The sequence below is a fragment of the Tursiops truncatus genome, chromosome 9 (assembly GCF_011762595.2).
Source record: "Tursiops truncatus isolate mTurTru1 chromosome 9, mTurTru1.mat.Y, whole genome shotgun sequence".
NCBI classification, from domain to species: domain Eukaryota; kingdom Metazoa; phylum Chordata; class Mammalia; order Artiodactyla; family Delphinidae; genus Tursiops; species Tursiops truncatus.
The window spans coordinates 58,544,679-59,636,520 of NC_047042.1; the positions used below are offsets into that span (position 1 = coordinate 58,544,679).

The following is a 1,091,842-nucleotide window of genomic DNA, read 5'->3' on the forward strand; positions in this document are numbered from 1 at the left end:
ACGCAAGAATATCTTTCTTAAATTGTAGGTCTTTAATAAGTGTTAGGCTGACCAGAAAGGCAAAGAGGAGGGAGGCACATTCTCAGGTCACTGTTTCTTCTCCCTTTCCTTGTAGGTTCTGTTTCCATCTTTTCATTGTTCCTTTGCTCTACTCCAGGCTGCTCAGGCCCAGGGCACAAAGTCTTCAGCACACAGGTTCTCTCCAGAGAGCTCTACAAACAGGCCTAGATTCTGAGCCAGCTTTGTGATCATTTAGTTCACCAAGTGAATCATTTGGCCGCTCTGGGCATCGTGCTCTATGAAATGGCTATAATACATCGTTGTTTGCCCGGAGGATTCTTATCACCAGTAATGGCTCTTGTGAAGTTAAAAAATTATAAGGGCAAAAAGGAGGAGCTTCTGTGGTCAGGATGGGTCATATACCGGGTCTTGGTCTTGGAGAGTCACAGTGTACAAGAGCATGTTCAAGGCTTGGGGAAAAAAATCCCGCAGAAAACAAAAGAAAAAAGAAATGGGAGGTGGCAGGTAGGACCATGAATCTAGTCTGAGACACACTGAATTAAAATGATCTCTAAGATCCCTTCCAGCTTTAAACATTAAAGAATCCATTGCATTTCTTCCGTGGAACATTATTCAGTATCACTAGAGTTTGTTAATGATAAAGTTCTTCAAATGTGGTGTTTTATTTGTGCTTGACTGATCTCAACAACTCACAGTATCCGATTGGTTTAATATCAATTCACAATGAGCAGGAAGATATATACTGAAGTTGTCTCCAGTCTCTCATCCTCCTGCAAAACTTGTTTTCTTTGCCCTCAGGTTGTCAAACTAGCAAATTATTAGACTCCTCTTTCTAACAGCTTACAGGTGTTAGAGTCCCATAGTGGTAAGTGCCATTCGTCGTATTGATGATTCTGGGCTAAGTAATTGTTGATGCTTCAAAATTATTTAGCCACTGTACTGGCACTGGTGGGGTGTTTCCTGGGAACCCAGCCATTTGGGAAAAACTCCCAATAGTGAAACCCTCAGGGTAATTACTCTAGTCTCCTGTGGGTGTAAGAACGCTATTGATAATCAGTGCATGACTCTCATGATTTTTAGAGGTGACAGATTATAAGTACCAGTTTAACTAATCCAGAGTGATTTTCCATCCGAGACAGGGGGCTACAAACACCTGCCAGAAAAATAAACAAAAACGACTAGCATTTAGAGAGTGTTTGTCATGTGCCAGGCATGGTTCTAAGCCCTCCACAGGCTTTAAATCATTTAATCCTTCAGTAACACCATGAGGAAAGTACAGTTATTACCTTCATTTTATAGACAATGTAATGGAAGCAAGAAGAGGTTAAATAACTGGCACAAGGTCGCACAGCTAGTAAGTGATAGAGCTGAGACTTGAACTCACATTTTATGAAAATTGTCATTCACACTTTTCACATGAATCCTTGGTCACAGTGTCCTTATCATCACTAGAGTCATTTTTCAGATACACAGCATTTTCCAGAATGTCATCTGCCATTTCATCCACGTTGTTTGAACTATAGGATTTTTTAATATGATTCTGTCAGTGGAAATTTTCCAAGCCACCAATACTTATTCACGTATAATTAGGTCACATGTTTTCTTTACTCCTACTATAGGTATACAGCCATGATCTCCAAAATACTACCACTTAATGATATTGTTTCCTCCCCCATCACTATACTTATTTTTCAATGAAGAATAGCCTTTTGTTATTACAGAAGCAGTATATATGCATTGTAGAAAACCAGAAAATACAGAGGGCAACAATAAGAAGATAAATATATATCATGTTCCCACTGTGGTAGGCTGGATAATGGCCCTTCAAAGATATCTATGTCCTGATCCCCAGAACTTGTGAACATGTTAAGTTACATGGCAAAGGGGAAGTAAGGTTGCAGGTGGAATTAAGGTTGCTAATCAACTGACCTTGAGATGGGAGGGTATCCTGGATTACCTTCATGGAAACCGATTATCACAAAGGTCCTAAAAAGTGGAAGAGGGATGCAGAAGAGGAGTTCAGGGCGATGCAATACGAGAAGGACTTGACCTGCTGTTGCTGGCTTTGAAGATGAAGGAAGGACCATGAGCCAGGGAATGTGGGCAGCCTCTAGAACCTGGAAAAAGCAAGGAAATGGATTCTCCCCTAGAGCCTCCAGAAAGGAATGCAGCCCTGCCAACACCCTGATTTAGCTCAGTGAGACCACGTTGGACTTCTAACTTACCGAAGAAATTTAATCCACCAAATTTTTTGGTAATTCGTGTGCAACAATGGAAAACTAATACACCCACCAACCAGAAACTGTTAAGTGTTAATATTTTATTATATATATTTCTAGATATTTTTATACACACATATGTATTTTTTTAACTAAAACAAGATCATGATGCTGTAAAGAGTTTGTTTTCCTTTAATAATAATCTTTCTCTTTCCCTGTCAATAAATTTTCATAGCATCTAATACTGCAATCATATTGAAATTACCCTAATTGTTCCCCAGCTATTCCCCCAAAGCTGGTTTGTCCAAATCAGGATTTAGGTCTGGGCCATGCATTTTTTTTTTTTTTTTTGGGCCATGCATTTTTAATGGTTTTATGTCCCTTAGGTATTTTTAATCTAAAACAGTCAGTTTTTTCATCTACTAATTTTCCTTCTCAATGTTTGTCTGATCGCTTCCTCATGTGGTCACTTAGCTTGCTCCTCTGTCCCCTGTATTTCCTATAAATTGGAAGTTACATCAGAGAGCTTGGTCAATTCACGTTAATAAATTTTGTCTAGAATACATTTTGGGTGCTGTTGTGTGTTTCATATGGCACTCCATCAGGAGGTACACGCCATCTGGTTTCCACCATTAGATACCGAAACTCAGACTGTCCTCTGGTTATGGGATGGCAGCCCGAGCTTGCTGCTCTAGAGGGATGTTATTCCCTTGTAATCAGAAAGTATTCTGTGTGGATTTACTTTAATACCATACAGATGTGCAGTTTCCCCTCAACTACGCACCTACTGGCCAGCTCCATCGGACAGCCCTTGCCTGAATGACTGTTCATGAGAAATCACAAAATGGTGATTTTTCTAATGCTATCATTTTTTCTACATTAATTAGCTGCTATTTCTTAGTGAAGAGACTCTTTCCCTAATCAACTAGGTCTGTTTGGTTACCCTGACAAACATTTTGGATTGGGGAAGCATTTTGGACTGCTTCTTCCTTTAGTCATCAATTCTCAAAGGGAGGAATTTAACAACCACCTCAATGATGACAACTAATATTTTTCTGCCTCTTTTCGAGTATCATTATGAGCTCACAGATTTTCACAACATCAGGGTATTTCTCTCTAGAATCCTCCTGCGTGATCATGTTACCAATTTGATGTATGTTTAGGTTTTTCAATTCTAGGATGTTTCTTTAGTTGTAATTTTTTAACAGGTAATGCATTTATGTAATTCAATATCAAAATTATATGGAAAAATATTCCCAAAGAATTCTTATTTCTACCCCTGCTCCCTTCCCTCCTACATAACAATATTTTATTAGTTTCTTATTTATATGTCCAGTGTAGTGGGGTTTTTTTGCATATATAAGTGTGTGTGTGTGTGTGTGTGTGTCTGTGTGTGTGGTGTAGATATACAGCCTTACTTTAACCCCTCTCCAATTCGTATATATACCCCTTGCTTTTTTTCTTCCACTTAATGGTATATTTTGGAGATCTCTCTATATCAGTACACAGAAGCCTTTCTCATTCTCTTTAAAACTTCTTAGAACTTCATTGTGTGACGTCCTGCAGTTTATTCAACCAGTTGCCTGTTGTTGAACTCTTGCATTCTTTCTAACCTTATATTATTGCAAAAAAATGCTTCAGTGAATAAACGTGTACATTTATTATCTTGTACTTGGGCAGATATAAAGGTAATAGATTCCTAGACTTTGCATTGCTGGGTCAAAGGGTTATTATATCAGTAGTTCTCTTTGTGTTTCTAGATTATCCTGCAAGGACTCAATACTTCTAACTACTATGCTAAATTGCTTCTTGAAGGTCTTGGTGTCATCACACAGATGAGTGCATTAAAAAAAAAATGGAGCCTTAAAATAAAAACATATTAACACTAAGGTGAGACCATGTAGCAACTATCTATAGAACTCTTGTACAATGCTGGGGGGAGCATAAAATGATACAATCATTCTAGGGGACAGTTTGGCAATTTCTATATTAAGTTAAACATGCATCTATCCCATAGCCAAGAAATATCACCTCTAGGTATTTACCCAAGAGAAATGAAAACATGTTTTGAAAAAAGAATTTAAGAAGAATATTCAGAGTAGCCTTATTTCTAATAAATCTAAACTGGAAACAACTCAAACGTCCATCAACAGTAAATGGATTAACAAATAGTGGTATATCTGTAGAATGTCACTCAACCATAAAAAGGAATGACATGTATTGATACATTAATAATGTGGATAAATCCCAAAATAATTATGCTGAGTAGAAGAAGCCAGACCAAAAAAGGACCGTGGGTTCCATTTATATGAAGTTCTAAAACAGATAATGCTAATTTATGGTGATTGAAATCAGAATGGTGGTGGCCTCTGTGAGTGCTGGGAATTGGCTAGATAGGATCAAGGTACTAGGGAACTTTCTGGGGTGATGGCAGTGTTCTATATTTTGATTAAGGTTGATTATGTGAGTGTAAACAATGATCAACAGTCATAACTGAATGCTTAATATCTTTGTAGTCATTTTATTGTGTCATGTAAATTATGCCTTCAATTTTTAAAAATTTGGTCCTCAGCAAGACTCTTTAAGAAGGGACATAGCCTTCTTCCCTCATCACCCCAACACTGTGTCCTCTCTTGTTCTGGATCTCTTAATACTCTTTACCTCTCTGACCCAGTCTTACATTTGACTAGCTTTTACTTTTATAGGCCCAAGTCTTAACTACTCGAGTAGGTTGTAAGTATCCTAAAACAGAGTTAGGATCATGCCACCTCAATACCCTTTACAACAATGGTTGATAACCTAGGCTGCATATTATTAGAATCACCTGGTGTCTTAGCTCAGCCTGCCATAACAAAATACCAGGGGCTGTGTGGCATAAACAACAGGGATTTATTTTCTCACATTTCTGGAGGCTGGAAGTTCAAGATTAGAATGCCAGCATAGTCAGGTTCTGGTGTGGCCTCTCTTCCTGGCTTTCAGATGGCTGCCTTCTCACTGTGTCTCACATGGCAGAGAGGGAGAGCAAGCTCTCTGGTGTCTCCTCTTATAAGGACACTAATGCCACCATGAAGGCCCCACCTCATCACTTCATCCAAACCCAATTACCTCCCAAAGGCCCCATCTCCAAATACTATCACATTGGGGGTTACAGCTTCAACATAGGAATTTGGGGGGGCCACATTCAGTGCATAGCACTTGGGAACATTAAAAAAAAAATTAGCAGTGCTTGAGTCTCATGCCCAGAGATCCTGATTCTCTTGATCTGAAGTGGGACCTGGACATCTGTATTTCTTTTAGATTCCCCCATAACATGCAGCTAGGGTTGAGGACTACTCTGTACCTTCCTGTTCAAGGTGAGGTCTGTGGACCAACAACATCAGCTTGTTAGAAATGCAGAATCTCTGGTCCCATCCCAGACTGGTGAACCCAAATTTGTATGGTAACAAAATCCCCAGCTGATTCCTTCGCACCATAAAACCTGAAAAATGCTGGTTTACGGCATCTTGCATAGACTCTCATATAAGTATAAGAATGCTTCATCAGTCAATTCCTGTTTAAATCCAAATAGATGAACATCTTGTCAGCAAACCAGATTTCAGCTTGTTTTCATCTTGGAAGCCTGGCAGGGTGCAGGTCTTGCCTACAAATAATTGCACCTTAGTGTGAAGCTGTTATATATTGCCCGTATATCACTATTAACAAAAAAGCGGCAAATAGACCCAATGTTACAAACAAAATCCCAATGTTTTTGCAAATATTTATACTACCATCCCAGCAATTCTATCACAATGAATGATTACTTCCTTAGCTTCAGGTGAGCTTTAAAATTGACAATGAAACAGAATAAGGTACTTGTACTCCAACTGAAAGAGAAGTGGCATTTAGCACGGAGTCTGAATACTGTGTAACTAATAAATAATTCAGTAAACTAGGGAAAGAAAAAACACGCAAGCTTAAACAAACAGCAGAGAATTCCTAATGCTTAAAATATCCTTAAGGTTGGGAAATGAGAAGATTATTATATATGATGCTATTTTGTGGCATAGAGGGCTAGGTTTCAAAAGATTTGATTACAATAATTATGCTTAATACTAAAAATATAGAAAGGAATGCAGTCTTACCTGATGTTTCAGAAGGCACTTGAAGGTCTTGTCATCCATCAAGATTATCAATGTGGTCTTCACTATGAATGTGGCTCATGAAAGTACTGAATAAGAGATTCCAGGCTGACACACTAAAAATGATGAATTTCCACTTTCCCTTTTCAGAAGTATCTAATGGATAGTTCTTTATTTTTAAGAACTATTAATATGAGAACCTTTGTGCTTAAAATATCCTCTGAATTCAGTATAAGTGTGTTTTTAAACTCCAACTTCAAGGATAATTTCTGCTACTGCCGATTGGTCACCTCATTTTCCTTTCTGTTCGTAATTGATAACTTCCTCATTATTAATGACATACTTAACTGGTTTGCTAAATTATATCAAAATAACTTTCTGGTTTAGTTCATAGCACCCTTATGGTCTATCCAATAAACTAAAAAGAAAAAATGCTAATCTATGTTAAGTACACATACATGTATACACACCTACAAATTCACCTTTATTTATTTAAAACCTTACATATTTTTTATTATTTTTTTTGGCAGTGCCACGGCTTGCGGGACCTTAGTTCCCTGACTAAGGATTGAACCTGCGCCCCCTGCAGTGGAAGCGCGGAGTCTTAACCACTGGACCGCCAGGGAAGTCCCACAAACTCACCTTTAAAAGAAGGGAGCCTCAATAATGTCTTGTATTTAAATTCCATTTCCCAATGCTTACGGTTGACATTCATCTAATTAGTGATCTGATTCAACCCAAAACGTTTTTATGGGATGCCTATTGTGTGCCCAGCAGAAATACACTTTGAAACTAAAAATCTTTTTTTATTGATTGAATTATAGTTGACTTAAAATATTATATTTGAAACTAAAAATCTTTTATATTGGATAAACATAATGAGAATTTATATCCCAGTATTGCAAATATTGAGTAAAGACCTTGCTGTTTCAGTAAAAATCAATTTAAAAGGATTTTTTTCCCCATTCCTTCCAAAACAACCTAGAAGATAATGGTATTTCTCCCTTAAACATTATATAAGAAAATCTCCTTTACATTAATAAAGTAAGAGACAGAAGTTTTTAATTTACATTTTTCCTTTTAGCAAAGATTTTTTTCTATTTTTACTAATTTTTAATGAAAAATAATAAATACACTTCTTACAAACAATTGAAACATTAGAAAAGGATATCCAGTGGGAAGTAGGTCCACATCTCTCAGAAGTGTTCCATGCACATACAAACATGTGTTTTATATCAATTTATAGCTCCATCTTTGCACATCATCTTATTCTCTGCTTTTTTTCACAGGTACCATGTATTCTTCTGTGCCCTGATGTTTTTCACTTAAGTAATTTTGGAGGTTTTCCCAGAACAGTACATGTAGATCAAGCTCATTTTCAATGCTGCATGGTATTCCAGGTATGGATTTAACCATCCACTATCCATATACATTTAAGTTTTTTTTCTAGGCTTTTGATATTATAGACAGTGTTTAATAAATAATGTGAAAATGTGTCCTTGCACCTAGATGCTAATATCTGCAGAATAGAATCTTGAAAATAAAACTGCTGTGTCCAAGAATATGGGCATCTATAATTTTGATACATGATGCCATATTTCCCTTCAAAACGCTTGACCCAGTATGCAGTATCTCCAGAAGCGTTTGAGGGTGCCTGTTTGCCTGTATGGGTGCCCATACATCGTTTTAGCAATTCATTCCTCACTCTCTTATATCATTAGTGTCTCCCGCTCTACTGGATCAGTCGGAATACGAACATGCTGTTGTTTCTTGCATCTTAAAAGAAAAAAACCATTTATTGGCCCCACTTGCCCAGTCCATTACAGCCCCATTTGTCTGCTTCCCTTTTGTGGCAAAACTACTAGAAAAATGATGTCTACACTTACTGTCCCTAATCCTTCTCTTCCCTGTCTCTGGACGCGCAGACTCAGCGGCCATGGCTCACAGGCCCAGCCGCTCCGCAGCATGTGGGATCTTCCCGGACCGGGGCACGAACCCGCATCCCCTGCATCGGCAGGCGGACTCTCAACCACTGCGCTACCAGGGAAGCCCTTCCCTGTCTTCTTGAATCTTCTCCAGTTAGGACTTTCAGCCTCACCACTTTACCAAAACTGCTTCCGGCAAGTTGCCAATGACCATTGCTTCAGCAGTGGTGAATTCTTAGTCTTCATCTTGCTCTGCTTGTGAGCAGCCTTTGAGAGGGTTGATCCGTCCGTTTTTCTTGGACCATTTCTCATGGCTTCAGTGATGCCACACTCTCCTTCAACCATACAAACTGCTCCTTCTCACTTTCCTTTGTTGGTTTCTTCCCATCTCCATGACGTCTTTTCTTTCTTTTTTTTTAATAAGTTTATTTATTTTTGGCTGCGTTGGGTCTTCGTTGCTGCGCGCGGGCTTTCTCTAGTTGTGGCGAGCGGGGGCTACTCTTCGTTCTGGTGTGCAGACTTCTCATTGTGGTGTCTTCTCTTGTTGCGGAGCACGGGCTCTAGGGGCATGGGCTCAGTAGTTGTAGTGCACGGGCTTAGTTGCTCCACAGCATGTGGGATCTTCCTGGACCAGGGATGGAACCCGTGTCCCCTGCACTGGCAGGCGGATTCTTAACCACTCTGCCACCAGGGAAGTCCCTCCATGACATCTTGATGTTGGAGTGCCCCAGGTCCCAGTCTTTGGACCTCATCCCTGTCTGTGCCTCTTCTTTGGCAATCCAGTCTACCCACATGGCATTAAATACCTTGTCTGTCTCAAAGACCTCAAATTGTCTGGTTGGATCTGGCCTGGATCTCTCTTCTAAACACAAACTTGTGTGTTGAGCTACCTACTTGATATCTCTACTTGCATATCAGAGGGATCTCAAGTTAGACATGTCTGAAGTGTGGTATTTCCCTAAAACTTCTTTCTTCCACTTGTTCACACATCACATCCAACCCACTAGGAAACCTTGTTGGCTCTACCTTCAGAATATATCCAGATTCTGTCCACGTCTTGGCACTTCCACCAGCAACACCCCAGTCCAGGCAGCTGTCATCTCTCACCTGGATTATTTCAATAACTTCCCGCTTCCATTCTCGCCCCCCCACCATCTGTTCTCCATAGCACAACACAGCAGCCAGAGTGATCTTGTTATTACCTATCAAATCACATCACCCCCTGCTCAGAACCTTTCCATGGCTCACAGAGTTTAAAGGCAGAATGTGACACTCCCCCCACCCCCTGAGAACATTCCTCTCTGATCTCATCTCCTATTACTCTGCTCCTCTCTCTGCTCTAGTCCCACTGGCCTTTTTGCTGTTCTTCTGGTGCCAGTGCAGGCATAAGCTAAGGGATCTAAGGGAAGAAAAGAGCAGAATCCAGAAATGGACTTATCTGTGTATTTAAATGCTTTATTTAAAATGCTTGTTTTAGCATTTACTGAAAAGGGGGGAAATGATATACTTTCCAAGAAATGGTTTTGGGACATTCAGGAATGAAATGCAGGCAGATCTAAAGTCTGAGCCTCCTGGGTGATACTCTGTGAAATTGCATTTCATTTCACCCAATCTCCTAGTTAACACTCAGAAACACAGGGGTTGTTTTGCACCCCATGAGTGTGTAGGCACGTTAGCAGAGTCTCGGGAACAGACAGATGTGAGGCAGGGCCAGGAGGGAATAAAAGCCCACGAGTGTACTTCTAGGCTACAGTGGAACCCTCAGTGCTCAAGACAGTACCATCCACAGCTGCCTATCTCCTTTGGGGACCTGGGAAGCTGTGGCTGTGTCTGGGAGCACGCCGTCTTATCTCTTACCTTCTCTGTGGAGATATAACCATCTCTATGTGTTTCCACATCATTTGCCATCATAACTGGTACATTGAACAAGCAGGTCTTAGAAGGTTCAATTGCAAAGCAACATTATTTGTATTTCCAAGTATCTTCTATAATCCATTCCATGGGATATTTCTTTACCATCACCTAGATGAAAATTCAGGCAGACCCCTGAGTTGTCTGGTGCCTCTTCAATAATACAAATGGATCTGCAGTCAGTCACTTTAAATCGCAAAAACCCACTCATTTTAGTAATTAAATTCCATGTAATAATTAACACCTTGCTTTGCAGATAAAGCTTCTCATCCTCTAAGCCTGCAGTAGGGGTGGGGTTGTGATCAGCTTTTTCTCTTTTTGTCCAAGCAGGGCTTCTCCTCTTGTTACCCTATTATGCTAACCACAGTTTCTGGCTTCTCCAGGATGGAGATCTGGGGAGACAGAGTGGTAAGAAGAATGGAAAAGATCTTTCCTGATTGATATTATTGTGGTCAGTCTTCTCCAGACTCGGCAGATATTTTAAGGTAACTCTCTTATGTGGGGATCCTTCAGAAACCCACCGATGAAAGAAGACACCTTTGTTAGAATAGACTTCCCGATTTCCATCAGTGACAGGCTTCTGGAGGGGCAGAGCCAAGTGGCAGCCCTTAACAGCCATCAGCAAGGTGGGTGCAGTTACTATAATGGGCAGAGTGTCTGCAGCAGCAAAGCAGAGTATTTCAGCACACGAGAACCTTTGATGTTTGTTCATTGTTCATGGTGGCCCTAGGACCAAAACAGATCGGAATTCTACTAGGAATCACTTGATTTATATAACTGGGAAATCTCTAGATCCAGTGACTAGAAACCTGAGTTCAATGTAGAGTCATAGCTCATCACCCAAGTCTCAGATCTGAATCAGCTGAAAGACATAGAAATGCCCGGATCACTGATTTTGCAGCTGGGTCCAAGGAGGAGCCGCAGCGACAGCACCTGGGAATTTGTTAGAAATGCAAATTTCCAGACCCTCCCCCAGCCCTACGGATGCAAACACTCTGGAGGAGGGTCCAGCAGTCTTTGTTTTAGCAGGCACTTCAGCTGAGTCCTGTGCATGCTAAGGTCTGAGAACTCTGACCTTGAGAGAAGGAGAGGCTGGGAAGCCTTAGAAGGGACCCTGTAACATTGCTGTAAGTACCTAGTGTCAATCTTCCTTTAAGTCTTCTCCGGAAGATCTGCAGCCATTAACTAGGGTAACTGCAGTGAGGAAGGGGGACTGTCCAGGCCTTTGGGAAATTTCTAGACGTTAGTTCTGAGTCGATGCTAATCTGTAAAGTTCCAACATGCCTCTGGACCACGGAGAGGGGTTGGGGGTAGGGGTCTCGTGTGGTGATCAAATAATAAATGAAATTTTGGGGTGTGGCTGCCTCACAGTGGGTCTGCTCACCCCCACTATGTTTATTTTCCCATCCCTGAATAGAGCTGTAATAGGTGTCCTCAGCAACTAGAAGAACCCCTGTATTGATTCCCTGACCTGGGTGATGAGCCTTATTATGGTAGGCAGGACCATGCAGAAGCCACCTGGAATTTCCTCTTCTTACCTAAGAGTAAACTAAAAGCAATGCCACTTCCCTGGGAGAATTGCAGAGATTAGTATTTCCATCTAATATTTGAGCAATACAGGGGCTGTTCCACCACATCCTCATTTAACTTATCTGTTTGGCATGACAGAAGGAAGATGGTTATTGGAGAATGACTGTGGATTCTTATGGAATCATTCAGGTACCGGACCAGATGTAGCCTCTTTACTGGATAACACAACAGTGCTTCTGGTACTTTGAAGGCAACCATTGATCTGGCGGTTGCTTTTTTCCCTCAACACCAAATTAGCGAAGATCCCCAGGTGGAGTTTGCTCCCAATTAGCAGGATCAGCAAAACACCCTCCCTGTCTTACCTCAGACCTCTGTGACTCTTCCGCTGTCTGACAACATCCAGTCTGCAGGGGCCTTGATCATCTTGATATTCCCCGGAACACCATGCTAATATATTACATTATTGACACGGTGAGCAGGAAGCAGCGCATACTCTCGATGCCCTAATAAGACATATGTAGGCCAGAGGGTGGGAGAGAAACGCCAAGAAAAGTCAAAGGCCTACTACCTCAGTGAAGTTTCTAAGGGGTCCAGGGGTCTGAGAAATGTGGGCATTTCCTCTCCAAATAGAAGGGCAAATTGCTATACTTTGTATCACCTACCACTGAGAAAGAGCACAGTGTTCTATATCTCTTGATTTTTGAGATAACATAGCCTCTTTCTGAGGGTATTGTTCAAAGCAACATTTGAGTGATCCACAAAGCTGCCGAGTTTTGTGTGGGGACCAGAGCAGAAAAAGCCTCCCTAGCAGCGTTTCTCAGCAACAGCAGTGTTGACGTTTGGGGGACAAATAATTCTTCAATGTGGGAGGCTATTTGCGAATGGTAGGATGTTGTTTAGCAGCATCCCTGGCCTCTACGTCCGGTTGTGACATCCAGAAATCTCTACAGACATCGCCAGATATCCTAGGGGGAGCAAAACTGCTGTCACTTGAGAATCCCTGGCCTACAGCATGTCTAGGTAAGCCTCGGGGTGAGTAAAGCGCTGGCTGACGCTTAACTGCAACCTCGTGAAAGACCCCCGACCCAGATCTTTCTAACTAAGCTATTCCTGGATTCCTGACTCTCAGAAACCATGAGAGATAATGAATGCTTGTTGCTAAGTTTGGGGATAATTTGTTTTGCAGCAATACACGGATCTACCAAGCCATACGGTTGGCGTACACGGCAGCAATTGTCGTCCAGTGTAGGCAGTGTACACCAGACTGGAGTTGAGCAGGTCCTGAATGTGCAGGTGAGCTCCGTGAGCAGGCAGCTCCTACTCCCATAGCATCTCCTCTTGCTGCACTGTAAGTCTCCCTCAACCCACACCTTTGTCCTTTTGGGATTGACAGATGGTGGAGGAAGAAACTGTTTGGACCAGGTTCACAGATGGTCCCTTACAATTTGAAGGCATCAGATAGATGTGGACTGTAGAAGCATTATAGCCCAAAGCAGGAATGCGGTAAGAGAAGTTCTCTCAAGGCTGAACCCTGAGCAGTTGTCCACTTTGTCTGGATGGAGAGATGGCCAGAGTAGGGGTATATGCCAATTCGTGGGTGACTAGTGGTTTGGTATATCGGTGGCACAGGAGTCTGAGGAAGACGTTTGCAGATGAATCTCTAAATATGGGCACCCTCCTATGTGAATGCTCACCGTAGGGCATCCGGAATGAGGCTCTCAGTAACCAATTGGACGGGATGCCCATTTTGTGGATGTCAGGCAGCCCCTTTCCCAGCCACCCTGAGGCTTGCTCAGTAGGCTCACGTAGGATGTGGCCATTGTGGCAGGAAGCCAAGTCACGTGTGGGCTCAACAATATGGACTTCCCCTCCGCAAGGCTGCTCTGGCTGTTGTCACTGCTGGATGCCTAAGCTCCTGACAGCAGAGACTAATGCTGAGCCCTGATGCGGCATCATTCCCCAGGGGGACCAGCCAGCCACCTAGTAGCAAGTTTATTACATTGAACTCTTTCCATTGTGGAAAAAAACGTTATTGGAATAGTCACACTCCTTAGAAAGGAAGGTTTAAATCATCTTGCCAGGAAGGAACCCCAAACAACTGAAGTGTTGGTTAAAGGCAAATGGAACATGGGTTAGACACTGGAAGAAGCTCATTAACGATTATTATTCAACTATTATCATTATCAATCAACTAGTTTTGTTACCAGTTACCAAAACAAGAACTTTTGCAACTCTGCAATTTCTTCTTTGCTTGTTAAGCATAACACTGAGTGTCGTTGGTGGTTAAATTTACAACTTAGTCTTTAGGTTAAGGAATATCCAAGGTGCTATGGTGACTAAAAGAGAAGAACTGACATCACCCAGAGCTCAATACAGTGGCTGAGGCTGCCTCCTTATAGCGGTGCCACTCTGTGTTACCCCCCTTTTGGGGACAGAGTGAGCCTACATTCATTTATATGATGTGGAGGTATGACGTTGGATGGATACAATGGAATGTGTGGATCTGAGTAGCAAAAGAATGGATATACCAGATTGTGTCTCTTGGCTGTTAGGTCCGAATTCATCCTTCTAGATACTTTCCATCCCCCTTTCAGACTCACTCATCTGGCCAATTTCATGTTAGGTTCTTCCAATGGGAGGCATAGGTAGTAGGTCCCAGTGTGAGAGAAAGAGATTAATCATTTCCCCGGCTACTGGCAGCAGCAAGATTGTGCAGCTGGGCTTGACTGCTTGTGCTACAAGCTCCACAAGCCTGGGGGTGGTTTCGGCAACACTGGCAGTAAGTAGCCACTCGTAGGATCCAGCCGAGGGACAGTGGCAGCTTCCCATTCTAGGTTACAGCTGCCTCCTTTCTCTGCTCCTAGCACTTCCAGCAGTTTTTAACCAGTTGCCTACACTGCAACCTTCTCTGCTTGAAATATATATAGTGGTTTCTACTCTCCTGTTTGGACACCGAGTGCTACAGAGGTCTTTCTGTATCAGAACAAAGTCAGCTTCCTCATTCTCTAGTTTAAAAAAAGAAAAAAAAGGGCATCATATTTATGTAAGAAGACCCAGATAATGGATACTTAAGTTGCTCTCAATCTTCTTTCTTCATCAGTAAGGGCAATAAAGACATTTCCATTTTAGGAAAGTATCGTCAAGGCATATATTTGGCAATGTTTGTCTCTTCCTCAATCTGGAACGATACCTGCTAAAGTTCTTATGCAGGGATCTAAATGGCTGTTATGAGATTCAACTAGACTGTAGAATCTAGAGAGTGTCCATCTGCAGCTAGTTATTTATTGCTTAATAAATATTCTAAAGAACTGTCCACATATATCCTAGTCTTATCTCTTCCAAATGAATTTCAAGCACCTTGAGGCTGGATCTTATATCACCTTTTGAATATGTTAATGGGGTGTGGGGAGAAGTTTTAGTAGTGCCTCTTCCCTTATGATTAATGTCATCTGAATGTGTCATCTGATTGGCAGTCTGGGAAGAGCCCTACATGCCTTCATGCGAATGGGGCTCAGGTTTTCTCTTGAGAAAGAAGCTGATGACACAGCTAACACTGCCACATAGCGTTGTGGCTCAGATCGAGGTCCAGTTAATTTTATTATTGGTCTTCCTCCAAATCCCTTTCCTGGAGGCAGTGCTCCTTAGAAACCATTTTCCCTTAATTATAAAATATTTAAATTGATTTGTGGGCAGTGCTCTAATTCCACCTGTGCGGCCTGTCCCCTTGGTCCACCTCGGGGCTGGAAGGCTGCCCAGCCCAGCACAATGCCCTCGTCCCCACGAGGCTGCCTCAGTCCCCATCTCAGCCATCTGATATTCTGCTTCCGCTAGACGAAAGAATGAAGGCCTCTTTAGCTCTTTGCTAACACCATCCTTCTACTCTGTTTTCTGATTGTATCTTCTTTAATTAAACAGCACTTCTGCTATCTTCTCATCTTTTAGGTATTCAGATCATTCTAGCATTCTACTTCCAGCTCTTAGATTTGAATTTTCTAAAATGGGAAAGGTTGGGTCCTGTTGACAGTTGCCATGCCAACTCCCAATCAGCCTTTTCCTTGGGAGGATTTTTCTTTAGCTGCTCTACACTTTCACAGCAACTTATAGTGTGACAGGAATCTTCAAACATTCACAAGCAACTTGGCCAATAGGGATGTGGGGCTGCAGTTCCTAAGATGAATATCCAGGCTTTTTCCAGGAGGGTTCTACTTTTATAACCTTCAACATAATCCCTTTAAAGCAAGAATCCCTGGCAAATCTAAGCTGCTATGGTATGAAAATTCTAATTAAAGGCAACAATCAAAGCTGCTTTTGGTGGTAATGCTGTTATACTGTCAACCTCATTGTCAGTCAGATTAACAAAATACACTTCTAATAACCCAGCTAATGCAGGGAGAAGTAAACAGCCAAGTCCATTTAACTCTCAGAAGCTTAAATGCTGTTAAATCACATTTCCTGTTTATGAGGCTGAATCTGAGAAGATATGCATTAATTATATTTCCAAATAGTCCAAAAACATGATAAGGCATTTTTTATATTTCAGTAATAATCACACATAACAGTGATTTATGATCGCTTCTACTACAGTTAACAAAATAGTTTATACTGAACGTTTAATAGATTAAACAGCAGTTTTCCAAGATAAATCGTCCATTGATATGCTCATTTTCTCGATAGCCACATCCACAGGCTACGTCCACAACTGGATCACATCCACATTTCATGGTAATTGGTTTTAAAACTATCAAAACAGGAGGAACATGGAAATTCCATCCGCAAATCCTCAACGGCCCATTGGAGATCTCTTAATGCATGTGCTTTTCTTTTCATGGGAATTCCACATGCAAGTTGTGAAGCAGAGGAAGGTGCTATTAGAAGTACCAGGTCTGACATCAACACGAATTGGTTTTACCTCTTGCTGGTATGTATTCCCTATGCTCACATTCAAAGAAAACCCAGAAAACTCTTAGATCTCCATCTGAATTTCAGTCAAAGGATTCAGTTCTGCCTCTTTCATCCCAGCCCAGTTTTCCTGTCAGGAGCACCACTGGTTTTCTCTTTAGCTGTCAGCACATTTGGAACAGATTTTTCTTTCTGGGAAAAGATTCTACAGCAGTCTAGATTTTAGTTTATAATTTCATTATAAATAAGAGAGACTTTTAAAGAGTCACTTCAGAATCACTGCACAGCTTCATCTGGGATTTGGCCAACAGTTGTTAGAGTTCTATTAAATCAGCTTTCTTCTAACAGTGAAAAGAAGAGGTGGAAATTTTGTATTTTCTCAAATCCTCAACCGCTGCATCAAATAGCTAAGAATGATTAGAAATAAAACAACATGGAGTATTTTGGGACTGTACATTCTACTTTTGTTTTGTTTCCCCAGAGATGAAGAGAATTGAGAAAATGTCATCTTAGCATATGTAATTTGAAGTCTGTCCCTTCTACCCGAGCCTAGAATCCTCTTGTTAGGCATAACATAGGGTGAGGAATATGTTGTTATTACAGACAGGGCTTAGCTTGTAGCTGACAAAGGAGTACTGCTATGACAGAAGATGGAGTTTTTATTTGTAATGGAAGAAAGGGTTGACTTTCTAAATACCTAGTGGTAGATCGAAATTTTAAAGAAAGCTAGATAAAAATCTATTTTCAGAGCCTTGTTGCTTCCTAAGAGTGAAACTAGAATTTCCCTTCTTAACCCCAAGCTAGAGAAACACTTCTGTTTCACACAAAACACCACAAATCAAATGATGGCCAGACTTTCAGTTTCCCATTAGAAAATACCTCGGTTCATTCAACAGTAAATATTAATGAACACTTGTGAAGTGCCAGCTACTCTATTAGAAGCTGTATGCGTCCGGGGTTGAACACAAGAGACCAAAGTCCCTGTCTCTATAGAGCTCACGCAAGCTTCTCATAAGGGCTTCTGGAGTGAATTGAAACATTAACAAAGCGTTGATATGATGAACGAACTAGTGTTCTTCACTAAATGGGTGAAGTCGCAAATGTGATAAGAATCATAAATTTAAAAATACTACCTAAAGAACTTCTGCGACATTCTTTTCCTTTATGTAGCACCGAGGTCCCTGAACTTCTTCACTGTTGTGCTAATTGTAATGAACAGAACTTCTATATTCATTTGTCCCGTGCAAAGGGTTGTTTTCCGGAAACTATCTCGCTGAAGAGAAAAAAGTCTCTTTTCTGGGGAGGTTCAGACACGGAGCTGTAAATGATTCTGGCAGGATGAGTGCTGAAGGGAGAGGATATTAGCAATTGGAAAATGGCTTTGTTGCCAGAGGCTACATACGAAGGCATTAGAAGCCACATGATAGAATTAGACGGAGGATCTGTACAGGTCTGGTTAAGCTTAAAATGTCTAACAACCCACCAGGAATTGATTGTAGGACAGCCTTAGAGCAGCCAAATGTACCTTTTATTATCTCTGAGAAGGGAGTCTTATTTTGAAATCCAGAATTTTGGGAGAGTGATCATGACTGAAGTCCTAAATGCTTTGCTCTAGTCCACCCACCCCACTCCTCAGTTTTGGTACCCAGCTCCATCCCACTGTGCCTTCTCATTTAAAAGAGCTCCAACCTTGAACGTCCCCATTGCTGAAAAAGGAAAGAGGAGGAGAAAGAGGAAGATAGGAAATACTTCTCTGCTACTGCAAGTGATTTGAAGGTTTGGGACTGTGCTGGGGGATGTATAGCCACTTCTGTCCTTAGACACGTCCCAACCATCTGGTCACTTGGGCTCCCCCCTCCATCTGGCTCTAATCATCTCAGCCAAACTTAGGGTTGTCTGTTGGTGGCTGTGATTTTCTTTTCTTAAGTTTCTCATTAATTTTGTCCTGCCTTAGTTTTGTTTTCCTTTTAGTAATGCAAGTCTTGAATAAATTAATTTGTTGCTCATGGGCAAAAAAGTGGCTTCAACAACCAGCCCAAAACATCCTCAAGCTATAACAATGTTGATTCACCTGTAAAAATCTGCATTTACTCTACTCAAACCTAATGGTGTCTTCCTTTTGGGCCATGAACACACCCATTATATTTCTCCGGGGGCTAAGAGGACACCTCAGCACAGGTCCTACAGTTCTTCCAGAAAGAGCTGTCCCGAAAGCAGATGGAAGGATAGGAGGCGGCATCAGAGAAGAGCTTAGGCTTGATTTCTGTTAAGTCTTTCTGATTTTTTTTTTTAAACCCATGCACATGTTTATTTAAATAGCTGAAGAGTTTATAATCCTGGACATTGAAAATAAATACATTTTCTCTTAGGTGTTTTGACTTGGTTTGAGCTATGTTTCCTTGTGTTACAAAATGGTCTGGTCTTTTAGGAAGCCACAAGTTGTAGACACTGAATTGAGCTGAATCATTTATCCAGCGAGAGCATTAGGAACAGGTAGGAGCAGTTACTAGAGGTAAAACAGAGACCCAAGAAGAACAAAATGACCCTCTAGGAAATGTTCCAATGCCCCAAGACCAGAGGGACAGGGGGAGAAGTCACAGGCACCATCTCGCTAATGCTGACCACACCCTCTGCACAGGGAAGCCGAGGCATTCCCTGTATTAGAGAGCAGCGGGCATCCTGCAGCCAGGAGATCCATGTTGTCACTCTGTCTCAGTCTACAGGTTTGGTGGCCCGTAGATCCCCCTCCTCATAAAATTCACTGGCTTCTGAGCACCTCCTGTGGCCCTTAAGAAAGAATCAGCCGCTTTGTGACCACTTTGTCCAAGCTGCTGCAACCGGTTAGAGATACACTTAAGTATCACTTAAGTATCTTCAGTGAGTTAGTGGATGATATTAAAAATCGCGGTAGGATTAAGTGAAGACAACAGGACATACTGTTGTCTCAAATGCAAAAAGAAATAGGATCTACAAATAATAAATGACTAGAAGGACTAGTATTAAAAGTTTAAAATTCGTTATATCTGGGCTACGAGCTTATGGATCGTTTTTACATCCTACATTTATTCGTATTTTTATGTGTTATCTATTACTTCTCAACGTGGCATAAATAGCGGTGCTTGATGCTTGGACACCACCCCCCCTTCAGTTAAATACTTCCTGAGCACACACAGTGCGTGGCACCCGGTGGAGGGAGCAAAGCTGAGCACGTTCCAGAGCTTTACCTTGAACTACTGCCTCCGTGAGTCTGACAGCACCGGCCCCTCCTCCAGGATGAGATCCTGAGCTTTTATTCCCTTCACAGGCCCAGGACTCCCAGCTGGTCCTGCAGTGTTGGTAGTATACTCTCTCAGGTATGGGCGAGGCTCCCTCCTGCCCTTCCTTCAGACCCAGCTCGGATGTCAGCACATCAGGAGGGCTTTCCGGACCACCCGATGTAATCATGCCCTCACCTCCCACCGCACCGGATTCCGCGTCGTGCTTTGATTTTCTTTATGGCATTTGTCAATATGTATCTCTGTAGGTATGTGTGCACTTGAACGCTGACCTGCCACCAGAATGTAATGCCTTGGAGGAGAGGTCTTCAGGCTTGCTCATTGCTATATCTCTGTCCATCTAGAACAGTGCCTGTCACATAGTGGGCACTCAATAAATATTGTTGAATTGAAGTTCTCTTCCTCAAGGGAAAAGGAGAACAGAGATGCAAAAGACATTGCTGAAGTAGCGTAAACAGGATTTGACCACTGGTTGAATCGGAGAGCAAGGCAGGAGAAGGATGGTGATTGCAAGAATGGGTGTGTTCTCAGCAGACAAAGAAAAACTAAGAGGAGCTTCTGGTTTGGAGGGAAAGAGGACCAGTCTGGACATGTTAAATCTGAGTTTCCATCCGGAAAGTTGGAGTTGTGGGTGAGAGGCTCTGAAGAGAGGTCATGACTTTGACATGGTAGAAAGGGAATATGGGCAGTGATGTTGCAGCAGCATGTTGGGGTGAAGGAAGAAAACAGGGATCCAGTGTCGGATCTTTTTGATTGTCTCAGTAGACTAGGAGGCAAGGCCACTCGCTGAGAGTAAGGACAGCAGTCAGCGTGTCATTTGGAACTTGAGCCCAGGCACAGTTTGAAACAACTGCTCTGGTGAACATACAGTCAACTCCTGAGGAACAGCAGGGCAGACCCATGCAGTTTTCTCTCCAATAAATATAGAATCCTTTTATAGTGGTTTTATGAAAACTATTCAGGAAGATGTGAGAAGGAATAGCCTTGACATTGTATATCCATTTTGAGGCATATATTAGTTTTATCACTCTCTTTGTTTTCTGCTAGACAGTTTTCTCTTCTTTACATATTGTTATGCCTTTCATTAGGAATTTGTTTTGGGGAATTTATTAAGATGCCAGAATCCTTCAACATCATAAACATGGAAAAGTAGCAACTATTCATTGCCAACATTCCCAACTCCTCTGCTGTCTTTCCCAGTGTTGAACATCTGTCCCCAGGGAAGCCCATCATCACCTGCCCTCCACTCCTAATACCAAGTTGTTTTCTTTACTCGGTGGCTTTGGGCAGAGGGGAGAAAGAGCTCATCATGAAGACTGATGGAACTTGGGCCTTCCAGGCCACTGTTGCATCGACAAGGGGAGCAGGGGAGAAAGGGGGACCCTAAAATCCATCTCACTCTCTGGGGAGGGCACCACATGCTGCCTTGGTGGTTCAGGACCCACCGCTATGTACCTCCTTTTGGTCTTTTCCAAGCATGCCTCCCCTATCTCTCTAGATCTGACCTCTTGTTTTTATTTGATGGTACCTCTGTTGGGAATTTAGGGATTTGTGTGGAGTGAGAAGCAGGAAATAATAATAATAATAATTTACATTCCCACCAACAGTGCAGGAGGGTTCCCTTGTGGGACTCGAGGGACATTGTTCCAGCTAATGATTAAGAACTCTCCAGACAATAGGGGCTTCTTAGACAATGGGTGAATTTCCAGGATGTCCGGCCCCCTTCCGAGAAGGAGGGAGATAACAAAATGTAAAAAAGGTGTCTGTCAAAGACCAATCAGGCAGCTGGGGAGAAGGAGGGAGATAACAAAATGTAAAAAAGGTGTCTGTCAAAGACCAATCAGGCAGCTGGGGACAAGTTCCCTCTCTGGTCCGAGCCTAAGCCGGGACCAATCAGCAGGAGAACACAACCAAATCTATAATTTACATACGGGGAAGTGGGAACCTATAAAACTGACATATTCGCGCCCAAAAGGGTTCCTTCTTCGACCTCCTGCGTGAGGACCAAGGAACCCCGGTGCACCGGCCTTCAATAAACCTCTTGCGTTTTGCATCGACTTCCGACTCTTGTTGTTTCCTGGGCGAGTCGAAACTCCTAGGAGACCGCGCAGGTCTAACATTTGGGGGCTCGTCCGGGATTCCACTCGCCCCGGACCACAAGAACATCGGGAGTTGGAGGTACCAGGTAAGCTCGAGCTTGATTGTCTGTTTGTCCCTTGTTCTTTGTGGGCCATTATCGGAGGAAAGCCGTAAGAATCGGCTTATTATGGAATCTGTATCGGACCTCTGGCTAGGCAGACGTGCTAATAGCCGGCGTCCATGAGCCCTAGGGGACGCCCTGGTGGCTCATCTGGAAGGAGAGGCAAACTCTGTCTCCCCTTCACTCGGTTTCGGCAGTTCCCTTGGTGGTAACTGCCATCTGAAGAAGTTTCGGTTTTGAAGCGAGCTCGCGGTGGCCCATACGTATATGTGTTTCGTGGAGTTTTAACTGTTTCTGTATTGTGGTCTATTCTTCTTCTCTGACGGACGACAATGGGACAAACTATGACGACTCCTCTTTCCCTTACCCTAAGCTATTGGACCGAAGTTCGGGCCAGAGCCCATAATTTTTCGGTAGAGGTAAAGAAAGGAAAGTGGCAGACTTTGTGTGCCTCTGAATGGCCAACATTTCAGATAGGATGGCCCCCCGAAGGATCCTTTTTATTAGACAAGATTAAGCTGCTGAAGTCTAAGATATTTAATATAGATGCCCACGGACATCCAGACCAAGTACCATATGTCTTGGTCTGGGAAGATTTAATTCTCTCCCCACCTCCGTGGGTCCGGCCCTTTGTTTCCTCAACAGGTACGTCCGCGCATACATCAGCAGCGTCGGAGATATTAGCCTTAAAGAAAAACCCCAACACGGAGAAGCTACCCGATGCCCCGGATCTACCGAAGGCGATTTATCCTGACCCGCAGTCCGATTTGCTTCTTTTGGATTCCCCACCCCCTTATCCTCCGGCCCCGAATCCCCTACCACCTAGAGGACCCCCAGCTCCACTGCCCTCGGCACCAAGGGAACCATCCATGATGGAAGAAGAAAGGGGTCCCTCAGTGGGCACTAGGAGCCGGAGGGCTATCTCCCCGGACTCCACTGCCCTACCTCTTAGAGAATATGGCCCCCCCGATGGCCAAGGGAATAGACCTCTCCAATATTGGCCCTTTTCCTCTGCAGATCTTTATAATTGGAAAATGCATAACCCAACTTTTTCCGAAAATCCACAGGCCCTTACCGCTTTAATAGAATCTCTTGTTTTCTCCCACCAGCCCACATGGGATGATTGTCAGCAGCTGCTCCAGACTCTCCTAACGACTGAGGAGAGGCAACGGGTTCTTTTGGAAGCCAGAAAAAATGTATTAGGCGCCAATGGGCAACCTACCCAGCTGCCTAACGAGATTGATGCTGGTTTCCCACTCGTCAGGCCAAACTGGGATTTCAATGCCCCGGAAGGTAGGGAGCGCCTGAAAATGTATCGCCAGGCTCTGGTGGCGGGTCTCCATGGAGCGGCCAGACGGCCCACTAATTTGGCTAAGGTAAGGGAAGTAACTCAGGGGCCCCAGGAATCGCCAACTGTGTTCCTGGAACGTTTAATGGAAGCCTTTAGACGCTTTACCCCTTATGATCCAACTTCGGAGGGATATAGGGCTACTATAGCAATGGCTTTCATAGATCAAGCGGCCCCTGATATTAAGAAGAAATTACAGAGGCTAGATGGCTTGCAGGGATTTTCGCTTCAGGAGTTAGTAAAAGAGGCAGATAAAGTATATAACAAAAGAGAAACAGAGGAAGAGAAGGAAGAAAGAAAGCAGAAAGAGCAGGAAGCCCGTGAAATAAGACGGGATAAGAGACAGGAGAGGAATTTAAGTAAGATACTGGCCACTGTGGTTGGAGGAAGAAATATAGGGGATAGAAATAGGCAGGAAGGGCGAACGGCAGACAGAAGGCAGCCATTAGACAAGGACCAATGTGCCTACTGTAAAGAAAAAGGACATTGGGCGAGAGAATGCCCTAAGAAAAAGAATGGAGGAAGGCCAACCAAAAACAAAATCTTAACATTGAAAGAAGAAGACTAGGAAAGTCAGGGCTCAAACCCTCTCCCCGAGCCCCGGGTAACTCTTAAAGTGGAGGGGGAACCTGTTCAATTTTTGGTAGATACCGGAGCCCAGCACTCCGTCCTTCTCCACTCAAAAGGTCCTATCTCAGCTAAAAGGTCATGGGTACAAGAAGCCACTGGGAATAAACAATATTCATGGACCACACGAAGGACAGTAGATCTTGGGATTGGACGAGTAACCCATTCATTTTTGATTATTCCGGAATGCCCCTATCCTTTGCTGGGAAGAGATTTACTCTCCAAAGTAGGGGCTCAAATCCACTTTCAGCCAGAAGGTCCCACCATAACTGATAATAAGGGAAGGTTACTTCAAATATTGACTATGAAATTAGAAGATGAATATAAATTATACGAGCAGCCTTCATCCTCACGAGTTAATGTTACTAATTGGGTAACTCGGTTCCCTCAAGCCTGGGCAGAAACTGCCGGAATGGGGATGGCCAAAAATCGGCCCCTGGTGCTAGTGGAACTCAAGGCAACTGCCACCCCAATAACAGTCCGTCAATACCCCATGAGTAGAGAAGCCAAAGACGGTATCCGTCCCCATATACAGAGGCTACTAGACTTGGGCATCTTAATAAGATGTCAATCAGCATGGAACACCCCTCTCCTGCCGGTAAAGAAACCAGGAACAAATGATTATCGGCCGGTGCAGGATCTACGAGAGGTAAACAAACGGGTGGCAGACCTCCACCCCACAGTTCCAAACCCTTACAACCTCCTGAGCACTCTTCCACCTCAACATACGTGGTATACTGTTTTGGACCTTAAAGATGTTTTTTTCTGTTTAAGACTCTCTCCCCTGAGCCAACCCTACTTTGCCTTCGAATGGAAAGATCCAACATCGGGAATGTCTGGTCAGCTGACATGGACACCGCTACCTCAGGGATTTAAGAACTCCCCGACCATCTTTGATGAAGCCCTCCATCAGGATTTGGCATTATATAGAGAATCAAATCCCCAGGTAACATTACTCCAATACGTTGATGATATTTTATTAGCTGCTGAGACCCAAGAAGATTGTATCAAGGGTACTGAAAAACTGTTAACGGAACTTGGAACCCTGGGATATAGAGCCTCAGCCAAGAAAGCACAAATATGCCAACAACAGGTCAGTTACCTGGGGTATCTATTAAAAGGGGGGCAAAGATGGCTCACGGAGAGCAGAAAGGATACCGTGGCCCAAATTCCAGCTCCCAAAAACGCCAGGCAGGTTAGAGAATTTTTGGGGATGGCCGGATTCTGTAGACTATGGATTCCAGGGTTTGCTGAGCTGGCAGCCCCATTGTACCCCCTAACCAAAAACAGCACTCCTTTCGTTTGGGGCGATAAGGAACAACGGGCTTTTGACCAAATCAAACGAGCTTTACTTTCAGCTCCAGCCCTAGGACTGCCAGATGTAACCAAACCTTTTCATTTATATGTGGCCGAAAATAAGGGCATTGCAAAAGGAGTATTGACTCAGAAATTGGGTCCCTGGAATCGCCCAGTTGCTTATTTGTCAAAAAAATTGGACCCTGTGGCATCAGGATGGCCCACCTGTTTAAAGATAATCGCTGCAGTGGCCGTTCTAGTCAAAGATGCTGACAAACTAACTTTAGGACAAAATCTAACGATAACAGCTCCTCATGCCCTGGAAAATGTAGTCCGTCAACCACCGGATAGGTGGCTAACTAATGCCAGGATGACCCATTACCAAACCCTGTTGCTAAACTCAGATTGCATCAAGTTTGCTCCAGCCACAGGACTCAATCCAGCCACCTTGCTACCTGATCCTGACTTGGAAGGCTCCACCATCATACATGATTGTCAGGAAGTACTAGCCGCAGCACACGGCAGTAGGCCAGATCTGATGGACCTGCCCCTCCCTGATGCTGATTTCACCTGGTTCACGGATGGGAGCAGTTTCCTGGAGGAAGGTAAGCGTCGAACTGGGGCAGCCGTGGTAGACGGAAATCAAGTCATATGGGCAGCGGCGCTACCACAAGGGACCTCAGCCCAACGAGCTGAATTAATTGCCCTGATGAGGGCATTAGAGATGGCAGAGAATAAAAAAGTAAACATCTACACAGACAGTAGATATGCGTTTGCTACCGCTCATATCCACGGTGCCATTTACCAACAGAGAGGGCTACTAACTTCAGGTGGCAAAGAAATTAAAAACAAAGACGAAATCGTGGCTTTGTTGACTGCACTCATGCTTCCTACTAAAGTCAGTATCATCCACTGCCCTGGACATCAAAAAGGAAATACCCCAATAATTAGGGGAAATAATATGGCTGACCAAGTGGCCCGAGAAATAGCATCGGGAGAAGTCATTTTAGGACTGTCAGATAAAGTTCCTGAAAAACCAGGCCGCGATGAAGAAATCATCCCGGCCACAACAAAAGGAACTTTGTCCCCTCAGCAAGCAGAATCCATGTTACAACAGATGCACAGATGGACACATTTGGGGACTAAAAAGATGGTAGCCTTGTTACAAAAAGCCGGGTACGAAACCCCTGGAATGACAAAATTAGCTGAACAAATTGTGCAGGAATGCGTCCCATGTCAACAGGTAAATGCTCACAAAGGGAAACTTGAAACTGGAAAGAGACTCAGGGGGGACCGCCCAGGAACTTACTGGGAAGTGGACTTTACCGAAGTGCGTCCTGGAAGGTACGGTAATAAATACCTTTTAGTTTTTGTAGACACTTTTTCAGGATGGATAGAGGCTTTCCCAACAAAGAAAGAAACAGCTGCTGTAGTAGCCAAGAAGATTTTAGAAGAAATTTTTCCTCGATTTGGAGCATCAAAGGTAATAGGGTCTGATAATGGTCCAGCCTTCGTCGCCCAGGTAAGTCAGGATGTGGCCAGATATTTGGGGACTGATTGGAAATTACATTGTGCCTATAGACCCCAAAGTTTAGGTCAGGTAGAAAGAATGAATAGGACTCTAAAAGAGACCCTAACTAAATTGTCCTTGGAGACTGGCGGTACCGATTGGACGGTGCTCCTTCCTTTGGCCCTATTCCGGGTTAGAAATACACCTTCCCGATACCATCTTACTCCTTTTGAAATATTATATGGTGCCCCGCCTCCCCTCCTCACTTTAGGAAAAGAAATAAAACCTGATTGTCAAAATAACACTGACTTATATGCTAGGCTACTGGGACTCCAATTGGTCCAGAAAGAAATATGGTCCCAACTCGCCAAGGCCTACCAACCGGGAACACCGGGAGAAACTCATCCTTTCCAAGTCGGAGACTCCGTATACGTCCGTCGGCATCGAACCCAGATGTTGGAACCTCGATGGAAAGGACCATACACCGTCCTCCTCACCACCCCAACGGCCATAAAAGTGGACGGCATCGCTGCCTGGATCCATGCTTCACATGTGAAGGCTGCACCAGTGACGGCATCATCAGGATGGCGGGCCCAAAGAACCGACAACCCGCTCAAACTCAAGCTTCTACGAACCTAAGACTTATAATTTTGGTTTTACTGCCTTTACTGACTGACTAGGAATATCTGCCGGGATAGGAACAGGAACCACAGCCCTCATACAACAACCCCAGTATTATGCAAGTTTAAGACAGGCTGTAGACATCGACCTTCGAGCATTAGAAAGTTCCATAACTCAACTAAAGGAATCACTCACCTCACTTTCAGAAATGGTGTTGCAGCCTAGATTTGCTGTTTCATAAGGAAGGGGGATTATGCGCCGCTCTAAAAGAAGAATGTTGCTTTTATATTGATCATTCAGGAACCATTACCAAAACCATGGATAAACTAAGGGAACGCTTAGATAAAAGGCAAAGGGAGAGAGAGAACGAAAAAGGATGGTTTCAATCATGGTTTGATAAGTCCCCCTGGTTTACCACCTTAATCTCTACTCTGTTGGGACCTCTTATTGTTTTATTGTTGATTTTAACTTTTGGACCATGTGTTCTAAATCGCTTGATAGCATTTATTAGAGAACGTATCAGTACTGTACAAGTTCTAATGTTAAGACAACAGTACCAAAGTTTACGAACAGAAGGTTGAGATTCCATGATTGGAATCAACAGTCACAAGAAAAAGGGGTGAATGTGGGACTCGAGGGACATTGTTCCAGCTAATGATTAAGAACTCTCCAGACAATAGGGGCTTCTTAGACAATGGGTGAATTTCCAGGATGTCCGGCCCCCTTCCGAGAAGGAGGGAGATAACAAAATGTAAAAAAGGTGTCTGTCAAAGACCAATCAGGCAGCTGGGGAGAAGGAGGGAGATAACAAAATGTAAAAAAGGTGTCTGTCAAAGACCAATCAGGCAGCTGGGGACAAGTTCCCTCTCTGGTCCGAGCCTAAGCCGGGACCAATCAGCAGGAGAACACAACCAAATCTATAATTTACATACGGGGAAGTGGGAACCTATAAAACTGACATATTCGCGCCCAAAAGGGTTCCTTCTTCGACCTCCTGCGTGAGGACCAAGGAACCCCGGTGCACCGGCCTTCAATAAACCTCTTGCGTTTTGCATCGACTTCCGACTCTTGTTGTTTCCTGGGCGAGTCGAAACTCCTAGGAGACCGCGCAGGTCTAACACCCTTTTCTCCACACCCTCTCCAGCGTTTACTGTTTGTAGACTTTTTGATGATGGCCATTCTGACCAGTGTGAGGTGATATCTCATTGTGGTTTTAACTTGCATTTCTTTAATGATTGGCACTAGTGTTTTTAAACCACCCAATTCCAGTTTTCATAACTGGGGGTATGCTAATAACTCAAGTTTATTAAATTCTTTTTCTTGTCTTTGTAATGTTTCCAAATTGAATATGTGACTAACAACTCCTTTTACTCTACTTAAGCCCAGGGAGAAAAAATTCCACTAAGGAGTTGAAAATCCCAGAAAATTTGGAATTGGGGTTCAAAATCACATGCTCCCTGGGCTGGTGCATCTTTTTCTACTCTCTGACCACCCAGCAAGGGAAGAATATGATCTAGAAGCAAAGCTACATGGAGTTTGGTTTATTTAAGAGGCCAAAAGAGAATTACATCTCTCAGTGCATAAGAAACTAGAACTCTTAAAGACCTTAGAACTAGAACTCTTAAATATCCTTAGAACCTGTTAGGTTCTAGGCTAACAAATGTTAAGGTTTTTCAGGGGTAGAAGGAGCTCATTCGAAGGAGCCGTGTCTTATTAGAGATCCCTTTCCCTCTGTCCCTCACAGCCCTACCCAGGAAAGTATATGCTGGTGAAATTTCACCCTGAACAAACAATTTACTAAACAAAATCCCTCTCCACTATTCCCTCTGTCCTGCCCAAGATCAGCTTCAATTTTCCAGTGCAACACCACTCCCAGTCTTTTTTTTTTTTTTGGATAGAATTGATGTATTTTTTTCACTTTTGTTTATTTTTGACCCAAAGCTTTTGGCATTTCCCTCCAGTGAGTCACACTCTGGGACCATCTCAAAATGACCTCCTTACAGGATGTTTCTCTTCCCCGGGGAGATGGGAAATTGGTATAAGACAGCCTGTCCCAATATGTTACTGTACAGTGTGTGTGGATTTCAATAAAGAAATGCCATTTCACATGCCACCACTTGATGGATGGACTTACAGGCAGATAGCCTTCGAAATCTTTCCCCAACTCTATAGAGACAAGATGGAAAAATGAAAGCATGGTCGTTAGGGGTTTACTCAAATCAGTTGAATATGGGAATCAGTCCTTCTACTTTTTCCATCACAGAAGTTTAGAGCAGTTCTTTGAGAATTCAGATTTTGTAACAAAATAATTGAACTATCAGGGGTGGGAGGATAAAAACAGGAGGAGAGAAGGCAGGGGTGCCCAGAGCCTCACCATTTCCCCAGCACACTTGCGCTCATGCTTTAGGCAAGGTCAACGCTACTCTTGACCTCTGGACCTCCAGCCTTCCTCCACCCCTCAGTTTGGAAAACTTCTCCTCCCCAGGAATAATTCATCACTCCCTATTCTCTGCTCTCAGAGTGCTTTGTACCTTCCTCTACGAAAGCACTTAGCACTCTGGGACTATGGTTATTTGTGCAGTGGTTACCCACCTTCCCTCTCCCATGCTCCCCTCTCCCCAGTTAGAGGGTCTCAGAGGCAGGGGAGTGTTGGCAAAAATTGTCTCTGTATCTTTAGCACCCAGAACATGTCCTGTCACCTATGAGGTTTAATATGGCACATCCTAGTGCAACCATGATGGGGCCAGGGATCCAGGAGAATCTCTATTCATAATGTTGATGTATCTGGTTTTCCTGTTCTCTTCCAACAATGCTCCCCCTTCCCCCTCCACAATTCTGTCAGGCACTCACTTCCCTTCTCCCCTTGGATTCATGTAAGAAAATTTTAAGTATCAGCAAAGATTCCTAGATGTACATGTGAGTTTTGATTATAAATATTCATTGGGAAATAAGGAAGATTAACAGTGTGTATTCCCACTGTATGTCAAAAGGTAGAGGTTGGCTTTACTCTTTCTACTGAGCTTTGACTTCTGCATATGGTGGACATTTTTTGGCTCTGGGCTGCCTGGCCTCCAGGCTTCCTTTCTTCTAGTAACAACACCTTGTTTTGATTTTTTTTGGTGGGGTGGTAATTGTCTTCCCCCATTGGGTGCAGTCTTAGTGGTACTGAGTTCAAGGTAGCCCACCCCCCCTTAGCCTGGGATGAGTTATCAGTGGTCACCACTGGTAATGGTGTGGAGTTGGGGAGGGGATGTTTTTACTTAACTTTTGCAATGAACAATTTGCAAATTAAAGATTTAAGAAAAAGAGTAATATTGACCCAAAAGATCTGGCTAGATGCAACGAATTTTCCTGTTAAATCCGTTTGAACAGCAACCACAGGCCTGGCCTCTTCTACTCAATTGCAGAGCCCAGGGGAATGCAGACAGCCCACGTCACACTCCTGAAGTTGCCAAAATTCCCTTTAAAATGATCCAACAGATGTCCTTCCTTGGGGTCGAGCAGATATAAATCACAATGGTCTGCTTTCAATTCCTAACTCGGTGTCTTAGGGGCAGCAAAATCAATCACTCTCAGGTTTGTTTTCTGAATGTTTTTTAAATCTTCCAAATTATAATAGCAATAACCATTACAGTATGCAAGAAAAGGTAATCTGAGCAGGTAGTTGTATTTCATCCCAGGGTACACACTTCCTTTGTGATGGTGGAGTTGAATGGGCCCCCATCACTCATCTTTGCAGCTAGTCCCGTGGACCAGAGAGCAACCCCGAAAGTGCTCAGCATGAAGAATGAAATGGTTTCTGAACTTAGAACCAGGGGCTTACATGGCATAAATATCGATACGGCCATGCCCACATACCATCAGCAGTAAGAGGAGGGGTCTTGTCATTCACAGGAAGATAGAAAGGGAATGCCAGACTTTCCCAGACAAATCAGGGCTCAAGTCAAGCAGTTTATTCCAGGATCTGTCTTTGGTTTCTGGCCTTATCTACCACGTTTCTGGTAGCATGAGAAAAGATGGCTAAAGAACTTCATATACATAAGTAATTAAATGACAGCTCTTAGTACTTTCCAGAGAATCAGGATTCCAATTTAAACTAGTTCCTCTTGGACAACATCTAGTTTCCTATAATCTGGTGTATGTAATATTTAAAAATAAAGCCCATTTTTAACTCTGGTATACACTGTAACCCCAAATGGGGTCACCTGACACTTACCCATTGATGTCATCAGGTGAGAAAGCTTCAGGATCAGGAGGCAGGGTGGCTTCTCTGTGGAAAAAGGATGGAGTTTAAGGAGAGACACATGAGTTTGAATCTGGACTGGCTCTGCCATTGGCTGTAGGAACCTCAGGCAAGTCTCTCTGTATCAATGAAGTTCCATGACCTCCTCTGTGAAATGGGAAAACCATCTACCTGGTGATGTCTTGGTGAACATCTGGCACATTTTAGGGGCTTAAAAAGAATAGCTGTTATTATTACTTCTGATTCACAGAATTAGGTGTCTACAGCTGAAATGAATCCCCAGGGAAGGCCTGTTTCGCCTCGTGGTAACAACCTCTTAGAGGTTGAGGCTGGGCCTTCCAGACCTACTCATGGGCCTCCCAATAGACTTCCACTGCAACAGAAATGCTTTTCTGCCTCTTTACAATTGCAACCCAAAGGTCAAATCAAGTCACTTCACTCCCCACCCCACCCCGCAGCACAATGCAACGACAGCATTCAGCAAGCTCCCCCTGCCCTACTTTGTGTCTAGTGGGGGTGGGGAGGGCAGGGCTAACACTGCTTCTCATTCCAGATTCTGCAGAACTCTTCACTTCTCTGATCTCAGCAGACATGTTGCCAGAGTCTCCCTCTCTCACCTCCTCAAACCCCACCTTTTCTTGAATTTTTTGCAGCATCTCCTCTCCACTGTCAGGCCGCCCAGGGAACCCAAACACTCTTCCTCTGGCCTTCTGCTCAGCAGACTTAGCCATGGACCTATCCTCAGGGCTCTGCTTCCACAGAAACATGACCCAAAAGGCAGTTCTTTCTCTGAGAGCCTGGGGCCAGATTTTTAATATTTACATATATAACATAAGCACAAAATGGTATAAAAATCAAAATATACTTAAAAAATGGTCTCTTTCACACCCATGCCCAGTAACACATTGTCGACACTTCCTCCCCTACGGTTATTGGTTCCTTGTTTATCTTTCCAGAGGCACTCTATTCCTTACAAAACTTCTGTGTGTCTCTCTCCCTCCCTTATTTATTTATTTGTTTGATTTTATTTCCCTTCCTTCCTTTCTCCCTTCCTTTCTTATAAATGAAACATACTATATTTTTAGATGCCTTGTTTTTTTTAACTTAACAAAATCAGTGCATAGTTTAAGGCCACTGTTAAATTTAGACTTTTTCTGTCCTCTCAGTGTTCTCCAAACCTTTATGCTATGTCACCCCTTTTGTTAAAAAACTGCTGAAGGCATACCAAAATATGTATAATTATTCACTCATTTATAAAGTATAACCATGCCACTACTATACTAAGAACACTTATACTATGAAATATTAATTAAAATGGAAACTTTAAAATGATAAAGGATGAAATTTTAAATACTTAATTCTTAAAAATTGATTTTTAGTAGTACAAAATATTTATACTTTCTAAAATATTACTGTTAGTATTTTTAATAGGAGCAATGTGTTGAATATGCTTTGTCATGTTTGAAAATCTTGGATTACCCTTTTGTGAGATAACATTCAAATGTCTGGTTATATGTTCAGTTTATTTTGACACTTGGTCTCCAAGTCCATCAGAGCTGAAAAAGACACATTCCAGAGCTGTAGATCCAAATGGAAGCAATACCTCATTAGATGAGCTTTATTAACTCCCAACATGCATTTTTCAATCCCATCTTTTATGTAAAGACATTTGTTGAAATTTTTCCTGAGTTAAGGATTTTTTTTTTTTTTGGTAATGCACACACAGTAAATGGAAATATTTCCAAACATCTGTTTTCAAAATGCTCTTGCCATAGATTAAATTTCTTTTGAAAAGAAATTACATTCTCACTAATTTTTAAAGTATCACTTCTACCTTGAAAGGGCAGATTATGTGTTTACTTTTTAAAAAGATATCTGCTAGATGACATACTAACAATAGCCACTCACTCATCTGCAAGCCTTGTCTTTTTGTCAAAGAAAGAAAGAATACAGGACCCATTCTCAGGTTCTACAGCTCCTTTAAATACACTGCCCTGAGATAGCCCATGTGGTACGAGAGACTGACCTGGCCATTTCCCATCGCATGGCAGAGAGTTATAGAGATCCTACTATTTGAAGACTTTGTTTTTATGAAATGAACCACAATGATAACATCCTACAGGCGTGTACGTCGCAGTCACGGGCAGGATGCTGGACCCAGAAGCTTGAGAAGATGCCTCACCTGTCCTCACTATAATTCCCCTTGTTTATATAAGTTGTCTGCTTGCAGTAACGGCAGTCATGTGACACTTTCTGCCTGTCTCTTGTCTGGACTAAGGGAGGGCACCTTAATGGACTGGTGTGTCTCATGGAGGATGCCTACCCAACTGGGAGAGTCTCTCCACAAAGGACTCTCTCCAATTAAATTCAAAATTTTGCTTTTCTTTAGTCTCTGAACTACCCTCCCCTCCCTTCTTTTAATGTAAAATTCCTGCCAGATTCAGTCTCCATAGGACTGTAGCCTCAAGGGACTTGGCTAGGGTTGCTCTGGGAAGGCCTGGCATGTTGTCCCCAACAGTCCCCACTGGCCTAGTGCCTGGGACAGGGAGATGATAAAAATGACAACATCTAAAATAATGACAACATCTACCACTTCTACTTATTGAGCTCTGATTTTGTGTTGATTCCTACTCTAAGTGTTCCATAAGAACACTCCATTCTGCCTGTTCACTGTAGATATTTTCTATAACACCTCCCTAAACACTGAATTAGAGTTCTGAAACACTGCTCCCAGGGAAATCCAGGATTTGGTTCCTACTAGCCTTTGGTCACAACATTTTGGTCATCCAATCAAAACATAACCTTGTTTTATGTGTGTTAAAGAACATATATCGTTGTTATTTAACATATATCGTTGCTTCAATAATATTGACCTCATAGCCAACAGCATATAACTCACGCCTAAACGAACCTTATCTAACACACATCTTTTCGCCACAAGGCACATCACAGCCTTCTTGTGCTCAAGAACACTAGCACTTCAGCACTATGCTTGGGAGTCCTTTTAAATAGCAAAAGCACAAAGATGCAGAAAATGTGGCACTAAGTAGACTGCCAAAAGGATGCTTGTTTACATTAGGAGAGCTGAAACAAGAAGGCAGTGTTGCCTCGTTTGACCTCAGCTGAGAATGTGCACATTGGGTAACTCAAATTCGTCATCACTCTGTGCATGTTCACAAATGACCACAAAGTGAGCAAGTATTGATCTGGGGATTACAAGTCAATTTTAATCAGTAGGGGATGCAAATATGGAATCCACTAATAGTGAGGCTTGCCTATATCGTCTCATGGTTCCTTGGTGAAACAAACATGGTTCCTTGTCAACTATGACAATGATATATGAGCTGGAAGGAACCTCAGAAATCTCTTCTGGCTATCTTCTTTGAGACTTTGGGAGGCCAGTACAGTGAGACGACTTATCCAAAACATCCAGTGCATGTGCGACACACCTGGGACTAAATCCCAGGTCTCCCAGCCACAGGTGGTGCTCTTTCCACTACATATTATTGGGACCAAATGCAACTATTTAACTTGCATGTGGGGCTATATGCAAAGCTTTGTGCACACTTCCCCCAGTTTATTCTCTGCAATAATTAAAATTTGCTTTTGATCAGAATGTTCAATTTGAGGTCTCACAGTATATGGGCACAATGAACAACATGTATAAAAAAAAAAGGAAACTCTCAACCCTGAATGAAATCAGGAACAAAATGAGAAATTAAAAGAACTCAATAAAATATCTTCAGCAAGAGGCTTTGACTTTTTAAATTTAGTTCCCCAGTGAGCCAATTCATAGATGGGTAATATGAGGGGGAAATGATGTGGAAAAAGCCAAATGTGCTGTAGAATTAGAGATGTGAGCATGTGATGCATAAATAGGAAAGATGTGCCGAGATGTGATATTTTAGTTGGAAAATTACTCATGTATGCATATTTATAAATGTATATATCTTGATGCAAGATGATCTCAAATTTTTTTGATATTCCAACAATTATTATACAAAATTAGGTTATTCTTTATTTGGCTAAAAGAAGTACAGAATTTAAAACCCCAATTAAAAATGGCTCATAACTAATGTGGCCTGCAGGCTGTTTGATAAATGCGTATATTTCAAATGAACCGACAAACTAAAAAAAACAAAACAAAAAGAAGAAAGAAAGAAAAGGCAAAGATTTAGTATGTTCTCTGTCCTCTGCTTATCGTCAATCAGTACATCATTTCTTTTACATATAAGATTTCTAATTCAAAGAATTCCAAGCTACCTTTCTTGCTAAGACTTTCTACATTCCAAAGTCTCTTCCTCACCACTATTATAAGGTCACCCATTCCTCTGGAATGATGTCAGATGTTCTTACCGGATATTTACCAAACACCTTCAGATGCATGGTATGATAAACTTTTCTGTTATTTGTAGAACAAGATGTAGTTACAACTTTATTCATTTACTGCACTTTTCACATCATTTTAGAAGGAATTTAAAATTCCTATTCAAGGCCCCAATATCCCATTTATTTATCCATTTCCGTCTGAATCGGTGTCTCAGAATCCATCCTTTCCATCCCTTAAGTTAAAAGATGTAATTCTAACTCATGCACAGCACCTTCTTACAGTTAATTTTGTAGTGATCCTCCAAAACAGAACCTCACTTGTTTCAAGGATAATTTTTATTGATGAGAAACATTTTGCAGATTTAAAAAGATAATTTTCCTATTTATGTGACATTTTCTGTTTTGAAAATTTTCTTTTCAAAGATTAAAATTTTGACGTTCTCTTTTAGGAAAGTAGCTGATCCATCAATAAGGATCCCATCCTCTTTCAAAAATGAATCGTTTAATCATGTCAAAAGATCTCAAAGGCTGATCGTAGGGCAAAATGTGGCCTCCACCTCGAACAATTACCTTAAAGAAGAAAAACAGAAGAAAAACTGAAATCTAGAGAATCAGATATTCCAGATAAATGGAAAGTTTTAATTTGGATTTAAGTATTCTTAAAGCTTACATGAAATAAAGAACATATTATATCAGTCCATGCCTTTGGATATGCTGACTGCTTTTGATAGCATTAATAATAGGTACCTTAAGGTAAGAAAGTTTGAAGATTGTGTAGTCATTCAATTTTATACCAAGTTGCGTTCATCTTTGACATGTATAGAACTGGAAAATTCCTCCTTATCTTTTTCCTCTTGGGGCGAAGCTGTCTGCGCCTCCGTGCTGTGCTGTAATTCTTACCCGGTTATGGCACTAAGGTGGGGAGACCTACCCCAGACCAGCTCTGCCTGCAACTGGGTGGAGGAATCTACCTAATTCCACCCTTCAGTTAGCTGGTCCACTTGGCTGTCACACTAAGCTATACCTTCTGCCTTAGCCTGTACCATTAATAAAGGAGATATTTTGATCCTCCAAAAAATTCAAACAATAACAAAAGAGAAATCCTTGATAGCTGAAATTTTAAGAGCCCATTTTTGAGCAGCAAAGAATTAGAACATTCTATTTCTCCTGACATTTTATTATGAAACATTTTCAAACATATAGCAAATTTGAAAGAATTTCATATATGCACCATTTAGATATTCTCATTAACACTCACTTTTCTTCTTACAGATGGATCTCACTATTCATCTATTAATCCACCTTATCTTTTTGACACATTTCAAAGTAAAATGGGGGTATCAGTATACTTCTCCCCAAATTCTGTGTATAATTTACATATAACCGAATCCACTAGTCTTAGGGGTAAACTCAACAAGTTTGGATAACAATGGACCCCTCTGTCACCTCTCAGGATATATAAAGCATCCTTAAAACTTCTGTAGTTGAGGTGAGTTCAGACTCACACAAGAGCCTACAAGGGGCCACCCTTAACGCCAGGCTCTGCACTCGGAAAGTCTGGCTTCAGCCAATGTCCCAAGGACCTCTCTACAACAAGGGCAGGACTTCATGATTCAAAAAGGGAAAGAACCGACACTGAGTGCTGGGAGGCCGCATGCAGGAGAGATCCCTGTGGCCTGAGGGGTCCTGTTGCACATGTGGAGAACGGACAGGAGTTAGTAGTGGCTGATGTAAGTGAACACATGCAGTAAAGCAATCACATTCAGTGACTTCTAGCTGCTGAATCACAATCAAGAATTAAAGGCTACTTTAAAAAAGTCCCTTTATTAGGGGCCGACCTTGTACCTGCATCAATCTGAAAAGACCTGAAGCAGAAAAAAAAAAAAAAAAAATATATATGTATATTTGCATAGTGTGTTGATTCTATTACCCCCTCCCCCCAACACCCACCATCTTCCAACCTTGCTGTGAGATAAGTGGATCAACGTTATTAGATGAATTTTATTTTGCAGCTTACAGCTGTAGAAGCTGTGCCCTGAACAACGGCAGAGAGCACCCTTCACAGCAGCGTCGAGGAGACTGTTTGGAGCTATAAGGGGGCTTGTCCAGGTCATACAATTGTAAGTGGAGGAAGCAGCTAGAACCCTGGCTTCTAATGCAAACACCAGTGTTTTTAATCAAATTACTTACACAATAATTCCTTACTTTGAACAGAACTTTACGGCTTAGTCACAGAACGTTTCACTCGCCTCTGAACAGCCCTCTGAGGTAGGTGAGGAATGAGATTGGCCTTACCCCTCATATACCACTGGAGACATCTGCTCTATGCTACCCTCCATCAGCCGTCGCCTGTGCCTTGCTGCTCTGACAGTGGCGTCCATCTACCATTTGTGTTCCAGCTTGCATCTGGAAACCCCCCGTGTCCCACTTTTTGTCACAGACTGAAAGTAAACACATCTGTGACAAGAGCCCGTGCATGTGGCTCTGGAGGGAAACTTCTGCTGCCCCCACTATCCCAGGCTAGAATTCTCTTCCTGTAGCTTCTCATCCAATTCTCCGGCCTTGGCAGGAATCCGATGAGCGATTTCTAGGCAGCTTCAGCTCAGCCGAGGACATTTGACGAAGTCATGTTTATGACAAAACCCAGCTGCTTAAGCTGGAAATGAGTTTGGTGGCAACCATCCAGAACAGTAATAAACTGAATACTCAGGAGCTAAAGGTCATCCTGTCTTCCAGACCAAAGCTGCCACTAATCGGGGAATAGCACAGTGCTTGATGGCCTGGGCTCGGGAGTCAAAGTGCAGGAGCACGACCAGAGGCACAGCAAGCTGTGTGACCTTGGGCAATTAACTTCATGTCTCTGAGTTTCTGTTTCCTTAACTGTACAACAGAGAATAAAATATTATGTCCTGGGATAGTTGTATAAGGAATTAATGGAATAATATTGGAATACTTGGCACAGTGCCTGGCCTGGGATGGTCCTTAAGAAATATCAGCCGTTGTAATTATTCTTCCAGTAATTATCTGTATTCAAATTCCAAGATCAAAATGCTTGCATCAACCTAACCAACCTAGAACACTGTGTTCCTACATTAGCATGGAAAAATCTTGGTTTAAGCGCGTTAACACAGTCGTTCTCAAACAAACGTGCATAAAAGCACCTGAGCTTGTTAAAGCAGACTGCTGTGCCCCCTGCATTGGCAGGCAGATTTTTAACCACTGCGCCACCAGGGAGGCCCCTAAGAATTTGTGTTTCAAACAGTTCCAAAGTAATGTTGGTGCTGTTGGTCCAAAGACTACGCTTTGAGAACTGCTATTTAAACCAACTTTCTATTTTGTGAGAAACCAGGCAGTTCTGTTTTTACATCAAGGGAGAATACAAAGAGAAATTTGGTTAACATCTACTCATGACCTCACCTTAGTGTATTTTTTCCTGATCATCTGCTCTCCTGGTGTTTATACACACACACACACACACACACACACATGCACACGCACACACGCACACGCACACACACACACAGTCTCTCGCATACACACATCCACCTTCTACATCCATGATAAACAAGTGGTAAAGAAGAGATGACAGGGGTTAGGTGTTATAATTCTTATTCACAGTGAGTTGCCTGATCCCTGGTCCAATTCTGAGCTGCCATATGTAATGACCAAATGACATCATAAATGATGTCATTAAGATTGGAAAGAAAAGCTCATTTAGGAACAAAGTCTTTTTCACATACCACAAAATTCTCGATGTTCTCTATCAGATTCCCATACAGCATTTTACTGAAGTTAACCTCAGAAATAAATTTATGAGTGCTGAAAAAAAACCCACTCTGCTGTTTATAGCCAAGCCACTCACCACTCACGAATCAAGAACACAAATCACTACAGAGTTTTTGGAGCTGTGTAAAAAAATGTGACAGGGTCATGATTACATATTTAAATGTGACAAGATTAATCTCAAGGCTTCCTGGATAGAAATGGTCTCATCACCAGAAACTGTATTTTTTGGGTGCTTTCACACTAGAACTGAAACCCCTAAACTCATGTGTTCCAGATGTCATGAATTTTCAAAGGGTTATACAAAACACTTTAAAGCTTCATTCCACTTTACGTTTTAGAAAACAATACAATGCTCCCTGCAACTAGAAACGTGGACCTGGCAATAAAGGTTTCTCAGTTGTGCCTTTTGAGATGAAATATAGAGGGAAATTCACAATGGGTGTGTTGACATAGATGTGTCAGGGGAGACTTCCTGGGAGTCTTGGAGGAGCAGATCACCGGACAATGGTGGGTGGGGAGGGGGAAAGGGATACAGTAAAGACAAAGGAAACTGTGAGTTCAAAAACAGTGGGGAGGGCTTCCCTGGTGGCAGTGGTTGAGAATCCTCCTGCCAGTGCGGGGGACGTGGGTTCGAGCCCTGGTCCAGGAAGATCCCACATGCCAGGGAGCAACTAAGCCCGTGTGCCACAACTACTGAGCCTGGGCTCTGGAGCCCGCGAGCCACAACTACTGAGCCCACATGCCACAACTACTGAAGCCTGCGCGCCTGGAGCCCATGCTCTGCGGCAGGAGAGGCCACAACAGTGAGAGACCCGCGCGCAGCAGCGGAGGGTAGCCCCTGCTTGCCGCAGCTGGAAGGAGACCGCGCATAGCAACGAGGACCCAACGCAGCCAAAAATAAATAAATTAAAAAAAAACAAAAGCAAAAAACTGTGGGGCATGAAACTGCATGGCACGTGCAGTAATCCAAAAGAGGTTCCAGTTGTAAAGAGTTAGTGGGAAAGCAGAAGGGACCGTTGAACAGGTAAACCCCGTATGACATGCTGCTGGGATGCATGGACCTTATCCTACAGGATTTGTGTGTGTGCGTGAGTATGCGTGTGTGTGTTAAAATACACATAATATAAAATTATCATTCTAACCATTTTACAGTGAACAATTCAGTAGCATTTAGTATATTCACAGTGTTGTGCAACCATCACCACTATCTAGTTGCAGAACGTTTTCATCACCCCAGAGGAAACCCTATACTCATTAGCAATCACTTTCCATTCCCTTCTTCCTGCCAGTCCCTGGCAATCACTAATCTACTTTCTGTCTCTATGGGTTTGCCTATTCTGGATATATCCTCGAGGGTTTTAAGCAGAGTAGTGATATGCTCAGATCTGCATTGTAGAAAGATGACTTAATATGTAATGAGGGGGCTGATTTGGAAGGAAGTGATACTGGAGTAACGAGGCAAATGAGGAGACTAGATCTTCAGGTGAGAGATGATGTAGGCTCATATGACAGATGGTGAGAAGGGGAAGGGAAGAGAGATGCTGGGGTAGAAATAATAAAATTAGTGATTAATCAGACACAAAGTTTAAGTGAAAGCACCCCCCCCCCCCGACACACAGACATCCTCCCCATTTCAGGCTTCTGACATGTGCAGCTTTGCAAGAAGTGATGTTATTAACCAAGAAAGAAGAAGAGAGGCACATGGCAGAAGCAGATTTGGGAGGCAGGTGATACAGGATAGTTTATAGTCCTTGTTTTCTACTACAGGTTGATACAGACACTCAAGAGAATCTTGTTTGTTAGTTTCTGATTTACACTAAATTTCTTTTATTATTTTTATTCCATTCCACATTTACAAACTCTTACCTTTTTGTTTTCAGACACTAACCCTGAGTAGAAATAAAATAAATATGCACTCAAATAAAAAAACATACTAAAAAGAAAGGGTACTTGGTAATGAAAATAAAAAATAAGCCAAAGCTGTTAGCAGCCACCTCTTAACAAAGAGTGAGGCAAGTCACTTTCAAAAAAAAAACCAAAAAACAAAGTGAAGGTCAAGGCTCAGGGCTGCTCCCACAACACTCAGGGAAAATGCCTTCAGATTCACCACTGTAAGTTCTAGGGTAGCAAATAATTATTGAGGGGAAAGGGTGCTTTAGCTGACCTAAATGTAGCCATCGCAGTGGCATCGTTTCTAGAGTAGTCAATATAGAGCTTTGATGCTACCTTACAGTTCCCAAGAGGCTCTCTAGGTGCACCATCTAACTTAATCAGTTGCAACAATATCATAATTTAGGATTTCCACTTTTGATTATGACACAATAATAGCATGGGTCAAACCAACCCCACTCTATTAAGAACAACAATACAAGTTTAAAGGCATGGACTCAGGATTTAGCAGATCTGGGTTGGAGCCCAGCTCCATGACTTGGGCACAATGACTTAACTAACTCTATTTTCCCATCTGTAAAGTGGAGATAAGAATTAGGGTGGCCAGTTGTCCCAGTTTTCCCAGGACTGAGGAGTTACTGCAAACATAAAACTTTTAGTGCTAACACTGAAAAAGTGCCAGGCGATCTAGAATGGTTAGTCATGCTAAGAATATTTAACTTTCTGTGAGAATTCATAGAAATAATGCATATAAAATGTTACATGGCACTTGGTCCACAGATGTGTATTAAGCTTGCACCACGTATCATACAGGCAAATAATAAGCACTCAACCAAAGGTCATCATACTATTATTATCTGAATTTTTATGGTCAAAGGAATATGCTTTCCCTTTAAGAGCAGAGAAAGATTAGAAGTTACTAGGAACTGTAAACTTCCTTACTTTTTTAGAAAGGTAGGTTATAATATTTTCTTTAGGAGGGGAAAGATAGGTTATAATATTTTCTTTAGGAGGGGAAATATTTCTCTTCCAGGCTTCTTTTATTTCCGTGCTATGAATCTTTCCTTCCCATGGGAAAGAATGTTCCAGTTAAAGTAAGAAAGCAACTTAAATAAGAAATCAAACCTCTGTCAATAGGCTTAACTGTCTAGAGTGAATTGTATCCCTTAAGCCTGACAACACCAGGATCCATCCCATTCTTTCTACCCCCTTTCACCTCATGCAATGCCAAACATCCTCTTCTCCCCACACAGAAATGTCAAGCAAGCAAGACCTTACTTGTCTCAGCAGAATGGCAAAAGCTGTTGTGTCCTTTTTCCCTTTTAAGAACCCACTTTACAACATAGGGTTTCATGCAATCAAAAAGTAATCAAAACGTTACTCCCTCCATGTCCAGTTTGTATATTAGATATCCGCAAGAGGATAAAAAGCACAATCCAGTTCATTAACTACCCTTACTCAATATCTAGCTTTATGATCCACATTTGTAGTTTTCTTTGGGAAGAGAGAATGAGAATGGGGGAGGAGAGGGCAGAGGTTATAGCAGCAAATGCTCTCTGCCAGGAGTGTTGTGAGGACTTAGATCCTGGCTCACTGTCTTCTGGCTAACATGGAAACAAGAGCCAGCCAACTTGCCAAAATTTTGCTTCCTGCAAACAGTAGTGCAGACTAGCTCCAGCAGTGGTGTGCTGGAATTCTTTCCCACTGGTTTAGGAGATTGGATTATGCACGTGGCTGCCCCACTCCACAGTTGGTGACATCATGTTGGTAGCCTGAAATCAGCCATGGTGGGAGCATTTACACCACGGAAATCGGCAAACACTACAGATCAGTGGCTCCCCTCCCTCCCAAGCTGGTTTACTCTCAGACCACTGGTTCTCTGACATTTTGATGTTCCTGGGGAAACACGAGACATTAAGGCATTCTTCCCCTTTCCCAAAATAAATCAAAGAAATATCCGTCCAAATGGGTAAATTATCTTCTCTGAAACTTTGGCGCAGGATATCAGATGGTCTGGGTTTCAAATATTTGCAGGAAGGTAAGAAGGTCCTGTTGCCTGCTTCCATTCCTGCCTGTCCCCACTGAGTTCTAGTATTACTGGCAGTAATAGTTTCAAGACCACACCACCAAGTTGTCAGGATCCTTCTGTGTATCAGAGCCCCTAAGACACTCCAAAGGTGGTCTTTTTGGGGCCACTCCTGACCAGAGAGGTATCTACATTCAACTGTGTTCCTGACCCACAGCCTAAGGGGACCCCAGACCCGCAAATGCCCCCAGGTTCCAGGAATTTAGAAGACAAAATATGGCAAACGGTGCAACATTTTCAATGATGCCATTTGTTGAAACAGAACAAGGCACACTGTCTTTACTGCTAAACGGAAGAGTGCAAGGCAAAAATAATGCCCTTAGTCCAGCTGACAACGTAGCAATACTGCAACACAACTTTATTTTGTTCCTTCATGCTGCCCACTTCTCTACCCAACTCCACGCTCTACCTTGTTTGTTTATTGGCTCCATTTACTATTCCCACAAACAACTTTGTAAATCTGGTTATGCTTCAAATTGAAACAACGAAAAGTTATTGTTTAAAAGGTAACCCCCCATTCCTCTTTGTTCCTCAGTAACATTAATTTTTAAAACCTGTTCTCCATGTGCAGATAATACTTTAAATGTTAGCCTTCTTAGTATTTATTCACTTCCCATAATGAAATGGTTCTCGGTTAAATTTCAATAGATTATTGAAAACCACTCAATAGCTAAGAGAAAATTATGCATCATTGCTGAGCTGTTATACCTCAGCAAATAGATCTGCCATCCAATTTATAGTTTAAATAATACAATAAATTAGCCCCCTGAGTATTAACTAAGTGCATATTTGGGTAGCTTAATTTAGTAGCCTTCTTTTTAAGCTCATCAGTCCTCTTTAATGAAATAGAACCACATGAACTAAGACGACTCTTGGCAAATAATCAGAGTAAAATTGGGAGTTGCTATTGTTTATTATTGCCTTTGTTTTCAAGAAGCAAGCTGTATGTTTTTTTCAGAAAAGGGAAAAAAACCCCTCAAATACTGAGAATTCAATTTTTTTTAAAGGACAGGACACACTAGTCAGCCAGTGAGATAATGAAACTTCTACAACCCCTTCCATAAATTTTTTTTCCCAGAATATTTCTCCTTTTTTCTCTTATGTAACACAGAAAGGAAATAGTCTTCAGTGGACATAAACAATTCATCCTTTCGTTTGATGGGCATTGTTTTGAACTATTCATCATCTCAGCATGTCTAGTCTATTTCCTAGAAGACATTCTGGTGTGTACTTGCATTCCTTGAGAATTGTAGTATTTGAATATACACACAAATGAGAGGGGTGTGGGTATAAGGTAGGGGACAATTTGATTTTAATTCTAATTCGCTGAACATTTACTGAGTGCCAGGAACTGTGCTAAGGGGTTTGCTACAATCATAAATCGTACATTATTCCTGTCGTCAAGGAGCTCAGCGTCAAACAGAGGATGAAGGCAATTGAAGAGGCAAATGAAAACCCAGTGTGGTACATGCAACAGGAGATGTACATAGAGAGAGATGCAGAGAAGGAGGAATTCTGGGAGAAGGGCTTCCTAGAGGTGATGCTGGAACTTAGCTCTGAAAGGCAAATGGGTGTTTTCCAGGCAGTCAGAGGAGTAGGAAAGGCCTTATAAGAAAAGCGGAGGGAATCCATGGGAATTATTGGCTGACAGAACAGTAAGGTGTGCTTGGGGAATTATAAGGTGTTTTGTTTTGTTTTTCAGGATTCTAGTTAAGAAGGAGGGAGAGTAAGAGTCCAGGTTGAGGAAGGAAGCAGAAGCCAGATCAAACATCTTTACTCTTCTATGTAAAGAGTTCAGACTTTATTCTTCAGGTATCAGGGAGTTAGTGAGGGATTTTAAACAAGGAAAAACAGGATCGGACTTGCATTTTGGAAAAAGCACAGAGAGAAGGGTAGGTTGGAGAGAAAGGAGACTAGTTAAGACCAGTTAATGAGGCTATTGTAAAAGGGAAAAAGTTTAAACAACTTAAAAACACATATTCAGAGTGTTCTTGAATAGCATCTTTTAAAATTTGTGGCTTTTCTTAAAACACCACAAGGCAAAAACTTTTTCATTCTAGAATTTATAATGTAGGGTAGCCATTGTTTTTTTATGTCCCCCAAAATGCTGTATGTTTTTTTATTGGTTTGTATAAAATCAGTGTTTTTCTTTTGAAGTAGTTCTTTGTGGTTTCTGTGTCAAGCAGTAGGAAGTGAGTAAATCAGGTCAGTGAGAAGGATCCTATAAAGCAGATGTGAGAAAGGCTAGCTAAAGAACTGGGTGAGTAGTATTTGCCAATTACTATTCTTCTTAATTTTCTGGTAAGACTCACAGCAAAGCGACTGGCTAAAAAACTTCACTTCCTCGTCGTTTCAATGGAAAAGTGATGGAAGTGAGGGGATTTGTGCTGTGTTAGAAAAAAGATTCAGGTTCTTCTTCCTGTGGTCTAGGCCTTGCCCGCAAATCCAGGCTTAAGTTGAAATGCCTATTTTATTAGTTGCTTCTTATACTGAGCCACTGTTGGTAAGCTGAAGTGATAAGGTGTTGAAGGAGTAAATTTCTAATTTTTTTTAAAGCTGGTTATTTTGATAGCCAGCATCAGCCCAGGCCATCCAGAAAGAAAAGTGCATCCACACAACCAAAGCAGTACCAAGACTTGGATATGACATGTCCACTCCGCCCTTTCACTGGGTGTGGATGCTACAGTCTTTCAACTGATGGTAGCCAGAGAAGAAGATGGGAAAGAGAGCAAGAGAAAAAGAAGACAGACCATGTTTATTAGACATGGGAAAAGACATTAAGTGCCCCCTTCCACTTAACAAGCCCAGCTGAAAGATGCCTAGACACAAGTCCAAGAGTTGGCGAGATAGTGGAATAACCAGAACCCTTGTACATTACTGGAAAGAATACAATCAATTTGGAAAACAGTTTGGCATTACCTAAGGAAGTTGAAGATGCTCAAACCCTGTGAACTCATCCATTCCACCGCTAGGAATTATTCTTAGAGAAAGTCTTGCACGCAGGCCCAAGGAGACATTTGCAAGACTGTGTACAGCTGCAATATTTATAGTAGCAAAAAGCTGGAAACAACCCAAATGCCCATCAGCAGTGGAATGGACAAATGATATAATCACACAATGGAATACTATGCAGCAATGTAAAGGAACGAAGCACAATTTTGCATGTATCAACACAATGAATCTCAAAGTACTGAAGAGCAAAAGTATATTGCAAAATCATACAGAATAATTCCTTTTATATAAAATTAAACATGAAAAGTAAAATATCATTTATGGAGATGTATATCTGCAGTAAAACTATTAATTTTTTTAAAAAAGGAAAAGGGTGATAAAACAATCCAGGGCAGTGGTTTACCTCCAGGGCCAGTGAGGGAAGGGGATGGGCTGCTGGTAATGCTGCATTTCCTAAATGACTGGTAAGCACAAGGGTATTCATTTATCATTGCTTTATCTTACACAAGTATGATACGTATTTTTGGATATTATTCAATTTTTAACTAAAAAAGAAAAGAAAAAACCCACCTATTGATGCTGCCAAACTCACAAAAATGAATCTTTAAGAAATTTAACATGTTCTCTGTTGTGCTTTTTCCTTCTGCCCAACACAGGGATGATGAGATGAACCCTATATCTAAAAACAATAAGTGGGGAGGATACAGAGAAGCAATTGAAGGAAACAAAGGCAAAAGTGGGAAGTCCCCCTCTGGCAAGCAGCTCCAAGAAGACAGAGCTGGTGCCAGAATAGAAACCTTGGGACTCCGGTTGCTGCATAAAAAAATAAATAGAGGAACAAAAATAACACCCACATCTCCATGCTGGACAGCAGAAGAGCAAGAAGTTGCCAAACATTTGGTTTTTTGTTTTTGCTAGATTATTTTTTACTCTCTAAATCTAAGCTCCTATATTCCCCTTCTTCCCTGTTTCTATATGTTAGAAGCTCAGTACAAATGAAAAAATACAAAACAAAACAAAACCAGAACAAAAGCATTAAGGCTGGATGCTTCATTTATTGTCAACAGGGATGTTTCAGATTACTGTTAAACTAGAAGGGACTCAATGCTTTAGAAACATCTCATCACTAAATTTAGTGATTTTCATATACTTTTGTTAGACTGCCATGCAGCAAAACATGGAACACCTCCCCAGTCCCCTCTACTTCTTCCATCTCTCATCAAGACAGTTTCCTTGTTATGGTGAAGGGAAAACTGGATACAACTGCCATATTTCTAGTCCTATCTGATGAATAATACTCAGCCCATTTCATCATCTGAGCCTTTAAGACACAATATCTCTTAAGGACCCTGTTAGATGGGGTTGGGGGAAGCGTCTTGCCCTGTGAAAACAGATTCATGCTAGGAGAGGTCAACAAAGACAATAAAATAAATATTTATTACATGCTTACTAGATGCCAGACAGAGTGTCAAGTAATAAATGAGCATTATCTTAATTAATTCTAATAATGAATCCTTCTGCAAGAGAGGTAGGTATTAATATCAACCCCAGTTTACAGATGAGGGACCTCCTGGAGAGGTTAAGTAACTTGCCCAAGGTCACACAGCTAGTAAGTGGTAGAGCTGGAAGCTAATCCAGGTCTAACACAGTATTCATTATCTTAATCCCTAAACTATAATGTCACTTGAGTATGATGATAATAGAAGTAGTGAGAATCGCCAAGGTAATAAAAAATAAATAAAATTCAAGCTCATAACTTCTCAATCTGAGGTCACCAAAGGTAGTCCATGGTTTGGGTTGGGGAGAGTCTATGAATTATTTTCAACAATTCCAATAGTCTAATCCATGGGTTCTTTGTCTTTTGTGTGCCTTGGACCCCTATGGCTATTTAGTGTAGCCTATAGATACCTCTCAGAATAATGTGTGGGTTTTTTTTGTTTTTTTTTTTCCGGTACGCGGGCCTCTCACTGCTGTGGCCTCTCCCAGTGCGGAGCACAGGCTCCGGACGTGCAGGCTCAGTGGGCATGGCCCACAGGCCCAGCCGCTCCGTGGCATGTGGGATCCTCCCGGACCGGGGCACGAACCCCCGTCCCCCGCATCAGCAGGCGGACTCTCAACCACTGCGCCACCAGGGAAGCCCCAGAATAATGTTTTTAAATACATGATTCACTCATATATATATTATGATACATATCATAATATATATGCATATATATTATAGATTACAAATGAAGCCATTACATTGAAATGATCAAAACAGCTAAACATGAATTTGTGATACATCAACATACAACCTTCTATATGAACACATATAGAAGAGCAACCTGTGGGTCTGATAACTCCTGTAACTTTAAAGTAGTGATGGTCATAAGCATTGTTTCTAGCTATTTGCAACAGCATCTGTATTTGATATGAAAATATCTCTGCTTTCTATGGTGACAAAGTCAAAGGCACTGCTAATACTGCTGTGGTTTGTTGCCTACATTCAAAATGGAAGGAAATGATGTTTCAGTTAGAGGTTAGTGAAAATAAGGATGCAATTTCTTTCCCTTCTAAGTTCACTGACCCCTTGAATCCTAACCACAAACCCTTACCCCAGGTTAGGAATCTATTAAATAACCTAACGATCACCTAATGGAAGTGCTAAGTTTACTCCTGATAAGTCTTCAGTCTAAATCATAGCATTTTTATTTTTGCTTTGGCATGGAACTAATTGTATCAATCTATGATATCAATAGTGTTTGATCAACAATTAATATCCAGAAACACACTGTGACTGGTGGGCAACATCTGTGCTGAGAACTCCTCTGGATGATGTTTACAGGAGACCCTGCTTGATCTAGTTGTATCTTTGCTGCAAAGTAACAGAAGACTTTGCACATGAGGATCACATCATTTCAGCATGAGACAGAATGCTGCTGGGAAAAGGAAGCTAATGTTTTGAGTAAATAAAAGAGTTCTTCTACGAGTCTAAATTACCAATGGTCTATCAGTATTTTGAGAGAACAAAGATCACTTGTAAACCTACAATGCATGGCAGGGAACTGAGGTTTAAAATTTAGTTTAAGGTTTTGGCTGAGGATTTCAGAGAACCAGAGCCATACCAGTAAATACTGTTGACTAGAGGACACTTTTCTAAATGTGATGCTTCAGATCAATGGCTGGTTTGTTAAGAGTAAATCTATGTTCTCAGGTTTCCGGTTGGCCTGTAAGTAAGTAAAATAGGTCAGGATTTAGAGCACCCTTTAGGCATCGGAACAGAAGTTTCTCCAAACGTAAGCCACACAGGATTCCTGCAAGATGGAAGCCATTTCCTTATCAATAGAGGAACAAACGACATCACAGTTTAGGGTTCCCCAAAACCAGATGCATATTAAATTCCCTAAGAAGTCTAAATATTGATGCTCAGGTCTTACCCCAGACCAGTAAAGTTAGAATATCTGGAAATAGGCCTTGGGAATCTATATTTGCAAGGGTTGAGACACAATGGCTTAGGAAAATGTAGTGGACAAGGATGGTTCCAAATTCTTTGCCATTCTTGCCATCAGGAGGAATATGGCCTTACTCTGTGATTTGCTTTGACCAAAAGAATGCAATGGAAATAACAGTCTGGGGCTTTTGAACCCTGGCCTTAAAAGGATAGGCATCTTTTGCTTCTCAGGTTGGGAGACCTGCTGCTATGCTGTGAAGTCCAGGCCAGGACACTACATGGTTAGAGGTCATATGGAGAGAGCACTGGAGGACAGGAGATTCCCTTGGAGACTACCTAGGAGACTACCTTACCCAGCTTTAGCCAAACTCTCAGCTGAATGCAGCTGCGTGTGCGACCTCGGCCTACCCCAATCAGAAGAACCACTCTACTGAGCCCATTCCACCCACATAATTGTGAGAAATAATAAATTATTGTTGTGGTAAGCCAGTAAGTTTTGGAGCGATTTCTTATTCTGTAATAAATAACTGAAAAAGGGAAATATTTCTTGACAATTCTTGATTCTTTTCCCTGAAAGATCTGTTGTTCCTATCTTGGAATCTTGATGTGAACTGAAAAGCAAGGCTGGATCCATCTTTCTAACGCAGATAGAAGACATAATGACACTAAGAGCTCAAGTGAAAGCTTACATTATGCAAACAAAGGAAGACCAATACCCAATGTGGCCTTAGGCAAACCACCAACTCCTGCTGCTGTCTATTCACCCACCCCCACACAAACCCTGAGAGCTTGCAACTGCATTGTCTTGGTGGCCTTTGTGGTAGACAGATGCATCATCAGATCCCCTTTCAAGGATGGACTTGCGGCCCAGCTGTGGGAAGTCCAGTCAGCAGACGGCCTCCAGCTCCTTCGGGGTCTGCCTCAGCTGCAGAGCACAGCCTTTCCCCAAAATGATGCCCTTCCTGGGGCATCCCACATTTGGTGACTGAGTGAGGCGGGGGATATAAAGGCCTGATCATTTTTGTCTGATGTAAGATGCTCTGACGGAAACTACTCTCTCTGGAGCTCCCTTGCAGGTTGGCCAAGGTTTGTCAGGCCTCTATCATAGTTTGGTTTTCTCCTCTGCCAATTCTGCTTCCTACCCCTTCCTTTCTCAGGTATTAATCCCTAATAAACATCTTGCACTCCAAACTTTGCCTCAATGCCTGCTTCTGGAGAATCCATGAAGCTCTTGACGGCAAGTTTTATATTGAGGGCAGGGGTATGTTTTGATTGCTATGTCTGATTTTCTGTCCACAGTCTGATTCCCAAGAGTGGACAGAAGAACCTTCCCCAGGTCTGGAAGATGGAGACAAAGAACCCATGAATCAGGCCATCCCTCTTGGTAAAAATCAAGAGCTGGGAGAGAGATGAAGATTCTGTTTAACAATTTCTGTAACAAAACCAAAACATTTTCCCAGGAATTAGCTGCATTTGGTAATCACTGTCTCAAATCTGTTTAACAGTTACTTTCCTCCATTAAATACTGTTTTAATTTCTCATGCCCTATCAATTAGTTGAATGCAATAGTTACATTTATTGCTCTTTGCTTACTCTGATTTTGTCAGTGCAAACAAGGACTTGCTGAAGACCTTTCTAGAACTGTTGGTTTCTTCAGAAATAGTTTCTAATGCTCACTAAGATGTTTAAAATTCTAAATTAAAAGAAAAAAAGAATTATCAGAAAGTTCAAGAGAGGCAGGTGGCCAGCTCGGTCATTCTCTCTGCATTATCTGTGGACATCATGAAATCCTAGCCTGACCTTCCCTTCCACTCGAAGGACTGTGGTTATTCTTTTCTCCCTTTTTCAGTTGTGTGTAGTCAAAGAAACAAAATGGTTGATGTTAATTTTAGAAAAGCACAATTAAGAAGCCGTAGTTGTTAATTGTTTTCTGTCTGCATGCCGGGCTTATCCCCATCCTCCTACTCCCTGTAAGCACTCTGCTTTTCTTTAGAAAACAGCCTCTTTTTTTTTTTTTGCGCTACGCGGGCCTCTCACTGTTGTGGCCTCTCCCGTTGCGGAGCACAGGCTCCGGACGCGCAGGCTCAGCGGCCATGGCTCACGGGCCCAGCCGCTCCACGGCATGTGGGATCTTCCCAGACCAGGGCACGAACCCGTGTCCCCTGCATCGGCAGGCGGACTCTCAACCACTGAGCCACCAGGGAAGCCCGAAAACAGCCTCTTCTATGTGGACTGGATGTACTGCCAAACACACTGGCCACCACCCACACTCTACCCACCTCTGTCACCACCATCACCAAGGGCAGACTTGTAGCCTTGGTCCGGTGGCCAACCAGAATCTTCCATCCTTCCTGCTCCATGGCCCCCACAGGTACTTAAAGCACAGCAGTGCTGGGGAAAGAGCAAGATGTGGGCTGTCAAATCTCAGATACTATTACTATTTGAAGCCTTAATCAAGTTTTCCAGGTGAAACTTCTGTTTCTACATTTATAAATTAGTAAATACAATCCCATTATTTACAGGGGAGCTATGAGTATTCCATAAAATTGTGGATAAGAAAGTGTGTGGCAGACCACTGGCCTGAGGGCTTGCAAATGCTGAAGGATTGGTAGCCATCCTTAAGGTCTCCTTTGGCCTTCCTGACACCCCCATGCACCAGCGACCAGCCCACAGCCGGTAAGTGGCAAAACTGAAATTCACATAGGTTGGTCTAACTCCACAGTCCACCTTCCTCTCATTACCCCAGACCGCCTCCCATTGGTCACGACTCTCCAAAACAGTCAAGCTTTGAGGGTGGTGGGCTCCTTCCCTTGGTTTCTCTGTATGTAACCCCTAACAGAAGGTCTGATTCCTGTTGGAAACTCAGGGAGAAGCCCCTGAGAAGAGTTTGGCAGAACACAGTCCTGAGGACTCCATAAGCCAAACCTGGGTCAAGGTCAAAGTATAAGTCATGGCTCAGGGCTTGTGCTTTTGGGGGCTGGGGGACTCACTGTGGCTGCCTGAGGAGGGCACCAGGATGACACCAGCATGCCAGGTGCTCCCTGTGGATACCTAGCTTTCAAGCTGGTTTAACTACACAGGAAACACCATGTCTCAAACAGGGATCAGTCCTCACAGCTTAGACATTACAAAGCTCGTCTCCTCTATTTCAGGACCTCAGAATCAAGTATCAAGAAGGTGGTCTCAGGAAGTAGATGGAGAACCTTCTTCCAATACAGCTCCTAACATGACTCCCTATTTCCTGGGGATCCTCCTTCTCTGACCTCTATCTGGCCTGAATTCATCCTACTGCTGCCATTTTAAACTTTCCAAAGCTTTGAAAATGTGTTTAAACATCTTCCACAGCGACAAACACTGTATGCTTCCACTTATATGAGATACTTAGAGTAGTCAGATTCATAGAGATGGGGTAGAATGGTGGTTGCCAGGCTCTGGGGAGGGGGTAATGGGGAGCTGGTGTTTAGTTACAGAGTTTCAGCTTTACAAGAGGAAAAGAACTGTGGAGGGCTTCCCTGGTGGCGCAGTGGTTGAGAGTCTGCCTGCAGATGCAGGGGACGCGGGTTCGTGCCCCGGTCCAGGAAGATCCCACATGCCGCGGAGCGGCTGGGCCCATGAGCCATGGCCAAAAAAAAACAAAAAAACAAAAAACTGTGGAGATGGATGGTGCACAACATTATGAATGCATTAATACCACTCAACTGTATACTTTAAAATGGTTAAGATGGCAAATTTTGTTATGCATATTTTATCACAATTAAAAAAATTGGAAAAAAATAACCTGTCAGTGGCCCCCCACTACTTAAACAATGGAACACTCACCCCTTTGCCTACCATCAAGGTCCCATGATCTCTTTCCAGTTTCTCTCCCAGCTTTCATCCTTTACGCTCCAGATTAGAAACCAGACTGTGTGCTCTGCCTGTACCCTGCCCTGTACGCTCTCATTCTGAGGCTCTGCCTACCAGTTTCCTCTGTTCATTTTAGCCAATTTCAGCATCTGTTCTTTTACTAACATCAGAAATTCCCAGGTAAAGCTATAACCTTTCTTAACACTGCATGAACCTTGCCTCACCACTTACTGAGCTCTAGCACCTTTTTAAAAATCCCAATACTCTGTCTGACTACAGAAGGGCACACGCATGTAACTGAACAGCTAACACTGGAAGTAAAATACATTATTTCTCAGGCCTGCCTTAATTATGGCAGATATGTATGCAGGTTCCAATTTTAACTGTACTAGTTTACTACTGCCAATCCATCATTCCAGACGTGGGTGCCCTTGTGAAGTAGAAAACCTCTGGGCTGGAAGACAGGGGGCCTAGAATCTAATCTCAGCTCAGACATAAAATGGGTAGGAGACTTTGGAACAGTCACTTAACCTCTGGGCTTCAGTTTCCCCACCTGGAAAATGAGATCTAAAATTTGTTTCAACTGGAAAATGCTACCTAGAATATGGAGATAATCCATCCTGTAATTATTGAATAACCTAAGCTGATATTGATAATGAAAACATAAAATAAAATTAATGATGACTCAAATTGCAATCAGGAAAAGAGAGTTGTTGGAAACAATGCAAAACTCATGGTAGAAGAAGCTACACCCAGTATGATTGCATAGGAATGAAAATTGACCAGGGACTCAAGTCTTCCTTTTAATGTTTACATGGAAAATAAGTAATCTCCGTTAGAATATTTTCATTGAAATCAAGATAGCAAAAATGCTTTTTTCAGAAAATTTAGCTTCATGAAGCTTTTTTCTAGAAAGATGTTTTTAAAGAAATTCATCGGTGTTATTATTCCAATTAAAATTTTATACTCTGATTAAATTTTATATTAAATGTGGCATCAAAAAGTCTTTGGAGTTGAAATGACAATTCAGTGATGTAAGAACAAAATGTCCTGCATTTCAAAAGCAGTGGCAACATCAAAACAGATCATGAACAGCAACTGTGACATTTGGAGAAAGGCAGAGAAAGACCCCAAAAGGAGCAGCATGGTGGCCTCGACAGTGATGCACATGGGTTGCCACCAGCTAGCGGGAGAGAGAGGATTAGACCTTTGTTCTATACTGCAACACTACTGAGTCATACAAACACACACATCACACTCTGAAGGCAACTATCTATTCTATATTGCTTGCAAACTGAGCCCCTCCGGACATTAATGAAAAATATATTTCAGATCTTTCTTTGAAGATATCTTAGCGATAACTCAGTTCAAACCTTGTATTTTACAGATGAACAAACTGAAGCTCAGAAAAGCCCATGACTTCCCAGATGATATAACAAGGGAGGGTGCAAGTCTTAGAACGGCACAGATTGTGGAGGCCAGGCCAACAAGGGGCAACAAAGAGCACTCATTCTTCATCTGATCTCCGAAGGCTTGACGGAGCTGATTGGTTTTCCTGGGCCTTCCTTGATGGAGAAACGGCTGCCCATCTCCGTACCTTGACACTCCCCCGGGAGAGCTGTCATTCCTTTAAGTGGACATTTTAGGGAACCATCCAGAGACAAGTCTACTTTGGTTTCGATTTTTAAATTAAAAGCTGTGGAGTTTGGCAGAGAGTGAGTTTTCTTTTTTGGCAGACACATACACATGCTTCTGTTTTGTGTGTCAAATGCTAAAAAGCCAAGTCCACGGTTGAGGCCCGTTTCTTTCATTATCAGATGCCTGACATCTGAACAGTATCCTTAATCCACAGAGAATGCCTTTGTGAACACCAGAGCTCCTTTCCCTCCTTCATCCCTGCCCCTCCCCCCAATCTCCACACACCACCCCCAATCCTACGCTGAGGCATTAGGGGAAGGAGCGCCGCCAGCACTGTAAAATCACCTACATAAAATGCAGATCCCTCGCCGCTGTGTGGTAAAACACTTCTATCACAAACACATGTGGGCCTCGCTTCTTTTGTTAGCCGGTTTTTGGCAGCCACAGGAGTGCCATTTCATCTCTCAATGTGTTTTGCATTCACCACAAGAGTCAGCGGGCTCAGTGTGACATTTGCCACAAGCTTCTGAGTGGTGGTCAATCCCTTGTCCCACCTCTACGGCCCAGGCTGCCCTGCAGCCCCAATCTCGCCTCCCAAGCTGGGCGTTCCGTGCCCAGCACCGAGCAGGACACGTGTGATGCCAGGCACTGGAGCGTTTCACAAGGAAGGTCCATGGGACATAGACTAACAGGTGGCTGAGGCAGCCGTCAAAGGATCTGGAGGACATGCTGAATGCGACTGGCGGGATTCTCATCATAAAGCAGTGCGGCGGACAGGGGGTTAAGGATGTGCCCATAGCTCCCTGGCAGCTCGGCATGCGTGTTTGCCCTTAATGGCCTGAATACTAATACTCCAACTTTCCTCTAAGGGAAAATCAAACATTTTCCCTGATCTTGATTTTTTACCATTTATAATTTTCCTTTCTTTTGCGTATATTCTTATAAGTGATCCATGGTAACAAAAATAATAGCAAATGTTTCCTATGAGTCAGGGACTGCTCTAAGCTAATTAGCTTATTGAATCCCCTCAATAATCCTATGAGGATACTATAGGCTGAGTGGCTTAAAGAACAGAAATTTCTCACGTTTTTGGCAACTGGGAAGTCCAAGATCAAGGTGCTAGCTGACTGGGTTTCTGACGAGAGCTCTCTTCCTGGCTTACAGATGGCTGCCTGCTTGCTGTGTCCTCACATGGCCGAGACAGAGAGAGGGCAAGCGATCTCTCTGCCATCTCTTCTTAATCCCACAGAATCAGGGCCCTGCCCTTATGACCTCATTTAACCTTAATTACCTCCTTAGAGGCCATATCTCCAAACACAGACACATCCTAAGTTAGGTCTTCAACATCCTAAGTTAGGGAGACACAATTCAGTCCATAACAGGTAGATATTATTACTACCCCTATTTTATAGGAGATGAAGTCATGGTATAGAGAGGTGAAAAACTTGCCCAAGGTCACACAGCTATTAAGTAGAAGATTAAGGAGGCAAACCATGGTCTTCCTGACTCAAATACTCTATTATAGTACTGAGGCCACTGGAACACTCTATTATAGTATTGGAGGCCACTGGAACACTATTATAGTATTGGAGGCCACTAGAACACTCTATTATAGTATTGAGACCACTGTAATACTCTACTATAGTACTGAGACCACTCTAATGGTCTATTATAGTATTAGAGGCCACTCTATAGTGGTCTCTAACCACTCTGTTACACAGTCTCTACATAGTTTATAGGTATACACATGTATAACACACATACACAAACACACATATCTATATAACCTAATACTGTATACAGTTTTCTTTAGTAACAATGATCATTCCTAAACTAGTCAGCAGTTGAGGTAAAAAAAATCTCCCCAACAGAAAGATGTCTACAAGCAAATTTTTCCTTGTGGGAAAAAAGAACTCAATTAAGCGTGTGTGTGTAGAGGGGCATGATACCAAAGAGGATAGCATGAATATACTCAGAAGTTGCACTGGAAGGGATCTCAAACCAGAGCAAGAAGTTTAGAGCTCTGTCTATGGGATGTGATTAACTTTCTGAGTACAAACTCTACCCTGACCCACCAGGTCCCGTATGATATGGCCACAGCCAATCCTCATCTTTGCTTCCCCTCTTTCCCTATTCCTCCCTCAGATCCACTGGCCCTCCTTCCTTTCCTCAGGCACATCCAGCTTATTTCTGCCCCTTGGCACATTTAGACATTCTCTGCATGGAAACGCTGGCCCACATCTGCACATGGAGGCTGCTTCATGTCCTACTGTCTCACCTCTTCAGTGAGGCTTCTGGGACCCACCATCCAAAGTAGTCCCTGTACCAGCTCTTTCATATCATCCAGTTTTATTTTCTGGCATTATCTGATTTGTGAATGTCTATATTTGCTTATTTTCTGCCTTTATTTCTTCCTTCCTTTGAGTAAAATGCTCTTGATAGAGTAGACTTTATTACCATATTCAGTCTGCTGATCTTATAGCAGCCAGACCATCCAGTGAATGGGAGGATGCAATCAGAAATAAAAGAATGTGGGCATTTCATTATTAAGCTAATATTTCTTCATTTCTAGCCACAGGGAAAGCATTACTGTATTCTAATCATGGGAGGTAAGTTTAGAACCTCATGAGTATTGATAAATATCTTTTTTTTTTTTTTTTTTTTTTTGCGGTACGCGGGCCTCTCACTGCCGTGGCCTCTCTCGCTGCGGAGCACAGGCTCCGGACGCGCAGGCTCAGCGGCCATAGCTCACGGGCCCAGCTGCTCCACGGCACGTGGCATCCTCCCGGACGGGGGCACAAATCCGCGTCTCCCGCATTGGCAGGCGGACTCCCAACCACTGCGCCACCAGGGAAGCCCGATAAATATCTTTTCTTTATACTGCCCCTAAGGAACGCCTAACAAATGTCTTTCAAACATGTGAAAAGATTAAATAAACAAGTTTTTTTCCTTAGTGCTCCTCTTCTCTTCTATTTAGTTAACATTCTCCACCTTACTGGCAATTAAGTATCAGAGGCAATCTGACAGACATAGGCACACAGGCTCTGGGAACAAACTGAATAAAGTTTGAATCCCAATGCTGTCATTGGATGATTCTGGATTAACTGTTTACCTTCTCAGAGTCTGTTTCCTCATATGTAAGTAAAATGGAAATTATATAATTTTCAGAGGTTATTCTAATATCCATGAAGTACCTATCACAACAGCCGGCACATATTTAGTGTTCAACAAACGAAAGCTATCTTTATCATCATTGAACTTAAATACAGGTAGGTGAGCCCATCCCTTATAACTCTGATCTTTTATTTGCCTCTTCTCTTTCATTTATTTTGCACACAAAAAATCATAATCTATCTTTTGCCTGATTTATTTGCATAGCTTATGTAGATCAGTAGGACTACTGACACACATGATATTAGTTCTGTACTAGCAGAGACACTTGTTGCTCTCAATCCTCCTACTAAGAAAAACTAGAAAAGCTGGACAAAATACAGAACACACCCACCTGAAAATCCTGAGGCTCACCCAAGGCAGCCAGGATATAAGGGGTGTATTAGTTTCCTATTGTTGCTATAACAAACCACCACAAATGTAAGTGTTTTAAAACAACAATAATTTCTTATTTTATAATTCTGGAGGTCAGAAGTCAGAAATGGTCCCACTGGACTAAAGATGTTGGCTAAGCTAACTAAGATGTTGGCAAGGTTCCATTCCTTCTGGAGGCTCTAGGGGAGAATCTGTTTCTTTGTGATTCCTAGTTTCTAGAGGCTGCCTGCACTCCTTAGCTCATGGTCCTTCCTCTGTCTTCAAAGCCAGCAACAGAGCATCTTTGAAACCCTCTCTGACTCTGACTCACCCGCTTCCCTCATTCACTCATAAGGATCTTTGTGATTACACTGGTCCATCTGGATAATCCAGAGTAATGTCCCCATCTCTAGGTCAGATGATTAACAACCTTATTTCCATATGTAGCCTTGATTCCTTCTTTCCATATGATACAACATATTGACAGGTTCCAGAGATTAAGGGGAAGGTCTCTTTGGGGGCCCATTATTCTGCCCACTACAAGGGGCCAGGCTTGCAAACTGAAGGGAGGGCAACAAACTGAGTCTGGCATTCTCTGGCCCTGTCCACATCAAAGCAATAGTTGATTCAGTGGCCAAGAGGCTACAAAACCAAGCACAAAGTGGTAGTTAAGAGACTGGAAACTTGAATGGAGCTTTGGGAGACAAAAAGTACAGATTTAAAGTCACTCAATTCCAGACTTGATAAAGGTGCTTGCCTCTATTCTAATTGCCCGACAGAAGCAAAGCAAAATCTCTTTGAAGATAAATACCATCAGCCAGAAACTCAAACTATCTCCATAATTTTACCTGTTTAATGTCTGACATTCAACTGAACATTTCTAAGCATATCAGGAAAAAGTACCCAACTACCATATAAAAAGAGAAGAAATAAATCTCATGAACACAAAGCTGAGCAAACATACCACACAGGAAAGAGTACATACTGAATATGTCCATTTATAAAAATTCAAAAACTTGCAAAAGTAATCTAGGCTATTAGAAGTCAGGACAGTGGTTACTTTGGGGAGGAGGGGAGTAGTGACTATGGGGTGGGGGGAGGGGCACTGGTTCTATTCTATTTCTTTATTTAGGTAATAGTCACAGGGGTATGTTCACTTTGTGAAAATTCATTTACCTGTATATTTGTGACTTGTTCACTTTTCCATATTATGTTATAACTCAGTAAGTAACAAAGTAGAATCAACCTTATATTACACTGTTAAAATTATGCAAAAACCTGTACCTGTGAACATATGAATCAATTAAAATGCAATTTCAGATGTTGAAATTGTTGAACTTTTTCTTTTTTAAAAATATTTGAATTGCTATATAACTTGTGTTACTTAAAAAGACACAAATAAACAACAAAATTAAGTCCAGATTATTTTCTGCAACTGAAGAGCCTCCACTTGTCCAGGAATTTCAATATTTTGGAATCTGTCTTCAGAGTTAACTATTTATTGTGGTCCACAACTCAATACCAGATTCAAGATTGCTCAAGGTTACAGAAGCAGATGGGGCTGACAAGGCACTTCCCATCCTCTCTTGAGATCTCTCTGCATGTACACAGACACTTCTTTCTGTCCTTCCCTGTCCCATTTTCAGACTTCATATATATATACTGCCAGAACTGTTCCTGCTCTGAGACATTTAGTTTGCCATTCCACCAGTAGTTAATTCTTTGGTGTGATTTATCTCGATTTAGAAACTGTAACGTTATAACTTTTCAAAGTTTACCTTCACTTGAGCCCAGAAATATGTCTCTCATCTGTTTCCGTTGTCCAAGGTAGTTAACATTTTGTGTAATATTTAAATATCTGTTAAATTTCGTGTTATTTAATGGTTAGAATGACCGGGGTAGGGTAGGAAGGCTACCTTTTCACATTAGAATACCCGTAATTTCTGCTGGATCTATCATTTTTTTAAACATAAATGAGTAATTCAGGTGATAACCCAGTGACCCCTGATAAAATACTTTGTGATCTCTCATTTACAGTTCCAAAGCAAAGTACTTTTGAAGTAGTATTCCTATGATTAATTTCTGTTTGGAGCATGGATTTGCCTAAAGGAAAACTCAAGCATTAGAAAGCTATTCTTCCAAATACTTGGAGGTACAGATTTGAGGTCCCAGTGTTACCTCACATAAAAAATTGGGGAATAAAATCAAGTCTAGAAGAATACATTTTTCCTCTTGAGACTAACTAAGCAAAACTAAGGGGCTTTCTTAATTTCTCCAGAAACTTTCTGGAGGTAAACAGTGTAATCATTGCGTAAACATTAAGGAAGACCTATTCATCTTCGAGGAGCTGAGACCTGCAAACTGGAGGAGCAGTGGACAGGCTTGGCCAGAGTAACATCTGACCCCTAAAGGAGAGGTCACACTAGGGCATCAGATAGATTTTGTCCTGGGGTTCCATGTGTAATACGTGAATGTGATCATAGGTTTGCCAGAGGAGATTACATTGAACCTTCCTCATGTAATTTGTTCACGCTCTCTTTTGTTCCCCAAATAGACTAATTCTCTCATTAATGATTTACCTTTTGGGGTTGAGTATTATCCTTTTTTTAATCTTTTTAATTGTCACCTTATCTCTTAAATAATACCTACACTATTGTCTGTCAACTTTTGTCTTAAACATTGAGTATTTGTATATTAATATGAACTCAGACCACCCTTCCCTGTGGAAAGAAGGGCAACAGAAGACACCTTTTGGTTGTTGTATGACTTTGCTTAAGGCTGACCATGTCTTATGGGTATTCGGGCTTTCGTTTCAATCTCATCATCCCATTCTCAAAACCTGCATGCCGGGAAGCATTTTCATACCTGATAGAAGCTATCCACTTGCCGTACATAACCAGCCACTTCAGGATCAGATTTAAGGACCTTCCAAACTTTTCTTTCTGCCTTCTTATAATCCTGGGATCCTTTCCAGTTCATGGCCATCAAGGAGCGCTCTGTCAGGGGAGCTGCCACGATGATGTCCAGTTGGCCATTGTAGATTAGAACCTGAAACGAAATTGAGCCGTGAGCAAATGCAGGATTCAGCAGGGGAAGCCAGTCAATGTATCTAGGTACAGATAGTGCACACAAGAGAGAAAAGGGAATGTTAGCTGCTCTGGGGCGCTGCTCAGAGACGCCAACCCAGGAACTCAGTAGGGTCACTTTCTTCCAGTTGGCTACATACACCAACAACCTGAAATAAACTCAAGCCTTGTCTCAACCGCTGCATTCTTCCAAAAGTATGATTCTTCATAGGAATCTGCAAACATCTCTCTTGTTGCAAAAGCATTTGTGCTGTATTACCCAGCAATATAGGTTTTACTTGGATGTATACTTATGTTAAGGAAGAAGACTGTGGTTACAGTTCAGTGGAACTAAGGAATGGTACACACTGGGATTGTCATGAAGCCTGCATTTGATTATTTTCACTTTTCAGGCCCTGCAGCAGCTGGCAAGCTGGGCATTCCCTCGTGGCTGCTGGTAATCCGTGTTGCTTTCCCCTCCTACATTTCAGTGACAACTATAATTTTTTGAGGCAGACAGATAGATGCAGGTGCCTCAAATTTGTTATTTGTTGGAGGCAACCATGTCTGCTATGCCACTTCCAAAGACCTCCTTTCTTAAATAGGAGAGCCACTTGTCAAAAATGAGGAATGTCCTTCAAAATGCCTAAGATACATTTTTTTTTAGCCAAGTTGATGGGTACTATAGGAGAAACTCTGAGGCAACTCTGGTCTTTTCTTCCCAAATAGCTTTCAAGATATTCAGATAATACCCAATGCTGCTGAAGTTGTGAAGCTACTGGGGGCAGTGTGAATGGCATTACTCTTCAGGAAAGCAACCATCACTTTTTAATGCAAAGACTTTATAATGTTGAGACTTTGTCCCAGTAATCCCAGTTTGTGGAATAAACTCTATGAAAATGAGCCCAAAGAGATAAAAAATATATATATTTAACAATATTCACTGAAACTTTATAATGACAAATTTGAACACAGTCTAAAAGTTCCATATTAGTGAGTGGTCAAATGACCACGGTACAGAAATTCTATGAGATATTGCAAAGCCATTTAAACTGTTGGACTACAAAGTCGTCACCTCATTCTCCTTAAGTCCAGCCTCTTTCACCTGAACTCAGGAGATGGCTCTCTTAAGCTTGTGTTCCTCATCCCATTTTTCATTCCATAAGTGCACATTATGGGGCTCACTGCCCTGCTCTTTGGATCTGTGCTCTTTACTGCCTGTTGATAAAGTCTGAAAATTATTGCCTCATATACTATATCCATCTTATATCTGTTTATAGTGTAAGTGCAAACTCAGTGGATGATAATGCCACAAGAAGAATTCTGATTTAAAAAAAAAATTGTTCATCATCAGCTTTCTCACAAAATAGCTGTGGTTCATTTATTCTCTGTAAATAAAAAAAATTTTTTTTCTTGTAAAAATAAATAAACTGTTGGACTAAACCACGAAGCAATGTGGAAAATGCTTATCACATAATGTTAAGTATGAAAGCTGAATGCCAAATATATATCCCAATTATGATATATAAAATTGACATACTTATTTACATATATGGAATGAAACTTTAAAAAAAAGGAATAGAGTTGATTAATTTTGGTGGTGGAAATCTGAGTAATTTTCCCCTTTGTTTTCTACTCTCCTTAGGCTATTTTTCACACTTGTTGATTCTCATAAGGTATTGTCACTCCACCACCAACAAAGAGATTTTCTTCAACTCCATGCTACCTTTGATCTATTTGGAAGCTCTGGTTTGACTCAAGTGAAGACCTTAGGTTGAATCCTCAAACTGGATATAAAATGTTTCACTGCATGTTTCCATCTCTGCCCTCCTGGTACAGGCTTCTTAAAAGGCTTATACATAATTAAAAAGCCCAGGACTTTTACACACTCCAAATCCTCAAGCAGCAGTGGGCCAGGATTCAGCCTAAGATGAAAGAGCCCTGGGCCTCACCTATAGGAACACAGGGTCTTTCATGTTACTCAGTCCTCATCACCACATCCACTCTCCTATGAAGAACCCCCCCTTACAGAAAATCCTGATGGATTTAAAGCCTTTTTAAAAAACTCAACTATAGCAATAAAAATTTGCATTGTTTATACAAAGAAATTGCGTCAAAGACCTTGAATACTTATGGCCCATGCAAAACTCCTACAGCTGTTTTGCCAACAGTATGGAAACAATTACACATGATCTGTACCAGGAAACAAGGCTTAAATACTTCACCATCCTAGGAAGGCCTGATTATAGCTGATTAACGAAGATAATCATCTATAAAGTAATTCTTCTAGAATTCAGTGAAAAGATGCTGATTAACTAGCAAACACACAAGTGCATGTAGCCATCTTTCTTCCTTGTGGCTACTCTATGAAGCTTGCATCTTTCTGAGTGTCATCAGGATATTGTTACCTTACTATCATCAGGATATTCTGAAACTGGTTTGAATTTTCATCTTTGAGGGATGATAGCAAACTCCACAGGTTACAGCAAAAACAGGCTGATATGTACAGCATTAGGGTACACGTTTGTTGAAATGAATTGAAACGAAGCCCATCCCTGAGCCATTTCCCTTATTTTTCAAGACATCATAAACAAGAATACTAACACTCCAGAATGAGGCAGTGAAGGGCTGTACTGCGTAATTTTGTGCATGTGATGTGCAGAAAGCCTACTTTTGGGGGCAAATGGAAATCTTTCCTTTGCAAAGCAAGGAAAACAGTTTTAACTACTAAAGGGCACGTAAGTCAAATGCAGCAAAAAAAGAAATCAGGTTAATGATCAAGCGAAGTGATTTCAGAGCTGGCATTTAAGGCTGCCTCAAATATAAGAATTCCAGAGCTTCTATTTTTATCTAAATGTCACATTTACTCTCTTCAGCCCCCACAGGAATATCCCAGTTGGGTGCCTCCAGGGCTGGGTGAGTGGGTGAGATATCCCAGGATCCGGTGACAGTGAGCTGAGAAGCCAGGTGGGTGTAGCACAGGGCTGGGTGGTCCTGAAGCCGGAGGGCACGTGTTGGCCACCCACATCCTGAGTGACAGAGAAGTTCCAGGACAAGGCTTAAACCGCAACGGGTTGGCCACTTACGAAGGATCTGCACACATTCGCCCACTTCTTCCTGGTGGGGTGATCTGTCCCGGTTTGCCCTGGACGGAGGAGTTTCCCAGGATGCAGGGCTTGCAGGCTAAAACTGGGACAGTCTGGGGCAAACCCTCCCCTGAGGCTTGCTGGTATTTTAAGCAACAGGGTGTAAAGACAGAGAGGTGGAGACAGAAATGAATGCAGCTTTTAGCTACGCTTCCCTTGTCAGGAGTGACTCTAACAAAACAAGGGGCAGGGAAAGCGCTGGTTGGAGCAGGTTTCCAGGGACACAGCAGGCAGCACCCCTGAACACCCCTGAACAACCAGTGTCCTCACTTTCCTTTCTGGCCAGCTGTGAGGCCTCAGTTAAAGAGCAGAGGCACTCTTTTTAGAGAATTTTCTTTTCTTTTACTACTTAGAGGTCTGACTGGTTAGTTTGTTGAAACTGATGGTGATGCGAAGACACGAAAAAATACTTATTAAAAAAATCAATGAAAAACTATGATCCTACTGTTCATGCTCTATAATTACTATATTTTAAAAGGATGCTTCAAACTTGGGAAAAGAATACATCAAAATACTAGCAGTTAAGGTAGTCAAAATATGGGCGATTTGTTTTAACTTGGCTATTTTCTAAGTTTTGGGGGTATGTTGGGAGGCTTCCAAAACGAAAAAATAATAAAAAGAACAATAACACTAAGAGGTTGGACACCTCAATTTGGCAAAAGATGGGTCTTTATTGGGGAATAATTTGTGCTAACTCAAGTATTACCAGCTCTCAGTTCTTTTCATGACAACTAGGTAAACAGCATAACTTTAGTTCAATCATAGATGATCTTAAAAACTCATTCCAGAATTCAAGCATTTACAAGAGATGGCACTAGGCGATTTGGATTACGAGCATCCCTCTCTCTTTTTTTTTCCAAAAGGAAGAGATGAGAAAATCATTTTTTTAATGTTCTTTACTTTCCAAAGTGTTTTCATGTACACATAGCTTTATTCACATCCAGCTTCACAGGGTGGGGATGAGACGTATTACAGGGCCTGCCTCCACTTTACTGTAAAGGAAATCGTGACACAGGGAGGTGTCAGAATGCATCCTAGATCCCACAATTCCAAACTTCTTCCTAAAACGCCTTAAGAAAGGAGCTAAATTCCTGCAAACAGCAAGCATTTACTGACTCCCCACAGCTACATGTTTAAGTGCTACTCCAAGCCTTAGGAAACAGAGAGTTGGTGGAGAAGGAGACATAGTTCACATCTCCGGTTCAGAAACAATCTCATCTGTTTGTCCAACTCTGGAGACATCTCTCATTCCTCACTTTGACTCTATGGACCAGGATGTGTGCAAGAACATTACTCAGCTGGCAACAGATGCCTGACTTCTGTTATAGGGACTGGCCCTCATTAAGCAGCTGTGGAACAGCATCAGCTCCTGAAGAAGAGAGATCTCTTAGCCCTCACTCCACCTGCAGCCCTTGCACGGTGCCTGACACCCCATAAGACATATGGACACTTGTAGAGTACAGGCAATCATGCTCTTTAAAGGCTTTCTGTAATGCTGTATACTGATTGCCCTTTTGTTTGGCCCAGGTCCACTCCCCCTTCCCCTGGTAACTGTATTCCCATTCCCTCAATGGATACAGCCCTAGCGGAGGCTGGCGATCAGTGTTCTTCCTCCTCTATGCAAGGGATGAGCATGTGACCTAAGCTAGGGCACTCAAATGCTCTCTCCCTAGAATTCGGATTGTGGACAGAATGACACAGGGTTCCCTGATGAGTCTGCCCATTAGTTTTGCTACTTGGATCCCCAGAGTTTTCCCTGGTCCCTATCTTTCCTCACTCTAGTTCTTCAGTTTGTCCATGAATTCTGTGACCTATCCTGTCTTCTGACCAGTTCTTTTCATGCTTCAAGTAACCACAGTTGCTGCTGTTGCTAAAAGCATGAAATCCAAACTCATACACCATTGGACCAGTGCCTCACATGCCCCAGCATGCAGTAACTGGGAATTCTTGGACATGTGGTTTAACCTCCATGAGTTGTGGTTGCCTTTCCTGAACATGTAGATGTAAGACCTACATCTCACTGTAGTGAGAATTAATGAGAAAATAAGAACAGGGTTCTAAGCACAGCACTGGATACAAATTGGGGGAGTTAGGTAAATATGGTCCTCCTCTTCAAGTAGGTTGATAATGTGATAATGACTTGGAAGACTGACTCAACAAAGAACTTCTTCTAGAATAAACCTCCAAAATATGCATATGGTCTTTCTGTGTCAAAATACTTGGTTGTCAGTCTCACTCTTTTAGACAAAGGCCAACAGTAGGAGGGAATCCAGCCAGGGTAAACCTGAACTCTATGTACTCAAATGCATGAAATAGCATGCCTTTCATGACTAATTTTACACATATTGGGCATGGTGTCTCAGCAGTCTTTTCTTGGTACTCAGAGCCATAAGTCTATAAATTACCCTTTAAAAGGAACTTGTAATTTTGAAGCATCCCAAGGAATTTCCCCATACCTAAATGCTAGAAAAGTATGGTTAAGAGTATAGCTTTTAAAAGGACATTTGGGAATAGTAGAACTCTCTCATTGTTCTAATTAAGTTGCAGGAACTGTGCTAAGCATTTTATATCCATGATTTTACAACACCCCCAGAAGGCAAGTGTTATTTATGCCATTTTAGGAGCAAAGGGACAGAGATGCAGGGAGGTGAGCCAGCTGGTAACAGAGATTCAAGTTCAGATCTGCCTGAGTCCAAAGTGTGTGCTTCTAACCCCTCTTCCACACTGCTCAGTGTATTCCGCTCCCTCCACTGCTCCCCCGCCCAGAGAATACACTGAACAGGTGGTTTATTCTTTGTAATTACACATGCAAGGAGCAAACTTAAATGTAAGCATGACTCTTTGGAATGAAGGATACATGTTTATAGTTAAGAGCACAGGCTCTGTAGCTGGGTTTGAACCTAGCTCTGCCACTTACTAGCAGGATTATCTTGATTAAGTTACATAGCCTGTCTAGAGGTCAGTTTCCTCATCTGTAAAATGGATAGAAGAGAAACATATATGAGAGAATTACACAACATAATGCATGTAAGCTCTTTGTGTCCCAGGCACATAGTAAGTGTTCAGTTAACATGAGCTATTATTATTATTGCATTTGAATAATTCAACATAGCTATTCAAATAGCTCCACAATTTCCAAATGAGATGTTACCTGTGGATTTCAATTGTGATTTTGGAGGTAAGAGTTAGAATAACGCTTAGGATGGCAAGAGTTCTAACGTAACTGCAATAGGTCATCAATTTCATAAAACAAATGACAGGGGCTTATAAAAGTCGTATGACACTTGCAGACAGGAGTCTTGAGCTCCAGCCCTGGCTCAGTCTCCCAAGACCTGTGCTACTGAGTGCCTTGGAGCTGTCATCTACTCACTCTGAGCCTTAATTTTCTCCTCTGTGAAGTGGAATATCTATATTCTAGAGTTCTTGGGAGGACCACATGGGATACTAGTTATAAAAATATCCTATAAGCTGAAGAGCAAGGTTTTATTATTGTTTTTGTTACTCTTTATTAAGAATAATCTGAAAAATAAATTTCTATTGTGGTGTGCAAACGTTTTCAATTGGCTGCATTTAGCTTGCAGATATATTCATCTAGGTCCACATGGTGTTGTTATTGTTTTTGCAATTAGATGCTGTCATTTAAATATCCAGACATCTGACCACGCCAGGACTATATTTCCACTCGGCCACGATGAGTGCAGGCTGTGCAATAGTTATCTCCCTAAGACACAGTCCTACCCCTTCCTGAGTGTCCTTCCCTCACCCCCAACAGAGGTGCAAGGGCAGCTGTCATTTATTCAATGCTTATGCTATCGTTCTTCTTAGAAGAGAAACATATTCCTCTGTATCTATGTCTCTGTCACGGGTAGAAAAGAAAGATCAATAGGTCTCAATCCAACTCTACTCATTCATTTCATTTTCTTCAGCTAAGTTTCACTTCCATGTGAAATGGAAAGGAAGTGGCCTTTTGTCTGAGCTGGAGAAAAGAGTTCCTGTTCACTTATACATGGAATGTGTTTGTTTGTTTGTTTAATCTGCTCATGTGAAATTTCTATTTATCCAACAGTAAATCTTTGTGGTGAGCCTAAGGATGGGCACCAAGAGAACAGACATGAAAAGATGTGACCCTGTCCTCCTTATACTCCAGATATTTTTTTAACTTTTCAATATAGTGAATAATCAAAAGAGGAAAAGCAAGTTTACTCTTTCGTTCTCTAAGTTTTCCTTAAAAAGAGGACTTAAAAAAAGTCAGTTTCACTTAAATCTTTCTAAAATCTAAATCATTTTAACATTTCAAACCATAAACTTTTCAGGTTCTGGATGTACATAAATCAGTAGTTTTTTCATGGATTTCACCCTCTCAGCAAGAAAACCTCCCTCTAGGAAAGACCTAGTGAAAAGAATCAGATGATGATTAACCCTTATTTTACACAGTATAAGCTTCTGAAGGATAAATATTTTCCAGGCAGATATAAAGCAACCAATTGTGTCCGCTAAAGATAGCTGCACGCCAGTTTACCTGCCAACTCAACTAAAAAGATCCCACACCCTTTAAACTCAGATTTTGACTTCAAGTAAGTTTGGGGGACAAGGGATGATACTCAAAGGGGAAAAGAGACAACTGTGTTTTTGATGGTGCCTGCGAACACTTGAAAGAAGGGGTTTGGGGCAAAAATGTATATAAATGTGCATTTTGTTATATTTTCATTGTTGCCTGTATTAAAGCAAAAGCCTGAAAATAAATCACATTAGGCCCACTTTCTGGTCTAAACTTTACCTTTTTAAAAATCCAAACTGAAACACACGTGTTGCTGACGGAGAACACAAAGCATTTCTCTTTAAATCCCTGATAGCTCCCCTACTTATTAGGAAAATTACAGAGATGCCGCAGAAGGAGGCTTTGGTCTCTCAGCACAACAGGAAAGCAAACTGAGCTTTTGTGAGAAGGCTGGATTTTTGTTGTTGCGTTTTTAGACGAAAGATTTATGCTTATATTTTGGCCCATTTACAATCCATCATAATACTTTGCAGACAAAGTTATGCTCTTTTCCCAATGATCCAGTGACCTTAATCTCTAACATTTTGTGGTTTCCTGTTTGGGGAAACAGCCTAAGCTATTCCAGGCTGCACAGCATTCCCAGTTGGCTGCTGTCTGTCTTAGTTTTGAATGTTCTCCTGTTCGCTAATCAAAAAAAAAAAAAAATTTTTTTTAAAAGAAGCCTTCCCTACAGATGCTAAATCAATGAAACTCCTACAAAGCAGCCCCCCACACTTCCTCTTCTGGCTGCCTTACCTATCATTCTTCTATTACAAACTCCAACATAGCCAGGAGTTCTCTCTGCCTGGAGCAATTAGCATGACCCGCCAGTAACTTTCTCCCAAATAGAAGAGAATTAATTTCATTAATATCCAACTCAACCCAGGGCAATCCCCAAGGGTTTCTCAAAAGCTCAGCTGCAAAAGAAAAACAATTTCAGCTATATAGTATAACATTTAGCAATTTTCCCCACTGGAGGCAGAGTTGTTATTCTTCCAGGGACAACGCCTGGGCCCCAGTTGCCCGTCACTCGCACTTTTGGCCCTACTTCTTCCTGGTGACTTTGCAGGGATATAGGGCTATAACACTCAGGAAGCCTGAGTCCCCTGGGCCTGCCTGGAGGAGACTGTGGTAGAAAAATAATGCCAGCATTGAATGAAACAGTAGTCACTTCTGCAACCAAGCCGTTCTTCAAATGAGACATACTTTGCTTCCAAGTTTAAGGAAGACAAAGAAAGAGAGAAGATGGACTTAGAATAAACACCCCCGTGTTCGTGCCATTCCCCTACCAGCTGGTTTTGCCAAGATGAGTAAAGAAAAATGAGAGTGGGGCAGGGAGTTTGAGTGAGTGTCCAGTGGTTACACAAATAATAGTGAGTGTCCAGTGATTACACTAAGAAAATTATTCCTGCTTTCTTGCAACTTAACTCTAAATAATTTAGTTGCTTTCGGAATGGAACAAGAAGCAAAGCCAACTTGAAAAAAATCCAGTGAGCCATCACTCCAACCCAGGGATCTTTGAAAAAATTTTAACTACCTAGAACAGCATAATTAACATGACTTTTAATAATGACCCAGAATAATATTTTCCTCCCATTTGAATAGAAGAGTCCTGGGGCCCACTCTAGGGGGTCCTTTGCTCTGCTTCTTGTTTCACGGTCTGTTCTCATAGCCCTTTTCTGATCCCCTCACCTCTAACCATCACCTCTCACCTATTGTCCATCCTCAGTAACTGGATTTAATGAACTCAAAGTGCTCCAGGAGCAGGCCTGCCTCTCCCCCAGACAAGTCTCTCCAGAGAGGAGTGTCCTCCCTGGTTGTCAGAATGTCAGCTTCAAGGTCATGCCAAAGGTCCTCTCCAAACACTGCCCCATGCTTGCCAATGTTATCACTCTACTAAAAAAGTGGGCTGAGGAACCAATTTCTTTATCTTTCCACATTATTAAATGTACTTAATTAACCGGTACACATTTGCACATAAACCAAACCAACAAGAAACAGCCCCAAAAAGCAAACAAGAATTGCTATAATTTATAATAGTTAAGTCTATAGGAATTGACTCACACTCATCAATACAGTAGCCACTGGCCACACGTGGCCAGTGAGCTCTTGAAATGTAGCTAGTCCAAACTGAGATGTGCTCTAAGATACACATTGAATTGTGAAGACTTAATACAAAGAAAAGAATGTATAATCTCTCAATAATTTTTAATATTGATTAAATGCTGGTATGATAACATATTGGATATACTGGGTTAAAGAAAAGATGTTATTAAATTAATTTCATCCGTTTCTTTTGATATTTTTAATGTGCCTTCTAGAAAATTTAACATTCTATATGTGACTTGTATTTCTATTGGACAGCAGCCATATACCTTGGATTTGGTATATCCTGCAAAGAAAACTGGTCCCTTTGTCAACAGCTGCCAGATGACAGCAGTAACTTCCAAGGACAGCCACTCTTAGAGGAGTGATCTGCAGTTCATGAAGCTGGATTAAGCAAATCAGAAAGAATTTCCTATGGAGGAGTGGAAGATGCTCCTACAGTCTCAATCATTACAACAGGAATAGGTAGGAGCTATCAAGTCAAGTCCCCCTGCCAGCTCCCTGTTCCCCAACATTATCAACATCACTCAAGTTCAAAAAAACAATAGTTGTCGCCATAAAATTGAATGGATTCACCAAGGATTTTGAGGGTGAACAAAACCTGAAAGCTGAGCCCCTGCCACTAAACAGTGTCACTGCTGCCCTACTACCCATTGTGCCCAGGCAAGACAGGGAATGATCTCCCTGCTGAAGTTATCCTGAGGGCCAGCTGAGAGCAGAGTGGTCTTGTTGCAGGAGGAATGCTAAACCACCTGGAAAAAGCATTAATTTAGAGGAACCTGGAAGCTCCCAAAGGAATATAAACAGTGGGAAGGGAGGCCTTAGAGAGGCCGTAGAGCACTCACCAAGCAGCAAGGTGCAGCTCACTTTGCGACCCACTTCTCCCATAATAAACTTTCCTTCTAGCTTGAGAAAATTCTAGTTCTCTGTGGATGAAGATTACTTTGCCTTTCTCTTAGGAGAGGACTAGAGTGACAGTAAGTAGGCCCTCATCCAAAGAGCCAGACAGGTCACTTCTACAAGTCTAATTCCTACCTGTTGTTATCAATCTCCAGGTGAGTAGCAAAGTCAGTGAAAAGCTTCCAGCCAGGCTGATCTCACAAAAGCAAGCAAGTGGCTGGTTGTACAGCTTACTTTTCTTTATCAAAAAGTTTTTTTTAAAAGTCTAAGTGGTGCTCTGGCCTCTTTATGTTTTCATCTACATGGGAAAACCTGGTATCAGTCAGGTTGCAAGATTCTCTGCCCCATACTCTCAATAGTGATATTCACCAAGGTCCCCTCATTACTCTGCAATTAGGGTTTTTTTGGTGGTTTTTTTCCTCCCCCAAACACAACTCCCCCTTATTTGGTAAGGAAAGCATCCCTTACCCTTTTCTTCCTAGAGAACGTCAAATGGTCTCAAAAGGATTGTACACATCCCTGTAGCAAATAGGGGGACTGTCAGGGGGCTGAAGAAACAGACTTGAAGGTGCAGTGAAAGGAGCACCAGGTGAGGAAAATCAAGACGGAGGAGGTCAAGGGCTCCTGCCCAGAGCGATTCTTTCGAAAGCTTGGTTGAAGGTTCTTCTGGCTTTCATTTAGTCACATGCCATTCGGCACAAGGACACTGTGCCGGGTGCTGTTACCCAGTGACAACACTAGAGAGCCGCTCATAACAAGTAAGTAGATAGCACAGGCTGCCCCATGGGGGGGGGGGGGGGGCGCAGGGTTAGATGACTTCTACAGTGCAGGCCAGGCAAATCTAGTAGGGAAAAGCCCCTAGGAAGAGCCCGAGAGTTGTGAATGTGGCTTCCTTAGGCAGTGGGAAGTATGTGAACGCTGCTCTCCTTACTGGACTACAAGGCCAGGGCCAAAAGCCACGGAATTAAGTCATCCACATTCAGATGGAAGCAGAGGAAACTGCAGTGCAAAGACCCCTGGGCCTGGAGGCAGATCCTGTGGCAAATAGACTTAAATGATGATGGTGATGATGATGACTGTGATTAGGAAAACCCAAACCCAAACCCAAACCCAAACCCAAACCCTGGCTCTATCACATCTGATGCGACTATCGTAGAGAGCAAATAAGCGCCCTAGTGCCAATCTATCCATTAAACACGAGTAAAGCTTATTTCTTAATTTCCTTTTTTTAAAAAATAAAATATTAATGTACACTATTTTCCCCCCACACCCCAGGGGACGGTGGTTGGCACACGCTACTTTGAAGACCACTGGTTTCCAACAATCCAATCTTTTAGAACATGTTGGCATTGTTTTGCATCTTCTGTTATACTAAGACACAAGAAATAAAGACTGAGAAGCTACTGCAGCGTGGTGACATGATTGCACAAGAGATAGTCCTCATTGTTTCCAGAAAGCAATACTCTTCTCACGCTTTCCGTATTTATCTTTTCAAAGTAAAGTCAACTGATGTAATTGCCTGTGTTTCATACCAGCTGGATTTCATAGCAACTGGATTTAAATGTGTGTTTCTTAGCTTGTTGATTTTTAGGTCCCTGGAATCTACATAACAAATGGTATCACCACTTAATATCTTTCTTCTTGTAACACCCTCGCTCTGCTGTATTTGGGTGGCTCCAGATTAAATTCTACTTTTATGTTGCCATAAATCACAAACGTACCTTCTAATGTTCTGAGCATGAGGTACCTTCAAACAACACATCAACAAGCAAAGCAATTTGAAATAAACCAATTCACACAGCAGAATATATTATCAAATGGCTTAAAGAAATAAGTAAGAGTAAATAAAAATATATGCTGGTTCTCATTTGAGTATTTCATCCCAACATCAGCTTAAAGGACAAACAAGAAAAGGCGTCAATAGCATGGCAATTTGGGGTGAAATCAAAATCTGTTTAATAATTTATGGGTATGCTTTTTTCCTTTTATTCATTGAAATGCTTAAAAATCAAAGAAGCCCAGGAGAAGCATGCCTCATTAAAAAAAATTACTGCTGGGCTTCCCTGGTGGCGCAGTGGTTGAGAGTCCGCCTGCCGATACAGGGGACACGGGTTCGTGCCCTGGTCCGGGAGGATCCCATGTGCCGCGGAGCGGCTGGGCCCGTGGGCCATGGCCGCTGAGCCTGTGCGTCTGGAGCCTGTGCTCCGCAACGGGAGAGGCCACAACAGTGAGAGGCCCGCGTACCGCAAAAAAAAAAAAAAAATTACTGCTGTTCTTGCACTTGGATTATAACTAAAATAGGTAAAAGTAATTCACAAGGAACTCGACAGTGTAACTGATTTTCAAATGCATACTATTTTTATTTGCCTGCAAAGTGATGATTGCTTATTGATAGTATGATTACATAAAACACATGTCCCAGGATTAGCTTCCCTCTCTTCTGTTATGCTTCCCTAAAAACTACTCCCTCCTCACAGAAGTTTTTCACAGAATGGTACTGGCATTCTCTTTATGGTCTTCAAAGGGTTTGAAAGAAAAGTGATCATATCAGATTATAGTCAACAAAGCTAGACTTTTCCCATCACGGTCCGATGGAAGCTCAGAGTCCAACTTAGCAGTTGAATCGGACCCAATTAAGTGTTAAATTTTTATTGGTACGCTAGACATTTATCAAATCTAGTTTCCTGGCACTATCACCATTGACATTTTGCCATCAGAAGATGTTATGAAGGAAAATGCCACAAGCAATTAAAATGACTGCTAAAATGACTTAGATTTACTAGAAAAATTTACCTTTCAAACTTCTAAGTCACATCCATTAGCCAGGAATTGCCCATTTCTAAAAGAAGAGCTTTTGATAGCCTAGGATAAGTAAATAAAACTCCTGACGAGCTGGGTGTTAAGATTTCAGTCTGGTGGTGAAGCTGAGAAGCATTAAGATCCTGAATTCTGAAGATGCAATTAGTTGAAACTTAATGAGCTGCAGAATGATAAGTGACAGGGAAATGTAACTTTATATTTACAATTTCCTGACTAGATGAACTTTTAAACACAGCAAACTAAGCCCTACCCAAGGGCAATTTAACCTTTGAAAGCAAAAGCATATGGAGGTATTAGCCTTTGGAGATGGTACCTCTTAAAACATCAGTGGCCTTCCAGACAACTTAGCAACAAGGGCAACCTCAATCCAAGGGCAACATTTTGCTTTGGATCCAAATGGCCTCTAGAGCTGTAGCTCCTGTTTTTTTGAAATAATGGTTTCATACAGGAAATACACCACACACACACACACACACACACACACACACACACACACACTCACAAACACACACTCACATTCTCTCTCTCATGTACTCTTAGTCTTTGAAAATATAGCTTATATATTTTTAGGAAGGCAAGAGCTGCAACCAAACAGAGAAATGGAGGTTGGAAACATATTCAGAATCTCTAGCAAGAATCTTCATAAGAAAATGTAACTTCTTTATCATAAAGTACTAAGGACCGGGGGACTTCTACAAAGAACACGGGATTCAAAACCAATAGCTTTTATGGGGTATGGGCTGCATTTCCTAGATTTTAGAGATGCCCTATCCCTATCTATCTGTCCATCTATCTATCTATCTATCTATACACCCGCTACTATATTTTATTACTTTGAAAATCAGGATACATCTTACAATCAGTGTATTTGTTTTTGTTTTTTAAAAAATGCTGCTTAAAAGAGGAAGGAATATAACATGCATAATATAATCAATAGTAACTGGAGTGGTGAATTATTTGCACTTACTAAAATTCAAATAAGTTTACTATAAAGACAGCTTATGATGTAAATGAACAGATCATCTGTCTTCTTTCTGTCATTCTGTCCTTTCCCCACCCCTTTCCTTCCTTCCATCCCTCCTTCCTTTCTTCAAAGTTTACGGCACACTACTATGTGTTAGTTGCTATACTAGGCAACTAAATCAGAACCTTTGGTGGAGGGGGTCGTAATTAAGTATTGTTTAAAGCTTCCCAGGCACTTCTAATGCAAAGAGAGCAATGTGAACCACAGCTGAAGTGGAAGGACAGTTTAAGAATGGTAGGAAAACAGAAGATTAAGGGAAGTAAAATGTTCTAAGCAACATCTACTCTCTGTGAAGCCTTTTATTACTTCCTTTGTTCCCAAGACAATTCTTCTTTCATTATTAACGTTTGTTGAGTGCCTACTATGTGCCAGGCACAGTGGTAGGCCCTGGGTACAGAGTGGTGAACAAGAAGGTAAGATGGCTGCCCTTACACGGTTTGTTGTCTATGAGATAGAATTTTACAGATTAGGAAGTGAAAGGGAGAACTTCAATTCCAGGCAGCTTGACTTCTGACACCGAACATATTTTAACATCACCATCAGGGAGTTGTAACATAATTTGCAAGTAAATTGGCTACCCACCAATGAGCATAGAGAGCCAGGTAGAAAAAGATTATTTTAATTACCTGCTATTTTGGATTATGTAATCAATGTCTACCAGCGAGGAAAACTGATGGAATTCTCTGTGAGAGCAGATCAGTGTCCTTGCCTCCACCACAATGCCTCATAATTCTCTGAAGTATGCTGAGGGACTTTAAAGTCATGGCCATACTAAGCAGCCCACATGCTCACAACATGGTCAATTAAATCTCTGCAAAGCACTAATCACAGTCTACCTCCTTCAAAATTTTATTGTATATATTATATATACACCAAAGAATGTATTATAACATATCTGTAGGTTAGGAAGTATAAGAATAAATATACATTCACAGATGCACCAGCCACCTTAAGAACTAGTATAGTACCAATATCACTGAATCTACCCAGTGAACTTCTCCCCTATCCCCACCCCCGTCTGTCTACCCCACAGAGAGAACCACTATATAATACTATTCCATTTATAGGCAATATCCAAAACAGGCAAATCCACACATACAGTAGATTAGTGGTTTCCAGGGGGTGGAGGGAGGGAGAAAATGGGAATTACTGCTAAAGCATAAGGGGTGTGGGGAGAACATGACAAAAATATTCTAAAATTAAACAGTGATGATGGTTGCAAAAATTTGTGCATATTTAAAAAACTACAGACTTGGGGCTTCCCTGGTGGCGCAGTGGTTGAGAGTCCACCTGCCGATGCAGGGGACATGGGTTCGTGCCCCGGTCCGGGAAGATCCCGCATGCCGCAGAGCGGCTAGGCCCATGAGCCTGCATGTCCGGAGCCTGTGCTCCACAACGGGAGAGGCCACAACAGTGAGAGGCCCGCGTACCACAAAAAACAAAAAACAAACAAACAAAAAACTACAGACTTGAACATTTTAAATGGGTGAATTCTGTATTATGTGAATTATATCTTCAATCAAGCTGCTAAAGAAATAGTATAAAGAAATCCTGCATACTCTTTATGTAGCCTTCAAAATATTAACGTTTTAAATAACCACCATGCAATCATCAAAACCAGAAAATTAACAGTGATATTTTCTTGCTACAGATTTTATTAAAAAATTTCCACTTGTCCCTTAATAACCTTTTTCTGATCCTGGATGCAATAAAAGGTCACATGTTATATATATTTAGTTGTAAAGTCTCCTTAATCCCTCAGTGTTTGTGTGTGTGTAGGTATGTGTGTGTCATTCATGTCCTTTGACAAGTACCAGCCAGTTATTTTGTGGCTAAATTTGTCCCCTAATTTGAGTTCGTCTGCTGTTGCCTCATGATCAAATTCATTCATTTTTGGTAACACACATTAGTGTTGTTGTGTCCTTCTCAGTGCAACATATCAGGAGGCACAAATGTTGATTTGTCCCATTACTGGTGATGTTAACTTAGATCCTTTGGTTCATATGCTAGACTTCTCCACTATAAAGCTACTATTTTCCCCTTCATCATAAATATTTTGAAGGAGGATACTTTGAGGCTATGTAAACATTCTGATTCTTATCATACTTTCACTAACTGATGTTAGTATCCACTGATGATTCTTTCCTGAAGCAATTATTACTGTTCTATTTGTCAAATAATGATTTTCTATTCCATTATTTCTTAAACATTTATTAATTGGATTTTTCTCCCATTCATTTTTTATTTGTTTACATCATCATGAACTCTGACTTTAAAGGGAATGCATATTATGTTTTATAGAACAGAATAATGCTTACTGGTAGATTTTTATTAGGTCAAGAAAGTCTCATACTATGGTAGGCTAAATAATGCCCTGTCACAACATATCTAGTCCTAATCCCTGGAACCAGTGAATGTTACCTTATGCAGAATAAATAAATAAATAAATTAATTAATTAATTAAAAAAATAGAGACTTTGCATGTGTGATTAACTTAAGCATCTTGAGATGGGGAGATTATCTAGGAGGTCCTTAAATGCAATCTCATGTATTCTTCTAAGAGGGAGGCAGATGATATTTGACCACAGAAGAGGAGAGGGCAATGTGACCACAGAGGCAGATGTTAGAATAATATGGCCACAAGCCAAGGAAGGCCAACAGCCACCAGAAGCTGGAATGGATTATCCCATTACAGCCACCCTATTGACACCTTGGTTTCAGCCCAGTGAAAGTGACTTTGGATTTCTAACCTCCAGAACTACGAGAAAATAAATTTCTGTAGTTTATGCCATCAAGTTTGTGGTAATCAATTAGAGCAAGCATAGGAAATTAATACAGATACTATTCCTCGTTTGCTAAAAATTTTTATCCTAAGTGGGTTTTAATTTTATCAAATCCACTTTTTTGCATCTATTAAGATAGAAAATTTTTCTCTTTTAACATTTTAGGTGGTAAATTACATGATAGAACTTCTAATACAAAAATATCCTTGCATTCATGGGATCAACCCAACCTGATCTTTTTTATTCACTGGTGGATTAGGTTGTATTAATATTCTGTTTAGGATTTGTACATATATGCTCATAAGTGACGTTGCTCATTGTATTGCCTTTGCTCCTTTGTCAATGATCAGCTGACTATATTTATGTGAGTCTATTTCTGGGCTCTCTATTCTCTTCCATTTATCTATTTGTCTGTTCTCCAGTCAATACTATACTGTCTTTTTTTGTGTGTGTGGTACGCGGGCCTCTCACTGTTGTGGCCTCTCCCGTTGCGGAGCACAGGCTCTGGTCACACAGGCTCAGTGGCCACGGCTCACGGGCCCAGCCGCTCTGCGGCATGTGGGATCTTCCCGGACCGGGGCACGAACCCGTGTCCCCTGCATCAGCAGGCGGACTCTCAACCACTGCGCCACCAGGGAAGCCCTATACTGTCTTAATTATTGCAGTTTTATATTAAGTTTCCAAGTCAAGAAATGTCATTCATCTGACTTTGTTCTTCTCCTTCAATACTGAGTTGGCTATTCTGAGTCTCTGCCTTTCCATATAAACTTGAGAATTAGTTTGCCAATACCCATAAAATAACTTGCTGAGATTTTGGTTGAGATTTCATTGAACGTGTAGATCAAGTTGGGAAGAACTGACATTTTGATAATATTAAGCCTTCCTATTCATGAACATGGAATATCTCTCTATTTATTTAGTTCTTTGATTTCATTCATCAAACTTTTGTAGTTTTCTGCATATAGGTTTGTACATAATTTGTTGTATTTATGCCTAAGTATTTCAATAGTTTTGGTACTGATGTAAATGGTTTTGGATTTTTAATTTCAAATTCCACTTGTTCATTGCTGGTATATTGAAAAGTGATTGGTGTTTGTATATTAACTCTGTATCTTGCAACTTTGCTATAATCACTTATTAGTTCCAGGAGCTTTTCTATTGATTCTTTCAGATTTTCTACATAGACAATCATGCCATCTTCACTTACTCATTCTCCAATACTTTTATTTTCTTTATATAGAGCTGAGTTTCCGATCTATAACATTATCCTTCCCTGTGAAGAACTTCTTTTAACATAATTTGCAAGGTAGGTCTACTGGCAATAAATTCCTTCAATTTGTACTTGTCTGAAAACATCTTTATTTCTGCCCCATTTCTGAGGGACAGTTTCATAGGACACAGAATCCTAGGTTGGTGATTTTTCTTCTCTCAACTCTTCAGATATTTCATTCTCTTTTCGCTTGCATGGTTTCTGAGGAGAAGTCAGATGTAATTCATACCTTTGCTTCTTTATAGGTAAGGTGTTTTTTCCCCTCTCTGGCTTCTTTCAAGGTTTTTTTCTTTATGTCTGATTTTCTAAAGTTTACATATGATATACCTAGGTGTCGTTTTTTGGCATTTGTTTGTTTGGTGTTCTCTGAGCTTCCTGGATCTGTGGTTTGGTGTCTGACATTAACTTGGGAAAATTCTCAATCATTATTTCTTCAGATTTTGTTTCTGTTCCTTTCTCTCTTTTCTTTCTGGTATTCCCATTATGCATATGTTACATCTTTTATAGTTGTTCCACAGTTTTTGGATTTTCTGGTTTTGTTCAGTCTCTGTTCCCTTTGCTTTTCAGTTTTGGAAGTTTCTACTGTCATATCCTCAAGATCAGCAATTCTTTCCTCAGCCATGTAGTCTACTAAAGAGCCCATCAAAGGCATTCTTCATTTCTGTTACAGTTTTTGATTTCTAGCATTTCCTTTGTCATTCTTTCTTAGAATTTCCATATCTTTGCTTACATTATCCATCTATTATTGTATGTTGCCTACTTTTTCCACTGAAGCCCTTAGCATATTAATCATAGTTTGCAAAAATTCCTGGTCTGATAATTTCAACATCCCTGTCCTATCTGACTCTGGTTCTAATGCTCGTTCAGTCTTTTTAAAGTGTGGTTTTTGCCTTTTAGTATGCCTGGTAATTTTTTGTTGAAAGATGTACATGATACACTGGATGGATACAGGGTACTGTGGTAAATAACCCTTTTGTAACATGGTGGTAAGATGTGGGGGATGGGAAGCATACTAGAGTCCTAGGATTAGGTCTCAGTCTTTTAGGAGCCTATGACCCTGGACTGCGAACCTCACCAGTGCTTTGCAGTTGCTCCCCCTCACCTCTTAGGTGGGACAGCATAGCTAAAGGCAGCTGGAATTGGGTGTTTCCTTTCCCCCACATGGAAGTCTAGAGCTGAAGTTGAGTATTTCCCTTCCCACAGGTAGATCAGGCTCTGATAACCCCTCAGTGGGTTAGGCTGTGGTAAAATAGCTTTCTGAGGGCAGGCCTTGTTACAGAAAACAAAATGCTCTGGTGTATTTCAAGGTGGTTACTTTTACCTCCTCCTGCCATAAGCAGAAGGAATTTTTCACCAGTATTCACTGTGAAGACATTGCAGGACTCCTGGAGATAAAACTACAAAAGTGGGGGCTTCCTCCCATGACTGGATTCCCCTGGAGTTTTTAAGGCTCAGGCTTATCCCCACTGAGCCTCCAGTAATTCATGAATTACAGCTCAGGTTTTCCTATCCTGGCACTGGTTCTTGTGGAGGTTTCTGCTCATGGATTTCTGCTTAGAAAAGTGATTCTCTGTACCCACCTGTCGGTCTCTCCTGTTTGTGAAGTAGTTTGCCCTGTGATGACTTCACTTCTCTCACAGGTCTAAGAGGAGTTGTTGCTTTTTCAGTTTGTTCAGCTTTTTACTTGTTGTTAGGACAGAATGGTAACTTCCAAGTTCCTGACATGCCAGACTGGAAACCAGAAGTCTGTCAAGTCTTTTTTACTTTTGTGTTTTCCATGGTTTTTTGTATAACTTTTGTATGTAGCAGGTGTTTAAAGGCTTCTGCTGAAATGTGTTGAACATCATCAGTAATAGCTTATATTTTCAAGCACTTTCTAAGCACCAGTCATTGTTTTAAGTGTTTTATCTACATAATCTATTTAAACCTCATAAGAACTCACCTGTAAGTACCATTATTATTCCCATTTCACAGATGAGTAAGCTGAAGCACAGAGTGTTTTAAGTATCCTCCCCCAAAGGAACATAGCCAGTGAATAGTGGAAACAGAATTCAAACTCAAAATGTCTAACGTGAGAACCCATGCTTATAACCACCATGTGCTATGGACCCAGGTAACTCCTAGAAATCGTGATAATATTTAACCATGATCTGATTTAATCATGAATTCCAATAGTCCAACAGATTATTTCTCACTCTAGTTGTTCTGGAAACTGCTAAAATGATATTTCAATTTACCACCTAAATATTTGAAATTACTGAAAAGAGGATGACTTTGAGTACACATCCCCTGTAGGTCTTTACAAGAAAAGGATTATGTTTTCACATAGTCTGTACAGAAACTGATGTACTACACCCTTGTTCTTTTAGTTCTATTAGTTTCCAGAAACTGATGAAGGTCTTCCTCAGCCCATCAGATATTCCACATTGCATAAAATGAATCTAGTACTAGAAAGAGACTTCCATGTTCCTATGAATAGAAGCATGTGCACTATTTTCTATGACAAATTACTACTGAGTCTTACATAAATATAACCTTGAGGGTACTAATGTTTTAAGCCAACCTAGATTGTTCTGATTCCACTGCATACACATTGAGGTTCACCACCATTAACAGACAAGCCAAGGATAATCACTGCCCTGTGGGCTATGCCAGCTGTAGCCATGGATATGCGGTCTGTTTCAGCAACAGCCACTTTTTGGTCTGCAGTCAGACTGACTGCATACTTTGTTCTCTTTCTTTCTGGAAACATGGTTTATCTGCACCACTAATCTATTCTCTTTTTCTGACAACTGATTCAGAGTTTGAAAGTTTAGAAAACATTCTGATTTCATTGGAATTCACATTGATAGGTTTAGGATACATGGGAAACAGAAACAGATATGTTTAAATATCAAGATGCAGGCTCATCTTTAATCAGCATATTCTCCCTTATCAAGCAAGTGGACACTGTATGGCGATCAGCCAATACCAGGAGAGTTTACACCATCAGGTGAACTACATATCTCACGCTATCCTCACTTGGCTGAGAAAGCAATCATACTCTAGTTAAATTTATACAGTGAGAAAACCTATCTTGCAAGGGCACAGAAAAATATACATGGGAACTTCCTTACCTGCTCTCCACTCAAAAAAACCATTTTGCATTCCTTAATGTTACATTATAGCCCAGTGTTTACATCTTGAAAACATAAGTGCTAAGCTCTTTTTGGTTTAATAAATTTGTGGATAATAAATACCTGATGGATTATGAACAAGTTTATTAGATGTATTTTTGATAGACCACTAATTTATAGAACTGAATTTTCATTCATTCATTCATTTATGTGTTACTGACATCTGCTCAAGGCTGGTGCTATGACTGACAGCCCACAATGGCAGTACAGTGTGCTAAGTGTGACCACAGCAGTAGAGAGCACATGGTCTGAGACCTCAGAGAAGAGGACAACCTGAAGGTGCTCAGAGAAGGCTCCAAGCAGGCAAGCACTAAGGGCTACTACATTTCCCTGACAGAACCAAACACAAGAGTGGCTGAAATCCTGACCTCATCTAGTTAGGCCCTTTCTTGCCTACAAAGTAAGTATTTCATGAAGTTCTGCAGGTATATAATGGGTGTGTAGACTCTGCATGCCATTGGCCTTAGATTATTTTGAATAAAAGTTGTATGTCTAGGGCTTCCCTGGTGGCACAGTGGTTGAGAGTCCACCTGCCAATGCAGGGGACGTGGGTTCGTGTCCCGGTCCGGGAAGATCCCACATGCCGCGGAGCGGCTGGGCCCGTGAGCCATGGCCACTGAGCCTGCGCGTCCGGATCCTGTGCTCCGCAACGGGAGAGGCCACAAGAGTGAGAGGCCCGCGTACCGCAAAAAAAAAAAAAAAAAAAAAAAAAAAAAAATTGTATGTCTGGGATTCAAACTCTGTGTACTAGAGGCAGGATCAGAAACTAGGTCTTCTAGGTCGGGCATATTCTAAAACACAATCTCGTAAGGGTGTATTAGGTCAAGGGCTCCCTGGGTAGTACTGAAGGTTGTGCACTGAACAATCCCAAGATACACTATTCCTAACATAGACATTGTTGAAATGTGTTTTCCTTATGTCAGAAAATGGCAGTAAAGAGTCTGGTTCAAATAAAAGCAGTATATTAGGACAATTTTTGGACAGATAGAAATAAAGTATCTTGAGGAGAGGTTGCCTTTTGTCTGATTCATGTGCTGGTTACTGGTGGCCCTGTTTTTTGTTCATTCCAAACATTACTCTTGCCTCTGCCAGGAAACAGAGAGAAAGTGGATCACCTCTGGTGGTGATCTTCTCTATCATAACACACTTATCCTGTTGAGCTACCCCCAGACCATGCCTAGGACATATGCTAACAGTTCTGGAGGATCAGAGGAGGAGGTAAGAAGAGAAATAAAGGGGAAAGAAATGCACAGGATGACTGTCTCCCTGTCACCTGCTCATGGTGTCCTTCCCTCACAGTGAGAATTCGAGGGTCCACAGTTCATTTGCTTGAACCTCTGGTACCACCAGCAGCAAATCAGGCAGAACATCTCAGTCAGATAACACAGTGATTGACTTTACATGCCTCGAAACAGTGACCTTGTCTCATTCAACGCTTCAACCTGACAGACTAGCACAACATTTGGCTTAAAGCCGGCCCTGAAGAAACTGTGATTGAGCAACGTGAATGAATGCAATTATCAAGCAAAAAGCATTTTTGGAATAACCAGTTGATTTCATTTATCCCTGACTTCATTGGGATTAACATAATAAAGCAAACAATAAGGGAAAATTGGCTTACACAAGGTCAGTCATCTTCTCGGCTCTGCTCTCTGTCTATTTTCAAGAAATGATGAGAGGTGTCATGTGCCAAAGAGAATTTCATTTTTAGGAACTTTCGGGGGAAAGTGATTTAATTAGAAGGAAAAAAATAAAACTTTTAATTCAAAGAAATCAAACAATGCAGCAGTTGTTGCTTACATTTGCAAGATATCACAAAAGTTAAAAAAAAGGCAGGACTCAAATTAAGAATAAAAGAAGGTCACTTCTGCTTTGGGTGATCTGAAAAGTTCCTAAAATAGACAGTAACTAAAGTTAAGTCTCTTACCTTATAATTATTCATGATTTCAGTTAACCATGGTTTCACTGACTTTACTGTATCTTCTCGCAAGTACTTTTCAACTTTGTATCCATCACTAAAAGCCTGGTTTCCCACGTGGATGGCTTGTCTCACTTGTGGGAGGGACAAAAATTTCCTGTAGTAACTTTGGTCCTCAGGTTCCTGGCATCAGAAAAATATTAGGGAAAACGAGTGGGTGGTGGGAACAGTACTCTGGGGAAAGCTTCAAATTTCTCCTAACATATATCACAATGAACAAGATGTGACACCACTATTAACTGGTCTCTACCCTGAATATTTTAACTTGGGGGGTTGGGGAAATTCAATTTTACCAAGCAAATCTGGATGACCTGATACTCTTGGAGCCAGTATCCAATTTGCAAATGCTGGATTTTTCCTTTTTGTAACAACAAAACTTTTGTGATCTGTAACTCCAATTAAAAACCCCATTCAAGGCAAAAATAGGAAAAATGAAGAGGCGAGATTATCAAAATCAATTTGCTCCTTGTTGGAGGCTCTCGGAAAAGAAGGTGAAATGGACCACAAGGGGCCAGGGAGGTGATGTGGTGGATTAAAAGCTGAGGATTTCTTTTTCATGCTCTGCCGTTTATTAAAACCACACACACAAAATTATCAGCTGACCATAATTTAAGGAGGAAAATATATCAAGTGTAAGAACAGATGATACCTTATGAAGGACATAAGACAAAAGAGAAGTTGTCCATGAGCCTTATTTTTTAAAAATACTGCATAAAAGTCTCTGTAAGATTCATTACGCTAAAAGAAAAAAAAAAGGAGTAAATGCTGTTTTTAAAAAGTTACAAAAGGATAAAAAAAAGAGTTTGAAATCAACAATTTTGTGAATCATCAATATTTTTTGCTAACTGTGAATACATTCTCTTTGTAAAGAAAAAAAATTAATCACAAATTTTGCTTCTTTATTGCCTAGCATATGTTTTTCTCTTGGTAGAATCTAAATCCAAAACCACAGGGGTTGGCAAATTCCATTGAAATTAGCTTTATATTTTATTTACAAAATAGTTAATAAGTAAGGCAATTTTAAAAACAGAATGTATTGTGATATCCACTAGACATGGTTATACAAATCCAAATCCCCAGTCTGGCTCCCTCTATCTTATTTGATTAATTCTACCCAAAAGGCATCAAATTTTGGCCCACTTTTATGAAAGAAACTATTTGAATACTTTGAGAAATATTCCAGAGGGCTTGAAGTGAGGGCCGTACTGAATGCATGAAACATCTTAAGTTAAAAGTAAGACAAAGCAAATATTTTCATAAAGGCTTTGGCAGTTTGGGTTATCCAAGCTGTCTTAAGTACAGAACAAATAATGTGGGCATTTTCAAGAAACTCACTACAGGATTGGAGCTCTGGGACCTGATACCCAGAACTGCAACCCTGGCCTGTCTCCTTCACAAAAGAACTTCTGTATAACAAGCTCTAGTGGGGGGAAACTGTGTTAATCGGAGATTTTTTTTGAGTTATCTGGAATATCACACACTCTCAATGGTCAGATTATAATGTATACAACACTGGCAGGGTAAAAAATCCTATAGATTAGTATACCAAATAATGCAATAGGGTTTGGACATGTTTGTCTAGTGTAAAGTCAGCTCTCCTATTTCTTAAATTGGAGGAAGTTTGGTTTTGCCAGAAGTTTTAAGTAAACACTATTATGTTTTTTAAAATTGTTGTCATTACCGTGCACTGCAAAAGGTTGTAGTAATTAGAACATCCTGTAACATTCTCGAAGTAGGAAGGCTCGCTTATTAACTCACCATCTAGCAGCTTATCCAGTAACTAGGTTGGGAGAGAGGGGAGAAAGGAAGGAGGAAAACATCAGGGTGGGTAAAAATATACAGGCATTTGTCATTTCATTTATTCAATAACTGTTTCATTCAACAACCACTTCCCACACATCTTCTCTGCGCTATAGACACTGTCCAAGGCATTGGGGAAACAGCAGTGAACAAGGCAGGCCGAAAATGCTCCCTCATAGAGCTTATATCCTAGAGGGTATGATAAACAAGCATTCACAGGTAAAATATGCAGTGTATTAGAGAATGATAAGGGCTAAGGAGAAAACTAACAAGGAGAAGGGTACAGGAAGTGCCGTGGGTGCCTGTGGGGTGTGTGTGCCTGGGTGGTGGGTGTGGGGGACACTGCAGAGAGGAGGAAACGGGTCTCACTTAGAAGGTGGCATTTGAGTAAAGACCTGTTGGAAGGAAGGAAGCAAGCCCGGAAGACATCTAGGAAAAGAACTTTCCAAGTAGAGGAAACAGTGAGCCCAAAGGCCCTGACTGCGGGAGTGAGTCTTGTGGGGAAGGGTTACCGTAACACGATCATTGACCACTCACCCATGTACGAGGAGACAGGGCAGAGGATATGGACATACACCCAGGCGCTTGGAACTGGTGGAAGTTATCTTTGGATTGCTGACATTGAAAAGCTGGTCATCAGCTGAAGGTGAGAGCAGTCAGCATAGTTGTGTGCTTTTCTCAGGTCATGTTGAGCTGCACAAAGGCAGGCATGGAGTGGTAGAGAGGGGCATCTAGCCAGGACTGTGGTTTGGCCAAAGGAGTTGGAGGAGGTGCAAAGGGGGGCCGTAGGTGGGGAATGTATGTAATGACTGAGCTTGGGTTTATGTTGGGTAATTAGAGAAATTAAGACCTGCAGGGGTAGGGGACCATGAAGAGGTAGTAGGATCCGTGGACTGAAAGACAATGGGGTTGCAGGACTGTAATTCAGAGAAGTGAGCTGGGAGGAAGGGAGGTGGCAGCTGGGGGAAGACGTTTGAATCTGTTGAATCTGAGATTGTGGAGTGATTGCTGGCTTTTTTGCAGGGGGTAATGGGAATAAGCAGCTAAGGTAAAGAGAACAAGATCACTAAATGAGAGGAGACTAAGAAACTGAGGGACCAAGTATTAAAAAGATCATCCATGTGGAGACTTCAGTCACCAGAAATGATGACAAGAGTAATGCTGGAAAGTGACACTGAGGCAGGAGCCAAAATATTCAGAGAATGAGAAGGCGAACACCAGGGGTGTGTGTCGGGAGAGAAGCTGATCCCTTCAGCTCCGACTTACCACTCTTTTATTAACTAAATCATTTTAAGGGATCAGAACATCAAAAAGGCTTTATTATTTAGGCTTGAGATTTTGACATTTGTATTCTCTTGGGTTTCAGGATTTCTTGGAGTCTTGTATTGCATAACGTGAAACACATTTTACCACTACTTGATTACTTTCCTAAGTATCATTTCATCTATTTCCTGTGAAAAAGCAAAAGTCTTTTCATTTATCACACAAGATTTTGGACCAGTGGTCACAGAGACATTGCATACCTTCAAGAGTTTTTTTGTGGGGGGAGGGGTGGGGGGTTTCTCTAGTTTTTGATGAATCTGGTTTGGGAGAGACCTCATGGGTCATCTTGTCGTTATCTCTGAATACACACAATATCTGAACTTTTCAACAGTTTCACTAATCCTGTGGACGCTTAGGCTGCTGGATCACGCACCACAGACATCTTTCTGCTTTCTTTATCCCTTTGAGTCTATCAAATATTCTTGCTCTTGACACTGCTTACGTTTGCTCTTGACATATGCTTCTTCAGAAACACATCAAATGTCTCGCTTGCAGATGGGTCTCATGCAATGTAAAATCTCATACTAATTCTAAATTCTGAACGCTTAGTCCTTTTTACCCTTTCTGCCTACCACAGCAGACAGCCTAAAACCGGTCTTGAAAATACTGTGATTGCAAGTTGAAGAATGACCCAACCTGTCCCTGATAAGATTCTTCTTCTTTCCTTCACATTCACAATTGCACAAGAAATTCTGAATCCACGCTCTGCAGCCGCATCAAGTGTCCCGGCACAGAAAGAGGAGCCCGCCAGGGTGCTGCGGGGTGGCTCGGGACTTCCTGAGTTCTCCTATTTACGCAGCTTGCTGCCGTCAGAACTCACAACAAGGGCAGTCACTGCCCTGGCACCCTATTTGTAAAATGGAGCACAACTTTGTTACCCCACCCTTCTCCATAAGTTTGTATGTCTCCTGTTTTGATCTGAACCAGCTGACCTAAAAGCGCCTAAAAGACTATTAATACCAGGCCTCGGCCTTAATAATAACAATGCTGTTAGGTAAACTGTGACAGGCTGTGTTCCCAGTAACAAGATTAAAGGTCTCAAAATTCAGTCCTCACCTCATTTACTAACGTGTCAAACACACAGGCTCTATGGCAAAGGTGACAAAACCCCCCAAGGAAGATTGCTTACACATGATCTTTGTCTGCACTGGCCAAAAACCAAATGAGCAACAAACAAGACCCTCCTGCATCCTAATACTTAGTATAGTCTTACATTTTAAACAACCAAAAAAACAAAATAAAGGTTGAAGAATATAACTATGTTACTTGGTCCTCAAATTTAATTTTAGGAGAGCGATGTGGCGATATTTACAAATGCCAATGGCTCTTTGTAAAAGTTTCAAGCGACCACCCTTTATACTCTTTGTTCCTGACACACAGGAACATGTGACATTTGTTACACTGTGGCCACTTCCCCAGCTGGAGCACTGTGTGTGGATATTACCCTCTGAAGGGTTTAGAGCACATGTGGAAGCATATGCATCCACTTTCCAGGTTGCCTTTCTTCTGATTTCTTTATGGTAGGGATGCCTTGAGGGCCTACACAGCATTTCAAGAAATCAAAACAGTTAATGAAAGACACAGTTAGATAAACACCCCGAGGTGATCTCAGGTTTAAAATATGGTCAAAGTAAATTCAAAGAAACCCAGATGGCTCTTTTCTTCCTTACGAGCCCACTGTCTTGCCTCCTGATCTCGGGACGGCACCAAGGAAACACCTTTGCTAACAACAAAGAGCCAGGCCAGGCACCGCAGTGCTTCCGGGACCTTCTCAGATGGTGCTCATTGCGCCAGGGCAGCGCAGGCCACAGAACTCACTTCAAAGGCCTGAGACCACTTCTCCTCCTGGATGTATTTCACGCACTGATCGCACTGCTTCTGGAAGTAGTTTCTCTGCTTCTCATCCAACAAGCCAATTTGGAACAGGAATGGTGCATAGCCCTGTATGATCTGAGGAGAAAAGAAGCAAACACAGACGCTGCATGGAGAGAGAGGGATGTGAGGGAAGCCCATCTGCTTGTGAAATAACCCTTTGTAACTTCTCAATTAGCGGAGCAGGACAACACACACACATATACACACACCCCCCGCACAAACATAGACGTACAACACACACAATGCATACATAACACAAAATACACCACACAAACACACATACATAAGACATACACACGACACACACATACACACACACATACACAAACACACACACACCACACACACAATTCGTGTATAACACACAACTACACCATACAAACACATATACACAAAACATACACACACACCACATAACCACACAAACACTCATACAACACACATGTACACAAAATACACACAAACACACCAAGCACAGGTACACACACTTGTACATACACACACTGACACTTGCACTCACAGCCAACGTAGGCTGACATATAGTAAGTTGACACTGTAAAACATTTGGTAAAAATTAGAAGATTTAAATCATTAGAAAGTCAACTGAGCAACAGTATTTCCCTTGACGAAGTTAGGTCTGTAGGGTAAGAGGAGCGTCCATCTGATTAAAGGGTATTTACTCTCCTTAAGGAACAAAATGGAAAGGATAAAAGAGTCACCTACTGACTCGGGATCAGAATACGCGTCTCCAAGAGCAATTCCCTTCAGGTTGATCTTCATGGTCATCACGGGGTTGAGCATGTGGATGTAGTGGGCGATGGCTGGCACGTATTTCCCCGCGTAAGACTGAGAAGGGTAGACGTTAAAATGAACCATCACAAATCAATGCTACTAAAATGAGGTGTTTATGCAAATTAAAATCACAATAAAACAGTCAGTATTTCCACAAGACACATGTATTTCTTAACCTCGCATTGCAAATTTGACAATAGCACGGAGCTCTGTCCCTTCTTCTTTTGTCATCCCAAATAGCATGGAGTGACATGCAGGTCACAGGTTAGGAGGGCAAAAAAATAATAAGTGAACGTGTCCTAAGTGAACATTCTAATTTCCTTCCAAAAGAAAGAACATGGACACCAGTGAACACAATTCTGCCACCCTTAGGGTTTTCCTTACCAGAAAGTTCCATTGCAAGCTTTATTTAAAAAAAAAAAAATCCCAAGGCCAAATTAAGATTAAGATTTCCAAATCTGTACAATGATGCCAAAATTTGAAATCAACATGGATTAAAGGAAGAGGAAAAGGATAAATAATATTTATTGGCCACTAAAATGGTCACTTGAACTTACCTCTGTTTCCAACCTTTTCCAATACAAGGCTCTTTTTCAATTTCAAAATAGTTTGCTGACACAAACATGATAATACTGCTTTTAGATTATGCTGAAAAGAGCCACTATTGGTTCAGTAATATTTAAAAATAGTTCTGTGTTTCTTCCATTAAAAAAGTTGCCTTCCTGACATCTCCACTTGTATGTCTAATATTAAACTTCCTATGTTCAAACCGAAGCTCCAATACCCAAGCCCTCCTTGCAGCCTCCGTTTCCATGAATGTAAACTCTGTTCTTCTAACTGCTCAGGCCAAAAATCCTGGTGCCACCGTTTATCTCTTTGACTCACACCTCGTGAAAAGTCCATTAGTGAATCTCATCAACTCTACCTATTCTATCAAAACACATCCAGAATCCAGGGTCTTTGCACACACCCCCTTTATCACCTTGCTCCAGGTACCGTCATCTCTCGCCTGGATTCTTGCAGCAGCCTCCTCAATGGGCCTCTGTTTTTGCTCTTACCGTCATCCAGTCTAATTTCAAGACAGTGGTCTGTTAAATTAGATCATGCCACTCCTCTGCTCAAATCCTTTAATGACTTCCCATCTCTCTCAAAGCAAAAGTGAAGTGCTTTTTCTGGGGCATAAGGGCTGACATGATCTGGTCACTTCACTCACATTACCCCCTACTATCCTCTTGCTCATTCCTCTCCAGCCTCTCTCAGACCAAATCATAATTGTGATCTGTACTGTTCCTCCCCTTGCATTAGCTCTTTCTGTCCCTGGAATATTCTTCCCCAGATATCCATATGGTTAACTCCCTCACTTCCTTCAGTGAGGCTTTCTGAGGGTTGCCCTCCATGGCCACCCTATCAAAAATTTTAACACCCCTTTTTTGATATTTTATATTCCCCTTCTCTCCTCTTTCATCTTAATCTTTATCACTCTCCAACAAACTTTTACTTTTTACCTTGTGTATTGTTATTCCCCTACCCACACTAGAATAGAAGATCCACAGACACAGGAATATCTGTCTGTTTTGTTTATTAGTGTATCCCCTGTACCTGATGCTGTTTGTTATTGTTCAATAAACAACTGCTCAATGAATGAATCTTGAATTAGCCTACATGCATTTGAAAAACAGCAATGCACATATATTCTAGATAGACTAGATACATTATGTGGGTACATATGGATCTGCAGAACTTTCACAATATGTCCAAGGCTCTCCAGGGCCCTGAAGTTCAAAGACTGGGAATTCTGGAGAGCTCTCATTTTTTCCATGCCATAATCATATGCTGCAGTTATCATTATTCCCATTTCAACGTAAGGACATTGGGGCTCAGAGAGGTTAAGTGATAGAGTCAGAATTAAACCTGGTCTGACCTACTCCAAATCCTAAACCCCTTCCAAATTATGATGGAAGAACTTAACTGACATAACTCACACAAGATCCCTTCACTGATGCACTCCTCTTGTGAAATAATAATTATTTAGGCAAAGTATTAAATCAAAGCAGCTTATCCATTCATACTCATGACTACTTTTTAGCTTCCATGTCTGAAATTTGCTTTGCTGTATAACTTTGCTATATTCTCCTTTTAGGGACAGTACGTGAACATTTATCAAGTAAAATTTCTGTAAATTGACCAAAAAAGCAAATTCTCTTGACTAATCATTTCACTGGTACAGATGTATTATATAATCTTCATTCAATGATGGTTTATTGGGCAACTCTTCTGTCAAAGGTATCATAACAGATACTTGAGTAGACACAAAAATGAGTAAAGCACAAAACTCGTAAAGATCACAATATTTTTAAAAATACATTATGGAAAACTTGACTCAAATGTGATAAGGCAGAGTCTACCATTTCATGGCTTATTATTTCCACAATGTGTACAACAGCCAGCACATAGTAGGTACATAAAAACATAGCTGATAAATGAATGACTAATCTGACATTATTTCTAAACATGTTTTCTCTACTGGAAATCAGTACAAATGCTAAAAAAGTACACCTTCCAGTGATGCTAGCACTCAACGTGTCTTGTTATAAGACCTAGCAACAAAACACCTCCCTTGACTTTTTCAGAGATAGAAGGGTATGTACTTTATAGGTAGTGATGACAAACTTGGGCTAAAACAGTCACATTTTTACGGCACCTTTCCCCTTGCGACCATCATATGTATCCGGGATTCAGGCAGGAGATTAAAAAGGAACACCCACTCAATCTGAGCATCCACCATCAACAGATTATTTCACCTACTTTAATTCGAGCCAATGTAAAGTTAACATTATCTTCCTATATTTTAAAATGATGAAAACAAAGGTCTGTGTGTTTCACATGCCCACCTGGAATTCTGTCCGGGCTTGGCTGCCTCCACGCTTCCCATTTCTCATATCAAATCACATTTCAGTCAAGGGTCCTGGATAGACTACGGATCTCTGGTCCCCCAACCTGGGACCCACCCTTGGATTTATCCACTGCACACTTGCTAAGTGGACCATTTAGGAAAATGAGACAGTGAGATGGGTAGTTCTATAACCACATTCAAAACAGATTCCTCAATGTTCAGTCTACATCTACTAACCTAACAGTGATGATGTTTACCTTGGTTTTGGCTTTCTAATGACTATCACACACTTCCTTGCCCTGTGTCAGTGTGACAAATCCTTCACTGCCGTTTTCATTAATCATTCCACTGGTTGAGCGACTCAGGCTGTCACACAGTAGACAATTATAGGATTATTTTATGGAAAACAGACACCGAAACATTACAATGAAATTTCAATTATTTTCACTCTCCTTGTTGAGACACATTTCTTTTTTCTTCAAGATCAGATTTGTTTATTCTTCCTGAACCATTTGTTTCTCGATTTAATGATTCTCTGACCACCACGAGCACTTTAAAAGACAACCAGACAATAAATCAAGTATGTTTGATTTTACCCAGTTTTCCCTTTTCCGGATATGTTTTAAATAGAATAGAATGTCAGACTCTGGGGGGAGAAGTTAGGTGTGGTTGTCTGATGGATCAGAAATGGACTATATGGCCCTTAGGTCTTATAATTGTGATCCTGTAATTTTATGAACTCTTGTTTCTTTTGTTCTGAGTTCTGCCCATAACAACAACTAAAGCAATGACAACCACAACTATCAGCCCTGTGGTTTCTCTGATCTCTGGCTGGGGTTCACCAATGTGGTCAGCAGCTGGCCAACGAAGTTCCTGAAGTCTGTGAATTAACGCTAACCTTCTACCCTCAGATCAGACACTGGCCTCAAACAAGCTCTGAACAGCATCAAAGCAATTATAAAAGGAAAGAGGAAAAGTGTGTCCAGAAACTGTTTGAACACATACAATTTTAGAATTCAGCAGTGACCTTCAAATGAGGAACTCAGTCAGACAAATATTCTTAACTAACATAATAATTCAAAGTAGATTAGCAATCAACACGTCAGGATTTTAGTTTGCCCTTAGTAATTATTCCTTTCCAATATTTAAAGAAGCTGCCATTTCCAACACTATTCTTGTATGGCTCCTTTGCCCCACGGTGACCGTATTTTGAGCTCACCTCTGACAAGAAGGGCCAGAGCCATTAGGGTATGTTCGTATGTGCTTGTACTTGGAGCTTAAAGAAGCAGTCAACCTCCAGTTTTCCTCTGACATCAGAAGGATCTCAGAATTCAGCTCTCAAACTTTTATTTCCCCCATGAGAGAAAAAAGGTCTCAACATCAGAGTTGAATAGTGTTTTTGAATCTTGGTTTGCAATCTTTCTGTGTTCTTACATGATGTTTGGAACAGCCTAATGGAAATCACGTTAGGAGCATATTGTACTTGTAAAAATAGTCTAGAGAGAATGTAATACTTGGTTAATTATCCAGATGTGTAAAAGCAAAATGAAACTGGACTTAAAGAAACTTGTAATTGTGTATTCCATCTGAATCTCTCCCTTCTTACATGTTTCAACAACATTCATAGCCGACTTACTGTACCCCTGCCACCCGGTTACTTTTAAGGGAGTCAAAAAATCCATATCGAAAATCAAGCTTCAATCAGCTCCTCCAGAAGAAACAAAACCGTGTCAGAGAATAATATTATAATGGAAACAATGTCCTCTTACAGAAATATCACATATGTTAGCAGTTACTATTGTTTAAGCTACTCTTAGTCGTCTGCATTTCTTACTGAAGTTTAGTTTAAAAAAAAAAAAAGTAGATGCAGCTACATTCACTCTCTGACTTGCTTCTAAATATACCTTTTATGGTAAAACTCGCAGAACCTTTATCAGTGCTAATGAGCAATGGCCTTTGAACCTGGTTACCAAGTGTCACTACTCATTGGCCCTCACCTCTGCCTGGAAGTGGAAAAAGGGAGTTGTCATCCTCGTCAATGGCATGTCAAGGATGCTCAGGGTCATTCTGTGCCCGTTTCCCTGCTCTGCCCCCAAACCCCCAGCCACTCCAGCTAGAATGAATGTCTCTGAAGAGTTCACTTCGGGGCTGGTGAGAACTCTTCCATGTCTTCCGGGAGGACACCAGGTGGGCTGCCCTTCTGGAGAGAGTCACATCGGTGTCATGTCCTCTAGCTGTCCCCAAACACAGACTATGGTGGAACCAGCCCCATGTACAGGGGTGGCCAGAGTGAATAGGGGGATATGCTTTGAAGAGAATTTTATACACACATTGAAAACTACAAAACTTGGTGAAAAGCGTAAGTTTAACGGAGTCACACAGGACACAGCAGCCAAGAGGACAGGATTAAGCTAGGGTGACCCTAACTTCATCTAGCCTTGGGGTAGAATCTTACTTCACTTGGCACCATTATTGCTTCTGAGGAGAGAAGAGGTGTGGCCTTAACACGGCCAGTTCAGAAAAGTAATGAATGGAGAAAACTGGAGCTTTGGTATTGTGGTAATCTCTACAACTTCTTAGACATTGCTAGACCATGTGTCATCTAATTTCAAGACCACACTGCTGTGATTTAAAAAAAAAAAGGCTTCTAACGAGAATATGACTTTATCTAAACATCTATTTCTCTTGACTATGAGCTTAAAAAGAAATGTAGAATCTACAGGAATACACATATGAGAAAAACATTTTGATGTATATCCAACTTTTAGTCACATAAATTTATGCAAAAGTATGTACGGCCTTTCAAATATGTTCTTATTTCGTTTTGAGATGATGCTTCTTTAAAAATTAATTCCATCAGTGACAAACGTACGTGAAAAGGATGTACCTCGCCTCCCCCCAACTCTAACTTCAGTGCCAGTTTTGGAGAAATTCATACCCAGCTTGAAGCCAGGTGACTTGAACAGATGAATAAAACCCTTTTGTTTAGAGATTACAGCTAATTTGACTTTTAAATAAAGAGTGTGAATATACTGGGCCACAGTCAACAAACTGAGTCCTTCACTTGCTCACTATAGATAGAACTCAGAAGGGTGAAGCTGCGTAATAGATATAATTTAGCATTTCTGGTCCCCAGCCTAGACATCTCATCCAATTGGGTACTATTTGTGTCGCCATGCCACTTGGTCTAGCATAGTAGCTCACTTCAGACAAAGCTTATATTGACGTCTGATTTACTCATAGTCTTTTCCACGTAACCAGAGAATCAGCAAATAAGTGTTGATTTGACTTAGATACGCTATCCAAAAGCCCGAGGCCCAATTTTGCAAACATTTCCATATGCCCCTGTTCAGTTCTCCAGGTTGCAGCGTTAACCTTGACTTTTCTAATATTAAATTCATTAAATAGTCACAAATCCGTTTTCAATTCTAAAAGAAAATATTGGCAAGTCAGAGGAACATAACTGAAAATAGACATCTGTCATGAGCTCAAGAGTTAAACCAGCTCAAATGTCATCTAGTCATATTCAGCAAGTTCCAAGCTTGGAGAAAGAATTACATTCTAAGGACTTCAAACCTTTGTATCACTTGAAACTTCCATTTACTCCATAAAACTTGATGATCAAAAGACAGAAATATCCAAGAAGCTAGAGAACTTCTTTTCTGTTTGTATAAGGTTAGTAACCCTTAGAGATTCTGTACAAAATATGTAAGGGATGTCCGACTCCCTTGTACAGACAGTGGATCTATTCTGTGGGAAAAGGCAAGTCTTGGAAACAGTGCAGTTTTGAGGAGCCAGGCTCCAGAGAGCATCTTCACGAAGCGGGTTACCATCCTTAGCCCATCCTGTGACTACAGTCTTTGGGTGATGGAGTCTGGCTGCTTAGGTTCCAATCTTGGCTGGGTGAGCTTGTAAAGCCTACATGACCTCTCTAAGCCTCAGTCATCTCAACTGTAAAATGGGGATGATAATAACAGTGCCCGCTTCATAAGGCAGCTGTGACGATTAAACAAGGTAATGCACGAAACACTGCTTAGCATCATGCCTGTCATATGATCCACTCTCAATAAACATTCTCAAATAAGATCTACAAATAAAACAAGGGGACTAGATACGTTTGAAGGCATCCTTCTAATCACCAAATTTAATGATCATAAGCCTGGACTAATAAGATAAAGGTATGGCCTACATAAAACAATTATAGGCCTATAGTTAGGGTAGTTCTCCCTTCCCACCCCTTCACAGGTATGTCAGTGTGTGAAGTTCCCCTATTACAAGTATCTTTCTATGGCTTAGGCTCTGTCCTCTATTCAAGGACAAGTATGTTGGAAGTACATTTAATTGATCAGATTCTCTCTAATGGATAGTGAGCTGGTAACAAGTCAGAATGGGGGAGAGAAACAGTACAATCATGATGGGGATGGAAGAAGCATGGGAGAAATAGGACCTGAGCACAGCACAGCCAAGGAAAGGAAGGCCTTGGGTGGCAGGCGGGGGGCACTGGATGACCCTGGAAAATAAGGGAGTAGAAAGGAGGTTCCCAGGGCCTGGGGTGCAGTACAGGGAGAGAAGAGCCATGAAAAGAGATGTAAAACAGCCAAAGAGAAATCTCATTGATATTTTTATTTGATCTGGCAAATACCGTGTGTGAAGCCACTCTATAACATCCATTCAACACTGTGCCTGGTATTGTATGAAACAAATGAAACAAACCTGGCTCTCACCTCCTGGGAGCCTGCACCAGAACCCAGGACCATGACGATTTCAATAAAGAAATCAGACCCTGTGAGCCCAGCAGGACTTCACTCATGCAGATGAAGATAAAGTATCCTATTAAGCTCACTAATTTTTAAATAGCTTCAACGTTTTGCCTCAGATTCAGCCTTTGAATTAATCACGGTTGCAAAACTGCTTCTAAGGAAAGTAGGCCTCTCCTGCTGATCGGGAGATGCCCAGTTTTAACCACATGCCCTGCCAGTTTGGAAGCGCTCCCACCCATTGGCACAAACGCCTCTACACGCTAAATCTTTCCCATGAGTGGACAGAAAGCCACAGGCTCAGAGGCCAGTGGGCAGACCCCTCCCTACCGTCACCTCCCTGCCTTCCAGCGCCAAGGCTGTTGTGCTTTAAGTTTTAGCTGGGCCCACATACACTTGAGTGGATCCTAAAGAGTGTCTGTACCTCAAGAAAAAGAGCAATCTCACTAATAGTTACTGGCTCGGGAAGGATGACACTTAGGAGGAAAGTTAATGATATGAATGAAATGCAGCTTGTTCCTCTTTCTGAAGTACATTTTTTTCATGCCTTGAGGAGGGTGATTTATAGACACATTTGTCTCTCTTTAGAGAAAATTAATTCCAGTTGGTGTTCTGGGCAGAAATGGAGAGAAGGGAAGGAGACAAAGCAGTTCTTCCTTCTCCGCTGCCCCAACTGCAGGTCTGCACTATGCCTTGCTGTGGCCTCGCGTGGTCCACACGGCAGGGGCGAAGGGCCTGGATCGGTCCCCACACATTTTGCTACCATCCAAAACTTCTAAGCTCCACCATCATTTTCTGATGGAGCAAACAATTTCTTTTAAAGATGATTTCAAAATAAGAGGGGAGACAATGCCATACCCCAAGAACAAGTGAGCAGAGCCTTGTAAACATCTCAGCCCCTGTTTACATGCATTAGGCCATATGCTTTGGAGCCATAACATTTTAATCCAGCTTTTCAACATGAATGGTAATAATAGTCATCATATGCTGGGTACTCACCACAGCCAGTCACTCTGCTAAATATTTGAGGAGGATTATCTAATTAAATGCTCAAAACAACCCCATGCAGTAGGTACTGTTATTACTTCCAGACTCCCTTACACCAAAGTTAGGGCGCTGAACAGCTGTTCCAGCCCCTTTGAGCACCAGGCTACCCTCATTCATAGCACACAAATGTGGAGGATATTTAGGTCTAGTACCTTTGCAATCAAAAGCAGAAAACCATTTCTGAGTTTATGCATTTGTTTTCCAAGAACAATTCTACAAATCTAGCGGCATTATTTGTTCAGGAAATTAAGAGTTCACAAGAGAAAAGATTTCCCTTTCTTGAAAAATCTATTACAACATTTTTTATGGTGGCGGACACAGGGAGGGTGGGTTGGTATTATGTTAAAACTGCAATTGTATACAGATGCTTTAAGAGTACGTCTAGGTAACTACAGTTGAGTATCCAGTAAAGTAAAATATCCCCGGAAGTGATCTAATTTAAAAACCAACCCTTCTGATTGTAAGATGAAAAGCAGAGGCCCAGAGAGGTCACAGAACTTGTCTGGAATCATCCAGAGAGAGGCAAAGCCAGCAATGAACCTCAGGTGTCCTGATTATTAATCCAAAATTCCTTCCACTTCTCCATTCTGCCTTCTAGCCTTAAAACAGAAAGACCAGGTGGGACAAAGCAGACTAGAGAAACACAGCATTCTGCCAATAATAAACCATCAAGGCATTATTTAGTGCTCTACCTTTTAGAAAAAGATGTGCCCCCAGATTTAATGTATCTTGTGTAGTTCTCATGAAGATGCTGCTGCCTGGCAAGTGCATCTCCATCCCAGGCTCTGCCTGCCCTCATTCCCATCTTCCTTCATCACTTGGAAGGCACAGGTTTCCTTAAAAGTATTCATCCTGGCAGCAGAGAATATAAAAAGAAAATTGTCCTTTGCCACACACATTCAGAAACTACATGCATGAAACCACCAGGCAGACATGAGATAGACAAGTCAAATTTTTCATTTGGTATTTGGTAGCTTTGCCGAAAGTTCAACATGATGGTTAACAACATTGTCACATTATTTGCAAGACGAGGAATTACACACTAAGCAGATCTCTCTTCTGTTGGTGGTGGAGAACCGGGTGTTTTCCAGGGTTGCTACCAAAATGACAGGAGTGTCACTTCCTCCATCCCCCTGACTCCAGTTATTAGTTCTAGAATGGCCATGGGATTCAAATGGATAATGAGATTCAGGTATATGGTGGAATTATTGGGAAAGAGAAGTTGAGCTGATAGGCTATACCTAGAGCCCTGGACTGGGTTGGAGAGTCAAGGGCACAGGTGAAAAGAACTTATCTGAGAATGAAATCAGTGAAGTGCAAAGCCAAGTGAATAGATGGAGAGAACGTGAGACAAGATCCTGATAAGGTTTGAGCAACCAGATCCAGCCACACCTGATGCCAACAATTCAATCCCCTGTTTTACTTAAGACACTTTGAATAGGGTTTCTGTCACTTGCAAGCAAAAGAGCCGTGACTAATACACCCATATTTATCCTTCAAAATCCAATTTAATTGCTGTCTCCTCTGTTTGACTTTTCCTGAGGATCCCATATTGAGAGGTAGCTATTTGCTCACCTTACACTATTTGTCTTTACAGCTACTTCTCCAACTGTACTCTTCATTCTGTATGGTTAGACTCAGATTTACAGTAGAGTTAATGTCTGAATCATTGACTTTCTAATACTTGTCCAAAGCCTCAGACATAGTACATACTCAATATATGTGTGTTGAACTGAATTGAATTTGATTCTCAATACTGTTTCAGGGAACACTGAACCCTTCAATGGTTTCCCATTACACTTAGAATAAAGTCTAACCACTCTGCCATGAGCAACAGGGCCCTACACGATCAGCCTGCCTCTCCCATCTAAGCTCCTTCTACAGTGGCTCAATGCTTCTCCTTGAGTGCACCAAGCCCGTCCCTACCTCAGAGTCTTTGCATTTGCTGTTCCTTCTTCCAGGAAAGCTCTTCTCACAGATATTGCAGAGACCACTCCACTACGTCACTCAGGAATCTGCTCAATTGTCTCCTTACCGAAGAGACTTTCTCTGACAATCTTATCCAAAATAACACTTCCATCACTCTCCAGCCCTCACCCTGCTTATCTTTTTCATGACATCTTTTTCAGACATATCGCTGCCTGACCATCTGGTACATATTTATTTCTTTCATTATCACTGCTTTCACCTCTGGAATGTATGAATGCAGGGAATTTTTCTGTTTTGTTCACAACTGTACTCCTAGCACCTAAGAATTTTTGTGTTCTCAAAATATTGGCTGCTATACATTTTTAAAATAACCTTAAATTTAAAAGGATGAAAAATAGCAAACCTTAAGATTGAAACCAACATATGCAAATGAATTGTTCATTAAATTGTAACATAATCACCCTGGAAAAAACCAGAATTAATTCCCTGCTAGGGCAGGGAAAGTACAAGATAATCCTGTAACTTATAACTAATTTGTGCCAAAGAGCAAGGAAATGCTCAAAGGCTAACGGGGACAAACGGGGACAATGTGTCAAAAGGACACAGGAGCCAGCCTGAAGGGTTCCCATTGACCAACTATAGGAAAATACAAGCATCAAAAACAATAATAATATCAATAAAATTTAACACAGCAAACAGAATTTACAATCCATGAGTCCCCAGTGATATTTTTAAAGTACATATCAGAGAAGAGGAAGAAGGAAAGATGTTCTCTACAGAAGAATGCCAGATGATATCTAAAGGAAGATAGATCAGAAAAATCACCATTTTATAACCCCCAGTATAATAACTGATTCAGACAGGAATCATCAGTGGATGCTAAAACTACTTGGTGACATATTTGGTGTGTGTGTTGGGGGAAACAGATGTTCACATGGTCTCAGATTATTTATTAATTTCAAAGGGAAAATGGTACCTTTTCAATGGTGAGATCTGGCAGGTACCATCTTGATTAAGTGATCAGTAATGGAACAAAGATGTTATATGCCTTCTGATGTGATTGAATACAAAGTAAACAACATCTTCTATGTAGTGTTCTTGCCAAATGTTTGCAGTGAATCTAAGCATTGGAAAAGAGTCAGACAAAGTCAGAAAATGGGACATTCTACAAGGCACCTTGTCTAGACTCTGGATAATCATCATCACAACTGACAACAACACCAACAAAGACATGGTACTGAGACATGACAACCCACTGTGATATATGAATCTTTATTGGGCACTGAATTTTTAAAACTATGCTATGGAGGACATCTGCGGGATAATTGGAGGATTTTTTATATGGGCTGAATTAATATTGATGTGTGTGTGTGTCTATACTGAATGAATAAACCACAAGTGTCATAATATATTTCAGTCCTGAAGATGTTGGAAGCATGCAAGAAAACATGACTTCAACTCACCTCCCCAGTGGCATAAAAGTCATTGTCTTTATAGTCAGAGAACAACTGGAAAAACTGAGTAAGTGCACTGCAAAAAGAAGAACAACAATAAAAATCACGCGGAATCATGCTATGCTACACAATTTCACCCTTGGACAATTGGCTTCACATTTGAGTTAAGATACTATTATGCTATAAGTTCCTGTAGGCATTTTTTCAACGTCTCATGTGCATAACACTCCATACTCTGTGGATGGTTAGAAGAACACTTGTGGGCTTACTTTGTGATACTCAAAGTTGAGACAAGTGAACATCAACACTCTGGGAAGGTTTCCAGCTCCCTGGGTTACCAACTTGGATCACCCACCTGTTGAGGGGACCCTTGAGCAAAGTGCTACAGGCTTTCACCTATTACTTAGCAATTTGTGGAGTTAGTTCTGCAAACCTTATGACCCCAGTAATCTCGGGTTGCGGTGAGGTAATGGGAACCTTAGTTGCTTACCAACCTCTCTCCGTGGGGAAGCTGAACATTTCTATATTCTAACGGGGCTCCCAGCATTTCAGTGTTTTAATAACCAAAGAACAGAAAAGGTGTAAAATGACTGTAGTCCTAGGGAAAACCACCAAATGGTCACAGACATTGAAGTAAATGCACAGTGGCCTCCAGGGTCAAAAGAATCACATTTAGGAAAGAATGCCAACACTCTTGGTAAGCTGAAATAGATTTAAACAGTCTCCAGAAATTATTTTATAATAAGCAAGAAAAGGGTGGATTATTGAATCATTCTCTACTTGAACAAAATCTTTCAGAAAGGAAACAAAAACTTGTGAAACTCAGAAGCTTTATGAATGTTTTGACCCAGATTGCAATGCCTGAGAAGCTAGGCAGGGTTTCTGTTCCAGTTTCCTGCTGAGGGACTAAAAGCCGTAAACCAGCCAGTGAACATGAAAGGCAAGGAGGCCCTGCAAAACCAGGAGAAAGAGAAAGTTCAAGGGTCACCCAGAGGCAAAACTGGGTCATTACAATCACTGTGATCCTGGAAATACTTAATTTTCAAAGGCTTCATAAAAACCCACCATTAAACTCTACTGTAGAGTTTCAGTTTGTTTCTCTGTTTATTACTTATAGTAACTAAAATCTTTGTAGCAACTAAATCTGGGAAGCTGCATTATACAGCGTACATGTTTGTGCTGGCAATGAGCTAGCTTTAGAGCTGATATAAAAATAGGAGTTTATTCTCCAGCCTTCCCTCTCCAAACTTCAGGCTAAAAACTGCTTGCCTTTCTCTCTGCCTGCTAGTTGGAATGGCAATAGACATTTTAATATAGTAAATCTGAACTAAGCCTTGTGCTTCAGCTTAAAGCTTACTTCCTTAAAGAATTTGTTGGAGGATTGTCAGGGCTGCTAGATTTAGCAAATAAAAACAAAAGATGTACAATTAAATTTGAGTTTCAGATAAACAACAAATAATGTTTCAGTATTAATATGTTCCAAATATTTCATGCGACATACATAGATTAAAACATTATTCGTTGTTCATCTGAAATTCAAATTTAACTGGGCACTCTGTATTTTATCCGACAGTCTTAGCTGAAGGAGATAATCTCCTAGGTTGCTTCCAGCCTGAAAAAGCAGGATTATCTAGCTGAAGTTTCCAAGGCAAGGTCCCACTTGAGGAAGCTATCACAGAGATTTAATTTCACAGTAGGATATGAACAAAAATTTGGCTAATCATAGCAAGGCCTTAGTAAGTCTTTCTTAAATGGGAACGAAGAATAAAATAGATAAATTTAGTAAGTTGCACATACATATATCATTTGCTCATTGAACTGTGTTTTCATCAAGGACTATACCATTATGTGGTGAAGGGTTGTTTCAAAATAATATCTAGAATAATGCTCACATAAAATTGCAAATTTTAGAAGTAGAAATGCCAAAATACATAAGGCATAATACATGCACGTGTGTGTGCCGTGCACTCCATGCATTTACTCAGGCACAAGCGCCACATGGCACACAAGGCATGCCTCTTCCAGGTGTTTCCATTTGACGACCTTGCTGGCATTGCGCCAAGGCCTTGTCAATTTGAGTCAAATTTTAGTCAAAGGCTACCTGGTGGCAGAAAGGTACATTAAAGGACAATAGGATGAAACACAGATTGCAAGGGTGAATGAGTAGGAGAAAATACTCCTCAGATAATTTTTTTAAAAAGGAAGATGGGTTCAGGGCAGAGAAGATAGACGTAAATGATAACACATTAGAGATCCAAAGACAACCCTGGTCTTTGGTCAGCTCTAGTGGAGTCAGGGTCATAGTAAATACAAGACATCCAGGAGAACTGAGGTTAAAATAATCTCAGCAGAAGCTCCGTACCAACAAAAGCCAAACAAGGTATAGCTTTTGTTGCTGACAGGCTGAAAGAAGCACAGCAACAAGAATCTCGGTGGTTTCGTCTGTTGCATCAGATCAGGAGCCATCCTCTGCATTCATTCATTCCACTTCTAGTATGGCCAGGCCATGATCTCTGCCTGCACCCATCACGCAGTATTGTTCTAATTAAATATATGAAACTGTTTCATAGTCATACTGCCATGAAGCTTTGTTTAGCAATACATACTATCTCCCATGCAAACCAATACGTGGAATAGAATAGCAGCATTTCCGTCTGGCTGCTAAGAAGACAACTTCAGGTACACTGGGAGAGTGGGGACTGGGGAGCTTGCGTACTACTGTATCAGCAGCACTAGGAACCATGTCGGGCACATAGTAGGCAATCAAAAAATAGTGGTACATGCCGTGGAGTGGCTGGGCCCATGAGCCACAGCTGCTAAGCCTGCGCGTCCGGAGGCTGTGCTCTGCAACGGGAGAGGCCACAACAGTGAGAGGCCCGCGTACCACAAAAAAAAAAAAAAAAATAGTGGTAGAGGGAGAGTGGCACCAGCTGGTCTACTCCAGTTAGAAAATTTATTATTCTTTAGGAAATTTATATATTTTTCTAAACCAGAGCGGCATTGTGGTCCTAAACACATTCCAAATAGAAAAAAAAAAATTTAAACATCTTGTTAGTGAAAAAGTTTCACTTCCAAACACAAAGAAAAGCAGCCTAAATGTGAATGTCAAATGTCTTTAGGAGTCTCCTTACAGCCGTGCACTAATAATAGTGAAAAGGAATTGGATTTTCAGAAAAAAAGATGGTTTTCAAAGGGAGAAAAAGAATGCTCTACTCTTTAAACCAATAGTAGACAATTCATAGGTTTCAAAGCGACCTTCTTATTCCAAACACCCATCTGGACAGCTGGAGAGAAGACTCTAGTCACAAAGGGAAACAAATAGTGCAAACCATAAAGGAAACAGCTGAAATCAGTTTTCTGCACTACTCTTGATTAACTACTTTCCAGTTCTAAGAGCCTGAAGCAAAAAGAACTAAAACAGCTATAAACAATGGATGCTTTGAAATAGGTTCTCTTTACATGTCTTGCAAGAGGAGATGAACCACATGTCAGCAGTAAATATCCACTCAGAGGGTCAACTGGAAGCTGTGACCATCTCTGGGGGAGGGGCAAGAGAGCCAGAAAAGGAAGGGCAAGGGTGCAAGGCTCAGGGCTTAGAGGGTCTGATGCATTTCTTTAATACAGACCCTCCGCCCTCAGGGTGTTTGCTAGTTACACAACTAAGGTTGTTTGGATTTAAGCCAAAAGAGGGTTGGAGTAGGAGGAGGGTATGGGGGAGTAGGTTTCGATCTGAAAAATGAGAGCTCACAGTCAGTGCTAAATGAGAAAGACATGGCGCTTGAGTAAACTTGTAAAAGACAGCCGGCAGGATTATGTCTGTGGTGGGGAAAAAGGAGGTGCCTGAGCTGCGGGCAGGGAAGAGACCCCTGTCAGGATCTGGCTAATCTGCCCCCAGGACCCATTCATTGTATCTGGAAGCAGAAGTGTGCGTCCTATCCAGCCCGCCTAGAAACTGAATGCAAGTGTTAAAATAATGGGACATGTGGCAGATGAAAGTGTGCAAGACAGACAACAACCGTATCATTTTCTGGGGCAGCAGAGAAGAGAGAAAAATCTCTGGGAGAGAGGCCGGAAGTTCTTCCTTCCTTTCCCCCACTCCCACCCCTCCCAGCCATTGGCCTTGGGGAGAAAGAAGAATAAAACGGAAAGCTTTTGTCAGAGATCAAAAAACTCTGACTCCTATTAGATTCACTTTCACTTTGGGGATTGGTTGGGTTTGCTCACCAAGTAATTAGCAGAATGAGTGTTTGGTAAAAGTGGGGGGCAGGGTAAAGGAGCTAGTTAACTCTTCCTGGCCACTAGGATTCTTTTAGTAAATTATTACAATGCGTAAAGGGGTGCCCTAGTGATCTGAAAGAATCCAGGACTTGGTCTCTAGTAATAATTTACAGACTGAAAAAAAAAATGTGACCGAATAAGAAAGGTCACTTACTTTAAAAACAAGTACTAAAAAATAGCTATAATGAATGTAAGAAAAAGAAAGGAAGACATTATACGTATACTGTTTGATCAGGCTTACAACGTCACATTTTCTTTAATTTCTTTTTTAGTAAAAGAATAATTTTGTAATATGAAGGGAAAAGTATGAGACTCGCTAACAAGCTGAGCTTTCAGCCTGGAAAAGGCATGAAGGAGAAACACAAGAGTAAAAAACTGCATTTTGTGAAGGCCACAAAAGGAGGAATCCTGGGAAAGAAAACAAACAAACATCCAAGATGTTTCCTGGCAAGAACGAAGTTCAATATAATGTTGGAAAGCAAGCAGAAACCTCTTAGGCATCTAGGTGAAAGGTTGGAAAATCATCTTTGGTTGAACAATTCTGCTCTGTTTCCATTGTTTTTCAAAAGCTATGTTTACAAAATTAAAATTATGCCTTAAGATGTCAGTTCTTCTTGCTACTTTCTCTACTTTTATACTTATCAATGATAATGTAATAAAGTGGAAAATAGGCCGTGTGCGTGTGCTCGCACACACACACCTCACATAGAAGTATTCTTAAAAGATCTTCAGGAAATGGACTATGAAGACCAATCAATAATACTTCTAGGGCTTCCCTGGTGGCTCAGTGGTTGAGAGTCCGCCTGCCGATGCAGGGGACACGGGTTCGTGCCCCGGCCCGGGAAGATCCCACATGCTGCGGAGCAGCTGGGCCCGTGAGCCATGGCCGCTGAGCCTGTGCTCCGCAACAGGAGAGGCCACAACAGTGAGAGGCCCGCGTACCGCAAAAAAAAAAAAAAAAAATAATAATAATAATACTTCTACTACTGGAAGAATTTTCCTGTTGAAATAGAAAAACGTTTGGTCTGAAGAAGGCTGAAAGAGTCAGGGCCTTTTACCTGTATAAGTCTCGTGCCACATCATCCTCATCCACTGCATATCCCTGGAGATGTTCAGTAAAACTGAAGCCTGTGCCCACCTGAAGGTGAAATAAATAAGCAGGTATAAACATAGAGAAACACATGTCCTGCTGAGAGATACCACCTGGGAAGGAAATCAATCTTATTCCAAAGGCCATGACTTTGACCTCAGATTCTTGCCATCACCCACATGCTCTCAGCCGTCCTCACAGGAGGATGCTGCATGTCACCTAGGTCCCCCTTCCCTCCTCCAAGCCCAAACAAAAGAGCAGCGCAAAGCTCTGCCCTGAAGTCAGTGACTGAGCTGTGCTGATCCTGCAGCGGGGACCCTGCCAGATGTTGCTTTAAGAACAAGAAATTCACCTTTCCTGGCTCCTGCTACAGTATCAAAAGACCCCAAGTTGTCTCCTCTCTGAAACCTGGAGGGTGCACTGCTCTGCCTGCTAAGAAGGAACTTAGGCTGGAGATAAAAGATAGTTATGTGTGTGTGTAGTTATTTTTTCCCATTTCTTTATTTATGGGAAATATGGCCACTAAGCCCTTTCACCTTCAGCAGACAAGGGGCTTTAAAATAAAGATTAGCTTTAAACTAATATTTCCTTATACCTAGAAGTTCATGGACAACTGAGCTGTAAATCAATAGAAGAAGCTACTACTTATTTTGGGTCAATAATATACATAAGGAATGCATCCCCTCTACACACACCAGTTGTAAATATTTTTGCTTTTGTTTTTTCTCCAAACACCCAAGAGAACAGGACATTTAATTAAACTTTTATTTAAATATGGTATTATAGACTAGGAAAAAGGATGGTTGACAAAACATGGGGGAGGGCAAGAATGTTGGACTTTTTTCTCCCTATTTTTCTGTTTTATCTTTGAACCATCTAGGAAATGAAAGAAGTTAAGAGGAATTAGTTAGAGGACAAAGAAGATACTCCCAATCTGCAGAAGCTGACCCTAAAGTTACTTTCCTATACTGCAGTTTCTAGGATTTAATTTCATAAGAACTTCCCAAGGAGAATTCCACCTTTTGCTCCCCCTGAGATGAGGCATTCTGTTCACTGTGATAAGTGACGGGGGCCAGTGTTGACTTTTTATATCTAGAACTCAGTTTGAAAGATTAGGACTTCCCATACTATATAATAACCCATGCTATAGCGAAACCCATATCATCAGGAGAAAGAAACTAATCCCTTATCCTGGATGGTATAATTCAGTGATCAGGACATTTTATAAGATTAGAAATGAGGCAAGGAGAGAAGGCAGCAACTAAAATTCCCAAACTTGGATGTAATGATACATGTTAGAAAAGTTAAATTTCAAATGTGTTCTTTAAATAGACAATTATATTTTAAAAAGAAAAAAATTAAATCTGTATTTTTTTCTATTTCTTAAATGTACTTAATGAAAGAAAAAAGACAAGAGGGACCAACACTGCCATTTCACAGGAGCCTGGGGATACTCACTGGATTATCAATGTAGAGCATGGAAAATATAGTGGTCCAAGGAAAGTCTCTGGCACGCACTAGCAAAGCAGAGAAGAGGTTTTAGACTGGGTCATTAATAAAACATCCCATCTAATGCCTAGCTCTGGTTAGGAGCCCAACATGCCTACCTGTCCTCTTCAGGTGAGCGAACCCTTGGTGTACCTCTGACGTTGCATTATACTCTCATAGTAGGGAACAGATACCGGCACCTTTTTCTTCTCCCCTCCTCTCCTTTACTTTTCCCAGAACCAGAGAGTTTCTACATCTAAGATGAACTTTGGAAACAAAACCCCGTGCAACTGGTTCATGCAGAAACACCCATCAACCAGGGATGGAATAAACCCATCTGCCCAGTTGGGTGAATCATCCTTAATGTCCAATTCTCCAGAATCTGCTTCCTCCCATCCAATGCTGAAGAGAACCACAACTTCAACAGAATTGTGTACGTGAATATACTGAGTCACAAACTGGTTCACCCTCCACATTCTGACCCAGGGAAAGTAAACAGTCTCCCCTCCCCACCAAAAAAATGAGATGGAGGTAAACCTGGGTTAGAGCTGGATGTGGTTCCTTCTCCATTCCTTCCTTCATGCCAGCCCCAGCCCTCAGTATCTTGCTTCCAAGATATCCGATCATTCATGTGACTGAACCGTACAGTGTTCAGTTCATGTGAATAACTAGGGATATAATTCCACCCATTTGTCCTACGCAGAAGGGCTTACCCAAATACTAATAAATACCAACTGTTTTCATAAGCCCGGATTGCTTGAGTCAGTAGGAGACTGGCAGAACAAAGCTTGGAACCTTTCACCCAAATTTTAAGGGAGAAAGCAGCCCAGCCAGGACACGCACCCTGGTGGCTCCTCCTTCTTGGACAAACGTTGCCAGAAAGTTATGTTTTTATAATCTGGAACTGTAAAGCTATTACTAGTGGCTCACTGTTCACTCTAAGTTATTTCTAGAGCAGATATAAGGTTCAAATGAAAAACTCTCCATGGGAAAACAGAGTCCAAGCAGCACTTACCGGTCATGTTTCTTGTGACAATATAAGGTCCGTGTTCCACAAAGAGTCCAAACATGGATGAGCCTCCCGGCCCTCCCTGCAGCCAGAGGACGACTGGAGCATTCCACGGATCTATCTAGAAGGGACAAAGAACCCAGTGACTAAATAGAGTGCTAAGGCTGCAGAATACATCCAAGCAAATTTACCCCAACCCTCTGTCTCTCACAGCCTTGACTCATCTAAGTCTCATCAAGCCTTCTCAGACCCCAGTGACCACTCTCCACTGTCATCTCTTGTTGTTTTGATTTAGTATTTGTTTCATATGCCGGTATCTATCTTGTGCAGTTAAGTCTTTTCTCACTAATGGCCATAAAAGCCACAGATTGTAGAAGCTTAGCCTTTGTGTGCCCCTAGACACCCAGCATACTGTCTAGGGCACGGTTAGATTTTTTTAAAGCTCTTTAAACTTTCTGGGGACTCTTCCATTTGACCAACATATTCCCAAAGAGGCACAACAAAGAATCCATCCTCCTCAGTGACAATTTTCCCCTTTCACTGAGAGCCCAAATTGCCTTTCTGATTTTATTTACAGAGAAGGTGACCACGGAGATAACAGGAACTTCATTCAACATGATGAAACTGAGAAGAACAGAGAGAGGCCCTGAGTCATCTAGTCCATGCAAACAATAGCAACAAAACCCTGAACGAGGTATGGATTTATTTAGGAGATGTGGCTGATGTAAATAAGGAAAGGTCACTGGCAGGGTTGGGATGCTGGAAATGAGCCACTGGTAGTGGTCAACACCGTCACCCCTGATGACAGAGTGGTCTTTACTTCTTTCACGCAGCACCTCGCGGGGGTCGGCACCACGCTAGGAGGAGGTCCTAGCAGAGCAGTGAGTGAAAAAGACAATTCCTTGCCCTCTTCAAGCTGACATTTCATTGGAAATACTGACAGTAAATGAATGAATAAATACGAGGATTAAAGAGTGTGGAGAGGAAATAAGGGTGATGTTAAAAGAGCGAGTGAGGGCAAAGAAAGAGGCATTTCCTTTGGACACAGTGATCAGGGAAGTTCTCAGTGAGATCCTGAGAGTGAAATTGAGACGTAGAAGCTGAGAAGGATCCAGCCACAAGGAGAGCCAGCGAATGATACTGTAGATGGAAGAAATCCTCAAGACAGAGAAGAACTGGGTGGGAGAGCAGTGAGCATGGAGGTTGCCTGGCCCTACGTGAAGCCTTGGGAGCAATCTGAAAGAAGCTCCACTTGGTCTCCACAAGGCTCAAAGCAGAACCTGATAGTGAGTCCTCATTGGATGTCATGGCTCATCTGATGTGCAGTCAGTCAGGTCTGGCAAGAAAGGATCCTACTGCTTCAGCCCAGAATGAAATCCTGCAACCTCTTACTTAGCCCAGTCACACAGAGACAAATCAGTGTTGCATTAGAAGGTCAAAGTGGATTGGCTCATCCATCTGGATGATGTGAGAAGGCCGTGGGCAGAAGGCAAGACGAACTCAAGGGGAGGGGATCTGGCACCCACAGCCAAGAACCTGGAAGAGCTGATCCTACAGGGTTCTAACCATGAAAACAGCAGGGACAGAGGGATTTCTCTTATCTAGTCACCAAATATCTACAGAGTCCTTTGGCAGCTTTAGGGAGGGGTCAAGGGAGCGGGCTGAAAGAGTGGCAGCGGTCAGAACAGCTGTGAGCTGGAGAAAAGCCTGCCTAGGAGGGGCCACCTGGGATCCACTCTCCAGTGTTAAGGAATTAAATGAGATAATATAATATTTGTAAAGCCCTTGGAGCAAAACCTAATGCATGATAAAAAGCACATTAAGCACGAATGATTATTATAACTAAGGAAGCAGGTAGAAAAAGTTGGAGCCCAGAGTCAGACTGGGAACTCAGATCAGGGCTGTAGCTCCAAGTGTCAGCACAGTGTAATGGATAAGTCTTGTGAGCTCCTGTTCCAAACTGGATTCCAATCTGGGCCACTAGCTGTGTGACTTCAGGCAAGTTGCCGAAGTCCTGTGGACCTCCGTTTCCCCACCTGTAAAATGGGGATCAATGATAGTACCTATGCCATGTGGTGGTTGGGAGGACTAAATAAATTAATTTTCATAAAACCCAGTGAGTGGCATATAGTGCCTGTTCTACAGATGTTAGCTATTGCTACTGGGTTGGCCAAAAGAGTTAGTTCGGGTTTTTCTGTACCATCTTATGGAAAAACCCAAAGGAACTTTTTGGCCAACTCAACATAATAGAAAAATACTAGGAATTTATAGACAGTTTTCATGTAAAACATCTACAAATGAGAGAATAGGAAAAGTGGGTCGTTTGCTGTTTATTCTAGCTCCTTTGGACATCTTCCCTGGTCAGTTTTTCGCTAGTTGGTTCTCTTGCCTCAAGTGTTGCAAATGTCTATAAAGAATTCAAGAGAACCAGGAACTTATAAGTTGAAGCAGAAAAAATTAACATCAAAGCTGGACTTTTAAAGCCACTGTAGGGAAGGAGAGTGACCCTGGAACTGGTAGCCAGACAGGTGCTGGTTCTACTTGGCCACGTAATAGCTGCGTAATCCTGGGCCTCAGATTCTTCCAGCCCTCTGCTCCCTCGTCCATCAAAGGGCAATAAATGCTCACCTCACAGGCTTGCCCAAGGACCCTAATGAGAAAATGTATCATGAAATGATACTGTCAACTCTACTGTGCTGAATAAATATAACTACCTCTGCCCTAGACTGCCTGGCCCCAACTGTGTGTTTTGTTTGAACAAGTGATTTTTATCTCCCCTCCAATCCGTTATCTTGCTATTCAATAGGGGATTACTCAGGACCACCTTCCACTTGTATTCACTCAGCAGTAGGAGAGTATTAGAGGTGGAGACAGGATGGAATCTAGATGGAAGTAGTTCCAGCCTCCCGGGCGTGTGAGATACTGTGAGTCCATCCATTCCAGCGGACCTCCAGCCCCCCATTTCCTTCCTATCGTGCACATGAGCTTCTAGAAGCCCTGGAGAGCTACCCATGAGCCAGTGGTTCTCAACCTTGGACACCCATTAAAATAACTTGGAGAGCTTTTTTTTTAAAAAAAAAAACTACTGCTCAGGCCCAAATCCCAGCGATTCCAATTCAACTGGTCTGGGGTGAGGCAGGCACCCGTCTGTTTTAAAAGCTCCCAGGTGGTTAAATGTACAGGCAGGGCTGAAAATCTGTGAGGGTGATAGAGAGTTTGCCCTCTTGGGTGCCCGGGGCCCTCTGATCTCCACCCTATCCTCCCCTGCTTTTCATGTCCCTTCCTGTGACCTGGCACAATGATGGGACCTCCGGGCTCTCAGAAAAATAGGCTGACCCTGAGAGGCCACACTACAAAGTCAAGTCTAACACCTCAGTGCCAAACATCTTTATTATGCGACTTTGAAGCACAGGACACTGAATTCTTGGAATGCTTAAATAATAGGAGATCTGCACACACCCCTCCAACCTCAGCTGACCCTGCTCCTCAAATTTACTTTCCTGAAGGAGCTCCTGAAGAGCTCAACAACCTCTGAAGAAGCTCATTTTTTAAAAGAAAACTCCACGCACACATCTTCTTACTCTGATGAGCCAACCAACCTGTGAGCTAATACTACCCGTATCCAGAATGAAATGCAAAAGTCAGATGCTGGAAAAGAAAGGTTCACATGTACATTGCAAAAAGTTAGTTATAACACAGCCTGCGGACTTCTGTAATATGCTGTGACATCACAATGTCATGACATATAACAATAATTATGTCAATAATAATGGCATAAAGTTATTATGTGATAATTCCTTGGGTGATATATTCAGCTCTCAGTTGTGAGAATGAAACCCTTCTCCCACTCGCTACCCCCCATTTAGGAAAGAATAAAAGTAAATGAAGACACCCTGAACAAAACCACACTGCAAAACTTAGGATCAAATGAAGTAAGAAACAACTGCTTTACTTCATTTACAGATTTACAAAATTCAGGACTTTTAAAGTACTTATTATTTTGAAACTATAATTCAAGAGTATATGAAATGAGAGAGAATGTGTTTATTTTTGTCCAAATTTTGAAAAATTTTACTTAAAGCTTTTCATATTATAAAGAAAGTACTTATTCTTAATTTTTTTCCAAAGAGGGTATAAAAAAATTCCCCCTTGCCCCACCAATCCTATTCCCTAGAGATGATCATAGAACTATTTAGTCTTCCAGATTTTTCTCTATACCCCACCTCACCTCCCCACATGTACATATACATGTATCTTACAGATGTTACATATGCGATATACATAAGCACTTTTTTTTTTCAAAAATAGAATCAGGCTATACATAATATTCTGTATTTGCTGTATTCACTTAACAACATGTTGTGGAAATATCTTCGTATCAGTACATATTATCATTTGGCTGAATAGTCTGACACTCTGAATTTACAACAATGTATTAATTCATTTAACATATAACATGAACAGGCATTATTCTAGGGCTGGGGATTCAGACCAGCTCCACTCATGGACAGGAAGGATACTTAATGATTAAGAGCATAGGTTTTGGCACCAGACTGCCAGGGTATGAATTCTAATTATGTGATTTTAGAGCTGTGTGACCTTGGGCAAGTTACTTAACGTCTCTGTGTTTCAGTGTCTTCTGCTTGAAAATAATAATAATAATGTCTATCGTACAGGATTGCTGTGCAGATTCAGAGTTAATACACGCCCAGCAATTGAACAGCTCCTGACATGTCTACTTAAGTGTTAGCTCTGATTACTTTTCTGGTAAGGTGGGAAGACAGGTAATAAATAAATAAGCGGGTGATATGAAAGAGCAATGGAAAGACGTTAGATTGAACACTTAAAGAAGTCCTCTGGTGATGGGCTAACATTTGAGCTGAGACCGGAAAGGTGAGTAATCCCCGATTGATAAAAATTTATATATTTAATTAAAAAGAAAATAAAATCTCTACTAATGACATATAGGTCAGAGTAGTGTAGCAAGAACTGATGATCAAAAAGAAGGGACAAGGTAATTCTAAATATAAAAGAAGGGACAAAGGAATCATAAATAGTTAAGTGAGAAGTCTTTCTAACAACAGAAGGGTGGGCACGCAGGTCCCACAAATCTGCCCTCTTCTTGGTGAGCAAGAAACTATGGCTTTGCCTCAGAAGTCCTTTCAATTCTTCTGGTGACCCCTGGTGGCCAATTCAAGAACTTGGACATTCCTCCCTCAGGGTTTGTTCCTAAAGGAACAGCCCAGAAGGAGGCAGGTTATCTACTGTTTTTTAGATCCCTACTGAAGTAAATTTCAGTCTCTTACATTAGTAGATTCCATTATTTATTCACTATGATAGTGAAAAAATCTACCCTATGCCTTAATATATTGTCATTCGAAGTAAGTAAAACATTTATTTGGTTTAACATTCTGTACTTAAAGAGATTCTTAGAAACACCCAGCTTTTTCCTTTCTCCTTGCTTCTAAGTGAGCGAAGAGGAGACTCTATATGGGAACACTAATGAAATGAAACCAGTACTCAACCCTCCTGCCCTACTGCTTCCCACATGGGTAGCATCCCCTTATGTTCTGAGTCTTCCTTTTCATCCCTGCTCCCCATCAAACCATACCCATCTTCGTACCGTCCTCCCAGGCCCTCCTCTATATCACGTGGTAGAGATAACCTTCTACTCAGGCCTTACACATAATCACTGAAGTAGTACATTCATACATCAGGGCCAGGGGAGCACTAAAGACTTGCCGATTTCAGTACTCTCAGGTAACAACACTGTATTTTACACAGAGGACTTGCTGGAGCAACTCTAGGGAATCTTAGGTACCCAACAAGTATTGGGGCAATGTTTTCTGCCAATGCCTAGGGCTGGGTACATATTCTAGCCACCCTCTTCCTGAACCCCCAACAAGGAACACCACACTTTGTAAGAGAAAACAGCAACTTAACCACTATAGACTCAAATCAATGTACCACTTAAAATAAGAAGTACAATTAGTAAATTAATTAAGGCTCCCTTCACACTTCTACATGCAGAGGCTGATCATTTTTGGTTTAAGCAATGTGTTCTGTCATAATGGAAGTCATTAGTACCCCAAGTAAATGTTTTGAAATTCCCCCGAGTATGTTTGAATGGACTCGCATTTTGCCACACAGATCCCAGTTCAGCTGCTACACTAATGGTATTAATCAAGACACAGCTTTTTATTTAAAGCAATTGGTTTTTTGCCTAAAATTGTTAACTAGGTACCTAACAAAATTTTTTAATAGTATTTTTAAATTAATTTATTTATTTTTGGTTGTTTTCGGTCTCCATTGTTGCACGCAGGCTTTCTCTAGTTGCGTCGAGCAGGGTCTACTCTTCGTTGGGGTGCACGGGCTTCTCATTGCAGTGGTTTCTATTGTTGCAGAGCACAGGCTCTAGGCACGTGGGCTTCAGTAGTTGTGGCACGCAGGCTCAGCAGTTGTGGTGCACGGGCTTGGTTGCTCCGCAGCATGTGGGATCTTCCCGGACCAGGGATTGAACCCGTGTCCCCTGCGTTGGCAGGTGGATTCTTAACCACTGCGCCACCAGAGAAGTCTCCATAATAACATTTAAATTCTACATACATACTCCCAACACAGGCAAACAACTTGCTTAAGACATTCAGTGCTTTTCAGGGGAATTTTACTTACAGAGGTTGGTTTCGGCCACTCACTTAAAACTTCCTACACAATGACTGTTGCCACTGCACTGTCATACAGGCAACTAACTTTTCCAAACTTTTTTCTGTTTCTGAAGCCTCTTTATATCACTCTCAAGCTCCCACTGACTCTCGACAAGCTTTGAATTGTCTCATTAGTTTGAGCCAACTCACATCCCACTAGAATTCTCTTTACCTTTCTCCTCATTAACCTTTCTACCTGGCTCTCATTCCTTCATGAGGTAAATCTGGCTTCTCTGTGCCTCCTTCAAGAAAGCTGGACATTAGAAGGAATGGGGGGAGGGTGTTAGAGAAAAGGCCTGACTTTCCTTTCTTAATGCATAGAAAGAAATTGCTGAAAAGGTTGCTTTCTTCTCCATGTTAAAATTTCATTTCTCAGGGTTTCCCTGGTGGTGCGGTGGTTGACAGTCCGCCTGCCGATGCAGGAGACGTGGGTTCGTGCCCCGGTCCGGGAAGATCCCACATGCCGCGGAGCGGCTAGGCCCGTGAGCCATGGCCGCTGAGCCTGAGCGTCTGGAGCCTGTGCTCCACAACAGGAGAGGCCACAACAGTGAGAGGCCCGCGAACCCAAAAAAGAAAAAAAAAAAAAAATTTCATTTCTCAAAGGGAATCAGGCACGCAAAGGTTTTTTCAAAGATTGAATATATCTATGGATGGGATTATCTGTAATTTATCTTTTGTAGCTACTTTCTTTTTGATTTGTCTCACTCCACCTACCTTCTACTTTTCTAGGTCTCTGATGCCATTAGTACATAGCAAAGAGAAGATAAACAGTGAAGGTTAAGAAGATAAATGTCTGTGACTTCCACAGCTTTACTGTTACTAGTGGATTTGTAGCCATCCGTGGTAGACATATTTTAAGAGATCTGTCCAGACCACATTCCCTTCTCTAAGAATTGATTCTCCATTCACCAATGGAAAGAGCCCATTAGCCATGTTTATTATCACATGACCCAGCAACCTCAGCCTCAGCTGATTGGACCAAGAAAGAACACCTGACCCAAACTGGGCTAATCACACTTTGCCCCCAGGAGAAGTGCTAGTTAATCTCTGTTGATTGTACAATCCAAGGACAGATAGGCTTGGAAACTGTAGGTAGCCATCTTCTGCCAAATGCCTGTAGAAGCAAAGCACATTGATCTGCCACAAAGCACAGATGAGTGATCCACTGGTCTTGACAGAATAAGGCTGAGACAGAAAGACTGGCTGCCCTGGCTCCTGACGCCTTCTCAACAAACACACAGTAAATTTTTCTATTGTTTTAACTATTATTTTTTCAACCTGGAAACACTGACCTTCAATTCTGTTACAAGTTCTAGTGTTTGCCCTGGCCCCCATCAGCCATGAGTATCATATCCAGCCCAGGGCAAGAGTAGGGGCAGAATGCCAGAGGGGTCTGCTCCCCCCGAGCCACTTCCTCAGTGTTCGCCAAATGCCAGCATGCTAGGTAGGCTTCCTGTGTCCACCAAGGAACAGGGAGATTTTAACATAAAGGGGTATTCATTATAATGGGAGAATAACCATAAATATATAAAGAGAACTCTAAAGTGTATTCTGGGCTGAGGGAGAATGTCCACGGATGGACAAACTCATAAGGTGGGGCGCGGACCTTCCCAAAGCTACGGTCCAGACCTTGTTGGGTAGCTGAGAAGTTCACTGAGGTGCCCAGGCAAAGCTGGCCAACAACCCCTGGGCAAGTAGGAAAGGCCTCCTGGACAGTGGGCTGTGGTGGCAGGGCCGGGAGTGCAGAGGAAGTCAGGATGTTGGGAGCCTCCTTGCTTGAACGAAGGCACAAAGCCAGGAGTGCACGGTGTCCACGTCAGGAGGGCTGTGGGAAGCCACTCTCCGGGATGCAGGTGGTCCAGGCTGGTGAGAGGGTGTCAGAGAAAGCTGGGCTGTAGGAAGCCTGCTCGCTGGCAAGACCTGGGATGAATGGTGTCTATCTTGCGAGGGCCATAGTCAGGTGGTCACTGGGACAGAGTCCAGACTGTAAGCTTGCTGAGGGTCTTCGCGGTCTGGGTGCCCAGCTAAGGCAGAGCGCCACTGGTTGTCCCTCCACACACACTGCTGACAGACTGAGCAGCAGGTCCAAGAGAAAGCAAAACGCAGGACAAGGGGCCAGGAAAAGAAGCCAACTTCCTCCTGCAATGTCCCTCCAGCACCCTCTACCGTCAAAGCTTAATATCGTGTTCACTGAAAATTCAATACACGTTAAGTTGATCAGTTATTATTTGAACATAGGGAGTATAAGAAAATACGTTTGGAGATTACATTAGAGAAAAATGCAGGAACTAGTCCATAAGGAATCTGGTGTGTTTAATAAAGTTGTTTAAAAATTTATAATAGATTACACTTGTTCATAGAAACCAATCTGGAAAGCATAAAACAGACAGAAAAAACAAGTTTTTTTAATCCTCCCAGCCTAAAATCATTGTGAACATTTTGATAGCATTTGTATTCTTGCTTTTACATTATGATTTAATATGTAAATAAATTTGCTTTTGTCTTCAAAAAAAAAATATCGTGTTTGCTGAATAGGAAAAATATTTAAAACTCTAGTACTGTGGAGCAGGTAAGAGGGTAGAATTGGAGCCGAGAGGCAAAAAACACAAAAAACAAAAAAAAAGTACAAAAAACACAAAAGCACACATACAAACACACACAAAACCAAAAGAAAACTGGTACAGTAGTCACCACTCCAGAAGTTCTAGATGTCACAAGATATCACAAACATAGCCCAAAAGTACATGACAAGAGGCCCTATGAGCTATCTAATGCTGCATAACATGTCTCTAAACTTTAGGGGCTGAAGACAATAATAATCACTTATTATCTCTCTTGCTTTCTGTGGGACAGGAATTTGGGCTATCTGGCTGGACAGTTATGGCTCAGGGTCTCTCATCAGGTTGTAGTCAAGATATCAACCAGGGCTGCAAGTTGTCTGAAGGCCTGACTCCAATGTTGACTGGAGGGTGGAGGCCTCACTTCCTCTCCAGAAGAGTTTGTCCATATGGCTGTTTTAGCATCCTTCCAGCATGGCATCTGGCTTCCCTCAGAGTGAGTGGTCCAAAACACCAAGGCAGAAGCAGCATTGTTCTTAATGGTCCAGGCTTGGAAGTCACACACCATCATTTCTGCTATTAATGTGTGGGTCACTAAGGCCAGCCTTGATTCAGTATGGAAGGGGACTACACAGGAGAACACATACCAAGAAATGAAGATCACTGGGGACTCTCTTGAAGGCCAGTTACCACAGAGGCCACAAATTCAAGAGTTCATTCACAAACCAGAGTTCTCGGATGCTTTTATAACTTTGGCTGCACATTAAGGGAGGTTTTGTAGGCAAGCCGACTAAAACTGTAGATACCATAGAATGTAAGACTGGGAAGGGACCTTAGGAATCAACTTTAACATCTTTATTTCTCTATGAGAAAATGGGGGCTCAGAGAGTATAAATGCCCTGTCCCAAGTTATATAGTGAGGAACCGCAGACCTGCAACTAGAATCCCAGTTTCCTGACCTCTAGTTCTCTCTTCCTAAATTCAAGTGCACGGACAACTGCACTGGAATCACTGTGGAGCTTGATAGAAATACTGATCCCTGGGCCCACTCCAGATCAAATGAAACAGAATCTCTGCTGGGAGAGACTGCACACTGAGCTGGGGAATCTATCATATTTGTAAAGCTCCACAGGTATGTCTGACGAGCTGTAGCAAATTTGGGAACTACTGCTTTCTACCACCCTGACTGTTACTGAAGCAGTCCAGACACCCAGAGGAGGGAGTGAACTGAGTTTGTGCAGAGGCCCCGTGGAGCCTGATTCCAAGTCTACACTCCCTGGGTGGGCTTTTCTACTGGCTTCCAAGGACCCTTGGGGACCTGCTCTCCTGCTCCCAGAAAGAATGCCTTCTGCTTTGGCCATGTGCATCAGAGTGGCTCACTGCCCCTGCACCGCACTGTGGATTTGTGGACCTGGACCGCGTTGCTGGATATCTTTTTCCAATGAAAAGGATGCTAATATCAAAAAATAATTATCCATATGTCTTTTTATATTCGTGAACATGAAAAATCCCAATTTCACTTTGTAATTTCCTTACCCAGTAACAATTAAGCCACATTCTTGGCTGGCATCCAACTCCTTCCAATTTGGAATTGCTCCTTATCTCTTGCTTCTTTAACCTCCCCAATTGTGTCTGATTTTGTTCTGTAGAGTATTTGTGTTAATACGAGGAAAACTAACAATAATGATGATGATGATGATAATGACATAACAGCCACTCTTCTTACTATGTATCTATTTTTATTTTATTAAAATTTTTTTACATCTTTATTGGAGTATAATTGCTTTACAATGGTGTGTTAGTTTCTGTTTTATAACAAAGTGAATCAGTTATACGTATACATATGTTCCCATATCTCTTCCCTCTTGCATCTCTCTCCCTCCCACCCTCCCTATCCCACCCCTCTAGGTGGTCACAAAGCACAGAGCTGATCTCCCTGTGCTATGCGGCTGCTTCCCACTAGCTATCTATTTTACGTTTGATAGTGTATATATGTCCATGCCACTCTCTCGCTTTGTCACAGCTTACCCTTCCTCCTCCCCATATCCTCAAGTCCATTCTCTAGTAGGTCTGTGTCTTTATTCCTGTCTTACCCCTAGGTTCTTCATGACATTTTTTCCCTTAAATTCCATATATATGTGTTACCATACGGTATTTGTCTTTCTCTTTCTGACTTACTTCACTCTGTATGACAGACTCTAGGTCCATCCACCTCATTACAAATAGCTCAATTTCATTTCTTTTTATGGTTGAGTAATATTCCATTGTATACATGTGCCACATCTTCTTTATTCATTCATCCGATGATGCACACTTAGGTTGTTTCCATCTCCTGGCTATTGTAAATAGAGCTGCAATGAACATTTTGGTACATGACTCTTTTTGAATTATGGTTTTCTCAGGGTATATGCCCAGTAGTGGGATTGCTGGGTCATATGGTAGTTCTATTTGTAGTTTTTAAAGGAAACTCCATACTGTTCTCTATAGTGGCTATACCAATTCACATTCCCACCAGCAGTGCAAGAGGGTTCCCTTTTCTCCACACCCTCTCCAGCATTTATTGTTCCTAGATTTTTTGATGATGGCCATTCTGACTGGTGTGAGATGATATCTCATTGTAGTTTTGAATTGCATTTCTCTAATGATTAATGATGTTGAGCATTCTTTCATGTGTTTGTTGGCAGTCTGTATATCTTCTTTGGAGAAATGTCTATTTAGGTCTTCTGCCCATTTTTGCATTGGGTTGTTCGTTTTTTTTGTTATTGACCTGCATGAGCTGCTTATAAATTTTGGAGATTAATCCTTTGTCAGTTGCTTCATTTGAAAATATTTTCTCCCATTCTGAGGGTTTCCTTTTGGTCTTTTATATGGTTTCCTTTGCTGTGCAAAAGCTTTGAAGTTTCATTAGGACCCATTTGCTTATTTTTGTTTTTATTTCCATTTCTCTAGGAGGTGGGTCAAAAAGGATCTTGCCGTGATTTATGTCATAGAGTGTTCTGCCTATGTTTTCCTATAAGAGTTTGACAGCTTCTAGCCTTACATTTAGGTCTTTAATCCATCTTGAGCTTATTTTTGTGTATGGTGTTAGGGAGTTATCTAATCTCATACTTTTACATGTACCTGTCCAGTTTTCCCAGCACCACATATTGAAGAGGCTGTCCTTTCTCCACTGTACATTCCTGCCTCCTTATCAAAGATAAGGTGACCATATGTGCGTGGGTTTATCTCTGGGCTTTCTATACTGGTCCATTGATATATATTTCTGTTTTTGTGCCAGTACCATAGTGTCTTGATTACTGTAGCTTTGTAGTATAGTCTGAAGTCAGGGAGCCTGATTCCTCCAGCTCCGTTTTTCGTTCTCAAGATTGCTTTGGGTATTCGGGGTCTTTTGTGTTTCCATACAAATTGTGAAATTTTTTGCTCTAGTTCTGTGAAAAATGCCAGTGGTAGTTTGATAGGGATTGCATTGAATCTGTAGATTGTTTTGGGTAGTAGAGTCATTTTCACAATGTTGATTCTTCCAATCCAAGAACATGGTATATCTCTCCATCTATTTGTATCATCTTTAATTTCTTTCATCAGTGTCTTATAATTTTCTGCATAGAGGTCTTTTATCTCCTTAGGTAGGTTTATTCCTAGATATTTTGTTCTTTTTGTTACAATGGTAAATGGGAGTGTTTTCTTGATTTCACTTTCAGATTTTTCATCATTAGTGTATAGGAATGCCAGAGATTTCTGTGCATTAATTTTGTATCCTGCTACTTTACCAAATTCATTGATTAGCTCTAGTAGTTTTCTCGTAGCATCTTTAGGATTCTCTATGTATAGTATCATGTCATCTGCAAACAGTGACAGCTTTACTTCTTCTTTTCCGATTTGGATTCCTTTTATTTCCTTTTCTTCTCTGATGGCTGTGGCTAAAACTTCCAAAACTATGTTGAATAAGAGTGGTGAGAGTGGGCAACCTTGTCTTGTTCCTGATCTTAGTGGAAATGCTTTCAGTTTTTCACCATTGAGGACGATGTTGGCTGTGGGTTTGTCATATACGGCCTTTATTATGTTGAGGAAAGTTCCCTCTATGCCTACTTTCTGCAGGGTTTTTATCATAAATGGGTGTTGAATTTTGTCGAACGCTTTCTCTGCATCTATTGAGATGACCATATGGTTTTTCTCCTTCAATTTGTTAATATGGTGTATCACATTGATTGATTTGCGTATATTGAAGAATCCTTGCATTCCTGGAATAAACCCCACTTGATCATGGTGTATGACCCTTTTAATGTGCTGTTGGATTCTGTTTGCTAGTATTTTGTTGAGGATTTTTGCATCTATCTTCATCAGTGATATTGGCCTGTAGTTTTCTTTCTTTGTGACATCCTTGTCTGGTTTTGGTATCAAGGTGATGGTGGCCTCGTAGAAGGAGTTTGGGAGTGTTCCTCCCTCTGCTATACTTTGGAAGAGTTTGAGAAGGATAGGTGTTAGCTCTTCTCTAAATGTTTGATAGAATTCGCCTGTGAAGCCATCTGGTCTGGGCTTTTGTTTGTTGGAAGATTTTTAATCACAGTTTCAATTTCAGTGCTTGTGATTGGTCTGTTCATATTTTCTATTTCTTCCTGATTCAGTCTTGGCAGGTTGTGCATTTCTAAGAATTTGTCCATTTCTTCCAGGTTGTCCATTTTATTGGCATAGAGTTGCTTGTAGTAATCTCTCATGATCTTTTGTATTTCTGTAGTGTCAGTTGTTACTTCTCTTTTTTCATTTCTAATTCTATTGATTTGAGTCTTCTCTCTTTTTTTCTTGATGAGTCTGGCTATTGATTTATCAATTTTGTTTATCTTCTCAAAGAACCAGCTTTTAGTTTTGTTGATCTTTGCTGTTGTTTCCTTCATTTCTTTTTCATTTATTTCTGATCTGATCTTTATGATTTCTTTCCTTCTGCTAACTTTGGGGTTTTTTTGTTCTTCTTTCTCTCTTACTATGTATCTAATAGCAACTCTACTTACTATGTATCTGACACCATTCTGAGACTTTATCATATTATCTCATTTCTCTCAAAGCCATTGTTCAGAAGGTATTTTGATTCTCATTTTAAAACAAGGAAACCAATGCTCAGGGAAGTTAAGAATGTGCCCAAGGAAGGTCACATTTGGCATAAGGAGTGGAGCCAAGGTTTTATCCAAGCCTGACTACCTCAAGAGCTATACTTTTCACAGCTGTTATCTATTGCCTTTCATGACTAGTTTTCTCAGGATCAACATGGGATGATCAAGAGCAAAGATTTCTCCACCAGAGACCTCATTTTAAAATCTAATTCTGCCCATTTCTAGTTGAGTAACTTGGGGCTAATTATCTAATCTCTGTAATCCTCTTCATCTGTAAAATGAGGACAGTAATTCCCTCCTCATGTGGCTTTAGTACAGTCTTAAGAAGAAAATGCACAGTGCTTTATTAGCACATAGTCAACGTTCAGTTAAGAACAGCTATTTTAATTGCTAACATTTTTATTGGCTTCATTGTACTTTTTTTTTATAAATTTATTTATTTTTGGCTGAGTTAGGTCTTTGTTGCTGCACACAGGCTTTCTCTAGTTGTGGCGAGCAGGGGCTACTCTTCATTGCGGTGCGTGGGCTTCTCATTGCGGTGACTTCTCTTGTTGCAGAGCATGGGCTCTAGGCATGCGGGCTTCAGTTGTTGTACTCGTGGGTTCTAGAGCACAGGCTCAGTAGTTGTGGTGCATGGGCTTAGTTGCTCCGTGGCATGTGGGATCTTCCTGGACCGGGGATTGAACCGGTGTCCCCTGCATTGACAGGCGGATTCTTAACCACTGAGCCACCAGGGAAGCCCTTCATTGTATTTTTTATTCCATGCAAAATGCCTATTCATTTCTCTTGTAGATTGCATCCCTAACTGCAGACCGATTTCAAGTTCTGGAACCCATTATGCACTGATTTGTATATAATAACAGGGGAGCCTCACAGAAATAACAGGAAAAGAAAATTAATTTCAGAAACAGCAGTCCAAAAAAATACTCAGAGGATATGACAAGTGTGGCATCCTTCCTGGGTTTTTCATTTTCTCTACCTTCAGTTTTTTTAAGGGGTCACTTCTCTCCTGATGATCATATCAGCTGCTTCCCTGTGACAGGCAACGAACTAGTATTTCTGCCAAATGAAAGGAACTCTCTCCCATCTCGGTGACCACTGCTTCTCCTTCTCGCATGCTTTATCTCCTTCACCGAAACTTGCCTGGTCCATAATTTACAGCCTGACTGGCTCCGCAGGAATGGTTGCCTTGAGGCCTTGGAGACCTAACTGTGCGTGTGGGCTCCCCTGTAAGGAGGTCTTGGAAAAATCTATCCCAGCTGCCATGTGGTGACACCTAGTACCGTCTGTGGTGACAGCTGTCAATGGTACCATCTTTTCATCTCTGCCTCTTCCTGAAGCTCAGTCTATCACTTCCAACAGAATACTATGTGCTTAAGCATCTTCTTTCCTGCTGTGGTGGTGTGGTTTTTATGTCTTCTGGGATCATCTTAGAACGTATTTAGGGCTATAATTCTGGGCCCAGAAGAACATAATCTGGTCAGCGGGTGCATAGGTAGGTCTTCATTTAATTAAAAGGGGGGCCCCAATAGCACAGTTATTGTTTACTGCAGGGGGTTTCAGTCTGGAAACCAGGAGTGGGTACAGCAGATCCTAAGCCCACTTCCCTGACTAGCTTTATAGTCCCAGAGAATCACCAATATCCTAGATAAAGCTGTTCACCTCTCAGAGGCAACCTAAAAGGGAAAAGACTGGGTTTTTGTTTGGTTTTCATTTGATCACTTCCCTCAACATTAATTGCTGTTTTCACAAATCTGGATCATTACTAAAAAAAAGTCACCATGTAGAAGTCAATGCGGAACTTACTGGTATCGTAACCAGCCACCGAAGCAGAAGAGAGAGTAAGGAATCAGGTTTGGCAGGGCTGGGGTGGAGGTGGGAGCGGCAGAGGGTGAAGCGGAGGTGGAGCCCCAGTAGGACTTAGAGGAATAGGAAGCAGGATTAGGAGTGCTGACCCCACACGCTGCACTCGCCGCCTCAGTCCTCCATTCTAGCCCTCATCCTAGGCGGATGAGTGGGACAACGTACCACCTCTATTGGGGTTTGCCTGCTCTAGGTGTTTCCAATAAAAGAACTGTGGGCCACTTTGGGGCCAGGAGCACTGAATCCAGGGTGGTAGCCTGTAGGCTACAGTGATGGTTTCTCAAGTGTAGTCTACCTGCTAATTCTACAACTTGCTGGCCTCTCCCAGTTTACAAGTCAGAATCTCTGGGGGAACGTGAAGATCATTCCTAAGTACAATAAAATGTGAGGATCACTGAGAGAGAACATACTGCAAATCACTAATCCAGGTAAAATTTTCAAGTATCCATTTTGCACAGAATAATGGCCTCCAAAGATGTCACATCCAAAACCCCAGAATGTGTGAATATGTTAAGCTACGCGGTAAAGGGGAATTAAGGTTGCAGATGGAATTAAGGTTGCTAGTCAACTGACATTAAAACAGGGAGAGTATCCTGGATTATCCAAGTGGGCCCAAAGTAATCCCAAGGGTCCTTAAATGAAGAGGGAGGCAAAAGACAAGAGGCACGGAAGGTTATATGAGTATGGAGTCGGCCAGAGTGATGCAATGTAAGAAGGATTCAACTCACTGATGCTGGCTTTGGAGATAGAAAAAGGAGCCATTAGCCAAGGAATGCCAGCACCCTCTAGAAACTGCAAAAGGCAAGGACATGCATTCTCCCCTGGAGCCTCCAGAAGGACCACAGCCCGGCTGACACCTTGATTTTAGGCCAGTGATACCGGTGTTGGACTTCTAACCTCCAGAACTGTGAAATAAAAAATCGGTGTTGTTTAAGCCACTAAATTTGTGCAAAATTTGTACAATAGCAATAGAAAACTAATATAACTCCTATTCATGATAAATGCCTGTATTCATGATAAATGCCTGTATTCAATGATATGGATAGATGTGATATCACAAACCATACAGTATGGTTTCTGAAAGGCATGGAGTTTAAGGGACTTCCAAGAACATGAAGAAAATTTCCACCTGTTAGAAACAGGTCATCTTTCTAGGCTTAATTTATTTCCTCAAGATAGCTGTGCTGGATATTGGGATATTTACTTGGTTGCTTCTGAAGATCCAGTCTCTACTCTGCTCTGTGCCCTGGTAGGCAGATCTCTATGGACCAGACTCCCTTGCCCTTTGTTTTCCAGCTGGGTTCCCCCAATGGGAGGTACCAGCAGGAGAGTCTAGAGGTCACTCAGGTACCAGCCTTGCACTTGTACAACCCTGAGAGTGAGTCTCTCCTTAAATTTTGTGCTCTAGGCACCTTACTTGCCTCACTCAACAGTAACAATGAGGAAGAAATATGTAAGGGGTCCAGGAGAAGCCTTCCCAGAGTGGGTGACAGCCTGAAAACTGCTATGAGCTCCAACTATAAAGTATCTAGAATTCCTCCCCATTTCTTATATGCCTCCTTCCACCCACAACTACCTGGTGAACTGTCAGAGGCTATGGTTGAGAAAGTAGAAATGAAAAATCAAGAAAATATGATCCAACAGTACCAAGAGAAGCAATTTAGTTCAAGCAATTTACCCAGTCATTACATATGCAATGCTTTTATATGCAAATCACATGCAAATATTAATACTACCCTCCATAGGAGGGTAAACATTTTTTGTTTTCTCTGGCTTCTAACGCAAATTCAATTTGGAAAATAAAAATAGAAAACTACCCTGTGTTGGGATAAAATTTGTTTATGCATCTCACTACCTCTTACAATAACCCCAATAGTATCTATAAGCCTAAAGTAGTTTGTTCCTGCTGAAGAACTGTGTGACCTTGACGTGAGCTAAACAGAATTGCTAAAGTACAAGCATATACGAACTGTGTCTGTATGGATGTGAGAAGGTAAATAGCCCCCTCATCCAGGAAGCCATCCTGGGTCACTGGTCCTCCCCACCCCTCCCCTAAAGGCCCACAGAGTGAGTTCAATTCTCTCTCCTCTGTATCCCCACAGAGCACTACTCAGTAAATGGGTATTGGATGCATGAAGGAGTGAGTGTAAGAATGATAATTGGCACAGCAAAATTCATAGACAGAGCAGCCAAATAAGACTACAATTGACTAAATTTAAACAGGCTTAGACATGCATCACCTGTGAACCTCAGGAATCTCCCCACTCCTTGTCCTTCCTTGGCTCCCCAAGGCCCAACCCTGCCCTCAAGTATTTTTAGAACAAAACAACAAAAAGATAGGAAGAAGACTGTGGCAGGAAGAAGGTGGCAGCATTAATATTCTGAACAAGGCTGCAAGGAATTTAAAAGCCGGACCTCCCCCACTAACGTTTGTTTCCTGCACATAAACAGGAACACCACGCAGAGTCACTGCACTTATTTTTAGAAAAAAAATCGAAAAGATTTAAAAGAAAAGAAAAGCACCCTTGGTTGAAGACCAATGTTTCTACCTGAAGCAACAGAGTCAGCTCTTGAGCATCAGTGTCCTGTGAGGGCGCTGTTGCGGGCCTACCTGAGCTGGAAAGAACCAGAAGAAAAGGTTGCTGTTGTAAGTCTTATTCACAGTGATGTAGCCGGAATAACTCGTCAAATTCCATCCTGGGAAAGGAGTCACCGAGCTCAACCGTCTTCCTAGGGGGGGAAAAATATTTACCCGAGGATTAGACAAATAATAAATACGGGGTGAGCCATTCCATCTTGGCCAGACTTCTCCCAGGAGCCAGGTCTGGAATGAAGTGATCAGAAAGGCTACAAGGGGATTGGTATAAAGGTGTTTACTGGTAGCAACTTCCAGCCTGCCCTGGCCAGTTCCACATATTCAAAATTCACCATTTAGCCAAGGGCAAGTGACATTTTAAACCTTTTTTTTTTTGGTTCATACCTTATGAACTATAATAAGAATTTTTTTAAGAAGAAAAGAAAATCACCTATCCTTAGCTCCACTCTAAAGAGTAAACCAAGGTGTTCACATGGGGCCACCTGGAAGGCCAAGGCAGGATAAAGTCACCTAACCCCAAAAGGTGGGGCGGGGGTGGGGGGGAGTGAAAGAGAAATAACAGCTAAGGAGCTCTCAGCCTGGAAGAGGCCTGTGTTCTCCACACTCTTCTTGTGGTGAAAGCAAAGGGCCTGCTACTTCCACTAAGGGAAATGGACCAGGCATGTGGGGAGTAAGAATGACTGGGGCCGGCTGGGGAGGGTGGGGAGAGGCAGGCAGTGAGACTATGGGTGATCACGTGGCTACTCAGAAGGAGCCAAATAGGACAAGGGGCAGCTGTAGAGGGCAGAGGTCCTGGTTTTCTAAGGGCAGCAAAAGGACAGGGACAGGGAGGAGGAAAGAGGGAATGCTCAGAGAGGTGAAGCGCCCAGGAGTAAACAATACTACTATCAATAGAACTGGGAACACTTACAAGGCCACTATACCAAGGGCTTTACATTACGTGGTAGGTATAATTATTATCTCCATTTTACAGATGAGAAAGCTGAAGCACAGAGAGGTTAAGTAACTTGCCCGAGGTCACACAGCTAGCAACGGAGAGCTGGGATTTAAACCCAGAAGTCGGGCTGCGGAGTTAGCCCCTGCCCCTACCCTGCTACACTGCATCTCAGCTAGAGAGTTAGTCAAAAGGTATGAGAAGCAGGGAATGGAGGGGGAAGCAGTGATTAGGAAAGGAGTGGAGAAGGGACAGTAAACAGGTAGGAAGCAGGGTGTGGTGGGGAAGTCTGGGTGAAGAAGAGTCCTTTAGGGGGAACAAAGTAAGTGTCCCCAATAAAAACAAAATTGTTCAAGAAAAGCTACTTAAGTCTGAGACTTATTAAGTTGGAGACTGTTTAGTAGACAGTAGGTAAGGAAGCTCGATCCTACTCATGTGCCACCAACTAAAGATGTCTTCAGTGGGGTACCAGAGCCCATGGGCCCTGGAGTGCTAATTGACATCTCTTCCCAACTCGGCGTTCAGTGACAGCACAGACAGGATGCAGGAAGCCATGGTGTCAATATGGATGCTGATTTGTCCACCCTGGGCTTTGTGTGAGGATCAAATGAAAACATGCATATGACCCTTGAGCACAGAGATGGACATAACATAAGGGCTTAGGCAAAGAGAGGGATGATTCTCATTAGCCTGTGGGCCACCCCAAGAATAGCCTAGAAGACTTTGCCTTTTTGGGGCTCAGTCCAGTTCCCCCAGGAAAGATTGTTTATTCCAACCTCTTAACCTCTTCGCCATTCTCTTCCCAATGAGATCTATCCCTCCCCACCAAAAAAAAAAAAAAAAAAAAAAAAAAAAGGCAAAGAACAAAGAAAGATTTTAAGGAAAAGAAAAGGGAGATGTTTTGGGGAAAGTGGTATGTGCCTGCCCTTCCCATCCCCCACCCTTCCCTCTTCCCATCTTTGCTTCCACTCTCAATTAGCCCACAGAAAGATCACCTCCAGGGCTGGGCAGCCTTTAAAACACTTCTTTTGGCTTTTTTTTTTTTTTTTAATTGAGGCGTAATTGACATACAACATGACATTAGTTTCAGATATATATAACATGATTGAATATTTGTATATGTTGTGAAATGATCACCACAATAAATCCAGTTAACATCTCTCATCACACACAGCTACAAATTTTTTTCTTGTGATGAGGACTTTTAAGCTCTACTCTCTTAGCAACTTTCAAATAGCAAGACAGTATTATTAACTACAGTTACCATGCTGTGCATTACATCCCTGGAACTTATGTCTTTTGTAGCTGGTAGTTTGTACCTAAAACACTTTTGAAATATTTTTCACAAAACTATTAATCTTCTCAAAATCCAACAGAGATCCCCCCCAACAAGGAGGGCAGAGAACCAAAGGCTCAAGCATTGGGAATGAGTGAGATGTGAATCCCAGAGGGCTAAGTGAGCACTTGAGAAAGACAGAGAAAAATGAGAAAGGTCAAAGTAGAATGAGAAAAAGAGAAAACATATAACAGAAAGGAGCTGGAGGGAATGGACTATGGGAGATGGGGTGATTGAATCTATCTATCTCTCTGAGACCAGCACAACACAAGGTCCGCTGGCCTGCTCTGAAAATGACTCAGATGCTTACCCAGTCCTTCCTTTCTGAGCATTGTAAAGCTGTTTCTCTGCTGCCTTGTACTGACTGGGGTTTACTTTCTACCTTCCCTCCTGGATCAGGGGCTGTTGGGAAGCAGGGAATTTGTCTTGTTTATCTTTGTACCCCCAGGGACACAGTATGCTGGTTTATACACTTAAGACATTCGATACACATTTTTTAATGAATAAATGTGAATGAATGAACTAAAACATGACACACTGGCAATGCACTAGGATTAGCTTACTTCTACAAAAACCTCCTAAGGCAGGCAGGCCTTATTAAGATCTCAAGAAATTTAGAAAGACTTTTCTCTGCCCCACAAAAAAGTGTTTCATCCTGTTTTAAATTTCCTTTAAGTAAACCCCGGTAAAATAAAAGCTTTTTCAACTAAATTGATTTTTTGCATTTTCAAATGTCCCCGTTCATCCTTCTAGAATCTATTAATGGAATGTGGAAAATAAACTCCCAAGATGGAGGAGTTTTTCTTCCTGGAACCGTGACTCATAATACAAATGTTGAAAACAGTTGAAAAAAGGAAAAAGGTTTTCTTTGAAGCGACTTCACTTCCTACTTGTTATTTACTGTGCTTGTGATAGAAACACTTTCAAAAAGATTAGCGTATGACCAAAGAAGGGCTTGAACCAGTTAATCAGGTACTTCATATTTGCAAAGACTTGCATCATCATCAGGATGGACAGGACACTACCAGGCCATAAGTAATAATAAATTAAGACCTAATAGCAAAATATTCTTTAAAGTTGGTGAAAAGACAGTGTCTGGAAACATGCTAAAACTGGCCTCCTACATTCATTTTGTTTCAGAGAGTGAGGATTTATTCTAGCTGCAGAGAAAGCAAACATGCAATTACAGTTACATAAAACTAAGCCAGTTAGTTTATGTTGGAGATTTTTTAAAAAATTAAAATTTCCCTTGTCTTTTTGTCAATTACTGTTTATCTCAAAAATGTTCCATTACGATATTAAGACTCATGTTCCTAAGATTCTGACAGACTTGATAAACAAAAGGGATTCAGCGGAGTGAGCTGACCATCTGTCCAGAGCTTCCTGAACTTTCAGTAAAGCGGATGAATACAATTATCCTTAATTGTGTTGTCAGGACTGCAGTTGAATACCCAGATGTACCTGATTTTGGATTAGTCATTTAAAATTCTGTTCAAAGATTTTTGACAGAACTTTAGAAAGTGACATTACACCAGATTTAATATTTTAAATGTTGTCACTCATCAGATGGTGATCTATCAGGCTTAGCACAAAAAAGGACAGAAGATAAAACTATCTCCCTCAGAATCTTTCTTTACTACTGCTGACACCCATGACCGTGAAATGCTTGTAGGCGAGAAATCCAGGAATGGGAGGGATGTGGACAATCTCTCAGGCAGATTTCTCTGTATTCTTTGCACTTGTTCTACCAGATGTACGATTCAGAGACACCATGGCCACGTTGCCTTAATGCTCTGTTTAAGGTGTCTTACTCAGTATGCACAGGCCCTTTCTTATTTGCCCAAATCTTACCCTACACCCTCAAGTCTGGTCACATAGTACAGAGGTTCATACCTCAGGCTCTGGAGTCAGCAGAAATAGGTTTTAATTCCAGATCTGCCACTTACTACCTTTAAATGGTCCTGGGCAAGACACCTAATTTCTCTGGGCTTTAGTTTTCTCATTCGTAAAATGGGAACAATAAGTATTCATTTTTCATTAGAGTTGCTACAAGGATTAAAAGAGCTAATTTGTATAAAGCATAACGTCTGAAACATAGGTCTCAAATTTAAATTCTACAAATATTTATTGAGTGCCTATTACATACAGCCGCTGTGCCAGGTACTCGGGATACAATTACTACTAAATGTTAGCTATTTATTGATATTATTCTTACTACTACTACTACTACTGCTACTACTTTCTATTTGGATTATGCCAACCAACAGGGATAGCTTCCTTCTAAAAATTTCCAGCACGCCTTCCTCAAATGTAATACTTTAGAACTTTAGTATGCATTGCCTGATTCCTTAATTGTTTCACGTGTGTGCATCTGGTCACTCCAAAAGAGGACAAGCTTCTTAAACAAAGGAAAATAAATTATAGCAGGCGAATTACAGAGTGCAAGTCAGAAAATTTGGGTCTTAGACTCATCTCTACTACTATTACCTATGTCCCCTTGGGCAAGTCATGTAAAATATTTGAGTCTCAAATTCCTCATCTGTGAATTGGCAGGGTTTGGTTATAAGTATTTAACTCCTTTTCAGCTCCAAACGAAATGATTTGCTTTGATTTACTGTGAATAAACATAATCTAAGTCATCAGTATCCATGGAAGCCAAAAGAAAGGCATATGATCCAGTTTGGTGGATTTGGGTTAATGATATTTTGCCTCTTCATTTATGCCTAGTGATATCAGCCTATGCCATTGGGCTGCCATCTTTTCATGACTTTTCTACATCAAGCAAAAACGAGTCTTAAAAAAAGACTACACAGCCTCACTACATTATCACTGACTATATTATCAAAGTTTTTCATCTTTTCTTAGAAAAGAGATGGTGAAACATGGAGCCAATGTATATTTCAGACAAAGATATATGAGCAGGACTCCAATGCACCCTTAAGAGGGGAGAATAGGGCTTCCCTGGTGGCGCAGTGGTTGAGAGTCCGCCTGCCGATGCAGGGGACACGGGTTCGTGCCCCGGTCCGGGAAGATCCCACATGCCGCAGAGCGGCTGGGCCCATGAGCCATGGCCGCTGAGCCTGCGCGTCCGGAGCCTGTGCTCCGCAACGGGAGAGGCCACAACAGTGAGAGGCCCGCATACCGCAAAAAAAAAAAAAAAAAAAAGGGGGGGGGAGAATATTTTGGTTTTAAATCAAACCAAAGACAAAAATGATGACAGCCTATTGACTATGAGAACTAAAGAAAAGTTGCTTTATTTTAAACTTCCATACAGAGTATGTACATTTATTTTAGATCTTTAAAATGATCATTTCCCTAAAATTTCCAGTTTCAGCTCCACATTCCCATGAAATCTACCAACTTATCAGCCTCATAAGCATTAACTCTGCCTTCCCACCTGTGACTAGGGATAAACTCCGAAGCAAACACCAAGATCTCCATCCATGGATTCTCATCTCCTTCAAGAAAATGTTCCACAACAGACGTCCCACCTCAATCTACTTTCCCCTCTCTACTGGACTATTTCCATCATTACCTCCTACCCTCCGTAACTCTCTTCCTGACCCTTCCTGACTCCATAACTCCCTCCAGCCACCACCCCATTTCTCTGCTCCCTTTTACAAACAGCTCTGCCTACATACCGGTTTATAGTTCAGGAGTGTCCTGAGGTCCAGAAAGATTACATAATTGATCCTACACAGTGATTTACCTAAGCATGAAGAAGCATTAAGGGCAGAGGCACGTCATAATTTTTAGTCTCTGATGACATCAGAAGACACTTTTTTTTGTATTAATAATAGAAAAACCCACAAACTCTAAATAAAAGCCATCAGCAAACACTAATATTTAGAGAGCAATTTACAGGTTATAAAGAGTTTTCACATGCATTTCCTCATATGATTCTTTTAACATCCCTGAGACTTGGGTGGGTTGTTTTTTCTCCATCTTATTAATGAGGAAACTGAGTCCTAGGATGTTAAGTCAACTTACCAGGCAAAGGGGCCCAGCACAGTGGCTGTGAGCCTAGGCTTTGGAATGAAGCTATCGGGGTGTGAATCCTGCATCTACCAGCTGGTGTCTGTATGACTCTGGCAAGTAACTTCATCTCCTTCTGCTTTAGTTTTCTTGTGTGTAAAACAGATGCACTTCCTGGCTCGCTGCGATGCTAAAATGATTTTTATATCAAATGCATGGAAGCAGTAACTGACATGTAGTAACCAATTGTAGACAGGCCCTATATTAGTTTTATAAATAGATATGCAGGGACTCAACCACTGGTTAATCTGACCCTGATGAACTTTCATTTTAGCTCTAAACTCTGATACTATATGACACCAAATCATTAATATTTGAAATAAAACAATTGAGTAAAATACTAGAATGTATTTTGGATCCTGTGAGACAACTGCTAAAAAAAAAAACCAACTGTTGAAACTATACCAGAAGGTAAGTTTCTGATTTAAACTTACCTTCTGCAAACTTCCCAGCTTCAATATAAGGAGTTAGAAATAATGGCTGTCCTGGATCTCCTTTATGTGGTGTGGAAACATGGGCGTTTCTGTATAAGGAGCGAAACAGCCCATCACCACCAGGGCTGAGCACCAACAGGGCCAGCAAAGCAAGCGCCTTCCACATGGCACCAACCGTTCTGTCTAGACCTAGGATGGAAACAATAACATTCCACAAATAAATACAGAGTAAAAATTTACCAATCCCCTTTACACGCAAGACATTCATTTAGTTACTCAAAGAAAAATATATATAAAGCTCTTTGCTAAGTACCTTAGATACAACCTAAATAAGAAAGACCCAATCCTTGCTCACCCTGAAATTAACAGCCTAATGGAAGGCTATTCAAGGGATTTACAATGCAACTAAAGAAACGATTTATATTTCTAAAACTGTGGTCTGGAAAGTAAATTTGATGAAGGATTACATGAAGCATCAAGACAACAGGGACTCTGTAAATAGATCATGAAATGAGTGGGAGAGACAGTCATCTGCTACAGGCAGAGGACTGAGAACACATTTCAGGCCAAGAGAACCTAGGAAGGCCTTACCAAGGTCGGAGGTGAATAAAAGGTGGGTGGAACTCAGCTAGGCAGAAGAAATGGGGAAGCATCATTGGTGGGAGGCACAGCTTGAGAAAAGGTGAGACCTGAGCTGTCCCTGGGCATTTTGCATGTGATTTCTGGTCACGTTTCTATCTCTTACAAATCACTAAACTTTGCATCCAAGAACAAAAAAGAAAGAGACAGGGAGGGTCCTACAACAATTTTCAGGCCCCTGCCCCTATAGCTAGCTGACAAATGAACTCAAGAGTTAGACTTCACACTTTATTAACACAAAGTTTTCCAAGGATCTTCCACTCTGATGTTTGCTTAGAGTATTCATCTGAGCTGATAATAATAATGGCGTAAAATTTTACGGTGATTTCTCTAAACTTGTAAATACATAAATTGTATTTACAATGGGCTTTCCCATGTATTTTTAGCTGATTTGAACATCCTAATAAATCAAACAGGAAAGCAAGGATTATTATCATCAATCTTAGACAAAGAAAACTTGACTCAAAGGAGTGCCTTATCCATGGACATCAAAGTAGAGAAATAGGAACTAGTATGCAATCAGGGCCGGGACCCGGGTGAGTCGAGTCTGGTGCAGATGCGGGGTGGGAACTCGTCTTTTTTTAAATTTTGAGACTTTGTCTATCGTAAGGTTTTTTTGTACTATTTTTGATTTTTTCAAGTATTGCATTAAAATACTATTTATCTTGATTACTGAGTTTTTTGGCACTCTTAAATTTTATATCCAAGGCAGGCACCTCACTTGCTTCCCCTTAATCCTGACTCTGCTAAGTATTATAATGCCTACATCAGTGCTATTACATTACTCTGCACTGCTGCTAGTTAAATACTCTGCTCACTCAGATTTCTGGATACAAAAAGAAATATACAATTTATGCAAATATAATGTCCGCTTTTGACTGTTTAGTGCTTTAAAATACAAAGCCACTAAAATACCTTAAAAACTCAAAATGTGTAGAAATCTATTAATCACATGCTTATCACAACCCAACTTGGCATAATAGGAAAATATTGCTTGTAGAAAATTTTAAAAGCTTTTCAGCCACATTTCCCCAATAAAATAAAAGTTTATAATTTGATTGAATACATAATCCTTGTCAAGTCTTTCATGGTTAACTTAATAGAACCCTCCAGACTTAATGTAAACAAGCCCAACCAAATAGACTATGTAGCTAAAAAATGCTTTTCTCTATTATTTACTATAATAAGGAACAAAATGAATTTAGAAACTAAATTTAGGTTCCCAAGAAGCCCAAGGGTAATTTAATGATCACTATGGCACTGATAATACATTTTTTTAAATTATGAGAACTTGTTACGCTAACGTTTTACTAACAGCTACTTTCAAGGAATGCTTGAATCAACAATCTTACTAACAGGTTCGCAGGGAAAAAAAAAATCTGTGGTATTAGAAACATATTGGAAGAAGCTCTTCCATTAAGAGGTTTTTTCCCGTGGGCAGAAACAAGAAACTAATCATACCACCTAATTTCTCAATCTTTCTGCTGCAAACATCCAGCCCCCGTTAATGGAAGTCATTAATATTAAAATAACCAGGGTAGTTACAGCACTTCTTCTGTAAGCAGATGTTGACTCAAAGATGTTAAACACAGAAAGGTAAAACCAGTCTCGTTTTAACTGACATAAATCTAACACATAAAAGTAAGAGTTGGGTCAATTTAGGAGCTCCCATTGACATTTAATCAAATAACTATTAGAGTCATGGTTTCCCATGTAGGTGAATAAAAGCAACAACATACTTCATTTCACTGTTTCATTTAATGGTCAGAATTCCTGAACTGTGCTTAGCTGTCATCTCTCCTAATGAAAACGAAAGCCATATCATGAACGGAGAAGTGTTTCTTTTTTTTTAAACATCTTTTACAAATGTTTTTGCCTATCCTAAATTAGCCAGAATCTTTTTATTTACTGAATATTTATTGAGTACTTTCTAAACTAATAAACCCTGTACTGGAAGTTATTGCCCACAGAGAGTGAAAAAAAAAATTATTAACCCTATACTGTATCACGTGTCTACTTGAAGTGATATGAAAACATGCGTGCTATTTCCAGTTCAAATACATCCTACTGAAGGATTCAGGCAAACTGTTCCTCTTAATAAATGTTCAGAAACCGAATAAAATCTAGGCAGATACAAAACAATATTGGCAGACTCAAATAAGCTAAAGGTCAAAACCATGTGATTCACTAAAACTGTCTTACTAAACCTTAAATATTACAATTGGAAATCATGTGTCTAATGTAAATTTTTTTTGATATAAACAAAGCTATTTATCACAGTGTTATTTAGAATAATAAAAACTGTCAACAATGTAAACAATTTAAGGTAAGTAAGTTACTGTACATCAAAAAGATGGAATTATATACAGCAATTAATATGACTACTGAAGAATGTTTTGGAAAATATACTAAAATATTAGGTAAAGAAAAGCAGACTACTAAAATAGATGTATGGTATTTTCTCCTTATTTAATACACTTAAGAATTTCTAAATTTTCTACAATAATTAACCTTATAATTAGAAGAAAATTATTTTCGGTTTTGCTTTTTTATCACACAGTGAAGCAACTGGTAGGCATGGCTTGTTCCTTATTCCTTATTACTACCTGGTTATGACCTCTCGCGTTTCCTAGGAGTAAGAGTTCTGTCTGTTCTTTTAGAATAAGTTCTGCTCTAACATTCTGTGAAGATGTGTCCTGATCTCCTAAAACCATAGAACCTCAGAGACTCAAAGTAAAGTCTGTCTTTGGTGAATTAGAAGGCTCTACACTAATGTGAGATGTTGTTCTAATAATAATTACTCTTATTATATTTATATTTAGTTCTGCCTGGAGTGGAGTCCATAACGAATGTGCATATAATTGGTACTAAGCAAATATGTGTTGAATTGGTGGGTCTAAATAGTGAATCATGGTATGTTAGACATATGGGCGATAGTACATGCTCGTATGGTTCAATTCCTTCATCTCACAGACTAGACAACTGAACAACTAGAGAAGTAAGCAAGTAACTTATAAGTAAGATTACACCACTGGTGAGCAGTAGGACCAAGACTCAAAGCCAGGACTCACTTATGGCTCTAAATCTAATCTGCTTTCCACTCTCCCATCTTTGGTTATGATTATATATATTCAAATATTTTGACTCTTATTGTCTCAGTAGATAGTAACAGTCTGTTATAGTCCTAAACCCCTTTCATTAGATCATTAGAGCATGCAGTAAAAAAATAAACAAATGAATATACAGAAACATTAATAAGTAAGTCTTTCTAGAGAAATTTGGGTTTTAGAAATGATTTGTACTAATTCAGGTTCTAACACGACTCATTCACTGAACCTTGGGCAGGACACTGACTTTTCTGGGTCCCGGTCAATGTGTTAAAACCAATGGTTAGATTTCCAGGAACTGTGAGAGCCAGCTGTTCAACACAGCCATTGTTTAAAATTAAACTATAAACGCTTACCATTAAATAAGTTATATTAAAAACATAAGTAATAAATACTCAAAACTCATCACTTCTTAACTATTTTACTACATTTTACCATCATCTATGCTCTAGAGTTATATTTCTCATATTTGTCTAATGGACAGATTATATAATGGTTTGCTACTGTGCATTCCTTTCCAACTTGCTGTTCAGTAACATCTCGTAGCTTGAAATCAGCCACAGTGGGAGTATTTACACCACAGAAATCAGAGACACCACAAATCAGGGCTTCCCCTGCCCACCCTACCCCAGGGAACTAGATGTTCAACATTTACCTGCTCATGTGAGTCTCACGTTCCTTATTTGAAAAATGAGCTGGAAACTACGTTCCATCAACTCACACCCCAATCTAATGGAAATGATCAGAAGAGACAAAAGGGGAAAATCTGGCAAGTTGTCATCCGTGTGTAGAAGCAACCAGTAACACGCCCAGATAGGCAAGGCTTAGAGAAAAGAAACCTGAAAAAGCCACTGGAAAGTGTGTGTTCTACCACGGAAAAAAAAGAATCAGAAACAAAAACTCCAGAATGAGGACAAAGAAACAAACAGCAAACGTGTCAAGCAGCCCTATGTTTTCCTCTTCTCTCCTTCCCATGTCTCCATTTTACATTATAGATTATTCCAAACAAAGGATAAACATCGTTCATGTAATAAATGTCATAGCTGCAATTAAAACAATTATTTGGAGTTCCCTCACATATTTAACTGGCTTTAATAGCTCCCAACATAAGAAAAACATTCCCCTGGACAAACAAACAAAAAACAGGCCAACTAGTAACAGACGTTTCCATGAAATCTGTAATTAAAGAAAGGGAAAAGAAAGTGATCCCTCTATTCAAATAAGACTCAGTCACCTCACAAGATTATTCAGGTATATCCAAAGCATTTGAATCCTGTAATGAAGGGCTATTGTGCAACCCTGAATTAAATACCAACCCAAATCCCAAGTCTAGCTATTTTTGTTAAAGGATTTCCATGCAAACAAATGGTAAAAGAAAACCTTTATTTCAAAGGATCCAGTATTCATTTTCCTTTGGACATCATTTTCATTTCTAAAATTGATATTTGAAGCACTCTTTTCCCAGAAAGGACTAGTACATGACACAAGGTGATGGGCAACCTTTTGCTGAAGCATCACTGAGACTTACATGCCTATCTCCTTTCCACAGGCCACCCCTCCGGCATCAGACAGTGGTGTCTAATCTTGCTAGTTGAATTAGTCATCCCTATCTCTGCCACCATATCCTTGGGCTCACAGGAAAGGGAAACAAACTCGAGTTATGTGGCAGGTAGAGAATAAAAAGAATCAGGAAGAGGAGGAAATAATACTATCTGACACTATAGTAGGGAGCTTACCTTGAAATCTCACTCCAACGAGAAGGAAAATTGGCATGGGGGTAGGAAGTACAAAGTAGACATGTCCCAAAATGTTAATACCAGCTTTGAAACAGAAAGACCATCCCCATGATCCAGGACATCCTCATGAGAACGATACCAGTAAAAGCTACCAATTATTCAATGCACTCCAGGTACATGAACTGTGCTAACTGCTTTCTATTTTTATTTCTAATCTTTACCAGGTAGGTACTATTATCACCCCATTTTACAGATGAGAAATTGATCCTCAGAGAATTTAAATTACTTGCCCAGGGTCACACAGCTAGAAAGCAGTAGAGCAACGAATTGAGGCCAGGACCAATCAATTTTCAAAGACCATTCTATAGTCCCATACCAGCATCTCCCAAAATGCGCTATGTGTGCCAGGGGCTTATCTCCCTATTCAGGTAAGTATGGAAATACAACACACAAAAACAAAATTTTTGCCAGAAGGTAAATAAGGATGAGAGAAGATTCTTCCCCCATGTTTCAGAGGGAACATGGTCCCACCAACACATTGATTTTGGACTTCCAGCCTGCAGAAATCTGAGACAATAAATTTGTGATGTTTTAAGCCACCCGGTTTGCGGTACTTTGCTATAGCAGCCCTAGAAAACTAATACATGGATAGCTGGGAAGACTGTGGAAGGAGTCAAGGTGGAGGGGATTACGAAGAGTGGAACTTAAACAGTTCTACTTTAAGTTATTATTAAGCGAAAATTCTGAGAGGTCAACAGTAAAATGGGAAAGGGAAGCTAAATTGAGTTTGCATTTAAGACATGTCTGGCATTCTGGTAAGCCAGGATTTCCCACAGAATCCTTTATGGAATACTAGTTCAGCAATATATAATTAGATTTTATAAGAACAAAACTTTGGGAAAATCTGGGCTAAACAAACTTAAACGGGTTTCTTGGTTACAGAATGAACATTTCCGAGCCTTTCACTTGCTACTGGATAGCATGTGTTTATTTGACTGTGTCACTATCCTTAGGCCCTAAGTTCCGAGATTTATATAAGACATACTCAGATGAGGAAACTAAATCCTAGGTTGACTAGTTTCTCAAGCACTAGGTTTAATTTTCTCAAGCCCCCGACTCAACCACTAGATAGTAAAGCTCGAATTTGAAGCCAGATCTAGATGATTCCAAAGTCCATGTATTTTTCATATATCATTATATAAATGACATAATACAACAAAATCTGCCTCCATGCAAATTTTGACAAAAGCAGAATTCTGGGTAAACTGGATTACCTTGGCACGCTATTTGCAAAATTTATAGGTGCTGAAATTGCAAGTGATTTAAGGGCACGTTTATTTGCAAAGAAGTGAGACTCACATGACCAGAGATTGCTTCAAAATGAATATCTAGCTTCCTTCTGTTTTGAAAATAATTTGAGGGGATGGATGAAGCCCTCAATCCTCATGGCAAAAGAAATGTCTTCCACTGAGAAATTCCTTATTTTTGGTGAAGTAAATGTAGCCCTATTCTTTTTAAAACGATCCTCCTTTTTGCTATCTACTATGACTAAATTTTCCATACAAAAAATCAGGATACACAGTGTGGCAAATACAAGGATAAGACTGGGTATAATGGATAAGAATATTTTATATGAGGATAATCCTGGGAAATCACTCCATGTTGTCACCTTACCCAGGTGACAGGTAACTCCTTGATTCCAAAAGAGATAATGTTGTCATTGGGAGTAATCTCCATGCAACACTCCCTTAGATTATTCCAGTACTTCCCACATCTCTTCTCTACACATAGTCTCATTGGATCTTCACCACCACTCTTGAAAGGAGTTAATGCAGCTCTTCAACAGAGGCCCAGGTGGATGGAGCAACGTCCCAAGTAATGACACTCTAGTCAGTAGCAGAGCTGGGACAGATTCCAAGTTCACTGGACCAGTTATTCATTTGATAAACAAATATATTTTAGCTCCTACTATGTGCTAGACTCCAATGCAGGCACAGAAAACAAGAGAGACAAAGTGTCTGCCTTCATGAAGCTTCCCATACAATGGAGACACGAGAGAGGAAACCTATTAAGAACATCAAAGCAGGGTGAACGGTTACAGAGGGATGGGGTCAAGAAGCGATATTATTTTATTTTATTTATTTATTTTATTTTTTGCAGTACGCGGGCCTCTCACTGTTGTGGCCTCTCCCGTTGCGGAGCACAGGCTCCGGCCACACAGCTTCAGCGGCCATGGCTCACGGGCCTAGCCACTCTGTGGCATGCAGGATCTTCCCGGACCAGGGCACGAACCCGTGTCCCCTGCATTGGCAGGCGGACTCTCAACCACTGCGCCACCAGGGAAGCCCAGGAGTGATATTATTTTAGATTGGGTGGTCAGGGAAGGCCCCTCTGAGGTGGTGACAGGTGAGAGGATCTGAAGGTATTAGAGAATTTCAAGTGACTATCTAGGGAGAAGAGAGTTCTGGGCTCGGGTAAGGAAAAAGAGGAACATAATATGTAAACAAGTGGGACAATGGGAAAAGCAGAAGATTGATGGAGTGAAACAAGCAAGTAAACAAATATAAAAGAGAGCTTTTCTCCAGCTCACTTTAAAAAGAAATCAGCAGAGGACTGAAGGTGTGATCTTCAGGAGAATTAATGAAGTGATTGTTAAACTCAGCCTTAGGGGGTGGCATTTCTGAGAGGGTGTGACTCTTCCTGCAGAGTTAAAGAAGTTGAGTGACACAGACATAGAGAACAAACTTGTGGTTGCTAAGGGGGGTTGGGAGAGGGATGGATTGGGGGATTAGCAAATGCAAACTATTATATATAGAATGGATAAACAACAAGGTCCAACTGTATAGCACAGGGAACTACATTCAACATCCTGTGATAAGCCATAATGGAAAATATGAAAAAGAATGCATATATATATATGCATAACTGAATCACTTTGCTGTGCAGCAGAAATTAACACAACATTGTAAACCAACTATGTTTCAATAAAATAAATTTAAAAAAAAGAAGTTGAATGAAAATAAAATAGGGCAAGAGGATAGATACCCCACCAATAATAACCAACTGAGCAATTTTGGTTTGAGCTTTCCTTGGAATTACCTACCAAACCAGAGGGATGAAATGAAGGAACCCACATGTGCAAACACCAGATATAATGCCTGGCACACAGTCAGCAAGTATTTGGGAAGGTAATACAGTCCAATGGGAGGAGCAGAAAGAATTTAGACACAGCTTCAAATGTGGCTCTGTAACCCAAAAACTCTGTACCACTAGACAAAGTACTGGTATACTGAGTGGACCCACACTACCACTCATTGTTATGGTGACAATGATATCGTACATATATAAACTCATACCGGGTATAGCAGAGAGATGAAAGACAGTCCCTGCCCTCACCTTCTGAGACCTTAGAACAGTCCCTGACCACAGAAGAGATGCTAATTAAATCTAATTTCCTTTGCCTTGTCAGTGAATTATTATAATAAGATGGGTTTACAGACCTGAATATTTATTCAACACATAGAGCATATATGAAAATATTAATATAAAAAGGGAGAGAGGAGTTTTAGTTGCTAAATATTTGGATAAAGGCTTGGTGACCATGCATTCAGAATGTGTCCCACCTGAGGTTTCATTCGGAAAATATGGCCACCATCACAATAGGTTGTTATGGTTCCCAGATTAAGTAGGCACTGCCTTCTGAAAAGATAGACAAATTCATTAAATTACCTGGCTTCCTGATATTTGGTTGACATGGATAAACCTCTGTGTACTCTAAAAGTCCAAGATAAAAAATATTTCAGTTTCCCTCTTTCCTGCCCTCTGCCACCTTATTCTCCATCCTCTTTTCACACCCTCCCCCTGTGCCTCCTACAGTGGGAGTAGGAAAGACTCCACTCCATTCATATGGGTACATTTTTTAGTTTGTTATAAGTTATCAAGGAGAACTGTGGCTTCAATAACGCCGTAGATAGAACCATCATTAATATACAAACTGACAATTAACACGTATTTTTTTTTCTGTTTCAAGAACTCTATATATTCAGATTTTCCTCAAGGTCCTGCCCTTTTTCTCTCCTTCTGTACATTCTCATTCAACCATCCCTTGATCACTAACTGCTAGTCCAGAATTTTGTTCCTGACCTTGCTGTGGGGCTCCCCACACTCAGAAGGCTCCTTTGCATGGGTACCCAGTTGGTTCCTCAAACCCATCGAGTCTTATAACAAAACATCAACATCCCCCCTGAACTTCCCCCTCCTCTAACTTCCTGATTCCTAATGACACCCAAGGCTCATGTTAAGTCATTCACAAAATCCCACCTCTCTTCTTTTTTTTTTCCCTTTTGGTTCATAAGTCAACCCTCACTTGCCCTGGGGACATTTGCAAAGCCTCCTAACTTGTCTCTCAGACCTCAGGTCCTCTCCACACCCATTCAGCCTAACACTGATGCTGAAGTGAGCTTTCTAAAGCGCAAGACACTTCCCTCCTCAAATGCCTTCAGTGGTTCCCAACTGCAACCAGAATAAACTTCCTGCCATGTAATTCAATGTCTTCCACAATGTGACTCTGGCATAACTTTCCAGAGCAAAGTGATACGACCCCTTCATAAACGCTATGTTCCAGCCAAATCAAACCCTTTTGTGTTCCCCAACTTTACTCTGCCTTCTATGTTTTTACCTCCAGGCAAATAGTAAGCACTAAATCAATATCAGTTGAATGATAATAGAATTTATGTGGGAGTATACAGTACACTGTAAAATTCTTTCAACTCTTCTGAATGTTTGAAAATTTTCAAAATCAAACATCAGTAAAAATATTAGTCCATTTAGGATGAAAGAATGAATCTCTTGGGAGGTGGGTTATCCTCCCCAGATACAGGTACAAGAAGATATGTCAAGGGGTCTTTCTGAAAGATGAGTAACAGAATATGGAGTCGCAAAAGGGAAAGGAGGAAGAGCTAGCCCCTAGATGCCTAAATAAATATTTTGGCCAGTAAGCAACCTTAGCAATTTAAAGACAGCCACTAACTAGAATCAGAACACAAAGAGAAGGTTAAGAGGTAAGACCTAAGGATACTGGAAAGATGTGATGCTAAGAATTTGCTTTTTCAGGCTAATGGATCTAAGGACATCAAGACTTATTACCACCACCCCGATCTTGCTCCCCAGATTCTAAGGTTAAAGTAGTAAAAGAAAAGCATGTGGTTTCATGTCCAAGGCAGTACCTGCAATATCTTCTTTGGTTCAGTTATACTCAGGAGCATAGGTTTTATGAAGAAAGCACCTGATCACTGTCCTGTGAACTGAGTCTATTGCTTAAAGCTTTGAACTTGCAACTATATAGCATGAAAGTTCAAACTCCATCACTTGTTTTGACCAAGTACAGTTCTTAGCCCTCTGTCCAGGTTACCCCTCTCCCGAATCAATATAGATATTAATGATTTGTTCTGCTAGAACAAATTCTAGAGGAACCTTTCTAATTATGGGAAACTTGTCCTTCTTAAGTTCTTCTTCTAAACCGCTGGGAACGTTAAACAAAAATAATCATGTTTACTCTTTAAAATGAACTATACTTCCTATTAAGAATGGGTCATTACCTATTTACCTTGGGTATTTGGGAAAAGATAAAGGGGTATCTTGTTGGGAGCCAAGAAGTTTTCGCCATTAGAAGATGGCCGACACCCTGCTTCTCTTCCTGATTTATGAGATAGAAGTTCGCGCCTAAAATGAAAGCCCGCGCACGCAGCACCAATGATGATTAGCCAAGTACTTCCCTCATTCTGAATCCCGCCCCCCTTTCTCTGCAGTGTATAAATACAGCTACCGCAGCAATAAAAGTTTGAGGCTTGATCAGGATTCTGTCTTGCCTCCATTCTTTCGCGTCTCCTGCCCTTCCCCCTTTTTTCAACCCCCACAGGTTCCTCCTCGGACTCACAAGGATTTGTCCTGCTGGTCGGGACTCCCGGGGACGCCCGGGGCCGTACACAGTATCTGGTGTTAGCTGGGGCAGTAACTAAGCTCTTCCTCTCTTACTGTCTTAGTTTCATGCACACCAGGGTAATATTCAACACAATTTTTCTTCTAACAAATCATACACTTTCCAAAACAAAAACAGTCATTAACAAAATACTGTTATGCTGTTTGCATTTTTTTCTCCCCCCAAGGGCAGTGAACTGATAAGCCCAGTGGACTTCCTAAACACTCTTCTAAGTCATTTGAACTGCCTGTCAGTCAAAGCCCACTTATTTCTCAGGCTATAAAATCAGTCTAATAGAACCCCACTGTAAATTGGTTTATAAGCTGGATTCATAGGTAGTGTTGGGCCAATTACATCCCTCCAAAAGAACCGACTCCTATAAAAGAAGAATAAAACAGCTTCTTGCTAAGAACACTTGCATCACATTATAAAGGGTTTCCACTGGACTTAGATTAGCCTGCAGTACAATTCTAGAAAGCCCAATCAGCTAAGGGGTTTTGACAACTTTTCAGACTTTCATATGCCAGCAAAGCCAGTACAATCTACTTTTCCAAAAGCATTCCAATTCCTATTTTGAACAGCTTTCTTGAAAGTTATTTTTCAAGTTACTAAAATGCTCCTTGGATTTTTTTTTTCTCCTTACATCTCTGTTCTTCCTCATCCCTCACCAAAAAAAGTAAAAAGCAGTTGTACAAGTATCTTTCAAATGCGGAGACTGAAGCTTAGTAAGCTTAAATAATTTGTTCAAGGTCACCAACTCGCCAAAGGCAGAGCTAGGATTCAAATCCATACATATGCCAAAGCAGCTTTTTTTTCAGGACACCAAGCTGACGTGAAAGACACTGGATGTGTCCATTTACACACATCTCTACGTGTCCCTCTGGCTCCTATGAATTCCCCTGCAAGGACCTAATCCACTTGGCAGAAAGTTGCTTCCACCTGTGCCATGCCCCTGGTTTTCTTCTAACCCTACATTCCGGGAAAAACAGCCTTTTCGTGTGCCTTCCTTCACTCAAGCCAAGTCTCCTTTTGCGGGACACGCACTAATTAAAAGCATTTTCCGCTTTCCTCCACAGCACCCACGAAATAAAACATCCCAAAGGGACTCGGTGAAGAAGAAGGAGGTCGTGTCCGACGCCCACCCCTCGCACTGAGAGTTATGGCGGACCACACAGCTTCGCGCTTCCCTGTAGGGGCGCCTGGCCTGGAAGAAGCCCGGAGGCGACCTCCTCAGATTGTGCCAGAAGCCTTCGGGAGCACGTTCCGGGCTGGGCGCACACAGAGCAGAATACCAGGACTCCGATTTGGAAACTACTAGCCGGCCCAAACCACCTGACCCCAATCTCACCTCACCGGGCTTGCTTCCTCTACGGTGCTGAAGGCTTCTGAGACCGCCCTCCTTACGCTCCGTGCGTCCGGGGCCCAGAAATCCCCGCGGAGCCGCGCACTTACGCAGGGCACACGGCGCTCCTCCCTGCCTCGCGGTGCGCGGGGACCGAGTCCGGAAAGAGTGAGGCGGTCTCCCTTCGTCGCCCCTCGCAGTCACGCGTACCCTGCAGACCGCGAGTTTTTGAGTGCTTCTCTCAGGAGGAGGAGACCCACGTGACCTACACCTACGGAGCCAAAGGTAAGTCCCCACCTATTTCTCCCGGCGACCTGGCCGCGCCCGGTCAGCGCTTTCCGTCGTGGAAAAAGCCAGCAGTCGCAGAGTGAAATCTTAAAAATGAACAGAGAAAGACTGACCACGGTGCAGCTGCATTTGGTTTGTTTGTTCCTTTGTGTTCCTTTTGACTTTCTCGCCTGCTTTTTTTTTTTTTTTTTTTTTTTGCGGTACGCGGGCCTCTCACTGTTGTGGCCTCTCCTGTTGCGGAGCACAGGCTTCGGACGCGCAGACTCAGCGGCCATGGCTCACGGGCCCAGGCGCTCCGCGGCATGCGGGATCTTCCCGGACCGGGGCATGAACCTGCGTCCCCTGCATCGGCAGGCGGACTCTCAACCACTGCGCCACCAGGGAAGCCCTCGCCTGCTTTTTTGAAGCTGCTATCTTAGAATTTCCACCGTATTTTGAAATAATGTCCCCACGCCCGTGCTTGCAAGCCTGGTGTTTGCACCTGGAAGCAGAGTGGGGTTTTACTCCCCCCGTTTAAAAGGCCCACATGCATTCCTGGATAGTTATTACACATGGTAATGGCGCTAACACTGGGGACACACTGAGAGCCAGTACTGTGTCCAGTGCATTCTCTGCCTTACTGTATCGGGATGTTAGAGCAACCCGATGTGTTCTGTGCTATAACTATCCTCACTTTGCAGGCGGGAAACTGGAACTTAGAGAGATTAAGGAGCCCATTCAGGGTCATCTCTTATAAGTGACCTACCTGAGTAGGTAGTATTAACCACCACCAGGTGCTGGCTAGTAAGCCAGACACTGGAGGAAGACAGAGACTTGTTTAAAAAAAAAGAAACAACAGACCCAAAATGGGGTCTCTTCTGCTAAGCCCCTGTCACCAAACCAAGACCTAATACCTAACCTGATTGCAATTCCAGCCTTCCCTATTAACATAATCTTAACCAGTCAGTCTGAAATTTTCTGGTCAGCACCAGTGAGGTAATTCACCTGATGGACCCTTTGTCCTCCAAAAGAAGGCGAAGTTGCCTGAAATAGCCTAAAATAATTCATTTTTTTTCATTTATGACTTCCTATCCCACCCCCACCCCCACCTTTAAAAACTTTTCCTTTTCTGCAGCTTTTTGGGACTCCTTTCTATTTGCTAGATGAGATTCAGATGGGATTCTACCCAGTTCACGACTTAACAAAGCCAATTAGATCTTCAAATTTACTTGATTGAATTTTGTTTTTTAAGACTAAATAGGTAAGGAGATTGCAAGAGCAAGGGGATAAGACAAAATACAGGAGTGTCATCATTCCCATGTCTAAGTCCCCAACAGGTCCCGTGGTTCAGAAAAGGCACAGTTATTAGAGCATCCCAGCCAGGCCACTTGGCTTTGAATCCTGGCTCTGCTATTTAGCTACTAGCTCTGATCCATTGTTTTTAAAGGTGGCCAAAACAACGTCACCATGCTCCTTTGCAGAGTGACTTGGCCGTTCGTCCCATCAACAGGTGAAGTCTCTCTTCCCTCCCCTTGAATCAGGACTGGCTTTGTGTCATGTTTTGACCATTAGAATGTGAGCAAGTGCCACTTCTGTCCCAGGAATCAAAAGGCCTTGCAGCTTCTGCTCTGAGACAGCTGCCTTGGGACCACCATGACAAGAAGCAGGTGTGGCTCCTGAAGAGTGAGAGGTCATGTGCAGGGGAACCGAGGCATCCCAGAGACAGGAGCACCAACTGGGAGACTGGTGAGAGAAGCCATTGGGACCTTCCAGCTCAGCCCACCCTGCAGCAGAGTGCAGCTGCATGAGCCAGCCCAGGTGAAACCAGCAGTGGAACAGCCTGGGCAGCCCACCAATCAAGGAAAAAAAAAATCACTGTTGTTTTAAGCCACTTCAGTTTGGGGGAGTTTGTTATGCCACTAAGGCTAACTGTAGCATTAACTTTCGGATCTGGAACAAATTGCTTAATGTCACTGAGACTCAGTTTTCTCATAAATACTTACTTTATTGGGTTGTGGTGGACAGTAAATGTAAGTCATCTGGCCCAGAGTGTGTGCTGGGTGGCTGCAGCCATTGCTATCTGCCATCATACACTATGCAAGGAAGTACATTCTACACAGTTATCTTTTTATGGAGAAAAATTTATTGGTGGGAAAAAATTTTCCTTTAAGACCAAAATCACACCACCCTTAACAAACTATTAAATAAAATAGGTGCAACCTTCCTACCTTGACAAATATACCTTTGTAATGACCTGCAAGGCCAGATACAAACTCCTTGATGATCTGCACCTGGATGTGGTGATGCAGGGAGAGCTGGTCTCCAGCCCCTGGTCTGCAGCCACTTCCCTTCTTCCCAGTAAGCTCCAGTCCCAGTATACTTTACTGAAGTATAGCTGATTAACAATGTTGTGTTAATTTCTGCTATACAGCAAAGTGATTCAGTTATACATATATATATTCTTTTTTATATTCTTTTCCATTATGGTTTATCTCAGGATATTGAATATAGGTCCCTGTGCTATACAGCAGACCCTTGTTGTTTACCAGTCTTTAAGAAACTTGGAGTTTAGCTGGGGGGGCAGGTGGAGGGAGGCGCTTAAATTGATCCTTTAATTGACACTTAAATGCTAAGTACTATCATTGAGGCCTATTAAAATCGCTGTAGGAACAGAGAACCAACTGACTCTGCATAGGAGCCAGGGAAAACCCCTCAGAGGAGGTGACATGAAGCTGGGCATTAAAAATGAATAGACATTGGGCTTCCCTGGGGGCGCAGTGGTTGAGAGTCCACCTGTCGATGCAGGGGACATGGGTTCGTTTCCCGGTCCGGGAGGATCCCACATGCCGTGGAGCTGCTGGACCCGTGAGCCGTGGCCGCTGAGCCTGTGCGTCCAGAGCCTGTGCTCCGAAACGGGAGAGGCCACAACAGTGAGAGGCCCGCGTACCGCAAAAAAAACAAAGCAAAATAATGAATAGACATTGAGGGGAAAGGGTATAGCACAAGCAATAGCATGCCGTCTGTGAATTGATGCTGTGTTCTGGGAATGATTGACTGTTTGGAGCTACTGGATGCATTTGGGATGGATCAGAGGTTGGCTAAATGGAGGTTAAAAATTGGTGTGGGAAAAGCTTGAATGAAGTCTGATGACATTCAGAATTAGTAGACTGGAAAATCAATTTTCTTAATGAAATAGGATAGAATAGAACAGAACAGAAGAGCATGTGTTTGCCAGGACTGCTATAACAAAGTACCCAAAACTGGGTGGCTATAAACGGTAGAAATTTGTTGTCTCGCAGTTCTGCAGCCTTCAAGTCTGAAATAAAGGTGTCTGCAGGGCCGCATTCCCACTGCAGTAGGAGGATTCTTCCTTGCCTTTTCCAGCTTCTGGTAGCCCCAGGCACTCCTTGGCTTATGGCATCATAATTCTAATCTCTGCCTTGGTCTTCATAGGATGCTCCCCTTTTTTATAAGAGCACCAGTCATATTGGATTAGGGCCAGCCTAATGACCTCATTTAACTTATTACCTCTGTGAAGACCCTATTTCCAAATAAGGCTGCATTCTGAGGTACCGGGGGGTGGGGGTTGAGGAATTCAACATATCTTTTTGAGGCGACATAATTAAATCCATGAAGATGGGAAAGAAAACATCAGAGTATATCATGTGTTATGAAACTGTTTCAGTGTGTGTACATATGTGTCATGGCATTAGTTTCCTGTTGGTACTGTAACGAATTACCACAATTTAGTGGCTGAAAACAACTCAAACTTACTGTTTTATAGTTCTGAAGTTGGAAGTCTAAAATCAAGGTTTCAGCAGGGCTGCATTCCTTCTGGAGGATTCGGGGAGAATATGATTCTTTGCCTTTTTCATCTTCTAGAAGCTGCCCACATTCTTTGTCTCCTGGCCCTGTACTTGCATCACTCCAAGCATTGCTTCCATCCTCACATCTCCTACTAATCATTCTGATCCTTCTGTCTCTCTCTTATAGTGGGCCCAACAGATAATCCAACAGATAATCCAGGGTGTAGGGAGGCAAAATTTGCCACCCCAAAGTGTGTCTCTTGAGTCTCATTTTTCTCATGGGGCCCTTGTAAGTATGTAATTAAATTTGATTTTCTCCTGTTCATCTGTCTCAGGTCAATTTAATTTTTAGACAAGCTAGAAGAACCTAGAAAAAGTATGAGGAAATTTTTTTTTTTAAATAGGTGGTGTATCCAGCAGGATCCTTCACTGGCTGGAAAAACTGCTTTCCAGGAGACCACTGCAGATAAAGAGATCCTGGGACATCTGATAAAAGCTGGCAGAGGGTAAGATTTCCTATTACATCAGCCTTCCAGAATCTCTGTCTGTGGGATTTGGTAGAGCAAAAGTGGTGTGAATGTTTTCACTCTCTCTTTCTAAATATAGATTAGTAGGAGAAAATATCTGTGGAACTACAATACCTTGGACTTAGTGACTCTGGTCAATTTGGTATTTACCAAATGGCTTTAATGATCCATTTCCTCCCAGAGACAGTCAGTGTTTTTTCTTTGTCCTTGTCTTTTATGTTTGTCATAAGGAGGAAAAACCACAGAATAATTACAGAGGCATAGGCTGTATAGGGCCCTAGAACCTGCAGTTTGAGCCTCAAAGACTAGTGAGTTCACAGTTCTCAGCAGACTGGCATCTGTTTAGACAAACTTTGCTGTGGATTAATAGGCACATGAGGTAAAAGCTGTTGCTAAGGGACATCTTGGAAGCCAAAGCCACAAAATTGGTTGACATGGATTGAGCAATTAAGAGCCATTAGGGTGCTTGCCACCTCAAAAAGGCACCCATGAGAGGATAAGTTGGTCACGGAATGGGTTAGATCAACACTAGATCACCTGCCAACCTCAAGAAAATTTCCATGTAATGAGGTACTCTGTAAAACAACACATAACCCCCAACCCCATGACATATTCCTCCTAGGTACTTCACTTACAGGGTTCCTGGCAGCCTTACCAGGTGTGTAAGGATGGTCACTTCCTGGAAGGTACAGGAACCTCAAGGTATTTTGGGGACCTCGAGAAGAGAAGAATTCACTGAAATGTGTAGGTATTGCACGTGAGTCTGATGGCAAGTCCTTAGCTTGGCTTCCTGGCCTGAAGAGGCATTTAAAAGTCCAATCTGAAATTTCTTAAGAAAAGTTCCAACAAAGCAGATTCAAAGAGTTACATGGTCAATTGCTATTCTTGCTACACTTATATAAACAGGCCAAGTTTTTTGAAACTAGATTTGTTTTGCAAACAAATTAGTCCTAATTTGTCTACCTTTGGTAAAAATTAGGATGATTTTAGAGAGAAAAATTATGTTTTAGTAATATACTTGTGGCTATAGATTCTAATACTGTCCCTTGTCTTTGAGGTTTGTTTTCTACCTATAAACTGGGTTGGATCCTGAATTCTTCCAGTTTCCTCCAATATTTGGCTACAACTCTCCAAGCTGACATTTCTAATTTTCTCTCCCACCCTTTTGGCTTGAAATCATTAAGAACTAAAACTGTCCTTTTTCTGAAGCCATGCAAGCTAAAATTGGACAACCTGATATAAACTTCAGAGAAATCACCATGATAGCTCATATATAGTCTTCATATCTGTTGCCATATAAGCCACTCAGAAAGATCACAAGAGACATTCAAACTGCAAACTAGGAAAATTTGTCAGTTTGCCACTACCTGCCCTCACTCTATCTGAAAACGCTTTGAGCCAGACATCTAGAAATATTTACTGGGTACCCTCAGAACTCAGAAGCTGGGATTATGTTTTGCTCCAATCACTAGCCGTTATTCTACTTTGTTTCCACAGAAGTACCTCTTATTAAACACCTGATTGCTTGCACCATAGTCCTGACTCTGGGAGCTCACCTGCATCACCACCTCCTGAAATGAGTTTAGCCAAAGTGACCTATTGTCAGGGCTAAGAATCTGGTTCAGTGAGATAGAACAATCTACCAACTCAACTTTTGGACTGTGAAACTTCTTGGGGAAGTTTCAAAGGCATAACTATAGGGAAGCAAAATTTGCCACCCTAAAATGTTACTCTTTGGCATGAGGATTATTTTAGGTTGATTGTCTTTAAGAAACAGAAGACTCAGGAAGTCTTTTTTTTTTTTAGCCTCTCCCTTAAGCTGCCTAAGAGAAGTTAGATACTGGTCCTGGAAGAGCACCATCACCAGAGATATCTACAAAGAATATGGGTTATAGGTGTGGTAGGGGGATTCAGCAGGGCCTTAAGACCAAAGTTCTCTCTGGGTCCCATTGCCTTTGCATGGCATAGCAAACGTTTGTTTACCAAACATTTGTTTTTCCATCTCCATATGAATTTCCATTCTCCCCTTTGAGGTTCCCAAACCCCTACCCCCTTCTCCTTCTCTCAGATGGCATATAAGCCTCAATTACTAACTTGTCCATGGCCCTCATTCTTCTTATGGGGTCCCTGTATATACATAATTAAATTTGATTTTTTCCTGTTAAAGTGTCTTATTGTCAGTTTAATTCTCACCAGCCAGAAGAACCTAGAAAGGGTAGAATGAACTTTTTTCTTTTGCCAACAGTCACATTCACAGCTTCTGGAGATTAGGGTATAGACATCTTTGGAGGGAGTGGCATTACTCAGTCTACTATAGTCATAATGCAAACCATATTTGTTACTAGGAGATGAGGTCAAAATAGCTTGAAAACCACTGAACTGGAAGTCTTCGGAATTTTTCAAGTAAGCTATATTGCTTATTTTTTTATTATGAACATAATACATTATCATTATAGAAATATGAGGATATATGAAAAGATCAGATAAAAATCCTGTTGTGACTCCTAAGAGATAACCAAATGATACATTTTTTTTCTAATCTTTTCTCTATACAAATATGTTTAAAACAAAACTGAAATTATATTATACAGAGTTATTTATCTTCTTTAACAGGTAGCGTATTATATCCCAGTTATTTTCACACATAGTTAATTCAAAAACATAATGTTAATGGCTGCATAATGTTCAGCTATATGAATATACCATAATTTATTCAACCATTTTCCAACATTTGGTCATTTGAATTGCTTCCAATTTTTTATTGCTATTAATTCACTAAAACGAATCCCTGCAAAAGATGATGAGGGCTTGGGCCAAATTGTATGTGGTAGTTCCTATATTAGTTTCCTAGAACTGCTGTAACAAATGACCACAAACTGGATGCCTTAAAGCAACAGAAATTGATTCTCTCACAGTTCCGGAGAAGTCTGAAATGAAGGTGTTGGCAGGACTGCTCTCTCTCCTGAAGCTCTGGGGTAGGATCCTTCCTTGTTTCTTCCAGCTCCCAGAAATCCCCGGCATTCCTTGCCCCGTAGCTGCATCACTCCAATCTCTGCCTCCATGTTTACGTGACTTTTTCTCTGTGTGTGTCTCTTCATGTCTTCGCCTCTTCTTATAAGGATGCCAGTTATGGGATTTAGGGCCCATCCTAATCCAGTATGACTTCATCTTAACTATCTCCATCTGCAAAGACCCTCTTTCCAAATAAGGTCACATTCTGAGGTTTTGGGTGGATATGAATTTTGAGGGGACACTATTCAACCCACTACATTCCCTATGGAAAGGGTACAACTTTGAAAGATATTTAGGTGCATTGAGAGGATTTGGGGACAGCTAACCATGGGATGGGCAAAAAGGATGAACCCGTACATTTTCATGAAATAATCATTTCCCTGTCTTTATTCACACCCATTCTCCAGTGAACTGTGGCTTCTGAAATGACACATCTAGTGAATCCATGAGCAAATTCTGTTTGGAAACGACACTGCAGTGGAGGAGATCATCTGTAGGGTGTGCTTGCATCCAGACTGTGCAGGTATAATTGGCAGCAGCGTGGGAGAGATGATTTTGGTGCGTTTCTTTCCTTAGAGACAAACGTATTCCTTTTCTACACTATTCACTGGCATATTTTGGCATAGCTGGTCAAATATTACTAATACTTTAAAGAGTATTTCTTTACATTTCTCTCCAAGTGACCATAATTGTAATCAACCTAACAGCTGAAAAATCAAAATATATGACTTGCAGAGGAGGATCAAACTGCTAGAAATAGTATTTTTAGCCCATTTCTGTATCAAGAGTTCTCAAAGGTGGACAAAAGAATGGCTGTGTAAAAAGATTGGTTAAGCCTTCTTCTCTGATTGGCTTTTCTGAGAACAACTTTAAATTGGCCAGTTGATCAGTCCAGATGACTTCAGGGTCCCCTAAGCCCTTGTGTTCTCTGCACCTGCATATCCTGGGAAGGTTCTAGTTTGTTAAGCCCTGGTGGTTCACAGCATGAGTTGGACCCAGGTTCAGATCTAGGACCTGCCATCTGGTGACCTCAGCAAGTTACTTAATCTCAGCTTTTTCAACCATACATGGTAAAAATAATATTAGCTACCTCACAATGTTATTAAGAGGGTGAAATGAGAGTGTGTCCATCAAGTACTTGTCATATAGAATGGGCCCAATGAGCCATAGCTATAGCAATAGTAATGATGAGCATGACAATCTGTGAGATTTCAATCCTGTGACTGTCATGCTTTTCAACTGTCTCACCCAAGGTACTAAATTGTGTCCTCTCCCCCAGTGTCTTCCATGGTATCTGGACACCACAGAAAAGTGTGTTCCTCACTGATCTACCGCCAGAGCTTTGCAGTATGTCTTACATCCTGTCTAAGAAGATACAGAGAATAGCTCGTTTCCATGTCTCAAGCAGGTAAATACAATTTCAGTCGTCTTGGCTTTCACGTTTGTAGCTGCTGCCGCCAAGATAATGTGGACCTGGAATGAAAACCAAGGGAATTGATTAACCTTGTAGACAGCCATGCCGCTGTTGGAAGTGTCTTTGTCTCTCCCTACACTTGTCATGGCCTCTGCCATTGCTCCTTTGAAGTGTTTAGTATCTTCAACAGCGCCTCATGGCTTGAGAACACAGCTTGGAGGCACATCAGAAAGAGGAATGTCACGGCCTGCCCATTGTATTAACTTGCTCTATAAGCCGGTTGCTTCAGAGAAGAAGTCAGATGTGTCGCATTCACACACTTGCAAAAAAAAGTCATTGTGCTATGAGGAGAGGAGAGGAGAGGAGAGTGGATCCAGTGGCTGAGACCCCACAGCTCTTCTGCCCCTTGGCCATGAGCTTTGAGAAGTAGGCCCAGGTGGCGCTGACCCAGCTGTAAGGCACAGACACGTGATAAATTTATGGAAGTGCTTCAGTCTCCTTACACTTAGTTAGGAAGGGCCACCTCCTAAGACCAGCCACAGGCTACAGCCGCAGGGAAGTTGGGGATAATTACATGGTAATTATTTATAATAAGTGCTTCCACTCTCAGCACGATTATCCTTCCCTGGGTTGCTTGCCTTCTTGTGCCTGGTTTATGTAGGGAAGTAATGTCCAAATTAATCTACATCTTTTGTAAGTGAATCTAGTGTCCTCTGATGATCCAGCACCCTCTGGCAGCAGGTGTTAAACCTTCCTTACAGAAGGCATATTTTCAGTTTCCCTTTGGTTATAGAGAAAGCCAGGCAAACAAGACTTTGGTGGATTAAGGATGAATTGTGGGATTAATATAGACTTGGTCACTAAGGACAGCAGAGCTGCCTCTGTGTAAAGCCTTGACAAATAATCACAGTGAAGCTTTGCAGGGCCTCATGGTTTGCCGAACACTTTTCATATATATCATCTCTTTAATTTGCACGCCAGCCCTGCAAGGTATATATTGATGTGATGATGAACCTGCCAGTACGCTCACTGGAGTATCTGATTAAGGGCACAGCATGGCTCATGGAGAAGACTGATGGGGATTTGAATCCCAGCTCATTAGCGGTGTGACCTTTGCTGTGTTAATTAACCTCTCTAAGCCTTCAGTTTCTCATATATGGAAAGAGGACAGCCCTACAGGGCTGATCTGAGGATTTACTAACTTGCATGTAGAGCTGATATAACAATGCCTGGCCCATTGCAAGCAAGTTATTCATTTGTTGAAGGCAAAAAATTTACAAATGATAAACAAAGATCAAAGGAACCTATTTTCCTCTGATGCTAATAGTGGTTAGTCCAGGGGCTCTCCTTACTAACAAAATATTGTGCCTGTGATTACTTGCATGATTCAAAGAAGAGTTGGCCTAGAAAAGGGATTCTCTATTTTTCTGGTTCTGTAACCTCTTGAGGGCTTCCAAGAACTTCAGGAACTAAGTAATATTACCAAATAAAGGGCTTCCAAGAACTTCAGGAACTAAGTAATATTACCAAATAAAGGGATACAAATGAAATAGGTGAAGGGTGGTCCTCGGCAGGAATGCTCAGTCAATGACATGAAACATCATGTTTTTTTTTTGCGGTACGCGGGCCTCTCACTGTTGTGGCCTCTCCCGTTGCGGAGCACAGGCTCCGGACGCACAGGTTCAGCAACCATGGCTCACGGGCCCAGCCGCTCCGTGGCATGTGGGATCTTCCCGGACCGGAGCACGAACCCGTGCCCCCTGCATCGGCAGGCGGACTCTTAACCACTGCGCCACCAGGGAAGCCCATGTTGCTTTTTATATAGGGTGGTTCAGGCTGAACTGCTCAGAACCTCCTGCTTGGTTGACTTCTATGGGTTTAAAAGGTTCTCCCTTGAATTTAAGATGGCTATACTCTCAGAGCACACAACAGTTGGGAAGAGAGGATGCACTAGAAGACCAGTTCCAAGGTCTCTTTCTTCTCTAGTCTCTGTCACTGGCTACAGCCTGTCTCTCAACTCTGGTTTCCTCATCTGAAAGTGGATGTTGTAACAACTCATCTACTCCATCCACCTTTACTACCATCCTCACCCCAGAGAGTGGTGATGGATGACTAAGTGAGCTGAGGAATAAGAAGAATGCACTGGGCTAATTGTGCAGGGCATGTCATGGGTGCCACAGTGATCACCAATGTGATATAAACTGGCAGTGCTTAACTGGTCCTCTTCCACCCCACACAGAGATCTGTCAGCAAAAAGAATAGAAAAGGAATGATCCCTTCCTCTTCTCAGAAGAACTCAACACTAGATTCTTCAAAATCTGGGCTTCTTTGCAACCGGAATGGTCAGGAGAGTTAGTAACCCCACTTTTCCTCTTTCTGTGTACCCAGTTGTTCATTTCTCTCAGGAAATTCTTGACAAAAACAAGCAAACAAAACAAAACACAGTCACTATTCATTCTTTGTGGATTCCATATTTGCAGATTCGCCTCCATGGTTTGGATAACACGGCCCTCAGAATTCCTTGCCCAAATGTCTGCAAGTCTGATTCCAGAGCCTGCATGCTAATCTTTTTTGGATTCTGGCTCCCCTTGGGGGGTGTCCAAGGAGCATACTTACAGATCTTGTATGTATAGGATAGGGTGTCAAGGAGCAGGACAGGCTAAAAGGCTATCCTGCCCTATACTACCATGTTCTGACATAGAGCATTAGGGAAGGAGTCGCGGAATTCTAAATTCAAATCTCATTTTCCAGGTTGTTATAAAGGCATATTTTTCAAGGTAAGAAGTGTCCAAAGACGGAGAGAATGAAGAGTGCCCACCACTGAACTAAGAAGGTATCTTGAGACTGAAAAATGAGGTAGGCAGTTGCATATAATCAGTAGATCAGTTTATTATAGGATAAATTACATATAGAGTGGAATTGGGTAAACGGCGATACCCCTGTTTGTACTGTAATTCTCTGCTCCGCTGAGGGGCCTTTGGGACGTTTTTATAGTTAAACTAGGATATGGGGGTATGTGCTCAGAGACAAGGAGTGTATTCCTAAGTTGCAATCGTATCTGACTTATGATGGGTAACTAGTCTTGTGGGTGCCAGAAATGCGTCAGTATCATTGTTTGGAGACTAACAGAGCATAGAGGCCACCCGGAACTAATGAACATTAAACAATATCTATTAACTATAAAGCCTTTGACAGTAGAGAAGAGATTTACTACACAGTACAGTCCTAGGTAGGTTCAGTGGAAGGCCAGGAAGAACTGAACAGGCCCAAGATGGTATTGGTTATGCTAACAGCCATACAAGAGGGTAGAACGTATTTTGTTTGTTACCTTGGTTTATAACTTTTAAATACTTAGACATATGGTACTTGGGGCTCCATTCGTACTTTAGGCTTGGAAAGAAATGAACCTTTGGTGAGTCGGGTTACTAATATTTGGGACTATCATAACCTGGTTTATTCTGACTCTTATACCAGGGTAGTGGGTCTCACGGTTTCAGAACCTCTGTAGCCATATGATCTGGCAGCATGGGTGCCAGTAGGGGCTCAACCCAGCAAGTAGTGCTGGGAGCCTCTGAGAACGTGACTGTGTTCTGTGGTGAGGGCTGCCATGGGGGCATGTCTGTAATCTACCTAGGGCAGGGTGCCGACAGATAAGGAGCAACAGTCAGAGCTGCACGGAGTAAGTGACAGAGCAGTAGGACCAGAAAGATTGTGAATCCCGAAGATCAGGCCCCTTCCCTTATATATATAAGGGATAGCTACTAGCATGTTCTAGGATCTAAATGAGAGAAGGGAGAAGGGAGATTCCCCATCCCTTCTCCATATCCCTTTAAACCATTCGTTTTTGGACTTCTCTCCAAATTCAGCAAGGGTGAGCGCAAACTGGATTCTTTTTCAACAATATAAAAAGATAGGACATTTCTTACACTCCAGGTGTGACAAAACAGTACACATCTGACCAATATATAAAGTACTCTTATTATCGTCTAAACTTGGTTGACACCATTTCAGAGAAAACAAATACATTTTAACGGCCTAAATAAAAAAAGCAATTACCAAAAAAATAAATCTCTTTTCAAAGTTAGAGGGGAAGACAAGGACCCTTTGGTCCTTGAGAAAAAGGTATTGAACTCTAAAAACAAAAAAGGCACTGAGCCCTAAAAAAACAAAAGCTATTAAGCCCTTACTGTTAGCCAAAAGCCATGCTAAGTGTATCACACACATTATCTCATTTAGACCTCACCCTAACCCTAAAAGGTAGGTATCATAGTCTCCATTCCATAACAGAAGTAACTGAAGAACAGAGATGTTCAACAATTGGTCCAAGGTCAAAGAGCTACTAAGTGTCAGAATCAAATTCAAATTGAGGCCTATCTGATACTAAAACACCCATCCTTTTTACATCTATGTCTAGTGGCCTCCATTCTGGAGCTTAAAATAAATAATTGGATTATTCACATCACCTGCTCTGCTTCCCTGTTTCTGAATTCTGTCCCTTTAGCAAGGTCACCAGTGGACAGTCCTCCCTCATCTGGGACCAGGAAGTTAGGCTGGCTGGAGGGGGCCAGTTGACAAATCTCATCTTTGTGGTGGATTTCTTATAGGGTACAGAGCAGCTGGAGAGGACACTTCTTAAATACCCTCTGTTTGTGTTGAAACAGTATTAGGGCGTCCTGTCAGGCTCTGAGTGCTGGGCAATAAGCCATGAGCTGATGGGTCCATTGGAAGCCACATACCCCTACAGAGTGGATCAAGCATTCACCCTTTGGCTATTGGTTTAGCAGACTTACTTTTACATTCAACCTTGTTTTTTCCTCTCAGATGTAAAGAGGGCCAGGGGTAGAGCAGTGAAGCATGATAAAATGGAAGAAAGTTTAGATACAAGGTTATCCTGGACTTCAGAGAGAGGTGCTTTGAAAATCATGCATGTACTTTGAATTTTTTGACATCATGATCTCTTTTGTCTTCCCTTCCCCTACCAGACTAGTCCATTTTCCCTCTATTTGTAAATTCTCACGTGGCATGTCACCTTCCTTGCAAATCTGTTGCGAAGTAATCACATCTCTGTATTAGGTTCCATTTCTAAAAATGTCAAAACAAATCTCAATGATTAAATGCAATGGATTAAGCTTTAAGCTTTTTACTTCTCTAAAATTGATATGATTTTAATTAGAAAATTATAAATCTAAGCCACTGTATCACCAAACCACCTCCAAAATATGTATAAAGCTCTAACTCTGAAAAAAAAAAAAGTTAAATTCTGTATAATGATAGTGATCTTGTTAAATAACCAGCCACATCTCGTTTTATTTCATTTGGGTTGAGATTTTGCCCTGAGGCATCTGAGAGTAAGACATCTCTTATAAAGGTCGTCTATGAGAGAACCTCTGAAGTTTTTCTCTGTCTGTAAACTCTAATTAAATATGCATTTATTGGTGTGATTTTGACCAGGGAGCTTTTTATTAGTATAGAAGTGACTATTACTCTCTGGCACAGTTTATCTGTGGCATTATGCTAAATGTTGAGATTTTTCGGTTCTGCATAGCTAAAGACAAAATCCAAGAAGTCGTAATTCTTTATCAAAACTGACACTTGTTTTATGCATTTGGGGATCTGTGTAGAGAATGCTACCCTGCATTCTCAGCGTTAAAATCCTGTGGCTGCCAGTCACCAATACATCTAATTTTAACGCAAGAAAAAATGTCTAGCAAACATCAAAACAAAAGCTACCCTTTGAGCTTAATTTTCTTTTTCATGCATTTGTCCATTCTGCTCCCTCTTGGTGTCAGCAGGAAGTAATCTCACTTTTGGAAAGGAAGTCAGTATCCTAGCTGTGCTGACAAATTGTAGGGAAATGATTGCTGAATTTTATCCCTCTTTATTTCCAAAAGAAGAATAATGAAGAGCTCTCTTTTCTTCCACTTAACATCCTAATGATCCACATCTGCAGTTTACATTGCAGCTACCCATACCTCTGCACAGGAAGAAAAAAGAATGAGCTGTGACACCCCTCCCCCTCCCCTGCCATACACATTGGAACCTGTCGCTAGTACATCCTTAATCAATCTCTGAAATTGCTCTGGGAACTATACAATCCTACCCCAGTCAATGCCCAGCCCCTGCTGGTTGAGGCAGCTACATAGCTTGTGGTAAACTGCTATCCACTATTCCTCTATATTTAGAACTTCTCTAGAGAAATGGCATTATCTCAGTCACTAAGCTGAAAGCGGCTTAAAGTTAGTTTTTCACAGTTGTTTATTCACAGTCTGTTTCATGCACCCTTCATTCACCTTGCTTTAAAAAACTTCCGATGGATGTACAACCACAGAAATGCAAGCTGTTGAAATATCGCCTCCTAGAAAATTGACTGTGATTTGCATTTTGCTAATGTTGGAGTGGGTCAAAATGTTATTTTTCTCTCTCTTCTCAATAATGTTTCATTAAAGGTAAATTCTACTCCCTTCTACCAGTGAAAAGCCACTCAATGACCTGAATAAGATCTGGTGATAGGAAACATATTTTCAGTAATACTGAACTCATTTTTCTGCCAGAACAAATTAGTCAGTAGCTATCGTGTATGTCACAGAGGTTTTCAAGAGGCACTTAGGAGGATGCTAGAAAAAAAATCCTTCTGTGTAGATTATTAGAAATGTCATGGTGCTAATGGAAAAATGCTGTAGTAATCTTTTTGTTTCATTCTTCCCTCCTAAACTACTCTTTCTTGTTTGCAATTCAGCTCCTAGAAGATATCTTTTGAAAAATGGTTCCAAAGAGAAGCAGAAAGGAAATTTTATAATTTATCCCGGAAAAGGCAAGATAGAGGGGTAATCAGATAATGGAGGCAAAGATGCAACTGAACTAATCATTTCTCTGAGTTCCCATCTTCACTGAAAACTGAATAAGGAAAGGGAAGTGGGCTGGGTTTAGAGGATGCTTTCCTTAGAGTAGGGTATGTTAGAAATAGAGTGAGTCTCTGAATGAATGAATGAATGAATGACTATAATCAAGGACTGTCTTAATGTTCTTTGGAATTTGAAGGAAAAGCAGTGTACAGCATACGCATAACCCCTTGGGACCTCAGTTTCCACCATCTTGTAATAGAGCAAACAATTGCTACATTTATGGGCTGTTGAGATTAAATACCGTGATGTGAATGAAACATCTAACATGGTGTCTGGTCCATAGTCATAGAAAACCAGAGTAATGCGTAAAGCTATGATGCAGGTATGTAGGGGTGGGGGTGGCTAAATCATGAAAATTCGGGCAGAAAGACTGACTTTATTTACTGTGTAGCCTGGTCTTTATGTGATTGCGTTACTATCAAAGTTTATCAGAGAGGAAAAGTGACTCTTCGGCATCCTCTGCGTGATCCATTTTCTCATGTGCGGAGTTGATTGTGTATTTGTAGGGACAATTTATGCATTTCCCCCAACTCTCTGTTATAATGAGTTATTAGGCATGATTTGAGTTAACTTTTTTTATATTTATTTATTTGGCTGCATCGGGTCTTAGTTGCGAGAGTTAACAGTTAAACATCAAAGTGTTCCCCGGGATTTTGCTGGTTCCTTTTGGCTTCTACTCGAACGTAACAGAGATTAGTAGAAGTAGTATGTGTGGTTTCATCCTGTCTTAAATATTTACAGATGCTTAACTCTTAGAGAGATACTTTTCGTTTTCCAGCAGATGTAAACTTTAAGTATAAACATTCCTTTGGGAGCTTTCACTTTGTTCTGAAAGTGAAAACTATCAGAGGAATGTGACTTAAACCTGATTTCCAAATGAGACATCCTCCAGCAATTGAAATATCCTATGCAGTTATTATTCCACTGGAAAGTACCCTTTACCCCCAAGGAATGTGCTATAAGAGGAAATTAAAACCTAGCTGCCCAAATTAAAGCCTGTTCAGTCATTAGATGGCTCTTTAGTCTTCGTGAGCCTCGTTTGCCTCCTGGGTTGCAGGGAACAAGAAGGCCTTCCAGAGCAGGTGAGAAGAGGCTACTGCAGACTCCTGTAAGCAGGAGTGTGATTTATCTGAGAATCACAGAATTTAGACCTGAGATGGATCTAGGGCATCATCCTCTTCAGCTACCTCAATTTGCGGACAAGGAAACTGAGCACAGAAGAGGTTAAATGGTTTTTGCAAAATCCACAGCTGTTTGAGGAAGACTCAGAGTTAACCCCCAAATCCCTACAACATCCTGAAATCACAGAGCCCACTAGTCCTGAAGGTAGGGTGAATTTCTCTAGACCCATGTGCTTTGGATGGTGGAATTTGAAAACTCTCTGGGTTGATGGTTGCCTCAGAAGAAATAAAAAAGCTACTCTTTTTAAAAGGTAGAGCAGTTACAATGTGTTTTTTTGGTAACATATCATGTACTATCACTGAGTTGATCCTGAGTTCCATGGTGCATTTAATCTGTATTTTGTATAAACAAACTGCTAGTGATCACTACCTAAAGTTGTTTGGAAAGCAAGGTAATTGAAAATTACGAATTTGACTCTTTTGAAAATGCAATTTTGGCCAAAACAAATGTCTCCTTTAAAGAAGCAGAAAGTGGAATCTGTGCATGGCCTGTTGAAACTAATTATTTAGAGTCAAAGGATCTGGGAGCTGGAAGGGATCACACAGATCAGCCAATTCGACCCTTAATTTTACAGAAAAGGACACTGAGGCCCATTGAGTTTACCTAAAGTCACACGAACCAGTGACAAAACTGGAAAGTGTAGCACTCCAAAACAAGACTGATCTCTTTTTCTACTTCACTGGAAAGTCTCACTTAGAGAACATCAGGGTAGAATCATGATGACTTCATAAATGTTCTCTAAATTTTTGTACAATTTATAATTTATCCAAATCTTAAATCCAGTGCATTGATTCAGCTTACCTGTCAAGGACTAATCATTCCCATGACACCGTCCAGGTTACAGTTCTCACAAATAAACATTAACTGGAAAAGTATATTAATGTGATAATAACAAGCAACAATAAAATTAAGGCAATTCGTCCTTAATCACTTAAACACAAGCACTATATTTTGGTGTTAAATGTGAAATGGCAAAGAAATAAGAAATCCACATCAGTGCCAAAAATCGAAATGGGCATACAGAGGTCCTCAACTTTGTTTCAAGGAGAAGCAGCGGCTCACTTCCCTGATACATTGAGATCTCTCAGGGAAGGTTTGGAAGGCCCATGTTTCTAGAGGGCTGGAGGCAAGGGTAAGTGCCAATAATAAAGTCCCTCGGTAGAGCAGGGAAATGGGATGCCTGGTATTAGACACAGCCTTCCCACAAGTCCTCTTGGCCATCCTTCACCTCCTTGGCGAGTTTGTTCAGTTGTCGCCTTCTCAGTGAGGTGTCCCTGACCACCCTGTTTAACCCCTCCCACAGTGCCCACCCCAGGATTACTGACCCCTTTGACCCTGTTCTATTTATTTTCCATAGCACTTAATCACTTGCTAACTTAATTCACTTTGCAGGCTGTAACTTACTCATTATTATGCTAGAATATAAGCTCATGGGAGTAGGAAGTGTTTCGTTGTTTTTGTTCGCTAATGTATTGCAAGTACTTAGAACAGTGCCTGATCTATAACATGGTCTCAATAAGTATTCGCAGAAGGAACTAACGCTTTCTCCTCAAATGGCATTCTTTGGGCTGTCAAAGGTGCCCACCTTTTTTCTTCTTCCCATTGGTGGTCACCGTCTTCTGCCTGGACATGCCCTGTCCATCAACACGCAGTCATGGTGAAGAGCCAGGCTTCATTATTACCTTGCCCTCCTGAAAAATAAACACTGTGGATTTGGGCTCTCTGATAAAGATAGCCTACTTTCTTAATATCAGTGTGATTTTTCAGCCCTCATAAATATTTCTACATGTTTAAATCCTACTCAGTTTGCCACCTTCTGCATTCTACATTAACCTAAAATGTGTATTGAACACCTACAATATGCACAGTTGGTGCCAGACATTCAATGGTGACGGGAAACGTATGTAGTATATTCTGGAATTTATTAGACTAGTGTCCCATAAAGCTTCTCTAACTCCCTGATACTCCTCTGGTCAATTCTTTTGTACTTCTCTGGGGCAGACAAGGTTACTTGCTTATCCATCAGTCATTCCCCTTCCTGTTTGCTGTCTCAATTTAGTTTGGGCAGGGCAACAATGTGCTAGGAGTTGAGTCATGTTTGACCTCAGTCAATCATGGCAATCCCTTTCCCCTTTGGCAGTGACTGTTCTACAAGTGGTCACGTAACCCAGTCCTGGTCAGTGAATTGTAATGAGAATTCTAGTGGAAGGCTTGGGATAGATTTTCCTCCCTGTTAAAAGATAGGGGAAGTTCAGCAATCCCCACTCCAAATCCCAAAGTCTTGATTCCTAATTTGGGTGGTGTCATGTGAGAATGTGATACCTGGTGCTGTGACAGCCATATCGTGACCATGAGGAAAACCATCACATGTGCACTAAGGATGGCAGAGAGGAAGGACTGAAGGTGTCTGGGCTCTTAATGAGATTGTTAAGCCAACAAATCCAGTCTGAGACCACTCTTATCTCCTAACTTACTGACCGCATTCACATATCTCGTAATCATTGATATCTCTTAATCACTGATATCAAATCTGTAGTCTTTTCTATTTTTGATCAGTGTTAAAAATTATAGACTATTTTTGTCTAAAAATGTCTGTCAACCTTGGGATAATAATATTAAGAAAAGATTTTACTTTCTTGAGCTTCTCCTCTATCACTGAGTTTTTCTTACTTTTGTTAACTTTATTTTCTTAACCTTCTTTTATAAAATCTTGTTTCTATTAATTTATTTTCTGTACAATAATACCTATAAGCTGTCTCGCTTCTTACGAGATATTATCTTAAGCCCCTTCTTTGTACCTTAATAACAAGATAGGGTAAGGTGCTCAAGGTTAGGGGAAAAACTTTAATGTTTTCAACATTATCCCAGACCAGGCTCTCATGGCTGAGAGTTTGGAGAGGGAAACAGGAGGAAGGAGAGGAGAGCATGGTTGCAACATTTCCAGTCCTCTTTGAACACTGCTACTAGTGAATCTTCCTAAAACACTGCCTGCAGTAACATCTTTCTCCTGTTTAGAAAGTCCCAAGGACTCTGTAGGGCCTGCCAGATAAGGCTTCCGCCCTCTTCTTAGTGTTCAGCATCTTTCACAATCTAGACCCAATTGACCGTTCCAGCAGGAGCATCTCTGCTTGTCCTGAATCTCACTCTTTACCCAATTGGATCTGTCTATTTGCCTGTAACTTTCCTTACCCATTCATGCTTCTGGTCCTGTTTATATTGGTCCCTCACCTGGAAGGATGCCCATCCAAATTCTACCCATCCTCTAAACTGTGTTATTTACTAGTTAGCGACAGGCTCCATGTGGGTACCTGAAAATTGCATAGTGAGACTGGCCTTTTTAATCCAATTTTTAATTTAATTCAATTTGAATTAAAAAACTGATAATTGAAAATAAAAAACTTTTGCTCAGTGAAAGACCCTGTTAAGAGGTTGAAAAGACAAGACACTGAATGGGAGAAAAAATTGACAAATTATGTATCTTATAAAGGATTCATATGTAGAATATATAAGAACTCTCTGAACTCAACAGTGAGAAAATAAAAAATTATTTATAAAATAGGTAAACGTGTTGAATAGATATTTCACCAAAGATATAAGGTTGGCAAATAAGCACATGAAAGTTGTTCAACACCACTAGCCATTAGGGAAATACAAATTTAACTCCTAAAGATGTGTATCAATACACATCTATTAGAATGTCTAAAATAAGAATTATAATAACAAATGTTGGCATGGATGCTGGGAAATTGGATCTCTCAGACATTGCTGATAGAAATGTAAAATGATACAGGCACCCTGGGAATCTGGCAGTCTTATTAAACATATGTTTACCACACAATTCAGCAATAGCACTTAGGCATTTATCCTAGAGAAGTAAAAATTTTAGAGTTGATGCTGGAATGAGTTAAGACTTTTGGGGCTGTTGGGATGGCATGAAAGTATTTTGTATGTGAAAAGGACATGAATTTTAGGGGCCCAGTGGCAGAATGCTATGGACTGAACTGTGTCCCCCAAAATTCATATGTCGAAGCCCTAACCCCCAACGTAACCCCAATACGAGGTTAAGTGAGGTCATAAAGGTGGGGCCCTAATCTGATAGGACTGTGACCTTATGAGAAGAGGAAGAGAGCGAGATCTCTGTCTGCTGTGCGAGGACACAGTGAGGAAGTGACCGTCTGCACCTCAAGGAGAGAGTTCTCACCAGACACTGACCCTGCTGGCACCTTGATCTTGCACTTCCAGTCACCAGAACTGTGTGAAAATAAATTTCAGTTGGTTAAACAACCCAGTCTGTGGTATTTTGTTATGGCAGCCTGAGCAGACTAAGACAGAGCTTTTCAGATTATCTGTTTCTTCTTGAGTGATCTTTGGGAGATTGTTTCTTTCAAAAAGTTTACCTGTTTCATCTAAGTTGACAAATATGTTGGCACAGGGTTGTTCATAATATTCTCTTATCTTTTAGTATCTACAACATCTGTAGTGGTATCCTCCCTCTCATCACCATAATTGGTAATTTACATCATCTCTTTTTTCTTATCAATCTAGCTAAAGGTTAATCATTCTTATTGGTCTCAAATAACCAGCATTTAATTCTAATGATATTCTCTATATATTTTTTATTTCCTACTTAATTTTCTATCTTTTCTTTTCACTATTATCTATATTGTTTCCTTTCTTCTTACTTTGAGTTTAATTTTTTTTTCTCTAGTTACTTAAGGTGCAAGCTTAGGTCACAGATGAGAGATTTTTTCTAATGTAAGGATTTAATGCTATAAATTTCTCTCTAAACATTTGTGATATTGTGATTTGTAATTAGAAATATGTATTTGGTCTTTGTCTCCATTCCTGGAAAGAGCTTCTAAAACTTCTGGAATTTCTTAAGTGATAAGAGTGATGAAAGTGTCTTTTTATTTAGAACAAATCCTTTTCAATCACACCTGAGTTTGCATTAATGAGGTGATTATAGAGAGCCCCTAAAGGTGGGGGCTTTTGCCAAGGCAATAAACCCTGTGACTAGAGGGTTGAGCTTTCAGCTCCATCTCCTGACCTCCAGGGAGGGGAGAGGGGTTGGGGACTGACTTAATCACTAATGGCCAGTGATTTAATCAATCATGTTTAGGTTGTGAAACCTTCATAAAAATCCATGAAGTATGAGGTTCAGAGAGCTTCCAGGTGGGTGAACTCATGGGGGTCCTGAGAGGTGACAGGTCTGGAGAGGGCATGGAAGCTCCACACCCCTTCCCCATACCTTGCCCTATGCATCTCTTCCATAGGGCTGTTTCTGAGTTATATCCTTTGTAATGAACCTGTAAGCTAGTAAGTAAACTCTTTTCTTGAGTTCTGTGAGATGCTCTAGCAAACTATCAAACCCTAGGTGGGAGTCATGGGAACCTCCAACTTATAACTGATATGTCAGAAGCACAGGTGACAACCTGGACTTGAAATTGGTGTCTAAAGTGGGGACAGTCTGTGGAACTGAGCCAATAACCTGTAGGATTTGACGCTATCTCCGGGTAGATGGTGGTAGAATTGAGTTAAATTATAGGACACCCAGCTGATGCTGAGAATTGCTTGGTGTGGGGAAAAAACTGCTACATATTTGTGACCAGGAGTGAAGTATATTAAGAGCAGAATGTTGTAAGAAAGTATAGGAGAAACAGGAGTGATTTTCCTTTACAATACTACTTTAGCAACATAACACAAATTTTGATATATCTTGTTTCATTTGCATTGAGTTCAGAATACTGTCTAATTTCTCATGTGACTTCCTCTTTGACCCATGGGTTGATTAGAACTGTATTTTTTAGTTTCCATTTTGTAACATGCTTCTTCTCCTAAAGGACTTTTTTCAGTGTTTCTGCTAGTGTTGAACTGCTAGTGAAGTATATCCTTAGCTTTTGCATCTATCAAAAAATCTTTATTCTCCATTTTTGAAAGATATTTTTACTGGGTAAAGAATTCTAAGTTAACAGTATTTTTTCCCAAATACTTTAAAGAGTTTACTCCAGTCTTCTGGTTTGCATTTTTTTTTTTTTTTTGAAGAGAAATCTACTGTAATTCTCATCTTTATGCCTCTGTATGTAAAATGTGTCTCCCTTTCCCTTCCCCAACCCAGCTCCTTTTAAGATTCTTTGTTACTGGTTTTCAGCAATTGATTATGATGTGCTATGTTGTAGATTTTATCAGTTTAAAAAGTTCATTGAACTTCCTGAACCTGTATATTTATAGTTTTCTTCATATTGGAACAAATTTCAGGCATTTTTTATTAAAATATTTTTCTGTCTCCCCTTCCCGTGATCCCCCTGTGACTCCAATTATACACATATTAGGCCAGTTGGTGTTAATGTATAGACCACTGATGCACTGTTCATTTTTTTCCTGTCTTTTTTTGTGTGTGTGTTTCATTTTTTGCAGTTTCTATGTCTTCAAGTGCACTAAGCTTTTTTTTTTGTTGTGTCGAATTCATTAATCCCATTCAGTGGATTTTTATATCAATTATTAATTTTTCATCTCTAGAAATTTGATTTGGGTTTTTTAAAATATTTTTAATTTTTCTCTTCATTGTGTTCATGTTTTCCTCTACCTTCTTAAACTTGACTACTAATTCTACCATTTGTGCCATTTTGTTTTGTTCCTATTGATTGTTTTTTCTCCACAATATGAGAAGTATTTCACTGTTATTTTTGTGTGTGTGTGTGCACAAATAAACAAGAGTGTATATAATGTATACATAGAAGTTAAAGAATACTAATAAAATAAACACATGTTTAAAGCTCCATTATTAAAATAATAATAAGCTTATTGTTCCAAAAAAAATATTACTACCACCTTATCAGTCCCTCCCTGATCACACCCCTCCCTCAGTCCACTCAGAGGTGACATCTGTGTTGAATTGTGTGCTTCACTAAGATGTATTTATTTATTTACATATTTATTTATATTCCTAAAACAATATATTATTTTTGATTATTTTAAGCCTTTCCCAAAACACCACAGTTCTTGACATATATTTTTCACTCAATATGATGTTTTTGAAATTGAAATGAATAAAAGTGTATATCTTTTATTCATTCATTTTCCATACTGAATGGTATCTCATAAATAAATATTCCCAAAATTATCTATTTTACTGTTTCTGCATGTGAAAGCTATTTCCAGTGTGATTTTTATTTGCTTACCAATAGTGCTGCTATAACCACATTTCCAGTTATCCCCCTTTCCAAGCACAGAGAAGGAGGAATTACACTTCCTGACCCCTTGTGGTTGGGTGAGTTCATGTGACTTGTACTGACTAATGAGTTATGAAAAGATGTGTGCCGCTTCCAGGCTGGAGCAATTAATTGCTGATGCAAATACCTCCCTGACTCTCTTCCCTCTGGAAAGGAGACCTACAACATTCAGGAAGTGACTGCCATATGACCTTTGGAACATGAGTGACTATGATGAATAGAGCCTCCCAACTGACCTAAAATGGCTAGTTAGTGTGAGTGAGACATAAAATTTTGTTAGTATAAGATTCTTGGGTGTTGGCAGCAACAATATAACCTAGTCTATCATGATGTAGGAAATATCTCATTGTGGTTTTAATTTGCATTTTCCTGCTTACTTAATGAGGCCAAACATCTTTTGATATTTTGCTGGACATTTTTTGTCCCTTCATAGAATGCTCATTGATGGCTTTTCCATTTTTCAATTGATTTCTTTGTCTTTTATTGATTTATAGGAGTTCTTAAAACATTTTGGATTCTTATCTTTTGTCGGTTGTGTTTCAAATTTCTTTCTATAATTTATGGTTTTTCTTTTAATCCTATGGTTCTTTAAAAAAATAGCTTTTCATTTTAGAAAATTTCAGACATATACAAAAGTAGAGAAACTAGTATAATAAACCCTCATGGAGCCATAACCCAGGTTCAGCAGTTTTTGACTCATGGCCACTCTTATTTCATCAGTAATCCCTATTCATTTCCCTCACTGGTGGATTATTCTGAAGAAAATTCCAGTCCTCACATAATTTCATCTCTGTATGTCTGAAGAGAAGATCTCTTTGCTATTTGTAGACTCAGCTTTGTGTAAACTCTGTTCCCGTCTCCCACCTTGCACAGGCTGAAGGCTTTTTCCCCTTCCCCTCAAACCAAAGCTGTAGGCTTCTGAGGAGCATTTGTGTTTCAGCCCACCAGGTGGCTTTAGCCATCCTTTCAATTATATTGGGCTAAAAGCACTATAAATAATTAAGTTTAGTATATACTCATGTTGCTTAGATATTTACTGGTAGGTGTGTTTTATGCTCATATGTTTTTTACACTGTGTGTGTTTACCACTGTCCATTTTAACCTATAAGTTTCTAAAATGTATGAATTGTTCCTATTGGCCTTGTTTGAAATAATGCCCAGCCCAAGGTGATTCAGAATTAAATATAGAATAAACTGTATTTGGTGAAAGTGGACATCCTGGTAGTTGTTAGGATATCGTGAGGAAAATGAACTCAAGTTACGGCTTGATTTTCATAGACAGTTCTAATGGGTATAAGAAGAAATTTATCTCACATGGAACAAAATGTTTCCGTGTTCTACTCATTTCAGTTTTCTTTTTTTCACACCTATTCTAGGTAGTCTATGCATTGTATGTTCAGCACTGTTGTTTTTTAAAGGTACTTAAAATATGTGGTCCTACTATGGATAAAGGCACTATACTGATATTACCACGCTACAAGAATCTGGAAGGAGCATTCTGTCATTTAATCCCTTCAACTGTATCATCTAATCAAGTTGCTTCTTCTCAATTATTTGTGTACAGTGTACTTTGTCTTTCAGAGTTTAACAATTCCGTTTGCGTACCTCTCTGAAATAATGTTTTTAATAGTTATTTTAAGCAACACTCCGTTAGTGATTTCTGTCCTATATTTTTTTATAAATGCCTAAATACAATGATTTTCTGTTAATTAAAAAATAAATACAATGGTTTTATTGCTTTTATATTATCTTTCACTTAAAAAAGGAGAAAGAGCAGATTAAGTAGCTGACAGTATATCAAAGAGTAACTGAAAAGACCAACACAGGATCACTGCCTTTTCCTGCTTTTTCTCCTTTGGTTTCTACCAGTTCGCGTCCTTTGCAGGGCTGTCATTGCAGCGCTGTCTCTTTTCCTTGGGGCTTGCTTAATACGTTTGATCCAGAAATGCCCCTCCCTTCCCTCTGACTGCTGCTTGCACAGGTGGCACGCCTATAGCTCTGCTTGCCCTTATTCCATGGTTATCTGGCAGGGATAAGAATTGTGCATCCCTTTGATCCTTATATTCGACCTTCTTGATTAACCCGGTGCTTCCAGACTTCCAGCTGAAGCCCATGGTCTAGAGTTGTGCTCAAGGAATCTCACAGAGTAGAGAGGCTTCCCTGAGCTCTTGCACCTGCTTCTAATGTGCTTTCTTGGCCACTTTATGTTTAGCAATTGATTGATGGTGATACTAACGAAACTTTTTCTTTGTTTTAATATCTGACACATTTTTTTCCAATCTTCATTACCAGAGCAACTCTAGGGAACAACGAATCTTCAAACGCAAGATTTTAATATGCCTTCTGTGTTAGGGTTCTCCTGAGAAACAGGACCAATAGGATATAGATATAGAGGTAGAGAGAGAGAGAGGAGAGAGATTTATTATGAGGAATTGGATCATACAGCTATGGAGGCTGAGAAGCCCCACAAGCTGCCCTCTGCAAGTTGGAGATCCAGGAAAGCTGATGGTATCATTCAGTCGAGTCCAAAGGCCTGGGAACTAGGGAAGCCAATGGCGTAAATCCCAGTCCAACGGCAGGAGATGAGATGAGATGCTCTAGTTCAAGCAGTGAGGCAGGAAAAAAGGGGCAAATTCCTCCTTCCTCCACCTTTTGTTCTAGTCAGTCCCGAGTCTACCAATTCAAACGCTAATCTCATTTGGAAACACCTCACAGACATAGCCAGAAACAATGTGTAAGCTAGGCATCCAGCGGTCCACTCAGATTGATGCATAAAATTAATCATCACACTTTCCTTCATGCCAGTGTTTCTTTTATCTGCATCCTTAATAAAACATTTGTTCTATTTGATCCCAGAGGTTTGCCCTTCCTTTAAATTAATTTGGATGCTGTGAATGTTAGTCGCCCTGCTCCCCACATAGTTCATATTTTCACCAGTTGTTCATCGGATGGCTCATTTAAGTAATTTGTACCTATCCCCACTTTATACTGGCTTTTGAATGTTTAGTGAATATTTCTAAGAAAGACCAATCATTACGTGACAAATGTATGTCTTCTAGTATTTTTGTTCCCAAGCTCCGTGGACTCCTTCTGACTTTCTGTAATATCTAACCTCAGGCAAAAACAACTTACAGTGCTCTGTAACTCAGCCGATCCATTTCTCTAATGGATACAAACCCACATTTCTCTTGTGGAAAATGACTGTCTACCATGTATGTCAATCAAGCTGAAAGGTGCTGAAAGTAATGAACTGCCAGTTTGGTTCCCAGTCCTGACTCTTGGTTGCAAAGCCCTGTTGCTACTTACATATGCACTGCTCTTTAATAACGGGCTCTGACAGCACCTTATAAGCGTCCCACTCCATTCTTTCTGCCACACTCCCAGAAACCAAAAAGCCCTTAGGAACACCCAGGGGATCTCACAGGTCTGTAAGAAGAACAACCTGTTAATTGGGCTTGGTTATTCTGTGGGGATAGCATCCAACATAATATGTGCGTAATGGGATAACGTACAGCATGAGCCAGTTCAGAGCCCTGAGGATGAGCTTGCCAGGAGAAAGAGCATCTCGCCCCAAATAAGCGAGTAGGGTGGGACCCCAGAGGGAAGGAATTTACCCAGACTCCTCTTCAATTCAATCCTGAGGTTTTTATCAAGAGTCTTCTGTATACAGAGTGTAAGGTCAGAGACTTTTAATATTTCATTCACATGCGGGCAGGGAAGACAAGCTCTAAAATCTTGAGATACTATTTAATCAAATTCCACAAACTAAATACCTGCCAAGAGACAAATCATTCAGAGCATAAACTTGTTGCAGCCAAATCCAGGCATGTGACGTAATTAAGAAAACTACCCGTGTGTCTCCGAATAATGCATGTTCGTTGTTCAGTATAAACACATGCCAAAAAGGAATAGGCCTCATCTCAAGCCAATACCAAGTTAAAATACTCATGTTGCTGTTTAAAAGTAGCCATTCCTTGATTTGGAAAATAAAAATATGGTTCCTTCTCTCATATGGCCTTTGTCTATAGGGTATGTAGTGTGACAAATAGACAGGAAAACAAATAGGTTCTGCAAACAGTGCAGAATAACAAACCTAGGTAAAACCTTTTCCAGTTACAGTTAAGAGGTTTTTGGTTGTTCTTAAGGTACAGATGTAATGGAGTGATAATCCTTTGACATAGAATTTAAGTGGTACCAAGGAAAGGATACCTAGTCCAAAATGTTTTCTCCATATCCATATCACAGTGCCTGAAATTCACTATACACTCTTGGGAGCTGAAGTACCTCCGAAATTTTAGTCTCTAGTAGTTTTCATGCTGAAAACTCAGCCTCTTTGCACTGGTGCCAAATCGAATCGCAGAGACGGAGTTTTGGGTGACGTAGAAAAGAATAGCTTTATTGTTTTGCCAGGCAAAGGGGGACACAGCAGGCTCGTGCCCCTCAAAACTGTGTGTCCCAACCCAGGAAGATTTGGTGTAGAGTTTTATAACAATAGTTCAAGGGTGGAGTTGCTAATAAGGATCAGGGTGTGTGCAGGGCCTGCAGTCGTTTAATCTGGCCTCAGGTGGTCTCCCGGTGAGATTCTCTGGTTCTCCAGGCTATCAAACCATAGCCTTCTCTCTGGAATGAGAACTGCTTCATCAAGTAGTTTATCCTCCATTTGTTGGGGGTGTTAGTTCTGTAGAAGAGGTCAAAGATAGTGTTACGTGTATCCCTTGAGGTGGAACCAGGGCCTGCCCCAAGGCTGCACTATTGTTTCTTGACTGCTCCTCCCTTGTCTCTGCATCCCTTCCTTCCCTGATTAGCAACTGTTCGAATCTGCCTTTTGGAACTCAGGGAAGGTTATGGAGGCTGGAGTCTATTCCCTACAAACAAGAAACAGGGGACATGGAAAGTCTTTGTGCCCAGGAGCCCCACAGGGTCCTGCTTGGTTTCAGTTTCAATGAAAAAGGTTAATTCATGAGCACATTAATCAACATTATCATCTTGAGTAAGATTTTCCATGGCTTACATGTCTCCTTTTAGAGTCCTAAGAGTTTGAGATTGGGGGAGGACACATCTAAAGCCTGAGGTTTTCCTTGGGGAGGATTGAAAAATAAAACTAGTAATTTGCAGCCTATTATGTTCCAGGCATTGTGCATTGTGCCTGAGGCCATCATGATCAGTTCATTGAGCAATCCAGGGACACTCATACTTTTATCAACCAGGCCTCTTGTAGTGGCAGGGAACACAGTCAAACTTAAAAGGCTCTTCTCTCTCTCTCTCTCTTTTTTTTGTTTAAATTAGGTAACTAAAAAGTCTAGAGGTTATTTCTTTCAGGTACAGCTGGATGTGGGTGCTTGAACTGTGCTTTCAGAATCTCTTAGCCTTTTCTTCCTTTGGAGTTATCCTTATGAGATCTCCCAGTTTACATGGCCTCTGTTTTGGTTTGTCATCTCAAGAGGAGAAACATACTCTCTCTCCCAGCATCTTATCAATCCCAAATGGAACTTATAAGGGACTTGGATTGGCCTTGCTCAGCCCTGTTGTTCACCTGGGTAGTGGGGCTCCCTAGACCATCACAAGAACCCAGGAAGGCACTGGAATACCTGGGTAGAGTCAGTACAGAGTAAAGCATAAAGTGGGTAATGAGAGACATGAGAACAGGAGGCTGTGTTAGTTTCCTAGTGCTGCTGTAACAAATTACCATAAATCTAGTGGCTTCCAGGAACACAAATATATTATTTCATAGTTCTGTGGATCATAAGTCTGAAATGGGTCTCACCAGGCTATAATCAAGGTGTCTGCAGGGATGCATTCTTTCTTAAGGCTCCTGGGAAGAGTCTCCTTCCTTGCTCATGCAGGTGTTGGCAGAATTCACAAGTTGTGTTCGTAGGACTGAGGTCCTCATTGCCTTGCTGGCTCTTGGACATGGTCACTCTCAGCTTTTGGAGGCTGCCTGGATTTGCTCTCTCACGGCCTCTTTCGTCTTCAAAGTCATCAGCAGTGGGTCAGGTCCCTGTCTTGTTCTGAATCTTTGCTGCCTCTTCTTCCATTGGATTTCTCTGACCACAGCTGGCAAAGAGTCTTTGTTTTTAAGTACAGCAGTCCCCCCTTATCTGCAGTTCTGCTTTTCATGGCTCTGTTACCCGAGGTCATGCACAATGAAAAATATTAAATTGAAAATTCCAGAAATAAACAATTCATAAGTTTTAAACTGCACACCATTCTAAGTAACATGATGTAATCTCGAGCTGTCCAGTTCTGTCCTGCCCAGGACCTGAATCATCCCTATGTCCAGTGTATCCTGAAAGTCACTTAGTAGCTGTCTAGGTTATCTGATCCACTGTCGCGGTTATCAGATTGACTGTCGCAGTATCTCAGTGCTTGTGTTCAAGTCACTTTTATTTTGCTTAGTAATTGCCCCAAACGTCAAGAGTAGTGATGCTGGCAATTCGGATATGCCAAAGAGAAGCTGTAAAGTGCTTCCTTTACAGGTGAAATCTCTCAACTTAATAAGGAAAGAAAAAATTATATGCTGAGGTTGCTAAGATCTACGGTAAGAACGAATCTTCTATCCATGAAATTGTGAAGAAGGAAAAAGAAATTTGTGCTAATTTTGCTGTTGGACCTCAAACTGCAGTCATGATAAATGCCTAGTTAAGGTGGAAAAGGCATTAAATTTGTACGAGATATTTTGAGAGAGACACACCACATTTTCATAACTTTTATTAGAATATATTGTTATAATTGTTCTATTTTGTTAATAGTTATTGCTGTTACTCTCTTACTGTGCCTAATATGTAAATTAAACTTTATCACAGGTATGTATCTCTAGGACAAAACATAGTATTTATAGGGTTCAGTACTATCTGCAGTTTCAGGCATCCACTGCGAGTCTTAGAACATATCCCCCGTAGAGAAGCGGCGGGGGACCACTGTCCTCATTTGACTAAATTGGACCCACTCAGAATCTAGGGTAATTTTAAGATTATCTCATGATCCATAACCTTAATCACATCTACAAAGTCCCTTTGGCCATGTAAGGTAACTTATTCATAGGTCCTAGGGATTAGGGTGAGGACATCTTTGAGAGGCCATTATTTGGCCTGCCAGAGAGGGGTAGGGAAATGCCAAAAAAAACTATCGAATGCATCATTTTAAAGGAATGAAGTAATTGTAACTGAAGCTTTCAAGCATGCCTTCACATATAGTTCCTACAAATGGAACTTAAGAGCTGATTTGGAGGGAAGCCCCCAATTCCTATATCCTTGACTGTAAAGAACAGTCAGTCCTGTGTGAAAAGGTTGTCCTCAATTGAGCACTCAGTGTGCACAGGGGAAAACTCATGGAATAGAGAAGGAGGAAGAAGACAGCCATCCAGTCAGGAAGATCGACCAAATCAGATGTAGGGTCTAATGGATCATGTTAACATATTGGGATAACGTTACCTCCTAAATGGAATCCAAGAAGTAACTAGGTTTATTATGTAGGGAATTCACGCAATGATCCAGTCCCTTAATGAAACGTCTTACTGTAGGTCATTAAAAGTCAGCATTGGCCTTCCCTGGTGGCGCAGTGGTTGAGAGTCCGCCTGCCGATGCAGGGGACGCGGGTTCGTGCCCCGGTCCGGGAGGATCCCACATGCTGCAGGGCGGCTGGGCCCGTTAGCCGTGGCTGCTGAGCCTGCGCGTCCGGAGCCTGTGCTCCGCAACGGGAGAGGCCACAACAGTGAGAGGCCTGCGTACCGCAAAAAAAAAAAGAAGTCAGCATTATCTTCTCTCCAGGATCTAGTCCCACTGCGGTCGTGGTAGCATAGGTGCTGTAGGCATCCTAGCTGATTTCTGTTATTTGACTGGTTGTATCTAGTCGATCAACTTTCTGACCCAAGAATCCTCTGACTTTCAGACTTAGGCTCACCTTTGCTTATGATGAGATCAGTGTCTAAAGTTTACATTAGTGTACTATAACAACAGTCTATGAATCTGTCTATTTATCTATTGTCATGTAACCATCCACTCATCATTTGTCAAAAAATTTTTTGTTAAAAATAACCTTTTGGATTCAGGAAAATCCTCAAAATCAATTTTCTTTCTCTTGCAGTTGGAAAATGAATTCTGAATTATTCATGTTAATATCCTCTAGATAAATTGAATTTTTAGAGTATTTAAGAGTATTTAAGAAAAGCTTAGTAAAGTCAATCTTTTACATTAATGGATTTCATTTTTAAAATATTAATTTCACATTAACCATTGCTTTTTGACTTATGCAGCCTTCTAATCAACAATTTTGAGAATCATTCATCTTAATAAGAAAAATAGGAAATTATTAAAATTTTAACGTTATAAAACACTTCTTTTTTCAACTTTTGTTTCTGGCCATATGCCTTACTCGATATCTGGAAGAGACTCTGTTATGTATCACTTTAAAATGCTGGATAAGATAGTTTTTTAAAAAACATCCTTTTAAATGCATGTCTGAGCTTACAGAAAAATAAGGGAAATCGTCTCAGGCCAGCAAAATAAGACAGCAGGAATCCAGAGCGCTGCAGCTGGCGTTGCCCTGAAGGCACCTGCCAGATGCTCCTGGCTTTGAGCTTGGGCCTGACCTTCAGTAGCCACGTAGTAATTTATCCTCCAGACCGGAGTGCTTGGGAAGTGAAAGGTGGTGTTGTTTGGAGTACACTGGGAATTCCACTCCTGCTCAAGATCTGGAGAGCTGCTAGAGAGTGTCCCTCCCATCCTAACAACAGGAAAATGCTTAACGGTGTACAAAATCAGTCACAGTTTTCCTGAACTCATCAGAGGGCTGAGGTCACTGGCAACCAGGAAACTGAATTTCAAATAGTAAAAAGTCCCCCTCAAGGAGAGTCAGGACACATGGATTGTTTTACCTTTGACAGTGCATGGGAGGAAGAGGCGGCTGCCATAGGGTGGGGGAAGAAAAAATTAAAAAAAAAAAAAAAAAGAATTCCTAAAGGCTGAATAGGCGCTAGTATATCAATTAGAATAACTGGGTACCCCAGACACATGGGGATTTGTACCCACTCAAGCTCCTCCCCTTGGTCTCCACTGGGCGCTTCTGAGAAAGATTTCGGGTAGGTCAGAGGCTGGAGAGAGCCCCTTTTGATTGGCACAGGATACAGGGAGGAGGTCACTGTGGCTGTGCCCTGATGCCCCTCTCATGGTGCATAACTAAGCCTTGTCATATAGTAGGAGCTCAGTTATTATTTGTTGGATGAACATTTGACATTAATTCCATAACTTGGGGTAAAAAAGTGGTTACATCATTTCGTTTTTAATAATCAAATAATCTGGCCGGGATCCCATCTACCAGAGCTAACAAGAATTTCTACCCTCTCGGTTATTGTTAAGTGGTCTCTTGACCCCTTAGGGTTGCAGAGGATCCAGGAGTGTCTTGTGCTGTCAGGGAATAGGAAACCATTCTCTAATCTGTGCTGACACACTTATACCCCTCATGGTCCCTTTGAATGCAACGCTTCCAGTTTCTTTTTACCAAGCCTGGGCACGAGGCTTATTTGCGTTAGGTCACACCGCCATCTGGGAGGACCCTTAAAAGGTTCTGTCCCCTCACAGAGCACTGGGTGATGGTGGGCATGGGCTGCCATCCTTGAGAACTGCCACCCCCACTCCACGTCGTGGGGAAGTTTGCTCGCTTCACTCCCTGGAAAGATCACTTGTGCCTTTCCACGACCCAGCCTCAGCCTCTCGGTCAGCCTTGATGGAGAAAGGACTGCTGAAGGTTCTGCTCAGAAACCTCAGGCTTGAATTTTACCATATAAGAGTTGTTTGACCACCTTCAGACACTAGGGGACCCAGGAACCCAGGCTCAACACGAAGACTTCTTGTGGTAGGAAGGGAAAATTCTCACACTTATCCTAAGTCTCCTTCAGCAACAAGAATAAGGCAGACATCAATATGTCAATAGTTTATATATATCCTTTGTCAAACAGCATTATTGTGATATATGTAAATAAATACTCTCCTTTTCTAAGTAGAGGGACCAGGTATAATTACTATGCATTCACTTCTCAAATGACAAAATATAAAATACTTAATAACTATTCTGTATCATATGAACGAAAAGCAGAGTTGAGAACTAGACATTTGTTGGGACTGTTTAGTGTTCATTATGTTTATTTTTTTTATGCTAGACCTTCAGTGAGTTAGTGCACATGAGGATGTATTTATTATTTCCAGCAAATTAGCTTAGGTATTAAAAACCTCATCTAATCACTACCTTATTTTGAAAATATTAGAATAATTTACATTGCTAAGCGTTTGATTGATCTGTTGTCTTATATTTTCGAGTTACTATGTTCCCCTAGAGGTGGTAGAAACACCACTGAGAATTAAGATGTCTCTTCATTAATGATATAGATTATTTGATTTCCAGATATTCACATATTATGGTTACGTGTTCCATTCTTAATATTCCAAAGTCAGTTCTTCCTCTAATAGTTTTTTTTTTTACTTAGAAAGGAAAATATCATTTCACACCAAGCATTTTAATACCTGAATCAAATTTTAAATATTTAAAACGTGACAGAGGGCTAATATCATTGTTATACAAAGAAGTCATTTAAGTTGATATGAAGAAAGGCTTAAATCTATAGTATATCAAGTTAAGGCAAATAATGAGCCAAGAAAAATGAATTTGCTACAAATTGGACCAAATATTATTACAATTATTATATGAAGAGTTATTACATACTAATAAGAGGAACACTGGCATAGCAATGAAGGAGCACTATAGTGCAATGATAAAGAGCCCAGACTCTGGAGTTAGAGCTAAGTTCAGATCCAAGCCCTATCACTTGCTGAGGGACCTTGAGCAAGATCCTTAACTTTCACACACCTCTTAGTGTTCTAATGTGTAACACAGAGTTACTAAAAGTGACTGCTTACCATGTAATTGAGAAGAGGTAAGTAAGATCATACGTGTACAACTCTTAGTACAATTACTGGAACCCAGTACCTATTGTGATTTTGGCAAAAGGCATGAATAGGCAGTTTGCAAAAGAAGAAATACAAGTGACTAATAGACATAAGCAAAAATTTTGATCTCACTAGTAATCAGAGATAAAACAGCAATGAGATACCATTTTTTTCCCTAGCAAATTTGAAATGTTCAAATGAAAATATGTTCTCATTCTTACTTTTGATATGTATGTGGTGAGTCCTGGAATGAATATAAATTGAGACAATTTTTCCAGCAGGCAATTTGCCAGTTTTTATTAAGGGCTTTAAACATTTCCTTCATCTTTGATGGCACTCAACCATTGCTCTACTCCAACGGACTCAACTCACATTGTAGTTTGAAATTGCACCGTTTATATAGAACACACCGTGTCTGGTGCCCTCGAGAGTCACACATCTGGGGGCCCTGCCAGTGACATGCACAACTTACAGCAACCAAGCCTAAGAAAGTAAACAGAAAGGCACCTACAGATTTATGTGCAAGAATTTTTATCCCAGCATAATTCACAAATAGCAGAAGCCATGGAATAATTTAAATTTTAATTAAGACTATGTAATGACATGGAGAATATTCATATAAATTTATTCCAAAACAAAGGTAGCTTTCTTACTGATTCCAATATAAAAGTAAAATATAATCATTTTAAATGACACAATATAGAAAATTAAAGTAGTCATAATAATTTCAACACACAAAGAGATAGCCACTTTTGATATATGTCCTAACAAAGTATTTTACACGTGTATATTCATATTCCTACATAAACTGCAAAGAGCAGACTGCTAAACTGCTAATCCCCACAGGGAGAAAAATACAACAAAAGTATTAACATAGTTATTCATGCTGATGGGATTATGGACAATTTGTCTTTTCTTTTGCTGATCTCTTTTTTACTTCTAACATGTCTACAGTTAGCATGATTACTTTTTAAGAAAAACATTTTAAATAACAAATGCTGTAAATGACTTGATGTTCAGCTAACTTATAACTATTTCTTTCAGTGATTTGAATGCAGAATATAAAAAATAGACATATTTCTTTTGCAAAATGTGAAATAACATTCATTAATCACTTTGCTGTCTTCCTCTTAATGAAGACATGCAAATGCGTATGCAAACAAGCTGAACTTCTGTTCTGAGGCTGTGACAGGATGCTCTGCAAAAGAGAAGGTAATGATAGAGCTTGAAAAATAGGAGGGCAGAGGAAGGTTAGCAGTGATGGAAGATTTCGATTCTGAATGCCTTAAAAGAATTGTATGAGCTTATAGTGTTCTGTCTAACAATAATAAAATAAGATCACAAACAGCATTAAGAGAAGAAAGCTAGTCATTGTGGTATGACACACAGAGTGTAACCGAATGGGGAGACGAAGACTCGTATCAAAATGAAAGTGTATAAAGTTGCAACTTTGTTCAGACTTCTCCCTAAGTCTTGCCAGATCATCATTTTCAACTGCTTGACAAGTTCAGTCAATATTACTCACTTATAACCCTAGGATATTTTTACCCAGTATTACACATTTGGATCAAAATTGAAAAAGTCAGTTCAACATTTAAACATTTTATCTACACAATTCCATACATTTACATGTCTAGAAATATAAATTGAGTGAACTCGGTGTCCCCCAAGATCATTAGGGTTCAATAGAAAAGACTTCAATGTCACAAGAGGGTATGAAACATTAAGATTCTAGATATAACTGTCCCAAAAAGAATTGGAGCTAGGCTTATAGAAGGTTAAATTCTTTGGACAGGGCAGAAGAGAATATCAGACAGCATCCTATTGTGTTAATTCTACTCCTGCCTTTTTGTGTGGAAAATCGGGACAGGCTGCCGCCTTTAAATGGCTTGGGAAACCAGAACAAAGATAAACACTCAGCTGGATTTTACAAACATTTTTGAAATTCTATTATAGGAAAGGTTCTTGGGTTGGGGAAGGGAGATGCAAAAATGGCAAAACATCATTGCTGCCCTCCAGAATCTTCCCATCGCGTGAGAGCACCAGATAGAAAGAAAACTGCAAATCATAGTGGAATTTCTTTAAGGGCTGAACTGGTGGTATAAACACAGGAAGTGGAGATTAAAGGGCAGTCCCCTGGAAAGGGGCTGTGATCATTATTACAATGATGGTAGACCTCTTCACTCAGAGCAGGGTTCATGGAATAGCATCACCCAGGAGCTTGTGAGAGATGCAGACACTCAGCCCCTCCTCCCCGCCCAGACCTCCTGAATCAGAATCTCTGAGGGTGGGACCCAGTTTTAACAGCTCTGCAGGTAATATTCATAGGTTTTAAAGTTGGAGAAGCCACATTGCTCTGAAGTATAGACACCTGTGATGTAAGAGGATATGGTTCTTCCGGTTGTGCATTTAATAGCCCACAATTTAAAAATCAGTGATGATATAATCCCATTTTAGAAAAATATATGAAAATATGGAGAAATACAAAATATGAAAAAATTGCCCTTATGAATTAGTAGTCAGGGTTCTCCAGATAGAATCAGTAGAATATATATGGCCAAGCCAATTCCTTTATATATGGAGGCCGGTAAGTTCCGGATCTGCAGTGAGCAAACTGGAGACCTAGGAGAACTGATGGTTTATTTCTAGTCCAAAGGTCAACAGGCTTAAGACCCAGAAAGAGCTGATGTTTCAAGTCAAGAAACAAAGGCAAGAAAAGAACTGGTGTTGCAGTCTGAAGGCTTTGGGGAAGAATTCTCTCTTACTCGGGGAGGATCAGCCTTTTTGTTTTATTCAGGCCTTCTGCTGATTAGATGGGGCCCATCCACATTAGGGAGGACGATCTGCTTTACTCAGTCTACTGATTTAAATGTTAATTTCACCCAAAACCAGCCTCATGGAAACACCCAGAATAATGTTTGACCAAATATCTGGGCACCCCATGGCTCAGTCAGGTTGACACATGAAATTAACCATCGTACCTGAATTAACTGCTGTAAACATTTTGGTTTACCTTGTCACCTTTTCAGTTTCAACCCTGAGGAATGGGAGTGTATGTGGGTGAGGATAAATTCTTTGGGTATAAAGAGTTAGCTAAAATACCTTTTGCCTGCCTGCTGCTGCCACATAGGAAGTGGAAGTCAAGTTCATTCACCTATGTTACTACCTCTTTATGTCCAACCTGAGGGTTTCATTTTCATATATTCATGACGCATAAGAAGTTGAGGGGTTTTCTTCTCCAAAGCGATTTTTCTAGCTGTGGCGTGAAGTACTTCTCTGGCATAAACATCACTCTCCAACCCCATCTGAGCTGAAAATCCCATCTCTAATCTTTCTGATTGAGATTTGCTGGGAAACATCTGCCTCCCTGACGGCTGGTGGCTTTTGTGGGATTGGCCCTAAGGTCATAGCATATTGATGCTTATTCATCGAGAAGTATATTTTAAAAATCATAATGTGGACTAAAATTCAAAGAAGAATTGCCCCCATGTTGATTGAGAAAATTTTATCCGAATGTTAGATTATATTCTGTTTTCTTTCATCACAGTGGCGGGGGTCGTGTGGTCTTATAAAAGGTCTTGAGAAAAACTTGATTCTCTCTTTTTCCTTTATGACCAGAGACAGCCCTAAAAAAATCATTAAAGCAACATAGCCCTCCCCATTCCCAACTGACTCCTTTGACAGTACGTTCTCTTTTCTAAATCCCGTCTTTCCCATAAGTGGCTCTAAATCTTAGCAGTACATTGGAATCACCAAGGAGTTATAAAAAATACCGATGTTTGGTTCCCACCCACAGAGATTTTCGATTTGATTTTCCTGGGGTGCAAGCTGGGCATTGGGATTTCTGAAAGGCTTTTAGGTGACTCTGATGTGCGGCCAGAGTTGCAAACCATTGCCCCAGGACCCTTGTTATTCAAGGTGTATTGATGCACCATCTGCATCACCTGGGGCTTGTTAGAAATGCAGAATTGGAGTCTGCCCCATACATGCGGAATCTGAATCTGCATTTTAACAAGACTCCTAGGTAATCTGTAGACACCTTAAATGTTGCATAGCCCTGTCCTGTGTATTGGTGTTAAAATCAATTAAAATTGGTATAAAATCCCTGGGTATTAAAATCAGTTTAGGGGATAGGGAAACTGACTCAAGTGAAAATAGCTATGGTTTAATGTCTTAGGTCCCCCAAAGGTGATTGAATTCTAGTAGGTGTTCACAGCACTCTTTGATTAAGTCAGAAGTGCAAATTCTCACCTGAAGCTAACACAACATTGTAAATTAACTGTACTTCAATTAAAATTTTTTTCCAAAAAAAAGTGGAAGTTCTACTTATGGGACTTCCAGCAACTGGAAGCTGGATAGGATGGAGTTTTTTTGTTTTTTTTAAAATTTATTTATTTATTTTTGCGTTGGGTCTTCATTGCTGTGCGCAGGCTTTCTCTGGTTGCTGTGAGCAGGGCTACTTTTCTTTGCGGTGCGCGGGCTTCTCATTGCGGTGGCTTCTCTTGTTGTGGAGCACGGGCTCTAGGTGCGTGGGCTTCAGTAGTTGTGGCAAACAGGCTCAGTAGTTGTGGCTCGCGGGCTCTAGAGTGCAGGCTCAGTAGCTGTGGCGCACAGGCTTAGTTGCTCCGTGGCATGTGGGATCTTCCCGGACCAGGGCTTGAACCCATGTCCCCTGCATTGGCAGGCGGATTCTTAACCACTGCACCACCAGGGAAGCCCTAGGATGGAGTTTTTGATTAGGAGCATTCGTGGTTCCCTGAAATCCCCTCACTTGGGCAAATGCCTTAGTATCCCCGACACTATGCCCGTCCCTGCCCAGGCCCTTGGAGTCAGATCCCAAGCTCATCCTGTGAACTGTCCAGAGCCCGGCCTGTGCAAAGGTGTGTGTTTCAGGCAAGGAAAATGATAGTATCCTTCTGGGTTCAAATAGAGAAACACCAGTGCTTAAAGCAAAGAAAATGTAAAGACTTTATTTCTCACCTGAGCAAAGGCTCAAACAGAAAAGTGTTTACCAAAAAAGCAGAAAGAAACTTCAAACAGAAACTAAAAAGTCAATTTTCTTTTCATGTGTTCTGAAAAGAATCAGCCAAAGTGGGGTTCAAATTGATGCCTGTAACCGTGATAAATTATGTACCCTCTCTCACTTTTGGTTTTCTTAACCAAATAAAGTGAGGATGCTAATACGTACCACTAGGTTTGTAGTTCATTTTAAGATGTAAGTTTTTTGGCCTCAGTTTCCCCAAATGGAAAATGGAGCTCACGACTTCAGACTTCAGGATTGTTGTGAATATAGGTTAACATGTACAGCATGGTCCTGGCGCACAATAAATGCTTATTATGTGGAAGGTGATTTTTCTGTATCACTAGTGGCAGGGAACGTCCTGAGTGGTGATAAAAGTAGCAGCAATAGTAGTCGTCAGCAAATATGAGTTTTCTCCCCTTTTTTCTTATGGGGGCCAGATTTAACAGAGTTTATGTAATCTGCCTACCTTCTTACCCTGAACCCTACTTTCAAATTCTACCAGGATTCTTATCCAAAGAGGCTGGTGGGAAAATGTCTCAGTGTGAGGCATTGCCATCTTGTGTAGGGGTGTGTGTGTGTGTGTGTGTGTGTGTGTGTGTGTGTGTGTGTGTGAGAGAGAGAGGACTTGAGTAAAACTTTTAATATTATACATGCCACTCCCTGGAGATTCTGAAACACTCTCCACCTAGCAAAGTCACCCTCTCTCCAGCTGGACATAAATATTATTGAGTACTAAAATAACGTTGCATACACTAATATCATTGCCTTTTACCTAAGAATAAGAGAAGTTAAGCTCCTTGTCCAAGGTTACCACATGATATGTAGCAGAATCAGGGTTTGAACTCTGATTTATCTCCAGAGCCCAGGCCTCTCTCACCTGTCTTAATGTAATCTCACACAAGTGATGGAACATAGGAGTGGTAGGTAGAGATGAAAATTACTTTTGCCTCAGACCATTATTCTTCCAGACTACTCTGGAGAGATAGGTGTAAGCACACTGTGCTTTGCTCTGAGGAATAGACACCCAGAACTCCTAACTGGGCTTCTATGTGGTAGACGCTGCATTACATCTGTTGTTTCATTTGGGCTTCACAAACTCTGAAGTAAGTACTGTTCACCCCATTTTAAAGATCAGGAGACTGAGATGCAGTAACTTGCTGAAGGTCTCACAGCTAATAAATGACAAACTAAGATTGAAATCTGGGTCTGTCTGACTGCATAGATACACATTCAACTTTTCCAGAATCATTTCATACCTTGTTTTACAAACAAATCTGGAATATTTGCAAAAGGCTAAAATATGTTTTCTTATATCAGAAAGTTGGCCCAGATATTGTGTCTGTTAGCTTTCTTCCAATGCCCACTTACCCTCCCTCATAAAAAAAAAAAAAAAAAAAAAAAAAAAATTTGTTTCTGTTTTGTTGTTGAATCTGTAGCTGCCACAGGGAATGAAATGAGAATATTGATTCAGAACTTTTCTGGGAGGTGAGGGCACAGAACATTTAGAGTACAGTATCCTGCTTCGTTCTCTGAGCTGACAAGCTAAAACTGAATGAGGAAATGGCAATTATCTAGAAACAGACTTTAAGGCTTAATTTTGGATGTTTTGTTAAAAAAAAATGCTGAAAATAAAGTTGCCACCAGCATAGGTAATACCTATAATTCCCAATTAGAGATAATTTTTGTAGCTTAAAACCTTGTCCCAGCTAAAATGTAAATGTTCCAGGGAGGAGGAGAGGCATCATACTGTAGGATGCCCCAGGGCAAGAATGTTGCTTTCCTCTTATCTTTCTTCCCAGCATACTTTCTTCCTAGCAGTACTCCCTGACACATGGTGAGTGCTCAGTAAACATCACTGAGTGAAGTGGTGAATGCATAAATGAGTGAAAAGTTAGAGAACAAATCCCTCTGATACTTTTATGAAAGCAAACTTCGATAATGAAAGCATAAAGCCAGAGGTACCCCAGAAGACATGAAAAACAAACTCACTGTACACATTTGCCCAGAGTAGGCTTAGAGCTCTCTTCAGTTTAGTTTATCCTAGATTTCTCTTTGGACATAGAGTGTAGAAAAGATTTTTGTTATCTAAAATGTCAGGGAACAAAGCCAGAGGTGAACTGTGGAAGAATGCATATTCAATGAGTTTTTGAACTCTATCACTGAATTTCTGAACTCTGATTTTTTTTTTCCTTTAGAAAGAAAGAAAAGCCTTCATTTCTCTTTTTCTCTCTCAATACCTCTGTCTCTCTCTTCCTCCCCACTTCTCTCTCAAGTCAAAGAGGTTGTAGCTGACAGCCATGCCATAAGTGTGTGCCTGATCTCCCAAGTTAAGTGGCAAACAGGGAAACTCGGTGTTACCCCGACCCCTCCGCATCTCAGATTCAGGAACACTTGTGCTTGCGGCATGTCGCCACTAGGGGTCCCCAGCGGCAGGCGGTGTGAACTGGGACTTGGGTAGCCGAGGCGGCCTCCTTTGTCTGCACCCCAGGTGTGGACTCCTTTTGTTCAGAGGCTGGGCTGCTACCTGCGGCGTCTGAGCTGTCTGCTCCAGTCACCCAGCCCTGGGCTGCCTGCGCACCTCTTCGGAGGACGTGCACTGTTTCTCAGCTTCTGCCTTTAGTTACACCTGACGTTACCCCGGAAGAGCCAGTGTTTTCTCTTTAGCAGGACTAGGTATCTTTGCATTAGAAACACGGCTTAAACTGCAAAGGGAAATATTTCTCACTACAACAGAGTATATCTATGTTGAGAAATTAATGGCAAAAGGACCCCTTTTCTATAGTAGAGTATTTGCCATAAAATATTTAAAACTAGTTGACAAATAGACCCACTCTTCTCCCGAAAGATGGCCCCTGGATTAATCTTGAAAGTCAGGAATGTTTCATTCTATGCTTAGCATGGAGAAGAGGAATGACCTTCACAAACACCCCCAAGTGCCTGAAATGTGGGAGCTCAGCTCCAGCCACAACAGCCGCATGTACCCTTCGGTGTTTTCACGTCTGCCTTTAAACTTCAAAGGAAGGAACAGTAAAGCAAAAATAAACAAATTACAGTAACAGAAGAGCGCCTCTGTAAACAATAAATTACAGGAGTTGTAACAGCTGGTGATGGGAGTGGGGGTGGGGAATGCAAACATTTGCTCCATGGAAATTTATTCTTGTTTTCACCATCTTAGTTTTTCTTGTTCACAGCAAAATAGTGGGTCCTTAATGTGCCCGTCAACTTTTTTGTGCTCCAGATGCGTCACTCATCACCTAGTTGCTCAGTGGTCACAGCTACTGATGTGAAAATTAATTGGTGTACATGAGAACCATTCATGGATTCATTTGTTCCTTGGTTTACTCACTTATTCCACAGATATCCACTGAGCACCTATTGTGTGTAAAGCATGGTAGAGACTACAAAGGCCGGCCAGACAAGGATCCTACCCCCCAGGAAGCTTTTAATAAAGTAGGGAGGTCAAATATGTTCCACAATTGCGACCAAAGCAAGACAGAGCATCTGCCATTTGAGAGGTGCAGAGAAAAGACTATAGGAATTCAACAGAAGGAGAGCCGATTTCTGGCTTGGGGTTCAGGGACGATTCCCCAAGAAGGTACATTCTTCTTGAACCTTCACGGTCTGTAGGAGGTCCAGCAGGGAGGGATGGGAAAAGGCCAGTGCTGGCAGCCCCAGCGGTTAGGGGGCGAGGTGAGGCAGGGTTACGTTTGTGACAGGGACAACAGGAAATATGTTTGGAAAGGGAAGGTGGGAAGGCTTTAAATGCTAAGCTAAGCATGAATGCTAAGTTAAAACAAAATGGTAATTTTTAAGCCTAAATAGACTAAGTTATCAAGACTCCTTTCATCCCATAAGTACTTTACTCTTTGAAGAAAGAAGGTAGAAATATCTTTAAAAAATCCCTGCTTCTCAAACAGACTTAAGATCTTTGTAGCACCAATATTCCCGTTTTTACCAGCAGATAGGCATTACCTAGAAATAAGGCCGTACATGAGTGAATAAAGTATATGAATGAATTTTCTTATTGCTTCATTTAGAGGAATGCTTTGGAAGGTCCACAGACAGGTTCCTGAGCCTACTGAGGAGGAGGTTAGCATCTTGTTTCCTCTACCTTCTGCTAATATATTGATATTAAACATTTTTGCAAGTGGCAGCGAGCCATTAAGCCTCTGAAACTATGTTGATGGTGAGCGATCATGCCTGCTGAGTTTTCTCTGTTGGTTATGACTTTAACAATCCAAGTTATTGATTAACTTTCAGATTTTAGTACTGAACCTAGAGCTTTCCTTTTGTTCTTCAAAATAATGGACTTCAGAGTTTCCGTCCATCTCCTACCAATTAGCTAAGCCTCCCCAGTCATCCCGTTTCTACTCAGCAAGCGTATTTGTTGGTCTTGTATTCTTCTGACCTCTGGACCCAGTGGAAAAAAAATTATTTTCCATCTTATTCTGCTTTTGTACACAGGGTGCCTTGGGGTGATGCCTTCACAGCAAGTGTCCCTCTGTCCCTTCATCTGTCAACTGGGAATAAAAAAATAATCTACTTCACAGGGCCATGCTTTACTTTCTCTAACTAAGGACTGTAAAGCTCTATGAGGGTAGATATCATCATCCAAACTGCAGAAATAGAATTTGACATCCCTTTGTGAGACTTCTGAGTGATGAAACCTGTTGGCATATTTCTTGATTTGGGACAAGAAAGATACAAACCTTGGGCCGAAGATGAGCATTTCCCCTGGTAGAACAGGTCACTGCTGATTAGTTATCTCCAGTTATCTCCAGATGCAGTGGAGAAAGCCAAAGTTGTTCAAATCATAGATTCCATCTTTCAAGTAAAAAATTTACAATCACTTATGGAGCACAAACTGTATACCAGGTACACTGTGACTTTACACATCTCATGTCATTTAATTTTCACCACGCCCTACATTATCAGGAGTTTGGTTGGGGGGTGGAGAAACTGAACCTCAGCAAATGTGAGTAATTTGCTCAAGGTCCCACAGCTAATAAGTGGCAGAACCAGAGTTTGAATCCAGGTGTAGTCTCCTTCAAAGCCCAGAGGGAGACAGCCCTACTAGGTGACATAGCCAAGTCAGACAGTCCACCAGCTAAAGATCTGGAGGGATACACAGATTACTAGTCAGAGAGGTAGATGATGCCTTTGGTCAGGAGAACTCTGAAAAAAACAGGAATTCTATTCTGACAGAGAGGTCAAGGTTGTGATGGGCCATATGTCCTTGAAGGGCTCCACATTAAGCTGCATCAAGGCTGCATTACACAAAGAAGAAGAAGAATGGAAGGGGGGCGGAGTGGAGGTGCTTGGGTCTCCGTATACCAGGCTGGGATGTTTCAAGTTCCATGTAGATGAGTGTCAGGAGGACTCAGTCCAATGTGACTGGAGAGTGCTCCGGAGCCCTCAACTATTCTGCAAGCTGCATTAAAAACAAAACAAGGGCTTCCCTGGTGGCGCAGTGGTTGAGAGTCCGCCTGCCGATGCAGAGGACGCGGGTTCGTGCCCCAGTCCGGGAAGATCCCTCATGCTGCGGAGCGGCTGGGCCCATGAGCCATGGCCGTTGAGCCTGCGCGTCCGGAGCCTGTGCTCCTCAACGGGAGAGCCCACAACAGTGAGAGGCCCGCGTACCGCAAAAAAAAAAAAAAAGAGCCTTATTGGGAACATACACTGGGATGGCATCCTGGAGGGAATTAAAAAAAAAAAAAGTTTAAATCAACTAGAAAATGTGACATGGGTGCATACTGTGATTATTCAACATTTATTATTCACTGTGTGTTAGGTGCTTGGTTGAGGTGGACCCCCTAGGATTGGCTGCTGTTCCTGTGTCACTCCTGATAATTTTTAAATTGACTATGTCCTTATAACCATGTTTTTAAAAATTGAACAACCACAATGTGAACAATTTCCACTTTGCTACATAATGAGAGTACTTTCATTCCTTTAATGTTTGCTTTTTCCTTTGAACTAACAATTTCTGTTCAAATTTCACAGTTTTCTGTGGCTTCAGGAATGAAAGAACCGATTACCCTGCTGGGAGCGTGAAATAGACTTAAAAAATCTGCATGATATTTCCTCCCAGTGAAATTAATTTAGGTTTAAATGCAGGAGTAAAGTACACACCTTGTGCCAGAGTCTCTTTCTCTCACACACCTGAGTAGTTCCTTATCCAGAAAGGGCACAATTGGACCTGCTGCTAAGTCTTAAGTCTTTTGTGAAGATCCTTTGCAAGACTGCAGTGTGAGAACCTCTTTTTCTTTGACACCCGGCTTTGTGTGGGCCTGATGGCATATCTGGAACGTCTCTATTTCTTTGAAGGCCCAGCTCAAAAGCCCAGTGGACCCGTCGGGCACTGTCCATGGCTGGGGTACTTAAGAGCAGCCGGATTGGCTTGCCGGGTGTTTTGAGGGTATTTTAGGAAACGCACCTTCTTGCAGGGCAGGAATCCTCAGCTCCAGAGTGACAAAGGACAATTTGGAGGGGAGTATAAGGAGCGCTCCATAGCCGCTCTGGCATCCCAGGCCCCCTTACGCCTAGCATCGTGTCCTTAGTGACCCCGCCTTCGCCCTCTGGATCGCACCCCGGCTGTCTCGCTGCTCCCGAGTCCGGGCGGGCGTCGCGAGTCCCGCCACCTTCCCCCACGCCCCACACCCGGTCGCCCTCAAACATTTGGAGCCGCGCTGTGCACCGCAGCCATGCTCACCCCGCGCCCCCCAGCGGCTTCCCCGGCACCTCGGGGTCCGGCTCCCCGGGCCAGTGTCGCCCCGCCCTGCAGCCCACAGCCTCCCCCTCCAGCCCCCGTCGCAGGAGCTGTCAAGCCCGCGGCAGCTGAACCAGCCCCCGAGCTCCCGCGTCTCCTCTCCTTCCTTTGTGTGCGCGCGAGCGGAGTTGGGGAGGAGGGAGAAGGGGGAGGTCGCTCTGTCTGTCTGTCTCCCGCCGCCTTTGCCCGGGCAGCTTGAAGTGCCGCCGGGGAGGCGGGAGCCGGGGGGAGGGTGCGGGGAGCCGGCGGGGCGTCTCGGGGCCGCCCGGGCGCCCTGGTCCCAGCCGCGCGCTGGGGAGCGCGCACCGCAGCTGGGGCTCAGCTGGAGGCACGATTCGTCTGGTTCGGCCGCCCCTCGGCCTCCCTCCGCTCCCACCTACCCTCGACACTCGCAGAAAAGCGTGCGAAGGCGCCGAGAGTGACGGAAACCACAAATAAATAGCGGCGGCAGCAGCGCGTCATCTGGCGGAGCAGGAAGTGCAGGCAGAGTCCGGAGGCTGGTGCTTTCTGCGCGTCCCCAGGACTTTGCCATGGGCTGGGGGCCGCGGAGGCTGCGAGCTGCCGGGCCAGGACAGCGGCGGCGGCGTCCGCACCGCGGCTGAGCGAGCAGCGTCGCGCGGGGCGCGCGGAGATGGCAGCGTCCAGCAACTCCAGCCTGTCCGGCTCCTCGGTGTCCTCCGGTGAGTTTCAGCCCGTCGGGCGCGATTGCCCCGCTGGGTCTGTCGCCCGCTGCCCTCGCCCCGCACTCTGGGATGGAGAGAGCCTACCTGTGGCCGTCTTGCCCGCTCTCCCGGGGTGAGGGCAGGCGGCCGGTGTGACACTTGTTTGGCTGGCCAGCACCCTCGGTGCCCACAGCACCTCCGCGCCTGGCGTCTGACAGCGCAGAGGTGGGGGAGCGGGGCGCCCTTAGTGTGCAGACGCGGGGGTTCTGGAGATTTGGGGAGCAGCAGGCGAGAAGCGAACCGGGTAGGGGCGGGCTCGCACTTTCTGGCGCCGCTGGAACCCGGGCTGGCGGGGCGGGGAAGGTTAGGGTGACGCTGGGCGCCCCAACCCGCTAGCTCTGGGGTGCCCGCTCCGCGGGATGTCCACATTCAAGGCAGTGGGGAGCAAACCCTCGCTTCTCGCAGACTTGATTTTCTTTGTTTGTTTCAGAAATTAGCTCCGTGGAGACCCACGCTTGGGGTATGGGTTTGAGATAGAGGTAATTCTCTCTGGTTCTGATCGAAGCGAGTTAGGGGACGCGAGGTCGAGCCAGCCTTTGACAATTTGCCCGTTTGCAAGTGTGTGTGTGTGTGTGTGTGTGTGTGTGATTTTCCTCTGTGGCCTCTTGGAATATGTTCTGTGATTTTACTTTCCAGGCATACATATTTTTTTTTTCAAGTGCGGCCGAGGAAGGAAGGGCTTCTTTCAGCTTTTCTACGTTGAACAGCGGGACTAATTGAAGAGAACAAATTGCTAATGAATCTGAAGGAGTAGGAATCAATAGAAGCAGACCCACTGGATTCTGAGTATGACAGGTTTCTAATCAGGATGATGCATTAGGTAGAATTCTTCTACTTCGCTAGTCATTGAAAACTTTAATGACAAACCCTAAAGGGTTAGCTGATAAGACATTTAGTGTAGTTTACAGCATTCATGGGTCAAGAAGGTCTTGAAGTCCTAATGGAAATGCTTAATATATCAATATTGTATTAATTCCTATTGTGTGTGTGTTTTAAATTATTACCCAAAAATTAAACTCACAAGAAGAAACACTTTGTTGGAGGCATTGGACAGCAAGCCAAGCATTAAGGAACCATATCTCTAGATGTGTGACTAATTAAATCATAAATGCAAGGTGATTTGACTAAGGTGCAGTTGTGACGTGGAACAAGGTGATCACTTGAAAGCCATTTATTATCTTTTTTGGCAGGTTTTAGTTCCAGGGAAATAGCACTTCCTTTCTTGATCACTGCCAACTAATGAAAAGCACAGTGTTGTTATGTGTACGATGTAGTTGAAGTTTCTGGTAGTAGCAACCAATGGGGCAGAACAGTCATATCTTATTAAGAGCAGCAACAAGTTGACCGCCTGTGGTTTTAATTCTGAGAACTCAGCAAATGCTACAGTTTATTTTTAGTACCCCCAAACCACTGCTGCTGCTTTTCAGTTCATTTTGGTTGACTAACATTGAATTTAAAACACAGTGATGTTAGCTTATGATTAGCATATGGTTATCCCTCTCCGAAAATGGCCCACAAGAAAATGAACTGGTGGGGGAGAGGTGACGAAGGGAAAGAAGAAAGGATAAAGGACAATAAGGCAGTGTTATCACATGATTTACTGAAGGTATAAATTACAGATGCTGTGGCATCTGAATTTTCAGATCTTGATGAAAGATCTCCTTAAGCTTAAGGAATGTTATTGAAAAACCTAACTCAGCCTTAGGAAGAATACATGGGTTTGAAGCAGCACAGTATAAGCTTTAGATGATGTTAATTGCTTTGTAGATAGAATAGAGATGCTTGTGATGGTTCTTTTTTCTGCTTTAGTTACCACTGTTTTAAATCCTAATGGAAACTGGAAAATTTTGCGAAAGCTTAAATTCAAAAAGTGGGCAGAGGTATATTTTTTGGTATGACTCAACCATGGGCCATGAGCTTATATTGGCTAATTCACCAATTAATCAGGCACTTTGTCTTGAAAAATTTGAGAGCCAGCATTCTCTTTTTAAGCTCACCATCGTGTGGATCATGAATAATTCAGGTGACACAAGCAATTCACACCTGTGGGAGGTGTTGGGCAGGAAAGAATAGAGCCTGTTTGTGGTGGCAGCTGGGTTCTCTCAGGCAAAGGCCAGAGTCTGAAAAATTAGGACACTCCATCAATCTATTAATCACCGTTTTGGAGGGCCTACTATGTGCCAGGCAGTAAGTTATAAGCATCAGATTCAAGGAGGTTAAGTGAGGAAGATAATTTAAAGGATTTCTTCAAGTTCTGGGATTATTGTCCTTGAGTTTGGCTCCAGCAGTGGGTAACTTGGGGTAAGTTATTTAACTTCTCCAAGCCTCAATTTCCTCATCGATAAATGAGACTGATGCTAACAACAGGAACTACTTCATAAGAATGTCATGGGGATTAAGTGAGATAACGTGTATAGAGCGTTTAGCACAGGGTGTGGCACTAAATAAGTGCTTGGTGTGAATAAAGTTTGTTCCTTGGAGGAATGAAAAAGAAAGCTCTCACTGACTCAGACTTTAGGTACAGAAATAAGTCCAACACACATCAAGTCTGCCTCTTACCTTGCATGTTAAGTTTGGTCTTGCGGTTTGAGCTCCATTAAACAAGCATTTATTAAGTTTCTTTTAGGTTTCAGGCATAATCCCAAGTGTATGGAATAGAAAAATGCGTCAAGATCCTTTTCCTCTCCATCCAGCAGCAGAGATGGACAAGCAAATAGCAATCTATTTTCCATTTTGATAAAATAAATTATGGGGAGGAGAGTGCAGGGAAGAGAGTGATGACCTCAGTTGTGAGGGGTCAGTAGGGGTGACATATGAGTTGAGCCTTGAAGGATGAGTGGAATGTTTTCAAAAAGCAGAGCGCGGGAAAGGCATTTCAGGAAGAGGTAAGATCTTAGGCAAAGACCTGGAGATAGGGAAGTTCATTGCCTAATTTTCAACTCCCTCCTTAGGGCTATTGACCTGTTTTCTTGGTGGTTCCTCTTTTCTGGACAGTTTCTTTCTGCTCAGGTAGCAATGGGTTTAGTGGCACAGCTCTCCAGTACCTTAGGACATACTTGGGCAATTGAGCACTGAGAAAGGAATGGTTGATTCTGTAGGGTCCAGGATATGGAGAGGTGAACTTGAATAGAATACCATGGGTTAAACCTCTCTTAGAGGAATAGCCTCTATTTCTGGGAGGTTTAGGTTTGGATGGATTTGTGTGAAGAGTAAAAATCTAATAATTTACTCATATTAAGCTCAAAATTATCTGATTTTCCTGAGAATATGTTCTTACCTGCTGTTGTTGGACCACATTACCCAAGCATCTCATTTACTCTACATTACCAGCTGAGTCACAACAGATGAAATAATCAGGTTAAAATTAATTTTTAAATACATTTTCTGAGAACTCTTTAGAAATGTGTTTCTGAAATATTCAATTATGTGTAAAAGAAATTGCTTTGGGGCTTCCCTGGTGGCGCAGTGGTTGAGAGTCCGCCTGCCGATGCAGGGGACACGGGTTCATGCCCCGGTCCGGGAGGATCCCACATGCTGCGGAGCGGCTGGGCCCGTGAGCCATGGCCGCTGAGCCTGTGCGTCCGGAGCCTGTGCTCCACAACGGGAGAGGCCACAACAGTGAGAAGCCCGCATACCACAAAAAAAAAAAGAAAAAAGGAAAGAAATTGCTTTGCCTTTGTTTTAATGATAACTGCTGGTGATTAAATTTCACAGGCACCTAGGTTGGCAGGAAGGTTTGATTACCTGTTTTATTTTAAATCAGGGGGAAAAAAATCCCTATCCTTAAGTTTTTAATCTAGCCTGTGGTACTTGATTATATTCTGAAATAAACAGTGGTTGACTTGCAAAGTACTTCTCTTAATAGTCATGAATTAGATTTGCTTTTATAATTGAAATAAGAACTTTTTGCATATTAGTCATGTGATCACCAAATGGGTAATTTCATAAAGTAACGAAAAAAATCAACTCAAGTAAAGTAATAGATAAAGAAGCTATGAGATGTTTTCCAGTAACTGAACAAAGTAAAAAATTAAATAATAAAGGGACTCCTGGGATAAGAAGTTGTTAAGATTTTGAAAACATAAACACACTGTATTATAGAAATAATATTGACAGGGACTTTTGAAATTAAAATGCAAATAGAAAAAGATAAAAATCAGTGTTATGTGCAGAGTCATTGAAACCGTAATTGGGAAAAGAACATTCCTGAATGGATTGAGGGATTTATTTTTCCAGATTCTATACAACAGTAATTGTGTGCCAGGTAAGTAATGCCATTTTCTGCTGTCAAACTGGTGTTGATCCTAGAAATGATAAATAGGAATTTTCATTACTTGTTATTGGCGAGTCACAACCAGCGGCATATACAAATCTTTCACATTCCTAGATGCAGAAGGCAAAATTGAACTACAGTAATGCTGCCAAGACTTATATACGTGTAATTAGAAACTCCATGGATCCAATACTACAAAACAGGGTATCTTTGTTGAAACAGACATTCACACTGAGAAGTCTTCTAGTCCTTTAGACTTCAGAAACATTCAATTACGTGTAAGCAAAATAGCTGTACCTTTGTTTTAGTGATAACTGCTGGCAGTTTAATTTCAGTCACCTAGAACGGCAGGAAGATTTGATCACCTTTATTTGAAATCGTGTGCACAAAAAAATTGCGATTTCAGAAACATTGCAAATATTTTTAAAATCACAATCTAAAAGTCAATCCCCTGAGAGAAATCATTCACTCAGTTGAAGAATATTGTTTTTTGCTGTTTTTCTGGTGACCTTTCCACAGCTTATTTTAACTTATTAGATTTTCACTGTACTTTGTGGTACCTGAGATGAACTCAGTGATATAAAATCTGAGAGAAAAGGAGGCTCTTCTTAAGCATGACAGCTTGTTTGCAGTGTTTGACAAAGGCCCACTGATTTGTGTACTTTTGTTAAAACTCCAGATGCCCCCCCCACTCCCACTAACCCTATGAAGAGTTTTGAATGACCTTGACATTTGTTCAACTTTTGGGGGATGCAAACCCCAGGTATTTTCTGAGGCCAGTCTCTGTGGGGTTTAACTGAACAATGTGTTCTTTGCACTGCCTCCTGGGGCTTGGCCTGAGTGTCAGTCCTGCTGAGGGCCTTCTGCTGCTCTGCAGGGTCTCCTGTTTTCACATAATGGTGAAAATAACCGGACATTAGGATTGGAAAACCTATACATGAGCAGTGTCATCTTGGTATGGTTTGGGAAAGCGTTTTCTGCCGGAAGGTTAAGATTCCTGCCAAGATAGTTAGATATAAAGAAAGAGAAAGGAACTGAGTGATAGACATAAGATTAATAGCACCATTCACCCATGATTTATCTTTTATGAATGTATTCACATTTCATGACTCCTAAAATATGTCATTGAATTTTCAAAATGAATGGTTGGCTTGCCTCTCTCTCTGTCTCTTTCTTTCTTTCTCCCTTTTGGTTTTCTCATCAGTTATTATGTTGGTCACATTTCTATTTAGAGATGTTTTCAGAAACCCTGCCTTTGGTCTACTTTACTGTTAATAGTTTCCTAGTCCTCCAAGCACCTTGCTGCTTCTCCTTCCACTTGCTCAGTGGGAAAGGCAGCTACTGGTCTCACGTGGATTCTGGTCAGAGCATCAAGATGGACACCTCCATCTCTGGTGCAGGCTGGTGGGTGTGACAGAACACACTCATGTGTCTCAAAGTTACAAACGAAAGCAGAGGTTTATATAAAGTTTCCATGGCTAGAGGAAAACCCAGTTGGAATGTGCTGAACCCACATGCAGTCTGCTCTGCCAGGGGACCCGTGTGGCTGTCCACTGGGGTCTGAGGCTGAAGATGGCATGTGTGCACTGGGGGAGAGCCATCCACTAGCTGCTTGTGCAAATAACCTGCTTCTTCCCTCATTTATTACTAATTGAACACCATTGTGGGGACCAGTCTTCTAATATAGTCTTTAGAGTATGGCCTAATGACAACATGGCCTTGCTTCAGCAGTTTGGCCTGTCAAAGTCACCCAACTTCAGCCCATTCACAGTATCACCTCCACAGTTTAAAGTGTTATTTTCAATCATCCAATGTCTTAGTTCCCATAGACATTCTCTAAGAAAGGTGTTCAATTAATAACCTTATTTAAAATGTCATCATCACCTCAGGTCAGAGGGGACATTGATCAGATTCCTGGAATTGAGATATCGCCCACTCACTATGCAGGCCGCCAATCACCCCATGCCTTTGGTGGGCCTGTGGAGGAGAGCATTTTGTCGAGGAGAGAGGCTAGATGCCAGTTGCCTGGCATAATCAAATAGATCTGAATTGATACAGCTACTATGGAGAACAATATGGAGGTTTCTTAAAAAACTAAAAATAGAATTACCATATGACCCAACAATCCCACTACTGGGCATATACCCTGAGAAAACCATAATTCAAAAAGACACATGCACCCCAATGTTCATTGCAGCACTATTTACAATAACCAGGTCATGGAAGCAACCTAAATGTCCATCAACAGATGAAAGGATAAAGAAGATGTGGTGTGTATATATATATATATATATATATATATATATATATATATATATATATATATATATAATGGAATAATACTAACTCATGAAAAGGACCGAAATTGGGTCATTTGTAGAGATGTGGAAGGAGTCTGTCATACAGAGTGAAGTAAGTCAGAAAGAGAGAAATCAATATCATATATTAATGCATACATGTGGAATTTAGAAAAATGATACTGAATAACCTATTTGCAGGGCAGGAATAGAGACGCAGATGTAGAGAATGGATGGGTGGACATGGGGGAAGGGGAGGGTGGGATGAATTGGGAGATTAGGATTGACATATATACACTACAATGTATAAAGTAGATAGCTAGTGGGAACCTGCTATATAGCACAGGGAGCTCAGCTCTGTGCTCTGTGATGACCTAGATGGGTGGGATGAGGGGTGGGTGGGAGGGAGGTCCAAGAGGGAGGGGATATATGTATACATATAGCTGATTCACTTTTTTGTACAGCAGAAACTAACACAACATTGTAAAGCAATTATACTCCAATGTAAAAAAAAAAAAAAAAAGAATCAAATAGATCTGGAGAAACAGTCTGCTTCCTTGAGCTGGGGAGAGATCCCACCTTCTGAAATGTGTCTTCGTTAGATGTTGTAGGAAGAGCCATAAATGTGGAATCAGAAGATTCCGGACATTTAAACCTTTAACCAGGATATTTAAACCCTTAGCCAGGGCACCTACATCTTTTACCAAAGCCCTTAAATCCTCTGTCAGAGCCCTTAAGCCCTTAACCAGGACCCTTAAACCATTAACCAAGGCCCTTGAACCCTTTACCAAGGCTCCTCAACCCTTAACATAGGCACTTTAACCAGATACTTAACGAAAGCAACTATCTAGCTATGTGGTCTTTGGTGAAGTTAGCCCCTCTGAACCTTAAATGCCTCGCTGCAAACTGCAGTTGTGAGAGTCTGTTTCTGGAGCTGAGATGAGCATCGACAGAGGTGATAGAAGCATCCCCTCTACAGACCTGGCCAGCACGCCTGCTTATTAGAGGCCAGTTCTCTTTTCCCTGTCTCCTTCCCTTAATATCTCTGAGCCTCAGTTCTCTTGGCTGTAAACCAGAAATAGTGATATCTGACAAATTTATCCCATGGGGTTGTCATTCCTGAAGTACTGTTTGGGAAAATGCGTAGTAAACTGTAAAAGCAACTAACACTACTGAATGGCTGCTAAGTGTCATTCTGTTTACATTATCTCACACAATTTTCGCAATATTTCTCTGAGGCAGACATTATATCACATTTTGTAAACAAAGAAATAGGTTCAGAGAGGGATGGGGCTTGGATTTGAGGTGATAGGATTAGAGCAAAGTCTTCCTAATTTCAAAGATCATGCTTTTCCCTCTTGAAACATAAGGGGTTGGTTCATTTCTATCTATTTACAAAGTTGCTGACATTAGAGTTTACCGCTGAAATCCATGCTCATGGTTGACAGAGAAAATATAGTTACATACTTGTGCTTTATTTTGTTGCCCTCAGTAGTTAGCCAGACCCTCACCTCAGTCTGACCAAAGCTTATTCTCACCAGCAATACGAACTGGGAGGTGTTATCACGTCATTACTCTTCAGAGTGAACACCCAGGATATTAGACTTGTGAGTATCTATACTTGAGAATAGTCTTGCAAGGTGAAGGGTATATAGGTATCCATTGTACTATTCTTGCATCTTTTCTAAAGGTTTGAAAATTTTCTCAGTGAAAGAAAAAAATTAGGCAAAAAAAGAAAAGTACTACTTAGCATTCAGTTGATTTTCTTCACTGGCATTTCAAAAGCGTTCCATTTTGTGTGAGCATATCAAGTCCTGTTATCATCTCATGAAACTCCCAGATTCTGAATCCTCAGGCAGCAGAATGTCTATTTCTTAGCTTATATCTTAAGTGAAAGCATAAAGGAGCTGAAATTACAGAAGCAGGTCAGGCAGAACACACGCAACAATTTCTGCCTGAGAATTGTTGGTTTTTTTCTCCCGACCTGGATTGACCTGACTTTTCACTGTAGGTTTGGACCAAAGAGGGGCCTTGGAGGTTGTTTAGAAGATGCCAGCATAGTATAAGCAAGAGAATCAGGGTCCAAAGAACTCCAGGAACTGCCCAGTGCCGCTCACCTAGTTAGTGGTGGGGCTAGAGCTGAACTGTAGTCTAGGACCCACGTTTCCAGAACATCATTCTCCATCCTCCTTCCTGGCTCATCCTAAAGAGTAGTTATCATCCTTAGAGAACTTCTCGTAGATGTTTTTTCTGTCTGGCTTCATACAGGCTGTTCTATTTAATTATTTAATATTTTCAACAAAGAGGTCATAAAGCGCTTTGTATGTTAGATGGGCCTTAGAACTCAAGGCTGTTGTGTCAACAGAGACAGAGACTTAAGTGATCTGGTGTCTGCCCTAACTATATATAGCTATGCTGTCCAATATGGTAACCACTAGACACATGTAGCTATTTAAATTTAAATTAAAAACATTCATTTCCTCAGTTGTAGTAGGCACATTTCAAGGGCTTAGTAGTACATATGGTACTACTGTGGTAGCTAGTGGCTACCATATTAGGCCACGCAGAAATAGAACATTTCCACCATTCTGCAAAAGATTCTGTTGGGCAGCACTTGTAGACAGGGTATGAAGTTCTAAGACAGGGACTTTACTAATGTAAAATTAATTAGCTAAGGATAGAAAATTTGATAAAATGTTCACCCATTCTTGTGTTTGCTCCTTGTGCTGCTTGGGTTGGATTTTACTAATTCTGCAAATTGGCTTTTCATAAGTAATTTTTTCATAACTTTGAGGCAAACTGTGGAATGACAGCTAGAATATAATGTTGGGAAGAGTAATTAAAATGTTGATAAACACTGCTAGTCCTGAAGTTTGATTCAAGCTTTTTAAAAAATGGTCTGTAGTTTCCTTAATGGCAGCTCCATTTCTTTTTGAAATAAACCCACAGTGAGTTGTAATTTCACCCTCCAAGAGGAAAAAATGCCATATCCAGAAGAAGTTTGGATCTTATAACTGCATTTCTTCCCCAAAATTATAAATAAAATAGGGAAATTGTGAATGTGTGGACTGAGGTTGCTAGTGGCATATCTAAGCTATGCTATTTAAGAGAGATTTTCTGCCAACTTGGCCATCAGCAAACCATTTGCCTAGAAGTATTTTGCTTCTGCAAAAGCCCACATACAGGGCAAAGAAAATGCACTGGTTTTTGGAAAATAAAGTTAGCTTTTGGAATTTTCAGCACATTTAATTGGGGGGAAATGTGTGCATGTAAGATGCAGGAACATGACAGTTCCTACGAAAAGGAAGCTGCCCTCCTCCTTGAACTTCTGTTACCATCTTCAAGTGGAACAAAAAAATGGAAAGGTGGAGGGTATCTTTCAAGTGTCAAGCAGCTGTCAAGGGAGAGGTGGATGTTGAGGCCAGTGGCCTCAGAAACCACACTAGCCAGAAGCCTGTGGCATGAATGCTTGTTGTTTATTGATATGATTCAGATCACAAATTTCAGGCAGTATGAATCACAGAATCACTTGGGTGATAACCTTACATAGTTCTTTTCTCTTCAGAGGCCCAGTACCTAGATTTCATCATGCCCCATCACTGCCCTGAGGACTACCCTCAGTCCTGGCTGAACACTATCTTCTTCAAGGAAAGGAAACCTAGCACTTCTTAGTTATTTCACATAATGCCACTCTAACAATGTAAAGTGCTTTTTTCTTAAATAATTTTGTTTCCAAGGAATAAACCTGAGAAAGATCAATTTTGGGGGCAGCAAGTAAGCAGGAAGCAGGGAGCATGGTTTTGGGGGTAAATCTTCTGCAGCATCTACTAGAGTGTGAGGGCTGCAACACTGACCTGTAAGGGTCTTCTCAAGACCTATACCTGCACTGTCCAATATGGTAGCCACCTGGGCAACTTAGCCCTTGAAATGTGGCTAGTCTGAGATGGTCTGCAAGCTAAAATACACACCAGAATTGAAGACTTCGTACAAAACAAAAAGAATGTAAAATGTCTCATGAATAACTTTGTTATATTATATTTTGAAATGATAACATTTTTTGGATATTAGGTTAAAAGAAAACATATTTTAAGAAACTTATTTAAAAATGTTTAAAGTAGCTGCCAGAATATTTAAAATTACATATGTGGCTCACATTATATTTGGATTAGACAGCACTGGTCTGGACAACTCCAGTGAGAATGTTCTAGCCTTTCTCACAGAATCCCTGCTGCTTGGCTCAGTGGCTCTCATGGTTGCCGTCCTGTCCACTTTCCAAGCCAGAAACTTACCCTCCCTCCCAACCCCCAGGTCCAGTTCAGCCCTGATTCTTAAGTCTCTGTTTTGGATTAGTCTCAGACACTGAGAGACATCCTTCATTTTTCTGGGTCTGTACAGTGACTTTGAAATGAAATACTATAGAGAGGGACAAACTGGGAGTTTCATCAGATTCTTGTTTATATAGGTTTTGTGCTTTGTTTTTTTTTTGGTTTTTGCTTCACGATAGTTCTAGACTTTACATATTTACTTGTGAGTTTTATGTATACCCCTCTTTCCAAAGAAAGCCTGCCGTGCGATAATGCTATGAAGTTGGAAAGAGAAGCTGAGAGAATAAGGAACACATTTTCTCTTGACCTGAAGCTTCTTGCCATGAGTATGCATATGTGTATACACGCATGTACATGCGTGGTATATGTCTGTATGTGTGTGTTTATGTGTATATGTATACACAGAAAGCCAAAGTGGATTGCGTTTCAAACAAAAGTTATTTCCCACCAAATGTATGTTAATATCAAGGGAAGTGAAAAGTCAAGCCTAGCATTACTTTCGGTAATGAAAAAATTCACTTGGGATTTTGCTAATGATGTGTAGATATTAATACACATAATTTGGCTGCCTAACATTGATTTAAGTTGCTCATTCAAATTCATTTTATTACAGAAAAATTAGCCATTTTGTTCTACAGTGTTTGTCCCTGCAGACAGTGAGACTGTAAAACCGTGTTTATTGGGTAAATACTATTTTGCTGACTTTCACATGCAAAGAGAGCATTATGATGTCTCCTTCAGGAAGTGCTGTGAGCAGTTAAGTTCTCGTTGGGGGTCTGGTGAGTTCAATCAGGTGTCCTCTGGTTATCTCCCTCGTGATCCATATCTAGGGTTGAAGGTACTGTCAGTAACCTGGGCACAGAGGGGTTTTTTTTCTTATGTGATGTGCCTGAGGGTTGAACTTTGTCCCTGTGAGAGCCCTATGCTTGTTTTAAGCGACCAAACTAACCCACGTGCTTTTATTTCTTTTTTTTTTTTTTTTAAAGCAAATGTGAGTTCTTCCTCAGAGGAAAAAGCAATTGACAGTGGCTTTGTCAACTCTCTTGAAATAATATCAGGTTCAGATTAGGAGCATAACCACAGCAAATCCTAGGGAATTATGAACGGAAGACATGATTTGGAACTAGACAATGTAATTTGTCACAAGAACATAATAATTGCCACCGTACTTATTTGGTTCTATATTCTAACCCCAGGAATAACATTAAGGGGTATTTTGTAAAAATGCACAGCAGTCTTTCAGGGAAGAGATGCCCTGCAGATATCTTATTTTTCATAAATAACTGAGTGTAAATCTGTCATTCAGGAATTCATGTAAACATGTTTCTGAGAGCATATGTAGCTCTAGCTTGTGCTTCTTCTTGTAGTAATGAGTTCCATCCATTTTCTGTCCTCAGAGTGGACTTATATTTCTTTTTATTGCTTTGAATGTAACTCTCTGAAACTTATTTTTAACATCCATTCCTGGCTTTGTAAATAAATGTGGGTTCATTTGAACCCTGGACTTCAAGGGTGATGTGTCATGTATCACGTGCTGTGAAGTTGGGGATCTGGCCCAAACACTAGCACCAACGGCTGTGTTAACTTGGCCCCCTCTGAATTTCCATTTTCTCATCCATGAAATGGGCTAATAATACCTGTTGTGAGAATCAAATGGGAATATGTTTGTGAAAGAAACTTGAAAATTGAAAATTTGTGAACAAAATGTAAAAGTCTCTGGTCTCATGAAGTTCCCATTCTAATAGATGCTCCATAGATTTCTTTCCTGGGTGATAAGTTGATGATGCAGAGTTCATGATCATCTAATATAACTGGAAAAATCTCTTCTAAATGTATTATTTTGCTCTTCTTCAACAACCTTTCAAAATCTTGAAGCGTAATCCCACCAGTTTAGAATTTCTCCACTCAGTGTGAGACTTCACTGTGCATCCCATATTCCCGTAAACATTTGAAATGAGCCTGGACAAATCTCTCATCCAAAGGCACATCACTGTTTATACTTTCCAATCCAGAGGAGTGGCTCTTTTATAAATCAAATTTGATGTAATAATTAATATATGCAAATGAATATCTGTAATAGACATGCAAGTTACAAAGCACAGCAAGGTAACTCACATAAGGAGAGCTACCACCCAACCTAAAACACTTTGTTCCCTTGCATCTTCCTGGGTTCTCTTCTCCCTTCTCCCTTCCCTCCCCCACCTTCTGTCTTCCTTTCTCTCTCTTTCTTTCTTTCTTTCTTCCCTTCCTTCCTTCCTTCTTTCTTTCTTTCTTTTTCCTTCTCTCTTTCTTTCTTAATTGGAGTATAATTGCTTTACAATGTTGTGTTAGTTTCTGCTGTACAACGAAGTGAATCAGCTATATGTATCCCTATATCCCCTCCCTCTTGGACCTCCCTCCCATCCCCCCCATCCTCCCCATCTAGGTCATCACAGAGGACTGAGCTGAGCTCCCTGTGCTATATAGCAGGTTCCCACTGGCTGTCTATTTTACACATGGTAGAGTATTTATGTCAAATCTAATCTCCCAATTCGTCCCACCCTCCCCTTCCGTGTCCTCCCTCCAGAGTAACCACTACTTTGAATTTCCTGCTTATTATTCCCTTGGTTTTCTTTCTTGAAATGATTTTATCACATATCACTAAAATACGTGCTCCGTGATGGTGGATATTTTTTGTCTGTTTTGTTCAGTCAATCCCCAGTGCCTAGAACTGTGTCTGGCATGTAGTAGGCACTCAATAACTAGTTGTTGAGTAAATGAATATGTCAGTATCCCAAGTCTATCAAAGGAATGCCGCTATAGTCCCTCTTTTATCTCTTGTAGGTAAATCAGTTCTGTAAGTGATGTAAATTCCATCACTGTTTCACATTAGCTGCGTGCCTTTAATGATTTTTAGAAAATTAGTATTTTTTAAACTGATAATACAGATTATTTGCATTTAGTTGCAATAGGAGACTCCCAGAAAAATTACATAGACTTTTCTGAACCAGGACTTCTTTTTAAACTTGATTTGTAGTTCACAAGCAGTTTTCAGGAGTGAATAGTGAACACTCAAGGAACATAAGTAGTAAAGCTAGAGTTCAACAGGGAGAGCTGTAGAGAAATTTGTTTTAAACGGATAAAATATACGTGCTACAACAAGGATGAACCTTGAAAACATTATGCTAAGTGAAAGAAGCCAGCTAAGAAAGACCACATACTGTATGATTCCACTTATGTGAAATGTCCAGAATAGGCAAATCATAGCGACAGAAAGTCGATTAGTTATTTCCTCCTGCTGGGAGGGTTGGAGGGAAACCAGAGTGACTACTAATGGGGTATGGCTTTCTTTTGGTGGTGATGAAATTGTTCTAAAATTGATTGCAATAATGGTTGCACCTGTGTGTGATTACACTAAAAGTCATTGAACTGTACACTTTTTTTTTTCTTTTTTTTCTTTTTTGTGGTACGCGGGCCTCTCACTGTTGTGGCCTCTCCCGCTGCGGAGCACAGGCTCTGGAGGCACAGGCTCCGGACGCACAGGCTCCGGACGCACAGGCTCAGCGGCCATGGCTCACAGGCCCAGCCACTCCGCGGCATGTGGGATCCTCCCAGACCAGGGCATGAACCTGTGTCCCCTGCATCGGCAGGCGGACTCCCAACCACTGCGCCACCAGGGAAGCCCTGAACTGTACACTTTTAAAGAGGTGAATTGTAGGTGTGTGAATTATATCTCAGTAAACCCGTTATTTAAAAGAGGCCAAAAAATTAATAGAGTAGGCATGAGAGGGTGAAAAGACTGGAATATACTTAAAGATCAAGTCCTTTCCAGATAGGATGCTTGTAATCATATGGGAGGCATTCACTCCAGTATTCACTGATATCTTTATCAACACATGGAGGTACCTCTCTTCTTCCCATTTTTGTTTGCACGTTCATCTTTTTCTGCTGCCAGCCTCCGATCTCCTGTAAAGGTTCCACAGAAACGTGTTCTCTGTGACTGGTTCTCAGGGTCAGCTCTGCCTGCACTAGGCAGATACCTCCTTCCCCAGTGTCCCCTAAAGGCCACGGTGTCCTCCCTCCTCTGGCTGAAAAATGAGGGACAGCAGCAGGTCTCTGCTGATGCTGGACAAAGCAATTAATGCATTTCTCATGACTAGTTAATTAGATTTTTATGCAGCTTTTCAAGCCCTGGGCACAACTCTTATGCCCTCCAAGTGGAACGGCGGTCATCTGGGAACCAAGTTTCCCACTGTGTACATGGTGCTGCTGGATGTTATCAGCGCAGTGATGCCTCTCTTCCTCTCTTCCATGCCCCACTAGATGGATGCATGTGCAAACGTTTCCAAGGGTATCATCTGTTGGCTCTTTTGTTGTTTCTAATCAAAGAGCTGACACCCTTTGGTCATGTCAGATCACAGTATTGTACTGTAAATACTTTGTTAGAAAGACTAAAATATTACATGGGTACAGCTGTCTCAGCTGTTCTGACAGTGCTTACTTTCACCCTGAACAAGTAGAGAAAAATGCATTTGATCAGATCAGATGTAAAATATGAATATTACAAATATGAAATTTTCTAGAACCACATAGAGTTCACTACAATGAATCCAATCAATAAGCATTTTAAAAAGACCTGTTGGTTTTGAGTACCAGGTTGTTGTAGAAATCCTCCTTTCCCCACAAGTTTAGAGTCTCCTAGAGCAAGATAGACTTCCTGTTGGTTGGAGGAATATCTGGCTCTGGTGGGGAGCTTACGGAGATAGAGACTGGCATCTTTGGGGAGCAGAGTCCCTGGGTCATCACTTTCATGGGCAGGCTTCAATCTTCAAAGGCTTGTGTGAATTTATACGATGACTGGCTCCCCTTCAACCTGTTCATGGCCTGTCCTCTTTCTTTCTCCCCATGGGAGAGCTAAGATGGGTACCCACACAAGATCCACATAAATACCCATTCATGGGAGTGTGAAGGCAAAGCAAGTATGGAAACGTCTTCCTTAGTTCTTTCCTTAAGATCCCATTTGCAGTATTTTCTTGGCACCCAGAGGAGGAAGTGGGTACGGGCTACAGTGGATTTGTTGTTCTGTGTCCTCCCTCGGGAAATCTGGATGCCCTGAGTCCCCTGCGACAACGTGGGCAGGGTATTGTGCCTTGTGCTGGCCTCTGCAGCTGCCCTCACGTCTCACCCCAGGTGTGGATTTTATACGTTGGTCCTCCTACTTGCTAATGTCCTTGGCCAAGCTTTCCCTAACAAAAGACACACTGTCCCTGGGACATCCTGTGCGTGTAATTTTTCTCATGCTGACACATTTCTCATGCTGACACATTTCTCATTTCTCATGCTAACGCATTCACACTTCCTAATTTCCTGACTAGAACATTCCAGGGCGTGATTATTGCATGGGTTAGGATGCTTCTGCAGAAAACCCCCAAAGAAGCGGGAGATAGGGATACTATACACTGTGGCATTCCACTCTCTCTGCTTCTCTGCAGTTCTGTGGGCTCTCCCTCTTGGTGGATGGGCTCTGTCCTCAGCTTTACTCTCCTTTTGGCGTCAAGATGACATCGGCAGTCCCTGGCATCACGTTTACAAAGAGAAAAGGGATAATATTTTCCTCCTGACTTGGTGGAAAGTAAGAACACCTGTCTCAGAAGCATTCCTCCCCCCAGCAGACTTCCCCTTGCCTCATCGGTCACAGTTTTCTCACATGCTCATATGCAAGCCAATCAGTGGCAAGAATAGGATTCCCGTGGTGCACACAGTCCAGTCATGACCCCCTTCCTGGAATGGAGATGGGGCCAGCCTCTGGAAAAGTGAGGACATCTGGAGGGAGCAGGGTTCTGTGAAGGAGGATGGAGGAACCAAAAGTGTCTGCCACAGGTATGTCAAGAATGTCTGCAGCCCTCGAAATCTCTAAGGGCACCTAGAAATACTGAGAGTTCTAAGAAACCTGGCCTCCCCCAGTCAAATGACTTATTTAGTCTAGTTGAGAACCTAATGATTAGTGAACCTATTCATTCTGTAATAATATTCAGTCCCTGACAAAAAAAAATGTATCTGCTTCCCTTCCAAGTTAAGGTGACTGACAGCTTTTACTGATGCATTGTTTTCACTTGTTAGTGCCTTATGGTTTGAAACACTTTGTTTTGTGGTTATGAGCCATTCATCAAAAAATGGATGGATTCTTCAGCTCTAATGAAAAGTAGGACAGTGAGGGTTGAAGGTTTTGATTCTCAACTGACTTTAACACCCCTGAGCCTGGTGTAAGTTGGAATTGTTTTATTAGAAATTCAGGGAATAATAGCAGCTGATTCAACCACTCCTGGTTGCTATGGTGAGGAATTTTTAAAGCTTTGATTTATGAGAAACGGTGATCATTAGCAGCTCTTTGTTTTTAAAACAGAAAGCCCCGCAAATTGTGAAGGCTTGAGTGGAATAGATGACTGGCACCTAATTGGAGAAAGAATCTCAGGTTATTTCCAAAGAAAAGAGAACAGGCAGAAGGCTTTTGGAGAGCAGATTCCTGTTTTTCATTTTTATGGCAGGCCAGAGTGTGTGAAGATCGTTGGACAAGGGGTCATGTGACCCAGGTCTATGCTAGTTCTGTCTCGGCATTTGCTTTTCATATGGCCTGGGGCCAATTACATCATCATTTTGTAAATTTCTGATGCTCATCTGTCGAATTATTAGGTCGGACCAGATCATCTCTGAGGGTCTTGAAAATTATTTTGTGACTGCCGATATCCTCTTGCCAATTTACAGTGTTCTGGTGGTGTGCTGAAGGGAACAACCCTCTGTCCTCCCACGCGTACTGCACATAGCAGTTATCACTGCCCCCATTTGCTCCTGGCACCTGGTCTGTAAGATATGAAGAATTACTGCATACCTTTCCTGCACCCACTTTTCAGTCCTTACAGTAAGCCCAGAGATATCCCAACTGTGCTCCAGGGGAATATTATACAAGCCTTTCGGAATTTCCTACACTAAGAAATATATTTTATACTACAACTCAGAACACACAGACTGTGCGCGCACAAACACACACACACACACACACACACATAATTCAGTGTGTACTTATTGAGTATTTATGATGTTCTAAGTGTTAGAAATATTATTGCAGTGAACAAAACAGACAAAAATTCTGGTCCTTATAGAGCTTCTAAATACAGAGAAGTAATAAACCAAAGAAACTATATGTAATCTGTATATTTATGAAATATATGCAACATTATTATATATAACTTATAATTTCCTTAATATATTAGAAGGTGGTAAGGTCTATGGAGAAAAATAAAGCAGGAAGGGAGATAGGAAATAGTGGGGGGTGGTGTCTGATTATTAAACTGTGTAGTCAGAGAAGGCCTTACTGAGAAGATGACATTGGTGGTGAGGGAGCCAGCATGCAGATATCTGGAGGAAGAGCATTTCGGACAGAGGGAACAGCAGTTACAGATGCCTGCATGCAGGCGTGTGCCTGATGTGTTCCAGGAACAGAAGTAATATCAATGGGTCTGGGGTGAATAAGGGGTAAATAGGACTGAGCAGAAGGGGGATGGGGCAGATCACGGTGGGCTGTACAGGCCATTGTAAGGACTTGGGCTTTTACTCTGAGATCCATTATCCCTTGGTAATCCATAAGGTTCTAGAAGAATGACATGATCTGACTTGGGTTTTAACCAAGAACCATTCTGGCTATTGTATTGAGAGTAGACTAAACATAACACTCTGTGTGTGTGAGAAGGCTCCACAAGCTGTGCTTACCCCTTCATGTGTGATGTGCTGTATTTTCTTTTCTATTGTATTCTACTTCATTCATCTAAAAACTGGTCAGCGCCCACAAATTGATTTCACTATCAGGTGGCAACTGGCAGTTTGAAAAACAGATTATAAATTGGCCTAGAGCCCCGAAGATGTAACAATTGAGCTTCCTTGCTCAAGGCATGGTTGTGGTATACATGGCACCCTATGGAAACCTCGTATTTACGCTCAATAATAGTTTTCAAGGAGCTTTTGTTCATTTTTTTAACTTACACTGAATAGCTATTTTATTAAAAGCTGATTTAAAAGTTCATCTTTTCCTACATATTCAGCAGACTTTTATTACCAATTTGTTTTTTTTTGTTTTTTTTTTTTTTTGCGGTACGCGGGCCTCTCACTGTTGTGGCCTCTCCCATTGCGGAACACAGGCTCCGGATGCGCAGGCTCAGCGGCCATGGCTCACGGGCCCAGCCACTCTGCAGCATGTGGGATCCTCCCAGACTGGGGCACGAACCCGTGTACCCTGCATCGGCAGGTGGACTCTCAACCACTGCGCCACCAGGGAAGCCCCCCAATTTGTATTTTAAATAACTTTCTTTTTATTGAAGTATAGTTGATTTACAATCCAGGTGTACAGCATAGCAATTCAGTTTTTTCTGATTATATTCTATTATAGGTTATTATAAGATATTGAATATAGTTCCCTATGCTATACAGCAAATCCTTGTTGCTTATCTATTTTATGTAGAGTGGTGTGTATCTGTTACTCTCATACTCCTAATATATTCCTCCCCTACTCCCTCTCCACTTTGGAAATAACTTTTATATAGAGCATTTTAAATATACTTAAAGTAAAGAGAAAAGTATAATGAACCAACTTGAACAATTGTAAACTCATGGTCTGGTGTCATCTAAACTCAACCCCTATAGTTCGGATCATTTTGAAGCAGGTCTCAGGCCTGGTGTTATTTCATCTGTAAAGATTTCAGTTGTTATCTTAAAAGATAAGAACTCTTTACAAAAATATGCCACATTAGTATTCTCTCACATGAGCGCGCACACAGACACAGACATGCGCGCGCACACACACACATACACGAGCAGTAATTCCCCGTTTAGTCTGGTCAGCAGTGTCTCTGTTCATTCACCTGAGGACAGAAATGCAAGTGACTTTAATGAAATGAAGCTGTGGTCATTGTGGTCATGCTTTCCTGATGCTGAAGATGGTGTTTCTGGATGCTGCCAAGCCCCTGTTGAAGAAATACTTTCTTACTTTCAAAAATGAGTCACTTCAGGGCTTCCCTGGTGGCGCAGTGGTTGAGAGTCCGCCTGCCGATGCAGGGGACACGGGTTCGTGCCCCGGTCCGGGAAGATCCCACATGCCGCGGAGCGGCTAGGCCCGTGAGCCATGGCCGCTGAGCCTGCGTATTCGGAGCCTGTGTTCCGCACCGGGAGAGGCCACAGCAGTGAGAGGCCCGCATACAGCAAAATAAAAAAAAAAAAAATGAGTCACTTCAATCCTATTCCCCTTTTATACCTTGGTTTCTTCTTAAGTGTGACCTCCTTTTCTGTGGCTCTTGACTAATCAGTAGTAAGCGCCTTGAGAGAAGGTCTTGGGTCTTATGACCCTTGTGCCACCCAGTGGCTTGATATGGCTCCCCACACACAGCAGCCATCACACTTTTGTTAATGTTCTTACTTCCTTTTCTAAATGCAGAATTGGGGTAGCCTTTCTTGGCCCTGTGGCCCATTACTCTTTTGGCCACATGTTGTAGCATCATTAACATCTGACTTTTCCAGGAAGCCTCACTTCTACCAGGATGGAAAGCTCTCTGGATCAGTATTAACTCTTTGACAGGAGACTTCAAGTTGACCTCTGTTCTTAAAGAACATTTTTTGTCCCTTCTATTCCTTGAGCTCATTATCCTCAATCAGTAGAGTGTGGTGTTTCTCTTTCTGTGATAGTGGCCCTAATCTCCACCAATTTATTGACAAAATTCTAATTTGCTATGGGTTACATTACTGGAAACATTGTCATTTCTAAATATGTGTAGTAGTCATAATTCCAGGTAGAGGTAAGTAAATATTTGTATGTTTGAGTATATGGTGTATACTAATTCAGTGTTGAGTATCCCTTATTTAACAAATTAATTACCCAAATATTTTATCTGTAAGATTGGTAAGGGAAGTGGCAATACTTCAAGCCTTATTCTTTTCATCCTTGCTTTCTCCAACCTTTTCCCCTTCTCTTTTCCATAAAAATTGAGTACATACTTGTGCCAGCCACCATGTGTGGCTCTGGGCAACACGAAGATGGGAAGCAGCATCCTTGTAATTTCTTGTTCAGAGTTTGTCCCCAGTGGATTGTCTGTCACTCCATAAAGGCAGGGACCCTCAAGTCACCAGCTACTAGCAGAGGGCCTGCCATATAATAGCTTCTTAAGAGCAGTTTTTGGATGAATGGCTGAATGAATGGAGATATGAACCTCACCACAAAGGAGTTTACAGCCCAAGATTTGGTAGTGAGTGTGGACTTGGTGGAACTTGGTAGAACTTGTAAGGTCCTTATCATTTATAAATATTTGCAGTTTGAAACTTTTCCCTTAAGTTGCTACCCCTCCTGGCCACTATCTCCTGAGTTTTCAGTACCCTCTTAAAGATGCCAGAAGCTTGACATGGGGATTCTTACACACAAGAGCATAGGTATGGCCTCTGGACAACAAACAAGAAAGACTGAAACGGGGGTGGGGGGGGAGGGCTTCACTGTCTGCCTCTCCTGCGTATGTAGCTCTAGCTAGATGAGACACTCCCAGTTGTTCATCCTCTCTGGTTCTGGAAATGTCTCAGTCTTGGGAGGCCTCCCGGATGTCCTGATTACGGGGCTTGTTTAGCCTGGAGGCAGCCCTGTAGTTGTAACTCGTTACCATGCGGAAAGCACTTTCAAAACCAGCACACAGATCTACGTCTGTCTTTTCTTCTCTCCGAGTTACAATTTTATGTTTATGCTCTGCCAGGAGACGTTTACTACTGGTTAAAGAGGAATTAAAAATACTTGTTGCTCTGTCATTCCAGGGCAAGGATTCACTCTGGTGGAAATTAATGTTGTGTGTGTGTGTGTGAATGTCTGCATTTATGCATGTCAGGGTGTGTCTATGAGTTTCTGTATGTGTGCACGTGTGTGTCTATGTTTGTCTCGGTTTGTGTTAGTGTGTCAGTGTATGTCTTTGCGGGATATATGTGTGTCTTTGTGTCATAAAGCAGATTCAGTTCCCAGGGGAAAGAAAACTTTCAGAGGCCCACAACCCATGGGACAAGTTTTCAGCTACTATTTTTTTTTTTTTTTTTTTTTTTTTTTTGCGGTACGCGGGCCTCTCACTGTTGTGGCCTCTCCCATTGTGGAGCACAGGCTCCGGACACGCAGGCTCAGCGGCCATGGCTTACGGGCCCAGCTGCTCCACGGCATGTGGGATCTTCCCAGACCGGGGCACGAACCCGTGTCCCCTAGGTGGACTCTCAACCACTGCGCCACCAGGGAAGCCCTCAGCTACTATCTTTTCTTGTGGTTTTGAATTATTTGCTCCTCTTCCTGAAGTGACTGATTCAGAATATGAAAGAGTTCTCTCAGAGAATGGAAAAGATATCATTTAACATTTTAATGGTTATATATAATTAATCTTATTATGTAAACCAATTATTTTTAATCCCTGGTGGAGTTTGTAACTAAGCCTAAGTAATTCTCCAGGTATGATGAATGACAAGCCGCAGAGTCAGAATGTCAGAGAAGCAACTATTTTGGGGGGTTGGAACATTTTCTTTTTAAATAGACGTTTTTAGTTGCTGAAAGAGTCCTAGTAGATTCCCCTCAAAATTAGAAAAGCAAGAGGAAGAGGAAATTACAATGAATAGTCTTAAAATTCCAATTAATCTCTCAAATAGTGATTAATTTCCAGAGACAGGGAGACTCAGCAGTATATGGGAGAGAAAGGAAAAGACAATTAGGATTGGGGAAATTGGTAGAGGACACTTGGGTAGGTGGAAATCCCACCAGGATTGAAGACTGTGCTAGGATTGAGATAATTGACAGGGTTGGAAGCCTGCCAAAAACTATCTGGCATTGGCTCTTCTTAATGGGACAAATGTGGCCATTTGGAAACCCACGAACCATGTTTTCTAAAACTGTTGACTCTTTATGGGAAACCTTAAATAAGATCTGTTATCAAATTAGAGTGCTTTCTTTGTCACCTTTTAGCTCATCCTTTGGCTGAAACGTTGGCCCCCTACCCTTCTTTGTGCTCACAGCATTCTTGGGGCTCTCCTCTTCCTAACAATCAACATTTCAGTGAGCTGGTTCAAATCTGTGTTGGTTTAAGATAGTGGATGCTTTAAATTTCTGAGACCACTGATGTAGCCTGGAAATCACAAAAACCAATTGATGCATCAACTTTTTCCTCTATAAAGGCAAAATAACACCATGGCAGTTTTTTTTTTTGTGTGTGTAAATTATTGAGGACAGGATAAATTGGAACAAAGAAAAAAATAGCATGTTCTCATAGAGCTGGCTATACTTATGAAAATAATACTTAGTGTAACATGCAAATGCTAAGATCGAGTGGATTCAGTTTTAAGTCGTTTGGAACTTACTTGTATGTACCTGAAGTTTTAATTACAGGGTAATGAAGATGGTGTTAAACTTTTAGAGTAGCATGGCTTTTGATCTGTTTCTTCTTTCCAGTCTCCTAGCAGTACTTATTAGGGGGAAAAACTCTCTAGAGAGTGAGGAATAAACATCACAGTCCCTTAAATTTCTATGTGTATGCAGCACTTTACAGAAATAATGTTAAGTGAAGTAACCATTTGTGGTCAGCTGGAAAATGTAACTTTCAGAGGGATTTGACCAGCTATACTGACCTAGAAAACTAAATAAGCAGTTTGGAAAATCTGGTTTCTGTGTATAATTATTTTTATATTATCTCAGGCTGTGCCTTGCAAAGAGCAGACCACAGTAGTTATCTGACCTATTGCTCTACCCTTGCCTTTTCTTCAACACGGTAATTATGTAAGACTCAGCATGTTTTTCACTAACTATGAGCCATATGCACATTCCTTAACTTCAGCAGCCCTCTATCTGGAGGCGACTCAAGTGCTCTGTAATCTCTCAGTTTGAATAGGAAAGATATCTTAAATTGGGACCAGTGGTAACATTTATAGACTGGGAGGGCCACTGGGAAAATAAAAGCATTTGGCACTTTTTTAGCTGAAAATGTCTTGAAAGTTGTGAGGTCTCAGCTATTTTTAATTAAAACAGAAAAGTATCTTCAAGATCAAAGAGTCCTAACAATGCTTTTCATTTGAATATAAATATTTAGTTGGGGTATAGGTTACAGGATGTCTTTAAGGACCTAAGGTCCTTTGGGCTTACTGTTTTTAATTCTGGTTCTTCCTTTAGTTGCTTGGAGCACAGAAAAATGATTTCCTTTAGATTGTATGCATGCTCCTAAGGATATCTGAATAAAAGATACATTTCTGATAATTTGCCATCTCAGCTTCATCCCTTGGGCAGCAGGCTGGAATGCAATAACTTAACCTGAATGTGAATGAATGCATATGTGCAAGAGGGTGTGTGTCTCTTCCTGGATTTGAAGGAATTGGCATTAAAGCAGTTTAATCAGGATACCTTGGATGGCTTATCATCTTGATTAGCTAGCGTTGCAATTAGAAGACGCTGAACTTTTGTTTAAAACATGAAAGTGACTGGTGGAGTTCAGATATTAATAAAACTAGGCTTAGCCTATAGTTTTAACCCTCTACTATCTTACATTAAGAAGAAATAAAAAGACGATTCAAGGGAAACAAGGAACTGGAATTAACTACAAAGCTATAAAGGGTCCTGGGTGATTTTAGTCTTATTTGGGATTGTGATATCCCCTCCCACCCATCCACAACCCTGACCCCCTCCAGCACAGCAGCACCTCTGTTCTCAGCTCCTGAGTTGGTTCCTTTTTCTTCTTTATTGTAACCATAAATACTAGACAGTAGAAGTCATGCTTAGTGAAGGGAGGCATGAGGAGTAGTGGAATCACACAATATCTGTGTTAAAAGGTTATGTCCTATTAAGATACGCTTTTTAAAGTTAGTTCTTAATATAGACAGGACATTTAGATTGTTTTCGATGAGACAGGCTCTGTCAGAGATTGATCCAGTGGTCCTTAGTCCTGATTCACCAGGGATGGTTTTTGAAGAAACAGTGGCCTAGGCCACATTCCAGATCTAAAGAATCTTTTAGAGATAAGACTGAGAGATACACATGTGCAGTCAAGGTAATGAAACACTCTGTGTTTCCCCAACATTGAGAATGATGAGTCACCTAGAGCCTTGAACAGTCAAAGGATGGTCCCTGGTGACTGCATCACCTAAAGTTTGTTAGAATTGCAAAATCTCAGGCCCACCCCACACCTACTGAATCAGAATCTGAGTTTTAACAAGATCTCCAAATGATTTTTATGTACTTTCAAGTGTAAGAAGCATTTATTAAAAGCCCTTAAATACATGAGCAGGAAATAGAGTCAGAAACACAGATGATTAGGACCATGGTTAAGTGAGGAAAAAGATCTCCATACAGTGGATTGCTGCTAGCTTAAATGAAGTTTGGGTAGAGTTTTTGATGACTTAAGAAATGCTTAGGGCTTCCCTGGTGGCTCAGTGGTTGAGAGTCCGCCTGCCAATGCAGGGGACATGGGTTCGTGCCCCGGTCCGGGAAGATCGCACATGCCGTGGAGCGGCTGGGCCCGTGAACCATGGCCGCTGAGCCTGCGCGTCCGGAGCCTGTGCTCCGCAACGGGAGAGGCCACAACAGTGAGAGGCCCACGTACCGGGAAAAAAAAAAAAAAAAAAAAAGAAATGCTTATATTAGAGCTCTTCAGTGAGAAATAGAAAGTTCGAGAATTGTATCTGTAGGAAGACACTGTCTCTACTTAAACATTAAAGAAAGAATTTCCACTTTTGAGGTCCCCGGCATAATGGTATAAAAGGTACTGGACTTAGCCTCCTGTTATGAAAAGCTGTGAAAACTGGATAATATATAAACAACTCATTCAGGTATTGGAAAACAACCAGAACAGAAATGCAGTAATTGAGTGAGAGGTGGAGGAGTTCTCTAGGAGATCCCACATGTACGATGACTTTTTCTCTGAGACCATTTTTCAAACCAATATATAGGAAAATAGGACCCAAACAGAAAACTTCAGTCTCCCTAGGCAGAAGAAACAGAGGTCAGAGTTTGAGAGCATCAAGGATTTGAGAGTCAGAGTCCCAGAGAGGAAGGAGCTAGAGAGAAGGAGCCCTAAATATCTCCATAAAAATGCTTTTAGGATCTTTGGTCAACTACTAAGCTGGGCATGTGCGGGGTGAGAGGTGGGAAGTAGCAGAGAGAAGGCTAGAGAGAAGACTAGAGATTTCAGAGGCCATATGGTGCTAAAGAGATGTTGGAGTTTGGGCTTAATGAGAATAGACAGACCTAAATGAACACTCTGAGCATTCATGTGAGGCTTTAGAAGACCAGGGTGAGGTCCTAGGGAGGGAGGATTTCACCCATGCCTTGATAGGATCAAGGTGATCCACAGGTAATTTAACAGGTGAGCAAAACAAAACTCAACCCTCTGTAAGAAAAATGGCATAAGACAGAGTTCACATGCTATCTATAATGTACATCATAAAATTAAAATTATTTCATCTGTGAAGAAGCAGAAAACGTGACCAACAGTCAAGAGATAAAGAAAGCATAAAAACAGATCTGCAGATGATCCAGATGTTAGAGCTACTAGAAATGGGCCTCAAAATAATCACGATTGGTACTATTAAATTCTTTAATGGTTAAAGAAAACGGAAGACTTGTATTAAAGAAAACGGAAGACTTGTATTAAAGATAGTTCTTTAGGCAGAAGGAAAATGATCTCAAATATAAAAATATAATTGCAGGAAGGAATGGAGAGCTATTAGAAATGGTAAATATGTGCATGAATAGAAATAAATATTGATTGTTTAAAATAACAGCAATAGTCCTTTTGTGGGATTTGCAACATTTATAAAAGTAAAATATATAACAATAATAACACAAAGGATGGCAAGGGTAAATGGAGTTAAACTGTTCTAAGGTTCTTGCATTGTTTAGGATGGGGTAAAATTACTAATTTAAAGAAGACTGAAATAAATCAAGAATGCATTTTGGGGCTTCCCTGGTGGTGCAGTGGTTGGGAGTCTGCCTGCCGATGCAGGGGACACGGGTTCGTGCCCCGGTCTGGGAAGGTCCCACATGCTGCGGAGCAGCTGGGTCGGTAAGCCGTGGCTGCTGAGCCTGCGCGTCCGGAGCCTGTGCTCCGCAGCGGGAGAGGCCACAGCAGTGAGGGGCCCACTTACCGCAAAAAAAAAAAAAAAAAAAAGAATGCATTTTGTAATTTTTAGGGTAACCTAAACCTAAAAATTTATTTTTAGGCTAAAATAATAATTTTAAAAAGGTATAACTAAAATGCTAACAAGGGATAAAAATAATTTTTAAAAATTTTGATTAATTTAAAGGGAAGTGAAAAAACAGGAACAAAGAATAGATATAGATGGGACAAATGGTAAACAAATTGTAAGATGGTCAACTTAAAAGCAACTATATCAGTAATTACATTAAATGTACATCAACATTCCAACAAAAATATAAAGGTTGTCAGAATGGATAAAGGAAACCAACTGTAGCAGGTTTAAATTTTAAGATACTTTATAAAGACACAAAAAGGTTGAAAGTTAGAGGTAGATTTACCATGCAAAAACTAAACAAAATATTAATATCAGACGAAGCTGATTTTAAAGCTAGAATTATTATGAGACATAAGAAGGGACATTTCTTAATGAAAAAGGGAAGTTATAACAATCCTAAATTTGTAGGCACTTAATGATACATCTTCAAACATCGACAGACTCAAAGGGAAAAATAGACAAATCCAAAAATCATTGTTGGAGATTTAAGTAGATAAAAGTCAATAAAAAATAGAGGACTTGAAAAATATGATTATGTAACTTGATCTAATTGACAAGTATAGAATGCTACATCCAGCAACTGCATTCTTTTCAAATGTACATGGGCCCTCCTTTTAAGTGCTCATGGGACGTTTGACAAAATAGATCACATCTTGGCCATAACATATGTCTCAGCAAATATCAAAGGGTTGGAATCAGTGTATATGATCTGACCAGAGTAAAATCAAATTAAGACTTGATAACAGAAAGATACCTAGAACATCTCTAAATATTTAGAACTTAAGCAAAACACTTGTAAATACCCCACACAAGAAAAAATTACAATGTAAATAAGAAAATGTTTTGAAGTGAATAATAAAGGTAATGAAAATGCAACATATGAAAATTTATGAGATGGAACTAAATCAATACTTAGAAGGAAATTTATACTTTTAAAATGTATACAGCATAAAAAAGAAAAAGTTGAAAATCATTTAAACATCCATTCAAGAAACTGGAAAATTAATAGCAAATTAATCCCAAAAGAAAAAAAGAAAGGAAATCACAAAAAGAAGAGCAGAAATCAAAGAAACAGGAAAAATATATATAATAAAAAAATCGACAAAACCAAGTGTGGTTCTTTAAAAATGTTAATATAATTGACAAATTCCTTGAAGACCAACCAAGAAAATAAGAAGAAAAAACACAAAGAATGTCAGCAAAAAAAAATGAAGGGGTCACAACTACAGGTCAGAGATATTAAAAGGAAAGTAAGAGGATATTACAATCAACTTTATGACAATAAAGTTGACAACTTAGAGAAAATTGATAAATTCCTTCAAAAACATAACTTACCAAAGTGGACATAAGAAGAAATAAAAAATCTAATAGTCCTACATATTGAAATTGAAACCAAAATTAAATGTCTTCCTACAAATTAAATTCCAGACCCAGACTGTTTTAGTGATGAATTATTCCAAATATTTAAGGGAGAAGTAATGCCAATCTTATACAATCCTCGACTCTTCCAGAGAATAGCAAAAGATGGAACATTTCTTAACTCATTTTGTGAGTTCAGCATAATCAAACTCTGACAAGTACTTACTAGGAAGGAAAATTACAAGTCAGTATCTCTCATGAACTCTAAAATTGTTTTTAGCAAGTAAAATTCAGTGATTTATAAAAGGATAGTACATTGTGATCAAATGGCATTTATTTCAGGAATCCGTGGTTGTTCTAACTTTTAAAAAATAATCAAAGCCTCATTAAAAGAATAAAGGAAGAAGAAAAGAGATGGAGAATTTACACTGCCAGAGATATAGATTTACCATAAAGCTACAGTAATTAAGATAGTGTGACATTGACTCAAGGTACATGAATAGAACAAAGGAATAGAATAGAGTTCTGAAATAATTGTTACAGATATCTGTAAATCTGACAGAGTTCTTAAATCCAGAACACATAAAGAATCCTATCCTACAAAAAATTGGAAAAATAAGTCAACTCGATTAAAAATTAGGCAAAATACTTGAAAGGGCCTTCACAGAAGAGAATATCACAGTTGCCAGTAAACATGTAAAATATGTTCAACATCATTAGTCGTTAGATAAATGCAAATAAAAATACCAAAAAGATACCATTACGTACCCACCAGAATGGCTAAAGTTAAAAAGGCTGACAGGGTTTCCCTGGTGGCGCAGTGGTTGAGAGTCCGCCTGCCGATGCAGGGGACACGGCTTCGTGCCCCGGTCCGGGAAGATGCCACATGCCGCGGAGCGGCTGGGCCCGTGAGCCATGGCCGCTGAGCCTGTGCTCCGGAGCCTGTGCTCCGCAACGGGAGAAGCCACAACAGTGAGAGGCCTGTGTACCGCAAAAAAAAAAAAAAAAAAAAAAAGACTGACAATATCAAGTGGATGTTTTAGATTTTTTGGTGACCTGGAGAAAGGAATTCACTCTGTCCTCCCTGTCCTTATAGTTAAAACTCTGTATTAGCAGCTCTTCTTCCATTTTCTTGGCTGTAGCATCCCAAGTCATCTCCCAATTGATTTAGTCTTTTATTTTATTTTAATTTTTATTTTATAATGGAGTATAGTTGATTTACAATGTTGTGTTAGTTTCAGATAGATGTACAGCAAAGTGATTCAGTCATACATATACACATATCTGTTCTTTTTCAGATTCTTTCCCCATATAGGTTATTACTCTTGAGTAGAGTTCCTGTGTATATAATTCCTGTGTATATAGTTCCTGTGTATATAATTTATATATAAATTAGATAATCAAGAAGTAGGTCCTTGTTGATTATCTAATTTATATATAATAGCGTGTATATGTTAATCCCAACCTCCTAATTTATCCCTCCCCCCGCTTTCCCCTTTGGTAACCATAGGTTTGTTTTCGAAGTCTGTGAGTCTGTTTCTGTTTTGTAAATAAGTTCATTTGTATCATTTTTTAGATTCCACATACAAGTGATACTGTATGATATTTGTCTTTTTCTGTCTGACTTACCTCACTTAGTATGATAATCTCTACGTCCAACCATGTTGCTGCAAATGGCATTATTTCATTCGTTTTTATGGCTGAGTAATATTTCATTGTATATATGTACTACCTCCTCTTTATGCATTCCTCTCTTGATGGACATTTAGGTTGCTTCCATGTATTGGCTATTGTAAATAGTGCTGCAATGAACATTGGGGTGCATGTATCTTTTCGAATTAGAGTTTTCTCCCCATATATGCCCAGGAGTGGGATTGCTGGATGATATATAGTAGTTCTAGTTTCAGTTTTTTAAGGAACCTCCATACTGTTCTCCATAGCGGTTGTACCAATTTACATTCCCACCAACAGTGTAGGAGGGTTCCCTCTTCTCCACACCCTCGCCAGCATTTATTATTTGTAGACTTTTTGATGATGGCCATTCTGACTGGTGTGAGGTGATACCTCATTGTAGTTTTGATTTGCATTTCTCTAATAGTTAGCGATATTGAGCATCTTTCCATGTGCTTTTTGGCCATCTGTATGTCTTGCTTAGAGAAATAGCTGTTTAGATCTTCTGCCCATTTTTTGATTGGGTTGTTTGTTTTTTGACATACAGCTGCATGAGCTGTTTGTATGTTTTGGAGATTAATCTCTTGTCAGTCGCTTCATTTGCAAATATTTTCCCATTAATTTAGTCTTGCCTTTTGCTCAGAGTCTTCTCACATCACCCAGGTAGATAGAGCCAATCTACTTAGGCCTTCCAATGAAACACTGATTCGTCATTATTGCCATTCCCCAAATTAACCACTATTCTGACTTTCTCACCGTAGATTAATTTTGTCTGTTTTTGAATTTTATATGCATAGAATCATACAATATGCACTTGTATACTCTTTTATATCTAGATTCTTTCACTCAACATTATATCTTGAGATTCATCCATATATTATATCTACCCATGGTTCATTCTTTTTCACTTTTGTAGAATATTCCAGTTCCTATATGTTTATCTCTGTATACTTATGTATTCTTTTACTGATGGATTCTTGGGTTATTTCCAATATGGGACTACTACCAAAAAGTGCTGCTATGAATATTCTGTACGTGCACCTATGTACATTATCTGTTATCTATATACCTGAAAGTAGAATTGTTAGGTCGTGGGGTATGTATATATTCAGTTTTATAAGACACCGCCAAATAGTTTTCTAAAATTGTTTTACCAGTTTATATTTCCACCCAGAAGTGTATGAAAATTCCATATCTTCTCCACTTTCATGTCCCATTTCTTGTTGACTTAAAATTCTTTTGAAGGTAATCACATTTGACTAGACTGTTAAAACCACCACAGTAGCAGAAGCAGCAAACAAACATGATAGGAGAGACAGTCCCAACTGATATTCCCAAGTCAGATCATGCTAAAGGCTACTTAATGAAAGGAAAACTATTAGGTGAAATTGCTGTCCCATTCAAGAAGGCATTACCGCTTAATCATTAACTGAATTCTTATTTTCCCCTAGAAATGTCGCAATTATGAAAAATTATGAAATGATTCCTGATTAAGTGACACTACATGTGAAACAGTAAATATAACTGAAAAGGGTAGACTTTTAGGCTTAGTCAGATACTACTATTTTAACTAAGTTACGTATGCAACTAAGTAACATAACTAAGTTATGATGAGAAGAACTCTCACAATACAAACATTTTTTTTCCTGTTCGTTGAAGGCATAAACTGGGTTTATTTCTAAAACCCTTCTTTGCTTAAGGAGAGGTCACAAGAGAGAAAAGTCAGAAGCTGTTTCTGCTGTTACTAACTTTGTAATCCTAGTCACTTAATATCTTTTGTCTCAGTTTCAAGTGTCTGCTAAAGCTATGGAACATTATACCTTCTCTGTTTACCAAAAAGATTATTGTGAGAAGCAGTTGAATGCCTGTAACAGCTAATCCATATGTAGATTCAAAGTCAACAAAGCATTTTCCACATATTCTCATTTCTATATTTAAAATAATCTTATAATGGGTAAAATGCTATTCTAATGGAAGGTTTTTTTTCATACGATAAATCATATTTTTCATATGATAATCTTATTTGTTATGCATCTTATGTTGTAAGCAGAGCCCAGTGCGGTGCAGTCTAGAAGTCCATTTGCTCATTCTCTTTTGCCTCAGTAGAAAGGAATAGAAAGGATGATGCATAATGAGTAAAACACGTATCATCTCCTGGAGATGGAAAATAAGGATAGAGGCAGATTTCCATTCAGGAGAATTTATTTGGGCTTAGGAAGTAATTTAAAATGGCTATTCCCTCTATTGGCAATTTGTAGCCTGCCTGAGTTGACACCTCCATTTTCAATCACAGCAAGATTGCTTTTAGTTGCAGGGAATTGCTAAAGCCAGAGCTCTGAAATCCTGAATCTGAACCCTTTTCAAACTCGTTATATTAAAGCAGATGGAACAAAACATAGGATCTTCTCTCGTAATTGTCATCACATGCTTTACAAATTATTTAAATTAATCCATAATTTGTCTAAATCAAGAGGGGGGAAATATGGCCCAATTATAACGTTGACCTATTATATCTGGACATGGCAAATTTAGTCCAGAAAGATATGTTAGCCATCAAATATGCAAACTTAATGTGAAGTAGTTGTTGGGCTTTTATATACATGTGAGATCTAAGAAAGACAATATTATTATACATACAGTGACTAAGTTCCCAGATCAGTCAATCCAAACCAATATATGGAAAACTCTGTGTGTGTGTGTGTGTGTGTCCGCGCACACATACCTTCTGACTGTCTATCTGTATGGAGATATGTACGTATCTGTTTAGAGCAAAATCTCCAAAGATTCTCTTTGTAAAACTGAATTAGATTCTAGAGGACATTAGTGTTGTAGTTTAGCATCTCTCTTGGCTTCCTATCCATACCGTGGAAAATCTCTAAGGCAGAAGGAGACCGAAGCTGATCGCCTGCTGTGAGCTCTTTGAGACCCATTTTGAGGAATCATCACCAATCACACTGGGGAAGGCGACTTACCTCACATGGGGGAGAGTTATAATTATTGAGTGGGTGTTGTAGTCACCGAGCTTTCGTGTAGTTAAAACATTATTCTGAGACATGTACTATAAGCCATGGGATTAGGCCTTTATTAATAAAACTCCCCAAATGGTATTTGCAATATGTCATTCCACTTGAGAAGATAAATAGGACAGAATTAAACTAACACAGAAAGATTACTTATCTTATAATTAAGAACATTGTAGGAGAATGAATTTTGAATTTATAGCAGATACTGGGTTGGCTGGGGAGACATATTAAATAACCTTCCTTTTTTAAAAATATCTTTTGAGACATAAATTCTCTGTGGGGAAAAAACATAGAACAATGAGCTGTCTTTTCTCAACTGATTGCCTAGTGTTCCAAACACTTTGAAAAATGAAGGGAAATTTAACATTTTAAAATGATCTTTTAGAAATCCTTTATTATGAGTGGGGAAGAATGAACTAAAGTCCTAAAGTATTTAGACTTTTTGGAAACTTCCATGATGTAAGCTTAGGTAAGTCTGAGATAGTCCAGCGCACAGAGCATGGTGGCATGAAATGCAAACGTGAGTCACCGATTTTTATAGTCAGCTAGAAAAGCAGCGCATTTTTAAAAAAGAAAAATAGACAATATTTCCTGACATGAAGACAGTTACTATCTTAGTTTCTCTTTGGAAACTTCACAGAGCTTTATCCTGTTTATTTACTCTGTAGCAGTGACCCTGAGCATCAGCTTGGGTCTGTATTTTAAGATCTTGGCTAAAATGCCGTATGTTCTTAAGCAAACCAAAGTAGAGAATTCAACAGTCACCCAATTTATACCATTAAGGTAAAAAAAAAAAAATCAATTTATGCAAATCAGAATCAAATTCATACCAATTTATCTATGGTACGAATTTTCAGGTTTTCTCTGAAATTATCCTGGGGATCATAATTTTGCTTTTAACTTTCTCAATGTAGACCCCAAATAAGAAGAAGATAATTTTATTGTAAGCATAGAAAATAGATTTTGATGACCCATTTTTTTCTTCGTTCCTCCTAAAATGAATTTCTTAAGCTGGTCTTTACTTTTCCCATCTACAAAGTGGAGAATATAAAAGGTTTCCTGAAGCTGTGAAATATGTAGAGGGCATTCATGTTTTCGGAAGCAAGTTGGAATGTATAATTACACACAATTCCCAGCATTTTGTGCTTATGAAAGGAGTAATAGCAGTTCCCTGATCTCAAGTCATTAGATCTGTGGGGAGATGTAATGCGATGCTGCCATTTGTTAGAATATTTTAGGACTATACTACTTCACTGTTTGGTATGACATTGCGACCAGCTGTAACTGTTTTGGCAGAGTTAATCGGACTTGTTTCCCCCTGGCTCCCACCATCACAGCATCCCACTGGCAGCAGGAAGCTTCTTGAGGAGATGTCTTCATGCTTTGCTGGGTACTGTAGCCCACATCAAGCCATCAACATTTCCATTTTCATACTTTTCTGACTTGGAGTCATTTTCCCAACTCAGTGATCTCCTTTCTGCCATTAGCCACCTGCACTCCATTAAGTTGTCTGTTCCATAGAGATAGAAGCATCGAGTTTCTTGATAAGGGTTGTCTACTGTCCACCATTACTCTCCCTTCTTGTAGCAAAGCCCCTGATTTTCTTATGGGTGCCCACTTTTCCCTGACTCTCTCAGTCCATACACGTTCAGAGCTTCTGAGGGTGGCCTGTGACTCCAGCTTCACAGAAAAGAGCTTCAGGGATTGGGCGGGAAGGGGCACAGGAACCATCAGCCATTTGCTCTGGCTTTTGCTTGCGGATTTAAACTGTAGCCACCTTGCAATCAACCACGTGGGAACTGAGAGAGACCACACCCACGTCGGGGCAGAGGTGAGAGATGGAGAACTGAGCCCTGCATCACGGTGTCTGAACCTGAATGGAGTTGTGGCTGAAGTTCTACCTCTGGCCTTTTAGCTACCACAATTTTTTTTTTTTCTTTAGCTCAAACCAGTTGGAATTGGGGCTTCTATCATCTGTTACTCTCAACAGAAATAACCCTGAGTAATCCAAGCCTAGTATCTATGGTCCAAATTCAAAAGAATTTCACTCCTTTGTTTTATCCTGGGTATTCCCACTAATATATCAAGGCTTCAGAACCTTTCTTCACCCATGGATGCTGGTACCAACAAGATTGTTCTTGAATTTGAGGCCTCAGATTGTGCAACAAATAAGTTCTCAGCCCCATGTACTCAGTGATAAGCATAGCTTAAAATCAGGGTACCTACAAGTCACTGCTTCTAATTCACAGAGAAGCTGCCTTTTAAAATGTGTGTGTGTGTGTGTGTGTGTGTGTGTGTGTGTGTGTGTATATATATATATACACACACACACACAAATACACATATAGATGTGTGTTACACCTTTGTAATGGCTAGGTCAACAATATTTAATTAATTAAATTTGTTAGATTAAAAAAAATAAGCTCCCCATTGGGCAATATCAGGAAATAAATACACCAAGGTAGAGAATTTGATGTGATCAAAGTCCAAGATGATTTGGCTGCAGGCACAGTAGCAAAGTGGGGGGTTGTTTGTCCCTTATGACCTCAGGTTTCAAGGAGGCCAGTCCACCCACATAGCCAGGGCAGGGTGCCAGATAAATGAGCCTGTGGCACTGCAGCCCCATTCTCCTTCCTGAACTCTCGGTTCACGCCTACTCTTCCTTTTGCTCCCACCCACTCTGTTCCAGTTTAGCCTGATTTCCAAGCCTAGTGACATGCTTTCCTTTCTGGCCCATGGACTCAAGGATGGAATCAATATCCAACTTTAACCCTTAAAGCTCCCAGGCCCACTAGCTTGGTTTGCCCAGCTCCTGGCCACACTTTCTCTGGGCTAGGGTTGCTGTTTCAGTCTTTCTAACAGGACGGTGGGGTGAGGAAGAAAGTTGAGATGGAAGAGTAGCAGATAGAAAAAGGGCAAAGGTAGTCTCTTCCCATATGAGTCTTCACCTTATCTGAAAAGACTTCCCATTGGCAAAAAAGGTGAAGCTGAGCATATGACATATGCTTCCTAGTGCACCAGATTGTAATATTATACACTGGGATCACAAAGTCTGGATATTACAACGATAAACGTCTGTAAACATTTTAATGTTTTGAGCAAAAGGAAAAAAACCACCAGTGATGTATTCTCCTAATGAGCTGCTTACAAAGATCAATTAGCAATATTCCCAAACTCGAAATAGAAAGAATGGCACCCGCTTCAGTGACACACTACATAGCTGCATTAGTGAGTATGATGGTATTCTCATTGGTTTGATTGTCACTGTTTGCTACAGCTGTGTTTTATAGGTTAGAATCCTAGGACTGGAAGGAACCCTTAGATGAGGGATTGGAAGACTACAGCCTACTGCCAAATCCAGCCCGCTCCCTCTTGTTGTAAACACAGTTTTATTGGAACCCAGCCACAGCCTTTCACTTAAGTGTTGTCTGTGGTGTGTAAGTGTGTATGTGTTTTCGCATACACCGGCAGAGCTGAGTACTTGTGACAGTGACTGTAAGGCTGACAAAGCCTAAAATATTTACTGTCTGGTGTTTTACAGTGAAAATTTGCTGACTTTGCTTTAGAAGGCAATTTAAATCCATTTGCCTATTTTCTGGAATGATTGTATTTTTGTTGCCTCAGAAAAGTATTTGCCCAGTTAGTAATGGTTCCTAGGGATGAAGATTGTGTTGTCTCATTGGTATTCCAACTCCTACTAACCAAAAATTCTTTGTAGAGATAACTTACTTAAATCCTTCATGGTACAAGGTAGACCCAGTTCCTCTTTTGTCTTTAGTTTGGTTGTTTTTGTTTTAGCTGCTCAATGTTTTTGTTTTAGCTGCTCAATGCTCATATATTTAAAGACTATCAAATGGCCCAATTTTTGTCTTCCCTCGCCCACCCCCCTGCCCACAGGATAAAATCCATCCCTTTTAACATTCCCAAATCTTGAAATTTTTTTTTTTTGCGTGGCTCATTTACAAAGCCTTTTCCATTCACTGTGATGACATTTCTTTATTATACCAAGAACTGGACATTGTACTTTGATAATATTTACCTATTACGAAGTGCAGGTATAGAATCAATTTGGATCTCAAAACATCTTGGGAGGCCAGCTAGGGTTTTTACTATGCCCATTTTGCAGATGAGGGGCAATGAGGCTCAACAAGGTTAAATACACAGCCCCGTGATCACATAACCAGGAATTGATAAACCTCTTCTAGCTTACTGCACTGCCCATTGCTTTGTAATGAGCCTGGCAGGAGGACAGTTTCAATAAACTATATTGCATGTGTCTGGTGCAATACTGAGCTTGCTTTGGGGGAGATATTCTGTCCTTCATTGTATATCTACTGGTTCAACTTCAACTCAAAGTTGTTTGTCCATGGGGCCAGTGTGAAGTGGGTCCTCAGTGCACTATTTAAAGATTGTCACTGTGTTCTACAGTCACGGCAAGCAGGTTATGTGTTAGCAGAGGAACTGGAGGAGAGTGTGGTTAAATTAGCAAAAATCCATCACCAGCAGGAGAAAAGGTGTGCGTTTTGCCAGGAGGAAGATGTTCCATGGTGTCATCTTTCTGTACAGTGGGCAATGTTATCTGCATATCTTTCCTGTATTGGACATAGCCAGCCCATCCCCCTGTTTTATTTTGTGCCATTTGTTTTCCTCTTCTGATGTACGAAATTTAGTAGTCTAATTTGCCCAAATTACTTTGATTTTGGAGTCTATGTTTGAAGTTATTCTCTGCTGTCCTCTTTTCATCATCATGTGGTGTTACCGTGAAATTCTTCTCTGAGTCATTAATGAAAATGTTAAGCAGCAGAAACAAAACGATATCTCCTTAATAATAATATATCGTTCTCAACCAAGCACAAAGATAACGTAGGGGCACTGCTGTAGAAGTATGAAAAAAACAATCGTTACTGCACTTTGGGGGTGGACATTTTCCCACTTACTTACTTTAGCCTTTTAGATGTTTCTTTGTGGACCAAATTATAGCTCTGGTACTGTCATTAGCACTTTAGATTATCGGTTGCAGTGTATTAAGGGAGATACAGGCTGCTTCTTGAACATTCTGCATTTGTATTTAAGTTTAACAGTGTTTCCTTTTTTGGTTGTATGTTGCCTGTTGTTCACCTTTTATCCTAGCAAAAGATCACGATTCCTGTACACACAGATCATCTTACTAATTGAGTTTCTCATTGTGTGTCTTCAGGTTATTGCAGTTTAAGTATTTATTTTTATTACTAATAATATTAGTCAATAATTTGAAGCCTAAACCACTTTTCCTTACACAAACAGCAGCAACTTCTTCTTCCAGTGTATTTGTTTCTGAATCATGCAGTTCCTGGTGATTATGTAAGGAGGAGAAAGGGCACACTTTGACTATGAGACCAAAGGCTGGGATTGAGAGATGCCAGCAAGGACAGTCATCCTTGGATTTGTAAACAGATTTGTAAAACTGTGACATTTTATGAGGACATCATTGGGAGAGAATAGATTCAGGGCCTTGCTGTCATTTTTATAGTCAGAATTAAAGTGAGATGGGACTTTAAAATGGGAATTTCTCTTTTCTTACCCTTTCTTCCAGTCTTCCTTTAAAAGCTACTTAAAAAAAATTCCTTTGTATTTTCCTAACCTTCTCTCTAGTTTAGTGGCCAGCTCGTATTCTCATCTGACCAGATTTCTTCTCATCCTTTTATGTGCACAGCCAGGAAGCCTTCCTAAATCACTCTCCCAGCATCACAGCTGCTTTCTCCCTTTGAGAAACAATATACTCTAACTCTTCTTTTTTTTTCCTCTGTAGAGTTGCATTCAACAGACACAATTTCCATGTCTAAGAAGCAGTCACACTTGAATTTTGCGTACTTAATTTCATTCTGGTAGCTTCAAACCTACGAACAAAATGAGTGACCTGGTATGTATTTTTATTCGAGAATAGAGGTGCATCTTTTTCGTAGTGCTGGGGTTTGGCTGAGACCATCTCTTTCCAGTCTGAGCTGACCGTGTGATCTTTTGTGTGCACTCACATATTTTAGAGTTGTCGAACGTCCATTGAATGCAGGATGCCATTAAATTTTGCAGGCTTCTTTCTGAACTGTTATTTATACACTCTGTGAAAACTTAAGTTATTTTTATGACAAACATTATTTTAAAGGAACAGTGGTGTCAATGACTATTCATTGATTATTTTCATTGAATGGTCCTCATACATCTATAATGTGGGCCAGTCTTTTTAACATTCCTTGTTATGACTTGTTTGTCTTCATTTCCATTGTCCTGTTTTTGCTTGGAGGTTTATGTTATTTCTACAGTTTATATTGTTTTTGTTTGTTTACCCAGTTAATGCCCTTTTTTCTTAAAGTTATATTAAAGAAAAAACTGATCATAGAGGTTCAGAGCTTGGGTTTCAGAGTCCGAGCGCCTGTATTTAAAACCCATCCTGCCACCAAACTAGTTGTGTGACCTGGGCAAGAAACATTGTCTCTTTGTGCCTCAGTTTCCTTTTCTCTAAAATGATGGTAATAGTACTACCTTACTCCTGGGGTGGTTGTGAGATTAAATGAGTTAAGTTATATTATGTGTTTAGAAAGGAGCCTGGCATACAGGAAATGCTCAACAGTGGCAGCTGTTAATCATCTTTATTGTTCTCTCCTGAAGAGTAAGGACTATGTGAAACAGTTTTTTTTCAAAATCCCTTACAAAACCTCATAATAGAAATGGGTACTCCGTGTCCTGGCTATTGTAAATAGTGCTGCAGTGAACATTGTGGTACATGTATCTTTTTGAAAGAGAAAAACAAATACCGTATGCTAACGCGCATATATATGGAAACTAAAGAAGTGGTACTGGTGAACCTAGTGGCAGGGCAGGAATAAAGACACAGATGTAGAGAACGGACGTGAGGGCACGGCAAAGCGGGTAGGGAATGGGAAGCTGGGATGAGGTGAGAGAGTAGCATTGACGTATACATACTACCAAATGTAAAATGGATGGCTAGTGGGAAGCTGCTGCATAGCACAGGGAGATCAGCTGAGTGCTGTGTGACGACCTAGAGGGGTGGGATAGGGAGGGTGGCGGGGGCTCAAGAGGGAGGGGATATGGGGATATATGTATACATATAGCTGATTCACTTTGTTGTACAGCAGATACTAACACAACATTGTAAAGCATTTATACTCCAATAAAGATGTGAAAAAAAACAAAAAAGAAAGAAATGGGTACTCAAGGAACGTGTTAAGTAACTGTGGCAGGTAGAATAATGGTCTCTCAAGACGTCTACATCCCACTCTCTGGAACCTGTGAATGTGTTATGTTACATGACAAGAGGGACTTGAGGTTTTGCAGATGGAATTAAGGTTGCTGTCCGTTGACTGGGATGGGGAGATTACTTGGACCTTCCTGGTGGGCACAGTGTATCATAAGGATCCTTTAAATGTGGAAGAAGGAGGCAGAGGAGTCAGTGGCAGAGGAATTTGAAGTAAGAAAAACTCAGTGAGCCATTGCTAGCCTTGAAGATGGGAGGGACCACCAGCCAAGGACTGCTGGGCAACCTCTAGAAGCTGGGAAAGGCAAGGATATGGATTCTTCTTTCCTTAGAGCCTCTAGAAGGAACACATCCCTGCCAATATGTTGATTTTAGCCCAGAAAGGCTTCAGAACTGTCATATAATAAATTTATAATATAAACATATACAATTTATAATAAAGTTATGTTAGTTTAAGCAACCAAGTATGTGGTAATTTGTTAAAGCAGTAATAGAAAACTAATACAGTGACCAACTGACTGAATGAAAAGATTTTTTGAGACAATGACACCAAGAAAAAGGTACCAGTGTAAGAATTTATACATTAAGAAGACATAATGGCTAGAACCAGTTTTTAAAGCAGTGGATTTTAAACCTTCCTTGGTCAGAATCATTCCTTTAAAACAGCTAACATGCCCGTAAATATAAAGTTTTGCATAAAATTTAACAAGGCCCACAGACCACATGGAAACCCTCCATTGACCCCAGGTTATAACCCTAGGTTTGTTCAGGATTCGTTAAGACTCAGCCAATGACGAGTTTTTAACAGTGACCTAGGAGCATTTGCTACTGGCCTGTTAGAGTTGTCTGGTATGTTGAGGTTCTTCTGAGTAGCTGAAGACTCTGTGAATGCTAATCAAAGCTATAAGGTAACTTAGAGGTTTAGGCCCCCTTTTCAGTCAAATTGAAAGTTTAGAACCTTGTTCTCTGTTTCTCAGTTTACTGTGGCAATAGTATACCCCAAGTCACATGATCCTTCTGTACTCATATTCTCCATTTTTAGAAAAGGTTCATCACCATTAAAGTAATTAAACTCGTGTTTTAAAAGGTGATTTGAAAGCTAAGGTAATGTTGGAGTAGTGGTCACCTTTAGTATGCCTTATTCCAAGGTTTTGTTTGTTTTAGGGCAGTCATGAAAACAGGTTTTATCTCCATATCATAGGAAGTGCTAACATTTATAGCAGATAGTATAGGTGTTCTCTCTGTTGGTATGGTTTCATTCATTCATTCAGTAAGTTTTGATCCAAGACCAACTAAATTCCAGGCATGGTACTAGGGATGAGGGATACCAATGAAAAAGAAGTTGAATGTAGACTCTGTTCTTGAGTTTACAGTCTTGTGATCTTTGTTAAAAAGTAAATACCCCTTGGAGGTATGGTTTAAATGTCACAGCACAGCCATTGTGTACTTTATAGTGAATGAGTTTACCAGATATTGTCTTGAAAATAAGCTTTCACTGGAGGATGAGAAGAGGTTAGAAGTCCAATAAGAGCCAGAGGGGGACGCGTAAGATTTCTGTAAGAAGATAAGAAAGGATGGTAGTAGCATAGCATCATGGGGTCAGTGAATAATACTTTCACTCATACTGGATTTCTCTTCGAGTGGATCCAAACTATTCTTTAAAAGTTCTGGTAAAGAGTGGATAAGTGACAGAGAGGGTGTGGGATGGCCAAAGGTGATCAGTGTGACCCACCCAGACCTGGCTTGAAGCCCATCTTTGTGACTCATTGAGCACACGGGTTGCATTAGTGAGTCTGGCATTTCCCACAGGCTCTGCTGGACCTAGCCATGGCTGTTTGTAAGACTGCACCTTTGTAGACGATGAAGAACTGCCACAGAATGAGCTGTGATTTCACAAAACACCCTGTCTCTACCTTAGCCTGGTTGCTAGAACATTCAGGACATTCTCAGCCATGCAATGCTGAAGGACTGGATGTGAGAGTGAGAGAAGAGATGTGTATTAGTTTCCTGTTGCTGCTGTAACAGATTACCACAAATCCAGTGGCTTAAAACAACACTTACAGTTCTGGAGGGTCATCATTCTCGAGTGGGTTATCGGAGCTGCATTTTGAAAATGCAGAGGGAAATCTGTTTTCTCGCCTTTTGCAGCCTCTGGTGGTTGCCCATGTTCCTTGACCCCTGACCCCACATCACTCTGGCCTCTGCTTCAATTCTCACATCGCCTTCTCTCTCTCACCCTCCTGCCTCCCTCTTGATTATATTGGGCCTACCCTGGTAATCTAGGATAATCTTCTGTCTCAGAATCCTTAATCACCTCTGCAAAGTCCCTTTTGTCATGGAAGGTCACATTTTCACAGGTTCCAGGTATTAGAATGTGGACCTCTCGGGGCTGTTATTCTGCCTATACCACAGAGTGTCAAAGGTGATGACACCCAAATGGCCAAAATGTTTTGCTGAGGCCTTGAAACCAAAATCTCAGCCCCATCGAGCTTTGGAGCCAGACAAACCTTTGTAACCCCAAGAGGGCCCATTTTCCATTTCCCATTATGATGAACATGATATGAAATGTTTTAATGTGAATGGAATTAGCAATGTCTTATCTCACGTTGGGCTCAGTGGGGAAAGTTGGTGGAAAGTGGCAGATTTCCAGGCTATCTGCCTTGCCTTTGCAGGTCTGTAAATTCCTCATCAGACTCCAGACTGTTTCAGTAATTCCTCATCCCGTTGCCTTTTAGAGTGCGCTTTACACTGCTTTTTTGGACAGACATGACATACCTTTTCAGCATGTGTTTTTCTGAAGCTGTTATGAAGATTTCAACTTTATTTTCTCATAGTTAGGTGTCACCACGAAGCTTTGTATTTTTTTCCAGATAACTTCAAAAATCTGGTGGAAAAGAGAAAGGGGCAAAAAAAAAAAAATTGAATAGAACAAGGGCCTTTGCCAAAAACTTTCCTGGGTTCCTTTCTGTCTAACATCTCCCCTCCAGGCTGAAGCAGAGAGGAAAGCAGGTCTCGAGGCCAAGGCTGGAGGCAGGAGATCAGCTGTGAGCCAGGACGTTAGGTAACAGGGCTGGCAGCCTCAGGACCAGACAAACAGAGGTTCCAAAGCTAGAGAAGCAAAAGATGCAGGTAGGAGGACAAAGGAGAGGCTGAATAAACTGTGGTGCAGAGTGGACATATCTTGTGCGTGAAGAGTTCTTTCCACTGTGTCTTGCAAGGGGCCAGAGCAAAATCTAAAAGGAGAAGGCTTGGACTTTGTACTGCACAGCATTGTATATGTGGTGTTTTAAGTTACTGTTATTCCATCTTTTGAATTTTTGTCAGTCACTCATACTGTGACATCTACCCCCCCCCTTTTTTTAATATCTATTTATTTATTTATTTGGCTGTGTTGGGTCTTAGCTGGGCACGCGGGATCTTAGTTGAGGCACGCGGGATCTTCTGTTGCAGCACGCGGGCTCTTCGTTGTGGCACACGGGCTTCTCTCTAGTTATGGCTTGCTGGTTTTTCTCTCTCTGGTTGTGGTGTGTGGGTTCCAGAGCACATGGGCTTTGTAGTTTGCGGCACGTGGGCTCTCTCATTGAGGTGCGAGCTCAGTAGTTGTGGTGGGCTTAGTTGCCCTGCAGCATGTGGGATCTTAGTTCCCCGACCAGGGATCGAACCTGTGTCCCCTGCATTGGGAGGCAGATTCTTTACCACTGGACCACCAGGGAAGTCCCTGACATCTACCCTTTTTAAAGCTTTAGGCCTAATACTATGTGTATTATCCCCAAATTTAATGTTATCAGGCAAACTGGTAAATTTTTTTTTCCACTGGGAATGATCATATGTAAGTATGATCTTAAGAATGTAGAATATATATATATGAATTCATTTTATTTAACAAATATTTGTTGATCAGCCAGTATTCATTGGACTATGTGCCAAGGATTCTTCTAGGCACTGATGATGCAGTATTTAACAAAAAACATTGAAATCCTGTCTTTTTTTTTTTTAACATCTTTACTGGAGTATAATTGCTTTACAGTGGTGTGTTAGTTTCTGCTTTATAGCAAAGTGAATCAGCTATAGCAAGGAGAATCAGTCTCCCTCCCACCCTCCCTATCCCACCCCTCTAGGTGGTCACAAAGCACCAAGCTGATCTCCCTGTGCTATGCAGCTGCTTCCCACTAGCTATCTATTTTATATTTGGTGAAATCCTGTCTTTGAGGTGCTTATGTTCTACCTGGGAGTGACAGACTACAAACAAAAATAGGAAAAATTTAGTGAAGGAACAACAGGGCATGGGTAGGGTTGTAAAGTATTGAAGAGGGTTGAATTTGAGATAGGGCGATCAGAGAGGGCCTTCCTGAGATGAAGGCACTTTTGTAAAGTCAGAAGGAATTGAGGGGCATGGTTAGTGGATATGTGGGGGAAAAGAACATCCTGGACAGGGAAACAGCAAGTACAGGTGGGAATATGCCTGCAGCTTCAAAGAACAGCAGAAAGACCAGTGTGGCTAGAGTAGAGTGAGCGAGGCAGAGAGTAAGAGATGAAGGTGGCGTGTGTGAGTGGAGGGTGGTTCACAGGTCATGGGAGATCTTGAAGATCCCAGCAGGGGCTCTGTTCCTCTGAATGGATGGGAACTCACTGGCAGCTGCTGAGCAGAGCAACGATATGACCTAACGTTTATTTTCACAGGATCGTTCTGGCGTCTGTGTTGAGAACGGACAGCAGGGTGCATGGGCGGAATGAGCAGTAGCATTTAGGGGCCTATTTCAATAATATAGGAGAGAGATGATGGCTTGGACCAGAGTGATGGCAGTGGGGCTGGTGACACAGGGTTGAATTCCTGGGATATTTTGAAGGTAGAGCTAGAACAGGATTTGCAGATGGACTAGACGTGGGAATGAAAGAATGTGGAGTCAGAGATGACCTCAAAGTTGTTGCCCTGAGCAACTGGAAGAATGAATGGAAAAGGCGGCAGGAAGAGCAGGTTTGGGGGAAGCCATCAGTGGTTCAATTTGGATATTCAATTTGATATACTCACTAGACAGGTCAAGTAGGCAGTTGGATATGTGGGTCTGGAACTCAGAAGAGAGGTCCTGGCTGGAGATAGAATTTATATTTATACATGCACACATACCATAAAGCCATCAACTCGGGTCCCCACCACCACACTTCCTAGAAACCATTAATTCTAGCCTCCATTTATCACTGCTCTTCACAGCAGCCCCCCTACCTTGGCCTAAGCAATGAAGATCTTATAAAAAGCTCTTGGCTGCTTGGTTCTGGGTTTCTTTCCAGATTCTGGTCTGATTTTTCCATTTCCCACCTCCTTCCATCAGAGCTTGGATTCTCTTGCTGAGCCTAGCCCTGAGGTTACAGACTCAGTTGCACAGAGCCTAGGCACTTAAAGAAATTGCCCCAAGTGAAGAATGTGATGAACTCCAGAATACATGCCCCACCTACAGATAACAGCACGATTCAGCTCCCACCAGGTGCTCCTCCCAGGGAGGGGAACCCATTGTAGCCAGTTCTTCTCAAAATCAAGCCAGAAATCCGTGATTTAAAAAATGTACAGTCTCCTCGTTTTTAAACGTTGGCAGCTAACTTACACATTTTTCAAGACTCTGTGGGCCAAACAGAATGTGTCTGCGGACCAAATCTAGTCCACAGGCCGCCCGCCTTTTACCAGTGAGGAGCCTGTTGGACAGGCTGACTGGCTGGGTTTGGCTCCTGAACAGAACCACTTGGATTCTCCACCTTGGTTTCCCACAGTGCAGGCAGAGGGCACAAAGCCCCCACCCTGGGGAGGTTCCCAAGGAACACTGTGCCCTGAGCCTGGCTCCTAAAGGCCCTGCTTTTCTGGAAAGGATAACGAGACTTCTTCCCCAGCACCTCTCTTGAGAACATTTTATGTTCTGTTTTCCTTCATCTCCTTCCCTCCTGATACTGTATCTCATTTCAAAAGCAGAATGAGTATTGATCGTATCTCATAGGTGAGACAGGTAGGGACTATTGAATCAGCACCTCTGTCTGAAATGCTTGATGGTAAAAAAAAAAAAAAAAAAAAAAGATTGCAAAATAGTAGCTGAATGAGTCTGAGAGCGCAAGTTAGTCTGAGGGCAGGTAGAAGAAACTATATATTTTTTCAACAATTATGTATTGAATACTTGTGAGGTGCCAGTTCTTTTACTACATGCTGTGTGTACAGAAAAAATAAACCACAGTCTGCTCCTAAGAGAGTCACAGCCTAGTGGAGGAGACAAATATGAAAGGAAACAAACTGTTGGCAGTGTGAGGACAGCAGCAGGACAGAAATGCCACAGAGCAAAGAGCAGGGGTGGAGGGAGGGTGAAGAAAAGTCTTTCTGGAGGCAGTGATAGCTGGGCCAAGTTTTGAAAAATGAGGAGAAGTCTACCAGGTAGACCACCGGGGGAAAGCATTCTAGAAAAATGACTCGCATGTACAAGGTTTCAGAGGTATGGTGTAACATGGAGTAGTTAAGGAACTCTGGTCATTGCAAGAGCTTAAAGTCTGAAGGAAAGGGCAAAGCCCGGCATGAGGGGACAGGGCAGGAGAGAGTGCCAGGGACCAAGTCCTGAAGGGTCTTGTCAAAGAGGAAGAAAGAGGGACCAATGCATTCCCATCTTCGCTAGAGGGCTGCTGAGGCAAGCATAATCTTGGTTGAGAGGCAAACAAACAAACAAAAATCCCCTTTTTCTTCCAAAATTTATGCCAAGAGGAGAGCCACCATCAACCTGAAGCCACTTAGAAAGTTTGATGTAACCTTCATTAATTTCCCTTGAGACCTGCCAGTCATATAAGACATAGAACATAATAATAATATCAAGCACTTATATGGTGTTTACTCTGCAAGGCATTGTCCCAAAGGCTCTATATGTGATGCATTCCTATAACTCGCTGAATTCTCAAAACCACCCTATGATGTAGTAGGTCCCAGTGTAGTTAAGTGACTTGTCCAAGGTAATATGACTTGTAAGTGACAAAGCAGGAGTGGAACCCGGGCAGGCTACCTGTAGTGGCCTTGCTCTTGACTGTTCTACAATGCTTCTGTCTGCCACATCGTGGTGTTTCTCACCAGAGGCTTTGTAAGACAGATGGCAAATGTCTAGCAACCAGAGACGGGGCTGTTGTATTTGTATAAAACCATCTCTTTGGCATTGTTGGGAGTGACGATTATAGATGCAAATCGTCAGAGACCCTGCCTAATTCAAAGGCAGTGGGAGCTGCACATTTACCTATGGCTGCCTGCTGCACACTGCTGATTAGGATGTCACCATGTTTACATGAAATGGTGCAGCCCATGGCCACATCTTTTAAGGCAGTCAGTGATCTGTCTTGGTGGAAACAGAATAGCTCTCTCAGTATTTTAGATAATTTTCTGCAAGAACTCTGGAGGGCTGGATTCAGGGTGGATAGACTCTTTAAATGGAGTAAGTATCCATTATGTTCAGAAAGTTTTGCAATCTCTCTTTGACGCTTATTGCACATTAGTTAAGAACTGTCTTGGATAAAGAAAGGAAGAAGTTTAAATGCTAAAATCTTGAGAGTCTTTGTTTGGAGAAATCTGCAGCACTGACTCTTCTTAAAAATAAAGGAAGAGAAAAGTCAAAGAATCATAGTATTTCTATGAGGAAAACAGGAATTGCGGTTCTCAGGGTGAATGCTAGTCTTTTTACAGCATGACTTTTTTTTTGGAAATAAACTTCAAACCTTCTACACATGTTAAAAGTATTCCCATCTGCAGGGAAACATTCATTTCATTAATGCCTTCATTATTTATGTAGTCAAAAAACAAGTATGGAAATAAATATCACTGAGAGAGATTTGTAAAAACAGACATGTTTTGTGTTTTCTTTGAGACGGCTTAGTTATTTTAGAATTCTGTTGTAATCTAATCAGTCAATAACTACATTTTAAAAATATGGTAACGGGAGGAAATTACTTTTCAGAAAATGTAACTTCTTTTTTCAATGCCTTGAAGAAACACAAAAAAACAATCAATAATCAACCTTTCAAAAATATGCTACTTCTGTTCTTATGTCTCACTTTTCATAGGAAAAAACCCCATTTCTGGCATCTTCCACCAATTTGAGACCATTGTAGTTCACCTAATATAGGTGCATTTCACTTTGGGTCACAGGTGTAATCCTGAAAAGTTATGTACAAATGAGTTTCCTAAGTTGCACCATTCAGAATGTAGTCACATAGGAAGAACTCCTCATTTGAAAGGGGTTCTATGGGGACTCCTTTTGGGAAATGAATAAAACATTTTATGTGAAAATACCTCAATATCCCAATTTTTAAAATTCAGATTTTCAATATGCCAGTTTACCATAAGGTAGGCATGTTTGTATTTATAAGTGACATCGTTTTACTTTGTGTATGTTATACAGATTCTGAATTAGAGGATCTTAAAATACTCCAGAAATTTGCTTGCAAAATATGGGCAGATAGGTGTTATCACTTGTAGGGTTGGAACAAATTACAACAGAGAGCCGAGAAGAATGTCGTCAAGTCTCAAGACTAGGGAAGAAAATCCCCAGTTTCCACATTTGTTGTTAGTGTGCTTGCCAGATACATCCTTTTGATCTAAAATTACATAATTTAAATAAGTCTGAAGTTAATTGCAGTTCAGTGCTATCACAAATCTATTTTTAGACGCCAAAAGTGCACCCACATCGGACTACCAGGCAGGGTTCCCGCAGGATCTGAACATTCAATGCCTCTTTTTTTTTAAAGAAGAAGTTGCCCTGAGTAACAGCACACTGGATTGTTCTATTGTTAACACTAAGGAGGGAACTTCCTGATTTTTTTTTTCGTTTTTATTTAGTGGTTTCTAAACTGAAAAGGAAATATTGAATGGTGCTTAATTTCAAGTTTGTGGGTTATATATTATTTGCTTCCCCACACCCACTTTCCCCCTCCCCTGTCATTTCGTAAGTGGTGTGTTCACTTATTTACGCCCTTGTGCTCTCATTTCCGAGGCTGGGATTTCCCCTTCTTCTTCTTGGTTGGAATTTTGATGTAGAAGAGAAACTTCAGGGGAGGGAAGGTGGCACAGAGAGCAGAGGTGGCCGTGGTTAACCACTCTCATTGGCTGGGGACGAAACGTCTGAGGCTGTGAAGGACACAGTTCACCTCGCACACGGAGGGATGCACCAACCAAGTGACTCCTCCTTGGAGGAGTAAATGGTTGAATCCTCCTTGGTCATTTGTGGCATTCTCTTTGAGAATTTCAAAGCAAGCATTACAGTATTATTAAGGCAGCAAGGCTTGGTCCAGCGTGATGGCTGATGGGTTTTGCTTCCAGGAGCAGTGCAAGCCTTCTGGCAGACTGGAAGGCTGTTTTGAAGATGGCAAGGCTGGGTCTGGACTCAATAGGAAAGAGTGCCCTGATCGATTAGAAATGTCTGCTTTGGGTGAGGGATAAGGAAGTGTGGTGTATATGCCATAAGTTGCCATTTCCCTGTGATGGATGTTCCAGCTTCTGATTAATAATTAGGAAATCAGCATGCTCATCCCAGTTCTGTTCCTAATGAGCAGTGTAACTTCAGGCAAGTTAACTTCCCTTAGACTTGCTTTCCTGGCCTTTCAGAGGGGACTAGACTATATGAACCTTACAGGACTCGGATTCCATGAACCCAGGCCAGGTCACGTGTGCCTGTCCATTGTTCATGAGCTGAGCCCTGAATCTTCATCTTGGCCTCTAGGTTTCTTTCCAGTCTGACCTTGTATTACTTTTCAGGCCATGTCTTCAATTTCCTACACTTATTGGCCAGGCCAGATACGCCTGGTTTCTCCAGCTTGCTCCACACTTTCCCATCTTGATCTCCTTTCTTCAGAAATGTCTCTAAATGTAATGCCTCTGCCTTCCCCTCTTCTTTGGTTATCAAAATTCTACTCATTTCTTTTAGACGCTGAGCCTCATAGAACTTTTTCCCTCGTGGAACCTTTAATACTCAATAATCTATTCCAACTGGCTATGCATTTGTCAGATTGCCTACAAATCCTGCCTGAAATTCATGGTGGGCAGGATTTGTGTTTTATTCATTCACTTTAATGTCTAATCAGGCTAACAAATTGTAGTAAACATTTCTTCAAAGAGGAAAACAAAAACCAAGGAACAAGGATAGAAATAACGTGGCAAAGAGATTCATTTAAGTCAACACACACTTAGTACCTGTTGAATTTGAGCAAAACAGGATGAGGTACTTCAGTGGGGACAAGTAAGAGTAAGAAATAGTCTCTTTTTCAAGGAGCTTATGAATCATCATCATCATCATCATCACCATCACCATAGCTTCCATTTATTTAATGCATATTCTTTACCACATCCTTAACCTGTATCCTAAATTCATAGAACAAACTCGCAAGGTATTATCATCTCTATTTTACTGATGAGGAAGCTGAGACCCAGAGAGTTTGAGGGACTGGCCCAAGGCCACATAGAGCTGGTAAGGGAGTGACTTACTCTCAGCTCGTGAAAAGGTTTTCCATGCTTCAAATATGCCTCAGATCTCTCCCTCTTCAGTTCTTGCCTGTCTCCCTTTTCCAGCTGGGTCCCTGATAATGTGTGAATCTATACATATATAAAATGAATGCATTAATGCCAAGTTCTCTTTTTTCATTATGAGGTTCTAAGGGTGAGGTAAGAACATCTAATGAAAAGTGAGCAGAGAATTCTTTTCCGTTCAACAAACATCTATTGAGCGCTTGGCAAGGCTTTGACAACTTAAAGAGGAAGACTCTCCCAGTGTTAGAACAACTGCTCTCTGCTTTATAGGAGAAGAGGCTGGGGTGACACCCATGATGAGATCATCATCTGGGATTTATGTTGCATGGAGAGAATTACTTCTTGCCTCCGGCAGAAGCAAAAGGTTCCCAGAGTTCTCTTATCCTCTTCCTGGTTCTGGTCCATGCAGCCTGGAGGGGTGAGGGGAGATAGGCACTGCGTGGAGTGGACAGTCTCAGAAGGAACTGATTTGCTGGGAGTTGCACAACCAGAATAGGTTTCTGGAAGCATGTCAGAGCTTCTTCCCTCCATCCAGGAGTGAAGGGTCAAAGTAAGGCCACTGTTGGCATAGTTTATATTCACTGATCTTCCTGTGAGTAAGTGGTGAGGTTGGTTGCTATGTCTTCTGCAGGGGCTCAGTTTTTTGAGCCACTGCTCACAGTGCTGTGGATTCAAAGGTTAATAAGGCACAACTGGGAGAGACCTTAAGATGGCGGAAGAGTAAGAGATCACCTTCCTCCCCACAAATACATCAGAAATACATCTACATGTGGAACAACTCCTGCAGAACACCTACTGAACACTGGCAGAAGACCTGAGACCTCCCAAAAGGCAAGAAACTCCCTGCGTACCTGGGTAGGGCAAAAGAAAAAAGAAAAAACAGAGACAAAAGAATAGGGATGGGACCTGCACCAGTGGGAGGGAGCCATGAAGGAGGAAAGGTTTCCACACAGTAGAAGCCCCTTCGCGGGCGGAGACTGCGGGTGGCGGAGGTGGGGAAGCTTCGGCGCTGCGGAGGAGAGCGCAGCAACAGGGGTGCAGAGGGCAAAGCGGAGAGATTCCCACACAGAGGATCAGTGCCAACCAGCACTCACCAGCCAGAGAGGCTTGTCTGCTCACCCGCCGGGGCGGGTGGGGCTAGGAGCTGAGGCTTGGGCTTGAGAGGTCGGATCCCAGGGAGAGGACTGGGATTGGCTGTGTGAACACAGCCTGAAGGGGGCTAGTCCGCCACGGCTAGCCAGGAGGGAGTCTGGGAAAATGTCTGGAGCTGCCAAAGAGGCAAGAGACCATTGTTTCGGGTCCACAAGGAGAGGGGATTCAGAGCACTGCCTAAATGAGCTCCAGAGACGGGCGCGAGCCGCGGCTAAAAGTGCGGCCCCCAGAGATGGGCATGGGACGCTAAGGCTGCTGCTGCCACCACCAAGAAGCCTGTGTACGAGCACAGGTCACTATCCACACCTCCCCTCCCGAGAGCCTGTGCAGCCCGCCACTGCCAGGGTCCCGGGATCCAGGGACAACTCTCCCGGGAGAACGCACGGCGCGCCCCAGGCTGGTGCAACGTCACGCTGGCCTCTGCTGCCGCAGGCTCGCCCCGCATCTGTACCCCTCCCTCCCCCCGGCCTGAGTGAGCCAGAGCCCCCGAAGCAGCTGCTTCTTTAACCCTGTCCTGTCTGAGCGAACAACAGACGCCCTCAGGCGACCTACACGCAGAAGCGGGGCCAAATCCAAAGCTGAACCCCAGGAGTTGTGCGAACAAAGAAGAGAAAGGGAAATCTCTCCCAGCAGCCTCAGGAGCAGTGGATTAAATCTCCAAAGTCAACTTGATGTACCCTGCATCTGTGGAATACCTGAATAGACGACGAATCATCCCAAATTGAGGAGGTGGACTTTGGGAGCAACGATATATATATTTTTTCCCTTTTTCTCCCTTTGGTCTTGGTGCTCTGGCCGGGTGTCAGGACTGTGCCTCTGAGGTGGGAGAGCCAAGTTCAGGACATTGGTCCACCAGAGACCTCCTGGCTCCATGTAATGTAAAGCCACGAGAGCCCTCCTAGAGATCTCTGTCTCAACACTGAGACCCAGCTCCACTCAATGACCAGCGAGCTACAGTGCTGGACACCCTATGCCAAACAACTAGCAAGACAGGAATACAACCCCACCCATTAGCAGAGAGGCTGCCTAAAATCATAATAAGGTCACAGACACCCCAAAACACACGACCGGACGCAGTCCTGCCCACCAGAAAGAGAAGATCCAGCCTCATCCACCAGCACACAGGCACTAGTCCCCTCCACCAGGAAGCCTACACAACCCACTGTACCAACCTTACCCACTGGGGGCAAACACCAAAACCAACAGGAACGACAAACCTGCAGCGTGCTAAAAAGAGACCCCAAACACAGTAAGATAAGCAAAATGAGAAGACAGAGAAATGCACAGCAGATGAAGGAGCAAGGTGAAAACGCACCAGACCAAACAAATGAAGAGGAAATAGGCAGGCTACCTGAAAAATAATTTAGAGTGATGATAGTAAAGATGATCCAAAATCTTGGAAATAGAATGGAGAAAATACAAGAAATGTTTAACAAGGACCTAGAAGAACTAAAGAGCAAACAATGATGAACAACACAGTAAATGAAATTAAAAACCCTCTAGAAGGAATCAACAGCAGAATAACTGAGGCAGAAGAACAGATAAGTGACCTGAAAGATAAAATAGTAGAAATAACTACCACAGAGCAGAATAAACAAAAAGAATGAAAAGAATTGAAGACAGCCTAGAGACCTTTGGGACAACATTAAACACACCAACATTCGAATTATAGGGGTCCCAGAAGAAGAAGAGAAAAAGAAAGGGACTGAGAAAATATTTGAAGAGATTATACTTGAAAACTTTCCTAATATGGGAAAGGAAATAGTTAATCAAGTCCAGGAAGCACAGAGAATCCCATACAGGATAAATACAGGGAGAAACATGCCAAGACACACAGTAATCAATCTATCAAAAATTAAACACAAAGAAAAAATACTAAAAGCAGTAAGGGAAAAGCAACAAATAACATACAAGGGAATCCCCATAAGGTTAACAGCTGGTCTTTCAGAAGAAACTCTGCAAGCCAGAAGGGAGTGGCAGGACATATTTAAAGTGATGAAAGGCAAAAACCTACAACCAAGATTACTCTACCCAGCAAGGATCTCATTCAGATTCGACAGAGAAATTAAAACCTTTACAGACAAGCAAAAGCTAAGAGAATTCAGCACCATCAAACCAGCTTTACAACAAATGCTAAACGAACTTCTCTAGGCAGAAAACAAAAGAGAAGGAAAAGACCTACAATAACAAACCCAAAACAATTAAGAAAATAATAGGAAGATACATATTGATAATTACCTTAAATGTAAATGGATTAAATGCTCCCACCAAAAGACATACACTGGCTGAATGGATACAAAAACAAGACCCATATATATACTGTCTACAAGAGACCCACTTCAGACCTACGGACACATACAGACTGAAAGTGAGGGAATGGAAAAAGATATTCCATGCAAATGAAAATCAAAAGAAAGCTGGAGTAGCAATTCTCATATCAGACAAAATAAACTTTAAAATGAAGACTAGGGCTTCCCTGGTGGCGCAGTGGTTAAGAATCTGCCTGCCAATGCAGGAGACACGGGTTCGAGCCCTGGTCCAGGAAGACCCCACATGCAGCGGAGCAACTAACCCCGTGTGCCACAACTACTAAGTCTGTGCTGTAGAGCCCGCGAGCCACAAGTAGAGAGCCCACATGCCACACCTTTGGACACCTGCGTGCCTAGAGCCTGTGCTCTGCAACAAGAGAAGCCACCACAATGAGAAGCCTGCTCACTGCAACAAAGAGTAGCCCCCGCTCGCCACAACTAGAGAAAGCCTGCGCACAACAACGAGGACTGAACACAGCCAAAAGTAAATAAAATAAAATAAATAAAAATAAGAATAAAATAAAATGAAGACTGTTACAAGAGACAAAGAGGGACACTACATAATGATCAAGGGATCAATCCAAGAAGAAGATATAACAATTGTAAATATTTATGCACCCAACATAGGTGCACCTCAATACATAGGGCAAATGCTAACAGCCATAATAGGGGAAATCGACAGTAACACAATCACAGGAGGGGACTTTAACACCCCACTTTCACCAATGGACAGAACATCCAAAATGAAAATAAATAAGGAAACACAAGCTTTAAATGATACATTAAACAAGATGGACTTAATTGATATTTATAGGACATTCCATCCGAAAACAACAGAATACACTTTCTTCTCAAGTGCTCATGGAACATTCTCCAGGATAGATCATATCTTGGGTCACAAATCAAGCCTTGGTAAATTTAAGAAAATTGAAATTGTATCAGGTATCTTTTCCGACCACAATGCTATGAGACTAGATATCAATAACAGGAAAAATTATGTAAAAAAATACAAACACATGGAGGCTAAACAATACACTACTAAATAACCAAGAGATCACTGAAGAAATCAAAGAGGAAATCAAAAAATACCTAGAGACAAATGGCAATGAAAACACGATGACCCAAAACCTATGGGATGCAGCAAAAGCAGTTCTAAGAGGGAAGTTTATAGCAATACAATCCTACCTCAAGAAACAAGAAACATCTCAAATAAACAACTTAACCTTACACCTAAAGCAATTAGAGAAAGAAGAACAAAAAAACCCCAAAGTTAGCAGAAGGAAAGAAATCATAAAGATCAGATCAGAAATAAATGAAAAAGAAATGAAGGAAACAATAGCAAAGATCAATAAAACTAAAAGCTGGTTCTTTTTTTTTTTGGGTACGCGGGCCTCTCACTGCTGTGGCCTCTCCCGTTGTGGAGCACAGGCTCTGGACACGCAGGCTCAGCGGCCATGGCTCACAGGCCCAGCCGCTCTGCGTCATGTGGGATCTTCCTGGACCGGGGCACGAACCCATGTCCCCTGCATCAGCAAGCGGACTCTCAACCACTGCGCCACCAGGGAAGCCCTAAAAGCTTGTTCTTTGAGAAGATAAACAAAATTGATAAACCATTAGCCAGACTCATCAAGAAAAAGAGGGAGAAGACTCAAATCAATAGAATTAGAAATGAAGAAGGAGAAGTAACAACTGACACTGCAGAAATACAAAGGACCATGAGAGTTTACTACAAGCAACTCTATGCCAATAAAATGGACAACCTGGGGGCTTCCCTGGTGGCACAGTGGTTGAGAGTCCCCCTGCCAATGCAGGGGACACGGGTTTGTGCCCTGGTCCAGGAAGATCCCACATGCCGCGGAGCGGCTAGGCCTGTGAGCCATGGCCGCTGAGCCTGTGCGTCTGGAGCCTGTGCTCCTAACGGGAGAGGGCACAACAGAGGCTCGCGTACCGCAAAAAAAAAAAAAAAAAAAAAAAAAAAAAAAAGGACAACCTGTAAGAAATGGACAAATTCTTAGAAAAGCACAACCTTCTGAGACTGAACCAGGAAGAAATAGAAAATATAAACAGACCAGTCACAAGCACTGAAATTGAAACTGTGATTAAAAATCTTCCAACGAACAAAAGCCCGGGACCAGATCGCTTCACAGGTGAATTCTGTCAGACATTTAAGGAAGAGCTAACACCTATCCTTCTCAAACTCTTCCAAAATATAGCGAGGGAGGAACACTCCCAAACTCATTCTATGAGGCCATCATCACCCTGATACCAAAACCAGAAAAAGATGTCACAAAGAAAGAAAACCACAGGCCAATATCACTGTTGAACATAGATGCAAAAATCCTCAACAAAATACTAGCAAACAGAATCCAACAACGCATTAAAAGGATCATATACCATGACCAAGTGGGAGTTTTCCCAGGAATGCAAGGATTCTTCAGTATACACAAATCAATGTGATATACCATATTAACAAACTGAAGGATAAAAACCATATGATCATCTCAATAGATGCAAAAAAAAAAAACTTTTGACAAAACTCAACACCCATTTATAATAACAGCCATCCAGAAAGTAGGCATAGAGGGAACTTACCTCAACATAATAAAGGCCATATATGAAAAACCCACAGCCAACATCATTCTCAGTGGTGAAAAACTGAAACCATTTCCACTAAGATCAGGAACAAGACAAGGTTGCACACTCTCACCACTATAATTCAACATAGTTTTGGAAGTTTTAGCCACAGCAGTCAGAGAAGAAAAAGAAATAAAAGGAATCCAAATCGGAAAAGAAGACGTAAAGCTGTCACTGTTTGCAGATGACATGATACTATACATAGAGAATCCTAAAGACTCTACCAGAAAATTACTGGAGCTAGTCAGTGAATTTGGTAGAGTAGCAGGATACAAAATTAATGCAGAGAAATCTCTGGCATTCCTATACACTAATGATGAAATATCTGAAAGAGAAATTAAGGAAACACTCCCATTTACCATTGAAACAAAAGAATAAAATACCTAGGAATAAACCTACCTAAGGAGACAAAAGACCTGTATGCAGCAAACTATAAGACACTGATGAAAGAAATTAAAGATGATACAAACAGATGGAGAGATATACCATGTTCTTGGACTGGAAAAATCAACATTGTGAAAATGACTCTACTACCCAAAGCAAGCTACAGATTCAATGCAATCCCTATCAAACTACCAATGGCATTTTTCACAGAACTAGAACAAAAAATTTCACAATTTGTATGGAAACACAAAAGACCCCGAATATCCAAAGAAATCTTGAGAAAGAAAAACGGAGCTGAAGGAATCAAGCTCCCTGACTTCAGACTATATTACAAAGCTCCAGTAATCAATACAGTATAGTACTGACACAAAAACAGAAATATAGATCAATGGAACAGGATAGAAAGCCCAGAGATAAACCCATGCCCATATGGTCACCTTATTTTTGATAACAGAGGCAAGAATATAGAATGGAGAAAAGACAGCGTCTTCAATAAGTGATGCTTGGAAAACTGGACAGCTACATGTAAAAGAATGAAATTAGCACTCCCTAACACCATACACAAAAATAAACTCAGGCGTTGGAAATGCCTCATAGATTAATTGTATTGTTTCCTTTACTCATAGAACTACCTGTTAGATCTGTGGGAAAGAACTTCAAGACAGAGCTGCCAAGTAAACTATGAAAAACCTAACAAACTTTTTATCTTAGGTATTGGCATATCCCAATGATCTGTACTGTTCTAGGGTGCGACGGCTTAGGAGTGGATATGATTCGAACCTAATACATTTTTAGAGGGTGTCAAATTCAGAACCAGGCAGATCCATCTCCTGACCCTAAACATGGTTTTAAAGTAAATCGCTTGAGGAAATTGGATCCCAAAGATTACAGGTGGGAAATTTTGAAGTGTGTCCATATTTCATTGGAGATCAAAGAAGCCTAACTAAAAGAATTGTTTTTATTACATTACAGGTTGCCTGGTTACTAAAGGAGGGGAGGCTGGCTTCAGAATTTTACATGAGCACTTCTGAAAATGGACCCTTATCTTTTTATTTGTTATACAGGGCTGACTCACATGATAACTTCTTTTTGAAAGGGCTATTTTATCTTGAAGATTATGAGTTTGGAGGAACTAAGGTGATTGGCAGTGGAAAGAATCAGAATGTGTGAAATTCCTTAAAAATTTATTGACTTAAATAACTTTGTCTGTGTTACACATAATAAAAAAAAAACTTAAAAAAAAAAAAACTCAGAATGGATTAAAGACCTAAATACAAGGCCAGACACTATAAAACTCCTAGAGGAAAAGATAGGCAGAACACTCTATGCCATAAATGACAGAAAAATCCTTCTTAGTCCACCTCCTAGAGGAATGGAACTAAAAACAAAAATAAACAAATGGGACCTAATGAAACTTAAAAGCTTTTGCACAGCAAAGGAAACCATGAACAAGATGAAAAGACAACCCTCAGAATGGGAGAAAATATTTGAAAATGAGGCAACTGACAAAGGATTAATCTCCAAAATTTATAAGCAGCTCATGCAGCTCAAAATCAATAAAACAAGCAACCCAATCCAAAAATGGGCAGAAGACCTAAATAGACATTTCTCCAAAGAAGATATACAGACTGCCAACAAACACATGGAAGGATGCTCAACATCACTAATCATTAGAGAAATGCAAATCAAAACTACAATGAGGTATCACCTCACACCAGTCAGAATGGCCATCATCAAAACATCTACAAACAGTAAATGCTGGAGAGGGTGTGGAGAAAAGGGAACCCTCTTGCACTGTTGGTGGGAATGTAAATTGATACAGCCACTATGGAGAACAGTATGGAGGTTCCTTAAAAAACTAAAAATAGAACTACCATACGACCCAGAAATCCCACTACTGGGCATATACTGAGAAAACCATAATTCAAAAAGAGTCATGTACTACAATGTTCATTGCAGCACTATTTACAATAGCCAGGACATGGAAGCAGCTTAAGTGTCCATCAACAGATGAATGGATAAAGAATATATGGCACATATATACAATGGAATATTACTCAGCCATAAAAAGAACTGAAATTGAGTTATTTGTAGTGAGGTGGATGGACCTAGAGTCTGTCATACAGGGTGAAGTAAGTCAAAGAGAAAAACAAATACCATATGTTAACACATATATATGGAATCTAAAAAAAAAAAAAAAGGTCATGAAGAACCTAGGGGCAGGACAGGAATAAAGATGCAGACGTAGAGAATGGATTTGAAAAAAAAAAAAAATAAGGCAGAACTGCAGCTGAAAAGCAGCTTACGTAACTTAAGTACAATAGCACACATCATGTATGCGTCCTGATGGCCTTGTGCATCTAATGCCTTTAGAGACCACAGGAAGGAACGATCTGTCGTGCCTGAGAGTGTAAGAGAAGGTTCCACGGAAGTGGTGACACCTTTGCCAGAAGTTGAAAGATGAATGGGATTTGACCAGGCTCAGAAGGGGTGGGGGAGGGGCACTCCAGGAAGAGGGACCAGCAAGTGTAAAGAGTAGAGAGAGCACGTTGGCATAGCTGGAGCTTGGGGAGTTCAGGAGTGAGGTCCAATGAGAGCCACAAATTCTGGATTTTCTGTTTCAAATAGCTGATATGTATGCAAATAACACAGTCGCCCAAAGATGCTACGTCTGGCGCACAGGCCTGCTGTTGGTGCCTCCTTCCCTGCCTTTATCACTTACGAAAGTGGCTGCCCAACACCCTCCAGAGAACAAGTGCCCATTTGTCCTGTGACCACATGCTTCCCTAGCCTTCTGCCCACGGCCAGTCTACCCCGCTTCCTGAGCTCAGCTTGCCAGAAGGATGCAGGCTGCTGTGCTGTGCCACTGCGGAGGGCACTGCCAACACAGACCACCCTGACGGCCTGGCATTGTTCAGTGGCCTAGAAGGGGCCAGAACTTGTTTGTCTTGCCCCCTTACAAAGATTGGCCAGCCCCTGGGTTACAGAAAACAAAACAAAACTAACTAACAAAAGCCTTCCTGCCCCTGATGGTGCATCACAAGTCCTGACCTTTTACCACCCAGTCTTGACCTTCATCGTATCACAGCCTGATTCACTGAGACAGGAGCGCTGACACAGTTCTATTGTTTCCTTGGCCAGCTTTCCCTTTCCGAGGCTTTGCTCTCCAGCGAAAAACAAAGCAAAATGAAAATCCAGCAAGCCCCAAATCCTTCCCAACTCCTGATCCTCAGGTGGTCAGTGTTACAGTATTTTGAATTTTGGTTTGTTCTTGCTGTTGTTTTTAGTGGAAGCATTGTTTTTATAGCAAAAGCCTTATTGTCCGTGGAACCATGGGTTTGCTCTGCCTTGTTCAGGTTCTGTGTGTGAGGAACCGATGCACCAGCCTGTGAGAGCAGAGCTGAGACCAGGCAGCTAGCGGGTCAGTTTGACTTGGGGCTGGAGGGTACCTGGGTGCCTGGGGCTTGGAAAACAGACCCTGCCCATTGCAGCCAAGTACAGTCATTGGGTCTGACTTTGTTGCAGGAGATGGGAGGAAGTCTGGCCAGGGCAGCTGGAGGTGAGGTCCGGAGAGTCTGGAGAGGCAGTGCCAGGCAGGCAGTAGTGATATCAGGAAGAAGCAACCCCTGATATCCAACCCCAGACCTGAGCTCCAGACTGGCTGCCTAAGACACAGCCTCGCAGTCAGACCTGCTTTCAGACTACTCACCTGCCAATTTATATCTCTCTTCTGCCTCTAGCTCATTAGCTATTGCTCCCCCAGTTGTCTCCAGCATCCATTTCTCCTTCTCTACTTCTGCTGCCGTGACCTTCATGCAGGCCCTGCATCTCCTCCAGGTTACCATTATTGACCTAGTGATGAATTGCTTCCCGGCCTGGAGTCTCTCCCTATCATGTCTGCCTTTTGAATCACTGCCAGATGTCTTTACCTGAAACACGGTTCTGATCACGCTATTCCCCTACCCACAGATCTTTGGGGGCTCCCACCCAGTAAGACTGCTATTTCGAGGCCTTAGGCTGTCAGCTTTGCCTCTCATACCACTTCCTGTCTCATTCTCTGCAAGGAGTATGATCACCTCTTGTGCCCTGAATATTTCCTGTAGATTCCCACTCTCATCGCTTTGCCCAGTGGATCCACTGGGAAGCTTGCTAACTGTTAAGCATACAGTTTCTCAGGCTCCACCTCAAGGGACACACAGCAGTAAATAGGGGTCTGTCCCGTCTCTATCCTTTTGTCTCTGTTTATTCTTTTTTCTTTTACCCTACCCAGGTACGTGGGGAGTTTCTTGCCTTTTGGGAGGTCTGAGGTCTTCTGCCAGCGTTCAGTAGGTGTTCTGTATGAGTTGTTCCACGTGTAGATGTATTTCTGGTGTATCTGTGGGGAGGAAGGTGATCTCCGCGTCTTACTCTTCCGCCATCTTCCCCTCGTCCCCCTGGATGCTTCATGTTTAAAACTCTGTCCCCGTGGCGCTGTGGATGAGCCAGGTTGGAGAACCAGCGCCTTTGCCATAACCGTTCCTGTGTGCTGGTGTTCTCTCTCCCATCACCAGAACTCTGTCTGTGCTTCAGTGTCCAGATCAGATGTTACTTCCTTCTTGAAGAACTCCCTGAGCGCAGCAGTCAAAAATGACTTTTTCTTCCACCCTGTAGGTTTGTCCTATGGCCTTTGTACTCTAAGCTGTTTGTCTTTCGCCTGCTAGATTATAAGTTCCTTGAGTATAGGGAGGGCATTTTATTCATCTCTGTGTATCTTGCAGCTTCCAGGAAATTTAGCAGCTGCTCAAATGTGAAAGATAGCATGCAGTCGAATAACCAAGTAAAGATATAAAGATACTACATTCACTTACCTGCTACTTTACATCTACAAGAAAAAAAGAGACGATATCTCAAGAATGATAGTGGCACGAATGCCTACAATCAACTCCATTTTAAAAAGTTCTGGAAACATGAATTTAAACAAGTAGCACTTTCAGTTGTTTAGCCTTGTATAAGAATTTTTTTCTTCGCTGTCTTGCCTAATGAAGAGAGTGTAAAGCTTCTGAGAGTATCTGTATTGCCAAGACTTTGCTGACGTAATATATAACATAAGGTTTATGATTTAATTGTTTGTCTGCAACCATTTTTTCTGTTATATTTGCTTTTGTTCACCAGCAGAAACACCTATTAGCTCAGGCTTCTGTTAACAGGCATAGTTTTATGGCATTCTCTGAGATGAAAGGAAGACATCAGGAGTCAGCTGTTTATAGCTTTTATAGCAACACCTTTATTGATATATATGTGCGTCTTTAATATCCTTTTATCTGCATTGCAAAAATGAAATTATGTATCCATTACCAAAATTAGATCGGAGATGTATTGGATTAGAAATGCCTTCTTCCTAATCCTTAAAAGACCAAAAGGCTCTTCTTTGATAATTCTATGAGAGTTAAAATTCCTTTTTATTTTCAGATGTTACAGATAGGAGATTAACCTAGTTATGCTTTGCCAATATAAGGAGTGCATGTCTCAGGGAACCAGGCAACGCCAACAGAGATTTCTGATTCAGGAATGTACAGAAGATATGAGACTTGCATGAATTATAGCATGATTCACTAAAGGATATAAAAGTACTTTGCAAGTAATTAAATAATTAAATATTTTAGAGTAGGAATTCTTATTTCCTGTAAGTCTTCCTGCTTTGAAGAGTCTTCCTTTTTTGTGCATGTCTGAAACTTCTTTATAATTTAGTAATAGTTCTAATACATACTAATTATAGGCAAGGAAGGCAAAATTGAATGAAAATACTAAAATTAATAAACCAGCATTTGTTATGTATCTACTATGCAGGACACCTTGCAAAGGACTGTGACTTAAAATACTCACCTCTGATAAGACCACTTTTTAGGGTTGTTATAGGGCTGAGAGGTAGTAAAGCACCTGGCATGGTGAGTGCTGAATAAATGCTCGGCAGTGTTTTTCAGATAACTTTGTGTAGCCTGTGCAGAATTTCAGAAAGAATGAGTTAAGGCCATCCAGACATATTAGCACTGTTTGGATAAACAGAGATTTCACTCTTTCTCCACACGGTGTTTTAAGCTTCATATGAGGAGAAATGTGTCAGTATGTGTAAACTGTAAATGTTTGCTTTCAGCTATGAACGTGAAGCCAGATTTGGAATTAGGAAGGTTTTCATCATAGAAATGGAACTAATTATGTACAATTCAAGACAATATAAGACTTGGTGCACGACACTTAAAGATTCAAGCAATTAAATTCAGGTGACAGTGGTTTCTTTTGTTTACCTTTTGGAAAGTGCTTTAAATTTTACATCTCTCTCAAGAAGCTTATGTGCTGTACATACAGGTTTAGACACAAACACATTATCTTTAACCCCCAAACAATGGTAGAAAAGCCCTGAATCAAGGCTCTGCCACTGTAGTGGGTCAAATAGTTGCCCACCCCCCCAATTCATGTCCACCTGGAACTTCAGCACGTGAACTTATTTGGAAATAAGGTCTTTGCAGATGTAAGTAGTAATAAGATGAGGTCATGCTGGATTAGTGTGGTTCTTAAATCCAATGTGACTGATGCTCTTACAAGAAGAGGAGAAGATGAAGACACACACACAAGAGAGAAGGCCATTTGAAGATGCAGGCAGACGTAGGAGTGATGCTGCCACAGCCAGGGCACGCCAGAGATTGCCCTCAACCCCCAGAAGCTGAAAGAGGAAAGGAAGGATTCTTCCCTAGCGCTGTCAGAGGGAGCATGGACCTGTTGACACCTTAATTTCAGACCTCTAGCTTACAGAACTGTAGAAGAAGAGTTCTGCTGTTCTAAGCCAATCTGTGGTGCTTTGTTACGGCAGCCCAAGGATACTAGTACAGTCACTTATCAGAGATGCACTTGAATGCACTGATGTGCTATTTTCTATCCTTAAAGTGGGCCCAGTAAAACCTACCACACAAGATTACATGAGGATTACATGAGATATTCTATGTACAAGTATTTGACACATGCTTTTTGTGTTACATTCTGCTCTTATGCAACAAAGTGCTACCCCTTGTTCAGGGTGAGATTTCAGCTTAGGGAGAGGAAAAACTATTTTCTACAGGACCATCCAAAAATGTAAGCAACATCTTCTGGGCAGTCAATTTCCCCTCGATGGAAAGATTTAAGATCCAGGGTATGGAGGATAGTGTATAAGTTAGAGACTGTACTTCAGTCCAAGTAACAGAAACCCAATTATAGTGGCTTAACCAAATAGGGATTAGCCAATCAGGATCTCATATAATAAGATGTCCTAAATTATGCCTTATGAGCTGGGAAAGAAGCCCCAGCGTGCCATCCAGGACCCAGGCTGCTTCTCTCATTCTGCCCTTCCATCCTTACATGTTTTGCATCCTTGCTGCCTGAAGTTGGTTGCCCTACTTCCAGCCTCACAAAAGTCATTCGAGCAGGAAGAAGAAGGCAATGTCAAGAAGGAAGGGACAGCCCATATTAAGAAAGCAAAACTTTCAGAAATTCTCAGTACACTTAAGTTAATTCTCATTGGCCAGAACTGGGTCACATGACCTCCCCTAAACATGAGGATGTCCAGGAAATTTAACTTTTAGCTGGGCTTGGTGCTGCTTTGAACAACATAAACATTCTGTTTGTAAGGAAGCAGGGGGCTCATGGATTTGGGGTAGCTAATTAGTAGAGTCAGCCATAAAAGGGATTCTGGAATAGGTAGGAGATTAGACTAGATGTGTCTTTCCAACTGTGAGTTTCAAAGATGCGATTAAGAGATCATTTCCTACCCTCAAGGCATTTACAGTTTATATTGGAGGCAGGTTTTGGAGTCAGCTGTGTGGATTTGACTCCCAGTTCAAGCCCTGACTAGATACAATAATCCTGATTGTGGGAAAGTTATTTATCCTCTCTGTGCCTTAATTCCTTCATCTGTAAAATAGGAAGGATAATATCTTCTTTATACTGTTATTTTGAGGATTATATGAGTTAAATATTTAAAGTGTTAATGTGCTAAATAAATGTAGCTACTATTTTTCCACTAGAGGGTAAGCTCCATGAAGCCAGGAATTGTATCTGACATACTCGCCTGGTAACTCAGTACCTAGAACATAGTCAGCCTTTAACAGATCATTGTTAAGTGAATGAATGGATAAGATCACCAGTCCTAATGCTAATACAGCTGACCCTTGAACAACACGAGTTTGAACTGCACTGGTCCATTTATATGTGGATTTTTTTCAATAGTAAATACTACAGTACTGCACGATCTGTGGCTGGTTGAATCCGTGGATGCAGAACCGCTTATACAGAGGGCAGACTATAAGTTACACTAGGATGTTTGACTGTGCAAAGGGTCAGTGCCCCCTAACCCCTGTGTTGTTCAAGGGTCAGCTGTATAAAGATTACTCGAAATAACTGAGATTTGTCATTTCTCAAGTGAGGTTTTGGTACATGTATCTGAAGCACCTTCTCTAAATATGAGGTGGGAACACTCTACATTAAGGGAAAAGAATGAAGGCTTAAGGATAAGAAGTTGTCTTGATCATTGATGTTAGTTTCAGACAATAGAAGCCACTCTAACACATTTAAGCAGAAAGTGATTTGTTACAGCGTATTAAGAACCTTAAAGAACCAGGACTGTTCTAGCAGTAACTTCCTTGCCATCACTGCTCGTACTCACCTTTGGTGTTATGGGGTAGTGGAGTGAGAATAGCTGCCCCAGACAGATCACACACATCAAGTCTATAAGAGCCGATCTCCCTGTACAGCCACGGCTGAACACCTACTCCTTCCAAATCTCATCTGAATGTGTTTGCTTGTCAGAGTCTAGGTCACATGCAGGTCACATGCAGACCTGTAGCTGCAAGGGAGACTGGGAAATGTAGTTTTTAGCCTTCCAACGTCTGTAGTCCAGGCAGGTTTGCTAAAGGGGGATTGGAAGGGGTGCTTAGCTAGCTAATGCTCAGTGTCTAGCACAGAGGTCGCTCTGTGCAGCTGCATGCAGTTGTCCCACCAAGACTACATAGGAAAAAAAAAAAGACTACGAAGAGGTCACATGGGGGCGTGGCCACTGAGAGGAGGCTCTGGAAGACCAGAGGAACACATTGAAGAGTTCAGGCCTGCATAACCCAGGAGCCTTCAGAGCAGCCACCCAAGAATGGACAACAGGATCCTGATGAGGGGACGCAGGGAGTCAGGAGAGGAGGAAAGGTGAAGGTAGTTGACCCTGGGCGTGCACGATTGTGTGCAGAGGGAGACCTGCTCCTGTATCTCCTGTTGCCGTGGCACTGTCCCAGCTGCTGAGCTCCAGGCAGGGCCATCAAGCTCACCTCACTGCCCAGCCACCCCCATCCATCCCAAAGCAGGGGTGACAACGGAGGGGCAGCTGTGCAATGTGGCTCCCATGACCCGACCTGTATGACCCTACAGCCGGTCCTAAAACGTAGACTGTGGGGAGGAATGAGGAGGAGGCAAGGAAGAAGAGGGGCACCTGCCACACTGCAGGACCTTCTATTAGGACCTTTCAGGCTGTGAGGTTGGAAGGAAGGAGCTGGGTGATCTTTAAGAAAAAAGAAAAACCAAAAAACTTGGTTGAAGGTGTGATTTTCCTTTCTTTCTCTTCTTTTTTACCTTTTGTCTTTTCAGTTTGAGTCATGTTTTATAGACTGTGTGATATAGGCAATGGGGCAGCTGAGCAGTTAAGCTGGAATTTATCTTGTGGACAGCCAAAGTGGCAAGCTGATAATTCAAGTTCAGAAAGGATCTTTTACAGAGGAAAAAAAAGAAACAGCCATGATTTATCCCCACCCCCCTTTTATTTACTTATTTATTTATTTTTGTAGGCCTTGTGGAGGATTTGGTGGATTTACTGACATCATTTCTTCCTTGGCAGGCACATCCATGTCAGTCCTCTACTCAGTTATACCTTTTGTAAGGACGAAATCTATAAATGCAACTTGCAGTGTGCAAAAACCATTTTCTAGAAACTGATTCAGTTTAATGTCATTAAATGCAATCAGAAGTTACCAAGCATCTTACTGGAACTCTCTTCCAAATGTAGCCTAATCCAATTTACCTTTCCTTTGGTATTTAAGTTCCTGACAGCCAGAGTGGACGTTTCTCAGACACAGCAGTTTGGCTTGTAACAGGTGCTTTTGTTGCTTGATTCTTCTTCATTCACTTCCTATTACCATCTTGGTGTCATGTTGCAGTGAGCCTTCACTGGGTTATGGTCAGCTCTAGACACAAAGATGCTGCCGTATCAGATATGACCCCTTGATTTCAGTGTCCTGGGTGTGTCAGATATTTGTGCATGAGTGAATGAGACATAGCCCTGTTCTCAAGCCCCAGGCCACTTCTCACTCTGTTTTAGAATCACAGAATCATGTGCTCATGTGAGAATACTTTATCTCTAATAAACCTGGAGTTTAATAACTCTTTCCCACATGATTTTAGTGTTTCTTTTTCAGTTGAAAATATTCTTTTTGAAGAAGAAAAAGTTTGCCTATGAACATTCAAGAGGAAGGAAAAAGCCATTCCCCATTCTCTCAGCTTGAACACAATTGCGGTATTTTAACTCTCACTTTGCAGTTTTGAAGGTATGCCTCGAGGTGATACAATTATCTGCTTCTGATCTCCTCACAGAGAAGTGGTAGAAGCCTGGGGGGTGGGGAACTTTTCATTCCCCAGTATCTTCTGCTAGAAAGCTGATGCTCATGGATCATTTATTCGAGGAATTATTTTAAAGCCCATTTTCTATTTCACATAAGTTAGAGCTGCATCAGGCTGGTCTGGCGAGGATGCTCTTTTGAGACCTGGACACGTGAGCTCCGGATTAGGGGACTTGGATAGTCTAGGAGCCAATCCTACTAGCATATGAGGGGGAGCTGACACCCCATTGAGCCAAATCTACCTGCAGGGCCCTTCATTAACCAAAGACACTCTAATAATGAGTTCTGGCTGCAAATCCCTTTTGTCATCAGGGAAACCCAAAGGAATTAGACATGGTACTTTCTTGGAGTCAAAGCCATCCATTTATAGGTATGGGTTTTCCTTAAATACATCCTGAGTTAAAGCAATAGATTTCCTTCAGAGCCATCGGAGACAAAGATTGGGACTGTCAATTGGCCTTGCCGTCGAAAACCTACTTGCTTTCCCGGGCTGTCTGACCTGAAACTTAGACTGTCAACATTTGTCTACTCACCTGCTGTCTTTGCACTCATCTTCTTTGACCACACATGAGCACCATGAGTGAGGGCCAGCAAGCTTCCCTGAGTCCATCTGCTAGAACTGTCTAAGTGTGGTCCAGCCGAGCCCTGGTTTCCATTTGGCTTGGTTACGTCACTGTGCCCTCTTATGTATATCTTTAAATCGCCACTTCAGTGGCGCCACTGTCATCTCGAATACAGTGTGTATGAAACTAACTTCATGGGCTGTCTCACAATTCAGCTCAATAGTCCTCACAACTTTTATATGCCAGTGGCAACAATTCTGTCCTTGTCACCTGTGCTCAACTGTTTTGACTGTTCCCTGTACTTCACTGTTGCTTCATCTTTTTTTTTCCTTTCTAATTTTCCACATTTCCATACACCTAGATTGTAGCAGTAATCTCCTAGACCCATGAGTATTAGATCTGAAAGTCTCCTTTTGTAACTAAACCAATATCTTCAGTTTACAAATGAAGAAATGGGAGCTCCAGAGAGTTTAGATAAATTACATTGTTTCAAACTAGGAGAGTCAGTCCTAGCATGCTTCTTCCTAGTCCTGTTTTCTCGCCACCCTGCCAGGTGATGTCCTTGTCCCCCTTCCACTAGCCTCTCTCCCTTCATCCATTCTGTGCACTCAGCATTCACATTTATTTTGCTGAAATATTTCTTTCATCATCTCTCTCTCTTGTCCACAAATTTTTGGTGGTCCCTATTGCTAGGATGAGACAATATAAATTTTGCTACAATATTGCTAAGATGATGACAATATAAATTACCATTCAAGCTGGGACCCTTGAGAGTGAAAGAAATGCTAAGACAACAGACATAAACCAGGACATATGGTCATACTTCATGTAGTAAAAATCATAAAGACCAGACTTTCCCCTCTGGAACTTAGGGTTTTCCATATTCAGCCCCCAATTACATTTCTAAGCTCTGTCCTTAATAACCTACACAGCCCTTTCCCCAGCCAACGGGCTCATCCTTCTTGGCTTACTTCATGTATATTTCTGCTTTGGAACCTGAACATTTTTCTCTGCTTACCGAACTTCTCCGTGTTCTTTAAGGGCCTAGTTGGGTCCCCTTTCTTCCATAAAATCTTCTAAGTTAGTTGCACCTCCCGAAGATGTGTAGCTTCTCCTAAGTCATGCACTTGCTGTCTCTACTACTAATCTGACACTTACAAGTGGTGAAATGAGATGTTCTGACTTTTTTCCTCCATAGTGAGGATGTAGTCTCTGATAAGCCTCACCATAAATGTGTCTGCCTGAAAAGAGAGAGACCCAGAAAATAACAAAAATGAACAAAACTTTCAAAGTGGATATAAGAACCTATTGATGAATGTGGAAAACTGTACAGCCTCTGCAAGGGAGAATGCGTCATTATGTAACAGAAGTTTAAATGCAATCCCACTTCTGCCTGCACAAGTGTGAAATAACATATGTACAAGGTTATTGCTTGTGGCATTACTGTAATCCCAAAAGGTTGGAAGCAACTAAGCGTCCAGCAGTAGGGAACTAGTTGAACAGACTGTGATATAGCACATAGCACACAGTGGAGTAGCTGTAAAGAAAAAAAGAAGGATAATCTCTGTGTATGAATATGGAAAGATCTATAGGACACAGAGAAGGGGAGAAGCAAGGTACAGAAGAGTGGATGTGATTTGCTACCCTTTAAGTACTTTTAATTTAACATTTAAGTACTTTATTTCATGAAATTCTTTCTTTTATAAAGTAGTGTGCAGTGTGATTAATTTTGCATTCCCTCATTGGCAGTATTTTCATGTTTGGATTTGTAGAACTGAATAACCATCTGGGGAGGGACATCAGAGCTATGCTTTAGAAAGCTCTTTCTGCCACAGGTGAAGGTGCATTGGGACGAGGGAGGAAGCCTGGAGAAGGGGTGATCTACAGGTGGAATTGGCACCCAGGGCTCCCAGCCTCTAGTCTTGAATGTGGTTCTGTCAACCAGGTTTCTTTATAAGAAGCTCAATCATTTGCTGGCATTTCCCTCTTGTTGCCCTTGGCCTTCAAGAGTTTGGAGTTTTGTTTTCAGGGGAACGTTTATTCAGAAGCACCATTTTCCAGCCTGGTAATTTTGAGCACCAGACTTGTTTTCCTTGGTGATGTATGTGGTGGTTTCTCCCAATAGCAGACGGAGGGAGGAAACAGATCCTTTGTTCCACTCATCACGTTTCATTCTGACAAATGTAATTTACAGCTCTTTAAGAATGTCATTTAAGGGCTTCCCTGGTGGCACAGGCATTAAGGATCCGCCTGCCAATGCAGGGGACATGGGTTTGAGCCCTGACCCGGGAAGATCCCACATGCCGCAGAGCAACTAAGCCCATGCGCCACAACTAAGCCTGCGCTCTGGAGCCCGCGAGTCACAACTACTGAGCCTGCGTGCCTAGAGCCTGTGAGCCACAACTACTGAGCCCGCATGCCACAGCTACTGAAGCCCGCGCGCCTAGAGCCCGTGCTCCGCAACAAGAGAAGCCACCACAATGAGAAGCCCGCACACTGCAATGAAGAGTAGCCCCCGCTCTCCGTAACCAGAGAAAAGCCTGCACGCAGCAATGAAGACCCAACGCAGCCAGAAATAAAATAAATAAAATAAAATAAATAAATTTATTTTAAAAAAAAGAATGTCATTTAGAAATAACCTCCAATTAATAAACCACTTTGCAATTATATTTTATTTTCCTTCTAACACACTTTGACTCTTATGGGGGGGAAAAGTTAGGACATGACTTTTTAATGCAGACATCTGGAATGACCCGTTCTAAGAGAAGCTCTGTAGGCAATAGTGATTCCTCCTTCCCAGCCCCTGCATCCAAGCAGTTATCAACCATAATGATAGATTTTCTTCATGAAATGCCTTCAGGAATGCTCTATCCAGCTGGTTTTTTAATTTTCTTATGTTTTATATATCATCTCTTATTATTTTCTTATGGAGAAGGAAACAGAGGCTCAGAGAGGTTTAATAACTTGCTCAAGGTCATACAGCCTACAGTGTAATGACAGGCCTGGGTTTGAACTCAGGTCCTCAGGCTGTGAAGCTGGTGTTTGCGTTATATTCACTGCCTCCATAACTTGGCCAAGCTCTGTCAGTTCTACCTTTGCTGTTATCTTTCACATCAATTCCAAACCCACTGAGAGCAGTTATGAGCACCCTCATTACCTCTCACCTGGAGCGCTGTGATTGCCTCCCGGAAAGGCTCAGTTTCCAGGTTTTTCCTCTTATAACCTGGAGGTCCTACTTACCGCCTAGAGCTCAGTCTCTCTGAAGGGCCACAAGTATCCTCCCTCCACTCGACACATTTTTCTGGAGTATCTCCCCAAATACATGGTGATTTTTTCCTTCAAAATATAATTCCTCAGCACATAGGATTTTGTTTTCAATTTGAGTCCTTACAAAATCTTCCATCTTCACTAGGATGAAAGTTCAGTTATTTACTTGGAACCACAAACATTGTTGGGGCAAGACACATTAGCTTGAAATTACCTAAAATAAATACCAGCAGTGGATGCTCATGGTGGTCATCTAATGGAATGACTTTTTTGTGTGTGTGTGGTATGCAGGCCTCTCACTGCTGTGGCCTCTCCCATTGCGGAGCACAGGCTCCAGACGCACAGGCCCAGCGGCCATGGCTCACGAGCCCAGCCACTCCGCGGCACGTGGGATCCTCCCGGACAGGGGCACGAACCCATGTCCCCTGCATCAGCAGGCGGACTCTCAACCACTGCGCCACCAGGGAAGCCCTGGAATGACTTTTTAAAGGAAGCAGATTTGCACAGCTCTAGTGATTGTTCATAGGCTCTGCCCTCATAGAAGTGCACATTAGATATCATTGTACACAGGCCTTTTCAAGTTTCTTTAAAAAGCAATAAAGTGGTGATCACTAATTTCGTGGTGCTCATGAATTCACATCCACACCATCAAATAAAAACCGGTCTTGTGTTACATAAATGCAGCTTTGTGGCTGGGATAAAATTTCCAGTGACAACATCACACACAGATCCCAAAGTGCTTTGTCTCAAACTGTGTAAATGATGTGAAGATGGTGCGCTCCAGAAATCTGTTAGATGGTTCAAAAAGTGACTCTAATGATGACTAAGATACTGCTGACAAAGATGTGTGTCAAGAGAGTAATAAAATTGTTTCAAAAAATATGGAAATGAAAAAGAGCAATATTTCTAAACGTATCATCTTATGCTACCTGTGACTGTGAATTTGCAACTATAAATTAAATAAGTAAATTAAAATTAACTATTTCATCTTCAGCCTTAGAAGTTTACGTATTTAAACTGACCAAAACCCTGTTTTCCTTATTTTCTCATTGAGAAGACAGACAGTTGCTTTATTTTCAGGGTCACCTTATGGTCATGTCTCAACACTGTACTACTCACAGAAAATCAGATATAGATCCTACCCTCAGGACACTCATAAACCAGGCGAGAAGTGTAACAGCTACTAAGTGTAGCTGTTACACTTCATTGCGGTGTGTGGGCTTCTCATCGTGGTGGCTCCTCTTGTTGCGGAGCACGGGCTCTAGTCACGTGGGCTTCAGTAGTTGTGGCACACAGGCTCAGTAGTTGTGGCTCTGGGGCTCTTGAACGCAGGCTCAGTAGTTGTGGCACAAGGGCTTAGTTGCTCCGCGGCATGTGGGATCTTCCCGAACCAGGGCTCGAACCTGTGTTACCTGTATTGGCAGGCGGATTCTTAACCACTGCGCCACCAGGGAAGCTGTACTGTAGCTGTACTAAGTGTAACAGCCACCCTCATCTCTTGAAACTCTTCCATTTCTTGGCTTCAGTTGGCTGTCCTCCCACCTCTCTGGCTGCACCGTCTCAGTCCCCTGGGCTGGCTCCTTTATCTCAAAGCCTCCTCAAATTTAGTGGCACGAAACAACGACTGTTTTATTAGGTTCATGGATTCTCTGGATTAGGAATTCCAGAAGAGCCCAGAGGGGACAACTTTGTTCTGTCCCATGATGTTTGAGGCCTCCACTGGGAACACTTGAAGGCTTAGCTGGAATCATTTAGGATGTCTTTACTCATTGGCACTGGGTTTCCTCACAGCATGGTGGCCTTACAGTAGTCAGATTTCTTGCATGACAGCTCAGAGCTCCAAGCACAAAAATTACATTGAAGAGTAGAGGCTGCATTGCCTTTTTCTGACCTGGTCTTTTTCTAATGATGACTACCCATTGTTACTCCTGCCAGAGTCTTTTGGTTATAGGCAAGTCAGAATTCTGTCTGAATTCAGGGGAGGGGACCTAGACCCCACCTCTTGTGGGATGAGTGTCAGTATCACATTGTAGGAGATCATGTAGGTTGGGAACTATTGTTGTGTCCATTTTTGGAAAATGCAACCTGACCTAAAGATCTTTGGCCGGCCCACATATGACAGAAAGTAAAGATAGAAAACATAGCGGATGTTCTATGGCCTTAAAGAAAAGTTATTTATGGATGAGGCTTGGGAAAAGGAGGAAGGGTAGGATGTAGGCATTTGAAAAGGTAGTGATGGGAACCAGATATAGAATTAATGAGATCAAAACAACTGAATGAAAATGTAGGATTAGGGAGAGAGATGGCTGGCTGTTTTCGAGTCTGGATGTCAGGAAAAGGGTGTGCCTCAGTCAAAAGGAAGAGAGGCAGACAAGTATATGCGGGAAGGAGGTCCAGCAGCTGTTCACAGTAGCATTTACAGTGTCTAAAATCCGATATCCTCAATCCAGCCCTCGGCATTCTGGCCTCTGAACCAACACTGCCTTGACACTCCAACATAGATACCTCTTTGTGGTTAATTCTAATGGCTGCTTCCATTGGGTTTTCTGCCCTCTTATGGCATCTCCCCCCAAGCCAGTCTTCCAGCAGAGTATGCTTGGGTAAGTGTTTCCTGGGTCCTGCTGCTCTCCTCTTAAACCATCTGCAGCTCCATTATTTGACCCATTCACAGCATTTGACTCTGTACCACCCTCGTCTCTTGAAACTCTTCCGTTTCTTGGCTTTAGTTGGCTGTCCTCCCACCTCTCTGGCTGCACCGTCTCAGTCCCCTGGGCTGGCTCCTTTATCTCAGGTAGCTCATTATTTGTTGGGTCTCCTCTTGGCTATTTTTCCTGATTGTTCTATACTCAGCCTTGCGAAGGTGGACCGTGGGCCACTGAGATGGGCTGTAACTTTTGTGAGCATGTGTGTAAGCACGTATTTCTAGGAGATGATCCAGAGCTTCATCACATCCTCAAAGTTGTCTCTGAATTAACAAAAAACAAAAGGCCTAGACGCACTGCTTTCTGCATATTTGCTCCGTGGCTTCAACTCCCTTAACTCTAGGATCCCTCCTTGGCTATACGTGAGTCTCTTCGGGGAAGCTGACAAAAAATACTGGTGATCAGGGCTCAATCTCAGACCAGCTGAACAGAATCCTGGGCGTAGGGTCCAATGGGTAATACATTTTAAAGAAAGCGTTAGCCCTGCTTTGTGTCAGTCACAAAGATAACCCCCATGGTTAATACTTTAAACTATTTTCTCTTTACTAGGCTGAAATAAGTTACACCACCTTAAAGAGACTTGAATTATATCAGGATTAGACTGTCAATGTGGATGACAAAGATCTGGATTAAAAAAAAAACATCAGTATAGAGAATAGATTGAATATAATTGTTTGCTTTGGGTTGACTTCATTCAGCTCCCTAACTCCTTTTTTCTTTGTCTAATTGTTCCTTTTATCTTTAATCTGTTAAAGTGAAACTTTCTTCCTAAAAAGAAAGTAGATTTTAATGGGTACAGTTTTCAGTTTTGCAAAATGAAGAGTTTTAGAGATGGACGGTGAGGATGGTTGTACAGCAATGAATATGCTTAACACCTCTGAACTATACACTTAAAAATGGTTAAGATGGTACAAATTATGGTATGTGTATTTTACCACAATTTTTAAAAATAAAAAATTTAAAAAGACAATTGACTGTTAACCAAAAAAGTGCAACTAGTTTTAGATGAAATAGAATCATTGGCCTTTTAAAAAGAGGTTTGTTGTTTCTCAGTATAAATTCAATCCATTGAGAAATGATATCAAAATTATTTCTCTCCAATCACAGTGAAATCATAAGGGTTTAAAGTAGCTGTTGTGGAGAATTCCACAGAGACAAAAAGTCAGAAAAATGCCTATCTCTGCCAAAGTCAGTTAATGGTAACTAAACCATAACTTTTCTTTTCCCACTTCAATGTTTATTTCCTAGACAAAATATTAAAAACTACATATTTGATATTTAAAAGTCCTTATAATGTAAGGACCAGCATAATTCCTGAAGATACTTTTAGCTGGGGTGGGTATATTTTAAAAAGTGATCAAGAAATTACCCAGAGAGACTGTGTTCCCTATGGTTTGTGTGGTGTAGTGGTTGAACTCACAGAATCTGGAGCCGAAATGCCTGGGTTTTGATCCAAACGCCACTATCAATTATTAGTGTGATCTGGGACAAGTTAATTTAACCTGTGTATGCCTCCAGTTTCCCCACCTGTCATATTGGCCCCAGCCTCATAGAATTTAATGAGATAATACATGTAAAGCACTTAGGATGGAGCCCAGAGCTTTTAGTATTTCCCTATCACATTGAGTTTTAGGGGTTTCTGATTCAGCAAACATTTCCTATGTGTTGACTGTACATTGCTGGAGAGAGTCACAAAACATAGCATGAAACAGACTCTCCTTTGAGATCCTCAAAGACCACCTCCCCAATCCTAGCTCTTTGTACCCTGGCCCTTCTCCTGAGGTGTCATAACTATTTTGCCTGCATAGTCAATGATGCCGCCCCTATTTCTTCAACTTCTCCTAACTCCACAGAACATTCACCTATTTAGTGAGCTTCAGGTTTTCTGGAGGCTCGAACTGTGCAGTCTCCCTGCTTGTCTGGGTGCCCTTGGTCTCCCACCTGGCTTCCTTATTGTCCTTCCTTGGGAGCTGCACTGCTTTGGGGCCCTAGATTTCTTTTCAGCCTTACATTCACAGCACATGTTAGTTAAGTGAATTTTTGAGTCTTAGGGTTTTGGACAGAAGTTGGTTGTTCCTCTTTTCATCCACTGATGGCTTGAGAGAAAGTTTATAAAAACCTGAAAGGATTTGCAGAATAATACTGCTCTTACAAAAATGTGTCTCAGAACCTAACTGAGATTCCAGTTTGACAAAAGAGAACAAAAATGAAAGAAGTTGTGAAGGGCTAGGACACAAGGTAAGAATGAAAACAATGCTTATGAAACCACCCTTTTTCATCCCGGGAAGAGGAGGCAGCTGGCACAAAGGTACAATCCGATGCCCAAGAAGAGGGCACGACTTTCATGTGCTCTTCTAGACTAAGCTGACCAAACTCACTGTCCTGAAACCTCTTGAAACCTTGGTCTGAGTTTTTACTTCTGCCACCTTAAGGATCCTGGCTTCGAAGCTGAGGAGGCTGTTAATTAGCTAACAGAGCTTTGTAAACTGCTTAAGAGACGTGGGTAGGCAATTGGGACTTCTAGAGCAAAGACGAGATGATTAAAAAAAAATCTTCTCTGATTAGGATTAACATACCTGCCTTGTCACTCTGAGTCCGAAGAACTTTACTGGAGATGGGAGGAGGCTTCACAAGAGACATGAGACAAGGGGAGTAGTGTCTCTGGGTCCAGAAGAGTACTACATCTCCCTCTTGCATTCAGGGAAGAGAATCCTGCAGCCTGGGTGATGAGTTACAGCTGAGGAATAGAGAATTTTGATGCCAAAGAGACTAGGTACAAAGGACACCCTTTGCCATGGTGGATGAGTGTAACGAGAAGGAAAAGGGTTAAGTTTAAAAAAAAAAAAATTTTATTAAACTATAGGGGTTTTTTTTGTTTTTTTTTGTTTTTGCGGTACATGGGCCTCTCACTGTTATGGCCTCTCCCGTTGCGGAGCACAGGCTCCGGACGCGCAGGCTCAGTGGCCATGGCTCACGGGCCCAGCCGCTCTGCGGCATGTGGGATCTTCCCACACTGGGGCACGAACCCATGTTCCCTGCATCGGCTGATGGACTCTCAACCACTGTGCCACCAGGGAAGCCCTAAACTATAGTTGATTTACAATATTGTGTTAGTTTCAGGTGTACAGCTTCAGATTCTTTTCCATTACAGCTTATTATACTGAATATAGTTCCCTGTGCTATACAGTAAATCCCTGTTGTTCATCTATTTTATAGAATAGTGTGTATCTGTTAATCCCAACCTCCTAATTTATCCCTCCGCCTCCCCTTTCCCCTTTGGTAACTGTAAGTTTGTTTTCTATGTCTGTGAGTCTATGTCTGTTTTGTAAATAAGTTGATTTGTATTATTTGTTTAGATTCCACATAAAAGTGACATAGTATTTGTCTTTCTCTGCCTGACTTCTCATAGTATGATAATCTCTAGGTCCATTCATATTGCTGCAAATGGCAATATTTCATTCTTTTTTATGACTGAGTAGTATTCCATTTTGTGTGTGTGTGTGTGTGTGTGTGTGTGTGTGTGTGTGTGTGTGTACCATATCTACTTTATCCACTCATCTGTTAATGGACGTTTAAGTTACTTCCATGTCTTGGCTATTGTAAATAGTGCTGCTGTGAACACTAGGGCACACGTATCTTTTCGAATTAGAGTTTTTGTCTTTTTATGGTTATATGCCCAGGAGTGGGATTTCTGGATCATATGGTAACTCTATTTTTAGTTTTTTAAGGAATCTCCAGACTGTTTTCCATACTGGCTGCACCAATTTACATTCCCACCAACAGTGTGGGAGGGTTCAAAAAGGCTCAAGTTTTGAGTCAACTCATAAAGTCTGTTTTAAATAAAACAGTAAAAACTTGACTGCCACATGAATGAAGAATCATCTCAGAAAGCCCCGATTCAGATATTATCCATGCCATTGGCTGTGTGACAAATGACAGCCAAGATGTGTTTGTCCTCTACAAAGCAAACTGCCGATACACTTATAGCCTGAGATCTCCAAGCAGGGTTTCCTAGGAAACTGGGCCACTGGTAGGCCTTTCTCACTGAGCACTCACCAGAAGGGGGACTCAATAAATATTTCCTTTCTCCCTAACGTCTCCTCTCTCCCCTCCTCTCTATCCTTCAACCCCCCACATCAAAAATATCTGAAGAATGGATGATCCAATAAGATACTGAACAGGTGATATTATTAACTTCCGATTGAAAGAATATATTTGCTAAATCACAAATTGACTTTATCGCCTGTCAGATGGACCAACAAGACAAGAGTTGTGAAACTATGCATTTTCTGGAAAAATCCATGACCAGTGATCCCAGTCATTTGTTATTCCATTGCGGGGCAAGACGGTATATGAGAAGATTCAGGTGGGATCTAGTATTTACTGACCATTTGTGTGCGAGATATTGTGTTCCAAGTTTTAAAGGCATTCTTCAATGCTAACGAGCCCCTACATGGCAGGCATTTACCTCATTTCACAGTCGAGGGAAGTGAGGTCCGGGGAAGACTGTAACTTCCCCAGGGTCACCTAGCCAGGGAGAGTGGAGCAGGATTTCGAGCCCAGGTCCACTCCCCAATTCTTTCCACTATAGCACATCCTCTGGATGAGTGACAAGTTGGTTTTGAGCACTGCCTTCCCTTCCTCTTCCTCCCGTCCCTTTCTATCCAAACTGCTGACCACGCAGCCAGCAAGAACCAAACATCCTTCCAAAAAGCCTCCACTTCTCCCAACAGTGACATCCTTCAAATCCAGCCTGGGCCTCAATGATCATAGTTTGGGAAATAGCAGATTGACTGTACTGGCCCTTCTCTCTTTTTAAAATGAGAAGCTAAAGTCACTTTCTGTTTGAAGTCCTGCCTATCTCTTAATGGAAGTACTCAATATGGGTCAAATCCATCCTTTCCCGTTGATGCTTTTCCTGCTTGTCTCAAGCTCCACCCACCCCTCAGCCCCGGTAGCACTTGGAATTTTTGTGCTCAGTTGGCATTTCTCACCAAGTGCCTTCTGACCTCGCCTACATTTCTCCCTGGCAGGACTGTCATCGGGATACACTCCCCTGTATCCCAGAATCTTTGGTACATTAGGCACTAAATGCATGTTTCTTATTGGTTTTTAAAGGATACAAAGAGCAAATGACTTTTCTCCAGGAGGAACTTGAGGGGTGTGGATCCTAGCACCCAGAACAAAGCCCTGGTTCCCCTTTGAATTTCCTTTAGTTCTCCATGACTTGGGGATGTCAATGTGTCCCTGTTCTGGGAACCTGGTATTCATCACCTGCATACGCAGTTTAAGCTGAGTCAGATTACAGAATCCTCCCCATACGCAGGACAAGAAGAGGCTCCAGAACATTCCATCTGTGTGTGTCAGGATCACGCTCCTTGTGTTTCGGCTTATCTGTAATTTGGATGACTCTCCTTGAAGCAGGACAGCCAAATCAGCTTCCTGCTGATAACAGTAATCAGATTTTATAGCAAAGACCCCAGTTAGGGCAAACAGAGAGACAGCCCAAGTTATTGATTTGTGCCATGGAAGGTTCTTTTCCATTGAAGGCTGAATATTTTGTGCTGAAACCTTTGTCTTCCCTGTACCTGGCATGTTTCTCCTATACATGTTATGGGAGTACCTTGTTGAGTATCTTCTTTATTTTATTTGCTTAGTTAAAACCCTGGAATTAAGGTTTGGGAAACAAATTAACCATATTTAGTGTATGCAATTGGCTCAAAAGTGTCACCCATTTTAGATAACGTAGGAAGAAGTGTCAATTATTTCCTGGTGTATCAACCATTTTCAATGGTGGTTTTCATGTCATTTGTATTTCATACCAGTTAAAAAATAGTTTCTCCCTGGGTACCAACATTATCTATAGAGTATGTTTTTCTAAAAGAAGTTACTAACTATGCCATGCATTTTCAACTTCTCTTAATCTTTGCATTTGGAAAATGCTACCTACTCTCTAGGTAGCTTTGAAGATAATAATAGACGTGAGAATGCATGGATGCTTCTGCACCAATCCCAAGGAAGGCTTTTCCAGATGTGGAACGCCAATGGGGAGTTGATCTGCCTTGGATAATTGACAGCTGGCAGCCTGTAATCTTTTGTGCTAAATTGGCACTGGAGCCACAGAAGGCAACACAGCAGCTGGGCTGCTGGGATTCAAGTCCCTGCACATGGCATGGCTCCCCCCTCAACCCCGCCAGCTGCTGTCTGCAGGGACCCCACCCCCTAAAGCAGGATGCACTGCTCTGGGAAGGGAAAGGAGCCTGTAACTATTGCCTGGTAGATGGGAGAAAACATCTTGATTCACTCAACTGGACCACAATTGGATAACCAGAGCTGGTGTTTTATTGTATTGACTTTGGCATTTTAGTCTTAAATTATTCAGAGACCAGTTCTTAAGATGAGGCAGGACCATAAATTAAAAGAATGGAGGATATCAGCTAAGTAGAGAAAACAATCCCCTCTCAGGGCCTTGAACCATGTGGCTCCTGTTCTTGTCCCAGCTCTTCCATTTAGTGACTGTTAAACCTTATACCAAAACCTCCAACGCTTCCTGCCCCTCCATCGTGTCCTGGTTTACCAAATGGGAAAATACCACCTGTCCTATCTACTTCACAGGCTTATTTTGGGGATCAGAGAAGCTAATGTAAATGCTCTGCCCACTGCAAACCAATTGAAATAGAAGGCACAGATGGATTAAGAAACAGAAGTTGGTAGGCATGGTCTCTGTCTTCTAATTTTCTTCCTCTTCTGAATTACAGCCTCCATTGTAAGGCTTCCTGATAATAATAATAGCTATCATTTGCTAAGCACTTTTTATGTGCCAGGCTTTGAGCTAAATGCTTTACAGGCCTTGTTTTACTTAATCCTCATGAAAACCTTGCTGATTGGTACTCATTCCTTCAGTTCATGTAAGACTGGGTTCTGAATCCATCATGATCTTCTAGACAAGCCCATGTACTTTCCTTTAATCTGCTTTCTAAATGAACGGGCTGCATTCTTCATTTTCAGTTTTGACACTTTTAAAATGATTAAAAATTTTATCAGTAACTGAATCACTTTTTGAATGTTTGAATGCACCATAAGGCCAGAAAGCATGGTGTACAATTATGATTATTCAGCAGAGAGAGAGAGAGCTACAGTGACAGACAGAGAAGAGAGCAGAGAGTAGGTGTAGAGGGAGGGAGAAAGAGAATACATGACGGAGAGAAAAAGATGTAATTTTATGTGTGTGATACGAATAGTGATTTTCTAATGTTTTACATGCAGATAATCCTTAAAAGCTTATAATTAATTAGTTAGTGGGCTTTTGATGTTCATAGAGCAGGAGATTTGGAAGTACATGATCTTGATAATCTTCATAAAAGATCAGAAGATGCTTAAAGTGAGACAGTACCCAGGATTTCAAAACTTTGCTGAATAAGAAATGATTACAGTGGGGGGCAGGAGGGTAGAAGAGGTGAGAGGAGGTGGAATGAGAAAGGGGATTGAGATGAAAACTGGCTTCAGAAAATCCTTTCACGAACAACTCTCCTTTCAGTCATCTTCATCTTCACTAATCGAGTGCTTTTTTTTTTTTTTTTTTTTTTTTTGTGGTACGCGGGCCTGTCACTGTTGTGGCCTCTCCCGTTGCGGAGCACACGCTCCAGACTCACAGGCTCAGTGGCCATGGCTCACGGGCCCAGCCGCTCCGCGGCATGTGGGATCCTCCCGGACCGGGGCACGAACCCGTGTCCCCTGCATCGGCAGGCGGACCCTCAACCACTGCGCCACCACGGAAGCTCCCTAATCGAGTGCATTTTAACTTTGGCTGTGGCAGGTCCCTGCCTGACTCTGACAGCAGGCAGACAAGTTTGAGCCACAGGTTGTTGTCCACATTAGTGAAAGCCCTCTGGTTGTTTGCTTCTGGCCCCATTAAATAAGCAGGCAGTGATTAGGCTGCCCATTTTAACATAGAATTTCATGATTCTAGAGCCTACTTTAAAGATGAAGCATTTTGCAATTCAAAAATGTTCCAAGTCCCCTTCCATTTCTAAGATGCCCTCCAGGCTGGGCAGTCCTTTAGCTGGATGCCTCTGAAGAGCCTTGTGGGTGAATCCTGCCTGGGGACCAGAGCGTAACCAGGTCAGACACGGGAATTTTTAGTTTGGTCGGAAATCTCTTTCTGTCCAGGCCAGCAATTGAATTTGAGGTTTGGAAATAACATTTATAAAGAGGAAAAGAGAGAGTGACTTCTTCTGCAGAATCAGTTCTTGTATTTCAGATGTTGATTATCCAGTCTTGAGAATTATTTGGGGCTTTTGTTTCTCCATTTTCTCTAGCAGCTTTGCTTTTTCTCTGTGTGCAGTTTCTAGAAAACAGGCAAGGTAAGAGACATGAGTTAAAAACTCAAGTCTGATCATTTTGCTGCTAATACGAAGCTCCAGTAAAGGTTTGTCCTGCTCCTAGAGGGCAGAGAGGGGGCATTTCTTATGAATCTTTGCACTTCTCCCCACCAGCACTTTACATAGTGTCAGTGATTGTTGTTTTTAGGTGGATTAGATTGAAGTGAATATTTTACTGTGATTTGCAGGAGAGAGATAGAGGACAGGGCTTCTGAGGTCCTGCAGAGAACATGGCCCTGCCTGTGACTTTGGTGTTAGTCATAAGGTTTTTCGCACATGGAGGGGACCCTTGATCTGTATGGTACTGCCTGCCCCTCACCACAGGCACGGGGCTCCCTCCCAGTATCTGCAGTCCGGACTCAGGGTCTTGATCTCCCCAGTCTAGACGCAGCTCCCTCCCACTGTCAACCCATAGAAGTGCATCTGTCTCCCCAGCCCCCATCCAGCGTTTGTGGGTTGACAGTCCAGGCAGAAGTGGCAGTCCTCCTATGCATGTGGACACTGCCTGATTGAGAGCTAAGAGGCTTGCCAGGGAGGATGAACAACTGGGACTCTCCTGGTCCCGTGTCACGGGCAGAACAAAGACAAGTCAACGGTAAGGATTTGGAGCAAGGCAGGTAATGGAGACAGCCTGCATCCAAGACCCAGAAAGTGGTGAGTCTGAAGCGGGTGGATGCTTGGCTGCTGAGCTCAGAAGGAAGGACTGCTTCCGCCGAGGGGAAAATAAAGTTATCAGATGCTTCTAGGTCAGTGGTTCTCAAGCTTTTGGGGCTCAGAACCTTGTCATTCTTTTAAAAATTGAGGGGCCCAAATACTTTCCTGTGGGTTATAGCAATCAGTATTAACCATATTAGAAATTAAAACTGAGAAATGTAAAAACTAATTTGTCAATTTATTTCAAACAATATGCCAGATGTATGTTAACATAAATTATTTTCTACAAAAACTATGTTTTATGAAAATAATTATTGAGAATAATGTCATTGTTTTACTTTGCTGCAAATCTCTGTCGTGTCTGACTTAGTGGGAGATGGTTGGATTCTCTTATCTGCTCATGCATCCGATCTGATGCTATATCCCATGTCATGTGTCTTCTGGAAAACGCTACACTTGAGGGAGAATGAGAGTGAACAGGTCAAATAATGTCTCAGTGCTTTTATGAAAAGAGTCTTGACCTCTCAGATCCCAGGTGTCAGGGATGCCCAGGGGCTCCCCAGACCATCCTTTGAGAATTGCTTCCCTAGGTGCCAGCTCCCAGAGACGCGCCTCTCTCTGTGTTTAACATGTGGCCATCTTGCATGACGACATTTCTGCATTAGCAGAAAGTGGGTAATGGTGAGCCAAGCGGATAATTCTTTTTCAAGCTTTTGTCATTTGAACAGTGCCTGTGAACATTCCACAAAGCATCACAGAGACAAGCTAGAGTAAGATCGACGCTGAATGTCCCATTGGGCAATCTGGCCGAGTTCTTGCTCATTGACTGGCAAAAATGATAATCCAGAGCATGAGACAGTCTCCCTTCCACACTTTTCAAAACGTGAACCTCAAATGCTACGAGCCCCACTTAGTCTGGGCAACACAGACGTTTTTCCTTTCCACAATTACTGCAAGCTTTTTAAGAGAGGAGCAGCTGCTCCACAGCCTCTCTGAGGTTTGTGTTTCAGGGCCCGGGGGCAACTAAAATCTGCTTTCCAAGTGACCAATATCTGGGCAGTTTACCGACTCATCTGGTGTTTTCTGGGCAGCAGATTTGTCTCACTTAATCATGACTCCCTTTTTCCTGCACTAATCAAGACAGTGACAGAGCTGTGACACCAGCAAGATGAGCATGGATGGAGGGTGATGATTTATAAGGACTGTGATCTAGCTTTGCTCAGGCCCAGACTCGGCCAGCCAGAAAAGGACGGTGGATACAGCACAATGGATACAGCCAGTCTGCAGCCAACGTGCAGATCAAAGAAAGACCGTTAAAAGACAAAAATAAAACACATTTTTATGTTGTTCTAAAGCAGGAACATCATTTTTAATGTGGCTAGGAAAATATTCAGCTTCATTCTCTGTCCCTTGGGAAAACTACATGCATCATTGCTCTGACCTGTCCAAAACTGGCAGTGGGATAGTCTCTGTAGATTCAGTTACAATCACAGAATTGTATAGTGAGAAGGAGAGTTAGAGATCATCCACTGTGAAGGCCAGGGTGTGTGTGTGTGAGTGTGTGCAGTGGGTATACATGGGAGGGAGGTGCAGGGTAGGAACAGTGTCACCACAGCAAAGGCCCATGGGTCTTGTCTCTCTGTGTCCTCTGCCAGACCTAGCTGTGGAACTCAGACACCACACTAGGGAATTGGAATTAGCCAACTCCCACGATCTCTGTGATCCCTGACCCCTTAGAGGATTACTTAATCTCTGCATCTCAGTTTCCCCATCTGTAAAATGGGTGTAACAATAACACCTATCTCATAGTGTGATTTTGAAAATTGAAAGATAGCATACATAGATGCTTCTTACAGCAGTGTACAGTACATAGGAAGCACAAAATAAATGTTAGTCATCATCATCATCTTATTAGTATTACTATTATTTATTATTAGACACTTCTGAAACTCACTTTCCTCATCTGCAAAGTAGATTTTGCCTGTTGGTGTGGGGATTAGGTTAGAGAATTTATGGTCAAGTCTTGGAGAAGCTGTCAAGCGCCATTAAAAGTAATGTACTCTATTTGGGGGCCAAGTTAATAGAACAGTTTTTGAACCTGGGTGTTTTTCCATGTGTAAGACTCCAGTCCTGGAGCAGTGACATGGGATTTTCTGTACTGTTTTGAAAGTAGGGCAGTTAATTTCAATTAAGTGAATATGTAAAAACAACCAGAGGAGAAACAGCAATATAGTCACAACGGGCAATAAGAGTTAGTATTTATCTTGTGTCAGCACCGAGCTAAGTACTTTACAGGTAATATATTGTGTCACTCCTCACCACAGCCCCTTTAAAGAGGTGATGTTATTATTCCCAGTTTGCACATGAGGAAAGTGAAATTGAGAGTTCACCCAGGGCCACTTAGGCCAGGGTTGAACCCAGGCAGGCTGGGTCCCCAATCAGCACCCTTAACCAGTGTAGGAGCAGGGCTAGAGGTCCAGGAGGTGGATGGGGAAACATCCGAGTTTGAGCTCAGCAGGGCAGTGTTGTGCTCTGCTGGTGAAAGAATTAGATCTTTTGTTCTCTTTAGATGAAAGATATGATGCTTTATCAGAACTATTTGGGGAGAGGAGCTGGCTGCTTCTTAGGTGAGTAAATCGTTGACCAGACATAACCCAGGGCTGGAGCCAAGAATCAATTCTTGGGAAACGCGGGAGATCAGATGCAAGGCTCTCAGCGCTCTCCAAGGAGCAGCCACGTGGGACAGTGTGAGGAGAGGCCTGGAACAGAAATCCACAGGCAGTTTCTGAAGGGACCCTGAGACCCTAGGAAAAAGGCAGAGGTGAGCCCCAGACATGAGGTGGAAACTTCCAGAGTAGAGAAGTGCAGCCCCTTTCTCAAAGGGGCTGGAGGCTGCCTCATGGGGCATGGGTATTTTGTCCCTGTCTCAGTCCAAAGCTATTTGGTGGGACAAGATTATGCCACAGCAGAGGCATAACTAGCTCTTTCTGGGGAGGCTCTGTAAGTTAGTAATATAGAGCGGGAGCTTTAGAGTCAGGGAGACCTGAATTCAGATCTCAGTCCTGCCACTTAAAAGCTATGTGGCTGTGCCGGCACTTAATTCTCCGAGTCTTCGTAGGATGGTTGTAAAGAATAAATAAGAAGTTAGGACTTCCCTGGCGATCCAGTGGTTAGAACTTCGACTTCCAGTGCAGCGGGTGCAGGTTCAATCCCTCGTTGGGGAGCTAAGATCCCACATGCCTTGTGGCCATAAAACCAAAACGAGCAATACTGTAACAAATTCAATAAAGACTTTAAAAATGGTCCACATCAAAAAAAGTTTTTTTTAAAGAATAAACAAGAAATTGCATATAAATAAATAAATAAATTACCAAGCACTTAGTAAGCCTGCCAAAAATGGAAGCCATTAGTATCATTGTTACCATTACAATTAGATCTTCTCATTGACTGGTCCTTGGATTTTCCAGTTGTGTTGAGGGGCTGTCCCTTAACCATGGCTTGACTCCAAGCTATTTTAGATCGTCATATGTGATGCCAGTTTTCAGGACAGGGCCCCATGGCTAGGGGCCTGGAATGGTGCTAAGCTACCATTCCTTACGCAGGTATTACATTCACGATAGTATTGGCCAGGCTTTTCTGAAACTAGCCACACAGCTTGATCCTGTTCTACCCCAAGCCTTAAGCCAATGTGCAGGAAGAGATGGCCAACTGCAAGCAGTCATGCCCCTGGCTCAGCTGATGAAGGTCATGGTTTACCATTTCTTGAGTTGGTGGGTCTCCAAACCCTGCCAGCACTCCCAAGAACTCCGGTCATGCCTCTGAGGAGCCTTCCATCTTTACACTGGATGGGAGAGGTTACCAGCTCTGAACAAGACTCAGGCCTGTCTGTGAAATGCAGGACCACTCTCCCTGCTCAGTGTAGGTCATTAGCTGAGCAGGCAGTCCCAAGAATTCTGCAGCGTTCATGTCCTTTACTTGTTAATTGGATGGTCGAGGACAGGTATTGTTGGAGCATCTTTAGGAGCCAGATAGTCTGCCCCAAAGAGAAGTCCTCTGTGTGTAGCAGACCGGAGTCCTCCTTGTGTTCCCTGGGTACGAGTTTGGCAGACTGATGTCAAACCCAGACTGGCACGGAGGCAGGCCCAAAGTGGGCAGGAAGCAGGAGTCTGCAGGGTAGGTGTCAGGTGCCTACCACAGCCCAGTGTACGGTCCAAGCAGCAGGTTTCAGGTTTCAGTATCAAGGTCTCTAAAAAGCATTCACTAGGAGCTACCAGAATCTTGCAGGGAGATTCTGCTGGCATCCAGAATGTGAGCCAGGGCCCAAAACGGGGAGCCCCAGGAGCAGGGGAGATATGGGCAGAGTTTAGCCATGGGCGTCCCTCGAGCTCTCCAGGACCACGCCCCCCAACACAGGCTGGGTCATCACACATACACAGGAGCGTCTTTAAAACGTTGCTCAGCCTCCAACATGAACATCTCTCGTTGGATACCACATGTGGCAGCCCTGAGAATTTCTCCAGCTCCTCCAGCTGCTCTAAGCCAGGATAAAGTCAGCCTCTCAGCCCAGCTCTTGCCCATCCCCTGTTTTAGCTACCTTTTATCAAGTCATATGCCAGGCTCAGTGCTAAAAGCTCTACAAGCATTCTTTCCTGTAATCCTCTTAGCCACCCCGTGAGGTAGGTGTTATTATGCCCATCTTACAGATGGAGAAACTGAGGTGTTGAGGGGTCGAGCTGTCTAGGTTAGATAGCTGATAAATGACAGAGTGAGGATGCAGATTAGGCCTTTCTTCCCCAGAGCTCAAGCTCTGGACCACCCTTCCCTGTGACTTATTCAGCTAAGATGAAATCTTATTCTGTGTTCAGCTGCTTCTCAGAGTTGCTTCATCAGACTGGACCAGTGGTTTGCAACCTTGGCTGCACACTGATATCACTCAGGAAGCTTTAAAAAGTACCCATGCCTGGGTTTTGCCACCAGAGATTCTGATTTCAGTTGGTCTGAGGGGCAGCCCGGGCATTGTCTGGACCAAAAGTTGGCCAAGTTTTTCTGTAAAGGGCCAGATAGCACATGTGTTAGGCTTTGCAGGGCCATATGGTCCCTGTCACAAGTACTCAGCTCTGCCTTCGTGGAGTAAAAGCAGCCGTAGACAACACATGAGCAAAGGAACATGGCTGTGCTTCGGTAAAACTTTATCTGTAAAAACAGGTGGCTGGCTGGAATTGGCCCACGAGCCATAGTGTGCCAACGCTTGATCAAGTCAGTCAGTTCCTTAGTAGATTCTATCCATCGCCAGCGAAATTAGAACTCATATTGCTTCTGTGGACCTGGTATCTGTGGTATGGTATCTGTTCCCCTTGGGCGCCCATAAACCCTTCAATCCACTGCCTTCCTGCAGGCTTGGAGGTGTCGGCCCAGTGTCTATGATTTGTCTTTTTTGTCAAGGACTCCCACCTCCCCTCAGGTCTGAAATCCTGCCATGAACCATCCCTGTTAGGCGGGGATGTTAGGCACCGATTAAAATCTAGACTCTGGCTTGCTAGCCCTTCTCCACGAGGAGTTAAAATTGCCCCCCTTTTTCTTGGCTGGCGGCCAGGTCCTCCGTAATTAGGAGGATTGGCTGGACCCACGAGGCTGCCACCTGTCTGACAGGAGGACTGCCCCTGTGTGATCATGCTTCCCCTTTCTGCCCCAGCACCCTGCACCCCTACCCCCGTCTCCCCCCAGAGCCATCTCCCAGGGAGGTGTGGCCCCACACCCTCCTCACCCAGACCCCCACTTCTTTCTTTTTCCAATTGACCTTCCACGTCTGCCCGGTGCTTGTAGTTTGAGTAATAGCATCATTTTCGCCTGAGGAATTCAGTATATCAATTAATTTTCTTTCATGGAATATTAATAGAGTATTCCTGAAATTGTGAGTTGTGATTATTTACAAAGTCAAAAGGACAACTAGAAGATAAAGCTGCAGAATTGCTTGTGGCGATCGGAATTATGCCCCAACCACCTAAAAATAGCCTGCTTTCCTCATCTCCCCTCATATGTCAACTTGTCCTTGGTAACGGGGTGTAAGAGACACCACAAAAATGCCAGACTGAAAGAAAACTCTTAATATAGGTGACACCTAAGATATTAACAGTTCATGTACACAAAGTCTTTTTGTAAGTTAGTTGTTTAGACATCGAAATGCATTTGTTCCACAAACATTTATTGAGACCTTAATCTGTTCCATGTGTCAGGGATACAGGATAAGGCTCCCATCCTCATGAGAGAATCCATCACATAAACAAATAACTCTATAACCATATCAGAAGTGCCATAAGAGAGGCGTGTACATAGCTCTGTGGGAGGAGAGGCTGGAGTCAATGCCTGAGGTTACAGGGAAAGCTTCTCCCAGGGAGTGAGAGGCGAGTTGAGTTGTTGGAATAAATTTCCCCACCAGGAACAGGAGGAAAGGCATTCCTGGGAGAGGGCCCGGCGTGTCAAGGCAGGAATGGGATGCGACTGTGTGACTGGAGTGTGTGGTTCCTGGGGGAATGGTGGGAGCGGAGTCTGGAAAGGGTCAAAGGGATGTGTAAAGCAGTCTGGCAGTGCCAACTTTAATGGGCAATTTGGGCCAATACAAGCCTTTTAAATAGAGGGATAATTCGATCCAGTTTTTGTTTTAGAAAGAGCTTCTGGTAGCCGTGGGGATCCTGAATTGGAGTGGGAGGTAAGGAAGGAAGCAGGGGCTTCCTATTAGGAGCTGTTGTAAAAATAAAGAGGTTCTTAACTAAGAATGTGGAAGCTAGGATGAGAAGGAGTAAGAATGTACGATTGTGCTCAAGAGATGTGATTGGATAATGAAGGCAAGTGAGGAGTTCTTTATAATTAAAAAGATAGAAGAATGAGTGGTGTTTTAGAGGGGTGGGGAAGTTAAGGGGTTGGGATTGGGGCCTGTTGAGTTTAGGGAGTCTGAGGAACATACAGTTTGGGGTTTCCCATTAGTCTGTGGGTCATGTGGGCTGAAACTGAAGAGGGAAATTGAAGGTAAAAATGATGCATGGTCAGTAATTAAATCCATGGCAGTGAATGAGTTAACTACAGTGTGTGAGAGATAAGAGAAGGGAAGGGAAGAGATGGGATGGTAAGAGAACAGGACAGGTCTATAGCATAACCCCAGGGAACACCAGCATTTAAGGAACTGAGTAGAGGAAGTACCAACAGAGCAGACCCGATTTCTGGATCAGTTATGAATTGGGGCAGTGTTGAGGAGAGCAAGGGGATCTGTTTACACCTGGGACTGAACTAAGATGTACCACTAGATGAGCTTCAGGATGTATTAAATATTTACCCTGGAACCTTGCCATTACTCCTACCATTCAGGGTATAAGACTCCATTCATTTGTTTCTTCGTTTACTAATTGAACAAATATTCTACTGAGTGCAAGACAGTCTACTGGGCACTGAGTGTAGATGTGGCTCCTATGCTCTGTTGCTTATAGCTTAGCAGAGGAGACAGACATTCAGCAATAAACTTGGAAACAGATGTCGTTTTTAGTTGTGTGATTGTGGGCAAGTTGTTTACCTTCCTCAGTCTCAATGTCTTCATTCAAAAAAAGTGGATGAGGATGTGCAGAAAAAGGAACCCTCCTATACTGTTGGTGGGAAAGTAAATTGGTGCAACCAGTATGGAGAATAGTATGGAGGTTCCTCAAAAAACTACAAATAGAACTACCATATGATCCAACAATCCCACTCCTGGGCACATAGCCAGAGAAAACCATAATTAGAAAAGACACATGTACCCCAATGTTCATAGCAGCACTATTTACAAAAGCCAAGACATAGAAGCAACCTGTAATAAATGTCCATCGACAGATGAATGGATAAAGAAGATGTGATATATATATATATTATATAGATATAGATAGATAGATAATAGGATATTACTCAGCCATAAAAAAGAATGAAATAATGCCATTTGAAGCAAATGGATGGACCTAGAGATGATCATACTAAGTGAAGTAAGCCAAAGACAAAGACAAATATCATATGATATCACTTATATGTGGAATCTTAAAAAATGATCCAAATGAACTTATTTAGAAAGCAGAAATAGACTCAGACATAGAAAACAAACTTATGGTTACCAAAGGGGAAACGGGGGAGGGATAAATCAGGAGTTCGGGATTAATATATACACACTATTATATATAAAATAGGTAAGCAACGAGGACCTACTGTGTAGCACAGGAAATTATACTCAGTATCTTGTAATAACTTATAAGGGAAAAGAATCTGAGAAAGAATGTATATGTAACTTTGAATCACTTTGATGTACACCTGAAACTAACACAGCATTGTAAATTAACTATACTTCAGTTAAAAATATTTTTGAAAAGTGGCTGATAAGAACCTTAGCAATAACGAAGGCATGTATAGGACTTATTGTTTATAACCCCTTACACATATTATATAATTTAACACTTAAACTGACAACCTTGATGCTTTAAAAAATTGTATATTTTGAATAAGCAATATATTCAGATGGTACAAAATTCCTGCAAGTGTAAATAGTGAGTTTCCCTTCCATGCTGTCCCCAGTCCCCAATTCCTCTTCCCAGAGGACACCAGTGTTACTGTTTTCTTGTGTGCCCTTACTGGGGTATTCTTTGCATGTACAACCTATCACTGTGTGTGTGTATCTGTGTGCATGTATGTGCACATGCACGTGTCTTTCTTCCTTTTTTCTTCCTTCCTTCCTTCCTTCCTTCCTTCCTTCCTTCCTTTCTTTCTTTCTTTCTTTCTCTTTCCCTTTCTTTCTTTTTTTCCTTTCTCACTTCCTCCCTTCCTTCCTTTCTTTCTTGTGAAAATTGTAGCATGCTCTTCACTGTTCTCTACCTTGCTTTTTTCACATAACAAAATATATCCATTATACAGCACAGTTTTACTTAAGTGACCTGATATTTATGGACATTTAGGTTGTTTCCAGTATTCTGCTATTATAAACAACGCTGTATCAGTTCCACATATGCAAGTATCTTTATAGGATAAATCCCTAGGAATGGGATTGCTAAATCAAAGACAATGTGTATTTGTAATTTTGATGATGATGAGCAAATTTCTCATCTTGGTGATTTTACCAAGTTCTGTTCTTACCAGCAAGATCTCCCATGGTTAGGAGGGTCCTGTGAAGTAATGTGTTTAAACATTACTTTAAATGTGAGCCGAGAAGGGGTCTATACTTTCACAGCGTCCTCATCCCTGTGCCTCCCTACACAGTAGCTCTACAGCTTGCTGTCAACATCATGGAAAGTGATGGTTACACATAATGGGGCAACCCCTTAGAACCCTGTCCAGCCGTGGCCTCTATCTGAGTGGCCTCCCCAAACCCCGGGCCATGGACCGGTAGCAGTCTATGGCCTGTTAGGAACCGGCCGCACAGCAGGTGGTGAGCGGCAGGCCAAAGAAGCTTCATCTGTATTTACAGCCGCTCCCCAGAACTCACGTTACCGCCTGAGTTCCACCTCCTGTCAGATCAGCAGCGGCATTAGATTCTCATAGGAGCGGGAACCCTACTATGAACTGTGCATGCGAGGGATCTAGGTTGCATGCCCCTTATGAGAACCTAATGCCTGATGATCTGAGGTGGAGCTGAGGTGCTGATGCTAGCGCTGGGGAGCGGCTGCATGATAATGATCTCAGCTCATTTGTCCATACAAGCCTTCTGTGTTGAACTGTGTTCATTACTACTGGTTCTTCTGTTTGTTTTGAAAACTCTATTTTACATTGGAGTTAGGTATCAGGGAGAAGAAAGGACACTAATTAAGTGGATCCATGGTAGTCTTTTAGTGGGACAGATCCTCAATTCAGCTCAAGAAATGTCTGCTGAGTACCTACTATGTGCAGGGCACAGGGCTGCAATGTATTGTATTTTGAAATACTGCCGACAGCCATAGCTGTGTTAGCTGTTTCCATGGACTTTGGCAGACTGACATTGCTTTGCCTTTTTCCTTTGCTAGCCTCTCACAGTTTTCATTGGCAAACTGGTTGCAAACCAGGGCTGATTCCCTTAGCGTAATAGGAGGGTTCCTGAAACCCTCTTATTTTTGAAAATGAATTGTAATTTTTGAAAATGAATTGTTATAAAAATTAACAATGTTTTAACTGTACTGTGGGGGAGGGTTTCTATTAAAAGGAAATTCTGATGTTGAATTGTTTTGAAGGGTGAAACGTTATTTTCTGTCTATCTGTTTGGTAAAGGAGAAAATTTAACTAAAGAGAAGATAAGTCAAAATTTCATAACTTCAGGAATCTGAAACAATAGCAAACACAAAAAAATATTTTTAAGAGCTGATGAGTAGTGAATACTAACAAAAAGGATCACATGATAGAATGTTAGCTGATCTGAAGGAAAGACATAGTCTTATTTGCTGGGCTAATAATAGCAAATCTTGCCAGTGTAAAAAATGAGAATAATGAAAGAAGCAACAGAGAAAGAAGAAAAGGCTGAAAGAAAAAACCCACACACACAGAGAAGAGGAAGAATAACAGCAGGTGATGGACACCCAAAGTGGCAAAGGAAATTAAAGCCAAATAGTGAAAGTGGCAGCAAAGAGGAGAGCTGGCCCATCGGAGAGAAAACAGAAGCCATCTCTCCATGAAGTTGCGGATCTGACCCACTTTAGCAGCTCCTGCCTGAGAGCTCATTGACCATAGGATGTCTGACCGCCACCGGGTCCAGTCCTTCCATAGGATACCGTGTATTCCTGCATGACAATACCTTATAACTTTGCTCGGGTGAACCTGATGCCAGGTTAATGTTCCAAGTGCTTTATGTATGAATTCATTTAACCCTTCTAACAACCCCTTAAGGAATCATTGTCCCCACTTAATAGATGAAGTAACTGAGTTGCAGAGAGAGGCTGAGCAGCTTGCCCAAGGTCAGAAGCTGTGAGTGCAAAAGCTACATGTGATTGGCAGAATTCTACGATGGCCCCCAAGATTCTCACCCCTTAGTGCACAGACCCTGGAGAATTCTCTCCCCTTCAGTATGCACAGGATTTGTAAGAATGATGGGATTTCACTCTCTTGAATGGGTTCCATTATATAGCAGGCAGGAAGGGATTTTTGCAGATACAGGTAAGGTCTCTTATGAGTTGATTTGAATTAATCAGGCGGGAGATTTCGGTGGGTAGACCTGACCTAATCAGGCAAACCCTTTATAAGAGGGTCCAGGCTTTTCCTGAAGAGACAGAATTAAAGCAAGAGAGTCTTCTGCTGACCTCAAAGAAGCACACAGTCAGGCTGTGAAAGCCTATGGAGGGAGTCACATGGCAAGAACCAGAGAGTGGCCTTAGGAGCCGAGAGTGGTCCCTGGCCAGCAGTAAGCAAGGAAGTGAGGCGCTCGGCCGTCAGCCTGGGCGACAAGAGTTCTGCCAGTTTGGAAGAGGACCCTGAGCTCAAGGAAGGAGCACAATCCAGCTGACACTTCAGTTTCAGTCTTGTGAGACCCTGAGCAGAGTCCCCAGTTAAGCTCTGCCTGGACTTCTGTTCTGCAGAGACTTGAGCTGGTAAGGGCGTGTTGTGTTCATGTGTTCCACAGCAATAGGAAATGAATGCGCTGGGATTCGAACCGCATGATTCTGGCTGCAGAGTTCACCTGTTTCCCCACTACTCTAGTCTGCCTCTTAGGAGAAGTCATATCTCAGAAATCACTGATTCCTGGAACCTGAGAGTTAAACAGGGACCTTTGAGATCGTCCAGTCCCGTGGCTTAATACAGCCTTTCCCTCACAGCAGAAGCGTGTGTGAACAGGTCAGGGGAGCTACTCTGCTTAAAATGGGGTGTGGGAGCAGGAAACTTGTGTCATAATGGAGGCACAAGCAGACAGCTGCTTCTGTCTCCTCTGCCCTGAGGCACTTCTGAGGAACACAGTTTGAGAACCACTGGTCTGATCCAACAACGCATCTGGTCTTTCTATTTCCCTCGACCACATCCTTGTCATCTGCTGACTTCTGTTTGAATGCCTCCCTGAACTTTTCTTTCGATCCGGGGACCATTCCTCTGGAAAGTTTTCTTTCTGTTGCATTAAAACCTGTTCTAAAATTCCAGCCATTGGCTTAGGTGCAGCCACAGGTGTTGCACAGAACAAATGGATCCCTTCTTTCTCAAGACTGCTTATCCTATCATCAAAGACAGCGCTCCAGTTTCACATAAGCCTTCTATTTTCCATGCAAAACATCTCCATGCCCTCCTAGGTGTTTCCAGTCCCTTCGCCCTAATGGTCACTTCTCTCCTGAACTTCAGTTCACTTATGTCTCTCTTAGAGTAAGGTCAGGAACTAAGCGCAGAACTCGTGGTGTGGTCTGCTTCACATGAACTCCAGCTCGCCTCACACCAGCCACAGTAAGATGTTCTGTTTCATCAGTGCAGCATCAGACCACAGTAGCTTCTTGGCAACCACAGTGCAGAGTTGACTCATATCGCTCGTAGTGTCAACCAAAGCTCCTTTTTCACACATGTGGCTGCTAAGGTGTGTCTCCTCAACAATTGACTTGTGTGTGTTTATTTTAACCCAAACACAGGCTTAACATGCATCACTATTGTCTCATCAGGGATCTGGTGTATATCTTGCTTGAGCCTAATTAGGTCATCCAACCACATTACTCTTCTTCCCAGCATCACTTCAACTCTCAACTTGATCAGTATGCCATAAATATCCTCATTGGGCTTATTGACAGAATTTTGGAACTGGACAGAGCTAAGGTCATAGTCCTCTGGCATCCTATTGATGGCCTACTCCCAGTGTTTGGGTCTTTCAAACAGTTACCAGTCCAACTCATTGTATCACCTACTGGCAGTTATTCAACTCATAAAGGTACCCTCAGAAATGTAATGAAATATTTCCTGGGGCTTCCCTGGTGGCGCAGTGGTTGAGAGTCCACCTGCCGAGGCAGGGGACACGGGTTCGTGCCCCAGTCCGGGAAGATCCCACGTGCCGCGGAGCGGCTGGGCCCGTGAGCCATGGCTGCTGAGCCTGCGCGTCCGGAGCCTGTGCTCTGCAACGGGAGAGGCCACAACAGTGAGAGGCCCGCGTACCGCAAAAAAAAAAAAAAAAAAAAAAAAAAATTTCCTGGAGTCCAGGTACAGGTATTGAATTCTCTGACCTCCCGAGCCAGGAGGTCACAAGAGCTCCCAGTGAGCAGTCACAAACACTCGGCAGCATCTTTCCCCAGTGGTGCCTCTTACCCGCCGATCTGTAGTTTGGTCCTCCTGAGATAAACATTTTTTCCCACAACTCTGTTCTCTCTCATCTTGTTTGTTTCCACTCAGATTCGCATGGGGAAAGATAAAGACTCTTTAGAGGATAACAGTGGATCTTGGGGTGCCTAAAAATTGAGGCAGAGTTCATTTTTATTTCAGAGGAAGAGCCAATCCTAAGTGTTTTTCCGTAAGTAGGGTAAGTGGCTCTGGTATGAAGAGCAGGGCAAGCTGAGATGTGTGCAGTTAGAGGCAAGGTTTGTACGTGGGGATGGGATGATGAGAGAGATGGAGGATAAGATGAGCGTGGTTGCCACGGCATAAGTGCAGGTGTCTGCAGCATCAGCCTTTTTTGCCGGTCCTTTTGCACTTTCTGTATCAGCTATGCTGTATGTGAAAGCAGGGCAAGGTGAGAAATAGACCAGCCTGCTAACGTGGAGGACATGGTCCTTGGTGGCACTGGGAACAGCCTCTGGTCCATGCGGGCCCTTGGAGTGGATGCATGCCGATATCCCCCGCCAAGTGAAGATTCTCTGATTTCATGATTCATTGAGGAATCATAAAAACTGTTGTGAATGGGCTTGGTGGAGGTAGTCCATGAATAGAAAATTAATCATGATGGTCCTGTCTTGGTTCATTTTTTTATATACCTTTCCCCTTTATAAAAATGAAAGTTGCCACAGGTCTCATAGGACAACTGTGATACCCAAAGACCAAGAGCTTCTATCAGATAATTGAAAATGAAGTATTTTAATTATTGTGGTAAAATTTTACAATGTGATGTTCACCTATTGTTTACACTACCCAGTATTTCAGTCACCATCTCTGATAACTGTTGCAGTTTCTCTAGGGAGGGAGGTGTACTCACCTCACCTACTTTCTGTCCAGATGTTTCTGGTGGAGTTGACTCCACATTCTGCTCCGTGGGGCTCTGTGACCTGGGTTTGTCTGGCCAATCAAAACATTGACACTCTCCTGTGTTTGGGTTAAGTCAATGAGATGCAGGGAGACTTTTCTTGGGATTTCTGGAAAGAAACCCTTGGTATTTATTATTTTTTTTTTTTGCAGTAGGCGGGCCTCTCACTGTTGTGGCCTCTCCCGTTGCGGAGCACAGGCTCCGGACGCGCAGGCTCAGCGGCCATGGCTCACGGGCCTAGTCGCTTCGCAGCATGTGGGATCTTCCCAGACCAGGGCACGAACCTGTGTCCCCTGCATCGGCAGGCGGACTCTCAACCACTGCGCCACCAGGGAAGCCCGAAACCCTTGGTATTTTTCACCGGACTTGGAATTGTCATGATTTGAGGCTTAAGCTGTTTTGGCTGTCTGCTTCCAGGAAGGGAGAAACTCAAAGAGAAGGAACCACAGAAGAGGTGGAGTTGAAAGATAGAGCAAAACTGGATCATGGTCATGTGGGAAGGCACCAATTAAAATCTAGGCTCTGAAACCAGATTGTTTGAGTTTGAATTGCTCTTCCATTTACTGTCAGGGTCACTCAGGACAAGTTAGCTTCCGTGCCTCAGTTTCCTTATCTGTAAAATGGGAATCATTATAATAGCTACTCACAGAGTTATTGTGAGGATTAGGTGAGTTGTGTGAAATGCTGAGAACAGTACCCTGCATTTGGTATGGACCATACAAGTGTTTGTCACGATATGAGCTCTGTGTCCAGCCAAGCCTGAAATCAGACGCTCCTCTCAATTTTTCAGTTCTAAGAACAGTATAGTCTCTTTTTGTAATTAGCTAATTTGGATTTTGGTTTTGGTCACTTAACCCAAAGAGTCATAACTAGTAGATTCAATGAAATCAAATTCTTACTCAAGTTTAAGTTTTGTCTTCCTTAATGAGACTAAAATAAAAATAAGGCAGAGTCAGATATTCCTTTCCTGATTGTTATCCATTGGTGAGTATGATCTCGGAACAGCCTAATTCCTTCTCCTTCCCATCTTTTTGGTAGCATTTGTTTGAAATTACTTTTCAGAAATTCTTTTAAAAATACTGCAGGTCATGATTATCTAAGAAAACTCCAAACATTGTCATCAGATTTTCACAGCAAGTATATGCTTTACCTTCTTTATCCCCAATTCATGAAATATTGTAAAATGTTCATATAATAGAACATGCTAAATGCAGAAGAGGGTAGTTGGCTGGGGCTTTGGGTGGGAGGGAGTAGGGAACAAATCAGAAAACCTGGGAATCTACCTTGGCCTCAGCAAATACCTGGCTCTGTGGTCTTGGACAAGTTATTCTCCTCGGTTTCCTGGTCTGTAAAACAGGCAAGGTGATATCTAAGGTTCCCTCCTTATTGATTTTGAAATGTATGGAAACTTTCTTAAGCACTTAAATAATAGATTTAATTTTCTGTGTAGGTGAAATGATGAAAAAGAAGTGAGAAAAATGATAAATCTTAATGAGACCCATCTGTATTTTGTGATTACCTTAGAATTGGTAGTATATATTTTAAGATTTATCCATCTGGATCTGAGGGGTTTTGTTTTGTCTTGTTTTGGGTTTTTTTTCCCCTAATTTCTTCTCTCTAAAAATCCATGTGCCATCTCCCTAGGTCCTCATGGTCCTTGGTAATCAGCAAGGATCTTGGCCATTTAGGCTGAGAATTGCAGCAGAGGCCCTGGGCCTCTAGTCAGCTTTAATTAGCAGACAGCAGGCAGAGAGGAACAATAAGGTAACCAGAGTAGCAAACAAATAGTAAACTAGAGACAATGGAGACAAAGACATGGAGACACAGCAAATGACTAGAATTTGCTCAGGGAGCTGGGAAGAGGGAAGCCAGAACTCTGTTATCCTTCCTTTCTCTTAGACTGTAAAGCCAGGCCTGACATGTCATAGGCACTCGGTGGATGTTTGTGGAGCCGGGAGGCGAGGGATGAATAGATGCGAGCATTTGGCTGTGTGTGGACACACTGGCTCCTGCCAACTCAACTAGCCCAGGGACAGCGAAGGGAGGAAACAACAAAAGAAGACTCAGGATACCGATGTACCAATGCAAAACGCATTTTCCACCGCAGAAGGGAAAATATCATAGGAGGCATTGGATGAGGAACAGTGAGACACTTGAGAAAGCTCTTAAGTTGCCGACGAGCATTTGTTTTTGAAACGTGGCGCTTACTTGCAAGTAAGTATTCATTTCGTGCCCCGCTATTTGGCTTTTAGGTTGGAATTAATTTAAAAAGCTGTAGCATCTTTGAGTCCAATTTCCTCTTTTCACATAGCATCTGTCCCTGACAGCTTGTGTGAGGCTCGGCCACTTGTTGAGGGCCAGGCTAGAGGAGGAAATGGCAGGGGAGAGGCGAGGTGGACAGACGCCTCTTGGTGGAGATGGCACTCTCGGATGCTGCGCGGCCCTGTCACGTGCATCCGAGGCTTCTTGGTTTAAGCAAGGCAACAGATGTCTCCGAGAGGGGGATGCTGGCAGCCTCACAAAGGCCAGCATGACTGAGGGTAGGCATGAGTGAGCTAACAGGGGAGCAGGGCACACATGCTTGGGCCCTCTGCTCAGAACTAGAAGATAGGCCAAAATTGGATAAGAGAAAATTCTAGAACTCAACAGAGGGTGGATGGCAGAGAGAAAATATAATACTAATTTGGAATAAACACTATCCCAAGGGGAAGAGCGCGCTATTTCCAGAGGCAAATATGCCCTCGTGCTTTCTATATTCAAATAGATGGCACAGAAGATAAAAGTCAGCACTGAACTTGGCTTTCCTTAGATGTGGTCCTGTGCCGCCCCTTGATGCATTTACCTGGAGGTTTGGTTTGGAATGTGACTGAGAAAGAGAACCGAAGCTTTCTCCCCTTAGATCTGTCATTCTCATTTCTCGGGACAAGCGTATCAGTAAATCCAAACAAACCTGTATCTCATTTTGGAACAAGTAATTGAGTTTGTCTTAAGCAGGCTCTTACAGATGGAGCCTACACTTAATCCACTTTCTGTTTGATGTTTTCAGTGTTGCTTTTAAAGCAGTTTGTTTGAAGTTCAAGGTATTAGGATTTCGTTCTTTGGAGACCTCGTTCTTAATTTAAAGGAGTCTTTGGAAATTGCTTGGGCCGTGTATTGAATCTTGTTGCTGAAATTAGCCGGAATTTCCCTAATTGTGCTGTGCTGTTTCATAGCAGAAGGCCCATTTGACCAAATATGTGCTGGGTTCTTATTCCCTTTCTGGGGCTTTGCTTGTCTCCCCTGTGTGCCTCCTACCCTCTATCCCCCATAGATGTCCTGGCTACATTTTGTTGCTTTGGTGCAAAGGCAACTGATACTATGACACATCCCCCTTGAAGCTTATGGTTAAAGCCTGTTCTCTGTGGTTCTGTGGGTATTTGAATCTCCGTTGCTCTCCTCATTTCCTTGCACTTGGTGCCTGAAGAATACAGTCGGCCTGATTGCTGAGCAGATTGTCACAGATCCATGGAAGGCCATCTGTGGGCCACATTAGGGCTTAAGCACTGACATAACCACATGTCTAAAAAGCAAGCAAGGTCAGGAGCCACAGGGGTGCCTTTGGCCAGGCAGTATTCTTGTGAGACTGGAGTCCACCATGGATAAATGCTTAGCCACTTTTACTGACAGTTTTCCAATTACACAAGTAATAAAAGGATACTTACAGAAAAACTAGAACAAAGCACAGATGAGCAAAAAAGACAACCTCCCTGAAAATCCTTCATTTAGAAATAATCACATAACTCTTGATGTTTATCCTTCATATTTCCTTCCATGTGCATATATCCATGTAAATATGTATTTTCTTTTAACAAAAATGTGGTCAGACCATTCATAATAATTTTATTTCATAATCCACCGTGAACATATTTCCACATCTTTAAGTACTTGAAATCATTTTTAGTCACTCTGGGAGTTCAGTTGCATGAATGGTACTTATTTTTTTTATCCCGTCACCAATTGTTAGATATTTAGACTGTCTCTAGTTTTTCTTTCTCATAAACCATGCGGTGGTGAACATCCTTGCAACTAAATGTTTGTGCAACTTTAACTTTTCCTTTAGTATTAAATTCTAGACATTTGTTTGTCAAAAACCACCACGATTCTTCTTAAATTCCATATATATGTGTTAGCATACGGTATTTGTCTTTCTCTTTCTGACTTACTTCACTCTGTATGACAGACTCTAGGTCCATGCACCTCATTACAAATAGCTCAATTTCGTTTCTTTTTATGGCCGAGTAATATTCCATTGTATATATGTGCCACATCTTCTTTATCCATTCATCCAGTGATGGACACTCAGGTTGTTTCCATCTCCGGGCTATTGTAAATACAGCTGCAATGAACATTTTGCTACATGACTCTTTTTGAATATACGGGATTTAAGAAAAAAAAATGTCATGAAGAACCTAGGGGTAAGACAGGAATAAAGACACAGACCTACTAGAGAATGGACTTGAGGATATGGGGAGGGGGAAGGGTAAGCTGTGACAAAGCGAGAGAGTGGCATGGACATATATACACTACCAAACGTAAAATAGATAGCTGGTGGGAAGCAGCCGCATAGGACAGGGAGATCAGCTCGGTGCTTTGTGACCACCTGGAGGGGTGGTATAGGGAGGGTGGGAAGGAGGGAGACGCAGGAGGGAAGAGATGTGGGAACATGCGTGTATGTATGGCTGATTCGCTTTGTTGTAGAGCAGAGGCTAACACACCATTGTAAAGCAATTATACTCCAATAAGATGTAAAAAAAAAAAAAAAAAAAAGATCATTTTGTGATCTTAGATTAACATCTTTATTCTTAAATGGAGCATAAATAACATTTATTGGCTAAGATTATTTGCAATAAACAAGAGTGTTTACTGTTAAAAAAAAACACACCATGATTCTTATAGGAATCTATTTTATATGCCCTCTAGGATGGTGCAGAACATCTTGGTGACAACATTTAGCAGTTAATGCTTCTCAAACAAAACTTGAGTCAGGGAAAGAAGTGAAAGGGGTTTCTGCCCTTTACTCTCTGGAAGTTTTATGTGTGTTATTTCCTGTTATAAATTTGAAAGGAAAGACTGGGTTCCTCATATATTTTGGTTGTTCCAAGTCCTAAATATTAGAGGAAATAGGTTTAAAATAGGCCTCATGAAGACCAGAGGTGGACATTTTTATAACAACACTTTCACCTTGTGATGCAATTTGTACATCGCAACTTTATCTGTAAGATTATCTGTAACTGTAGTTATAAGTGGCAGAGGAGGAAGGGAAAGGGCAGTCGTCTTGGTTCTTTTCCGTGTTGCATAGAGATGCATGTTTCTGATATGCTGTGGACAGTTACTGTAAAATGCAGACTAATAGTGGTTTCACTGGTGAATAGAAAATACTTAGTGAGGACGGAGTGCTTTGAGCAACTTCTCAATCCATTTATCAAAAGAGCTTATAATGGAACTCTCGTTTCAAGGGAGGTCAAACACTAATAAATATTAAGAAAAGAAAGTTAAAAGGACATCAGGTTAATATTTTACTATCCATTCTTTGATCTTGGAAAGGCTGAAATATTTTTCCACACTAATTCTGTGATTTATTGATTCATCCTTGACAATCGGCTTATTGGAACAGACACAGATACCTTGCTTTTAACTTCAGCTCCAATTTCTATAATGCTTTACAAGGCCAGTGGATTTTTATGTGTTCACCAGCATCACTTATTGATATTGCCACAGATCTGGAATAGTCTTTGCTGGTTAAAAGCTGGATTGGTGTCAGTACAAGCAGCTGAAGTGTTACTGATTTTTGGTTTAAATGCTGTAATAACCTGTCTTGGTTTTGTTGTATTGGTTTGGGAGAAAAACAATAAAATACCCTGTACTTCATTGACTCTGCCATACTTACCTGTATTCAGATGCATTCAGAATCTGATCGTTTTCCCACTTCCATTGTTACCACTCTGGTCTATTTTTAAAAACCCCACAAACATCTCATCTCCATCTTGGATGATTTCAGTAACCACCCAACTGGCTGCTCTGTTTCCACCTTTGCCTCACTTTATTCTGATCCCAGAAGCCAGAGGGAGCTCCTAAAATGTAAGTCAGATCATGTTGCAGCCCCTCCTCCCTCCGAGTCAGCACCTCTGCCCCTACATGACTCACCCTAGTCTTCCTCTCAGACCACAGGCCCCCTGAGCTGTCGCATTGAGAAGATAACAGAGCTGTCTGGAGAGGATCTGCATGAGCCCCCAGCACTCATCTGCATGCAGACCTTGGTGCCAGATCCCCTGCCTTCTCTTCTTTGCCAGACCGTGACTTGTTCCTGTTGCTGCCCAAGCTAACCTTGTTCCCTTGTCCACTAGATCCTCTCCTCTCCCACTCGTTCCCCCTGCTCGTTCTGACAAGTCCTCTTCTGCAGCATCACCAGTGATTCTCTCTACTGGATCCATTCCTAACAGCCTACTAACAGCCTGTTATTTCTCTCATTTAAAAAACAGGACAACACAAAAACCATCAATCAATCAGACAAAAACCACCTTTCTTTTTTCTTTCTCTTTCTTTCTTTCTTTCTTTCTTTCTTTCTCTCTTTCTCTCTCTCTTTCTCTCTTTCTCTCTTTCTCTCTTTCTCTCTCTCCCCTTTTCTTTCTTTCCTTCCTTCCTTCCTCCCTCCCTCCCTCTCTCCCTCCCTCCCTCTCTCCCTCCCTCTCTCCCTCTCTCCCTCTCTCTCTTTCTCTCTTTCTCTCTCTCTTTCTCTCCCCACCCCCAGCTTTATTGACATATAATTGACAAATAACATTGGGTAACTTGTAGGCATACCACGCAACGGTTGGATATGTGTATACATCATGAAATGCTGACCACAAAAAGACTAGCTGACACATCTCTAACCTCACATAGTTACCTTTTTTGGTGTGTAGTGAGAACGTTTAAGACCTACTGTCTTAGCAAATTTCAAGTGTGCAGTACAGTATTATAACTGTAGTCACCATGCTATACACGTTTCTATGAGTTTGACTTTTTTGGATTCCACATAGAAATGAGATCATGCAGTATTTTTGTTTCTCTGTCTTGTTTCACTTAGCATAACTCCTTAAGGTTTCATTCATGTTGTCAAGAGGATTGTTGTTGAGGATTGTTGTCAAGGCAGGATTTCCTTTTTTATGGCTGAATGATATTGTATCATATATATATCACATTTTAAAATTCATTCATCCCCTGAGGGACACTTCAGTTGTTTCTGTGTCTTGACTGTTGTGTATAATGCTGCAGTGAACATGACAGTGCAGACATCTCTTCAAGATAGTGATTTCATTTCCTTCAGACATATACCCAGAAGTGGGATTGCTGGATCCTGTCTTGGTTTAATTTTTAATTTTTTGAGGAACCTCCATACCGTTCTCCACAGTGGCTGCACTAGTTTGCATTCCCACCAACAGTGCACGGTGGGTCCTTTTTCTCCACACCCTCACCAACGCTTGTTCTTTTTGTCTTTCTCATAATAGCCTCTCTGACAGGTGTGAGGTGATATTTCACTGTGGTTTTGCTTTGCGTTTCCCTGGTGATGAGTGATGTGCCGCACCTTTTCATTTGCCTGTTAGCCGTTTGCATGTCTTCTTTGGAAAAATATCTGCTCAGGTCCTTTGCTGATATTTCCATCAGATTATTTGCCTTTTTGCTATTGAGTTGTACACGTTCCTTATTTAAAAAAAAAAAATAACCACCTTTCTTGACATCGTTTCCCCCTCCAACGATCACTGCATTTCTCTACTCTGTTTTCAGTAACTGCTTTGTCGTGCACTCTTTTCCTCCCTCTCTCCCTTGAATTCCCTGCGGCTAGTCAGGGTCGCCAGCAGCCTCCGCAGCATTAACTTCAAGGGTCCATTCTCTGTCCTCACCTTACCTGACCTCTCGGCCGCATTTGCTAACACTGATCCCTCACTTTCCTCCACCGTGAGACATGTTTCTTCTTCTGTCACCCACAATCCACACTCCACTAATTGTCTTCCTGCTCCAGACTGCTGATGGCTCTTACTTCTGTGTCCTTGCACCTTACTACTCTCGCCTCCCCTCACTCAGCTCCAGGTGCACTGGCCTCCTTGTGACTCCCCACCCATGTCAGGTGCGTTTCAGGGCCTTTGCACTTGCTGTTCCTTCTGCCACAGATGCTCTGCTCTGTGACACCTGCATGGGTCTCCACCGTTCTCTTCCTTCAAGTATGGGCTCAAATGTCGCCAGCGTTCCCTGTGTCCTTTGCCTGCCCCTTTTCTCCACAGCACATCTCATCATCTGGCTTACTATTTTATGTATTTGTTTCCTTTATTGTCAGTCTCCACCCACTAGACTAAGCTCCTTGGGGGGTTGGTTATCTGTTGTGTTCTCTGCCACATCTCCAATGCCTGGGACAGTGCCTGATAGGTGCCCAATAAATATTTATTGAATGAATGGAGAAATGAGTGAGTCATGAATGTTCTTGGTCTGTTAGTAATGTACTTGGAGAAATACTTCAGGAGCACCTCCTGAGTCTCATACCTTATAGGAATTTCAGATTCCTAGTTTTCTTAGAGTTATTATGGCTTGGGAAAAACAAGGGTGTTTTGAGAGGCGGAATGCCTTTCCCATTTTGCCAGCCTTTCTGTATACACAGAAACACTTCCTCAGAACTCTAAATTCCAGGTATAATTTTTAGAGTCTGTCTTGTAAGCACGAGAAGATGCCATTTGGGGGCCAAACTGAATGACGGGGGCAGAATCCGAGAGAAGCAGCTGAGAGCTTGCCTTAATGCGGCTCATGTTGCTTCAGAGGCGTTGTAACTGCAGGTTGAGAAACTTCTGTAAAGGTAGCCAATGCCGCCTGCCTGTCTTCGGTGCCTCCTGCCTGGCTAGGGCCCTCTCATTTAGTTCCTCTTCTCCATGCACATCAGCACATAGCACATGCCTTGTACTATCCCCTGTCTCTGCCTTTTCTCAAGTATTTGTTTCTTTCTTCAAAAATCCCTTCTCCTCTATTTCTGCATACTGAAGTTCCCCTTCTTATTAAGGCCCAGCACAAATACAGGCTTGCCTGCGAAGCTTTTCCACATCCTTGCCTGTCAGCACGGACTCCCCCTGTGGACTGTGCTCCTTAGAACAGCAAGCTGCAGGTGCCTCAGTTTTGCTGTGAACACACACAGACACACAAAGACATACAGACACAGACGTACATGCACACACATAGGTACAACAGACACCCGCCTCCTGCCAAATATAAGCACATTGAGGGCAGGGATTGTATTCTACTTTTCTGGAGTTTTCAACACACAGAAAACGCCCTGGACAGTGAAGCCACTCAGTATAATTAGAAATGTGATAAAATTGACACAAATCCTTTTTCAGAAGATAAAGGCCATTCTTATAAATTCCCCTCCTACTGGTCATTTTCCTTTCCCTCCTGTTTTGTGTCTATTCAGACATTCTGAAGAGAAGCCCCTCGTGCACCACACTGAGGCCTCCTACTTAGGCCAGGGCGTAGCTGTGCTACTGTGTGCCTGCCCAGGGGCCCTCGGATGTGTCTGCAGACAGAGGCTGTTCTTGTTTGGCAAAGAATGAAACAGGTTAAGCAACTTACATAAGGATGTCCTGCAAGGCAGAGCTGGATTTCAACCTCTGCTTCTCTGAAATGCTAGTCTGGGGGTCTCAGCATGATATTGCACTGATACCAGGCCAGTTCTTCATCAGAAATGACACGAGTGCAAATCTCAGGAGTCAAGAAAGAAAGGTAAAACCATTCATGGTTATTGAGGGCTATTGCTGTTCTTACCAGTGTTCTCACTTGGTGGCATAGATGAATCCCAGTGATTCTTGGCTGTTGAGGCTACTTACCTCCCTCTTTTCATGATACTTTGTTAGTAAGACCAGGAGAAATGAGCACCTGAGAAACAGACTGACGCAGATCTGGCCTCAGTGGCACTACTTTGCCAGCAGAAAGGGTTAGGCAAATTAACAAAGGGCCGCAGGCTCTTGTGGGAGCCTCACTGATGTCTCAGACATTGCGTATTGGGTCCCAGAGGAGGGAAAGTCAGCGTGATCTTGGCTGGGTTGTCTGTGGGCACCACGTGCTAGAAATCGTCCATGTTGAAAGAAACACGTGGGAAGCCTGAAGTTAGGATCACTCCAAAAAAGGGAAGTGTCTGTTCCTGTTTCATCACCTTAAAAATAGATATAGTTGTACCATATTTTTTAAGCATAAGCTAAAATGCTGTATTTGTAAGGATTCCGATGATGTTGGGTAAATAACTTGTGTTTTGCCAAGTGCTGTGGAGTAACACAACAGTCAGTGCTGCGCACTCCAGCTGGCATGAAAGGTACTTCCAAGAGAACATTTGCCTGACAGACTCTGCTAGCTCTGGCCTGCAGGTATTTGCATGCTACGGGGCTGGGTTCCTTTCCATTGTATACTTATTTGAAAGGTTTCTTTCTAATGACTCACGTGCACTGAGGGACAAGAGGTAAACTGGTCCAAATCTGCTTAGCAGTCCAAAGAGGCGCAACGGAGGCCAGATATTTAATGAACGTTTTCTGAATTGCCTTGCAGGGGTGCAGAGTGACTTATAACGGGTAAACACTCCTTGGGATACTTTGTCACTAGCCTGATTTTGTGCCCCAAGTTACCAGTATGACAGGCTCCCCCCTGGAGGCGAGATTTGCACTTGGGAGCGAGGCAAATCCAGGAAATGCCCCGTTAATGGCTCCGCTCGATTAGAGAAGGGGAAACTGTCCGAAAGAACATTACTCATAGTGATCCATGGTGATGTCTGTTCTCAGGAGAGAGCGTACATACTCTTTCATTTCAGCTGAAGTCTTGTTTGTCATGGGTGTTTGTGGTGATCCACGTAAATCAGGACATTCTTGAGTTCATAGGTAGTGATGTCTGGAGACCGTATCAGAGGGCCCACAGTCAGGCTGAGCTTCATTTTTCTGAATGCTTTATGTTTTGCTAAGCATTTTCAGAAATTCCTGTTCACCTGTTACAGGTTTTGCCTCTTGCTAGCTCTTTGCTTCATTTTGCTCATGTGTCAAATAAGGATGGAGATATCACCTCTTTGAGAAGTCTTGAGATAAGAGATAATAGACCTGGAAACCACAACATGTATTTAACGTTCTATTTCATTTAATATTGCATATAACTCAAAACACTGACTTTTTATAAGAGTAATACAGTTATGAAGCAGGGTTACTGATACTGCTTGGTATCCTGTGCTAATTCCTGTATTTTCATTGAGCTTTGCTAGGGAGGAAGCCCAGAGGACTGAGCTATAAACACAAATAATTGATACATGAGGCAGAAAGTGGCAAACATTTTAAGAGACAAATTAATAACTCTCCATGAGAGCACAGATGAGAGCCTGAGTGTCCAAGAAGAAGAAACAGGAAAGACAGAAAAAATAGCATGGAATGACGACTTGGAGGCAGGAACCCAGAGGGGGCCCAGTGGGAGTAGATTTCATTAGAACTCAGGGCATGTGAGGGACAAGAGCAGAAGTTAGACTAGGGGGTCTAACTTCTAGACCCCCTAGTCTAACTTCTAGAAAAAAGATGGGGGTCAGATTATGGGAGGTCTTACATGTTAGGCTGAGGAGTGTGGACTTTGGAGCAGAGGTGATAGTAAGCAGTGATGAGAGAGACTGGAGACAGTACACCAAACAAAAGTTGATGATGTCTTGAACTAGGGCATTTCAGAGAGAATAGAGAGGAGGGTGAGGCAAGAAATACCCTAACTGGAGAAAAGACAGGAATTGGCCATGAATGAAGTGTGAGAAAGGTGAGCTGGTGAGAGGAGGTAGGGGGAGCGGTCAGGTGGTTCATTAGGTCATGAGGTGTCTCCCTGGACCTTTGGCACTGGCTTCTGAATGGACAACCTTGAGAAAATATTACCCTTTTACATTCATTCTCAATTTTGTATGATGCTATTTTCTACTTTTAAGTGTGCTTAGAATAGCCAAAGATACAGCATAGTACTTTGAGCCAACAAAACAATATGACAAGTCAAACTGGTAGAGTTAAAAAAAAAAGAAAGTGGTCATTCATTTATCAGACTTGAAGACTTTCTCCTTTTCAAAAATGCCAAAACAAGAAACTCTGAAGTAGATAAATTAGCAGGTGATTATTTGAATAACAAAAGGAATCTTTTCCAAAAGCTTTCCTTCGTGGATTCTTTAAATAGTAAGCACCTTGTCTTCACTCATTTAAAATGTGATTTATTTGTAGGCATTTGATAAAACACAGGAACAAGCTTATCACATAAAGCATGATATCCCCTAGAGCTACATTTTAACATGTGCAATATTTTTAAAAATACTTATTTATATATGTATGAAGTAGCCATCACATAAATACTCTAAGAAACTTAATTAGTACATTTTCATTTTCTGTTAGTCAATTTTGGAAAATTAAAGCTGTAAATTTTTTATTAAACATAAAAATGACGAGTTAAATTTGCTAATTATTTTGATTACTGTCGTTTGTATAGTCTCATAATAAATACAGTCTAGTTTTTATAATGTCAGCTCTGAAAAACCCTGACAATGGCTTCCTTTTTGAATCCTTAAAAGTGGTAAATTTAATTATTTTAGGATTTTCTAGAAGTTCCTAGTTTTCTTCTATAGAATGCTTTTTAAAATTACTCTCGGTCTTCCCTGGTGGCGCAGTGGTTACGAATCAGCCTGCCAACGCAGGGGACCCAGGCTCGAGCCCTGGTCCGGGAAGATCTCACATGCCGCAGAGCAACTAAAGCCCGTGTGCCACAACTACTGAGCCTGGACTCTAGAGCCCACGAACCACAACTACTGAAGCCCGCACGCCTAGAGCCCATGCTCCACAACAAAAGAAGCCACCGCAATGGGAAGCCCGCAGACCACAACAAAGAGAAAGCCCATGCGCAGCAACAAAGACCCAATGCAGCCAAAAATAAATGAATCAAGTAAATACATTTAAAATTACTCTCTGCTACCCAAAAGACTTGAAAGGAAGGATTTGAACAGATATTTATTTGTACACCGATATTCATAGCAGCATTATTCACAATATCCAAAAGTAGAAGCAACCCAACATCAATGAATGAATGGATAAACAAAATGGAACATTATGCACCATTAAAAAAGATGAAATTCCAACACCTGCTACAACATGGATGAACCTTGAAGACATTATGCTAAGTGAAATAACCCAAACACAAAAAGACAAATACTGCATGATTCCACTCATATAAGTACCTAGAGTAGTCAAATTCATAGAGACTGAAGGTAGGAGGGTGTTTGCCAGGGGCTAGTGGGAGGGGGAAAGGGGAGTTAGAGTTTAATGGGCACAGAGTTTCAGTTTGGGAGGATGAGAAAGCTCTGGAGATGGATGGTTGCATGACAATGTCAATGTACTTAGGATCTCTGAACTGTGCACTTAAAAATGGTTAAGATGGTGAATTTGTTATGTACATTTTATCCCCCTAAAAAACCACAAGAACTCTCTGCTAAACTGTAGTTCTGTAGAAGCTCTCGTAGAAAAGGACAGTGGCAGTGGCCAATCTGGAACCGGATGAGTGTCCTTACACTTGCAATCTTCCAGCCTGTGACCATCGACCCTTCCTCGGGGGTCCTCTGGCTTTGCCCCTGTTCCCCAAGAGGAAGTACATCTCACACACTTCCGGTGCCACAGGTGGCTACAACAGTGTTTCACCTCCCAGCCCTCAAAGTGGCTTGCTCCAATGGGTTGCCAGATGGTTTCAACAAAAAAACCAGAGATATATTTTTAAGTTTGGAGTTTTATCAATTTGTGTCCTAGACAGAAAACTCAACTAAGGGGCCTTATTTGAAAAGGAAGGGGGAGAAAAATCTACAGCCAGGATGATAATAATCACCTCTTTCTATACAGTATATTTAACCTCAAAGAGTGTTTTCATTCTAATGCAATTCTTTGAGATTAAGTAGGGCAAGTAGTATCATTCGTATACTCTAGTGAGATGAGATGAGGACTGCAGGTTTAAGTGACTTGCCCAAGGTTACCTCGCTAAGCCAGGGCCTAAAGAAGGGTCAGTCCCAGTGTTCTGAGTCCAGATCTGCAGCCCTTTTCAGTGCACCTCATTCTTCCTTCAGAGAAAGGATGAGGGGAGTCTTAGGCAGGCTCTGGGTCACCCGGAGTGCAGGACACCACGGAAAGACCAGGAGCATCTGAAAGCCTCTCTCAGGAGCAAGCATTCTACTTTGTGCTGTGTTTAGATCCCAGGTGAACCCATAAATGGATCTCCTTTTGAGAGCAGGGCTCCCCATCAACTTCAGAACTGTCGAGGCCTCCAGTCAGATGAAAATTCTGGGTGTCCCGGGAGCCCTTGGCTTCCTCCTGTCTGGACCGGATTCCTTGGGCTCTGGCTACCCCCGATGTCACTGGGCTACTGTGGAGAGGCAGTGTGCTTAGGGGTTGTATTAGATCCCTAGGGCTGCCGTAACAGACGACAGCAGGGCAGCTTAGAACAACAAAATGTATTCTCTCACAGTTCTGGAGGCTAGAGGTCCGCAGGTGTCAGCAGGGCTCCGCTCCCTTTAAAGGCCCTGGGGAAGAACGCCTCCTTGCCTCTCTCCTAGTTTCTAGCAATCCCAGCAATCTATGGCATTCCTTGCCTTGTAGCTGCATCACCCCAATCTCTGCCTCCTTATTCCCATGGCTTTCTTCCCTGAGTCTTTCTGTGTCTCTTCTTCTAAGGACACCCGTCCTTGGATTTAGGGCCCATTCTAATCCAGTATGTCCTCATCTTAATGAATTACATCTGCAAAGACCTATTTCCACACAAGGTCACATTCTGATGTTCCAAATGGACATGAATTTGGGGGAAGACACTATTCACCCCACCACACTGGTCGGATACAGGCTCTGGAGCCAGCAGGCCTAGCGGCCTGTCCCTCCCATCTTTAGTCTGTCTCGCTTCCGGGGGCCTCACTCTGTATCTCACACCAGGGGCAACAGGCTGACTTCTTGCTGTCATGTGTTGGTGCTGGCCTCCGTTTCCTGGTTCCCAGGCAACGTTTCCCTGGAGTCATCGCTGTGTGCGCCTAGCAAGACAGCTTAAGGTCTGCCTCTCTCTGAGTTTCTTTCATGACACACTTGATTCATAGAGATCATTCTTTCCATGGAGGGACTTGACAGTCTGTGTAAGGCTTGCCTCCACTTATGTGCTCCCTTTGGGGCACCCAGAAATCATTCCCTCATTCTTGTGATGTGTTGGGGCATTAGGGCGGATCTGGGGCCACCTCGATCACTCCACGTGGCATCTCCCCTTCCTCCCTCAATCTACCAGGACAGGTGGGGCAGTGCCCCCTGCCCTCATATGCTCCAGCTCTACCTGAGAGTTCCTTTATCCACTCCTCTCAGGGCTGTGCCTGAAGGTGGGTAGGGATTGGGGCTGCTTCTCAGGACCCCCAACCCCAGCCTCTAATACCTTTCTTTTTTTTTTGGCTGCGTTGAGTCTTGGTTGCTGTGTGCAGACTTACTCTAGTTGCGGCAAGAGGGGGGCTACTGTTCGTTGAGGTGCGTGGGCTGCTCATTACGGTGGCTTCTCTTGTTGCAGAGCACGGGCTCTAGGCACGCAGGCTCCAGTAGTTGTGGCACGCGGACTCAGTAGTTGTGGCGCAGGGGCTTAGTTGCTCCATGGCATGTGGGATTTTCCCGGACCAGGGTTCGAACCCTTGTCCCCTGTATTGGCAGGCGGATTCTTAACCACTGTACCACCAGGGAAGCCCTCTAATACCTTTCTACCGCCGTCCACTGGTCTGCTACTTTCCCCCGTCTATGGGACCTTATCAGAGCCTTTGCTTACCGAATAGCCATCCTTCCAAATCTTCAGCCCATGCCAGGATCCAAGATTTTGAAACAGAAAATAATTGATTTCTTTGTTTTCTGCCACTGTGCTGTGTCATCCCTTCTCTCTAAAGTAATGAAAGCAGTGGTCGTAGCTGGTTGAATGAGCAAGGGTCACTGGGTACCGCGGCAAAATACAAAACAAACACACAAAGAGCCACTGGGTTAGTGCTTAAAAATATCCTCCTAACTCTAATGTTTCAACTCCGCGGTTTAGTAGAAGTTCAGGGAGAGCAGAGGACATAAATTAGTGAACCAAACCCAATTTGCAGATGACTAAAACCTGATCCTTTGGTATCCCTGAGAGATTTATAGGATGTGAAGTGTATCTGAGAGTTAAGAAACCAAAAGTGACTGAGGGAGCAAGTGAAAAAACATATTCAGAGAGGCTTAGCCAAGCTATAATTGTAGAGCAAGGTGATACCTCATAATAAAATAGCATTAAAAATTGTAAAATGTGATCAACTGAACAACAACTGTCTTGCATAATCTGCTTTGGAAATCTAGACTTGCATATTTAGGATAAAATGGAATATTATATAATATTATGTGAACATGGACCTATTTTAATTTCAATGTTGGCTGAGTACCCAATACAGTAAATGTGCCATTTCAAAATTTGGGAAGGACGTGCACACAAACTGGTTTTGTGACTCTGACCCCTCACCCACTGAGGGTGTGACAGGGGTCTGATTCACCCCTAGAAAATCTAAAGGGCAGGTTGCTCTCAGATTGGGGGTCATTGAGTATCTGGAATTTGTCAGGGAAGAGGAGCAACTATTTCGCATGAAGCAGATGTAAGCTGGGCCCCAGGGACAGCTGTCCAGGAGAGCCACTTGGAGGGTAAACTGACACCCAAAGGAGGTGAGCCTCTAGATTTCCAGTAGCTGAGGAAGGAGCCCTACAGATTTGCCTGTGTTAAGGATACCTCAGATGCGAGATCCCCAGTAATTGTGGGGAGACCCATGAAGACACTCCAGGAGAAGAAGCAGATATTTTATTTTATTTTTGCATGTGTGATTTCTCTTCTTTCTTTTTTTAAAAAATTGAAGTATAGTAGTATATACTTGAGTTGAGTATGTGTAGACTTACAACATTATGTTAGTTTCAGGTATGGAGTATACGCTCAGTAGTTGCTGTGGGCCCCTAAGCCATCTTTCAGCAGTACTGATCCAGTAAGGCCTTTCCTCTTCCTTCTCTTCTCTCCACCCTGACCTGGAGGAATCAGAAACTGCAGTTAGCAAGAAGGATAAAAGGGCAAGGAGGGAAGAGAGATCTCCCTCAGGCAGCTAGCTGGAAGCAGGCTGAGACAGGAAAGTGAGGGAAGTTGTAACTTTGAATTATTACACTGGACTGACTGAACATGTTAATTATTCCACGTTGTGTTTTTGTGAGTTGAGTTGCAGACAAAGTTCTTATTATCCAAAAGTAATCTGAAAGACATGGGATTTGCCCTAAATTTCTTTCAGGACGGGGAAGAGTTACCTTTACCAGAATAAATTTAAAGTTTGGACAATGGTAGACAAAAATAAAGTTGCTTATAGCCCATGAATTTTGCTTATTCAAAATAGTTGTTACACATATTAAGGTTTCAAAGAGATATAAAATATCTATAACCAACAAATGCTTTTGAGCTCTTAGTATGTCAGGCGATCCTGTTAGGGGCTAGGGCTAGAAATTACATAGAAGCACATCTCTTTATCTGCTGTTCATATTCTACATGCTGAAAATCATAAAATAACTATTCAGCACCCAGCATTTCGCTAGGGATAGTTTCTTCTTTGACGAAGATGAATTTTGTTTTTTAGTTTTGACCCTTACCCTGATTGATTACAAAGCTTGTGAATTGTAAGAAAAATTTGCATTTGTTAAAGCTTAGAGACATGATAAAATGGAAAACTGAGTCAATAGCTGGATAATTTTTAGAGACGAAGTAATCAAAGCAATTGTAGAGTTAGCTATTTGGTTTACATTGCACAGAACGCAAAGTCTGATAAAGTTTACTTGTGTAGAAGGCCACATGGGCTGCCCGGAAAGTTACTCTGCGTGCCCACATTTTATTCTTCTGAATAAGAAAGCACGTCCACACACTGTGGGTCTCGCTTGCTTTCTCTCCCTCTCCTTCCTTCTCCCCCATCTCCTCCTCTTCTAATTCCCTTCCTCTCTCTCTCTTTCAATCTCTCTCTTTTTCTCCCCTTCTCTCTTTTTTTTCTCTCCCTCTTCCTCAACTCCCTTGCCCCCCCCCCCAAAAACTTTTTAGACACATACTTATTTGAATCTTATTTACATGTTAGATTTCTGTGTACCATGTCTAGAATGCTCACATCTAGGAGGGAAAAATGGCAGAATCGGTGTCAAGCAAATAGCTCAGAATGTTCCCAGTATTGTGATTTGCTTTCAATCCCGTTGCAAGTTAGGCCCCCTTTAGGATTTTGTCTGGAAGCTGGTATGTGAAAACTCATTGATTGAATAGCACACAGTGTGAACCAAGAAAGTCCCTAAACTAGCTGTGTCTTAAGAAGCAGATCTGAAAGCATCTTATTGCTTTGTCAGTTTCCTGGGAGGGTGTTTCAAGCTTAAAAACTGTAGTCAATGTAAACATTTCCTGAGAAGTTAATTATTAGTATCTCCTGAAAATGGAAGTACTGGCATCATGTAAAAGAAAGGAGAATGTTCTAAGTAGCTTGTTTAATAAACAATGAGGAGGAGCCACAAAGCAAAAAGTATAGAAGGAGGGATAGTCATGGGAAGACAGAGTCCCTCTGTGATGTATCACTAACGAGAGTGCTGATTGCCAGGGTATCGACTTGGGGACATAATAGGAAAAGGAGATCCTGGGAGCTATAAGAAAGAATAAAATGGTCTAGCCGATGCTGCATGAAGTGCTGTATCTTTGACCTGTGACAAATTCACCCTCCAACAGCAAACAGAGGTCCAGGGAATCTTGTGTCCAAGGTGATTTTTCATGTGTTTTGTTTAGTATTTAAATATTGGGCAGACCACTTAATCCAGGATAATCAGTTAGGTTAGAACTGCTGCAAACTCCCTACTGTGCCAATAGCTTTGTTAGCATCCTTGAGGGATGACATGGGAATGTAATCGGGCAGCTCAAGGGGAATTGTTTTGGGTGGTTTGCATTCTGCAGACTTCCCAGGTTTCTGTCCTCTAACACAATAATGAGCATTTCCCTCCAGAGGTGTGAAGTGTGTATAATAACTGGTCCTCTTCATTTTAGATGTGATTCATCATGTCCAAGCCTCTTTAGTATTAAGAATATAATTTTATTGTGTTGACATTTTCCACGGAGCGGCCCCAAACCCCCACTGGGGGGACAACAGGAGGGGGATATACCCAGATCCATCCTATCAGTTCATTGTCTCCCCTTCAGCTAAATCCTTTGACCAGACCTAGGAAGTTGATATTTGAAAAGCCCAGTTTCCTGTAATTCTAATGGCCCCCAACCCAAGGATCACTTCAAATGTTTTTTGGAGTTCTGCAACCTCTTTTACCCATTTTGAAAGTCTAATTTAAAAATCTAAATGGAAATCATTATCTATACATAATTATATAATACATTCCATTTGCTTTGGAAATCACATTTTTTGAAACATCGAGTTTGAGGGAAAATAATAAAAGGGGTCTATGAGTTACAAGGTTGGTAACTATGGTTTAGTCAACCTCAATTTACAACTAATGTCATTCCTAGTGTGGGGGGCAGAATAACAGCCCCCCAAAGATGTCTTCGTCCTAATCCCTAGAACTTGTGACTCTGTTGATATGTGGCAAGAGGGAAGTACGACTGCAGATGGAATTAAGGCTGCTGATCAACTGATTTTGAGATGGGGAGATTATCCTGAATTATCTGGTGGGTCCAGTGTAATCACAGGAGTCCTTTTAAGTGAAAGAGGGAAGCTGGAGGGGCAGAGTCAGAGAGAGATTTGAGGATGCTATGCTGTTTATTTTTAAAGACAGAGGAAGGGGCCATGAACCAAGGAATGCAGAGTTTCTAGAAGCTCGAAAAGGCAAGAAAACAAATTCTTCTCTAGAGCCTCCAGAAGGGGCCGAGCCCTGCTAAAACCTTGATTTTAGCCCAGTGAGACCTATTTTGAACTTCTGACCTCCAGACCTGGAAAGTAATAAATTTGTGTTGTTTTAAGCCATTAAGTTTGTGGTAATTTGTTACAGCAGCAATAGGAAACTAATGCACTGAGTGTAGTATGTTTCTGGATTTTGGTCATTTAACCAAAATCAGTTAACAGTATCTTCTGGGTACCATGACATACAAATAACTGTACGAGGGTTGTTGTAAAAGTATAGAGGAAGTAGGATAAATCCAAACTCCTTACCAGTGTCTCAGTGTCTGCATCATCTGCCCCTTTCTGGCACTCCAGCCTTCCTTTATGTTACTTCTCCACAATCCTGACTCCAGCTCTTCCAGCTTTCTGCCAGTTCTTCACACTTCCTGCCCTGGTGCTTGGTTCATGCTGCTTCCTCTGCCTTGAATGCCCTCGTTCCAGATCTCCCAACAGCTGCTTTCTTCGCATCCTTCAGGCCTTAGCGTAACCTTTCCTCCTCTGTTTTCAGAGCAGTGTATCGTGTACAACTCCAAACCTTAGTGGCTTAAAACAATGACATTTGTTTGTTCCTCAGGTCACAGCCCAATGTGTTTGATGCGTGTGGGAATCAGGGATAAGAATAGGGACGCCCCTGTGTTCTACATGGCCACCGAGCCTTTCCCTCATGTGACCCCCACCAACCCCTTGGCCTTCTTGGAATCCTCTGCAGGTTCACCTGCTTTCACCCGGTGAGAAATCAAAAACCTGTGGAGGATTGTTCAGGCCAGGCCTGGAAGTGAGAAGCATCACTTGGGCTCACATTCCACATGACCCCATCTAGGTGCAAGGGGGTAGGCAGTCCTTCTATAAGCTCAGATGGAAAACTCGCCACTTGGTGACTAATTGCCCTGCTGTGCCCCTTCTCAGAGATGCTTCCTATAACATCCCTAAGCAGATCTGCCTTGTGAGTCTCATGGTGATTCCTTATTTATTTTCTCCATAGTACTTTATCCTTCATAATTATTTGCCTTTTTGTTAACTGTGTTCTCTCCACAAGTCCAGAGCTGTGTGAGGATAGAGATCATTTGTTTTGTCATGACCATATGCACAATACTTGGCAAAGCTGGGTCCTGTAGAGTAGTTTACCAAGTAATAATAGTTAATCAATGTGTGATGGATGGATGAGCCGATGACCCAACAAATGAATAAAGAGAAAACAGAGCCCTTATCTAGAAGGTATCCACTTTGTAGCAAAGACAGAGCCAATAGCTCATGGTCTTTTACAATAATTAATTTTAAGAAGCCACAAAAATCTTTGAATTAAAAATAACAGACCTTGTACTAGGGTTCAGAAAGTGTTTGGAGTGGCACGGCTCTTTCTGCAAAGTTCAGTTCTCCTGGTGAGCAGACGGGGAAGGAGCAGTGCTGTGTATTTATTCTGGTTGATTAATTCCATTGTTGTATTTCTGAGTGGGGTGCAGACCTTTCAGACACCCTCCTATTTCACCTCATCTCCACCCCCACTCCACTCACAGAAGCCAGATGACTTACTCCTTCCCTCCCCTCCTCTATTAGTATCCTCATAGTGGCCCAGGGCATGGGAGCATACCATTTCAGACGACTGAGTTTTTTATCTTTCTTCTCCTTTCCCTTCCCATTGTCCTTTTCTGGCTTAGTGTGCACCAGGAGTGTATGGCAGTCCAAGAGGCAGAATGCCCAACCCAAGGCTTCCCCTCTTGCGGTGTGAGTAGGGCTCTAAGGAGGGATGCTGTGGCATGCTCAGCTACTTTTCCGGGAAGGCTGGGCTGTTGCCTGTCTCCTGGAGGGGGACACGGAAAAGGTCCACCCTACCTAGTTCATTTGTGCGGCTCTGTCTCTGGCATGGCTCCTGATTGGCTGGGCTTTGGGGAATGTAGGAGAGTGAGGGGCCTGAGTACAGATTCCTGGAATCACTGGCTAGGCAGGATGCCCCCTACCGCAGATGGGTTTCTCCCATCACCCCATTCTCTCTCCCATGGGGCAGGCATATGGCATTTCCTGGGTAGAGGACCGAGGACTTGTAGTTGGGGTAATTCCTGTGAAGAGTACAGTGTGTACTTACTTTGCTTTCTTTCCCTCGCTTTGGCGTTTCTGTGCAGATGTACGTTAAGATGAACACTAAAATCAAGGATGTGCACAAAGATGTAGCAACAGGTATGTTCAGTAATAGGAAAAAAATGGAAATCAACTTAAACGTTCACATAAGGGAGTAGATAAAAATAAATTATGGTACATCCATATAATGAAATACTAGAAAGTCATTAGCATTGATTGTGTAGGAGAGTATTAAATGACATGTAATTTAATTTTTAAAAATCAGGCTATAAAAAAGGGGACACCATGTGACCCCATTTTTTCCAATTAAAACTTTTTTTAATGTATAATATATAAACAGTGAAAAGAATAAAGATCAAAATGGGGTGGTTATTGTGTAAATGTGATGATAGGTAAATTTTTCTTTTATTCTTAGTGCCCAATGGTATTTTTTAAAATTTTCTATAATGAACACACATTTCTTTTGTAAAGGGACATAAAAATCTAAACTGTTACTTTACAAATTAGATGGCTAGCTTCCCAAATAAACACTTGTTTCTGAAAAATGACTGTTGACAGAACTTAAAAGAGCAAACCAAGTCATTGAAGTGCAATTAAAAAAAGCCCCATAACTTGCTTATCTGTTGTTCCCCAAGCTCATCCTGGACCCTGTCTCTCACTTTCTCTCCCACCCACCTGTACTAAGTGCTGAGGCCTCCTCAGTATCTGGAGTGGTGCTGGTCGCCATGCCCTCCCATGGCATTCCTACCGCCATTGCCTTAGTTTAGCCCTCTGTCATCTTCTGATGAGACTTGCCTCCAGGCCTGGACTCACACTTGACACCTCCCGCCCCCCCCATCCCCCCACCCCCCCACCCGGCAAAGGGGGACCCTTGTCAGGAGACTCAGCTCAAAGGTCACATGTTCTCTGAGTCTTTCCTGACCGTCTCCATTTCTGTTCCCAGAATCGACCCTTCTTTATGCCTCACTCTTTGTTCTGAACTCTCTTATGGAAGCTTTAAATCTCTGCTGCATTTCTTTCTTTTTTTAAAGCCACTTTATTGTGGTATGATTGACATGTAAAAGTTGAATGTATACAACTTAATGAGTTTGGGCATAAGTATAGAGCCATCACCACCAAGGCCAGAGTCATATCCATCACCTCCCAAAGTTTCCTCTTGTCACTTTACCATTATTATTGTTATTTTCTATTGCCCTTCTTGGCACTTCGTGTTTACACTTCCCCCATGGTAATTTGTGTGATCCTTGCAACATCCCCATGAGGGTTATAGCCCCACTTTACAGATGAGAAAACGGAGGCACAGAGAGGTTAAGTAACTTGTCCAAGGCATCACAGGGAGAAACTGACAAGAATGGGGTCATACTCAGGTAGTACAGCTCCAGCATCTCTAATCTCTACACTTTACATATTTAGGTGCTGCTGCTTCTCATATTGATGAGGCCTTTCACATATCTCTCTTCCTTTACCATATTTGTAGAGGAGGGATCGTGTTTTAAATGTATCTTTCTTTATTTGACGCCAAGCCCAGGGCTGGCATATAGCAATCTCATCATAAATATCGACTATTCATGCAACAAGCGTTTATTGAGCCTTTGCCATATGCCAGGCATTGTTTTAAGCACTTGAAATACGTAAATAACAAAACACATCAAGATTTCTGCCCTCAGTGGGAGGGCAGAGCAGTGACTTAGATTCTAGTGAAAATGTCAAGAGCAAGTTGAGTAAATGACTCAGGTGTTATTTACATGACATTTTTACTTCTTCTGTATCCATGCTTCACTAGATTTCATTTTAAATTTGGGGTATGATATAATAATATAATTATTATAATTATATTTATATAATATATATTTATATTATTATAATTATATAATATAATATAATTTGAGGCAATGACAGTGCTGGAAATTAATACAGATCCTTCCTTTGTCACATGAGAGCTCTGTAACTGATCAAGTGTTAGCGATCTGTCAGTGATCACATCATGACTGCCTGATGCATCTTGATGCTTTGAAATGTATTTTTTTAAACTTCAGTGCATATCTGAAAATATCACCTTTCTCTCGTTTCTTTGTGTTCTTCTTTCTTGCTCATATTTTTTACTTTTTTCTGTTTTTCTCCCCTCTTCTCTCGTGAAACCATCTCAATGCCTCTCACTGCTTCCTTCTGCGCCCTCTGCCTGCCCTTCTTTCCTTCTCCTTCTACCATCCCAAATGTATGTTTTTAACAGTTGATCAAAACTCAGGAAGATGATATGATTTTCTCTTTCAGCCTGTAGGGTAAAAATGGCAAGGCATTGATCTGATCAAAATTGGTGTCACCAGCAACTATAGATTTCATTCGGGTGCAGAAGAAAGAAGAAAGGCTAGCTCTAGAGGGCAGAATAATCTCATGAGGTAGACTTTATTTCTGTTTTATTAATAACAAAGCAGAGAGTCAAAAGGATTAATTGTCTAAAGTCACCTAAATAATAAAGAACATGTAAAAGAATATGTTCTTCTACACTCTGTTGCTTACCACCTTATACAGAGGCGAGCTCTGAGAAAAATTTGCTTTTCCTACCTAGGGGATATATTCTTCTGGGGTCTCATGTATTAAAATGAAATTGAGGTGGTAAGAAACTCAGACTGTTCCCAAATGATGGCATTATTTTAAAACAAATGGAGCCTTACAGGAATAGCAATAACCTATTATATTTGCAAAGCACTTGCTTAAAAATGTATCACCGGAATATGCTGTTTCTTCATTTCCCCCTCCCTACGCTCCAGTCGCCAGGAATGGAAATTACTCATTCCTTAGATTCTACATTAAATTTAAACGGCCATAGCGTGACCATAGGAAGCCCCTGAATTTATCAATAGTTTCCCTGTATCTTGAGCAATCACACAGCCTAGATTTCCAGAACATTATCTTTTGCAGATGTTTTGTCAAACCCTGTTCCAAAAATATAGTCAGTATTCCTGTATCTCTGTTAGTCCACTGTGTTCTTTAAACACTTACAGTTGGACTTGAGCCTCACTGTATCAGCTCACAGTTCACCAATGACCTGCTCACCGCCAAGGTCAAGCCTTTCCCTCAGCCATAGTGCTTTTCAGCCTTCCCGAGATATATGCAGTTTCAGGGTCAATGCTTACCTTTAGGGTTTTCCCCCAGGAACGAATTGTCACATTTTAAGAAGGGTTGGAGGAAAAATACCCAAACCCCTAGCCTCTAATTTAGTTGATATGAACCCAAGCTGGAAGGATTCCCAGGAAATAGAGGGACTGTGGACTAGTGAGAAAATCTTCACTAAGCAGGTGGGGCAAATGATTTAATGGCTGAGGTCCCAGAGGTGTCAGCTCAGTCTCGGAAAAATGCAGATGTACCCCTGTTCCCCACCTGAGGCTCCCTGTAGCACCCTACTGACTGCTAAGGTGGGAAGGCACTTTATTTAAGTGACCACTGAACTCTGGGAAAGCAGCGAAGTTAGAGAAGTGCTGTGTTTAGGACCATGGTACTTGGCCAAGCCAGGAAACAAAGATTAAGCTTCCTAAACATTAAATCATTCATTCCCATGTTGCTTTACTTAGGAAGATTTCTCTCGGAAACTCTTATTGATACGTTGATTCTTGATCTCCCCCTCCTCTCCCTTCTGGCTCTTCATGTCCATACCCTTATTTCCTCTAGGGCAGAACTGGGGGTCTTAAGGTAGTTTATGAGACGTAACTCACTGTGGGTGTTTATTATTTTTAGAAATTGTACACAGTGAAGAGCTCCTCAAGGTCACAGGGTCCCAACGTTCTGTCTGGGGGGTGCCATTCCCTTTTTGATTATAGAGTCATTCTGCCCAGTGTCTTCTTGGAATCCTTCTTTTTCATCTGCTGTCCATAGTGCTTGCCAGTATATAAACTAATGTTAACATTAGCCTGGGACAATACCACTTCTGGGTACACATCCAAAAGAATTAAAAGCAGGGTCTCAAAGAGATATCTGTACACCCATGGTAATACCAGCATTATTCACAATAGCCAAAAAGAGGAGACCACCCAAGTGCCCATCAGTGGATGAATGGATAAACAAAATGTGGTATATACATACAATGGAATATTACTCAGCCTTAAAAAGGAATGAAATTCTGGCACATGCTACAACATGGATGAACCTTGAGGATATTATGCTAAGTGAAATAAGCCAGTCACCAAGACACAAATACTGTCTGATTCCACTTATGTGAGATACCTACAATAGTCTAATTCACAGATACACAGTGTAAAATGGAGATTGCCAGGGGCTGGGGAGAGAGGGGAAGGAGGGATTGTTGTTTAATGGGTATAGAGTTTTAGTTTTGCAAGATAAAAAGAATTCTGGAGATTGGTTACACAACAGTGTGAATGTACTTAACACTGCTGAACTGTATGCTTAAAAATGGTTGAGATGGCAAATTTTATGGTATGTATTTTGACACAATTAAAAGTAAAATTAAAAAAATAATAACCTGGGAAGAGGAATTGGAAAGTTATAACAACAAAAATTCAGATAATTCACTGTCAACTAATACTTCTCAGTAATTACTATATACAGTATACCTGAGCTGAGAGCCAAGAAGGATATTAAGATAAATACAGCATGGTTCTTGTCCCCAGGGAGATGCTGGTGTGGTCCAGGTTATGAGACATGCACAGAATATTAATTGAATGAAAATTCCAAGAAGTGCAAGTTTACATTAGGTACAAGGTAGAACATTTGAGATGATCACTTAAGGTGAACTGAGAAGGACAGGTAGGAATCTAAAACCAGATAGAAACTTTTTTTTTTAGATTACCTATGCCTGTATTAAAGAATGAATAATTAAGACTTTATGGCCCTTTATTTTTCTGAGTTCTTATAAACTGTTCTGAGATGGAATAATTCCAGGCATCTCTTCCATAAAGTGTCACTTGATTAAATCAACATTGTGTGTTTTAGGGACAAGACAGTGCTAAGTACCAAACCCCTCAGAGGTTTTAAACACCAGCATTCTCTATATAAAAGCGCCAACCTTACTGTAATTTAGCATTCAATTGTGAAAATATTGTACAATTTCCTGAATTCTTATGAAATGATTGTTTTTATCCTATTCTTAGAAAACAAAGCCATAGATTTATTTCTACTTTTTTGACTACCTCAAAAACGAGTGTAGTGTATGAGAGACCTGATACCATGTGTGCTTCTAATTTAAGGATCTTCCCGTAGTTGTGAAATACTTTACTTTGTGATGGGACTATCTGAAAGAGAGAATATGTCAGAATTGCCCGGCCAGGCGTGCTTATTTTGATCTGATCTATCTTTCTTAGCGTTGGCAGGCCAGCAGAGATGGCAATTTCCCTGCCGTATAATCCTAGGAAGCTGATTGCTGAATCCTAAGAGTCCTAACTTCAGGCTAAAGGTGAAAATAATTCCTTCAGGGAGTAATGTCTAGATCCAGTCTGCAGAATTAAGCTGATAAGCAATGACATTGCATTAGGAGGTTACAATAATAGGATCACCTTAAATTAAGCTCCCTTGAATGAATAAAATAAAGCTATTACTCTGAGGTTCACCTCAGCCTTGTAAAATGCCTGGCACATCAGAGGTTCTGGAAAAAATGTCAAATAGATGACATGAAAAGGGGATATTCTGATAATGCAGTGATATTTTTGAGGGTTATCATATATGATTCATTTATTTTTTAATTTAACAAATTTATTTACCTCTCACTTTGTGCTGGACACTATTCTAGGTGGTATAACTGTGAATAAAAGATAAAAACCTTTGTCTTTAGGAATCTTACCTTCTAATGGGGGAGACAGATGATTTTTTTTTAAATTGTGAGAATGCCAAAGAGAAGAGATAAAGTAGGAAGGCATTTCTGAAACATGGTGGTGGGTATTGAAATTTTAGATAGGGTGGACCATACATGAATTATAAAATTTCCAAAAATTTGAACACATGAAAGATTATGATACTCAACACCATTTAATCAGTGTGGTTGCAAAGGCCATGTGTCGGGGTATGAGGAAACTGATGCCAGGCCTTGCTTTCATTCATGAGCAAATTATTCACTCCTTCAGACTCAGTACACAGCTGTCAGATGTGCATTTTGGACGCATGAGCTCCAAATCTCTTTCAGCTCTAAAATTCTGTAAGTATTAATGTTTCTTTAATGATTTAGAAGACCCTTCAGGATCTTTCAGTGCCCCAGAGTTGTCAGTATGAAAACCAATTACTATCGAATACATTTTTTGGAGCTTTCTGGTCATTTAGGTTTTGGAGAAATAGGAATGTTTGCCATATATATGATGCATAATGAAATCAGGTTGCTGTGGTCTGAATGTTTGTGTTCCCCCAAAATTCACACGTTGAAATCCCAACACCAATGTGATGGCATTAGGAGGTGGGGACTTTAGGAAGTAGTTAGGGCCTGGGGGGTGGAGCCCTCCTGAATGGGCTTAATGCTCTTAAAAAAGAGATCCCACAGAGCTCCCTAGCCCGTTCTGCCATGTGAGGATGTAATGAAAAGTCTGCAACCCTTATCCAACCACGCTGGCACCTTGATCTGGGACTTCCAGCCTCCAGAACTGTGAGAAACAAATTTCTGTTGTTTATAAGCTATCCAGTCTGTGGTATTTTGTTATAGTTGCTGGAAGGGACTAAGAGACAGGTATTATAAGATGTTGATCAGTTATAAACCTGCCATACTTTTGTAATCATTTCCTTCTGTAATTTCAGGTAAGGCAATTTGATTCCTTCCATTGGAAGTAAATATAGGGAGAGAGCCATTTATGTAGTATGAGTTGATTATAGTGCATTTTACTACAATTTAGTAGTGAAGAAGCCCACTTAGAATCACATATTCACTATAGCACCAATTTTGTGACACAATTCAGTATCCTTAGAAATTGTCAGAGGAGATGGAGTTATCCAAAATGCTGAGATTACCTGATATAAACTAGCCTAAGCCTACTTGTAATGGACCTGTGGCATCTTTATGCTAAAAGCCAGTTTCCAGGCAAAGCTGAATGGCTGGAGCTGCTGCCCCCAGTGTGATATCTAACTTTATTGAACTCATACAAGGAAATGTGATTTTTGCCATAATGTTAAGATTATACTTTTAACTTGCCAAAGCAAAGAGCTCAGCTTTCATGGAGTATGAAGTTCCTCTAGATAATCTTGATATATTCTTCTTCTGCCTCTTTTTTTGGTGTGTCAGGGGATCCGGAGGGTTAGGGGAGGTTGGGAGGGTAGAGAATCATGTGGTTCCTGGAGCTCTGTAAGCAATTATTTGCTCTGCTGATAAAAAAGCGTTTTTTTGCTATAAAAAGAGGTGTAGGTAACCCCCAAATAAGTTTCAGTTTGGTCATTGTGCTGGAGTTCTGGGAAAATAGACTGTTCTTTTGAATTTCTAAACAACAATAATTTGTTTAATACATTTGCACCATTCATGATAAGTAAGACATCTTGATAAGGAAGCCTTGCATTGGAAGAGCATCTGTAGAAAAATCACTATACAGATAATGAGAACAGTTATGTTTAAATTAAGTGGACACCAAGGGATAGGAGTAAATAGGGAAGGAGGAAGTAATTGAAACAGCAAATAGTCTGAGGCATAGAAATGGAAATGTGTGTAAACTCTGCAAATTTAAAAGTCATTTGGGTGCCACAAATTATGTTATTAATTTCTCTGGAGTTTTGAATAGGTGCAAGTAATGATTTAATGAAATGACCATGGAAAGAAGTCAACATATGTACCAAAATCGGGGAGGAAATCTCTTAGCATATGCCACTCTGGGACCAAAGGGTATTTCCCAGATTCTTGCTACTCAAAGTGTGGTCCGTGGACCAGCAGTATGTAGCATCCTGGGAGTGTGATAGAAATGCAGAACCGTAGTCCCCATTCTAGACCTACTGAATCAGAAACTGAAGAATGAAGTTGCCAGGTGATGTGTATGCACACTGAAGTTTAAGAAGCACTGCCCGAGGGACTTCCCTGGTGGCACAGTGGTTAAGAATCCACCTGCCAATGCAGGGGACACGGGTTCGATCCTTGGTCCTGGAAGATCCCACGTGCTGAGGAGCAACTAAGCCCGTGCACCACAACTACTGAACCCACGTGCCACAACTACAGAAGCCCACGTGCCTAGAGCCCACGCTCCACAACAAGAGAAACCACCACAATGAGAAGCCTGCGCACCATAATGAAGAGCCCCCGCTCACCACAACTAGAGAAAGCCCGCGTGCAGCAACAAAGACCCAAGGCAGCCAAAAATAATAAATAAGTTAATTAAAAAAGAAGAAGCACTGCTCTAGAGTCTTTATAACAGTTCATTCATTCATTCAGTAAACATTTTTTGGGAGGCCCTTCCATGTGCTAGAAACTAGATTAGACAATAGGAATGCATGGTACCTGCACTCAAGGAATACGTAATTGGAGTGGGACAAATGAGATGTATTAGAAGTTAGAGTTAATAGGCTTTGTGCTTGGCTGTGGGTTGTCAGGATGGGGAATGTGCATGATGCCCCAGGCATGATGCCTCATGCCCGTAGCCCCGGGCACACAAGTGTTGGTGGTCTCTAGCTAACTAGAGGTAGAAGAGAATGTATCTAGCCTTGAAACATTGAGTTTTGAGGCAGCTATGGAATCTGCAGGTGGAAATGTCTAGCAGGCAGTTGGAGTTGACAGCAGGGGATGGCGAACTGGGACTGCATAGACCAAATCCTGCCCTCTCTCTGTTTTTGCAAACAAAGTTTTACTGGCATGCAGCCATGCACATTGGTTTACACATTGTCTATGGCTGCTTTCACCCTATGAGGGCAGAGTTGAGTAGGTGCATCAGAGACCCAGACACCCCGTGGCACACAAAACCAAAAATATTTTTCTCTCGAGCTTTTTACAGGAAAAGTTTGCTGAGTCCTGTTCTAGAGCATAGCGGAGAAGTCTGGGTTATAGACAGCCATGTGGAATTCAAGCAGCCAAGCGTGTGGATAAAGACTGTCCTGGGAGGTGTCAGTGAGAAGAAAAAAGGGCAAGATCAGAGCCCTGAGACAGACATGGCTTCGTGTGGTTTTTGTGCCCGGGGTAGCTCCCCTGGCCATTCAAATTCTTTTTTTTCCCCTAATAATTTTACAGCAGTTTTGTTTGTGTACGTGGGAGGAGGAGGGGAAAATTATTATTATTATAAATTATTATAAATTTATAATAATAAATTTAGCACTTGCAAATTTATTAAGCCAAGAAACTTGCATTAGTTCCGTGACCCATCCTGTAGGTCACTTATGATCCTAATAATTTAGCAGATTCTATATGGTAACAAATAACGCTTACCTTTCAATAAAAGCTGTAAGTAACATAATAGTTTGGGCCTAATAGCAGAGAAGAATCTCATCATCTCATGAAATAGAAAGGAAAAGTTTCATTTCCTTGTGAATTTGTTTTGCCTGACTCCTGTGGCTGGCAGGGCTGTGCAGAGGTGCCCACAGCTCCTGAAAAGCCCCTATCCTCTCAATCCGGTCCCAAAGCCGTGTGGCCACAAGCTGGCATGTTTTCTGTGCTTTGCCCAGTCGTGAGGCTGTTGTTCTCTACCAGATACAAGGAACTGGATCAGAGAGAGAGGAGCTGCAAAGGGAAGCAGGATGCTCCTGGAGCACGGAAGCAGTTTAGGGCATTAAAAAGGGAACTGCATGTGTAAAATCTGCAAATTTAAAAGCCGTTCGGCGCCATAAACTCTTACATACTTCTCAGAAGTTGTGCATGAAACATTTTAATGGAGTCACCACAAAAAGTCAAGGACTCGAGCCTCAGTTCTTAGCCCACCTTTATTAGATAAATAACGCAGATAGTGTTAAGTCCTGGGCTCCAAGGGGAGGTTGAGTTGAGGTGAGGAGGAGAAAAAGGGTGCAGGTGGAGGTCAGCTCAGCACCCTCCCATCGGTGCAGCCACCCTAATGTCACCTTTTCATACCAGCACGAAGGTGGTCCTTGTACTGTCCGGTGCCAGGCATGGTGGATGGTGTCTTCACAGACACCCTCTAGTTTAACATCCTCATGGACACAATTCAGATATAACGGAGCTGCCAAACTTGTTTTGATTTCAGTTTGAGGTGTAAGATGCTTACTTCTGAGAAGCTCCAGGAGCTCTTTTGGTAAACCTGCAGTTGCACATTGCAGTGCTCCATTAGAGGTTCTGTCACCCCTGGTTAGCAGTGTGTCTAAACCACAGGGGAGGGGAATGAAAAATGAATACCTTCCTGCAGGCAGAAAGTGCAAAACTCAGAAGCCTCAGTTTGGTGGCTCTGGGACCCCAATCTCCAGTGTGTAAAGTTTGGGGATGGGCATGGTGGTGAAGAGCCCCACTGCCGGCAGGTCTGACAGAGGAGATGTGGTTCCATTAGAGACGCTGAGTCGGTCTCCACTTCCACAAAACAAACTTCATTTTCTTTCGGCCTTTCCAGTTGCTTTGAGGGCCCGAAGCTGTCTGTTCACAATATTGCAGTGTTGGGGTTTTCTTACAGGGCCGTGGCTCATCTGGGCTTTTGTTTACTCTGGAACCGAGTGGCACCAAACCCTTTATCACGTCTTGCTTTCCCAGTGTGAATGAGCCAGTGTTGCAATGCCCAGTTCCTTTGTGCAGCCTTCCCTCCCTCCCCTGCCCCTCCCCTGCCCTCCCCAGCCCCTATCTTTCAGCAGTATTTCCGTGTTTTTGTGACTGTCCACGAGAGGGTGAAGTAGAAGATTGATGAGTGAGATGATGAGCATCAACATTTGGTGAGGAGCTGGGCTCACTGAACCCTCCCTGGCCCCCGGGGGGTAGGTCCAATAGATTTCTCTATTAAAGAGGAAGTAACGGGGCTTCCCTGGTGGCGCAGTGGTTGAGAGTCCGCCTGCCGATGCAGGGGACGCGGGTTCGTGGCCCGGTCCGGGCAGATCCCACATACCGCAGAGCGGCTGGGCCCGTGAGCCATGGCCGCTGAGCCTGCGCGTCCGGAGCCTGTGCTCCGCGACGGGAGAGGCCACAACAGTGAGAGGCCCGCGTACCGCAAAAAAAAAAAAAAAAAAAAAGAAGTAACGGAGATTTAGAAAACTTACATAATTTGCCCAAAGTGGTACAGGCAAAAAGTAATAGAGCTGCATGAGAACCACATCTCCTCTCAAGATTGGCCGGCAGTGGGGCTCTTCACCACCATACCCATCACCAAACCTTACACGCTGGAGACTGAAGTCCCAGAGCCACTGAACTGTGGCTTCTGAGTTTTGCACTTTCTGCCTGCAGGAAGATATTCATTTGTCCTTCCCCTCCCCTGTGGTTTAGACACAATGCTAACCAGGGGTGACAGAACCCTGTGGTTCTGAGCAACACGGTCATCCTCACAGAGGTTTGCCAGTAGGGCTTTTGGCTGGCATCCCCACAGATCTGTGACTGTGCACTTTGTGCAACTTTACTGTAAAAAAAACTCTCTTTATTGGAAGAACTAAAGCCAAATAAATATTAAAGAAACATCCAAACCAACAGAGCAACTTCTAGGATATGGCAGCTTTCTTCACTAACATCTAACAGCCAGCTGGACCCCCGACCCTACTCGGGATAGCAATATTAATGACGGTTCCCAGATTTTAACCTGTCCTCCAGACTGTCCTGCCACACCTAGGTGCACATTTCCCTGGGGTTCTTTCCTTCTTGAAGATTCTCTTTCTCTTTCCTCAAGTGCTTTCAGAGTTGTTCCTTCTGGGCCTTGGAAGACCTTTTCTGTCCCATGGTCATCATCTGGCCCTCTCCCTCCAGCCTCCTACTATATCCCTTCTTTCTTTCACCTCACATCCTATTTGCAGGGGTGCATCTGCTGCAACCAGAGAGACCACTTTGGTCCCATCTTTACTTGTTCTCCAACACCAGAATCTCAATAACTTAAAATTAGACCCAATGCTGGGAGCACTTAGGTAAATTTCTCCCTCACGGGAGAAAGTGGCTTCTTTTAAAACTTGCTTTAGAATGGCATTTCTTTAAAATACCATCATCTCTTCTACAGAACAGACCATCTAGGGAAAATCTTTACAGATCGTTAGCAGTTCTGCTACAAAGGTTCCTTGGTGGAAAACAGTGGACATTTTTTTGGAGAGAGTAGATTTCGGGGTTATCTGTGCCTTTTATTTATGCCTGCTTTCCTAATACTGCCCTCTGGTGTGGACAGCCCAAGATCTTAAAGCAGGTGACGAGGGAGTAGATTGATTCTTAGCGCCAAGGTGAAGACTCGCCGTGCTCTGTGGTGCACAGGCAGTGCAGTGGCAATGGAGGCGGACGTGGGAAGCATATGCCAGGTGCCCAGCATTTATTTTATAGATTTGCTGATCTATTCCCCACAGCCCTCCTGTGAGGGAGGAGGTGCTCTAATGATCCCGTTTTATGGATGAGGAAACCAGGCACAGAGCAGTGGACTGACTTACCCAGAGTCACCCAGCTCATGGGTGGTAGAGGTGGTATTTGAACCTAGGCAGTGTGGTTTCAGAGACTGTGCTTATACCCCTTCTTCTGTACCTCTTGACACAAGGACAAGGAAAGCTTGTCAGTCCCTTTAGGGATCTTACGGATTAGTCAGAGAGACATTTGCCAATCTAATTTAAGACATACTGTGTTAAATACCACACAGAAACACAGAATAGGGTGCTTTTAAGCCCTGGATATTTTCATGTGGTGTAAAAAGCCATTTTTGGAACTGCCTTCCATCCCGGAGAATTATCAACCACTCAGATAATTGAGGAAAATGAGGTAAAATGAGAAGAAGGGTCCTCTCCAGCCATTTTTCCTTGTAATTCACCACTCATCAGGGTCAAACAGCTTTTCTCATTCTGCTTCCTAACACCTCTGCCTGTCTCCACTAGTGAGTCCCTGCCTTTCCTGGAACCAAAAGTTTAAGTCAGTCCCTGATTACTGTTGCTTTTAAATGCATTTTAACAGGGACAGTGTCCCGCAGAAAGGTGGAATGTGGCTTTACCCTTTAAAATAGAGATGGCTAAAGAACAAAATTCCAGTTTCCAAATACCAGATTCCCATCACGATGGAATAGCCTTTGCTAAATCTCCTCAAGCTTCCCTGGCTACAAAATGGGCAAAATCAAACTTGCTTCCTCCTCCTCCTTACCTGGTGGGAGTATTGTGAAGGTAAAAGGCAATAATTGGTATGAAGGTGCCCTGAGCTCCATAGATAAGAGCTCTATAAAATCCCAGTACATCATTAAACCTGCTTTATTGGGATTTGGATACAGTCTGTAGATCAGAGAAGTAGGTCTTTCAGCCAGTAGTTTGGAGTCCCAAGGCTTTATTCCAGAAGGAGAGTATTTATGGCAAATACAGTCAGATTAACACTATCCAAGTCACAGACAGCCTAGAGTTAAAGGATGGGCACACTTCTCTTTGGGAAGCACTTCAGTCATTCTTGAATGTCTCCTGCGATGGGGAGCTCCCCACCTCCTGAAGCTGCCACTGGAGACCGTTAGAAAGTGCTTCCTTGGATTGGTGCTATTTCTCTGCATTCCCGAACGCTGCAGAGCACATCCACATCTGGCCCCTTCAGCTCTTTGAAGACATGCACCATGCTCATCCAGAGACATCGCTAACCTAGCTTCCTTCAACCATGTCTTACCTGATGAGGTTTTGAATCATCTCATTCTACTCATTCTCCTCCAGACATATTTCAGTCCTCCCCTAATATTATAGAGTGTGGCCCCCAGAACCACACTCGACACTCCAGAGAGCCTGACCAAAGGAGATGGCCACCTTGTCATCCTATTAGCACAGTCTGAGGTCAGAGTTTCCTGGGAGCTTTGTTACTCTGTAATAGCTACTGATGTTACACCAATTACAATCTTTACATCTACATTGTATGTACCCCTGCTAGGTTGTGTCTCCCCAGTATTGGCAATGATTTTTTAAATTCTTGGCAAAAAGTTACATTTGTCCCTCTTAAATGAAATTTTATTGAATTTGGTACCAGCCTATTCAGTTTTTTTTTAATCCCCATTTTACCATCTGCTATATTATCTACCCCTCACAGGTGGCAATCCAAGCTTCTGAATCTTTATTCCAGAAAGGGTAAAGAGCATGCTTCTTTCAAATATAGTGACCTTTAATTAGATCTCCTGTACATGGATAATTTTGATAAAAATGCTCACACTTTTGGTTAAAATGTTAATAAAAGTATTGCCTAGGATAAGGCCAAGAAATATTCTTCTATCAGCTAATTTGAGCCCTTTCTACTTGTCAGTCATCAGATTGATTATTAATCTGCCTAATTGTACTGGTCTCTAACCTGTGGTTTTTTTTTTTTTTTTTTTTTTGCGGTACGCGGGCCTCTCACTACCGCGGCCTCCCCCACTGCGGAGCACAGGCTGCGGACGCGCAGGCCCAGCAGCCATGGCTCACGGGCCCAGCCGCTCCGCGGCATGTGGAATCCTCCGGACCGGGGCACGAACCCGCGTCCCCTGCATCGGCAGGCGGACTCCCAACCACTGCACCACCAGGGAAGCCCTAACCTGTGTTTTGTGACCTTGTCCAAAATGCTTTGCGGACATCCCTCTTGTTTGCTTCATTTTCTCTGATATCCCAATCTTATTCCTTTATTTCTGGAAAGATATGACTGGCATTACTATGACTTCAGTTGTTCTTAGTGAGACTGGATTGGCTTTATGGCCCCACCATTATCACTTTCTTTTTCAATCCATCCCATTTATAATTTCTGGGATCAATTTCCAGCTCAACCACCAATATCTTAGAGAATTTTCCTTCTATCTCTTTAAAAAAAATCAAGACATTTGCCTAATTCCTTGCTTCTGGCCCCACTCTCATGGATCATGTCTTCCTCCAAGGTCTCTGTCAGCAGGTTGTCCATCCCGTTTGTAAGCCAGAGACTGTTCTCCCTGGCAAGGAAGCCAGTGGCAGCTGGGAGAGGGATTGTGCCTCTTTTTTTTTTTTTTCGGTACGCGGGCCTCTCACTGTTGTGGCCTCTCCCGTTGCAGAGCACAGGCTCCGGACGTGCAGGCTCAGCGGCCATGGCTCACGGGCCCAGCCGCTCCGCGGCATGTGGAATCCTCCTGGACCGGGGCACGAACCCATGTTCCCTGCATTGGCAGGCGGACTCTCAACCGCTGCGCCACCAGGGAAGCCCCTGTGCCTCTTGACATCCATCAGCATCACACCTTGGATGCCAGGCAGTTGACTCAGGCCTTCTTTGATGTTCTCCTGGTTCTGAGCCTCACCAAATTCTTTTAAATACTACTTTCAGTCTTTAAGTGACCCTTATTAAAATGCAAATATCTCTTAGAAGGGTTATTAAGCTAACAGCCTATGTAGTTTCAGGGGTGAGGGGGCGTTTTAAAGGAAGACATCCTTAACTGCTCACTTATGGCTGGGCTGAAACATTAGACCTTCCTGGGACACTTTATCTGGTGCCACTGAATGGAGAAGAGCCCAAGCCTGATTCATTTTGGGAGGCTGCTGTGTTCCTGTAGTATTGTTGGCAGGAACTGGAGGAAGGAGAGGTGTAGAAGAAAGAGAGGTGGATTAGGAGTTAAGAGACATAGTCATGTTCCCATGATGTGCTCCTAAATAGACTCAGAGACCTCTGTATCTATATCTATAAAATGAGGAAGTTGGGTCAACTCAGACTCATCTGGAAGGTCATTCCCAGCATGATTCTGTGATACTTTATTGTAATCCAATCCCATCTTTTCCACTATAGTTGGCTCTGTGTCCTATTAGCAAGTTGTGTCACCTCTCTAGGTCTTAGTTTCCTCAGTTTTAAAGATGGAGTAATGACTAATTCCTGGGTTTTCTAAATGAGCAGGGCTCACAGAAGCCTGGGGAGAAGCAGGATAGAGATGTGGGAGAGGGACTTTGTCCTCCTCCCTCCCTGTTCAACCAAAATAACTCAGTATTTACCCTTCGGTCTTCTGCAGAAGCTTTTATTCAGGGAAACGTTTCTGTTGTTGTTGCTTTATTTTGTTTTTGCCTACAAATGAATGTATCTTAGTACGTCCATGTAGTATAATATCACAGGACACTCTGAAATTCCCATCTAGCTCAAAAATCAGATATTCAACTCTTTGAGAGCAGGCATCAGGACTTGTCATTCTGTCTTCATTACCTTTTGTAGAGTCTAAAGTATAGTAGATTTCAACAAATGTTTGTTGGATAAATATGCAATGATAATAATAATCACTATTACTGAGCTCTAATTCCATGCCAGGCATTCAGTGCTTTAATGGGTTACCTCAGTTAATCCTTAAAATAAACCTATCAGGTAGTTATTATTTTTTCGCATTTTATAAATGCAGCAATGGAGGTATTAAGACTTGAGTGGAATGGAGGCAATTTGATATATATATATATATGTATGTATGTGTGTATATATATATACACACATATGTATATATCAAAACCAAGGCTCTTAATCACCTTGTTACATGGCCTCGTTTCTGTCTATGGGACATACTGAGTAATATGGATGAGGAAGCTGAAATGCAAGGCCAACAGGATGGGGAGTGTGAATCTGCAGATAATACCTGGAGAGAGGGAGAGGGAGGGATGTTTCAAGGTGTATGAGAAAGGGCTTAGGTGAGAGGTGGAATATCAGTTCCACAGAACTGGGTTCCCTAGACCACCAGCATCAGCATCACCCAAGAACTTTTCAGAAATACAGATTCTCAGGCCCCATCCCAGACCCTCTGAATCCAAAAAGCTGGAGATCAGCCTCAGAACACGCTCACAGGGCATGTTAATAAGCCCTCCAGGGGATTCTGATGCATGTTGAGAATCCTGCTGTGGACCAACTTCTGAAGAGTGGTGAAGCTTCTGGTTTTCTCACTGTTGGAATAAAAGTTCTAAATCGGCACGAATATTTACCTCTTTGATATCTTAAGATGACACTCCACAAGATGCTTGCTTGGACTGAGAGACTAAGTATGCCATTCCTTTCCTACCTTCTGTTTAGTCTGTAACCTGAGGCCATCACTTAACTCCTGATTCTTTGCCTGTAAAATGTGGTTAATGATGCCTGTTCCCTATTGGGGTAGCAGGAGAAATGTGTAATTAGTGGCTGCAAGGTACCTGGAGCCCAGAGCACCCTATAAATACTGTAGGATAATAACCAGTTTATGGCCTTAAATGCTGCCTGCAACTTGACACATTTAACATTTCTTCTCTGAATTGTAAAGTTGAAAGTTAATTTAACTGTTCAGTATTTGCACTGATTCTTTATTCATTCTTTAGCCCCAAATCGTGTGCGTGTGTGTGTGTGCTTCCTTCAAACTTCCAGAGGAAATGGGTAAGAAAGAAAACATTTAAAATATCAGGACCTTCTCAGAAAATAACCTCTCCAAATCATGATGTTGGATTGGTTGTCAAACAGATTCTTCAGATGATTTAAGCAGAAAGGTGAGAGACTCCATGGGCAGAGATGCTTGGTGCCAGAGGTAATGCTGGTTCTTTGAGATTCCAAGCTGCAATTATTTAAAGATGGTTCACCTTTTCACTTTATGAACATTTTCATTTCTGCTCATCTTTCTAATGGTAACCCTCCTTTTCCTATTTAGAATCCAAAAAGTCTGAATAATATTCTCTACGCGGTCATTCTTTGTTCAGCTTAGGCAGATACTTCCTTTTTTAGGCAAGACTGCTTGTCCTATGTATAAACTCATTTTAGATTAGATTTACAAGAGTACAGGCTAGTTTTTTTTTACTCTAGTAAAAGGTTTTTTCCCGCCTTCATCTTAAGCAGATGAATGGCCAAAAAAGACCCAGATAGAGACACAGCAAAAACATTTCTTTTCAGAGGTCGACCAGGGCACAATTTACATGGAGGATACAAATGTGAATAGATAAGCAAAGAGGGGCTTCCCTGGTGGCTCAGTGGTTAAGAATCTGCCTGCCAATGCAGGGGACTTGGGTTCGAGCCCTGGTCCGGGAAGATACCACATGCTGCGGAGCAACTAAGCCCATGTGCCACAACTACTGAGCGTGACCTCCAGCCTGCTCTCTGGAGGCCGCGAACCACAACTACTGAGCCCCTGTGCTCCAACTACTGAAGCCCACATGCCTAGAGCCCGTGCTCCGCAATAAGAGAAGCCACTGCAATGAGAAGCCGGCACACCACAATGAAGAGTGGACCCCGCTCACCACAACTAGAGAGAGATAGCCCGCGTGCAACAATGAAGACCCAACACAGCCAAAAAAAAAAAAAAAAAAAAAAGATAAGCAAAGATACGTGTGTAAAAGAGGCCTTTATACCAACAGTGTGGTATGGAGAAAAAAAATTTAAATGCCAACTAACTGTAGTTTTAATTTTGTATGTTATAACTTTAATATTGGAGCATAATCACTGGGCAGGGAAAATAACTCCACCCTTTTATTACCATTTCCTGACATTTTAAATTATATGCTATTCCTGAATTTAAAAAAAAGAACAGCAGAATAAGGATCATTCGGACCCTGAATCAACTCACTATTTTATAAAACCAAGTCTCAAGTAAACAGGCTTGTTTCTCCTCGTACCTATGCTGGAGGTCAAATGCTTACAAAAGCCTAAAATAACAAGTTGACATACGTTTTCGTTATTGGAAATATGAAAGAAATTCAGCCATCTGCTAATGGAAAGAAAAGTTTTGAAATAAAGCTAACAGCTGCTGTCGTTTCTGAAGAAACATCTCTAAATTCTTCAGAAGACAGTAATGGTGCTTACAACAGCTAAAAATCATTCAGGGCACCATTAACTAATTATGAATTACCTGGGAAATCATGTTTGCCCTTAGAAGGGCCATGCAGACTCCTTTTAGAAGTTGGTCTAACTTTACAACTGTCTGGGGTTATTCATTGCAGACTGAAGTGTTTCCTTTTCAAGTCCAAATAAGTCGAAATAAATTGGACAGCAGATTCCCTGTGAGGGAAAAGAGACTGTGCCCTCCCTTTCCTTGAAAAGCACTGGCTGAACCCAAGAATGGCTTCTATTTCCACCAAGCTTCAGAACAATCTGCAAAGCACTTCAGTGAAATGAAATAGTAGCATGTCTGGCAAATTGTGAGGGTTGACGGCAAACAAAAAGGAAGAGTTTAACTCCTCCTCATCTTCCAACTCTGGCATTAAGCTTCAGATAAGGCAAGAAAAATGGCTAACGCTGGGACTGCCTGCCCCTCATAATAGAAAATGGTCCTTCCAGAGATATTTTCTCATTTTTCTGATCACCTGTCTTCTCAGGGCCTGTCTTTTCTTATCGGGAGTAAATTATTTGTTTGCAGCGTTTCTGAGATTGCTCTAAGAAGATCAGTAGAAATGTGGTGAGGAAAGAGAATATAATTTTACTGCCCTCAGTTCTCTGAAATCCAGGGATTTACTTCCTGCCAGCTCGGTAATAATTAATGTAAAGTGTGTGTGTTTAATCCTGCAGAAACTTATCAAGAAATAAGTGCTTTTAATCATTGTTTGGATGATCCTAAAGCATTTTAATATTACAGTGTTTAGGGCTTCCCTGGTGGCGCAGTGGTTGGGAGTCCGCCTGCCAATGCAGGGGACACGGGTTTGTGCCCCAGTCCGGGAAGATCCCACATGCCGCGGAGCGGCTGGGCCCGTGAGCCATGGCCGCTGAGCCTGTGCGTCCGGAGCCTGTGCTCCCCAACGGGAGTGGCCACAACGGTGAGAGGCCTGCGTACCGCAAAAAAAAAAAAAAAAATTACAGTGTTTAGTCGGCAAACCTTTGCAATAAAGAAAATACGTTGTTTGATTGAATTAGGTAATAAAGTTTCTTCTTGTTTTTTTTTAAAACAGGAACTGTTGCTTTTCAGAAAAAATAATTTTTTCTTGAGGAATCTGCATGGCAGTTTTTTGTGGTTCCTCTCTTTTCTGACCTCTCAGAGCTCTCACTGTCTGATCTATTCATTCCTCATCTTTCAGTATCTACTTTCATGTGCTTGCTGTTAATTCTCTTTTTATGTCCCAACCAGACTATAAACTCCTTGAAGGTAAGCATCATTTTGTTGTTTATTTCTCAAAGTGCCTAAATCAGTAGATTGTCAGGCACTTGTAACAAGATTTTATGTGTTTAATCACATTTAATGATCTGACTCATTTCTTCTTAAAATAGTGAATTGCACATCATTCTATTTTTTTAAAATTTTTCTTTCTTTATGGCTGTGTTGGGTCTTCGTTTCTGTGCGAGGGCTTTCTCTAGTTGTGGCAAGTGGGGGCCACTCTTCATCGCGGTGCGCAGGCCTCTCACTATCGCAGCCTCTCTTGTTGCGGAGCACAGGCTCCAGACGCACAGGCTCAGTAATTGTGGCTCACAGGGCTAGTTGCTCCGTGGCATATGGGATCCTCCCAGATCAGGGCTCGAACCCATGTCCCCTGCACTGGCAGGCAGATTCTCAACCACTGTGCCACCAGGGAAGCCCCACCTCATTCTATTTTAATATCATACAGTCATCATGAAATGTAGTGTGTTTGACAGTCCCTCTTCTAAAATGACCCTGGCCTTCTTCAGCACAGTGGTCTGCCGTAAAGTTCTTCAGTCCTGGGCTCCGGATGGTTTGGGTATCACACCTAATAAGCGTGATTTGAAGTAGTGTCACTCCATTGAATGAGCTTCATCGCAGTGCATAGGGTCAGGCTGAATAATTTCTGTGTGAGTGTGATTGGGAATTGTTCCGACTCTGAGAATCTTCCATGATTGGAGAACATAAGAGAGAATGCCTCTCTTAGATGGATATTTATTTGTTTTTTAATTACAAGTCATAAAGGGTTAATGAAGTTGGCCTTTCTGAAACCTGTTCTTGGAATTTGATTTTGGTCCCTGATTGACGTTCAGGAGACAAACTCATGTTCTTGGATGTTGTGTATGTGTGTGTGCGTTTCTGTGTGTATGAAAAACAAAGGAATCAAGTTAGTTTTGAGAACATATCATTTAAATTCTTAGAAACCCCATAATTGCAGGTTTCGTGGCATGCATATCATATGAAGAAAAGAAAAATAGCCCACTAAACTTGGAGACCTTGCTTAGGTTCACAATACATCACCAAAGAGTAAAGAGGGGAGTGTTGGTGATGTTGTTATCATTTTTATTTTTAGAAAAGCCCAGAGCTCAGATGAGAGCTTCCTTGCATTGAGTCAATTTAGAAGGTGTGTAGTATATAGCATGGGAAGTTGATTACAGATGTGAAATTATGCAGTACGTAGCAAGGGCAAATGTTTATTCGTATTCCAAATGTAACCCACTTTAGTGGGTTAAGTTTAACCCATTTTAATGCTGCAGTGGGAAGCGGGTTTGCTGTTTCGGTTTGTGGGCTTGAAAATCTCCCTAGATGGTAAGAGAGGCACACCTACGGAAACTGGAAGGCTCTCCAGGCTCCCTCCTCACCTTTGGACAATGTCTTTGATTCAAGTTTATAAAAAGTGAGTCCAAAGTCCCTACAAAAATAAATGACCTTCGTCCTGCTCAGGTCTTGTTTCAGACTGTTTTCGCCTTTCCTGTGGTCTAGGGGATGTTAAATGGTCTCTGTCAGGGTCCTGGCAGGGGCAGACAGCACACTCAGCTGGGGTGTTGAAGAGAAGTTAATGAAGGGGCTTTTCTACAGAGGTATAGGCGGGCCAAGGGAACCAGAGATTCTGAAGCACCCAGGGGTTGCCAACAGTGCAAAGCCGCAACCACTCCTGGGCCTGAAGGGGCAACAGGAGGAAACCGTGTTACTGCTGGAGCCAGGGGATGGCTAGAGCCACAGGAGAAGAGCCTGGACAGTGGTAGCTGTGAGGGTCATCCATTGCAGCACCAGAGCAGGGAGGGAGCAGGAATAAATACCCCAGCATACCTCTCCTCCCTCCTTCCCTTTCCTGCCCAAGCCTCCCATTGGCTGAACCCAATTGGAAGCCTGAAGCAAGGGAGCCTAAGGACTACAGTTCTTAGATGTTCATCTCCCTACTGCACACACACACTGAGGAGACCCTTGGGAGAAGAAGAGACCACTCCTGTCAGAGAGTCAGCTCTTCCCTTCAAACTCAGGGTTACCGACATAGTGATTTTTCATTGGATTTGCTGCGGGATAGAGGGCACAAGGAATGAATGAAATCAGAATTGGGGTGGAGCGCTGGCTTGTATGATCTGGAAAAAAAATCATGAATAGTAAGATATGAGGTATATCCATAAAAAGGAGAAAAGAAACAAACAGCCGCATGGAGGAGTGGTTCAGAGCACCTGCACTGGACTGAGACTGTTCACGTGGGACCCCAGGTTGGCCTCTTACTAGCTGGCCAGTTTCTCTCTGAGGCTCTTTTTGCACATTTTAAAAGTAGGAATAATGATCATACCTACCCGTGAGTAGGCTGAAGTGTAAAGACAATTGTAACATTCTTGGCTTGAGACATAGTCAGCACTCAAGAAATACAGCTGCTAGCTGCTAATCCAAGTTATAGACAGGAAGGCACAGTCTTGTCTCGTGGTCCTGTCCCGCAAGATGTCCTTCCTTCTGCACCAGGAGTCAGAATGGGTGAGGATAAGGGCATGAGGTCTTTATGTTTGTAAAAAGGGAGCGTGGACTGCAGTCAGCTGAGAAACACCCACTGTCTCCTCCGTTCTTGGCTCTGAGTAAAGAAGGCTCTGGCCTTGCTTATCTCTCAGGTGGTGGTAGCCTGTGGAGCTTAGAAGTAGGCAGCAGAGAAATTGCCTAAAGAAGGATACATGCTAGGTTCCCACCAGGTCAGGGCTGGATGGGGGTGTATGCGGAGCAACAGCAAAACGGGGGAGGCCCACCCAGGCTGTGTGATCACATTCTCCACCGGCATCCCACACCAGGTCCTAACCCCACTCTTTTCTGAGCCCATGGCCTCCATCGCTTCATGTCGGGGCTGCTGTTAAAAGGATTCACAGGCCCGCCTCAGAGTCTTATCCTGAGAAAATGACCATTCTTGGGAGAAGAGGTGACAGAGTGAGTGAGAGAGTTACACGCAGCTAAGAGTAGATCAAGAAGAAATTGGGGTCTCTTGAGGAAAAAAAGGATCTAATAAAAGAATCTAAAGATGTAGTTGAGTCCTCTAAACTAGCTGGCTTTCCCTTACATTTTTGTAGTTTTAAAAATAAAAACTAGAAGCAAGTTGGATGAACATAAAGACACTGGCAGCCTTGGGAATTAGGGGCAAAATTCTGTTCTAAATTCATGAAATCGTGGCATGGTTTCATATTCAACATGACTCTGTTTCTACCGCTAGCATTTTCCTGGCTAATTTCTTCTCCATCCCTGGACTTCCTTCTGGTTTTCCAATTTATATCACCTCATCCCCTACCCATCCCCAGGTCTCCCCAACCCATGAATAAGCCAGTGGTTACAGGGGCAGCACATTTGTGTCAGTAATCTCTGGATTTTCAGCAGTAATGGATAAGAGTCAGAGACGAGATGAGTGTGTGAGCTGGTGAGAAAGGACCAGATGATAATAAAAAATACACTGTGTTATGGGGCTGGCAGCCCTTGATATTTTGAAGATTACTTGGCCTTTGACAACCAGTAGATTTGATCCCCCTTCTCTCAGAAAATACTAAAACATATCTAAAAAGCCATATGATGAATAAATTCAATCTCATAGCTACTATTTCACCACACAAGATGAGTGTAGAAAAATTTGGCTGCTAGCATTGTGGCAGTTTGACATCACAAAGCTACAATGGTGAGGGATTAGAAAACATTCTTCCTACAATTCTATTTAAAAATAATTTCTATTTGGAGAATGTCCATCAGATTCCATGCTTGTCACATCTCTGTCCCCTAAGTGTAAGAATTAGGGTCAAAGGACTAGACTGGAGTGAGAAAGTCAAATGCAGAAATACCCCTCTGGGTATATACAGGAAGCTCCTGTATGGAGGAAGAGCAACTGTGTACCCTTATTATTGATACCTTGAGTCATTTACCATGTGTGAGAGATAAGTTATCTTAATCAGTGGATACATTTAGAATACTTTAGTGTAATAGCTTTGAAAATATTGTTGATATAAAATGCATTTAGAAAGACATCTAAAATTCCATAGTGAAAGTCTCAGTGGTGGTCAAGGTCAAGTATGCCTTCTTTCCGGAACCATCTATTCAGTGCATTGGTGCTCACAGGAGTGGAACAATGGAGTCCCTCCAGCATCCTCTGTCACTATGGCAGGCAATGGAGGAAAGCCTATTACAATGTAACAAATGAACTCTGAAAATAGAACCATCCTAAACAGCTAAAGGTTGCATATGAAAAACCTCCAAACAGCTCCTGCCAAAGGCTGAGCCTCTTGACCCAGCAAATTATTACTAGTTCGTCCTAAGTGGTTTCTTAGTGCCCAGAGGAACACCCACTTCCTACCGGAGGGTAGGAAACCCTGGACAGGGGAAGCTCCCACCAAGTGCTTGGACTCAGATGCTTGAGACAAAGGACCTTTCACTGTTGTTTAGAGGCCCAAGATCTAATCATTTCTGGTTGCTTTCTTTGCTTTTTCCTTTTCTAGTTTTTGAATTCTGACAGCCAAATCATGGCCGCACTAGTTACTGATTGGTCTGTATCAGAGTTTGCAGATGTCAGGTAGGGCATGCTGCACATCCTGGCTGAAGGAGACTTCCAGGATCCCCAGTTCTTTTCCTTTTTAATCCCGTCTGCCAGCTTGTGACTGGTCATTTGGACACTGTGAGCAGTGAAGATGATTTGTCTTGCTTGAACCTAGCCCTGAAAATGCAGTGCTGATGGCTGCAATAGACATTCTTAAGGAGAATCTGATTTTTTTCCTCTACTTCGATAGTGGTCACTCAGTTGATCAATCAAACAAGCATTTATTGAGCACCTGGTGTATACAGAGCTCTGCTCTGGGAGGTGCTGAAGAAAGTAAAGCTGCAGGGTAGCACCGGGGTTTGGTGGGCACTAGGGTGGCTTTCCACTGGATTCACACCTCACTTTCATTCCATCAGAAGCCACAGGACACCCACTGGGAGTAATCATGGTGAGGGCTCTGCCCTGAGCAGCCAGGGTTAATAGGCCACATGCCTAGAAGAGAAGGCGAGACAGCAGGTTGCCCTGGAGGAATTTCCCGTGACCCTCTCCTTGCCCCTTGACAGGATGCAAGCAATCCTTTCATTCAAAGCCTGCTGGTGCCTCGTGTATTTGCCTTTGCATTCATTATAGGCAGGGAAAGATGGCTTTGTTAAGGCACAGACTTCCAGTGGAAATGATGATCTAGCCTTTGTGAGAAAACGCTCCTTTGTCAGAAACACTTAACATACAAACCAAGAAGTCTCCTTCCTTCTCAGAACACTTAAAGTGAAACCAGTGTCCCAATCCTCCCTTTTACCTTCACCTTCCTTCTCTTCCCTGTAATGCAGAGCCCAGAGAACTCCTACTCACCTTTCACTGCCCAGCTCCAATATAATCTCCTCTGTGAAGTTTTCCTCCTCCTTCCCACTCACCCCTTCCAGGGGCAAGGCACTTGCACAACCCCCTCCCATAGACACCGTTCAATTCTCTTCCCTCTGGAAGTGGGAGCTGCCAGAGGGAAAGAACTTTCTTACTCATCTTTGTGGGCCCAGCACCTAACATGAGCTCAGGAACAGAGTGACTGGTAAATATTTGTTATGTGGACAAATTAGGAAATTGATAAATGATCTTTCATAAAGGCACAGGTGTGTAAATATGCTATTCCTCCTTATGACAGTGCCACTGGAAATAGATAAACAGAGGTTACAAGTACAAACATCTTCAGACAGGAGGATAATATTAAGGAAAGATTTGTTTTAATATTTGGTTTCTGATTCTGGTCGTGGAAGCAGGAACTTTCACATACCGGGATTAGGAAGACAAATGTGCCACTGTGCAAACAGCAAGAGGATATGACTCTCCCGCCAGCACGCGGGACAGCTGTCCCAAGTGCCATGAAGACAGGCGACCCTAAGATAACGGCGAGGGGGGGGTCTATTCTTCTTGCTCTGTTATGTAATGTAAATATTCTCCCTTCCAGAAATGATTGGGCCCGCCTGTTGTTTGCCTTATTCTTAACCCTTTAATTATAGACCTGCCAATGCTGTCATCCACCCTGCCAGGGTGACAGGAAGGCTTCCCTTCCTGTGTACATTTGTTCAAGCATGCGGCATCCAAGTGATAAATACACGCTGCTAATGCCAAGTTGAACGCTGAGGTTTTAATTAGCATCTTGCAGCTTGTGAAGGGTTGCTTTGACTCTTGTTTCTCCTTCCTGTACATCGCTGTTGCGCTTCCTGTGCTGTTTTTGTTGCTTTGTGGTACGGGGGGTGAGATGTCTGAAGTGTTGCTATAGTGTGCGTGTTTGTGATCTTTAGAAATATTTTCTCTGTAAGCAGTTATTTTTAAAGCAAGTGATAAGAAACCGCAGAGCACTGAAACCCTGGAGAAAAGCAAAACTTGAGGCTCTGGTTTTCAGGAGGCTTCAAGTATCACGGCCACAACTACAGCCACACCAGACACCCTGACTGGGCCTCATATGTCTTTATTTGGCTTACAGTAATAGGTGAGGTTTAGGTTGGTTATAGATGAAGACAATTAATGCAACCTTAGACCTAAGTAAACAGGTTTAGCATTGTGAAGCAAATGTATTTAATGCTTGTGATAAAATGATAGGTCAGCTTTCCCAAGATGACCATTGGGTGTACATAGTATTATTTTTATGGGGTGCAAAGGAGACGGCCAACTTTGGGTAAGGTTCGGTTGCCTTTGATCCTCAGCATCCATATCTGTAAAATGGGATAATACTACCCACCTCACAACGCTGTTTGATGATCCTGTGTGATAATATATATGAAGTCTCACGATGTAGCAGGGTTCATTGGGAGAGGCAGGATTTTATAGTGGAAGAAGCCTAGTTGTCAGAGTTGGACAGACCTAAATTTGAATATTCAGCTTTACTACCTATTAACTGTGTGACTCTGGGCAACCTCATTATTCCTCGGTTTACTCACCCGTACAATGGGACTGATGATCTCTATTTTATAAGCTTGTTATGAATATTAAATAAGACTGCACCTGAAACACCTAACAACATCATATAATGAAAGCCTCTCAGTAGAGGTTAAAATACCTGTGTCTCTATTTATGATATGTGCCGCAAATGATCTTTCAGAAAGGGGGGTGTCATCTTAAAATTGTATTTATACAAAGCCTCTCAGGTAGCTGGGGTTCTCTCTCAGTTACTTTATTTTGCACCCCCAACTACTTTCTGGAAGAGACACAGTCGACCTGAAATCACCTTAATCAATGATAGTTTTGCCTTCTTGTGGAGGTTACTTAACAGCCAAGCCTCCCAGTCTCTTCTGACCCGCAGTCCCCAGCTCTCTTCCTCCTCAGACACAACTCCCACCGTGGCAGAATCTTCCAGAGCCGTTCTGTGCTCTGCCAACACTGGGCTGGCTGTACCACGCTTTCACGATTTAACATCTTAGAGAGCTTTTCGTATCAGCCACCTTATTCCTTTTAGCACCTTTGTAGTTTTCCATAAACAGAGTTTTTAAAGATCACTTGAAAAAAGTAATGTAGCCAGTGGTTATGTTGTCCACATTGTACATGGATCTTTACATTTTTAACTCCGAAAAGGCTAAGGAAGAAGTGAATATGATGCGCTTTAGGAAAAAAATGTCTTAGATGACTCAGAAATGCCAAAGATATACATAGAGAACTTCAATAAAGTTGTCCTATGAAATATGAATTAATGAAAGCACTATCTCTAAATTTGTGTATTATTTTATATCTGGTTTTAAGTACATATGTATAACTGAATTAATGAATTAAATAGTATTAGTAGGTATCTGATGATTTCACTGATGTCTCTAAAAGTTTATATATTCAAAAACTTTTTGTAGAGGATCTGCTCATTAGGAAAATGGAGGCTGCCTTCTGCTGGGGGTTGCTTAGAACTCCCCAGTACTTAGCAGTTCTAGTCTTTTTTAAAAATTTATTTATTTATTTATTTATTGGTTGCACTGGGTCTTAGTTGTGGCACACTGGCTCCTTAGTTGTGGAATGTGAACTCTTAGTTGCGGCATGTGAACTCTTAGTTGCGGCATGCATGTGGGATCTAGTTCCCTGACCGGGGATCAAACCCAGGCCTCCCGCATTGGGAGCACGGAGTCTTCTGCACTGCGCCACCAGGGAAGTCCCCTAGCAGGTCTATTCTAAACAAATAGAAATCAAAGTAAAGCAGGCATAGGCTGAAGTGTCACCTGTATTACTAAGGGCAGGCAGGAGGGTGGTTAGCCAGGTGGACTTGCACACCATTGAACCCCAGAATTAAGTGGGCTTACCTGTCCCCCAGGTACTGCAGAGCTAGATCACCAGAAAGGCAGCCCTTCACCTCAAGGGCAGCGCTCCCAGGTGCTGACACAAAGCCAGGCGACAAATGGCTTCCATCTCCCCAGGACACAACATAGGCCCAGATCGAGGGCAGGAGTTCACTTACTGAGTGAGCTTCACAGGCCAGGAGTAGGGAAGTCTTCTCCACTAACACTGTGTATTTGGGCATAAAGCCTATACTCACTTTGACTGATTCTCACCACGCATGTGAGGCAATTCGATTATTCTGTGGCAGGTGAGGGGTTCACTTGTTCCATCAGCGGGGGAAGGAGGGCTTCACCAGAACTGCTGGTGTCAACCTGCCGCCTTTTCACCTCCAGGTCACCTGGAACCGCTCTGAGCAGAGAATGCGGCAGGGGAGACTGTAGCTGCTCCACAACTCTGATAATTGAAGGGATTCAGGAGAGCTCTCAGAGGGCATCCCGCCCAATCCCTGTTTTTACAGATGAGAAAACTGAGGCCCACCTGGGTTGGGGTTGCGGGAGTGGGTGAAAATCACTGAGTGAACTGAGAGTGGAGCTGGGGCGAGAAACTCCCAGGGTCATTAACAAGAGCACAGATTTCTGCCCTCGCTTGAGATGCCCGTCGCGAGAAATCTCTAAATTTTCCATTTTCCAGACTCGTTCTCTCCTTCACAGGAGGATGCATAGCCAGTGGCCCTCTGAAAGGCAGGTTCCACTGCAGCTGGTTCTGTTTTCAGCCTGTAAGACCAATAGTGACCCGGCAAACGTGGCCAGAGTGAACGGCTGCTGACGTGTCCATTCTTGCCATCAATTACTACGGTTATATTAACCGTGCCGTTTGTTATGAACTGAACCAGTTGTGAGGAATGGTGGTGTTAAACCAGACGGCCCATTTGTTGCCAGACTGGTTGCTGATAAGCCAATATTCTAGGCACGGGCTGAATATTTCTATTGATAATGAAACTGAGGAAGAGTCACACACAGAACCTGTTACATAGAGGGCTCTTGAGGAAGGAGAATAGGGATGGATGGTGGGAGAAATAGAGAGAGGGAGAAGGAGAGAGGGAAGGAGGGGAGGAGAAGAGAAAGGAGGGAGGGGATTCCAGTTAGTGAGATTTCACATTTTTTGGTCTAAAAAAATGGCAGAAAAAGGAATAATGTCCTAAGTATCCTTGCTTCTCTAATGCTGCTTTCTACAGTGTTCAAACTGTGTTGTATTGCTGAAGCAGAAGAGAAATAAGAAAAAGCTGAAATTTTCACTTTAGCTTCTGCACTGCTGATTCCTCTGTGGGATTAGGGCCATGGGGAGAGAAATCAATTGGCTCTGAAGCAAAACAGACCTGGATTTGAATTTTGCCACTAACTGTGTGACTTTGGGAAAATTACTTAATCTTTTTGAGTTTCATCTTCCTCATAGCTAGGAGATAAAAATACTTACAAGACCCGCCGTTATATGCTTCCTTAATTAGCACCCTGAACTTTGTCTATCATGTTTTTCCTAGTTTATTGTAATTTTTCCTTTTTTAAAAAATATATTTATTTTATTTATTTATTTTTGGCTGCGTTGGGTCTTCATTGCTGCACACGGGCTTTCTCTAGTTGCGGCGAGCGGGGGCTACTCTTCGTTGCAGTGCGTGGGCTTCTCATTGCGGTGGCTTCTCTTGTTGTGGAGCACGGGCTCTAGGCACGTGGGCTTCAGTAGCTGTGGCACGCAGGTTCAGTAGTTGTGGCTCGCGGGCTCTAGAGCGCAGACTCAGTAGTTATGGCGCACGGGCTTAGTTGCTCCATGGCATGTGGGATCTTCCCAGACCAAGGCTCAAACCCGTGTCCCCTGCATTGGCAGGCAGATTATTAACCACTGAGCCACCAGGGAAGCCCTGTAATTACTTTTTAAATGTTTGTTTGCCTTCATTGCTGGACTGAAGGCAATGGCCATGGCTCACGGGCCCAGCCACTCCGCAGTATATGGATCTTCCCAGACCGGGGCACGAACCCGTGTCCCCTGCATCGGCAGGAAGACTCTCAACCACTGCGCCACCAGGGAAGCCCATGGCTATATCTTTATATAGCACTGTGTAGCACAGTGCCTGGCACATAAGTATTTGATGAAGGGATGGATGGATGGATGGATAGGTGGATAGGTGGGTAGAGGGATGAGCGAATAGATGGGTGAACGCGTGGAGAGATGATTCAGGAAAATTGTAAAGATTAGATATAATGTATATAAGCGACCTACCCCCAAATCTAGAATCTACTGGGTACTTAAAATCCCTTCGCACTCTTGGTAGAAGACCTCACTTCCTCTTCTGTCTCTGCACTAAGACTTCCCTCTATTTGACTCCGAATATAATACAGGCAAAAAATCTTTCCTTGCCAGTAGCAACATTTCCAGGGCTATGATTTATGAGCTGCTTTCATGAGAATTTAGTCTGTCACTGCCACTGCCACTATGTATGTAGAGGCACAAATACCCACAGTAAGGTCAAGGCACACAAGAAAGATACTATTATAACAGGAGAAGAAAATGGCTTTTCTAAACGGCAAGAGTAGAGAGCTGCCTGGAGGTGCACCTAAGTTGTCTTTTCTAAGGAAGAAGACATCTTCTTCAGGAAAGAGATGCTTAAAAGAATAATTATCAAGAAATAACTGAGCAGTGGGAAGAGGGAATGGGGGAGGGGCAAGATAGGGGCTTAAGAGGTACAAACTACTATGTATAAAAATAAATAAGCTACAAGGATATATTGTACAACACAGGGAATATAGCCAATATTTTATAATAACTATAGATGAAGTATAACCCTTAAAAATTGTGAATCACTGTGTTGTACACCTGTAACTTAATATTGTACATCAACTATATCGCAGTGAAAACGCTGAGTCCTAACCACTGGACTGCCAGGGAATGCCAAGAAGAGATTTTAAAAAGCCATTTTCTACTAAAAAAGAGAAATAACTGAGTAAGATAATCTCCCTTTCCTCTCCATTTTAACAGCACTTTTCAGTCTAACCTTTCTATATAACATGCCACCTTATGCTTTGGTTACAGTGCACGTGTGGCCAGAAGTTGGATGCCCAGCAGGCAGTGCTTGTTGAGTGAATGAACTGACGTCTTTATTTCATCTTCTGATTTCTCGTGATTAGATTCTGCATCCTGCCTTTATAGCTACACCAGTGCCTAGTGCAGTATTTTGTGCCAAGTAGTCTGTAAGTTCTAGGTAAATATTTGTTGGATGAATAAATGAATGCCTGGCTTCTGGAGGAAAGCCAGGAAGACATTCCTCTGATGAAAAGAATTTGGGAAGAGGCAGGCAAATGCTGGAAGGGAGAATGTTGGGGGCTGGAGGAGAAGAGAGGCTTCCAGACTGAATGGAAATAGTGAGTGTGGGGTTGTCTCTAAAGAAACAGCAGAGGAGGAAGTATGTGGATTTTAAAGGAGGAAGTTATCCACCAGGAAAGCAGCTCTGTCACGCTGGGAGGAACCTGCATGTTATAGAAACTTAGGACCAGGAAGTGGGGAGAAGGCCCTGGAGGAAAGGGAGACCAGGGACACGGGCAAGACGTAATGACAATGATATCCGAATTAAAGCTCCTATATCTTTTATCTCTCTTGATCCCCATCGCCCTTTATTGGAAAGAGATGTTCACCTCCATGTCACTGCCACATCTCCCAAAAGAGTTATTCATACTCACAAGTTCAGTTTTCTCAACTTCCATTCACCCTTCATCTTCTTTAACTGTGGCTTCTGCCCACACTCCATTGCGAGGTCATCATAAACCCCTTGTTGCTAAAGCAGTGGGTCCTCCTCAGGCTTGTCTCATGTGAACAGCTTCTGATACACTTAACCACTTCTCCCTTTTAAAATCTTTCTTGTCTTGCCTTTCACATCAGCCCATCTCATGGTTTCTCTCTTATCTCTCGGGTCTCTACTTACTCTCCTCTTCTGCTTATCCCTTAAATGTTGATGTTCCTGGGGGGTACTGTCCAAGGCCTTGTGTGTCAACTACTTTAGGGGCTGTAGTCGCCATCTGTATGTTGGGGCTTCCGTTTCTAGATCTCTTGCCTAGATCTCTCTTCTAAACTTGTAGCCCCTTAGATATGCTCACTTGGCTGTCCCGTAGACGTTTCTTTCCAACAGGGAAAAGCCGAGTGCATCACCATCTGCCCAACCTGCTCCTCCTCTGGTCTGGCCTGTTTCTGTGAATGGCATCACTATCCGTCCAGTTCCTTATGCCAAAAACCATTCATCTTCTTCCACCAGAAGTCATGTTTCCTCCTCTCCTTTTCTGTTTACATCCAATTTATCACCAAGTCCTGTAGATTCTGTCTTCTCAACATCTTCCAAACCCATTCCATTTTCTCCATCTCCACTGACACCGTTTGAGTTCCAACCATTAGTGTCAGCTGCTTAGGTTACTACCCAGCTACCTGATTGGTCTCCACCCCCCTTATTGTCCACCCCTCCCATCTTCTCTTCCTCCAGTCTGATTTCACACTGCGGTTGGAGTGATCTTTCTAAAATGCAAACTGGATGCTGTATCCTCCTTGTGCATATTTCCCCTTCCTTCTAGAACAAAGGTAAGCCCTTAGCATGGTTTTAAAAGCCCTTCATTATCTGGCCCCTGCGTGCCTCTCTAATTTCATTCCTAGCCATTCTGAAACCTACACACACACACACACACACACACACACCCGTCCCCCACACACACACCATGGTCTCTGTTTCAGCCAGCAGGCTGAACCACTTCTAGCTCTCAGCACCATGTTCTGTCTTGCCTTTCATCCTGACAGGCCACACCTTGGTCTACTAGTCATGATCCGTGAGCCCCTTTGTTCACAAAGGCACTCCTTGCCGTGGGCTGCTGTAAGTAGCTGTCTGGGTGATAGCATACCTCCTTGACTAGGCTTAATGGCAATGGTACTGAAGTTACTTATGATTCTCTCGGTCTTTGGGGACCCTAGGTCTTGCTGTTAGACTCCACTTTTCTGGGATAATTCTTGAAGGAGCCCTGGACAGAGCTGCTCGAGGCCAGATGTAACTGGCCCAGGCCCCATTCAGCCTTCTGAAGGTTAGGAGGTTCTGCTAGATACTCCTTTATATATCCTCTTGCTATTGGATTGCCTCCTTATTTGTTTGTATCCCTCAACAGGAAGGCAACAAATCTGCCTTTCACTTAACCAACTCTTTATTGAGAAGCTACTACCTCCTGAATACAAGAGTCAGGGCTGTTCCAGTCATGCTGTTAGTGCCCAGCTGAGGGGATGGGTTAGGGCTGAACCCAGTCTGGACTCCCCTCACCAGGCCTGTGCCCTGACTCAGGGCTGTGTCTCCCAAAGGAAGCATATTCTTTACACACAGGTGCTGTCCAGTGACCAAGCCATGCACCTGCCTGAAAGGGACACCTTTTAAAATTCATCAGAGGTTCTTGATAAGCTAAGGGTGACCCAGACTTCAGAGAACAAGATAAATGAGGTTCTTGCTCTCATAAGTGCTGTCTAGCCTGGGCTATATTTTTGTCTCAAAATACAAACAAAAAATACACGAGCACATAGTAAAAAAAAAAAAAAAAAAATCAGATAGTGAAAAGGCTCTGCAGATAATTTAAAAAGGTATCTAAGACACAGCTTTAGGTTGAATGGTACAGGAAGATGTCTCTGGGGAGCCAGAACATTTAAGCTGAGATCCAAATGATAATGAAGCCAACCATGTATAAATCAGAGGGAAGAGACTGTAACATCTCCAAGACTGTGTAACATCTCCAAGACTGTGTAACATCTCTAAGGCTGTATAACATCTCTAAGGCTGAAACAACAAGGTTCTACTATACAGCACAGAGAACTATATTCAATATTCTATGATAGACCATAGTGGAAAAGAATCTTTTAAAAAAATGTATATATACATATATATATATGTATAATTGAATCACTTTGCTGTATGACAGTAATGAACACAACATTGTAAATCAACTATACTTCAATAAAAATGGAAAAAAAAAAAAAAGGCCTGAGTAGCTGAGGTATAGTGGGCAAGAGAGGAGACAAATGAGATGACCAGGGAGAGGTGGCCAGGGGCCAGATCACGCAGAGCTTGAAGCCCTACCTGCCTTGTTCACTGAAGCATTCCCAGGGCCTGCCTCGCTGTATTTATTCAATAAATACCTGTTGAACAGGAGAAACTCATGCCTCTACATACAGAATAAGTGGCCCAGACAGAAGCTCCGTGTGGCCTCAGTGCCCTCTAGTGACCACAGACTCCAGCCCAAGGCCCTCGATGGTTGGCTGCATCATCTTTAGAAAATCTCAGTTTAGCCTTGGCCTTGGGGCCCAGCCTGTGGGCCCAGCAGTGATTTCTGGAATATGTCTTACTAACTATTCTCTGCAATTAGGACTAAGTCAGTTATAAAAATCCCTGAAATGAGAGCGACAGTCAGATGCACGCCAGGGCTTCATTCCTTACCCAAGCAGCAGTTTCCAAAGAGAATACATGGATGTCTTATTTCTCAGGGGAATGCTGGGGGCCTGGACAGGTGACAAGTGTTAGAACACATTTCTGTATACCGTAGCCAGTGTGACAGAAAGGAAGCTCCATAACAGCCTTGACATCTCAATGTCTCGCGGCAGTTAGGATGATCTCCAGGCCATCTCACCGCTCAGGCATGGCACTGTTGGGCTGGACTGGCCTGACAAGACCGTAGCCGCAGGCTGCACACTGTGGCCCCTCACACGCTTCCGAAGACCCAAGCCTGGGCATCGTGTGTGTGTGTGTGTGTGTCGAGGATATGTTGTGGCACGCACACAAACAAAGCATACTCCTTGGGCTGTCGTTGTTTGCTTTCGTTTGGATCCCAACCCATTCTGTGCCCATTAAGCCCAACAAATTCCAAACTGTCATCTCATTGTGAAGCTGTCCCGTGGCTGATTGAAAAACCTGTTTCCACCCAACTTCCCTGGAAAAAGCCCATGAACTGCAGCCCATTTGCAAATGTGTGCATCAGTAAATCAAAAGTGACAGCAGAGGGCTTCCCTGGTGGCGCAGTGGTTGAGAGTCCGCCTGCCGATGCAGGGGACGCGGGTTCGTGCCCCGGTCCAGGGGGATCCCACATGTCGCGGAGCGGCTGGGCCCGTGAGCCATGGCCGCTGAGCCTGCGCGTCCGGAGCCTGTGCTCCGCAACGGGAGAGGCCACAACAGTGAGAGGCCCGCGTACTGCCAAAAAAAAAAAAAACCAAAAAAACGCAAGTGACAGCAGAGACCTGGCTCTTCTGGGGGAGGGGATGGCAGAGGGAGGGACCCAATCCTTCCACCCTCTATTTCCCAAATCATCCTCCTGATGCAGTATAGGCAGCTTTGCTTGAAATATTCTTAAGGGTGGCTCATCTCCAATTTCCTTGGTAGATCATTCTCAAAATTGGTGAATCTTTCACTCTCATTTTCCAAAGCCCCTGCATGTGTTTTTCTGTGAGTCTAGTCATCCTCCACTGAGCCAAGCAAAGGAATCTGGCTCTCCTTGATGTTTACAGGTATTTCCTCTCTGGTTGTCACTTGCCCAAGTGTAGCACATGGTGTTCTCTAATTTTTCTTCATTAATCAGTCCCCAAATTCCTTTACACTTGCTCCTCAGGTGATTCCATCAAATCAACATATTTCTGGAGCTAAAAATGCTTGGAAGAATATAGCCTTCCAGCTGCAGCCACCAAAACTTGGGGGATTAGCGTGTTTTTGCCTTACTCCTTGGCCATATGTTTCCACAGGTTCATTCCTAGGAGCGTTCTGTGCAGCCGTTTGCTTCCATACAAATGTACTTAGTTTCATTTGTATATTTTTTCTAATTGAGTATAAAAGGCATCAAAAATTAAAATGTATATTGATAACCTCCAGTGTTTGGTGAGGGTGTGGGGAAATGGGCATTCTTTGACACATGATTGAGAGTTCCAACTGATACATCTTTTTGAAGGCCATTTTCACAATAGCTTTGAAAATCAGAAATACACCCATCACCCAGCAGTTCAACTTCCCAGAATATAAACTACATGTATAGCCTATCATTGAAGCATTGTTTCAAAATATTGAAAATAACTTAAATGTCCATCAATTGGAAATGTTTACATAAGTGAATTAAATGCATTTTGGTATTCTGGTACACAGATATAGTGGAAAACCAACCCATAGTTTTAAAAAAGGAAGCCACAGATCTATATGTACTGACATGGAAAAAATGCCTAAGAAATATCATTAAGTTCAAAAGCAAATTGCAGGACACTATATATGATGTGAGACCATTTTTGTAAATTTTTTTTTTTTTTTTTTTTTTTTTTTTTTTTGTGTTACATGGGCCTCTCGCTGTTGCGGCCTTCTCCCGTTGCGGAGCACAGGCTCCCGACGCGCAGGCTTAGCGGCCATGGCTCACGGGCCCAGCCGCTCCGCGTCATGTGGGATCTTCCCGGACCAGGGCACGAACCCGTGTCCCCTGCATCGGCAGGCAGACTCTCAACCACTGTGCCACCAGGGAAGCCTGCCCCTATAAATTTTTATTCTAGCCTTTTACAAGACAAAATCTGGAAGGATTTGCATAAGTCTATTTATGGTGCTTTTTTCTGAGGTTAGGAACTTTGTAAAATATACATTTTTTAATTGTTGGGATTTTTCTGCTTTGCAACATGCTGTGTATTTTAACAGACATATTAAATTATTTTTGTCGTGCTCTTGATCTAGAAAGATGACTTTTTATGACACATGCTCTCTATCGCCCGTCTCCCTCTCCTTGGGCCTCACACATGGAAGAGCTTTCCGTACGCTGATCCCAGAATTCCTCATCCTCCCCAACAGTTCAGAATGGCAGCACTATCTTTTCAGGGTTTAACTACTTCAGCACGTAAGGTTTTCTCAAAATTGTTTCTAAGGGTTTTTTTAAACTTTTTATTTTATATTGAGGTATAGCCGACTAACAATGTTGTGATAGTTTCAGGTGCACAGCAAAGCGACTCAGCCATACATGTACATGTATCCATTCTCCCCCAAGCTTCCCTTTTTTAACCTGTACCTCCAGGCCCCTCAAACAAGCTTCTCTTTCTTCTTTTCTTTTTGTTTCATATGTTCCAGTCTTTATAGCTTGTTTCATTTGTGTGGTTTTATTACCTATTTTTGTAAGGTTTTGGTTGTTTTCTAAGCATCTATATCTTTTTTCCCCCTTTCCCTCCCTCTTCAATGAGCAGAGATACCTGCTTCCCAGCCTGCTTAGAATTGCTCATTAATATTTATTTCACAGGATTTTTAAGAGGGCCAAGGGAATTGGGCTTGGCTTTTTACTGCAGAAGCCCTGGTCTCTCTTCTTTTGACTTCACCCTTAGCTCTCCTGGACTAATACTGTGCATGCTGCATGTGTTATTATAGGAATTATTTTTTATTGGGTCTTTTTACTTCTGTTTTATTTTCAAGGTGGTGATTTATTTAGACAGCATGTTCAAAAAGAGAAACCACCTAGCGCTCCCATGAATTTATTTCTCATTCATGTTAATTTTTATACAAGCAATATGAACAGAAAATTAGGAAATGCAGCTGAGCAAAACAAGAGAAAACTAGAAATTGCCTATGTTTTCACTATCAGGAATAGCAAATGTTAATAATTGGGTTTATAGCCTTGTAGATCATTTCTGTGTATATAAATATTTATCTTTTCCTTAAAATGGGATCATATTTGTTAAATTGTTTTGTAACCTGATTTGTTTAGTGCATAATGTAGCATGAATATTTTCCTATGTCATTAAGGAAAGATAATAATAACAACAAAGATAGAGTTTACTACATGCTAGACAACCCATCCTATCTTCAAAACATGCTGTATGTTGGGTAGTAATACTACTCCCATTTTGTAAATTGAAAAACTGAAGCACAGAGAGGTGAGTTAACTTGCCTGAGGTAACACAGCTAGTAAGTGACAGAGCTACGTTTTGAACCTAGATAGTCTAGCTCTAGAGGCCGTGCTCTGGACCACAGAGCTCTGACCCATGCCATCATTTTCATGGCTATAGTAGATGGTAATTTATTTAACCCTTCCCTTCTTTCTGGGACGTTAGATCCACTGTTATACACAAAGCAGCAATGAACACTTCGTTCAAACATTCATCTTTGTACACATGTTCAATTACTGCTTTAGGCTGAATTCCCATGAATAGAATTGCTGAGTCAAAAAGTTTACACATTTTTTAAAGTTTGGATACATATTAGTCAACATTTTTAAGCAATTTATTTTCTAAGCCTCTTTGACCTTTATAATTCATTGTTCCTTTCGAATAATGTATCACTGTCCATTTGGGTTCAATGATAGTTTTTTCCTTAGAACATGGAGCTTCTTCTGTTCTACTTCCTCCTCCGTCCTTCTGCCTTATACCCACCTCTAAAATGTTTAACAAAATAATACCCTTCCCCAAAGCATAATGCCTTTTGTTGTCAGCACTTCCTGTATCTTGTATCTCCTGGACTTTAACTATTAGATGGGGTTTGTGTATTAGTGGAATACAGTCCCACCATTTGACTTGATGTCAGTTTTTAAAAAAATTTTACTTTAGATTGGAGTATAGTTGATTTACAGTGTTGTGTTAGTTTCGGGTGTACAGCAAAGTGATTTAGTTATACATATACGTATATCTATTCTTTTCCAGATTCTTCTCCCATATAGTTTATTACAAAGTATTGAGTACAGTTCCCTGTGCCATACAGTAGTTCCTTGTTGTTTATCTATTTTATATACAGTAGTGCGTATATGTTAATCCCAGCCTCCTAATTTATACCCCCCCCGAACTTTCCCCTTTGGTAACGCTAAGTTTGTTTTATAAGTCTATGAGTATGTTTCTGTTTTGTAAATAAGCTCACTTGTATCATTTTATTAGATTCCACATATAAGTGGTATCATATGATATTTATCATCGCCTGCCTCATACAACTGATTTTCTTTCTTTTCTCTATTTTATTTTTTTCTTCCGAGCGTCACAAGAATTACAGTAACAAATCTGTTATATAACTTTTTTCCTGATGTTCGTCTGTAAAGTAGGATGGAATGCCTGGTAAGGATGACAGTGTGTCAGAGGCTGGAGGGCAGAACTCCCTGCTCTGATCCCACCTCTGCCTCCCGCTTGTTTTATGACCTTGAGAAAGCCACTTCACCATTCTCATTTCATGTTCCTCATTTGCTAAATGAGGAAGGTGAACTAAATGATCTAGAAAACCTATTCCAGGTTAAAAAAAAAATACGGTGTCAGGCTATCCAAGAGTAAAGCAGATTTTTAAAAAATATTGTGTGAAACTGGGACAAATGTGATGTTGGCGGGGCCATGTTGGACGCGGCTAAAGGTTCGTGTCAACATAATAAAAATGTTTTGTGCCTTGTCTCTTGGCCAAGGCCTCCTGACAGTCTGCTTTAGTGGCTCGTGAAACAAATCCCTAAGACCAAGGTAGTTATAGTTGTTCCACTGAAGCATGACAAATGGCCTCTCACTTTGAATGCGTTTATGAGAAAGGAAAACCTTCCATGACAACAGCAGTGGAACTTAGTTACAGGCTCCAGGTCTGGGGCAAGAATGGAGATAGTCACTGGCTGTGGCCAAGCGAGAGAAGACAAGAGCCTGAGCTCACCTGGGAAGAACCAGGACCAGGTGATATAACAGTGACAACAGCACAATGACAACATTAGTGGGGCTTCATGGAGAACTTGCTATTTGCCAGGCACAGTCCCAAGAACTCTCTATATATTATCTCATTTAATTGACACAATAGCCCTAAGAGATCGGTTCTGAGGTCGGTACATTTATTTTTCTGTTTTATAAAGATAAGTTTTGAGAGGCTCTTAAAAGAAGTTGAGTAACATGCTTCTCGTTATTCAGCCAATAGTTGTCAGAGGTAAGATATGAACCCTGAGAGTTTGTTCATTTATTTAACACGTGCTGTTTGAATGTCTGTTATGTCAGGCACCCTTCTAAGGGCCGATGAGACCTAAGTGAACGAGGCAAAATTTCTGCTTGTATGGAGTTTGGCTAATAGTGGGATGAGCCCAGTAATAACAAGCCAACGAATCAATAAATAATTTCAGATGGTAATAATAAGTGGCTGTGAAGGAGAGTGAGTGGGGTTGGGGGAAGGCTGCTTTACACAGGATTGGCAGGGGTGGCCCATGGGAGGTGACATTTGAGCTGAGCCCTGCATGACAGAGCAAGTCAGCCATGCAAAGAAAGCTCTATTGGAGGAGAGTTCTTACATGGAGGGTCCACAGGAGCCAAGGCCAGGGGCTCAGAAGAACTTGGCTTGTTCTAGGAAGAGAGAGAAGGCCAGTATGGCTGGATGATACATGAAAAGGGGGGCAGTGCCTGCAGTGGAGTGAGGAGGAGGGCAGGGACCAAAGGACACAGGGCCTTGGAGGCCACAGTATAATGTTTGTATTTTATTCCAAGTGCAGATGGGAGACATTGGAGGATTTTAAGCAAGGGAGCATTGTGATCTCCCGTCTCTGTGGATGGCTTTCTTCACCTCTGTGTGCAGTTGCCAACAAGAAGCAACCAGAAAGGGATAAGATGTTTATGTGCAGGGAAGCCTAAATGAAAGTTTATAAGTTAGGAGCCAGCATTTCAGATGAATCAAAATTCTAGGTTTTTCACAGAGCAAGACTGAAATGAACAGGGAGAGACCATCTAATCCAAACTTCTGACTTTAGGTAAGAAGACCTTAGGAAATCCAAGTTGAGCATCTGAGCTATGTTTGAAAACCTGCATTAAGGAGACTATTTATTTGGGGGGGAACTTCCCTGACTATGTAGAAAACTGCACTCTAGGTTCTGAATATTCTTGACAACTTCTTGGTCTGGGGATTGTACTTACCTTATAGAGTAAATCTCATCCAAAATAACAAGACAGCTTTGGGTAGATGACATCTCAGGGATTCATACTTCCATGCAGTCTGGTGTGTGTGTGTGTGTGTGTGTGTGTGTGTGTGTGTGTGTGTGTGTGTGTGTGTGAACACGCACGCGCACGCATCCATATTAATCTTTATATTTGAAAAATATTTTTGAAGGTGTCATCAATATTTTAACATTCAGGACCTGGTTTTTCTGGTGAGATGGTATTGTATGGATGGTTCTAGAATTTTGTTGTAAACTCGGCAACATGATTTATTTTATTTGAATGTTATTATAAACAAACACTCATCTTAACCCATTAAAATTGGTCTGTGTCACATATAAGATGAAATTAATTGCTTCTTTAGGTTAAAAGCTCACTATTACATTGTCTACTTTGACAAAAGAATTAAGAGCTTCACTGTTATTTAGCAAACTAGGCTTGAATAACAGCATAAACCATTATTAGTCCACTGTATTTGTGTGTGTGCCTATGTGGCTGGTGATCCGTAGGTAGGTTCCTGATGATGCAAGCCTAAGAATCCAGATGCATCTGTATGAAACTATCTTAGGAGGTGTTTCGTTGCCTCTGTGATAGGATGGGCCCCAGAAAGCAAGTATGAATTGTGAAAGAACTTAATTTAAGCTACATAACTGTAATTGAGTAGGATTTGGGGAAGTTCACCACTCTTGAGTTACTTTTTATTTACAGTAAGTATATTTGTTTCTCAGGAGGGGAAAAATTCTCAAACTATCTTACTGCATGAGATTAGAAAATTTCTGTTCCTTTGCATGAAAGTATGTGACAGTAGCACAAGGACAAAGGCAGCATAAGGATGGGTGTGGGATGCCATAGACGTGCAGGATGACAAAAACAGAGTTTCCTTATCAGAAAGCACTGAATTAGAGAACTCTTAAAGCTTCCCCAGCTTAACATTCTATGAGTCGGGGAAAAGGATTTTTCCCTCTGGCTGCTTAAGCTAGAGTATGTTTTACCAAGACCTTAGCTATGAGCTCAGGAGGACTCTAATAACTCTGTCAAAATTATAAGTTCAGCTGTCAGCACTGGGATTGTTGAGTTGACTGAACAAGCAGATTTTCTCCATCGTCTGCTTTCTGGATTGATGAATAACAATTTCGTCCTCTCCATTTTGTTGTAACTCTTTCACACTGACACTGATTGCTGAGAGGTTTTCTGGAAATTTCCTAAGTCACAAACTGGAGTAAATTCAAGGATATAATGCGATTCCAATTGAATCATCAGTGTCTCAGCTGTCAGACCTAGGAGTTCAGTTGGTTGAGTTGTACAACTTCAACAGATTTAATATTACATACTTGCCACTTTGTGTCTTGCCCTCGAGTCTTGATAAATGGGCTAAAGGTCTGACTGGAATCTGTGAGATAAATTATATGTTTATTATGCCAAGTTAAGTAAATACTGTTTGAAAGGATTACTGGAGGGTACAATCAAGTTAATTGCTTTAAAAATCTTTTTTGATTTACTGGGCTCTATGAAAATGGTTAAGCAATTGATTCTGTCATGGTAAGTGACATGAAGAAAGTGGTGTTGGATCCACAAGGGTTGCCGTATACACTTCCCCCCTCATGCCTGGAACTGTCCCGTAAATGAGCTGAGAGGCCCCCAGGACCAGAAAGCAAGTACTGCTGACAGACAGTTGTTCCTCCAGAGAAGACACAAGTTGACAGTTTGATGTTCAAGCTGACGGATTGCTTTCTTTCTTTTTATTCTAGATGCTGAAGAATACCAGCCTCCAATATGGAAATCCTACTGTGAGTACCTAAAATCATAACCTCCTCGGAAGTCTTTAGTCGGCCTGCCTTTTGAACAATTTTTGCTGTTGATTTAGTGCACACAAACTCTCGCATCACAGCACTGCAAACCCAAATCTCGCTTTCTCTGCTAAGGAAAGATATTGGTCAGAGAGAACTGCAAGAGCCCTGTCCCCTGGCCAGGACCTCGGAGAGCCAGCTGCCTGTGACCCGCTTAGGGAAATGCTTAGGGAAAAAAAAGATGGACATTCTGACTCTCTACCTTTCTTTGGGACTTTCCTTGTCTTCCTTCCTTCCTTCTTTCCATCCTTCCTTCCTCTTTTTATTCACAGTTGGTCAGCAAGGGTAAGTGTGTTGACTTCCATGAATTATGTTCCTGGCTGTTCATCTTAAAGCTGTAATATCAAATGACATTTACCACAGAAAAATGTAACAGATAGCAATGGATAATGTTTGGTCACTAAGGGTGACTCCTTAGAAACAGAGATCATTATCTGATCATCAATCATCAATCCGTCTCCCCTCATGAAGGCAGGCACTTGTCATCACCTCAAGCTGGTTTTCTGTTTCCTTAGTAATTGTCCAGTGACAGAGGGGAGGAGTGTGGTGTGGGGAGCCCACTGTGCTGAGAGCCAGGGGAACAGGCTCTCATTCAGGCTCTGCTTCTAGACAGCAATAATAAGAATAATTATTTCTATCATTATTGACGTTGCCCTTGTTTCTACCGCCTCTTGAGACCTGGAGTGTGCCAGCCAGCACGCTAGCTCTGTGCCTCAAGTCACAAATCGCACCACAGCCCTAAGCGACCAGTACCACCCTTATCCCTGTTTCACGTACAAAGAAACCACAGCTCAGAGGGGTTCAGTAACTTGGCAGAGGTTTTATGAGAAACCTTGGAGTGGCATTCAGAGTGGAGCCCAGAAGCAAGCCAGACTGACAGGCTGCAATTTGCCAGTCTTTTTTTCTTTCTATTTAAAATTGTATACATAAGTATATAGATAAGTATATACATACACACAGACACACATATGCATATACCTGTGTATGTACGTATTTGTTACAAAAGCAATACAAAGCTACATAAAAGACGAACATTAGAGAAATACATAAAGCTGGGAGCAAAAATTTCCCATAGGCCACATACCAGCTCTCACCCCATATTCCACTCCTCTTTTCCAGTCACTGACCCTGTCAGTTTTGGAAAGCATATCTTTCCAAGTGTTTAAAATACACATGCCTAATAGTTGGTTGTTGTTCCCTTTTGTAAAAATGGGGTTATGCTGTACCCGGTGTCCTTCAACTTGCTTGTTTCACTTCGCAAATACCTTGTTTTTATCTTTCTATTTCAGCATATAGAGAGGCACCTCATTCTTTATTACATGAGTCTGTTCTTCCATCTGTGAAATAAAGGGGTGATGCTGGGTCTCTAAGGGCCCTTCCAATCTAATGTTATGCATTCTGATCTTCTGTTTTAAAAGGCAATGTTAATGACTAAGTAATTGGATGTTTTTGTTTGTTTGTTTCCTAATGGAGTGTGAAGCGCTCTGACAGTAAATCAACGAAATATCTGTAGTGAGGGTATTGGGGGTCCCGTGACTCACTGTTCCTTGCACACTGCCTTACACACAGCCTTGCATACGTTAACTACGCAATAAATATTTGTTGAGTGAATGCCACCGCAGAGAGCTTTACTGAAGCGAGAAGATGGCACTGGCTCAAATTCATTTCACTTTTTGCTAAGAGACCTTGGGCCACCCAGTGTATCCCTTAAAAGCACTTTTATGTCCTAAGGAAACCAGAAAAGGTGTTGTTAATTACATGTTCCAATATCAATTTTACCAGAGTATATTGGTTTTAAGTTTGATTTTTTGATCTAAGCAAGTTGTTGTGTGTGCATGTGCTTAATTTGCTCTAGGATCATAAAACTTTAGATGCAGAAGGGATAGTTGAGTCCATTTAATACAAACCTAATGACATATATGAAGTTCCTCTTTATTATACTCAACTAATAGTCATCCAGGCTGTATTTGAGGGTCTCTAGTGATGCAGAACTCTACAACTGAAGGGAGTATGCCAACAGCAGGGCCGTCCACGGCATCAAAAACAGGTTGATCGAAGATCCACAGGGTACTGCTGAGAAAGCACTCTCTTTTGGTTGTCCTGAGTCCATTAATTCTTTGAGTTAGGGTGTTGGACTACTATAAACTCATCTAACAGTATCATTACCAAGCTCATGCTACTCCCTCTTATTCCCAAGTTTATCATCTACTCATTTGGTCTTTCAGCAGACATACATTATAAGCATTAGGATAAGCTTTAGGAATCAACAGCAGCTAAAATGTGGCCATACTTTCCTCCAATTTACAGTCGAGAAAGGGAGACAGATGTAACCAATTAACATGCAGATGGACTGAAGCAACAATATGCTGCTCCTCTACCTCCTGGGATTACAGAAGACTTTATAAAAGAGGTTAAATTTGCATGTGGGTCTTGAAGGATAAATAAGGAGAAGAAATCCGAGGGCCTTGAAGAACTTCATGAGATACATGTTAATATCCAAGTATGTTAAAACAATAGTATTTTCCTTATCTGAAAATCCAACAAACCTATCAGAATATGAAATTTGTTTTTAAATAACCTGTTGGTAAACCCATTCTGAACCTCAGGAATCACCAAGTTGTTTCTCTTTGAAATACTCACAGACCATCCTTTCAGAGATTAATTTTACTTGTTGATGTCAAACTCATTAACATACCATCTATGGAATCCATACTTGCCCATCACACACTTAATTTTCTAGCTCTGGCGTTTATTCGGTACTAGGAAATTTCTCATACGTTTACCAGATGCAGTTCATTTTTGCCTTATTATAGGACTTGGTTTGAAAACTGATGGTTTACAATGATTATAGGAGTATATAGGTATGTCTTTGCTTTCATCCATCACCTATTGTTGGCTGTTAATATTGACTTATTTGATATAAGATTCTTATTATGAAGCCTTAGTCCCAATTATAACGTTATTCCTAAAAGAAAATTAGTCTGCCTCATAATGATCCACTTTAAGAAGCTGTTTTTAAATTTTAATGCTAATTGCAATGCTCTTAGGTGCAAGTAACAGAATATTCCTCTCAAGCGCATTGATTGACATAAGCAAAAAGTCTAGAGGCACTGGCTTCAGGCATGACTTGGTCCAGCAACTCAAATGACATTACTAGAACCCAATGTGTACCTCTTGCTTTCTCGGCTCTACTTTCCTAGGTTTGTCTCCACTGTTAGTAGGCTTTTCTCTTGTGACCCCCAGAGAGCTACCAATAGCACCAGGGCTACCACATCCACATTTAAGAGCAACAGGCAGAAGGACAGTCTACTGCAAGCAGAAGTCTTAGAATTGAGTCTCAGCCCTATTTGACATGGGTTCCCAACCCTGACTCCATCACTGTGGTCAGAGAGTTGAGATATACTAACTGCCCTAAACCCATCAGGGCTCACCACTGGAACTCAGGAGGGATTACACAGGAGTGACTGGAAACTTTGGAGTACCGTTAAAATGGGGAAGATGGAAATGGATGCCTAGAAGGCAACCAACGAATGTCTGATTTAGAAATTTAGAAGAATAAGGAACCTTAGAAATCAACTCTCTAAATGCTTTCTGTAAAGTAGATTGCTTATTAATTTATTATTCATTCATTCAACAAATGTATATTAAGTCTTTGCCTTAGACCAGGCAGTGTGCTTTGAGCTGTGGGACCGCAAGGATGGATAAGATCCATCTTGACTCAAAGAACAGTGATGATGCCACATGAAGTCCCTTAAGTTCCTGCCTGTCCTGCTCCCCTTTCTTTCTTAGAAGCTAATGCTATCACTTCCTGAGCTGATTATTTGGTAAGAATAATCTTGTCCCAAAGTATCATATATCTACATCTAGTCCTTAATACTCAAGACCAAACCCCAAAACACTGGTGAAATCACTGAGAAGTATTTGGTTTCAATTCTTAAAAAAAAGCTATTTTCAAGTTTACTTTAAAAATAAAGTAAAGCCACATTCTAAACTTTAAGCCAGAACTATGAACTAAGCAGATGAGTTTAAAAGCCAACCACCATGGGTACACTCTGAAAGATTTTATTGTTTAACAGGCCAAGTGCCAGTTAAGCAGCAGATGCTGTGGCCAACATCTCTCCCCAGAGACTCTCCTGGGCAGCAGGTCAGGCAGTCACAGCTTGTGCCTGTTTTTCTAAGGAGGAGTTTAGAACCTCAGAATTCTGATCCATAGGCCCCCTGCATCAGAGTCACCTGGGGAGAATAGTTATAATAACTATTATTAATAAATTTATTATTTATTAATTATTAATATTATTAATAACCTCAGCCCGACGCCAGATTTCTGAATTGCAAGAGTGGGGGGATCTGCAATTTCTCACACCCCACAGGTGCTTCTTATACACACTTAGGCCTGAGACCCCCTGGTTCAAGTCTACACAGCCTCATCCTCAGGCTTTCACTGTGCCATGGGACAAGAGGAGAACTCCCTCCCCAGTAAAACTGGACATTCTGTGAGCAAGACAAGGCCTGCACACAGCTGCCTGGAAGTGGGGCTCAGCCTAGAGGCTATTGAAAGCCCCTGCTATTTCCTACTCACACCCGTGAGTTTTTTCCCATGAAAACTGGGAAGACATGGGCAGTGAGCGGGGTGGTGCTGGGTCAGTGTCACAGCCAAGTGGCCAGGTTCGGCTCCTGGATCCACATGCCCTCTTAAGTGATAAGTGGCTGTTAGAGGACATCCCTGCAGGGTCTCTTAGTAGCTGACGGGTTTGGACTGGGCTTAGCATCACCCAGGCCAGGGCTTTCACTCGGCCTCCATGGGGTTGTGTTACCAGAGGATGAGCCGAGTTTTCTTACTGAAGAAAAAAATAAAACACTCTCTCAGTGAGCTCTTGGTTTCTCAATCTGCTTCAGGTTTCCTGGGGAGCAGGGGATCCCCTTCTCCTACCTCCACGTTCCCTAGTGACCATCCCCACCCCATCCCCCTGCCTAACAGCTTATTCCAGAATAAGAATTCTCCCTTGTGCTGCGAGGACCCAGGGCTGGGGAGTGCCTGGGACAGATGTGGGGCATTGCAGAAGCACAGTCCGTCATCTCGCCCCTTAGCGCACAGAATCACCCAAGCAGTGCCATGTGTTATTGCATTTTGCTTGTGACGTGGGTTTGTTGAACAAAGAAAATTCAAGAAACGACATTTTCAAGATTATGTGACATGTTTCAGTTCTATTAAATGGGCCTCGTGGATGTTTGTTTCGTTATAGCCAACCTTGAAAATGAGGGACTGGGGCTGAAGCTGAGATAGAGTCTAGGGCCCCATTTTTTTCTGTGGCTGCCATGGCAATCGGTTGTCATCTCATTATCTTTATAGAGACATATTATTCAGATGGCAAACAGGCTTCGTCATTTCTATTGCTTGGAACAGCACTGAGCAGATTTTGTAGATCCTGAGACCTGCTCACTGAAAAATAATGATTGATTAATGATGTGTGCTGCCCAGAGACCAGCAAGGAGAGGTGGCACCCCTGGCTTGAGGGTTTTTCAGGGACCCCCCCACCAAAGTTTCCAGTTGTAAGACTGGTGAACTGACCATGTATCTCTTTACTCAGAGGATACAGCTAAGGGCTTTAGCCTGTTGACACAGGAGAAGAACTGTCCCTTACATTCCTTCTCCTGTAACCTCTGTGATTGTTAATGGCGTCTCAGTCTTTCAAGCATTCAAGGCCCTTTCCTCCATTCAATTTGTAATCCAGCCCTGGCCACCCCCCTCTGCAATCAACTCACCTCCTCTTAGTGTTGTCCTAACTCGTACTTTCAGGATCTCCTTTACGTACAACTAAAATACAATTCTTTTTTGCTTCCCTGCCTCCAAGGATCCCCCTCCGATCCTTCCTTCAGTGAAGCAAAGGGCAGTGGCCCCCACTCCTGACTGTGTGTTGGAATCTCCCAAAGACCTTTAAAAAGAACATATTTCGGGGCCCCTTGCCAGGCTGGCAGAGTGAGCATCGCCAGAGACGATGGTGTCTGAGAATCTGTATTTTATAATTATATAATTTATATTTTAGCTCTTCGAAGATTCTAATGCAAGCAGCCCCACTTGGGACCTCTCCACCATCTGCTTTAGGGGCCACTGGTGAGGCTGAAAAATATAGACCTTTGGACCTGGAAATCAGGCCGTAAATCTTGATTTCATCATATTATCTGCGTGACCTTGAGCTCCTTCACAGCTTGACGTCTCCACTGCTTTGTCACTGAGGTGGAGAAGAACAGTTACCTTGGAGGTGTGTTGGGAGGAGTAAATGAGGAAATGTAGATAAGGTGTCTGGCACACAGTAGGTCTCCAGAAAATGAGAACTTCTATTTTTCTGAACAGTCTTATCCTTATTGTCATTATTCTGAAACAGACCAGATCATGTCACCTCCCTGCTCAAAACACGTCACTGTCCCCCCCGTTGCTGACAGAAGAACGTCCATGCTTCCTACCACGACCTTCAAGGTTCAGTCCCACATGGCCTCCTCCCACATCTGCCCACCCTGGGGCAACAGCACACTGGACTCTCACTGACCAATCAGCACATCATTCCCTTTTACTGCTGGGGCTCTTTCCTCTATCTGTACCCTCCTCTCTTTTCTCTACCTATGGAAACCCTGCTAACTCTTCAAGAACAGCTCCATGCTTCTCCCCTCAGGAAGCCATCCTGACCACCTGAGTAAAAAGAACTGCTTCCTCCTCTGCCCTTAATTAAAGCACTTGGCCCTTCCTGGTTTTGTTTCTCCACATGTATCTCCGTCACTGGATCAGTGTCCTTGAAGGAATGGCTTGCGACCCATGAGTCAATGCATACAAATATGCATTAAGCATCTACTATGTGCCAAGCACTGTTCTAGGCGCTAAGCGTCCCACCATGGACAGAACAAAGTCCCTGCCCCCAAAGAGCCTACACATTAGTCAAGGGAGACAGCACACAAAATAAACAAATACAGCGTGTTAATGGTGATGAGTACTGTGAAGAAACATGAAATGGTGTAAAGGTAGCGGAGTGATGGGATGGAATTTTATACCAAGTCGGGCAAGTCAGGGAAGACCTGAATGAAGGGGGAGGAGTGCCATCTAAACATCTTGGGAAAGTGCAATCCAGGTGGAGGGCACAGCAAGTACAAAGGCCCTGAGGCATAGAAAAATAAACCTGGGCTTTGGAATCCAAAGGATACATTTTAGCTGGTTGGTCTGGGGCAAATATTTCACTTCTGGGCACTTATTTCCTCATATAAAATATGAGAATGGTAATGATACGTTCTGTCCTCGGAGCTCTTGTGAAGGTTCAATAAGACATTGTTCCTGCCACATGACAGGTACTCGATATGCTGGTTCCCTTCTCTTCTCTCTTCCCCTCCATCCTCACAGCCTCCACATAATGCTGACTGTGGTATCTGTTCTACGGCAGATGTTCAAATATTTGCCGATATGAATTGCAAAGGTGCGCTTAGCTTAAAATGCTTCTCTCATAACAGCTGTACTTCCTTTGCTGCCTTCGAGGGAAGCATTAAAAACGGTGTTCACAAAACTGTTCCAGCCATGCCCCCCACATATAACTGCTGGCTTCCGAGGGCATTGACAATGGGAAGAGAAGAGAGGATAAGATTCTCTGGATGTGGGTTCTGCAATTGCTCTAAAGCTCTGTGATTCTAGGAGATGCCCCCTTTGGTTCCCTTTACACTCATTAACAGCAAAACCCTGCTGAAAAGCAGTTAGTTGGTGTTGGAGCTCATTCGAGAGGAATACAGGATTCCATGCAGACTCTGTCGTGATTTAAGGAGAGCATGGGCTCTAGTGGGAGAGTCAGTGGAATGTCCAAAACTATTTCTCTATTTTTAGCCAATTCTTCCTCATGTTTCCTCCTGCACAAGGAGCCTTCTCTGACCTGTCTCTGATACATGGCTACAGTTGTCCTTAAGTGACACAGGCATCATCATTAGTGTGGGCAACCTAAGCTTAGAAATGCGACACGTTAAAACATCCATATGAGGGTTAGATGGTTTCTTCTCTGTTAGGAAGCTGAGTCATCTACCCTTAATTAGGTAAGAAAATAACCATGTTGAGCTGAAGGCATTGGGGAGCCATAGGTACAAAATATATCCCATCATTTCCACCTCTGTTTCCATGTGACCATCTGCCCTTCAATTAAAATTTCTTCTTTTAATTTTTAGACCTAAGAATAAGCCAGAAGTTTTTGCTTCTCTTATTACATTTTCTAGAAGACTTTATGTGATCTAGTTTTTAACTTTTCATAGATGTATTCTATGATATGATTCATAGATTTATTTGACATTAATTATTCCCTCTTCAAGATTCTGAAGATAATATCAAGGAGGTTTATTTTCAACCTCTATTTCCATGGAAGTAGAATCCCAAGGTACCTGCATAGAGTAGCTTTTCCTCTAAGAGAAGTAATCAAACTAGCTGAGCAGCAGAAAATCACTCATTATAGTCTGAAAAATTACAAATAATATTCTGATAAATTACATTTTTGTATACAGTTACCTGCTTTCCTCCATGCCCAAGCCTGAAAGCCTGTCTTTAAAACAGGATATAAGAGAGTTATTATTATTTAAGATACTAAAGGGCCCAAGCAAAAGGAATGACAGTGGGTGGGAAATAGTCAAGTAGATAAGTATCCGTGGTGATGGACAGGGCAAAAAATGGAACTTGTGAAAAGAGAAATGAGTTGGGGCTTCATTCACTCACAGAATCAGCTGTGTCTCTGTCCATAACTGTAACATTTCAGAGAATGCCACTCCTCTTCTAATGCCAGTCTTTCCCTGGTATGTCAAGAAACATCAGCATTGAGATTCAGGAATCCTATTACATGATCTTACTACCGAGGTACTCACAAGTACAATTTCATCTTTAAAATTGTCGAAAGAATTTTAGTCCTATCTAGTCTCCCAAGAAAGCCATAACATGAACAATGCCAGTAACAATTATGACACTAAATTGTCCTTATAAGAATTTAAAAAAATCAATTTTGCCCATTTATATTCATTGTGACTAATTTCCATTTAAATGATCTGCCTTTATTTAGTCTAAAAATGTGTCTGTATCTCCTTTGTTTCTTGGTTGAGAAATTTGCAGTTCTTGAAAGGTGGTTAGGTGGAACTGTTTGAAGACATGTTGGTATGTGCTAATGCTCTTTAATTATAATTCTCTCTTTTTATATTTGGCAGTATATCAGTTACAGCAAGAGGCCCCTCGTCCCAAGAGGATCATTTGCCCTGGGGAGGTCAGTACTCAGCTATTTCCAATACACCTCGTTAAATATGATGAATGGTCAGCACTTTGTTCATATTGGAGGACCTTCAGATTTCCTGGGAGTTGATTTCGTTTAATGTTTGTTAAAGTGTCACCAAATTTAACATCTAAATAATCTATATTTTGAAATCAGGTATTATTTGAAAAATACTAACTTGGAATCAGAAGTCTTACATTTTTCACTACTACAGAGGCAAATTAAGCATCCTTTGTAAACTCTCCAAAATGTGTGTTCTGGTTGTTTTCTTTGTTCCTGCAGTTTTGATACTTTTATCACTTTTTTATTATGAAATGCTTCCAAAAGAGAAAATGCAGAGAATGATAAATATCTGGATACTCTCAACACCCATACTTAGCAAACCTTTACATTTTGTCATATTAAAAAAAAATCCCTACGAGAAAAGTGACTGGGTTTTTATTCTTGGAGATAAGCTTAAAAATATATTGACTCATAAAAATGCTTACCAGGCACAGAACTTTCCCTAGCCCTCCTTTACTCATCAGTTCTCTTATCATCCGGGATGCCAGCAAGATTTGAAAGACAGGACTAAGGCTCTGTTTTCTATTTTTATGCTGACTAGGTGCTTTAACAGCCAGACCAATATCCTTCAAACAAAGGTCCATGGGTCCTTGACTATTTTTGTTATTATGACTTCAATTAAATACAGAATAGCAGATTTCTTTTAAAGTGTCACATCTGCCTTATCAGAGGGAAAGGCTCTAATTCCAACAGTCTTGAGATTTTTCCTTGAACATCAGTACTTTCTGGCAGACTGACCGGATCTGGTTTTGAATCTGTCTCAAAGACTTAGCTACATATGTACCCACACCCAGAGCCAACTTACCACTGTTTAATAAGTGTTTCTATGTGAAATTTTACTTCCGTTGAAGGGCACTGAAGTTCATCAAGTAATCTGAATTTTAAGAGTGGACATTCTCATCCCAGAAATATAGCCTGAGAAGAGAAAATATTTGATCTGTAAGGAAAAATCCAGGATGAGGTCAAATCTTTATTTGGTGGTACGATTTTGTTCCATCACTAACCCTGCTGACTTGTCTTTTGGTTATTAAATAATATCCAAGTAAGAGAAATATAGGATAAATACAAAATTTTTAATGAGATGCTTTAATTAGGGTATTTGGGGTGAGAAATAAGAAACAAGTTGTTAAAAATTCTTTCAGTCCTACTTTACGTTTAGTATTTTGCCATCAGGAAAAATAAAACCATGTGTAGGGAGTTAGAGGAGTTTAAATGTCTCCATGAAAAGAATGTTTGTAAAATTAAAATACAACTAAAGTCTCTTCCTAGAGGTATTAATAAAAAGTCTACTGGTAAGGTTGGGCACTAGAACTTGAAACCCAAGGGGATATAGTAAATATTCATTTGTTCATTTATTTTTTATATATATAATATATAGCTAGAGAGAGAGACTGCTCTGTTCTGACTTAGATCTAGGTGTTGGGAATACAGCAAAGAACTTGGCTATTGGTGCTTTGAGTTTCATATTAATTGTATGTAATTAAAGATATATTTAAGATGTTATCTATGGGTGGGTGTAAAAGAGAGAGAGAGAGAAAGGAACAGATAGAAAGAGAGAGAGAAATAGAAAGAGAGAGAGAGCGAGAGAGAGAAAGAGTCCGAGCACCTCTTTGTCTCTCAAAACCCTTGGAACCATGTCCGTTGTCCTCTTAGCCAGGTGGAATGTTAGCAGTGGAGATGGGTAGATTCAGATTAGCTTCGTGAAGCCTCTTCACAGGGTTCCTCTGAAACTCTTCAGACATCCTATGGGCTGAGGGTCCACAGCCTATCTCTTTAATGTCACACTTGCATCAGAAGGAAGTGCCCCAGAGGCCTTAGCAAAGCAGAGCTGTGAGCCGCAAGCCACCACCATCTGCTGTGACTAAAGGACATGGCGTGTGTACAGCTTTTTTCATCCTTCTCTCTAGTCTTTTAAACCAAGCTTTTCACACTTTGATCTTTATCAATCTGATTCATTAATAAGTTATGCCTGGTGGATGCTGGATTCCTAGGTAACTTGCCTCTAGCAATGCCATATCTCATTTCTACCAGGAAACCTAACACAAAATGGACATTCATCAACTCCATGTCCTCAGCAGGCAGCATGGGGCCATCCAGCCAGGCAGATGTCAGGTGATACAGGGCCGAGTGTGCTGGAGGAACAGGTGCTGCCGAGGCGAGCGCCAGCCAGGGTAGCTTCAGGGCCCTTTGTCCTCCTGTGCAAATAATTCCTGCCCACACTGCTCGGCCTCCCAGCACTTGGCCTCCTTCTGGTGAAGGAGTGGCTGCGGGTGAAACCACTCCTGCTGCAGAGGGTGTTTTAGCAAACGGCTCTGTGCCTTATAGCACACCTGCGTGCTCGGGGATATGCCTGATGAAGAAGCCTTTCAGTTTGAGTGTGTGGCCAGAAAGACTGAAGCTTTATCAACATATTTACATAAGGCCATAAGGCTATTTCTTTTGAACAGTGAGTTATGATTTTTTCTGTGTCTTTGCCATCTTATCCCTCAGCTAGCCATTGAGTCCTCGCTTTACTTTACACACAGCCTTGCTGCCCTCCTTCTTAGTCTCCAGCCCCTCTCCTCTCAGCCACCTTGTCCCTGGCAAGCCTGCCCCGCTGTGTTGCTCCAACACACTCCATCTCTTTTGTTTCTCTGATGACTAATAACCTCCCAGGCTATGGGCCTCTCTCAGGTTCGGGTCCTCCCACTGAAAGTGATACATCCCACATTAGAGCACCAAGTGAGTCTGCAGTTACAGTCATGGAACACTGTCGTTCAAGTGTACAGACACAGGCCAACCTGACTTGAATGCTTGGTGGCTCTCGACGGATACCAACCGCCTAATGGACTTTGTTGGAGAACTAGGCAATCGAGGGTACAGACTGATTCAGCAGGTGAAATCCAGTGAGTTTTGCAAACCCAGGAAGGGAAGCCCGGCTGCAGAGTCAGCTGGGCTTGTTTTGCATCCTTGTTCTACCACTTTCCGGCTACCTGACTTGGAACCAAGCACTTACTCTCTCAGGGGGATTAAGGTCTACCCCCCAGGGCCGACAGCTACTGCGCAGCGTGTTATAAGTGGGATCTATGTGTCAAGTGTCTAGAATGGTGCCTGGCACATCAGAGGTACTCACTGTTGATGACTCATGGCAGATTCAGAAATCTATGGAGAGCAAGTTCTGAGACAGTCATTAGGGACAGAGTCACAGCAATGACAGTATTCTCTGGATGTGAGGGCCAAAAAGGCAGTGATGAAGAACCAGGCACGATTCCTGGGTCAGGGATTAAGCTGCCATGTAAAAAGATGCTGAGGGTGAGGAACAGAAGGAACAAGTGGCTGAACAACGGCTCTGGCGCCAGTGAAGCCAGGGAGGGTCAGTTACTGAAATAACAGTCCATGGCTTTCTTGAGATTCATCGTGGTAAATTAATATTTACTGAGCAGCTACGGCACCTGGCACTCTTCTCTACCGGCATTTCCCGAGCGTTCCGTGCCAAGAGATTCAGAACATCTTCCGGTATGCAAAATTCTCACTTGCCCTTTCTGTCAATTATCAATCAGTCGTCACATAAGCATTTATTAATCACCAAATGTGTGCCTGGGTGGTCTGCTAGGAATAGTGCAGAATATCGACTCCTAAATTTGCATCTCTAGCTAAGACCTCTCCCCTGGGCTCCAAACACCTCGCTCCATCTGTCTACTTGACCTTTTCAGGGAGATGTCCCACGGGCCATCTCTAGCCTAATGCTCAAAGGAGAACTGGACCCCACTCCATTAAATGGCACCTAACTTCAGAAACCTGCATGCCTGTCTCTCCTACCCTCACCCTTTTCTCTTAGCAAGCTGCATTTTCCTCCAAATATATCTTGCATTTGTCACTCTTCTCTGCCTCTAGGACTACCATGGGCTTGGGCCCGTCATCGTTTCTTACCTGGGTTGTTGCTGCTCAGCAACCTCCAGCCTCATCTCCCTGCTTCCACTCTTGGCACTCTCCCTGACACACACACACTCACACACACACACACACACACACACATGCACACCCCATTCTTCAAACAGGAGCCCAAACCATCATTGTTAGATATAAATCCAACTGCTTCAGCAGCTTCCCATTGCTCTTAAAATAAAAGCAAGACCTCGGGCTTCCCTGGTGGTGCAGTGGTTGAGAATTTGCCTGCAGATGCAAGGGACATGGATTTGAGCCCTGGTCTAGGAAGATCCCACATGCGGTGGAGCAACTAAGCCCATGCGCCACAACTACTGAGCCTGTGCGCCTAGAGCCTGTGAGCCACAACTACTGAGCCTGCGCGCCTAGAGCCCATGAGCCACAACTACTGAAGCCCGTGCGCCCAGTGCCAGTGGTCCGCAACAAGAGAAGCCACCGCAATGAGAAGCCCGCGCACTGCAACAGAGAGTGGCCCCCGCTCGCCACACCTAGAGAAAGCCTGTGCGCAGCAACGAAGACCCAACACGGCCAAAAATAAAAACAAATAAATAAATTAATTTAGAAATAAATAAAAGAAAAAAAAAGCAAGACCTCTTGCCATGGCTCTGAGCCGTAGTGTGGCTCCTGCCTTCCTCACTGCCCTGTCTGTAGCATCCTTCTCGGAGTGCACTGCCTTGCAGCCCCACTAGGTCTTGCTCCTATTCATCAAACAGATCATAGTGCTGCTACCACAGGGCCTTTGCATTTGCCCTTTGCCTGGAATTCTTGTCCTCGAGTTCTCTGCATGTCCAAGTTTCAGATCAAATTTCACCTAATAAGGCCCTCCTTGAACCCCCTAAAATTTAGCACCTACAGATCTTCTCTCTCGTTTCACCCTATTTATTTTGTTTATAGGACTTAATACATGCTCTAGTATACTTTTGATCATATTTAACTGTTTTCTTGTTGCTTGTACATCTCTCTCCAGGAGAATACAAGCTCCAGAGATGTCACCAGTCTTAATCATAAGTACTTCCCTAGCATTAAGCCCAGGGCCAAGCAGCAGTGGGTAATCAGTAAATATATGGTAAAATGATGAAAAAAAGGATAGAGACTGCTAACATAAGGAACTTAGAATTCTCAAACTATTACTAATAGCATATCAGATTTACTCAATGCTGTTATTAGGGGAGTGAGTTGAACTTTCTGGCTGTTGTTAAGGTTCTTATGTAAACATGGACTAATACTTTTTCCTGGAACATTCTGACTTTCTTTTTGGCCTTTCCAAAAGGCCAAACGTCAAGATTTACTTGCAAGGTCCCCAAGAATTACCTGAAGAATACAGAATATGCAGAAATTCTTTTATGACTGTAAATGATTTGGTGTCATTTGTCATTCTTTTTTGAAATTGTTGTAGTGAATATGGGATTATAAAAAGCAATTTCAAAGCAGAGAAATAAATTACATACTATCATTTCAAATTGTTCTCCATTTTATGAGGCTTTACTTCCCCTCTCCCTTACCACAGAGTATTTTGGAAGTTTTTTTTTTTAATGCAAAAGTGAATTGTAGAACTGAAGTTCTACAATTCACTTTTGTAGAACCTTTTTTTTTTCTTGATTGTCAGAGGTTAAGCCAAGTACAGATGACAGTGAACTATCTTAAGTTGCCTTAGTACCTTATTTTACCTCCTAGTGAATTGTATTCACTTTTTAAGTATTACCGTAAGTACCCCTTCCCCCTTTTTGTGCCTTTTCTCTAGCTTTTGGTGTTCCTAAATATCTACCCATTTCATCCCTTCTACCTTTATTTGTAAAAACTGTCCTTTTAAGCCTATAAGAGCATTTCATTTTATCATTAGGCTTTTAAGTTTTCATTCACCATGCCTAGATTTCACATCTTAGAGTCTTGTAGCTTTAGGCGTTTCTCTTGTCTTAGACACGTCTGGAAGATCTTAACAAGCCATACTGATTGGCTGTATCATTCTCAACTAGCTCAGTACATTTCAAATCACAGATTTAAAGTAAACTCAGAGGGGTTTTCTAATATTCTACCATCCTCCCCCTTTTCTTCTTCTATTCATTGAAAATAAATGTTTTTTTGAAAACTACTGATTCAAGACATCTATACGATTTGTCTTTAACGTAATGAGATTGATTCTTTAAGCCACAAACAAAAATCAATCCCATTACCTTTTAATTGACTTTATGTGTAGTAATCAGAAGGCTATTTCTTCCCTGGTCAGAAATATTTCTCTTCTTTTCATCCTAGACTTTCTCCACTGGTCTCTTTTCTCCCCTTACTATTGACACAACCTAGAATCAAAGGCGTTCCCCATCATTATTCCCCCCCAGGCTTTCATCTCACTCCCTAATGCAGTCAGGCGTTTTGATGCTGATGTGATTTCATCCTCAGCTAGACTCATTTTGCTTGTAGACCCACTGTTGTAAAGGGAGAAAACCTCATAAAACTAATGTTAGAAAAAAAATTTTAGACATATGAGTTTTATTTTCTTTCTAAAGATAAAACCAAGTTTTCTGCTGCTTTAAATAAAAAGCTGCTTTTTTTTTATTAACAAGTGAGGCCATCTACCAAAATACATAACCTTCCAAAAATTTTACTGTCCTTGGAATATTCTGAATTCCTTCTAGTGTAACACAGATTTTGCACGTTTGCACCTAGAAAATATTTATTCATTTCCAAGGTGATATCGTGAGGAGTGGATAAGGGCTCTTGAGGACAAGCTGCTATACAATTCAGATGCTCAGAGGCTCCAATTCGAGAGGACAGATGGCTAAAGTGGAGAGGGCCCCCAAGGAACAGCATATATATATAAGTTGAGTGAAAGTTGAGGCAAAAGTAGAAGGTTTTTCTCCTTAAAACAGAATAAGGAAAATGAGGGAGAATTAACAGTGATTGATAAGAAGTAAAATTTCTTTTTTTTTAAATGTGCACCTTTTTAAAAAAATTTTCACATGAATTCGTATTTTATTTTATTTTGAGTTTTTGAATTGTTTTATTTATTTTTTTATACAGCAGGTTCTTATTAGTCATCAGTTTCATCCACATCAGTGTATACATTGTCAATCCCAATCTCCCAATTCATCACACCACCACTCCACCCCCCACCCCCTGCTGCTCCCCCCCTTGGTGTCCATACGTTTGTTCTCTACATCTGTGTCTCAATTTCTGCCCTGCAAACGGTTCATCTGTACCATTTTTCTAGGTTCCACATATATGCGTTAATATACGATATTTGTTTCTCTCTTTCTGACTTATTTCACTCTGTATGACAGTCTCTAAATTCATCCACGTCTCTACAAATGACCCAATTTCATTCCTTTTTATGGCTGAGTAATATTCCATTGTATATATGTACCACATCTTCTTTGTCCACTCGTCTGTCGATGAGCATTTAGGTTGCTTCCATGACCTGGCTATTGTAAATAGTGCTGCAATGAACATTGGGGTGCATGTGTCTTTGCGAATTATGGTTTTCTCTGGGTATATGCCCAGTAGTGGGATTGCTGGATCATACGGTAGTTCTATTTTTAGTTCTTTAAGGAAACTCCATACTGTTCTCCATAGAGAACAGTATCAATTTACATTACCACCAACAGGGCAAGAGGGTTCCCTTTTCTCCACACCCTCTCCAGCATTTATTGTTTGTAGACTTTTTGATGATGCCCATTCTAACTGGTGTGAGGTGATACCTCATTGTAGTTCTGATTTGCATTTCTCTGATAATTAGTGATGTTGAGCAGCTTTTCATGTGCCCCTTGGCCATCTGTATGTCTTCTTTGGAGAAATGTCTATTTAGGTCTTCTGTCCATTTTTGGAATCGGTTGTTTGTTTTTTTAATATTGAGCTGCATGAGCTATTTATATATTTTGGAGATTAATCCTTTGTCCGTTGATTCATTTGCAAATATTTTCTCCCATTCTGAGGGTTGCCTTTTCATCTTGTTTGTAGTTTCCTTTGCTTTGCAAAAGCTTTGAAGTTTCATTAGGTCCCATTTGTTTATTTTTGTTTTTAACTCTAGGAGGTGGATCAAAAAAGATCTTGCTGTGATTTATGTCAAAGAGTGTTCTTCCTATGTTTTCCTCTAGAGTTTTATAGTGTCTGGTCTTACATTTAGATCTCTAACCCATTTTGAGTTTATTTTAGTGTATGGTGTTAGGGAATGTTCTAATTTCATTCTTTTATGTGTAGCTGTCCAGTCTTCCCAACACCACTTTTTTTTTTTTTTTTTTTTTTTTTTTTTTTTGCGGTACGCAGGCCTCTCACTGTTGTGGCCTCTCCCGTTGCGGAGCACAGGCTCCGGACGCGCAGGCTTAGCGGCCATGGCTCACGGGCCCAGCCGCTCCGCGGAATGTGGGATCTTCCTGGACCGGGGCACGAACCCGCGTTCCCTGCATCGGCAGGCAGACTCTCAACCACTGCGCCAGCAGGGAAGCCCCTCCCAGCACCACTTATTGAAGACCCTGTCTTTTCTCCATTGTATATCCTTGCCTCCTTTGTCAAAGATTAGTTGACCATAGGTGCCTGGGTTTATCTCTGGGCTTTCTATCCTGTTCCATTATCTATATTTCTGTTTTTGTGCCAGTACCATGTTGTCTTGATTACTGTAGCTTGATTACTGTAGCAGACTATACTGTAGTATAGTCTGAAGTCAGGGAGTCTGATTCCTCCAGCTATGTTTTTTTTTCCCTCAAGACTGCTGTGGCTATTCGGGGTCTTTTGTGTCTCCATACAAATTTTAACATTTTTTGTTCTAGTTCTGTAAAAAATGCCATTGGTAATTTGATAGGGATTGCATTGAATCTGTAGATTACTTTGGTTAGTATAGTCATTTTCACAATATTGATTCTTCCACTCCAAGAACATGGTACATCTCTCCATCTGTTGGTATCATCTTTAATTTCTTTCAACAGTGTCTTATAGTTTTCTGCATACAGGTCTTTTGTCTCCCTAGGTAGATTTATACCTAGGTACTTTATTCTTTTTGTTGCAATGGTAAATGGGAGTGTTTCCTTAATTTCTCTTTCAAATTTTTCATCATTAGTGTATAGGAATGCAAGAGATTTCTGTGCATTAATATTGTATCCTGCAACTTTACCAAATTCATTGATTAGCTCTAGTAGTTTTCTGGTGGCATCTTTAGGATTCTCTATGTATAGTATCATGTCATCTGCAAACAGTGACAGCTTTACTTCTTTTCAAATTTGTATTCCTTTTATTTCTTTTTCTTCTCTGATTGCCATGGCTAGGACTTCCAAAGCTATGTTGAATAATAGTGGTGAGAGTGGACATCCTTGTCTTGTTCCTGATCCTAGAGGAAATGCTTTCAGTTTTTCACCATTGAGAATGACGTTTGCTGTGGGTTTGTCATATATGGCCTTTATTATGTTGAGGTAGTTTCCCTCTATGCCCACTTTCTGGAGAGTTTTTATCATAAATGGGTGTTGAATTTTGTCAAAAGCTTTTTCTGCATCTATTGAGATTATCATATGGTTTTTATTCTTCAATCTGTTAATAAGGTGTATCACATTGATTGATTTGCATATATTGAAGAATCCTTGCATCCCTGGGATACATCCCACTTGATCATGGTGTATGATCCTTTTAATGTGTTGCTGGATTCTGTTTGCTAGTATTTTGTTGAGGATTTTTGCATCTATATTCATCAGTAATATTGGTCTGTAATTTTCTTTTTTTTTTTTTTTTGCGGTACGCGGGCCTGTCACTGTTGTGGCCTGTCCCGTTGCGGAGCACAGGCTCCGGACGCGCAGGCTCAGCGGCCATGGCTCACGGACTCAGCCGCTCCGCGGCATGTGGGATCTTCCCGGACCAGGGCGCGAACCCATGTCCCCTGCATCGGCAGGCGGACTCTCAACCACTGCGCCACCAGGGAAGCCCTGTAATTTTCTTTTTTTTTGTAGTATCTTTGTCTGGTTTTGGTATCAGGGTGACAGTGGCCTCATAGAATGAGTTTGGGAGTGTTCCTTCCTCTGCAGTTTTTTGGAAGAGTTTGAGAAGAATGGGTGTTAGCTCTTCTCTAAATGTTTGATAGAATTCACCTGTGAAGCCATCTGGTTCTGGATTTCTGTTTATTGGAAGATTTTTAATCACAGTTTCAGTTTGATTACTTGTGATTAGTCTGTTCATATTTTCTATTTCTTCCTGGTTCAGCCTTGGAAGGTTATACCTTTCTAAGAATTTGTCTATTTCTTCCAGGTTGTCCATTTTATTGGCATAGAGTTGCTTGTAGTAGTCTCTCAGGATGCTTTGTATTTCTGCAGTGTCTGTTGTAACTTCTCCTTTTTCATTCCTAATTTTATTGATTTGAGTCCTCTCCCTCTTTTTCTTGATGAGTCTGGCTAATGGTTTATCAATTTTGTTTATCTTCTCAAAGAACCAGCTTTTAATTTTATTGATCTTTGCTACTGTTTTCTTTGTTTCTATTTCATTTATTTCTGCTCTGACTTTATGATTTCTTTCCTTCTACTAACTTTGGGTTTTGTTTGTTCTTCTTTCTCTAATTCCTTTAGGTGTAAGGTTAGATTGTTTATTTGATATTTTTCTTGTTTCTTGAGGTAGGCTTGTATAGCTATAAACTTCCCTCTTAGAACTGCTTTTGCTGCATACCATAGGTTTTGGATCATCATGTTTTCATTGTCATTTGTCTCGAGGTATTTTTTGATTTCCTCTTTGATTTCTTCAGTGATCTCTTGGTTATTTAGTAACGTATTGTTTAGCCTTCACGTGTTTGTGTTTTTTACATTTTTTTCCCTGTAATTGATTTCTAATCTCATAGCATTGTGGTCAGAAAAGATCTTGATATGATTTCAGTTTTCTTAAATTTACTGAGGCTTGATTTGTGACCTAAGATGTGATCTATCCTGGAGAATGTTTCATGCACACTTGAGAAGAAAGTGTAATCTGCTGGTTTTGGATGGAATGTCCTATAAATATCAATTAAATCTATCTGGTCTACTGTGTCATTTAAAGCTTGTGTTTCCTTATTAATTTTCTTTTTGGATGATCTGTCCATTTGTGTAAGTGAGGTGTTAAAGTCCCCCACTATTATTGTGTTACTGTTGATTTCCTCTTTTACAGTTATTAGCAGTTGCCTTATGTGTTGAGGTGCTCCTATGTTGGGTGCATATATATTCATAATTGTTATATCTTCTTGGATTGATCCCTTGATCATTATGTAGTATCCTTCCCTGTCTCTTGTAACCTTCTTTATTTTAAAGTCTATTTTATCTGATATGAGTATTGCTACTCCAGCTTTCTTTTGATTTCCATTTGCATGGAATATCTTTTTCCATCCCCTCACTTTCAGTCTGAATGTGTCCCTATGCCTGAAGTGGGTCTCTTGTAGACAGCGTATATATGGGTCTTGTTTTTGTATCCATTCAGCAAGCCAGTGTCTTTTGGTTGGAGCATTTAATCCATTTACATTTAAGGTAATTATTTGAAATATTTGTTCCTATTACCATTTTCTTAATTGTTTTGGGTTTGTTTTTGTAGGTCCTTTTCTTCTCTTGTGTTTCCCACTTAGAGAAGTTCCTTTAGCATTTGTTGTAGAGCTGGTTTAGTCATGCTGAATTCTCTTAGCTTTTGCTTGTCTGTAAAGCTTTTGATTTCTCCTTCAACTCTGAATGAGATTCTTGCCGGGTAGGGTAATCTTGGTTGTAGGTTCTTCTCTTTCATCACTTTAAGTATATCATGCCACTCCCTTCTGGCTTGTAGAGTTTCTACTGAGAAATCAGCTGTTAACCTTATGGGAATTCCCTTGTATGTTATTTGTCGTTTTTCCCCAGCTGCTTTCAATAATTTTTCTTTGTCTTTAATTTTTGCCAATTTGATTACTATGTGTCCTGGTGTGTTTCTCCTTGGGTTTATCCTGTATGGGACTCTCTGTGCTTCCTGGACTTGGGTGGCTACTTCCTTTCCCATATTAGGGAAGTTTTCGACTATAATCTCTTCAAATATTTTCTCAGGTCCTTTCTCTCTCTCTTATCCTTCTGGGACCCCTCTAATGCGAATGTTGTTGCGTTTAATGTCGTCCCAATGGTCTCTTAGACTGTCTTCATTTCTTTACATTTTTTTTTCTTGATTCTGTTCCGCAGCAGTGAATTCCACCATTCTGTATTCCAGGTCACTTATCTGTTCTTCTGCTTCAGTTATTCTGCTATTGATTCCTTCTAGTGTATTTTTCACTTCAGTTATTGTATTGTTCATCTCTGTTTGTTTGTTCTTTAATTCTTCTAGTTCTTTGTTAAACATTTCTTACATCTTCTCGATTTTGCCTCCATTCTTTTTCCAAGTTCCTGGACCATCTTCACTATCATTATTCTGAATTCTTTTTCTGGAAGGTTGCCTATCTCCACTTCATTTAGTTGTTTTTCTGGGGTTTTATCTTGTTACTTCATCTGGTGCATAGCCCTCTGCCTTTTCATCTTTTCTGTCTTTCTGTGAATGTGTTTTTTGTTCCACAGGCTGCAGGATTGTAGTTCTTCTTGCTTCTGCTGTCTGCCCTCTGAGAAGTAAAATTTCTTAAGAAGCTACTACTAGAGATGAAGTACTACATTGTGTAGTTAGTTGTTTTAGAAAAAAAAAGAATAACCGATAGCATCATGTATTATAACACACGCTCTGTTATCCTCACTTAGTCTGTGACAGCCGTAACCCAAGATACCATTGCTCACAGATCGGGGGAGGGAGAGGGGTGGTCCAGACTGAGGGCACAGAGGTTATGAGGAGGTGCTGGCTTTTGTAGGGCCAACCTTACCCAAACAGAAAGCAAAGGTCTCCACACCAGTCGCTATCTAGAACAACCCACAGTATGTCTGCTCTGTGACTCAGAGGTCAGGTCCAACAAAATTTCAGGTGTGGCCAGGATCCTCTGAGAAAGGGAACAGGTACATAGCACTGCGTGCACTAGTGAGATTTAAAAGACATGCTTCACATTTGACTCATCTGGTTAAACATTAACTGAGAAATAATGTTGATGGGGGCAGGTTGCACTTTGCCCCGAGCAAGCCATGTTTCCTAGGGTAGTGTGGCCTGGCTAATCAAGCAGTGAGACGTTTGGAGAGTAATGTGGATGGCACAGTCTCAGACTGTCCCGATCTGACTGGGGCTGCTCTGAGGGATATTGCCTAATTATTTACTGCTGTCAGTCTTTCCATAGGAATGAGTGCTAACACATACGGATCACTTCCTGTGCCCTGAGCACTGGGTTAAGAGTTTCACATATGTTATTTCTCATAACAGTGCCATGGCGATTGTTATCTGTCTCGTTTTATAAGAGGAAATGAGACAAATAGCACAGGAAGGGCAGAGCCAGATTCAGACTCAGATAGTCCAAGTCCAGGACTGGCCTTCTAACCCAGTGATTCTGAAAGTGTGGTCCTAAGACCAGCAGCAGCGGCATCACCAGGGAACCTATCAGAAATGCAGATTTTCTGGCCCACCCCCGACCTGCGAATCACAGACTCGGAGTTGGGGCCCAGCAATCTGGGTTTTAACAAACCCTGCAGGTCATTCTGATGTTCGCTCAAGTGGGAGGACCACTGCTGTAGCCATTGTTCTCACTTCCTCTACTTTCTTTTTTTTAAAATTGAAGTATAGTTGATTCATAATGCTGTGTTAGTTTCTGGTGTACAGCAAAGTGATTCGGTTTATATATATATATTCTTTTTCAGCGTCTTTTCCATTATAGGCTATTACAACATACTGAATATAGTTCCCTGTGCTATACAGTAAATCCTTTTTGTTTATTTTATATATAGTGGTATGTCTCTGTTAATCCCAAATTCCTAATTTATTCCTCCCCGCCTTTCCTCTTAGGTAACCATAGTTTTTTTTTTTTTTTCTATTTCTGTGAGTCAGTTTCTGTTTTGTAAATAAGTTCATTTGTATCATTTTTTTAGATTCCACATATAAATGGTATCATATGGTATTTGTATCTTTCTGACTTATTTCACTTCCTAGAATATGATAATCTCTAGGTCCATTCATGTTACTTCAAATGGCATTATTTCATTCTTTTTTTATGGCTGAGTAGTATTCCATTGTGTATATATACCACATCTTCTTTATCCATTCATCTGTCAATGGATATTTGGGTTGCTTCAACGTGTTGGCTGTTGTAAATAGTGCTGCCAGGAACATTGGGGTGCATGTATCTTTTCAAATGAAATGGTCTCTCTGCTTTCTGTTTCATGCTGCTTTCCCTATGCCCTGTACTAGGAGAATCAAGATGCTTTGTTTCCTGATGACGCTTACTGTTTGCCCAGCACTGTGCTAGATTTTTCATGAACTTCAAAGTCGATGCCAAGTCACCCCATAGCCACCATTTTTTCTAGATGTACTTCCTCCTAGATATTATTTTCCACCCTTTAAAAGTATTTTGCCTTTGCCTTTCTTCTTTGCTATGTCTAGCTTTCCCACGCCCTCATATGTTGCAGAGGCCAAATATGGATCTTTGTAGGGGAATGGTCAGTGCTTAATTTAACCTGGTTTTCTACGCCCACCACCGTCCTCCCACCCTTCTTAGTCTTATGTTTGCAGGACTAATTAACAAAAATATTCAAATTCAGTTCTAATCAGGTGATTCATACTCATGTTTGTCCATATTTGGTATATATTCTTATGAACTCCAGCTCTTTTTAGATGTTTTCCTTACCTTGTGACTGTGCAGAAATCCCGGCTAGATCTATTTACTCTTGCTTTTTTTTTTGGCTGCATTGGGTCTCTGTTGCTGCGCGTGGGCCTTCCTCTAGTTGCGGCGAGTGGGAGCCACTCCTCACTGCAGTGCGTGGGCCTCTCACTGCAGCGGCCCCTCCCGTTGCAGAGCACGGGCTCTAGGTGCACGGGCTTCAGCAGCTGTAGCAGGCGGGCTCAGTAGCTGTGGTTCGCGGGCTTAGTTGCTCCGCAGCATGTGGGATCCTCCCAGACCAGGGATCAGACCTGTGTCCCCTGCATTGACAGGCAGATTGCCGACCACCACGCCACCAGGGAAGTCCCTTTACTCTTGCTTTTAATGGACCTTTGCATTAATAAAAATGCCAAATCCATTATCATTATGTCAGGAATACTGTGAATTATATTTCTATTTTCCAAGTGCTAGTCACTTCATTCAGTGGATCATCTCTGTGCTCAGTGCGTAGCTCTCAATTCAGGATTGCAGGCAATTAAATTACCAATAAAAGCTAGTCCAGTGCTGGTGTAGTCCTGACCTTGCCTCCTTGCCTCAGTCTACCACTCCTTTTGCCGTCCCCAGGTTTACTGGTGCCATTGGTAATCAGTCACCTTTGGCTCTGTCCTCTGACAAACCACAGTCTTGGCATTAGCTCTCAGTACACCGTATCTCCCTGTCTTGTTGGACAGAATAGCAAGCTTTGCTTTCGCGATAGTATCTCTTTCTTCCTCCTTATTTACATGGCCAGTGTCATCTCCCCATCTACTGTGGGAGGAAATTAAATAGCCTTGGCACAGCCCGACAAAGGCATATTGGATGCCATCAAGCACCTTGTGTCTTCCCAGGTAATTACGCATCGATCGTTAGATGAATTGTTCTCGTGTCTCCAGGGGTATTTCTACCGCGTCTGTAATTACACTTTTCTGGTTGTCCCTTTGATCTGCTGTGATCCTCCAAGTTCCATGACTTCTCGAAGACCATGCTTAATGACGCTGCTGCAGCACCTTTCAATTCAAGGATACAGATCAGATCCCTCAGAGTTTCAGTATTCCCCACCGTTTAACAATATAATTCAACTATTTGCTGTCTTAGTTCATTTTGATTTTGTAAGTTGGCATCAGTATGCCATAGAGTAAAAATGAATGATTCTCTCCTTTCTGCGCAGTAAGAGACAAAAGGGCATGAACACAAATAGATGATTTGACCCAGCATTAAATAAAAAGGCCTTTTGAGGCACTGGCAAAAGCTCAGAGTTTTGAGCTAACTATAAGATGTCCTGAAACCGATTTTTAAGAATGGACTCTAATGTTTGTTAGTCTAACATAGCCATTGGCAGCTTTTTTTGTAAATAAAGTTTTATTAGAACACAGCAATGCTCATTCCTTTACGTATTGTCTACGGCTGCTTTTTTGCTTCCATGTGCAGTACTTGAGACAGATTGTATGGTCCTCAAAGTATTTATTATCTAATCCTTGACAGAAAAAGTTTCCTGACTCCTAGTCTTGCACTTGAAGTAACTTTGAAGAGTGAGTTAATACATGTACAGCACTCAGAACAGTGCCTGGCATTTATCTATGGGAAGTACTGGTCTTTAATTTCTACCACTTCCCAAGCACTTGTGTAAATATTAGCCAAAAAGGGAATTTTAGACCTGTAATGTAGGATGAATTTGATCCCAAGCCATTATAAGGAACATTTTGACCTTCATATTTAACACATGTAAATTGATGAAAGAAGCCAAGGCAGTTACAATAAGAAGTTGTAAAAAAAAAAAAAAAAAGTTGTTCTTTCACCTGCTTTCTCACGGCCACTTCCTCCCATCAAGAAATGGTAGCCTGTTAGAAGACGTAGCCCAGTGCTTCATAAGCAGGAAATTGAAGAGATGTGTGGAATCTCTTTATTTGGTAACACCATCTGAACATGCAAACTAAGCTCACTTTCTTTAATTTCAGGAACAGAGCTGGTGTTACCTTCCTATTAAAAGTCTATATGTTACTGAATTCTGATTAATGATTTGCCTGCTGAAGCATCTGGGGGAAAGATTGCCATGTCTATAACTTACTATGAAATACAGCCCCCCACAAATTTGGATTATTGGATGGATAGAGGGATGAAGAGATATGCCATAGAGCAAGTATATATAGTACATGACAGAATCTAGGTGGTGCATATATGGGTGTTTGCTGTAAAAGTCTTTCAATATTTCTGCCTGTGTGAAGATTTTCATAATAAACTGTCAAGAAGAAAAACAAAGAACGTTTGTGCAAGATGAGCAATGGCAGGGCATGCTCCGGCCCAGGCAACAAAAATGAAAGATAGGAGGGTGTCTCAGTGTCAGAGCTGCTGCAAACACCATAAGCTCAAGAATTTTTAATGTGGAATAATTTGTCAGAAAAAGAATCTGAAAGCAAGGACAAACATTAATAAGGCACTTTTACTCTTATTTATTACCATGTTGGGAATTGTTTGGGGGAAATGCCTGTTTCAGAAATGCTAAATTAAGTAATTTTTTTAAATAATAGAGAACAGGCTTCTGGATTTTATGGCATCATCACCATGTAGCAAAATGAATACGGGACCTGAAATCAACTAGGTTTCAACCCTGAATCTTCTGCTAACCATGGGTAGGACTGGGAGAAAATTAATTTATCTCTCCGAACTGCAGCTTTCTCATCTATGAAAAGGAGGCAAAGATACATAGTCCACCCTCCTGGTAGAAGAATAAATATAAAAGCATTCTGAAAGCCATGAAGGTGTCACCAGACAGTGAGTTCTCAATGGGGGCAGTATTATGCCCAAGGGGTGGCGATTGGTTCTTCAGGGCGCTCATAAAAAATTTTACTATTTCAGTGTATAAAGCACAGATATACATATAGAACATAAACAGGTATACAATCTATCTGTAGTATTGAAATTTCACTGGGAAGAGATGATTAGGGAAGAAGAACAAGGAAGGTTATAATGCAAACAATACTGAGAACATTTTGCTGGATAATCTTTAATTCCTACCGTCTCCTAAGTTCTGTCTCCTTTTTTTATAGGTAGCTTAATCTGATCCATCAGTTCGAGCACCTAAATTTGAATTCTTACATTGAATACTTACATTTGAATCTTATATTTCTAGGAGGAGGGAGAAAAAGTAAAACTTCTGGGGAGAAGAATGAGAATGATGGACATTGTCTTTTCCAAAGCACATGTAGTACCACTTAACCCAAATACCATTAAGCTTTGAAGGAAGGAATTTGCTAACAAGAATGAGGAATTAAATGAGTGTACTCACCCAGTCTTTTTCCTGCTAGAAATTTAACAGTAGCATTAATTTTCCCTTGATTTGCTTCGATTCTATTGGGTACTTCAAGCTCTTTGAGCCTAAGAGGTACGTGGAGAATTTAAAGAGAGTTCCAAGGAGAATAATGAAGATGAATTAAGGTTTGGAAAATAGGATCTATTGGAAAAGATTAAAAGAACAAGGATTATTTAGTGTGAGGAAGAACCGGCCATCAGGTAGCACAGAGATGGCTTCTAATAATGGAAACCTCCTATGGAGAATATGCTCAGGTTCTTATCTGTACTGAAAACCAAAGGAAGGGAAAAAGTGTATTTTGAAGCAAGAGAGATGTGAGATTAGATATTAAGATAAAATAACTGTCCATGATTAAATCCTAGACTTTGACTCTCCTTTATGGGATTTTTTCAAAATAAGGTGCCTGTCTGTAGGATGTATCAGGAGGAGGGACAAGTGAACCCATCACCTTTGCTTCTCCTGCCCTGGTCAGAGGCCGACCAGCCAACCTGGCCAATGTGGCCTCCATGGGCTCTGGCTTGATGGGAAGAAAGTCATTTTTCCTGGAGCTGTGGCTTCAGGATGTCAGAGGATGAGTACCAAGCCCTAGCCAAGAGATCACAGCCAGAGCAATACGCCCAGCTGGGTTGTCCATACAAGCAGTGCCAGAGGTGGGTGTTGGGTGTCAACACACGGAGCCAAGGAATCGGTGTCAGAGAAGACGTAGCAAGGAAGAGTGGGTCAAAGTGAGCTGCTGGGAAGATGCTGTGGACCAGCTGCCGAGGAGAGTAATGCCCGTGGCTAGGCTTTTAAGTGCCGTTGGAAGGCTACTGTGAGAGTAGATCAAAATCCATGTAGAAGTCTTAGGAAGTTGTTCATTCTTTCCATGTTTGGAAACTACTGCCCAAAATCATGGTTTCCACTCCTGCATATGTGTCAGAATCCCCTGTGGAGCTTTGTAAACCTCACAGCCACCCTGGCTCCAGCCTTAGAGATTGGGATTTAATGGGAATATCACTTAGCATTCTTTTGTGAGCAACGGAAACCAAATCTGGCTAAATTTAGGGGTGGGGGGAAGATTGGGAAGAGCGGGTAGTGAGGAGAGTGGTTGGAAAGATATGAAGAAATTTTCTGAACAGAAAAAAAAAAAAGGCTGAACAAGGGGCTTTGGGAAGGATCTGTGAATCAGGACATCTCCAGGGATCCAGGAAATACGATGGCTGCACCTCTGAGCAGTAGAGTGTGTGGTTAGGGGCCCAGGCTCTGGGATATTACGGCCTGCTTTTATACCCTGTTTCTCTGTGCTTCAGTTTGCCCTTTGGAAATGGGTGTGATAGATTTTTACCTATGTGCTAGTCATGAGGACTGAATGCGTCAACATACGGCAAGAAAGTGCTTAGCACAATTCTTGGCACACAGTGAGTTCTTAATGACTATTAGCAATTATTTTTCTTGTTGCTGTTAGGCTCTGCCATGCATGTGAATCAGCTGTAACCATTTCTCTTAATGGCTTTTCCTCAACTTGCAAATTCCAGGGTCAGAGCATCTGAGCAGCTTATATTGGTTCACATGTTCACCCCTTGGCCCCAGAATGTGCAGGAATTTGATTAGCAGAATCACTGACTACCAGTCATGGTTGTTCACTGTGGGCGTCATCCTTCACTCTTTGGAGATTCAGAAAACTGGGAGGGGAGCAAGTTTTGTCCTATGGTGTAGAAGCATAAAGGACCAAGGTGTGAGCCAGCAGTACTGCCTATCTTGCCATGCACGCCCCTTCTGAAATTTCAGTGAGCCCAGGAAGGGAATGTAGGGCCATTAGCAGAGCGGTCTTTCAAATAATGTATTACTTCCATTGAAGCTGAGCTCTGTATAACATATGCTGTTGGTTGCTAGGACAACAGAGGTGAAAAGACAGGAGCCCTTTCCGTAAGGAGCTCTCATCCTGAGGTTGTAAAGGCCAACAGTCCCAATCCTAATAAGATCCTGGCCCTAACTGAGGCCTTTATAAAGTTCATAGAGAGGCTAGGAAACCATACCTAAACTCGTGTGAGTTGGCCAGGAAAGATTTTCCTACCATAGTAGCATCTTGCCTCTTAGTTTTAAGATCAGTGAGATTTTGCCAGGTTAGGGGGCATAGACAGGTTAGAGAGCAAGTATTAGAATTCCAGGCAGAGGAAATATCACAACCAAAGAATGGCCAAAGTCTATGAACAACCAAGGTGTGAAACTACAAGGCATTCTGTATTAAGAACTGAAAGAATTGGGGAACGAGGATGTGGTGGAGCAGGAGTGTGTGTGCTAAGGACTGTCGACTGAAAAAAACGCACAACCTACAAGTTGAGAATTATGTTTTATTTGGCAGACAAACTGAGGACTTAAGCCTGGGAGACAGCCTCTCAGACGGCTCTGAGGGACTGCTCTGAAGAAGTAAGGGAGGAGCTGGATATATATAGGAGTTTTTGCCAAAAAAAAAAAAAAAAAAGCAGGTAGTTGGAACATCAAAAGATTACTGATTAAAGAAAGGAAGATTCTGTATACTATTCATTTATTCATTCAATAAATATTTATTGAGCACCTACTATATACCAGCTCTGTTCTAGACTCTGGAGATACAGCAGTAAGCAAAACACAAAAATCTCTACCCTTGTGTAGTTTCTATTTGAATGGCAGAGACTGGCAAAAAGCCCACAATTAAAATATATAGTTGGCAAAAAGCCCACAATTAAAATATATAGTATCTCAGATGATGATAAATGTAGTGGAAAAAAATAAACCAGAGAAGAGATATGGGGTCTGCCAAAGAAAGGAGGCGCCACTTTTAAGTAGAATAGTCTGGGAAGGCCCCACTAAGTTGTGTGGTTTTGACCACATGGCAGTGAAGAATTTGGAGCAGAGAGTAACACAATGAGATCTGCATTTTCTGCCCTCAGTGCGAAAGATAAATTGGAAGATGATTAAAGTGCAGACAGGGAGACCTGTAAAAAGACAATTTCAGTAGTCCAGGTGACTATGCAGTGCAGTGAACATGAGGAAAAAGAGAGAGCACTTCAAGAGCAATTAAGAAATTACATACAATGGACAGGACTTAATGACAGTGGGGTTGGGAAAGAGGAAGGAATCTGGGATGACAATTTCTGGCTTGGGCACTGGGTGGCTGATGCCCTGAGTAGTACCACTCACTGGGATGGGGAGAAAAGGAGGTTGGCCATCAGATGTGGTGAACAGATACCAGTAAGTTCCCTACATACGAACGAGTTCCGTAATGAGGGCACATTCGTAAGTCCAATTTGTTCGTAAGTCCAACAAAGTTAGCCTAGGTACCCAAATAACACACTCGGCTATATATACTGTACTGTAATAGGTTTATAATACTTTTCACACAAATAAAACATAAAAAACAAGCAAACAAAAAAGAAAACATTTTTAAGCTTACAGTACAGTACCTTGAAAAGTACAGTAGTGCAGTATAACAGCTGGCACACAGGGGCTGGCATCGAGTGAACAGGCAAGACGAGTTACTGACTGGAGGAGGGAGAGGAGGTGGGAGATGGTAGAGATGAAGGATCGTCAGCAACAGGAGACGGAGGGCAAGCTGCAGTTTCACTCACGCCTGACGTGGATGGCACAGGTTCTGGCTCCTTGCTGGAACCAGATGCACGTTCGCATTTTTGAGAGTTCGCAACTTGAAGGTTCGTATGTAAGGGACTTACTGTATTCCTGTAACAGTCAGCCCACCCAGGTGTCCAGATGGGAGGGTTGAGGGGTTTAACAGCTGAAGATCAACCCACCTTTTACAGCAGAGTCGGTGTTTTCTGTGAGTGCACCATCTCTTTTGTTCCCTGGACAATTTCTCTTCCTCTTGGTGTAGGAGAAGGTTATGGGCTCTGGTGTCAGTCGGATGTCGGTTTGGATTCATCTCCATGCCGCTGTGTGATCTTCAGGTGATGTAGTCACAGGGCCCTCCCTCTTCTCCTCTGTGGACTAGGAATGCCAGTCTCTACATAACTCACCTGTTGGGAGAACCGAAGCACACACACTGAAGGCACCTGTGAGGTGTTGCCTCCTCCTCCGCTCCTCCTGGGCTGTGCCCTCGGTGGGGTTCTGGGTCAGGGTCAGTAGGTCTGAACCTGGAGAAACCCAGAACCAGGAGCAAAGGGCTGAATGTGCAAGGCATGGGTATTTGTATGAGTGTGTGTCTGGGTGTAGTTACCCTTCCAGTACTTTTCAAATCCAAATATAAGGAATTTGGGCAATTCACCTTCCTCTTTTATGCTGCTTGTTTTGTAAAGGTGCTTATATAACTAAACCTGGGAAATCAGGACATCACTGAGGTACTAGACAGCCATTCAATGCTTCACCCCCACCCCACCCCACCCCACCCCCGAGTGCGCTCTCTAACACTGAGAGTGTGAGTGGTGGAAGTTTTGTTTCCAGCCCAGGGATCAAGGCATAGTTTCAAAGCAACATGCTGTGGTGTGGGGTCCCATGGCATAAGGGATTTATTTATTTATTTATTTATTTAAAAAAAAAAAAAGATCTTTATTAGAGTATAATTGCTTCACAATACTGTTAGTTTCTGTTGCACAACAAAGTGAATCAGTCATATGCATACATATATCCCCATATCTCCTCCCTCTTGCATCTCCCTCCCACCCTCCCTATCCCACCCCTCTAGGTGGTCACAAAGCACCGAGCTGATCTCCCTGTGCTATGCTGCTGCTTCCCACTAGCTAACTGTTTTACATTCGGTAGTGTGTATATATCGATTAGTTCACATGTATGCATATCGTGGTTGATATTCTTGAATAATATCTTAAATTTTTTTCTTTAGTGTTTTTCATATTTTAGATTGTTTATAATTTTTCCAAGGGGGGAGAGAGGTTGGTTCCCTTATTAATCTGATTGAGCTGTTAGTCTATTCAGTTTTGTATTTATCTGAGCTATTTCCCTGAGTAGTTGGAGGTATTTCTGTCTTTTCTTGAAAGGTGCTCTTATAAATTATCAGTATTATCAAAAACAAGTATTACCTCTTACCTTCCTTTTACTCCATTTTATTTTATGTTTTTAAAGTATTTGTTGCTTATTTGCATTTTAGTTAAAAGAATGTTTCTTACTGATCTTCCTTGGGAATACTCGAGAGTTCAAAGTTCTTTTAGTCTAAAGTAGGGTTTCTCAACCTCAACATCATAGACATTTTGGGTGTTCTGACCTGTGTATTGTAGGATGTTTACCACCATCCCTGGACTCCTACCCGCTGGATGTCAGTGGCACCCTCCCCCTAGTCATGACCATCAAAACTGTCTCCAGACATGGCCAAATATCTCCTGGGGAATGAAAAACACCTCCCCTCCCAGTTGAAAACCACTGGTCTATGAAAAGTCTTTTTAATTGTTCTAATATTGTCACTGATTTTTAAATCATAATTCCTGGAGAAATATGAGAAAAAAAGGAGAAGAAGGCAGAAAACAAACCAAATGAATGGAAACTGCTTTGGTCCTGAGCACGCAACCTGATATTGTGCGCATCTGCATGTTAGCAGAATGTTTATAGTAGGTTACTAAGGCACCCGACTTGTGGGTACTTACATAACTTAGGAAAACCATTGGTAATCTTTTAAGGAGGTTTATTACAGAAAGACTGGTCAGTAGATTTTTTATAATACACTCTAATCAAGACAGGAAGGAATGCACCTCATCAGCATGCCCTCAGAATCCTGGAAGGGTTAAAGTGATGCCATGAGGAAAACTAAAGAAAAGAAACCGGAGATTACACGTTTGCTCAATTTTCATTCTATACTATGCAATCTGACCACAAGAATGTAAATTTCAGTACTTGCATTTTCTTTCTCTCCCTTTCAACAGAGATCTTTGATTTCTAATTAGAAGGGAATAATCCATATTTATTTTTTTCTGGATGAAATTGCCCCAGTATCACCAATACAAATCCCCCCATCAAAAGCCTTTTCTCCTACACTTGATCTGTATCTCAGAGAATCCGGCAGTCTAGCTGCCCTGTGTAGGAGGTTGCTAAATTGGGTTTTTAAATTATTTCTATTAGGCAAAAACTTAACACATACCAGCTGCTGAGGGATTATAAAAGCTTAGTTTTTTTCAATAATTGGAAACCTTGTTTACAGGGGACTCACAATATTCTTTAAATGCCTTTGTGTTGAATATAAAAGAACTTGTGTTTATCTAGGCAATGATAATCTGACTATAAAGCAAACTCATTTAAGGCTTATGCTTCCTGTCTCTCACTATGCAGCTGTCACCCTACTGTTCTTTCAAGCTTTGCAAAACGCTGAGAATTTTTCCTTAAAATTAGAAGAATAAATTGAAAAACAAACCAGGTAGTTTGGAATACATTTAATTCTAAATCACAGGGAAATCGTTGAGAGACCCAGAATATCACAACATCTAGGCAAATTTATTCCAAGTTCTCGTTTGTTAACTCATTGACAGAAGTCCAAGGAGATTTTAAGGTGTTCAGTCCTGGCAAAGAAAAATCAAGGACAATTCAGATAATTCAGACTGAAACCAGTCCGTAGAATTTTGCTAGCCAATGAAGCCATCAGCATTGATTGGCATCTGCTCTGGAGAAGCTGGGAAGCACAGTATTGTAGTTAAAGGTATGTGTGCTGAGTCCAAAGGCACTTACTAGATCTATGACCTCAAGCTAGTTATTTGAGGGCTTTGTGTAAAATAATCGCACTCGCTTCCCTCATAGGTTTGTTTGGAGGCTTAAATGAGATCAACACGTGAAAACCTAAGGACGGTTCCTGGCACAGAATAGCCACTCAGTAAATGTTAGCCTATTACCACAACTTTTTTTCCAAGCCCTACCGGTTTTTACATGCATTATCTCACCTAATCTTTGAAAGAGCCTTATTAAAATAGTACATCTTTATAACTCCAGTTTTATTGAAAGTCGAGGGAAATGAGATGCAAAGAAGTTTAATAACCTATTCAGGGTCACACAGCAATTGAATTGACAGCGGGGCTCTTCGTTCATGATCTTTGTCTCATTCTGCAAACATTTAATGAGTACAGGCACCCTTTGCTCTCAGAACAATCACTCTCCGAATATTTGCTGTAACAACTTACAGAAGGTTTTAGCCAATATCATTCTCCCAGTTAAAAACCTGCTGCCACAAGTTCTCCTATGTGTGACGGCTTCTCAAACTTTAATGTGTATGTGACTCCCCTTCGAAATGCACATTCTGCATTTCTCACAAGCTCCAAGGTGATGCCCATGCTGTCGGTCCCCAGATCACACATTGAGTAGCAGGAAAGCTAGGTGATGCAAGAGGGGCTCCTCTCATACCTCAGAGTCCTCCTGTTCTACCTCCTGTTTAAACATACTGCACATTATACCCATAACTCCCCCCACTTTCCCCTGAGGGTTTAGCTCCTCAGTATTTGTTTGGGCCAGGTACCTGGGGGCACTACCAATTCAGGCCTGATTTAGATAGTATCTTTCAAATCTTTGGCAATATTATTTCATTGTGTTTTTTATTATAGAACATTCTCAGTGTAGAAGGATAATGAAATTCCTATTCTGTTCAGCTGCAGACTGTACATAAACATACCTATTAATCACATCATGAAGTGTTAAACAATTACATAATTGGCATTTAAATATTTTATATTATGCAGAAATTCTTATCAGGTTGTTATATAATTATTTAAAAGAATTTGAATAATATCTAAGACATTGATGTTTTGGGATGCTCTAAGAACGAATTATTATTTTTTTCCATTTAAAATAATGGAATATAGGCTCTTGCTGTTTGAAACTCTGCTGCCGAAAAACACATTTTTCGGAATGGATTTGATTCAGATAACAAGAGGTACCTGCATTCACCCTGTGCCTGACATCAGGTGAAATCCTAGGAATACAATGATAATGAAGACAAAAATGGCTGCTTCAAAACACTCACAGAATAGTTAGAGAAGAGCCAGCCCAATAAAGATTTAAAATATGGTGAGATGTCAAGTTTTTCAGCAGAGATCAGTAAAAGGAGCTTTAAGAGCACAGAAAATAATGGGCCTACCTTCTCCTCCTCTACACAGGAGGGTCTCTCTGGGCACCAGTAATCGCTAATATTCATTGAATATCTCTGTACTCCAGGAACTGTTGCAACCATGTTGCATGTATTTACTCAGTTATTACAACTCAGTGAAGCAGGTATTTTTGTTATCATCCCCATTTTAAAGATGAGGAAACTGAGTAACAGAGAGATTAGTAACCTGCTTATGGACACACTGATCTGGCCTCAAAGACAGGCAGTCTGAGTGTAGAGCCCACCCTTTCAACCATCTTGTGATCCACCTTTATTTTATTAAAAGAAAGTTCAGGATCTTAAAATAAGAACATACAAAAACCAATGGACTGTTGAGCAGGGGGTGGGTGCATTGTATGGACAGGGCTAGACAGGACTAGAACCATCTTCAGTAGTCACAGTACTGGCAATAATTATATATGAGGTGTGACTATAAAGTCATGAAATAGTTTAACATATATTACATGAGAGTCGTGGTCCCTTTCCAGTCAGTCATCCTGGGAAGCTGTGCTTTTATTCCACCAATTTCCCATTGCCTAGAGTGTGCTGGGAATGCTCTTCTAAAGAACCTTCAGAATAAGTCACGGTGCAAATCTTAGTATCTTAGGATCATGCCTCATTTTTGTCTCAGATGTGTTTCCAGGTCGGATCACTCACCCTATTTACTGAATTTGGCTGTGAATAACTTATACGTGTTTGCCACAATAACATCCACTCTCAAATCCATTCTCAAAAAATAAATGTATGTTTCTTACCAGATGATTCTGAAACTTTAGTGTATGCTTAAATATCATCCAGGGGAACTTGATTAAATAACACATTAAAGCCCCACCCTAAGTAATTCTGATTCAGTTTGTCTGAGGAAAGGATCAGGATCCTGCAGTCTTTAACGAGCACCCTGAAGACCACACTTTGAGAAATGCAGCTCTGAGTATATCCAAGAAAAAGGGTAGTGATTCTTAAGGCAGTTCCAAAAGAGGAATTCCAAAAGTGTTCTCATCAACAGTGACATCAGTGTCATGTATCACCTACCTTGAAGGACTATTCTCCTGTACATGATGCTTACTTAGAATATGATGTTCAGTTATATTTATAAAAAGAATCAGCCACCATTCTTCAGTCACACCACACACACCAAATTCACCTGTGTCTTGGGCAGGATGCATTTCAGGTGTTTGTTTGCTCACCGATCTACTTGGTATCCTCCTTTTTCAAAAAGAGGTGTTCCTTTCAGAACCAGGTAGATCATGAAAGGATCCAGTATTGGAAGATCCAGCAATATGTATACGAATTATTACTTTTTTGTCCTGAAAAGGGTGGGCTTCTTTCACTTCTTGGAGCTGGATCACTAAACCCCAAGAGCAGGCATTGCAGATCCGATTTCTGTTAGTCATATCCTCAAAGACCAGTTCCACCAAGGTGATGGGTTATCCTAGGATAATCACAGTGGCAGGGAAGTTCCAGAACCAACTTTCCTTCATGTTGGGATATGTTACATCTTTGTCCCTTCCTGAATCCATGTGCATACCTAAATTAGCCCTCCATTTTTTGTCAAGTTGCCTGATTTTAACAAGCATAATTCTCAATGAAAATGCAAGAACTTCTGAGCTGCCTTACTTTTTATTTATCAGTTGTCCTCTGTCTCATTCACTGAAGAGAATCTCATACACCTGGAAATTGAAATTCAATGCTACGGCTTCTTTAATAAAACAAATCTGCATTTCACAGGTGGGACCTAACTCCATCAGTGTCTGATGTGGGGCAGCACCTGGAGAGAGTCAGGCTCCTTTAAGGCATTACTGCATCACAGGGTAGAGGTTCTAGTTTCTCTAGTCAGGTTCCTTGTCCCTTGGAGCCCTGACATCAGCCGACTGTATTTTGTCTGGATTCGAGGATCCAGAATTATCTGCCTTAAAAAAATGTGCACATTCTATGATTTTTCTGGGGTCATTTAACTTATATTAAGCTCTTGACTGGTTAAAAGCTTAGTGAATGGTGGAGAGAAGGACTACGTTTACATTCCTGTGAGCAAAAGTTTAGGAAAGGAAGAGGTGATAGTTGTATTTTTTTTTTTTAATCTCAGCCATTCTCTCTCTCTTTAACATTAACGAGGGAGCTATGTTTTCTTTAAGAGCAACAGAGACAACAGATGGATGACAGGTTGAATCAGATCACTATCAAAACAGCCTGGACAGTGGGAGCAGTGATCAGATGACTGCCCACATCCTCTGTCTTCGCTCTCTCTTACTTCCACGTTTCCTCTCTCCCTATGTAGGGTTGCCAGATTTAGAAAAAATGAAATAAAAACAGGATGCCTAGTTAAATTTGAATTTCAGCTAAATAAAGAATAATATTCTAGTATACGTTTTGCGCAATATTGGGGACCTGTTGTATGGCCCTATTCCACGGGTAGTCTCTCCCACACAGTTCAGTGCTCTTGTTTTATTTTCTTGCAGTTTTCATATGCAGATTTGTTCTTCAATTGGATCAAAGGGTCCTGCAGGCGGGATCTTATTTGGTATTCCTCAAGGCACCCGAGATATTGACTTCCCTATTTAGCGGCCTATGTTAGATTTTTCAAGTGTTTCCTCTTACTGCAAGTACGGAACACCCCTGAGCTCCTTATAGCTTTCCTCTCACACCTGTGAGGTCATCACTTCACGAACAATGACAGGGCTGAGCACAGAGCTCCGAACATAAGTGTACCATATATTTTTATGAGTGATGGATGAATTGAAAGCAATTTGTTGTCTTCTTAAGAGTCAATTAAATTAACTACTTACCTGCACGCCAGGAGTTCATAGTAAGCTCCATCTACCATGCTGTCCATCTGGGAAATTAGATTAATTACCCTTCTCTTATTATCGTCTACCACCCTTTTGTTTTTTTATTAATCTCAAGGAAATATTTTCCTTTCCAACTGGTAGAGTCAATAGTCAATGGAATAAGGGTTGTGAGGGAAAGGGGTCAGACTACATGGATAACCCCAAATTATAATTAAAACTGTAGTCATTTCTTTTTTACGCAAAGACAGGTTAACAGTGTTCTGAGGCCCAACTGGGTCGTTAGGCTTGATTATTCAGCAGCTGCTGAGGAGGGATGATTCCCCCTTACCGACTAACCGTATTTTAAATTTCTCTAAATTACCTGAGTCCTTTGGAGGCAAATAAAAACTTGTCTTTCACATGCTAAAAAAAAAAAAAAATTACCCTTCTCTTTTGGAAAGATAAGAGGATGGAGGAAAGGGAATGGGGTTGGTAGCGACACCTAGATTTGCAAATCTGTGTCATGGCTCAGCCAAAAAGATGGAAATAAAATTGTCCTGATAAATGGGGAGTCATTTCAAAATGTGGAACATTGACTCTCAAAGAAAGGACAGATATCTCGCGTATTATATATTACCTACTTCCATCAGCTTTTCTAAAATTCTAAATTTCTTCTACGGCATGTTGGTGTGGCAGCCACATTACCTACAGTATCCTGAGAGGAAGAAAGAACTGTGAAAGCCAGTCGAACAGTGTAAATGACAAAATGTTCAACTCCCATTCAAAAGCTTTCCAGCATGTAGAGTAATCAGATAACAAGGTGCCTTTTTACACACTGTGTGCTTCGATTAATCATATCATTTAGATCTTCCTTCATAAATGACACACAACAGGCTTCAAACCTAAACGAGTGATGAATGCCCTCTCTTGGTTCAGTGCTTTTCAGGTGTAAAACGCACAGAAGAGTGAACACGTATTTAGAAGTATCTAGAGGATTAGTTTTATGCCAGCTAGGCTTGTCCAAGGCAGGCTTGTCAAGGTGGTCCACAGAGAGCCGGCTCCCCCTTCTGAACCTTTTCCTCTAGTCCATACCTCCCTACTGCCCACTCGGGTCCCCTGCACCCATTGGAGAGTAAAGATAGGCCAGGAAACTGCCTTCAAATCCCACCACGGTGCCCTGCTGAGAAAACTGCCCATGTGACTGTAGACAGAAGTGACTATAAATGAAGTAGCTGCCCAGCTCATATTCTACCCTAGTAAACAAACATGATCTTGCTGTTATAACCATCAGTGAAATCCATAACTTCATGTAGCTCTACATGTTCTCAGTGTCCCTGGAATCAGACTAGAAGAATAAAAGCTGAACATGAGAATTCATGTTAATTTCTTACCAACTCCACCACCTTGAATGTAAGAAAACAAAGTTCATATGAAAGTAGATTATCACATATATGTGGCAGAAATCCAATGGGATAACCCCAAGGCTCAAGATGTGATTGAAAAATCTTTTCTGGAATGTTTATGCTTTTCAGTCAACTCATAAATCTTATCCTCCAAAGCTTGTACCTCTGTTGTCAAGTGAATTTTAGCCCATTCACCATTTGATGAAAAAAATAAGAATGTTAGGATATTGATTTTATTGGGAAAGAGACCAAATTAAACTTATTTTTTAATCCGGGTGCACTCCCCATTTTTATTATAAATACATAATGAAACAATTAGGTGAAGATCGAAATAAACGTTTGTGTTTTATTCATGCTAAAAGTATTTGTTCTATCCTTCAGGATGAAGCCTTGTAATACTTTTATAAATTCCTTAATATTAAAATAAGCCTCACTGTGTTTCCTTCAAAAACTTTTTTATTGGCTGATTGAGTTTGGGTGGGGAGTGAGCCTAATGATGAGAGAAATATGGCAGTTCTAGGTCATTTTTACTCAAGAGAGTGGAATGTGTTGCTTAACTCCAGAGTGTCTTAGATCTCTGATTTGGGGAATAAAAACTGGAATAAAATTATTCCCAGGACTCTAGCTCTGTTTATTTGAATAGTATTTTTATCTATCTGGTTTGAATTCAAATGCATTACTAACACTTCTCTTCTTTTCCATATAGGTGGGAAACAGACCAAAATATTATGGAAGAGAGTATGTATTATGCTATTCATTGTTTTAATAATGTAATAAGTAGTCACTTCCTATGTCACTTAAATATTAAAATTTTTCCAATATGTAGTCTTCATCAAATGTCCATTGTGCAAGAGTTTAATAATAAGGATAAATGCAATCAGACCCCTTTGTACTGAATTTTCTTATAATATTCAGGTGCTTGGCTTCATGAATGTGGGAGGGAGACTATCTCCTACTCCATTCAGTTCTCTTCACAAAAGCAGCCACTGAGTGCCCGGCAAGTATTCGAAACATAAGGCGTAAGGCGGCATTTTTTCATAACTGTGGCTCTCTTAGTATTTCATTTCACTTTTACTTCAATACTATATAAACAGCTAGGGTGTCGAAGAATGTGAACTGAGGCTGAATTCCTTACTTTCATCTACCTCAGTAAACACAACACTCAGGAAAGTCGTCCCATTTCCTTGGTCTCCTAAAACCAAAATGATGATTTCTCTTGACATGGATCTATTAGCCAAATTGCCTTAATACCATAATTATGATTTCCCCCATTTTCCTCTATTTTTTTTAAGATTTTTTTTTTTTTAATGTGGACCATTTTTAGTCTTTATTGAATTTGTTACAATATGGCTTCTGTTTTATGTTTTGGCTTTTTGGCCACAAGGCATGTGGGATCTTAGCTCCCCGACCAGGGATCAAACCCGCACCCCCTGCATTGGAAGGCGAAGTCTTAACCACTGGACCGCCAGGGAAGTCCCCCCTATTTTCCTCTTAATTTCATCTCTTGTTTTACTTTCTCAGAAACCTACTGCAAAGCAAATATGCATTACCATAAAAATAGCTGGCAGTCTCGGGCTGTGGCATGGTGCACAGCTCACAGCAGGCAGAACCACCCAGACAGAGCAAAGGGCACAGGCGGAGCGGGGGAGGATGTCAGTCAGATGCACAATTCGATTTTCTTCCCATGTCCCACCTGGAGGCATTATAAGGTTAAAGTCTCTTTCAGCTCCCAGAGCTCTCCCAGCCAATCCAAAACCTTCTTCCTCTATTCCCTTACCCATCAGAGCCTCACTTCCGTGATGAATGACCCTCTTATTTGTCCCAGTTCAGCAGCCACTTCCTAATTGCCACGGCTGTGTTTCTGAACCTTCCTACTGGGCCTTGGGAAGCTGGGGGCTCTGGAATACCTGCCTGCATCGCTAGCCTCCTCTCTCTTCCACCCCCATGTCCCTAACATCTAACCTGGTTGTAATAGGACTTTTCTTTCTTCAGTATACTGATTTGGATTTTGCTCATAGAGCAAAAGAAAAGAGATTTAAAAATTTAAAAAAGAGAAAATGAAAACCTATTATATACTTCTCAAATAGAACATTTTTGTACATGAATTCCAAAAGAAACTCTATTTATTGTTTCTTTCCCTTTTTTGCATAAAAGTTTCGTTGAATAACCTTCTAGTTTTCATAGTCCAACCTCCCCCCCTCCGCCATCCACATAAACTGTAGAGTGAAACGAGACCAAAGAAACATTTTCTTAACCATAAAAAAGGAATATATCGTATTAGAGGGAAGTTAGCTTAAAAACTTCATATTCTGTGTTTCCCTTTCTTTTTTAAAAACGAAAGGTTTTGTTCCATTCAAAAAGTAAGACATGCTCTATTCAGGAAACATATATGCATATTTTTTTCCTAGAAAGAATCACAAGAAAGTGTGTTCAGTAGATACCATTAGGGAAAGGGAATTTTTATTTCTCTACTGTTTATATTTTTATTTCTTTCGTGCCTTTTAACTTTCAAATTTTGAATTTTCCCACTGTGGGTAGGTATTACTTTTGTTCTTAAAAAGTTAATCAATTAATACCCAATTAATTTGGGAAAATTAGAACATATAGGAATCTACAAGGTGGAAAACACCATAGCCCCACCGTGAAAGAGAAGCATTGTTAACTTTTTTCCCTTCATCTCTTTCTTCCCAGTCTTTGTGCAAGCTCTGGTTTTTGAAAAGTTGGGATCATAGATATATACATGATGGGTACTTTTAAATCCATGCCTAAAGGGGCTGATGAGCCACACACTGGGTCTTCAGATGCACAAGATTGTCATTTTCTTCTTTTGAACAATTGAATTTAACTTAGTTCTTGACACCTGACATCTGCTGCTGGCCATCCCTGAAACACGTCCATTCAAGGGAGTTCAAACAAAGCTGCTTTCAGGTTAACTGCCTATTTGGGATATTCCTTTTCCCATTTTTTTTTTTTTTTTTTTTTTTTTTTTGCCCTTCTCCCCCCAGAGAGTGACCTGGGTCAGGGGTGTCAGGTTTCTGTGCCCTTCGCTGCGTGTGCCTCTTCCTGCTGCGGTCACCCCCTGCCCTGCCCTGTCAGGTTGTGTCCTGGACATCTCAGCCTCAAACCTCTTGTGGCACCAGCTTTTGTCCTTTCTGATGTGGGAAACTTTCCAATGCCCTCTGCCCTTCTATCCTCTCCACGTCCCTCCCACCTCTCCCTCCCTCCCTCCCTCCCTCCCTCCCTCCCTCTCTCCCTCTCTCTCTCTCTCTCTCTCCAGCCTTCTCCAGCCCCAGCTCTTGCTGCAAAGGAGGCTTCTCCACCTCCCAGCTTAGACCCACTGAACATGGGTTCTAGCCAAATTTCTCCCAATCTCCCTCCCAAAAGAACTGGGGACACTGGTCTCCTTTTGGAAAGGAGGGTTGCTCTTATGTCACACAGCACATTCATCCTCACCCCGGAAAAGCGATGCTGCAAGACCTCCATACATTGACTCTCAAGATTTAAAACCAAAATTTGAGAAGCCAGAACACCCCTTTTTCCCAAGCTATCACTGCCCTAGGCTTTTGAGAGTTGATCTGAGAACTCAAGGCCAGAGTGTTTGACCTCACTCCCCTAGGACTAAAGCTTCAGCTTGTAAGGTCTAGTTGTAAAGAATAGAAGGGAATTAGAACATAAGTATTGTGATAGGTTTATTTTTTTCCAAAATGTTATCCTGGTACATGTGTCCTCTAAGAATCTTTGCATTCCTGTGGAAAAAACAACAGCACTTCTTGTGTAGCCAGCTTCTCTAATTTATTCCCCCCAATTCCCTAAGATTGGGTCATCCCAGAAAGAGGGTGGTGTTCCCTCTCCCAGGAGCCCGGGACCCCTTGGCCCTGGCCTCACTCCGCCACAACCCAGCTCCCACGTTCCTCTGAAACAGATTGATCAAATCTCTGATAACAGGGGTGAGCCGCTGTCTTTGCTTTAGGGCAGCAGAGAGAGCTGGCTGGTTGTGTGTCCCTAACTCCTGTCCTGTTCTCCTCTCCCCTGGCATCGCTGTCCGCTCTCTAGGTCCCAGACATCCCCTCCAGAGCAAAGCAGTTACTGGCCAAGCTTGCAATCCTACCGAATTTTCTACATGCATGTGTATTACTTTTTAAATTGCGGGGGAAGAAATAAACATTATCTTTAAAAAAGAAAAATAGGTACATTTTCCAAACACATCCCTAAGCGATAGCTCTCAAAATTTAGAGGAATGGAAGGCTATTCATTACTTCTGGCTCTTCTTTCCAGAGAATGAGCCTCTAAAACGAACAGCACCCCATACTGACGTAAGCAGGGTGATAATCAGTACGTGCTCGTTTGCAATCAGGATGATACCTAGTGATGAGCAGAGTGCTGAATTGGTAAATGCTGAATTGGTAAATGCTCTTTTGCTTTCCTTCATGGATAAAAGAGGAGCCACACCTGGCTTTTGGTTACGACTTTAATTTTCAGCTTGTGATCAAAGGCAATAGCAGAAAGCCAGGTGGACTGGGCGTTCTTCCTTTTGCCTTGCCTACTTGCATGCTTATTATGTGTTTGGGTGCATGCTGAGAGCCAGGTCCAAGCCCATCTGGAAGTATACAGTAGTCACACCCCTCTTCATTTAAATGGGGAGCTGTAGGTTCCAGGTGGACCCACCATCTTTTTTAGGCGGCTCTTTGTGGTCCATGTTGGTATGTGATCTGTTCAGAACAAAGATGGTCTTGTCTCTCCTCAGGTTTCATGGGATCATCTCCCGAGAGCAGGCAGATGAGCTTCTTGGAGGCGTGGAGGGCGCCTACATTCTTAGAGAAAGCCAGCGCCAGCCAGGGTGCTACACGTTAGCACTAAGGTGAGCCTGATTTCATCCACTGTTGCAGCTGCTTTACAGGAGACTTGACTTATTTTTTTCCCTTTTTTTTTTTTTGCGGTAAAATATACATAACATACAATGTAAATGTACCACTTTAACCATTTTTTAGTGTACAATTCAGCGCCATTAAATATATTCTGTGTCCTGCAACCATCTCCACTATCCATTTCCAGAACTTTTTCATTATCCCAAACGTTCGGTACCCATTAAATCAATTGCTCCCCATTCTCCCCTAATTATTTTTTATTTTCACTTCATTTACAAAGCAGCCAGCAGCATGTCAGAGGCTTATACATTTCCTGTTATCAGTTGATGGGCTCTGAGGCTCTGTTTATGCATACACAGCATTCTTTGAAGAATCATCTGCAAAGCTGGTGCTCTAGGGCTGCTTCCTTCTGAAACATCAAGCCTGCTGATTGAGACACACCTCTGCCTCCCTTCGCCCTCGGCAAAAGTCTTCACCTCACGTTGTGCGTGTGTGCCTGCACGGCCGTGCGCTTTAACCAGAGGATTCTCTCAGAGATCACACTGACCTCACACTGAGCTCCCAGGGGTAGTCATGATGCTCCACGCCAGCGAGCCATCGCAGCACTTTACCACAAAATCACAGTATTAAAAAATCACAATTTCAGTGCTTGTGATTGGTCTGTTTACATTTTCTGTTTTTTCCTGGTTCAGTCTCAGAAGGTTGTGCTTTTCTAAGAATTTGTCCATTTCTTCCAGGTTGTCCATTTTATTGGCATATAGTTGCTTGTAGTAATCTCTCATGATCCTTTGTATTTCTGCAGTGTCAGTTGTTACTTCTTTTTCATTTCTAATTCTATTGATTTGAGTCTTCTCCCTGTTTTTCTTGATGAGCCTAGCTAATGGTTTATCAATTTTGTTTATCTTCTCAAAGAACCAGCTTTTAGTTTTATTGATCTTTGCTATTGTTTCCTTCATTTCTTTTTCATTTATTTCTGATCTGATCTTTATGATTTCTTTCCTTCTGCTAACATTGGGGTTTTTATGTTCTTTCTCTAATTGCTTTAGGTGTAAGGTTACATTGTTTATTTGAGATGTTTCTTGTTTCTTGAGGTAGGATTGTATCCCTCTTAGAACTGCTTTTGCTGCATCCCATAGGTTTTGGGTCATCGTGTTCTCATTGTCATTTGTTTCTAGGTATTTTTTGATTTCCTCTTTGATTTCTTCAGTGATCTCTTGGTTATTTAGTAATGTATTGTTTAGTCTCCTTGTGTTTGTATTTTTTACAGATTTTTTCCTGTAATTGATATCTAGTCTCATAGTGTTGTGGTCAGAAAAGATACTTGATACAATTTCAATTTTCTTAAATTTACTAAGGCTTGATTTGTGACCCAAGATATGATCTATCCTGGAGAATGTTCCATGAGCACTTGAGAAGAAAGTGTATTCTGTTGTTTTCGGATGGAATGTCCTATAAATATCAATTAAGTCCATCTTGTTTAATGTATCATTTAAAGCTTGTGTTTCCTTATTTATTTTCATTTTGGATGTTCTGTCCATTGGTGAAAGTGGGGTGTTAAAGTCCCCTCCTGTGATTGTGTTACTGTCGATTTCCCCTTTTATGGCTGTTAACATTTGCATTATGTATTGAGGTGCTCCTACGTTGGGTGCATAAATATTTACAATTGTTATATCTTCTTCTTGGATTGATCCCTTGATCATTATGTAGTGTCCCTCTTTGTCTCTTGTAATAGTCTTTATTTTATTTTATTATTATTATTATTTTTAAATTTGTTTTATTTATTTTTGGCTGTGTTGGGTCTTCGTTATGTGCAGGCTTTCTCTAGTTGTGGCAGGTGGGGGCTACTCTTCGTTTTGGTGCACGGGCTTCTCATTGCGGTGGCTTCTCTTGTTGCAGAGCACGGGCTCTAGGCCCACAGGCTTCAGTAGTTGTGGCACGCGGGCTCACTACTTGTGGCTTGTGGGCTCTAGAGCACAGACTTAGTAGTTGTGGCACACGGGCTTAGTTGCTCCGAGGCATGTGGGGTCTTCCTGGACCAGGGCTCGAACCCGTGTCCCCTGCATTGGCAAGCGGATTCTTAACCACTGCGCCACCAAGGAAGCCCTAGTCTTTATTTTAAAGTCTATTTTGTCTGATATGAGAATTGCTACTCCAGCTTTCTTTTGATTTCCATTTGCATGGAATATCTTTTTCCGTCCCCTCACTTTCAGTCTGTATGTGTCCCTAGGTCTGAAGTGGGTCTCTTGTAGACAGCATATATATGGGTCTTGTTTTTGTATCCATTCAGCCAGTCTGTGCCTTTTGGTTGGAGCATTTAATCCATTTACATTTAAGGTAGTTAACAATATGTATGTTCCCATTACCATTTTCTTAATTGTTTTGGGTTTGTTATTGTAGGTCTTTTCCTTCTCTTGTGTTTCCTGCCTAGAGAAGTTCCTTTAGCATTTGTAAATTAGAACACTTCCTAACACCATACACAAAAATAAGCTCAAAATGGATTAAAGACCTAAACATAAGGCCAGACACTTTAAAACTGTGAGAAGAAATCATAGGCAGAACACTCTATGACATAAATCACAGCAAGATCCTTCTTGACCCACCTCCTACAGAAATGGAAATAAAAACAAAAATAAACAAATGGGACCTAATGAAACTTAAAAGCTTTTGCACCACAAAGAAAACCATAAACAAGACGAAAAGACAACCCTCAAATGGGAGAAAATATTTGCAAATGAAGCAACTGACAAAGGATTAATCTCCAAAATATACAAGCAGCTCCTGAAGCTCAGTATCAAAAAAACAAAGCAACCCAATCCAAAAATGGACAGAAGACCAAAATAGACATTTCTCCAAAGAAGATATACAGATTGCCAACAAACACATGAAAGGATGTTCAACGTCACTTATCATTAGAGAAATGTAAATCAAAACTACAATGAGGTATCACCTCACACCAGTCAGAATGGCCATCATCAAAAAATCTACAAACAATAAATGCTGGAGAGGGTGTGGAGAAAAGGGAACCCTCTTGCCCTGTTGGTGGGAATGTAAATTGATACAGCCACTGTGGAGAACAGTATGAAGCTTCCTTAAAAACCTAAAGCTAGAACTACCATACGACCCAGCAATCCCACTACTGGGCATATACCCTGAGAAAACCATAATTCAAAAAGAGTCATGTACCACAATGTTCATTGCAACACTATTTACAGTAGCCAGGATATGGAAGCAACCTAAGTGTCCACTGACAGATGAGTGGGTAAAGAAGATGTGGCACATATATACAATGGAATATTATTCAGCCATTTAAAGAAACGAAATTGAGTTATTTGTAGTGAGATGAATGGACCTAGAGTCTGTCATACAGAGTGAATTAAGTCAGAAAGAGAAAAACAAATACCGTATGCTAATGCACATATATGGAATCTAAAATATATATATATATATGGTTCTGAAAAACCTAGGGGCAGGACAGGAATAAAGATGCCGACGTAGAGAATGGACTTAGGACACAGGGAGGGGGAAGGGTAAGCTGGGACGAAATGAGAGAGTGGCATGGACATATATACACCATCAAATGTAAAATAGCTAGTGGGAAGCAACCACATAGCACAGGGAGATCAGCTCGGTGCTTTGTGACCACCTAGGGGGTGGGATAGGGAGGGTGGGAGGGAGACGCAAGAGGGAGGAGATATGGGGATATATGTATATGTATAGCTGATTCACTTTGTTATAAAGCAGAAACTCACACACCATTGTAAAGCAATTATACTCCAATAAAGATGTTAAACAAAAAATAAAAGAAAATAAAAATCACAGCACCCAAAAGGCATTGCATTTACTGCACCTTCCTAACCTGGATCAAATATTTTATGTCCTTTGATCCTCATGGCAATCCTATAAGGTTTGGTGAAGGTTTTCAATTTCAGACTTGGATTGTCTTCCAAAAGTTCATTCGTGAACTCTTTGGAATTGGGAAGCTCTTTCTCCATGGAAGAAATGGTATCAATGAAACACTTCCCAGGGCCTTCCCTGGTGGCAGAGTGGTTGGGAGTCTGCCTGCCAATGCAGGGGACAGCATGCTCTAGAGCCCGCAAGCCACAACTACTGAACCCACGTGCCACAACTACTGAAGCCCACGTGCCTAGAGCCCGTGCTCTGCAACGAGAAGCCCGCGCACGCAACTAAGAGTAGCCCCCTCTCGCCTCAACTAGAGAAAGCCCGTGTGCAGCAACGAAGACCCGACGCAGCCATAAGAAAATAAATAAATAAATGTATTAAAAAAAAAGAAAGAAAGAAACACTTCCCAGGTCAGCCCACAAAGGTGTGTTCAACCCACCATCTCGATGCTGTGATTGTGGAATGGTCGATGCTTTCCAGGTTGCGACTGGGGATGGCATATCTTCAGTGATGTCATTATGGGGAAGCACTTCAAGAGTAGCAAGTGCCCTAGAGATGCAAAGTATTTTCCCAGCTTCCCAGCATCCCAGCAGCAGGAGTTGACAGTCCCAGTGGGGAGCCAAGCAGGGGCTGTGAGATATAGGACCAAGGCCAAGAGGGAACAATCAGAACTAAAGGGAGAGCACCCTAATGATTAGGTTACTGGAATGCTGGCTCTGGCGTTCAAGCAGGGAGCTCCACACAGCTCCCCTGTTTCCCTTCTGTTGGACCAACTGGGGTGAGAGGCATGGGGTGCTTTACTGATAGTGGTTAAAGATGTAATAATAAAAGGACATCAGGCCAGTGGTGATAGCTTCCCTTGCAGAGGTAATTGCCTGGTACAGGGGAGGGGGTGGAGGGGCATGGCTAGTTCCCATTAAGAAATTTATGTAAGATATCTGTAAATCAGGCAGTACTCCCTGACTTTTACAAATGAGAATGATTATGACCCAATGGCCTTAGTGATTTCTAGGACCAAATGATGCCATATGACTGGCTAGGGTTAAACCCACCTTTGCCTCTTTCCAAGGATGTAGCCTCAATCAGGTACCCCATCTTTTCAAGGCTCAGTTTCCTCAGCAGTCAAACAGGGATAATAATTGCACCTGTCTCAACGGGTCTCCATGATAACTTAATGGGGAAAACCATGTCCAAGGGCTTAGCCCAGTGCCTGGCATTCAGTACACTCTTGGGAAGTTTTAGCTGCCATTGCCACTCTAACACTACTGTGATTTCTAACACTACTGTGATTTCTCCTTCCTCATGGGCAGGTTTGGAAACCAGACCTTGAACTACAGGCTCTTCTATGATGGAAAACACTTTGTGGGTGAGAAGAGGTTTGAATCGATTCACGATCTGGTCACAGATGGCTTGATAACGCTGTACATAGAAACAAAAGCGTCTGAATACATTTCCAAAATGACAACAAATCCCATCTATGAACACATTGGATATGCCACTTTACTCAGAGAAAAAGTATCCAGGAGGCTAAGCAGGTCTAAAAACGAATCAAGAAAAGCCAGCGTCACAAATGAAGAACACACAGCGGTTGAAAAGGTAAGCGACACGAGGGACAAAAACAGTCTCTCTTTTTTTAATCTATGCTGAAAAACCGGACGATTAATTCTATATGTGATTTGCCAGTATGTTGTAGGAGACCACCCCACCTCCACCGAAAGAACTTTAGAATTTTCATGCTAAAAGGGACCTTGGACATCTTTCAGTTCAACCCCTTCATTTTACAGATGAGGACAGTGACGTCCAGAAATGTTTGATGATTTGCCCCAACTCATGCGGTCAGAGCCAAGACTTCCACAGATAATTATCTGTGCGTTTATTTGGAGTTTGAAAGGAAGAGACAATCCCCTTAATGTTTTATGATGAAACTAGTCACTTGCTTTTTAATTGCCATTTGAGGTGTTACTGGCTCCATCTCTAGTCCACCCAGCTGGCCAGATACATGGTATTTGCATTTCCTTCTCTCAGGACTGGGTGACCCTGCGTGATCCACAGGTCAGCCGTCTCTTGAAGGTGGTTTTACCTAGATAACGGATTTTACTGACGGAGATGGGAGCATTAGCGGTGATGATGGCTGTCTCTGGGAGGCTTGGATAGACAGGCTATCCTTTGTCCCAAAGGAGGAGTTATCATGCCTCACCAAGGATTAGAAGCTCCTAAGTGGGTGATGTTCAAGGTGGTTGCATCACGGCAGGATGTGGCGAGGAAGATCTGATTTTCCTCTCCAGTAAGCTGCTGTTTATTTGAAAGACACCACCGCAGTTTGCTAGCAGATTTTTTGGATGTGCCTCTTTAGGAACCATCTGCTTTGCCTGGTCCTGTCTGTTTTCCACTGAAAGAAAGTGACAGCCAGCCACGCCAGTCAGCCCCCACTGAGTCTGTGCTGAGCCCAGCTTCTAAGGCGAGCTTGGACTGGGGCAGATGTCAATAAGCAGGGCGAGCACTGCTACTTCTGGTGGTTACTAATCCTTAATTAAACTGGAATGGCCCCCTTCGTCCCCCTGTTGTCCAGTGTTAGCAGAAAGCAAAGGAACCTCAGGTCGACTGATTGGGCTCCGGCTTTGGCGACGGGGATGCACCAGAAAGCACTGAAATGAGGAGAGCAGAGGATGGCAGGCGGTTCTGTTGGCAGACAGGGGAGGATCTTAATTGATTTGCTAATTAAGCTTTAGAGCCTAGGAGAACCTTCCTCAGAATCATGTCAGATGAGCAGCTGGCTCATGAAAAAAATCATTTGCCATTTTCTTTTTATAACTCCAGAGTCTCCAAAGCACCTGTTTATTCTTTTGCAAATAATTGATTTGGGAAGTGGTGGGGTTTCTGGTTGTTTACATTTCAACAAAAGAGAGAGAGAGAACTTGGGTCCCAACTTTCAGAGTTTGTTCCCGTCCAGGCAAAAGCCGTTCCTTACTCTGTTTGCCAAATCTGTTGAAAAGTAATTTAGAATAGAAAATCTGGAAGCTGACCTTCCTAGCCATGACAAATCAGAAGATGAATTGTAAAATAAATCTCTGAAGTGGTGTTTATATTTCTGAATTGGAGAGTGATGCCACCATAAAGGCAATCTGTTACAACTGCAGGCGACACACTAGAACATTTCCAGGAAAAGAGGTGAGTAGCAAGTGACTCTTGTGTAGTTGGGATGAGAGTTTAGATCCTGGGTGTTGGAATTGACATTCACCGATTTCTGCCCTCCGCCACGAGGGAAGTTGGGTCACTGGAAACTGATATTTCTAGATGATAGTCCCATAAGGAAATTTACACGACAAAATATGTCATTTCTTGTAGATCATTTTGTATTTATTTATTAAGATTAAATTTGGGAGGAAATTAATAATCAGATTAATAATCACTTTGAGTGAGCCACCCAGTATACTTTTACCTTTTTAGGAAAAGGTAAATAAAGAAAATGTTGAAAGAGAAAGTCCAAACTCAGTGAAAGGTTTGATGGACAGGTGTTGGTGGTGCGTGTTTCTTAGATGCTGATGATGCCGTGTTTGGCTTTCCTGGAGGACACTCCGAATACTGGGTCTGGTCATTTGCCAGGGGTCGCTCATTTTGTTACTGGATTTGTGAAGTAACTTGGTACGCCTCCATCTGTTTCTCTCTGACCTGTATTGACAAGTGGAATTACCAAGTCTCAGTCTTGCCAGAAATTCCATTTCCCTTAAGGGCAGGTCAGTGGACTGCTGCCATGGAGACAGTAACTAGAAAAGAGGTGGCAGAAGCTTGAGTGGATTGACTGAGAATGTCCGCGGCACCTGTCTGCTTCGGTAGTGGCACGTCTTGAAGGTTTTAATGAGTGAAATGGGTAGGTTTCCTAATACTTCTCAAATCCATACAGCCCAGCATTTCATTTTCCAGAGTACTTAAACTCCATCCGCCCGTTTATTTTATTGCTCATTTCCTAATGAATCCAGAGAGACTATGTTACCTGTAAATCTGAGAATATTAACAGTGTAAATTGGCAAAAAGATATTACCTACCCCATCAGATTTGAGCTGTTTCCAGATTTACCTCCTGTCAAGATGGTTAGCAATGAACTTGATTTTAATAACTGCAGATGAGGTGGGGAGAGGGGAGGGTGCAAAAAAAAATGTTGTGGTTGTTAGCCAATAGGGATCTGATTTCTTTCGGATTGTTTAATTGATTTTTAAAACATTATGATCTATAAGGGCCACCGTTTCATGTATTTAATTAAAATGGTCATGCCCAGTGTCATTTCTTTCTTTTTTTTAATTTATTTATTTTTGGCTGTGTTGGGTCTTCGTTTCTGTGCGAGGGCTTTCTCTAGTTGTGGTAAGCGGGGGCCACTCCTCATCACGGTGTGCGGGCCTCGCACTGTCGCGGCCTCTCTTGTTGCGGAGCACACGCTCCAGACGCGCAGGCTCATTAGTTGTGGCTCAGGGGCCCAGTTGCTCCGCCGCATGTGGGATCTTCCCAGACCAGGGCTCGAACCCATATCCCCTGCATTGGCAGGCAGATTCTCAAACACTGCGCCACCAGGGAAGCCCCCAGTGTCATTTCTTTTATGAAACTTATTTCAGAATTTATTCCGTAGATGGATTGTCTACTGACCTCCAAAACTGGTGCTGTAAGCAATGTAAGAATAACAGGATTTAACATTGGTTCAGACATTTGCAGTTCGTAAACAGATTTCACGCATGTGAAATAGCTTCCCATTTTATCCTCAGAACAACTTTGCCAGGTACATAGGGCAGGAATCATTATCCCCACTTTATTGAAAAAGTCACAATAGCAGGATGAGGAATCAGACCCACACTTCCTAACTCCAAGTTCAAAGCTTCTTAAATCTATGGAGCAGCTGGACCTCATTCTGTTCTTATTGCCCTTATTGCCTTAAGCAAACACTCTTGCTTTTGACCATCCTAAGTCAATTGATAGTAAGAATCCCTTAATATTTACGTGATGTGCTTTTGAAAATACACTGCTATCAATAGCTCTAATAACTAAACTGCCTTGTAAACGATACCCAACTGAATCAAATATATGTGACAACAATATTTTCAATAGCACATTTATTAAGTAAATTTGGCTTGCTGGATTAAATTGCATTTATGCTTTACTGGAGAAAAATCATCTGTATTCTTGATACAGTACAAGCACATTTAAGAATATATTATAGTTTACCATTATTCATTTCACTATTTTTTATAATAGCAAACATCAGAAAACAACCTAAATGCCCATCAGTTGGGGATTGGATTGCTTATATGAATTATGGTACACCGATGTACAGGAATATTATGCAACCACAGAAAAGAATGAGGATGCTCTCATATGGACCAGTTTGAAAAGATTACCCAGAGTTATCAAATGCAAAACCAAATATACTATAGTATGGGCAGTATGGTTTCATTTGTGTAAACAAGAAAAAAAGATTTTACACATTTTTTTCTTGCAAAATCATAGAACATCCCTTGAAGGATGCAAGAGCTAATATCAGGGTTGCCAGTGTGGAGGGGACGGGGGTGCCTAAGATGTAAGGGAGGGAAGGAGACTCCTGCTGCTATTTCATACTCTTTGAATTTTGAATCATGATAAATGCAGGATCCCATTCAGAAAATTAAATAAGAAAGCAAAATTCATCATGTCCTAAATTCACATACGTTAAAGCAAACCCTCCGTAAAACCTCTTCTCTACTCAGTGTATCACACACACACATATACAGTTCCAGCCCTCTGGACCCACACTGTTTTCCCATCCCTTCTCACTGGCCCCCTTCCCCATCCTGATAGCTCTTTTTATTCTTTCATTTCTCCTTTGGATTGTTAGCAAGGAGTCTGTATTTAGAAGCCTTTTGCTGAAGGTTGGGGACTAGAAGATAGTAATTTAGCACAGAACTAAATCAGCAAATAAAGCCTACGGCATGACTGTCCCTGGAAATGCGGTGACTGTTGCTCCCTCCCTGATCTTGGCCCCTGACCACCTATAGACCCCTCAGCAGTGCTCCCCTGGGGTTTTGTCCAGCCCTCCCCCCATTTTTCATGCCCTTCCACCCCACCCCACTCTCCTTTCTCAAGCCGCCCCAGGCCAGCTCCCAGATTCCTCTTGCTTTCCTACAGCAGCGAGGAAACCTTTTTCGTTTCTGCTCGTCTTGCTGTGAAACCAAGAGAGAGACCTTTTCTGGAGTGAAGGGCTCTGTCCTCCTGTATAGATGAGTGTTTCAGAGAGGAATGATCTCCAACCTCCACCCCACCATTTATTTTCTTTTAGAAATAATTATTTTCTTTACGTCCAGGGTGAACCTTTCGTCTTTTATTTCACTGTTTCCACCATAGGGATCAGCTGGCCTGCAAGATATCTTTGCCTAATACCATATTACATCTTTCTCCATACTCCTGGAGCAACAGGAAGTGCCCCCCCACGCCTCCCCAGGGCACAAATCTCCAGGCCTCACTTACTGAGAAGCCTCAACAGTGGATTCAGCTCATCCTGAGTGGTTCTCCCCACCAGTCCCATGATGGCCCCCAATGGCTGGTGCCCCTTGGTGACTTTTCACTCATCAGAGTGTTGCTCTTGCTGTTGTTTTCATCTTGGAAACCATCTGATTGGCTTTGTCTACAGGACAGAGTTCAGATTCCTCAGCAGGACATTTGCAGCCCATCTAAGCCCAGGCTCCCCTGGATGCAGAGCCTGAGGCAAGGGCTGGGTGCGTTGGTAATTTGGGATGGCAGCCAGGGAGCAGGAGGGAGAGTGAAACAGACAAGGAGAGAAGCCAGTGGAAATGCAGATTATGGAGTTGGGCACCTTCCAAGGAGCCATGTAGAACTGCTCCTGGGAGGAACTGAAAGGGGGGTGGTATTTGCCCACCACCCCCTGACCTCTGTTGGCTGAGGGGTGCTTGTGAGCTGTTAAGTCCCTTAAACACCAGGCTGTGCCTGCAGAGAACCAGGTGGGTGCCCAAGGGCAGGGAGTGAGAGATCATGGTGAGGACACATGCTGTCGGACTGCCGGAAGGTGAGAGCCACAGCGATGCCCGGGGTCGATGGTGGGCCAGACGATGCCCACTGCAGTCCAGCCCCGCCTTTCCCAGACTGTCTCCAGAGGCTGGCCTCCCTCGCCTTCCTGTGGTCTACAGATGTTCCTGTGCCCCTCGCCTCCCCTCCCTCTGTGCCCTGTCTGACATGCCTTCCCTCTCCTGTTATCTTCAGCTTTCTGTTCACCCTTTAGAGACAAGCACAGCCTCCCTAATAAAACCTGCTGGGACCCACCCTCCCTCACCGACTCTAAAGGATTGATCTCATCTCACCACTATCTCACCACTTTCACAACAAAAAACTTTTTATTGAAGTATAGTTGATTTACAATGTTGTGTTAGCTTCAGGTGTACTGCAAAGTGATTCAAATATATATATTCTTTTTCAGATTCTTTTCCATTATAGGTTATTACAAGGTACTGACTATAGTTCCCTGTGCCATATAGTAGTTCCTTGTTTTTCCATTTTATATATAATAGTGTGTCTGTTAATCCCAAACTCCTAATTTACCCCTCTCCCCTTCCCCTTTTGTAACCATAAGTTTGTTTTCTATGTTTGTGAATCTGTTTCTGTTTTGTAAGTAAGTTCATTTGTATCGTTTTTTTAACCTTATGTTTTGCACATAATCTTTAAGATAATTTGACATGCTGTGTGTCTTAGGTAATTATTGAAATCAGTGGTTCTCAGTGTCTCCCTCAGTGACTGGCAGCATCACATTCCCCAGGAGACTGATTAGAAATTCACCTGCTGGGCCCCGACCCCAGCACTACTGGGTCAGGACCTCTGGGGCGGCACCTGCCAGCTGCCGTGTGACCAAGCCTCCAGGTGGCTCCGGTGCACACCCAAGTTTGAGAACCCCTGGTTTAGACGCTCCTCTCTTCCTCTAGAGGTTGACCAGTTGGAGGCCCAGGTCACTGCTTGGTTTACATCTTAACTCTAAAGCCCAACCCATGAAGGACTCAACAGAGTAAACACTGTTGAATAAACAGATGGATAATTTTCAAAAGGGAACAGATTGGTTCACACTCACCCTAAGGAGCAGCGTATCTCGAATACACCAAGATGGCGCATCAGTATCTCCGACCATTTTCTCTCAGGGCATCTCCTTCCACCCCTGGGCTAAACTCTGACCTGCTGTGGCATCCTGAGAAGCTAGAGCCTGGAGGAGGAGGGTCTTGGAGACCATCTTGTGCATCCCCTTTGTTTTACACAACAGGAGACTAAGGCGTCCAGCTCGTTTGTCTGGAGTATTTCAGAGACATCTAGAGGTCACAGAGGCTTGGATAGAAAAAAATGCTTTAAAGCAACCGGCCGCTTAGAAATTCTCTTAAAGTTAAAAGATCTTTGAGGAGCACAAGTTATATGTCCAGGACTCCTGTGTGAATGATTGAAAAGTGAAAAATGAATTCAGGTTGCAGTTAGTCTTAAAGGTATCCCAGCAGTCAGGGCCCAGCAAGAAATAGAAGACACATTCACTGGGATTTTGAAGAGAATTTGATTAACAAGGGATCTTTCCGAGGGACTGGCAACAGTGGGAGCTGTTACCTCCCCAGTGCTGAAGGGACTATGGGAAGGCACTGGGTTTCTGGGGTCTTATGAGAGCTGGAGGGGAGAGGAGGGGGCTGCCACAGAAGGGGGAGACTGCAGGAGAAGGGCTTCTGTAGGTAGGGAGCTCACATAAAAAGGGAACTCCCACAGGAGGGGACTCTCATAGAGAGAGACCCTCACGGTCAAGCAAGGGTGCAACCCTTAGGTGCTGCGCCACTCAAGCGGGAAGGGGCAGGGGAAGAAGTATCTCAGCTTCTCTCTCCTCCCACCCTTTGATCTCTTGCCTGCATCTCCCATTGAACAAATCCAGCCAGCAGCCAGAGGACAAGGGAGCCAGGGTTACAGTCCATAGGAGTCAGTCTCCCCACCATAGGCGAGGAGGGAATGAATTGGGGGGATGGGATGTGGCAGAGAATAACCAATGCAAGGAACAAATAGAATAAAAGTGTGTTAGCCTTGTTCTAATTGGTGTAGAACGTTCAGTCACCAGATTCAGAAGCCACGATTGGCATTAATGCAAGATGACGAGGTAGCCCTCTTTGTGGGTGGGCTCCACCACTGTGCCATTATGGAAGGGGTCTTGGTCCTAGAGGGTGGGGAGGCTTTGTAACTTCATTAAGGACAGTTAATTCAAGCATGGTGTCGCCCATTGCCCTTCCCCGAGCAGAGATGCGGCATCCATTTGCCAAAGGAGGAGCCTGCATTGTTCACAAAGAAAGCGTCCAGGGGCTGAAAAAGACACAGTCACATTACAGGGTCTGGAGAACCTGTAGATTTGTTCTGCAGGAGGTCTCTTGGAAATAATATGTAACTGACATAACCAGTCTTTTCTCAGGAGAAAGGATAAATGAAGATGAGCATAATTTAGCTAGTAAAAGTGACAGGTACAGGGCTTCCCTGGTGGCTCAGTGGTTGAGAGTCCGCCTGCCGATGCAGGGGACACGGGTTTGTGCCCCGGTCCGGGAAGATCCCACATGTGACAGGTACAGTAATGACTCTGATCATCCATCTTCCTACTCACACACACGGTGTCATAAAGTGGAATGCGATATAATGCTGTAAGAATGGATTTGAACTTAGATTACATTTGCTCATGAAACCAGGTTTTACCAAGAGTTATTTAAATCAGAATCCCCTAAGGGTGTGGAATTCATCATGCAGTGTGGAAAAGAGCTGATTTGGCTTGGTCAGTGGTCCTCAAACCGGCTTCGGGTTAGAGTCACCCTAGGAGCTTTTTAAAGAAAGACACATGTTAACCCCTCCTGACTTACTAAATCAAAGCCTCTACTGGTGAAGCTCAAGCATCTCTGTTTTTAAGGTTCCCCAGGTGATTCTAAAATTCTCAGCCCCTGGTTAGATGAAAGGTCAGTTGGGGAAGTAAAGGTTGTCAGATACTTGGGAGCATTTTCTTTTAAGGACTCCTGTCCCTCTTTCTCTAACGCCTCTTATATTTCTGAGACTTTTTTTTTTTTTTTTTTTTTACGGTACGTGGGCCTCTCACTGCTGTGGCCTCTCCCGCTGCGGAGCACATGCTCCGGACGCGCAGGCTCAGCGGCCACGGCTCACGGGCCCAGCCGCTCCGCGGCATGTGGGATCCTCCCGGACCGGGGCACGAACCCGTGTCCCCTGCATCGGCAGGCGGTCTCTCAACCACTGCGCCACCAGGGAAGCCCCCTGAGACTCTTTTATGTCCTGACTTAGGCACTGGCATTCTTTCTCACCTTTACCTCCACACAGAAAGTTCTCCATGTAAACATTCTTAAGAGAGTAAACTCTGGTGGTTCTGGTTACCTGAGTTGGTTCAAAGGTTTGCTTTGCTCCTTTTTTCCTGGGTCCTTTCCCCAGATTATTGGCTAAAATTTAAATGATGGGGGAAGTTAAATGTAGTAGGATTAAGAGAATTTAATGAAGAGACAAGAAAAAGTCAGTATCTCTTCTTTACCGTCTGGTGGGTGGTTTTCTTAATGACAAAGTTTATAGGACTAGGATTCTCAACCTTACCTGCCCACCGGGGAGTTTTCAAAAATACCAGTGCCTGGGCCACACCCCCAGAAAACAGATTTAACTACTTGGGATAAGGGCAGAGCATCTAGTGTTTATATTCTCTGGGTGATTCTGATATGCAGGTAAAGCTGAGAACCCATGCTATGGAGGAATAACTAAAAATGAGTTAGGTTGTTCTCTACACCAGATTTATCTTTATCAGAAAGCTTCTCTTTTTCACCAGTACCCTGCCATCAGTGGTCTCAAGGTTAGAGCTTTACAGGAACAAAAAGGAAAGTTATCCTAATACATTCAGTGTGTGTCAGAATAAGACGGTCCAAACAAACCTTCCTCATTCATCCCCATCAAAAATCTCTGGAAAACGGCGCGATGTACCCCTTGCTGAAGTATTTTCTATGCAGGCAGTGCCATCTAGTGGCTGAAAGAAGGGTTACATGCTGACTGCAATCTCAAAGGACCACACTTAACAGATGTGGGAGTAATGAGCAAGAACAAATGTTCGGCCAAGAATCCACTGAATCGTCCCCATTTCCTCGGGTTTTATAGCACAGATCAGGCTATGCAGTGGCTAGGGGGTGTCTGTTATGTGGTTCGGGCTCATTCTTTGTGTAAGCAGGTGGGCAGTTCCTCCAGCTTGGGGCGTTTAGGTATAAAAATGGTCCCAATGACCTGATTCACTGAAATTCTCGTCCTGGGTCACTCAAATTTTTTGGCCTCGGGGCCCTTTTATACTCTTTCAAATTCCTGGGGATCCCAAAAAGCTTTTGTTTATGTGAGTTATATCTACTGATATTTACTGCATTACAAAGTAAAACTGAGAAAACATTTAATTCTTTTAAACATAACACTAATAAAGTCATTCTGTATTCGTGTAAATAACATATTTTTGTGAAAAATAACCCCATTCTCCAAAACAAAAAAGAATTAGTGAGAATATTGGCGTTGTTTTACATTTTGTAAATCTCTTAAGTGTCTGGCTTAATAGACAACATCTGGATTCTCACTCCTGCTTCTGTATTCAATCTGTGGTGATATATTATTTCCTTTGAAGTGTAGGAAAAAGCTCTGGCCTCAAACAGATAAGTCATTGGGAAAAGGAAGAATGTTTTTATAGACTTTTTAGGTAAATTTGAATTTTTAAATTTTTTTAATAATAGAACAAAGCTTAACAAATGGTAGTTTCTTAAAGGTTACTTACAACGTCAATGGGTTGGAAAAGGCAATTGATAAAAATAGTTTTGACATTACAGACTCTCTGAGAGGATCTTGGGGTCCCCCAAACATTGGTGGACCACACTTGGAGAACTGCTGCTCTAGGCAGACGTTTGATGGACAGAAAGCATATCTTTTAAAGTTTATATCTGTACGTCTCCAGGGAGGTGTTTGGGAGGAGTTATTATGCCACTTTTATCACCTTTGACTGTGGGAGGTAAATGATTCTGTCGCCTGGGACTGCCGTCCACCTTTGGAGACCGCAGGGGTTGCCCTGATTATGGACTCAGAGTTCTTCCCAATGGCTGTCCCTGGGGGTGGGCAACAGCACTGATTCTGGGACCTCTGTCATTTGAAAACAGCTTTCCAGATAATTCTGATGCATATTCCAATAAAGAGCCACCGACCTGCTCTTAATTTCCTTCCCTGTACAGATGAGAAGCTGAGACCCAGAGCTCAAGGTGACATGGTGACAATGAGCTCCGGCAGGACAAGACACCATTTTAGGGATCCCATTATTTTCTTTCCTTGGCCTGGCACAGGGTGTCGGCCTCTTTCTTACTCTTCCAGTGCCTCTCCTTCCACCAGCTTTGCGTCTGTCTCATCAGGACTTACCACTCTTCCCACCTCCACCCCACAGTGAGTCGCTGTCATTTTTGCCACCTAGAGCCATGCACCCTCTATTGGAAATGGCACCCAGAGCCACTCAGTTTATGTCCTTCTCAGTTTATGTCCTTCTTTGCTCCCAGAGGTGGACTGATGGTTCAAGGCTGATCCAAGGGGTCACATGTCCATGGCCACTCTGGTTGGTTCAAGGGTTGGCATGCGGTCATCAGAACCCATGAAACCAATAGCCTTGCACTGTGAATTCCCGGAAAAAGGCCCTTCTGCCCTTTTTCTGCTGGGCTGGATCCAACAGGAAGCAGAGTCTGGGTGGCTAAAGCCTTCTAGCCACCACATAGAGTCTGAGAAAGTGTAGCCTGGAAGTGGAGAGAAAGAAACTGAGTCCTGAGGACTCAGTCTGAGCTGCCTCTGGGGCCCGCTGTGCTCTGCTGCCTGTTTCAGTGGTTACCAAGTCATTCCTGCTTAGCTCTTGAGCCGAGCAACGGGAATGTCTGTGTTGAGTTTAGGTGTCTGCGTCTTTACAACCAGAAGAGCTCTAACTCACACCACCCCCATCCCCTGTCCTCCACACTTTCATCCTGCAGTCACTGCTTGTCACCATTATGGAGAAAGCTCACTAGTCACATTCAGGGTCCATTTTCATTTTAATCGAATCACCCTCACTATCCTTCTTTTACATGGTAACATCAAATCAGAAAAAGGGACATCTAGTGTTTACTGAAATGGGTAGGAATGTGGTGCCTGGATTACCAGGCAGACTGAGAGATAACCCCAAAGCCACCTCCGGAGTACATCTCTCCATCTCTTGCCCGCAGCTCTGAAGAAGTGGGTTTGTAGATTTCTTAATAATGACATGCACTTACATAAGATCATGGCAATCGGTTAAAGAGTCCTAGTGAACTCTGATAAACCAGACTTCTATCTGCTCTTGATTCTGCCAGGAAATTGTTTTTAACAGCATGAGGAGAAACATAGCCCCATCTGCAGTATTGGATCTGCCCAGAGAGCCTCTGTTGAACACGAGACCTCCCAGATTATCAGTAAAACAGAGGATATGAATTGGAAACGTGCAGACCCTGAGGAAAGAAAGGTCAAAGTTCCAATCTGTAGTCTTGATTTATTTTTTAAAATAGTTTATTTATTTATTTAGGCTGCGCCAGGTCTTAGTTGCAGCATGCGGGATTTTTTTTTTTTTTTTTTAGTTGCAGCATGTGGACTTCTTAGTTGCGGCACATGCTTAGTTTTTCTGAATAATTTCCATTGTTATTAATGGATGTGAGATTGTCAAAGCTACAGCTTAGGTGATTTGTGTCTGTTGCCTCTGGAACAGGTTGCAGAACTGGCATTACTCGTTCCTCAATAATGAAATGTCTGGCTGGATTTTATGACAATAGTTTGTAAACGTCCCGATTGGGTGTGTCTCTCTTTATAGATAATCACTTTGAAGTTTCCACAAAGCTAGTAATTCACTTTGTACCTAGTCCCCATTTATGTCGCTAAGGGTGTCTAGCCATCAGAAGAATAAGTTAAAGTTTAAAAATGCAACTTTTATTGCTCTCATGTGACTTGGTGGCTTAAAATAATTATTAAGAAGTCAAATCACTGTCATGTGCCACAGATCCTCCTTTAATGTTCATGTTGAGAGTCAGAAATAAGCTGCAGAATGGTGAGCGATCGATGTCCCAGCATGCGCTTAACAGAGTGGGGCTAGTTATAGTTTATCACCGTTTACATAAATTCCATGTAAAACAATTCAGGATATAAAATAATTCTAATATTTTTAATCTTGAATGATTATAGGACATTTATAGTTACCAAAAAACTTTACATTTATCAAGCATGGCATAGTTTTTAATCCATTATAAAGTTACATTATTTCATTCAGCTTCATAACAATCTTTGAGTTCCTATGCTTTATCAGTAAAATAGCAAAAAAAAAAAAAAAAAAAAAAAAACCACCAACAACACCCTAGGCGTGGGGAGGCCCAGGGATGGCCCAGGGTCATAGAACTAGCAACTTGCAGGTTGTATCACTAAGAACTATTAATTAGAACGTGGCTTGGTTGACTTCAAAGCTGCTGTCCTTTCTACTCTACACACTGACAAAGTAAATTAACTTGCTTTGTGTCTAATTTGAAAGCTGCTAAACAAAGCATTATATTGGGAATTGTTTCCCTCTTCAAATGTCAGTCCTCCTGTCTCTCTGTGGCGTGATTCTAGTCATCAGCCGCTCTTGACTAATTGGTTCTTAGGAAGAAATACGCCTGGCTGAGGGGGTTCCTTAAGAAGACAAGTCGTTCATTACAGACAAATACGCCTGCCTCTGTGATTTCTGTTCGAAAATCCCTCTGTGTATCTTTAGCCTGGAGCTATATGAATTTTAAAGGGATTCGGCAATATTGTCAAGCTCTGTATGTGGACCTCCCCGAAATCCCAAAGTGACAAGTATGAGATACATGCTTCAGCAGCAAGCCTGCATCCCACATCTTCACATCATGATGAAATAAATAGGGACGAGAGGAAATTGAAGCCATAGTTACCCTCATGAATGTCTGGAAGTAACGCATGACCCAGTTCCCCCAGCTTTGAAACACTGGTTGAACTCTGGGATTGTAAAATGATATACACAGAGTTTTTAATGTACTGGATTTTTTCTTCCTCCAGTAAATTAAGTGTAAAAATCAACCAGGTGACAAGAAAAGGAACACTAGCATTTATTGAGCATCTGTCATGCAGCAGGTGCTGGAGGGGGTGCTTTGCGTGTTCCATCCTCACAGTAGCTCTGGGAGGGAGGAATTGGGGTGATTGAAGTAACTTATTCATGACCACCCAGCTGACAGGTAAACTGGAACCCAACCCCTGGCTGACTTGATGTGGAAGCCCCTTCAAGAGCTCCTGACTACTTGAGAGTAACCTTCTTGGAGTTATATACAGGGACTTTGATGACCTTGTCCCCTTGCCCTGTCACCCTGCACACACATGCACACATCTCTTTGCCCTTATCCACTTCCTCTCCCCAGCTGTGTCCAAGAGGCCAGCACATATGAACCATTACCATTTCCTAAGCACACCAGCTGGCTTCATGCCCCTCAGCCTTTACCCAGCCTCCTCCAGCTCTCTGCAGTGGTCCCCCTCTCCTCTCGGCCAGCCCTCTGTCCTGATGTAAGGGACTCTACCTATCTTTGTAGATCAGGCTCAGGCATTTTCTGACCTACAAAGTCTTCCCTAACCTCACCCAAGCCTTCCTGGACATGCCTTCCTTTGGCCACCTCACTGTCACTTAGATTTAACTCTGTTTGCACTTAGCACACTGCACTGGAGAGTTCATTCATTCATTCTTAACTATCAATAATTAATAACAAGTAAATATCCATTGTATACCTAATCTGTGTCAAGCACTGTTCTTCTCAAGGCTGGCCAATTACAGTGACTAGCTCAGGATAGGCCCGTGTCACAAGCACAGTAAGTGAGCCCCTGGGTCTTTGCTAAAAAAATAAGGAAGAGGCTCTTCCTTTCTTAAGTGGATCTTTTGAGCTTTTTTTTCCTAGTGCCGATTTGTGTAGAGTTTCTGTTTTCTGTTGTCAAGAGCTCTAATGGAGTCACAAAGGAAAGAGGCCCATGCCTGGTAGAGAAGGATCTTCTAGAAAAGGGAAGACATGGGGCTTCCCTGGTGGCGCAGTGGTTAAGAATCTGCCTGCCAATGCTGGGGACACGGGGTCGAGCCCTGGTCTGGGAAGATCCCACATGCCACGGAGCAGCTAAGCCCGTGCGCCACAACTACTGAGCCTGCGCTCTAGAGCCCGTGAGCCACAAGTACTGAACCCGCGTGCCACAACTACTGAAGCCTGCGCGCCTAGAGCCCGTGCTCTGCAACAAGAGAAGCCATCGTAATGAGAAGCCTGCGCACCTCAACGAAGAGTAGCCCCCGCTCGCCACAACTAGAGAAAGCCTGCCTGCAGCAACAAAGACCCAATGCAGCCAAAAATAAATAAATAAAATAGAAAAGGGAGGACAGTGGGCAGAGCCTAGTGACAGGGTTGTAAAGAGGAAGGCCCTCGGCAGACAAGAGAGCCAGGTAGGGGAAGGGAGGCTGATGAGTTAGGTGAGCTGGAGAAGGGCCATGTAAAGCAGGCTGAAAAGTTTGGACTTTATACCTGAAAGCTTGAGGAGTTTCCAGAGATGTAAGTTCTAGAAAGATGAATTGATGCCAGCAAGGAACATCTTAGGTGTTCTCTGAATATCCACTGCTTTTTTTTTTTTTTTTTTTGGCAATACGCGGGCCTCTCACTGTTGTGGCCTCTCCCGCTGCGGAGAACAGGCTCTGGACGCGCAGGCTCAGCGGCCATGGCTCACGGGCCTAGCCGCTCCGCGGCATATGGGATCTTCACGGACCAGGGCACGAACCCGTGTCCCCTGCATCGGCAGGCGGACTCTCAACCACTGAGCCACCAGGGAAGCCCCTATCCACTGCTTTTGTGTGACACGTTTCCTTCTCTTCGGAAGCTCTCTGCGGTGCCCTCTGAAGGGCACGTCTCCTCACACAAAAGGTGCAGCTCAGTGGTTAAGTGCATGGGCTCCGGGGCCAGTGGCTGTGTGGCCCTTGACAAGCATGCATACTCCCTGCGTCTCGGTTTCCGCCTGTGAAAATAATCATAACCGCCTCCCAGAAGGGCTGTGCCTGGTGACTAAGTTAATGGCAGGCGCAGCCGCAGGAGCAGTGCCTGCCAGATGATGTGTCCTTACGTAAGGCTCGCCTTTGGTTCTCTCTTCACTGTGACCCCTGAACCGGGTCACTGCTCACCGTGGGCTCCACAGCCAGAAATGCTCCCCCTCCTAAGGCATCTGCACCCCTACATCTCTGTGATTAGCTCAGGATAGGCCAGTGTCACAGGCACAGTAAGTGAGCCCCTGGGTCTTTAAGCCTGCTGGATCCCAGGCTTCCCTCATCCCCTCTGACGCCACCCAGTGCCTGGCACAGAGCAAATTCTCAACCAAGGCAGGGACTGTGGAACTCTCCTTGGGACTCTCCTGAGCCCCCCTTTCCTGCCTTGCTCCCCAACCCCCAATCTGTCCCACCTGCATCTTCTTGAGAGCCGGGTTGTGCACTGCTGTAAGTTGTTTCAGCCTGGTCTCCCTGCTAGTTAGGAACCATTCATGGTCAAGGGCAGCGCCTTACTTAGCTCTGCGCCGTCACAGGACTGACAGCCAAGGGACTCTTCTTACAAGACAGTCAATCAGTGTTTGCTGAGAGATGAAAGGAAGAGGAGGAAGGAAGGATGACAGAAAGAAGGAATTTTCCAAGTTGCTCATTGTCTGTGAAACGTTCTTCCTGTAACTTTTGAAACTAGAGGGAAATCCATTAGGTAGAAAACCTAGAAATGATTTAGCCTGAGCCATATGAAACTGTTGATATTTGATAGTTTTTTAACTACAAAAAAGGCAATTTCATGTGGCTCAAACTAATATTTATTTTTTTAATGAATTTATTTATTTTATTTATTTATTTTTGCCTGCATTGGGTCTTCATTGCTGCGCAGGGGCTTTGTCTAGTTGCAGTGAGCAGGGGCTACTCTTCATTGAGGTGCGCAGGCTTCTCATTGCACTGGCTTCTCTTGCGGAGCATGGGCTCTAGGCGCACGGGCTTCAGTAGTTGTGGCACATGGGCTCAGTAGTTGTGGCTCACGGGCTCTAGAGCGCAGGCTCAGTAGTTGTGGTACATGGGCTTAGTTGCTCCACAGCATGTGGGATCTTCCCAGACCAGGGCTCGACCCCATGTCCCCCGCATTAGCAGGCGGATTCTTAACCACTGCGCCACCAGGGAAGTCCCTAATATCTATTTAATATGAGTGCCTTTGAACCCTGGTGAGTATAACACAGTAGTACTTGCTCTGCACATACTCAGCACATCATGAATATTCATTAATAAGTCTACAACAAGGACGCTGGTGGACTGAAGTCCTGAATCTGAAGGGCCACACAGGATGATTTATCAGAGTAATAGTATAGGTTTGGCACTAGGTGGCAGTTCTTTTTACTTATTTATGTTTCACTTTCTTTTTTACTGATGTATAGTTGATGTACAATATCATATAAGTTACAGGTGTACAATATAGTGATTTACAATTTTTTTTTGTTTTTTTGTCAATTCCAAACTCCCTAACTGGCAACTATTACACCGTGTGTGTGTGTGTGTGTGTGTGTGTGTGTGTGTGTAAAATCAGCTTTCAGGGGCAGACACCTCGAGGGTTTGTTTGTTAATTGTTAGCCAGATAGTTTGAAATAATCACCCCCAGTCTCTACCCAGCACAATGTTCTGAACCTACTACCAGGTTAACATTCAATCTAGAGAAGCAGATGGATCCCACATCTTTCTTGTCCTTTCAGCGAAGGTCAGCCGGGTTCCTTTCTCTCGCATAGTAATCACTCTGCCTCAGTCACTAAAGCTGGTCCACAGCCAAGTCCGCGCCGCCGGGCGGTTCAGGAGATCCTCAGTCTATTCGAGGACAGGCTCCCCTGCTTTCCTGCCTCTGGGCTGTTTTACTGCCTCTGAGACAGGTCACCAGAGAGAAGGCTCTGGAAGGAAGCGAAAGTCATGGCAGAGCTGGGAAGAGGTTTTGTGCATAGAGGAAGTTGAGGCCATTGGTTTCAAATAACTGGGTTTCATATACGCGTGCTCCCACCGCCCTAAGCACACATAAGAGAAGGGACTGCTGGGACAACAGAAGCTCCTAGTGACCAGGCCTTCCGCAGCTTTATTTCCTCCAAAGTGAAGGGTGGCCCAGTGACTTATTTTGGCAGAGACTTCTTAGCTCAGAGAAGATGAGCCATAAAATCAAAAATGGGTTGCGGAGAAAGCTCGGAGGTGTATACGGTAAGCATATGTGCAAACACCTATGAAGGCAGGTACTTGCCTGCACAGCGGATGCCCTGGGAAGGTGCTAGGGAAGGTCACCCAAGGGGGTGAGTCCGACTTGTGGCCCCTGGTTTGTATGAGAGCAGCCCTGGTCCTTGTCATGGCCACTTCAAAAAGAACACAGCTGTTTGAAAACCAGCCGGCCTTCTGATCTGTCTTTCAGGAGGGGAGGACCTGAAGTACTTTGGGAAAGTTGACAGCTTTTTCAACTAAAACAGTGTCAGACAAGCAGAACACAGAACTTTCAGTCAAATGTTTGGGGACTACTGAATAGGGGTATATACTTACTCCACATATGGACTTAAGATTCCCTATTGTTACAGAACAATGTATAGAGTTCTCCTTTGAAATATCTATACTCAATTTTGTTTAAGTCAGCAAGTATTAAAGGTCAGAGTTCATATGACTATTTGTGTTAGTTTCCCAAGTGACGATTTTTTAAGTGACTCTCTCTTTGGGGATATGTTTATTAGTTTTATTTTAAGCATGATTTTAGCCCTTCCTTGCTGTTATTGATCCGTTTCTGAAAGAATGGTGAAGAGGGGCAGTTCAGAGCAGGGGCTGAGGAACCACACTACTCTTTGGTCAGCTCTGTCCCTGTGGCCTGGGGCACATCATTTATCCTCTTTCAGCCTGAGCATCTTCTTAAGTACCACGGTGTGTGTGAAGTATATTCTGGGACAGCAGCTGCCGCCTACCAGGTGAGCTATAAATTCCAGCCACTGGTATACTGCTGGTTTTTAGAAGGCAGTTTCAGAATCTTAGTGAAAAATGAAGTCCTTAAATGAGTGATATCTCCTACGGGGTTAAGGTCAAATTTTAAAGCTGTTTCCATGTCTAATAGCCTGCCTCTCTGGCTGTTGCTATAATGTGACTGTCTCTTCATTTCTAGAGAAATAGCCTCAGCTGAGATTTTCCTCCATAGATTAAAAAAAAAAAAAAAAACCAAGAGGGTCATGTAGTTCCTGATGTTTTCAAAAAGGAATATTTATTTAGAAAAACCAAACGCATTAGTAAATTGCTTGCTTTATACACATAAACCCTTTGGAATCTTGTAGTGTTTCCATGAGATGTTAAGGCTATTACCTGTGGTCAAATAAATGTGTGTTTTACCAAGATAAACAGGTTTCTTTTGTGCAGGACTTCTCAGTAGGGTCATGTAAGAATCTTCACGAGGGATTAGAGTATGAGTGATTCCCAGCGTATTTGCCCGTCGAGCCCTTTCAGTGCTGAGCATCCCTCCAGACTGATGTTCTGAGAACACACCTTGGAAAAACTGGGACCAAAGGAAATGAAAAATAGAGGGAAAGTGTCCACATTCGGGGGTCTGCATTGTAACTTGCACTGTTATGGTCCTTTTTACATACTTGCCTTGTTAATTCCACTTCCTCCTTCAGTCTGCTCCAGGCCATGTTCTTGACTTTGGTCTGTCCATACACGGCCCCAACTATCAGAGTATTACATGAAACATTATGGAGAAGACCCTGCGACTGAAATGGGAGCTCCAGGGGAGTGCCTGTGTTCCCCGAATCACAGAACTTCAGCACTCAGAATGGAGAGAAGAGGGCAGTGATACTGACATTTATTTCATGCTTATTATGCACCATTTCAGGGATGGCCACACTGTTCAAAGTTGTCTCACTTGGTAATTGATGGGCACTATAATGCACCGCCCTTGGGCCCCACAGGACTGACAGGCTCATTCCCCCAGCCCTGGGTGGGCTGCTGGCAGAAGGCTGAAGAAAGGGGCTTTTGTCCACAGCCACATAGTCCTTCTCGGGGGTGGTCCACATCAAATGACCAGGTAACACTGAGGCATAAAAGCTCAGCTCCTTGCCCCAGTTCAGGACAACCGTGAAGGACCAGCCCAGCTTCAGAACTCCCGGGATCAGGTGAAGCCTTTGTCGAGGCTTCATCGTAGCAGCGAGCATCTCCCCTGCCCAGTCCTGCTTCCTTTCCTCCTCCGTAGGTACTGATCCTGAGAGAGTGCTCCCCCAGTAAACTTCCTGTACCTTATGCTCACCTTGGAGTCTGCTTCCCAGGGAACTGGACCCATGACAATATTACAGGGAGTATGAAATCTCAGGCTACAAACTGGAGGTGGAGAATAATCACTCTATCTTCTTTTTAATTGAATTTAATTTCCATCTCAAGCTTCCATGCTGCCTAATAGTGACACCTTAGTCTTTGCCAGTTCAGGGATTCCTTCTCCCCTCTTCCCCTCTTCCCCTATTCTTCCTGGGATTACATCTCCTTTCCGCGAGACCTTAGGAGTTGTCACCTCTCTGTGCCAGCATCCACTGAGACCCTGTGTTCTGTCCACTCCCTGGCTTGTGGTCCACGCCCCATTTGCAGCTACCGCTTCTTGGTTCAACCCTCAGGTCTCTCCCTGCTGGCCATCTCTTGGTGACACATCTTTGTAGCTACATGGGAGGGACCATTCTCTTGCCTCCCACCCTTGCTGGGCTACTTGGGAACAAAAGGAAGCTGCTGAATTTTCTACTATAGACATCATTTCTTTAAGGCAAAAAAAAAAAAAAAAAGTGGCATGTGGTTATAGTTCCATTTTTTAGCACTGAAGGTTCTGTTCAAAGTAAGCCGTTTAGGGTTGTACAGAATGTCCTGAAGAAGCAATTGTTTTTTGGTGTCCGTGGGTGAAAAAGGCTATCACACATGTTGTCCTTCTGCAGATACAGGTTTTAAATTAGTTCCGTGCAACTGCCCACATTCTGTTAACATATACTTATTGAGTACCTTCCATTGCTGGACTTCCTTTGAGATTCTGGGGACACAGTGGTAAACAAACACAGGCAAAGCCCCTGGTCTCGCAGGCTTCAGAATCTGCCTCCCTGGAGTCTTCTTGGCAGGCGTTTGGTTCCCACAAAGCCAAGACCTCTTCAGCAGTGACTTCGACATTGAGGGAGACCAATGAGATGGCATTTGCCCTTCATTTCCCGTGTCATAGTTACGTGAGATCTCACTCTCTGTGACCCTCTCCCAAGGGGACATCAACGCTCCCTCTACTCAGTTGATTGTCATAACCAATGCCTCTGTAAGGAATCAGCAGCATACGTAGAATTTCTCCATGAATTGGCAGTCCACAGGTCACATCTGGCTGACAGACGTGTTTTGACTGGTTTGCACATTGTTTTTAAAAATTTTTAACTTTGGAGATTTTACAAACAAACCTACATTTCCAGGTTCTTTTTAAAAAAATCAGAATATCTAGGAGTCCGAGGTTCACAGCCTCCTATAGCAATAAGTCTACTGAAAGTTAGTAGACCACCCCCTCCAGGGGGCAGATGCTTCGCGGTTTACTACGGTTTGGTCAACCAGCCAGCTTCCCTCCTCTACTTTCCCTCCCTGGCCTCTGGAGGCCTATTCCTGGAGGATTTTACTTTACAGTAACCAAGACTGACAGAGCTGCATGCTGGGCCTTATTGTATTGTCCCCACATAGTATGGTATTTACCTGACTGTGCTTTGGCGTCATGTTTTCCACCTTTATTAAGCAATTGTATAAAAGATAATCATAGGATGCTCACTCACTATTACTTGTGATGTGGCACACTGTATCACACACTTTATAACGACATCTATGGCAGTCATTAGTGCTCCTGAGATGTTACTTGTTCATGCCTTTTTTGGGCAATACTAGGATGCACAGCTCGGCCCCCTTGTGCTTGGGTGGGGCGATACGACAGGAAATGACGTATGGCATTTGATCTGTGTTGCATACACATCATTTCCAGGCCATGGCATGATCTGCCAGTGCAAGACCCTCCAGACTTCCTTTTCCTCCAGCAATGACAAGATAGTGTCTGTTGCCAGCCTGAGTCCCAGAAGAGCCATGGAGAAAAACCCCCAGCCAAACCACAGAGGATGTGTAGCATAAGTGAGAAATAGATCTTTGTTGAACCCACGTAGCTGAAATTTGGGGATTTTTTTTTTTTAAATTACTGCAGCAGACCCTAGCCTATACTGAGTGGTACAGTCCATAAAAGAGGTTTCTCTTAGAGAACTAGAAAAATTCTTCTTCTCAGAGACTAGTTTCCTTTTATCTAAAGGACTCTAAGAATCTTCTTTAGCATCTAGGAGTCTCAAAGCCATCTCTTATGGAAGTGTAGGAACTTTTGATATTTGGTGGGTATTCTAAACTTTCCCTTTTTTTAAACTTTAACTTTATTTAAACGTTCCCTTTTTTCCCTTTTTTTAACTTCTTCTTTTTTTAATATATTTATTTATTTCCTTCTGGCTGCATTGGGTCTTCGTTGCTGCGCGCGAGCTTTCTCTAGTTGCGGCAAGCGGGGGCTACTCTTCGTTGCGGTGCACAGGCTTCTCGTTGCGGTGGCTTCTCTTGTTGAGGAGCATGGGCTCTAGGCACGTGGGCTTCAGTAGTTGTGGCACGTGGGCTCAGTAGTTGTGGCTTGGGGGCTCTAGAGTGCAGGCTCAGTAGTTGTGGCACACGGGCTTAGTTGCTCCGCCGCATGCGGGATCTTCCCGGACCAGGGCTCGAACCCGTGTCCCCTGCATGGCAGGTGGATTCTTAACCGCTGCGCCACTAGAGATGTCCTCTTTTTTAAAAAAACTTTTAATTTTATATTGGAGTATAGTTGATTAGCAATGTTGTGCTAGTTTCAAGTGTACAGCAGAGTGATTCAGCTATACATATACATGTATCTATTCTTTTTCAAAGTTTTCTCCCATTTCGGTTGTTACATAATACTGAGCAGAGTTCCCTGTGCTATACAGTAGGTCCTTGCTGGTTATCCACTCTAAATATAGCAGTGCGTACATGTCAATCCTAAACTCCCTAACTATCCCTTCCCCCCACCGTTTCCCCCAGTAACCATAAGTTCCTGCTCTAAGTCAGTGAGTCTGTTTCTGCTTTGCAGATAAGTTTATTTGTATCATTTTTTACAAATAAGTTCATTTGTATCATTTGTTTTAGGTTCCTCATGTTCACGTTCTCTGACTTCACTCAGTATGACCATCTATAGATCCATCCACGTTGCTGCAAATAGCATTATTTCATTCTTTTTAATGTATATATGTACCACATCTTCTTTGTCCATTCCTCTGTCAATGGACATTTAGGTTGCTTCCATTTCTTGGCTATTGTAAGCAGTGCTGCAATGAACATTGGGGTGCATGTATCCTTTCCGATCATGTTTTTCTCCAGAAAAATACCCAGGTGTGGGACTGCAGGATTGTAAAGAGGCTGTTTTTTAAAGAAAGAGCAAGATATAAAAATAATTAATTACATCTATAGAGGTTACTTTCGGATACATATATACGTTTCCCTTGAAAAAAAAATTTTAATACCTTAAAAAATAAAAGCCCTGAGAATCTGCTGCACACATTTTACAAGGTCTGTGTGTGAGTGTGGGGTTTAATTCTGGGACTTTCTAAGACTTCTTTTTAAGAGTAGACTATGAGAGAGGTTAATAGATTACATGAAACATGTTGCCTTAAAACATTGCTTAGCTTTTCTGTGGCTTATAATAATAAACAATTATGGATCACTAGTTTTAAAGTTGCCAGTGGTAGACTGAAAATAGTTATAAGGAAATATGTGGTTTGGGTTTCTTTTACTTATTTTTATTTGTGTAGGAAAACTTACCGGTACTTAGGGTTATTTGTCACTAGTTGCCAGGCATAGGGACAAAACAGCAAAGACGTTCTTACTTAAGCAAGTACCCTGGGACAGGATGTCTCTTGAGTTACCCTCTCTATTAGTTTTGTATTGATGTGTAACAAATTACCAAAAATCTAGCAGCTCAAGAAAACACTCAGCTACTAACTTACAGTTCTGTACATCAGAAATCAAGGTGGACTCAGCCAGGTCCCTACTCAGAGTATTGCAAGGCCCAAATCAAGTGTGGGCCACGGGGAGGCCCTGGGGAAAAATTCACCTCTAACTGCATTCACGTTGTTGGCTGAATTCAGATCCCTGAGGCTGTAGGTCTGAAGTTCTCATTTCCTTGCTGGCTGTCAGGTGAGGTCTGGTCTTTGCTCCTAGAGGCCATCGTATTCCTTCTCACATGGTCCCTCCATCTTCAAATCCATCAGTGAAACATCCAGTCCTTCTCCTACTTCAGATCTTCCAGACGTCTCTTGCCAGCCAGAGAAAATTTCTACTTTTAAAGGACTCATGACCATCCACCCAAATAACTTCCCTATCTTAAGGTCCATTGATTAGTAGCCATGATTACATCTGCAAAATCCCTTTTACCATATAATGTAATCATGCAACTCACTGCCGTGTAACATAATCAGAGAAGTAACACGAGGTGGCAAGGTCATGAGGCCATCTAGAATACCAGCCCCCTCCCCCCACCAACCATTGCACCACCCGCCTCCCAGAATCCTCAGTAACTCCTTTTCACCTATTTGTTTGCTCCCAACTCTCATCTTTTCTGGAGAATCCAAAACTAGTTTCTACTGTATCTGTTTCAAGCAAGCAAGTCATTAGTGCGGGTACGTATTTTTTACTTATGTCTGCCTTGCTTGTCTGGAGTATAAGGTGTAAGATGGTGCTGGGAAATATGTAGGTAAGGTGAGTAGGCAGTATGGTGAAGTGACTGGGAGGAAGAACTCTAGAAGTAGACTTGCTGACTAGTTGCATGCCTTTGGATATTTTAGTTCACCTCTCTGTGCCTCAGTTTTTTCACCTCTAAAATGGAGAGTATACAAGCAACTACTTCATAGGGTTGTTGAGATGACTGAAGGAGTTAGTATATGTAAAGTGCTTAAACAGTGCCTGGCATAGAGTTAATGTTTTAATTAGACTAATGCTAGCTGCTTTCACACATAAATCCCCAAATCTTAGTGGCTTAATGCCATCAAGGGTCATTTCTCATTTGCATCATAGTTCAGTGGGGGTGTTTCTGGTGGGCAGCCTTCCGTGAGGTCATTCAGGAGCCAAGACACCTTATATACTGTGGCTCCATCTTCCTCTGAATCACTGGATCTCAACGTGTAATCCAAGGACCTTAAGTCCCTGAGGCCATTTCAGACTATTTCCACAAGGCCCCCCCTTTTCCGGCTGTTCATCTGTGAAGGTCTTGATTTTTCTCTGTATTCTTCAACCAAAACAATATAACAGGTGGAATAAAGAAGCACAGGTGAGAATCCAAGCATCTTCTTTTAAGTTAGACATTAGAGTTTCAAAAAATGTAAAATAATGCCACTTTTGTCACTAGATTTTTTTCTTGTTTGGGCCAATATGGTTAATTTTTATAAAAACATATTACTTACATTAATATTTAGGGCTTATAGTGTTTATAATGTTTATATTTTTTAATGAATCAGGATTCTGAACTGTTCTTGGTACGTCTCAATAGATGTAACTCATAGAAACAAAAACTCTTGGGGGTCCTAAATAAATGCTAAGAGTATAAAGGGGTTCTGATACCAAAAGTTGGAGACCTAGTGATGTATCATGGGAGACTCTTCCATTCTGCTGGCAGAGCGAGCCCAGACGATCATGTCAGGATGTTTCTACGGGCCAGTCCTGGAAGCAGCATATTATTCCCGCTCATATTTCACCAGCTGCAACTCAGGCACGGGGCCACACCAAGAAAAGGGAGGCTGGAGAATGTTGCTGGCTCTTGCTCAAGAGACAGTAGAAAAGGGTTTGGTCACCATCTCACCGTCTTTACCGTATTTGACTGTTGTCAAGGGTTTATTTTATCTTGCCCTACACATGTATCACACGTCTTGTTTAGTGTTTTCCAAGAGCAATAATATTCGGCTAAGCATACTCAGACAACTTCAAAAAAAATTTCAGAATTGTAACATGAGCTTATTTTTTGCCTTAGTAGTTTAGAAGTTGGCGGAGGCTTATCTGAAATAGCAAAGCATTTAGCCAAAGAAGTAAAACAAGAGATAGCAGTCTTTTTAGAACCAAACCCAACCAGGTGATTAAACAGTAAGAGTGAAATGTTCTATAAACATTTCCTATCCCTGTTGAAACCAACAGTGAAGGAGCTGGATTGAGAGGTTCTTTGTTTTGTTTTGTTTTGGGTTCGACTTGGTTTTTGCTTTGATATCTTATACCACTCACACAAAATCTGCTTTGTAAATTGAGAAATTGATGACCTTTGACAACCTGCAGCATGGGTTAGCCATCTTACACTTTGGAGAACGAAGCTTGAGTTACGGAGAAAGAGACACCCCTAACTCAGGGTTCAGTTGCCTGGAGTTTGTGATTAAGTTCTAGAACACTAAAACTTTGAAAGCAAGACTTGAGTGAGTACTAGTATAGGCTTAGACCAAATTGTAAGGTGGAGATTTGATTTTTGAATTTGTTGTGACTAGAGTCAGTTCAGATGTTTATAATACGTATACGTTTGGAAATTTATATGTAACGGTATGGTATGCTTTTGCGCTATAAGTGAACTTTATCATATAGTAGAGGCCCTTGTATAATTAGCATGTTGTGTAACAATCCGTGGCTGTATCTTTGCTTTCATATATTGTTTGTGCTCTAATTTATTGGAGGTATAAGACCTGGCTAAGGAACATAAGCACACCGTTCCTAGGAGAAGGTAAATCCACTTTAGGACGTTTCCCTTTATGAGATCACTGCTATTGTGTTTAAAAAGACAAGCAAACTTTGCATAGGATATATAGGTTAGTAGTTTCTTAATGTTTAAAGGTAACAATTCTTTGTAAATAACAGAGTCCCGCTAACGGATTTTAATCTTCAGGACATTTGTTGTTTCCTTAACGGAGGCCAAGGTAGGTGGTTTGAGGACAGGTTGGGGCCAGTGGTTTCATCATGCACCCAGGCTCTTTTTATTCACCCTCTGCCAACCTCACCGTATGGCCTTCCCTCCAGATTTGGTCAGCAAGTGCACAGTAAGATCACAGTTCCATCACAGGCATCACATGACAATGTTTAAAGCAGAGGGCAAGGGAGGTGATAGAACAAAGGGACTTCTCCGTTCCTCCCTTCACAAGAGAAAACCTCTCCCCGGCAGACTTTCCATCATATCTCGCTGACCAGCATGGGCCCATGCCTTCCCATAGACCAGTCACTGACAGAAGGGAACAGGGAGCCATAACTGGCTTGGGCCAATCTTGACCAGTTCTCTGGATCCAGGTACATTGCTGCCCAAACCAAATCAGGGTCCTGTTGGCAAGTGAGAAGAAGGGGAAAGCAGCTGTGAGCAGGGAACCAAGGGGATCTGCCCCAGAGGGTAACCAGTATAAGCCTGGTGTGGAACAAGCACAACTCGCAGAAGACGATCAAAGTACAGCTGCCCAGTTAAAAATCCCTGAAGTTGGGGAAGTTTTCTCCTGCTACTGGGATAAAAACTCTGTCGTGCCCCCTGACTCTTCTAGCCACTTGCAGCTGGTAGAAAGCCCTACCATCACTTTCAATCTCAAAACACAATCTGGTTTTAATAATTAGAATTCCCAGTCCTGAATCATACTAGAAAATCCACGTCGATATAATTAAGTGTCTCTCCCCCAGCCCTGGCTGACAGAGGTCGCCTGCTGCCCGGCAAGGGTTGTGATCAGCTTTCCTCTGTCCCCACTCTTGTTGCCAAGTTCACTGCCCGCAGGGTAGGGATGCACAGATCGGGGAGAGCTCTTACTTGACTGGTGTCATCCTAGGAAGGCTTCACACTCAGTGAGCCTGGTGGGCGCATTTGTGGGGTATAGAGCTTGCTCCACTAGACCCTTCTGACTGCTGTTCTTAGGACATGGGTGAATGCATAGCTGACCATATAACTTATCTTCCAAACTAGACAGTGCAAGTGAGAGTGAAGGGGGTGGAGATGGAGGAGTATTCATTTGACCAGGCCAACAGTCATGACCTGGGACCATCAATTATCTGGAGCAATAAGGGAGAATGGCCAAAGGTCCAACTTAGCAATGCACCTGTGCCTCCAGTGGCCACTTGGCTCATAGTCCCTGCTTTTCCAGCTGTCCCCTTCACCAAGAACTCTCCTTTCAAGTTCTCTTAATGTTCTAGATGATCTTGATGGCCTGAATTGGAAAAACTCCTAGACAACCCTCTATGCCATGGGACCCACTTCTGGTCCACAGGTAACATTTATTTATGGTTGCCCTGAGTTAGGTGGAAATGCCATTTCTTCCCAGATGCAGCCCTCTAATCTCACCCTGCAGGCCCACAGCCCTAGGATCCACCTTGAGATTGTCCAGATTGCCTCAGCATCAGTCAGACACCCTTCCATCATTGCAGAAATCAGGGGTTTGGGACTCACAGCTGAGTTGGCCAAAAGACTCGCCTCATGAATCCTTCCCGGTGTTGAACAACCTTCCATTTCCTTATCCTGCTCTGTGTTGGGAGGGAAGGGGGTCTAAGAGTTGTGAACTGGTATTCACTGGTCCCTCTGACTCTGCCTTAAGTTGGTATATGCCTCACTTCATAATTCCATAATTACTCCTGAGGACAAACATTCAGTGACAACCTCCTGACGCAGAAGCAAGAATGATGTGCTTTGCTACAATATGTGATGTCCCTAAAGGCTACTGGAGTTCTGTAGTGCTGCACATTCCCTCAATGAATGGCCCCAGGCTAACCAGTATTCTAGTCTAGTGCTGTTTGCACTTCTCTTCCTGTTGTCAGCTATGAACTCTAACCACCACTTCCTTCTCCCTGTCAATTCATTGCCTCTAGTTTGCTGGCCAGAGAAGCCCAGAAAGAAGCGAAGTTTTTCAGGGTTAGCCAATTGAAAGATCCTAACTCAGAAACCTACATTTTACTTACCCACTACATCAGAAGTATAGGTGATCTCAACAACAAGAGATGAGTGAGGATTACCCTGCCCTATTTGCAGCGAGAATTTTCCAAAGATCCTTGTGTATACACACATGCATTGTTGCATTCATTCTGCATTTATATTGGGGAGCCAACCAGAGGAAAAGGGAGGGCTGTCTGTGTGGCTGTGGGTATGGGAGTGTGGGTATGTGTCTGTACTGGAAGGAACCAACATTTTTAGTAAATAAATATGGAAATAGGATAGATTTAGCTGTACCTGTCAATCAACCACATTTAACTAATATTTTTAAAGTGAAGAACAGAAGACAAAAGAAAAAATGGAAAGTCATTTCATAATAGTCCCTGGAATATTTTGGATTAGCTGTGCATCATGGGTAATCCTCATTCATCTCTTGTTGTTGTTTTGTTCATAGAGTATTTTCAACAGCTGTCCGTGGCCTTCTGGAATTTAGCTATGTTTTTCTCTTGAGCTATAATTCGGCTGCGGCAACCAGAAAAAAAAGGTTTGTGTGGAATCAGAGCTGACAACAGGGAGTCTGCAGCTCTGACATTCCGCTGTTGGCTGACAGCTCTGCAACTCCTAGTGCATAAAAAGACATTCCAGAGCGTGGTTACCAATAAGATTTGCAGCTCGTGCACATACTTTTCCCATCAGAGGAACCGGCTCTTACTGGCAGAAGTGGTTTATTTAGTGCTATCTCTTCTGTTCACTGTTTATGCCAGCAGATATTTGTTTTGCACCTCAAGTGCTGGATGCATGTGCTGCACACTGTGGCAGTGGATTTCTTTTTTCAAGTACACTTTGGTTGGCAAAAGGTGATGTCTACACAAAGAGGTAAAATTCAAGGTATGGTTGACTTACGCTCTATTGTGATTGCAAGGTCTGGAAATCCAAGAGGAGCCTTTGGGTTATCAAGGAAAGACTTGCAAGGGGAATGAGATTTGAAAGATGTGTGGAATTGGGAACAACTGGGCTGAAGGGAGTTGGCAGGAATCAAAGTCGTGCAGGTGACAAGTACCAGGTTATTTTCCTCGTGTTGACCATAAATGATCGTTTGTACTAGGGTGACGATTAGATGTGTACCTAGACTTTTTAGAGTGAAATGAGACATCCTTACAGGAATAAATCTAGCTATAGGGTCACTTGATTGAGAAGGAGCCTTACAGTTCTCTGTTAACCTCAACAACCAAAAGATAAACTGGGTAACGTGTCCTCATGTGCAACGAGCATTGATTTATCACTGAGAATCTTCCCTCTTGTCTGCCTTTTCTCTTTTTTCAAATCTGGTACTTGTTTTCTTGGTAAAATGAAAAGTGTACTAAGATAAATTAAGCGGTTAAGAATGTTGTACCTAACCAGAAAAGTCTGTGCAGTTTCACCTTCCTTTTTAAACGTCTTCATTCTTTGCCCTGCGTCATTAACACCAGTCGACCATAGGTTCTGGTGATCTTGGTGACTTGTCTGCATCCCGGAGAGTTACTGACTGTCTGTAACCCACATGCTCTGCCCTGGGAAATGCAAAGGCCTGTATTGGTTTCCCAGGGCAGCCATAACAAAATACCACCACCTGGGTGGCTTAGAACAACAGAAATTTATTTTCTCAGTTCTGTAGGCTGGAAGTCCAAAGTCAAGGTTTGTGCAGGGCTATGCTCTCTCCAAAGGCTGTACGGGAGGATCTTTCCTTGCTTCTTCCCAGCTTCTGGTGACTGATGGCAATTCCTAATGGAACATTAAGGCTTGTAAGACACATCACTCCAATCTGTGCCTCCATCCTCACATGGCTTTTCTCCTAGTGTGTCTCTGTGTTCAAATTTCCCTCTTCTTGTGCTAAGGACAGCAGTCATTGGATTAAGGGCCCACCCTAATCCAGTGTGACCTTCTCTTAACTTGATTACATTTGCAAAGACCCTATTTCCAAATAAGTTTACAAACACAGCTTATAGGGGTGAGCATATCTTTCTGGAAGGAGACGCAATTCAACCCACGACAGATCTAAAGACACAGTCCTTGCCCTCAGGGAACTTGCCATTTGCAGTATTTGGAAAAGTTATAAACAGACCATAATGAGAGGATAAACAAGAGAAATCAGTAAGTATATCCCCTCTCAGTCTATCTATCCAATCAATTATTTTTAAAGGTCCAAATGAGAGAAACCAAAAGTCAGTGCTCTAGGAAAAGAGAGTGACTTCCAGTGTGTGGTCCAGGGACCAACAGCATCAGCATTGCCTGGGAACCTGTTAGAAATGCAGATGCTCCGGTCCCACCCCAGACCTATGGAATCAGATACTCTGGGGTTGGGCCCAGCAGTCAGTATCTGAAGCCAGATGACTGTAATGCAGGCAAAGGTTAAGAACTACTGGTCAAGGAATTCAGAGACGTCACCTTCCTGAAAGCCGGAATGGATAAGACTTCATGCAGCATCTAAGGAAATCATTAAGCTGAGAGAGAATTCATGCACACTTCTCCACATCTTACCAGAAGAGCCTGCCACTTTTTTTTTCATGTTTTAGATCATGGTGAGGGGTGAAAATTGGACTGGTGAATTCTAGAATAGAGTTAATCAGCCCAGCATATTAACCAAGGTGTGGAATGAAGTGGTCCTCTCACTAGGTTCTGCTTGCCCTAAAGTTGTAGCATCTGTACTGCAAGGTCAAAGTCAGCGTGTGTGCCAAGCTGGGGAGTGAGGCCTTGGATTGGAGAACACAGAATACTGGAGCAGTGCCCCTCAACCCTTCATATTCCCACCAGCCCTGGGGATTCTGATTCAGTGGGATTGTGCTGAGGTCCAAGATTCTGCATCTCTAACCAGCTCCCAGAGATACTGAGGCTACAGGGTCCAGGGATGCCCCTGCCCTGTCTGTGTCTTTAAATAGTACGACTAGGTAGCATGTTAAGGACCCCACTATTTATCCACACTTTTTAAAGTGGGTATATTAGCTTTTATATGACTGTACTTACATTTGAATATTATGTTTAAATATTGAATATTTGAATATCATGTTTAACATTGAACATTATGTTTGAACATTGATGAAAAAAAACTATCAATTTTTAAACACTCCACAAGCATTTGTGAAGGTAGAGTTTGACCTCAGTTTCCTTGTAGCTATATGTCAAGTGAATGTGGCCCCAGTGTCCCCCACTTGGCTCTCTGAAGGGCAACCTGATGCTGGGGCAAACTGAGGCAGCCCTGCCTTCTGACAATTGATGATATTTGGTCTCATGCACTCAGAAGGGTTGTGCCTGGTGACACACCACGTGAGACACCAGGAGGAAGTATCCGAATTCTCCAGAGAGAAACTGCGGAGAACAACATTTGTCCCCAGAGTTGTTAACCAATTCTATCCGTACAACCCAACAAGCTTCTACGGCTTCTGATTCTCTCTTTAATGGGTAGAGGGAGAGAATCTGAGTAAACGACTTCATTTCAAGTGGATATGCAATGAAATAGTTTCCTATGTATGGGGCTCTCAATACGTTCTTTGTTAAGAGCGAATTCCCAGGGTTTCAAACTTTTTTGAAAAAGTATAGTTGCTGTACACTATTATAAGTTACAGGTGTACAATATAGTGATTCACAATTTTTAAAGGTTATACTCCATTTATAGTTATTATAAAATATTGGCTATATTCCCCATGTTGTAGGGTTTCAAACTTTTATATTCCAATCCCAGCTTTCTTTTTTAGTAGAAAGTACTTTTAATCTAAACTTTGATTTCAGATAGTTGTTTTTGTAAAAATTAATAATAATAAACTTTACTGTTTGATCCTGTTGTTACCTGATATTTGCGTACTGAATTATGAGATACAGATAAGCAAAAATGATATATATATAATTTTTTTTTTTTTTGGCTGCGTTGGGTCTTCAATGTTGCGTGCGGGCTTTCTCTAGCTGCATCGAGCAGGGGCTACTCTTCGTTGCAGTGCGCGGGCTTCTCGTTGCGGTGGCTTCTCTTGTTGCGGAGCATGGGCTCTAGGCGCGCGGGCTCAGTAGTTGTGGTGCACGGGCTTAGTCGCTCCACGGCATATGGGATCTTCCCGGACAAGGGCTCGAACCCGTGTCCCCTGCATTAGCAGGTGGATTCTTAACCACTGCGCCACCAAGGAAGTCTGAAGATAGTTTTTTTAATAATCCATCACATGGAGATACTATTTCTTTCCAACATTTACATATAGAGAAATATATAGTTGCCCTATCTTTTAAAAATTAATTTAAATTTTAAAATAATTTCTATTATTTTTATTTTCTTACCAAATAATTTAAATATTACATTTTCATTGTATACAAGTTAGAAAATATACATTTTAAAATCATTTGTTGAGTATCCCTAACCTGACCTTGCAGAGACAGCTGCTGTTTTTATCTAACAAGCACTTAGGCCATTTAAAACCATAATAGACCCCAGTGGCTTCTTCCTGCTAAGGACCTTAGCATAATTTCTCTGGGTAGATAAACCTTTGTTTAGGAAAATACCTTGACAGGTCATTTATGAAAGGGAAAGCTCTCAGGAGTTTGGAAAAGGGAAAGGGAAAAATAGGAAGCTACCTTTTCCTTTATGTTTAAGTTTTTCAAATTTATATGTGTATAAAATTTATAGTATATATAAAATTGTTTTGGATCATTATATGTAAAGAGAGACAGCACAAGTGCCTGGATTGTTGAGGAGGTGAGGTCAGAGCCAGAGCCTAGAGCTTTGTGAGGCCAATGAGAATGGTTCAGGAACTTCAAAGAACACAGACTTTTAATAAACAGTTCTGAGTGGTTTGCTAGGTGGTGCTTTAAAAACACTGTTCTTCCCCATCCCTTACCCCGAATCTTCAGTAAAATCCGCTACACCCATACTTTTAGAGTGGAACATGGTGGGGAATAAGGGAAATGCGGTGATGGCTAGTGTAGGACGATGGTGAGTAGAAAAAAGATAGTCAGTGAAGATACAGAGCAGAAGTGTGACTTTAGCAAAAACAGGGAAGCAGATCCGGAGTGGTGGAGAAACATGCCTCACGACACCTGCCACTGCCCAGATATACTTGAAGGGCCACTGAGTTTTCTGCTGGTTGAAATAAATGCCATTCAGATTCGAGAGATTTATGCAGCTTTACTTCAATGTTAACAGTCAAGTAGCCCTAGCACTCATTCATTACCTGACAACTCCAAGTCTACTTTTTCTCTCTTAACTATTTATTATGAACATTTTTCTATATTACCAAGTAATCCTTAATAAAATCATTTCTACTGGTTGCATAGCAGTCCATTGAACGGATGCACTGTAATTAATTTAACCATCCCCTATGGTTAGATGTTTGTTCTTTTTTAAAAAAAATTTTAGAAACAACTCTGCTTGTGAACATTCTTGTAGCTAAACTTTAGCAAATGGGTTTAACTATTTCCTTAAGTTAAATTTCAGGTACCTACTTTACACATTTGCACTCATATTAAACTGTATAGCCAATATAACTTTACTTTCTTTGCACTATGTTTTGTAAACCTCTTTCCCTAACTATTATCCCATCAAAATCATGTTTTTGTTTTGTTTTGCTTTGAGGAAATATCTTTATATTTTGCATCTCCTTTTGGGAGATTCTGTTTTAGATGACCATTACTGGTTGATTAAACAACCTTTGTGAGGAGTAATATTAGAAACAGACATTGTGGAAACAATTGTGCAGAACTATTCAAAATATCTATTGAATTGTTACCCTCAACTGTTGGAGAAGAACAGATAGTGTTTTACTATAACTGCAGTTCTGTTAATCCACTAACTGGCCTGTTACCAGAGACACTATTTCCCTGAAATCAGAGAGCTAATGAATATGGCATTTGCCTCATTCATCTATTATTGGACATGAAAAAAACTACTATTTCTGGAGAACCTGTCATGTACTAAGCATGTTTGGGGGTTTGCCTCTATTGGATTTCAATGAATGAAGAACGACACTTTCCTGCTTATACAGAAACTAAATAACAAGAAAGTCTTCTGTCATGAGATTGTCATCATGAGTATCTACACATATGTAAGAGCCATTGGAATAGCATGCTTACATTAAACAAAAAACAGGTAGAAAACCACATGCCAAACAGACTGTTAATGACAGAGACTTCATCTGTCTCATCTCTCTGGGTACTTAGGATGGTTCTTTGCCTGGTATGTACCAGCCATTCAAAAAAATTGTTGAATTGAATTTAACTGGCTTCCTCATGATCCTTGACTCTGCCATACCCTTTCCCACGTTGAGCCTTTCATGTCATGTCTGGTTTTCTCTCTAGAGTCTTCTTCGCCTAGACGTTCCCACCTTTGCTCTTTCTTGTCCCTCAGGTGTCCGCTCCAGTGGCACCCCTTTAAGAACATTTTTCTCAGCTGACCACCCTCACCCAGACCCTCCTTATTCACATCCCCTGTATGACTCTTCACTATCTCGCATAATCGTCTTGGGTCATTTGCTTGTTTGTTTATTTCCTGCTTTTGCGTAGTAGAAGATCAACGTCTTTGTGTCTCTTATTCACTGCTTTATCCCTAATAGAGTCTGGGACGTCCTCAGAAATAGTCCTTAATTGAGTAAATGAATTAGTTGTAATGTAAAACAACTTCTCTATCAAGTGGCTACAAGGCCTCCAAAGTCTTATGACATCTCTTCTGCCATATTCTATTGGCCAAAGCCAGACACAGGATCAGCCCAGATTCAAAAGCAAGGAAGCTTGACTCCACCTCTCAAACGGAAGAACAGTTCACACATACAAAGATGGGAGGAAGTTTTAGTACCTGTGCAAAGAAGCCACCACACCACTTGTGGACAGTTTGCCCACCATCAGCCTTAGACCAGATAGGATCTATGGTGCCAGAACTGTTTCATGCATTTCTGGGGTTGTTAGTTTCTAGTGGGTCACTCCAGGATTTGGACAACTTTGAAGACACTTTGAAAGGATTATAAGAAAGGAAAGGAACCATGAATAGAAGAGAAGAAGGGTTTCTTCTGGTTCCAAAGCCTATCTGAGCAGAATCAGGAGATAGAGACAGAATGCTACCCGAAATTTTCCCCTCAACCTGTGCTACTGGCCTCAGATGACATGGTTATACATCTTCTCCCATGCTTTCTTTCACGAGCAGGAAGTTAGTGTAGATTCTGAAGGAAATCCTACCAACACACAGAAAGATGGTGGTCTAATGTGGGAGACAAGACTCACAAAATAGGTAAAAGTCCTAGCTGGATTCCTGTTGGGAACACTGAGAACCCTGCCTTCCAACTAGATATAAGGGGATAGAGACACCCCCCTCCTCGCCAACAGGCCTGTCCCATCCCAAAGTCAGGTCTCTTGTTAATGGAGGGAGGTTCTGGATTCAGTTAAGATGTTTTCAATATCAGACTCTGGAAAATCATGAAATAAACTCATCTAGCCACCAAAAATGTATTGTCATGTGTAGATTTTTATTACCACCGTTTGAATATGCAAAATCTAGCTCTATAGTATGCCCTTAAAGCATAATAGTGCTGTTAATTCACTGTTAACCAATTAAGAATGAATGATTAGCATAATAAATCCAGCACTGTAAGAGCATTCATTAAGACCAATCTGGAAAGATTTTTTTTTTAAGTTTAGGTGTTTACCCATCATTGTTTCTATTGTCGTATTGTAATCACTGCTTCAATCAACACAGGTTTGTTCTTTGTTTTGGATATTTTTTTTAACTGAACAGTATATATTTTTGAACTCCAAAGAGTTAGTGAAATACTGTAGCTTTCACTTAACAAGTTAAATAAACTGATTATCACATGTGAGGTACTGATTTCAGTTTAGTCATCTCTGAAGTACCAAAAGGCAAAGAAACTTAGGTGCCTAACTACAGAATTTCTTGTTTGAAAGGACCCCCAACACACTACTATATATAAAATAGATAACTAATAAGGACTTACTGTGTAACACAGGGAACCCAACCCATACTCTGTAATGACCTATATGGGAAAAGAATCTAAAAAAGAGTGGATAGATGTATATGTATAACTGATTCACTTTGCTGTACACCTGAAACTAACACAACATTGTAAATCAACTATACTTCAATAAAAATTTTTAATAAAAGAAAAACAAAAAAAGAAAGGACCCCCAAGATTCTTGTCTTACTCTCCAGCTGGAAGTGGCTATACCTGCACCTCATTAGAAGGGTGACCATCTAGTCCAATGGTTCTCAATCTTGGAATCATATTATCATCACCTGGGAGCTTCTAAAAACCCTGATGTTAAGGCCATATGGCAGACCAATTACATTAGATTCTTTGGGGTAGGACGGTAGCTTTGAAGCTGCCCAGGTTATTTCGATGTACACCCAAGGGTTAAGACTCACTATTCTAGACTAACTCTTCAGGCCAAAATAGAATAAGGACCAGATTTACCCTCACAACTAAAACAACCATAGATTGATGGACAGGTAGGTAGGTAGGTAGGTAGATAGATAGATACTAGACAGATAGATGATAGAAAGAGAGAGAAAGAGAGGAAACGGTTTGTAAGATACTGGACATCAGACAACAAAGGACGCTGACTAGAAACAAATGAGGGGAGCCCTATGACTGTCCCAGCTTACTGCCTTTAGCGAGTGCCCAGGCAGTGGTGCAAGGAGAGACGCTTAGGCAGAGCCTAGAGGACTCTGAGATGAAGAGATGGACCTTAGAGTCCAGGTAGACCAAAGCAGCTGGAGTTCACAGGACCAAGTAACAAGATGGGAGAACTGCACAAAGAGACACCCAGAGATCTGGATTCCTGTTATGGGGGCCCTGGAGTATTCAGCGGATATCAGTGCAGCAGATTCAGCAGTACCAGGGCACGGGTGTGAGGAAACTAGCCAAGGTCAGGGAAGAACCATGCAAAAAGATTAAGGGAAACATTGCAGATGCTCACACTGGGCCAAGAACAGTGGCTCTTTCCACCAGCCGGCCTGGAAAGTCTCAGAATTCATGGGGCATTGGGTTGAGTACTCAGGGTGTTCCTGCCTCAAGAGTGGGGCGAAATTAGCCCTAGACCCAGCACTGTGCCATATCCACCTAGCAAATCATAAAAGCAAGACACAAGAGGATCCAATTGTTTTCAAGCAACTTAACTGCATGCGAGAACAAAGCTGAAGAACATTTCCATTTATATTTATATTTATAGAACACATATACCCAGCACCCAGCAAGGAAAAAGTCAGAATATATATCATCCAGTGAAAGATTACAGATATGGGAAGAGGCGGAAAAATGGGACCTATAATAAGAAGACATATCATGTTAGAACTAACAGAGATGTTAAAATGAGCAGACAAGGACATTAAAATGGGCATCATAACTGTATTCAAACTGTATTCCATGTATTCAAATAGTTAAGTAGAGACGTGGTATGTATATAAGAGATCCAAATCAGACTTTTAGAGATGAACACTACCATGCTTGAGATGAAAAATACACTAGATGATATTCACAGCAGACTAGAAATGACAGAAGAAAAAATAGAGAAATTAAAGACAGAAATATAAACTATCCAAAAGGAGTTTTTTTAATGAAAGAAAGCTTCATTGAGCTACTGGGCGATTTCAGCTAGTCTGATATAGTTGGAGTTCCCAAAGAGATAAGAAGGAAAGGGAGGACAGAAAAAAAAATCTTTGAAGAAATAATGGCCAGAGATTTTTCAAATTTGATGAAAACTGTAAACTCAGGGATCCAAGAATCTCAACAAACCCCAAGTGCCCAGATCTACACCAAGATGCATCATAACCAAATTGCTCAAAAGCAGTGACAGGAGGGGGGGGGGCGGTTATCAAGGAACATAAGGAAATTTCCAGGGGTGATGGATACGTTCATTTTCTTAAATGTGGTGGTAGTTCCCCAGCCGTGCATATATGTTTGATAAGTGATACGAGGGATAAGTGAAACTATTTCAAGCTTTAGATGTGTGCGATTTATTTTATTTTATCTCAGTTATATCACCATAAAGCTGATAGATTTTCAAAAGCAAACAAACAATAATTCAACCCTGACTGCACATGAGAATGATGGGGAACTTTATAAAAATACAAGGCTCTGTCCTCAGAGGTTCTGGTTCAGTTAGTCTGGGATGGGACCCAAGATCCATATTTCTTAAAACCTGGCAGAGAGTTCTTATTGGCAAGCTTTTTTGAGAATCATTGCCAGCAGGAAGTTTCAGAAACTTCCCCATTAATCTGGTCTAGAGGCTGATGACCTTTATTCTAAGTATGTAGCTTTATATTTCAGGGATGTGGCCACTAGATACACAGCATTAACATCTGAGTTGTGGGTTTCCTGTGTCTGGTCTTTTTCCTTATAGGCCTACAATACCTTATTTTATAAAAGGGTGGGATTCTGACACCTTTTTCCTTATTTTCTAAACTTTCTGAGTTTTTTTCCCCTCTGAGAACATTCACAGCTTCTGATATTCCTGGAACTTTGTGATGTCATGCTCAAATTGGGCCCTTTGATTTTTAGCTCCAAGAAGTGACTTCTTAGAAGGATATTGTTGGTGATAGGGTCAGAAATGGTCCAGAGCGAGCCTCCTGAAGACTTCTAAGCTCTCCTTAAGGAAGCACATGACAGCTTTATCTTCACTCTTTTAGCATTTATATACCCTACCATGTCACTTCCCAGCCACTCTACCCCAGGTTTTTAGTATTTAGTCCAGCCTCCCTAATATATCCTATAAGAGTCTATATGATCTCATGCATGCCTGCATCACTCCCTTACCTTCTTATCTCTAGCCACACTCATGTGATGGGTCACCCTCTAACTCACTTCCAAGTCCTTGCAAATTCTGTTCCCTGTTCCTAGAATACTCTCCTGGACTCATTCTCACTGCATGCTTCTCATCCTTGAGGGATGACTCTGTGTTCCCAGAGCACATTACACCTCCCCAACCTTAGCATTATTATAATTATAAAATTATATGTATTATACATATAATATATATTATAATATCTAATTATATTATATAATTAATATATAACTTATATAGCATATTGTATTTATATAATGTAATATTACATAAACATATAATTATATAATTATAATTATATACATAATTGTATTATAATTGTCTATTAACGTCTATTATCACTAACTTGACTGTAGACTCCTTGAGGACAGGAAGCAGTCCTAGCTTCCCTCACAGGGCCTGGACTGATGATTTGTCAATCAGAAATGCAAGGATTGATAAAGTACTGGGTAGCACCATTTTCTTACAGTACATTTCTGATTTGCAAATCACCAGTCTGGGTCCAGGAAGTTACCACTGAAACTCAGCCATAGGGGCTTCATTCTGTAAGAGAGACTTGATAACTTTGCAAAGTTAGGTTTTTTCGGTTAACTTAAGCTGAGCAGAATAAACTCAGAGGGGATAAATGAAATGATTCCCCATTGTTTCACACACAGAGAGAAGCAGACAACTTGAGAATTATAGGAAAAGTGGAAGTCTCTAAAAAATTAAGTTTTATTAGTATTATATAAACCCAGTGAGTGTCTGAAAAATAGTCTATATGTCAGGAGACCCAGTTTGGAGAGGTAATAATGGAAAACAAATCTGAAGTTGTCCTTAAATCATGGTTTAAAATGGTTAAACTTCTTGTGGTGGGAAGTAAGTCAGAATCTGCCCTTTGGGGGCTTCCCTGGTAGCACAGTGGTTGAGAGTCCGCCTGCCGATGCAGGAGACACGGGTTCGTGCCCCGGTCCGGGAAGATCCCACATGCCGCGGAGCAGCTGGGCCCATGAGCCGTGGCCGCTGAGCCTGCGCATCCGGAGCCTGTGCTCCGCGACAGGAGAGGCCACAACAGTGAGAGGCCCACGTACCGCAAAAAAAAAAAAAAAAAAAATGTGCTTTGGGCCTAGAACAGGAATAACTAAACTTTATTTTGTAAATAAGGCTTTACTGAAACACAGCCATACCCATTTACTGAGGAATAGACTATGATTTCAGTATTGGCTAAGGCTCTGGTCTCCAGTGGCAAAGTTGAGGAGTCCCAACAGGACAGAGAATGTTTGGCCTGCAAATCCTAAAATATTTACTCTCGGCACTTTACAGTGGCTGGCCCTCCACCTAGGAATGCATGAGACTACTTACATTCATTTCGAATCACTGATGGAGCTCTACAGTGCACTGAGCACAGTGTCTGGCACATAGTTAACCCAAATAAACGTTGGCTGTGATTGGTAGTATGGTGGCCAGGCACTGAGGAACGAACACTGGGCTGTAGGCAAAGGTACAGCTCCTCTACATAAGGCAGGAACACAGATGTTCATGGCTTGTGGAACAGTTTGGGCAAAGGCCAAGCAAAGGGAAAAAGAGGACTACAGGTGGGTGGTAACCCGGTGTTTACTCTGCTCTAAAGAAAAACAACTCTTGGGGAATGTTTATATCACTTCCTTTTCTCTACCTCCAGAGAAAAGGATGGAGGGCCAAACTCAATTTGTGGTTAGTCAGTATTTCACTCTGAGTTTCATGAAGTGGCTTCCAGGATCTTCCCCAGCGGATGTGGTAGAGGTTTAAGAAGTCCAGGGTGTGTATTTTACTTCACCTGATGGATATCTTTAGGGCAAATAGGTAGGTTCGTTTTGTCTGTTTGCGGTGCACACGCATCATCAGTCTCCTCACGAAGCAGCAAGTAACCCGAGAGGAAATACTGCAGGAGGTGGGGAGTGAGTGGGTCGTTAAGGATGTGCTGGGAGGCAGAATAATGGCCCCAAAGATTTCAGGTCCTAATCCCTGGACACTGTGAAGGTTCCCTTATTTGGAAAAAGGGTCTTTGAAGATGTGACTAAATTAAGGCTCTTAGATGAAGAGATTATCCTGGATTATCCAGGTGGGCCCTAAATGCCACCACAGATGTTTTTATAAGAGAGGCAGAAGGGTATTTCACAGACAGGCATAGAGGAAAAATCAATGTCAAGATGGAACACGGAGAGATTTGAAGATGCTGGAGTGGTGTAGCCAGGAGCCAAGGAACGTCAGCAGACACCCGAAGCTGGAAAAGGCAAGAAACAGATTCTCTCCTAGAACCTCCAAAGAGGCACAGCCCTTGATTTTTGCCCCACAGAGACTGATTTCAGACCTCTGGCCTCCAGAACTGTGAGAGAATAAATGTGCATTGTTTTTTTTTTTTTTTTTTTTTTTTTTTTTTGCGGTACGCGGGACTCTCACTGCTGTGGCCTCTCCCGTTGCGGAGCACAGGCTCCGGACGCGCAGGCTCAGCGGCCATGGCTCACGGGCCCAGCCGCTCCGCGGCATGTGGGATCTTCCCGGACCGGGGCACGAATCCGTGTCCCCTGCATCGGCAGGCGGACTCTCAACCACTGCGCCACCAGGGAAGCCCCGTGTGCATTGCTTTAAGCCACCAAGTTTGTAGTCATTTGCTACAACAGCCATAGAAAACTGATACCATGTACTCATTTGGTGAATAGTGTATGCATGATAAACTACAAAGAGAGAGACAGAGAAGCAAAAGCCCCCCCCCCCCCGCCTTTTTCTCTATCCATACAAGCAGGGACAGGTGTTACATAGTACACATTACTGAACTGGGGATCAGGGAAAATGGAGGGAGAATTAGCAAAGCGATGGAGGAGACATGGAAGGGAAAACTCACTGAAGCTTTAGATAACTGGGCAGAGATACATGTCTCAGCCATCTCCCCTCTCTGTTTTATTTTTCTCCATAGCACATAGCATCTATTAAATATATTTGCTAATTCGTTTAATGTCTGGCTCTCCCTACATGAGGACATAATCTTTGACATAAAGTCAGAGATTGTTGTATATTATACTCACTGTGTCTCCAATGCTGAGAGCAGTACCTGGAACATAATAGGTACTCAGTAAATAGTTACTCAATACATGAGTGAAATAAAGGCAGGTAAGATTTGGGATTAATGGTAAGCTTGAAATTTTATTGGGACCCCAAATTAATACCCTGATTAAAGTGTGATACATAAGACAGGTGTCTTTTTGAGAACCATTTATTATCAGTCTATGGTGAAATAAGTACAGTAGTACAGAAGCCTCTAGAAGAACTTCTTAGTGCTTTTTAAAAAATATCACTGATGAAGAAAATAACATAGTTGATAAAAAGCTACTGTAAATTTGATGTTTTTCAATGAATTTGTATTTTTATTAATTACAACATATTTACCACCTTTCATTTTTTTAAGTATAGTTGATTTACATTATTGTGTTAGTTTCAGAATATATATATTCTTTTTTTATTCTTTTCCACTATAGTTTTTTTTTAACATCTTTATTGGAGTATAATTGCTTCACAATGTTGTGCTAGTTTCCACTGCACAACAAAGTGAATCAGCCATATGCATACGTATATCCCCATATCCCCTACCTCTTGTGTCTCCCTGCCACCCTCCCTATCCCACCCCTCTAGGTGGTCACAAAGCACCGAGCTGATCTCCCTGTGCTATGCAGCTGCTTCCCACTAGCTATCTATTTTACATTTGGTAGTGTGTATATGTCAGTGCTACTCTCTTACTTCGTCCCAGCTTACCCTGAGTGGGCAACCTTGTCTTGTTCCTGATCTTAGAGGAGAAGGTTTCAGTTTTTCACCATTGAGAACGATATTTACTGTGGGTTTGTCATTTATGGCATTTATTATGTTGAGGTAGGTTCCCTCTATGCCTACTTTCTGGAGAGTTTTTTATCATAAATGGATGTTGAATTTGGTCGAAAGCTTTTTCTGCATCTATTGAGATTATTGTATAGTTTTTATCCTTCAGTTTGTTAATATGGTATATCACATTGATTGGTTTGCCTATACTGAAGAATCCTTGCATTCCTGGAATAAACCCCACTTGATCATGGTGTATGATCCTTTTAATGTGCTGTTGGATTCTGTTTGCTAGTATTTTGTTGAGGATTTTTGCATCTATGTTCATCAGTGATATTGACCTTTAGTTTTCTTTTTTTGTGACATCATTGCCTGGTTTTGATATCAGGATGATGGTGGCCTCGTAGAATGAGTTTGGGAGTGTTCCTCACTCTGCTATATTTTGGAAGAGTTTGAGAAAGATAGGTGTTAGCTCTTCTCTAAATGTTTGATAGAATTTGCCTGTGAAGACATCTGGTCCTGGGCTTTTGTTTATTGGAAGATTTTTAATCACTGTTTAAATAACAGTGCTTGTGATTGGTCTGTTTATATTTCCTATTTCTTCCTGGTTCAGTCTCAGAAGGTTGTACTTTTCTAAGAATTGTCCATTTCTTCCAGGTTGTCCCTTTTATCATGTAGTTGCATGTCGTAATCTCTCATGATCCTTTGTATTTCTGCAGTGTCAGTTGTTACTTCTCCTTTTTCATTTCTAATTCTGTTGATTTGAGTCTTCTCCCATTTTTTCCTGATGAGTCTGGCTAATGGTTTATCAATTTTGTTTATCTTCTCAAAGAAGCAGCTTTTAGTTTTATTGATCTTTGCTATTATTTCCTTCATTTCTTTTTCATTTATTTTTGATCTGATATTTATGATTTCTTTCCTTCTGCTAACTTTGGGGGTTTTTTGTTCTATTTTCTCTGATTGTTTTAGTTGTAAAGTTAGGTTGTTTATTTGAGATGTTTCTTGTTTGTTGAGGTAGGTTTGTATTGCTATAAACTTCCCTCTTAGAACTACTTTTGGTGCAACCCATAGGATTTGGGTTGTCGTGTTTTCATTGTCATTTGTTTCTAGGTATTTTTTGATTTTCTCTTTGATTTCTTCAGTGATCTCTTGGTTATTTAGTAGTGTATTGTTTAGCCTCCATTTGTTTGTATTTTGTACAGTTTTTTTCCTGTAATTGATATCTAGTCTCATAGCATTGTGGTCAAAAAAGATACTTGATATGATTTCAATTTTCTTAAATTTACCAAGGCTTGAATTGTGACCCAAGATATAGTCTATCCTGGAGGATGTTCCATGAGCACTTGAAAAGAAAGTATGTTCTGTTGTTTTTGGATGGAATGTCCTATAAATATCAATTAAGTCCATCTTGTTTAATGTGTCATTTAAAGCTTGAGTTTCCTTTTTTATTTTCATTTTGGATGACCTGTCCATTGATGAAAGTGGGGTGTTAAAGTCCCCTACTATGATTGTGTTACTGTCGATTTCCCCTCTTATGGCTGATAGCATTTGCCTTATGTATTGAGGTGCTCCTGTGTTCGGGGCATAAATATTTACTATTGTTATATCTTCTTCTTGAATTGATCCCCTGATCATTATGTAGTGTCCTTCTTTTGTCTCTTGTAATAGTCTTTATTTTAAAGTCTATTTTGTCTGATATGAGAATTGCTACTCCAGCTTTCTTTTGATTTCCATTTGCATGGAATATCTTTTTCCATCCCCTCACTTGTAGTCTGTATGTGTCCCTAGGTCTGAAGTGGGTCTCTTGTAGACAGCATATATATGGGTCTTGTTTTTGTGTCCATTCAGCTAGTCTGTGTCTTTTGGTTGGAGCATTTAATCCATTTATATTTAAGGTAGTTATCGAAATGTATGTTCCTATTACTGTTTTCTTAATTGTTTTGGGTTTGTTATTGTAGGTCTTTTCCTTCTCTTGTGTTTCCTGCCTAGAGAAGTTCCTTTTGCATTTGTTGTAAAGCTGGTTTGGTGATGCTGAATTCTCTTAGCTTTTGCTTGTCTATAAAGGTTTTAATTTCTCTGTTGAATCTGAATGAGATCCTTGCTGGGTAGAGTAATCTTGGTTGTAGGTATTTACCTTTCATCACTTTAAATATGTCCTGCCAGTCCCTTCTGGCTTGCAGAGTTTCTGCTGAAAGATCAGCATTTAACCTTATGGAGATCCCCTTGTGTGTTATTTGTTGCTTTTCCCTTGCTGCTTTTAGTATTTTTTCTTTGTATTTAGTTTTTGATAGTTTGATTAATATGTGTCTCAGTGTGTTTCTCTTTGGATTCATCCTTTATGGGACTTTCTGGACTTGATTGACTCTTTCATTTCCCATGTTAGGGGAGTTTTCAACTATAATCTCTTCAAATATTTTCTCAGACCCTTTCTTTTTCTCTTCTTCTTCTGGAACCCCTATAATTCGAATGTTGGTGCGTTTAATGTTGTCCCAGAGGTCTCCGAGACTGTCTTCAATTCTTTTCATTCTTTTTTCTTTATTCTGCTCCCTGGCAGTTATTTCCACAATTTTATCTTCTAGCTCACTTATCTATTCTGCTTCAGTTATTCTGCTACTGATTCCTTCTAGAGTATTTTTTTTAATTTATCATTTTTTTTAATATGTATTTATTTGGCTGCATCAGAGTTTCGTTGTAGCATGTGGGATCTTTAGTTGCAGCATATGAACTCTTAGTTGCGGCATGTGGGATCTAGTTCCTGACCAGGGATCGAACCCAGGCCCCCTGCGTTGGGAGTGTGGAGTCTTAACCACTGGACCACCAGGGAAGTCCCTAGAGTATTTTTAATTTCAGTTATTGTGTTGCTCATCACTGTTTGTTTGCTCTTTAGTTCTTCTCGATCCTTGTTAAATGTTTCTTGTATTTCCTCCATTCTGTTTCTGAGATTTTGGGTCATCTTTACTCTCATTACTCTGAATTCTTTTTCACGTAAGTTGCCTATTTCGTCTTCATTTATTTGGTCTTGTAGGTTTTTACCTTGCTCCTTCGTCTGTAACATATTTTTTGTCGTTTCATTTTTTTTTTTTTTGATGGGTGGGGCTGTTTTCCTATCTTACTGGTTGTTTGGCCTGAGGCATCCAGCACTGGAGTTTGTAGGCAGTTGGATAGAGCTGGGTCTTGGGCTGAGATTAGGACCTTCGGGAGGCCTCACTCTGATTAATATTCCCTGGGGTCTGAGGTTCTCTGTTAGTCCAGCGGTTTGGACTCAGAGCTCCCACCACAGGAGCTCGGACCTGACCTCTGGCCTGGGAAGCAAGATCCCACAAGCCGGTCACTGGGGTTTCCTCCCATCCCCTTAGGTGTCTGTGGTCCCCCACTCGTGCCTGGTAGGTACCCTAGTTGTGCGGAGACATAAATTCTGTGTCCTTCTATTCCGCCGTCTTGACTCTGCCCTCCTCCATTATAGTTTATTGTAAGATATTGAGTATAGTTCCCTGTGCTCTACAGTAAATCTTTGCTGTTTATTTTATATATGGTAGTGTGCATCTGTTAATCCCATACTCCCAATTTATCTCTCCCCAACTTCCTCTTTGGTAACCATAAGTTTGTTAGTTTGTTTTCTATGTCTGTGAGTCTGTTTCTGTTTTGTAAATAAGTTCATAAGTACTGTTTTTTAAATTCTATTTATAAGTGATATATGGTGTTTGTTTTTCTCTGTCTGACTTACTTCACTTAGTATGATAATCTCTAGGTCCATCCACATTGCTGTAAATAGCATTATATCATTCTTTTTTATGGCTGAGTAACATTCTATATATATATAGAATATATATATATATATATATTCTATATATATACCACATATTCTTTATCTTTTCATTTATTGATGGACACTTAGATTGCTTCCATGCCTTAGCTATTGAAAATAGTGCTGCTATGAACATAGGGTTCATATATCTTTTCAACTTAGTGTTTTAGTTTTTTCTGGATATATACCCAGGAGTGGGATTGCTGGATCATATGGTAACCTATTTTTAGTTTTTTAAGGAACCTCTATACTGTTTTCCATAGTGGTTGCACCAATATTTACCTCCTTTTAAAATGGCTGTAGACACGAGAAAGAGACAGATACTTGGAAAGGGGTGTATTTATTCCAAATAAAGATAATTCTCCAACCACATAGAGTAACGATGAACCATTAGGACTCCATAGCCTAAAGTTTCAGAGTTATAAGCCAACCCCAACAAGGAAACCAGAGGGTAAAGCCATTCTGTGATTATGACCTAATTAGCATCTGAAACAGGCCCAAACCCAGGATCCTAACTTCTGAATCCCATCCTGTGCTATTTCAGTGGCCACTGATGAAACATCTCCCTGGACTTCCTAAAGGTCATCTCCTAGGTGACTGGGAGCGTGCTTATAAACCTGAATCTGGCTAACGGAGGATGGTATGAGGGCCATGCCTCTGATGGAGGACAGCAGGACAGTTAGGACATGCCTGGGCACAGGGCCAGCTGCATGAGCATGAAGCCTCACAGAGCCTGGTGCTTGGAAAGCCCTTGCTTGATTTAATGCTCTGCCATCACCTTCTTGAGATTCTTCATAATTTTTGAAAAAGAAGCACACCTTTTCATTTTGCACTGGGCCCTGCAAATTATGCAGCCAGTCCTGTCTGGGTAAGACAACTTGGCTTAAACTGCATTTTATCCCTAGTTTGCTTCCAGTCTCCTTCTGGAGATAGAGCCTTCGTTATTGCGTCTGAGGATTTGACAGACCATTCGCTCTGGGATGAGGAGACTTGGTATACCAAGGCTGGGACGTGGGTGAAGCAAGGCAGGAGCTGAGAGCCCAAAATGTAAGGAAGTGCTGACTCTCAGGACTGTGCCAATACAGGGTCAGCACCTGAGAGTGAGTGCCCCTTAAATTTTGCACCTCATTTGTCTCACTGACGTCCTACTCTGCAGTACACCTGCAACGTACCTGTACCACACCTGCACTACACCTACCATATACTATTCTCTCCTGCTGCCTTTATCTTTGGAAATGAGTGTGTGCCTCTATGGTGGCTGAAGTTTCATCAGCCAGATCAGGTGGCACACAGAAACCTACACTATTGACTTTTTCTTAGATTTTTCTCAAAGTGTTCTTTACTTGTCCAGTCTTCGTTGAGGGAGAAGTATATTTCCCCTTTCTCTGCAAGACTGGCCACGGTCGGCAGGTGAATGCTCTATTGTGTAAATGTGATTTGATATAAAGCTGAATTGTCAATAGCATAAGACATTTTATAGGAAGGGTGAAAGAGTCGATGGCACCAGTAGTCACATTCCTTGAGTCACCAGAGACTGAGAATGGCGTGACGTGAAGTCAGAAAACCTTGGTTTTTGTCCCGAGTTCCCTGCTTACTTGCTGAGTGACCTGCGGAATTGCTTCACGCCCTCTCAGCCTCAGTTTCCTCACCTATAAGATAGGGATAATAAAGCTATCTCTGTCTCCCATGATTATTATGATGGGATGATGAACTGATGCTTCTGAACATGCTCTGCAAATTATAAAATGCTAGCTGGTTATTGACACTATTATTCAGTTTTTGGAGGGCAGTGGTTTTGCAGGATGGGTCCCTTCTGAGTTGCCACCTGCCATCCACCAAGGTTAGGGGTGAATTCCACAACATCAAACAATATGAGCCAGGCCTTGGAATAGGCTTTATTGAGGAAAAGAAGACATTTCCAAAGCCAGGGTCAGCCAGGTAAGAGAAGATGGAAAGTCCTGCTGAGGCTATAGGCTCTTCTAGATGGATTTGTGTTCCAGGGGAAGAAACCCCACCCACCCCCATTTATTTCCCCTTTCCTGGGGCAAGTGCGAGAGCAGTTGTTAGTGGGGAGATAATGAAACTACTCTGGCACCAGGCAGTCTGGATTTGGGTGCCAGCGTTTACAGGAATTATCAAGCTCTCAGCACCTGGGGACCTTGGAACCCAAGTAATGGTACCCTGGAAGGAGAACACGGCTTGTCCTGTGGTAAAGGGACCTTGGGCACAGCCTCTGCAGCTCGGACGGAGAGTTAGGATCCCACCCCCATGGCTCTTTAACCAAATCACCTAGGCTGAGCACCTAGGGGTATTTTCAGACACTCCTGCGCCTTCTGTCACGGGAGCACCAAGGACACCATGCTAACCCCAGTGCTAAACTCTAACTAGGTCACATAGGGGGTTTTTGGTGGTTGCTTGAGAATTGATAGAGAGATCAGGGTCCACCTAGGCTAACTCCAGATCCATCGATTAATAAACTGTTTAAAGAGGATTCTCTACAATTTTCTACAATTTTACTGTTTAAAGAGGAATCTCTACAAAGATTCACTTGGACTTTTTAGTTTAAAATGCAGTTACAGTTGATTCCTTTAACCAGCCTTGTTTTTGCTTTTTCGTGATTGATGTTGAGACCTTACCCACCCAAAATGCTGCCCTGGCTCATCCTTTCGTCCCTGGCCTGAAATCCCACCCTATATAAGTGACACAGCAAGTACATGGTCCACTTGAGGGAACAGGGTGGGGGGAACCACAGTAGACAAATAATAATAGCACAATATCAGTTTTGCACCAAATGCTCAGGGAAGCTTAGTAGTGGAATAATTAATTTTATCAGAGAGAGGGTCAGGGACACTTCAAAAAAGAGATGATATTTGAACTGTATCATAAAGGGTAAGTAGGATATTGTAGGACAAAGAAAGAGGGACATGCATAGTAGAGAAAACAGGGAGAAAGGTGTGGTACCTCAGATGAGCTGATACCTGTGAAGTGTTTAGAACAGTATGTGGCACATAGTAGGTACTCAATAAATAGTAATAGGAGCAGTAGTGGTAGTTATATGTTTAAGGGATTTCAAATACCCAGTATGGCTAGAATATAGGAAGGGAAGTTCTGGAAATGAAACTGGAGAGGTAGTTTGAAATTTTTTTGTAAACGGCCTTGAACTGTATGCTAAGGGAGATAGATTTTTATTTGCAGCACATTTTAGCAAACTAATCCATCTGCTTTGTCATTCATTGGTAATCATAGGTGTGTCAGTGGGGATGGTCTAGGTTGGGTTGCATTAACAAACAACCCCCAAATGTCAGTGGCTTAAGACATCAAACATTTATTTCTTACCCACATTACATACCCGTCACAGTATTTGCCTTTTTCTGTGACCTGCTTCTTCAGCCTTCTACCTGAAAGTGACACCTATCACTATTTCCATCTCATTGGCCAAAGCAAGTCGCATGGCCACACTTAACTTCAGAGGGACCAGGGCATTGCAGTCGTACCATACGGTGATGGATGCAAGACGCTGTACATTTGTCAATACTCATAGAACTGTGTGCTTAAAATGAGGGAATTTTACCGTATGTAAATAATATGCCAACAATTCTGATTTAAAAAAACAGTGCATTTTTTTTAAACAGCCAGCTTTTAAAAACTTTGAAAATCACGATCCAAACAGTCACTTAAATTATTATTTGATCCCTAAAAAGTAATTTTATGGATCCTTTTTAAAAATCATAACCTGTGATATGCTGATTAAATGTCTAGCAACCGGGAATGTTTTCCCTCTGGGAGAGGGAGGGAATAGTGATATTTGCCTATTTCCATGGCGTAAATACCCCTACCATGGCAGATTTCAAGCTACCAGTGTGATGTCACTGAACTGAGCTAGGAAGAGATGCACACATTTTAAGCCAATCCCTGCACACCACTAAAAATATTAAAATATGCCATAATTTGACATTATAATAAGCAGGAAGATAATGATTGACTTCCTAATGTCCCAGGATTGCCTTGTACAAATTCCCAGTTTGCTAGTAATGCAGAATTAGTAGTAGTAGTAATAATAATAACGCCCACCAGATACTGCAGTTTTAAAAAATAATCTGGCAGAATCATACATTTAAAGCTAGATGGGATCTTGGAGATTATCTAGTCACTCGACAGTTGAAGACTCTCAGAAATGTAAAAGATGCGCCCGAAGTCGCCCAGCTGACTGGTGACAAAATCGGAACCAGAACCCGAGTTTCCTGACTTCCTATTTAATGTATGTGTGTGGTTTTCCCCACCACTGCAGGAACTGTGGGATTCCAGGTTTTGAATGTGTACCATTGTTCCTAGTCTACTTTCTGACATCCATCTTACAAGTATTGTTTTTAAAAGGTCAACATTCAGCTAAACCATGCCTGTGGTGAACGAGTGGCAGGGAACAGAGGGTGCAGAGGGGTGTCAGATGTTACTTGATAGCTATTTGATCCAAATAATGCATTTCGTTTCGCCCTGGGAGAGCAGAGGATAAGCTGGCACCTTATCTGAGGACTGTGGTTCACCCCCAACCCCCATGGGAACCAGTTTGCATGGGCTCCCTGGCCTTTTGCTGCCAACTTCCCAGCTCACCCCACGTTAAGAACAGCAACGGCAGCCATGTGTTCAGAACCAGACCACCAAGCGTTTTCCCATCTCAACCAAACTTTGAGGTAGCTGGGAAGAGTCTTTGGGGAGAATGAGTGCATTCTACAAGTCTCAGGGTAGAGTCAAAACGAATAATAACTCTACCATAATCACGACTGACTGGAGACCAAGCCAGACTTGTCCCCAAATATATTTCAAGCTTGTGTGACTCTCTTTGGTCGTACCATTTAAGTGCCTTTTTCTTCTTTCTCACTCTAACAAATTCTTGCTCTTCCTTCAAGGCCCATCCCAATGTCATTTCTTTTTTGCGGTACGCGGGCCTCTCACTGCTGCGGCCTCTCCTGTTGCGGAGCACAGGCTCCGGACGCACGGGCTCAGCAGCCATGGCTTACGGGCCCAGCCGCTCCGCGGCATGTGGGATCCTCCCGGACCGGGGCACAAACCCGCGTCCCCTGCATTGGCAGGCGGACTCTCAACCACTGCGCCACCAGGGAAGCCCGCAATGTCATTTCCTCTTTGAAGACTTTTCTGACCTTGATCTGACCTTGATGGCAGTACCTCCCTTCCCCGCCTCTAAATTTATTGCTTCTTCTACCCTGTTCCTGGAACACTTTGCTTCTGCCTTTACTACGGCTCATATCACAGTGTTTTGGGATTGTTTGTTCAGCTGTATGTCTCCTCAACCAGACCGAATATTTGCCCCTTGAAGTCAAGGCCCGTGTCTTACTCATTTTTAGTTTCCTGAACCCACCATAGTGCCTGGCCTAGCCTGTGATTGACACCAAAGAGAGAGGGTGAGGAGAGAGGAATAGAGGAGAGAGGAAGGACCATTCTGGAATGAGAGCAAACTTGGAGAAAAGTGAAGTCTCCCTGTGCCCGTCATGCTCTGAGTTACCAGGTGACTGTGTACACCCCAGGGCAACAAGTCTCAGCTGTACTGTGTAGGAAAGTCACCAAGTCATACTTGTTTAAAAGGTAGATTTCTACCTCCCTGCCCTTACCCTTATTCCCATTTTTAAGGGTGGCAGGGCAGAAATCTGTGTTTTTACAAGCATTCCTGGAGATATTCTGCTCAGATGGCCTGCCCAACACTTTTGCGAAGCATTGGTCAGATGGTTCCAGGAATGCAGACAAGATAAGAGCCAGGAGGAGGGTACGGACTCAAGTCCAACGTACCCACCGGGCTGTAGAGGATGATCTACTGCCTGCAGTGTTTCCCCAAAATCACAGGGAGCTGGAAGGTCCTAGGGGAGTCCACCCAGAACCCTGCCTGACTCACTCAGGCCACTGTCACACAGCAGAAATGCTGGTAGACCTCTTGTACTTCTTGTTTCAGAATATTTGGCAGAATTTTGGCATGTTAAGGACACATCTGAATATTTCCAATTCTAGTCCGTTATTTGATTATTCTGGGCTGTGGGATAGCCACGTGGGATCCTGGTACTAGCCATGGTCTGACTCAAGAACATGAGCCATGACCCTGGGCTCAGAGACCTCCAGCAAAGCTGCGACTGTAGCCAGTGCAGCCACTGTCAGAGCACTTCCCAGGCTGACCTGGGCGTCCTTCAGGCCCTCCTACCCCAGCCTCAGCAATAGCAGTGTCCTCTGGTCAAGTCCTGCACCCACGACCAAGGCTGCCACATGCACGGCTCCAGCAGCTGCTTCTGTCTTCAAGGCTGAGCCACGACAGGGCTGTCACCTCCTTGGAAAGGTCTGGTTACCAACATCTTCAGCCTCCGAGCCCTTCTCCAGGCACCTCACGCCCCTCCAGATCCCCACCTGAGCCCATCTCAGAACTGAGCCCTAGAAAAGGTCTGACAAGTGCCAAGCAGCGCATGTCACACTCATTCACCTCCCAGAGTACAGTCGTCTCCCAGAAGACGATTGTTTTATACTCCCTGTCAGTAAGTGACTCTAATTATACCCACATGGGGTGTAATTGATTTTAATTTTCACTCTGAGGTAGCTCCAGGTTACAACCATGAGTCTCTTGCCTAGGAGAACTCTCTCCCTTTATTTAGCATTTAAATGAGTATCCGGAGGGAAACAAGAAGTAATTATAAGGAGAAACCAAGTGTTGAAAGGGGCAGCTTTTGAAGCACTTGGACATCCTGACATGGCAGTGCGCGGTTCCAATTCACTACTTGGGAAGTCAGCTGGGTGGCCTTGGGTGGCTTGGGGAGCCTGACACCCTGATGTTAATGAATCGTGCAGCCGTGCTGGGGACCCAGCCTTTTGCTTGGTGCTGGAGTTACTCTCATGCAATGCTTGTCCATGACTCACAACTTCTGTTTATCAATTAGCACGTATTTTTAAAATCTTATACATTGCTCTACCTAAAGTTTACAGATAGTAGCAGTGCCACAATTTCAGTTGCCCACTCTTTGTTTTTTTTTAACAATGTTAGCGCCTTATATTCATAGATCCCTTATTAACCTTTCAGAGCCCAGGTTCCTGTTATTATATGTCACAAAAAGCAGTGAATAATTTTTTCATTGGTGCTTAATTTCAGACTTTCCCAATGGAATGCAGATACAATGATTTGTGATTAGGAGTGTTTTTTGTATAATTGAAGCTTAAGTCTCCATTTATTTTCAGATGGTGAAGATTCTAGAAATAGTGGGATGTGTTGGTTCTATTGGAGTTTCTAAACTATGGGGCAAGTTACACAACTAAATAATTGGTTTACTAAGGGAATACCACTGGAGCTGTTTGTATAACACACCCACACACCCATCACAAATAGACCTAGAATTCGAACGTTAGCTGTCCCATCTCTGTTCTCCCATGACTCCAGTATTATATAATTATCCTTGTTAGTTGTCTCTGCCATCCCCAACTTCTTTTTTTTTTTAATTAATTAATTTATTTATTTATTTTTGGCTGTGTTGGGTCTTCGTTTCTGTGCGAGGGCTTTCTCTAGTTGCGGCGAGCAGGGGCCACTCTTCATCGCGGTGTGCGGGCCTCTCACTGTCGCGGCCTCTCCCGTTGTGGAGCACAGGATCCAGTAGTTGTGGCTCACGGGCCCAGTTGCTCCGCGACATGTGGGATCTTCCCAGACCAGGGCTCGAACCCGTGTCCCCTGCATTGGCAGGCAGATTCTCAACCACTGCGCCACCAGGGAAGCCCCCTGCCATCCCCAACTTCTGACTTCTCAAGGACATCTGGTATTCCTAGGGCCTGGAATTAATGTTTATTGAACATTTGCAGATGGAAAGTGGTCTCGGCTGAGCCTTCATTTGGAAGAGATAAAACCAAGGCCCAAATACATCAGATTATTTAGCCAAGATCACAGCAGTTGGGACAAAAAATGAAACACACAAAAAACAAGTGCATGAGTAATGAGCAGGAGAATTTTTAATCAAATCAAAATATTTATCAAATGTCCCCTATCAAAATTCTTAGTTTCCCTCAATCACTTGGATATGTGAAAGGATGTGCTTTTAGTATGGCAAATACACCCAAGGAGATAAGACATTTCCTTTGCCTATCTCATCTGCAAAGTGCTTTGTGTAATGATCCAAGGGCGTGACGAAATATCAGAATTCAGGAATGGACAGATGTAATGCCCAGAAAACACATTTGTGAAATTCAACCAGTTAAGAACTCTGTTGCCTTGAATTTGACAGTGATTCTTTCACAAAAAGTCTCCCCTGGTTTTGAATTAAGTTACACTAAACCAGGAGAGACCAGTTTCTTGTTCCCTTTCATGTAGTCTCAAGTTTTCTCAGGAATCCTTCAATCTCTCCCATAACCATGCTCCTTGCCAGGAACGTGGTAGATCAGGGGTCACAATCTCTCCTTCTGAAGGCTGTGAAGGGCTCACATCCACACATTTTAATTATTTTTAAAATTTATTCTTAAATGTCTTTTCAAAGACTTTCAGGGTTTTGGGAAGAATTGTCATATTTCTTTCCTCATGTGTTTTTATCCTCACTTCTTTTTCATGTGGCACTAATTCTCTTTCTCTCACGATACTTCCCCTTCTGTGGTTTCCCATGTAATTTGGAATTTTCTTTTTCTTTTTCCATTGAAAGGGGAAGGTAACCCCAGAGAAATCAGGGTGAGGTTAACCTGGCTAATCCTTCTCCCCACACAGCTCAAACGTGTCCAGTTCATCTCCCCTTCCAAGTTCTTCATTAGGTGAGACCTCCATGGACCAGCCAGAGAGGCCCCAATTGCCTCAGTACACAATAAAACATCTGGTTATGTGTGCAATGGGAGAGGAAACAAAGAATTCCTTTCTGAGGTCAATAAGCCAATTGCAGGAGCTAACCCAACCTCACAAAGCAGCCCACAGCAACAGGTGGGAGCCTCTGCTGGGACAGCTGTGCACACCCACTGGCCAGGTGTGACATCAGCCTGCAGCCCAGGAGGGCTCCATCTCACCCCTCCTCCCCTGCCTGCGTGCCAAGCTCTCAGATATCCCGAAAAGCAAGAACAAAGCTCCAGCAATTCACGAGCGGCATGGGAGAAGCCTCTAGAAGCTTGTATATCCTGCATTTGAAAGTCCTGAGATTTTACTGCTACCAGTAGAAACCAGGCAGCCAATGAGGCAGCAGCAAGAGGAAGAGGCCAGGAGGAAAGGAAAGTGGAGGAGGAGAGAGAGGAGACATCAACACATAAAGTGCGATCAGCCGGGCTTCCCTGGTGGCGCAGTGGTTAAGAATCCGCCTGCCAATACAGGGGACACGGGGTCGAGCCCTGGTCCGGGAAGATCTCACATGTCGCGGAGCAACCAAGCCTGTGAGCCACAACTACTGAGCCTGCGCTCTAGAGCCCGCGAGTCACAACTACTGAGCCCACGTGCCACAACTACTGAGCCTGTGTGCCACAACTACTGAGACCTGTGCCACAACTACTGAGCCCATATGCCACAACTAATGAGCCCTGTGCCACAACTACTGAAGCCCATGTGCCTAGAGCCCGTGCTCTGCAACAAGAGAAGCCACTGCAATGAGAAGCCCGCGCACCCTGACAAGTAGCCCCGGCTCGCCGCAACTAGAGAAAGCCCGCGCACACAGCAACGAAGACCCAACGCAGCCAAAAATAAATTAATTAATTTAAAAAAATACTATCAACCAATCAAATTTGCATCCACATGTCAACATCCATCCTCCACCTCCTCCCTCTCAGTCACTAAGGCAAAGCACAGCTGCCCCTCTTCCAAACCAGCGGCCACAGTCTCGCTGTGACCCTTAGTGTTCTTCTGAAGAAAAACTTTTTTAGCACACACACATTGGAATCACCTGGGTATCTTTAAAAAATACTGATGCCTGGCTTCCGCCCCCAGACATTCTGATTTAATTGACCTGGGGTAGCAAGTAGACATCTGGATTTTTAAAGCTCCCCAGGCAATTCTAACGTGTAACAGACTTTGGGAACCACTGAATTATTAGCCAGGTAGGTCCTAGGGTCCATGCCCTACACACTCTCAGAACAAATCTCTCAGAACAGGCTCCACTTCCTCCAGGGGACCCATCACCCTTTTGTAAGGGAAAAGTTCAGATCCAGCCTATATTTATTGCACACCTGTTACGTGCCGTGCCCTGTGGACAATACAGTATGCATTGTCTAGCTTAACCCAGCTTGGGGAGCGGGGTGCCGTTCCTGGCAAGTACCTGTTCCAAAGGCACAAAGCTGTCTTGTAAGTGTAAACTGTCTGATCTTTATGTTCTGTGGCTTCCTGCTTCCAAGATGCTCCTCAGACAGGGTGATTGACAGGTATCACTGTGTTCACATGTGAGAGAGGATGATTTGATAAGGCCACAGGTCATGAGGGGAGAGTGGGAAGAAACAGAGATCCTAGAGGCTCATCCCATTGATACTGAACAGGTATACAAACTTTAAAGTGGCTAATTTTTTACGAAAAGTGCAAAAATCATGTAAAGGTTAAAGACATGGGCTCGTGAGCCATACAAATCTTGGCCTCAAAAACTAGCTATGTCCCTTATTAGCTGGGAACTGAGCAAATTATTTATCCACCCGAGCCTCAGTTTTTCCATCTCAGTATCTACTGCATGGGGTTGTTTTGAGGATAAAATGAAGTAATGCATGCAAAGTACAAAGCACGGTGTCTTGATAAGTGTGACCTTTTTTTTTTTTTGGCTGCGCCTCACGGCTTTTGGGATCTTAGTTCCCCAACCAGGGATTGAACCCGTGTCTCCAGCAGTGGAAGCGCAGAGTCCTAACCACTGGACCACTAGAGAAAGCCCGCCAGCAGCAACGAAGACCCAAGGCAGCCAAAAATAAAATAAACAAAATAAATTTTTTAAAAAAAGAATCATTTGAGCTAAAACAGACACAAAGGAAAGCTTCCTGCAGAAAGTGATGGGAAGCCAGGGACTGTTGGAAGGATGAATAGGAATTAGCAAGGTGAACAAAGAAGGATGATGTTGGGCGGGTTGGAGTATATCTTGGGGAGATCCAAGTTTACAGTGTGACCCCACCTTCCTGGGATTCTATGCATAGAGAGATATATAAACTCGAAGCTTAAGTTATATACTGGGCACAAAAATTTATTTTCAGGCAATGTAGGTTTGTATTCTCAGGACAATGCCAAGTCTGGACATTAGTCAAGACTAAGCAATAGGCCTAGAGAAAGAGAGACTTTCAGGTATGAAATACAGCAGTGATGAGCAGCAAGGCACTGCACGTGTCACACTTCCTGGGCTATAAACACGTCTCCTAGTCTATGAACTGCCTGAAGTGAGAACAGGTACTGGATTTTATTTGCATTTTGATGCTCAGAGCCTAGCACAGTGCCTCACACTTAGGAGATGTTCACTTGATGTTGATTGTTTGGTTTGTTGGCTCATTGGTTGGTTGATTGGTTGGGTGGGTGTATGGGTGGATGGATGGCTGGATGGTTGGATGGGAGAGAGGGAATGTAAAGTGTCTAGAGCAGTGTCTGACATAATAAATTGTAATTATATATTTCTATTGCCCTACAGCATAAACACCTTAATTTTCATAAACACTAAAATAGTTGGGTCTATGAATTCCTACTCATTTAACCTATTTTAATACCGTTCTTGGAATAGCGTTTTTCTTATAATGGAAAAAATATAGCCATTGTTTCACGTATGTTTTGTTTGTGCAGAGAAACTAAAATACAAATGCATTCTGAATAAAACCTACCACCATAACACTGTAACACCGCTGAGCATTAATCCTTGAAAGAGGACCTGCTGATTTGTCATAAACCTGAATGAACAGATGTGCTTGGTCCCCAGGGCCATTACCTTTCTTACCTCGGGAGTGGAAGGGACTTTCACAGGCTATGTTACTAAAACCTTGTTTTAGATACTATTGCTGAGAAACAAACCATTTCAAAATTTAGTCGTGTAAAGTATCTGTTGTATTACGGTTACAGGTTCAGTGACTCAGGACTAGGACAGGATATAGTGGGGAAAACTTCCTCTGCTCCATGCTGTCAGGGGCCACATCTGGGAAGGTGCAAAGGCTGGGGGAATGTGATGGCTGGGGACTGGAATCATCGGGAAACTCCTTTGTTCTCATATGTGGTCCCTGACATGGGATGACTTGAGCACTGAACTTAGCAGGAGTGTAAATCAGTGTCTACGTGAGTCCTCTCCATGCAATGTGTTTCCCCCAAACTTGGCAGCCTCAGTATAGTTGAACTTCTTCTAAGACAGCTCACAGCTCCAGTGTATGGGTTTCCATGGACAAGGCAGAAGCTGCATTGCCTTTTATGACCCAGCCTTGGGAATCATGTCATGTTGCCATCATATATTCTACTGGCTGAAGTAAACACAAGTCCATCCAGCTTTCCTGGGAGAGGACATCCACCCCATATCTTGATAAGAGGAATGTTTTTGCAGGACTGTTTTGTTTTTGATAGGAGTTTTGCAGCCATTGTTAAAATACCACACCCCTAATTCTTAGAAACTGAACCCTAGAACCCAACAGAATGAAATCTTACCTTAACTCATTTCATCACCCTTTGAGACTCATTTTTCTTGACATGTATTATTCGCTTTTTGTGAGGGGAGAATTGGATCACCAGCACCCCCTCATGCCTGGAATATGCTGGCAACATGGTGGCAGGAAAACCTCACCCCCATTTTCCTGAATTCAGTGCTCACCTTAGATGATGCCAATTTTGAGAGAAGAGCCCTTGGCACCAGATTTCCGTTGGAGCAGTAGCAGGAGGCCTTCTTAACGCAGCAACAGAACCCATATTAGGAAGCCAGGGCCCAGCAGTTGAGCCTGGAGTAACAGCCGACGACCGAGCAAGCGTGCCCAGAGCAGTGACACCCCCCGAGCTTCCACCTGCCCCACAAATGCGCTCCTTCTCCCTAGGATCTTGGCAGCCGGTTTTCGTGCTTTTGCAAGTGCAACGATTTTCTGGAAGGACTCAGGGCAACAGGCAAGTGGGCAGTTTCCTGTGGATTCAGATCGTTTAGGACATGTCATTTGGGACTAAGGGACTGTTTCTTATACATCAAGGAGTTTTGTAAAATAAGGTGGGTGGATGCCAGGACCTTGTGTCAGGGCCCAGAGATCTTGGGACTTCAGACTAACTGGCACCAGGGAGCTGAGAGGTCAAGATATGGAATGCTGGGATTCAGATGACACCCTGGGCTCTGTCCAGCGAGACATCACAGCAACTCTAAGGGACCCACAGGAACCAGCCACGTTGTGTCCCATTTCCACTGGTGTACACATCTTGGAATGAGTGCCCAGAGGTGGTTCTTCCTGCCCTACCCGCCTGGAACCGACGTCCTACAGTGCACTTTAGGCCATCAGCTGTGGCCAGTCATCCTGTGCTTACCTTGCCTCATGCTACCTTGAATGACTTGCCATGTGGGAGAGAAAGAACCATCTCCACTCCCCACAGTGTCACTCAGGACCAGTTAGCAGAACCAGTACCAGCCTTCTTAAATGTACACCATTCAGGATACAGCAGGATCACTAGCTAAGCTTATTTAAAGAGTAGTTGTTGGGCTTCCCTGGTGGCACAGTGGTTGAGAATCCACCTGCCGATGCAGGGGACGCGGGTTCGTGCCCCGGTCCGGGAAGATCCCACATGCCGCGGAGCGGCTGGGCCTGTGAGCCGTGGCCGCTGAGCCTGCGCGTCCGGAGCCTGTGCTCCGCAACAGGAGAGGCCACAATGGTGAGAGGCCCAAGTACCACAAAAAAAAAAAAAAAAGAGTAGTTGTTATTAATGATAATCATAGGTAACCTCTGTGAGCCCTCGTTGTTGTGCTTTGCTTACCGCAAACAATGTGGGTTATCTGTTTTAATCCTCAGAACAATCGTGAGTTTCGAGGATTAGTGTCCCAGACACTAGTACTTCTAGATACTCATTGGCCGTACATGGTTACAATTAAGTTTAGAAAATGCTGATCCTTCTAAATGGTAATATAAAAGGTAATTCTCCAAGAAGAGGATATATGTAGAATTTTACAAACTTCTTTAATCATAAAACAGCTGGGATAACTGATAGTTTAGAAACACCAGTTTGAAACCTGAGTGGGTCACCATAAAATATATTTAGTGTTCTATGAGTTCAGTCTAAGAGCTATTTGGAAACAAATATAAGTCTAAATCATTATAGCTGGATTTAGTGTAACTGTCTTTGAAAATAGTTACTGGGGATATACCAAGGATGGCCTGGTGACTCCTGGAAGTAGCTGATGGTTTGTTTTTAGAAATCTGTTATCTGCTCCACAACTCTCCAAAAAAGCCTGCTGCATCCCAGGAGCAAAGAGCATCCTGTGCTCCCCACACCCAGTCATATTGTACAAGGTGAGGAGGCTGAGAGTGAAGATTTTGAGCCCATTCGGATGTTCACAGCCTGTTCTGCTGCTGATCACCCCATTCCCCAAGAGTCTTGAAGGCTCTTTCCTGAGTGCCATGCTGGAGCCCAGGACTAAGGTGACCAGCCATATTTTAATCCCCAAGATCAACATAAGCTCCAATTTCTTCCTTCATTCTGTTTGTTTTTTATAAACTCACATCCTAAAATACACCCCTGTTACCTTTGTTCCTTCGGATATCATCAAAATATTTCAGGAGACAAGCCTACTTTTGCAGCATTTACACATCTTCGGTGCAACCCGCTCTGTGTTCCACCATATGCCTTGAAGAAGTGCCATTTGTGGTTAGTATACTTCTAGGTTACACTTAGCTCTCTGTTGATTCTGCTTGAATTTAAATGACCATGCGTTTTTTAACTGTGGCAGATCAGAAAAAGATTTTTTTCTCCATATCACATCAAGTAAAGGTAGTCTTAGTTAAACTCAGTTGTCAACACCTTCCTCAGATTAGGCTTTACTTTGAAAGCATCACCTGCATAATCGTTAATGTTAATTTATTCATTAAATTATATATGCATATATGCATATAAAATGATGCCAGGCATAGATCTGAGCAATTTACAACTCACAACTTAAATTGCACATTTAGTCATCTATGAGGCACTACTATTATTATCCACATTTCATATTTGAGGGAAAGAGGCACAGAGAGGTTAAGTAACTTGGCATGAGGTCTCCCAGCTGGGAAGGGTTGGAGCAGGAATTTGAACACAGACAACTTAGCTCCAGAGTCTTTACTCTTACCAAGGAATTCTTAGCAAACAAACACAGTTGTATTTGCCCTTTCTATGACCAAGGGGTTTGATAAGCTCAAAGCATTTTCAACCAAAATAGCGCATGGTCAATTACTGTGTTAGTTTCTTACACAACTCTTCAGGAGATGGCTGGAAACCTTCCTTACTGATGAAAAGTAAAAACGGAGCCCTGTTTCATTTTTATTATTATAAGAGTGAAGTGAAAAAATTAAACTAGAAAACATTTAAATTATTTAAAATAGAAGCTCCTCGATCCCAAATCATTATTGAAATATTACAAAAGCTAAAGTCTCATAGGTATATTATACGTGCTAGGATGTAATTTGGGGGGGTTGAATAAATTTATTTAGAGAAAAATCTATGTTATGCAAACCTGATATTTATTCCTTCTTTTTTTTTTTTTTTTTTTTTTTTTTTACGGTACGCGGGCCTCTCACTGCTGCGGTCTCTCCCGTTGCGGAGCACAGGCTCCGGACGCGCAGGCCCAGCGGCCATGGCTCGCGAGCCCAGCCGCTCCGCGGCATGTGGGATCTTCCCGGACCGGGGCACGAACCCATGTCCCCCGCATCAGCGGGCGGACTCTCAACCACTGCGCCACCAGGGAAGCCCTCCTTCTTTTAACTCCTGACTCTTACAAACAATAATATATAACAGAAACAGTATTTTTATTTGAAAACTTTTATTTCAAGGTCAAAATCTCTTCGGAGGTTTAAATCTTGTTTTTACATAAAATAGTGTTCTGTCTTGCATTTTGAAAAGACTTTAATTCATATCAAGAGATGCCGTAAAATGGCAGGTATTAAGCCCCACCAAAAGTGGATCCTTTCTTAATACCTGCTAGGTTAAAAGTTTTCATGTCTAACAGCATTTCTTAACCACTTTTTTTGTACATCTTAGTTTCTTTAAATATATTATAGCTGTGAGATCCAGACCACAGAAAACTCTAATATTTTAGATTTATTTGATTTCTAGTTATGCTTAAAACTTACCTAATTTTCCCTGTAAGGTAAAGACCTCCTAGTACAAAACAAAACTGATGCAAACTTGGGGGAAAAAAAGGTTTTTGTTTCTCTGTGGCAAGTTTTTCCTTTTTTTTCTCATTCCAATTATAACGGTAATTAATTAAAGAAATTATGAAAGATACAGAAAATATACACATTGGGCTATTTCCTTACATTGATTTCCTATGCATGGGGCTTTTTAAATATAGTTGTAATCATAGTACATTTGTAATTTTGTATCCTGCTTTTTTCACATAGTATATTACAACCATGTTACTGGGCACTCTTCACAAACATTATTTTTTATTGCAGCATGAGCATCATACTTATTTAGCTATTTCCTAAGGTTAGGACATGCACAATATATTCCATTTTTAATATTAGAAATAATGCTGCCATGAATGCCTTTCTGTATTTAGGATCATTTCCTTAAGATAGATTCTTAGAATCGATAATTCTTGAATTACAGAATATTAAAGGATATTAGTATTTTGAAACTCTTGATACAGATGGCCAAATTACTTTCTGAGATGATTTTAACAGTGTACATTGCCTAGCAATTTCCTGCCTATATTTGATATGCTTTTTAGTGTGTCTGTATGTGTGTGTGTGTGTGTGTTAACTTGTGCAGCCTGGGAGAGCATGGATATTGACCAGATCCATTGCTGCACAGTGGAAAGAGCTTGAACCTGCCCTGCAAGGACCTGGCTCTTTGTCCTGACTCTACAACTAACTGCTGTGAGAACATGAGCAGCTAACTTACCTTAACGTTCCTTGTATAATGGGGAGATTGGGCCAGACCAGACACGTTCATTTATTTATAAATCTTTGCTGACCGCTTTTTGGTTCTTGATGCCAAAGAGATTAGAAAATATGAGTGCAGTGTCCTTTCTCAGGATATTACAACCTCCTGGGGGACAAATATGTGGAAGCAGAATCACATGAAGTTTAGGAGTACGAACTACAGAAGCAACTGATCAATCCTAGTTATTAGCTGTGTAAGCTTGAGCAGTGAGAGCCCTCTTAGCTTCGGTTTCCTCATCTATGAAAAGGGGATAATAATATCTTTGTCACAGGGCTATCGTGCAGATTGAATGAGACAATCGTTAGTGTGCCTGGTGCAGTATGTGTCCAGTAATTGTTAGGGTTGCTTTTTTCTCTTTTGTTGCTGATATGAATCTAATATATTTAGTAAGTCTTAAGTGGCAGGGAGCACATGTGCAGAGGCATGGCTTCACAAAAGAATATCATGTGTTCAAAGAATGGGTCCTGGGTTCTGAGCACTGAACAAATGTGGAAGAGCAGTAAGCAGCAGGTGCAAGGTCCGGGTCACGGGCCACAACGAAGGTGCTTTTCAGTTCTGATAGGCCGTGGTAGCCACTTCACAGAGGTGGATGGACCTCCCCCGCCCAAAATTTGCCTTGATGTTGATACTGATGATGCCACGTGTCCACCAAGAGGATATGAAGTTTTATTACTCACATAATGAGACTTGCTGGAGAGAGCAGGACAGGTTCCCCAGCAGGTCTGAAAATGGCCTGAGAGAGCTGGGAGGGACAACTGGCTTAGGGCTGTGCGGTGCTTGGTGGAGGTGGGGGAGGGGGGGTGGACTAGAGGAGGGAGCTGCACCCGCAGAGGCTTGTGCGGTTTTGACGTCCTGCTGGCACCAAGGGAGGAGGCACGTGGGCCTTCTGAGTGACATGAAAGCATCAGCAGTCATTAACCCAAATTGTTGTCGGACTTCACCACACGGGTTGTGGTTTTATGATGGACAGAGGGAATCACAGTGGCTTTCTTCCCTTCTTAAAAGTAAAAGTCTTCTCTCTGGACCCTACCTCTCCCCACCCCTTTTTGCTTTTTTCTCATTCCCACCTTCTCCAGTCCTAGGTTAACAACAGTCTCTGCTCCAAATGCTCTCTCCTCCTCCTGTTCTTTCTGCAATCAGGTTTCCCCCGCCGCTCCTTGGTAACCGCTCTTGTCAATGTGATCATTCACTTGCCTAAAAGCTGCTAAATCCTATGGTCCTTTCTCAGTCCCCATCACACCTGACCTGTCAGCGGCACTGGGCACAATTGGTCATCTTTTCCCTCGGCTTCCAGGATATCAAATTTGCCTCCCCTTTCTCTTTGGCTAGTTCCTTCTCAATTTCCTGACCTCGTAATGCTTGGGGTGGCCCAGGGCTCAGTCCTGGGGCCTCTGCAGTCCTCTGTCTGCACTCACTCTCTTGCTGTAAATCCATCTGGGCATGACAGCTCTCAGGAGTGTGTCTCTAGCACCCACCCCTCCCTGGAACCCAGGTTTGTATGTCCAGCTACCTACTCAGAGTTCATACACTCCAAACGGAGTTCTGCACTTCCCCGTCACTCTTGCCTCTTCCACGGTCTTCTTCATCTCTCCTAATGGAAGCGTCATCTCTCTAGTTGCTCAGGGCCCGAACTGTGCCACTATCCTGGAGTCCTTCTGTTACCGACCAGGTTTCTTGGCCTTCCTTAAGCAGTAGAAATTGATCAGAAGCCAGACAAGAAATTCAGGCAAGGCTTTATTGGGGCCCCTGCTGCAGTAGGGGGCAGCGAGAACAAACAACAGGTTCGCTTGCTAGCTTGCTCGCTGATGGGGGGCAAGCTTGTTCCTTATATGGGGTGAGGGTAGGGGTGTGTCCAGAGGTCGGGCCAGAAGGCTGGCTTAGGTGGTCTGCCCATGCCTTTGGTGGTGTTGTGTGCAGGGGGCATGCGCAGTACCCTGCCTTTGCTCCCGGCTCTTCACAAGCAGCAGTTGGGCTTTTTGGTCTTTTCTTGTATTTTGTTCATAATTTGCCCCAACCGCAGGTGCACACAGTTATTTTTAGTCCCTTATAGTTTCTTTGTATTTTGTTGCTCCAGGAGACATTTGTCCAGGTACAAGCACTGCAGCAAAGGGTCACAGGCCCCAGCCTGGCTCACTTCCTCTTTTTCTCTCTCTCTCCACATCCAACCTGTCAGCTCATTCTTTGGGCTCCACCTTGAATTGATATCCAGAATCTGGCCCCTCCTCACCACCTCCGCTGCTCCCACCCCGGCCCAAGCCACTGTCTTCTCTTCCCCTGGATTTCCGTAACAGCCTCTAACTGGCTGGCCTCCCTGCCTCCACCCTTGCCCTCCTACAGTCCTCAACACAGCAGTCAGAGCGATGCTTTTGAAAAGTAATTCAGATCATACAACACATCTGTTCAGAGCCCTGCAGTGGCTGCTCGCATCACTCAGAGTAAAAGCGAAGTCCTTCCTCTCTCCCGCCAGGCCCTTGGGAGCCTCACCTCTCCTCGTCCACGCAGCTCTAGACACTCTTGATCTTTGCTATTTCCTGAATGTGCCAACCTTGCTCGTGTCTCAGGACCTTTGCATTTGCTGTCCCCTCTGCTTGCAATGCTCCCCCTCCAGATATCAACATGGCTCACCACCACCTCCTACCGGTCTTTGCCCAGGTGTCACCTTCTCAATGAGGCCTCTCCTGGCCATCCTGTTTTAAATTGCACCCTCCCTCCCCATCACTGTCTATCCTGTATTTTTTTTTTTGCTTTTTAAAACTTTATTTCAACATAACTATACTTACAGAAATACACTCATATTTGGTAATTAGAACACAATTTAACTTATCCTACACAATTTGGACCAGAAAACTTGGTACATGGTTTGCTTAAAAAAAGAAAGAAAAAGCATTTGTAATCTGGTTTATTTTTCATCTATTAAAACGTATAGAAAAGATCCAGCATCAAATGCTGCTAAAGCAAACAGCATGAACCTTGAGAAATTAAACTTTGGTTTGTCTCTGAAAAATAACACGTATTGCTGAAAAAAATAACACGTATTTACTGAAAGTTTTCTCTTTCAGTAAAAGTTTATAAACTGTAAAAGTTTATAAAATTGGTGCAACAAAACATTGTTGTAATGTTTCAATGCCAGTTCACAAATTTCGATTACTAATGTCTATCCTGTATTCTTGTTTATTTTTCTTTGTAGCATTTATCACTTTCCAGAATAATATATAATGTACTTACTAGTTTTGTTTCTTGTCTGAGGGCAGAGATTTTTGTCAGTTGTCCGCTACTGTATCCCGTTGACCTAAAACAGTGCCTGACATATGATTGATACTTAGTAAATATTTGCTGAAAGAGGGAAAGAGGCAAGGAAGGAAGAAAGGAAAGAAGGAAGGAAGGAAAAAACTATATTTAAACATATTAAAGAATAATTTTATTGCATTAAAACATAGCTGAGGTCAAATTGGATGTGGTCATTTCAGACTGAACTGTCCTTCTGCAATATTCATGTATACACACTAGGATGACAGTGTCTCTTCCCAGGGCTGGCCAGTGGCTGGTAGAAGTGACTGCATCATCACACGTATTCTGACATTCCACCTGGGAACGGGCTACAGGGACATATACCTGGCAGAAGGCTGGTCTTCCCAACACACAAATATGAGGTTCAATTGCAGAATTTGAAAATCCCTGTCACCGCTCACACAGGAGGCCAGAAATCATCTTAGGTTCACATTTGGAATGTGCAAGCATGTGTATTTCAGAACTCCTGAGTTGGTAAATATCGCGGGGAACTATATTGGGCAGGATCAGCTGCACAGCTGTGAGTGGCCTCAAGGACTGTTTTGTTTGGGTGATTGTTCGCTGTAAAAAACACAGCGAGGGGGATTTGAGGTGTTTTGTGTGTGAAATTTTGAAAAAACCTTTAATAGGTGTCTCTTGTCATTTGCAACGTGGGACAGCTTGCACGCAGAAGACAGCTGGTTGATTTGATTTTTCTCTTTCAGTAAAGGTGCATCCTAAGCCAACAGCTGACCAAACAACCTGGTGGAGAAGCAGCTTGAGGCTCTGTGTGGCACATTATGCTCTACAAATTGCCAGGCTGCACTATGGCAAGAAAGTGTAATTCAGCAAACTTCTAGCCGCTGGCAGAGATTTCTCAGGCTCTGTTGAGTGAGCGGCAGTGGCAGGGAGGGGGCAAGAGAGAAATACATTTGGATCCTACTATACTGTTGGGTGCTATAAGCCAGAAATTGAGCATCTTTGACTTTGGTAATGAAACCCCTACATCAGTCGTTGGGGGTACCTACTTCTTTGGCCAGAGATGGGAAGGTGCAAAGGAAGGAAAATAGAAAGCAAAGGATATAAATATTGAATAAGAGAAGAGAGTCACGTCAGGCAAGAAGCAAACTAGCAGCTGGGAACTTTGTCATAGCTGCTTCTCCCTTAAGGTTTGCATTGCCCGCTTGGGTCTTAGCTTTATAAAAGGTTACCTAACGTGTCGTAAGGCAGTGTGAGCAATTTGATTCCACAAATGCTCCCTTCTCTTGAAAATAACCCTACTGTCCTTTCTGAAACTCAGCATTTGAGAAATTTGACTAAGATTTTTCAAGTTCTTGCGTAAGGAAATGGGTTACTGCATTCTGATGGAAACCTCTTTTTTTCCTCATTCAAAAACTGTGCACTAAAAGAAAATACCGACAAGTACCTGTTGAAATGTGTGAAATGCTTAATGTAACCAGAAGTCTTTCTCTGTAACGGGGAGTAACTTTTGTGTCTACATCTAAGCAGACTGTGAAAAACAGCTGCCATTAGCCAAAACTGTTGACATCAGCCTCAATAAAACAGGTGGAGAAATGAAGTGGGAAGGACAGCAATGTCAACAGTTCACAGTCAATCACCCAAGAAGCATCAGATTATGTATGTGCTTCCAAACAAGGTGGTTTGGTCCATTTTGAAGACCGCACAGGCCTTCAGTTTGGGATGAACGCTGACTTTTGTGGATGAAGGGAAATGAGTTGTAAGAGAGGCGGCAGGACGGATCCTCCAGCCTTTTTGTGTCTCTCGTATTGAGAATGGCTATCTGTCCCTGGAGAACAATTAGAGCAGCAGCTGGGCCATCAGAGTCAAAGGTCTCTCCTCCTCGGACCAGGACACAGCAGATTTGGAGGTCACCGGGAGTTTTAGGAGGCAGCCAGGTCAGCCCTTGACACCTGATGCTTTGACAGACTCCAGTAAAGCCAGGATTATTCAGCTTCAACTGGCACGTTGGTGGGAAAGATGGCAGGGTTCCACCCTGGTCTCTCATTTCTTTTGCTGTCATGGGAATGAGTTTGCAGTTGAGTCATATCCCTCTGTTGTCTTTCTCCTCTTTCAGGACTGAAAACCACAAGCAAAGAGTATAGCAAACACTAATGGGGCGGTTCTTAGACAAAGCAACAGAGATTTGACAGTATTGGGGAAATGTTCAGAGTTCATAGGATCAAACAGGCTGGGCTTAGTAGTGTTGATAAAAGAAAACTACCACTTTGATTATCATTCAGCAATTTGGGATTTGGGCTTTTTCACTTAGTATTTCTAGTTTTTTCACTTGCAAACAAGAATAGAGAACCAGACGTAGGATGCCACAGCAAAAACCACAGTGAAAATCTCCGTGCCCCTCTCTCCACTGTCCTCTCATAAGCATTCTCTCCATCTCTCTCTCTCTCAATCACACACACACACACACACACACACGGGTGTGTATTTCAAATACTGAAATAATAACTAGTAAGCATACATTTAATATACCAATATCCAGCAATTAAAAATATTTAAGTATGACCCAGAGAGAGTGAAAACAAAAGGAACAAACAGATTTCTCACCAGCATTCTGGGCGGAATGAATGACTGCAGCACATTGCTGGGCGTCTCTGAATCTGGGCTGGATTTCACATTTTGTAGCTTTGGGGAAATAATGTGCAGTTCAGACTCATCAGTCAACCCCAGAACCTCAGAAAGATGTGTGGGAAATACACTGATGGTCGAAGCAAGAAAATAAAAGCAACCTTTTCAAACTAGAAGTCATTTTGATGGAAGGCAAGAAAAATAGACTGCAAAAAAAGTGGGTTTGTTTATTTTCATGAGACAAAACTTTCATGAGAGCTAGCGTTGGCCTCATGCTAGTCACTGGAGGTATAGCTAGTAGAAGAACTCGGTGGGCGCCCCATTTTAAAAGTTTGTAATAAGTCCTCTAGGAAAAGAGAGGAAGAATGAGCCCCGTGTCAGCTGTGAGCGGTTTCCACTGCTGATCTGCTGTGACAGGAGGGCCAGGGATTTCTGTGGAAAGAAAATCAGGAGAGGGACTTCCCTGGTGGTCCAGTGGTTGGGACTTCACCTTCCAATGCAGGGGGTGCAGGTTCTATCCCTGGTCAGGGAGCTAAGATCCCCACATGCCTGCCACCAAAAACCAAAACATAAAACAGAAGCAATATTGTGGCAAATTCAGTAAAGACTCTAGGGCTTCCCTGGTGGCGCAGTGGTTGAGAGTCTGCCTGGCGATGCAGGGGATGCGGGTTCGTGCCCCGGTCCAGGAAGATCCCACATGCCGCGGAGCGGCTGGGCCCATGAGCCATGGCTGCTGGGCCTGCGCGTCCGGAGCCTCTGCTCCGCAACAGGAGAGGCCACAGCAGTGAGAGGCCCACGTACCGCCAAATAAATAAATAAATAAAAATAAAGACTCTAAAAATGGTCCACATCAAAAAAACTTTAAAAAAAAAAAAGGAAGAAAATCAGGAGACCTGATTCCATTCCCCAGGACACACCTGTTAGGACCTCGGTTTCTTCATCTGTAAAAATGAGAATAATGATTCCCGCTTTACCTTCCTCATAGAATAGAGATGTTACCGAACCGAACTTGGGTCCTCTCACCCACGCGCCGTAAAGCCAATCTACTGACACCAGGTTGTGGTGAAGGAAAGTGCGGCATTTGTTGTAAGGCACCAGACAAGGAGTCCAGGGCAGCTAATGCTCAAGAGGCCCAGACTCCCCAATGGGTTTCAGAGAAGCATTTTTAAAGGCAAGGTGAGGGAGGGATGTTGCAGGGTATATGATCAGCTCGTGCACAATTCTCTAATTGATTGATGGTGAGGTAACAGGGCAGTGTCACAGGGGTTAACAGTATCAATCCTCACCCTCCAGCCGGACTGGGGGCTCCATGCTCATGGTCATCGTGTAGTTAACTTCTTTCATTTGGTAGGGGCTTCAGTATCTGTAAAGTGACTCAGGAATGTACATCAGATACTGTTATCTGTGTACTTCTGGGAGGAACTAAAGATTCTGTGACTGCCATATGGCCGATTTACTGTTTAAATTGTTTCCAGTTCTCCTAGCCCAACTGCTATTTTTGTCACTACATGTTCACATCCTTTCAATCATTAATTCTTGAGCCAGGCTTTTTTTGTGTGACTGAGGGGAAGCATTGGAGACTACATCTTTTCTACAAACAAGAGGCAGGCAGAGGACATGGTGGAGGGGGGGGGCGGGGTCTGTCCTGGGAAGGCCCCTAGGGTTCTGCTTGGTTACAGAGATACCATATAATATAGGCCACAAATATACAATGGTACTTTTAATATTATTCTAGTCCTGAACTTGGTTGTGACTCTTAGGGCCTCACCCTGGGGCAGAGTCCCCCTGCTTCCAGTACCCCTTCTTGTGATACCCAAAATCTGATAGCTTGGCCAAAAGAAAACCCCAAAGGGCATGGCCCCTGGATTTTATATCAGAGACTCAAAAGAGTAAATTGACTAGATGAAGAGGTAGTGATGATAATAAACCTCTATAGTGGTACTTTGACTTCACGATATCTTATAGCCATGGACATTCATTCAGCAAAATTTAGCAAGCACCTACTTTGTGCCACGTTTGAGGTATGACACTGGGGTTTTAACTGTGACCTGAGCACACACAGTATCTGCTCTCATAAAGTTAGCAGTCTGGGGAGGGTCGAAGGTAACAATTTAAAAATCGTACTGCTAGGTCATGGTTATATATTCTTAAGGTGGTGGGAAGAAAGGGTAGAGGGTGAGGCTGGGAAGGTGGCAGGGGCTGGACCACGCAGGCCCCTATAGGCCATGGTGTGGATTTTTGCCTTTAAGAGTCTATGGAGTTCTAAGTGGCATGATGGGAGGTGAGGGAGGGGTGGGCGTGAATAGAAGCATTTTCACATTCTGTGTTTGAAAAGGTGTTGATTGCTATGGTGGGGTGGTTTTCAATAGCATTTACTCCATTCATACTTCCCTCTTCTCTGATAATCCCCCTGAACTGAAGCACTCGAGATGAGTGCAGTGGTTTTCAATGTTAGGAGCACATTTGAATCCTGAGGGATTTTTTTTTTAAAGCCCAGGCCCATCCCCAGAAATTTGGATTTCATTGGTCTCAGGTGGAGCTTGAACGCGGCTTTTGTTTGGTCATTTCTGTTCCCCAGGTGATTCTAATGATCAGGTAAGGCTGAGACCCACAGGTACAGAGGAAAGCACAAAACGGGTCCTCAAAGTGTGGTCCCTGGAGCAGCAACATCAGCGTCACCCGGGAACTTTTCTCAGGCAGATTCTTAAACCTGATCTCACACTGACTGAGCCGGAAACCCTGGAGCTAGGGCCCAGCAGTCTGTGTTTGAACCAGACCTCTGGGGGTCCTGAGATCCACCTAAGTGTGAGAAGCACACTCTGTCGAAGGTTGCAGGCAAGAGAACCTGGAGTCTGGACCTGGTTCTAGATCTAGTTGTAGAATAGCTCTGCGATGAGGGGAGGGAGGTGCAAATCATTGAACTTCTCTGACCCTCAGTCTCTTCAGCTGTGAAAAGAGTAGGTGGGATTAGGTGAGCTCAAAGGTTACCTATGACGTTAGTCTATCATCTGTGCACACGAAAGCTAACAACGTCTTTATAACATACTTTTTAAAAATCTGTATTTTTATATAATAGAACCAGAACATAATCACTGTAGGAGGCTCAAAATATACATGAAAGAATAAAGAAGAAAATAAATGTCAATTAAAATTTCTCCACCTGGAGAGAACTGTTGCCCCCTCCCCAGTTGTTTGGTGTGTTGGAGATATTTTGGTGTTTTTCCTTCTGATATTTCTGCATGCATCTACTTACAAAACTGAAACCATGGTTCAAGAGCCTGCTTCTCACCTACCATTATATCAGGGGCATATCCCTTCATCACTAAAAGTGATTTTAATCATCTTTGTTAGTGTCTACCTAACGTACAAACATTACATGTTTATACCATAATGTATTTAACCTTTCCCCTGTCATGGACGTTTAGGCCTTTTCTCATTTCTTATTATTATGATGATGAATATCTATCTACCTACCTATTAATTCTTTGTCTGAAGACCTTCTGAAGAGAATCCTAGAACTAGAATCATTGGATCGATGCACATGAGGCACTTGATACATTGCCAACTTTTTCCCCCAGCAATGGGCCACTTCTTAAAAACACCGTCAGTCTGCCGGCGAGCTGTCCTCATGACACCCTCACCAGCATCAGTAATACTGATTTTCATTTCATATACTGCCACAAGGCAGCAGATGCCTACATCTACAGGGTAGTATTGGTAGCAGGGGTATAGCTCAGGCTTTCAACACCCAAGGGGGGACTCAGACTCAAGAGATGGAAGTGAGAGGGGCCCCAGGAGGACTAGGAGACTGTCTTGGGGTTGATGATGACGCTTTCAAAAAGCCCTCCTTAAAATGTACCACAGGGGGCTTCCCTGGTGGCACAGTGGTTGAGAGTCTGCCTGCCGATGCAGGGGACACGGGTTCGTGCCCCGGTCCGGGAAGATCCCACATGCCGCGGAGCGGCTGGGCCCATGAGCCATGGCCGCTGAGCCTGCGCATCCGGAGCCTGTGCTCCGCGACGGGAGAGGCCACAACAGTGAGAGGCCCACATTCTGGAAAAAAAAAAAAAAAAGCACCACAGGAATTTACGTGAAGTCTATGGAAGGATTGCAGATGGATGGTAAATCACCTTTTCTAGAAATTGGTACTAAAAAGGCAGACTGTTGTGGTCCCCAGAGGCCAAGATGTGGGGCTGCCTGAAGCCAGGTGGAGAAGGGGCCTTTGATTAGACGAGCTTCTGAGGTCCCCTATGCCCTATGGATTTAAGATGCTAGATTACTAAAGTCAGAGAAGAGAGAAGGGTGTCCTTTCTTGCACCATCCTGGGCACTTTATACGTACACATGCACCCCAACGGGCTTCGTTTCCCCATGTTTTCCTGCCCAGTGACCCATTCGTGCTTCCTTGTCTTCATCTGACAAACTTCCACTGCCGTCTCATTACCTGATTCTTTCTTGGATCCAGGATCCTAATCATAGAGACAAAGAAGAGTGAGATGCCATGCATAGAAAATAGAATCCAACCCTTATTTATAAAAAAGGAAAAGGGAAGTGGTGAGCTTATGTCACCATTTATTTATAGCCCCACCTACTTCCAGAAGTATCTTAAGTCATGGCTGCTTTGGCAGAGGACTCAGGGAGAAAAAAAGTCTCCTCTTTAAAAACCAGACCAGGGAGCACCAGCCCTGAGTTGTTAACAGGTTAACAATGGGGAAGAGAGTAATTCTGGCATTTAATTCCTGAATATTTTTAAATGTGAACTTTATTTGGATGAGAGGTAGTTTAGAGGGTGGTTAAAAGCATAGATTTACTGTTATCCCCAAAAGAACTGGCACAGGTGTTCAAACAAAAACTTGTTCGAGAATATTCTTAGCAGCACTATTCACAATAGCCAACAGGTGAAAACAACCCAAAGGTGCATCAACTGGAGAACGGATAAACAAAATGTGGCACATGCATACGATGGATTATTATTAAGCAATAAAAAGTAATAAAGTACTGATAGATGCTACAGCATGGATGAATCTCGACAACAAGCTAACTGAAAGAAACCAGGCACAAGAGACCATAGACGGCATGATGGCATTTACATGAAGTATTCAGAATAGGCAAATCCACAGAGAAAGCAGATTAGCCATTGCCAGAGGCTGGAGGGGGAGGGGAATGGTGAGCGACTGCTTAATTGGGTAAAAGGTTTCATTTTGGGTGATGGAAATGTGCTGGAACTAGATAGTGGGAATGATTGCAGAACTTTGTGAATGTACGCAATGCCACTGAATTGCCGACTTACACACTTTTAAATTGTTAAAATGGTAAATTTTATGTTATGCATATTTTATCACACACACACAAAATAAACTTATTCTTGGGCGGTGGTGGGGGGAAGCATAGACCTAGTCAGTTGTGCCCAGGTTCTAATCTCAGCTCTACCATTTACCAGCTGTGTGACCTTGGGCAAATCACTTAAACCCTCAGTTCCCATTTCCTTTCAAAGTGGGGGTAACTGTAACAGTACCTACCTCAGAGGGTTATAAATCTTAAATAAGCCAACATATGCACTTAGGCATATAAGCAATATAAGCATTTGCTTAGCATAATACCTGGCACAGAGGAAGCATGTTGTAAATATTTGTGGTATTAATCTAACCCCGGTATTCTCAACTGGGGGCAGTTTTGCCTCAGGAGAAAATGGCAGTGTCTGGCGAGATTTGTGATGTCACAATTGGGGGATGCGACTGGCATCTAGTGGGTGGAGGTCAGGGATGCTGCTACCTATCCTACAGTGCACAGGACAGCTCCTCCACAACTAAGAATTATCCGGCCCCAAATGTCAGTAGTTCCAAGGTGGACAATCCCTGATTTAAACGGAGCATGTCGGGACATGTGCTTCATCTAATGAATATATGAATAAAAATACGTCAGATAGAAATTTTTGTTCGAAAAAGACTGCCAGCCTGTCTCTGTGTATAGACAACATGTGTTAGACTTTGTGAGGATATAAAAGAAACCCAGCCTCAGTCCTGGAGGGGCTTGGATAAGAAGAACTCTGTCTGGAGGGCTGTTGAAGAGGGAAGTTTTTACCAAGAGACTTTTGTCATCATTTTTCCTTTAATAAGAGGTGATCTGGGGTTCTCCACACTTCTCACAATAATGCTTACTCAAATGATAACACTTAACAGTTCCCTATAAAGACGCATCTTAAGTGAGTGAACAGTGTCTGTTCACATATCTGAATGTGTCTTGTGTTTGGGTAAATTCTATTGAACAGATATCTGAAAAAGAAATCACTGTCAGAAATAAAAATTACTTGTTATAAGTACAGGCACAGGCACACAAAAAAATATTAAATCTTCTTGTATTCAACCACCCACACACCAAAAGGTAAAGGAGACCCCTTTTGCCCACTTTCCATTTAAAGAGTTATTTTATCAGATTCCAAAACCATATATCCATATACTTAGTCTAGTTTGGATCACAGAATATCTTCTTACACAGAATGACTCGCCATCAAAAGGTCTGTCTTGATTTGCTAGCAGTGAGGTTTGGGAAAGGGACCCTTATTCCTCCTCTCTGTCCTTTTGCCTTTAGGCTAAGCATTGGAAGACTGTTAAAGGCATGCCAAACCTTCAGTCAATCCCTGTGCGTGGCAGATGTCCTTTAGGATTGGGCGATGGGAAGGAGGGCTAAGGAGTGTGGTGGAGACCATGAGGAGGGCAGGCCCCTGGAGGTTCACACCCTTGGAAGCTAAAGCATGGGGATGCATGGAGCAAGAGACCCCACTCCATGCACCACCTTTGCACACCTTCCTCCATAACTCTGGTTTCCTGTATGTATAAGTGCTTTCGACAGCTTATTTAGTGCTACTATGGCAGGGAATCTTACTAGACTCTCTTGGAGGAGGAAACAAAGGTGAACCAGACATAGAACATGTCACACAGAGTTCTCAATACGGCAGACCATAAGACCTGTTATAAATCACTCTAGTAAAGTGATAAGTGCAATAAGAAAAATGTGAGGAAAACACTGTGGGATTCCAGAGGAAAGTGTTTGCCTACAGTGGGGAGTCTGGAGAAGTCTTTTTGGAGAGGGTGGCATCTGAGTTCAAATGTGAACATTGGTGGATATGTAGATGTGGAAATGATGCTAGAAAATGCTAAAGGACAGAGCAGACTACCAAGGTGGGAAGTTGACTATGTCGGAGAAGAAGATTTGTAGCATTTGTGGCAGGGAGTATAGGGAAATAAATAAGATGGATAGATTGAGATGAGCTCATGAAAAACCCACAATGCTAGGACACAGTCAAGCCACGGGGAATCACTGACATTTTCTGAGCAAAGGTGGAGTGGTGACTGGACTAAGGCAGCTGTTGTGCAGCTGTGTATAAGGTGGACTGGGGAGATATCAAGGGTCTGAGTTATTGTGAGGCAAGAATAGTAAGGAGAGGCCAGACTTGGCCAATATTTCAGATAAAGCATTTGGCAAGACAAAGTGAAGGAGGCAGCCCTGCACGGCTTACCTAGGCGCTTGGACATGGGGTTCAGAAGCACGGGTGCTGGATGCAGATGTTTTGGGCTCTAGTCCTGGCTCTGCTGCTTAAACCCACTGCATGTCCCTGAGATACCTCTTGATGTCATCATCTCTTCATCCACAAAATGGAAATAAAAGTCTTGTTTTACATACTCATAAGAAGAGTAAATGAGTAAGTGCACTTAACACATTCTGAATCTCGTCTGGCATAACATAAGTTAATATGCTCAAAAGTCCAATGTAAAAGTTGGCTGTTATTTTTATTTATTTTTTTTTTTGGCGGTACGCGGGCCTCTCACTGTTGTGGCCTCTCCCGTTGCGGAGCACGGGCTCTGGACGCGCAGGCTCAGCGGCCATGGCTCACGGGCCCAGCCGCTCCGCGGCATGTGGGATCTTCCCGGACCGGGGCACGAACCCGTGTCCCCTGCATCGGCAGGTGGACTCTCAACCACTGCGCCACCAGGGAAGCCCTTGGCTGTTATTATTATTGAAAGTAAAAAGAGGATGAAATGAGAGGATGGACTTCTGAACCAAGTTGGAATGACAGTAATTGCCAGGAATAAAGAATTACACAAGGAAAAGATTGATCTTTTATTACTCTCCCCAAGGCTGCTTGGAGGCACTGGAACATGGGGCCACACAGAGGATGGGGTGAGATTCGTGGACAGTCCCATCTACATCATGGTCCAACCATCTATGTCCTTGTTTTCTAGTTCCAAAAGCATTGCTCTTACTGTCTGGCACTAGCTGCATTAAACTTTGCCAACAGATTAGGAGTACTCCTAAGACATAATGATTTCCTCACTTCTATTAATGCAGAGACCTGGGACCAGAAAACCAGGGTCCCAAGGGAGACCATCAAACAGATGCTTTTAAGAGCAAGGAGAGCATTAGCTTGGATACTAACAGAATTAACACGGAAAAAATTTTTTTAAAGAAAAAAAACTATGATGTTTTGGTTTTAGTTAAGGAATCTTGTCTTTGTATGGAGGGAGCTGTTTGTGGTTGGGTCGGGGGAAGATGGGGGTATCCAAAATAAGAGGCAGGATGGGAGCAAGACATCCTGCCTCTTATTTTGAAACTCTGACTGCAGAAACCAGAACGAAATGCTATACCATTCTCTTATGCCTCATTCAGTGGTCAGACTGTTCTAATTTAATGCGTGCATAAGAATAAAAATTAAGCTTTCCAGTGCTGGGGCAGATTTTTTTTTTTTAAAAAAAGAGACGCAGGCTTTATCCCCTATAAGATTAAACATTAGGGTTTAAAGGTTTAATCTGCTGGAATTCAGCCCAGGATGGGGTTCAGAGCCCCAGAATAATTGGATACAGCCTCAGGCTTTGAACATCAGAGCTGGTTGGGGGTTGTGTGTGTGTGTGTGTGTGTGCGTGTGTGTGTGTGCGCACGCGTGCGTGCATGTGTGTGAAATATGCTGAGGAGTGTTTGAGGTCTCTCCTTGGCAATGAGCTGTGGCAGGAGGAATAAAGCTGCCTGCCCCTGCCTCCTGCATTGGTTCCTCTGTGGCTAACTGGATACAGCTTCTGGGGGGTGCCACGCTCATGAATGTGTGCTATTGTTCCAGGCACACGTCGGCCTTAAGAAATAGCACAAAACAAAACAGGCCCGTCCTTATTCAGATGCAGAGCCCCCTCCATCACTCAAAGCGGCCCTTCCAGGTCACATGCCCGAGGCCTCTGCAGACAGGACACAGCTGCCTCTAATCTGCTGCCTAACATTAGCCGCGGTTCAAAAAACCTGACAGCTCTGAGCTTCCCGAGGCTCCGCAGAGGAAGCTAGAAAGATCTGGGGTCCGGGCACTATGTTCTCCGAGGAACTGTGGCTGGAAAATGAGAAAAAGTGTGCTGTGGTTCGCAAGCCTAAGCAAGGCAGGAAACGCCAGGAGCTTCTGGCCGTGGCCTTGGGGGTGAAGGTGGGAGTCAAAGGCAGCTTTCTTTGGCCCCCTCTCAAACTCTTTGCCTGTCCACAGATCTCCTCCCTGGTCCGAAGGGCCGCCCTCTCACACAACGACAACCACTTCAACTATGAGAAGACACACAACTTTAAGGTAAGGGAGCCTCTGCTTTCTTTCTTCTGTTATAAAAGGGCAGGTAGAGAGCTCCAGTTTATGCCTTCCACCTGGTCTTTGATGGTAAAGTAACGAGACGGCAAACTCCTCTGCTTTCCACATTTAGTTACTTGCTTTGAATCAAATCAAACGGGAGATTTCAGAAAGCAGTTTTGCTCAATGCTGATGCTTAGAAACACCTATATGTATGTTAACTTAGCTCCGGAGAACTGGGCCCATTTCCTCCTCACATTCCCATGTCCAATGAAAGAAAAACAGAGCATGCCCAGTCTTTGGCATTTAGAGCTCATCTGGTGAATATCAAGCAGTACTTTTCCGCTGGGAGTAGCAGTAAAGAATATTGTTATCTCTGAGCAAGCGAAAACAGTTGCCCGTTTCACATTGTGTGTTTTGTCTTTTGTTTTCGGGGATGCTAGCTCTTTTGGTTTATGTGTAGACAGCTGTGAAAGCAAATGACGACAGGAGATACCATCCAGTAGCTTTTGTCTGTGCTCTGGGTGCAGGGGGCACCCTGGCAGCCTTACCAATCTCCTTCTGGTCACAGCCTTAGTCCTGCTCACCAGCCCAAACAAAAAGATACGGAGAGCTGGTGGCGGTTTAAGTGGATTTTCCCATGTGAATTTATAAACTGGAAATACTGCTATCTTCATTTCAGACTAGCAGTTGTAGAAACGGCCTGCCGTCAGAAAATTACGCCTCTTTCCTTTGCCCTGATGTGTTTTCCAAGAAGCTCTGGGAGGAGATTCTGATGCCAAATTGCCTGGCTTGAGATGCCATTGAGTGCAGGAGAGACAGGACAGCGCTGGAGGTTTTACCCCAGCAAATGGGCTGACAGTCTGGAAGTTGGAGAGAGCGGAGATGAGGGATCCAGGAAGAAAAGAAGAGACAGGGGCAGCTAAATGTAAACTGTATTCTCTTTTAAAAACTCGTTTCCCTTAGGGCCGGTAGCCCGAGTAACAACTGGAACTAGATAACCCTTTGTCAGAAGTGACCGGGGAGACTTAGTTTTTTCTGTTGCTTTCCTATCTTCCTACAGACAGATGTGTGTCTATTAAATATACATTTGTGTTAGTTTGGTCTGTTTGCCCTGCTTCTGTTTTTAGAAAGCAAGCAGCTCAGGCATTCGCATGCTATAATTGACCTGAGGCGTGGAATTTATTCGGCTCTCCATACTTAGCATGAGGGTGAAGAACTGCATTAGATAGGTCTTCATCCATGCCAAGGCTTTCGCTATGTCTCTCATCACTGAATAGTGACAGGTCTAATTTGGGGCATCACTGAGTAGAGACGGGTCTAATTTATGTTTTTTTCTCTTTCCTCTCTTTACCCTAATTTTTTTTTTTTTTTTGTATTGTTCTGACTTCTGGCAGAAATCCCTGACTTTTTGCGTCCTATAGATGCGCTACCATGAATGGTAGGAGGGATCTTGGCCTTGCAAATTTTTTTTCCTTCCTCTTGAAAATTCTGATTCTTTTGGCTTTGAGGTACAACTGGAATTGTGCCCTACGCAGTTATGTGTTTACACGGGCTAGCTTCTCTCTGTAGATACTCTGTCTGAGTTGGTGTGAAAAATACCCAAGTGTATTTAGTTGACTGATAGTTTCAAAACTAATTTCAGTCCTTTTAAATCTTAGATCTCTGCATGGGACATAAACACATTTAAAACAAAACGTTAGTTGAATCTTATTTTCTTAAATAGTTCTGTTGCTAACATGAACTATATTAATTATTTATCACTAAAAAACACCAACAGCTTTTTAAATGTTTGCTTTAAAAGTCAGTATCTATTAACTATATCTATTAACAATATCTCTTCTAACTTACTGCTATTAAAAGAAGAAAAGGCAGAGAACAGACAGGTCGTTAGAGGGGAATAGACAAGCCAGACAGGAGCGTTTCTCTTCCGTGTTTTAAATAGACATCTTTGAGACATAACAGACCCTTGAGTCGCTGTGTCAGTTGACTGTGGCTTTCAATGGTACTGCTCGTGCCACTGTCCTTAAGAATGAGTGGCTGAGGCAGGAGGAGGGATGGCTCTTTCTGTCACTCCTTTCCCCATCCCCGCCTCATTCAGCCCTCTCCTCACCCCCCAACCAACTTTAAGTGGGAACTCTGCATGGTCTGTAGAAGAACATTCTAAAAGCAGGTCCCTGCTATAAATAGAGCAGTGGGGTTTTAGTAACATGCCACTGACCTAACAGAAGAAAGAAAGGTCTTATCAAAGGCCCCTGACATCTGCTTGGAATCTGTTTTATATCTTAAATTTGCAGTAAGTTTTTATTTATATTAACTTCTAGTAGGCTTTGTTCTGAAACTTTCTTGATTTGTAATTTGGGTTATTATTGGAGGGTATTATGTGTCTGGCATAGAGAAAGTGTTTAAAAAGAACAAATAATCACATTTTCATGCTTATCAACAGATGAGCCTTGCAAGGCTCTGTCTGCACTCTCGCCTAGAGGGCTCCTACCAGAGAGTCAATCTGCCAGCAGATCTTGATGCCTCACTTCAGAACAGGATTTTCTGCCCCAGTCAGGACTATTCCCCGGGTAAAAAGCCCTCTCCTCACTCTCCCCAGGAGCTTCATCACAAGCAATGAATAGATAACCTATAATGAAAAGGATCTGAAAAAGAATACATACATATATATATACACACATATATATATATAAAATATAACCGAATCACTTTGCTGTACACCTGAAACTAACACATCTTTGTGAATCAACTATACTTCAAATTAAAAAAAAAAATCCAATACTTACAATTTTAAAAAAGAGCAATGAATGGAAACTCCTGACACAGTACAGGTTGGAACCCCTCCCGCTGTGCTCTTTGAGAAGGCTTCCTGTCACTGCTCCTGAGGGCATATCTACTGCCCTTGCTTTCCAAACAAAGCGTGTCTAGGAAAAGCTGAAATTCAGCTCTGGAAACAAAAGGTTTCGGAAGCAAATTAAAGTTGCGCCTCATTTCATGCAGTAATTATATACTTTTCAACACTGTATACAAATGCGATTGTTGCTGATTTAAATCCTAAATTCTCAGGATTACTTGTACATACTAGGAACTAAGAGTAGTTGTTGAAGGAATGATGACATTAGCAGACTCCTCTCTAGAATGAAAACTGTTTGATATATAGAAAAGCCGTTTTGTTATTGAACGTGTTTTATGTCCGCATCTCTGTTTATCCATGGGACTGAAAGAGGCACTCTCCCGTAGGTAGACTAGCTCTCTTTTTAGAGGATCTGCCCTAAGAACACCTTATGGCTGAGCTCTGAAACCCTCGAGAACTCTGCAGCCCCATCAGTCTGGATAACTGTCCTTCCTTCCCCACTTAGCACAGTGATGAGGTAGCTGTGGCCAGCTTGGTACTCCTGGCCACAAAGTGCTCTTTGGCAAGGACCTTAATTCTCTGAGCATCAGTTTCCTCATCTGTAAAATGGGAGTGCTGTAAGGTTTAAAGAATACATGTAAATCACTCAAGGTCACTGGCACCCAGTAAGGTTGGCTACTATTATTACTTTATTGTTCATCTTTTCGTGTCTCTCATTTTTCTTGAGTTTTGATGTTTAGCTTTCTCTGTCTCTGTATTTCTTATTTTCTACCTTCACTTCTTCCTGTCCTTTTTTTCTATCATCTCTTTCTTCTTCTCAGCACGATGTAATTAAAAAATGAAAGAACATTCCAGGCAGTGCAAAGGACATGAGTCAGAACTTGGAATTAGAAATGAGCCAAGGGTGAACAGGGTACAGGGAAGATACCATCCAGGAGAGAGAGTTGCTCACTGCACATCTGGAGAGTCAGCTGGGGCGGGGCGGGTGGCCACAGCCTGCTGACCCATTGGCACTCTGTGTGCTTAGCCCACTCACGCTCTCAGCCTTCCCAATCTGCATGTGTGTGTACATCACTCACTCCTTTTCCTGAATTCTCTCCCTCCACCCAGGTACTTCAGGGGCGCTCTTCTCTCCCTATATGCAATATGCACGGAGAGCAAAGGTCCAGAAAGTTCTAAACGTTAAAGAGCAGACCACCCGATCCCGACCTCACCTCACCCATCCCACCAATCCCTCCCCCAGCCCTCCCCCAGGCCTCCCCTGTCCATCTTCCCTTCAATCCTCTTCTATCCCCATCCATCCCTTTCCCAACCCTCTGCCAGCTTTACTTTCATCCATAGCATTGATCACCAGCTGACATTGTACACATGTATTTATGTGTTTGCCTTCCCCTATCAGAAAGAAAGACCCTGCTGGGTGGGGGAAAAGGGGTGGAGATAGAGACTTTTGTCTGTTGTACTTCCTGCAGAAATCCCAGTGTCTCAATCAGGGCCTGGCCCAGAGCCGACTGTCAGTGAATATGTTGACAGGATGTGTAGCAGGTATCTCCTGACCCTGCCTACCTAAGCTTGCACTTTCCCTCCTCACTCCCCGTCCCACAGTTTGCCCTCATTCGGGGCTTATTGTGCTCCAGTCCTTCCAGGTGGTGGGTAGCGGTCCTTGCCAGGGTCACCAACAGTGCTACCCGGTATCTTATATGCAGGCAAGCGGGGGAGACACGTGCCCAGTTTACTCCTATTGTCCCAGCTTCCTGTGTGGTGACTCTCAAAAGTGGCCTTGACTGGGCTTAAGTTAAATGGTTGCCAACTTGCCCTTTTACGTCCCCCCCTCCATAGACGAGGCTGCACCAGCAGAATCCTTTTCCTGCGGTACACTGTGTGTACGTGTGTGCTCCTGCAGCACCTCCCACCCCTAAGATTCTGGGGGCCAGGACAAGAAGTCCAGGAGGCTGAGGCTGTGTGGCGGGGTGTGGCAGCACCACGACCTCCCAGTTTGGGTTTTGTGGCTCCTTGACGGTTTCTATGCCTATCATCAGCTTCTGCATTCTTATCAATCTGGTGGTCATTTGCTTTGCAACAAGCCATGTTTGCTTCCCACGTGCAAACCCCTTGCTTTTCCTCATCTTTGTTGGCCTCATAAAATGTGCCAGCACTTCACCCCCGATATCTTGCCCACCCTGCATTCTCACGGGCATGCAGGGGTCCCTGCCTGTCCTGGTCCCACTTCCGTGTGCCTGGGGAAAAGGGTGGTTGGATTTCGCACCTGCATTTTGGCACAGGCAGAAATCACTTCAGAAGTGGTTGTGAGTTTTATTTTGTTTATTTTGTTTAATAATCAGAAGAGGCTGTTTTGGCAGAAGCAAGTCCGGAAGGAACAATTCAGGGAAAGGCTAACTTCATCACCTTGAATATAAAATGAGGGACTCAGAGTGAGACTGGAATAAATGGGCTTGGAAATACTGGGCTTTATGAAGAAAATAAGGCTTCTGCTCTCAAAGTGCTATGAAGATGAGTCATTTTTATCTACTGTAGCTTGGCTCCCCGTTATAGTTATTAGAAACCCCTTATTTTCAAATAATAGAACCCTTGGAAACCATCTTAAGTGAAATAATAGGCAGGCCTCATAGAGCCCCCAAGGGACTGCTCAGAACTCAGGCAGGGAGGAAGCAGGAGCTGGGGGTACACCTGGACCCACTGTCTCCTTCTCTACTCCCTCCCTCCCTCTCTTCCATTCTCTCCCTCCCTTCCCATCATTTCATTGCTTTCTACTCTCATTGTTCTCTCCCTGCACAAAAATATCTTAGTCCATATGGTCTGCAGGATATGGCTGATGGTAACTCCCTGGGTTACATATTACGAAGACCAGCCACAAAATCCCAATTCTAAATTTCCAGAGAGAGAATCGGAATAGCCTGACTCAGACCAGGTGTCTACTATGCTCAGATAAGTCTGGCCATAGAGGTCACCCCCTCCCCGTAAATACACGGATGGGGCTATAGGATGTCTGGAGGATGGATGGTTCCCAGGTTATGTGTGCATTGTAACTCCCAGCTAGATAGCCTGGAGATGTCAGCTGTAATCCTTTCCTCCTTGTTTTGAAGAATTGCACTTAAAGTTTCACATCAAAGTCCAAATCTTTCCACTGGGTTCTGCTTGAAGGAGGTCACGAAGCTACTCTGAGCCTCGATGTTATTATTAATATCAGTATCTGAGAGCCTGGGCATTCTGCAGCACAAGTTAGTCTTGTCATCTGTTTGGGTATAAGGAAGAGTCTCTATTCTTTTAGTTCCATCTTTTACAAAGTGTACCCGTTGCTGTTGTGCCATTTTGGAGCTAGGACTAGCCCTCAGCAAACCTGGGAAGTAAATGAGGTTTGTGTCTGGCAAACTCTCCACCCTCTTCCCCTGGATTGGTTCTCCTGCCCCCCTTCCATTGCTCCTATCTGCCGAGTTACTCCATGGAACCTCCCTGCTGAGACCTGCCAGCCCTAGTTTCTAGATCTTAACTTCTCCTTCTCCATGTCATCTGGAGGCTTTGCATTCTACAAATTGGCTACACATGAGGGTTAATTTGAACTATCACCTGTTTCCTGACAAAGCAACCTGGTAGGTTGCACGAAAACCCTTTCTTCTTTGATTCACCAAGATTTACTATTACTCCACAGATAGTACGTGCTCATTTTAAAAAGGGCTTGTTCATGAAAATGACAGCTAAATTAATCTAGTAGTCGTGTTTTAAATGAGTCCTCTTGAGACAAGCGGCACAATGCCTTTCTGCAATGGAATTTCATTCATGGCAGGGATTTTGGCCAAGTGAGGAAACAAGTTTTGGACGAGGCTCTCACATAGGTGAGTACCTTCTCTGCCTGCCAGGGTCTGACCTAAAGCTTATCTTATACCTCCTTGGCATGTTTTTATGTAAATACTGGGACACTGTCATTGTAAATCCTTTACAAACCAGCAGAGCCTGGTAGAAAGAAAATAGGCTTTGACAGCTAACCCAACAGAGACTCCTTGCTTAGGCCACACACCAGGCAAGTGGCTTGGCCAAGGTGTTCCACAAATGTAAATCATTTACTAACAAGTCTGGCCCATATAAAATGCTCAGTTGTTACTAATTTTATGTTGAGTTTTTTTTATGCCAAAGAACATTTCATTCCAAGGGACTATTCTAAATGACTAAATGGCTGATTCTGGCTTTTTAAGTCTAGAGAAATACTCCTTTTGTGTTTTGTGGAGAGAAAAAAAAACACCAGTGATAACTGTACGTATTAGTTGGGTATAAGTTCTTAGAAGAGCTAACTATTTAGACATTCTTTTTTTTATTCAGCAAATACAGACTGAGGGCCAATTATGTGCCAGGCACTGCCAGGTACAAGAAAGATGGTGGTGACGTAAGAATGTGAGCTCTTGGGCTTCCCTGGTGGCGCAGTGGTTGAGAGTCCGCCTGCCGATGCAGGGGACGTGGGTTCGTGCCCCGGTCCGGGAAGATCCCACATGCCGCGGAGCAGCTGGGCCCGTGAGCCATGGCTGCTGAGCCTGCGCGTCCGGAGCCTGTGCTCCGCAACGGGAGGGGCCGCGGTGGTGAGAGGCCCACTTACCAAAAAAAAAAAAAAAAAAAAAAAAAAAGAATGTGAGCTCTTCCCCTGCTAGGTGGTTCTCAACCAGAGCGGTTTTGCTCCCCAGGGGACATTTGGCAATGGAGACATTTCTCATTCTCATGACTGGCATCTAGCAGAGGCCAGGGATGCGGCGAAACATCCTACAAGGCCCAGGACAGTCCCCACCACAAAGAGTTATCGGCCCCGATGTCAATAGTACCAAGGCTGAGAAAACTTGCAGTTGACAGTGGGGGGCCCTGGCGGTCTTTGAGCAGGGAAGTGTCAAAGGATGTTGGTGCTGATGCCCTCATCAACCTGAGAGGAAGTCAGCCAGCATAAGGATATCTCATTATATGCAATGAGGAGAATCCCAAAACGCTTTGTGGCAGTCAGTGTTTTAGAAATGAAATCCTGTCTTAAATGTACTAGAACAGCTGCTGAATAGACGCATCTGGTGGAGGGGTGGGGGAGGGGTCAGTGGTGCCACGGTGGAGAAACCCGGCCGTCCCACGGCGTCTGCTCAGCAGCCCTCACAGGAAAACCCGGAGTCTTCAGTCACAGGCCCAGTGATTCCCCTTGGCTATTTCCCTACATCTGAAAAGGTTCACTTCAAGGCCAGTATTTCATCTGATCTTGCAAGAGGGAGAAGTCCAAAGTTTAATCTAATTTCTCACACAAGTTCAATGTCACATGATGATGGGAAATGCAGTCGATTATAGGAAAAACCCTTGGCTGAGATCAGGAGGCCAAGTGCTGCTGACCATCTGGGTGACCATGGACAAGCCACCTGTCCTCCAGCCGCCCAGGTAACTGGGCAAAAGCTAGACTAGATGAGCCCCAAACCCAGAGACTTGTAGCTGAAAATGACTTTAGCCATCTCCAGCCCCTTCTTCTCTGAATAGAAAGCAGCTAAGAAAAAATTGCCTTTGATCCAGAGTCCTTTTCATATCAAAGTAAAAGAATAAAGTTCTCATTTTATTAGGAGTAATAAAAATGACAAACTGAGGTGATGTGGTTTTAGTCTATACCGGTGACTCTCTATCAAGGTTACTTTGTCCCCAAGAGCATATTGGGCAATATCTGGAGACATTTGTGGTTGTTCCAGCTGAGGGGTTGCTACTGGCATCTAGTGGGTAAAGGCCAGGGATAATGCTAACTGTCCTACAATGCGCAAGGACTTATCCAGCCCAAAATGTCAACAGTGCCAAGGTTGAGAAACGCTGATGTACACTGATAAGGAAAAGCAAAATTTCTCAACTGTAGCACGTCGTAAATAGCACTTTCTGTTTCTTATGGTCTAGAACCTGGGCTGAGCTGATTATACAGTTGGGCGGTGTCTACACTGACCCATCAAAACATATTTGTTATGAAACCACCAGAGAATACTGCGTTCCAGATTCAGCAGATGTGAGACAAATAACATCCTGCTCACTTAGAAAGTCAAGTTGGGGGATACTTGCTAAACGCCTGAGATTTTTCTTGACAACTCTTCTTGCTCTTGTTTTTCCTAAGTGGCTATTCCTGGGCTATTTGTCAAACAGACTTTATCTCCTGTAATATCATCTTTTTCTGTTTGGTGTGGTTTTTGAATTCCAGGCAGACCAGGCCCAGTATAATAGTCTTGGACAGACATTCTTCCTGTCTGGGGTATTTTCTTCCTGTCTGGGGTATTTTAGTTACTGCCCTAAAGTTTGCAAAATGTTCTTTTTTCTGAAAAGATACTCTTGAAAATCAATAAACTTCAGAGAATGGAAAAAACTGATCAGTGACTTTTCAAGATATGGGGCATTTCATTGGGAGAGTAAACATAATAACTCAATCCGAAATAAAATGGATCCAGAGAGTGTACCCTCAGCATTTACATATAGCCTCCTGTCTAGAGATTGTCCTTGTGAACCCAAAAGAAAATTGAACGATATATCAGCTGTGAAAATAAACGTCGCATCACAAAGCGGAAATTAGGCAGTGGACCTAAAATAATGTTTAACTAACTTTACATTGCCTTGTGTCCCCATTTTGCTATATTTCTGGGGAATGTGTATTTGTGGGGACAATAAGTGGAGCTATTTGCTATTCAGAAATGTCTGCCTGCATTTGTTTGGCTGAAGAAATGAGATGGAAGGCAGTGGGGAAACACTGATGGGAAAGGTTGTTGGTAAATATGAGCAGGGCTAATAAGCATTAAATGCAATCTTGATATGCTTAATTATTTTTTAAAATATGGCAAGAAGTGAAATTTTAGAAAATCTGTGATTAGCGTATCCTGTATTTCCTGAAGTATCCGGTAGACCAGTTTCCATTTTGTCAATGTATGGTAAACACTGTAGCTACTCTCCTAATTCCTAAATATTGCAGTTTTATTTTTACCCCAAGGCATGTTATTTCCCATGTGATTTCTTCATCCATTGGAGATGTTCCAGATAAGAATTTTGCCAATCCTTTTTTTTTTTTTTTTTTTTTTTTTGCATGACCTACACGAAAAGAATGCCTTTAAAAAGCCAAACCCACCTTCACTGGCCTTTGGTTGTGCTGTTTCCTCTTCTTGGAATGTTCTCCCCGAGTATCTGCCTCTCCAGGTCAACATCATCAGCTCCCCATCAGCCTAATCTTTCCCAGTCTAGTGAACTCCTATCCATCCTTCAAAAACCCAGTTCAAATACCTCTTTCCCCAGCCTTCTCAGGAAGAATTGATTATTCTCTCCAGTATCCTACCATAGGATAATTATTTATGTTGCCTGTTTATTCTTGTAGATGAGATCCTTGAGTGCAGGAAGGTTTTACTCCCCTGATCTATTTTGACTTTGTTATCCAAGGACTAGTATAGTGCCAGGTTAAAAGTAGGCAATCAGCATGTAAGTATTGAATAAATGAGTGAATAATGAGTGGGTGAATGGGTGGATGAACTAGGAAATAGTTCCCCTCTCTGACATCCTTCCCGCACCAATTTGTAATGCCATTTCTGAGATATACCAAGTATCCATATATGTGTGATTTGGTTTCTGATCTTTCCACTGTGTACCCCTGGTCTGTTTGTCCATCCTGCATGGTGTTTTACTTTTTTTTTTAAACTATATAAGTCTTGATATATAGTCGGATGTGTTTTCTTATGTTCTTCTACTTACTTAAAATTATCGTCGCTATTTCTTTCTGCTCTATTCTTCCATATAGATTGTAGGGCCATCTTGTCAAGTTTTGTGAAAAGCACCATGGAGACTTTGCTTGAAATTGCATTGAATTTAAAGGTTCATTTGGAGGATAATTGATATATTTACAGTATCGAACGTTGCCATACATGAATATAGAATATCTCCTTACTTATGAATATGGAATATCTCCTTACTTACTTAATTTAATTATTTTATAATTAGATTATTGCTGATGCTATGAATGAAGTCTTTAATTTTTATGATTTAACAAAATGAGTTATTGCTGATGTATAACGATGCTACTGATTTCTTCTTATTGCTCTTATATTAAGTAAACTTGATGGGCTTGTTCTTTCTTCCAGCCATATATGATGTATTTCTTTGTCTTGTTTTATTATGCTGGCTAAAACTCTGAAGGATAATGCCCAAGAGAAGCACTTATAGCAGGCAGCCTTTTCTTTCTGCTGACTCTAAAGGAAATTATTCTAATATTTTATCTTTAAATGTGATGTTTATTATATGTGTATCATAGATATCTTTAATCAACCATTTTTAGGAGAGTTCCCTCTATTTCTAGTATGCTAATAGCTATTACTATGAACAGGTGTTGAATTTTATTAACTGTTGGTATTCTAATTTTTTTAATGATTATGTGGTTTCTCTCTCTTGTTTTATTATTGTTATGAATTCTAGTAATATGTCAACTACCTTAAATCCCGGAAATAAACCCTCCTCGGCCATGACATTTAAATATAATGCTACACTCAGTAGGATTTTTATATTTATGTTCATATTTGAAATTGAGGTATAATTTTACTTTTATGTACCATTCTTGTATGGTTTTTGAATCAAGATTACATTACCTTCATTAAGTGAATTGTGGAGCTTTTTTTTTTCCTCTCTGCTCTGCAGTAGTCTGTATTGGCTAGAGATTGTTCTTTAAAAATTCGATTAAACCTAATAAGATCATTTGGGATCAATGACTATTTGAGGGTAGATGTTTTACTGCAGATTTAATTATTTAATGGGTATAATTGAATTTAGGTTTTCTATATTATTTTGAGTCATTCTGATAATTTATATTCTTTAAGAAAATCATCCATTTCATATAACTTTTAATTTTGTGGGTAGAAAGTTAGCATTCTCGAGGTTTTTGTTTTATATCATTACTGCATCTGCATTCATGTCCTCTCTTTTATTGTTTGTGCCTTTTTTCTTGATCAATTGCTCAAGGTTTGCCTATCTTATAAATCTTTTTAAAAATCACCTGTTAGTTTTTTAATCCTTTTTCTTTTATTTTTCTATTTCATTATATTCTACAATAATCTTTTTTGTTTCTTTGTTTTACAGTTTGAATCTTCCATATCCTTTTTTTCATCCTGTTTTTCAGTCCTCTGAAATTAGTCATCTTGTTATTGTTTCATAAACAGGCTTGATTAGATTGGCCTGTGTTTCCCAGTTTTCTTGCTCACCCTGGCTTCTTGAATCCTGTCCTTTTCCACTAGGTTCAATGTACTTCTTACAGAACTATATTATCCCTAAGTGTATCTTTGAGTGGGACCTGTGAGTGGAAACTCTTGGCATTTGTCTGAAAATATCTTATTTCACCCTTGCTTTTGAATGGTAATTAGCTGTGTATAGAAGTTAGGTTGGCAGTAATTTTCTCTGAGCACTTGGATGAAATCTGTAATCTACTTGTCTCGTTTTTGCTGAGGAGAAGTCTGTTTTCATCCTAATTGCTGTCCTTTCGCAGGTAACCTGTTTCTTCAGGATTTTGCTTGTCTCTTTGGTATTCTGCACTTTCACTCTAATCTGTATAGGTCTAAATTATTTTTTATTCATCAGGTTTGAGGCTCATTTAGCTTTTCTTAATCTGAGGGTTTTGTGTCTTTTAGCAATTCTGGAAAGATCTCAACTGTTTCTCTTTTTGAATATCGCTTCCATATATGCCCTTAACCCCATCATCTCTCAGCTTTTCAGGATCATCACTCCTTTGCTTCTCTCTCTTCTGCATCTCCAGTCTCTTCTACCTATTGTATCAATCTCATTGACAAGTCAACATGCCCTAATGTCTCCCATCTTTTATTTAAAAAAAAAAAAAAAATCCTCCCAGGGCCCACCCCTTATTTCCCTGGAGCTATCTTTGTTGCTCTGCTGGACATCACCACCAAACTTTTTGACGAATTTGCCTACACATTTCTCTACTTCCGTGCCTCCCAGTTATCCTTCAGTTCCCTCGAGTATGACTTCTGCCCTCAACAATCCAGAGACTGCTCTTGCCAAGGTTGCCAGTGACTTCCATGTGTCTGAATCACAGTTCAACCCTCATTTAACTGGACCTCTTTCCAGCATTCAACCTGGTTGGCCACTCCTTCCCTAAAACACGCTTCACCTCTTGACTTCTGAAACACTTTACTTTCTTGGTTCTCTCCAAATGTTGGAGCACCATGGGCTTGGAATTGAGCTCTATTTTCCTCATTTTCTATTCTCTATTGCTAATAGGTTTTTTAATTCCATTCACATGATTTTAAATACCATTTACTTGTCACAGATGGCCAAATGTATACCTCCAGTTCCACTCCTCCTCTGAGTTATTGAATTGTGTGTGAATTCCTGCTTGACCATAAAACTTGGAATCTCAGCAGTATTTTAACTTAAACTGCTCAAAGCTGAATTCTTGAATTTCTCCCAAAAGAATGTCTTCCATATCTCAGCAAGTGGCGTCACTATCCACCCGGTTTCTAAAGCTACAATCTAGGAGTCACTGTTGATTCCTCTCTCCTTCAAATACCCACATTTATTCTACTGTCAGGTCCTTTAAATTCAATCTTCAAAAGAGAACTCATCCATTCACCTTCTATCTCTTCCTCCAACATCCTGGTCATGGCCTCTATCATTTCCCAACTAGAAACCACTACCCAGTTCCTGACTCTTTTCTGCTATTAACACTCTCGCTTCCATTTTCAACACAGCGGTCAGAACATCTTTTTTAAAAAATCATCTTCCTACTTGAAGTCCTTCAAGAACTTCCTACTGGACCTAGATTACAACCAAATCCACACTCATTAATAAAGCCTTCAAGGCCCTGTCCTACCTTCAACCTCATCCCAATTTCTCTCCCCCTCACTCTGGTGTTCTGGCCACCCTGGCCTTCTAGTCCCTCAGTCACACCAAGCTCTTTTGCTCCTGCAGGACCTCCGTAGATTCCTTCTGCCTGAAATGCACGCCTCAATGCCCCCACCAGACTGGCTCCTTCTCTTCCTTCAAGCAGCTTGAGGTCACCTTTCAAAAGATGACTACTTGACCCTCATGGATAACACAGGGGCCTTTCTTAAATCTCTCTAGTAACAGCCTCATTTTTTTCTTTTTTTTCTTTTTTTTTTTTGTGTGGTACGCGGGCCTTTCACTGTTGTGGCCTCTCCCGTTGCGGAGCACAGGCTCCGGACGCGCAGCCTCAGCGGCCATGTCTCACGGGCCCAGCCGCTCCGCGGCATGTGGGATCTTCTCGGACTGCGGCACGAACCCGCGTCCCCTGCATCGGCAGGCGGACTCTCAACCACTGCGCCACCAGGGAAGCCCTCATTTATTCTTTTATAGCCCTTTCCGCACCTTTTCTTTTTTTTTTTTTTTTTTGAGATATATTATTTACATATTATTTTATCGACCTTGCAGTTTCAGCGGTATATTAGCAATCAACTTTGTTGCCATGATTAGCCAGCAGTCCCTTTAGAACACTTCTAGTAAAATATTAAGAAACCTTTGATCGCTGAATTTGTAAAATGTTCAGCTTTCAGTAGGACACTTTACTGAGGAATTCTTTTAGTACCACATTTAATGTGAATGGGCCTTTCAATGAATCATGGCATTTTGGCTCTGGGAGAATTCAAATGCTCCCTCGGATGGATTCTCTGCATTCCAGCAAGGGGTGCTTTGTCATATCTTAGTGTCATTTCCTTGCAGCACGATTCTCCATTTTAGTAAAAATAATTCTGAGAGGTTTTTTTCTCCCCCCCGATCATTTTTCAAAGGAGAAATTGTATAAGGGGGGCAGTTTGCATGTGACAAACTGAAATACCAAAAGACTATTATAACTTAGTTTTATTGCATAGAAACCGTGGTCAGAAGTTGCTCTTTTTGATGGGTTGATTGACTACTTTCTCTGCCTTGACAAATCTGTGAGTGCCATTAGGAGGGAACCAAGCTTGTTTCATTTGTCACTTTATGTATACCCAATTACTAGTATATATAAATAAATAAAGATCTCAAAGTGATGCCATTTTTTCTTAAGTAGAGCTCTGATGAACATCTTCCCAAATTGTGACCGTAGTTGTCATCCTGACTATACAGGCCTGTACAGGCCTCCCAGTCTCTTAAAAAAATAATATTGTCTGCATGTCTTTTATTTGTTAATGGAGGTTTAAAACTTTGAAGGTCCTTATAGGAGCCACACAGTCTCATAATATTTTAATTTTGTAAAAATTCAAGACCTCTTCACATAGATTGATATGCCCCCAAATAGACTGCCTGTGATGGTTTCTGGCTTACTTCAACCACATTTGCTTTCAAGGATTCCCCTAGCTCTGCTTCTTGCAGCTCATTGGTGCCCGGGAACATGTATTTTTGTTTTGTTTTATTTTTGTTTTAAATCATGACTTAATACATGGTCCTGTCACAGGTGGACCTGTACCTGAATAATGAGAGATAAGACCATCCTTACTTCATGATGTTCAAAATATTTAACAACTGACTTGGCCACCAACCAATGAGACTGGCACCTTGGCCAATCAGAAGGGACTTTCAACCTACACACACCCAGAGGTCACACCGGGGCCTACTGAATGCAGACACCTCTCTGGGGAAGGCAATTCTATAGACCCTATTGGTAGCCTTCATTTTCAGCCAACTCCCTCACTTTTTTTTTTACGGTGTGCGGGCCTCTCACTGTTGTGGCCTCTCCCGTTGCGGAGCACAGGCTCCGGACACGCAGGCTCAGCGGCCATGGCTCACGGGCCTAGCCGCTCCGCGGCATGTGGGATCTTCCCGGACCGGGGCACGAACCCGCGTCCCCTGCATCGGCAGGCGGACTCTCAACCACTGCGCCACCAGGGAAGCCTGAACTCCCTCAGTTTTTAAATGCCTCTTCTGAAAGTGGCTTAAAGCCTTGGAACCTTCTTATTTTCCCATAGTCATGTCTTATTTATACCTACCTGGATATTCTATAGATAGGGCAGCTTTGGTCAAAAGGCCACAGTAACTAAGGTCTGCCTTCCAGAACTTGCTGAGCTCAATGCAGGTTATAGCAACCAGCTCAGGCTCTCTTGGGTTTTTCCATACAGTGCCTTGTTTGGGGTAGGGAGAGTCTCATTCCTTAGCTGATGGCATGGCCCTGTCCTCTTACTGTTTCTCCACATTCCTTTCTGGCTCTGGTGTGGGGCATGGAGGCTCAGTGGAGGATTTTCAAAAATCAAAGCACATCTCTGTTTTTTCCAGGTCTGTTCACAACTCATCCCCACTGGAAAGACAATGCCCAGTGAGGGATGCTCACTCCCACTCAGGCCTTTGTTCCTTGGCGTCTGTTTGTTTCATGTCCAAGGCCACCTGCCTCCAGGTGACTGACTTCTCTAACGCTTTTCTTCGTCTTGGCTCACAGGTCCACACGTTCCGAGGCCCGCACTGGTGTGAATACTGCGCCAACTTCATGTGGGGGCTTATCGCCCAAGGAGTCCGATGCTCAGGTAGGCACGGAGCTTTCCTTCCCCTTTTCCATTTACATCAAGCGCCGCAATGATGAGCTGGAGGGCATCTCTCCAGAGCGGGGAAATAGGCCCAGATTAGCTCAGAAGTCTAGCTTTCTGGAAGATTCAAGGCATCTCTGTGCTTAATGGAAAAACTCCTCTAGGTGTTTGCTAGAATGAAAAGGATTATCTCTGTTTATACAAGAAAAGAAAAAAATCCAGGAGAGTATATTTTCTTAGGTACCTACCTGCCATCCAAACTAGGTAGCTGTCCTTAAAAGAAAAAACTAAATCAATTCCAATGGAATTGCATAGATAGAAAAGTTACATTGGTTTCCCATCTTCTATTTATCATGCCATTTAGCCTCACCAGTGAACCTTCGGGGAGATGCAGTTATTCTCCCCATTAAATAGATGAAGAAACTGAGCCTTAATGATCATCATTAATTTCCCCTGGCCACATAGTAGGTGGTGGAACATTGATTTGGCTCCAGAGCCCATCATGCCCAGTATTTTTCTGCCATCAGATTAGCAGTGAAAATACACACCTTGATTTGATATCACATATTTTCAAAGTGCTTTGAAACCCTAGGTGCTTTTCCACCTAGAACTAGACACACACACCCATTGCTAAGAGCACACAGCACACCTTATTAAGATACATCTAACAAAACAGCAAAGAATTGCCAAATTAATGTGTAACCAGGCTTCCTACTTCATCATGCCATGCTTTTTCTGGCGAACAGTTCCGGCCGGAAGCAAGGATAGCCTCCTGTGATACATTGACTGGGTTTCCACTGACAGCATGACTGATTTCTTTCTTGCTAGGGTATGATTTTAAAAAATAATTCTTATGAAGCTTTTAAAATAAGCTAATGACACTACATTAAGATGATCTGTTTCCCACAAATGAACTTATTTACAAAAAGAAACAGACTCACAGACACAGAAAACAAACTTACGTTTACCAAAGGGGAAAGGTGGCGGGGGAGATAAATTAGGAATTTGGGAGCAACGTATACACACTACTATATGTAAAATAGATAAACAAGAAGGACCTACTGTATAGCACAGAGAACTCTACTCAATATTTTGTAATAACCTATATGGGAAAAGAATCTGAAAAAGACAGATACATAACTGATCACTTTGCTGTATACCTGAAACTAACACAACACTGTAAATCAACTATACTTCCATAAAAATTTAAAAAATTAAAATTAAAAATGATGATCTATTTCCCCATACTGCCCATTTTGGTTCACAGGATCATGGGACCTTAAATCCTTTCTCTGCCTGGAAAGGGCTATTTCAGCTTCTACTATATAGATACAGCAATCACCTATGGTGATACCTGGACAGGTCCAAGCGTGCTCATGTATGTCAATTCCTCTACCTGCCCCCATCCCAGATCCATGAGGCAAGCAGTAAATGTAGGTTTGGAGGCAGACTCTCCAGAAATGATCTAGATACCCTGATTACCACAAAAGTTACAAAGTATCTCACAGTTCAACCACTGAGAAAAGTGGTGGAATATCTGAATTACTCAGTGGTCATTAGTTCAACCTGTTCAGATTATACCTACCAAAAATATCCCTAATTGCTTCTATTATCCAATTTCAGCAGGAAACTGGTCCAAAGTCAATATTATGAGAACAAAACTCGGGATTCAGATTAGCTGTGAACAGCAACTTGCTCTGGGATAAGAGAGTTTGGGTTTTTTGGGTTTTTTTTTTCTGTGTTTGTTTTTTTTTTTAAATAAAACATAATTCTAAGGCTATGTTACTATTCTCCAATGGCCACTGTTTAACCTCATACTTCCTCTGAGCAGCAGGAGAACTGAAAACTGATCATTAAATGTTTGGAATATCCATCATTACCTCTCAACTCTCCATATTTTACATAATTTAAATATTTTTAAAATTAACTAGACTTTATTTATAGCATATAGAATTGTATTCGTTTGCAAAAACTGAATATTTTTATACTTGTTAGAAAACATCTTCATTTTAATGACATATCAGTATTTAACTCGACATAAAAACACTGTCATTTCAGACCTTAAAATGAAGTTTATAAAGAAATTAAAAATAGAATTATCCTATAATCCAGCAAGTCCACTTCTGGGTATATACCCAAAAGAACTGAAGGGAACAGCCCTTTGTACACCCACGTTGATAGCAACATTGTTCACAACAGCCAAAAGGTAGAAACAACCCAAGTATCCATCAGTGGATGAATGGATAAACAAAATGTGGTATATACATAAAATGGAATATTATTCAGCCTTTAAATGGAATGTTCTTCAGGAACTTCTGTCATGGGCTACAATATGAATGAACCTTAAGGACATTATGCTAAGTGAAATAAGCCCGTCACAAAAGGACAGATACTGTGTGATTCCACTTCTATGAGGCATCTAACGTAGTCACATTCGTAGACGCAGAGGCAGAATGTGGTTGCCAGGGGCCGAGGGGAAGAGGGTCCAGGGAGTTACTGTTTTATGGGTACAAGTTTCAGCTTTGAAAGATGCAGAAAGCTTTGGAGATGGGTGGTGGTGGCTGCACACAGTGGGAAGGTACCTAACGCCCCTAAACTATACACTTAAAATGGCTAAAATGGTGAATTTTACGTATATTTTACCACATTTCTAAAAAATTGTTTTAAATGAAGTTTGTAAGAATTCAGTGAGTAAAAATGACGAATGAAATAACTTAAGCATAGCTGGGCAGGTATCCTTATATTTTCTATCACCGTATGTGCTGTTTCTTCTATTTAACGCTCACGTAGTGTTCCCACACTTCAGACTTCACATATAGTAATTTATTTGATCCTCATGATAACCCTAGGAGTAGGTGCTATTATATGCAAACAAGAAAACCAGCCTATTCTATTTAGTTCAGTTCACCAACATCTGTATTCACTAACTAGATCTATCAAATGTTATTGAAGTTTACTTGAGCTTTGCTGAACTTCTCATGTTGATAAAGCTAGGATAATTAGAACTGGTTTTGTCTTTCAAGGCGGATAGACAGAACTCAGCCAGTAAACATGACATGAAAACCATGTAATGACAAAAATCGTTTTCTGATGATTTTACAAAAGTTTAGATCCTCTCAAATCCTTGGTGTAGTTAAGTGCTTTTATTTAAAGCAACTGATTACAATATTCATTATCGTGTGTATAATATGTATATAAAATATAAAAATGATATTATTATTCTTTACACCTATAAAAACATTCAGTATTAGAAGGTACTTTGAATAGATACCAAATCAACTTTGAACATCTTCAGCATTAAATTTTTATTTTCCAGAACGCAGACTGTGCCTTGTTATTGTTAGAGAGATTCCATCAGTGGATGACAACTGCTAATAAGGCTTTTAATGGGCACATTGAACTTAAAAGCACCTTTTCAGCTTTGGATTTGATATGAGCTTTATAAATAATTAGTCTTATCCTCACATTACATGGCATTGTTCTAAATTGTAAACTCTCGGGTACTCCCACCGGTGGCCAGTTAGACAGTATTTCCACTCAACAGGTGTCAAAATAAGGCAGGTAGAAAGGAGAACGGCCTACTGAAACTGCCCAGCAAGGAGGACAGGGGTGGAAAGTATGGGCAGCTCTCCAGGAATGCGAAAGAGGATGCCAATGGTCATGGGTCTCTCAGACCAAAGATTAGAGATTCCTACAGAGACAGTCATCATGTCTTCCGTAAAAGGAGTGTCACGAACTTAAGGGAAACAACCTCGCAAAAGTCCTAGGTGCCCTTTATGAGACACAATTTGCTCTGGGAATCCAAACCCAAAAGCCCTCATATGGACTCAAAGTTTCCAGTTCCAAAAGGGAAAAAAAACATACAAATAACCTGGCTAATTACCAAAACTATCTCCATGAGATGTTCTATTCTTATGGTCCAGCCACAGAGAAGGCTTACTGAGAAAAATGGAATTATATAAGTTTCATGAGTAAAGATAGATTTCATACTCATCTGTGGACAGCATCACCTCTAAGTGGGATGGATGTTTCAGAGAGATATAGCAAACTCCGGGTGTTTTCATTTTTATTTTTGGTAACATATAATTTGTGTTGAGCTTTGACAAAAGGGCCAGGCAAGCATAATGTGGCTTCTTTGTTTACAGACTGTGGATTGAACGTACACAAACAGTGTTCCAAGCATGTTCCCAATGACTGCCAACCTGATCTCAAGAGGATCAAGAAGGTGTACTGTTGTGACCTGACAACACTCGTGAAGGCTCACAACATGCAGAGACCCATGGTGGTAGACATATGCATTCGGGAAATTGAAGCAAGAGGTTTGGAAAAAAAACACCTGCTTATTATAGTGATTTTATTTTTACTGTTGTCAAGGAGACTTTCTTATAATTGTTAAATTGACTCTCCAGTACTGATCTTGGGGAAATGGTCTGCCCAGGCCCATGCACGTGTGCACGCGTGCACACATGCTAAATCCAACCAACGACATCAATTTCTGTGTCACACATAAATCATGCATGTACTCATTTAACACACACTTGCTAAGCATTTAGCATGTGCTACACACTGGGGATATAAAAGTCACAGTTCACACCTTCAGGAAATTCATAGCATAATATGCAGAATCAGGGGTTGGGGGCAAATAGATAAATGCTGTGAGTACATATATTCAAAGCACTATTTAAAAAAACCACGGAGTCACAGAGGAAAACATTTTCATCTTATCTGAGGAGAGTTCAGAAAGGGTTTATGGCAGAGGTGAGGTTTGAATCGAGTCTTTGAAAGTGCTTCTATTAAATAAGTAAAGAAATTTTTGGTCAACACATATATTTTCTACCATATAGAAATTCACTCCTAGTATTGGTTCTGTTTATTTCAAAGAGGAGAGTTAAAAAATTGAAAAGATCTATTCATTGAAAATTGAGAAGGCAAGGAAGATAGAAACATTTCAAAGAAGAGATTCTTTATATTATGCTTGAGTCATCTTTCCTTTATTTGTGTTTCGGCCACTTTTCAGTATCAAAATGCTCAGTGATATAGTGGATAGAGTCTGGTTAGGGAGAACTGGATTGTTGGATGTAATTTGGGTAATTGGAAAGGCTTTTACCATTGTAGCCATGTATTTACCCTGCTATAGTTGGTATCCATCATTGTGTCCAAAGTGGCTTAATATATTCTACAGGTATTTATGCATTCGCCAACCATCCCATTCTTTCCAAAACAAAGCAAAGGAGGATATTGTAACTTGTTATCCCAAAGCTTTTAGAGATAGGAAATTATTCCCTCTTCCATACAGGATGAAAACGATAGCTATTCTGTTCCCTTAAGACTTGCTCATTTCATCTCAAATTGTAAGAAATGCCTCCTGCCTTTTGACTGCTGTGTCTGTCAGAGCTGAATGGGAGCTTTGGAATCTGGTGAAGGTGTCGATGCAGGGGCTGAGCTGAGTATGAGTTGAGGGGGGTGCCCTGACTCTGGATGAGTGGCTGGGAAGAGCAGCCCTGGGTCCTGCTGTTTAGAGGACTCCGCGACCCCAAAGGGTCAGCTCATCAGCCTCTCCAGAGCCTGCAATCAGTACCTGTGCTTCTCTGAAGAAGCTGGGATCATCCCATAGGGATCCTCATCAGAGACTACTAATCATTTGGGCAAAGTCACTACCACATCTGGTGTCTAATGTGTCCACGGGGAGCACAGCACTAAGCATGTCTAGTACAAGAGCTAGAATAGCACAAGTGAGGAATTTATACGGAAGTCACAGCAAAGGGACTGGAGCTACAGGCATAGGGGCCTGTGCAGGTGAGCAGAACCAGAGGATGGGCTGGAAGAAATTCACATGATGCTGCCATTCCCAGCTTCATTGCCACCACTGCCAACATCTTACCCTGTCTTCCACCCATAGCAAACTTCTTATTGTTCTCCAAATGCTTCTACCACCACTTGTTTCTGCATGATATGGCAGAGTGAAAAGATCATGAACTTGAAGTTAGATTCCCAACCCCTTCTCATATTAGCTATAGTATGACCTTGGGCAAGTTACTTACTCCATTTGAATATCTGTTTTCTCATCTTTAAAGTAACAGAATCAGTTGTACCTCCTAAGGTAGTTATGAGGGTTAAAATGAGTTGATCCATATAAATGACCTAGTACAGGGCCCAACATAATAGGACTCAACTGTGTTATTTCTTTTGGTTTTTTCTTGGAATGACCAACTCCCCTAACTCCACCTCCAAATCTGTGTGTCTAACCAATGTACTTAACCCATAGCTTTCAATGCTGTCACAGAGACTCCAAATAATAGTGTCTTCAAAAAGCTAGAAATCTCTCTCTCTGGCAGCAGCCCAGGGCTCATGGAGCAGCTGCCCAGGGCTCATGGAGCAGCTGCCCAGGAACAGGCACCCAGGCCCTGCAGGCTGTTGCTGTGTCATCCTTGAGCGCTGTCCTCACCTGCATGGTCCCAGATGGTTATCACCATCTCATCTGCATTCCAGCCAACGGCAAGAGGGCATACCCTTTCTCTTCAAGTCCATGACCCAGGCACTATACACATCACTTCTGCTCTCTCCACACTGGCCAGGAGTTAATGGCCTCTGCGGTGGATGTTGTTCTAAAAACCAAGGGTTTTATCACAACAGAGGAAGTGGAGAACTAGTATTGGACGGGGAGCTGGCAGCCTCTGCTAACTCTGGCAAACTCCAGCCTGTCCTTCATGATGTCCTTTAAAGATAGCTCCTCAGTAAGACCTTCCCCATGGCCTATTCTGTCAAAAGGCAGTGTTAGTGTCCACTGCACTGTACTCCCCTGTGCCACTGTGTCCTTGCCTCTGTTGCCATGCAGGTTACAACTGGACTGGAGCATGCTTACATGCACCACCAACTAGAACAGGATGACACCGGGCCCCATCTTGTGGGCCCATTCAGTAGATCGGTAGTGGCATCCTAGACAACTGTCCTGAGACGGATTCTGAAACTGAGTAGGGCTCAGTGGGAGAAAATGCTGAGGTCAATTAAGAATGTCTCCTCTGGTCACAGGAGAGAGGAGGGGTAGGATTTATGCCATGCATTTGTTGTCTCTGATGCAGACCCCATGTCAGCCCTTACATATGGCAGATAGTACATGTGAAAAACAGAAATGCATGTCAGTTATCAGGAGTTTGATAGAGTATACTGTAGCAGCAGTAGAAGCTATTTATTTGCTTATTTATTATTGCTGTAGCTATAGTTTGATAGCAGCTAGTTTTTGACGTAAAAGGTCTGAAATCTTGTCCTCTATCCCTTCAGATACTTTGGAAATATCTTAACAAATCAATGAGATCTAGGAGCAGAACCCACATCTTTTTTCTTAGACTAAATATACAGTGATCAAGTTTCCAGAATCATTCAATAGAATTTTATTTTCCTGCATCCGTTTGTATGATCATTTATTTGAAGGTATACCAATCAAATCAATCGTGTAGTTAAACATTTAACATATTGTCATGTTTATGATGAAACATATAAGGCTATAAAATCTGGATAGTTCCAGTAAAATCAGGATAATAGGTACCACACACATGCATACTTGTACTGTGTACCTAGTACACTGCTACATGCAGTACGGCATATGGATTGAGATGATGCTGCGAGGAAAATAGTTTGCTGCAGTGAAATCACATCCAGCTGTCAGATGAACAAAGGAAGCAGGAGACCACGGTTGACGAGAATCTTGACCACGGGTTCACTTTGCAAAGCCAGGCAGGAGGAATACCAGATTGCTGAGGTCTCCACTGCCACACAAGCAAATGAAGACAGACTTGCACAGAAACCAAGATGGACAAGTTCAAGTTCTGACGTGACAGCATGTAATACATAAGAGCACTGACGGTGTTTGCTCATTTCCTGATGGCGCGCAGTGTAGACAGGAAATCAGATTCTCTTTTAGATGCTTTAGGAAGCTAAAGTTAAAATCTGTCTGTCCCTTTTTTTAACAGGATTAAAGTCAGAAGGGCTTTATAGAGTGTCCGGGTTTACTGAACACATCGAAGATGTCAAAATGGCATTTGACAGAGGTAGGCTTGCACGTTCTTGAGTGCCAAATGACTTATCCTTAGCGTCCTCTCTTTTGGAACCAGATTTTACTCATAATGGAAATGGGTTTTTAGAGCTACTGAGAGCTGTCCTTTAGGAAGCCAAGGAGTAACGGTTTACAAATATCATAGTTCTCTGCTTCTCTGGGGAAAGTGTTTTTTTAAAAGTCGTGGACAGTTGACCATATGGAGAAGTGAGTTTAAAATACTACTTGAAAATGATCAGACAGCATTCGGTGCCATTAAGGTTCTTGACTTGGTTGCCCGACATTTATGGTCAGTTCACATGGCACCAGGGTACCTTCTGCATCCTCCATCTCAGATCCCTTTGATTTCTTCTCCCAGAGCTCCAAAGAAGAGAGCATAGGGATGGGGTACCCCTGGCAGTGAAGCAGGGGAAGTTTAGGAGGTAACTCCTTTTGTTCTTTGTGACTGTGCCACACGTCCTCTGGGCCATATGCTTTCTTAGGTCAGATATCATGAGCCAACTTGGGAACTTATTAAAAATACAGATCACCAGGGCCCACCCTGGGGACTCATTCAGGAAGCTGAGTGAGCCCAAGAATCTGTATATCTGTTGAATGATCCAAATACTTCTGGTACAGCCAATCAGAGATGGAACGTGTAGCCCACTAGCTAGGACCTGCACTCTGCAGAGTGGTAGACAAGGTCTCTGATGATCTAGCTGCCCTATCTGTCCAGGCTCATAGCAGTTCCTCCTGTCTGTATACTCTGTACCCCAGCAATACTGAAATACACCCTACCTCTTTTCACGAACAAGCACCTGGGCTCACGTTGCTCTGTCCATCTAGAATGTGTTCACATCTCTGCCTGGCAAGCACTTACCTATTCATCAGGTGTCAGCTCAAGTCTTTCCTGTCACGACTCCTCCCCAACCTCCCCAAGCTGACCTAAGAATTCCATTTCCTTTTCCTCTGCCCGCCCCCTTGTTTCCACGTCTCCAGCACAGCAGTCTTCTTATTTCCTTGTAATTGTTGAGTTGCAGGCCTGACTCCCAGTCTAACTAGAGTTATATCTGAAGGGAGTACAGTTGGCCTTCTGTATCTGCAGGTTCCATATCCATAGATTCAACCAATCATGGATCAAAAAATTTTTTTTGAATTCCAGAAAGTTCCAAAAAGCAGAACTTGAACTTGCCACATGCTGGCAACTCTTTATGTAGCATTTACACTGTATTAGGTATTGTAAGTAATCTAGAGATGAGTTAAAGTATACTGGAGGATGTGCCTAGGTTATATGCACATACTAAGCCATTTTACATAAGAGACTCGAGCATCCCTGGATTATGGTGTCCACACAGTGGGAAGTTCCTGGAACCAATCCCCCTTGGATACTGAGGGACAACCGTATGTCTTTTCTTCTCTGATGCACTAGGGCTTAATAGTGCCTGGCACGTGGTAGACTCTCAATAAATATTTGTTAAGTACATAAATAAGGGGATCAGATGGCATATCTGCTACACTCTTATTGTTTTCTGTACATTAGGAGCTTTTTTAATCCTCAGAACCAAATTTGCTGAGGCATTTGTTCTTTCAATTCTTTGTATAAAGGAAAATGCTAATAATCCCTATATGATTGAAACATTTTTCTATCCAAAAAGTTTTATAGACTGCAACAATTAAATTGGACTGGTATTTACTAATGGTAAAACAAAAAGTCAAAAAATGTCTTCAGAATGATTGTAAAAATAGTAAGAAATATAACATTACCTATACATGAGGGAAGGTTAAAGTTTCCCAGATTAAAGTCCTAGGGACTAGGGGAGAAATAATCAAGTGAAAAGAAACTTCAGGAAGCCTGAAAGAGACATTAGAAACTGAAGATATTCAACCATTATTTTCTGTATGTGATCTTCAAATCCAAGTCCAAAGAATACTAAATAAGAGATTCTTGATTTTTTTACTTCAAATTAGATTGTTATTCTGTTATGAACCTTGGTGTGTAGAATGTAAATTACTGTGCTAGATTTCTATTTAGCAAATTACCAGGGGCTGGGACCCAAAGAACTATTTTAAGTCTATTTCACTACTTTTTTGGCTGCACTTACCCTCAGACCCAAAATCCCTCTCACCAAACTTCTTTTGTTACTTCCTGCATCTCAGTGTTATTAGAAGCCAAAGTAGTCAGCTGAAACTTGTAAAGGAGCATTCATTGTTGGATCTTTTTTTTCTTTCTGGGCATGCTTTAACTTGGTGAAATAAGGTCCTAATTAGGAATTGGATCATTGATTGTTTTTCAGATGGTGAAAAGGCCGATATATCTGCCAACATCTATCCAGACATAAACATCATCACTGGAGCCCTTAAACTGTATTTCAGAGACTTACCCATTCCTGTCATCACCTATGATACCTATTCCAAATTTATAGAAGCAGCAAGTAAGTATGGAGAACTAATTTTCTAATGGCACCAAAGTTTTAAGTGCAATGCTTTTGCCTTCAAGAAAATTAAAACTCAGACCTGATTAAATTATTGCATGAGGATTTGCTTTGCCAAGCGAGAGCACAATGGTACAGTTAAAAGAAAACCAGGCGTAGTTCACCAGCTGAGTTGACCCAGTACTAAGCCAGCTCTACTCAGCTGAAGCTAGGTGCCAGGCAGTTCTGTCTCTCCCCATCGTTTCTCCTATGCTGGGAACCAGCACAGTCAGGCTTACTCTTATATGTTGAAAGCAGAATGTTTCTGCAGCAAACAATCAGATGTTCTTCAATGAGGACTGTATAGATGAACTACTTTCATCTATTAGGCAGAATCCCATTGCTAATCAATTAAAGTCATACCCCAAGTTTTGCACGTGGATGCTGTTCAAAATTAGTAATAGGCCCAGAATATACTGTGTCAACTACTATACTAGGAACTCTCACCAATATCTTCTTGTTTAATCTTCCCATTTACCTGATGAATCACGTACTCTAATCCCATTGTACAGAGGAGGAAAGCTAGGCTTGGAGAGCTGAGCTCACAGGTCCAGGGATGGCACGTCAGCATTGGACTTCCATCAGTCCATAGCTGCTCATTCAGGGTTTGGCACTTGGGTCACCACCGTCAGGAGAGAGAACCATAGTGTGTATATGTGTGTTGGGGTGTGGGGGGAATTGCACTACACTTTGTCCAGGAGCACAGCGAGGAAGGGGAGATTTAGGTGCTAGAATGAATGACGTAGAAGTCAAGCACACCTCAAGGAACTTTTTATTAAAAAAATATATAACCTTTAAAGGTATGTGTTGCTAAATATAATAACAAGATGCCTGATGGGGAGAGATGGGGGCAGGCTGGGATTAGTGCAAGGTGTACTTTCCAGATGAGCTGTGGCCCTACTCCCTGGTGAGAGCATTCTTTCCTGGGTCCTGGTGGTCTTGGGGGAGAAGGTTCTGGAAGCAGGGTGCCCTCTGCCCCAGGAGGAGTGACCAGGGGAGCTTTCTTTGAGTGGCTGCCAATACCTATCAGAGTCCTAAAAGGCAGAAGCATGCAGGCTCCCTCCCATTGTTAATATACCTACTATCTACTTCCTAACCTGGACGGCACACTGGGCTTAACCGTGCCAACATTCTGGTGAAAACTGCCATCAGTGCAGACTGAGCTGGCTGGCTCACCTGCCGGTGCCCTCGCATTGTAGAGTGTGTTCCGTCATGGAAGCCTGCCACGGAAAGAGCTGGTAGACAGCTTCAAGAGAACACTCCCAGGTGTGGTCCAATTTAAACTAAAGCTGGGGATAGTGAGTTTTCTAGCAAATCCAGTGTTCAGAAGATGGGCAAAACACAGTCGGTGCATACGCCACCAGCAAGCATCTGCAGGTCTGCAGGTTTCTGGAGGGCAAGGGGCGTGGGCAGCCTCCTGCCACACAGCCAGTGGACGTTCAACACACACGTGGTTCCCAGCCTCAAAGCCTTTTCTGGAATACGGCAAGACACGGAACACATCGATTACTTTAAGTGAAATGTTAGTAGACTGCCCCTTTTTCTGCAACCTGAACAAACCAAACTTCTTGTTACTTCCCTGAAAACTTTAATGTTTCAACACTGCACGAATATTCATTACATGTGATCTTCACAGAAATCTCCAGTGCGGATGAGAGGCTGGAAGCGGTCCACGAAGTGCTGATGCTGCTTCCTCCTGCCCACTATGAGACCCTCCGGTACCTGATGATCCACCTAAAGAAGTAAGTTCACACCTCCTCGGCGCTGCTTCTGCAGTCCCTACCTGCCCTGGGCAGTTAACGCATCAGGAAAAGTTCACAGCCTCCCCAACCCGCTGAGCAGACAGCCCGCCCTTCAGAGTGAATTAGGCCGCCTTCCCCAGTCCAGCCCCTTTCATAACTGCCAGCCACTCACTCTGTGGCAGGGGCTGCTCCGCGCTCTTTAGATGTGTTCTCTCTATGAGGGGGGTACTGTTAGATGATATTGCTGAAACCTGGGGAGGTTCAATAAGTGATGCAAAGAGATGCAGTAAAGCCAGGACTGAAACCCAGTCTGAGCCGTGGCCCTTACTGTGTCTTAACCATTTGCCTGCACTGCCTCCGCCTCTGCATCTTCCTCCCACACCAGCCTTGTGCTCTGTGTTCTGTTCGTCCTCCTGCTTACGAGAGTCCCAGATTCCTGAGGCTGCCTTCCTTCTGGACAAGCACATTCCCACTCTGATCTCTTGTTTTACTTGACATGTTAATTATCTACCACTGAGGGACAAACTGCCCCCAAACTTAGTGGCTTAAAACAATAACCATTTGTTATCGCGCAGTCTCTGTGATCAGGAATCCAGGTGGCTTCACTGGGTGCCTCTGGTTCAAGGTTTCCGATGAGGTTGCAGTCAAACTGACAGCCAGGCTACAACCTCCTCTGAGGCTTGAGTCGGGGAGCATCCACTTCCAAGGTCAGTCACATGGTGTTTGGCAGGATTCAGTTCTTCAGTGGCTATTAGACTGCAGGCCTCTCTTGCTGACTGTTCTCTGGAGGCCACCCTCAGTTCCCTGTCCTACGGGTCTCCCCATAGGCAGCTCACCCAAATGGCAGCTGGCCGCCCTTACAGCAAGCAAGCGCGAGCGCCCAAGATGAAAGATAGTCTTTCTGTAACCTAATCTCAGAAGTGATATCCCGTTGCTTTTGCTATACCCTGTGTGCTAGAAGCAAGTCACTAGGTCTAGCCCGTGCTCTAGGGGAAGGGGTTACAAGGGTATGAATTCCAGGAGGCAGGGGTCACTGGGAACCATCTCAGAGGGTGCCTGCCACAGAGGGCTGCACACCAGGTTATCTGTGTGAGAGCACGCGAGACAGATGGAGATGGGTGTTCACAGGATACGAAGTCTCTGGTTCCAGACTCTTTTACCTAAACCATCGATCTCTTTCCTTCACTGTACTTGTATAGTGAAGTCAATCAGTTGGTCTTTTAAAAAAAAATTGTCTATACCAACTTACAGATCCATTCAGTAAGTGAAAGGAAGCAAGTGGAGAACACTGTAGAAACAATAAGGTATTGAGGCTTTAACTCTTCTACCTTTAAAACATATAAACTCTTGCTCATATTCAACGTGATCAGGGGTGTAACATGTAGCTTAGAAGAGTCCCATTTTGACTAATTTATTTTTTAAAATTTATTTATTTTATTTATTTTTGGCTGCATTGGGTCTTTGTTGGTGCACGTGGGCTTTCTCCAGTTGCGGAGAATGGGGGCCACTCTTCGTGGCGGTCTGCGGGCTTCTCATTGCAGTGGCTTCTCTTGTTGTGGAGCACAGGGTGTAGGCGTGCGGGCTTCAGTAGTTGTGGCACGTGGGCTCAGTAGTTGTGACTCGTGGGCTCTAGAGCGCAGGCTCAGTAGTTGTGGCGCACGGGCTTAGTTGCTCCGCGGCATGTGGGATCTTCCCGGACCAGGGATTGAACCCATGATCCCTGCATTGGCAGGTGGATTCTTAACCACCGCACCACCAGGGAAGTCCCTGATTAATTTATTGAATTTAAGAGTACAAGTAATTTTGGGATTAAAAAAAGACTTGTATGACAGCATGGCTTTTAAATACCTCTAAGTTATTTCTTTCAGTGCCCAACTGTTACACTTTGGAAGGCAAAGTATCATTATCAGGAGAAATGCTGACGTGCCAATTATTTAGTATTTTTACTATGGTGGGTTTGCTAGCCATCTTGTTTGGTCAGGTGTGGTGCCTGACGTAGTGGGGAAATACGAGCACTTTGAAAGTGAAGTATGTCTTCTTTCTTACCTCCCTCTTAACTTTGCAAGGTGAAGGTAATGCAAGCTGAATTACCCTTCCTAAAATAATGCTAAATGGCTAGTCTTAATTAGCTTCAAGAGAATAAACACAAAGGGATGGCTTTCTGTGCAAAACCTAAGTTAATCCTATTTTGCTCTTCTTTGGAGAATGTAATCCTTTTTAGATCTGTTAGAAACGTCCTAAAACCTAAATCCTTAAACCAAAATATCAGAGAGATCATAGTTTTATTCTACTTGGAAGGTATTAAGCCAACTTTGGAGTTTGAACTTCATCTTTTAAAGGCTTTGCAGTTCTTGAACATGGATGTTGAAATGATGATTTTCTTTTTTTTTAATAATATTTATTGTAGTTTTTTTTAACATCTTTATTGGAGTATAATTGCTTTACAATGGTGTGTTAGTTTCTGCTGTATAACGAAGTGAATCAGTTTTACATATACATATGTTCCCATATCTCTTCCCTCTTGCGTCTCCCTCCCTCCCACCCTCCCTATCCCACCCCTCTAGGTGGTCACAAAGCACTGAGCTGATCTCCCTGTGCTATGCGGCTGCTTCCCACTAGCTATCTATTTTACATTTGGTAGTGTATATATGTCCATGCCACTCTCTCACTTTGTCACAGCTTACCCTTCCCCCTCCCTATATCCTCAAGCCCATTCTCTAGTAGGTCTGTGTCTTTATTCCTGTCTTAAACCTAGGTTCTTCATGACATTTTTTTCTTTTTCTTAAATTCCATATATATGTGTTAGCATACAGTATTTGTCTTTCTCTTTCTGACTTACTTCACTCTGTATGACAGACTCTAGGTCCATCCACCTCATTACAAATAGCTCAATTTTGTTTCTTTTTATGGCTGAGTAATATTCCATTGTATATATGTGCCACATCTTCTTTATCCATTCATCCGATGATGGACACTTAGGTTGTTTCCATCTCCAGGCTATTGTAAATAGAGCTGCAATGAACATTTTGGTACATGACTCTTTTTGAATTATGGTTTTCTCAGGGTATATGCCCAGTAGTGGGACTGCTGGGTCATATGGTAGTTCTATTTGTAGTTTTATAAGGAACCTCCATACTGTTCTCCATAGTGGCTGTACCAATTCACATTCCCACCAGCAGTGCAAGAGTGTTACCTTTTCTCCACACCCTCTCCAGCATTTATTGTTTCTAGGTTTTTTGATGATGGCCATTCTGACTGGTGTGATATGATATCTCATTGTAGTTTTGATTTGCATTTCTCTAACGATTAATGATGTTGAGCATTCTTTCATGTATTTGTTGGCAGTCTGTATATCTTCTTTGGAGAAATGTCTATTTAGGTCTTCTGCCCATTTTTGGATTGGGTTGTTTGTTTTTTTGTTATTGAGCTGCATGAGGTGCTTGTAAATCTTGGAGATTAATCCTTTGTCAGTTGCTTCATTTGCAAATATTTTCTTCCATTCTGACAGTCGTCTTCTGGTCTCGTTTATGGTTTCCTGCTGTGCAAAAGCTTTGAAGTTTCTTTAGGTCCCATTTGTTTATTTTTGTTTTTATTTCCATTTCTCTAGGAGGTGGATCAAAAAGGACCTTGCTGTGATTTATGTCATAGAGTGTCCTGTCTATATTTTCCTCTAAGAGTTTCATAGTTTCTGGCCTTACATTTAGGTCTTTAATCCATTTTGAGCTTATTTTTGTGTATGGTGTTAGGGAGTGATTTAATTTCATACCTTTACATGTACCTGTCCAGTTTTCCCAGCACCACTTATTGAACAGGCTGTCCTTTCTCCACTGTACATTCCTGCCTCCTTTATCAAAGATAAGGTGACCATATGTGCGTGGGTTTACCTCTGGGCTTTCTATCCTGTTGCATTGATCTATATTTCTGTTTTTGTGCCAGTACCATACTGTCTTGATTACTGTAGCTTTGTAGTATAGTCTGAAGTCAGGAAGCCTGATTCCCCCAGCTCCGTTTTTCGTTCTCAAGATTGCTTTGGCTATTCGGGGTCTTTGGTGTTTCCATACAAATTGTGAAATTTTTTGTTCTAGTTTTGTGTAAAATGCCAGTGGTAGTTTGACAGGGATTGCATTGAATCTGTAGATTGCTTTGGGTAGTAGAGTCATTTTCACAATGTTGATTCTTCCAATCCAAGAACATGGTATATCTCTCTATCTATTAAAACCAAGATACTTTATTCTATTTGTTGCGGTGGTAAATGGGAGTTTTCTTGATTTCACTTTCAGATATTTCATCATTAGTGTATAGGAATGCAAGAGATTTCTGTGCATTAATTTTGTATCCTGCTACTTTACCAAATTCATTGATGAGCTCTAGTAGTTTTCTGGTAGCATCTTTAGGATTCTCTATGTGTAGTATCATGTCATCTGCAAACAGTGACAGCTTTACTTCTTCTTTTCCGATTTGGATTCCTTTTATTTCCTTTTCTTCTCTGATTGCTGTGGCTAAAACTTCCAAAACTATGTTGAATAAGAGTGGTGAGAGTGGCCAACCTTGTCTTGTTCCTGATCTTAGTGGAAATGCTTTCAGTTTTTCACCATTGAGGATGATGTTGGCTGTGGGTTTGTCACATATGACCTTTATTATGTTGAGGAAAGTTCCCTCTATGCCTACTTTCTGCAGGGTTTTTAACATAAATGGGTGTTGAATTTTTTCGAAAGCTTTCTCTGCATCTGTTGAGATGATCATATGGTTTTTCTCCTTCAGTTTGTTAATATGGTGTATCACGTTGATTGATTTGCGTATATTGAAGAATCCTTGCATTCATGTAATAAACCCCACTTGATCATGGTGTATGGTCCGTTTAATGTGCTGTTGGATTCTGTTTGCTAGTATTTTGTTGAGGATTTTTGCATCTATGTTCATCAGTGATATTGGCCTGTAGTTTTCTTTCTTTGTGACATCCTTGTCTGGTTTTGATACCAGGGTGATGGTGGCCTCGTAGAATGAGTTTGGGAGTGTTCCTCCCTCTGCTATATTTTGGAAGAGTTTGAGAAGGATAGGTGTTAGCTCTTCTCTAAATGTTTGGTAGAATTCGCCTGTGAAGCCATCTGGTCCTGGGCTTTTGTTTGTTGGCAGATTTTTAATCACAGTTTCAATTTCAGTGCTTGTGATTGGCCTGTTCATATTTTCTATTTCTTCCTGATTCAGTCTTGGCAGGTTGTGCATTTCTAAGAATTTGTCCATTTCTTCCAGGTTGTCCATTTTATTGACATAGAGTTGCTTGTAGTAATCTCTCATGATCTTTTGTATTTCTGCAGTGTCAGTTGTTACTTCTCCTTTTTCATTTCTAATTCTATTGATTTGAGTCTTCTTCCATTTTTTCTTGATGAGTCTGGCTAATGGTTTATCAATTTTGTTTATCTTCTCAAAGAACCAGCTTTTAGTTTTATTGATCTTTGCTATTGTTTCCTTCATTTCTTTTTCATTTATTTCTGATCTGATCTTTATGATTTCTTTCCTTCTGTTAACTTTGGGGTTTTTTTGTTCTTCTTTCTCTAATTGCTTTAGGTGCAAGGTTAGGTTGTTTATTCCGTATGTTTCCTGTTTCTTAAGGCAGGATTGTATTGCTATAAACTTCCCTCTTAGAACTGATTTTGCTGCATCCCATAGATTTTGGGTGGTCGTGTCTCCATTGTCATTTGTTTCTAAGTATTTTTTAATTTCCTCTTTGATTTCTTCAGTGATCACTTCGTTATTAAGTAGTGTATTGTTTAGCCTCCATGTGTTTGTATTTTTTACAGATCTTTTTCTGTAATATCTAGTCTCATAGTGTTGTGGTCGGAAAAGATACTTCATAGAATTTCGATTTTCTTAAATTTACCAAGGCTTGATTTGTGACCCAAGATATGATCTATCCTGGAGAATGTTCCATGGAACATTCTGAAATGTTCAGAACATGAAACATGTTCATGTTTCTCAAGGATACACTTGAGAAAAATGTGTATTCTTTTGTTTTTGGATGGAATGTCCTATAAATATCAATTAAGTCCATCTTGTTTAATGTATCATTTAAAGCTTGTGTTTCCCTATTTATTTTCATTTTGGATGATCTGTCCATTGGTGAAAGTGGGGTATTAAAGTCCCCTACTATGAATGTGTTACTGTCCATTTCCCCTTTTATGGCTGTTAGTATTTGCCTTATGTATTGAGGTGCTCCTATGTTGGGTGCATAAATATTTACAATTGTTGTATCTTCTTCTTGGATTGATCCCTTGTTCATCATGTAGTGTCTTCCATTGTCTCTTCTAATAGTCTTTATTTTAAAGTCTATTTTGTCTGATATGAGAATTGCTTCTCCAGCTTTCTTTTGGTTTCCATTCACATGAAATACCTTTTTCCATCCCCTTACTTTCAGTCTGTATGTGTCTCTAGGTCTGAAGTGGGTCTCTTTAGACAGCAAATATATGGGTCTTGATTTTGTATCCATTCAGCCAATCTGTGTCTTTTGGTGGGAGCATTTAGTCCGTTTACATTTAAGGTAATTATCGATATGTATATTCCTATTCCCATTTTCTTAACTGTTTTGGGTTCGTTATTGTAGGTCTTTTCCTTCTCTTGTGTTTCTTGCCTAGAGAAGTTCCTTTGGCAGTTGTTGTAGAGCTGGTTTGGTAGTGCTGAACTCTCTCAGCTTTTGCTTGTCTGTAAAGGTTTTAATTTCTCCATCAAATCTGAATGAGATCCTTGCTGGGTAGAGTAATCTTGGTTGCAGGTTTTTCTCCTTCATCACTTTTAATATGTCCTGTCTGTCCCTTCTGGCTTGCAGAGTTTCTGCTGAATGACCAGCTGTTAACCTAATGGGGATTCCCTTGTGTGTTATTTGTTGTTTCTCCCTTGCTGCTTTTAATATGTTTTCTTTGTATTTAATTTTTGACAGTTTGATTAATATGTGTCTTGGCGTGTTTCTCCTTGGATTTATTCTGTATGGGACTCTCTGTGCTTCCTGGACTTGATTAACTATTTCCTTTCCCATATTAGGGAAGTTTTCAAGTATAAGCTCTTCAAATATTTTCTCAGTCCCTTTCTTTTCCTCTTCTTCTTCTGAAACCCTATTATTCGAATGTTGGTGTGTTTAATGTTGTCCCAGAGGTCTCTGAGACTGTCCTCAGTTCTTTTCATTCTTTTTTCTTTATTCTGCTCTGCAGTAGTTATTTCCACTATTTTATCTTCCAGGTCACTTATCCGTTCTTCTGCCTCAGTTATTCTGCTATTGATCCCATCTAGAGTATTTTTAATTTCATTATTGTGTTGTTCATCATTGCTTGTTTCATCTTTAGTTCTTCTAGGTCCTTGTTAAATGTTTCTTGCATTTTGTCTATTCTATTTCCAAGATTTTGGATCATCTTTACTATCATTATTCTGAATTCTTTTTTAGGTAGACTGGCTATTTCCTCTTCATTTGTTAGGTCTGGTGGGTTTTTATCTTGCTCTTTCATCTGCTGTGTGTTTTTCTGTCTTCTCATTTTGCTTATCTTACTGTGTTTGGGGTCTCCTTTTTGCAGGCTGCAGGTTCTTAGTTCCTGTTGTTTTCTGTGTCTGTCCCCAGTGGCTAAGGTTGGTTCAGTGGGTTGTGTAGGCTTCCTGGTGGAGGTGACTAGTGCCTGTGTTCTGGTGGATGAGGCTGGATATTGTCTTTCTGGTTGGCAGGTCCACGTCTGGTGGTGTGTTTTGGGTTGTCTGTGGACTTACTATGATTTTAGGCAGCCTCTCTGCTAATGGGTGGGGTTGTGTTCCTGTCTTGCTAGTTGTTTGGCATATGATGTCCAGCACTGTAGCTTGCTGGTCGTTGATTGGAGCTGGGTCTTGGCGTTGAGATGGAGATCTCTGGGAGATTTTCGCCGTTTGATATTACGTGGAGCTGGGAGGTCTCTTGTGGACCAGTGTCCTGAAGTTGGCTCTCCCACCTCAGAGGCACAGCACTGACTCCTGGCTGCAGCACCAAGAGCCTTTCATCCACACAGCGCAGAATAAAAGGGAGAAAAAGTAGAAAGAAAGAAAGAGGATAAAAGAAAAGAAAATAAGGTAAAATAAAGTTATTAAAATAAAAAAATAATTATTATGAAAAAATACCTGTTCTTTGCTCAGACAGGACAGGGTTAAAGGAGCCACTGATTCGGGGGCTCCGGCTCACTCAGGCCGGGAGGAGGGAGGTGTACGGAGTGTGGGGCGAGCCTGTGGTGGCAGAGGCCGGTGTGACATTGCACCAGCCTGAGGCGCGCCGTGCGTTCTCCCGGGGAAGTTGTCCATGGATCCTGGGACCCTGGCAGTGGCGGGCTGCACAGGCTCTCGGGAGGGGAGGTGTGGAGAGTGACCTGTGCTCGCACACAGGCTTCTTGGTGGCGGCAGCAGCAGCCTTAGCATCTCATGCCCGTCTCTGGGGTCCGCGCTGAGAGCCACGGCTCACGCCCGTCTCTGGAGCTCCTTTAAGCGGCACTCTTAATCCCCTCTCCTTGCGCACCTTTTGGGAGGTCTGAGGACTTCTGTCAGTGTTCATTAGGTGTTCTGTAGGAGTTGTTCCACATGTAGATGTATTTCTGATGTATCTGTGGGGAGGAAGGTGATCTCCGCGTCTTACCTTTCCACCATCTTCCCCTAGATCTTGGAGTATAGTTGATTTACAATGTTGTATTAGTTTCAGGTGTACAGCAAAGTGAATCAGTTACACATATACATCTGTCCACTCTTTTTTAGATTCTTTTCCCTTACAGGTCATTACACAGTATTGAGGAGAGTTCCCTGTGCTATACAGTAGGTCCTTATTAGTTATTTTATATACAGTAGTGTGTATATGTCAATCCCAATCTCCCAATTTATCCCACCCCCCTCACTTTCCCCTGGTAACCATAAGTTTATTTTCTACAACTGTCATTCTATTTCTGTTTTGTAAATAAGTTCATTTGTACCATTTTTTTTTAGATTTCACATATAAGTGATATCATATGATATTTGTCTTTGACTTACTTCACTCATTATGACAGTCTCTAGGTCCATCCATGTTGCTGCAGATGGCATTATTTCATTCTTTTTTATGGCTGAGTAATATTCCGTTGTGTATATGTACCACATCTTCTTTCTCCACTCCTCTGTCAATGAACATTTAGGTTGATTCCAGGTCTTGGCTATTATAAATAGTGCTGCAATGAACATTGGGGTGCATGTTATCTTTTCGAATTATGGTTTTCTCCAGATATATGCCCAGGAGTGGGACTGCTGGATCATATGGTAGTTCTATATTTAGTTTTTAAGGAACTTCCATACTGTTCTCCACAGTGGCTGTACCAATTTACATTCCCACCAACAGTGTAGGAGGGTTCCCTTTTCTCCACACCCTCTCCAGCATTTATTGTTTGCAGATGTTTTGATGATGGCCATTCTGACCAGTGTGAGGTGATACCTCACTGCAGTTTTTATTTGCATTTCTCTAATGATTAGTGATAAAATGACGATTTTCAATTCCAACAATAATTACTGCTCCAGACCTCATCCTGTGGGAACTAGAAATAATATCCAACTGCTTTTTCGTTTGGCCACATTCCAGCCATTTCCCAGTCCCATGATGATGGCTTGACCTCTCTCCTCAGGCACTAGCCCTGCCAGCAGACAGGGAATCTGCCCTCAGCTTCCTGGTTTGCCAGCATACAGACCAGTAGACAGCGACAAGAGGGAAAGAAAAGACATCCATACAAGCCTAGACTAAAGCTGTATGCACTATGGGCCACCTAATAATCTAGTGCCCCTTCAAACCAATATTCCCTCACTGAGAGTTCCACGTTTATTTAGTAAGAAGGACTGATTTTATAATTTTAAAAAGTGTGTCTACACCAGATTGACTTAGTAGTTCACTTCTACTGGCTGAAGGCAATGTCAATAATCTAAAACTTTTTTTAGTCAGAAAATTACCTTTTAAGAAATACTTCTGTATACTTCCAATTCTCAATTTTCTTTTGCAAATTCCCAAACCAGAGAAGTTCATAATCAGTATACAAATCCACCCTCGAGTCTGTATAATGCCTCTGTGTATATGTCTGTCTTGCAGGGTGACTCTGAATGAAAAGGACAATTTCATGAATGCTGAAAATCTGGGGATCGTATTTGGGCCCACCCTGATGAGGCCCCCTGAGGACAGTACCCTCACCACCCTCCATGACATGCGGTACCAAAAGCTGATTGTGCAGATTTTAATAGAAAACGAAGATGTTTTGTTTTAATCCACCAGGGAAGTGAGCTGAATGGCCCGAGCCCCATCTAAGTTGATAAGGCTAAAGAAATAAAAACATCTTTTACACCTGGTTTTCCAAACAAGTGGTAGAATTTCCTAGACCACAGAGGATCGCCATGTCGGCTACTGTGTCTCATAGACACTGGCCCCCTCCACAGGAGAACAGCAAGGATGAGGGTGAGAAAAAGCCCTCGCCTGGGTCTTTGCTGTGCCTCGTATGTCTGTTTTGCTGGAAGAGTGATTAATAAATCTTTCTTTAACTTATTAAAAAACAACGTAGACCTTTAAACTTCAGTCTTATCAGTAATAAAAGGGAACTTAATTCATAGAGGTACTTGATACAGTTATACATTTTCCACTTACAAAAAGAAGACAATTCTATATGTTAAATGTTAAATGAAACTTATATTGTAAAATGTATTTTTATTTTAGCTGCAAGAATGTTACTTTATTTTAGCAAATAGAACTCAATGCAGTGCATTGATTATTACCCTGTGTACCTTGTCCTGCCTTCTTGCTGCGATCCCTGAAAAGTTTACCATGAATGCAGTATTATCTTGACATACCTCTGTCCTTATCAGTGCTTTGCAATGAAATTTCACCTCCCACCTCTGTCCCTGCTTTTGATAGATTTGCTGTTAAGCACTGGCATTTTGCTGTCTTACGGTGTATGTTTATAGCAATTGTAGGATGGTCTGAAACATCCACAAATTTTCTTTCCATAAAAATTTTGTGAAATCCCAAAGTATGTTCTATGAATTGGTCATAGTCTTTCCATATCGTGTGTACATCACAGAACATGCAGAACGTGGTCATTTTACATAAAATAATTTGGAAACACTGGTTATAGCTGGCCCATGTAAAAAGTTAGCACTTCTTTCTTTTCAGGCAAGCATTCTGAATTCATCTGTTAATGTCAAGTTTCATTTTTGCCACATTTCTATTTATGAGAAGTGAATCTGCAGAGTCATTGTTGATTTTTTTCATTTTTGTTTTATAAACAAGCCTGTTTTTTAAAGTAAGAATGAATGTTTGGTTTTTTACAAATATGTGTTCCTCCTTGATCAAAGTAACTCTGATGGATAATAATTTAATATGATTTGATTGCTACAGTCCTATCTTATTGGTTATATTTATCTTAGCATGAGCTTTCCACACCAAGATTTCTATATTTTGTAACATAGGTAAAATATTTAAAACGTCAAAAACTGTCAATCTAAATTTTTTTCTTAACCCCAACTACAAAGTCTTTTCCTCTCATTATCTGAGATGATTCATGTCATTACTCACTAGTCTTGTTTCGGAGTGACCAGAAGAGAATTACTGTGTGATGAGCCAGCTGAGAGGGGAGAGGGCAGTGCAGTTGTTATCCTAGAAAGTCCTGAGGGCTATGTGGATGGACTCTGCTGGCACACGGGGGTCAGAATGGTTCTGCTTGGTCCCTGCTAGTATCGTTCCTCCCAACTGTACAGATTTGTTTGTTGTAGCTTATGTACTTCTTGATACTGTCAAAAAACTATCTGGAAATGGTTTTATTTTGTGAAGTGAACAATACTTTGTAATTTATGATAGTGTAAATGGAAGGAAAAGCATTAAATGTATTAAATTCTTCTGTCTATCATTTTGGAAGACGTGTTGGGGGAAAGGGGGGCAGAATATTCAAAACACTGCTCCCAGATGGATTGTGGGCAATAAAGTGTCTACCATCACCAAGACACGATGAGAAAACAAACACCCCATGGAGTCCACACCTCCTGGCCCCTCTCCCTCCTCCAGCTTCCTCCTGAGGAGCCTGCCTGCAGTTAAGATTCCAATACTCCAGCTTCCCTTTCTATAAAGACCCATTGTGTTTGTCCTTCATTGAGAGATGTGGTGTTTAGAGCAGATCACCCTAGGCAGCTTGCAGGAGGGCAGAAAAAGAGTTTTGGAGCCAGAAAGACTTGACTTTGAATAGCAGATCTGCCTCTTATCAGCTGCATATGACCTTGGGAATGAGTTCGCTTACCTGAAAAACTGGGTTTGGAAATATTCTGATTGGGACACCTTAGATGAAATGATGATCTAAAGTAATTAGTCATAGTTACTTCTTATTATCATCATTATTTTAAGAATGATGACTTAGGAGGGGAAAGGAAGACACATGAGAGAAAAGGATTTGTCACGGGTTAAATCCAAGTCCGAGTAGTAATAAGGGGTATTATTATAACAGGGCTCTATAATGTGTAATGAGGTTCACTTGACTCCTTTTCTCGAATGTGATTACAACACCTGATCCCGTCTACCTGCCTTTAGTCTGAAGCCTGCTCTGATACCCATGCCTATCTTCCCCACCATCTGGCAGCCTGACGTGGCTTCTCTTACCTGGCTTGAAATTCCTGCCATTGGAATAACTCTAGTAGTTAGACCTGAAAGGAGGCAGTGTTGTTTCCAGAACCCACTGTTAAATTGCCCACAGGTGGGTTGTGGGAGACGGGACGGGGCAGTGTGGGTGGGGGAAGACCTTTTTCTCTCTCCCGTTAACATAAATGGGCACCTGGTCTCCAAGCTCGGAAGGGGCCTGGTGCAGAATTTCAAGGACAGCAGCCTGGAAGGGACGAGGGAGGGGAGATACGGGGAGTTGAGGAAAGTCACATACCACTACAGGTGTGCTGCCTGGGCCATCCTGCCTCCAACTGAAAACCCAACTCAGGTAGCTTACAAATTCCCAAGATCTATCAATCCACAAATTTACAGTCAATCTTTTGATATTTAAAAATGTAATGTTCATTAATTTTCAACCAACATTTATCAAGCACTTATTAATGGGCCAGACACTGAATACTGGCAAGGAAAAGGTTTGTCTCACTGGAAGAATTAAATAATAAGTTTAGTTTGGCTGGAGAGCAAAAGCTGGTCATGCTAAGGATTTTGGACTCTAACATAAAAGGCGATGGTGCTACAATTTTTTTTTTTAAATAAACTTAATTTTGGAGTAGTTTTATATTTACAGAAAAGTTGCAAAGATACTACAGAGAGTTCCTGTGTACTCCCCACCCACTGTCCCCTAATGTTATCATCTTATATAACCACAGTACATTTATTTAAACCAAGAAACCAACATTAGTACATTACTATTAACTGAACTCCAGGCTTTTTTCGGATTTTATGAGTCTTCCGCTAATGTCCTTTTTCTGTTCCAGGATACAATCTAGGACACCACATTGCCTTTAGCATTAATTGCTAAATTATTTATATTAATTTATAATATTTTATTATGTTATTTTTTATTATATTTTTATTATAATATATAATATAGATAATATATATATAAATATATATTATATGTGTATAAATATATATATTTATATATGTAAATGAAAAAATATATATTTATATATATCTATATTATAATTATATATAATTATATATGATATATTATATTATTTTTATTTTAATATAATATTATAAATTATAATTTATATTAATGCTATTATTAAATAGCATTAATAGCTAATTAATTTAGCATTGCCTCTTAGCAAGAAACAAATGACACAATCTTGTTTACATTTTTTAAAGATCACTTACTTGACTGTGGATCCATCAGAGAATATGCAGGCAGATGGGGGTAGTGAAGGTAGATGCAGGGAGTCACTTGGATGTTCGTTGTTGTCATTGTAAGTCTAAGGTGATGTAGCCTGGATCAGGTGGTAGCAAGGCAGAGAAAAACAGACAGAACTGAGTTATATTTAGGAGGCAGAGTTGAAAACGTCTGGTTATAGATTGGATTAGAGAATCAAGGACGACTCCCACACTGCTTAATTTGACAACTGGATAATATTTCTTGAAATGAACACAAAGAGAGCCAGAGGTTCTTGAGGGGTGGAAAAAGTAAGGAGGATGATGAGTTCCATGTTGGACATGATGAAATAGGGATACCTGTGAAATTTCCAGGAAGAGATATTTCATGAGCAATTGCACTAACAGACCCAAGCTGGAGGTAGGAATTTAGGAGCGACACCAGAGGTAATAATTGGAACCAAGGTAATAATTGAATAAGAGTGCCCAGGGACCCAGAGCAGAGAAATACAGGAGAGGCCTGATTCAAAGTTCTCTACAGCACCAACATTCAGGAGAGGGGATGAGAAGGAGGAGAGGGCAAATGAAGTCCATTTTGATAAAATATAGAGGGTCTCATGAGTGTGGTTCAGAAAGACTCTTTCTTTGTCTTCAGGTTCGTTTCACAATGTCCTAGTCCATTTCGTTGTTCCACTTCCATGTATTTTGCTACACGCGAGGCACCATGTTAGACCCTATGCTTTGGAGCGGTTTGCTTCATTGGATGCTTTGTAAATGCAAATAAGCCAGGGTCATTTTTTTTCCTGAGTTGAAAAGATATTGTCACACTCAAGGACCTCCTTCACTGCCTTCTACTGCCATTTGTACATACGTCTAATCCATCGGTTATCACAAAGTACTGCAATTGTGTGTCCATCTGTCTCCCACTGAAGTACAGGCTCCGTGGGATCAAGAATGGTGGACACCATCACCCTGATACCAAAACCAGACAAGGATGTCACAAAGGAAGAAAACTACAGGCCAATATCACTGATGAACATAGATGCAAAAATCCTCAACAAAATACTAGCAAACAGAATCCAACAGCACATTATACAGATCATACTCCATGATCAAGTGGGGTTTATTCCAGGAATGCAAGGATTCTTCAATATACGCAAATCAATCAATGTGATACACCATATTAACAAACTGAAGGAGAAAAACCATATGGTCATCTCAATAGATGCAGAGAAAGCTTTTGAAAAAATTCAACACCCATTTATGATAAAAACCCTGCAGAAAGTAGGCATAGAGGGAACTTTCCTCAACATAATAAAGGCCATATATGACAAACCCACAGCCAACATTGTCCTCAATGGTGAAAAACTGAAAGCATTTCCACTAAGATCAGGAACAAGACAAGGTTGGCCACTCTCACCACTCTTCTTCAACATAGTTTTGGAAGTTTTAGCCACAGCAATCAGAGAAGAAAAGGAAATAAAAGGAATCCAAATCGGAAAAGAAGAAGTAAAGCTGTCACTGTTTGCAGATGACATGATACTATACATAGAGAATCCTAAAGATGCTACCAGAAAACTACTAGAGCTCATCAGTGAATTTGGTAAAGTAGCAGGATACAAAATTAATGCACAGAAATCTCTGGCATTCCTAAAGAAAAGAATAAAATATCTAGGAATAAACCTATGTAAGGAGACAAAAGACCTGTATGCAGAAAACTATAAGACACTGATGAAAGAAATTAAAGATGATACAAATAGATGGAGAGATATACCATGTTCTTGGATTGGAAGAATCAACATTGTGAAAATGACTCTACTACCCAAAGCAATCTACAGACTCAATGCAATCCCTATCAAACTACCACTGGCATTTTTCACAGAACTAGAACAAAAAATTTCACAATTTGTATGGAAACACCAAAGACCCCGAATAGCCAAAGCAATCTTGAGATCGAAAAACGGAGCTGGAGGAATCAGGTGCCCTGACTTAAGGCTATACTACAAAGCTACAGTAATCAAGACAGTATGGTACTGGCACAAAAACAGAAATATAGATCAATGGAACAGGATAGGAAGCCCAGAGATAAACCCATGCACATATGGTCACCTTATCTTTGATAAAGGAGGCAGGAATGTACAGTTGAGAAAGGACAGCCTCTTCAGTAAGTGGTGCTGGGAAAACTGGACAGCTACATGTAAAAGTATGAGATTAGATCACTCCCTAACACCATACACAAAAATAAGCTCAAAATGGAATAAAGACCTAAATGTAAGGCCAGAAACTATGAAACTCTTAGAGGAAAACATAGGCAGGACACTCTATGACATAAATCACAGCAAGGTCCTTCTTGACCCACCTCCTAGAGAAATGAAAATAAAAACAAAAATAAACAAATGGGACCTAAAGAAACTTCAAAGCTTTTGCACAGCAAAGGAAACCATAAACAAGACCAAAAGACAACCCTCAGAATGGGAGAAAATGTTTGCAAATGAAGCAACTGACAAAGGATTAATCTCCAAAATTTATAAGCAGCTCATGCAGCTTAATAACAAAAAAACAAACAACCCAATCCAAAAATGGGCAGAAGACCTAAATAGGCATTTCTCCAAAGAAGATATACAGACTGCCAACAAACACATGAAAGAATGCTCAACATCACTAATCATTAGAGAAATGCAAATCAAAACTACAATGAGATATCATATCACACCAGTCAGAATGGCCATCATCAAAAAACCTAGAAACAATAAATGCTGGAGAGGGTGTGGAGAAAAGGGAACCCTCTTGCACTGTTGGTAGGAATGTAAATTGATACAGCCACTGTGGAGAACAGTATGGAGGTTCCTTAAAAACTACAAATAGAACTACCATATGACCCAGCAATCCCACTACTGGGCATATACCCTGAGAAAACCATAATTCAAAAAGAGTCATGTACCAAAATGTTCATTGCAGCTCTATTTACAATAGCCCGGAGATGGAAACAACCTAAGTGTCCATCATCAGATGAATGGATAAAGAAGATGTGGCACATATATACAATGGAATATTACTCAGCCATAAAAAGAAACGAAATTGAGCTATTTGTAATGAGGTGGATAGACCTAGAGTCTGTCATACAGAGTGAAGTAAGTCAGAAAGAGAGAGACAAATACCATATGCTAACACATACATATGGAATTTAAGAAAAAAAAATGTCATGAAGAACCTAGGGGTAAAACAGGAATAAAGACACAGACCTACTAGAGAATGGACTTGAGGATATGGGGAGGGGGAAGGGTAAGCTGTGACAAAGCGAGAGAGTGGCATGGACATATATACACTACCAAACGTAAGGTAGATAGCTAGTGGGAAGCAGCCTCATAGCACAGGGAGATCAGCTCAGTGCTCTGTGACTGCCTGGAGGGGTGGGATAGGGAGGGTGGGAGGGAGGGAGATGCAAGAGGGAAGAGATATGGGAACATATGTATATATATAACTGATTCATTTTGTTGTGAAGCAGAAACTAACACACCATTGTAAAGCAATTATACTCCAATAAAGATGTTAAAAAAATAAATTAAAAAAAAGAATGGTGGACACCATATGCTGGTCAGGCACACTCCTACTCATCCTACAAGTCTCAACTCGAAGTTTCCTCTCTGCTGAGACTTTCCCTGGCTTCCCCAGGCAGAGTACATAGGTGCCAGCCGTAAACACATGAAAGCATGGAAAGTTCAGAGTACTCTCCAGAGTTGGGTTAACCAGCACATGGAATGTGAGGGAAGAGGAGGGGGAATGAGATTAAACAAGCAGGTCTGCGCCAGGGAATAAGGAACCTTGTGTGCCAAGTATGAGTCAAACTTAGAAAGATTGGTCTGGTGACACGTGGAGGAGAGGCCAGAGGATGTAAGATTAGAAAGACAGAAGCTAATCAAGAAGATGTTATAGGCAATGACAAACTGAACTTGCCTCCCAGCAGGAGGGATGGAGAAGAGTCATGATAAGAGAGATATTTAGGGGGTTGTCAAGACTTACTGATTTGATGCCAAGATTGAACAGATGAAGTCACAAATGACACGCTCATTTCTGGTTTTTACAATTAAATGACTATTTAGGAAGATAAGAGAATACAGGAAGGAAAGGGGGTTCAGCAGGGAGAAATCATGGGTTCAGTTTGCAGGATGCATTTGGTGCTAATGGTTTACCCATGTAAAAATGTCTAGCACATGCCTGAATACATGGTTTTGGAGCTCAAGAAAGAAGGATGAGATCAGACTGTATAGTCAGCTGAAATAAAGAAGACCAATAATAGGTCCCTGGGTAACAATAAAGTCTAAGGAACATGCAAAGTTAGAGAACTTTGAAAGGAAGGTCAGAAATGGCCAGAGGAGGAAGCAGAGAGTCAGGAGTGTAAGAAGAAAGCAGAGAAAGATAGAACTTCAAGGATGGAGAAGTCATCAGGGTCAAATGCTGCTACAGATGATAAGGTGGGGCTTCCCTGGTGGCGCAGTGGTTAAGAATCTGCCTGCCAGTGCAGGGGACATAGGTTCAAGCCCTGGTCTGGGAAGATCCCACATACCGTGGAGCAACTAAGCCCGTGCGCCACAGCTACTGAGCCTGCACTCTAGAGCCCGCAAGCCACAACTACTGAGCCCATGAGCCACAACTACTGAGCCCACGTGCCACAGCTACTGAAGCCCATACACCTAGAGCCCGTGCTCCACAACGAGAGAAGCCACCGCAATGAGAAGCCTGTGCACCGCAACACAGAGTAGCCCCTGCTCGCTGCAACTAGAGAAAGCCCGCTTGCAGCAATGAAGACCCAGCACAGCCAAAAATTTAAAAATAATAAAAAAAAATTTTTTAAATAAAGTGACTGTTATAGTTTGTTGGACTTATAAATTGAAAATAATTTTTAAAAAAAGATGTTAAGGTGATGAGTCCCCTTTGGATATAGCGACTAAGGAGTCCCTGTAACTTAACAGGAGCTTTTCAGTGAGGACAATGTGGTGCATGGCACATTGCTAAACCTTTACAGTGAACTGAGTTAAAAAAAGAAGATAAAACCTGTATTTTTAAAGAAAAACCCATAAAGCTCTCCTTTCATAGGCTTATAAACCTCATATGTATGATAAATCATCCACGGGAGCAAATTTTTCATCGCTGCCGAAAATTTATAACCTTAACAGACTTTCTTGAAAAATTGTGTACTTCAAAATGTTCTTCAAGAGTTAAGCAAGTATTACTGGAATAGATGTTTGCTCACTTAAATTACCTGATTTCTTCTATGTCCTAATTTACACAATGGGTATAATCTTGGTTTGTTCTAGCTCCCTAATCTGAAAGTGGGCATAATAACAGAGTACCTGATCTCCCCTTCTTGTCAGAGTGCTTCTACGCAAGGATCCATTGAGATCCTGAATATAAAAACTAAAAGCTCAGTATAAACTGGACAGTAATGTACAAATGTTGATTATTGTACGCAGGACCATCCTTAGGGAGGGCAAACCCAGGTTAGTCCATTAATTGGCAGGTTTGGAGGATGTGGAGGCATGGGACTGGAGCAGGGCATTACTGTCAGGGGCAGCGCAGGGCTGCAAGAATCAGAAGCTCAGGCCAAACAGCCCACCAAGGAGAGATGCTCAGACTCCAAAGCAGAAAAGACGTGTGACGAGGCAAAAATAGACCTCTTTAGGCCAGGAATTCAGCAATTGAGCGCCACGGATCAAGTGAGGAATAAGCGTGTGTGTGTGTGTGTGTGTGTGTGTGTGTGTGTGTGTGTGTGTGAGATGGGTTCTTTTCCACAGGGGTCACATGCTAAAACCCATCAGGTTTTATGGGCCAACAGGTTCTTGACTCTTGGAATGGTCAAGATGATCACCTTGGAACAAAATCAGGAACAGTCACAAAGTCCCAAGTCCCAAGTCCATGGAAAGGTCAATATAATACCAACAGCCCATACAGACCGCTGCTTGAGCATGGATTACTGACTTCTAATAGTAAGGAGATGATCATTAACCTTTAAGAAGCACTAGATTCATCCATCAGGAAAGTATCTGTTGCACATAATATGAAACTATGATGCAAAGGGCTTCAACAATAGGGACATTAATTATCTCAACAAGAAATCCAAATGTAGGGCATCTCCAAGATTGGTGCTTTCTATTGGTTCTTTCTATTCCATCATGCTCCGTTTGTTGGCATTCCCCTCAGGCTTTGACAAACATCGTATAAGAAGGTGGCTTCAAGGAGAAGCAGGACAATGTCTTTCTCATCCTGCATGTCCCATTTAATAGCTAAGAAATCCTTCCCTCGACATATATCCCCTCACAACACCTTGGCCAGAATTGCATAGCATGTTTATTGCTAAACCAGTCACTAGCAAGGGGAATGAGATTCCCATGATTAGTTCAGGTCAGTGTGGCACGAAGTATAGTCCCTTGGCCAGCAACACCGTGGCCTGGGACTTGTTAAAAATGCAATTTCTCAGGCCTGAATCACTGACTGGGGCTGGGGCCTCACAATCAGTTTTTTGTCCCAGTTTACTCTCCTTTTTATTTATGCATCATTCAAAAAAATATTTATTTTGTGCCTACTTTGTGCTAGGCACTATCAACACAATCATTATTAACATATCAGAGACAGTTTCTGCCCTCGCAGAGCTTACAACCAAAATAAAGAGACACCCACACATACCTCATCACAAATTCTTCATGATAAGCTGAGGTAAGCTACGAAGGAAAAGTACAGGGGTTTTCAAAGATCACAGGAACTTCAGACTAACTTGATATAGCCTGAAGGGTCTGGAAGAGTTTCCACAGGGAGAATGGTTCCCAGTGGGGGGCTAAAGTTTTCTGTCCTAAATCCTATGAAACCAGGTTGTTAGAGAATCCTGGCTAAAATAGTCTAAGCAAAGGGAGCAGCATGGACAAAGCCCCTGAGAAGGGAAGAGATGTAACCAATTTGAAAAAAATGTAAGCAGCTCACTGTAGCTGAGGCACAGAGGTAGTGGAAAGAGGAAGCCAGACCACACAGGCCCTCCACAGCAGCAGACTTTTCCCGACCGGTAAGGCCAACTTTCAACACCCATCGGCGAGAACAGTCACATGGCAGTCAACGCCTAAAGAATTAACAAGTGAATAATGACACAGTACACCATAAATCAGAAAAAAAAAAAAAGGATGTAAATAAACTTATCCTGAATAAGGAATGCACTTTCAAGCTGTTCTAAAACTTTTAAGCATACAGTGTTACACCATGTACTTCAAACTAAGACAGGCTGGGCCCTGGGCCCTGGGCCCCTTTGCTGCAGCACTTGTACCTGGACACACGTTTCCTGGAGCAACAGAATACAAAGAAACTATAAGGGACTAAAAATAACTGTGTGCATGTGCAGTTGGGGCACATGATGGACGAGATACAAAAAGACCAAAAAAAAAAATCCCTTCTACTCCCTCAAAAGCTTTTTTTTTTTTTTTGCTTTAAGATAAAGAAAAGGCCATATTCCTATGATACTCTTTGTGAAAATTATCTCAATACGAGATCCAAAGATTTCCATTATTCAGTGTCCGTACTCGAAATCACCCACATGTACCAGGTACAATTTTCTGAACTTCACCACTGATGAGCCTATCCCAAAGTAGAATTCTTCAGCAATACAAAAGACACAGGCTAAAACAGTCCTCAGAATTATACTTTAAAATAAGTGTATTCAAAATATAAATATAACAACTCTCCAGACCATTATTTTTCCTAACAACTAAACTCTAAATTTGAAAAAAAAAATAAAGGAGTTTTTCAGACTAATGATGTGTGCAGCCCATTCTCATGACACATTTAAACTTCTCATTCTGCATGAGAAAGTTTTGTTTCTTCCCTTTGTCTTGCAGAATAATTTAGGTTCCCACCTTGGATATGATTCAACAAGTGGAGTAAGACCACAGATAACAGTGACAAAGAAACACAGGCAATGAAGAAAACTTCTAAAAACAAATATCCCCGAGTATCCAATATCATGCCAGCAATGATGGAAATGATGGCCAACCCAAGATTCTGAATGGACTGCATGAAGCCATATGCGGTTCCCAGTTGATGTTCAGGAACTACAAATGCCACCATTGGCCACAATGCACAGGCAAGCAACGAATAGTAGAGTCCCAGGAGACACATAGCAAGCCAAGTGTTCCACAGCATAAAGGTCAGCATCATGTGGGAAGCAAGCAGGGTCACCATTGCACACAGATGATGTTACTTCCCGTTTTATCCACCGGGAGCCCAAACACTATACTGCTAATATCACTCGCTGTCTGGGAGAAAAATCCAAATTTCTCTGTAAAGAAATCTTTGTGAAGTCCAATGAAAGGGAACACGGCAACATAATAGCAGACACAGGTGATGAATATAGCCACAGGGGTAAGGAGAAGTCCTTCACATCAGTCAACTTAATAACTTCACCTGTTTTGCTTTGTTCTTTATGAAGGATTCTTTCTGCTGTCTGATCCAAACAAGCAAGGGCCAAGGCACAGACTAGTGAAAGAATACATGTTATACCCCCAGTCATAAGTGTGACCCCAAGTGTTGTGTGACCAGCAGAACCCAAGGAAGCTTAAACCTTAGAATACAGCCATCTCATGAGGTTCACGTTTACTGTTCTTCCAATTCCAGCCATGCTAAGCTGGAGTCCAACTTACACCAAACACCAAGTTTAATTCTTTGCCTTTAAACCAACTCACAGCATACGTATTCTGGGCAACTGCTAAGGAGTCCCCACCCAGCCCAAACATAACCATCCAAACTCCATCAGCCAAAAAGCATTAAATATTCCACCCAGGGCAAAAACAAATAGCAACTAAAAATAATGGTGCCCCATCGTATTCCAAATGCTTGCTCTATCAAAAAGCCACCAAAGAGGGGCTTCCCTGGTGGGCGCAGTGGTTGAGAGTCCGCCTGCCGATGCAGGGGACACGGGTTCGTGCCCGGGGCCGGGAAGATCCCACATACCGCGGAGCGGCTGGGCCCGTGAGCCATGGCCGCTGAGCCTGCGCGTCCGGAGCCTGTGCTCCGCAGCAGGAGAGGCCACAACACTGAGAGGCCCGCGTACCGCAAACAAACAAAAAAAAAAGCCACAAAAGAAACACAAAACTACATTGGGCCAAGAATACCAGGCATACCGCAGCATGAATTTCGTGGTATTCACCTGCATATCCTTGTAACCTGAGTCTGAGGTCGGCAGGATTATCATAGCCGAAGCCAAGGAAGAAAGCAACAGCACCAAAAGCCTGTGCGCCAGGAACTGGGGTCGCAGAGGTCCGGCGGGGCAGCGGGGCGACGGGGGCTCTTGTGCTGGCGTCGTCTGGGCCGCCTGGCAGCGCCCTCGCTTCCTCCCCGCCTCCCCCGGGCCGGCGGCGGGAGACCGAGAGATGACCGTGACCGCAACTTACCAGAGGAAGCCGCCGCCAGAGCCCCGCGAAAACTGTGCTCACGTGACCGCGGTCGTTCATGTGATGCCTCACAATCTTTTTAACAAGCCCTCCAGGTGATTCCAATGCAGGATAAATTTGAGAAGAACTTGTTTAGAGCAGAAAGGGTTTCACCTGAACTGCGGCTAAATCCACCCATTCCGAAGTGTTTGGATACCTGAAGAAACTCAGGATTTATTAATGAAGAAGGGGAAATAGTTTTGTAGCATTGGGAAGGATGTTCAAACTTTCAGAGGCTGAATAAGACCCTCCACATCCATAGACCAAGGTCCCCAAAGGCCTCTCACCTCCATAACTATGGAACCACCTCTATCTCTAAAATGACAAGGTCTGACCTGTAAACTTCATGAAGGCAGGAATTGGTCTACTTGGCTCACCAGTCTACCCTTGTCCCTAAATGGAACTTTGCCTGGCATACAGTAGGCACTCAAACACTTTCTAAATTAATAGAAGAATCCTTCTACAAATATTCAAATATCCTATAATATTTTGGTGTCATGGAGGAGGGGGTGATTCTAGAAGCAGAAGAATCTGAAAATGCATATTGACTCTTGTCCACCATTTAGAGTTCTGTCCAGTATCTGAACCCTTCAGTTACTGAAGCTTTCTTGGAACTAGTTATCCAAAACTCACCTAATCTTCACCATATTCTTTCTCCTTCTATCCAGTAGGTATGATTAAGCCTCAAAATAATTCAGGTTGGAGAATCTGAAGATCTAAGTCTCTAGTTCAATTGCCTGTTACACAAGTTCAATTGCAGGTTACAACCCCGTTGTTTCAATCCTGCCTCTTACCACTTTCTGATAGTATAATTTGGGAAAGTTACTTTACTTCTTAGGCCTCAGTTTCCTTGTCATTATAATGAACTAGTGTCGGTACATATTCCGTGAAGTAATTGTGAGGCTTAAGATAATCTATGTACAGCACTCAGTATAGTATTTGGGGCACACAGTAAGACAAATGTGTGTCTAAAAACTCAAGAGCTGTGGGAAACTTTTATGAGAATACTTACACTAAGTAAGCCTTAGTAAACTTTCTTCAGAGTTACAGGACATCACATTGCTGCCTAGCAAATTATAGGGGGATTCTAGCAGTTGACTGTCCAATGGGTTTTTGAAGCCAAGCCACACCTGCCCTGTGCTGTGATGTGGTGGAAAGCCATCATGGGAGCCCTACCAGAGCACTGAGTTTAGAGCCACAAGACCTGGCTCGGTCACAGATCAAGGCTTCCAACATTTCTGAGCCCCAGGTTTCTCCCCTCTGAAACTTGAAAATTAATGCCTGCTTGTCTGCCCGACCCACCAACCTCATGGGTTATCACTGAGGCCAGATGGCACAGGAGCAGGTGTGGAGGTGCTGCGACACACCTTCATACCACCAGGTCAAGCTTCAGTGCTTGTGCTCCCCCCACAGTGTGCTCTCCCTGGAGCCCCATCAACCTCACTGCAGCTTCGGGTCTCTGCTTACTTGGCTTCTCGTTTGCTGGCACAGTTGACCACTCCCTTCTTCTCCAACCCCCTCTCTCTCGGCTGCTGTGCCACCACCCTCGCCCCCATCCTCTGCCCAGGCTCCTCTGCCCATTCTCCCTCTAGAACTCTCCAAGCCCCTTGGAACACTCTCCAAGGCTGCCTTCTTGCCGTACTTTCTCTGTAGGCAATCACATCTACTCCGCCTTCCAATGCTATCCGTCAACAATTCCAAATGATTGCTAAGATTCAGTAAGCTATCCTTTACTATTGCTGAGAAACATTCCATGGTATGGATTTACCACAGTCTGTTTTGCCTTTCACCCACTGAAGGGCATCTGGATTGTTTCCAGTTTGGAAAGGGTGCAATTTCTGGGTCATATTTGCATGTTTAGTTTTTTTAAGAAACTATCAAGCTGTTTTCCAGAGCAGCTGGACCATTTCACATTCCCACCAGCAACGTGTAAGTGATTCAGTTTCTCCACAGCCTCACTAGAATTTGGTGTCATCGTTATTTTCTATTTTAGTCATTCTGATAAGTTCATGTTGATATCTCACTGTGGTTCGCATTTGCATTTCACTAATGGTTAATGATGCTGAACATCTTTTCATGTGGTTATTTGTCATCTGTGTCTCCAATTTAGTGAAACAACTGTTCAAGTCTTTTGCCCATTTCATAATTGATTCTTTTTCACTATAGAATTTTGAGAGTCCTTTATATATTTTAGGTATATATGGTTTGCAAATATTTTCTCCTAGTCTGTAGTTTGTCTTTACATCCTCTTAACAGAGTGTTTTTCAGAGCCAAAGTTTTTCTCCGTTTTGATGAAGCCCAACTTAGTTATTTTTCCTTTTATGGATCTTCGTTTTAGCCATGTCTATGAACTCTTCACTTAGCCCTAGGTCCCAAAGACATTCTATATTTTCTTCTAAAAGTTTTATATTTTTACATTTAAAATCCATGATCTAATTATTAATTATACTGTGTGATGTTTACGTCAAGATTCACTTTGCACCTTTGGCACAAAGGGACTGTCCAGAATAAGGGTAGAAGGATCTCCCAGGAGGATGACGTGTGCGAGGCATGGGGGATAAACAGTCCAGATGGAACTGTGTGGCTAAAGAGACAGCCACGTTGAAGACGGCCACCATGACACCTTCTGCTGCTGCCCCATCTGACAATGTGCTCCAGCAAAACAAGCAACTCCACCAAGAAAGAAGGAGACTCAAGGCATCCCCAGGAGGAGACTGTGCAACAGACCGAGAGAGGTCAGTCCCTATGGAAGGAGAAGGAAGTGTCCAGGAGGGATTTTTTTTTTTTTTTTTTTGGTGGTACGCGGGCCTCTCACCGTTGTGGCCTCTCCCGTTGCGGAGCACAGGCTCTGGACGCGCAGGCTCAGCGGCCATGGCTCATGGGCCCAGCTGCTCCAGGGCATGTGGGATCTTCCCAGACCGGGGCACGAACCCGTGCCCCCTGCATCGGCAGGTGGACTCTCAACCACTGCGCCAGCAGGGATGCCCAGGAGGGATATTTTTAGGAAAAACAAAATGGAACACATATATACTGATATGATAGCACTTGTAGAAAAGTGCACCAAGAAGCCATTGGAAAGCGTAGAAAGAATTAGAAACAGGACTAAAAACAAGCAGATTGAAAGGGTTGAGGTGGGGGGAGGGTGGGCAGGGAGAGGCCATTATTAATTTTAGGAAAAGACAAAAAGTAGGAAAGCAAATATAATGTTCTGTACACTATAATGCTTAGCCTGAACAATATTTACAAAGGCACAATAATATCAACATGGAATTGTCAATTCAACAAAGGCTGTAATATGACCACTGTACTGGGATAGGAGAGAAAGGAAGCAGAAGGCATGGTGGTATAAGAGAACAAAAGGCTCAAATACCATAATAAGAAATTAATAGAGGTTAAATATCGATAAATCAAAAGAGAGCATAATACACAAATTAATTAGAAATATAGAGATGTGCACATGTCGGAAACAAAAAGCCAAAATTGTTGAAGGTGTTTGGGGAAGAGAACTAAGGGAAGGAATGAGATAAGAAACCCCTGTGATATGCTATAATCGCCTTAATAACATTTGACTTTGGAACTCTGTGTGCATAGATTACTTAAATAAAATAAAAACTAATTTTTTAAAATAATTAATCATGCCGTGTCTACATAGCAGAGACATGATGCTCCTGTTCTTTCCCTCCTTTGGGTCTGATTCAGTGATGTGGATTATATATTAAGATTCCAGGAGCTAAAGGGGCAACACATATTAAACATATTCCTTGGCTCGTGCCTCAGCCGCATTGTGGTAGTGACCTTACTTCTAAGGATTCTGCCTTACGATTTGTTAATCCTTTTCTGGTAACATTGTTTTCAAGCTTAACTGAGCACACTTCCTCCTTCAATGACAGGTAATGCAATTTCGGTGCCGAAAGGATGAAGAGCGTTCTTGAATCACATACAGAAAACTTCTGCTTGATTTGATTTAATCATTAAGTATGTTCCTGAAAAAAAAGTTAGATTCAGAGCAAATTGTTGTATATTAAATACTCTCCAGTAAATTTTAACCCGATGTTCTTGGGGGGGGGGGGGGAAGCAATGGGCCCTAACCAACAGTAATGACAGTGAACTTTAAGATTCTCTACCCATTATTTTCCAAAAGCACTTGGAAGTGATTGATCTGTGGAGTCTGTTTACATGATTTTCCTACACAGCCAATGAAAGAAATCAGTCAAGGAGAAACTAACATTTACTGAGTGCCTATTGCGTGTCAGGCACTGTGCTGGGGACTTTAATAAATGTATTGTCTGCTTTAATCTTGGCAACGATCCAGAGAAGTAGATAGTATTATCCCCACTTTACATTTAAGGAAACCGGAGCCTAAAGATATTAAGTAATTTTCTCAAAGCCACACAGCTCGTAATTCAAACCAACCATCAAGTCTTTTCACAAGAAATGTATATAATTACAATTCCCAGTGTTAATTTGAGCTTTGAGTGCTCTGTGATTCCATAGGGCTTTAATATTTAAGCAACCACATATGATTTAGCATTATTCTAAGTGGGAAACTTAGAAGACGATGACCTAATTCGAATCTTTTAAGTATGACTACCTCTTTTGATGTAATAGCCTGGATACCAACAACTATTTATTGATCTAATGATTAACTAAAAGGCAATATGAGATTCAAATATCAATATTAAAAGAACATTGTACTAGGGAAAGAGTAACTCAAACCGAATCAAAATAACTGCACCTCTTCTGGTCCTGTGACTTGGAGCAACTTGCTTCAAATTTCTAGGATAAAACTGTAGAACTTGTAATATCTCTCTCTCAGGGTTGCTCTACCATTAAAACAGTAAGAACACTTTCCACTTTTGGATAAGCACATAGTAAAGTGAAAGCCCAGAGTAAGAATTTAAAATTTGCCATTATTATAAAAGTTTTATAGCTGCAGCTGAAGTAGTTTCCCCCAGTAGGTAAGTGAAATGACATCAAGTAGATGAAACTGAATGTTCACTGGAGTGTACAATGGGAGATTTACCTGTGTTGGCACCGAACAGAAAGCTGAGTGCCAAAACATTGGTGCACCTCCCCTGACAGCCTTTGACTTAGGAAAGCAGCTATTTCTTATGGATTTCTAACTATGTTTTGACACTGGCCTTGATGCAAATGATGAAACCAAAAGATTCCCTTCCTGCATCATGTTACCCTTCCATCAGATATCCACCTCCTCCCTGTGCACATGTGACGTAATGAGCTGACACATCGACAAACCATAAAGAGAAAATATAACCTGGCGAACGGAGCATAACCGAATCAACCCTTTGAAAATGGAAATGAACAACTGCAGATAGCAAGTCACCCTTTACAGGATCTAGTTTACCCTGGGCCTGACCTGGAACCAGGTGACCAGCCAGAGAACATTACCTTGTGTGGTAACACATGACTTTTATTTACATCAGTGATTTTCTAATAAACAATAAAGTAGAATTATCTTTGTTTCCTGAGAGAGTCAAGATGTGCTGTGGAGCCCTGTTCTGAAATGTCATGTCCTCTAGATCATTCATTTATTCCCCAAGTACAATATTTAATAAAATCTCATCAGCCATCCTCTGGTATTACTTTATTCTTCCCCATCCGCATTTACCACCTAACCACATCTCCTTCAAAGGGTATTGCAACATGATAGTGCTCTTACAATTTTAAGAAAAAAGCAAACATTTATCAGATAATTTGGTCCACCTACTGTACTCACTCCTCAGAATTAAAGAAAATCAGGCTATTATTACCTGTAATGACAGATTGAAATTTTATTTCATTGCCACTTTTAGTACATTTCTTTTTACAAGTTGGTCATATTTTAACCAAGAAAGCACACATTTCTGCATTGGATGGTCGTGCATTCAACAATAGTAAGAACTGTTATTGTCAGGCAGATGCCAGGTCCTAAAGACTCATTAGTGACCTGTCCGAGTGCTCACGGAGAGACACAGCACAGAGAGGAGTTAGTCCCTGGACTCTGAAGCCAGTTTTCCTGGGGTCAAATGCTGGCTCTAATACTTACTGGCTGTGTCACCTTGGGCAAGTAACTTAAGTTCTTAGTGTCTCAGTTACCTCATCTATAATAATAATAGTACCTATTTCACAGGGCTTTCAGGAAGATTAAATGACTTAATATTTATAAAGCAATTAGAAATGTACCCAGTACACAGAAAGTGTTCTGTTAATGATCATTAAATAAAATGGAACTCATTTTCTAGTGAGGGAGTCAGACAATAAATAAATAAGAAAATTATAATCTAGTCGCAGGGACAAACATCAAGCAAACAATTGACAATAAAATTAAAACACACCCACTCCTGTCAGTGGCAGCTAGGTTATTTGGCTGAATTCTCTTGCTGGAAAAAATTGGGCACGAAAACAACTTCAGTTTTCATAGCCCTCTGGAGCATAAGGGACAGAATTATAAGTGAGTGTAGGGCTCATCCAAAAAAGAGCAATTAATAGAAGATTTTTTCCCTTGATAAGTGTCAGACCCCAAAGGGCCATACCCTCAGGCTCCGGGCAGCCCAGAAGTAAACTATACCCATCCCCCCAACAGGTCTTCATGGACAATTAAGTTAATTTGGAGCAGAAAAGATGGGGAGGCGGGTAGGGAGGGAATGGACTTGTCCCTGGAGTGTGACTATAGGCTAATGGTCCTGTGGCTCTCTTGTTTTTGGTTATCCCAAATCCTCAAGCCATGAACTGATTGTAAAGTGGTCCTGCCTGGTAGTGTCCCTAAACTCTTGAAAATCCTTTCTAGAAAAAGTGACTTTTGTCTTAGGTCTTAAATTTTCTTACAAATAATTTTTTAAGGAAAATGAGGAACATACAATGATATCCAAGAATACTAAAGGAACCAGATCCACAAAAGGAGGAGGTGTGGGAAGTTACAAAGACTCAGCTGGTGTTGACTGAATTTTGGAGGGAGGTGGAACTGTACAAACCAGCCTTGCTTAGGTCAAGTGTGAAACTGACATGATTAGTCATATTTTGTGACTGTAATTTTCTTTGTTTTTGTTTTTTCTTTTTTTGCGGTACGCGGGCCTCTCACTGTTGTGGCCTCTCCCGTTGCGGAGCACCGGCTCCGGACACACAGGCTCAGCGGCCATGGCTCACGGGCCCAGCCGCTCTGCAGCATGTGGGATCTTCCCGGACCGGGGCACGAACCCGTGTCCCCTGAATCGTCAGGCGGACTCTCAACCACTGTGCCACCAGGGAAGCCCGTGACTATAATTTTTATACTTCTAGGTATGCATTCATGTTAACCTGACAGGGCACAGGATGAGATGATGTGAACAGTGGAGTCCAAATTCAGGCACAGGTGCAACACCCTCTCTTTAAAAGTTTACAGACTAGGGACTTGCCTGGTGGTGCAGTGGTTAAGAATTTGCCTGCCAGTACAGCGGACACAGGTTCTAGCCCTGGTCCAGGAAGATCCCACATGCCCCAGAGCATCTAAGCCCGTGCCTCACAGCTACTGAAGCTCACACGCCTAGAGCCCGTGCTCTGCAACAGGAGAAGCCACCACAATGAGAAGCTTGCGCACCACAATGAAGAGTAACCACCGCTCGCCAGCAACTAGAGAAAGCCCACGCAAAACAACGAAGACCCAAGGCAACCAAAAATAAATAAATAAATAAATTTATTTTTAAAAGTTTACAGACTACATCCAACAACACTGATGTGCATACACAGAAAGGAGAAAATAAATATTAAACTACAAGTACATGGGTGACTATAAAGGAAAAGGCCATAGGAGAGACAAATCTAATTTTCAAAGAATGGAAGAGTCCATAAAAGAAAGGGATGGTGGAAGGGAGGGAAGGGGGATAGGGAAGGGGTAGGATGAATGGAGTAAATGTGAAAATGTGGGCCATAGTTATCCTTGGGTGAAGAGAATATCAATCACCTTTATTTTCTTCATTTTGATTAGCTGTATTTTTTTAACATCTTTATTGGAGTATAATTGCTTTACAGTGGTGTGTTTCTGCTTTATAACAAAGTGAATCAGCTATACATATACATATATCCCCATATCTCCTCCCTCTTGCGTCTCCCTCCCACCCTCCCTATCCCACCCCTCTAGGTGGTCACAAAGCACTGAGCCGAACTCCCTGTGCTATGCAGCTGCTTCCCACTAGCTATCTGTTTTACATTAGGTAGTGTATATATCTCCATGCCACTCCTTCACTTCGTCCCAGCTTACCCTTCCCCCTCCCCGTGTCCTCAAGTCCATTCTCTGCGTCTGTGTCTTTATTCCTGTCCTGCTCCTAGGTTTTTCAGAACTTTTTTCTTTTTTTTTTTTTAGATTCCATATATATATGTGTTAGCATATGGTATTTGTTTTTCTCTTTCTGACTTACTTCACTCTGTATGACAGACTCTAGGTCCATCCACCTCACTACAAATAACTCAACTTCGTTTCTTTTTATGGCTGAGTAATACTCCATAGTATATATGTGCCACATCTTCTTTATCCATTCATATGTTGATGGACAACATAAGTTGATGGACAACCTAAGTTGTCCATTCATATGTTGATGGACAACCTAAGTTGCTTCCATGTCCTGTCTATTGTAAATAGAGCTGCAATGAACACTGTGGTACATGACACTTTTTGAATTATGGTTTTCTCAGGGTATATGCCCGGTAGTGGGATTGCTGGATTGTATGGTAGTTCTATTTTTACTTTTTTAAGGAACCTCCATACTGTTCTCCATAGTGGCTGTATCAATTTACATTCCCACCGGTAGTGCAAGAGGGTTCCCTTTTCTCCACACCCTCTCCAGCGTTTATTGTTTGTAGACTTTTTGATGATGGCCATTCTGACTGGTGTGAGGTGATACCTCATTGTAGTTTTGATTTGCATTTCTCTAATTATTAGTGATGTTAAGCATCCTTTCATGTGTTTGTTGGCAATCTGTATATCTTCTTTGGAGAAATGTCTATTTAGGTCTTCTGCCCATTTTTGGATTGGGTTGTTTGTTTTTATGATATTGAGCTGCATGAGCTGCTTGTAAATTTTGGAGATTAACCCCTTGTCAGTTTCTTCATTTGCAGATATTTTCTCCCATTCTGAGGGTTGTCTTTTTGTCTTGTTTATGTTTTCCTTTGTTGTGCAAAACCTTTTAAGTTTCATTGGTTCCCATTTGTTTATTTTTGGTTTTATTTACATTTCTCTAGGAGGTGGGTCAAAAAGGATCTTGCTGTGATTTATGTCATAGAGTGTTCTGCCTATCTTTTCCGATTAGCTGTATTTCTTAACTTTTCTCATCATGTGTTTTCCTTTGCCCTGTTCCCACCATAAATGCTTTAAAGGAAGAGAATCAATTTCTCCGCCTCTGATACAATGCCAGGTTTGCTAGGATTGCAAATGCCAAGTTGAACTTCTAAAGTTCCTCTTTTAATTTCTAGTATGCAAATCCTGCTCTCTAGAAAGTCATTATCTATTGTCTTTTAGTGTAATCATTTATTGCACTTAAAGGGTCACCTGAGAAAGAAACAATTTAATTTTTTTTTTTTTTTTTTGCGGTACTTGGGCCTCTCACTGCTGTGGCCTCTCCCGTTGCGGAGCACAGGCTCCGGACGCACAGGCTCAGCGGCCATGGCTCATGGGCCCAGCTGCTCTGCAGCATGTGGGATCTTCCCGGACCAGGGCACGAACCCATGTCCCCTGCATCAGCAGGCGGACTCTCAACCACTGCGCCACCAGGGAAGCCCCAACAATTTAATTTTTTAAAAAAAGAAGAGAAGAAAGAAACTGTCCTTTCTCAAACCATCAACACATTTTTGAAAAGTAAAAAATGACAAGAAAAAAATATTATAAAGAAATGTACGCAATGCCCAATCTAAGCATATTTAAATTCTGTAACATTGAAAGTCACCTACTATTCACTGGGTAGATAAATCAACTTTTAAATGCATCTATACTGTATTCATAGCTTACCAACACAGAGGTTTAGGACAGTCCATGTTCTCCTTATAGAAGCAAACAGCAGGATTCCTAGATCAGTAGTTACAGAACACAACTATATTTGTTTAACACTAACTCTCTTTGTTGTTTTTTGGTTTGGGGTGGGTTTTTTTTTTATTTTTTTATTTTTTGGTACGCGGGCCTCTCACTGTTGTGGCCTCTCCCGTTGCAGAGCACAGGCTCCAGATGCGCAGGCTCAGCGGCCATGGCTCACGGGCCCAGCCACTCTGTGGCATGTGGGATCTTCCCGGACCGGGGCACGAACCCGTGTCCCCTGCATCAGCAGGCGGACCCCCAACCACTGCACCACCAGGGAAGCCCTGGGGTGGGTTTTTTTTTCATGGGATTGGTTATGAAAATTTTTATAGATTTAAACAGTTCTAGATTCAATAAATGGAGGAAAATAAGTCAATTGTTTTGATTTAAAATTCTATCTTTAAAAGTCAAACTACCATGAGATCTCAGATAATCCGATGCTCCTTGCCACCGTATGTACACATGTACACATACCTTTATCCACTCATTCCCTTAACTCCAAGCCTCTTTTTTTTTTTTTTTTTTTTTGGCCTTGCCATGTGGCATCTTAGCTCCCTGGCCAGGGATTGAACGCGTGCCCCCTACATTGAGAGTGTGGCGTCTTAACCATTGGACCTCCAGGGAAGTTCCAACTCCAAGCCTTTTCAGTGAAGTACCTTCTTTTGCAGATGCATTCGCCACCTCTAAAAACTTCCCCATCACTTAAACATTTCACTAAGCCCTTCTTCCAGGAAGAACTTTTCATATTGGTCAGGGAAAAAATGTGACAACACTACCTTTTTGCCTTTTGAACAATATATGTTTTTTCTATAACTCTGCTAGACTGTACCAAGAAGGAATGTTTGGGGCTGCAAGTAACAGAAAACTGTATTTAAAGCTGCGCTTAAATCATAGGAATCTACCTTATCTCACCGAACTAGTAGTCAAGAGATATGTCATCCCAGGGTTCTTCCAGGGGCTCACCAGTATCATGAAGGACCCAAACACTTGTCACACTCCCATGCTATCATCCTTAGTGTGCTGGGTTTTATTTCCATGTCTGTTGCCTCACTGTTGCACAATGGCTGCTGCACATCCTCACACTGTACTTAAACATAAGAATCAAGGGTATTGCAAAAGATGTTCTTCTTTCAGAAGGCTCTGTCCTGTATTTTTTTTTCAAATTTATTTAGTTATATTTATTTTTGGCTGTGTTGCGTCCTCGTTTCTGTGCGAGGGCTTTCTCTAGTTGCGGCAGGTGGGGGCCACTCTTCATTGCGGTGTGCGGGCCTCTCATTATCGCAGCCTCTCTTGTTGCCGAGAATAGGCTCCAGACGCACAGGCTCAGTAGTTGTGGCTCACGGGCCCAGTTGCTCCGTGGCACGTGGGACCTTCCCAGACCAGGGCTCCAACCCGTGTCCCCTGCATTGGCAGGCAGATTCTCAACCACTGCGCCACCAGGCAAGCCCTCTGTCCTGTATTTAGGAAGAAACATTTCCAGAAGTCTTCCTTATAGCCCCATAAGTCAGAACTAGATCACATGCATGCTCCTAGTTACAAGGAAGACCGTAAAAGCATCTGTTTTAAGCCTCTAGTTAAACTCAGGCTCCTCTTTTGTATGAACTGAATGAAAGCGTGTCCTGTTGATTTTACCTCCTAACTCTCTTTTGCATACATCTAATTCTTCTCACCTCCCCCACTGCCAGCACCCTCCCACCAGCCATCAAAATATCCCACCTGAACTACCCCAACAGTTCCAAACTGGTTTTCCTGTAGCCCCACCTTGTCCACTCTACCATCCACTCTTTACAGTTTCCGTGATATTTTAAATGCAAATCTTACCATGTCACTTCCTCTATAATGGATTATGTTCAAAACTCCTACCAGGTCCTGAAGGGTCTGGTCGCGCCCACCTTTCTAACTTTGTCTCCTGCAGTGCTTCAGCTCACTTTGTACTCAGATCACACTGACCACCTCTTTGCTCCTTAAAAATCCTAAGCTCCTTCACAGCTCATGGCTTTTGCACGTGCTATTCCCTCTGTCTGGAGGGACACCCATTCTCCACCTCCCTAGTCCCTTCTGCCTCATTTCTCCTTAGTTTTCATGTCTCCATTTAAATGTTTTTACTGCATGCAACGGTTATTTATAAGGTGTTATCAAGTCAATGAAATACAGAAATATTCAAAGTTGTTAAATACAAACGGGAGGGATGGAAGAGAATGAATTTTTTAATTTCAGCAGTTAGCTGATGTTCATCTATTTAGAAAATGCTGGCCCTTTGTTAAATCATGCTAGATGAGAAGCCATTTGCAGGACTCATTTTCTTTTCCTAAATGTCTTCCTTCTTTCACCCATTTGATCAAAAAACAACGTTTGGAACCCAGCTCCACCACTTTCTAGTGGTGAGGGTTCTTCAGACAGGACTTTCCTCCTTGGCACTATGACGATGTATCCCGTCCTCCTCTCATGGTTGGTGGCCTGTCTTTGTTCAGTTCTGGTGGTACGATTGCAAGTTTCCTCTCTAAAACGAATCCCAAGAAATATATGGAAATGTATCACTTTCAAATACACGCTGCTGTGCATATCATTTAAAAATCCAAGAATGCTAAACTAAGTTAAGGATATAAAATATTCATATTTTACCATATTTCATACATTGAAATACTCTATAAAAATTTCTTCCTATGAATTCCATATTGTAAGTTATGCAATAGGTAGGCATCATGTCTTTCACTACTTCACCACTTTAGAAAATCCTCAGAACAAAGATGCTGGGATGTCAGTTGCTCCATACGCAGTCCTTCAGAGGAGTTACACACGAGCTCAGTGAACATCAAAATAGTTCTTTGAAAAATAAAAGCATCCTAGAAGATGCAGCCGGTTGCACCTCTGCCTTATTAGTGAAAATGCCCTATGTCAAAACCTTTCTGTCCAGGTAATAAAAAGCACCCATATGTTCCTGGGAACAAAAGCCTCCTGAAACTTGACGCCATCCGCGGGTTCACTTGACTTCCAGCTCAGGGCTGGATCTGTACTCCTCAGGCGCGGTGGCTGTCCACGGACTTCTAGACCTGAGGGAAGGAAATTCACATCCTCACTGAGTCACGCTAAGAGACCGACACTGACTGGCAGGCTGCGGTATAAGGTGCCGGTTAAGACCGCGGGAGCCGGAGTCAGGTCTCCAGGGTACAAATCCGGCTCTGCCACACTCACCAGCCGTGCAACCTTGGGCAACCCTTTAGCCTTTCAGAGCTAAGTTATCCTCAAGTGAGGATAACAATAGTTCTTACCTCCTAGGGTTGCTGTGAGGAGGAGTAAATAAGTTAATCCACAGAAAGCGCTTGGTAGAGCGCCTGGCTGGCACATAACGAACTTGTTAATATTACAGCCTTTCAACTCAGGGCGCCTGCAACTCTGCAACACTGTGCCTGGGTATGGAACGGCTCCTGTAAGTTACAGAACTTGAGATTCTGGGAGCTGAGTGGCCACGGTTGGGGACGCGGAGAGGAAAGGAAAAAAAGAAATTGGGGTAGGGGCAGAGGGAGAGAGAGCTGCGACGTATATCCGCCGGAGCCCACCTGCAGCCTCGGTCTCCCGGCCTCCGGTCTCCTCTACCGTTTCTTCTTCAGGAGTCCGACTCGCGAGAGGCGCACGCAGCCTTTCTCCAATCAGACATCCCAAGGCTGGCGCCACGTAGGCGACCTGGTCCAATCTCGTCCCTGGAAGGCGGGAACGCGAACTTCCTACCTGCACCTGTGGCAGCAGTGGCCGCCTCCTGGGTTATTATTTTTTTCTTCCCGCTGCCCCGGGGCTCTGGTTTCTAGAATCACTTGGCGAATAACCAGCAGGTGAGCAGATGTCTTTCCCCGCGCGCAGGACCGACGCGGTAGGGAGCTTCAATGCATCAGAGTGAGCCCCTGAGATCCCATCTCCCTGCGGCTCCCGGGCGGCGCTATCAGGGAAAGGGAGAATGAAAGGCTACTAGGCGGGAGAGACTGCCTGGCCATTCACCTGGGGCAGTGAGCCTGGCACTCACTCGCAGGGGCGGCCTCCGGTCGGAGCCAACAGTACTTCGAGCTCCGGGCTACTGCCGCCGCTGCGCCAGGAAGCTGGAGGAGCCAGGGGAGACCAGCAACAGCAATCGGCTTAGCTGGACTGCGGCGATTTCGGCTAGCACACCTTCCAGAAAGAAACCTGACCTCTCCAAGACCGCGCAGAGGGACGCCGCACCCCGACTTCCAGATTAACCCAAGCGCACCCCCTCCCGACTCTGCGCGGGAAGAGAGGCGCGGAGCCGCGGGGTCCTGGGAAGCCTGAGCAGGTGAGCGATCAGGGTGATTCTCCGTCCGCCAAGACAGAGCCCATTCCGGGGTGTCACGCTGGGGCGCTCCCTCAGCGCCCGAGGAGAAGTTACTAGCTGCAGGCGTTCTGCGTAATTTGCAATCTTTCCCATGAGCAATTTGTGCAAAACCCTTCCGTGCATACAACGTTGATTGTGGAGAAGAAAGCGTAGGGTAGAAGACTGAAAGTAGCATCAGGAACACCCACCACTATCACCAGCACCACCACCACCAGTGAATAAGTTGGGGGTGCTTTTCCGATCTATAAAGCGGAGGGGGAATGGATGTTTGCAAACCCAACTGCAAACTGTGCCTGAGGGTGTGGGTGCCTTCTGTAAGGAAAGAACTTTTGGCCATTTTTTCTTCTATTGTTTTCAAGTCGAGTGTGCCCTCGGGGCGTTCTGGGGAGGAGCTGGTGCCAAGGTCTCCTTGCTCAGGGGAGGCCGCTGCGGCCGCCGGCGTAGGCCCTCCGGCTGTCTCCCCCCGGTTGGGGAAGGAGAACCTCCAAACCACAGACACCGCCGAATTTTCGCTCTCCAGAGCGGGCGAATCCCAGCAGCGCCGGGCGCGTGGGATGGGAAGGAGCCCAGCGGAAACCTGGAAATGAGCCGCGGCGCCAGCGAATCCTGCTCGTTCGTGGAGTTAGTGCCCAGCACAGAAAATGAGCAGAGGAGCCTCGCTTCCGATATTCGCACCTTAAGTGCTAACAAACAGCCTTTTCGCTCCGCAGTGCTATTTTAAAAGCTGGGAAGAGGCAAATTGGAGTTCTTGGTTGTGCGCTCTCTCCTTTGGAGGAGGGAATTGCGCAAGGAAAAGAACAGAAGCCTTTAATTTGTAACTTAAAATCCCATGAGTTGAGTTGCCGAGTACAAACAGACGTGGTGCATATTTTAATACAGAACTAAGGGAAGGGGACTTGGGCTCATCTCAACCGCAGGCAGCGGGTGGCTTCAAAGAAACGCAAGATTGGTCTCTGGGGAATAAAAGGAAGCGTTAGGATGGCGGTTTTCAAGGCAAGTTAGGTCTAGACATGCTTCTCTGAAGGTCATCAGGCATAAGTTTTGTCGAAAGCAGAATTTAAAAGAAACAAACACCATGAGCTTGTCCCTCGCTCTTACTGGCCTGTAAATCCGCCCCCCACGCCCCGCCCCGCCCCGCCCCCGAAGAATCACATCAAAAAGGATCCCGGGACAGAAGTCCAGGGAACAAAAACCTTTGAGGGAAATTTCGGAACTGTTTGACAGGGATCTAATGTTCATGGCTCACCTATAGCGGGGGCGCGCTTGCTTCCGGGCGCCCTCCTCGCAGGTGCCCTTCTGGACCCGGTGGGTCACCTTTGGGCTTCGTCTACAAACGGGTGGAATGACAGGACAGGCCATTTTCCCTCTGGGGCCTGGTTAATCCAGAAGCCCCGGCACCCACCCCTGGGTGGCCCTCGCGCGCGGACCACTGCGCTATCCTGGAAGCCAGACTAAGGCTGAGGCCAGGGAGTGCCAAGACTCAGTCTCGAGACCAGAGGGTGGCGCCCCGGAAGCCCTTGGTCCGCCTGCGCCCTGGCGGGGGGCGGGGGGGGGGGCGCGGCGGTGCCCTCTGCGGCCCGCGTGGCTGCGGACCCTCGGACCCCAGCCGCCCCGGTGCCAGACGGAGCCAAGGGGAGGAAGTGGGATTGAGGGGCACGTGACTTCGACAAACCCAGTAACGAAGTTTTGTTTTCCTCCCCAGCACAAGCCTCTGCTTCGGCGGCTCCCAGCCCGCAGCCCGCTTGCGAGAAGCCGGGGCAGGGCCGAGGTGGACGAGAGAGGCGCCGCTGCCGCTGAGGCCCTTCCCCGCTCGCCGCGCCCCCCGCCACTTGGCCCGCTGGCCATGGCCGACGGCGGCGGCACAGGCAGCTCGGGCTCCTGGTGGAGTTCGTTAAAGAACAGCAGGAAGAAAAGCAAGGACGCCGCGGGGGGTGCGAAGCCTCCCACCCAGCCTGACCCCGGGGAACCCGCGGCGCCTGCCCCGCCTGGCCCCGACTGGACTAGCAGTTCCCGGGAGAATCAGCATCCCAATCTCCTCGGGGGCGCCGGCGAGCCCCACAAGCCAGACAAGTTGGGCGGGGAGAAATCGGGCAACAGCCGCCGAAATTTGAAAATCTCGCGCTCGGGCCGCTTTAAGGAGAAGAGGAAAGTGCGCGCCACTCTGCTCCCCGAGGGAGTCAGGTCCTCGGAGGAGGCGAGCTTCTCTGGTGACCCGCACGAGGACAAGCAGTAGCCCAAGCGCTCCGGGACTCTCTTCGCACCACGCCTCCCCAACCCCCAGGTCTAAACCCGAGAATTCTGCCCCGCCCCTGTTCTTGGAGTCTCATCCCACCAAATTCAGAATATTCGCACAAGGCCTCCAGAGTTTATTTTCCTAGAAATTGACGTGACAAAACAACGTGTTCCGTGTATCACGACTCAAGGATGCATTAAATATTTATTCGTGGTAAGAGAAGATACCGCAGAGGAAGTTGGCACAATTTTTTTCAAAAAACTTCAGTGGCCTCGTTTGCGTCGCCCGTGGGAGTGAGAAGGGTACTTTTGTAAGAGACCTTAGCTCAGCTGGAATTGCGCAGCCCTCCACTGAGAACGGCATGCTCTGATTCCGAACTTGCTATTGGAAAGCAAATCACAGTGCTATCTTTAATGCCTGAGAAATGCACTTTAGGAGTACTTTTGTAGACACACCTTAAGTGAAGGGATGGAAGAGAGCAGGAAGCATTCTTAAGTAGAAGCATTTTAATTAAGGCAGGATTGCTTTTAATGTTGAACTGCAAAACTGTACTTGCCTGTTGTAGCGTGGACTATTAAAACTGTTGCACTGTAAGACTTAAGGTGACTTTTGTATTTTTTTTTCCATTGCAAGACTGAAGCTCATCATACTTAAAAGCAGGCATGCAAAATCCAGGGTGACAGAGTTAATCATTTGCCACATAACCTGACAGTTCCTCTTGAAAAGCTGCAGGGAGGAGACCATGTCTACAAACTACCAACACCCAGATAGGAAACAGCTAGCTGGATATCCCTATTTACAAACCAAGTTCGAGGAAGAGAGGGAGAGGTACCAATTAATTATTCCTAAGTTTTCTTTTTTACTTCAGTGCATCTTCATAGAGTAAGTCACAATGCTAATAATAATTCTTTCTGTATTCATTATTAACCTGATTCAGAATTGTCTAAAAATACTTATTCAAACAGGTGGACTGAACTCTCAGTTTGTGCAAAGCTGGCTTTTTTCCCACCCTCTTTGCTTCAAAAGCTAATTTCCTTAGTCTGAAGTAAGAATTTATCTAGGTGCAAGGCCTTAAAGATCTACCAACCTGTAGATTTTTAACAAAAATCTACCTGTTTGCTTTTGTTATGAACTTCAAGTAAAAGAGTAAATCAGTACTGAAATCACTTGCTTTCAGCAAATTACAAGAGAGTTATTGTAGTTGTTAAGATCCCTGGGACCTCTTCCCACCACAATTCAGTTCATTTATAACCATTTAGAAATGCATAGCGGGGAAATTATAATGATCAAAGTGTGTGTGTGTGTGTGTATATATATACACACACATTGTACATATATATAATAGATATATATTATATTAATATATTAATAACATATATAGTTATAAAGCAGAAACTAACACACCACTGTAAAGCAATTATATTCCAATAAAGATGTTAAAGAAAATAACATATGTAATATATATAATATATATAAATATATAAAATTCTGATTTCACTGAGTTGGGATTAAATCAGTGCATTCCTCCCACTGCATAATTAGGACTGCTTTAAAACTATGTAATTACAAACCTCAACTGCCGATTGTGCATTGCACTCATATATATATAATATATATATAATTTATATATGTGATGTCTACATTATATATATATATAATTATTATATATATTATATATATATAATGTGGATAATGACAGGCCAGAACTTGATTGGAGCTCCTGAATTTGTTATATATAGTTTTTGGTTTCTCTTAAATTAGTAATTTATAACAAAGTAATTTATAACAAAGCATGTTGATTGTCCAAAGAGATTTAACAAAGAAACTTGATGAAAATGGCTAAAGTGGATTTAAATTAGTGAATCAAGCTTGGATACCAGCAAAATCATAGAGTTTACCATTTGATACATGCACTTCCACATACTAAAGGCTTACTCCAAAGGAAATTGTTTACATGGGGATTATGAACACCTTAGTTTCTTAAAAAAGAGTTTGTGAGGGTTTTTTTTTTTTTTTAATCATGAAAAGTTTTTTTTTGCTTTGTATTCAGAATTGGGAAATACGTGACTGAAGTCTCATCAGGGTGAGCTTTCTGGATGAGGAAGACTTCACGTCAATTTTAAGTGGGTCTACCTACCATCTCTAGACTCTGATGAAGAAGAGGGAGTTGGGATCTTGGACTCAGAAGAGGTTCGTGCTAAGGGAGGGGACTGTGGGCTGACCAGCAGTGGGAGTGAATAGAGCAGACGCTGTCAAATCAGGCTTTGGAACACCTTCATACTATTTTAATTTCTGTAGAAGGTAATCAAAATTAGAGTAGATAACTACCCAAAATACTTCTCCCCTCCCAGGAAGACCAAGAGATTAGATCTGTACCCATTTATAAAAGTAAGCCAGCCATTGCATACTTTTAAAATCTTATACTAACCCTTTCATCCAGTTTTATTGTTTTAAAGAACTTTTTTTTCTTAAAAATTCCTTTAGATGCACAAAACATTGGCATTTTCCTGGGTTGTGTGTCTAGTTTTGGATCCCATCCAAGTCTATAATTGCTGCAGATAATCAATAGCAGACATATAGCAGTGGAACTTATTAACATGACATCTTTCCCCACTGCTCTGAAAGAATTTAAAACCATGCTAATGGCAGTTATGACAATGAATGCAATGCACAATTGGCAGTTGAGGTTTGTAATTACATAGTTTTAAAGCAGTCCTAATTATGCAGTGGGAGGAATGCACTGACTTAATCCCAACTCAGTGAAATCAGAAACCAAGAAAAATTGGTGGGATAAAAGGATCATGAGTAAGATGAGATAATTTGACAAAGTGTCTTGCTGGGATTTATGTGCTCTGCAGATGATTAATTACATTCCCATAACATATATACAGATTTTGAAAATGTTTAAACCTCTTGATATTTTATAGTAAATAAAAGGAAAATGTTGAATTAAATTTGGAGTTAATTAGGTTGGAGACTTTTGTTTTCTTAAAATCCCTTACAAATGAAATTTCACTCACAAATTTGGAAACGATTAAAGAAATTCTTATGCCATGCTTCCAAATTATGTGAAAAAGGGACAAAAGTCTAGCAGCGTGTTTGCTCAATATTTTCATACCCATGATAATTATATGCACAGGGTGGTTTTTACCTCAGGGACTGTCCTTGCAGTCGGTGGCTGAGCAGTAACTCATATTACAGGTCACCTGAACGTCCCTTTGTGTTCGTGCTTCTGTTGTTCATCCCATTCTGATTTGCATTTCAAGAGCAGGGACTCTATTTTGTATACAGTTAGGACATTCTGCTTCATATAACACTGGGAAATATTTTTCTCTGCTTTGAAATGTAATGCAAACTCAGAACACTGATCTTGCCGAGTCCTTAGAAGGGAACTATAAACCTAATGAACGGTAGCATGGGCTGAAGCTCTGTCAGAAATAGTTCTTCTCATGGGATACACAGAAGAAAATCTGGGTGTCTTGAAATAAATAATAATAAAAGTGGGCACCTTTCAAATAAAAGGTGAACTGGAAAGGAATAAGGGGGAAAATAGGGCACTAATATCCAGTGATCACAAGGCACCTTTTATGAGAAAAAGAGATAGAGAATATTATTTTTCCTTAGTTGAGCAGTATCAGCCAGACTAGAAACAAACACTAAAAAAAAGCTAGCATGATAGAGATGTAGGGGTAACTGATCTTTAAAAACTCTTATTTTATTTGCAGAGCATCTTATGATAATTACCCAGAAATGTAAGAGATCCTTTCTTGGGATAAGCATGAGTTTATCTCCATGGCAAGTAGAGGGTGGGACCAGAGATATTTTATACCCTTGGGTGTCAACATAACCAGTACCTTAGGCTAGAAACAAGTGTGCAGCCCAGGGTACACTGTCACTGACAAGCTGGCTGTCCCATCAGAGCTTTGTTCTTCTCGCCTGTTTCCTGTACCCTCGGCCCCATTCTCACCTCGCCTCTGAGCGATTACATGTGTGTAATGTATATGTAAAGGCTGAGAGACGTGGAAGAGGGGCCGCCCGGAGGGAGGCACAGGGCCCTTCCCCAGCCTCCTGCAGGCACAGTGTATTAACAACCACTTTGTCAAAAGATGGCCCCGTACATCTGGAACATGGGATGAATAGCATTCGTGGCGAGAGAAGATTATCATTAAGGATATAAATTGTAAGGAAACCGCACAGGTCTTGCCTGGCAGAGGACAATTGACCACAGTATAGAAGTGGTAGTAGCTAAAGATCACGATATATAAGACTGACAGAGGATATCATTGATCCTTCCAGGTATTCAAAACAAGGAATTCAGCCCTTCTTCCAAACCAAATTGTGCTGCGGATGACAAAGCGATGGATGCGTAACTGTCATGTCAGAGTTGTTGACATAACCTTGTGCAATAAAAAGATGGAGTATCTTCATCTCTGACATGTGTAACAAGACTGTTAACCCACGAGACAAAACTTTCCGGCCCTTAAACTAGAAACGTTCATGTTGAAGAAGATGAAGGTTCCTACCCCTGAAAGGAGTTGCTGACTCACCTGCCATTAAGTGGGGAATACGGGACCCATCCAGGACCTCCCTGTGCTTTTTCTGAAGGGATATTCCTTGAGTTACAAGTACCCTAGATTATTAATCTTTTTCTCGTGCCAGTCAACATGCATATCCTACAAAGATGGCAGCAAAGAGCTCCTGCAAAGTTTTCCAAGACACCCGGTCATAATTCTCTCTCTCCCTTGCTCTTAGATGAGTCTTAGATGATCCGGGTGTTGGTTTGCTCTTCTGTAAAATGATGGGATGGAGTCTATATTCCCACTTTAAAACTCTCTCTTAGGAATTTGCTATTTTGAACAACGGGCTGTGAAGAGTGCTCATTGTTTACTATAAAACACAAAGGCACCAACTGTCCAGTACTGATGGTCAGGTGGGAAGTTGGGAGGGAGGTAGAGAAGCATAAATTGCAATAAAGCTGCCACGTTATCCTATGGTGCTGTCACCACACTGTCATCTGGCCCAATAATCAGGGTAATTCTGCTGTATAGGAGCATGGAGCCTCATTATTCATGCCTAGAATCAAATTGCAGCAAGGCTATATAATTATATACATATTATTTAAAAAGTGTGTTTTCACAACTATAATCTCAGTTCCTCATAACTAGCCCTCGAGGGCCCCAAATCCCACCAATCTACCTGATTCTGTACTCTTGTTTAAACTCATCTTTTTCCATTCTCATTGGTGTTGTCCTTGGTCAAGAATTCATCCCCTCTAGGCCAGGGGCCTGGAAATGATCATTTTTTAACTCTTCTCTACACTGTCTTTTTTTTTTTTTTTTTTTTCTACACTGTCTTTAAAACTGTGAAGGATAAGGTCAGACTCCTTCACAAGGGCTGCCACCCCTATCCAGCCATTCCATATTACTGACAATTCCCGAGAGTACCTTGCCATGCCTGCAGGCTTCTGTCTGTCCTGTTGCCTCTGCTTGGAATATTCTTTCTCCACTACCTGCCTGGCAAAGCCTCAATCAACCGTTAAAATTCAAGAGTCTCTTCCCACGCGCCTGTCATGGTCCTCCTTCACTCTGTTGGGAAACACCTATGCATAGGACATTCAAGTGCATGTTACCACTCCCACTGACCATATTATATGCATGTGATCACATGCCTCACTGCCCTTTTAGTCGAGGAGCTCAGGGAAATTCCAAGGGCAATGTTCATTCTTCACACCCCTTCATGAACTCCTGGCTAACCTACAAGGTCATGGGCCCTCCATGCTGTACTTGCATGTAATTCTTGGTAGGGTCATAATCTTTTCTCTTCTAGGAAAGCAGGCTGTGTCTGGCTGATAGAAAAATTTAAGAGGGTTGTAATCAGTCAGAGCCTGATCAGGAGAGAGAAACCACACAGTAATTTGAACAGGGAGCATTTACTGTACAGAACTATTACCTGTGATACGGATTGCAGTGAGAAGGGATTGCCTGCTAAGAAGTAACAGGAACCCAAAAGAACACAGTAATAATATAAGGTGTAACTACGACCCCGGAGCTGAGATTAAGCGCTCAAAGGAGACCCCCTGTTCGCTCCAAACCCCTGCACCTTGTTGGAAAGGGCACGGCTAAGACACACTTGTAGGCAGAGAAATCACACCAGTGAAACTTGTTTGGAAATCCTCCTACCAGAACTGGTTTTTTTGTGCCAGTGGGCACTAGAGCACTAATCACTAAATTATTTGAACAGCATGGGTAAAAATACAGGCAATATTGCTGTGTTAATACACTATGGGAGGGAACTGGTGTTTCTGTAGGCTGGGCTACATTCATTTCAAGAGGGCAATTGCTTGCCTATAAAGTGCCTGTGAGAGTGAGAAAAGGCGGCTACTTCCTCTGGGTGGGCTTCAGCCCCCCCCAACACTCCCATAGCAGGCACCCTTGTCCAGTAACAACCTACACGGCCTTATACAGCAGCTGTGAGTCCAGGAATAGATGGAACTATGCCCTGAAGGTGATGGGCTTTGGTAAAGGACAGACTGGCCTGCCTGAAAGGAAGCCCAGGTTCTAGACCCATTTTTCTAACTGGTAGTTGTGTGGTCTCAGGCAAATCACTTAACTGCTCTGGGCTTTCATTTTCTCACCTGTAAAACAAGAAGTTCAGACACTTCAAGTTCAAAAATTCTGTTATTATAGTGTCTATTAAGAGAAGCAGTGTTTACCTTTATATTCAAAACAGACCAGATCTCCAATTACATGCAATAAATTTTACAGTAGGATTGTGGTCAACGTCATGTCCCTCACCATTGACATGGTATTTTTCTGGGCTGTGATCAGATCTACCAATACCAGCTCTTCCAGCTAACTTGAAATTTCCTCCTTTGCATATATATTATTTTTATATATTATAAATATATATATATTATAAATAGCCATAAACGCCTACTCTTCCACTAAGTTTTAACTGTGACATTGGTTGCTTCGCTCAGAGCCTCCAAGATAGAGTTAGATGCCCTCGTCTGTGTCCCTGCCGTGGACACACAGACTCCTGCCGCAGCCCATCCCATGGACAGTATTGTTACTGTCTCTACCACCAGATGGTAAACTCTTAAAGGGGAGGGACTCTAATTTATGCTGGCTCTGCTGTGGCCAGCGCAGCGCCTAGCACGTAGTACTCATTAAATATTTGTTGAGCGAATGAGGACTTAAATTTCTTGCAGGAGCAGTGAAGTAATATAGTAGTTAAGACAGAGGGTTCTAAAGTCAGATGAGTTAGATTTAAATCCTGGCTTTTCCATTTACTGTCTGTGAACCTATTTGAGTTATACAACCTGCCATGCTTTAATTTTTGTTGTTGTTATTTGTTAGTTTTGTTTGTGTTTGTGTTGGTTTTTTTTGGTCCCGATATTGAGATATAATTGACATATAACATTGTATTAGTTTAAGGTGGACAACGTAATGGTTGGATAGATTTATATATTGTGAAATGGTTACCACAGTAACTTTAGTTAACATCCACCATCGCACATAGTTAGTTTTTTTTCCCGTGATGAGAACTTGTAAGATCTACTCTCTTAGCAACTTCCAAATATACAATGTGATATTGTTAACTGCAGTCACCATGCTGTACATTACATCCCCAGAACTTACTCATCTTACAACTGGAAGTTTGTACCTTTTGACCACCTTCACCCATTTCCCCCACCCCCTCTGGCAACCACCAGTCTGTTCTCTGTTTCTATTCAGTTTGTTTTAAATTCCACATATAAGTGAGATCATACAGTATTTGTCTTTGATTTATTTTACTTTAATTTTTCTTTGTTTTTTTTTTTTTTACGGTTCGCGGGCCTCTCACTGTTGTGGCCTCTCCCGTCGTGGAGCACAGGCTCCAGCCTGTTGCGGAGCACAGGCTCCAGATGCGCAGGCTCAGCGGCCATGGCTCACGGGCCCAGCTGCTCTGCGGCATGTGGGATCTTCCCGGACTGGGGCACAAACCCGCATCCCCTGCATTGGCAGGCGGACTCTCAACCACTGCGCCACCAGGGAAGTCCTCCTCCCCCTCTCTTGCTGTTCTTCCTTCAGTGCTCTTAATTGCTCAAACCAGAAAACTAGAAGTCATTCTTGGTTCCTCATTCTTCCCAACTCACTGGCTCTCTTCATTGAATTGATCAGTCTGTTCTGTATTTTTAATAAACTCTTTCAAATCTGTCCACTTCTCTGCATTTTCCCTGCCACAAAGAGAATCTAAGGCACCAGTTTCTCTCCCCTGGCCCAGCGCAGCAGCCTGCTCTCTGGTCCTCTCTTTGTATCCACTCCTGCCCCTACTATAATCTGTTCCCCAACCCACCACTGAACTGAACTTCGTAAAAAGTTAGATTTCAAAACTTTTTAACATAGAAAGCTAATCCAGTACCTCCTTCCCCTGGTTAACACTCTCTGATGTATGATGAGACAGCATCCTCCAGATAAAATCCTAAACCAATAAATGTGCTTTAAGCACCTCGCTGGGTCCAACCTCTGCCCACTCCTCCGTGTCTCTCTCCCTGCCATCCCTTCCAGCACCCTCTATTCCGGCCAAAGCAGGCTCCAGGTCTTGCACTATGTTCTCCCCTCCGCCTTGGAGGTCAGGTTTTCCAAGGTCCCAAGAGCTTGATGAACCTCTTTCGACAGACCCTTTCTTTGCAGACCTTCAGTGCTTTTGAGGACATTGCTGCTGCGTGAGCAGCCGTGTGGAATGGAACTGCAGTGGAGTCATCTACCTTCTCCAGCTCAGGTTTCCTTGTGAATAAATGCAAATACCACTTCATGGTGTTTTGCTTGAACTAAGCACACATAAAAGCATATCTCTTAGAGATAAACTGCATAGCCCAGAGGAAGCCCTCAGTAATATCAGCTGTTTTTATTCTTGTTCCTGAGTGATGGGTTGAGATTGGCCTGAAGGAATTATTTCAGCAGTTTCCTTTAAACCCTGTCTGGAATGTGAAGGCTCCATTCCTTGGGGAATGCCAAGAGGCATTTTGGAAAACTGTGGTCATGTTTTTGTTTCAAAAACTCAAGGGCAGTTGGACATCTAGGAGATGGAGAAAAAGAAAGAACCTCAGGTCCAAGAGGACAAAAAAAAGAGAATCGGATTCCGTGCTGTCATCTATATGTTTAAGAACATACCCTGAATCTGGGATTATATGACGAATGTATTTTAAGGTGTTGTCAGACCCCCCAAAAAGGGAAGTAAAATTGGGAAGAAGAGGCAATTAGCTTAGTAGGGAAATGCAATGCTAAGTTTCAGGAATGCCTGGGGGATGGCTTAGGGATGTGGTGACACCACATTGTCAATAATAAAATCTCTAAAGCCCTGGGAGTGACCATCCTCCCTGCATTTCTGATCCTAGAGACGGTGAAGGACGAGAAAGCAGCTTCATCGCCATGATCCACATGCTTCCCTCTAGCTGTCCACTGCTGTATTACTGCAGGTGGGGACTTCACATGGGACAACTTTTGCAGATAGTGGAAATCCAAGGCAGCCTTAGGTAGCTCACTGTCAGTTCCGAGGAATATGTCAACACCTATGAGCCCTGACAGACCACTCTTTGCAAGAAATCTCTCTCAGCCTGAGTTTGCAGAAGGGTATGTTTTGATTGAAGGAAGCCACTCACATCTTCACCCTTGGACATATTCTAAGTTTCTTTTACACTGAAGCCAATTCTCAGGAATTAGATGGAGAGATTGAGGCAGAGGGAGCACAGGGGGAGTAGGAGATGTAGCCTGGTGAGGCTCCCAACAGGCATGGGTTTTGAAAGAAAGTTCCCTGTCAGTCCCCCACTGATTGTAATGAGAACGAGGGGCTGTAGGTGCCCCTGACCCTGGTATAGCCAAGGCTACAGGCACTAGGAATTTTTTGGAGGGAAGAAGGTAGTTCTTTCCAGTCTACAGGGGCACAGAGCTATGGCTTTTCAGGAATGAAGGGTAGAATTTTGCCCATTGCACCTTTTAATTGGGACACTTAGCTGTCTTATTTTTGTAATGTAATAATTAATTTGGGGGCTAGGTAACTTCACTGCAAATCAACAAGTATTTATTGAGTACATAGTACAAGGGCCTTGGGACAAAAAATAAAGTAGATACTAATATTTTTAGTCCTTCATATACTTTATAAATTTAAACCCTGACTGTGTCCTTCATTTATTTTGTATTGATTTATCAATTTATTGAAAAAATATTTATTGAGTTCATTCATTCTTGTATTTATTCAGTGTGCCTATTAGGTACCAGGCAGTGAACTAAACTGCAGATGCAGAAGAAAGTAAGATCTTAATCTATACCTACTTATAATCTTACTGCAATACAGTGTAATACAAGCAATAATAGTTTGGAGACAGGCATTGGATCATTCAGGAACCATTCAAGATGTTTTGATGAGTTAATTACATCTCAGGTATTGTGAGTGACCTGAAGGTGTTAAACGTGCTCCCAACCCCGGGGGGAAAATCACCCCCCCTGCTTCTGGACCAACATACCTGCCTACTTAAGCCAATACATAGGAGAGACTGCCAGCAGAGTGTGACGTTCTGCCTCTTAACTCCCCAAGTTTGCAGATTTCCAGAGGCTGAAGCCTCTCCCTTTATCCGCTCAACCCTTTTGACTTCTCAAGGCACACAGATCCACTTCCCAGGAACCACTACATCTCCATTGCAGTCAGAGCGCCATGTCTATCCTCACCAATGAAAGAATGATGAAATATGCTATGCTGTATAATTTAACCTGTTCGCAGTTGGAACAGAAGCACCAGCTTGCCGGACTATCCGTTCTGACAGAATAACCTCTCTTTACCACAACTGTCAGTAGGATTTCTGCTTGTAACTCTGCGCAAGGACAGGAGATGATCGGGGAGATGATCAGGGCAAAGGCTTGTGAACCTGGACACAGTCTTCAGGACTCATGGGCAGGTCTTTCGATGAGAAAAGAGTCTGATGCTGTAGCCACAGATACTCCTCCCCGGCGGGCTGCCTCTTTGACTCAGCAGCCTCGTTTTTCCCTTGGTCTCTCAGGGAGGTGGTGAGCATGGACGACTAAGTTCACTAAATCTGACCTGATTTGCATCCTTCTTTTCTACTATTCATCCAGCCATCAAACTTCCTGTTCCTGAACTCACTGAGTGGGATACTCATTCAAATACTTATTTTCAGGCTTTTCTAGCTATGAAAATGCAGTCTTGCTTTCCGAAACCATGCTACTTCTCTGGTTAATTATAAAAATTATAGGACTTCAAAAAGGACAAAAATAAATACACAAAAATTTGTATAGAAGATTTATAGGACTTCATTCACTAGGCAGCGACTTTTACTAACTCCCTGGGAACAGCGTACTACCCAGACACATCTATACAACCACATCACCTGGTAGTTAAGAAATGGTCACAACTGCCACAAAGCGCGACAGGCTGCATGCCATAGTTAACATTGCTATAGGGCTTTATGATTAAGGATGTGCCTTCATATCTGTAATTTCATGTGATCCATAGAAAAACTATGTGTGGCAGATGCTTTAGATTATTACTGCTATATCCATGACCCTTTGACAGGGGACTTTGCGGCTCCTCCCATCAAGATGTAGAGTCTATTTCCTAACGCTTTGTCTTTGAGCTCATTTCTAGTGTCTTGCTTTGGCCAATGGAATGCGGTAGAAGTGATATTTTGCCAACTCCAATTGTATTAGTCTGCTCAGGCTGTTATAACACCACAGACTGGGTGGCTTAACCAACAGAAATTTATTTGTTCACAGTTCTGGAGGCTAGAAGTTCAAGATCAAGGTACCATCAGGGTTGGTGTCTGGTGAGACCTCTCTTCCTGGCTTACAGAGCTTCTCACCTTAACCCCACATGGCCTTTCCTCTGTGCTTGTGCAAAGAGAGAGAGATCTCTGGTGTCTCTTCCTCTTCTTATAAGGACACGTCCTGTTAGATTAAGACCCCTCCTTTATGGTTTCATTTAACCTTTATTACCTCCTTATAGGTCTTGTCCCCAGATACAGTCACAGTGGGGATTGGGGCTTCAACATATGAATTTGGGGGAGGGGGACACAATTTGGTCCATAGCACCAAATCTAGACTCCAAGGGGCCTTATGAGCTTTGAGTCTCTCTCAGAAGCTGTCTCCCGCTTAAGACAAGTCCAGGCTAGTCAACTGGAGAAGAGTCCTCAGGAGCAGAGATAAGCTGTCTTCCTGAGGCTACCTGAGACCAGCTGGCTTGGCTGCTCACTGCAGAAGCAGGAGAGAGCCTAGATGAAACCAGAGCCACCCAGTTAAGCCAGGTCAAATGGTGACCTGCAGAACTGTGCATGAAATTCATTGTTTTAAGCCACTACGTTTTGGGTGGTTTGTTAGGCATCAAAAGCTAATTAATGTTGCAGATATTACTTTGACCCCCATTTTGTTGATGAGAAATGGAATCTCAAAGAAATTAAGTGATTGTTCAAGGTTCTATGGTTAGTGAGTCCTAAAGAGCTGCATCTTCTGAATTCAAATATTTGCTTTTTCCATTGTCCTCTGATTCTACGCCAGGAAAGATGGACTCAGGGTCTGGAAACATAAACATATTGATGTGGGGCAATTTATGATCCTTTTCCTGGCAAATTAATTCCTAATGCACTGGACTTTAGATTGGGCGAGTGTGTATGTGCATGTGTGTGCATGTGTGTGTGTACGTGTACATGTACCTGTATTTCCTCTGAAGGGTACAGACCCAGGGTTTATCAGGCTATTTTATTCCAAATGAATAGTTTTATTGGCTGTGATAGATCCAGGCCCTGCATGTTTATGTTAGCGTGACTGGACCAGCCTCCGGGTAAAAGTGGGCATGGGCCTCAATATGCCCCTTAGGTGTGGACCTCAATGAGAATGTTTCCCAAAACTTTGCATGAAATGCTGAACACAGTTGTAAAAACTAGGTCAGGAAGAAAGCAAGGCTGCAGAGAAACCCTTACTGGAATGGAAGATGATTGCTACTTGAGAAGAATGATAGACAAAGGCCAAGAAGGGGGGCTTGAGTCATGGGACCCCTGCTCCCCCATAATGACTTCCCTGGTACTGAGCCTCTACCTTCTTTAACAGTCATATTCCTCAGTTGCGCACTGCAAAATCTCTGGCTCATTTCCAATATTTTGCTCTTTAAGACAGTGCTATATAGAATAATTTGAACATAGATCATTTTGCACCTGTGTAAATTTTTTGGTAAAGTAACATCCTAGAAACAGGCATGCTGGATCAAAGAATATATACTTCACAACATTTTTATAGATAAATTTTAGAGATATCATCAAATCGCCACTGTCAGGGTTGTACCAATTTACACTTCACCAGCAATGTATGAAAGTGACTCTCTCCATAGCCTCACCAGGAGAGTATTACCAAACTTTTGGATTTTTGCTACATAATAGGTAAGAAATAGTATATATCCAAGGTAGTTTTAGTTTGCATTTCTTTTCTTATGAGTAAGCTTGAGCATCTTTTGGAACATTTAATTTCTACGTCTTTTATATGAACTCTCTGTTCACATCCTTTGTCTGTTTTTCTATCACGTTATTAGTTTAATTGCTCTTTAATCATGAGACATATGCTAGTCTTGTTTCTCTAACTAGATTACTCTTAATTATATTTTACATGGCATTATTGAACTATTGTGTTCTTTAACTTTCTTGTGTTATGTTTTATATGTGGGGGGTTGGGAGGAGAATTTATTGTGAATTTCCAACCACACTGTTGATTCTCTAAGTACAGGACCCATGAATTGCATTTACTTTTTACTTGCTCTGTTCTAGTGTGAGGCTAAGTAATAACTCATCGTCAGAACTACATGGCTTACTGAATGAGTGAGAACAGAAGAATCAAATGTTGTCTGGAGGTTGGAACCTCATTTGTCATGGGTTAAATGGTGCCCCTCCTCCCCAAAAAAGATATGTCCTAACCCTCAGAATCTATGAATATGATCTTATTTGGAAAAAAGGTCTTTGCAGATTCATAAATTAAGGATCTTAAAAACTGAGAAGAGGCCACGTGAAGAGGGGGGCAGAGATGGAGTCGGGCAGCCACAACCCAAGGAATGTCTGGAGAGGAAAGGAAGCATCCTCTCCTACAGCCTTCAGAGGGACTGCAGCCCTGCCAACACCTTGATTTCAAACTTTTGGCCTTCGGAATAAATTTGTGTTGATTTAAGCCACCAAGTTTATTGTAGTTTGTTATGGCAGCCACCAGAAGCTAATGGTCCTTCACGCCTTTGATCTTGTCTCTGCCGTGTTCACTGAATACGTGTTATTCAGTTGACTGTGAAGAGAGAGAGGAATGAAGGAGATACAAAAGCACAGGAGAGGAGGGAAAATACAGGTTTGGGGGTGTAGGGGTGGAGAATGAGAAGAGAAGAGAGAGGAGAAGAAGGAAGAGAGAAAGAAAAAAATGAAATAAAAAAAGAGAAAAATGAGGTAAGGATGGGTTGGCATCTGCTCAGACATTTGGCCTTTTTCTTGGTCCTCATCTTTCTCCACGTGGCATCTCTTCTACTCTCCCTCAGCCTCTCCGGGCCCCTCAGGCATTCGGCCACACTAAGCAAGTTTATTTTTATGCTCTTTACATTTTTTGTCCCATCCCACGTTTCTGGTTTCCAACCTGCAAGCACCAGTGGGCTGGTTAGAAGCCTGAGCAGAGACACACGCTCACCCAGAAAGCTCCCCTCCACTGTTCCATCAGTCACCCTTAGCAGAGGCCTGGGATCCCGGCCATTCTAGTATTCGGGGCCTCCCCAGCCCAGGCAGGGCATTGCAAATCTATAAGCACCCACTTGGAATGCTTCTGCGGTCACATCAGCCCACTATCTGCCGCCCACAATACAAGTGAGGGAACAAAGGAAGTAACCCAGAATTGCCAAGTGTGCCCTCTGAAAAATTCCAAAGGCGGGAAGAAGATTTTGATTAATTTGCCATTTATCTTCTGGGTTTGACTAAAGTGCTTTAGACATCTCTGTACTGCCCCTAGTGGTCGCCAGCCGTTGTGTTCTCCTAAAGGACCTCATGGTTTGTAAATTCCTCACTCACTTTTTGAAATTTTCTCTGTGTTTTAGTTAGGACCTTTATTTAGAATTATTTTTACATAGAGAAGATATCTAAATATTTTTAGAATCAATTCCATTTTTTTCTTTTATGATCTCTATTATTTTAAAAAAATATTTCAAAATATTCATTCTGTGAGTTTTGATAAATAATAGCATGGTGTAACAACCATCACAGTCAGGATACAGACAGTTCCTTCACTCCAAAAACTCCTCCGTGTTGCAACTTTATAGTCAAACCCACTCCCTGCCACACACACACCCTTAAATCATAGTAAACAACTTTTGATCTTATTTCTACTCCTACAGTGTTGTTTTTTCCAGATTTTCATATAAATGGAATCATGCAATATGTAACTTTTTGAGCCTTGCCTCTTTCACTTAGCGTAATATATTTGATAAACATAATGCATCAATGTTGTTGAGAATATCAATAATTCATTCCTTTTAATTCCTGAGTAGTATTTCATTTAATGGATGTACCTCTTTATCCATTTGCCCAGCTAAGGATACTTAGATTGTTGCAGGTTTTTGTAGTTATGAATAATGCTGCTACGATGATTTGAATACAGGTTTTTGTGTGAACCTAAGTTTTCATTTCTCCAAGGTAAATACATAGAGGTAAGAGTGTACATTTATATGGCAAGTGCAAGTTTAACTTTACAAGAAACTGACAAACTGTTTTCCAGGGTAGCTGTACCATTTTCCTTCCCATCAGTAGTGTATGAGAATTCCAGATACTCCATATCCTTGTACTGTATTGGACTTGGTATTGTCAGTTTTTGTTTTTGTATTAAACATTTAAAAAGATGTGTAAAGGTATCATATTGTGGCTTTAATTTGCATTTCTCTAATGACTAATAACGTTGAGCATCATATCTTGTGTTTATTTACTATCTATATATCTTCTTTGGTGAAGTGTCTGTTCAAATCTTTGCCCAGGTTTTTAGGGGTTTTTTTTGTTGTTGAGTTATGAAACTTTTTATATATTATGGATATAATTCCTTTGTCAGATGATTTGCAGATATTTTTTCCCAGTCTGTATCTTATCTACCACTCTCTTAACAGTGTCTTTCACAGAGCAAAAGTTTCTAATTTTGTGAATTCCAAGGTAGCAAATTTTTCTTTTATGTCTTGGACCTTTAATGTCATATCTAAGAACTTTTTGCCAAACCCAAGGACATAGAGATTTTCTTTAAAGTTTTCTTCCAAACTTTTATAATTTTATATTTCATTACATTTATTTTTTGCATATGTATATTCAATTGTTCTAGTACCATTTGTTGAAAAAACTACGGTTTCTCCAGTGAGTTATCTTGGCACCCTTGTCAAAAAATATATTGGGCGTATTTGTATGCATCAATTTATGCACTCTGTATTCTGTTCATTCATCTTTGTGTCTATCCTTTTGCAAATACTTCACTGTCTCGATCGCTGTGACTTCACAGTAACTCTTAAGATCAAGCAACATGAATCTTCCAACCTGGTTTTTCTTTTTCCAAACCATTTTGTCTATTCTAATTATGTTGGCTTTCCATATAAAGTTTAGAATGATATTGTCAATAGCTACTGATAAAAAGAATCCTGCTGGGATTTTTATTGGGATTGTAATATATCTATAGATCAATTTGAGAATTATCATCTTAATATTGTCTTTCAGTACACAAACACAATAAATGTAGTTCTTTGATTTCTTTCACCTGTGTTTTGTGGTCTTTATCATGCAAATTCTGCTAATATTTTGTTGTTTCCACCTAAATATTTCATTTTGGGGGCCATTGTAAATGATACTTCAGTATCTTTTACTTTTCCTTGCCTTATTGCACTGAGTAGTATGCTGCTAAATAGGAGTGGTGAGCATCTTGTCTCAGTCTTGAATCTTATTCCCATATCAAGGCAAAAGTATTTATTCTTCACCATTATGTATAATTTACTACATATAATTTATAATGTCTAATTATGTCTAATTTAGCTTTAAGTTTTAGTAGATGTTTGTTATCATATTGAGAAAAATTGCTGCTATTCCTAGTTTATTGAGAGTTTCTATCATAAATATATTTTTTATTTGTCAAATGATTTTTCTATAGATATTGATATAATTATGTAGTTTCTCCTTTTCAGTCTTCTTTAGTCAATGTAATCCACATTAATTTTGGAATGCTGAACTAGCCTTGCTTCTTGGTGTTCACCCCATTTTCTCATGATGTTATCTTTTGCATATGTTGCTGGATTTAACTTGCTAAAATCTTTTTGAGAATTGTTGAATCTATGTTCATGAGAATTATTGGTCTATAGTTTTCTTGTGTCTTTGTCTGGTTTTGGTATCAGGGTAATATGGGCCTTGTAAAATGAGTAGAGAGGTACTCTCTCCTCTTCAATTTTCCTAGAAGAGCGTTTGTAGAATTGGTATTATTTCTTCCTTAAATTTTTAGTAGAATTCACCAGAAAAGCCATATGAGTCTTGAATTGTCTTTGTTGGAAGGTTTTTTTTTTTTTTTCTTTTTTGCGGTATGTGGGCCGCTCACTTTTGTGGCCTCTCCCGTTGCGGAGCACAGGCTCCGGACGCGCAGGCTCAGTGGCCATGGCTCACGGGCCTAGCCGCTCCCCGGCACGTGGGATCTTCCCGGACCAGGGCACGAACCCTTGTCCCCTGCATCGGCAGGCGGACTCTCAACCACTGCGCCACCAGGGAAGCCCTGTTGGAAGGTTTTTAACTACAAATTCAATTTCTTTAATAGATATATGACTAGTCAGATTACCTATTTTTGTGTATGTGAGCTTTGATAGTTTGTGTCTCTCAAGGAATTGTTCCTTTTCATTTAAGTTGTTGAATTTATGAGCATAACGTTGTTATAGTACTTCCTAATTATGCATTTAATGTTCACCCCTTCTTTGTCCAGCTTTTGCTTCTGGTATATTAATTTGTGTCTTCTATCTGTTTTTCTTGGCCATTCTTGCTAGAGCTTTATCAATTATATTGTTCTTTTTAAAGACCCAGTTTTTGGTTATGCTGACTTCCTCCATTGTTTTTTGTGTTTTCAGTTTCATTGACTTTCTATTCTTATCTTTATCCTTTTCTTTCTTTGCTTTGGGCTTAGTTTGCTCTGCTTTTTCTTATTATTTAAGGTGGAAGATTAGATTACTGATTTGAGACCTTTTTTCCCCCCTAGTATAAGCATTTATTGCTATAAATTTCTCTCTAAAAATGGCCATCATCAAAAAATCTAGAAACAATAAATGCTGGAGAGGGTGTGGAGAAAAGGGAACACTCTTGCACTGCTGGTGGGAATGTGAATTGGTACAGCCACTATGGAGAACAGTATAGAGGTTCCTTAAAAAACTACAAATAGAACTACCATATGACCCAGCAATCCCACTACTGGGCATATACCCTGAGAAAACCATAATTCAAAAAGAGTCATGTACCAAAATGTTCATTGCAGCTCTATTTACAATAACCCGGAGATGGAAACAACCTAAGTGTCCATCATTGGATGAATGGATAAAGAAGATGTGACACATACATACAATGGAATATTACTCAGCCATAAAAAGAAACGAAATTGAGCTATTCGTAATGAGGTGGATAGACCTAGAGTCTGTCATACAGAGTGAAGTAAGTCAGAAAGAGAAAGACAAATACCGTATCTAACACATATATATGGAATTTAAGAAAAAAAATGTCATGAAAACCTAGGGGTAAGACAGGAATAAAGACACAGACCTACTAGAGAACAGACTTGAGGATATGGGGAGGGGGAAGGGTGAGCTGTGACAAAGCGAGAGAGAGGCATGGACATATATACACTACCAAACGTAAGGTAGATAGCTAGTGGGAAGCAGCAGCATAGCACAGGGAGATCAGCTCGGTGCTTTGTGACTGCCTGGAGGGGTGGGATAGGGAGGGTGGGAGGGAGGGAGACGCAAGAGGGAAGAGATATGGGAACATATGTATATATATAACTGATTCACTTTGTTATACAGCAGAAACTAACACACCATTGTAAAGCAATTATACCCCAATAAAGATGTTTAAAAAAAAAGAAACCAGTAAAAAAAAAAAAAAAAAAAATTTCTCTCTAAAAACTGTTTAGCTTCATTGTGCAAATTTGATGTGCTACATGTTTCTTTTCATTCAGTCCAAAATATTTTCTAATTTCCATTGAGACATTTTTTTGTCCCATGTGATATTTAGAAGTCTGTTGTTTAATTTCTAAATATGTGGGGATTTTCTAGATAAGTTTGCTATTAATTTTTGGTTTAATTTTATCATAGTCCTGATTTCAATTCATTTCAAAGTGTGCTAAGGTTTGCTTTATGGCCCAGAGTATTGTCTTTCTTGGTGAATGTTCTGTGTACACTTGAAAAGAATGTGTGTTCTGCTGTTGTTAGGTAGAGAAGTAGAGTTTGAAAATGAAAATATTTCAGTTCAATCAAGTTGCTTGATAGTGTTTAGGACTGCTATAGCTTTGGTGATTTTCTGTGTACAGTTACCCTTGAACAACATGGGGGTTAGAGGCACTGACACCCCACTGAGTCGAAAACACCAGTACTGCTATCTCTGCCTCAAAAACAAAGGAATTGATAAATGACTCACCCAAGGGCAGGAAGCTGAAACAGTGGATAGAATCAGGACTCAAACGCTAGTTCTTTTGATTCCACATATTGTGATCCTGTTGAACACAAACATTGCCCCACGTTAGTTAATTTGAGATCTGTAAAATGAAAATACAGGTACTATATTTATTTTCTTAAATCTGCGTATAAATGGACCTACACAGTTCAGCCTGTGCTTTTCAAAGTTCATTATCTGTCCCTCCCTACCAGAATGCGAGTGTCCCAAGTACAGGACTTTGTCTTATTCGCTGCTATATCCCGAGCATCTACATGCCTGATCTGACCCATAGTAAGTACGCAGTGAACATATGGTGAATGAAAGAAGACCTAGTGAGAAAACAAGCAAAAACACTATTCTCTTGTATATTTTAATGAAGTTGATTTGCAATGACAGAATTTTGAAATGTCTAAGAGCACATGAAAGACTTTGAGATCATCTTATCTGGAGGTTATCAATCTTTATTTCTCTGAGCATATCTGAAGGATACAGAACAAGCCAAAGCCATAGATCTCAACTTGAAGGGATGCCCTTGCTGGGGGGAATATCAGAATAGGAGGGAGGAGGAGGACCTAGGTAGAGTTTATGGTTTGAGGAACCTTTCCAGGTGATAGGCTTTTCTCGGGAGACATGTTTGTTCATGCTCTTCTTTTCTAAGCTCCTTCCACTCCTACTTCCAAAGCCCCTTTGAAAAATACCAGTCTGGTCCAACTCCTTCCTTAAAGACAGTGATTCTGAAAGGTTAATGATTTGCCCAGAGTCAAGAAGCTAGTGGAACAGCTGAAGTAGAAACCAGTATCCTGACACTGTCCTATAGGATCAAATAAGGAGCACTGAGAGTCCAGATTGTCAAAATCCATATCTCTAGAGAAGAGTTTGGCACAAAGATTTGAGAAGGGTTAACGGAATTTGGAGCCAGACCGTCATGACTCCAAATGAAGTTATTAACTTCATTCAGTTTCATTTCCTCATATGTAAATTCTGGATTTACTTGAATATCCAATAGCCACCTAAAACTCAGCACATCAAAAGTAAGTGCTCTCTTTTTCCTCACTCCAAAACCACCTCCTCCTCCTCTGTTCCGAATTTCATTAAATGCCAACTGCCTCTCCACAGAATCCCTTTCTCTTTCAACCTCCCTCACTCCCACCTTTGAGACCTACCAAATCTACGTCCTAAACGTCTCTCAAATCAAGTCACATTTTATCCATTCACATTGTCACTCCCCTGGTGTCAGACAATCATTTTTTGTTTTTGCCAAATGACTGCAACCTTTCTAATTCATTTTGTTGCCAACAGTCTTGCCTCTACCCCCATCATTCAACCACATGGTTGATTATGTTTTATTTTGTCCATGTTGGTCCTCTCTGCTCCCACCATATTGAAAATTTTTTCAGTCCTTTTGGAAATGTCATGCATATTCCACCCTTTGGATATTTCTTCATGCTCATTTTTATTCTGGGATTTTTTTTTTTTTTTGGTGGCCAATTCATCCTTTTATATCTGTTTGTGTGTGTGTGTGTGTGTGTGACACATACCTTCTCTTTATGCCTCAATAAAATGTGGGTCAGACACCCCTCCAGTGTGCTTCTGTAACACCCATACTTCTCCCACACAGCCCTCACCACTCTATATCATAACTGTTGATCTGTTTACACCTTGTCACTAATCTTAATCTCTATAAGGTCAGGGATTGTGCCTCCCATGTACACTATTATACCTCAGGTGCCTAGCAGGTACTAGGTACATAATGGCTGCTTAACAAATGATATCCATTGTCATCATCTTCCTTATCTTCATCACCATCATGATTGAATAGAGTCGTGATTTACGTAAAATGCTAAGCATGATGACTGGTTGACAGCAATACAGAGTAGCTTTAATTATTTAATATTCTTATTTTCTTCACCAAAAGTTAATATTTCTGAGCACATATAATAAAACTCAAAGCAAAACACAATTACATCCGTTTGGTATTTTATCATAAGGTAACAAGTAATAAAAATATAAAATACTTAGCATTTACATGTATACGTGGACGTACTAGTGATATTTTCTCCCCAAATTCACTGACGTTCTTGAGGAAGAGCAAAAACATGACTGGAAGTTCTCTTGCACTCTGCTGACTCACATAGTAAAGGTCAAATATTACTCTATGCGTTTAAAAAATCCTTTCTGTAAACAAATCATTTAAACTTTAGCCACACCTCAACTATTCCAAGAACAGATACATTCTTAGTAGATGAACAGCTTGTAATAGGCAGCCTTATCTTTCCTAATTCTCTAACTTACTTTTAACACAGTATTGAATGGCAAAGGTCTTATAATAAGAATTGTTCCCTCTTGTATAAAGTTGGGAGGAGCAAGTTAATTATGATTGAGTTTTCAGATAATACAAGATCACTAAGGGACTCAATTTAAAATACTGACTAGCTGAAACAGAAAAAAAAATCAGTTTAATCGTTTAGCAAAATTTTATTTTCCTTAGACTAATTCTAGAAATATACTTAAGGAAAATAATTTTCTTTCTATGGGGAATTAAAACTTGAAAGAAGTATTAATTTTCCCTCTGTTTGGGTAGATTCTAGGAGGAATTGTAGGTTTTAGATTCACAGTGAGCACCATAGTGTTTTTTTTTCCTAACTAGCAAAATTAAATGATAAGGGAATTCCCTGGTGGTCCAGTGGTTAGGGCTGGCTCTGCGCTCTCACTGCCGAGGGCTCGGGTCTGATAAAATCCCACAAGCCTCACAGTGCGGCCAAAAAAATAAAAATGTCATAAAAACCACTATTCTATACAAAACTTAGTTTATTTCACAACAAACATAGCATGTTGAATATTAACAAAAATTTTGGGTTTTATTAGTTTGATTCCATGAAGTTATTTACATAGATATTTCTACAGTGAAATCTCAACCTCTATATTTCAGGATTCACAGGGAACATTACTTATCAAAATCTTATATTTTTAGGTATGTCCCAGTGTAATAAACTGTAAGTTAAGAGAAGTTTGAATAGATAGAACAGATGACTTAGGGACAGAAGGCTTTTTTCATTACCAAAATTTTCTGCCAAAAGATTTGCCAAAAATATTCTTGAATTCAGAACCACCATAGTGCTTGTAGGTGCAGAAAAGACAAAAGGGAGAAATTCCCAAAATGAGACTAATGAAGCCCCAAATTGAAGATAAATTTATCAGCAAACAAAAATGGCTTGACTTTTAATGTAAGCTAATAGATAAATCTGATTTGCTTTGCCAAACATTGATTTATATAGGAGATAGTATAAAATCTATAAAAGGAAATACAGTGCTTTACGTAGCAGATTGTATGTTTGGAAGATTCTGCACCTTAAAACAAACAAACAAAAAACCTTTAGTTAGGGTTAAATATTAGCTAAATTGGTACATAGAAATGTCACAATGTTAATTAAGCCAATAGTTTATTTCTACCTTACCTTGTTTCACAGAGTGTTGAAGAGCTTACAAAAATAACAAAAACAATAAAATAAATATTTAGACACCCAGAAATCATGGTCTTATAGTAAGTTACTTAATAAACACTTTCTGATTTTATTTGATAACTGATTATCAAATGGAACAAAAAACAAAGGTTGTAATCTCCAGTGGGGGAGATGCAGCGGTGGGCAAGTGGGCCAGAGGTAGCCGCTTAGAAGGAGAGGGAAGAGGGGGGTTTTTTGGTGTTTTTTGTTTGTTTGTTGCTTTTGGCCACTGCCGTGAGGCATATAGGATCTTAGTTCCCCGACCAGGGAACAACCCGTGCCCCTTGCTTTGGGAGCACAGAGTCTTAACCACTGGACCACCAGGGAAGTCCTGGGAGCAGTTTTTATGGTTCCTAAAATATCTCTAGGATAACTATAAAACATGATGCCAATTAATTCGGCTTGCCATACACAATTTCTCTTATGGCAAAATATAAATTACTTTTATACCTTTGAGTTAAATAGAAAAACATTTCTCTTTGGTGCTGACATTTCCCCTTCTCATTTCTTAAAATGTTGAGCGTATTTTAAAAAACTAGGATATCAAATTATTAACCTACTTTGAGCACCAAGTTTTTATCAAACTGGGTTTGCACACATCTTGGTTTGGCTTAAGGATGGGGACCATATCTTGTTTTCAATGTGCTACAGCATTATAGGGGCCCAATAATATGTGTCGAATGCATGAATTAACAAATTAATGGTATTTGTAATCTCTGAAGATGACATGGAAAAAACTAACATATTCTTCAGCCAACCAGGACTGGATGGGACTATTGTCAGATTCAGTATGATGTGTTATACTCATTCATTTCCATTTTCAGGCTCTAAAGCACATTAGAAGTCTTTCTAATGACAAGATGATCTGGGAAACCTCAAGATTATCTTGAGCAGTCCAGCTAGAAGCATAGAGTGTAGGAACTTTTCACCTAAAAGGGACTCTAAAGGATATTTTGTCCAACTTCAACCTTTTCAGATAAGGACATTAAAGCCTAGTTGAGTCACTTGCCTAGATGACATAGGTAATTAACATTATCGATGAAAATAATACCCTGTTTCCCAGTCTAGGGCTTTTTCCACCATACAGGCTGCTTTTCCTAATTCAATTATGGAGATGATCAAATAAGGAAGAAAAATTTTGCCTTGCTTTTTACCATCTTATAAAATTTGATTTCTTTCCCAAAATCAAGATATGTTGAAACTGGATCTAGTCAAGGAGAGCCAAAGATGCTGGGAAGTTCCTGGAAGGCACTGCTGCAGAGAAATAAATGGACAGGAACTATCTTGCTCCACTCTCTGTGGTAGCTGGGAGGGGAGTGGATTGGGGAGGATTCAGGTCTGGCTTTCACAGAAGGGTAGCGCCCATCTCTGGCAAGATCTGACTCAGTTTGAGCGGTCGTTTGAGGGTATTGACTATGTTGACATGGCCAAAGAGATCTGAACAGAATATTATGTCCAAAAGTCGACTTACCAACTAGATAACAAACTCTTGGACAGATTTCTGGAGTGAAAATGTTGCTTGGAATGCAGTCGTATTCCAAGTAAGTGTTTTTGCAATAATATTCACAATTTTAGCCCACATACACCCACTCTTCCAAGCAGTGGTTAAGCAACATTATCATGCTGGTACAATCAAATGATTGCTGATCAAAAATATTGCTAGTGAAACAAAAGATGAATTGTAATATCTTTAAGCCCTAATTTTTAAAAATGTACATTTTGGAATGGTAATAGTTTTCTCTAAAAATCATTTATCACTGAATAACAGAATTACAATTCCAGGGCCTCACTGAATTAGCATATAAGGCGCTACACAAATACACATATGCATACATGCACATGCACAATACACCTATAAACATACAGTTGATTCGTACAGTTATTCATGGTAGTTATGTCCTATAAAGGTGCCACAAACACCGAATTGGCAAATATTGAACCACTGATGCTAGGGGAAATATAGAGTTAGGTCCTGTGAGTCTCTTGTTGCAACGCTTAAGTCCAACTGATGAATACATAACCTTATTTTGTGTGTTTTTGTGTTTAAAAGACCCCTTATTTAATATACACTGGTGTTTCATTAACACTGAACTCATGGCCAACAACACTATAAGTCACGCCTGAACGAAGCTCATCTAACACACATTTTCTCCATAAGGCACATCATAGCCTTCTGTGCTCAGGAACACTGCAGACACTTGGAGACCATTTGAACTAGGGAAATCACCAACAAACAGCACAAAAATGTGAGTAACATGGCATGATAGAGACCACGAAAAGGACACTGTTTATAGTATGAGAGTTGAGACAGGAAGCTAGAGAGTCACTTTGACCTCAGCGGGGAAAGTGCACATCTGGCAACTCAAATTTTCCACTGCTCTGTGCCTGTCTGTGAACGACACCAAGGTGCCCTGAGTGTGAATTTGAGGGATTACAAATAAATTTTTGCAAGTAGGCAAATTCACAAATATGGATTCTATGAGTAACGAGGACTGAGTAAACACATATCCTGTGTGTACATGCCTGTGTCTGTGTGTTCACATGGGCATCTCTCCAATGACCGAATAAGTCAGGCCAGTATTGTTGGCAGCTGTGACTATTTGCAGTCTCAGTGTCATTTCTAAAATGTAACACGAGCCTGTTATTCCTTCACAGCAGGTTGACTATGTAAGTCCCCTGCGTTTTGGGGGTGTTTAGATAGCTATAAAATTTCCTTTCTTCTTATTCCTGCAGTCTTAGAACTGCACCTTTTCTTGAACCTTTTTCTCATTGCTATGCTTGAAATGAGACAATACTAAGGTTCCTCTTTTTTGAAAGTAGAAGGAAATCTGAAACTTAAAAACTTCCTCTATCTTTCCGGAGTTGGGAAGCGTGCGAGCCTACACCCTTGCCCCGGTCAAGAGCTACCAGGGCTTTTTATGTTACTTGGCATAAATCCATGTAAAGAGGGAGGGGTCTACAGACTTTAGATCTATTTATTGACTGGCTCTTCTTATTTCCTGAGTGGTCTTCATCTGTGAAATGAGAATAATAATGTCCACGTCCTGGTGGTGTTGTAACAAATAGAAAGATGTATGTTAAGTACTTTGCATTTTGTTCTCATTATCATTAACAAGAGCAACAAAAATCATACCCATACTAAACATGGAGAATATTGCAAATTCAGCTCCAAAAGGGATTCAAAGGCAATTTAACAAGATAAACATCTCCCTCCGTCACAGTAAGGCTACTCTATGTCCCTATAAACCTTGTCGTGATTAGCTTGGACCTCTGGCAGGACTGCTCTCTCCAGCACACTCAAGTGCCAATAATTCCACGCTGTCAAAGCTGTCAGCTCTTCCAAGAGCAGTAATTGTTGCCCCACCCTCTGAAGAGCTCCAGTGTTCAAGGTCCATGTAAATGATTCCACCAAAGACAGCTGATCTTAGCTTAAGGCCACAGGAAGGAATGCTCAGTGCTAGTGAGGTTTCTTCTATGCCCCTTCTGTCTGTCCCTCACCCTTTGGTTTTGTCCTTCACCCTTTGGTCTTGCATCCACATCACCACCTCCCAGCTAGTAATTGTCATCTGCTATTGCTAAAGCATAAAGAATAGAAAATGTTGAAGAAAAAAAAAAAAAGAATAGAAAATGTTGAGACTAAGGAATATGATAGGAAAAGAAGGTTTTCTGAAAAGAGGTAGAAATCAGAAGAGAAATATATATGCTAGACAAATGTTAATATATATTTCACATTTAATATATGTATAATATACAAAGAGAAGTCCAGATATTTGCTGTAAACATTTATCAGAAAACAAAAGAAGAGTAAAATTATTTGAAATCAAAATTTTCCTATGCAAAAAATGGGAGGGATTCACAAAAAAAATCACCAGCAGCCTTGCATGATAACGAGTTTCCTATCACTTGAGATAATCAGAAAAGACCAGTGACAACTTGCGAAGTGCACAGTAGTTGAGGGCTGGCTCATTCCCTCATTGAACCAGTCATCAGTCATGGAGCATCTGTGGTGTGGCTGTCACTGTGGGAAGCACGTGGTCTTTGCTTTTTGAGGAATTCATTGTCTGGAGGCATCACTTAGATGATTTCTTTAGAGACTTCCAGTATCTCCCAACTCAGGGATTCTATAATTCTCTATCTTTACTTTCAGCACTGACACTTAGCAGGTACGCACTGATAAGACCCCGTTGACTATTAAAATATTAAAATACTTCCATACTGGTTGGTAAACAGCCACTGTGGACCCTACCATGTGCTCCCATCCCCCAGGAGCCCTGGATCTCTCCAGGACCCAGTAACTAAAGAGTTAACTCTGTCCCAGGATTCGAACTCTAGGATTTGGCTCCACCCTAACAGCTAGAGTCCTCCCAATTGATCTGTGCCCACGTTTTACCAATTGCTAAGTAGCTTTTTCTTAAGATTTATTTTTATTTGTTTATTTATTTTGGTTGCACCAGGTCTCAGTTGCAGCATGTGGGATCCTTGCTGATGCATGCAGGATCTTTAGTTGCGGCATGCATGTGGGATCTAGTTCCCCGACCTGGGCCCCCTGCAGGTTGGGAGTGCAGAGCCCTACCCACTGTACCACCAGGGAAGTCCCTACCAATTGCTAAGTAGTTTTAACATCACTTGTCCCTACATCAGTGTCTCTCAAACTTGTTAGACTTTGCAAAAGATCCCCTGCTCTTCTAGGCCACCTACTTCCACATCCTTTAGGAAAGGAAATCAATGAAAACAATGGAGTGTTTTATATGAACAAATGAGAGGGAGAACAATCATGTGTCTATCTATCTACTCTAACAGTAGAGGATTAGATGATTCTTACATGAAACACAATATAAGGTATCTCAAAAATCAAGTTATTGAAATATGATGGACCCCAACATTACTGATAAGAATATTCACCACTACCCACCGTTGAGTTAAACTACCTACAACAAAGTAAACCTTGAAGTTAAACTAAAAGTAATGTATAATTAAAAAGAAAAACATCAGTCAAAAATTACAATCACCTAAGACAGCAAGATGCTCACAAAGAATTCTCCCCCAGTTTGCTGAAATCACAGTATCTAGGTGTCCACATCCACAAGAGAAGCCTTTTATCTTTACAAGCCTTGTATGGCAGCAACTTTAACAGAGAAGTGAATGAGAGAACTCAGCAAACTCTAGAGTAGGAGGGGAAACCCTGCTGCTTTAAGGACCCTTTGCTGTTTATGCTCCTTACTTTGAGTGACTGCAGAATTCTTCTTTGGAAGAGATTTTATTTTTTTTAAACATCTAGATCAACATAACTCTTTTTCTTAATATAAATTTATTTATTTATTTATTTATTTTTGGCTGTGTTGGGTCTTTGTTGCTGTGCACAGGCCTTCTCTAGTTGCGGTGAGCTGGGGCTACTCTCGGTTGTGGTGCGCGGGCTTCCCATTGCGGTGGCTTCTCTTGTGGAGCATGGGCTCTAGGTGTGTGGGCTTCAGTAGTTGTGACTCGCAGGCTCTAGAGCACAGGTTCAATAGTTGTGGCGCATGGGCTTAGTTGCTCCGCGGCATGTGGGATCTTCCTGGACCAGGGCTCGAACCCGTCCCCTGCACTGACAGGCGGATTCTTAACCACTGTGCCACCAGGGAAGTCCAGAACAGATTTTTTTTTTTTAATTGGGAAAACACGTTAATGGGTGTTCTACTTACACTTAAGTAGAAAGGGCAGGAGTGGTTTGGACAAAACAAGGCTAAAACTTCTCTGTGTTAAAAAAGCTACTTTCTTTGGACAGAGATACACATCTGTTGTGCTCAGAGCTCCTAGGGTGTCCCCGGACTGGGTAGGAGGAAGCACTGGGGACCAAGGGGTGGGGACTCCCCATGGAGCAAAGATGGGAGAAGAGGCTCTGATTTGCAGAGAGTAGATGCCAGCCAGGGACAGGAGAGAGGCAGTATTCATGATGCTCATATGCCGTCACCCTCCCCCAAGCTTTCCTTTTCTGCACTGTGAAGCCTCCAATATTCAGTCTGTTAAGCCAGCAGCCTTGCTTGGTGATCCTGGGGAATTAGGAAGCGGCTGGGAGAGAAATCTTCAGTTTGCAGAGTGATGGCAAGAACGCCAGAGGTAACCAGTGGGAAACCAGGAACCGCCAAGCAAAACAAGATGGGATGGACGACAACCAGAAGGCCTTGGTAAGACCTTCCAAGATGAGGGCTGAGGCACTTATTTGGATTTGAATGGCTGGAAAATGTGTGGAAACTTGAATTGCCCTAGAAACACTGCAATTTCCTTTATAAATATCAAATTGTAATCATCCTTAATAATTTATTTAGGAGGTTACCTGTGGTACATAACTAAATCTTACATAAAAATGAAATCCTTGGATGTACATTTGAGTCACTCACAAGTACCAAAACCAAAACCAAAACCAAGACCAAGGAACTTGCTTTTGGTTTTATCGGTCAGTGGGCGGCAGAGGACACTTATGGCCCACCAGTGTGGCACGGACCCCATTTGGACTACACAGGGACAGTTAGTTGCCTTTTTTCTACTCACTCAGTCATCTTACAGACAGTTCCATCCTTCCTTTTTTTTTAATGGCTATATATTTTTTTAATTTTTATTTTATATTGGAGTATAGTTGATTTACAACATTGTGCTAGTTTCAGGTGTACAGCAAAGTGATTTAGCCATACACATATCTAGTTTTTTCCAGATTCTTTTCCCATATAGATTATTACAGATTATTGAGTAGAGTTCCCTGTGCTATACAGTAGGTCCTTGTTGATTATCTATTTTATATATAGTAGTGTGTGTATTTGTTAATCCCAAACTCCTGATTTATCCCTCCCCACCCCCTCCTTTCCCCTTTGGTAACCGTAAGTTTGTTTTCTATGTCTGTTAGTCTATTTCTGTTTTGTAAATCAGTTCATTTGTATCTTTTTTTAGATCCCACATATAGGTGGTATCATATGATATTTCTCTGACTTACTTCATTTAGTATGATAATCTCTAGGTCCGTCCATGTTGCTACAAATGGCATTATTTCATTCTTTTTTATGACTGAGTAATATTCCATTGTATATATGTACCACATCTTCTTTATCCGTTCATCTGTCGATGGACATTAGGTTGCTGCACCAATAGTGGCTGCACCAATTTACATCCCCACCAATAGTGTAAGAGGGTTCCCTTTTCTCCACACCCTCTTCAGCATTTTTTGTTTCTAGGCTTTTTGAAGTTGGCCATTCTGACGGGTGTGAGGTGATACCTCCTTGTAGGTTTGATTTGCATTTCTCTAATAATTAACGATGTTGAGCATCTTTTCATGTGCTTTTTGGCCATCTGTGTGTCTTCCTTGGAGAAATGTCTATTTAGATCTTCAGCCCATTTTTTGATTGGGTTCCATCCTTCCTTAAAGAGCCCCTGTGATAATAATCTCAGGTGCTGAGCACCGGTGCCCTTGAAGCACAGAAGAGTACAAGTGTTCGACGTCAGTCATATCACAAAACTATAGCATTTTTGTTCATTCTGACCACGTGAGTAAATGTGCTTTGTAGTAACTTTGGAAAATAACAAAATTTATGAAAAGAGTTTTAACATTACCTATAATTTCTCTCCAAATCACATGAATATATGTAGGCATTTTCTCCCAGGCTTTTTTTCTATGTATTTTTAAAAACAAAACAAGTATGATACATTACGTATGATTCTATATTCCATTTTATTTATGTATGACTTTATATTCCACTTACCATATAATGAATGTTTCCATCATTTAAAAATCCTTTGAAAATATAGTTTTTAATGACTACATAGTATTCTATTGCATGAAATATATTAAATATATTCAACAACTTAGTTACTTCCAAGTTTTTAGTGTTATAAATACACCTAAAAGAAAAATGGGTAAATAACATGAAACAGGAGCTCACAGAATTTGAAGTGCAAATATCCTACAAACATACGAAGATATCCAAGTTTATTAATATTAAAGAACTGCAAATTAAACAATAAGATGTTAGTTTCACTTATAAATCACAACACATTTAAAACACTTGATAATTCCTCACGCTGGTGAGGACATAGAGAAAGAAAACATTCTCCAAAACCAGATAGCGGTGTAAATTAGTATAGAATCTTCTAAGGGCATTATGGCAATTGCAGTATTGTTTGTAATATAGAAACTTTAAAACAACCCAGATGTCCATAGAGGACTAACCAGGAAAATTACAGTAAATTAATACAAAGGAATATTATCGAGTGTTTAGAAAGAATGAGGTAGATTATATATATGCTGACATGGAGAGATATCCAGAATATATTGATTTTAAAGTTAAAAATTAAAAGGATAATGCCAACATACTTTGTACTCTATACACATACTCTATTTAGTGTAAGGGACTAATCAGTTCCTGGAAATGGGAGATGTAGCTGAGTCAGCTGCTTATGCACGTCCTTACAGCCCTGCCCGTAGGGAGCTGAATTTCTTAGATTCTACATTGGCAACTGCTTTTCCCTGCTCCTCCTTACATTCCTTGAAATAATCGAATGATTCCAGCTACAGTTTATGTAATTGTAGGTCCATTCTTCCAGTCTAAGCTGTTGTTTATGATGACCTTTACGATGTCAAGAGCTCCTACAATCACTAATTGCCTATTAATCTTTAGCCTCTGTTTCCTTGACTGTTTTCATGGAAGTACCTTGAAGTTTCATAACACTTTTCATTTTAACTTCTAAGCATAATTGTCTTCTGTCTCTTTGGGCCGGGTGTAGCACCACGAAACCCCAGCAAGTGTTCAAGCACTCCCTGTAAGCAGTAACCCACCAGTAAACCCTCTGCTAGTAATAGTAGGTTAAACTGTCTTCCAGAATTCAAGATAAATAGCAGAAAAAGAAGCCATAGGTATTAAAGAAAACCTTAGGCTATGATACACACCAAGGGTCCACGGCACTGTGTTGCATAAATTAGTTACATTCTTGATTAGTTAGTTTGGGTGGAGATAACGGGAGCTATCAATATTTAGATCCAGTTCCATGATTGAGAAACTAAGGCTTCAGAAAATAATCCTGTGAAATTAGCAGTTTTACCACTACTTCTCATAGCTTCCATTTATCGAGCTCTTGCTAAGTATCAGGTATGTGCTAAACACATTTACATACGTCATTTAACCCTCAAAATAAATCCATCAGATTTGTGTTACTGTCTCCAGTTAAACGTAACGAAACAAAGGATCAAATCATTTAAGTATTTTTGCAAGTCATCCAGCCTATAAGTAGCAGAGGGGGAATTTGAGCTGTTCGAAGCATGACATCTCATAGGTTCTCTCTGGGAGACTATGGAAGCTCCTTAAACTATACTCCTACTTAATTATGGGGGAAACGATCTGTAATGGGGGCTCCGTTTTATGTCTGGGTCCAAATACAGTTGAATAAAATATAGTGCTTCCTAAAAGTTTGTCCACGTCAGGCTACTTTGCCACAATGGATCCAAGTAAGGACCACACCTGAGGGGCTCAGTCAGACACAGCGCAAAGGCCTTCACTTTCCCTTATTCCGTTCGAGAACTGCATTCAACTGCTGACTCTCCAGACAGATGTTTCGAATTATAGAACTGGGAGCAAATTTAGAGCGCCTCAGATGGAGCCATTTCATTTAATGGATAAGAAAACTCAGGGGCAGAAATATTAAGGAGCATGTCCAAGGCCACAGGATGGTTAGCAAAAGAGCTAAGACAAGAATTCAGGCCTCCTGACCCTCACCAGGACTTACTCCACAACACCACATTCACAGTTATGAAAAGGAACCTTTTGCTTTGCTCTACCTTTGACATTTTCATAAAATCTTTGTGCCAAATTAACGACTAACGACTTACTTCCTCTTTGCTTTAGTGAGAAAGATTCTACCAGGACTGCTTTCCAAGCTCAGGAAAAGTGTGAAGCAATATAAATTGCATGCACTATTTAAAATGAGATATGGGTAGAAGAAAAGAAATTTCATACAAAACTCTGAAAAGTAACACAGGCCTACAGCAGCACGCAGGGTGAGTCAGAGGGCGCGGTGAGAGAGCAGAAACAGAAAACTGATGATCACCCAGCCAGCTAAAGTGAATGCCATAAGATCTCCGTTCTTCTTGCTCAGGGACAAAGGCTAATAGGCATCTGGTGCTTGGAGGCTGGTATTTCATCCTCTGTAAAGAACAGGTCATGAATGGAAGAGCTAAGTGCACAGTGCTGAGAAACAGCTGCCCTTCCTCACCTCCGTCACTGCAGCAGCCTCGGAAATGGCCTCCACACCACATCACTGACAGCAGGCAGGGATTTGTCAGATTAATGCTGATTTGTCGGGTCAAGCCAGGCGGTCAATATCTCCTTGCATCTTACAGGGCAAAGTCTAAGCTCCTTAGCCAGCACCTAGGCCCTGCAGTCATCCAGGCCTCAGCCCGGCTGGCTGATCTGTTTTCCTCTCATTCTGTCGATTGGCTGTCTCACCATGCCCCAAGTATGCATTATCTATTCCTACTTTTACTCCCTCTACCCGAAATTCTCATACCTTCCCAGTCTCTCTTCTCCATGTTTCCCTGCCCTTTCTAAACCTTCAGACCCTTCATGAAGCTTCCTTGAGCATCCTAATACTCCATGTTAGTGACTCCTGGGGCTGCTGTGGCTGGTGGAGGTGGGTAAGGCGCATTGAGCTCCCCTACGCCAGACACTGTGCTGAGTGCTTCCTCCTGGATTATCTCATTAATCTACACAACAGTCCTGTGTGATAAGCATTGATTTCTTGGTGGCAAGTGATAGAAACTCCAACTCAAACTGGATTAACGCATGGAAAAGTTATTGTCTCACTTAAAAAGTCTAGGTTAAGAGATGGCTCCAAAGAGGTCACCAGGAACCAGTCTTTCCTCATGTCTTCGCTCAGCTTCTCCAGAGCAGCTCCCTTCTAAGGCTCAGGGAGGGGATGCTCAATTTCAGGTTCTCATCTCTCAACACTCAGTCCAGCAGGAGGCAACGGGAATCTTTCCCAGAATTCCCAGCAAAGGCCTCATTCTATCTCCAAGCTCTGAATAGGTGATTTGACCATCTCTGAGTTAACCATTGTGACCAGAGGAATGGAACTTGTGATTGCTTTCACCCAGATTCATGTGTCCTGCCTGCCCTTGCCACTTCTTCCAAGCACAAAGGCCAAAAGTCCTGTAACAAGGATATATTGTACAACACAGAGAATCTAGCCAATATTTTCTAATACCTATAAGTGGAACATAACATTTAAAAATTGCAAATCACTATGTTGTACACCTGAAGCTTATATAATGTTAGATATAAACTATACCTTAATAAAAAAAAAGAAAGGAAGAAATGGTCCTGTGAAAGGAAACAAAGTTGCTGGAAAGCCAAAACCCACACATATCACATGAGAGTCCCTGAAACATTTTAACAGTGAAAGAATTTCTGCACACTAAAAATAAAATGAGTCCTGCTTGTCTAGACAGCATGGGGAAGAGCTTTATTAATAAGTTTGAATGACAGATTACCATTTGGAGATTGGCCACCAGCAAGTATTTTCCAGTAAGCCTTTTCCAGAGTTGCCTTTGGTTGAATCAAAAGATGAAAAATGTGAACTCAGTTTCCAAGTCAAATCACAAAGCATTGTTTGAAATCTGCTAAAATAAGATTACATTTTATTGTTGGAGCTAGTGTGGAAATGGACTTAAAATTTATTCATTTTTCTCAAAGAATTATTAGACCATTAATCTGAGTAAGTTTTCCTTTATTAGTTCCAATTGACTGAGACATTGTGGTATCCACGTGCCTGCTGAACACATATTTTCATGGGGAGCATGGCTACTTAGCAAGTGTAGTAAAGCAAATCTCATTAATCTGTCTAGGGCTTGGTGGTCATTCTTGCCATGAGGTAGCAGTTCTTCCTCTTCTTCTGGTGTGTGCTCCAGCTTCCACTAACTCTGTACTTTTGTAGTTCTTGAGTCAGTTTTCATCACACTGTATAATTTCTTGTGTCTGCTTTGTAAATCGCCTTTCAAAAATCAATAGTAAATTGACCTCTACAAGAAAGCATGCAAATAAATTCATATGTTCATGGTATATTCATTAAGGCTCCTTTTGAAATATTGCAGAAATGCAAAAAGAAAAGTTGTCTATGTTATAATAATTGTTTCATTGATAAGTCTGTATCAGGCACTAGAGTGACTGTCTTTTAGACTACCTCATCTACTTCTTACAGGGCTCTACGAGGCATGAAGATAACCTGGCTCCACCTAACAGATGGAGAAACTGAGGTTTGTAGAGATCAAGTCAATTACCCAAGGCCACTGGGCCAAGATGTAACCCAGACTGTTTGCCTTCAAGCTCCTTAACAAATGTTCTAGAAAATTCATTATTGACAAGTAAGCAGGCTTTAGCAGCAATGAACATGCACTAAAACAATAGCATCAATGGTGAGGATAAAGGCGAAGCAAAGAAGCACGTTGATTAATCATGCACTGGCACAGGGGGGCATGTTTCCCTCCAGTCTCAGGAGAACATGTACTTCATGCTCTTAGACTGAGTCAACTGCAAATATTTAGTGAGATATCGCAATGGCATTGCATTCTCAAAGTGGCAAGTTCACATGTTGACTCCTTTTTAGATTTTCCCGTCTCAGGGACTGCTCAGTACATGCTCAACCCCTCCTCTCCTCTCCCTCCCCCAGCACAGAGGAGGTGAAACCTGCAAAAGTGACCTCAGAGGCAAGAAGACTTATCTCTTACCTTGAATGGTTGCTGCCTCTTTCCCCTGTACCCACCTGCAGCCCCAGATTCAGACCCGATGGATGGGGCGTAGGCAAAGAAGGCCAGTCAGGGTCCCACCACTACAGTCCTGTTTTTCATGTTTTGGGGACAACAGGACTCTGGGAGACCTTCTTGCTCAGTGCACGACTCCCACACCCACACCCCCATCATCCTAAAAACCCCAGCCTGCCTCCCTCCCAGTGACAGGCAGCTCATTGTCTTGAAGAATTAACCTTAAGCCTAAAATGTTCTCACATCTCATGAATAGCTTCTCCTTCAGAATTAACAGAGTTAATTCTGAATTAACAGTGGACGCATACCTGCCCTCACACTCCAAACTTCCTAGTAACCCTAAGCTATGTTCTCACTTATCCCATCTCTGCAACTCAGGGAGGAGAAGATATCTCTGACAGTTGAAAAGTAACCGGGTGTGGGTTCAGTCTTGGCCCAGGTGTGTATGGCTCAGCATTCAGAGGCTGCTCCCTGGACACAGCCCTCAAAGCCTCTTGGCCTACAAAGGAGAGGAGGCATCTCTTTTGGCTTCACAGCATGTGAAACAAAAATAAAGCCCTCCCCTTTTCAGTCAAATGTGAATCACTTCCCCTTTCCTTCTCCCAGATTCTTGTTCTGTCCTTTGCCTCTCTCTGTCCCTCTCTCTCTCTCTGCCTCTCTGTCTCTGTCTCTCTCTTTCCCTCTTGACCTTTCCTTTTTGCTTCTCTTTCACTCTCCTTGTCTTTCTTTCCTCCTCTTTCTACCTCACTCTTTCCATGGACTACATTCCATACTACAGGTCTAGATGGTGTATGTGCCTGGCTAATGGAGTAGTATCAGTCCAAGTAATTCATCCCTCAATGACTGGGCTTAAGTTAGGAGGTACAGAACCTAGTGATGGGCTCACCAACACTTAGGTAAACATTGAGGAGTTGGGATGGTGCTATTAATAAATTCTGATGCTTTTAGGTGGTAGATGAAGGCGTCTCCAAATAGTGCCATCTAGTGGTTCATTGGAGTAAGGTCGGCCTCCCAGGGTTCTTCCCAGTGTCAAAGGTCAACAAGGGAAGGGAAGGTAAAGATCTTGTTCACTCACGTGGCAGCAGGTACTCAGCCAAGCAAGATGCTATTTGTCATCGCCTTACTGAGTGCTGACAACCGTCTTGTGTTGTAGGCGGTATAATCTCTCCCGGTGAGGCACCAAGAGATTAAGTACCATGTGGGGCAGGGATCCTAACCCTCCCTTGACACCAAAACCAAGACCTTCTCCATAACACACCAAGGAAACTACAGAGCTGCATAGATGTGGTTTACAGGATTTGCACACCAGAATTTAGTAGGGGTGATACTGGCTTTTCCACGATTTTAAGTAGACTTTTTAGTTTATAGATTTTTTTTTTTTTTTTTTAGTTTAGACTTAGTAGATTTTTAATTTAGAAGAGGAAGATTTCATAAATTTAAGGTTGAATGTTTAGGCACATTTTAGATATGTGGCTTTCTATTTCTATAGAACTTTATAAGATCCACTTCTGATTATAAAAAGACATACTTCGCCTAATTCTTTAGTTTTCAACACAGAGGAGTATTTACATTTCTGTTCCCAGAATTGTGTTAAATTCATTTTTTTCATCAATGGTAAAAGAATATACCATCTCTACCATTGTGTTCAATTAAATATCAAGTTTTACCACAAAATAACAAACCTCCTCTTCTTCAAAAAAAAAGATTGGCATTTTTTTAAGAAATCTCATTAAAATTTATTAAATTGAAACAGCAGAAGTATCTCATGTAAATCCACACAAACAAAACTAGAGGCCACTTCAGGAGACCCTCACCCCATGTGCTGGTGGAGTCCAAGGTCACAGCAGTCACTGAACTAAACCCAAGATGCACTGCTCTTGGGGACCGGCCTGAGGAGAAGAGGTTGAGGGTGGACACTGTACACTTTCTAGTTGTCATCATGGTCTCTCCAGGGCCTTTGCCTTGAGGGCCTGTCTCTCCATAGCTGTGTGGAGAAGCAGCGTTCTGTGCAGCTGCCAAAAAAGTGATGCTGGGGACTTCCCTGGTGGCGCAGTGGTTAGGAATCCGCCTGCCAATGCAGGAGACATGGGTTCGAGCCCTGGTCCGGGAAGATGCCACATGCCGCGGAGCAACTAAGCCCATGTGCCACAACTACTGACCCTGCGCTCTAGAACCCTCGAGCCACAACTAATGAGCCCACATTCTGCACCTACTGAAGCCTGGGCACCTAGAGCCCGTGCTCTGCAACAAGAGGAGCCACCTCAGTGAGAAGCCAGTGTACCAAAACTAAGAGTAGCCCCAGCTCACCGCAACTAGAGAAAGTCGACGCGCAGCAACAAAGACCCAAAGCAGTCAAAAAAAAAAAAAAAAAAAAAAAAGTGATGCTTACAGGCCCAGCCCTGGGGAGACGGCAGAAATGGTTGTTTCTCCCACCCAGGATTGCAGCAAGCCCTACTGGGCTCCCAGTGCATATTCACCACTATACCCTCTCCCACTGTGAGGGAAGAGAAGTCTTCCTCATTGTACCTGTGTCAATAAAGTACAGCACTGGGGCCCAGCTCTGTGGCTTTACTTGGAAAAGAGATTCATTGTTGGTCATGTGAAAAAGTCCTTGCAGATGAACTTCTTTGGGGCTCTAAGTTTTTTAGGACTCCCTACCTTAGTGAGGAGAAGGGTCTTAGAGAAGACTTCTGTATGTCATTCCGTGGAGGTTACTGGCTGACTTTCTTTTTTTCTAAATCCCTGTGAAATTGAGCCCTGACTTAGTAACGATCCCACCGTGCATCACTTCAGATTAAGTATGATATTTGAAACAAAGCCCTCCAACACCTCACTAGAGTATCAGACAGAAAGCAAGAGAGAGAATCCAAACACAATAATCCAACTGACTCATGAAGTCCCCAAAAAAAGTCTTTGCAGGAAGGAGCATAAAGAAAATGTCTCACACCTCGTCCAGTCCCCTAGGCAATGAGCGCTGAGTGTTTATATTGAGGAGTCATGGAGACAGGTGTGTCTACCTGGTGTGTCAGCAGCTAGTTGGGAACGCTTGCGTCACTCTTGGGTAAACCCTCCACGTTCAGAAGTGGCAGAGAAAGAGAGAGAAGAGGAGAAGGAGAAGCAAGGAGAGAACAAAAGCCCACAGCATCCATCTTTTCAGCCCCACTCGAGGAAGAGACAGTCTCTGTGCGCAAGAATGTTTGCAGCAGGCCCCAGAAAGCCCCAGTGCCCTAGTTACACAGTAATGAGTCGGGGTGGCCGAGAGTCTGCGGGGACTGGGTTGTCTCTTGTTTCACAGGCTGGCTGGCCACACCTGGCCACCAGGGGCTGCTGGGAGCAGGCAGTCGCCGGGCACCTGCTGTCCTGGCCTTGCCTTTTTCTCTCTGTGTGCTGACAGCCCTCCCAGGCTGCAGGATAGACAGTCGGTGGGAAGGCAGCAAGAAATCCCCCCAGGAGTGGGACTTGGTTTTCCAGCTAAACTGTCAATGTCTTGAGAACCTCGGTGGGAGTGTGGGGTGTAGCCCTTGGGAGGACAGCAAAGAAGCGGGAACACAATTGCGAGGCTGGCCAAAGAGAAGCTTCTGTGCTTTGCCGTCTCTGTTTTCTTCCAATCAATAAGACCTCCTTTCCCCTTTCATTTGCTTTGTCCAAATTGAGGACAGATGCTGCTCTGAGACGGTGTACCTGGAAACAAGAACGTTTTTCTTCCTTTCTTCCCACGCCCCCAACAGTTTACAAGAAAGGTTGGCTCAAGTCTTTTAAAGGGTCATAGAAACCCAAAGTTGACTGTGAATCAGAGAAAACAAAAGACATTAAAAAGGAGGAAGGTTAAATAGAAAGAGAGAGAAAGATTTCTTTAAAGGGTCAGAAGACACAGGTTACTTACATTTCAGGTACCAGCTTTAGCCACATAGAAAATAAAGAATAGAGGAGGCACATTTTCCTCCACCTATGTCTCCTTTAGGCACTAAATCCCAAGCAGCTCTCCCATCAGAATCTTAAAATTTCCAAGCTGGAAGAGACCTCAGAGATCATCCCTTTGCATCTTTCATTTTCAGGATATAAAAAATGAGGCCAGCAAATTAAATCCCTTGTCCCGGGCTGGGCAGCTTTTCCATGATGCCTGCACCTGAATGAGACACTCCTTGAGTTGCACTGACCCACGCAGCTGAATGGCTCAGCGCAGCAGTAACAATGGGCTTGAATTTCTACAGAGACCACTTTCTGCATTTTGATACAGGCAAAGGGAAGAAGGGAGGGGATGGCCTTTTCACCACCAGCTCTTTTATTGAATAGCAGAACATCATGGGAATCTGCCTGCACTTTTTTAGTTGAACCGTATTACTTTACCCAATACCATATCCTGTGCCAACAGAGGTTCAAGAAGAAAAGAGGAGGCATCCGTGGTTTGTAGACCCCTCTGTAGCACCACTTTCTTTACCATCTGACCTTGGGGACGCTGCCTAACATTTCTGGCCTCAATTTCCTTATCTGTAAAATGAGGCCATTGGAATTCCTACTTGGGCAGCACTTCTTTAAACTGACATTAATCCCGGACAGGGCATTATATTTGTCACATAAATACTACACGTTTAGGCTTGGTGTCATCCCTTTTATCAGTGTCATAGTGCCCGTTTTTATTTCCTGTGATCAAAAAATGCTTGTTGAATGAATGAATTTATTTTTCTTCTTTTTGGCCTCACCATGCGCGATCTTAGTTCCCCAACCAGGGATTGAACCCACGCCCCCTGCATTGGGAACGTGGAGTCTTAACCACTGGACTGCCAGCAAGTCCCAAGAATGAATGAATGTTTAAATTCCTAAGGCCAAGTCATTACAAATTGCACCCGACTGTTTGCTTTTAGTGACTCTGAATATAACTAGCATTCTGTTTTTAGTGTTTCCTCACAGGAAAATTTGGCTTAACGAAAATTCTTATAAAATGGGAGGCAGATGGAGGTCAATTAAACCTCCACCCACGCCTGTCTCTCTGGGAGTAAAAGCCAAAGTCAGGACGATGACTTATAAGGCCCCACAGGACCTGCAAGGCCCCCCTGCCCAGACCTCATTGCCTGCTACTCTTCCCCTTCACTCACACTGCTCGAGTCACCCCAGCTTCTTGGGCACATCAAGCAGGCTTCCACCTCAGGGCCTTTGCACTTGCTGTTCCCTCTGCCAGGAATTCTACTCCCTCATTTGCTCTTCTACTTCACCTTCAAATGTCACCATGTAAGTAATGCTTCCCAAGAACATCAGATCAAAAATGTTTCCACCTTATCCCTGCCCCCAGCGCTTTATTTTCAGCTGTGGAAATCTCCTCTCTATCTGATATAGTATATATTTTACTTAATTATTTTGTTGATTGTCTGTACCTCCCTCACCTCACTAGAAGACATAGAATTCTGTCCATTTTGTCACTGCCATTTCCCCAGCACCCAGATCAGTGTTTAGCAGAGAGTAGGCACTCAGTACATATTTCTGGAATTAATGAATCTTGTCTCATTCAAATCCTTAGGGAATCAGGTTGTTAAATAAATAATAGAGGCTTACATTTATTAAGCACTTCCTAGGTGGTTCTAAGTATGTTACATGTGTTCATTTAGCCCCTAACACCTACGAATTAAGAGCCCTATGAATAAGGACTTCCCTGGTGGCACAGTGGTTAAGAATCTGCCTGCCAATGCAGGGGACATGGGTTCGATCCCTGGTCCGGGAAGATCCCACATGCCATGGAGCAACTAAGTCCATGCACCACAACTACTGAGCCCATGAGCCACAACTACTGAAGCCCGCGTGCCTAGAGTCCGTGCTCCGTGACAAGACAAGCCACCACAATAAGAAGCCCACACACCACAGCTAGAGAAAGCCCGCACGCAGCAATGAAGACCCAACACAGCTGAAAATAAATAAATAAAATTTAAAAAAAAAAGAGTTTTATGAATAAAGATCTGTTTTCCTTTCTTTGGCTGATTCCTCTGCGCACTGGTGGGTCCCAGGATCAGTCTCAGAGGCTCTTCTCTTCTGCAACTATACTCACTTCCTAGGGGATCTCATTCAGTCTTATGGCTTCAAATGCCTTCTATATCTTGACTATTACTAAAAGTATATCTTTCACCTGAGACCTCGCCCCTAAACTCCAGACTCATTTATATTGCCTATGCAATAGTTCTCTTTGGATGTTTAATAAGTATTTCGATCTTAACATGTTTAAATTTGAACACTTAGATTATATCTTCCCCTCACTAAATATTTCCCTCTCTAAAAGGGGCAATTCCATTCTTGTGGTTTTTCACGCTAAAGTGTGGGAGTCGTCCTTGATTCCTGTCTTTTCTCAGGCCCACATCTAGGGTTGTCAGATTTAGCAAATAAAAATACAAGATTCCCAGTGAACTTTGAATTTCAGATAAACAATACATAGTGTTTTGGCATAAGTATGGCTCAAGCGAGATTTGGGACACACTTAAACACTAAAACATTATTTGCTAGTTATCTGAGATTCAAATTTCACTGGGCATCCTGTATTTTATTCGGTATCCCTCCTCACAGCCAATCAATCAGAAAGCTCTCTGTATCTTCAAAATGTAACCCAGATCCACCCACTTTTCACCACTGCCATCTCTGCCACCTTTGTCCACCCTAGGATGATTGCAAGAGCTTCCCATCTGGTCTCTTTGCTCCTCCCTTTGTCCATTTCCTTGCAGCAACTGGAGCGATCATTTTAAAAGCAATGTCAAGTCATGTCACTCATCTGCTCAAACCCTCCAGTTGCCTCCCATCTGGTTGAGTTAAAATTTAAAACCCTTCTTTCCACAGCTTAAACAGCCATTGTGCTTTGCCCTACTTCTCTCTTCCCCTCTCATCTCATTTCTTACTTCCTCTCTTGCTTCACTCGGCTTCAGCTACACAGACCTCCTTTCCGCTTTTTGAATACAAGCACTCCCTACCTCAGAGCCTTTGCAGCAACTTTGCTGGTCCCTGTGCCCGAAACCCTCTGTCCCAGAAGTCTTCAGAACAAAGACCTTCGGAATGAAGGTTCTTGCCTTCATTTCACTCAAGTCTTTACTCAAATGTCAGCCTCTGACCACGCTCTTTAAAATAGCACCCTCCCAGCCATTCTTTTTCCTATTTTTTAAAAACTTTTATTATTAGCACATATCACCCCAGCATATATTTATTTGTCTCGTATCCCAGAATATAACTGTTTTGAGAAAAGGAATTCTGTCTGTTTTATTCACTGTTGTAACCCTGTGGCAAATGGGTGCTGGCACGTAGAAGATCCTCAATAAATCTCTGTTGAATGAATGAACCCTCATTTATAGGTGGAGAAACCGAGCCAAGGAGAGGCTAATTATTTTTCCTGAAGTCAAGAAATATTCAAGATGCTCTACTTTTGTCACAGCATTTTCAGTGTGAGACCTTGTTTGTTCTCAGGAACTCTGTGAGTTCAGAATGGACAGTCTTTAACCCCATATCACAGATGAGGACACTGAGGCCCAGAGTTCTGTGATCATCAGAAAAATGATCAAAAGTAAAAAGTAAAATAAAAGTAAATCTACTAAAAGTGAATCCCAGGTTGTCTCACGGGTCTCAATCCCCCTTGTGAACTTTTTTCACTTTCTTCAATCTCTGAACATGTTTTAGGTCTTGTGTTTTAAAATTATATTTTCAAACCATCTCCTTCATATGTCAAATATGGCCTTGTGGAGTCTCATAAATCCTTGCACCAGAGGAGTCAAGGAAATGTATGTCCTTTTTTCCTCAAATAACCTGAAATCCCTTCTCCCTATTCTGGGATTCCTTAAGCCTCAGATAATGAATAGATATTACCGGTGGGGACCTCCCTGGTAATATTGGCATTTGCATCGTGAAAGCAAAACTGCTCTTAGAAATGACATTTTAAGATTCCTTCTAAGTTAGTAAATTCATGGACTATTTGCTGTTAATTTACACATTCTATTAAACATTTACTGTGTCTACCAAGTAAGGTGAGCAACGACCACAGTTTACTGAGGCTTCAGGGACCTCCCGGGATGCAAGACTTCCAGGGCTGAAATCCAAGAAAGTTTAAGACAAACCAGGATGAGTTGGTCATCCTAATAAACTGGGGGGGTTTCTGTTGTTTGTTTGTCTGTTTGTTTGTTTTAATGTTACTATGGTAGGCTGAAGGATGGCCCTCCAAGAGTCACCATGTGTCACTTTCTTATTGGTAAACATATATGTACCATATGACCGAGTATATTAGTTTTCTGTTGCTTCAGTAACAAACTATCACAAACTTAGTAGTGCAAAAACTATATAAATTTGTTCTGTAAGACGGAAGTCAAATACGAATCTCACGGAACCAAAATCAATGTGTCAGCCAAGTTGCATTCTTTCTGGAGGCTCCAGGGCAGAATCTGTTTTCTCTATTTTTCCAGGCCGCCTACTTTCCTTGGCTCATGGCCCCCTTCCTCCAACCTCAAAGCCAGGACCATCACATCTCTCTGACTCTTTTTTTCTCATCACATCTCCCACTCACCACATCCAGACAAGGTTCTCCACTTTTGAGGACTCATGTGGATTGGGCACACTAGATAATCCAGGGTAATCTCCCTATTTTAAGGTCAGCTGATTAGCTACTTTTCGTCTGCAAACTTAACTCCTCTTGGCCATATAATATAACATATTCATAGGTTTTATAGACTAGGATGCGTTCATCTTTGGGGGATCAATAATACTTCCATACTCAGCAATTCTACTCCTAAGTATTTACCCAAGTAAAATGAAAAATGATGTTCAGATATAGGTGAATGTTTATAGCATCTTTATTTGTAATTGCCTCAAACTGGAAACAACCCCAATGTCTTTCCATTGGCGAGTGGATAAACTGTACATCTATACCAGGGAATACTACTCGACACTAAAAAGGAATGAAATATTGATACACACAACAATGTAGATGAATCTCAAATACATATATGAAAGAAGCCAGATTCAAAAAGCTATGTATTGTATGATTCTATTTATATGGTATTCTGGAAAAGATAAGACTGTATAGACATAAATCAGTGGTTTACCAGTGGACAGAGAAGAGGGGAGGGGCTGACTACAAAGAGACATGAGCAAACATTTGACGGTGATGGAAATATCCTATAACTTGATAGTGGCTATAGGTTTACAAGTATATGTTATAAAAAATTCATAAACAGAAACCTAAATTAAATACAGTCAGGAGACCAGAAAGGGGAGCTCTCATGCCCTATGAAGATAGCAGAGCCACTGGAAAAAGAAAAACTTCCTCTTCTTTCCTGGCAAGAGCTCAGCCAATGAGAGACCATCACAATTCAGCCAATGAAAAGCCATGGGCTCTTTGTTCACTCTAGCCCCTCCCAACTTCCTTTTCCCCTTTATAATAGAGTTCTCCTCTCCATTTTTGCTGTGAACTTGCACATGGCTCACCATGGTTGCAGACCCCAAATTGCAATTTTTTGTGGATCCCAAATAAATCCATTTTTTTGCTGGAGAAATAACTGGCAGTCTATTTATTTTTAGATCAACAATGTATTTGTCAAAACTCACAGAGCTGAACAGTAAAAAGAATGAATTTTACTGTATGTAAATGAGACCTCAATAAGCTTGAATTTTAAAATGGGGCATTTGGGGGAGGGGGAGAAACTCTGGTTGAAAGGTGTTATTTTTAAAAATTGGCTTCTGTCTTACACTGATGGTGGTGTCTGTTGTCCTGGAGAGGGGCACGCCAGTCTGTTTCCTTACTTATGTAGTAGGAGGTAGCTGTGATCAGGGCAGCATTATGACTTCGTGGGCCTCTTTCTCCATTAAAAAAATGTTGAAGATGATATTTTATGACTGTGTTGATATAACTTTTTAAAAAGTTATTTTAAAAGAAAGTATAATAAATCATTTTTTGTGGGCCTTTAAGTGTCATGAGACCCAGGCACTGTGACTAAGGGAAAAGTCAGCCATGGACGTGACCAAAGCCTGCCAAAAAGGCAAATCAGGCTAGTAATTTCCTACAAGTGAATGACCAGGAGTAGAAAGTATGCATTCAGTCCCTAGTGCTATCACTGATTTTCCAATAGTTTCAAAAAACCCAGTTAACCTCTCCGGGTCTCAGTTCTCCAGTGTGTGAAAAAAGAATAACAAATTCAGCCTTCACTTAAAACCTGCTCCTAGTGTCTTAGATGTTAAAATTTCATTCAAAAAAAATTTGCTCTGTACCAAGCACTGTGTGGTGGATGCGGAATCTGGAATAAATCCTACATAGTTCCTAACCTTAGTTTGCTGCTGCACTCCCTTGAAGGAACGTTCATCATTAAAAATGCACAAAATAGAGGATTCTTGAAAAGGCACTTGTCTTTCCTTTGTCTGCATTTTTTCATTGTTCATTCAAATATTGATTATTCTGCATATATATCCAGGCTTATAGCCACAAGGATTTAATTATAAAAATAAATTCTGGAGAAATCATGCATTTCCAGTGGGAGATTTCCATCAACAATTTAAGTGAAAAAAAAAAATTCAAGTATTCAAGTGAGATTTCCTACAATGTATGTGTCTATAAACTGTTTATGAATGTCTTCATAAGTCAATGCATTCGACTGTTAAATTTTCTTTGACTCTACTCTTTAAGAACTGAGTTGATGATGGTGGTAGTGGGCATATATAACATGGCATGATTAAAGGAAAGACCCTTTATCGAGAAACATCTCCCCTGCTAGCCTTCCCCTGACGACCCACTGCTAACTATTCTTTCCTTTGGGTAAATGTCTTTCCCCCATGAGATCTCTTTAAATTTTCAAATACTTCCTCTATCTATTAAGTCAAATGGTTTTCCACTCTACTCCACTCCCATTACAATCGTACCCTAGTCTTGAGAGAGATTCCTTGTCAGTCAGTCAATAGATATTTATCCTGTAGCTCCTGTGCTGAAAGCCTAGGTTGAGAGGAAATATGTCTGTGTCAATTTCAATTAAAACTCTGTTGCCTTAATGACATCAACAACAAACTACCTCAGATGTCATCCATTACGTGTTGCTCTATTTTTAGAAATGAGCTGTGTATGCACTTCTTTCCCCATTTCTTTTCTGATTTTGTTCTAGCAACTACAGATCCAGAAGTACCCTGAGTAGCACTGCTCATTTTCCCAAATAGGCAAGAGCTTGAATAATACTCATAGTTGACTTTCTCATTATCTTAGTTTTCTATTTAATTATGTTTCTTAAATAGAAAATTATGTTTCCCTTGATAACTGATCCCTTTTGAGATAATAAATGTAATCCATCAATCACTCAACCACTCATTTTAAAATTAGTCTTTTTTCTGCTCATCAGTTCCCCCTTCCTGGACTCCTAGAGGTGAAACAGAATGTGCTGGTGCCACATCTGAAGGTTTGTATATATTCATTACACTGGAAGGAGAGGTTGAAACTTTTACCGACAAATATTAAAAAGAATATTTCTCATCAAAAGAGTTTTATAACCCCAACAACTACAAGAGTTGAAAAACATTTCGCTTTCTCCTTAATATAACAACTCTCTTTCTCTATGGTCTTTCTGATCTCCAGTCACGTACATAGGTTTTACTTCTGTAACCTGAGTTTCCCAGGGTGCACAGGTCCAGGCAGACAATTAAGACGGTGTGACTTACTGTTACAGCAGCAACAATCACATCCCTGATTTGAGCTTGTCTCCTTCCCCTCTACAGCAGAATCACTCCCTAAATCTATTTGGTCTCTGAGAAGGGTCCGGGGGGAGGTCATCCAGTTCATGGGCATCTCACCAGTGAAGATTTCCTTCCTAGGGCTGGTGGCAGCCATATTTGTTCTCCCGGTCTGATAACTATGAAGGGGAGCAGATAATGGTACAATCAGCTGCCCTGAAGGGGCTCACTGTCTGTTGACTAAGACCAACATCTAGAGAATTAAGTACAGTCCATGTGTTAAAGGCTATACCACATCCATCTGGAACAAAGCAATGATGGGTGGGAGTTTCAGGGAGGAAGGACATAATGGTCTATGGGATGCTGGAAGATTGAACTGAGGGGCCAGCTCATTGAATGGACTTCATCAAAAGGACAAATGGGAAAGGCCACCCTAGACAGTAGTTCTCAATCCTGGTTGAACCATTAAAATCTTCTGGGGAGTTTCAAAAAAAAAACAACCAATGGAGGCAGGACATCCCAAGTTTCTGATTTAATTGGCCTGAGTTGAGGCCCAGACAAAGACATTTAAAAATGTTCCCCAGGGAAGGTTAGAATGTGGTGCTGGATTAGAATTGAAGATATTAGTATGAGTTTATGTTTATTTTAATATATATACAGGTAGACACATGAATAAATAATGTAAATATGTATGTATTCCTGGGGTAGTATGCACATGTTTCCTAGTTCTGTCCACTGAGAGGGCTTAAAGACAATGATAACCCAGCAATAAATGAACACACTTAACACCAGGTCTTAGTTTCTAGATACCAGTCTCCAATAAAAGGAAACAGGGCTCCCTGAAGAAATGACATATTCTCAGGCCTGAAGCAGGGAAAATATAAGACGACCCTGGAACATCTTTGTAGAAAATAAGGAAGTGTTATTTAAAAGAAAGAGGAGGATAGGAGTAAGGGGAGCATGTCACAAGGACATAGGGGCCAGCCTGAAACAGCTCCCAATGGCCAAAGCTGGAATAATTTGAGCAAAAAAATAAATAAGGGTAGTACGGGTTTATAACCCAAAGCATAAAATAAATATCCATGAGTTCACACTGATAAATAACAATGAAATAATTAAATAAACGGGAAGGGGGTAGAAACTTCCTTACAGAAAAATTTCAGATTCATAAATGTAGAAGAAATGAAATAGAAAATCACCTTTAGAACACCACAGTAATAACTGCTGTAAGCAAAATCCACAGATAAATGTTAAAATCAGCAGACTAAACTTTAAGTAAAAAAAGGGATGTTTGCATAGCCCCAAAGTATTTCCTTCAAAATATTTATTTAACTTATGTTCACATTTTTAAAAATATGCTTCTCCCTACAAAGGGTGAGGCTTAATTCCCTTCCTTTTGAGTGTAGGCTGGACTTAGTGACTCGCTAACTAATATGTATTGTAAAAAAAAATTAATGAACGGAAGTCTCAATTAAATAGAGTGGGGAGACCAGCAGGAAGAAAAAAGATGACTCTTCTTTCCTGGCAAGGACTGGGCCAGTGAAAAGCCATGGACTCTGTTTACTATCCCAACTTCCTTTTCCTCCCCATAAAAGCATTCTCCTTCCCTTGCCGGGCAGGAACTTGCACGTGGTTGCAGACCCCGACTGCAATGCTCTGTAGATCCCAAATAAACCTTTGTTTGCTGGAGAAATATCTGGCAGGCTATTTATTTCAGCTCAGCAATATGGACCAAGAAAAACAGTAACTTTTCAGTAGAAAAACCTGTCAGACACCACCTGACCAAGTGATCAGGGTTAACATCACCAAAAATAAGTCCTGTTGCTATCACGTGTCCCCTGACATGAAGCAACAGAAGGGCACTTAGCCTCTATGGTTTTCTCCCCCAAAACCCATAACCCCAGTTCAATCATGAGAAAACATCAGACAACCGGAGGGACATTCTACCAAATACCTGACTAGTGTGAAGATCCTGAAAAACAAAGAAAGACGAAGATTTTCACAGATCAGAGGAGACTAAAGAGACATGTTAAGTAAATACAATATGATTTCCTAGTTTTGCCCTTTGAACAGACAGAAGACACTCGTGGAAAAACTGATGAAATCCAAATGAAGTCTGTCGTTTACTTACTGATGTGCCAATGTCAATTTCTCAGTTTTGGTAAATGTACCTGGTAATGTAAGATGTTAATATTAAGGGAAGCTGTGAAGGGTATATAGGAACTTTATATACTATCTTTATAACTTCTGTATATCTACAACCATTTAAAATTTTTAAACATGAAATATAAATAAATAGAAATTGTTTAAATGTGCTCCAGATGGCGCTAATGGACGGCCAGGTTTGAGAAGCCCTACTCTAGGTAAAGGCAGACATTTGAGCTGAGTCCCAAAGGGGTAATATATCTTGAGCCATTTGAGAGATATGATGAGAAGTTTGTTATCGTAGCACTTTTCTCTAGTGTACATAATAAGGTAGAAAATGAAGAAAGACAGGCAGTTGGTCAGATTATAAACAGTCTTCTTATCACACAGGATATGTTCTCTGCAGGCTTTGGGAAGCCATTATAATTTTTCAAGCAAAATGAAGTTGGAACTCATATTTGGGGTTAGTTTTTTTTTTTTTTTTTTTTTGCGGTACGCGGACCTCTCACTGTTGTGGCCTCTCCCGTTGCGGAGCACAGGCTCTGGACGCGCAGGCTCAGCAGCCATGGCTCACGGGCCCAGCCGCTCCGCAGCATGTGGGATCCTCCCAGACTGGGGCACGAACCCGTGTCCGCTGCGTCGGCGGGCAGACTCTCAACCACTGCGCCACCAGGGAAGCCCTGGGGTTAGTTTTTAAAGAACTCTACTGTTACTTAAATGCTTTATAACAATAGCAATCATTTTAAAACATCTTGCAAGTTTATTTTTTGAAGGGTGTGGATTTCTGTGTGGATGCCATAAGAAAAATATTTTTTTAAATGTCAATGTTCTTTCCTTGGTGCGTTTCTTTCTGCATTATGCCACCTTCTACCTAGTTGGGCATCCCTGGCAGGGACTAGCAAGTGTTAGGATTACAATAGCAGAAATGCAATGGGAGAGTAAGAGTTAAAGCTAAGCTTCCAACACACAAAGTAGGATTTTGCGAGAAGCAACTCGCAAGCTAGGCTGAGTCAAGCTGATCAGATAGACCACAGAGTTTGTGGTAAGGTAACTCCAGATCAGAAAGGAAGAAGCAAGGCAAGCTCAGCCCTCTAGCTCCAGGAGTGACCCCTGCGTCGTTTAAAATCTTTCCAGAAGCAGCTCTTTATTAGAAATGGGATCTTTCTCTGAGTCTTCAGGACAATGTTCCTGTGGAGAGAAACAGGCAGGATTGTCCAGTCAGCGACTCCATGTACCCAGTTGCCCCGGAATGGGCTTACTGGGGCCGGTAAACTCAGCTTCTCAAAGGAATGAGGGCTCCCTTCCCTCTGGCAGCTTGAATCCTGTTTCTTAAAGGGTTGCCAGGAGCTTGCAGTTGGTGATGTCCGACAACCCTCTGCACAGCTGGTGTATCACTGAGTCCTTGGTGCCTATGTTCTGAAAGCTTATCACCTACATACAAGATGTTCTCCTATTTACACCATAAGAAAATAGACTAGAAGGGGACAGAGACTCTCCCCTAAAAACAAGCTCACAGCTGCATTGCTCTAACCCTGTCTAATTGTTAAAAATATCCATCAATGGAAAACTAGTTAACTAAATTTTGGGACAATATGAACTAGAATACTATGCAATCATTACAAATCATTATGGGGACATATAATTTTGAGTTGGAAAGAGGTTTATAAATATCTTGAATGAAAGGAAATAAAGCTAAATTCAGCTTGAGTATGCTGCAGTTCATGAAAATAGTGTTATATAAATTTGTGCATGAAGGTGTGTGCCTCTGTATAAGCACAGAGACCTATATGGAAGAATCTTCATTAATTTAACATCTTTCATCTCTGAGAGATGGTGTTTTGATCCACTTTTTTCTTTGGGCCTTCTGTGTTGTTTTTTTTACTTTAATTTTACATTTTATTTTTTATAATCAGAAAAATAAACTATTTTCATTTTGAAATAAAGTTATTTGTTACACCTCAGAAAGCTCATGGTACTCTGAACATTCCTCACGTTGCTAATTATAATTTTAAATAACTATTAACACTTTTAAAAATTAAATTAATAATTAAATTAAAAATAATTAAAAATAATATTTTTATATGGCTGTACTATAGTTTAGACAAGATTTCTCTTTTCAAATTTGATGAATTAATGGATACATATCTTGATATATAAATCCTTGAGTTTCTGACTAGTTCATTAGAATATAGAGGAAAATTTACTGAAGTAAAGTAAATTTTGACAATTATGGCCAAATTACTCTACCCAATAATTACAAGGTCTTTATCAGCTATATTTGTATACTATCTTTTAAAAAAAATTAGTTGCCATATGGTAATTTTTTTTAAATCTTTTTTTTTTTTTTTTCCGGTACATGGGCCCCTCTCTCGCTGCGGAGCACAGGCTCCGGACGCGCAGGCTCAGCGGCCATGGCTCACGGGCCCAGCCGCTCCGCGGCACGCGGAATCCTCCCAGACCGGGGCACGAACCCGCGTCCCCTGCATTGGCAGGCGGACTCTCAACCACTCACCACCAGGGAAGCCCCTAAATCTTGTTTTCATTTCGATTTGTTTAGTTACCAGGGAGGCTGGGCATCTTAATACATTATTTGCTATTTTCGTAAGAATTAAATTTTTGAATGGCCTTTTCATGTCCTGTGCTCATTTCATTTAAATTTTAATTTCTTGTTAACTTCCATGAAATCTTTCTATAATAAGGCCATGAGCTCACTGCTATAATAATTTTATAAATATTTATTCAATTTTATATTTTGTTTGCAGTGGTTTTTTAAATACATATACAGAAGTAATATGTGTTTTATATGGTCAAATGTATTATAAATATTTGTTTTATAGTATTTTTCTATTGATTTTTATGCCTGAGAAGTTCTTTCCCATCTCAAACTCAGATGTTTCTTATTCTTAGTTATTTTATAGCTAAATCATACACATCTAATTCTTTAGTTCATCTGGATTTTGTTTTGATGTGAGACCCTATGAGGTGAAGGTCTGTTTTTTTCCCAAATGGTTAACCAACTAATGAGATCCTAAAATATTACAATCTAAGGTCAGCTTAGACTTTAGGGTCTGTTACGTAATGGTTGGACCAGTTAGAGGGTTCTTTCTTCCAGAATTATTTGAAGTAGTTTGTAGTTCATTGTTTGCTAGAAGCAGTGTATAGAAATGAAAACCACTGGCAACTCCACTCCCCTGAACTTTCCTGGATCTGCACCTGTATTACCTTCCTGCTGATTGGCTTTGGTGAGCCAATGATAAAGTGTGTCCTCCTCCAGGTGCATGCATTATGTTAAACTGCAGCCCTTGAACAGAAGTGGAGAGGGGAGGCTGGTCTGGAGTGAGATGGCCCTGGCTGCCTCATAGAGCGGTCCCTGTGATAGAGAGATAACCGATGGTTGCTCATCTATAAAGACCCCACATCTCTGGAGCTTAGGGATGCAGGGAAACCTCTTACCATCCTGATGAGGAACCACTTAGACACTTAGGTTAATATAACTTCTCTTGGAATGTGACAGAGAGAACTAATGTGTTTAATCTGCAGGGCAGTTGCGATTTGCCACTGATTTCTTAAATTATTTTAGAAAGTATGTTGGGGATGCCCAGCATCCTTCTTAACCCAAAAGTCCAGTAATTATGTTCATACTTATTATTTACTTCATTTGAATCAGCCCTTTAGAGGAGACTTCATACTTGCTGACCCATTGATTATGTAATGAATTTGTAATGTATGTAAAATATGTAAAGCACCTTACAGTGCTTTGCTTCACTATTCATAAGCTTGGGGCTTTTTTATCCCGGTATTTTTGCTGAAAAGATAAGTATATTTTAATTCTTCCAGTCATTGTAACTTGTAACTAATTATAGCAAAGGGAAAAAAGAGAAGGTTTCCAAATCAAACCTTTATCCCCCATAGCCCTCTCTTATCCCCCCAAAAAACTCTTCACCATAAACTTTCCTAAAACTTTACTTTTTGTGAAAAAATCCGTGCTCTGTTTTAATGCAGGTCTAATTTGTTGTATGTCTTCAATAACTGTATCCCATTCCAGAATATGTAGCCAAAAATAACCCACTGGCAGTGGCGGCAGCTTCATCGTCTCCTCAGGATCTCCTGTACTTTATGGTTACTTGCTTTCTGAAAATAGTACAATCTCTCCTTAGTGAATTAATCTTTTAACAGAATTTCTTCTGCACTATTTAGCAAAATAACTCCACTCAGCTCTACCCCACCCTCTATAAGTAATTAGAGATAAGTATGTTTTAATGCATTTCTGAATATTCTGCTCTAATACGCTCTTCAGTCACAAATAAGCCCTGAAGCTACGTGCCCCTGGCGCTGTTGAGTCTGGGTTTGCACACGTAATCGTGCAGCACTTGATTCGTCTGACCGTGCCGTGACTCAAATTTGCCTTCCAAAGGGGCAGAAAATAAAATAGCTAACAGGCTATCCTGAAATCTCAGATCAGTGGTGTATTTCCTTCTCCCTTCCACCAAATGTTAAGAAACTTAGCTGAGTTAGAAAAGTCGCTTCCACTACTCCCTCTGTCAGTATGTTCTATCCTCCACGGCTCCTAATTAGGGTTCAGCTTGGTTTTTTTTCCTACTCTGGCTCAAGGTGCATCTCTGTGGCTCCATCCACCCCCACTTGCACATGTATCACTCCCTCTGTTCCCGAGTCTGGCTGTTCGTCCAACCATTATAGTTTAGTTCATCCAAGATCAGTCCAAGCACTGCTAGAAAGGCCAGAGATGAGGTTAACGGGCATACATGATTTCCAGACCACTAGGCACGTTGGAGCTCAGTGAGTCATTTTTCAAAAGTAGATACTATGTTTATTTTCCATTCTTTAGGAAAGAAGAAAACTCAAAGTGCTTCTGAGACAAAAGGTAGACCCCAATGTTGGCATTAAAAGCAGAATCCATAAAATGCTATAGAACTAGACTTGCATAATTTTCATTCTCTTAATCCAAAGGGAGTTTTGCATTAGATCCTGTTGTTCTGGTTGTGACAATTTTTCAGATTCCATTTAGGATCATGGACATCTTCCCATGAAAGGCTTGGAGCAGTCCTGCTCTAAATATGGTCCACAACTTGGGGCTTGTCCACGACAAGACACGTACAGAAATCGGGGGCGATGCCCATTGTTGGCAAGGCTGTAGGACTCTCAGACATTTCTGGCTGGAGGGCGAAACTGTCTGGCCACTTTGGAAACAGTTTGATGGTTTCTTATAAAGTTAAGACACTTGGTACCCTTACCATACCACCTGGCAGTCCTACTCTGAGGTAGTTACTCAAGAGAAATATAATTTATGTCCACACAAAGACTTGTAGGTAGCAGCATTATTTACAATGGCGAGAAACTGGAGACAACCCAAATTTCTATCTGCCAGTAAGTGCATAAATAAACTGTGACATATCCGTATTATGGGCTATTATACAGCAAGAAAAAAGGAATGAAGTAATATACACAACCACATGGATGAGTTTCAAAAATATTATTTTAGGTGAAAGACACCAAACACAAAAGACTACATACAGTATGATTCCATTTATGTGAAGTTCTACTAAAGGTAAAACTATACTGACAGCAGATCGGTGGTTGTCTGGGGCTGGGAATCAGGGTGGAGGGAATCTACTGAAAAGGGACAAGAGAGAACTTTTTAGAATGATGGAATCATTCTATCTGATTTTAGTGGAGGTTAAATGACTGTATACAATCATCCAAATACACACTTAAAGTGAGTGAATTGTATTGTAGTTGTTTGAAAGGGAAGAAAAATTTCACTGGGTCCTAAAAGGGGAACAATTTTGGGCCACAACCAATAAGCCTGAGGTAGAGGTATCTTTTATTTTGTGTTAATCTCAATGAGTTCTGAGAGTCCTCTGTAACCCAGGTGCAGGCAAACAAGACTAACATCCACATTTCAGTCTTGCTACATCATGTCAGCTGCTGAGTCGGGAGCATCACTAGACCTAGGGTCAAATCCCTGCAATAACGTGCTGTGTATACCTTCAGATCCAGCCTTGAAAGTGTGGGCCACTGACTCAAAACAAAATGTCATTCTTACTGTAACATTTATTTTGTGTTTTCCTTTTTACAAGCACCTCAAAGAATAGCATCAACAGCTTAATGTTTACCTCAATGAATCAAGGCTGTTTCCATAGCAACACCTCTAATTCTCTGGAACTGCAATTTTATATCAATTTACTATTAATGGAAGACAAAACAAAAGAAAGCAGACAGACAGAGAAAACTTAATACCTAACACTGACAAGCAGAACAAGGAGGAAGGGAAGTAAACATGTCATTTGCAAGGTTTTTAATACTTAGTGGGCTATGATGTTATTCAGTAGTTAACCATTTCATGCTTAGATTCAGATAATGATTTCAAAGGACTATAAAGTCTTTGAATTAAAATGGCCTTGAGGGTTTCCCTAGTGGCCCAGTGGTTAAGAATCTGCCTGCCAGTGCAGGGGACACAGGTTCAAGCCTTGGTCCAGGAAGATCCCACATGCCACGGAGCAGCAAAGCCCATGCTCCACAACTACTGAGTCTGCGCTCTAGAGCCTGCGAGCCACAACTACTGAAGCCCACACGCCTAGAGCGCGTGCTCCGCAACAAGAGAAGCTACCACAATGAGAAGCCCGCACACCACAACGAAGAGTAGCCCCCGCTCGCTGCAACTAGAGAAAGCCCGTGCGCAGCAACAAAGACCCAACGCAGCCAAAAATAAATAAATAAAATATAAATAAATTAATAAATAAAATAAAATGGCCTTGAAAGCCATCTGGCACCTTTTATTTTAAAGTCTAGGAAACTCGTTCCCAGAAGAGGTAAGGGATTTAATTAAGGTCACTGGGCTGGTAAGGTGCAGAGCCAAGACCAGAGCACGGGCTACAGACTTGAAGCTTGGGGCTCTTTTTATGCACCACATGATACTGTCTCTGTCAGAATGTGATTTCTTTTGTGTTATGATTCCTACTCATCTTGTGTGAAAATTGTAGGATTCAACCTAAGCTGTGTTAAGTAGTTCAAAATGGAGTCACAGCGTCCTGTGTGAACTTCCATGGTAGCTGTTTTGAAACGTCTGGTATAGGACTGAGTGTCTTAGAATGATAAACTAGGAGTGTTTGGTACTGATGAACCTAGTGGCAAGGCAGGAGTAAAGATGCAGATATAAAGAACAGACTTGAAAATACGGGAGAGAAGGGGAAGCTGGGATGAAGTGAGAGAGTAGCAATGACACGTATACACTATATACACTACCAAATGTAAAATGGATAGCTAGCGGGAAGCAGCTGCATAGAGCACAGGGAGATCAGCTCGTTGCTTTGGGACAACCTAGAGGGGTGGCATAGGGAGGGTGGGAGGGAGGCTCAAGAGGGAGGGGATATGGGGATATATGTATACATTTAGCTGATTCACTTTGCTGTACAGCAGAAAGTAACACAACATTGTAAAGCAATTATACTCCAATAAAGATATTTAAAAAAAGACACATGCACCCCAATGTTCATTGCAGCACTGTTTACAATAGCCAGGACATGGAAGCAACCTAAATGTCCTTCAACAGAGGAATAGATAAAGAAGATGTGGTACATATATACAATGGATATTATTCAGCCATAAAAAGGAATGAAATTGGGTCATTTGTAGAGACGTGGATGAACCTAGAGACTGCCATACAGAGTGAAGTAAGTCAGAAAGAGAAAAACAAACATCATATATTAACGCATATATGTGGAATTTAGAACAATGTTATAGATGATCTTATCTGCAAAGCAGAATAGAGACACAGACATAGAGATCAAAACGTATGGATACCAAGGAGGAAAGGGGGGTGGGATGCATTGGGAGATTGGGATTGACATATATACACTATTGATACTATGTATAAAATAGATAACTAATGAGAACCTACTGTATAGCACAGGGAACTCTACTCAGTGCTCTGCGGTGACCTAAATGGGAAGGAAATCCAAAAAAGAGTGGATATATGTGTACGTATAGCTGATTCACTTTGCTGTACAGCAGAAACTAACACAACATTGTAAAGCAGCTATACTCCAATAAAAATTAATTTAAAAAATAAAAAACAAGGGACTTACCTGGTGGCACAGTGGATAGGACTCCGTGCTCGCAGTGCAGGGGGCCCGGGTTCGATACCTGGTGAGGGAACTAGATCCCACATCATGCCGCAACTGGGGGTTTGCATGTCACAATTGAGGAGCCCATGAGCCGTAAATGAGACCTGGTACAACCAAATAAATAAATATTTTAAAAATAAAATAAATAAAAAATAAAAGTTAAAAAAAAAATCAGACACCATGTAGCAAGTATGTATTAGTCAGGATTCAATTACAGGAAGCAGAGACCACCATAGGGATTTTATGCAGAACGGGATTTAATAGTAGGAATTAGGTGCTCAGGAAATTGGTGGAAGGACGGCTGGACTGGGCTGTAGGCTAGGTCTCCAAGCATGATACTCAGAACACTACAGAACTGACCCACCAGGGAAGCTTTCACACCTGTCCCAACTAGGGAGGTGGAAAATCAAGGAGCTGCCATTGGAACTATTGAGTCCAAGAAAATGTCAGTGCACATAAAATCCAGGATCAAGTACTTGGTATCCAGAGGTCACTGGCGCTCTCACCATCTACAAATCTGGGGATTAGACACTGGACCACTTCTCAGGGGTGAAACCACTATATTCCATAATCATACACAACATCAGAAACAGCCCCTAAAGTAACAGGAGATGCCTCAACCTCATTTCCACCTTCAAATTTCCAATGAAAGCATCTTATTGGCAGGATCTAATTTGTACCCAGCACTTTGCCTGTAGGGAAGTGTAAAAATCTAGTTTGGTTTAAAAGTTTTCCAATTTCTGCTGTACTGGAAGGTGCACTAAAAGGAGGAGTAAATGAAGGCTGAATATCAGTCGACTGCTTTCAGGTGAAGGAATTCATCAATCCAGTTGGTTAATGGATATTAGTATAAACCCACAATAACTGGAGCATGATATGGGGAAGTAGAAGAATACCTGGACGGCTGAAAGTGGGGTAGACTATCCCAAAACACCGTCGATGGAGGGAATGGGAAGTGAGGCAGCCACGATACAGAGCAGTTGACCGAATCAGTTGAACATTTTAAAGCATGTAGCCTTTGACTCAGCAATCCAACCTACCTTTTTCTAACCAAGAGAAACAATTGCGCATGTGCACAAGGAGACCGGTATGAGAATGTTGACTTCAGCTCATTTGCAACAGCAAAATACTTAGAAGTACCATAATACTCATCATTAGGATAATAACTGAATGAAATATGGAGAATCTTTCCTAGGGAATTCACTATAGCAGTTACAAAAGTATAAGATAAGATGATATGCCCTGTCATTGAAGGATCTCTAGGACACACTGTAGAGTGAAAGAAATCAGTTTTAGTATATGAGATATGATGCTATTTATACAAAGAAAAGAGAGCAACCATGAAACAATTAACAAAGTTGTATGGGTACACAATTCAGCTACTAGAGTGATTGTGAAACAACCCGACATGAAAATACACAAAGGAAATGGTCAGCACCAATTCCTACGCTTCTGATCCCCTCAGACAGATCAAGGATATAAAAAGAGGTCAGAGTGATGAGAAGAGAATTCGTAAGATTTCTTTGGGAGAGATTCCCAGGGGAGGGGAGAATCCCTGTTACTTTCTACTCTGGTCTAATGAGAGAGGTCCCAGTAGAAAACCTGGTGCGTGGTCCCTGACGTTGAGGACGGGGTATAGAATGGGTGGTGTCTGAGTACCGCCCAGGAAATCTAAAAGGGTGGACAATGGCTGACTAAGTGCTGAGGGGGAGCCAGAGAGCGCTACGATGCTGAGAAAGGCTCCCACTGTCAGCAGGGGAGATAAAGGATGGATGAGGGCATCTTGGGGCCAGGGCAGCCATGGGGGACAGAGAACCTTTGAAGTCCTGCCCAAGGGTACCCATCCACTGGGGTGAGGCTCCCAATTGCAGGAGACTATGTTAAATGGACTCTTGAGAACCACAGTTGGAGCAAGCAGCCCAGGGGAGCAAACACATCCCATGCCACAGAAGGGGAGCAGCCCCAGAGCTGGGAATGTCTGAACAAAGGTGCGCTCCTTTCTCAGGGCTGCTGTAACAAAGTGCCACAGACCTACAAAGTCCTGAGTTAAACAGTGAGTCGGTAGTGATAGAGAATGGCGAGAGCTCAGAAGCTGATTCCAGAAGCCATAAAATAGAGCCAGAGAACCTGAAGACTACAGAGAAGAAAGCAAGAATGAATTCATGGAAGAGATGGGAGTTACCAGGCTAACATGGGGGGCAGTGGTGCCACGCATGTCTATATTTAGTTTGCCCAGATGGGTCAGGTGTGGGTGGGCAGTCAGCATCTAGGGCCAATCCATTTCAAAATACAGCTTAGGGCTTCCCTGGTGGAGCAGTGGTTGAGAGTCCGCCTGCCGGTGCAGGGCACACGGGTTCGTGCCCCAGTCCAGGAAGATCCCACATGCCGCGGAGCGGCTGGGCCCATGAGCCATGGCCGCTGAGCCTGCGCGTCCGGAGCCTGTGCTCCGAGGCCGCAACAGTGAGAGAGGCCCGCGTACCGCAAAAAAAAAAAAAAAAAAAAAAAAAAATACAGCTTAGTACAAATGCGAAGCAAATGCATCCTTTCTTTTCTTGAGTCGTTGTTGCCGTGGAATTGTTATAGATCTGCCCTCCCCCACCCCTTACTACTATCCCCAGAAATAGTCAGCTGAGCAGGTTGTAAAAGTCAGTGCCTTTACCTTTCCTGACTGCTCTGGAATAAATAAAGCCATCTCCTCCTGCCTATTATGATGAACTACTCCTGACGAGGAAATTGTGACTTCTCACCTACGAATTTGTGCACCTGGAGAAGGATTTACTTTATTTAGTTAAGAGTTTGGAAGAAATGCTTCTAATTGCATACTGCATAGTTATCCGATGTCTCTGTGTCTCAGTTTTATTTGCATTATAGTTACCGTTGAAAGAATAAAATCAAATTGAAAGATGTAGCAACATGGCCTTCTACAAGACAGAAAAAAAATCTTAAGGGTATTTGAAGATGCATAGGTATTATTTATTTAAATGTAAAGTCATTTTTTAAATATAATTTTATTTTTTGTTAGAGACAGCAGGCAGATAAGCCTAAGAGCCTTTTAACATATTTTTCTTGGTATTGCTAAACAGAAAATCTATTTTGTGTAAGTGGCAGCAGAGGGCGCTCTTCTTACAGATTCGTTTCTACCAGAACTTTTCTTAAAGGAAAACAGTTAAAATGCCTTTGTGTACGTACGTTAACAAGTTTATGACTCTTCTTAAACATATGCATATATTTTATATAATATTTATTAAATAAATATATTTATATATTTAAATTATATATAGGTATGTTATATAATATTTATTAATTTATATAAGTATATATAAATATATATTTTATATACATATACATTTATATATTTAAGTTGTATATATGGCCATAAACTTGTTAATATACTCAAATATATATGTATATTGATTACTTTTATGGGTTTTTTCTTCCCTATCTATTAATACTGAAACCTGAAACCACATGTGATTCTGTTCTCTTGAATAATTACCACTTTTTTCTCCTTAAGCATGTCAACTTCCTGTTTCATCATGGAAACTTTCAATCTTGAGCTCAGAAAGTTGGGGCTTTGGGTACTGCCCTTCCATTCTCCACTTTATGTGCTTCCTCCTGTCTTCCAGACAGGACCCCAAGCCATTTTTGGAGCACGTCCAGGAGAAGAGGTAAATCTACTCCTCTTGTACAGGCTTTGGTCATGCTCTCTGCTGTGGACACGCTGCAAACCCCTCCAACATTCCTGCCCCCCTTCTCTTTTCTTTGTCTCACCTCCTCTCCTATATCTTTACTCCTCCAAGCCTTTCTTCACTATCCCATGCTTCTATCATTCTCCGCCCCTTCCAAGTCATAGGCATCACTATCTAAGCTTCCCACTTGCGGTGGCCAGCCTCCAAGATGATCCAGTGATCCCTGCCTACTTGTATATATACCACTTGCATCAAGCAGGGCTGACCTGTGTGACTGCTAGGATATTGCAGGAATGGCGTTGTACGACTTGCAAAGTTAAGGTCATAAAAGACATGTGGCTTCCACTTTGCTGTCTCTTGGATTACTGAGGCAGATGCCATGTTGTGAAAAGGCTCAAGTAGTCCTAGGGAGGGTCCATGTTTCAAAGAACAGAGCTTTCCTGCCAACAGCCCGTAGGGCCTTATCAACCATGTGAGTGAAGCACTTTGCCTCCAGCCCTAATAAAGTCTTTAGATGACTGCAACCCTGGTGATGACTGGTGGACATCTTGACTACAGCCTCATAAGAAACCCTGAGCTAGAACCACCCGACTAAGTCACTTCTGAACTCTTGAACCACAGGAACTGTGAGATAATACATGTTTATTGTTTTAAGACATGAAGTTGGGGGTAATTTGTTATGCAGCAATAGAAACTAATACTCCCCTCATTATGCCTGATGACATGTTTAAAAAGGCTGTGTGTGGTTTCACATCCTTGTGGTTAAAGCTCTGCAATGGCTCAACATTAATTTCAGCATTAAATCCAGATCCCCTGACCTGGCATGAGGTCTTTCTTCTGATGCCTCCCAGCTTCACTCAGCTCACTTTCCCTTTCCTCTCCCATCTCTCCAGCTACCCTGAAACACCTTTCATTTCCCTAGATGTCGATAGATAAAAATGACAGATGAAATACAAAAGGCCCAGTTAAATTTGACTTTTAGATAAGCAAGTGATTTTTGCTGTTGCACAATATTTGGGGCCTATTTATATTAAAAATCTTGCATGGTACATATCTATTCCAAAAAGTTCTTTGTTGTTTATCTGAAATTCAAATTAAATGGGGCATTCTGTATTGTTAGTTGCTAAACCTGTCAACTCTACAGATGGGAAATGATTTCTCTCAGCTCCTGTTCCTTCCCCTGCCTGATCACTGCAGGTTCCCCTACCTTCCTGTCCTGCAAGACTTAGCCCAGACAGAGATGTCTCTAGAAAGCCTATGCTGTCTGACTCCACCACACACACCTAGGATGGCTCAGATGTGTCTGCTGCAGGCTCCCACCCCCACCCCACACCCGTCACGCCTCTTGCATACCACACACGTCACAATGATTAATTTGCTTATCTCTGTACTAGACTCCGAACTCCTGGAGGTCAGGTACTGTCTTAATCATCATGTAGCTTCACTGCCAAAAACATAGTATGATTATAGCTTACAATTATTGAACACTTACTGTAAGCTAATCATTGTTCTAAGATATTTGCATATATGACCTCATGAATCCTCACGTCAACCAGAAAGAAGTACCATTAATATCGCTTTTACTTTTACTGATGAGGAAACTGAGGCATGAAGAAGTTATGCAATGTCACTCAACAATTGCAGTGAGGTTGGAGTTCAAGCCCAGGAGTCTGACTCTAGAGCCTACTCCCTAATGACGAACTAGGGGCATTGTCTCTCTGTGGTGTTTGATGAGTATTTATCGAATGCATGCAAGAACTAATTATCAATCTAAGTGCCTCCAACTAGATAATTTCCTTTAAACAGGGACCATGTTGATCTTGGTCCTTTCTGCCTCTACGCTTCCTCACTCTCTCTCCATCACTGCCTAGCACAAAGCATGGGCCAATAGCAAAGAATCATTCTGGTCTGTTTTTTCCTCTTCACATCCTTGTCACATTCATACCAGATGAAGGGTACCACTCTGTACCATATTTCCCTAAGGAAGAATGGACACAGCATGTGCTTTAGGAATAGAAACTAATAAGCCCTCTGGTTAATAGCGTGAGTTCTAGAGGAAAACTACCCAGGTTCTGATCTCAGCCCTACTAGTTATTAGCTGTGTGGCTTTGGATGAGGTCCTGATACTTAGATTCTTCATCTGCAAAATGGAGATAACGATAGTTTGTAACTCACAGGGTGATGAGGATTAAATGAGATTAAATGAATTCCAGTGCCTGGAACATAGCACGTACGCAATAATAAGATCCAGGATGTTAACAGGCTTGCTTCTGTTGCACCGTATCTGCCAAGCCAAACACCAAGTACAGTACATTCCTTAGTGACATAAATTCCACAAGCTGCTCGCAAATTAGGAATATGTGCTCGTATAAATTTGAGAAACTGCATTCTCTCTAACTCCAAACACTTCTGTTCCAGTTTACAGATTATTCTTGTCCAGTGTTTTGATTCTATCTTGTTTTATTATCTACATAATAATATTATCATGTATAATGTCTATTACATAATATACAATGTTATCTATATAACAAATATATATTTCAAATATTAGTTTTATACATAAAAGTTTGTTTAGATTTATCACCTTTTGCAAATAATCTTTGTGCTCACCATTCCTTCTTATATCTCAGAACTTTCTCCTTTTCTTTTCCTAAAGGACAATCTTTTAGTGAAAAAGAACTAAAAGTTCCTTTTAGTGAAAGTCTGTTGGTGGCAAATTCCTAGTTTTTGTGTGTCTGAAATTGTCTTTATTTCTTAGAGGATAGTTTGATGAATATCAAATTCTATGTTGACAGTTACTTTTCCCCAGCATCCCACTCAACTTTCCACTGTTTTCCAGCGTTGGTGTTGTAAATAAGTCTGCTGTCATGCTATCAGATTAACAGACATTTCTCTGTATGGAATCTGCCTTTTACCTCTGACAAAATAAAAGATCTTTTCTGTCTTCATAGTTTCATTACAGTAGGTTTAGACATGAATTTATTTTTATTAGTTATACTTAGGGTTCATTGTGATTCCTAAATCTATGGATCTGTGCCTTTCTTAAATTCCATACTATTTCCTACCATTATCTATTCAGATATTATCTCTTTTCTTTCTCTCTATTCTCTCCTTCTGGAACTCCTATTGGACATAGTAACATCTGCACATTCTACCATTGCTTTTAAAATCTCCATATTTCTGCTTTTCTGTGCTGCCATCTGGACTTCTTCAGATTTATCTTCTAGTTTACAGATTTTTTTTTAGCAACATCTTATCTATTACTTAATGTGAACATTGCATTTGTTTGAAATATAGTTGCTGTACAATATTATGTAAGTTACAGGTATACAACATAGTGATTGACATTTCTTAAAGGTTATACTCCATTTATAGTTATTATAAAATATTGGCTATATTCCCCATGTTGTACAATATATCCCTGTAGCTTATTTTATACCTAAAAGTTTCTACCTCTTGCTCCCCTACCTCTGTATTGTCCCTCACCTCTTCCTTCTCCCCACTGGTAACTACTAGTTTGTTCTCTATATCTGTGAGTCTATTTCTTTTTTTGAACATTGAATTTTAATTTCAATAGCAATGTTTCTTATTCCTAGAAATTCTCTTTCTTTTTCAATTCTACTTGTTCTTTTAAAAAAGCACCTATCCTTGTTCATGTTTTCCATTTCCTCTTTCCTTTCTTTAAGTAATTTAAATACATTTATCTCAGACCCAATAATTTCAATATCTGAAATCCTTGGAGAAAAAATTCTGATGTTAATTGTTTCTGCAAACTCATGATAGTTTGTTTCTTTATGTGTTTTGTAATTTTGAATTTTAAACTTGTATTCAAAGGTGTAAGTGGAGAAAGGTCCCTCCAGAAAGGATTTTTGATTTCTTGTTCCAGGCGCATGCATGAGAGCATCATAATCTGAAACTACAGTAAGTTAATTTCTTCCTTTGTGGTTTCTCAGATGATGAAGGTGGCCTATTATTATGAAGTACAATGTGAGACTTCTCCCCACATAAATAACATAGCTCAAGATAGAAATACTCCTTGTCATCTCCTTTTTCTTTAATGAATTTTCCCCCCTAGTTTCCCCTTTTATCTAACAGAGTAGACATTTGAGGATCCAAGCTTGGTGCAGGTGTCTCAGTTCCAATCCCTCTCTCTCATGCAGCTATTAAGCCTCTCAATGCTGGGTTCCCATTTTGGGAAATGTTCCCAGTTCAGACATGGCTTCAGCACTAGCTTATTGGTCTGGTTTCCTCCTTTTTATTTTTGCCTGTAGGCATTTCCCTAATTTTGCATAGCTGTGCATTTTATTTTTTTTAATATTTATTTTATTTATTTATCTATCTAGTTAGTTAGTTAGTTGCACCAGGTCTTAGTTGCAGCAGGCGGGCTCCTTTGCTGCAGCTCACCAGCTCCTTAGTTGTGGTATGCGAACTCTTAGTTGTGGCATGCATGTGGGATCTAGTTCCCTGACCAGTGATCGAACCCAGGCCCCTGCATTGGGAGCATGGAGACTCAACTACTGCATCACCAAGGAAGTCCCTGTGCATTTTAAGTTACATAGTTTATCTAGAACTTCTATGTGTTTTGTGAAGAGAAGATTCTTCAGGATGTCTGGTTCACCATTTTATTGGAAAATGCATTCCCAAACTGCATTCTCTAGTTCACTCTTGATTCACCCTGAATATCAATCAGCATATTCTGAGGTCCTGAAATAAATATACTCATGAAGACTTGTTTGAAACAGTATTTCTTGACTCTGAAACCCTTTGTTCAAATAATACCTATCCTTTAGAGCTGGGACACTCGTCAAGAAACATGGTCTAATGATCTGAACAGTGATAGTAATTGAGAGAGTCTGTCTGCTAGTGAACAGAACCCTTCTTGATAAACTTGGGGAATGGCCAGGAAAACTTCGTAAACTAATTGTTTTTGCATTCCTGAGGAATTTTTTGTTTTTGTTTTTGGTCCTATATGAAATCCAGAAACACTGTGTATGTTTGCTCCCCTCTTTGCCAACACACAGAGTTAATGTTATCTCTCTTTGCACAAGGAAGGAAAGGAAGTACTTTCCATTCTATCCCTTGTTTTCATGCCCAAAAGTTTCCATGATATTATTCTGGGTGTTGAAACTTTCCAAACCCAGTGTCACATGCAGTAAATTTGGTGCAACAGTTGTTTAAAATCTGTTCTGCCATTTTAGAATAAGGGAACTTATTATATTTATTTTTACACCATAAAATGTCTATTTTCCTGGCAGCTCAGGAACAACCAACACTGAAATAGAACTTCACATAGAGCTACTCCTGATTAAGGGACAGAAGTTAAGCTAGTTCTTCAAAAGTTGAGAAAAGTTTAAATGAGCTGCCTAAACAGAACATAATCCTACACGATGTTCAATTGAGTCACAGCAAATTAAATGGACGTGTCATAAAATTCTTTCACCCTGGAACACAGATAGTCCATGGACTTCTAGAACAAGAATTTTTTTAAATTGTGGAGTTGCATAGTTAGGGAAATTAATGCTGTGGATATTTTCAGGGACTTGGGGAGTAGGTCATTGTTATGGAAATTATAATAATGCATGTTAAAATTAAAATTTATATACAAAACAAACAGGAAAAACAAGATTTCTCTAGGGAATGGGTTTTTTTTCATAATAAATGGTGTACCATTTTTCAAAAATTTTATTGGAGTATAGTTGATTTACAATGTTGTGTTAGTTTCAGCTGTACAGCAAAGCGATTCAGTTATACATATACTACATTCATTCTTTTTCAGATTCTTTTCTCATATAGGTTAACACAGGATATTGAGTAGAGTTCCCTGTGTTACACCGTAGGTCCTTGTTGGTTATCTATCTTGTATATAGTAGTGTGTGTAATCTAGGGAATGTTTTTATTGTTTGGCTGGTTACAGTAAAAATTTATCAGAAGAACTGAGTCTCTTTCAGCCCTAAGGTCTGTCTGTAAATTTTCTTCACTGCACTTAGGAGTGCAGATTTACTAGACCGGCCTCTAAAACAAATAATCCAGAACAAAGAATGGCTGTCTTATTGGCAGTATCTCCCTGTGGTTACTGGAAGAGGTTTCATCATGCACTTGGGAAGAAAATCTGGGTAAAATGGTTAACACTTTATCTTCATTCTTCCCATGGAAGTTCTGACATTGGAACCAGAGTCTAAGGACATGGCTGCTGTCATCAAGGCTTGCGTCATTGTGAAGGGTCATATGTAACTCCCAAGGAACAAGCAGAATTAGGTTCAAGAAAAAGGCAAAGATGGGCCTGTCCACCGCATAGAGAAAGAGAAACCAGTCTTGGGGTCACACATTGCCAACCTGAGTCTGGTTCAAGGTGACCCTCTGCATCAATTTGGCATTGACATCAACTGCCCAGGGGACAGAAGCCCAATTGTGTAGGGCCAAGGTAAGCTGTTGTACCACTGTTACATGGAATCTGCTCCTGCGCCATTATCTGAGGGAGTAGAATATTGATAAAATCTCGTGTCCGGTTCAAGTTAAGGATGGCATACACAACAGACCATTGCCTGTGACACCCACAGAAGGCTGTTCTCCATTGCCTCCTCGTGTCTGGAATGGGAAAGAAGGAAAATAATTCATCCCTTTAGTTCCACCATCTTCCTGCTCAGATGTGTTCACTTGTAACCCTACCCTGGGTTGGTCCAGACCATCTAAACTTTCCCCGCAGTAAGAGCTCCATGGGGACAGGAGTGATCATTATGCAAACAGGCTACCTTCTCAAATGAAGGAGGGTCACTACAGAGAAGACGAGCCTTGCTACAAAGGCCTTATGTCAGAGGTATGTCCACTTCACAGAGGAAGAACAGGGTAGAAGCACAACAAATTCAACACAAAAAAAGTGTCAGACTTGCCTGCCTTGTGGCAATAACACAGAGATGATCTCACAGGAGCATAAAGCATCCAAATTTACATCCATGAAGCTGTTCCCAAACCAGCAACCTCATCTGCCCGGTCACCCACAGAGGTCCAGGCAAGAATGAAAAAGGGAGGAAAGTGAGTAGGTATAGAGACTCTGCGGCTCTAACATGTCCAGTAGATTCTTCACCCCTGCATTGCTCCCTATACTCAGGTCCTGTGAAGTTTACCCACCACTTGTGAACTGGTCCTGATGTGCATGCTGTTACGCCACTTTCATCTCAAGCTCCCATGTAGGAGCTTGTGGTGGGTCCTGACTGCCTTGGACATATTCTAGTAATATGAGCTTACTGATCTTCTCTCCCTGGTTAAGAGCATACAGACCATTAAGGCCTTAACTGCTACCTGTGTCGTGTACTAGAAAATCTCACTCATATACTTTGTTTTAAGGCCCTGGGAACATCATGATTTTTCCATGTATCAGATGAATTTTTCAATGGGTACCACCATCCTTCATGGTGGTTTTGTGACATTTGGGGTTTGAGCATGGATTCAGCAGGCCACCATGGATATGAGAAGCACTTGGGTTTGGTAAATTTTTCATCCAACTATTTTATTTAGGATGTGATCTCTTCTTATGGACATGTGCACAGATGAAGCTCAGAGCTGAGTTGTTGAATTTGTTATCACAGAGAAATCTCATAAGTTTGGGCCCTTAATAGTCCAGTCCTGAATGACATAGTAGCCTGATTATACAACAAGTCCTCTAAGAATAACTCATGAGCCTGTGTACAAGTTGATTTCAGTCAATCCCAAGAAGGAGAATTCTATGGTTAGGAGCACCACTTGAAATTCCACCCATTTTCTAAGTCAGCCAATGCAGTACTCCATGGGACTTGTCTGCCTTGGAGGCAAGCTATACTATTGGTGAACAAGGCTTTCTTGTCAGGAGATAAATCTTGTATCTGGGACTTTTACTCAACCAGGAAGTCTAGCCATCAGGTGGGACTTTCAAAATACCTATTGGATGAACAACCACTTGCTCGTAAATTTGGATGAGAACTTGAGAACCAGATTTGACCTTCAGTTGGATGTATTGATACCATTTCTATATCATAATGGAATTTTCTTGGCATTTTCCCACCTCATGGGTCTTTGGCTCAGAGAGAGAATGAGGTGGGATGTCAGGTCAGCGAGTCATGAGCCATGGCCACTGAGCCTGCACATCCGGAGCCTGTGCTCCTCAACGGGAGAGGCCACAACAGTGAGAGGCCCGTATACCGCAAAAAAAAAAAAAAAAAAAAAATCAAGTCCACTCCCCACCCTGAGATTTTTTGACCATCCAGACTGGACTGTTGAATGGTAGATAATGGGCATTTAATCTTTGCCTGCATTTACACTTATATGATAAGAATAATTCCTTTATACCCACCAAGTAAGTAATTCTGCTTCAATAGCACAATCCTTGTAGCATAAGAAGTGCAGGGAGCTCCCAGGAATACAAACAATTGTAATGGTTCCAGCAAAGGTTATAATGTGGATGCTCAGCTAGTGTCAGTGCCCCTTCATGGGGCTGATATTTAAGAATGTACATTCCAGTTAAGCAGTTCGACAAAGAAATCACAAGTACGGTCTGATCAAACAGGTCAAACACTCACATAGATGGTGACCCAGGGCTCTCAACTACAAGCAATATTTGTCCTGAATCCCGACAGAGGGGTTCATTTACCATGACTTAAGCCTTGAAATCTTTCTGAAGCTGTTGGGAAACAGGGTCTAGCCCTAGTCTTCTTTAAGTTTGAACAGGACTAAATTTGTATAGAGGGACTCTTTGGAGTTTGAACTCAGCCTCAGAAGGCAGTAACAAAGGCAGAAGCAGAGTATCTCTTTCTGTCTCTGTTTTCACTGTCATAGAATAAAAACAAAACAAGCAAACAAAAAAAACCACTGCCTTTTGAGGCCTCTTATTTCTATGTTCCATTTTAAGATGTGACATATATCTCCTAAGAATATTGTTCTAACCTTTAGGTACCCCCAGGTCAAAGGAGTAAAGATGGGGTCAGGTTCCAATTAGAAGGTTCTCCTCATTACTACCCATCCAGCATTCTCTCAATGGCATACAGTCAGAGTTTCTGCTGTCCTTGAATTTCATATATCCATGCTAAACTGTACACTATCTGAACATGGCTACTTCCTCAGCAAGGGCATTTCACTTTGTATGTGTGGTCCTGGGAAAGTCTCCTCTATGTGCATATGTGAATCAAATCTCAAGGGCAGGGCAGGGATGAAACCATTCCGTTTCTAATAGTTCTATCATTTAAATGAAATGAGATTCTTTTGATTGTTACTTATATAATTCTCAAAACAAGCCCAGTTTACTATTTGAACATAGTTTCTCTTCAATATGTACCTGATTTTCCCCCCAAAGGCATAAGAGCAGGTATCAGATCTAAAGGACTGGTCTATACTAGTCCCCCCACGGTGACCAGTAGTGGGAAGGGTGTGGTTTGTGTTCTCCCATCCTTCTGATCTGTAGGGCTCAAAACAACTTCTAAACTTGTGAAGAAGAGGCAAGGAGCAATCTTATTTCCTTTAGCTTCTATTTAATAGTAGAACCATCATTCCAGAGTTTCTGCTACTTCCAAAAGACTCTAACCAGAGCAAGCAAATTTTATCCACATTGGATGCCAGCCATGTGACATTTCTTCATCTGCCTTGCTAGAGTGACCAATTGTCCTAGTTTGCCCAAGATGGAGGGATTTCCCAGGATGAAGAACTTTCAGTGCTAAAAAGAGGACAGTCAGGAGGAAATCAAGATGGTTGGAGATAAAGGCAAATACCATATACATTGTTACAAGGTATGGGTAGATGATCAGTTTTATTGAGGAAACATACAAGCCAAGGACCAGCAAGGAGGGAAAGGAAGTGCCGTGTTCTCTTCATACCTAGAGGTGTACCAGGGCCATGGCGATACAACTGGACATGCTGTGAGTTTGTTTTGGAGAGAGAGCCTCCATCCCCTTGGTGTCTATTTTCTTATGGTGCAAATATGTGAACACCTTATATGTAGGTAATAAGCTCTCAGAACACAGAAACCGCTCTGGGTGATACACCAGCTGTGCAAATGTTTGTCTGACATCACCAACTACAAGCTCCTAGTGACCCTTTAAGAAACAGGATTCAAGCTGCCAGAGGGAAGGGAGACCTCATTCCTTTGAGAAGCTGAGTTTACCTTCCCCAGTGAGCCCATTCTGGGCAACCGGGCACATGGAATCGTCGACTGGACAATCCTGCCTGTTTCTCTCCACAGGAACATTGTCCTGAAGACTCAGAGGAAAATCCTACCTCTAATAAAGATCTGCTTCTGGAAAATTTTTAAAATTCTACCCTGTTGAAGAGGCCCTCAATAAGTTTCCAGAAGAAATAGCCTCTATGAAATAGAAACAGAAGTCATAGCCTGAATGAAAATACAGGAAGATAAATTTGAAATATAGATGGAAATATGAAGAAAAAATGCAAAGAAATGAAAACTATTAGTGAATAAAAATTCATACCAGAGGCCATAAAAATTTAGACAATCACTGAAGAAACTCTAACCAAGAACATAGAAAAAACTTGAGAGTATCTCCCCAAATTCAGAGGAAAAGACAAAGATTATGAGAAGATAAGAGAGAACAAAGATTCAAGCTAACTATACAAGGGTTTCAAAGTGAAAACATGAGCAGAAGGGATGTGCTAAACCAGGACGTCAATAAAAGAACTCAGTGAGAGTTGACGACCACAGTCAATGATTAGAGACCTACAACTAGGTACTGGCAAAACTTTCAAATGACATAGATGAATTAAAGTCCTACAAGCAATGAAGCAGTAAAAAATTGGTAAAAATAAGTAATAAAAAGAAGGCTAACTTTTCTAAAAAAAAAAAAAAAGGTTAACTTGTTTGCAATTTTAATTCATGAGGCTAATGTAATAAAGTTGATTAAATTTTGTGAAGAAAAAACTCTGTAACTCCCAAATTTTATAGCCAATCAACAGAAAGTCATTTTTAAAAGCACTTCACAAGGACCTACTATATAGCACAGGGAACCATACTCAATATTTTGTGATATTCTATAAGGGAAAAGAATCTGAAAAAGAATAGATATATACACATGTATAACTGAATTACTTTGCTATACACCTGACACTAACACAACGTTGTAAATCAACTATACTTGAATTTAAAAAAAATTTTAATTAAAATTTTTTTAATAAATTAAAAGATAAATTTTTAAAAAGCTAAAAATAAAAATTTAAAAAGCACTTCAAATTCAACATAGGCAAATGGAATTCATCACTTCCTCTCAAAATCCTGCCCTTCTTCATGGCTCACTCTTTCAGAGAATGGCATCACCATGTACTTATTTTCCTAGACCAAAGATCAGAAAAGATTTTTTGTCTCCTTCTCCTTCCTCATGCCCCACCTTCCAGTATAAGTTGCAGCACTTCTACATTCTAATAAACTCAGTCCTTTTTCTTTATCCCCGATTCCTCTTTCCTAGTTCAGGTCACCATCAGCTGCCACCTGGATACTAACACAGCCTGCTAGACTATCTCCCTGATTCTACCTTGCTTTCCTTCTATCCATCTATCAGTGTAACCAGGCTCTTTCCTTGCCAAAACAGGTCAATGGCTCCCTAACATGCTTTAAGGAGTGTCTAAACACTCTTTTCTGGCTTATCTGGCCCCTGCCTTCCTCTCTAGCTACTTCTCTTGCCCTTTCCTTCTCACATGCTGCATTGTGGCCATACTATCTTTGAGTCTCCAAACACACCAGGCTCTCTTACATCTTTGCAAGTGATTTCTGGTTAGTTCCTATTCAACTTCTAGCCTCTGCTTAGATATTCCTTCTTTGAGGAAGATTCCTTGAGCCTATAAGTCTGGTTAGATGGCATCCCATACAACTTCCTAGGATTCTGTGTGTCTATCACAGCACAGCATCTTTATTGCAGGTTACTTACTGGCCTATCTTTCCCACCAGAAAGTAAGTGCTGTGTAGTCCCATATGGTCACTTCCATATGGTGACCTCAACAAATATTTTTGATGAATGAATGAATATAAGTTCAACTGCTCATAAGATATTCCTCTCATATACTTTTTGGGAAAAAAAATTATTTGAAGATATACTCTAGCCAAATGACAAATTAATAAAAATTAGCATGGGAAGAATGGGAAATTATAGTTGAAAAGGATAAGAAGACCTCCCCTTATTCAGCTTGCACCCCAACTTCAGGAATCTGGTTGAATTATATATTTTCAGATGGATCCTGCGGTCTCAGGATAAACTTTGACCTTGTGTCATTTCCACTAACTAGTCATCTTATTCCTTCCGTCCTCTCCCAGTGTAATGTTTCTTGAGCCATGATCTCCACCAACTAATCAGATGGAATCTCTTGACTTTGATGACTATTTAAAACAATAACTTCTGTTGTTCTTCCTGAACTTGCTAACAGCGGTGGAGTGTTTTCTCCATTTCTCTTCTGGAACACTGTGCCAGAAGAAACACTTAACAGAAAGTCTTTTTCCCCCTTTATAAAAGCAGAATTACATAGAACAACACAGTGGACATTTTTACTGTTGACCAATCTGAATAATGGTATTTTGGATCTATAAAACTTATTTTAAATGATTCTGACGAGTCTTTTAAATTGGGAAAATGTAATAAGCTACCCAGGGGTAGGTATCCCCTCCTGCCATATCTCTCTTCAGAGCGTCAGGACCTGCTAATACTCCTGGGTTAACTGGAGTTGAGAATACATGTAGTATGATCTTGACAATATGCTCTTCTTTTTTTCTTTTTTTTTTGAATTTTATTTTGTTTATTTATTTTTTATACAGCAGGTTCTTGTTAGTTATCTATTTTATACATATTAGGGTATACATGTCAATCCCAATCTCCCAATTCATCACACACACCCCACCCCGCTTCCCCCCTTGGTGTCCATACGTTTGTTCTCTACATCTGTGTCTCTATTTCTGCCCTGCAAACCGGTTCATCTGTACCATTTTTCTAGATTCCATATACATGCATTAATATACGTCATTTGTTTTTCTCTTTCTGACTTACTTCACTCTATATGACAGTCTCTAGTTCCATCCACGTCTCTACAAATGACCCAATTTAGTTCCTTTTTATGGCTGAGTAATATTCCATTGTATACATGTACCACATTGTCTTTATCCATTCGTCTGTTGATGGGCATTTAGGTTGTTTCCATGACCTGGCTATTGTAAATAGTGCTGCAATGAACACTGGGGTGCATGTGTCTTTTTGAAATATGGTTTTCTCTGGGTATATGCCCCATAGTGGGATTGCTGGGTCATACGGTAGTTCTATTTTTAGTTTTATAAGGAACCTCCATACTGTTCTCCATAGTGGCTGTATCACTTTACATTCCCATCAACAGTGCAATAGGGTTCCCTTTTCTCCACACCCTCTCCAGCATTTGTTGTTGTAGATTTTCGGATGATACCCATTCTAACCAGTGTGAGGTGATACCTCATTGTACTTTTGATTTGCATTTCTCTAATAATTAGTGATGTTGAGCAACTTTTCATGTGCCTCTTGGCTACCTGTATGTCTTCTTTGGAGAAAAGTATATTTAGGTCTTCTGTGCATTTTTTGATTGGGTTGTTTGTTTGTTCAATATTGAGTTGCATGAGCTGTTTATATTTTTGGAGATTAACCCTTTGTCCATTGATTCGTTTGCAAATATTTTCTCCCATTCTGTGGGTTGTCTTTTCGTCTTGTTTATAGTTTCCTTTGCTGTGCAAAAGCTTTTAAGTTTCATTAGGTCCCATTTGTTTCATTTGGTTGTTATTTCCATTACTCTAGGAGGTGGGTCAAAAAAGATCTTGCTGTGATTTACATCAAAGAGTGTTCTTCCTATGTTTTCCTCTAAGAGTTTTATAGTGTCCAGACTTACACTTAGGTCTTTAATCCATTGTGAGTTTATTTTTGTGTATGGTGTTAGGGAGTTTTCTAATTTCATTCTTTTACATGTAGCTGTCCAGTTCTCCCAGCACCACTTGTTGAAGAGACTGTCTTTTCTCCATTGTATATCCTTGCCTCCTTTGTTACAGATTAGTTGACCATGGGTGCATGGGTTTATCTCTGGGCTTTCTATCCTGTCCCATTGATTTATATTTCTGTTTTCAGCCAGTACCATATTGTCTTGATTCCTGTAGCTTTGTAGTATAGTCTGAAGTCAGGGAGTATGATTCCTCCAGCTCCGTATTTTTCCCTCAAGACTGATTTGGCTATTCAGGGTCTTTGGTGTCTCCGTACAAAATTTAAGATTTTTTTGCTCTAGTTCTGTAAAAAATGCCATTGGTAATTTGACAGGGATTGCACTGAATCTGTAGGTTGCTTTGGGTAGTATAGTCATTTTCACATTATTGATTCTTCCAATCCAAGAACATGGTATATCTCTCCAACTGTTTGTGTCAGCTTTGATTTCTTTCATCAGGGTCTTATAGTTTTCTGCATACAGGTCTTTTACCTCCTTAAGTCGGTTTATTCCTAGGTATTTTATTCTTTTTGTTGCAGTGGTGAATGGGATTGTTTCCTTAATTTCTCTTTCTGATCTTCTGTTGTTAGTGTATAGGAATGCAAGAGATTTCTGTGCATTAATTTTGTATCCTGCAACTTTACCAAATTCATTGATTAGCTCTAGTAGTTTTCTGGTGGCATCTTTAGGATTCTCTATGTATAGTATCATGTCATCTGCAAACAGTGACAGTTTTACTTCTTCTTTTCCAATTTGTATTTCTTTTTCTTCTCTGATTGCCGTGGCTAGGACTTCCAAAACTATGTTGAATAATAGTGGCAAGAGTGGACATCCTTGTCTTGCTCCTGATCTTAGAGGAAATACTTTCAGTTTTTCAGCATTGAGAATGACGTTTGCTGTACGTTTGTTGTATATGGCCTTTATTATGTTGAGGTAGGTTCCCTCTATGCCCACTTTCTGGAGATTTTTTATAATAAATGGGTGTTAAATTTTGTCAAAAGTTTTTTCTGCATATTGAGATGATCATGTGGTTTTTATTCTTCAATTTGTCAATATGTTATATCACATTGATTGGTTTGTGTATATTAAAGAATCCTTACATCCCTGGGATAAATCCCACTTGATCATGGTGATCCTTTTAATGTGTTGTTGGATTCTGTTTGCTAGTATTTTGTTGAGGATTTTTGCATCTATATTCATCAGTGATATTTGTCTGTAATTATCTTTTTTTGTAGTGTCTTTGTCTGGTTTTGGTATCAGGGTGATGATGGCCTTGCAGAATGAGTTTGGGAGTGTTCCTTTCTCTGCAACTTTTTGGAAGACTTTGAGAAGGATGGGTGTTAGCTCTTCTCTAAATATTTGATGGAATTCACCTGTGAAGCCATCTGTTCCTGGATTTTTGTTTGTTGGAAAATTTTTAATCATGACAATATACTCTTGACCATAAAAAATATATAGGAAAAAGACTATAAAGAAATATATCAAAATGTATGGAGTGATTATTTCTATATATTGGGACTCTGGGAGATCTGATTTTTCTTTTTTTCTACTTTTCTATATTTTTGAATGAACTTTTTTTGTAATCATTAAAAGTGGATGTTATTTTTACAAAAGTCAGAACATTTTACATATTTTGATTTCATATTCAGCTTTTACATATTCAGCTTCACAGTAGAATTCTGTCAAACATTTTTTTTTTGCGGTACGCGGGCCTCTCACTGTTGTGGCCTCTCCCGTTGTGGAGCACAGGCTCCGGACGCGCAGGCTCAGTGGCCATGGCTCACGGGCCTAGCCGCTCTGCAGAATGTGGGATCTTCCCGGACTGGGGCATGAACCCGTGTCCCCTGCATCGGCAGGTGGACTCTCAACCACTGCGCCACCAGGAAAGCCCTGTCAAACATTTAGAGAAGAACTAACACCCATCCTTCTCAAACTCTTCCCAAAAATTGCAGAGGAAGGAACACTCCTGAGCTCATTCTATGAGGCCACCATCACCCTGATACCAAAACCAATCAGAACATATGTCCATAGTATTAACTAAGTGAAAAAGAAATGTATGAGGAAAAAAATGGCTGGAAGGAAGAATATCAGAATTTAACAGTTTCTGTTTGATTTCATTTCTGCTTTCTGGTTTTTTATGTTTCCCAATTTTTTGATAATTATCATAGCATATAGTAGCATAATTAGCATATAGCATAATTTTTAATGTAAAAAACACTTTATTTTCTTAAGTAAAAGGTAAATGATTAATGCAAGGCAATAAATGCCACACACACACAAAGTTCCAATAGTAAGCAAGATTATTAGAGGGGGAGTTCACTGTGGGCCGTGTGTTAAGAATTGCCTCATGGGAAAAAAAAAAAAAAGAATGGCCTAATCAGAGACAGAGCTTTTGCTGAGCCTTAAAGCATGGACAGGTGTGACTGGGCAAAGAGGAAGCGGGAAGACACTTCAGGCCAGGAAAGTGGTCTGCTCACAGAGTGGAGGTGGGACATTCTTACAGGGACAGAGAGCTCAGACGGGGCTGTGGTGGGTGATGAGCACAAAGTTGAGCTCCACTCAACTGGGGAGGGCTGTGGGTGTCCAGTGAAGTACCTTGAATTTATTTTGCAAGTGAAATATTGGAAGTTTATACCATACATGCCCAAAGCAGCCCAGGAGATGATTTGCAATTACATTCAGATAGTTGTTTCTACCAGCCATTGGCGCACTTTCAAAGTCAACAAGACTTTCATTGGTGACATCCCATCATACTTTGTGACCTGTATTCCACCTCCTGCCGCTTTCTCTTTAATATCTTCCCCTCCACTCAAAGCTCTTGATTTCGTGGCTCCACACGGGTTTTTCCCTCCTGTAGTGAGTTCCCTACTCTACAAAACCATCCCACATTCTTCCTCTCATCCTCCCCCAACCAAGAAAATGGTTCTTCCCTTAATGTTCTTGATGGCAGATAGGAAATTATCTAGCTATAATAATTCATAACAAAGGAAAATTACTCATAAATTTAACACTTACTTTCATGGGGTATTCACATTTTAAAAGAGGGGCTTGGTAACCCATTGGACTTAGAACAATGGAGGGAGGGAGGTTAATTTTTTGAGCGACTTGCCTCATCCTCAAACTAACAAAGCAGCCAATACAGCTTCCCAGAGCCAACAACTTTGAAAACCTGTCAATCCTTTTAAATCCTTGTAAGCTGAAGACTGAGAGCTGTAGGAAACAGGATCCAAGTGATCCTCTGAGTTCTGGCCAATGCCAGGGAGTGCTGGAGCTGACAGCTGGTGATATTCTTCTCTAATTACATGCTGATCAATGCAGGTGAGTAGTGGTTTGACAAAGAAATGCAATCTTGGGATCCCAGGCAGAGCCAGGACTTCCTTTGACCCCTGGAGTTGGGTCATGTACTTTCCTGTTTATCCTACTGCCCACCTATTCAGGGTACATTCCTCTTGAGCTCATACCCAAGGCCAGGAAGGAGGAGGAAGAGGGGAAGATATGCCTGGGACAGAACTCTGAGCTGGAGAGGGCGAGGTGGGGTGATACGTGGAACAGATGCAAGGGACGGTTATTATTAGTGCCCATGGTAAACAGGAGAGCTGCTTACACGGGGATGAAATCAGCTGGTTTTATACTGGGACAAGTTCCAAAGATACCTCTGCTCTCTTCCCAACCTGATTTGACTCTCTGAAACTTGGAAACTGCATCCCCTGCTTCTAGTTTCTCCACCCTCAGTGGACTTGCTGAAGCTAGATGCATAATAACAATAATAACAACAACTATTGTAAGCAACCATCCAGGAACAGTTCTAAGACTTGACATAGGTAAGCTCAATTTTCCTTACAACCACTCTCCGATGGAGGTGTTGTGGTTGTCAGTTTTACAGATGGTGAGCTTGAAGGCCAAAGAGTTTAAGTCATTGCCCAAGGGCCCCCAGCTGGTGAGTGGCAGGGCTGGGACTTGAACTATCCCTAACCATTCTGCTGCACTGCTTCATTTACCTGTCAGGAGAACCTATCCAATCATTTTGGTCTCTGGCTTCTTCTGGTAATGGTTCTCGCTGTCTCACTGTGACCCACATTACCAGCCCCTCTGCCACCTGCCTGGGTGTTCCCTTGGTCAGGACTTCTCATGCTAGTCCATGGGTCAAACTTTGATGTGCAAACTCAATGTAACACCTGATTCTGGATAACAGATACCAGCTCTGTTTCCCTCTCTGACAGTGGCGAACACTTACAGGGCTGCCTCCAAGACAGGATCCCTCCTGGATCTACTGAAACACCTATGGAAATGCTCTCATTTGCCAAAACGCTACAATCCCAGTTGCTGCCCTGTGCCTTCTTCTTCCACTGCTTATTTCCCCTTTCTCTGCCTCTCCCCCGCCCCTTCCCCTCCCCTTTCTATATCTCCTTTCTCTGACCTATAACAGCTTCATTGAATAACCTTCACTACAGTTCTTGTTATTGGGCTTCTCACTAAACAAATGCAGCTAGTGTCTCTTGCTACCCAGAGATTCTGTAATTATAATAATAATGTCTACACACAATTTTGAACCAGTCTGAAGGCTGCTCACTACTGTGGGTTGTGTGTACAACACAAAAGAGGAGAAACATGTGGGAAGGGAATCAGGAAATAAGCTTGGAAGAACATTCTGTACTCTATATTTTATTTACAAGGGGCCTTGATTATTTATTATGAGCATTACTATTCTTCCCTGTAATCACAAGAGAAAAGAAAGCATATTGTTGAAGGTGAGGGATATTAACGGAAAGCTGGGAGGCCTCTGGGGTTTTGCAAATAGCACAAACAGGATAACCAGGAGATGAGGACCGCACCAAACACTTCCACTGTCTCCAAGGGGGCTGCCCATGCCCGACGGCCAATAAGCCACCTCATGGGTGTTTCCTTCATCACCATCCAACACGGTGACTCCTCTTTGTGTTTTTCATTTCATGGAACCTTTTGATAATGGGAATCTGATGAATGGGAGGCCTCTGTGTGCATAATCACACAAGCAAACATCACCTTCTTAAAATTTCAGGAGTTCACAGACTTCCCACAGATATGAGAAGGGGACCCTAGATTAAAAATTACCCATCTGTACTTCCCTGGTGGTGCAGTGGTTAAGAATCCACCTGCCAATGCAGGGGACATGGGTTTGATCCCTGGTCTGGGAAGATCCCACATATGGCGGAGCAACTGAGCCCGTGCACCACAACTACTGAGCCCATATGCCGAACTACTGAAGCCCACTCACCTAGAGCCCGTGCTCCACAAGAAGAGAAGCCATTGCAATGAGAAGCCCACGCACCGCAATGAAGAGTAGCCCCCGCTCGCAGCAACTAGAGAAAGCCCACACACAGCAACAAAGACTCAACACAGCCAAAAATAAATTAATTAATTAAATTTAAAAAATTACCCATCTTTTATGGACTATAAGTTTGTGTCACCCCTAAATTCATATGTTGATGCTTTAATCCTCAGTGCAATGGTATTTGGAGGTGGGGCCTTTGTGAGGTACTTAGGTTCAGATGACGTCATGGGGGTGGGGCCCCCATGATGGAATTGGTGCCCTTATAAGGGGATAAAGGGACCAGAGCTCTCTCTCTTTCCCGCATGTAAGGATACAACAGGAAGTCAGCTGTCTGCAACAACAGAACCCAACCATGTTGGCACCCTGATCATGGGATTTCGGCCTCCAGACTGGGAAAAGTAAATTGTTCTTTAAGCCATCCAGTCTATGGTCTTGTGTTATAGCAGCCTGAGGTGATTAAGACACTATCTAAAAGCATGTTAAGAAAGATTAGTGCTCAAGAAATTGTACAGAAATGAAAGGTAGAATTGTTTAGTGCAAAGGAGATTTGATGTAGGGTTAGGTATGGATTCACATGCCAGGTCTGCCATCACTAGGACTATGACTCTGGGCACCTTACTTAACCTCTCTGAAGGATTTATCACTCTGCCTTGGAATGCTGCAGGGGTTTCTAAAAGGGGTGATTCTTTCTCAGAACAAGAGAGATCTATGTGTCTGGGTCCAAGTAAGAGAGATTTTACCCTTGCCTGCTCCCAAGGCCTCTGGCCAGTTGATGAGAGGGGCTGTCTGCCTTACTGAACAGGGCCTAGGGTGTCCCAGAAAAATGCATTAGACTGTCCTCTAGAGCATCAAGAAGCTGAAGGAATCCAAGGAGCCAGAGAGGTTTGCTTATTTAAGTCCTTGGTGAAAGTGCAACCTAAGGGCAATTGTATTTCTACGTTGAAGGGTTTTTTGGTTTGTTTTTTTTTAATCAAATGGAAAGGTCAAGGCTTTAAACGGCATAATGATTGGTTGTTTATCTCCATTCTCCTCTGCTTCTGGTACTTCCGTGAACATGTTCTGACCTCAAACTGTGGGTGGGAAGGCAGGAAGGATGCTGTCTGTGCATTACTGTGAGCCTTGAAGCTTGCCCGAGTACTTCTGAAACTGCCAAGATGAAATAAATAGCACACAGCCTCCCTCTGCATCTCAACCTGAAAGTGACACTGTAAATTTTGAATTCAAAGATTTCAGAATGTTGTGAATCATTTGATAGGTATTACTAGAAAGAGAGGTTGTGGCAATTAAATGAGAAAAATTTATTGGAGGCGAATCGTAGACTTAAATATGAAAGCAAAACCAATCAAGCTTCCAAAAGAAACGAGAGACTATCTTCCCGACCTTGGGGTAAGCAAAGATTTCTTAAGCAGAGCATTAAGAGGACTAATCACAAAAGAAAAAGAATTGATAAAAACAATTCTCTTTGGTATTACAAAATTTCTGTCCATCAAAAGACACCATAAAGAGAGTTACAAGGTAACTTATGAAGTGAGAGAAGATATTTGCAGTACGTGTATCTGTCTAAGAACTCCATGGTGAAAAAAGACCCTTACAAATTTTAAAAGACAAAACCAAAATTTTAAGTGATCAAGGGACTTGAGCAGGCACTTCATAGGGAAAGAAGCCCAAACGGCCCATGTGTGCATAAACAGGTACTCAACATCATTAGTCATCAGGGAAATGGTAATTAACAATCACAGTGGTAGACAACTACTCCCCCGCCAGAACGGCTAAAATAAAAGACTGACTGTACCAAGTGTGGGAGAGGATATGGAACAAATAACTGAACCCCCCCATACCCTACTGGTGGGAATGTAAATTGGTTCAAATGTATTCACAGGTGACCCCCATGAAGATGAGAGTCCTGAGACAGAAGAAGACACCTAGTGGTAGAAATTAAAATAAAGTGAGCCATGGTTGGGGAGGTGAGTATCAAGTCTTTCTTACCCTTGAGTCCACTTGAGGAAGCCCTTTGCTACTGATTGGTGCCCTGGGGGAATCCAGCTGGCCTTTAGACAGTCCTCCTCTCCTTGTTCATGTTTCCTTCTTCCCTTTGGGTTTTGATCTCTAGGTCTGGGACCATTGATCTGGTTCCACCATCACCACCACCAATACCATTCCCAGTTCCAACAATTTATTTTTATTACTTCCAGGGGATAAACAAAGAAATAGACAGCAGGCTAATAGATTTACTCCCTATTGCTGCAAAATACATGCCTAAGCAACCCTTTCTCATGCTGGTACAGTTTTATTTGTCATAAGATTCTCAGGCTTAGTATAGACTGAAATATAGTCCTTCATGGCAATTATTCTTTATTAAGCATGAATGCCTGTGATTATCATCTTATTTAGTAAATTATCCTTGATCTTTCTTCACACCCACTACTTGGTTATTCTGTGTGCTTCTGGTGCCTGATTCCTACTACCCTTCCTGACACCCAACACTCCTGCTGTGGCCCTTACAACTGAACAATGCTCACAGTTCTATGAATTTCTCATTCAACCAATAGCATCATTTGCCAAGAAAAATTTGGGAATATTGGAACACAGCCTCCCTTCACAGTCTGTGAACATTTCTGTGCTTGAAGTTAGGGATATAGTTTTAGATAGTAAATGTTTAACTCCAGCCTAATCTCAATTTTCCTTAGATTTAGCGCACAGTGCACCAAAGTTCTTGTGGGTTATTTTCCTGGACGGTGTCTGATATTTGGGCCACTAAATGCTTCCATGTGTTTAATTCAAGTGGTCAAAGGAAGGACAGATTTGCATGCAAGACCATTTCTAGGAAATTTATCCCTGAGGCACTCACTAATTTTTTTCAGTGTCATAAACCCTGCTGACCTCCAACAATAGTTGGAACTTGCAGTACAAAATGGAAGTTTCTTTTGTTTTGTTTCTAGCCAGAATTATATGAGTGGGCTCTCCCTCTGTGGCAGACATGACTTACTGCCTACTCAATATTCATTTCCCACTACAACCATCCTACTCCTTCTCTGAATGCAAAACCCTGATTTTGCTCCAGGAAATATTGAGCAATGGATCTACACCAGGGATGGCATGCTCATCCCCTACCCTGGCCTATGATTGGTCTAGAGGTGGCCACATGACCCAGTTCTGCCAATGAGATATAAGCAGACACCTGCTAGGTGGAGCTTCTGGAGAAGTGGCTGCCTTCCTGATAAAAAGGTACAGGCTTACTTGTTGTGGCTCTTTGCCCCTTTGCTTTTACTTTCTTCTTTCCTCCTTTTTCCTACCTATAACACAAACATGATAGTTGAACAGCAGTAGCCACCTGTGATCAAAAGGAAACGGCCAAGAGAAATGCAGATATCAGCCTTAATGTTGTTGAGCTGTTGAATCAACATCAGGCAACTCCCACCTCCAACTTCTTATTATCTGAAAAAAATAAACCTCTAACAGTTGGAGCCTCTCTAGTTGGTCTTCTATTACTTGCAGCCAAAGGCACTCCTAGCAGATGCACTTTTTTTTATCACAGTGAGGTCAAGCAGAAGTAATACATATTGAGCAGTTTCTACACACTAGGGGTTGGGCTGTTTTAAATGTGCTAGCTCATTAGCCCCTCATATAACCCCATGAAGAAGCTCTTAGCCTCTGTCTACAGATGAAGACACTGAGTTCAAAGGGATTGAGGAAAAGGCAGATCTAAGATGAAACACAGGCCTGTCTGACTCCAGTGTCCAAGCGCTTTTCATCCCACCACATTGGCTGTCAACAGTTGGGTGGAGCAGATGGAGGCTTGCCCTGTTTTAGCTAAAATATGAACCTTCAGGCTGTGTGAAGTAGGGGCATCTGTTTGTTTGTTTGTGTTTGTTTTTATCTTTTTTGTTAATACCCTTAAGACAGTGTTCTACAAAGCGCTGGTCTAGAAGAAGTTTACTATCCTACCCCTATCTTGGTTTTATGTTCAAAAGTCAGGTAGAGGAATGTATGCTCTTAAAAATAGGCAAAGGCACTTCAGATGGAAGAGTCAGAAAGGCTTCTTTGAGGAGGTAATATTTGAGCAGAGACCTCAACAATAAGAAAGAGCCCTCCATGCAAAGCTGGGGAGTGGGGGGCAGTGTTCCAAACAGCATGTGGCAATAGCATGTGCAAAGGCCCTGAGATGCAAATAAACCTGATGTGCGACCACGACTGGGCATAATGAGTCAGGAAGTAGGAGATGAAGTTGGAGAGGCAGAAAGGCCAGATTGTGTAGGGTTTTGTGGCCGTGGAAAAGTTTGCAAGGCACTGGAGGGCTTTACACAGGTGAGTGAACTGATCTGGCTTGCCTTTTAAAAAGGCCACTTTGGGGACTTCCCTGGTGGTCCAGTGGGTAAGACTCTGAGCTCCCAACGCAGGGGGCCTGGGTTCGATCCCTGGTTGGGGAACTAGATCGTACATGCTTGCCGCAACTAAGAGCCCGCATGCCAAAACAAAAACAAAAAAACAAGCCACTTTGCAGCTCCGTGGAGAATGGACTGTAAGGAGGCCAAGAGTGGAGGCAGGGCGACCACTTGGAAGGCTGCTGCAGTAATATAGGCGAGAGATGATGGCGGCTCAGACGAGGGTGGTAGCATGGAGATAGAAAAAGCACTGGGATTTGGGGGACATTTTAAAGGCAGAACAGGCTTGACTTGGATCTGTTGTGGGTGCTAATGGAAAGAGGAATCAAGGATAATTCCCAAGCCTCTTGTGGGATGGTGGTACCTTTTGCTGGGACAGAGAAGGCTAAGACGGATCATTTGGGGGAGGACGCTGTGGAAGGGAACCAACTCTTGGGAACCAAGTGCTGCAACGCACCCCAAGGTTCACTGCAGCACTATTTACAATAGCCAAGACATGGAAGCAATCTACATGTCCATCAGCAGATGAATGGATAAAGATGTGGTATATATACAATGGAATACTACTCAGCCATAAAAAATGAAATAATGCCATTTGCAGCAACATGGATGCAACTAGAGATTATCATACTAAATGAAATGTCAGAAAGAGAAAGACAAATACCATATGGTATCACTTATAGGTGGAAACTAAAATATGACACAAATGAACCTATTTATGAAACAGAAACAGAATCATGGACATAGAGAACAAACTGGTGCTTGCCAAGGGAGAAGGGGTTGGGAGAGGGATGGAGTGGGAGGCTGGGGTTAGCAGATGTAAGCTTTTATATATAGAATGGATACACAACAAGGTCCTACTGTACAGCACAGAGAACTATATTCAATATCCCGTGATAAACCATAATGGAAAAGAATATATAAAAAGAATGTATATATATGTATAATGAATCACTTTGCTGTACAGCAGTAATTAACAACATTGTAAATCAACTATACTTCAATTTAAAAAAAAAAAACAGATTTGCATCCCCTTTCTCTGTTTTTCTCCCAGATAATTTCAAAGAGGAAAAAATCTGGCTCCTCCAACAGAATGCAATGAGTCGATGTCCTGAGATTGAACAAAGCTTGTTTTGCTTTTATCCCCCCGGCCTCTATCTTGTCTTTTGAGTCATATTAAACCTGACATTATCCAATGGCTTTTGCATTTACTGAGTTTTAAACTTGGTGCAATTTGTGGACAATTTCAATAATGTGTCTGATACATTTGTGCTGGAGTCATCAGAATCTGGTCCACCGGACAACCCTGAAGACATTGCTCTGTCAATCTTTTCTCTTCTCCCACCCTATTTCCTTAAGAAAAGAGATAAAGTATAATCCTGACTATTTACTGGGTCATATGCCATATTTCACCCCCAGTGAATTCAAAACCCAGGAACGGTCAAGCAAGTTTACAAATATTCACTTGCCACTAAACCAAGTAAAACTTTATACTGGAGGGAGAGTGAGTGAGGAATAGAGAAGATTTCAGGACTAATTGATTTCCACTTCCTAAAGCAGCTAAGCATATGTGGGGTTTGAATTATTATTTGCAAATCTACACCCGTCCCCAAAAAACAACCATAATGCATAATTAAGATAGAAGCCCAGCAGTTTCAATCCTAAGTGAGCACTTGTGCTTCAGAAAGGAGAAGTGGGATTATTGGTTTGGTCAGCTAATTAGCTGTTGCTTGCTTACCTGCTTAGAATTCTCTCGTTCCACTAATTCAATTACCTCATCAACACAAAGACTGGATTGTTTCGACTTTCACATATAGTCTCTCATTTCTTTATCATAACTGTACATGAGCTAGCTGTATTATTACCCTTATTTTCTAGATGGGGAAGACAGGGTTCAAGGAGGTACTACAAATTAAGACAGAGACCAAATATTTGGCTTTGATATTAAATTCCCCATGTGCTTATCCATTACATGGGATCAGCCAGATATGGTCTTAAACTTGTCTTAGAATTCCTTAATGAGAGATATTTTTAAGCCTCTTTTTAAAAGTTCAAACTAATAGCATGATGGTTTGTTTTATCCTTGAATAGGTAGAATCTTCTGATTGCATGCCTATAACTATTAAATACTTAAAAGACTAAGGGAGAGGGAGTACTGTGGAGTTTATCCTACCCAGAGACAAAACAGTTCCCTGCACAGAGTAGGTGATCTATCAAGATTTAATGAACGCATGCACTTCTGGGCAGTTACTACAAAATATAAAATATGGTTAATTTATTTTAAAACATAGTTGGGATAAAATTATACCCCAATTTCAAAAATGTCAATATTAGCATATGCATAAGGAAAATAATCCAGAAAAATATATACCAAATGTTTAATATCTGACACAACGTGACTTAAAAAGAAAATTAATGCAAAATTATGTACACGTAGTATATTTGTGCTACAGTTAGGAGTGGAGTCAAACAGACCTACTTATAAATTCCAGGCCCTTCACTGTCCACGGTAGGGTTCTGAGCAGGTTGTTTAACCCCACTGTATCTTCTTTTTCTCATTTGACAAGTGGGGGTAATAATAATGTGCACATCACTGTATTGCTGTAGTGATTAAATCAGACAATGTGTGTGTGTGTGTGTGTGTGTGTGTGTGTGTGTGTGTGTATATATATATATATATATATATATATATATATATATATATATATATATATATACACACAGAGAGAGAGAGAGAGAGCGCCTAGGATCTTGAAGAGAAACAGTGCCAGAAACAGAAGAAAACTTCCCCCAAAAAAGTATAGAGATAAGAGATGATATCACATCCATGAAACAAGAACAATCACAGAACAAGAAAGAACTCTTGGAAATTATAAAAGTGAATGCCAAAATTAAAATGAAAATTTTGAGAAAGACTCCGAGACATTTCAACAAAAAGCAACTAAGAGAAAACAATATGCAAATTAAAGTATTAATCTATCAATAGAGGGTCTGTATCAGATTAGGTTTGACTACATATAACAGGAAATCTAAAACAATAGTGACTTAAATGTGCAAGGGTTTATTGTCTCTTAAATGGAGGTAGGCATGCTGAGGTTTGTATGGCAGCTCCAGAGAGACTCCTATTTTGTACTCTGTCTTTTAGAGCATGTAGCTTCTTATCTTCAAATTTGTATCATGGTCCAAGATAGCTGCTGGAGCTCTGGACATCATGTCTGCATTCCAGTATCAGGAAAGAGGAATCCAGGAAGGACAGAGGGCACTTCTTCCAGCTAAGTCAGCTCCAAGAGCCATTTTCCAAGAAATCCTATACCAACTTCCACTTAGATCTCATTGGCCAGAACTTAGTAACGTGGTCCCATCTAGCTACAAATGAGTCTGGAAAATGTGTTCTTTCCTCTAGGTAGTTTACCATTAACAATGAATAAGTATTTTCCTACTAAGGAAGAAGGGGAGGATGTAAATATTTAGGTAGGCAACTAGCAGTCTTTATTACAGGGTCCAATTTCTGATTAATAGGAAGTCTACGAAGGGTGAATAGAGCAAAAGGATAGGAGGAAATTACAGAATTAGTACAAAGAAATCATATCTACCCATCGATGAACTGCCAATTATCAATCATAATGAATGAGAAAGGATCCCTCCAAAGCCCATCTCAAAAGATTTCAGATTACTGGACATAAAGAGAAGATCTGAGGGAATTCCCTGGTGGTCCAGTGGTTAGGACTCCACGCTTCCACTGCAGGGGTCCCAGGTTCTATCCCCGGTCAGGGGACTAAGATCCTGCAAGCTCAGCACGGCCGAAAAAATACCAAACAAACAAAGAAACAAACAAAGAAAAAAACCCAAAAACCAAAACAAACAAAAAACCACGAAGATCTGAGGCAAGTTCCCAAAAAAGTATCAGGGCTAAAAATAGGAATGGACTTGCCAATGGCAGCACTGGGAGCTGGAAGACAGTACATCAGTACCATCAGCATTTTGAAGAACACATCCTAGAATTCCATACCTGGCAAAACTAACAGTCAAGTATGTAAAGTCTCAACCACTGAAGAATGTGCTAGGGAAGAAACCAAGAAGGAAGAAAATGTGCTTCCCAGGAAACAGGACGTCCAGCACAGGAGGAAAGGTGAGAGTTTCCCAGGACGGCAGCTGCTTAGCAGGCCCAAGAGGCAACCAGCCCAGTTTGGAGTAGGAGGAAAGAATGGAGAGTTTATCTGAAATTTGTACTGAGAAACTAGAGAAGGGCATAAGAAAATTTAACAATAAATACAAAGAAACAAGTTTAAAAATAAAGCAATTACAAAAGCTAAATCCCCATCTACCATGATTGAAGTTAGAGGATAATGTCTAAAACAATAAATCGAGCAACAGTATTTTATGCATATTATTTAAAATATGGACATAGATAGAAAAAGAAAAAGCTAAAAGATTTGAGAGAGGTTGCCTCTGCAGAAGAGGAAAGTGGGAGGTGGAATAAGGAAATTCTATTTTTCATATAAGCTTTTTAGCATTATTTTAAAACTTATCCACATTAACACTTCGATTAAAAAATCAATTTTAAAATATGAAAACAAATAACATGTTGTTGTCCTTTTACTAAATTATCCAAACTTTCTCAGTCGTGTCCTTCATTGAAATTATTGAGAGATAAAATAACAAATGAACTAAACTAATAGATTAATCTGGATTAATTTTATCCTTATTAGGAATTCAATACTGCTATCAGCTGATTCTGTGCCTCCTAGAAATCAAAGTTTCTCTGTTCTAAGTCTATCTATCTCAATCTCAGCACCTACAAGAAATGTCATTTTATCTCAGGAAGGTCGATACCAGACAGCACACACACACACACACACACGCACACACACACACAAGGTATTTCTGTCCCTGTTTCACTAATTCAATTTGAAGGTTTTAGAACAAAAGATCCACTGGAATGGTTTATCAAATATGAAACTATTAAATTCCTGGGTCCTTAGAACCCAGTTTAACTGCTGATGAAAAAAAAAAGCAGCCAAAAGTCACTAATGAGATAAATTATGAATGGAAAGAATCTGTCAAACTGAATCGGGGAAGGAGACAACTAACAGAACATCTCTCCAAAGATAAGCATTATTAGAAAACTCATTGTGCAAGTTTGTCACTAACAAATCCAGCTACTGAAGCATTTTCCTGGGCTGATAAAGATAACAGAATGTGTATGTCCTGTGTTATTTTACATGTGCCAAAGTACCCAGACCTTCCTTTATGTTATTTCTCTCTGAAAGAGGAGTTGATTGAAGAGCCCCAGGAAGCTTTTCTCTCTTTGTGGGTAACAACTGGAAGACAGTTAATGGGCCTTTAAAGTGTGTGTGACAGAGGTGAGCAAAATAAGAGCCGCTTCAAGCCTCTCTCCTTGATTTCACTGGCTAAGTCGGGGTTCCGTGCTGTCCCCCAAGAAGGAGAAAGAACAAGTGAGGCTCCATTCTGCCGGACCTGAGCTCCATGCCTTTCTTCTCTTTGCTCAGCTGTGATTTGATACCTAGTGAAATGCCTTTTCATTTTACAGATACATACTTTCCACATATGAGTGGCTGCTAGCCCTCAATCTTATTCCAGATAAAAGCTGGATTTTGAGACCCAGTTGCCCTTAAGAGTAATATCACTCCCAGGTTGACCCCTGAAATGAGGGGTGAACCACACCCAAGCTTCGGATGCCTAGGTCCCTCCATCTTACCACTGGACTACGTAATGACAAGGAAATTCGCTCATGAGGTAATGTTAAGTGAAAAAAGCAGAACATGTGTGTACACGTATGTTATATATATGGATGGGTATGTGTGTGTGTTTCAGAGAAATGCATTAAAATATCATCTGTGTCTGTGTTGTAGAATAATTATGGGTTATCTGCAAATTTTCTTCTTTGTAATTTTCTGTGTTTTCCAAATTCTCTCTACAGGGAGCCAAGAAAATATATTACTTTATCGTTAAAGACAAAATAAAAGAAACCTCAAATAGAACTTTTTTATAAAAGAAGACATATCGATGGCCTGCCTGGGAGAGAGGGGGAAAGGGGAGGAAACAGAGTCTGTTAACGGATTCACCACTGTGTGGTCTTTGCCCACACCTGGGAGATCTCAGTGAGCTCTGATGTCAGAGACAGGGTAGGGTGTCGGCTAAGAGGAGAGGCCAGAGGGTGGAACCCATTGTTCTTGTGAAAATGAGTGAATTGACACAAGTAAAGCACTTAGAATGGTGCCTGTTTAGTCACTGTTAGCTGTTTTGTTTTTTTTTTCCTCAGAGATTTTGGCTTCCCCATCACCCCTACAGCTCCTCTTCTCTTCAAGACAATGAACAATTATTTATTGCCCTGAAGGAACTTCCAGCATATTTTCCACCTGTTCGCATTTTCTCTGTTATAATGTGAATTTTGGATGTGTGGAGATATGCTGGAAGTTACACCCTGAAATTCCCATATGCATTTTTTCCTGGTCTGAGTCACATGGCCTTTGGTATCACAATTGGGCTTCCCTGCTGGGGTTTCATTCCTCAGCAGCCTTTTCCAGTGTCATTCCTTCCCCCATCCTCACTAAGTGCTTCCTGACTATTCGCTTGAATTGCCAAGAAGGATAAATACTTTCAGCTGATGTACTTTGAGTCGTGATCATCTCTTTTCAAGTGTTTTCAGGATGCAGTCTTTTATTCTCATTAAGAATAAAACAGGGAAACACAACTAATCTGGTATTTGAACTTGTTACCCTATAGAAGTGAAAAGATGAAGACAGGTTTCTCTTTTTAAGAATTGACTAACCAAGGCCTGGCTGTGTCACCTGGTTGACTGACCTTTCAGACAGAGAAGCTGTCACTCTCCTTTGTTGCCATTAAATAGCAATTTAACACCATGTCACATACCATCCCTTGTTACCATCTTAATATGCAGAAGTCCAGGACCTTCAAAAGCAGTCAATTCTTGATCATCCTTGCAAATAGGGCGTCTCTGTTACGGCAGTATGAACACAGCCAGCCCAAAATGGCAGAAAATTTTAAAGTGTGTTTATTTAACCTTGGGCTACAATTTTAACATTTGAAATGTGTGAGGCTGCTGTTTAAAGGTTTGTACCACTTGAAACAAAAGCACAAAGCTACAAAGTTGAGATCTGATCCAGGAATTGCTCAGAAACTCTTTCTGATTCTATCATTCTGTTCCAAACTGCTCCACGATTTCACACCAAGCAGGTTTAGCCAGAGTCCTTTCTCACCAAAAAAAGAAATAAAACATCCCCGTTAGCTGACTTGTCACCTCTAAGCTGTTGTCTTTCGGGTGCAGAATCTTCCCTGGACAGGCGAGAAAAAGAGGGCTAGATATTTTTTTTTCTTAAAGATTTATTATTTATTTATTTTTGGCTTTGTTGGGTCTTAGTAGCAGCACGTGGGATCTTTCACTGTGGCATATAGACTTATCTCTAGTTATGGCAGCAGGTTTTCTCTTCTCTAGTTGTGGCACGCGGGCTCCAGAGTGCCTGGGCTCTGTAGCTGTGGAGCATGGGTTCCAGAGCCTGTGGGCTCTGTAGTTTGCGGCACGCAGGCTCTCTAGTTGAGGTGCGCAAGCTCAGTAGTTGTGGCACGCAGGCTTAGTTGCCCTGCGGCATGTGGGATCTTAGTTCCCTGACCAGGGATAGAACCCGTGTCCCCTGCATTGTAAGGCAGATTCTTTACCACTGGACCACTAGGGAAGTCCCTAGATTTTTCGTTTTGTTTTGTTAATTACTCAAACATATACTGAGTACTGACTTGTTATATGACACCTAATGTGCTAGGTGCTGGTGGTATTGGGACAATGACACCATTTCTGCCCTTAAGGGTATAGACAAATAAATCAATAGCTATGACAACATAATCTAAGCGCTGCAGTACAAATAGAGGAAGAGAGCGTTAAATATTCAGAAGAGGGCCTCCTGGTCTACCTCAAGGGTTCAGAAAGCTTCCCTAGAGTAAGGGAGCATTGATATTGAAGGATGAGGAGGAGTTCTCCAGGGAACAAGGAGGGAAAAGGTATTCCAAGACAAGGAAATGGCTTGGGGGAGGGCAGAGTCAGGAGAGCATAGGGTGAATCCATGGGGTCCCAAGTCCTTTGGGGATAGCTGGCACACATTGTAATATGGAGAGGGAAGATGAGGGATGGGAGATGATGTGGGAGGGGTAAATTTTGCAGGACTTTATATGCAATACTAAGTCATTTAGGCTTTACCTCAAAAGCATACAAGAGCAATTGAAGGATTTTAAGCAGGTGAATTAGGTAATTAAATTTTCACTTTAGGAAAATCACTGTGAATGCAGAGTAGAGAACAGTTGGGAGGATCTGGGAGAACATTGGAGCCAGAGACACCAGTTTGGAGATGATGGCAGTGGACCAGCCCTGAACTAAAGCAGCGACAGAAGGGAATGACCAGGAAAATAACGTGTCTGGAAGGCAGAATGGACATGCTTTTGTGATGGATCAGGTGGAAGTCAGGGAGAAGGGAAGGATGACCCAGGTTTTTGGCTTGAGAGAATCGGTTACTGTTAGTGCCATTAACAGAAGCAAGTAATCCCAGAAGGAGGATAAAAACCATTTTAAAAGGCTTCCAGTATGGCAATGATAGCTCTTACCATGATGGAGATTGCATTAGGCACAACTAAGCTGAGATGGGAATGAGCCATTCATCTAGCCATGTGTTCAAGGAATGTGTTCTACACCAGGCACTGTGCTGGGCAGTGACCTGAGAGTCCTGTACATGAGATCGGTTTCCATTCACAATTCTACTCCTCACCAGCCCTGAGACTTTCACAAGCCCATTAACTTCTGAGCTTCCATTTCATCAACTGAAATATGGTGACCAAACCCATAGCTTGTTAGGATGATCATTATAACAACACTGGGGAAAGCCCTTGGTAAATTGTAATCACTATAACCCAGATGATAATTTCAACAAAGAAGCTGAAAGCAGAGTTTGCCTTTAGGATAATGGACCATAGTGGCTACAGAAGAGCCAAGAAAACCAGGTGAAGAAAACTGTCACAGAGAAGTGTGACAGATCTGGATAGAAGTGAGGAGGGGACCCAGAAGGTCCATTACCCACTTCTTCCTACACCACATCGACTGTCCCTTTTACCCACAGCGTAAAGTAAGGTGACATTTTTTGTGGACAAAGGGAGATACTCTGAAACCACATAAGGGGGTTTGTAAAGCTGAGGACAGTTATCAGTAACATTTCTCATTTTAAATAATAATTTTCAGACATGGGGGTAAGATGGTGGAGTAGAAAGACGTGTGCTCGCTCCCTCTTGTGAGAGCACCGGGATCACAACTAACTGCTGAACAATCATCTACAGGAAGACACTGGAACTCACCAAAAAAGATACCCCACATCCAAAGACAAAGGAGAAACCACAATGAGATAGTAGGAGGGGCGCAATCACAAGAAAATCAAATCCCATAACCGCTGGGTGGGCTACTCACAATCTGGAGAACAATTATACCACAGAAACCCACCCACTGGAGAGAAGGTTTTGAGCCCCATATCAGACTTCCCAACCTGGGGGTCCGGCAACAGGAGGAGGAATTCCAGAGAATCAGAATTTGAAGGCTAGTGGGATTTGATTGCAGGATTTTGACAGGACTGCAGAGAACAGAGACTCCACTCTTGGAGCGCACACACAAAGTAGTGTGCACACCAGGACCCAAGAGGAAGGAGCAGTGACCCCATAGGAGACTGAACAAGACCTACCTGTTAGTGTCGGAGGGTCTCCTGCAGAGGCGGGGGGTGGCTGTGTCTCACCATGGGGACAAGGACGCTGGCAGCAGAAGTTCTGGGAAGTACGCCTTGGTGTGAGCCTTCCCGGAGTCCACCATTAGCCCCACAAAAGAGACTGTAAGCTCCAGTGCTGGGTCACCTCAGGCCAAAAAACCAACAGGGAGGGAACCCAGCCTCACCCATCAGCAGACAAGTGGATTAAAGTTTTACTGAGCTCTGCCCACCAGAGCAACACCCAGCTCTATCCACCACCAGTCCCTCCCATCAGGAAGCTTGCACAAGCCTCTTAGATAGCCTCATCCACCAGAGGACAGACAGCAGAAGCAAAAAGAACTATAATTCTGCAGCCTGTGGAATGAAAACCACATTCACAGAAAGATAGACAAAATGAAAAGGCAGAGGACTATGTACCAGATCAAGGAACAAGATAAAACCCCAGAAAAACAACTAAATGAAGTAGAGATAGGCAACCTACCAGAAAAAGAATTCAGAACAATGATAGTGAAGATGATCCAGGACCTCAGTAAAAGAATGGAGGCAAAGATCAAGAAGATGCAAGAAATGTTTAACAAAGACCTAGAAGAATTAAAGAACAAACAAATAGAGATGAACAATACAATAACTTAGATGAAGAATATACTAGAAGGAATCAATAGCATAATAACTGAGGCAGAAGAACGGATAAGTGACCTGGAAAATAGAATGGTGGAAAGCACTGCCATGGAACAGAATAAAGAGAAAAGAATGAAAAGAAATGAAGACACACTAAGAAGACCTCTGGTACAATATTAAATGCACCAACATTCACATTATAGGTGTCCCAGAAGGATAAGAGAGAGAGAAAGGACCTGAGAAAATATCTGAAGAGATTATAGTCGAAACTTCCCTAACATGGGAAAGGAAATAGCCACCCAAGTCCAGGAAGCGCAGAGATTCCCAGGCAGGATAAACCCAAAGAGAAACATGCTGAGACACACAGTAATCAAACTGACAAAAATTAAAGACAAAGAAAAATTATTAAAAGCAGCAAGGGAAAAATGACAAATAACATACAAGGGAACTCCCATAAGGTTAACAGCTGATTTCTCAGCAAAAACTCTACAAGCCAGAAGGGAGTGGCATGACATATTTAAAGTGATGAAAGTGAAGAACCTACAACCAAGATTACTCTACCCAGCAAGGATCTCATTCAGATTTGATGGCGAAATCAAGAGCTTTACAGACAAGCAAAAGCTAAGAGAATTCAGCATCACCAAACCAGCTCTACAACAAATGCTAAAGGAACTTCTCTAAGTGAGAAACACAAGAGAAGAAAAGGACCTACAAAAACAAACCCAAAACAATTAAGAAAATGATAATAGGAACATACATATCAATAATTACCTTAAATGTGAATGGATTAAATGCTCCAACCAAAAGACACAGCCTCGTTGAATGGATACAAAAAAAGAGCCATATATATGCTGTCTACAAGAGACCCACTTCAGACCTAAGGACACATACAGACTGAAAGTGAGGGGATGGAAAAAGACATTCCATGCAAATGGAAATCAAAAGAAAGCTGGAGTAGCAATACTCATATCAGATAAAGTAGATTTTAAAATAAAGAATGTTACAAGAGACAAGGAAGGACACTACATAATGATCAAGGGATCAATCCAAGAAGAAGATATAACAATTATAAATATATATGCACCCAACATAGGAGCACCTCAATACATAGGCAAATGCTAACAGCTATAAAAGAGGAAATTGACAGTAACACAGTAATAGTGGGGGACAATAACACCTCACTTACACCAATGGACAGATCATCCAGATAGAAAATTAATAAGGAAACACAAGCTTTAAATGACACAATAGACCAGATAGATTTAATTGATATGTATAGAACATTCCATCCAAAACAACAGGATACACTTCCTTCTCAAGTGTACACATAACATTCTCCAGGATAGATCACATCTTAGGTCACAAATCAAGCCTCGGTAAGTTTAAGAAAATTGAAATCATATCAAGCATCTTTTCTGACCACAAAACTATGAGATTAGAAATAAATTACAGGGGAAAAAATACAAAAAACCCAAACATATGGAAGCTATACCATACATTATTAAATAACCAAGAGATCACTGAAGAAATCAGAAAATACCTATAGACAAATGACAATGAAAACACAACAATCCAAAACCTATGGGATGCAGCAAAAGCAGTTCTAAGAGGGAAGTTTATAGCAATACAATCCTACCTCAAGAAACAAGAAAAATGTCAAATAAACAATCTAACCTTACACATAAAGAAACTAGAGAAAGAAGAACAAACAAAACCCAAAGTTAGTAGAAGGAAAGAAATCATAAAGATCAGAGCAGAAATAAATGAAATAGAAACAAAGAAAACAATAGCAAAGATGAATAAAACTAAAAGCTGGTTTTTTGAGAAGATAAACAAAATTGATAAACCTATAGCTAGACTCATCAAGAACAACAGGGAGAGGACTCAAATCAATAAAATTAGAAATGAAAAAGAAGTTACAACGGACACCGCAGAAATACAAAGCATCCTAAGAGACTACTACAAGCAACTCTATGCCAATAAAATGGACAACCTGGAAGAAATGGTCAAATTCTTACAAAGGTATAACCTTCCAACACTGAACCAGGAAGAAATAGAAAATATGAAAAGACCAATCACAAGTAATGAAATTGAAACTGTGACTAAAAATCTTCCAACAAACAAAAGTCCAGGACCAGATGGCTTCACAGGTGAATTCCATCAAATATTTAGAGAAGAGCTAACACCCATCCTTCTCAAACTCTTCCAAAAAATTTCAGAGGAAGGAACACTCCCGAACTCATTCTGCAAGGCCATCATCACCCTGATACCAAAACCAGACAAAGACACTACAAAAAAAGATAATTACAGACCAATATCACTGATGAATATAGATGCAAAAATCCTCAACAAAATACTAGCAAACAGATTCCAACAACACATTAAAAGGATCACCATGATCAAGTGGGATTTATCCCAGGGATGCAAGGATTCGTTAATATAGGCAAATCAATCAATGTGATACACCATATTAACAAATTGAAGAATAAAAACCACATGATCATCTCAATAGATGCAGAAAAAGCTTTTGACAAAATTCAACACCCATTTATTATAAAAAATCTCCAGAAAGTGGGCATAGAGGGAACCTACCTCAACATAATAAAGACCATATACGACGAACGCACTGCAAACATCATTCTCAATGGTGAAAAACTGAAAGTATTTCCTCTAAGATCAGGAACAAGACAAGGATGTCCACTCTTGCCCCTATTATTCAACATAGTTTTGGAAGTCCTAGCCATGGCAGTCAGAGAAGGAAAAGAAATAAAAGGAATACAAATTGGAAAAGAAGAAGTAAAACTGTCACTGTTTGCAGATGACATGATACTATACATAGAGAATCCTAAAGATGCCACCAGAAAACTACAAGAGCTAATCAATGAATTTGGTAAAGTAGCAGGATACAAAATTAATGCACAGAAATCTCTTACGTTCTTATACACTAACAACAGAAGATCAGAAAGAGAAATTAAGGAAACAATCCCATTCACCACTGCAACAAAAAGAATAAAATACCTAGGAATAAACCTACTTAAGGAGGTAAAAGACCTGTATGCAGAAAACTATAAGACCCTGATGAAAGAAATCAAAGCTGACACAAACAGTTGGAGAGATATACCATGTTCTTGGATTGGAAGAATCAATAATGTGAAAATGACTATACTACCCAAAGCAACCTACAGATTCAGTGCAATCCCTATCAAATTACCAATGGCATTTTTTATAGAACTAGAACAAAAAAATCTTAAAATTTGTATGGAGACACAAAAGACTCCAAATAGCCAAATCAGTCTTGAGGGTAAAAAATGGAGCTGGAGGAATCATACTCCATGACTTCAGACTATACTACAAAGCTACAGGAATCAAGACAATATTGTACAGGCACAAAAATAGAAATATAGATCAATGGAACAGGATAGAAAGCCCAGAGATAAACTCACGCGCCCATGGTCAACTAATCTGTAACAAAGGAGGCAAGGATATACAATGGAGAAAAGACAGTCTCTTCAACAAGTGGTGCTGGGAAAACTGGACAGCTACATGTAAAGGAATGAAACTAGAAAACTCCCTAACACCATACACAAAAATAAACTCACAATGGATTAAAGACCTAAGTGTAATTCCGGACACTATAAAACTCTTAGAGGAAAACATAGGAAGAACACTCTTTGACATAAATCACTGCAAGATCTTTTTTGACCTACCTCCTAGAGTAATGGAAATAAAAGCAAAAACAAACAAATGGGACCTAATGAAACTTAAAAGCTTTTGCACAGCAAAGGAAACTATAAACAAGATGAAAAGACAACCCTCAGAATGGGAGAGAATATTTACAAATGAATCAATGGACAAAGGATTAATTTCCAAAATATATAAACAGCTCATACAGCTCAATATTAAAAAAAACAAACAACCCAATCAAAAAACGGGCAGAAGACCTAAGTAGACATTTCTGCAAAGAAGACATACATATGGCCAAGAAGCACATGAAAAGCTGCTCAACATCACTAATTATTAGAGAAATGCAAATCAAAACTGCAATGATGTATTACCTCACACCGGTCAGAATGGCCATCATCAAAAAGTCTACAAACAATAGATGCTGGAGAGGGTGTGGGAAAAGGGAACGCTGTTTCACTGTTGGTGGGAATGTAAATTGATACAGCCACTATGGAGAACAGTATGGAGGTTCCTTAAAAAACTAAAAATAGAATTACTTTATGACTCAGCAATCCCGCTACTGGGCATATACCCAGAGAAAACCATAATTCAGAAAGACACATGCGGGGCTTCCCTGGTGGCGCAGTGGTTGAGAATCCGCCTGCCAATGCAGGGGACACGGGTTCAAGCCCTGGTCCGGGAAGATACCACATGCCGCAGAGCAACGAAGCCCGTGTGCCACAACTACTGAGCCCATGTGCCACAACTACTGAAGCCCACACGCCCAGAGCCCATGCTCCGCAACAAGAGAAGCCACCACAATGAGAAGCTCGTGCACCACAACAAAGAGTAGCCCCCGCTTGCAACTAGAGAAAAGCCCGAGCGCAGCAACGAAGACCCAACACAGCCAAAATAAATAAATAAATAAATAAAATAAAATAAATTAAAAAAAAAAAAAAAAAGACACATGCATCCTAATGTTCATTGCAGCACTATTTACAATAGCCAGGTCATGGAAGCAACCTAAATGCTCATCAACAGACGAATGGATAAAGACAATGTCATACATGTATACAATGGAATATTACTCAGCCATAAAAAGAAATGAAATTGGGTCATTTGTAGAGATGTGGATGGACCTAGAGACTGTCATACAGAGTGAGGTAAGTCAGAAAGAGAAAAACAAATATCGTGTATTAACGCATATATGTAGAATCTAGAAAAATGGTACAGATGAACCAGTTTGTAAGGCAGAAATAGAGACACAGATGTGGATAACAAACATATGGACACCAAGGCAGGAAAGCGGGGCAGGGCAGTGGTGGTGGGATGAATTGGAAGACTGGGATTGATAGATATACATTAATATGTATAAAATAGATAACTAATAATAAGACCTAAAAATGAAATAAAATAAATAATAATTTTCTTTTAGTTGGTGTTTCCAGTCAGTGCAGATTAATTTAAAATATGGTACAGTAGGGCTTCCCTGGTGGCGCAGTGGTTGAGAGTCCGCCTGCCGATGCAGGGGACATGGGCTCGTGCCCTGGTCCAGGAAGATCCCACATGCCGCGGAGCGGCTGGGCCCGTGAGCCATGACCGCTGAGCCTGCGCGTCTGGAGCCTGTGCTCCGCAGCGGGAGAGGCCACAACAGTGAGAGGCCCGCGTACCGCAAAAAAAAAAAAAAAAAAAAAAAAAAAATATGGTACAGTAATACAGGTAAAGTTCTTTACATTTCTGTGGCCCTAATAGTAAAACAAAGTGCTTTCAATTTTATGAATTTCATGGAATTCCCCTCTTGGTATTCTGATAATGACTCTGAGGCATGGCAGAAATCAATGCCCCCTTTTTGCAGATGAAAGAATTAAGATTTTGAAGCTCTAACAAGCTATTGAAATAGTGAACATCACACAGCTAGTTGATAATAGCTTGAATCCACATCTTTTGTCTCCAAGATCAAGGTTTTTTTATACTATTTTGTTAGGTACTTAGAAGGATTAAAGGTTTTGAAAACTTTGTGAAATATTGTTCAGCAAATCCCTTCTCAGTTTCTCAAAGAATGAGTCTAAAAAGGTACTTCAGAAAATACCTCGCTATATTTCCAACTCCCTCGCTTTCCTAAATCTTGAAATCATTTCTCTATTGGGTCTTTTCTCTTAACCTACAATATGATAGAGTCTCTACTCTCCCTTGATCCTTTCTTCTCTTCTAGATTTAATCCTTTCTCCCCTCTTCTTGGTTGAAGTTTCTGAAAAAATAATGCACACTCAAAGTATGGTCAATACTCCCTCAGCAACTTCTTATACTTCAACCCACTAAGATCAGGCTTCTGCTTGTTCTACTGCACTGAACTTGCAATTGCTAGAGTAACCGATGACCTCCTATTGTCATATTTCTTGGCCCTTGAATGGGAATTCCATGCAGCATGATGCTGTCGGCCACGTCTTCTCTCTCCTTGGTTTCTGTACCCCCTTCTCTCCAGGCTCTTTCCTCTCTCTTTTTCCCTTCTCTCCCTCTTCCTTCATCAGTTGGATCCTCTTTCTCTGCCTGTTCAGTAAAATCCTGTGTTCTGTATGGGCCTCGACCTTCCTCTATTCTTACTCTGGAAGCAAGAAAGGTAGACTGCAACCTCTGGGTGTTCGCAGCACATTTTGGAAGAACAGTATAATTTTGGGAGGCAGCACGATGGGATTAAACGGCATCCACAGGTAGTGAACTATTCCTTTGGGCACTCTTTGGCACAGTGTTGCTGTTTAAATAGAACTGCCTGCTCTCTTTTTCGTGCTGTGCTCATGAAGTCGTTTCTCAGCCATCCCAGGAACCTGCAGGAATCAGCCCCAGCCTGATGTTAAGCGATAGAATGCCATGCTTCTTAACTCTTACTCTCAGCAAGGTGGAGCCTCCTCCCTAGGCAGACACTTGCACGGAAGACTCATGGCTAAATTCTACCTGACAGGTAGCCCCACCCTCAGCCAGCTATGGGCTTGTGGTGCATGGGGTGATGCAGCAGTCTTTACAGAGGGTGGGAACCACTGCCCAAGACCCTCACACCCCTCTAAGGTTGTACTTATTTTTTAAAATTTATTTATTTTTGGCTGTGTTGGGTCTTCGTTGCTGCACATGGGGCTTTCTCTAGTTGCGGTGCACGGGCTTCTCATTGTGGTGGCTTCTCTTGTTGTAGAGCACGGGCTCTAGGCACACAGGCTTCAGCAGTTGTGGTTTGCAGGCTCTAGAGCGCAGGCTCAGTAGTTGCAGCGCAGGAGTTTAGTTGCTCCGTGGCATGTGGGATCTTCCCGGACCAGGGCTCGAACCCGTGTCCCCTGCATTGGCAGGCGGATTCTTAACCACTGCGCCACCAGGGAAGTCCGGTTGTAACTTTTATTATTATTATTATTACCATCATCATCATCATCATTATTGTGGTAAAGTATACATAGCATAAAATTTACCCTTTTAACCATGTTAAAGTACACCATTCAATGGCATTAAGTACATTAAGTACATGCACAATGTTGTGCAATCATGACAACTATTTGGTTCCAGAACATTTTTATCCCCTAGTTGGAAACCCCGGTCACATTAAGCACCTATGCTCCATTCTCCCCTCTCCTCAGCCCCTGGAAACCGCTAATCTGCTTCCTGTCTCCATGGATTTGCCTATTCTGGGTAGTTCATATAAATGGAATTCAACAATATGCAGCCTTTTGTGTCTGCTTCTTTCACTTAGCCTAATGTTTTCAAGGCTCGTCCATGCTGTAGTATGTACCAGTATTTCATTCCTTTTTATTGTCAAATGATATTCCGTTATATGGATATATCACATTTTTTTACCCATTCATCTGTTGATGGACATCTGGGTGTTTACACCTTTTGGCTATTGTGAATAGTGCTGCTATGAACTTTCAGGTCCAAGTTTTATTCGAACTCTTGTGTTCCATTTTTTTCGGTATATGCCTAGGATTGGAATTTCTTGGTCTCATGGTAATTCTATGTTTAACTCTTTGAAGAAACATCAAACTGTTTTCCGCAGCAGCGGCACCATTTTACTTTCCCACCATCAATGTATGAGGGTTCCAACTTCTCCACATCTTGTTGTTTTCCTTTTTTAAAAATTATGGCACCCTAGTGGGTGTGAAGTCGTTTGTCATTGTGATTCCAAGGTTTTATCTTTAAATGCTAATGATTCTTAAAACTATATCCCTAAGTATTTACCTAAAAGAAATAAAAACATTTATCTACAAAAAGACTTATACACAAATATTCAAAGCAGCTTTAACTGTAACATCCTAAAACTGGAATCAACCCAAATGTCCACCAACAGGTGAATGGATAAACAAATACTGGCATTGTGAAATACAGTGAAATACTAACCAGCAATAAACAGGAATAAATTACACAAAACACATAGATGAAGCTCAAATACATTATGCTGAACAAAAAAGCCAGACACAAAAGAGTATATCATGTATATACAAAGCTCTAGAAAAGACAAAGCTAATAGTTCTGTGGTCGCCTGGGACTGGGAGTAGGGACTGGTTGCAAAGGGGCACAAGGGACCTTTTTGGGTTGTTTGAAATATTTGATAAGGGTAGAGGTTACATCAGAGAACATATTTGTTGGCATTTAACATGAGTACATTTTTTCATATGTAAATTACTTTTCAATAAGGTTGATATTAAAAGTTAAAAAATATATAGACTCTCAAATACTTAGGTCAAGACTCCAAGCCTCATTTGTTCATTTCTTTCATAACTCAACAAACATGTGTTGAGTGCCTACTATGTAGTAGTCTGTGTTCTGTGAGATAAGGATACAATAGAGACAGAGACAGTTCCTGAAGTCATGGATACCATGGTCTAGTCTGGGGGACAGACATTAATCAAATCATCAAACCAATAATGGCATCATTACAACTGTAATGAATGCTGCAATAGAAAGTTACATGGGATGATGAGCTCTTATAGTGGAAGGTGACATTGTCGAATTCCAGGTAAGTGATGGCTGAGTTAAGTTGAGATCTGAACAATGAGGAGGAGTTCATTTTGGGGATGTTCTCTTCAAAGAGGGAAAAGCATGTGCAAAGGGCGAGTGACAATAAAGGGTATTACCTGTTCAAGGATCTGAAAGCAGGCCAACACGACTGGAGTAAAGAGATCAAGGGAGAGGGAAAAGGCTGAGTAAGTTATGCTGTAGACTGTGAGTGCCTTCAGACAAAGCTCAGGACTTTGGTTATTATCATCAGAGCAAAGCAAAAAGAATGAAATTACAGATAATGGGAGTTAAGATCAGCTTGGAGTTTCAAGACCATCTCTGGCCACACTGTGAGTACTGGTTTGGAAGAGAGAAGCAGCACGTTGCAGAATGACCAGCTAAGAGGCAACTGTGGAAGTGCTGGAGAGAGGTGACAGGCTCTGGTGGCAGGTGGCATTGGTGCAGAAGGGTAGAACCAGATGGGGCCAAGAGGCAAAATCCACTGAGGGGAGGTGCCATGAGGGAAAGGGAGCTGAGGGTTTGTTGGGTGGTTGGGTTGGATGGCTGGGGAGATGGGCAACACGGAGAATGGGTCAGGTTCAGTACAAAGACCATGAGTTCAATTTCAGACACGTGGAGTTTCAGGCTCCTGGTCCACCAACCTCTTTCAGATTTTCTCTTCCCTGAAATGGCTTTCCTTCCCCAGTTTCTGATGGGAAACTCCAGTTCATCCACGAAAGCCCAGCTCAGGCATTACTGTCTCCCTTCTCCCCGCCATCAGGCAGTGTTCATCATTTCTTCTCCTGTATTATCCCTCTCTCCAGGGAACTGTAATACTCTATTTACAAGCCGTGTCCTCTGCTAAGCTGTCAGCTCCCTGGAGGCAGGGCTGTGAATCCGTTTTAGCGCCCCCAGTACATTATCACCATCTAATAGCTGCTCTACAAATTCTTGAAGAATGGGTGCTGATACATGTATAAAACATTTAAGATTTCTATAGTGCTGTTCTCCTGAAGAGCTTAACAAGTCATGGCAGATATAAATATAAGTTTACAAGGAGAAAGTGTGAAAGGTGAGCTATTGCAGGCATTTGGTGAGCAGGGGGAGAAGAGATGTTTGCCCTTTATCAGGCCACGGTATCAGTTAGAAATACATTTGGCCATAAGGAATAGAAAACTCAGTCTCAGTGGCTTAAACTAGCGAGGGCTATCTTTCTCACATAAAAAGTTCAGAGGTGGGCTGTTGCTGGATTTCATCTGAATGCCCAGAAGTACCATACACACTTGCTCTATTTTCCACTCTGCCACCCTGATTATATTGGCTTTTTGGTCTCATGTTCATTGTCTCTTGGTTGTAATCTGGTTGCAGCATCACTAGCCATCTCATTTGTGTTCAAGGCACAAAGAACATGAAAAATGGAAAGTCAGAGCCTGCAAAGGAGGTCTCAGAAGCCCCCCAGCCAACTCCCTCTTTCAACTCGTTGGCCAGAACCGGGTCAATGACTTCCTTAGCTGCAAGAAAGACTGAGAAATCAGGAATGGGACTGTCATGGTAGTCTTGGACCAATCATAATCCTCAGTTCTGTTAATAGGGAGGAAAGGGAAAAGGGTTTGGCTATTGGGAAGGTGACTTACAGCACCTGTGACTAAACAAATACAGGCATATCTCGTTTTACTGCACTTCGAAGATCTTGCTTTTTTTTTTTTTAAATTGAAGGTTTGTGGTAACCTTGCTTTATCAGATGATGGTCAGTCATTTTTTTTGCAATAAAGTTTTTTTTTTAAGTAAGGTGTGTACATTTTTTTAGATATAATGCTATTGCACACTTAATAGAGTACAGTATAGTGTAAACATATGTACTGGAAACCAAAAAATTCATGTGACTCACTTTAGTGCAATATTTGCTTTATTGTTGTGTTCTGGAACTGAACCCACAATATCTCCAAGGTATGCCTGTATCATCCACCTGGAATAGCTAGTGCTGTCCTGTAGTTATGTACATCCTGGTGCAGCCAGGGGGAATGGATCCTTCTCTAATGTCCATAAAAACAAGGCATCAATGGCACAGTTACGTCACATGGATATGAGACATTGGGCACCTGAAGCTTTCAGCACAAATGTCCCCACTTTCCAAATATTTTCCTCACTCACCATTTCTCTATCCTTTCCAACCAGTAGCCTTTTTGCACAAATTATTTGATCCACGCCAGCTCACAACTATCTCTTAAGATAACAGCCTCTCCATTCGACTAACTCCTGCTTGGGCCATTCAGCAGAAGACCTGGTGGGAACTCTGGGCTCATGCAAATGTCTTCTCTGCTCTTTTACCTTTCCTTCCTTTTGTATTAGAATGCTAGTAGTTTTGTATTTAATGAGAATACACATTAGGGATCCCAAGAAGGAAACTGTCTGGTAATGTTTCAAATGTTTTTCTTTTAGTGATCACCTGTGCAAAACGGTTTATGAATTTTAGGTTGAGCACAGTTTTTCACATTTCATGCCCATGCCCATTTATTTTGGTTCTAAAGGAGGAACGGCGTGAGTTGCATAGGACAAACAGGTGGGAAGCAAGTACCTCATTGGCTTCCACTGACTACACCTTCTTCACCTAAGTCAAACAGAAGCCCATGCTCTTGACAACACAGGAGGAAAGGCATGAGTTGCACAGGACAAACAGGTGGGAAGCAAGTACCTCATTGGCTTCCACTGACTACACCTTCTTCACCTAAGTCAAACAGAAGCCCACGTTCTTGACAACACAGGAAGGAACAGCATCAGGAGTGAATTATTTATCCTTGCTGTAAATATAAGCCTACACATTGTCAGCCTGTAAACACTAGTAATTAAGAAACCAGCTAAGGTCTGCTTGGGCAACATACTTTGACAGCAGCTGCTACAGAACCTGAACCTGGAGACAGTTTGCTATCCATGTGTGAGATCCCCCTCCCTACCAGCATTAACTGCTCTCTCACCTGTGTTGCCATGCACCTCATCCAAGCGCTGAGTACAGGTCTCTCCCCCACTGTAGACTTGTAGCTCCTTTTGCACAGAGACACAGCCTCCTTCCACAGCACATGCTAAGGGTCCTGCAGAGGGCCTGGCTCACAGATGCTCGGGTAAATTGCAGTGAACGGTCCACGAGTATCCTCTTAGCTCCTCCATTAGCGGGAATGCGCAGCACGTGGGAGATTCGAAATCCTCACCAACCAATCATGCGCCTAGTGGAATACATCCAGCCTCAGACACAATCTTTCTGCATCTTTCCAGGGGTCTGAACGTGAAGTGTGGCAAGGATTTACTGGACATACCAAGTTCTTTCGGCTCCTTAGACCCTTCAGTTTTCCGGCAGTCGGCTCCCTCTCCCCTTCGGCTCCACCTGGGACAATCTATCTCCCCAGGTCACTCCAACCGGATAATTCATGCACATCCTTCAGTTCTTTTAGCCACCACCTCCTCCAGAAGCCTTCCCTGACTTCCCCAAGTCTGGATCAGGGCCCCCTCTATGACCGCTCCCTCTTGGTTCTGCGGTGTAGCTGTCCATTCGTTGTTTCCCGTTTTAGACCGTGAATTCCGCAAGGGCACGAGACGATCTCGTTCTCTCTTTTGTCCCGCTTATGACGCTGCCTGGAGCATAGGAGGGGCTCAGAATATTTTGGAATAAATTGATGAAGGAGTGGAGTGTCCCCAGCCTGGCGGTGCTGGGCCGGGTGTTGCTCGCGTCACAGCCCCTCCTATGTGGGGAACTCCAGCCTTGGGCCGCAAGCTTAGACTCTCTCCTCAGATTAGACTCGGGCCTCCGTCAGGCAGAGGCGCGCCAGGAGGCTAGGACCCGCCTCCCGGGTTCCAGAGCGACCCCGCCCGCCCGGGCCGCGTCCCTGCGCGCGGGCCGGCTGCGGCTCCCCGGCAGGAGCCTGAGGAGCAGGTGGGGGCGACGGCCCCGCCTCCGCGTCCCGGCAGCCCCAGAGCTGGCGGCCGGGGAGTGAGCGGCGCTCACCGAGCGCAGCACCCAACGCAGCTTGGCCCCAGCGGCGCCGCCTGGAGCACGGACGCTGCGGGACGGAGCCCGGAGCCTAGAGGCGGCGGCGGCGGCGGCGGGGACGTCGGCCAGAGACGAATCCTGTCCTGTCCTCGGCACGACCAGCGGCAGGTAGCGGCTCCGCGCGCGTGCCCGGGTCGGTGCCGGAGGGAGGAGGGACGAGCCGCAGCTGCGGGCGCTCGGGCCGTCCCGGAGCTGAGTGAAACGCCGGCGGGTGCAGGAGTGCTGCGTGCGCGCATGCGGGTGTCCGGGCGCTCCCAGCCCGGGGCGACGCGCTGCGCTCCTCAGGAGCCTGCCGCCCGCTGCCCGGCGTCTCCGGGGCCCGGCCGTAACGGGACCGCGGAGGGAACGAGGTCACCGCGGGGTTGTCTGGTGACTTCCACCGACCCGACTATCCGGAGAGCGGCCCCTGGCGACAAGGCCGCCCGGGCCTGGTCTTCGCCAAGCTCTCCGTTCCTCCCTTCCCCTCTTCACCCCCAGAACAAAAGGCTGGGGTCTCGCTGGGGAGGGGGCTGTCGCGGGATGAGCGGGAGCGAAGTAAAGAGCAGCTAGGAAATTGTAGAACTGAAGGTGGCTTGGGGGATACAGAAGCCCTCGATGAGGAAGCCAATCTCGGAGATGTAAAGTGACTTACACAAGGTCACACAGCTCGTGGTGACTGAACTGGGGCCAGAGCGCAGGTCTCGGAACTCCCTTCCCAGTGCTCATCTCCAGGCCCCAGAGGTCAGTAGTCTGTGCTCCAGCGATTTAATTCTGGCCATGCATGGGTTTTAAAGTCTCCTTTGGAGGAATAAGGGAGAAAGTGGCAGAGCCTATTCCCCGCCTTCCTCAGTACGCACCGGAGGCGGAGGTGGAGCGGGGATGCGGGAGCAGGGCTGGGGCAGAGGGCGCTCCGAATCTCCGGGTGGGGCTTGGAGGACAGGGAGCCTAGCCCTGTCCCCGTGGGCAGGCGGGCACTGGCTCGCAGGAACAGCGCCTTCTGAGCGTGGCTTGCTAGCCGCGTGGGTGTGCCTGCGACGGGAGCGGGGGCGGCGTGGGGACCCAGTGCGCGCTGCTCCCTAGAAAGAAGTTCTCTCCCGGGAGAGGCCGGCAGAGCTGTTCCGGCGCGCTGGGACGAGCCGACAACATCCCTGACGCTCGCGCTGTTTTGTGACGGGCTCTGTTTGGAAGGAAAGTTACTCTGCAGCAAAAAGGTGGGCTATCACTTCGCTTCTCCGAGCCTGGGGGTGTCCTTGGCTGCAAAATGAGGGCTTTGTTCTGCATAACCTGTGTGATTCAGAAAGTTCGTGCCTCTCTCCTCCTTTACAGAATCTTTATCTCTTTAGAGAGAAGAGAAGTACATGTCTTCTGGTCAGCAGTAGTAGTTATCGCAGGGACTCCAGCCTCCCCTGAAAAACAAATTTTTTTTTTTTAAATTTTAGGCAAAGCTATTAATGGGGACGAAGCTTAGAAGAGGGGTTGGGTTGCCTTTGGGCCTGGTAATGACTTGGACAGAAAAGGAGGCTTCACAGGTGCCGGAAATGCTCCCTACCTCGACCTAAGTAGTGGTAACACAGGTGTACATATATAGGTATTTGTGAGGTTATTCCCTTGAGATTTGTGTACTAATGCTTTCCCTCAGTAAAAAAGTAAATAAAAATTTAATGCTAAAAATCCACTCATTATAGTAGCACACAGATTACTGCAGTTTTCCAGCCAAGGAATTTTAGAGATACATTTAAAAACCACAGAAGCCAAATCAGAAAAATAAATAAATAAATAAGAACAGGGAGCAAAGAAAGTTTAGCAATAACGGGAAATGAAATACACACTGCAGAGGGCCTTACCAAATGCCTTTACACGAATCACCTCACATGATTCACATTTCCTTAAGGGCAGTATTGTTATTGTGCCTTTTTTTTACAGACAAGAAAATAAAAGGTCACAGAGGTTAAATGCCTTACTCAGGGGAGCAGGGTTAAGAACCTGGGTACACAGATGTCAAATTCTATACGTGCAACCATAAACAAGCAATTTTCAGCCACCTGAATCAGGGCAGAGCCATCAGGGTGACAGAGACTTGAAGACTGGCTTCCTGCCGTGCCCCCTTTTAGTTCCTTTCCAGGAGCCTCTGTTGTTTTCATATAGCTGTGAGTGTGAGATTGTGTCACAGACTGAAGGTAGCCAGCAGTGGAAGGGATGGAGGAAGTGTGTGTGTGTGTGTGTGTGTGTGTGTGTTTAAGAACATACAGTTTTAGGAACAGGAGAAAGCCAGCTGGCCCAGCCTGGAAACACTGTTTTTAGGAGATTTATTGTTCAGAAATCATACAGTACAGGTTGTGATTTTGCAGTCACTTAAATACACACACAAAATAAATAATATAACCTAGAAAAGATCTGAGAAACCAAAATGTAATTTACTCTAGAGAACATGTAGGATTTTCACTAGGGAAAAACAGTCAACTTCCCTACGTTCTAGAATTTATAAATATGTTTATCAATGCTTATGTTTCAAAAAAACCTACAAAAATAACTCAGCAGAAGGACAGAAATTTGTTTTCCAGCAAACGTGTTGTAAATATACTTACATTTGGTGCAGAAACATTTGAAACTTTAGGGTACAGGAATATTTTATCTAGAGAGAAATCTTGAGAAATGTGTCCTGAAGTGTGTTCTTCTAGTGATTTTATCCTTCTGCCTAAAATTCAGAAGCCGGAGGAGTAGAATCGTGTTTGTTTTACCAGCTAATATCACATTGCAGAGTTGAATGTTTGTCTCGTTCTTAGAATTAGAAGGTTTGGGTTTGAAGAAGCTGGATTAAGTGGGGCAGGTAAAGAGGTAGCTGGCTGGATCTGCTCAGCTGAGTACCATTAAGCGTGATTATGCATCACAAAGTTATCTTTAGGCGAGTTTTGCCATGTCACAGTTAGTGTTCCTGCCATCTGGCTGCTGGAATATTTAGAAAGGAATCATAATGTTTGACTGACTCTGCTGAGAGCATGACAAAACAGACTTCAAGAGGGAACTATTAAATATGAGTTAGGGTTGGTGAGAAAATGATTAATTACTTCTTATTTAGCCACCGCACACAACCGAAGAGAGGGACGGTTCCCAGCTGATGCGGAGCAGGTGCAGCACATAAGTTTTCTCACTGACTTCAGCCAATAGTGCACTTGAAACTTCCCCTTTGCCCTTCTAGTTGGGTATTTCCTTAGGCCTGCCCAAGCAGGAACCCGACCCGTTTTGCGGCAGGGGAATCGTGTGGTGAACTGCCGTGCTGAAGTGCCAAAGAGATAGAGTGAAGCGGAGCAAATGTGGCAAAAATGCCAGGTGGGCATTATGTGGGCCAGGCTCTGTGAAAGATTTTCAAGTGCATCTTGAAGGAATATTCACCCTGTGTGGGCGATGTATTCCAGTGAGACACTGAATTTGAGATGGTGGCATCCAGAAAGGAAGTGGCAGGCCTGTCTATGGACTATAAGCCTGTCAGCTCCTGGGAGTATCTAAGAGGAGGCAGTAGGGAGCTTGTGAGGACTTGGGCCCATGTGTGTGCAGGTGTGTGTCAGAGCAAGGTGCCCAGGCTGCCATCCACTGTGCCTTAAGAGCCAAAGGCTACCTCATACTGAATACTTGTGCCTGACTAGGCTAAGAGCTTTCTACATATGAAATCAACCCAACAGCCCTATAAGGGAGCTGATTTTTCTTACTCCCATTATCAGATGGACAGAGAGGCCAAGGGCTAAACTGTTCTCAGAATGATCATGCCACACCCTGCCCTGGTCTGCTATCAGCCAACTCATAAGCCCAACGTGCCCTTTACCTGTCTGACTCTCCCTTATTGCACCTGAACTCCTGGAGGACAGGTACTATATCTGTTTCATCTCTCTTCCCAGCAGCTGCATCATAGGTGGCATGTGATGAGTAGTGAATGAATGAGTGAGTGAATGAATGAATACCTTCATATTTAAAGGTCAAAAGTCAGTTTGGATTAACTGTCCTTTTGACTTTTACTGTCTCATTCCCCTCTGTTAATATGGGTCATCGGGCATGATTGTATGGACAAGATGTGTAATAGATATCTCCTTTAAAGCTGAAGGATGCTAAGCTCAGCCTGTAAGATCAGAAGGCCTCTGCTTCTTTTAGAAATTAAATATTATTATTTCTTCTTTTGTAAAACGGTTGTCATTTGAAACACCTGGGTTGGAATCTTTCCTTCATCATTTATTTGTTGTATGACCTTGGACAAATTACTTCACCTTTCTGTGCCTCAGTTTTCTCATCTGTAAAGTGGGAATAGTAATAATACTACTTATCTCATATTTAGGGTAAATAACTTAAAATAGGTCCAGTGCCTAGGACAGTGCTTGGTTCATAGGAATGTTCAATAAATTAGCTCTTTTTAAAATTATTATCATCTGATGCTTTTAAAAATTGTTTGCCTTAAGTGTTTCTGGTTCCATAAAGCATTTGAGGCATAAACAACATAAAATTAATAATGAAACTGGGGTAAAGAGAACACACAGATAAGGAAGCAAGATAAAATCAAAGGTAATTTAGTGAACAAGACTATGTTATAAGGTGCAGGTAATTTCTAGAGATGAGTTTACTATAAGGTTTGGTGTAGTTTCGGGAGATGGGATTAAAAATTTGTCAGAGCTTCCCAGTAACCAAAACAAAGAGGAAAACACAAATAGTTACTCAATCCACAGTGACCATGAGATAAAATGAGATCAGTTACACAGCTTTTCCTGGTCCTGAAACTTGGGATGGCTTTCTCCTGGCGGTTCTTCAAAGCAGTCATTGTTGCCATAGAGATCTAAGTCTTCAACATGGTCCCTGCCATGAAGACAATGGAAGTTTTGTGGTAGAAGTTAATAATAAGTGTTTCTTAGAACGTCATTGACTGCAGTTCCAGAGACATACTCTCAGAGCACAGCCCAATAAAAGCTCTTCTGTGAAGGGCCAGAACACTGTGGTTTGGGGATGTTCTATTTCCTTAGCTACGCTTACTGAGTGCCTGGGAGAGTAGAAAGATTCTTCCAAAGATTATAATTCTTGTGAGAGTCAGGTGAACAATCCCATCTTTAAGAACATTTGTTCTGGCTGAAGCTATATACATGAGCCAGATCAGTTGACTTTATCCAGAAAAAGTCCAAAGGGTGTCATCATACACATAAACTCATTAATAGATGTGTTCATGAATTTTCTTAATACTGGTAGTCCCATAATCTCCCTTTAGCTGCAGATTTTATCACACTGTTTGGAAAAAGAAATATCCAGTGCTCTGTACTACCTTTTAAGCCCTTTAATACTTTCAGTACTTCTTGGTATTAAGAATAAATGATATTTGATTTTTAAACTTGTTTTTTAGTACTTGAAATAATGGTCATGTCTTTTTAGTCTCATTACATATACATTAGCCCAAGTATGATTTATATCAGTTAGGATTGCATTCAGCTGCCAAAACAAAACAAAAACAATGCACACATCAGAATCTGGCCTAAACAGATACAAGAGTGTCTTGTGGAGCTAGACTCCCAAGAAAGGCAGTCCAGGGGCGATGCAGGAGCTCAAACAGTACTATCAGAGAATCAGCCTTTCCCTGCTTCACCTTCTTCACCATGTAGGACATCATCCTAAATCTAGTTGCCTCATGGTCACAAGATGGCTGCTGTATCTCTAGGCTTACATCTTTAGGCAGGAAGAAAGGAAATGTGTAAATAGCTGAAGAGCGAGGGCCCTTCTATTAGGGAAGTTTTGCCTTTTTAGATAGAAAGTGATGCCCTCCCCAGCTACTTCTGACGACATCTCATTGACCAGGATGGTGTCACAATGTTGCTCTAAAATGTAAAGAGTCTGAGAAGTCAAATATTTTTAGCTGGGTAAACTGCAACTACCACCCCTCTCTCTAATTAGGGATTTTGCTCTAAGGAAGAAGAGGAAATGGTTATTGAGTAGGCAGCTAGAAGTATCAGCCACCTGACATAACTTCCATTATTAGCCATGTCCCTGACTTAATTAGAAATTACAGAAGTGACTCAGTAATTTAAAATGTTATACTTTTCTAGTTTTTCATACGATTAGCATTAGAGGATGAAACACACCCAACTGCCTTATGTAGATTCCTAAACCGCTGTCACCAGCCCTGCTTCTTTTCTAAATTTCAGATCTAAATTTCCATTTGCCAGAAGGACCTCATATGCTTCAAATTAAACTCACTTCTCCCCACCCATTCACCACCGCCCAACACCCACACATTTTCTCCTGCCTTCCTTAATTAATATTAGATTGCCTTGGCAAGGAGCCTTGGGGTTGTCCTGGACTCTTTCTTCTCCCCACATCCCAGGCATCCAAACTGCTGTCATCCTTGGCTCTGTCCCATTGCCATTACTCTAATTCAAATAAATATCCATCCTTGCTCATGTGAATCCCCAAATTGGTCTACCTATTTGCTGCTTCTTCATTGCCCTATAATTCATTTTCCACACATGCCCCAGGGTGCTATATTTAAAACACCAGTGTCTAACATCTCTCCTTTCTTTAGAAGCTTACAAACTAAAGCTCAACCTGGCTCTGTGAGCGCCATGCTTGCTGGGACTGGTTGCCACACACCCCAGACATTCCCACGTGGCAAAGTTTTGCTCACCGCCTCCCCACTCCCTTCAACTATAGAAGACCTCTCTCAGAGGTTTCTTATGCTTTTCATGGTCCATAAGCCATGGGAACAGTTAATTACCTTTGCATTTATGTTTCCAGAACACTTTATAATTTCTATTAATATGTTTTGCCCTGGATTCTATTTTGCCTGATATTAATCATGCTGTACCAGTTTTTTTAAAAAAATAACAGCTTTATTGGAGTATAATTCACATACCATAAAATCCACTCTTTTAAAGTACGTAATTCAGTGATTATTAGAATATTCACAGAGTCACACAACTATAACCATCATCTTAATTCCAGAACATTTTCATCACCCCAAAAAGAAACCCATTAGCAGTCACTTCCTATCCCCCCTCTCCTCAGCCCTGACAACCGCTGATCTACTTTTTATTTCTATGGATTTACCTATTCTGGAATTTTCTATGTGTGGAATCATGCAGTATGTGACCTTTTGGGACTGGCTTCTTTCACTTAACATAGTCTCTTTTGGGTTTATCCATGCTATAGCATCTATCAGTACTTCATTCCTTTAATTAATGAATTAGTTAATTAATGGCGGGGTTGGGTCTTCGTTGCTGCGCTCGGGCTTTCTCTAGTTGCATCGAGCGGGAGCTACTCTTCGTTGCGGTGGGCAGGCTTCTGATTGTGGTGGCTTCTCTTGTTGCGGAGCACAGGCTCTAGGTGTGCAGGCTTCAGTAGTTGTGGCACGTGGGCTCAGTAGTTGTGGCACGCGGGCTCTAGAGCACAGGCTCAGTAGTTGTGGCACACGGGCTTAGTTGCTCCGCGGCATGTGGGATCTTCCCGGACCAGGGCTTGAACCCGTGTCCCCTGCATTGGCAGGTGGATTCTTAACCACTGTGCCACCAGGGAAGTCCCCTTCATTACTTTTTATTGCTGAATAATATTACATTGCATGGCCCATACTACATTTTGTTAATCCACTCATAAGTTGATTGACGTTTGGGTTGTTTCTACATTTTGGCTGTAATGAGTAATGCTACTATAAACATTCATGTGTAAGTTTTTGTGTGGGCAAATGTTTTCATTTTTCTGGATAGATACCTTGGAGTGGAATTACTGAGTCTTGTGATAATTCTGCTTAACATTTTGAGGAACTTACAAACTCTTCCAAAGTGGCTGCACCATTTTACATTCCCACCAGCAAAGTATGAGGGTTCTATACCAGTTTTTAGTATCTACTTGGGTATTGTTTTCACTGTTTTATTTTCAAAGATTTAAACATCATTTTGTGTTAGCTGCATTTCTTATAAAGGAGATATAGTTAATTTTTAAAGCAATTAGAATATCTCTGTTCTTTAGCAAGAGAAGCTAATTATCTGTGTAACAATAGTTATTGTGGTTACTGATCTATTGGAACTTATTTTGTGCTTTTTATACCATATGCTTTATTGTTGCCTCTTTTTTTCTTCTTTTAGTCTGCCTTTTCCTAGCAAAGTGCCTGGCACGTAGTAACTTTAAATATGTAAGTATTATAAGCTGTCATTTGTGGACATGCGCCATGTATCTATAGATTTATTTATTCATCAAGTATTTATTGATTACTTGCTCTTCATGTTTATAGTTTACTCAGTGGCTAGCATAGTGCCTAACATGTAGAAGAAGCTCAGTAAATATTTTCTGCATTGCATAGACTGTGCAAAGGCTGAGATGCCTGTCAGAAGCTGGGTAGAGTAATGGAGAGTGCGGAGGCTTAGGGGCAGCTCACTTGGGTTGGATGCGGCTGTTTCACATCCCAGCTATTTGATCTTGGACTATTACTTTACATCTTTGAGCCTTTGTTTCCTCGTCTGTGAAATGGGGATAATAATATCTTTCGTGCAGAGTTGTTTGGGGTGATGAAAGATGATTATGTAAATAACAATCACAATTGCTAGCACTGGGAATCCATGTAGTACATGTGAACTATTGTTTTTGTTAATGAATTGTTTAACAAAGAGCTCTCCCAACCACATATATCAGTATGAAATCATCAACCATGTCTGCCCAGGGAATAAACTTATAGTAAAAAATGATGCTGGCTCCTTTGCTATGTGTCTGACATAAATAATTACCAGAGAAATCTTTTCTCCTCATATGGTAGAACCAAGAAAAAGGACCAAAGATGGAATTGTACTTCCTCTTAATGACACAGAAATAGATTTTAAGTCTCCAGTATTCCTTAAAGCTGTCGTTTATTCTAATACTCTTCTAAACTTTTGAATGAAACGTGTTTTAGCCAATCGTCTTGCTCTCCAGTATTTCAGAGGAAGAATAAAGTAGCTTCAGAAATAGGTAAGATAACTGCCTAAAACAAGACAAGCAAGCAACATTTTCCCCTACATTTGAACAGCTTTTGCATGACTTCTTTTCTGGTTTTCACCTCTATGTGTATATCCAAAGGTTTTAGAAATTCACCTGCAGACTTTTAGAAGGAAGGCTAAAACCGATCTGGGTTCATGCCTGGTGTTGTGTGTTCCTGGTGGTCATGGATGGTCAGTGAGTTTTAAGTGATAGTGGTTGACCTGTAGTCATTTTGACATTATCTGTATAAATTACGTATGCCTAAGAATGATACCTGTCAGGATACCTGTCCGTAAGATCTAGGGGTGCCTTATTCTGTGGCTGGAGAAAGAAAGCCACCATTGTCATTTCAGACCCTGTGCATCCCCTTATGGTGCTCTCTTGTTTTCTCCCATTTGACGAATGACTAGGATCGGTTACAAATGGAACCAACTCACAAATGATTCATGCCTAATGGGCAATCATGTTTTAAGGCTGTTCCTCATTGTGTAGTAACCATGTATTAACAGAAGAATTAAATCTTAGGGCTTATGGATTGGTTTGAGGAGAATTATTTTACTCTACTCTTGGTTGTTTACCGAGCCCACTTGGTCAGTCACCTTCGATGCTTGTGGCCGGCTGCAGGGGATGGTTTCAGCTGTCATGGAAGTCTGCCTGCAAGGCCAGCCCAGCGAAACCCATGGTCAGGTCTCAGTGCTGTTCTTTGTGGATCCAACTCACTTAGACCAAATTGTCAACACAAATTTATATTTTTCTTTATTCATTTATTCATTTGTATTTACCTTTTAGATGTAGAGGGGTCTCCTAACTCAGATGATGAAAAGCATTTAAAAAATTACTTCTTCACAATTGTCCCGAGTAAAGAAAGAAATCCAGAACTTTTATTTTTTAAGTTAGTTTTTCAAATGGGTAGTAATGCCCAGGATACATACTTCAAAAAGTGTAAAAAGGATATATAATATAAAGTAAGTCTTTCTCATACCCCAGTCTTGGACTACCTGGTTGTTATACATTCTTCCAGAGAGATTTCATATATGCATAAGCAGGTATGGGTATACCTATATTTACATATACCTGTATTTATAGGTATACACATATAATACAAATAAAGGCATATTCATTCTATATACATTTTCTGCTGCCTGCTTTTTTCACTTACTATAACCTGGAGATCATTCCATATTGGTACATACAGGGCTGCCATATTCCTTTAATGGCTACCTAGTATGCCATTTTAAGGTACAAACTGTAATTTAATAACCAGCTCCCAGTCAGTGTGTTTATAGGTTATTTCCAGCCTTTTGCTATTAAAAAGAATGCTGCAGTGAATGTCGCTGTATACATTATTTCTCGTAAGTGATACACTATGTGATAAGAAAAATTCCTAGAATTAGAAAGTATATTTTAAAAATTTGATAATTTGCTCATTGCCCTTTACAGAAAGTTGTACTAATTTATATTTCCACCAGTAATTATGAGTGTCTGATGCCTTGCTCCCTCTCTAATACATATTTGCCAAACCTCTGATCTTTGTCAATCTAAGTGAAAAATTGTATCTTGGTGTGGTTCTGACCTGTATTGTCTCATTATCAATAAGGTTCAGCACCTTCAAATGTGTTTAAATGCCATTTGTATTTCTTCATTTGTGATATGTTTGGCCCATTGTCCATTTTTCTGTTGGGTCATTGCTTTCTTTTCCTGTTAAACAAAGAATTGCTTTATCAATACAAACTATTAATACATACACACAAACTATAAAGTGCTAAGAAATCTAAATATCTAAGTCATAGCAAACAGGTAATCATTTCACAGTGTATACATATATCAAATCATTATGTTGTACACCTAAAACTAATACAATGTTGTATGTCAATTATATCTCAATTTTAAAAGATTTTAAAAATAAAGATTTTTTTAGCCGCCTTTTGTCTGTAAGCTAAGGAACTTAATATATATATATATATTATCTCTTGCTTTATCTTCCCTTTTACCTGACAACTTTTGTTAGTTATATCTTTCTATTTTGCCATGATTAATAGTAGTTATAGTCATTTCTGTTACCATAATTTCATAGGCTCTTCTGCCTTGGTTCTATGGTTAATTCAATACTGTCTTTCTTTTTGCCCTAATTTCTCTCTTCAACTCTTAATTGGCTGAAGTTTTTCCTATGGTAGTATCTTCAATATATATTCAGGAAACATAATTCTTGCATGTTTAAAAACATCTGTCATACTTGCTTTTTGACCACAGTGACAGTTTGGCTGGGTATAAACTTTTGGATCATACATTATTTCTCTGGGATACTGCGGCACGTCTAATGTGTCTCCAAAACTATATCATTTTTCTTCGGATATCATGTGCCTTTTAATCTATAGAATTAAACCTTATTTTTTTATTTTTATTTTTTTGCGGTACGTGGACCTCTCACTGTTGTGGCCTCTCCCATTGCGGAGCACAGGCTCCAGATGCGCAGGCTCTGCGGCCATGGCTCACGAGCCTAGCCGCTCCACGGCATGTGGGATCTTCCCGGACCGGGGCACGAACCCGTGTCCCCCGCATCAGCAGGCGGACTCTCAACCACTGCACCACCAGGGAAGCTCTAAACCTTATTTTTGAAAATTTTTCTTACATTATATATTTGTGATTATGTATTTGAATATTTATTCTCTTCCATTCATTTGTGTCTTTTATTAAGTGAAACCATGTATCTTTTTTTGTCTGTCTTCCACATCTATCATTTTCTTTCTAATACTTTTAAATTCTTTGTCCATTTCTGTTTCATTTTATTTATTTTTCTCAATTCTCCATGGTCCTCAGTGTGTTTTCAACAATACCTGTTTTTCTTTGGGCTCTTTGTAGTGTGCTCTTCATTTTTTTAAATGGAAGTATAGTTGATTTACAATGTTGTGTTAGTTTCAGGTATTCAGCAAAGTGATTCAGTATATTCAGTGATATATATATGCAAATATATATTCTTTTTCAAATTCTTTTCCATTATAGGTTATTAAAAGATATTGAATATAGCTCTCTGTGCTATACAGTAGGACATTTTTTGGTCTTCATTTTTCTCTTTCACTTCTCCCACATTATATTTCATCTCCTATTGCCTTGCTACATCCTCTCAGAGTTCTTATATTTTTCCTTGGAGTCCTTAATTTAAAGGGATAACTGTTTCATAAAATTTTTTCAGTTAATAATTTTATGCCTTGTCACTGTTTTCATCTGCTTCACAGAAGTATATTTTCTGATAAGTGTTTTTCATCTATCATCTGTCCTTTGTCCTATTCCTTTTCCCACTTTTTTTTTCTAGTTTTCTTGTATAGATCTTGTGCTGGTTCTCTTCACCGTTTCCTTTTATTTAGTATTCATCTTAGAATGAGTTGAATTCTTCTTAGGCCAACTATTTGCAGGAGATTTGTTTAAGGAAAAGATCAGGGCAGGTTCTAGACCAGGAAGAGTTCTCTTTAGGTCAGAGAAGTGCTCCTTATGACAGAGAGAGAGAGAGAGAAGAGAGAGGGAGAGGGAGAGGGAGAGGGAGGATGAGAGGAAGAGAGAGAAAGTGAGAGGCTTTAGGCTGCTCATAATTTACTCTCTCCCTCACCCTTCCTCATTTCTAGCCATGCACCCACTGGAATGGCTTGTCTTTGCCTCCTTCCCTGCTCCCTCATGCGTCTAGGGTCCAGGGTCGCTCCTGTGCCGTCCTACATGCCCTTTTCCATTACTCTAAACAAGTGTTGGTGGGGCTTCCTCACTGAGGAGCCAGAGCTTCTTATTCTGGAGAATGACTCTGTGTGGACTTTGTCTGAGGTCTGCAGCCACAGGCTTACTCTCTACAACACCTTACCTAGACCCTGTATTTGATCGTCCTGGGCAGCAGGCAGCCCTGTCTCATTTATTGAAATTCAGGGTTACAGAAATCTAGTTTTTACTTTCTGCAGTTGAGTTTATATTTCTGAGATTCCCTTTCCTTCCTATTTTGAAATGGTTTCCAAGAAAAGGAAGGAACAGAGATATTTTCACTCCACCATCTGAAAACCAGAAGACCTCCTTGAACTCAACTTTATTTTGAAAAGTGTTTTCTAATTTAAAAGACTAAAGCCTCATCTCTGCTGTCCCTTAGGACAAGCGTTTCCATTTCCAGGAAGCCACCATATCCTTAATTTTAAAAATTACATTTGAAAGCACTTTGCTTTTTGGAGAGGATCATAAACTATTTTTGATTTGTTTAATAACTTATCTCAAAGCAATACTCATTTGGTCCTCACACTTATGCAAATCAGGAAAGAAGGAACATGCTTTACTTTTTTACAGATGGAGAAATAGATGACCATTAAAACCAGAACTAGAGACCAGTTCTCTCAACTGTCAAATTATTCCTCTTTGATGACAGCGTTTCTAACATGCCAGGTGAAGCTTTTCTAGTGAGCACTGGAAGCTTTGAGAATCCCACATCCAAAATACATTTTATTCCCACACTGATAATAAGGCCTACAGTTGGACAGGAATTTCTCCTGCCCTTTTCCTCCCTTCCTATTTTAGTTGGTAATATTTTTCTTTAAATATCATTAAGATAATTATTTAATCTGTAGACACACAATTTACATAATGTGCTGCTGCCAAGGTGTGTCTCCATCTTTTGCTTAAGTAGTTGGCATGACCCCTGATATATATGTTTTCTATTTCTTCCCCATAGCGACAGCAAAGCAAAGGTATTTGACACTACCTCTGGCCTTGGCAATACCAAGATACCTAAGACACAGTTCCTATCTTTGAACCTTCGAGGAGCCCGTGGTCCAGTGAAGGGAGACACACAGACATGTGAAAGGAAATTGCCAAAGTCCCTAGTGCCGTAATAAAATTGCGAACAAAGTACTATAGGAGGAGTTAGCTTTGGCATAGGAAGAAGAAAATCTGTGCAGAGAAGTTGGCACCTGAGTGTGTTTCAAAGGATTGGTAGAAATTTTCCAGGTGGTGAAGGCCATCACATGCAGCCTGCATAGCATGGACAAAGGCACAGAAATATAAAGAAAAGGTATGTAAGAAAACATCACAAGTGTGGTGTGGACAGAGGATAGGATGCATAGAATAGAGTGGAGGATAAAATGGAGAACTTGACTCCATGACGAAGAGCCTTTAGGAAAGGAGTATATGTGAACTGGAGAGTGAAGCCCTGTAGTCTGAGAGGTAAGGCCTCCAGTCAGTGTATCAGGCTTGGCTGTCAGTGAACTGTGCTTGCTGCCACGGACAGAATGTGCCTGGTGACAGAGCTGAGGATGCCTCCTTGCCACAGGTTGTTTGAGATTCTAGCGAACTTCAAACTGGACAGGGAACTGGAGGCACCAGAACTTGGGCCAGCCATCCTGACCTGGCCCAGGCTGGCACAGTATCCCTACTGTGAAAATACTGAAACTAAAATCTAAAGTCTCAGGAGTGAAACTAGAAAAGAAAGAATTTGTCTTGTAGACTTGTTCCCTGTGCCCCCTCCAGTCTGAACATTATTTCCTCAGTGATTCTCAGAATAGCATTTTTAGGAGTATTCACAATCCTAAGTGCAAAATGACCACCTTAGCCTTAGAAAGGAAAAAATGCCCTCCTTATAAAATCCAACATCATAAAATAAATTAAAGAGGTGGTAATTTATTTTGTAGAATGACTTATTATTTTATAACATTGATTATGGGTTTCCATTGAATAATAAACTCCTTTTGTATGCTTAAAGCATACCTCGATTTTTCCAGAATTAGAGATGCCATTTTTCAGAAGCATAACTGTTATGTAAAATGAGACTTACTTATAAATGTCTGATTAGTATCATGTATTTTTTTAAAGATTTTTTTAAAAGATTTTTTTGATGTGGACCATTTTTAAAGTCTTTATTAGATTTGTTACAATATTGCTTCTGTTTTATGCTTTGGTTTTTTGGCCGTGAGGCATGTGGTATCTTAGCTCCCTGACCAGAGATGGAACCCACACCCACTACATTGGAAGAAGTCTTAACCGCTGGACCGCCAGGGAGGTCCCCCATCATGTCTTTTTTTTTTTTATCATATCTTTTTTTTTTTTTTTCCTGTACGCGGGCCTCTCACTGCTGTGGCCTCTCCCATTGTGGAGCACAGGCTCCAGCCGCGCAGGTTCAGCAGCCATGGCTCACGGGCCCAGCCGCTCCGCGGCATGTGGGATCCTCCCGCACCGGGGCACGAACCCGTGTCCCCTGCATCGGCAGGCAGACTCTCAACCACTGCGCCGCCAGGGAAGCCCTATCATATCTTTTTAATAAGCCTCGTTCTTCTTTTAGCTAATTCAAAGGCAGAAAAAAAAAGACAGGAAATCAATATTTTCTCCTTTAACTCTTGGGAAACACACACACAACGATTTTTATGGCATTTAGCCATAATTTATTTTATTTTTATTTATTTTTGGCTGCGTTGGGTCTTAGTTGCAGCATGCAGGATCTTTGTTGTGGCATGAGGGATCTTTCGTTGCATTGCACGGGCTTCTCTTTAGTTGTGGCACACAGGCTCCTGGGCATGTGGGCTCTCTAGTTGAGGCGTGTGAACTCAGTAGTTGTGGTGCGCTGGCTTAGTTCCCCCACAGCATGTGGAATCTTAGTTCCCTGACCAGGGGTTGAACCCACGTCCCCTGCATTGTAAGGTGCGTTCTTTACCACTGGACAACCAGGGAAGTCCATAATTAAAATGCTTGAGTCAATGATAAATATTATCAATATCACTATTTATATCTTTTCACCTAATACTGTTCAAATATTATAATGAATTCAATGATCTGGGAACAAATTTGCATTTCAATAAGTCTTATAAAAGGAAACAATTTCTGAGCTCACTGTAGGTGTGACCTAGTGGCTTCCGTATTAGATTGTGGTTAAAGTGTATCTTGGTTTTAGAACACACATGGACAATCTTCATAAATCCTTTAAGCATTTCAGCAGATAATTAATTATCATATCTGGTCGGGCCTGAGCAGATTCAACTTCAGGAGCTGCTGTCGAGGCTGGTGTATCTCAGGTGTGGGAAACCCTTCATATCACCTGTGGAAGAGGTGAATGGGCACTCAGCTCATGGGCACTCAGCTCAGTTTCTGTTTCCCTTGTGTGTCAATTCCAGTCCTAAGTACAGTGTGCCATTTTCATGGACCCAGACTGCTGAAATTAAACGGATCTACAGAAAAAAGAACCTTCTCAGTAGAGGACACAACTTCCAACTGTATGGGGCAGGGCATTTCATCATCCTGGTTGTTCTAGAGCAGGGCTTTTCAAACTTCAGTGGGCACAAAAATCACTTGCTGACAAGAGACTCCCAAAGATTCTGATTCAGTAGGTCTGGGGTGGAGATTGTGCCTTTCTTACAAGCTTCCACATTCTAGAGGTACTCAAGGTATGGATTCAGACCAACAGTATTGGCCTTGCCCAGGAGCTTGTTAGAAATGCAGGATCTCAGGCCCCACCCTAGAGCTACTGAATCAGAATCTGCATTTTAACAGGACCCCTTGGGTGATTCGTCCTCCATTAAAATTGGGGAAACACTGCTCTAGATCACTGTTCCCCAAAGCACCAAGGTTTAAGTATCACTATGGAAACCTGAAGTGAGTTTAGATGGTACATAGATGTATCTTAATAATCGTTAAGTTGATTTTTATTATTACCATCTATTTATGGCAAATAATATTGGTTTTCCATTTATGGTAATAATTTAAAGTTTCTTTCGCAAAATAAACAATTTTAAAGTAAGTTCAGGTGGTATGTGGATGTGACAAAAACTATAAAAAGTCGTATGTTTACAAGTGACTTAAGTTAACATGGTGCTTAAGAGCATGGACTCTGGAGCAAGACACCCCGCGTTTGAATGCCTGCCCCTCCAGTAATTCACTGTGTGACTTTGGGCAAGTTTCTTAACCTCAGTGGGCCTTGGTTTCCTCATCTGAAGAATTGGGATATTGTGGGGCTTAAATATGTTCATATATGAAAAGTTCTAAGGATAGTGCCTGACACATCGCAAGGGCTGTATCAGGGCTAACTTACCTTACTATAATCTAGAACACAAATGTTCAAAGACATTTTTATCCTGTGCCTTTTATTTCCCCCTACCTTATCCCCTACTTCCTTGCTTACTCAGATCGACATGCCCCACCTACCCCAAAAAGCTAAATATTCCAGGAATTTTGTACCATTGAGGAGAGTGAGAGCAGCAACTTCCATTTGGCCAATAAGAGGATGGTCTTCACTTAACGAGGTGGTTGGTGGGGGGTGGGCATGAGAGCTTACAGGTGGGAAGTCCCAGGAGAGGACTGTGCCCAGAGAATTTGCTCTGAAACAATGAGGAAGTGACAAGAGAAAGTGACCACTCGTACATCATTTTCACCATAACCTGGAAAGAAGGTTTTTAAAAAATTCCTTTATTGTTTTACTTATAGCTTTGGCAACTTTACCACATGTTTTTCGAGAACATTTTGATGTGTGCCTTATATGCTCATGGGCTCTTGGGTTGTGACTTCCTGGTTGCAGGGCACCTTTGATAAATAAATGACTGATTGGTAGAGTGGCAGGACCCTGCTGAAACCACAGTGTGAGAAATGGACCGCCTCACGGGGTTCATTTGCCCGCATTAGTGCAGAGGTGAGAAATCTCTCTTCTCTTTTCCTGACTTCATAGGCAAAGAAACAAGGGACTCAGTAGGACAGTGTCATACAGAGTGAAGTAAGTCAGAAAGAGAAAGACAAATAACGTATGCTAACACATATACATGGAATCTAAGAAAAAAACCAAAAATGTCATGAAGAACCTAGGGGTAAGATGGGAATAAAGACACAGACGTACTAGAGAATGGACTTGAGGATATGGGGAGGGGGAAGGGTAAGCTGTGACAAAGTGAGAGAGTGGCATGGACATATATACGCTACCAAATGTAAAATAGATAGCTAGTGGGAAGCAGCTGCATAGCACAGGGAGATCGGCTCGGTGCTTTGTGACCACCTAGAGGGGTGGGTTAGGGAGGGTGGGAGGGAGGGAGATGCAAGAGGGCAGAGATATGGGAACATATGTATATGTATAACTGATTCACTTTGTTATAAGGCAGAAACTAACACACCATTGTAAAGCAATTATACTCCAATAAAGATGTAAAAACAAAACAAAACAACAACAACAAAAACAAGACCATAAAGAGTTATGAGTGCCCAGAGAAGCTTATTTTCAGATTCCTATTCAAATGTATTTTTAGAACCAGCAAAAGATGCTTTTGTCAAATAGTAGCTTATATTTTAAAAATAGGCACATTTTCTGTTTCTGAACAGCTGTGATCTGACAAACTATACTTAGGGGAGAAAAGTGATGATGACAAGAGCAACTAGTGTGTAAAATTGTAGAACATGAGTTATTTCTCTCTGAAACAACTCACAAAGCTCAGCATATTTAACTGTTTGTTTTTGGGGTTTTTTTTTTTGCGGTACGCGGGCCTCTCACTGCTGTGGCCTCTCCCATTGCGGAGCACAGGCTCCGGATGCGCAGGCTCAGCGGCCATGGCTCACGGGCCCAGCCGCTCCGCGGCATGTGGGATCTTCCCGGACCGGGGCACGAACCCGTGTCCCCTGCATTGGCAGACGGACTCTCAACCACTGCGCCACCAGGGAAGCCCCACCTTTTCTTATTGTTACTTGTGGCAGTGGAGAGGATGGTGGTATGATGATGATAAATATAGCTTCAATTAAGTGTCTGCTTTGTGTCAGGACCTGTATTACGTTCTTCATCTACAGTCTTTGTTTTAATTCTGATAACAAACTAAGAGTTAAGCATGGTAGCTGTTTTACAAATAAAGAAAATGAGACTCAGTTAGGTTAAGTAACTTGACTAAGGCCACACAGCTGGGGAAAAGCAGCGGCAGAAGTAGAACCCAAGTCTGACTGTGAGACCAGCACTGTCCCCCACACTCGGGGTCTCACGTGGAAACAGTGTTAGTTCTGTTCCTCTTGCCACCCTCCCCTCTAATGGTGTTTGAAAACCTGCATCTCGATGCTGGTTTTCAGAGTTATTTCATGAGTTGGGAGAAAATATAAAAGCCTTTGAGAATCTGGCTTTTTTTATCCTAAGCATTTTTTAATACACTGCAGAGCAAAATGACATTTTTAAATGTACGGGAGAGCACAAAGCATCAAAGAGCTCATGGGTACAGCCTGTGACTTCCTGGAGCCCTGCATTCTTAACTGTCAGATTTTAACAAATACTTCTCTAGATAATTGCTTAATTACTGTATCTGTCAAGAAAAAGCCTTCACAGCCATCAAGTACTAAGTATAAAAATATGCTTTCATCCTGGAGTTTGAAAAATCATTCCTGAGATTTCAGCAAGACAGAAGCCCAGTGGCACATGGTCACTCTCAGATTTGTAAGGATAAAACTAGATGGAGAGTAAAGGATGCTGAGGTTAGGGGGAGCACATGGAAGAATTATATCGATACTTACCTGTAGGAGGTCCTTTTCACTCGAGGGTCTCTAAAATACTTTGCAAAATGGAAGTAGTTAAGTAATATGATCTGAATTATACCAAGTTAGTAAAACAAAGAAATGAGGTTTTGGATCAGAAAGGCCAGGGCTTTTATGCAGCTCTGGTACTCCTGCTGAAACTTAGCAGAAACTACATAACCTCTCTGAGACAAAATTTGGTTTATCTCTACTATGGAAATGTCAGCATCTACCATCGAGTTGTTGAGAGGATTAAATAAAACAGTGTATTATAAATACTTAGTACAGTGCTGAATATATATAGGGGGTCCAAAAAGTTATACAGTCAATTCCCATTATTCATGGATTCCACAGTTTGCTAATCACCTACCCTCTAAAATTTATTTGTAACCCCAAAATCAATAGTCGGAGGTGACTTCACGGTTATTCACAGACATGCACAGGGAGGGGAAAAGCTCGAGTCGCGTCATGCACACGTTCCCAGCTGAGGCTGAACGAGCAGCACTCTGCCTTCTCGTTCCAGCTCTCACACTGTAAACAAGTGTCCTTTTCATATTCTATTTAGTGCCATGTTTTTCAAATTATTGTGCTTATTGTTGGTGATTTCACTTCAGTGCCCCCCCCGCCCGCCCCAGGTATAGTGCTGTAGTGCTGCCTAGTGTTCTTGAACACAGGAAGGCTGTGATTTGCCTTATGGAGAAAATATGTATGTTAGATAAGCTTTGTTCAGGCATGAGTTATAATATGAATGAATCAACAATTTATTAAACATAGTATCTTTAATCAGAAACACTAATATATAAAACAAAGTTATATATTAATCAGCTGACAAAAATCTTGTGACCAGCGGCTCACATGGGCCTAACCCTTTGGTCTCTCCTAGGAGCAATGGTTCAGGTATTTGCTAACTCAGTGTTCATGGCAACTGTAAAGAACTTAGCTACCATGAATAATGAAAATCAGCTCTAAACTTATGGCTACCAGGGGGTAAGGGGGTGAGGGATAAATTGGAAGATTGGGATTGACATAAACACACTACTATATATAAAATAGATAACTAATAAGGACCTACTGTATAGCACAGGGAACTCTACTCAATACTCTGTAATGGCCTATATGGGAAAAGAATCTAAAAAAGAGTGGATATATATATTTGTATAATTGATTCATTTGCTGTACATCTGAAACTAACACAACATTGTAAATCAACTATACTCCAAAAAAATTTTTTAAAAATTTGAAAAAAGAAAAGGAGAATCAGTTCTATTCAATTTAGTTCCATATTAGGTTGGTTAAATATTAGTGACTCTAACAGATTAACTCCAGACTCTCCATGGTTTAACACAGAAGTTTATTTTTCATGAATGTAAAGTCTAATCAGGTGTTTGGCAGATGGCCTTAAAATGGAGAGTCAGGGACCCAGACTCATTACATCCATGGCTCTGCCCACAGTAGAACCTTTGCTTCCAGCCAGTGGATGGAGGAAGACAGAAAAGTAGTGGATGGAAAGTCTTTATGGGCCAGCCTAGAGACAGAGCACATCACTTCTGCCTTCATTCTGTTGGCCAGAGCTTAGTCACATGGTCACACCTAACTGCAAAGGAGGCTGGAAAATATAATCTGTGTGCTGAGGGCTTACATGAATAGTTGTGCCACAATTCTCCTTAAAATTATTTCCTGCAGTCATTTTTCTTTGGATAAATGGCAAAACCCTTAGGTAAGAGACATTTAAGTTTTGTAAGTTACTCTTCTGAACCCATTACCATTCTGCACCAAGGGAAGCAGGTCTGTCTGCTCTCATGTGTCTTAGTTAAAAGATAAAATCCTTACATAATGAGACCATATTTTCTCTCGTTCTGTTACTACTTCAGCCAACCCTTTATTCCCTGCTATAAATTTTTGACTGAAATTATTTTTCCACTGAATTAAGGATCATGTAAAGAATATACCCAACGCCTTCTATGAAAGAAAGTGTTGAAATACAAACAACTGATCATTTATATTTGTTTCAAGTAATTTGTGGGCTCACATCCAACTTGCTTTAGCATTCAGCCAGTAAAATGCCAACTTTGTCTGACCCTATGTTACTGTGTGTATTCGATTATATAATAAAATAATATTGATGCTACCTGAAAGAAGTATTTACTGTCCTCTGGGATCTCTGCCCAATTCTACTATAGTTTTATGCTGTGGACTCTGATGAGTATTTTTTTTTTTTTTCAGTCTTTCTGTCCTAGTTTTACTATCAAGGAAAGAGGCAGTGACATAGTAATTATCAAGCCCCTTCTTTCAGGGGACTACTTTATAGGAAATTGCTGTCTTCTATAAAGATCAGCTCATGCACCTCTTTGGAACTCTTAAGAAAACTATCATGGACTCTTTCTCCCCAGAATTGAACTTATACATATATTTTATACCATTCACAATGTCTATACCATTTTAGGGGATTCTAAAACAGGCCAGTACTGTATGATCCAGCAATTCCATTCCTAGGTATATGTCCAAACGAATTGACAGCAAGGTCTTGAAGAGATATTTGTACACCAGTGTTCATAGTAGTATTAGTCAAGATACCCAAAAGGTAGAAACAACCCAAGTGTCCATCGACAGATGAATGGATAAACAAAATGTGGCATATACATATAATTGAGTAATGAGGAATGAAATTCTGGTACATGCTACAACATGAATAAACTTTGAAGACATTATGTTAAGAGTAATAAGTCAGATACAAAAGGACAAATATTGTATGATTCCACTTATTTAAAGTACCTAGAATAAGCAAATTCACAGTAACAGAAAGTAGAGCAGAGGTTACCAGGGTTTGGAGGGAGTAGGAATGGGGAAGTATTGTTTAATGGGTACAGAGTTTCTGTTTGGAATGATAAAAAAAAAGTTCTGAGAATGGATAGTGGTGATGACTGTACTTGATACCACTGAATTGCATACTTCAAAACTGTTAAAATAATAAATTTTATGTTATGTATATTTTACCATAATTTAAAAAAAAACAATCACGTTGAAAAGAGCCCGGACGTGAGAACCTGATAAGCCTGGCTGGGTTCCAATCCCAGGTCTACCAGTTACCAGCTGTGTATGACTTTGGGTAAACTACTTAGTGTCTCAGAATGTCATTTTCCCTACCTATAAAGTTGAGAATAAACTACCGACCTTAGAGGATTGTTGTGGAAATTAATGTGATTAGCCTGCCACATATAGCCACTATTTAAAAAGGTAAAGAAAACTAGTATATATTAAGCAAGCAAAATCCAGTGGACTGTGTTAAGAATAAAGTACCACGTTACATAATTGCTTTTCGCCTCTAGGAAATAAGAATATTAACACAGAATAATTCAGGAGGGCAGCAACTGAGTCTATGGAGCTGCCCCAGGAGCCAGAGCTGTCATATCCCCTCCTCTTCCGCCTCCTGTTGCAAACAGTAAAGGCCCTTCGTACAGTTAAAAAAAAATTGAATAATACAAAGGAGGTAGGATTTTAGCATTGAAGAAACAGAGGTACAGGACTTGCTTGAGCTTTCCAGTGACTAGAAGGACAGAAAGAACACAAAATTACCCTTGCCTAAGTCTGAGGTTGATTTCTGTTTCTGCTTAAATTGTTTTTAGATTCTCTAGGTTTTCCTCATTTTTGTAAACTGTTGGGGATTTTCTGCAGTATAGGTTTTAAGTCTTTGCAGTGGGTCTTGATATAGATTTGAAAACACAAATCCATATTCAAACCTATGCATGCAAACACACACTCTACAGAGCAATGCCATATTTATCTGGAGATCAGACATCCTACAATATTAACTCTTTGGGACATAACCATTTTTGCAGAAGCATGCCCCAAAGCCCTCCGTGTAGCAAATGCCAGATATAAAGTCTTTGCTGAGAAGTGTCATGACCCCACGCAGATGACTGTATAGAAACCACAACAGAAAAAACAGCAAGCAAAGTTAAGAGTGACAGCAGAGAAGGAAGCAGGAAGATAGCTAATGCCCGTATAAGCCTGGCTGGAGGCTGGCAACATGAGTAACCGCTGAGCCTGCCACATTCAGAAAAGGTTAAATTTCATTCCATTTGCTCTGCTTAGGAAAATGGGGGTATGTGCAGAATATTTTTAAATTGCATCCAAAATGATAAAAGTTTAATGCTTAAAGAGGTAGAATCTGTTATTTGCAGTACTCATTATGGAGTGAAGTGTTGTTATTTATTAATACGCTCTGCTTACACTGAGACATAAATAGCTAAATTTTATCCGTTTTGTCACCTAATTCTTTCTAAAAATCTAGCTATTTCTTTCAGTCTCCAGCACTTGACACAATGCCTGCCTCACAGTGGGCACTCAGTATTTATTGAAAGAAGAATGAATGAATGAATGAGCGGGCAAGTGAAGGAATGAAACTACCTCTAACATTTGTATGCCTGCCTGACGTGTATTACCTGTGCGTGAATAAAGACATCCAAGTTTAAACTCACCCTTTTCTCCTTTTCAGAGCAGAGACCATTCTCCTGGGACCATTCCTAAGAAAGAAACACCCACGCTGTGACATATGCCACTGCCACCGCCACTGCCACCTCTGCCTCCGCCTCCCCCCCCATCAGCGCCCCCGGTAAGACCTGGGTTTTTCTTTTTCAGTCTGGTTTACTTGAATACACTTGAGCAGGTTTTAAATGTTCAGAATCAGCCACCACCCAGCTCTGCTATGGCAGGTGGCATCTTTGGTAGCTGGCTCTACGGCTCCAGGGTCTAATTCCAAACCAGCCTGGCCAGGTATTTCCCTTCCCGTTCCGTGGCAGCTCCCACCCTCTACCTCAGCGTCGTCTACATGATTTCTCTTCTCATTCCTGCTGCTCGATACAGGCTTCCCAGAGTCTCCCTAATCGACTGTTTCATCTCACGGGAAACCTCAGAGGGGAGGCCACGCTGAAGTGCATAGCCAAGGAGGCGTGTGCTCAGAGTCAAGTTCCAGTGTGTGATCTGGGTGGTGCTAACAGTAGCTTGGGCTTCAGTTGCCAGGTTCTGGGACCAAGTAAGAGGAGTGTCATGTGAAATGCACAACAAAATATAAATCTCTAAATGAAATCTCCCTATCTGTACAAGACTGAACTCAGTCTGTTTCGCTTTGTGTTGTCTCCCTTGGAGTTTGGTTTGGGCTTAGGAGAGGCCCAGAGAGTGGTTATTTTGTTTTAGGACAGGGCTTCTCACCCTTACCACCACTGACACTTGGGGCCAGGAATAGAGCCTTACCCGCTATCCTGCCGCTGGGGTGCACACCTCTCCACAGATGCGTGGATGACATGACCGCGGGAGTATAGGTTATGAAAGGAGGGTCTGAGGCCCTGCTGCACGGTCACCAGCCTTGGTGAGAACGAGGGTATGCTTGAGGTCCTATGTCACCCCCATGACATTAGCGTGGCACACTGACCGTATCTGAAGCGCTGGGGCATACACCTTCCTGAAACTTGGCCCTTGCCCTTGAAGAGAGTGGAAGGAAAGCACATGATGTGAGTTATACCTGAAAGCTCTCTGGCCAATATATGGAAAGAATAGGAATCAGTACTGAATTTCCACTGCCGAATTTGACACAAAGAAGGCATGGAGATGAACAGTTTATAAGTGAAAGAAGCATACAGGAAACTATAATGTGGGTCTCACACAGACTTGCTGGGCCTGAAGAAGCACAACTTAAAGTAACTCCCAATACCACAGTATGTCCATAAACTTAGCCAGAATAAATAAACTTATCAAAACCCATATTGTTGGGGACTTGGGGAAATAAACTCTTTTAAACATTGCTGGTGACATACCTGGGACTCAACAAATGTTGAATGAGTCTTTCCGGAGTGTTCTCTGACAAAAAACAATAAGCCTGAATATATCGCTTTTTCCCCTGGTAATCAAGTATTTTATTTTTGAGACTGACTTAAGAATTTAACCCTAAAGGAACCAAAAAAAATTTATACAGTATGTGCACAGCAACGCTAGTTATTCTAGTGAAAAATTAGATCTTAAATGGTTTGTGAGAACTAAATGAACTGTATTGTCATGCTGTTAATTAAAAATTGCATTATGTTAAAGTGTTAATTAAAAATTACATTTATAACTGTGCTGATAATGGAAAGTAGATATGGAATGATGAATTAAAAACAATGCACATTTTGTGCATCATGAAATCAGCTATATATGTAATAAATAGGAAAGACCAGAAAAGAATTTTGAATGCTGATAATAAAATTTTAACTTTCATTAGGGAGTCTTTTTCTTTTAATATGCTTAAGTTCATAATAAACAAAAATAATTCTGCATTTGGATAATTCTTGCATTCCCTTCCCCATTCCTAAATTTTTTTTTTTTTTTTTTGCTACCTATCTCATGGAGGAACTGATCAATTTTGGAGGAAAACAACCATGTAAATTTTAATTTTTTTGTTTTTGTAGATTTATTCATTTATTTATTTTTGGCTGCATTGGGTCTTCATTGCTGCATTCGGGCTTTCTCTGGTTGTGGCTAGTGGGGGCTGCTCTTCGTTGTGGTGCGCGGGCTTCTCATTGCGGTGGCTTCTCTTTGTTGCGGAGCATGGGCTCTAGGCATGTGGGCTTCAGTAGTTGTGGCACATGGGCTCAGTAGTTGTGGCTCGTGGGCTCTAGAGTGCAGGCTCAGTAGTTGTGGCTCATGGGGTTTAGTTGCTCCGCAGCATGTGGGATCTTCCTGGACCAGGGCTTGAACCCATGTCCCCTGCCAGGAGGATTCTTAACAACTGCCCCACCAGGGAAGTCCTTTAATATTTTGTTAAGACGCATTTTTCTACAATCTGGGAAAAATATTTACAGTGCATATTATAGGCAAAGAATGAACAACCTGAGCATATAAAGAGCTCTTAGGGATCAATATGGAAAGGATGAGTAGAAAATGGGCCCAGGATATGACCAGGCAGAAGAAATACAAATGTTTCAACCTCGCTATAATTAAATAAACACAAATTAAAATAATGAGAAATCATTTTCATCTATCAGTTTGGTGGTGGTACTTTTTAAATGTTGCCTGGAGTGTTAGGAACCAGGCACTTATAACATTTTTTTTTAGTGGTTGATTTATTTATTTACTGCTACAGGCACATCCATTGCCCCCTTCCCATTTACCCATACCCACCGTACACAAGGTTGGATGATTTGATTTAAGAAGTCTGCGGCATATAGTCATTTGTTATACCAGGTACTTATACCTCTTAATAGGAGCAAATATTGGTATAATCCCCTAAAACACAATTTGTTAATATGGATTAAGTCCCTTTAAAAAGTGGTTGTACTCAATGACCTAGTTTCACTTCAAGTAATTTCCTTTCAGTAACTCATCATAGTGTACAGAGATTTTTAGCTATAGATTATTAATGAGAGCATTATCGTGATAGCAACCAAAAAAAAAAAGAAAGAAAGGAAACAATCTAAATATTTAAAACCAGAAGATTCAATAAAAAATGATTATGTAATCCACAAAACAGTATTCTAGGTAGCACTGAAAATCATATCAAAATTATTTTGTAACTCCCAGTATAATAATTGATTCAGGCAAGGATCATTCGTGAAACCTAAAACCACTTAGGGAAATGTTTTGGAGAACAGGATGTTCACAGGATCCCAAGTGGCACCCACAGATTACTTCTAATTACAAAGGGGAAATGTACCTTTAACAGGGATCAAAGTGTCACCTGTCATAGAATGACCTTTACACAGCCTTTTGCTGTGATGCAACAAGAAATACATAGTATCACCCTGCAGTGACCTGCCAAAAATTAGTGTTCTTTGAGCAAGCAACTAGGCACATCCAGAATGTGGGACCTTCTACGACAGAGGTTGGCAAACCAGAGCAGAACCCATGGTTCAGTTTTGGTACAGCCCTCGAGCTAAGAATGGTTTTTACATTTTCAAGTGATTGAAAGCAATCAAAAGAAAAATAATATTTTGTGCATATGAAAAATATATGAAATTCAAATTTTAGTCCATAAACAAAGTTTTATTGGATGACAGCAATGCTTATTCATTTGCATATTGTCTCTGGCTGCTTTTATGTTACAGTGACAGAGCACCAATTAAACAACTTGTCTCCCCCCAAAGAAGAATTCTTTTCATCTCACTAGTTGACCTGTGTTTTAAAAATTATATTCAGGGGCTTCCCTGGTGGCGCAGTGGTTGAGAGTCCGCCTGCCGATGCAGGGGACACGGGTTCATGCCCCGGTCCGGGAAGATCCCACATGCCGTGGAGCGGCTGGGCCCGTGAGCCACGGCTGCTGAGCCTGCGCGTCCAGAGCCTGTGCTCCGCAACATGAGAGGCCTGCGTATCGCAAAAAAAAAAAAAAAAAAAAATTATGTTCAATTATTATTATTTTGTTTTGAATTTCATCAATAAAAATTTTGTGGGAATTTGTTTTCTTTTTTCTTATATCATACTTACAGAACATCCCTGATTTTGCCTCTTGGCCCACAAGGCCTAAAATACTTACTATCTGGCCCTTTACGGAAGAAGTTTTGCCAACACGTGTACCTACAAGATAGCTGGCTTCATTCAGCCTTCCTTTTGTCACCAGCAGCCAGTGATCTTGGTACACTTGCATCAGATCATGTCCCCTTCCCCATCACTTTTCAAGGGCTTCCCATCCCCCTCTTAACTGTGGGCCGCTCCACTTGCATGACCCGGCCCCTGCCTACCTCTCAGACCTCATATGGTGCCCCTCTCCCCATGTCTTCTACTCCAGGACTTTAGCATGGCTGTTTCTTCTGCTTGGAAAGCTCTTTCTGCTCAGCTCAGCCCAGGTGTCCCTTCCTTGAAGCATCATTTCCTCACACCCCACACTGGCATTCATAACATACTTTTAAACCCCTCCTTCATAGCAGTTATCAGTTTTTCAGTTAGTTTTTATTTGACTGGCGTCCACATTTTCTGTTTTGTGGTCTTTTCTGTCCCTAGTGCCTGGCTCACAATAGCTACTCATTGAATGAATGGATGGATGGATGCATGACTGAATGAATACCTGTGTAAATAGCATTAGGAAATGGAGTTAAACTCTTCATAAGCAGTGTTCAGGACTTTAAACATCTACGCTTATGGACCAGCATGGCAGATTTTATTATATGTAATCTTTGCAAGGAGGGGGCATTTTGTGTGATATGTCTGATCAGGCTTCACCTTAGCTCTGGAAGATCTGGGGATTAGACCAAGGCTAAAAGTGTTTTGATTTTTCCCTCCTAACCTCTCACCTTTCCCCTTCCTGCCCCTCCCATTCTCGTCTCCTCCTCTCCCTGATGTGCATCCTTTGGAACCGAGAAAAGGGCTGATGGGCCTTGCTGAAGTTCTGAAGCAGGCTCTAAGTGAAAGCCAGACAGCCCTCGTCATCTGGTTTCCCTTCTTTTCTTGCCCCTATTTCCCTGTCTTTTGAGCACTACTCCTTTGTCTCATCCCTTTGAAATCCAGAAACCATATAAAAATTGCCCACATGGTACATTGGTCCACTTATAATGAAATTATTGTTGCTTTGGTTACACAATGTAACTTTTTAAAAAAATCTGAAGAAAATACAATGGATTTGATTTTTGAAACGCAGCAAAATTTTTACTGAGCTTTTGTTTTCCAATCTTCTTTGGCCCCTTGGTAGTGTCCAAGACGTGAGAAGGAACTCCTTGAGGGCCTGTGATTTGTCTTCTTTTTTGCCCCAATTGTGTAACATTATCTACAAAAGAGGAAAGGACTATATGGGTCTCTGACCAGATGATAAATTCTTTGGAGTTGGGTTGCCTAGGCAAAGCCTAAAAGAAGATTTGTAAAGTTTTATAGCATTATTTTTTAATGTTGCTGTTCAAGCTTAAATATCCCAAGGAGGCAACAGTACTCCTAGGGGGGGCCTATGTCTTATTATTTAAAATCAAAAGGAAAACTGGCTTGATAATCATTTCTTTTCCATGATAAGCAAAACTCTAAGTAGAAAGACACCATGGATCCAGGTACTCCTCTGCCTGCCTGTTCCAGGGGTAACATTTAATAAAGTGCTGGAGGGAAATTACAATGAGAAGCATATTGTTCTGTTCCCTCATTACTCTTTGCCAGAGTCTTTGTTTGCATTCAGGAAACTCAGTGAGATGATTTTTCTCCTTGCAGTGTAACGATTGCATGATTCATGGGTGAGGTAGACTTCCCAGTGTCAGGAAATACCAGCTGAGGCTTACATGGGGAGGTTTTCCCACCATCTCTAGGATGCAGGAGCTCATGTGGTATAAAAAACATGTCAATCTGTGAAAGAAAATGTGGAAAATGAAGTGGTATCTGAAGCCCCATAAGAGCCTCTTTTGGAGTTTTGCGTTTGCTGTGGTTAAAAAAAAAAAAAAAGGCAGGGGTCGGGGGCCGTAGGTGGAAGGGGGCTCAGTAGAATTGCGTATTACCCTATATTCTGGAAACGGTAATTTGCATGTTGACTGGTGCATTTAGAAGAATGAGAGGCTTAAAAACTCTTAAATACTGTCACTCACTTAGATTCTCCTGACATTCTGGTGCTTTGATTAGTGTCACTAATGAGGGATTGGGGACGTTTACCCAGGGTTGACAGTGGCCACTGGGACAAGGAAAAGTCTTTTGCATTAGGCCAAGCTATTAGGAGAGTATTAAGTTGACATTTGGTCCTTGCTTAAAACAGTTTGCAAAAGTGCACGTCTGCCTTCAAGTAATTTTAAGAACGAGATCCTCCCTTTCTCCTCTGCCGGTTTGTACCTGCAAGCAGTAACAGGGCTTCAGTGAAAAAACGAGGCAGTCTGCAGCAGATTTACTTGGTCTGCAAGAGAGGTGTGTCAGGACCTGCCACTCATACTTCCAAAGGGCCATTCAGCACGATATTTAAATGTGTTTCTTTTTCACAGCTGTCAGGTAGGAGGCATGGCAGGAAAAAAAGGAGAAGCTTGCAGTGGTGTGCTGGGGGCAGCAATTGTGCGCTCAGAACGCCTGGAACTTGGCAAGAAAAGCCTGCGAGCGCTTGTTAAAGGCCTTTATCAAATTGCATAGGAGCCCAGGAGCCTAAGCCGTTCACACAGCGTCTGAGCCGAGGGATATGGCAGGAAGCTGCCATGGGCCAGGAGGCCAAAGGGCAGCCCTTGAAAGCCTCAGCCATCTCGGTAGCCGCAGTTACTATCTGGAGCTTAATTTTACTCTGGAATCTGCTGGCTCTTTGCCTTTGAAATCTTTTACAATTACAGTGTAACTAACAATTCCTAGAAAAACTGCCAGTGAACTACTTCCCCTACCCAGGGTTGTCTTTTCATATATGCACGGTTATACTGAGGAGGGCCACGTTGATTTGGAGCCTGGGCTCTTTGGGGCTATGTACCCCTTCCCCCAGACTGCGCTTTCCTTTCTTGCCATAAAAGAGAAAAAATGACCAACATCAGGTTGTTGCTGGCAATCAGATATCCAGCCCTGACCCGGTTGAGAAAGCTGCAAGCGAGGGATGAGGGGTGCTGTGATCTTGGGAGCACGAGCATATCCTTGCAGTGGGGTATTGGCAGCTAGAAAAAGTCATGTTTCCTAGGATGCTTAATGAAAAGACAGGTAACGTGAAGTGGAAAAAGCAGGCTACATATGGGTAATGTGGTCCCAACTCTGTAAAACAAAACTCTGTGTACTGCTCATTTGTGTGCTCTCAGATCAAGACAGTAAGGAAATAGTACACATACAATGATAACATTGCTGGTTATCTGGGGGCCGTATGCATGATTTCTGTTTTCTCGTTTGTATGATTCCACATTTTCTCAAATATCTACATGGAGCATTTATTACTTTTATAAAGAGAAGAAAAGGTTTTAAGAAAGAAAAAGGAATGAATAATCATTTACCTACTGATCATATAATAATGATCTACAATAATAATAACAGGCATCTACTGAACAGCTATTGTATACCAGGTACTGTGCCAGGCGCTTAATGAGGATTATCTAAATTCATATTTACAGTAATCCAGTGAGGTGGGATGATAGTGCCCTTTTACAGATGAGGAAACGGAGGCACAGAGAGGTTACTAAGGTGCCCAGTGTCATACAGCCAGTAAGTGATGGAGGCTGGATTCCTCCCCAGGCTCTCTGAGAGCCTTACTGCTCTGTGTTCTACTGCTTCCAAATATATATACAGCTGGAATAAGCAGTGGATGACCACAGCATCAAACACTTATGTAGTGCTTACTGTATGCTTTGTGTTGTCCTAAGGTGCTTAGCGCATAATTGAATTAATCCTCACAGTAACCCTTTGAGGCAGGTACTGTTGTTATTCTCGAGGATGAGTTAACTGCGGCACGGAGGGGAAGTGACTTACACTGGATCACACAGCTAGTAACTGGCAGAGCCATGGTTTGCATTGCTGGCAGAATGGCTCCAGAGTCTCTGCTCTGAACCACTAAACCAGCTGCCCTTTGCTGTAGACCTTCTCAGATTCAAGGGGTAGGGGTAGATTACCCCTACCCCTTGAATCTAAGAGCCAGGAGATCAATGGTTCCCCTTTCTCACACCTAGGACAGAGCTCCCAGATTTCTTCCTGTATCCCCAAGCCTCCTCCTAAGATTGCTCTTTTCTTTTTTTTTTCTTTCCTTTTCTTTATGGTTCCACCATTTCCCCTCACTTGCTTATTGGTTTTTTTCTCCTTTTTTAATAGAAAAAAAACATCTTGCAAGACACCCTCTGAATAAAACCCATGGTTTAAAAGCAGAGAGTCAGCATTAAAGAAGCAGGTACAATGCCAAAAAACCCTCCGTTTTCTCTTGTCTTTAGTTTACAGCTGGGCTTTTTATGGACTCAAGAAAACAGGCTCTCTGCTAACAGTGCAGGGCACACAGTGGAGACAATAAGTGCCTCTGAGCTCAATGACTGCAGACTGTGTCCTTAAATTTGACCAAACCATCATGCTAATTTACTGAGCTTTTGCTGCACGGAATTACCCAGTTTTTGCCTCTGAAGAGTTTAGAACCTGAATCCAGGGAAGACTGGACTCAGTCATGGAAGTGCTGAAAGTATAGTTGATTATTCCCAGACCAGAACACTGTCCCTTGCATTGCTTCTTCATTACGTATTTCCTGCATATGGGACCCTTGAAGTCTTACCTTTAAAGAGCCCTCCTGTCCTCTGATTAGTCACCTTTCATCTTCCTAAGCTTACTTCTCTGAGCATCGGGCACTAGGTCTTGCTAATGCTTTGGGTTCTCTCCTAAACAGACGAGTCGAGGGATGAGAGGATCTTGGGGTCAGTGAACAATTAGTGAGTTACTCCGAGACAGGGATTCTGTGCCAAGGTTAGTACTAGGCACACAGTAGGCACCCAGTACCTAGCATGATTTCCTGAACTAGTGAGTTTAGTGAAGATATTGTAATTTACAAAGCAAACCCACTGTGAACTAACCAACCACTACTTTACGTCTTCCACCTGTCTAAGCCCTGAAAGCCAGACACATTCTATGTTGTGTCCTGTCAGAACACCATTAACACGTTCACATTTTGCTGAGAATATTAGAAGTAACACATTCAGGGATAGCACAAGTTAACACCTGGGCTTTATTTCTAAAGCCATAAAATGTCCTTTGGTACAGTCCTCCCCTTTCCAATTCGTTATTGTTTCTAAGAGAATAGACTAATAGACTTTGTACCTTGGCTTTACATAAAGACATTTTAAAAAACCCAGAGAAAGCAACAGAGTGTACCCGCCTTGTACATGATAACAATAGATTCCCATTTGAATAAGGTCTGTTCACAGTGGAGGAGTGTGAATGTGTTTTCGAGCTGGTGAAAGCAGGATTCCACCTGTACCACATAAAGTATTTAAAACACAAAGGTGAAAAGCATGTCTGTTCCTATGTCACCATCTGTTCAGCACTCAGTGTACCAGGCCGTCGGTTTCAGTAGGGATCTCGTAATGATGCAGTGTGGTGTGTTCAAAAACAAAAACAAAGGCATGTGGGCTTTAAAGTCCAACAGACCGGAAACTGAATCCCTGCTGTGCCGTTTATTAGCTGTATGGTGTCAAGCAAATTACCTAGCAACTCTGAGCCTCAGTTTCCTCATCTGCAAATGGGAATAATAACCACCGCTTCCTAGGGCTCTGCCCTAGAGTGGAAGTTCCAGGAAGGGAGGGCTTTGTGTCTGTTTTGCTCAGTGTATCCTCGACACCTGAGCAGTGCCTGCGTGTAGTAGGCATTCGCCGTGTATGTGTTGAATGCACGAATCATGGGGTTGTTGTGAGAATCTAGTAAGATAACGAGAGAAGCAGTTGTTTACCAAGTGTCTGCTTAGTCAATGGCAGCTACTCTTATCCCGGGGACCAGAAAACAACCGGGCAAGTAACCAGATATGGGACTAAGTTGAGGGCAAAGACTCTTGCAGTCAGTGCTACAGGAGGTCAGACACCAGAAGTCAAGATTAAGGCTGGGAGCCCAAGTTTTTCAAAGTGGGGAGTCAGGCCAGCAGTCTGAAAATAGTCCCCAAATAGGAGGGCAGAGGTTATCACTTCTAGGCTTCAGGGCTTCCAAGTCCAGGGTGCCAGTACCTGCTCCGGTAGCATGATCTGAACAGCTGGGTGGTTTGCCTTTTCTCCTCTCACTGCCTTGCCCTGAGTGGAGCGGCCTGAGTCCATGGGGTACCAGTGGGAGGTACGTGGAGTCGACCACAGATGGGAGTAATGAGCCCTCAGCAGTGGGATCGCAGCTGTGATGGAGAAGGACATGGGGATCCACAGGCGTCCTTTAGGATCCGCTCCAGTGAAACGGCAGCCTGATTCAAATATTTTAAACATTTAGAGGAGGCTCTGTTTTCTCAGCTGCTGTTTGGTTTGTCATTTTACAAGCAGCTTTGGCAGTATCAGGCCAAGAGGCTGCCTAGGGAAGGGGTACACGTTTGCCTGGAAGTTTTGTGTGTTTTTTTTAGTATCTTTATTGGAGTATAATTGCTTTACAATGTTGTGTTAGTTTCTGCTGTATAACAAAGTGAATCAGCTATGTGTAAACATATATCCTCATATCCCCTCCCTCTTGCGTCTCCCTCCCACCCTCCCTATCCCACCCCTCTAGGTGGTCACAAAGCACCGAGCTGATCTCCCTGTGCTATGCAGCTGCTTCCCACGAGCTATTTATTTTACATTTGGTAGTGTCTATATGTCCATGCTACTCTCTCACTTCACCCTCCCCATGTCCTCAAGTCCATTCTCTACATCTGCGTCTTTATTCCTGTCCTGCCCCTAGGTTCATCAGAACCATTTAATGGTGATGCTTGTGCAAGAATTCTAGATCGCCTGGCTCTGAGCCCCTATCTAAACCAAAGAAAGATGTTCTTTGGGCTTTGGGGAAGCTCAGGGATGCTGAGATTCAAATGCTATGGCTTGGTCTTTCTCTACCTGGTCCAAACTTCCATTTAAAACTTTACTGTTAGACCAGGTGAATTTGAACACTGATGGGATATTGGTTGATATGAAGAAATTATAGTTAATTTTATTTAATAATATTTTAAGAGCTCTTTTCTTTGATATCATACAATGTTGCATATCTGTTTTTTTTTGTTTTTTTTTTTTTTTTTGCGGTACGCGGGCCTCTCACTGTTGTGGCCTCTCCCGTTGCGGAGCACAGGCTCCGGACACGCAGGCTCAGCGGCCATGGCTCACGGGCCCAGCCGCTCTACGGCATGTGGGATCTTCCCGGACCGGGGCATGAACCCGTGTCCCCTGCATCGGCAGGTGGACTCTCAACCACTGCGCCACCAGGGAAGCCCACATATCTGTTTTTTAATAAGCAGGGATTTGGAGGGGAAAAGCAGATCAGGGAAAAGAGAACAAGATTGGCTGTGAGTTGATAATTGTTGAAGCTGGATGATGGTACATGAGGACTGATTATACTACTCAACTTTTGTCTATGTTAATGTTACAAAATAAAAAATGTTAATGGACATCAACAACCTCAAAATATGCAAAATAAAGATGATTTAACAGAACCAAAGAGGGAATTATGTAGCATGCTTTCACTAATTCAAATGGAGTTTGAGACCAAATAGTACATGCTTTTTAATTAAAAAAAAAATAAGCGCTATGTAGGCATAGAATGTCTGCTTAAAATTATCTATGTTGACTCCTTCCCCCACATAATCCGGCTCCTGGTTTTCTAGGGATTAATGTTAAGGTTTTTTGCGCCACTACCAGCAGAGGTGTCATCTCTAATCACTGAGTGGATTTATGGATTTTTTTTTTTCCTCCTAAGACTTAGAATTGCTGCAGGTGACTTTGAGTCGGAGTGTCAGGGAAACTGTGAAGCTGGCGGTCACAATCTCCCTTGCTACTTTTTATTTAAATAAACCTTGAGACCCAGTGCGAACACCAGATAACTAACAATGGTTTGTGAAGCTGTTGCACGTACTGTCCTCTGCCTGGGTACAAGGACACCTCCCACTAGCTGGTGTTTTCTCCTCAGAGAAAGCACAGAGGACATAGTGGGAATTATTGAAGCAAAACTTTCCCAGCCGGCAACTCTTCTCAACACCAAGGTCACCCAGATATGGAAAAATTTTCACCTTCAGCATTCTTTCCTCTCTAACTCAATGCCTCTTGTGGTTGTTTGCCGAAGAATTGCTGAGGATGGTGAGGGGAAACAACCTTTAAAACCCACTCTGAGGCAAAACCTTTGGCCGTGGAGATAGCTTGGAAAGTGTGTTATGGCTTAAAACAGAAAACAAAAACAAAACAAACCCTTGTGGGTTCCTGAGCAGGTGAACAGCTATTCTTAAGAGGTCAGATCATAGGCACCCAGGGACTTTTTTAAACCTCGCAACTGTGAAATACAATTTTTTTTTAGCCCTTTTGGCATTGCAGACGATCAGATTTTCTGGAAGATATTATTGGTTTGACTAGAAGAAAAGAAATGTACAATAATGCTGAGGCTCAGATCTATGACAGCAAAGGAGTACAGCCGCCCCTGGAGGCTGGAGACTCAGCAAACAGGGCAAAAGGGCCCAGTACTACCCGGTCCTGTAGCTCAGGGGCCCCTTGTGCAAACACAACTGAGGGCTGGTAAATGAGTTGCGGTTTTTTGCCATTAATTCACAACTATTGCTAAAAAATGCTCACCGATAGCACACTGCTATATCCAATAGAAAGGATTTTTTGAAAAAAGGAAGCCAGTTGCTAAAGGAGAAGGCTCATTAGAAATATGGCCTATCTTTGCTCACTTCTGCAAAGGCTACCACGGAGATTTGGATGGACCCTGGGGAGCATGTCATCCTCCTTCCCCACCTTGAGAATCACTGCAGAGACCTAGAGTGGGGAAAAGTGGAGAGTCACCACCAATGATAATGGTGATTCCAGGGGGGCAGAGAGGACTGTGCCCAGTGGGCACAGCTGTGCCGCCCCTGAGCAGTGGGAGGACACCTGAGCTGGTGAGGGAGAGCCACAGGCTTCTGTGTCAGATGGACCTGGATCCAAGCATAGTGGGTACTGGAACCTGGCCAAATCCTTTTAGACCTGTTTCCTCACCTGTGACATGCAAGTAATAATACTCTATGGGGTCATAAAGTAATTAATGGACATGATACTTTGAAAACATCAGCCCAGTGCCTGACACAGACAAGTATGCAGCTCTGTTCGTGGCAGCCCCTCCCCCGTCCCCTGCACCCCGGGATAGAGCACGGGCTCCCTGGGTGTCACGCTCTTCTCTCCAGGAGTACACGAAACCCTCCCTGGTCACATCCAGCTATGCCAGGCCCTGCCTTGTCAGTTCCATCCACCTTAGTGGGATTTGATCGAGGAGCCTTTAGTTTCTGTGCCAGGAAAGGCTGCCTCCCGAGGATACTAAGAAAGGGGACGGAGAGACAGAGATGGGCAATTTCCCTTTGCCCTAATGCCAGTAATTTCTCAGCATATGCAAACTCACACTGCAGCCCCTCTTTCCCTTCTTGGGTCCATCCCTTTAGGCCAGCACCCTCCTTTTTTTGACCAGATTATTTCATTGATACAGCTATTCCTGCCCTCATCTGGAAAAAGCCATGGCTGTTTCTCCTCACCAGGGCCATTCAAGACCACGGCCTCCCTCCACTGACTTATGTTAACATAAATAATATAGTTTTGTGTTCAAGGCACATAGATTTTCCACTAGTAACAGGGCCACACTTGGTCTGTTTGGCTTGGATAAGAGCAGCAGTCAAATGATTGACCTGGAAGGCTCAGTAAACTTTGTGAAGTTCAACGGTGTTCCTTCCTGCTGCACTTTGGCACACAGGGGCGCAGTCTGTGGGCAAGACCAGCCACATGCCCTTGCAGGTTAGGTGGCTCCAAGCAAGAGCCCCAGGAGCTGAGCTTCCTGCACATCTGCCTCACCCATGCCCTCTGTGTAACCTTGGACTTCTCTGCCCTTCACCTCTCAGGCCGCACAGTTGGGACAGTCCTATAGGGGAGAGAGGTGGGGCCACTGTTCATTTTATGTCATTTTGCTTTTGCTTTGTTTTATTTTAATTGTTGCTAGGTAACGCCTTAAGAGAAAAGCTCTTCTAAAGGTTTAAACATGCTCTTTAAAGACTGGATTCTCGGGTGCAAAATGGAGGGAGGTCAGGTAGGGGGAGAAAAAGGGACATGACCACACCTCACCAGCCTCCTAGGGAGAATACAAGGAACCAGTGAGATTCCAGATGAAAACTGTAAACTCACACGAAAGCACATGTACCCTTGGCTTAGCTCTTAGGCGAAATGAATGGATATATGGCAGCTGTATTAGGACACATCATTCTGGAATGTGTTACTTTTAAGGCCCGGACCCCAGGAAAACCGAGACCAGCAAGAATCGCCCAAGCACCCAATTCCCTAACTCTCTGCTTGGATGTCCAGAGCACTAACCCTCAGCCTCCACCCGGACCCACCGTAACTTTTTATGTATCGTCATCTTCCAGGTGACAGGCCCCTTACCTTCTTTACTTCAGGAATCAATGCATTTCACCAAACCTCTGGTTCTCTTTGTTGCCAAATATAGTTGCCCACTACCCCATATTTGGGCTTTCTGCCACAGACCCGTGATGATGGCTGAGTTTCATGTTGGGAGGACAAACCTGGAAAAAAAGAGGGAGTACATTCAAAGTCACTTGTTGGCATGGACACTTTTCCACAGTAATTAAAATAGTGCCTGTGTATTATTACTTAAAACAGCTTGACAATTGAACAAACACCTTCCCCTGGAGTCGCATTTGACCTTTCCACACCCTCGTTGAGATGGATCAGATCATTGTCTAATTTGGGATTTCCCTCGAAGTAGACTGGAGGGCTTCCCTGGTGGCGCAGTGGTTGAGAGTCCACCTGCCAATGCAGCGGATGCGGGTTCGTGCCCCAGTCCAGGAAGATCCCACATGCCGGGGAGCTGCTGGGCCCGTGAGCCATGGCCGCTGAGCCTGTGCGTCTGGAGCCTGTGCTCTGCAACAGGAGAGGCCACAACAGTGAGAGGCCTGCGTACCGCAAAAAAAAAAAAAAAAAGTAGACTGGAGACAAGTGTTTGGGCCTAAAGTAGTTTATTTGGGAGGTGATTCCCAGAGGCTCTGGCAAGGGAGTGAGGAAGCCAGAGAGTGGAGGGAAGAAAGCCTTGAAGAATATGCGGAAAACCAGGCTGCTTCCTGCAGGTGGACACCGGAGAGCCTGCCTGGAGTTGAGCCACTGAGGGGCGAGGGGCTGGGGGTTTATCTACGGTCTCTTGTTCCTTTCAGTACTTCCAGCAGTCCTGCAGGGGCGAGCATTCCCATCTGGGGAACTCCTCCGGCAGAGACCAACAAGCAGTTAGCGCGTGTGGGAACTGTGAAGTCAGCCTCTGGGGTAGCCTGAGCGGATATGTGCAGGGCACCGGCAGCGTCTGCTTGTCGTACTTATCTCCGATTCATAGAGGAAGAATCTGAGGCACAGAGAGGTTCAATCTTAGCTCAGAGTCGCCCAGCTGGTGGTCTTTGGACTCTTTGACCTGCATTCTGTCCCTCGTACCGCGTTGCCTCTGAGGCTGCGGTTATGGCAGAGATGGCTGGGGCAGCCCTGATGGCCTTCTCACGTTTTGATTTCTACAGCAGCCTTTGCATGACTGGTGTGGCCCTTCTTTTAGAGGCATAGTGGTTAAGACTTCTGAGCCAGACTTCCTGTGTGTCTTTTTTGGAAATTGTGTGGGCAAATTACTTAAACTTTCTGTGCCTTGGTTTTGTTCTCTGTTAAAATACTCTCTACTTCACCATGTTGATGTGAAGACTAAATGAATTACTAATACATGCCAAGTGCTTAGCAGGGAATAAGAACCGTGGACGTGTTCGTTGGTGGTGGTGTTATTGTGCATATGGATACTCACATTTCCCTGGCTTTAGAATTCATGTGAAGTCATTGCAAAACAAAAGCTCCCATTTCATTGCCACATTCACGTCTGGGAAGCATCTCACCAAGTTTAAACATCATTACACTTCAGATGATTTGTTTGTCATCTGTCTTCACTGCCTGTTGATAAACTCCCTAAGGACAGAGATCACGCCAGCCTTGCCCTCCATGGAATGAGCGGTGCAGAGGGTGGTGCCTGGCCTTGGGTGCTGCTCTGGAAATTCACATTCAGTGAATGAGAGCACACCCTCCCCGGGTGCGATGGTGACAGCAAAGCTCATGTTACACAGCCAGGCCACCTGCTGGTGGTGACGTCAACATAAAAATAATTTTAAAAGTTGCACCAGAGATGTGCTCCTCCCAGAATTTTCTCTGTATTTATAGAACACTATTCTAAGGCTCTCAAAAGAATTTTCAGCTGAATTTTCAGAAAAATATTTCAACAGAATTCAACACCAATTTTGATAAAAAAAAGATAATAAACCACTCAGAAAGTTGGCATAGGGGAACATACTCAACATATTAAAGGTCATGTATGACAAACCCATAGCGAACATCGTCCTCAAGGGTGAAAAATTGAAACCATTTCCTCTAAGAACACAAACAAGACAAGATTGCTGTCTCATCACAGTTATTCAACACAGGTTTGGAACTTTTAGCCTAAGCAACCAGAGAAAAAAAAGAAATGAAAATAATCCAAATCAGAAAGGAATAATTAAAATTCTAATGTTTTGCAGATGACATGATAGTATACTTAGAGAATGCAAAGGAGGCTATCCAAAATCTATGAGAGCTGATCAATGACTTTTGTGAAGAAGCACGATACATAATGAGTGCACAGTAATCTCTAGGGTTCCTATTCACTAACGATGAAAAATTTGACAGTCTTTGAACATTGCAACAAAGTGCATAAAATCCCTAAGAATAAACATACCCACGGAGACTAAAACCAAGATTAATTAATCTTAATGAATCTGATTAATCCAATTAATCTGATTAATCTTTAATCAGATTAAAGAACTGAGCCCCAAGTGACTAAAAGGTCACTTGGGGCTCAGTTCTTTAATCCTCAGTGAGATGAAATTGGAAGCTAAAATATGGAGTGTGGCATTCCGATGTCCAGTATTAACGTCTGCCAGTAATTATCAGTATTAATGTTTCATTATGGATAATGCTATGTGACAACAAGTGGGCTAATTTTAACATCCGTTTGACCTTGACACACTGTTATAATGAGTCAGGGACACATTGGGTGTCCTGTTTTACAAACAAGGAACTCAGACCTACTGAGGCATTAAGAGGACCCTGAAGCAGAACAAGCAACTAAGCTGTGTTGCTTGTTCACAGTTACCAAGTTCTTCTCGGTAAATGTCAGAGGCACCCAGTAGTGGGATGTGGATGATGGTTATACAGCCTTGACACCATGTCATAGACCCAACACGTTATGGGCTGACTTGTGTCCCCCTCCAAACTCATATGTGACTTATAGGTCTTTAAAGAGGAAACTAAGGTTAAATAAGGTGATTAGGGTAGGCCTTAATCCAGGATGACCAATGTCTTTATAAGAAGAGATTAGGACACAGACACACACATGGGGAAGACCTTGTGAAGATGCAGGGAGGAGATGCTCATCTGCAAGCCAAGGAGAGAGGCCTCAGAAGAAACCAGCCCTACTGACCCCCAGCTCTTGGACTTCTAGCCTCCAGGACTGTGAGAAAATACATTTCTGTTGTTTAAGCCACCCAGGCTGTGATTCTTTCTTATGGCAGCCCTAGCAAACAAATACACAAGGCCTGTATTAGTAGGCAGGGGCAGAAACTGCTCACCGGCTCCCTCGGATCAGTGACACCCCTCCTCTGTCCTCTCTATTGCTCCACCACACTGGGAGGAAAGGTCACTTGGGGCAAATCTAGTTCCAGAGTCAGTTGTCCCCAGAGGACTCTCCACAGAATCTGCATCTTGCATCTTCCCTCCCTGCTGTGTATGCACATCCTTTCCCCCAAGGCTTTCCACTTTTTTTTTCTGTTCTGTTCTTACTTGTTCTGTTTTGTCTTATCGTGTCTACTATTTAGAAAATGCAGAATCTCTGATTAGCAGGGGCCTTCTGTCTCTCAGACCTTGTTTAAAGGCCTTTGCTCCTAATGACATAAACGGCTGAGTGTGCTGCACAAGTAATGCATTTCAGAATCAATGAAGAGAGAACTTCTATTTCTAGAAGTTTATAGGGAGAACTGTGTCTAATCGTTGCCACCTTAGATGGTTTTAGCATCCATTATAGGTTGGTCTTTCAGCCATCAAAAAGCAAATCGCTCTGCTTGCAGGCCGCACAGCAGCTGTTGAATCCCTTCTTGGGACCTTGTTGTTATTGATTCTTGCTGGAGTAATGGGGCTCAGTTATGGCTGGAGTGGATGGGTAGACCCAGGGTAAGCCCTGCTGGCTCTTAATAGAAAATGGGATCACACCCTTGGACAGAAGGTAGATGGGGTGGGATTCATATCATGTAAAACCCTCATGGGCAGTATAAGAAGTTTGAGAAATACTTTTTTTTTTTTTTTTACTTTAGTTACGTTTCATTAGTAAATCTTAAAATCCACCAGTCAGTAGGCATGTTACTCTAATGTCTGGGGTGTTTTTTTCAAATCATTGTGCTAGGCTGCGCGATTCCCAAATCAGTGGAGCCTGTTGGTGTCTACCTTCAGATAAAACACATGAAAAGATAGGAATACAAAGTAATGTGTATTCATCGCAGCAAGGACAAAAGAGTGTAGGTTAACCAGAACTGAGTGATAACAGACCATAATCATTAAAGGATCATGTTAAAATAGCTGCCTTCCTCACCAAAGTGGAAAACAGTGCAGGTAGCGCCCAGGCACTCACTCCAGGCACTTCCATACCCCCTCAGTTTTGCACTCTGGGAGCCTCTCCCACCCCACTCTTGTCCTGGCTCCGTGACATAGTGCAATTAAACTTTACTTCCTCATAACCTAGCATTTCAGAAGCTAAACCAAGTTGTTTCCTTTTCAAAAATAATCATGACACCAGTTTTCTCAATTGTTTGAGAAAAATATAAATAAATGAATTCTTCTTGATTTTTATTTCATTATGCTCCATCTCGTCCCACAAAGAGTTGACACAGCCACCTTTTAAAATTCTGCTTCCGCAAACGTTTCCTAAACCCTTTCCACAGTATTTGGCTTCTACAGATTTTTTTTCCTGGTTTATCAGGTATTTAATTCATTGGTTAACCAAACAAATCAAAAAGTTCTGTACAGGCATCTGCTAATTCAGTGGTAAAACACACCTTCCAGATCTCCAACTCCTGGGGACTAGCTGTTGCCATTGGTGTCATCTGAGGCATCCACTATTCCTTGACCCCCCTGTAGACCATGACTTTGATGACTAGAGTGATTTAATATGACGATTTTCTTTAAAATATTTCCATATAAGCACTGGAATGTATCTGTGTGTGTATGTATGTGACTTGATTTTTTTTAATAGACTTTTTTTAACGTCTTTATTGGAGTGTAATTGCTTTACAGTGGTGTGTTAGTTTCTGCTATATAACAAAGTGAATCATCTATACGTATACCTATATCTCCATATCCCCTCCCTCTTGCCTCTCCCTCCCACGCTCCCCATCCCACCCCTCTAGGTGGACACAAAGCACAGAGCTGATCTCCCTGTGCCATGTGGCTGCTTCCCACTAGCTATCTGTTTTACATTTGGTAGTGTGTATATGTCCATGCCACTCTCTCATTTCATCCCATCTTACACTTCCCCCTCCCCGTGTCCTCAAGTCCATTCTCTACATCTGCATCTTTATTCCTGACCTGCCCCTAGGTTTTTCAGAACCAGTTTATTTTTAGATTCCATATATATGCGTTAGCATACGGTATTTGTTTTCCTCTTTCTGACTTACTTCACTCTGTATGACAGACTCCAGGTCCATCCACCTCACTACAGATAACTCAGTTTCATTTCTTTTTATGGCTGAGTAATTTAATAGACTATTTTTTAAGCAGTCTTAGGTTCTCAGAAAATACAGAGAATTCCCTCATCCCTCCTGCCCCCCAGACACTCAGCCTCCCCTACTATCAACAGCTGATTTTTCATCAAGATTTAAATTCTGTGTTTCGTCCAACGTTCTTTATCTTGAAAACTATCCCTTTGATAGTGTTGTTACTCAAAATGAACAGAATAAGTACCAAAGATTAGTGGAATTTTAAAAACGTAGTTTACGTGTTAGTTTTTTACTGTCTTACATTCATGTAATGTAGTCATATTTTCTGCCAGTAATACCAAGTATTATTGGTTCTTAAGATGGAATTAAATGCCTTAGAGATCAGAGTAGTAGCTGGCACATCAAAGGCAGTTAGTTTTTGTCGACTTCATTGATATTCTGTTCCTTAAAGAGTCTTGTGACTTCTAGATGGTTCATCATCTGAACAGACTTCAGCCTGGAAGAAGAATGGCTGCCATCACTGGTACCAGTAGCCTGGTGGTCTTTAAATGGCCTTTCCCCAAGCAGGACTGGAGCCCCTTCCTTGGGGTGAGGGGTTGACTTCACTGAGATGTCAATCCATCAGTGCAAAGGAAGGACAGTAGACGGGGAGATATCTCAGTTTGCAGAAGCAATGGTGCACCACTCTGACTGCATATAGCCTCAATCAGCAGGCCTAATTTTAGGAGATGTAAAACAAAAACTCAGTTGAGTGAAGTGAACTAAAAATAGACCCCGTTTTTTCTGTTATAATTCACTTCCTCAGATGATAGGTCTGTTCCATTTAAGCAAAATTCTTTCCGTCATAATTGTCATAAAGATGTTTTGACGATTATTAAGAACAATGAAAGCCTACATTTCATCTTGATTCATTGCAGCTGTCATGACCTTCTATCTATTTCTGCTCTCCTCTAGAATTGCTGGCATTCAGTGAAACAGATGCTACTGTATTTTTAAGGGAGGGTTTGAGGCGGCCCCATTTTATTAAAAATATACAAGGAGTGTCATTAATAAGAGTATGTTGTATGAGTCACACTTTGGTGCCCTGGCAGGCCCTCCTGTGATTCTTATGACAGAAATGCTTGTTTTATTTTAAATTCACAGTGTATTTTCACATTAAATAACTAAGTTTATTTTAGTGAATTTCGGGCAGCGTTTATTATATATAAGGCGTTGTGCTGAGCACTGGAAAGGTTAAGACATAATTTCTGCCTCAAGGAACTTACTTGGGGAGGACAGATGCCCATCAAGATGTGAAACATATGATCTCAGCAACTGGCACCAGAATCCTTCTTAAGGAGGGACCTGTCTTTGGGAACATACCTTTATAAACTATGAAGAGGTGGGGCGGGGCGTGGAACTTGAGGGCAGGAATGAAGCAATAACAAGAATGACTAAATGGCACCACACGAAGCAAGGGGAAGAATTTGCTTTGTTCCTAAGAGGTTGAGCAGAGGGAAAAGATAGTTAAGAAGGGAGCGAGGGCTTCCCTGGTGGCGCAGTGGTTGAGAGTCCGCCTGCCGATGCAGGGGACACGGGTTCGTGCCCCGGTCCGGGAAGATCCCACATGCCGCGGAGTGGCTGGGCCCGTGAGCCACAACTACTGAGCCTGTGCTCTAGAGCCCACAAGTCAGAACTACTGAGCCTACGTGCCACAACTACTGAAGCCTGCGTACCTACAGCCCATGCTCTGCAACAAGAGAACCACTGCAATGAGAAGCCCGTGCACCGCAACAAAGAGGAGCCCCCGCGCGCCGCAACTAGAGAAAGCCCACTCGCAGCAACAAAGACCCAACGCAGCCAAAAATAAATAAATAAAAAAAGGAAGAACACTTGATATACACAACATGGATGACTCTCAAGTGAAGAAGTTAGGCTCATATAATTGCATACCATATGCTTATGTTTCAAAGACATTCTGGAAAAGGCAAAACTATAGTGACAGAGAACAGATCAGTGTCTGCCAGGGGTAAAGGATAAGGGGGGTGTGACTACAAAGGGTAGCACTGGGGAGTTTTTGGGTGATGGAACCACACTGTATCCTGATTGGGGTGGTGGTTACACAAATCTCTATGTGTGTTATACGTAATTCACAGGGATGTTGCCGTTCCCTGAAAAAGTCAATCTTACTATATGCTAATTTAAAAAATAAAAACAAAATAAAAAATACAGCTGAGAAAATTTGGCAAGTGGAAGACAGAAAAGAGATGGAGCAAATGGTATGGGCACCAATGACCGCATTTCACAAAACAGAGGGCCCAAACACAATGTCAAATGCTGACGCCAAACAACAGGAGTTCAAAGTGTATTCCTTAAAGTTACACAGTGTGATGGTAAATTTTGTGTGTCAGCTTACTGGGCTAAGGGATTCCCAGATAGCTGGTAAAACATTATTAGAACTACCATATGGCCCAGCAATTCCACTCCTGGGTATATATCTGAAAAAAACCAAAACATTAATTCAAAAAGATACATGCACCCCAACATTCACAGCAGCATTATTTATAATTGCCAAGATACAGAAGCAATCTAAGTGTCCATCAACAGATGAATGGATAAAGAAGATGTGAGATATATATACATGTATACACATACACACACACACACACACACACACACACACACACACACACACACACACACACACACACACACAGGAATACTACCCAGCCATAAAAAAGAATGAAATTTTACCATTTGCAGCAACATGGATGGACCTGCAGTGCATTATGCTAAGTGAAATAAGTCAGACAAAGATAAATACTGTATAATATCACTTGTATGTGGAATCTAAAAAATACAACAAACTAGTGAATATAATATAAAAGAAGCGGACTCCCAGATATACAGAACAAATTAGTGGTTACCAGTGGGGAGGGAGGGGAGGGGCAGGATAGGGGCAGGAGAGTGGGAGGTACAAGCTGTTGGGTGTAAGACAGGCTCAAGGATGTATTGTACAACATGAGAAATACAGCCAATATTCTGTAATAACTGTAAATGGAAAGTAACCTTTAAAAATTGTATTAAGATCTTTTTTTAAATTTAAAATTTTGAAAAAATTATGTGGAAATGTAAAGAATCAAATACACCTCCCCAAAAATGAAAAAACAGTAAACAATCAATATCTAACATAAATAAATAAACAAATAACAGAGAAAGTAGTATAAAATACTATGTAATGTGTCAAAAGAAAGGATTAAGGCAGGATTAAGACTATATGGTTCTTTCACCTTTCTGTCTGCCTTTTTCCCTATGTATTTTTTAAACCTCTTTTGTAAAGTTATATTTTTGTTATTAGGAAAATATTTGTTACATCTAGATATATATGGACCAAACGTCAAATATAAGTAAATACTGGAAATTAGGTACTTCTATGCCATAATTTGCAAGAAAAGTATAACTCCTTAGTTCTAACATTGCCAAACTGAGACTGTTGCTCTCATGCATTCTACAACAAAATTCATTGAACATCTCCTATGGGCAGGGACAGAGCAGGTGGAAGCCAGACACTTCGACATATGACTTGCTGGGTAAGGTTCAGGAACGTGCCAGCAGAGCAGAAACCCCTGGAATCGACTCAGTCTACCTTTGGGCCTTGCTGGCACTTAGGCAACATACATAGGTCACCTCAAAATGAGTTGAGTTTGCAGCCCCAGGCTTATGTTTCCAACTGACTCCTGAACATCTCCACGTAAGTGTCCCACTAGCACCTTAAACTCAACACATCCAAAACAAGCTCACTATCTCCCGCATATCATCCCCCAAATCACACACACACGTGCACACACCTGTGCACCTGTTACTCCTCTTGTGACATGGATCTCAGCAATATCCTTCATGTTAACCACCTCGAAACCAAGAACTCCCTGTATCACACTCTTGACTCCAGGCAGCATGTGGGATCTTCCCAGAGCAGAGCTCGAACCCATGTTCCCCACACTGGAAGGCAGACTCTTAACCACTGCGCCACAGGGAAGCCCAAGGGTTCTTCCTTTTTATTTTCTTATTTTTATTCCATTGCTGGGTAGGATTTTATACGTTTAATCCATTCACTCAATGAAGGACATGTGGGTTGTTTTCTGCTCTTGGAAATTGTGAATAAAGCAGATATAAACCTTCAGGTACAAGTTTTTGTACGAACATATGTCTTTGTTTGTCTAGGGTAAATACCCGGAAATGAGATTACTGGGTCATATGTTAAGTGTATGTTTAACTTCATATGAAACTGCGAAACTGTTTGCTAGAGTGGCTGTACCATTGCACAATCCCATCGACAATGTATAAGAGTTCCAGTTGTTCTTCATTCTCACCAGCACATAGTACTGTCAGGTTTTTGTTTTGGTTTGCTCTATTTAGCCATTCTAATAGGTGTGAGGTGATATCTCATCATGGTTTAAATTCCCCTAATGGCTAATGATATTGAACATCTTTTTATGTTTTTATTTGTTTTCTATATATACTCTTTGGTAAAACACCTAAATTTTTTAACTAGGGTGTTTTTCTCTTACTGTTGAATTTTGGGAGTTCTTTATACATTTGGATGCAAATCCTTTGTTGCATCTGCAATTTGAAAATAGTTTCTCTCAATCCATAGCTTGTATTTTCATTCTCTTAGTAGTGTCTTTCCCAAAACAAAAGTTTAAAATTTTTGATAAAGTCCAAGTTAGTAATTTTTTCTTTTAAAGGTTGTGCTTTTGGTGTCTTGCCTAAGAACTCTTTACCAAACTCCAGGCCACAAAGATTTCTCTGTTTTCTTCTAAAAATATTATAGTTTGACATTTTACATTTAGATCTACGATCCATTTTGAACTAATTTAAGTTTAAGGTATGAGGCTTAGGTTCAGTTTCATTTCTTTGCATATAGATGTCCAATTGTTCCAACATCATTTGTTGAAAAGACTAGCCTTTCTCTATTAAATTGCCGTTGCACCTTTGTCAAAAACCAGTTGACCACCATTGTGTGGATCTATTTCTGAATTCTCTGTGCTGTTCCATTGATCTATGGATCTGCTCCTTTGCCAGTACCATGCCACCTTGACTGCTGTGCCTGTAGTAAGTCTAAAGATCAGATAATGGGGAGTCCTCCAACTTTCACTTTGGCAAAATTGCTTTGGCTGTTTAGTTCCTTTCCCTTTCTATATAAATTTTAGAATCAGCATGTCTGTATCTATTTTAAAATCTTATTGAGATTTTAATGGGCATTGGAGAATTGAACTATATATCTATGTGTCTGTAAATATCTATAAGTCTCGGGGTCTTTACTATGCGGAGTCTTCCAATTCATGAACACAGTATATCTCTTCATTTACTTAGGTCTTCTTTATTTCATCAGCATTTTAGTGGTATTTAGAATCCAATATCCTATGCATATTTTGTTTGATTTATGCGTAAGTATTTCATTTGCACTTGGACCTATTTTAAGGTATCATGGGTTTTTTTTTTTTAATGCCAGTTTCCAGTTGTTTATGAGTAGTATATAAAAATACGATTAATTTTTGTGGGTTGACTTTGTATACAATAACCTTGCTAAACTGACTTTCACTTTTTGTGTATTGAAATTTTCTACATAGAAAATCATGTTGCCTATGAATAGGGGCAATTTTATTTCTTCCTTTCCAATCTGTGTACCATTTATTTCTTTGCTTTACCTTATTGTACTCACTAGGACTTCCATTTATGATGCTGAATAAGAGTGATGAGAGGGAGTATCCTTGCTTGGTCCTGATGTTAGAGGGAAAATATTTCATCATTAACTACAATGTTAGCTATAGTTTTTTTGTTGATGCCCTTTATCTAGTTGATAAAGTTCCCTTTCATTCCTACTTTGATGAGAGTTTTTGTCGTGCATGGATATTGAATTTTTTCAGATGTTTTTTCTGCTTCAATGTATGTGAAGATCATGTGATTTTTCTTCTTTAGACTGTTAATATGGTGGATTTTATTGATGGATTTTTCTATATTGAACCAGCCTTGTGTTCTCAGACTAAACCCCATGTAGTTGTAGTTTATTATTCTTTTTATATATTACTTGATTCAAGTATATATTACTTGATTTTATATATATACTTGATTTATATATTACTTCTTCATAGTTAAGGATAATAACATTTGCCTTCTGTTATGTAACCATAATTAAGTGTTTCTTGTTTTGTCTCTAAAAGTTGAGTCCTGTAGAGGTAAGGTAACTTGCCTAAGCTATGCCACTAATAAATGGTGGATTCAGGATCCCATCCAAGATGAGGGGACTCTGGAACCCTCATTTTTTTTTTTTTTTGCGGTACGCGGGCCTCTCACTGTTGTGGCCTCTCCCGTTGCGGAGCACAGGCTCCGGATGCGCAGGCTCAGCGGCCATGGCTCACGGGCCCAGCCGCTCCGCGGCATGTGGGATCTTCCCGGACCGGGGCACGAACCCGCGTCCCCTGCATCGGCAGGCAGACTCTCAACCACTGCACCACCAGGGAAGCCCCTGGAACCCTCATTTTTAACTGTAGAAACGTCTGTCTCCCACTGATAGAAGGCTGATGGGCCCCTCCATGGGTGACTCACTCTATCAAGACTGCTTGGCCCATGACAAACTGGACCCAGATGCTTCTGTAAGTGGTAACTCAGCCAGATCAGAATAGTAAATTGTAGAACTGACCCTTGAGCCCAGTTCTTTCCACTATATCATACTGCCTTCTTAACAGCTAGCCAGCAAATAGACTTTTGGCAGTCCAGCAGCACCAAAAGAAGTGGCCAGGGAAGAACAAATGATGTCAGGAGCACGGACCACAGAGACATCAGGCGGGGTGTAGAGGATCACCTGTGGGCCAAAGAAGGACTCCTTGGGTGCTAAACAGAGAAGGAAGGGCCTGCCACTCTTCATCAGTGGGGCCCAGAACTGGAGTGAGGTACAAGGGTGACGACGGAATTATAGAGCACATATGCCGAGCAGACTAGGTCTGTTGACCTAGGGGCCTGACCTAGAGGGGTTTGGAAGCGGGTTCCGTAATGGATGAGAATATCATCGGATCCAGCAGTGAGACCCTTTCAGTGCTGTCCTTGAGCTAAGCTGTAAGTCATTGTTTCTCTAGGGTCCAATCCAAGTCCAGACCCAGAGGCTTCTGTTGGATTCTCCATCCAAAGGACTCAGTAAAGTGACGGTGAGAAAAGAAAGTCTAGATACATTTACATTATCATCTGTAATAGGTGAAATACTTTGGAAACATCTTGAACTTTCTAGAAATTTTGGAATTTCCCGTCTTTTGATTATTTTTGTTACCTTTGTCTCCTTTCATATTTGAGCAGTGCTCATAATGTTTATTTCAGAGTCAAGAAAGGGAGGCCATATGCTGAAAACCCTGCATTTTTCCCTGCAGCCAGCAGGGAGGTGTGAAAGGAGAGTAGGGGACCTAGGTGGACCAACAGGGTTGGCCCACGCAAGCTTCTGTGTTACCTGAAGAGGGAGTTTCAGATACAGGCTATTTACAGTTGAGGGCATCAGCCTCACAGCATAGGGTTACTCTAAGCAGTTTCCATTTTAAGTGTTCTCAGCCCTCCCCCTTGCCAAGACAGCTGCTGGCTCACGTTTAATGCAGTAATCAGACTGTTCTCAGAGTCCATCATTCAGCCTTGGCTGTCCTTTCTGGCCCTGGCAAAGGCCTAGCACTTAGCTTCTTGGGTCCCAGCCTCTCTCTCTCTCTCTCTCTCTCTCTCTCTCTCTCTCTCTCTCTCTCTCTCTGCCCTTCTTTTGCTTCCGATGCCTTTCCCTGCTCCTTCCTTCCTACTCTGGCTGTCACACTCCATATGAAGCAACATCTGCCGTGGTTCTGGGTCAGAAGACAGTCGGGCCACTCCCCCTACCCAGCTGCAGGCTTGCCGTGTATTTCCTGGGTGTTCAACCTTCACTGTTTTCCTGAGTGATGTCGTTACTAAGGGGTTAGCATGGTGGTTAAGAGAGCCTGACTTGCCTGGGCTCACCTCTCAGCTCTCCACTTACTAGAGATAGATAGCCTGCTTCCCCTCTGTGCCTCATCTGTAAACTGGAGATGATACTCATAACTAGTACCTACATCATGAGATTGTCCAAGTGCCCTTTAAATGAATTAATACACGTAAAGTACTTGGAACAGTGCCGGGCACACACAAATGCCTTCCCATTTCTTTGTCTTATTGCTGTTGCTGTCACCCTTTGCATGTTGCAGCTTCCTTACCCAGACTCCAAAGTCACATTTGTGTGCATAGTAAAGAGAAAGAACCAGATCTCAGTGAAAGTTGATTATTTCAAATGAAGGAGAGGAAGGAGTCACAGGTTTCAAGCTTCGATGAATGGGAGAAAGCCTTTGACAGAAATGGTAATGCTGGGAGTGAGGAGCTAGAACTGATGACAGTAGGGTTATCTCACTAGTTTGCAAATTAATCTGCTGGGATGGGAGCATATATCTTTCTGATAGTACTTTTTGTCTAAAATAAATAGAAGATATGAAACCTCAACCAGTTTTTGAGACAGTGTTCCAACTATGTATTATTTCTTAGCAGTTCCTAGCGCCGGTCCTTGACTACCAATGCTAGGCTCTTTTTTGAGTTTACAAGGTTGTTCTTTCCAGGTCCAACACAGGTTTTTAAAGCAGCCTTTCTTATAATTTAAATTTTAGTCTTGAAAGCCTGGGAATGGTGGCATTATCGAATAAGAGAGAATAGTGCTGAATCCCCATTTCTTGGGACAAAGTGACCAAAGGATAAAAGTGTGAAGACAGTTTGAAGAATCAGGGCTGTGGCGTAACCTCAAAGGCAGTGGCTTCTCTTCCCATACCTGCATGTTTTGTTGCAGCAGACAGATGTCAAAAATCTAGGGACTTAAAGTTTATATAGATTTCATTTCAACAAAATACTGCTCACAGTTTTTTTAAAAGCTGGATATGCTGGTACTAATAGAGGAATGGCTTATTTTTTGCATGCTAAGAGTTGCCACTCAAAAATAAGAGGAAAAGTGATATGTAAAAGCTATAATATTTGGCAAGATATGAGTAGTGCTATAGAGAATTACAAATGATGTGCATATAAAGAAAAGGCTAGCTGAAGAAGTTTTAAAAAAAACATCTTGTATAGAAAACTGTTTTTGATGTAGAGCTTAAAGGAGAAGAAAAAGTTTGGGCCAGTACAGCAGGGCTGAGGCAGCAAGAGTATTCCCAGAAGAGGCAGAAGCATGAGCACAGGATGGGAAGCACAGTTGTAGGTAGGGAGGCATTGCTCTACAGTGGAACTGCTTTACTACACTGGTGTGGGTAGAAAAATGTTGGCATTTATAGGTAAACTCAGGGTAGAATACAGAAATCGTCAAGCCCAGCAGGTGATATTAATGAGGACTTTGACAAGGGAAATGGAAAACCATTGCAGGTTTTGAGCAGAGTCACTTGATCCGGGTGGCAGGGGCACTACTAAGGGTAAACACGTTGTTCTAGGAACAAAAAAGGGCTCTTTATCTGGCCTTCCAGGATCAGGAGGCCTCCTGGAAAATAGCCAAGAGACAAGTGTGAAAAGAGCAGAGAGATTAGCTCAAGCTTAGGTCCAGAGGTGAGCTCCAGCCTGGAAGACTCAAGGAGTGGAAGGTCTGGGCTGGTCATTAAGGGCCTTGTGCAACATGACGGGACCTGAACTTGATCCTGAGGGCAGTGGGGCACCAGCAGAGATTTTTATGGAGGGGAGGGACATGGTAAGTGACATGTCCCTTATACTGATCACTCTGATGGCTGTGTGGAAGAGGATGAGGCAGGAGGCAGGAAGACCAGGTGAGGGAATCCAGAAGTGCTGGTGGCCTGCATTAAGTCAGCATCACAGAGATGGAGAAAAGGAGCCAGATTCTAGAGTAATCACTCAGGAAAAATCAACAGGAGTTTGTGATGGAGTGGCTGTTGAGAACAAGCAACAGGGAGGGGTCTGAGTTGGCCTCCAGGTCCTTGGGCAAGGAGGTAGCTGCCAGCATATGGTAGCCAAAGTGATGCCAGGGGAAAGTTCATTTTCTCTGAAAATATTTCCTGTTTCTCTTTTGGATCTCAGGCTCTCTCTTCTCCTACATAAAGACGGTAGCAGCCGGAGGAAGGTAGTGCCAGTTCTGGCTGTCCTTGGGATTCAGATTTAGTAAAGAAATGCAAGTACCCTGGTGACTGATACCTGTCTGCCCCCAAGTTTGGAGGAAGCTGAGGGCTGGGCTAATGAGCAGGCTGTGTACCTGGAAACCTGAGTACTAATTTGAGGTTTAACAGCCACATTGGAGAAAGTCCCTTTGGGAGACTGCAAGGCTGGCATTGCACTGGAATGATTGGGTTTAGATCATCTTTGAGACAAACAACCTGCTAGATTTGGATCAAACCCCTAGATTTTGATGAGGGTTTCTCACGGAAACCAGGATCACTCAGACAGATGTAGTAATGGCATAGGGTGGCAGGGTCAGTAAATAGCAGGAGGACATGCATTTCATTCCATTTGGGCTGGACTGCCGTCCCCCTCCCCCAAACTGTACTGAAACCTGATCAGCTCATTTGTTGGAACGACACATGGATATGCCAGAGCTTTTATAATTTATCAAGACAGGAGGACAGACACCTCATCACCCTTGGCCCAGTTAGTACTGTTTCTAATATTCCTGGTTCACTTCCGTTTTTCAGCCTGTATTTGGCCGGCGATGGGCTAATTTGCATTACTCTTCTACTATTTTGCCTCTTTTTAGGATCCAGGCTGTTCCACTGGAAGCTTGTTTTAGAAGAACCGAGTCAACAAAAGCTTTGTGTGGAACTCAGCAAATTGTCACACTCGATAACAATGTTAAGAAAGAACAGGACCAAACTTCGAAATGATGTTTTAGTTTTTTGTTTTGTACGTAGGGGGACGGGGAGGCGTGTTTGGTGGGTATGTTTGCCATGGGAAAAGTGTTCAGGAGTGACTGTCTCTCTCGATTATATTTTCAGTGAAGTTGCCAATAATCAGGATTTACATAGAATAAAAGACCCAGCGAATATTTGAAAATCTTCTCTTTCCTGTTTCTGTATACTGTAACCACGGTAACAAGACTTCTTAGGCTTGTAGATTTTTAAGAAAGCAAATTGCGGATGAATTGTTAATAAATATTGAAGATGGGGTAGAAACAACTGTCACGGTAAATATGGTCTTCAATGTGCAAATGAATATGTCCTTAGATGTCCTTTTGTACAAAACCAATTAAGCTGTAGTCCCCTTAGCCATGAAGTTATTCGCTCTTTCCTACCTCACAGGAGAGGACTGAAGGATACCGTACTAGTATCAGGTGAGGGAGAGCCCTCTGGTGGAAAATCATCAGGGCAGACAGTGGCACAGGAAAAAAAGCAGAGAAGTCAAAGAAGGAATGTTAAATTTAGTCCAGCGAGTTGAACTGCAAAACATAAACATGACGGGACTTGCCATATCCTCCTGCTGATTTGGAAGATATTTATCAACAAGTCTGTCATGTGGAATTGTCAGGAATGTATCGAGGCTTGTGCCAAGTAGGAACTCAAATTAAAATCACTATTCCAAGGATACACAATGTTCTTCATAGCCCTCACCTAAAAAGCTTGGGATGGACGAGGTCAGGGAGTGGGGGGGTGCATTTTGGTAATAAATTAAAAAATCTAAAGTAGATGAGACGAACACCACCACCCCTACTCAGGGGTTGTTAGAGATAGGGTTCCAGTTGCTTCTTTAAACAGAAGAATGCAATTCATTGTGTTGTTTTTCTTGTAACTAGGAAGAAAATTACAAAGCACTTTCACCCCCTAATCCCTGACCGTAATACATGCCTGAGATTATAATGCCACATTTTTACAAAAATGTTCATAGTCTCTTGGCTAGGGTCATGGTATTTCTGTTGGCCCTTTATTCTTATTACTAATTGTTTGTAAATATGAGAGGAGACTTTAAAAATCTTAAAATTTTGCAGTTTAAAATGACTTACTGGCTAATTGTTTATAGAGAGAGATTTAAAAAATCATATTGTGTGGAAAATACCCCGCTGTACATGTCCTAAAAAACATATATCGTTAGAGTTGGGGCCCCTGGCTTATAGCGCTGTTATTGACCATCATCTGTGAGCCCCTCTCAAGGGGTCAAAAAGCATGTTTCCAGGCAACAAGAAACTCACCTTGAAGCTTATGCCCTACAAAACCTGTGTAAGATGCATCACCAGTGCAGTAGAGTCGGCCGGTGAAAATGTGGACCCAGCACCTTTTAGCTAAAACCACAATTGCCTTCATTTCCAGTCTGTGACACTGGAGAGTCTCTGACTGTCTAGTTGGCAAACCTGGTTTGTCCTTTTCTGACAAATGGCCGTATGGAGAAAATGGCTATAGCAAGAGCTTGTAAATCCTATCTGTCCTTCAAGGACCATCTAAGTAAGGTCTCCTGTCTTCCTTGCAGCCTGAACTCTCGGGGTCTTCCTCTCTGTGGGACTCACATGGGCGCTCAGCCACATGCTGCGTTGTATGGTGGCTTAACTCCTTGCACGGGTGTCCTGTCTCCCTGGTAGATGCATATGCCCTTGAGGGCAAGGCCAGTGTATCCTGGGTCTAGTCATTCATACTCATTCATTCATTCACTCATTCATTCATACAATAAATAGCTTTTGAGACTATCTGGGGCCAAGTTTTACTCTCTGGAGATGTACTGGTGAACAAAACGAACAAGATCTCTTTCCTGCCTGTGGGAGTGGTGAACCTTCAACTCATACCCACAACTGGAAATTTTCCACAAGGAAAGATAAATATAAATGTATACACTGTGATAAAACTTACAGAGGAAAAAAGAATATAGTGCCATAAGAGAGAGCCCTGGGTGGCCTTATTTATGTTGGGGGTCAGAAAACACCACCGAAGTGGAAATGTTTAAGATGAAAACCAAAGACATGGTATTCCCCATGTACTAAAAAGTACTTCTTACTTCGAGAAATGTTTAATCGGCTCTCAGGTCACGTGGTATAATACTACTAACTGCAGAGGGTCCTCCTGGCTGTGTCTTCCAGTGCGACCACACCCTTCCCTTACTTGCCACCAACCAGTGTATGTTCTTTCTGGTGCTCCCTAGTTCTAATAGCCCATGGAGACCCTGCCGTGTGAGCACAAGCTATAGTGGAAGTGAAACAGCTGGACCTCGGTGCTACTTGCAGAGATAGGACAAAGGTTCTTCTCGTGAACATATTTACAAAGCATTTTAGCAGTCTAGAGAACAATTATGCTAACCACAGCACCGTGCCCTTGATGGCTGTAATGCTTCAAGATAAAAAGCACGTGGCCTTTGGAATTCAGCAGATCTGGGTTTGAAGCTAGCCCTGTGACCTTGAAGAGATTTCATAGTCTGTTTTCTCATCTGTAAAATGAGGGCAAACTCACTTGAAACTCACAAGGTTTTGTGAGGATTAACATAACGCACCCAGACACAGAAGAGAAGGCAGTCGCTAAACCTTCATTGCAATCCCCTGTACTTCTTTCTTTCTGGATTTGGTCCGGGAGGGACCTGGGGACACCAGCAGCGTAATTATTCAGAACCTGGAAGCTGGAGTCAGGAACATATAGACAGAAGCCCAGATAAGTGGGTGGGGCCCACGTAGGAGGAGAAAGAAGGGCTTTGCATTAGGGCTTCTTAAGACTTATGGGAGTTTGATCACAAGAAAGAGTCCGTTCTAGGTCCCCCAGGAGAGGGATGTGAGCAGGGCAGGAGGTAAGTTTCCCTCAAAACCTGAGACCCATAGGTAACTGCATTGGTGAGATGGGCCTTGGGAGTGGTGCAGGGGAGGGCAAACAGGAAAGGCAGAAAAGTATGGGAGGAGAAACTTACCTCGAATAGGACACACGGCTTGTCTTGCAAATGTTATGATTATAATCAGATACCTCTTAATCCTTTACAGGTAAGTACAGATGCTTCCAGCTTGAGAAAGACAGATCCCAAAGGTCGGAGTGCACTGTTGGCTGATATCCAGCAAGGAACTCGCCTACGAAAAGTCACGCAGATCAATGACCGCAGTGCCCCGCAAATCGAGAGTAAGTGAGCACGTGGGCCAGGGCGGCTGAGAGCCAAGGGCAGGCCATGTGAGGCTCAGCCAGACACGCCTGGCTTGCTCAGGGCAGGAGCCACAAATGCTACCCAGGACACACATCAGGCCATCTCAGACCTGCTCAGTGTACAATTCACATGGGCGAGAGAATCAGAGCTACCCTTCCAGGTCTGCAGAGGGTGTATAGCATGTCTACCATCACTTTTCAAATGCTTAAAAAAAAAACTTCACGGTAAGATAATTTTTTAGTTGTGATAAAATACACATAATATAAAACTCACCATTTTAACCATTTTAAAGTGTCCAATTCAGTGGCATTTATCCATATACATTCAGAATGTTGTTGCTTCCATCACCCCTGTCTAGTTCCAGAACATTTCCACCACCCGAAAAGGAAACCCATACCTATTAGCAATCCCTCCCTAGTCCCTCTGTCTCCCTGAATCCCTGGCAACCACCAAGTCTACTTTCTGTCACTGTGGATTTGCCTCTTCTGCATATTTCATACAAATGGAATCTTACGATACGTGGCCTTTTGTGACTGGCTCCTTTGACTTCCCATAATGTTTTCAAGGCTCATCCATGCTATACAATGTATCCGTACTTTACTCCTTTTTATTGTTGAAGAAGAGTTGCTTGTATGGATGTACCACTTTGTGTTTATCCACCGTGAGACAACATTTAAAGATCATTTACCCCGTGTCAACATAGTCCTCAAATTGAATGAGAAAAATTCAAGTCTCAACATTAACAAATGCACACAGATGTCCACAGAGCCTGGCAAAGTTTTTGTTTTTCACAAGGAAAAATATTTCTGCTGAATTCTCTCACAGGATCATATGACTGTATGTTTCTGTGACTTCTAGAGTATGATGGTGTAAAAGGAGCCCTGTGCCTGGGTCAGATGACTGTGTTGAGTTCTGATTCTGCTACTGGGCCAATCAGGGAAGCTCTCTGAGGCTCAGTTTGCTCATCTGCAAAATGGGGAGATAATAATACCTGCTCTCTTTTTTTGTCAAGATTGTTGAAGGCTGAAATAATATATGCGGAAATATTTTTCAATGTAAGGTATTATTCTGTCTCCATATATTTTGCTATGATACCTGATGGTAATTCTCAAAGATAGTCCTAAGATATAATTGTATCTAATATCTGTAATTATATATGTTAATGCACATGGATAGACAAATTATTTTAAGACATATTTTCAACATTGATTATAATAAAAATTAGTTTCTGGCTAGACCCACTATCTAATTAGTTAAGCCCAATTAACAGATAAATCCATTTGATTGGAACACTCATTTCTTTATCATTCTAGTGAAGAGGTAATGTATAATGTTAATACTTGGAATAATCTGGCCACATTCATCCACGAGTGGGCACTGTGCCCTGATTTCTCTGTGCATATTAGCTTCAGGCTGTGAACATTTTCTGCCAGGAATTCTTGTAAGCTGTCTTCTCATTTTATGTAATCACATACATCTGGAAGGCTGGAATTAGTGACACCTCTCCTCAGGGGCTCATGAGCTTTCTCTTCCATAGAAAAAGAACCGGTGCAGGGAAGAACATGGGGCTCGGGGAGTGGGAGCTGGGGAGACAGAGAAGGAAAATGCCAAAGCAGAAATCACTGCAGACCTTCACTTCCTGCTTGCAAGTCCTGGGCCAGGCTCTGTGGACAAGAAGTTAAAATTACTGCCTGAATTAAATCTGTGGGTTTTCTTGGTCTAGTCCTCCCACAAAAGCAGTCAAGTGAAAATGGGGTCAGCTCTATACATACAGTGCCTGGGTTTTCTAATTTGAAAGGTACTACCAGTTCCCCCATTGGCATCTACTAAATGGCAGTATAAGGATGCTTTTTTTTTTTTTTTAATCCCTTTTCAGAGTGGTCACTACTGATGGTTCTTTGGTAGCTTGGAGAGGGTGGCAGACAGGCCTGGGCATATGAGTCTATAGGGTATCAAGGCAGGGGGTTCTTGAGAAAGGTACTGGGTAGAAGGGTAACACTGGTGGTGAGAACAGGACGGCTGCCATAGGCAGTGTTAGACCACAGTCGGGGTGAGAGTTGGCCACTCAGCTCTGCTCACAGGTCCTCATCTACTCGCCTCTTCTCTCTAAAGGTTCTAAAGGAACCAACAAAGAAGGAGGAGGTCCTGCAAACTCTCGAGGCGGGAGCACGCCCCCAGCCCTGGGAGATCTGTTTGCTGGTGGCTTTCCAGTGTTACGACCAGCAGGCCAGAGGGATGCAGCAGGTAAGGAAGAATTCAGACTGGCTACCCTGTGACCTTTGTCTCCTTACCTTGTAGAACCAACAGGACAATCCTCACCTGCCAGTAAGTGACATGTTGAGAGTAAACAGTTATATGGTAGGAGATCACATATTTGGAAGCCTGAGCACTGGAAGTTTCCAAAACACAGAGTTGTTTTTAAGGGATCTTTGAAATCCTCATCCTGTTTAAATCATCCCACTGTAATCGCTGAAGAATGAGTTGCCATAGTGTAGAGTCTTTAGCAACGGTGAGATCGTGGCCCACACTGCAAAGTGTGGATGTAAATCACAATAGAAGATCTTAGTGACATCACTGTGGACTCGCTGGCAATGCTGAGTTGTGATGGTTCTCCAGCATTGTATCTGTTAGGTGTTGCTGTGTAACAAACCCTAAACCTGAGGGGCTTTGAATAACCATTTATTTAGCTTACAGCTCGGTGGGTTGGCAATTAGGGTGGCCTCAGCTGGGCCCCAGCTAGCATCTACAGGTTGCGTCAGTGGCTTTGCTAATCGTATATTTCTTATGTCTCTGGTGCCCCTGCTGGGACAACTGGCCTGACTGATCCCTCTGGTCTCTCAGGATCTAGCAGACTATTTAGGTTTGTCTTCATGGTGATGGCAGGATGGAGAGGACAGAGTATGTAAAGCCTCTTGAGGCTTAGTCTTTTTTTTTTTAATAAATTTATTTATTTTCTTTATTTATTTTTGGTTGTGTTGGGTCTTCCTTGCTGCGCACAGGCTTACTCTAGTTGTGGCGAGCAGGGGCTACTCTTCATTGTGGTGCGCGGGCTTCTCATTGCGGTGGCTTCTCTTGTTGTGGAGCACGGGCTCTAGGCATGCGGGCTTCAGTAGTTGGGGCATACGGGCTCAGTAGCTGTGGCTTGCGGGCTCTAGAGCACAGGCTCAGTAGTTGTGGCGCATGGGCTTAGTTGCTCCGTGGCATGTGGGATCTTCCCGGACCAGGGCTCGAACCCATGTCCCCTGCATTGGCAGGCAGATTCTTAACCACTGCGCTACCAGGGAAGTCCTGGCTTAGTCTTGGAACTGGCAAAGCATCACTTCCTACCACAGCCTGTCGCCCGAAGCAAGTCGCAGGCCAGCTCAGAGACAAGGGTGAGCAAGAGACTTCAACTCTGATGAAAGGAACTGCAAAATCACATTTCCAAGACTGTGGAATCAGGAATGCATGGTTAATTGAGACCATTTTTGCAACCAGTCTACCACAGTCATTTGTGTTTTAACAGGTACCAGATGTTTTGAAAGCACTGAATTAAAATCGGGCAAATATATAATTATTATGTGCAAAAAAAAAGTGTTTTTCCTATTACTGTGCTCTTTAGTCAGAAAGATATAACAAAATCCAAGAATTTCATTTGTCCAGGGACTATCAAGCCCCAAACATTCCTGGTCTAGAGTCTTCTACCATGTGACTTCATTAACCTCTTCAATGGCCTCTGTGGCTGTTAGATGTTCCAGGGTGCATTTGCTGCCGTCACTTACTGATAAAGTCCAGTTTGAACCTTCGGAGCCATTTCATTTCCTCATCTTTGCTGAGACTTTGGCAGATAAGAAGGTGCTGAAGTCCTCCTGAATAAAGAGAGCTGGCATTCCTCAGTGCCCGCTTCTTTTTCAAGATTCCTGAGTTGGATCCAAAAAAAAAAGTCCTCTGGGGTATAAAACTTCCACTGGTCTCTCTTCACACAAATAAAGATAGGAGAAATAACCGCCGGTGAGCTTTTAACAGGGGCCAGCCAAAGGAAGTCAGCAGTGTTCTAACTTGTCTCCAATAGGACACAAGTGCCAGATGTTTGAGCCACTAGGTGAAAGACAAGAATTGACCTTTTTGGAGGCAACAAAGTCCATAATGAAGTGACTAATTATGCCTGTTCCAGGATGGAAACTCAAGGACAAGCCAATAGGTAGATACACGGGCTGGGTGCCATGTCAGAGTAAGACAGACCATGGCTCTCCTCTCTCAGAACTCTCCTATTGACCCCTTTGTCATTCAGAGAAAAGGACTTCGGCCCTTGCTGCCTGTCTCATCTTCTTTGCTACCACCCTCCTTGCTGTTCTTGCACATACCAGGCATGCTGCTACCACAGGGCCTTTGCACTGACCGCTCCTATGGCCTGAAACACTCTTCCTAAGGTGTCCACGTGGCCCAGTCTCCCTTCCTTCAAGTCTCTGCTCAAGTGGCAGCTGATCAACCTATCAGGGAGGCTTTTACTCATCATCTCATATATTGATAAAATGAGTCCCACCCTCTCATTCTATATTCCCTCTACCTTGATTTATTTTTCTTATATTATCACCATCTGACATATTATTTATTAACTGGTTTCTTTCTTTATTTTCTGTCTTCTCCCTCTAAGTGTAAGCTCCACGAAGGCAGGAGCTGTGTTGTGTTCACTGCCTTACAAAGGCCTGGTGCGTAGTGGGTGCCCAGTAAGTATTTGTTGCGTGGAATGTGTGAGTGGGTAGTGTGGTTACTTAGAGCCATCAGGCCCAGAAATCAGTGTCTAGTGCTCACAATACTTTTAGCGGCCCATGAAAATGTTTGAATTTCTTTTAAAATTTAAAAAACGTGAACTTTTAGGGTCAAAGATTATATTTGTCTTTATACCAAAGCAGTCAGGAAACATAATTTTAAAAACATGTTTTAAGGAGGAAGGGGCCCACAGAGGCAAAAGCGCCCAGGGTCTTCGAAAGTCATAATGTGTCCCTGGCTTAGAGCTCCGAGGGAGGGATCGTTAAAATAAGATATGATGAGTAAACATCACTGGCTTGTAGAGAATGTGTAATGAGACTTCCATGCAATCCAAGTTCTCTTGGAAACATAGACAGATGGAAAGAGGAAGCCATAGTTCATCTTTTGATAAACCCCAGGCTCTAAAAGCTGATTCCTTTCACATCAGTGAAGCCCCCTTGATGCTCTTGAGCTGGTCTTTCCCCACCCACTTCATGGTCTCCTCTTGTGTTTTTAATTGGATTTCTAGGGCTAGCATTCATGTTCTGAAGGAAAGCCTCCTTCCTTCCTTCCCTCGGCGCTTGCTCCCTCTTGGAGCCCTCTCTGCTGCCTGGCTTCCTCACCTGCACTGACGCTGATTCCCGTGGGTCTCACCTTCAATTCGTGCTGCCCAGCTCTCTGCTTCATCCTGGAACGGGCAGGAACATAAGCTGGGCAAGGTTTTGTGCTATCCTTGTTTCTGCTGCTCACATGATGATAAAAAAAAAAATGGCTTTTCCCATTTCTCATTAGGTTGGCCACTTAAAAGGTTTTGGAATCTCGGATACGTGGTGTTCCCAGACACTTAAGGGGTTGATTCTGTTCCTCAAATTTGTTATCCCTTTAAAGTTCATCTGGCAGATGGGCACAGAGGGAGGCCTTGCCTTGTTTAGAGAGCAGTCTGGACCCTCCATCTTCTTCTCTGTGTACTATGGAAACAGGTTTGAGACCTTGGATGCAGGAATCCCTGAGGCTGACACCTATATAAAATGTCTCACGTTGGAGTTGCAGGTGGTAGATCCTGTCCCTGGAAAGGCCAGGTGGGGACCTTCCACTCCTGGTCATGGTCAGTGAGCCATTCTGGAAATGCCCGCCTTAGACCTCCAGTGGCACCAAGTCCGCCAGGGTGGATGCATAGGTGCAAAGACATTATCTCCTCCACGACCACCTCAAAGAACATTGCAACAGAGAATAATGACACCACCACCCTGCCTCAAGAACAGCGTTCCACAGTTGAGACTTGTCCTGAGTCGTGTTGTCCAGGTGGCTGTCACACCATAGCCAGAGGAGGGTCATCTGTTTGGAAAGCCAGATACCGCGGTCCTGCGCACTTAGTTTCAGCCCCAGGATCGCCTCTTCCATATCTTGCTTGATTGGCCTGACTTGCGGCATCAAGTACTTTTAGGCATGATTTAGCACCTGATTGGGTAAACACACTGGAGACTCATGGGCTGAAAAGCTCAGAACCATCAACAGCTGCTGGCGTTATAATCTGACATGAAAGCTGTGTTTCCTATTCTGCGGCACCAGGAAGTTGGAGGTGTGAGAAGCAAACATTTTTTTCAAGTGTTTTCCACATGTTTTCATGGAGATTATAAACTATAGGGGTGCTGGAATAGGAAACATGTATTCTCCAAAATTCCTTTTAGGAAGAGCAGTGTATTTATTCAGAAGAAATGTCTTAATACGCCTCCTGAGTGGAGGGTGATACTCCAAGGACATATTTGAGCGACTGCAGAACTTCTGTGCAGTAAACAGGGAGAGGAACTTTTTTCTCCTCAGAGCGACAGAGGGGAAAAAAGGGTAAGAAGTGGCAGTTGGGTGAAAAGGTGTGCAAAGAGTGAGGAGGCCCCAACAGGGGAGCACCCTCCACGCCAGTCGCCCATAATGTCCACCAAACACAAATGCTTACTGTGAGCAAGTCGTTGTTGCTGTTGAGTTCAAGAGGCATTGGATTTCAGGTTGGAGTTGATGTGGTAAAGGATCTATGGGGTGAGGAAGCCAGGTGACCAGGAGACAGAGAGCCCCTTAGAAATGGGCACAAGTCTTTGGGAAAGGGAGCTTTGAACTTCCAGAGTGCATGGAACTGGAAGGTTCAAGGTCATTGGACCTGGATCCCCAAGGCAGGGTGTCTTCCCACTGACTTCCAAATCACCTCGTCCATTCAGGGAACCTTGAATCTTCTGCTCTCGATGCAGAAACAAAGTCCTTGTTCACAAAGCGCTGGGAGTGGGGAAAACCTCCCTCGTCAGGAGCTTTTGGGTGGTACACCCGCAGATGTGGGCTGACTGGCCTAGTGGGTAACGGGACGAGTGTGCCGGCGGCCTTGAGATGAGGAAGGGTGAAGGAGGTCGGGGCAGTCCTGTGTCCTGGGCTGGGGGCACGGAGCCCTGGGCAGATGACAGTGGAGGTAGAATGGAACAGGAAGGCTGGCGCCACACAGCAGACAACCTGGTGGCTTGAGCTGGGCTTCTCTGGCAGGAGGGGGACAGCGCGTTGATTCTGGCAAGGACCTGGGGCTGGTCCAGCTGGCCCTCTTGTGTGATAGCTGCTGCACCTGAGGCCTCCACTGGACCCTCGGGAAGAGAGCATCCACCAGGCGGTTCACTGACGTGCTGGACAGCGTCCGTCGCTGCCGCCCACACCCTTGCGTTTCTCCCAATTCTACCCACTGAGCTAACTCAGAACTCCTTTCACTTTCAGGCGGCAAGACAGGGCAGGGCCCTGGCTCCCGAGCGCCTTCTCCCCGGCTTCCCACCAAAACTATCAGCGGCCCGTTCAACCCCCCTGCATCTCCCAGGCTAGGCGACGCCTCCGAGGCGCATGGCGTGGCCGGGACGGTCCTTCCTCGCCCCAGCATGCCCGCCCCACCTCCCCCGCCCTTACCCCCGGCCCTGCCCCCGCCCTTACCCCCGGCCCTGCCCCCGTCCTCCCCCGCCAAAGCCCCGCTGGTGTCCCCACCTGGCCCACCGACCAAGGGGAGCGCCCCGGTGCTCGCACCCCCTCCGCCCTGTGCACCGCCGCCTCCACCCCCGCCGCCCCCGCCCTTGGCTCCCAGTGACAAGGCGGTGAGGCCTCAGCTAGCCCGCTTGCACCTACCGCCCGTCCCGCCCCCGCTGCCTCTCCTCCCACCTTGCGGGTACCCTGGGCTCAGTGCGGACGCTGCCAGCCCTGCCCAAGATGTGCCGGAGCCTCCAGCCCCTCCGCTCCCGCCGCCCCCACCGCCCCCGCTCCCCACTTACGCCCCACGCACCCCCAGAGCCTCTCTGCCTGCGCCCCCTTTGCCGGGCGCTAACGACAGCGGTGAAGTCCCACCCCCACGGCCCCCCAAGTCCCCATGCTTCCAGGCCCAGCCCCCCGAGCCCAGCGCGCAGGCCTTGCCGGCGCCACCTGCCCTTCCGGGGTCTCAGACGTTCCCGCAGAAGAAGAGGCCCGGCCGAAGCCCCGGTAAGCACCCCTGTTCTCGTCCGGGGGGGCCCGTACCACAGGATCATCTGGCTGTTGGGAGGTGCTAGGGACACAGCCAGAGGCCTGCTACTGTGGGCCACTTGGGAGCACCTCAGGATGTCTTACTCTTGGGATTTTGTTTTAGAACACACCTGTTCAGTGCCCCTGTGGAGCACAATGAAAACGTGTTGTGTGGGACTTTATGCTGGAGGTATTCAGGTTAGAGACAAACCAAGGGTGAGGGAGGTCGCAAGACTTGTCCGAGATCGTGCAGACGACACGCCGGGGCTTCTGGCCTTCATTACCTCGCCATTACTAGCTGTGTGACCCAGGGCAATCACTTAGCCTCTCTGTGCTTCCTTCTCACCTGTGAAATGGGGATAGCAATGGTTCCCCCTCATGCGGTTGTTGGAACAGTGAGATCCAGAGAAGGGTTATTTATTTTTACTATCACCATTCAGACTTCAAATCTACTCCCAGGGGTCGAGGTGTCTGTGGGTGCAGTTGTTTCCAGAACCCGCTCTCCTGTTTAATTTTTGCCTAAGTTATTATAGTCTGGCACCTGGCCAGAATCTTCACTGGCCCTCAGCAGATTAGCTTAGCATTTTGCCATATTTTGGGCAGGTTCTCCAGCTGACTCAGGAAAATGGAGGGTCCATGTTTTCAGCCAAACATTAAAAATAATCCCTTCACGTATTCAGCAGAGATCATTCTGGATTGAATATACAGGCCCTATGACTGTGATTTCCATGAAGTGATGAGGCTTCGATCACTTTTGGTGTCCTTCTAAATGGAAAGCACGCTACACATCCACACACACCCGTGTACACACACACACACACTCATAAACATATGCACACACTCATGAACACCCACATCCACACACACAGCCCAACACACATCCACAGTTATACATACACACACGTACTCTTTGGTTTTTCAGAAAACCTTTTGATGCAGAAAGTTTCTTAAATGTATGCCCTTGAATTAAAAATAATACAAGCTCATTGTAGAGAAAATAGAAAAAAATTGAAATCACGCATAATAACATCACTCAGAAATAAAAACTGTCATATGTTTCCTTTCTCTTTTTTCTGAATATATCTACATATTTACAGGGTTAATAGTAATACTATTTTGTATATACTATTTTCTATTCTGTTTTTATTTAGTATTATATTAAAAGCAATTTTGAATACACAACTATATATAAAATAGATAATCAACAAGGATCTACTGTATAGCACAGGGAACTCTACTCAATTCTGTAATAACCTATATGGGAAATCTGAAAAAGAAGGGATATATGTAAATGTATAACTGAATCACTGTGCTGTACACCTGAAACTAACACAACATTGTAGATCAACTATACTCTAATATAAAATAAAAATTAAATTAAAAAAAGCAATTTTGAAATAATTAGATATTTGTCAAATTGTTAAATGTATCTATAAGCATATTAATATGATCATTGATATATGCCATATTTCCAGCATTAGATATTTAAGTTGATTCCATTTTTTGTTATTATGAATAATATTGCAGGAAATACATTTATAGCAATTGTAGTCTACATTTTGGATTATTCTTTTTAAAGACAGGTTCCTGCAAGGGAATTCCTGATACAAAAAGCAAGAATATTTTTAAGGCTTTTGGTCACAAGAGATAAGGTTTTAATCATTCTCTTTTCAGCTGACTAATCACCATAAGGTCCAGCATTAGTACTCATGAGCCCTTTCTGACGCTTGTGATTCTTAAATGTTCAAGATGTGGTGAAAAAAACCAATGCTTTAGATTCAGAGAGATCTGAATTCAAATCCTGCCTTCCCACCCACTCCTGTGTAACCTTAGGCCAGTCTTTTTTAATGCCCTTAAACCTTGCTTTTTTCTAATTTGACAAATGGAAATAATAACAGTAAAACACCCTTCACATAGGACTGTTATGAACACTAAGTGAGGAAGTGTGCCTGAAGTGCTTTGCAAGGAGCCGGGGCTCAGCAGCGTGATTTCCTTTCCTTCCCTCTAACCAAGTGCAGGGGCAGCTTTTCACCCAGAAGAGGGGTCAGCAGCCCCTTAGCCTCTTTAGTCTGCTTGTGGGAGCAAGTAAATCCTAGTGGATTCTGGTACAGAGGAAGGGAAGACCAGGAAGGGAAAGGAAGGGGACTGGGAAAGGAGAAAGGCAGAGAGTGGAGCTGAGAGGGGAGGTGCTCTGATGGCCTTTGGGGAGGAGAGCAGCTGCGGCGGCCGGGTGCCTTTGCAGGCTCCAGACCTGCACAGCCGAGGCCAGGAGTGGATGCTCGTCTGGCCCCTTTCACGGCGTCTTTGGACGTGAAACTTGGTTTTCCGTGAACATGATGTTAATTTCTGCTTCAGGCCAACTGCAAGGAAGAGTAAGAGGTTGCAATTGTGAACATCTTGGCACAGATGATAAAGGAGCAGTTGTCATCACTCCGAGAGCGAAGTGAAGAGTCAAGGACCTGGGTTGATGTGCCAAGGCAGCAGGTTATTAATTGCCAAGTGGGTCATACAAAAAAGTCTTGGCAAAGGAGAGTGAGCCTCCCACAGAGGTCATCAGGGAAGAATTGATGAAGTAGATGAGATCTGAGTTGGGCCCTGGTGGGCAGGTAGGGTTTAGATTGACTGGAAGGAGAAACGAGGGTCTGCAGGGCAGGGGAACAGCGTGAGCGGACCCAGGGGCAGGAGCAAGCCCCCGACAGCTTGTTCATCTAGCCCCGCTCTGAGCCTCACCTGCACACAGTCCTTCCCTTGCATAGGACTCTGCAGTGGGTCCACTTCTTTGGGCTGTACCATCTGATGATGAGGGTTGATATTATCACAGCAGCTAATATTTATTGAATGCTTACTACATGCCACTTGAATTTTTTTCTTTTTTTATTGGAGTATAGTTGCTTTATAATAATGTGTTAGTTTATACTGTACAGTAAAGTGAATCAGCTGTACGTGTACATATATCCCCTCTTTTTTGGATTTCCTTCCCATTTAGTTCACCACAGAGCATCAAGTAGCGTTCCCTGTGCTATACGGTAGGTTCTCGTTAGTTATCTATTTTTACATGCGACTTGAATTAAATCAACTCACTTAACCCTCTCAACAAACCCAGGAGGTATGTATATTATTATTCCCATTTTATAGATGAGGAAACTGAGGCACAAAGAGGTTGTGTTATTATCCCAGCAGGAGAACTGGGGTTCAGTCCCAAGCAGCTTGCCTCCAGAGGCTGCCTTTTTATCACCGTATCATATTATATCCAAAGATCTCAATAGCTCACCTCTCACAGAAGGTTATAGCATCCACCATGCCCTATCTGAAGGCCTGTATCTGAATACACTGTCCTCTTCTCTGTCAGCGACCAGTGGGGGAAAGCTGAACCCGCCCCCAGCACCCCCCGCGAGGTCACCCACCACGGAGCTTTCAAGCAGGAGCCAGCAGGCCCCAGCCTGGACCCTGACCCAGCAGCCTGGAGGTCAGCTGCGGAACGGAAGCCTGCACATCATTGGTGAGCAGGGCTGTCAGTGAGGAAATGGTTTCCCCTGGCTCAGGGGGTCTCCCAGCCCACAGTGCCGTCATTTCAGGGTGCGTGCTTCACAAGAACAGGGGGCTCACTCTAGCACAGAACAACCTACAGGTTGTGTTAAATAAGGTTTCTCTTGAGGCTTTCTGGGAGGTTCCAGAACCCACTCTCCAACCTTCTTGAGATGGGAAAGTCATCTGGGGTCAGGTGTGACCAAAAGTCTTTGGATCCCTTTGTGGGCTGAGCTACTGTCACACACAAAGCCTAGATCACAAAGCAGGGACTCAACTCATGAAAGGGCCACAAGACCCCTCTCCTCTTGCCATCAGGAGCTCAGGGCAGAACCCATTTGCTTTAGGATGCCCAGGTCCCCAAATGCACACAGGCTGTGCTCCTTCCCACCAGCCAGGCTGAGGACTCCCGTTCTGTCCACCTCTCCCCGCCAGAGTCCTCCCCAGGGACACAAGAGGGGCTTCAGGCCACAGGGACTTTGCTGGTCCCTTGTTGCTGCCAGTTTCCCCACCTCTGACTCTGGACCCTGGATAGGCCTGTGGCACTTCTGCTCCCTTTAGAAGCTTCCTTAAGATGCTGGTTGAAGTAAGTTGAGGTGGATGATGGGGAGAGTCTATGATTTCACTTTTCCTGATTCCCCCTTGCCCCAGCTAAATAGTAAAAATTAAGAGGTGAATGGATGTCTTAGTGGGGAATAGCTCTGCGATTAAAATCTTGCACTGGGCAGGCCAACCTGTATGCTCCTGGCAATGACCAAAACTTGGGTCCTCACAGTAACCAGAATAATTTTGGCATTTCCGTGTGTGCAGATGACTTTGAGTCTAAATTCACGTTCCATTCTATGGAAGATTTTCCTCCTCCGGATGAGTATAAACCATGCCAGAAGATTTACCCCAGCAAGATCCCCAGAAGTAAGTACCACCTTGATAAGACTACTGGTTTTCCCTGACCCTCCAGAATTAGGTGCTTGGGTGCACTGTCTGGCCACAGGCTGTGTAAAGTGTGACATCAGGATCTCACTGTACTATTGCAGGGATGCAGTGATGTTCATACTTCTGGAAGTTTCAGAACATTTATTTGCCCTAATCTCCAAGGGTTCATTTAGAGGTTTTTTACAGAACACCAAGTTTAGTTATGTGGCATCGGATTTGGATGCCTAAATTTACCACTGGTCCCTGCCCTCCCTGGGGCTTTTGACTGGGGAGCTAAACGCCCCAAGACAAAGCAAAATGGGATTCAGGAGCTTCGCATTAATAGTTGGGGAAGAACCCCAAAACCCCCAATTCAAAACTCTGGCAGACTCTGAAATAGAGAATGCCTTAGGTCAGTGGTTCCTACTTTGGCAATGCATTAGAATGACCTAGACAGCTTTTAAAAATCTGAAGGCCAGGCTGCACCTAGCGCAGGTAAGTCAGAATATCCAGGGTAGGACACAGATGTCAGTATTTTTGAAAATTGCCACGTGATTCCAATGTCCATCTAAGGCTGAAAACCTCAGTCCAGTGAGAGCCTTCCTCCTCCCGATCTCATCGTGCGGCCAGGCCCCGAGAGAGGCCTTCACTTGGCTTACCTGCCCAGCCCTAAGAATCAAGGAAGGCTGGCCGGCCTGCCCTTCATGGCCCAACGGGCAGGGAGGCAGTACTTCAGGAGCACAGAAAGCAAAGAAAAGCACAGTAGGTGTTGACCACACAGCGATGCTGCCTGTTAACGTAATTCTTGTCCAGTGCTGATTCAATCCAAGTGGGCAGGAGCTGGTAAGAGGGAGGCAGAGCCAGCAACCTGGGGTGAGGGTCCAATGTGTTTTCCACCCCACAACCCGAGTAAGGCCCCCAGCCCCAGACATCTGCAGACCAGCATGGAAAATCATCAGTATCCAAGCTTAGCCCCAAACCGGGAACCTGGCTCTTTGACTGTCTCCTTTCAAAGGGGCCTTGGTGAAGTCCCTTCCCCAGGGTTCAGCTTCCTGCAGGGCAGACCAAGGAGCACCAGCCTGCTCTCTGCTCAGGTGAGAGGTCCTCTCGGGATCAGCCTGGGCAGAGCTTTCTCTGCGTGCCGGTGGATTGCACATTTAGAGAGAAGTGACTTGTATGTTTTTGTTTTGTTTTGTTTTGTTGCGGTACGCGGGCCTCTCACCGTTGTGGCCTCTCCCGTTGCGGAGCACAGGCTCTGGACGCGCAGGCTCAGCGGCCATGGCTCACGGGCCCAGCCGCTCCGCGGCATGTGGGATCTTCCCGGACCGGGGCACGAACCCGTGTCCCCTGCATCGGCAGGCGGACTCTCAGCCACTGCGCCACCAGGGAAGCCCACTTGTATGTTTTTTAATAATATGTAAATACAGTTGACCCTTGAACAATGCAGGGCTTCATAAGCATTGTTGGCCCTCCACATCCTTGGATGCGGAGGATTCCACCAACCACAGACTGTCGTACTGTAGTTTTACTACTGAAAAACATCCTTGTACAAGTGGACCCATGCAGTTCAAATCCATGTTGTTTCCGGGTCAACGGTACTCCTCTGAATTGAGAGAGACAGAGGAAGAGAGAGGAGCGGGATAAAGATTGATGAAGGGAAATCACCCCACGTGGGGTTTAAATAGACCGTGGAGACGTGATGGTGGAGGACACGGGTGCTGGGTCAGGCTCCCATTCTTGCTCAGTTCGAGCTCAGCAGATGGGCGTGAACTGCCCACTGTACACTTGGCACCATGCTGGCCCCAGAGACTACGAGGTGTAAGCAACAAGGTCCCTACCACCAAGCCGCCAGCGTGCACACTCCCGAGATAGAAGTGTGAGATATTAACTAGATCACAACGGAGTGTCTTAATCACTGATTGTTTAAAGTGCAGGGGGCACCACAGCGGGCATGAGGGTGGAGGTGGAGACGGGACTTGAAGGCGTAGAGAGAGGTCACATTTCCACTGGGTGGAAAGGCTGAGCACGGCACACCCCCAGGAGAGAGGCACGATAGCGTTTGGGCCGTTTAAGAATGACAGGAAAGTCCTACGTGGTGTGTGAGGGCACACGGTGCCTGGAGAGGACCGCACCGGCTGCCAGAGATGTTAGGCTTCGCGGGGCAGAGGGTCAATAAATAACACTTCTTTTCCCATCATATGAAATGTTCACAGGTCAGACGGATGAAGATCTTAGTGTTTTTATTGGACGAGCTTAGGTCACAGCAAACTCTAATACTGGGGGAGGTTTGCTGACTCCCCCAGGCCAGGGGATTTACAGGTGAGGAGACGTAGGCTGGCCTCCCCCTGCAGCCACAGAGCAGCCTCTCAGAGCTTTCCACGTGGCCAGGAGGGCAGGACGGAATAGTCCTTAATACACAGGCAGCCAGATTTCAAAGAGGGAACCTAGAAGGGGCCAGGCTGCACATGGCTAGTTCCCTCTGTTCAACTCACCAGAAAAAGAGGGCAGAGAGAGCCTAGGCGTGTTACCTACCCTACAGGAGGTGCCCACACATGAAGAGGACAAGGAGATATGTTCCCTCCTAATGTGAAGGATGTTTTATCCCTTCTAAGGGATATAAGCAGAACCTATAAGCAGAGCTGTCAGTGAAATACTAACCACCGCCAATACAGTAAGTGCTCCTGTCGTAGACCTGCTCAGATGTGCCTGGCATGGTTCTAGGTGCTTTGCAGACCTTATCATAAGTCCTTAATGTAGAAAGTTTTCACGTAGGGGAAAGGAGGTCCAGACAGGCCAAGTGACTTGCCTAAGGCCTCACAGCAAGTTAGAGGCAGAGCCAGGAATTTCAGACCCAGGGGTGTCTGAGCCATGCAGCCATGGTGAACTCTGAGAAGGGATGTGGTTAGGTCTAGGTTGAGTCTGATAACTGGTGGTTTGATCAGAGGAGGTAGAGACCAAGGTCAGGAAACCTGTGGCTTTGAGAAGGGTCCATGCGAGGGAGGATGGATGGGGGTGAGGGTTGCCAGGGCTTGGGGATGCAGACCATGAGAGGAACAAGAGAAGTAGAGGAGGAGCTGAGGGCCTCTGAGTACCAACCTAGGCCTGGATGGACGGTGCGGCACCAAGAAGAAGGAGCTGGAGAGGCGCAGGTTTCAGGAGGAGACGAAGTGATGGATCAGGGCGAGTGGAGGTGCCTGGAGGGCTGCAAGGGGGAGATGACCCGGGGCAGGTGGAACAGGGAGTACACAGGTCTGAGGCTGAGGGGTAAGGTCAGGAATGGGAACTAGCTCTGCGGGTCATCAGTTTGGAGCCTTACCCTAAACCAGGGCTCAGCAAACATTTTCTTTAAAGGGCCAGAGAGGACATGCTGAGGTTCTGCCTGCCATCTGGCCTCTGTCACAACTACTCAGCTCTGCTGTTTTGACATGAGAACAGCCACAGACAACACGTAAAGAAATGGGCATGGCTGTCTTCCAGTAAAACTTCATCTGTGAAAGCAGTTGCTGGCTGAATTTGGTCTGCTGGCTGTATTTTGCTGATCTCTGCCCTCAACCACTTCAGAAAAACAGAGTCTTAAAAATCTCTTTGTTATACAGCCTTTCTCAGTAATGTGCTGTGGAGTCCTTCAATCTTCAGACTCAGTAAAATCGAACTTACCTGCATTTGGAGCCCGTGGTGCCTAGCCTCATCTCTGAGAACAGAAGAAAAGCTTCACCCCATACAGCTCACCAGGAGGGCAGAGGCGGCAGTCTGTGCTGTGTTCCTCTGCTTTCAGAGAAATGTTCAAATCAGTGCCCACACCAAAATAAATAATCTCCTGAGGATCAAGAAGGAGCAGTTAAAAAAAAAAAAAACGCAACGTACTAATGAATTGACATCCTACAGACCAGAAAGGGCATTTGCCATTTCAAAAAGAAGATATAGCTTTAGACTGATGTGGCATTGGTGGACATAAAATACTTCAGTAGCCTCCTAGCACAGTTAAATGAGCATGTTCCTGCCGTTCCTGCGAGCCGTGGGGGAGACGCTTGTTAATTATGTGGGTGTAGGTCATGCCTATCTGATGACATTTCTTCTCACAGTTTTTCTCTTGCATTCTGCCATTGACCTGTAACCCAAGGTTAGAGTTCTTCATGGTGTGGGAGACTGCATTGCTTCCGTCAGATGAGGGTGTCCCTGTGCTCTTTTGTAGCAGTTCTGGAGCTCTGTCTCCGCCCGCTTGCCTGCTTTCTCTCTGTCCTTCCGAGACACACACGCGCACACACACACACACACGCACACGCACACACACACACACACACACACACACACACACGGCACACACATACCCTAAGGCTTAGCTCTTCCGGCGCCATCCTCCCTGTCTCCACTCTGCAAGTATGAGCCATGCTCTTTCTTTGGTAGATGATTTTGTCCAATTTTTAAGTGTTTTTAAAAGGCACGGGTTCCTCAATAAGTTAAACAGAATTACCGTATGACCTAGCAATTCCACTCCTGGGTGTATACCCCAAAGAATTGAAAACAGGTGTTCAAACAAGAGTTCATAGACAAATATTCACAGCAGCACTATTCACAGTAGCCAAAAGGTGACCACCCAAATGCCCATCAACTAGTAAATGGATAAACAAAATGTGGTGTAGTCATGCAATGGAATATTATTGGACAGTAAGAAGGAATGAAGCAGTGGTATGTGCTACAACATGGATGAACCTTGCAAACATTAGGCTAAACGAAAGAAGCCAGACATAAAGCCCACATAAGACTCCATTGATATGAAATATCTAAAATAGGCAAATTCAAAGACACAGAAAGTGAATTTAGCAGTTGCCAAGGGCAGGGGAGTATGGAGAATGGGGAGTGACTGCTAATGAGTCCTCTTGGGCTGATGAAAATGTTCTGCAACTAGATAGTGGTGATGGTTACACAACAACGGGAATGTACGAAGTGTCATTAATGGTAAATTGTATATTATATGTACTTTACCACAATGAAAAGAAAGTGAAAAAACCCTATCACTGAGAATCTTTGGGAAACATGCGTAGCTCACAAATATTCATTAACACAATGATGGTAGAAAGAGTGAAGTCATCCTCATATGGACAGATATTTATTGAGGCCCTCAGCTCTGGAGAGATTTAGACAAATGATCCCCCTGACTTACCCTTCAGAGATTCACACGTTGGTGAAGGAAGGGAGGAGAGAAAGACACCCGAACATAACATTTCAGTCTGGTGTTCCCAGCAAAACCATCCTCGTCACGATCAGTTCAGTGGGAAAGTGGGTGATTAAAAATTTGACCGTTTTCATCCCAACTCCTTTTTTCTTTACTTTTAATTGTGGTTAAAAAAGAACATAACGTGGGGACTTCCCTGGTGGTACAGTGGTTAAGAATCCGCCTGCCAATGCAGGGGACACAGGTTTGAGCCCTGGTCCGGGAAGATCCCACATGCTGCAGAGCAACTAAGCCCGTGTGCCACAACTACTGAGCCTGGGCTCTAGAGCCCACGAGCCACAACTACTGAAGCCCCGTGCACCCTAGGGCCTGCGAGCCACAACTACTGAGCCCATGTGCCACAACTATTGAAGCCCGTGCGCCTAGAGCCGGTGCTCTGCAACAAGAGAAGCCACTGCAATGAGAAGCCCGCGCACCGCAGTGAAGAATAGCTCCCACTCACCACAACTAGAGAAAACCCGCACGCAGCAACAAAGACCCAATGCAGCCAAAAAATATATATATATTATATATATATACACACACAAATAACATGAAACTGACCATCCTAACCATTTTTATGTGTACAGTTCAGTAGTGTGAAATGCATTTACATTGTTGTGCAACAAATTTCCAGAACTCTTTTCATCTCACAAAATTGAAACTCTGTACCCATTAAACAACTCCCCATTCTCCCCTCCCCCAACCCCCTGGTAACCACTGTTCTAGTTTCTAGCTCTGTGGCTCTATGAGTTTGACTACTCTTGGTATATAACTAGAATTGTGCTATACTTGACTTTTTTTAAAATTTTTTTAAAAAATTTATTTATATTTATTTATTTTTGGCTGTGTTGGGTCTTCGTTACAGCACGCGGGCTTTCTCTAGTTGCGGCGAGCGGGGACTACTCTTTGTTGAGGTGCGCAGACTTCTCATTGCGGTGGCTTCTCGTTTCGAAGCACGGGCTCTAGGCACGTGGGCTTCAGCAGTTGTGGCACGTGGGTTCAGTAGTTGTGGCTCTCAGGCTCTAGAGCGCAGGCTCAGTAGTTGTGGCGCATGGGCTTAGTTGCTCCGCGGCACGTGGGATCTTCCTGGACCAGGGCTTGAACCCGTGTCCCCTGCATTGGCAGATGGATTCTTAACCACTGTACCACCAGGGAAGCCCTACTTGACTTTTTGAGACTGGCTTATTTCACTTAGCATAATGTCCTCAAGGTTCATCCATGTTGTAGCGTATGTCACAATTTCCTTCCTTTTTAAGGCTGAATAATATTCCGTTGTATGTATTTACCACATTTTGTTTATCTATTCATCCATCAATAGACACTTGGGTTGCTTCCATCTTTTGGCTGTTGTGAACAATGCTGCTATGTACATGAGTGTACCAATAACTGTTTGAGACCCTGCTTTCAATTCTTTTGTGTATACACCCAGAAGTGGAATTACTGGATGATATGGTGATTCTATTTTTAATTTTTTGAGGAACCACCATACTGTTTTCCATTTTACATTCCTACCACCAGTACACAAGTGTTCCAGTTTCTCCACATCCTCTCCAACCCTTGTTATTTTCTGGTCTTGGTGCTTTGTTTTGTCTGTAGCCATCTTGATGGGTGTGAAGTGGTATCTCATTGTGGCCCAACTCCTTTTCTAAAATAGAGTTACTTTACACTTATAGCAAAACTGGCTACCATTACTTCCATTAGCAGAGAAACTTCTCCACCAGGCAGTGCAGTAACTTTAACAGTACAGGGTGGTTCACATCATAAAATCAAAGGATTAGATGTCCCCAGACTGAAAGAATCAGAAGACAAAGCCGGTGCCAGAGTCTTTCGCCTTTGTGGCGGGAGGGCAGTTGAGCAGTAAGGATCTCTGTCCTGGCTTACTTATCTTAGCCACGTCTGATTATTACTGGGGACCACAGCCCTGCATAAGCTATCTTCCAGCATCCCACTCTCTTACCACCTCCTGTCTTTCCAGGTTACTCCTTTACTCCTCTGAACCTGCAAAGATACTGTAATATCTATAAGTAATATCTCCCTTGGGAATTCCCTGGTGGTCCAGTGGTTAGGACTCTGCACTTTCACTGCCAAGGGTGCAGGTTCAATACCAGGTCGGAGAACTAAGATCCTGCAAACCACATGGCACGGCCAAAAAATTTTTTTTTAATCTTACCAGGTATTTATATATATATAAAAAAATCTCCCTTGACTTCCCCTGGGCCATTTCTCTGCTCTTCTTACAGGCAACACCATCTCCTCTCCCCGTCCTCTCAGGCCTTCTCCCTTCACGCCATAGACGGAGCCCTTGGCAAGGCTACCAGTGGACCCGAACGTGGCCAAATCCAGGGGTCAGAGGCGTCAGCTGCAGTCCATCACACCCTCCTCCTGAAGCGCTTCTTTGCTTAGATTTTCTGGCTGCCCCCTTTCTCCCCTCTCCTCCCACTGCAAGCCCACTGCTCCTCCATTTTTTGTCATACCAAAAACCTTAGAATCGTATTTGGCTTCTTTTTTTCTCTTCTGCTCCCACATCCAATTTCCCAGTAAATTCTGGGACCTCCCCCTTGGAAATGCATCCCCAATCTGATCACGTGTCCTCTGTCACTCACCCCTGGCTGAAGCCACTGTCGTTTCTCACCTGGATGCTGCAAGCACCTACTAACCGGTGTCCCTGCTCCACACGGCAGCCCGAAGTGATTCCTCTAAAGCCCAGTCACGCTGCCCCTGCTTACAATCCTCCAGTGAATTCCCATCTCCCTCCAAGTCAATCAGAAATTCCTGTCATGGCTTCTAAGACCCACATGAACTGCCCATTGCCGCCACTCTCCCCATCGTCACTTCCCTCCAACAGCATGGACCACCTACAATGTGTAGAACGCTCCAAGCACACCCCCCATCTCTGGGCGCTTTGCACTTGCCCTTCCTTCTATGGGCCACTTTCCTCAGGTATCCGTGAGACTTACCCCCTGCCTCCTTTAGGTCTTTTATTAAAATAGAGTTACTTTATACCTGTAGCACAACTAGCTACCATTATTCCCATTAGCAGAGAAACTTCTCCACCAAGCACTGCAGTAATGTTAACAGCTCTTGGTGGTTCATGCCATAAATCAAAGGATTAGATGTCCCAAGACTGAGAGAATCAGAAGACAACGCCAGTGCCAGGGTGTGTCTTTCGCCCTTGTGGAGGGCAGTTAGGCAGTAAGGACCTCTGCCCTGGTGCACTTACCTTAGCCACGCCTGATTATTACCGGTGACTACACCCCTGCTTATGGCCTTCCCTGATGACCACTACAGATAAAATAACAGCACTTCCTGTCCTATCACTTGTGCTCTCTTTATGCTGCCTTATCGTTTTCTTCAAGGCATCTATCACCTCCTGACATGTTATATATTTACCTGTCTTCCCCAGTACAGTATAAGGCCCTGGAGGGCAGAGACGGCATCCATTTTTATTCACTGGTCTACCATCAGCTCCTGGCCTGAGGCCAGGCACACAGACACTCAGTAACCACTTGTTAAATTAATAATTAACAATATCCACACATATCTACATTGCTAAACCATTTACAGAAGAAATTTGAAAACAGCACAAATATCCAACAATAAATAAATTAATTAGTGCAGAGCCACAGGATGGAATGTTCTGCATCCGTTATAATAGCGCTGTTGAATATTTAGTGACATGGGAAAATGCCAATGCTCCCATGAGAAAACAAAACAAAAAAACCTGGCATACTAAAATTACATTAAATAAAACCTAAATTTAATTTTAAAAAGAAAATATTTCATGAATTTATATGGAGAGGGAAAAGTGGACCAAATAAAGGAAAGAGAGAAGAGGCTAGAAATATATCCAGTACAGTGTTAAGAGTGGTTAGCCCTCAATGGTGGAATGCTGGGTGATTTTTATTTTCCTTATGCTTCACTATTTTGTCCAAGTGTTCTATAATAAATATATATTACTTTTAATAAGCGTTAAAACTAATTTTAAAATTCCAAATTATTGACAGACTATGATTAGCCCACCCCTGGTCTGAGTGCCCCGAGGTGTGTAGGGTGACAATGTAAGTTCTCTACGAGGGGGACGTGGGTCCCTCAGGCCAACGTCAACTATGGCAGTGACAGCAAGGAAGGAGAGGAAAGGCCAGATAAGCTATTTCTGAGGCGTAGCTCTGGCAGATACTAGAATTATCATTTCCAATGAAACCTGTCATTTCCTTTAGTTAGAGACCATGGGAGGCTTCCAGCATTAGAACAGGGAAGGCCCTATGAGGTTTTCCAGCCCAGCTCCTTCAGGTCAGACTGAAATAACCGAGGCAGAAGTAGGGTGATCTGCCTCTGGTCACAGCTGGTGGCAAAGCCGGGGCTTGAGGTGAGGTTCTTTGTTCCATGTCACCTAAGAGAACCCCAGGCTTGTTCTTTTTTTTTTTTATTTTGTTTTTATTTTTTTTTCAGATCCATGAACTTTATTTATTTTTTTTTTACATCTTTATTCGAGTATAATTGCTTTACAATGGTGTGTTAGTTTCTGCTGTATCACAAAGTGAATCAGTTACACATATACATATGTTCCCATATCTCTTCCCTCTTGCGTCTCCCTCCCTCCCACCCTCCCTATCCCACCCCTCTAGGTGGTCACAAAGCACTGAGCTGATCTCCCTGTGCTATGCGGCTGCTTCCCACTACCTATCTATTTTACATTTGGTAGTGTATATATGTCCATGCCACTCTCTCGCTTTGTCACAGCTTACCCTTCATCCTCCCCATATCCTCAAGTCCATTCTCTAGTAGGTCTGTGTCTTTATTCCTGTCTTACCCCTAGGTTCTTCATGACATTTTTTTCCCCCTTAAATTCCATATATATATGTTAGCATACGGTATTTGTCTATCTCTTTCTGACTTACTTCACTCTGTATGACAGACTCTAGGTCCATCCACCTCATTACAAATAGCTCAATTTCATTTCCTTTTATGGCTGAGTAATATTCCATTGTATATATGTGCCACATCCTCTTTATCCATTCATCCGATGATGGACACTTAGGTTGTTTCCATCTCCAGGCTATTTTAAATAGAGCTGCAGTGAACATTTTGGTACATGACTCTTTTTGAATTATGGTTTTCTCAGGGTATATGCCCAGTAGTGGGATTGCTGGGTCATATGGTAGTTCTATTTGTAGTTTTTTAAGGAACCTCCATACTGTTCTCCATAGTGGCTGTACCAATTCACATTCCCACCAGCAGTGCAAGAGTGTTCCCTTTTCTCCACACCCTCTCCAGCATTTATTGTTTCTAGATTTTTCGATGATGGCCATTCTGACTGGTGTGAGATGGTATCTCATTGTAGTTTTGATTTGCATTTCTCTAATGATTAATGATGTTGAGCATTCTTTCATGTGTTTGTTGGCAGTCTGTATATCTTCTTTGGAGAAATACCTATTTAGGTCTTCTGTCCATTTTTGGATTGGGTTGTTTGTTTTTTTGTTATTGAGCTGCATGAGCTGCTTGTAAATTTTGGAGATTAATCCTTTGTCACTTGCTTCATTTGCAAATATTTTCTCCCATTCTGAGGGTTGTCTTTTGGTCTTGTTTATGGTTTCCTTTGCTGTGCAAAAGCTTTGAAGTTTCATTAGGTCCCATTTGTTTATTTTTGTTTTTATTTCCATTTCTCTAGGAGGTGGGTCAAGAAGGATCTTGCTGTGATTTATGTCATAGAGTGTTCTGCCTATGTTTTCCTCTAAGAGTTTGATAGTTTCTGGCCTTACATTTAGGTCTTTAATCCATTTTGAGCTGATTTTTGTGTATGGTGTTAGAGAGTGATCTAATCTCATACTTTTACATGTACCTGTCCAGTTTTCCCAGCACCACTTATTGAAGAGGCTGTCCTTTCTCCACTGTACATTCCTGCCTCCTTTATCAAAGATAAGGTGACCAGGGCTTCCCTGGTGGCGCAGTGGTTGAGGATCCGCCTGGTGATGCAGGGGACACGGGTTCGTGCCCCGGTCTGGGAGGATCCCACATGCTGCGGAGCGGCTGGGCCCGTGAGCCATGGCCGCTGAGCCTGCGCATCCGGAGCCTGTGCTCCACAATGGGAGAGGCCACAGCAGTGAGAGGCCCGCGTACCCCCAAAAAAAAAAAGAAAAGATAAGGTGACCATATGTGCATGGGTTTATCTCTGGGCTTTCTATCCTGTCCCATTGATCTATCTTTCTGTTTTTGTGCCAGTACCATACTGTCTTGATTGCTGTAGCTTTGTAGTATAGTCTGAAGTCAGGGAGCCTGATTCCTCCAGCTCCGTTTTTTGTTCTCAAGATTGCTTTGGCTATTCAGGGTCTTTTGTGTTTCCATACAAATTGTGAAATTTTTTGTTCTAGTTCTGTGAAAAATGCCAGTGGTAGTTTGATAGGGATTGCATTGAATCTGTAGATTGCTTTGGGTAGTAGTGTCATTTTCACAATGTTGATTCTTCCAATCCAAGAACATGGTGTATCTCTCCATCTATTTGTATCATCTTTAATTTCTTTCATCAGTGTCTTATAATTTTCTGCATAGAGGTCTTTTGTCTCCTTAGGTAGGTTTATTCCTAGATATTTTATTCTTTTTGTTGCAATGGTAGATGGGAGTGTTTTCTTGATTTCACTTTCAGATTTTTCATCATTAGTGTATAGGAATGCCAGAGATTTCTGTGCATTAATTTTGTATCCTGCTACTTTACCAAATTCATTGATTAGCTCTAGTAGTTTTCTCGTAGCATCTTTAGGATTCTCTATGTATAGTATCATGTTGGCTGCCCAAAATACTGGAACAGCATAGAACCGATCCAAGGGTGTGTTCCATGCCTTCTTGAGTGAGGAGTCTCCATGTAGAGGCCTAGGAAGACCCCACTACATGCCCTAGGCTCACTTGAGAGGAAAGGATGAACTTGACATTAGAAAGGGAGCTACCAACAGAACTCAGTGGCTCTGTATTGAAAAGGGAAAATGATGATTCCATGTTCCTTTTTAAAGGTCAAATCAACATCTTTCTGGATAAATATATTTTTTAGCAGAATCTTTTTATTATTTTTAAAAGATATAAAAACAACTACTCCCATCAGTAGCAATACAAGGTTTAACATTTTAACCAGATTTTCTCAGGCCTTTTTCAGATACCTTTAGTAGCTAATTATTTTGTCTACCCCTTCTGTAAACAATCATCACACAACATACAGAACCCTGGGGAAGACTGCTGAGGGCACCCTCACTCTGGCCCAGCCCATGTATTCATCCCCGCACTGAAATCCGCACTGAAATCACCTAGTAACAACATTCTCCTCTGTTTTTCAACCGTTTCCTGTCTGTTGCACTGCTTTGGGGATGGGAAGGGAAACAGAAATTACCGTTCCACTTAATGTCTGTGTCATACAGTTAGCGTTGCCAGTGAAATGTTCCCAGTCACAGAGAATTGTGCTTTTGATTCCATCTAACCATCTGCCGTTCTTGTTGTGGTCTGGCCAACATTCCTTCTCTGCACGTGAGGCCGGTGTATGCAGCATCCCATTTGTTTCAGATACACAGCTTGGTTCTCTGCACCATACCTACTACTCTCCACCTTATGCCATGTGGACCCTACCTTAGAGAGAGACTGAGTTGGCCCAGAGATGACGGTTAGATGTGCTTCTCCTAGGAGTCCACTTTCTCCTCACCCAGCCCCTGGAATTGTACTCCAAGACTGGGAGGGGTCCTGGGAGACCCAGCTTTGATGGCCAACCAAGTTTGTAAATCCTTTCTGGGTGTTTTCCAAGCCCTGCAGTATTCAGCCTCTTGTTGGTTGGCTACAGAACGGATTTTTTTTTTTTCTTTTTTGACCTGAAAATATATCTCTGTCTGAGAAAAGGTACAAGCCTGGCTTGGTTTACAAGTGACAAAAAATAAAGTTGGAAACCAGCGTGGCCCTCAGGCCTCTGCTCCTCCAGCCCAAGCACAGACTTTCTTCTTTAAGCCCCACAGTTTAGCGAAGTCTTTCCTATCCGGCTGCTCTGTAGCCAGCAGCTTCTGCAACACAGCGTGTTGATAACTGGGGGAAGAGGCACCATCTGGTTACTAGGGGGCAGCAGCAGCGGTCCCTTGGGCTGCTCTGCATGCAATAGACGCGTGTGACTGGATAGAGATGGGAAAGAGATTTCTTACTGTGCGCTGTGGTACCAAAAGTTTGAAAACCGCCATTTTAGCGAATCTGAAATACTCTTCTGTGGGCAAACAGCCCGTGTGAAGGACTGTTTCAAGCAGAAGGGCTCTACAGTTTAATTCTAAGAGATTCTAGTGGCATCTCGTAAGGGAAAACCCCCCAAGGAGATATTTGGATTAAAAGCATCCTGGGTAACCCTGGCAACTCTCAGCCACACATTCTAGCAGCAGTGAAATTTCTTTTACAACAAGGTGCAGAGTTTTCCTTTCTGTTTTAAGAAGAAATTGATTCTCCTTAGCTCTGTTGTTTCCAGTCGTATTTATGAAAACTAGTGGGCACTGCTTACCTATGGAGAAGCCTGTTTCGTTGCCCAGTCGTCCTCCAAGTGGGGGATTTTGCCCCCCAGGGGATATTCAGCACTGTCTGGAGACCTTTTTTGTTGATACAAATGGTCTGGGGCATGTGCTAGCGGCGTCTAGTGGGTAAAGACCAGGGATGCTGTGAAACTGCTTACAGCACACAGGCAACACCCCACAACAAAGAATTTTCCAGCCCCAAATGTCAGTAGAGCCAAGTTAAGAAACCCTGGTCTAGAGGAAGGCTTTTCTGTAGTAGACTGGAGTTTCGTAAATCTAAGAACAATAGTGTCAAGGCCATACTGCCGCGTGGAATTCGGTCAGGGGCTGTTTATCAGTGTCTCTTTACTTTTTGCTCAGTTGTAAATCTGACTAAAAACCTAGTACTCCCTATGCCATTGGTCCAAAAATATCTTCATCCTAGAACAAGTGCACTCGGTAATTTTAAAAGTATTTTAATGAAAATTATAGTGTCCATTGGATTAATGTTTTGTAAGGTGTAGAAACCCTTCTATGTGGCAGTTCATTTAAAAAACTATATCTTACCATAACAGATTCTTAAGGTGACTTATATGCCCATTGTAGAAAACTTGAAGAGTATTTTTAAGAGTTTTTAAAAAGCAGTAAATCCAAAAGGAATCAATTCAGTATATTATTTACATTTTTTAAATGGATTTTTAAAAATAGTTAACATCTTGCTATCTATACAGTTTCTAGCCTGCTTTTTTGTCCTACATTTCAAACATCACCCCAAATTATTTGAGCCTTTGTAGACACTCAGATGGCCTCTTGGTGCTCCATCATACGATAATGAACCCTAGATTTCCTAAACACTGTTGTTGAATACAGGTTATTATCAGCTTTTCACTATCATAAATAATCTGGGATTGATATATCTGCTTTTCATGTTGCTTTGTAAGTAGCACAGCAACGTGAGTTGTTGGGAGGGCTTTGGGACATGGTTATTTAGTTCCTAGCCTGTGACAGAAGCAGACAGAAAAGTCTTGTACCAAATGCAGCAGAGGAGACACAGGGACACCATTTGGATCACCTGACTCACAGGAAAAGTTCTGGAATTCCTAGGAATGTGGATTTCAAACTTGGCTAGACCAACCAAACCATGTATCTACGTGTACACATGTCTATGTAAGTAAATGTCAAAAAGAAAAACAAAGCTGGAGGGATAAACAGCAAACTTTTAGCAGAGGCAACTCCGGGATAATTAATTGGGATTAGAGAGAAGGGCAGGCAGAGAGGAAGCACTTGAGGGGGTATTTTTTCCTTATTATCTTTTCTATATTCTTTGAATTCTTATTATGAGAATATATTCATATGTAACTTGTGTAATATTTAAACCTAATATGTTTTAGAGAGTGAGTTGGAGCCTCATGGAACAGGGTCTGAGCTATGTCAGCACACACTTTCACTCCTTTTTTAAGCAACCCTAGCACGACGCCGGCACATTTGGGGCCAGGACACACGAGCGAGTCTGCAGCTGATGCTGTGTTCAGAGCTGAGAAGCTCGCACCTGCGTTTAGATGAGAGGCCTTCGTCACTTGTTCTCCTCCCAGCTCAGTGGACGTGACGCCTCTGTATCCACAGTGTGTGACATAGAGGCGGTGGGTAGAAACGCACAGTCTAGGGCCAGGAGCCCGAGGGTTTCAGGTTGACCGACTTACATTACCCTTGGTTCCTGTACCATTGCCCTAAGTGCCGGTTTAGCCAGACTTTCTCCGTGAAGCACATAGCCAGCCCTGGGCCAGCAGATGGTGGGATGGTTCCTGTGTCTTTCAGGCCGCACACCTGGTCCCTGGCTCCACACCGAGGCGGCCGGCCAGAGCTCCGATGACATCAAAGGCAGAAATGCTCAGGTAACACGGCCCTCTGGTCTCTGAGTGTGAAACTGGGAAACCTCAGGGAGCACAGAAATGTTGAGGGTGTGCTTTCCTCTGAACAGCCTCCTGGTTTTCCTCAGGGAAAGCCATAGGGGTACCTTTGTTTCCAGCTGGGATGAAACACAATTTCAAAACCTGAAGAGTGAAAGGGGGGAGCTTCTCTGGAATCACCACCACACACAGAAGCAGCTTTGGCAACACAGAACCCCTTGGGAATCACTCTGCAACCATCACCCCGTTCGCTCCCATCATTCTTCCCTCGTTACCGTGGCCTGAGAAGCCTGAGAGGAGAGCTCTGTAACATGTATGAAACATAATTTGGTGTTCTCTCTCGTCTATAGAATACATGGTTTCTCATAGCACCCTGGGGATTTTTCTCCCATCGACATTATCATTTACTTATTTTTTTAATTTTTACTTTATTTTATTTTTGGCCACACTGCACAGCATGTGGGATATTAGTTCCCTGACCGGGGATTGAACCCGTGCCCTCTGCAGCGGAAGCACGGTGTCTTAACCACTGGACTGCCAGGGAAGTCCCCAACATTATCATTTCTTTTGACCAAATGTAGCCACAAATTTTGCTGGTGGCTAGAGGAAGGCTGTGGGGAGGGGATCGGGGGAACCAGAGAGGTGCTTGTGTCATAATTATGAGTCTTTGAAGAAATGCCCTCGTGCTCACATGAGGCAACTTGGACACAGTGTTTTCTAACCTGGGCGGAGATGACATCTCTCACCGCAGACGACAGGGTCTCATCTTTAAAGGCCCTTTGTTTCTTTGAAAACATGCATTCCGTCCACCCTGGCCGCCTCCTGTTTCACAGTGCCGTGTAACAAAAGGGGTGGCCTGCTGTTAGATCAGAACCTCAAGGAAAGAGACGTGAGAAAGAAGGAACTTAGGTTACTGGAAGTGGGGATGAGCTCCCTGAAGGACAAGCACCTCTCCCCTTTCTCACCATGGCTAATCCAAGAATTGCAATGACCATTCTCAGATGACTGTAGGTTCAAAACTGGGTGTATGATTGCAGTTCAGAGAAAGTATGTATACAGAGGAAAAAAGAAGACAGGAAAAATATACACAAAATTGTTCACAGGCATTCACTCTGCCAGCTGATGGCTGATTTTGACTTCTTAGGGGGCATTTCTGCAATTTCTGAATGTTCCATAATAAATACATTACTCCTGTGATCAGAAAGATATAGTAATAATCAAAATAACATCTCCTACATTATATAGCTCTTTATATAGTTTAGATAACTTGCATATGTTATTTCATTTGCTCCTTTTAGCAACTCTGTGGTATAAGCTGGAGAGATACCTTTAATGCAAACTTTTTCCATATGAGAAAACCAAGCTCCAAGAGGTTAAGGAACTCACCCAAGGTCAAGGTCACGTTCGCAGACCTCTGACTCCTCGTCCAGTGCTCCTTCCACTGTACCTCACTGCTTTGCCTGGCATGTTAGAATTGACAGGACAGGAGTCACCCTCACCTTCAGACGTGGCAAGCACGATGGGACATTATGCACGGTCTGGTCCCTGACCTCATGGCAGGCACACATCTAAATCCCTGAGCCCATAAAGTCTAGTCAAGGATGAACTGTTAAGTCTCTCTTGGGCATCCCATTGTCAAGAAGATCTTCTTTATGTCTAGCTGGACACCATCTTAATTCATTTTCACTTCAGTGAGGCAAAAAGAAATCGCCCAGAGAAATCACGGGGTTCCAGACATGGTGAACAGCACCCTGGGGGTGCTCTTCTTTTATGGGTACAGAGCCCAAGTGATCCGTGCAAGGCTGGGAGCTCTGAAATCTGAAAGCCTGGGACCCTTTCTCTGTTTTCTGTTGCCTTGTCTTGGGATCGCCACCAAGGTCTTTGCTTTTCTTGAGCTTCCCGTCAAGTGAGTCTGCTGGTGCTTGATCCCTTAAATGTTTTTGATGGGATTAGGTCCCCACCTGCCACAAGCTACACTTTTCATTCCTTTTCCACCCAGGACCTCCTGGGTGAAAATAAGCACCTTACGTATGATGGGACCTTAAGACCCTGGCAGCCTTGCATGCATGAGGGAAAGCTTCACTGCCCGGCCCCGGAGTGTGTCATTTATGTGCTGTGAGTCTTCTGACCCCACCTGATAACACTGTCGTGTTTCCACAGTTATCGCTGAAGACACTCCGGTGAGAAGACAGATGAAGCCAACGTCCTGTGAGCCACCTGGGGGTCCATATGGCGGGGTGGACATCCCCAGGAGAACGTCAGACCTCACCCTTCTCAAGTTGTAATTCAGTTGACATACAGGCTCTGCATGGAGCATTTATTTATTGTAAATACGTGATTTGCACAGGCTTTAAATCAGTATTATAGTCGATTTTTATTTGAGTAATTTACAAAACACACACATCATTTCTCCATTGTTTAAAATGCATCTTGGCATTCATCTGTCAGCACAGATGACAGCCCTGACCCCACCACAGAGTGTCCATTCCATGACTGTTAATACGCGTGCAGGCTGGCCCTCCCTAGATTCGGAACCATTTTTAGAAGATTCCTTAGTTTCCCAAAGTCATAGTATCTACAACAGCTTCTTATTGGCATGATTTTCTAGTCTCATCACACAAACTGCAAAATCAAACCAGATAATGCCTTATAAATGACGCGGCTCACAGAGAGCAATGTGTCGCCACACCCAGACGATGCCACACGGCCTCCAGTGAACGAGATGCCACGTCTCGCTCCCGTCTTGCAGTACAGGGATTCTTTTGCTTCCTAATGTAAACATAACACAAGTCAAAGGCAAGAGCGGGCTTGGCCTCTCCAACACCAACCACAGGGCCCCTTTTGTATCTGAATGATCCTGCAAGTAGCCAATGCTCTTACTGTTTACACTGCCCCTCGTGCCCATGTCTGCATGACGGTCCTCCTGTCCCTCCAAGTTCCCAGCCTCATCCTGGCAGACAAGGTGAGGTGAGCTGTATGAGATTTCAGTATTTTCCCTGCAAGTTAGAAACCTGTGTAAGTCATCATGAGTAAATTCCTAATTCTGTCTCAGAGCTCTTTTTTTTCCTCCTCTGAGTGCAGGGTTTTCGTGAAAAACATGACACGGAAAGTATAGACTGAAATGTATTCTGAAATATCTGCCTCAAATATCAGTGCCCCACGCCCACCCTTAGGGAACCTGGAGCCACCCATCAGGCAAATCCTAGCTGCCTTCTGAGCCCGAGAACCTAATTGGTCTGAGAGTCCCCCAGTCCCTGTGGTGGCACCTTTCTAGGTGGGGAGAAGTGTGTGAGTTCAGCCAGCCCTGACTATGGACCGGCTCAGGACTGGCTGTGACCTGTCCTCTCACACCCTTTTTGGGGAGCTGGCAAGGGAATGGCAGTGTGTTTTTGCTTGCTGCATGACCCCATCCTTGGTGGAAAAGCTGTGACAGAGGAAGGAGAGAAAATAGGAGGAAACAGACTGATCCCTCGTCTGTGCTCAAAATAGCTGCAGAGTAAAGGAAATCAGGGAGGCAGAAGTGGGAAGAGCAGTGAAAAGTAAGTTTCCTTTGAAATAGCCCACTCGTGCACTCACACCTCAAGGATGTAATGCCCGGAACACGCCATCCACGACAGGTAGCCGTTAGGAGTGTTTTGGCAAACATGATAGTACACCCAACCTAGCTGCTGTCTGGAGTGGAGACTAAGATGGTGTCCTCCATCACTGTTATGCTTTCTCATTCCAGACAGAAGCCACTGAGCGAGGTCAAGTTCCCTTCCCTGGGGAATAAATCATGCCAAGTTGTAACAGCTAAATCAATGGAAAAGAAGCTTTTGCAGGTCATCAGCTATGGGCATACCTGATTTGGTTTTTTGGTTCTGCAAGGTTTCCAGAAGGTCAGAGCTTCTGTTTATTACAGTAGCCACTCCACCTCTCTCTCAGGTGTCCAGAATAATTACAGGGGTTTTAATGATCATGATTAAGGAGGTGCTAGACCAAGGCTGTTCCACCTTCAGAGTAGACTGCCTGCCCTGGTGAGGTGTTTACACATTCATGTTCTGCACCGCTGGGATGGAAATTCAGAATAAAACCATTCAAGGACAGAGGGAAGGAATGAGGAGAAACCAAACGTTGCAATTAGGGAGAAATTTCAGGAACCTGGGATCACATCCCTCCTCCAGACCCATCACTGAATTCTCGCCCTTTGAACTCTCACGGTGTCGGCCTCCGGCAGGACAAAGCCTTCACCCCTAGACCACAAACTCAAATGTAGCGCCCCTCCCATCCTCGCGTATGCTTGCTGGCGCTGTGGTCTGTGACTCCCCCAGTGTTTCACGTGTATTTTATATTTATTGATGTTCCCTCTGCAAATTTATTTCTTTGTACCCAATAAACTTTAATAAGTGGGAACGCTTCTAGCCATTCACTCTTTAAAGCCTATCGATGGTCACCAGCACCAACGCTTTTGTAGCTAACTAAACAAATGGGTATTTGGGAAAACCAAACAAGGGAAAAACTTTCTCAAATGCATTCTGTAAAAAGTAGATAACACTATGTTTACTCAGTTTTATTAAAATCAAATGGGCAGAGTATTGTTTACAAATTACGCTGACTTGTGTTAAAGTGGAACCGCTTTCAACCTAAAGTGCACTTAGCGCTGCCGCCTCAACAAAGCAAACCCTCAAAAACTCTCCTATATGGAGCAGGAATCATCTCCATCGCCATTATAGTGTCTTCAGGTACAGGGGAGACGAGGTTTACCTGATAGGTAAGTTGGCTTAAGGGAAAACATGATTCTGAATGTCGATTTTGCATCTTACAAGTTTAGGGAAGTAACAATTTTAGCCAGTCTATGCCTCAGTTTCCTCATCTGTAAAATGGGGGCACAGATATGTATCTAAGCATATAGTGGTGAAGATGGAGTAACATAACCCCTGGGCTAGCCTTTAACCCTGGGGTCATAGGAGACCAAGGTATCAGTGCACGCATGTGCGCACGTGCACACACACACACACACACACACACACACACTAGGGTACAAGCGGTTTGTTTATTATACATTCAGTCACACACAGAGCTCTCGCTGGCTGCATTCCATTCAGATATTCACTGAGCTGCTCAGATCACTGGCTCTGCGGTTGGGTAACAAGGAGAGAGCAGTAATTAAAATTCATAGATGCTCCTGAAATAAATCTCATCTAGAAAGTAACTTCAAAGTTAGCTGCTACACACTTTGCAACTGAATTAGTTAAGGACCTGACTTGTTTTATCTGCTGTTTTATTAGTAGAGGCACAGATAAGCTTTTTCATGACCAAAAGGGCCCATCTGATTGGAGGAAAAAAAGCAATGGCCCAAGATAATCGACAAAGTGGAGGATGGACTTTAAAGGCATTGACTGTAGAGGTATGTGAAGTGGCCATAGTTCTAGGCACCCCTGATGGAGTTCCGGGTGGGAGAGGTGGTGCCTAGAGGGGCGAGGGGAGCAGCTTAAAGGGACGGGCTGTGGACTCCAGAAGCATATTCCAGGTTCTCAGACTGTGCCCCAGAAGGCTTGGCATCCTTCCTGAACCTGCTCTGTTATGAACCGAATTGTGTCCTCCAGAAATTCATATTTTAAAGTCCTAACCCCATACCTCAGAAAGTAGCCTTATTTGGGAATAGAGTTGCAGATGTAAGTTAAGATGAGGTCCTACTGAAGTAGGGTGGACCCCAATCCACCCTATATGACTGGTGTCCTTATAAAAAGGGGAAGTTTGGACACAGACACATACACAGGGAGGATGCTATATGAAGATGAAAAGAGAGATTAGGGTGATGCTTCTGCAAGCCAAGAAATGCTGACGATTGCCAGCAAACCACCAGAAGCTAGGTGGGACAGAATCTCCCTCACAGCCCTCAGGAGGAACCAACCCTGCCAACACCTTGATCTTGGACTTCTAGCCTCCAGAACTGTGAGATGATAAATCCCTGTCGTTTAAGCAACCCAGTTTGTGGTCCTTTGTTATGGCAGCCCTAGCAAACAGATACATGCTGTGTTACCTTGGAGCTTTGCAGGAGTTTACAGTTTGTGAAAAAAAGAGCTGAGAAAAAAGTTTAAAGAGTCAGCAGTTCCTTGTCATGTAAATGGGGCCATCATCTACTCTGACCTTGACACAGGTCACGTCTCGCTGGTAACTAAGTCCTATTTTCATGAACGAGACATTCAGTTGCATTTTGCCTGTCACGTGGAGACAAAACCATGGAAGCAATCTGGCATTTCTAGGTCACAGGAGTGGGAAGAGCTGGCTTTTTTCTTAAGTGGCACCCTCTCCTCTAGTGGAGTTTCTATGGCTTTAAAGTAAAGATGCTCGGCATAGGTGGCACCAGCCATTCTGATGATTTTGTAAAATTTGGTAAAATAAACATAAAATTTACCATTTTTAAGGGTACAGATCAGTCGTGTTAAGTACGTTCACGGTGTTGTGTGACCAGTCTCCAGAACTCTTTTATCATCTTGCAAAACTTAAACTCTGTGCCCCTTAAACAGTAACTCCCCATTCCCCTTCCCCCCTAGCCCCTGGCAACCACCATTCTACTTTCTGCCTCTAGGAGACTGACTACTCTGGGTACCCCATAAAAGTGGAATCAGATAATATTTGACTTTTTGAGAGTGGCTTATTTCACTTAGCATAATGTCCTCAAGGTTCACTTATGCTGTAGCATGTGTCAGAACTTCCTTCCTTTTTAAGGCTGTATATTCCGTTGCCTGGATATACTCCATTTTGTTTGTCCATTCATTCATTGACGGAGACTTGGCTTGCTCCCACCTTTTGCTTATTGTAAATAACGCTGGTATGAACACGGGTGTAAAAATATCTGAGACTCTGCCTTCAGTTCTTCTGGGTATATACTCAAAAGTAAAATTGCTGGCTTATATGCTAATTTCTATTTTTAATTCTTTGAGGAACCTCCATACTGTTTTCCATATCAGCTGCACCATTTTATATGCCCATCAACAGTGCACAAGGGTTACAAATTCTCCATATCCTCACCAACATTTATTTATTTGCTGTTTTTTTTTTTATAGTAACCATCCGGATGGGTGTGAGGTGGTATATCATGGTTTTGTGTTTATTTTTAAAGAGTGAATTTATCCACAGAATGGATAAATGGAGAAAACGCTGAACGGTTTGGTCTTCCGAAGATTCCAGTCATAAAATATATCCCCCTTCATACATTTTCTATGTTGTGGCCAATGCCCACATCTATTAATGAAACACAAGATAGACGAGGCCAAGAGACATTAATTTCAGTATTTTTTTTATTGTATGCTTGATGTATTTAGAGACAATTCCAAGGGCAAGCACTGGTTGGGGAAGTTATCTGGTTTGTAGATATGTGTACAAAAGGCTATTAAGACTACACGGTCAGTTCCCACTGCAGGAAGCAGAAAGGTTTTCCTTTTTATTATTCCCTGCCCCTAGCATTTTCCAGCTCACACATCTGACTTCTCACAACATGACTGCAAACATGTACGTATTCATCCCCACGAGAAATCGGCATGTGACATCTCGGGATGTTTGGATTCAATCAGGTAAAGCACATTTGACACAAACCATAGGAGGGGAAGTTGGGACCTAGGACCCTATGGAATGAAATGCCAGGGCTACAGGGAAGCACAGGCACTGCTGGGCCAGCTGGTGCACGTGACCTGCCGCCCCTCCCCCTCCACACGAGAAAGGCCAGCTCAGTGGGCTCCCCTCCCTCCTTCCTCCCAAAAGCTGAGAGCTCAGCTGAAGACCTTCCCCAGAAATGACTTGACAGAATGCAGTCCGTGCATTCATAACAGACACACTGGTCCCACCTGGCTTTCCTGCTGGACTGTGCAGAGCTGTGCAACACCTGGACCCATGTGGGATGACATCAGGAAGCAAAGTACTTTGCCTGGTTGATAATTATTTTTTATACCTAATAATCCACCCGATAGTGAAGGAACTTCACTGCTAATATCTAATAGGCATACACCTTCTCTATTAGACAGCTTATAAGAAAGACTCTTTCTAACAATAACACTGTCTTATGTGATTGGGCACTAAAGAATTACCATAATTTCAAGTATATCCTTATTCTACCTAAAATTCCAAACCACCTCCAAGGATGAAAGAGTACTACTTCTGCTTTGCTAATTTACTTTTAGTGGAGCTTCTGCCCCTCCTCAGAGTATGAGTGGTAAATCCCAGCTACTAGCCAAGACTAACTAGCTTATGTTTGATTATGGGGCGCGGGGATAGGGGAGAGATTCTGTCCTTCACGGCCACGTCTTCTTTCTGCACGAGGCATACACAGCCCCCTCCCCCTCCCCCAGGTCTTAATGGATACACAAATGGTATTTTAGGAAGCTATTTACACGCCAACCTTTAAACATTATTTTCATAGTTCATCTTGAATATTCACTTTCCCCATACTGCCTTTAGAAAAGCAATCCCTGGTCAAGAAATTGTCCATGTAATGATAAGCACTTTTCAAAAGCAGAGTCTGTTAGGAGCATTTAAAAACAGACATCCCCCCAGCAATGGCGTACTCAAAATCCAACTACATGTTTCAAGCTGTTAATATGTCACTAGAAGTGAGTATAGCCACATCAGCAGGCTCTTTGCTCTCTTCCTGTCTTTCCCCTCGCATCCCAATGCACAAAGAATCTGTCCACCGCTATTACTCACGTTTTAACTGTACATAGAACATCTCTGTACAGCCTGATGGAAGCATCCCAGCCCCTTTTAACTTCTGCCACGAAAGGACTGCCACACCCTCTAGTGGTAACACAGTGGCATCACAATTGTGATGTATAGCGTCAGCCAAGACATCTCTCAGAGTTGGCCCTTCTTTGGGTTGCTGGAATAAGGTCAATGTCCCTAACAGAAGTGGCCATTATGTTTCCCACTACACAATGGCTGGGCAATAGCATAAGTCTGGCTGGGTTATCCGTGACCTTTGCTTGGCCCATAATAATGAAAGCAGGCCTCTGGTGTAATTTATTCTCACTAGACTTCTTTTGGTCAAACCTCTAATCACCCTGGGTATCTCAGACATGCCAGGTCTGATGAAATGTTTCCATAATAGGGCGAGAGGATTCCACATGGTGAAATTTTAGAGTGGCTTTCTGTACTATCTCGTTTTAAATAACCACTCAGCAGGTGGGCTTGGGAGGGGATGAGGTACATATGTCACCCCCAAGCCTCACCCTTCCCCACTCAGCAGCTGTAGACAGACGCTCTCACAGTGGCTGCGCCACCTAAAAGGACACCCTAAGTTCACCCACAGTGAGAACCCAGGCCAAACCCCGACAAAACTCAGCAACCACAGGTCACCGTGAACAGCTGCTGTTAACTTTGTCAGCACAAATATTCCTCCCATCTCTCACCACTTGTAGTTAGTGACTTTACATACAGAATTTGCAAAACTGCTGGGCAGAAAGCTCACGGTGCTCTTATGCTTACACCCTTACAGGGGAGTTGGTAGAAAAAAGGATTTGTTCCAGTAAAACCTGTGACCCTCAGGGTCCACGTCTGTGTATGGGGCCCAAGCCCCTTCCAGCTCTCATGGCATATGACACACTGCAGCTGACAAGGAGTCACTAACTTGAAGTCACTTCCAAGACTACTGACACTCACAGTATTTCCATTTGGAAAGGCCTGTCGGTGATGAAGGTGATTAGGCCCACATGGTACAGGTGAGGCTGCATAATGAAGCCGCTGTCCTCCCTCCCACTGCGGTATTAACACACACACTTCTCCTCAGCATCTCTGCCCCCTTCCGTGTTAAGAGTGGTGGAGAGTATCAGTGGCTGGAAGTAAGCCCCCCCCCCCCCGCCCCCACCAGCACCTGCCCACTTCAGCTACCGGTCTGAAGGCAGCTAATGGGCCATGCAGGGCGAGAGGAATAAAGGGAAGGACTGGGGAAAGCCAAGTGCTTCCTCCACAGCTTTGGGGGATATAACAGGCTGGGTAGGAAGGGCGGGGGTGGGACTGTCACCGTGGAGCCGAATGCTTCTCCATCCATCTGTCCCCTTCCTGCCCTCTGTCTTCCCTGTGCTGGGCCCATCTGGTCTCCCTCACATGCTTTCCTGGGCTCTGCTGGTAAGTCAAATCCTTCATGTGCCCACACATGGGAAACAAATCAGTTTAATTAAAGTCTCTGCCGAGATAATGGAGTGGCTGCTCAGATTCCAGCTACTTCAACTGTAATCTAAACAGCCCAGAGTTTCTCCTTTCTTTCCCTCATTAGCTGAGAAATTTGCAGCTTCGTGGGGTGGAACTTCTGCCACAGGGCCATTTAATTAATCCTAAACTAGACGGCGGTAACCAGGCCCAGAATCATCTCTAGACATACGCACATCCGCGTGGCGCGTGAGCAGCCACGCAGGGAGAGCCCCGTGCCTCATGGGAGAGCCGCGCCGCGATCCAGGGTCGTCACACACAGCCGCCTCTGAATCTCTACAGTGGGCAGCTTCCAGCCCGCACGGCACGTGGAAGCTGTCTGCGGGTCCACCGCACACGAGCGCGGTGCACAGGTTCTTTCAGATCACAGGAATCGGGATGGAGGTGGGCCTGGAGAGGAGCCCCCTTTATTCCTTCCCACTTGTTTTGTCTCTCAGAAGACACAGCTGGAGACATTCTGCATTACAGGCCTGCGCTCAGCAGAAGGGAGGCCAGGCCCGGATGCCTCCCTTGAGCACACACACAAGAGCCCTGGGCCAAAGAAATGCCTTTTGTTAACCAGAAAGAAACCACTACCGAGAGAAAGAGTAAGACTTCAAAAGATTTTGCCTTCCCCTCAAACTCGGCGCAGTGGAGCCTGTCTTTCAAGGCTTGATGGACTCTAGTCCTCCCATGAAAAGGCTAATGTGTCCATTGTCACTGAAACACAATAAGAGCAGCTTAAAATCCACAATCAGTCATACAATCGCACAACAGGCAAATGGGATACATGTTTACACTGCAGAAGGAGGGGATCTATGTTGCAGAAGAAGGGGGTGTTGTGAGATCCGAGGCAGAACGCTAGGGAACAGTGTGACGTTAACACATCTGAACTTTCTCGTTTTTCTCGGACAGGAGAGCGGTTTGTTTTGCTGGTAATTTAGTAAGGTGGGAAATTTTAAATAAGAAGGGGAAAGGGAATGCTTACTTCACTTAAAGAACTTAATCTCCGTGTCAACACAGTCATAGAAGAGATCTCCCACTTCGGTGGGGTCCAGGGGGTCATTGCTGGTCAGGATTTCCTCCATGGCTTCCAGGCCTTGCTTCTCTAGTTCCAGCATCGTCTTCCTCAGCTTTTGACCTTGCTCCTGAGAGGGACGAAAACATTGGGGGTCATTACAATGGACGCTGAAAGCCCCCCGGAGGGCCTGCCCCCCACCCCATTCAATCTGCTCCCCGCGGGACTGCCACGGGGATGGTTCTAAAATGCAGGTGTGGTGATGTCACTGCTCTGCTTGGAGTTCTTGCCTTCAGGATAAAAATCCAGACTGCTGAGTGACGCTGGAAAAGGCCCTTTGTAACACACGAGGCTCCAGCCTGCCTCGCCTTTGCCACGCCTCCCGCATCTCCTTGCTCTTCAGCCAGACCGAATTAGCTGCATTCCTCCAGCCCATGATACTTTCTCGCCACAGCACAGGCAACCCTGCTCCCCTCAACACTCGGTCAGCTTGCGCCCACCTTCAGGCTTCCGTGAACGCCTTTCCTCTAGGCTACCCCCCATCCAATGCCTTTCCTTCTGCCATGGTTGTTCTCTTTCTGTCTTGCGATGGTCTGTCTACTTACCTGTGTCCCCCATTAGACCACGATCTCCCAGGGAGGGAGCCCCGGGCTTATCTCTATCCTCCTGCCTGGGACAGAGGAGGCACTCCCAATAATGTCTCTTGAAAGAATAAATGGATCAATGAATAACCACATGGCATGTCTATCCCCGATTTGCTTTTTTTCTGAGGGGGTGACATCTCTTCTTCCAGGTGGCAGTCACTCATTTACATACAGTGAATGACAATGAGAAGCTTTTACTTGCCCAATTAGTCCCAGAACAGAGAAGCCGCTGTCACCACCCATCGACCACTTCCTAGTGCTGCCTTAACTCAAACCAATGGTCATTGTCAAATTTCAAAGTCCACCCAACCTCATCGGTCTCATCTTTGAAATTTTGTGTAGGATACTTCAGAACACACGGCCCTTTCTGCCCCTGCCTTCATTTGCCAAATACCCACAAAACTGTGCACCAGGGAGTGACATTTCCCCCCTGCTCGGGCTTACTGTGATCCACCTAGAAAACACGCACTGTCGGCAGACGGGGAGGGCAGCCCTGGACGGAACTCTGTGTAATGCAGCTGTAGCATTCATGGTTCCAGGGAAGGGTCTGGCAGGGAGGGCAGATGTCAAATAACTGCGACTTTTACACGTCAGAATGGTCATTTCTGGGGCACACAAGAGCAAGTTCTATAAATAGTGAGACTACCCTTCTCAGAGATACTTTCTGAATTCACTTGGATTTACTGCTGTCCTTTCTTGCTACCCTTTTTAGAGAGTCCACCGTGCTGGATGTAAGAAAATAAGCTCACCCAGTCCACGCAAAATGCACGCACCAATTTACCTATAAGATGTCACTTTCTTCAGGACAAATTGGACCCTTACAAGTTGTTAAATAAATGCTTGGGAAGCAGATGAGCATCTAACAACCATGTTCCTTGCTTCTCCCTTCAGCAAAATAGAGGCTTGGATTTTATATGAAAGTCCACCACTAAGGGTTGCTGTGGGCATATATTGAGTGTTTGTCTTGTTTGAATTGATGTCTTGTAACTTTATTAATCAGAACTTTGGGTGGAGGAGGGAGGGCTGCACTTTGAAGAACAGCTATTTTAAAGCTAGAAACTTTAAAAAAAAAGTTTTTGTATGCAAAAATATACGTAACAAAATTTACCATTTTAACCATTTTTAAGTGTACAGTTCAGCGGCATAAAGACATTCACGTTGCTGTGCAACCATCACCACCAACCGTCTCCAGAACTTTGTTAAACAACAACATGATGGCATCTCTGAAGTGCTGCCGTTACGTACACATTTTTACCCCTAAAAGTACACAAAGAATTTTCGACAACAGAAAAGCAGTTCTGACTAGTACTGCACGTTTCTGTTATTTGCAGGTGAACAGTAAGTAAAAGAGGGAGATGCTTAGCTCACTGAGTTCTAGAATAACATCAAAAGCAGAGGCTTGGTTTCACTGGGTTTCAAGAGGCTGGGAGGAACAATTACCACCAGCGTTCTAGCAGGGGCCCCGGGAGCCTGGGTTTCTGGAAGCAGACTTGCTGGAGAGGAGGAAGATGACGAGCTTGTTCAACACTGTCCTGCCTCCTTGCTAGGGACCCCGCCCGCACCCGGGGCTCACAGCCAGGCTCACCTCGTCACTCTCCAGGACCGCCCGGGCCCACTCATGGGCCTTGTATAGCTCGTGGCGGCGGTCTGGCTTCTCCTGGAACCGAGGCTCCTTTCTGGCAGGGTCATCGCCTCCGAAACAGGGAGACTGTGCTTTGGGGACGAGTTTTACATCGTCGACAAAGATGAAAGGCTTGAATATGGACCTGGAGAGAAAGGAGAGGTGCTTCAGCCAAACCGAGCCTGGGGCTTGAGGACACCAGAGGCTGCCCTTTCCTTCAGCAAACATCTCCTGGGCCAGCTCACGGGGGGCAGGCGGGTGCCTGCCGGGAGAGACCCAACTGCATATCTTAGTAACTATTTTAGTAGAACTAACTGCTGTTTATAAGCTGCAAATTCTTCTATGTCCAGAGAGGAGACATCAAAACACACTGGCTTTGTTCGGGGAAGGCCATTTAGGAGCCCCTTTCAGTCACATGAAAGGAGGCAGATAGACACAGTGTTTTGAGGAAAGGGTGCAATGGGCCACCGATCAGAGCTGGTCTATCTCCACCGTGCTCTGTGGAAAGGGGCCTCCTGGAAAGGCAGGGTCTGAGACCTCAACCTTTTCTTTTTAGGTTCTACCTTATTTGAAAATGTTTGGAATATCTCTGACAGACTCAAGGTGGGACAGATTAAGACAGATGACAAAGAAAGAATCCCGGGGCCCCAGAGAGGGCACACCACAGAGGACAGAAGTCTGGTTGTGTGAGAGTGAGGCTGAGAGGATGGTAGGTGGCTAACCCAAGAACTCTTTGATTCAGCTCTTTTGGCACAAGGGATGTCTTAGGGGACAGGGCTGTGTGTGTGTGTGTGTGTGCGTGTGCGTGTGTGCGCACCTGTGCATACCTGGGGACATTTCAACACATCCCCCCAGATGCGCACACACCCCAAAAGAGCCATGTGTCTAAGAAACTGCGTCTTGGGATCCCAGGCCAACGGGGTCTGTGGCGACCACAGCTGACAGTAACACTAGAGGGAGAGAGCCTCACTCTCCCTGCTCTGCACCCAGAAGGAACACGGCTGGATCAAAGCAGTCCTCCTGGCAGAGCACAGGCACCTCTGGGCCCCGAGGGTGGCCTGTTTTCAATCACACCACGCGGGCACCTGCAATAACAACTGGAGAGAATGAGACACACACCCGCACCCCGTGTGTATGGCTCAGGTTTGGGTTGTTTCCTCTCCTCTTAACTGGTGCCTCCAGTGGGTGAGAAGTGAGCCGGGAGGTTGATTCCCTCAGCCCCGAGGTGCCTGAACTTGAGGCGGCCAGAGCAGCCTTGCCGCTGTGTCACACAAACATTTTCACCATGCCACAATCTGCAAAGAACTGGAAACCCATGACCTTTGTACCCAAACTGTGTCCTTGGACTTGAGAGTCAGCATCACCCTCAGGCCCCATCCCCCACCCCACCCCCATCCCCCACCCCCGTCCTGCTGAATAGAACCTGCTTGTTAAGGTCCCCAGGGGACTGATGACATCCAAGTCTGAGGAGCATGACCAGAGACCACAGTAACTAGCAGTGACCTCTTGAGTTTGTTCCCTAAGGTTGTCAAGGGAAAAGGGCTCAGGTGAAGAAGACCCTGATCACAGCATGAAAGATCGGGCTCATCCTAATTTAATTTGAATATTGAAAGCAGTTGCTCCCAAAGCTGACAAAGTGGGTGGTACAGGTTAAGGATAAGTGTTGTGTTCTGCAGGTGATGCAAACGCAGGAGGCTGGGCCCATCCACCGTGAAGCACAAGGCATGGGCGTGTGGGTGGGACCTAATTCCACAAGGCCTAGTCCTCCCAAGGAACTTCCCTCCCCAAGATGCAGGGGAGCTACCTCATACAGGGGGAACACACATTGCCACTTCCTACGGCCTCTGAAAATACCTCACTCCTCTTCCCTTCTCCTGAACGCTGAATGGGTGACCGTTGAAAGTGAAAGGAATTAACGCACAATTTTAAAGCGTCTAAAGAATTTTGATTACATGAAGTTGAATTCTCCAATTGGTCATTTGGTTGACTCTGCAAAAGGGCAGTTTGAGGGTTCACTGGCAGATGGTAATGGATGGGGAGGGAGAGAGGACAGTGGGAGGGAGGGAGGGAGGGAAAGAGGTGGAAGAGGGCGGAGTCCGGCATAGAGACATCCAGGACTAACTGCCTCTGTGCCCCTCTGGCCTCTGACGACACAGCAGCCTCACAGCGGGCAAGTGTCCTCTCCTTCAGGGCCCGACAGCACTCGGGGTTTCCTGAAAAGGCAGTGCACACAACACACACCGTGTTCCGGCAGATGTGACCTGCAGCTTCCTTGGCCTGAGCTGAGAGCCCCTGAGCAACACTGGGCCCCGGGCTCCTGCCAAACACCCCAGAACCTGCACAGTTCACACCTCCTCCCCAGGCCCAGTGCTAGGCAGAGAGGGTCAGAGCCGGGGGATCCCCTGCTCTTGGCCTTGGAGGCGGGGTGGGTGCGGGCTTAGCCATGGCGAGCCAGGGAAACTGCAGTGTCCAGCAGAGCTGCTGAGCCCGGGCTGCTGAGGAGGTTCCTTGGGACAGGGGTTCTCCCGTATTACACCGGCCCCAGGCCACAGATGATGTTCACTCGCATGATGCTACCCCAAACAACCCCCCGCACTGCACCTCTCTTCTCTACCCTTCAAAAGGCCATGTGGGAGTGGTGTTTTCATTGGGAAATCTGTCACTCAGTTTCTGGAACCTCGGTGCTTTTCTTACCATGCAGCTCAGGACCATCCCGACACCGGCCCTGTGAGGGAGAAGGATGGCGCCGGTCTTGTTGAGCGACCATCCAGGTCTGCCTGCCTCATACAGTGGGGCAGGGAACTGGGCTGGGACTCAGAATGGGGGTGTGTGTCCCCTTGTCACCTTTGACTAACTATGGGGCCCATCATTTTCCCTCTCTGCCTCTCACTGGACTGAAACGATCTCTACGGTCCCTTTCAACTTTTAAAGCTATTGTGTTATTGTCTTTCTATGTCATGTGGCCTGTGAACTTGTGTCTTCAAGAAGTTCATGCTAAGAACAATCATGGTCTTCTGCACCCAATATACAGGATAATAGCAGAGTAAAAGTCAGAACCCTCTATGTGATGGAACTTCAAACCAGTCCACACTCATTTTAACATCAGTGAGAGTGTCTGGTAGCATTTCTAAGACAGGAGGGACCATATGTTTAACCCTCCCATCTATCCATTTTAACTTTAAAAATAAATAAGTAAGTAATATGACGAGGTTCCCATAATATTCTAAGGCAGCCAAACCTCTCCAAGTGTTTTTTTCCAAAGTCTATAAGGAAGTCAGCACCCTCAGCTGCTAAAAACATGAACCATAGATGTGTCTGGTGGTTAAAGGTTTTTTTGAGATTGAATAAATAAAATTACTGCCAATAAGAAATTGCAATACTACTAATATACCAGGGTGTGGGAATTATCTATAACTCAGTCCTGATCATTTCTGTCTACATATCCAGAAAAGGGCATCGTGGATAACTCAGCAGTTTCCAAATGTTCTTATTTCCTGCCAATCCTTACAGAAAATCTCATTAAAAGTCCAAATAGATGAGAAGATACTCGGACATCTTCCCACACTGAACCTCAGATGGTAGCTTCTTAAATGCTACTTGAGTAAATGTATGCTAAGTAATGGCCCAGAAAGAGGAAACGACTTGCCAAGGCCGCACGCCCAGCCAGCGGCAAAGCTGAACTGCCCTCTGGGTCGCGACCACCCCTCCAGGCCCACCCAGCCAGGGCGGTGCCCACTTCATCAGCCATGTGGAGAACCCCCAGAGGAGCCCGTGGGTGGCTCGGATGTAGGCGGGACACAGCTGAGGGAGCTCCGGAAGCTGATTCTGCCCCACCCTCAGAGCTGCCTCACAGACCGACCTTCAGAAAAGCTCCCTAACCCAGAGCTCGCCCTGGTCACCCAGCCCCTCCACGGTGTGGTGTGACACAAATACAGGATGATAGGCCCAAAGCGGGAAGTGCTTCCACCAGCAAAGGTCGGCCCAGTAGCTGGTCAATGAGGAAGTTTAAAGGTGGCTGAGCTACGCTAAGGGGACCCTCGAGCAGGACAATTAAACAAAGAAAGCCATGAGCAACATGAAAGGGAACCCCACCACTGAACCCCTCAGCTCTCACTGAGACAAAGCGAGGGCCCACGGCACGCAGTCCGACGGCACGAAGCCAGCACGGGCTCGCAAGGCCTGTCTCGGAGTCTGCAGGAGTTTAGTCCTGGGTGACACTCTGAGCCACAGCTAAGAAAGGCACTTGACTGGAGGCATCCTTGCCGTCTCCGTCCCTCGTTTCTTTCTAAACCCTTGAGACGGATGCACCAAGCCAGTGTAAAAAATCTGTTTTCCTCTCATTTGTTTCTTCCTTTGGAAGGAAGACAAAATCATCATGAAAGTCTCTAACATTTTACAATATATCATAATTTTCAAAGTGCTTTCATTCAATTCTCACGGAATTTCATTCATTCATTCATTCAATATGTGTGTAATGCTGAGATCCAGATACTATTCTAAGTACTGGGGATACAGCAGGGCAGCGGTCCCCAACCTTTTTGGCACCAGGGACTGGCTTCGTGGAAGACAGTTTTTCCACGGACGGCGGGGGTGTGGGGTGATGGCTCAGGCAGTAATGTGAGGGCTGGGGGGCGGCTGTAAATACAGATGAAGCTTCGCTCGCTCGCCTGCCGCTCACCTCCTGCTGTGCGGCCCGGTTCCTAACAGGCTGCAGACCAGGGGTTGGTTGGGGACCCCTGCAGCAGTGAACAAGGCAGGGCAAAAACTTCTGTACCATTTCACAGATGAGATGACTGAGGCTCACAGAAGCTAAGTGCTCTGTCCACAGGTACATTCCTAATACGTGCCAGATGGAGAAGTAAATTCAGATCTTCTAAATCTAAAGTCATTTTCCCCCATTACCACTCACCCTTATATATCGCTTCTGCGGGTTTCTAAAATATATATATATACCCATTATGCTACTGCAGAAAAGCAAAATATTTTTGTGCTTTGGAATTTAAGTATCAGTGGCCAGCTCACATTTCTGACTTCAAACATGGCTCTGTTCACACAGAAGATGCAGAAATGCCCTGAGCGATGAAGCTGAGCTTATCCTGTGCCCTGGAGTCCCCAGCAGATCCGCTGGCGCAGAAAATAGCAGCACAAAAGCTCCTGCTTGGATGAATTTGCTAAACTTTGAACCAATCTGAAAAGGGCCTGGAAGAACCAGTTTCTCTCAACTGCAGGTGTCCCTCTGAATGGTTCATCCAGGGATCATCCCAGCTTGACTGTGAGTCACTTTAATCATATAGTCAAAGCCACATCTGGTGGAGAGCAGAACTTACCCACGAAGGGTGTTTTCATTTAGAGGGAAAGAGAACTAGTACTTTTGGAGCATGGGACACCCTGAGGGCTGGATCCAGATACTCTGGGTGGTTTTGGAAAGCCAAAACCGTGGGGTCGGAGAGAGGAAAAAGACAGTGTTGGGAGAATTGGGAATGAAATCAGAGGCAGTGCTATTTTATGCAAGGCCCTCGGCTCTGTGTCTGTCTGTGCAGGCTGTGCCCCACACTGTATTTACATAGTAAACTACGGTGTCTACAGCCCATGACATCATCTCCAATATGAAAAGGTTCCACTTGTCACTAACATTTGAATGAACCAGACAAGACAGTCTCAGCTGATGCAATGTAGCCTCTCGAGCCTAGTACCTGGGAGAAGACGAAGAAAACACACACACACACACACACACATACCATGTCTCTTGCGTGTCCCCATTCCCTGCCACTAAAGTGGGTCAAACACCCCCTTTTTCCTAGAACTTCCTCCCTATTTTCTGTTTACCAGGCTAAAGTACATGGCCTAATACAATTAAAGAAATGGGTGGGGAAATAGCCTTCTAATATTTAAAATGGAAAATTTTTAATACTCTCCCCCTCTTGGTTTATCCGTCCTGTATCTTGAGTGTTTGTGTGTTTTCTCAGATGCGGGGGCCTCTCAGTGGTGAAAATAACAAGCCCTAATTCATGATGTCTGCCGATTTCCAAGGTGTAAACACGCCCACTGGGGCCCATTTCAAGCTACCGATGTGATGTCACTGAACACAGGGTTGGGAAGAGATGACATCATCAGCTTCCATAGGCTCCGGCACACCACGAGACTCGGAATTTTACACTGCCTCCAAATGCGAAGCTACCTCTCTGCTCTTTCCCTCTCCAATTCTTCGTATCGATGAGCTTTAACAAATACTGCTTCCACGTAGGAAATGGCCTCCAAAGGTCAGAACCGGTGCACTAAAGCCAATGAGTGTAACTATATGGATGACCAAGGCACCAGCTGACTCCACAGAATATTAATATGATGGAATTTGCCTGCTCAATACAATTAATTAAAGGTCTTTTGCATCTCCCACCCACTCTCAAACTGACTTCTGCATCTGCTTCCAACTCTCAAATTTACATAGTACCTGGTACATATTAGGAGGAAGGGAGGAGAGGGGAGGGAAGGAGGAAGAAAAAAAGGGAATGTGAGAACAAGCTATATCAAGAAAAGGATCTATAATTGATGCAATGAGCAAAGAGTCAAGAAGTTCTGAAGCAGGCAGACCAATAGTAAGATGATGTCCTTTGGTTTCTAAAATTAATTAGAAAAATAAATAATATAGTCTTCTTTGATCATAATCTTTTGCAAGTCCACTGCTCTGAAACTATTTCTTGCAAACATCTCTCTAATGTTTTTAGCATTAGCAGAAGCCAGTTAAAATTTCCCTAATTTTATTACCTAAAAACCCAAGAGTAGGTAATTACGCTTCCTGATGACAAAATACAAAATGTTGGGAATGCCCAATTACAGAGAAACATTGAAATGCTGAATAGGAGGAAAAAAATCTATGACAGTTCTATAGTCACAGTAGGAAATGTAGCTCATTTAAACAGAGAAGATAAAAATGAATGTCTTCCGGGAAGCCCTTAATAGGTCTTTTCAATTAACTTAACCATGAATAACTTTCTTTTAAAATTACTTGAAATTTTCCATTTTAGATATTAGAAAGCTATTTTCCAGCTCATTTTTAGAATTATATTAGGCCGTGTACTTTACCCTAGGAAACAGAATTGCTTTATCTTCACATCCCGGCAATCACAAGCCCTGTCTTCTAAGCACAGTTAGAGCAGCTGTCTGAGACATCAGGAACCAACGGGGTTGCTGTGGTCATTCTTCAGTTCAACCTGCTCCTTCAAAGGCTCCTGTTCCCTGAAGAACAATGTCTAAATACCTCAGCAGAGTGTTCCAGACAGACTCTAAATGCCTACATGTACCCCGGCGGGCCAGCACAAAGTGCTCACAAAAGCCACCAGCAAGCGAGGTCAGTCCACAAGGGGAAGTCAGACACCAAGGAGAGGAAAGACAAGCTCCAGATCTCATGGATCAAAAAGGGGGTGGGAGTGGGGCCATGGAACCAAGCGTTCAGGACTGGAAGATAAAATCAAGAGAAAGCAGCTGGAGTCAAACAGAGGCGTGTCCTGAGAGGTTGCCTGGAATACTGCCCAGCGGGCAAGGCTCGCTGTCAGAGGCCAGCAGAGGTCCCATGTTGGGCTTGTGTACTGGTGCGGGGGGGGGGTGGGGGGAGCGGGTGGAGGAGGGATGGAAACATAAACTACAAGAGGATGCACAGCTGCAATGTGTGCCATTCTGTCTCTTTGCCTTTGCATATGCTGTTCCCTCTACCCAGAATGTCATTCCTGCTTTTCGCACCTAACACACCTCTCTTCCTACAACCCCCAGTGCTCAAGAGTTCTTTCTCTGTGGTTTCCCCCTTCATTGTCTCCTTCGTGCCACCTCTTATCTTGCGCACACTTTGTCTCTAGGACCCAACAAGCATAAGATTTGGTACACAGCAGGTGCCTAATAAGTGCTTGTTGAATGAAGAATGAATGAATGAAAAACTAAGGATAGCTTATGCCGAATTAAATAGGTCTTGCTAGAAAGATCTATTGATGTTGGCAGTAGTGAGGTCAAAGGGTCAGGAAAGGTACTTGGCTTCTCCCCTGAGTCATCGAACAGTCCCTAGCTGGACACTGCCATTGTCTTGTATTCCTGAAACAATACGGGGAGAGTAAATAACTTTCAGCTGGAAAGGGAATGAAATCAAACAGCTACAGATTCCCTGGTAGCAGAGTCAAAGGTTTGATACCCGACACTCAAATGATGATGGTTTTCAGCCAATGGAGCACATGAAAAATACCAAAGAACCTACTGAAATGGGCAGTCTTCTAGACCTCTCCAGGCTGAGGATCAGACTCACCAGATAGATTCCTAAGCCCACCTTAAAGATTCCGATACAATAGGTTTGGGTCAAGGCATCTGTATTTTTCAAAAACTCCGCTAAGTGATTCTGATAATTTAGAAATCACTGGATGGTTGTGTCTAAGCCACTGATGACATGATTTGTGGTGTGCACGACTGAAAGTTACCACGCAGAAGGGCTGCTGTCTACCCGGTAGATCAGAGATAGTCTTAATAAATAATACTTAAACCTACTATGCATTTACTTGGATTATCTCATTTAATCCTCCCCAAAAGCACATAACAGTAGGGGCTGGTATTGTGTCCATGGTACAGGACAGACACAAGCTTGGAGAGGTTAAGAGACTTACCAGTTACTAAGTGACAGAGGTGGAATTCAATTCTAGATGCCGTGTTCTTAAACACTGCGCAGTGCAAGCCCTTTGCTGAAGTGTGTGGGCAGAAAGCAATACCCTAAAACACAATGTCTTAGAGAAGAGGCCAGTGCACTTGAAGCGGCTTCAATGTGCATTGCCTCTGGACCATTCTGTCCCCTAACTCATAGGAACTGGTGGTTTTGATCAATCTTGGGCATTCCTGTATCTTTCTGTCTCACTGGGTCTTATTTATCTTTGTATCCCTCAAATACAGCACAATGCCTGGCCCATAATATATATTAATAAATGTTTGTTGAATTTAAAACAATTTGCTTCCATGATGGTGATGAACGGTATGTGACAAAAGCCAAGAACTTCCCTTCATCACAGCTCTTTGTGCTGCACTGGCCATGGTGAGATGACTAAAAAACGTGACTCAGCTATACAGCAGGAGGTGCAGGAACTCAGTGTGTGATTACTGGGTGAGCTCTCAAGGGAAGCATACGCTTGCCACCTGTGTGACTGTGTCTCAGACAAACCTGGAAGGATCTGGGGTCCCAGTGAAGTAGTGAATGCATGGCGAGCTTCTGTTCTGAGGCAGGACAGACACTACACTGGCTGTGGTAAGGAAAGACTCGGAGTCTATACAGACTCCACTGGCTTTGTCCCGTAAGATGTCAATCATAGTCTGCACAGTGATGCTTTCTGTAAAGAAAAGAGACAGAGAGGAGGCAAGCTGTAACCAAAATCCATCAGTCCTCTCCCTTTTTAGTAACAGAACCCCTGAAATTACAGCTGGGAACAGAACTGCCCAAGTAGGGATTATATTTCCCAGCTCCCCTTGTGGCTAGATGTGGTCACGTGGTAGATCCTGACCAACGGGAGGTGAGCAGAAATTATGCGTGCAACTTCCCCGTTACATCCATAAAAAGGAGTGTTTGCCCTTCACTTTTTTCCCTCCCTTCCTGCTGGCTGGGTGATGCCAGTGAGTGGACCACAAAAGGAAGTCACGTGTTGAGGCAGAATAACCCACCCGCCCTGGACTGTCCATATACGTCTGAACTGTAACATGGGAGAGAAATAAATTTCCATTTTCTTTAAGCCACATTACTCTGGGGTCTCTGTGTGACAGCACTTGGCGATTCCTCAACTAGTACAGTATGCAACAGAATGATATTCATAAGAAAGTATGCAATCTATGCAGTGCACCAAGCCAGCTCTCTGGTACAATCTTGCTGGATAGAGTCAATACTATATTTGGAGAATGACCTCCCTGCAGTGGGAAATATACACAGAGAGGTATTTAGAATATTTAGAGCCATGAGGACTATTGGCTCTGACTTCAGATAGACTAACAAATCTTTTACTACACAGGATCCTGGTTCTACATTTTCTCCCTCTGTTTATAATTCATTGAAACACTATTTTTTCAGTGTGTTCACAAAGATCAAATCAGAGCATCACATAGAGAAAAGGTGCCTTAAACTTCACTACCACGACTCACATCCTCTTTGTAAATCTCTATGCATAACACACCACACCTAAAAGTATTAACAGTAAGTCCTTCTGTTCTTCAACTATCCAGGGTTCAAACTTCCTCACTGTTTCATAAATGAGTTTACTGATTTAAACCAGGATCCAACAGGTTGATAATGTCTCTTAAGACTCTCTTCGTCACTGCGTCTCATTTTTCCCCCTTGCATTTTATTTGTTGGGCCATTTCTCCTGAGTTTCTCACACTCTGGACTTTGCAAGACGGACTTTGCAGATGGTGTTCTGAATATTTTCCTCCATCCTCTGTATTTCTGGTAAACTAGTAGCTAGATCCAGAAGCTTCATCAGATTTACGTTTGATATTTTGGCAGGACTACCTTACAACTGGTATTATATACTTTTACCAAGCTAGGTTTTTGAAGTGAAAAACTTTTAGGGTTTTTCATAAAGTTCCCATTTGTAAATGGATACTTTCTTACCTTCCTACCCAGAATTTATTAATTAAGTTCTATAGCAGAAGTCCTAAAGTGTTCTTCTAGATTGAGTCAGCCAACTTTTTCTTAAAGAACCAGATAGGAAATATGTTAAGCTTATGGGCCCTATAATCTCTGCCATAACTTACCTGTCGCAACTGCTCAACTCTGCCACGTAGCATGGAAGTAGCCATAAGCAATAGGTAAATAAATGGGCGTGGCTGTGTTCTAATGAAATTGTATTTACAAAACAGGGAACAGCCAACAAGTTATAGTTTGCCAACTCCTGTTCTAAATGACCAATGGCAAATATAAAATGTGGCCACTGTGTTTATGTGGAAGGGTTTTCCACTCACGCATGCAAGTAACAAGCTATCCAGTCACCCACATTTACCTAAACATGGATTCTGACTAAGTCAATAGTGGGTGGAAGATACAGGGTTCAGGAAAGGAATTCAGTTCAACAACTTGACTCAGCAAATGTTCATGGAACAAAGGACTATAACAAGCCTCACAAGGGGATCCTAAGATGAGTAAAAGACAACACCCCTGATGTCAAGACTCAGCAGGCTAACGGGAGAGGAAAATATATGAAGGAGATAAGTCAAATATACAAATGCTGAGGTATAAGCAAGGCTGGAATAAGTATCAAACAAGACAAGCATAAGGACATCAGCATTTAAAGGAGAAATAGGAAAAGGAAACATCCATGATGAGAAAGCATCATGTAAAAATAAATGCAAGTTGTCATCTTGCCTGCACAGCAAGGACTTTAGCACAAGTCGGTCTCTATATACAAGGTCTATTCTCTACTCTTCCTCTCTGCTCATTCGCCTAAGTTCAAACAAGGTCTCTGAAATAGCTGCAAGACAAAGGGTATGAGAGGGAGAATTGTAAGGGATACACTAACTCACCTTCTTGCTTTTCTAAGCTGTCTTTGCCTGCACAGCAGGCTAGATGGTCATCAGCTGGAGAAAAAACTTCAGAAAAATTGAACTCGTCCTCTCCCGTCCACCAGCCTTGACTCTGAGCATAACTCCTGAGTTCAGGATGCTCTGCGTCAATCTTAGTCGTGAGCGAAAGCTGATTGCAAATGCACTTGACTCCCTCTGTAGAGAGTGCAAAACCCAGTTATTTAGAAATAGACTTACAAAGACTTAATCAAGAAATGGAAATTTACAGGGCGTCTCTCCCCTGCAACTTGACTCTTAAGTATAGGGAGGAATGGATTCTGTTTCTGAAGAGAGAAACAGATGATCCTTGGTTCTCTTTTAAGATTTCCCAGGAGGTGTGACCACTCCTGACACATTTTATCACATTTTCAATGAGCAACAGTCACTTGATCTGGCGAACTAAACCCCAAGCATTTACTACTCACAAGAAAAGTGAAAGGTTCTTTGAAAGAGGCGCTGTGCTACTAACAAGACTCATGAACGTCGCAGCTCCAGAGATTCCTCCTCCCAAATTTAGTCTCACTCCACCTGAAGGAACAGTTTATACTACTGCCCTCTGCTCAAATATACATATAGTTTTTTATTTTTTATTTATTTTTTTGCAGTACGCGGGCCTCTCATTGTTGTGGCCCCTCCCGTTGCGGAGCACAGGCTCTGGACATGCAGGCTCAGCGGCCAAGGCTCACGGGCCCAGCCGCTCCGCGGCATGCGGGATCCTCCCACACCGGGGCACGAACCCGCATCCCCTGCATCGGCAGGCAGACCCCCAACCACTGCGCCACCAGGGAAGCCCTATATATAAAATATACTTCTTCATTCAAATTTTTTTCAGGTCCCAACATTTAGAAAAACACAGTAGCCCTGATAATTAATTGTTTTATTTATTTATTAATTTAGGCCACACTGCACGGCTTATGGGATCTTAGTTCCCCGACCAGGGATTGAACCCAGGCCCCTGGCAGTGAGAGCACAGAGTCCTAACCACTGGACTACCAGGGAATTCCCGATAATGAATTGTTTTAAATTAATGGAACGTGTGTGCAAATATACAAGTGTCTGGGTGCATGGGTGTGCACACGGATGTGCATGAGGTTGAGAAAAATCTCTGGGACTTTGTTTCTGTAACTAAGAATTGGGACTTGCCCCCAGGCAAACAGTCAATATGAAATGTCAGGTGTGTGCTTCCCAAGCATTGACAGCCTTCACTCCAGGCTCAGGGAAACCCCCATTCCTCTCTAGAAGCAGAAGCCCAGAAATGGGAGGCACTCCAGAGCCTACACATGAAGCACAGAGGGTCTGCAACAGCAGCATGACTTCTCTAAGTCCAGGCACCATGGCCTCAGCTTTTCCTGTCCTCGAAACTCTCCACCGGCCACCCCACTCACCTGTGATTCTCTCCGCAGCCCAGTACTTCCCCACGGTCTCCAGCACCCAGGCTTCCTCACTGTCCACGATCAAATATGCACTTTGGAAGCTGTGGTAGGAGTTTGCATCTTCATAATAATTCCCGCCTTGTCCATGTTCTTCCAACAAGGCGACGATGACATCTAAGGCTTCTTTAGCTGTTGCCCCTCTCTCTAAACCAAGCCTGAAGTAAGAAAACCAGAAGCATACCTCTGTCATTCCTCACCACCTCATTATCAGCATAGGAACCAAAGGCTGGGATGGGGCTGAGCTATGAAGAATGCCAATGTGTGTAACTATGTTAAACACTCAAGCCAATACGCAAACAGATAAACAGCACTTGAACTCAGATACACAACTGTCACACATTCGGTTCAAAATCACGGGGGCGTTTTCTGTCTTTGGACACCCCCCTTGCATATCAGGAGCCCAGTGGCTTCTCCCTCTTGAAAGGAAGCTCGGCCACCTCTTTTTCTCTTTTCTAATTCTGACTCCCCTAGAGCTGGTCAGCTCAGTTGCAGCCCTTAGCAAGACCCCCTCTCTGTGGCTTGTTCTCCCTCCTGCCTCTGGGCAAAAGGAAACCTCTGCCCAGTCCAGCCTTGACCTCTATTATTCTACACCAGATGTTTTGTTTTTTGTTTTGTTGTTGTTTTTAATTAATTAATTTTATTTATTTTTGCTGTGTTGGGTCTTCGTTTCTGTGCGAGGGCTTTCTCTAGTTGTGACAAGTGGGGGCCACTCTTCATCGCGGTGCGCGGGCCTCTCTTGTTGTGGAGCACAGGCTCCAGATGCGCAGGGTCAGTAGTTGTGGCTCATGGGCCTAGTTGCTCCGCGGCATGTGGGATCCTCCCAGACCAGGGCTCGAACCCGTGTCCCCTGCATTAGCGGGCAGATTCTCAACCACTGCGCCACCAGGGAAGCCCCACCAGATGTTTTGATTAGTAATAAAAGTGCTCCACAGCCAGCCATTGTCCTCTGTGCATATAATTCACTCACGATCTCCTTAGCGATGGGCGGCTGGTTCGTCCATGATCAGTCCTTTTTCTACATATTCTCCTCCTACCTATCAGCGCACCTCTACTGATGTGGCTTACAGCTTCAGTCGTCCAAAAGGACATATTTCTTTCAAAGTGAAACAGCAGTCCCCTCCCAATTAATAGACCCCTTAAAGCAGACTGCCCTCTGTGTGACCCTGAGCAAGTTCCATAATATACTTGACCTTCAGTTTTACGTCACCTGTAAAATAAATACCTACATCATTGAGTACTATGAGGATGGGTTTTATGAGACAATGAACATGAAAATACATGGCTCTAGGGCCCAGCACCAAGTACGTGATCAGTAAGTTTCCAGACATAGCACACTGTGGCAGAAAAACAAACGACGCGGAGATAAAGGGACCTCAGTTCTAATTCTGGTTCTGCTATCCACCAGGGATAAACTTTCCGAACCTTGATTTTCTCATCTGTAAAGTGAAAACAGTACTACTTCCCTCTCAGGCTGATTTGAAAGAAGATGGCATGTAATGGGTGCCCGGTAAATGTCTACTTATTCATCTCTTCATTCAACTTGTACTTCTGGGGGCAGAAGCACAGAGCAGAGCAATGAGCCTGCTAAGATGATAGCAGAGGCCAGTCCTGGGTGAGTTTTCGACCTGAGATGCAATCGTTATTAAAATTCACCCAGCTTGATTCTTCCTGAAGGGACATTTCACTATGCTGCCGGATAATGCAACTCTGTGCTCTGGTCTTATCTTTGCAAGAGGCTTATTTTCGTAGGTAATTGTATATCAATTCATTTGGCATTTCTCAATTTAAGCTTATTTAGGGAGACTGGTGACAAGGCAATGCTTTGAGATGCTGAAGCCTGAGACTTCATGGGAGTGATAAAAGAATAAACTCGTTAGAAGGTGGAATTAGTGGACTCTTCGTTGGTCAGTGCCACCTTCTCCAAAACGGCGTAGAGGAAATAAGTGCTCACCTTACCTTGAGGATCCAGAGCAAACAAGCGTGCTGTGAGTACCTCTCACAGCGCAGAGCTGGGCACACAGGAGGGGCCCTGCTTTCCACAGGTCCCTGGTGGCCCCTGGTTACACCGTCTTATGTACGTATTCCAGGGAGAACCCTGTGCCCAGGGCCTTTGCAGGGCCCCAACTTACCCGTGCAAATGTGTGCTAGGAGCCTGTGAATACCCAGCCGGGGCAATAGTGCCACGTCTGGAAGCTGTGACTTCTCTTGTGCAGTTTCTAACTTACTCTCCTGCTGTTCTGCCTGTTTGGGTCCCACGCTGAGATTCCAACACACGTGCCCTCCCAGACTGACTTTGATGCCCTCCTGCACGGCATCTGCAGGGGCGCCTCAGCGCTCATCCACAGACACGATTCTGATTATACCCCTCATGCCAGGACCATGGGGAGAAGATACGCCTTTGTCCCACCTGACCATTCCCTTGCGGTCTCTCTGCCATGGGCTGAGAACAGGACAACTGCCAGAGCTGTGAATGACAGCGGGTTACACGCTCTCCGCCTGAGACTCAGAGCTACAAATGCACCAGGCTATGGTGATCCAGGCCACGAGTCTCCCAACACTGAGGCCTGTTTTAAGCTTTTCATGACAGTTTCCCCTCCTAGATGAGGCAGATTCATCTGACGCAAAATGAGAACACATTTTGCGTCAGGCTGGTCCCCATGCCTCCTTTCACTTCGGGTGCTACACCTCATTATGGGCTTGACTGGAGCAGGAAAAGGAATGAAATTAACGGGGCCAATGTGAGAGTCTCGCTCTGACATCAACCTTCAGTGAAATTCAAATCCTTCCGAGGGTGTGCTTGGTCCGGGTTTCTCTGGATCTTGGAGTTAGATGCTCCCAAATCCAGATCCTTATTTTTTATGGGAAATCCCGGAGAAAATCCCTCTTTGGGGCCCATGACCTTTTCACTGGTATGTCAAGCTCACTGTGCCCATTCCTGAAAGGTTAACACAGCTCACTAAGGAAGATGAGCACCGTGTGCACTCCCCTCATGCAAGCCCTCGTGTTTAGAAACTCAGCTTGCTTGTCTTTTTGACACCTATGTCTCCATCCATTAGGGAGACCCCTGTGCCTTTGAATCCCAATTAGGTAAAACTAAGTTATAGCTAGATTTACCGTGGATATATAATCACTGCCCTGGGGAAAGTCATAAAAATAGTCACCTCCCCTCCCCTTTTAGGGATGAGCTTGGTGTTCCTATAGGGATGTAGATGCCAATAATCTTCCTTCTCCCCCGCAAATCCAGGAGTCTGCAAGGCCCCTCTTGGTTCATGACTTTTTGGACATCGAACGATGCCCAGCCTCTAGCCAGAGGGATAGAAGCAGGAGGGGGGAAAAGTAGATGCTAAGGGCTGTACTGATTTGGAAGAAAGACGTGGGGAACCTTTTGACTAACCTCTGTCTCTTGGTATCCAGAGCTTCCTGGCTCCTGGAAAGGAGAAGTAACCTGCGATCTAGTACAGACAGGGGTCGCCTCCCTGAGGGGAGCAGGCCCCGGTACACCAGGCTCTGTCGACGCCTCAGGCAAGTCCCTTAACCTCAATTTCCTGTCTACCAAAGGGAAGTAATCAGACCCACTTCACTGGATTGCTGTCAAAATTAAATGAAATATTCTATGCAAAACGCATCATACAACAGTGTTCGCGAAACAGTAACTCTAATCCACAGGTTCTTTCCTCCTACAGATACTGGCTGGGCCCCCTTTCAGGTCACCTGTGGGTCCTCACACTCCCCACAACCTAAAGACAACCCTTGGCCCTTTCCAGTGATTACACTGGCCTCTTTTCAAGGACTTTTGTGTCTTTTTAGACGCTGAGGGTCTGATGGAAAGTGTCCAGAATTATCAGATGCTCTAAAATATTGGGATGGACTGGGTTTTAGTGACAAAGTTAAACCCAAACGGAGCAGCAAAAGTCAGTCTACGGAAAAAGAAGAGAACAGAGCAGTCATGCACAGGGAAGAAGAGGCGTGAAACACTGAACGAAGGCAGCGACGCACTGGGGCCAGCTGCGCCAGCTCGGAGCAGACTGCTCTACATCAAGAATTTCGATCTAGTGGTTAAACCATCGGTAGCCTGAAATCAATCATCGTGGGAGTGTTTACACCATGGAAACTGGAAAAGGCTACAGATCACAGCTGCCCCCCACCATCCCGCCCCAGGCTGGTTATTAAACATTTACCAGAATGCCACTGATGGATGAGTTCTAAGAGCTTTCTAGTTCTCATCCAAGAGGCCAAGGCGCATTATCATGAGAGACAGACCTTGGATGGTATGAGAGCCCTGACCTCCAGAAAATCCATTCCCATTTTTTAAGGCTAGCTCCATTCATCTTCTTTTTACTTGGTACCAACCTCCTGAAACATGCAAAAATGGAGTATATGTGTTTATGTGCCTTTTCCCTGGAGAAAGGGATTCGTTGACAGATTCTCACAGAGATCAGTGGATCGTAAGTAGCAGATGTTACTTAACATCATAAAGGTAAAGTGAAAATGAAATATACAAACAGTATTGCCTAATGCTTGAATTCCCACAGCAAACCTCTGGGAAACACATACAAATTATACTTTTATCTTAAACTCAGTGCCCAATAAAGTGCTACCAACGTTCACTTAACATCCCTTTGGACTGAGGCTGGATTTGACGTGCTGTTGGAAAGCACAAAAGATCAGAATCCAGAGGGGCAGCCTGCCCTGTATAATCTTTGAATCATCAACCCCAGGTCTAGCAAGCACTAGAAATAGAGTGTAAAGTGCAAAGAGCTTGCTCTCCCAGGAGCTGTCCAGGAAAGAACTGGCATCCAAGCCCAGGAGACAAGCACAGACAGAGGAAGGAGTGATCCCTCCGACAGCAATACCTTGGAGATACTGAGCCCAAATTGAAAGAACACAGCTCACGGACTGAAATTTTCCTCTAGCGCCCTGGTTCTCAACGCTTCGTGTGTATGGGAAGCACCTGGAGGGCACGTTCAAGCACGGATTGCTGGTCCCAGCCCCCAGAGCGGCTGATTCAGGAGGTCTGTGGTGGGGACCCAGAATCTACACTTCAAACAACTTTCCAGGTGATGCCAGAGCTGCTGGGTCACCAGCCACACTTTGAGACCCACTGCTCTGGAAGCTTGCTACTCAAACGGTGCTCTGTGTGCTTCAGCACCCATCACCTGGGGGCCTCTGAGACACGGACCTAGGAGGCCTTCTGGCTCAGGGGTCACGTTTAGCATTCGGTTAGTATGAACCGGCCCCTCGCTATCTGACTGGGCCTGGCTGAACTGATCATAGCTTGTATAAAGCTGAGACCCTGAGCTCACAAAGAGCCGCTCGAGGTGCACACACCTGCGGCAGGGTCCTCTTCACATACCTGGACATGGGTGGCCAGGGAAGGAGTTAAAGTTAAATGACTGTGGTTAAATTCACCCTATAATCTACTCCTGACACTTGTTAGTGTCCAGACCTTGGTAACTATCACAACCCCAATTATGTGCCGAGTATATCTTCTCGGTCTACAGCCCCGCAGCGTTGTACACCCAGGTCACAGGCATCTTCTTCTCGAAGCATTCCTAAACAGACTCGGTCCATTATCATCTCTGAACATCCAGGGGTGTTTGCTGCGGGCCTGGGATTCTGTGCCATTCATGTGGCTACAAATCTCAGATTGCCTTGAGACACACCTCTCCTTCTGTCATCTTAAATTGGTCTTAAAATCTTGCATTGCTCAATTTTCTGTCTTCTCCCTGCAACCAGACTAAAATCTCTTTGCAGTTTTTGAGCTTCTTCATGTGCCCAGAGTCTAGCACAAAGCAGATATTCAGTAACTCTCGTTGCCTTATAGGTTGATGAACTTGAGAAGATACATCAGAGGCTTTGAAGAAATTAAAAAGAAAAATTCTTTTCTGTCGTCCCTTAGAAATCAACTGTTTAAATGGTGGTATTTGCCAGTTCTATAAATCCCCTGCCATAAAGTCAACGATAACTCAAAATGCAAGGCTATGAATGAGGCATAAAAGGGACATTATTTTTCATTGTTAACTCTTCATTTTTAGGATTTCTATTAAGCACGGAGGTAAAAATACTGGGACAACTGTCAAAACGTAAGCTCAAAACTTGTTGTTATTCTATCCATTTCATTCTGTTGATCAAGAGAAAACTGATTATAAATATAAAGCTTTTCCCTCCTTTTCTCCAGCTCAGGGAACCTGCTCCTCCTGAGTTTATAATAACCAGGAAGCGTAAGGAAGGGTGAGGAAGGTATAAAGGCGATATGGCATCCAAGGGGTGTCCCAAACAGACCTGCCCATCAGCTGGAAGAAGCTATGGGCCACGGAGGTCTCTATGTGCAATTTCTCCCTACAAAACCTACAAAATGTAAAAACCTCGATTCCTTTTTATAGGATGCTACATGTGGGAAGCTCTCTGGAGGTCACCCAATCTAGGCCTCACATCGGACAAGTGACAAGTATCCACACTGAAGACCAAGACCTCCAGCTCCCAGCCCAATCGTCTTTCAATCAAGCCATGACTCTATTGCATTTCAGTATTTCAGAAAAAAGGAAGCCATTTCAGAACGTTGTTTCATTCCCACCCACCGTCTACTTTAGTCATTCTTTCCAAACTCAGTCGTTGATCAGCCACTACGTGCCAGGCACACAGCCCCTGGTGCTTGTGACGCAGTGGCGAACAAGCCGACAGAGACCCCCATCCTGCCGAGCTTACACGTCCGCTTCCCTCTGTTACACTGTGGCTGGAAGGGGAGGGAGAGGAAGAAAAGATGACCAAGACTTAGAGGGGAAAGGAGGGAAGTGATTTCTGTTCTTTTTTCCTTTATCTTTTATGTATTTTTAATATATTCTTTTTATTTTTATATATTATTAGATAGATACATTTCAAAGACCATAAACTTCATCCATTTAAAAGTGTAGTTCAGGGGTCTTTAGTATATTCATAAAGTTGTGCAACTATCACCGTAATCTAAATTTAGAACATTCCAACACCCCAAGAAGAAGCACCGTATCCATTAGGAATCACTCCCCATCCTCCACTCCAACCCCAGGCCACCACTAATCTACTTTCTGCTTCTATGAATTGGCATATTCAGGATATTTCATGTAAATGGAATCACACAATAATGACCTTTTGTGTCTGACTTCTTTCACTTAGTATAACGTTTTCAAGCTTCATCATGTTATAGCAGGGATCGGTACTGAATTTTTTTTATTGCTGAATAATACTCCATTGTAATCTATTCTTTTTTCCATCACCTCCAAGTTTATATCAAAAGGCACAAGTCTTCTTTGGAAGGACTGTGTTAGGAAGTATGAGGTTTGGAGGGAGATAAATCCCATCCCCACACCCCACCTGTTCTGGGCAGTTGTTTCAAAGAATCACCAGGCAGTACCTGACCAGATCCATCCCCAGTAAGGCTTCCGTTTCAGCGGCTGGCTCTCTGGCATTGATGGCTTCATTGGCTATGCACACTCCATGTTCATTGGCTCCCATTTCTGCCCCCCAAAGCCAGGCAGGTCTGCTTATCACGATGGCATGGGTCCTGGGAACTTGGTCGATTGAAATGTAAGTGCACTAAAAAATGAAGACAGGAAAGAAAGGGTCATCACCTGTCAGGTACCACTTAGTTTTCACCTTGGTACTTACATTAAACCACCACATCGGTTACAAACAGAGCCGAGAAATAAAAGGCCTTGGGAACACCCAGACTTAAAAAACACCACACGTCTCAAAGCAGCTCAAAGGTTTCCCCAGTGAGTTTCAGTCTTGTCACTCACTCAGTTTTCTGTCTCTTTGGTTCAGGCCAATCTGTGCATAATGTTTACATCTACAGCAGTCCACCTTCTCGAACCAGGTATTCAAGCAATCTCTGCCCTGAATATTCTGTATCTAGCCTTTTCAATGGGCACAGATGGCCACCAGCATTTTAAACAAGCATAGCTATTCATTTGCAAAATTCCTTCTAGATCAGTGGTTTTCAAACTTTTTAAAAGTTATAGAGTCCTATCTATAAAAGAAACTTTACCTAGATGCCTAACATAGAAAGCAGATAAAAGGAAAGTTGCTTTGTCTGGAGAAAAGAGGTCCCCGAAGCTTCCTGCAATGATCCCTAGGGCTCCCTGGAACACAGTTTGACAACCCACATGATTGCTCTAGTGGTAGAAAAGAGAAAATGATAGTGATACTTTACATTTAACTAACGCATTAAATGTACACTCTCTTATCCATTGTGCTTCCTGGTCTGTCCCATTTGATTCCCACACTAAGCCCATGAGGTGGACATATAAGGAAACAGTCCCAGAGAGGCATATTCCTAACTGCTGTCACAACTGCAGTACATAACCACTTAGAGCTATGTCTTACTTCTCCAGGCTGCTGTGTCTTTACCTGGAAAATGAATGAGCTAATCTAGATCAAGCTACTTTTTTCCAAGTATTGATATTTTTAGCCTCAGAACACTTCCTCCATACAAACTCTTACATAAAAGCATAAAGACAATAAAACTGGTCAGAGTGTATTGAGGTGAATGGAAGAACAGGCATGGGACTGGGGATAGATAACTCAGAGCCTTTCCCCTCCCCATACCGGGCCCCTGGGAGGACTCGGCTAGAGCAGTTGGAAAAGCACTAAACTAGGCTGTCCACAGGAGCCTCCTGACGCTGATATGCTAGCAGTCTATGACACACATACTCTTCCCGCGGAAGCTGCAGTATGGAACTCAGGGCTCTAAATTACACAGAGCTTTTCAGCTCTCAGGGGAGAAATTTATCAGCCACAGCAGCCATTTGCATTTTAAATTGGGCACCTGAAAGCACTGGATCAACTGCAGCCTTAGATCATGTTTTTGATTCAAGACCCACTTATATGGACTGAATGCAGCCCAGAAAGCTACTCTGCATTGATTTTCCATAATCTCTAAACCTCAGGTAAGAGCTGAAATGCACACTCACTGGTCACGTGACATCCGTATCTTCATGATCCGCGTTAGGTATTGCTCTGCACTGGGATAATGTTATTTCACTTGATAAGTATTTGTAAACTGAAAGCTAATTAAACCCGGAGGTTGTCAAGAGACCTTTGAGTTTTTCACGGCAAATTGATAGTAAAATATACTCTTGAAATGTTTTCCCCTATTCAGTTCCCGTAAGTTATTTATTGTTTTTAAAAAATGATTCTTTTACAGCAAAAAAGCTGGCCAAGGCGGTAAACAAGCTACAGTCCTCTGTGCTCTTCAAAATGGAATTGACGTTTATATGTTAGAATTGTGCTATTTCATGCCAAAAGCAGCATTGATCAATACTTTCCAAAACCCCTGTATCCACTGAGGTCCAGTGACAAACTCTATCTTGAAAAGACTAAGTAAATAGGCAAGGAATCTCAGGTTCTTAAGCACAGATTTATCATAAAGTATTTTTTGTAAGGACAGGAAAAAAGCAAAATAGGAAATGAGCTTTTTATTTGCCCTCAAATTCATTTTGACACATTTGTTCCCATTTCACCAAGTATCTACGGAGCACCGACCACACACAAGGCATTTCGTGCTAAGTGCTGCTGGCAGGTAAATCAGTGAGGAGACCCAGTCTCTGTCTCTGTTGGGAAAGAAGGAGAAGGCACATACGCAGACTACGACCACAGGCCAACTTCAGTAAGTGTCACTGAGGCCTGTATGCACTGCATCTCGTCCCCTCCTCCCACCTCGTACTCTGATCGACACGATCCTGCCCTTCCTTTTCCCTTCCCCGTTCCATGCCATTTTGACCCTTCCAAAATACTATATAACTGACTGACGTATCGTACGTGCTGTTTATGTATGCTATCTCCACCAGCTAGAATGTAAGCGCTATTGAGAGATTACAGAAGGGAAGGAGGGAGAGATCTTTGCTGTTTAGTTCATGACATATCCCAAATCTGGTATATAGTAGGCATCAATAAACCTTTTTATGAATGAATGAATGGATAAATGAATGAACGAATGAATAACACAGGTCGGAGGGAGCATAATAGAGGTTCAAAGGAAAGGGAACGCAACCAAGTGGGCAGAGGTTTTATCAAGTGAGTGACATTTAGTTGATCTTGAAAAGTAGGCCAGACATCGAGGTATTCCAGACAGAGGTAAGAGCCTGAGAAGAGACAGGTGGGGATGTCAAAAATGTGTTCACGGTTCAGGGAGGTCCTCCACCCTGCCACTTAGGGGAGCTACGATGGCACTGAGTCACAGGACTGCAAAAGCTCAGTAAGTACTGACAGATAAAAATGTTGAACACTGAATGCAAAAGACCATATGGTCTCTGTGGGAGTCCAAAATACATGCAGCCAACCTGACACTTTTCAGGCCAAACTTAGAATCATGAGGAAGGAAGGAGATCCCCAACTAGCCAGATGGGCTAAATCAGCACCTCCCAAGCACGAGGCTGCAAGCTGATGCCCCAGATCTCCTCACAGGCCACAGGGTCGGGGAACGGGAGGTGGGTGGGTGTGCACCCCAGCCTTAGTGAGCCTAGAACACATGCCCCTCGGGGCATCTTTGTCAGGGACCACAGAAGTCTGGGCCTCACAAGGGCCCTTCTGTAGCTGCAATTCACACATGGTCCACTGGGTTTGAAATCTGTCTAATGACACCCAGGTGTAGCAGGGAGTAGGGAGGATGGACACACTTGTCTCATAGAGATCGGTTATTTAAAATCCCAGTTTGGGAGCAAACCTCACAAATAAGGAACATTTACACAAGATGTAATGAGTTAAACGTTGTAAAGTCAGCCATCTAGAACATGAACTCCGCAGGCAGTCATTTTCTTAAGTAAAATTCACTGACACTCACAATTGCCACATTATTAACAAGGCAGAGAAAAAGTGGGATTGGAGGTAGCAGGAAAGGTGTCTCTGGGGAAAAAAAATCCAAAAGTACCCGAAATTTTCTTTCAGCCTGGAAAAACAATTTAGTTCTAAAGTCAAAAGTCCTAGCCAAGTTTCTATGAGAAAAAAAAGCAAAGAGAAAACGTTCACCCCTCAGAAGATCAGTCTTTACAGGGACAGTTCGGGCCTCACTTGGGTGATTAAGCTGTTCAAGGGGGCTTCAAAAAAAGAGGAGCAGTTCGTCTTGCTGCCCCATGGCCACACCCACCCAGCCTTTAATAAAACAAATCTGTCAGCTAGTGTGACTTCTGGGGGCCAAGGCCACACAGCAATATAAGAATGCCCAGGACAGGGGGCGTGGTGAGGCACACTTGTAAATGTCAGCCCTGCCTAATGCTAATCACTGAGCTTTTAAAAGTATTACCCTGCACTGAGCTTGTCGCTCTCAGGTGGCTCCTGGGGACATATGCCAGGTTGGAGGATGGAAAGATAAACCTTGACAAGGCCTCGGAGACAAAAACAAATGACAATTCTTGTTCAGGGCAAACCCTTTATTATTTTGTGTGATGGTGTCCAAAATGAAAAGCAAAATCAGCGTCATGCTGTCGCCTACCCCTTGCACATTCCTGCACACACTATTTCCGGATATCACCCAGTGAAAGTGGAATAGAGACACTCACACAATAGACATTTCAATTAATGAAACGCAATCATTGTGCCTTTCCTACTGTACTCAGATGGTGAACACAACCCTGGCACCGCCAGCGAAAACCACTGTGAAATGAGTTGATGAGTCAGCCAGACTTCTTAGGGTGGGAAACAAAGGCAGGGAAAACGGGATGCTTCAGGGAAATAGTTTTAGTTTTAGAAAATTTGTGACTCTAAAGCAGCGCTGCTAATTATCACTGAGGTTGTTCGTTTTTTAACTGTTTTATTCCAGTGTCCTGCCTGCTACTTGACTGGTTTTTGAAAATGTGCCCTTAAGGCTCATATGAGTCTAAACAAAGACAAAAGAAGATGCTGACCACACTTTAGAAGAGCTGCTTTTTATTCCCCTGAAGCTGTAAGATCTTTGAGGATGGACAATGCAAAGGCCTGGCGTCAGAAACAGGATTGGGAAAGGGGACGTGATGGAAGGAAGCCCCCTGCCGAGCCACTCTCCCACGGAGCAAGGGAGACGCTCTGACCGCATAGAAGGCTGGGGACTCCTGCTCCTGGGGCTGAAGAGAAGAAAACAGGAAAACAGGAAGAGAGACACACAATCTACTTAGTGGCCATGGAGCTCTGGTCAGATTTCTTTGATTCCAGAATGACTTGTGCTCTCCTGCTGTAGGGGATAATCTTCAGAATTAACATTCAGGACCCAGTCCCTGCCCCACCATGTACACACATACTCCACACACCACAAATACAGCCACCACCTAAACAATGCTACTAACAACACCACCAGCTATCATTAATTGGTAATTTTCTATTCTTCTTGCAAATATTTTCATTGGGGAAGAAAAGGGAAATGATCTACTAAAAACCCACCCCAATAGTGAAAGTTGTATAACCTTGCTGAGGATACTAATCCCACACTGAACTTCATACAGTAGAAAATAAAAATAAATTCAAACTAACTTTCAAAGAAAAGGAAACAATGAATTCTAAAGGAGAGAAAAATGGAGGTGAGGTTTAATATATAATAATAAGAGAATCTTTCAAAAAACATTATGTATCAAACCTGACTTGGCTATCAAGAATTCTGTCTCGGGCTTCCCTGGTGGCACAGTGGTTGGGAGTCCGCCTGCCAATGCAGGGGACGCGGGTTCGTGCCCCGGTCCGGGAGGATCCCACATACCGCGGAGCGGCTGGGCCCGTGGGCTGTGGCCGCTGGGCCTGAGCATCCGGAGCCTGTGCTCCGCAACGGGAGAGGCCGCAATGGTGAGAGGCCCGCGTACCACAAAAAAAAAAAAAAGAATTCTGTCTCCATAAATTGTGGTATAATTACTCTCTTGGGTACCAAGTATGACTCATGTAAACTGTAGTTGAAATCCATTGTTCTTCCAGGAAAATATTCTAATGTTGGATCCATTTTTTTCTTAAATAGAAGGTTTAACCATTTAAGAATAGACCTATACCCATCCATGAGCACAGATGCACATCCACACACACACAAATGCACCCATGCACACACAGAACATCATAATCCAGGAAATTATGCATCTGATTCTTCAACGCCCCTACCCACAGGGAGAAGCAGGGCCTGAGGTAAAGGGAGATGAGTTCTGTGATGCACAGTGTACAGCATCCTCAGAAAGGACACAGGGGATTTCACAATTGGATACATACTTATCCATCCTATTCTGCAACCAGATGAGGAGTTGTTAAAAACCCAGAATCCACAGAAGAAAGACTAAAGAACAGAAAATAAAATGTTCCAATCTGCCAGCTGTGCATCTGAACAAAAATGTGCAGCGTAATTTTAGAAACTGAGGAACTCTGTGCTGGAGGACCCCATTTCTTATTCCTCCATCTCAAGCAAAGTGAACTGGACATAGAGTAGATGATAGATGGACAAGCAGACCGATGGACAGACTGAGTGAAAGATGAAGGGTAAGAAAGGGAACGAACTGGAAGAGAAGACCGCCTGGTAGGATGGACCAGTTGGAAGGGTGGGTAGGTGGGCAGATGAGCAATCACAGTGACTCTTTTTTTAAATGAAACCTCCATTAAAAAAAAAAAACCCACAATTTCATTTATTTTTTTTTCTTTTGGCCACGCCGGATGGCATGCAGGATCTTAGTTCCCCAACCAGGGATTGAACCCGTGTCCCCTGCAGTGGACACGGGTTTGAGCCCTGGTCCGGGAAGATCTCACATGCCACAGAGCAACAAAGCCTGTGTGCCACAACTACTGAGCCCACATGCCACAACTACTGAAGCCCACACACCTAGGGCCCGTGCTCCGCAACAAGAGAAGCCACCACAGTGAGAAGCCTGCGCACTGCAACCACAAGCAGCCCCCGCTCACCGCAACTAGAGAAAGCCTGCGCGCAGCAACAAAGACCCAACGCAGCCAAAAATAAATAAATAAACAAACAAATAAATAAATAAATAAAAGATGGGAATCAGTAGACAGGAATAAGGGGAGATTAAGACTGCTTACTGTAAACCTTTTAATGTTATTAAATCTTTGAACCACACCAATATATCACCTATTCAAAACGTAAAATTACATTAAAAAGTATCTTTACCCAAATGAGTTGAAAATTTATGTCCATACAAAAACCTACGCACAAATTTTACAGCAACTTTGTTCAAAATTGCCAAAACTTGGATGCAACCAAGATGTCCTTCAATAGGTGAATGGAAGAATAAATTATGGTACATCCAGACACTGGAATATTATTCAGAGCTGAAAAGAAACGTTCTATCAAGCCTGGAAGAGACGTGAATGAATCTTCAATGTATATTAGTAAGTGAAAGAAGCCAATCTGAAAAGGCTACATATTATATGATTCCAACTAAATAACCTTCTAGAAAAGGGAAAACTATCGAGACAGTGAAAAGATCAGCGGTTGCCAGGGGTTAGGGGAAGGGAGAGATGACCAGGCAGAACACGGAGGATGTTTAGGGCAGTGGAACTACTCTGTATGACAGATACATGATATTAGAAACTGTTAAAACCCATACAATATATTACACAAAGAGTGACCTTTAATGTAAACTACTGCCTTTGTTAATAATAATGTATCAGTACAGCCTCATCAATTGTAACAAATGCACCATATTAAGGCAAAATGTTAATAACAGGGGAAACTGGGAGGCAGGGGGTTGGGGGGAGTTGAGGGGTTATATGAGAACTCTCTGTACTTATACTCATTTTTCTGGAAACTTAAATCTGCTCTGAAACTGTCTATTAATTGAAAAGAAAAGAAAGAAAAGTGAGCAGGGTGGGTGCCAATCAGGAAGAGCTGTGAATGGCATACAAATCAGCCTGGACTCTCATCCTATAAGCAACCAAACATTTTTAAACAAGGCAATGACAAAGCTGTGATCTGGAAAGAAAATTCCGGTGACCCTGCAGGGAACAGAATTCAGGAGAAAGAGACCTGGGCACCAATAAGCAGATTAAAGCCGAAGGGAGATGGGGGTGGGTGTGAATGAGCTGGGGGCCGTGGAGTGGAGGTGGGGACACAGGAGAGGAAGCAACAAGACGCAGTGACAGCCACCCCCGTGCATCCACAGAGAAGTGGGAAAACGGGGGTCAGCACTTCTGTCTGGTTTCTAGATTAAACGATGCGGCAGACGATAGCACTGTTAGGGGAACAAATGAGGCGGGGAAAGTGAATTTGGTTTTGGATCCCTAGAGTTATTTTACCTGCAGAGTATGGATGTGGAAACATGCAGAGGCAACTCAGAACACAGATATGCAACTCAGAAAAAAGGTCAGGGCTGCCTTAGGGACTGACTCTGGTATGTATCGAGCTGCACTTATTTATGCAAAGGGACATAATGTAACCTATAGTGTATTTGAGCATTAATATACCATAGGTTAACTGGTGAAAGGAATCTCGTCTATTTCCTAAAATGACTGTAACCGTGAGTAAAATACAGACTTATTTAACCTATTCCCCAAAAAAGAAAACAAATTTTTTCTAAAATATTTATTTCAGCCATATTTATAAAAGGCTTTGTACAATATTGTAGTTACTATGGCTGCTAAAAAATGACCCCAAATCCAGTGGTGTAAAACAACCGTTTATTATGTTCGTGAATTTGATGAGTCAGGAGTCTGGACAGGACACAGAAGGGATGGTGTGTCTCTACTCCACAGAGCCTGAGGTCTGGAATCACTGAAATGTCATTCACTCACACATCTGGCAGCTGACACTAGCTGCAGGCTCTCCACGTGGGCCCCACCCCATGGTCTGTGTACATGGGTGTTTGGGTTCCCCCCAGCATGGCGCCTGGGATCTTAGGGCTAGAGTTCCAAAAGAGGGAGATGAGTGGAAGCTGAATCCTTTTATGACCCAGCCGTGGAGGTCACACAGCATCACCTCCGTCACGCTTCACTGCACGATGCCATCGGAAGTCCTCACCAAGATTCGTGGCAGGGGTGGGGGGGGGCATAAACCCTCCACTCCACGGAGGCGTGTCTATCACACTGTGAGAAGTACATGTGGAATGGGATTTCGTATAGCCATCTTTGGGAAATTAAATCTGCCCACATGAAAATCAAAGTGTTGTTTCAGTTTTGCATGACTCTCTGGGAAAAAGAAACATTTAGGGAAGACAGACAGGGAAGGTCAGTAACAACGCAAACCAAGCCAACTTCATCCATACCGAGTCCACTCTGTTCCAGGAACAGAAAGAAACATTCAGATGCAAACAACATGGACATTCAAACATTACTGAATACCCATTTAAAAGCTAGCATGAGCGCCAGAGAACCTAGCACTCTTTTCTGCCTGTATGAAAGGAAGGTCCCGCTGAAGCTTAGGGGCTTGGACCAAGTTAGTGGTGCAACACGAGAGGCAAGTGGTTCTGGCGAATATCCTGTGGGAGCCAGTCTGCCGCTGCCTCGACCACAGACTCATGCACTCTGCCTGTTCGTCTCAGTGTCTCTGTTGAATTCACCTCGCATAAGCAGCTCCTTGTAGAGTTCTGTTGCTCTGGTGATGCTTAATGCTTTTAAAGGATCGAAACAGATAAAGATTCAGATAAGAAAATGAAATACGCACTGATGAATACTCACTTAAAACCTAGCACAGTCACCAGAAAAATCAGTTTATTTTGTAAAGCATAGAACATCAAAGAATACAGATGATGTCAGGGGCAAGAGTTTGTTAATCTACTAGCTCCCATTTTTTTCATCCAAATTCTTCATCCTTCAACAAACAATTACAATTTAAACACATACAACTAAATATACCATAACCAAGAAGTTTATTCCATGAATGCAAAGATGGTTCAACTTATCATTAAATAGGAAGAAAAAAATCAGGGGATTATCTCCATAATCACTGGAAAGATCTCTAACAAAATGCAACACCTATTCTTGAGGATTTAAAAGCAATCAAAGTATGAATTGATGTATACTTTTTAACATGACAAAACTATATAAACCTCTGTTCCCAAACCAGCATCTTACTTAATGTGGAAGCACTAGAGGCTGTCCCCCGCTCAGGTCAGGAACAAAGGCAAAGATATCCATTATCTCCCTCACTATTAATACTGAATCCAAGCTATAAGCCAAACAAACAAGAAAATAATTAGAGATGTAAGAACAATCAAACAATCTCTATTTGCAGGTTTTATAACAACATACCTGGAAAACCCAAGAGAATAATAAAAGCTGACACAACCAATAAAAGAATTTAGTAAAAGAGCAGAATGTAAAACTAACATGAGATAGCCATCATGAGAGTTTGACAACACACTCTGGGAATATGAACAAACAGGCACCGTCTTACATGGCTGGTGGGAACGCAAAACGGTACGGTACACCAGCTATGAAAGGAAATTTGACCATATCTAACAAAATTACCTATTTACATATCCTGTGACTCAGAAATCCCATTTCTAGGCACCTATTCCAAAGAAATACTGACTAAGCACTCGAAATAAGAACTGGTGGATAATTTTGAACATGATAAAAATATATAAACCAAGACCAGATACTGTGACAGATGCACAAGGCTATTATCACTTCAGCACTATTTGTAAGAGCAAAAGACAGGAAAACAACCCAAATGTCCAGCAATATGGGACTGATTAAAGTCTGATTATATCCACAGAATGAAATACTACACAGCTGCAAATGAGGGATGAAGAATCTCTTTAGAGACCAGATGGAGTGACCTGCAAGATACAGTTTTAGTTGAAAAGAGCAAAGTGGAGAAAAGTGTATATAGCATGCTACCATCCATCTAAGAAGGGAGGAAAGGGACTGGGATAAACATTCATATGGATATGTATGTGTGTGTAGTTTACTCCATATATTAATATGTAATTTTTTAAATGGAAGGATAAACCCCCAAACTTCCAAAACATGATCACCTATAGAAGAAAAAGGCAATGGAGTGAATGATACAAAGGTAGAAGCTAGACTTCTATGAATATATCTTATTTCATAGATTTGACTTTGGAATTGTGTAAATATTTTACTTAAGTATAAAACATGGGCCATACCAACGAATGTAGAATTCTCCATGTGACCCTGTTTTTAAGGCTATGAACAAACCTGAATGGAAACAGGAATCAACAGAACGCACATGACAGTTCTGACTTGTGAGCAGGCTTCCAGGTTAAGACATCAAGGTGCTGGACAAAGCCAGAGAAAGAGAATACATGTTAAGTGAGAGACAGTAACACGTGACTTACCTCAGCCTTGCTCTCGGGTTCATGATCAGCTGCTGAGAAATACACAATCTCTTGCACTTCGTCCCTGGGCCGAGCTGAATTTTTCCCAAATACCACCAGACCGTCCTTCGCACGTGGCGGGAAGGCCACAAAACAGTAACTTGGAGGAGCTAAAGCCATCCTGAAAAGAGAGAGAATGGAAGCAGGCCTAACATGGAACATTCCACCGGTGAGTTCTTCAAACACATTTCACCCACTAAGAGAGTTCTAGTATTGAACTGTGTGAAGCGAGCTCATTAAGAGAGCCCAGCTGGGGCTTCCCTGGTGGCGCAGTGGTTGAGAGTCCGCCTGCCGATGCTGGGAACACGGGTTCGTGCCCTGGTCCGGGAAGATCCCACATGCCGCGGAGCGGCTGGGCCCGTGAGCCATGGCCGCTGAGTCTGCGCGTCCGGAGCCTGTGCTCCGCAACGGGAGAGGCCGCAGCGGTGAGAGGCCCGTGTACCGCAAAAAAAAAAAAAAAAAAAAAAAAAAGAGCGCCCAGCTGGCAAATGAAGGTGGGGTGTCTGGAGTAGAATCACAAAACCACTGACACCAGATATTGTTTAGTACTCTGTGGGAATAAAGGATCTCAGGTTCGCCACAGACCGCAGTGACAGCCAAAAGTGCAAGGACGCAGGAGAATGGAAAGGTTATTGTTCCAGGCAGAAAACACACACGCTGCCATCTGTCACAGCAATACAAAAATAAATAAATATGCCTTGTAACAGTGCACTGCAGAAGTGCCTCTGATCTAGAGATGCACGGCTGCCATATGATAGTTTTTGAGGTGCTCGTGGGGAAATGGGTCTGGAAGTAAACCGAAAGATACGCCACTCTTTGATATATATCTTTCTCTACCTCAACGACATAACACTCAAGCACCTTTTGGCTTTCCTCCCGCCTCTCTAACTGCTCCTGGGCTGGCTAGTTCTCTTCTACTTGGCCATCGAGCATCCTCACTGCTTGGCCCTTCCTTCCTCATTTAATGCTCTTTTCTTTCTGGGAAAACTCATCCATGCCCAGAGCTTCGCTTGTCATTTACGAACCAGTGACCTACATATATAATTCCAGCTCAGTTCTCTCCTTGAGCTCCTGACCCACAGACCCAGCCTACCTGATATCCAAAGCTGAGTTCATCATTTTCCCTAAACTGGATCCCTTCCTAACGTTCCCTGTCTCAGCAGCCAGCTTCATCATCCATCCCACTGGAGCATCAGGAACTATCCTTACCATCTGCTTCTCCATTAAAATATAAATGAGAAGTAAAGCAATATTCTCAGAAAAGCAACTGGCATTCAAAACTCAGCCTCGTCACCTACTAGCTGTGTAACCTTGAGCAAATCACTTTACCACTCTGAGCCTCATGGATTTTTTTTTTTTGTTTTTTGGGGTTTTTTTTTTTGTGGTACGCGGGCCTCTCACTGTTGTGGCCTCTCCCGTTGTGGAGCACAGGCTCCGGACGCGCAGGCTCAGCAGCCATGGCTCACGGGCCCAGCCGCTCTGCGGCATGTGGGATCTTCCCAGACCGGGGCACGAACTCGTGTCCCCTGCATCAGCAGGCGGACTCTCAACCACTGCGCCACCAGGGAAGCCCTGAGCCTCATGTTTTGCCCCAGCCCACAGATGTATGATGAGCATCAAATGAAATGATTCTTGAGAACATATTTTGCAACTTGTAGAGGCTACGTGAGTATACGAGATATTTTCTTTGGGTTTTGACCACTCAAATAGAGCAGTGTCTCAAAATTTCTGTTGAGCAAGCCAATCAAAATCAACTCCCCTCACTCATTACTGGACCAGTTATCAAGTCACAGAGTCAGCAACATTCTACGTTTAGAAACATCTTTGTGAGGAACCATATTGCTACGTCTACATCCAGGCTACTTCAGGGCAGTCTGTGTACACACACCCCGGGCTGCCAGAGTTCCTCCTGGCAGTGCTTATGACAGGTCCCTCCCCAGGGCACAGAGAAGTACGTAGTCCATAACTCTGCAAATAATTCCCTCCTAGCTCAGGAAAATAGCCCCTAGCCCCTTTGGGGGAAAGAAAAGGCAAGAAAATAAAAGGGACTCTAGTTCTTCCTCCTCTTAACCTTTCCCATTTTCACAAAACCACATTATCTTCAAACTTGAGGGGTAGAGAGGAATAAACCAAGACTCTGTATGTGTAAGGAAGACCTACAATAATTATAAGATAAAATGCCTTTATAGAGGATTCCTAGAATTTGGAGGTGGGAAGAATTGCTGGCTGAGCCAAATCAAGTGAAACAGACCCAGAAGAAGGTAAGATCGGGAAAGAACGCGTTGTCCTGTGTTTGTATGACTCTCGTATGTAATAGGACTTCCCTTCTGCCCCCGTTGTTGGGCCATGTCAAAAGTGCTGGTGTCTGATCTATGAGCAGAACCTTACTTTACTCGATCCTTAAAAACAGTAAAAATCTGGGACTTCCCTGGTGGTCCGGTGGTGAAGAGTCCACCTTACGACGTGGGGGACGCAGGTTCGATCCCTGGTCAGGGAACTAAGATCCCACATGCCGTGGGGCAACTGAGCCCGCATGCCACAACTACAGAGCCCACGCACCCTGAAGCCTGCGTGCCGCAACCAAAGAAAAGAAAAACCCGCACACCACAGGAAGAGAGAAGGCCACGCACGTCACAACGAAAGATGCCACATGCCTCAACGAGGATCCCACATGCTGCAACTAAGACCCGACACAGCCAAAAATAAATTAATAAGTAAATAACAGATAAATCTTTTTTTTCTTTCTTCTTTTTTTTAACATCTTTATTGGAGTATAATTGCTTTACAATGGTTAGTTTCTGCTGTATAACAAAGCGAATCAGCTATACATATACACATACATCTCCATATCCCCTCCCTCTTGCGTGTCCCTCCCACCCTCCCTATCCCACCCCTCTAGGTGGTCACAAAGCAAGGAGCTGATCTCCCTGTGCTATGCAGCTGCTTCCCACTAACATCTGTTTTACATTTGGTAATGTATATAAGTCCATGCCACTCTCGCACTTCGTCCCAGCTTACCCTCCCCGCTCCCCGTGTCCTCAAGTCCATTCTCTATGTCTGTGTCTTTATTCCTGTCCTGCCCCTAGGAGTTTTTGACTAGCACTTATTCTTCAGCTTGGACATCTGCTTGGTCAGCAGGTCATCTGAGTCACTTGACCATGACGAATACATAGGCAAAGGAAGCCCAGGGATATGTGGGCCCAGAGAAACTGGCTTTTCTGCTGAATTTTGGGAATGACTGGGAATGCCAGAAGGGAGCAGAATTTTTATGTCATTTTTTTTAATGTTAGATGAACCCATAAACTGTGTATCACAACCTGTAGCAAACTAGCCAAAGCCAACTGTCCATTACCTTTCCTGGATCACCATTCTACACAACGACTAGCCTCAGAGATGACTTCGCTGGACCCTTGTCTGCTCTCTAGATCAGTGCTGTTCACAACTTTCTACAATGACGAAAATGTTCCAGCTCCACTGTGTAATACGGTGGCCACCAGCCTCAAGTGGCTATCGGCGTGTAGTTAGTGTAATTAAGGGATTAAATTTTTAATTTTATTACAAATTTTAATTCATTTCAATTTAAATAGCCACAGGTGGGTAGTAGAAATCCTACTGAACAGAGCCACTTTACAACTTCCCAATAAACCCAGAAATGAGGACTTTCACAGTGAGGTTTCCAATGACCCCAAAAGTATTTATTTGTAAAGTCCTCCACTTATTCTATGACAAATCGTGCTATCACCCACATAAACTGAATTAGTCAAGAGGAGGTAGGACAATGCTACAAGACTGAGAAAAATAAACACAGGAAGTGGATACTGAACTCATCAGGTGAACTGAGTTTAAGCAAAGCTCTTTTCTCCAGAAGCTAAAGGTGATCATAGCCCTAGAGGACAATTCCATTTCCCTTGATGTGAAGCTCACATTCCTGACTCTGAATATACCCGGAAAGTGGCCCTCATTGCTACCTGGAAACCCCTTGTGTACTTTGTCTGGACAATTCCTCTCTTTAACTCCTAAATGCACTTTTGAGATTTTCACTTCTCTTCAAACTTCCAACCATTTCCTCTAAGTAGATACCTTACCTTATAGTCCACAAAGGACACATGGGTGGGGGAATGAGACTATTCCAGAAGGAGGCTATGCAGGTTTGAAGCCCCTGTGGCTGGAGAAAGGGGAAGGAGCCATTACATCCAATAGCCAGTGTGGCTGAGCCCGAGGTAACGGGGAAGAGGCTGGAGACGCAGGGAGAGAGGCTAGTTCATGTTGGGTCTTGAAGGCAACGGCAGGGACTTTAATGTCTGTCCCATAATAAACACTAAAGCCACTGAAGGCTTTTAAGCCAGGTTTTAGGAAGGAAATGGAGCCAGTGCACACAGATAGCTTTTCAAAGAAGTTGGCTGTGACAGGGAGGAGACAGAGCAGTAGATGAAAGGGAGTTCCATTTCTGTGTATCTACTCTAAGGAAATGATCAGGAATATAGACAACATTCATGCACAAAAGTGTGCATTACAGCGGTATTTATACAGGTGAAAAACCGATGGAAACTTAACTGTCCAGCATCAGAGAAGTGGCTAAAAATTTATGTTACATCTATATGGTAGAATACTATAAAACCATTAAAATGTTTGTGAAGAGTTTTTTTTTTTTTTTTGTGAAGAGTTTTTAATTGCATGGAGAAATGGTTTGGGGAGGTGAGGGGGGGTGTCCAAAATAAATTATCTTAGGGCTTCCCTGGTGGCGCAGTGGTTGGGGGGCCGCCTGCCGATGCAGGGGACGTGGGTTCGAGCCCTGGTCCAGGAAGATCCCACATGCCGCGGAGCAGCTGGGCCCATGCGCCATGACTGCTGAGCCCGTGCTCTGGAGACCGTGAGCCACAACTACTGAGCCCACATGCTGCAATTGCTGGAGCCCGCGTGCCTAGAGCCCGTGCTCCGCAGTGGAAGAGGCCACCGCAGTGAGAGGCCTGCCCACCGCGACGAAGAGTGGCCCCTGCTCCCTGCAACTAGAGAGAGCCCGCGAGCAGCAACAAAGACCCAATGCAGCCAAAAATAAATAAATAAAATAAATAAATTTATTTTAAAAAAATTATCTTAACTACATGAAAATATGCATAGAAAAAGACCAGAAGTGGTAGCCTGACCACTAAATTCTTTCTGTGTTTTTTTATATTTTCCTTTGTTTTCAATTTTCCTACAAGTATTTATACTTATATAATCACACACAAAAGATTAAAAAAAATAAACCCAGGGGATATTACCGATTTAGGAATTTTATTTTAAGGAAAAAATTTGGTTCTATTTCTATGTCCCAACATCTAAAATTTCACAAGTGGCAAATTCTTATTTGAGTTATAGTTAGGACAAGTTTTTTTTTTTTTTTTAATTTATTTATTTATTTATTTATTTATTTATTTTTCCTGTGTTGGGTCTTCGTCTCCATGCGAGGGCTTTCTCCAGTTGCGGCAAGCGGGGGCCACTCTTCATCGCGGTGCGCGGGCCTCTCACTGTTGCGGCCTCTGTTGCGGAGCACAGGCTCCAGACGCGCAGGCTCAGCAGTTGTGGCTCACGGGCCTAGCTGTTCTGCGGCATGTGGGATCCTCCCAGACCAGGGCTCGAACCCGTGTCCCCTGCATCAGCAGGCAGACTCTCAACCACTGCGCCACCAGGGAAGCCCAGGACAAGTTTTTTATTCAGCATTATTATAGTTATTCTCTAGTACTTTGTTTTCCTTTTTTTTTTTTTCTTTACAGCCTGCCCAATTCAGAGTTACTCAGGGAGTACACAAATTTTCATTACTATTAGTTTACACAAATAGCGGGCAGGCCTCCTGCAGTCGCCTCCTTAAACAGGAAAAGAAAAATTGGCCCATCAGAAAGCCAATTTTCTGCTCACCCTGAGATGGAATTCTTTTGAAACTAATTCCAGGAATCTCAATTTTGTTCCCATTATTTGTCAAAATACTGGCTAACATACCAGGTTAAAAAATCTGAAAAGTTGGGCTTCCCTGGTGGCGCAGTGGTTGAGAGTCCACCTGCCGATGCAGGGGACATGGGTTCGTGCCCTGGTCCAGGAAGATCCCACATGCCGCAGAGCGGCTAGGCCCATAAGCCATGGCCGCTGAGCCAGCATGTCCGGAGCCTGTGCTCCGCAACGAGAGAGGCCACGACAGTGAGAGGCCCACATAACGCAAAAAAAAAAAAAAAAAAAAAAAAAATCTGAAAAGTTAACTCATCTATATACTGTATAAAACATGCATTTTGAAATCTCTGTTTACAGGATTTTTATAAACTGTTAAATCATTCATGTATGACACAAAAAACCGACTTTACCATTTTTCTCCCTTTCCCTCTATAATCTTATACAGCATTATGAAATGTCATAATCTCTTCCACGAAGAAAAATAAACTAAAATTTAACTCCCAATCACACATGCTAATGCAGAAATTTATTACATAGACTTTTTTAATCATTTATACTCAGCTTTGGAAAACAGTATAACCATTCAATAATGAATTTTCTATAACTACACTCTACTTAAGCCAGCATTAAAATCAGTGAACAAAGCTTACTCGGAAATAAAGCCATGATTGATGGCTTTTTTCTTAACTTGCTTGCTTTGAGGCACAATTCTGAAGCTGTCTTCTGAACCACAGGGATCCAGAGGTGGGGATGTGGGTACAGGGTTATACTACAGGCCTAAAACTGAACCCAGGAATGTCTATAGCAGTGTTTTCCAAATTCCATGTTGTGGCCCTTTTGTGGGTTATGAAATCAATATAGTGGACAAGATCAGCATTTTTTAGAAAAGAACGTGTGCATCTCACATAGTAAGAGTAAGCACTCGTGCAAGAAACTTTAAGCTCAGATATACACATATAAGTATATGTATGTACTGGGTTGCAATATAACATTTCTCTCTTACTATTTCAAGTAAAAATCTTTAAAAGCAACAGGCTTAAAGAGCAAGTCTACTGAATAGGCTTCTTTGTGGTAAATACCAATTAGGATTCTTGCCAGGTTAGCAATAAACTAACAGTTCCAATTAATGAAACACTCCAATTTAACCCCCACAGACAATTAAACTTACAGGTATGTCCTAGGAAGTATTTGTTAAGAATATTTCAAAGTACGTTTATCTGTACTTTATGCTAAGTAGAATAAGCCAGTCCCCAAAACGCAAATACTGTGTAATTTCACTTATATGAGGTCCCTAGAGTAGTCAAATTCATAAAGACAGAAAGTAGAATGGTGGTTACCAGGGGCTGGATCAGGCAGGGGTGGGAGTGGGGAGGAGGACAGAGAGTTAGCTGTTTAATGGGTACACAGTGTCAGTGTCAGTTTTGCAGGATGAAAAATTTCTGGGGATGGGTTGCACAACAATATGAATATTCTTAACACAACTAAACTGTACACTTAAAAATGGTAAATCTTATGTTACATGTATTTTTACCACAATTAACATTTTTTTTAAATCAAATAGCCTCACGTGGCTCAAAGCTACAAAACTGGACTGGACAGCTTTAGATATCGTGCTATCAGCTGTGGTAAAGTACCCCTAAGCTCAATTTCTAACCATCACTGTCCTTATCAAAGTCCTTTCAGGATTCATGACTTCCTCTTGGGAATTATAACTCCAGAGTCCCTGCAGCTCACAGCACAGGAGCTGCATCTCCCAACATCCACCCTCCGACTGGTGATAGGAGGCTGGGTACAGGCTTGGGGGGCTGGAGCACTGCACCCCTGTAACTAGGAGACTGCTTACAGAATGTCTAGACAAGGAGGGAGGAAGCTGCATGGGAAAGAAGGTCTTTGTCTTCAAGTTCAGCGAGTAGTTATTGAAGGGCATGAATGCTCCAAGCCACGTAGGGGTTTTCTTTGCCTGAATGCCAAACTGCCCTGCCCTTTTATCTCAGTGAAGCTGCAGAGGCCCTCGTTAGTCACCATACCCAGTAATAAGGAAGGCTTGAGTTGCCTGAGAGGAAGAAAATGACTGTCTATATACGCTACAGGCTTATTAACTCTCTTGCAAATAACTGTGACAAAGTACCTTTACTTGCACAAAGAAATGAAACCCAAATGTCCTTACTCTCCAAGCTCCCAGCTTTACTGAGAAGATTGGGTAAGCTTAAAGCCAACGTCTATGAATCACCTCCTTCCAGAAAAGCAAAGAAGAATGTATTTTATTATGTTATATTACTTATCAATAAAGTCATTTTTTAAACTGTTGACATTCCCACTGAACTGAAAACAGGACAAATGATACTCACTTATAAATTTATTTTCCTGTCCTATATCTGCTATTGAGATAGTAAAGAATAAATAGGTGTTTGGAAAAGGAATTATCTACCTGAATTGAGATGTAAACGCCAGCTGATGAAAGGTACGTAAATTAGCTCAGACTCATCAAGCTCTGCCTGAAAAAAAGAAAGATTCTTCTGTTTCACTGAAAGCTCAAGATAGTAGAGCATAAAGCTTTAGGGCTCCACAGCCAGTGATTTCCAGCTTCTAACATTCTATGCCTTGAATGAGGAACTACCTAATGGAAGAACGACCACATAGGGTATTAAGTAAGGAAGCAGGTTTTGGAGGCAACCTGGGTTCGAATCTCAGCCCCGTGTTACCGTTCTGTAACAGGGATAATGACAGGGTTGCGGTGAGGTTCAAATGAGCTGAAACATAAAGTGCTCAGAATGCTGTCTGGGGCACAGTAAGGACGCATCACCGTGAGGGTGAAGAAAGTTACATGATGAAGGCTGTTCCTTTGTCAAGGTCTGATCTGAACAGATGAGACTTCAGAAACTTGGCTTTCTCTTTACAGTATCTAAAGGCTCTCTCACCTTTTTTTTTTTTTTTTTTTTTGCGGTACGCGGGCCTCTCACTGCTGTGGCCTCTCCCGTTGCCGACCACAGGCCCCGGACGCGCAGGCCCAGCAGCCATGGCTCACGGGCCCAGCCGCTCCGCGGCATGTGGGATCTTCCCGGACCGGGGCACGAACCCATGTCCCCTGCATCGGCAGGCGGACTCCCAACCACTGCGCCACCAGGGAAGCCCTCTCTCACCTTTTGAAGATGTGCTCCATTGTCACCTGATGTCTTTTAAGAGCTGCTTACTATTTCCTTTCTCTAAGGCCAAGGGCAACACCTACCTCTGACAGCTGACTCAGGCAGTCTTCAATGCCACTCTTCTGCAGACATACGTCCTAGCAGCATGGGGAGGTACGGGGGTGGCAGGCTGCACATTCATTTGGTTTGGTCCAGAGCACTGGCCTGAACAGTGTGGGTTTTTTTTTTAAGTCAGAATTAGCAGCTAACATTTTTAAATCTAGAGATTTTCCACAGAAATTCAGATGCTTAGCGTCTCTTGAAAACTCAAAAGACCTAGCAACACTGGATCCACATGACAGCAGGACTGGAGCTGAGGGGGGCTCCTGCCACAGTCCTCTCCACTTCCCAACACTGAGGCCACTGGAAGCGCTGCCTATTATCACCCTTGGGCTGTTGCTTTTTTTGTTCTTTCTTTTTTTCAGTGTCAGGTCAATTGTGCTCATTTACAATGCCTGGTTGGCCCTGTAGCCCCATGTGTACAGAGGCAAGAGAAGGACATACTTTAGAGACAAACAGACTCTTGTTCATATCCTGACTCCACCCACTAACCCTGGGAAACAGACAGGTTATGAACTCTCTCTGAGCCAGAGTTTCCGCATGAAAATGGGACTGATCCTCCATACACAACACAACACATGTGTTTATCTGAGATCGTATGCAAAGTACCCGGTCCTGTGGCCGTATACAGCGGGATGCTCAATAAATGTTCCTTTTCCTCCCTCCTACTACTCACTGGGGATGCGTGTGCCACTTTTGCACCAATCCCTACTATGCTCCTTCACCATCTCACCAATGGTTTGCCCCTGGCTCACAGACACACTCACGTTCCAATGTGCAACTAAAATGTGCTTAAAGGATCAGACTGGAATGGTGGAGCCTCTAGATTGAACCATCAGTTTACAGAGAATACAAATGACACCATGGGGATGAAATCAGTAGAATCTAGACTATGAGAAACTCTATAGGACAAATCTGACTTCTTCAACAAAAACCGCAAGAAAAAAAAGAGGAAGAGACAAAGTTACTTAAGAGATGTATCAACCAACTGCAATGAGTGGAACTTATTTAGATCCTGATTTAAACAAACTGTACAAAAATTTTATGACAGTTGAGGGGAATTCCCTGGCGGTCCAGTGGTGACGACTCTGCACTTTTGCTGCTAATCCCTGGTCGGGGAACTAGGATCCCGTGAGCCATGCTGCGTGGCCAAAAAAAAAAAAAAAAAAACTATAATATTTGGAGTTTCCTGGTGCCTAGTGGTTAGGATTCCAGGCTTTCACTGCTGTGGCCCAGGTGCAATACCTAGTTGGGGAACTGAGATCCTGAAGGCCACACAGCGCGGCCAAAAAGTAAATTTAAAACAAAAGACAGTTGGGAAAACATAAATGCACTGAATGTTTGATGATACTAAGGAATTATTGTTCATTTCTTAGACACAATGATATTCTATTTATGTCCGAAAAAAGGAGCCTATATTTTTAGAAATACATACTGAAATATTTCCATGTGAAATGATATAATGAAAGTAGTCCAGGGTGAGGAGAAAGGGTGGGAAATTCAGATGAGACAAGATTCTCTAGGTAATAAAAATAACTGAAGCTGAGTGATGGGTACATAGTGGTTTATCATACTGTTCTCTTTACTTAAGAAGTAATGCATATGATAAGATGTTTAAAATTCTTTTAAGGTTAGAAATAGCACTAGACTGATCTAATATAGGAAATGCTTTCTTGGAGTCATAACTTATGAGTAAGTTATTTGGGGGCTCAGATATCTCTTTAAGGAAGGATTACCGGGGGCACGGAGGACGGGGAAGGATTTCAGTTGGCTTGGTATATTAGCGCACTGGGGGAAGAGGCAAGCCCCTGGTTTCCTCTACCTTGCTATATCTCTTTCCCTCAAGTTTTAAAACGCCTGTCTCTGCTCTTTAGACTATCAGCCCCATGAGGGCAAGGACATATATGTAAATCCTTATTTCCCTGACACCTCGCGCAAAGACTGGCACATAATAAGACCTCAACAAATGTTTGTTGAACAAATGAAGGGGAAGGGGTATCGATATTTTATCTTCAATGAGAGAAAAAGAGCAGGAAAATCTGATTCTGACAAGGTGCTCCCAAGCTGTGGTTCAATACACGGGATTCACATTTGACCACACATCAAAATGATGGTCTGAGGAGCAGATTCCTAGTCATCCCCTCCTTGGAGATTCTGATTCAGTGGGTCTGAGCTGAGTTCCCAGTAAGAATATTTTTAACAAATGCCCAGGTGATTCTGATGCAGTCCGTTCAGACTGATATGGAATATCCAGTTATAGGTTATTAAACCTCTTTGCTTCTCTAAAGTACTATTCATTTTTTTCTGCCCAGCTTTCTTTTTTTTTTTTCCAGTGTGGAAACTTTCAACACACACATACAAGATTACAATAAGCTCCCTTTAGGCAAGGGCCATCAACTTTCTGCCATCTTGCTTCTCAATTTTATTTCTAAGGAAACCATTTAATTTTAATTGAATGTTGCTGAATTCAGCAACAGCATTGGCAGCAATACTCTCTGCCTTCGAGACGAAGGTGGTGAAACCCACCCCTGGGTAACTTGAGAGAAGTATGACAAATAAAGATGTAGGAGGCTACGTTTTCTTGGTCTTTGGCTTTAAAACTGGGAAATCAGACTAATCACACTACATGATAATCAGGAAGATTTGGATTGTTAATTGTTACTTAAATGTTTTGCAGTTTTCACTATTTTAAAGAAATAAAGTCTCACCCAAATCTTTAAAAATACCTTTTTTTGGAAAAAAAAAAAGCATTCTTCATTTAACATAGATGCAAGGTAAATGATTTGGTAATGACCATGACTCCTCTGCCTTGGATAGAAAGTAAGAATTTAGGCCAGAAAAAAGGAAGAGCTAGACATCATTTCATGTAGCTGAATATTTCTAAATCAGTAGGACCTGCAAAGAAATATCCTTTGGATGCTTTTTTCTTAATGACTGAAATGATCACAAACTGATTTGCTCTTCCACTCCAAAACTACTGCAATTTAGGTGATTAGCTAGAGGAAATGAAAAGAGTGTCTATTTCAAATTTGTAAAACCAAAGTTCCAGGTAATTAACAACTACTCAACTTCACCGTAACCCCTGACAATTTAATGGACCACTGCTGGTGCATCACCCTCTCCCAAAATACAGCCACTTAGATGATCATAAGAATACAGCAACAAAACAAAACAAATGTATGATATTTAATTTGCTATCTGTACATATCATGGAAAGCTGGGAAATCTATCAATACGCAAGAACAAGCTGGTGAAATAAAAAGAGGTCACACAAGTTATATACAGTATCATTCAAATTATGTATATTATATAGATAGATGATGCAAAAAGATCATAAGGAAATGCAACAAAATTTTTAAGAGTAATTTAAGAAAATGACTCTTAATTGCTGGGTTGCAGAAACACAGGCAATTTCTTAACCTATATATATTCAGGCACTTTCAAACTTCCCACATGAAAATACAGAATCTGTGATGAAAATACTTTAAAAAAAGAAGAAGAGGAAGAGTTGCAATAGAAATAATCTATTTTCTCAATATATTGCCGCTAATAAACATGGCCTTTCAATAAGGCAGAGACTCGGGGATTAAGGAGAACCCCACAGCTCAGTCATGGCAAATGAATTCATTTTATCTTTTGGCCACATCTGATTTTGCCTAATTTTCGAGATATGGTGACAATGAGAAATATGAATAAAGCAAAATGTCCAACTTAATGATTCACGTGACAGCTTAATAACTAAGGAAACGTAGACTTTTCTATAGTCAAGTGGAATGTTGTGCTTCAAAATCTACATTGCTTCATAGGATAAATTAGGGGGTAACTGGTCACTTAACAAAAGTATTCTTCAAATCACTCCAGCATTTCTCTATAATGTGAAATATTCTAACATGTTTCCCAACTTTTTAACATCAAAAAATTTTCATAGACACCCCACATAAGAGTGAGTGTAGTTGGTTGGGAAAAATATGTAATGAATATATGTTATGAATTTAGTAACACTTTCAAAGCATTTGTATGTACTAACTGGTAATAGAATCCTTACACATCTGAAAAATAATGCTGTAGATATATATGGCTCATTATTTATTCTGTGTCCATTCAATGTTGGGACACATGTGAATTCAAGGCCCCCCTTCAAAAACTCCACTACACCCAGTGATCTGTTCATCACTCTGGTGCATTTAAAATATGGTACCACGTAAAAGAAAACTCAGGCTGCGTGAGTATCACTTTTGCAGAGCTTCTAGGAATTTTAGAGTGAGGGGAAGAGAAGGGATTAGTTGAATGGCATCCGTTTCTCATAGATACAACAGTTTTTTAATGTAGGAAGTAGTAGATAAAGAGTACAAGTGGGATTCATTTTTCATTCAAGCTAGCCAAATTAGAAAAATATAGTCAGATCAAGTTCACTCTAAGGAAGATGTTTTCCAATACACGGCAGGTTGAAAGACAGTTTTCCATCTTTTACAGTAATATAAAGAAAGAAAGAAAATGACTTACATCACATTAATAGTATACATTCGACCTGTGCAGTCAGAATGATCTATCCAAGAGGTTACATTATGGCTTTTTAAGAAAGAGTCAGATAGACCCAGATTCCGGGTGTAGTTCCTCCAACTACTAAGTTCTTCATCTATAAAACATGGCCATGATGTCTACTATGTACTGTTATGGGGATTAAGTGTGGTAATAGATGCAGAGTATCTGGAATAGAGAAACATTCAAGAAAGGTTGGTTCTTAAAGATCAGGGTTCTGGGAATGTAATGATTATGGAGATAAAGGAAGAAGAATGTGTTTGAAATAGGCAGGTATGTGGTTAGCTGCCAAAAGCATTCCCTGTGGGAAAGACCTGGGAGCTACTGAACAAGCCACATCTAGGGTTCTTTCATTTCCTTGTGTTCTCATTTCTGACATTGCTGCCATTGTGTCCACTAATTTGGCAAGGTTGCTTTGAATGATGACCTTCCTATTCCCACCATCTGTTTTCCTCTCCCATATAAATAATGGATTGTCTATTCTCATCTTTTCCCAGTAATATGATTTGATACTACCTGTTAATGCTGTAAACTGGGATTTCAAAAAATCTTCCCAATCACTCTTTTTTTGTTTTTTTTTTTTTGCGTTATGCGGGCCTCTCACTGTTGTGGCCTCTCCCGTTGCGGAACACAGGCTCCAGACGCGCAGGCTCAGCGGCCATGGCTCACGGGCCCAGCCGCTCCGCGGCATGTGGGATCTTCCCGGACCGGGGCACGAACCCATGTCCCCTGCATCGGCAGGCGGACTCTCAACCACTGAGCCACCAGGGAAGCCCCCCAATCACTCTTAAAACAGTGGTTTACACTCTGTCCCTGCAAAAAAATCAGCTAAACATTCATTTCCTACAGAAGAAATTTAAATCTTGCTAGTATGAAACCACAGGGTTACTTTACATCTAGCAAAACGGACTTAAAAACTACTTTGTAAATGCCCATTAATGCTAGACTCATTTGCTGTGTTCTTACCATTAGGAAATGTATCCCATTTTATTATCAAAAAGGAACCTATATACATATATATGAACATATTAGTGTGTGTATGTAAATACATATATATGTGGGTGTGAATATCCCCACTTATGCAAATATTTATAAGTATATACTATAGATAGACAGGAGGGAGGGAAGGAAGGAAGGAAGGGAGGGAGGGAGGAACGGAGGAAGGAAAAACAAGGACCTGGAAGGATTAATATCTAACTGAGAGTTGAAAGTGGGACTAAATGTGGGCTATAGAGATAGAAACTTCACATTTCATCTACTTATGTCATTTAAAATTTCTCTATAACAAGCTCATATTACTTTATTGGATTTTTAATTATTTTTTAAAATCTGATTACTTCAGTGCTCAAGAAAGGACATTTTAAGACATTTCATTTAATTCTTTCAGGTCGCTAGGCACTGCTAAGTGCAATTTTAAAATACACTAAGGTTTCATTTTGAGAGGAGAAAAAGATTCAGAAGAGCCTTTGATCACTCCATCATTTTAACTAGGACTTTTAAGAAGTCATATGAATTATCGATATGTAATCTGAGCCCCTAACCATCTATAAGCACCATGTGCAACCTAAGGGAAAATGGAGCTAAAAAGATCTTCTCAAGGTCTTCATCAACTAGAAGAAGAGGCACTCCTGTATACAACCAAGAGAGGAGGGCAATAATACAACTTAAAATGATGATCAGAAATGCTTATGGGAGCCTTCAAGAACACCTAGCTCACTTTAGGGTAGTAGATTAAGCACTGGGAGATTTAGGTTAAATATATAAATAACCATTAAGAAGAGAAGGCGAAGGGAACATTAACCATATCAAGCTCCCTCACTCTGCTTCCAGTGAGGCTCAAGCTGGGAGGCCCCCAACTTCCTCCCCTTTCAGTCACCCACCCAGTTCAGTTCATTGCTCTCCCAGACTGGGTGGAGGCCCTGAGGATGCTGGGAGTTTCTGGGGAAGAGAGGACAGGTGGGTGTGATTGACATGTACATCACGTCAGTCATTCTCCACTCACCCCATCGCCTCCCCTCCAGTGTCTATTCAAACTTCTCTCACCTCCCACATCCATTTCTATGAACAGTATCACACACCTCAACCAACCTCCACTTTCTGCTAATGACCTAGACCAATGCAGCCCAATAGAAATATAATGGAAGACAGATGTGAATCACATATGTAATTTTATGTTTTCCAGGACCCACATCTAAAAAAGTAAAGGGAAACTGGTGAAATTACTTTAAATAACATATTTTGTTTAAATCCAATATATCCAAAATATTAATTCAAAATACAGGCATACCTCATTTAATTGTGCTTTGCTTTATCGTGCTTCACAGATAATTGCATTTTTTACAAATTGAAGATTTGTGGCAACGCTGAGTGAAGCAAGACTATGGGCGCCATTTTCCCAATAGCATTTGCTCACTTCCTGTCTGTGTCACATTTTGGCAATTCTCACAATAGTTCAAGGTTTTTCATTATTGTTATATTTGTCATGGTGATCTGTGATCAGTGTTCTTTGATGTTAGCATAGAGAAAAGAGAACTCACTCTATCGTGTGAAGGCTCACACGATAGTTAGCATTTTTTAGCAATAAAGTATTTTTAAATTAAGGTATATACTTTTTTTTAGACATAATGCTATTACACACTTAACAAACTACACTATAAACCTCAGTTTTATATGCCCTGGGAAACCAAATAATTCATGTGACTTGCTTTATTTTGATATTTGCTTTATTGCAGTGGTCTGGAACCCAACTCGCATTATCTCCAAGGTATGCCTGCATAATCAACGTAAAAGTCATTAATGAACTGTATCTGTTCATTGAAATCCTGCCATTTGCAACAATACGGATGAACCTAGAGGGTATTATGCTTAGTGAAATAAGTTAGACAGACAAAGACAGATACTGTATGTTATCACTTACATGAGAATCTAAAAAATAAAACAAACAAATGAGTATAACAAAACAGAAAGAGACTCACAGATATAGAGAACAAACTAGTGGTTACCAGTGGGGAGAGCGAAGGAAGGAAGAACCAGATAAGGGTACGGGGATTAAGAGGTACAGACTACTATGTATTAAAAAATAACCTACAAGGATATATTGTACAACACAGGGGACATAGCCATTCTTTTATAATAACTTAAAATGGAGTATAATCTATAAAATTTTGAATCACTATGTTGTATACCTGACACTAACATAATACTATAAATCAACTATACTTTAATAAAGATAAATAAATAAAATTATTAGTGAAGTGTTTTAAATTCCTTTTCCTATAAATGTTTGAAATCTGATGTATATTTTACATTCACAACACATCACAATTCAGACCCTCCATGTTTCAAGTGCTCAATAGCATGTGGCCTGTGGCTAGTGGCTACTGAATTAGACAGCACAAGCCTGGGCTCTCACTCCAAGGAAAATACCCAAACTTTCAGAACGAATGATTATTGCTGAATAAAAGGATCATGGGTGGCTTTTTAAAAATAATCTTGGCTTATCTGTATTTTTTATTGTTTTCCAACAAACACAGATTGCACGTGTTTACTTTTTTTTAAAACTTGTGATTTTAAGTATCTTTGACATACTGGGAGAATTTCAATGAATGAACCTTCACATTCATGCTCAACAATATTTGTGCTCAACAAATTTGTGCTCAACAATTGCACAAACAATAATGCAAGTTATTGTTTTAATGGCACATGTGGCATCAGCATCTGTCTTCTTTTCCACATTATCTGTCAATCCATACCTAGTTCCTATCTGCTTCACCATCATCAATTATTCTCTCAGTTCCCTGTAGCGCGCCCACCTTCACCTTCTGCAGATCACTGGCTTGACGGTACAGAATGCTCAGAAGAAATATTTCCCCTGCTCTCACCACCTCTGCACAAATATTTACTAACCCACACACAATCTCTAGTTCTGCTTTAGTAGAACTAGGGACACTGGTATATGACTCAGAGAACTCAAATTCAAATTCTAGAAAAAGACTGTCTTCAGTGCTGCTTCAAAGTTATTTTAAAATAGGTTTGTTATTTACTATTACTTAAACTTAGATATATCCAAAAGCTATTATATGTCCCACCTTGGTTTCTTTACAAAACCAGACAAGCAATACAAGCAACTAATTTTTTAATCAAAGAATGCACTTCTCACCTCAAAGATTCTGACATATTATAAAATGTAAAAACCATAAAATTATGGTTTGGGTGCTTAAATATAGAAGCAGTCTAGTCCCTGGAAAATGAGGTGGACACAGCTTAAGAAGTTAAATGGGCTTAAGTTGGGAAACTAAGGTGTGAGCACTTACTTTAAATAGTACAGATTTTTAAATCATGTTAAAGTTTGGTTTCATGAAGTGTTTGCCATGCTAATAATGATAGGTTTGCTCTTTTCCCCCAGGCTTTGATAGGCGGCATGTGGAACCCTAAAATGGGGAGTTACGACACCTGGATATTAGTTCTCACTGCCAGCTGCCAACCAGCTATATGACCTTGGGTGCAGTCCATTCACCCCGCTGGATTCAGCCTCCCAGGCTGTAAAGAGGGGTTGACAGCACAGCGCTTTCTCAGGCTGCTTCCAGCTCACCATTCCTGACCTTTGCACTAATCTCCCTCCATCCCATTATCCCTGAAACATTTGCCTCCTCATGCATCTCCTCCTTGCTAAAAGAGAAGATGGCTGGCAGCACAGCAGTGAAATGGGAAAAAAAAAAAAGCTGTTAAAAAAAAAAATCCTAAAATGAGTCACTTTTCAAGAATTTACCATCCTCTGGTGCCTGAGTGCTTGCTCGTGATGTTAAATCAGTTCTTCCAATGAAACTTGCTCTAAGAACCTGGTATTTGTTATATGTACTGTTCTTGGATGATGTTTATACCAGACACTCATCTCTTTTAAGAGCCACTTACAGGTACAAAACAGCACAGAAGTTATCAAACAGATATTGGCAGCCAGATACATCAACTTTAGAGAAGCCTGTAGAAAATCAGATCAAAATCACAGAGAGTTTTAATCAGGTCTTTGCACCTGAAGATAATTACAACTCCCCAAACTTCCCACATAACCTCCCCAGAACCTTGCTGCACCCTAAAATCTAGCCTGCTACAAGAATCTCTTCCTATCCCTTAGGGCCGGCTGCAGCGATACCCAGGAGGGCCTTCCCTCCCGTAGATTCCTCCATCAATGCTTCAGTCAGGGGGCAGCTGATGTTAGTTCTGGTCTGTGTTGCTTCCGCCTGGCCTGATTTTTCATGCTGCCATTTTGAATTAACATAGGTTTCCTCTGCAACTGATGCATCTTCTAGTCAGGCTTGGAGCACAGTAGGCACACACGCACACACGCACACACACACATCGGGAAGCCGGACTACAAGCGCAATCCAAGACACCTGCAAGCCAGAATTAAACAGCAAATCCAGAAAGACCGTATGATTTAACAGAACACTACCAAGACAGTTTGGAGCCACAGCAAATGACTGCTTCTGCATTTGAGTTGAATGGACATTTTTAACCCCTAAATCTTAGTTCTCGTCAATTCTCTAAAGTTCAAGTGTCCCTCCTGCTTTGCAGATCACACTCGTCTCAGACCTCACAAGTGATGTAGCCCAATAATCCGCGCCCAGGCAGACAAGCGAACCGAGGGCGCAAAGGCAAACTGAAGTGGATAATCATCTCAGAAATACGAGTGCCTTTTACCAATAAGTGCCCCGGCGCCACCGCCTTAACTTGCCCCGACACCCCCCCATCCCCAAGATCCGCCCCGGGTGTGGCTTGAGGAGGAGGGCGGTGTTATGTCAAGTCCTTCGGCCCTCGCAGACAACAGCAAGAGCCGACGCGTTTGCCCTTAGGGGGAGGGTAGTCCTCCGGACACGACTCGGCAACCGCAACCGCAGAACCGGCGGACGCGGGGGCAGAGCCGGGCCAAGGGCAGCAGGCCCGCCAGGCAGCCATGTTCCCGCGAGCCCGCCCGCGCGGCAGGTGCGACCGGTTAGGTGCCTGGCCCGCTCCGCCACCAGCTGTGTGCCCGTACGAGCCGGGAACCCCCGGAGCGGTCTGGGGGGGAGGGCGGAGGCCGTACTGAGCACACACCCCAGCGGGCCAGCAACTGAGATACCAAGCAATGGAAACACAGGAGAAGCGGCCTGGGGGAGTGAGGAGAGTTCAAAAGAGGTGGTGGGAAGGATGGGGTTGGGGGATGGAGAGCGGGGACAGGTTCCAACCAGGCTGCGGCGCCCGCGCCCTGGGGTGGGGCAGCCCTCTCCTGCGCCCCCGCAGCCTGTAGCCGGAGTCCCCCACCTCAACCCCGGGCTGAGGCCCCCTCTCTCCTGATCCCCTAGAGACCCCAGACAGCCCAAGCCAGCATCCGCGGGATTCCCACCCGCGGGTTTGGAGGGACAGCTGGAGGCGACGAGGCACAGGTGACGGCGATGGCGGATCCGGGTGAAACCCGCCGGGGGAAGCAGCCGCAGATTCCCTGCACTCCCAGGGGTGCCCGTCACAGCTCACCTGAGGGGCTGCGGGCTCCGGGCTCGGCTCTGCGGTGCTGATGCTGAGGCCGGCGAGGGTGCGGGTGGTGCCGCGCCTGAGATCACTGTGGCGACATCGAGGGCTGCAGTTGCAGTGGCGGAGGCGGCCGTCGGGCGCTTCCCCCTCCCCAGACTCCCCGCGCTCTGGCCCGCCGCCCCCAGCTAACAGCTGGCTGGGCTCACGTGACCGCGGGGCCCGCCCCCGCCTCCGCCTCCGCCTCCGCCCCCGCTGCACGCCGGACCCGGGCCGCGCCGCGCCGCGCCGCGCCGCGCCCGCGCTCTGCCTGGCCCGGCGGGGCGCCTGGGAGCAGAAAAGGCGGCTGAGAAGACGAATCTCCTCGAGGAACGTGGCTCGCTCTTTGCGCGATTTTTATTTCTTGGTCACAGCGGGGTTGCGGCTTTCTGGAGAACTCGGGCTTTAAGGAGCCAGGCCCCGCTTTCTCCGGCGCCTCTCCCGGACTCCGCCGTCTGGGTTGCTACGTGCGGGCCTCTGTGCCTAAGCAAGCTTTCCCCGCGGAGAAACGTGTCCGGTACTTTGTTGACTCACAAGTCCAAGCCAACTCCTTGCCTGGGCTTAAAGGTACGGTTCTGCGCCATGTTGACAAGCCAGACCCTATGCCCGATACTTTTTTTTTTTTTTTTTTTGGTACGCGGGCCTCTCACTGTTGTGGCCTCTCCCGCTGCGGAGCACAGGCTCCGGACGCGCAGGCTCACCGGCCATGGCTCACGGGCCCAGCCGCTCCGCGGCATGTGGGATCTTCCCGGAGCAGGGCACGAACCCGTGTCCCCTGCATCGGCAGGCGGACTCTCAACCACTGCGCCACCAGGGAAACCCCTATGCCCGATACTTAGACGCTAAAGCTCAAAGAGGTTAAGCAACTCGCCCAAGCAGCAAGTAGCAAAGCCAAGATTCCAAACCTGGGTTAATAAATCCAGAGACAGGTGACAGGTGTGTTGATGCTGGCGTCAAGGTCATTGGTCAGGACATGACCATCCGTCTGTTACCGGAACACAGACTTTACCTTTTATAAACTAATAAGAAAAGACCATCTCAAAGGATATGAAGAGATAGTATAAAGGAAAAAAAAAATGCAGTACCACTTAGGCACGTGAAAAAATATTCAAGCTCACTTAACTGCAAATCGAATACATATACAAAGTAGCATTTCCACCTGTCAGATTAGCAAAAATCAAAGTTTTATAAAGTCCGTAGAGGACAACTCGGCAATATCTCCCCAAATAACAAATACATATATAGTCTTTGACCTAAAGATTCCATTTCTGGAATTTATCCTACAGATATACCAACACGGGTGTGAAATGATATGCGTACAAGGTTATCCATTGCTACATTATTTGTGCTTGCAAAGATTAGAAGCGTATGCCCATCAATAGAGAACTGTTCAAATAAATTACAGCACATCAGCACAATGGTATGCTATCCAGCTGTTGAAAAAATGAGGAAGATCTATTTCTATGTACTGATATGAAAGATTTCCAACCTATGCTAAGGGTGGGGGAAGCCATGTGAGAAACATTGTGTAAATGTGTTATCATTTGTGGGGGAAAAAATATGCCTGTACTCATTTGCAAATGCGTGGACTATCTTTGGAAGGATACCTAAGAAACTGTAATAGTAGATGCCACCAGGGAGGAGAACTGGGTGACTAAATGCAAGGCAAGGAAGGAGACTTTTTTTACATCTTTGAATGTTATGCCTGTGCTTGTGGTTTGCCAGGAGTGAATGGATAGTGGGAGAGGGCTGGGGGAATCAGTGCAGTTACTGCAGGATAGAGCAGCAGTGGTCATAGACTCTTGGAGCACAAAGGGACCTGACTGTGCATTTAAGGCCAACCAAGGAAACTGTCCTTTTACTTTTAGCCTTTATCTTTATATTCGATTGTCTTTGTTTGGACAGAATATAATTGGATCTTGCTTTTCATTCAGTCAGACACTCTTTGCCCTTTTTTTTTTTTTTCTCTTTGCCTTTTAATTGGAGTTCTTAGATCAGTGGCTCTTAAACGGGAGCAGTTTTGCCCCCAGGGGACATTTGGCAATGTCTGGAGACATTTTTATTGTCACAGTGGCAGAGGTGAGGGAGGCCTCTACTGGCATCTAGCACATAGAGGCCAGGGATGCTGTTATACATCCTACAGTGCAAAGTACAAGTCCCCACAACTAAGAATTATCTGTTCCTAAATATCAGTAGCATTGGGGTTGAGAAACTCTGGTGTAGACCTTTTATATTTAATGTAATTATCAATATGATGGGTTTTAAATGTAACATCTTGCTACTTCTATTTGTCCTGTTCTTGGTTTTTTTTGTGTGTTTTTTTGCTCTTGCCTTTTTTTGAAGAATTGAGTATTTTTCATATTCCATCTTATACCCATTATTGGTTTATTAGCCATACTTCTTGTTTTATTTGTTGATTACCCTAGGATTTACAATATGCATCTTAAACTTATCACTGTCTACCTTCAAATAATATAATTTCAGATATAATGCAAAACACTTTCGGCAGGATACTTCTATCCCCCACCCCATCTTTATTGATATTGCTGTCATTTGTTGTAGGTGCAGGTTAGATGATAATGAGCTCTTTCAAGTTTTGTCTGAAAAAGTCATTACTTCACTTTCATTTTTGAAACTTTTTTTTTTTTTTTTTTCGATACACGGGCCTCTCCCGTTGCGGAGCACAGGCTCCAGACGCGCAGGCTCAGCGGCCATGGCTCACAGGCCTAGCTGCTCCGCGGCATGTGGGATCTTCCCGGACCGGGGCATGACCCCGTGTCCCCTGCATTGGCAGGCGGACTCTCAACCACTGCGCCACCAGGGAAGCCCTTGAAACATTTTTATTGGATACATAATTTTTGGTTGAGAGCTTCATTTCTTTCAGCACTTTAAAAGTACCATTCTATTGTCATAAGACATTGTCACAAGACTTGCAAAGTTTCTGAAGAAGAGTCTGTGTTTGATTATTTCTTCCCCTGTACGTAATGTGTCCTTTTTTCTCCTATGGCTGCTTTTAAGTGTTTTCTCCATAACACAGATTTTGAGCAATATGATTATAATGCACTTTGTTCTGTTTTGGGTTTTTTTTTTCCTATTTCTATCCCATTGGGGCTAACTAAGCTTCTTGGATCTGTACGTTTATAGTTTTCATCAAATTAGGAAAAATTTTGGCCATTACATCTTTAAATATTTTACCCATTGTACCCCATCCCTCCCAAGTTCAGAGACTCCAGTTATACATATATTACACCACTTGATATTGTCCCACGGATCACTGAGAATCTATTCTTTCCCTCCCCACCCACCACTCTTTTTTCTCTCTTCATTTTGAATTTCTCTTGATATTTCTTAAAGTCTTCTTATCTTTTCTTCTACAGTCTCTAATCTAATCTACTAATGGTTAATACTGTCAATTAAAGTTTTTTTCCTCTCTTTTTTTTGTGGCCCCCCCCCCAATCTCCTCTCCCAGCATTTTTAACGTGGCAACATTGTGTTTGTTTTTATTTTTTTCAAAGGGGGTTTTGCAGTTCTCCTGGCCCGAGGACTGTCTCAGTCCCTCTCCATCCTTACAGTGGACGCCTCAGGTCCACAGACCTCACCTGGCCCGGTCGAGATCTGGACCTGACCATCTCCCACAGCTTCAGGAAAGTCCAGATGGAGTGAAGCAAAGCTGCATGGTAAAAGGAATTAACTGCCACTGCCTGTTGATGAAAGTTTTATATCAGATATTTTATTCTTTATCTCTTTAAGTTCTATTTGGTTCTTTTATACCATCCATTTCTCATACACATTTTCCTTTAAATCTCAGATCATATTTATATTTTAATAGCTGTTTTAAAGTCTTTGTATGCTACTTCTATCATTTCTGTCTATTTTTAATCTTTTATTGGTTGTTTTATTTCCTGCTTCTTTGTCTCTCTCATAATTTTTCATTGGCTATCAGACTTAGTGAATTTTATGTTGTTGAGTAATGGATTTTTAAAAATATTTCTTTTAAAGAAAGGTTGTAAACTTTGTTCTTAAGAATCGGCTTCACCCATTTGAGACTTGTTTATAAACTGTTCACGACAGCTCTAGGGTAACTTTAACTCTACGGCTACTTTAGCTCTTTACTAAGATATGACTCACATATGGGTTCTAATGAATGTTCCATGTAATCAGTAAGGTGATTCTGGCTAGTAGGAACTTGGACAATTCCCAGTTTTGTGTAAGCTCCGGGAATTTTTTTGTGCACAGCTCCCCAGTAGTTGTTCTTTCCTCAGGAGTTATTCTTTGCCCAACATTATGGTGATTCACCATATGCATGCAGCAATTGGTATTCACCCAATGACTCAAGGAAACCTTTATGCAAATTTCTGAAGTTTTTTTCTGCTTAGTTTTCTCTTATCCAGAGCTCTGCCCCACAAATTCTAGCTGCTTTGACCTCCCTGAACTCTGATCTCTGTTTCCTCAACCCCACAAGAGAACTGGGCTCTGTTTTGTTTCCCTCCTTTTTACCATGTATAGTTCAGGAATTGCCTCCAAGCAGAAAACTGGGATAATTGTAGCTCTTATCTCATTTGTTTCCTTTCTCTTGAGAATCACAGTCCTGCTCTGCCAGTTGCTCATTGGTTGTCCAATGTCTGACAAAATTTGTTTCATCTATTTTGCCCAGTTTTCTAGTTGTTCCCAATAGGAGAGCAAGTCCTATAGCAATTCTTCCTTCATGGGCAGATGTGGAAGGCAAGGAACACTAATCTTAATGCCCCTAAGGAACCAAATGTCCTGGTACAACTAGAGTCATTATCTTAGGAACTGAAAATGCATAGTTTACTTATAGAACTTCTTCAACATACTGATATAACAAGAAACATTTATTGGACACCTGTATCAGGAATTGCACTATTGCTACAAAGGTGAGAAAGGCATATCAGTCCTACCACTCAAGAAGTCAGGGGCAAGCAGGGAAATTAATTAAGTATAGAAGTAATATATGCATATATTGTATGTTGCTGTCAGGGTAACATAAGAGTTATGCATAGATAAATACATTAATCTAGCATGTTGGGAAATATAAACAAGTTTAAAAGATGATCATAAACGAGGGTTACCCAAACCTAGACCACTTAAAAAAATACATCGATGATGATTTTGCCTTTTCTTCTAACCAGTGTTATTTATTGTCTAAAGAACCCAATGCAGTAATTTTGAGGAGCCGAAGTACATGTGTAATTGAGAAATGCCTTTAACACATTGCATATAGAGATATTTTCCACTTAGTACTTCTTTTAGTGTGTAATTATAGCAGGAGGAAAAGGATCTGTCATTGGGCAACTCTCATGGGGATGAATGACAGACAATATTATGTGAATGAGACACTTATGTATGGGCAAGAAAGCCTCTGTAATTGCCTTGTATGTAATCTTATGAGAACCAAAGAAGGGAGCTGACAGGAAACCATGGGAAAATGAGAAGGAAAAGCACTAGTCAAGATTAGTCAGCCATCTGCCTTAATCCTATGACAACCATGTTTAAGAGGTTAGTTTTCTGAATTTGGTTACCATGGTAACAAACCTTTAAAATGCCCTTAAAACAATTTACAGAATTATTGTGCATGTTGAGTATAGGCAACACTGAGAGACTGTAAGTATTCAGATCTATTTAAAAATTATTTTTAAAATTTAAATGATCAATCAAGTCCTTTAGGTATGTACTTTAGACAACCATAAACTGTATTTTAGCAAAAAGGTGTAAAATCCTACTCATATAATTAGGTGATGGGTTTATCAGTTCAGTTATTCAAATGTGTCGTTTCAATGAGTGGCTCCTATTTAATTTTAAATAACAGTTCATGAATATTCTGGACCTGGTTTCAGAAACAAATTATCATATATGCTTTACATTCATTGCTGCACCTCTAGGAATCATTCATGCGTTTAGCCAACTGTACAGATAATTTAAAGGACAATTGCTAAAACTTCATCTTGTGATCATCAAAGGGCAGACTAGAAGATTCTCTGATCAGACTTAGCAGTTTCAACCCAATTCTTTCTTGCTGATATGTTTTCCTAGTTTACATGTGTAGAAAAGGTTCACCTTATGCTATGTACGGTTTTAAAATAGGGCTTGCTTTTAATATTCTAGTGACACCTGAGGCCACCTTTTAATAGATGAAAGCTTATTTTGAATTGTAAATGTTGAGCTTTTTATGTTGACAATTTTAACACCACTGCTCACTTGAGTTAATATATGACTTTATCAGAAGTTACTATTAGTCGTTTTCCAATTCTTCAGAAAAAACAAGGTCTGGTCTAAATTGCTGTAGGAATTTTAGGTTCAGTTAAAGGAAGACTTCCTTCATGCTATAAGTGATTATAAAATGATTTCACCTATTGAGAGAATGTGTGAAGTTTCTGACTCTAGAGAAAGAGTATTTTGTTTTGGGTGCTCTTCTGTGTTCTATAAAAGACCAAAAAACTGGCATTATTTTGTTTCTTGTTGGATTAATTTCAGAGAATTGAGAATAATCTAGACATAGAGAGATATTTTAGTTTTTAAATTCTTGATTATTCTTTACCCTCCTTTCCACCGACTTTCTACCTTAATCATAAACCAAGTCCTAGGTTTTTACTATTCTTAATAAATCTCTTATACCATTGGTTCTAGCTCTTACATTTGCAAAGGATTTGACTTTTTTGCATATGTAGAGTGATTTATTCCTTAGAGCTGGAATCTGCGTGTGGTTCTACTTGAATTTCAAAAAGCACTTCTCATATATATTTTTAATTTATTTTTGGCTGCACTGGGTCTTCGTTGCTGCACGCAGGCTTTCTCTAGTTGTGGCGAGCGGGGGCTACTCCTCAATGTGGTGCGCGGGCTTCTCATTGCGGTGGCTTCCCTTGTTGCGGAGCACAGGCTCTAGGCGCGTGGGCTTCAGTAGTTGCAGCGCCTGGGCTCAGTAGTTGCGGCACACAGGCCCTAGGGGTCGTGGGCTTCAGTAGTTGCGGCTCTCGAGCTCTAGAGCGCAGGCTCAGTAGTTGTGGCACAAGGGCCTAGTTGTTCCGCGGCATGTGGGATCCTCCTGGACCAGGGATTGAAACCATGTCCCCTGCATTGGCAGGCGGATTCTTAACCACTGCGCCACCAGGGAAGTCCCACACTTTTCATATTTTTTGAAACAAAAATTAAAAGCAGAGATTATTTTACCATGATATGAATTTATCAGATCATTGATTTTTCTTTACCCTGAATATAAAGAAAGGATTGAGCTTTAAAAATTATTAGAACATTTCCAGAATAGCCAAATACATAGAGAATGTAGACTGGTAGCTTAGGGGATGCGGGGAAAGTGGGCAGTAACTGCCAATGGGTATGGGGGTTTCTTTTGGGGATGATGAAAATGTTCTAAAATTGTGGTAATGTATGCATAACTCTGTGAATGTCCTAAGATTTATTGAACTGTAAAAAAAAATCAGTGTACTACAAATTAATTCTTATAAAAAATGAAATAAAATACCCCACGTCAAAAAAAATTTTTTTGAAAACCAAACAACATTGCCCAGTTCAGGGGAGATAGGTGAGTGATAAAGAGTTAATAGTTTTAAAGAATTATTGCCATAGTAGTAAAATGTTTGAAAAAAATTCCAGGGCGTAGAGTTGATTTACTGTTCAGTCTTAATGTGAGAATCAATTAACTTTAGTAGGCTGTTTTTAATTTTCTTTAAAGACTATGATTCGAAACAGAAAACCTGGGCTTCCCTGGTGGCGCAGTGGTTGAGGGTCCGCCTGCCGATGCAGGGGACACGGGTTCGTGCCCCGGTCCGGGAAGATCCCACATGCCCCAGAGCGGCTGGGCCCGTGAGCCATGGCCACTGAGCCTGCACATCCGGAGCCTGCGCTCCACAGCGGGAGAGACCACAACAGTGAGAGGCCCGCGTACCGCAAAAAAAAAACAAAAACAAAAACAGAAAACCTGGAATACTACTGTACGTGGCATGACATTTTGTAAAAGATTATATATTATAAAATGTAGCCAAAATAGTGCAAGGAAAAACTTGGAGAGAACAATTCTGCTGGGAGGAAATCTGGCCATTCAAATGAGAATTTCATTGCAAGATCCTCTTTAAGTTCTTCCCTATTTTCCCACAAGTAAAATGCTGTCTCTTATTTTAGGGCAAATCTCCCGTACTTGTACTACTCCTCTTCTTGGTTATTCTACACAATTATAATTACCCATTTTATTAAATTTAGCTATTAACTTAAGAACCAACTTTTAAAAATCTAGGATGTCTCAAAGAGAACATATACTGCACGAAACAGCTGCACAACAATTCCAGGAGACGTGATCACAAGGGCAAAGAACCAACAATACATGGTTGAATGTTATAATGTCCTACTCTCCTACCCAGAGGTAAAAATTAAACTCAGAGTTATATTAACACAAAATGCACTCCGACAGAGTAAGTCCAACAAATGAATGAGAAAATGCTATAAGAAATTGGAACTAAGCCCCAAAGGATCTCCCTACCCTTCCTTCATTCTTTATAATAATGAAAACTATCCCTCAATACCTCAATTTACATTGTGCATGGAATTGTTTTTACTGTAACTGTTTACCGAAGAGGAAATTATCTTTATCCTACTGCCGCCTGGAATTCTAAATTAATAAAAGGACTTGTAAATTCCCAGAAATCCCCAAGTGGAATATAATTTACCTGTTATTAGGGACCAAGGGAACAGCATTCACTTTACTCTGGATTTTTAAAATAAGACCTTAGCTAACATCTCATGTCATTTGCTTTTAGATCATAAAATAAAATGGACGGAGTCTAGCTCACAGGCACTTAGATTGGCTTTGTAAATTATTGGCTGACTCATACTCACTAAAGGCATCCATTTTATGCCAGAGGCTTTATTAGCAGTCCAGGGACACAAAGAACTGGTAAACAAAGGAATCCACAGACACCATGCTGCGTGTTGCAGATCTCTGGGAATCTTCCAACAGTTTTTATCCTTTCCCTAAAAATAATCTGTGCATATCAAAAGGAGCCACTTAACCCCTTGGCAACCCTCAAGCTAAAGGGGTAAAAAAAAAAAAGATTATTGTTGGTTTTACGTGGAGAACTACTAGGAAATTTTACCTAAATTATAAGTGAAACACAGAAAATTGAGCAAAGTAGAGGATGACAGACCCCAAATTGACAAAAAGGAAGTTTGACTTCTTCCACAGTAAAGAAGTTTCCAGAGAGAGGAAATCATGTACTAGAGAGAGCATTTCAATGGCTATGTTTGGTACAAAACTATACACACACACACACACACACACACACATACTATATACATACACATACTTTATACATACAGTTTATAGTTTATATACAGTATATAGTTTGCCCTATATATATATATATATATACACATATATACATCTCTATATTTTTAAGAGAATAGTTTCATTTTTTCTAAATCTCAACTGTATATTCTTCTAAAGGGGTGGGTTGTAGATAATTCTGAAAAAATAATATAGAAGAATAATTGGGGGAAAGTCTGGAGCTCTTTTCTCGTTTCTCATAGAGAAGATGTTCACAAAATAGATTTACTGACCATCTAACTTTCTGCTGTAAGAATTCATAGTCATAAAAAATTTCTAACCCTGGGGAAAATGGTTTCTACACACAACTTATCCTTTAACTGTATATTCATTTTTAGGCACAATTAGTTGTCCCAATGCCCAATGTTTTCCAGAATGCAGAAAAGAATATTCGTAGAAGAGAAAAACATAGGAGACTGTATATTCAAGGGCAGAGAATTAGTGAAGTTAATTGTCTCTCAAATTAAGGTTTTTAGACCACCTGCATCGGTATCATCTATCAAGTGGGTTAAAATGCAGATTCATGAGCCCAATCCACAAATTAATCAGAATTTCTGGGGAAAGGGTTAGGAATCTGCAGTTTTAACACATATCCCACATGATTGTAGTGTACACAAAATTTGAATCACTACTACATTTCTGTAGCCTTTAGGAACCAAAGCATGCCTCTCACTGTATTTGAAGAAGACTGAGCTATGAATCCAATGTTTGTTAAGGTCTCTTTCTCCTATTAGTCTGGAGCAAGGAGAGGGAGGTTGCAGAGGCAAAGCTGAAAGCAGAGGCAAAATAATATTTTAAAGAGAGAAAAGAATTTACCTTCACATAAAGACTCCAAACCCATATGAAAGAATGTATGGGTTTCATTGTCCTAAAAGGGAATATGCAAATCCTACTAAAAAGAATGCTATAGATATTAAGAAATAGAAGTACTATAATTTTAATGTTTTCAAATGGGCATATTAATTTATATTCATGATGGACATTTTAGATTTCAATTCAAACTAAAGTGGGTAAGAAACAAAACCAAAACAAAACAAAACTCTTACGGCCAAGTGTTTTGCATCTCTGGAAAATAAGTCCCTTGTTATTTTTTCCCAGAGTTATTATTATAATGACAATTTGCTTTTGTTTTTTAATTGAAGTATAGATTTAGAATATTGTGTTAGTTTCAGGTGTACAGCTAAGTGATTTAGTTATACATATATATTTTTTCTGATTCTTTATTTTTCATTATAGGGTTATTACAAGATAGTGAATATAGTTCCCTGTGCTATACAGTAAATCCTTGTTTATCTGTTTTGTATGTAGTGGTGTGTATCTGTTAATCCCATACTCCTAATTTATCCCTCCCTGCCTTCCCCTTTGGTAACCACAAGTTTGTTTTCTATGTCTGTGAGGCTGTTTCTGTTTTGTATGTAGATTCATTCTTATTATTTTTAGATTCCACATATAAATGATATCATATAATATTTTTCTTTCTCTGTCTCAGTATGATAATCTCTAGGTTCATTCAGACAATTTGCTTTTTTAACAAGAGGTGAGAACGTGTTATTTTTTCCCATAATATTTCACCAAGTTCCTTCTTCTCTTGTAGTTTCCAAACAACACTGGGAAATCACCCATATCCTCAATTCAGTGGAGAGACAGCATACTGATATCTAAATAGCATTACAGGTGTAAGCAATATCGTATATCAAATAAGATAAGAGGTACAAATTCATTTCCACAAGGAAAGATTCAAATGGCTAGTCACCCATCTGAATCAGAAATCATTGTTTCCTGTTATTTTTATGGCAACCCAGAATTTCACTTAATTACATAAGGTATTTTATAGCACTAATTTACTCAGTAGGCATTAATCGTCATAATGTCCACCTGTGACACACAATAAACTCCTAAACCAAAACAATAATAATTACCACCCAAACAAAGCAAAACACCACATACACCTCTCCACTACCAAAAAATTCACCATTAACTATTGCCCTCAATGTTCAAGGTTTGATGCTTATTTCAAAACAATTTAAACCACACCACAGCTTTCCTTACACATATATCTAAACAGAGTGAATAACCAGAGACACATTCAAAATGTCACCATACCCCTGTCCTCTCATTACCTGTCCATTTTCCTCACTTAATTTCAACATAAAACCTAGAGTAACAGTTAAGAAAATCAATAAAGCTGCTGAGGAAATTGAGACTTGAAGAATTTTTCACAAAACCAATTATTTCCCAAATAAACTTTATTTTGAAAAGAATACCACAACAGAGTTGTGTAAATTTAAATATGACACATCTTAGCAGTATTACTGAGTCAAATTATATACAAGTGAAGTCACAGTTCATGTCTGATTATTCTTACGAATGAAAAGGTGCAGAGATGCAGCTAAACTAAAAAGGCAGGTAACATAAAAACAACCATAACCTATTTATATATTGTCATTTCATACTTGTGTCTAACTATTTAGGGGGGAATTGATCCAAATTCACACAAGATAAAGAAACATGCTACCTGAATAACCAGAATTCTTTTTACTTTACTTGCTCTACCACAGATAGCATCATCAGTAATGTTTATACAAAATAGCACCCCAGGACAAGCTACTTTCTTTCTCCCAATAATACAGACCAAAGCTTTCTGTATTGTGGCTTATAACACCTTCAGGTTGAGGAAAACAGCAGTGACAACTTACGACTTTTCTAAATATAGGTGATTTCATCAGACAAAGGTGTTATTTATGTTCTTCTCAAGAACTTTATGTTTTAGTGACGAAAATGTCAATATATAATTGGTGAAAGTAGTCTATATATGATGTAGTAATTGTTCATAAGTATTAAAAAAAAAAAAGAAAAACCTAGAGGTAAACAGGAATGAAAGGACTAAGACACACACCTGGACCCTCTCACCCCTAGGTTTTTTGAGGCAATTCAGTGTTCACCCCAAGATTATTCAATGAAACCAGAGCCATTTCTGGATCATGGGAATTCAAAAGCACCATAAACAGCCAGTTAACTATCTTCAAAGGATAAGGACCCAGACACAAAAAACAGAGTTGACTGCTAGGAGAGCAAACTGAAGAGGGAATTAGGCCCAATGAATTCAAAGAAAAATTTTACTTTTTCAAAAGAAGAGGGCAGTAGAAACATTCTTAACTTGGGGACAGAAATCTGATTCTATAAGTTAGTTGTTGACCTTGGGCACAACAGTCAGTCTCTCTTAATGACAATTCCCTCATCTATAAAATAGGTACATTAAGATCTATCCTCTTTTTTCCATAGGCTTCAGAGTAATGAGAATCAGTCAGTGATGCACTTGAGATCACTTTGTAAACTTATAAAGGATTCTTCTTAGCAAATGGAGGTTTGGGCACTTTTTTAAAGTATTAAGGAAAAATTCCAATTTAAGATAAAATTATAAAATCATCAACTTTTTGATCCAGCATAGATCTGTATTCAGTAGTAGCTGCTGTGGGTCTGCCTCATTTTTTTGATGAGTCAGAAATAGGAAAATTTTTATTGTATTACTCATCTCTCCTATAAGACAATGTTACTATAGTATAATACATTAGTTATAGACTTTGTTAATTAAAGAACCAGGAAGGGTGATCTTCCAGCCTTAAAAAGTAAACACTGACTCAATACAACTCTTTACCTCCTCTACAATACTTTGACACATTTTATTATGAAGAAATAAACACATAAATAATTTGTTCTATTAATCACAATAGGTCATTCATCACTAGGAACTTAACCTTATGTAGCTTAAATCCCAGGCAGAATATTTCAATGTAAACATATTTATAAATTATGAACTTTACTCATTTCAGCTTTGCACATCTCCTCAGTAAAGCAGTAACTCTTAAACGTAGAGCTCAACAACCATTTTCCCCTTTTCCTCAAGCAGAGACTCAAAGGCACTTACAGACACACTTGTTTCATTACAACATGAAAATAATAAGCCTTGGGCTATTGCAAAAGGCTTTTCAAATATCAGCATCTAACTTGGAGAAAACAGAGGGAAGAAGAAACAGAGGGTGCTGACTTGTGCTATAACCTGATGTTATGTTGGGCGTGCACCCGGTGGCAATATTTTAAAATTACAAGTAAGCAGGTAAAACATAAGGCTTCATATGTAAAAGTGGAAAATGGTCCAGAAGTCTTCTATTCAAAGACAAATCAATTTTTTCTTCCTAATAACCTACCAGAAAGAAATGGGTACTTAGAAGCCCTAAGGGGTTCTTCTAATAATATTCAGAAAAATGTATAAAAATAAAAACCAAAGCATGAACAGAACATAGTTAACAAATAAGACTTTCTTTCAAGATGGTTACCCTCTCTTTTAAGGATGGATGCTATATAAAATGGGCAGCCGTGTGTCTATAATTCATCATGTTTATATGTAAATTCTCTGGCAGATATAAATCCATCTTTGTCTTCATCTTCTTTATCAAAAATATCCTCCACCAAAACATCATGATGACTTTCGTTCACCACTGCACCATGCTTTTCAAACTCCTTCTTTAAATACACTTTAACCTACAAAATAATGGGTCACATTAATAATTCTAATTCATAGGACACCCACATCGAGCCAATCAGTATCACAGACTGGACGGGTAGTGCATTTAGTTATATACAACAACTACTAAACAACTACCTTATGATATATTTCTAATGATAGTAAAAGAATTATAAGGAATTTTTCCCCTTAAAAGCTGTTGCTATAGTGCTACAGTAGAGACACAAAATATTGCTCAGAGGCAAAGATATGGCTTATATCATGGGAAAAACACACAGTGAAAGCATATTACGTGTTCTTAATCCGAGTCTAAATAAAGCCAAGCATTTGAAAGACTGCTATCTTTCAATCCACCAAATTATCCAGACCTTGTTTTCTAAGAAGGTCAGAATTCCAGATATTTCTCTTAAAATCAGATTAAATGATGGCCTTTTTAAATTTTAAGTAGGCGTCTGGGAATAGTACCTGCTGTGGACTGGCTGTAATCACGCCAAATCCAGCCTGATGAGTATGTAAGACTAAAAGTTTCCATTTTTATACAGATATTTAAATATATAAACAAAATATTGCCCTCAGTTACCTACTAGATTCACCATAATGCAATTTAACCTATATTTTCATTTTGAATCATATCCCTATTATTCCTCTGTTAGATCAGCAGTTTCAAATCTTCTCTCCTCCCCCTACCACCAACATGCAAACATACAGTGTATATTTATTTTTAAGATTAAGGGGATTTAATGCCGTTGTTAAAAAGCGGGGCGGGGGGCGCTTCCCTGGTGGCGCAGTGGTTGAGAGTCCGGCTGCCGATGCAGGGGACACGGGTTCGTGCCCCGGTCTGGGAAGATCCCACATGCCGCAGAGCGGCTAGGCCCGTGAGCCATGGCCACTGAGCCTGCGCGTCCGGAGTCTGTGCTCCGCAGCGGGAGAGGCCACAACAGTGAGAGGCCCACGTACCGCATAAAAAAAAAAAAAAAAAAAAAAAAGGTGGGGGGGCAGTAATAATGAAACTCTATGGACTAATGTAGAGCATGTCTCCAGGGTATATTGTGTGAATAAAGTGAGATGTCAAACAGTATGTATAGTATGCTACTTCTTGTGTAAGCAAGGGGGAAATAAGAATATATATTCATGCTTGCTAGTATTTGCATAAAGAAACACTGGAAGGGTTTGTTAGAAACTAGTAAAACTGGATATGAAGGGGGAGGTCACATGGTAGAAGAGGATGTGGGTGGGAGAATGACTTCTTAATAAATCTTTTTATATTGAATTGATTTTTTTTTTTTTTTTTTTTGGGTACGCGGGCCTCTCACTGTTGTGGCCTCTCCTGTTGCGGAGCACAGGCTCCGAACGCGCAGACTCAGCGGCCATGGCTCATGGGCCCAACCGCTGCACGGCATGTGGGATCTTCCCGGACCGGGGCACGAACCTGTGTCCCCTGCATCGGCAGGCGGACTCTCAACCACTGCGCCACCAGGGAAGCCCTGAATTGATTTTTTTGAACCATGTGAATGTTTTTTATTCAAGATTTTTTTAATGAAAGGGAATTCAAATTTATCTTGGATAGAAAAAAGTCCATGACTGATAACACTCTGAGGTGTTATGAATTTAGTAGCTGTGGATCAGGACCCTGCGGTTTATAACAACATGTCTTAACACTTAATCGTTGGGGCTTCCCTGGTGGCGCACTGGATAAGAATTCGCCTGCCAGTGCAGGGGACACGGGTTTGATCCCCAGTCTGGCAAGATCCCACATGCTGCAGAGCAACTAAGCCCGTGCACCACAACTACTGAGCCTGCGCTCTAGAGCTCACGAGCCACAACTACTGAAGCCCACATGCCTAGAGCCCGTGCTCCACAACAAGAGAAGCCACTGCAATGAGAAGCCCATGCACTGCAACGAAGAGTAGCCCGCCCCCCTTGCTGCAACTAGAGAAAGCCCGCGCGCAGCAACAAAGACCCAACACAGCCAAAAATAAATAAATAAATAAATTTATATTTTTAAAAAAAGACAATCATTTCCTGGCCATTAGAATGAAATTGATGAAAGCATAAAAAGGGACTTGATTTCTGATCAGCCAGGCCAGAATGGAGAATACGGGTAGACAAAAAACATAGGGCTAGATATCTACCTCCACTTCTTTCCCCACAGAAGCCAGACTAAGACAGGTATGTGTAGCAACGGCTGCAAACACCTAAATAAATTACAGAGAGAAGTCTTCTTCCTTTCTCCTTACTCAACACCAGGACCCTGTGCGGGCTAGGAAAGGTCTCCTACTGTGGAAAATCCAGACTGGGGTCTCCTAACCTGAGCAAAACTGAGCATGTGATTGGCTTGCTGATGCTAACTGCTAGAAAATCACTATGCAACTCATTTAACAGCCAGTCTAAAGTTGTAAACAGAAACTGTCCACGTGAGATATTTTGCAGGACATCTATGTTTCTTATATCGTAGCTCCAAAACGGGAATTGTCTTGGCAAAATAGATCTTCAAAAACTCAGGGCGAGAGCAACATACACTGAACCCTAAGCATTAAGGAGAAAAAAAGCAAAAGAATGAAAAGTCTCAATATATTTCTCTCCAAAACAATGATTTCCTATGAAAAAAAGTCAATTTTCAAAGCATCAGTGTTTAAGAAAACTTATAAATAACTTTACACAAATAATAAATTTTATTTTAAAATATATTTCTTAAAAAGTGAGCTAAAAGAAAGGAAGGGAGGGAGGGAGGAAGGGAGGAAAAAAGGAAGAGGGGGGAGAGAGAGAAGGAAAGAGAGAAAGGAAGAAAGGAAGAAAGAAAAAGGAAAGATCACCTCATCTTTAGAGAGTTTCCAGTCATCATTAAGATCCATTTCTTGGAATGATTCATGGGACCTTGGTCCATTTCGAATCTCTAGGAGATCGATGTTGAATATCAGTGTACTCTCTGGGGGAATTTTACCTGACATGAAGAGAGAGAGGGGTTAAGTTTTATTAAATAGATTCCAAAGTTTTGATGATAGAAAACTTGTGGTACTGAACAAAATACTGTTTTAATTGAATTAAATAAAGAGCCTTTCTAAGATTGTCCCATATATAGAAATTACTTATAGTTTATTCAAACAAAATAAATAAGCAACAATCCAAACTATTAGATCAAAAACAATGTGTTTTTGGCTTTGCAATTAAAAATTGTTTTGCACACACACACAGATATGCCTCATGGTCTGAGTATTAAATTTCAAATATAATTAAGAGGTTACATATTATATGTCAAGAATGACTTAATGGGCTTTAGATAATTCAGAGTTAATTATAGTACAAATGATTTACTAACTTTTGGGTCAAAAAGTCCTGGCCTAGAAATACATATAGTACTGCCGTTTCCACCACTGGGAGGCAGTATATAACTGAACGAGCTCTGGTTTCACACTGGGATTGAGGCTCACATCTGCCCCTCTTTAAGCCTCAGTTTTCTCATCTGGAAGCAAATTTAACACATGTTAAGGAAGTTCCATGGGAGGGGAGACATTAAAGCAAATTTCTGAGAAGGGAGATAAAAATTTTTTAAAGTGAAAAGAGCTTTGTTAAAGCCCCAGGGACCTTAAAAAAAAGCCAAACCAAAACAAACAAAAAACTTCTGGGAAACATGGACAATTTTTTTTCAATGTGTTTCTTTATAACTATATTTAACATACAGGTCCGGGTAAACATTACAAATATTTCTCAGTGCCCCACCCCCTCATCCCATTAAAGAGCATCTGTAAGCACCAAAAGAACAAAACTTACACTGTGTGCCGAAGCTTACCGTTCCAGATCTAGACAGAGAAGGGCATGCACTAGAGGTCATCGATAAAACTGGTAGCTTTCCAAAAGGAGGCATGCAAACATGGTACTAAAAAACTACAAAATTAGTGTTTAAATACGTATTAGCAGAATTAGTTTCATGGTATTCTGTTTGAAGGAAATGACTCAGATTCAGATCTCTACTTGTTATAAAATAAAATCAAGTCAAATAGAGTATGGAGAAAGAGAAATGGACTAATACTATATACATAAATATTAAAGGTGAGACAAAGATACAGGAAAGTGAAAGAAATGTTTAAACATCAGAGAAACATTTTCTAGATACTTGACTTCTCTAAAAGGATCATTATTAAAATAAGAATTGAATTTTGTTAGTAAATCCTATTCTATGCATAAGATTTACATACCAAGATCCATTTAGAATATGTAATACTTCACATATGACACCTATTTTCTTCCCAGTACACTGGGGCTAGGAAATCATAATCCCCACCTTGTAAATGGTTAAGCTTGGACTTCAGGATGCTGTGAAGTCTGTGTTTCTACTACGTCAGAGTGGTTTTCTGTCTAGTTCTGATAACTTCTTAAAATTTTTTTTCTTTCTCATTATATAATATGTGCCCATTGTAGGGAATGTGGAAGAGACAGAACCAGAAATAAAAATAACTCCCAGAACCACTGTCCATTATTAACATTCTTATTTATTTCCTTGTGATTCACTTTGTATGTGTATATATTTTTTCCTAATACTTACTATCATAATATATATATCTTCATTTTCTACCTTTATAAATATAACATTATATCACACAGATTTTAGATGTAATTTTTAAAATCTTTAAAATGCCATTTAAAAATAACTGGGCCATATTTTATCTAGATACACCCTTTTCATTATACACTTAAGATGGTTCCATTCTTTTTGCTATTAGAAATAACAAGTGATGGACATCCTTGTTTATGAACCTTTCTCCCAATACCAGACTATTCCCTTAGGTAAGATTCTAATAAAGGAATTACAGGATACATGCATGTAAACATCTTCAGGCTTCTTGTAAATAGCCCTTTGGAAAACTGCATGGGTTCCCACCTAAACAACAGGTGTTATTGGCTGCCCTAGAACAGTTGGCACAAAGGCTCCCTGGACCAACTAGCCCACTTGCTTCTGCTTTATTAAACTCATTTCATGTCACTCCATTATTCATTTAAATAAATTATCAAAAACTTTATAAAACAACTTTAAAACAAAGATGAAAATTAACTCCCATAAGAGCTCTGTCGTGGGAGACTTCATTTGTGAGTCACACACAGCCCACATCTAAAACTGCATTTAGTGCCTTAATAATCTATATTTCAAATGTTTGACTCATCAAAACAATTACGTTGAGTAGTCTTTCTTTTTGCATTGTGAAGACAAATTGGTAAGTTTCAACTGGGGAGGATAAAAAAGTCTTAGACATGGATAGTGGTGACGCTGGCACAACAATGTGAATGTTTAATGCCACTGAACTGTACACTTAAAAATGGTTAAAATGGTAAACATCATGTTATGGAAATAATACCACCATTAAAAAAAAAACCCACCAGGGGCTTCCCTGGCGGTCTAGTAGTTAAGACTCTGTGCTTCCACTGCAGAGGGCATGGGTTCGATCCCTGGTTGGGGAACTAAGATCCCACATGTCAGGTGGTGTGGCCCCAAACAAACAAACAAAACCCACCATATTGGTGAGCAATATTAATAATAGAGTTGCGATTACAGAACGATTTTCCTTATTAGCTCAGTTGACCATTTACCTATTATGGCCTTAATTAGCCAACTCAAATGCTAATCAAGACAATTATATTTTCCTAAGATATCCAAGTCCTCTATTTACTTCTAGAAAAAAATACATAGTAGTTAGTAACTTCTATCCCTAATCCAGAGAAGAATTCTAATGCTGTAGTAAAAATGTAGAATTGTTATTACCTTTTCCTTCTTTGCCATAGCCCAAGGCAGGAGGAATGATGAGCTTTCTCTTCTCTCCTACACACATTCCCTTCAAGCCCTGGTCCCAACCTTTGAGAGCCTCCAGGATGCCCAGGGTAAACCAAATAGGCTGACCATTGTTATGTTTGTGACTACAGTAGAAAGAAAACACATTAGAACTCCTTAGTAACTTTATCATTACTTTTTTATTGCTGTGGTGTAACATTGCCACCCATGACTGATTAATTTTATTAGTTTGGAAATTAATGAAAATAGCACACATGCACATGTCAAACTCTATAGTAATTCACTTCACTTCCCACCTTTCTTGATGCAAATTTCACATAGCTGAAGTTGCTAGAGCTGGCAGAGGGAATAATAATAAAAACTCTCAGCATTTACTGTATACAGGTATTATCCTAAATGCTTTGCTTCTTTTAAGTCTAACAATGATAATATGAGATAAGTACCATTATTACCCCATTGTACAGAGGACTGTGCCAGTATCTGGCCCAACTCCAAAGTTCAAAGTCTTAATCACAAAATGATGCTGTCCCAGGAAGACCACTAGGATGCAGAAAAGGGATAAAATAATGGAAAATGGATGAGTTTGGGAAGGAGAATGAGAAGCTAAGAATTTACTGCCAATGCTCACGGGTCCATGCCCACATGCACAGTGGAGTCAGGAGCGCAGTGTCTTATATCCTGCCTATAACCTTTCCTGATGTCTAGCCTGCTGATGGCTCTGATACATGCAAGAGGCTGCTCTTCAACCCTGAATTCCCACTCAGACCCTGGCCTAGTTCTCTCCCCAGGCGTTTATTGTGGGGCTATGCCAGGAAGTCTGGAGAAGTGGCCCCTCAAGGACTGGGGAAGAAGGAAATGGTCAAGATATCCTGGCTTATGAGTTAGAGAGAGGCCAGCCTAAGAAAACCGACCTGCTGAGCTACTGGAGGGGCTTGTGGGCTGAGTAGTGTCTGAGCCCCAGTTAGCTCCCTCTTAGTGCAATAAGGAAAGTGTCCCATTCAAGGATATCTTGTAGTTGAGAAACGGAAGTCACTCTACTAGGCTTCACAGGTGCCATGGTTACTAAATCTAGGTAAAGGCCATCACTTCTTTTCCTTAATTTCCCCCACGATCAAAGTAGCAAAATGGCAACCATAGAAAATAGGGGAAGGCTAGAAAAGAATAAAGAAAGAAGAAAGAATCTACCACCCAGCACTGCCTACAGTTTTGGCACGTTTCTTGTCGTGGTAAAGGACTTAGGCTATTTACCACGTAGGCTACGGGTCTCGAAATAATGAACATGCTTTATAAACTGATCATTTGATGGTACTTCTTTATAATACTGAGAGTTAGCAGGTCTGGGCCATTTACATGGAGGCTGCATGACAATATTCCCCTCTTCAGGTACTAGAACTTTAGTAGCAAAGTGCTAAATAATGTCAAGCGGTCACCACCAGGGTCCACACAGGCTTTTGGTTCTGAGACCTGAAAGAAAGCAGGCTGGGTCTAAAAAAGATCAGACTAAAAATAAAAAATGTAATTGGAAGTTTCAAATGCAAATCATAATATTGTTTACTGTCCACTGTGGCACCGGCCTTGTTGATAAAAAAAGATAGGGCTGTTGAGAATTCTATGGCATGCCCTCATCTTGGAACTTTTTGCAAAGGCTAACGGAGTTCAGAGAAGAGTGCCACTGACTTCAGAACCTCATGACAGACCAGATCGGAATGCCCAGTGAAGGTAGTTTATCAGAAAACGAGGTCTAGGAAGGGCCATGAAGCTTCACTGCTTTAGTTCACGACATTCCCCCTACCTGGGATGTCCTCCCGTCCTCATTCTCCACCAAGAAACCTCCACCCATCTTTCAAGGCCCATCTCAATTATGATCTCTGGGAAGTTGTTCTCTTTCCCCATCTCTCAGGGCATGATTATGTCCAGAGTCCATTATGCTTTGTGAGCACTTTGAACATTCTGTACTTTACATCATGAGTTGTCTTCCTCCCTGCTGTAGACAGTGTTCTTCTAGAGGAGAAGAACCCACTCTTAGTCATCTTTGCATCCCCAGGGCCTGACTCATTAAGGATTTGATTGATGAATAGATGAATGAATGGATGAGGATGGAGAGAAGCCAGATTTTAAAACCTCCCTAGTGACAAACAAAGGGCCTAACATAAAGAAATGTTCAGTAAATACTTTTGGAATGGAATTGGAGAATCAATGCCTAATTGGAAATCATTACACTTGTAAAAGTTTTCCATGTTGCAATTTCTTTCTTTATAAAACAGAAATAGTGATAGTGTAACCACCTGAAAATCCTTCACTGTAGGTATTGAATTAATCTTCCATAACCACACCCACACCCATCAATGAAGTCTTTGAATTTCTAGAAAGAAACAAATAATGAAACAAATCGTGGTCCTGTGCCTTGACCAAAGTGGCATCTATCAGAAAGTTAGGTCAATGGACTAGCATTAACATAACCTACAACAAGCAAATAAATGATTGTATATTCTGCTCATGAAGTTGCTATGAAAAGTTTAAGTAAATTTCACCTACACCAAAATAAAAATGGAATTGAGTTAGTTTCCCTCAGGAACAAAGTTTGAGAAACGAGAATTCCTTTAAGGCTTTTCTACTTATTACCTAATTATACACCTAGATATTTCTACAGCATTTCAGAAATTCTAGTTCTAATTTTTATAATTAAAAAAATTACTGCTTTATCCTGACCACATGTTTCTGATAAGACCTTCAAAGTCCTTGTTATATAAGATAGGCTTTAAACAATTTCCTTTCCCCAAACTAAGAAATTAGATATTTCAGTTTTTTTCAAGAGGGATAAAGCTGGTACACGGCACTGTTCCTGCCCAAGAGCTGGCATATGTGGGTGGGTTCTTTACTATTTTACCTGCAGGATATAATTACTCACGTGGAGTGAAATAAGGAGCCGTCCTTTTCTAAGTAGCCTTCATAGTGGACCAACATCAAATCCCCTCCTTTGGTCTTGCGATGGCAGATAAACGGCTTCTGGAGCACTTCAATCTTCACTTCTGGTTCAGGGATCAGAGCCCCACTCAAAGAAGTGACTAAAAGCGTCAGGACCGCGTTCCACAAGAAAAGCCTCATGTTACCAGGGCGGGAAACAAGTTGCTACAAAAACACAAAAAGGGCCCCCCGACCTCATAGAGTTAAGGATGTAGTTGAAGACTTAAAGACAACAGCCTCTGGCAAGTTCATGACTCCCCCTTCCTAGCAGACGTGGCACATTCACCACCGACAACTTTCCCACGCACTGCGAACTCACCGCTAAAGAGTTAAACCCAAACCCGGCCCTTGACTGGCTCTTACAACACTGCCCCCTGGAAAGCGCGAGCTCCCGTTGGCTTGCGGTGCTGTCCCTCAGGAGCCTCTCAAGCCAATGACTCTACAACAATGTAATTTACCACCCGGCCGAGCAGGGCGGTAGCGCAGAGGCGAACTACCCGGTGAGGTCCTGGAACCCGGAGGATTACAGAATTACACAACCTCGGACTTTGAGAGAGGGGTGGAACACGGAGCTAACCGGAAACTTCGACAGATTCACAGCTGTAAAGAACCCGGCCAGGGTGTGAAGTCCAAGGTCTCAGGAAAGACTCGTTTACCCTCACAGTTGGTGAGAGGCCCCCCAATAGTAATTGCTTATTATTTAACTTAGGATATGAACGATAAAGACTTTAACAGTGGTTTAGGTTTCACAAAGTGCTTTCCCGTTCTTCGTGAGCCTCTCTACACTGCCGGTAAGGCAGATTCTTATATCCCATTAAAAGATAAGTATATTTTGGCTAGGAGAGGTTAAGCGTCCTGCTTAAGGTTGTTCAGCCCCAAAAGCAACTGAGCTCCGCCATCAAACCATCTTCTGATTCATTCTACAACGCCGCACAACATTATGGCTGCTAATAATTTTAGAGGACCTTAGTGTAGAGGGTCAATAATAGCCTCTATCAAGGATAAGGACGTGCAGACCTCCGCTTTCAAGAAGTAGTAATCACAGTTACGAGTTACACAGGCTCATCTTTCTTTAAAATTTTTAATTTTACATTTTTCGCATAATTTCAAAAGCAATACGTGATCATTGTCGACTTGGAAGAAACTGGAAAGCACTAGAGTTTCCAGTTAAAATAAAGGAGCCGAATTAAATTTGAATTTCAGGTAAACAACGAATTCATTGTTCTGTGTTTTTATTTGCTAAATCTGGTAACCTTACACTAAAGAAAAAGAAAGAAAGGAAAAAGATCTCCTGTAACGCCACCATCCAGAAATAATCATCTTAACATTTTGGTGCATGGTTTTGTGACATATGCCTAAAACAATTAGGATCCTATTGTATACTGTGTTTCGTAACCTGCTTTTACCACTGAAATCTATAGTTAACATTTTCCCTAGTCAAATATCCTTAGCACAGTCCTTTCTCACACTTTCATATGCATAGGAATCCCCCGAGAGATCTTGTTAAAATGCAAAGTTCGATTCGGGAGGTCCTGGGCTTGTGGCGAGATCCTACAATTCCGAGAAGCTCCTAGGTGATGTCAGTGCTGCCGTGCGCGGACCACACTTCCTGTAGCGAGGTTTTACAGTTTAGACAACATCTGTTTACGCTCGCTGGCCACCCACAGTATTCTATCGTGAAATTCCCATCATCTCCGTACGCCTTATTGTTGGGTACCTCAATAGTCTTTAAGTGCGTAGGATTAATTAGCCTTGGAATAAGAATTGAATTCTGAAGACTAGAATCCAGGGGGCACCCTAAGGGGCCACGGTGGCTCCCAAACATCTGGTGATGGAACCCATCTACGGCACCATTGAGTCAGGACTGTGTTGCACCGTGGTCCCAGAGGCCTCCCTCCTCCCTTCTCACCCTGCCTTTAGTCCCAAGCCTGACTCCCAGGACTCATTTTCCCCGCGGGCCTCTCTCACTACATCAGCCATGGCGCCGGCGCCTCTAAACCCCGGGGTGGATTTTGGGAACAGACGCGCAAGCGGTGCACTGAGCATGCGCGAGCGGGCCCCGAGCTCCGTGGGTCGAGGACTCAGGTAGAGCGCCGTGGCGCCGCCAGCAACCAGCTCCTTCACTCGGGACACTTGGGTGGCTTTAGCCGCCCCTCGGACCCACCCAGTGCCTTGACCTCCTTGAGGACAGCGCGCCGGGCCCGCTGCGCCGGGCCACCGGCCGGCTGCGTCCTCACGTGCGGAGGCCGTCACAGTGACCCCGCCCCCGGGCCCGGGATGTGAGGCCCGCAGGGTGTCCCCGCACCGGGCCTAGGCGCCGGGAGTGGCCGGCTCGGCAGCGCCGGGCAATGGCCCTGCTGCCGGTGCTCCTCGCCTCCTGGGGCCTGGGGCAGTGAGAGGGCCGGCAGGCGAGGGCAAGGTGGCCGCGGGCGCCATGGAGGGGGTGCTGTACAAGTGGACCAACTATCTGAGCGGTGAGTGGGAGGCGTACCAGGGTTCTGGTCCTTTGTCTGAGCCGCGGGAGGGTGGCGTCGGGACGCGCCTTCGGGGGGTCGGGGTCATGGTCCCTCCTGAGACCAGAGGGGCCTGCGCGGACCGGGAATGTTTCCCCACAGCAGTTCTATGTCTCCCGTGCTATACAGACACAGCCCCCTGTAGGGGCTGGGTGAGGGCCGTAGCTTTCCTCACTTCGAGGAAAGCTAAGAAATCCTGAGATGTGGGGTGACTTGAAAGGCACGATGCCCTCGGTGGCAGCGGGAGGGAGGCGCTGATTCCCGCAGTGGGGTCCTCTGGGAGTCTCGAATTCTGGCGAAGGAGCTTGTCTCAGAAGGTTTCAAATAAATGCCAGCAGTAACCTGGAATCCCAGAGGTGAAAGGTCCTTTTTCAAGCGAAGTCCCCAGAGCAAGGACTTTCCCTTTGTCACCTGCAGAGTCATCCGAGTGCAGACCAAGGTATCAGAGTTACGTCTCAGTTCCAAAGTATGCACAAGGTTTTTGGTTTTCTCACTGGGCATTTCTTTTTGTTTTACAGACTCAGAAATTACCGTAAAATAGAACGCAAGCATTAGCAACTCTTTTCTTGTCCCGCTGAGCAAAATGGCTTAAAAATAGTACCCCACCCCCTTTCCAATTTGTGGAAGTACTTCATGTTTTGAGAAGGTCATAACTATTTTTCAGCTGCGAATATGATTCAGGACGAGCATTTTCATAAATGAGTATATAAATAAAAGCCTTCTGTGTTCTGGAAACTGTACTAGGCACTTTTTTGAAATTAAACTTTTTATTATGGAAAATGAGGTGGGCACTTAAAATTTTAATAGCAATGTATTTGAAATGAGAAACATTCCCAGTGTCTCTTAGAGTGGCAGAGATGTATTTTCCCATCCTAGGGGACCATAGGACAGTTTTTTTTAAGGTTGTAGTGTGATCCTCTGGGGGTGTTTTAAGGACATTTGTGTCTGGGAGGAGCAGTTGGCATAGTGACTGATGAGGTTCTAGAGCACAGCCAGAAGTGCACCTGTTGGGTATACCCAGAATCTCTTCCCTATGCATAGTGTGGTTGCAAATGAGTTCTGTTTATTTTTCTTGTGATCATTAGTAGAAACTGAGTGAGGAGGGGTGTCTTAGAAGACTTGCCCTTTGCTTCAAGGACCTTCATTTGATGTCAAGAGATTGTATTTGATGTGGATGCCTCATGGCTAGACTCTGGTGAATGTCAGAGGCTAAGTTCTCCTAACCTAAAAGGAGGGTGCTTGATCAAGTAATTTGCTTTTGAGGTATCTCTAAGCTCTAAGATGTATAATCTTATGCCCTTGAATGAAATTTAGTCGCTGGTCTTGGTCTTTCCCCCCTTTCCATCACACACACCTTTTAACTTGTTTTCTTTCATCCTCAACACTCTTCCTTCTTTTGTTCCATCTCCCCCGCTCCTTTTTTTTTTTTTTTTTTTGCCTCTTCTTTCTTCTTCTCCTCCTCCTTTATATAGAAGGTTTAGTCTCTTGGTACTGTACCTACTTCCTGGTCATGAAATATCTTTTTTTCCCCTTACTGTTTTTATGTATCCTTCAATAAAGCAAAATTTCTCTAGAAGGATCTTTTGGAATCTTTATCATGTGGTGCCTGTACCATCTGTTCTGTTGGAAAAGAGTCTACTTTTTTCTGCCCCAAGTAAGAGAAGTTAATTTTGTGAGTGATGCCATAGTGGAAGCCCTAAAGAAAAGGGGCGCTGGAGCCATTGCCAGAGATGACTGTCCTTACATCATGCTGCTTGTTCCCATGGCCCACAAGCCACCTCTCTGTGGACAAACTGTTCATAGAAGCCCATCACACTGGGTATACTTAGAATTACGGTTCAGCACATTCTCTTTCCTTAGGAGATACATTTACTTTGGAAAGGAACGGTAATAGCCTAGGAGGAGCAAATGCATTTTTGTTTCTTCCACCCTTCTATGCAAGTTAGTCTCCCCAAAAGAGCATAGTGTGAGTGTTAATGACAAGCTTTGACGAAGACATCACTAATTTTCTTCTCCTGAAGCTTGTTTTTAAAAGTAACATTTTTTTTCTTATGGTTTTGCACATAGTAATTTAAAAATACATGTAATATCAGTCTAAGTTTTTGTTCATTTTGAATTTTTCTCCGAAGGGAGTACATGACCCGTTTGTGTAGTTTATTTCCGTCATGTCCACAGCTTGATATGGGATGCCTTATGTCCAAATTTGACTGGAGAGGTTAGAGAAACAGTTTATCAGCTGATCCTTTGAATCCTTGGTGGATGTTGTTAATTTCATTCACCAGCTACTGGTGTGCTGGGCTCTGTGCTAGGCACGGGGCAAAAACAAGACAAACACTGATCCTGCCTTTCTTGAGCTTACAGTCTGGTGGGGGAGACAGACATTCATTGGATACATGGTTGGAAGCAAGTTCCAAGTGTGTGTGATTTGAGGGGAGAGGATGGGAGAGGCTAGTCTGTGTCGCTGGGTAAGGCTTCACTGAGGAAAAGATTTAAGCAGAGCCTGAAGGATAAACAGAAGCTGGGTAGATGGTGAGGCCATAGCAGAAGTGCAGTTGGAGGCTATAAGGAAAAGCTTTTTAGGCTCAGGGAATGTCAGTGTGAAGGCCCTAAAGCAGGAAAAAAACTGGTAAGTGTAAGGAAAGGAAAGAAGACCCACATGGCTGGAGAGCTGAGAAGAGGCTCCAACAAGACTGCAGGGATGGAGGGCAGGCCTGAAATTGCAGGACCCCATAGGCTGGTTTAAACACTGTGGAGTGATTGTGCATGCACGTGCATGTGTTTGCGTGTGTGTAAGAGAGAAATGGTGAGATTGTTTAAAAGCTCATTTTGGTTACATTTATTGTATTTTGCCAAATACTGTAGTTATTTTGTGAGCTTCTCTTGCCTCTTGAGTTAAACTGTTAGGTATCAATTACTGAAAGTTGGAAACATCCATCAAGCCCTGAGAATAGCAGTATCTAAATTGCTCACATGAGTGTGCTGCTAAAATACAGAAAGAGAAAGGAAGAAAAGTCTCTTTTCCCTAATCTATTAGGCAAACTCAGGTACCCTGTGCTCCATCAGAGGAAAAGGAAAAAGAAAAAGAGCTTCTGTGTATTTTCTTCAACATGCTGAGCCATCCTGCCTTTTGTGCAGTAGAACATTGGATATTCTGGGATTTAGTGTCCAGCCCTCTCTTCACATATTAGAAGATTAAGCCCGGAATGGAAAGGGGGTGGATTAAACATTTTACAAACACCTGCATTGTATGAGACATAACACTAGGCACTGTAAGTTTGTTACTTGTATCTTTCAAGCCCTAAAAGTTAGTCAAGGGATATTATACCTGCTTGGTTATACATTAATGCTCTATAGTAGAACACTAGTTGAGTCAAAGAGTCCTAAAGTCTAGTGCCGGCTCTGTCACTGCCAGCTGCAGTCACTTTATCATTCTGAGCTTGAGTATCTTCCTCCATAAAAGTGATGAGATTTACCCATTAATAATTGTAAGAATAGTAAAAAAACAAAACCAAAAAAAATACTTAACACTTCTAATGTTCTAGGCATTATTCTAAATATTTTACATGGATTAACTCATTTAATCTTTGCAGCAATTTTAGGAAGCAGTTGCCTTTATTATTCCCATTTTCCAGATGAAGACATTGAGGCACAGAAAGGTGGAGGAAGGAACTAGCCCAAGGTTGCACAGTTAGTAAGTGGCTCCAGTGTCTGTTTTCCATTCATTACATAATACTTGTAAAGGTCCTTCCTGCTTGATCGTTATATAATTCTAGCTGATTCATAATGTGCCTATATTTAAAGTATGTCGACCTAGAATAGCAGACTTTATTTGGGGGTGGGAGGTGGGGAGGAATTCAGGAGTACGGAGGACTTTGCCTGGTGTTGTGCATATGTTTTGTCACAATGAAATTTTCTGAGCTGTGCTCTGAGCTTTCTACTTTCAGTTTTAGGTCCCTTTCCTGCCCACTCAGCACACAGGAGGGCTTCTGCCATGAGCTGTAGCCGGTTGCAGGCTTCTTGGGCCCTTCCAGTGCAGTAAAACACAAGCACATTGCAGCACTGCATTCCAAAAATAACAAAAGCTTGCATCATGCTCACCAGATGGTTGTCTAAGGAGGTGCTATAATTTTGCTTACCCCCCCAGGTGGAAGAAGGTGATGCTTGTCCATATATGTTTGTACTGTGTAAACAGTGCCAAGAGGCCATCTGGAATGTGAGTGATTCAGAGCAAGATTCTCATGGTCTCACTAGTCAACCTTTTTTTTTTTTTTTTTTAACATCTTTACTGAGATATGAATTAACCTCTCATGAATTTCACCCATTTAAAAATATACTAGTCAAGGGCTTCCCTGGTGGCACAGTGGTTGAGAGTCCGCCTGCCGATGCAGGGGACACGGGTTCGTGCCCCGGTCCGGGAAGATCCCACATGCCGTGGAACGGCTGGGCACGTGAGCCATGGCCACTGAGCTTGCGTGTCCTGTGCTCCACAACGGGAGAGGCCACAACAGTGAGAGGCCCACATACCGCAAAAAAAAAAGTTAAAGTATACTAGTCAATGGTTTTTAATATATTTACAGTGTATAACCATCACCACAATCAATTTTAAAACATTTGCATTATCCTAAAAAGAAATACCCGTTATCAACCATTCCCCCCACCTCCTCTTGCCCTTGACAACCACTAATTTGTCTGTATAAATTTGCCTATTCCAGACATTTCATATAAATGGAATCATACATTATGTGGTCTTTTGTGACTGGCTTCTTTTACCTACTGTGATGTTTTTTTGGATTCATCAGTGTTGTAGCATGTATCAGTACTTCATTCCTTTTTATTAACAAATAATTTTCTATTGTATGTATATATCATTTTGATTGTTCATCAACTGATGAACATTTGAGTTGCTCCATTCTTTTGGTTATTATGAGTAATGGTGCTGTGAACATTTGTGTCACGTTTCTGTGTGGACGTGTTTTCATTTCTCTTGAATATAAACCTAGGAGTAGAATTGTGGGGCCATGTGGTAACTCTTTAACAGTTTGGGGAACTGCTAAACTTTTCCAAAGTGGCTACACCATTTTACATTATTGTTAGTAATGAAAGAAGTTTCCTGTTTCTTCACAGCCTCACCAACATTTGTTATTGCCTGTCTCTTTTATTATATCTATCCTCGTGAGTGTGAAGTGGTAGCTCAGTGTGGTTTATATTTCCCTAATGACTAATGATGTTGATCATCATTTCATGCGTTTATTTAGCCATTTGTACATCTTCTTTGGAGAAATGTCTATTTGCATCCTTTGCCCATTTGTTAATTGGGTTATTTTTTCATTATGGAATTGTTAGGGCTCTTTATTCTAGATACAAGTTTCTTATCATATATTATTTGCAAATATATTTTCCTGTTCTGTAGATTGTCTTTCACTTTCTTATGGTGTCATTTGCAGCACAAAAGTTTTAAATTTTGACATCTGGTTTATCAGTTTTTTTCTCTTATTGCTTGTACATTTAGTGTCAAATCTTAAACCTTTGCCTAACCCTAGGTCCTATTTTTTTTTCTAAAATTTTTTTGTAGTTTAGCTCTTACTTAATCTCCCTGAGCCTCAGTTTTGTGACAGCAAGAATAATAGCCATACTAGGTTTGTTATAAAGGTGAAATGGATCGTATATATGAATGTGCCTTGTACATAATTCACTTCAGGTTAGGTTTTCCTGGTTAATGATACCAGGGAAAAAATCAGTTTGTACTGCCTCTGTGTGAATTGTGGCTCCTTGTGGTTTGTGAGAGTATATGTATCCTGAATTCCTTAAATCGTCCTTTTGGAAGTTGGAGGGGTATAAATTATAAAGGAAAAGATGCAAATAACCCATCAGAATTTTGGAAGTGACTCTACAGTCCTATGACAGTCATCCTTGTGGATGAATGGTGATTACAGATCATGTAATTCTGTGTACCACTGGTATGTACTTTTGCTCCCAGCAAAAATTAATTAATAATTTGTTAAGGAACATAAGAGATGTGAAACCATTGCCTCATTGCCACTGCATCAAAAGAAATACCCATCTTCCCCTTGATTCTGATGTGTGATGTGACTGGAGATACTAGGAGTGATCCGTGGAGTATTATGTGATTGAAGTGGTCTGTGGATGGAAGAAGCCTGGGTACCATTGTTCTCAGACTGTACTCTCAGTGTTTAATCCTCACCACTTCCTGTTACGATTACTTTCATCTTATTTAGAATTGAGCAAAAAAGCTAGTTAAATTCCATTAGGAATAGATTTGAGACCAAAAAAACCAGCAGTGGAGCTATTTTTGTATGCAAGACAGATGAATGAGACAATAGGGAAGGTGAGTCCAAAAATTACCATGATGGTTGGGCATTTTTCTCCCCAGATCCATTTTCTAGTTGGCCTTGGAGGGTATAAAAGTACCAGGAGAGAAGGAGAAATGGATAATACAGAGTTAACCAGAGAGAGGGCTGACTGTTCTCAGTATTCCTATCACATCAGAGGAAGCAAAATACCATTTGCTTGAGAATCTATTCCATGTCCTTCAGGTAGAATTGTTCCTATATAGTCCAAGACAAGGATGGCTCTGTTTTGATCATTAGATATCAGAGAAATGGTTTCAGCAATCTACTTTTAACATGGTCTAATAGCCCCCAGTCAATCTTTCATTTACTGAGAATAAATGATTAAAAAACCCTGCTTATCAACTTCTTACCAGACCCTATGTGGGTTGTTGGGAATACTGTTTTGAGTACAACATGATCCTTGTTCTCAAGGAGGTCATAGTCTAGTGAACATCTTTCTCAACTACAAAAATGCCCTTCCAGATAAATTTGTGATTTTGACCTTGAAGCGTCTATGGGTTATTCTGAGACTGGCTTGACAAGGCTTAGAGGGACCACATTGCATATAGCTGGTCCCTAGGTGTAGTTAGATGTTACCTATCACCCTCGGGTGTCTTTACTGGAATTTTAAAGGCAAATTTGGGGCACCCCTGACCAGTAATGTTAGTCTTTGGTCATCCAGGTTGACACCACAGATGTCCTGTTGCTTTTCTGCCTCTGCTGGCCAGTATTTACAACTTGGATGGAGTCCAGCCGTTCAACTTCTGAGGCCAGTATAAGCCGCCAAAAATTAAGAGAAGAAAGTAAGAAAGTGAGGAAGGTGTAAAACTTGAGGAGACAGGCATACCTTTGTCAAGAAAAATGTAGAGAATCCTTTTTCAGGAGTGGTCAGGGAAGACTTCATGGAAAAGGAGGGACCAAAGGGTGGGTGGGATTGGCCTGGACAGAAAGAGTAAGGTGTGAGGGAACAGAAGGAACCCTCAATGAAGAAACCAGCAGGACTAAAAAGGAGGGTTCTTTTCTGGGAGCAGGAGGTTATACTGGGGTGTTGTTAGGATGGGATTAGATTATTAAACCAAGCCAAGCCTGAGAGTTTCAAGTTGGTATTGTAGGGAATCTCTAGGGGTTTCTAAATAGGAGGAAAGGACAGGTAGAAACAGTACTTCAGGAAGATTCAGCCATCTGAAACATGATAAGGGAAGAGGGAAGGTTGAAATACAAGGGCAAGATGATGTGGGAAGGCAAGAGGGGAGGCATTGTTCCCCATTTCACAGATGAATAAACCAAGGTCACGTGCTAAACACTTCACTTAGAACAATACTGCAAATAAGTCCTGAGCCAGGTCTGCCTGACCCCGTGTCCTTTCCACGACTTCATGCCCTGGTGTGGGCATGGTGGAACATTTGAAGCCAGAAGTAGAAATGAGGGTGATTGGGTAGGATTTAGCGATTGACCTGGAGGAATAGGGCAGAAGTGACCCTCAGGCTTGGAGCTAAGATGATAAGCGAATGCTGGGTTTGTTAAGAGAGACAGTGTAGTCTGAAGGAAGATGACATATTAAACCTTGGATACTCAGTTTAGTTCATCTCTCTCTCCAGTTTATAAACTGGAAAATAATGCCCAAAGGACTTAAATGACATGCTCAAGATGGCACATCTGCGACCAGCACTCACCCGCCTGAGAGGCTTGTCTGCTAAGCTGCCAGGGTGGGTGGGGGCTGGGAGCTGGGAGCTGAGGCTCGGGCTTTGGAGGTCAGACCCCAGGGAGAGGACTGGGGTTGGCTGTGTGAACACAGCCTGAAGGGGGCTAGTGCGCCACAGCTAGCCGGGAGGGAGTCCGGGAAACAGTCTGGACCTGCCTAAGAGGCACGAGACCATTGTTCCAGGGTGTGCGAGGAGAGGGGATTCAGAGCACCGCCTAAACGAGCTCCAGAGACGGGCGGGAGGCACGGCTAACAGTGCGGACCCCAGAGACGGGCATGAGGCGCTAAGGCTGCTGCTGCAGTCACCAAGAAGCCTGTGTGCGAGCACAGGTCACTCTCCACACCTCCCCTCCCGGGAGCCTGTGTAGCCGGCCACTGCCAGGGTCCCGTGATCCAGGCACAACTTCCCCGGGAGAATGCACAGCGCGCCTCAGGCTGGTGCAACGTCATGCCGGCCTGTGCTACCGCAGGCTCGCCCCGCACTCCATACCCCTCTCTCCCTGCGGCCTGAGTGAGCCAGAGCCCCCTAATAAGCTGCTACTTTAACCCTGTGCTCTCTGAGCGAAGAACAGACACCCTCAGGCGGCCTACACTCAGAGGGGGGGCCAAATCCAAAGCTGAACCCCAGGGGCTGTGCAAACAAAGAAGAGAAAGGGAAATCTCTCCCAGCAGCCTCAGGAGCAGCGGATTAAATCTCCACCATCAACTTGATGTACCCTGCATCCCTGGAATACCTGAATAGACAACGAATCATCCCAAATTGAGGAAGTGGACTTTGGGAGCAAAGACATATATTTTTTCTCCATTTTTCTCTTTTTGTGAGTGTGTATGTATATGCTTCTGTGTGTGATTTTGTCTGTATAGCTGTGCTTTTACCATTTGTCCTAGGGTTCTGTCTGTCCTTTTTTTTCCTTTTTTTCAGTATAGTTTTTAGCACTTGTTATCATTGGTGGATTTGTTTTTTGGTTTGGTTGCTTTCTTCTTTCTTTTCTTTTTAATTATTTAAAAACAATTTTTAATTTTTTTTTATTTTAATAACATTCTTTTATTTTATTTCATTTTATTTTATCTTTTTCATTCTTTCTTTTTTTTTGTTCTCCCTTTTATTCTGAGCCGTGTGGATGACAGGCTCTTGGTGCTCCACCCAGGCATCAGGGCTGTGCCTCTGATGTGGGAGAGCCAAGTTCAGGACATTGGTTCACCAGAGACCTCCCAGCTCCACGTAATATCAAACGGCAAAAACCTCCCAGAGATCTCCATCTCAAAGCCAAGACCCAGCTCCACTCAACGACCAGCAAGCTACACTGCTGGACACCCTATGCCAGACAACTAGCAAGACAGAAATACAGCCCCACCCATTAGCAGAGAGGCTGCCTAAAATCATAATAAGGTCAGACACCCCAAAACACACCACCAGATGTGGACCTGCCCATCAGAAAGACAAGATCCAGCCTCATCCACCAGAACACAGGCACTGGTCCCCTCCTGCAGGAAGCCTACACAATGCACTGAACCAACCTTACTCACTGGGGCAGACACCAAAAACAACGGGAACTACGAACCTGCAGCCTGCAAAAAGGAGACTCCAAAAACAGTAAGTTAAGCAAAATGAGAAGACAGAGAAACACACAGCAGATGAAGGAACAAGGTGAAAACCCACCAGACCTAACAAATGAAGAGGAAAGAGGCTGTCTACCTGAGAAAGAATTCAGAATAATGATAGTAAAGATGATCCAAAATCTTGGAAATAGAATGGAGAAAATACAAGAAACGTTTAACAAGGACCTAGAAGAACGAAAGAGCAAACAAACAATGATGAACAATACAATAAATGAACTAAAAATTTCTCAAGAAGGGATCAATAGCAGAATAACTGAGGCAGAAGAACGGATAAGTGACCTGGAAAATAAAATACTGGAAATAACTACTGCAGAGCAGAATAAAGAAAAAAGAATGAAAAGAATTGAGGACAGTCTCAGAGACCTCTGGGACAACATTAAATGCACCAACATTTGAGTTATAGGGGTCCCAGAAGAAGAAGAGAAAAAGAAAGTTACTGAGAAAATATTTTAAGAGATTATAGTTGAAAACTTCCCTAATATGGGAAAGGAAATAGGTAATCAAGTCCAGGAAGCACAGAGAGTCCCATACATGATAAATCCAAGGAGAAACATGCCAAGACATATTAATCAAACTATCAAAAATTAAATGCAAAGAAAAAATATTAAAAGCAGCAAGGGAAAAACAACAAATAACATACAAGGGAATCCCCATAAGGTTAACAGCTGATCTTTCAGCAGAAACTCTGCAAGCCAGAAGGGAGTGGCAGGACATATTTAAAGTGATGAAAGAGAAAGACCTACAACCAAGATTACTCTACCCAGCAAGGATCTCATTCAGATTTGATGGAGAAATTAAAACCTTTACAGACAAGCAAAAACTAAGAGAATTCAGCACCACCAAACCAGCTTTACAACAAATGCTAAAGGAACTTCTCTAGGCAGGAAACACAAGAGAAAGAAAAGACCTACAATAACAAACCCAAAACAATTAAGAAAATGGTAATTGGAACATACATATCAATAATTACCTGAAATGTAAATGGATTAAATGCTCCAACCAAAAGACATAGACTGGCTGAATGGATACAAAAACAAGACCTGTATATATGCTGTCTAAGAGACACCCACTTGAGACCTAGGGACACATACAGACTGAAAGTGAGGGAATGGAAAAAGATATTCCATGCAAATGGAAATCAAAAGTAAGCTGGAGTAGCAATGCAATTCTCATATCAGACAAAATAGATTTTAAAACAAAGACTATTACAAGAGACAAAGAAGGACACTACATAATGATCAAGGGATCAGTCGAAGAAGAAGATATAACAACTGTAAATATTTATGCACCCAACATAGGAGCACCTCAATACATAAGGCAAATACTAACAGCCATAAAAGGGGGAATCGACAGTAACACATTCATAGTAGGGGACTTTAACACCCCACTTTCGCCAATGGACCGATCATCCAAAATGAAAATAAATAAGGAAACAGAAGCTTTAAATGATACATTAAACAAGACAGACTTAATTGATATTTATAGGACATTCCATCCAAAAACAACAGAATACACTTTCTTCTCAAGTACTCATGGAACATTCTCCAAGATAGATCATATCTTGGGTCACAAATCAAGCCTTGGTAAGTGTAAGAAAATTGAAATCGTATCAAGTGTCTTTTCTGACCACAATGCTATGAGACTAGACATCAATTACAGGAAAAAAGTCTGTAAAATATACAAACACATGGAGGCTAAACAATACACTACTTAATAACGATGAGATCACTGAAGAAGTCAAAGAGGAAATCAGAAAGCACCTAGAAACAAATGACCATGAAAACATGACAAGCCAAAACCTATGGGATGCAGCAAAAGCAGTTCTAAGAGGGAAGTTTATAGCAATACAATCCTACCTTAAGAAACAAGAAACATCTCAAATAAACAGCCTAACCTTACACCTAAAGCAATTAGAGAAAGAACAAAAAAACCCCAAAGTTAGCAGAAGGAAAGAAATCGTAAAGATCAGATCAGAAATAAATGAAAAAGAAATGAAGAAAACGATAGCAAAGATCAATAAAACTAAAAGCTGGTTCTTTGAGAAGATAAACAAAATTGATAAACCATTAGGCGCACTCATCAAGAAAAAAACCGGAAAAGATTCAAATCAATAGAATTAGAAATGAAAAAGGAAAAGTAACAACTGACCCTGCAGAAATACAAAGGATCATGAGAAATTACTACAGGCAACTATGTGCCAATAAATGGACACCCTGGAAAAAAAGGACAGATTCTTACAAAAGCACAACATTCTGAGACTGAACCAGGAAGAAATAGAAAATATAAACAGACCAATCACAAGCACTGAAATTGAAACTGATTAAAAATCTTCCAACAAACAAAAGCCCAGGACCAGATGGCTTCACAGGCGATTTCTATCAAACATTTAGAGATGAGCTAGCACCTATCATTCTCAAACTCTTCCAAAATATAGCAGAGGGAGGAACACTCCCAAACTCATTCTACGAGGCCACCATCACCCTGATACCAAAACCAAACAGAGCTGTCACAAAGAAAGAAAAGTACCGGCCAATATTACTGATGAACATAGATGCAAAAATCCTCAACAAAATACTAGCAAACAGAATCCAACAGCACATTAAAAGGATCATACACCATGATCAAGTGGGGTTTATCCCAGGAATGCAAGGATTCTTCAATATATGCCAATCAATCAACGTGATACACCGTATTAACAAATTGAAGGAGAAAAACCATATGATCATCTCAATAGATGCAGAGAAAGCCTTCGACAAAATTCACCACCCATTTATGATAAAAACCCTCCAGAAAGTAGGCACAGAGGGAACTTACCTCAACATAATAAAGGCCATGTATGACAAACCCACAGCCAACATCGTCCTCAATGGTGAAAAACTGAAAGCATTTCCACTAAGATCAAGAACAAGACAAGGTTGCCCACTCTCACCACTCTTCTTCAACATAGTTTTGGAAGTTTTAGCCACAGCAATCAGAGAAGAAAAAGAAATAAAAGGAATCCAAATTGGAAAACAAGAAGTAAAGCTGTCACTGTTTGCAGATGACATGATACTATACGTAGAGAATCCTAAAGATGCTACCAGGGAACTACTAGAGCTAATCAGTGAATTTGGTAAAGTAGCAGGATACAAAATTAATGCACAGAAATCTCTTGCATTCCTATACACTAATGATGAAAAATCTGAAATAGAAATTAAGAAAACACTCCCTTTTACCATTGCAACAAAAAGAATAAGATACAAGGAATAAACCTACCTAAGGAGACAAAACACCTATATGCGGAAAACTATAAGACACTGATGAAAGAAATTAAAGATGATACAAGTAGATGGAGAGATATACCATGTTTTTAGATTGGAAGAATCAACATTGTGAGAATGACTATACTACCCAAAGCAATCTAAGATTCAATGCAATCCCTATCAAACTACCACTGGCATTTTTCACAGAACTAGAACAAAAAATTTCACAATTTGTATGGAAACACTAAAGACCCCGAATAGCCAAAGCAATCTTGAGAAAGAAAAACAGAGCTGGAGGAATCAGGCTCCCTGACTTCAGATTATACTACAAAGCTACAGTAATCAGGACAGTATGGTACTGGCACTAAAACAGAAATATAGATCAATGGAACAGGATAGAAAGCACAGAGATAAACCCATGCACATATGGTCACCTTATCTTTGATAAAAGAGGCAAGAATATACAATGGAGAAAAGACAGCCTCTTCAACAAGTGGTGCTGGGAAAACTGGACAGCTACATGTAAAAGAATGAAATTAGAACACTCCCTAACACCATACACAAAAATAAACTCAAAATGGATTAGAAACCTAAATGTAAGGCCAGACACTATCAAACTCTTAGAGGAAAACATAGGCAGAACACTCTATGACATAAATCACAGCAAGATCCTTTTTGACCCACCTCCTAGAGAAAGGGAAATAAAAACAAAAATAAACAAATTGGGCCTAATGAAACTTCAAAGCTTTTGCACAGCAAAGGAAACCATAAACAAGATGAAAAGACAACCCTCAGAATGGGAGAAAATATTTGCAAATGAAGCAAGTGACAAAGGATTAATCTCCAAAATTTACAGGCAGCTCATGCAGCTTAATAACAAAAATGAAAACAACCCAATCCAAAAATGAGCGGAAGACCTAAATAGACATTTCTCCAAAGAAGGTATACAGAGTGCCAGCAAACACATGAAAGGATGCTCAACATCACTAATCATTAGAGAAATGCAAATCAAAACTACATTGAGATATCATCTCACACCAGTCAGAATGGCCATCATCAAAAAATCTACAAACAGTAGGGCTTCCCTGGTGGCGCAGTGGTTGAGAGTCCGCCTGCCGATGCGGGGGACACGGGTTCGTGCCCCGGTTCGGGAGGATCCCGCATGCTGCGGAGCGGCTGGGCCCGTGGGCCATGGCCGCTGGGCCTGGGCGTCTGGAGCCTGTGCTCCGCGGCAGGAGGGGCCACGGCAGTGAGAGGCCCGCGTACCGCAAAAAAAAAAAAAAAAAAAAAAATCTACAAACAGTAGATTTTGCTGGAGAGGGTGTGGAGAAAAGGGAACCCTCTTGCACTGTTGTTGGGAATGTAAATTGATACAGCCACTATGGAGAACAGTATGGAGGTTCCTTAAAAAACTAAAAATAGAACTACCATATGACCCAGCAATCCCACTACTGGGCATATACCCTGAGAAAACCATAATTCAAAAAGAGTCATGTCCCACAATGTTCATTGCAGCTCTATTTACAATAGCCAGGACATGGAGCAACCTAAGTGTCCATCGACAGATGAATGGATAAAGAAGATGTGGCACATAGTATACAATGGAATATTACTCTGCCATAAAAGGAAACGAAATTGAGTTATTTGTAGTGAGGTGGATGGACCTAGAGTCTGCCATACAGAGTGAAGTAAATCAGAAAGAGAAAAACAAATACTGTATGCTAACACATATATATGGAATCTAAAAAAAAATAAAAACATGGTCATGAAGAACCTAGGGGCAAGATGGGAATAAAGATGCAGACCTACTAGAGAATGGACTTGAGGACAAGGGGAGGGGGAACAGTAAGCTGGGACAAAGTGAGAGAGTGGCATGGTCATATATACACTACCAAATGTAAAATAGATAGCTAGTGGGAAGCAGCCGCACGGCACAGGGAGATCAACTCAGTGCTTTGTGACCACCTAGAGGGGTGGGAGGGTGGGAGAGAGGGAGACGTAAGAGGGAAGAGATATGTGGACATATGTATATGTATAACTGATTCACTTTGTTATAAAGCAGAAACTAACACACCATTGTTAAGCAATTATACTCAAAGATGTTAAAAAAGGATGGCACATCTGGATGTTATGAGTCTGAACTTTAAGCAAAGTTTCCTGACTATTTTTTTGAGTAAGGTGATGGTGGGACATATTAGAGGGCATTGCCTAGAACAAATAAATAAAACAAATATCTAGTTTGGTAGCCCAAAGCTCACACAAAAGAGGTGACTAACAGAAGATTTTAAAGAGAATTTGGTATCATATATTGCAGTTATAGTCTCCTCACCATCTGCATGCCTGACTCTCCAGAGACTGTCACTCTTTGAGGGCTGGCATTTTCTTTTTTCTAAATCTCCATTCCTGGAAAATTATAAGTGCTCAAAAAAAAATGCTTTCTAAGCTAGTTAATGGTAAATTAAGGAGCCTATAATTTAGCTAATGCTTGGTTATTATCTGTTACTATTAGGGGTGCGTCGTCTTCTTTCCTCCCCAGCTGTAGCAAAACTCTTACTGACTGACCTGACAAAGAAACCCAAAGCTTTGTTATCTGCTGTCCTGTCTGGAGCTCCCCAAGGGAAGCTTAGTCATGATGGAGGGCTCTGATGAGGTAGAGTATAGCTGAACACCCAGGGCTGGACAGTGGACAGTACCAAGGCCATGGAGATCAAAGGTCAATAACTGAGCTTTGTTTCAATTTTAAAATGGTAGATTTTTTTCACCTTTAACATATAGATATAACATTCATAATATGTGAGGTATAATCATCATATAATTATATGGATTATGAACACAGCAACCATAATTAGTGGTGAATAAATTAAGTCTTGACTCACCACTTGAGAAAGATTGTCAATCCTATCAAGAAATTTAATCTTCCTTTGTATTCTTGACATTAGTTATTTTCTCATGATTATAAGAAAGAATTGTTTCCTGTTACTCTGTATTAAGATAGAGGTTTACAGGTTTTGAAAGCTGAAGGAGACTACTAGAGACTGTTAAGCTCATGCTTTAATTTTGTAGAAAAGGAAACTAAAGCCAAAAGAAGTTAGGGACTTTTTCAACCCTTTTGCTTCTCTTGTTCTATACCTGCTTAATTACAGTCACTAGTTTTTTCTTCTTATGACTGATGAAATAGCACCTTTCCTTCACTTTTTTCTTTTCTTTTGGCCTAAGTTTCTGTAATGGATTTTTTTTTTTTTTTTTTTTTTTTTTTTGCAGTACGCGGCCTCTCACTGTTGTGGCCTCTCCCGTTCCAGAGCACAGGCTCCGGATGCACAGGCTCAGCGGCCATGGCTCACGGGCCCAGCCGCTCCGCGGCATGTGGGATCTTCCCAGACCGGGGCACGAACCTGTGTCCCCTGCATCGGCAGGCAGACTCTCTAACCACTGTGCCACCGGGGAAGCCCTGTAATGGATTTTAAAATTTTTTTTATTTTTTGACCACACTGCATGGCATGAGGGATCTTAGTTCCCCAGCCATGGATCAAACCCATGCCCCCTGCAGTGGAAGTGTGGAGTCTTAACTACTGAACTGCCAGGGAAGTCCCATGTAATGGATTTCAATAGCTCCTTCTCATGTTTTTCTGCATTTCTGCATGGCAACATTTCATTATGGATTTTTTAAAGTTCACGGTGTGTAAATGTTTTATTTTTATCTGTATTTTCTTTTTCTGTTTAACAGTAAGATTGTAAACTTCTGGTTTCTCATAACACCTAATCAGCAAAAGTTCTGAAAAGGCTCTGATGGGTTTACAGGAAGAATGATGTACCCTAACATGAGGCTGACTAACATGAGGTTTCACTAAGTGGGCATCCCACTACTTGTTCTATTTGAATGTTGTTTTGGGGCCAACATAGAGTAAGCCCACTGTAGCCTCTCTCCCACTGATTACAATTAAAAGCTCAGAACAAAGTACTAAAAGCAAGTGCTTGAGGACTCTGAAAAGTATAACAACAGACAGACTGGGGAGGGAAGACAAAACTTGAATGATCAACATGATAAAGACCAACACTCTTGAAACAAACAGAAAGGCAGAGATTCTTGGCAGAGAAATATAAACTATTCAAAAGGACTAAAAGGTGGCTTCCCTGGTGGCACAGTGTTTGAGAATCTGCCTGCCAATGCAGGGGACATGGGTTCGAACCCTGGTCCAGGAGGATCCCACGTGCCGCGGAGCAACTAAGCCTGTGCGCCACAACTACTGAGCCTGTGCTCTAGAGCCCACGACCCACAACTACTGAGCCCACATGCCACAGCTATGGAAGCCCGCATGCCTAGAGCCCATGCTCCGCAACAGGAGAAACCACAGCAATGAGAAGCCTGCTCGCCACAACCAGAGAAAAGCCCGTGCACAGCTACGAAGACCCAATGCATCCAAAAAAAATAAAGTAAAATAATAAAATAAATAAATTTATGAAAAAATAGGGCTAAAAGGACATTTTTGAACTGAAAAGTACAATATCTGAAAAAATTTTTTAATCATTCAGTAGATTGGCTTAGTAGAATGCAAATGCAGATGACACAGGAAAGAATCAGTGAACTTGAATAAATCAATAGAAAGTATCTAGTCTGAAGAACAGAGAGAAAAAAGATTGGGAAAAAATGAATAAAAACTCAGGGACTTGTGGGACAATAACAAAAGGTCTAACATTCTGGCACTGGAGAAAGGAGGAGGGGAAAGGGGAAAGAAATTGGTGAAGAAAAGTGGTTTGAAAAAATAGTAACTGAAAATTTCCCAAATTAGGTAAAAGCTACAAATGTACAGATTCAAGAAGCTCAGCAAACTCCAAGCAGTATAAACTCAAAGAAAGACATACCCACACACAACATAATGAAACTGCCAAAAGCTAAAAAAAAAATCTTAAAAGCAGCAAGAGTAGAAAGACACAATACATATAGGGAAACAACAATTTCAATATCTGGGATTTCTTTTCAGAAAGCATAGAGGCTAGAAGAAAGTGGAACAACATCTTTAAAGTGCTGAAAGAAAGGAATTGTCAACACAGCATTCTATATCCAATGAAATAGTATTCAAGGGTTACGGCAAAATAAAAATATCCTTAGATGAAGTAAAATTGTAATAAGGAAATCTACAGGCATTTCTTTAAGCTGAGGGGAAGTGGTAATGGGGGAAGTTAGAACATCGGGATTAAAGGAAGAGCAACAGAAATGATAAATATCTTGGTAAATATAATAGACTTTTTCTCCTTTTAATTCTTTAAAATGTGTATGACTATTGGAAGCAAAAACTGTAACATTGTCATTGGGGATATAGTGTTCACTGTATGTATATGTAATATATATGATAACTATAATAAAGTTGGAAGGCTGAAAGGACTTACATGGTTTTAGGTTTGTATGTTTTACTTGAAATGATAAAACAATACTAAATAGGCTGAAAGTTAGATATGTATTTCATAAGCCCTAGAGCAACTAATGAAAAAATACCAAGAGATACAGCAAAAACTCCAATAGATAAATTAAAATGGATTCGTACAACCTGAAAGAAGGCAGAAAAGGGAGGAACAAGGTAACCCTGCACCCCCCCCAAAAAAACCCAGGAAACAATAAAAAATAATAAAATATTGTCCCTAATTCCAACCATATTGGTATCTATATCTATATCTATTAAGTGTAAGTGGTCTAAACAGATGAAGTAAAAGATACAGATGGTCAGGGGAAGAAAAGAAGACCGAACTATATGCTGTCTATGAGAAGAGATCAAGAAAGATTGAAAGTAAAAGTATATATGAACAGATGTAAAAATTCTCAGCAAAATATTAGCAAACTGAGTCCAAAAAATATAAAAAGAATTGTACACCATGACCAATTAGAATTGATCCAGGATATGCAAGGCTGGTTCAAATTTAAAAATCAATCTATCACATCAACAGACTAAAAAAGAAGAACCACACGATCGTATCAATAGATGCAGAAAAGGCATTTGGCAAATCACCCACTCATGATAAAAACTCAGTAAAATAGGGATAGAGGAGAACTTTCTCAACTTGATAAAGACTAGCTACAAAAAACCTACAGCTGACATCATACTTAATGGTGAGAACCTAGAAACTTTTCCACTAAGATCAGGTACAAAGGAAGGATGTCCTCCCTCATCACTCCTTTTTAACCTCATACTGGAAGTCCTTTCTAATACAGTAAGGCAAGAAAAGGAAATTAAAACTACACAGATTCGGAGGACTTCCCTGGCGGTCCAGTGGTTAAGACTCCACACTCCCAATGCAAGGGGCACAGGTTAGGTCCCTGGTCAGGGAACTAAGATCCTGCATGCTGTACGGAATGGCCAAACAAACAAACAAACATACAAAAAAGTATACAGATTCTGAAGGAAGACATAAAACTGTCTTTGTTCACCAATGATATGATCGCCTATGTAGAAAATCTGAAAGAACTGACGAAAAAACTGGTACTAATAAGTGATTATAGCAAGGTTGCAGGATACAAAGTTACTGTGCAAAAGTCAATTGCTTTCCTGTATACTGGCAATGAACAAGCAGAATTTGAAATTCAAAACACAATATCTTTACATTAGCACCCCTAAAAATAAAAGACTTAGGTATAAATCTAACAACATATAGGCAAGATCTGTATGAGGAAAACTACGAAACTGGTGAATGAAATCAAAGAAACTTTAAATAAATGGAGAGATATTCCATGTTCATGAATAGAAATAATGTTGTCAAGATTTCAGTTCTTACCAACTTGATCTATAAATTCAATGCAATCCCAGTGAAAAATCCCAGAAAGTTATTTTATGGATATCAACAAACTGATTCTAAAGTTTATTTGGAGGGTTGGGGGCGGGTAAAAGACCCAGAATAGCCAACACCGTATTGAAGGAGAAGAACAAAGTTGAAAGACTGACGCTACCTGACTTCAAGACTTACTATAAAGCTACAGTAGTCAGTATTGTATGGTACTGGTGAAATAATAGACAAATAGATCCGTGTAACAAAGTAGAAAGCCCTGAAGTACACCCGCATAAATACAATCAACTGATCTTTGACAAAGGAGCAAAGGCAGTACAATGGAGCAAAGATAGTGTCTTCAACAAATGGTACTGGAACAATTGGACTTTATATGCAAAAAAATGAATCTAGACACAGACCTTACACAATTCACCAAAATTAATTCAAAATGGATCACAGATCTAATTGTAAAATGCAAAACTATGAAACTCTTAGAAGATAGTGTTGGAGAAAATCTAGATGACCTTGGGTATTTTGGTGCCTTTTTCAATAAAATCCCAAAGACACAGTCCATGAAATAAATAATTGATAAGCTGGACTTCATTAAAGTTAAAAACTTTTGCTCTGTGAAAGACAATATCAAGAGAATTAGAAGACAAATAACAGACTAAGAGAAAGTACTTGTAAAAGACATTGGATAAAAGGACTGTTACCCAAAATACACAAAAAACTCTTAAAACTCAACAATAAGAGAACAAAGAACCCAATCTAAAAATGGGTGAAAGACCCTAACAGACACCTCACCAAAAAGATATACAGATGGCAAATAAGCATAGGAAAACTAGCTCCACATCATATGTCATCAAGAAAATGCAAATTAAAGCAACGATGAGCTACCACTACACACCTGTTAGAATGGACAAAATCCAGAACACTGACAACACCAAATGCTGACAAGGGTGTGAAGCAACAGGAGCTCTCAAACATTGCTGATGGGAATGCAAAGTGGTGATGGCCACTTTAGAACAGTTTGATGGTTTCTTACAAAACTAAACATACTCCTACCATATGATTCAGTGAATTCACTCCTTGGTATTTATCCAAAGGAACCAAAAACTTAGGTCTACACAAAAACTTACGTTCATACAAAAACCTGCACAAGGATCTTTATAGCAGCTTTATTCATAGTTGCCAAAACTTGGAAGCAAGCAAGATATCTTTTAGTAGGTGAATGTATAAACAAACTGTGGTACATCCAGAAAATGGAATATTATTAAACACTTAAAAGACATGAGCTATTGAGCCATGAAAAGACCTGTATGAACCTTAAATATTACTAAGTGAAAGAAGAGAATCTGAAAAGGCTACATACTGAATGATTCCAATTACGTGACATTCTGGAAAAGGCAAAACTATGGAGACAGTAAACAGATAAGTGGTTGGTAGACCTCAGAACAGGGAAAATTGCAAAGGATAAAGAAGACATTGCATAATTATAAAAGGATCAATTCATCAAAAAGACATGAATCCTAAATGTGTATCTAACTAAAAGCATATTGTCAAAATATATGAAGCAAAAACTGATAGAACTGAAAGGAGAAATAGATCCACAATTAAACTTGGAAACTTCAGCATTCTTCTTTGAGTAATCCATAGAACAAGTAGACAGTAAATCACACAAAGATATAGAAGATCAGAACACTGTCAACCAACTTGACCTAATTAACAATATAGAAGAGTCTCACAACAGCAGAATACTGCATTTTTTCAAATGCACATGGAATATTCACTAAAATTGACCATATTCCGGGCATAGTGGAAACCTTACCAAATTTAAAAGAATGTTCTGTGTCTTTACAAAAAGTAAACTAGAAATCAATAAGAGGAAGATGTAGGAAATCCCCAAACATTAGGAAATTAAACAGTACACTTTTAAATAACCTGTGGGCCAAAGAAGAAGTCTCCAAGAAAATTAGAAAATATTTTCAACTTAAATTGAAAACATAACGGTGGTTGGCCAGAGGTAAAGTGTTGGGGGAGGGCTTGGCTACAAAGGGGTAGCACAAAGGAATTTTAAGGGGAGGATAATGGAGTTTTTCTGTATCTTGATTATTATGGTAGTTAGACAACTATGAATTTATCAAAGCACAGAACTGTTAACCAAAGAAGAAATTTCACTATGCATAAATTTTAAAATAAATACTAAAAAATTTAAGTGTCTTTTAAATGGAATAGTTTTTTAATTTTTTTAAGTGATGTGTTTGGATGAGCTACTTGTCACAAGACTGCTGAGTAAAAAATAAGGAAAGCTACAGTCAGACATGTGTATGACTCACAAGTAATCACCTTTTTTGGTTTGGATCTTTAAAGAAATAAGGGCATCTCTATTTAGAAATTTTGATTTTAAAATGGTGACTATTGTGAAATAAAAAAGGAAGAAAATATAGTGCAAAACCAACATGAGCTATGCCATTGTAGATCCAAATATAAGTGCATTTTTTAAAGAAAATTGTGCTCATTGAAAAAATACATACTGTTCAACATTACTTGAACTGAAAAATGACTTGCAAACAATTGCTGTCAATTAAGTATAAAAAGACATTTGCACTACGTGAGAAAAAAGCAAGCTGTTAACAGTTTCAGAATAATGATCTTCAAATCTTTAATTTCTTTGAATAATGTTTTGTAGTTATCAGAGTATAAGTTTTACACTTCTTTTATTAAGTTTATTCCTGTTATGTTCTTTTTGATATTGTAAATGAAATTATTTTCTTTTCAAAATTTTTAAAAATTTTATTTATTTTGGGCTGTGTTGGGTCTTCGTTGCTGTGCGTGGGCTTTCTCTAGTTGTGCAGAGCAGGGGCTACTCTTCATTGTAGTGTGTGGGCTTCTCATTGTGGTGGCTTCTATTGTTGTGGAGCACGGGCTCTAGGCACGCAGGCTTCAGTAATTGTGGTGCGCAGGCTCAATAGTTGTGGCTCGCTGGCTCTAGAGCACAGGCTCAGTAGTTGTGGCGCATGGGCTTAGTTGCTCCACGGCATGTGGGATCTTCCCCGACCAGGGATCAAACCCGTGTCCCCTGCATTGGCAGGCGGATTCTTAACCACTGTGCCACATGGGAAGTCCTGAAATTATATTCTTAATTTCATTTTCAGATTGTTCATTGCAACTATATAGAAGTACAATTGATATGTGTATATTGATCTTTTTTTCTCCCCAATATCTTTATTACAGTATAATTGCTCTACAATGGTGCGTTAGCTTCTGCTGTATAACAAAGTGAATCAGCCATACATATACACATATCCCCGTATCCCCTCCCTCTTGCGTCTCCCTCCCAGCCTCCCCATCCCAACCCTCTAGGTGGTCACAAAGCACCGAGCTGATCTCCCTGTGCTAAGCAGCTGCTTCCCACCAGCCATCCATTCTACATTTGGTAATATATATGTCCATGCCACTCTCTCACCTCGTCCCAGCCCACACTTCCCGCTCCCCATGTCCTCAAGTCCACTCTCCACGTCTGCGTGTTTATTCCTGTCCTGCCCCTAGGTTTTTCAGACTATTTTTTTTAGATTCCATATATATGTGTTAGCATACAGTATTTGTTTTTCTCTTTCTGACTTATTTCACTCTGTATGACAGACTCTAGGTCCATCCACCTCACTACAAATAACTCAATTTCGTTTCTCTTTATGGCTCAGTAATATTGCATTGTATATATGTGCCATTCTTTATCCATTCATCTGTCAGTGGACACTTAGGTTGCTTCCATGTCCTGGCTATTGTAAATAGTGCTGCAATGAACATGATGGTACATGACTCTTTTTGAATTATGGTTTTCTCAGGGTATATGCCCAGTAGTGGGATTGCTGGGTCATATGGTAGTTCTATTTTTAGTTTTTTAAGGAACCTCCATACTGTTCTCCATAGTGGCTGTATCAATTTACATTCCCAACAACAGTGCAAGAGGTTTCCCTTTTCTCCACACCCTCTCCAGCATTTATTCTTTGTAGACTTTTTGATGATGGCCATTCTGACTGGTGTGAAGTGATACATCATTGCAGTTTTGATTTGCATTTCTCTAATGATTAGTGATGTTGAGCATCCTGTCATGTGTTTGTTGGCAGGCTGTATATTTTCTTTGGAGAAATGTCTATTTAGGTCTTCTGACCATTTTTGGTTTGGGTTGTTTGTTTTTTTGATATTGAGCTGCATGAGCTGCTTGAATATTTGGAGATTAATCCTTTGTCACTTGCTTCATTTGCAAATATTTTCTCCCATTTTGAGGGTTGTCTTTTCATCTTGTTTATGGTTTCCTTTGCTGTGCAAAACCTTTTAAGTTTCATTAGGCCCAATTTATTTATTTTTGTTTTTATTTCCCTTTCTCTAGGAGGTGGGTCAAAAAGGATCTTGCTGTGATTTATGTCATAGAGTGTTCTGCCTATGTTTTCCTTTAAGAGTTTGATAGTGTCTGGCCTTACATTTAGGTTTCTAATCCATTTTGAGTTTATTTTTGTGTATGGTGTTAGGGAGTGTTCTAATTTCATTCTTTTTACCTGTAGCTGTCCAGTTTTCCCAGCACCACTTATTGAAGAGGCTGTCTTTTCTCCATTGTATATTCTTGCCTCTTTTATCAAAGATAAGGTGACTATATGTGTCTGGGTTTATCTCTGTGCTTTCTATCCTGTTCCATTGATCTATATTTCTGTTTTTGTGCCAGTACCATATTGTCTGATTACTGTAACTTTGTAATATAGTCTGAAGTCAGGGAGCCTGATTCCTCCAGCTCCGTTTTTCGTTCTCAAGATTGCTTTGGCTCTTCGGGGTCTTTTGCGTTTCCATACAAATTGTGAAATTTTTTGTTCTAGTTCTGTGAAAAATGCCAGTGGTAGTTTGATAGGGATTGCATTGAATCTTAGATTGCTTTGGGTAGTATAGTCATTCTCACAATGTTGATTCTTCCAATCTAAAAACATGGTATATCTCTCCATCTACTTGTATCATCTTTAATTTCTTTCATCAGTGTCTTATAGTTTTCCGCATACAGATCTTTTGTCTCCTTAGGTAGGTTTATTCCTAGGTATTTAGTTCCTTTTGTTGCAGTGGTAAAAGAGAGTGTTTCTTTAATTTCTATTTCAGATTTTTCATCATTAGTGTATAGGAATGCAAGAGATTTCTGTGCATTAATTTTGTATCCCGCTACTTTACCAAATTCATTGTTTAGCTCTAGTAATTTTCTGGTAGCATCTTTAGGATTCTCTACGTGTAGTATCATGTCATCTGCAAACAGTGACAGTTTTACTTCTTCTTTTCCGATTGGGATTCCTTTTATTTCTTTTTCTTCTCTGATTGCTGTGGCTAAGACTTCCAAAACTTTATTGAATAATAGTGGTGAAAGTGGACAACCTTGTCTTGTTCCTGATCTTAGTGGAAATGGTTTCAGTTTTTCACCATTGAGAAGTATGTTGGCTGTGGGTTTGTCATATGGCCTTTATTATGTTGAGGTAAGTTCCCTCTGTTCCTACTATCTAGGTTTTTTATCATACATACGTGTTGAATTTTGTCAAAAGCTTTTTCTGCATCTATTGAGATTATCATATGGTTTTTATCCTTCAATTTGTTAATATGGTTTAACACATTGATTGAATTGAATATATTGAAGAATCCTTGTATTCCTGGGATAAACCCCACTTGATCCTTTTAATGTGCTGTTGGATTCTGTTTGCTAGTATTTTGTTGAGGATTTTTGCATCTGTTCATCAGTGATATTGGCCTGTAGTTTTCTTTTTTTGTGACATCTTTGTCTGGTTTTGGTATCAGGGTGATGGTGGCCTTGTAGAATGAGTTTGGGAGTGTTCCTCCCTCTGCTGTATTTTGGAAGTTTGAGAAGGGTAGGTGTTAGCTGTTCTCTAAATGTTTGATAGAATTCGCCTGTGAAGCCATCTGGTCCTGGGCTTTTGTTTGTTGGAAGATGTTTAATCACAGTTTCAATTTCAGTGCTGTGATTAGTCTGTTCCTATTTTCTATTTTTTCCTGGTTCAGTCTCGGAAGGTTGTGCTTTTCTAAGAATTTGTCCATTTCTTCCAGGTTGTTCATTTTATTGGCATGTAGTTGCTTGTAGTAATCTCTCATGATCCTTTGTATTTCTGCAGTGTCAGTTGTTACTTCTCCTTTCATTTCTAATTCTATTGAGTCTTCTCCCTTTTTTACTTGATGAATCTGGCTAATGGTTTATCAATTTTTTTTTATCTTTTCAAAGAACCAGCTTTTAATTTTATTGATCTTTGCCATCGTTTCCTTCATTTCTTTTTCATTTATTTCTGATCTGATATTTATGATTGCTTTCCTTCTGCTAACTTTGGGTTTCTTTTTTTTTCTTTCTCTAATTGGTTTCGGTGTAAGGTTAGGTTGTTTATTGAAGATGTTTCTTGTTTTTTGAGGTAGGATTGTATTGCTATAAACTTCCCTCTTAGAACTGCTTTTGCTGCAGCCCATAGGTTTTGGGCCATCATGTTCTCATTATCATTTGTTTTTAGGTATTTTTTTATTTCCTCTTTGATTTTTTCAGTGATTTCTTGGTTATTAAGTAATGTATTGTTTAGCCCCCATGTTTTTGTATTTTTTACAGTTTTTTTCCTGTAATTGATGTCTAGTCTCATAGCATTGTGGTCGGAAAAGATATTTGATGTGATTTCGGTTTTCGTAAGTTTACCAAAGCTTGATTTGTGATCCAAGATATGATCTGTCCTGGCAAATGTTCCATGAGCACTTGAGAAGAAAATGTATTCTGTTGTTTTTGGATGGGATGTCCTATAAATATCAGTTAAGTCCATCTTCTTTAATATGTCATTTAAAGCTTGTTTCCTTATTTATTTTCATTTTGGATGATCTGTCCATTGGTGAAAGTGGGCTGTTAAAGTCCCCTTCTATTAGTGTGTTACTGTCGGTTTCCTCTTTAATAGCTGTTAGCATTTGTCCTATGTATTGAGGTGCTTCTATGTTGGGTTCATAAATATTTACAATTCTTATATCTTTTTCTTGGATTGATCCCTTGATCATTATGTAATGTCCTTCTTTGTCTCTTGTAATAGTATTTATTTTAAAGTCTATTTTGTCTGATATAAGAATTTCTACTCCAGCTTTCTTTTGATTTCCATTTGCATAGAATATCTTTTTCCATCCCCTCACTTTCAGTCTGTATGTGTCCCTGGGTCTGAAGTTGGTCTCTTGTAGACAGCATATATACAGGTCTTGTTTTTGTATCCATTCAGCCAGTCTATGTCTTTTGGTTGGAGCATTTAATCCATTTACATTTCAGGTAACTATCGATATGTATGTTCCAATTACCATTTTCTTAATTGTTTTGGGTTTGTTATTGTAGGTCTTTTCCTTGTGTTTCCTGCCTGGAGAAGTTCCTTTAGCATTTGTTGTGAAGCTGGTCTGTGATGCTGAATTCTGTTAGCTTTTGCTTTTCTGTAAAGGTTTTAATTTCTCCATCGAATCTGAATGAGAGCCTTGCTGGGTAGAGTAATCTTGGTTGTCGGTTTTTGCCTTTCATCACTTTAAATATGTCCTGCCACTCCCTTCTGGCTTGCAGAGTTTCTGCTGAAAGATCAGCTGTTAACCTTATGGGGATTCCCTTGTATGTTATTTGTTGTTTTTCCCTTGCTGCTTTTAATATTTTTTCTTTGTATTTAATTTTTGATAGTTTGATTAATATGTGTCTTGGCTTGTTTCTCCTTGGATTTATCCTGCATGGGACTCTCTGCGCTTCCTGGACTTGATTAACCAGTTCCTTTCCCATATTAGGGAAATTTTCAACTATAATTTCTTCAAATATTTTCTCAGTACCTTTCTTTTTCTCTTCTTCTTCTGGGACCCCTATAATTCGAATGCTGGTGCATTTAATGTTGTCCCAGAGGTCTCTGAGACTGTCCTCAATTCTTTTTTTTTTTTTTTTTTTTTTTGTGGTACACGGGCCTGTCACTGTTGTGGCCTCTCCCATTGCGGAGCACAGGCTCCAGATGCGCAGGCTCAGCAGCCATGGCTCATGGGCCTAGCCGCTCCGCAGCATGTGGAATCTTCCTAGACCGGGGCATGAACCCGTGTCCCCTGCATCGGCAGGCGGACTCTCAACCACTGTGCCACCAGGGAAGCCCCTATCCTCAATTCTTTTAATTCTTTTTTATTCTGCTCTGCGGTAGTTATTTCCACTATTTTATCTTCCACGTCACTTATCCGTTCTCTGCCTCAGTTATTCTGCTATTGATTCCTTGTAGAGCATTTTAAATTTCAGTTATTGTGTTGTTCATCATTGTTTGTTTGCTCTTTCGTTCTTCTAGGTCCTTGTTAAACGTTTCTTGTATTTTCTCCATTCTATTTCCAAGATTTTGGATCATCTTTACTGTCATTACTCTGAATTCTTTTTCAGGTAGACTGCCTATTTCCTCTTCATTTGGTCTGGTGGGTTTTCACCTTGCTCCTTCATCTGCTGTGTATTTCTCTGTCTTCTCATTTTGCTTAACTTACTGTGTTTGGAGTCTCCTTTTCGCAGGCTGCAGGTTCGTAGTTCCCATTGTTTTTGGTGTCTGCCTGCAGTGGGTAAGGTTGGTTCAGTGCATTGTGTAGGCTTCCTGGTGGAGGGGACTAGTGCCTGTGTTCTGGTGGATGAGGCTAGTACTTGTCTTTCTCGTGGGCAGGACCACATCTGGTGGTGTGTTTTTGGGTTTCTGTGAACTTAGTATGATTTTAGGCAGCCTCTCTGCCAATGGGTGGGGTTGTGTTCCTGTCTTTCTAGTTGTTTGGCATGAGGTGTCCTGCAGTGGAGATTGCTGGTCATTGACTGGAGCTGGGTCTTAGTGTTGAGACGGAGGTCTGTGGGTGAGCTTTCGCCGATTGATAGTATGAGGGCCCGGGAGGTCTCTGGGGGACCAGTGTCCTGAACTTGGCTCTCCCACCTCAGAGGCTCAGGCCTGACACCCTGCTGTAGCACCAAGACTATGTCAGCCACATGGCTCAGAAGAAAAGGGAGAAAAAAAAAGAAAAATAAATAAATAAATAAAGTTATTAAAGTCAAAAATTTTTTAAATGATTAAAATTTTAAAAAGTAATTTAAAAATATAAGAAGAGAGCAGCCAAACCAATAAACAAATCCACCAGTGATAACAAGTGCTAAAAACTATACTAAAAGAAAACGGACAGACAGAACCCTGGGACTAATGGTAAAAGCACACCTATACAGACAGAATCCCACAAAGAAGCATGCACATACACACTCACAAAAAGAGAAAAAGAAAAATATATATATAAAAAAAAGAAAGAGAGAAACCAAATCAATAAACAAATCTACTAATGATGATAGTCTCTAAATACTAAAGTAAGATAAACATAAAGCCAGAAACAAATTAGATGCAGAAAGCAAACCCAAAGTCTACAGCTGCTCCCAAAGCCCACCTCCTCAATTTGGGATGATTCGTTGTCTATTCAGGTATTCCACAGATGCAGGGTATATCAAGTTGATTGTGGAGATTTAATCCACTGCTCCCGAGGCTGCTGGGAGAGATTTCCCTTTCTCTTCTTTGTTCGCACAGCTCCCGGGGTTCAGCTTTGGTTTTGGACACGCCTCTGCGTGTAGGTCTTCTAAGTGTGTCTGTTCTTCACTCAGACAGCAGGGGGTTAAAGGAGCAGCTGATTAGGGGCCTCTGCCTCACTCAGGGTGGAGGGCAGGGTACGGAACGCGGGGCGACCATGTGGCGGCAGAGGCCAGCGTGATGTTGCACCAACCTGAGACATGCCATGTGTTCTCCCGGAGAAGTTGTACCTGGGTCACAGGACCCTGGCAGTGGCGGGCTGCACAGGCTCCCGGGAACGGAGGTGCGGATAGCGACTTGTGCTTCCACACAGGCTTCTTGGTGGCTGCAGCAGCAGCCTTAGTGTCTCATGCCCGTATCTGGGGTCCGCACTGATAGTCGCGGCTAGCGCCCATCTCTTGAGCTCGTTTAGGCGGTGCTCTGAATCCCCTCTCCTCGCGCACCCCGAAACAGTGGTCTCTTTACTCTTAGGCAGTTTGAGACTTTTTCCTGGACTCCCTCCCGGCTAGCTGTGGCGCACTAGCCCTCTTCAGGCTGTGTTCACGCAGCCAGCCCCAGTCCTCTCCCTGGTATCCGACCTCCAAAGCCCGAGCCTCAGCTCCCAGCCCCCAGCCACCCCGGCAGGTGAGAAGACAAGCCTCTCAGGCTGGTGAGTGCTGGTCGGCACCGATCCTCTGTGCGGGAATCTCTCTGCTTTGCCCTCTGCACCCCTGTTACTGCACTCTCCTCCGTGGCTCCAAAGCCTCCCCCACCCCGCCACCCCTTGTCTCCACCAGTGAGGGGGACTCCTAGTGTGTGGAAAGTTTTCCTCCTTCACAGCTCCCTCGCAGACATGCAGGTCACATGTCTTTTCTTTTGTGTCTATTTTTCCTTTTGCCCTACCCAGGTACATGCAGAGTTTCTTGCCTTTTGGGAGGTCTGAGGTCTTCTGCCAGCGTTCAGTAGGTGTTCTGTAGGAGCTGTTCCAGATGTAGATGTATTTTTGATGTATTTGTGAGGAGGAAGGTGATCTGCACATCTTACTCCTTTGCCATCTTGAAGGTCTTCCGCATGTATTGGTCTTATATCTTGCAACTTTGCTGAACTCATTTATTCTAATAGTTTTTTAAGTGGATTCCTTTTTTTTTTTTTTTTTTAATATACAGGAGCATGTCTGTGAAGAGGTAGATTTGCTTCTTCCCTTCCTCTCTGGATGCCTTTTGTAGTCTAATTGCCCTGGCTAGGACCTCCAATACAGTGTTAAATAGAAGTGGTGAAAGCAAGCATCTTTATCTTACTCCTGATCTCAGGGGAAAAACATCCAGTCTTTTGTCATTGGGTGTGATGTTAGCTGTGGGGTTTTTGTAGATGCCTTTATCAGGTTGAAGAAGTTCCCTTCTATATCTAGTTTGTTAAGAGTTTTTATTATGAAAGGGTATTAGATTCTGTCAAATGCTTTTTATACATTTAGTGAGATAATCATGTGATACCTTAGAAATATTAAAGAAAAATCCAACTGAGGGTTGAAGTGAAAAATGGACATCTATTAGTCCATGTAACTAAAAAGTCCAGAGGGTATCTTATCTATAGGTATTACACAGTCTGATGGAAGTGTTCAAAAAATGTCATCTAGATTTGCTTCCTTCCCCTGCCTCCCTCAGATCCTCCCACCCGCTTTCCTTGTATGTGTCGATCATGTTTAGGTCCATGTGATGGCAAAATGACTTCCAGCAGCTCCAGGTAAACATCTTTGAAACCAAAGAAAAAAGAGAGACAGTCTCCATTTCTCTCCACCTTTCCCCAGTCCCAGCAAAAGTCCCAGAATTATTTCTGGTTGGGTCCCTTGCCTGTCTTGGAACATATCATTGAGGAAAGGGGATGTGAAGCTCCATTTAAGCCTGAATCATAGGCCCACCTGGGGCTAGTCAGCCCAACCCAAACTACATGGATAGAGTGTGCAGAAGGAGGTTTTCAGGAACAGAAATGTAGGAGGTGGATGCTGGGTTGCCAAAAATAAATGTCCACTGTATCTTCTATAGTGAAATAATCCAAGATAATACAAAATATGTGAAATTGGCATTTAAATACTTTAACCCCCTAGCCCATCCCTGGCAGCAGTAGCTTATATGAGCTAAAACTTTTCCCTGCTCATGGAAGTTTCTTGTCTAATCTTCTAAGCGGGGAGTTTGGCTGACACCACTTTCCATGTCTAGTAAGGGATGGCAAAAAAAAGGGAGTAGGGTTGGACAGGAAGATAGTCTGATGGTAATTGAATGGATCAGGGACTGGTATAGACCCCCAGTTTTCATCTGCTCTTTGGTTACCTTGAATATTTTATCATTTTCAAGTGTATTAGGGTTCTCCAGAGAAACAGAACCATATATATACATATGAGGAGATTTATGATAGGAATTGGCTCATGCAGTTACGGAGACTGTGAAGTCCTACAGTCTTTTCTCAGCAAGCTGGAGAACCAGGAAGGCTGATAACACAATTCAGTCTGAGTTTACAGGCCTGAGAATCGAGGGTGGTGGATGGTTCAAGTCCTGGTCTGAGTCTAAAAGCCCAAGAATGAGGAGCATCAGTGTCCAGGGCAGGAGAAGATGGATGTTGCAGCTCAGGCACAGAGAGGAGATTCACCCTTCCTCTGCCTTTCTGTTCTACTCAGGCCCTCATTAGATTGGATGATGTCCACCCGCATTGTTGATGGCAATCTTTACTGTCTGCTGATCCAAATGCTAATATCTCCCAGAGACCCCCTCACAGACACACCCGGAAATAATGGTTTACCAGCTATCTGAGCATCTGGTAGGCCAGCCAAGTTCATACATGAAATTAGCCATCACCCAAACCAAGGTAACAGCAGATTAATTTAAAACAGGAAGTGCATTAATGGCCTCTTCATCATGCATGCCTCTTTTCTCATGCAATTCATGCATCATTCCTGAGCTGTATCTGAGCTTCCCAGGAGTGTACCTTGTGAAAGAGCAGTGTGTCTCTACATTACTCTGGACTCTCCATTGCTCTGCCATTAAATCTCAGATAATGGGAATGAGACGTCTGTGGTCTCTTAACATGCCTTCTGAAATTCTAGGAACTTTATGCTTTAAGGAGAAGTTTTTCTTGGTCATAGTTTTTATAGTTACAAACTACAGAATAAAATAATTGAAACTCTTCTAGTGTCATTATAACTTTTCCTAGGTAAATACAGAACCTATTACAGAGAAGGTATTATTTCAGTTACTATTATCATTTACAAGCTACTTTTAAAATATATTGCAGCTGTGCTCTGTGTGTGTGTGTGTGTGTGTGTGTGTGTGTGTGTGTGTGTTTGGGTTATTTAACATTTTTCAGATTCCTGTAAGATAAACCTAGTTTGTACCACATTTTTTCAATTTTTAGGCATTTTTTTTCACATTCCAACAGCTCTGAAGTCATGAAGCATCTGAGAATGAGTATCATGTCATTGCTTAATGGGCAGGTTATTTTTTGGTTTTTATTTGGTTGAAGTATAATTGATTTACAATGTGTTAGTTTCTGGTATACAGCAAAGTGACTCAGTTATATATATATGTATTTTCTTTTTCTTATTCTTTTCCATTATAGGTTGTTAGAAGAGATATTGAATACAATTCCCTGTGCTATACATTAGGACCTTGTTGTTTATCTATTTTCTTTTTTTTTTTTTGCGGTACGCGGGCCTCTCACTGCTGTGGCCTCTCCAGTTGCGGAGCACAGGCTCCGGACGCGCAGGCTCAGCGGCCATGGCTCACGGGCCCAGCCGCTCCGCGGCATGTGGGATCCTCCCAGACCGGGGCACGAACCCGTGTCCCCTGCATCGGCAGGCGGACTCTCAACCACTGCACCGCCAGGGAAGCCCTATCTATTTTCTATACAGTAGTTTGCATCTGCTAATCCCAAACTCCTAATTTATCCCTCCCCCTTTGATAACCCTTTGATAACCATAAGTTTGTTTTCTATGTCTATTACTGTTTTGTAAGTTCATTCGTATCTTATTTTAGATTTCACACATAAGTGATATCATATGATATTTGTCTTTCTCTGTCTGATTTACTTCACTTAGTATGATAATCTCTAGGTCCATCCGTGTAGCTGTAAATGGAATTTTTTCATTCTTTTTTATGGCTGAGTATTCCTTTGTGTGTGTGTGTGTGTGTGTGTGTGTGTGTGTGTGTGTGTGTGTGTACACACACCACATCTTCTTTATCCATTCATCAGTCGATGGACATTTAGGTTGCTTCCATGTCTTGGCTATTGTAAATAGTGCTGCTGTGAACATAGGGGTGCATGTAGCTTTTTGAATTAGAGTCTTTTCCAGATATATGCCCAGGAGTGGGATTGCTGGATCATACAGTAACTCTGTTTTTAGTTTTTTAAGAAACCCCCATACTGTTTTCCATAGTGGCTGCACCAATTTACATTCCCACCATCAGTGTAGCAGGGTTCCCTTTTCTCCACACCCTCTCCAGCATTTATTATTTGTAGACTTTTTAATGATGGCCATTCTGACTGGTGTGAGGTGACACCTCATGGTAGTTTTGATTTGCATTTCTCTCATAATTAGTGATATTGAGCATCTTTTCATGTGCCTATTGGTCATCTGTATGTCTTCTTTGGAGAAATGACTGTTTAGGTCTTCTGCCCATTTTTTGATTGGGTTGTTTGTTTTTTGTTATTGAGTTGTATGAGCTATTTGTGTATTTTGGAAATTAAGCCTTGTCAGTCACATCACATGCAAATATTTTAGTTTATCTTCAAATTAATGGTATGTGATGGTTAATTTTTTGTGTCAACTTGCCTGGGCCATGGGGTGCCCAGACATTTGACCTAACATCATTCTGGGTGTGTCTGAGGGTGTTTCTGGATGAGATTAACATTTGAACTGATAGACTGAGTAAAGTAAATCGCTTTCCCTAGTGTGAGTGGATCTCATCCAGTCAGTTGGAGACCTAAGTAGAACAAAAAGGCTGAGTAAGGGGTAGCTCCTCCTGCTTGATTGTTGAGCTGGGATATCGGTCTTTTCCGGTTTTCTCAGTCTCAGTGAAACACTGGCTCTTCTTGGGTCTCAAGCCTGATGACTTTTGGACTGGAATTACAAATTGGCTCTCCTGATTCTCTAGCTTGCTGACTGCAGATCTTGGAATTTTGCAGCCTCTATAATTGCATGAGAAAATTCCTTATAATAAATTATATATAGATATACATACATATTATTGGTTCTGTTTCTTTGGAGAACCAAGACTAATACAGATGGGGTCCTAAATTATAAAATATGATGATTGAGGGTATGCTGAACTCCCTCTACTTGAGAGTCATAGTGGATTTGGAGAGTGTTCACACCAAACATAATCATGGGAGTTGAGCTGTAAGGGAGAAGATGCTACTGTTCTATACCAGGATAGCTTTCTAGCAATGGGGAGTCAAGGTTTGGGGGTTGTTATGCCAGGAGGGACAGTGTTAGAAAGACATAGTTTTCTTCCCAACTCTGTTGTGTACTTCCTGTGTGACTTTAGATAGGTCACTTAATCTACCTGGGATTGGTTTCCTTCTCTGTAAAATGAGCTGGTTGGACTAGGTGATTTCAAAGGCCCTTTCCGTTTCTCAGATTCTTAGGAATTGATTCTTCTGTTTCAGTGAGGGGAGATGGCATAAGGTATAAATAATGACTCTCTTGCAAAGGGCTAAAATATCACTAATAATATCTGACTCCAGGAGTGTTGATTAGCTACTCAACAAGACAATCTGATGATCAGTTTGATTTCCTGGATTGTAATGTTTGTGCCAAGAATAGTAGCCCTCGGGTTTGTGTTTCCGTAAAATTTGAAGCGAAGGTCAGGAAGCATCACCTTCTGAAATAAAATGTTCAAGTTCACCCCAAGAGGTTTTCTAGCCAGTAATCAACTTGTGGGGGTGTTGAGATAAGGCCGTGGGGCTCCTGATGTCCAGTAAAGGGTCTAGGTTCATCGTTGGGAAGGAAGTCCCCAGTATAAGATGGAATAAGAGGAACATAAGCCATAGTTGTAGAATACATTACTCATCTTTGATTGAGAAGGCTTATAGGGAAGGGTATTTCAGTGACTGGTATGAGGGTGGATATTGAGAATTGGTCTTTATCCAGTTTTGTTTAAGGAAGTGAGAGATGTGGTACCTGAGCAGGCCTGAGTGTTCTGGTTCCTAGAAAGCAGACCCTGATGAAATAAATGATGAGTGAAACATCTCGCTTGCCACCTAACTCCTGTGCCTGAGCTTAGATTTAGTGCTGACCATTCAGCCTCCTGATTAAAAATGTAAGTTTCCCCGAACTATGATCTTAGGCTATGGGTGCTCCAGGCAGCGTACTAATCTTCTGTTATAACGTAATAAATTGATGCTGTTACCAGAAGGGGAACCCCATCCAGGGCCCAAGAGTGGGCTCTTGTCTAACACCCGGGAATGAATTGTCCGAGGAGACACACATGCTGACAAAGCAAAAGACTTTATTGGGAAGTGGCCCCCTGGGAGGAGAGCAGCGGGCAAAGGAAACCCAGGAGAACTGCTCTGCCACGTAGCTCACATCTCAGGTTTTATGGTAATGGGGTTAGCTTGCCGGGTTGTCTCTGGCCAGTCATCTTGTGCCCATATTTGGTCCAATTCCTGGTGACACACGCATCTCTCAGTCAAGGTGGTTTCCAGCGTCAGGGTTTCTGGGACATCGGCAGGACATATTATGGCTGGCATCTCCTCCCTCCTTTTGGCCCCTCCCGATTTCTGCCAGCTGGTGGTAGCTGGTCAGTTCCGTGTTTCTTATTGAGACCTCCTGTTGTGAGATAACTCATGCAAGCAGTTATTATTCTGCCTGGCCAGGGTGGGCGGTTTCAGTTAGTGGTTCCCTAAAAATACTACTGTGACATCAGTTGGTGACTTACGTATTTAGCTGGTGTGGATCAATTCCCAAGGGCCCATCAGGTATGTACCTGAGCCAGCCCTTGGGGCTCTGCGCAAAGCGCCTACCAGCCTTCGCTCCAGCTGTCTCAGCTGTAGAAGAGTCTAGTGAGAAAATGTATCCTTAAAAGCCTGTGGCATTTCAGAGAAGGAAAAAATACATCTGATGAGGAGACTGACAAGGCTTATGCAGAGGTAGTCAGGGATGACATTTTAGGAAGATCCAGTTTGAGCAAAAGCCCTGAGGCAGGCACACAGCAAGTAAGTTTGGTTTGACTAGAACATAGGTTGTGTAAGAGGACTAGATAAGACGTGTGTTTCCACTGAATATGGTTCGTCCCCTGAAATACTGTGAAGTAAAAGTAGTTAAGCCCTTGAATGTTTTAAGATTATTCCATTTCAGTGGATCAATACCAAATAGTAAGTTTAAAGTTATCTTTCCTTAGGGAACATATGACCCTAGGCAGGCTTATTAGACAGCACTACGTATGATGTTGAAAGGGCAGCATAATCTTTTATCGCATTTCTAGGTTTGAAATAATTTTCCTTAACCAGAGGGGAGGAGAGCAAGTATGTTAACAATAATCTTTGGAAAATAATAATCTTTTATCTTAGAAAAAGTAAAAATCAAAGATTACTAGTACTGTATTAGGGGGAAAAAGGAATAAAAATCATAAGTAATCCCATTACCTAGAGAATCATCACCATATTTATTGCTGATCCTTCCAGACTTCTATGCAAAAATGAGATCAAACATACAGATCTTTTCTAACTTATTTCTTTCCCTTAGAATTTTCCCCCAGAATGTAAGTTCCTTGGAGCTAGAATCCAGCATCCTTTGTTAGGTCCTATTCCTATGTCCTGGGAAGCAGTCATTGAGACCATGCTCTTGCTTCTGTTTTCAGGTTGGCAGCCTCGGTGGTTCCTTCTCTGTGGGGGAATATTATCTTATTATGATTCTCCTGAAGATGCTTGGAAAGGTTGCAAAGGGAGCATTCAGATGGCGGTGTGTGAAATTCAAGGTGAGAAGCCAAGACACTTGCAGGTTTTATTTTTCTTTCTGTTTCTCCCCCAAAATAAAAAAAACCACTGGCTTCGGTGTGCCTTTCTTTGCTGCTCCCATAGTATAAAGATATATAATGTTACGTCCCCCAGAAAAAGTCTTACAAGTAAGACCTAAAACTGCAGTGAGTTTTTACAAGGAGCTTGGTTTCGAGGTAGTCAGAATAAATGAGAGCAATGTGCTTAGTAACCACACATGTAGTGCTCATTCCTTGGTCACCTGCTCACCTCGGGCTTGTGGCAGTTTGCTAAGCTTATTTGTCTTTTTATTGCAACATCAAACACTTCTGTGTTTAAATCACGACGCATACACACCTTCTCACCACCACCACCATGCTCAAAACTAAACAAGCAAACACCTGACAGACCTACAAATAGCCTTTTCTTCTTGGTTTTGAGAATCTTGAGACATGCTGAGAGGATGTGGCTCAGAAACCGACTAGAAGGGAATTTGGGGCATGGGGCTTGGGGGGTGAAGGAGAGTGTGGCTTGCTTGTTTCTTCTCCTAAAGTGTTCTAAGGGAATTCTCACATTTTTGATAAGACTAGTGAAGGAAAGTAGAAAGGAAAACTATTGTGTTCTTGATTGCTTTTCAATAACCCAAGGAGATAAAGAGCACATCCTTACTTGTTTGCATCAAGCCTTTTTGGCCGCAGAGCAGCATACTTTACACACACACACACCAGAAGAGAGATTTTTCCTCTCTCCTCTTATAAATGATCCTAAGGAGATTTAAGTGATTCTTTTTTAGGCCAAAGTCCTGGTGAGACCTTGGAGCCAATTGCAGAGTTTTCCCTCTCCATTAGCAGAGACCTCTAGGAAGAGATAAATAAACCAGGAGAAGTAGTAAGGGCTGACATCCTCTCTTGGAAGAAGCTCTCAGTGACTGGCGTGCCAGTTAAGCTCAAGAATTTGGGTGGAGTGGAGGCTACCCAGATAGGGCTTTTCTGGGTTTCTGACCTCTCTATGTCTTGCTCCCAGTTCATTCTGTAGATAACACACGCATGGACCTGATAATCCCTGGGGAACAATATTTCTACCTGAAGGCCAGAAGTGTGGCTGAGAGACAACGGTGGCTGGTAGCCTTGGGGTCAGCCAAGGCTTGCCTGACAGACAGTAGGACCCAGAAAGAAAAAGGCAAGTATTGATTGTCCTCTGGACTGGGAACCCTGGGAATCACCTAGTGGCATCTCTGGGTTCCCATATTTGTTATCTTGCTTCTGACCACCTAGCCATAGCCAGCTTTTTTTCTTTTTTTTAAAGTAGTTATGTATTCAGTATTTTATTTATTTATTTTTGGCTGTGTTGGGTCTTTGTTTCTGTGTGAGGGCTTTCTCTAGTTGCGGCCACTCTTCATCGCGGTGTGCCAGCCTCTCACTATCGCTGCCTCTCTTGTTGCGGAGCACAGGCTCTGGACGCGCAGGCTCCAGCGGCCATGGCTCATGGGCCTAGTTGCTCCGCGGCATGTGGGATCTTCCCAGACCAGGGCTCGAACCAGTGTCCCCTGCTTTGGCAGGCAGATTCTCAACCACTGCGCCCCCAGGGAGGCCCCCATAGCCAGCTTTTTATATCATGCAAGTGCTGTATATCTCAGTGGACCTTAAACAGTCTATACCTGACTCTTCTTTCTTAGCATGTCATAGTAGAAAGAATGCAGGTTTTGGAGCCAGATACAACTGGGTTCAAATCATGGCTTTGTGACCTTGACATAGGTCACTTAACCTCTCTAATCTTCAGTTTCCTTATATTTTGAAAAGAGGTAATGACCTATCTTAGAAGGATTACCATGAGGTACCTCGTCTGGCACAAAGTTGACTTTTGGTAAAGAGTAGCTGAGCCAGAGAAGCCTTGGATGTGGTATTTCCTGCAGTAACAGCCCGCTTTCCCCGCCCTGTTCCTGGGGTAGATGGATACTTAATTGTCAGGTTGCTGCTGCTTAATGCTCGTTGACTCAACATCATTAGGTCTCCTGAGAACCACGGCATAACTTTCTATTTTGCCTGGGTCACGAGTGCCAGGGCTTACTGCCTGAGCTCTGCCTTCCCAGCCCCCCAGCCGCGAATGTACACCTGAAAAGATTGGTGGGAGAGAGGGGCCTCTGGGAACAAGTGTTTCAGGGGACCTTTCTCATGACACATATGGCAGATGTGCTTAACTCTTCAAGTAGACACAGTAAAATGACCTATTTGTTGGTTGTTTTTCAATGCTAAGTCGAGAGCAAATTCTAGACACTGTCAGCTCTGACTCAGATCAGGTGGTAATGTGCAGCTTTTTCACGGAGAAGCAAGCAGAGGCAGTTACGATTGTAGCCGAGCCCTCAGCGCCAGGATGGCTGGAATGCCGTGCTAATGAAGGAGCAGCAGGTGTGCAGAGGGTGCCGTTCGCCTTGCCAGGCAGCATGCTGGACCAGTCCTCTGAATTCACAAGCTGTCTTATTAGTGGTAATTGCATGTTACAGAACACTGTTTCCCAGTTTTGAGCACTGGATAGATAGCTGTGACCCCATTTTACAGATAGGAAAACTGTGGCAGAACTGAGACCAAAACCCTGAACCCTTGACTGTTCCCAGTTCTGACACAAGTGGATCAGAGGTATACTGTCTCCTTCTTCCTGTACTGGTGATCATTAAATATGTTGGCTCAAGAAATAATGTAGATTACTTCAGAAGACTAGAAATCTCCTTCTTCTCTTTTTCTTGCTCCCATAACTTCAAATATGTCATATCTGTAACCCATACTATAAACATCTGACTTTAGGCATAGATTATATTTCACTTATCTGTATAGTATGCTAACTAGTATATCAGTTATTTATTCTGGGAATTAAATTACGTTTTCATCATTTTGTTATTTAGAGTTTGCTGAAAACACTGAAAACTTGAAAACTAAAATGTCGGAACTAAGACTCTACTGTGATCTTCTTGTTCAGCAAGTAGATAAAACAAAAGAAGTGACCGCAACTGGTGTGTCCAATTCTGAGGTAAAATACCATTCTTCTTAGCCACGTGACAAGTAGCCCCAGATGTTGCTTACAGGTGCTGCTTATTCTCACATAATCCCTACCTTGGAATTTACTGTTTTTCAGAGAAAAAAAGTGACAGACTTCAACAAAGAGAAGAAGTGTGTGCATTTCAGCATATGGAAGCGTATAGTTTTCCTTCCTGGGATGAATTCAGGATTAATTAATTGCTAATTTTGGAACTTTTAACTTTAGTACTGATGTACTAAAATATGTGTCTCTCCAGTTTGCATAACTTTCTAAAATATAGCCTTAGCTGTCTGGCAGAGCCATTTCTATACTACGCATGTGGCTCCTAAGGTGACAGCATCATGTCTGTCAGTAATATGTGTCTGTCACCTCTGATGAGACTGTAACAGGATTTTATTTCACCGTAATAGATGTTCTGCTTGAGTAGAGACTAGTGCTTTCAAAGATAGAGACACAGCTTTATTTCTCTCCATCATCAGCAAGGATTGCGATTTTTATCATTTATTAATGAAATTGTTATTTACTCATTCTAAAACATATATTAAAAGATCTATCTGGTGTTAAGCTATGTATTGAATGGTTCACATTAACCAGAGAGGGGTCTCTGCTCTGCTCTCAGAGAAGTTATCTGAAAAACAGTGCCCACAAAATGAAGAATCTGTAGATTATAATTAATGGTTTTAAATTACTTTTCTTAGGTAGTGTATCACTATGCTACTAGTAATATATGTGCTCTAAGTTTTTCTAATAAAGGTGGTTTAACTCACTTTCACCCACTTTTTGGGGGTCTCTCTTACTCATTCAGCAACTGCCTATCGTGTACAAGATACTGTGCTGCGGGAGGGAGATAGGAGGGGTACCAAAACACTTCAGTCCTTCTTTTGGGATGTTAGAGACTAGAGCATTGATTCTCAACCCAGAGCAGTTTTGCTCCTCAGGAGACATTGGGCAACGTCTGAGACACTTTTGGTTGTCACTACTGGGGGAGTGCTGTTGGCATCTAAGGGGTAGAGGCCGGACGCTGCTTAATATCTGCAATGGATAGGAGAGCCACTCCCCCTATATCCCCTGCTCCAGTAAGCCAGCCCCAAATGCCAGTGATGCCAAGGTAGAGAAGCCCTGTTCTAGTAGGAAGGGAAAAAGTGAACACAGCAATGTTTAATTCTAGGAAGTGTTTATAGTAAGTGCCTTGGGAACTTGCTTATGAAACTGTGGTTATGATATTGTGATTTATAATAAGAAATATATGTTTGGTCTTTGTCTAGTTTTTGGCACAGAGCTCCAAAAAATAACCCTTGGAATTTCCAGGTGATAAAAAGTGTCTTTGTTATGTTAATTGGAAAATACTAAGGATAGAGGCTCTGGTTGACTGTAGACCCAAGCAAGTGATTAGAGGGTTGGAACTTTCATTCCTACCCCCTCCCCTCCTGGGAGGGGAGAGGGACTGAAGATTGACTTCAGTCACCCTTGGCCAATGATTTAATCAATCGTGCCCATTTAACGAAGCTTCCATAACCCACAGCATGGGGTTTGGAGAGCTCTCGAGTTGGTGAATATGTGTTGACTGGGGAGAGTGGCATACTCAGGGAGCATGGACGCGCCAAGCCCCTTCCCACATGCCTTGCCCTATGCATCTCTTCCATCTGGCTGTTCCTGAGTTATATGCTTTTATAATATACTGGCAGTCTAATAAGTTAAATGTTTCTTTTAGTTCTGTGAGCTGCTCTGGCAAAGTAATTAAACACAAGGAGGGGGTTGTTGGAATCTTCAGTCTAGAGTGGGTCAGTCAGTAGCACAAGTGACACCCTGAACTTGCCATTGTTGTCTGAAGTGGGGGTGGGGAGCAATCTTGTAGGACTGAGCGCTTAACCTGTGAGATCTGACACTATTTCCAGGTAAATTGTGTCAGAATTGTAAGACACCCGGCTGGTGTCCAAGAATTTCTTGGTGGTGTGGAAAAAAACCACACATTGTAATTGGTGTCTGAAAAATAGTGGTTCACGACCAGTAACATCTAGCTTGTTAGAAATACAAAATTGAGGAAAATATAGAGGCTATGGCTAAAGAACAAAATTCAACTGAGTAAAATTTAAAGATCTTATTAACTTTATTCAGCAATTCATAAATCGGGCAGCGTCCAGTCTAGCAGGTAGAAAGGAGCTGTGAAGAGCTATACCAGGCTAGAGATCTTTATGGACCAAAGTGAGCTGGAACAAGGACGTTATACTGGGCATTCGCTGAATGGTTAAAGCAGGGTTACTTTTCTTATATGGAGCAAAGGGAAGTCTTGGAGCCAGGTCAGTACACTAGCTTGTGCCGAGCAGGCAAGCACTGATTGGTTGACCTAGGCCTGCCTTTTCTGGGAGAGCCCAGCATAGAAACTTGGATAAGTTTTTGGTTTGCTGTTGTGAGACTTAGCATGAGTGACTCCATCTTGGGCCCAATCTGGTAACTCTAATGCCACTAAGATGTGGTTACCAAACTCTCTAGTCAGGGGGTAGCCTCAGTTTCCTGAACAACTTATCAATATCAATATCCAGAGGAAAAACAACCTGAGCAAGTGAAATAACTTGGAGAAAAAAATGATTAGATATTCAGAATAATTCCAGTTGCTGAAACCTCTCAGACTCATCTGTACTGAAAGACTCATCTGTACTGTGATTTGTGGTTTCTAATGCTTCTATTCTGGAACTTCATTTTTACTCAGACAGTGGGAGACATTTTTCCATTGATCCCCCTGGTCTTCAGTCCATATAATTCTGTTTGGTGTCTGCCACCCCTTAGAGACCGCAAACTCCACAAGGGCTCAGCGCCTAGCACCTGACATACTGCTGTCATATAGTGTTGTTGAGTTGAGAGAAGTCGTTGCCTTCAGTTGGAGTGGTGGGTGAGCATGAAGGGCAGATTGAGGGTAAGGCTTGCGTATGATTAATAGATAAGTTGGACTTGCTCAGTCTTTTTCTTTTATAACTGATACCCATATTTGTCCAGCAAAATAGACGGGTACACGATTATTGTTATCACCCGTTATTAGCTGGATAAAAGCTCTAAGGACATTCCACAACTGGGCTTTTTCCTTTTTGGCAAGGTAAAGGAGTCTTCACCCTGGTTGTTTTGTAGGAGGGAATTGATGTGGGAACTCTGCTGAAATCAACCTGCAATACTTTTCTGAAGACGTTGGAAGAATGCATGCAGATCGCAAACGCAGCCTTCACTTCTGAGCTGCTCTATCGCACTCCCCCAGGATCACCTCAGCTGGCCATGCTCAAGTCCAACAAGGTAACAGACCAGGTCAGCTTGGCTGCAGTAGGGCATGATGAAAAGTTAAGAAAGTGATATACTGAGCTAAGTTCTCCATCACCCTTTGGCAACCGATAAAGACATTTTTGTAGTGGACTCTCTTTTATGTCCACTATTATATATGCCCTTAGTCCCTCGTATCCAGTCAGTTAGTGTTGGCAGTTTTACCACCTGAACATGTCTCTCTCTGATGTAGCTAGTTTCTCGTCTCCAGCCTCCTTGTCCAGGGAGTCTTGTTGAGATTGGTGATAGCCTTCTAACTAGTTGCCTTCAACTCGACTCTCCCAGGCAGCCTACAGTGTTTCTGTTCATGCAGTGTAAATTGGGCCACTTCACCTAAAACTTTTAGTGGCTCCCTCATTGCCTACAGGTTAAAGTCAAAACGTCTTAGCCCCTTCCCACATCACCAACCTCTTTCTTTTTCATAACTGGCTTGAACGTATTAACTGCTTGTAGCTCCCCCACTTCTTTGGGCCATTTCCCAGTACCAAGAATGCCCTTCTCACCTGTCTTTCCCTGCTTAGCTCTTATTCATCCTTTAAAATTTAATCTCTCTTTCCCTGAATCCCTTAGTTGGGCTAAGAGTTCCTCCTCTACGCATACCCCTATTTTAGCCTTATTCTATATTGAAAGTACCTTAAGGGCAAGAACCCCATACTGTTTACCTTTATGCTTCCAGTGTTTGATACAATGCTGTATCATAGTTTGGTATTTAATAATATTTAATGAGTGTAATAGTAATTACAAGAAAGCTAACCACCAAGGGTATAAATACGGTAATTAGGCCCTTCAAAAGACCATCTTCCTTTTTCTTAGAAATTTGGGTATCCTTATTTGAGACTGGTTGGGATCAATGACTCCTTTCTTTTGGGAAGACCTAAAATTATTCCTCTTGAGTGGGGCAGTGTGTGTTATGATCATATTTACCACTTTCATATGTGATAAAACTCTAAATATATTCTGTTGGGAGTTTAACATGTGAATTTTCTTTTCTTTGCTTCTTTTAAAGATGAAACATCCTATTGTACCAATTCATAATTCATTGGAAAGGTACAGTAACATTTTTTGTTTTTTCTTCTTTCTAAAAATATAAAAATAAGGATATTGGTATTCCTTGTTTTTTTTTTTTTAAGAAATTACGTGGTGGGCTTCCCTGGTGGTGCAGTGGTTAAGAATCCGCCCGCCAGTGCAGGGGACACGGGTTCGAGCCCTAGTCTGGAAAGATCCCACTTGCCACGGAGCAACTAAGCCCGTGTGCCACAACTACTGAGCCTGTGCTCTAGAGCCCACGCGCCGCATCTACTGAAGCCCACGTGCTCTAGAGCCCGTGCTCCGCAACAAGAGAAGCCACTGCATTGAGAAGCCCATGCACAGCTACAAAGAGTAGCCCCTGCTCACTGCAACTAGAGAAAGCCCATGTGCAGCAACAATGACCCAACACAGCCAAAAATAATAAATAAATTTTAAAAAGAAAAGAAAAGAAATCATGTGGTGGTTTTTCTCATGGTTTGAGATGATACCAGAGGTGACCCTGAAGCACTGCAAATCTTTCATTCAGCACTGACTACTAGGGAAGATGTTTGCATTTCCCCAGGATATGGATCTCACCCACCACAGCTAATAACTTTTCATTTCTCTGTTGTACTGAGTATTGGAACCCCCTCTCTTGTGAAGGAGCCGAGCATTGATTTAAATGTGGTTTTATCAGAAAAGACAGTGCTATTTTGTTTCATTGAAAAATAAAAATCCTAGGTAGCTTTACAGGTTGGAAAAAGAACATAATATCAAAATCTGAACTACTGAAAAAAAGTACACGTTTACACAGTTGTGTTCCTATTATTTAGGGTCTTTATTCAGTTATTATTTCATATAAGCATTCCTGTATTTTGACATTGTCCATGTATTTGTCCTTTCAAGTTGTTATTTAATATTTTCATCTCTTTATATACAGTTGTTTGTTTCTTTAGTACAAGGATTGTTCCCCAATTTGGTTAATAATTTTCTCCTGATCTAAATATTTCTACTAGGAACATCTTTGTAGATTTTTTTTTCTTTTGAGGTATTTCATCAATATACTCCTATATTTTTAATTGCCAAGTTGAAATACGGTATTTTTTTAGAAAAACAAATGCTTTTCCTGGAGTCCACATGTAGCTTGGACCTTTTCCCTTTATTCGTATTAGAAGAAAATGGTTTTGTTCTAATTTGGCTGAGTCTAGTTATTTATAATAAGATGTTATGATTGTCCCTTTAACAGAATCAGTTATTTCACTTGCATGTTAAATAGCCTTTTATGTTACCTTAAAGAGCAACAGATACTCAGGATGTATTGTGTCCTCCTGGGTTTTTTTTTTTTTTTTTTTTGTCTTCCTTGACCACAGCTGTGGCTTCTAGACAGTTAACTGCTAGGCAAACAAATGGAAGTGGCCAGTGATTTGAGAGGTGAGGAGAGAGGAAAAAACCTTCCAGGGAGAAGCTGAGGAAAGTGAGAAAAAGTGTTGAATGTGGTACCTGTAGAAAAGCTGATTGAAAACCCGGGTGCTATCAGTGAATATTTCCTGTTGCTGGTGGGGAGCAGGAAGTTGGAGTCAGCTGAGGGTGCATGAAGAGCCATGAATGGCTCTTTGGTCTCTGAACTTCAGCCTGGAGACAGGCCTGCTCCCAGCACAGGAGGATACCCGCCTTTGAGGCAGGAGGGTGGGGTGAGAGATTTGGCTTGATTTAACAGTTCTGTTTTTCAATCAATGTTAAAGGGAGTTGGTAATTGTGGTTGTGGACCCTTCCCCATCCCTCAGAATAGGATCTATCTGTGCAATCTATTTGTGACCAAATAATTGGACTTCTTGGCTTTTTTCCTTTTAAAAAAATTTTAGGCAAACAGAGTTAAACAGTTGTGAGAATGGATCTTTACATATGGAAATAAATGATGATGAAGAAATCCTAATGAAAAACAAGAGCTCCTTATGTTTGAAACCTGCAGAGACAGATCGCAGCATATCAAGTGAAGAAAATACAGATGATAATATAACAGGTAAAAACAAAAAAGGTGTGAATAAAAGGATCATGGGGCTTTGATTCATTATCCATGATGCGACACTTGATAGGGACTGACCTCAAGACAGCGTGCTAGGTAGCTCCCGAGGCAGCTGTTCGTAAGATAACAGAGTTCACTTGAAAACGTTCTGCCATCCCACCTGACCCCCCTATTGAAAAGGCAGAATGAAGAGGAGTTTCCCACTCACTGTTCTTAGCTGTGATGTCCATGGGCTTCAGTGAGCTGTAGCTGTCTGTGCTGACTTTTTAGAGAGTATGAGTATTAGGGCCTTCTGCTCAGAATTTCAAAGTCCATTGAACATAGACTATGATGTGAGACTTAAGAGTCTGCAGAGTTATGGCAGTTCAGTTTTCCATCCTCCTGGTTTCTGGTGAGGCCTGAGGATGTCCGAATTCACCAACCACCATCAGACTTTCGCCTGGCTGTCTCTGTTCATCAAGCCAAATTCCCAAGTTTTTGGTAATAACCTGTAGTTGAAAGTGCTGCCCTTTTCGATTTACTAATTTCATTGGTTCTAACTACTAAAACCAACTTCAGATCAGTCCATGACAATCATCTTAGAGTTTTTAATTGTGTTATAAGTGTGTATTAAATAGTTTGAAAATAAAATTTTTTTTAAAGTTTCCTCCTCATCTCCTCTGGTGAGTGGGGGGAAGAAAAGATGCATTTTCATAGCTGTTAACCTGCAGCAAGCAATCCATACATCACTGAAGTCTTATCCCTTGAGTAAGTAATAGACAGGAGAATTTCTGTTAAAACAGTACTATTATTTATTTGACCCAATAATTTTTTTCTAGGAATTTGTCCTCAGGGAATAGTCAGATTTAAAGACAAATATATATGGACAGGGATGTCCTTTATGACATTACAGTTAATTCTCATTACTCATGGTAGTTTTGTTCTATAAAGTCACTGCAAACACTGAATTAGAAAATACTGAACCGTTGCTCCTAGGGGAAATACATGGTTAGGTTCCCGCAAGCCTCTTTTCACATTTTCATCAACTGATCAGAACATATTGTTGTTTTGTGTGTTTCTGTTTAAAGACACCTTGTTGGGGAGAGGGATAAATTGGAAGATTGGGATTGACATATACATACTACTATATATAAAATAGGAAACTAATAAGGAACTACTGTATAGCACAGGGGACTCTACTCAGTACTCTGTAATGGCCTATATGGGAAAAGAATCTAAAAAAGAGTGGATATATGTATATGTATAACTGATTCACTTTGCTGTACACCTGAAACTAACACAACATTGTAAATCAACTATACTCCAATAAAAATTAAAAAGAAAAGAGTCCCTCCTCCTAAAGGAAAAAAAAAAGATACCTTGTTTATATAGATTGTTGACTCATTAACATTGAACCCATGGCCAACAGCACTATAACTCATGCCTGAACGAAGCTTATCTCTTTTTTTTTTTTTTTTTTTTTGCGGTACGCGGGCCTCTCACTGCTGTGGCCTAGGCCCAGCGGCCATGGCTCACAGACCCAGCCGCTCCGCGGCACGTGGAATCCTCCCGGACCGGGGCACAAACCCACGTCCCCTGCATCGGCAGGCGGACTCTGAACCACTGCGCCACCAGGGAAGCCCACGAAGCTCATCTTATATAAGCTTATATAACACGTGTTTTTCCATAAGGCACATCACAGCCTTCTTGTGCTTAGGAACACTAGGCAGCACTACACTTGGGGGTCCTTTTAAACAGCAAAATCAACAACGAAATGCACAGGAATGCAAAAAAAAAAATGGCACTAAATAAACACATTTGCGTACAGTATGAAAGGTAAAACAAGAAGGCAGAGTGTCACCTTGTTCGACCTCAGCTGGGAACATGCGTGTCAGGTAACTCAAATTTTTTCACCACTCTGCACATATCCAAAATGACTGCAAGAGTGCCATGAGCATTGATTTTAGTATTACAAATAAACTTCAGCAAGTAGGCAAATCCACAAAGACAGAATACACTAATATTGAGGCTCAACTCTACTTATAATACTGAAATTTTAGAAACTACTTAAATGCCCACCACATAAACATGATTCAATATTACATGGTCATTAAAACCATGTTTTGAAGAGTATTGAATGATAATGAAAATATTCATGATAGACCGTTCAGTGAAAACAGGCTGGATGAAAATCTACACGTATTTAAACTCAATTTTGTTTGTGTGTATATGTATAGTATTTCACTGATTTTTCTTTCTGTATACTTTTCTGTGTTAAAAATGTTCAACAATGAATATATATAGTAATCTTATAATACATAAATAAAAGGTTAGTAATAGGTATCTCCTGCTTTACAGTCCAACGTGAAATGATAAAGGAAGATGGAGAGGAAAACCTGGGAAATCATGACAGCCACTTGGCACAGTCTGAATCCCACTCCTCAAGCAGCTCTCCAGAAGCCCACTGGGAAGAAGGCCAAGAAGTCATCCCAACTTTCTTTAGTACCATGAACACCAGGTATTCTGTACTCTCTAACATCACTGACAGTTGGATACGAGCTTTCCTTCTGGAAAGTCAATGTTGGTGTTCCTTTCAGGGGATGGCGTATCCTAACAGAATAGAGAATGTGGCATACCAAGCATCTGCTTTACTGTTCACCTTGCCTGAAGCAGTGGATGAGAAGGAACTGGATTGTGAGAGTATACTCTGTCAACAAGTTTTAGCTTGCTTTGGTGGATTGTCTTTGGAAAATGATTTTATTAGACTGTGTTATAATAGAAGAACAGTCACTGGGGCATATTTGTGAGATGAAGTTAAATGATTTGACCTACAGAGGGGCAGCTGTTTTCATGACTGCCTCTGAACTGCAGAGCATGCTAATGTTGTGTTTTCAATCTTTCCTCCTCTGTATCACCAAATTGTTTAGCTTTAGTGACATTGAACTTCTGGAAGACAGTGGCATTCCCACAGAAGCATTCTTAGCATCATGTTATGCTGTGGTTCCAGTATTAGGTAAGATTGCTGGATTTGCCTTAAATTCATAGTCTCTAGAATCTGTTTCACTGCAGTTATTTTGTAGTAGAAATATGCTGAGCTATGTGTACAGTGAGATGACCCTTCTTATCTACCTCTTCATATCACTAGGCACATATAGTTAAAACTGTGTGACCTTAAGCATTATTACATATTTCCAGTTCATTTCTAATTATGATTAATATTGATCTTAGAGTTGTGTAATGAAAAAAGGGAATTCTGTTTTCTAGAAATCTTACTTAAGAGCAAAAGTGAAAGTCGTTGAGGAACAGATCTTCAAATCTGTTGGTACTATGAAAAAACATTTTACCAGCTAAAACTTTTTTCAGATTAAAAAAAGATAATATGTATAACTTTATTTAAGTTTAAATTACATTTACTTTTTATAGAGCCAGTAGTACCAGGAATTGCTAATGTGTTGAAATTTGCTATATAATCCACTTAACTCTGTATCTCTTTTTTAAATCAAGGTATATCTTGCATAGAACTTAACTGTTATAATTCAATGAGTTTTGACAAATGCATCTACCTATGTAATCCACATCTCTATCAAGGCAGAGAATGTTTTCATCACCCCAGAATGTTCCCTATGCCAGTCAGTCCACAACCTGTCACCCAGCCCAAGGCAACCATACTGATTTCTGTCACCATAGATTAGTTTTGCGTGTTCTAAAATTTTACATAAGTGGAATCATGTTACGTACTCTTGCATTATTATACTCTTGATAGTATAATGTTTTCACCTTTGTTGTTACATGTATTAGTCGCTCATTCCTTTCTATTGCTGAATAGTATTCTATTAAGTGACTCTACCCCATTTTGTTTATTCATTCTCCTACTGATAAACATTTGGGTAGTTTCTTGTTTGGGGCTATTATAAGTGAAATTGCTCTGAACGTTTTTGTGTCTGTGGGCACATGTTTTCATTATTGAGTAAACACCTAGGGGTGGAATTGCTGATTCATAGGGTTTATACATGTAATTTCATGAAGAGTGGTTGTACCATTGTGTACTTCCAATAGCAAAATATGAATACTCTGGTTGCTTCACATCCTCACTAGCACTTGGTGGTGTCAGTATTTTTGGTTTTAGCCATTTCTGTGAGTGTTTGGTGGCTTTAATTTGTATTTCTCTGGTGACTAATGATGTTGAGCACTTTTTCATATGGTTATCGACCATTGCTATCTCTTCCATTGTGAAGTCTGTTCAAATCTTTAACCTATTTTTAAAAGTTGGTTAATTTTCTTTTTATTATTGAATTGAAAGAGTTCTTTGTATGTTCTGAATAACATTTCATTTTAGACGTACTCATTATGAATATTTTCCCCCAGACTATGACTTGTTCATTTCTTTTCTTAATGATGCCTTTTGAAGAGCAGGGTTTTTAATTTTCATTAAATCCAATTTATCTGTGTTTTCTTCTTTTATAGTTAGTGCTTTCAGTATCCTAAAAGATCTTTGCTTATCCCCAAGGTCATGAAGATAGTCTTCTGTGTTGTCTTCTACACTTTTTATTTTTGATTTTAAGTTTACATCTGTGATCCATCTTGGAATCAGTTTTTTATGTGGTGTGAGGTAAGGGTTGAGATTCCTTCTTTTTTTTTTTTTTTTTCCTTTATCTGGTTGTTCAAGAACCATTTGTTGAAAAAGTATCTTTTTACCCTTTTATATTACCTTGGCAGCACTTTGAAAACCAGTTGACCCTATAAGTGTGGGTCTATTTCTGGACTCTCTTTTGTTTCAACCATCTGTTTTTTTTCCTCATCCTAGTATTATAGTATCTTAATTACTGTGTAAGGCTTGAAATCAGATAATGTATTCTTCCAGTTTTGTTCTTCTTTTTCAAGATGTTTTGGCAATTCTAGGTCCTTTGCATGTCCATATAAATTTTAGCTGTTAAAATGAATGTCAATATTATGACATAGTATGAGTGTGTTTCATGTTTGGTAATTGCAATCATTGTTGCTTTTGTTGTGGTCATCCATTTACAATGCTTGGTGTCAGTTTATTTATCTCTTGTAAAAATAAAATACAGTGTGTGACGGGGTTGGGGGGGGAGAATCATGGGCCATGCATGCTTCCCATTACTTTAAGGGAAAAAGCAAAGCTGCCCATCCCACTAATTCAACCCCAGAGAGGAAGAAGAGCCCTGATACAGATCAAAGAGAAAAACTAAGACCGTATCCAGGGGTCAGTGTACTAGAGTGGACCTTTCCAAAGATGTGTGGAGGGTATCAAAGTTCCCATCCTCCTTCCATGACTCCTCTTCACTCTCCTGGATAGGATAAGCAAGGACAAAGTGGAGCCCACAGAGTAGGGGGGCATGCAGGTGGCTTCCACGTGGTCCAGTTGGCCAAAGAAAGGAGAGTCTATATACACACTGGGACTAGAGGTTGAAGGGGATTTTTTTTTCCTGTAGGATTCCTGGGACCATACATTCTTTGATAAGCATGTATGACAGTAGGAGGCAGGATAGAATAGCAGTCTGATGGAAGAGCTACAAGGTAACTCCAATTCCATCCTACCCAGTAGTTATGGCCAATAATACAAGTTATCCCTCTTATCATGAAGATGCCAGGAGTCTTAAGTCTTAAACCTTAAAATCAGAGAAATCATAAATATTTCTCTGTATAAATGAAAATAAATCTCATTACATATATCCCAAACATACACAGAAACAGAAAACAACTATGGTTTAGGAATAAAAAAAGGAGTAAGATAGTAAAATGCAGTATTCTGATAAATGTACTGGTTTTCTGTACTAAGCCAGTAAACCACTCAAAACTTAGTGAGAGTAAGTAAAACATAAGTACTACCAACTGATTGTTTTGAATAGATAGAGGCATTTCTGAATAAGACATACTGTATTATATAAGACACAAAAGAGAGCTTGTTCTATGTGTCCCATTGTGATTTTTTTTTTTGAAGTAATGAATCTTGAAAACCTTTCAATAAACATATGTGATTTTCTTACTATTTCTCTAAAAAAAAAAAAATCCTGTTGGGATTTTGATTAGGATTACATTGAAACTGTAAACCAATTAGTAGGAAATTGGCATCTTAAACAACATTGAGTCTTCTAATCCATGAATGTGCTATATCTCTCATTTACTTAGGTCTTTATTTTCACAACGTTTTGTATCGTGTAAAGGTCTTACACATCTTTTGTTAGGAATAACTTTTAGAATTTTATGTTTTTTTATGCTATCATGAAAAGTATTTCATTTTCCAGTTGTTTATTAATAGCATATAGATACAATTGACTTGTACATTGAGTTGTTTTTTACAATCATGAATGAGTTAATTTATAAAATATATTTTTCTGTGTTTATTGAAATTATCATGTTTTTTTCTTGTACTCAGTGTAATAAATTACATTGTTTGGATGAATTTAAGCCTGCTATCTTGCTGTCTGTTTCTACCATCTTGCTACTTATTATCTGTTTGTCTCATGTGTTCTTCCTTGTTTACTCCTTTCTTGATTTCCACCCAATTAATCAATTATTTTTTTGTATTCTGTTTTATTTCCTCTTTTAGCTTTTTAGCTACCTATCTTTGTTCCTGCCTTTCTTTTGGATGAGTCAAGTATTTTTTAGAATTTTATTATATTTTCTCTTTTGGCTTTTTGGCTATACCCCTTTGTGTTACTATTTTTAGTTGCTCTTATCCAACAAAAATATTCAGACTACATATATAATTTTATATTTTCTGGCAAGAATATTAAAATTGTAAAGCAAAACAGATAAAACTAATTTTAATAATGTATTTTATCTAACTTGGTATATACAATATATCATCTGAACATGGAATCAATATAAAAGAATCATTATTGAGATATTTGGCATTCTTTTTTTGGTACTGAGTCTTTGAAATCTGGTATATATTTATACTTATGGCATATTTCAGTTTGGAATCGGTACATTCCAAGAGCTCAATAGCCACACATCTACTGGCTACCGTATTGGACAGTGCAGCCCTAAGGATTACAATGCGCATTCTAAACTTACAAGGTTATCCTCACCTGCCCTTAGGCCCTTATTATAGTTACTCACTTCAGAGCAGTGAAGTAGAAAAAAGCAATGACAGTGTGCCAGGAACCTTTGAAGCTTATGTTTAGAAAATGATTTAAAAGCAAAAAATAAAAGTTTGGCGGGGGGGGGGGGGGGGGGGGGCTGTTAAATTCATTGCTACTATAAAAAATATTTTCCACTTGAAAAAATTGCATTTTCAAAGATGTTTTCAATCTTTTCTTCTAGACAAACTTGGCCCTACAGTGTTTGCTCCTGTTAAAATGGATCTAGTTGGAAATATTAAGGTGAATATACTGGCTTGTCTCCGTGGAGACTGTATATTTGGAGGGAGTAGCTGCATGAAATCTCATTCAGAAACAAATGATTGTTGAGTTTTATACTCGGGATGAAAAGTATAGGCCAGCTGTAAGAACCTTTCTCAGAGGAAAAAATACTTTAAAAACAGTACTTTAAAACCCTGAAACTATTTAATTCTAGCTTAAGCCTAATAAGAATCCTCAAACAAATAAAACAGATTACTTGGAAAGCATAAGGACGAAGGTAAGAGAGGCTTAATTCATTTTGATTTCTTAGAGGCCTGGTTGACAAAGTTAGGTCTCAACAGTAAACTGACTTGCTTGATAGCTTTAGCACTTTTAACTTAGGTTATTTCCCTGCTTCTCCTGCAGAAAGTAAATCAGAAGTATATAACCAACAAAGAAGAGTTTACCACACTCCAGAAGATAGTGCTGCATGAAGTGGAGGCCGATGTAGCCCAGGTTAGGAACTCAGCTACAGAAGCCCTCCTGTGGCTGAAGAGGTGAGGCAACTGGGGTGGGGCAGCAGTTGAAATCCAGCTTAGTTGAAATGTTACCCCTACCAAAAAAAATTGTTATGCAAAAGAGGCTACTTCTGAGTGAAAGCTGTAACCCATGTATAGCCTTTTCTAGAAGGCCTGAAGAATAGAATATCGACTTTTTTTTGCCTCTGTCTTGATAGTGATAAACATTGTTAATATTAATAGAATATATAAGATAGGAATCATAAAGGACAGTAAAGCCGATTGGTTTGTCTTTATGTCAGTGGATCGCAAACTGTAATGGCATCAGATTCACCTGGAGGGCTTATTAAAAAACACAGATTGCTCCACCCAAAACCCAATTTCTGATTCAGTAAGTCTGGAGGGGAGCTCCAGAATTTGCATTTCTAACAAGTTCCCAGGTGATGCTGAAGCTGCTGGTCCTGGGACCACATTTTGAAAACCACTGTGTAGGTATTTCAGATAAGAAGCGTCTAGGGCAAGCTAAAGGGAAATCACAGGGAAGAAACTTAGAAAGGACTGCCATGTGACTTGACTTGTTTATTGCTGTGCCCAAGATACTACTGAAAAAGAAGCTGATGTCTGCCATTTATTCATACCCATTCAACATAAGTGAACTTTGAAAATAATATTTCTTCCTCTTTTTTGTTTTAGAGGTCTCAAATTTTTGAAGGGATTTTTGACAGAAGTGAAAAATGGTGAAAAGGACATCCAGACAGCCCTGAGTAAGTGTTATTTACATTTTGGTTGATTAATTGAATAGGATGTGGAATGGAGACCCTTGGAGGAGGAGATAGGGTGTGCTTTTCAAGATCTGATTTTGGTATTTTTCTATTTCATTATTATTAATTGTTTGTTTCTTATATGCTTTGTTAAAAAAGAACTCGAGATAGTGACCTGGTAGTCTAGATCTAACTTATTAAAAATCAGTATATCTTAAAGAAGAGCTAAATTAATAGAGAGCCATCTTTTAATCTTAATAGGAAAACCTAATATTTTTAAGAAGTCAGTTCTTCCTAAATGAATCTTGAGATAACTGTGTAGTTTTCTAAAATCTGTATCCAGAGGGAAGCTAGTTTTGGAGACCATAAAAGGGAGGGTGTGGGGAACCCTAGGTTTTGCTCTGAAGTAAGATGAAGGGCTGGTCATCATCTTGTATTCCTCAAGTGCCCTATGTGCCCCATTTTTGTGGTGGTAGTTGAGATTCGGATGAAGGCCTTGGTCAAAGGAGATCGTCCGACATCTCCAGCATCTTAATGCAGTGACTGGAACATTGTAGGTACTTAATAAACATTGGGTGGGTGGGTGGATAGATGGATGGATCAATGCACCTATTGGACCACTTTTGGAAAACATTGAAGACTTGGAAGCATCCTCATAGTGCCACTAACAGACTGGCTAAACTCTCAATCTTGGTCTCTAGGAAATCCTTCCAGGATGGGCATTGAGGTGATCAGATGGGAGTGAGATTTCCATATTACTTTGAAGCCCTGCATTATTATGATGTAGAGAAGCACATGGTCAGGCTCTAGGCAGTCATGATTATAAATAATGAAATGAATGAGTTAGATACTTCTGCTGGGGAGGAGGAGCCAGTGTTCACACAGCATTTTATCAATGTCAGGGGTGAGTTCTTCCTTTTGTTAGTCCTCCCTTTGGGTCATGAGTCTTGAGGGATCCTGCCCCTGTGTGATTTTCCCAGGCCTCCCTGTATAGAAACTTGCCGATGTGCCGTGAAACAATAAAAGCTGATATTTCTGTAACACTGTATAAAAAATTTAGACAACCTAGTCCTCACATCAGTCCATTTTTACAGGTTAGGTAACTGAAATTCTGAAAGATCAAAAGACACGCTAAGACCACAAAGGATCTGAAGCAGGGTCATTTTGGGATCCTCAGCTGTAAGGTCCTCATTTCTCCCACAGAAGGTCTTCTCCACCGTCCCTGAGCTACCTGCATTTTGGGGTTTCTCATACATCCTTGAATTTCCAGGACCGTCTCAGTTATATCCTCTCCTAAGTGTCCTGATTACAGTATTAAAAATATATTCACCATGACTATTAGGACTCCCTAACCAGTCTCCATCAAACTTGATGACTTTGTGGAGTGATTAAGATCATGGGCTAGGTGCCCTTAGACAATTTACTTAACCTTTGTGTGCCTCAGTTTCCTCATCTGTAAAATGGGAATGATGACTTGATTTCCCTAATAAGATTGTTGTAAAGATTAAATAGGTTTATGCATGTGAAAAGATTAGAAATTTGGTACATAATAAGCACTTAATAGAGGTTAGCTTCTATTGTTTATATTCTCATCATCATGACATATACAAAGTTGATAACCTACCAGAAAATGGGACTTATTTGTCCCAAATCACAAATGGAAAGTTACCAAGCTCAGCTGCCAAGCCTGAAATTTCTCTCCAGGCTGACTTCTTAGTATGGAAGCTCCACACTGGTAGGAAGACTCCACCACCTGCAGGAAATGCAGAAGATATGGGATTCAGCACTGTGTGCGTGGTGGACTCCACACGTCACAGGATGCTACTGCTTTCTGATGGCTGGCTGTGTGAGGGCAAGTGGAGAATGCTAATCTCATTACCCCTCTGCTGGAGCTGGGATAGAGGAGAACCCAGCTGCTTACCAGACACAGCAAGTGAAAAGAAAAGCTTTGCCCCTTGGAGGTGGAGAGACAGTTGAGGATATACCCTTTCTGCCCTGCCCCCATCCCTAATTCTGCCCCCTTTCCTCCCCTATCTTTTACTTGATTTGAAAGCTGGGCCTAGAGATGTTGACTTTATGAAGAGAGAGGAGACTTGAAGGGCAAATGCTGCTTCAAAACTGAAATAATCACAGCCAATCTCAGCTTTTCCTTCCTTTTCTTCCCCGCTGGACTGTTTTCAGTGGAAAGGAAAAGGGACCATAAATTTGAGATTTTCATCTTTGATGCTCAGGGTTATTTCAGAGGTCTTCATGATTTAAATCATCTTTGCTTACTGGGATCCCTAGTTTCCTGCTGCTGTGCAATGTGGAGAGATAAAGCTCCCCTAACCAGCCCCCTTCCCTCTAAACACAGACACAACAAGTTCTGTGCAAGCAAATAAGAGAGATTTATGAGAACTGTTCACACATTAACTATGCAGAACCCACAGGCTGCTTGTTGCCTATTTCTTCTGGATTGCTGGCTTTTTTCTCATTTTGAAATCACAGGCTTTATAAGCAGAAGTGATATTTTGTCTAAAATGAGATAGTTTAGGTATGTAAGTAAAAGAGTGGGTATGTGCAATTTATATGCCACATATAGGCAAATTAGCTTGCATTTTTTATTCTGAAATTGAGTTATTGTAATAACAGCTACCATTTATAGAGCACCCAGTGTTGGCATAACACTAGGTTCTCCATAAACATTTTATTTAATCTTCTGAGTACTCCCCTTTTACAGCAAGTAAACTGAGGTTTAGAGAGGATGAGTACTTTCCCTAGGGTCTCAGATCTAGATCAGTGGTTCTCAAAGTGGTCCAAGGACAGCAACATCTTCATCACCTGGAGACTTACTAGAAATGCAGACTGCTGGGTCCCACCTGACACCTGCTGACTCAGAAACTCCCGAGGTGGGGCCCAGCAAATGCGTGTGTTCACAAGTCATGCAAGTGATTCTAATCCATGCTCAAGTGTGAGACCCGTTCATCTAGAGCTGGGATGTTGAAGCTCACCTGTCACTAGGCTACATTTGGTTATTTGGGAATTTTGACTGCATCTAAGTGATTATTAAATAAGCAGGAATAAAAGTACTGAAATTAGTTACCCATAGCATCAGTTAATTTTGCCTCCTTTTCATGATAATTGGCTGGTTACCCAATGGCTGAAAACTTTTCTTAACCTAGGAACAGCAAGACAATTAGTAGGGATAAAATAAGGACACTCCCAAATTTGAAAACACTGCTTAAGAAAGGTTTTGAGGTAACTGCTCATAATTTTGGATAGTCTTAGTGGCTTTGAAAATGGGAGATGATATGTAACAGTCCTAAATGACACAACGGAAGCCTTGACATCTATTAACTCTCTGGAAAATGCATGTATAGTCATTGTATTGCTGCAGTTCTGTGACCTAGAATGAGTTTTCAGCAATCGGAAGGAGGCCTTGGGCTTTATACTGCCCCCTTTTGCATTTGAGCCATCACCTGAATTCCCCATAATGATGATCAGAGTGGAATATTTTGGGTGGTCTCATGCCAAGAGCTGCTCTGAACTCTAGTGTCCTCTGACATTCTCTAGAGATCACTCTAAGGAAAGAGTTGGGTACACAAGGCAAATGTGTTTAATGGCCCACCCTGTAGCTGAGCCCCTCCATTCACAGATGCCACATCAAGAAGAGGCTTTGGAAAGCATCTTTGTAAGTGAAATGAAGAAAAGTTGCTCTGCCATTTCATGCACCATTGTACTAAATATTATGTGTTCTGCACTATTCCCTCAGTGGGATAGCATATTGCCACATCCCTCACCTCGGAATGATTCCGTAAATGTCAGGTAAACATTAACCTAACCAAGATCTGTAGCACAGGATAGGAGGAAAAAAAAAGGTAAAGGAGGCTCACTTATGCATTTAATATGAAAGGCTTTCACAAACAAGGAGAGCTATATGAGAGAGATGAAGTTAGAACTCATAATCAGATATTTGACATCAAATCATAACTTGACTAATTATTCTGAAAGTACCAGGGAATGTGAATCAAGTCATGCCCTTTCCAGAACTCTTAACAGCATGTGCTTCTAATGGCAGAATTGGCTTACAGTACAAGTTTTCTTCTCGATGGTGCCTGAAGGTAACAAAGGATGTCTCTGGGTACTTGTTCCATCTCTGTCAACTGGTTATTGAGTTGGCTTTTCTCCATACAATTCATTTTGCCCAAAGCTTAGTCACTGTAAAGAACTTGGGGGTACTTTCCAAGTAGTAGGTTTTTTTAAATTATATCAAATATTTATCATTTGACCAAATATGTAAATACAGTACCATCTACTACCTCATAACCCCATTACTTCCAGAGAAGATCTTCATCCAGAATTTGTAGTTTATCATCATATAATGAATGTTTTTATACTTCTACTATATATTTATGTGTCCACAAACAGTATCTAGTAATGTATTGCATGTTTTAAACTCATGTACATGGTGTCACATTATACACATTCTTCCTTTTTCACTCAGTATTTTCAGATTTATTCACTGCTTATTCACTTTCAAACCTTTCTTTGTTCGTGATTCTTGCCTAAGGACTTCCTAGTTTAGCTCATTTGCAGAACTGAGATGATTGTCACTTCCTGAGCTCAGTGAATGATGGATTTCACCTTTTCTGGCTTTGCTTGTCTACTTCTCAAGCTGTCTCCTAAGACTTAGATTTGCATTTCTCCTTTGCCCTCTCTACAACCCAAAGTAACTTTGCAAATTCTCACTAATTATAGATTTACAATAGAGAAACACTCTCATATATTCTGTTCCTGGACAGAATAGCTATCCACCAACAGTAATGGAAAGGTAGTCTTGTTCAGATGCTATGATAGGTTGAGGCATAATCTCTAAATACCTCATAGAAAGTTTTTGACTAACCATTAAAGAAGTCAAATCTGCATCTTTATGAACAGAATAAGGTTCCAATTTTTTCAAGATGTGGCTGGGAAAAGGCACGTTTTTCATTTTCATTATTTTGTTTTATCACAAAGAATAAACATTAGTTTTGTCAAAATGGTTTAATGTGACAAGAATGCCCCAAGTTCTCATTGCTTTTAGCTTTGTGACCTTGGGCAGGTAACTCTCTCTCTGGGTCTTCTATTTTTTCATCTGTAAGAGGAAGAGAATTGGGCAAGGTGATTGTCAACACTTCCTACTTAGAAATTTTGCCTCAGTTTCTAAGGAACTGACAGATTTCAGAGAACTGGGAGAAGGGAATCATTTATGTCTTTCAGAGGCCAAAAATACTTCCAGATTATAGAACATGCATTATGATAATGAATGGGTATTATAGTGAAGATTAATGTATTTCATTATCTAATCTTCTCTGGGTAACCAAAATAGGTCAATGCTTAGACTTCATCCTAATTTAATGCAGCCTCACATGGCAGGGATATTTGCAGCCCTAGAAGTCAGCTAAAGACTTGGGGCAAGTCCTTTTCATTTATGAGTTTTATTTTATTTGTTGGTATTCAATTGTGGAGGTGGTCTTCCTAGGCCTGAGTCAGGACCTAGCCTAAATTCTCTGCCTCCCTCTTCTCCCATTAGACTTACTGGCCCACATTTTGCCCAGTGGGACTCTTCTCTGGCAAGATGCAGGCACAGCAGGGAACAACTGCCTTCTCTAGAAGGGCTGGGGGGAGACACAGATCGTGTTGCTGTACAAACACCCTCCCTTCCTTAGACCAGCCTGCCCCTCTTACTTGGACTCACAGCATCCTTGTTTTCTTGCTGTCCCATAGAAGGGAGCATGGAGAAGGGTTTCTGGGCTTTTTTGAGTGGTTGACTTCACAGGCAAAGTGTAGGAAAGGTATAAGGCCCCTGAGGTTGGGGTAGCACTGGATCCAGAGCCCTTATAAACAGGCAGTTTGTCTGCCAGGTGAACTCTGGAGCCGAAGGCTCAGGGACCAGGACAGCGGTCAGCTGCGTTTGCTGCATACCGTAAAGAAATACTGATCTCCTTTTACTTCCCTACCACAATTCCAAATCAGAATGATCGTGACTGTTAGTAGAAGAAAATAATACTGTCTGTATAGGAGAAAAGACTTAAGAGAATATACCTCCAGAATGCCCTCTGTGGTTACCTCTGGGAGGCATGATTATAGGTTTCTTTAGTTCTTCCCTTTTTGCATTTTCCTGAACATTACTTGTGAAATCAGAAAAAAAGCAGTAAGTGTTATTTTAAACTACCACGGTGCCTCAGGTGGGAAGTTTAGAATCCTTGACACGGCATAAAAAAGGTCCTCACAGTTTGGCCCCAGCCCCAGTGATCTGCAGCCCTACTGGACTGTTCCCCCTTCATGCCACCATCTCTCACAACTGCATGTAGCTTTCTCTGTCTGCAGCCCCAGGTACCACCCTACTCTCTGCCCTACCCAGCCTTTGAGACTCCTTTGGAGAATTCTTTCTGTGCACTTGCTCCCAGGCTGGATTCATCTCTCTTTTCCTGTAGCACTGGATAGAGATCTCTGTTACAGCAGTCGGCAATTTGCATAACGATGATTTGTTAAAGGCTGGCTCTCTTATAAACCCATGAACTTCCTGAGGGCAAGGGACTGAGTTTAAAGCACCCAGTGATCCCTGCTGCCTTGCACTTAGTAAGGGGCAGTGGTAGACTCGCACTAAGTTCTTGCTGAATGGAGCAGCTGTTCCCATCACAGATGTCTACGAGCAGATTGTAATGGCACTAAATTTCATCTACTGATTTCTAATGGCATTTAATACCTTACGTGGATTCGGATCACAAGAAAGAAAGTGTTCCCACTATACGTCTGTGACTCACCTCAGGATGTTTTCCATGGACTGTACACCTTCTTACCAGCCCAGATGGCTCCTTAGACGGTTAGAAATTTGACCGTCTTACTGATTTACTGCGGGGGCTGTGCCTAGTATTTCCTGCCCGTCTGCACCTGTATGCTAGCAACCCTTTCTTCACTAAGGTCTTAGATACCATCTAAAATGTCCCTGATAACATCTGTCCCCTTAGAGAATCAGATAGGTTTTAAGTGTGGCTTACATTGAAGACTTGTATCTTTGACACTGTCTTAGCCTACAGACTGGTCTCCTAAGAAAAAGATTGAATTTAATCTCGAGTTCTCCTTTAGGCTATTTCTAAGAGTCCTTTGTGCCCTTGAATTTATTGATTTTTATCATTTCTGCTTTAGCTTCACCACACTGGATGCTGGCATTTCAACCCATTCCTAAAACTTGAGATAGCCAGCGAAATCTGCTGTTAGAATTCAAACGTACAGTCTTCTTTTATACAAAATATAATGTATTTTATGCAAACTTGAATTATGTAAAATTGATACATGGTATGCTAAAAGTATTAATAAAGCCTCACCCAAATTTTAAAAATAGAAATTGACAAGAATTACATCATTTCAAAGCTAGAGAGCTTGAATAAATTGTAAAGTATTCAAGCTACAGCCACATGGCAGTGCTGTTTTGCCCAGTAAAATGCAGATACCTGATGTTCTTTGGCAGTATTCTGTGAACCGCACTGCTTTTTACTGCATAGGAGCCTGTGGTTGTGGATTTGGTGTCTTTTTTTGTTGTTATTTTAACATCTGCTCTTGTTATAATTTAAAATGTCTTTATATCCTATTACAGTGTCGCCCAAGCATTGATTAAATGGTTGATGGTGGTGCTTGTACTAGTGTTGAAACTAGCCCATGAAAATAAAGTTTGGAATAAAATTTAGATGTGGTAAAACATGATAAAGAAGGTCGAACAACCCCTATGATACTCTGTGCTGTAATTTAGGAGTGTGAGGACTCTGTAGACCACTGGAGATGATGCTGAGAAAATAAAATGGAGCATTGAAATAAAAATGCACTGTGGTGATGCAGAGCTGTGCCCTCCTGAGAGCGCATTTATTCCTGTGGAAAAATCAGTTTTGAATTTTGCATGTATTGAATTATTCAAAGCCTTCAGGAACACATCCCTTGCATAAAATACAGTCATCTTGTTCTCGAGATTTTTTTTTTGGTAATTAAAATTATTATGTAGCAGTTTTTAAATCTCCTTTTAAAAAACTCACTGGGACAAAAATAATAGGTTTTTATCTTTAAAGTCTAGAATGTGAATGACTTTTATCAATAGGCCTCACCATATACATTATATCTACCTTAATAACTTCAAGCTGTTCTTTCCATAATAGTTTTAAAGGTTTCTCGCTTTAAAACTGTATATCCAGGGTCATAGGGACATCTAGGACAAGCATTTGACATCCCAGAATAGAATGTTAGAATTGAAGAGAACCTTAGAGTTCATTTTACAAAGGGGGAAACAGATGGTTAGAGAGGTCAGCTAAGGGACTGGCTCCGGATCACACAACATTTCAAAGAACTGCATTTTTATATTTTTATAGTGTATTTTAAATTGTATTTAGTCTCTATATTACAGTATCTTTTCCTCCCTCTTTACTTCCTTATATGTATTGAATTTTCCAACCATGATAATAAGCTGAAGTTGAGATATGACACAGGGTAAGAGTGGAAATACCAATTTTTCCTTAAAAAAAAAACCTCTGTAGGCTTTTTTCCTACTCAAGACTTTTGGGGTGCATAATCTCATAATTCAGCTTTTTTTTATCAGTTTCTAATACCAAGAGGAATGTGCTACTACATACATTAGAAAGGACATGATGCAAATAGCACATCAAATTCTGATGAAATTGTTCCTCATGGAGTTTTTCTTCTTTTCAAGATAATGCATATGGTAAAACATTACGGCAACACCATGGCTGGGTAGTTCGAGGGGTTTTTGCGGTAAGTAATCCTTCTGCCTCCTAATGTTCTGATGGTCACAGCAAGGTGTTTTGTTTTGCTTTGTGTGTGTGGTGTTTCTGTTTGTTTTTGAGAATAAGAACGAAATATTGCTTATTTCATTTAAGTCTATAGGTCTTTGTTGTATGGAAATGTTGGCAATAAAAAGTAAGAAAAGACTGTTAGAATGTGCTTCACCTTATCTAGTTCCAGTGACCCTGAGAAGATTTGTCTCAGAAGTGGTTGCCTTCTGATGTGGTAGTAAAGAGTGTCAGTGTAGAGATAGGCAGGAAGCTGTCAAATGCTCACCATTGAGGGGAAACCAGTGGTGGTTTCAAGCCCATAGCTCCCTCTGCTGCCTGTTAAAGTCAATCCTGTTAATTCTCAGATTTTAGTCAGGTTTTTTTCCCCTAAATTGAATTTTGTCTTGAATATTAACTGACCTGGATTGCCAGTGGCTAGGACTAGAAATATCTTCTTACCCAGTTATTTTCTTTATGGACGTGTTGGTATTCATATGTTTGGGCTCCTGTTAGCTACCGCTCCTTCCTTCCTTGCGTGACCTAGGAAGAGCACACACCTGAGAATCATGGTCCCCCGGACAAATCACTTAGCCTGCATTGTGAAATAGAAGGAGAAGATGGCCCCTTTATGTCAGCAGTAATACTCTGTTATTCTCTCATCTGGGGAGAGGTCAGCCTTAGTCAGGTGCAGCCATGAAAAGGCGGAGTCTCATGTAGGGGTACAGTAGGAAATGTCATAGAGTATGAGTGTTGTTTGGAAGGTCGGGGGATTAAAAATAGCCTTGCAGATGATGGTCTTTTACTAATTTAAAGCATGGGAGACATCATTTGCCTAAGGTAAGAACCGTTCAGGTCATGATTTACTAGGAGGCAGGTAAAGAAAGTGGGAAGAATTTACCGTGGAAGAAATCAAATTTTAGTGAAAATGAACCATTTTTGAAAGCATGGAGATGACTAGCTCTATGTCCTACTGTTCACTGGAATAGGAGCCAGACCAGTTGCAGCCACTGACTGCTCACACTTACCTTCAGTGCATGTTTAATAACATAATAATAGTTGCCATTTGGCTGTTGGACGCTTACTGTGCATCAGGCACTGTGCCAGGTACTTCTGTGTTCACTCTCTTTGGTAATCCTCAGGATTAACTCCCACTATTGTACAAGTTCAGAACTGTTTGTTCCAGTCCCAGAGTGAGGCAGTGGCAGAGTCCAGGTCTAAACCCAGATCTGCTGTCTCCGAGGCTGGTGCCCATCCCACACATCACAGCTCTCCACAGTGAAGACAGAATAACTGAGAAACTGCTAGTGAGAAATGAGGCAAAGGGTGCTGCTGCATTCATCAGTCTCCCTGAGTAAATACTGTGATTGCCTACAGGTGCCTCACACCCGCCTTCCCTTGGTGAGGTGACAGAGCATGAAAACACTGAGTTGCACCATTTATAAGAAACATAAATGTGGTTTGGGGTGGTTGTTTTTTTTCAGAATAGAAGGCAGAGTTTAATCCTGAAATATTATTGATGATCCGAGATGTTGCCAACAAGAATGAAGCTATAGCACAAAATTTATCATACGCATGAGTCTTTAAAAGAACATTTTAACTTACAGGATTTTTCCCAATATATAGTAATTTAGACTCATTGTAAAAAAAAAAAATTTTTAATTATGGAAGAATAGAAAGGGTAAAAATTAAAATTGTCCATAATCTCACCACTCTACAATAAGGATTTTTAACATTTTTGTGTTTTACCTTCTTAGCTCTTATTTTCATATACTTTTACATATTCTCTTCAATATGGTTCTATTTCATTTCATATATTTATATAAATAGCTACTTATAGATACTTATATTTTTATATTTACATGTCTATTTTATGTGTATAATTACCTTTATTTTGTATACCTACTCTGTATATGCATATAAATTTTTTGACATTTAGCTGGTTGTATAATTTTGTATTCTTTTTCTCCACTTTTTAATTTTTTATATTTTCTAGTTTTATTGAGAAATAATTGACAGACGTTACTGTATGTTGAAGGTGCACAGCATGGTGGTTTGATTTACATGCATTGTGAAATGCTTACCACAATAGCTTCAGCTAACCTCCATCTTCTCATATAGATACAATTCAAAAAAAAGAAAGGAAAAAATGTTTCTCCTTGTGATGTGAACTCTTAGAATTTACTCTTGGAACAAGTTTGCTGTGTATCCAACAGCAGTGTTAGCCGTAGTCTTCCCCACTTACTTTTAGGGACTGCATAATATTTCCCTAGTATGGAGGTACCGTAATGTATTTGCCCAAATCTCTGTGTTGGAAATTTCAGCTGCTTCTAAATTTGTTTTTACAGACAGAACAGCATCTGTTTTTATGCATTTTTGACTAAAACTGTTATTTCCTCAAAATAGGTTCCTAGAAGTAGAATTGCTATGTCTAATACCAAGAAACTACAGCCACAACTTAGAATTGGAGCACTTACCATGCACTAGATGTTGTTTTAAGTGCTTTACTTACATAAAGTTATTAATCTCATAACTCTGAGGTAGGTTCTCTTATATTCCCTGCTCATAGACAAAGAAACCTGAAACACATAGAGGTGAGGTAATACACCCAAAGTTATAGAGAAAGAACATTTTGAAGACTTGATATTATTGCCAATAGTTTTTCAAGTTGCTGGTTTTTAAGAAAATAGATTATGCTGAGCATTTGGCAACAGCCTTTTCAGTAGAGGAGCTACCTTTCAGTGTCTCTCCTGTTATTCTCTAAGTCTTCCCTACTTTGGAAAGCTTATTGAGTTTTCTAATGTGCTAATTAAAATTATCAGGAGCAAATTCATTTAACTAATCCTGGTTGCTCAGGGAAATGGCTTTTACGCTCAAGGAATTTGACTTATTTACCAGACAAACAGTGAACTTTTATCTTCAAACAGTTACCGTCTGTGGAACTGCTGGCCAGTCTAGGCTCTGCCTCTTTCTGTGGCTGCGTTTTGCCTTCATCTTCAGTTGAGTTCTGTCATCGTTTCCCGGATAGGCTCGGCTGCATCACAGTCCACTAGGAGTCTTTAAGAAATCTGTAGTCCTGGGTTCCACTCTGGAGAAACTTTAAAAATTTTTTCTTTTACTTAAATATATATACACAGAGTTTTGTTTTGTTTTTTATCACAGAGTCCAAAAAGGTTATAACAAAAAATAGCAGTTTGTTCCATACTTCTCAGACTCACTAAAAGAGGCTGCCGCTTTCAACTGCTTTGACTATTTCTTCCAATACCTCTGTAGTTCTAAAACGATTTACTGTTCTTTGTGGACTTATCAGTGTTAATCACTGTTGATTTCTGTTATGGGTTAGAAATTAGCTCTCTTAGATCTTACTGTCACTACCTCACCTCCCCTGCTTCCACCTTCCCTATATAATTATATCACAAGGTAACATGATGATGATGAGCCAGAATTCTGTGATTTTTTTCGTTCTTTCTTACACGAGGTTTACATTTTTCCCTGTACCATCAGATTTCTCAGATCACCATCATTCTGAACTCACGAATGTATCAGATTACCTGTATTTTTTTTCTTGGAGTGTGCCCTTCCAGTACTTTCTAAACTCTTCTTCCAGTCTAAATTGTTGTACTGCTATTGCCCTAGGACTTTTCTTCACAGGTTTTCCTATATTGCATCCCCACCTCACCCTAATTCCATTTCCCAAGTCCTATGACTTCCTATTTCTTGATCCAATCCCTTTTTTTGATGGTATCCAAACTCTAGTAACTTCCTAAGAAAGGGTGCAAGGGAGGTAAATTTTTGAGTTCCTGGAACTGTCTTTATTCTGCCCCTTTTTTCCTAGAGTGTTGCTCTGGCTGGTGTAGAATTCTAGGTTAATAGTAATTTTCTCTCAGTACTCTGAAGGCATTCCTCTGATGTCCTCCAGCTTCCAGTGTTACTGTTGTAAAATCTAACGTGCCACTGTGTATAAACTGTTCCTCACCTCCTTCTAGATGCTTTTAGGATCTGTTCTTTATGCCCACATTCTAAAATTTCACTGTGTTCTCCTTTTGGTCTTTATCATTCATTGTGCTGAGCACTTGGATAGGTCTTTAAATCTGGAGACTCATATCCTTCAGTTCTGGGAGACTTTCTCACATTATATTTTTGGACAGTTGCCTTCCCTTCATTCTCTGCTCTCCCTGTACCCCTATCATTATTTGAGTATTCACTGTGTGCCAGGCAGTGGAATAAACACATCCTACATGTCCCATTAATCCCTCAAATAAGGAAAGTGCTATCAGTCATCTTCTATAGATGAGGAAACTGAGGTTCTAGGAGTTTAATCACCTTGCTTAAATTCCTCAAGCTAATATGTAAAAGATTGGGGATTCAAGTCCAGGTCTCCTCACCCACGCCTGTGCTTTAACCACTGCATAATGCCAGTCACTTTCCAGTTGCAAAAAAGGAGAGGGTTGATTCTCAAAAGACTTTCAGTATAAGGAAGCTCAAGGAAGCCACTGCAGAATGATTATTCAAGATTCCAAAAAGTCTCCAGAGAACTCAGCGGAGCCAAGCCAGTAGGTGCCAGATAGATTTTCGCAAGCTTAGGGAACAGTTGGCCTGCAAAGGGAGGGGAGCTATAAGGAGCTTAGGAAATCTTCCATCAGGGAAGCAGTGTGGTTGGTGGTGTAGTTGAAAAAGCATAGAGATGAATCTAAGTTCAGATCCCGGCCCTGGCGCTCACTAGCTGTGTGATGTCTCTCTGTCAAATAGGAATGTAAATTGTACAGGGTTCTTACAAAGATTAACTGGGATAAAATACGTTAAAGCATCAGTGTACAAGCAGACAACAAATGTTAACCCCCTTCCTTTTTAGAAGATATTCAAGACTACAAAGGAAATATCCATGTAGGGGGAAATAGGAGACACGCAAAGAAAGTACGTGGAGGTGAGATACAAATAGGATGGTGAGACGCCCTGCCAGGCTGGCCACGTGCCGACAAAGACTGTGGTAGCAGCACGCATGCAGGTCATCCTGAGCACTCAACCGGAAGAGGCTGGATCACTGTGAATGAGAAAGGAGCTTTTTTCAAACTGTTTCTCTCAGCATTCCCTGACTTGATGGGATTATGCATCCTCAAGATGGCCCAAGAACATACTTGCTTCTTCTAGGCTTAAAGTGATTTGGTGCTTGAAACGTAATTTTAGAGTCCATGAGCTGAAAGGCTGTATGCCTTTTTTTTTCACTCTTGCTCCCCTCAGCTCTGTATGTGTGTGAGTGTGTGTGCACGCATGCGCTTGTGCATGAGTATAATGTGCAAGAGAGCGAGCCGTGGTGCAGCTTCTCACGGGCAATTCTTTTGCAGTTAGCTCTGAGGGCAGCTCCATCCTATGAAGATTTTGTGGCTGCATTAACCATTAAGGAAGGCGACCACCAGAAAGCAGCTTTCAGTGTTGGGATGCAGAGGGACCTCAGCCTTTACCTCCCCGCCATGGAAAAGCAGCTGGCGATACTGGACACTTTATATGAGGTCCACGGACTGGAGTCTGACGAGGTGGTATGATGTCTGCAGGGCAGCGCCGCCTCCTAACTTCAGGGAATAAAGTTCGCTAAAGTGTTTCGTTGCCCTACTTAATTTCCAGCAGCAGCTTCAGTCCTCTCCAATCCCTTACTTGGGGGGATGGAGAGGAGGAGGCAAAGCCTAGTGCTTTTATGTATAATTTTTTAAATGCATATATGTTTTGTGTGTTTAAAAATCAAGGTGCTATATATTCAGTTCAAAGGGCCTCCTGGAAACCAAATCATAGCTGTTACACAGACGTGAACAGCGAGTTATAAGAGCAGATTTGACAAATGAATTTGTTAGTATTGTGTTTTGCTTTTAGTTTTAATGGGCCACCCAAACCCAAGCTGAAAATGAGCAATTTTTTTATCAAGGACTGTAACTCATAGCCAGTGTTTCAATCAATTTAGAATTAGACTAAAAATTTAGAGGGAGCTCAGCCCCTTTGTTGAAGCTATTGAAATGTAGAGTTTGCTATTCCTAGACGTCCTGCAAAGAATCCTCTCCTCTGTGGCTCTGTGGGCCAGAAGAGCCTGTGTAGTCAGTGTGTCCGGGACGTTGGTTGTGACCGAGCAGTGCCATCCCTGTTTATGGGCCAGGAGACTGGCTCTGAAGAGATGAGTGGTATGTCCCAGCCCCGAGCTGGAGGACAGTATGGGAGGGGTGGGACAGGTCACCTGAGGTGACCCCTGTGCAGTGCACACCCTTGGCCAGCCTGCTTTCCTCGGCATCATCTGAGTTGGACATCAGAGCAAAACCGTGACATTCAGGGATTATTATTAAACTTCAGAAGTAAGGTGTATGGGTCGAGGGATTTGCTCAGTCACACAGCCACTGAATAGAAGAGCCGCGTGATTTCCATATGTGAACTGGACCACCTCTGCATCAGAATCACATGGCGTGCTTGTTTGAAAAGCAAATTCCCAGGCCTTACCTTGACCTGAAGAACCAGAATTGTGGGATTGGGACTCAGGATAATAAACCTTGAATTTGAATAAACTTCCCAAGTTATTCTTGTGCACACAGGGTTGAAGAGCTACGAGATTAAATTCTAGTTTACCGAATTCCCAGTCTTCTGCATGAACTAAATGATGTGTCCTTTTTTTTCAAAGAGGAAGAGGCTATCGTTGAAATGAGGTATTTAAAGGGAGAATGAGAAATGGAGCAAGTTTACTCAGCAGGTTTCTTAATTGAGCCAGCAGGCCTTCAGGGACCACGGTTCTGAATGTGCTCTCTGATCAGTCTTGGCTTTATCACCAGTGGTGCAGAGTAAGCTAAATGCAGCTGCTTATCTTATCTCAGAAGCTCTGGGACTGTGTCACAGTTTAAAGGTGGGATTTAAGCCTTTCACAAAGCAACCTTGTGTAGGCGTTCTCCCGAAGAGTGTGACGCCAGGACTGTGGCCCTAGTCTCTCAGTGGGCCAGGCTGCCAAGAGCGGGCGGCGGGGAGAGGCCATGGCTGCCTTCCCTGTCAGGGGCTACTCGCTTTAAGTAGCTGGAAGGGAAGCTCCCCGGGTAGAAGGTGAGTTCCTTTGAGGGGCACAGGTGATGCTGTCCCGAGGGCAAAGAGAACCCTCTCCTTAGGTGAGAGATTAATGTAGGGAGGGGTATTGATTTTTTTTGTCTGTCTTTAAACAAATGGGCATTTATGTAGCTCAAATTAACGAAGCAGATACTGTGCTCAGTAAGGACTCCTGGAAAATGCTTAACCTTTAGAAAAGCAACATCAAATATTTTAAGGCTAGGGAGAAAAAGGGTGCTCAAGTGATGTTGATTCTTTTGTATCTTAGCGCTTGCTGTTAGCAGCTGCTAAGGTGTGTATGTTGTCTTCTCCCATTCCCACGAGTAATTAGTGCGGACCTCCTTCTCTGGCTAGTGTGAACAGGATGGCAGGACTAGGGGATAAGTTAGACTTCCTGCCCTTACAGAGCCTCCTAAAAGGGAAAAAGAAAAAGCCACCAGCCTTTGCTTTACCTTGAATGAATGCACATTAGACATTGTGCCATTGGGTGGGGATGCTGCCAGGAGATTCTAAGTGTTGTGAAGCACGACCGTTCGGAGCAAGTGGTGGTGCTCCCCGACACCTCAGGAGAGCTGGTCTGGTCTCTGGGAGAGAGGTGGGCACACTGAAAATACCTCAGATTTTCCACCAAGGCTTTGAATACACACAGAAAGAAAGCTGCTCGGCGCGGCCATTTCGTGGTTCTGTAGGTACTGCCTTGGTGTGTATGACCCAGTTTTCTGGGAAAGAAGGGTTTCATATTATCTGGGATCTTTGGGAACCCAGATCAGAGTAGCTTGAATAACTTGAATAAGTTGCATTACCTACTCAACACTTTTCCAACCCTACAGAAAGGGGGTAATGTTTTTTGATAGGTATTTTCCTCACTGGAGCATACTAAGTTTACCTAAGATGCGTAAAGCTCTGGAAATTGAACTTCATCTTAGATGACAAATTCAACTTGGCCTGACGCTTGGCACGGTCAGAGCTTCCTCCTGGACCTGCAGTATTTGCTTCTCCATTTTATTTAAAGGCATAATGTGTGCTAATTGACATTTACTATCTAAGACGAGGACAAAGAGAAAAGATAAGGCTTTCTCTCCATAATCCTCTAAGATTCCTGGGACCTCTAAGCTTTCTTTCTCTGACAATGAGAGGAGATGGGAAAACGCTAGTATGTTTGTTCGTTGCTCAAACGTTTTTTAGGATTCCCTTTCTAGAGTAACCTTTAGAGAGATCCTGAAGGAAAAGAAAAGGTAATGTGTCTTCTAACTAATAAGCAGCATTTGGACGACCTCCTATAAGGCACTTCCATACACATAATTTCATCATGTCTGCACTTCTCCCCACAGCAGAAGCCAGCCCTTACACTTAGGAGGGATTAATATATATTTGTCTAACTGAACAAAATCCTTTCAATGATGGCAAATTTTTTTTGTCCTTGAAAGCAGATTTGATTCATTATACCTAATCTTGACAAAAATGTTAAGTTAGAGGGATACCTTTTGGGGAAGAACCAACTTGTGACTCTGAGGTAGAAATGATTTTCTCATCACCTCTTGATCCAGCTCCTCAGGTAGTTCTAGAACTGGGGCTCTTGGAATGTTGAGCACATCAGTCCCCAGGGCATTGACTTTGAAAGGCAGCGTTTGTTAGGATGTGTAAGTAGTGGCTTCAGGTGCCTTGTCATCATTATTTGTGTGTCATTCTGAAAATAAATGCTCCCCAAATGTCATATTCCACGATGAGGGATATCTGAACTCCATAGTTGAGCCCTGCTGCTTCTCTCTCCTCTTCTGTTACTAATGATTGCGAACAGTGCCCCCATCAGAGCACCAAATCCATCCCCTTTCTTAGCTGTTCTGCTCCGTTCCTCAGCAGCAGCTTCGAGCACATATGTGGAGCATCTGGCACAGACCTAGCCAGGGTCAGGTGCCCAGTCAGTGGGCATTCTCTTCCCCTCCCAGACTGCAAGAGCTTCTTAAAGAACCCCTGTTCCCATGTGTAGCTGTAAAGCAGGTGACCGCATGGTGTGTAGCATCTAGGAAAGGTGATCTGTTATTAGATGAGTGCTGCTGGAAAGGTTTGCAGTCTCCTCTTTTTGATTATTAATTAATCAAAAGTTAATGCTTTCAACTTTATATTTTCGGAAAAGTGTTTTTAATTAAGAAAAATATGTGGTAGGGACCAATAAATAAATTATACTCTTCTTTATTAAATTTGAAGTAAGTAAAAGAGCTGAAGGAAGAGGTGTCTTACTAAGGAAACTTAATCTGATTGTGAAAGTCATATGTATGAAGAAATATCATTTAAGTCAGTAGGAAGAGTCAAAGGGTCATGAGCGATACAAGACGATGTGATTTTGGAAACTTCCTGAAACAACACTTTTTATGTTTTTCTCTACTAAACGACTATGTCCTATAAGAAGTTGGTTACATGATGGTGCATTTCTGAATCATCGATTAAAATCAGTTGCTTCTGATAATTAGTCATGGGTTTTATAACTCTTCAGCTTCCCTGCCCTTGTGTTTCATTTCTTTTTTTAAGGTGAACTATCAACCTTTAAAAATTTTTTTAGATTTAGAATTTATAAGTACAGTACATTTTAAGCCATTGTTCTGTTAGCTGAGCTAACATGTTTGGTCTTGGAAGGGCTGACTTCCATGCCGTTTGTGATCTGGTGGACTCTGTACATGAGCTTCAGCGTCTACGGCAGCCCGTGTCCCTGTGACATGCACATAGAGTGCTTTACTTAGAAACACACTCTGCTTCTGGGCGGCCCTTTGTGGTCTGCAGTTGCTTACTCAGGGGTTCATAAGAATGACAAAAATACCCACTAGCTGTCTAATAGTATTTTAAGACTGCTTATCTATTACAAGGGTGTTAGGGTCCTTTCAGCAATTCCATGAACATACTGTTCAGTAGACCTCCTCTGGAAATGCCCCCAGTCCTATCCTGGCGCAGGCAGTAGCCTGTGTACAGAAGCCATTTGCATGATTTCTTGTTGCGCTGCTGCATCAGGGCACTTGGAAGCGATCCTCAGCGGTACGGTTGACGCAGGCATTGATCTTTCTTCTCCACTGTTTCTATATAGCTTTAAATTAAAAGGAAAAAACATACCACTACTCTGCAAAGCAAAAGTTTTCAAAATTCTTCGGTTACCCTTTTCAATCACTTCTCTTTGAGCGTGAACAAATGTTTTCAGCTAAGCTATGTGAGAACACGACAGATCTTGCTTGTTTTAAGCACTGTCCATTCTATTTTATATATTTTAAAGTGTGATCAGTATTTCTTCCCTGTACTTTATAAACAGAAACCACCCTGAAATGGTTGATACCCCTTGCAAAGCTGATCTCATCCACAGACTCCTGCGTATCTGTGTCTGTTTATAGGTGTATATGGAGTCAGTGGTGACAAGACAGGTGATCTAGAAGTAATTCTGTTGCTTCCCAGAAGGCTAATGAGCCAGTCTCCTGTGGCATGTTTGATGCATGAATCCCTTTGTGTCATGACAATTTTCACTAGAATGTCAGTAAACAGCCCAACTACCTCATATGAAATTGGCTGTGGACAATCTGTGTCAGATGAGACATGTGTTAAGGTTGATTTAATCTGGTTAATAGATTGGACAAAATGATGTCTCTATAAAGAAGAAAGATGTTAGACCAGATGCCAAAGGCTACAATGTACATAGATTTCCTTGGGTTGCTTTTTTAAGTCAGTGTTTAATTCTACCCCCAGTATTCTCATCTCCATTGTTTGTGATCTCATAGATCCATGCACTTTGAATACCTGTCACATGCAATCCTATGTTACCTGTTCTTGTCCTTCAGCATTTTGAATGAGCATCATAATGACAGTAGAAAGCAACAGTAGAAAGCAAGTGTCCAGTGGTTTGTTGATTCCTTAATTTTAATGGACCTTTACTTAGAATATAATGTGTTGGAGCCTTTAAGGATCAACTGATAAATGAGAATTTCATGTTTAGGTTTCATGTAAAACTCTGTCCAAGTTCTAACTCTGTATCTTGTGGGGAGGGGGAACAAGGGAGGGATTTACTTTTTTTGCAAAAATATTTGAAAACATCTGTCAGATTTTATATTCATTAGTTATAATAAACTTATTTTTAAAGTATTTTATCAAGTGCTTCTCTTAAAGATTGTGTGGGTTTTTGCTTAATGAATATGCCAGTAATAAGTTTCATTTATGGAACACATACTATTTGCTGGGCATCACTCCAAGCTCTTTACAGATATTAATACACTTAGTCCTCCTAATCACTCTATGGGGCCGGTACTGTTATTAACCCCAAGTTACAATGAGAAAACTGAGGCACAGACTGGGGAAGCCCCTGGTCTAAGGTCCCACAGCTGATGAGGAGTAGAGCCAGGCTACAAACTGAGGCAGCCTAGCTCCAGAATCTTTATAACAAACTATTTAAACCTAAACAAAACATAATTTTGAAACATCAAATGACCACTGTAATGGCATTGCCCCTGGGTGTTCTAAGCACACTAGAAAGACTAGCTCCTGTCACAGGTGGCTGTGTTCTTTGGCCTGGTTTAATTCTGTTTTCAGAGAAACCACAAACGCAGAACAAAGAGATGAATTTGCTGTGCTTAACGTCTGAGTTGCTGTTTGGTTACATTCAAAGCAGATACTTTTTTGCCTAAATCACTTGGTGCCGAAGTAGGGTTGGACTTGTTAGGTTTTCACTCTCTGATACTTGTTGGTGGATGTTAAGATGCCTGCAGATAGATAGATACGTGTGGCTGGCGATGGGGTGCAACCCTGCCCACACGGCCTCCTCTCCAGCCACCTCTTTAAATACATGAGCTAGGCCAGTTAGAACTGGGACAGGGAGGGTTGAAGGAAGAGAGAGAAACCAGTGAAGTGTGGCAGGTGTTTAAGCAAAAGGGTCCTGTGGAGTCTGAGCTGGGGTGGCCATGTTGGGCCACGTGCAAGAGAAGGAAGAAGAGAAAGCCGGTGGGAAAGGAAAGGATGGTGCAGGTACACCGAGAAGCAAGGATGAGGAATTGTGTAGTTGCCACACACCAGCAAACTTTCCTTGAAGGCTGGCTTTCCCTTTCCCACTTCTAGCTCCTGCCCTAGAATTCCTCCCCTTGAGAACCCTGTACCTTTACGGTAAGACCCTCACCTTTTTTGCTTACGCTGCTTTTAGCGGACTTCTATTCCTTGAAATAATCCCTGTGACAAGCATGTGTGTCTTTATTCCACACTGAATATGGGCAAGTCCAGAAACACCCAAGTGATATACGTCGAAGAACCACCACCACCATCATTCTCACTGTGTAAAATGGAAACGCCTCTCCAGACCTGAAGTCAGTCTGTATGGGCTCTGCTTATTCTAACTTAGGTTCACTTCCCCCAGAAAACCCCAGGGGCCTTTTTGTAATGGCTTTGTTCTTGCAAATTGTAAGCATCAGTTCTCCTAGAGATGGCGGTATAAGGACTAGCTGACCATCTCCTGCCTTCCCCCATACCTACCTGGAACAGTGTGCTCAGATATGCGTGTGTGAAGACTCAATCGCTGTCCCTCAGCTCCGCCCTCTGCAGTAGTTGGAAACCATGAAAAGATAAGCTTCCTGGAGGAGGAACCAAGGTGGGTTCAAAAGAGGCCATGTTTGGACATCTGTCCTCATTTCTGGTGGGCAGGAGAGCAAAGTTGCCTTGTGCTAATGAGGGGTCAGCTGAGGAGAGGCAATGTCTACTGCTTCCTATTCTTCCAGAACCTGAGAATACTGGTACGTTTTCTGTTTTATTACTATTTTACAAGAATGTGGATACACCTGGAATATGGAGTGTGGATAACCAGGTCATTCACCTGGGCTGCGGTCTTGGAGCTCCAATCCAGACCCATCTGCCTCCTGATCATTGATCCTTAGATGTCCTACCTTCGTCTGAAACCCCAATTCCAAACGTGGTTGCCCCTTAAGCTTTGCCTTCTAAGTCAGTGGCATCACCATTATTCTCATCTCTCAGGCAAGAAATTCAGACACCCTACACTCCCTCACTTCTACACTCTTTTCCCAGTTTGTTATGAAGGCCTGTCTTGGCCTGCACACTCCCAGCGGCTGCAGCCTTGATCTCTGAATTCTCTGCTTTTTCAGCCTGTCTCTGTCTTTCTGAAAATCCTTGATGACTCCATGCCATGGTTCAGGTTGCTTTACAGACTTGCATTGCCCTTTCCCCTTCCTGAAAACCCAGGTTGAGTCTCTTCAGAAACTGCCCAGACGCAGTAAATCCCAGCCATCAATTTCACCTCTAAACACTTCCTGCACTTCTAAACAATACCACGTAAATTAGAACTTGATGTTGGGAAGTGTGACTACATGAGAACTGGACTCATTCTTTGGTGCATGTTTTGGTTATCAGTGTAGCTGCCTCCCTCACTAAACCATAAACTTCACTTTCTTCAAAATAGTGTGCCCAGCACCCAACAGTGCCTTCCTGTCCATGGGAGGTTTCCAGGACTATCTTAGAAGTTGAGCATTACCTCTGATGGTGTTCCCTGGTTCCTTCAGCTGTGTTACTACTGTTATCTAGCTAGATAAAAATATTTTGAAGCAAAGCCATACACATCTCTTCTAGTCCTTCCTGCTTCCTTGGCTTCTCAAGAATTACTGACCGAACACTCAGATTATAAATAATTTATGGGTTTTTTTTGTATTTTGCCTTCGTTAATGCAGGTAAAAAAATGTTTTTTTAATGGTGCTTATGTGTATCAAGTTATGAACAATTAGAAGGCAAAGTCCAGCTCATGGTTTTCAGCCCCATTTGTACATTAGAATTAATAGAAGGACTTAAAAAACAAGCAAACAAAAACACTGATGGAGGGACTTCCCTGGTGGCGCAGTAGTTAAGAATCCACCTGCCAAGGCAGGGAACACGGGTTTGATCCCTGGGCTGGGAAGTTCCCACATGCTGTGGAGCAACTAAGCCCTTGCGCCACAACTACTGAGCCTGTGCTCGAGCCCACGAGCCACAACTGCTGAGCCCGCGCATCATAACTACTGAAGCCCATGTGCCGTGGAGCCCGCGTGCCACGACTACTCAGCCCACGAGCCACAACTACTGAAGCCCCCACGCTCTAGGTCTGGCCTGCTGCAACTACTGCGCCCGTGTGCTACAACTACTGAGCCCACGTGCTACAACTACTGAAGCGCACGTGCCTGGAGCCCGTGCTCCGCAACAAGAGAAGCCACTGCAATGAGAAGCCTGCGCAGCGCAACAAAGAGTAGCCCCCACTCATCGCAACTAGAGAAAACCTGTGTGCAGCAAGGAAAACCCAAAGCAGCCATAAGTAAATAAATAAATAAAAAGTAAACATTTTTAAATTAAAAACCAGTAAAAACAATTTCACCAGAGATGAAACAAAAGAAGGAGCCCGACCTTGTCATTGTGCCCTAAACTTCAAAAGATGATCACCAAAGAAAAAGACCATGTTTTTCTGGCAAGAATGAGAAGAGTTCCTAATCCTGCCCTTATTGAGGGAATTTGAAAAATCTAGAATTCTCATTAAAATCTCAGATTTTGGAAAGAAGATTGGAGAGTTGGACAGGATGAGTAGACATCTCTTTCTTCCTCTGAGTGGGGCTGGTGCGTGCGTGCGTGTGTGTGTGTGTGTGTGTGTGTGTGTGTGTGTAGGTGGAAGGGGATTTTGCTGGGGAGAGATGGGTGAATAAGGAACAGGAACAACCGGCGCATCCCTGATTTAAGAGAAGAAGCCACATCCCGAGGGTATTCTCCCCCATGCTATAGTAGATAGTCTCTCCTCTCCATTCGGAGTTCACACTGGTGCAGGACTTAACATAACTATCAGAAGGCAGAGCAGAGTCCAGTCCCTCCAATAAGAGCCTGTATACACAACTCTTCCTCCTTCCCCCACGCAGACAAGCAGGGCTCAGGTTTGGCTGGTACGCACTGGTATGACTGTGCGGGTTATTAAAATATCGAAATGCTTTTATACCAGGCAGTAAATAATCGCTCTCTGAAGTGACTCATGCTGCTTTGACCCCAGCCCCTCTCACGAGAACCACCCAACTCCAGACCACCCCACAATCCGGTACCTAAAAGGATAACCTGTGGCCTAACGAGGAGCCTTCGGACCCCTGCCCCAGAGCTGTGGTCAACCTGTTTTCTGCTTATTCAGTGTCTGTGTCATGCTAGTTATTAAATATTTTTAATATCATCCATGCAGGAAAGTATATAGAACACAAGCTCACAGAGGAAGAGAAATAGCTGTCAAATAAGATGGGAAATACGCCAAGGAGAATATACCAATGCCATATCAAGGCAGATAAATGGTCTGAACAGACTTGCCCACCTTAAGCATGAGCAAATTTCAATTAAATGGCCTGGTAACTGCATAAATATGCTACAGGCAGCAAAGGGAGCAGAGTGGGGAACAGAGGAGACCAATAGGGAAGAAAAGCTAACCTAAGAAACAAAAGTTCCTACAGGTATATTGTGTTGTCAAAGAACATCAAAAGAATAAGAATTCAGTAAAACAAGAGCTCACATGTGAGCTGATTAAACAAAATGAGATAAAAGGGCAGATTGCAGAGCTAAGGAAACAACTTGGCCAAAATAACGCTATTATAGAACAAATCAATGAATTAGAAATAGCAAGAAACATGGTTGAAAACTGAATTGGTAACATAGAAGAAAAGGCTTGAGATGACTGCAAGTGAATGAAGAATTTAAAAAGCCAAGATTAATTCTTGAGAGGACAATTGTAGAAAGAAAAAGGTATTCTAACATTAATTGGTATCCAAAAAAAAAAGGAACTAAAAACGTACTAAAAGATATAATACAGAAATGTTTTCCTGGAATGAAGGAATGAATCTTCAGATTGAAAAAGTACACTATGTTATAGGGAATCTTAGAGAAAGCACTTGACACCAAAACGTATCCTGATGAAGTTAATGAACTTAAAGAATGAAGAAAGAATTCCTCAGTGGTTAGGAAGAAACACCAAAGGGTCTCAAACTTCTTTACCACCAGATTCAGAGATTCAGTGACAGAAGGCAATGGAGGAATGTTTCCAAAGTTCTGAGTGGGAAAAAAGAGTGCCTTAAGTATATTTTTTTAATTTATTTTTTTATTGAAGTATAGCTGATTTACAATGTTTTGTTAATTTCTGCTATACAACAAAGTGGCTCAGTTATACACCTATATACATTCTTTTTTATATTCTTTTCCATTATGGTTTATCCCAGGATATTGAATATAGTTCCATGTGCTATACAGTAGGACCTTGTTTATCCATTCTATATATAATAGTTTGCATCTACTAACCCCAAACTCCCAATCCATCCCTCCCTAACACTCCCTCCCCTTTGGCAGCCACAAGTCTGTGCTCTGTGTCTGTGAGTCTGTTTCTGTTTTGTAGACAGGTTCATTTGTGCCGTATTTTAAATTCCACATATCAGTGATATCATATGGTATTTGTCTTTCTCTTTCTGACTAACTTCACTTAGTATGATGATCTCTAGTTGTATCCATGTTGCTGCAAAAGGCATTATTTTGTTCTTTTTTATGGCTGAGTAATATTCCATTGCATATATATACCACATTTCTTTATCCATTCATCTGTCAATGGACATTTAGGTTGCTTCCATGTCTTGGCTGTTGTGAATAGTGCTGCTATGAACATAGGGGTGCGTGTATCTTTTTGAATTATAGTTTTGTCTGGATATATGCCCAGGAGTGGGATTGCTGGATCATATGGTAATTCTATTTTTAGTTTTCTGAAGATTAGTATATTATTGCCAACCAAGTTGTCAAATATAATGTCAAGTACTCTTAAACATGCAAGAACTCAGAGAATGCAACACCCGTGAGCCCTTCTTAAAGAAACCATTTGATAGGAGAAATTAATCAAATAAAAGGACTGGTGGTGAGCATTGAATTTATATAAAGAACCAAGACCAAACTGGGAATTGTAGTTGTATTGTAGATACAGATTGCAAATATTATAAACCTTTATAATATAACTAATAAGTTGAAAGTGGGGAAAGGGAGGTATAAGAGTGCCAATCTCTTATTTTCATAGCAGAGAGCTGATATTGTCTAAAATAAAAAGTTATAAAGTATATATGTAATGGTATTTTTTTTAATAAGCTTGAATGGATCTTGAAAGAAATACCTCTTGGGATAAAGAAATATTTAAAGTTTAGTAATGGCTTCAGTTTAGTTTCTTATCCTAAATACAAGCAAACTACCTGAATGCTTTTTTAAAAACTTAATATGATTAGAAATAAATTTGAAAAAATAAGTATACATCTATGTTTATAAAAATATCCTCTATTCTTTTTAATCTGTATCTGTGTTAAAAAAAAGTCAGGAATGATATTTAAAGTTAATGATGGGGAGTTTTTTTGTTTTTTTTTTTGCGGTACGCGGGCCTCTCACTGTTGTGGCCTCTCCTGTTGCGGAGCACAGGCTCCGGACGCGCAGGCTCAGCGGCCATGGCTCACGGGCCCAGCCGCTCCACGGCATGTGGAATCTTCCCGGAACGGGGCACGAACCCATGTCCCCTGCATCGGCAGGCGGACTCTCAACCACTGCACCACCAGGGAAGCCCAATGATGGTTATTTTTAAGTGTGTATTGATGTAGTTTTACTTTTTTCTTTGTCATTTATTATATTGCTTGACTTTTGTTTGATAACTATGCTATCTTCTTTTTTTAAAAATTTTATTTATTTATTTTTGGCTGTGTTGGGTCTTCGTTTCTGTGCGAGGTCTTTCTCCAGTTGCAGTGAGCGGGGGCCAGTCTTCATCGCTGTGCGCGGGACTCTCACTGCCGCGGCCTCTCTTGTGGAGCACAAGCTCCAGACGCGCAGGCTCAGTAGTTGTGGCTCACAGACCTAGTTGCTCCGCGGCATGTGGGATCCTCCCAGACCAGGGCTCGAACCTGTGTCCCCTGCATTGGCAGGCAGATTCTCAACCAGTGCGCCACCAGGGAAGCCCAACTATGCTATCTTTTTATTTTAAAATTAGGGCAGGAGGCCCCGTCTAAAACAAGGTTTAAAATCATCGTATAGTGTGAGTGGACCTCTGACATATGCTGCCCCTTATAGTGACATTTGCTTTATAACTTCTAGCAAGATACCTTAAAATTTTAACTTAATCTCACCATACTTCCCTTTTCCCCCTGGTTATTTTTCACTCATAAGCTGCTATTTCTTTACTCATATATTATTCATCTAAATATCCCATCTTATACAGCTTATGAGTGTTATATTCTTTGGGGCTAAGGAGGAAAAAATGGAACACCCAGTATGAAACCTGCTGACTTGCCCAGTGCATCTGAAACATGAAAAAAATAGAAAAAGAAGCCATTTGGAGTAGCTGACAGTCATCTTACAAGAGGAAGCCAAAAAGACTCAGCAACTTGGGAATTTTGCACATGAATTGGCTGCAGTCCACTGGAGATGCTGAAAGATTTCTTTCTTTGTGCTTCTGGGAGCTTGGAAATGAAACGTCAACCCCTCCCCTGCCCAGGTGAAATTGCTGGTCAATAGAACTGCACTTCGGTATTAGCTTGTGCTGATCAAATTCAGCTTCCAGGGATGGCAGATGCAAGAGTGCAGCAGTAACCTGTCTTCAGTAAGCATCTGTTTTCAGGACCATTCAACATTATGTTGGTGCAAACCCACGGGAGCCCTATATTCTATTGCGGCATGCATGAGAGCAACTCAGGACCCTCTCTCTGTCACACAGTTTTATAAAATCCCAAATCTTTGACTTGATTGGTATAGAAAGACGATCACAGGATTGTAGAACTGGAAGACTCCTTCATCTGTGGTGCATAATCAGTATCCCAAAAGGTTATCAGGATCCAATCAGGAATTGTACATAATGTGCGCAGCACAGTGTCGAGCTCAAGGTAAGAGCTCTGAAAACGGTGGTGGTGATAGGAATAGTTGTTGTTATTATTACTGTTTTAACAGGAAGTCAAACTTTAAAGGCCATCATGCCTGGAGTTTTCCTAGCTGAATAAGCCTTTTCTTAATTTGGCCACTTGTCCCTGCTCTCGCAGAGGATCCAGTGCTGCCTCTAGGGCAGGTCCCCTCCCCGCACTGAATGTCATGCCACCTTCAAAAAGGAGACCTTCGCCTAATCCCGTTTCCACGGAGACCGCGGCATTTCCTCTTCCTTGCCTGAGTTCTAGAGCCTTCTGTGATGCCTCGTAGCTGTATCCCAGTTGAAGGATTCCAGAAGAAGAGCTCACAGGGCATTAGGGTGGACCTGACACTTCCTATAGGACATTCCCCCTCACTCCAGAGAACATCTAATACATTTTTCTGCCCTAATCTCCTCTCCCCTTGTTCTGGAACACACTCTTATTCCTTTGAGTGACAGCCCCTTCACTGCTCTGAGTTTTGGTTGGGCCCCCAGTCACAGTGCCCAGCCCTCTGGCCACAGCAGTGGGCATGGGACCCAGAATGGGCCCACCCTGGGACTCCTCCAGGATCATATATTTGGACACTGGGAAAGAGTATCCATGTTATGAACTGCATGTTTGTGTCCCCCCAAAATTCATATGTTGAAACCCTGCCCTCTGTGGGATGGTATTAGGAGGTGGGGTCTTCTGGAGGTAATTAGGGTTAGATTAGGTCATGAGGGTGGGACCTTCCTGATCGGATCAGTGCTCTTGTAAAAGGAAGGCAAGGGGTCTCTGCCGTGACCAAGAAAGCCCATGTGAGGACATAACCAGGAAGAGGACCCCCACCAAGAACCAGCCAGCCTGCCTGCTGATCTTGGACTTGCATCCTCCAGAACTGGGAGAAATAAACGTCTGTTGTGTAACCCACCCAGGCTATGGTATTTTGGAATAGCAGCCCCAGCTGACGAAGACATCCCTTTTCTCTAGGGTTACCAACCTGCGGTGGCGTAAGAGTGACTCGTGGGCAGCCTGCCTCCCTTGGCTGCGTGTGGAGGTCTGAGATAGGAGGGGGTAGATGGGGGCAGCAGAGAGCTGAGGAACGGCAGCACGGAGGGCAGAGAGCGAGAGGACGTGGATAGACGCTGCTGAGTGCTGTGTCAGACCGTGTCTGGGGCGGGTCCACGCCCGCCTCTCCCAGTGGTACAAACCAACACTTCCCCCTGCTTCTTGCACTTGTAACTGAAAGAAGCCTGAGCAATTTTCAAATGAGTCCAAGACATTTGCCTTTGGCACTATTATCACCTTCTCTCTCAATGCTTTCTGCCTCCACATGACATGTGGACACAATCTTCTGTGGTTAATAGAAGGAAAAGGAGCAACGTGCCTAAACGAGGGCCAGCTGGGGGTCCAGTTAAGTCATAACTGCTTGACTCTGCAGCAGCACCAGGACACTGGGCTGAGTCTTTGCTTTCCGTTAGTCTTTACCTCTTTCCTAAATTACAATGAATGAATCTTCATGTACCACCCAGAACTGTGTGAAGAACTTCATACAAAGTATCTTATTTAACCCTCAGAATAACCCGGAAGTATATGCTATTATTATCAACTACATTTATATGTGAAGAAACTGAGGCTTAGAAATGCTGCTCTGTCCGCCCAAGGAGCATGCATGTGAGAGGTGGAACTGGGCCGTGAGCCCAGACAGGCTGACTCCAGAGCCCACGTCCTTACCACTAAGTGACTGATGCAGGAGAGCAGACACCTGGAGTCGGATCCTAGCTCTGCCATCCCTGCCTGCTGGGCTCTGTGCAAGCTAGTTACTTTCTCTGAGCTTCGCTTTCTCCTCTGTAAACCGAGAGAATGAGGTGACACTCCCTGCTCTTGATTTCCTTGCAGGGATTAAATGTGGCAGCGTATGAAAATCCCCTGGCGTGTTGCCTTACTCACCTGGACAGGCACAAGCTTGTAGGTATTTTCATCATGGCCCACGTTCGAATCTCCTGGACACGTAGTGGGAGCTCACATTTTGTTCAGATCTATCCGTACCCTTCTTATCTTCCTGAGCGAGAGGGTAGAAACTGCATGGGACTGGAATGGACAGGTCTGGATTCTAGTTCTGCCCTTGTAATTTACACTCTGGGTCATCTTGGGCAAATCATTTAACCCCTTGAATCTTTATTTCCTTGTCTTTAAGACTGAGATGGCGTTGTTATGAGGAGTATGTGAGATGAACATATCTATAGCACATAGCACTGTGCGTGGCACATGGCAAGGACTAGTTAAGTTGTGGTGGTGGAGTGGTTAAAGAGGTACCTGCTTCTGACATGTAGTTAATTCCTCCTCAGCTCACTCTAATTGCACGTAGACAGAAAGGAAATTACATTCTCAGGAAGGACATCTTTAGACTGTTCATAAATGTCATCACTTATACTTAAGGCTTTTTCTTTTAAGTTTCTTATAGTTATTTGTTTCAATCTGCTAAATATTCAGGATTGGTAGGAGTGGAAGTTTCTTTTAAAAGAACATTATTTAAAATATCTTATGTTTTAGAAAATAAGACGTTTAATCACACACCAAAAGTGAAATCTATCTAATATAGCCCCGTGCTGGTCCCTGCTTTGTAAAACTGAGTTCTATTGACAAAAATCTCCACAACCAGGCAGGAAGTAAAACACTGCAAACAAGCGAGTACCTATGGTGTGCAAGGCACCGTGATAGGTGCCTTGCAGACATAGGAATGAATCATACACACCCTGCTCTCCAGGAATTTTCAGTCTAGGAATGGAGATAAGACATGTTCTTGAATTACTTTCTTATTAAACAGAATGTAATACAAGCTCTACAAAAAGTGTAAACAAAATGCTTCAGGATCCCAGAGGGGAGAGTGTGTCCCTTTAGTTGAGAGCATAGCACAAAGGCTTCCTAGAGGGAGTGGCAATGCAGTGGGAGCATAAAGAACATTGTACCAGTTAGCACTCTTTTGGTTGCAAGTGACCAAAGACCTAACAAACACTATCAACCAACTCAGCCTCACTGACATTTGTAGAAAACTACATCCATTTACAAAATACAAGTTCTTTGCAAGTACACGTGGAACATTCACCAAGCTAAACCATGTGCTAACCATAAAACAAAATCAGTGACTTGAAGAAAGATTCTGGGAAGATGGGAATGGCAACAGTATAATTTTTCAGTCTCTGAATTTCCGCATAAAAACAGACAGAACAACAAGAAAGCAAAACCAAAACTTCATGAACATCTTTTACTACAAAACTAGGTATTTTAGTTTGCTAGGGCAGTAGCAAATTACCACAAACTAGTTGGCTTAAAACAACAGAAATTTATTCTCTCAGTTCTGGAGGCTAGAAGTCCAAAATCAAAGTGCTGGCAGGGTTGTGCCCCCTCTTCTTAGCTTCTGACGTTTCAGCAATCCTTGTGTTCCTTGGCTTATGGCAGCATCCCTCCAATGTCTGCCTTTATCTTTAAGTGGCTGTCTTCCCCTTGTGTCTCCAAATCTCTCTCTCCTTATTATAATACCAGTCATTGGATTTAGGGCCCACCCTAACTCTGTATAACCTCATCTTAACTTGATTATATCTGCAAAGACCCTGTTTCCAAATAAGGTCAGATTCACAGCTGCCAGGAATTAGGATTTAAACATATCTTTTGGAGGGACACAATTCAGCCTGTAACACTGGGTGGCATTATACCTAACAGTATGAATGAATGTTTCCCCCGCCCCCCCCACCCCGCCAAAGATCAGGAACAGGTAAGGATGTTTGTTCTAACAACACCACTTCCATTCGTTACTGAAGTTGAGGTTCTAGCCAGTGCAGTAAGGCAACAAAAGAAATAAAAGTATACAAATTGAAAAGAAAGAAGTAAAACCTTTTATTTGCAAAGGATATATGTCTGCAGCAGAAAACCCTAAGAACTCTACAAAGACAACTAGAGCTAATAGCTGAATATAGGATGTTTGCTGGAGACAAGATCAGTATAGAAAAATAAGTTGTATTTCTACATACTAGCAAAAAACAATTAGAAAACAAAATTTGAAAAGCAGTGCCATTTAAAATAGCATAAAAAAATCAAGAATAAATTTAATAAAATATGTATAAAACCTCTACACGGAAAACTGTAAGATATGTCTGAGACAAGATATAGAAGACCTAAAGTAAATTTTTAAAGTTATACCATGCTTATGGGTTAGAAGATCTGACAGGATGCCTCCAACGTGTGTGTGTGTGTGTGTGTGTGTACGTGTGTGTTTATCACGGCACAAAGCAATTCTTTCATATCAGCTGGGTTTCCTACAATTCAACTCAATTCAATTCAATTCTGCCATTATCTACCTAGAGAAAATGTCAAATTCCACAGGTTAAGGGCTCAGTCTTGCAAGACTACCTCCCCTGACTTCAGATGCCAAACACAAGTCCAGATTGTTACCTATGCCTCTCACTGACTGCAACCCCATTCTTGGGTTCAATTAACTTGCTAAATTAGTTCACAGAACTCAGAGAAACATTTTACTTACACTTACCAGTTTATTATAAAAGGATATACCACAGGAACAGCCGGATGGAAGAAATGTGATATATTTCTTATTATAAATCACAGTATCACAATGTCATTTCTTCCAAAATTGATCTAAAGATTCAATGTAATCCCAGTAAAAATACTAGCATGTAGATATGATACCAAAAGCATGAGCAGCAACACCAATAACAAATAAATAAATTGAACTTCGTCAAAGTAAAAAACTTTTGCTCATCAGAGACATTGTCAAGAAAGTGAAAAGCTGAACTACAAAAAAAGAGAAAATATTTGCAAACCGTATACCCGATAAGGGACTTGTATCCAGACTATAAATAGAAGGCATAACTCAATAACAAAAAGACAGACAACCTGATTTAAAAATAGGCAAAAGAGAAATAGCCGTTTCTCCAAAGAAGATATATAAATGGCCATTGAGAATGTGAAAAGATACCCAACGTCATTAGTCATTACAGAAATGTAATGAAAGCAACAATGAGATATCACTTCACACCTATTAGGACGGCTATAATGAAAAACAAACAAACAAAAAACATAGCAAGGATTGGAGAGAATATGGAGAAATTGAAACCCTTGTATATTACTGGTGGGAATGTAAAATGGTGCCGGTGCTGTGGAAACAGTTTGGCAGTTTCTAAAAGAAAACTGAACATAGAATTACCATATGACCCAGCATTCCACTCCCAAGCATAGACGCAAAGGAATTGAAAGCAGGGACTTGAACAGACACTTGTATGCCAATATTCATTGCAGCATTATTCACAATAACCAAAAGTGGAAATAACCCAAATGTCTATCAATACATGAATTGGTAAACAAAATGTCGTCTGTACAAACAATGGATTATTCAGCTGTAAAAAAAAAAGGAATGATGTTCTGATACATGCTACAACATGGACAAATCTTGGAAACATTATACTAAATGAAGTAAGCCAAACACAAAAGAACAAACATTGTACAATTATATTTACATGAAATATCAAGAGTAAGCAAATTTAATAGAGACAGAAAGTAGAGATTACCAGGGGCTGGGAGGAAGGGTAATGGGGAGTTATTGCACACTGGTTACAGGATTTCTGTTTGGGATGATGAAAATGTTTCAGAACTAGATATTGGTGATGTTTGTACTACATTGTGAATGTACTTAATGCTTACTTAAACGTGATTAAAATGGCAACTTTTATATTACATATATTTTTCACAATTTTTTAACTTAATAAAGCAATATGCCAAAACTCATTGCATGAACTCTATACTTTGAATTGCATACTTGAATTTTACTCTTGACTTGTAAACTTTAAATGGGTGAATTGTGTGGTATATGGGTTATATCCCAATAAACCTGTCTAAAAACTACCAGTAGGATTTTGCAGAAATTGATGAACTAATTCTAAAATTTATGTGAAAATGTACAGGGCCTAGAATAACCAGAGGAATCTCGAAAGTTAACAAAGTTGGAGGACTTAACATTAGCTAATTACAAGACTTTCTATAAAGCTGTAGTAATTAAGATGGTATGGTATAAAGAATCAAGGAACAAGAGAGAGTTCAGAAATAAACCCACATATATATAGTCAAATTAATTTTGGTCAAAATATCAAAGAAGTTCAATGATGAATGGCAGATCTTTTCAACAAAATGTGCTGGAACACCTGCCTATCTATACGGGGAAAATAATGAACCTCAATCCATTCCTTACACCACACAAAAAATAAATCAAGATCACACAACTGAACGTAAAAATTTTTAAAGTCTAAAGGTTCTATGAGGAAACTTAGGGCACTATCTTTGTGAATTTGGAGCAGACAAAGTTTCAAACGTATGTAAATCATATTTAAATTTTAGAAGTTATTAAAAACAAACAAACAAACATGTTCTAAGGAACAACAGTGTTAGAACAGCAGGGCCAACGTTACAAGGTCAGAAGAGCCAGACCAAAATGGTAAGTTCAAAAACATGAATTCCCTCAAATCAGTTAGAAAATATGCAAAACACAATAGAAAAAGTTACAAAGGCTATGACTAGATAATTCACAAATGAAGAAATAAAAATGGCTAAAAAAAAGGGGTTGGTGAGCATGGTTTCGTATATTTACTGGACATTCAGGGTTCTTCCTCCTGATACTGCTTATTCATACTTTTTGTCATTTTTCTCTTAGGTTGTTTATCTTGTTTTTTAAATTCTGGTTATATTGGTCATATGAGTAGCAAATATCTTCTTTTGGTTAGTGGCTTGTCTTTTCACTTTGTATCTCATGGCTTTGTTATAAAACAAGTTTTTAATTTTAATATAATCAAATTATCATTTTTCCTTTATGATTAGTGCTTGTTGTGTTTGGTTTAGAAAATAATTCCATATACAAATATCACCAGAACATCATTGATATTTTTCCCAATAATTTTATAATTTTTCACCTTTAGGCTTTTAAAATCATCCAGAGATTGTGTATGAGGTGTGGTTTGGATTAATGTTATCTTTTCCTTATGGATAGCCACTAGTCTTAGCACCACTGGAGCTATCCTTTTCCTGTAATTTAAATGCCACCACTATCATATATATATGAGTTTAATACTAGACTCTGTTCTATTCCATTTGTTTGATTGTCTCTCTCTGGACCAATACCACACTGTTCTTTAAAGAAAGTGATGAGTTTCCTCCACTACACACACACACACACACACACACACCCCTTGTGTTTCCTCTTAAAAAGAGTTTTGGGGCTTCCCTGGTGGCGCAGTGGTTGAGAGTCTGCCTGCCAATGCTAGGGAACACGGGTTCGCGCCCCGGTGCGGTTAGATCCCACATGCCGCAGAGCGGCTGGGCTCGTGAGCCATGGCCGCCGAGCCTGCGCGTCTGGAGCCTGTGCTCCACAACGGGAGAGGCCACATCAGAGAGAGGCCCGTGTACCGCAAAAAAAAAAAAAAAGAGTTTTGGCTATTCTTCATCCTTTAATCTTCTGTAAGAATTTAAGGATCATCTTCTCAAGTTCTGAAAAATATCTTGTTAGAATTTTTATTATAATCATACTAACAGACTGATTTGGAGAGAAACTCCAATTGCTACAAAATTATATCTTCCCATCAATAAATATGGTTTATATTTCCATCTATTTAGGTGTTCTACTATTTTCTTCAATAAAGTTTAAAAACTTTTTTTAATAAATAAAGTTTTATAATTTTAGTGATAAAAATCTTGTGCATTTTTTGTTGTATTTATTCCTAGTACCTTATATTTTAGAGTTGCCTTTGAAAATCTATCTTTTTAAAAAATTACATTTTATAATTTTTGTTGCTGGTGAACAGCAGTGTTACTGATTTTACATATCTGTTTTGCCTTCAATAACCTTGATAAACCCTTATTTCTAGTAGTCTGTAGATTCTTTTGTATTTCAGTTTTTCCTTTTCAATCTTTATAATTTTTATTTCTTTTTCTTGTATTATCACACTAGTGAAAAACCCCAGTACAATGCTGAATAGAAGTGGTGATAGAACAAACCTCCATTGTTCCTGATCTGAAAGGGAATGGCTTCAGCATTTCACCATTATGTATAATTTTTGCTGTGTAATTTTGAAAATTGCTATAATTTTTGTAGCTACCATTTACCAGGCTAAGGAATTTGCTTTCTACTCTAGTTTGCTATGGATATTTGTGAAACAAGGTTGAATATTGTCAAAAGTTTTCCTGCATTTATTGAGATGATCATATGGTTCTCTGCTTTAACCAGTTAATATAATAAATCTTCTTAATAGACTTTCTAATTTTAATCATCTTTGCATTCCTAAGATGACTCCAACTTGGTAATGATATATTTTTAATAGGCATTTCTGGATTGATGTGACTAAATTTTATTTAGGATTTTTGCATCTATATTTGGAAGTGAGATTAGCCTTTAATTATTACTTTCTCATACCTTCCTTATCTGATTTTGCCATCAGAATTATTTTACTTCATAGAATGAGGTGAGCAGTGTTCCCTCATTTTGTATTCACTGGAACAGTTTGTTTCAGAAAACAATGATCTGTTCTTTGAAGTTTGTGTCTGGTAAAGTCTTCTGGGCTTAATGGGCTGTTTTATTCTTTCTTTCTTCCTTTTCTTTCTTGTTAAGAGAGGAAGGTGGATTTTAAAACTCCTGGTTCAAGTTATAAATCTAAGACAAAATTATATTTCTTCTTGAGTGGTTTTATTAAGTTGTATTTTTCTAAGAAACCATGCATTCTTTGTATATTTTCAATTTACTGGTTATGAATGTCAAGTACAACCATGCAAAAGTAACCCTGAGAGCTTACTCTGGGTAGACTGGACAAGAAGCAGGCTATGCCTGTACCACCTTCTCCTAGAGGGAGGGATCACACCCAAAATCAGCTTCCCACTGGATCAGTAGCTCCCTTCCTTTGGCAGGAGCACCTGCAGCTTCCCACAGCCCACACCCCCAACCCCAGGTTTCCAGGTGCTGGGCAACTGGCTTTCTCAGCAGCTGCTATAAACATCAAGCACTTGAACCCAGATCACTCTGCCAAGCAGTCGTTTGCCTCTCACTGATACACGCTTAGGTCCTGACATGACTCTCCACGCAGTGATGGGAAGACAGTGAACCACATTTCTCGTCTCTTCTGCTGACCCTTGTGTTGTAGGTTTCCCCCAATAGGGCCTGTTCCTCATCTCAAACTGTGTTACGTTGTGGAAGTCATCCTGAGCCCAGAGAACTTTCAGGTGGTGACAGTGAAGGAACCTACCTTGCACAGCAGTAGTACACAATAGTTCTTAGTATTAGGTTTACACCTCCACTGTTTATAGTTTATATCCTATGTGTCACTCCTAACTATTTATTTGTGCCTCCTCTACCGGCTCCCTGCCCCGTATCTCTAGATCAAGCGCGCTAAAGGTTTGCCATGGTTCTGCTTTACTTTCGTTTTGGAATAATTTCAGATTTATAGGAAAGTTGCAAAGTTAATACGGAATTCCTGTATTATTATCACCCATCATCCCTAATGTTAGTACAAAGATTACTCAGACTTTACCAATTTTTTCATTGTGTTCCTTTTCTGTTCCAGGATTCTGTTTCAGGATCCAATCCAGGATAGCACATTGCATTTATCTCATCTTATTTAATTTTTCAAAATGCAGTCATATTTACATACCATAAAGTTCACTCATTCAAAGTGCACAATTAAATGGTTTTTATCATATTTACAGAGTTACATAGTCCTCACCATAATCTAATCTTAAAAATTTTTTATCACCCTCAAAAATAACCCTGTGCTGGGCTTCCCTGATGGCGCAGTGGTTGAGAGTCCGCCTGCCAAGGCAGGGGACACGGGTTCGTGCCCCAGTCCAGGAAGATCCCACATGCCACAGAGCGGCTAGGCCCGTGAGCCATGGCCGCTGAGCCTGCGCGTCCGGAGTCTGTGCTCCGCAGCGGGAGAGGCCACAACAGTGAGAGGCCCTCGTACCGCAAAAAAAAATAAATAAATAACCCTGTGCCCATTAAGCGATCATTCCCCATTCCTCCATCCTCCAGCCCTACGGAACAAGTAATCTTTTTGTCTCCATGGATTTTCCTATTCTTAATCTTTCATATAAATAGAATTATACAATATTTGGTCTTTTATGACTGGCTTCTTTCACTTAGCATGTTTTTGAGATTCATCTATATTGTAGCATACATCAGTACTTTATTCTGCTTTATTTATTGCTGAAAAGTATTCTATTGTATGGATGTGCCACATTTTGTTTATCCATTCACCAGTTGATGGACATTTGGGTTGTTTCCTTTTTTTGTCTGTTATGAATAATGCCGCTATGAATATTTGTGTACCAATATTTGTGTGGACAAACGTTTTCATTTCTCTTGGATATATATCTAGAAGCAGAATTGCTTGGTCCTATGGTAACTGGTAACTCCATATTTGACATTAAGCTGTTTTCTAAAGTGGTTGCATCATTTTCTGATTTACCAGCCATTAATGAGGGTTACAATTTCTCCACATCTTCACCAACACTTGTTATTATTATTCTTTTATTACTATAGCCATCTTAGTGGGTGCACAGTGGTATCTCATCATTTTGATTTGCAAATAATTTGATTTCCCTAATGACTAATGACATTAAGCATCTTTTCATACACTTACTGACCATTTGTATATCTTCACTAGAGAAATGTCTATTCAAATCATTTGCCCAATTTTAATTGAGTTATTTATTTTTATATTATTGAGTTGTAAGAGCTCTTTATATATTCTGGGTATAAGTCCCTTTCCAGATATATGACTTCCAAATGTTTTCTTGCAGTCTATGGGTTGTCTTTTCACTTTTTTGGTGTTATCACTTGAAACTCAGAATTCTTTAATTTTGATAAAGTCCAATTTATCAAAATTTTTATTTTATATAGGAAGTCATAGTCTATATACTTCTTATTTTATATAAGAAGTATATAAGAAGTCATAGTCTAAAATCATGAAGATTTACTCTTATGCTTTCATCTAAGAATTTTAGATTTTTAGATCTCTGATCCACTTTGTGTTAATTTTTTATATAATGTAAGATAAGGGTCCACTTTCATCCTTTTTCATGTGGATATCTAGTTGTCCCAGCACCATCTGTGGAAAAAACTATTCTTTCCCCATTGAATTTTCTTGGCATGTTTGTTAAAAATTGATTGACCATTAGTATAACAGTTTATTAATGCCACACTGTCTTGATTTCCAGAGCTTTGTAGTAAATTTTGAAATTGGAAAGAGTAAGTCCCCCAACTTCATTCTTTTTTTTTTAAGATTTATTTTTTATTTATTGATTTATTTTTGGCTGCATTGGGTCTTAGTCGCAGCACGCGGGATCTTCCTTGAGGCATGCGGAATCTTTTTTTTTTTTTTTTTGAGGTTGGCCTCTCCCGTTGCAGAGCACAGTCTCCGGACGCGCGGGCTCAGCGGCCATGGCTCACGGGCCTAGCCTCTCTGTGGCCTGTGGGATCTTCCCGGACCGGGGCACGAACCCGTGTCTCCTGACTCGGCAGGCGGACTCTCAACCACTGCGCCACCAGGGAAGCCCCCCCAACTTCATTCTTTTTCAAGATTGTTTCGGCTATTCAGTGTCATCTTATTTTAACTTTTTTAAAAACAACTTTTGTTTTTTTTAATTCATTTCTGTTTTGATTTTTACTATTTCCTAGCTTCTACTTTTTGGGGTTTGTCATATTTGTTTTACAACTGGAAGATGGACGTTTCTCTTTTTACTTTTCAGGCTTTCTTCCTTTCTAATGTATGCAATTAAGGTCATAAGTGACTCAAGGTCTGCTTTAGCTGCATCCCACATGTATTATCATGTGTTATTGTCATTGTCCTTTAGTGATAAATATGTATTTATTTCCCTTAAAATCTCTTTCTTGACAAAGAAACTATTTAGAAGTGTGTTTTTAATGGTTTTTTTTGAGTCATCTTGTTAACTAATTTCAAACTGTAGTACATTGTATTCAGAAAACCTTGACTTTTTTGGTATACACTGAGTCATGTAAATTGGGTTGTTCAAATCTTCCATATTCTGGTTTTGCCTGCCACATTCTAAATGTGAATTTGTCCATTTTTACCATGTCATTCTGTCAATTATGCTATATTATTTGGTGCTTAGAACATCAGAACTGTTGAATATTCCTGGTGAATTGTTCATGTTTTCATCTTGCAGTGACCTTCTTTATCTAAAAAATTTTTTAAATTTCAAAGTCTTTCTTGTCTAGTATCAACATAATTACTGTCTTCTGGCCTCTGTTGTTGCTACTGAGTAGGTGCTCTCAATTTTTTTTTTTTTTTTTTTTTTTTTTTCTGTACGCGGCCTCTCACTGTCGTGGCCTCTCCCGTTGCGGAGCGCAGGCTCCGGACGCGCAGGCTCAGTGGCCATGGCTCATGGGCCCAGCCGCTCCGCGGCATGTGGGATCTTCCCAGACCGGGGCACGAACCCGTGTCCCCTTCATCGGCATGTGGACTCTCAACCACTGCACCACCAGAGAAGCCCTCAATTTTTTAAAAATGTGTATTTACCTGGTATAATTTTTTTGCTATTTCATTTTTTTTTAGTCTTCCTGAGTTATTAGATTTTAAGTGTCCTTGTTATGAACAGCCTATGGCTGGGTTTTTGTGTCTGATATCTGAGTCTATTTTTAAATTCATGGATTTAGTATATAAACATTTAGAATATATATTATATATATACCGATACAATATATAACTATGTCTATGTCTATCCACTTCCATCTCTCTGTATATAGATCATGATATAGTTTGATAGACAGTCTTCTAAGCACTTTACATATATTAACACATTTAATCCTCACAACACCCCATTGATGTAAGTACCATTAATATTCCCACTTTATAGAGGAGGGACCTGAGGCACAGAAATATTAAGTGACTCACCCCAATTGACATGATTGTGGAAAGCAGACTGAACATTACAGAGGAGATAATCCTGGAAATTCTAAGAGGCAGGCAAGGTCAAAGGATGGAAGGCATTCTTGGGAGACCAGGGTTTTCAGCTCACAGTAATCAAGAAATCAAGCTAATAGGTGGTACCGTCCAGCTAATGGGTGATAGGGCTGGGATTTGAACCTAGCAGTTTAGCTCCAGATTTTGTACTTGTAACGTCATGCAAAGTGCCTTTCATAGGACTTGTTCTTTTTTTCGTGGTTTTTTTTTTTAAACAAACCCTTTTTTAAAAAAAATTAATTAATTTATTTATTTTTGGCTGCGTTGGGTCTTCGTTGCTCCATGCAGGCTTAGTCTCTAGCTGCATCGAGCGGGGGCTACTCTTCGTTGCGGTGCGTGGGCTTCTCACTGTGGTGGCTTCTCTCGTTGCAGAGCACGGGCTCTAGGCACACGGGCTTCAGTAGTTGTGACTCACAGGCTCAGGCTCAGTAGTTGTGGCGCACGGGCTTAGTTGCTCCGCGGCATGTGGGATATTCCCGGACCAGGGCTCGAACCCATGTCCCCTGCATTGGCAGATGGATTCTTAACCACTGTGCCACCAGGGAAGCCCCTTGGTGTTTTAATTACATCGTTCAGGCCTTTTAAGACTTATAAAGGTGATTATTTTACATTCTCTTTCAAATTGTCATTCTAGATGTGTCACATATATACAGTGGAATATTACATCAGATCATGCCACTCCTGTACTCAAACAAACAAACAACAAAAACAAAAACAAATTGTCATTCTATTATGCAGAGTTTTAGGGAATCTTTTGGTGCTATTTATTGTGTCTGCTGACTCTCATGGAGGATTTTGTCCTTCTGCATTTCATCATTTTAGTTTGTGAGCTCCTCTTTAGAGAAGCCTGTTTTACTGTGAGACTCCCCTGTGGCCTGGGTTTGGGGTGTATCTCTCAAGAGCTGCTTTGTGTTTGCTACGGAGAGATCACCATATCTGGACCAAGTTTTTGGTCATTTTATCACCTTGAAGGTCATTTAGAATCATGGTTCCTGGATCATTTGCAAATTTAAACCTCCAAAGTTGGAGTAGAAACAAACCTGGAGATTTTGTTTCTCAGATGGACATTTTTCCCACCCAGAGAAAAGCATACAAATACCTTTTTGTCTCTCTGCCAGTGGATTGATATTTTTCCTAATCTACTCTTTCAATGAGAGTACAGCCCTTTAAAAACGGCTTTATTCAGGGATCCAGGCCCCAATCCCAGTTGCAGCAGCATCTCACATCCTTGCCACTGACTTTCCTATTTCTAACTGACACACCTGGGCCTTCCCTTCTCTCTTACTCGTTCACTAAGGGATTTAAAATAACTTTTGCTCCCTCTCTCTCTCTCTCTCTCTCTCTCTCTCTATATATATATATATATATATATATATATATTTTTTTTTTTTTTTTGCGATACGCGGGCCTCTCACTGCTGTGGCCTCTCCTGTCGCAGAGCACAGGCTCCGGATGCACAGGCCCAGCAGCGATGGCTCACGGGCCCAGCCACTCCACAGCATGCGGGATCCTCCCGGACCAGGGCACGAACCCGCGTCCCCTGCATTGGCAGGCAGACTCCCAACCACTGCGCCACCAGGGAAGCCCACTTTTGCTATATTTTATCAAGCATTTCTAGACAATGTGGCAGGAGAGCTTTCAGATTATCATTTCCCCTCATCTTATCTTATGAGATTGGAAGTCCCATTTCACTCTTTAAAAAAGGATGATGTTAATTATTTTCTCTTGATAAGAGTAATGAAAAATTGGGGCCACATGTTAAAATGTTAGGAGGAAAATGTAAACTACCCATGATACCACTACCTAGAAGTGATCATTGTTTACTGCTTCCATCTTTTATTCTTATATGTGTCTAGATACACATATATGTGTATGTGTGTATATATATATATATATGAATAACTGGATTCATATGTGTATATCTGTTTACTACTTTTTTCATGTGATATTATATTTTATTATATCATTAAAATTCATTAAATTTACTTTTCTGTACCCCGTGACCTGGAAGTAACAAAGGAGATACTTACTCTAAGACCCCTATAATCCTAACTGATAGATGCATTGCATTTAAAGCATGACAATGTTGTGTCTCTCCCATAGAGCTGATTCTCACTGACTATTCTGAATAAGTTGATTATATTGTCTGGTCTCCAATTTGCTGCAACTAAATCTTAGATGCTCCCCCATTCTAGCTTTCTTGTTAGAAAATTGCTCTCTTAGTGAAGCTTGGAATGCCTGAAGTGGTCCCAACACAGTTGCTATATAAGGGCTGTGAGAGAACAGAATTTAATGGCAAGTTTCTCCATGGGCCAGGGTATAAAGATGGTTTGAAACCAAAGTTGGGGAATGATAAGCATGCGTGATGGAATGGCATTCCTCTTCTCTCTTTCTAAAAGCAGCCTGGCTTCAGGAGAATGAGCGTTGGGTTTCACGTGGTCTTGCAAATGCAGGTCTAACTTTGGCTCACCCTTTCCATGTGCCCACCAGTATCTGTGCACCAAGTGACACAAGGATTGTGGAAAGCAGGTGGAACATTACAGAGGAGATAATCCTGGAAATTCTAAAAGGCAGACAGGGTCAAAGGATGGAAAGCATTCTTGGGAAGCCAGTGTTTATCCAGCTCACAGTGATCAAGAAATCAACGCAAACCCATGCAGCCCCACAAAAATGTGCATTTCCTGTAAGTTACTCCTTGGCCCTCCCCAGTTAAGTCATCACTATGCAGTATCTTAGCCAAATGGATTTGAGTTCCAAATTAGGTTCTTAAAACTCAGATTAGTTCCAATTTAGGCTCTTGAAATTTATAGTAGAAACAATAGTCTTAAAATCTAACACTTTTGATTTACAACAGCCAGGATTTTTGAAATAAAAAGGAATTTCAAGTTTCCAAAGACTCTCCCCCCAAAAGATCAATGCACAAGGTTATTTTGTAAGCAAGACATTAGAAAGAAATCAGAAGAATAACTACAAGGCTCTACTTCCTGCAGATTAAAGATTGTTCAGATTTTGTCAAAACCATTTTTATTAAAAATAAAAAGATATAAAAAGATTTGGATGCTAGTGAGTTCCTAAAAGGGGCACAAAAGTGTCTGACAGTGAGCAAAGAGCTGTAGAGGGCTGTGGTGCAGAATCAGGTGACTGGAGAGTGGCTGCAAGGACATGATGACCCCAGAGCAGATGGAATGCATCGAACCACGGTTACACCTCTCTCCAGGGAGGTGAGCATGGGCTAAGTGCCTCCTCTTGTTGGCAAGAAGGATGCCCAAGAAGTCTGGAGATGACACTATGGTGAGAAGGAAATGTGTGAAGATACCCTGAATTGAGTGAAACCTAAAATGCCCAAAAAACGCTAAAATGACTGAGTTTACCTGAAGCTGAACTTGATTGCTTTTCCGCCATCAGGTGGAATGAGAACTCAAATGTAATTATGTTACAGGAAATAAAGTTCAGTCACTTGCTCACTGGAGTTTGGTGGCCTGTGAAAATCTTGCCCACCAAACTCCGAGAAGCGACCTGAGGGAATTTATTATAAGTCTGTAGGTGGGTGTCTCATGGAATCCAAGGGAAAATGTGTGAGCTGGGCTCAGAAAATACTAGAACCAAGTACTGGAAAACCACTGGGGTTTCTTCTAGGCTCTCATTGCTGCTTCTTTCTGCACATCTACTTCCCTCTTCTCTCTCTGAGGACCAACTTTCTGCACTCCCCCATCCATATGCCAGAATGTAGTGGCATCAAGATTCTAAATTACGTGACACGGTTCTAACCACATACAGATTCTAACTTTCTGCCTCTCGGTCTCAATTCCAAATTCTTACACAAGAATGTAATTGGCCCACTTTAATCCCATGTCTGTCTCCCTCAATTCAATGAGCAATGACCTGAAGGCTGTGCCTGTGGTACGAACATGACTGCTGTGGTCCATCACCCTGGTTCAGCGTGCAGTCCTCAGGGAGCTGGAAATGGCTGTGAGCTGGGAAGACAGGATGATGACTCATTCACTGTGAGGCTTGTGCCTCACTCCTCCCATCTACAAAGTAGGAGGAATAATATCTGTAATATCCCTACTTCTAAATGAAGGCAAAGAGAGCTAACATTATTAACTTCTCTCCAGGTACCAGACATTGTAGTACGTTAACCAGGTTATCCTAGCGCATCCTAAAAACAACCTAAGAGATGAGCGTTTTAATTTCCATCTTTCCAGATAAGGAAATTGATGTTCACAGAGGTTAAATCTCATAGCTAGTGAGGGGCAGAGCTCAGATCTGAGCCCAGACAGAACCAGTGCTGCAGCGGAGGAAAGAGCTATTTATTAAGATTGAGATAATGTCTGAAAGCTGCGCATTACGTTCTCAGCTATTAATAAATTGCCTGGGACAGGATCTTGCATGGAGTAAATGCTCAGAATTAAAAGTCTCATTAATAAGAGCACCTGACTCTTCAGTTGCAGCGGACGTCTTATCATGAAGTGTTTGGCTCACATTAACCCACCAAACACCTCTACAAAGTGGGCACCCATCTGCCTTAAGAGATTTCTGCCAAGACACGTTTTATTAAAAGTGAAAAGGGAGATGAAAACAGAAGCCAATACCGATTTTCATTGTAATTGACCTTCAGCCACCATTTGGTGCAATGGATCAAATTGCTTCTAAAGCTTCCATTGCTGTGTCATGTTGAGGTGTGAATCTGCCTTCTTAGGGGCCTGTTGTCAGAGTCTTTAGAATGTATCCATGTGCTCTGATCTTCTGACCTCCTGAAGCTAAATAGAACTCTTGTTGATTGGTGCTGAGCTCACACGAAGCCCAGACTCTGCTTGTAAATGTTTGCCAAATGAAAGATTTGTCAGCAGGCAATGATTAAATCACCTACTGTGTTCTCAGCCCTGAGAATATTAAACCTCTAAGGTACAATCCATGCCTCTGAGAGTAAACAATCTTTTCTGTGCAATCAAAAACCTAAGAACTTAGTTATTAGAGAAAGGCAACTCGAAACCACCTTGAGATTCCCTCTTCATACTCACTAGGTTAGCTGTAGTCAAAAAACGGAAAAGGAATGTTGGCCACGATGTGGAGAAATTATAACCCTCATCATGTAACCCTGGTGAGAATGTGAAATGGTGCGGCCGCTCTGGAAAACATTTTGACAGTTTCTTAATAAGTTAAACATAGAATTATCATATGACCCAGCAATTCCATTCCTGGGTGTATACCCAAAAGAATTGAAAACAGGTGTTCAAACAAGAGCTCGTACACAAATATTCACAGCAGCACTATTCACAATAGCCAAAAGGTGGAAACAACCCAAATGTCCATCAACTGATGAATGGATAAAAATATGTGGCATATCTGTACTAAATGGAAGAAGCCAGACATGAAAGACCACACATATTATATGATTCCATTTCTATGAAATCTCCACATTTATTTCTCTCTATATATAATATAAATATTTATTTATAAATAACTATAAGAGGTATGACCAGAAATGAGGGTATCAGTATGAAATGCCTTGTGATTCCACCTGGGCATTCCGTCAGATGGCCTTTCTTCTAAGAGGTGGGATCAGAACATATTAGCTTGGGAGCTGCTGTTGGAAATTGATCCATCTGGTTTTCTAATTGAGTTCAGAAAAGAAATACCACCAGATCCACATATTGATTATCAGAATCCTCATTGCCAAATATATATAAATCATACAAGACACTAAAACTGTTTGTGTTATACTTTTGGTTACACTTCCCACTGTGTTTTTTTTCCCTACTGCGTTTTTAAAATGGTGTTATTATGACTCATGCTCAGTTTCCTCTACTCTATGAATCCATCCCCTTCCAAGAAGTTTTTTTTTTTAACTCATGTTTATCTATCTAAAAGCCTTATAGTTGTAAAGTTCTTTCTTTTTCCTTTTTAAAAAATTGAGATATAATTGACATATAACATTATGTTAGTTTTCGGTGTACAACATAATTATTTGATTTCTGTATATACAAGTGTTGTGAAATGATCACCACAATAAGTCTGGTGAATATCATTCACCACATGTAGCTACAATTTGTGTGTGTGTGTAATGAGAACTTTTAAGCTCTACTCTCTTAGCAGCTTTCAAATACACAATACAGTATTATTAACTGAAGCCACCATGCTGTACATCCCCAGGACTTATTTATTTTATAACTGGAAATTTGTACTTTTGACCACACTTTGACCCATTTCACCCACTCCCCCCCCCCACCTCTGGCAACCACCAATCTGTTCTCAGTATCTATGAGCCGTTTTACTTGTTTTTTTTTGATTCAGCATATTAGTGAGATCATATGGAATTTGTCTTTCTCTGTCTGTCTTATTTCACTTAGCATAATGTCCTCAAGATCCATCCAATGTGGTCAAAAGTGGCAAGAGGTCCTTCTTTTTCATGGCTGAATAAAATTCCATTGTGTGTATATATTCGTCTGTGTGTGTATGACATCTTTTTTATGCATTCTTCCACTGATGGACACTTAGACTGCTTCCATGTCTTAGCTATTATAAATAATGCTGCAATGAACATGAGGGTTCATATATCTTTTCAAGTTAGTGTTTTCATTTTCTTCAGATAAATACCCAAAAATGGAGTTGCTGGATCATATGGTAGTTCTATTTTTAATTTTTCAAGGAACTTACATGCTGTTTTCCATAGTGGCTGCACCAATTTACATTCCCACCAACAGTGTACAAAAGTTCCTTTTTCTCTACATCCTCTCCGACATTTGTTATTTCTTGTTGAGTTCTTCTTTCTTAACAATAGTACCTTGCACTTGTCGGTAAAAAAAAAATTAGCCTAACTGTTGAAATAGATACCTTTGGGGGTGTCTTCCCAGTTCAGTACCCCCATTTCATTGAGAACATCTCCATCTCCATGAGGCAGCCATGTTTATGATTGATGACCCTGCTTTGCTGGCCACGAATGGACACCTGACCTGAGGTGAGGCAATCAGACTTGGAGGTGAGCTTCAGGGATGATTGTGTTGTGCCTTTTAGCTGGAATGAGGGTTATGGAAACTGAAGAGCAGAAGCTGCCATCATGGAAAACCATTCTCATCCACATGCCGGGAGAAGCAGAGAAAGTAGACATTTACAGAGGAGAACGGAACAGATGTGCAAAATATAGGGAAAAGGGGGAAAAAATGATCTGGTTAGAGAGAGAGAGAGAGAGCAAGAGGGAGGTAGGAAGGGAGAGGGAGAGACAGAGACTGAGAGAAAATAATAGTTCCTGGTAGTTTTGTAGTTCCTGCTGCTTGGCTTGCGTGATGTCCACTTCTGTCCTTGGGTTCTGTGAGATACTCCGGATTTTTGTACAAAGTTCTCCTGACTTTTTTTTCTTTCGCTTAACTTAGCTTGAATACGTTTCTGTTATTGACTAGGACTACTAGAACTTACTTCTACATCTTGTTTTGAGCCCCCAGACAGACAAATAAACCTTGATTCTTTCTGAATTAATGAAACACATTTATAGACATTTAAGTCTGGAATCATCTAATCCAACCCATTCATTCTATACCACAAAATACTGGTGTCTGAGGAAGTGAAATTGCCTGCCCAAGGTCACACAGTTAGGAGGTGGCAGAGCAGAAGCAAAACCAAGGTATTTTGAATATCAGTTTAGTGTTCTTTTTGCTAAACAAGGCTGCCTTTTCTTTATTTTAATAACTTTTTTGTTTTATTCTGCCTTTCACATATGGCAGTCCCAAACCCAACACTTGGTTTTTCTTTTTTGACTTTCTTATTCTTTCAGCATCTATGTCAACATACTTTCTCCCAATAGCACATGCAATTTGATCTTCATCTGGTGGGTACACATAGGCCCTCAAAGATCCTGGCTCTCCAGCATGGGAACCTCAGTCCTTCCTTTCAACTGTACCCATGTCTGTTGGTTCTGGAGCTCTGCATTGGTCCCATCACACCTGAGGTGTCCTGAGGCCAGGAACGCCAAACATGTTATGTGCCAACTCTGAATAAATACGGGGAGCTGCTTGGAGCCCAGGGTGGAGGGTAGGAAGGCAGGTTGGGTCTGGGTTCCATTACAAAGAATTCTGTGCTCAACTGGCAATGTCTGCCATGGCAACACCCACTAGACATGTCTGGAATGGGGACATTGGGGGAAGAGGCTACACACTGGCCACAGCTTCAGAAAGGGACAAGATGTACGTTCCATCCTTGCCTTAGGTGGTTGTTCTGTTTCCCAGGCCACATTGTCTCAGTGGCCAGGTGGCTGAGGAGGTAGTCTGAAGGCCACGAAGCTACAAGTGGCTTCCCTGGACCCTGGACGGGAGAGCATGAGCCCCAAGCTAGAGGGAGCTTGGAAAGGCAGCCCCTGCAGGGCCCTACAGCGGTCTGCATGCTGCAGGCCACGCTGGCATTAGCCCCTTGTCTCTGGAGTTGGTTTCATCTAGGCAAAGCCAGCTGGCTGGCTGTCAAAGAGTCAGATGCAACTCGGGGGTAAAAACACTTTTCCACAGCACTTACACAGAAATAACCTTAATCTCTGGGTAAACTTTCCAAGCTAAAAGCTTTCTCTTCTACGTCCTACCGAGAAATCAAAATAGAGTAAAAGGACAGTCTTACTTTAATCAAGTTCCAGAATGAGGACATAACAGTTTTGAAAAGCACTGTCTCAAGCAGAAGACGTAAGGATGGGTGTAAGAGAATATTTCTAGAAAATGCCAAAGGCACCAAACATAATCCCAACTTTGCCTCGATGCTACTCCGTACCCCGGATGGGGAGGCTCCTTTGTTCAGCTAACTTTAGGAATGTCATAGTGCTCCGTGAGTGTGTCCAGGTGTCTGTTGAAGTCTACTGTCTGCTTGCGGGTTTTGGATGCTTTCTTCAGGATCCTTTCCATTTGCCATTTCTCCCGCTTCTTCTCAGAGGCCACCTGGGCCAGTGTCCGCTTGTCCAGGCTGCGCCACTTCTCCTCCTCGTTCTTTTTGCTTGTTCCCATCGCTTACAGGAGTTTCGCCTTGCCTTTGTTCTTTTTCTTCTTCCGCTTAGTCACTCTGAGCTCTGCCATGCCTTTCAGCTTCAGGGGCTCCTTTTGGATCTGCTCGTAGGCCTCCGTGGCGCCCTGCTGAAGTTTCAAGACTGCCTTTTCATGAAAACAGTGAGCATCATGCTTGTGGCAGAGAACACCTGCTCCCTATTCTAAATGATCACAGGGGTGGGCAGGTGGTCTAGGCTGAGCATTTGGAGTATCCCAGACCTCTGGAGTCAGCTATTGGCCCAAGGATGGGCTTCTGCTCCAAGTAGAGCTACTTAAGGACCTTTTAGGGAGAATAATCAGATACTAAAAGAGATGATCTGAATCTCCATTTTCTGAGCTGTTAGACACTAAAGATCATGTGAGCTTAGTGCTGCTAGGGACTTTCTTTTCATCATGAGAAGGCAGACGGCTCTGAAGAACAAGGCCAGCTCAGAGGAAAACAGAACCAAGAGATGAAAAGAGACAGATGCCCAGTGACTTTATTTGAGCAGCTAGAGTCAACCATGCCAAAGTTATTCCACTCCTAAACTTCTCAGTTACCGGACCCCGTGTATTTCCTTTTTGCTTAAGCTGGTTTGGCTTTCTGGTATATACAACCAGGTAAGTTAGAATACCAAAATGTGGACTAGTAACCACTATTTAATTTTATATACTTTGCTTCTTATTTTCATATGCTACAGAGAGGATACATCTTTGGGTCATTATAAATGGAAGTTAATTATTGTGGTTTAAAGTTTAATTAGTATGAGTTATTGGGACTTCCCTGGCAGTCCAGTGGTTAAGACTCCATGCTCCCAATACAGGGGGCACGTGTTTGATCCCTGGTCAGGGAACTAAGATCCCGAATGTCGTACAACACAGCCAAAAAAAAAAAGAGTTATTGAGGCTACGCTAGGAATGATAGCGACAAAGAAATACAACTGTATGTGCTTTTTAAAAATTGAGGTATAGTTGATTTACAGTATTACATGTTTCAGGTGTACAACATAGTGATTCACAATTTTTAAAGTTTATACTCCATTTAGAGTTATTATAAAATATTGGCTGTATTCCCTGTGCTGTACAATACATACTTATAGCTTATTTATTTTATACATGGTAATTTGTACCTCTTAGTCCCCTTCCTCTATCTTTCTCCTCCTCCCTTTCCGTTCCCCACTGATGATAACCACTAGTTTGTTCTCTTATCTGTGAGTCTGTTTCTTTTGTGTTATGTTCACTAGCTTGTTTTGTTTTTTAACATCCACATATAAGAAATATCATACAGTATTTGTCTTTCTCAGTCTGACTTATTTCACTAAGCATAATACCCTCTAGGCCCATCCATATTGCTGCAAATGACAAAATTTCATTCTTTTTTATGGCTGAGTAGTATTCCACTATATATATATATATATATATATATATACCACAACATCTTTATCCATTCATCTGTTGATGGACACTTAGGTTGCTTCCATACCTTGGCAATTGTAAATAGTGCTGCTGTGAACATTGGGGTGCATGTATCTTTTCAAATTAGTGTTTTTGTTTTCTTCAGATATATACCCAGGAGTGTAATTGCTGGGTCATATGGTAGTTCTATTTTAAATTTTTTGAGGACCTCCATAATGTTTTCCATGGTGACTGCACCAATTTACATTCCCACCAACAGTGTTCTCGGGTTCCCTTTTCTCCACATCCTCACCAACATTATTTGTAGACTTTTTGTTGGTAGCCATTCTGACAGATGTGAGGTAATAGCTCATTGTGGCTTCGATTTGCATTTCTCTGATGATATATGATATTGAGCAGTTTTTCATGTGCCTGTTGGCCATCTGTATGTCTTCGTTGCAAAAATATATATTCAGGTCTTCTGCCCATTTTTATTTTTATTATTTTTAAAATTATTTATTTATTTGTTTGGCTGCACTGGGTCTTAGTTGTGGCATGTGGGATCTTTAGTTGTGGTGTGTGGGATCTTTAGTTGTGGCATGCACGTGGGATCTAGTTCCCTTACCAAGGATTGAACCCGGGCCCCCTGCATTGGGAGCATGGAGTCTTACTGCTGGATCACCAGGGAAGTCCCCTTCTGCCCATTTTTAAATCAGGTGGTTTGTTTTTTTGATGTTGAGTTGTATGAGCTATTTATACATTTTTGGATATTAACCCCATATCAGTCATATCATTTGCAAATTCTTTCTCCTATTCAGTAGGTTGTCTTTTCATTTGTCGATGGATTCCTTTGCTGTGCAAAACGTTTTAAGTTTAATTAGTTCCCATTTTTAAATTTTTGCTTCTGTTTCCTTTGCCTTAGGTGACAAATTGAAAAAACATTGCTATGATTTCTGTCAAAGAGTGTTATGCCTATGTTTCCTTCTAGGGGTTTTATGGTTTCTGGTCTCACATTTAGGTCTTTAATCCATTTTTAGTTTATTTTTCTATATGTTGTTAGAAAATATTCTAATTTCATTCTTTTATGTGTAGCTGTCCAGTTTTCCCAGAATCACTTATTGAAGAGACTGTCTTTTCTCCATTGTATGTTCTTGCCTCCTTTGTCATAGATTAATTGACCATAAGTGTGTGGGTTAAGCACAGTATATCTTTCCATCTGTTTGTGTCATTTTCAATTTCTTTCATTAGTGTCTTATACTTTTCCTAGTACAGATGTTTTACCTCCTTAGGCAGGTTTATTCTTAGGTATTTTATTCTTTTGATGCAATTGTAAATGAGGTTGTTTCCTTAATTTCTCTTTCTGATAGTTCATTGTTAGTATATAGAAATGCAACAGATTTCTCTATATTAATTTTGTATCCTGCCACTCTACTGAATTCATTGATGAGCTCTGGTAGTTTTTTTTGGTGGCATCTTTAGGATTTTCTATGTATAATATCACGTCATCTTCCAACAGTGACAATTTTATTTCTTCCTTTCCAATTTGGATTCCTTTTATCTCTTTCTTGTCTGATTGCTGTGGCTAGGACTTCCAAGAAGACTATGTTGAATAAAAATGGCAGGAGGGGGTATCCTTGTCTTGTTCCTGATCTCAGAAGAAATGCTTTCAGCTTTTCACCACTGAGTATGATGTTAGCTCTGGGCTTGTCATACGTGGCCTTTACTGTGTTGAGGTAGGTTCCCTCTATGCTCACTTTCTAGAGAGCTTTTATCATAAATAGATGTACAACTGTAGATGTGCTTTTGTTTTCCAAGGAAAAGGAATAAATTTATCCTAAGGCAGTACTTCTTGGACTTTTTTTGTTTGTTAGTTTCTGGGCCCCTTTGTACACTCATGATTTATTGAGGGCCCCAGCGACTTTTGTTTATGTGGGTTATAACTTATCGACATTTACTGTATTAAAGGTGGCAACTGAGAACTTTTAAAAATACATATTGATTCATTTGCCACCAGCAATGATTAATGCACTGCATGTTAACATAGATAACATCTTAGTGTTATAATAAAATTAGTTTTGACCTTGCAGCCCCCCTAAGATCTGTTCTAAAGTAAAATGTCAGTCTGTTTCAGAATAGGAAAACGGATAATGAAAGACAGAACTTGGAAGTTACATTTTATTTGCCTTAGTTTCTAATACTCGAGTCTGAAAAGTAGCTCTGTAATGTGTTAAAATCTTAGCAAAGTTTGCCCAATTTTGGTAGGCTTGTTGCCTTGATTTACTGAGTAATGCCTCAGCCTACAATGTAAAGGTTATCATTACCTGCTGTGTAACCAAAGATTCTGGGTTTTACCAGAATAATTTCCTGTGCTTTATGTTGACTTCACTATATTCTTGATTATTTAAGGAAGAAAAAGAACCAAGGTTCTTCACTTGTGAAAGAACATAGATTTTTTTAAATCCTGCTACCATCTATGTTTATTTTTAAATGCTTTATTGTGACTTTAATTAAATAGGTAATCAATTATTGTTTCTAAGTCATCCATGATCCCATCTTAATTAAGTACCCAAATATCTTCTGATAAGTTTTTTATTTTCATTTCCCCAAAAATTAGATCTTAAATTTAGAAAAAGTAAAATAAAATCAGGATTCGGGGTGGGGGCATTCTTTAATTGTAATTTAAATTTTTTTAAAAATCTTTTTATTGTGGTAAAATATATATAATATAAAACTTACCATTTTAGCCATTTTAAAGTGTACAGAAAATCAAGATGTCTTTTACATCTAAAACAATCTTGAGGTTCCCTAGAGGGTCCCTGGAAGTCACAAAGCCTTGTTCTTTCACCTTGTAAAAAGAGAGGCGCTAGATTTGTTTAATGCATTACTATTGTAGGACTTGCATGAGTAGAGCTGTCAGATCAGAAGAGGAGCTCAGCTTTCCCTAGGTTAAACTTGTACAGATAAACTATTGTTAATATAAATATTTCAGAAATGGTACGCTTTCCAGGAAATCCCTGGAGATTTGTCAATGCCCTGTCTGTCCGTGTTCTGTTGTTTTTGTTTGTTTGTTTGTTTTGCGGTACGCGGGCCTCTCACTGTTGTGGCCTCTCCCGTTGCGGAGCACAGGCTCCGGATGCGCAGGCTCAGCGGCCATGGCTCACGGGCCCAGCCGCTCCGCGGCATGTGGGATCTATCCCGGACCGGGGTACGAACCCGTGTCCCCTGCATCGTCAGGCGGACTCTCAACCACTGCGCCACCAGGGAAGCCCCCGTGTTCTGTTTTTATCCTCAAGGAAAATACTGATCAAAACTCTTATGAAATAGGTGTGTCGTGTTTTCCTGTATTTATCAGAGTCCTGGCAATGCTTTGCCTGATGACATTCGACAACAGTATAGTTATACAACAGTGTAGTCTCAATCATAATTTCAGTAATTAACATGTTACCTTGGCCTGGCCATAGTCTTATTTCTTTAATTTGAACCTGGTGTCTACTGGTTGTCAAAATGGGAATGCACATCAAACTTACCTGTGGAGTTTTATAAAAAATACAGAGGTCTGGGCCGTACTCCTGAATCTCTTTACTTGCTATTCTTAGTATATTCTTGGTATATTATGTTTTATGATCATTATGTTATATCTCAAGATTTTTCCTCCATAAAATTACGTTTCTCCATTTTAATGAATCAGATATCTTTGAATGTAAGCTCAATCATTATCCTTAAGGACAGGCTTTTTTTTGCCAGGGGGGTGACGTTATTATCTTTCTTTGGCATGCATAGAAACAACCAAATTTCCTTGTGGGTTGCATTATTATTAGGCACCCCTCATCAGACCTTTCACATTTGAAGGTTACTAGTTATAAATTAAACATAGCCATTTTAAGTCTCTGCCATCTACAAGTAGTTTTTATTTTACTCTGATGCTTGCCTGAAGGCTTTGCTGTAAGCTGCAGCCCAATTTTTTTTTTTTAATAAATTTATTTATTTTTGGCTGCATTGGGTCTTCGTTGCTGCACACGGGCTTTCTCTAGTTGCGGCGAGCGGGGGCCACTCCTCGTTGCGATGCACAGGCCTCTCATTGCGGTGGCTTCTCTTGTTGCAGAGCACGGGCTCTAGGCGTGCGGGATTCAGCAGTTGCGGTACATGGGCTTAGTTGCTCCACAGCATGTGGGATCTTCCCACACCCGGGCTCAAACCCGTGTCTCCTGCATTGGCAGGTGGATTCTTAACCACTGTACCATCAGGGAAGTCCTGCTACAGGCCAATTTTGTCTTCAACCGAGAAGGATGGTCTCAGAGTCTTTTCTCAGTATAGAAAAGGACTGTACCAGGTACTTCAGGCTATCAGTGCTTTAAAACTTAGCCTCTAGTGTACATGCTTCTGAGCTGGCATCTCTTAGATAACTTTCATACCATACCAGTGGACCAAATCAAGATCTCCAGGACTGTTTTTAGTCAAGAGAACTACTAACTCAAGGCTCAGAGAATAAGAATTAATTACATAAGACTGAGTGAACTGATGAGGAAAATTTCACTGTGGTTATTTTTTTGGAATGTTGATTTTATTTCAGTGTTCTATATTCTGGTTGTATAAATAAACCCTTTTCTTTCTTCTTAAGCTATTTGTAACCTATAAAATTTAGTAGGTTCTGCTTTTGTAAACTGAAATGGAACATTTAAAAATTATATTTGATCACCACTGATCTCACAGAATTCAGAAACTCTTACTGATTCTCCATGCTTTTCATGGCAATATAATTATTTGCCAAGATTCAGAAAGAATCTCTTCTCCTTACCAGAATACAATTGAATGAGTTGATTGTACAACCAGGGCCTTTCCTGGAGTGCCATATTTGAGAATGATGCTTATTTCATCAGATATGACCAACCGCTTTTAGGGAGCTAAGGTTGACGTGGCTTATGGCGCTGACACTTACAAAGCCCCCCTAGGAAAACTGGGTGGTGTCTGGCTTATAGGATCCCAGCCTCACAGGAGGTGAGGAAGGTTACTTCCTGGCAGACCAGGAGCCTTAAGAAATTTGGAAGATTTTAAGAGGAAAGAAATTCACCCAAATTTATAGATACTGCAGGCATAATTTGATGGCAAGAATTTCCTAGCCATAGGAGAGCAAATCTTTTAAGAGATCATTCTGGGATTCCTTATGAAAACTTCAAGACAAAAATTAATTTTGTAGTTGGTCAAATTACTCTGTGGACCTGGATCTTGCCAGTCAAACTTAAGAATAATCTTTCTGCGAGAGCTTCCCTGGTGGCACAGTGGTTAAGAACCTGCCTGCCAATGCAGGGGACACAGGTTCGAGCCCTGGTCCAGGAAGATCCCCCATGCTGTGGAGCAACTAAGCCTGTGCGTCACAACTACTGAGCCGGCGCTCTAGAGCCCATGAGCCACAACTACTGAGGCCCGCGTGCCTAGAGCCCGTGCTCCACAACAGGAGAAGCCACCGCAATGAGAGGCCCGCGCACCACAACAAGGACCCCCGCTCGCCGCAACTAGAGAAAGCCTGCGCACAGCAACAAAGACCCAATGCGACCAAAAATAAATAATAAATAAATAAATTTTTTTAAAAAGAGTAATCTTCCTTTGAGATTGTTATGATCATAGAAGGAGAGGGGACACTAGGGAACATTGTGAAGGACTAACAGAGCAAAAGTTTCCCTGGTGTCTTCAATGGAAAATTAAGCATTGTTTGAGAGCACATCCCGCTGAGTTTTCAGGTTCTGTAGTTTGTGCCTTTCCTTGTCTTTGAGCTGTCTTATAGAAAAATGATAGCAATGCAAATAATTTTTCTCCGTCGATATAAAAATTGTGCTCAGTGAAATGTAATTGATTATCACCCTGTGGATATTAGCCAATTTTGCATCTATTTGTGTATTCATTCCTGATTTAACTATAAAAGTGTAATACTTTGAATTCTCTTTTATAGCATCTTACTAGTTCCCTCACTAATTAAAGAGTTAAATAAAATCTTTGATGTTTTCTTCTCTATTTATATAAGCATCATGATATTATCTTTTAAAAACATTATCCTTTAACAGGAATTTGCCTGTTACATATTTTCCCAGTCCTTTGCTTTCACACTTCCTCTGTTATAACTTAAGTGTGTCTCTTATAAACAGCATATGGATGACTTTTGTTTGATTTATCCTGTCTGACAATCTATGTTCTCATCTGTGGGTTAAGTCCTTTCACATTGATTATGAGTACACTTAAACACTGGAATTATTTACTCCATCTTATTTTGTGTATATCATTCATTAGAATGATTTTTCTTGGCTTCTGTTTATTCCATTCCCGCCATCTGTTGGATCGATGGACTTTCTTTGGTCCCCATTTTCCTTTCTATTTGTTTGGGAGTTTCTCATTCTTTCTCTAATATTTAGTGGTTACCCTTATGGCAGAACCTGCTCGAGGTCTCTGCGATAGCGATTCTCCCTTTTTTCCTTAGCAACGAAACTGGGAAATAAACCTTGCTGAGAAACTACATTTCTGAGTATCCCTCAAAGATAGAAGGGAAACAGTGTGTGAGAAGTTAGTTGGAACTTCTGGGAAGGCTCATTAAAAGAATAATGACAGTTGGCCTATGTTCCTCTGTCCTTCCCTCCTTTGTCCTGCTTGGAATGTGGGTGTGATAGTTGGAACTCCAAAAACCATGATGCACCCTGAGGCAACTTTGAAGATGGAAGCCACACCCTAAGGATAGTAGGACAGAAAGAGCCCGACCCCTGATGACCAAGGAGTGGCCGAATCTGCCCTGAACTGCCCACCTCCACATTTCATTCATATGAAACAAAAACCAACTCTGATTTTGTTCAAGTCACTTTAGTCAAGATTTTTATTATTAGCTGAAGGCAATTTCTAACTGTTACATCTTAAATTTTTTAACAGGCATACTTAATTTAACGAAACCTAAACTTAATCAATATCTCTACACACATTATAGACCAAGGACCACTACTATCAGGACTTTAGATATATTGTCAAATTTCTCACTTTCTAAAAAACTTCATGCTGATCTTTGCACTGTCTTCCCCTATTAAACACACACTCACATACTTATTTTCTCAAATTCTTACAAGTTCACAAGGAATATACCTTTATTGCGTTTTTACAGATGAGGAAATGGGGGTTCACAGGAGTTAGGTAACCTATCCAAGGTCACAATTAATTAATTAATTGAAGTCTTTCTAACACCCCAACTTCCATTTGTGTCACAAATCTTAGCTGCACTCGTTCTATCAACTACTTTGCTGGCGTTGCAGCTGAGGACAAGCACGCTCTCTGTCTGGGGCAAGGCTGGAGTAAAGCAAGCTCTGCTGTCATCCAGATCATTGTATCTTACTAAGTGGATGTATCATAAAAGATCAGTCTGCTAATTTAAGGACAGCAGGTTCTGGTTTAGCAAATTTCCTGGATACATGTCTTTTCCCAGAGGGAAATCTACATCCTTGTAGGAGTTCTGGAGTAATGCTCTTGGGACACCTCGCTAGAGAATGAGCTAATGTAATGAGGTGCTAGTAAGCCTCAGCAGACAAATAAAATAAAGGCAGAACTATAATCATGATCAGAAAGGGAAAAGAAAAGTATTAAAACAACCATTTTGGGCTTCCCTGGTGGCGCAGTGGTTGAGAGTCCGCCTGCCGATGCAGGCGACACGGGTTCGTGCCCCGGTCTGGGAAGATCCCACATGCCGCGGAGCGGCTGGGCCCGTGATCCATGTCCGCTGAGCCTGTGCGTCCGGAGCCTGTGCTCCACAACGGGAGAGGCCACAACAGTGAGAGGCCCGCGTACCGCAAAAAAAAAAAAAAAAAAACAACCATTTTGCCACCATAAAGTCTGTGTTTCTCTTTCAGCACCACCAAAGAGATATCGCTGAAAAGGGAGTTCTGTGTGTTATATGGAAAGAAGGCAATGAAAATGTTTAGAAACAGGGAACATGAGAAACTATTATAGTTGAGAGTAAGGGCAAGGAGGGGAATGACTGAACAAAATAGAATGCTGAGGTGTTTAAATGTATTTTAAAAAATAAAAATAAAATAAAAATAATTTCTGTTTCTTTGACATATATAAAAGGAAAATGTTTATCAGGGAATTTGATCAGGTAGACATGCTTTGAAGGCAAATGTAGCGAAATTATGTAACCCGAAGCTTCCTCAGATTCTAGATGCAAAGCCTTTAGAGGGATAACAAGAAAGAAATGATTTTGTAGAAGTTAAGATCGACAGATTCAGAAACAAAATTCAGAATGAATTTTTCTGGCCAGAGGGCAAGAATGCTGAAGAAAATTCTTCTCCTGAGGTTTGTGGGGTATTTGGGTCACAGTGACCCATTTATGTAGATTTTTCATTTTTGCTGATCTTCCAATTTAATTTTTTTTTCAAACGCCAGTTACAATGAAACATAAACTTTGGCATAGGCTGAACTCACCCGACTACCTTCTATTTATCCACCCCACCCCACTGCCCAAGTGTCACCTCTCCTGAGTGTATTGGGAAGATGTGGGGATGGCTCTCATCCCTCTTATGTTGAATTCTTGGGGGTTTTTGCCTCCAGATCCTGGAGTCCTTTCACCTCTCCCATCACTGCTGTGACAAATCACACACCACTCTACTGACAGTCACCTCCTGGAGCTTGGCGGCTACAGTCCCTCACGATACAATGCAACTACCTTGGGTTCAAAGGGTGAATGTGGAGCCAGCCACACTTCCCTTTCTGCCTCGTTCCTTGTGCCACATGACCACGAGCCTCTGTGGATGAAGCAGATTCACCAGATGGTAGGGCTAATTAAATGCACTTACAATGTGGGAGTAAATAAAAGGTAAAATTATATATCCAAGTCAGCCTTACTCACACTAGGATAAAAGCCACAGAGGACTTGGGAACAGGGGTGGGTGGAAGAGTCAGCTTGAGTGGGAGAATCTTGGGTGGGCTTTGCAATTCTGATTCGGGCTTCTGAGACCTCCCAGCCAGGTTTGAAGATGCCTCCTCTCCTTAACAACACACATCTCCCAAAGACAGTGTTCAGAAAGAGTGAAGTCTAGATTACTGTAAAAGAAGAGAAACATTTCTCTAAATGCAATGAAGCCTGAACAACTCTCTGCCCACCAATGGGGCTATGGTTTAATTTTCCTTCTACTTCTGAACAATGGCCAAAGGCAAAAAAAAAAAAAAAGAAAGAAAGGGGATTCAGGGGTCCCTGATGTTCCTTCAGCCTTGGGCTACACAAAAGACCTGGCTGAAGTTCCGGAATGACCACTGCCCTGTACCTGGAGCCTCACAGGACTCTGTCCAAGCAGGAGGGAAGCAGAGTGACTTATTGGCTTCCTGTCTAAGCAACTGACTTTTCCAGTTGCATTAAGGAAACCTAGGTTCAAGCAGCCTCTGTAGATGCACTTTCCAGAACTAATTTCCACTGCTTTTATATGAGCACCCTTTCCATAAAAAGTGCAAGACTTTTCTCTCTAAATCTGTAGTTCTCAAGTGGGGGTGATTTTGGCCTCCAGGGAACAGTTAACAATGTCTGGAGACACTTTTGGTTGTCACAGTGGCAGGGGGAGTGGGGGGGGGGATGCTACTGGCATCTAGCAGGTAGATGCCAGGGATACTGCTAAACATCCGACAATGCAAAAGATAACTGCCCACAAGAAAGAAAGAGCCAGTTCCAAATATCAATAGTGCTGCTATTGAGAAACGCTGCTCCAAATGCTTGGAAAAAATATTTTACATCATCTGTGATCAGTACTCACCATGCTATCACCCTCATGTCACTCCTGAATTTTACTTTTAAAATTCATCAGCTGATCTTCCAACAAATCATTCCCAAGAAGCAGATTAAGAGTAATCATGGCATTTACTGAGTTCTTACTGTGTGCCAGGTTCTGGAGAAAGGAATTTACATACTTTATCTCACTTATTGTCACCATTTTCAGAAGAGAAAACTGAGGCTCAGGGCAATTAAGTAAATTGCAGATTATCAATACATGAAACTTAAAGTCACTGAGGTGGGAATCAACCCAGAACTCAAGTTTCTGCTCTTTAAACTCAATGCCTTTCTAAGGAAACCAACGATGTCTATTCAATTTATTGAACAATTGCTTTATATTCAGAATTCTCTTTTTATTTTATTTTATTTTATTTATTTTTGGCTGTGATGCGTCTTCGTTGCTGCACACGGGCTTTCTCTAGTTGTGGCGAGCGGGGGCTACTCTTTCTTGCGGTGCTCGAGCTTCTCACTGTGGTGGCCTCTCTTATTGCAGAGCACAGGGTCTAGACGGGCAGGCTTCGGTAGTTGTGGCTTATGGGCTCAGCAGTTGTGGCTCGCGGGCTCTAGAGCGCAGGCTCAGTAGCTGTGGCGCATGGGCTTAGTTGCTCCGCGGCATGTGGGATCTTCCCAGACCAGGGATCGAACCCGTGTCCCCTGCATCGGCAGGCAGATTCTTAACCACTGTGCCACCAGGGAAGCCTCAGAGTTCTCTTTTTCATTCTGAGAATTTTTCATCTTCTGACAAAAAGTATTTGTTAAATAAAATAAAACTTTGTAATTATGGTCATCCATCACTTGGAGCAAACTTGATAGATGGATTTAAAAACACATGTATTTGTAAAACTCCCTCCTTTCCAAAAAGAAGAAAAGCGGTGTCTTTTATATATTTTAGTTCCAAATTTAAAGAATCTCTTCATTTATGAAACTTCCAGACTAATGCATATAATGCTTTAAGTGGCAGAACCAGGTAAGACTACAAGGACAATTGCTCTATCTTGAGGTGTCCCTATTTAAAAGAAAGAAAGAAAGAAAAAAGCAGCATTTTGTAACACAACAGCGTATTGAATTTTTTTATTCTTGTGTCTGTCTCCTTCATTGTCCTGTGTATTAGTTTTCTACTGCTGCATAACAAATTAAAACAAATTTAGCAACTTAAGACAACACCCATTAATTAGCTCACAGTTCTGTAAGGCAGAATTTCTAGCACAGCCACGGCATAACTGAGTTCTCTGCTCAGGGTTCCCAAGGCTGAAGTCATGCTATCAGTCAGGCTGAGCTCTTCTCTGGAGGCTCTGCAGAAAATTCACCTTCAAGCTCCCTGAGGTCGTTGCAGTTGTAAGACTCAAGTCTCATTTCCTTGCTGGCTGGTGGTCAGGGGTTGCTCTGAGCTCCTAGAATCCTCTCCAGGAGAGCAGCCCCCTCCATCATCAAAGCCATTAGTGGAGAATCTCACTGACGATGAATCTACTTCATGCTTTGAATCTCCAAGAAAAGCCCAATCCCTTGTAAGGGCTCACGTGATGACATCAGGCCCACCAAGGACAATCTCCCTCTCTGGAAGTCAACTGATTTGAGACCTTAGTTACATCAGCAAAATTCCTCACAGCAGTGCCTAGATTAGTGGTTGTTTGAATAATTGGGAGAACATCTGTGTATACCAGGAATCTTGGTGTACACAGGGATCTTGAAGGTCATCTTAGAATCCTCCCTAGTTCAGTCTGTAAATTCCTCGATGGCAAAAACTGGGCCTTGTGCATCTTTGTCTGGTACTCAATAGATACTCCAGGGATGTTCACTGAACTGAACTGTTTTAAAGGGATTCGGAAATTACGAAGTCATGAAATTGTTACACATGAGCATTAACTTCCAGGTAAGGACAACTCCCATCAGGAAAAAGATCAGATAGGATGCAATGCCCAGGATGCCTTTCGGCTGATCACTATCGTGACCTCTTCCTCTACCAAAAGATTAACTGGATTTTCTACTTTCACTATGGGAATACAGCTTTGGTTTTATTAAGGGAAGTCAAGGGAAAAAGAATTCCTATCCCAGAGATGTGGAAGAACAACTTTCCAGAATCGCATCTATTCTATTGAGGAAGTGGTGTGGTCAATGGGTTTGTGGTGTCATGAACTTCCCTTCCCTAGTCTGCCAGCTCTTTGAGGGTGGAACTACATATTATTCATATTTACATCCCTAAGGAAAGCACAGTGCCTGGTTCAGAAGACAAACTTTAAAGATAAAAGCTGATTAAATGTTTGTAGAATGAATGCTATTTAGCCTGTCTCTGCTACTAGTCGTTCATTTCCTGCCGGCCAGGGCTCTGTCCAACGCATTTTCTGCAAGCCAGCAATGCCTGTCTGTTCCCCGGCAGCCAGTGAGCGTTCAACAGGTGCACTCTTTGGGCCTTGTACTCCTGTTTTAAAATGTATTTTCTTCTCTCCCAAATTAGCAGTTGATCATTTTAGGTTATACAGTATGAATTGAAGGTGACTACTATTCAAGCTAGTCTTATAAGGCTTGTTTCTAAGAAATATTCAGCTTTATGTTAACACACACACAAACCCCCCAAATCCCAAAACTTTCATCTTCCTTTCCAAATGGACATTCATTTCAGTGTCTAGTAAATGTATTTATGGGAAACATTTCTTTACGTTGATCAGAGAACAGAGCTGTGATTTCTGAAAAAGAAAAGCTCTGTTTCCCTTAGGTTTTGTCAGCTCCTCCATTGCTAGCCTCAGACAAGGTACACGTTATCTGCAATTCTGTGAGCTTTCCTGCATTTCAGTCGCATTGGGGAAAACGCTTTCCCGGCCTTCCAACGGCAGCAAAACGCGATCCACATAACTGCACTTCACTGCAACCTGGGAGCCGCGGATTTCGGGCCCGCGCTGTGACGTCACCGGGCTCGCAGGCCGCGGCGCTGGCCTCAGGCTCGGCTGATTGGCTGGGGCCCATGACGTCACGGGCCGGGGCGGCCCTGGGTTCGGGAGGGCCCAGCTATGATCCGGGTTAGTTTTTAAAAAGGGCCGGGGGGGGGGGGGGTGAAACAGGGGAGCTCGCGGAGCGCCCGGTCCCTCCCGCCGCGCCGGGTCCCGCCCGGTCGCGCCCACAGCCAACCTCGCCCGGCCACCGCGCCAGCCTCGGTGGCTGCCCGAAAGGGGGCGGGCGGAGAGGCGGAGCGGGGAGGAGCCGGGCGCGGCGCCGCGCTGTCCCTGGTCGCCGCCCACCCCGTTACACACAGCATGTAAACAGTCCCCGCCGGGAGGAGCCCCGGGACTGGAGGGAGCCCGCGTCGCCCGGCCCCGCCGCCTGCCCGAGAGCCCACAGAGCCGCGCGCTGCCCGCCCGGGAGGAGCGCGCCCGAGGAGAGGAGGGCGGGCGGCGAAGGGAGCGGGAGGCGGGCGGCGCGTGAGGAGGCTGAGGGAGCAACGGGCGCGGCGGGCCAGGATGGATTTCCAGCAGCTGGCTGACGTTGCGGAGAAATGGTGTTCCAACACGCCCTTCGAGCTCATCGCCACCGAGGAGACCGAGCGCAGGATGGATTTCTACGCCGACCCCGGCGTCTCCTTCTACGTGCTGTGTCCGGACAACGGCTGCGGGGACAATTTTGTGAGTGCCTGGGGGAGGGACCGCCGCAGCGCGCGGGAGTGTGGACTCGCAGCCGCTTCCCTGCGCCCGAGCTCCCTCGCCGCGAGGCGTTGGGGCGGGAGGTGGGGGGGCGTAACCGGCTGACCGCGGCGCACCCAGCTGCTCCGCGCTCCGCCGGGGGAGCCCTCGGGCCCGGCCCGTTGGGGTCAGCGCTCCGGGTGCGTCCGGTAGGCGGCAGGCAGGGGCGTCCTTAGGATCCGGGGAGCCAGGCTAGAGAGGGCTGGTTCCGGGACGCGACCCCACGGCTCGAGCGCTGTGCTCGGCTTGGAGCATCTCCGGGGGTGTCTCAGCCTCGCACCAGTGCGGGCCAGGGCGCGCGGACCGGGGCGCACGGACCCTCCCCTCCCACAGGATCCTGAGTCGGGAGCTTCCTACACCCAGGCGTCCCGCCCAGGTGAGGAACCCCGTTACCCTCTGAATACGCAGACACAACTCCTCGAGTTGCCCCCGCCGGGGAGAACCCGCTCCCGTCCCCCTCCCCCATGTTATTCTCAGCGGTGTTTGGACACAAAGCCTCCGTCCACACTAGCGATGCCCCATCTCCTGCACCTTCTTTGCGGAATTACACCTCGGATCTTAAAAACGCACTCGCGCGTGCGCATACACACACAAACACACAGGCACGCCTATCCCCCTTTCCTCTCGTGCTTCCATTGCTTCTCTGTGAGCTTCCAACGAGGTGTTTGGAGCCCGAGAGGTTCTGTCCAGCTAAGGCGGCGGTCTCGGCCCTGCCACAGCCCTTCGGTTTTTCCAGAAGAGGGGGAATTCCCCCTCCCCACCCCACTCCCCGCCCTGCCCCAGGCTCGGAGGTACCGGGACCTGGAACTGCGGTGTCCAAAACCTCGACTTTGCATCCTGCGCCCACCTGGGATCTTGGCGCTGGTAGTTTAGGAAGGGGATGTAGAGGGCCGGGGAGTTGGGCTGGGAGGTGCAGAGACTGGGCGACGATGGCGCTTCATGAAGTGTTTGTAAGGACGAGGAAAAAATAATGGTCCCCAAATGTAAGATGGAGGCGGCTGTGGGCTCAGGTTACCGGCCTGAGTCGCCGGCCTGAGCCTGGAGCTGGCGCTGCTGCCACCCCTGCGGACGGAGGTGGGGCAGCGCCTCAGCGAGGCCTGGCGCTGGCTCCTCAGGTGGGGTGAGACAAAGCTGGGCTGAGGTCCAAGCTGTCGCGCGCCCCTACCACCCACGGGAAGTTCGAGAAGGAGTTACAGAGACAGCAAGATTGTCTCTCTTGGTCCCAGAGAGATGAAGGCTTCTGTATGACTTGTCGATGAAGCATTCCCCTCCCACCACCTCCACCCCACCCCGCAAAGGTGAACAACCCACCTGGCCCCAGCCCTGCCACACTCTAGAGAAGGGATGGCATTGGGGGACAGCCAGATTTGAGTTCTGGTTGTGTGACTCCGGTCAAATGCATTTTAATGTTTTCAGATGCTCAGTGTACACATCCAAAAAATGGGTATAATACCAACCCCCAGGTGATCAAATAGATAAAGCACCTAATAGTCTCCACTGCACAGCAAGGGCCCCACAAATTTGGGTCAGAGATCTGGGGTTCCAGAGTTTAGAACTTGTCTCTTTTTTAAGAGCCTCAATTTCTCACCTGTAAAATGAGGTTAATCAGAATGCCTCCATCATAGGTACTTGTGAAGAGCAAGTAAACTATAAATGTATGTAAGAACACTATTAACTAGTTAAAATAAGTAAATTAGTGTTGTCAGTGGGAGATCATTAAAAAGGGATTTACTCCATTGTAAAAGTAAGCTCCAGGGATATAGTGGAAAGGGCATCAGGGTCCAAGTAACTGCAGTGTTAGGGTTTGATTAGGAGTCCCTTCTAGCCCTGGACTTCCTTGGACTGCCAGTGACCTTTCCCCCTCTTTATTGCTCGAGGTGGGACAAGAATCACTCATGGTTCCGGATTTTATGGGGGAGAGTTCCACACAGCCTTCCTGCTGGCACTGCAGGAGACATATCCAAAGAGAATAAGTGGGTAGAGAAAAGCAAGGCTATTCTCTTGCCTTGAATATGTTTATCAAACCATCATTCAGAAACATTAAGTATATCAGGCCTTTTTCAAGGCCACCGATACTATATTTTAAATGTTTTCCCACCTGTATGAGTAAAGTGCTTGAAAGTATTTCTTTTGAAAGCATTCATTCACTGACAATTAAATGAAATAGATAGGGAAGAAAGATAATGGTGGGCGTGGTGGGGGGGAGTAATTCATTGGGTAGACTGGAACTTTTTCAGTTTCTAGAGGCCATAATGGACAAGATGCCAACCACTGGAGTTTTCTTCACCCAAAACATCTCTAATCTGTCCCAGGCCAGATTTGTCAAGTGCTGTTTGCCTCTAGCTAAGGGAACTCAGACATGAAGTAAATGTCCTACCTCTGTTCTTTTCCTTTCCCCAGGAAAACCTGCTAAACATTAGAAGAAATTGGAGATGAAAGGAATGTAATCTGAAGGATTTGTTAACAATAAGAATATTTACATAGCAATTCTCAATTTACAGGTTGTCTTTATATCATTCATTCATTCATTCATTCAACAGACATTTATTGAGGGCTCACTCTGCACTTGGCCAGGGCTACCTAGAATGGGGCCATTCTATTCATCTAAGAGGCAGTGTTGTATAATGGTTAGGGGCACAGGCTCTGGGGGTCAGGCTACTCGAGTTTGCACCCCAGCTCCCCACATCTAACTTTGAGCCTTGGGGGAAGTTATTTAACCCCTCTCTGACCTGGTTTCCACATCTGTAAAATAGGGATGATATTAATACCTCCCTAGCAGACTTGTTTGGGAAACGTGCCTAAAGTGGGGGTGATGATATTAGTGGCTCTGGCAGGGTCTCTGCACAGCAGTCCCTCTGGATCTATTTAAAATATAATCCAAGTCATGTTCTCACCACTCCCTACCTCTCCTAAACTGACTTCCCATTATTGCAATAAAACCTAAGCTTTCTTGGCTTCAAGTCCCCACATGATTTGTCTCCTGCCACCTCTATGACCTCATCCTGGACCATTCTTCCCCCTTGCTTACTGTGTTCCTGCCACACTGGCCTTTCTGGTCTTCAGACAAGCCAAGCTCATTCCTGCCTCAGGGCCTTTACGTTTGCTGTTCCCTCTGCCTAAAATACTCTTCCCCCACGTCTTTACATGGCCAGCTCCTTTTTGCCATTGTGGCCTGGGAGAAACCTTCCTGACCACATCCTCCCTCCCTCCCCCTTTTATTCTTATCATAGCGCTCATCAGCACTTGATAGTCCTCTGTTTATTCTCTGCCTGCCCCACTAGTCTAGAAGCTTCACGAGAGCTTGTCTTATCACTGTATTGCAGCGCTTGGAACAGTGTCAGTGTCAAACATGTGATAGGCGTTCAATCCATGTTTGTAAGAATGAATGACTAACAGTCTAGTGTAGAAGATAGATGTTAAATTTCAAGAGTGACAGCTTCAAAGACAACTACCACTTAAGTGCAATTTACTGTGTGTCAGACTTTGCATATATGAACTCATTTAATCTTAGTAATCTCACAGACTACCCTGTAATTATCTCCACTTTACAGATGAGAAAAGTGAAGCCCAGCAAGGTTTACTAACTTTCCCACAGCTAATAGACGGTAGAGCAACTTGAACGGTAGCCTTGTAGTGATTATATAGCACCACAGGAGTGACAACAGGGGACCCAGTTCAGCCTGTGGGTTCCAGGGCTACTTCTTATTGAGCCTCACAAATATTCTCTGAGGTGGGTATTATTATGTCCCCATTTTATAGGTGAGGAAACCGAGGCTAATGAGCTTAAGGGACTCATCCAGGACTATGCCACTAAGAAGTAAGAGAGCCAGGACTTGAGCCAAAGCCCAGAGGGCTGTGCCTTCTGCCATGCAGACTGTACCCCAGGCAGCATCAGGCTGGGGGCTCCAGAGGCCTAGGAACAAGGACTTCTTTTTGTCTGCCCTCTCTTTGGCAGCTCCTGGGTCCCTTGTGCACTCCTTCCCCTTCTTGCTTCACAGGCCATCCTGTCCCTGCAGTCCGTTTCCAAACTGCTGCCCTGATTCAGGTCTCTCTCCATGGATGGCCAAGGAGTTCAGGTCCTGGGATAAGCTGCCAGTGCCTTGTGTGTGCTGGAAGTTCAGGGACGCAGCTACTCTGCCTGGCTCTTCAGGTGTCATGGGGAAGTGGCCGACAGCTCACACAGTCAGTGTGCTCCCCTCTTCTGCCAGCTCAGAAGGTCCTGAGAGCTCGGTCAGGCTTGAGGAGTGGAGTGTTGGCAGCCACTAACATGCCAGCCAGACAGAGGGACACGTGCTCCTGGGCCTGGCAGCACCAGCTGTTTCCCTTTTCGCCTAGGCCAGGAGAAAGGAGCTCTCAAAGTGCACTGCCCGGCCCCTCCCTGGTGCCTGGGCACTGCCGACAAGGAGGGGGGTGCTCCCTTACTGTCCACGACATGTTTGGGTCCACAGTTTTGTAGAGTTTAATCCCTCCTCAATGCAAAAACAAAGGTAGCAGTTGTCATAGTATTGAAGAAAAATGTTTTATTTATAGAGGGACTGTGTGATTTAATTTTATATGTGTGCCTGTGCCTATGTCTTTCTCTCTCCATTTTCGTCCTAGGCATGTCTCTATTCTTAACTATGTGACTAAATAACAACCTTTTCATTTTGGAGAAAGAAAATACAACTTGTTTGAATGGGATTGCATCATGTTTACATGGTGGTATAGTGGAAAGAAGGCACTTTCCTGTTAAATTCAAACTCTATTCTCAGTTTCCTCTTCTGTCAAATGGGGATAATCATACCTATATCACATTATTATTTGCAGATTAAATGAGCAATAGTGGTATACTGTAATGCCTTCCACAGTGGCCATGCATTATTCATACAGAGAGATTATTTCAGGGAAAAAGATATGCCCTTCATCATTCATGGGTGATAATCCTGAGGAGAGTAAAATTCTGCTAATATAAGTTCAAATAGGAGGGAATAAGCACTCATTGGGCCCCTGCCAAATGAGAGGTAGGGTTATCTACAGATTATCTCATGGAATGTGTATATCCACCCTGTGGGTATTATTATTTTCTGCGACTTACAAAGGAAGGAGCTGAGGCTCAGGTTGAAGGCATGACACCTCACTTGACATCCTGGCTTTGCCTGTTGCTTCCTGTGTGACCACAGACAAGTTGCTTAACCTTTCTGAGCCTCAGTTTCCTCCTTGGTAAAACAGAGCAGTGTTTGACACCAAGAGCAGGTGGTAGGTGTGGCCAGCCATGCTCTTCCCTGGGCAGAAATACGTTGGCTGGCATGAGATGGCTTGTAGCTCTTACCCTCTTATACCATCTCTTCTGTGGAGAGCAGTCAGTTTTGTGTTAAGCTGCACCAACTTAAAATGCACTCCCCAGTACTGCCGACAGCAGAAAACGCATGCAGTGAGAGTGAGGCCCTTGGCAATGGCCCTTTGACACAGATAACTGAGTCCTGGGAGGACGACGGGCGTGTTCTTAGCTCCCCTGCCACCCCCAGCTCTGCCTAGGCACCAGGAAGTCAAGCGCCGTCCCCACAAGTGGCAGAACAGTAGGAGCACACAGGCTGATCAGTAAGATGTTTGTGGGATTGAACTACCTCGATGATCTACTTCCATTTTTGGGTAAGCTGGATGTTCTCATCTATACTACAGAAAACAGAAAGGCGCTCATTTTCCTGTTTGCAGATGACATTGTTATAATGTCTTAAGCTGGGCGAGCTTTGATAATAAACTCTGACCCAACTTAATAACAGAAAGAACGGCCGCAGATGGTGTGTGCTGAAATCAGAGTTCTCACTGGGGATTTTCAGCTCTAAATAAGCAGGAATCTATAGGCTGCTCAAGGTAGGCACAAGGGGGGCCACTTCACTGCAACCCATGCCATCCTGAAGATTCGAGGTGGTTTTAGTCAGTAATGACATTTAGGTTTTTTTGATGTAACGCCCACCCTCAAATATGGAGTTAGTCAAAGTTCCATTCTGGTTCTTGTTCTCAGATTGCGGTCCCAGAGCCAGCAGCAGAAGCATTACCTGGGAACTTGTTGGACATGCAAATTCTCAGCCCCATCCCCCATCAGAAACTCTGGGGTGAGACCCAACAATTGTGTTTTAATAAGCCTCCAGGTGATTGTGATGCAAGCTAAAGCTTAAGAACCACCGCTTTCCCCTCCTTTGCGAAGCCTTTTCTTGGCATTTCCCCTATTATAATAGTCCAGGCCTGCAATCTGCCTTGGCTCCAACTACCCTATTGGAAATTCAGTACATTCTGTCCTCAGATTTATATTTGCCAGGGAATTACATTGTTCAAAGCCATAGGTTCTCTGACCCCCTGCTATAGTTTTTTCGTGGCCAAAGTGGGTGTTTGGTTACATATGCTTGATATTTTCCAAGTTGAAGGCCTTGTAGCCACGCCCTGTGGTGCAGGACTGTGGGTCTTCAAGTGCCCATTTGTCTTTGTACAAGACTAGACCCCAGATCCTGCTTTCAGTAGCTTCAGCCCAGCCGCCGCATGCTCTCTCTGCCTTCCCTTGGTTTTGGAATGGGCCTCTCTATTTTCCTGAGTGGTAACCCTCCTGTCCCTGGTCCCTTTCCTGTTAGTTCTGAAGAGCTGGGCTGTTTTATATGTGGGCACTGCCTCGGGGCACTGATGGCGTGTCTTTCTTTGCATAGCATAGGCCTCTGGAAAGCAGTGGAGGCAAATCTGTGTTCCATCCGTGGCAAGTGCCAGGCTTGTCTACCGGCACTGTTGGTCCTAATCTCACTTGGTTTTACATTCTTCTTCCGTTGTTTCCCCTTTGTCTTTATGTTCTCAACTGCAGACTTAAGTTTTAGTTCATCTTATCTTGGATGCTGACTGTCTTGATTAATTTTAGAAGGGGACAGTTTCAATGAATAAAACTGAATACCTTTTATCATGAGATACAATGGACATGAAACAATTAACGTTTAGCAAGTGATGTCTTTTAAGCGGCCGTGGACACCTGGGCCTGTCTTATTCCAAATCCCCTGCTCCCTCACGTTATCATTTGGGCAGGGCTTCAGTTAAAACTCTTTTTTAAACCGCAAAACCAACACTACTGGGAATTCAGGATGAGTTAGACAGCCACGGGAAGGAGATTTAGGCACACTGGACATAAGGCCCTTTGGCAGGTGTTAAGTCTTTCTTCTCCAATATATTCATAAATCAACAACTCCAAAAGTGGAGTAATGAAAATTGTGGCATGGATAATCTCCTCATGAGGCTGTAGATGCCCTAGAAACACTCAGACTGAATAAACTGATTACCAAGCGGTGGTGGATACTCTGTGATTCTGTTATTGTTTGAGTGATATACTTTCCTTAGTTTACCTTGTAATTTGAAGTACTTTTTTAAAAACATGTAGTTTAAAAATAGCCATGCAAGGTTTTCATAGATACACCTGCTTCTGAATGAACTGTGTCCCAAGTTGCCTTGGACAGCGTTCTCAGTGAAGTCACATAGGGTGTCTGATTTAACCTTGTGGCAGGTGGAAGCCCCTCCCCCCAATCCTCCTGCAGGTGCAAAAGGGGAAATAGGTGACTTACATCCACCATTTATTGAATACCTACTATTTGCCAGCCAGGCACTGTGCCAGGCACTAAATAAACATTTTACTTTTTCTCTAATCTTCACAACAAGTCTAGGGAAGGCAGGCTTAAAATTTTCCATCGTGTGGTGCTAGGTGTTAACCCCATCTCTAACTTGGATAAGAATTTGAAATATGCTTGAACTTCTTAAAATTTGAGTTTGAAAATGGGTGCTGAGCTGAACTTATATAAAGTGGGACTTTATTATTGGTCTTGCAGAATCCCCACTAATTAAGAATCAAGTGCAGTAACGGATATAAACGCGCTTTGTACTATTACGTTTTTGTACAATGCAAGAGACTATTATATAAATGGCATTTCAGAGGCTCAACAACTTTAAGGGCCTCTAATTAATAGGGAATCGTGTTTGAGCTATTCTCTAAGGTTGGAGAATCTAGAAGTGATCTTTATTAGGTCAAGGCGATAGCTGCTCTAGAAGTCTGCTGGAATTAGAGCAGCACGTGTCAGAAATGGACCTTCACATCTATGAAACACAGATAACTGGGTGGTAAAGATGGCATATTAGCACCTTGTTGTTCTCTCTTGGATCTGAGAAGTGTTTTAAGTTCTTTCTAGTTCCTGGAGATCCTGCAGTGAGAAAGAAGGAAGTGAAATATGTTTATTGAGTGTTGGGCATATGACTTTCTGGGGTGATGCTCTCATCATTTGTATCAATAGGAGGGGGCAAGTGCTTGACATGGACCATTTCTCCAAATTGATCTTGTCTCTTGCTGCCTAGTCCCTACTCCTTGCCCTCATCTGCCAAATATCTTCCTCTCCTCTACACTTTTTTCACCAACGTTGAGCTGTCATTGCTCAGGCCCCTCTAAACAGTGATTCTTGGTACCTGACTGATACCCCGATGTCATCCTGGTAGCTCAGTGCCCCCTCCATTGCTCAGATATGCAGGGGCCTTCTGCATCTACATCTCTCAAGCCTGTTTCTTGGACTTATTCCAGATCCTTGAACATTTATGGGAGAAACTAGCCTAGTCTTAAAGATGTGCTAAAATGGATATCCTCATTTGGGGAAAAAATACCCCACTTGTCTAGCCCTAAGAAAAAAATAAAACCTAAATCAGTCTCCTCTTGGCGCGTGTTAACATTGCAAAGTGTTGCTTGGGTACGATGATGCCCTCTTAAAGCATTTTAAGGGAAGGTGAGCTTTCAGAAAGCCTTTGTTTCCTGGTGACTTAGTGATGACTTTTCTGTGTGTTCTCCTGAATTCATTTCATCTTGAAGTAAATTTATCATCACAGGCTAATCTGGGTAAAGAATATCTCCAAGTAAGCAGTTACAAACTATGCCTAATTAATCCTTCAGCCAGTGCTGAAGGCAAAGGTAAGGGTTACACAGGCTCTCGGTTTCTCCTTCCTCCTGTTTTAAAACCACCCGTAGCTGGCACCAGAAGGGGGGCGGTGGAAATCATGGGTGGGGGAATATTGATCCCAATGCCGCTTTTACCACGTATGAGCAGATCTGATGGAAAATTGAGCAGGTGAGATTATGGCCCAGAAGCGTGGGGGTTTTCTGCAGGGTATGCATTTTCTGATCTCCTTCAGTGCAAACAAATCAAGGATGACTATATGGAGTTTACTCTGGAATGGAGGCCTTCTTCAAATTCACGTAATTAAAGAAAAAAAAATCTTCTTGGCTGTGTTTATTTCAAACTGAGTATAATAACTGTGTGTCTTTGTTTTCTCCTTTCCCTTGCCGGCGGGCATGTAGCACGTGTGGAGTGAGAGCGAGGACTGCCTGCCTTTTTTGCAGCTAGCACAGGATTATATCTCCTCCTGCGGCAAGAAGACGCTCCATGAAGTCTTGGAAAAAGTCTTCAAGTCTTTCAGACCTGTAGGTGCCTGCTTGGTTTCTAAAGCCATCTTGTTGTCTCCAGTGATTGTGCTTTGAATGACATGGATTGTGGGGAAAGTGGGCAAAACCTGGGGTGACTAATTGTTTTTCTCTTGTCTGCCCTGTGGCTTAAAGATAGCAGCTAGTGGAGGGAGGCTGAGGGCGGAGAGGGAGGGGGAAACGGGATGCGACACAGCTGTTTGTTGCAGGGATGATGGTTATTTCTAGCATCACTTGAGTTAAGAATCTCTGATTGGGTGGGAAGCAAACAGAGCCTTTATGAGACAACTGAGTATTCTGGTTCTCATCCAGTAGACTTAAAACCAAAATGCTTGGAAGTGCTATGGAGGTTCTCTTATGATAGGAAATTGCCAGAAGGCTATATAAAGGATGTGCCTCCATGTTGATGGATATAGAGAAGGAGGAAATTGGATAGTTGTTCTGTTCTTTTCTCTTTTTATGAAGTCTCTTACAGAGGTTGCTTTCCCCCAACCCCCTTAGGATTTAGGAATCTGTATGTCTGTGGTTAGCTGACAGTTTGTTTCATTATAGCTGAAAAACATGTAAAATGAATACTCACCCCTAATTTGAAGACTACTTCTCTCTTTATCTTTATTGGAAGAGAAAGTCAGATTACGTGACACTTGCCCTAAGTTAAATTCCCTGCCCACCATAAATGCTCTACATGCTCAGTGTTATTTGCTCTAGGATTTCTTTATTTTTTTTTTTCTTTTTTCAAATCTTTTAAAATAGTATATACTTCTTTCCTGGAATTTTCAAACTTGTCTTTTGTTTCTCTGAACATGGTAGGCTTGGCTGCATGAGAGACTGTCAGATATTCCAGTATTTCAAGGTTTGGGAGTCTGTTTTGTCAGCTTTTGTTACCACTGGTTCCCTGTCCTGGTATCTTGTTTCTTTGCATGTTGGATTATCTCTGCATGCTTGAATATTTGTATTTGAAAATTTATATATAGGGGTATATTGAGGCCTAAGATGATGGTACTTTCCTCCAGAGCGGATTTTTATTTGCTTCTGCCAGGGCTGGAGGGGCCCTGTCAGTCAGAGACCACCCTCAATCAGTTTGAGACTTGTGGTTCTTAGAACTCTCCAGGTGATGGACAGTCAGGTTGCAGGCCTGGTTTATTCTGGTTCATCCTTGTTCTGAGAGCAGCCTCAGTCTGTTCAGGCTGATATTACAAAATACCATAGACTAGGTGGCTTATAAACAAAAATTTATCTCTCATTGTTCTAGAGGCTGGAAGTCTGAGATTAGAGTGCCAGCAGATCTGGTATCTAGTGAGGGCCCACTTCCTAGACAGATGGCCATCTTTTCACTTGAACTTCACATGGTGGAAGGAGACAGAGAGAGCCCCAGGGCCTCTTTTGTAAGGGCACTAGGCCATTTATGAGGGCTCTACCTTCATGACCTAATCACCTCTCATAGGGCCCACCTTCTAATACCATCACCTCGAAGGTCAGGATTTCAACATATGAATTTGGAGGGGGGAACACAAATACTCAGACCATAGCATAGGGGTCCTAGCCTAAAGTGACAATGGTTTATAACAGTTTGCTCCTTTGAAAGGCCCTGGGTTTGACTTTGGTCTCCCTAGCTCTTAGAGTAGGCCAAGGATGCAGTAGAAGTTTCTTCCAGGTCAGCAGATGTCCTGAGGACAAAAGCAGCTTTTTATGATAGGTTTACCTCTCTGGGTGCTAATTCTCAATATATTTAAGAAGGCATTTTTCATATTGAATCCAGATTTTTTAGTTCTCTTTGCAGGAGTTTGTCCTGATCACTATCACTTAATCCATCATTATAAAAAGTGGAATTTCAAGTGGATTTTGTCACTTTATCTGATCTGTATCATTTGTCCAACCATTTCCTTTTGTTGTTTGTTAATTTTCTAAGCCTGTTTGGCTTATTCAAAATAGATATTTGACTTAAAGATACTGGTCTATCCCACTTCCACTCATTCAAGATGTATTTACTGAGTACCCAGTAGGCACTTGGCACTCTTTACTGCTCTGTTCCTAGCAGTTGAACCAGACAGATGAAAATCTTAGACCTCACAGAGCTTGTATTCTAGTGGCAGAGAGAGAAGATAAATAAGTACAACATAAGATAAATGAGTACAACACATAATGTGTTAGTGACAAGTGCTGAGGAGAAAAAAACATGAGTCAGGGAAAGGGGGTGAGAAGTGTCAGAGGCACTGACAGTTTTGACTAGGGGAGCAGGGAAGGCTTCACTGAGAAGGTAATGTGAGTAAAACTTGAAGTGAGATGTGAGCCATGAGGAGAGCCACAGGAAGAGCTTTCCGAGTAGAGAGAACAGCAAATATGACCACAGAGGGAGGGAGAGAAAACTAGTGTTCAGAGAACAAGGAGGGGCTGGTACGGCCTGAGTTGGGGGGGAGGGGAGGAACCTCGAGAGATGAATCCGAGGAACCTCAGGGGCTTGCAGGTCACAGAAGGACTTGGGCTTGTACTCCCGTGTGCTGGGGAGCCGCTGGAGGGGTTTAAGCATAAGAGGGATCTGCTGAGTAGAGAACAGGCTGTGAGGCAGGGGTGGGAGCAGGGAGCGCAGTGAGGAGGCTGTTGCTTTCATCCAGGCGAGGCCATAGGTCTTGGACCAGGATGGTGGTCACAGTGAAGGTGGAAGAAATGGGCCGGATTCTGGAGATGCCTTGAAAGTAGACCCAACCGGACTTGCTGATGGGTTGGAAGTGTGGTGTGGGAAAAAGAAGACATGGCTGACTCCAGAGGTCCTCATCTACTCAGTGAAGGGAATGGTGTTCCTTGACTGGGATGGATGAGGCCGCAGGAGGAAAGTTCAGGGGTGAGACTATCAAGAGCTCGGTTATAGACGTGTCAGTGTTTGAAATACCTGTTAGACATCCAACTAGAGATATCAAGGCAAGCAAAATTTTTTTTAAAAAATTGGTTCCCTCAAATCTTAACCCCCCCCCAAACTATCTAATTAGCAAATGATACTCACTGTGCAGCTGGTTTCCTCAGGGGGCTTCCACTCATTAGCCTGCCACCTGATTCTCTGTATGTGGCTGTCATCTGTGGGGGCAAGCAACAGACTACCTGCAGAATGGGCTTAACTGCAGAAGGTGAGCTCCCACCAGGACTTCTTTTGCCACCTTGCTTTACCAAGTCTATGGCTGTATTTCAGCAACCAGGCCGCCACGTGTAAATGGAAAAAAGTACAGTCCAAAAAATCCAGATGCATAGCTAAAAGCGATTGACTTGGTTGAATACTTTCTTTCAGATCAAGCTGCTTTGTGTCACGGAGACACACGGATTTCGTTTAACGCTGTTGGGCTTCCAGAGTTCATTTCTAAAGCAGAGCCTTCCGCCACAGTGGGCAGGGATGATGCTCCCAAGGTGGGGCCTTTACCTGGCACGGCGCCCCCTTTGGTGGGGAAGCTTTTGCGTGCTGGGCACTCTGGCTGGGTCTTTCTGCCCGCGGGAAAGGCTGGAGGCCTTCTCAGGACTAGTGAGGGTGAAATGCACACAGCTTTGGGTTTCTCTCAGTCAGGATGTGCCCCAGATCGGATGAGAGGGAGTGTTACAGACCCAGGTGAGGGACTGCTGGAGATCGGTGGGGAAGCCTTTACCCTCTCCCTCTCCACTGAAGAGTGTATTTCTTCCCCCTGGTATTTACCTGTTTTATATAAAGGAGCTTTGGATTTAGAAATAAGACCCAGGGAAGGCTCTTACTGCTGTTGTAGCTGAAAGTATTTGTTGAAGTAGCACGTACCCAAATGCTACACGGTTATCACGCTGGTAAGCTTGCGCACCTCATCCCCTGAAAATTTTGGATAATCTGATCAATCTGTGTAGCTCCTTTTTGTTTATAGTTGGGGAAACCACAGAAGGAATATTTTTACCTTCATCTTAGAACAGCCTCATTCATGGCTTGGAATTCTTGCTTTACCTTGGCCAGCCCACTGCCAGCCCCTACGCTGGGTAATCTCTCCAGAAAGATAAGGACCTTTCTGTTGACAGCCTTCTGCTGCCTTTTGGGGCATCAGTCAAGCAGGGTCAATTAACGTTGCTGAAGCCCACGCATGCCTGCCTGCATGGGCCAAAGAATGGAGTCATCTTCTGGCCATCCTCAGCGATCCTGCCTGCAAGGCTCAGCGTGCCACAGTAGCACTCTCTACCTTTGGACATTCCAATTTTGTAGACTGTGTGCTTTTCCTCCCCTTTCTGTTTGCCTTCCCCCCGCCCTTTCTGTTTGCCTTCCCCGCGCTGAAACAATCAATATCACAAAGTCCATGCCCTACCAAAGAAATCTGTTATTTGATTTGACAAGGAAAAAATAATTATTCTTTTTCTTACTCACCATGTTACTCCTCCTCTTTTTTCTCTATCTCTTCATCACATGATCAACAAAATGTATGATCATCTGCTATTTGCCAAAGCACCGCTTTGGAGAGTAAGAGGCAGGGCAGGGTGCCCAGCCCTTGCGCTCAAGGAGCTGGCTTTCTGGTAGGAGACAGAGCCACAAAAACGTACAGGGAAACTCCAGGTTACAAAATTGAGCATTTATTTTGGTCTAGATACTCTGCTAGATACAGTGCAAAGGAGTTCCATTCCCTGCCCTGCTTACTCCGATCTGCTGGTTCTCTGGGGAAGTGTTTCCTGAGAGGATGTCAGTGAGTGTGCACCGACCGCAGGGTGTTGGTTGTGGTCCCTTTACCTAGTTATGCAGAATCGGGTTACTACAGTGATGAGGAACCCAAGCTCTGGGGGCAGGCTGCCTGGATTCAAATCCCAATTCTGTCACTTGCTGGCTGTGTGACCTCAGGCAAGTTACTTGACCTTGCTGTTTCTCAGTTTTTTCATTTGTAAAAGTAGGAAACAAATGATGATAGTTACCTTAGGATTGCTATGAAGATTAAATGACACGATTCTTGTTGGGGACTTAGTGCAGCGCACGGCACAGAGGATAAGCACTGAGTAAATGCTGGCATTGACACGGACGGGATGGGGACACTCGGCAAAATACTGTTGAGAAGTGAGCTCAGTAATGAAAGCTTTTGTAGGACCCTTAGGTTTTTGATGGAGGAAGAAAACAATTTGCTAAGTGATTTCAACACACGCTTAACAGAAGCATCTGGCTAAGATAAGAGATTTTAAGGGGGCAGTGTTGGGGTATTATTGCCAAAAGTTTATCGACACTGGTTTTGGCAAAATAATAACCATCCATTCAGTACCTGATCCGTACAACTCCGTGGGTTTGAGGCTAGTGCTACAAGGGGGACAAATGGATGCTCCTGTCCCCCAGAGGGACATATGACCAAAGAGCCTCTGGTGACAGGGTTAGGGGTGATATTTATTTTCTCTTCTGGATTTTCTAAATTTTCCATGATGTCACAGAAGACATTTATAATCAGGAACTATGTTGTGTTTTTTTTAAAAAAACTGCCTTATCTACTATGTGTCAGAAGGACTGGGAATATCAGATGTGAGTGGGCTCATCGAGGAACAAAGTGCTGGCAGTGGCTTCGCCAGGAGTGGGGCTTGAAAGGGCGAGATCTGGACAATGTTGGAGCAGGAGGAGGGCCGGCCAAGAAGAAAGACCAGAAGGGCCCATCTTGGCCCCATAGCCCAGAGAACCTTAGAGATGTCCCTGGGTGGGGCAAGGTGGCTTAGCCCTGGCCTGGCCGGCTCCCAGCCCGTGGTGTTCAGCCTTAGTGCCCCCATCTTTAAAATGGGGGTCATACGTGTTTCTCTGCCTCGTGGATGCATGGGGAGCTTCAAAATCAGAACACAGAGGGCTATCAAAGCCCAGCCACCCCACTGAGGTTTGTTTCAATTTCCAGCTCCTAACTGCTGTTAGGAAATGCTTATTGGGTGGATATGTGGCTCCGTGCATGCAGCGGGACAGCTTCCTTCCTGGACTGACCTATATTCTGCTCCACTCCAGGGGCCGCCTAGCTTCTACCTAGTTTTTCTTTTCCTTCCTGCTGCAATGTCATATCCAAATGGTACATGTGTGCAAATGACAGTGCTGTCATTGCCGTCTGTGAGCGGGAGGGTTTATCCACGTCCTGGCACCAGTAATGGCTTCGGAGACACCTGTCACTAGGCTTGATCAATGCGAATTGGAGAACCGTTGGAGTCCTACTTTTTTTTTGTTTAAGTGGCCCTGGATTGACAGTTGCCAGCCATCACATGACTGAGTTAGATAATGAAATAGTGGTTATGGGTCTAAATAATGCTGGCCATGCCAGTCATTTTTTTCCTCCATGTTTTTATATCTTTTATTTAGTGATGATTAACAGTCCTTCCTCCCCTCCACCCCCCCCACTAGAAAACAGTTCACAAAAGAAGAGAGAACTTACCATTTCCAAGTTAGCTGCAAAACCAAAACTAATCTTTGCCTTTTAGTTCTCTCAAAGCTTTACTCTATTCTCCTGGAGTATTCTCCTCTTACTAGCACTGTGGACATTAGGGTCATGAGGCACCTGTTGCTGTGATGATTTTCTGTGCTGTTTTGGTTGATGTTTTTTTTTTTTTTAATTGGGATACAGTTGTTTTACAATGTTGTGTTATTTTCCACTGTACAGCGAAGTGAAGTAGAGTTCCCTGTGCTATACAGCAGGTTCTCATTGTTGCTTTGATGGCCCTACCTGGAGTGAGAGCCTGTGCTTCCCTAGGTTTTCTCACTCTGATTGACCCTGGTCCCCTGCCTGGGGTTGCTGTATGACTCCACGTTTTTTTCTCTTGAGAAACAGAGATCCTTCCACCAGAAAAATTCCCTTAATTAAGTCTTACTGGCATGAGCAAGATTGGCTGTTGTTTATTTTTGCCACTAGTGGCTGGAGAGCCAGGGATTATACCCCACAGGAAGACCCTTTGTGACCCAGAAAAAGTTCAATTCTTGCTTCTACTCTTCTAGTCTGGTCAAGAGTCTGGAAGAAGAGAGAGAATCCACTTGTGGGAAGCTGCCCCAGTTGGTCAGAAAGTCTGGTAGGAAAGATTATGCACAAGTGTGGGTTTTAATAAAAACACATTGAATTAACACAACATTGTAAATAAACTATACTTCAGTAAAAAACTATTAATAAGAAAACAAAAAAAAACAACCCACTACCTCCAAAAAAAAAAACCAAAACAAAACCACACACACACACATTGAATGTTGACAATTTAAGTTTATCATGGCATTTGTTTTTTGCTCATATGGTGAACATTCAAACCCTTGTCTTTTGTAGAACATGCGATAGCCCCTAAAATAAGAGGGTACCTATTACTCTTGCCCATTTGGGTGTTTCATCAGTCTTTCCACCTACCCCCCCACCTTTTTTTTTCTTATTATCAAAAAGACAGACTGACCAGGATCCCATCAGAGGTTTCTTGGTAACACCAGCATCATGGATCATTAAGATAAATCGTGACAAATTCCCCAGATGCTTTAGGGTCTCAATACTCAGAATGTGGTTTCTGGACCAGCAGTATCCCCGTCACCAGGGAGCTTGTTAGGAAAGCAGAATCTCAGATCCCACCTGAGACCCACTGACTCAGAATCTACGTTTTAGGTAGATCCTGGGTGAGTCACATACACAGCAAAGTGTGGGAAATGCTGCTTCAAAGAATCATCTGGAAGGAGCTTACAGGAACCTCTAAAGCCACAGGGCACTTAATGGAAGCCCCGAAGGCCTAGCTGGTTGCCTGTGCTCTCCAGGGCCTAGATACTATCTCCTCTTCTTTTATAAAGACACTCTAGGGCTTCCCTGGTGGCGCAGTGGTTGAGAATCTGCCTGCCAATGCAGGGGACACGGGTTCGAGATCTGGTCTGGGGAGATCCCACATGCTGCGGAACAACTAGGTCCGTGAGCCACAACTACTGAGCCTGTGCATCTGGAGCCTGTGCTCCGCAACAAGAGAGGCCACGATAGTGAGAGGCCCGCGCACCGCGATGAAGAGTGGCCCCCGCTCGCCGCAACTAGAGAAAGCCCTCACACAGAAACGAAGACCCAACACAGCCATAAATAAATAAATTAATTAATTAATTAATTTTTTAAAAAGATTATTAAAAAAAAAAAAGACACTCTAGCCCAAGTGTTTGAGTGAGAGACAGCAGATGCTAAGTGCCAACTGAGTAGAGCCTCAACTAGTTTATAACACTTTCAAAAAGACCTGGAGTTAGTCCTACAGAAAACTGATACTCTCTTGGGTCTGAAGAGCTTTAATTCTCAAGGGTTGGCATCTCTACCCACCAGGTACAACCCTGTTAGGATGGGTGGGCTCCAGTAGTTCTTACGTGATCAGAGCCTGTTCTGAAGAAGCAAGACCCTGGGAGTGCCAACACTGTTGTCCAGAGTGATCATAAAGATTTTTTCCCGTCAACTGAAAAAAAAATTTACTGAAGTAGGAATGAATGACTCTATCAGGAGCAATTTAAATATACTTGACAGGGTTTCTTGGCCTGTCTCCTTTCCCTTATAAGAGTGTGTGAGTGCAGTAAAAGCAAGGACTCAGGATTCTTCCCAGTCTGTTTATAGTCCTGTTTCTAATACGAATTCTTGACTGTTAAAAATTTGGATCCAGAAATTAAATTTTTTTTTCCAGTCTGGCTATTCAATCTATTCTTTTTTTTCCCCTCCAGTTTTATTGCGATATAATTGACACACAGCACTGTAGAAGTTTATGGCATACAGCATAATGATTTGACTAACATACATCATGAAATGATGATCACGGTAAGTTTAGTGAATATCCATGGTCTTATATAGATAAACAATTAAAGAAATAGGAAAAAAACACCTTTTTTTCCTTGTGATGAGAACTCTTGGGATTTACTCTCTTAACAACTTTTTTTTTTTTGGCCGCATTGGGTCTTTGTTGCTACACGCAGGCTTTCTCTAGTTGTGGTGAGCAGGGGCTACTCTTCGTTGCAGTACGCGGGCTTCTTATCGTGATGGCTTCTCTTGTTGCAGAGCACGGGCTCTAGGCACCTGGGCTTCAGTAGTTATGGCACGTGGGCTCAGTAGTTGTGGCTCACGGGCTCAGTAGTTGTGGCGCACAGGCTTAGTTGCTCCGTGGCATGTGGGATCTTCCTGGACCAGGGCTCGAACCTATGGCCCTTGCATTGGCAGGCAGATTCTTAAGCACTGCGCCACCAGGGAGGCCCCTCTTAACAACTTGCTTATACAGCATACAGCAATGTTAATTATATTTATCATGATGTAAATTATATCTCTAGTACTTATTTAAGTTATAACTGGAAGTTAGTACTTTTTTGACTGCCTTCAGCCAATTTTCCCTCCCCTCACCTCTGCCTCTGGTAACCCAGAAGTTAGACTTACCTACCATAAATGAGAATGGAGACAGAGGTGGGAATGCTAGATTATTACATATCTGTATGATGTCCTTTGGAATCCCAGGCAAATTCTAGCTCTTGTGCTTTTTCTCTTTTCCTCCTCATGCTTCCAAATTGTACATACTCATAAATGTTGATATTAACATTGCATATTGAATTTTTTTAAGTGTATTACCGAGTAGAAAACATTGAAGGCTCCAGCTATAGGAGCAGCATGGACAGCTGGAAGGATATCTCCCAGGTAGCCTGGCGGTTAGGTGTGTAATGTCTACAACCTGCTGGCCTGTGTTTGAATCCTGCTCTGATTCCTACTGGGCAGCTCTGAGCAAATTTACTCAACATCTTCAGATCTTCTTTGTGAAAGGGAGATAATAGTACCTACCCCATAGGGTTATTATGAGGACCAAAGGAATTAATATACAGAAAAGCTGCTTATACAGTGCCTAGCAGATAGTAACTTAACCAATATAAACTATTATCATTGAATCCGTAGTGTGACAAAATTGGTTGGTTCAATGGAATGTAAGCCTGAGAATCTAATGCAGAGGCTGATAGAATTGAGTTTCTTAGTTCTCTTCCTACTTCCTACAGTACTAATTAACAATGAGGCAGTCCAGAAGCAAGCCCAGCAGAAGAGAGAGGAAGAAGCAGGGTCTGGAGACAGTCTACTGATGCAGCAGTAACTCCCCTTGAATAATTGAACTGGCTGTGCTTTAAAATGAGAAGCAAGGTAATATAATGTAATTAGATGATTCACATAAGACTCTACAGTTTGCAGACCATGGCCACATTCACTTTCTCACTGAATCTCCATAGTTTCTCTGGAGTAGAGCAGATGTCATGGTTCCCACTTTACAGAGAAGGACACCGAGGCTCAGCAAAGGCAGTGGTCCCCAGCTAGAGCCCTGGCTTCCAGACGTGAGGTCCAGTGCCTTTTCCACACAGCCTCTCAACAAATCTTCAGATTCTCCGCTAAGGTGCCTTAAACGTCCTGACAGCCATTGAGAGCTGCTTCTCTTCTCTCTCCCTCCTTTAAGGACAGGGGGAGAGCAGCTCTCAAATGAGCATCTGAAGATTTCCTGCCAAAGGGAAGGGCTTCCCATGTGGCTGAAGCTACAGACCTAGAACTATGTGCTTTGGATTCACATCAAGGTAAGGTACAGAGCTAGGCAGAGGAGAGAGGGGAAGGGTTTCATGCTTGGCTTGCTGGAACCTCTTCTACCAGGCCACCCTAAGCTGAGGAGAGGGTGGGTGTTAAGGGGTACCTACAGTTTGAGTCCCTGTGAATTATCTAAACGTATTATGAAAAAGAATAATCAGTGGCATGTCACTTTAGGACAAGATGGCAAATATGTGGATGCATACCTCAACTGCGTCCCCTGTACTCATGACAGCCATTGCTAACTGACCAGGATCTTTCCCACTGAGCTTCAGAATCCTCCTGAACCCAAGGCTCCAGGCATCCAGTCAGATTTGTTAACTGAGAAGAAACCCATTGACCATTCCTCTTTTAAGGAGCATCCCTTCAGTACAATGAGGAGTTATATTTATTATTGAAATAATGCATCCTCTTTTGGCATTTAGGTGATTCTGGAGTTCTTGGTAATGGCAAAAATATTTATATTTTATCAACTGTTTATATGTTACCACTCTTTTGATACTTTCACCTTGCTGTGTCATCTAGCAGCTCTTGAAATAAACTTGAACACCATTAGTCATCTGTGTTCATTGTAACCAGCCATTTTTTTCCCTCTTTAGAGGCAAACTTTGCCTTTTATTCCACCCAGTAAAATATGGAAGGGAGACAGTAGTAGGGGAAAGGGGCTTTTCCCTTCTCCCCAGCACACACGAGATTGGTGCAGACTATGTGATTGGTGCAGACTGTGCGAACAAGCTGAGATGCGCCCCTCCCACCCCTCCCCGCAGTCAGCAGTGTCTCTGAGACAGCTGTAGCCCTGAGCTCTAAGGGGAAGGCACGTGCCTGCAGTTGGCTGTAGTGCCTTGGCAGGCCACGTGCATCATATGACCCATAATGCCTGGCAGATGATTTTGTCCTGAGCGTGTTCAGAGGGCTCTCTGAGACCTGCAAGAGTTGTGGTCTGCAGGACCATGGTCCTGGTCCATCTCACTTTGTCCTAATGCAGTTAGTGTTTGGATCATAGGGCCATTCAGTGAAGTTGCCTGAAAATGGTCAACCAAGGGGCTACCATGTGAGAAATGTTCATCAAAGAGCTGTGGGTCGGCATCCCCGTGATGGCAGACAAGGCCAAGCAAGATACCTGCAGCCATGGCTTCCTGCCAGCACCAGCGCGTTCGTCCATATTGATCAGGCCCAGCAAAGGGCACTCACGGTTTCTAACCCAGGACCAGCCAGTGTTTTAAGAAAACGTTTACTGTGTATTTATTGTGAATTTCCCTGATGATAATTATAGAGCATTTGGAAAATACAAAAAGGTGAAAAGGAAAAAATTTACCCATAATCACATTGCCTAAAAAAGTACTCTTAAAATTTGGATATATTTATTTCATTGAAGTCTTTTTTTCTATGCATTTGTGTATACTTAAAAAAAAATTTGTATCATAATGAAAATGCAATTTTCATCATGTTCTTTTTACACACATGAGCACATTTTTTATATCATTCAACTCAAAAATAGTATTTTAAGTGGATATATAAGATTCCACTTTATAGATGCACCATAATTTATTTAACCGTTTTGTTGAACATTTCAGTAGTCTCCATACCTTTATATGTGTGTTACGAATAATAGCAGCGTGCATTTTTAGAGAAGAAGACATAGAGGAGAATAGATTTTTAACATCTTGATGGGCTAGTCAGCACTGTTCATTGTACTGCTGCTGACAGCCCAGTGTGTGTGTGTGCATAGATATTGTATCTTTGTGTATGCATGGATGATACTTAAAAGTAGAGAATCTCCAGGCTCTCCAGTAAAACTTAGTCCTTTGGGCACCAATCCATTGTACGATTGACACTTCATCTAATAAGCTTATGAAAATAATTATAGAGGTAGCTGACTCCCATGAGAAATCCATAGCTACTGTGCTAATTCCTGTTAAGTGCTGTTGAAATTTTTTTATTGAAGTATAGTTGATTTACAATATTATATTAATTTCAAGTGTATAACATAGTGATTCAGTATTTTTATAGATTATACTCCATTTAAAGTTATTACAAAACAATGGCTATATTACCCTGTGCTATACAATATATTCTTGTTGCTTATTTATTTTACACATAGTAGTTTGTATCTTTGAGTCCCCTACCCCTATGTTGCCCCTCCCTCCTTCCCTCTCCCCACTGGTCACCACAAGTTTGTTCTATATATCTGTGAGTCTTTTTCTGTTTTGTTATGTGCATTCATTTGTTTTATTTTTTAGATCCCACATGTAAGTAATAACAGAGTATTTGTCTTTGTCTGATTTATTTCACTAAGCATAATACTCTCTAGGTCCAGCCATGTTTTTGCAAATGGCAGAATTTCATTCTTTTTTATGGCTGAATAATAATCCTCTGTGTGTGTGTGTGTGTGTGTGTGTGTGTGTGTGGTGTGTAACTCACATCTTCTTTATCTAGTCATCTGTTGATGGAAACTTAGTTTACTTCCATATCTTGGCTATTGTAAATAATGCTGCTATGAACATTGGGGGTACATGTATCTTTTTGAATCAGTGTTCTTGTTTTCTTCAGATATATACCCAGGAGCAGAATTGCTGGGTCATATGGAAGTTCTGTTTTGAATTTTTTGAGGAACCTCCACACTGTTTTCCATAGTGGCTACACCAGCTTACATTCCCACCAACAGTGTAGGAGGGCTCCCTTTTCTCCACACCCTCTCCAACATTTACTATTCGTAGACTTTTTGGTAATAGCTATTCTGAAGTTTGAGGTGATATCTCGTTGTGGTTTTGATTTGCATTTCTCTCATATTAGTGATGTTGAGCATCTTTTCATGTGCCTGTTGGCCATCTGTATTTCTTCTTTGGAAAGATGTCTATTCAGGTCTTCTGCCTGTTTTTTGATTGGGCTGTTTTTTTGATATTGAGTTGTATGAGTTGTTTATATATTTTGGATATTAACCCCTTATCAGTCATATCATTTGAAAATATTTCTCCTGTTCAGTAGGTTGTCTTTTCGTTTTGTCAGTGATTTCCTTTTCTGTGAAAAAGCTTTTCAGTTCCATTAGGTCCCATTTGTTTATTTTTGCTTTTCTTTCTTTTGCCTTAGGAGACATATCCAAAAAAATACTGCTACGATTTACGTCAAAGAGTGTCCTGTCTGTGTTCTCTCCTAGGAGTTTTATGGTTTCTGGTCTTAAATTTAGGTCTTTAATCCATTTTGAGTTTATTTTTGTGTATGGTCTGAGGAAGTGTTCTAATCTCGTTCTTTTACATGGAGCTGTCTAGTTTTCCTAGCACCACTTATTGAATAGATTGTCTTTTCCCCACAGTCTATTCTTGCCCCCTTTGTTGAATTTGGATCAGATGCCTTTGGTTGTCTTCCTGCCTGTGGGCCATTTGGCACTCACAGCTGCTTCTCTTCTCTCCCCTGTAGTTACTGGGGCTTCCGGATGCAGATGACGACGCATTTGAAGAGTACAGTGCGGACGTGGAAGAGGAGGAGCCAGAGGCGGACCACCCCCAAATGGGGGTCAGTCAGCAGTAGACTTCCAAGGGCTCCCACCTGAGAAGGAGAGTGGGCCCTGTGGTACCCGAGGTGGGGTCACAAGCTCCTGGGTTAGCATTTTGCAATAGCACTTCGAAACAGGACGTCTGACTCCCAGCATCCAAATTAAAATGAAATACCTTTTTAACGACCACACGATATCTGGGATGAGCTTTGCTCAGAAGTGACCTGAATTTTACTCCCGTTTCAGTGGGTCTCTAATGGAGTTGTCTCGGTAGCCTTTGCCATTTTGAATTTAGAGTCCATTTTGCGGCTGACTGTTCTCTCTTGAGTTTATGTTGGAGAACTAACATTTGCTGACTCAAAAGTAGAGAACTCTGAATGTATTAAGGATATGTTTTGAGTCATCACAGGTGACATTATTGAGAGAAAGCATGGCAGAGAAGAAATGCAGTCTGCACTTTTTATGTACCTTTTAAGTGTATGTAAATGGAAGGTTTTGCTTATAAAGCATGAGTTTTAATATCTAGTCGTTAAACTGCACAAGTGCAAATACAAGGGCAGAAAAGGAGAATTACTTAGTTTTGGGTTAAGAGGGTAAGAGAGGCAAAGAAGCCTTTAAGGGTTCTGCCATTACTGAGTTACCTAGATATATAGCAGCTGGTTCATGGTTAGGTAGAAACATTATTTGCATGTTCAGTTATTTTAAAACATGCTGATTCCAAAGCCACTTTTAAAGTCTAATAGTGGAGAATATAAACGGGGTGACATAAATTATTGATTTCTTTAAAACGTTTATAAGCCACCCCACATATGAAATGAAACATTTACCTTCTCTCTTTATAACAAGATGGCAACTTGTTAAATCATGAAAACATCCCAAATCCAAGTGCCACTTAAACTTTGAAGCCATAGATGAATTTAATAGGAAAATAAACCAGGATAAATTTTTTAAAAATATGATGGAATCCTTCTTTACTTTCTTAATCTGACTTTTATTCTTCAAAAAAAAGTCAAGAAAGGATCCCACTGTATAATTTATTTAAAAATTGTAATCAAGTGCTTTGAGGAACCTAACTGCAGTGAAGTTTTAAAGTCGTATGAAGGTGGGAATCTTTTAATCGTGGGTTAGCTTGGTTCAGAAGGGAAGTTTTAATGATCAAATATTCAGACAACTCACAGAAACAACTACTATCATAACTGGAAACACTGCTGTCATCATTTAGCAACACACACTGAGGGGGGAAATTCTTTGCAATGCTAACATGGAATTATTTAAAACATTCATTTTGCTTAGACCCTTCTGCATCTCTGGTTCTAATAAAAGATGCAGAATGCCTCTTTTACAACACTTAACATAACATCTGGGGTGGAATTGTTTTTAACATGCACACACATGCCTGTTGGGTTGTCAAAGTTTTAGATTAAAAAAAAAAAAGCAGCAGAGGCCACGGAGTTTACGGGAGTCTTGTATATCTTCCAGGCATGTTGGTGTAAACCTGATTATCTCAACATTTTCTGTTTAATTGATTGGTGCCGTGAGGAGTACAGCTGCTCGTGGTAAAATGGTGTCCTACAGTTTTAAGTCATCGGGTAAAATAATTTCGTGGTTTCGATCTGTGCTTCAGTACCCATGTTTTTTTCTTTTCTTGGAAAAACATATTAAAGGTTAACTTCAAGTGAAATGAATTATCTTTGGAGTAGCCTATTAACAAAACAAACCTTGGGGTTTTATCCAGTGGAGCAAGCGGATTCCGTGCTTTGCTCCCTGGCCTGTGTTCTGATTGGCTGTGAACCTGAGCACAGGTGATTGGGAGCTATGCCTCCCGTAGGTAGAGCCCGCGTCTGCAAAGCTCCGTGCTCACACTGTAGTCTGAAAGAATGACTTCTGCCACCGAAATGAAGAAGCTGGACTGGTTTGCTCCATTCAAAGGTAAACTGGAATTTTGTACGTAGAGGCTTAAAATCTAAATTTACATATGTTTGAAAATGGAATGGACATATAAAATGTATTTTATGAAAAAAGTGTTTAGGCTTTGACCAAATACATTGTGGTATTATTATGTGAATGTTCTCTGTTGATAAAAATTGAGCTGAGATAGACTCAGCCATTCAGTGGGCTGAGGAGAAATCTGGCCTTTGTTCTGCCCCAGGGGTAGGAAAGGACATCGCTGTGTGTTACTTATTTTCAAGGCAAAACCCCAGAGGGCGTTGCGAATCGGTTTGTTTCCTCTAAAGCTTCGTTTTCTCTGATTGTGCACATCCCGGCCAGTACATGCTGACACACATGCACATGTACACACTCACCTGCGCTGTGGATTCTCTGTTTGGGTCGTGGGTGGCATCAGAACTGGCTCAGTGCAGAGCTTCACCTGGCCGCTCAGGGACGCGGGCAGCCTGTGGTTCTCACTATGGAAGTGGTTCCCTGGCTAGACCGAGTTCCGACTCTCACAAACATGTAAACACACCTACCGAGAGGCAGTGTGGTACCACAGGAGAAGCGTAGACCCAGGAGTTAGGAGAGAGGCCCGGGTTTAGTCCTGACTCTGCCAGTGACCATGTACGTGCCCTCGGACAGGTCATTTAACTCGCCTGAAGAAAGGGGAGTTGGCCCTTCCTGCTTGAACCACTGTCCTTCCTTAACTGCCTTACTATGTGTGTGTGTATGAAGAGCAACAGTCAAGGCAACTTCTCGAGAAATGCGAAGCAAATGCATTTTGAATCTTGCTGTCCTTAGGATCCTGGCCACAGGATGACCTTAGAACAGGTTTGTGTTAGTCTGTGCGTGTTGAAACCCCCTCAGGTCTGATGCTGAGGGGCTGATGAGATTCTGTCCTCAGATGAGAGGGTAAAGGGGGGCCCCGGAGATATGGAAAGCGTATCAATACTTGTCCCAGTTGGCTGCTGTGCCGTGGAAGGTATGGATTTGCCTTGTGCTCTGACAGACTGGGGCTTTGGAAGTAGAGTAAGTTTAACCTAACTTAGTCGGGGAATTCGCGTGAAGAATAGCTGGAAGAGAGTGAGAGATGAGTGCTTTGTTGCCATGTCATCCAGTAGAGAGAAAGAGAAGTAACAGAGAAAGTGACTGAGTGTGTGAGTGTGTGTGTGTGTGTGTGTGTGTGTGTGTGTGAGTAGGGGAATGGTTGATTGCTTGTTGATCACTGTGGGCTAGCTGCGAAGTCACACCTGTGATAACGTTCCACAACCTTGGTCCCAGGTTTGAGTGAATCACAGAGACATTTTTCTAGTGGTTACCCGGTTACTTTCCCTGCCTGATAATCATACCAAGGAGACTTCGGGGAGTGAGAGAGCAGATTCTGGAGGGAGGTGAGACCCCACAGTATGCCTGCCACCACCACGGACACTGCGGTGTCCACTCAAGTCTCCCAGGCTGCCAGCAACACACAGTGCTTTTTTCCCCCCATGCCTAGAACATGAAAAGTCTCTAATTTAGGAATTCTCCTTGTGTCCTGGTGCCAGAATTGAGGTTTCCAGTGTCCTTAAGTGAAAACCCCTCTCCTCTCGTAGTCACTGTGTTTCCACATAGGAGCAGAAACCTTTCCCTAGCACAAGTACGTGTCTAAATATTGCTTCTGTTTCATAAGAGCACAAAGTGTATGGACCTAGGAGAGCTGTGATACTGGAGCATCATTGGAATTTATATTTTAGGAGTCTGCCTCATGTTAAAATGTACAAGTTGGGAAGCTGTGGTATGAACAGATCTTATTTCTCCTGGTTTGCGAGACACATAGGAAAAGGCAGGACTTAACCTGGGGTAGGAGGAGATGAGTAAGGTAGAATGGGAGAGTTAGGGTCTGATTTTTTAAATAAATATAAAGGCAAGAGGCAGTTAACATATAAAATACAAGAGAACTGTTGTCCTGGCTATCTCACCAGGATCCTGCTTTCCTCAAAGGGGCTGCTTGCATGTTGAGAGGCAAGGCCTCTGTCGGGGGTGGCCTTGTGGCTTTAAAAATGCCGCCCCCAAAAAAATGCCCCCCAGCCAAGGAGACAGTGGGTGTCTTGCAAATCTGGTGGAGTTCTGTTCCTCACTAAACCAGCTGCCAGAGAAGCCTGTATTTCCAAAGTGCTGACAGATCTGCAAGGGGCTCCAGTCACCTGGCAGGCAGAACGGGAACCAAACTTGACCTCGCTGTCAGCCGCAGAGGAGGCTACAGATCAGGAATGCCCCAGCCGGCCAGAGGGCAGAGCCCACCTACTCCACCAGGCTTCCGGGTTGTAAAAGAGCACAATTAAAACTCAAGTGGATCACAGACCCCTCTTCCCTCTAGTGAGTGTTAACTCCAAAGAGACGTCATTGCCTGATTGCTTAGTTTTCAGATTACCAGAGAAGCCTCAGGTTTTTTTGAATTAAAAACTAATCCTCTTCCATAAAGACACAAGCAGTTATCTTGGTTTGGTGATACCAGGTATGGCATGAAAGGCTGAAGTCTTTTAGATTTTATACGGAATAATTCTCAGACTTGCCAGAACGCTGGTAGCCACTGGTATCCGTGGCAACGTGGTGTCCATGGTAAGATATCTATAGCTCGTGTTCCTTGGGCAAATTGTTAAATAATGTGTTGTCTTTGGTATTTTTATTTAAATCTGGATGACAAAAATAGAGGACCTATGAGCATTTCATGTTGTAGAAAGTCTACTTAAAGCACGGTATGGCCGAAGAGGCCCAAGTAGTAAAAAGCAGGCACCAGGCCACATACAAATAAACATTTCATTTTCTGAGAACTGTGTATTCAAGTTACTCGGTACCACAGAGAGAGCTGACAGTCTGTTCCCTGTAAAACTGCCTTTGCCTGGTTTTTTTTTTCTTTTTTGTTTCTTCAGATTCATTTTTTACTTTAAGTACCTTCTGATAGCTAGGCAGATAAGATACAGAGCCATACTCTGTACAAATGTCAGCTTTTTAGAGGAGAAAGTAAGTCGTCAGTTCTAGGGAAAACTTGAAACTATCTGTGAACCAGTCTTAATTTGTGTAAGTTTAGTGTCTACATAAGAAGCAAAAGCAAGGAATGGTTTGGGGGTTTTGTTTTTCAGGTGAGAAATGTTTCATGCAGGGTGTCTCTGCTTTCTTTGCCTTTATATTCCTTTCAAAGAATTCTCTTGTAAATTACAAAACTGTGAAATGGGTTGCCAAACACCGTTGCCCTTCATCAGCTGCCTCAGCAGTGTAAACGGAGAATTGAACCCTGGCCACACCTGCTCCTTCCTCTCTCCCCTGAGGGTGAGGATCTCATCCAACGATGTAATTACCATACGCTTGCTATTAAAGAGCCTTCCGAACTCCGCTGCGATGTGCCTCTTGTTTACTTTCTCCATCATGTTTGGTCCTAAAGGACGCCTGACTTGCTATAAAGGAGGACCGGGAATAGGGACCATCAGCCAGCTTTGTGGTTGCTGTTGTTGGAGCCTGGCTGCGGTGGGGCAGGGGGATGGGGAGGGAGGAGTGATTACAAGAACCACTGATATGATTCAGATGTTAATAATTGATGTATTTGGAGACATTAACCTATCCTGATGCTGTACCTGGTGTTTCGTAATTTTCCACTCTTCCTTCGAACTTTAGATTTTTTTCCCCGTCCTAGTTAGGAATCCTTCATGGCATCAATTAGAAACCTGTGGTCCTTCTACGATGACATGACACCATTTCCCATTACTTTCTGCCCAATTGTTATTCAGAAACAATGGCATTTAAAAAATAAGTCTGGAAGTTGGTGGTAAGTCCCATTATTTGATCAAGAGCAATTTTCTTTCCCCAAATGAATAGGTCTCCATAGATTGTTAAATTAGATTTGCGAGTGCCTTAATAGGCACAGCCTAGAGGCTCCTGTGTGTGTTTCAGGTAACTTAATTCGTGCTTCTTCGGTTTGGACATGGATGTTGTCAGAGATTGTACTGAGTGGTCGGCTGTGTGCAAGCGTTCCAGACCTCACTTAGTGTAAGATCCTCAGACAAAGGCTTTCTTACAAGAGAACTCATTTCTTACTGTTAGTTGAGCGCTAACAGATAGACTTTTTTTTTTAACTTTGTATTTTATATTGGAGTATAGTTGATTAACAGTGTTGTGTTAGTTTCTGTTGTACACACTGCTATATTTAAAATGGATAACCAACAAGGACTTACTGTATAGCACAGGGATCTCTGCTCAACATTATGTAACAACGTAAATGGGCAAAGAATTTGAAACAGATGTAAGCTGGCTCTTCTATCTGAGTGCAGGGACTGGTGGTGGAAAGAGCCACTTTCCCCTTTGCAGTGAATCTTTCTCAGATTGGTTCCCCGGGGACAAGGTTCTAGCCCAGTCTCCTCCCCGACTGGCTGTGTGATCACAGGCTTGTCACCAGCTCCCCCTTGCCCCCTGCCCCACCTTTGTTTCCTCATCTGTAAAAACAGGAGTGTGGACTCATTTCCAAGTTCCCTCTAGGCACTAGCATGGTAGGAATGTATCTTGGCTAGTGAGATTAGGGCAGGTGGGAAGCAAAGTTTATAAGGAAAATACCGTCTCAGGAAACGAGGGCTGGGCGACTGACATTGACCTATCTTCTCTAAGGTCCCTTTTAGAAATAAAGACCCCCAAAGAGAGGGATTAATAGACGGAGCAGACAGGATTTTCAGGGATTTTTAGTAGGGAAAGTATTCTATGTGATACTGTAATGGTGAACACATATTATAAATTTGTCCAAACCCATAGGATGTACAACACCAAGTGTGAACTATAGTGTAAATTATGGACTCTGGGTGATAAGATGTGTCATTGTAGGCTCATCAGTTGTAACAAATGCATCGCTACATGGGGGATGTTGAAATGGGAGATGCATGTGTGTGGACTGGGGCTAAATGGGAAATCTCTGTATCTTCTGCTCAAAATTGCTGTGACCCTAAAACTACTGTAAAAAGTAAACTCTAATAAAAAGAAAAGAAATAAAGATCCCAGCCAAAATAGTGCGTGTATATTAGCCCCAGTGCTGACATCCCTGGATACTTTCTCCTGCCTTCCTACATGTCCCTTCTTTCTGTGATCAAGAATACAGGATACAAACTACCACAAAATAGGAATATTTGGGCTGTTTTGCTTAGGGACGTAACAAATAGTCTCGTTTCCTTTAGAAACGAGCCTGGTTTTCATAGTAAAGTCAGGCCGGGTGGGATACCCCATTGTCCCTAGTGTTCACTGTGGATGTGAACAGGTTGAAATAAAGTAAGCAGAACAAAACCCACTACCCAGTGTTTGGACCCTGCCGCGGGGCTGGAGCCAGTGGGCTGGCTGCGTGTGTGCCGGAGGGGCTGGCAGGTAGTACCCCCTCCCCACCCCGTGCTCTCCTGCTGAATCAGGGCGAGGGGCGGGGTGCGGAGCGAACATGCCTTCCTCCCTTGGCGGACCTGGCCATCTGGTACTTTGAAAACTCAAGAAATGTGTCCCGAAATAGCTGGCACAGTGCGTTTCCTCTTAGTTTCACAGTGGGCAAATACTAACTTTGAAATACTTTCCTGATCTTTGACCCACCTTTTTTCCCTTTTTTGGAGCAAAAAGCAATGGCATTTCTAAAAATCTGAGCAGGCTGTAATTAGGGAGCCAAAGAATAAAGCAGGCATTTCCTATTAGGCCACATTTAAAGGAGCAGAGAGATTTTCTCTTTGTTTTCCAGGAAAATATGGCAACGATGTGGGATGTAAAAACCTACAGTAGGGCTTCCCTGGTGGCGCAGTGGTTGAGAGTCCACCTGCCGATACAGGGGACACGGGTTCGTGCCCTGGTCCAGGAAGATCCCACATGCCGCGGAGCGGCTGGGCCCGTGAGCCATGGCCGCTGAGCCTGCGCGTCCAGAGCCTGTGCTCCGCAAAGGGAGAGGCCACAATAGTGAGAGGCCCGCGTACCACAAAAAAAAAACAAAACAAACAAACAAACAAAAAAAAACCTACAGTAAAACGAAGTTGGTCCTTTGGGATGCTTTTTAATTGGAAGCCTCTAGAGGTCAGCACTGCATAAGGAAAGGGCTTTCTAGTGCTGGGTAGCCTTTTGCCCGTTTCCTTGTGGAGCCTTTGGGAGAGGCGTGGTAGCAGAACCCCAGAGTGGCGTGAAAGGAGCGAGCAGCCCAGCTGTGCATGGGAGACGAAGGTGTAGAGTCCCTTCTTTATACATAAACCCTAACGTTTGACTCTGGTTGGTTTTCTTCCCTTCTCATCCATCTTTCTCTGCAGCTCCCACACCCCCGTATGTACACACTGTCAGCTCAATAAACATGACTTATTGACCGATCGATGAACCATGGCAGTTAGCTCACTCTGAGAAGGGCTGGGGAAATGCCAAAGAGGAGATGGATGGCACATTTCATTTTGCTCTGAGCAAGGTGAAAGGCTGCTCTGTGTTCCAAGGCAGCCCGGGACATTCTGATGATCAGCCGGCAGGCTTTGTGAAGCCCTGTGACTTCCAACCCAAATTCGGGGTGCCGAGGGCGGTGCCGGGACCACAGGTTTCTACTCGGCTGAAATCAGTCTGCCTGAGGCCTGCACAGATCAGGAGTGGGTGGGGAAGGATTTGAGCATCTGTAGGATATCTGGCCAGAAGTGAGGTAGTTGGGAGCCCCTAAAAACTGGCTGACACTCCTGGGGGCTCCAGGGCACAAGATGCAGTAACAACATGTGGTGATGACCAGGGGTGTCATAGACCACCACAGGCCAAAGCCCAAACTGGTGGCAGCCTTGGGAGTTCCCAGCGGCTCCCAGAGTTGCCCCAGGGTTTCCTTTTGGCCCAAGAAGGAACAGGAAGGCCTTTCCTTCCCTCTTCCTGTGTTGCCCCTTCTGTTCAGGGTTTTTATTCTTTCTACTGAATTAGGTCTAACCCATGTCACAGTCATGGGGTTGACAGTTGCCCTTTGCTGGGTGATTTGACTGAGCCTGGGACACACTCCCTGAGAAGGGATATTGGTGAAAAGGACAGTAAACGTGTCACAGGCATAACGGAAGCCCCTACTCCCCCAAGAAACATTTTAACAGTGGCTTAACAGCAGTCTCGCTACTACCGTTAAGTTTCAAAATGATGTTTTTCGATTCTGGTGAGTGTGGACAAGGTCCAAGGTTACCCTGCTCCCCAGTGTTGCTTGCATTCTTTGCAAGTGTGGAACAGCCCGAGGAGGTTTCATTCATTTTGCCATGAAGCAAACAGTGCTAAGTGAATATACCCCAGCTGTGTGCACTGTTACACGCAATAATTTTTTTAAAACAAACATTTATAAAGCCGTTTCTAAGTACCAGACACTGTACTAAACTCCTTTTGACTCCTGCAATGCTCCCAACAAAAGGTAGATGTTATGATTGATACCCCCCTTTTTTTAAAATATTTCTATATCTCAAGGTTTGTGTTTTTTTAATTTTATTCAAGTATAGTTGATTTACAATGTTGTGTTTAATTTCTGCTGTACAACAGAGTGACTCAGTTATACATATATATATTCTTTTTCATATTCTTTTCCATTATGGTTTATCACAGAATTTGAATGTAGTTCCCTGTGCTATACAGTAGGACCCTGTTGTTTATCCATGCTATATATAATAGTTTGCATCTGCTAATCCCAAACTCCGCAATACTTCCCTTTCCCATAATATCCCCCTTTTATAGATGAGGAAACTGAGGTCCAGAGACATTAAGTAATTTTCATAAGATCACACAGCTGGTAGGTGCTGGAGCTGAGATTCAAACCAAGGCAGTGTGGCTTCAGAGCCCTCTTACCTTCTCTCCTCCACAGAGTGTCATCAGCATTGGTCTTAACTTTTAATGAAATCCCTGGTCCTTTTTGCCCAGCATCACAGAGGCCCTGATGCGGTGAACACTGCTGGTCTGCTTGGTTGCCCGTGCACAGGATGGAATGAAGAAAACTCATTCAGTTTCATCAGCTCTTTGCCTTGCCTGTGACCAGTATGGCCATGCTGAGTGGATTAGGATGATAACTGACACATTTTTTCCCAGTATCCATGTGGTTGCAAAGACTTGAAAATGCCCTAAAGAACCAGAGCAACAGATTCGTTGAAATAATTTAGTGATTGATAAAATCAGAGGATCCTGAGGCAGGGCAAGGCTGTGGAGACAACCAGTGTGCTCCCCTATCTGGACCCTTCTTCCTAGGTCTTGCCCCCGGAACAAGGCCATTACGGACTCTTCTGAGAACAGAAGAGGCTCTTACAGACTCCTCATGATGAAGCGGCTTTTACTCAAGCTTACTCTGAAATAACCAGGAGCAAAAATTCACTCTGCAGTCAGGCTAGTCCCTGAGAACCAGAAGGAAGCTGTTGTCACCCAGTCAGACCCGGTGCCGCGCGATAGGGCCACAGCACACCCTGACGACTTCAGTCTGTGTATCTCCCCGACCCGTGAGAACACCCTTGCAGCCTGCCTTCCAGCCCTTTCCTTTCCCACGTCCCTGCTGAGGCACTAGCACACGCCCTCAGTAACCCTATCACCGCCGCGGAATCCTCAGGCTTGTCTTGCTACAGGAGTGCGTGGGAATTGGAGAACACGTTTCAAAGACAAATTCCATTCACTTTGAGTCTCATCTGCTTGTTTGGATGATCTCTGCAGTTGTTTCCTCCACCAGTGCAGGAAAAGAAAAGGTGGCCACATCATATCCCATAAGAAATGTTAGTGCTCCAAACCTACTTTCCCTGCTTCTGAGATCCCAAGTGTCAACACACAGATCCGTCATGGTTGGGACCCCATGGGTCATGCATGCGAGCGTGAGCTTGCTGGTGAGTGGCTCCAGGGAGAGGGTGCTGAATCCCGGGAGCGGTGCTTTTCCATTTTCCAAACGATGCTGGGATGCGAGGAAGGAGAGCAGAAAAGGTGAGTCAAGACCAAACCCTTGAACAAATTCTCCAAGGAGCATGAAGCTACACAGGCTCGGAAAGAGAAGGGGATAATGTCACATGGTGATGAAGAAGAGTGGGGGTCTCGGATGGGAGTCTTGCTTCCCACATGGCCTTGGTCTTTTAAATCTTGAGTTTCTCCTGCTTAGAAATGTTATGGGCCACTTTGAGCCTTGGGCTGCAAGGGGCTCTAAAAAGACAAACTCCTGTGGAGAATCAACTTTAAAACGGGTCTGGAAAGTGTCCCGTCTAACAACTGACTCCAGCAGTCCTTGTTATCAGAAATGGAAATCTAGCAACTGAAGGGACACGAACTACACAGCCTCCCCCAGGTGTCACTCTGCAATGGGACACGAATTTGGTCAGGTGTACCCCGCTGAGGGCTGTCTCCAGGCCTCCGTTTCCCACCACACCCACACTCCTTCCATCCCTTCCTCTCCCAGCTCGCCTGACATTGAGCCCTTTAGAATTCAAAGTTCATCTAAATTAAACATGGGGATATAATGAAATTCTTTACTAGACAACCCTACTACTTCAGAAGCATGTCCTTCACATTTGCAAGCGGCCTTAGCTCAGAGGAAAACCCCTACGTGGAAAGTGACTGTTATTTAACCCGTACCATTTACTAGCTGGCTTGTACAGTGCCATTACAACCGGTGATTTCGCTGTGGAGTGGGTGATACTTGGTGACAGAGCTAAACTATGCACCTCCTTCCTTCAAAGACTCTTTCTGACTCTGGCCAGCTCCTCAGCGACTCCTGTAACTGGTTACAAGAAGGGCTTAGTGAGATAATATGAGTGACTTCGTGTAAAGCCCTCTCTGTGCAGGAAACACAAACCAGCGCCCTTCTTGTGGCAGGCAGGAAGCACCTTCTCCACCTGTACCTCCCAAGCTTTTGAAAAAGGTCTGTTATCCATAAGCAAGCCAGAGGCATCATCTTGTTCAGTGCTAATGAACTCATCCAAGCCATCCACATGGTCCAGTCTCTTTAGAACTCTGACCAAACCTTTGCTTAATGCATGAAAGCTTATTCCCTGAGGTGCCCTTCAAACCTTACTCTGACCCTGTGCTCTTCAACTCTGGAAAAGCACAAAAAAAAACTGGCCACATGCTCTTGAAAATTCCATTTGAAAGCTAGTGGTGGTGATTCCAGACAGAATTTTGACAAAAGACAATAAACACTGAGTTCAGTATGCTACTCGCTGCTTAGAGCCCCTCTCCTGGGGACGGTCCTGCCTGCTGCTGAGGGAGAGGATTACGGATGTGGAGTTGGGCAGAGCAGCTGCTGGGAAATACAATGGCCTTGGTGTGTTAGTCCGTCATCAAGACAATGGCACTCTTGTGAATCCTCTAGAAATAGAACTTTTCATCTGGCACCACAGTGGGCTATGCTTTGGAGCAGTGATGTCACAAGCAGGCAGAAACTAGGGAATTCATCCTCTTGGGCAGGGTGACTAATTCTGTCTCCAAACCTCTGGACATTTACTGATGTCATCCATCTTCTCCAAACCGCACCAGCCTGGGGTGAGGAGAGACTCACAACTACAGACACGAATTCTTGTTTCTCTGGCTCTGACACTTACTTTGGGGATTCTCAGCCCTCCTCAGATCCCTCCCAAATATTCCGGGGTGGCCCTTGTGGTGTCTCATGTGTGTTTGACAAGCTCATTTCTGTGGCACCTGCTGTTCTCCTTCCTGGGATTGCACCTCCCTTCTCAGTCCTGCACAGCCAAGCTTTCCCGTTGTAGGCCTGCCCTTCTCCCTGTGACTGCTGGAGCAGGCTTTCGTTCCCAGGAACTGTCACTCCAGCCATAGACTTGACCCTTCCGCTTTAGACCCCATAGAAGGTTGAGTGGCGTTTCCCTGCTGTTTCCAAGATGGGAACAGGGATTTTGGTTTGAGAGAGCTGTATTAAAGCTCTGACACCTCCTCAAAGCCAGGCCACTGGGTGGCAGAACTGGGTTCTGATTGGGACCAGGTTCACCGCCACCCCCCCCCATAGCATCTTCTTCCAGTAGGGTCTGTGTTGACCTCAGGGAGCCCCCAAGTCATAGTAACTTGTTTACAAAGACCCAACTGGAATCACTGTCCAAGAGGATCAGTGAGTCTGGAGTGACAAAAGAATCAGGTTCATTACCTGCTAGTCACATCAGACCTCTGAGCTGCCTGGACTCACTGTGAAACTAAGCACAGCTGCCTGCAGCGAGGGTCTGCCCCCGTGCTGGTCTGTGACGGCCCCAGGCTAGGGGATTTGAACAGCTGCCTATTGACAGCACCCCGTTCCTCTCCCAAGATTATCTTTCCCACCACGCCCACAGCTGGTGCTCTGCAGAATGTATAACATGGCACGGATGCTGTTCAGGCTTCCAGGCAGTGGAAACCCTGAAAAGGACTTCTATTAATAGAGGAGGCATTCCTGGGGCACTCAGACGCTCTCAGGCCTGCTGAGAAGTAGCCAGATTCCCGACAGGCACTGAAGGGCGGGCTGCAAACCCCTGCCAAAGAAAGGCCTTGTTCTGCCACAGACAATGGTCGGGTGGCCCTGGCATGATGTCAGATGAGTTGGCAGCAGCGGCGTGCGCGTTCCCTCTCCAACTTTCCAGCTGAGCTCTGCCAGATCCAGGGAGCCGTATCAGGTTCAGATTTTGGAGAATGAATTGCACCCAAAGCCACGGACTGTCTAGCCCTAATCGGCAAGTGAGGAAATGGCTGTAAACCAGAGGTTGCTACTTAGTTCTGGCTGCCTGTGTCTTGAGAGACAATGTAATTGCTCTCCAGCTAAATGCTGTAGCATGGGCAGCCAGGGCCAGTGCAGCACGACAGTCGTGGTCAGTCAGATAGCCTGATGGCCTTCCCCAGGGCCTTCATGGAGGCCCAGCCCCTGGAGGGAGCTGCGTCATACAGCTGGGATGTTTCAGTTAAAAGCAGGAAGGGCCAGGCTTCTGCAGGACAGTGATAGCCAGCCTTCAGGTTTTTTGGGGTGTTTGTTCGTTTGTTTGTTTAAGGAGATGAAGGCTAAGAATAATTAGGAATTTTTTTTTTTTTTTTTGGGCCACATGGCATGTGGGATCTTAGTTAGCCGACCAAGGATCAAACCCGCGCCCCCTTGCATTTGAAGCGCGGAGTCTTAACCACTGGACTGCCAGGGAAGTTCCAGCCTTCAGGTTTTCATTCATTAGTTAACGCTGACCATATGTGAGAAAGCAGAACAACTGACCTGTACTTTCAAGAAACAGAGCCAAGCTTAAGTCCCAGCTCAGCTGCTTACTACTTGTGAGACTTCAAGCCAATTCAGAAGTTAATTTCTCCAGTGCTCAGATTTTTCATTAGTAATTTGGGATAAATAACCCAATAGAAAAATGAACCAAGGCTACAGAGAGACAATTCACTGAAGAACAAATACAAATGGCCAATAAATACTTGAAAATGTGTTCAGGCTCTCTAGTCATCAAAATGTGTTCAAGCTCTCTAGTCATCAGGAAATTGCAAATTAAGACAAGACCTCATTCGTGGCAAATTTTTAGAAGTTTGAAAAATAAAAAATAAAAGGTTGAGAGTGTCCAGCATTGGTGCAGAGGCATCGTCACACGCTGTTGGTGAGGGTGTAAATTGGCTCAGACACGTTCCAAGAGCGTTTCGTCAGTTTCCACCAAACATTTCACATGTAAACACTTTGACTTTACCATCCCACTTCTAAGATCTATCCTGAAGAAACAATTGTGCATATGGACATGGATGTTCATTGTAGTGTTGCTTGTAATAAAAAAATGGGGGCTGGGGAGGAAGCAATCTGTTCATCAATAACAGGAAGGTGGTAAGTCATGGCCAGGTGAGTGCAGGTAGCTCCATAGGTTCTGATACGAAAACAATTCTAACATACGTGGTGGGGGAGGAGTGAGGACAGCAGGACAGAGAAAGGAAGATGTTTGCTTTTTACTCTTTTTACTTAAATCTCCATTTGTGCATCTTTCACAATATGTATTGTAAGGTTATTCTTCTATCATCCCAGTTCCCTATAGAGGTGTCAGAGCAAGACGAAAGTGGGAGGGCTGCAGCTGGAGTAGAATCTAGAGGACGAGTTTGAAATCTGGAGTTCAGATTTGGACATGCTAAATTGCAGATGCCCATTAGATACAGAGCGGAGATGCTGAGCAGGCAGATGGATAGAGAAGGCTGATGTAGGGTTTGGGAATCACCATCAAAAAGGGGTCCCCTGGGATTTCTGGGCCATGTGGCGAGGAGTTCCATGAATAAGATGGGGTGAGGGCCTGGAACCAAGTGCGGTGGGTACCCAAGCCCTGGATTCCAGTGCCCTTGACACGAATTGATTTCCACCATGTATTTAAACAGTCATAGTGTCCTAATCTATTCTTCCCACTCATCGGCATCAGTGGCACCATATAAAAGGCTCCCTCCATCTCATTCTTAGCACTGTTTCCCACTTTTCCTTTGAGTCTACAACTCTGTCTGGCTGAACTCCTTTGGTGGTCTCTGGGGCCCCTAACTTTGTCTTTACTTGACATCCTGTCTTTAGATCCCTGTGCTCCAAGCCTCATGGCTACAGGGAAGCCCTTCCCACTCCTGAGTAATTCCAACCACTCCACTCACCCCCATTCCTCCAACTCCAGCCCAGGCAAAGCCCAGATCCCTTACTCAGGAGATTTCAACATTTGCACACTTTTGGGCACACTTTCTCATTTAATTCCTCAAAGTCAGACGTATTATCATTTTTATTATTGTCCCTGCCTTTTTGACACATGAGAAAACTGAGGTTTATAGAGGAGAAATAACCTGCCCAAATTCACCCAGACGGGAAGTGCCTTAGTGTTCTAGTGCTGTGTGACAGATTGCCACAAATGTAGCAACTTAAAACAACTCACCTCTATCATTTGAGTTTCTGTGCTTCAGGAACCTGGGCACATCTTAGCTGGGTCCTCTGCTTCAGAGTCTTTTATGGGCCGACATCAGTGTCAGCCAGGGCTGGGCTTTCATCTGATAGCTCAGTTGGTGAGGATCCACTTCCAAGGCACTGTTGTTGACAGAATTCCATTCCTTTTTAGCTGTTGGACGGAGGGCCTCAATTCCTTGCTGCCTGCTGGCTGGAGGCCACTGTCAGTTCCTTGCCGTGGGGGCCTGTGTGATGTGGCTGCTCACTTCATCAACGTGTGTGGGCTGAGAAGGCACAGAGTGTCTGCTAATGAGGCAGAGCCTACAATCTCTTATCCCCTAATCTCAGAAGTGACATCTCATCACCTTTGCTATGTTTGGTTGGCTAGAATGAAGTTGCCCCCACTCAAGGGGAGGGCTGACCTAGCAAGGGCATGAATTCTAGGAGGGGGGAGGACGGGGGGCCATCTGAGTCAGCCCGCCACAGGAAGTAACACCTGGGGGTTTAACTCAGGTCCGTCAGCCTCCAATGTTTGGGTTCTTCTTTCTATGCATGCCTGGATCCTCAGTGCTTGTTCCCTGCTATGACCTGAACAAAAAGGTAACAGTGATGTCACCTTCATCATGGGACTCCATCAACTAAAAACTCTTAGCCAGGGATATTGAGTAACCTGAATTTAACAAGCAATAATTGGGACTTTCAAATTAACACACATTTTTAAAAAAATAAATTTATTTATTTATTTTTGGCTGCGTTGGGTCTTTGTTGCTGTGCACGGGCTTTCTCTAGTTGTGGTGAGCGGGGGCTACTCTTCGTTGCGGTGTGTGGGCTTCTCATTGTGGTGGCTTCTCGTTGCGGAGCGCGGGCTCTAGGCATGTGGGCTTCAGTAGTTGCAGTGCATGGGCTCAGTTGTTGTGGCTTGTGGGCTCAGTAGTTGCGGCTCACGGGCTCTAGAGCGCAGGCTCAGTAGTTGTGGTGCACGGGCTTGCTCCACAGCATGTGGGATCTTCCTGGACTAGGGCTTGAACCTGTGTCTCCTGCATTGGCAGGCAGAATCTTAACCACTGCGCCACCAGGGAAGCCCAACACACTTTTCTAAAACAGTGTTATTTAAAGCTGAGCAGCTTACGTGATGAAGGGAGGAGCAAATGTTGCCCTGTTATCAAGGCAGCTGATAACAACTGTCGTCACCTTTTCTTTTTTTTTTAAACAGGAGAGGGGAGAGTGCAATTTTATTTTATTTTAATATTTATTTATTTATTTATTTGGTTGCTCCTGGTCTTAGTTACAGCAGGCGTGCTCCTTAGTTGTGGCATGTGGGCTCCTTAGTTGTGGCTCACTGGCTCCTTAGTTGTGGCCTGTGAACTCTTAGTTGCAACATGCATGTGGGCTCTAGTTCCCTGACCCGGGATCAAACCTGGGTCCCCTGCCTTGGGAGCTTGGAATCTTAACCACTGTGCCACCAGGGAAGTCCCAACTGTCCTCACCTTTTAACGCAGTCCTGCACTCAGAGACCACTGGTAAATTATCTCTGTATGCCCGGCCCAGCAAATTGGCCATTAATGGGACGCTGCCACTCTGGAGAAACAGATGGGGCAGAAGAGCATGAGGAAAGCAGCCCACACACTGTCACAGCAGCCTTCTCTGGGAGCCACCTTCTTCCACGCCACTGGGGTAGACAGAGCTTCCAGTCTGTGTGATGGACCAGGGCCCGACTGACTGACGGCTGTAACATCCTTCTGTGATGACAGCTGGGAGAGATGGTTAGTGTCAGCCCTCTCTTCCTATCTCCTGCAGCCACCACCAACACACTCTGAAAACTCCTGGCACGGACAGTTTCTAGCGCTGTGGCTTCTTGGCAGCTTGGACAGCAGTCTCGGACATCCCCTCTGCTCATACCTGTTTCTCAGGCCGCTGTTGGGTGGGTCTTCTCTCCCCCTGCCTCCCTCTCAGAATGCTCACTCAGTTCCCACGACCCTTATTCATCTCGTCATCTGTGACCTCTGTCTCTAGCTTGAGTCACATGGGCGTATTTACTTAATAACTATTTATTAGGAGGCCACCATAGGCTGGATACTCTTGCAGGCACTCTAAAGGAGATAGTGCTTGTATGTGGGTACAAATGTACGTAGATACCTATGAGATAGAGGCTAAGAGCATGGCTTTGAAGTCAGATAGATCTTGCCATTTAGTAACAGGAAACTCTCCTTTGGCAAGTTACTTAAACTTTCTGAACCTTAGTTTCCTCTTCTGTAATTTGAAGATCACTATTCCTATCTTGTAGGACTATAGTGAGAATTAAGTGAAATAATTTGTGTGCAGCACTTCGTATCATGCCTAGCACATGGTAAATACTTAACAGTACTTCTATGCGATAGGCACAGGACAGACCATTAGCAGAGATTCCCCATCCCCACCAAACTCTAGGCTCCATGAAGGCTGGCACCACGTCTGTCTTGTTCACAGTTGTGTTCTTAGTACCTGGTACAACACTTGGCACATGATAAGTGCTTAAAAAACATTTGTGAAATGGCTTAATCAATGAATAAGTAATATTGCAGTTAATGACAACAGAGTTATCTAGTGCCTCTTTCCAAGATGCTCAAAGACCTCTCAATATCATCTAATTCAAAGTCCAGCTTGGATGATAAATAACAAGTTTGGCCATTTATTTAGGCATTTGACCAAGGTCCAAAGGGGTAGGCTTGCCTTGCCTAGGACCATAGAGTTGAGCTGGCATGGTTATAGGGTTGGGATTCAGATTCTCGTACTCTCAGCTCACAGCTCCTACATATCCAGTATGCTGAGGTCATCTTCCCAGCCTGACTGATTTAGCAAATAGGGAAAAACCCCATCTGAATAGGGAAAGTTCTAATAGGGAAAACCCCATTAGAACTTTCTAATTCCTTGTGACCATGACTCACTTTGGAAGAAACCAATCATTTGTCCCAGGCCTTGTTCCTGAGCAAATGGTGGAGCAAAAGCCAGCTGCCTTCTACTTGTTAGTCCAGAAGTGTGATCTGAACATCCCTGCAAGAGTTCATCCAGTGCCCCCATGGGTGACTGTCCTGCATCAAGAGGTTATCTGCTCAAGTGCGACCAGCAGCCGTTCTTGGAGAATGAGAACCAATCTCAGTATCCAGTGATCTGGCTTCTCGTCCCAACTGCACTAGCTGTGTGACCTTGAACATGTTTCCTTAACCTCTTTGCATTTTTATTTTCTCCCTCGAGAAGGAGGGGAAAGAACACCTTGTAAGGATTTAATGGTATGATGTATGACAAAAGGTACCTAGCACAGTTCCCAATGAATCCTTGTGCAGTTTAGATTGGAATGCAGAGCAGGCCCGGGAAAATCTTCCTATCCCCCGTTTCTCCCCCATAGTCTGGCCAAATTCCCACTGGCATTTTGGGCAAGGGAGTGATTTTTAAGATTTATCTCAGAGCAGAACTCTTGTGTCAAGCACTTAATATGGAATGGAACTGAAGTATATGAAACTGACAAAGTGGAACTTACTCATCAGAGCAGAGCTGGGGGCAGCCTAGATCCTTGTCTGGGATCTGCCTGTCACCATTTTTCTGTGAGCCCCAAAGCTTCCCAGAACTTGGTTGGAAAACAGCTGAACTAAAGTATTCTGCATGGTCCCTGTCAAAGCAATAATAATATCAATACAATATTATGATATAAATACTAGCTTATTATTTATTACTACTGGCATTTACTGCAGTGGTTTTCAAACTTAGCTTGCGTCAGTATCACCTAGAAATCTTATTAAAACAAAGATTGTTGGGCCCACACCCAGAGTTTCTGACTCAACAGGTTAGGGGAGGGACCAAGAATGTGCAGTTGTAACAGATTCCTGGGAATGCTGATGCTGGGGTCTGGGAACGCACTTTGAGAACTGCTGATTAACTGTGTGCTTTCTGTATGATAGGCGCCATGCCAGGCACTTTACCAAGATAGTTTTATTTAGTGCTCACAACGTTGCTTTGAGGTAGGTATTATACTATTTATATCTCTTATTTACAGATGAGGAAACTAAGCCTTAGAGACTCTAAGTGACTTGCTCGAGGTCTAACAGCTATTAAGTGGCAGATTCCAATTCAGGTCTGACTCCAAAGACTTAACCGAAGTTTCACGCTTAAAATGAAAATGCGTTATAAGGGATGAATACACTTATTCCCATACACTTATTTGCATTCATTGACCCATTAACAAACAAGTTAATGGAATGAACTGGCTCTGAGGGAAAGAATTCAACATAGTTAAGGCTTGATGGAGAGCAGAAAAACAAGACGGGATTTCCTGAAGAACATACCATTGTTCATCATGGTCTGCCCATTAGGAGCCTCTGGGCGGCCATAAAACTCCTCAAGTCACCTTGGAGATATTTGACCAAGGGAGGTAGACTTGTGACAAAGGATAGAAAACAAATTTCACTTTATTCATTTATTAATTAATTTACAAAATACTTACTGAATGCCTGCTCGAAGCTGACTGCTCTTTGGGGCTAGAGGTACAATGGGAAGCAAAAATAGACATGGTCCATGACACTTGGAGCCTACAGACCACTTAACATTATTAAGTCCAGTAACAACTTTGCCCAAGTCTTGAATTCTTGAAATTCAGCTTTGACCACATGATTATTTTATGTCTGAACCCATTGGTTCTGACTCTTCCAAGTCTTATTATCTTATACTATTCACTCTGTCCATTGACCCAGTGAATTTCCGTTCTGACTCATGTAGTTCAACCCAATTCTGACATCATGATCTCAAAGGTCCGCCTTCTCAATAGGTGTTTTATTTTTCTTGATTATAGACAGAATTTGGCTGGTGTTTGATAATTGGTAAGTTGCAAACGTGACTAATAGGTAGAGGTTTTTTAAATTGGTCTGCTCTTGCGTTCTTACTCATTATTGCTAATTACCCAATGTGTCCAATATACCAGATAGACGCTCAAGGAATGGCCTAATGATGAAATGTGACACACCACATTCAGGTTCAAGAGAACCACGGTCCTGGGAGGGAGGTTGGTGCAGTTCTCTATTCTACCATCCAGCACCTTTCCTTTTAGAGCAGGTTTGAGGAGGCCAGATTAGATCCTGAAGATCTCATGACATTGTTTGATTCCAAGGAAATTTCCCCTGCATCCTGGGCTTAGCATACTTTCTGTGCAAACTCATTTTGAGGAAAACTCTGTCTTGTTCCAATTTAGATTTGCTCACTCTGGCAGTGTTGTGACCTATAAAAACGTAGTAATAGATACGGTAAGTCCTGACGGCTGAAAAGCCGAATTTCAAGGAATCATGTGAAAGAAAGAAGAAAAGGAAAGAAAGGAGTGCTAGGAAAGAGGGACTAGTAAGAAATCCATGACATAATGAAACGCGGGGTTTTCATAACAAGCTAGAGAAAACCTCTAGGCTGCCCCCTAGAGATGCAATTTCCTCCTATCTAATCTACAGATTTATTTGCATGAAAAGCAAAACTAAATTTAAGCTTCAGAGCAAACACTCAACATTCAGGGCAGGCATATGGACTGTTCGCTTTGAATGAGTGGCAGCGGCCAGTCTGATAGAGTTGACCCAGAGAAAAAGTTTAAAAAGCAGACTGTAATGCTAGCTGGTGCATGAGACCTGTGGAATGAAATAAGTTTTTTCAAAAAGAAAAAATGAAAAAAGAAGGAGGAGGAGAAGAAGCAGAGGCTAATTAGCCCAGGCTAATTTTGTGCCGCCCACACATTCAGTTTTTTTGGTTAATATCAAATTTTTCTCGCCAATCCGAACAGACCCACCAGTGATTATCCTTATTTGGGTATTTCCAGTGGGAAAGTATCCGGTTTGTGAAAAGCCTCAGTAGCTGTGTTATGAAGGACGCTACTTTCATTTCGGCACAAAATTAGCCTGGGCTGAATTACCCCCACCTGGAGAGTTCATGCTGCCTACTCATGCCCAGCCCTGCCCTCGCCTTTGGCAGGGTGCCCCTCCAGCATGACATTCAGTTTTGGCTCTGTCCCCAGGTTGACCGGCCAGGCCCACATCGGCGTGGGGGGCGGAGGAGCTGGTAGAGCTGAGTGTGTAAGAGCTCAGGCCCTGGAGACGGAAAGACCTGCCTTCAAATCTCAAGTCGGCCTCCTACTCTATGATCCTGGGCCTCAGGTTCCAATTAAGTCTTGATAGTAACGTGGGTTGTTTTTTTTTTTCTTATTTTCAGTAACTTTTAAAAATTGAAGTCTAATTGGTTTACAATAGTGTTTTAGTTTCAGCTGTACATCAAAGTGATTTGGTTATACATATATATGTAAATTTTTTTTATTCTTTTACATTATAGTTTATTATAAGGTATTGAATCTTTACTGTGCTATACAGTAGATCCTTGTTATTTATCTATTTTACATATGATAGTGTGCATCTGTTAACCCCATACTCTCGATTTATCCCTCCCCCCAACTTTGGCAACCATACGTTTGTTTTCTATGTCTATGACTGTTTCTGGTTTGTAAATAAGTTCATTTATACTATTTTTTTAGATCCCACATATAAATGATATCATAAAGTATTTGTCTTTCTCTGTCTGACTTATTTCACTTAGCATAATACCCTCCAAGTCCATCCATGTTGTTGCAAACGGCAAAATTTCATTCTTTTTAATGGCTGAGTAATGTTCCATTGTACATATAAACCACATCTTCTTTATAACGTGGGCGTATAAAGATTCAGTGAGATAGTATACACTAAGGGCACAGTCAGTGCCTGGCACAGGACATGTAATCAATAAATGGTACGTGTGATCACTGGCAACCTTGGTCTTAGTATTAGTCTGAGCAGTTTAAAAGAGGGAAGTAGGTGGGTCAAGAGCAATTCTCAAATGAATTAGTACCAGATTATGAAGTTTGTCAAGTTAGTTTCTAAATCCATTATATACTGCTGTCCAAAAGAACATTCTGCAAGAATAGAAAAGTCCTATATCTGTGCTGCCCAATACAGTACAGCCATGTCACATGAGGTATTGAGAGCACTGGAAATTTGGCTAGAGGAAGTGAATTTTCAAATTTATTAAATGTAAATAGCCTTATGTGATCTGTGGCTACCACGTTGGACAGCAGAGCTTTTTAGGATTAAATTTGCCATATCTACGTGAGGAAGGGCAAACACTGTCAGGGAGCAGTTAAACGCAAATATAAGGAAGCATAGAGGTTGTAGGGTTGAAAACATCAGAAAGAACCAAATTTTTAACACATGGTGAACATCATTCTTATTCTATCCCTTTAGTGTAAAAACAAGCAAAATCTGAACCATTTCTAAATGTTAGATGTCAAAGAGTCCGGTCTTTAGAGCTATCTGGCGAATTGTAATTCCACTGGAATAAAAGGATTGAACTCTGACTCAGAACTTACCATCCCAAAATGTGTGCCCTTTGGTAAACAACCATAGTGCACAAATGAGGCAGCATCAGATCTCATCAAACAGAGGAGCGTTTCCTGTGTCCTTCTCAAAGTACATGGTGAACCTGTACAGGTGAGGGTTATTTTTGGGGGGAAGGTGAAAGAGGAAGCAGTGCTTATGTAACCCACTCTGAGTTGGCAATGAGTTCGCTCATTGACAGCCTAATGAAAGAGCCCATATGGGGAGAAATTAATGAAGTTGGCATGTTTTCTGTTCCTACTGGCACAACCAAGGATATAGGTATAAAAGATGTTTGTTCACTAATAACTCAAATGTGTCACAGACATTGTGGGAGAATGTCTAGTGTCTATGGTAAGTTTAAATATTAGGAGAATTATAACCCAGAGGGTCAAGGATCCAAGATGAAAAAAATAATGTTTCGGGCTTCCCTGGTGGCGCAGTGGTTGAGGGTCCACATGCCGATGCAGGGGACACGGGTTCGTGCCCCGGTCCGGGAAGATCCCACATGCCGCGGAGTGACTGGGCCCGTGAGCCATGGCCAGAGCCTGTGCTCCGCAACGGGAGAGGCCACAGCAGTGAGAGGCCCGCATACCACAAAAATAATAATAATAAAATAAAAAAATAATAATAATGTTTCAAATATCACTGCTTTTACATTGCCCTTAATATTTACATGGAGGCCCCACAAAGCTGAAAGGAAAGTGGCCCTGTATCAGGAATTAAGACATATGGCTTTGAGACTTGGTTTCTGCTGGTTACCAGTTTGGAGTCCTTCAGCAAGTTACTTACGCTGCCTCCTGGTTTCCATACATGTAAAAATGGGGTTGAGACTACTTACCTCATGAGATTCTTGCAAGGGTTAAATGGAAAACAATTTGGAAAACTATAAAGCACTTTGCAAATGGAAAGTATTGTTACCATCATTATCATCATCGTTGTTTTGACTTTCTCAACAATCCTCTGGGGGAGCTAGATAGAGCAAGTTGACCACTTTATAGTTGAAGAAACCAAAGCTGAGAGGGGTTAAAGGATTCGCCCAAGGTCACGAAACCATGACCACCAGCATTCTTATCCGGCTGATGAGCAGGAAGGTTTCACATTTCTTTTGAATCCATTGCTTTAGAAATGCTTAAATTCATGGGATTGTAGAGTTGGAACAGTCAGAGCTGCCTTTAGATTCTGGGAAGAGAGGCCTCTGCCCAGGGTCCTGCGTGTGTTAGTGTGTTAGCGAGTGAGGTAGTGTGTTAGTGAGTTACTTAGTGTGTTAGTTAGCTAGCCTGCCAACTGGACCAAATCCAGCCTGTTTGGGTAAATAACGTTCTATGAGAACATGTCCACGCTCGTTCACTTAGGAATTGTCCTTGGCTGCTTTTGTACTACAAGAGTGGAATTGAGTACAGTAATCGCAGTAGAGACCAAAGCCAAAAATACTTACTCTCTGACCCTTTGCAGAAAAAATGTGCCCGTTCCTGCTTTCAAGGACCCGAATAGCACAAACCACACCAAAACAAAAAATTAAAGAACACACAGCCATCCTGTCCCTGGCCATCTAAGGATCTCCACTGGCAGCGGGTGACCCATACCCCTTAATAGCCACTATCATGACTAGCACACCTCAGGCTCCAGACCTCCACATCGGCCTTGTGTCCATCAAAGGAAGGTTTAGGGCTTCTGTGTTCCTGACTCAGGTGGGCACCGCTTTGGGGTGCAAGGACGATTTGAGCTGCCTAAGTACTTAGATAACAGAAATGACAAATCAATTAACTGGTCAGATCCTTCCTCTCAGACAACATAAATGTGCTGGACTCTTGCATAACGAAAGTATCAGTTCCTGGTGCAGCCAGGCATCCTGGCTTCTCTTTGAGTTTCAGTTCCTGGTTCTGGTTCTGGGGGTGCTCAGCTTGGCACGGTATTTACAACAGATGCACGTGGCAACTGGAGAACATTTTGCAATGTTAAACAACTTATATTAAGACAATTTTTTTTTTTTTTTTTTTTTGCGGTACGCGGGCCTCTCACTGTTGTGGCCTCTCCCGTTGCGGAGCACAGGCTCCGGACGTGCAGGCTCAGCGGCCATGGCTCACGGGCCCAGCCGCTCCGCGGCATGTGGGATCTTCCCAGACCGGGGCACGAACCCGTGTCCCCTGCATCGGCAGGCGGACTCTCAACCACCATGCCACCAGGGAAGCCCTAAGACAATTTTTTATATAGGTCTTGCTATAATGTGAGTGAAATGTGACACATTTGTTGCATTGGTGACTCGATGGACATTGGATACTAGAACTGTGAATAGTTTTATTTTTCTAAAATTATTTTATTTAATTTTGACTCAAACTTTTAGCATTCATTGTAATTTGTATTTTGCCTTTGAATCTTAAAGATAAATTTTAAAGTTTTAGAAGACAAATACATATTCGATAACATTTTAAATTTCTAATTTTTTTACATTTATTTTAATTTACATTATTTGATGAAAATAGCCTCAAATTTTATATCCTTTGAATACCATTTTATCTTATCTTTATAACCCTTTGAGCATTAATGTCAATGAAATAAGATCCAGGTTTCTCATTTATGATGGTTGTCACACTTTTCTGGTTTTGGCAAGAGCGGAAGTAATATGCCTGTCTTTGATTTTTTGTTGGTTTTTTGGGGGCTTTATTTAGACAACAGATGGGAAAGTGACTGAACAGAATCATTAATATGGTTAATTGTCCCCCATCCCCCAACCTCCCGATAGACATTCTCTATTCGGAGTTATGTTGATTCCATCCTACCTCAATATCTCTGGGAAGCTGTTTCTCAGAAAAAAGTTCTCTTCAGTTTGGGGACTACACAATCCTATTTAACTGCTTTCCCAGTGGGTTTGGATCTCTTTTTACACTGACTGGTTTACTGGGAGGCTGATAGTCAGAGCTTCCCGTGGCTGCCAGCACCGAGCTCCTTGAAGCGCCTTCTGAGGCTGCCTTTCCCAGGAGGAGGAGGGAGGGGCTGCAGGGCTGGCCTGGAAACTGGGAACCTGGTGGCTTTGGGCCCCTTTGTCCCGAAGACAGCTGCTTCCCCTGGGGTGCCACTAGGACCCGCCATTCAGGGAGCCAACCAAAACCCTGCTCCTCTTGTAGTAAAGAGACACACTTCCAAATCCACCCAGGGTGCTGCTGGAAAACTGGCGAGAGCGGTTTTTAATTACCTAAGTGGGCTCTGGGGCCAAGGCTTGGTTCTGCCATCCCAGTTCCTGGGGGGAGCTTCTCCCACACGTCAGAGGGAATAATGTATTCATTTGTGAGCTCATTCATTCATTGAACAAATACTGACTGCAGGCCTACTGTGTGCCAGGCACAGCACAACCGTGAACATGGTCAGCATTTTCCTGTGGTGTAATAGGAAACGTGTTTGGGCTTTTTTTTTTTTTTTTTGTACTGAAGTATAGTTGATTTACACTGTTGTGTTAGTTTCAGGTGTACCGCAAAGTGATTCAGTTATATATATATATATAAAACTATATTTTTTATATATATATAATATATATATTCTTTTTCAGATTCTTTTCCATTACAGGTTATTACAAGACATTGAATATAGTTCCCTGTGCTATACAGTAAGCCTTTGTTGTTTATGTATTTTATATATAGTAGTTTGTAGCTGCTAATCCCAAACTCCTAATTTATCGCTACCAATCCCCCTTTCCTGTTTGGTAACCATAAATTTGTTTTCTAATCTGTTTTGTAAATATGTTCATTTGTACCCTTTCTTTTTAGATTCCACATATAAGCAATATCATATGATATTTGTCTTTCTCTGTCTGACTTTACTCAGTATGACAATCCCTCGGTCCATTCATGTTGCTGCAAATGGCACTATTTTGGTCTTTTTTATGGCTGAGTAATATTCCGTTGTATCTGTATACCAAATCTTCTTTATCCATTCCTCTGTTGATGGACATTTAGGTTGCTTCCATGTGTTGGCTATTGTAAATAGTGCTGCTATGAACATTGGGGTGCATCTATCTTTTCAAGTTAGAGATTTTTCCAGCTCTATGCCCAGGACTGGGACTGCTGGATCATATGGTAACTCTGTTTTTAATTTTTTAAGGAATCTCCATACTGTTTTCCATAGTGGCTGCACCAATTTAAAACGTGTTTGATCTCTGTCTCTGGCCCTTGGCACTGAGCTTCCAAAACCCTAGGAATTTCGTGATAGGACTATCTAGAGATCAGGCTCTACAGACACTCTCGAACACGGAGATTTGATGCGCTTCTGGGTTGGCGAGCACATGCCCCTGCTGGGAGGGTGACACACCCCAACTACGTTGGGGACAAAACTCCTGCACTCGGGGCCCTTCCAGACTTCGCCTTATGTACCTCTTCATCTGGCTGTTCATTTGTATCCTTGATAATAAGCCAGTAAACATAAGTGAAGTGTGTTTGTGAATTCTGTGGGGTGTTCTAGCAAATTATTGAACCTGAGAAGGGGGTTGTGGGAACCCCTGATTTTACAGCTGGTTGGTCAGAGGTCCAAGTGGCCTGGGACTTGTAACTGGCATCTAAAACCGGGGTAGCTTGTGGGACTGAGTCCTTGCTCTGTGGAGGTCTGTGCTAACTCTGGGTAGTTAGTGCCAGAACTGAACTGAATTGTAGGATACCCAGCTGACGTCCACAGAATATTGGTTGTTGTCAGAAAACATCCCAGGGTTCCCTCACCCCCATGAGCTTACAGGGTAGCAGGGAAGGTCCATAATGAAACAAGTAATTACAATAAGGTGATGAGTCTGACGAAGGGGATGGATGAGGGGTCCTAGAAGCCTACAGCAGGGGTCTTATCCTAGTTGAGGAGATGGAAAAGCTGTCTCTGAGGAAGAGGCATTCAAGGTGAGACCTTGATACATAGGAGGAGACCAGGCAGAGAAGTAAGAGTGGGTCTGAATTTGAAGGACACCTGTGCCAGGTAACACAAACCCTGGGAGAACCTTAACCTCAAGGTGTCCTATAACAACTTCACAAAGCCTCTTGGGTGCCCTGTGGATGTTCAGAATGCCACTGAACCTCATTCATTTGTTCAACAAGTGTTAAGTAAGCACCTTCTATGTGCCATGTGCTAGGTGAGGAGCTGGGAATATGAAGAGAAACCAGACGCTGAAGGAGACGGCGCTCTAGCCGTGAAGACAAGCAGAGTGGGTGCCCACTTTCTTTTGCCCAGCATCTCATTGTGGAGAGTCCAGCTCCCAGTCAGTGTGCTTCCAGGGGTGCTATCTTCACCTCTGCCAGCTCCAGGGATAGGCACACCACCAGGCTTGGCTAATCAGAGTGCTGTGGTGACTGGTTCATAAGTGGACATGTGACCTGAGGTCAGCCACTTAAATCCTTCCCCAGGGCCTTTGATGGAACCAAAGAAAGACTCTTTCAGCACCTGAGATAGCAAGATAAGGACAGTGTAAGACTGGAGACGCTAGGAGCCGCCTTTGCCGCCTCATGGAAGAATCTTGCCTGAAATGAGAGCTAACCTAGAGGAGAGAAGGGCTAAGAAATGGGTGAGAGAGAGTCAGAGAAAGGATGTGATTACATCACCTTAGTCCCTGGCCCAGCAGTACTGCATCCTAGACGGATGGATAGATAACCAACTTTGTAGTTACACGAACCAACAAACTCCCTTTTTAAAGTTAATTGAAGTTGGGGTTTTCTTCACTTAAAATCAAGAGTTCTGATTAATAGAGCAGACAGGCAGAAAATCTACTTCACAAGAATGTGACAAACGCTATTATAATAGAGGGAAGTAGGGAGGCAGGAAAGCATGATGGGTGAGGGGCTGGTACAGCAGATGCCGTTGGTGCCCTGCCTCCATCCACTGGGACGTCTGAATGTCTCCTGCAGCTTCTAGGGACCATTTCCATAGTCATCATCAGCTTCCTGCTCGGGTACCCGTGTCTCTCTGCCTGGAGGAGTGTGCTCAGCCCACCACAGGACAGGCTAGAGCGCTGAGGGGTTAGAACCCTGAGGACCAACCTTCAACAAACAAGGGACCGCATTTATGGCATCAGCTCCGCAGTCCGCTCACTCCTGGGTGCAGCAATTCTGAAGTATGTTTTCCTCAGCACTTCAGAAGGTCTCTGGCAGGCTGGAGCCCTGTTGTCCTCAGCGATAACCCTGCTCTGCCTGCTGATTCTTGCTCATGGAGGATCCTTTTCATATGTTTATGTTTTGTAATCCCACTCCAGCAAGCCTCTGTCTGGGCAGTCTGGGTTGAAGATGTGTCCCTCAGGGCGGTTCTGCCTTTGATTCTGCCGAATGTCTCAGGGACATCATAGGCTTAGGACCAAGTTTTGTGTTCTTTTCTTTTCCCAGACATGAAACAATGCAAATTTAAAGCCCCAATACAAGTGGAGTTACGGATAATCATGAAAGACATTTTCCCCATCCAGAGCCAGGTCAAAGACAGACAGCTTTCTCTGTCGTCTCCCTTTGCCATGAATGGACTGTATCCGGCTAACTGGCTTGTTCGGTGTGTAGCCCTGATGGAGCTCTGCTTTCAGGAGGAGGTTTCAGTTCTAACTCTCCATCTCATGGACCCAAGGCTCTCTCTCCTGTTCTCAAAGGACATTCAAACTCAAACACCTTGAATGTGGTATTAACTGGGATACAGTATTGATATAAGCAGCTTTGACAGAGACCCTAAATAACAATACCTGAAACGAGACAGTGTATCTCTTTTTCACATGACAGTTCATGGTGGTGTAGCAGCCTGGCCCTGTGACGTTGTCAGGAGTTCAAGGTCCTTCCATATTGTCTTCCCATCAGCCTAGGGTGCTGACATGCTCCAGAAGGGGTCTCAGCCATGCCTATGTCCAGGTGTCAAGCTAAAAATTAGGGAGCGTTGGAGAGTATGGATATGGTGGGATGCAGAAACAAGATCAGTCTCTACCACAGTAGTGGAGACCAAAGCTCTTCTGCCCCAGAGCAGATGAAATCTGATTTAGAAAATCAAAGACACATGACACTACTTCACCACCTGTGGTAGATGCTGATTAATGCCCATGACACTTCCTAATTGTGAGGAAACCATCAGGCAGTGGGTGGTGTGGACAAACTAAATAGGTTTAAAGGAGGAAGTGTCTGTGTATGCGTGTGTGTGTGTGTGTGTGTGTGTTATTTCAAGTGTTTTTATTCTGCGTGGTAGGTACCAGAAATACTGACAGATGTGTCTTAGTCTGTATAGTTTGGCAATCTGCACAGGCTCTCAGTCTCTGATTTGATCCACTTTTACAGATTTAACAGATCCTGAAATCCCTTTCGGGGCATATACTTCCTCCTTGCTCTCACTGGTAATCGAGCCAAAGTTGGAAACGTGCATTTTCAGACTTCAGTGAGGAACTCCAGATGGTGTCCCGCTGGGATGTAGATTGAGTCCATGGTCAGAAAAGATGGATTAAATGGGAACAAAATGGGAACCATGTGCTTGAAGTCTAACAGCAGCTGCTGAGGGTCATTCTGCTGTGGTAGCTATGCCTGGATTATTAGTATAAAGACCAATGTTACCCGTTCTTCAATTTGGGGGTATGTTTGTGTGTGCATGTGTGTGTGGGCGTGTCTGTTTGGTGTATGTGTCTGCCTGTGAGTACGAGGCGCTATATGTGTCTTTGTGTCTCTAATGTATGTATTTGTGTTTATACATGTGTGTAGGGGTTATGTGTGTACCTGTGTCTGTGTGTGTGTTGTGTGTATGTGTGTCTATCTCTGAGCTCCATGGGGCTATACCCTTTTTTCTGTCACTATTCAGCGTGATAAACAATAACTTGTCATAATAGAAGTGATCATGTAGGGACCTCCCTGGTGGTGCAGTGGTTAAGAATCCACCTGCCAATGCAGGGGACACGGGTTCAAGTCCTGGTCCGGGAATATCCCACATGCCACGGAGCAACTAAGCCTGTGAGCCACATCTACTGAGCCTGAGCTCTAGAGCCCGCGAGCCACAACTACTGAGCCCCCATGCCACAACTACTGAAGCCTGTGCGCCTAGAGCCCGTGTTCCGCAACAAAGAGAGGCCACTGCAATGAGAAGCCCGTGCACTGCAACAAAGAGTAACCCCCCCGCTCACTGCAACTAGAGAGATCGCGCGCAGCAGTGAAGAACCAATGCAGCCAAAAATAAATAAATAATGTTTTTTTAAAAAAAGAAGTGATCGTGTAATTTAGGATTAAATCACTGTCTATTCTAGCATACTGAGTGCAAATCTTAGCCCACAAACATAAGTGTGCATGAAATAAAACTGTTTTACTTCAGCAGAAGTTAATGTATATCCTAAGCCTCCTTTCTGGGGGTGGGGGAGGAAGAAACTGAATCGCAATCAATTCAGCTTTCTTCTTCTCCCAACACCCCTTCCTTTGAGATTGTCTAAGTTCCCCAGGACTTGAGTAGCACAGATATATGAGTCACATCTGGTCTTCATGGGCATCCGTCCATGTTGGCATTGACCAGGACCAGGGCTGAGGGACAGTGGGGGACAAGGAAGCCAGGACCCATTTCCAGGGCCAGAGATGTGGAAGGGGGTCGGGGTCCGACTAAGCTGCATTGTACAGATCTGCCTGAATCCTGTCTAGGGACCCCACCCAGGGCCTCCCTACCCCTTCAGATTGTTGAATTATGGTTGCTTGTTGTTTGGGTTGTTGGTTCACCACCCCTTGTTCCCTCCCATCCCTGGTCTCTCTTTGTGAGTCTAGTGCCCTTCTTGGGCACCTGGGAACCCAGTGGCTCTCACAGAGAACTCAGGAAAGTCTGCAAACATCTTCTCTGCCACCTTGCCACTTCCACAAATCTGCACACTCCAATTCCTCCCACCTTCTAGATTTTTCCATCATCCGTCCCCCTCTCTGAGTCTCAGTCTGGAGTGGAGAGCAGGTCACAGTGCACCTCCAGGACCCATTAGTGTGTACCCACTCCTTCCTCTCCTTTCCCCAACTGGGAGAGTTCCAGATTGGGTGAGGAAGCTGGAGTAAGGGTAAACTATGGCCCCTAATCAGGTGTTGTTCCAAATGTATTTTTGATGCCCTCGATTTTTCTTGCTGATCCTGAGGCTTTTAGACTTTTAAAAATCAAAAGCTAAGAACCGACTCTTTAACATATTGCTCAGCTTTCTGCAATGTCTCTTCACCTCTGTGGCAAGCTGGGTGTCAGGCTGACTGATAAGGAAAGAACAGAGAGTAGAAGGGCAGAGGGGAAGGGAGAAACACATCCGAAAATACATCATTCTAGCACCTGACCACGCCAAGAAAATCACAGGGCTACAACTGAATAGGATACCATAGCTTCCTGTAATCAGGATTTGGAAACCTGTTTCACACACCTATGTCTGGGATATATTTTGCCCTGGAAGCTTCAATAAGCCCTGAAACTATTTGAATTTTGTAGAGAAAACTGTGCACTTTTCCCCATCTCATCTGCTAGGTTGTGGACCAATTTCAAAGTAATAGCAAATACCATGAAAATTCTCTCAAATCCAACATTCATAGGAAATGTGCTAGCCTCTGATCTGCTGCCAACGTAAGTGTCAGATGTGCTTCCAAGGCTGCCACTCATCCCTGTGACTGGCCAAGAGTCTACCTCTGATCAGCAGAACATTGCCGTTTCTCTAGGAATGAGTGCACACTCAACCCAAACTGGGAGTTGGCAGCTCTCTCCCATAGTTGCCAGCCTTTGCAAGACTACGCTTCAAGCTTCCCACTTTCTGGTCCTTCCGGTTTGGTCCTTCTGGTCTACCTGCCCAACCTCACTTGCAGGGTATGTCAAGGTCATACAGAAGAAGAAGGCTGACAGAGGGTCAAGGTCACCCTTCAGAAGAAGAAGGGAAAATGTGTTGGTAGCCAACGGACTGCATGTCTCTTCTGGCACAAATTTCTTGCAGGTGCAAATCTCTGCTCCACGTGCATGAAAACACTATCAATGAACTTCAGGCAGGTGTGTTTTTCCTAAAGTGGGTTCTGTGCAAAAGTGATAGATATTATATGAAAATAGGAATCTGTGACCAAATATATTTAGCAGGTCAACTTCTCAGAGTCTTTAATATATAACTGTAGAGTGTAATGCTCCAGATGGGGGTATAATATGTGATGTTGACTAATTCAGTTGGCCCCCAAAGACTTTCTGACACAGATAGCTCCTGGGACTGACACAGATAGTCGCTGGGAGAAATGCCATGGCAGTGCACACTTCTCTTGTTACAGTATATTGCTCTGTGGTTCTGACCGTTGTGGTTTGGGGTAAAAAAAAAATATTATCTTGTAGAAGCTAAGTGACTAAGAAGCAGCAGTTTGGAATCACTATCAAAGCAGCATCTCATCATTCCTGTAAATGTCTAGATTCTAAGAAATCAATGGCTGGATTGTTGTCACTGCTCATTTCAGACCTGGGTTTGTCTGGCTTTGTTGCTATTTGTCCAAGATCCAAATTGTTTCTTTTCTTTATACTTTCTTTTTTGAAACACAGACACAATCTTCAGTAGCCCTAAAAGATTGTCGGGAGGGTCTTATGAGCATCTCAGAGTCTTTCTGGGTGATAAACCAGTAGCCTATTTATTATTATTATTTTAAATGTATTTATTATTTATTTATTTATTTTTAGCCGTGTTGGGTCTTCAATGTTGCGCACAGGCTTTCTCTAGTTGCAGCGAGCGGGGGCTGCTCTTCGTTGTGGTGCGTGGGCTTCTCATTGCAGTGGCTTCTTTTGTGGAGCATGGAGCATGGGCTGTAGGCGCGTGGGCTTCAGTAGTTGTGGCACGCAGGCTCAGTAGTTGTGGCTTGCGGGCTCTAGAGCACAGGCTCAGTAGTTGTGGCACACGGGCTTAGTTGCTCCACGGCATGTGGGATCTTCCCAAACCAGGGCTCGAACTCGTGTCCCCTGCATTGGTAGGCAGATTCTTAACCACTGCACCACCAGGGAAGTCCCCCCTATTTATTATTAAATTAATTCATCCACCCGATGATTAGTATCAGCTATGATGCTAATGGGCCCTTTGGAACATACAAAGTTAAATAAGGTAAACTTCCTATTCTTTAATATCTTCTGTGCCTGCTCTGTCTTGATGTCTTCAGCCATTATGTTCTAGAAAACATTAGAGTAACATGTTTATAGATAAAGGAACCCATCTGGAGATGAAGTTAATAGGTGGTTCCAGTTTGGGTGCTGTGAGGTGAGAAACTGTTCCAAGACAACAGAATAAGGAAGGACGATCATTACTTCAGTTCTACTTAATTTCAGTGAACTTCTTGGAAGAGGTGGTATTTTAAAAGATTTGAAATAAGGACATTGGACTGATCTCAAGACTAGTTGTTCAATAAATGTATGAGGATCCAGCTTGCAAATGTCAGCACAATGAACGAAAGGAACAACCTCCACCCACAGCTGAGAAGCAGTGGCACTGGGTATCCTAAACGTCTTTGTTCACAGCTGAAGACAGCATCTCCTATATTTCCTTAATTCCCACTGTTGTGAACTCTCAAACCAGTGTTTCATTATAATCTTGGCCCTTAAACAGCACAGTTCACGCAGAGATGACAGGGTATTATGAACAGAAATTAGGCCTTGGACCCAGTTTGTAATAAATCATAAGCTTCATTGTGTAGGTGAGGAAAAGGGACCAACCGCTAGATGACAGATTTGCCATGTAGCAAGAGGGCAGACTCCACGTGGGCACTGCAGAAAGATTCCATTGTGGATTTTGACCGACCCATGAGGCAACTCTCTTTGGGGGAAGTGGTGTGGAAGGAGAACAATAAAAGGCAGAGAAAAAGAGGGATAACTGGGGACAGATGTCCCTCCATCCAACTACTCCATCAAAATCATTTGAACTCCCAGATAAATGTTAGCACAGCACAGTGCTTACTAAATATTAAAGGAGAACCTCAAATTATTTTCCTATTCAAGCCCGATTAAGACCTACGTGAAGAACAGGAGAATTTTTCCTCTGACTCAAAATGAACAAAAGGCGTATGAATAATGTTAGGATGTGACCTCACTGTGGTTAAAAATATTTGCGTTGCTTGTATGTAAAATGGCAGGTAAACCACTCAGGACTAGTATGGGCAACAAGAAATATAAACATAAAAGAGAAGAGGAAATGAAAATGCAATGGTAATAATAGACTTGGATTAATACCAGTATTTTCAAAGGAGCCCAAACAACTGCAGATTCAATAGATGTTTCTTTGCCAAGGACTCCAACACATTCCATCTATCAGCAGGCTAGCTGCTGTTTCCTAAGGAATGTCTCTAAGATCAGCCCTTTCCCCTTGGCCCTCCATACAGGGGCTCATGACCCACATGGCTTGCTTTAAGTTTCAATTTCCTCTTAGGCTTCTGAATGGAAAATTTGTCTTCCTCTCTATAATACGTTCAGTTTGCTTTCATACAAAAATAATATTAATTAAGATTTCGCCCTCAAGTTGAATTGACTTTTAACCTGGCATCTTGAGTAACAACCATGTTAAAGTTTGGCTCCAAAGATTCCTGCTCCTTCCCTTTGCCCTGGTTGTTTGGTGAAAAACAGAGTTACATAAGGAAACCACTGCAGGATTTTAGTAAGTTAGTGCCTTTTAGATTTCACATGCCTGATTTAGTTCTCTAAAAACAAAAATCAAAACAGCCTTCGTCCCATTTTTTGTTAATGCTGAGGCTATTAAAAGTGTTTTAATTACTTGATTTGACCAAAAAGACAGAACATATTAAAAAAAAAAGTCCAGAGATGTTTATTGAATCCATGTCCCTCTTTGGGGTGGGCAGCCAAGGTGTGAGGATAGCTAATGTCTTTTTTTCTGCCTTATATTCACACCTTGGTGAGTTTTCCTGCTGCTTCGGTTGAGGTCACACTACCTAGAAGGTGACAAGCCAGAATCATAGCCTGGGCCCTGGAGAGTCCCCTGGAGTCCCCCCTGCTTTGATGTTCAAGCAGGAATCCATCAAGATTACCTGAGATCAGGGAAAGGGCACCTGAATCTGCTCCTGGACAAACTGAAAGCCCCTAGTTCCCTTTATCTCTTCCCAGTATTCTTATTTGCCTATCTTTAATGACCTATCTAGTGAATCACTGAGAAATTCACTGTCAGAGGCAGAGCAAACTCAATGAGCTGCCACCATCAGCTGAGGAATAAGCATGAAAATGAGTCGCCCTTGGACCAGCTTCTCTGCATCTCACTTCTTAATTTTACCCTCTGATCTCTCAACATAGACTTAATGGCCATTATACTGACATAGAATCTTCAAAAAAGTTATTGAAACCAAAAAGAATGGAAAGCAGGGACTCAAAGAGATATTTATACATCCATATTCATAGCAGCATTATTCAAAACAGCTAAAAGGTGGAAGCAATTCTTGTCCATTGATGGATAGATGGATAAACAAAATGTGACCTATACATACAATGGAATATTATTCAGCCTTAAGAAGGAAAGCAGGACTTCCCTGGTGGCGCCTGCCAATGCAGGGGACATGGGTTCAAACCCTGGTCCGGGAACATCCCACATGCTGTGGAGCAACTAAGCCCATGCGCCACAACTACTGAGCCCATGTGCCACAACTACTGAAGCCCTCGCACCTAGAGCCCATGCTTCTCAACAAGAGAAGCCACCGCAGTGAGAAGCCCGTGCGCCGCAAAGAAGGGTAGCCTCCTCTCACCGCAGCTAGAGAAAGCCCATGCACGGCAGCAAAGACCCAATGCAGCCAAAAATAAATTAATTAATTAATTTTAAAAAAGAAAAGGAGGCAATTCTGACACATGCTACAATATGGATGAACCTTAAGAACATTACGCTAAGTGAAATAAGCCCGTCACAAAAAGACAGATACTGTATGACTTCACTTATGTGAGGTACCCAGAGTGGTCAAAGTCATAGAGACAAAAAGTAGAAGGGTACTTGCCAGGGGATGGGGGGAGGAGGGAATGCGGAGTCACTGTTTAATGGGCACAGAGTTCCAGTTTGGGAAGATGAAAATTTCTGGAGATGGGTGATGGTGATGTTTGCACAAAATACGATGTACTTCATTGCCACTGAACTTTACATTTTAACATGGTCAAGATGGAAATGTGATGTTATGTGTATTTTACCACAGTTAAAATTGTTGTAGGGACACAACATGGGAAGAATCGGTTGGGAGGAGGTGATGATCCCCTCTCCTCACCCCCACCCCAGACACACCTGGGCAGCTGGAGTAATTTCTTTACGTATTTAGTTTCCATGTGAGCACCCAGTTAGTGATTTATTTCGCTGCTTTACACTCCTGAGCGTAAGAATACAACAGCAAACTCCTCCCTCTTCCTTCACAGTGAAGGGTCAGGTTTTCAGGTTCTTTGGTATTCTGCCCCTTCTCCCATTGAGAATGATCGGCTCTTCTGTGTCTAAAGGCTGCTTAAAAGACAACCCCACCTGGGTGTGGATTTGGTCTTTCTGGACCCGTCTAGGGAGGGTTGGGAGTTATCCCAAATGGACATGGGTTGGAGCAGGGAGGTGGGGCATAGGAGTTTGAGATGGGGGCTTTGAAGGGCTGGGAGAGCTTGCAGCCCCAATGTCAGGAAGGGCTGAGGGTTTGTGGATTTGGGATCTCTGGCCCCAATGGGAAGTTATGTTAATACCTGGAAGAAGGAGTCAATGGTTGCAGTAAGGGGCTTCAAGGGCAGGTGCCCATATGCACACAGCATGGCAGTCCTGTGAGGACATGCCCACCAAGGGGACATAGGGAGGCAGACACTGACACTGGCAGCAACACAAGTGGCAAAAGAGCAAGTACCCAGGACAACCACAGTGGATTAAGGAGTTTATGGGACCACATAATCTCCCTGTTCCTGTGCCAGTCCTTAGAGGGAGGGGAGGGAGCCTGGGCTTGAGGGGCAGGGGAGGAATATGTGCTCAGAGCTGCATATGAGTCAATGGGGAAGAAACCAAGAAGTGTGTCGCTGCCTACACCTTTAACGAGTGCCTTGGAACACTTCCATCTGTCACAATTGTCCATATTTTGCTCTGAATCCAATCTGTGATTCCTATTGTCTTCTTACACTGTGGGATGCTTAGGAAGATGTAACAGATGGCCATGTGTGGCAAGAGTACTCCTTCCCCACTGTCAGGAGTGTTTTTTTTTTTTCATACATTCCTTTTTCTCTCATCCAAAAATAATTTTCTTTATATCAAAAGCAATATGCTGTTTTCATATCGTAGAAAATTATAAAGAAGAAACTTTAAATCTCCCATTATGCTACAGCCACTGAGACAACCACTATTAACTTATTACTGCATCTCCTTCCCAGTTTTTCCCGTGCATTGTTTAAAGTCTTTAGCCACAGGCCTCTTTCAGGTCCCACTGCCCCAGGTATGCCAGTGAACCTGTATTAAACCTTTTACACGCCACTCATGCATACAGTTGCAGATGGAGCCAGGAGTGCCATGTGTGACCCAGAACAGAGAGAAATCTAATCCGCTCATAAAGGATGCAAACCCACCACCTTCTCAGCAGATTCCCCACCAACCACAGATCTGATCCTGATGCAGGCAGTTTAGATGACATTGAGCTGTTTCCAAACGTATATTGGAACTTGCATGATATTTATCTATAAGAACAAGATTGTAAATGGTGTTTAGGTTTCCAGGCCAGTTCAACAAAACTGAAGTGACCAACAACGTAACTGAGAGATCGTTGATAACACTTCTGATCACAGATTCCTCCAAAGTCCTTCTGAATTCCGGGTCCCTCTGAGACCCGAATCTCAGCTGTCCAAGTCTTAACCCCTTCCCCTTGTCTTGGCCCTCTAAACTTGGAGGGTGTGTGGATTTGGCCTGGCAGATGGCAGTGGAAGGTCAAAAGCAAGATGAGAGGACTCAATGGGAGAAGGATGGCATCATTTACATGTCTAGTGCTATTAATCTGGGAGTCAGAGTTGAAATCTTGGGCTTGGGAGTCAGTCTTGACTTAGGGTCAGATCCCAGCTCTGCCTTTTATTAGCTGTGTGAGTTTGGGCAAATCGGTTAACCTCTCTGAGTCTCAGTTTTCTTATCTATAAAGTGGAAATAGTGATACATATTCCTAAGGACTTATGAGAAGATTATATGAGATAGGACGTCATTTCTCAGACTTGAGAATGACTCTATCTTAGATCCCCACTGTTGATTTGAATTATTTAAGTTAGGACATGTCTTAAATACTGACAAATATATTCTTATACAACTATACAACCAAAGGCAAGTTTACAAGTAAAAAGAACAAACAAAAAGCCAATAAAAGTAAAATCAATTAACGTGAAGGAAGACGTTATTTTGCTGAAATTAATTCAGCTTCTTGAAACATTCACTTCTAGCAACTGCCAGAGCATGGTTCTTTTGAGCTTGGCATCTCTAGTCCACTACATGCTGTATGATGATTAGTCTCACCTACAACCTGAGTCTTAGATGTTGTACCCTGGAGGACTGCAGGCTGTCTTCAACCCAGGGACATGTTTCATTTGCCCCTCACAATATTCGGAGTTTTTTTTTCAGTTAGTTGCTATTATAGAAGAATTAAGACATTTCACACAAACTCTGCCTTTCCAGCTTCTCCTGAATAGCTGGAAGATCTAGCCCCATGAGGCCCACATTCCCACAAGGCCACAGAGTCTGGAGCTGAACGGCAGCCCCTCTAGCCTAGGCCTGGGCTTCGGTTTTGCCCCCAACTCCACTCCCCCAGCTGTACTCATTCATGTCAGCTGCCAGACCCTGTGGTATTCGGGTCTGTGACCCCTCCCTATATGACTTGTTGAAAAGCATCTGTTCTTTCTTCACTAGCTAGTGACAATTAAACAGCGCTTCAAGACACCCACAAAAGGTGAGAAACCCAAGAGCAAAATAGTTGCTGAAATTATGAGTATTCAGTTACAAGGTGTCCATCTAGATGACCCAGCCAAATATGTTTATGTAAATGTGTTTGAAGATTACAGGCATACTTTGTTTTATTACACATCACTTTATTGTGCTTCACAGATAATGCATTTTTTTTTTTTTTTTTTTTTTTTACAAATTGAAGGTTTGTGGCAACCCTGTATGGAACAAGCCAATTGGCACCGTTTTTCCAACAGCATTTGCTCACTTCATGGCTCTGTGTCACACATTTGGTCATTTTTGCAATATTTCAAACTTTTTCATTATTATTATATTTGTTATGGTGATTTGTGGTCAGTGATCTTTGACGTTATTATTGCAAAAAGATTACAACTCACTGAAGGCTCAGATGATGGTTGGCACTTTTTAACAATAAAGTATTTTTTAATTAAGGTATGTAGATTGTTTTTTAGACATAATGCTATTGCACTTTTAATAGACTACAGGATAGTATAAACATAACTTTTATATACACTGGGAAACCAAAAAATCCATGTGACTTGCTTTATTGCAATATTCACTTTTTGCAGTGGTTTAAACCCACAATATCTCCAAGGTATGCCCACCTTATTGAAGTGAAAATACAAAATGTTTAAATTCTCCCAGGATATTCTTAGTCCCTGTGGGGTCCTTGAACCCCAGTTTGAGAACCACTGAGATAAGCGTGTCAAGCACTTAGAACTGTGCCTAGCGCAAAGACTAATAAAAGGGCAAGGGTGTTTCAATGATATGGCCTGAACAATGGGAAAGTTGCCAGAAGGTTCCTGCTGCCTGCCTGCTTGACTCTGAGTCACAGGTTAAGCTCATTGACATTTGACTTGTGGTTCACCATCCTTTGCAGAGCTCCTTCTTTGGGGTGTACACTCTGAATTGTCCATCTGCTCCGAGAGCTCTGCCCCTAAGACTTCTCCTTGCAGACCTTCATTTGCAGAGACCAGAGTAGCAGAGAGGTGACTCCACCCCTCCCCCTCTGAAAAGAAACCATGCACTTTTAGCTTCTGGAATCTCTGTGTCAGGTGGTTAATCCTCACTGCTCATGGAGGGGCAGAGATTCACATGCAAAAATGAAGTCAAGGGCTTCTCCAAACCGATTACAAGGCATTTGCTGACTTTTCTTTTTTTAAATAAATTTATTTATTTATTTTTGGCTGTGTTGGGTCTTTGTTGCTGCATGCAGGCTTTCTCTAGTTGTGGCGAGCAGGGGTACTCTTTGTTGCAGTGCGTGGGCTTCTCATTGCGGTGGCTTCTCTTGTTGCGGAACACAGGCTCTAGGCGCATGGGCTCAGTAGTTGTGGCACGTGGGCTCAGTAGTTGTGGTGCATGGGCTTAGTTGCTCTGCGGCGTGTGGGATCTTCCCAGACCAGGGCTCGAACCCGTGTCCCCTGCATTGGCAGGCGGATTCTTAACCACTGTGCCACCAGGAAGCCCGGCATTTGTTGATTTTTTAAGCAGATCTTAACAAAAGGAGGTGGGGGAGTAAAGGGAGATATGCTTATTTGATTTGAATGGTCTTAGAGAAATCAACAATATGAGAGAAAGTAGGAGGAAAAAGTACAGGTCTAGAGATCACACATGGGAATGGAAGGGTGCCACTGAACATTGTCTAAGGTAGGGACACATTTCTAAATCCCAAATGTCCAATAAACAGGATCAAATTGATCAGCACCAAAAGATGAGCCCACTACCTGGACACTGCTGAGAAGTAAATGGAAAAAAATCAAAACTATAGGACATAGAAATCCATTTTCCCTTTGTGGATCAAATTAAGTTTCCATGGCAAGCATAACCCAATCTTCTTATTGTTTGAGGCTCTTAATTAGTAGTAAGCCACCTCCGAGCATATACCCCTTCAAATTTTCTTTGCTAGCTTACTGTGAATGGACAGTGATGAGAATGGAGAATAATGGGGGAACAGATGGAAAAGAAGTGGTGTCTGAGTCTTGCACGTGCTGCTGGCAGATGCCTGGAGGGAACTAGTGCAGGGAGAGGATGAAAGGTCTTGAAGCACTTTTCTGAGAGTTGGTGAGCAACCCAAAGACGCACTGAGGACTTTTCTTCCCAACAGGCTCATGCTGACCCAGCATGTGGACAGAGACTGGTCAAGGGCAGGATGGTACACAGAGCCCCTGACTTACTCACGGAAGTGAGTAAATTCCTCAGGATCAAAATAAACAACACACTCCTCAGTGACTATAATCATGACCAATCCTGCCCCACAGGAGTCCTGCTGCACCATCCATGGCCACTTTTGGTCCATGAAAGGCTGGGGAAGGAGCCTTCACTCTAGTAGCTCGTCCTGCCTAGAACTGAATAGGGGACTGTCTTGGCCTTCTCAGGCTGACATAACAAAATACCCTAGAATGGGTGGCTTAAACAACATAAATGTATTTCTCACAGTTCTAGAGGCTGGGAAGCCCAAGATCAAGATGCTGGTCCTCTTCAGTGGTCCTCTTCCTGGCTTCAAATGGCCACCTTCTTGTTGTGTCTCACATCTGCCACTCTTTGGTGTTTCTTATAAGGACACTAATGTTTTTGGATCAGGGCCCCACCCTTATGACCTTAATTACCTCCTTAGAGGCCCATCACCAAATACAGCCGCAATTGTGGGGCTTAGGATTTCAACCTATGAATTTTGGGGGGACACAGTTCAGTCCATAGCAGGGACTGTCCATGCATTATCATTTCAAGTGTCACAAACACACCCACCCAGTCCATCCCAGTGGCTTGATTGATGTTAATACAGTCTCCACAGATAGAAGTAAGGACATACTACACTTGTCCACTTAACCAGACCTAGTAAAAGTTTTTCCTACCAGCAGTGACCAGAGAATGCCTTTACCCTGACCACACAGAGCTTCAGCTTGAGGGGAGAGGGGAAAGAAGCCTAAAGTTTCCTTCAGAGGCCAACCTCTCCATTTTGCAGATGAATAAACTGAGGCTCAGAAAAGTAATGCTTTGGATTTGTTAGGGACTAAGAGGCCCATCCTCATGAATTTATACTCTGCACCAGGTCTGTTTGAATTTGTAGAAAAATTGAGTTTCATGTATGTTTTCCCATGTTAACATGCTGAGGACAGTACTGGGAATTCTCTATGGGACTTCAGCCATGGAGCCAGCCATGGGCACAGGAAACAGAGGGACCCTCAAAGTGCCTTCTGACCATGCTCGGCTGAATTCCAGTGCCCAGGAGTCTGGAGAAAATTCTGCCCTAAGTTCTCAAATATAAGAAAAAATGAGCTTATGGAATGAAAAGTCCTTTAAAAAGAGAAGATATTTAAACCCAGGGTACAGTTCCTCAGATTAAAGTCATGCATCCCCCCACCTCCCTATTATCCTGGGGTTTTTTTTAAATAAGAACAGATGAGATGGATTGCAAAGCAATTCTGCCTTTGCACCACGGTGGCTTAACGCTTCAGTAAAAACTTCAGCTTTAGTCATTATTATGGGTTGAATTATGTCTCAGAATGTGAACTTATTTGAAAATAGGGTCATTGCAGATGTAATTAGTTAATTTGAGGTCACACTGGAGCAGGGTGGGCCCTTAATCCAGTACAACTGGTGTCCTTATAAAAAGATGCTGTGATGTTACAAGGGAGGAAGGCCATGCGATGATGAAGGCTGAGGTGGGAGGGATGCCACTGCAAGCCAAGGAATGCCAGCAGTCACCAGCAACAGCAGCAGCTGGGAGAGAGGCGTGGAACCAACTCTCCCTCAGAACCGTCAGAAGGAACCAACCCTGCCCACACGTTGCTTTTGGACTTCCAGCCTCCAGAACTCTGAGAGAATAAATTTCTGTTGTTTTAAGCCACCCAGTTTGTAGTAATTTGTGAGGACAGCCTTAGGAAACTAGTATAGGCGTTTTGCATAGAATTAGACCCCAGAAAAGAATGAACTGGCTGGGACCGTCACTGAAAGGTACGAGACTAGAAAGAGGAAATAGTCCCAGTCCAAAAATGTAAATATGCAGTTCCAGTGTCGCCAGTCCCCTATCCCTTGCCCCAGGTGGACATGGCGAATGGGTCACAGCCGGCTCTCCCACGGGGCCGGGGCCAGGCGTCTGAGTGCTTCTCTACCAGCGCTCCAGGCTGCCACTCACGTCAGAGACCCCTACCCAGTTCTGATCCCTTCCTCTTCAAGAGATACTTTCGACTCCCTTGTGCCTCCTTACTCCACAGTCCACTCTTTCTCTGAGTATTTAGTGAGCGCCTGATAGACTGAACCACAAGAACAACTTCATGGCTGAGAGAGACGGACGAGAAGCTGGGTCCAGCCCAGGAGTGGGAGATGCTGCTAGGAGAGAGAAAGGCCAGGAAACACATAGCATATTAATTCATATATTAATTAATTCCTATTAATTAATTTATGCCAGGCAGACGGTGACAGCATCTACAGGCAATGCCCTGAGTATCTAATAGTGAAATCTATGCTCCTACTTAGCAATTCCAAACAAAGCTGTTTTCTCTTTTAAGGAAAAAGGAAACCTAAATAACACTCCAGTCTTCAACAGAACTGTCTGCACAAACAAACCATTCATGCAACGTGGGTTTTTAAGGACAGGTTTCCATTTGCTGCAGGTGCTTCCAAGGCATGGTGTGAAAAGTTGTGTTTCCTCTAGCTCTCTTTTCTGTGTAGCCTGGACACAACTGCATCTGTGCTTTCCCTGCCTTTCCTATCACTACAGTCACAACAACTCAAATGAACTTTAAACAAAGACATGTCTTGTTGTCACGCCCACTTAGCCCACTGCCGGCTGTGTGAGTAACATGTCTGTCCTTAGGTCTTTGGAATAAACTGACTCTATTTTATCAGAACTTATGTCTCCTCATCTGTTATCTGCATGCCCTTCACACCGACATGCTGTGTTCAACTTTTTAACCAAGTGTTTACTGCTGGTGGCACCCCCCAACCCCCCACCCCGCCCCATTCACTTCCTGCCATTCTTGTATTTGCATTACATTAATATGCAAATGAAATGAAATGAGACACTTCTTTATTCAGTTGAGAAGTCACAGTTCTAGGACTGAAGATGGGCTGGTTTATTTTTTAATAGATTTTTATAACACCAAGTTTTGCTGCTGTTGGAAAGCAGATGTTTGCCTGCCTTCTTTCCTTTTCTTTCGTTTCTTCCTTTCTTCCTTCCTCTTTCTCTCACTTGCCCTTGATGGTGATCAGGACAGGCTACCCCAAAATATGGCACCTTGGCATATTAAACATTTTAAACTGAAAGAGTTTGAGAAAAAAGGCAAAAGCAGGAAGGTCACTCTGACCTCCCCCCACAAACTTTCTTCCCTGAAACAGGTCATAATCTTCATTTCCTTATGAAGCCTCTCATGTCACATAAAACTTCTATTAAATAAATTGTGTGGGGACTTCCCTGGTGGCACAATGGTTAAGAATCCTCCTGCCAGTGCAGGCGACACAGGTTTGAGCCCTGCTTCAGGAAGATTGCACGTGCTGCGGAGCAACTAAGCCTGTGCGCCACAACTACTGAGCCTGCGCTCTAGAGCCCGAGAGCCACGACTACTGAGCCCACATGCCACAGCTACTGAAGCCCACGCGCCTAGAGCCCATGCTCCACAACAAAGAGAAGCCACCGCAATGAGAAGCCTGTGCACCACAACGAAGAGTAGTCCCAGCTCACCGCAACTAGAGAAAGCCCGCGTGCAACATCGAAGACCAACGCAGCCAAAAAAATTATAAATAAATAAATAAATTGTGTGCTTTTCCCTGTTAATATGTCTTTGTCAGTTTAATTTTCAGACCCTAAAATGTCAAGAGACCCTAAGAAGATAAAGAAAACTTTTTCCTCCCCTGTACCCTCTCTTTGTTTCTTCCTTCATTTCTTATTTATTTATTTTGTTGTGGTAAAATATACATAACATAAAATCTACCATTTTAACCATTTTTAAAGGTACAGTTCAGTGACACCAAATGCATTCACCAGCAAGTTAATTTTGGAAATGTTAACAAACTGATTCTAAAGTTTGTATGAAGAGCTGAAAGACCCAGAATAGCCAACACTGTATTAAAGGAGAAGAGTAAAGCCAGAGGATTGACACTACTTGTCTTTGACTTACTATAACACTGTGGTAATGAAGACAGAGTGTTTTGGTGAAAGAATAGACAAATAGATCAATGGAACAGAATAGAAAGCTCAGAAAGAGACACAATACAATGTGGAAAAGATAGTCTTCAATAAAAGGCACTGAAACAACTGGACATCCACATGCAAAAAAATGAATCTAGACAGAGAGCTTATACCTTTCACCAAAGTTAACTCAAAATGGTTCATAGACCTAAATGTAAAATGCAAACCTACGAAACTCCTAAAATTAACACAGGAGAAAAAACTCGATGTCTTGGGGCATGGCAATGACTTTTTAATATACCAAAAGCACAATCCATGATAGAAATAATTGGTAAGCTGGACTTCATTAAAATTGAAACCTTATGTTCTGCAAAAGACACTGTTACGAGGTTGAGAAGACAAGCCACAGAACTGGGAGAAAATTGCAAAAGACATTTGATAAAGGACTATGAGTCAGAGTACACGAAGAACCCTTAAAACTCACAAATAAGAAAACAAACAACCTGATTAAAAACTGGGCAGAGGGCTTCCCTGGTGGCGCAGTGGTTGAGAGTCTGCCTGCCGATGCAGGGGACGCGGGTTCGTGCCCCAGTCCGGGAAGATCCTGCATACCGTGGAGCGGCTGGGCCGGTGAGCCCTGGCCGCTGGGCCTGCGCGTCCGGAGCCTGTGCTCCGCAACAGGAGGGGCCACAACAGTGAGAGACCCACATACTGAAAAAAAAAAAAAAAAAAAATCAGTGGTTGCCAGGGGCTGGTGGGGAGGGAGGGATGAATCTGCAAAGCCCAGAGGAGTATTAGGGCAGCGAAATTATTCTGTATGATGCTATAATGGTAGATACATATGATTATATATTTGTCAAAATCCATAAAATGTACAACACCAAGAGTAAACCCTGGTATTAACTATGGACTTTGGTTGATAATGGTACGTCAATGTAGGTTCATCAATTATAACAAATCTACTACTCTGGCACAGGATGTTAATGGTGAGGGGGCTGTGCGTGTGTGGAGGTAGGGGATATATGGGAACTCTCTGTACTTCCTGCTGTGAACCTAAAACTGCTATAAAAATAAAGTCAATTTAATAAATAAGTATTTTTAATAATTCAGTATTCACCTGCTGCTGTATGACCTTGTTATTCCATTCCTAGCTATTTACACAAGTGAAATGAAAACATATGTCCACACAAAGACTAGGACACAAATGCTCAGAGCAGCTTTATTCACATGAAATAAAAATTGGAAACAACTCTGATGTCCATCAATGGGTGAATGGCTAAACAAAATAGGGCATATCTATGAAATGGATATAGCAATAAAGAGGAACAGACTCCTGATACCCTAAAATCATTATGCTAATGCAGAGAAGCCAGAGCAAAAGAGTACAGACTATATGATACCATCTATATAGAATTCTAGAAAGTGTAAATTAGCCTGCATGGTGACAAAAAACAGATCAGCAGTGCTGGCTGAGGGGTGGAGGGAGGAAAGTACTGGAATGGGCATTGGGAAACTTGTGGGTGATGGAAACGTTCTGTGGCCGATTGCTGTGGTGATTTCACAGGTGTGGATTCCTGTTAAACGTCATCCAATTGTACACTTTAAAAGGATGGAAATAACTTTATTTACAAAACAGAAACAGACTCATAGACTTAGAAAATGAGTTTATGGTTACCAGGGAGGAAGGGTCGGGGGGAGGGATAGATTGGGATTTGGGGATTGACGTGTACACGTTACCATATTTAAAGTAGATAACCAACAAGGACCTACTGTGTAGCACAGGGAACTTTGCTCAATATTCTGTAATAACCTAAATAGGAAAAGAATTTGAAAAATAATAGATACATGTATGTGTGTTGGGTTGGCCCGAAAGTTCATTCGGTTAATGAATACGTTGTTCAATAAAGTTCTTGGTGAAAATGAAAAATGAGTCTCTTATTTTTGCTTAAAACCGAACGAACTTTTTGGCCAGCCCAATATAATAATCACTTCGCTTTATACCTGAAACTAACACAATATTGTTAATCAACTATGCTCCAATACAAAATAAAAATTTTACAAAAAAGGATGGCATTCATTGTATGTAATTACACCTCAATAAAATTTAAAAATCTAATCAGTTAAATGGGTAGCAACTGTGGGCTTTCACTTGAATCAGGTTTATGGAAAAATTGAACATTAGACTAATGAAATGCCATACCTGGAGAAGAATATACGTTAAAAGCTTTCAAAATGTTTTTGGGCCCAAATCAAGGAATGTATTCTGAGGAAATCACAAGGGTGTTCATCCTAATATTATTTATAAAGAAAAAATTGAAATGACCCAAATGGTCAGTAAGGAGGATTAGCTGAGTATATTACAGTACACACATATGCTATTCCACGATGGTCTTTGCAAATAATGTTGCTGAAGTGTATTTAATGCCACAGACATTTACAGTACATTAATGAGTGAAAAAAACTCTGGTTGCCAAAAAATCTGGTTGTATATATGGTATGACCCCATCTTTAAAGAAATCACGTTGCTAAATACTTCGATGTCTGGATGGCATACACTAAAATAGTAACATTTATTATCTCTTGGTGGTAAAATTATGGGTAATTTTAGCCTTCTTTGTCTCCTTCTCCTTTGACTGATGCACAATAAGCAGGCGTGATGTTTATTGATAGTGATAATGATTTCCCAAAGCCTGTCAGCTACTCTCGGAGGAGGGAACCCTGGCATGATTGTTCTATAAATGCTGTTTCTTGGAGACGGTGAAAGGGATGCCCTGAGCACTGCTTTGACCCTTCCCCACCCCATTCCCAACCTCAGGAATGTAGGTGAGATCGCTGAAGGTGCGACATTAGGACAAATGGTGAGGAAGGAATTTGCTTCCCTCCCAGTCCCCAGACATGCCACAGACCCTCCCTGCAGTTTGCTCTTGCCTCCTCTGTCCAAGAGACAGGTGGAAGGATGGCCTGGTGATGCCCAGAACCACAGGAGGCCTCTGGATGCTCTGGACTAGCTGTACCTTCTTTTCACCTGCACAAGCTCCGACTGGCAGGGAAATTTCCTTCAAAGCCCAGCCATTAATGACACCACCAGGAGATCTTAAACCGGGTGCAGCCACCAACACCCAGCTAGGGCAAAGTCTGATGACAGCCTCAAATAGGAAGATCAGCATTTGACTGTAACACCGACGCTGCCCAGGTGGGGTCCCCTTGCAGGACCTGACATCTGCCTGCCCTCCAAGTTTCTGATTGTGGGCCCCTCCCAGAATTAGGACTTGGGTTTTAATGATAATCTTTATCAACCTTCTCCACTCTCCCTGCTCCTACATAGACCTACAGTTGAACCTGTACCCTGTCCATATGTGAGCATGCCCCACCCCCAGGCAACCAGACCCCTTTATGAATGTTTAGCCCCAAGTATTCTTTCTGGTAACACTATCAGCCACGTCCAGAAAGCATCCAGGTGGGAGAACAGTGCAGACCCGCCTGACACATGTGCTCACTTTGCTGGCTCTGCGACTCAGGCAGGTGACCTCACTCATCTGAGCACCACCTTCATCTTTAAAATGTGGATAGTACTGTCCTTATGGATTTGTTATGGAGATTACATGAGAGAAAGGAATTTATAAAGTGCTGTATAATATAACCGTCTTCAGGGAATTCAGACTTCTTATGGCTTTTCTCCATGAAATCTTCTTATACTTTTCTATGTTAAAAAAAAAAAAGTCTAATAACACAAAACAGGAAAAATATTTTTAAAATATTCATCCTCCTAAGTTTGGAAAGCCTTTCGAACCTCTCTCTCCTTCCACACATACACCTTATATCTATAGATGAGCTATGGCTAATATCAAAACAAATCTGCTTTTCCTTAGAAACAGTGGGTAAAGGAGCGGGGGATTCAAGACAGCCATACGAGGGTAAAACTAGGGACATCCTTTAGGTTATTAAATATCAAGGAGTATATGTAGAGTGAGAAAAGCAGAGGGTGGGATAAGGCCTATGGGGTCTCAGCATTTGAGGATGGGGTTGAAGAAGAGAAGCTTACAAAGCAGAATGAGAAATAGTAGTCACAGAAGTCGGTGTGGCAGAGACGACTAGTTGCCCCAACATTCATTCTCTTTTCCATGGTGGTAGAATTTTAAACAGGTACATGGCTACCCAGCTAAAGACTGTATTTCCCAGCCTCTAGTGCAGCTAGATATGAACATGTGACTCTGTTCAGGCTAACAGTATCTAAACAGGAGAGATGTGGACAACTACAGGTTATTCTCTTAAAGGGAAGAAGTGTGTCCTCCCCTATGTATTTTCCTTTTATCCCAGTGGTGGAATGAAGCTGTGGTGAAGAGCCATCTGGGGCGATGCACACAGGTGGAACATCTAGGAATGTTGGAGCAACAAGATAGAAAGAACCTGGGCCTCTGACAATGTCACAGAGCAGAGCCAAGATACCAACTCCAGTGTTGGCATGAAAGTGAAATAAGATCCTATGCTTTCTAAGCAGCTATTTCTTTAGATCTCTTAAATGTGGCTGAATCAATATCTGTCTTACCCAGTGCATTCAGGGAAAAGACAAGTTAAAAAGGGAGTGACTAACAGAGAGAAATGCAGCTAATAGGTCAAATAAGATGAGGGCTGAAAAGCTTCCCTTTGGTTAAGCAAAAAGGAATTCACTGGCGACTCCAGTGAGAGCATTTTCAAGGGGTGATATCATCAGAGGCTCAATTCTAAGAGTAAACTCCAAGCGAGGAAGGATGCACAGTAAATATAAGCACTTTGCCAAAAAGTTCAACTGTAAAGGAGGCAATAGCTAGGTAATAACTGGAGCGTGACATGGAGTTGAAAAAAAATCCTGCCTCACCTCTCTTGTCCTATTTTATGGGATTCTCAAAGAATAGGAACCTATCCTAACAGTAATTGCTTATATTCTCTACCTATTTTACTTACTGATGATGGTGTAGCAAATCACTTCAAAATTTAGTGGCTTAAACTACAAGAATTTACTACTTCTCAGGATTCTGTGGGATGACTGAGCTAACATGTTTCAGGTGATGTGGGCTGGAGCACTGGCATGTTTGGAAGCCCCAGATGGCTGGTTATCTATTGACCAGAGGTCCTCTCCATATGGTTGCTTGAGCTTCCTTGTGGCATGGCAGTCAAGTTCCAAGAAAACACATATCAAGAGTACAAAAGCATGAGCTGCTAGTACTTCCTAAGCCTTAGACCTGAAACTAGCATGGCATCACCCTCACCACAATCTTTTAAAATAGATCACCGGGCAGCCAGATATAACGGGAGGGGGCTACATAAGTATATGAATACAAGGAGGTTTGGGGGACCACCAAAGTAACAGCCTACCACATGGAAATGACGCTGCAGGGGAGAGAGAGATTACAAAGGGGTGGGAGGAAGCTTTTTGACGTGGTGGGTATCTTTTTATATTGGTTGTAGTGATGGTTTCATAGGTGATATATATCAGGGAAAATTCAGTTAACAATCAAACTAAGAAGAACAACAAAAAGGGGGGATTATATTCTAGCCAAACTGAGGATTATAATCCAGGGAAACAGACTCTCAGAAAGCTCTGAGAGCTGTTACACCTGTTAGAAGTAGAAGGCACAGTCAGACACATTTTTGAGACAAACGATCTTACATCAAAATGTCATATTGAAAAAAAAAATGTCATATTGATATTTTGCATAAAGTTCAGCAAGGATACATAGTCCAGGCAAGCACATACAAAGCAAGTCACCATGACCCCCTACAAAGCTGGGAAGGAACGCTATGCTTTTAAGAAGTTGCATTGCTAGCGTCAGAAGAAAAACAAAGATCTTTGTTTTTGTGGTGGAGCAGGCACTCCCGTCTTTGAGGAAGCTTGGTTAATGTGTAATGCAGATGCTCACTGCATATTAGTGGGGGAGGGAGGAGGCCCATACAAGCACGGAGAGGGAATTTTATGTTTAAATTTTCTTGTCCTGCTTTAAAATATTAATTTCATTTCCATATATATAGAGAGAGAACTTACCGAATTATACACTTTATTTTTTTATAAATTTGTTTATTTATTTTTGGCCGCGTCGGGTCTTCGTTGCTGCGCATGGGCTTTCTCTTCTTGTGGCGAGTGGCGGCTACTCTTCGTTGCAGTGCACAGACTTCTCACTGCGGTGGCTTCTTTTGTGGAGCACGGGCTCTAGGTGTGCAGGCTCAGTAGTTGTGGAACGTGGGCTCAGTAGTTGTGGCTTGCAGGCTCTAGAGCACAGGCTCAGTAGTTGTGGCGCACGGGCTTAGTTGCTCCTAGGCATGTGGGATCTTCCTGGGCCAGGGCTCGAACCTACGTCTCCTCCATTGGCAGGTGGACTCTTAACCACTGGGCCACCAGAGAAGTCCCCAAATTGTACACTTTAAATTTGTACAATTTACTGTATACCAATTGTAACTTAATAAAGTCATTTTTAAAAAGAAAGCAATCTACTTACAGAAGAGAGAAATATTTCAATAAATGATGGTATATCCATTAAGTGGAATCTTTTATAGCCATTATCCGTGATAAGAAGAGTATGAAGTTACACTGGGAAATGTTTATGACGTGAGGGCAAATGAAAAAAGCCATATGAAATTCTGGGTGGACTGAAAATTTTGTGAAAATGTGTGAGCCAAACTAGAAAAGCACATGCAAGATGAAGATACCTTCATTAGGGAGGGAGAATACCATGGGTTTAGAATACCATGGATTTTCCTCTTTAATTGTCTAAACGTTCTGCTATGGTGTTGCTGTATTTTCTTTAGAATTCGTCTCGCGATCCTTTTATTTTGCATGCATTCAGTTATCTAGGCCTCTTCAGCTCCTGCCCTAGCAGTGTCAATCTGTGTCTGTCTAAAGCACTTTCTTCCTGTGTGGGTCACTCCTGATGCGGGGCCACTTGTACTGGGCTTCAGGTGTGGGCAGGCTGTGCTGCCGTGGGGTGACGCGACGCTTCTGTGCCCATCGGTCCTAATAATAGGCTTTTGCTACCTCTCCCACCGGGAGCTGTCACACCGGCTTCCAAACCTAGATAGGTTCTATTTCAGAAATACTTCCTTATCAGTCATTCACTTCCCACTTCCCTTTGCCGCCACCTTCTTCTAAAATACACTGGCTCAGCAAGCTCTTTGGGCCTGAATCACCGCCAGACTCCCAGCTCCCTGCCTGCCTGCCCCAGCTGCTCACCCACCACTTAACAGGACCGCACAAGGCTTCATTTACCTCGGCCGCATCCAAAGATGGGAACTTAGCTACCACCAGTGTCAGCCGCTACTACCTGCCCCTCCATCTCTCTCCCTCCTTCCTGACATATTATCTTGTCACAAAGGAGCTACTTGGGGGAACATGCTATTATTCTTTCCTAGGTGTCACACAGTCACAAAGGCAAATTTCCAGGGAGATGGGCCTCAGCAGGCCAGTGCCCAGGACTGGGAAGAGAAGGGAGTTGGACCTTTACTCACATCCCACTGGCTCCAAGTACCCATTTTACCTGCCATGATGATGCTTACTGTCTGCTTAAGGTCAGCTCTGCCCCTCAGGATGATGGACGCGGAAAGACAGGCGATGGCAGGCTGGTGTTTACTGTCTTCATCCCCCAAATGAAGCGTGGGCAGCAGGTCTGTGATGAAGGATTGCAAACCGGAGCCAGAGAGGCACCTGCCAAGCTCTGCACCTGGTTGACAGAAGGGTGGGGTGGAGAGCGAGCATGCCAGGGATGCAGGGGTGCCCGCCTGCACCCAGCTCCTGCCATGTGCTCTGTCGGGGAGCCTCTTCGGCTGTGGCAGGCAGCCTGACGTCTGTTCAACTGCTCTGAAGGTGGCCACGCGAAGACTCAAGCGTGGTACAACAGAATGGCTCAGACTCTGTCAAATTGATTTGTTCCGAAAAAGGGACTTCTTTTTTCTCTCGGCGGAAGTCCTGTCAGTTGTATCCAGGGCAGCCCAGGCTGCTCCTGGAGAAAACGTAGCTCCTTAGCCGCGTGTGGGGCAGGCTGGCCTCCGACAGCTGCTCTCTTGGTCTTACCAGCCCTTGCGCTCTCCTCCCAAGCAGCCTTATAAAGCCATCTTTTCTCCTATATTTCTCTGCTGACCTTCTGCCTCTCTCACTGTCTTTTTTTTTTTTTTTTTTTTGCGGTACGCGGGCCTCTCACTGCTGTGGCCTCTCCCGTTGCGGATCACAGGCTCCGGACGCGCAGGCTCAACGGCCATGGCTCACAGGCCCAGCCGCTCCGCGGCATGTGGGATCTTCCCAGACCGGGGTGCGAACCCGCGTCCCCTGCATCGGCGGGCGGACTCTCAACCACTGCGCCACCAGGGAAGCCCCTCACTGTCTTTTTGATTCTCTGCTTTAAGTTTGCACTAAACTTTTCGCAGAAATACATTTTGCCGGCTATGCTTGCCATTGAATCATCCAAATGCCAGGGTACAGTCTGAGGAACGCGTGTTGATGGGCTATGCTGTAGCCAGGATCCTTTGCCCTTTCTCTCTGAGCTCCTGCCTTTCCCTGGTCCCAAACAGGCAAGAAAATACAAGCACGGGCACAGGTGCACACCCATTCACCACCCCCATTCCCCCACACACAGAAATTCTAGAAGAAAATAGAGTGCCCCAAATTCTCCCTTTTCATTGTTCATGATTTGCATAATAAAAAGTTTCCTATCTCTGTCCATTCTATTATTATGCAAATATACAATATTGCAAAACTGTGGGAAAACAGTTATCAAGTTGGACCCTCAATCATTTACAATTACATTTATGCCTCATCCAGAAAGCTTTTTTTTGGTAAGCAGCTGGGTGACTTGAGGGAACTAGATTTATATATCCAGATTATTTTTTAAGGTTAAGAAAATGCTAACTATAATATAAAAAAGTGATGGTGCTTCAAATCCCTCAGACACCCTAAGCACTAATCATAAAGATTTTAGATTTTATTCCACTCTTTACAGATTCAGAAACTGAAGGGCAGATAGGACTCGACTCTCCTGAATTCTAGGCACTTGCCTGTCCCCATGAGGTGGTGGGGTCCTCAAAGGTAGAGTCTGTCATGTTGAAACATCTTTGCAGCCCCATTAGGTCTGGCACACAGTAGGGACTCAATAAATATCTATTTGTTAATAAGTGACTGGAAAGGACCAGCTATATCAATATGTTCAACATGGGCACTTTCATTAGAACAAGTAATTATTTAATAGATGTATGAATTTGATATTTCTCCCAAATTTCACTCACCTCAGAGGAATCAGCTGAGGTAGCAAACTGCCATGGACAGCAGGATTGGACAGCAGTGTCCAAGTTAAGAAAGACTTAGTTTCTCAGAGAGGTACCATTTTCACATACAGCATCAGTTTCTGGGATTTTGTGAGACAGGACTGTTTGTACAGTTTTACAGAGATTTGACTGCTTATACAGCCAGACTTGCTCCGGAGCCCTCAAGGATGTAAGTTTGGGTGTGTTTACCCTGCCACATGGCAGTTCTGAAGGTGGCCACATGTTGGGTGTTGGACTTGCCTGTGACTCTCCGCCCAGGCTGCGTGGCAATATCACCTGTGGAGCTTCTTAAGCAGTACCTTTTGCCCAGATTAAATAAGAGCTCTGGAGTAGGGTTCACGTGTCACATTTGAAAGCTCTCTAGAGAGGCCTTCAATGCAGCCAGGCCTGGCACCCTCTGGCAAGCCATGGGGAAAACGAGGCACAGAGAAGGAGGGGTGGGAGGAGAGAGCTCCCTTCTGCCTTCTACAAGCTCCGAGTTTGCTTCCAGCCAGTAGAGCTTGAACTCTGATGTATACACAGATCACCTGGGCGTCGTGCTGAAATGCAGATTCAGATTCAGTAGGTCTGGCTGGGGCCTGAGATGCTAGAACACGCTCCAGTTCCTTAGAATTCCGTGCTCACATGGTCAGAAGCTGATTGCCAAGGCCAGTGTGGATCTCTTCCCTGGATCCATCCTCCCAAGAATGAGCTCCACCCCCAGAGGGCTCTCCGATTGATCTGAGCCGTGGCTAAGGGCAGTCTTTGGGGAGCATGGATGGAGCTTGTGTACAAAAGTCCCTCTCAGGGAAAGGTGGAAGCAGGGTGGGAGGAGAGATGGAGCAGGCCATGTGCTGGGGGCATCCAGCTGTACTCTTGCTCTGGGCCCCACCAATGTTAGGGGCAGGCCTAGTGCCCGGACCTGATGCCCAGGCCCACATGTGGAAGGGCTGACATAGCTGAAAGTGGGCTGCATTCCAAGACTTTGCTGGTGACTGTGGGCTTGGAGACCCCGCCTCACACACAATCACTGAAGGGAAAGCGTTGCTACTGCAGTGATAAAAGGCCAGTGGGACTCCAATCTTTGGAAGTCCTTTCTGTGCCTTGGCGTAAGCCAACTTAGACGGTGAGGGTAGCAATTTCCCATCCTTGCCTCCCAGCTGACCAACTTTTACTCAAGCTCAAAATGGTCTGCCTTCTGAAAAGTAGCCTCTTTGTCCTGGAAAGCAAAAACTGGAAGTTTCATTGTAGAAATCACAGCGCTGGAACTTTTTTCAATACTTTAGCATCACTGGAAAACTGAGATTCGATAAAGAGTTCATTATGTTGGAGCAAAAAGATGCGAAAAGGAAGAGCAAGGGTTTATTTGAATTTCTCTTTCTGTGAAATACAGCTGGTGGTAAGACATGCCCTTAAGCCTTGTTTGCTGAGTGCCTTCAGAGCATTCTCAAGTCTTAAAAAGGAAGATTCTGGAAAACAGAGCATTGCTGGACTCTTGCTCTTGCTGGGCCAGTGACAAGAGGAGACCATTCAGAGCTCCAGTTCGAGGCCTCTATACCTGTAGCTGTGAAACATTTTTCTTCTATTCACCTTCCCCCATGGTCTTTCCTGGGCTTCAGGTGGGATTCCTGAAGGTGCCATTGTGGTACGTTGCTTTGTTCACAACATTTAAATATTCCCCTTACCTAGAAGCCTGTCCTCAGCCTCTTTCTGAGTCTTCTGTTCTAGCAGGATTGTCTTTCGAATTGCAGGTAAACTAAATTTTTGACATTCCTCTTAACTGCATATAAAATAAATTCTTGCCTTTACTCCACTAGAAAGAGAGAGAAAAAAAAACACAGCGGCAGAGGAAGACTCTAAACCGCCTTCAAGGTCAGGCGAAAGAGAAGATGATATTTATCTCCTCTGAGATCAGAGTAAGAGGCAATTAATTTCCTTGGCTGTGCAAGGGGCTGTGGATAGATGTTGAAAGAACTCCTAGATAATAAGGATTTCTGAACTAGCCGATGAATTACCTGGGTGGGACAGAGTCTCCTTCCCTTGGGGTATTTAGAAGCTGGAGCAAGAGGTAAGCAGAAGAACTTAAGTGCTGATTGACGTGCAGGGAGAGAGAAAAATTAGCCTCGAGTCTACTCAGGAGGACGATGGGAGCAGCTAGCTGAATGAAATCAGTCTTTCCTCTATATCTTCTCAACCAACTCCAATAAACCAGGCCACCAGTAATGAATACCTTGCCTTGTTTATTTCCAAAATACTCTCATGTTACTTCAGTTGGTTCTTACCGTGGCAGCTCCATGACTTAGATGGGAAGAGCATGTATTGTTATCATCATTGGAAGAGGAGGCCAGAGTCAAGTGAGCTGCCTGCACTCACACAGCTGGTCAGTTAGCATCAGGGCTGGGACGTGGTTTCCCGATAGACTGTGCTTTTCCACTGCTGTTCGAAACTCTTGAGTCTGATGAAGTATTGAGGATGGTGGTGATTCCGCTACAGCTTAAATTGCATTTCGGAAAATTTTCGTTGCACTTCAAAATGGAATCATAGGGACTTCCCACCTTATCTCCTTGTTAACGTTTGGCTGGAGGGAGGGATGGCTTGACTTCTAACTAGCCTTATTAGAACTGACACAAACCACAGATGCAACTTCGCTGAGAAAAAAACAGGAGAGAGGGGGCGTGAGCTCTCCTCTGCCTAATTGCATGGTCTACTTAATTGCCAGGCAGTGACCCAGGGGCTTGACTCCAAACCAGAAAACTCCAGGGAACATATTGTTGGGAAGTGCCCTGCCTCCTGGAGATAAATAGACCAGATGATCTGATTACAGCTTCATCAGCCCAACTCAAGTCCTGCATGGCTCCTTTGCTTAAGGAATTTAGAGTAAAATTGAATTTTAAAAAATAATTGAAACCTCTTTATATCTCTCCTATGGATATGATGTCAAAGAAGGGAGTAGCTGAGTTTCTGTATTCAGAGGGTCTTTTGGGGGTAGTGGAGGGGGGGGAGCAGACCTAACAGCGAAATCAGCTGCCAGTATTCACCTTGTGATCGATTGTAAAATGCCCTGCTGGCTCCCCACCACCCTGATTGCAGCCCTCGCCTATTCTTGTTTTTTGGGTTTTTGTTGTTGTTGTTTTTGGCTGCCTTGCATCTTCATTGCTGTGTTCGGGCTTTCTCTAGTTGCGGTGAGCAGGGGCTACTCCTCGTTGCGGTGTGCGGGCTTCTCATTGCGGTGGCTTCTCTTGTTGCGGAGCACGGGCTCTAGGCACACAGGCTTCAGTAGTTGCGGTGCATGGGCTCAGTAGTTGTGGCTCGCGGCATCTAGAGCACAGGCCCAGTAGCCCTCACCTATTCTTGTTTTAAGATACAGGCTTGTTACAAAAATGACAGATATAGATCTGCAGTGTCTGTGAAAATCAGGAAAATAAATATTTATTCCAAAGTATTTGTAACCATGAAAAAACAAAATGATGTTTAATACTTCTGTAGGAAATGTCAGTCTGGATTTGAGAAGAAGGAGTTATATTTTCTGCTTTAAATTTTTGGTCACACATCATGTGTATATTCCACATGTGCACACACACATGCATTAATGTGTGTGTATGTGTGTAAATCCCTTAGACATGCAGCTTCCCCTATATAATCAAATCTGTGTGTGCCTCTGTGTGAACATGCCATATAAATTAAGCACACACACAGGCTTTAATGTATGAGGGCTCAGCAGAACTGAATTTTAGCAATTTTTGTTTTGTTTTGTTTTGTTTTGTTTTCAACAGAATTATTCCACTTTTCATTTTACCTCTGTAACCGAAGGTGTGGTGCTCCTGGCTATAACATCCAACAGTCCTCTCTCTCTCTTTTTTTAATCTGCGGAAGGAAGGAAGAAAGGTAGGAAGGAAGGAAGGGTTTTAACATAGTCAATTGGGTAGTAGGGGTCTCTAGAAAGTGACATGACTCTCAGAGCTAACAGGGAGGGAAGAAATAGAAACTGGAGGGGAGAATTTCCTGCTCCCATTTCCTGCACTGTTAAGAACCTCCCTCTTGAAATAAGTTGGTACAACCCTTCTGCAGGGCATATCTGTCATATGCATCCACTTTGACCCAGTTATTCTGGGAATTTATCCTAAGGAAGCAACTGGACAGGTGTGCAAGATGGAAGTGTTGGAATGCACATTAGTGAGAAATTGGAGAATTGGAGACAACAAAATGTCAAGACGAGACCTTATTTAATGTCTGTTAAATAGATCACAAGACATAATGAGCTGCCATTCAAATGGTGGTGATCTATATTTCCTGCCTGGAAAGATAACGAGCTGATTTTTAATGCGGGTTGGCCATGTGGCAAGTGCTTTACATATATTGTGTGACTCGATACTCATAACCACTCCTTGAGCTAGGTATTATATTACTCATTTGATAGATGAGGAAAATGGCCTGAAGTTAAGTAGGCCCAAGGTCACAGACTTAATAAGCAGTTGTCAAGACTTAAACTTTAGAGCCCACTGTAGAAACATCTTTGTGAAGATGCCCCCAGCACCTTTTTGAATGAAACAGAGAAACAAAGGCCATAAAAGGACGCCATTTGTGCAAATATATAAACAGAAAGAAGAAAGCAGAAGAGTTGGAGAGATCACGCAATGGTTAAGATTTGCAGGCTTTGGAGTAAGAGAACCACGTTCAAATCCAGTGCCACACTGACTAGTTCTATAAAATTGAGCAAGCAACTTGACATCTCTAGCACTTCAGTTCCATAATTACGAGAGACATAATGTTGCCCATCTCATGAATTTCTTGTAAGGCTGGATAATAAATGGGAACTGTTGTATATGCAGACAGACATCTAGAAGAATGTTCACCTATGCATGAACAGCGGTCATATCAGTGGATAGCAAAATTTGGGGGTGATTTTTATTTTTTCTTTCTCCTTTTCTGTATTTCTTTAAAATTATTTCAAAGGGTTTGCATCCCTTTATAAATAGAAAAACCAGTAAGGCTCTTTTCATTTTGGAAAATGATAATCAGTGACAAAGAAAGAGGGCAAGGAGGAGAAGGGAGAGAAGATGAAGTTGGAGAAAGGGGACGAGCCGTCATCTTCTCTAGAGCTAACTGCTGTGGGCAGGACCTGGAGCTTGAATCAGGGCCTCCTGCCTTTCCAGTGAGCATAATGTGCAACTTCATCAGCTTGAAGGACATTCTGCAGGAGGGAAGCAGGTCTACTCCTGGAGCAGGACATTTGCTAAGGCTGCTGTTACCTGGCCTGGCCCACCTTGCTGTGCCCTTTGCCAGAGTCCTGTCTTCTCCTGGAGCTTTCCTCTGGGGAGGGAAGCAGTCTAAAAAATGAGTCATACGAAGGTATAAGTGATTCATCACGTTCTGGGAGTCCTCTCAAAGTCTTTACGTTAAAAAGAAAACATTGAGTGGAACTCTTGGCCTGTTGGAGGCAGACTAACTTTGTCTAACCACTTAAAGTTAGATTTCGTTTTTGATTTGTACCAAAACTCTTAGAATTGTACACACATTTTGACCTAGCAATTCTACTTTTTAAAAAAAATTTATTTATTTTATTTTTAATTTTGGCTGCATTGGGTCTTCGTTGCTGTGTGTGGGCTTTCTCTAGTTGCGGGGAGCGGGGTGTACTCTTCGTTGTGGTGCACGGGCTTCTCACTGTGGTGGCTTCTCTTGTTGCGGAGCACAGGCTCTAGGTGCGTGGGCTTCAGTAGTTGTGTCACACGGGCTCAGTAGTTGTGGCTCGCGGGCTCTAGAGCACAGGCTGTAGTTGTGGCGCACGGGCTTAGTTGCTCCGTGGCATGTAGGATCCTCCCAGACCAGGGCTCGAACCCATGTCTCCTGCATTGGCAGGCGGATTCTTAACCACTGCACCCCCAGGGAAGCCCCAGCAATTCTACTTTTAAGAATGTATTCCAGTAATAACCTATAACGGAAAAGAATCTGAAGAAGAATATATAAATAACTGAATCACCTTGCTGTAACCTGAAACTAACACAACATTGTAAATTAACTATCCTTCCATTAAAAAAAGAATGCATTCCAAAGAAATAATCATAAGTACACAAAATGTTTAGCTACAGAAATATTCACTATAGCAGCTCTTTAGTATGGTGAAAATTAAGACCTGTCTACACGTCCCACATCAGCTCCATTCAATGGAATACGTGATCCCTTCTAAAAATGTTGTTGTGGGAGTATATTTATTGTCAAGGTGAAATGTTCCTAATATGATATTAAAAAAAAACAGGTCCCAAAATTAATTATTCCCACGTAAAACAAGAAAAGTATACCTATACTAAGACTTGAAAAATAGGAGAATGTTCGTATTTGTTCCTGAATTGTGATTATTTTCTTCTCTTTGTTTATTGAATATATGTCACTTTTGAAATAAGAAGTAATGTTAACACAATTTTCTTTAAGGCATAGAAACCCAAAGTATACCCCTATACCCTGCAGCATGCTACGTTGGTAACTTCACAAGCACATGTACATCTGTTTCAGTGCGTCACTGTGATTTCAGCACCTGGCACAATGCCTGACCGATGGAAGTTCTTCATGGATATTTGTTGAATGAATGAATGAATGAAAGAACAGTAGAGGGCTTCCCTGGTGGCGCAGTGGTTGAGAGTCCGTCTACCGATGCAGGGGACACGGGTTCATGCCCTGGTCCGGGAGGATCCCACATGCCGTGGAGTGGCTGGGCCCGTGAGCCATGGCCGCTGGGCCTGCGCATCCGGAGCCTGTGCTCCGCAATGGGAGAGGCCACAGCAGTGAGAGGCCCGCGTAGCGCAAAAAAAAAAAAAAAGAAAGAAAGAAAGAAAGAACAGTAGAACAAATGTATGAACAAACAAAATGGTGGTAACAGGGGACCCAAGATCAGGGAGAAACTCACAACAAACTCTGTACAAAACTGCTGGACCTCCTGCATGTAATTTGGTAGTTGGGCTCCATGGGATGAGACCTATTCATCTTTGAGCTCCTTACAGTGCCTTGCTCATGGTAGGGGGAGCTCAATAAATGTTGCATGAAACTATAAATGATGATTTATCTTCTTCCTCCTGGGATCATTTCTGCAGACTTTCCTGCAGCAGGTAAATGCATGCCCCAGTGGCAGATCATGTGCGAGAACTGTAATAATAACCATTACAATAGGAAGCTGTGCTAGTTGGGGTTAGGTTTGTCATAAAGTAACAGAAAGAAACAGAGTAAAAATGGCTTTTAGAAAAACTTAAAGTTTATTTCTTTCTAATGTTCAAGAAATCTAGAGGCAGGCAGCTTGGAGTTGGAAGGGAGCTATCACATTTCTTCTATCTTTTTGCTCTGCTGCAAGTGGCTGCCATTCCCAAGGTCACCTCGTGGTCCAAAATGGCTCCTGGGGCTCCAGTTATTTCATCAACCTTCCAGAAAACAGGAAGGAGTAAGAGGAGAAGAAATACATGCTCCCTTTCCAGCAGCTGCACATATGACCTCCACTTATATGCCTCTTCCTGTGGAAGAAGGGAAGAACTGATATGGGGAAACAACTGGCAGCTTCTGCCACTGAGGTGTCCTCAGCCATCCCATCACTAGCCAACCTGAGTCTCATCAAATGTGTGACAACTGCTGTGATGATATAGGGAAAGTCACCCTGACAGTGGCTTACAACTAACCAAGTGTTTGGGGCTGCTGCTGATAAACACTGCCCAAGGGATGACACACTTCGCCAGTTGCCCTCTAATGGCACATTTCTATTTGCGGCAAGTTCTCTGTTATAGTCACGGGGTGATCGGGTCACTATTCTCTGCCTAGCAGAGCTGGACCATAAAGTGCAAGTCAGCATCTTTCCTGCTGCAGTGATTGCTTCTGTCCTGCAGATCCTGGCTGACTGCAGCATTCAAATCATCAGAGAAACCAAGAAGTTGCTGTGAGGGATTCTAATTATACCAATGAGGAAAGAAATAGAAGAGGTCCAAGTTTCAGAGTACATCTTTAAGGTATTTGAGTCACCCTCTGGAGACTGTGGGGTCCTGTGCTTTCTGACATCACCATGGGACTGACAGTTCACGAGATCTGAGAGTAGCAAAGCAATGTTTGGCCACTTTAGAGCAAAGGAAAAGGAATGGTCCTTTTTTTGTGGAAGTGATAAGAAGCAGATAACAAAAATCATCCTGTTACCAGCTACTATTTAGTTAGGTACCGTGCAAGTCCTTGTGGTTGCCAGCATCCAAGACAGCCTACAATGATCCTTGCTTCCTGGTATTCATGCCCTCGTACAGTCCCCTCCCACACTGAATCAGGGCTGACCTATATGACCAATAGCATACAGTGGAAGTGGTGATGTGTGACTTCTGAGGCTGAGTCATGATAGACATTGCAACTTCTGCCTTGGTCTCTAGAATTGATGGCTCTGAACACACTCTAGACATCCTATAATTAGGCCCGTGTGGAGAGGAACCAGGACCAGCACCAACATATCAGCCACATACTGAGCCACTTTAGCAGCAGATCCTCCGGCCCCAGTCTGGCCTTCCGATGACTGCAGCCCCAGCCGACATCTGACTGAACTCTATATGAGAAATCCCAAGCCAGAACCCCCCAGCTAAACCACTCCTAAATTCCTGACCCTCAGAAACGATGAGATATTAGATGCTTATTAAGCCACTAAATGTTTTGGGGTCATTTGTTATGCAGCAATAGATAACTCACACAGCCTTTATATGTAATTTATTCATCACAACGACACTCTGAAGACATTGTTATCCCCATTTTACTGATAAGGAGACCGAGGCTTACAAAAGTTAATTAATTTTCCTGGGGTCAGAGCAGCTGGTAGAAGCAAAGCTGAGTCTCCAGCTTAGCTCTGCATGCATGAAACCAGCACATTGAACAACTGCTCGCTCTGTTGCATGTCGTGGAGACCCACCTAGGATTTCCAGAATGCGTGGACACCAAGAAAAGCCAGATGTCCCCAAATGAACTGACTGGTCTTATGACAGTGAAGTTTACATGCTACCATTCAGGATTATACAGGCCCAATAGGTGCCTGTTGATTCATGGTCCAAAATCCACAGCCAGTTTGAAACTCCAATGCATGATTGTGTTGTGAAAATCAGTCAGTTTATTCCAGGGAGAACCTGCCACAGGAGCTCCCACGTAGGTCCTTGGGATGTAGAAAGGTTCCCAAACTCCCAGAAGAAGTTTGCACAGCCTGAGAACAGTTGCCCTTCCTGGGGCCTTACAACTTGATGTAGTTTGGGGGTTGCTGATACTTACAGTTTCTGAACGCAGAGAACAGGGATGTGGTCTATGGCAAGGGATGTTGAGTGCGATGACCATTTGCCCTTCACTTGCCTCTCGTGCCGGGTCAGTTTCTATTTAACAGATTGGCGGCTTGCTAGTGTGCTAAGGGGGCCAAATTTGACAAGTACCTAACTGTCAGCCAAAGAATGTGAGCATTCCTCTGAAGTCACATCAAGGAATGAGCTTCTGAGCTCTCGTCTTGGACTAACTGGTATATATCTGTCTCATTCTGGCCAGAGACCAGCAGCCATTTGATGGAGGCTAGTCTAGTGGAAGCTTCTGGTCCTGCTGTCCTGTTGGCTAAGAAACCCAGGCTTGTCGGCAAGACAGAGGCTCGTCCTTGTTTTCCAGGCTTACCCATTACACTGCAGATGCAGATCTGTTTTGGCAACCTCATAGGCAGCTAAGTAAATACCGGAGGAAGAAAGGTCCCTTTCTGAAGAAAGAAATGTCACTTCTACAACAAAATTCGTCATCTCCTTTCAGCTCTCTCAGCCTTTCCATTCTATGGCTTGTGCCAATATGCCCCTGAGCTTAGAACTTTGGCATCTACATCGACTGCTTCCTCCTTTCAGCCCTTCAAATTGAGCCAGTCATCCAGGCTTGTCAATTAGGCCTTCAAAATACCCTAGGATGATTTCCTCTCCGTTTCTACTCTGCGTTTGGAACATCACCTAGATAGGTACCTGGACCCAAATGTCTCTCCCGGTCAGTAGCTCTAAACTACCTACTGCAGTGATTCCACATGTGTTCACCTACCTTTCAATAATGTGTTTATAATATGTCCTGACCTAACCTGATTTTCCAAAGCTCTCCAGTGCTAACCCTGCTCCGTACACACATGCACATGTGTGCACAAATGTGTAAGCACACATGTGGACACATATACACACTCCTGTGTGTATACACCATGTCCTGCACTGTCACCCACTTTTATTGCCCCTCTACAGTTTGGGATGTGCTTTGTAATCCTTGTTCTTCTGGTTTAACTCATCCTGTAAAGAAAACTTGTTTACCACCTCACATACGTCCCAGTAATCTCTCCTTTCTCTATCTTCACGGGCTGTTATTTTCAGAGGTAAGCCACACCTCTGTACTGGCCCCATTTTTCAGATCCGTCAGGCTTCTAGAATCCCTCTGGAGTCCAGAAATCTTGGGGAAAACAAAACCAGAACTGATTGACAGTAAAGCGCAGCCCTGAGGGCTCAGCTCACCAACACTGTTATCCAGAGCCACCATCCCAGACCCGCAGTGTGCTGAGAGTCAGGGTTTGCTGGGCAGAAGGAGAAGTGCCCACTAATTGGTTATGACCACAAAGATCAACCACAGAACACCCGGTAAGACAGGTATGATAAAAAACAACAGAAGGCCAGGAGAGGAGAAAGCTGCGGTGGTTAAGTGGTACTTGGATGTGATTAGAAGTGGCGACAGGAGTTATGAGCAGCAGACACTCTGCAGTGGAGAAGTAAGTCGATGATGAAGTGACTGAAAGATGTCTGTGGTCTGCAGGGGTGGTAACAAGCGCGCTCTCTCTCTCTCTCTCTCTCTCTCTCTCTCTCTCTCTCTCTCTCTCTGTCTCTCTTCAATAGCCCTTAGAAACAAGGAAGATCCTGGCGAAAGCAGCAGCTTCCTGTCCTGCCTTGAGGGCACGGGGCTGCTGCTGCCAGGAGAAGTCAGCTGTGTGGAGCACCTGGGCAGCATATGTGACCTGACTGCCTTTGCAATTGTCTGCCAGAGGCTGCAACTCAAGTGCCTACAGGGACCAAGCAGGTCATGTGAATGCGCAAAGTAGGGCAAGTATTAGAAGGAGAGAGGGGTAGGGACCGTGACCAACTGAAGGGCATACACCTCATCCAAAGGCATCCAAGTACACATCTTAAGATACCACATAGGCTAAACAAGACATATACTTGGGACAAATATGGCCCACAGGCACCCTGTGTGTAGTCTCTGGCTCCATAGGTGTATGTGCAACACATCACGAGGACTGATGATGATGGGAATGATGACCCTGAGTTGCCAACATGTTGGTTAAGCTCTTTCAGACTACCAGGACTAATGTGATCTGATGGGGAGTGTATCTGGGGAGGTAAGCTAGATGACATGGCTTCACCAGCCACAGAGCCTAGTCAGTGATCAGCCTGGAACCATAGTCGCTCCTATGGCGCCACAGAGCTCTAGAAGGTTGACAGGGAAGGGGCCTGGCCACCTTATTTGTCCTTTAGTAGCAGCTATTAGTGGCTTCCTGCCTTGAAGGCAATACCATAGTTGCAATTCTCCTGTGGTTACCCTGTAACTTTTCAACTTTCCTTCTTTCTACCTCTTGGTTTCTGCTTATTTCTGACTTACATTGCTTCATCGCAACTGCTTATTCATGACTTGTCTTCCAAGAACCCACACACCTCCACCAGCCAACTTCCCTTTAACATCTCATTGGCCTGGACTGTGCCACCCACACAAGCTGCAAGGCAGGCTGAGGAATCAAGTACCTAGCTCTCCATCTACATTGACAGCATCCTGTTTCTTACGCATAGGGATATTCTCATACTGTGTGTGCGCCTATGTATTTCTAGTTCAAGGCACCATAGGGTGTCTTAGGCAGGGAGTGTGAGATAACAAAAAAGCACAGAAGAAAAGTGTAGGTCTGAATACCAGCCCCGTCATCTACTGATTCTGTAATCTAAAAACAACCTTACCGAAAATCATTCTCCTGCCAGGTAAAAGGGCATACTAAATACCTCCCTTGCAGGGCTGTTGTTTGGATTAAATATGGTAGGGTTTTTACAGTTCCTAGTCCTGAAGCGATACCCCCAAATGGTTACAATTTTACTGTGGCGTGCTGTCTTCTGTTTGATGGGCATATGGTAGGTGGACGCATAGTAGAAGGGAATAGAGCTTGAAGGTCAAGGACATAGACCCTGAAGTCATGCTGTTGGGCCCAGACCCATCCTCTACCACTTAACTAACTGTGTGACCTTGGAGAAGTTACTTGGCCTCTCTGAGCTTCAGTGTCCCTATCTGTAAACTAGAGACAGTAATAGAACATATCTCCTAGGGGTGCCTTTGGAAGAAAAGAAGAGAGAGTGCACCTACACTGGGCACTGTACCTGGCAGAAAGCACATACACAGTAAGTGTTGACTATTATTAATATTGATTGCTTTTTTTTCTTCCTTGGCCCAGAACTAAAATTTATTGAAACAGCAGAGCAAGTGCCTTGCTGTTGAAATTCTTTAAAACCAATCACCTAAAATACACCCACTATTATAACTGGAAGCAGCAGCAAATCAAAAGTAAGGTGTTGGGGTAAGGTGGCCTGCCCTGGATTCAAGCAATAAGAGGGTCCATTGTCTCTAGAGAATTTTTAAAATAATTTTTTAAAAACCCAAGTAAAATTAAAAATTGCTCTGCTTTTTATTGTCACCAGGTGCCAACATTTCCAAACAATAGTGATAAAATAGCCTCCCCTTTCCATCTTATTTGCTAAGCTCTAAAGCACAGCTGCAATTAGTTTCATGTTAGCACATTTTTGTTAGTTATGTGCCGGAGAACTCCCAGTTATACAATCAGCCTCTGACATTCCGGACTCAGGTGCTAACAGTTTCAATCCCTTCAGTGTGTCTCCAACCCCTACAGCCCTTCACACTCCTGAGTGAAAACAGTAGACTCAGAAGCAAGGATGAGAGCTCAGGGCTTGTAAAGACAAAGAAACGAAACTTGAGTTACTTCAATTCTGTGTGACTTCCGGGAATTCATCTTAGTATTTAAAGTTAAAACAGCTAACAGAAGGTGGAGTGTGAGGTGTGATAGTTTTGTTTTGCAGATGCAAATTTTAGTTCATGATATATTTTATCACAGTTGAGTGATCTTTTAAAATGAAATCCCTCTAAAACAAGTGAAATCACTCTTTTAAAATTATTTATTTGTTTTTTAAATTAAAGAACAAATTCAGGAGATTGTGCTAATTTCTGATTACTACAGAATTTGTGCTGAAAATAATTTTGTTCTGTAGAGGAGGATGGTAAAAATGATTTGCTCCGATGAGATTGTTATGGTGCCTTGGTGCTACTATTAGCAAAGATGGGAGAAGGCAGAGGAGAGTGAGCAAGCTACCATATTTCATCAATCCTAAAATGTATATCTTTACTCACATTTTAACCTATCAGAAATCAGAATGCATTTCTCAATCACCATTGGTCGGGTAGTAGTCATGAAGTATTGTTGCCACTGGAGCCTGTGCGTCAAACCTAGCAAGGGCTTGGAAGAAAATCCTGGTGACAGGGACTTCCCTGGTGGCACAGTGGTTAAGGCTCCGTGCTCCCAATTCAGGGGGCCCGGGTTCAATCCCTGATCCAGGAACTAGATCCCACATGCATGCCGCAACTAAAGAGCCCGCCTGCCGCAACCGAGACCCAATGCAACCAAATAAATAAATAAATCAATATTAAAGACAAAAAATCCTGGTGACGATAATGGAGCACTCTTTAAGAAATGCTGTAAGAGCAACAGCCTTGAAGGAGCAAAGTGCTGTGGGGAGGGCAGAAGGGAAGGATGCCAAAAACTAGGAGTGACTTAGAAGAGTCCAACGGTGAATAGGAAATTTTAGGAATACTTGAACCAATTTATTTCACTTTTTATTTTGTTATATGAATGCACAAGAGTGATAGAAGATAAATGTCAAAGTATAAGGATCCTCTTTCAATAAACAGAAAATTTTGTAATTAAAAAAAAAAGGTTTGCTCTGTTGACTGGAAAAAAGTGCACAACCTAAAAGTTAGCCTTACCGAAGACTATAGCTGGGGACAGCACCTCTCAGATAGCTCTGAGGAATTGTTCCAAAGAGGTAAAGGAAGAGCCAGGGTATATAGGAGTTTCTGCTGGGAGAAAAAAACAAAGAAACAGGTAGTCAAATATCTAAAGATTACTGCTAATCATAAAAAACCCCAGACATCTCAAGTTAATTTTAGTGCTTTTCTATGTATGGGAAGATGCAAGAATCGGGGCTTGTTGAAATTATTCCTTTGATAGGCACTGTAACTACCTAGGGCCAGTATCCTGTTTTTCTCCATCCTGAATCCCCTCAGGGTGCACTGTAGGGGCGGCTGCATTGGCCGAGGGCTGCAACATCCTTTGTTTACTGAAACGGCAGGTGACATTCTTCGTCCACAGTTCCGTAGCAAACATATATGCATGTGCATATGCCACTGCATAGGAACCAGAGGGACCTTAGAGAGAACTGAGCCCAAGCCCCTTACTTTACAGCTGTCCTAAGGGGCGTTGTCCCAGGTCACCCAGACAGGAGGCAAGGAGAGCTAGAGGGAAGTCCCCTAGCTATGGCCGGGTTTTTTCCATCGTCCATGCTCAAGCTAACTGAAATAGTACTACAGTGTTGGTGCTTCGAAAACTGTGGTAAAGAACCCATTTTTACCATTTGCAATCAGATACTGGTACACAGCTCAGGCCACTTGTGGCTCATTGTATAGGGTCATTTCATCCAAAAGGTCTCCCCCCGCTCAGCAAGACAAATGGCGATCACTTGGCTATAGCAGCTGTGTCAAGTTGCCACCACAGTCTCTAAACCAGTGACAGTTCTCAGACCAGCTTTGAGTAGCTCTGTACCATGTCATACAGGGTCTATAACAAAGATGGATGATCAGGAAAACATCCCTGGATATTACTATGCAAATGCTTAGCCTTGGGGTTGCTTTGTTTTTGTCAAATTCCTGAACACATTCTATGAGAGTTAAGAGTCCAGGTGTGAGCCAGGGTCACTCCTAGCTCTGTGGCTTTGGGCCAGTGCCTAAACCTCTCTAAGCATGAGTTTCCTCATCCATAGAATGAGGGTATATTAGTACCCAGCTCAAAGGGGTCGACAGAGGTATGTGTGTGTAAACACCAGGGCCACACAGTGGGCTCTCATAAGCATTAACTATTATTAGTGTTATTGTTACCCGAAAACTGGGTTCGCCTCTTGGTGGGTGTCGAGCCAACAGACAGAACCAGGCCAAAGATCAGAAGGAAGGATCTATTATTACTTGCAGCAAGTAAGGAGAACACTGGGGATCTTTCCCGAAGCAGTATCTCCCTGAACAGCAAAACTGGGGTAGTTTTAGGCTAAGAGTACATGCATAGTCATGAAGGGGCTTAAACAGAGGGGAACTCAGCATAGAATTGGGGCAAAGGTCAACAGAGTCCAAGCTTTAGTTGATTGAAGTCAGGAGGGTCAACATCATCATTCCATCCTCCACCTGAGTGGGAGGCTTAGTTCCTGCAGAACTCAAAGGTATGTTATTATGTACCCCTTGAGGAGGAACTAGGACTCTGCTTTGTCACTGTACTATTCTTTGAAGGCCTTTTTTCCGTTCCCGCATGCCTTTGTTCTCTTAAGATCATTAATTACTGACACCTGTTCAAGGGCAAGCATTGTGGCCAGGCTTAGATCACAAAATGGCTTAGGCCAAAATGGCTTCTCTTATGTCAAGAAAGCCATGCCTGGTTCCTTTTCTCCGCCCCCACCCCCTACCTTATCTGCTTGCATTATTAGCCCTCCTCTCCTTTTTGGGTTGAGGGGATGTGGGTTACGGGTCAGGGAGTAGCTACCGTTGAGGCAGCACAGGGCAGAGAGCCCTGAGGCAGGGAGCAGGCTTGTTGGCTCTGGCTCTGTCCCCTGGTGACCAGGGATGAGTCCCCAGCCTGCACGGGCAGTCAGCAAGCCACAGCGGGCACTGCCCCGGGGCCAGGCCTTGCGCTGGGCACTGACTGAGAAATGGTCTCTGCCCTGGGATCTCTCACATTATGGAGTAGGCAGAGACGCTGGCAGCACGCAGTACGTGCCATCACAGAGGTCGGAACCGCGGGCAGCTCGGTGGGAGCACGTGAGCCTCTCCATCCTGTAAGTTCTGCGTCTGAGCCCACGGAGTGAGCATGAGTTAGAACGGTGTTACAGGGGGATACTTTCCCCTTCTTTGCCTCCCGGGAGGAGACATTTTGACCGAAAGACACCCTTTACTCCCTCCGGGTGTGATCTGAGCGGTAAATCTGGGAGAACAACTAGGAGCTGGTGCTGCTGGGCGCTCGGCTTAGCGGCTCCCTCATCTTGCCTCTTGGGAGCCTCAGCGGGTGAGAAGCTGGCCCTCTGTCTGGGCCGCAGGGGCAGGCTGCTGCCATCCTGGGGCCCTGTGGGGACCCCCCAGGCCAGCTCTGCCTGCAAAGATGGCAGGGAGGCTTGGCTGGTTTGGGTTTCAGGTCACAGATGCATTTGGTCCTCCCACTGAGCCATTCTCCGACTTCACCTTTACCAGGTACGTGATACGTGTGGGGCCCATTTGCCAATATTCCAATCTACTTCTCAATAAGTTTGGAATTTGGTCAAGATAGAGGGGTGCTATTTCTTGGCTCCCTGGGGGACCCCAGGAGTTAGACATTCCATGTCATTAGACAGACAACAAGCTCCTTGCTGTGGGCCCACGATTATGTTGACAGTGCCGCATCTCTGCCTGGGGCGCATGTAATCGTTGTTCATTGATATTGGTTAAACCGATTAACAGTTTCAGGGGGCTGAGCAGAGGGAAACAGGAAAAGCTTCAGAGAAGAGGAGACGTTTTATTCAAGCTTCAAAGGATAAGAAATCTGCCAACAAAACAAGGTAGAAAAAGACACTCTAAGACCTATGAGGGATGGGGCATATTCTGTGACAATTTGTATGTCCCCATCTTTCCGAGAACCAGTTTTCTCGTCTGTAGAATGAGGATAAGAAAACTGCCCTTGCCTCCCTCACAGGGTCCTTGGGAGTGTCATATGACATACCGGAGGCAGAAATGTTTTAAAAACTGTAAAGTGCTGTACAAATCATTATATAATACTCAGCCACCAGCATAAACATCAACTGTCAGCAGAGGGTCAGAACGAATTTTTTTTTCAAGTTGCTGAATTCTTTTAATCTTTTATAAACTGAACTCTCCCAGAAATGATTTTCATTAATGTCCAATGCCCACAGTTGAACCACCAAGCCTCTTGGCTCCTACTAAAATACTGATAAAACACAATCTGGCTTGCCTTTATGGATACCTTAACAATTATATTTTCAGAGAGAACAATAGAAAAACAGACAGTGTTGTCAGTTTGACATTCCTTGCTAGGATATTTTCCAGCTGCCAATGTCTATATGCAAACAATACATTCAGAAACCAAAGGAGTGCTTTATGAATTTCTTTCTTCTGCCCAATTTGCATAGAGGGGAGCGGAGGCCAGTAGAAAATGTAGTGGCAATCGAATTTCAATGGTAGTGAAACAATGAGGCGTTTCTGACTGTCGGTGGGGGTGGGGGGTGTTGAAATAAACATGAAAGCAGCAGCTGGCTCCTTTCTCTCTTTTGTCCAATTAGGAGCGGTTTTCTGTGCGAGGAATACTCAAAGGCAATCATACCTTGATCCTCCTGGTGTCAAAAGTCTGTCTGGAAGGCTGACTTATCATCCAACGCCATTTAAAAGCAGAAACAGCACATTTATTTTTCTGTCTCTGTATGACACCACCTCAGAGAAGGGTTGCTAGCTTTGAGCAGAAATCTTATTTCCTCCCTGGTGGGTAGGCGAGGGCTGCGTCTTCTAGGGATTGGAGAGAATTGTGCCAGTAAGTACCCAGCATAGCCAGCTGCTGGCAGCAAACAAAGGGTCTCCGCGGGACACATGAGAAAAAGCGTCCGTTAGGGCGAAGAGGGTCGGAGTACATCCGCATATTAGCGGCTCTGGGAAGAGAGAAGCTCTGTAAATAATCCACTTGCAGACAGCTTAATACTTTGAACATAGTAACAGCCCACGTGCAGAAACCACCGGATAGGGCAGACGGCAAATTTCACTTCCAGCAATACAGTTGTGCTTTCACGGCAAACGAAGGTTCTGGCAGCCCAGGGAGGAAGAGGAAAGAGAAGGAGGAGGGCTTTGAAATACAGCCCGTAGCCTTCCTCCTGCCTCTGGGGTGCCACAGGGAAGGAGCTCTGTTGCAGAAGGGATTCTAGCTATGGACTAGAGCCAGTGTCATTTTTTTTTTTTTTTTCAGACTTAAGACAGTTCCCCAGTTGCTGACAGACTTCAGAGTCTGTAGTGTTCCCTGGTCACCTCTTGTATGTGCAGCGTGGTGCTAGGTCTTCTGGGGGATTCGGAAGAATCATCATCATAATCCCTAGCATCTGTAGAGTGGTGTATGGTTTACAAAGCGTTTTTCACTTAAAGTGTTGCATATTTGTGCCATAATCGTGAGAGGTAAGAAAGAATGTGGACGTTATTTCCCTGGAAGAGGGGTAAAATAATAAGACCTCATCATAACAATAGCTCAAATGTATTGAGCATTTACCAGATTTATTTTCTGAATTGTCACACTTAAATCTCATAAGCCCCTTACAAAGAAGGTACTATTATGATCTCCAACTTGTAGTTTAGAAAACAGAGGCTCAGAGAGATGAAGTGAATTGCCCAGGTCAGACCACGAGGACATAGCAGAGCCAAGCCTCCAAGCCAGCTGAAGGAGAACCTGCAGTCTTCTGAGTCCCCAGCCTATGCCTCCTGGGTCCCCTCTGTTTTGACACAGTCCTGTTCCTCCCCAGGGGAGAGACATTCAACAAGCATTGAGAGCCCACTGTGTCAAGAGCAGCTCTGGGACTGGGGATGAGTGCATTCGTTCAACAAGTATTTCCTAGTGTTCATTACTGGCCAGGCACTGTTTTGTGCTCGGAGCACATTAGCGAACACTGGGCCTAGCAGACAATAAACAAGATATGTTTAAGGAAATAGTATAATATATTAGAAAGTGATAGGCTCTATGGAAAAGAGGAATCATAGGGCACAGTAAAGGGGACCAGGAGTGCGGGAGTGGGAGTGAGGGGACAGGATCCACTTGTGCAGAAGGTGGTCATGGGAGCTCTCGTTGAGAAGGTGACATTCGAGTACATATATTGAAGGAAGCGAGGGAAGTAACCATGCCTTTACATGAGGAAGAGTGTTCCAGGCAGAGGGAATAGGGAGGCAGAGGGAATAGGGAATGCGTGGTGTGTTCAAAGAACAGCGCGCGCAGTGGAGAGCAATGGGAGATGTGTCAGAGTGTAATGGGGTTCCCGGTCATGGTGGGCCTCATAGGCCATTGTACAGACTTGTCTTTCACTCAGAGTGAAGTGCAGGACCCTGCCAGGCTCTGAGCAGAGGAGGAGCCGGTTCTGACTTCTGAATTGAAAGGACCACCCCGGCTGCTGTTTCGAGAATGGACTCCAAGGGACCAGGGTAGAGGCAGAGAGGCCAGTCAGGAGGCCACTGCAGTGATCCAGATAAGAGATGATGCTTTTTTTTTTGACTCGGCCTGTGATGGTGAGAAGAGATCAGATTCTGCATGAATTTTGAACATAAAGCCACACTGCTGGTCTACCCAATCATTAGACCAATTGGAACTGGTGAAAAGAAAGCTGCTTTATAAAAGAGGAACAGAACATAGGAACTTGTGAACGGTGATTAAAAAAACTGAGAAATACAGCCAGCTAGGAATGAACTATACTTATAATGACTCAACAGAAAGCACGACAATTGTAAAACTAGAAGACATAATAAAGTCTTTGTTTTTATCCTTTATATCATTGAATTCAGTGTAGGCATGCAAATAAGTGAGCCTTACTAGCAAAGCCATATCATTTATAACTTTATCCTCGTGATTGTGCTGTGAGCACAGTCCATAGAAATACAGTATTGTTGGAACCTTTGCTTCTTTGTTTTCCAAGCTGAACTCTTAACTATTTTAATCCACTGGGAAATGCAAATAAAAGGAGAAAAAGGGAGCAAAAGAATGCACGTATTATTTAACCGTTCCTGATCCCTATGACGATGGACACCTTGTGATTATGAGAACTGAAAGGAGATTGGGTTTTTCTTTTCCTATAGATTCCATGTAAGATACTTATTCAGAAAATAAAAGTGGCCAGATGGATTTGATTCACATCCTCTTTCATGAAAGGACAATGAGTTGTACATAGTGAGGAAGGCAGTCATCCTCCGGCTTGGTGTTTTTATCCTCTCTAAATATAGCAAAGAAGTGTTTTGCTGTTAAGATGGGTTGGATCATCATTTGACCTTTCTTCACGGATAAGTGTGGGCAGGAGATGAGTGTCAGCAATATTTACCGACTGACTTGTGTGTGCCAGCACTGTGCTATCTTATTCACCTTTGTATACCTAGCTTACAGTCTTTGAGTTTTGCCTGGTATTGTTCTTTATTGAGATGCACACCATCTTGAATGTTCACAGTTGAATGAAGATCTTGCTTTCTGCTTAGTTGTCTGCTTAATCATCTTATATTTTATTATTTATTAAAATTTTTTTATTGAAGCACAGTTGATTGACAATGCTGTGTTAGTGTTAGGTGTATAGCAAAGTGATTTAGTTATACATACACGTATATGTATTTTTTTTCAGATCCTTTTCCCTTATAGGTTATTACAAACCTATGAAGTTTAGTTCCCTGTGCTATACAGTAGGTCCTTGCTTATCTATTTTATATGTAGTAGTGTGTCTATGTTAATTCCAACCTTCTAATTTATCCCCCCTCCTTAATCATCTTATATTAAGGGGACATTACTCTCAATGGAGCCGACTCTCAAAAGTGGACTCTGGGGGCTTCCCTGGTGGCACAGTGGTTGAGAATCTGCCTGCTAATGCAGGGGACACGGGTTCGAGCCCTGGTCTGGGAGGATCCCACATGCCGCGGAGGAACTAGGCCTGTGAGCCACAGCTACTGAGCCTGCGCGTCTGGAGCCTGTGCTCCGCAACAAGAGAGGCCGCGCTAGTGAGAGGCCCGCACACCGCGATGAAGAGTGGCCCCCGCTTGCCACAACTAGAGAAAGCCCTTGCACGGAAAAGAAGACCCAACACAGCAAAAATAAATTAATTAATTAATAGACTCCTACCCCCAACATCTTAAAAAAAAAGTGGACTCTAATGCTGGATTCAATTCTAAGCATCAGAATCTAGGCTGGAAGATCTATACACTCCTGCTTGTCAGGTGCCAAATTGTGCGGCCAGTATCAGACTGTAGGTTAAGAAAGCATGAACCAAGTTTCCCATAAGCAAACAACTATGGGTAAGTGTCTAAGCTTATTCTCTTCAAAATATGTTTTTAAAAAGTCAAGGCATTCTTATTAATCAAGATCACTATTTCTGGAAGTTCTAGCCCCTGAAAGACAAGAAAATGAAATAAGTAAACAATACTTTTGAGAATTAAGTAGAAGTAACACAAGTTCAATAAGGAGCCACTGCTAGAAATCACCTTATACGTCTTTGAGGAAAAGCTCAGAAAAGATCACCGGTGGCTGGGCAGAGCATCAAACATCAAGTTTCTCACTGAAGGCAAAAGGGACATTTATTCTTTCATTGAACTTTGTTAACACTCGAAGGTGAGATCAGAAGAAAGGGAAAAGTTTGCAAACCTCATGTCCAAGAATAAAAATGTGGGGTTAAAAACTGTCTTCCTTATTTTATTTTATTTTTTTTGCGGTTCGCAGGCCTCTCACTGTTGTGGCCTCTCCCATCGCGGAGCACAGGCTCCGGAAACGCAGGCTCAGCGGCCATGGCTCACGGGCCCAGCCGCTCCGCAGCATGTGGCATCTTCCCGGACCAGGGCACGAACCCGTGTCCCCTGCATCGGCAGGCGGACTCTCAACCACTGCGCCACCAGGGAAGCCCTGTCTTCCTTATTTTTTAACCATCTCAAAAGGGAGTCAGACATTCCAGACCAAGGACTACCACTGTAGGAACTCTGGATGTATAGTCAAATTTGTCACATTTTTAAAAAACATTTTGTATTCAGGAGCAATGATTATGAGATCTTTGTCCTATCCTACGGCCAGGTTTGAGAAACCCCCAGGGATACAGTAAATGGTGACTGAGGTTGTAGCTAGGCTGGATTTGGGGAAACGGAGTGCCATGTGTTTAAAAATATACCCGAAATTAAGCTTGGAGCTAGCAGATAATCCAGCACTGAGAATGACTGAGGGAAGCAGGGATGATAGCTAGACCTCTTGGGGGTCATCTCAAAGAATATTAGAATACTTTTTCTTTTGGTTTCAAAATCTCTCCTCCATAGCTTTCAGTTCACAGATCTTTGTAAGTGTGTCTGAATCTAAAAAGATTGCCTCATGGCAAGGCATACTTCCCCCTCCCCACTGCAGTTGCTATGGAAACAGCACTTGCCCACGTGTCAGGAGCTCACACACACACAACACACACACACACACACACACACACACACACACACACACACACATACAGCAGATTAATATATTCTCAGGGAAATGCCTTTTATGCCTTCTCCTTCTGGTGTTCTTTATACTTCTAAAAAGACATATTCAGAGCCAAAATTTTACTAATTCCTACCATCCAATTGCTATCTATTGTGTCCTTTGTTTTGATGTTAAAAATTCTGATTTTAGGTTTTTCTTTAACATAATCTCTCCTGGAAGTGAAATAATCTATTGATATTATTCCCCCCTTCGCCTACCTCCAACTTATCTCCCACCCCTTAAATGAACATACTGTAGATCTCAATACATTTAGTTTATTAACTAAAAAGAAACCTATTTCAGATTCTACGCAATTTCTTTGATGAGTATAATGATGCATTTCATGTATTTCATTTCCTTAAATATTCTCTACCCAAAATACTAGTTTTAACTGGCAAAACAGCAATTCTTCTGAAGGATGCTGATGACTCACAAGTTCATGTGAGTATAGGGCTATAGTTATCTGGTTTAGTTTTTAATCTACATGAACTTGAAAAGAAACTAAAGGAAAATCTGATGCAGGGAAATAATTTATTTCAACCAGTATTTCTTTTTTTTTTTTTTTTTCCGGTACGCGGGACTCTCACTGTTGTGGCCTCTGCCGTTGCGGAGCACAGGCTCCGGACGCGCAGGCTCAGCGGCCATGGCTCCCGGGCCCAGCCGCTCCGCGGCATGTGGGATCTTCCCGGACCGGGGCACGAACCCGTGTCCCCTGCATCGGCTGGTGGACTCTCAACCACTGCGCCACCAGGGAAACCTCAACCAGTATTTCTTGTGCACGTACTATCTGACTGTATCTAACCCAGTTCCCTTGAGAGCTGATTCTGATTACGTGGAGGAGCTCGTGATCAGCCGTAAGGCCCATGGGGGCAGCATGGTGCATGAGAGTCAGGAAATTGACCTCGATTTCACCACCAGTTGGGAGCTTTCACTTCAACTGAATTGGGCCATAGAATTGTAACCTGTAAGATGAGGAACTTGAACTAGACTATCACCCTGATCCCTTCAACTCCAAGATGCCATGACTATAATTCAGCTTCAGAGCGGCCTGATGGAGGCATATGGTTGATTAAGCAGCCTTAGCCCACAGTCCCGGGAGTGACTCAGCCGTGGCCCTGGGTGAAGTCTGACAGCCATCAGTCTTCCCACCTCTTGTTGTACCCACATCTATCCAATGCCTCAGCCCATGGGGAGAGATAGAGCTCCTACCCAAGTGTCCCTTCAGACCATTCCTTCTTCTGTCTTCATCAGCTCTGACTGTCCTTTGTCACACCCCTACTGAGGCTTGCTGACCTGATACACACTTCACACCAAGTTATCCAGTGGGCTTTGTTTGTACTCAAGGCAACATTCTTTAATTGTAAAGTTACTTTTTGGAGCTACCAGACCCTAGTAAAGTCTCCAATTTAGTTCCTACAACTTTCCTTCTCACACGCTCTGCTTCAGCCTCAAGGGCAATTCCTGAAACTCACCAAGCTCTTGGACCTTGGCCTGCGCCAGTGTTGCTGCCACTGCCCAGAGGACCCCCTCCCACCCCCACTCAGCTGCTACCTCCTTCCCACCCTTCAATCTCAGCCTCAAAGTCTTTTCCCCCAACTGAGCCCTGGCTCTGCTCTTTTCCTTCTTAGATTTTGCTACCAAATATCACAACAATTTCATAATCGCTTAACGCCCATCTCCCCCAGGAGATGATGAACACCACGAGGACACTGCACCACTGTACATCCAGTGCCTGGCCCACACAGGGGTTCGGTTAGTAACTGTCAAGTAAGTGCATGGATGAACAGATGAATGAAAACACCATCTTGACCCAAAGAAGAGACAAATGGTGGGAACTTCAGGCCCTGACACATGCTGAGGGGGGAGAGACAATTTTTTAAAAAATTTTATTGACGTGTAGTTGATTTACAATGTTGTGTTAATTTCTGCTGTACAGCAAAGGGATTCAGTTATACATATATATTTTTTTCATCTTCTTTTCCGTTATGGTTTATCACAGGCTATTGAATACAGTTCCCTGTGCTATACAGTAGGACCCTGTTGTTTATCCATCCTATATATAATAGTTTGTATCTGCTAATCCCAAACTCCCAATCCTTCCTTTTGCCACCCCCCCTCCCCCTTGGCAACCACAAGCCTGTGGCAGAGACACTTTTAACGGGTAAAACTTGCCTCTCATCTCTGTCTGCAGTGCTAACCTAGCTCTTGAAGGACAGACACCCGCAGCAGAAAGCATCGTCACTACTAAATGGTCTATAACTATTTGTCACTGGTAAGCCTTTGACTCATGATGAAAGCGTTCTTTATATAAATCCAAAGCATTTTACCTTGTGTTCGGGCAAACATGTGAGTGACCTCAACCCTTAAAATGTGAAGCACAATGTTAGGGACATTAGACTGAGATTAAAAAGTTGAGAAACTTGCTGTTATCTCACAGTGAGCCTTTGGCAGAATGAGGACCAGAATCCAACTTTCGCCAGTCAAGTCGCTTTGCCGCTCTGGGCCTGTGTTCTTCCTCTGTAGATGATTTACTCCCTTCCCCTACTCCACTCCTCAGTGGACCCTGAAACTCCTTGATTTAAATGCAACTCTTCTGACATCAATAATGCCCAAATCCTTCACATGTTTAAAAACAAAGGAGTATAGAAGTATGTCAGGCATTTAATTAAGACTCAGATAATATCATTTTTAGATTTGTGACATTTGTGATTTATCAACTTTTAAACATTTGTTATATTCTCTAAATAAATATTTATGTTTATATCTTAAAAAAAAACACTCACATGTAAACTTTTCTTTAAATAATTGGCTTATAGAGTACACATAATCTTGGGAATAAAAAAAGGCATTAATGTTGTTTTTGCTGTCCAGACTGATGCTGGCAGGTTTACAGTTGCCCTACTTATTCTATCTGTGTGTCTGCAGCATGGATAGGTGACTGGTAGATTGCTCTCAAATCTATGAATATCAGTTCCAGCTTTAAAATAGGATTTTGCATCCTGTTTTCACCACTAAATCAATGTGAATTAGAAAAATTATTTAACCTTTTTTATGTCTGGTTTTGTGTTTGTTTGGTTTTTTTCATATGTGAAAAGGAAAGAGTACCGTTTTCTACTTCTGTCCTGAGGAATTTGGCAAAGGCTGTTGGAATTAGTGGCCGTGGCTTTGCCATTTCCATGGAGATGCCTAACCTCAGGGCCGTACACTGATACAGGCTTGCCAGGGGTTTGTGGCACCTCTGTTGCTGGGTCCATGGAATGTTTCTAGAGCGAGATGCTGATTCATGGGGTTCTGTGGCCTGAGAAGATAGATGTGGTGTTACTTCTAGAACAGTGGCTTCCTAAAAAAACAGTTCCAAGTGGGTCTTTCTATCAATGAGAAAAAAAGGATAAATGTGGGGGGTGTGTGTGTGTGTGTGTGTGTGTATGTGAATGTGTGAATGTGCGTATTGTTGCCAACTGTTCTTTCTTCTGATATAATGTTCTTCCTATTTTTTGGCATTAAATTGGTGTTTTTAACATCCATAAAATGTACTTGTCCATAAGATTCCAAAGTCTGCTTGGAAACACTGAGCTGAAGGACAACCTTGTTATTGTTTCCTAGATCTTCTGTGACCTGGTTTTGTCAGTCAATGATTAACTTCCTTTGGCTAGCAGAGATAATCTAAGCTTTGGAAATCTATCCAGCTTCTTAAGTGGAAGGACACTAACATTCACTGAGTGTATACTGTGTGCCAGGAACTGCATTTGGTGCTTTCATATCCATTATTGCATTAAATCTCCTTAGTAACTGTATGAAGTTGGAAGCATTATGCCAATTTAAAATAGGAAAAATCAGAAGCTCAGAAAACAAGTCACTCGATCAAGGTCCTGAGCTGTTAACCGGCAGCAGTCTGAATTTGAACTCAGTTTGTCTGAGCCCAAAGTCCATGGTTTTCTAGCCTCACTAGCTTACTTCTCAAAATAAAACCACTGGACACATATTTTAATCTGGGATATACTTTTGATGTCAACTGAAGGCTATTTGGGGCTGGCATTTTAATCCTGATGCCTAAAAAGAAGTTATGAAAAGACTTTAGGGGCACAGAGACTCACCGTTAACAGAGACAATCCTGGGTTGACCAGGACTGGTTAATCCGTTGACACCAGGGCCTCTTCTGGTCTGTGGAGGGTGTAAGGGACTCTGAAGAGGTTCCAAGGCCAGGGGCCAAGTGAGACCAAGTGCCCAAGACACACTGTGGCCCTGAGTACCTTCCAGAGCTGGGTGTAAAATATCTGGCTTATCTCCTCTTTTGTATAACCTATCCTTGCTTCTCCCTCTGTCCATAAGAATGATCGATGTTGACTAAATGTCATGACATAGAAACAAATAGTTCATTTGCCCTCCAGGGCCATAACCAGCAATTGGCCTTGTATTCAGTGATACACGGGCCAGTATTTATTTCTAGGTCTGATACCTTGTTTTATCTGTGATTAAATTCTACTGTGATGATGACAAAGAAAGGCTAATGTTCTGTATTGTCAAGACTTTATTGTTAAGGAGTCAGTTCAAGAGAAGGCCAAGTCTTTGGGCAGAATGACTAAAAGTCTTCAAGCCACAGGTTTGCAAACTTTAGTTAAAACTGTAGAGTCCTTGCCCTCTTGTCAACAGGCCTGGGGTGAGGGCCTGGAATCAGTATTTTAACAAACAAACCAGGGTACTGAGTGCAGGCAAAGGATCCAAGGAGCACACATCAGGAAACAGTTCTAAGATACATTTCATTCAAAGGGTATGTAATCATTTGTTTGCTCAGTGCAGGCTTTCCCTTTATTGTTTTTTTCAAGCGACAGAGATAAAGGACAGAGCTTTTTCACCCTAGTGCTGAGATGGAAGTGCATAAGCCTCCAAATAACAACTCATTTTCTTGGTATGTTTCAGTATGAAAAATGGGCCAAAGAGAAAAACCCTTAGCTGTGGAAAATTCCAGAGGGTTGAGGTGGGGGAGGGGTGATGACCAAGTAATGCTTAAGATCCAATAGAGGACGGCCTTACGCATACCCTTCAGAAGGGCAAGGAATGTGCTGGGCCCCTCAGCGTGAAGGCCATAAATCTGGACCGGCAGTCACTCTAATTCAAGTCCTTTGGAATTTCCAGACGGTTCTGTTTTTATTGAGTGTACACGTCAGCATATCTTTTAAATGCTGCCCGAAAATACCAGCGCCCTGGCTGGATGCCATGCTTCTTCAAGGTAACCCGCACCATTGCAGGGCTGTCTTCGTGGCTGTTTATGGGCAGGGAGCCATTGGTTGATGAGCACCTGAGCCGAACCAGTTGCTAAATATACTAAATGTCTTCCCTAACTCTGCCAGTGCCTCTTGGGTAAGTTGTGACCATAGAGAGTCACAAAGAGTGAAGGGCATGAAGGATGCCTTGAGAAAGGAGAGCTGGAATCTGAGGCTGGTGGCAGAAAAGCAGGAAATACAGCAAAAAACACTTAGTCTGCTGTCCCCAATGAATTGGGGAAACTAGGCCAGGGGTGGCAAAGTTTCTTTAGGAGAATTAAAGCTGAAGAAGAGGTAGTGGCTCTGTGCCCTGAGCTGAAATAGATTCGAAGACCAGTCTCAGCAGTGATCATCTACAATGATTGATTACCGATGTCTGCCAAGGGCTCAGGAAGGGGCATACTCGTGTATACGTGGCATACTCATTGTCATACTCTAGGTGACATGGGGCTACATTTTGACCTCTCTGGCTTTTGCTGATCTCTCCTTTCAGAAACACACACCAGCTCTTTCTTTCTCCCCATGAATATACATGGCCATTTCCATGCTGCTTGAATAAGAGATTTATAGTAGTTTAGGCAGAATCTCTTAGAGGTATCTGGGCTAATGAGCAATAAATGCTACTCAGCATGTGTCTCTAAAAACTATGAACAGGGAAATCCCTACAAGTTGGCTTTCCCTGTGTAGTCACTTATGCTCTTTGCAACAGATGGCCAACATGTCAGGTTCCCGCGTGCCCTGGAACCAACTGTCACCCTCAAATCCCCTGGAGTTTATCATGACTGTGGTAGAATTTACAACATCTGTCGCTGGGCTTCACATAGAAGACATGGTAGATTAATACGAATTATGACTGTGAAATCACCACTACTTTCAGTCATAACTGAGCTCTCTGGACCTGAAGGTGTTATGTTCCCAGTTGTGACGGGCTGAATGGATGGGAAGTGGTACAGAGAGGGCACTCACCTTGCTTCCTTATCACTCCACTGCCTGGCTTTGGGCCATTTTTTTAAAAATAAAAATCAAGTTTCCTTAAATGTTAAATAATCTTGTCTTCAGGGACACTCTCCCTTCTAGAAGGTGTGCTTTCGTTGGAAATCACCAGCCTTTGATAATGTAACCAAATTTTCTAACAACCAAGAGTTTGCTTGGCAGTTCGACCTGAAAGTGTTGTGTTTTGGGCTTTTAGGGAGTTGATGTGCTTGTGGTACTGGGCTGCATTAGTCAGAGTTCTCCAGAGAAACAGAACTGATAGGCTATATAGAGATATATATAAGAGGAGATGTATTATAGGAATTGGCTCGTGTGAATATGAAGGCCGAGAAGTCCTATGATCTGATCTGCCGTCTGCAGTCTGAGAACCAGGAAAGCTGGTGGGGTGATTTAGTCCTAGTCTGAAGGCTCAAGAGCCAGGAGCACTGACTGATGTCCAAGGGCAGGAAGAGATGGATTTCCCAGCTAAGCAGAGAGAGGGATTTCTCCCTTCCTCCAGCTTTTTGTCTTACTCAGTTCCTCAGCGGATTGGAGGACGCCCACCTGCATTGGTGAGGGCGATCTTCCTTACACAGTCTACTGTTTCAAATGCTAATCTCTTCCAGAAATCATCTGGAATCATCTGGGCATTCCTTAGCTCAGTCAAGTTGACACATAAAGTTAACCATCACATGGGTTGAGAGCATAGAGCCTTAAAAAATCATTAAGATTTAGAGAAATAATGGTATCTTTCAGGTTTAAAAGGAACAGTGAGTGATTTGATTGCTAATGCTTCTCGTAGAAAAATGCCATTGAAGAATCGTGTGGGAAAATACAGAGGAAACTGCAGTAGGATGGTGGTGGGGGGGAGATAGCTTTTGGCCATTTAACCTGTATTCTGTTAAGTGACTTGACAATTCTGCTTGTTGCATTGTCAGTATAAAGTAGAAGTTCAGGAACCACATCTGACTTCAAATCCTAACCCATCACTTACTAGCAGTGTGATCTTGGGCTAGTTATCTAATCTCTCTAAGCCTCAGTTTTGTCGATTGTGAAATGGGGGTAATAACAGCTCCTACTTCATGAGATTCAATGAGAAGGTATGCAAAGTAATTTAGCACTGTGTCTGGCACACAGCAACTGTTAACTAAGTATAGGCTATTTTTATTATTATTATCATTATTTACTAACAGTATGGTGGGAAAGGTAAGCACTAGGAAGCAGGAGCCCTTTCCTCAATTACTTACTTAAATTAGTAATTACAATAACAACAACAAAGTAGCAAACACATGGCTGGGGTCCTTCCTATGCATTCATTTTCAACCCCCCAACGAGGTAGGTACTATTATATTATCATCCCTAACTTATAACTGAGGAAACTGGGTCACAGAGAGATTACATAACTTGCCCAAAGTCACACAGCTAACAAACAGCAGGACCAGGAGTTGAACCTAGACCTAGTTGAACGTGTTTCCAGAGCCAGCATGCTGAACCACCATGACACATTGTCTTTTGGCTGGTGGGGCCTTGGCTGGTGGCAATGGGTAGACCCATAATCTGTTGGGATCTCCTCTATGTCTGAGATCTATGATCCCTTGTAAATGTACCTGACTTTAGATTTATAGTTACGCTCTGTGACAGATAGTAAAAAACACGGTACTAAGTCCTTAGGCTGGGAAACTCTCATACATTTCACTTAATACAGTCAAATGGTACACAATCCAAAAGTAAAGGGCACATGGTATAAAGTCTCTTCTTACACCATCATCCAGGCAACTAGTTTGCCTAGAGGTAACTAACGTTAGCTAAAATGGGGTTGATTCTGAGCAAATTGTTAATCTAAACCTTACCTCTTTACTATCCAAGACATCGTTGCCGTGCCCCACCTTCCGTCTCTGCACTTACTTCCTGGCTAGAGAGAATTCCTAACTGGCTAGTGCTTTCCTCTCTTTTCCTCATCCCCGTTCTAACCCCACCCTAACCTTTCTTTCCCAACTCAGACTATTAGCACTTTCCACTAAACTGAAGGTAACCTCAGAAGATTGGGATTATCTACTTTTTCTTCTACAACCCTCTTCTCTACCATGACTGTTGTTCTGAGTGTATCACCAATTAATATAACATACACGTTGTGAAGTATAAGGGCTGGTGCATCTGGACTCCTTAGGGAAACTAATTCTCCACAGTATTCCTAAACACAGAAAGAAATAGGTTTGTCTGTTCCTAAGTATTCTAGTACTGAACATTGTAGCTCTAGATGTACAGGAATGGACAGACGTTATGACACGTTATTGATCCCATTTAATGAAAAGCAAAAATTATAACATAACAAACTAAGTATATACACATTGACTAGCACATTAAACTGCTAACAGTGAATAAGTTACACGCTAAACATTTTAACTTTTTATAAGAAGCATGAATTTCATATATATATATAATTTATATAATTTTCAGCTCTTTTCCCCCCTTTTTAATGTGATAAAATATAGATAACATCAACATTACCATTCTGACCATTTTGTTTGCTTGTTTGTTTTGTTTTTTGCAGTATGTGGGCCTCTCACTGTTGTGGCCTCTCCCGTTGCGGAGCAACAGGCTCCGGACGCGCAGGCTCAGCGGCCATGGCTCACGGGCCCAGCCGCTCCACGGCATGTGGGATCTTCCCGGACTGGGACACGAACCCGTGTCCCCTGCATCGGCAGGCGGACTCTCAACCACTGCGCCACCAGGGAAGCCCTGCCTGTCCTTTTTATGATAGCTACCCTAGTGGGTATGAAGTGATAGTTCACTGTGGTTTTGATCTGTATTTGCCTGATGATTAATAATGTTTAGCATCTCTTCATGTGCTTGTTGGACATTTGTAGATATTCTTTGCTCAGTTTTCAATTGCGTTATTTGTCTTATTATTACTGAGTTGTAAGAGTTCTTTATATATCCTAGAAAGCAGACCTTATAAGATATATGGGGGCTTCCCTGGTGGCGCAGTGGTTGAGAGTCCGCCTGCCGATGCAGGGGACGCGGGTTCGTGCCCTGGTCCGGGCGGATCCCACGTGCCGCGGAGTGGCTGGGCCCATGAGCCATGGCCGCTGAGCCTGGGCGTCCGGGGCCTGTGCTCCGCAACGGGAGAGGCCACAGCGGTGAGAGGCCCGCGTACCACCAAAAAAAAAAAAAAAAAAAAAGATATATGATCACGTATTTTCTGTTGCTAAGATCATACGGTTTTTGTCCTTTATGGACATGGTGTAGCACATTGATTGATTTTCATATGTTGAACCAACACTGTATTACTGGAATAAAAATCACTTGGTCATGATAGTGTATACTCCATATTGCTGGATTCAGTTGGCTAATATTTTGTTGAGGATTTTTATATCTGGATTCATAAGGGTATCAGTCTATAATATACTTTTCTTGTGATGACTTCATCTGGTTTTGGTATCAGGGTAATACTGGCCTCGTAGCATTAGATGGGAAGTGTTCCTTCCTCTTCTATTTTTCAAAGGCGTTTTGAAGGATTGTAAACCTTTGTTAGAATTCATCAGTTTCTTCATACAGTGAAGCCTTTTGGTCCTGAGCCTTCCTTTATGGAAATTTAAAAATTATTAATTCAATCTTTTTACTTCTTGTAGGTCTATTCAGATTTTCTATTTATTCTTGTGTCCATTTTGGTAGTTTGTGCCTTCCTAGGAATTTGTTCATTTCATCTAAGCTATCCAATTTTCTGGCATAACAGTTGTTCATAGCATTCCCTTATAATCCTTTTATATTTCTGTAAATTTGGTAGTAATGCCCCCTCTTTCATTTCTGATTTTAGTAATTTGATTCTTCCCTCTTTTTTTCTTTGTCAGTCCAGCCAAAGGTTTGTAAATTTTATCATATTTTCAAAGAATCAAGTTTTGGTTTTATTGATTTTCTCTATTGTTTTTCTCCAATTTGTTTCTACTCTGATCTTTATTGTTTCCTTCCTTCTACCTAATTGGGGTTTATTTTGCTCTTATTTTTCTAGTCTTAAGGTAGAAGTTTATTTTATTGATTTGATAACTTTCTTCTTTTTTAATATAGGTGTTTATAGCTAAAAGTATCCATCTAATCATTGCTTTCACTGTATCTCATAAGATTTGGTATGTTGTGTTTTCATTTTTATTCCTCTTAAAGTATTTTCTAATTTCTCTTGTGATTTTCTTTGACTTATTGGTTATTTAGAAATGTGTTGTTTGATTTCCACATTTTCGTGAATTCCCCAAATTTTCTTCTGTTAATTGACTTCAGTTTCATTCTATAGTGGCCCAAGAAGACATGCTGTATAGCTTTAATCTTTTAAAATTGTTTTAAACTTGTTTTATAGCATAACAGTATAGTCTATCCTGCAGAGCATTCCATGTGCACTTGAGATGAGTGTGTATTTTGCTGTTGGCAAGTGGAGTGTTTTATAAATGTCTCTTAGGTCTAGTTGGTTTAAAGTGTTGTTCACATCTTCTGGTTTCCTTATTGATCTTCTCTCTAGTTGTTCTATCCATTATTAAAAGTGTCATATTGAAGTCTCCAAATATTATTATTAAATTGCCCCTTCCTTTGTTTCTGATAGTTTTTGTTTGTTTGTTTGTTTTTGACACTTAAGTCTCTCCTCAGTTAGCTTAGTGGTTAGGTAATTATTAGATAGAGATTTCCTTAAATGTTGGGAACCAATGAATCTCCCAGTCTTTACAGAGGGGGCTCTGTGTACGTGTTGGGTCATGCCTTCAATATCCAGTCAGGCAATTGAAAACTCTGCCTTAGCCTACACTTCCTACTTGCACACAGCTTCAAGTTTAGGTTACACAGAGGTGAAAACTCAGGGCCTACTCGGGTCTTTCCTGAGCTCACCCACTTGCACAACTTGAGCATGTGTACAGCCCCATGCATGCACATGGCCTTCTAGTTTCCCAGAAGTGTGTTGGAGTTTTTTAAAGTCCCTATGGGCATTCCCCATCTTTTCCTTTTAAGCTTCTAGTTTAGCCTATTGTTTGCCAACAGTTATCCACTGCCTCAAGTGGTAATGAAATTAAATAATTGCCTCTAAGTATTTTCAACAAAAGTCCTCAGGGAAAAGTCCTTTTCCCACTGGGTGAGCTCCAAAGAAGTCAAATAAAGACTGCCTTACGATTGGAATATTCCAGGGAAACACCAGACGGGTCAAATTATGACAGTTCTACGAGAATGAGTCTTTGAAAGTGCTCTGGTTTTATTTTACCCTCTCCAGTTGCTGTCAGCATGCTGGTTTTCACTGTGCTTGTTGGCTGTTGATTTTCAAGGCTACAAATTTGGGAGATGTGGGTAATGGGAACAGGGCAAATTAAGCTCACTGTTCTTAGTGAGATTCAACTGCTTTTCTTGAATAAAGACTCCCTGGATTGTTGCAATATTTGATTAATTTCCAGAGTTTTGAAAAAGTTGATTCTGACCATTTTTGCCAGTTTCTTCATTGTTTTTGTGGAGGAGAGAATTTTCGGAGATCCTTACTCTGCCATTTTCACTGACATTACTCCAAAGAGGTCTTAGTGGGGAAAACAAGTACACGTTTTGAAATAGTGGAATAGTTTCAAGTAATGACAAAATCCAGGGTAAGTTGGGAATGGATAGCTGGAGTGGAGTGTAAGTAAATGTTACTGCTGTGGGGGAGAGGGCAGGTAGTGGATTTTTGAGGCCAGGCTGATGAGAGGGTAACATGGTCTGTATGTTTATATCCTCCCAAAATTCATGTGTTTAAATCATAACACTGAAGGTGATGGTATTTTGAGGTGGAGCCTTTGGGAAGCAGTTAGATCATGAAGGTGATGTACCCATGAATGGGATTAGTGCCTTTATGAAAGAGGCTTCAGAGAACTCCCTAGCCCCTTCCATCATGTGAGGTTACAGTGAAAAGATGGCCATCCAGGAAGCAGGCCTTCACCAGACACCAAATCTACTGGCACCTTCATCTTGAACTTCCCAGACTCAGAACTGTGAGAAATAATATTCTGTGGTTTATAAGCCCCTCAGTTTATGATATTGTGTTTTAGCAGCCCGAATAGACTAAGACAGAGGGTGTCCATATGGATTTTGAAATCTTCCTGATTGATACTACTTGGGAGAGAAGGATATTGAACAGGTGCCTAAAGTTCCGCATGACTGAAGAGGAGGTACCTGAGAGTGATGGATGGTAGCAATGTCAGTGTTTGAAATTTGAGAAATAAAAGTTATTATATGCATAGCCAGTATGATAAAGCAGTGGTAGAGAAATTCTCAAGGTGGAAGATGACCAAAAAATTTTAATATAACCAATATGGTCTATCAGTAGGAACATTTCTTTTTTTTTTAAGAACCATTTTTTTGTTTTTTGTTTTTGTTTTTGTTTTGCGGTACGTGGGCCTCTCACCGCTGTGGCCTCTCCCGTTGCGGAGCAACAGGCTCAGGACGCGCAGGCCCAGCGGCCATGGCTCACCGGCGCAGCCGCTCTGCGGCATGTGGGATCCTGCCGGACCAGGGCACGAACCCGCGTCCCCTGCATCGGCAGGCGGACCCTCAACCACTGCGCCACCAGGGAAGCCCAAGAACCAATTTTTTAATTAATTAATTTTATTTATTTATTTTGGCTGCATTGCGTCTTCGTTGAGGTACGCAGGCTTCTCAATGTGGTGGCTTCTCTTGTTGCAGAGCAGGGCTCTAGGCGCGCAGACTTCAGTAGTTGTGGCTCACGGGCTTAGCTGGATTCTTAAGCACTGTGCCACCAGGGAAGTCCAAGTAGGAACATTTCTTTTTTTTTCTTTCTTTCTTTTTTTGCGGTACGCGGGCCTCTCACTGTTGTGGCCTCTCCTGTTGCGGAGCACAGGCTCCAGACGCGCAGGCTCTGCAGCCATGGCTCACGGGCCCAGTCGCTCCGCGGCATGTGGGATCTTCCCGGACCGGGGCACGAACCCGTGTCCCCTGCATCGGCAGGCGGACTCTCAACCACTGCGCCACCAGGGAGGCCCAGGAACATTTCTTAATGCCAACAAATTATTTTCACTCATTGCTTCGTGCATCAGGAGGTGAAGGCAAGAATTGCAGCCTTGATAGCTGTATCTTCTCGTAGAGTTACCCTCTATTCATTCTTCAAGGGAGTCCTCATTCTCTGAACTTTATATTACCTGGATTTCTCTCTAGCTTTATATTATAGTAGAGCCCACAACTTTCTGTCGCTGGGGATGACCCACCACAAGGACAAGTTTGGTAACCTGCATGTCTTCAGACCAAGGTTAGTCAAGGCCTTGAGAATTCAAGGTGCCCCACACTATCTTTGGAAAGTCACGGCTTTCTGCAAGCTCTGAGGGCACTGATTCATCCATCTTTGGTCTTACACACAGAATCATGAGTATTCATTATATAAAATTCTTTCAATTGACATTTTCACTGTTTATAATAGCTAAGCTATAGTGGCCTACAACACATGTGCAAAAGCATTATGCACTGAAATGTCCTAACTGGGGCATTACCAAGTTACATCTGAATACAAGACCTCAAGATTTGGGACTGGAAAACACACTCTCAACATAATTGCTTAAAGCTACCATCAATCTGGACAAGGAAAAGCACTTTAAGTTCAGCTCTCCTGACTGTGACTGTGAGACCCAGGGGACCTGGGGTAAATTCAGCTGCTTTTTCTAACCACATGTTATACCAGACTTAAGAGTAAACAGCACGAGGAAAATGAAGCAGGGAAACTGCCTCCCCTTCAAGCTGCTGTAACTCCTTTTCCTGCCGGTCATTGTTGACCTCCTGGAAAGAGTGGTCTATAGTTGCCTTCTAGTACTCATTCCCAAGCAGTCTTCAGTAAGCAATGGCCTGGCTTCCACCTCCACCACTTTAAAAAGATCAACAGTGAGGGATGCTGTCCTGTCAAGGATGATGTCAGTCTTTATCGTTCTCCACCTGTTTGAATGTGCTGAATGAATAACTCGCTCCTTTGTTCCCCTATATCTCCCATCTCCACTTGTGAGCCCCATGCCTCCAGCTCTACTTGCTTGACACTGATATTTAGCAAATATCTCCAGCTCAACATGCCTCAGATTGTACAAGCTGTTTCCCCCAAACCTGCTTCTCTTCTTATCTTCCTTAATCCCCACATCAACCAGCTTGGAAACGCTGAGTCCTTACATTTCGCTCTCTCTCTCTCTCTCTCTCTCTCTCTCCCCCTCTCCATCCCTCCCTCCCTCCCCCCCCTCTCCCTCTCCATCCCTCCCTCCCTCCCCCCCTCCCTCTCTCTCCATATATTCAGTTCATTCCGTTTCTGAATAAACCATTCCTAGATGTCTCTCTTCTCCATCCCCATTGTGTTCCTAGCTATCCTCCTGACTATAGGCACCCCTTCTGCTTTCCAATCTGCATTGCTACCAGAACCCCCTCTATAATACACACATCTGAACAGTGTCAGGCCTTAGAGGTTTTCCAAAGCTAGGGTGACTGAATGACCCTGTTAGCTCTGGAAAGTGCAGTTTTATGTGGGGTGTTCTGTTATCCCATCTGGTTAGCATGCCCTTCTACTCTCAAAAACGACCCATTTGGATGATGAATTATGTGGTCATACTACCATGGCTGACAGGATAAAATCCAAACTCTTTTTTCTGACGTACAATCTGGCCCCAGGCTAACTTTTTGGCTCCATATTCTTCCATTCTGGCCACTGGCCATTCCCCAAACACACCACGCTGTTGCCACCTCATCGTCACTGTCCACGCTATTCCCTCTTCCTGAACAACTTTCCCCCCCATTTCCCATTTACCGACTCCTCCTTGACCTTCATTGCCCAGCCAAAATAGCACCTCTCCTGTGAAATACCATATCCTGCTTGGCCCTGTCTCCACGTGTCAGAGCTTGCCTCCCACTATCCCCCAGACCCCCACCTGTGATCCTATAGCAATTTGTTCAAACCTCTGTTTGAAACTGGTACAACACTTGGCACATTGCAGGTCTTCAAAGTGTTTTGAAAAAGAGGCATGAAGCTGGGAGTATTTTCTCTGGCTCTGATTAGAATCAAGAGCTTTTATCCTCTATATGGGACATGCTTGAGAAAATCCGACATGTCAGAGCCAAGTCTATGTCTTCTTCATCTGTAAAGTAATATGGAAAGTAATTGCTTCTACCAAAACCTACCCATGTGAACTCAATAGGGTAGAAAAACAAGTCCTGCTGTTGAACTATAACATGTTGAAATGAAGAGATGAGCTTTCCATCTTTTGTCATCTGGCCCCACAGCCTAGGGCCTGTGGAGGGTAGGGGCAGGAGGAGGTTCTGAGATCTGGCAGATGGCTAAATAGAGAATGTACCTATGGGGGGATCAGAGTGATTTATTCCAGTACAAGTGAAACTGATTTGAAGAACCATTTATTGACCATGTAACATGGGTCAAATACTGTGCTAAGAAGTTTACATACCATTTCTTTATGTAAAGCCAATCTTGTGGGATGGATATTATGAGTTCCCATTTTATATTTGAGAAAAATGAAACTCAGAGAGGTTAAGTAACTTACCAAGGACACAAAGCTAGTAAGTGGAGTGGGAATACATAATCATAATACTAATAAAGCACACGTATGTGCCAGGGTCTTTATGAAGTATGCTGCTTGGTCTTCACAACCACCCTAGAAGTTAAGATACTGTCATGTTTCCATTATCAGATGGGAAAACCTTTAAGTAACTAGCCCAAGGTCACATAGCTAGTAATGAACTATCCCAGACAGTTTACCCCAGAAGCCACGTGCCTGGTCACTACCTTCGCTATCTTCCAGGTCTGTCTGATTTTGTTATCTTGGTTCATTCTATATTGCCAGCATCCATAAGATACTCTTCCATAGCTCCTCAAAGTCAGCAATGATGCAAACCAGCAGCATTGTATGTTCTAAAATTCTTGAGCCCCACTCCAGACCTAGGGACCCAGAATCTGCATTGTAACAAGATCCCAGGTCCTGGTCTAAACCAGTGGGTATCAACCTTGTCTGCACATTGGACTTCCATAGGGACCTTGACAGAATCCTGATGCCTGGGTTCCACTGAAGGTAATTCTGCTTCGTCTGGGTATGGTCTGGGTATTGAGCTTAGAAAAAGCTTCCCATGGGATTCTGATGTGATGCCAGGTCTGAGAACCATTCCCTTAAGCAAATATAGCTTGTTGGTTCCTTCCTTCCTTCCTTCACTCATTTCTCTTATGTGCAATTGACTTCGTCAAACTATAGGCAGAGCTTTATGGGGAGATGAAAAAAACAATTACAATTACAATAGCACTATGAAAATCATTATCCCGCGGGCCAGGGGAGATCCAGAGGAAAGCCTGACGTCCAAGTTTGCATGAAAGAAACAAGGCAGATTGCTCCCAGGACACCACATGGGTCTCGAGGGCAAATGGAGCTCTTGGATTTGTTGATGGGGATGGTGAGCTGGAGTGGGTGAGGGGAGAGTTCTGTGTTTACTATGAAACTGAGAGTCATAGGATTTGAAGCCATAACAGATTATAAAGATGATTTGATGAGTACAATGAAATAATATTTACCTTCACTACATGTGATGCACTTTGATGTTTTCTTGTCTTTCAATACTCTTTTCTTTTGTTAGGAAAAAAAATACTGGTCATGCCTAACTGAACTGGTTTCCTGCACCACTAATGGGTCACAGCTTGCAGTCTGGAAGACCTGACTTATTCCTTTTCATTTTTCCTTGAGGAAACAATAACCCAGAATATCGAAATAACTTAGCCTGGAAGAGTGAGGAAAAATGTGTTCAAATTCCAGTATGAAGGATTGGTGTCAGAAACAAAGAAAGCCCTCTGTATGGTTTTGGTTGCTGGATATTTCAGAAGGACTTGCCTTCCCTGTAAGTCCTACCCATTTCCTGGGAGGCTAAGTCACAGCCCTGTAGAGGAGGCAAGATGGTGAATTAAGAAATGAGATGTCTAGGTTCTTTCTAGCCCCACTCAAATATCCTATTCTATTAATACTACTGAGCAGGAATTCTCAGTTTAGCTGGGTTTGGGAAGGGGTCATTGCCACCTGGGAGTGGGGAGAGGGCCTTATTAGAATCACCCAGGGCCTTTGTCTAATGTACATGACTCCCGGCTATTCTGATATGCACCCTGACCCTTTAAGGCCGAAATTCCAGCTGACAATATGATGCCGTATCGAGGCTCTGGTTGATGGAAGTGAGCCATGGCCGCTGAGTCTGCGCATCCGGAGCCTGTGCTCCGCAACGGGAGAGGCCACAACAGTGAGAGGCCCGCGTAGCGCAAAAAAAAAAAAAAAAAAAAAAAAAAAAAAAAATATATATATATATATATATATATCTCCAGTAAGTAGTTTGGAAAAGTATACAAAAACCATTAGTTTGATTACACTAAATTATGAAAAACAAGACCGTTTCTATTATTCACTTTATCAAGCCATCGCCATTTCAAATTTGACTATAGGCCATTATCATTCTAATATTTACACTGAAGATAACAGACACTTGTTTTCCCCTGCATAATGACTGAGTTTACAAACATCCTAGAGATGATCTTCCTTTCCAAAACTCTTGCTTCTCTGAAGTTCATATGTATCAAGTTAAGTAAATTTCCTGCATGGTGGGGCTTTAAAAATTTTTTTTAATTCTACATATCAATTCTTTGTGAGTTCCGGAAGAAACTCTTCTGCTACTAAAAGTCATGAGTTATTATCAAATAACTATAATTCAGTAGAAAAAAATCCTGCTGTTTTAAAATGAAATCTTAATTGTAGCTGCCATTCTCCTCATTAATATTGGCCTTGACAGTATTTTTCATGTCACCCAATCATTGGAGGGGGGCAGGCATGAAGAAACAGAGCAAAATTTATAATTAGCATGACATTTGTGAAAAGACATACTAGAGAAATCGGATAGATGTACGGCTGAACGTTTAATTGAAATGTTGCGTTTTCTGAAGAAATTCCAGATCTCTCCTAATTCCTCCCTGGAATTTCAATGAATCACAATTTCAATGTATTACAAATTCTAAAAAGTAACAAATTGTCATTTCCAAATGTATGAATCTGCTGTTTGCAAAAGTCATGTCTGAAGTTCCTTCCTATTCAAATATCTTTTCCTTTTTTTGCTTGCCTCACCAAAGGAGCTCAATTATGGAAATGTTTTTACCTCTCTCTTATTTCTGACACTCAACACTGAATCAGAGATGCCTCATGGAGTGTTCCGTGTGTGTGTGTTTTCTTTTTGCCCTTTCTCTGCTAAATCTGTGTGCTTTTAGTGCAGCACATTTCCCATCTGTATGATTTGCTTGAAGCTTGGTATTTATATGTCATAAAAGAAAATATTCTAAATGTATGAAGAGAAATACATTTCGTTGTAAAATCTGATTAAGTTATTCCATACTGTTTAAGTCTGTTTGTTTCAATGAGACAGTTGTAAGAGCGTGTTGGCATTAATCTTTTAGAGTTTAATATTGGTTCACAATTTGCCCATGCTATGAAAATGAATCTGCATCCTATCATTTCGTTAGACCTGTAGACTCTTCTTCCATTCCCATTGTTACTGATGTGGGTCAGCCTCTCATTTTTTTTTTTTTTTCTGGTGGTAAAATATACATAACATTAAATTTACCATTTAAAACATTTAAAATTTTTTATTTTATTGAAGCATAGTTGATTTACAATGTTGTGTGAATTTCTGCTGTACAGTAATGTGATTCAGTTATACATACATATATTCTCTTTCATATTCTTTTCCATTATGATTTATTACAGGATATTGAATATAGTTCCCTGTGCTATACAGTAGGACCTTGCTGTTTGTCCAAAGCATTTTTAAGTGTACAGTTCAGTGGCGTTAAGTACATTCACATGGTTGTGCAACCCCATCATCATTTTGTACCTGTACAGCCTTCAGAATCCAGTCTTGCTTCTAATTTTGCCCCCTTTAAGGAAAGAAATAGAAATTGAATATCTGTGTTGACTTATTTTCACCATGCATCGGAGAAAAATGGAAGAAATGGAAGGGGATTTCTTTGCCATTTCTTCTGTGCTTTAGGCTACATAGCTGATGAAGATCAAATGCAGATAGAGTTCCAGGGGCAAAGAAGGGCATGTATCTGCTGCACTTGCGCATCCCTGAGGCAGATTATTTCTTGCTCTGGACATCACAGTCTAAGGGATTGTTTTGTGAACCTGGAAAACATAAATGCTCTTAAACTCATTTGGCACTAAAGTGTCTGGCCACCAGAAGCACAAAAAGGCTTTTAGAAGTATAATCTGTAGCTTTATAATGTGCAGAAATGATAATTTCTAAAAAGTAAGATGCAAAACTCTTAGATGGCTGACTTTGTACCGGTGAACACAGCATAAAGGAGTCTGACCAGTCTCGGCTCTGCCCACGGCCGCTGACGTCACCTGGTCCGTCTTCGGGTCCGCGCTGCGTCTTGAACCCTCTTGGGGGGTAAGTGCATCGAAAATGAGGAGCCCGTTGACACAAATGGTTTCAGGTTTGGAGCCTTTGGCAGTGCAGTTTTGTTATCACTAGATGTCAGTGTGGACTTTTCCGACCGCCACCCTCTCTCTGCAGGAGATGTACCAGACAGCACCCTGGGTCCTTCCCCAAGTCCTGGCAAACACAGGGCTATTTTCAGAACTGTAATTTCACCAAATATATTATATACTTACACATTTTAACTTTTCAGAGTTCTTTTAAAACACAGAAACCCTGAACCAAAGGCTGTACTGTTTTCATGCTGTAATCTTCTAATCTCTGTGCTTGCATTTGGAAGGCAGCCTACCAGGCTGTTTTGAAGCTGGTAATGGGAAGTCCCAGCTGTGTTCCACTTAGGGTCTTTTATTTTATTTTATTTTATTTTTGCGGTACGCGGGCCTCTCACTGTTGTGGCCTCTCCCGTTGCGGAGCACAGGCTCCGGACGCGCAGGCTCAGCGGCCATGGCTCACGGGCCCAGCCACTCCGTAGCATGTGGGATCTTCCCAGACCGGGGCACGAACCCGTGTCCCCTGCATCGGCAGGCGGACTGTCAACCACTGTGCCACCAGGGAAGCCCTACTTAGGGTCTTTTAAAAGCACATGCGACCTCAGATACCTGTAGTGCCCAGCTTCAGGAAACCAAGCATCTTACGCTACCATGGCTCAAGAGTAGGGCAGGAAGCCAAGAAAAAATATTTATGATTAGCTACATAAGGATTTCATTGGCCACATTTACGAGAATATTTATTTATTTATTTATTTGAGGCAGTTTGTAATCAGGGAGCTTCTGAAGTCTTAAAGAACAGTCATTATATTAGTTTCCTATGGCTGCTGTAACAAATGACCACAAACTTGGTTGCTCAAAACGACACAAATTTATTACCTTGCAGTTTTAGAGGTCAGAAATCCTAAATGGGTCACACTGGGTTAAAATCAAGATGTTGGCCGGGCAGTGTTCCTCTTGGAGGATCTGGGGAGGATCCATTTCCTTGCCTTTTCCAGCTTCTAGAAGCTATCAACATTCCTTGGCTCGTAGCCCCCTCTGTCTTCAAAGCCAACAATGGCACATTGAGTCCTTCTTGCACTGCATCACTCTGCCTCTCCTCCTCCCTCTTTCATTTATAAGGAACCTTATCATTAAATTGGGCCCACTCAGAAAATACAATCTCCCTATCTTAACACCCTTCATTTATTTACACCTGCAAAGTCCATATTCACAGGTTCCATGCATAAAGGCATAGACATCTTTAGTGGGCATTTTTCTGCCTATCACAGTCATTATTTTAAATAAAAATACCATAAGATGCAATTTTTGAGGTGATGAACTTTTTAATAGCCTAATTCCATGTGATAGAAAACTGCTGTTTGTAGTAAACTGTGTGGGAAAATAATAAGGCCTAAATTTCCTTCAGTCATGGAATGTTAACAAGGAAGAGAAATAAATTTGCCACACCCAGCATTAATATTTGGTGGCCCTCCAACCTGACTGTGCACAGCACTACCTCTGCTACCCCTTGTGACTCCCCATTTTCAGGATGTTGATCCTAGGAATAACACTGAGTTGGTTCAGGGTGAAGACACAGGGAGAGCAGGAGACATGGTTCCTGCACTGAGAAACATTGTGCAAAATGAAATCCAGGGCTCTGAGAAAGCTGTTTATAGCCCCGTGCAAATTCAGTGTAGGATTGGATGCCTAAAGCCAACAGAACTTAACCCCATGCCTTGCTACAACCTAAAGGCTGGTTTTGTTCTGCCTTGTAAAGCTGAATTCATCTCCCACTTCTCAAATGGATCTTTCCTACTTAGTGCTCCCAGGGACCCAAAAGCTTACCTGTCATCCTTGAGTGTCCCTTCTCAGTCATGCACAGCATCCAATTGGTCTCCAAGACCTATGGTGGCTATTCTCTTAATAGCTTTTGAATCTGCCCTACATCAGTCTCCTAACCAGTCTTCCACTTCACTGTGCTTTCCTCCATCCTATCAAGAAATTCTCCAAAATACTGCTTGAGTTATCCTTCTAAACTGTATATACACTCATGCTACTTCCCTGTTTATGAAAGTGGTTCCTTTTTGTCTCCTGGATTGATTCTAACCTCTTAACCCAGCACACCAAGCCAGTTAGTCTCTGCCTCAACCTGCTTTTCCAGCCTATTCGCTCACCTCATCGCCTCCCTACTCTTCGTTCCAGCTGTAATGAACTGCATGCCGTTCTTCAGATGCTCAAAGCTCTCACTTGCTTCATGCTCCCTCAGGCTGGAATGCCTGTGGCTGCTTAAGCCAGCTCTCTCTCTCTCTCAAGATTCAGCTCAGTATCACTTCTGGGAATTCATCTTTGTCCTTCACCCAACCCCCATCCCTGCACTCCGCCCCAGCATGTATTTACCACACTGCACTCTAATCATCTCGTTATTTATATCTATGTCCTCTGACTCTATGCTGTAAGGTTTTTGAAGGCAGGGACCCTGTCTGGCTTAGCTTTGCATTCCCAGTGATAAGCACAGGGCCTGGCAATGACAAATGCACAGTCACTTTTTGCTTAAGGGATGAAGACATCTCCAGTGCAGGTCCCAAGGTATTCTGCTGTTTCCACGCACCAGGGATGACCTGGTTCAGGGCCATGTTCCAAAGCCTACACGGTTTAGACCTGTATCCCTAGAGTGCAGCCAGAGCCCAGCTAGTTTCTGGGAAATAGAGGGTGCGGCAAGTTGAACAGTAGCTCTTATTGCTCTGTTTTCTTTCTGGTTGCCAGGGAAAGATCATCCTGAAGTTATGAGTTTACCACTTGCAACCTGGCCAAACCTGGGGGCATACGTCAATCAATAGCAACTCAAAGGGAATTGGCCACCTAAGGTATGGACTGCCCCGGATGAAAAGTGTAGAAGATGGCAAATGGGACACATGCAAACTTAATGCGGTAATGACAGCCTGCTAAGTCAGTAGTGATTCAGGACGGGTATTGTCACTGCTGTCTCTCGTGATCCACAGCAGTTACTGATGTCTCCTGTGTGCAGACTGTCTCAGAAGCAGGCACTGTAGGGAGTTAAAAATAAAACAGAAACAGAGTTCTGTATTTGGGAGGCTTATGCAATCTAGGCCTAAAATAAGGGGCTTGCTTTTATTGGGGCTTTTGGCTACCTTTCCGGGTAAGGGAGGAAGTGGTAAGGGAAAATGTCTTATAATACTACTTAATCATTCATGTATAACCATAGTGATTTCCGCAAGTGACAGGAAGCAGGGAGGTGGTGCATATGCACTGGAGGAGGCACCGCATGCATTATGTAGCAGAGAGCTATTTTTTCTCCAAGCTGTTCTTCATTTCTGTAGGCAGGGAAATGCCCCTCGGTACTGGCCTCATGACACACTTGTCCACTAAATGTTGTGTTTTCTCAACAGTATGCCCCTCATAAAGAGCAGGGATTCCTTTTAAAACATTCTGTATGGAATCTGAGAGTTTTCTTCATAATGGAGGAAAATCATCATGGGTTGTGGTCGTTTTGTATTAAGGGTTTTAAAACAAGGGCTTTTAAAGATTTTTTTAAAAGTACTTTTTGCAATCCAAAGTGGATTAATTGAGAAGAGAGCATAATATAAATACTTAAGCTCTTATTAATACTCCATATCATTTTGATAAGCAAGAATTAAGTTATTTTTATTAGTAGTTGCTTACATTGTATCTCGCGCTATTTTTGGAGAGGAAAATGATCCCAGAATCCATGTTTGACATAGCTTAGGGATCTGGCCACTGATTGATTAACATGAAATGCTTTCACAACACATTTAGTCCTGTTCAGGACTCCGAAGACTCCTTAGTGAAAGTGTAATTTAATTATCCTATAGAATCAAGAGGTTTTTGTTTGTTTGTTTGTTTTTGAGGTACGCGGGCCTCTCACTGTTGTGGCCTCTCCCGTTGCGGAGCACAGGCTCCGGACGCGCAGGCTCTGCGGCCATGGCTCACGGGCCCAGCCGCTCCACGGCATGTGGGATCTTCCTGGACCAGGGCACGAACCCGTGTCCCCTGTATCGGCAGGTGGACTCTCAACCACTGCGCCACCAGGGAAGCCCAAGAGTTTTTTTTTTTTAAAGCTTTAGATATATTTCATATAGCTAGTCCCTGGTCTCTTAATGACAATTTCTTTTCACATTTCATACATATATGTGCATGCATACACATTAATCCATCCAATGATAGAAAGATGTAGGTTTGTCATCATGACACGTCATATTGTCATCAAAATTAGAGTAGTGATATACATACTTATTAGTAAATTACTACTAAACAATTATTACCAATAAATTCTCAAGTGCCAATATATATTAAAATCATAGGGGACTTCCCTCAGGGGGCAGTGGTTAGGAATCCACCTGCCAATGCAGGGGACATGGGTTCGAGCCCTGATCTGGGAAGATCCCACATGCCGTGGAGCAGCTAAGCCCATGTGCCACAACTACTGAGCCTGCGCTCTAGAGCTCAGGAGCCACAGCTACTGAAGCCCGCACGACTAGAGTCCGAGCTCCGCAACAAGAGAAAAGCCACCGCAATGAGAAGCCCGCGCGCTGCAACAGAGTAGACCCCGCTCGCCGCAACTAGAGAAAGGCTGCGCGCAGCAATGAATACCCAGTGCAGCCAAAAATAAAAAAATAAATTAATTAATTAAAAAAATTATACAAATTGGTAAAATCAGTCCCAGTCAGTGTCAGTATATATTAAACTGCACAATATCATAACCTGCTAGAGGTAGTATGCAAATGATTACAACCTGCTAGGGATAATAACATTGAGATTAAAATATGTCTATCTATTAACAAATTTCAAAGTAAAGAGAGACTGAATCTTTTGAGACTCACAACTACTCTGTGAGACTGGTATTATGATTATCTGCATTTTACAGAGAAAACAGGTTTAACCAGTTTAAGTGGCTTGTCCTAAACCCCACAGCAGTGCTAGGCAGAGCCAGGGGCGAACGCTGGCCTGAGCTTACCTACTTCATGGTGTGTGCTTATAATCCCGTCATGATGGCTCCGTCCTTTGGAAGACAGGTATGATTGATTAAAGAATCAATGAGAGTAAAGGGAAGGAAGTATTCGGCTTACTCATGACAGAAAAATAAAAGTGTGTTAAAGATATTATCCCAATTTTTGATGTTCTTTGAAAAATTACCCAACAGTGCAATTCCTAAATATTCCTCTAAACTGACTTCAGTTTTATTAAGATCTAAATTTCTAATCGCCACTAAAATCTTTTGTAGGGTGGATTAAGATAAATTTTATTGTTTAGATGCCTCATTTATTTCTTTAAAAATGAAATATAAGAATAGGAAAAAAGCCTACTTAAAGATAGGTAATTATACATGCAGTCCTATAGTTTGGTAAGGAGACTAGGTAGGATATAATACCACTCCCCCCAAAAAAGAAGGCAAAACCATGGCCATCTTTTAAATACTATAATGAGAGGAAAGTGGGATGGCAGAGACTTTAGCAGACAGTGTAGGGCCGGTGCTGACTGCATGACAGCATGGTTGGGAGGCTATGGGCCTAACTGAGCAGATTAAGGGGTGTGACAGGTCTTCTGCCCGGTGCAGATCTGCTGTCCTACATGTCAAAGGCCTGATCCATCACAGCTTTAAAAGAGTGGGCAACAGAGGAAAGATAAACACAAAAAAGAGTAAATGCCAAAGGGAAGAGACTCACTCCAATTGCAATTCAACTAGATAACAGTGAAATGACTGGGCAGGTATTTTTATTGAGGATCCCACAACTAGCTTATCTGTTCCAGTGTGGGTTTCTGGTCACCAAATTTGTCAACATGAAGTGCTTTAACCATACAAACTAATTGTGAACCCCTAAAGTCTGTGGTCAAATATCATCATTTAACCCTGTCAGGAGGAAGAAAAACAAAACATAAAAAAGCTTCAAATACTAGAAATTTTAAAGAGCTGGGGCTCTGGTCTCTGAGACATTAAAACAACAGTTCTGATTATGTACAGGAGAGTGTCATTTAGACCAGTACTTCTCCAAAGATGGTCAGACGTCTTGTGGCAGCAGCATCACTGGGCTGCTTCTTAGAATGCACGTTCTCAAGGTCCAACCCTGACCTAAGGAAGGAGGATCATTGAGGGTAGGGCCCAGCAGTCTGTTTTAACAAGGTCTCCAGTTGATTCTTTCATGCACTAAAGTTTGCAAAGCACTGATTTAGACCATCGTCTGTCAAACTGCAGATTACAACCCATTAGTGGCTTATGAAGTCAGTTCAGCAGGTAGTAACCAGCATTTTACAAAAGTGAAATGGAATAGACTAGAAACTGGAGTGCATCCCACGTAGCATGGGTATGACCTCATAAAACTTTGTTCAGTTCTATACATGTATACTGATTTGGATGAAGCAGCACTTTTAATTTTTGAAGAACTGGTAGAGGGTAGAATAAAGAAGCTACAAATTTTAAATGAAGTCAGAACTGTTTGGCTGACAAGAAAACACAGTGACAGTTTAATGTGGATTCCTGTTTGGAGAGAGACAGAGGAGAGAGGAAAGAGGGCCAAGGAGAGAACATAGCAGGCCAGTTTCATAACTCCAGAATCCTCGAGGTGAAAGAAACAAAAAGTCCCACCCAGAGAGGAAACAGAAGGGGCATCTGCCACAGGGGAAATGTCAAGGAAGATTAGGTCATGTGCAACCTTCAGGAAACAATCACTGAAGCTGGAATATTCATTCACTCCTTTATTCATTCATTCATTCATTCACAGATCACTTATTATACCATCATAGGTCCCAGGCACTGTGTTAGATGCTGGGGGTACAGATGTGAGGCCTATCATGGACAGTGTTGTTTAATGACAGCCAGAAGATCAATAATAATAATACAATCGTGCTGTGAAGATCAGTGCTGTGAAGGGATTATGAACACAGCACTGAGTAGGAATACTGAAGTTAGCCTGTGACGATGGCGTTAAGAGTGGGGTGACAGGGGAGCTCCATATGGAGAGGGAATTTAATCAAGATGATGACCACTTTTTTTTAATCTTTTTGAATTAGTGTTTTTATTTTCTTTGGATAACCACATTTTAACATGATGTTCTGGTTTGAAACTAATCAGTTGTGCTAGATGGTGTTTCTAGATACACAGTTTAAAGCAGAAGGAATTTAGCTGATCCACACAGACACAAAAAATTTTTCTTTATGACATTTTGATGGCTTAATAACAGGAACTGACACTTGAATTTTTTCATGTAACTTTGTTTATTGTAAAATGTTTTACTAAGATTGCATATTTAGCTTAGATACTTGATAGCCAGACAATTGTTCGTGTGTGTGGCAAAGACACGCTTGCTATGTGCTTGCCAAAATTTTTTTCTTTCTCTTCCTGGACACACACACAAAACCACATTTTCTGACCCCTTTGCAGGTAGGTTTGCCTATGTGACCGATTTCTGCCAACATGGATAGTGGGCAGAGGGATGCAAACCCTTCCAGGCTTGGCCAAAACTTCTTCCAATATCTGCCCCTTTTCTCTGGCCAGCCAGGTGCACAGGATCTAGTGACAGACTCTGTGAGGGACCCAGGGGCCTGGTTAGCACTAGATAAGAGCCTGGGTCCCTGAGTCACCGCTTGGAGAAGAGACACCCAGGATTGCCACTTAAGTGGGGAACTGTTCGGAGGGAGATGAGAGGGTGTACCAAGTAAACTTGTAACGTGCTTTCATTCCATCAAGACCCTGAGGCTGAGGGGCTTGTTTCCACTGCGTGGCTTAGCCTGCCTTGACTAAGATGCCGTCCCCGGCACTGAGGAAAACAAAGCACATATCTATGAGCTGAATGAATTTTTATCCAACTCCAATTTTTATCCTCTGTATCCAATGTTCAGCCTGTAAATGGCCTTCTCACTACTCATTTATTCAACAAATACTTACCTAGAGGTTACTGCGTGCCAAGCACTGCAACGGTGAGCCAAAAAGCCACACT

The 1,091,842-nt window shown here is 42.3% G+C and overlaps 8 protein-coding genes, 2 long non-coding RNA genes and 2 pseudogenes across 40 annotated transcripts; 6 read left to right on the forward strand and 6 right to left on the reverse strand.

Moving 5' to 3' along the window:
* Positions 1-36,365: 36,365 nt before the first annotated feature.
* CPVL (carboxypeptidase vitellogenic like) lies at positions 36,366-137,438 on the reverse strand. The gene is given in 11 exon segments (XM_073809777.1): positions 36,366-36,642; positions 62,091-62,273; positions 85,980-86,153; positions 87,712-87,810; positions 90,972-91,103; positions 91,752-91,874; positions 103,910-103,976; positions 109,237-109,316; positions 110,727-110,785; positions 111,772-111,886; positions 137,325-137,438. Coding segments are annotated over 11 exon segments (1,251 nt in total). The 3' UTR covers positions 36,366-36,537.
* On the forward strand, positions 115,623-119,636 carry LOC141279472 (uncharacterized). Its single transcript, XR_012333733.1, has 3 exons — positions 115,623-115,697; positions 116,442-116,658; positions 119,196-119,636. It is a non-coding gene; the product is annotated as an uncharacterized lncRNA (long non-coding RNA).
* Positions 137,439-197,410: 59,972 nt separating the features above from the next.
* Positions 197,411-530,517, forward strand: CHN2 (chimerin 2). Of its 3 annotated transcripts, XM_019926255.3 has the most exons (13): positions 197,411-197,873; positions 360,740-360,778; positions 370,043-370,098; positions 401,004-401,035; positions 405,042-405,155; positions 410,373-410,658; positions 489,977-490,054; positions 506,302-506,386; positions 510,532-510,705; positions 514,354-514,431; positions 516,710-516,847; positions 518,523-518,628; positions 528,719-530,517. In XM_019926255.3, exons 1-13 carry the CDS (start codon positions 197,825-197,827, stop codon positions 528,888-528,890), a joined length of 1,407 nt encoding a protein of 468 aa, XP_019781814.1. In that variant the 5' UTR covers positions 197,411-197,824; the 3' UTR covers positions 528,891-530,517. The 3 variants fall into 3 exon arrangements, with proteins under 3 accessions (XP_019781814.1, XP_033719010.1, XP_019781821.1); XM_033863119.2 differs by lacking the exon at positions 489,977-490,054 and having other exon boundaries at positions 197,412-197,873; XM_019926262.3 differs by lacking the exon at positions 514,354-514,431 and having other exon boundaries at positions 197,413-197,873.
* Positions 521,187-666,527, reverse strand: LOC141279555 (uncharacterized). 2 transcript variants are annotated; one of them, XR_012334021.1, is made up of 6 exons: positions 665,758-666,527; positions 616,402-616,544; positions 578,207-578,282; positions 532,466-532,575; positions 527,644-527,816; positions 521,187-527,280 (listed from the first exon to the last, which is right to left on the reverse strand). It is a non-coding gene; the product is annotated as an uncharacterized lncRNA (long non-coding RNA). The 2 variants fall into 2 exon arrangements; XR_012334022.1 differs by lacking the exon at positions 521,187-527,280 and having other exon boundaries at positions 527,511-527,816.
* LOC101327114 (lysosomal dipeptide transporter MFSD1-like) lies at positions 540,287-542,170 on the reverse strand (annotated as a pseudogene).
* Positions 555,428-559,240, forward strand: PRR15 (proline rich 15). Of its 2 annotated transcripts, none has more exons than XM_019931235.3 (2): positions 555,428-556,256; positions 557,998-559,240. In XM_019931235.3, exon 2 carries the CDS (start codon positions 558,139-558,141, stop codon positions 558,526-558,528), a length of 390 nt encoding a protein of 129 aa, XP_019786794.1. In that variant the 5' UTR covers positions 555,428-556,256; positions 557,998-558,138; the 3' UTR covers positions 558,529-559,240. The 2 variants fall into 2 exon arrangements, with proteins under 2 accessions (XP_019786794.1, XP_073665879.1); XM_073809778.1 differs by lacking the exon at positions 555,428-556,256 and adding an exon at positions 557,462-557,600.
* Positions 666,528-666,659: 132 nt separating the features above from the next.
* Positions 666,660-761,902, forward strand: WIPF3 (WAS/WASL interacting protein family member 3). 14 transcript variants are annotated; one of them, XM_073809784.1, is made up of 14 exons: positions 666,662-666,932; positions 690,730-690,846; positions 724,496-724,628; positions 726,763-726,894; positions 732,121-732,864; positions 736,235-736,384; positions 737,221-737,322; positions 752,031-752,199; positions 752,848-752,924; positions 753,029-753,252; positions 755,100-755,147; positions 756,667-756,817; positions 758,207-758,325; positions 758,669-761,902. In XM_073809784.1, exons 2-8 carry the CDS (start codon positions 690,787-690,789, stop codon positions 752,159-752,161), a joined length of 1,452 nt encoding a protein of 483 aa, XP_073665885.1. In that variant the 5' UTR covers positions 666,662-666,932; positions 690,730-690,786; the 3' UTR covers positions 752,162-752,199; positions 752,848-752,924; positions 753,029-753,252; positions 755,100-755,147; positions 756,667-756,817; positions 758,207-758,325; positions 758,669-761,902. The 14 variants fall into 14 exon arrangements, with proteins under 14 accessions (XP_019781734.1, XP_073665885.1, XP_073665880.1 ...); XM_073809779.1 differs by having other exon boundaries at positions 755,100-756,817; XM_073809782.1 differs by lacking the exon at positions 756,667-756,817 and having other exon boundaries at positions 755,100-755,265.
* On the reverse strand, positions 755,295-817,975 carry SCRN1 (secernin 1). Of its 2 annotated transcripts, none has more exons than XM_019926195.3 (9): positions 817,843-817,975; positions 797,594-797,753; positions 786,763-786,944; positions 779,328-779,530; positions 777,904-778,098; positions 775,562-775,727; positions 766,345-766,525; positions 764,086-764,245; positions 755,295-755,708 (listed from the first exon to the last, which is right to left on the reverse strand). In XM_019926195.3, exons 2-8 carry the CDS (start codon positions 797,750-797,752, stop codon positions 764,087-764,089), a joined length of 1,245 nt encoding a protein of 414 aa, XP_019781754.1. In that variant the 5' UTR covers position 797,753; positions 817,843-817,975; the 3' UTR covers positions 755,295-755,708; position 764,086. The 2 variants fall into 2 exon arrangements, with proteins under 2 accessions (XP_019781754.1, XP_019781760.1); XM_019926201.3 differs by having other exon boundaries at positions 755,295-758,053.
* Positions 817,976-818,145: 170 nt separating this feature from the next.
* Positions 818,146-917,183, forward strand: PLEKHA8 (pleckstrin homology domain containing A8). Of its 9 annotated transcripts, none has more exons than XM_033863124.2 (15): positions 818,146-818,442; positions 821,391-821,552; positions 880,086-880,202; positions 881,224-881,379; positions 883,097-883,221; positions 886,351-886,521; positions 887,540-887,580; positions 889,404-889,561; positions 891,902-892,061; positions 892,471-892,556; positions 896,834-896,892; positions 897,277-897,407; positions 898,062-898,132; positions 906,843-906,904; positions 912,264-917,183. In XM_033863124.2, the coding sequence occupies exons 3-15, from the start codon at positions 880,181-880,183 to the stop codon at positions 912,459-912,461; spliced, it is 1,440 nt and encodes a 479-aa protein (XP_033719015.1). In that variant the 5' UTR covers positions 818,146-818,442; positions 821,391-821,552; positions 880,086-880,180; the 3' UTR covers positions 912,462-917,183. The 9 variants fall into 9 exon arrangements, with proteins under 9 accessions (XP_033719015.1, XP_019781689.1, XP_019781675.1 ...); XM_019926130.3 differs by lacking the exons at positions 818,146-818,442; positions 821,391-821,552 and adding exons at positions 842,553-842,963; positions 911,774-911,845 and having other exon boundaries at positions 912,264-912,402; XM_019926116.3 differs by lacking the exons at positions 818,146-818,442; positions 821,391-821,552; positions 906,843-906,904 and adding exons at positions 842,553-842,963; positions 911,774-911,845 and having other exon boundaries at positions 912,264-912,515.
* Positions 829,453-840,807, reverse strand: FKBP14 (FKBP prolyl isomerase 14). 2 transcript variants are annotated; one of them, XM_004330487.4, is made up of 4 exons: positions 840,434-840,805; positions 837,499-837,650; positions 834,560-834,687; positions 829,453-831,763 (listed from the first exon to the last, which is right to left on the reverse strand). In XM_004330487.4, exons 1-4 carry the CDS (start codon positions 840,628-840,630, stop codon positions 831,605-831,607), a joined length of 636 nt encoding a protein of 211 aa, XP_004330535.1. In that variant the 5' UTR covers positions 840,631-840,805; the 3' UTR covers positions 829,453-831,604. The 2 variants fall into 2 exon arrangements, with proteins under 2 accessions (XP_004330535.1, XP_019781792.1); XM_019926233.3 differs by lacking the exon at positions 829,453-831,763 and adding an exon at positions 833,207-834,272 and having other exon boundaries at positions 840,434-840,807.
* A 30,271-nt stretch (positions 917,184-947,454) lies between the features above and the next one.
* On the reverse strand, positions 947,455-962,029 carry LOC101329831 (protein FAM32A-like; annotated as a pseudogene).
* Positions 962,030-962,138: 109 nt separating this feature from the next.
* Positions 962,139-987,872, forward strand: MTURN (maturin, neural progenitor differentiation regulator homolog). 4 transcript variants are annotated; one of them, XR_012334020.1, is made up of 5 exons: positions 962,139-962,682; positions 972,077-972,199; positions 980,829-980,922; positions 982,134-982,272; positions 986,116-987,872. XR_012334020.1 is itself a non-coding variant. In XM_073809791.1 (4 exons), the coding sequence occupies exons 1-3, from the start codon at positions 962,521-962,523 to the stop codon at positions 980,883-980,885; spliced, it is 342 nt and encodes a 113-aa protein (XP_073665892.1). In that variant the 5' UTR covers positions 962,139-962,520; the 3' UTR covers positions 980,886-980,922; positions 986,116-987,872. The 4 variants fall into 4 exon arrangements, 2 of the variants coding, with proteins under 2 accessions (XP_073665892.1, XP_004318317.1); XM_073809791.1 differs by lacking the exon at positions 982,134-982,272; XR_002174584.3 differs by lacking the exons at positions 980,829-980,922; positions 982,134-982,272 and having other exon boundaries at positions 962,159-962,682; positions 986,116-986,277; positions 987,671-987,872.
* Positions 987,873-1,091,842: the final 103,970 nt, after the last annotated feature.

Bases quoted from the DNA above. Each gene is read 5' to 3' on its own strand.
- SCRN1 (XM_019926195.3), bottom strand. From the start codon at position 797,752: ATGGCTTTAGCTCCTCCAAGTTACTGTTTTGTGGCCTTCCCGCCACGT. The intron at 779,531-786,762 runs GTACTGCCTGGT...TTCTTACTTCAG, and splicing joins CTGGGGATGGATCTGGTCAG to GCTTGGTTTAGAGAGAGGGG. The intron at 766,526-775,561 runs GTTTGTCTGAGA...CTTTCTCTCCAG, and splicing joins GGGACCCCAGATCCTTCCAG to GTCCATATTCAAGCCTTTCA.
- PRR15 (XM_019931235.3), top strand. From the start codon at position 558,139: ATGGCCGACGGCGGCGGCACAGGCAGCTCGGGCTCCTGGTGGAGTTCG.
- WIPF3 (XM_073809779.1), top strand. From the start codon at position 690,787: ATGCCACTGCCACCGCCACTGCCACCTCTGCCTCCGCCTCCCCCCCCA. The intron at 724,629-726,762 runs GTAAGTGAGCAC...TTCTCTCTAAAG, and splicing joins CAGTGCCCCGCAAATCGAGA to GTTCTAAAGGAACCAACAAA. The intron at 726,895-732,120 runs GTAAGGAAGAAT...TTTCACTTTCAG, and splicing joins AGGCCAGAGGGATGCAGCAG to GCGGCAAGACAGGGCAGGGC.
- CHN2 (XM_019926255.3), top strand. From the start codon at position 197,825: ATGGCAGCGTCCAGCAACTCCAGCCTGTCCGGCTCCTCGGTGTCCTCC. The intron at 401,036-405,041 runs GTATGTATTATG...GTCTCTCCTCAG, and splicing joins CCAAAATATTATGGAAGAGA to GTTTCATGGGATCATCTCCC. The intron at 490,055-506,301 runs GTAAGGGAGCCT...CTTGGCTCACAG, and splicing joins AGAAGACACACAACTTTAAG to GTCCACACGTTCCGAGGCCC.
- MTURN (XM_004318269.4), top strand. From the start codon at position 962,521: ATGGATTTCCAGCAGCTGGCTGACGTTGCGGAGAAATGGTGTTCCAAC. The intron at 962,683-972,076 runs GTGAGTGCCTGG...GCGGGCATGTAG, and splicing joins ACGGCTGCGGGGACAATTTT to CACGTGTGGAGTGAGAGCGA. The intron at 972,200-986,115 runs GTAGGTGCCTGC...TCTCCCCTGTAG, and splicing joins TCTTCAAGTCTTTCAGACCT to TTACTGGGGCTTCCGGATGC.
- PLEKHA8 (XM_019926106.3), top strand. From the start codon at position 842,924: ATGGAGGGGGTGCTGTACAAGTGGACCAACTATCTGAGCG. The intron at 842,964-880,085 runs GTGAGTGGGAGG...TTCTGTTTTCAG, and splicing joins GTGGACCAACTATCTGAGCG to GTTGGCAGCCTCGGTGGTTC. The intron at 892,557-896,833 runs GTAAGATTGCTG...CTTTTCTTCTAG, and splicing joins TGCTGTGGTTCCAGTATTAG to ACAAACTTGGCCCTACAGTG.
- FKBP14 (XM_004330487.4), bottom strand. From the start codon at position 840,630: ATGAGGCTTTTCTTGTGGAACGCGGTCCTGACGCTTTTAGTCACTTCT. The intron at 834,688-837,498 runs GTAATAACAATT...TCTTCATGTCAG, and splicing joins CTATGGCAAAGAAGGAAAAG to GTAAAATTCCCCCAGAGAGT. The intron at 831,764-834,559 runs GTGATCTTTCCT...ATTATTTTGTAG, and splicing joins GGAAACTCTCTAAAGATGAG to GTTAAAGTGTATTTAAAGAA.